Here is a 1097999-nt window from a genome sequence, read left to right as displayed (position 1 = left end):
CTGTGCTTATATCTGCCTTTTATTCACTTACACATTTACCAAAGGTACGTATCCCGTTTATTGACCGATTAGATATGACCAAATAAATAACCACCATCACACATTTCACACGATACTAAAAGCTTTCTTTTTAAAAATGCGTCCAACTAAGTTTCCCTTTTAGATTAACCTACGTTTTATTTCTAAGTAAAGTATAGTTGTACAGTTCAAATTAGCTGATAAAACCTGTTAAAAGTTTCAGAAGTAAAATGGTTTCTGTCGTACTTTGGTTTGTTTTTTTATTTCCCCAGGATTGTTTGAAAGCAGGTTCTGGGGGAATGTGAAAACTCTCAGTACTTTCCTTATTGTTTTAATCCACATGTTAGACTTGATTATCGTTTTGCATTTGGCATCGACTGGGGAGTTTTTAGCATACAAGTGCTGTTTGCCTGACTATAAATATGACATTAATATGGAAGTTATTTGAAGGTGGCAACAGAGACTGTATACATATGTTTGTTTTTCTATGTATATTTCTTAATGAATTCTTTGTTATTTTTCTCCATGATATGATTTATCTTTAAATCATAGCTATGTAAAAGTTCACCTCATTTGTAGTTTTATTTTGTATTATTTCAACAACCACATTGTTTCAGGTTTTGCAGCTGTTTTCATAGGACCTAGGTTTAATGTTTTTTCACTCAGAAAATGTTTCGTATTTATCAACCTTTTATTTTAAATGTTATTATTTCATCTGTATCTTTGAGTTTCCTAAATATTATTTTCAAATCCTGTTACCCTGTTCCATAAAACTTATTTTTCTTGCAGTGTCTCTGTGGACTGATTTAGACTTTATTTACTTTCTTAGAAATAGGTGTCTTATATATCTTAGAAAATGGGTTCAAAAACTTATTTTGTGGGGAAATTTAGTTTTCTGTTTGATCCTTTAACTTTGCTTCTCTGCCCTACTCTGCTTACCTATACTTGTTGAGTAGGATAGTGAATTGCATCCACCTGATTCCAGTTTCCCCAGTCAAGAATCAGGTCTTAATGTGAGCTTTCGGGCTCGTTCCACGAGAGAGATATTGTGAACACCTGAGGTCATTCACCAGCGAGTTAGTAACTCATCTCAGCCAAGTTACATGCTGTGTATTTATCACAAGTGTGAGGTGTACCTAGATATACTTATATGTACGCGTGTGTTGGGGTAGGGGGGTGAGCCGGGAGAGCAGTGCTTTTTGCAAGTAAAGAAACCCTAACCTGGTCCTCACTTCAACCTGTGAGTTTGGCTCTAGTGCTATCTTGTTTTGGCATATTTTTTATCCCTATAGTTAATCAAAGCTGAAAGGCAGGCTGCTTTTTAGTTTTGTAAAGTTCAGAGAACAAACTTCTGCTTTGACTCTCTCCTACTTCTGACCAAAGAACCTGTTAATCTTGTTTTTGTGTTTTATTTTTAAACAAGAGAAATTTATTTTGTCACTATTCTGAAGGCTAGAAGTTCAAGATCTAGGTATCAGCAGAGTTGGTTTCTTCTTTTATTTTTTTTATTAAAGTATAGTTGATTTACAGTGTTTCAGGTGTACAGCAAAGTGATTCAGTTACAGACAGACACTTATGCATATATATATATATGTGTGTGTGTGTATATATATTTTTTTTTCAGATTTTTTCCATTACGGGTTAGTATAAGATACTGAATATAGTTCCCTGTGCTATATACTATAGGTCCTCATCTATTTTATACATAGTAATGTGTGTCTGTTAAGCTAATCTTATTGTCTTCAAATGTGCTTTTTTTGCTTTGTTTTGCTACTGCTATGTGTTATACAGCCAGGAGTTTACTGATCTCTAAACTTATGGAACCCAACATTAGCTTTTAAATATCCTTTGATTTACGATATGCACTTGCCTATCAGTTGTCTTGTACCTTTTTGTATTTTCAGATATTTTTCTAAAAATTTTGAAAAAGTCCTGTCCATCAAATACTGACTTTTTTTTGCTTTTATTTAACCGTAGATAGTCTCAGTGAAAGAATAACTCTTAATTGTATGGATCAGGAGTTAGTCTCCACCCATTTCCAAGCTTCTCAGGTTGGCTTCTTCAGGCATTCCAGAGAGGCTCATTTAGATGTTTTGATTAAATTGTAGATAGATATGTCTATATATCTATCCATTTAATATCTTCTTATTGCCCCCAACCATATATCCATATATAATTTAATAAAAGTAACTAAGTACATGTATGATATGGTTATATATATATTATATATTATATTATATATATAAAGTTCTGTTTTCTTCATATTTTGTCCCTGTGCAAGAAGACTCTAATGACTACTAATTGTTTATCATATCAAATATCAGTTCCTCAAGGCATCCTTTTCAAAACTACTGACTTTTCCCCATATGTTGTGTTCACATAAGAAGCATTCTCTTTAATTGATATCAAAGGGAGTGATTAAATCCAGCAACTGTTTCTTCAGCTGGTTTTTCTGTGCATAATAATGTGCTGAGCCATACACAATTCGAGCCTTCAAGCATCTCTTATTTATATCAGGATGCTGAAATACGTATTTTAAGAATTAGAATACAAGAAGAGAATATCAGTTTTATGAATGTTTTGGGTAGAATTAAATAATTATTTTAAGGGTACTCTCAGAAATGAAATATAGTACCAAAAAATCTTATCTGAATTGCAATTAGGATATGAATATAAAGGACACTGTGGGAAAGAGAGCAAGCTCTGCAATTAAGTCCACCTGGTCTTAAATCCTAGCTCCGCAGTTTATTGCTAACGGTGACCACTCTGGCTGAGAGGCCCTAGTCATAGAAATGGGAATGATAAAAGTAACTACCTCGTAGAGTTGATGAAGGTATCAAGATAACAGAAGTAATGCACTTAGCAAGTGTATTGAAAAAAAAAATGTGGTCAATAAACGCTGGCTGCCCTTATTTATAACCGTCAGTATAATCCTTCATAGGGTACTCAATTCTCTCTGCATTTCTTCACATAATCCACTAAGGACCAGCCCAGAGTATCTATTTTCCACCCTAGTACTTTTCCAAGTTCAACATGACCTTCAAACCCCAGATACAAACTCCCCTCCTCTAGACACTTTTTGCTGAGTAAATCCCCATCACTGGGTTCTCCTAAAGTCCATATTCTTACATTTGCCTTTAGCTTGGCATTGTGCTTTGTTCATTTAGTTTTATAATCTGTAGTATTTTTTTAAAAAGTTAAAAGTCTTAAGAACAATGCATTTCATTAAATCAAAACTGTTTCCTTCTCAATGCCAGGGATAATTTTCTTCACACAGAATGCACTTAATAAAATTTTAGTTTAATACCTAGTAGAATCAAATCTGAAAATGGCAATTGTGGAACATATAAGCTATGCTATATATATGCTATAACCATTTATAAATAGATAATTCTCAAATTGTGCATGTTTTCATTATTGCATCTGTGCCATCATATTTCTTACTGCTGTATAGAATTTTAGTCTAGTGAAAAATAGTATTCATACTTCTTAATGAGATTTTGCTTGGCTGGAAAACTGCAGTGAAATACTGCTCTGAAAAAATAAGCATGAAGTTTCATTCAAGCTACCTGAAAATACATGATAAGCCCAATAATTTCTTAAAAGTTTAGCATGCTGTGGAGTGAGAACTAAATTAATTGTTTTTGCACCTATGTGATTTTAAAGCTATTGGGAATAAATATGGGAATGGGAAGAAAATTTATAGTAGCAAGAAACTCCCATGATTAATATGAGCCCAAGGGGTGAATGGATTTGACAAAGGAAGTTTTACTTTTTGTCCAATCTTTAGAGAAAGAAGCCTGTTTTATAGGCTGGTTCCATGGGCAGGCCAATTTTATATTGATTGAAAATCTGGTTCTTCCTTAGAAAACAGTTCGGTATGATTAATATCACTCCCTTTCCTAGGACTATTATATGTCATTCATTGCAGAGCAGTTTGGATCTAGTTAACTTGAAGAGTAGAACAAATTGAGTTGTGTTGCCTTTACCACTGGTTAGATTTCAGCTTGATGTCTGTTCAAATCATTCTTGAGCCTGAGTAAGGCTAACAGACAGTTTTAAGATAAATTGCTTGGCATTTTCCATTAAACAAAATTAGTTCAAGGATTTGGATAGGAAAGGTTGAAGGCAGTTTGACATAAAAATCAAGATACACCTTAACAAGCATCATACTACAGCCATCATCCCAAGAATGCTTGCTTATTTTTATCTGCATGCTTTTATTCATAGCTCTAAATCATAAATACACTGCCAATTTAGCTTTCCTTTTCTAGATCTTTAAAAACTGAATAATAGTATGATAGTAATTGAATGGAGACTGACTAGGCATGTTGTACCGGGAACAGTGGCTGCTTGTAGGAAACATCTTGTACTGTATGAATTTTCTCATTTGAAAGTCAGTTTTACCCATGTGAACTTTATGCATGTGAATTAATATTTCAGTTTGTCAGGCAACATTGTATGTCTGCACAGTGTATCCGTCTACAGTGTTATGGAAGTTGAATTTCTTTCTGAGGATACTTGAACTACTTCAGGCTCAAGGGTACCTTTCTGCATATCTACAGTGGCTGCTAATAGCACCTGAAGTGTCACCATTGAAGTTATTTTCTTTATTTATAGGTGAATTACCATATAATCATTCATCGATCAACCATTCATTGAGTATTTGTATAAACCAGACATAAAAGCATAAGTAAGGTACAATACTTGACACACATGCCCTCACTGCTTATTGGAAAATGGATATAAATGGTACAGTATACTAAACTGTAATAAAAGGTATACACCATTATTTAAAATAAAGCATATTGGACCTTCACATAAAATACATATTCCCTAGGGAATGATATCAGAAACTTTGGGGGGATATCAGTAATTCATGGTTAATTGAATACCATTAAATTTGTCACCATAATTTTTATAAAGCATGTTTTTCTAAGATTTTTTGAGCATCTGTATTGAGATGTAACTCACATACCATGCCATATAATTAAATGTTTTTAGTATATTCCCAGAGTTTTACAACCATCAGGACAATCTTATTTAAAATATTTTCATTATCTTGAAGGAGATCTCACATCCCTGGCACAAGATGGTGGTCCAGTTGTTTCAAAATATCACTGCTGCTGAATGTACTGATACACCATAAAAACAAATGGCCTTGCCAGTGCAGTGTATCAGTATTCAAAATGTGTGAAAGATTTGCAGATCTAAGAGCAGTAAGGTCCAGTGGCTATTGCAAAGTGCCATTTACATGTACAGAAAAATAATGAACAGCTCAGGGTAACAGGCAATTAAAATCAAGGTATGAATTCTTGGGGGGGGGGCTCTTTGGTGAGCTCTCAACACCCACTACAGGAAGATAGGAGAAGTTAAAGATCAGGCACAGGAGTCAACAGTTAGAGCGACTGAACATAAGGACAGTTAAAGGCTGAACTAAGATAGATCTGTTTTAACAAGGCCGAGGCTCTGGCTGGGAAAACCCTGACTCATATGATGAAGACGACTAAGTGAATGCCTGTGAAGGTTTTTGCTTCTCTAATTACTGTGAACCTTTTGAACCAGAGCACATGACTCACCCCTCTCTATTAAGTGGTAGCATTGTATCTCTTCCATGAAAGGAGAAAATGAAGAGGCCTCTTTTCCACAAGACAACACCTGATCGCCTTAGGACCTTGCCCACTTCCCCTCCGGTCTCACTAGGTCTATAGCTAGGGCCGAGTCACAGCGTAACCTAGCATGACATAAGCTAAACCTGATAGTGGAGGAAAAAGTCTAGGGAGCTGCAAGCCCTACCCAGCATGTATAACTTCAGATTTTCCAACGGTACCCAACCGTGTGGACTGCCTCTTGTATACAAACAAATCTACATTACGGCTGGTTCAGGATACATCATGTTGTGCTAATAACAAATTACCTTATAATCTCATAATCCAATTGATTCACTACAGTCATGCTAGTTTATTTGCTGTGCATCGACCAAGCAAGAGCTGCTGCTCAATGTCATGAATTCTTCCCTGTGGGACTCAGTCTGGATGGAGCAGCCCCAGTTTGGAACAGTGGTTCTCTTTATAGAGAACATGAAGGAAGGATACACACTAGCTCTTACATCTTCATCTTGGAAGTTACTCACATGACTTCTACTCATGTTTCACTGGTAAAATAAGATGTACAGCCAAGTCTTCCATCAGCTGGGCAGGTATTTTAAAATAGGCAGATTCTATTACAAACACTAATACATTCTGCCACGTCTGGCTGTTTATTTTTAATGGCTGAATAGTATTCCATATTATGAATATACTCTGACCATTTGCTATTGATGAATATTTTGGTTTTCTCACATGGTTCATCATCACAAACCATGCCAAACAGAACATGTATCAACACATACACACTTGTTCACGTATTATTTTTTAGATTAGGTTTAAAAAAATATAAAGACTGTAGAATTCTTTTTCAGATCTGAAGATCTTCAGATCAGCCTTTATACAACTCTGCCTTTCTCTCACTTTTTTTTTCTTATTTTTGTAAATAGCTTTATTCTTCCAAAAGTATCTGACAAAAACTCTTCTAAAAATGCATCATTACAGTGGTAAGGCTGAGTATATAACCACCCTTACCTTTGGTCATTAAAAAATGAACATTTTTGTTCCTAGCAAGGGCTGTCCTGCCATGGAGAGAGAGGGAAGGGAGTCTGCTCGGCTCTGATACTGCATTACTCACTGCTGTTCTATGTCTTGTCTCCTTGCAGACACAGGTTGCATAAGAAGTCAATTATGTATAAGCTTTGTGATGACATTGGGTCTAATACTATCTTCTGATCAACTCTGGGATAACTTCCGTTCCCCTTGTCCATCCCAGGTCATAACACAGAGCTGATGTTTCCTGCTTCAATACAATAATGCCATTCTTTTTCAAGTTTCAAACCCACATGCTTATTTGTGCTTGTAACAGTCTTTGCAACATGAATTAATCACATCTAGTATATAGGGTGAAATCAGGGTTTACATGTTCAAGATTAAATATGTTTCATATTACTACATAGAGTATAGTTTTTGACAATTTTCAAGTAGAAACATACAATTCTTCACTTGTTCCTACAGTAGTACTGAGCATGATTTTGAAAATTACTTAAGGCCTTAAAGACAATAGTTGGTTGAAGGCTCCTGATAAGGAGAATGAGATGGGCATGTGCTCTTAAGCAAAAGTGAAGGAATTAGACTTACATAAATGTTGGAAAACCTTCTCTGCTATAACAGGAGAAAGGGAAGAAAGTCTTTGTGTGGATGTTGGCAGGTTTCAAGCTTTGATATGAATCTTTATTTATTTTAAAATGGACATAATAATTTCACTTAATTTTTTGGATTGTCACAAGAATTAAAGAAATATGGCAAATAAAATGTTGTTGACATTCTATAAATGTGATTCCTTCATTACTTTATCTTAGAAATTAAACTACTTTAGGAGTTTCCTTTATTACTCAGTACTAATTTTTGTGTCCTATGAATCTTAAAAGCAATTATCAGAACTGGGAGAAGGTTGAGAATACCAATATAATATAAAATGTTGGAGGGATGACAGTGTTCCCTGTACATCTAACATTGGTGAACTGTGTAGAAATATATCCTGTGAATTTATTCTCTGGTCTTTCTTGTTAGCATATTTAGAAAGTACACTAAATCTACTTCATTGACATATTTATAGTTGATTTTTAAAATTTAACTTAGCTGGATTCTCTAAAATAGCATCTGAATATTAAACAATGAAATAATCAAATATATTGTTTATGGTTCAGTTCTCTTATCCTGATTTTATGGATTAGTTCTGAACTGAAAGTCAGCAGTTGGTGTTCACAAGACTTCCTAGTGGGTCTCCTTTGAGGTGGAAAAGAAATGGAGTTCTGTAATCACTCCAAGCTGTGGCAACTTCTTTCCTGTGGTGAAGTGTATAGACTGGTCTTTCATTCCATCAAAATCTGGTATTGAGGCACCAGGTAATAGGAGAGAGTAGTGTTTTCTGATTTGTGGGAAATAGCGCAGAGTTTCCCTGGGAAGCCTGGTTGCACAATAGAGTCCTCGGTATCTTGGTCTTTTGGCCTGTGGAATTATCTTTCCTTAAATGGATGGCAAATAACAGAAAGGTAATGATGCAGGAGAATCATGATAGGGGTGGAAAATAGGAGATGGGGCATTTCAGAAAACAGGATGAACAAGGGAAGAGACTTTGAGCCAGAAAAATGAACGGTCTGGTTCTGCTCCCCGTCCTCAGCAGGTTGGAGACAGCTGTGGACACGTTTGTGTTTGAGGTGTGCTTTTTGAATTAAGGTCACAAGGGTTTTTAGCAAATGTCTTAGAGCTTTAAGATCATAGAGTATAAATCTGTATTGTACCTGTGAGGAAACTGATCCTCCAGGAGGAATAAACACAGAGGCCCTATTCCTAGTTGTTGAGTTGATTGATAACAGCCGTGGTGATGAGCAATCCCTTCTCCTAGTGCCTCTCTCACTGTCCTTCTCTGACTGGGATCCTCTCTGCTCTCGTTTTCATCTCTTTTTATAATCTCATTTATTTCCGATGTGTGACAAAACATGAATTTTTTTGTCAGAGAGACATAGATTATATCAACAGAAAACCAAATAACAATTAAGCTAAGAAGAAAGAAAGGAGAGTTTTATTTGAGCCAAACTGAGAGCTGTAACCCTGGAAACAGCCTTTCAGAAGCTCTGAAAACTGTTCCACTGGTCAGGAGTCAGAAATGCAGTTTTATACACTCTTGAGACAAAGAATTTATGTATCATACTGACAGGTTAGCATTATATATAAAGTTCACCAGAGATGTTTTGGTCTGTTATACATGTATAGAGTAAGCCTTTGGTCAGTGCAACTCCCTGTAAGGGATGAAAAAGAAATACTAATCTTAAAAATACAATGCTGGTATCTGAAGAAAAGGACCATTTTCCTCAAAGGTTGATAATATCCTCCTGCCTTGAGGAGGTCTGGTCAATGTATAAAATGGATGCATATCGGAAAAGGCCCACCACAAAGAGGACATGTTGTGTGTGTGTGTGTGTGTGTGTGTGTGCACGTGCGCACACACGTGTGGGTGTGTTTAATTCTGACTTAGTTAGATTGTCCTGTCATAGAAAAATCTACGATTTTTTCTTGTCAATTCACTGTTTTCTTTTTCACCATTTATCCCGTATAAGACTTTGAACATTTTTCCTAAAAACCTTTTTTTTTCTTTTTTGTTAAAATGACAATGGTAATAACGGACCCATGAGTTTGAGTGAACTACAGGAGATAATGTATGTAATTCTGTCTGTCATAATTTCTGGTGCAATAGAGACACAACATTAATTTTCCCTCTCTGTCCCCCTTTTCTGCTTTTGTAGTTTGCTGCAATTTACAACAGGCGTATAGCATCAGTTAACCACTTTTACCTAATTTTTGATGATTCTTGAGAAGACGCATACTATTTTGAAATGAGCACTAGAACTAAGTGAATTATCATTATCAATATCATCAGCATCATTATTTTCTACAACCTTTATTAAACAATATGCCACATCATTTTTAGGGCATTATCTTATTTTTTCTTAATGCTGTTTATTATCAATGGATATTATCCTGAATACAGAAGATGTATGAAAATATAGAGCAATGTAATTCCAGGCATAAGACTAGTAACTGATGGGAAACAGGAGTTGAATCCAGGTTGATCTCACCCTAAACCTATGTTTTCAATCACTAAACAATAGTAATTCTCAATATTTAAAGATGTTTCTGCCATTTAATGGCCTTTCTCTTTGAGTAAGAAGTTAATTTTCTTGAGTTTTAGTTTCCCATCTATAAATTGTGGATGGTTGTGCATTCTTATAATATGTCATTGGGACCATTGTGAAGATTAAAGTTATCATATAGGTTAAAGCTCTGTGAACATTTCAGTAACTATATAAGGCAAGCTACTTTGATTCCTGATTAATGTCTCTGCATTATAACTGCGTGCGCTTAGAGGATTTCTGATTCATAATGCTGAAACACCATTCTTTTGGTAGTTGGTTATTGGAAGAGTGTTAAAAGAAAATAAAAATTCTGTTCCGCTGAGACCTTACCTCTGTTTTCATCGATGACACTGCTGACAGATCTTGAACTCTGTCTACAGGGAAGAAAATTCATCTAAAAATGCAGCACTTCCCACAAAGGTACACCAGTTGCCTTTACAGAGTAAATTAGGAGATAATTAAACTGAAATAATAGCTACCCTAAAGCCTGCATCCTGAAAACTTGGGTAGTCTGTTCACAGTGTTTTCTTTCTTATTTTTCCTATGAGCATTAAATTCATGAATAATATGTAGAGCTCAGGGACATAAAATTCATGTTTGTATCAACTGCAATCATCTCTTTGGGGATCATTTATGACACATGTGGGTTAAAGTGTCTGCTTTTTCATTGCTGATTACTATGGATTGTCATTTTTTTCATGCAAGCATATTAGTTTGATAGCAGCATAATAGAGACTTATTTTTAATTTTTTTCTGGATAATATATTGATGTTTGAGTCACACATTTTGCAAAATGTAGCTAAAAGCCCTTTTTTCAGGAAAAAGATTTTCTATGTGTATGAAAACTTAAGAGTTGATAACGCTACCATGAGGATAAAGAAAATTTCCCTACAAATTTTTTTTGTGGCATAGAACTTGATACATTTTATTTCTAACTGGTGTAATTATTTGAACATTATCTTTATATATGGAATGCTTATGATTTTTGTCTCAAGCAGTATATTCTTGGTATAACTTTTTTTCATTCTATTTGACCAATAAGATTACATAATAAAAATAATAATCTGGCTTATTATTTCCTCTGCAGTTTATAATTCACTATTATTTATCAATAATAATAATAATAATAATTGTTATTATTTATTTTACAAAAAAAGAAATTCTGAATTTGAAATACAAAGTCACCTGACCCCTGCCATCAACAGGCTTTATGTGATTATAGAAAATAAGGTAGAAACTCAGAATAAGGAGAGTTTAATGTATGCTGAGAGGGTTTTTGAAAACTTAAAAGAGAGAATGTAATAAGCTGTACCTAGAATATTAGAGAAGCAAGTAAGAATTTTTAGAGGGGAGAAAACTGTGTATGAAAGCCAGAGATAAGTTTGGTAGGTTTGGTGAGTGTACCAGTTTAACTCTAATAGAGAAGTCTTGTAAAGAATAAAGAATAAAGCCAGTAACCACTTGATTGATCCAGCCTTGAATGTGAGGATGCCAATTTTGAGCTTTAGTAATTAGAACGGTCACAAATATTTAAGGGCTAAACATGTGCCAGTCACTGCAATAGACAATTAAACATATATCACATTTAGGCTTCTCAGTAACACTAACAAGGTAGCTGATATTAGCCTGATTGATGCTGGTGTATCAATTAGTGAGACTGTTATCTGTGGTAACTTGGAAGATAAAAATGTGGCCATTGAAATTGTGGATCTGTTTAAGGAGATGTATAGGCAAATGTTAGATGTACCAGTTAGCCTCCTTTAGAGGCATAAAATAAACCGTTAAATTTGCAAGCAGAAACTAAGAAAAAAATATATATGCCAAGACAGTCTCAGAAATCCAATCAGTCAAAGAAATGCATGTAAAACAAAGGCCAAATCCAGGGTAATGACAGTAAAATATGGCCACGAGGCTGTCGACACTTGTCTGTAAATCTGAAGAATTTAAGTTATTGATTCTTAAACATTCTTATCTATGCAAAATAATTTCTTTATTCATAGTAAAGAGTAGAAATGTGAGTATCTCAAATAGACTTGTGCATGACTCGAAGGCCTTTTCCTACTCGATAAATTACAATTTGTTATGCAGGAAGCCCATGCAACTTAACTGAAAGGAGCAAATAGAGTTCAACTTTTGGGACCCCTACTCTCCATATATAAAGATACTCAACTGAAAACACAAGTTATTTCTCACTGACAAATAAAGATGACTCAGAGAACATGTCCCCAAATAAAAACGAGAGAAAAAGAACCATGGATAACACTAAATTAGGAAATAGCTCACAAATAGGCTCTAATCAGGGAACACTTCTTGCCTCAGATCAGCAGATTTGGTGATATACTCCTGGCTGAGTTGCAGGACTGCTGTAGATCTACGATTGCTGTGTGCCTTATGTTCTACCCAGGACCTTCTGAGGGGGACTGTGCAAGGTAGCTAGCTTGTTCCTGTCTCAGCATGGCGTATTGTGTTTAGTTGAGGTGAATACTTGTCATTTTAGCTCACAGATCTCCTTGTTAAGAGCAGAAACACCCTCTTTCACATTTGGAATGAAAGCAGATCACAAGATACTGGACTCTGAGCTTAATCCAGTAATGAAATAAAATTCCCAGGAAAGTGAATAAATGTGTTGGTAAGTGAGGAAACATGAATTCTTTTTGCGAGAGGGTGGACTGTAACAGATAGCTCTTTAGATATTAACAATTCTTCCTCACCCTGTATGCATATGCCTCTCTTCCCGAAATAAATTATCTCTGTCTCTATTTTTCCTCCCCTTTAATATAGACTGATTTTTTGTGACTTGCTTTGGCAAACAGAATGTGGCCAGTTGTGCTAGCTCTGTATCTAACCTTTAAAAGACCTGGAACTTTCTGCTTTAATCTCCTTAAAACTCAAAGAATACAGAAGAGAAAGAGTCACGTAGAGGAGAACTGATGTGCCCATGCCAAAAATAAGCACTTCCTGGCAGACATGTGATGAGACCTTTTCTTACCTTATAGCTTCAGCCTATCAGCTAATGCTGTCACATGATGACCACAGTCAGGATAACATGGAACAGAAGAACCACCAGCTGAACCCAGTCAACAAAGGAGACAATGTATCACTGTTGCTTTAAGCCATCATGTTTGGGTCAGTTTCTTCAGATAACTGAAATGGTTTAAAAATCTTACAAACCCACTGTTAAAATGTACTTTCTTAAACCTTTATGGCTACACACACCTCTCAGCATTCATTTTCAACCAGCTAAATCCCATTAATATTTTAAAAGCAAGATCAAGAGTACCTAATTTTTTGGATTCTCATTCTGGTTTAATTCCTGTTTTTCTGAGCACCAATAGCCCACCAAGCATACCTCTCTTAACTTCTCATATGTATTGAAATTGTTGTTGCAATTCCAGTCTCTTCTGTAAGAGTCTAACCAACATTAGCATACAGAGATTAAAACTCCACTGTTTTTTTCTTTTTTAGCACATCACTCATAGTGATGTAAGTACTCCATGGATGTTTGTTGATTGAGTAATTAAACAAATGAGATGTGTTTCCTGTCTGCTCTTATCCTCGACTACAGAATATCTGTTGCCATTTAGTCATTTATCCTCTTCCCTTTCCCCAACAGCAAGCAGCTTTCTTTTGGCCAGCCCTTTTTTACCTGCTGCTTCATCATTGTTCCCTCTTTATCTTTTGCTCCTACTCTCACCACACCACATGCAAAACACAGTATAGAGCCCCATCATGGATCCGGGTTCAAAGAAGAGACCACAGCCCTGGCTCCAGTATCATTACCTCCTCTCTCAGTTTCTCCAGTCTAGGAGTGATAGAAGCTTCCCACTGTTAATCATCCCCAAGTTTTCTTTCCATTCCTTGTTTGGCTTCTCAGCTCTTCCACAACTAATTTTCTAAATGAGATCCCCTCCCATGTGGAGATGTTTGTATTTTCCTCTTTGTAACTTGACAAATGCAGTCTCTATGAGAGTAGAATTTAGAGACATGAATAAAGGGTAGCAAAATATTCAAGGTCAGAATGTGCTTTTCCTGATGTATTTTCTAGTGCAAATTACATGTTTTCTTAAATACTGTCTAGATTTCACATAATTTATTTTAATCATATTGACAGCAGTTATTACTAGTAATTCATGTATAAATTTAAGTAATAACGAATGGACAGGGACATAATGAATGGACAGGTGGTTATAATGAGATACACATAATTACTCGATGGCTTCTTATTATGTCAGTTTGCCACTGGCTTTCAGCTACAGAGCCAGTATTATTAGCTCATAAATCTAGAAGCCTAATTTCATTGTGTTAAATGGGACTTAATGGCCATTATTTAAATGTTATTTTCCATATTTATAGATATATTGTACACACCTCACCCATGTTTAATAGATAGTTAATTCATTTTTAAAAATCCATAAATTCATTTCATTGAAAATTGAAAAAAGCCCATGCCATTAAAAGAAAAAGTTTGTTAGTAAAGAGATGTCTTACTACAAAATCTGTAACTTTGAATTACTCTCAGGTATTGAGAGCTGGATGAAATAAATAGTAGCTTTATTAGAATTTCAACTACCAATAATGCCATTAATAATTAGCCAAGAAAACATTTATTTAAGTGACATGACATCAACAATTAAATTCACTTTTCTTTCAATGTCAGCCCTGTGAAATACAGTGGATGGGAGTGTCTGAATAAAATCTATACTTTTCACTAAGCTGTAGTCTACAGTGAATATGACATGTGCAATGCTCCTAATTTCCTAGCAGTGCCTAGCAATGTGTGCTTTTGGCTCTATACAGCATTTCTAAAAGCATACACATACACACATATGCACATACATATATACATACATATTTATTTATAAGCATTTATATGTATGTTTTTGCTTTTGGCTTCTTTAAAGACATATCACCTTGTGACAACTTTTTATTGCAAAAAAAAGTTCAACAAAAATTGAAATTGACCAGTTTAAGGGAAATAATCAATTTTTCATGTCTACTCATTCATTATCAATGTAAATTGATATACATATGAATATATTCTTATACATTATTCTTTAATTAAATAATTATTTATTGAGCCACTACCATGTACCAGAAACTGAGCATGAAGGTAAGAAGAAAACAGAGACACAGCCCTTAAGAGATTTATAAATAAGAATATAGAAACTTTGTTGAACTTTATTCATTTAAGTATGTTTTATATTTGACATTGCCATATAATCTTCATAGTGAATGCTGTGAAATCTGTGTATCATCTACATTATTGTCATTTTTTAAACTAGGCTTCTATTTTGATGATTTTATAAATATTCCCATTTGTTCTATTATATTTAGATATGTAATTAAAGTATAAAATCATATTATATTTTGTGACATAATGCAAAATATGAAATTTATTGAATGTTTAAGTCCTGGCACATGCTATGTAGCATATACTATATATACATAAGGTTTTACACTTATTATTTTTTCATAAAATATTTTTGTGAACATGTTTTTTATTTAAAAAAATCCTACAAGCAGGTTAGCTGGACAAAAAGGCAATCATTTAAGAGCTCATTACATTTGATTAAGAACCTAAGGATTTGAGGGAGTGCACCATATAGGCAATGAATGAGAAACACCCCAGGCAGAGGGGATCTCAAGTGCGAAAGCCCTGAGGCAGAGCTGGGCCTAACAAGTTACAAAAATTATAGGGAAGCAATGTGGCAGGGGCAAAGCTATAAGGAGGAATAATAGAAAAATGACTGAGAGGTAACTGGGAGGCAGATCATGTAGGTAGTATTTTAAACTACCTTAAGGACTTTGTTCTTAATTCTGAGAAAGAAGAGAAGCCATTTGAGGGTTTTGAGCAGAGGAGTGACATGATCTCAATTATATTTTAACAGACCCCCTCAGGATGTTTGGTTTAGTGTATATTGAGTTAGTGGGTAGAGGTAAGAGATATGAGTTAGTCAAAATCTAGGTTAAAGGTGAATAACTTGGACATGGGCTGAAGTAGTAAAGGTGGCAAAAATGTTCAATAGTTTTGGATACTGATTATATTTATAGGGTTGACCTACAACAAATAGACTGCCAGATATTTCTCCAGCGAAGATGGGTTTATTTGAAATCAGCAGAGAATTGCATTTGGGGGTCTGCAATCATGGAGAGCCATGTGCAAGTATCCACATGGCAAGGGAAAGACAACTCTCTTACAGAGGGGAAAATGAAGTTGGAAGTAAACAAAGAGTCTGGATTTTCATTGGCTGAGTCCTTGCCAGGACAGGAGAGGTGTCTTTCTTCTTCCTGTTGGGCTCTGCCTTATTGCAGGAGGTGAGGGCTCCCCCTTCTGGTCTCCCAACTCTACTTTATGGAGGTTTCTGTTTACTAATTTTTTTACAATATGTTAGAGCCAAAATGAATGTGACAAATGGGAAGTGGGATATAAAAGAAAAAAAAGTCTCCAAGAATGACTCCAAGGTTTTTAACATGAGCAAAGAAAAAAAATTAATAGAACAGATTCACTGTAATCACAGAGAATTATTTTTCTCCAAACTTTTCCTTATTATATATATACTCTAGAGAGGTTATATCTACCTGAAATCACTAAGTCAAACCTCACTTTTAAATTAAGAAAGTAAAAAGAGAAAGTCAGCAATTATCTGAGAACTAAAAAGTGAGCATATATAATCAGTCAAAAAGTCTTATAAAAGAAGAAATATTCAGTAGATAATATTATAGTTTAAGTTTTCCCAAAGGTTTGTTCCTCAGGATGTTAATAAATACCATGCACAAAAAAAGCAGCAGCAAAAGCAGTAACAGTACAGGGATGGGACACACTAAATCACTGGTTAAACAAATGCAAACAGGACAATTTGCTTCAGGACTTCTCAGAACCTTTAATGTACACATATACCCTGCCAATCTCCAAGAGAGACTTGTAACATATAACATTTCCCAAATATGCTTAATCACAGAATACTTTATTAACAATAAAACCTCTTAGAAATGTTTTTAGAAAACAGAGATCAAGTAGACAGCTAAAAAGAAAGTTAAACGAGAAAAGTTCAGGAAATAGATCCGCACAAATGAAAAATGAAAATGTATGAACTAATATGTTAGCTTTTTCCCCTGGGAAAAAAGATACACACAAACACACACTCATATATGAGAAATCTTACAGTGTCACAGACCAGTCTTCCTTAGTTTCATATTAAATGATTCACCATCATTAAAAGGACTGAATTTATGTACTGTTGGTACTCTTCTTTGAAATAGTAAGAGATTCACAATATTTTTTTAAATGTACACTTAAATAATACATAAATAAAATCAACAAAGTAGGTCTTAATAATATTTCCAAGATATGAAAAAGGAAGAATTAACCCTGGACTGAACAGGAATGCAATTTAACCATCAGTTTTAATTGAGTGAATGAAATGGTCGTGAAGCTGTTAAGTGTATCATTGTATGAAAAATCTTGCTCACACTTTCAAACCAATGCCCTCTGCTGAAAGTTTAGCACCATAGAGCCCTGAAAAAAAAGATGATTTCCAGATACAGAATCAGCTGATGAAAGAGAAAACAATATTTAACAAGACAATATATTAATGTGCCAGGTATTACTCTAAGCAGGACCTATTTTTATCCATTCTAGGGTGAAAATCTGACTTTTATATCATTCTGAGGAATGCTTGTGATTATTGTTTTTATAGTAACTGAGTTCCTCTTTCTTTGGAGAAAGTATTTCTGGTAGTGTTGGCCCTGCTGTAAGAATAAAGGGGAAGAAAAGAGAAAATGAGGAATAGAAAAAAAAGAAAAGAAAATGGAGAGGAAAGTCCTTTTTGCCATGTTGAACTCTGGTATATGCCAATTGGGACATTCTTTTTTATACTTGTTTGTATTGTTTCTTCCTACAGTATCCATTTCTTCTTTTCTAATTGGATGAATCTTAGATTTATTTCAACAATTAATTCTCATGACATCTCTAGGAAACCTACCTTGATCTTGCCCACTTACATGAGTCTGAATTAAGTAGCCTTCTTTTGTGCTGCCCTGGGACTGGGCTGTTTGGCAGCACTGGTAGTTTTTACCAACTTGTATAATAATCACACACACACACACACACACACACACACAATCTATTTCCTCCATTAAACTGAGGGCTTCCTGACTACAAATGGTCTAATCCATTTCTTGTCACAAATATCTACCCTGGCATATCTTAGTGCTAACGTTAACTTCAAACATTAATTCAATAACAACAGTGAAATTGACCACCTATTATAGTTGACCCTTGAACAATGCATGGGTGATGGTAGTTAGGGGGCCCATCCCCTCACAGTTGCAAGTCTTCATATAAAATTACAGTGGGACGTCCATCTGGGGGGTTCTGCATCTGAGAATTCTACCAACTGCAGATTGTGAAGTACTGTAGTACTGAATGTAGTGAAAAAAAAATCTGAGTGTAAGTAAACCCGAGCAGTTCAATCTTGTGTTGTTCAAGGGTCAATAGTATGTATCAGGCACATGTCAATCAATGATGCTACAGTATTGACCCATACCAGACACATGAGTGCCTGTCCCCATGGCCTGTGCAGATTGAGGAAAAGATTCCCGAAAGCAATGGAAAACACATATATAACCTACACCAGCAACACCACCAAACACAATTATGAAAAGTCACCTTTAGTTGGCTGCTATAACCATACAGGAAGGATATCACTAATAAGCCTGATGTTCTATTATTTGGGCAGAAGTTTCCTTTCATTTTAGTAGCTCTTACTATGCCCGGTGACAGTGGCCCCATACTGGAGCATTGTAGTGAATCAACCACCCTGAACCAGAAAGCTCTTTCTCAGGGCACAAGTGAGGAGAATAAATTCACTTAGGGTAAATATTCTCCTATATGCGTGCATGCATGCTAACTTATAAAAAAGAAAAAAAAAGGCAAAATATTTACATTTCAGAGGTGGTCAATGATAAATGAAATAAATGCCAACCAAAGCTTTAAAACAATTATGACTAAATGGTACACTTTGGAGACTTCACAAAGAAGAGAGGTCTGCCTATCACTGTGAGCTCTTCTTTACCAGAATCTTCCTGGGGCATGAAAGACACATTTTCAAAGGTATTTTCTGCCTCTCATCTCCTGGATGATTTTCATGACCCAGTGCAGTCTTAGAACCACATGTTTACTCTGGGATTCATGAAATCCCTCTATGAATTATCCAGGAGGATTTTGTGAGTCTAACTTTGTCAAGCCCCTGAATTTTAGAAGCAAAGTATTTTCAAAGTTGCTCAGTCTAAGATGTCAATTCTTTTGAACTTTCTCCTTCTCTCTCTCTCCGTCTCCAGAACTCTATTTCAGACATTTCCTTCCCAGAACTCTATTTTCAATATTTGGAGATTTATTACTTCTAAAGCATTTATTGCTGTCTTTACCATTAATTTATTGAGCGCCTACTATATACCAGGCACTCTTCCAGGCACTGAGACTACACATTTGAGCAAACCAGATTATATTCCTGCTCAAATGAAACTAATATTATGTCAATGAAAAGTTTATCTAGATATCAAATGTGAATTTTTTCTAAGGAATAAATTATCACTTATTATTTATGGTAAATTTTAAAAAGTTGACTTTCACATACATAAAAGTTAAGATGGGTACAAGCAGAGAACTAAATAAAAAACAAATAATGTGCAGTGAGACAAACCTAATTTATACGTGATATTCTTATATTATTATCAAGAACTTCAAAAACCTTTCTCTTTTATAGTATCAGTGAGAAAGTGCAGAGGTAACATACTAAAAATAAAATCCTTGATGTTACCTCAAACCTTGTATTAAAATGCTGCATTAATAATTTAGATCATGTGTTTACCTTTACACCTAGATGTTATATTTATAGAATGTTTATATTAAGAAATCCTTATATTTCAGCATGAACATTGTGAAAACTATAAACTTAAAAGGTTATTTTTCTGCCCTCTCAATGTCCTTTATTCTACCTTTAGTATAAAAGGTAATTTTAGTAAATAATCCTTTGTTCATTGCTTTGTCAACTGCTCTAAGAGTATTGCTGTCAGGTACAAGGATATGACACATTATTGGGAACAATCATAACTTTTCATAATGTTATCTTATCCCTTTAAAAATAAAGAGCAGAAATCTATTTTCAACGTTAAGCTGTAGTTAGGTCCGATCTATTGTTCAGGTAGACACCAGTTAAATTTGGCAATTTTCTCATGTTTCTTTTTGCTACCCAAAATAATCCTTTTGTTTATCTTTACACACTTCTGCTTCCAGCATTCTACTAGGGAAAAATCTTGAGGGCAGAAGTGTCCATTTACCTCAGTTGTGTCTACTAGATTGTGTGTTTTATCTTGATGCTTAATCCTTGGATAATATGCTCAAATGGAAAATTAGAATGGAAACTATTTTGGGACTCAAAAAAAGCATTGTGAATGACTAAGTGCCCAGTAAACCAATGCAGTTCTAATAGGATGACAATGATTCAATGGAGAATGAAGAAAAGATCCAGAATCTAGGGAAAACATCTTAAATTTCTGAAAAGGAATAAAAGGGATCCAACATTTACCAAGTCCCTGTTCTGTATCTTTCATTGCCTTGTGCAATGAAAATATTTAATTGAATTGCACTTGTCTCCCCTAAAACAAACAAAAAACAACAACAACAACAACAAAAAACCCAAAACACAACTCTGCAGAGTTTATTTGATTTTTATTTTTTAAAGTGCAGAAACTGAGATCAAGATAAAACATAATTCATCCAATGTCACCCAGCAAGGGATTACACACTGGGCTGGAATTTGAAACAAGGTGTTTTGACTCCAAAAGGAGCTTATTTGCTTTCCTCTTCTACTTTACTGAAAGCTGAGTGGCAGTGCCTCATCTTTGAAAGTTCAAACTGAGGAAGATTCTTCTAGAAAGCTGAGTTTAGAAACGCTTGATTATACTTTGGTCATCATACATCTGAAAACATTAAGCTACAAACACAGTATTGTTTATTGAATAGTGTTATAATGGTTCCTAGAATATAACAATATAATGGTTCCTGGAATATGTAATGGTATATGTTCACTGCATTCTTATAACAGTATAACAGTATAATATTGTTCCTAGAAAAAAATTACGTATATAGGTCATTAATCCCAAAACATACCAGTACTACAAGACAGCATGTGAGGTGTTATCTCTGTTGGATCTATGAGAGACCAAAACTCAGTGAGATGAAATGTTTTACCCAAAGCCACACAGCTGATGACTGGAAAAGACAGGTTCTGGAAGCAGCTCTTGGCAGGAAGGCACTCTCTGCAGGAGGCCTCTATGGTCTTGTCACTTTGGCAGAGCTACACTGTAACTGACCTTACACCAGGCACCCCCGTGCTCTACTCACCTCTGGCCCAAGCACACCTCTCAGAGCTTTTGATCACAAAACAGCTTGCCTAACCTGTCGGTTCTTTCCATAGATCAAAGAAGTACAAAATAAAGATAAATAATTAACAGATGACCAGATCTCTTCCCCAGCCTTCCCTTCTGTAAGCTTGGGAACAAACTGTATGAACAAGAGTGTATCTAAGGAAAGACCACAAGAAGCTGATAAGCCTGCATGCAGTAGGGGATGGCAATGACTCTGACCTCCTATCTCAACAGTTAACTCAGATTACTTCCCTTTTTCCCTTTAAAAATTTTCATGGCCAACCGGAATCTTTGGAGACGGTTTTTGAGGGACACTGAATCCGTCATCTCCCCAGATTGCCAGCATTCTGATTAAAATCAACTTCCTTTCTACCAACATTTGCCTCTCTCTTGAGTATTGATTTTCAAGCAACAAGCAGCTATACCTGAGTTTGATGACATTTCTCTGCATTGTATCCTACTGACTTTTTTGAAGTGGTTTGCAAGTACAGTCAGCCCTCCGTATTAGCAGGTTCTGCATTTGCAGATTCAACCAATAGTCAAAAATATTTTAAAATATTTTGAAAATATTAGAAAAAAATCCAGGAAGTTCCCAAAAGCAAAAAATTAAATTTACTGCACACTGGCAACTACTTACATAGCATCGGCATTATATGTACAGTTATTTGTATAACCTTTACATTGTGTTAGGTATTATAAGTAATCTAGAGATGATTTTAAATATATGGGAGGATGTGCCTAAGTTATATGCAAACACTATGCCATTTTATATAAGGGTCTTGAGCATCCACAGATTTTGATATTAATTCCCCTTGGATACCAGGGGATGACTGTTCCCTTAAGGATGCAGAAGAAGTAGCCTGGGCACAGACCTACTACAGTGCACAGGCATCTGCACTCCCTCCCACTGTATGACGCTCTGTCAGGGTGTTTTCACACAAGTGTTTTAACTTTAAAAAATCAGGGCCTTGCAGTTTACACATGGAATGTGAAACATCTGAACAGCAGCTTACATTTATTAGGGAAAAAATGAATTTCAGACATAATTAAAAGACACTGAACTTTGGAATCATAAAGATCTGTGTTTAAATACCAGTTCAGCTAGCTACTCACTAGCTAAACAATCCTGAACAAGTTACTTATCCTCTCTTAACTTTAGTTTCCACATGTATAACATAAAAGAGAATATTGCTCAGCAATAAAAATAGAACAAGTCACTGATACATGAGAAAACATCGATGTGTCTCAAAAACATTATGCAGAGTGAATGATAACTTTAGAATATGCTAAATTAATCTATGATGAAAATCCTAACAGTTGTTGCATCTGGCTGACATTAGAAGAAATAGAAACTGACTTGGAAAGGACGCAAATGACTTTTTGGGGATGATGGTGATGTTCAGTATCTTGAAACTTACCAAAGTATATGTGCTTTTCAAAACTCATCAAATGGTATACTTAAGATTTGTATGTTTCACTAATTTTACTTCCACCAAAAAATGTATAAATGTATTGAACTCTGATTAATGATATTCAGGCTGAAGTGTCTGGGGGTAAAATATACTAAGTTTATAACTAGGGATCAAATAAATCCAAAATACAATGAATAAATAAAGTGCATCATCAAATAAGACAGAGAGCAGAATGGAGAGAGAAATGGTTGGAAGGATATGTATGTTAAAGCAAACATGCTTCAGTGAAAAATTAATCAATTGATCTAAGAAAGAAATTGAAAATGTTATTCAAGCCAAATTTGAGGGTTATAACCCAGGAAGAACATCTCAGGAAGCCCAGAGAACTATTCTGCCCGTTAGAATTCAAGGCACAGTTATATAAATTTTTGAGGACAGTGGACTATACATTAAATTGACAGTTCACACAATCCAGATCTAAGCATGATCGTGGCCCCTTACAAGACCAAGAAGGAACGTTGTTATCTTTAAGGAGTTGTCCTGTTCACGTTAGGAGAATGTTGCTCTTTATAGTCAAGCAGGTATTTCTGCCAATGGGGCAGTTTGGTTGATGCCTAGTGCGGATGCACAATGTGGGGAGAGAGAAAGCCAAAGGGCAGAAAAGTTTTTATGTCTAAAGTTTTCTTGTCTTCTCATAAAATGTGAATTTTATTTCACAATAGCAAAATATATATTGTAGATTATATGTGGTGTTAGTTATGTTGGTTGGAAAAAGAAAGCACAACCTAAAAGTTGAGAATTACATTTTATTTGGCAGACTTTCTGAGGACTTCAAGCCTGGAAGGCAGCTTCTAAGATAGCTCTGAGGCACTGCTCAGAAGACGTAAGGGAGGAGCCAGGATATGTAGGAATTTTTGTAACAAAGCCCAGGTAGTCGGAATGTCAAAAGATTACTGTTAATTAAAGAAAACCAAACATCTCAAGTTAATGAATGTAGCAGTTTTCTATGTATGGGAAGGTACAAGAGTCTGCACTCATTGAAATCATTCTTTTTTGATATACACCTTAGCCATGTAGGGCCAGTATGCTGTCCCTTCCCACCTTGAGTCCTCTGGGTTGCACTGTTGGGGGTGGCTGCAGTGGCTGAGGGCTTGACAGCAGGCAGCCTTTTTTTCTCCATCCTGAGTTTCTTCTGTCAGGGGCGCCTGTAGTGGCTTAAAGGCTGCGTCATTGTTTGTTTACTGATATGGCAGACAACAATTTTCATTCACAGTTCTTTCAAATTTTCCATAAGTTTGAAAGTTCTTGTAATAAATGTTGGCAGGTAAACAGAGTGGTAAAAACATTAGGATAAAATATATATTTCAGGGCATCCAGTAACCCATATATTTGGTTGACATGAAGTCCTTCCAGAAGAACTCTATTTATAATGCTGTGAATATTTTGTCCTCCAGCATTAGTTTGAATTAGAATCTCAAAGACAAGTACACTTGACCCTTGGCAACACGGGGACTGTACAGCGGAAAAATCCATGCATAGCTTAATAGTCAGCTTTCCATATCTGTAATTCTACATTCATGGATTCAACCAACTGCAGAGCATAATTGAAAAAAATACTGCACATATAAGTGGACCCTCAAAGTTCAAACCTATGCTGTTCAAGGGTCAAATGTGTAGTGTTTGTTTTCTGGGTTAATAAAGGAAACATCAGTGCCCTTTGGGTTCAAGGGTTTAAGATTGTATTGTAAAGCCTGACAGTTTTTTTTTCTTTTTTGTAATGCAAATGTTTGGCTTAAGTTTTGATTGCTAAAGCATCCATTTCAAAAAAGCATTCACTGCAAGGGGGCCATTTCCATAAACACTTTGCCAAATCACAGGACTAGCTAAACAGCCAGCTTCCTCCCCACCCTGGGGCTCCTTTGTTTTAGAGATCTTAGTTGATTTTGATAGCTGACCATTTAAGCCATTCATTTTCTTTTCTGTCACCATACTTAAAATACCCGTGCTTATGTTTTAAATTCACCAGTAAAGAGTGAGTGAGCCCAGGGAAACCATAAACACCTACCCTTGACCCCAATAAAAACAGAACTCAAGGTTCTCCTTTAATCTCTGATCTCTGTCTCTCTGCCTCTCACTTTCTATGACCTCGCTGTGCAGCCCCAAGTATGCTGTGTAATTTCTAGGTCTTATAAATAATAAACCTCTTTTCCCCCTCAAAGTTTCCTGATGGCTATCGCTAAAGGGTGCCTTGAAATCATGGTAAGAACCATAGGGCTGGTCCGACTACAACACCGGTTATTGATAGAATAAAAAGTTAATAAACGGAAACCTCAATACAGCTGGGAGACCAGAAGGGGGGGCTCTCACTTCCTGTGAAAATAGTAGAGCCCAACAGGAAGAAGGAAAACCCTTCCTGGCAAGGACCCAGCCAATGAAAAGCCATGGACTCTGTTTACTATAGCCTTCCTGTTGCCGAAGAAAGATGGGCACTGTCCCTCAGGAGCCAAATAACATAGAGGCAGGGTCTTGGAGTTTAGAAGAAAAGAGGCAGCTTTATTGCTTTGCCAGGCAAAGGGGACTGACAGCAGGCTAGGGCCTTCAACACTGTGAACCCATCTTAGGACTGGGGCTTAGAGATTATACAGTGAACAAATTGGGGCATTAAAGATGATATTAATCAACAGGAGTCTCTGGTGAAGCTTCCTTCTAAATCCCGGCATGTCTGTCCAGCATGATGGGACCATCCATGGTCTGGAGGGTCATCAGCCCACGACCTTCGTTATCTGATCGGACTCATCAGGCGCCAGGAGGGACTTCAGAGGGTCTGGTCATTCTCCTGAGAGCAATGTCCTGTGTGTGACTCCCTTCCTGGGGTAGTAACTCAGAATCCAAACGTGACTGTAAATTTCAATTGCCAGAGTAAGGTAAAACAAACGGGGAAATCAATAACTTTAACAGTGGGCCTGGGGCTGGGAGTGGCCTCTGATCAGTCAGGTTTGCTAATTGTTCTAAAAGCAAGCAGTCAGCGTAGAACCAAGAATTACTTAGCCTGAGCGTGGCCATTGTATTTTTTCTCCTTCACTCCCAACTACACATATCCCCCTATAAAAGTGTTCTCCTTCCCTTGCTGTGCAGCAACTTGCACATGGCCCCCATCGTGGGAGACCCCAAATTGCAATTCTCGGCTGATCCCAGATAAACTCATCTTTGCTGAATAAGTATCTGGCAGTCTATTTCTTTTAGGTCAACAATAGACTGAGACTGGATGAATCTGGTCTTATGAAAACAGAAACCCTTGATATACTGCACAGGAGAACAAGGCTCCTCTTTTTGCATATTTAAACAGATATGTCAAAAATATTCAAGGATACGTGGCACTTCCTATGCAGAAGAAAAGCTACACAAGGTAACACTTTAGAATATTTTAGGATTTTCTTTGCCTGGCAGGAACTCAGTTATTTAAACTAAGACTGTTATTGCTGTCTTTTAGTTTAAACATTACAGAACGTCCAGGACACAGTCTTCTCATTCAAGGGAATTTCAGTTCAGACATTTAGTCTGTGTTTCCACGGGATTATTCATTCTGACCTACAAAGAGAAGACAAAACCAGCTTCTCACTTTAGAATTACACACAATATAAGACTCAGAAAAATCTTTAGGATCATCTAGTTCATTGCTTTTCAAATTGATTTCCTTGGACCCCAAAACATGTGTTAAGGGGCTCCAAGTCTGGCCTAGGGAATTGTGGTCCCATTTCAATCAGAGGAACTTCTCTTTTATCTGTTCTCTTTGAAAAGATTCTATTTGAAACACAGGTACTGCTGCAGGAAAAATGCATGCCTGGAAAACTATTCGCATAGCAACTTCATTCAACAGATTGAGAAACTGAGGGTTATTGAAGCTAGACTAAATGGCAAGAGCAAAACAGCTAGTTAGTATCAGAACTAAAATTGGATGTCCTTCTCCTGTCCTTTAATTCAATGCTCTACCACTGATACTTCCCATTGTAGCATTGCACTTTTGTTGTTGTGTTTTTACTGGAGAACATCATATCCTCTGATTACTGAAGATAATTAAGCTTCTCCATTAAACACACACACACACACACACACACATACTAGCAAAAACATTGAAGTTAATTATTAAATAATACAGTGTCTATTTTAAGCAGTGCTGTAATTCTCCAAGTTGGCATGCATTAGAATCATCAGAAAAAACTGTATTAAAATCTGTAGTCCTGGGCTCCCATATCCTGAGGTTCTGATGGGGTAGTGTCAGGGAAGAGCTTAGGAATCTGTGTGTTGTGTATGCAATTTAGTATATGGAATCCTCAGTTATATTTTGAGGCGTTATTGATTCTTAAGAAATGTACTTTCAATGGTTTTAAAAATTACGGATTATTCAGCTAAGACCTAAATACTCAGACTCTTTAAAATGAGACCCAAGATTTGTGTTTTAAAAATTCTAAGGAAGCAAAATAGGCAAGCAAACAAACAAAACTAATCTCTGGAGTTCTGGTTTGGGAATCAATGTTAGTTGACAGCATTGTGTACCTGTTGCCGAAAAACCGGCCTCTTTACCCTGATAGCCAAATTGAGACCCAGAGGCATAGTTTGGGGGACATTAGAAAAGAACGGCTTTATTGCTTTGGGAGGTAAAGAGGAGTCACCAGCCTAATGCCTTAGAGTCCGTAAATCCATCTTGGGGTTGGTGTCCTGAGGTTTTATAGAAAAACTAGATAGAACAGAAAGATGACAGCAACCAGGGCATTTTCTAGGGTGCTTGTAGGCTGTCAGGAGAATAGGCTATTCTGGGTAAAGAATGTATAGGGAGTAGAGAGTGTAATGCAAAGGTTGGGGGCTGTTTAGCAAGAAAGCAGTTGAGCAAGTGAAGCAGAGATGGAGGTTTGTTAGAGAAAAGAGAAAAACAAGTTGCAAAAATTTTAAGTCAGAATGAATCAGCAAACAGCTCTACCATCAGGGAAACCATTTTGCTAGTTTCCTACTTTTTAGACAAAGAATAAATTTGTGAGGTATTCACAGGACAAAGAAACTTAGGCTCTGGGTGCTTAATTGGAAAGGAATTTAAGCAAAATTCGGGCTTGGATAGTAAATTAGTAAAGAAGTGACAATGTTTATATAAGGTTCTTTGCCTGAATTCCCTGTCTCTGATGATAAGAGTGTTCTACTTCTTGGTACACAGAGGGCACCTTTCACATGAGAGATTTATTTCCTACCTTCAGAGAGAGAGAGAGATGAGGATCAAAGTATGCCTCTTGCATTGGCTGTTCCTTAAGTAATTTTAATTCTATTTAATTGATATGTCATTGAGGTGTATTTTGGGGTGGCCTGCCCAGGGCCCCAACAATATTAACCCTTGATTTTAGCACATTAATTAAGCAAATGGGTATGATATTCCCCACTTGTAAAATGAGACTTTTTAGCAATACTCATGTCGTAGGAGTCTTGGGAGAATTAATTGAAATAACCTATATGAAGTGTTAGAACAGTGTCTGGCACTTGGTGAGTGTTCTGCAAATACTAGCTATTAACTGCGAGTGTCTGGCACTTAGTACCTTGAACCAAAGGCGTTGGTCTACATCTGTGTTGCTAACTGAACAGCAACTTTTTAAAGAAAGGAAGTGTGCTTGAGTGTTAAGTGGAAAGAGCACCCAGAACAGTAACTCATGTGTAGTTGTTAGTCAATGTCAACTAGATTTGATGGAAAGACAAAATTTACTTTCTACATTCGAGGGCAGTGCTTTATAGTCCAGAATTAACCAGTGATATGAGGAGTCAAGCATAAGGAGAAAGTTTTTTCTGCAGGAGTCTTTCTAGGACCTATGCCACATAGACTGCTTTTCTGTCCAAGAGTAGAAGAGTTCGCAAATCCCATATTTTGTACAGACTTTATTAATATAGTGTGTTAGTTTGCTAGGGTTGCTGTAACAATGCACCATAAACTGAGTATTTGAAACAGAAATCTCTTATCTCACAGTTCTGGAGGCTCGAGATCAAAAATCAAGCTGTCAGCAGAGCTGGTTTCTTCTGAGGCCTGTGAGGAGCCATCTGTTTCACACCTCTCCCCTAGCTCCTGATGGTTGTTGGCAATCTCTGGTACTCCTTAGCTGGTAGGGGCATTCCCTGCATCTGTCTGCATCTTCATATGGCATTCTCCCTGTAATATGTGTGTGTCTGTGTCCAAATTTCCCCATTTCATAAGGGCACCAGTCATATTGGATTAGAGCCCACTCTAATGACCTTGTTTTAACTAATCATATCTGCAACAATGCAATTTCCAAAACAAGTTACATTTTGGAGTTTAGGACTCCACATACGAATTCTGGGGGGAGGACACAACCTAGAACACAGGATGGAAATTTTAACACAGGATGTCCTCTGTAAATAATTCTCTGTGCATATAGTGTTACATTTGAAAAACACATCAAATCCCAAGGCCATTTTACCCAAGGTTCATTGAAATTTCTCAGATTTAGAACAACACACCGATTTACCTGATACATTTTCTTCTGAATCTTTCATATTTTCATAATAGCTTGAGTCTGCTCTCTGCTTTTTAGGAAGACTTAATGGACACATTTGAGTCTCCAGGAATTCTTCACAAGTATAATGAGAATACATATTAAGGTGTAGGGAGAATATTTATTTTCACAAAGTGGCACGAGTTTAATATAAATTCTGCAGAATGATGAGGCCAAGGGAATTATTAAATTGCTATCACATAACACGTGAAGATAAAAGTTGACTCACAATATTTACTCAGGCAGCAGAAACATTAAAGTTGAATTAAATAAGGGAAAGTACATTGAAAGTACGTAAACCTTGATTTTGACATCTGATGTCCCTTAGGGACACAATGCAGAACTGAAGAGCATTAGATCAAAGTACATTGCAGAACTCTAAATAATTTCCAGTGAATACATATCTCAGTAGACATATACTCTGCAGCTTTGATATGACCTATCTGTATGCAGTCTTTCTTTTTTTCTTTCTTTCTTTTTTTTTCCCTGTAAATACCAACCTTAATGAGTCTCTGAAAACAGTTCCACTGTGAAAGACAACGGTGATTTGGTTGAAGATTTGAGCAATTATATTGTATTTGTCTCCTGCCCTTTTATAATACTCACAGGGATAGTCACAAAGTGAGAATTACAGTCATTCTATAAAATCTAAGGTGAGTATTAATCATCCCCATTTTACAAATAAAGACATGGAGGCAGAAAGAAATTATGTAAGTTCCTTAAACACATGTATTTAATGAGTGATAAGGCCAAAACTTGGACTTCGGAATACATTTACATAACTACTAAACTATACTGTTTTTACTTGTACCAGGAGTTAAGTTATTTAATTCCATTTTTTAATCTTAAACTGATAATTCAACTGGTGCATAAACGCTAGCTTAAAAGGAAAAATAAAAGCTCATCCTGACATTTTAACCATGAACAATCAGGGGAGTTCAACAATAAGTCAACAAACGTTTACTGAGCATCTGCTTTGTGCCAGGCCCTCTGCTACCCCTGGAGTTACAGCTGTGAATGAGACAGACAGTAGTTGGGCTCTCAGCTGCATCTGGCCTCAAGCAGGGAGAGGAGCATTAGAAAGGAAACAAAGCAAAAATATTAAAAATTAGCTTTATTGGTAAAAAAGGAAGTAAAAGAGATATGACACAAAGTGCCTTGGCAGAAAGATTGCTCTAAATGGAGTGGTTGAAGGCTCTCCTTGAAACGGTGGTATCTGGAGTAAAACTTTAGTTATAAACCTTTGGTCATGAGAGACACCTAGGGGAAGAATGCAGTGAGGAAAACAAAGAGGTAACTTGCTTGGTGTTTGTAAATTATTAGAGAATTCTGCATTACACAGAAGTCCCAGGATCAACTGCAGGAGACTTGCTGGTTGAGGACACAGGTTATTTGTGCCTGTTCCTCTGATGCCATTACACGACTCATAACAAGCATAATGGGAGGTCACTGGCTTGTGGTTCCTTATTAATTAAGTTTGGGGCTCTTAGGGCTCTAAGATAGTAGAGGCCAAACTCTTCTTGAAAACCAACTGAATGATTTCTAAGTAATCAATAGAGGGTAACCTTCTTTATGTAAACATGTTTTGGATTTTTTTTCCCACTTATAGAGCAATATGTCATCATAGATAGCTACACAGTCTCTTTATGCATGTATGAACATATAAAATAGTTTTACATTAAGTGAATCGACATCTGTGCTCTTAATCTTCCATTTCCTGTTCTACTTATTCTTTTTCTGATAACATTTATCACTTTCTAACATACAATATAATTTGCATATTTGACCATTATTGTTTATGGATTGCCACCCTTTACAGAATATGAGCGCTACAGTGCAGGAATTATCTTGTTTTGTTCAGTAGAGTCCAGAAAAGTGCCTGATACATGACAGGTACTTTATAGATACTGAATAAGTGAACAAATTAAAGAATAAATGAATTAAAATGATGTGTAGAGACTGACTACAAATTAAAAATTTTGTACACAGTATATATATATACATATATGTGTGTGTGTGTGTGTGTGTATATTTGGCAGGACAATGGAAGGGGTGAATATTTTAAAGAGTTTCCTAAGGTTGAACCAGGTCATCTCTTAGCTCTCTTAAGCCTTAACAACCTATGATTCTATGTCACAACTGTTTAGTTTAACATCATGTGAACACACTAAGTATATACATACATACAAATATAAACATATATAATACTCCAAGTGAATATTTTGTTAAATAATTGTTTAGTTTTGCATTAAAATATTATTTTTTCTCTTCATGAATCTCTAAAATGTGTACAGGCAAAACAAATGAGCTTTACATTTTTGGTAGCAATTTCTTCTTTGAGATTTTTAAAATCCTTTGGGAGTTTAGACTCCAAAAGAAACAGTTTAATTGAGTTGAATCCATTTGACTTGTGAATGTGCAAATACATACTGAGACACCAAACACGTAATTTTATGAAAGGCAGGTCCTGTAAAGGAAGCAGTCCATAGTATGTTTAAATTTGGAAAAGTTAGTTTACAAGGTTTATGTCCAATCCATGCAACTGTCCATATAAAACAAGACAGTTCTTGCCTTCCCATAAAAAAAAAACACACACAAGATAGATTTTACTTATTTTAATATTAAAACTATCCCTACTAATATCTGAAATTCACAAACACTTTTGTTTATACTTGACAGATTTTCTAAGATGAATCCATGTGCTTAAGTATTAACTATTTAGTGCAGCATAGAAATAGGGACTGAAATCTAAACTTCAGTTTATGTCTTGGGCATGTTATTTTTCCCTTTCTTAATTTTTCTATTTACAAAGATAACAAATGTATGTTAAATAACTTTTATACCGTGCTTTACCCTCAGAATAAACTTTACCTCTAGAATCACACATTACCATATATATATATATAGATAACTTTCAATGACTCATGATATTTCAAAAGGAAAAAAATATTCATAATTGAGGACAGATTTGAGAAAACTCCTTTCTAAAATAAGATTTATTTATCATGATTATGGCCAGCCTTATTTATAGAGAAATTTTGACAAAATAAAATGTTTTTTTAAATCCTATTGATACAGCATGTGAAAGTAAAAGATACAACTGTGACAATTTATGAAAGCATATAGAGTATCATTAATAACATAAAAACATGCACGTTTATCTCAAACTGTGGTCAGATCTTAATTATCCAAAATAACATAAGGAAGGACCTAACATATATTGAAGTGTACCCTAGTTCATTCTAATGTACAGATTTTATGGCAGGTAGAAATTTTACATAGGGCATTCCATTTAATCCTCAAGATATGTAGTAAAGTTAGTACAAATACTTGAATTTCTTTAGTGACAGGATTTAGATTCAGAGAAAATGAACAAATTGCCCATAGCTACAAAGTGAGGAACGTGGGATGCAAATCATTTTTTGTTGTTTTGTTTTGGTTTTTTTCAAATCAAGTTTTGATTGACTCAAAGTGATTAATCCTACAGGCATTCCCCATTTGGTGTTGTGAGGGATGACAGACTTGCCAGGAGAGAAGGAAGAGAGTTTTTGGTTAAATAAAAATTTTGATTGAGCATCTTTGACTAAAAATGTCTTTTTTCTACAAACTTGTAAATCTTTTGAAAACATCTGTGTCCCTGTTTCTGACTCAATAGTGTTCACCAAGTAACTCAATGTGATAAAAATAATATTTATTTGATGGCTGAGGAGAGCCTGAAGTGACACTTTGAGACTATAAAATTGCATGTGTCAGCATGAGAAATGGCTATAGTATTTCTGTATAAAGGGATTTTGTTTTGTTTATATGTTTAGACTACTTAGAGACGAACAAGCAAACTTATTCTGCCAGAAATGACCATGGGCAATCTTAATCATTTTAAGGCAAAATAATTTTTATACTAGTTTCTTGGTTTCAATACCAAAAAACAAACAGGTAATGGATTTAAAAAGTGGTATTACAACATAGGGGTTAAAAGCATGGATTCTGGAGCTAAATTCTCTGAATTTTAACACTCGATAATCCACTTAGTAGCTACATAATTTTAGGCAATGTAATATTCCTCTCAATTTCCCCATCTGTAAAATGGAGTTAACAATAGTACCCACTTCCTGGTATTTTGTTGAGGATTAAATAAATGAAAGAAGGCTTGATGTAGAAACATAACCTGGATTTTTGTTACCAGTATGCAGACCCGAAGGAAGGTGGATAATGTATTTCTGTAATTCCAGACAAGCCCCTCTGTTCTCTGCTTCTGAGGTCCTTCACCTGCAAAAAAAAAAAAAAAAAAAAAAAAAAGTGGGCTGGAATCCTCTCTTGGAGACATGAGCAGGTTCTCTCTCAACCAAAGACTTTCAGGGCCCTGGTTCTTGTGCATTCAAAGAGCTCTCGGCCAATATTGGAATTGAATAAAATACACACACACACACACACACACACACATACATACATACATATATATATGTAAAATACATAGAATGTTTAATAAAAATATAGACACTACTGCGGTATTTTAGAAACTTTGGGAAAACAACACATAAGAAAATGTGTCCTGATATCAAAGACAAGTATTCATATCTGAAAAAAACCCTCTGAGGCTGTGAAAACTACCATAATTATCAAATTATCTTCTCTAATAGATAGAAAATGTGTTTTGCAGGATGTAGGGAATGGTGAGGCATGTTCTTCAAGCTATTTTATTTTATTCCAGCCAGAGTATAAAGCATACCTAGGAATGTTTTGGCCTATTCAGAAAAGTCAGTTCTCAAATAAGAATAAGTCAGCATTATTTGAGACCTTGTTTTTCCCATTCTCTATAAAACTGAATGCTTATTACTCAAAAAGGCTGGCCACAATGACCCTTTTGTGAAATGTCTTTGCCAGAACAGAAAATTCCTTTTCCTAAAGATACCAGTGGAGCTATATGCTATTAGTGATGGATGTAAGGCAGACGCTCTGCAGAAAGAAATAACATCCATGCCCAGATGATGGGGGAAGACGGCATCAGGCAAGATTAAACAGGTTTATTTACTGAAAGTTATCAGTTAAAAAAAAAAGGATACTATGAATTCATCTACAAAACAGAAAGACTCTCAGACTTAGTAAACTATCTTATGGTTATCGGGGAAAGGGGGTGGGAAGGGATAAATTTGGGAGTTTGAGATTTACAAATGCTAGCCAATATATATAAAAATAGGTGTAAAAAAAGTTTCTTCTGTATAGCACAGGGAACTATGTTCAATATCTTGTAATAACCTCTAATGGGAAAAATATGTAAATGAATATATGCATGTATATGCATAACTCGGATAATGTGCTGTACACCAGAGATTCACACATTATAACTGACTGTGCTTCAATTTAAAAAATTAAAAATAAATAAAGTTTATCAGTATCTTAGACACATGCACAACAACTATAATGTACAGTGTGTTCCGTATTTATGAGATATGTCTCATAGATGCAATTATGTTATGAAAAATGATTATAGTAAAAATCCATTTGGCTTTTCTGGAGCCTGCCCAATGTGGATTGGAGTTCTGCTTCTGTCTCTTATAACCTTGGGCAAATTACTCAACACTCTGAACCTCTATTTTCTCATCTATAAATAAGAGATGTGAATATATACCTCACAGTCCTGTGTCATCATTTTCTTTTGTGTCTCATATGCAAGTGACTCATAAAAATATCGTTAACATTCAGAACAGGCTAATAGAAGACACATTATGAACCTCACTAAATAACCACTGCTCCTGAATACATATAGTCTAAAATGAACTCTAGGTCCACTTATTATGTGGATTTTTTTCAGTAGTGGAGACTGCAAGACCTGAATCTGTAGATGCTGTATTTCAGATATGGAGGACCTGCATATACAAAGGACTGGCTATAAGTTATAAGTGGATTTTCAACTGTGTGGAAGGTTGGCACCCCTAACGCCCCACGTTGTTCAAGGGTCAACTGTACTTTAGAAATTCACTTACTTAAATGTACTGGTTTATGCACACTGAAAATTTCACTGTCACATTAGAAATAGAATGAGTTTGTCTCATTCACAATATAACATTTGTAAAATTGGATCAGCCTTGATCAAGTCAGGGATTAAGTAGTAACCTATAGATCATACTGAGTAATGAACAGAATCATCTTATCACAGTGACACACAGTGGCATTAAAATGTAAATCTACTTTCTCTGAAATAAATCACCCTCATTACTATTGGTTGAATATCAGCCATGTTCCATATCCCTGTGAACAATCAGACCTGACAAATCTGTATTGTCCCTTCCACCTTAGGTTAAAGAAGCTGAAGAACTAGTACTATAAACTAAAAAAAAAAAAAAAAAAAAAAAAAAAAAAATTCCAAGAGCCATTGAGAATTTCATAGAAAATTGCAGATTTTGAAAAGGGATACATTTGACCTTTATACACCACTTAAAACTAACTACTGGTCTACCTGCATATTTCAAGGCATCCTCTCTGATACTGTCTGATTGTGATTGCGGTGGTTTTCGTGAATAGAACCATGTTTCTGCTTTCTCTGATTAACTAGAAAGCCATTTACAGTAAAGTAGCACCCTGGATGAGACCCTATTAAATTAGAATGTACGTACCCCTGGGAGTTCTGTGATTGAGAAGTATGAGCACAATGGCTGCACTTACAGAGCATTTATTCCCTGGGGACTTCTTTTCAAATGACTAGAAGTCTGAATGTCATTAAAGGGCAACGTCAGATAGGTTATAGGTGCCTTTACAAACGGCACCTATTTGAAGGTAATAAACTCCTTAAATGGTCAGTTCAACTGATGAGGTCTTTTCACTTTGGACCCCAAAGAGGACTTTGGCTTAAATTCATCTATCTTGAGGAGCATTGCAAAGCTATTTTCTTGTCATAGACATTTCACACCTGACTTCAAAGTCAGCTTGTGACCTTGTCAATACTATAACAACTACACTAGAAAGTAGGAAAGAATTGACTATGGACAATAAAACTGAAGTTATTCTTCGGTTAAAATAAAGCAGTAAGAGAGATCTGTGCACAAAATTAGATAATTTTGTGCTAATTGTTGAGGAGATACTGATAGAGCTAATTTTATTAATACTTTTACAATTACTACTACTAGCAGTGAACCACTTATGTGTGGCTAGTACTTCACAGTGTGTTAAGCAAATTTTAATCAATCAATGAACTTAATGTTTGCAACAACCTTCTGAAAATAAACTTATTCCTATTATACATTTAAAACTTTAACTTTAATTTATGGGCTTATCAGTTTATTAATTTTATTAACTATATGCTTCAGTCTCTATAGAATACATCCAAACTGGATCATCATGAGAGTTAAATGAATTAGAACTATGGTTGCCATGAAGTAATTGCTTAGTAAATATTTGTTATCATTTAGTATTTTACTATTATTTATAAGGCTAAGAAAAAATAAAAATAACTGAAAGGCTTTTTTTTTAAGTTAAGGTGCTGAGTAGAGATATATGGATTCAAACACCATTTTAACATTTAGTTTAGAATTTAAAATTAAGACAGATATTTCTAAATCATATATATTAAGCAATAAGTACAGAAAGTGCCCATTTATTTTCCTAGAAACTTTCTCTATTTTTTTCAAAAATGGTAATTAAGAAGCTTTTAAAAATAACTAAACAACTAAAGGTTTTGGAGAAAACCCTCAGCTCATTACTAGAGAATGATTTACTTCATAGCTCTTACTTCACTTTTAAAATCAAACCTTACGTTAAGTTTGCACAGTCATGTAAAATGCTCCTTTTCTGTATGTTTTTTCAACTACTCAACTCCCAGCTGAAGATTTTATTCCATGTCATGCCCATTAATGCGAAAATCATGGTGTAACTATTTCTTAAAGGAGAGTAAATTATTTACTAACCTTGAGTTACATGGTTTTGATTGAGAATACTCTGATCAATTCGTCTTTCTACAGATTTCACAAATCTGTGAAGGAGTTTTATAGCAAAAGTATAAAACTATGTTAATTTGTCAAACATGATCTATGCTGATGACATTTATGCATTTCCATATCTTCACCATGGGGACGGTTTTCCATGTTGACATGAAGTAGGATTCCCCTTGCCATCAAACAGAGGATTAATTTGAATGATTGATGTAGCAAAACTGAAAAAGAAGAGTGCATTAATGTGCTTACTTGGAATATACAACAGGTTAGGTATTAAGACATTATTTTGGGTTGATGTTGTAAGTACTAAAAAAAAGTGATCCCAGTGATTCAGTTACTAACTTTTATCATCTGTATTGAAGGATTTTGATAATAATAGTACCTATTCATTAATTTATTATAAGGATTAAATAAGATGATACATATAAAGCAACTAAAAAAAAATTGTCACATAGTAGGTACTTGAAATTTTTGGTCGTCATTGTGGTTAAAAATGTCATCATCAAATAGAACAAATTTTTTAGCATCATTCAATGCTAAAATATCATTCAATATATATATTATATATATATAATGAATTTATTTCAGTTTACCAGAGGATGTAGAATTCTAAACATATATGTATTTCATAATATAGCCTCAAAATATAGAAAGCAAATAGGGACAGAATTAAACAAAACAATTCAAAAATCCATCACAAAAGTAATTTTAATGTTTCTGACTTACTATAAAGAACAGAAAAAATAGAGTAAGTAAGGTTATAGGATATTTGAGAAAAAACTTATTACTGAAACTAACTCAATGATATAGAGATAATAAATCCAATATAATAGATTTCATATATTAAATTGAAACATTCATGAAACAGTTCATGGAACTGTTCATGGAACAGTTATATATGAGTTGACCATCTATTAAGGTAAAGAAATTCTGCATCCATTTTGAAGAAGTATAATTATACGAAGCTCATTTTCTTAAGTCAATAAAAATACAAAGTTTTTTAAATGATAAAAAAGATAATTAGATAAACAAACACATGATTAAATTTTAAAATTGTTCTAACAACTTACGATTCAAATAAATTGCAGTGAAAATAAAATAAAAACTAGGTGAAACTGAAAATGCTAAATGCTATGTATTAGTCTATGCTAGTTTTCCTCTGAATTATAGGGAAGACTATTTCTGAATTCAGCTATTCATTTATTTCAGGAAAGTTCTCTATTTTATCTTGAAATTCTTTCATTTTATTCTTATTTGTGTTTTCTATTTCAATTATTCTGTTCTCTGTTCAGTGACTCATTTATGGTACTATAATACAGCTTTCTATCACCTATACTTCATATCTATCATTTAATAAATATTTAATTTAAACTATATTTTCATTCCATTTTGCAAGAGTATTCCCTAGGGCTCCGACTAGCTGTTCATAATGATCCGTACCCCAATTTCTTCTGCCTCCAACGTGACTTTCATGTTCATTATGCCTTTGTTGTTCTCTTCCACTTATTTTCTCATGTCTTCTACCTCATTTTTCTTCTGTCTCATGAACAAATGTACTTATTTTCCTCTATTATGACAGGCATATTTCTCCATACTCACTAAGAGCTACAAGGCCATAATTTTCAACAATTGTTGTTGCACAATTACTCTAGTGTGATTATTGTATATTCCTCATTTGCCTTTTCATTCTCTATCAGATTCTATTTCTTCCTTATTTCCTCTTTAGTGTTGGCAGGGAACACATTATTGCTCCTACCTGGTTATTACTTGTACTTAAGGAGCTTTATTTTTCTTGGTCTGTTATTTGTTAAAGGATATTTTTAATGAGTCATCAAGGAAATAACCTGTCTCATCATTAGTCCTGGATTTCCATCATTATCTCTGAACCTATTTTAAGCAGCATTTTGCTTTATGGATATATAATCATTACAGACTAGCAGAAATTTGCTCTATTCATCAAGGAAACCCTCCTGTTCACTTGGCTCTCTGCTTCTGGGCTGCTCCTCTTAACAAGGGACAGTGTTCCCACTCCTGGGGCAACTACTCTTTCCAGATTGTGGTTTTGGATAGTGCCTGCTTCCCAATTTCATCTAAAATATTGTTTCAATTTTTGTTTTCAATTGATATTATAACAAAGTTCATGGCTGACTTCACTTACACATCAACTTAATGAGGTCCCATTCTCCTGCATTTGACTCTGCAAAACAAAATGCTGGCATATTTTTCTCCATGAACTTTTCACTGTGGTTCAAAAAAAATTGCACACATTTTAAGAGACTGCTCATGTGAATGTCCTGGACTTTTCCACAACACATGGGTGTTGAAATAATACACTTTCAGCTATTAGTATTTGCTGGAAACCTGTTTAAGACACAGATATGTTACATTATAAAACTGTTTCCTAAGGTTGAGTTTTTGGCTCCATTGTACAGTAAGGAGAGCCAGTATATGACCTTAGTGACCTGGATCCAACCCTTGGGTAGAAACAGACCTTAAAAATTATAAAACCATCTCTAAAATTCATGATATCTTCTGCTTTCTGTGTTTATATTAACATAATTAATACCTGTTATTTAAAATATTGTCATTTACTTTAAGAATATGTGTCCTTCACTATAATAGTAAAAATAACATCTATGTTTGTTTCTGTCTTATATTCTGTTAACAGTATATTAAACTTTCCAAACTATTCACTTTTAAAGATAAATAAAATAGAGGAAATAAAATTATCTCCTGCAGATCATCAAATTTTTGCATTCAAAATGTTGATTTTATCAAATAATATATTATTTTTCTTAAGAATAAATGGTCCAGCAAATGGTTACTCTTTTTTTATTGAAGTATAGTTGATTTACAATATTGTATTAGTTTCAGGTGTATAGTAAAGTGATTTGGAGGTAAATATATATATATATATATGTTTTCAGATTCTTTTCCACTGTAGGTTATTGAATATAGTTCCCTGTGCTATACAGTAAATTCTTATTTATCTGTTTTATACATGGTAGTGTGTATACTCTTAATTTATTCCTCCCTTCCTTCCCCTTTGATAACCGTAGGTTTGTTTTCTGTCTGTGAGTCTGTTTCTGTTTTGTGAATAAGTTCATTTATATTATTTTTTAGATTTCACATATAAGTAATATCATATAATATCTGTCTTTTTCTATCTGACTTAATTCATTTAGTATAATAATCTTTATGTCCATCCACGTTGCTACAAATGGCAATATTACATTCTTTTTTATAGCTGAATAATATTCCAGTGTGTGTGTGTGTGTGTGTGTGTGTGTGTGTACTGCATTTTCTTTATTCATTCATCTGTTTTTTTAACATTTTTTATTGATTTATAATCATTTTACAATGTTGTGTCAAATTCCAGTGTTCACAATTTTTCAGTCATTCATGGACATATACACACTCATTGTCACATTTTTTTCTCTGTGATTTATCATAACATTTTGTGTATATTTCCCTGTGCTATACAGTGTAATCTTGTTTATCTATTCTACAATTTTGAAATCCCAGTCTATCCCTTCCCACCCTCTACCCCCCTGGTAACCACAAGTCTGTATTCTCTGTCCATGAGTCTATTTCTGTCCTGTATTTATGCTTTGTTTTTGTTTGTTTGTTTGTTTTTGTTTTTTAGATTCCACATATGAGCAATCTCATATGGTATTTTTCTTTCTCTTTCTGGCTTACTTCACTTAGAATGACATTCTCCAGGAGCATCCATGTTGCTGCAAATGGCATTATGTTTTCGGTTTTTATGGCTGAGTAGTATTCCATTGTATAAATATACCACTTCTTCTTTATCCAGTCACCTGTTGATGGACATTTAGGCTGTTTCCATGTTTTGGCTATTGTAAATAGTGCTGCTATGAACATTGGAGTGCAGGTGTCATCCTGAAGTAGATTTCCTTCTGGGTACAAGCCCAGGAGTGGGATTCCTGGGTCATATGGTAAGTCTATTCCTAGTCTTTTGAGGAATCTCCACACTGTTTTCCATAGTGGCTGCACCAAACTGCATTCCCACCAGCAGTGTAGGAGGGTTCCCCTTTCTCCACAGCCTCTCCAGCATTTGTGATTTTTGGATTTTTGAATGACGGCCATTCTGACTGGTGTGAGGTGATACCTCATTGTAGTTTTGATTTGAATTTCTCTGATAATTAGTGATAGTGAACATTTTTTCATGTGCTTTTTGATCATTTGTATGTCTTCCTTGGAGAATTGCTTGTTTAGGTTTTATTCATTCATCTGTTGATAGACACTTAGGCTGCTTCCATGTCTTGGCTATTGTAAATAGTGCTCCTATAAACATTGGGATGCATGTGTCTTTTCAATTTAAGAGTTTTTGTCTTTTCTGGATATATACTCAGGAGTGGGATTGCTGCATTGTGGCAACCAAATACTCTTAAAGAAATGAACGTTGAAGAATTACAAAAGGGCAGAGAATAAATAGCAATAAGCTCAGAACCCTAATGACACATGGCACAAGTGAGTCCAATTGTTTACTGTTCCATTCATTCCTGAGTTTTATCTTATTCTTCCTCCTTATCCAGTTGCAAAGTATTTAATTCTTATGAACTTCATTTTGCCTAATGGCAAAGTATGCGCAGTCATAGAATTGTGGTGAGGATTCAATAAGAAAATGCCTGTAAAGCATTCAGTGTAGTGGTTATTATACAGGAATGGCTCAATAGATAATAAATAAGCATAACAACAGCAAACACAGTATCAATGACAAGAAACAGAAAAGAGGAGAGCAAGCAAGAGGAGGAGGAATATGATTTTACCTACTCTGCATTGCATAGTGAACTCCTATTTTAATTTTAGTACTCTATCCTTTGTGACATACTCATCCAGTACACTGGACAGAGGCAATCTTCACTCTGAAAAAGCTGATCTCTTCTTCCTGTTTCCTACGCATTTTATTGTTTATTGATGTTTTTTAAAATTTACATTATCCCATGATTTTTTTATACATCTTTGTTTTCTCCAATAGGTTGAATTAAAGGAGGACTGAAAATCTGCATTAATGTTTGGTGTCTAATACTTAACACTTGCCTATTGCAATTTAATGCTCAGAAATTTTAGGTATGTTCCCTTCTCCTGATGAGTTTTCATTTGATTAAAAAGAAATTTGCCACTAACCCAATAATTATCAAGGAAAGTGCCATTGAATCAGACCAGTGTATAACCTTAGATCTGAAATATATTAAATATCATGTTAGAATTTCACTCAATTCTACCTACATTTTGTCAAAGACTAACAACAATTATGGAATAACTGGAAACCAAAGTAAAACAAAGACTTGACTTAAGAAATGTGAAATATTCTTCACCTTCCTGGGCCCACCTCTACATCACACCCTGCCTTTCAAGTTCAGTTATAGTTCCCTGTCTCCTTGCCTTTTACCAAGATCACATAATTTTGAAGTCAGGAGCAGCCTTCATTCTGGACACTCTCCTCACATTTCTCTCTCAACACCCTTTGTCTTTGTGAAATGTGTTCTGGCACACCGGTTAAAATCACTAATAACTCACATTTGTATAGCACTTTCCAGTTTATATATATAATGTTTATAATCTTACATATGCTACTTTATTTGATTTTTAATCAGATTGAAATATATATCATCTATTATCATCAGCCATCCATATCTAATGGAAAAAGAAAAAAAAATCTCAGAGATACACACACACAAAAAAGCCACACATCATAAAGAAGTAGATCTAGACCAAGAGCATCTGGTCTTCTAGCACCAGATTTTATTTTTGTTTATAAATACCAGTTACTCTAGCCTGTATTTCCATGGCAACTTTTATATATGGCATAGCAATTAGGTTGCTTTGTGTTGTTGTATTGTTCAGTCATTCTTATGTTAAGTGAATGTGTATATCTTTAACTTATAAACAGCATGAGGAAAAACATATGTTGTTTCTGTCACAGTTGGTTGACTTAAAACTGTTGACTTCTTTTCAACAGAGCATTTTCATGCTCAACATCAGTTAGTATGAGAGTCACACTGTAAGTCTTTTGAAATTAGAAGGTTAAATGTCATGTACAAGACACTGACTGCCCTACAATTAACTGGGAAAAAAAACTTTAAAAAAAACACTTATGTAACAACTGTGGCATTTATGGTTAACTGCATATAAATACTGGGATGGGAGTTTAGAAAAGAGAAACTACGGTGGGCTGAAATACCCGAAACTGTAGAGACTGAGCTGGATGCAAAGATGATTAGAAAAGAACGGGAAGGAAGTTTTGTTTTGATTCAGGAACGATGAAATGATTGATACATGTTTTTGGACAGAAAAGACAGTTTCCCCTGATGAGTAATATTCAAAGAAGATAATGTTAGGATTTCCGTGAAAAAAAAATTATAGGAGAACCTAATTGTGGAGATGTCTGAACACCTGTTCAGAAGTTTGAGATGTAACAGAGTTCTACTGGCACATTTTTCATTTCCACTATATCGGTGGAATTTCTTTCTGTCCATTTATTACATCTCTTCTGTTTCATAAAAAATTTTTCACCACAAAATTCATCTCCATCTGGAGTCTAAACATATTCGAGTCTTTTCTAGGTTTAAAAAACAAAGCGAAATGAATACAAATCCTTGATAGCACCACTTGGATATCATGAAGCATTTCAGATTCAGCAGACTCAACATATGAATGCACTTTTCTATCCCATCTTGTCGAACCTCTTTTCCTACAGTGTTCATTTTTTAAAGTCAGTTTTACTAAAACAAACAGTTGGTCAAACTAGAAAGTTGAGCATCATCTTTGGAAGCTTTCTCTCCCTCAACAATTTCTACTCCATTCCACACAGAACCTTCTTTCATCTACCAAACATTTATCAAATCTGTCCACTTTCCCCATGTTTGCTACTAGCACATTTGCACTAACTTCATCATTTCTAACCTGACTTCTTGGTATAATCTGTTGATACTTTGCATACATTTTTTTCTTTATCCAGTCTATTTGCCACGTTGCTAGTAGAGTGATAGTTTAAAATGCCAGCCTTATTTTGATTTCACCTTACTCTTGTGTCCATGATTTACCTATTTATTCCTCCTTTGCTAAGAACACTAACTTATACTTATTTATCCCATTTGCCAAGCAAACTCCTATTTATAACTCAAGACTAATTTTATATGTGATTTCTTCAGGTGAACGAATTCTACTCTCTTAACCCCATGACCAATACTCATCACTTGTTCAGGGCCTGTCATGTTTGGCTGTGTAATGTGACAATAATATCATCGGATCCCAGTGTCTGTACAGCTAGGGTTTATTCCTCACTTCGCACATCCATTGTGGCTTGAGGGAGTTGATAGTAAAGATCTTCTCCAGAAGACAAGTTAGAGACCCTGCGTGGTGCAGACTCTACCATCTTAAGGCTGCAAAATCGGTAACAAAAAGTCCCTTAGGTCATCTTGGCAGGAAAAATAAGAATCTGTAGAATGCTTTAAGCTTATTCTTGCCTAGCAGTACATGGTAAACACTTCTTTTTTGCTCCTATTTCCTTGGCCAGAACTAGTCAAATATTTGGCCTAACTTCAAAAATCAGCTGGGCAGTGCAGTCTTCCTGGTTGCCAGGAAGGGGAAGACCTGGGTATTGTTGCGCAATATCCAACTTTCCTTTCTTCTCTGTTAGACTGTAAGCTACACAAGAGCAGTGACCAGGCTTATTTTTCTCACTGTTCTACCTGGCACAGTGCAATGTATCATCATAGGTTAAATGGTGAACATATATTGGACAAATAAACAGTGTAATGCTTCAGTAAACAGAATTGACTCTTGGTTCCAGCCACCAAGTCTGTAAATTACCATCTGAGTGACCTTGACCAGATAGATTAAGCTCTCTATGCTTCAGCTGTTATCTGTAAAATGGAGATCATATAGTGCATACCCATCGGAGTTCTTACAGTGATACTGTGTTTAAGCATCTGGGTTATTACAGGCCTGTGTGCGTTAACATTGTCACTGTTTTTGTTTTTTTAAATTGAAACACAAATCATTAGCATACAAATAAATATGTATTCAAAATATAAAATTATCCAAGTAACCAATACGCAGATTATTATGCTATTTACTACTTTGAAATGATAATTTACATAGAGTATTAGAACTGGTACAAGCCTATTGTGTTGCATATTAGGACACTAAAAGCAAAGGAAGCGAATTGGTATTTCAGTGTTCACCCTACAAGTTAGTGGCAATGCCCAAACAAATATCTAAACCCCTTTTCTCTTATTTATCCTCAGTCTTCCTTTTTGGCAAGTCAGAAAGTCAAGGAATTCTTCATCTCTTGCTTTTTGTTCACTAGTGGCTTGAGATATTTTACCTACTTTTTGTTTGATCCACAAATCTAAGCAATTTTAATGCAAATTATTAAAATGGTGAAGAAAAGTAGTATAATTCTGAAATATGATTATAAGTACAACAGTCTAGTTATTGATAACTATGATATTGAAATTTAAGTTTATGTTCACTTTTAACTTGTGGTCATCTTCTTTGTATCTTTACTCTGAGCATTAAGGCACATGCAATCATCTTGGAAATAGATTTTGTCTACTTTTCAGAGCCTGAAAATTCCAAGGCTCTGAAAAGTAGTTTTCATTAGTTTGTTTTCTTTATGAAAGAGTTTTGTGATATTTGATTCAGCAAAATAGTAATCTAGTGTCTCATACTGAGCATGCCCTACCTCTAAACCAAACTTAAAACAAAAATGTTATCATCAAATACTGGTCTTCATTAATAGCTTTTTATATTGTACACAATAAAGTGACACTCATAACTTTCAAGTTTTAAAATAGACAAAGCATACTAATGGATAAACAGCTCAGTGAAAACTGTTTTGATTATTCTCTTGATGAGACAATTTATATTCTCCACCTTATGCACTAATCAGTGCCCTTCAAGAAACCCAGCACCCGAGCTGTTTTACTAAGGATGATTATGTGAAAAGGAAGAACAGGCAGCACTTTTAAATCATCATTTTCATTTTACTTTTATATTACACCCCATGGACAATTCAGAAACAAACCCAAGTTAGTTAATACAATTCAGAAGCTCCAATTGTGACTTTAGAAATTTTTAAAATATTAGAGTCATAAGACCATAAAACCAGCAAAAAAACAATCAGAAAAACAGAAAGAAAAACTGGCCAAACCTTCTTTTCAGATATGCCATAATATTTGCTTTGTTAATCTCTTAACCTCAGGCAGAAGTGGTGTAAGATAAGTTTTCATGGTGATATTCAAGCTGAACACAGAAAGAAAAAAAAAAGGAAAAATGTATTGAAGACAACTTCAATGTCTCTCAAAATATTTTCTTTCTTTTTTCAAAAAAAAAAAACATACAAAGGAATCAAGATTAAAAGCAGACAACACAAATGGAAATCAACAGTTCACTTTTTGTCTTTGATCATGCTTCTTGGGTACATGGTTTGATAAATTTGATCCAAAGCCACACTACCTTAATTTGTGACTATACAAAAACCTGACATAATTTTGTAGTTTTTATTAATGTGTTTGAGATATTTTTTTAAAACTGAAATAAGTGGCAAGATATGCTAATGGAACAAAATGCCTAAGGTAGTGCTTGCTTAGTGGTGCTCTACAGAAACCAGAAAAGTCCACTGAATAATCCCTGACAGATAAAAATCCATGCAAAGGTTTTGGGGAGGAGATTTGCATGGCAAGGAAGTAGTGAGCGCCAGAGCCTAAGACAGAGCTCATTTTGATATGCATTAGAAGGGAAAGAAGGCCAAGGGGGCTGAACTCAGAAGCAAGTGGAGAAGGTGTCAGGAGATGAGGGTTGGCAGATGGACAAGGGCCATATCACTGAGGATCTTGTAGGCCAAAGTAAGGAATGAAATTACATTTCAAGTGCAATTAGAAACCATTGTAAGATGTAAAAAATGCACGAACAGTTTACATCACTCAGGCTGTCATGAGGAAGAAAAGCAATTCTAAAACCTGAGTTGTGTCCTCATAAATAATACAAATAGTAAGTAAATTAAATAACTGAATTTTGCCCTCAATAAACGTAATTACACATGAGAAATGTTTAGGATAAAATGTTAAAAAGACTTCGTTCTGGTCTGCTTAAATACATTCGTTGGTTCTATTATGGGCCAAGCAGACTGCCTATTTCAGAATGATGGCAGATATTAGCTACACATCTGTATATGGGACAAAGATAGGTTTATTGTTTACAGGGAGAACACTAGCTCAGCAGGTAGTGAATTGAGGTGGAAAGGAAAGATCTGAATTTATTGAAAATTTGAAATTTGATTTAGAGCAGACCTTTCAAAATAGGGGTTTGTGGTATGATCTGGAGGGGTGAAATGTGAGGGGTTGGGGGTGGAGTAGAGCTAGATTAAGGTTGGCAGAGAATCATGATATTAAAAAAAAAAAAAGTTCCTCTAGGCAAAGAACAGTAGTAAACAAACCTGTAATTGCACCAGTTGGTTTAAATACTTGTTGCAGAGAAGCAGAACTCATGCTATGCGGAACCAGGGGGGCTCTCAGTGAAACAGGTTTAAGAATGATTTATTATATAATTTGGGTTTATGCCAGGTGATTTAGGGGTGTGTCCAAGGAAGAATGGCTTTGCACTAGATTGGATGTTTTCAGGAAGTGGACAGGGGTAATAGCATGATTGAGTATCTCAACAATCTTATCTAAGAAGAGGGAAGACTAGATTGAAGTTAAAATTGTCACTGATAAAAAAACAGCAGTTAGTCATTTTCGATGAAAAAGGGAAATATATGGTTGTTTGTTTTGTTTTGTTTTGTTTTGTTTTGTTTTTGGAAAATGTCTGTGTTTTGTCTCTTTACAGACTCATTGCAAATTGGTCCTATTGTGTCCTGACCCATCACGGTCACAGATGGCCTTGTCTAAAATAGATATTCTGTGAGGTTGCTTCTGTTCAGTAGAACAACACCAAGGTCGAGCTGGTAGAACCCTGGATCTGTCAGGGACGTCTTTTCTGTTTCTCAATAGATTAGGATTGGTGGAAACATCAAAGTGTTGGTTTTGAGGTGCTGGTTTCAGAAGAGCCTTAAGTCAAACTCTATCTTGTAAGGCTCTTTATTGAAAAGTTGATGGATCTTTTTTAGGATCCATTTTAATTTGAGGGGCATTTCTATATTGAGCAATAAAGACAGTTACCTGGGCAAAAGTGTTCTGAAATTGTAAAGTTAGGGTAAAATAAAGACAATGGAATAGTAAAATCACTCTGATTTATACACTATGCTGTATGAGGAAAGTTGGGAGGAAGAGATACCTACTTTTTATCCTTAATGTTCTGTGACCAATACATCATAAATGTGGAAACAAACATCCGTGCAACTACCTTGTAAATTCTTTTTATTATTTTACAAATGTGAAAACTAAATCTAGACTAATCAAAAGATACATGAAAAATAAATCAGGTTATGTCCATAAATTGGATGGTATTATTCTGCAATAAAATCAATGAATCTCAAAAATGCTGTGCTGATTGAATAAAGGCCAATTACAGTGGAGTACATTCATTATGAATTTATTTATATGAAAATTTAAAATAGGCAAACTTGAAAGTAGTTCACCTCTGGATGGAGGTAGGCTATGAATGGTTTGAGTTATGTGCAAGGGAATATTTTAAGGTGGTAGATATTTTATATTCACATTGTTTTAATGTTTGTTGAGTATATATATTTGATCAAATTCATCCAGCTGTAAGGTTAGCAGACATTTCATCATGTCCAAAACATCTGTAATATACTTGCTCTATAAAACATTTGGTCCATACCAAAGTATTCTTGAAATTTGGCCGTATCCAAAACATCCGGGTGCATATTTGGTCCATGTCAAATGGTTTTGGATGGCACCAAATATCAAGGACATTTTGGCATGGACCAAATGTCTTCATGGATATTTTGGTACCAAGTATAACCAAATATCAAGGACCTTTTGGTGTGGACAAACGTCTTATGGACAGAATGTGTTCTGAATGTTTCAGATAGGACCAAATATACTGCCAGGATTTAGACTACCCTGATTGCTCTATGGCAGGCCAGGTAGGCTTTTTGTACCACATGTATTTTAGAAATACATGACATAATTCCCTGTGTTTTCCCTCGACGCTGGTGCCTCTTGTTGGTTTTTAACACTTACACACCAAGTAACCTGCAAGCGCAGGTACATAAAATATCTGTAGACTTGGTCCCTGCTTTGGAAGGAATTCTATAACCGTAGCTTCTTTTGATCAGAATATGCTTTGTTTCATCAGAGAGCAACATCCTTGAAAGGGCTGTTTTAAGTTATTTTGGTCTAGAAATGTTTGGTAAAGTTGTGTTGATGATTTTCTTTCAGTTTTAACCTAATGTTGAAGTGAGAGTTCTGTTGACTGCACATGGTCTAACGCTGTTAGAAGAGAACTTGGTGAAAATTTTGCAAGTGCAAAATGAAGGTCTGTCAAGCTCATTCCATTGTAGTACGCCCATTAATGGTAAGAATTTGTTAAGAAATGAAAAAAAAAATCAGAAGAAAATGCAAAACACTGCTGTGAATTGAACAAATCCTGATAAACTAGGAAAATGGCCACTTGTAATATAAGCCTTAGATTTTGTTTCAAAGTGGATCTTTTCACATAACACCATGGTTTTTTTTTCTGAAATAGCTCACACTTTCCTTAAGCAACACTTTCAGGACAGACTCATAGTTAACCATAAAAATTGATCTCTAGATCAGAAGTTACTGTGTCAAGTTTCAGTCTCAAATTTGAAAGCATCTTGTGTGACCCACAGCCTATCATTTGTCTACTCTGAACCTCATTTCCCTCCTTTGGAAAAGAAGCATAAAGTCACCATTGCTTTTGAGAAATACGAAATTTACAAATTGTTTTGCTCTTTACATCCATTAAAAAATTGATTCACCTGTAATTTTAACATTATGAAATCTATTATCCACTTTTATTTTATTTAAAAATAGTTATTGTGGGTGGCACTCTGTTAAGGTAATTGGACATTTATAGGATACTCAAAGATACTAAAAACACCCATGCACACAGGGGATGCATAGTCCTGTAATTCAGGGTTTCTGCTTGCTGAGTTTCTCAAAATAGTTTTCAGAAATTAATTTGTGAAAAGCAATTCTACACACAGTGGGTGTTTATATTTCCAATAAAAACATTTAAGTTAGCCAGTTCATAACAAGTTTCAATCGAACGTAAGGGAGAAGTTATTTATTTGGATGCACCAGTCCCGTAGAGCATTTACATTAGGTTTCCAGTTCATCTCCCAGGAAAAATATAGTTTGTTTATCGATCTACATCTGCGTTTCTTAAATTTCACAACTGTTTTCTTAAATCAAATGAGCTCATTCAATAAAGGAGAAAGGAAAATTTGTTGTTTCTAAAATTGAGTTTTAGTGATAAGTCGTCAGATATTGATAAGAATGTCATAGGATTGTGCCATGATTCTATTTGAGAACAATTGAAAAGGTCCATGAAATATAATTATAAGGACCAAAGTGGAAGAAAACACTAGGTTTATACAAAGTAGGGCAAGATTCCCAGGTTCTAAGAGAGTGAATTAGAGCAAACTCTCAATTCCATCTTAGGAAGAGCCTTGGAGTATTGAATCAGAACCGAGGTTCATAAGGTTATAGAGAAATATGAAATTCTCAGACTCAAAATTTGCACATGAGTTTTTAGGCAACGTTTTCATATTGCACAGTTTGGTGGAGTTAATAATATAGATGAAAGCATATTATCAAAAACAAACAGTGCCTTGATTTGATTTTAATGGCGTGAAGATGAGATCCTTGCAAAATACAGAATGTGCTTAATGGAGATCTTCCACTGACCTGGGGTGTTATGGTAATGGCTTGCTACAGAGATAAAAGCATAATTTGCCGAGCTCCCAATTCAAAAAGGTGAAATAAGGAGCACAGCAAGATGGAAATAGTGGGCACTCTGAAATCATTCAAATTTCTTTGGCTTAATATCCTGACTCACAGTGAGATGTGTGCCTCCAGGGAATGTGACCTTCTCAATTCAGGTTTTTAAGATGTAAAAATGGGAAGAACGTTACCTCCTTTCAGAAATGTTTTGAAGAGTAAATGAGATAGTATACTCAAAGCACATAGGATAGCATTCATTCATTCATTCAATACATGCAAATAGTCCACTGTTTTCCAGGTGTATCTCTAGGCAGAGGTTAGACATTGGTTATTAAACAAAACACTCCAGCTTCCTTGAGTGTGTATTCTGGTAAAGAAAATGATCATGAGAGAAATATAAGTGACCATGAACCCTGCAAAGCTTACAGCTTTTACAAGTTGAAAATCCTTATATCTTTATAGTTGACCCTCAGTATCCCTGGTTCTGCATCCATGAATTCAGCCAACCGTGAATCGTGTAGTACTGTGATACGGCTTACTGAAAAACATCCACCCATAACTGGACCCGTGCAGTTCAAACCTGTGGTGTTCAAGGGTCAACTGTATAAAGTGAAACACCAGTCGTGACTAGCCCTTTAAAGAAGAACGAAACTGGATAAGCAGATAGTATATGAAAGGGAGTCAAAGGACTCTAAGGAGGCATTTTCTGAGGAGAGACTATAAGGAAGTGAAGTGCCGAGCACCTAGGGGAAGAGGCCTCCCTCCCAGCAAAGCCTATGGAAAGACAGTGTGTTGGAAACGTGTGAGGGTCAGTGGGCCTGGAATGGACTGAGCAAGGAGAAGGTCACATGCAGCCATTGTACATGAATTTTTGGGTTTTTGTACAAATTTGCTGGGAGAAGAATTAGTTTGAATTAGAGGAATGGAGTCACATAATCTGATTTCTGTATTAAATGACCGTTATGATTACCGTGTGGAAATCAGCCTTACCGCTAAGAGTAGGAGCAGGGAGACTAGGTAGCAGGTTAATGCAGGTCAGTAGTGGAGGTGAAAAATAATGGTGGGTTAGACATAATGTTAGCAACGGCTGTGAGGAGATGGATTCAGTAAGGTGGTGTATTCTGAGACTGTAGTTGATAAGATGTGCTAATGGAATCACTATAGAGTGTGAATAAAAACCAGAAAGCATCAAGAATGATTTCAGGTTTATAGCAGTTCTCATTTTGGAGTGTTTACTATATGCTAGCACAGTAATTCAGAGAGATGAATGTAATTATGATTAGCATTCCCCATTATGGAGGGAAGTTTTCAGAGCCCATGCACTTATATAGTGCACCCTCTATAATAGACTGCTTTTTAGCAAAACTAACATTACAGTTGAGTAAGCAGCACGCTTTAAAGTATGATAAAAATAGTAATAATACATTCTGATATTTGCATATGGCAGCTTTGTACAATTTAAAGTTCATGAAAAGCACTGATATTCTTAAATGTTTAATCTGTTCTCTCCTAAAATAAAAAAACATAATTTTTGCCTGGGCTAAAAGAAATTATTGAGAAAGATATTATTGATGTATATTTTTCTAATGGGCATTTTTGAGCCAGGGCTAAAATAAAGACTATTTATCAACTATTTCTCATCATTTAAAAAGTAGATGTGCCTGCAATTTATTATTAACATTTCTTCAAATGACTGATACATTTTTTTACCTATTCATTAGCATATATCTCAATAACTGATAATAGACACATCCTAGCTGTTACTTTGGTCAAAGACAAAAATGTTAAGTGCATTTACTAAAGAGTGCTCACTTGGCAGGGAGGGTATAGCTTAAGTGGTTGAGTGCATGCTTAGTATGCATGAGGTCCTAGGTTCAATCCCTAGTACCTCCTCTAAAAAAAATAAACAAACCCAGTTACCTCTCCCCTTAAGTAAATTAAAAATTAAAAAAAATACTCACTCTTCCACTGTGTATTCTTCAATTTTCCTTATATTAATTCAAATTAGTTCAAATCAGTTAATGTAATTCTATAGCTGTTTTACTTTTTCAAACATTTATGAATTTAATAAGTATACCTAAATATTTCCATTATTAGTAAAATATACTATTTACTGTGCACCCAGCATACAATGTACTAAATTAAATGATTGACGTATGTTCAATCATTTATGGCACATATTGAATCTATTTATTTTCATACCAGTGCTACAAAACAGACATTGTTTATTCCCATTACCTAGTGGAAACTGTAAAGATTAGAAGATTAGGAAATTCACCTAAGATTATAGGGCTAATAAATGTCAGTGCTGTTGAATTCTAAAACCCATGCTCTTAATCCATAAACTTTACTGATCCCCATAGAGTCCCCATAGAGTTTGCAAGAAATGTGTGAATAAATACAGAAACTATTAAGTAATTTCTAGTACTTTGTATATAACTTGAACACTGATGATATTGCTTATTAATGTACTTATAGATCTTATTTATATATGCATACATGCTAATATATATACTTATTGAATTTTAATATACTAAAAACATTTTCTGAAGCTCAGGCTGTTGATGCCTCAGACAGGATGCTCCCGCAAAGTGTCAGTGTTCTAGATAATTTTGAATTGAATTATAGTTGATTTACAATGTTGTTTTAGTTTCAGGTGTACAGCATAGTGATTCAGGGGTGTGTGTGTGTGGGTGTGGGTGTGTGTGTGTGTATATACAGGACTCTTTTTTGTTATAGATTATTACAAGATACTGAATTCAGTTTCCTGTGCTATACAATAGGTGCTTGTTGTTTGTCTATTATAAAATTATATCGGAGTGTGTATCTGTTAATCTCAGACTCCTAATTTATCCTGCCTTTCCCATTTGGTAACTGAAAGTTTGTTTTCTAAGGGTCAGTTTTCTATGTTACCTTGAGCAAGTGCTGGACCCTCGTCCTTTCTCAAAATATTTATTCAAAACTAAAATAAAGATTTCTAAGTACAAAGGTAACTTGGAATATAAAAGAATGTACGTTTTTCAGTTGTTTAATTTCTCAACAGCATGGCTAGTCCTCAACTTGGTTTCTAGTAAAGCCAAAGGCCATCGGTGTCCCATAGTGATGTTCTATACCAAGCAGCCTTACCGTTCCAAGGTCTTTTCTCTGCACTGTTGACAGTAAGAAATCAATTCTGTTTCTAATTCAAGAAATGAGCAGTTAAGTAGAACTGGTGATAGGCTAGAATGTGAGTCCCTCTGCAGAGCATTTACCTCCAAACTCTCTCCCTCCACACTATGTGGATAGAACACTGTCTCACAAGCCCGCACACTGCTCATCATCAGAATCATACATGTAGAGGCCCTTATCCTCATTTAAGAGATATGAGAAATAAGCTCACAGGCCAACGTGAGAAACAGTGTGTCTGAATAGATGAAATCTGGGTTTCTGGAACAAGGTTAAAATTGGGACTGTACCATTCCTGGGTGTGACCTAGGAAGCCCATATGCTCTCTGCCTCTCAGTTTTCCCAGTGGCAAAATGAGGATAACAGTACTACCACCCTCAAAGTTTTTCTTAATGAGGATTTCATAATATGAGATATAAAAACCCATATTATAGAATTCTGCAAATGGCGGATTCTGAATGTTAGCTTTTTTTGTTTAAGCAAGTTATCCTAAATTCAATAGGTGGTAAAACTACATCTTAAACTTAAGCCATCTTACTCTGTAAAGTTTTTATTGGCTCTGTACCACAGGTGCCACACAAATCACATATAGTGTTTGTTTTCCACCTTAATCATTACTTTGTATGAGGAAAACTTTACTGTTACAGGGATTAAGAGACATTCTACGATGCCTCTGCTTTGTAAATTGTACTGTACTGGCTGAGTGCTGGGACCTTGGCTGGAGTGAAGTTGTCAGGATTACAGTCTGGTTCTGTAATGGGCAAGTAACAACATTTTAACTTCCGTGTGCCTAGGTTTTCTCATTCAGAAAATAGGGACAAATATCTAAAATATTTCTTTTGAAAGATAAATGAATATGTGTGTAAAAAATATATATATATATATGAATTATATATGACTAGATAAATTGATATGTATATATTATGCATATGGATATATGTATATATGTCTGTGAGTATATTCACATATGGAACACTCTCATGGTATGAATTTTATATTTGTGTAACATATTCAAATATAAGATTCATACTATGATTCACACATGGAATCCAACCTCACTTCCTGAATAATATAATCTAGTCAAAATTTTCACATTTTTGATGTTCATTGTATCTGTTTAGACCTCAGGTCACTTTCTGTTTTGGAATGTGCCTACCCTGTTCTTTTGTTCTGTTTTTGAATATGTTTGGGGTAGAGTATGGATATAAGTTTCTTTCAAGATCTTATTTAAGAACTCAGCTTTTCTTGTACACCAGTGAGCTATCTAAACAGACATCTCAATGATGAATCATAAAACTTCAAGAAGAATTTTAAAATTCAAGAGCACTTATCTTTAGTATTTTCTTTTTATAAAAGTCTTGACTGTCTAGAGTAATTAACTATTTAATTACTCTAAGTGTGGCTGGGATTTCATTTTCTAATAAAATACAACTTCTGGTGATGTTTTTGAATTTTAGAATCAGAATTCACTGCTTGCCTTCCCATACATTTTCCTAAGTAATCCTGATGACAACAATGTGAAGTATTATCTCTATATTGCAGATATAGAAACTAAGGTATGTGGTAAATCATATAACTATGTCTTAAATGATTATGTGGAAAATCAATCTTACGTTTTTCTAAGTTGGTATAGCACTTTTTTTCCTAGGCTAGAATTGATTCCATATTCATATTATTGTCAATTTTGAAAACTCCTAATTCCTTTATTCTTTGCAAATCTACCATAAATTCCTCAACAATGATGTCACCTCATGTTGATTAAATCTCTTAATCAGTGTGAGACTCAAGTTTGTATTTCATAATCAGGTATTATTGCTCCTGGGTAGTGTTTTCTGATTAGATCATAAACTCTTGACAAAAGGATTGAGATTATATTAGTGTTTTTACCCTCAGCTTATAGACTGATGTTGGTGATAGAATAGTTACTGTGCAAGTCTGTCACGAGTGAATTAAAATATCTAGGATTGGAAAGGCAGAGGTTTCAGAGTCTCACTGACTTGTGTTTAGATCTGATTTTTGCCACTGCTTATCTGAGTGACTTCTCATTTTCTAGCTGTGTGACTCTGAGCAGTGTTACTGAGTCTCAATTTGTTCATCTATAAAATGTGACTAATAATCCTCTCTACCACGGTCATTACAGGAATTAAGTAAAATAACAAATTTAAGTCACCTGCCAGCAGCATTCATGACTTACGGAAGACACGCAAAAGTTGTTAGTCCTTCCAATCCCATTGTCTTTCTACCTTTTAGAAGAAATTTAACTCACTTTGCATGTTATCTCTTTCCATGGAAAAAAAATTATGTCTAAATCAATATTTCATAAATCATTAATGCTCTGGGTTTTAGAATCAGGTTATTCAATTTTTAAAAATAAATATGCCTTTCACCCTTATAAGTGAATTTTGCTCTTTTGCTCTATTTTATTTACAATCACTTTTAGAGTTTTAACTCTTCCATTCTCATTTAAATAATCTTTAAAAGATTTTGCTGTAGCATTCATCCAATTATATAAAACACATAAGAAAAATATGAGTGAGGCTGTATAAATGTTGCCATCAGTTATCATAGACCTATAGTATATAAGATGGATAGCCTCTGACAGCTTTCTAAGTGATAACATAAAACTCTTGAATCTAGGTTATTAGCAAACTGGATAGTGAATAACAGAGAGTCATGAGTTATTCAGAAACTTGGGGTGCATGATAAAAGAGAGAACTGAGGCTGTTTGGGCAGGAGATACAGTATATAGCTATTTGTTTTCTACCTATAAATTATGCCAGCAGTCTCCTTTTAAAAATCAAATGTTATCACACTAACACTATGCTTTCAAAAGATTTTAGTATTTCAGTGTTTACACATATTGCCATAGGTTATGAATATGGAAGTCAGAAATACTTGGTTTGAATAAAATCCCTGATTCTTATAGAGATGAGCATATGAAACAAGGTAGGATACCATAGCACTTTTCTCAGTTTTGTTGTTTATAAAATCAAGATAACATTAGTTTCTTATGTACCCATCACCCAGTTAAAAACAAAACAGAACAATAACAACAACAACAAAAACAACAGACCTCCACCTTTTGTACTTTATTTATAATATAACCTTTATAAGGAATCCAGTCACCTCATCCTACTTTGAAGTCTCATTTATTGACTTCCTTAGCTCATGATCCCTCATCTTCTGTCTTTTTCCTTAGCCTCTTAGACTGGATGCTTAAAAATGCTCTTGTGATACTGTTTTAGTTATTACTGGAAATAGTGATTTGAACTTATTCCACCTGATTCCTTTTGATCTGGGTAAAAAACTAGCAGACTCTTGTTAACCAGTCTTGGATTATCAGATTTCCCTAGCTCCTAAGAAATGGACAAGTTAATAAGATATTGAAGTTGAGAGGTTGAGTCATAGCTGTTTTCAAATATTTGAAATTAATAAGGTAGAAGAGGATTTACATCCTATAAAGTTTCACAGGGCTCATCTCAGACAAGAAAGATATAAATTGTAATGCGTAAGGCTGAATAGACATGAGCCATGAGCGTAACTCTATACTCCTTTGTTCTTTCCTTTCCTGCTCAGTTAATACCAACAGCATCTTTAACATATACTTTAAAACAGTGGATTGATTTCTCTTAGCACTCAGTTTTCCTTTGCCAGCTTAAAAGTTCCTTTGTAAAAATTTAGAAAATAATTTGTAGTTATTATGTTTGATTCATTGGAGTTTTATATTTTTCTTATACTGACTGTAACAAACAAACAAAAAACTATAAATCTCAAGGCAAACATATCTCTATTTTTATGAAGGGAAACCTGCAACTCACTGTGATAGAAAAGAGTCTTTTACAAAAAGCAGATTCTGCTCCTCCTCCTCTTCTTGCTCTTTGTATAAAATGGAAATGATCTGTTAAAGTAGGTTTTCTCAAGGTCTACTGCCTTCATTCAAAATCTTATCACTACTTACTCAAATTATTATTTTTATATTTCTGTTTTTACCTTAATTAATCTATTATTTAAATGTCCAGTTTCATGATATGTTTTTTGTTTTTAAGATTCAGGAATTTAAAAATATGTTTAAATGATTTAAAAGGCCCTAAAAATGGCTCATTATCCTAATTTCAGAATCAACTGTCAAACATTTTGCTGTATTTGCTTTCAACTTTGTTTATTTTTATCTTCATTTAAAAATATTATTAGAGTAATATATGAATGCAATAACTTTCTTTAAAAAAAAAAATAGATCATGACACAAAGCTGACTTTGACTTTTACTGGCCTAGTATCTTTTCTTAACTTAGGACTTCTCAGAGGCAAAGTAGGTTATCCAAAACCTTTAGCTGGAATAAAGCTCTCATCAACTTGCATCCTTTATTTCCCAGAAGATTCTCAGTTTTATGAATTGTACTATGATCACATAGGCCTAAATCCCTCTAATAGTCTAAAAACTTGCATTTCCATCACTAAACACACTTCCTTCTGGACAATTAAACTTTCTTTCTTTGTTCCCCAAATCCTGCTCAATTTACGTCCCAGATCCTCTGAGATGTCCTGTTAGATTCTTTAAGGCAGAGATGATTCTCCTTCTTTCAGGATCACTTTGTAATTCTTTCTCTGTTATAGAAATTTTCCCAGTGTTCTGAAGCTATTATTTTTTGTGTTGTTTCCTCTGCTAGAATTTGAAAACCTCAAGAGCAGAGGCTTTTTCATGTTCGTGTTTGTTGCTCCTAAATTCAATATGACATTGGACCTTAGTTGGATCTCAATACATTTAATTGTATAAGAAGTAGATAGAATGGGGGTAATGAATACCCAAAGGATAAGGGATGAGGTCAGCAAGAATTTCAACTTGATGTTTATTAACTTATGAGATATTTTTAGATAAAATTGCAGGGAGTAGAGATTAAAAAGTGACAATGTTTTTACAAGTTTCCTTCAATGTTTGTCTAATGATTTCCTGATGTAAAATATTTTTTGAAGAGACGAGATTAAGTTTTTAGCACAAGGAACATGTTCTATTAAAAAAAATTAGATTTTAGGATTTAGGAAGGTACCTGTTCAACTTTTGAAACTCAATATTTGTCCTCACAGAAACAGAAATATCACAAGTGAATTGTTTATATCTGTCAATGATTTGGCAATTGATAGCTCTAAAATAATTCCTTGAAACCCTGATAAAATTATGCAAAAAGTATTTTTGTTTTTTGTTTTATGTAGTTGCAACTGAATCTTTTAATTTTCTTAAAGTGCACATAAGTACAATGTATTGATAGGCAATCGCTGTTTAATATACACACAGAATTAATCTGGAAAACTTGCAAGAAATCATGTTTCTGGAATTATATTGATTTGGTATTGGGAAATGATTTCAGTGATTAATAATTGTACAGTAATTCAGTTATTTAAAGACGATTGATGTCAATCCAATAAAAGCAGATGGTCTTAGTTATTTTTTGTTCCTAGGTCTTTAGAATTAATTAACCTATGCTCAGAGATTAATTAGACAAAGATTAAAGGAAAGGAACTGGTTGATAAAAAAATAAACAAAGCTGAGTAACAGGAATTTGTTTTGGCATATACGTATATGGTTGTGTGGAAATACTGATTGATGACTTTTTTAATAGACAGAAACCATCTCATCAATAGCAAAGTTGCCCTATAGGACACCAGCTGACCAGCAGTCTGGGTCTTAATCTCAATCAAACCAGAAGTTTTTATTGAAGAGTTATATGGTAGTTTTACTTCTCAGAGCTTCAGCACATTAAATGACAAAAGTAATTTTATTGAACTTGTCCATTTTGATTAAAAGATCTTCAGCATTTCAATGTGTGTTACACCCTCACCAGTTACAATCTCACTGGATTTAGACTGATCTAGAAGACAAAGCACATGCCACAATGTCTAATCCAGATAAGAGAAATCTGATGAAATGAGTCCCAAAGATAGAATGGCTTGGTGTTTCTTAAATGGCAGTATTAATCAAGAAGAAAATCTATTAAATTGAATGAGATAAAGGTAACACTGTGTATCTGTCAGTTTTTCAGTGCAACAAACAAAAGCAAAGATCTCAGGACCTACATTATGCATTTATTTTCTGCTCATGAATCTCTGAGATGAAATGTGATTGAGACTGTGGGTCTGTTTCAGGCTGCAGGTTGAATTTGGGTCTTTTTTCAATATGTCTCATGCCAGGGACCTGGCCAAAAGCAACGAAGGCACCTTTTTTTTTCTCTCCTGGCAGACTAGAACACACATGCTAAGCACACTTTGGGTCCCTGTTTTTGACAGTTCCACTAACATTTCCATGCTGAAAGCAAGTCACATGACCAAGGCCAACATCAATGACCTGAGGAAGTAAATTCTGCCTGTAATGAGAGAAGAAAATGAATAAATATTTGTTGATCAATAGTGAAATTATTGCATGCATTTAGTAAACAAACACAATATGGTAAACTAGCTTTTTCAATGCCAGTTTATAAAAAACTTAAACCCAAACACTAGCTTACCTGCCTTCCCTGAGACTGTCTTCATGGGAAAAATTTTAAGAGTAGAGTTAGTAAGGCGAGAGAGATTGCTAAAGACTCACTAAAGTGAAACTTCTTCTGATGTCACAAATGCATTTGGCCACTCTGAATCGTTTGTAGTATAAATTGTTCATTATTAGTATTATTTCTATTCTATTATTATTATTATTATTATTATTATTATTATTATTATTATTACTGGTGCTTCTGTGTAGAAAACCTCTAGATGTATCCAAATATTCAATATTTACTTTCAGAATAATAGAAACTTAAATTATTTTACAGGGACACAACATATCAGAATAAAGACTGCATTTCCCAACTTCTCTTGCAGATAGGTTAAGTGCCAAGTTCTTGCCAATGAGATGTAAGCAAAAGAGATAGGTGAAAGTTCCCAGAAATTTCAAAATTCAGCAGATACGTGCAAGGCAGAACTATCACATGAAAAAGCGAGGGCCCCTGAGGACTTTGTAGAGGAAAGCCCTCAGTAACATAGCATGTGAATTTTACCTGAGAAGGAATCACACTTACCATCGCTAACCTAGTTGCCAAATGTCGGGACCAGACCTGACTCCTACGTTTTCATTCTCTCCTCTCTACTTTTCTTATCATGGACTAGGAGAAATGTGCAGTTATTCTAAAATTTGCAAAACTTTAAAAATTTTCTTGCCCACTTACTGCCTTCAGCACGTAGAGACTGTGGCTACAACCGCACTACAAATTTTAACATGTGAATATTGATGTCTGTTGCTGGCCTCCCGTTAACAGTGACTTCATTAGAATACCAATTTCAAGCTACTAACTACAAAGTAATTTATGAGCAATAAAATCAGCTAAAATTCCATGTTCAGGAAGCATTCACTTTTTTCAAAGCAGTTTATCTTTTATTAAAACAATTGTGTGATATACATATCAAAAACATGTGTAATAGGATCATGTCAGCCTTTGAATGTGTTCTATTTAAATTTTTCTTAAAAGGGAAAAAAAGGCTCTTTTTTCAATATTCTATTTTCATGGAGTAAAATCATGGGAATGCATTGGATAACATTTGTTCTGACAAATGTTTAATTGCCACACTCCTCATGGTCTATATTTAATGGAAATAAGAAAAATATTTATAAGCTGTTGCTCCATAAACTCAAATACCATAGTTTCCTACAAATATTATAACACTCTTTTCTGACTGCCTTTTTCACTTGGTTAACTCTAACTCACCTTTCAGTCTCAGTCTTATTGTCCTTTCCTCTGAATTTCCCAAATTTAGATTATATGGTTCTGCTGTTGGCTCTTGTGGCCCACTGTATGGCTCTCAGTGAGGCATGCATTTTATTCTCCTGTAATAGTCTGTTCCACCTTCTGAGTTTTGTAAGAGTAGAAACTGTTTATCTGTTTATAATGAATGACATATAATAGGTGTATAACAATATTACTTTGTAGAATAAATAAATAAATAAAACACTATACCAGAAAAAGCTAACTCTGAAAAAAAGTAAAACTTTATACATACATGATTAAAAAAAAACTATTGGGGAAGCTTTTATCTCCATTTCACACATAAGGTAGTGGAAGTTTAGAGAGATTAAGTAACCTGCCCAAGTTACTGTAATATGTAGCTGCAGACATAACCTCTATTTTATATCAATAAACATTGTTTTTCTCTGTCACCATGAATGACTCCCTCTAAATTCTATGTCTGCTTTTCTTTATCTGACATACTTTTTAGATTTTAGACCTTTGTTGATCTTTTTTCTCCTTCTGACTAATCTATGTCCCAACTTCAACCATCATGTTTCTTTCATGCCCAGTTCTGCCCATCTTTTGATTGTTAGTCTTTCCTGTTCAACTTTATGGTGGAAATTTCAATTTAGGTGTCTCACATCATCTCAGGCAGCATTTAAAATAAATAAAGTCCATAAAGTCTATTTTTATATGATGTAGAAAGATGAACATGATAAAAGGCCAGGTTCTCTTTACTCATTCAACTTGGAGACTATCAGTCAAAAGTAAAAAATTTATCTTCAAGTCATGTGGAACCTCTTCCACTGCCAATATGGTTGAGATCCTACTAGATCAACACATGATAATTATAAACTATAGAAAGAATACACAGAGCAGAGAGCAGAAAGCACTGAAGAACAATGAGAGGTAGGCAGGTTCTGGTGGTGACTACGTAACACTAAGGGGAGTTACTGGAAATAAGTTTCCATTTTTGCAGCTTATAGCATCAGGATGGGGATACTAGAGAAAAAAATAAGAATTCTTTTTGGCCAGTTAGTAGGACTCTAAGTCACAATCACAGTTGCTAGAAAGGGGAGGGGTGCAATCTCGGAAAGAGAAAATGAACTGGAGAGGGATCCATCCCTCAAATTCTGTGTGCCCATGTCTCTGACTTATGGCAGAAAAATGTGTGCATGGAGGTGATATTTGAAGAGAAAGAAATACAGTTATAGAATAAGCCATGTGATTCTCCAAAAAAACAGCATTCCACTTGAATAAAATTGACTTGAAAGAAGACTGGACTTTCCTTGAGTTTCAGAAAGAGGAAAAGGGTAGCACAGAGAAGAGGCAGTCAAGTCTTAAGTGTAAAAGGAAATCATTGGATGATTTTGAACAAGGCTAGAACATAATTTGATTTATATTTCACACATCTAGCTGAAGTTTAAAATGTTTAGCATAGAAGGTCAAACACTGAAACAGGAAGAATTTTAAGATTCTGTTCTAGTAATCCAGGCTGTAGGCTAAGAGACTCTTGAAAGCAGTGATAACTTATTGAATTCAGGATACACTCTTGAACCTCTAGAATATAAACATAATTTAAGAATGTGATGCAGTAAATAACTTCAATGGAGACATCACCTAATAGTGCTATGATAGTTCACCTATTTAAATTGCATTCAAATCTAAAATCAGCTTCCTCTCTGGCACTGATTAACTCTAAAGTGCCATCTTGGGAGGTATTCAATAAATATTAATTTCTGAATGTTGTTTTCTTTGTACAAGCAGCCACCTTGCCTGATCAGACTGACAGAAATTCAAATCCCTGCTTGTGTTGCTAGCCCTGTAATTTTGGGCAAATTAAATAACACCCCTTTCCCAATCCTCTCATGTGTAAAAATGGGAAAATATTGTATACCTTAGTCATCATCCTAAGCATTAATTGGAGCATGTATTTGAAACTCTGGACATAGTCTCTGGCACTTAGCAGAAATTCAGCAAATAGATGACTGATTATATTCAGTCATTCAATACTAACAGAATTGCTATTGAATGTTTATTACATGAAAAAAATCCAAGACTGTAATATAAAACCTTTTATGAAATAAATTGGTCTTGATGTGCTCAGTGGTCAAATTATTTTCCGAGAAATTGACAGAATGACTAGAACAAGAAAATACCATGCCATGAAGATAAAACAAAAGAAAATCTTCATTTCTTTAATTTTGCATTATTTTTCTTAAAGAGAGACTCTAAAATAAGATCTAAACTATACAAAAACTACAATTCCATAATAAACACTTTAAACAAATTCTCTCCTCTAAAAAGCGTTTATCCTTATTTTGAATCTTTCAAGAATATTATGTGAAATTTGACTCAGATGCATTTGAGGCAGTACTGAAAGAGATGTGATAAGTCTCAGGACATACTAGAGCCTCAAGCTAGAAGCTGGTGAAGTGAGGATGATTTGGTTCCAGGTGGCAAGGGAGACACTCAGAGCAGTAGCACACAGCGAGAGTTGGGAAAGCCGATGACCATACTGCATTAAGGATTAATTAATGAATTGACCTAAAATGCAGTAACAATTTCCCACATTCTTTTTATTTTATTTTACCCCCACCAGGCTGAAGGGTCAGTAAAAATTATAAGTCAGAAATTCATGAAATGTAAAAGCAGATATAGGTCATGATTATAGTTGAAAAGAAATTTGAGAGGAAAAAAGAATCTTAGTGCTTCTAGTCAACTGATTATTACTTTTTTAAACAAGTAAAAAATGTAGGGAATCTTTATATTTGGATGACTATTAAGCATAAAGAATACTATTGGAGATCAGCCAGCTGAGGATAAGTTGTCTTCAAAGAAATCCATAAATGTTCTTTTTCTTGTTGTCATGGTAGTCATCCTCAACTACAAAGTTTCATCTAATTCTTAAAGAATATAACTAAATATATAATCTCGAGGTTAACGCAGACTATAAAGCTTATGAAGCATATTTACTATAGAAAGTGTATCTTTTCATTTTCCTAAATTATGTTTGCCTCAGAAAGTTAAATTTGTTTTCTTAAGCTGAAATAATTTTTCTAGATTACCCAAACTTAATGTAAAATTTCATGTTTGAATAAGCAGCAGCAGCAGTGTAAATCATATAGAACATTATAAATCTTACAAGGCAAAACTTTAGGTGGACTAGGAGGAAGATTTTGGTGGAAACATGTAGTCTTAAGGAGAACTGGATCCTGATTTACAGTCTCCCTTGAAATTATTTGCGACATTCTAAATGCTTTTTATGAACAAAAATCCTAATGATTTTCGCCAGACCTGTAATGGTGTCTCTGTAGTTCCTCAGATCAAGAACCATGGTTATGGAGGCCATTCCACTGTCTTAGAGTGGTGGCTGTGATAGCCCTGGTAGTGGTGGTGAAGGTGCTGTAAACTAGTGATTCTCAAACTTCTCTAAAGCAGAAACATCAGAAGTACCTGCTCAGCATGTAAATTAATAACCCTGCATCAAAACTTCTGATTCACTATGTTTGAGTTGGGAACTAGTATTTCATGTGCTTTTATTTTAAGAAATTAGTGGTTTTCTAACAGCTAGTATGTAAGAACAGTAGGTACAGATAATTTTCAAGAACTCCATCTCTGAGCCTTGTTTGATGTTAAGCATGTTTTAACAGCTTTATTAGATATTCTCTTTGAACACTGTGCAATTGCTCATAAAATATTCACATGCAGTCTTCACTAGGGACCATTTTCTTGGTAGTCCTAAATTTGAAAGAGAAATAATTAAACAATGAATTCATCATTGCCATTTTTAAAAAAATATTTCCTCTTACTGTAACTTGTTTCAGTCAGTCCCTTTCAGGAGTAAATAATACAGTTGTAATATCTAAAAATTAATGTGACATAATCATGAAGAGCAAGAAAACTTTTTTTTTTTACAAATTCTGTAAGCTAAAATATTGCTAGCAAAGGAGATTTTTTTTTAATTAAAATAATATTAGAACTCCTTTGTATTGTTACTCTATGCTATAATTTGGTATGTTGCATTGATAAATCTGGTATTTTCCTAAGAGAATTAAAATAATTTTAATAGTACTTGTTTCTAAGATTTACAGTAGATAAAAATCTTAAAGACATGGAAGGAATTTAAGCAAACTAATTCTTATTCCTTATTATTTTGATTTACTATTTACAAGCTGTGCAACCATTCTAAGTTACAAATTGTTTCCAAATCTGTAAATGAATATAATAGTATCAATAACAACATCATGAAGTTGTAATGAGGATCAGATATGAAAATAACTGTGAAGCTTTCAAAACATTGCATGACACATAATATTTAATGAATGTTTTCATTACTTTATATTTGTGTGAAATGGCTTTTGGCACTGGGACAAAAAGAGACCATCAATTTTCAGTTATTTCTACAAAAGGCAGAAGGATTGAATGGAAAGAATATTGACATGATGTAAAAGTCAAAACACCAGTGAGTCTGAGAAGTAGGACTTCTTTTTACCAGCTGTGTGACGTGCTCTTCCACATCAGAAAACAAACATAATGATACCTGAACTGCTACCCTGTCTCATTAAAGTACTCTGAGGTTTGTATCAGTAAAGTACTGAGGCAAGCTTTCGTGTGTTTCCAGGGTTCCCACGTAGCTAATAGGCTTGTTAACTGGAATACGCATCTGCCAGGACTGGAAATTCACCAGTCAGGACGGGAGAATCAGGGGGAGGCTGGTGGGAAGGGACAGACTGGGAGTTCAAAATTTGTAGATACTGACAGGCATATGTAGAATAGATAAACAAGATTATACTGTATGGCATAGGGAAATATATACAAGATCTTGTGATAGCTCACAGTGAAAAAAAAGTGACAATGAATATATGTGTGTTCATGTATAACTGAAAAATTGTGCTCTACACTGGAATTTGACACAACATTGTAAAATGACTATAACTCAATAAAAAAAGTTAAAAAAAAAAAAGACAGGAGAATCAAAGTGAGATGTTAGTAGTTTTCATTGAAAAAGCACCATATGGTCAAGCTGAAGTAGAATTTGGAAGTAAGGTCGATCTAAGACAGTATGTGCAGTTTGGGTGTATTGAATTGCTAAGGGAGGATATAGTAGGAAGAGGCAAGAGGGAAATCTATGCCTGGTTTCTAGCTTCAAATTAATCCTGGAATTCATTTATAAATTTTAAAATTCCAGAACTCTAAAATGGATTTTTTAAAATTTATACTAGAAATATTATGTCCTGATTATTCATAATGAATATCATTTTTAGCAATAGTGTATAATACAAATAAGCTGCTTATAAATTGCTCATATTATGGAACTCTTACATTCTCTTGTTTTTGCAACTTCTGTTAAAATCAATTCCAGTAGATAATACAGAATAATTTATGGCAATTACTGTAAGCTAGATTCAAGAAAATGACAAATTTCTTTAGTGGCCTATCAAATTTATGTTCCTGGAAAAGGTTTCTAACATTTGTGCCCACTGTTATCTTGTGAAATTATATTTTCATGGCAAAGACTCTCTAGACCGTAAGTTCTAACAAATGATCACTTTGCACATCTCACAGCATCATAAGGCACAGGGGTGCTCAGGGCACTGGGTAGCTGGCAAGATTTGCACAGTGTCTTGTTTATAGCAAGCAATACAATGTGATTTCTCTGAGACTATTACTAAAGATCTAATTTCATACTATTTCCTTGTCATTTTATGTTTCATATTATTTTAAAACTTAGAACTCTATCAATAATGAGTACTGCCTACCTAAGTCACAGGAAATAGTATGTTTATATAAAACCAGGTACCTTGCAATTTGGAACAGATGGAGTGAGCCTAACAATCGTTGTCTTAGATAGAATGCATTGACCCCTAAGTTGGGCCCATGAAACACTGCAGGATTTTCAATTAGCTGGTTTGGCTACTATGACGATTAAATAAAACACATTCATATGCACAATATTTTATGGCTTATAAAAATATAAGCATAAGCTATCTATATTATCTTACAAATTTATTGTGGATGTATTTTCAGAGGAAAGCAGTTTATCAGATAAGTTTTACCTGTCTTCAATGTTTATCGGATAAGTTTTACCTGTCTTTAGTAAATCCTAAAAGTATAGTTGAGCCCTGGACTGAATGTCCTCCACCTGCTTCTTCATAAACCTTCTACACTTTTCTGCTCTGCTTGGTGCCTGGGGTGGACTAACATTCATCACTCCTAGGCTTCTGTTTGTCTTGAACAACAGAGAGGAACAACAGTAGATGGGACAGAGAGAAGCTAACTAGGTCAGGGGATGCATTTCCACGGTTTCCTCCCCTGTAGAATTTTCCCAGGAAGCTGCATTTCTGTGATCAAAGACCATAATCCCTGCCCACTAATATCTGAATCCCCACCACCTTAACTTTCTATAAAAATAGAGGTTGGAAAAAATTTTCCAGTTAATATTCAGAATTTATTTTAGTAATGATGTTGGTCTTTAAAGCACAGTTATCTCTTCTGTTTTCCAGAAAGCCAACTAAAAAAATCTATCTATAGACTATCTTAGACCCATCATATGCAACACATATTAAAAATTACAAAGAAATATACTTTGCTTAGGTTTATGAGAAATGCTACAGATTAAAGACTAAAACAGGAGTAGAGGATATAAACTTACCCAGTATTTATTTCTGACAAATGAAATAGTTGTGCATAATTATGGAGACTTATTCCAAAAAGATACGTGCCTGATGGTTGTCAAAGTTGGAACAATTGGCATACTGGAATTATTTTTTTCAAATTCAGCAGCCCCTTGATTTTAACATCAAGGTTACCATTTTTGCACCTATATTGGAAGGTATGTCAGATTAAATCCATAAAGGTTGTTCAGTATCACATTGTTAGGAACAAAACACCATTAGCGAATTCAAAACAGTGCTTTGTTGATGAGAATTTAACAACAGAATCAGCAATTAAATCTTTCCAGGTTTTGGCCTTCATCATCAGTGTTCACAATATCCAGAAACTCATTTGCATAATATTCCTCAGGTTGAACATATACAAAAAACGATTATATTTAAAGGTCTTTGATTTTAGGTATAAAAAATTGCAGATGGTTAAAATAGAATGCTAATACTCTCCTTTGTTTATCTGTACGTTTGGTATTATAACTTTCCATCAAGGATGGAATAGACAATATAAAAACAGTTTGGATCATGATGATGTCCTGATCATCAGCATAAAATGCACTCGTTCTCACCTCCATGCTTTTTGCCTTTGCTGAGTTTTTCCATCTGAAACATCCTTCCTACCTCATCCACCTATTCAGAACAAGTTTGTATAACATAATTTGGTACAAGATTGGTAGAGACATGTTGTTTATTGAACAACAAAAGGTTATATAACCCAATTTAGTGCTTGATTTGTCTTGTACTGATTTATCATCACTTTAGGAATCAATAGTATAATATTCAATTGAAATGTCAAACCTAAATTTATTGAGACCATCAATACTACCCATTATTTCTTTCATGCTCATTACTCTCAGTACCACTCGGGCCCATTCATTCAGTGCTATAAACAGCAACACTAATGGAAAAAAATCTGCTCTAAATCAGAAAACATGTGGAAGACACCTAGCAGGGTGACTAGTATATAGTAGCTATAGCCATTCAATGCATGCATTTATGCTAAATGCTTTGTGATGCTTCAAATTGAATTATAAATCAGGTCTCCGGAAACTTTTTATGGTGTTGGGGCCCAAAATAGGCTGCCCCAAAATGTATGTTAATGACATATTGATTTTAAATTAAAGTTACCTAAGAAATGGCTAATGCAAGAGGGAAACTCTGACCCTCCCTTCTGTCTCCCTGAAAGCAGGAAATAAATCTCTCATGTGAAGGGTGCACACTCCCTGCATGTGAGGGGTTGAAGGGCACACTTACTGCCAGGGATTGGGACTTTGGGCCAAGAAGCATATATGAACAAGTCTTGTTACTTTAATTGACTGCCTCAAGCCCAAATTCTCTTTAGATTCTTCACTAACTCAGTTACTGAAACTAAGTTTCTTTGTCCTGTCAATTCCTCACAAGTATATTGTTTCTTTTTCTGAAAAAGTATACAAACTGCCTGCTTTGGCCCCTTCTTAGGTCCCGTTTCTATGAGACCTCCATGTGCAGGGATTAATCTTTCTGCTTTAAAAAATAAATAAAATCTATTTCACTTAGCATAATATCCTCCAGATTCATCATCCATATTGTCACAGATGACAGGACCTCCTTTTTAAATGCTAAATAGTATTCCATTGTATGTATGTCTAGGCCACGTTTTCTTTAACTATTCCTAAATCAGTGGACATTTGAGTTGTTTCTGTATCTTAGCTATCATTCAGTGAACATGGGAGTACAGATATCTTTCAAGATACTGATTTCATTTTTTTTTGGATATATATCCAGAAGTGATATTGTAGAATAATACCATAGTTCTATTTTTAACTTTTTGAGGAATCTCCATACTGTTTTCCACAGTGCTGCCACCATTTTAAATTCACACTAACAGTGCAGGAGGGTTCTAATTTCTCTACATCCTCATGATTTGTTAATCATTCTGCTGGTGAAATAACCCAGACACAGAAAATCAAATTCTGCATGGTATCATTTCTATGCACAATCCAAAATAATCAAACTCATAGTCGAAGAGAGTAGAATAGTGGTTGTCAGGGTCTGAGGGCAATGGGAAATAGAAAGATGTTGGTAAAAGGGTACAAACTTTCAGTTATGCAAGATGAATAAGGCTGGAAATCAAATGTATGGTAGGGTGACTGTAATTTACAAAACTCTACTATATACTTGAAATTTGCCAAGTGGGCAGATCTTAGGTATCCTCACAATCCACACAGATTTGTTTAAAAAGATAGAAAAATATACAGTAACTATGTGAGGTGATAGATATGTTGATTAGCTTGATTGTGGTGATCATTTCACAATGTGTATGTATAACAAGACATCAACTTGTACAGTTTAAATATATACACCTTTTATTTGTCAGTTCTATAGATAATGCAGAACTACTTATAGTTTTGAGAAATGGAGGGCGATCAAAATATCTATGTTAGGAAGATTAATTTGACAGCTCTATGTAGGGATAACTTCAGTGAAGTTGAGAGTAAAGTGAGAAAGTCATTCAGGTGATTAGCTCCGTAGTTCAGGACCGTGAATTGCATGTACCATAACTTTCACAGTGAATGTGGGAGACAGTGAGGAGGGAAAAGCTATAGGAGACGCTGTGAAGAGTGAAATGACAGAACTTGTTTACCCACTGAGTGTAGCACTGTTGATTAATATTCTAGGTTTCTGGACACGGCTATAAGGTGTCTGGACTCTCTTGGCAAGAACCTTGGGGAAACACTAGAATGCCAGCCTGGCTGACTGACACTGAGTTTAGGTCCCAAATGTTAGAGGTTGACTAGATGGGCTCACTCAGAGTCCCCCTGGGTAAAGAAAGAACGAAACAAACAAAACACAAAGGTGAAAAAGACAAGGACAGGGTGAAAACCAGACAGGCCAAATCTGGCAAGAAGTCTGAAGAATAAATAAAAGTTTTTTTTAAAAGAAAAACCAAAGCAAATTGGGATCTTGGTGGAGACTGTATGATAGATGAGCAGCTAAGGCAAGTACAAGGTCCACAGGTCCCCAATTTTTCTTCCTGTAGCAATCCGGGTTATCAAACAGAAGAATTTAATCCTCCTGGTTACATGCTTTGGCTGACATGCGATAAGGACACATAGCTCAAATAGAAATGTAAGCCTTTAGATGGAGGATGTGATAACTTAGTTGGTAGATTGTAAGATACCTACTAAGTCATGTTTACCAGTGGCTTGGTTTCTATAGGTTAAAAATATCACACAGAAATAGGGACTTTCTTTAGCTTCTTCTTCCTTCCATGTATTTGGATTGATGGATAGATTGATTGACTTTCTGACACAGGCAATTCCCTCTACCTGACAAGAAGGATGGTCATCTTGTCTGGCTTTATCTTTTCTTTGCCTGACACCTTTGAAGTAGCATCAGTGAATTTGCCCTTGGAAGATTCCAGTAGGAGAGGAAATGCTGCTATTTTTCTATCTTCCTAGCATTCTTGTTCCACTGACTGTGGAATGATTGAAATGGTAAATTGACCTCAGGACTACTCTCTGAGCAGGTCAGGCTGGCTAAGGCATCTTCCCTCTCTCCTCTTATCACTGAGTTGAAAACTCTAACTTCTGAAGGCTCATAAAAAAATGTGCCAGCAAGATTTTAACGTCTGAGTTTATTTTAGAGCTGTGAACTAGGCCCATAGAACATTAGGAAACTCAAGGTTATATTACCAAAGGATTCTATATTTAGAGGTTCAGATCCTGTCTAAGTAATATTAAAATGGAACAGTCCATGCTGCTGACTGGCAACCACACTACATTTTTCCAGTCATTGACTCTTTCCTTCTTCTACCTAAGTGTTTCAGATAATCTGCTTTCTCCTGAAATCTGTTGTCAAAACCAAGTTCGTATGCCCAGGGCACAGTGAGACCAAACAAACCTAACGTTGGCATTTGAAACAGAGAAAGGTTTATCGCAGGGGTCAAGCACGGGTGTCCAATGGCTCGTGCTCAAAAGATTCAAACTCCCCGACAGGCTTCAGAGAAGAGGTTTTTATCAGCAAAATTTGAGGTCAGGGCTTCAGGGTGTGGAGCCCTCTTCTGATTGGTTGGTAGTGAAGTAACAAGGTGATGTTCTAGGAATCTCGGTCATTAGCCTTCTGGTTCCAACCGGTTTGGGGTCCAAGTGCTTGTGCTCAGCCTGAAGTTACCACCTGGGTGGGAGCCTTAGTTCCTGTAGAAGGATTCTGAGATGTGTATCACATTGTTATGCACATCGCCCCCAGCCCTAACCCCAGGAGGAACCAGGCCCAGACCCCATGCCACACTATTGCTTCTTTCTGTTTTCCCTCGCCCTCCTAATTAGTAACTGTTTGAATCTGCCCTTCAGAACTCAGGGAAGGTCAAGGAGGCTGGAAACCTTATTCCTACAACAAGATACTGGAGACGAGGAGAGGCTTTTCTGCTTGGAAGGGCCCCACAGGGTCCTACTGGGTTTCAAGACTGTCTTTTCTCTGATTCTCTTTAATCTTGAAGGGAACAGGTGTTGGACAAAAAAGGGAATAACATTTTGGATACAGAGGTCAATCATAAACTAGGCAGAGGAACTCAGTTTTAGGGGGACTCAGTTTCAAACCCACAACACACCCTTCTTCATCCTCATTCTAGATCTTTACCTTGTTTTTTCACTAATAAGAAAAAGCAATCAGGAAAGAACTCCAAGTTCTTACCACGCATTTCCCCATTGACTTGCACTAGTTCTGCCTGCTGTCCTGCTGTGACAGTGAATGATCAGCGCTGTTGGTGAGGTCAGTCCCTCCACTCATGCCCTAGACCCACTCCCTCATCCCCAGGCCCTACTAAAGGGCTTCGTTCCCCCTCTCCTCTCTCTCTCCTGCATCAAGTTTATTCTTTCTCTTTGGTCTTTCTCAATAGCATAAACAAAGCTGTTTTAACTTCCATCCAAAACAAAGCAAATTGAACCAACCGCACCCAAGTCTGACCTCACCATTCTTTCTTTCCTTTTTAATATGTCTACCCCCAAAAGTTGTCTGTATCTGTTATAGATTGATAGATAATAGATAGATAAATAGATTGATAGATCGATAGACTGATAGATAGAGATTCCAGTTTCATCCCTTCCACTGAGTTATTCCCATCTTAATCAGGCTATTATACTACTATGCTGACAGTTGTCCAGGACCCCAGTGCCCTCCCCATTGTTAATTGCAATTGTGATTTCTCAGAGTAGGCTTACTTAAACCACCACTAGAAAAACGATCTGGTTAAGCAAGCCTTCCTCCTTGAAATGTCTTTATTTGGCCCTCCCAGGTATGGCACTTTCATGCATTGTTTGGTTCTGGGTTTCTTGTTTGTTTGTTTGTTTGTTTTTTGCCTTACTCTGATGAACACTTCTCATTCTCTTTTGCTGATTTGTCTTTATATTTTGGGTTTTCACAAATTAAGTTTCCTAGGACTTTTAAGAATTCTCTTTTTAACCAGTGTGTACTATGTTAGTATATTATACAATCTCATATTTTTAAAGGCAGCTATATTTAATATCTATTGATCTAGGTATCATCTGTTGAGTAAACTCTAGACACATATATCCAGATGTTTACTCATTACCTTAATTTGCTGTCTAATAGTGCTCTCAAACTTCACATATTTGACACTGAACTCATCTTCCCTTTAAACCTGCTTCACATTCAGTCTCATCATTTCTGTAATAATCCCTTCCTTCCAGTTAATACTTGGAATTATTTTTAACTTCTCTCTTGCTCTTAATTTCCATATCCAATCCATCAAAAAATTTTGTTTTCTGTGTTATCAAAATACATCAAGAATAAGACTAGTGAGCATTTCCCTTCCCTCCACTGAACTATCCCATTCAAGGTACTTTTGTCTTTCTCTGTATTACTACAGAGTAGCCATCTAACTGTTCTCATTTCTCCTCCATTGTCCCATTTGGTTTATTCTTGACAGAGCAGCCTGTGGGTCCCTTAGATCATAGATCAGAATTATGTATTTCCATTTTATTCAAAATAAAATCCAAAATCCTAAGTACCTACAGAATCTGTCTCCAGTTGACACCCAGAAGTTCTGTTATTTTTCTTCAATGATCATGAGTGACACAGACTTCTTGCTGTTCCTCATGTCAGGTCCTTGCAGTTTTCTCCACTGAGGGCTCTCTTCCCCCCAAATAGTGACTTGCATTGCTCAAGCCTTCAGGCTTTACTCAAATGTCACCTTATTATTTAAGCCATTCCTGAGTACTCTATTTAAAATCCATCTCCTCTCTTCAAAACTTCTACAGTTTCCTGATTTATTATTATACATAACACATATCTTTATTGAACACACTGCAGTTCATATGTAATTTGTTTCTTTTTCTTTTTATTGTTTTATTTCACTTCTCTAGAATCTTGTATTGTCATTATCTGAGACTCAGTAAGTAAAACAGAGTCACAAGCCACACCCAGACCTACAGAACCAATATCCACATTTAACAAGATCCCTCGTTGATTCATGTACATGTTAAAGTTCAAAGAGTACTGCTCTAGAAACCTCATGAGATATCAGATATTGATCTATTTCTTTGAGAGCCTGGCGTATAGAAGGTGCTCAATAAATATTCACTAAGTGAAAGAGTAAATGAATTCTAGTTTTAATAGCATCTCACAATTACTGACTCTCACACTCACCTCTACCAGGAAGGATGGACAATGAGGATGGGAAATGATGAAACCGAGTGATCTAAGAGTATCAGGAGAATTAGTAGATCTTGAGTGCCATTAATTTTGATGTAGGACATGTTCTTAGGCGGTGGATTGAAAACAAAAATCCCCAGTGCAGCTTTTCAAGTCAATGTCGTACCCCTTTACATTCACTCCCATTTATTTCTCTGTGAAATATTAAAAATTGCAGAACACAGAAGCACTTGAGCTGGGAAAGTTATTAAAATAAATAAGAGAAATAAAGAGTTTCGTGTTGAAACCTCTAAACTCGAAAGCAGCTCACCTGCAGAAGGCAAATTTTGAGCTGAGCCTTGGGAGGCGTTTATTACTTTACATGCTCAGAGCTGAACCTAATTATCTCATAAATAACCAAGCATGAACACACAAGCAATGATCCTCTCAGGCCAAAACTGAAGTAGTTAAAACTGATTAAACTGAAATGAAGAAATGTACCCATGGGCTTGTTTTTCAAAGGTGCAAACTCTCCTTTTTTGTTTCAATTAGTGATATTTTTATTTTTTATAAAATGTATTATATCCATGATTCCTGCTAACTTGGGCCTGTTGATAATTTGCACACATTTTTTTTTTTCCTGAAGACTCTGTAAGGTCTAATGTGGATCAGGATAGATATTCCAATGATTATTGCCTTTTGCACTTTTAATGAATAAATAGCCCCATCTCCCAGTTTGGGTCATCATTTGTGCTGCAAAATAGATGGTCGTAATTGGCACCACTACACAGATCCACTAAATTTTTTTCAAGATTTTGTTACCACTATTAAAAAATGATATCTCTTAAGATTTTGGGCTTATTCTCATTTATAAGAATTTAAGTAATGCTGGCAGAAAATAAATGAAGTATACATTACTATGTCCAAAGATTTCAATATGTTAATTGAAACATTTGTAACTGTATTTTGGTTGGTGTTTGTGTCATCTAGAACACCAACATAGTTTGAAAAGGAATAAAACATAATAAAGAAAAAGATAACTCTTCTATATGAGCAAAGAGAAACTCAAGAAAATAAAAAAAGGATTAACAAAGACAAAGTATTAATTTTTTTTAAATAATTGACAGAGAATCACTGAGGGATAACCCAGTGTTTTGAATAGTAAACAGAATTGTTAATTAACCTGCCTGGACTAGCTAAAGATGTTATAAATTGAAAATGTAGTCTGCACTACATGTTTTGTAATTTGGAGAAATTTCTAACCAACTGGGGCCTCCTCTGTTTCCTCTTATCTAAAATAAAATATATGAAATATATAGTCTGTGCCATAAAAACATCACTCATTTGATGTTATTGAAGAGAAGAGATGAAATATATAAAACTTCTGTGCAGAACTAGATAGGCCAGATTTGTATAAGATTTCAACATAGGGCTGGGGGCAGAAGAAACATGGCAAAATAATTTTCTCGGCAATTTTTACTCATCTTCCTCAAATTACCCAAGATTACAGCTTATTGACAGCACAGAAAAATATAATTTGAAGGGAGATAGCATGATGATAATTTATTTCTTCTTTTTTATTACACAGATTAGAAATTTTAAGCACAGATATATACAGTGTTTGCTTGGAGTGGCATGGCTACAACGTACCAAAATTGTGATGTTTAGTTTTATGCATCAACTTGACTGGGCCATGAGAGACCCAAATAGTTGGTCAAACATTATTCTGGGTCTATCTGTGAGGTATTTTTTCGTGAGACTATCATTTAAATTAGTAGCTTGAGTAAAGTAGATTGTCTTTCGTACTGTGGGTGGGCCTCATCCAATCCGCTGCAGTCCTGAGTAGAACACAAAGGCTGCCTCTCCTCCTTGTAAGAGAGAATTCCTCCTGCATGATTGCCTTTAACTTGGACATCAGCTTCTTTTCCTGCCTTCTGACTCAGGCTGAAAGATTGGCTCTTCACAGATCTCAAGCCCACTGGCCCTGAGGCTAGAACTGCATCATTGGCTCTCCTGGGTGTCCGGCTTGCTGGCTCACCCTGCAGGTCTTGCGACTCATCAGCCTCCTTAATCAAATGAGACAATTCTTATGATAAACCTGATATATCCATTGCTGTTGGTTCTGTTTCTCTGGAGAATCAGAATATTATAGAAACCAAGACAGAGCCCAGGACTTTCGATTTTTAGAGTTATTTTATTTATTATCCCACCATCCCACTTCCTGCCAGCAGTTCATGCTGAGAAGCTACCAGGCAGACAGCTCACTGTTTCACCATAAGAACCATATGACAGATCGACCTTAGAAAGAACCTGATGGACCTGTTTGTTCCAGCAAATGTCCAGCTTCAGAAAACCGTGGGTCCCTAATGTTGAACAATCTTTCCTTTTTTGGAATTCTCAAACCACTCCCTTGTTTTCTTGTGGCCGACTGAGGGCTGCCTATGTTCCTGAACACAGTTGGAACATCACCCCTGCTTCAAACACAATTTAATAGAATAATTTTATGTTCAAATCTATGTTGAACCATCAATTTTCAAAATATTTTTTCTACCTTATATTGTTCCTATCTTCTGGGACTCAAATTACATATATGTTAAAAGTGACATTGGAGATCAATCTTAGATGATGCTCTTTTAACTTTTTTTGGTGCGCAAATTTTTCTTTTTGTTTTGATTTGAAATTTTTTTCTTTGAACTTTCTTCAAAGATCCTTTTCTTTGTTATCAGTGCTGAGTACATTCTCTTTTCCCCCATGCCTCGCAGAATACCAAGAGCATAAAAAGCATGAATTATGAGTGAATAGTGGGAAGGAAAAGTGAATTTAAAACAACTTGAAAGAAGACAGTAAGTTTTATTTTGTTATCATGGGAGATTTTCTGACTCCTTTACAGTTGGATCTCACAGATGATTCATGCTGATATTATATGTGTGTGTGTGTGTGTATAATTTTTACTTTTAGGTATTTCGTATCTTTCTCTGGGTTTCTCCCACTAAGTGCTGTAATCATGAACTATGGTTACACTCACCATACCTCGAGATACATTAGTCTTTCAATATAATCCAACTGAATGTAATTCAATTACATATTATACTTTTCTACCAAAGAGTGATATTTTTAAAAATCTCTATTTCATATTATTAATAATGTAAATGCAATTTAATAAAGAACACAGTAGAGAAAATTCAAAATATCATGCTTGTGAAACCAAACATCATATTTTCTAAAAATATCTATAATGGATTCAAGTTCAGTAAATCTGAAAATGTGAAATTATGGATGCACATTCCACACCTCCCCTCCCTCTCCCCTTCCCATCATGCCTTGGGCTGTCTGTGTGTGTTTTAGCTTATTAAAGGTTGTGAGAAATCTATAAGAAGCTTGTTTGATGCCATTCAAGCTACAATTTTCCAAATTTATTTAAACATTGAATGTCTTTCTGCTAGAATATCTATTATTCCCTCTTAGTAATGTATTTTTTAAAGCCACACTACTTGATGTGTGACTTGGGACCTGTAGCATAGGCATTGCCTGGAAGCTAGTTAGAAATGCACATTTCAGGTCCCACCCCAGGTCTCCTATATCAGGATGTTTATTTTTAATAAGATCTCCAGTTGAGAAGCACTGCTGATTTACTACATGGCTTCCAAAATACCAATTATTAGCAACCACTGCTTATGTTAACTTTGTGTTTTGATGCTCAGCCCGACAATTGAGCTAGATGACTTGTGAAACTTTTAATCTGTTCCCAGAGGCTGCAAGGCAGCAATTTATACTCTGACCTTAAACGGTTTTTTATTCATAGAGGAGAAAGGAAATGTAGTTTCTAAGCTTCTTATTTCCCAAAATCTATGCACATCTAAATACTTCTCTACCTTAAGGCATATTCTGAAATTCTGATTTTTGAATTGACCTTAAAATTATTTCTGCATTTCTTATTTATCTTATCTTCTTGGAAAACAATATAAATAAGCAAGAGTTTCAGTGAATCCATTTCTTTAGTAAGGACTGTAGGGAAGACATTCACCTTTGGGCATAGCATCAAAGAGATTTTCATGCCCAGTGCCCCGTGTCAGCTGCTGTACCTCCATCCTCAGTGGCTAAGGTGGGTCCTTGCTGCAACATTTCTGTGGTTCCATTTGAGAGTTTTCCATGACTGCATAACTCATAGCCCTGAACCTTGACCTCTCAGAAATACAGTAAGCTACCTGACATCTTCTAAGAAAATCTTTTAATGATTAAACTAGTTTATGTTGCACCTGTTGTTTGCAAATTGAAAATCTGACTGACTCAAAAGTCAACATCTTTCCTCACTATTTTAAAAGTCAGCTAAATTTCCTCCATAAGTGAGGTACATAATAGCTCTGTGTATTAAAAGAACAGATTAGAACAGTGCTAGGCATGCAGTAGATGATGAATAAATAAGTAGGGATTGATTGAAATTTACATTGCTAGATTACTAACTCTTTATAAAGATTGTCTTCTGAGAATAATATAAAATTTTCCTACCAAGTTATCAAGATCTATAATAGATATAAGAATGTTTGGTAAGGTGTTTTATCCTCCAGACTCTTCTTTTTTTGTTTCATCAAGTTACCTTTATATCCTCAATAGCAATAAATAGTCTAGTCTAATAAGAGACTGTGCAGAGTGCTATCTCTGATAGTTCATTTCTAATTTGCTACCTACGCAGGAGTTTATGTCACAGCCATGGCACGTCAGTGAACTGATGCAGTTTTACTATTCAACTGTCCTTTCTGTTTTTCAAGAAAGGAAAAACAAAGCATTGTCTCTTTCAAATGCCTATGAACTTTGCTTATTCTGCAAAACAGCTCATAAAAAAATGCATGTGAAATTGCAGGTCAGCTAAGCAGCATCCACGTGGAGATACCAAACTTTAAGTTTCAGAGTCTGAGAACAAATGAAGAGTAGTATGTTTGGTTCAATATATTTGAAGTTTCAGGACAAAAAATTCATAGATGTCACATTCTTTTGGTTGGTGGATAGCTATTGCCAGGTGGACAATTTGAGGCCAGCAGGGAAAGATGACAATGCACCACATACACAGTATGACATTTTAGATCCTTTCTCCATCCTTCTCTACCTTCTTCTCGTTTTCTGGAGTGTGACTTTATGAAATGTATCTCTTGGGGTTCCTTGAACTTACCTTCTGTTTAGGTTTTAGCTGGTAGGAGACAACAGCAAGGGACTAGAAGGCAGGAAAGAAGAGGGAGAGGCATTTATGTCCCTGGTTCTGTCCTCTCTGGGCCCTGGGTTTGCAGTGGTTGGCCTTTACCGAGGGCCACAGCTTCTGATGGCCATTCCTCATCTTCATTTAGATTCCTCACAAGGTTCTGCCAACGGCTCCTTCACATCCACCTTTTCCTTTTAGACCTAGTGGCGGCAGCTACCACCCATCCCTGTTAGCTCCAGAGTGCATCAGCATTGTTCTTAGATTATCTATGCCTGTTAGTAACTTTGTAAATAGTCTCTTCATTACATTCTACTCATGTTTTTTGATTGTGCATCTGTTTTTCTGCTGGGATCCTATGCATCTTATTTTCTGCTGGAAACAACATAGTAATTGGTACCAGGAATTGACCTGGGAAAACAGATCCTAAAAATTAGATTCTGGGATTGGTTTGTTCATATATTTAATGAGCTCATGTGTATCTTTTTTAATAGATTAATTAAGTTTTTGGTAATGCATGGCTTGTGGTAGCATTGTGATTACTCACATTTTCCTTGGGGATGGATGGGAAGTAAAGTGAGTAGAAAATAAGAAAAGTGAGCTGGAAATTGGAGTGTCTGTGGCACCTGGTCACTATATGACAATGGTGATAATGGAAAAATGTAGCTATAGGCAAAAATAGAAAATGCATACAAAAGAAAGGATAAAGTAAGAAGGAAATTCCTGCCCAACTTAAGGCACAAGAGGAATATCAGAAAATCTCTACAGCAGTATTTTGTTTGTTTGTTTGTATTTAATTCTTTACTTCATGAAGGTACAGAGAAGACATGACCTGTCAGTCCTAAGGCCTGAATGTAAGTGTTTTATGATTGCAGAAGCGATCAAATTCTCAGAATTGCCAGATCCCGTATTAAAAGTGCAGAGGTGGTGGGGAAGGAGCTGGATTCTGAGAAATAAAATGGAACATTTGGGCAAATACAGACCAAGCTGAACCTTCTTTGTGAAAAGAGACATATTCCTATTACCCCTAATTATCACCAAGCCCTTAATGAGAGCTGGATCTGACATAGCTCAGATCAGAAAGGGAAGGCCTTTTCTATCAGGAGCTAGGCTAATAATGAAAGAGTTACAGGACTTTGACCATTTGAATATTAAAGAGATTTGGGAACACATACAGGAATGAATTCTAAGGGTGCTGGAACAAAGAAGACAAAAAGTTTTAAAAAGCAGAAGGGAAAACAAATCAAAACAATTTGATGAGGCTGAAACTACCAGCATGACATACTTCCCTTAGATTTAGTTAGATGGTTCAGCCACTTGGAAATGCCTTCAGAGTCTTTATTTATACCTCATCACTGAGATAAAGGCGGCTTGATAGAATGGTAGAATGGCCTTCTAAAATCTCTGTTAAATACCTACTAGGAGAAAACACTATACAAGTTAGGGTCCCTGTCCAATGAAATGTGTGCTACATGCCTTAAATATGTAGGCAGTATATAGCCTAGACTTTCCTGTAGCTATTCTACACACGTCAAGAAGTTAAGAAGTGGAGAGAGTGGCCACCGTTCACCTAATAATTCACTTAAGGAATTTTGCTTCTTCTTTGAGGTTTGAGCTTGGTGAGTTTGGACAACCTAGTACTCTAAGTAGGAATACTTCCACCATAATCATGGCCGTGTGATATTTTATATACATGCTGCTAACCCAAGTTGCAGAAAAAGAGTCAATCTGCTGGTCTGAATGATTGGTCCTGACTATAAAACAAAATAGAATGTTGTGAGACTACAAAGACTGAATCTAGAAACCAGCAGATTCAGCAGGTATGTTTTTTGTGCATTTTTGCCTTGTACCTATGGCCTCCAACTTTCTATAGCTGCAGTGAATGCAATATTTCGTATATTCCTGAACGAATTTAAACAAATGAGGACTTTGATTCTTAATCTCTGCATGCTAACATATTACAATTAATTAAATATGCATGTATAAAATTATGTCAAACCTATGAACTATGTAAGATAAAATTTCTAAAATAGAACTTGTAGCTCAACCAAAAGAATAATGAAAACATTGTTCTGTATCCTGGTAATATCATTCACTGAGGTAGTCAATCTAGAAATCTTGATTTCTTTCTTTCCCTCTCTCCCCACATCCATTTCATCAGTGGTACTCGTTGCTTCTGTCTTGAAAACATATTCCAAATCCATTCACTTCTTATCACCATTAGATTCACCAGCCTTTACTATCAACTGTCACTTAAGTCTATTTGTCACACTATATAAAGAGCAATGCTTTAATTACTGAAGTCGTAGTATGCCAACCTCCTGCTCACCTCATTCAAAGTCCATGCAAGGCCAGGTGTGATCAGACTACTGCCTCTTTCTCTGACCTCACATTGTATCAATCTTTTTGCTCATTCTGGTCTGGCCACTCTGGTCTTCTTGCAACTCCTAGAACATCTCAAAATCATTTCCAACACAGAGCCTTGGCCTAAAAGACTGGCTCTAGGCTCCTGCACAACTTTGTTCCTTAACATTATTCTAATAATGTTCAAATTTCACTTATGCCCTAACTATGTAAAATATAAACACTTTCCGCATTGCACTCCAATCTGTTTTGCTACTTTATTTACTAGTATATATCACTCTCTGAAGCATAACAGGTTTTTATATATTTTCTCCTTTCTTTTTCCACCTTCCTCATCAAAATGTAAGCTTTGTGAATTCAAGAAATTTGTCTTGTCCACTTCTGTATCTCCAGCAGTTAGGACAGTGGCTGGCAATTATAGATGCTCAATGTTGCTCTCAGAGATAATTTACTTTCTTTTTGGCTTGATAGGCATTAGAAACTTTAAGGCTTTTCTTTATTCTCTGTTTCTTTGGTTAAGGGATTAAATCCTCTCTGAATCTATTTTCTCCTCTGTAAAAATGGGAATAATTAATCTTCCTTTGATATCTGTGTTGATACATGTGACAGTGAATGAATAATGAGAGTTTTACTTTGTATTTTTTAGCTTTCTCAATGTTATCTACAAATATGTTGTCCTATCATTAAACCATAACATTCATAGTCTGAGAGCTTTTATCCAATTCACTTCCCTAAGTAACCAAAGTAACTTTCACCATGGGCACCAAGTAAATTTTAGGGCAAGTATGAATGTTATTAAAATTTTAAATCACCTGTTAATATTGGAAGTATTCAGTGTTACAAATAAAGCATGCTTTCCTCCACAGTGCATCTCAGTTTGGTACTTTCATTTTTGCCTAATCTGTATTAAAGCAATTTGTTAGGAAACAAGATTATATTTCTCACAGTGAATAGTTAATATTCTATTATTATTGGACTATTTGATGATACAAAGATTACCAGTGAGTATCAAGGATAAAATAACTGGGGATTTAATCACCTGCTGAAACTAATTATAACCTTGTCTTAGGTAACTATCATTGTGATTGCATTGTGTATGCAAATAAACAAAATTGATTAAGAAATGCTATAAATTTAACCCTGTTTTATAATATATGCAATTTGTAATCAGTAAAAATTAAGTGATAATTTAGTATAGTTAAGAAAGGAGTTAGATATAATGTAAAGAACCAAGATTTTTTTTTTTGAGTTTATAACTCTGCACTCAAATCCCAGCAGCCTCACTGACCGTGATAATTGTTGGAGGGATACTGAAGAACATCTGAGATAATATTGCAAGAGAGCTTAGTACAAGTTTTGGCACAATAAATGGCAGGCACTATCTTTCATTATTGAGGCTGAATATAGTAAAGCAGATGACTTTTAAAAACTAAAAGGCCATTGCTAGATGATTTGGCATTTGCAATGATTGATTCTTCTAGAACCTGCATATAAATATGTTGTTTAAAATAACAACATTAGAAATTTCTTCTTCATTCTAGTTTTTTGCTAGAAATGCTTCTGGGGATTTTTATGATCAGGAAAATATAAACATGTGGAAAGAGAAAGATAAATATAGATAAATTCTCCTTGATGGTATAAATATTTGTCTTAAATTGTTTTAGGAAATATTTATTGTTCCTATGAATTAAAACCTAATATTTTGGATATGGTCAAAAAGAAAACCAGGGAATTTCCTGTGTTGGCTAGTTTTAGATACGGCATTCTTGCCTGGGCCATAGGTGCCCAGGTCTTCGGTCAAACATTATTCTAAGTGTTTTTGTGAAGATGTTTTTAGATGAGATTAACATTTAAATCTGTAGACTAAGTGAATGAGATTGCCCTCCCCGATGTGGGTGGACCGCATCCAGTCTCCTGAAGGCCTGAATAGAAGGTAAAGGCTGACCCGAACCACTGTAAGAGAGGAGTCTTTCTGTCTGATAGTCTTTCAAATGAGACATTGGTTTTCCTGCCTTTGGAGTCAAACTGAAACATTGGCTCTCCTGATTCTCAGGCCTTTGGACTCAGATTGGAACTAAACCACTGTTTGTCCTGGGTCATCTCCAGCTTGTGAACTCACCCGGCAGATCTTGGGGCTTTCCAGCCTCTTTAATGGTGTTAGGCACTTCCTTTAATCAATCAATCTCTGTCGGCCTCTCTTTCTCTCTCTTTCTATACACACATACATATACATCTATACATACATGCATATGTAGTGTATATTATATCCTACATGTATATCTTATTGTGTATATTGTGTCCTTCCTGCATATCCCAAAGATACACACATTCTGCCCTGCTGGTTCTGTTTCTTTGGAGAACCTTGTATGTATTTATCTACTTAGAAAATGAAATAATTGTTACTTTAGCTTTCTAAGAACTGAGGCCACCATCATCAATATGCAGGTAATAGTAACAGCTGTAATAAACTGCTTAGAACACCTGCTATTCATGTTCAATATACAACCTGACATGAATGATCTCGTTCAGTCTCCATGAGAATCAGATGAGGAGGCCATAACAGCCTGCATGATAAAGGTGAGGAGCTGTACAATGATTATTTTAGGACACTCTGTCAGTAAGAAGGTTGATCTGTGTTAACGCCGCCTTACTTCCACAGAAATGAAAACAAACTAACAAAAAAGTCCCCTACTTTTTCTAATGTGAACCTTCTCTTCAAGGCCTCTAGATTCTTAACGGTAATTTAGATGTAAATAGTACTTATTAATCCATCTGTCATTAGATTAAAGGCCTTATCAGTTCTCCCTGGTCACGTCATTCCCATGGGTTTCCAAGACCACAGGCATTTCTTTTTGACTACATGGATCTGAGTTTTGAAGAAGACGTTGGTCATCTCTGGAAATACAAGTATAATTAATCTGGACTATGCTGTCACCACTCTTTACCTGGAACTTCTGCCATATATTCCATGATACTCTTTGCTATGAAATGTCTTTCTTTGAAGCCTATATTCTATGCTATTGAGTATTTTATATCCTGTATTCTTATACTGAGTACATTGAAATTTAGTCTCAATTTATAGCATTCTTGATTTCAATAAAATAAAAGGAAAGTAAGTTATGATTTTTCCATGGCTCCTTTAGTTATTCCTTAGTAAATCAGGATCAGAAACCACTGTCAGGTCTTCCTGATGTAAAAGCTAGGAGTGTTATGCTTTTCTTTGATCATGCAGGAGTGATTTTCTTTTCATTCTGCCTTCTTAATTTATAAAATGCCACTACTTTATCACCTTTTCCAATGTGAAAACACAGTGAAGTGGACATACATCAGTGCTTTTCTTTCATTGAAACATTTTCTTTTTTTCTTTTTTTTTTCATACACACACAAAACCCTTTTCTGAGGTGTCTTGTTGCCATAGGATGCATTTATTACAGTGAAGAGGAGTAATATCTGTGATATTTACATACTGCTTACAGATTTCAAAGCAGTTTTACCAGATTATCTCATGCAATTCCTTCACATGTGATAAGTCCTGTATTCGTGTGTAGGTTCAAGAAATGTTTACTGGGGACATAATATGTCTGCCATTAAAGGTCTCAAGTTAGTAAGGAAGATAGAGGGGGAAAGTAGTTAAAGTATTGTGATGAATGCTGTTAGAACTGAGTTCCTTAGCAGCACATAGGAGTGGCTTCTTATCCAGCTGTAAGTAGGAAAAGCAAAGGATTCTTTGAAGATGTTATATATGGATTGGAACTCAAATTGTGACTAGATTTATTTAGAAGAAGTTGCAGGGAAAATATGTAAGGCATGGGCAGACCCATGGCAAAGGGTGGATGTGGGGAGGCATGCATGATAGCAGGATAGCTAGGAAAAGAGTGCAGACTCTGGGGCCAGAAACGACAGATGCACAAACACGATGGCTTCTTACTATTTGTGCAAACGTGCACCTCATCTGTAAAATGGGGACTGCAGTAGAAGGTACTTTCTAGGACTGTTACAAGTATTTAATGAGTCAATATGCGGAAAACACTTAGAAATAACCTGGCGCATAGTAAGCGTTCAGTAAAGGTCATTATCATGTCAGGAGTAAGAGCAGAAGTTTCAGTAGTGCAGAAGCATGAAACTCCCAGCAGGGCAGATTTTTTTCCCCTCCGTTTTACACATAAAGAAACTGGCAAAAAGTGACGTACAATATTTAAGCAGTCCTTTCTCTTTTTGATATATATTATTGCTTTCAGCCCTTGTTTTATTAAAACATAACACAATAAGTTTCTTTGCATCATAATTTCCTAAGAGGAAACCACGAGCTAAACAGTACTGAGTTGCAAATAGTCACTTGTAAATGCAATGCCTGTCTTCTCTCTAGAGCTGTTTGGCTGTAAGAAAAAGAGCAGTTCAGTTTTGGTTCAGATCTGCTCCAGCACTTTCAGGCTTCTTTAGACAGATTTGAGCATTATTAGAAATGCTATTAGAATTATTCTAAATTATTAGAAACACTAGTTGCACACTCCAGACATCCTACCACTTTATGGGAGGATTTCCAAATAAGGACCTTCAGAGATGGGGCTCAGCTTCATGAGTCCCACGTTCTCATTTACAAATGGGTGCTGCCTGACAGGTGGGATTTCAACATGACCTAGAAAGCTCCCCCTTTGTTGCAGTTCTGTCATTGAGAGAATATCACCTTTAAATCAAAATAGGTGCTATTTTATGCTTTACCAATTTATCTAATCCTGTTCTGTTTCCATGCATAATATAATTTAATTTTGTGGTAAGTCCCACACTCTCAGAATAATTGGAATTGGATTGGATACATTTAAATATTGAACTCTCCAGTTTATTACATCAATGTAAGTGGGTGGAAAAAGCATTGATGCTGAATTTTTGAGAATATCGCAAAATAACCAGAACCGTGCTAACCATAGTGGAGACTGTGAACTAGGTATACAATTTAGCCTTAGTTTTTTGAGTATGATTTAGGGTTTTTTTTGTTCATTTTTTCAAATGGCTCTCGCCTTTTTCCTTCCATTATTCAAAAGAGGTATGAAGAAAAATGAACGCTTAAGCTATAAATGCGTGGTAAGTTCTGTCAAGACAGTTGCACAAGAAAGATACAGAGCAACTATCCCAATTAATGTCCCCAACATCACTGTTGTGTCAGCGCCATCCACAATGACTTTGTTTCAGAGTTTATGATAGTGTGCTGGAAATGCGTTGGCCTGAATCACTCAGTTATAGTCACATTTATGTTATTATTTCTGGAATTATTCATTTAATGTCTGTGTTTTCCAACTAAACTAAATACCATGAGGTTATGAATTAAAGTAGTCGGATTTATCTACCTATCCTCAGCATTTCTTAGGTGCATGTCTCATAACTGGACAATAAGCATTTGTTGGCTGAATGAATGATTAAATAAATGAATGAATTTATTCAGACTCTCTTAAACAGCTCTCAGTCCCCCGGCTTTAGGAATGTGGGTATATAGCCATTGCTTAAGTTTGTTTCGCTCAACTTCCTTTATTTTTTTTTTCAAAGTGTCTTACAAAACCATCTACCTACGAAATCCTACCATTCACACCCACTTACCTCAATTTTCTTTTGTTGTTGTTGTTGTTTTCTATGCATTTTTTTTCTTCCTATTCTTTCTAAGTCTACTTAAATTGTGTGGAAGCAAGACAGATAAAATAATGAACACCATCTATTCTAGAATGTATTATATAAAGTACTCCAGAAGGGCTTACACAAGGGAGATACATTATTATTTAGAAATTTTCCTGTGGTAGTTGTAGTTGAGGGTTGCAGCTCAAGGGGTGAACTATGAATTGTAATAACCCTTATCCTCCTCTTAAGATGTATGCATTTAAGTACTGTTGTGAGCACAAAGCATATCCACCTCCCCATCTTTGAATTGCAAACCAAGTGAGTCACTGGGCATTGTGGTGAACCCAATTGAATTCTTCATTGTTGACTGAAAACAAAGGGCACAGATGTTTTAACTGCACAGACAGAATGAGGTTTTGGGACATAAAAGCCAAGAGGACAGAGTCATTATTCAAAAATGCAATGTGGTAGATAGTATCAAATTTTAAGAACAGTTCTGCCAAGTAAGATTTGTTGGCTGGAGTAGGTAAGGGTCACAGTTTCTTTCCCAGATTTTCTCTTTTGTGCTGGAATATGAGACATCTAGGACTGCCAAAGATATTTCCAAACCTTCTGTGAATAAATCTGCCTTCTTCAGAGGGAAAATGATGCAATTAACATTATATCTATTGAGTGCCTAACATGTATTCCACATAGACAATTTCTATACTTGAGAGTGAGAATGATATAGTTATAACTAATTCAAACACAAGGCATAAAGTTGCTATTTGTTCCCACACTAAGATTAAAATCAGGTTTAACCATCCTGTGATTTATGCTAATTGCTTATGTTAAAGTACACCTCATCTCTTATCTTTCTTTGAAAAGAAACTCGTGCTGGGTTTGCTACAATATTGATTTCATGTTATTAATTCCCAATATCCAACCTGATTTCCCTCCCACTCTGAGATATAGATGAAAGTGATCCATCTCTAACTAAATAAACAGGTGAATTAGGACTTGATAGATGTTGCTTATCCTTCTGAGAGTTTCAAATGGGCAAAATCCACCATTTTGTTATTAATGGAAACGAATTACAGAAGCATCGTTATCATCTCTACTCCTCCTTATCACCATAAATCTTTCACCGTAAATCTTCCACAAGCTTTTTCTTAGCTCATTTCTTAACATTAATTGCTTTACTATTTATGGACAAACCACTATATCATTCATTACCCAGAGTTTTTCTTTGAATTTCTACAGGAACATTACTGTTATTATTGGTATGTTCCTACTCTGGGTTTGGAGATGCAGCTGGCCTGACAGAATGATGAATCCTTCAGGCCCTGAGATGGGGCTCATGCACTTGCCTGGACAGCCTAATTTGTTTTCCTTTTATTTGCATACAAAGAGACAAAGAAAAAGGAATTTTTCTTCACATTTTTTGAATTCTCCTGAGGCTGTTTCTGATGAAATGATCAAGAGCAACTTGAAGGACCCATTATCTTTTAATATTCATTCTCTTCTTATTCCATTCTCCGTGGTTAATAGCCGTAAATCAGAGATATTGTAGTCAAATCTCCAAACCAACCCTTGGCTAATACCTGAATGTAATGGCCAAGTAAGTGTTAAGAGCAAAGACCTCAGGGAAGTGAGGGAGTTCTCTGTATGCATAGTCAAGGGAAGGCTCTACAGGCGTGGAAGCCTGGAAGGGGTTTCTGCCTCCTATGCTCAAACCTCATTGTGGAACTTTAACCCTGTGCTCTAAAATGGTCAAAGCCCTATCTTTAATGGAGGAGAAGAGAACTGAACAGATTATTAGAGATTGCTCTACTTGTGTAAGAAATCCCTGATGATAATGTTCCCCTGCAAGGTTGCTCTAAGGCATCACCTTCACGTGGATTTGAGAACTCTTCTTCTGTTTGGAAATACTGCCAGTGTTATTTCCTTCCTGTAATCATAACTACTTTCTTATCCTGATGGCATATATCCCAAATCTATACATTACATTTTCAAAATTTAGGGCAGTGTGAGATGTTACTTGTCATGATGAACCTAGTCTCCCATTTATTCCCTTATTAGCTCTGTAATTTATTGTATCTAGAAAACTCTAGCAGTTGGCCATGAGAATCTGGTGGGAATGGTTCACTGTTTGCACATGACAGCAGCTGTTAGGATGCTATACACGGGGGCACTAGGCTATGAAGGTGGAGGCAATCGATGACATAAAGATAGATGAACCAGACAAAGACCCACCTTCTTTGATTGTCAACTGATTCTCTGGAATCTTCTATACCCAGAGACTCTTTATTCCTAGTGTTGTGAATATTTGTAATAAATTGGTTTAATATGAGTCTTTTTACCATTTTTCAAAGTGGAAAGTTGGTGGGAGCTTTGAACTTAAATGAACAAATTCAGTCCTGGAAAAGCCCTTTATTTATTCAACAAGTACTTTCAGTGGTTATTATATATCAGGCTTCCTTTCAGGTACTGGGAATAAAATAGCAAACAAAGAAAATCTGTTATAAAGGCGTAAAAAGGATAGTTTCTTATATTACTTCCCTTATTTTCCCTATAACTTATTTCCTCTCCATTTTCTTTTTTACCTATCCAGATACACATGGGAATCAGAAGTTAGTGCTTGGATTAATTTCCTTAAAAAAAATCTAACTATTTTATTATTAAATTTCTGGGAGCTGTCTTTAACTTTACCTTCTAACTGCTGTTGATTTTATATTTATGTTTTCATTAATAACATCTAAATAATGCCTTACTTTGGATGTTCCTGTTAATCGTGTTGATAATTTCTCATTAATTTACACAAGTATAATTTGTTATTTCCCTTTAATGATATGAATTACAGTGCTATGTTTTGTTTTGGTAAGAGAAAATCTTGCTAAATGTTTTTTTTCTCAAGTTTTTTTTTTTTTTGCTTTATGTAGAGCGTTAGTGTTAGAAGCTGTCCTAAAATATCTCATAAGTTTTATACGTATATAAAAATTATTGAGGTTGTCAGGGAGATAGAAATTTTCTTCTGTCCTTCTAAGTTCTTCTTTTAGATAGTTAGGGAAACAACAAAGGTTCTTTCTGAGTCTTTAGAGCCTTAAAAAATAATCAGCCTCATGCCAAGGAGACAGTTTGGGGTGGCAAATTTTACTCACCTGCAAGGTAGTAACATACATAAAATAAAATACACAGATATTAAATACACTTCCCATTATATTTCATATTTGTAGACACTCATAGAACTGCCATCCACATCAATATATGTAACATCTACAGGATCCTACATGCTTCCTCTCAAATATACCCTAAAAATATAGTCACTCTACTCTTTTCTGTTTTTTAATTTCATTTAAATGAAATCAAACAGCATTTATATTTTTGTCTCTGATTTATCTTGCTTATCACTATGTGAAATTAGTCTATATTTTTAAAGAGTATTTTTGTGAATTACATGGTTGTATATGAATATATCACAACCTTCTTTTTAACTATTGTGACCAATTGGTCTGTTTGCCAGTTATTACCACACATACACATACACACATACATACACATAGATACATATGCATATATATACACACATACATATACAAACACATATATATATATGAGCTTAATCAGATACGCATTTTGGAGTGAAATTTGGGGTCTTAGTACAGACATATAACTGTATTTGCAGATAAGACCAGCAATACATGAGTTTTTTTTAACTTTAGCTGCATCAGTGGGTGAGTAGTGGTATATCTGTGTGACTTTATCTTTGTCCATTTTAGTTTTATTTGGAGGGCGAAGGTAATTAGATTTATTTATATACTTTTTTAATGGAGGTACTGGGGATTGAACCCAGGGCCTCCTATATGTGAAGCATGCCCTCTACAACTGAGCTTTACCTTCCCTACCTATCTTTGTGGTCTTAGATTGTGTATTTCTGATGATTAAATGATGATGTTATGCAGCTTTTCGTGTGCTTATTGACAATCTGGATATTCTATTTAGTGATGTTTGATGAAGATCTTTGTCTTTTATTCCATGGGATCATCTCACTCTTTCTTACTGATTTATAGCAGGTGCCCTCTAAAGACTAAAATCCTTTCCGAGATACCATGTCAGGGCCTGGCTGCTAGCTCCAGATTTATTTCTTAGTATATGATCTTGGACAAGTTATATAAAATTTCTAATTCTGTTTTCTTATGTTTAAAATGAAGTCAGAAGACCAGTGATTCCTTTTGTATAATTTTTTTGTTAGAATTAGAAGCAAATTAAGGTAATGCATATGTAAGTGTTTAGAAAGATATAAGGTACTCTAAAATTATAAGTGGTTGCTCTCAATAAAAAGTATCACAAAATATTTTATGTGAATTTTAAAGTGTGTGACATTATTTCAAGGCTTGCAACTCTCACCCTAAGAAAATAAGAAAAAAGTCAATGAAAGGTGGACTAAAGAATATACTCTGAGCTTTGTTGAAACTTCAGCATCCAGTGTTTACACACTGATGAAAGGACGTGTATTTTTTCAGATAGCTTGTTTCTTGATACAGAGAAGGGTGAAAGGCAGTCAATCTAGCTGGTAAGTCATATGAATGTGTTGGGTTTCAAAAGATGATTATGCAGGATATGCTGTGCTCCACTGCTAAAATTATGCATTAAGTGTGAAACCCAAGCCTTTGCAGTGTGGCTTCTTATGATGCTGTTTGAGCACAAACTTTTATTAAATCACTTTAAGTTGGTGGACTGTAAACCCTGGCTGTGGGTTTTTGTTTTTGTTTTTTTATTTTTTTGTAATTTAAGTGCCTGACTTAAGCTTTGATTGCAAAGGCATCCACTTCAAAGAGGCACGGACTTTACAGATGTCTTACATTTTAAATTCACTAATGAGAAGTGAGCCCACGAGTCCCTGGCCCCCACCCTTGACCCCAATAAAAGCAGGCTCCTAGGCCCACTTGAAACTCTCTCTCTGCCTATGACTTCACCGAGGCTCCTGATGTGCCATGCAATTTCCAGGGTCTGTAAGTAATGAAACTTTTTTTTTCCCCAAAGTATCCTGATGGTTATTGCTAAAGGGCATCTTGCAATCATAATAAGAACCACAAGGGCTGACCCAGCCATGACATTGGTTAATTAATAGGCTGAGATCTGCAGAAAACATTTGGGAGGTTGCATGTTCACATCCTGAATACTTCTAAAGCCTAAAAAATTAAAATATGCAGGACCACACTATTCTTGTATAAAAGTACAATAGGATTGTTGACCTAAAACAAACAGACTGACAGATAGTTTTCCATCAAAGATGGGTTTATTGGGGATCAACAAAGAATTACAAATTGGGGTCTGCAACCATGGGGAGCCACATGCAAGTTCCTGCTCAGCAAGGGAAGCAGAAAACTTTTATAGAGGGGGAAAAAGGAAGTGGGGAGGGCTATGGTAAACAAAGAGTCCCTGCCTTTTTATTGGCTGGGTCCTTGCCGGGAAAGAACAGGAGTCTTTCTTTTATGATGGGCTCTACTGTTGTTGCAGGATGTGAGGGCTCCTCCTGCTAGTCTCCCAACTCTTTTTAATTGAGGTTTCAGTTTATTAATTTTTCTAGGGTATTCAAGACCAAAAGTGTACAGTTTCTGACTACTGTGCAAGCCGTTAGCAGCCTAGTAACTAGTTGAAAGTGCTAGAAAAAAATCAGTATTTTATATTTAGCATTAAATTAAATTTAACTCTGTTAACTTACATCTAAACCTCTTTTCATTAAATCCCTAACAAAACAGAAGTTATTTATTACATCATTACATTTTACACCTAAAACTAATATAACATTGTATCTTAATTATATCTCAATTTTTTAAAAAAAAGATTGTACATTTTATTCTGAGAGTAATGGAAATCCACTGAGGGATTTAAACTAGAAACTCCGAAATATTATTTACCCTTTATAAATATTTCTGTGGCTGCTACATTTAAAATATAGTTTACTGTAAGGTAATTTGATAGTGTCTATCCTGATAATTTAACAAATTTCTATCCACAGAGATACCCATAGAGATAATTCTCCTTCCATAAATTTAACCTAAAGAAACAACAGAAATGCAATTTATTAAAGATTACTGCAGGTATCTTCCTCCAATGATTAATTATGAAATCCAGAGGAAATCAAAACATGTTTTAATAAAGGATTATTAAAGCTATAACACATTCAAAGTGCTATATTCTGTACTAATTAAAAAGGGTTTTTAAGGAACACTTAAAAAGCAGAATGGGAAATTTTTCATGAGTATTACCGAGTGGATTCAGATCATAGTACTATATATGTATGTGACAAGTTCATTTTCTGAGTACTTTTATGTGAGGGTATACACACACAAGTATATATATCCGTCTATCAGTCTCTACATATGTTTAGCCATGGTTTAACCTCCGAAAGACTATCTTATTGCTAATACTAATTTTTCCAAATTTTGTCAGTGTCATTAGCCAGCCTTCCAAATGTAGGTATACTTGGTATCGTCAAAGTCAATTAAACATATATGCAACTATCCAGAAAACACAGACAAATGGTGAGAGCAAATAAGATATCTTGGACACTGAACGTATAACTGCTAAAGTACCACCATCAAAAATAGAAGTAAATAAATAAATAAATAGATAGATAAATAGATAATAAATAGATAATAAATGAATAGAAAGTACAACATTGAAGGGCTACTTTGTGGGGCCGAGTTTCGTTTCGTTTCGTTTCGTTTCGTTTCCTTTTCTTTTCTTTTCTTTTCTTTTTTCTTTTCATCTGAGAGGACAACTGAATTCACATAATATCAGTCTCTCCATTTTACCTCAGAAATCATCACAAGCAAAAAAAAAAAAAAAATTCCAGGACAAACCCACTTACTCATATTTAGAACTTTTTTTTTTTTTCCAAACTATACAGCATTGCATTAAGGTGCTGTTTTAACAGGCCTGGTGACAGAAGGAACACCCCTCTGTTAAATGGATGGCAAAAATAGCACAGGAGGAAATGGTCCTGAAGTCACAAGTAGCATGAGTCTGCCTCAGATGCAGGGTTCAAACTTTACAGAGGGTGTTTCATCTGCCAAAATAGGAGACATGATGGTGGGGAAATTTTGCACTCCTTCAGAACCTTTCTTTAGCATTTATCCATTGCTTTCTAGTATAAGCAAGAGCAAGAGGGTGTTTAATTATGGCCAAATAAAAATTCTACTGCAGTCTATTCCTGGGAACCTCTAACTCAGGCAAGCAATTTTCCAATTCCCATACTAGTGTTAATTAGTTTAACTATCACTATCTAGAAAAACAGTTGAAAAATAAAAATGAATGCTTATAATTTCCTAAACAACTCAGGATCTCTCATCAACCTCTCATGCCATATTTCCATATTCTGTTTCTTTTTATATGTCCTACCCCTGTTTTGCTTGTTTCTTGATTTATGTTTTCCTGTAAACAGTGCAATCAACTATACTTTAAGGCCAACTTCTATGTTATTTACATTGTGTAGTTCAGAAGAATTATAGTCTGTCTTTTAAAAACATGGTTTCAAGGGGAAGGTTACCTGTTTATATCCTTGACTTTGCCTTCCAAATGCTCATTTATCATACTTTTCCCCTTTAATTCTATTTTGCCATGAGTCATTTCAAATTCAGTCGATAAGGCAGCTTTAGGCAAAGAGCATCTGGCATCTTTGAAGCTGTAAACATGATCTAAAGAGTTTTGTTCTCCAACTGTCCCAGTCATCTATCGAATATCATTCACTCTGACATATTGTGTCATTCATACTAATGGATGTAACAGCATTGCAAATGGAAATGCCAAATAAAACTTTTTTTTTCTTCTAGCATTGCAAGCAATTTGGAACTACCAAAAGATGAAAATACCTGAATGTAAACTTCCATATTTGAGAGTGTAATTTTTTTAAGTTAAATGAATACAAAGAGACAATTGATACAAAGAGGAAGGCAAGAGTAAACATACACATGGAAAAGTGTTCACCCTTGGGAAGCATAAAAGTTTATGAAAGTAACCCTGAATTACTATTTTTACACCAGCAAAGTTATTGGAAAAATCAATTAAAACACATTTCTTACAAAGTTTTAGAAAATTAAGGCTTATCGTATCATTAGTATTCAAATTGGTACTTCTTTAAAATATTGAGATAAAAAGTCACAATAATTATAAAGGCATACAGATGTAAATACCTGGTGATCTGACCCCATCAATTTATTCTGAGGTTATAGCTCAGCAAATACAATGTGCTATGCTACAAAAAGATGCTTATTAATGAAATATCTATCATTAAAGAAAAGAAGCTGGATGTAATTAAAATGCAAAATCATATTGAAATAGAATGTTAGCACCACAGATGTTCACCTGGTCATTAAATGTATATTTGTTACAAAGACTAAAGAGAACCATGAAGGGGATAGACTTTTGTAATGTTACATAAAATCATAAAATATATTTGTATGATTATCACGTGTGTGTACATACATGTTTTCCCAAAGCAAATGCATAGTGAGAACCTAAATAAAAATTAAAGAGATATTTATAAAAGATTTTGGTTTAATATAGCGATGCTATACACAATGCATGTTATGTTCTGGACTTTGGGAGGGGGTAGGAACATGACTGTCCCTCATCTATATTTTTAGCTCCAAAATAGAAGATACAGGGCCTTATTTCATAAGACCACAAACTGAGCTTGATAATGTCCCAAGTCAAAACCATTTAAGACTTCAGCAAGTGTTTTAAATGAACCATTTACATGTTTAACGCTATCCATCTTTTTCTTCTAGGATAGGGTAATCAATAATCTTGATTTGCCCGAGAGAATTTTCTTGTTTTGGCAGTGAAAGTCCGAAGTGTTAGGAAAAGCTTCAGTCCTGGGCAAACCAGGATGAGCTGGTCACCCTAAATTCTTTCCTCTTGCTGGAATTCCACTCCTGCCCTCTGTGTTGCAGATTCTCTAACCTGTCTTGAAGAGTAACCAGGTCTTAGTATCCATCTGCAAATACTTTAGCCTCCATCTTTGCCCATATGTTGCTATTAAATAGAGGTAGTGTTTGTCTCATTAGGTGTTTGGGAACCCTTGGATGGGAGTAGAATGCTAGTGGAGATGGTGGAGTTTGAGAGATAAGCGTCAAGTTGGGGGAAAAAATAGAGTCCTTCACTCTGGCTGTGTCTGTTTTTGTCTAAAACAAAGTAGCTCTTATATCTCAAGGATTTATTTCCTAAACCCCTCCCTGGTCCTACTTCAAGTATACAGGAGGAGCACATCAAGTGTATGGAAGAAAATTGTATCTTCTCATTGGAGAAAGTTGTACTCTATTCCAGTAAATTCATGTACTGACCTTATCGTTCTAAGAGAGCATCTACCCTGTAGTAGCTGATTTTTTTTCACACATTTTATCTTCACTTACAGCTAGAGACAGGCCAAACGATAGTGTAAATTCAAAGGCTAGCTGGTCACTCTTTTAAACGTTTAAATCATAGAACCATATTATTTTACCTTTGTAGATAATAATCATTACTAGTTAAATTCACTTCATATTTTAGGGCACACGAGTACATTTCAAATATCATCATTATGAATTCCTTCTTTATCATGTAAACATGTATGGCATTTTTAAACTAATTTGATGATTAATTACTTCCCCTCTCCCACCCCACCCCTGCTTTCTTTCTTCCCCAGTCACATCTGAAACTTCACCTGACATCTCATGCTACTTTTAAATCAGAGTAGGGGGCTAGGGGTAAAATATGGAGAAGACAGATCTATGGTTTTCATGAAGTCATGCCTTTCCCTCCAAAGCCAGTCTTGCAAATATCAAATACTTTCCATGCTTTTTTGAGGCTCTCAGGTTACATTTTATGAATACACTCTAGTTAATCAGGTTCCCTAATGCCCAGGAATGTAGCATGTTAAGAGAATGTGCATTCATTGTAATTCTCAGCCTGTAGACCAATTCTATCATGATACCATGTATCCATACACAATTAAATCAAATTGAATGTAGAAGTGAGAAAAAAGTAAACCAAATCCCTTTTAGAAAACAGCCTCATTTTTTTCTCTTCCTCCTTGAAGATGAACTTTAAAATTTTCTTCCCCAATAATCAATTTGTATTGGCTTTCTTAAAATGTCCATCATCATCAAACTTAAAAGCATGGATGTAAGTTTTTATGAATAAATGTTGAATCATTTCTAAGTATGTGATAAATGGATCATCTTCTAGGCAGTTCATACCTACAAACTGTATCCCTCTCTTTCTACTTCCTCTCCTCTCTTCTCCTCCTCTCTCTTTCTATTGTCTGTCTGTGTGTCTGTCTCCCTCTCAAAGAGAAAATTCAATATCCAAGTGCAGTGCTCATATTAGCTCATACTTGGGGGAAAAATGCTCTCCCTCTGCATATTCTTTATGCCTCTGTATTTTTTATAGGGGTCCTAAGGGTTTGATTTTGCTTAAAAGTTACAGCAGCTGGATTCAAATCCCAGAAATGTATCATCAGCTGAATGACTCTATAGCTTTTTTTTTCTTTTTTTTAGATTTCTAACTGGCTTAATCTGCAGGGTTGTTAACAATATTACTTAGATGAATTCACGCATACTTTAGCCATCCAGCTCAATGCTGTGGAAGGCATCCTGAGTACATCTCCAAGGATGCAACAGCATCCTTTCTCTCAGTTTTCCCCCGGTGGAAGTACACTGGCAGCCATTACTGTGTCCTCTACTTCACTGGATGGCAGTTGAACAGATGGACAAACCTTTAAGAAATTTGAATCAGAGATTCAGAAATGTCCTTGGACTAGAACTGAGAAAATGTAACCTGAGTGTTTTAAATATAGAGAAACAGAAAAAAAATCTCTCCGTCATGAAGGACTGCATAAAAGGGGTCTCTCAGTGAGAAATGCGGAGTAGGGGAAGGGGGATAGCCACGCCAGTTATCTGACTACTTTCCAATTTGAGATGTTAGTACTTGGTAAATCCAACTCTGCTAGGACTCAGAAGTACCTCAATATCCCTCTAATAGATTTCTCTTTTTATTTAAGTAGTTCATGTATTTTTCTAGAGCCTGCGATCCAAACACTATGAAACGTGACAAATACCCAGGTACAGGGAGAACACGATAAATGTCAGTAAAACTGCCATCTGGTCCCACAGATAATGAGCTGCTTTTTTTCAGAAAAATATTTTGAGAGAAAACATAAAACAGTTTTTCACTGTTATTCCAGAAGTTGAAAAGAACTACACATGGAGTGGAGAAGCTAAAACCCAATATTGGTAGCTGGAATTGTTACTGTATCTGACTGTGATGAACTTCCAGTAGTGATGATGACTGTTTCCCTTCTGCCTTCCCAACATAACATGAGCTCCTGTCTGCCAGCTGCCATGTGGAAGTGTGCATGCAAAGTGGTCCAAGAAAATGTAGTTTTCAGCATAATAGGTTGACACAAGACTACACCGCACAACAGTCATTTGTTATAAGTTAATAAAGGACAAAATCAACACTGTGAGAAGGTCAAGAAAGATCAGTCAGTTGTGATTAAAAACTTCCAGTCTGTGTTCACACAGGAATTTCTTTACTCACATATCAGTGAGAGAAACTGCAAAGGGAAACTGTTTATTGAACACAACAGTACTAGGAAATTTACACATTGTCTCCTCTAAACATTCCCAAACACATGTAATCAGTTTTCATATTCCTCTTTTTAGATATGTGGAAACTGAGGCTCGCAGCAATGTATGCATTTTATTTCATGTTCACTTGCAGAAATAGGCAATGAATGTGCCATTGCAAGGTTAGATAGTCAAGGCAAGATTTAAATATTTGAAATTCACATCATTAGCTGTCTAAAATCCCTTTGCCCCAAAAGACAATAATAGCAATAAAATTGTAAACATAGCTCACTATGTAATTCAGTGACCTAATATAGAACCAGCATATAATTAACCACCAGGGGCCTCAGGCTCTTACCTTCTGACAAAATAGTACTCAGATTATAGACTCAGACACATTTGAATTTGTAACCTGTTTCTGACATAGACAAACTGTGTGACTTTTGATAAATTACTTTAACCTCTATAAAGCTGTATTTGTTTGCCTATAAAATAGGGAAAATGAATATATATATATATATATATATATATATAAAAAACTCACAGATTTGTTGTAAGAATTAAAATGAGAGGCTAATGATCAGACTACTCACATCAAATATTAACATATAGCAACAAATAAATTCCAATTATTATTATTATAATGAGCAAGGTTGATATATATACACACATAACATATCCATGCATAACATGAAATATGAACATAAAATTATATATATGTACACATATATATCCTTTATTTAACTTAGACTTGAAAAAAGCTCAGAGGTAAGGTTAATGCTCAAATGCAGTAACCATATGAAATTACTTTTCTGAGATAACAACTCCCTGTGCATTTTGTTTATTTTCTGTTTTGTAAGTCCTACTGAATATGACTTTCTGTAAGTTTCCTCAACCCTTTTAGTGGGAAGATTCCACTCAAATTTTCAGTAGGGAAACATTGCCTATACCATTACCATTTCTTAAGTACATTGTTACTTTTAGGATGTTGGAGAAAGTATTTTGAAGTTAAAATGTTTTCTGTCTCCACAATTCTCTAAACTACATAAAATCCAATTAATTATTTTTCATAAATACAAGAACAATTTTTCACAAATTCCTCATTTAGCTGCTTTTAATATTATTTCACCTGGTTTCCTAGATGTCATGCAGGCAAACTGACCAAATCAAAATGTATTCAGGACTGCCAAGACCCTCCCTTTGAACAAGTGTAACTAAACCTGAATGATCCACAGCGATGGTGAGGATTTCTTTTCATTGAAGTTAATATCAGACAGTATCTAGCAATCTGGCTTAATTTACTATAATCCAAAGAAATTTTTGTCTGAAGTTTTCTAGTAAATTGTGCAGAGACTCTTTGTCTAAATGATGCAAGAGCATGGAAAACCTAGTCATAAAACTTCACGGCTGAAATACAAAATCATTGTGCCTAATAGAGTATTGATTGAAGTGAGTAGAAATATGGAAAAACAGTTGGAAGTATTCCTGGGACATCTGAAAATCTAAGTAACATTACATCTGAGATTTTAGCAAAGTATGCAGGCAATTCTCTTAAGAGTTGCCGTCACTTCATTTCAAGCTGTTCCTAGGGAATAGAAATGCTGCCATATGATATGCAAAAGAGAGCTCCTGGAAACAGAAGTTTGCCTCAGCTTAGCAGCACAAAGAGGGTACCAAATGGTACTTTGGGCAATGTCAGCCTTTTAGTTTTCCTTTGTTTTGTTTTGTTTATTTTTCCCTGTGATTCATGAATTCAAGCTTTTGCTTCTGCTTCCAGTCCTTTGACTACACATTAAACAGCTCTTCTCTTTGATCATAAGTTTCTACAGAGCTGTTTTTTCATATGTCAAATTTGTTAACAGAGACTCCTCTAGATATTATATTAAAGATTAATTGAGCAAGAATTTATTATGTAAGAGTCCTTAGTCGTCAATCAATACATGATCATGATCGTTATTTAATTTGTATCACTTTAAAAATGTTTTAACCCCTAATTCTAGAGTTACTGCTTTTCTACTACTGGCTCCCTAGAAATTTAGATCAGGCCTGGAAACAAATTTAGAATTCAATTAAAAAAAAAAGAAGAAGAAGAAGAAGAAGGAGAAGGAGGAGAAGAAGGAGAAGGAGAAGAAGAAGGAGAAGAAGGAGAAGAACTAATAATAATGTAGTTTTCTGGGGAGAGGGAAGCCTGGGGATCTGAGTGGTGAGAGAGGTGAGGAGGGCTGGTTTGTCTGGGATGTGGAGATGTGGGAGTCCCGGGGTAGGAAGAGGGGTTGGAGTAGGAGAATAAGCAAGGTGGAGCTCTGTGAGTTACCGATCAGTTATCGGCCCTCAGAACTGGCAGGATATACCCTCCCAGGACTCTCTACCTTCCCAGCTTCTAGTGCTCAGTGCCAAGAGGTGAAACGTGGATGCTGTGAAATATTTAGATTTCAGGAAGCAGTGAAAAATAAGTTTTTGTAAATAAAAAGTGGATCTTTCTTCCAAAAAGAATTATTTTTCTGTGCTCTCCTATACCATAGTTGGTAACAATTTTGTGGTGTCTATAATTCTTACATTTTAGAGTAGGATGGAATGTTAGACATACTTCTTTATAGGTTAAAAGATTAAATAATTTCTCTAAAGCATGTAAAAGAAAGAAATCAATAGAAACAGAGACATAATTTATGATAGAATAAATAGAAAATGATATTAAAACAGTTAATATAATTATAATCAATATGTTCAAGAAGGTAGGAGAAAGCTTGGGTATGATTAAGAAAGACAGGGAAGGTATTTTTAAAAAACTCAATCCTCATTAAATTTTTGGAGAATGTATGAGTTCTTAAAAATATACATTGAATATAATGATAATACATTAGACACTGAAGAATAAAAGATTTTTAATGCATCTGAAGAAATAGCAACAAAATACTTAAAATTTTTAAACGGGACATTAGGGCTTTTATAACCATAAACAAAACTGTCCTATGCTGTAGGATACTTTTAAGCAGCCTGGTAAACATAAAATGAGAATCTCCAAAATAGAAAAGAGAGGAAGGAGATAGAAGAAAATGTTTTAAGAAATATTGGTTGAAAAATTTTCCCAAAAAATTGATTAACACTATAAATACTCAGATCATAGTTCACAGCAATATTAATTAAAATCTCAGCAGGTTCAGATTCAGAAATTCACCAGCTGACTATAAAATACATGATGAAATGCAAAGGACCTATAACAAGACAACTTTTAAAAAATAAAATTTTAGAGGAATAGCATTACTGTTTTTAAAACTTGTGATAAAATAGTAATAGCATTTATGAAATAAGAATGTTAAGATATAAGCCAGACGGAGAAACACAAATACCTCATGGTCCCACTTAGATGGGGAAATCTAAAAACAAAAACATAAACTCCAACTAGTAGAAACAGAGCGTAGAAGAGTGAGTCCTAGGGACAGGGGGTAGGGAAATGGGGAGAGCTTGGTAAAGGGTACAAACTTTCAGTTATAAGATGACTAAGTTCTGAGGATCTACTGTATAGCATGGTGATTACAGTTCATCATACTGTGTGGTGTACTTGAAATTTGCTGTGTTCTCATCCTCCCAAAAAAAAAGAGAGAGAAAGAAAAAGGAACTATGTGAGGTGATGGAAGTGTTAATTAACTTGAAATTAACTTGATTATTGGAATCATTTAAATACATATATATTTAAAAGAGAGAGACATAAGAGAGAATTGAAATGCATATAATTGTTTTGATCATTTAACGTTTTTACTTTCATGATAAAAAAAAAATTATCCTTGCACAGGTGGTGTAGAACAAGAATTGTGAGTAGCTTAAAAAAACCTCGGCATAATCTGAAAGAAGAATCCAGCCCAGATGCAAAACAGAGGCTGTTCTCTTTATAACCTTGCTGAAAGCAGATTTGGAACCCTACTGCACAGATTTCCATATAAGATAGTTAAGTAGGAAATAGATGCCACTTAACAGTAACTTTTTGAGTCAGCTTGACTATTTCCCAGAAGGAGATCATAAATAATTCTAAATTATGATTAAATTGAAATAAACTCCTAATTATGAGGCAAATTAACTATGATATGGTCCATGTCCAAGTACTGGTTAAAACTGCCAATGAACTGGCTCTTTGTAACTGGGCTACTCCTGTGTGTTTTGGGGGAGAGAGGCATAGGTTGAACAGTATAATGTAATGCTTGGTACGTAGTAGGCATTCAAGAAATGGTATCTATGGAAACCATATTCATTGCTCATTTTAAGAAGTTGGAAATACAAGTTTTCACATCTGCATCTTATTTCCTTCTTGTCACTCGTAATTCTCCAGCTCCTAGTTTTATATTCAAAAGTGTATTCACCTATTTTACTGAATATACTTCTTTTAAACAATCTCACTTTTTTAGTATATGAAATAAAAGTATAGAAAATATATATACTAAAAAGTATTGTTAGAAGGGTGATAGCCTAAGATTAAATTATTTGAATATTTAAGAAAGGAAAACTATTTAAAAATCACATAGTACCATATAAAAGCCCAAAAGAACAGTAAGAACATGGGAAAAAAGTCTTAGTGGAAAAGGATAGGGGTAAAAAATAGATGTATATCTTCTCCAAACTTTTAGACACATTGTCTCAAACAAAGCAAGTTTTTCAGTGGTTGCATCAGTAGAGCTCACTTAAGCTCAAACAAAAATCAGAGATCTACACAGACTCAAGATAAAAATGGTCTCTGAGGCCATGCAGTCCATTTTTTATGGTTTGAACATGATGTTCTACTTGCGTCAGGATATATCTGCCCGTCTGTTTTTAAATGTCAAATGCTACAAACAGGCAACTAAAATGGTTATCATTCAACACAATCAGCAATCAAGCAGGTCTCAGTTTCACTAGGGCTTGCCCTTTGAAGAATCGATATAAATGTACTGCATAATAATGTACGTTTCTGATCTCCAAAATGAGTGAAAGATGCTGCTCATGTAAATGTCCAGGTGCCTTCATTGAAAAAAGGAAAAATTTTATCCAAGTGTTTTAGAATGTTAGAATATTTACTGAGAAAAATAAGTTTACTTTTGAAACAAGTTTAAATTAGAAAAATTGAATTTAGAGAGAAAAACTATGCACATTTCTATCATTTCTAATATGTCCTTTCAAATCTTAATAAAGATGTCTCTAAATTCTGCTGGAAGGTGAAGACTGGACCCTTAATAAATATCTTCTTATTCCAAAAACATTCTAAAAATGAACACAGTCATTCTGCTACAAGATGGTCCACACACCATATACACTCTGAGATTCCTTTCTCAATCCTCTGTACTAAACATATAATCTGTTCCTCTACTTTAGTTCAATACATATAATGAATGAGAAGGAATTTTTGAGTCACCTTGTCTCAGGTCTTTCTCTTAGGGTATCATAGCCTCAGTAAAATTACATACTACCAGTAAGATAAATTTTTGTCGGTTAGAAACCTATTTAGCTATAAGTAACAGAGTACTTAACTAACAACTATTTAAACAAATACAGGTTTATTTTTCTCACCAGGAATCTTTGCAATTGTTGATTCAGCCGCTCTGTGTTGCCAGCAGGCATACAACCTCTTTCATTGTTTCTTCTCCGTCATCTGAATTGAACTGGAGTTTGTCCTCATTTTTGTTCTTTCGTAGTCACAAGATGGCTGCTGGCAGCTACAGATTTCACATCAGTCTGCAAGACACTAGCTATAGCTCTGCCCTCTTACCAGAAACAAACAAACAAACAAAACCACAATAAACCAAACCAAACCAAACCAAAATAAAACAAAAAAACTTTTGAAGACTCCAATTGACTCCTGTTGGCAGATTTTCAGTTAGACATCATTCTCCAGACTTTAGTTATATGGCCAACCCTAACTGCAGGAGAGCATGGTTGTTGAAAGTAGCTTAGGACATTATCTTTCCATCACATAGGAAGCTGACATGTAGGGGAGGTGAACAGTGTGTAGGTTTCCAACCGGATCTCAACACAATAGTATTTTATTCTGCAGGGTTATTGTGATAATTGTATGAGAATGTATATTTTTCTGTCACAAACTGTGTTTTCAATGATTCTTAGTGCCATGATATTAGCTATGGTTGTTTACCTGCCTTAATTGATCATGTTATGTTTCACTTAGTTCATTTATGCATCTTTGGATACCTCACACTATTTGGAACAATGAAAATGAGAGTCGTATCTTGACAATCATAGCTTTTATATATAAACTTTTTTTTCTCTCTTTTTCTTTTCTGTTTTTTTAACTTGTAGTAACCATCACTTTGTATGAATCATTAACACTCGCTGTAAAATTTATAATTAGACTGTAAACTTTGTGGGACTTAGCACTGTAGGTATTCCTGTCTCAGTTAATTCTAAATTATCAGTGTTCTTTCTGTTTAAAAAAAAAAAGGCAAAAGAATTGGCCAAGTATGTCTCAAGATCTTGCAAAAATTTACACTTCACATCACATAAACAAAAGATTATTTGCTTAACTAGATTCCCCAACATTCTACCAGCTTTTTCTTTAGGAAGACAAAACCTCTAGTTTCTTCCTGGCTCATAGAAAATTCACTGATTTAGTCCCTTTTTCAAATACGTTTTTTCGATATTCTCTCTCTGATCCTTAAAGAAAAGAACATTTTTGTGATGCAGAAGGAGAGGAATTAAATACAAGTAAAAATTGAAATTTTTATTGGCTATATGCTGGATAACTAAAAGCTACAATTTTAACATTTATAACTAAGAATAAATCAAAGTAAAAGATATTTTCAAAGACATAATATTCTTGCAGTCAGATTTGGAGAGTGAAATGGACTTACAAATGAAAGAAACTGCAAAATAGGTCAGGTCATAATATAGCACACACCTAATAGTCAGATCCCTTCCAAGAATTCTGAGTGCCATAAATGTTGCACCAATGGCCATGGAGACCTCTGTTTTTCATCAGAAAATTAGTAACAATTGTTAGAAGACTTCTAAACTCCCTTTTCTTTTTAATCTGGGATATTTATGGCTATGTAAACTATAAGGATGTAGATCTTTATTTATTGCATGGCAGAACATAGGAACTCAATAAAAAAAAAACTATTGAATGTATTAATAAAGTTCAAATGTAGAAAAATCTAAAACTGAGAGGAAAAACGTCTGGAAGACTATACAACTTACTCTAGGTCTTGAATTATCTACACTCAAACAATATGCCAAAGTTCTTGGTATGCTGTTGCTTGTAAACTTGTCCATCTCTGGGAATTCTTTGAAACTTATTTAAAGATACAAATATATCAACATCCAGAGAACACAATTTCCATATTTACTCTTCTCTAAGCTTAGATAATCACCAGTAATCATGATGAATCTAGGTAAGCCTCTGGTACACACAAAAGACAATTAATAAATGCAAACTAGTGAGCTGATAGCAAACAATATAAAGATAGAAACTCAGTGCAAAGAGGCTCAAATTTCCTGTCATAAAAAAAAGTGACCTTCACGTGTATCAATTCAGAATAATTACATATTAAGAGAAGACATGAGATTTTGGATAATCACTAAGTAAGAGGCTCTCACCCTTGGTTCTGACCATTGAATTCACTTAGATTGAACCCAAACACCTGCTACTCCATGGAATGTTTAAAACTTGTGTCAAATCCCTGAAAAACAGACATCTAGCCTCTGTGCTTGAAATTTAATGATGGTCAAAACTTTTATTATTAAAAAGTCTAACTCTGTACATTTCAGGCAATACTTATTGTAGTCCAGGGCCTAAATGCCACAGAAAGCAAATCGAGTAAGTAACCCCATGACCTAATGCTCTCTGAGAATTTTACACATCTCGTTCTACCTCCCTAGATATTTCTTTCTCATTGGAGAACTGAAGAATTTAATCAACCTGCTCTTAAATTCCCTTAGTTCCATGATGTGTGATCTATGAAAAATGAAAAATGAAAACTGAGAAACAACTTTTGACTCAGGAGACTGTGAGTCGTATTGACCTATAAAGTTCACATTTTTAACAACATTTATTAGCAAAGATTTTAACACTGACATTTGTAGACCTCTTAATCTCTGGAACAAAGCTTCAGACATGACTTACATAGTTATATTTGACTCCAAAATAAGCACTCTCTGTATTTGTTCAACTTAATTTTAATTAATCATTAATTATCACCAACAACCTGGGTAAGAGCTCAGTCAGCACAGAGACAATTCATAAATACCATTTAGCAAACTGGCAATATTTATCAGAGATGTTAGGAGTTTGCTATTGAAGAGATTCCAAATTCCCCATGAACTTTAAAATCCAGGGCCACTGGATTTTACAGATTAACTGAGTTACAGAATCCTATCATTGTAAGGAACTTTAGTTACTATTCTAATCCACCACTTGCCATGACATGCCTAATACTGATTCTAATCCCTCTGAGCAAGGCTTTACTCAGCCTTTAAGTTAGCACCCAACATCTTTACTACAGTGATTAAATATTCACAAAAACACAGGTGGAAATAGGCTGTTTGGCAAAGTTCAGATAAAGGGGTAATCAAGAGTAGTGGTTCTGAGAGTGGTAGAACAAGGGAAGATTTTAATTAAATTTTCATAGAAGTACAGATTTAAACTCATACCACACACTTAGTTTATCTCTATTTGAGAGAAAAGAAAACTTACAAATTCTTCATACTGTCAAAGAATTACTTTCAATTATCAGTGTTCATTAAAATATATATATAATGCATAAAACATTTCTGATGATTCAGTGTGTGGAATGGGGTGACAAAAGATCATTTCACCTACTGACAGTAGTTTGATGACCGTAGCAAAATAAATTTTTAAATTAAAATGAATCCTCAAAAGCACTGAAAAAGATGCTGTTTAAAATTGCATTTTTATTAAGGAAATATTTTACAAATATTAAAGAAAAACCGCTTATAGATACTTCCTGAAACAGTAAGTGATCTAGTATCCCCCAAACACATTTATACAGACAGAAAGCCTTCATTATTTTGAGAATTACACAGAATCACACAGTTAAATGGGAACTTAAAATATTATATACCAAATCATCAATTAAAGCAGTTATTACAGGGACTAAAAATATTAAGTATAGTATTCATGGACTTTGTATTTAGCCTAAAATCTGAAGCAGACTTTTTCCCTACTGATTGGCTTCTGGGTCTTTATTAGAGTAATGATTAGAAAAAATTTAAAAGAGGAGATAGAGAGAGAGAAAGGGAAAGTGATCATGGGGATAAGAAATAGTGTAAGACGTATTTGCTGAAAACTGTCAGAATGGTTGATATAATGCAGGAATCCACAGGATAAAGAAACCCAATGCTAATTATGAATAAAAACAAATCCAACATACAATCCATTAGAACATGTCATTGTGATAAGTCAGTAAACACATTACAAAGAAAAAATCCTTAAAATCAGTCAGAAAATAAATACAGACTATCAAATAAGCAACAAGTAGAGTTGTGCATGACTTTGGAACATAATCAATAGAGTCCAATATATAGTCTAATTGTATTTTTACAATGCTGAAATAAAGTATCTACCAACCCAGAATTTTATACTTACAGCAAATGTCCTTCAAGAACAAAATACAGTTTTAGAAAACCAAAAAATTCAGAGCTTTGCAATCAGCAAAACTGTATCAAGGGAGATACTAAATAATATTCTTCCAGTCAGGGAATATGATTTCAGTTGCAAGTTCAGAGATATAGAACAGAAAATGACAACAGTGAGAGCATAAACTTCAGGTAGTCACTAAACAAAATAGTAAATAAGGTATATAACATCCAAACAAATACAGAGAAAATATATACTTTTTAACATAGTCAATTACAAAGAATGCAAGTAAAGGGAGAAAGATAGGAAAAATAGAAAACACATAGTAAGATGGTAGATTTAAACCCCAGTGTACCAGTGATTAAGTTTAGTTAAATCATCTAAATTCTCCAATTCTAAACAGATTAAAAAATACCATATGGATTTTAAAAAGATACAGCCAGTTAATATATAAAGAGAAAGGCTGAGAGAGAAATGATAAAAATTTGTATACCATACAAATGTTAAAAATATATATGTATATATCATATATAATATGCATGTATGTATTATTTATAACATGATATATATGATGAAGTAGATCATCATACAGAAGTCATTACTAGAGATAAAAAGAACATTTTGTAATATTTAAAATGCCAAATTCATAAGGAATATATAAAAATAAAACAATCCTAAATGAGTATCCATAAATTTGTAACTCTTTTGCCAGAGCTGCCCCAGGTCTTTGCTCAAAATCTGCCAACCCACATCTGTAGCAGGAGTTAACATAAATCTTGTAAGGTAAAATGTCCAGAGATAAAAAAGGAAGCTACAAACAAAAAAACAGATGAAACCAGCTGAGACCAAGATGGCAAGGAATCTGACCTCTTACAGACCCTGAGTTTCATTATATGTTGATTTTACTGCATTAGCATATTAAATAACACACCTACCAGTGGCCCTGACCAGACATTAAGAACCAAAATAAGATAAAAAGAAAAAGCCCCACTCCTTCCTTGGTAGACTAATGCATATACCTTCCCATCATTAACCTCACTCCTATCCTTGTCTTTCCTGAGAAGTTGATCTGTGAGCTAAGTTCTTGCTTCTCCATTCTTTAGCCACTGAATAAAGTTTGTGTGGCACCTCACTTTGGTATCATTTTTCAGCTGCTTGAACTCAAATGGAAAAAGAACCCTTCCCGGCTGAGTCAGAGAGCCTGGCCAGGTGATTTAATTTGGTAACAAATCCAAATGCAAATGTGTCAGATTCTTATATTTGAGAACAGAGAATGCTGAGTCATACCTGGCTATCATTCCCATACTTCCTGCAATTACTGTCTCCCTGACATTGATGGATCTCATTTTTGTTGGTCTGTTTCTTATCTGTGAAATGGGTCCTTATCTCATTAGAATATCATAATAATTAAATACAACATGTCAAAAATCTAATTTGTGCATTAGGAAGTAAACATTTCATAGCAGGAAACAGATTTTTAAAACTGAAAATGTAAGCAGTGTTTTCAAGGTTGATATTGGAGCTAGATCAAGACTTAGAAGACCAGGAGCTAGACTGTTGTCTTGGCTTTGCCATTGACTTGACTGGCTGGAACATAAAAATACCACACTGGGTCAGTTTATCTGCTCAAGGAGCCTCAGGGTCCTCATTGTTAATTTGATGCTTAAATGTTTGAACCATTACCTTCTACCACTGCCTCCTTGCTGCTACCTCCAACTGAAACTGCAATAAAGATAAAATGAGGTCATCCCAGTACATAAAGTTATGCTTTGCTTTTACTTGCCTTAAAAGAAGGCATCCTGTTTCCTGCTGCAGCTAGTGATTCCCCAGGAAACCTATTCAGGATACATCATGTGAGGCAAGATACACGCATATTGTGGGGGTCCCATATCAGCCCTTCAAACTCGCTGTTTCTCTAGCTAGAATAGCTTCCTGCTGATTAATTACTTTATTACTACTAGGATTGACTTTTCTGAGTTATTTTCACTTGACTCTATGACAAAGGCAGAAAATAAACACCTGCCAGGACCTCTCTCTCTAGAGACTTTTTTTTTTCCTATTTTTGGAGGTCTGGATTTTCCTCAATCAATGTCAATTATACTTGAGTCATATTTAAGTATTTTATTATGTCAGTGCTCTTGACAAGTTATCTAGAAATTCCATTCAAGCATGGCTTTCCTCATTCAAATCTCAGTGAAGCACACTTCTTTCTTATTTACAGGTTAATACTTCAGAGAAGTGAAAAAATAAAATCTGGTCAGAATAATTAGAAGATGTTTCTCCCAATCTTTAAAGCTTTGTTTGCTTCTTAATGCGTATCATCACAGTGCTGCATCACTGAAATGAATTTTGAATATGTTAACATTCTTTGCATGTTAATTAAAGCTTAATTCATGATAATAGTAACAATTATTTCCTTTAGGAAGATAGTGGACTAGACAAAGATACTTTTATCTATGTATAAATTCTAAACTATATATATACATATATACACTATTTTAAATTATTTTTAAATGAAGATTTTGAATACATTTATTTAAGTCTTAAAAGCATTAATACAAAACAATGAACGCATCTGTGTGCATGTGGTCTTTTGTTGCCATCCTGCTTCAAAGTCAGTCATAGCTGGAGCAGTCAAAGCTGATTAATTACTGAGTCCAGGAGGCCACAGAGCTTTAAGGTGACTGTCAGACCCTGGGATATTTTGAGATAGCCTCAATAATATAATGAATAAAATTTGCATATTTTTGTAGCCTGTTAATAAAATTACAAAGAAATTAGCCGCTGGTATTCTCAAACATACGAAAGCAAATTCGGTTTTAATTTGAATTTAATTTGAATTCCAGAATGCTTCACAACCACACCAAAAAAACAGAGCATTTTCTTGCTCTAATAAAAAATACTAAGTATTTCCATGGATAAAAATAATATGAGTAATATTCATGTAGTAAACATCTGTGTTAGACATTCCTGATGGAGGTTTTCTCATTTTTCATTCTTACATTTTCCTCAGCCCATGGCCATATCACCGTCAAATCTGGATTTGTATTAGTATTAGTAAGCATATTATTCATTGATTTGAACATATATAAGACAATTGTTCAACTGTTTAAATTATTTTGTTGTCAAATCTGAAGTAGTTAGATATTGAGGATCTTGAAAAAGTAACCTATGCTTTCAGTATACATGGCAGTGAGTCAAACTTCTTAGTTGCATACGGCTTTGGCAACTGGATGAAAATTATGGATCCTCTCTTGTAAATATATGTGCATTCTCTCCCTAGGGGAACAAATAGTAGCAATATACACACAAACGATCACATAAGCCTGTACATACACTATCTGCATGAAATATCTTGGTATTTCCTGATCCCCTGAGATCCAACCATGCCCCGAGTTTAACAGCTTCTCATACAGGAAGAGATTTATGTCTCTATTTCTTTTAGCAGAAGGCTAGACACCCAGTTTATTTAAAGGAAATAGCAATCTGTTGTAATTTGTGTTCGCCAGAAGCTAACAATGAGCCGATGATGGTATGCTAAGGTGCTTACTAGTTGCTTATTCCACAAGAGTGTGGAAGCAAGATCAAACAGAAGTCCAACTGTGATGCATAATCAGTCAAGTCTTGGCCATGCACAAAAGGACCTCTGCAGTGAATATTGTTTGTTAGGGTTGCCGTGAGACAGACGAAATAGCTGGGACTTTATGCCTCCGTCTCTTCCAATCACTGCGTGCAAGGTGCCCTGAGAAGTGCCTGATGTCTAGTGAAGTGCATGCTGCTGAGGAGCTGGTGTCTAGATACTGTCTGCTCACTATACTCCCCACTGTTGGACAACAGTCACTTTCTTGAAGAGGAATGTGGTCATTCTACTCCTCGTGCCATTGGGATCCATTTTCCTCTGTACATCTGACAGGTGATTTTCCAGGATTCTAGTGGACCTCTCCTCCTGAGGGAAAACAGAAAAGTTACAGAAAGTACTATTATACCTGTGACTAGAGTCATTCTCAGTGCTTTGATTGACACTTATCTTTTCCTTCCTCTCCTCTCTGCTCTAGGTCCCTCTCACAGTTACCACCTTTTCAGTTCCTTATCCTCAAGGGATCTAAATCCCTGTCCACCATCCTTCCCAGCCTACGATGGCTGCAGCTCTTTATTTACAGTCAAAATGAGACGTAGAAGGTACTAAGAGGCAGCCAAGTGAATCAGCTGGGTCCCACGTGTATTCCTGTTTCCTTCTGTTGTGAAATTACAACCCCATCCCATCCTGCTTATCAAGATCAATTACTCTTGCTAGGAAATGTTTCTTCTTCTTGCCTGCTAGTCCTTTGATACAGATGCCCAGGTGAGAGCCATAACTTATAATTTAAGATAACACATTGTAACCTCTAGAAAAAATTGTTCTCTCATTAGGAAATTGGAACTGCTTGCATTATGGGAAGCAGGGCTGCAGGGACGGGAAGCACAATGTTCCCAAAAGGTTCGTTGGGAATTATAGAGCGTAGGGCACTGCTTCCTACACCTGTTGATTTCAGGATCCATATAGTCTGTCTATTGGACTAAATGTCTTTAATGTACTGTATATATGCATCTTGTGAAATGTCAACCCATTCTTCTAAAGCACTGCCTCTGAGCTGGTGGCTTGACTATGACTTCAATAGTCTATTGCAATAGTCTGTCAGGTCAGCTGATTTGAATTTTCTCAGTCTGAAGAGAAATTTGAAGTATCTCTTACTTCACTTGTATGATCATCTCTAGGTCCATCCGTGTTGCTGCAAATGGCACTATTTTATTCTTTTTTTATGCTTGAGAAGTATTCCATTGTATATACATCCCATAGCTTCTTTATCCAGTCATCTGTCAATGGACATTTACGTAGCTTCCATGTCTTGGCTATTATAAATGTGCTATTAGGAACATTGGGGTGCATGTATCTTTTTGAACTGGAGTTTTCTCTGGGTATATGGCCAGGAGTGGGATTGCTGGATCATATGGTAGCTTTATTTTTAGTTTTTTAAAGAATATCTGTACTGATTTCCATGTTGGTTGCACCAAATTACATTCTCATTAACAGTGTAGGAGGGTTTCCTCTTCTCCACACCCTCTCCAGCATTTATCATTTGTAGACTTTTACATTTTGGCCATTCTGACCAGTGTGAGGTAATACCCCCATTGTAGTTTTGATTTGCATTTCTCTGATAATTAGCAATACTGAGCATCTTTTCACAAGCACTCTGTAAAGGAAAATGCTATTTTTCCTCAATCTGTAAATGAACAAACTGAAGTTCAGATAGGGTTAAGGGAGAGAAAATCAACTTTGCATGATACACAGAAGATCCAATTTGGATACAAGATAGCTTAGAAAAGTTTGCTTTTTTTTTTTCCTTAGCTTTATTTCCTAGATCTAGGTTCACATATGGAGACAGCAGCTATTCCCCATCCCGCCCCACCCCAGTACATGACAGGCAAAGTATCCAGAGGAAATCCCTAAATATACAGAATAAGCTAATGAACAGAAGAGCTATCAAAGCTGTTACACGCATGTCTGCAGACTCTTCCAAGGTCCATTACCCTCCAGGCAGACTTGGGCATTGCTTCTCATCACCTCCGTATCATTAATTTATAGGCCATGAGGAACAGTAAAAAGATGACATCCAGCAGAAACAAGCAGAAGAAAGAAATTGAACAGAAATTATTTATATAAGTTAGAATAATTTTAAGAAATTGTATAACTATTGACAGTGATGTTAATTAAAAAGAAACAAGGAAAAAGAGATTTCAGATTCATCTGTTAATCTGCACAATTTTGTGTCCACGAAGTTATGGAATATAAAATATCCAGCCCACTGCCTGAAAGCTGTCTTTTAAAACAAAATATTAGCTCCAGTTAGAGTTTACTGTGGGCTAGGAATTCTGTTGCTGCTTTAAATTTTCAAATGCCCTGTAAAGTAAATGTGGTTTTTCCCCAGTCTGTAAATGAACAAACTGAAGCTCAGATGGGGTTAAAGGAGAAAACAGTTATGCATTTATTCATTCAGCATATAATTTTGAGCATTTACTGAGTGCCATGCACCAGAATAAGTTCTGAGAATAAACTTGTGGACAAAACACACAAGCAAGCATGCAAAGGCATGTGTGGTGATGGTGGTGGGGCATACAATGAATGAAGTAAGTAGGCAAAATTTAGTATTTTGGTGATGTTAAGAACTATGAAAAAGAAATGTATAAGAAAATAAAGGTGGGAAGTGTGAGGGTGGTTAGGTTAGTAGGCATTATTTGAAGATGGCTTTTGAGTGAGAGAATGAAGGAAAATGTGAGAGAAAGAGTAATAGAAAAAAATTAAAAGATAATAAAGTCAGTTCATATAGTACCCTTTAGGCCATTATGCTATTATAGTGATTTTATTTCTCAGATAAAATTAGTTAGTTGATTGTTAAATGAAAATTACATATTTTTAAATAAAGCCATATTTATTCCGGCCAGAAAAAAAAAATTACATGGATGAGAGATAGATAGACAAGTAGACAGATAGATACAGAGATAGAGACAGTAGCATGAGAAAGTAAATCATATGTTAGATGTGCATGATAATAGCAGAACATTTCACCCTTTTTAAAAAGGCTTTAAATCAAAGAAATAGCAAACTTATAACTTGGAAAAATCATGTGTTAAAATTGAGATGATGTGCTCAGTCTAACGTGGTAAATTCATAGGAAAATTACTTCAAATAAGATTGCAGAAAATTGGGTGTAGCAATGCATGGTCACCCTTTTTAAGAGTTCCATGTTGGGGTCCAAAGAATTAATTTGATGATAAAAAAATGGAAGAAAATGGAGACATGCCCAGCACTGCTACAGACTCTCAGGGTAATGTAATGAGTCTATGGTTAATGTAATGTCCCCACTTTCCCAAGTAAAGGCAATATAATTTTTAGGTTGCATAAATAGAGAAAGAATGTACAGAATGTGGGACACGGCACTCTTGCTTAACTATGCATTGATCACTGGAGTACTGCAATGAAAGATCACACTTTGATTCCAGATCATCAGGATGGAGGTCAGACAGAGCATCCAACATGGCTGGGGAAATAATTATGCTGTAATGTGAGGCCTGGCTAAAGGAACTGGAGATGAGAAGAATAAGGAAATAGAATGAGTGATATGTTTAATTATGCCTTTTAGATAAGGCTGTCCTGAAAGAGGAAAAAGATCTTATCTTAACTGACCTAGAAGAATTTGGGCTAATTGAATTTAAGTAACAAAGAAGCAGATTTTTGCCTTAATATAACCAAGATCTTTATAATCACTGGAGTTACACAGTATTGAAGTAGGGTAGCAGAGGTATCGATTACCTAGTAACTGAAGATGTTAGATCTGGATAACCATTTGGAAGAAATAATGTTAAGCAGAGGTTTTCAAACCAGTATGTCCTTGCATCACCTAGGGATCTTATTTAAAAGAATATTCTGAAAATGTATGTGAGGGTAGGAGTGTGGTTTTACATTCCTAACAAGCTTCTAGGTGACACCCGTGCTTCTGGTCCATTGCTCGCACTTTGAGTAGCAAGCTTGTAGAGCAATTAAATGCACTTCTTTGAGCTTGAAACAGGCTATCTAAAATTTTTTTTAGTCCTGAAACTTTATTAGACATTGTTGTGCTGTAAACAAAGCTGCTGTTTGGTTAGGAATTACCTCCTTCATCCTGACAGAAGCAGAGAATCTTTTGAGGAGTCAGCCAGGGAGAGTGAATCACCTTGTCTAAAGAGAAGGAGATCCCCAAATGCAGTCTGTTAACACACATGCTACCTGATTTCTGCTCCTATATTGATGTTTATGACCAAAAAAGGGTTAATATAGGTCTTTTTCCTGCAGGCTTTTAGTGATACTCTTTCATTTTAGGTTAGTTCTCCACTGTCTTCTTTAATATTGTTGGAAGTAAACACTTTTACTGAGATATTTCCATTAGAGACATACTAAATGGCTATATAGATTTCAGCCAATTGCATGTGGCAGCTAAAATGCTCAAATGTTCTTAACATCCAAAGTGTTTAGTTGGTGTTTTTTTTTCCCTTTTATGGCTCAGCTATAATAAGGCTAATTAAAGCTTTGGTCACTTGGCTATGGATGGCCGATGACTTACATAAATCTTGTAAACAAGAGTGTCTAAGCATAATTCCTTCCTTTAAACATGGAAGAGTCTGAACATTACTTAGTTTGACCATAATTAGACCTTTCAGTTTCCTCAAAGAAGTGAATGAGTGTTTTCTCTCTACTTGATTGATTTTGGTTATTTATTTCAACTTCACATAAGGAACATCAAGGAATAAAGAGTAAACACTTTGAAATAGTTTTCAAAATCTGTCATAGACGAGACATAGCAACCAATTATTCTTCCTTTCTCTATTCTAAGGCTTCAAACAATAGTGAGGAAAATGCTATTATTTCTATAGTACAGTTTTCAAATGTGAGTGCTATTACCCAAGATAAGAATTCCAGTTATCTCCAAAGAAAAAAATCTGTACCATCATTTCCAGAAAACTAAAAGGAGAAACTTTTTAAAAATCTTGGAAAGGTTCTAATTCTGACAGAGGTTTCCAGAATGTCTAGTAATCAATAGCAAAAAGGTAAAGTACATTAATTGGCTTCCACTGAATTATATATGAATTATGATAAACTGGAGTCAGGAACTAAGCTTCAGGCTTTATGCTCAGGCTAGTGGAAACCATTCTACAGTTTCTGGAGTGATGAGGATATTTGACTTGGGAGAACTCTGATGACAGTTAGACTTGATTCACTTTGTTGGTGGAAAATAAAATCATATTCCCTCTGGGTTCAGATGTCAATCTAGGAAAACACAATCCTTATAAATAAATAGGGTTGCATTATCGCATCTCTTTGCTTCGGAAGGAGACTGTCATAAAACCATTGTAGAAGATCAGTTGTGGAGCAGGCTTGTGAATCAGAAGGACACAATGGTCTCTCTAAAATGGATTCTGAATCAAAAGAGATTTAAGCATTTATAGCCAGGAAAATATTTCTTACAGAAACAAATGAAAAAAAGGTATTTTGAAAAATAAATAACATTATCTTTCTACCATAAATTATAAAGAGATTTATAGGTTAAAGTATATAATGTATTTATATATTATATAATGCATGTATTTATACACATATACATATGTGTACACATGTGTATGTGTATATCTACTACGTATGTACATACACACCTACCTATAAGCACACATTTGATATGTTTATATGTATATGTATACATGTATATGTGCATATACATATGTGTTTGCATATACATATCACTGTGTTCACACATATTTATGTACATAAGTGTATATGTGTCTATATATGATGGTAGCAAAAATTTTAATTTGAAAATTTTAACTAAAAAATTCAAGAAACAGAATGTAATGATCAGGCAAATGCCATGTACCAGATGACACCAGAGTCACTTGGGGCAACACAACCCATGTTTTAAAATTATTTGTGCTGGGAGCAAAGATAACAATGACACACTGAAACATCAATTTTATTCTAAAGTCTCCACTTTAAAAGAATGTTATCTAGAAAATATTTCAGATTCAGCATTAACTTGTAAGTAATTCACTTGGCTGAAGACAGTACCCATTGTACAGTGTCTCCTTCTACTGCTTAAGACCAACTAAAGAGGAAACTATTATCAAGAGGGTGATACCCAGGAGGCAGAACTGTCCCTCGTGCTCAATGCTAATAGCAAATCCTCCTGTGATGCCACCCTTGAGAACAGCTATATATTTCTTGACTTGGCATTAGTAACAAATACAGATCTATATTGAAGATCTTCAGAAATAGGAATTTTAGAATATTCTTTATTATAAAATATAGGGTGATTCCAATTTCATGTGACTTTTTTCTGCTACTTTTTTATTCTCCTCAAAGTATACAAAATTGTCACAAATGATACTAATGAGATGAGAGTACATGGTTTGTTGACTATATAGGCTTTTGCAATTTTTATGCTATCGGATCTATTTGTCTTTTATGAGGTTTGTGTCTCTTTTCGAAATACCCTCTTTGCCTCAAGACTACACTGTTGTATCCATTATTTCATAAGAACCTTTTAATTTTAGATATTTGATTAATGCACTATGTGTTTGCATTTTTGATGTAAAAAGGTAGTTTAATTCTAAATGCATTTAATATAACTATCATTGTATTACAGTTAATTCTCACTCATTATCCTCAGGCACAGCGATTAAGCTCTTTTTCATGTTAACTCTCATTTTTAATTCTTACGGTATTTTTATGCACTTGGACTTAGTATTTAGAATATCTTCATGTTTTTAAGAAATGTATATTTTGGAAACTCTAGCTTTGGGTAGTGTTTTGTTTTGCTTGTTTTCTGTTTGTTTTTTTCTGTGCAGCATCCATTTCATCTCTCTCCAATGAGAGCATCTACAGCACATTGATTTTCTTCTAAGCATCTGCTTTCCCTGCCCTAGCCCACTGTTGTACCTGCTTGTGTTGTTTCTCTCAAAGACTCTAGCCTTCCCTTTACTTAAATATAGATATGTCATAATCCATGCAATCTTTAACCTAGGAATTTAAACTTTCAATAGTGAAATAAATTGAAGCTGAGAGATCAGATCCATTCCACCTGCCACACCCTGAAGATGTTTTCACTGGTTATGTCTTTCTAGATTTCTGAACCGGTTCTGAAATTGACTCTTTCTGATGCCAGAATCTTCAGTATTTCCTTTGATTGTTGGACTGCCCTCATCTCATTTCCTTCCAAGAAACCCCCTCTTCTCATAGGCGTGTAAGGTATGTAAGCTCTTTGTGAATTGGTGATCATGTTTTTAGTTCTGTTTTAGTCTTGATTTTTTTTCACAATAAATGTGATTGAGATGCCTATTTATCCCCTAAAAAACTTTTTATGCTTTGTCTCAATAATGGAAATCTGAATGTTTAACTAGTCATATGGCCTCACATGTATAGTCATATGACCTTAAGTTTTAGTCAGTAGAATTTAAGTATCACTAGTATGTGCTTAACAGGAAGGTATTAAAGGCTAAATTTCATTCCTCCAAAATTTATATTTTGAAGTCCTTACCCTTAGTATCTCAGAATGTAACCATATTTGAAGATAAGGTCTTTGAAGAGGTCATTAAGATAAAATTGAGGTCCTTAGAGTGGGCTGTAATTCAATATGATTAGTGCCCTTAAAAGAAGATATTAGCACACAGAAAAACTATCTGAAGACAAAGGAAACTGATGGCCATCTACAGGCGGAGAAGAGAAACCTCAGAATGAAACCAATCCTGCCAACACCTTGATCTTGGACTTCTAACCTTGCAACTGTAAGAAAATTAATTTCTATTGTTTAAGCCACTCAGTTTGTAATGCTTTGTTATGATAGCCCTAAAATGCTAATACAGAAGAAGTGTGTCCTTCTTTGTGACTTTCTTTTTTTTTTTTTTGCTGAAATGTGGGAACAGTGGCTAGAACTTGCCTGGACCTCTTGAACCAAAAGATGGTAGCTGCACATTGTTATGGGTGATTAATTCAGTTGGTCTGCTTTTCTGCTCTCCTGCACCTTCAATGCAATTCCCAAAGTTATGTCCTTGTTTTATGCATCCTTCTTTTGACACTTACTATGACATATTTTTTGAATGAAATGCTCTCTCTCTTTCTTTCTTTCTCCCTGGTGTTGCTGCTAATCCTTTAGTATTTTCATTCACTACTCTTTACTCGGTCAAAACAAAAGATGCTTGTATCAGATTAAGATGTGATAAGAAAACTAAAGAACATGATTTGCCCAATGAACAAATTGGAAAGTCACCATATTTATCTTCCGATTGTCAAAGATTTTTGTTTCAGCATAATTGGGACTCATGATCCAGCAGGGGACTTATGATCTTATCTATGCTGTGAGATTACTGGCAGCCAGTGCAAGGAATGTAAAAAAGTAGCTTTTGTTCAACTTGAGAACTTTCATCATCTCTCTACAAAATAATGATCCTGAAACACCATGTGTATACAGGTTTCACAATTCTCTCGAAATGAGGGAAATATTTTAATATTGGGGGTATAGGCTTATGTAATTGATATTAATAACATTAATGTATATCAATGTTTAACATATGCTTTATGTGTTATGTGTATTACCTCAAGTAATTATCACAACAACCTTCAGGTGGGTGTATGATCATCCTCATTTTACATATAAGAGAAATGAGGACAGAAGGTAAGTTGTCTAAGCTTTCATGGCTCATAAGAGAAGGAATCAGGATTTGGACCAAAGCCATCTAGCTCTAGAATTACGACTCACTGACAGGAAGTATTTAATCCTACTTTTCTTTGTACACTAATTGAATTTCTCACCTAACTTCATGAAGCTGTAATACACAGGCAGTCTTGGGAAGCTGGCATTGCTGGACTGTCCAGTAGAGTGGAAGCAAGATGAGAAATGACTTCCTGATTACTGTCTGTGTGATATTGTTATTTAGAGGAATTCTAATATGAGGGCCGTACTAGTCAGGACACTTTTTAATAGAAACCAGGGCAAGTTAGTTTACACATACCGGGGGAGTTCTTTGGGGGAAAAAAAAGTTTTCCATGGAAGCTATGAAAGAAATGAAGCTAGAAAGAAAGTGGAGTTAATGACTAACTATTAAATTTTAGGAATATTTCTTTTTCTCTCTTTTCCACATCTCACAGCAAATCAGATTTAGATCTATTTTGCTCACTCCAGGACTGATGGATTCATTTTGCTTATCTTGTCCACGGGGCAGACCAGGATGGCTCCCGGCTCCTGGGTTTGCAGTTCACCTTGAGAAGGACACAACTGTCTTTTGGTGCTAATTCTAGTCTCCCAGAAACTAGAGTGTGATTGGCTTTAACTAAGTGTATACACCTGATCCGATCAGCTATAGTCAGAAGAGACTTTATGAAGTAACATTATGCCTATAGGAGATGATTCTGATAAATCAGGAATTTATATAATATTTGCAGACTAGTGGGTATTACTGGATTAGCAGGCACCATTACAGCCAGACCCGTCTTCAATGCAGAGACTATTTTGTAGTAAGGATCAGACAGCTATGTCATATCGATGTTATTAAAGAAAAATCTAGACTGTCATTTTTAATATTATATACTAATTATCCCTCCGCAAATCTTGCCAACTGTGATCAATTATCATTAAAACTCTGAGACAGTTATTGTTCCAAATATCTCATTGGTAATCTAAGAAGAACATACTCACATTGGAAGTGTGCTGGATTTTACTAACATCGACTTGGTTAGGATGGAAATTCCATCTCCCAGAACGACTACCCTATATCCATGTATGTTCCCAGGTTGGAGTTGATCAAAAGAGAAGCTCTCATGAGATGCGAAGGATGTAAACAAAGCAGCAATCGTTAATCTCTGAAGTTTTCACCTTCAGATATGATGATAGGCAGTTGCAGGGAATCCAGAAGGTCTTAGTTTGTCTTTTCTTTTTTCTGCTTATGTCCTTCTCATCTTCCTGATTGTTTGCTTTGCTGATGAACAGTGGAACTCATTCTAGCACCAGACACTTTTGCAGACCCACAGAAATGATAGTTGACCAGTTAAAAGCCTCCCATAGACCAATCTAAAGGGTACTGTTCATGGTCCCATTTCAGTGTCTGAATATACTTAGTTCTTCAGATCTCCTGGCAGGCTCCAATGTGTCCATCCAAGCCACTGCTTAAGGAAGTCAGGTTAATTACCCTCTTTCTGAATCCCCGTATCCCTTTTCCAGTGCGTTAAAAAATAATTTGTAAGATCTAATTTCTGTAAGTAAATTCCTTATTACAAATTAGAGAGTCTGAGTTCAGTGCATTTGTTCAAGCATCTGGGAGTCAGCTTAGCTGGTTGCCTACAACATAGACCCAAATGTGACTTGTGGCTGATGAAATTGGGGTGCCAGAAGTTGTCTGCTATGCTATGAAGTTGTGCCTTTCAAAGTGATAGTATTAGACACATTTTGTTATTAAAATTAATATTATACCACAATATTATAAGTGATCCGTGTATTAAAATCAATATTAGAAGTGAATAAATATAAAAACTGAATAAATGATTAAATTTGGATAAATATGGTAACAATTATTGCAAAAATAAAATTAAGGCATCAAAACAAACTGCACTTAGACTAGCACTTCATACAGCTCTGTCACAAAAGGAAACTAGAGGGTTGCTTTTATTGAAAGAAACATTTAATAACGTTCTCAATATAAACATATAAATTGTATACATATAGTAGTACATTTTATTACTATCTTATTTTATATTAGGAAACAATATAATTTACTATTAATAATAAACTAAATGTTAAGAGAAAAAAACAAAAGTTAAAATGTAGGCTAATTAGAATTAAATAGAATTAAAGTTTGATTTTATGGTTGTTCTAACCATAGTATAAAAGTGCTCAATAGCCAGATGTAAGTAGCGGTCACCATATTAGCTAACACAGATGTAGACTGTCCTCATGAGTGCAGGAATTTCTGTTGGGCAGTCCTGCTGTAGACGAAAGTATTCAAAGGCACATTGGAGCTGGAATGATGGAGTGGATATATTATGTGACATCTGCTTATCCAACCCCTAACTTTGTCTCTTAGTGGAGGGAGGATAATTCCTTAAGCAAGCCTTTAAAGCACACATTGGGAAGTGGAAAACCAGCACCCTAAATGAGTTCTGCAATGGCTAGATCTACAGGCCAGGAGTGACACTGCTGACATTGACAGAATTACCAGAATTCAATGGCGATGATAAATACTGGAGTTGTAGGCAGAATGGGGCTTATACATAACTGCCAGAGACGCATTGTGTAATGGGCAACAGAAACTTTTAAAAAGATCTTTGATTCTGGCTAATTTATCATGGTGTCCTTGGAACTGAAGTAATTGGTGAGTCTATTAGATTTTTACTCAAAGTTCAAAGACTGGTGAACACAAGTCCTATTTCAAATGATCAGACTAGAGACTTTTGGCTCCCATATCATTTTACAGGCGTGAACCATTTGACATTCATAATCCTTAGAAAGAAAGGGAGGATGAGTACCCTTGAGGAAGAAATGCTGTCCAGCCAAAAATGGTATCCTATAAATCTTCTTCCCCCAGTGAATCTTCATCATCTGTCAGGGCGGCTGTGCTTTGGGAAAGAGCAAATAACCAGTTTTCACAGATTACCAGGCATTGACTTTGAACTAACACTAATTCCTGAAATCAAAAATGCCACTGTGATCCACCAGCCAGTGCAGGGTGTTACAGGAGTCACATAATTAATGGAGCTGCCTTAGGATCATTGCATAGTGGATCTAGTGGGACCTCAAACCCATGTAATAGTTTTTTTTTTCAATTCCAATGTGCATAGTTGAACAGATATACCTAGCAATTAGCAGAAACCCCACTTTGGTTACCTGACCTGTGGAATAAGGGCTACTATGGTGGAAAAGAATATATGAAAGCCCCTAGATTTGTCACTAAGTACCAAAACAGCAAACCAAAAGCAATGCTGCTAGAAAGAATGGAGTTTAATTTCACCATTAGTAACTTGAATTATGCACGATTGGTGATTCCAATCACATTCCAATTCCACTTGCTTATTTTCCCGTGCCAAAGACAAATGTATCTTGGAGAAAGACTGGATTATTATACACTTAATTGGGTGGTAACTTGAATTTCAACTGCTGCTCCAGATGTAATTTCTTTGCTGGAGCAAATCAACACTTCCGAGCACCAAGAGTCAAGTATTGATGTAGTGAATGCTTTTTTTTCCTCTGCCTGTAAGGACACCAGAGACAGTTTGCATAGAACTAGATGATCCAATAACACAGCTTCATTCTCTTACCCAGATCTATATCAATTATATCATAAACTAAGCCACATTGATCCCTTTTCTATCCCATATGTCATGTGTATTCATTATATTGATGATGTCATGCAGATTGCAATTGATGAGCCAAGAGGAATAACGAACCTAGATAACTTTATGAGGCATGTGAACTCAAGAGTAGGAAATAAATATAGAGAAGGTCAATGGCCTTTCACATCCATAAATTTTATACATATAGATATAATTGTATCATTATATGTTTGTTATATTATAGGTATATCTCTTCTAAGGTGAAGGGCAGGATAATACTTCATGAGTCTCTGTATTTTGGAGGACTGTATGCCCTTTTTTGGGCACATTATTCCAGCCCATTTACCAAGAATCCCAAAAGGTTGCCACTTCTAAGGGGGACTAAAAGCAAGAAAAGTCTTATTATTAATGAGTTTTGGCTGCTGAATAAGCTATTCTGCTACATGGGCCACATGGACTCCGGAGAGAATGATAATTTCTGAAGTCTGTAGATTGAATAGGAATGCTGTCTCGAGTCTTTGGTGGGCCCCTCTGTGGTGATCATAGCACAGGGCTCTAGGATTTTGGAGCAGTTGCATTCCATTCTCTCTATATAACTATTCTGTGGAAAAGCAGTTTCTGACTTATGTGGTCTTAGGAAAGGTGGAAAGTTTTCCACGATCTATTAAATTATCATGTGACCTGACCTCCCTACCCAGGGACGTGTGATCTCTCAAGGTGCAGTGTCCATCTGGTGGACGGGGGTGTATTTCAGGTCAGGCTCAAGCAGATTCTATGTGCATCAGCAGCTGGCTCCACTTCTGTGGTGGCCCCTCCTGCTATATTAGATCTTCTTTCATAATTGGTCCCTATAGCACCTATATTTCTTCCCCATTTTCAGTCATAGTTATTGCTAGTCTAACCTAATTATTAATCACGTATGAACGATAACTGTGAAGAGCACTTACACAAGGCTTGTGAGAGATTTCCAAAGGAAGCGAAAGGCACCCACACCCTGCATTTATAAAGAATGATATAATTTAAAAGCTAAGAATATACAAACACATACATTTCCCTTTACACAGAACGGGTGTTTCAAAATAGTCAGTGTATTTGTATTGTTCTGCTTTCAGCAAAACACTCACCCAAAGTCCTCCCTTCTTGTAGTGTCTGTCTTTCCCACCAGCTTCCAAAATTGTCTAGCCTACGTTATTCAGCAAAGACTAGTGTATTATGAATCAAGTCTTATATTGTAGAAACGAATACACACACACAAGAAACATCTGAAACGTAATAGGGCTTGAGATACAAAATATAACAGATAACACATGACATACAATCTATTTATAAAAACAAAAGCTGTTGTGCTATCCATTATGTGAAAATATGGTATCTAACATTTTTGTTCAAGATGGGAAAATCTATAAACAAAGATAAGCAGTGTGCACCATCTTGTGGATGGATTTTCCATTGACCCACTAGGTTGTACCTCCAATGCCCACATTTTGAACAAATGGTCAGGCTGTTTCTACTAAGAAGTAAACTATATCCTGGACCTTACTTGCCATCTATCTCTCACCCAAGTGTAAGCTCGCAGGCCTTGGGTTTTCAGAGTTCCCTTCTCTAGTTAGAGGTGTAGCCAATCTGACAAAGCTGTCTGGGATAGAGGATGTAGGCATTTTCTTCAGAGCAGTCGTGGCTGGGTTACTGAGATCCTGGAGTGCATTTCAAGCAACAAGAACTTCAGACCCGTGATACAAAGTGAAGGTGTAGGTTTGATTACAGTTTGGGGTGAAAGATGCTGAGATGAGAGTCTGGAGTAATGGTATGGTATCATAGAAGTATAAGGTCAAGTAAACAGGGGGCTCAGAATTTTGCAGCCACGTAAGTCTCCCAAAGTGGGTTATTGTTATTAAAGTGGGTACAAGAAGCTCAATTAAATGATTTTGCTTAAAGACTCTAATAATACAGGCCTCCCTTGGTGTAAAGAGAATGCCCAGGAGTATTACCTAACTTTCTGTATTTAATAGCTTCTCACCATAAAATTAGCCCATTTCACCCAACCTTCGGTCTTTCAATTTAGATGATAGTCTCATTATTCCCACTTGACCAGCAAGGAAGTTAAGTCACAGAGAATCCACCTAACTTGCACAGATTGCAATCTGAATAAAGCCTTGGAATGTGGATTCAAATGCAAAAAAAAAAGCCAACTCCAAAGCACGTGCACTTAACCACTCTACTAGTTCATGCTTCACTGTGTTTTTGTGATTTAAATTGTTTAAGATCAATAATACTATTTATTTTCCCATTAGATAGTACAAGGCTGACAAAGGTTCCTGGATGATGAAAAGAGTAATAAATAATGAAAAATAGAGAACTTAGAGGCCATAGAAGAGATAGATGGAATCAGATAGAGTTAAGAGTTTAAAGGGTATGTGATTGATCCTGTTTCTTAATAGAGAAATATTATGATACAATAGAGGATTATCCTCCATACAGATCTGGGTTGAAGTCATATGTATATTTAAATAGTTTGATAACTTGGACATCTAGTAATTATTTTAAAATTATATATTTTTATTGAGGTAAAATACACATAACATAAACCTAGTGACTCTTGGGAAACATTTTTCTCATTTGCAAAATGAAAACAAAACCACCTACCTTGCCTAATTAAAATCTAGATAAGATGTATGATAAATTCAATGATTGCAATAAGTGACAATTCCTTTTCAATTTTTTTCAAGAATGTGTTAGTGGAAATAACTATATAAACAGATATCACAAGCTGTCTCCACATAAGCTTGTGGTTTTTTTTTATACTCAAAGAAGATGCTAATAGAGACAAAAGAAACTATACAAAGCTGTCACATGTCTAAGTTCTACTGTTTTAAAGTACAGGGGCTGGTAGATGAGACAGTGTTGACTTGAACATCAATTTGGACTACAAAGTAACAGAGGTAATAATCACTTTAACTCAGTCAGTCATTGGAAGATCATGAACTCAAACCTTCTATTTATACAAATAAGGACACTGAAACCCAGCGAGGCTGGGGGGATTGCCTGCTGTCTCACAGCTAGTTAGCAACAGAGGCAGGATTTGAATAGCAGTATCTGGGAATGCATGAGTGTGATTTTTTTTAAACTAAATACACAAAGTATATACCAGATGATAACGTATTTGAAATAAAAACAATAGCAAAAAAAGTAAGAGGGCTAACAAACACTCTAACTGTATAAAACAGGAATAAAGCAAAAATCAAACATTTTCATGTGTGGAAATATTTTGAATGGAAAATTAGCTACATAATCTCCATAGATATTATTTGCCTCATAATTGAGGTCATTTTTATTCATAAATGTGCTCTGCCTGGCTAACACTCTTTACACAGACACATCATCATCATCATCATCATCATCATCATCATCATCATCATCATCCTCATCATAGTAATAAAGTTATTTCAACAAAATTAACCCAATACACTGATAAGCAAAGATAATCTGTGTCCATGTATTTACTCAGGGAAAAAAAAGAGAGAGAGGGATAGTTGTGAATTTTACTGAATTATTCACAACTCCAAAAATGTACCATGTGTTTCTTACCTGAGCCTTGGTACATAGTTTCCATTGCCACTTGCTCTTATTTGAATGAGTGGCTCACAACACAAGATTCCTACTTGATCTACCACAGACGCTTAAAAGTTACTCTCCCCCCATAGCTTTCCTCACTCCTAACTCACAATGAACACTGGAATTTCAGGAGCCTTATCAATTAGTCTTGTCTCCCTACAGCTACTCGCTAGCACAATGCCTAGAACTAGTAGATAAGGAAAATCTTTTCTAACTGAAAAGTGATTTTTGTATAAGCCCAGATACATATTGTCAATAAAATAATTTAGTTTGAGGGGAAAGTTGAATGTGTTAGTGTTGGTTTCATCGAAAGTCAACTTCATGATTACTAAACTTATAACAAAAGTTTCTTGTCAATCTACAAAACTAACATGAACTGTAAACTATTATGAAAGAATTAAGTCTCAGAATAGGCAAGTGATTAGGTTCAGAATAGAAGTCCCAAAAGGAACTGGTGAACAAATCTGTTTAAGTGTGCAAACTACAAACTCCTACACACACACGTATATATAATATGTATGTGTATATATTTATAATTACATAAAGTGACAAAATTATCAAATGCACATATATATTTCATTTACATTGCCTCACTTATCTAGAAAATATTTGTAGCTACATAAATTACCTGAAATAGATATCAAATCCAGAAGGAAAAAAATATCTTCAGAAGAGTTATGAGAGCTCTGCATTAAAATTCATACTTTATTTATAGAAAAATGTATTAACACTCTTCAGGCAAAAGCTGTGTAACCTGTTTTTAGAAGTAATTCTAAAACATATGGCCCAGGAAAGATTAAAGTGAAGGCAATTATACTATTAATGCCAAGAAGTGAAAACTGATTGTGGCAGATAAAACAGAACCTTAATGTGAGAGAAGTAAAGAGAAAGACAGAGACAGAGATAAAGTAATTGAAAAAAGGAAGGAAGAAAGGAAGGAAGGGTGGGATGGACGGAGCAAAGAAAAGAAGGAGAAAAGGAAGGGAAAAAGAAAAGGAATCAGCAGAATAAGACCTCAAATGAAAAGAAGTAAAGAATGTGGGCCATGTAGGGAACAGCAAATAATGCTGGTCTAGGGGAGGAAAAACTTTCCCTGGACCCTCCTAGGGTTAGTATTTGGGGGCCTGTGAATTAAACTGACAAGGGACAAATTAATAGGAGAAAAGACATGCAAATTTATTGATTTTCAATTTTACATGCACAGGGGCATCACAGAAAGAACTGAGTTCCAGAAGGAGCAGTGAGATTTGAGAGCATATGTAACATCTTGAGAAGGGAAAGAAAGAGGGAGAAAGGACACTGACAAAAGAGTAAATGGAATTTAGGGAAGATAAATGAATCCTTAGGAGAACAGGCAGGGAAGTATGATGTTTGTGTCCATGTCTGTCTGGGTGTGATGCCGCCTTCTCTCCCCTCCTGTGGGAAGAGACAGTCTTCCTTAGGGAATGAAACTTTAGGGGAGGGGGTTTAGGACAACTGACTTCTTTTGAGGAAGGATCTGTTTTTATATAGATAAGGGAACTTCTGAGAAAGCTTATTCCTGCATGTTTTGATTATCAGATGTCTCCAGGTCAAAATAAGTTTATGCCATTGTGGCAAATTCTGGACCCCTTCATTTGGCAGCTCAGTGATTCCTGTGAGCGTTATTGTTCGTTGTAGAATATATTGAAGCTCATGAAGGGCCTATGTCAAGTAATCAAGAAAGAATTTTGTTAATGTGTTTTGCTTAGAAAGATGAGGTATACAGTTTCAATTAAAGAGGAATTTTCAAAACCAAAGTGATCAAATGTTTTGGTGATTAAACATTTAAGATGAAATTACTATCTAATAATATTTGGATACTAACATAGTGGCAAGCAAAAGCACATTATGTGTTTTCACCTAATTTGTTACTTATTGCTCATTTGTCAATGAAAGTATTTAATAGAAGTATAACCCTATTTTATTTTCTGTAACACATAAAAGCCCTTAAATATTGTGTATTTAATGATACACATACTCATCTAAAATAAAAGAAAAAAGGCTGTGTGTAATTTATATGAGAATATCCATTCATGAAACCCAAATTTTTCTGGATGACAAATAAACTAAGCATGACTACTAACCTATTGAAATGTTTCCATAAGTGACGTAAATGACAAACTCAGAATCCACCAATCTTCCCAGGCAGTGAAGTGGAAGCTAAAGCCAGATGAAATAGCTCCTTTGTCTTGTTTACAAGTGTTTATGCCACACTTTGAAGCTTGTTAAAAACCAGAAACATCTTTGAGAACAAGCAGATGTTTTCACTTCTGCTAGAAGTTGCTTGTTCTGATATATTGTCATTTTCTTCAGCTGCCTTCCTTTTATCTTTGAACAAATAATTAACCTGTATATTCTAAAGCTGTGCAGAGTAGCAGGTAAGAATTCAACAATGGAGTTCTGAATTGATGACCAGTAGGACTCTGATAGGAGTATTATTTAGAATATACTCATTTTACATTACAAGTTCACCCTTATCAAAGTCTAGTGTTGGCCCTGCATCCATCTGCAATTTTGTGTTTCCTGTTTAACTCCTAAGAGAGTCATAGATCTCTGAATGTTTCATATTTCAGTCTCAGGAAAAAGAAAATACTTCACAGTTTTCATGCTCCACAAATTCCTTTACTGAATACCCAGAGGATTTGCTGCTTTATTTGAACCTGGATGTTCACCTTGTATGATCACTATATTCATTAATTCATCATGAAAGTAGAATTGTACAGTATCACTTTTTAAGTCAAAACAGTGATCAATGAGGAGAGAATGGGAGATATTTCTATCGTAAATGTCTAGAAAGATACAGTAACTATTAACTGTTCTTTCATCACCTGGAATCGAGCTGTTACATTCACTCAGTGAACCTTTTTGGGCATGTCCCTGTGTTAATTTCTGTGTCGAGCCCTGGACAGGATAATAACAGAATGGACGGGATAATGATACCCTTGCCCTCCCAGAGCTTGCAGGACAAAGGGAACTGACAAAAATTTAGATGTTATACAAGTCACCAGCCAACTCAGCAGCTATGGTGTGGTCTCTAATGAAGAAAAGAGAGTCATAAGATTATACAATAAAGTTTCCATTTTGGGACAATCTTACAGGAGAAAGTCAAATTTTAAGGTAAGACATAGGATTAATTAGTTGGGGAAAATGTTGCCAACAGAGAAAAAAGTCTAAGTCTTATGTTTAAGCTCTGGGGTGAGAAAATCTTGAAAGGATTAAGGAACAAAATTAAAATTGAATCACAGAGAGTGAAGCGAGGGAAGTCTGTAGCAGAGGAAATGGTGAAGATTTTGGCCTTTAGAAGGAAAGCACTTAGAGAGCACGGAGAGGATTTAATCTTGGTCAGAGTCTTGGTGTTAAACGTGGACAGAAGGAAGACAGCAGTGGGGACAGTGAGATAAGCTAGTGGGCTGTCCCTTCATCTATAGTGAGAAGATGATTTCTTTGCCTTTAGACCATAGCAGAGATAAATAAACACATTCAAGACATAAGTACAACTGTAACTACTAGGTTATGATCACTGACTGGATAGTGTGATGAGAACATAAGAAGTAAAAATAGTATCAAAGACGATTCCCGGGTTTCTAGCTTGAGCAAATGAGTGGAGGATGATGATGTGAAAAACACATTTTTAAACCTATGAGAGATAGTGCAAATAATTAAATTGTCAACTCAGACTCAGAAGAATTAAAGCTCTTAGAGCAATATTTATTCTAACTCAAAAGATACAACTAATTGAAGGGACAGGTGAAGCAGAGAAGGTATGGAATATTAACACTGTTTATACTTTATTTCCTGGCAATTAATACTTGTTGGCTTATTTAACAAAAGAAGGCTCTGTGTGTGTGTCTCACATAAAAAGGAAAATGTTTTGGTTATGAAATAATAAAATATGCCCATCTTACTCTGATATTTAAATAGCATGCATGGCCCCGATTCCAGGACTTTTTTTTGTTTTTATTTTTTGGTTTGTTTTTATAGCTATAAGCAATCCTAGATGAACCATATGTAGCCTGCTAAAAATATTCCATAGATGTGGAAGGACACCATTTGTGTCTTTGCCAAGAAATCTTCCATGTGCATATTTAAGAGGAATTGACCAGGTGATGTTTCCTTTCTTTATATCCCCCAAAATGAAGACAGTTAGTGGCAGGCCTGCTAATGCTTTTTCAGCTGCTGTGCATAACAACTTTCAAAAGAATCTCTGTTACTGCTTTCTTAAAGAGAATATACTGGAAAAATTAAACTTTGCCAGCATTAAAATTTTTTATAATATGCTTTCAGGCACTATCATTAATTGCTGCAATAACCCTTTGCAAAATGTAGTATCATTTTACAGAAGAGGACTCTGACACCCAGGGAGGTTAAGTAACTTATGCAAAGAGATTAAACTGTAGAGATGGTTCTTAAATCCGTTTCCCACTCCAAAGTCAGTATTCTTTTCTCCATATTATACTGCCTCCATGCTAGTTTGTAAATTGTACATTTAAACCTTAACTAAAAACATGTAAATGTAATAGTATATTTATCCAGAGATTGATTTAGAGACATTTGAAAGAAAAACATCTTAATTGCCTAGTTTTATTTTATTTTACTTGCCATTTCAAAAATTAAGAACCTGTGATTTATTTGTGCACTGAAGGGCTTATTCACAATTATTTTCAACTTGCATGAAACCAGTGATGAATTTATAACTCATTACATGAATTAGTGAAAAAGATGAGAAAATATGTAAATGGAATCTCATGTGCTAAGGACTATATTATAATGCTTTTTGTTAATTGTGTCATTGCAAATTCTCATGCAAAGTATCTCTTAATTTTTCCATACATCATCTGAAGTTCTTACAAAGAGGCTTTTGCCTATTTGTTTTTAAGAATAAATAATAAATGTATCAGGAATTAAAAATTCAAATACAAAGGATTCCACAGTAAAGTTTCCAGTCACCAAATTTCCAACCTCTGTGTGTGTGTGTGTGTGTGTGTGTGTGTGTGTCTGTGGTTGGGGGGGAATTCTCACCATCAACAAACAATTTTCTGTCACAAGCTGAGTTCCTTACAATTCAATTCAATTATGACATTATCTACACTGAGATAGAATCAGATCCTTCTATGTTAAGGACTTACCTTGCAAGACTGTCCCTCCCCACCACACACACTTCAGAATCCAGTCACAAGTCCAAGCTGTCATCTGGGCTTCTGATAACATTCTGCTTACAAGATTTACCAGTTTATTATGCAAGGATATCACTCAGGAACAACCAGATAGAAGAGATGCTTAGGGCAAGGCATGGGGTATTGGGGAGGAAAAATTTTTCCTCTGCTCTTCTAGATTTTTTGGCTGGTCTAATAATCAAATCAATATAAGACAGATTAACAGGAGAAGAATACATTTAATTATGTACAAAAGGGAACACCACTACGAGGACAATAAGACTCAAGGACAAGTCAGCCAACCGAGACTTACATCCCGTTCTGAGCTAAGGAATGAGAGAGGAGCCTAGTTTCAAAGGGAAGAGGGTAATTCACAGGATGGTAAGAACAGATGTTTGGTAATTAGATGTTTGCCCTGATGTACAGATAAGTCATTCAGGTAAAAGAAAAAATTTCTGGTAATAGCTCTCTTCCTGGTTCAAGCTCCCTATCTAAATTATTTAAGTAGTTAAGAGAGAGGTAAAAGTTTTTCTTTCATTTGCTAGGTCTTGATTGCTTTCACCTCAAAATACTTCTCATGCTAAAGGGACATTTGGGGATGGTAAATTCTGCTTTCCTTCAGGGGAAAGAGCACAGAGCTTCCTTGCCCTCTCTGTGAACACCACTCTCCCAAATCTCCATATGTCTACCAAGCTGGAAGGTCTCCAAACCCATCCTTTTGGATTTTTAAGGAAGCTTCATTACATAGGTATAACTGATTAATTTATCAGCCCTCGGCAATTGGTTCCAACCTTCTAATTATGTAATTCATTCTCCTGGCAACCAGCCCCATCCTTAACTGTGGTCCAAAAGTCATCTCCTTATTATAACCAAAAGCACCTTTAATGCTGCCAATACTTAGGAAACGCCAAGAGATTTAGGAGCTCTGTGCCTGAAACAAAGACAATGACCAAATCTATATATTCCTTATTGTAAATGGCAATATTACACACAGTTTTCTGTAATTCTTTTCTCTAAGCCAGCTTTTAGATTAATACAATCATCAGTGACTTTATGGAAGAAAGAGGAATCACTGAGGAATCAACAAGTTTTCTGAAAGAGATTTTGTGTAGTGTTTGAATTTGTACCAAGAGTCTGCGGGATTCAATGATGCTTAAATCAGTTGTCCCAGGGCCTCCCAGGAACAGTGTAACAGCTCCATTTTTCTTAGTCAAGGCCTCTCACACAGATTTCAAACTAAAGAAGTCTTTTCAGGATAGATCCCCTTCTTTATAGAAGAAAGCAAAGACTTTCTTCTACTCCCTATATGCACATACAGAATATCCCATGGCAATCCTCCCCAGAAAACACACACACACATACACACACTCCTCCCTCTCCAGCGGTGTTCGTGGGGTGAGCATGTCTACTTTCACTATATGAACAAGGATCAGTTTGCAAGATCAGTTCTCAGAGACACGTCTTTTTGTTTTGTGTTCCGTGGGCTATACTCAGTTTATGCAGCAGTTGGACATTTCCTTCAGCTTTGTCCTTGCACCTCAAACTTCTGGCATTGACAACAGGAAGATGTTAGCACTTTCCCAGTTAATTATATTTTACCTCTCAAAAATATAATTAAGATAGCAAACTAAAGTGACCGTAAGTGGCACTAGTAATTATTAAGTAAGAAGCCAACAAATCAAGGAAAGAAAAGCAAGAACAAACTAACTAAACACCACTGTAACCATAAACTACCAGTAAATGGCATGTGTACAGATTATTGTCTTATTTCCGGTTTGACAGGTGCTCCCTGTGATACTGTTCAGGACACACTACTTCAAAATATTGCTTTTTGGCATATTGAAATTTCAAGCTAAAGAAATTTGAGAAATGGTCTGTGAAGGAAGGACCTTCTGACCTTCCCAATAGGCAGGTCATAAGAGCTAGGAAGGATTGTCTGGTAGTACCCTGAAGTAGTCATAAAAGCTTCACGTGAGAGATGACCTTCCTATATTGAGGAAGGGAGTATTCCTGTCTCTGAAGATGAAGTGATACAGAGATGAGTCTGATAAATAAACCCTTCTAGGTAAGTCTGCCCCAGTTCACTGCACTTCACTCACACCCTTTGTTCTATCACATTTTTCCATGACTTTCCACTCCTCATCAAACTCTCATAAAAACATTCAGGTTTAATTGGGTCTTTGGGTCTTCATCACCTCATGAAGATTCCTGTGGCACATAAAACTTACATTAAACAAATTTGTGTGCTTTTCTCTTGTTACTCTTTCTTCTGTTCCAAGGATCCCAATAAAGAATTTAAAAGCATTGTGGGAAAAGATAGTTTTTCCTCCCTTACAGTTTCTGGTGCCCATGAAGAGATGGCCAGGACAGCCCGCCCACTCTGGACCCTGCAGACAGGGTCCTGGAGAAACCAGCAGGAGGCTGAGAAGGGTACAAATTCTTACCAAGGTCAGCTCTCTTGGCTCTCTGCCAACTCTCTTGGCGCTCTGCCTTTAGTGCTCAGAGAGGGAAAGGTAAGAATGCTGTCACTTCCTTTTAAGTTTAAATTAGAAGCAGAAAAATATTTGTAGAAGCAGAAAAACATTTGTAAAAATTAATTCTTTAGGTTGTGACTCTAGTTACGCTTTGGGGTACCCACTGGTTACTGATTTTTCTTCCCCCCTCCTAGGGACAACTATTACTTTCTTGTCTGTTTTGTATCCTGAAAGCTTGGCTTGGCTTTCTGCCTCTCAGGGCAGGCAGGTTGTCATTGTCACTTCTGTTCAGGAGGTCAGCTGTCAGGTTGGGAACCCCAAGAATACGGTGAGACAAAAATTTGGGGTGTAACCCAATAGTAGCTGGCATCCTACCAATCATTGCCAGCTCTCAAGGGAGATTTTCTAAGTCTGTCTTTCTTCACGTTACCTTTGGAAGTGGTTTTGGACCTCAGGAGGATTGCTTTCTTTTGTACCCTCTTTGGGAAAGCCTCTTGCATCAGGTGTCAAAAATAAAAGGCTTATTAGTTTTGTTTTTGAGTCACTTGATAGATATACCTCGGTTTAAAAACAAAAAAGTTCAGTGCTGCCAGGAATATTTACTGTTTTTCTTAAAACCGGATAACAAGATTTTTGAAAGAATATAGGTACGTATATTTTTAAAGAGTTCTAGGATCAGAAATTGGCCTCATTGGAAGCTGATATTTAGAGACTAACAGGAGCTATTTTTTTTTTTAAAAAAGAATCTCTGTTCTCTCTATTTAATTCTGCTCTTTCAATGGGAAATTCTCATTTGACTAAAACCTCTTTCTCAAACCCTGTTGACTACATGTTCTGAAAATTCTATCTACTTTTTGGCATGATTTCCCCGAGGGTGATTTTGAACTTCATCACCTTCTTTGGGAAACTGAAGGTTTCCCCAAACTGTCTGATCTAAGATCTCTTCCTTCTCACTGCTTCCCCTCCTTCTCTCTTTTGGCACCTTAGATCTTTTTAGTTCCCTTGACTCCTTTGATATGTCCCCCCTTGCAATTCCTCCCTCCTCCATCCCTCGGTCTATCCCTGCCAGACCTTTTCCTTCCTCCTTCAGCCCCTTGGCTCCCAGTCACTTGAACTGCAGGCCCCTTACCCTCCATCAGGGGGTTTTAAGAAACCTCCAAACAAAACTGCCTGGAACTGAAAAGGAAAAAGGCTAATTCAAAATAGGCTAGACATTTTATTTACTTAAACAGCTTTGGGAGACATCCAGACAGCCGCTAGATGTCTCTTTGATTCCTTGCCTAAAAGATAGTCTTCAGCCTCCATAGATTACATATCAAGGCAAAAGAGAATCTTAAAAGCCTCTCTGTCAATATTGGTAAAAAGCATTAGCCCTTATATTGAGGAGTTAATCTTAACTTGTCCCACTGGCCGAGAACACAATTCAGATAACAGTGTAAAGTGGTTATTAGCCAGTGAGTTCATGTTACTATGTCTTAGTGACTCAGTTTTTGTTTTTTAAATGAGAACCCTAAGATCTCTGCATCTGGCTGTATGTTTATGTGTGTGTCTCTCTATATATGTTACAGATGTGGTATTTTTCTATCTGCAGATGGTATAACCAAATTAATTTATAAAATCCATTAAAGGAGTTTTATTTAATTGGCTAAAAGATAAATAAACACTTACATAAGTTACTTCTAAAATGCTCAGATAATAGAAACTACCCCCATTTAAAAAAAAATTTCACATGATCTGGGATACTTTGTGATTAAAGCTAGTTTTAAAATTGTCAGTAAAATAGAAACAAGTATGTCTTCAAATTAAGTATAATGAAGACAGAAATTTTTTTTTATTTTTTCTACTCAGGTTTAATAATCAAGATGTTGAAGATTATCAAACTACAAATCCAATTTGAAAGCAAAGTGTACAATAAAAATAAATTGTGAAGAGCTACATGATTAATTTTTTAGGTTCTTTGCTTCTGTGATATTTTTGGATACTTGCCCAATTTGTCAACAAGAAAAGTAACTTAAGATGATGACTAGCTTTGTTTAATGTCTCATTAAATTTTCATGAGTTATTCAAGCATAATTTTAAAGAACAAGTGAATTAATAGATGTAAGTGGGATAATAGTTTATGTGAGCTTTTTGACAATAATTATGTTTTATAATATGTCTATTTAAAAGTCATATCAAAAATCTTTTTGATAACTTGAAACCTTAAAGCTATACTAAATTAATTTAAATGATGAATATTAATTGAATATCTAGATAATTTCCAAATATGATAAAATACTGAAACATTAATATTGGAATATGAATTTAAGTTTATTTTTTAGTACAGAGGAACCAAAGATATTTTGGCCTATTAATAATATGTTCTGCAGTTCAAAATTGCATGCTTCCTAGTTTTCACTGAAAATTTAGGTCACTGACGATTTAAAAAGGTAATCAACATATGTAAATGAAAACAGTAGAAGCCATAAGAATGAAGGAAAAAGCTCTGTATGTTAAGTATACAAGGAAAGTAGAATGTGTTTTTGGTAAGAAAAGGTATAAAGTATGAAAATGCATTTTTGTTAAGGGAGATGGAGAGTAATTTTGTCCTAGTTTAGAGATTATTTACAGGTTGTTTCAGGGGGAAAAGGGAGAATAAAAGAAAAAAACTAAATGGAGAGAATTTTATTTTGTTTGGTCAAGTGGCTAAGACTGAGTGGATTTATTTATAATTTTTAAAAATTATTTTCAGTATTAATAATACACTGATGCAAGACTACAATTTAGTTTTATTTCTCTGTTAAAATGACATGGTTCTCTTGGATTGATATCTTCTAAATAAGAGATAATAAAAGATTTTTCTTTACCTTTTGAGTAATCTGTCTAGAAAACAAATATTCTGCATTTTACCAAAATAATTTTCTGGGTTCCCTGTTGTCATTATCAGGTTTTTAATTACTTAAGGCCACTGGGTCCTTTCAATATTAAAAAACCTAAGGTTTATTAACTTTACAGTTCAGAACCCTAGAACCAGCACCTTAGCCAAATGATCAAAGATAACGTGATCTGTAATCAGGTATACTAACATTATGTGTTTCTTACTATGATCAACTAACAAGGCCACGTGGTATCATTCCTGTGGTATTTTTGCAAAATGTACATGAGGAAACAATATACAGACATAATTGAGGGATATTCTAAGAAATAATAAACTAGTAATTTTAAAAACGTCATAGTCATGATAAACAAAGAAGATGGAAAATCTTTACTTGATAGAAAGAGACTACAGACAGAATACTCTGTTCAAGATGTGGGACCCTGGATTGGATCCTGGACAGGAAAAATAATGTCAGGAGTCCAAAATGTGGTAAAATCTGATTCAGTCTGTAAAAGACTTAATAGTATTATATTAATGTTAATTTTCTGGTTTTGACATTTATTCCATGGTTAATTAAAATGTAATTTTAGGGAAGCTGAGTGAAGGGGAAACAAGTCTTTTGTAATATTTTTGCAACTTTTTGGTAAGCTTGAATTATTTTGAAAAGAAAAATTATTTGTCATTTTGAGGGACTTTCCAGTTTTTAGGGATTAATAATATCATACAAACAAACTTATAATATATACTATTAATTCAAGCTATGAATTCAAACATTAATAGACATGCACATGTGCCTATATTTACAGAAAGGCACAGACAAAAAGCAAAGGACTGCAAGCACTTCATTTTTGAACAAATTTTAAAAATTAACAGAAGATAATTTTTTACACAATTCAATACAGAATTTATTACACAATTCAATATTTGTCTATTTAGTTATTATTTCCGTGTGTGCCTTTCAAAAAATCATTAGCACATATGCTGCTATAGTAAAATTATCTATCTCTCCTTTTCCATCTCTTTCTAGCCAAGGTCATTTCAAAAATCTTAAGTAAGTCGTCTAACTTACATCAAGTACTTCTTCCCGATTTCAAGAGAGTTTCCAGGGATTATGTTATTTACTCTCAGGGAAGAATTAGAAGAAATCTACTGGAAATTAAGAAAGCCTAATAAACCGCCAATGTATCGCTTAAGGACTCTGACGTCTTCATTAGATAAGTATAGGTTATTTCAGATTGTATAAGGAGTCATTTCCACAAATGTTAGATAAGAAAATCATTCTGTTTTGTTCGCAGTGGCAGTACCTGTTAAATGTTACGTTTGCTAAATACAAATATTTTGTTGGTGACGTAATTATGAATGGTCTGCGGTGTGTGTAGATGACAGAGCCACTGGGCAAATCAATTCTTTGCAAGATTTTCATATTCTTTAAGAACAATTGACATAATGAAACTTATTTAAGATGAATTAGCTGGCACCCACAGTGGCCTCCTAAGGAGTAATAAAATTAAGCTTAAAAATTCTAGTTAAATCATTAAAATAGAAAATTCTTTGTGCTCCAAAGAAGGCTGGACACGATGTTTACAAGGAGAAACTGCTTGGGCTAAGTGTAAGAAGCACAGTCTTAAAATCTTTTCTAATAAACAAGAGGGCTTTTAGCCAGAGGGCAAACTACTTGCTTCCAGCAATAAATTAGGTTGTCTTAACAGTCACAGCATTCCAGGGCCGGAAGGAAATGTGTATGTCATCTCGTCCAGTTGCTTGCTTTTGTAGGTAAGAAATTACCTTAGAGAGGTTAACTAATTTGCCCAGCTAGGCATCAGAAATTTTGGACTGTCATATCACACAAAATAATAACACTTCTAGTTATAGTGATGCTTTATAATAATGCTTTTCAAACATTTTCGGTGTACCCTTATCCACACTTCCTCGGTGGGGATTTAATCTGTGCGGCTTGGGTCAGATCTCATTCTACGTGTTTTAAATAACTGGTATAAAAGTGAGGTTTGAAACTAGAGGTAGCAAATGTTAACTATTCTATTATTGATTTACGAAGATGAAAAAAGGCCCAAAGCTGAGAGAGGTAAAATCTTTTTATTCATAAAGAATAGCAGTGAGATTAACTTTCAGCATTGGCCTTCTTAATACTCTTGTATTAAAGGGTTCTGTGCTATTAGAGGAGGTGCATTTATAAAATTCCAAATGCTTCTCTCTGCCTGAACTGGTTGAAACCTTTTAATCTGCAGATTAGTATCAAAACATATTTTTAAGCATCTATTGTGCCCAGAATTGTGCTAATTGCCAAAGTTATAACAGAAAGCAATTTAAACAGGGTCACTGCTCTCTTAGAGTGTACTGCCTAGTAGATGATCATAAAATAACAGAAGGCTGCTGCCGCATAGTTTTACTTATGATCTGGTATGTAAAGTACATTGTACTGTGTAGTGTATAGGAAGGGTGCTGGATTAGTCAACTCTTGCTAAAATAATGATATATAGCAAGCCGCCATAAAACTCTGGCTTGATTTCTATTTCTATTTATGATGAAATGGCTGATTTTGGAGTAGTCCTCCCATCATAGGTACTCACAAAGCTGTATTCAGAAGATTAGGCAATGTTTTCAAGAAACTGCACAATAAAACCAAACCCTGATAAGATCCAAGGGGAAACCAAATGTGGGAGTTGAATCCTTTGAAGGTAGAGGGACTTTTGTACCATTCTGGATTTTCAGAAATGTTTCCTAATAGAATAAATCAAGAATGCACAGTTCAAGGTGATCATCCAGCAAGGAAACTGCATATTATGATAAAAAAAAATCAACCCTCTTCTGAGGAAGGAAATAGATTCCAATATCTCTACAATATAAATCAACAATGCCCAGGGGGCAATTTTGTAAAAAGCCAATTGTGAAGAAATAACAAATACAGAACATTGGCTTCCATCATAAACAATTGAAATAATTAGACAAAATATATGAAATGTCCATTTTTAGACAGGCCAATAGGCAGTATTGAACTAAAATGAGATTACCTCTATTATTGCTTGTTCTGTGTGGAGACACTTTATGGGTCAAGGGGAGGTTGATGAAAGACGAGCTGAACACATCAGTCCTGATGAAGTAAGGAGGCCAATATCAGAGTTCAAAGGAGATAGGATTTATACAGAACAATACCAGGGGGAGAAAGCTACAGGAAGAAACAGCTGCAAACTTCTTCACAGATGTGCCCTTAAGTTTAGGCTGTGAAGACGGATAGAATGTGCCACTCCCAAACATGCCACTGTGGCTTGAGGATTGTTTTTATCTAAAGGCATTTGAAAAGAATTTTTTCCCATCAAATTTGAAAAGTTTTATACCGTTATTTCTTCAAATGTTATTTCTTCCCCTTTACCACTCTCCTTTCCTTCTGGAGATGCCGTGGTATCTATTGGCACACTTGATGTTGTCCCACATGTCCTTGAGACTGTAGGTGAGGGGATGTTTTAGTAAGAGGATCTGTAGGTGTCGAGGTCCCAGGTAGAAGCAGCGTGGAGTAGTCAAGGAGCAGCCAGGAGCACAGCATATCTGGAGCCCAGTGAGTAAAGAAGGAGATGACAGGAGAGCAGGGCAAGAACCAGAGATGCGTCCTTTGCTGCCGAGGGCACTGACCTCTACTTGGTTTGATGCTTTCCTCTCACTGTCACCATCGATGATTTTTGAACAATGACTGCACATTTTCACTCTGCATTGGGTCCTCCCTGCATATTATGCAAGGAACAGGCAGGAACTGGAACTAAAAGAACCCATACACTGAATTTTATTCTAAGTGAGATGGCCAGACATTGAAGTGTATTAAGCAAGGGAGAATTGTGTTCTGCTTTGTAGAGAGGCAAAGTGGTTAAGAATATCAACTCTGAAGTCAAACTGCCTGGCTTCAAACCCAAGTAGGTATGTGATTTTGGATGATTTACTGAAATTCTCTGTGATTCAGCATCCTTAGACATAAAATGAAAAAAAAAGTAACATTTCACTGGTTGTGGTGAGATTGTGTTCAATATGCATATGATGTGGTTAGAAGAATTATGGGTTCATTCTAAGAACTGTGTATTTGCTATTATGATTAAGTGGCACTAGCAGGATTTTTGCAGTATGTGATGTAAGTGTGTTGCCAGCCGTTTTGCTGGAGAGCAATGAGAAAAGCAGTGAGTGTCGGGGGATGTGGTCGAATCTGAAATCGCCAGAGGCCGGATCTTGTAGGCTTTGTGGTTCTTGGAGAGAAGTTTGGACTTTAAGTCATGAAAAAGTTGCAGAGTGAAATGTTCTCATTTGCATTTTATTCCCTTACTTATATCTCCTTATTAAAGATTTAGACTCCTATCTTGACTCAAAGGCAACTCAAAAAAAAAAAAATTGGGATTCTTGCTGCTTCTTGAGGGAGACAAAACAGCAACTCAACTGAATTCAGGGCCAACCACATTCTCTAATCTTTTCTGAAGACATGGAAGGGCCTGAGGCCAACATTATAATATATTCGAGAAATGGTCCAAGTTCAGGTTCCTTAATGACCTACTTACCAGCAAACTTGTTGAAAATATTCACATTGTAATAAGCCCTTCTACAGTCATCAGTAATGACCAATGTATTACTTCGCTGACAATGGCGGAGGCAAACTTCTAGCTCCTAAAATCTGTTTTTCCTCTCTAACCTCGCTACAGTTTTTGCTCCTCCACCACAGGACATCGGAAGGTCCCCAAAATACCTAAAATCCATTGCCAAATACAAAAATTATTTTCCTCCCAAACAGGGACATAAAATCACGGTTAAAAAGAATTCAAAATTATGTAAAATTAGTGAAACCAGTAGCTTCCAAAAGGGGCTATGGAGGAAGATCCCATTACAGTCTTCCTACATGGCAGTCACTTAGATAATTGTGGTTAGAACAATTATTATTCTACTGGATAATAATAACAGCCATCAGTAACTGCATTCCACATTTTAATACATCCAAGCAAGAAGATCAGGCAAAGCCATTGCCCTGCCAACTTGGTGACATTGTTTGGCAGGATTATTTCTGCTTAAGAAGTAGACCAGAAATGGGGAGACAGGCAACTCTGCTTCACTACTGGCTGATAGCTGTAGTGTTTGGAAGATGGACAAATTTTCTGTCATGAAGAGCTTGTAAGTTGTACTGCAAGGAAAAACCTTAGAACTGCGAAAGTTTGTGTAACTGGGTAGACCTCATATAGCAGGAAACTGGGACAGCACTGGGGTGTAAAAAATAGTAATTATATAGGTGGCTTGTCATATATACTGCAGTGGTTTACACTTGAATTTGCATAGGTTCATCTTGAATACAAAACAATGACAAAAAACAGAGTCATCAGCTCCAGAACAAGGAAATCTGTTTCAGTGATTCTAGAGTATACCCAGGAATCTCTCGGTAATGCTGTCCTAAGGTTAGAAGTAGGAGATGTATCATGTGCTGGGTCGGCATGACAACACTGACTTCCCCTACTCTGGGATTCTGCTTCCATGTGCTCTGGGCAAGTCAACTAAAGTTTTCAGTTGATCACATGCATAATCTGAGAAGCTGGTCTACTAAGAAAATAGACTTTTTTGGATAAAAGTCACCCATCTCTGTGTCAAATTATCTCATCATCCCATTTGGGAAAAGCTATGATTATTCTTTTTAGAGTCAAACTTGTGATTTGTGTTCATTTTTCATTAAGTAACTCTATCAGGGATTTCAGGGAACTTTAGATGGGAGAGAATAGGCACCAGTGCTCTCAGCTTTGTAGAACAACAGTGCCCAAACCACCCTCTTCTTGTTCTAAGAGACTTACCCAAGGCCAACAGGCTGGTTTTCCTCCAAGAGAAAGAGTCATGATCTGGACTAAAGATTGTTTTTTTCAACTTTCAGAGTGAGTCTCATCTCACCTCAATGAGAAGGAAGCATTAAAGCCATCTGAGAAAGTGTATTTTACATTTATTTATTCGATCTGTGTCTATTGAGCACCTAATTGTGCCAGACTCGGGGGACAGGGCAGTGAAGAAAACAGACAAAGCCCCACTCTCCAGATCACGTTTTAGAAGTAGGAGACTGAGGAAGGAAATATAGATGCAGATGTAATGTATTGTCATTTAGTGATGCATTTTATGCAGAGAAGACAAACAAGGTAAGGGCATAGATGGTGACGACAGCAGTGGAAGGGATGGGGTACCAGCTTAGGTAGGAGCATCAAGGATAATCCTTCTCATATGGTGAGATTTAAATAGAGAGTGGGACTGAATGAGCTGAATAAATATTTAGAGAAAAAACATCCCAGTCAGAGGCACGTGCAGGTCCTAAGGCACTGGACAGGAGTTTCTTAGCAAGTTCAAGGCATAGCAAAGAGGCCAGTATGAACAGAGTCAGGTGAGCCATGGGGAAGTGGTGGGAAACGAGGCCAAGACAGGCCCAGCAGTTCTAGGTTCTAGTTGGGCATGATGGGGTAAGGTTTTTTTTAAATATAATACTCAGTCATCTTGGAAATGATTGGGTGGTTTTAAAGAGAGGAATGTCATGATGTAACTTTTTTTTTAAAGAACCAATATGGACACTATATCGTGAATAGATTGTAGGGGAAAGGATGACACAGGATGACAATTTAGAGAACTGTTAAATGTAAAAACTTGATATTTAATGAGTGTGTTACTTCTAAGAATTCCAAACTTTTCAAGGAGCTTTTAGGTCCACAGAGACCTTATCTCATTTACTCCCTCAAAAGAAATTTCAGGGCCCATCAGGAAGGAGTCTGTTCACATACTTTCCTTTAATAAACGGAGAATGAGGGAGAGAGAGGGAATAAAGACGTCCACTAGGCTTTGAAGCTTTGAAGTAGGGATGAGGAAAAATTGAAAAGGAAATTTGATGCTTCTGTTTCCCAGAAGAGAACAAAAATCTAATTTCAAAAAAGTAATGAATGTGTGTAAAATCATTTCTACCATAAAATCTGAAATGAGACTTGGTTTTGATAAATGTTTTATTGATATTTTAAAGGCCCCAGGAAAACTACAGCTGGGCCTATGCAAGGTGAAAACTGGGAAAGCAAAAAACAACCTGGACTGCATGTATTTTTCTTCTTTTCCTATAAAAATATCATTGACGCATGTAAACATTTTTATTCATGTACCAACTCATTTAATTTTTGAAAAGAACTGTCCAACATCCCTTTAGATTATAGCCTACGGAACATCTTACTGAAATTTATTACGGTTGCAAGTCGGGGTAAATAAACTTCTCATTTCCCCCCAGATGTTATTCTTTACCAATTAAGATAAATAATAAAAAAACAATCTGGAAAATAATGTATATAAGAAGGGTAAAGGACATAATTAGATTCTTATAAAATTCTTAGGAAACAAACAGAATCCTTTAATTAGTATTTTTGATTCTCAACAAGAGACAGAAATTAGATGTTTTTAGGAGAAAAAGTCTTTGATGATACTGTGTAAATAAATGGAAAGACATTTCATGACCCTACCCAGGGATTTTAACAGGATGGTCATATTTTGACTCATCCAATGTCTTAAGAAATACGAGTTCAACATGGCATCATCTGGACAAATCCACTCTTTTTCTTCAGATAACCAAATGAGGAGAGTTTCTTTTTAAGCAAGACAAATATTTTCTGTTAGACACACATACACACACACACACAAAGAGAAATATACTCTGCATATGTCCAATTCTAAATGCGTCACGATTTTCCTACTGGACATTTGTGAATATATTTATGTATATATGGATACCTTTGAGATAGAAGTAGTTAACTTAAATAGTCACTGTTTGTCCTATTTCTCGAACCTCATTTAGTATTTAAAGGAAGTAGCTATTATCATCATGAGGTATGCTGTCTTATTATTCCCAATTTACTGCTGAAGATACTGAAACACAGAGAGGTTAGCTAGTTGCCTAAGGTTACACAGTTAAGAAGCTGAACAAGGAATTTAATGCAGGCAGTCTGACTCCAAGTATTTACTCATACTCAAGTGTAGCACTTCCAAAGGTTTAGCTATATGCAGGCAATGAGTAAGTTTTGGGAATCTGATCTGGCAGTAGTATACTTCAAGTCACAAAATTGAGACCCAAACTCGGGAAAGCTTCTGAGGATTTCCTAAAATAATCTACCACCACCACCGTGCCTGCCCTAACCCATGGCCTAAGCAAAGCACACAGGTCCATCTTCACAGAAGAGAACGCTGAGTTTGCATTGTTTATTGATCTCTAAGAGAATAACCAGAGATATTAAAATCTATGATGTGTTAAAGGACAATAATTATCTGTCAGGTCACCTGGTGAAGCAGGAGTTTCTAGAAATTGTGCTGTATGAATCAATTAGACAAATCTACCTTCAAATTATCTGAGAAAAGAAAATTATTCAAAGTGTCCCAGATCTCGAGTAAAAGCCAGTTAACCTTGGCAGTTGTATCATGGAGTCATTAGTATTTCATTCTGCAAGTAAGAGCCATACACTTAGTTAATGTTTTACACAAATTTCAAAGTAAACACATAGAGAACAGACAAAGCACCAATGCATCACTTTAAAGAGAGAGAGAAAGGGAAAAAAAAAAGACAAACCTAAGCAAAGTATTTCCTCAATAAACAGACACTGGTTTTAAAAAGAGTAGTGATTTCAAAGCAACCCATAGCAGGAAACTTCTACACCAAATTCCTGCCATAAGAACATTTTCTCATGAAGATTTGAGATACATGAAACACCTCCCTTTCCTTGAGCCTATGATTTCATTGTTATTTCTCTAAGTGTAGTGTCTCTCTGCTCTAGTACAGTCAGAGCATGTAGTATAATTACTTACCTCACTTTCCCCAAATAAAAAACAATTTGGTTACTGTAAGGAGATTGCTAAGTTCCTCTGAGGCCCCATCATACAAAATCATGCTGAAAGAAATTCCCCTCTTTTGAACATCTGGTGAATAACTCCAAATGTAATTCCCTACACTAGGTGTAACTGTAGACAAATGAAAAGACAAACAGGTGCATGGGGCAGGCCTCTCTCGGTATTTGATGGATGGAGATTGTCCACATCAAATGCCTGATTTGAGATGCGAATTTGGTGTGTCCATTTGCACAGCCAAGATCAGCACAGTGTGTTCCCTACAACTGCACTGGACATTCACTTAACTATACATACAGTTATCTACTGTGCTTTTAGAATTCCTGTGTTAAAAAAAATGGAACATGTAAGTAAAAATAGAATCAGGATAGAAAAAAGGGTACTCAACTGATACATGCATATTTTGCTGAATTAATATCCATGAATACATGAGCCCGGCATGTACATGCACGCATACAAATGTAAACATGAGAGTATTCATATACTAAGTGTATGCACCCACAAATTAGAATGTTCACAAATGCCAGGAAGCACAGATGTAGGAGAGACACTACTACAGTGAATGCCTGCAACAAGCAGATGCAGACAGGAGCACGTACAAGTGCAGATAGTGCATGCACATGTGTATGAGGAGATGCAGGAGCAGTTATTAGGTTTCAGTTAATGATGATACATCCATGGATAACACAAATGCATCCTAGAAATATTTAAAATTGATTTGTGAACTCCAATACCAAAGAACATTAAGTGATAATACCCACAAATAAGGTGACAATGAAAGGAGAAATAGAGAGATTGACATTGCAGAGGAAAAAGATCTGCCCTAAATTTTCATTTCTTTTAACTAGTTTATGTCTCCATTATGGGATGAAAGAGGATTTTTTTCCAGGGTTTATATTTTAACCCATGTTTTAATCTCTTTAATTATGACTCAGTGGATAAAAAGTGAGAAGGTATTCAAGGATCATAGAGTTCATTTCATCAATGTGATACTATCTAATTAACTTTTTTGCACACACCTACCCAGTCTATGGTTCTGCTGATTCAGAGAAAGCTTATTCTCTATCTCACACTTTCCCAAAGTTGCAAACACTAATTGGGCTAATATGCATTCAAGTATCTACATATTCACTGTGTAACAATTCAGTCAACATTTTTCTACCTCAATTTCCTCACCTTGCAAAAAGGGTAACTGCAATGTGTATTAACTAATCCTGAGAATACTTAATAATTAAAACATTTTAAACAGTGCCGGGTACCTATTAAGTACAATATTCATGTTCATAATTACTACTACTTTTGTTTACTGTTGGATCCTCAAAAAAAAAAGTGGAATGGCAGGCACATTTGAGAATCTCAAAGAATATTTATCGAGTGACTGAATGGCTGACTGAGCAGATGGAGAGAATGGATCACTGAGATTACGTTATTCAGATACGTTATTGTCAAATCACATTAGACTCAGATTCCCTTTCTCCACCAAAAGTGTATGCAGAGTGTGTAAGCCTGACAAATAAATTAGATAAAAGAATAGATACGCTAGTAGTGAGGGTTTGTGGAGTCCAGAGCCCCATCTTCCAGATTTTAAGTTAGATACTCAGCAGCCCTTGGCTTATGTCTGCTAAGAAACGAGGGCTTAGCAGAATGGAGAGGAAAATCTTAGTCCAATTCCTTAAAATCCAAGAGGTTCGAAACTAATACTAAATCAAGTGACCTGTACAAGTTCAGGTGAATGTCCAAGCTGGGTTCCAATTACAGACACATACACGCCCTGCGGGTTATGTCTATGACATGGAGCTGCATTCCAAAATTCCTCCAGGGGTGCCCTGTCTACTCTGCTTAAAGACAAAGCCATAGGCCCATAGATAAACCTTTCAGAGAAAAAGGCCAAGGAAAAATAGCCTAAAATCAAAACAAACAAAAACCCAAACTAATATATGATATTTATTCTCTTTCCCTAAAAGACTAAGTCTTACGATTTTCCTGTTATGATACCCTATTTTCATACTAGAATATGCCACCTTGTTGCTTCCTTTACTTCTTCCTTTGCTGCTTCAGTATTTGAGCACCTTCTACGGGGCAGCTAGGTCTCAGCGCTTGAGACTCTTGTGAACAAAAAGGCAAAAATCTCTGCCAACGTGGAACACTATTTAAAAAAAAATGAAATTAAAGTAAAGGTTTTCTGGGACACTGGCAATGAGAGATTGAAGAAATTTCCAGGATGACATTTTAAATAAGTTCTTAAGTTATGAAACACAGAGGAAGCACTATTTTAAAAGTTAATACATGTTTTTCAACTGGTTTATGGAGGATCATATACATTGTAGTCTTGGTAACAAACCTTTATTGAGCAAAAATAGGCCATCTTTCAGTCTCTTTTATTCTTCACCACTTGACCATCAATATTATGTCGTGTAATTCAGATGAACAGATAGTTTGGGGACATTTAAGACTGTACACAGGACTAAGAAAATGTCCTCCAAGTAAACAGTGTATGTTTTCATTACCCTCTAGGTTTGACCAGCTCACCCTACTCTCCAGTGTCAGTAATAGTGTCCGCCTCTGCTGCAAGTAGTGCTAAGTACAGTGCCTGAGCTATAGAAAGAAAAGATTCCATTAGAGCAAAGTTCACAAATATTGTTTTAATCCAGCTATCCACACTGTCAATCTAAAACAGTAAATGTCTCCTTCACAAATGACTGTCTTAGACTTCTAATCCAGTATATTTTATGAAACAGAAATGTCTTTCAAATAGCACTTCAATGCTAAATATATGACTAAAGAATGAAAAAGAAAAAAAAATGTTAGCCATGGAGTATATTCAGTATTCAGAGATTTGAGATCACACAGAAAACCACACCCAGATGTGTCAAAACCCAGTTTTTCACTTTTCATCTGAGAATGTTGGCATGGGATAGACACAGTCAGCTTTCATTTAGTTCTTATACATTTTAGGCACTAGTTTAATTTACACAGTTAATGCATATAAAAGGAAATACAAAATCCAAAGCCAATTCTCAACTGAGAATGTGTATGTAGCATTGATTAGTATTTCAAAATAACTAGAGAGAAGTAAATTGTTAGTTCTAATAGTACCTATATTAAAATAAGGTATTCCAATGGAGAGTATGTTTGTTTCTCAGTAGTAATCAATTCACATTCTGCAAAGCATATGTAATTCTTCACTGCTTACCATTACAAGAACACGATAGAATCGTACCATTTATATTCAATATCTAGGTTAGTGTATTTTTCCACATGAGGACAGTTAGGCTATGAATGTTAACTCCTCAAAAAACAACATCTACTTATTTATATAGATGCTAATTAAAAGAAATAATGAGAAATGGCCCCTTACTCATGGACAAAAGCCACACATGTAAGTAAAGCATATAAACCTCTCTGATGCTATTTTAAAGCAATTAAAGGATTGGGAGAAATGAAAATGCATTTGTTAAAGTCAAGTCATAGTACATACTAAAATAAAATTTGTGGTGAATAGTTAAAAGGAACACCCAAAATATTTCTTAAAAATATTTGTAAAGCTTTTCTACTACAAATTCTTTTTATTTTTAAACAAATAAATGCGACAACTATCTCATAGTAAACTCTGCAGGATGCATAATGCTACTGATCATTGAAGAAAAAAATTATATATTATAGTCATTCAAAGCCCATTTGATCATGCCAACAATTAAGAGAAGCAAATTGATTACACTGTCATCTAACAGAATCGGAATTTAGAGCATAGAAGAAATAATTTACAGACGGAGCTGTTCAAATTTGATTAAGACAAATTCTCTTTTATCATGTTATACTCTAAAAAATTTGGAAAATACCATCTTCTCATTTTATTATTTCCAAAGAGTCCTCAAAACATATTTTGTAAGGTAAAATGGTGATTAACTTTCCATTGGATCCATACAATCTAGGAAGGAAGTTGGAGCCACAGGTGGAGGTTGGAAAGTAAACCTAAATTTAAATTACCTGCTTACCTTTCATAAACATTTAGGGATGCTTAGGGTTTCTGGGTTCAGTAGGGAAATAGGACTTGGGAAGCTAGCGATATTTCATCTCATAGAATTAAGTGAGTTTTAGAGCTGAGGAGGAGTCAGCAGGAACTTCAGACCTTGATCTTTTCTTCTGTCCTGGTCATTTCACCTGAAAACTCTATAAATAATCTATAAAACTGGTTCTCTTTCTTTCTCAGGTAGCCTGCAGTCTGAAGAATACTGATAAAATGACACTGAATTACTCAGCAAGTACAATCGCTATGTGACCAAATCACGATATTACTTTAACTGTTAATGATAGTTTGGCATTTCTCCAGATCACTAAATTTCTTTGTCTGTCATCGTGATCAAAGTTGAGCCATTACATCCCAGAATTTAAGTTCATCTATCGATTATAGATTTCATTTTATATAGATACATAACACAGCTTGTCAGGTAACTGTGCTTCAAATATATTGTGACTTGACAGATCCATTCCATAAAACCAGTGGTTTTATATGCTCCCTGAAAAATGGGTCTAACCAGCAGAAGTGAATATATTTGGTGTAGACAACCTAACAGGATCATTTAACTATTAATTTTAGTTTGTAAGTTTGATGCTATATCCATCCTATCAATCAGTGTCAGTTTCTCTTGCTTGTGAGCTATGTTCAGATTATTCAAGAGTGAATTTATTTGATCCTATGTAAAGTCCCAACTTCAAAGATTCTCACAGCCATTGATTTGTTTTAATAATACATTTGTTTTCAAAATATACAAATTGGGGTTCATTGATTCTACATGGCTGTTTTACTTTCATCAAGTCCTCATTTTTAAATATGTATTATCTGCTTGCATATTTGTATTTTGGAGCCCTCTTCCCATCCCCCATTCCGTTACTCAATTTCATACCAAATATCACACTGAGCATTTCAAACAACTTGATTTCTAACTTGTAGTAATTCCAGCTGATAACCACAGAGGCTGTGTCTACAGAATGCCAAAACATGTAAGCAACTGCGTCAGAAGTTTAGTCCTCCATCCTTGACGTGTTGTCTACATCATACAAAACACATTCAGTGAATCCTGTTAACTGACCAAATCCCTGACAGAATTGCCTTGACATTATTTAGATATGGGTCTAAATAATAATGAGAACAGCAATGAACACCCTCAAATAAACAATATGCTCGAGTCAGCACAGATTCCAACACTGAGGACAGTGGCTCCAGTTAATCAGCGTGGACCAACATCTTCATGATGTGGTTTTAATTTGGATACGAAGAATGCTGAGGAGCCACCATCTTTTATCATCCTCAGTTGATTTCAAAAACTAGATCACAGAAGTACTAGATACCCAAATGAACTGGAAGAATTAAATGCTATACTGCATTTGAGTTCAGAAAAGACCAATTTATACTGGGCAATTTACTGATGACAATGACTATTTATGACTGTGGATATCCACTTTAATTAGGTTATTGCTTAAGGATCATAATCAGCCTGGAATCTTTTGGAAAATTTGTAGACTACTTTAAAAAGTTACATAAAATTGTGAAAAAGTTGCATGCTTTAAAAACTTAGTATTTCCATCAAGCTTGTGGTCTAAAAAGAGTATGAAGACAATAGCAAACGGATGTTTTTAACGTAGTTTCTTGGTATTTACAGTAATTTTTTTTCTCTAGTCGCCTTCCCCTCAGTGCTGCTCCGTTGTTTTTCTGGCTTATTTCCCTCTTCACATTCAGAACAAGGAGGCACTGCCATGTCCTGTCAAACAATACAGAAAAGACAATTCAGGGAGTCAAAATTGAAATGTTTAACGTAAAAATTAGATCCTAACAGAATAATTCATATATCTCAACAAGTATCTTACAGAAAACCATGGCTAGACAAAATTAAGTATAAATATGTTAATAATACTGCTGCTTCATGAAATCACATAAAATATTCTCTACAAATGGCAAGATATTTAAAAAACTCTTTTGAGATAACTTTGGCCAAATCATTCAACTCTGATTAATCTAACCCCGAAATTGAAAAAAAAAATGTTAAGTAAAATGATTCCTGATGATTGGTACGCTGCAATCTTTTTGGTCAAATATGGAACAGACCAAATGGAAGTTCAGAATTAAGCTCCTGAGTTGTGCTTCTTTGCTGTTTGTTTTTGTGGGAGATATGTATTTCTTTCTACCTTTCCCAAGTCATCTTTTTTAAACTTTTTTTTTTGGTCCTATAAAGAATACATGCATATTTTTTTGTTCTCTGTTGAGTTTTGTTTTGTTTCTTGGTTGCCAGGGTGGGGTGGGACACCTCCCTCTCCCTTGCTCTTCCAGGACCTCAGCTAATCAAATCAAAAGCTTAGCAGCAGACACAGTGGTCATGGAAAGGTTCAGAGGAAAAAGGGGAGAGATATATCTTGTATTAGCCAATACAACATCCCTGCTTCAGCTAGAGCAAGAGAGAAACTCATGAAACTCAGTGACGTCAAAAAGTTCTTTCTGACATAATCAAAACAAGCAAACAAAATACCTGTGGGACAGGTTCTGATTCTGCAGTGTCATTGCCTGGGGGTGGGGGATTTCCTTCCAGCTTCATTGAACAGGCCGTGTTCTCCTGTAAAAGCTGCAATTGAAAATAGGTCAATGATATTAAATGAAATGAAGGGAAGGAATAGAAAATCGACCTTGAATTCTTCCCATTGATAAAGTTCCTTCATTTTGAGACAAGCTGAAAGGTCAAGCTAGGGATGAAATCATCACAACATGAGTGAGATCCGAGGGAGAGAAGAAGCGTTCACGTTCCATTTGGGGATCTCAGTGGCGCTTATGACAGTTGGCTACTACAACATGTTCAGTTCCAATGGAAAGTTCTTTCTTTGCAAAAAAAAAATTTTTTTCAAAGTAAAGCATTACAAAACTACTCTATTCTACATCCATGATGTGTCTAGACTCTCAGATTTAAACATGTTCATGGTCTGTATGCCTGCAGGAACACCAATATTGCGAGCAGTAAACAATTTAAACAACATGGATCATTGTGAACAATTACTAAACAGAACCACAAGTAAATAGAGTCAGGAGACCCAAAGGGAGAGGTCTCACACTCTGCAACAGTAGCTGAACCCAATGAGAAGAAGAAAGATTCCTCTTCTGTCCTGGCAACAGCTCAGCCCACGAAAAGCCATGGACTCTGTTTACTACAATCCTCCCAACGTCCTTTCCCCCTCTAGAAAAGAGTTCTCCCTCCTTTGTCTTGCGGGGACTTGCACCTTGCTCACCATGGTTGCAGATCCCAAATTGCAATTTTCTGCTGACCCCAAATAAACCCATCATTGCTGAAGAAATGTCCCTCAGCCTGTTTTGTTTTAGGTCAGCATCATCAATCTGTCTAGCAAAAACTCTTCCAACAACTTAAAAGATTATTTTTCTGGGAATAAGATCCTATATTTTACTAACTAGGAAATCTCATCTTACTAATTAGCCTCAATAGTCTTGAAGAAGATGAATTACTGGCAGCATATTCCAGTTGGCCTTCATTTTCATTTTAACCAAGGTTAAATACCGAATTCTCCCTCCCTCCCTTTCTTTCTTTTTCCTTTGTCTGCCTCTCTTCCCTTCTCCTTTCCTTACTGCCTCTCATTCTCCCTTCATCCCTTCCTTTTCTTCATCCTTTTTACTTTAAACACATTTTAAAGCAACTATAAAAGTTGTTTAGTGTGAGAATATGTACCTTTTGTAGTGATTTTTTCCCTAGTAATTTCCCTGAATAAAACATACACAACTGGGAGTTTAATAGTTCAAGGCCACTGTGTAACTCTAACCTTGAATAAGTCAGTTTCTTTCCTTGGGGTCAAACAAGGAGGACCTTGAAGCTGGCTTTGAACTCTAACATTCCATAAATTCTAGGAGTGGATGGTACCTCAAGAAGCTGTATAGGAGATTTAACCAACTACAACTCAGCTTTGAGAGCAAAGTTCTTTTACACGTTCCTCATTCTCACACTGTGTGGCACTTAACTGAACACTCACCATGTTACTTTGCCCTTCTGTGTCTGTGTGTGTGCTCTCCCCTACCACCTTCATAAAAGTCTCTCTTCACTGTGAGATCCTGAAAACCAGCTACGTGTTCCCTCCCTAGCATTAGATAGGCTGGTCACACTTTCCCACTCTAAAGGAACAATGCATTAAAAACATTAGCACTTAATGTTTTTAGATGTATGTGCATGTCTGGCTCCTCAATATACTGTAAGTTCCTTGAAGATAGAGGCTACATTTATCAGCCTAAGATTCCAGCTAGGTGCCTATTAGGTAGCAAGTGGTCAGTATGTAAACAGTGCATAAATAATAAATGAATAAAACCTTGGCTATGAAAATATTTCATTTTTTAGAATTTTCATAAATGCTTGCATTTTTCATATGATGACATTTAGGTATATTTGATAGAAGCTCCAAAATGGTTGCATATAGCCCCTTTTCTAAATAAGCCAACAGTATAGTGGAAAAGTAAGACTGTAACTATGATAATGGAAATCAGGAGTCAAAACCTTGACTGCCTTATCCCAGAGAATTTTAGGTAGTTACACAGAGGAATCTTCAATGGTACCTAAGAATGTTTTCCTTTTTAAGTTGTATGGGTATGAGTTAGACACAGAAAGTAAAATTTCCCTGGAATATTATAATTATTCTGTTTTTACTGTAACAATACAACAGACCTTTGTTTTTGTTATACTTGCATTCAGCCTTGGAAAAAAATAACTAAAATAATTTTATGAAGTCAAGCTCAAAATGCAGAAAGTAACCTGCAAAGTGTGAGTTTTCTGAAAGTATATTTTAGACTAATAAAGTTCATGTAAGTTTAGGGAAAACTTTTACTTGAACATTAAACAGCAGTATTTAAAGTAGTTCTCAGAGCCTTTAACACACAATTTCTTAGTTTTGCTCTTGAATGATCAGCCTACATAGGGTGATAAAAAATAATTCCCCTGGGTGATAACCCTGTCCTATGAATATAGGACTTACCTTTTTAATCAGCAATCCAGCAATTCAAGTGCACAGTGAAATTTGAAATCCAGTTTTTCATAATGCACAAATGAGTTACAAATCTCTTACGAGATATGATATAACCATTTTCCAAAATCTATTTGACCTCAAAACCTTTTTTGTATGTCAAGTATTACTTGAGATCACTGTCATGAGAAAAATACCATAAGATTTGCAGTGGACTATGATCCTTCATTAATGCAAGCACAGCCAGCTATTTGAGAGAAGTCTTTGATCATCTGAACAATGAAAACTTATTAAATTTCAACATTAAAGAAAATATTACGTGTCTGGAAGACAGCTCCAACCTTTTTTTGATACTTTGATCTCATAATGAACACTACCTTTAAATTTATTTTTCTCTGCGCCTCACAGGCATTATGGAAACCTCATGAGATGGGGCTCGTGAAATTCCTAGTGTTTCCCAGAAAGGCAACAGATACAAGGGCAGCGACTTGCCAGCATCATGCCTTAATCAACTTCATAGCCACCGATAAGCAGGCATTCGCTTGGCGAGAATATAAAGGAGAAGTTTCTTTGAGGAATTCTCTTCACTGTTGCAGACATCACCAAGATTGCCAAGAATTCCAGAGAACTGTAGTTAAGGAAGGCAAAAAGACTCTGACCCATGGAGAATGTGAGAACTATTTTTTTAAGCCATTAAGTTCATGACAATTTATAATTGAAAACTAGGACAGATACGATTACAGAAGACCTGTAGGTCTTATGTGAGCCTAACTCATCTTATTATTGTGTAGCTTTATCTTTGTTTTGATGATTTAACAACAATTAAGGTACTGGCTCCAACATTTTGAAAATAGAAAGTGAATAAGTTGTAAATAAAAATTTAAAAATAGTTGTGTGAACACAATGTATTTAGAAAGAGAGAGATTTTTTTTAATGGAATAATAACAGATAATCTCTTTTTCAATTCCTCTTTCTCCTTGACCTCTTTGTTGCTATTAGTACTGCTGGATCTTTCATTGTCCTAAAAGTCCCTCTGTATTTGATAGCTTCCTTCCCTTAATGTTTTATTACCTGATGGCTTCAGTGTTTGCTAGCTCTTCTCTCTCAATGTTTCTTTAATCTAGTGTCTTTAGTTCTCATTCATCTCAGTCCCTAAACCAGTGTACTCTGATTTGGATCCACACAACTTGTTGGGTGTATAAACAATACTATTAGAATAACAAGGGGAAAATAATAAAACTTCTGTTAATGCTCATACATTTATCTAAAGAAATAAACAGTTTAATTTGTATTTCTGGAATTAACATAAGGATCGACCCTGGTGCACTAATTCAACCAGATGGCCAAGTGTCTAGAAATGTGCTTGACAAACACAGGAGCTCACAGTCTAGAGGAATATGCAATATCTCTTGGTCACTCATTCACTATGGCATTTGAGACATTGCAATTTGCCTGTGGCCAAATTAGATTATGATTTATACAATCTCATTTTAACTAAATACATATTTTAAGAAAAAGTTTCCTGCCCAGAAACTATGAATTGAGACAATATATATAATGCAACCAAACTGTAAAACTAACATTTTTTTCGTAACTCTTTTAACAGCTATACATCATAATGAATAATATGTAAGTGATAAAATAATGACTGAATTTAGTAAGTCAACTAAATGGAATGAAACCTCCAAAATATTAAAATATAGACTTACACACCCTATCATTACCTAATTTGTTTTCTTTGCCCATTTCTTTCAAAATTTCTATTATTTTTAATTTATATGATATATTAGTTCAGGTGTGTGAACTAGGTATAATTAAGTACATTATATATTCTGGGATAATGTGTGTGGATGTTTCGGTGATAAGAATTCAACATAACAGTTTCTTCACAAGAGGTAACTTTCTGAAGCATGTACTGTGCTGCATGCTAGGCGCTGTGCTCTGTGATTTACATGGGTAATCGCATTTATTTGTCAGTATCACTCCATGAGGTAAATACTATTATTATATCCAGGTATGGCTTGTGGAATCTGAAATATGGAAAAGTGAAAACACTATTAGTTAAATAATTAAGGCACTACAATTTATGAGGTGTCTGTTATGTGACAGATGCTGAAATGGACTTGACTGTATCTTCATGTGATTCAGTCCTTATTACAATACTCAGATATTTCCATCTTTACACATGAGCACAAGGAGATCAACAATTACGTAATGTTCTCAAGGTCATCAAGTTATTGTTGCGGCAACTAAAATCCATGTCCATCTTGCTGCAAATCTGAGATCCTTCCAAGAATCCATGTTACCTTTTTCTTACCTCATTATTTAACTATTTGCTATCTTATATTTCAACTGTCATCATATTTTTGCAGTTTTAGCTAACAGCACAATTTTAATAATGACATAAAATAATGTTTTTCATACTATGCTTTTGAAATATTCTACAAAGATAACTTAGAAAGTAGTAGGTACTTATTGGGGCCTGATGAATCAGTGATATGTTATCCAAAAAAGAAGTAAATAAACAAACTCTTTGTTTATTATGGTGACAAGGGATTTTTTTTCATGAAGCAGGTGAGAAAGGGCCCGATTCTTGAATAATGGATAGCTTTCTGAAGCAGAGTGATGAGGCAGAGAAGTAAAAGTGGACATCAAAGGTAATAGTGGTGAGGTCAGCTGAGAAAAGAACCACTGAGAAGTGACCAGAGTAGGGTCAGTTTATAAAAGAACTTATAGAGCACGCAGTGATATTCATACGCAGTTTAGCAGTTACAATTATATTGTAAATATCCTGCAGTAATGTGTCTACTTTTCTAAGAAAGCTTACAAGTTAATACTTTCTCTATGCTGGAATCTAAAGACATTCATGATTCTAAAATGATCATTCCATACAACACTTGCTCAAAAACACCGTCAGTAGAACCACCTCCCTTCAGTGAAAGGTCTGGAACCCAAGCCAGCTGCACAAGCACTCCTCTCACTTGCACTTTCTGGAAATCACCAAGACTTGTCAAGGCAACTCCCTTTCCTCTCACTAGGCTTACAGAAAGTTGAACCTTTGCTAAATTTTTCAAATATTAGATTAAAGTACTCAAATATTTGGAGTTGAAATTTGAGAACTTATTTCATGAATTCATTACTAAATTATGCAACTGAAGGAACAATAACAAGTTTTTTTCAAATGATTCACCATCTCTTCATGCTTGAAACTTATATGCTACATGTCATCAAAGCATGCTTAACTTCCATCACAAGCAAGGAATGCTAAAATTTGATCACTTTAATGGTCTTATATCTCACCTCAAGCAGTAGTAAATCTTGACAATTTTTCCTTTCTGTACATTGACCAGAATCTATGAAAAACAGCAACAACTAAAACAATACCTTGAATTGCTATACATATTTTCAACCTAGGTCTTTGAGGATCATGTTGTCTTGTGAAAACCAAATATGCAGTCAGTTCTTCCATAGGTAAGACTATGAACCACTTTTCAGGAAAACAATTCAGTATGTTAAGCTTTAATCCTTTCAGAGATCATAGGGTTTATCTCTTTATTTCCTTTCTAGATTACTGAATTAAACTAACCAACTCTCTGGCCTTTCTCAATCCATCTGCAGCTCAGCCTCCAGAAACGTCTTCCTAACATATATTCCAACATGTTAACTCACTACATAACAATTAATCAAATCAAGACTCACCAGAAAACTATCGCTCCCTCACAAATCTAATATTTCTCATTGCTTATAAAGTACACACTTACTCAAATAGTACAAGAGGTCAGTCATAATACAGCTACATGTATAGTCCCTTCTCCTAATACTCCCAACCCCTTACTGAATGTAATAGCCACAGCATTTTACTTTCTTCTATTTTAGATTTTACAAGCATGTTCACATTTCCTAACTGTTGCTCAGGCTTCTTTGATGATCATTGATGCATTACTCATGTTGCAAACTTCCAGCTATCATTTAATGAGCATTTCAAATTATAAATCCATGAGAATCACACGGATCTTGTGGTATTAAAAGCTCTACGCATCCTTTCTATCCCCCCATGTTCCATGTATCTCCTTCCCACAGAGAGCATCATTAGATATTGCTAAACTAAGTCAAAATAGGTCACCTCTCCAAATAGCCTTTTCCTTATACATGACTAACAGGAATAGTAGGGAGATTTTCTAGGACTTGAAAGAAAGAAGATCCCCGAGAACCAAAATGCCACCTAAATTGAAACACATTCTAAACCTGCTTCCTTGGTAGTCCCATTTGAACAAATGTTCACTTGAAACCTGGGAGCCTTTTATGGTTAGTACAGAAATGCAGGTTCTGCCAAATTTTCCATGCTGGCCTTACCCTGTTTGTGCCAGGCATGATAAGTGAAGAGGAAGGGAAAGGAGACCGAGGAGATGTACGCGATGAGGGACTTGGAGACTCCCTCCAACACGTGAGATGTGGTATCAGAGCATGGCTATTAGATTCACCTTGATGAACTACCGCAAAGGCTCATGTGATAAACCACTGGGCATTAAAAGGATGAATCTCTGGGGTCACCTACTTAGATTCATAGAGTTTCTTTTTACTCTGACTGTTAAAGGTACACACAATAACAGAACTTTCTGTCCCACTGATATTTTCTTTGCCTTATTCTCCAACACAACTTGCAATGATTATTGACTTTTCATTCTTTTAAGTCTTCCTGGTACAACCTAGAATGGGATTATAAATCTTAAAGAAAGACAAAAAGTGCTATTTACATAAAATATATTATAACTAAGAAGAATAAGGTAGCGCTTAAACCTGTGGGCTAAGAAGTCTGTCTTGAATCAATATTCAAATTCATAAATCTACAATTAACTAACTTTGTGGTCTTGGGTATGTTACTAGCAGAGAGCACAACCTGGTCTATAAGTTATGAAATGAGAGGAGCCACAAATCTTCTTTGCAGTCTCTCACATACACACCTTCACCACCACCACCAGAATAACCAGTTTGTCTCCGGGCTTTGGGCAACAAACTGCCGTCTGACAAAATGTTATCTTATGGCCATAAAAGTAGGCAAAGTAACAACAAAGCTAGCTGAGACAAGCCCTTTTCATTATTTACTTCTGTGCATGGAAAGCAATACATAATCGCACCATGGTGGGACAGGCGTTAATACTGGGCTACCCTTAATAATTATCAGGATTCCCATCTTAGTGTGAAGGTAACACACAGAGGAGTCTTGCACAAGTGAAGCTGAGTCCCAACTCCATCTCCCACTACCTGATAATGAACACTGAGGTTCCTGGACGTGGGTATTTGCAGAAAAATAAAGGTGAACACAAATAACAAATTTTGACATTAGAACAAATAAATCAATAAACCAGACATACTGCTATATTTCAACAGTATTTCAGAAAAGAAATAACATTTTAATACTCAAAATATATAAAGGATCCAATGTCAAAAGAAATTATTCTTGAGAGGCAGAGAGAAATCGATTCATGGAAAATCCACTAATGTTTTGTTACTTGACTATTCAATGTCAATTTTCTACTGTTGAAAATTTCATGACAGGCCAGTACTCATTGATGGAATGGTGTCTGGGAAATACCGATTTGACCTCACTTTCCCCTCAGTTGTAAAATGGGGCTTTACATTAACAATTTTGACATCATGTGAAAAGAAATAATGTAGGTAACTCGGTTAGATGAATGGAGTGAAGAGCCCATCCCAGGTTAGAATTCCTTTAGTTCTTATTTGCTGTACACATTTGGGAAAGTTACTTCATCTTAATGGGGTTCTGACTCCTTATCTGTAAGGTAGGAATAATCCCTATCTGACAGGTTTTTAGAAGAGTTAGGTTAAGTAAAATATATATATAATGGAGCATTATGGAGTAAAGCACACAAAAGGAGAATTGTGTGTATATTAAATGCTCAATTAAGTTTTCTTTTTATCCTTTCTTTGTCATCCCCAGCTTTTCTTCCTCAATCAGATGTCGCCATTTTGTCAACGAATATTTGGATCAGAATAGAAACAGTGATATTCAGCTACTTTAATTTTACAACTCTGGTGTCAACATAATGACTCTGGTCATTGGAAAATTTTGACACTGCCAAGAAATGTGTTGGCTGTTGTTGCTCCTTCTTGTTTACAATTTGAAAGGGCAGGAAAAGTCTCATTAACTAACCACTCATCCTTCTTGAGTCATGTCAACCTTGGAGAACACCTTTTATCCTTTCTGGGTTTTGGTTTGTTTTTGTTTTCATTTTTCTCCTCAAGGCAGAATCATCAGATCAGTCCAGCCAATTTAACTTAAGGACTCAGATGCTGCAGAAGATTTTCATCATGATACATGTCCATCTTTGGCTTCAATGCAAATATCCCATTTAGAAATGATGGAAATAAATTTGTTTATTTAGAATCACCTTTTTAAAAGGGCATTGTTAGCAAAATTACTCCATAATATTGCTGCCTCGGCATCCATTTTATGTGGATAAGTGGCCTTCAAGGGCCTGGAATTGACACTTGCCCCTAGTCCCATCCTCCAGTGTATTCCCTAGGTGACAGCCCGCAGAGTCACAAGGAAGTGGAAGTTACTGATAAAACTTCTCCAATAGCCCTAGTGATAAAGTCTCACCTGCTTCCCAGCTCCTTCCCCTTGCAAGCCCCTCAGATAAGAACCCCCTGGAGTTTACTAAAGCTCTGTTATTGCTCTTTTTGGTTTGAACTGACCAATCCAGCTTAGCCTGGAATCCCAAGCACTCCCCAGCTGTTTGCTTTCTTCCTTGACCCCACCCCTCCACCCCTCCCAAGGTTTGCTTCATATCTCTTCTAGGACCTGTGAGTAGTAAACTTCTCTATTTCACTTTCCCTTAGCTGGTGGTTTTCTTGAAACTTGGAGCACCATTGTCAGCTAGGGCCTTACTTAATAAATGTTAATTTAATAAAAATCACAACAGGCACTATGACAGAATGAAAAATCACCGGAAAGCCTACAAAAGAATGGCCTCTTTTGCATTTTGTTTATTTTAAACTACAACTCCATTCCTTCTCTTAGAAATAAAAAATAGTAATACTTTAAGAATTAAAGCTGATGGAATGATTTATGAGAGATTCATTTAAAGTCTTCCTTGAGTTTGTATCGCTCATTCTGCTGATTACTATAACTTTGTTAATGGTATTGAACACTTGGTTCTACTTCACAAGAGAGATTAGTTTTATCTCTTACGACCTTTCTCTAAAACATTAAAAGAACTCAGAATAATTAATGCATATCCATAACTGGGCAACCTGAAATTCTACCAACAAAAAATATCTTTGATAGGTAAAAAGTACAACTCATTCTTCACATTTAATTAGTATCTGGGACAAGCTGGAGGCTAAAAACAAGCATGATCTGCAGAATGTTATAAAGGAGAAAAAAAATGGAGTTAGGTACTAAGTTATTTAGAAACATAAATGCATTTTGGCTAAATTTTTTCTGATGTCACTTTTGTGTATAAAATTTTTTTTTAATATTTATTAAAAATGGTATTTCAGTACTGTTTTAATATTAAAAAGATCAGAAATTGGAAGGGAAGAAGTTCAGCGATTGATAATGTAATGCTGAACACGGTGATCGCTCTGAATCAGTTAATGCAGGAATGGTAGGCTGGGAGGGAAGCAGGGACTAACACCAATGTTCCCTAATCAGGCTCCTCTAGATAAGTCACCTTCCCTCCTTGAAGCTTAATTCTTCATCCTTCATATGAAATAGTTAAAATTTTGAAAAATGAAGCCCTGTCAAACTTCATAATTTTAGATATTTTGGAAAAATATTTATACGGGTCTGTTGAGATGAGCATTCACTTTGTGCTGAAGGAAATACCAATATTTTTATAGTCTCTGTCTTCAAATTGCTTATTATCTAATGCAAAATGAGAACCTTATACAAATAATCAATATGCAAGATGGACGGTGATACAGGATGAAAAACATGTATAAACCAAGCACTACGGGGACCCAGAGGGGAAAGCCATTATGTCTCAGGGAAGGTAGGAGAGGTCAAAGAGTTATTAACTAGATTAGGTTTTGTATTTGCACATCACTCTTTGGCCAATTTACTTATAATAAATATTACCATGCTCACTGGGTTATCTTTATTTACCAGATAAAATAAGCTAACCATTATTCTTATGGTTTCTGTATGATTTCTGGTAAGAAATCATAATTAAGTTCACAGGTTTGCATGCTTTAAATTAAGTTGTTATAGGAGGGTAAACATGGAAATTTATATCTAACGTGAAAAGCAGAAAATTGTTCTAAAGACCATAGGAAACTATCTCCCCTTCCCACACAGTCTGGAGGCGTGCCTATTCCTGCTTAAAAAATATCACAGCAGCACCATGAAGAATGCCTTGTATGAAGTGCCAACCTCTTCAGATGGCGGGATGGACTGTAGCCCAGAGTGGCAATGGTATACGGTCTCTCAGCCCAATTACAGCAGGGCATGACTTGCCTACAAAATTTTGTTAAACAAGTGTCTGCCAGCGACTCATCAGGGCATCAAATGTTGCACAATGAATACTGGATATGATTGCAAACCAGGATTTCTAAAAGCTCTGCCAAAATTGTTTTAACATGAAAACGCTAGCATAATTTTCTATTTGCAGATCTAGGATTTATTTCCTGCATATTTTCTCCTCTCACTTTCCCTGGACAATGCTTTGCTGTTGGATAAACTCCCTTGGATCAGGGACTTGCAAGCAGGGGTAATGGCAAGAACCTGGGTGAGGAGTCCTCACAGGGCTAAACAAAAGCCTTTGCTGCCTTTCATTTTTCTCAGCACGTTAAGAAAAATTCAGTGTGTGCTACCGAGAGGAGTCAGAAAAATTGTAAAACAAACACATTTACGTTGAGTAGGAAGTCCTAATCCCTATGTGAAAATTAAAATAAGATGCTCAGTGTCTAATTCTTGATATGCTATTAAACAATATGAGGCACATTTGCAAACTGCAGGCAAATGGGATGAAGCAGCTACTTCCTTTGCCTTCTCCCTGTGATTCCAATATTATCATTTAAGCAAAGCTGCTTTCCAAGGAATTTAAACATCCCTGAAACTGATAGTCCAATATGATGTTAAGCCTTCAGTGATCCATACTAAAAAAAGGGCCAAGAAATCCAGAGACCATTTTCCTAAGTGACCCTGGCTGGCTTGCATAAGGCAGGAAGTAGAACGAATCCACAAAGATACCTAAGACTATGCATCGTCTCTAATTCCAAGTTTGGGACCTTGTCCATAGAAGATATTGAGACTTTGAATATGAAAATTGCAGAGCACCTTTTTAGACTGAACTAATAATGACACCTATGATATAACTGAACACTGTGTGTTTAGTATCTATGACATATAATCATTGTGATAAACCTGCAAGAAATCAACATTAAAGTTTCTCAAAACATTTAACAGGAAATACTGACAGAAGAAAACCTAGGTGAGTTTGTTCAAAGAGCACACATTCCTGGGCTGTGCCCCAGATCTACTTAGTAATCCGTGGGAGTGGAGCCTTACTACAAGCAGTTTTACAGGTTGATCTGATGATTCCTAGGCATGTAAAAGTTTGAAAACCATTGATCTACATTGTGTAGAAAAGAGATCTGAATAATAAAATCACTTGTCCAGGTGACCTGTAAGGAAACAGCAAAGTGGTGATTTCTAGGTTTTCTCTACTATGTTATTTAGTCTCAGGTGTGACCAACAGGAATCAAAGTGCATCACCTTGGCTATTTATTTACTAAGAGATCGCATGTGCTCCCATCAGCAGTCAGTGAGGATGCTGATGATCTTAGAACCCTGGACCAGAAAGAGATACTCTTACAGTTCTTTCCCTCTAATGCTTCATTTCCTAACTACATCCTAGAACGCATTTCAGTTTTTCCTTATTCAATCATATAATATACTATATCTTCCAGCAACTAATTCTATTTGCAGATACTTTTCATTAAGAGTTTACTTTTATATTTGACTGACACAGTCTCTCTCTAAAGCTGTTTCCACCAGTTGCTTCTGGTTCTGCCCTGGAGAGGAAGAGTGAATAAGACTACTCTCGAATTTAAATTACAGTTCTTAAGGTTGCTTTGGTCACCTTTTAAGTTTTCTCTTTTAAGAAACTAATTATCATGCTTAAAATATGTATTGAGGGTTTAAATGAGAGGCATAGTTTTTCATAAAGTGGTGGAAAGCAGTAATTATTGAGGACCTGGTATATGCCAATATTAGATTTTAGATTTTAAGCTAGGCTGTTTTATTGGATCTTTTATCAAGCCATATAAGGTAAGGGACACTTACATCCTTTTTAAGAAGCGGAAAATGGACCTCAAAGGGGTTAAATGTTCATTGTTACACATTAGGTAACTGGTTGAAACAGAAATAAAACTAATCAACATTACATTCTGACTTTCCTCCTCAGTTTTTCACCTCAAGCTTTAGTAAACACACTCCTTGCCACTGTTGAACTTAGAAGTTTCATTTCTAGAATGAAACACACTTTACTAGTCTAGACTGATAAGCAATATTATATAAAAATATCTCCCTTATTCTGCATGTAGCATCATAATAACTTGATCAACATAGCAACTTCATGGATTTGTTTTGCAGATCTCATCACAGTTTGACTCAGAGCTCACAGCTATTTAAAATTCTTTAATCTGATATAAGATAAAGATACAAAAATTAATTGAATTTCTATACACTAGCAATTAACAGCCTGGAAATAAAATTAAGAAAACAACTCCATTCACAATAACATCAAAAATAATAAAATACTTAGAGTAAAGAAATAAAAAGAAGTATAAGGCTTGTACACTGAACATCTATAAAACACTGCTTAGGGAAATTTTATAAGATGTAAGTAAGTGGAGAGAGAATCCATGTCTGTGGACTGGAAGTATCAGTATTATTAAGAGAACAATTTTCCCCAAATTAATCTGTAGATAAAGTATCTGTCAAAATCCCAACAGGCTTTTTAATTGTAATTGATAACCTAACATTAGCAAGGAAATACGAAGTATTCAGAATAGCCAAGGCAATCTTGAAAAGGAACAACAAAGTAAGAGGACTTTAACTTCCCAATTTCGAAACTTAGTATAAAGCTACATTAATGAAGATAGTGTGGCACAGTTATAAGGATAGACGCAGAGATCAGTGAAGCAACTGAAAGTTAAGAAATAAATTCATACTTGTAGTCAATTATTTTTGACAAAGGCACCAGGGGAATTCATTAGGGAAAGTACATTCTTTGCAACAGGTTGTTGTAAAAGGCTGAGACAACTGAATATCAGCATGCAGATAATGAAAATAGAGCCTTATTTCACACCATGCACAAAAATTAACTCAAAATGGGTCACAGATTTACATGTAAGAAATAAAACTATAACCATTTTGTAAGAAAATGTAGAAGTATCTTTATATTCTTGGATTGTGTGAAGATTCTTTTTTTTTTTAGATAAATCAAAAGCATGAGCAATAAAAGAAAAAAAAAAAAGTACATGCCCCAGCTCAAAGAGAGAGAATTTGTCCTTCTTCTGTCTTTTTGTTCTGTTTGGGCCTTCAAGGGACTAGATGATACCCATCACATTGCTGAGGGCAGATCTTATCTTAGTCTACTGATTCAAATGCTAATCTCTTCTGGAAACACCTTGTCAGAGATACCCAGAAATAATGTTTTACCAGCTCTCTAGGCACCCCTTAGCTCAGTCATTCTGATGCATAAAATTAATCATCACAAGTCCACCTCTTGTCAACTTGGCACATACAGGCATCTCTTTTAACCATACTCAGTCTCCAAATACGAAGGCCATACTGCTTAATGTGATGTAATTATCCTTTCTAGAAGAGAAACTGTACTAATCCCTTTTCCAGAAGAGGAGGTAAATCTGTTTTTTTCTTTATAAAATTATGTTTTGATTTTTTTTTTTAGACCTTCAGTGAAAGCCACCCAAATTGGAACTTGAGTCTCCAGCCTGTTAGAATCAAATTGAAGGTATTTCCACATTGCTGTATTGAAATGGAAGCAATGCATTTCATAATATTTAACACAAGTCAGAATATTCTGGATGAATTTAGACAAGCTGAGTAACAGTAAGTCCCATAGATCCAAAGATCCTCCCACTTTTTCCTGTAAAGTGGAAGAAGCCAGCAGAATTCATCTCCTACAAGTGCGGAATCTTGGAAAGAAACTATAGAGCTGTCCATGCTTAAGATCAATTATACTCTGGGCACTATAGCTTCGGGTGATGATGGTCCGCAGCTCTTTTATGGAAAATTTAGCAGTGGATGAAATCACACATCAGCTTCCTAGTCAGTTTCAGAGTTCTACATCAACCCTAGTCTTATATATGGCTATATAATCAACAAAGGGTTCTGGGATGGCTCCCTCCCACCTCCTACCCATTATCAAAAGTCATGTCACAGTCTTTCATTAGTATCATTATAGAGTCTTATTTAGGCACTGTCCTCTTTAAAATGCAAGTATGACAGAGTGTGAGAAGCAGAAATACTATTACTGAACAACATACTAAAGGGATTATGTCTTATCTAAATCAATGTTTTTCAAATTAAGGCTCACAGACATCTGCCTCAGAATCACTGGGGTTGGGAAGAGTGTTGTCAGGTCCACAACAAAAAAATACAGGTAACCCTTAGTCCTATTTATTTAGAATTTACTAAAGAATTTCTCAAAAATCTTAATTTTTAAAGGCCCCTCAGATGATTTTAATAATCACGTACATGTAAAATACATTGTTAGTAAAACTGGCCTGCACATTAGAATCACCTGGAGAAATTAGAAGGATAAACATAGCTAATGTCTAGCCCCCACGTACCAAGACGCTGAGCCTATTTTTCTGATCTTGGTCCTGGTCATCAGTATTTTATGAAAACTCTCCACGTGATACTATAGTGAGGATGGGGCTAAGAGCTCCTGATCTGTAACTGGAAATCTGATGTTCACACCAGCCCCACTAGTTCCCACTGCTCGCACTGGGCTTGTTTCACTCCTTTATATGACTCTCTTGGCCTTTAAACGGAACTGAGCCTGCAGCCACGAATACTGAACAGGTCCGCACTAGAACACGTATCTTCTCGGAAGCAGAGACTGCAGGCTAACGTCCACAGGACGGAGGTCAGGTCAGAGGGAGAGCATTCATGCCGGCACAAGTGGTGGCAGCTTTCTGCAGGGACCCAGACCGGGGCCTCCCCCAGGGAAGTGGCTGCTTATGGGACTTACTGGAGGGAGAGGAGCTGCTAGTGACAAGGAAGGACATCAAAGGTAGAAAGAGAATGGAACAAACAACAAAAAAACTATGGTTTTGAGCGGGCCTTGCTCTTGACAAGAAAAACAGACCAAAATGTTGCTTTGGGGAATCTTAGAAAAACACACAGAACTTTTCACGTTTGCCTTCGATGGGAACATTTGTTTGTTTGTTAAGCTTGATGAAGTCCCAGTTCTTTGTCCTTTCAGATGTCTTGGCCACCTCATACATGAATGATTTGCTCAAGGCACTGATACACCAGCACAAGGGCAGGAAAAAGACAACTGGATGAATAATCCTAATCCAAGGGCACAGAGCAGGACCTTTTAGGATCAAACCTGAGCATTACCCATAATGGTGCAGGCCAGAAGCTTCCAAGATTATTTATTTGTTATTTTTTCATTGAGAGGTAATTGACATGTAACATTGTATTAGTTTTATGTGTATAACCTAATGATTTATGTATACACTGCAAAACAATTTTTTCATAGTTTTAAGAAACTATATCAAGAAACAAGAGCACTTTTCTTAAAATTAACCCATGGTCTTATCACTTAATTGGACACAAACTTTTGAAAACCTTAAATATATCCCTAATTCACACCAAACTCCTTTGTTTGGGAATCCAGTGCCCCTCCTACTTAAATCCCAAATTATCTCCTTAGGCACGGATCCCACCACTTTCTGTACTCTATTCTCCACTCCTGTTATTCTGATGTTTTCTTGTCTCTTTAAGATTTGCTCACACTGTCAGAGACCTATCTATTCTTCAAACTATAGCAAACAATGTTCCTTCTTGCCGCAAACCTTTTTGATTTCTTCCTCCCTTGGAAATAAATTGCAGGATATTTTATTTCTACTTCTCATTACCCTTACTATATTCTAAATTGTATGGTATTGGTACATGTTTCAATATACAAAGATGTGAAGGCAAATTGTTGAAAAAGTTATATTTCTAAGTTCACTTTGGCAGCCAAAAGAGGAAAAAGAGATCAACTTGGTTAACTTATGTTTCTATTCTGCTCCGTTTCCTTTGCTATCACCCAATTTCTTTCCAATCATGAGTAGTTTCACCAGACGCTTTCCATTTTGTCAGGTAGATTAAAGCCTAACTTTGAATCGAAATGACAACCTTTGTCAATTGCTGTTTCTCAAGTCCAGACACGATGAATCTGTAATTGTGCCAAGGGAAGTTCCAGAATCAAATTTGCATTACACTTATTACAACTGAAAAAAAGCAGAGAGCACTATCATCTGAAGGGTAAAAACCTCCATTCCTCTATAATGCTGGGTTTATTTGCTTTATGGGGAGAATACTATTGAATCACACTCTTTGTTTGGGGTTCTGTTTGTGTTTGTTTTTAATATTTTATCAGCTTTCTGTTATGTGATTGTGGGAACGACCCCCTTACCTCTCTGACAACTCAAGTTCATAGTCCTCCTAATCGTCTGATTACATCTCCTAATAGAGCAATTCTACCTGCCACATCCAAAGAACATCTGCTTTTTCAAATTTAAAAGTACAATGTTTAGATAGTAGGTATTACATATAAATAGAAAGCTTCATGGTGGCATGAACTAGGGTTGTTAAAATGCTTATGTCCTTGTTTTCACGCTGAATGTTGATAAAATATTTTAAATTAATCTTACAATTTGAGAATTGCACTCAAGGATCTTCGGATTTTCCTCCTTTGTAGTCTCAACTTGAGAGCCCTCGTAACTTTCAGTAGTGATTTGTTGAGGCTTGAAAGAGAGAGAGAAAAGGGATAGAGAAATAGGTGTAACAACGAGATCCTAGGACTACCGTAAAATAAGATACAATGGCAGCATCATATTCAAAGAAAAAGAATAAACTGAAAATTTGTATATATTAGCAACGTTAAAAATTGTAACTTAAATATTTTTAACTATGAAATTAAATAAAATAATTTCTACTCAGTTTTGTGTTAGTGATGTCCAGTGGGACTATTTTCCCACTGGAAATATTTATTTCTTTTTTAAAAGTAAACAATTTTTAAATTTGCATTCTTTTTTATTGAAGTATAGTCAGTTAATGTGGAAATATGTATTTTTTGCATAATAAGCTTTTATTTTGGGGCTCTTGGTTCCTCAAAAAGCAGGAATCCTATCTTTTCTCTTTATTTTAGCCCCTCATATATATGGGAAATAATAAGTACACACCTGGTTTTGTTAATAAGAAATAAGATGTTTTCTAACATCTCACTGTAATTTACAAAGAGAGCTATATTCACTCTACTACTTCACTAAGTGGTTTTGTCTGGAAACACAAAATATTATTCTAAAATTCATCTTTTCAGGAATGCTAAATTTAAGAAAAGACACTTTTTTAGGTTCTGGCCAGGAAAGAGTATGCCATAGTAATATATCTAAGTATCCCTACAGGTTGTCTAAGATTATCCGCCCAACTGCGTGCTTCTCGGACAGAGCTGATTTGAATATGCCATTACATCAGTCTGTGGGGGCGCTACTGTAGGATGAACGAAAACTAAACTAGAGAACACTCGTGTGTTTGGATATGAAACTTGGATCTCAGTGGATCACAGGAGAGGAAGAAAAGATGATTCCAGCCAGTAGGGCCGGGGAAGCCTAGGATGTGGTCTGGTCAAAGTATTCAAACCCACTCCAGTTTTCTCTGTGCTGCTTTCTACAAAGCACTGACCTGGTTTTCTACAAGCAGTTACATTCCTTAGAAGGGGAACATTCTTCCAAAAATAATACTTTTATAAAAATAAAGCCAATGATACTTAATGAAAATAATGGAATACTAAATTTAAGAAAAATTAAGAAAGCTTATAGCATATCAGAGAAATAATAGAAAATAAAGCACCTTGGGTGACTAAAACAGCTCCTACATTGTCACCCAAATCCTGGGCTTTTGAATTATAGATGGAAAATAAACTGTGTTTCTTAAGAAAAATAAACCAAAACCAGACTGACTGCTGTATTAGGCTATATGGTGCATGATGATGGCCCCTCTCAAATATATGGAATGTCCAGCAAAAAAAAAAAAGTGAATATTATATAGTAAAATATGGATAAGATTAAAGATCTTGGGAAGACAAAATCACTTTGTGTGTTAGTCAGCTCAGGCTGCCATAACAAAATACCACGGACTGGGTGGCTTAAGCAGCAAAAAATTTATTTTTCACTAAATCCTGAGGCTAAAAATTCCTAGATTAAGGTCCAGCAGGGTTTGGTTTTTGGTGAGTGTCCTAAAAAGATAGAAGCAGAGGGAGATTTCACACAGACACACAGAAGAGAAGACAATATGAAGACAGAGACAGAGACAGAGACAGAGATGATATGGCCACAAGCCCAGGAATGTTCATGTAGACACCAGCTGCTGAAAAAGGCAAGGAACAGATTTCCCTTAAAACCCCAGAGAGAGTGTGGTCGGGCCAGGTTTCAGACATCTGAGAGACCTAAGTTTTGTTATTTTAAGTCACCATGTTTTTTGTAATTTGTTTCAATAACCACAGGACACTAAACAACTACTCCGTCTAGTAACTTAGAAATGTACTAGAGAACAATTTTCCTAACACTTGAGTATATTCAATTATTCTCTCCAAGGAAAAACAATTTAACATTTCATCAATAGAACATCCAATTCTCTCTTTTGTCTTTTCTGATGAAAAGTCCCAAAGCATAAACCTTTAGAATAGTACTGAGAATCCATCTTAAACATGAAAACCTCTATTAAAGAAACTGTTTGTAAATGAGTAAGTCTAGAATCCCAGTAGTATATTGTCAAATAAACCTTCAGAATAAATGACATCTTACCCATTTCCATGTTCTGTTGGAGAAGGTATAGGACACATACCGCATATGTGTTTTTCCTCTAATTGTGATTTTTATATTTATATGGTTTGTGGATATTTTTAAAATACAACATGAGTAAATTGGAATAGGTAGTGTAGAAAGTTCTTTCCTTAGAAGTGGAAAGATCCAGAAGAATAATCAGGGATGGTGAAGGTGGCTAACATAGAAAAATAGCTTTGATTCTGGGCTTACAACTAGTATCCTCCTGCTGAAGATAAATATAAATGAAAAAATATATATATGTATTATACACTTAATTTATATATATTATAATGCAACATATATTATATATTTAAATATAGATTTATTTATTATTTAATATACTTATTTTTATATAATAGATGTTATTATATATAAGTAAATATAATCACTTAATATATTTTAGCTGATTGGTAGGTACTGTTAAATGCAACATTTGATTTAATTATTTAAAGTAGAATGAGATGAATTTTATTTCTAACCAAGATTGAATAACAATGATCAGATTTACTCTCCCACCCAATACAATTTAAAAAATTAGAAGAAAAAAATAAACAATGGAATTAAGGAAACTGACAAAAGACAGTGAGGGACAGTGGTTTATTAGAGACAGGACACATATGAGGTGCACAAAGCCTGTACCATTGGAAACTACAGACCAGGAGAAGGGTGGTAAAGAGCCAAAACAATGGGAAATGATAAGCAGCAAAGAGCAATTTTGGGAGGGATGATTTCTGCCAAAGCCCACACACACAGTGCACTCTGTGGCGATCAAACCATGGGCCGTATCTCCCTTGCAGTAAGGACCATGGAGATAAATGAAGTGACTGAAATTGCTATCTTCTTTTGTTGACTTAATTTAATTTCCAAGAGTCTTGACCAATAAATGAGATGATGAACTTTTTAAAGACATGAACAATGACTCTTTCATCCCTTTAACTTCTCACAACCAGCTTCTAGGCTAACTAAAAGAAGATGATTGACATTATTTAAAAGAATAGAAAAAAAATTTTTTGTAACTTTCTAAAAGTAACCTTTAAAGCACGGTTACTTAAAATGATGTCCATTGATATTTAAATTAGAGTCCATTGCTTTTATAAAATTATTAAAGAGTCTGCAAAATCCCAAAAGATTAAGGACACCTGATTTAAAGCATATCCCTTCATAAAAAAGTATTTTTGCCACAATCATTGTACACACTCTCTCTCTTTTCAAGCTAGTAAAAGGTATGTCATTCATATATTCAAAAGCTACTTCTTGGGTGACCGTGATGTGGCCAGAATACGGGAGATTACTAAACAGATGTGGTTCTTTTGCTAATACTCAGTCTGGTGGAAAAACTGCATGTCAAACAGGTACTTCGTGAAACTTTAATTAAATACAATTTAGATAATGACTGGTACAGAAAAGTATTAGATTGCTTTGAGAGAACAGCACACAATAGGATGAGCTGACCCATCTGGAGGGTCAGGTCAGTTTTCCTAAAGACGTGGTTTTATAAATGAGACCTGAAGGGTGGGCGGTGTTTGCCCAGGTGAAGAGGCCTGGGAGAGCCTTCCAGATGAGGGAGCAGAATGGGTACTGGACTGGGGAGGAAGGACATTTCTAACTTTAAGGGACCAAAAGAAAGCCATATGCCTGGGGAAACATGAAAAGTAGTGAAACATCCAGTTAGAGTGTAAGGCATGGCTGTTTCAGTGTCTGTCTAAGTCTATCTCCCAACTTTGATTTTTAGCTCTACCCTCAAGTCACCCACATTACATACAGTTCCAGCTTCCCTCCCCACCTCCACCCCTCGCGGATTCCCTGTGTTCCCCTATATTGCATCCTCCAAAACGCTAGCAGAGCAGTGTAAGAAAAGACAACACCGAAACAGATCATGCTGATCTTCTGTTGGCTCCTTTCTATGTTCAGGTTAATATGGAAGTTTCTGGGTCTGGAAACAAGCTCCTTCAAAACCTGCTCTTTAACCCTTTAATTTCTTTCTATACCTGCCCAGTTTCCCCCTCCCCCTGCCCCAAGTGTGTCTCTCTCCCTCTCTTCTTTTTCTCCCTCACACGTGTATGTGCACACACCCAGACACACACACAGACAGTGCTCTCCTGTCTTCCACTATTCACAACAGTTCCTCCCAACTCTGCCCCCCGCCTTGGCTATTTCTTCTATTTTTCCCCAGATCATTTTTTTTGATAAATTTCCACTTATTTTTGAAAACATAGTTTGAATACAGCCTGCACTAAAGATTCTTTCCAAAATCTCTCATGGAAGATAAAAAATTTTCTTTACCCTCTGTCCTTCTATGAGTGTTTTTTTTTAATGGATGTATTTTAGTTTTGATTTTTGATGTGTTTAACTATCCTTCTCCTTTACTATACTGAGGACTCCGTATCAGTTAGAAATCAGTTAGTTGCAAGTTACATAATCCCCAACCAAAAATAGCTGAAACTATAAGGTTTTTTTTTTTTTAAATCTCACATAAGAAATCCCAAAGTAGAGGAGTTCTAGAGTTGGGTAATTCTATAATTTAATAACGTCACCAGGATCCAGTAGTTTTTTTGCCTTTCTGCTCTGCTGTTTTCAGAATGCCTCCATATGATTATAAGATAGAGCAGTTTTAATTTAATAACTTTCCAAGTTATTTTTTTGGCTATACACTACCCCCTACCTATTACATATTTTATCTATTGTAGACAATAGGAGTCCAATCAATAGAATAATTTTAAAAGTACTAAATTAGACCCTAAGAGAAATTATTTGTTCCTAGGGCCCTAAACATCATAGAGATACACAAGGCTTCAAAAACTCTTAAGTATTCATATTCCTAAGAGATAATGTTTGTGCTAGAATAGCAGAAAAGAAACAGTGTTTGCAGGTGATTAAATGTGGAATCGAAACTGAAGCATTCGATAATAGCTGAATCCATTCATTGATATATATATACCATGGCCAGGAAAATAACTCTACAGAGATGAGAGAAAGAAAGATGTGATTAGTGAAACATAAAAGGGTGCATAGTGCTGCAACAAGGAGTGATTCTTCTCATCAGAAAGAACGGAGTTTTGTCCTAAAACCTCATACTCAGCTTGAGAAAATGGAGTGTCTGAAAATAGGTTGAGTGTAGCTGGTTTTACTGGAGGAAAATATAGTCAATTAAAAATGGGGAGATGAATGGTCATATTTTATTAGGAAATCACAAATGGAAAAAATGTTCTTCCTTGGACCTTTCTTTTTAAAAATTCCCAGAAAATGAGTAGTCATATTAGAGTATATGGTATTAAACAAAGAAAATGTCCTCTTAATAAAGATCTTTTGTTGCTGTTGCCCTATTCTGTGCCCATCATTGCAAGGTTGCTGTTGAACGATTCCCATCTTTATACAGAAAGATGTTAGGTTTCAGAAACACACACTGGATTTTCAAAAGCGTCTGGAGCCTGGGTCGCATGCTTGCTGTAGTTCACAGATGGTTGTTAACACAGGTGGAGCCTGCAGATCCCCGCAGATATGATGAGAATTTAAATAATATTGTACAGCAGTGCATTCCAGGGTGTGAAGCTCTGAGGTCATTTTTAAGAAGGCAAAGTGTGTGACACCAAATTAAAAAAATACCATTCTGCTCACATTTCTTCTTCTGACAGTGGCCTTAAGAGACCTCAGAAATCAGGCCACCATAATGACAGCTTCAAAAGTATTCCTGATAAAACTTTAAGTTTAATAACTTATTAGATAACCAGCCATTCAGCAAACAATCATGCATCATCAACTCTATGGGTGAGGGGAAGGCGTGAATGAGGAAGGAAGCGGGACAGAGAGATAAACAAATGGTATCTCTGTCTTTACAGAATCTATCATTATGGTGGAGTATAAAACAGAGGTTTACCTAAATGTCACTTGTATGTTGATTAGAATGGAAAAAATAGGGAAAAAATCAGAAATAAGAAGAAACATGAATCACAGTGTATATCTACAAAGAAATGATATATTAAATAATTCAAATAAAATTTGCAATGGATTTTAAAGAAATGCATTATATTACTCATAAAATGTTAACCGACTGTGTAACCTGTGAACAACTTAGTATCTCTGTTCTTCAGTTTACTCATATGAAAAATGAGGCTAGATTCTATATGATGGTGGCTACATGTCACAATACTATTGTCAAGACACAGAATTTACAATTCCAAAATCAAACCCAAATGTAAACTACGGAGTTTGGGTTATTATGATGTGTCAGTGCACGTCCATCAGCTGTAGCAGATGTACCACTCTGGTGAGGGATGTTAACAGTGGAGGAGGCTACGTGTGTGGGGGGAGGGGGTGATATGTAGGAACTCTGTGTCCTTTCTACTTTTACTTTCTGGGAATCTAAAACTGCTCTGAAAAGCAAAATCTATTTAAAATTTAAGAAATAAATAAATAATGACAATATTTAATTGTAACTTTAGACCTAAAATGAATATTCATGAGTCCATGCTGGTATAAATAAATGATTGAATCAATAAATAGTTGGAGAAGAAGGTTCAAATGTTTCTTACAGAAGAATTCTCAGTAATATATTAGATATTCTCTTCTTCAGTAGGAGGACTCACTATACTAAGTGAAATGTCAGACAGAGAAAGACAAATACCGTATAATCTCTTTTATATGTGGAATCTAAAAAAAGAAACCAAACCAAATCAAAACCAAACCAAGCAAGCTTACAGATACAGAGAACAGACTAGTTGTTGCCAGTTGAAGGGGGTGGGGGGGGGGAAGAAATAGGTAAAGAGAGTTAATTGCATGGTAACTAGATTTATTGTGCTGATCATTTTGTAATCACTAGATTACTGTGGAATACACAAGTCAAATGATTATGTTGTATACCTGAAACTAATACAATGTTGCGTACCAATTTTACCTCAATTAATTAAAAATAAACCAAAAAAAACTCAGTTGCCAATGACTTCGTTTTGAGACCTAGGATGGGTTCTAGTCTCCACAAGCCTTAGTTTTCTCACTTAGAACCTCGGGATACCGTTAGTACCACCTCACAACGTTCCTCTTGATTTTAGCTGAGAACACTTGTGCAAAGCCCTTAGCAATCACAGAGCGAGTGCTTTATAACATTTTTGCTGTGATAACATAAGAAGCAGTGCATATTTAAATGTGCCATCCTTTTTGTTAGAGTACCTCTGAGGTTCTAAGCAATGTACTTTTTGAGAGGGTGGTTTGGTGCACTGGACTTGACATAAGAACCCTGGGTTCAAGTTTTAAGTTCCCTTTTGAGTAAAACGGCTACAGGTACAATCTGCTTCATTTACTGTAATGATCTAATAAAACATCTTATAGCAAGCGATGTCCATAAAGAACTACACACGTTAAATTCATCACCATCATCATTATTATTGAGCAGTTGGAACCATAAATTGTAACCCATGCAATAGCCTACAAGAGGGGAAAGTTTGCTCTTAGGGTATAATTGATGGGAACAACTTCCTAGGTTAGGTGGCTGCGGACACCCAGGAAACATTCATAAAGAGGAGATCAAAGAGGACCACGCATACCACAGGGAAGCCCAACACCAGCACTCTAGGGGGTTCAGAAACACTGTGTACGAGTCCCCCAGACCCTGAGTATCAGTGTGCTGCATACAGCGATGAAGAGCAAGGCCGCTGCCTCTCATTTTCTTTGAAACATTTAAATCTAACTCACAGGGCACTGAGGGTGGGTCAAGGTGACAAATAATTCTCTGGGTCTTTCATCAGTTCTGGCACAAAGAATACAATCACTTTCAGTAAATATAAAGCTATTTTTATAGTAACGTCCTATTGCTTTTGGAAGTTCTTTCATGGAAATACTTTTGATGAACACTCATATTATTCTCTTATTGTTAAACTCCGTGTAGAATTTTATGATGAAAACTTCCCCAGAGATGGACACAACAATATCTTAATTAGAACAAATAAGTCTGAAAATAATAATATTTAGTGTAGCCTTATAAAAACCTTTTGAAGAAAATGGTATTATTATCCATATGTTTCTGGTGAGGAGTTGGTTAAAGACGTTGCGTTTGTTATCCAGCTGATTAGTAAGTAGCAGAGGACAAATTCATCTTGAGGCAGTTCGCCTTTAGAGTCTATGCTCTTATACACTAGATATACCACGTACCGTGTATCAGGCTATATACATTTAGCATTTTAGTTTGTCAGACATGTTGTTTTATACTGTTAATCTACTTCACAAAGGAATAATCACAATCTTTGGTTCAATTTCTCAACATTTCACACGGACATTAAATAATTGGCAGAAGCCAGGATTTACGATTGGTCTGTTGAATTCCAAAATCTATACTCTCACACCTCATTCTTAGCACTGGATCTCCGACATTCAGTGGCAGATTCCAACACGGGTTTCCAGGACAGCGATGTTAAAGAGAGAAGCCAGAAAACTCCGGGGGCCCACCTACAGCAGCTTGTTAATGCCCCAAAAGGACCATGATGGAAAGAAGCATAAGCCTACGACTGAAAAGTAAGTTTTAGCTTCTCCCCACATGGGCTATGATGCTATTTAGACAGAGCAGATTAGAACCTAGTCCTGTCTTTCAGAAGTTAGTTTTGGTACAATGGAGAGTAAATCATACGTAAGTTTAATCCTGTAGTGTGTTTTTATTTACAAATTTAAATTGGCTTAAATATACTTAAATTTACTAACTTTCTTTTGAATTTATTTTTAATTTTACTCCATATATTTCCACATAAGGATTACTTTTATATCGTACACTCTGCTTGAAGCAGCATTTTATTTCACTGGTTCTCTTGTTTCCTAACTTCATCTCTCTTAACAAAGTCCTGATCCAGCCACTGAGATTGGAAAACAGAGCAGGATACTTAACAGGAGTCCTCTGGAGGGAATTTAGAAATTGGTGTTAGCGTGCATGTGGCAGAAGGCAGATAAGGTTTTGCAAGGCATTTGTCTAGAGGGACGAGGGGCTTCTCCAGAGTCAGTAAGGACTTAATGTTCACTGATAAAATACAGGTCATGTGTGTACCAGCCTTTCTGACCTCCCATCCATCTGCATCCAAATTTATCCATGCCTTCATTCACCTTTATCAACTTATCTCCCCTCTCGGAGGCTGGTATGTCCCTACTCCTCTCCACACCCAGCTCTTCACTTTGTGATCATATTCACATCCTTGGATGCTTCTCCGGAATTTTGTCTTCATTACCGTTCTGCATTGTTCCCTTTCTCCCTCTTCATCCTAAGAACTCCTTCCATGCATTTTTCCACTCTCTCCCTCCTTACAGCTAATTTCCTTAAAAGAATCCTCTAGTCTTTTCATCTTCACTTCCTCACAAATTCCTGCCAATTTTATGTCCTCTGCATTTCTCAAATCCACCCCTCCTCTCCTTTCCTACTGCCACTGTCTCATTTTCTCTTACCAAGAATATACTATTGTTCTCTTAACAATTTTGTTTGCTTCTATTATCTTGTTGTCCTAGTCTTTCTCTCTATGTCACTATTGGAATTACCTTCTTAAAACTGTAATTTCATCAGGTTTCCCTTGTTAAAAAAAAAACAATTTGGTAGATCCCAAGTCATTGCAAGATATAAACATAAATGAAAATAAATAATTTTGGAGAAGGAAAAAAAAATACTGTCAACTTAAAATATTCATAGCAAGTTGATTTAATTCTGTTTAGATATCCTTTCCTTTTGCAAGTGTTATAAGAAAATATCTCTTGCAGATGGAGTTTTTAGGATTAAGAATTTTTACTGCAGCTAAAGAGAGAAAAGAAAAGTTGAACGAGAATTTCTAGTGTCAAAGACTAAAATGTCTCTTGGATTGATAATCAACGGAGGGGTATCAGAGTGTGACTTATTTATGAATAGCAAAGTGGTAATTAGAAGCTAATCTAACACATCTTTAAAATAACTTGTTCTTTGTTACATCAGAGGGACCACGAAAGTCATTACTATTTGATAAGAGCCCAAGAAATTCTAATGAAAATATAGGAAGAGAAAATGGAAATAGTCATCCGTTTTTTTTCACTATCCTGTCCCACCTCGGATTCTAGCACCTTCGGCAGAGGGAGCAGCAAAGCAGCCAGGCAGCCCAGCTCCGTGGAGTCTCTGGGTGCACCCTGGCACTGCAGGCACCCTCAATGCACCAGTTTGCCCAAGACAAAAGTCAGCTCCTTCAAAGGGGGCGGTGACTGAGGAGTCCAAGAGGAGAGTGGCAAGCTTATCAAGTAAACCTGTCCCTGCAAAAGTGTACTAAAGAAGCCAAAAGAGGCAGCAGGAAAGGATAAATCTTCAGAGGAAAAAAAAAAAAAGAGCAAACAAAAAGGAAAAGAGACCAAAGTGGCTAACCAAGACACTGTAAGATTCACCTCGAGTAAACAGAGAAACTAAAAAAGAAGTGAGTCCAGTCCCTGAGGCAGCTGGCAAGAAAGAAGCCAAGTCTGATTAATACCATATATATCATGTCTCATCAGTGGTCCCTGTCTCCCTTCTTGTATAATCCAGAGAAATATTTTCATCAACTGTTTTGTAAATCTAAGATGTTTAATAGTTCTAGAAACATGTTTAAGAAGGAGGGACTCCCAGCTCATCTCATTTTTTAGTGTAAATGCTTTTTTTCTTAAGAGATGAAATCATTTGCTGGTTGTTCATTTTTTCAGTACAACAAGAAAACAGTGGGATATTGAATATGGAGGGTTTTGATTTTCTTGGGTGTCAGTTTAGCATTCCACAGGATGGGGAGTTCTTTTTATATCCTAGAACACCCTGAATAATCAACGGCAATTTGGAGTCATAGTTGTACATTTAGTATATCTTGAACATTTTAAATTACTTCCCTTTTCATGTTGTTTTTTTTAGTAGAACTGTTTCCTCAAGAAAACCACTCCTTGATCTTGGATCTTTCTGCCAGAATTTCATGTACTCTGTAATATCTTTGGTGACAGTAGTCCAGTTCCCTAGTAGCTTTGTCAATGTGCTGTGAAAGATTGAAAATTTGAGAATGTAGTGTATATATTAAATTGTGAGTTAGGGATACTTTATGATAATGTAACAGCTTCTCAACATTTGAAGATATTGATACATGATTTACTCTTAAGAAAAATCTGTCTCCAAATTCCAGGCTGAAAAGTCAGTGGAATAACTGTTTGAAAAAGAATCACAACTACATGCCTTCTGAAATTTCGGTGCATACGTTAGGAATTGTGTACAAACTGAAATCTCGGTGTGTTGATCCTCAGAACAACCAGTAAAATCTCAGTTGTGAAAGAAAAAAAAATGAAGATGGAAACTGGTGGTCATCTTTTACGTAAAGGGAATTCACTAGTGTTTTCTCTGAATTTCAGTATGCCTTCCTAGACTCACAGAATTAACATTTCCACCAAAAATGTTTTGTTCCTATTTCACTTTAATTTCAGGAAGATTAAATTCATTATATCCCCATTTTGCTAGCAAATGTTAAAAGAGGTTCATAAGGATATTTAATTCATTTCTATAAGTAATATTCTTATTATCCATGTATCAAAGATGAATAAATGAAAGTTTATGAGAATTTGGTTTCCAGGGTGCAAACCTGCACATCAGTCAGAAAAGGGAAATATTGAAGGGTCCTCATTGGTTCAATTTTTATATTTACCAGGTTAAATATATATCTTATAATTTGTAGTGTTAGTTTAAAATATTTATGTCCATATCTAACATGTATATTCATGAAGTAACATGTAAAATATGATATAATTTTAACTTAACGTCCCTGCCACATATATGTCATATCTGCTGGGAAGTAATTAAATATTTAAGCCATTATGACCTCCTAGGACCCAAAGTGAAACCCAAGCAAAATTCCTTAGATATAATGTTTTATTTCATAAAAATGTCTTAGACTCATGTATTCATTTTTATCCTCACAATAATCCTGGATGTACAAAGATACAGAGTATATTTTGTAGCATAGAGAGAATGCCAATAGTTGGTTGATGTTAAGGATAACTAAATGGTTAGTTAAAGACAGACAGCTGATACAACAGATCTGTCCCAAACTGGGCTAGTTGAGAAGTCTTTTCTAGAAGCAGGAAAGTTGGGAAAAGACCAGGCGTACGTCTTAGATCCCTTTCCTATTCCTAGAGTAATGGCCTTAGTAGTTCCCAGCTTTGGCTGTAAATAGGAATAATCTGGGAGCTCTGAATAATCCCAAAGCTAGCCTGAACTTCTGCTGGACTGTATGAGAATTCTAAAGTGTTGACATCAGGTGTGAGAGAAGCTCCCAATGATTAAAAATAACGCAGTTTAGTTTGACACCTTTTGGTCTATGATGATTCCAGGTGCACTGTTTTGAGAGTTCTTGAAAATTACTTTGCAATAGATTTTTTGGCAAGGAAAAAAAGAGAGAGAGAAATACAAATCCACCTTGCTTTAAACCTCAGGGCACCAAGCAAAATGCAATTTTCGCTTGGATGCCTTTCAACTCCTGAATAGGACCACTGTTGCCTGCTGCCCTAAAATGACTTTGGCATTTCTACCAAACAGGAAAAAAAAATTAACAAATCATCCTTGTCCAATTAAGTAGATACCACAGTTGTGACCTTTACCAATGTCAACTTCAGCTAAATCCAAGGCAGCAAGTTGCATGCAAAGAAAAACAAAGGCAGGCAAGATGATAACTGTCTGGGGTGGGAATGAAATAATGGGTTTTCATAACACAGTTTCTACATCTTTATCTACACTGCTCTTCTGAATTGCTTCTCGTTGCTGCTGCCGTTTGATTTCCTCCTTTCTTTATGGTGCTTACTGTTGTGATCACTGACATTAAATGTGTTGTGACAATTCATCCATACTTTAATGCTAAAAATAACTGTAGTTGTACTTATTTGAATAAATGTATTGTATTCTCACAACTGAACAACAAGATAGTTTTTGTTTTAAAGTAATATCCTACCAAAATAACCTTTAAATCTTCTCAAAGTGTTATCCTTGTTTCCAGATACTTGTAGTACTTATTTCATACATTTATTGAATGATTCTAAGTATCAGACACTACTACATATGCTAAATGCTGTATGTTGATTTTCTTATTTAATCTTCACACCAAGTCTGTGAGGTTGCCGGTGCTTACTGTCATCATTTTAAACATTAAGATTAGTCTCAAAGAAGCTGAGTAGTTGATCAAGATTTCAAAATTAGGAAGTTGTAGAAAAAATATTTTTACTTAATCTGATGAGTGAATCTTATCCCCCTCTTTAAAAAATTTTTTTTCCTTGCATTTATGTCCTTTAGACATGATTTCTTGGTTGTAAAAGAAAAACACAGCCTAATTACATATGCAGAAGTCCTCCTGGGACCTAAAGAGTCTTGGTGGGAACACTCGGGACAGACACACCAGCCTTTTCTATTTTTATAGGACTCTGATTTGATGTGGTGACTGGTGAGTCTCGGACTAGGAAAGAGACAATTGTGATGGGGAGGGGACAACAACCCAGCTGTCTCCCTGAGGCACAAAACCTTGGCTCTTATCCTGGCAGAGGGACCAAGGCTGGGAGGAGCAGAGACCCTGCCTGCTAAGCTCTGGTTCCTCTGCATCCTGTCTTGCAGAGAAATCAGTCCTGCAAGAAGAGGAGAGAGGAAGGGAGGAACCTGGGATCTGGCTTTGTCCAGCATTTTTCTCATTTATTTGAATCCTCTCAGAAATGCTAAGCACTAAGAAAAACCACACTCATGTAGAATGAATCCTAGCTCTTAAATCCCTGTCATGCAGCTGTGAGCACCAAAAGCATTACTGTATTAATCATTCATATTTTTCACCTTAAAGTGTAAACCTCTGAGTAACGTTTCCTGTTCTTCCTCCTACGTTTATATAATTTCTAAGTTATATAAAGCCACACTTAATATTTTATAATAAAATGAATATAATTAAATGAAACATTGCAATAGCTATTTACAAATTACTAGTTTTCCAGAATGTGCCATTCATTGAACAAGATTTTCTGATAATTATTTTGCCTTTTCTGGGCACTTACTATGCACCAGCTCTACCACACAAACAGTAGAAGATAGAAATAAGTTAGTATCGAGTACACATTATTTGTATATTACCTATGATGCCCAGTAGGCTTGTCTTAAAGGCTTAACAGACACGCGCGGGCACACACACGCAAACACGCCCTAATCAGGAGCATGCTATTCACTAACTCTGGGTTAAGAGGACTCCAATTTGTAGTGCTTGCCAATTTCTATGGTATAAGTACTGCCAATTTCAATCTACCAAGGTAATAGCACTGAACCTGAAGTTGGAAAGAGGCATCAGTAGCACACCATTAGATCTTATTTCCACTATAGATCCAAAAGACAGACCTTCAAGACCAGGGATAATAGCATAATATAGCAGTTTTGATTATTTACCACACTTGCTTTTAGTATGATTTACTTAATTGTAAATGTATGCAATTAACATTTAATAATGACTATGTTTAAAAGCTGACTAGTACAAATTTTATGAAAATTTAACAGTCAGCTTTTATAGGCAGGTATGAGTGGTCTCCAGCAGACCACTGGAGTATCCACCATTCTAAATATATACAATGAGACATGCATTTTTTTTTTTTTTGGTACTGGTAAAATGGGCATGGGAAAATCATGGCTCTCAGCTCAAATGTATAATGAAGAGTACCTCACAAAAGATAAGGGGAAGAGGTGCTCTTTTACCCCCTAATAAACATCCCATCTATTAGGCTATACAGAAAACTATACTCAAGTTATTTCTCTTGCCTGGTGTCCTTTGTGACCCTCGTATCATTTCATTTTACTTTGTCTCATCAGGTAATTTAATCTATTTCCAACATGTAGTTGCTCTCCACGGTGATGATGCCAAATCCTTTATCTTCACTCAGATGTCTTCCCTCAGTTTCAGATTCAAATGTATAGACACCTGTTGGATATGGACACTTGACTGTATGAAAGACATCTAACATGGAAGAGTTCTAACACTGAGCATGTTGAAAAACAAACCAATTTGGTTTCTTCCTTAAAAGCTCTTCTTGTCTTTTGTATCACAGATAGATAGTAAATGTAAGCACTGTGTGTTATTCTTGACTTTCTTTCTTCATGTAGCCCAGTTAATTGCTAGGTCTTTGCAGTTCTATGTCTCAATTATATCTGGAACCTCATTTCCATTTATCCACCATAGATCAGGTCATTATTATCTGCCTGGATCAGTGAAATAGACTGTCACTGGTTTGTTTCTACCCTTGTTGAGTCATTTTATGCAAAATGAAAATCAGATCTCCTAGCTTATATCTTTGCTGTTTACCTTCCTGTTGGAACAATATTTTCTACATAATAAAATACATAATCTTATAACAAAAACATCATCTCACGTGTATTTGGTTCCAAATATCTCCTTAGTCTTTATCTTCAAATCAAAGCTATTTGGAAAATGGAATTCTAAATACAAAAGAAAAAAAAAGTCCCTATCTACTACACACCCCTTGCATATTTTTCTTGTTTTCTCTTAATAGAAAATTAGGCTGAAATTTCTAAGAGGTCAAGGTTGTGTCAGTTCTAATTTGCATCTCTTGCTGAACATAGTCTTGACATACAGATGGAAAAAATTTAGTTAAATACTAGGCATTTAATAAGCACTCAATAATATATATTTTCTAACTTATAAGGAAAATGTCCAACAAGAAGTGAGGCACTGATATGGACTGAATGCGTGTGTCCTCCAAAATTCATATGTTGAAGTCCTAACCGCCAATGTAATGATATCAGAAGATGGGATCTTCTGGAGGCAATTAGATTTAGAAGGTTGGGACCCTCATGGTGGGATTAGTGCTTTTATAAAGAAGACAAAGAAAGACAGACACCGACCCCTTTCTCCATGAAAACACACCTAGAGAAGACCATATGAGCACACAGCTGGAAGGCAGCTATTTACAGTCCAGAAAGAGGGCCCTCAAGAACTGAAACAGGCAGCACCTTGATCTTGGGCTTCAAAGCCCCCAGAACTGTGAGAAATGAATGTCTGTGGTTTAAGTCACCTCATTCATCCACATCTGGGTAGAACAAGCCAAGCTGACTATAACAGAAATACAGCAAGTGTCATTTCAAATGCATTCTCTAGAAACATTGCTCTGGATACTTAATAATGTAGAGCAAATCAATGAGCTAAGCGTAGCCACTCCCTTAAGGAAAAAGGAGTAACGCGGTCATCACTGTACTCAGGCTAGGACCAAGAGCCACGAGGAGTAAACTCTGTGCTATCAGAACACTGAGAAGAAAAACAAGTAACTAACTGGGAGGACAGGAAAAAATTCACTCGAATCAGAGGGAAGCAGGCATGACATCTACAGAGACTGCAACGAAAGAAAGGAGGCTGAAAAACCTGACTGAGATTCCTCAGCAGAAACTTAGGCCGTAGGAGTAAAAGAATGTAGCAGGCATGCTCCAGAATTTTTTTAAAAAAGGAAGGGTTATCAGTACGTAAATTAGTTTTTAAGTTGTCGCCAGTGAATTCTTATAATATCAAATTCTCCATCTAATGAAATCTGTGATTTTTACTAACTCCACAGTGAATACATGTGTGTGCATGTTTGTATATACATATATATATGTATTCATGTATACACATATACAAAGACATGCATGATGCAATAAAAAATTATCAGTATCACCCAATCTTCTGGAAGAAAAAAATAAAAATAACATTTTGGGGGCTGTTTTGCCTTTTTCTAGATGTGGGTTGAAAAATTGCTTACTTGGAAGTATGTCACAGATTTTAGGAAAAAAACCATTCACATACCCTTCAAAGAGCTGAAGATTAAAAAAATAGGAGATAAGAATAGTCATATATCACTTATCATGGAAAATAAGAAAAATTATGGTTTGTAACACTCATGTCACGACAATGCTTTGAGATATGCACCAAGGAAACTGAGGCACAGAGAGTTAAGTGACGCGAAAGTCTCACAGCTCCCAGTCTGGCACATCATATTACAGTGGCTATAATTAGCCAACTCTGAAGACTTAGCAGTTAAATATTCTCATTTAAAAGTTACTTTATTTGTATTCAGAGAAAAATTATTCCATGACTGAACAGTTTGCCTCTCCTACACACACATACTCCGTATCACATTATATTTTTCAGGATTTTTAAAATATTATCTGTAAGGTGCCTGCATAGAGATTCAAGCCCCAAATACACACAAAATACAATTTCCACTGCTGTTGAAAAGATAAAGAATATGGGCAAAATTTAAATGCCAAACAAGCTTTTAATGCTAATCTGTAAAATAGAATGCTCTATAGTACACAGACATAGATTTACTGAACTTTATCTTAAATAATTGGATTCTTCTGCTTTGAAAAATGAGCAATCTTCAAACCATGCACATCTAAATGCTATGTTTTTCTGTGATAAATCAAGAGAGATAATAAATATTTATTATTTACTTCAATGACAGGACTTATATTTATATATTAATGGTAAATCAGTTAAAGTAACAATCAGTAAGTCCCTCTATACATTCAGGGTCATAAAGAGCCCAGTTTTAATAATGGGCTTAAATAAATGTATTCTGAGTTAGAGACAAGTGTTAACGTGCGTATAAAATTACAAACCTGCTTTGCCCAGAGTCACTGGACTTACTAACGCTGAACTTTTGTTCCTCACTTAGACTAACATGAAGTAGAGGCAGCGTGTGGCTTCCTGGTAGGTGGGAGAGACTGTGTGGGTAGCTGTGCATTTAACCAATGGCCAGGTTCAATAAATTTACCCAGGATTTTTCCTAAATATAAAAAATACGTTTTTATGCAACTTTACTCCCTGAGTCTGGTTACTTTAAAAAATATAGTAGACATAGAGTTTGCATAAGAGGGACAGAAAAATATAAAGGAGAAAAATATTAGCCTAAAATTGTTGAGATCCTTCAGTGCATAATAAGAACAAAGAGAATAATATAAAGTGGAAACACATTTTAAAATAACTTTTACGAGAAACTTGAGATTATACAGATTTATCTGCGTTGTCCAGAAATCTGTGCCTAGTTACAGATCAGATCATTAGATTTATTTTGCTTTACTCAATTTTGACTCTATTCTTAAACTAGCATTTGCCTAATCTAAAATTTGTCCACAACCTCTTTCATCCCAATATAAGGAATCCCAGAAATAAGCAGTAAGAAAGCCCCAGATATTTGTAACAGCAGTTCTCAGGGGTTTTTTGCCCACCCCACCTTTACCCTATCAAAGATTTGCTTTAGAAGTTGGACTTGTATCTATAACACTTCCTTTAACTTTTGTTGTTGTGGGAAGGTAATTAGGTTTGTTTACTTTTTTTGTTTTAATGGAGGTAGTGGGGATTGAACCCAGGACCTCATGCGTGCTAGGCACGCACCCTACCACTTGAGCTATACCCTCCCCACTGTGACACTTACCTTGAAAGCAGGTGAACCTAGGACAAGTGCTAAGAGAGCCTGTACTTTCAGACATACTGTCTCAAATTAAACTCCTTTCTTTAATAACTATTTCTGATTATTGATATTTACTTAAATGTAGAACCTGCAAATTGAAGGTTCTTTTTTTTTGGGGGGGTGGGTTGAGGGAAGGTTCTGATGACTGAAACGCCCCTTTGTCCTGTCTAGATTAGGGTGGTGGTAGGGATTTGGAGGAAGGTTTGCTTGTCAGTTGGTCTCAAAATCCCCTAGGGAGCTCTTAAAATTAATGATGACTGGAGCCCAACCAGAAAGGATTTGTTTTCACAGGTGTGAGGTGAGTCCCAAGTATCAAGATTTTTTTTTTTTTTTACAAGCATCTCAAGTGATTCCAATGTGCAGGCAGTGTCGACAATTATGGACTTAATTTCAAAAAATGTATCCATTTTTGTAAGGATTATGGTTACACCCTGGGAGAAAGTATTTTCCATATTAAACCTCTGGTGTATATACTGGAATGTAATACAAGATATTTCTTTTAACTAATTATAAAATAAAGATAACGATGATGATCCTGCCTAAGAAACAGCTGGGCCTCTACTAAAGAAAACTTGTTTTCCACCATTCTTCAAGTGACTATGGAGACTTGACAAACTGGGCTTCTCTCTCCCATTGACTTCCTGATTTTTCAGTGAATGTGATATCTTACTTGGCACTTTGATGATCTTACAAGAATGAACTACAAAGAGAGTACCTTACTTGATTTTAATTTTTCAAAGCACAAATAAAGTGTACCGTGTTTTCTGGCCTTCCATCTGCAATCCTAGTGTCAACTGGCCTGGGTGGAAGTGACGTCAGAGTTGGGTTTGGCTTGAAGAGATTCAAACGGGGAGGAGGCTGATTATGGAAAACAGCTGACAGGCAGAGCTGCACGGTCTCTTTCATTGCTTTCAGCTGTGACTCCTAAAATGAAACAGAGAGATGACAATTTCTACATCCGGTTCCCACTGTCATTTACCTGCTTAGATTCCCCCTTCCCCCTAGGCTGCACTCACTCCCCACACAGACACTTATTAGTTTCCAAATGTAATTTCCTAAGACAAATTCCATTATGACATGCCATTTAATGTACACCCAGTCTATTTTGGGGGGGAGCTAAAACAGTTCATGATGTATTTTTGAACACTGAAATTCAGAGACATGACTTACATTTTTCCCTCGACTTGACATGATTTCAATAATGATAGTTTGCTGGCAGGGAAATATACTCTAAGGTCACTGTAAAGTAGAAAATGTCCTTCTCAGAAACCTGCCATCTTTCTACTGGCATCATCTCCTTAATTAAAAATCACTCCTATTGCCATACAGGCCCCTGTGTTTCTCAGATTAGCCTGTCCCTCCACTCTGTTTCCGATAAAATTCTTATTTCCTCTGGGTCTTGTTAAGTCGTTAACACATAGAGTTAATCCGATGTGATTGTAAGTGATAATATTAACGTTCTGTTCTATTAGCATAGGATATTACAATATTCTAAGCACCTTCACGTGCAAGAAATATAACTTTATGCTTTCAAACATCTGTTCTTATTATTACTGTTTTACTATGAAGAAAAGAAAGCTTAAGGTCTTCAGACTGTCTTTTCTTTAGGTTTACATCACAAAGCAAGCTGAACTATTGTAGACAACTATCTCTAACTCCCATTTCACTCCCGGCTCCCAGTGCTAAAATATTTTTAATTGCTGATAAGGTTTAAAAAAATGATATAAAGTTGAGTACGAATGACAGAGACATCCCCAGGTGACAAAATGAAGAGAGACATACAACTTTGGGGAAATTTCATGGCAACTTGAGTAATTTGGGGTGTGGATATAGGGCCTAATAAAATAATGACACATAAATATCCACCTCAAGGTATGAAATGTGGCTTCTGGGGCGAGAGGGATGCAGAATGATTGGCTGCTGGGGCCATATCCCCGGACCAGCTGGCACATGTGGAGTTTACCCTTTCAGTGAACCCATGGGTCAATCAAGCAGCAGTCTGTTGTCTGCCTGTCAAAGTAGTACACTCCCAACGAAATTACCACCTTTTATGTACTACGTCAGGGATATACCCACATACAGCATCCTCTCCTATTTCCTGGCTCCTATAAAGCCCTTGCGATCAATTTCTTGAGGGTAATGACTATGACTTAGAGCCTTCTCAGTGCCTTCCTCTGTGTTTTCTCCTCCTATGTGGGTATAAGATTTATCTTCAAGATGACAATGTCTGCTGTTGGAATAGCAGTTTAAGAGATCTCTCTCTTCAGTCATGTCAAGAAATTTTTTAAAAATGACAGCAGTAAGAGTGGCAACTGGAAGTATATAAGAATAGGACAGACACATGTTTTCTTCTCATTAATCTTGCCCTGTCAAGTTGTCTAAGATAAAATAAAAACCTGGTAAGAACTACAATGGAGAAGCTTTGTTAAGTGGACAGGCAGGGGCTAACGGTGAATGTCGACTTGTTACTCAAAACGGTCCCTCTTGTTTCCTTGCCTGAGTCCCTAGATTCTGGCCTTTTCCCCACCTCATTACTTTCTGTGATCCTGTTTGTTTCATTCACGCAATCTATCATACACTTTAATTTATATGTATATACACGTGTATAAGTTGCCTATTTTGTTCAGAACTGTGTATCCAGCACTCAACACAAACCCTGACACAAGAATAGAGACGTGACAAAAAAGGTTTTTGAATAAATGAATTAAAAACTTAGGTGAAAATGTTGTTTCTGTTTTGTCAGGGAAGAAAACTGACAAAGTACATCAATAAAAAGAAATGGAGTTAACAGCTCAGATTTCTCTTGCTAGTGATTCTTTGTTACAATCTTGGATGCTTTCCCTTCACCCACTTTCACTCACTACAGAATAAAAGATCATGGCGTTGGGTGCTGTGTCAGACGTGAACTAGTCCATGTAACGCTGAACAATTTAAGTATGTTTAATGTTTCTCGTATTACAGTTAGATCATGGAAATAGAGCTAATGTGTCAAGGTCATGCAGGCCTTGGCCAGGACTCAAAGCTACTGTGGCTTTGAAATGTAGATTCTCAATGCTCAGATAATGCAGAAAGTAACGAAGGTTATTTTATTCACTGTACTCATATCATGGCTCCTTTTAACAGAGTTTATATCTCAAACTTGGATCTATAACAGGCATAAAGTATATCTTGTAGTAATATACAAATTCCTGAGTAATGGTTGAACTCAGATGTTAAAAATAAATAACAAACAGCATCAAGTTAATCGTTTCAAACATCAATTTTAAGTAAACACTGTTTAGGCAAGACCAGTTTTCCAATGGAACAGTCAATGGGGATATGCAGACATGCTACAGTTTCAATTATCTGAACTTGGATGCAATCATCTTATCTGCTCCCACAGGCCTCCTGACACTGCCAGGGTCACCTCGGTTAACAGAATCAATGTCTCATAGAGGTACCCACCAACTCCTCACCTTTCATAACCACTGTGGTAAGCCATCATCACTTTCATGGTTCAACCTACTCTTAATCTCTTAGTGTCTGATTTCACTTTTCTACTTTTAGATCACGAGCCTGTGCCTTCACCTCCTATACGAGATTCTGGTTCCACTCCTTCAGTATATTATAGATTTTTCCTGCCAGAGACCACAGATTTTTGTGAGCAATGCTGCCGTAATTTGGTTAGCTTTCTACTAAAAATAAAACCCTAACACCTTTCTAGTTAGTCCTAACTTAACAGAGACTGTTCCTGGTACTATTCAGGTTTGGCTTGGCCCATTCCATGAGCAGGATCCGAACTATAGTTTTATACCACAGCGTTACTACATTTTCATTTGTACTGCTAGCTGGAGTCTGTTTTGAAATTGCAGGTAAGGGCCACTGTTCACTTTGAAGTTCACTGCAACAACATGTCACCTAGTGAAATATAATGTAAGCCATATAAAGTATACTTTGCCTGAGATCTTACAACCTACTCCCTCCTAAGATCAGTCTTAATTTTTTCCTTGTTCTCCTGCCCTCATCAAAGCACCTCTCCCACCTCCTTTGCCAGGGTAGTAAAATGTAGAATATTTAAGAATATCCTGCTTGTCACAATGTCCTTTATTTATACCCCATCAAACATTCCAAGTTCATTCTTATCTTAGAGCCTTTACACTTGCTATTTGCAGAACCCTCTTTCCAAATATCTATATAGGAAACTTCCACTTAACATTTATGTTTCAGCTCACATATTGGCTTCTTGAAGCACAGTCCCTGATTGCCCTTTCAAGGAACACACTTTCCTTAAAGTCTCTGTCACATTTCTTAAATTATGTCTCATGTAGCCCTCGTCATTGATGCAAATTATCTCATTGCTTATGTGTTTGTTGTTTTATCTATTTCTATTACAATTAATTTCTTCGAGGGCTAGTATCTTTTTTGCAGCATCAACAGTTTCTAACTCAATAAATAGTTGTAAAAGGAACAAATAAAGCAAACCGTCCAGAGAATATAGACTGGTGTCATTTTACATGAGAAAATAATAAAGCATTTCTCATTTTACCTTATATACTACATAATGTGAAAAAGTACTGTTTCTGACATTTAAATAATAATGTTGTGCTATAGAGTATGTAAAGCATGTATGAAATTATTGCTTGCATATATGATATTAAGATGGTGGGAGATTCAGAAGGCAATTTTTCGTGTGGCTGTATGTGAGTACTTATCTCAGAAAAAAAATACATTTTGGGGAAGAAAAAGTAAGATATATCTTTCAAAGACAACAGTGCCCCTAATTCCTCATCTCCTTAGAAATACAAATTCACAAGGTCTTATTCATGTCTGTCTTCACTTATTTACATGAAGATGTGAAGTTTTCAGGGAGATGTGAATACAACATCGGCCGTTAGCTTTGGAAAGATCGCAAAGGGCTGGGAATCCAAGAGCTTCCCCCTTACCTTTATTTCTGCCATGAAATTGGCTCTGTGCATCCTGTAAGTTCATTCAACATTTCTGGCTCTTTCTGCTCTAGGTGATCTCTATGTCCCTTGCGTGCAGGGTGAATAGCATGTTTGTTAATTTATGGGGTTAGATCTTTGTCTGTCGATTCAATCAATAGCTGTTTATTACGCTCCTGCTATGTGCCAGACACCCTGTAGCAAAAAGAGTTCTCATTCTTTTACTACTTTGTCCTGGGAGTCTGTGTACATCACTTAACTTGTGTCATTGGTAATATGATACAATGATGCACACTTTCCTGGGCGGCGTTTTGTGAGAGTCAGAGGCAACAGAAACTTTTCTTTTCATAAGAGAATATGAGAGAGATTTGCAAACCACAAACTTGGTTTTACATTCTAGTAGCTGTGGCTAACTATAATTCATAAGATATTGCCGAATACATAATTGATGGCTTGGAAAACCAAGGTGGATTCTCAGGTCCTGAGATTATTATTATTTACATTGGGGCAGTAAACTGAGACTTTGTACATGAGAAATATGAAATGAGAACCAACTTAGAGTGTGAAGATGTTGTTTTCATAATATTTATGGAGTATTTAAAGCTATCTGAAGCCGATATATAACAGTCTTTGGACCTAGACACCTGAAGAGAATAAAAGAGTCATATAAAGATGATGCAGAGAGATGAAGAGCAATTTCATTAAACTGCAGTTTTTACCCATTTTGAAGTGAGCGAGCATTCCTAGCTGACTTTATGACTGGAATTTATGAGCCTCAAACATATCTTACATGAGATTTGTTGAAATCAACTTCCAGTAATATGCAATGCGTTTATAGTTCACTGTAACAAAAGGAGTGACAAGATCCTGAAGGTTAAGGAAGAAAATTATCACAGAGGAGAGGTCTCTCTATGATCTTATCACTAATAATAATTACTGAGTTTTTCCCATGTGCTAAGAATTCGACTCAGTACTTTACTTTTTTTGATGCATATAATTCCTCATCACCTTATAAAGTTAATTTTATTATTATCCCACTTTACAGTGAAACAGAAAGAGTTTGAGGGATTTGTACATGGTCATTCAGTGAAAGAGTTATGATTTGAACACAGACAGGCTGACTCTGGAGACCTTTTTTTTTAAAACGCTATAACATCCAGACTGGCATGGTGTGGGATAGGCACATAGGGGCGGTGGTAGAAGTGGGAAAGAGGAAGGCATAGAATGGAAAAAATGAAGGAGGGAAAACTCTCCATTATCTCCAAGTTCTGTGACTCAGGACAAATTACAACATGCCCATGAAATATTATGGGATTACACAGGTTTTTATAACCCACATGGACTTAAAATATACATATTCACTCTTTGTGCTTCTCTGAACTCATGGCTCCACATACAATTCTTTCCTAATTTTTGGTGTCCAACAAAATGGTGAGAGATTTGGAACCCGAGACTGTATCATAAGCGTTTTCTGCTTCTCTTCACACCTAGCACATCACGGTCGTACAAAAAGCGTTTCAAACCTTCACTGGCTAAACGGATTATTTGAAGTCAAATCAGGGGAAAAGACTTAATGTAAGGAAGAAAATTCCAACAGTCATAGTAGCGCAAAATTCAGAGGATCTTGGGAATTCAACAACTTGAAACATATTTCAGAGATTGTGGCAGGGATGGCAGAAAAAGGGGGGAAAAAGAAGGTGACCTAGTTGAATTTTAGGATTATATGTACTTTGGGTTTTCTGATTCTACCAAGTATATAAAAAGTCATTTCTTTTTAAAAATGTAATATTATACAGTTTGAGTTGGGTATGGTCAGAGATTAGCATAAATTGGTATAAACTTCTTTCATATATTAAAAAAGAACTCATAAAGCTGGAATCTTGATGAGATGAAGGCAGCTGCATCCACGAATTTGATATGTATCTTTCTACTTTATTTGTATAATATTATCAAAACAAAATGTCGTTTGTGTATTGGAACAATTGTGAAATACTGTACATATTTTTTCACTCAACAGTGTATGTTATAAATGCATCAATATTTATAGAGATACCTTTATATTTATTAATATTAAATTTTGATTACTATTTGAAAATATAAGTACGGAAAATATATGGATTATACATATTAATTCTAACAGTAAGCATTTAAATGATTTCCATTTATGATTAATACAAACATTGCTAGTGTTTGTCCTGATACATGTTTTCAAGTACATATGGATAAGTGAAAATTTTAAGGTACACACATTTAAAAACTGATTTTAATAATTACATTCCCATTACTAGTGTATCAGAATTTCATCTCACCAGACTTTTAAATTTTTATCAATTTGATAATGTTGAGATGATATCGCATTGTTTTTATTCACATTTCCATTTTTCTGCCAGGGCTAAGTACCTTTTATTTTAATAAGCTGTACTGAAATATAGCAGATAATGAAAAAGCACAGGAAACTTAAGTGTAGTTTTAAATATTTACATACATTTAAAATAAATATGGTATGCACATTGATTAGGATTGTGATATTTTTCTCTTTGATGATCTAGATGAGACTCTCTTCTTATCACTAAAAATTCAAGCTTACTTTTAGTGATGTTCATATTGATACACTAGCTTTCTTTACATTTCTGTGTGCACAGTTTACCTCGCTGTCCCTATTCTTTTACTTACAGATCTCCTTTTTATTTATATTTATAGGTATCTTTTGTATGAATCTTAGACATTTTGTTTAATGTGGTCTTACAATTTTAGTCTTGTACTCGGAATATTTTATCCATTTATTTATCCAAATATTTTAACCATTTAAAATTTACAATTACTGACTACTTAAGTTGATATCTACCATTTCACTATTCATGTTCTATTTTAGCTCATCTTTTTTTAAATCCACCAATTTGACTATAAAGTGGTTGTCTTTTTATTTAACCTGATTATGGATTATTTATATTTTTAAATCTGTGCTTCATATCTTTCAAAGCTTTGGAAGATTTTTAGCCATTATCTCTACAAATATTGCTTCTGCTTGTCATTTCTTCTCGAGCAAGAATTATACGTATTTTTAGAAACTTTGAAACTGTCTCATATATTTCTTATTCTCTTTCTATTTAAGTCCCACTTATTTGTACTTTCTACACACTAGTATGGGTATTTCATATCAATTTTCCTCTCATTTCACTAGTCTTCAGTTCTACTATGTCCAATCATTCAATCTGCTATTAAACACATCAGTTAAATTCTTGATTACGTGAATTATGTCAGTCTAGTTTCAGAATATCTACTTGACTTTTTTTACAGATTTCAAGTCTAATGAAAATTTTTATTCTTTAATCAGTTTTGGTTTTATTTTAATGTAATATATATGCATGCTTTTAGAAATATATAAATATGTATAATAGATGTTAAATTCTTGAGTACTGATTTTCTCACTCCAATATCTGAATCAGTTGCTCCAGGTATATTTTTCTTCTATATATATTGATCAGATTGCATTCTCTCTTCACATGTCTAGAAATATTTTTATTACACACCAAATACTGTGTATAAATTAATGAAAAATTCTCAATATGATCTCTTCCACGAGAGAGTGTCTGTTTTCCCACTGCCAGACAGAATGATGGCCAATAGCTCCAATCTAATCAATAATAGTTTTCAAGCAGAGGATGGGTCTCAGGTTTGGTAAAATGCAGGTTACTCCTGTATTGACTACATTACTTCATCATAGACTTTTCATATGTGTCTGAATGACAGCAATGTGGGTGTTTGTTTTCTAAGTCTGAAATACTGTGATTTGATTCTCTTATTGATTGTGTTAGAGAACAAGTGTGCCAGTAAGGTGAAAAATAAGGCCAGGCAATCACAGAGCCTCAACCTGGTGTCAATTTACTGTAGCAGCAAAAACAAGAAAAGAACTGGGTTCCAAAAAGAATATCAAATGCTCATGAATTCTACATAATCTTACATGCACAGCACCTGGAACTGCATCAATAAATCAAGGGAAGCAATGAGTATACCCTAGCTTCATCTGCTAAAACCAAAGTGGTGATGGCTTATAGAGGTAAACTTACCCGGTCAAGAGCTGCTTTCTCCAGCTCATTTTTGGCCACAGTTAATTTCCGTTCCAGATCAGCGAGCTGTTGGGCCTGTAAAATGAAAGAAATGTAAATCTTTTTAGTAAATTCTATAATCTTCCTCCTCCACTTTAAGTATCTGTCATTCATTGCCAAAGAATTGAAAAAAATAACTTTTTTTGAAATTCATTTAGAGTGCAGGTTAAAATACTCTATTACATGGTCATTTGGTTAAGCTGCAGAAAATGCTGTTGTGGATGACTATGCACTAAATGCTTCACTGGATCAAAACATCTAGTTGCTGAAAACATCAAGTCCCTGAAAATAACCTGTGATATAAATCCATCAGTAATGTTTCTAATTGTTATGCACTGAATTATGTCCGTCCCCTAAAATTCATATGTTGAAGCTTTAACCCACTCCTCTTCATGCTATTGTATTTGAGGATAAGGCCTTTAGGGAGGTAATTAAGGTTAAATGAGGTCATAAAGCTGAGGCCCTAATCCCACAGACCTGGTGTCCTTATATGAAGAGAAAAGATCCAGAGATCTCTCTCCACCTTCACACAGGACGAAGATACAGTGAGAAGGCACCACATGCAAGCCACAAAGATCTCTTACTAGAAACTGAGTCCTCTAGCACCTTGATCACAGACTTCCGGCCCTGAGAACTGCGAGCAAATAGATTTCTGTCTTTTAAGCCACCCATGCTGTGGTGTTTTGTTAAGGCACCCTAAGAACCTAACGTAATAGCATATTCACTGTTTTTATTTTTCAGTTTTAAACCAATACAGCTCTCTGTCCCACCGTATCTCTGTAATTTTGCAACCGTACTGTTAAAAGAAAAGAGCCTCAAATTTGAAAGACATGTTTTAAAGTCCTGCCTCCACCAATTCCAAGCTGCTGTGAAGTTATACACTGACTAGAGTTACATACTGACAAGGAGGTGCTCTGTGGGCTCACGAAGGACCTGCAGAAAGGCTGGCATCCCAGCCTCTCTATACATCTGGCTTTTGCCTGTCTCCTATATTTAGCCAGTGAAAAGAATTTAAATCTGGAGCAAAGAGGAGCTCTTTCTGATGTTTTTGTGAGGCTAGGGGATTGAGTTCGCCTGAAAGAAGTCAGCAGCAGGGAGCTCATCACTTCTTCAGTGAGCAGGACGTCCCCAGTCTGGATCTCCGAGCCCAGTGCTGTGGGCTTGTAGCAAGGCAGTAGCCAACCACCAAAGTGCCTGTTTGTCTGTTGCCCTTCCCTTCCCTTCCCTCCCTCACAGTCTGGGAAACAGCACTCCTCAGCTCTGTCCTTGATTGACCTTTTTTGCCCTATGGTGAACACCTGGGCAAGAGGAGAGGGTGAGGATACTGTCTTTGATTATGAAAACCTATATCCACCCTTTATGTCCATGTATAGCTTTTGTCTCCTAAATTGATCTATTTTCCACACTTCACTCTCATAGAAAATAATTGTCCAGTAGGCAGTTGTTGTCCTTAGACAGTTACCTAATCCATGTATATAAAAAATATACATACACTTGTAAATGTATAATAATGCTTAAAAAATCATTCTGAATAAAAGAGAGAGAGAGCTGATGAAGAGAGTGGCTTCCAACTTGAGGGCACCTACAAGTAAGTGGACACTCACAAGCTGTTGGGCCCTGGGTCCCCCTTGGTTTTGTCTGTCTCTGTCTTTCCCGCCACCTGACTTCTGGTCAGGGGGTACTTCTGGATTATAAGCCTCAGTCTGGGCTCAGAACAACCAGCTGGCCCTGCATCGTGACTGCCCTGGGTCCAGCTACCTTCCTCAACCACAGAGCACTCAACACTTCCCCTGTGACAGTCCTTGCTACCCCAGGCCCTGCCAGAGCCAGCTTTTGTCCTTGGGATTAAGCCTCAAGGGAAGTACGGAGTGACCCTTCCATCTAACCCCAGCGTCTAGGCCTAGGTCAGGAGTTAGGGAAGAGAGGGAGGGGAATGAGTGGGTCTCGGTGGAGTAGTAGCCAACCCACACTCTTGCGGGCTGTGGGCAAGCTCCCTGGCACTCAGCACCAGCCTCACTGCCAGTCAACATTCCTGGTCACCATCTGGAAGGGAGTTGGTGCTGCCCGGCAAGTCCTCATGTCTTGGACTCCTTTCCACTTTCACAAATGTTCTCATGCTATTTTCTTTCTCCAGGTCCTCTTTGGTGGGCAGCCTCTCTCCCAAAGATGCTGTTGTTAGTTGTCTGCAGTCCAGAAGGGTCTGCACAGACACAAGTCCTCCTGCCAGCACCCCTCTCCCTTCTTGTGTGGGTTTCGGCCCCGAAATCCCAACAGACAAAAATTAAATAAATAAATAAATTCCAACAGCTATGTCTTTGAAAGCGTATAGCTTTAATTCCCAGGATTTTAAGTATTAACCCCTTCTAAGAACTGACTGAACCTGGTAAAATCTAGCCAGTAGGTCTTGGGAGACAAAAGTTTACAAAGATAGTAAGGAAAAGTAATCACAGGAATTACAGATACTGACCCATATTATCACAGGTTGGTCCTAGTTTTGAAAGGATCAGCAATTGGATTAATTCATACATAGTATTTGTAAAATTATAGAAAACATTAACAGTTCTGGGGGCTTTAAATCATCAGAGGGCCTATGAAAGACAGGAGAGTTTACCACATAGTGAAACTTACCTGTTTTAAGTCATTTATTTGTTTTCTCAATTTTAACTCCCATGAAAAAAAGGGTAGGGTTACTTAAGAGGAGGTAGTCACCATTCTTGAGTAGCTTTCACCCACATTCAGTCATTGAGTAAGTATCTATGGGGGGATTCGTTTTTTTGAGACTAAGAAGGAAATATCATCAGTGGACACAGGCTGAAAATGTACACAGGGTAGAAAGCATGTAAAATGAAAAATCACAGTATGAGATCGAACTGATAAACCAGAATAGAGAAGAGAGGAGGGGTTCCTCAGAGAGGCCTGAGAAGTCAGTGTATTCTTCCTAATAAGAGTGACACCAAGAAACTGTAACATTTAATTTTTATATTTTTCCCATTTGAGCTCTATAACATAACGAGAAACTAGAGTCCATATAATAATTCTTAACTTACTTTAAAAATACGAGGCTCCACACCTCCAAATTGTTATGGACTACAAAACACCAGAGCCTGGTTTGGCTCTGCCATCCAGCCTATGACTTCTGCAGCTGTTCCCTGCTGTTTTTCTCAAGAATCCACCTTAAAATGCAAAACTTGTCTTTTTATATTTATTTTTATTTTTCTAAGAAACCTGACTGTATGGATGAATGGTGAATGGAGCAAACAGAAAGGACATTGTGTTAGGTAGTTAAATTGTGTCTGAAATTTCAATAAATCATTTTACAAAATTTTGGCAAATGGATAAATCTGCAAGGTTCCAATTCATTATTCACTTGTTAAGTTTGTAATTTAATATTTCTGGAAACTCACTGGGACAAGGATTATCTTAATCCTGCCCCACTTCTTTCCTTCTGGATAAGAATACCCAGCTATCTTCTTTTTAATTTTCCAGTGAATTTCTCTGAGGTTTATAGACTATGAACATATTTATAATTTACTGTCTTCTGAAAAGGACCCGAAACAGTTTTGACACTAAATATATTAGACTCTTAAACATAAATAAAACTTATGAGGTCAATGGAAAACATATATGTCTTGTCAATGTGGATGTGAAGGTAGATTATTGGTAGCAACAGCAGAAGAAAGCAGCACAGATAATGGGGCCATAAAGTTCCATCCATTTGCCTTGAGCGACCTGCAAATTTGTTCCTAGACTTCTGGCATCCAGGTACTACAAAAAAGTTGTTGGCTCCAAAATTATCATTATCAAAGATAGGAAACATATCAGAGACACGGATAGGGCAGGGGTTTTCCAAGCAACAAGTTCTAAGGTAAACTTACAACAAACAGATTTTATAATTCAACTCAGAAAAACATTTTTTTTCAGAAGCCAAGAAAATATAGTCCAAAATCAAGGTTCACCTTAAACCAAGTATAACAACTGGGTTGCACTGATGTGTGTATTTGTACGTGTGTTTGTCTGTGGGCATGTGTTTTCTCACCAAAACACAGAAAGCAGTAGGAGCAAATCAAAAGATTGACTTTCCTCTTAGGGCATGCACAGTCATTCTTCTCTTTCTCACACACTCTGCAAGATTGATTGAAATACAAGTGAATGATAAACAGCTTAGATGCAAAGATAGAAGAAATTAAAACATTTTTGGTCACCACTGAGTCTTAATAATTAGCAATGCCTTTCACAAAATGAGTAAACAACATTTACAAAAATTAAATCCCTGATATGAGGCTAAATGGAGACGATGGGAGGGACAGCCCAGACTTCTGAGGGCCAATTATCTCGGCTCTTTAATCTTCTGATAAAACATAGAAAAAATAAGCACCACAGGGGTATCAGCATAATGAAGTCTAACCAGACGCTTCCCTGGCATGGCCTTCTGCTTGGAAAGACTCAGCTGGACATGGTCCCGCTAGGGCCGGATCAAGAAAGTGGATATACAGACTCCGGATAGGGAATTCAGAACAGAGCCTTCTCCTGGTGTTTTGGTCACTACCAAGTTACAACAGACAATCTTACAAGACTACTGTGACTCATTTGTTGAGGACATAGGTCAGCAGAGAACTACAGTAGGGGAGTCTTTTAGGTGCCCGGCAATAACAGCCAACATTACAATAAGCTTTTAGGTGGCATCGTAAAACAAGTTCTAAAAATATGTTCGTTAATTTGTTATTCATAAGATGATACTTGCTATACATTCTGGAACCAGTGAGAACCCACATTTTGCAGAAATGTGGTTAGAGAGTACAAGAGAAGTTCCATTGGAGTGTAGGAAGAAAACATTAGAAATTTTACATTTTAATTTAGATTTTAATAATGTAAAATAGGTGCCATTATAAAGTACTCTGTATTCTATATTTTTATTCTGAAATATCCAATGGTTGTTCTAATACAAAAATATTAGAACTTATAGTCATATATTTCTTAAGTTTCACCACTGCTTTCCTTTCATTTTATGTTTATAATGTATGTAATGTGGAAATAAAATAATAAGATGATAATAAAAGATAGCAACAACAGCCTAAATTTGTGAGAGACACATGTATTCCTCACAACAACTCTGTTTGGTAAATAGTATTACTTCCATTCCCTTTTAAATGAGGAAAGTGAGACATAGATATATTAACTACCTCACTCAAGGTCACACAGCTGGGAAAGGACAGATCTGGAATTCAAACGTAGGCAGTTTGGATCCAAAACTGGTTCTCCTAACTACCAAAACCATGAGTGCATAGAACTTATAACTAATAAATACAGATATTTTGAATAACAAGTTCTCAAAATTTATTAGTATACTTTATGGTTAGAAAGGTTTGGAGGCCTCTTAGAAGACTGAACTAATTGTGTGTGTTTAAGATTATTCATCCAATGAGAATAATAAAGTCGTAAGAGAGATGTTTTCAAGTACTCAGTAGAGTGTAGTTGGTATTTGGTGAAAGGATAATAATTGGATTTTTTTTTAATGGATGATTCAAGGCATCTGTTGGTATACATGAAGCACATACCCCCTGCTCAGCTGTACTAGCCTAGAAGCTGTGGATGATACCCAAGAGATATAACACAGACCCAAACACCACCACCATCAACCTTACCTTCTACTTTATCATTTTGGTAAAAAGGCAGAAAGTCAACATCTCCTACCTGCTTCTACTCATTCTAAGAAGCGTCTAAGTTTGTAGTGCCAGGGTTATCTTTGGCCATCAGATTCTCTGATGCAATTTCTGCTCATTTCAACATTTACTTGGGAGTAATTCTGAGCGACTTGGAACTGGATGACTAATATATGTAAAAGGACCAAATTTAGATTGTAAATTGCACAGGAATAGCTTAGCATAACATCTGGTTATAAGTGCTATTAAAAGTAAATGTTAATATGTAAAAAGTAGAAAGTTCAGGAAGGCTTTCCACTGGGAAATAAGAACAGATGCATATAACTTTTCTCAAATTTAAATTTTTATGAGTGTCTTATTGCCATTATGTGTATATACATATGCATGTAGTAATTTTGGCCATTAAAGAAAACCTACCATGGGTAAGTTTTTACTTTCTTCTCCTTAATATTGATTCCCTTTCTCCCCTCAAGAACACCTAGAGTTTGGAGGAGACTTTCTCAGCCATACATTTTAGGAGACATTATCTCCACACTTGGTTCCAGAGATGAGGATGCAGTATCTTAGAGCAATTACTCTACCTCAACACTCCAGTCAAATGACTGTGACTGGGTTTAGGCATCTAATTAACGTCAGGCCAAAGGCAAGAATGTTACTGGTAGCTTCTGGGATAAAAGCTGTCTTTCTTCATCTGAATGATAAAAAGTACGTACTTTTTCTCTTGGTAGTATAGTGTGAGGATGTTTAAGTCTAAGCTCTAAAAGGCACTATTTCTAAAATAAAAGTGATCAACATGAGGTTAAAAGTGTCATACAGAAGAAAGCAAAGCATATAAAATATCAAGTATATAACAGGATCTAATGACTTAGAAGACTTGTTAATTAAACCATACCTGAAGTCAAATGAACCTTGCATTTTCAGTTATTGTGAGTAAATTAAATTCATTTTTATTAATTAAGTTGTTCTTTATATTTTTATTATTTAAAAATAAAAAAGATTCAAAACGTCCTCTAGATATGACACAGTGACAACTATGAGCTAATATGCCAGGTTGTGAACCTTGAAATATGGGAAACTCACTAGGTACAACTCATGACTACACACTGTTTTGTGCATGAGGACAGTTTCCTGAACGAGCTGCAAAGGGCTGTGGCCCAAGCATATCACTGTGACTGAACTGTGGAGGCAGAGATCAGATTTGGGGGCAGAATAAATGACTGGAGTATATGGAGTAGGGCAGCAGAGCAGGGCTTCCAAAAGTCAGGGGATGGTGGTGGTGGTGGTGGTGGTGGTGTTCCTTAAGTCCTTGGTTGAGAGTTGGGCTGCATTTACACAGAGCAGTACTTTACACTGGGCTGATCACAAAGTAACTGTTACATGGCTGACAGCAGAGCAGAAACACTGGAGGCTGAGCATTGCAGAAGGATGTTAGCATTCTAGAGACATTCATAAAGCTTATTAACACCATAGGCATCAAAGCGACAGCCTTTAGATTAATAGCCACTAAAGCTGGAATTGGCAAACTATAGCCCAAAGTCCAAATCTGGCCTACTGTCTGTTTTTGTAAATAAAATTTTACTGCAATGCAGCCACCTTTATTTATTTATGTGTTGTCTAACTTTTTGTGCTACCATAGTGGAACTGAGTAGCTGCAGTAGAGACCACATAAAATTGCAAAGACTACAATATTTACTATGTGATCATTTACAGAAAAAGTTCACCAAGTCCTACCCTAGTATAAAGTCTACTTTAGGCCTGAGGTAAGAATGTCTAAATCAAAACCTAGACAAGATTCTGGAAAGTGGGGATGGGGGAAGATTTTTGGAGCTTTAGCTCAGTCAAGTAAAGAGAGCTGAAGTGTTATCCTGGACTCTCACATATCAGCACTGACAAAATCTAAGGCCAACTCTACATCAAAGTGAATACCAGTATTTAGCTGCATTGTTGGACAAAAATTAATTATCTTCAGAAAAAGATAAAATCCAGAATCTTTGTAACATATAAATGACAATGTCCAGCACAAAATAAAATCTTACCAGATATTCAAAGAAATAAAATATATGATCCAAAGTTAAACAAAAGAGTAGGCAATGATAGCCAATATCTAGATGGCTCATATATTGAATATGATAGGAAAGTACCATAAGGCAGCTATTAAAAATACCACAAAGAAATTAAAGGTAACATGTCCTTAATTAATGAAGAGATAGGTAATCTTAGCAGGAAAACAATATTATAAGAAAGAACCAAATGTAAATTCTAGAAAGGAAAATATCACTGGGTAGACTTATCAAAAAAAATGAAGATAACAGAAGAAAGGGCTTCTAAATATGAAGTGACACCAATAGAAATCCATTCTGCAAAGCAATGAGAGAAACAAAAAGTTTAAAAAACAATGAATGGGGAGGGGGCTCAAAGATCTTTAGAACGATACTAAAAGCACCAACATGTGCATTAGAGTAACAGAAGGAGGGTGAAAAGGGGGAAAACATTAAAATTATTAGAAAAAAATAATGATATACATGAAGAACCTTTGTGTGGAAAAGTACAAAACATTATTGGGAGAAATGGCAGAAATTCTAAATTAGTGGAAAGATATACCATGTCTATGAATTGAAACACTAAATGCTGTTGAATTGAAGTATTCAATATTATGGTATCTGTTCTTCCCATATTAATCTACAGATAAAATGCAAACCAAGTTAGAATTCCCCCAAGATTATTTTTGGAAATTTGCTAATGAACTGTCTCTAAAACCTATATCTAAAATAATCTTTTAAAAAACACAAGAGTGTACGACTTAAGCTGTCTGATTTCAAGACTAATTCTAAAGCTACAATAATAAAGACACTGGTGCTGGTATAAGAATAAACATATACAAAAATAGAAGAGAATCCAGAAATTTATTCAAATATATATAGTCAATTGAAAATGTACACAGCCATTTAATTTTTGACAAAGATAAAAATGTATTTCAATGTGTGAAAAATAATAATTTCAATAAATGGTGTTAAGGAATTAGATTGTGTGTCTGTGTGTGTGTAAAATCAAGCCACATTTTCTTTACACAATTCACATAATTTGACATGAATTATTCACCTAAATGTAAAATTTAAAAATATAGAACTTCTGGAAGATAATTTTTATGATGTTGAGATAAGCAAACATTTCTTAGATAACATAAAAAAACAGAATTTTGCTCTTCAATATGGACAGACTATTAAAAGAATAAAAACTCAAAACATAACCAAGAGAAAATAAATTAATAAATTATTATTCTGTGTGTCACACATTTTTTATCTCTGTCTCAATCTCAAAACTACTGTTCTGCCTATGCCCAGCAAGTCATAAATTCCATTTGTTCCCTCTCCACTGTTTTTATTATGATGACTGGAGGTATGTCCTCATTTCTGCTCTTTACGAGATTTCTGCAACTGTTGCATTACGTCCTCTGTCTTTAGTCTCTGCTTTTCTCCGGAAAGTCATCCTACATACTCCACTGTATTTGTTTCTTATGAACCTTTCTTGTAGCCTGTTCTTCCTTGATCAAAAAAACTTTAGTTATTCTTATTGCCTTTACAATAAAATTCAAGCTTACTCATATTCAGTTTGAGCCTTTTCAGTTTGTGCCTGTACTGTCTTTAGAGGCTATTATTTTTGTTTGACTAGACAGTCCACCCCACCCAACTGAGGCCAATAATGCTACAGTTCTACACCCCTGGTCCTGGGACTAGTCTAGAATGTGTCCATCTTCTCTATTAAAATTGCCCTCAACAAACCAACAATAGGAATTCTTCAGGGAGACCTGTGTGAAGTACATCAAAAATGTATGCTAAGAATTTGGAATTTATATTAATTGCCAGATAAATTTTTTCAGGTTATAATTTATTCATTTTATTTTATTATGTATTTCAGTGTGTGTAATTTCTTTATTATATCTTTCTCATCCCCCAGTCAGTCTTTCAACAGATATTTACTGCAGGCCTAATATATCCCAGGCATTTTATAAATTTTATACCCTTCTAAATAGAGAACCTCCCACCCCTCTTCCTTTCCTCCCTGTCTTCCTTTCTTCCTTCCTTGTCTCACATTTTCATTTACCAGATATTCCTGCTAATGGCACTCTGGTATGAGATCAGTTATGAATACAACACAAGGCAACACTCTTGTTTTCATGAAGCTCACAGTGTAAAGGGCTTCTTAAGCATCTCTATGTTCACCACTGAAGCTATCAACGTGTCTTCCACATTGTGCGACAACAAAATTACATTGTTCTATTTGATGTCTCAGGAACTCCTGCTTTACTAGTAGGATTACACGGATTTTACTAGGCTGTCAGCAGAGAAGCGATATCTCTATCCAATGGGCTGTATAATGTCTCATTGGTTTTCTTTAAGTTCATTGAATGAAGTGTACTCTTACACACTTCAGTGTCTTAGCATGTACCATTCTTTTTGCCTGGAATCGTGGAAAATTCCCGCTATCTTGTTCCCCCGGGTCAATTCCTACTCATCCCTTAGATTTCAGTTGAAATGCTAATTCTCATAGAGATCCATTTCTAAACTGCAAACCTAATTTTAGTATCTTTTTTATATTCTCTTTTGAAATACTGTATTTTCCTTTCTATTACTTTCACTAGTTGTGATATTCAAAATATAAAATGACTGGTATGGTACAGACACGAACCAACAAATGTCACTCTATCCTCAGTGCTGGAGCTCGTCCTCGGAGTTTCCTGCTTGACAGGTGTCAAGCAGTCAAGCATTCCCTAAGCATCAGCATCGTGGCAGCTCTTAAGCAGCTTGCCACAGTCGCACAGACTCAGCCAGGAAAGAGACATGAGCCCAAATCAATCTGGACAGTTTATTCCTCACACTCAAAACATAAGGAAGATCAGTATGGCATTGGCAACTCACGTTTTTAGTATTAGTGAATGGTATCAAACTGGGGTTTCACATGCCAGGCAACACAAGTGGTGGTCTTTCTACCACTGGGGATTCAATTCTAAACCACAGCAAAGCAGTTTTACAGCCTACAGCTTGATGCAAAGGAGGGGGAGAGGTGTGATACGGAAAACCCCATGCCTCACTGGCACTAGGAAGGTGGATAGGAAACTGCTTCATCCCAGCCTCCTGCAAGATACAGAGGTCAATGAGAAATAGTCCTTCAACAGTTTCTAACAAGACTACCTATACTTCCATGTTCCACAGAAGATGACAGGGCATTCCACCAAGATTTGGGTTAAACTACAGGTTAGCCTCGCCTGTGTGACCTATGTGGAGATACGCGCAAGATTATCAAGATGTTACAGCAGAACCATTTTGCTATAGTGTTAGTGACTTACTGCTGAATGATAGTGAAGTGTCCCGGGCAGGTGCAGTGTTCCAGGAGAAGAAGGGCCCAGGTGAAAGAGACAATGGTTATTTTCTACTTGGTACACAGGTGGTTTAATATTTAAACAATTTGCATGACTACATTAATGTATACTAGTTAAATCAAATACCTACTTATTACAGTTGTCATTTATCTGACTATTAAATGTCTCATTCCCTCACTGGACAACAGGCTTGTTGTTCACAATACGAATTGCTTCCCATTTGGCTAACCCCTGAATAGATAATTGTTAGAGTAGTGCCCAGTACCTAGAGGATGCGTAATAAATATTGGATGAAAAAGTGAGAATGAGTAAATTTGATGCTGGTATCACATAGCATGCTAAAAAAAAGAGGTTTCTTATCTTTCTCCAAGCACTTACTATTGTTATTTTGTCCCTGATTCGTGTCTGAAGAGTCTCAAAGTTTATGAGAACTCATTAGCTAGTTGAACATTCTGAGGATTTCCAGTCCTCACTTTAACAGTCCAAAGAATGCTCCTCTAAGAGCACTTTCAGTCCATCATGTAAATCTCTCCTCTCTGGCAGTTAATTGACAGAACAGACAATGGCCGCACTTCCTTCTATCAGGCACAGGAACTGCTGGTTTATTAACATCACTGACAAGAGTCCTGAAGGGACAGTGGATAAAAGCCAGCACGAAATTTTGTTGTTGTCAGGATTAAGTCAGTGGTAAATATTTTGAATAGTTCTTTTTTTTCCTACATGAATCTGCATGAATATCATAGTCCCTTCTATTCGTGCAAGTCATCCTGCCGTTTGAAGGCTGGGTGATGCCAATTGTTTAATTTTGTCACTGCCAAAGTACAGCAGCTGCTCTGGATGTTTATTCCAAACATCCTTTCAAAATTTTTATTCCATTAAGTGAATTTTTGTTGAAAGTAGCAGGTATTGAAATGTCTAGATACCAGCTTGTCAAATTCTCTACTATTCTAAATGTGTACTTTTTTTCCCCTTTAAATTCATTTTAATGCATTTTAGTAGGGATTTTTAATATATTTCCAAGGCCAATTTCCCAACAGACTTATTTTGTTCTTTTCATTTGAATTTAAAAGTGGAAACAAAAGACACAGAATTTGGCAATTACAGGGCTAAGCTACGCTCTCAGGAATACCTGGAGCCCTAGAAATGTGTGGTATTCACCCAGAAATGGAACAGAGAGCTTTGCCAACTACGTCAACACCTCACCTCTCATGCAGTTATGTACAACATGATCCACGTTTTTAGCACGTTCTATTTTTTTTAACATTAACCAGTGTTTAGTTTATGCAAGTCACGTTCTAAATAATTTACACATATATTTAATAGTTAAAAAGCTGGACAAAGTAAGTATTTTTTTCTGTTTTTACTAGATGTGCAAACAGAAGTTCGTGGTGGTCCAGCAAATTCTATAGATAACTTGATGATTCCAAAGTTCACCCATATCTCTCTCAAATTACTCTCCTCTTTTAATTCTTGGCTCAAGTGTCATCTGCTTAAAGAGTTGATTCTAAACTCTTTACGTTGCAAACTACCTTACTTCCTACCTGGAGTTCCTCTTCCTCTATTCCTCTCTCCTTTTTCTTTTTCTTATAGCACTTAACTTTCTAATATACTATGTAAATTTTGTTTTCTGTTTATTCAGTATTGCCTATCACATCTACTTGAACGTAATTTCTACCAAGTAGGGAAATTTTGTTCACTGGTGAATCATATAAGCACCTTGAAAAACGCCAGGTAATATTAGCCTCTCAAATTTTTTGTTAAATAAATTAGCTTTACCTTATAATATGACTTAGAAGGTCTTTATAAGGTTTGTAGATACTTTTAAATGTGATCAAGGCACACAGTTGGTGTCCAACAAAAAAAAAGATAACAATAATAACAATAATAATTTATATTATGAATAAAGGGAGATACTCTCATTTTTAACCAAGCTTCTACCACATTATTTAATACTTAGTCACCTTATTAGAGATCTAAAATTCTTCCCAAGCTCAGTTGCTAATACATCTGCCAAATGGTTAGCAAAATGATGGCTTGTATTCAAATCAGTTAAATTTGATTTGACAAATACTTATCAGTTATCTACCCTGTGACAGCCAATATGCAAATTATGAGGATATAAAGATGCAGACTCTGCACTCCAAGAATGTACACTATAGAGAAGGATATTCATGCATAAACTAACAATTACTTCCCATTTTACACAGAGTATGTGCTACAATAGAGGACGGTATAAAGTTCTGGTGGGGATTTTCTATTTTGACTTTTACTACATTCCAAATGGCAAGAAAGATGTAGGTTTTCTTTCCATGTTACAAAAAACTAGCTTCCAAGTGTACTGTATGGAAAAAAAACTGGCTGAAAATTATCTGATATCTAATAACACAAGTTTTATTTTCCTCATGTTTAAATATATTTGTACTGAGCTAATTAGGATAATGACTAAAACCACCAGTAAGGATAAAGTACAGTTGGTTGCTAAGCACACATCTACATGAACGGGCACATGAACTTTGTTGACTCCTTCACCCAATCTTTATTACTAAATGTTTATAATTAGGGGTGTTGGAAAGAGTCCTGAAATATACCTTCAAGCATTTGTGTTTTGTCTTTCCGTTTTGAGTTATTAGCTTTAAGCTTATTGTCAAATACCCTTATTTTCCCAGATCTTCAGTTATTTTCAACTGTAAAATGGGCATAACAGAACCAATCAAAATTTATGGAATCTTTACCGTGTACTAAGAACTGCACTGACACGTGAATGTCATTTTATTAAATCTTGCAAAACTCTTTAGGTATTATTGTTACAACAACTCAGCAGAGGAGGCAAGAACATCTTGAAGGTGCCTTATTAGAATTTGGCAATTGGTCCTCATATGCCTGATTCCAAAACCTTAGTCTAATTGAGACTATTGATTTGAGGTTGTATAAGATAATACACAAGTTTTCTTTTCCAATTATTACTGGAAGTTGTGGTATAATTTATACAATGGACTACTACTCAGTGATTAAAAAAAAAAGAATAAAATAATGCCATTTGCAGCAACATGGATGGACCTGGCGAAATTCTAAGTGAAATAAGCCAGAAAGAGAAAGAAAAATACCGTATGATATCACTCATATGTAGAATCTAAAAAAAGGAAAAAAAAAAGAGGACACTAATGAACTCATCTACAAAACAGAAACAGACTCGAAGATACTAAATAATCTTATGGTTGCCAGGGGTAAAGGAGTGGGAAGGGAAAAATTTAGGAGTTTGAGATTTGCAAATGTTAGCACTATATATAAAAATAGATTAAAAAAAAGTTTCTTCTGTATAGCACAGGGAACTATATTCAATATCTTGTAATAACATTTAAGGAAAAAGCTTATGAAAATGAATATATGTATATATCTGAACGACTGGGACATTATGCTGAACACCAGAAACTGACTCTACTTGAATTAAAAAAAATAAAAACCACAGACACACAGAAAACAAAAAGAAAAGGAACACCTAAATAGAACCATATAAATAATAACATTAAATGTGAATGTATAAAACAATTCAATCAGAATGCAAAGACTGTCAGACTGGATAAAAAGCAAGAACCAAATCTATTTTGTCTCAGCATTTTTCATAGTATCCAAAAACTGGAAGCAACTTAATGTCTATAATTTGATGAATAGGTTTGCTCTAACATGAATGAACCTTGGAAACATTGTGTTGAGTCAAAGAAGCCTGACATAAAATGCCAAATATTATATGATTCTATTTATATGAAGAGTTCAAAATATGAAGAACTACAGAGACAAAAATTAGACTAGCAGTTGCCATGGGCTAGGGGGAGGGGAATATACAGTGACTGCTAATGGACATAAGTATCTTTTTGTAGTGTTGAAAATGTTTTAAAATTGGATTCTGGTGATAGTTGCAGAAATACTTGAATATAATAAAGCCACTGAATCTTACAATTTAAATAGATTAATTTCATGCTGTATGAAGTATATTTCAATAAAAATTTTAAAAATTGTTAAGGATTAATTAAGTGAAAAAAGGATGGAAAGACATGTAGAGCAACGAAATCAAAGGAAAGCAGAGATAAGAAATAATAGAAAACTACAAGAAATGCAAGACTTCTATGAGTCAGGGTTTGCTGCTGATGAGACTGAAGAGACAGGTAGAGATAAGCCTTGCAAGCCATTTAAGGAGGTTGAATTTAATCCTATAATGCCTAACAGGAAACAATGGATTTAGCAGTGGAATAATGGGCAAAGTTAAAGTTTAAACAGACAATCCTTCTTTTGACAGTGTGGAAGATAGCTTGGAGGAGGAAAGTGTTGAGGTCAGGGAACCCTGCCAATGACTCAGGAGAGGTGAGGAAAGCCTGAACTTCTACAAAGAATGTGAGAATGAAGAAAAGCATTTAAAAGGAAAATTTTACAATTACTTCTCTGTGTGGTTATAAATAAATTGGAAACACCTCTCTGCTTATCACTATACATTTCTGAGTTCCAGAGTTAGATAAGATCCCCTGCTTTATTCCTTTTGGGTTTTCCTTTTATGAAAACAGCAGGAAGAGTGGAGAAAGATGTGGAAAGGATGCATTTTGACACCCAATTATATTGCTAATCCCTGGAACTGGCAAATAGGAGTCTGTTCAGGGAAATGTGCTTCTTGACAGTAGCATCTGGCAATTAATGCTGAAATGTGGCTGCCGCCTGCAAAGGATTTAGGATTGCACTGCAATGTGAAGAGGACTGGTGCTCACTGCTGTCTACAGCACTGTACTCAGAATCAAAACTCTGCATATGATGTGCATTAATGGTGAATCTACCTATAATAATCATTGATTAAATTCAGCAAAACTAATAAATGGTAAAGTTCAGAGTCCTTAACCTGGAATACAGGACATTCCAGTACCTGAATTAGGCACATCTCTCAGCTCTGACTCCACATCTTGGCTCTTCCCAGATCACCACTATCTCCTTTCACTATTTGCCGATTTCAAACTCCCGTGCTCTCTCATGCTTCAGGCCATTTGACCAGGCTGCTCCATCTGCCCTCTAAGAAACTTCCCCATTTTTTGTACTTACATAACCACTTCTCTTTCCAAACTCGGTTCAAACCTCAAATTCTCAAAATGTTTCTTAAATGCTCCAACCACAACACCACACCCCCGACCAACCCCAAATTACATTTTCCAATTTTCCTACTCTCTACTCTCTATCAACTCTTGCATGCTTCCAATCTGTCTTTATATATGCACGTATACATATTTTATAAGTATATTTATGTGAATATATAATCTTACATATGCATAAATCACATGTATATATTTAGAGTTTTAAAGTTAATTGCAATTATATAATGTAATATTTGAGAACATGGGGTTCTGGAGTCAGTGTGCCTTAATCTCGGAGAGACACAATTAACTCATTTGAAAGCTGCGGTTAATAATAGCAGGACTAGCTTAAAGCAGTGGTTCCCAAACTTGTCTGCTCAATGAAGGTAAGTTGGAAGCTTCTAATCAGGGAGTTGTATATGGACTTCTTATGCAGGAGCTCATGAATTAAGTGGTATGAGTCTGTGCACGACTCCAGGTATGTTTCTTAGAACATCAGGTGGTCAGTTCTCAGCTCAATCATTACTATGTTAAAAATAAATTATGGTGAAACTGAAACAATTGAATATCAATAAAGAAAAAAAAATCCTCCCAATCTATTAATTCATACTTTATACAAAACTTAATTTGAGGTGGATCATAGACTTAATGATAAGAACCAAAAAATAGAAAACATGTAAAAGAAAACACAAAACTTCCTCAAAGAGGCAACCCTTTATGACCTTGAATTAGGCAAATATTTCTAAGATAGACACAAAAAATTCTAAAACCAAAGAAACATTTATTTGTAACTTGAATTTAATTTAAAAAAAACAAACTTTTTTCTCTCTGTGAAAGTCACAGTTAAAAAAATGCAAAGCCAAGCCACCATTTGCAAAATATGTATCTGATAAAGAACTTATACCTAGAATATATAAATAACCATTACAATTCAGTTATTAGAAAAACAATCCAATACAAAAATAAAACACTTAAAAAAGAGCTCAACATTTAAATAGACATTTCAACAAAGAAGATATATAAATGTAAAATAAGCATATGAAAAAAAATTCAACATCAGTAACCTTAGGGAAATGCAATGTAACCACATGCTCAACCACGATACATGATTAGAAAGGGTAAAATTTAAAAGACTGACCAAACCAAGTATTGGCATGAAAGTAGATTGTATTGATGTCTTACACTGTGCTGGTAAGAATACAGTTGAAAATCCAATTTAGAAACAATCTGGCAGTTTCTTATAAAATTAAACATACCATACGACCTAACTATCCTACTCCAAAATTTACCTATGAAAAATCAAAATATATGTGCACTCAAAAACTTTGTTTGAGTGTTCATAGCAGCATTGTTCACAATAGTCCCAAACTGGAAACAACCAAAGTAATAATTAGCTGGTAAATGGAGAAGAAAAATAGTGGTGGTGTATCCATCTAGGGAAATGAAATGAGGTGAAATAAAATTAAAGAGGAACAAATGATTGATAGATATATCAACACTAATAAATTCAAAAGCATTATACTATTTTTATTTCTATGACATGTTAGGAAAGAATATACTTGGAGTTGGGGAAGGAGTCTAACAGTAAAGGAGCCCAAGGTAACTTTTATTTTTGAGACTATGGCAAAGGTGTATGTCTTGATTACGTTGACAGTTACACTATATATAGTATATATGTCAAAAAGCAATGAATTGTCCAATTAAAATGATGAATTTTGTTGGATACAAATTATACTTTAATAGAACTAATTTTACATAAATAAATAAAGGAGAATTTTTCTTTTTTAGTAGGGACATAGGGCATGTGGGAGTTTAGATAACAAATCATACAGTACAAAGGATGTTCTTTGGAGTGCCAGGCATTACCTAAAGTCTCCACTTATCTGAAATAAACATAAACTCCCTGCAGAAAGTATTGCATTTGGATTGTTTCCCGCTACATAAACTGCATCTAACACAGTGTCTGACTCTTAGAATTAATTTGAGAAACTTGCATTGAATTCATTAATTTCTGCTTGGCCCTAGTGGATTAACTCTAATTTAGAGACTTTTTTCTTTGTCATATCTGTACAATTAGAGATTGAAATTAATATACTTTTCTCTCAACAGAGAGACCAAAGAGGTAAAACTTCAAAATAAGAAATATTATAATTTATTGTATAAAATTTTGAATGAAAATCTTACCAGTCTTTTGGAAAATCATCATGAGCAATAAAAAAGTAAAGCCCATGTATGATATGAGAAAATACTTGAGAAAATGCTTGGTGCAATTAGGGAATATAATGCATTGATTGCCAACACCTCGGGGTGCCACAGCATCCTCAGATATGGATGCTGGAAAAAAAACTGACTTTCCACATTTCCTTTGGTATAATGAGAGAATTCATGATGCTGGTCCCAGTATGGTACCCTGGGGATTCCATTTATGTCTCTCTCAACTAAACGTAACAGTACCTCTCAATCTTCTCTCAGGCTTGCCTATAAGCAACATGAAAGAGGGAAAAAAAAAGTTCATATTTTTGTCTGCATATAGTGGAAAAAAAAAACTAGAAGCGAAGATGAGGGCAATCTATATTGCTGATCCACATACACTATACACCCAAGATTTCTGCAATGCAGTAATGATTACCATTTTGCAGCTGGAAAAATAGCCCGAAGAAGATATGTGACTCACTTAAGAGTAGAAAGAGCCTGGATTCTAGCCAAGCTTCTGCTAGAACCCATAATACTGGGTGATCAAAAGAATGATCCCTTTTTTTGAACAATAATAGATAATTACTGTGCACTTAATATGTGCCAGACATGACTGCATGTTGATAATTTACTTATATCAATCCATTAGATTCTCAATATAAATGTAATCATATAGAAGCTATCATTAATCTCATTTTACAGGCGAGAAAAAAAAAGACACATGCTTACTTATCTTGTTCAATTTCATACTGAAATTGACAGTCAGTATTAAACACAGAGGCCTGGATCCAGAATCTCTGCTTTTAATTGTTGCACAATCCTGCCTCTTATGTGGATTGGAGATGAAGATAGTAAAACCAGTTGTGAGTAAAATACAGGCTTAGTAAATGCCTAAAATAGGTAAGACCAATCTAAGTGCTCCCATTGTTTTCCATATTACCCAGAATACTTGATTATACCTCTCTTTTCACAGCCTTGTAGATAATTTTAAATGAGAAAAATTTTATACCCCATTAAGTAGCAATACAGTTTCCATTTTCATTAAATTGCTTATTAAAAAGAAATATGAAAACATTAGATTGAAATGTGGTTTTTTTTTTTTTTTGGTCTACATTCTGAGAAGAATGCTTCTATATCATCAGCCTCATTTCATCTCTTTTTTTGTTCTATAATTCATTTTAAAGTCAAAAGACATTTAAATTAGTACCTGGTAAAAGGAAAACGAAAACAAAAACAGAACCAGAATCTGCGGGCTTGCTGATCAGTAAGACACACCTACAGGGTGTCAGGTTGTTGCTGACATATGCCTTGCTGGCAGGAAAGACAAGCCACGCCCAGGCCCCATGGGAGGAGAACCAACCAGAGAGAAAAACTGATTTCCAAATTCAAGCCAGCACTAGCGTGAACCTTCATCCCGCCAACGAACACAAGCACTATTTGTAAAATTATTGACTTTTTTCTTTAAGAACTGTTGACTTCACCATCAAGGTCCCTCATGCTTTGGCACCATCTTGTCTTCCCAATCTCCTCTTGCCTCTTTCCACATGTACCATACATTTCAGCAAGTTTTGATGACAATTTATTAAATAGTAATGTCCAAATCACCTTACCTTTGGTTAGAATGCTTTCTCAATAAAGGCAGCATTCCTCACTTACTCCTTGACTCTTTCCTTCCTTCCCTTCTTCCTTCCTTCCTTCTTTCCTTCATTTCCACAAATACTCATTGAGTACCTACCAAGCATAGGCTTTGGTGCAATGCCTTCAAGATCTAACCCAATGTCACTCTTCCATGAAGCTGGTCCCAATGTAGTAATTGGTCTATTCATCTTAGACCCTTCCTCACTGAGCCCTCTGCCAAGACTAGTAGTTAAAATACTTATATGATACTTATATATTATAATTAATTGTAAACTAGCCTGTCTCCCTTACTAAGTGCTAGGTAACTTGCCATCCAACTTTGCTTTCCCTATGCCTGCTACAAAATGTCAACTGTGATGACTGCAAGAAGGGTTGGGGGATGGGTAGACGTTAAATAACAAATGCAAATATTCTCTTTCAGAGGTCCATATACAAAAGAAACACTGGCAAGTTAAGTGAAAAGTCTGAGAGGGAACTCAGATCACCCAATTTCAAATGCCTGTTCTTTCTACAACATCAAGGTCTATAGAATTTTTAAATTAAGAAAAAGAAAAGCAAAACCCTTTCACATCAGCTTAATCAAATGCCCTAGGGCCTTGTAATTAAATGCCCTAAGGCCTTATTATTTAAAGTGTGGCTTTTAGACCATTACAGTCAGCGCTGCCTAGGGTCTTGTTCGAAATGCAGAATCTCAAGTCCTATTCCAGACCTACTGAATCAGAATATCCTTTTAACAGGATGTCCAAGTGATCCCTTTACACATTAAAATTTATGAAACACCAACAGACAATCCACATTCAGTAAAGCTAGTTATTATTATTAAAATAGCCATAACTGAATAGGCAGTCTATAAGACTGTGCTTGATGGCTACCAAACACTTACAGACTAAGATAACATTAAAAATCAAGCAGTATGCAATTAAAAGGGTTCAAATGAGTGCAGATATTATATATGGGATCACTATTACCCACCATGCATCTAAAGTAAAAACAAATTCAACACATGAAGGAAGGGGGGGATGCTGTAATACTGAGTTAACATGGTTTCCGCTTAACTTGAGAAACTAAAAGAAAATCCAGAGGGCTATTTTCAATACTATTATTTCAGAAGATTTTATAGATTTTAATGGATAAATTATTAGTATATCAGCATATCAAATTTTTCCAAGATGACACAAAGCATGGTACCAAATTATTATAGCAAAGGCTTTCTACACAACTAACTAGATTAGATTGGAGATAACTTCCATTTATTTTTCCTGCAAACAATATGTTAAAGGCAATTGGAAAAGAGAATGTACTCTTTCATGTCTGACCCCAGACAATGGTCAGCTGCAATTATGTTAAGAAATTGCATCGAGTTCTTGGTCTCCATATCCATTTCTTTAATAAAGAGACTCATGTAAAAACTTTATTTGAAAAAAAAATAGATATCCCAACAATTTCATTTCTGAGAAGCTATTATGCCTTTAGTCCTTGATTGCTATATAAATACTAAACAACATGGGCTGTTTTCTCTCTAGAATGTTCTGAAGATCATATTGCCTTTGTTTATAAATAAAAAGAATACATTTGCCTAGAATGAAGGAAATGAACTTTTCCCCTGGTTTCCAAGGCAACTCTATTTTAAAGGAGAAAAAAAGGGTCTGGAATACAGTTTTATACATCCCAGAGACTGAAAACTATGAAGGTCTGAGTTGAAAAGATGTGACACCTTTTTTGAATGAGATTAAGAAGAACAGTTGTTTAGTCTGAAAAAGTGACCTAATAATAATATCTTGAGAATACACTTCCCTCTGGAAAAACTAAAACAAAAATTCACTGATAATGGAATGTGTACAAAATATTTTGTAGAATTCATTTGAATATATAATCTCATTTGACCCTGTTAAATAACTTTGAAGTGTGTGTATTTATCTTATCCATAGTTTGCTAACTAGAAATTGATACCCAACAAAGCTAAGTGATTATTTAATCTCAGTTTCCAGGTAAGGGAAAGAGATAATTAAGAACCCAGATCCCCTGACAGCAAACACACATTCTTTTTGCCACATCAAGCTACACTTGCTAAGGAAAAAGAAGCAGACAAAACATTCAGTAGATGATGCTCAGCGTTGATACAAGTAAGACTTTTCATATACAGATCAGTGAAATTTGTAAAATAGTCTTTCTTAGAAGTGCTTTTCTCTATCTTGCAGCATGCAAAGTACCGTCAGGCCCCACAGTAAGTGCTTCTTAATTGTGCTCCATGTTCTATCTGACTTGCTCCAAGAAGTGCTGCTTAAGCAAAAAGATTTTACCCAAAGTGTGATCACAGAGTTTCTGCACATCATATAATATATTCCATACAGATTCTCTCAGAGTTGGGGAATTTTCATCCTTCTATTTTTAGAGGACAGGATGAGAGGATAGGCTAGTTGTGACTTCGACAAAAGATTACTGGTGGTTGCCAGAGACGGGGTGAAAGGTAGATGAAATAGGTAAAGGAGGACAAATGGTACAAACCCTCAATTATAAAATAAATAAGTCATGGGGATGTAATGCACAGCATGGTGATTATAGTTATACTGTATTGCATATTTGAAAGTTGTTGAGAGTAGATCTTAAAAGATCTTATACGCATACAAAATTGTAACTATGTATGGTGATGGATGTTAACTAGACTTGGTGATCATTGTTCAATATATGCAAGTACCAAATCATTATGTTGTACACCTGAAACTAATATAATGTCATTTGGCAATTATACCTCAATTAAAAAAGAGATTATGTAATTGGGAAAAACAGTGAAAAATGTGTGCTGGTGACTAAATTTTGGTTTCTGGCTCAGTAGCATGAATTCACTGAAAACCACTGAAATGATTTTCATTGCCTACTCAAATAACACACCCCACTTTGCCTTCCCAGTGTATTTCAGCATTAGCAGTAAACCGAGTTCTACCTTTGGCTAAGATACCCCAAATACTCCTGGGACTGAAAAGCAATTACATCACGTGGTTCAATTCTCCTTTTGAAGGGGTCTAAGCGTTATGTGGGCATATAGAATAGAAAAGGCAAATAGAGATGAAGAATAAAGAAGGAACCAAAAGAGCCTGTGGGGAAAAGCACATTACTTTATAGAATGAGTTTGGCATCTCTGTGGGAATCAGATAGGTGTATATAAAAATAATCAACTATAACCAAGGATCAGAAGGGGTTCTTCAACAATCAGAATTTTTTAAGAAGGGAAAAAACCTACTTTGGAATGTTATGAACCTTAATCACTGAACATTTACACTCAGAGGCAATGCTGTCAGGGAGATTAGCCAATTTTGTGCAAGACACTAGCATCGAAGGTGTTCTAGGACCCTTTTAATGTGAAGCATCTATGTTGTTGACAACTTATGTAACAAGTTGATCTGACTTGTTTCTCAAAGCGGGTTCGTTAAGTCCAAATGACAATGTTAGGCAAGAAGAAATCTTTCTGCAGAGATATATCAGGGACAATGACTGAAGTGGGAGTGTTGCCCTGGGGAAAGATTCCTGGTGAGAAGTACTTAGGGGTTCTGCTCTTGCCTTCATAAGCTGGACATTTCTTTTCATAAACTATGAAACTTGTGGAGAACTCTCCTTTTTAAAGTTCCACTGTATTGGATCTGTTGTAGCAGCTTTCCATGCAATTACCTTCGGAAATAATTGGCTTCTGTTTTATTACATGGTTAACAAACATCCTAGTTACTGAGTTAACAGCAATGAAATGAAATAAGTCAAGTAAATTCAGAAATATGCTTCTGAAATGTCTCCTGCCATGACAAAGGAGAACATCAAAATGTGTTACCAAAAGAAGCAGCACTCAAACGAGGACAGTAACTTGCTGCTGTTTTCTGAAATCACAGTTGGCATCGCCATCAAGATAAAAGATAGAGGAAACAAGGCATTTAAAAAAAATTATAATGAGTGAATTTGCTGTGTGTTTTCTCTACTGCTTTTTCTTTTATATTCAAAATAAAGAATTATGTTTAAAACAGAGATGCTAGTTTAATTATTTCATATTGTAATTAGAGATGAGAAGCTATCTGATGATGACACATGTCCCTGAGTGATAGATACTTCTGGTGCCCAAATTTGACTCTACAGAAGGCCATAATTTCTACTCTATAATTTTAGAACCTAAGACAACTTCTGATCAGAAGCATGTGTCGAACTTTCAGTGTGCTTAGAAGAAACAGATGTCTCTCACTGGAAAAAGAAAAAAAAATCCAAAAAATGACTATTTTAATGCACTAAAAAAAAAGAGTCATTTAGGATCAAAAGAAATCAGTGCATCAATCGGTGGCTGTTATGCCTAGAACAGAAATAGCAGTATTCCAGGCAAGTCCCACAAAAAGAGTGATTTTCCCCAAAGGTCTCACGATGGCCCCACTGCTCTAGATATGCTGCAAGCAAGGACCTGTGTGAAGTCAGTTGAACCTTATACTGTGGGCCCTTCTCAGAGGGAGGACAGCTTGCTAAGCCAAGACACACATGCAGTATGATGGATAGGAAAAGAAGAGGTAGGAAAGTTCGACAATCCAAGGCTCATCTCAGCCTCTCCGCCCCATGGAGAAATGTTCTAGGGCTGGTCTAAACTTAATTGGCTTCAATCTGATTTTCTGCACAAAGATTCTCACTTATGCATCCTTATTCCTTAACATTCCTTAGCCTTCAGGTCATTTCTCTACAAAATCTTTGCAAATATGTAACAGTTATCATTTGCTACAAAGGTAAAACAGTGGTGAGCAATTACTGCAGAGTAGCTCTCTGGACAGAAGACTGTTCAGGCGAAATATTTAGCACTCTTCAGGGATGGCAAATAGGTACTAACTTAGGAGCATTCAACTCTTAGAATGAGAATGACTTCAAGACTAGATTTCAAGCTCAGTGGAAAAGAGTCCCACGACCCATTAGCAAGGTATAGAATGGGCAGTCACAGGGCGTGGGATGGAACACACAAAGGTATTCACTTTTTAAAATGTCTTTACAATACCTGGCTTAAACTACTTAACATGTTTTATTTTCTTGTGTGACAGGTCACAACTTTCTTTTTTCCCCCAAATCTTGAATTAATGATAAAATTTGGTTAAGAAGATAAAATTTTTAAAAACATTATTTGAAGTTAGGAAGATTTTCTGAAAATAATTTCTAACATAATCATCAGCCTGACAGTTTTCTAATATACCTCAGTTTTCTAGTAAGTGAAAAGAGTAAGAAAGAAAAAGAGAAACTTGGAACAAGCATAGCATTCTCATAACAGCCAGAGAAAGCTCTGCTTACCACTGTCTGAAAGTACTTAGAATGATAGAAGGTGAGGGCTAATTTGTAGAGCAATGGTTCTTAAACTGTGAAAATTTTGGGTATGTACAGAACATTCGAAAATCTGATAAACTATACAAGCTCCTCTCCAAGAAAAATGCCATATGCAAACCTATAAAAATTATGGAAAAATTATGAGGCATCAACATCTTTCTGAAATTCATCCACTGACTTCAAACCCCTTGCTAAAGTACGAAGGGTCAAATGGAAGGAAAACCACTTTGCTCAGTGCCTAACAGATAATGTGTGCTCAGTCAACAATTTTGAACAAAGGAATGAACATGAGATCAGGAAGCTTAGATTGAAGTTGTGTAGTCAGCCATAGATAAGTCCCTTTAAAGCTCTGGGCTTGGTTGCTTAAAAAATCCTGTACTGTTAGTGATTTCAGTATTGGGAATACAGTTCTGGAGAAAAATTAATGTTTAATAAGTTTAAATTTGCTATGACTTATGATAAGAGATATCTGTGTCCTTTAACAACCCGCAAATATACACCAATAATAAGAAAATGGGTGAGGCGAGTTGGTTTTTGAGCTTTGAAAAATGGGAGGAGGAAGCCTGAAAAGTTGGGTTGATTTGGACAAGGTCAATTAAATTTCTCCTATTTCTTACCACAGAAGGTACTTCTATGCTGTAGTTTTAAAAACTTGTAGGGTAGATAACAAGAGACTTCTGTTCCAAACAATTGCTAATTGTAAACTGAAAATATCTTAATTTTGTATAGAAGATGCTTATGTTTTTAAGCAAATGCATTGGATACTAGCTAACAACAGACATTATTTTTTTTAAATGAAAACATGTCCATTTATTTAATTCATTCATTAATGAGGAAGCCAGTAAGATATTATAATCAGCTCAGAGGAGAATCTGATGAATAAGTACGTATGTAGGCAATCAAGAATGCTGAAATAACACCAGAAATTGACACAACATTGTAAACTGACTGTACTTCAATAAAAATACATACAAACAAAAAAAGAATGCTGAAATAAATTTTCTAATAAATACAAAATGGGTTATGTCTATAGAGCAAGAGTATACTGTTTAGACTCTTCTTTTCTACAGGGTGGGTTCAGCTGGTACCTCCACCAGGCAACATTTATTTACATTTTTATGTGACATTATTTTTTATGTCACCAAGTTTTATTTATTTCCAGCTATGCATGTTTCCTTTTTCAGTCTTTGAGTACATTAGGTAATGTTTCTGAAAAGTATAATCTATAAATTCCCCTCAGATACAAAGTAGAAATAAAACCGTGAAAAATGTGATGCAGTGGAGTCAAAAGACTTACATCAGAATAAAACTGTCACTTACTAGTTCTATGATTTCACACAAGTTTTTAACCTCTAGGACTTGTTTTTCTGATACATGATAAGGTGACAACATTACCTGCCCTGACTGACTCACAGAATTATTTTGAGGCACAAATGAATGTGTTTTGAAAATTAAACTTTGTTAAATCATGTAAGGAAATGAAATCAGTAAACCCTCTAACCTCTTCTGCAAGGTGCCTACATTTTAGGGCCAAAACTCATTTAACTGGCGATAAACTGACACATAACAAATGAGTGGCACTGAAAATGCTTTTGCCTATTAAAAATGGTTTAATATGTGGATGAGATAAATGTAAACTGATGAAAGACAGATGCACAAAAATTATGTTAAATTACACAAGGGTTTAAAAATTCAGGGGCAACTGCTTCATAGAATTCCCTTATAGAAGACTCAAATCATCAGAAAATAATCTGACACTTGTTGGTATCCATACTTGGGGGAATTCATGTGGCAATGCCCCTGTTTTCAGAAGCAGACACCAGTTGAACACATCTGGTTTCTAGAGAAAGTAGCAGTAAGAACACATGCCATTCTGATGTCTGAGTTTCAGAAGGAATGAGTGCATCTGTTCTGTCACCAAATATGCCAGAATAATTGTCAGAATCTTGATACCATGGTATATACATGTGCTATGGGAATTGTTATCAAAGGAATAACTATAAATTCCGTCAAAAATACTGAGCCAAGAAACTCTAACAAGTCACTTCAATTTAAAATAAATAAAATAGTTATGATTTCAATCTGCTAATAAATTAACTTTGAAAATAAATATTTTGGTGGCCTTGAGTAATTATCGAACTTCTCAAGGCCTCAATACCCTCATGGTAAAATGGATCCTACAACTTCTCCTTTCTGTCTCATAGAGATTGTAGTGAGGATCAAATGAAATAATGTACATCACGGCACTAGGTAAAGTATAAAATGCTAAAAATAATTAAGGCATTATTTTTATTGCTAGACTATAAACTCCATGTAGGCAGTAATTCAGTTAATCCACTATTGTATTTCAAACACTGAATGACACAGGGTTTTATTAAGTTGCTTTTATTCAATAAATAACAGAACTAGTCACAAAACCAGCATCTCTCCCTCAGTGGAGATCTAATATGTCATGGTCTTTTCATGAAACCCCTGGAATGCATCCAAAAAGAATGTCTCAGAAGATTGGAATGTGGGGAAAGAGACCGATACTAGGACCAAAAAAGTGTGACCATCTGAAGGTCAAGACATTGCCAAAGAGGTTTGTAAGAACTAGAGGACAAAGAAAGATGGAATACTCTATCTGTGCTACAACTAGTAAGCACTAGGAAGATGGTCAGGAATTTAGAGAGTGAAGAAGCAGACAAATAATGAAGAGAGAGCTGGTCACCAGGGAGACCACAGGAAGTAAGAGAAAGAAAGATAAAGACAGGGGTAAAAAAAGACAAGGAAGAAGATTAGACACTGACTGTGAGTATGAACATATATGACAGATCTAAGTCCTTTCTCAGTCATATACTACGTCTACTACATTGATGGCCTCGGACCACTAACTTTTTAGGACTCATTTTACACACACACAAACACACATGCACACATTACAGTATGTGTGTATATACTTACATATGTATACACACACACAGATCCTATACCTCAATACATCATACATACCTAAGTTGTTTTGAGGGATAAATGAGACAATGCATAATATCTTACAAGTTCATGATTAGTGCTCAATATATACCAGTTGTTAGTATTACTAGAGATTTTCTAATTCTACAGAGTCAAGAGCACACATTTAGGGGGAAGGGTATATAGCTCAGTGGTAAAGAGCATGTTTAGCATGCATGAGGTCCTGGGTTCAATCCCCAGTACCTCCATTAAAAATAAATAAATAAATAAATAAATAAATAAATCAACATTAAAAAAAAATAAGATTACACATCTCAATGGGAGCAATATAATTTTTAAGGAAACATATACTTTGAATATATTTACTATCAACATGTCATGTGTTATTTTCTATAAATGTATACATACTATAAATACTATTAAATGAAGACTGACATTATGCTTATGATTTAAAGAGGCCAAATATTAGCAATATGACATGGTGAACAGAACCTTCAGCAAAGGCATAAATACGTAAGTCTTCATATAGGGAAAGTCCGTTTAGGAAACTTGTCATGGACAAAATATACATTAAAAAGACGTCCCACCCAGACTGTATCTAATCCTTAGCCTATGGAACATAGAAGTGATTTCAGAGATAATTTCCAACTAATTACAGCAGTGTCTCCTTTTAAGAATCTGGTATCAAAACTCAAAACTGTCCCTTATTCCTACCTCAATAGGAAAGTTGATAAATTCAACTTTTGGTGACTGGAGACCATTGTAGAAATTGTTTTGAAATGACCAAGACAACAACAAAAAAAATGTTAAGTGAATGAAATTAAATGGCTGACATTGAAAAATGAATGTTCAAGCTACCCAGTAATCATTTTACGGCAAATCAAAACAGTAATTTTCATTTAATAATCTCTCGAACAACAAAGTTTGTGTGGTTTTTCTGCATGTATTATTTAGTTAATTACTGCAATGGACTGAATTGTGTCTCCCCACCAAACAAGTACACTGAAAAGCTAACCTGTATGACTATACTTGAAGATGGGGCCCACAGGAAGGTAATTAAGGTTAAATGAGGTTTTGGGGGTGGAACCCTGATATTTGTAAGACTAGGGTCTTTGGAAGACGAGACATCAGAGAGCTCGCTAGGTCTCCTCCAAGTGAGGACACAGTGGAAAGGTGATTGCTGCAAACCAAGAAGAGGGCTCTCACCAGAAATTAAATTCTGCCAGACTTGATCTCAGACCTTCCAGCCTGCAGACTGTGAGAAAATAAAGTTTTGTTGTTTAAGCCACCCAGTCCATTCATTCTATTTTGTTATGTTAGCCTGAACAGACTAATATACTTACTTACCTACTCATTTGTTCTTGCTTCTTTAATGAGAATACTCAGTACTAAAAAAGTCTTACTTAAACACAGCAATTTTTTTCTTAACTACACTGATGGGATAGTCAACTGGTATAATTTTATTAAGGGAGTTGACCTCAGCAAGATGAATGGCTAGGAGGTCCCAACATTTCTCTGCCTCCCACCAAAAAAATAAATAAATAAACTATAAACTCATGAAAATATCTCAGGAAAAGCTGTGGACTATAATGAAGAAGGAGCAAAAACATGGCAGAACTCAAAAACTGATGATGGCCATATAGAAAAGTGTAGGAAGCATTTTACCCTCCTTACTCCATCGCCCAGTCTTCAGTAGCTCCGTGTCAGGCAGAGTCCCCATAGAGGAACTTCAGCCCACAGGGAAAAGGAGAGCAGAGAATCCCTGCAAGTCTCACCACTGTGGCTTCCCATGGTCTCCACCAGTACGGGGTCCCAGCTAATGGAGCTTCCCAGAATCCCTGCTGCTGAGTCTCTCCCCCAGGGCTGGAGCTATTGTTGCAGTGGGCCATGCCCTAAAAGGCTCCAGTCGCCATTCTTTGGGATTGAGATACGTCAGTATGTTGCGATATATAAGACCAGAGCTGCCACTTCCCTGGGCTCTACCCCTCTTCCCGGTTCCCAGCTCTTACGTATCATTTCTGGGGACCACCTGGCTGATGCTCTGAGCCCCACTACTAGTCCCAGGTCATGGCTCTGATCTGTTAGTGCCAGGACTATTCTGCTGCTGGTCTGAGCCCCACCTTCTCAGTCCAACACACAGCTTTAATGGACCACCAGGGATAAGTTGCTGTTCTTCTGTGACTGCCAAAGTTGAGACTTTGTCCTGTCAACCCCAGATTGTGCTGCTACTGCACTTTGCCCCCAGGGCCCAAGCCATTGCTGCACTCTGTCACCACAGGGCCCCTGCAGTCTGTGCTAACATTGAGCTCGGCTGATGATGGAGCCACATGAGACTACATCGCTGTGCTCCCCTGGGAACATAAGACCACCTCACAGCCACATTCAGGGGGGAAGTCTTTCCCTATTGAAGCCAGGCCATTTGTGACAACATGGATGGGCTTAGAGGGCATTAGGCTAAGTGAGATAAGACACAGAAAGAAAATACTGTGTGATGATGCCACTTATACGTGGAATTAAAAAAAAAAGCTGATTTTATAGAAACAAAAAATTGAATGGTGGTTGCCAGGTGCAGAGAAGAGGGAAAAGGGGAAATGGATGTCAAAGTATGCAAATTTGCACTTATAAGAAGAAAAAGTTCTGAAGATCAAATGTATAGTATGGTGACTATAGTTATAATGGGGTATTGTATCATTCTAAGTTGCTGAGAGTAGATCTAAATCATTCTCATTACACATACACAAATAAAGAGTTAACTACGTGAGATGATGGATGTGTTAATTATTCTGATCTTGGTAATCATTCTACAATATATATGCATATCAAATTATCATATTGTATACTTTAAATATATATTATTGTATTTCTCAATTATTCATCATTTAAGTTAAAAAAATCCAAACTCCAAAACTAATGTGTATTCGATATCAATAATACTAAATTTTAAAAATAATTTTAGTGAATTACTTTATATTTAGCTACACGTTCAATAAAAACTATACCTCAATTTAAAATAAGAACATATTTTTCATCAAAGTATAAACTGAAATCATAATACACACACATATGAGGAAAAAAGTCATTTTTGGCACACAAATCATAGAAATGCATTTAAATTTTTTATGAAGAAAGGATAATTAAAGGATACTTTTATATTTTGAAATTATGTAAAAAAGCAGCATATGTATAATATATAACCTATATTAACATATATGTTAATCACAAAGCAGATAATGGCTAGTATAAAAAGAACTAAACAGAAATATGAAATATTTCAAAATATTGGGTGTGTTCCAAGTGATGAGATTTTAAGTCTTTTTTTTTTTTGGCTTTATACTTTTAGACATGACTTGAAAATTTTCTATAATGAGAAACTAATAGTTTTGAAATTAAAAACATAAGTATACATAAAAGTAAAATACAGCAGCAAAATGGAGAGTAAGTATGCTAGAGAATATCAACTCCAAACTGAATCGAGGAGGATAAAAAGTAACTCAGGTCCTGGGCAAATAACAGTCCTCAGGGCCTCACTTCTTTCTTTAGTAGAGAATGTTTACCGCTGCTGGCAGCCTTCCCCAATCAAAAGCCAGCTCTCAAATACTAATTCGAACCCTGAATTTATCAGCATGTCTTGCAACTGTCAGCACATGCCATTATTTTTCAGATACAATTCATGTGCTTCAGCAGCAGGCATTGCTCCTTCGAAGATTATCTTTACTAAAAACCATCAACCCCAAAATTGAACCAATTCTCAGGAAATTACTCTCAGGGAAATAAAATATTATATTACTTATTTTAAGATTCAGCAAGTTATTACCAAAGAGATTTCATAGACTTATTGTAATAGGTGCATCGCTAGATTCCTGTGATCACAAACCCTTTAGAGTTACAGGCATTGCTGGTTTCTACTACCTACTGCCCTAACACATCTATTTATGTATGTGTGTATGTATTTATCCATTTATTTATTTAACGTATGTTTATATAAGACCTAAAATGTGCGCTGTCGACATAAAAGTAAGCAAATAAAATGAGTTTGCTGCCATCAAGATGAGCAGATGAATATATTATAGCAGAAATTGTTGGTTGCCTCCCTACTAAAAATTAGCTTTCTTTTACTTTACTTCTAAAAGAAGCAATCTTTCATAGTAGAAGCTGAAAACACTAAAGTCTTGCTTTTGCATGGATACATGCCCAAGTTTGGGGAGATTTCTTAAAAAAATATTCTTCTATCATATCTTGGTGGAACCTCCAAAAAAAAGTTCTTCCTTTACAAAAATGATGATGCTCAAGGACAAGCATCTCTCCTTGAAACATTCTCTCTTCAACTTTATACACAGTCATATAGATCTTTAGACACTATACTGGTACAGTGAGGAATTAAAGCTTAGAACAAATCAGTAAATTGAGGGTCATGATATGAAAAAGTATAAAATACAAATAAAAAAAACTCTGGGTCCTTGTTGACATTATTTAGCTAATGAATAATTTAATTTAGCTACTAAAATTGTCATGCCTCTAGACCTCTTGTTATTTGAGTTAGTAAAAATCTAGCTGTTAAACAGTGTTTTGCAGAAAGCATATGCTTACAGCATCCTAATTTATGCAAATTCATAGTCTATTCATACACAACACACTTGATTTCATATATAAGTGCTCCTCTCAAAGTGAAATAAATAACAAGGCTTAGAAATAATGTCTCATTTTTTCAAGAAACACAGATTTTCAACAAATTATGATCTGATAATTTCCGAAAGTTGATAAATTAGTAATCTATATTTAACAACTGTCATATTACAAAGAAGTAAATCATTGAAAATTATTGGATCTCCTCATTCTTTTCTCCCAATTTTTCTTTCTATAACTCTTCAATTTGAGAGATGAAATTCAAAAAATTTAGAAAGCCTCATATGATCATGTATTTTTGCATAAGTCTCCCAGCCTAATACCTAAAACTTATCAGCTTTAGGAAGCTTGGCACTGGTTTATTATATTCCTGATCTTATTAAATTAAACTAATTCAGAGGAAGTATACGTTTCATTGCAAATGCAACCATATCACACAGAAACACTTTTTCCCCCCAATTTCAATGATTTGTTGTTGATGACTGCAAAAAGCTAAGGCTAAGTTGAATGTAAAAGTTGATAGTCCAAGCTCAAGAGTCTCAGTATGAAAGATTAAAGGTAGACAGGCAAGTGCCTGGGATTGTATACTTTTATCATATTTATTTGTCACATATGATAAGCAGAGTACTGACAGTCAGTAAGCATTAATGAGAATTAATTCACAGTGTTCTTAGTGTCCTGGGGAATATCTTGTTATAAGTGAGTTCAAAGGAATGGCAGGAAGCATATTTATGAAAAACTAAATGGCAAGATGTGCCCAGATTCACGACTTGTATGGAATGAGAATTTAATAAATACTGGTTTACATAATAGGAACAGCTTCCCACGACACTAAACCAAAAGTAAACATATCAAAGAAGAGTGAGAAGTCATTTCTCACTGTTTTCACTGGAAAAAAAAAATGAAAGGATTTTCCAACCATTAAATAAAGTGAAGGATTATCTTTAATTTAAACCTGATATCCACAGATTGGGATGATAATTGTAATAAAAACATTTAAAAAATAGATATTACACAGGAAGTAATCTGCACTTACTCATAAAACAAATTATTATTCCTACCACTAAGAGGCTAATACTCTATCACTCTGCTACTTTGGGAATGCAGATGTACCACAAGCACCATCAGAGCCACCTGCCTCTATCTCTGCCACTCAACGGAGACAACAAAGAGTATCTATTAGTTTCTTCTTGCTACTATAACAAACTACCACCTACTAAGTGGCTTAAAACAATATAATTTATTCTCTTACAGTTCTGAAAGTCAGAAGTAAGAAATAAATTTTATGGCACAAAGTCAATGTAAGAAATAAATTTTATGATACAAAATCAAAGTATTGGCAGGGCTGTGTTTTTTCTGGAGACTACAGGGGGAAAACCCTTTATGTTGTCTTTTCTCCTCTACTTCTGTGGTCACATAGTCTTCTTCTTCTTTAGGCCTTTTTGTCTCACTCTTACAAAAAAACGTGTGTAATTACACTTAGGATCCACTCAGATAACTTGGGATAATCTTTCTATCTCAGGATTCTTAACTTAATCACACCCACAAAGTCTCCTTTGCCATAAACTATAACCTTCACAGGTTCCACGGGTTAGCAAGCGTACATATTTGGGAGGCCCTTAGTCAGTCAACCACAACCATAGTTTGTGATGGGTGTCTTACCTGTATATAGGACTTGACTTGTTAGTCTCATAAAGGAAAGTTCAATAACCAAAATCAATCAACCATGATTAAATATAAAGACTATCATAAAAAGATTTATGTAAGAACATAGGTCTCCAGTGGACGTCATCCGTGGAAACTTGCTCAATATATGTTCTCCTTAATATAAATATTCTAAAAGACAGTATTTCTCAATGTTGAATTAAACTAGCTGAAGCTTACAAAGGGACTTTAAAAACTTCGGAATGATGCCTGCCTTTGATTAAGAATGTACCCAGGAAATCATATCTGTATTTATCTTCATTAATTAAGTAGGGAATAAAATGAAGGCACCTTCAATTCAGTCAAATACAACTCTAATTCCTGTGAAAATCTGGAAATTAAATGTAAGCTAAATTATATTTTAGATAATTTAGGTATTGAGCTAGCCAGTTAGAACGGGAAGGGAGAAAGATGCTCACCTTAAATAATAAATCCTTCTTCCCATAACGAAGCTCCTTCAGCTGGGCTTGGATTTTTTTTGACTGTAAGAACAAAAACATGGATTAGTGACTTAATTTCATTTATACTCTCAAACTTGAAAATTAAAATTCTTTTAAACTGCACAAGAATGAATTTTGCTGCCAAACAAAAAAGAGCTCAATTATTTGGAAGTGAAACAGAAAAGCTTAATCTCTGCTTTGGGAGTCAGACTTCCAGCTATTCTAGGCAAGAAGAGAACACCAAAACCTGTTTAAAGGAGGCATATTGTTTAAAAGGTAGTATTTGAAGCCTCCTCTCGCCTCCCTCCCAACAAACACACAAAGAATCTGAGCCACCCAGGCATATCCAACAATTCAACTTTAAATGCTAAATATGTCTATGCATATGTATATACCTCAGTTTTCACTGCTTATTTTCAATTACATAACTTTTTGAGATGAAATATACGTAAGTTTAAAATGACAACTATTTAGATTTGAGATACGTACAAAGGGAAGATAGCAAGCAAATGTGACAGAAGGTGAGGGAAGTAGCTAGAATCCTAAGATGTTGAGGTGAAGAGTGTTTGCCCTTCAAAGGAAAGCACTTTTTAAGAGGCCTATTACAAACATGCAAGTGTTCATAGCAAAGGAATCTCTCCCAGCAGACATGTTTGTCTACCATTTGGAATATGCTCTGGTGAGCCCCAGATGCTGACCAAGCATTCCCATCTTTCCAGAGCACACCCAATTTCAAACACTCTAACATAAGGACCCCAGCTATTTGTCTTTCTACATCTGAGATGATACGTTCTGATTCTTCAACAGGATAAAAAGAACACATACAAATAGATTTATAGTCACATGAAGAATGATAGTTGAAAAAATAGTTGAGTGGGAATACAAAATGGTATAGTCATTTTGGGAAACATTTGGTACTTTATTACAAAGATATATTATACATCAATTCTTTCTAGGTATTTACCTAGGAGAAATTATAACATATACATAAATGTTTATAGTATCATTATTCATAATAATCAGAAGCTGGAAATAATCCAGATGTCCATTAACTGGTGAATAGTAAGCAAATTGTGGTACATCCATGAAATGGAATACTAAAAAAACTGTTAGGCATTAAAAAAAAAAAGTAAGTCTGAAACAAAAGTATTATACTACTAATGCAAAAAAAAAGCATGCATCCCAATGTTCATACCAGCATTACTTCAATAGCAAAGATATGGAAGAAAACTAAGTGTCCATCAACAGAATTGATAAAAAAGATGTCATATATATATAGTAAAATATTACTCAGCCATAAAAAATAGTGAAATTCTACCATTTGCAAGAAGGTGGATGGACCTAGAGGGTATTATGCTTAGTGAAATAAGTCAGACAGAGAAAGACAAATACTCTGTTATTACTTATATATGGAATCTAAAAAATAAAACAAATAAATCTAAATAAAAAAACTGAAGCATAAACAAAAACTGAAACATTCAGACATAGAAAACAAACTAGTTGTTACTAACAGGGAGGGGAAAGAGGTGAGGGACAGTTAAGCGTATGGGATTAAGAGATACAAACAACTATGTGTAAAATAAATAAGCAGCAAGGACATATTGTACAACACGGGGAAATATATAGCCATTGTTTTGCAGGAACTTTAAATGGAGTATAATCTCTAAAAATATTGCATCACTATGTTGTATACCTATGAAACTAATATAATCTTGTAAATCAACTATACGTCAATAAAAAGCAAAAGAAAAGAGTAACATAAATCAAGCACAGTTTCAGTTTAAATGTGGGATTTAATAGTCTTAATTTCTTACCTATTTCTTCAATATAGCTTTAAAAATTCTATCCTGTAATGCAATGCTTGCCAAACTTTAATGTGCACAAGAATCACCTGAAGGGCTTCTTAAGCTGCAGATTAAGTCAGTGAAACTATTCTAGATGATACTGTAATGATGGATTCATGTCATATATTTGTCAAAACCCACAGCATGCACAACACCAAGAATGCACCCTAATCTAAACTAGAGACTTTGGGTGACAATGATGTGTCAATGCAGTTTCATCTATTACAACAAATTCACCACTCTAGCAGAATATGTTGATAGTAGGAGAGGCTGTATATGGCGACAGGGGCTATATGGGAACCCTCTGAACTTTCTGCTCAATTTTGCTGTGAACCTAGAATTGCTCTAAACACATAATATTTTTAAAAAATGAACACGCAAAAATAAAACAAAAGTAGCTGACCATAATACATTATAAGCTATGAGATCCTTGTGGGATGATTATATCCTAGTAAACTGTGTTGATATGAAAATCCTCTTTAACAAATAAAACCTACTCATGTTTTTCAAATATGATAATTTTCCAAGCATAAGTGAATGTCTTTGAGTCTTCCACTGAACCAACTGTAACTATGATTCAGTTTCTTATTGTGTTTCTAACCATGTAAGGTGGTAGAGTTTACAAAGTGGGGGACTATGTTACGATGGTGTTAAAATTACTAAATCATCATCTAATGCTGAAAGCATCATCAAATAGAGTAGAATCTTGAACATGTTGTAAATGATACAGCAATAAAAGTTTCAAATATTAGAAACACAGTTTTTCACAGACATCCTGGTCAGGAGCCAACTGCACTGACCTACTGAATCAAGAAGTTGAAATAAATAAATAAAGAGATAGGGCAAATGAATGAATTGTAATGAACGTATTTCAATTTATTTCAACATAATACAATACTAATATCTAAAACATTCAGGAATTCCTACACAAGAATGCAGAAATAATTTATCCTCTAAGGAATTGAGATGAAGAAAGAAATATGAATCTCTCTTGAACTTAGGGGCTAAAAAGTATAGGTAGACCCAGGTTGTTGTTTGTTTTTTCATTCTTCTGTTTGTTTCTAAACACAACAGACACCTTTTCCTTGGGGCCACCTTTCTTTCATGTACATGGGTGTTGTGGGGACTCTGGGGACATGTCAACCATCTCAAAGTATAGCTTCCAGCCAGATGGTTTTTATTCAAAACTTAGTTCCACTTGCCTACCCTCTTATGAGTAATATTCAGGACCTGTACATTACATACATGATTGTTCTAGAAACCTAGCAAATATGAACAATGTAAGAGTCCATTTATAACCAAACAGAAAGGTACAGTAAAAAAAAAAAAATAACACTACACAGGCTCATATCTATAAGCTATTCAGTTTGATGATTCACCTTTAGTTTCCATGTGTTGAAAAGTTCTATTTACTCCACATATAATATTATTGTAAGGACATTATAAGTGGATTATTATATTGCATCTTAGACTCTAACTTCAGTGTTGACTATAATGACTTTTGCATGTCTACCAAGGCATATTCTCACCTTCTTTAATAACAAACAAACAAAACAACAAGTTCTGGATGAGCACGTGACTACTAACCTAATAGCTTTTTCCAGCCTCCCTTCAACTTAGCTGGGCATGTGGCCTAGTTATGGCAAACAGGATTCAATGACACATGTGCCATTACTTCCTAGATAGACTCCCAAAGAGCAATGCTTGTGATTCACCAGGTCCTCTTCCCTGTTCCTCCTGATAGAATGTGGTAATAACAGGAAAAGGTTTTTGGAGTGAGAGGCGGCTCCATATTTAGGAGATGATAGAGGCAGTTGGCCAGCTCTGTGCCTTACTTCTAGACTACTCTGGGAAAAGGAGTAGTAATACAAGCTTTCAGTTTGTGTAAGCCACTGTTCTTTTTTTTACCTAAACCTCTTTCCTTCCCTCTTCCTCACAAGCATCAGATCTTTACTGAGGTATGAAGACTATTATCATCTTGTTCCTTATCATTCATAGGCTTTTCCATTAATTTTTTTTGTATAACTAATCCTATCTTCGTGTATGCTTTTTTGAGAATTCAGCTAACATACTGACTGTTGTCTTGTTTCCTTGAGGTACAAAGAATCACTTACTACGGCACTATTTCTACTATCTTACTGCTATCACTAAGAATTACTCACTGTGAGTTATATTTCTACAGCATTAAATAGGGGATCATAAAGTACCAGTGGATTTGGAAGATCAAGAGTACAAGAAATTGATTTTAATTAAACTTAGATTGAACAGAATGACTTTTTTCCCCCTAAGAAATGCATGAGACAATATTCTCGTTAAACCAATAAATGTATTTGTTCCTTAAGTTTTATGGTCAACCCTAGAATCCTCATTTTGACACTCAACTGCCATTGCAAAACTGTGTAGACATCACATAGGGCACCAAAAATGAAAATTTAATGGATTTTCAGGTGTTTGCTATTAAGGGCATTCTGATAATCCAGTTAAGGAAGGAATTCAGAATATTATTTAGAAAAGTAACACTTAACTGGCTAAAATTTTTTCTTTTTCCTTTTGGAGGTGAAATGTTAAAACACCCAAAAACATCCAAAAGTTCTACAATGTGTTTTTATTTTGTTATTCCAACATTTGTATTTATGTTATAGAGGGAAAAAACAGTCACCAGATGTCTGGGTTTTCAAAGAAATCTGGCCCTAATATTGTTTCTATCCAGTTAAAACTATAAGAAGGGAAAATTTACTCACCTCTTCTGCATGCATACCACATAGCTTGCTTCCTGACAACAGTTTGTTTTTCAAGCTCTTATTCTGAGGAAAGAAACACAGTTTTATTGCTGAGGAGTTATAAAATATTAACAATTTCCTTAAATACGTCTGCAGCATTTCTCTATGTTTTGTTCACAAATAAGTCGTTCGTTATATGGAATGTAATTGATTTACATAAACTGAGTAGAATTTGTAATGTAAAAGAATGTTTCTTTGATTCAGTAAAATTTTTTATGTATTAGCATTAACACATTCATTAGAAAATATGGAACTTCATTTGGTCTGACATTTAACTCTGATTCATTGTATTTACGTATGTTGTTTTATAAAACAATTTTAGTATCAAATTTGCAATTGATGCTATTTTCTGAAAACACCCTTCTCAACAGCCAGCACTTATTGCTACTATAAGCTGGATGCTGGTCATCTCGGACGCTAGTGCAATATGGTCACAGATACATCAGAGTCTGAATTTGCTTTAAACATAAATGGTTTTGGAGTCCTCTTATATTCTGACATCTGTGCATTGTCCTCAAAGGTTTCTTTCTTTTTCTTTATTAAAGAATCATCTTGATGCTCAGAGCCTAATTCTGCTTCCAGGCCTGTAAGTGTACTCGCTCTGCTGGGCTTGAGAGCAGACAGACATGTTAACCCTATGAACCCATCATAACTGCCATAGATTCATGGACAAATGTTTGTTATTTCAGAAACGGAAGGCACCTATTAGCCATGTGAATTTAAACCCTTGCAGGTATTCAGTTATATCTCTCTCATTACACTCAGGCTTTCCTGTCTTTGTCCCATTCTGAGTACTTAAGCTTCTTTTAGACAGGCAGCCTAAAGGAGAGCAGAAAACTTTGTAAAACCCACAGGATTTAGACTTTGCACCATCTCTACAGGAGCAAACAGCATAACAATGTAAAGTACATCCCATACATAATGCCTCTAAAGAGAGTCAATTTGATGAGCATCATAAGCAAATTGAACTAAATTTATGCAGCATGAATGAATAACTGAATGAATGAATATGTCAAATTTAAGACTTCTTCACTCACAATTCCCACCTGATTATGAACATCATTTCATATTTTATTTTCTTGTCATGCAGAGAAAGGGTACAGTTGCCTCAGTTTGAAAGAATTCTTTGTCTAACTTTTCCTCTTTACCTAAGCGTTGAAATTCTAAAAGACTCATTTAGAATTTCAGTACCATGAAATGTTTTACACAAATGAGAAGTTATCTGGATTCATTCAAGTAATGTATTTTAGCAAGTATTTGTACTCATCATATAACAAAACACAGATTAGGGTTTTTAAAGAGAATTTAATATATATTATTCCTGTATTTAAAAGCTCAAAAACGACAATAAAGGGATACATACTGATGTTCTAACTCTGCAGTGTTGCTCAGTTTGTAGGTTAAAAAAATACCCCAGTTTTCCTTCTGCTTATGTCTATTTATGATACCTTTGGTATGCAATCTTAAATTCTTTTTCTATGAAAATTACCTATTTTTTTTTTGATTTCTTCTGTTGTTTTTGTACATAAGAGATGTCTTTGCTATCTCTAGAGATTTGTTATTCACTTAGATTTGCCTCATTTTGATGGCTGTAGTCTTTTAGAGGAAAGACTGGTGAAATTCAAACAAGGTGTATAGTTTGTTTAGTAGCATTGTATTAATGTTAATTTTTTGGTTCCATAACTGTTTATAATGTCTTTTCGGACCTGATAGTTAAAGCACTAGCAACAAAATAAAAAATAACAAGTGAGACTGCATCAGACTAAGTAACTTCTGCACACCCAAAGAGATCATTAACAAAAAAGAGAAAACAAAAGTCCAAAAAGGTGCAAACCATGTATCTGATAAGGGGTTAATATCCAAACATACAAAGAACTCATACAACTCAATAGCAAAAAAACAAATAATCTAATTTTTAAAAAATGGACAAAAGACCTGAATAAACATTTCTCCAAAGAAGATATAGAAAAGGCCAACAGGTACATGAAAAAATCCTCAACATCACTAGCAATTAGGGAAACACAAATTAAAACCATAATGAAATATCACCTCATGCCTGTTAGAATGGCCATCATTAAAAAGATAAGCAGTAACAAATGGTGGCATTAACGTAGAGAAAAGGAAACCTTCGTGCACTTGTTCATGGGACTGTAAATCAGTGCAGTGACTATGAAAAACAGTTTGGAAGATCCTCAAAAAAATTAAAAATAGAATTACCATATGATTCAGCAATTCCACTTCTGGGAATACAACCAAAGGAAAAGAAAACAATAACTTAAAAAGATATCTGTACCCCCATGTTCATAGTAGCATTATTTATAATAGCCAAGATATGGAAACAACCTGTGTCTGCTGATGGATGAATGGATAATTACACATTAATTTAGCCATTAAAAAGAAGAAATCCTACCATTTGTGACATGGATGAAACTTGAAAGCATTATGCTAAGTGAGATAAGTCAGAAAGAGAAACTAAAAAACAAACAAAGAACCAAGCTCACACACACAAAAAAGAGATCAGATTTATGGTTACCAGAGGCAGAGTGTGGAGGGAGGAAGAACTGGAGGAAGGTGGTCAAGAGGTACAAATTTCCAGTTATAGGATAAATATGTACAGGGGTGTAATGTACAACATGATAATTATAGCTAACATTGATGTATGGCATAGAGAAAACATTATTGAGAGAAAATCCTGAGTTCTCATCACAAGGAAAACATTTTTAAAATTTCTTCTTTCTTTCCTTTTTATTCTATCTATATGAGAAGATGGCTGTTTGATGAATCTAATGTAATCTTTTCACAATATATGTAAGTCACACCATCATGAGGTACTCCTTAAACTTATACAGCAATCTATGTCAACTATTTCTCAATAAAACTGGAAACATTTAGAAATAAAAAGTTTAAATATCTAAAAAATAAAATTAAGGTAAACAAATAAATACAGTTGAGACAAGATGAGTGAAGTACATCACTGACTCCTATGCTACTTAAAATTTGCATCTTCACTTAAAGCTTTTTCTCCCCTTTTTCCTTCCTTCTGCAATTTATTTTCTTTCCTTCTTTTCCTTCTGTTCATTTTGTTCAATTCTAAAGTGAAAGATAAAGCAGTAAATACTTCTCTTGAAACGCGTAATAGACTTGGACAGCGCACCTAGCTCAGCAGAGGGAAGGCTGCCACTCCTCCACATGGATATCCTGTGGCCACCCCGAAAATGAGCAGTGATAATGGTGTGTATCCACAGTCTGCTCTGGCAGTTGGTAATTCTGGGCAACTATGTAAAACAATATGTTTCCATTAAGCCAGATGTCATTTCCAGAGCTTAAGAATTAGAATATTTCACTATTTTGAAATAAATCCAGAACTGGGGATAATTAATTATAATCACCCGCAACGGGGCCAATCATGGGATATGAGGAAAACTTGTCAAGGCCCATATTGAGATTGTTCTTAAATGGCACTTTCTTTGGAAACACAGGTGGCCCAGAGAACTGGAGAGAGAACAGTCATTCGCAGACAATTCACTGATTGAACCTTTCCACTCAGTGCTACAGATCACACTTCCCAGAAGGAACTGACTTGATATCCTTTAGGCATTAAGACCACAGTCTTTACAGTTTTGTAATCAGACTTGCGTCATTTTATCTACTCCCTAAACAAGGGATCTCATCCCTATCAAACCTAATGAGGCTTTTACAAGACTTAAAGTAACAACTTACACGTGTCATTACACCCAGAATGCTAGAATCCAATTATGATTATGCCTCACTTGAGGGTGTATAAAGAAGATTTAAAAAATCATCAAATGTTTTAATGTCTGGTTTTTTTTTTTTCTGCCTGTCATGCTCCTACTGTCTATCCCTTCTTCTAACAGCCAGATCCTGGTTTTTCTCATGAGGAATATTTTTCCATGCTAATTCCATATGGCTTGGGTGACACTAACTTTACCCACTCTATCAAGGGGAACGATAAGACTCAAGCTCAACCAAGAGTCTTGGTCCAGATTCGGTAATGTACCATAAATGTTGCTGATGAGAGTCAAATATAGATCTTTTATTTTCAAGAGTTTTTGAGGAATATGTACTGAGGGTCATCGCTCGCTCAGAACTTACCTGAGACTGGATATAATATAGAAAAAGGACACATGAGTATGGAGAGAGAAATACTGAATCCCAGTGATGATGTTTGGCCCCTCTCCCTCACTTCCTACTTGCCTGAAGCTAGTATATGACGCTTCTGGGTTTTTCAGCTACATGCTTCTAGCACTAGTCGCTCTGTTCTCTTGATACCATACTTTAATCTTTTTGTCCGGCCTACTTACCTAATCATTGTTCTGTCACTGCCTTAGAATTCAGAATAGGACAAGAAACAAACCAATCAAAAAACCCACCCAAACATCCAGGCTTATATCTAATGCTCATGCTTATCAGGATATGGGCAGAGAACATATCCATCTAATTTGGTTTCTTTAACTGAAAGGCAGACCTTGCTTACTGCCTACTAAATGAATGTCTCCCGAATGGATGCTGTGTAAATGTGGGATAGCTTAAAATAAACGTCCCTACAACCTTCTTAGGAAACTACCTTGTTGGGAATCTACCTAAAAATGTAATTCAGTATTTCCCCTTATCTATATGATAAATCTCAAACTCAAATCTGATAGTAACAAAATATTTTTAATAGTTTTGATTGTTGTCTGGGAACTTAAAATATCACATTTTTCAGTATAACTTAGATGGTAGCTCAAACCCAACATACATTCTGGGCCACAAAATAGAAAAAGATATAAATCTAGCTTGTAATCTTGCTATATGTAAATGTTAAAAATTCCAAAATTACTATGAGTCTCCATTTTACACAGTCTTTTTAAATTAGATTAGTTATTAATTAGCATTTTTGTTTGCAAATAACAGAAACCAATAATGGCTAAATCAAGCAAAGTATGAATTTATTATGAAGATATCATGTAGGATAAAGAGAAAAACCTAGGGAATAAGATTCAGAAAATAGGCAGGAACCAAGCAGGAGGAGGTACCTATAATTATAAGACAGGAATAGAGTTACTATGACAATTGAATGAGATGCTGGAAATCAGCGTACTTAATTAAAAAGTGAGTTGATGAGATCTCAATGAATTTTCATGGTGAAAGTAAAAATCTGGGAACACTTAAGATTGTCAAATATAATAAATTATGTAAATGTGTTTATCACAGTATTTTCTGGATTTAAATAAAATATACTACAGCTGCCAGGCAGCTGAAAACATGCGTTAATGTCTTCAAAGTGCAAGTAAGTGTAAACCAAAAGTAAAAACACCAGCAGTGCTATTCAAAATAAAACCAGAAATTGCTGTCTTACTGCAGAAAGCATCTCCTATTTCAGAACTTTCTAAAACTGTGCAGAAACCACTATATATGACTTCTTGAGATCCACATTTATTTCAATTGAATGTTTTTTTTTTAATCCTGAAAAATGGATATGCCCTTTCAAATGTCATTTTGCAACTGGAAACTATATCCCATATGAAGGAAAGCAATAGAGTTTTGGGGTAATATGTAATGTAAATTCTTTGCTTTTAAAATACTGGCAGATATTATATTTTACAAATTCCTTAAGAGCCTTTACTGAGGACACTTTGGGAAAGGCATAGGGTACTGGACTGAGAGCTAAACCATGAATGTGTATTTCATCAACACTTGGGACACACAGTTTTTTCTTTTTTTAATGTTTCTGAGATCAGGATGTGGTTTACAACATTACGCACTTTTCATTAAGTATTTACAATTCCTTCCACCCCAAGAAAGTTGTTAAATCAGACAATCCACTTTACATTTGATGATTCCTTAAAATTTCAGGATTGTTTTTGTTTTTAAATAAGAGGCAAAGAGCTCAATAAAGGGGAGAAATTTTTCTCACATTTAGAAAAGCTCAGCTGCACAGAAACTAGGGAAAATTGGGAATGTATATATGGTCTTTTTATTTATTCTAAGCCATGAAGAAAGACAATATCAAATTTCAAAATGGATGAAGATAAAATCGTCTATAAAATAGTTTCAAATCGATAATGGAGAAAAAGGCCTAAGGGAATCAGCTACCTATGTATTTCATAATGTAAATGCAGAACTTGAGACATCTGAAATATCTTCAGTCAATAAAAGACTTGGATATTCTCTTTAAAATATAGTAAAATAACACAGGCAGCAAGAAAGCTACTTAGTTAAAAACCAAATACTTTCTTTTCAAGTCATTCTGTTAAGTTTAATGCTATAATTTAACCTGTATGTAGACTAATTGATTTTTCAAATAAGATTTATATTTTTACAGAAAGATTTAGAATTGAGTAGACATGAGTTATAGGATCATTCGATAAACATTTAAATAAAATCACCATGCAGTCATGCTATCATCCAAGTGATTGTAGATACCTCAGATGAGTGCTGGCCTCACCAACTAGAATTCTAAATTGGTTGCAGGTGTAACAAAAGTTATACAAGTGCTCAAAGGTTTCTTCATTGAGGTTATCTCAAGAAGAGGATGGGATACAGAACTTGGCTCTAATTCATTAGAAAATTTAAGAGTGCTTCAGGAGAGCTTTATTCTTAGCTAAGAACCAAACTAGCTCTAATGTCTAGTGTAAGTCATTTAATCCTTAGATACACAGTGTCTACATATGTAAAATATCCAGGTCATCTCTCAGATTTCTTGCAGCTTCAGGACAATTGAGAGGGGATATGGGGGACATGAGATGATTTTTGCTGATTTCAGGTAAGATATAATTGTAATACATTCCAATTTACTGAGTATATTAATTATATATTCTCTGTACTGGCTAGCCTCACCCCTGACCTACAAGATAACTTTTCAAATAGTATGGATATAATACAGCACAGTGGCTGGGTTCATAGGACAGAACAACTGTGCTTGATTCCTACATTTTTATAAGCTCTGTGATTTTGAATGCATCTTATAACCTCTGGTACCTCTGTCGTTTATCCATTCATAAACTGAAGTAATTATCATGAACAATGGGATAGTTGTATTAAATGAAATGATATAAGCAAGATACTTATAACAGTGACTGTCACATAGTAAGCACTCAATGAACATTAGCTCTTATTATTTCAGTAAGATTCGATTTGTCTTGCAAAAATAAAGAAGAGTAATCTTTTCTGATGATTACAACAATACTGCAAGAAGGTTCAGGGTTTTGGCATCACAATTTATGTATATATTATTATTTTAGAAGATGACATGTAAGTCTCTACCTAATGAACCCTCTAATTTCTCTTACAAAGAAAGGTTTATTTGAAAATCATTGCACTGAATAGTATTTCTCTTTATTTCTGATTTGTTCTTCTTTTAAAACAGACAATTCTCTTGGAAACTGAATGGGCTTCTGCTGTCATTAAAACTCCCTCCCCTTATCAGAGAGCTCTCATTCTAGTGGGTTAAAAAATGTTGCTAATTATAGGAGATGTCATTCATTCCAGAAATAGCTTCATGAAAAAAGCATTAATATTCCTGTCAACATTTATAAAAACCTTTTTTGTGTACTAAGAATGGAGCTAAAACAATCCCTCTCTTCAAGGAGTTCACAGTCCATGAAGGAGTCTGACAGTAGCGTTCAAAGCCTCTGGAGAGGCACCTACTCAGGGAGTGATACTGAGCTGTCTTTAGATGTGTGAAGAAGTCAGTCAGGTAATAAGAAATGGCAAGAAAGCGAGAAGAGTGTGTGCCCTAGAACACAGGACACTCAAAAGAGTTGAGAGATTACGATGGGAGCAGGGCATTGGGGTTGGTCAAACGGGCCTGTATGCCATTGAAGCCATGACATTGAATGTTTCTCATGAAAGTCACATGATCAGATTTACTAGGAAGAATTTTGGGTTTCAAGTTCAGTAACATTTAAAGTTTGTACCCCACATAGGTTTACTTAGCAGTTAAGTTTAAGGCAATATTTGATAGGGAAAATTAAAAACTCATACAACTCAGTAACAAAAAATCTCATTAAAAATGGGTGAGGGTCCATGAATGACTGAAAAATTGTGCTGAACACTGGAATTTGACACAACATTGTAAAATGATTATAAATCAATAAAAAATGTTAAAAAAATGGGTGAGGAACTGAATAGATAATTCTCCCAAAGAAAACATATAAATGGCCAACAGGTACATGAAAAGGTGCTCAACATAACTGATTATCAGGAAAATGCAAAGCAAAACCACAATGAGATAACACTCGTATCTGTTAGAATGGCTGTTAAGAAAAAGACAAGAGATAGCAAGTGTTTTCCACGGAACACTAGTGCACCGAAGCGGGGAATGCAAATTGATGCAGCCACTATAGAAAACTGTACGGAGTTTCCTCAAGACGTTAGAGATAGAAATACCCTAGGATTCAGCAATCCCACTTGTGGTATTTATCTAAAGGAAATGAAATCAGGATTTTGAAGAGACATCTGCACTCCCAGGTTTATAACAGCATTATTTACAAAAGCCAAGATACGGAAACAACCTAAGTGTTTTGTCAGTGGATGAATGGAAAATGATGTGGTATTGATTATATATTTATACATACACCTACAGTTCAGAATATCATTCATCCATGAGAAACAAGGAAGTCCTGTCTTCTATAACAACATGGATGGACCTTGAAGGCATTATGCTAAGTGAGATAAGTCAGACAAAAATAAATATTGCATGGTATCTCATACATGGAATCTAGAAAAGCTGAACTTGTGGAAAAAGAGAGTAGAACAGTGGTTACTACGAGCTGGATAGTTGGGAAAATGAGATGTTGGTCAAAAGGTACAAACTTCCAGTTAGAAGATGAATAAGTTCTGGGTATCTAATGCACAATATTGTGATTTATAGTTAATGAGACTGTATTATATAATTGAAAGTGTCTGAGAGAGTAGATCTTAAATGTTTTCACCACAAAGAGAGAAATGGTAATTATGTGAGGTGATGGAGATGTTAGCTAATGCTCTGGTGGTGATCATATTGCAATACATAGATATATCAGGTCAGTGTGTTGCACACGTTAACCTTAGACAATGTTATATGACAAAAACAACACTAAAATTGGGGAAAAAAGCACTGAGTGCTGAACATATGTGTGTGTTTAAACTAGTATTTGTTGAATGCTTATTTTGTGCTAGGTATCAAAGTACCTTACATACATGATTTCATTGAAATTTCACAGCAGCCATACATGCAAAAAATCCTTAATTATCTGCATTTTAGAAATGACAAACCTGAGGAATAATTCTGTTACTTAACCTGCTCATGTTCAAGCAGCTACTAAGCGGTAGAGCTGGGACTGGTCCAGATCTACGCACTGCCAGAACCCATGTCCCTCTTTACCACACTGTATAGTTCTTACCAATTCTCTGCTTGTGGAAAAACAAACAAAACAAAATAAAAACAATAAAGACAAGGCCTGGGTTTCTACTGAATAATACATGGGCAATAAACAAAATGTACATAAACATGAATTTGGTTTTAATTCCAGATACATACAATTTCACTGGCCAATAAAACCCCACTAAGGCAATACAATAAATTATGATTTATAAATAACTTTGCCCTGAAAGCAGTAACTAGGCAAGGGAAATTTGTTGTGAAATCACTAGGAGAGATCGGCTAATTCACTTGTAATTACTCCTGAGGATGTTTTCTTCCTGATTTGCCCAGTTAAGACTTGAACACCTGCCACCCTCTCTTTACAATTCTGCAGGGAATTCCCAGCCCAATAAAACCAGTTCATCCTAGGAACCCAGCTGAGAGATTTACAGCAATTGATATGAGATCTCCTTCTTTCTTATTTATGTATTTATGTATTTAGTGGGAAGAGGTAATCAGGTTTTTTTTTTTTTTTAATGGAGGTACTGGGGATTGAACCCAGTACCTTGAGCATGCTAACACATACTCTACCATTGAGCTATACCCTCCTCTCTTCCTTCTTTCTTTGACTTTAGGGGAGAACTGTATTCTTTTATTGGAATTTTACTAAAATGTATTTTACCATTTCCTCAGGCCCAGGATAGAAACAGTGTTAGAACATATTTCCACATTCAAATACAAGTAGCACAACAGCATAAGACATATCAATGCTATGCCATTGAGAGCCAGTGTCATTAACTTTAAAAACTACCTTGTTCAATCTTTGCTAACAAGTCGTCATTGCACTCTTGATGACTAAAGCTCATCGATGCCTACTTATCCAAACAAATGTAGACCTAGTTTGTTATTTATGGTTTAATTGAAGCTCACTAAATATTGACCGTTGTGAACAATCCCTCTTAAGATAAGTACTAGTGAGGATCTGATGTCATAATTCAAGCTAGACAATAAAGTTAACTGTTGTAAATTTCAAAGGCAGATCATTTAATTAACACCTGAGGTTTGTATTCCTCCCAGCATCACTGGAAAATGCCCACGAGGTGTGGCAGGAAGAAGAATAGATTTACGGTTCGATTTTGTATTCTACCCTGACATGAATTAGTCCTGTTAATGGCTTTATGCATTGAAGAGATTGGGGCATGGATAGAATATTTTGTTTTAGCAGTACCATAAATGTGGTTCCAGTCATAAGAGATGTGTCTTATTAAAGTGAAAAACAGACCAAGTTTTTCTTTATGCCCCTAGCAAGAATTTGCTATACAATTCCATATGTGTATGTATCTATAAGCAGTGTTTGCACTTTAAAAAATGTTTGGTAACCTTATGTAATGATCTCACTGCTGCTAAACACAAGGCCATTCTTGGTTCTTGTCTTTGTTTCATTAGCAGGATTTGACAGAGTTGATCATTCCCTCTCCTTGTGATTTTTTTTTTTCTTCCAGCTTGAATTATGGAACACCTCACTCTTTGTTTCCCTCTTACTTTTTAATGTTCTCTGTCAGTGGCCTTTGTCAGTCTTCACTGATTCTCAAAGATCTCAACTCTGGAGTAACTCATGGCTCAGTTCTGGAATATTTTCTTACTTTATCCTCATTACCTCATTGATCTCATCCATGATCATAGTTTTAATACAATTTCTGCCAAGGATTACCAAATTTATATCTTCTGGCTGGATCTCTCTCTTCAGCTGCAACTGCTGCCTCATCCCTCATATGTAGTCATCTCAAATTTGAGGTATCCAAAATTAATGTCATCTTTTTTTCCAAACCTCTTTCACCTACAGTCTTCTCCCTCTCAGTTAAAGACAGCACCATCTTTCTGACTGTTCATGCTAAAAATCTTGGAGCATTCTTGACTCTTCCCACTGTCACTATGTACATAAGTTACTCAACACATATAACTGGCTTAATGATAAAATATGTATTCAGAATTAAACGAGGCATCTGCATCATTCTCTCCAATCTGTTTTTCAAACACTCTTGTTAAAGACGTGTTACAGACTTTCAATCTTTCATCCATGTCCCTTACCTAAACACACACACACACACACACACACATATACACGTACACACACAAATCTCTTTTTATTTGTCTGAAATTCTAAGTTAATTCCTCAAATTATGCTGGTCATCATTTCTCTTTTCAAACTTATCAAGAGTGTTTCCTTCTAAAATAGTTTCATTTTTATTTTAAATTATTCCAACGGGTATTAAGTGTGTACTTTTTCTTCCCAAGGTTAATAATTGCTTTTGTTTTATATCCACTTGATCCTTCATTTCCTCTTAACATTTTACAAAGAGTTGTTACTTTTCATATTCTTGTATTTGCCTCTCAGGGTTACCTGAAACACTTATTTTAAACATTTCTATCTATGCAGCCAATTAAACCAATTGTACACTTTTCCCCCATAAAGGCCTGGGTGTAAAGGCTACAAAGAGCAGCTTCCTCAGTAGCGTATGCAGCTTCTTGCTTATACAGCTTGGCCACCAGAAGAATGACATCACCTAGAGGCAGGGCTTTACTAAGTTTAATGTGAATGAATTTGAAGAGATGGTGGCTGAAAAGTGGCTCTTCCAAGAAGGTTCTGGGGTCACATATAAACCTAATTGTGGCCCCGTGGACAAAATGGCAAGCCCTGCACTAGTAAGGGCTTCAACACTGCCCCTTCCTTACTCACGGCCACCAATAAATCCTGCCCATTTAAATAAAATAAATTTTTTTGTCATATTCTTCTATGTAATTAGTATTATCTACACTGAATTTTATTTGTTGACCTTATTTACTGTCTTTCTTAGCACAAGACTTTTTATGTATTTTCGAATTTGGGTGTGCAGATTCATTTTGTGACGGAGGTTTTATCTTTGTATCTATCCACCTATCTATTTATTTATTTATGCTTTAAATTTCTTTATTTGCCTAGTAGTCATGGAGTTGCCTCGACCTGCTCCTTCGGCTCTCTAATATTTATAATACTTATAGAAAATATGCTTTGAACTCATGATCTTGTGGCTTAGATCAAACAGCATGTTAAGGGTATTCACAGAGGGATAGTTCTTATACAAAAGCTCCCCTACCTATGATTAGCACAGCTATTTGGAATGCATGTGAATGAGCACTTTGCTCTTGAAGGATAAGTCTGTGCTCAGAGTGCATGCTGAATGCTGTGGATGAGGCAGCTGCCAATATGATGATGCTGAAGGGTCTCATGGCAAATTTACCTCTGTCCATCTCAGTTTTGGGGTCTAAGGGTGTCAGAAATTTCACAATTAAAAGTTAGATCCCTAGTTTTGATTTTATTCATTTTACCATTCATTTATTTCTTCTTTAAATATTAAAGAAGTGATTCTGTAACCCATGTATGGTGGGTAAAAAAAGGCATTAATACAAGTATCATCCGTATCATATGTCACTAGGAAATTGCAAATTAAAACAGCAATGAGATACCATTACACATCTATTAGAATGGCAAAAATTCAAAACACTGACAACACCAAATGCTGTCAAGGATTTAGATAGAGCAGGAATTCTCATTAATTGCTGGTGAGAAAATAAAATGGTAAAACCATTTTGGAAGACAGTTTTGTGGTTTCTTACAGAAATATGTATACATATGATCCAGAAATTGTGTTCTTTGGTATTTACCCAAAGAACTTAAAAACTTATGTTCACATAAAACCTTCACAAGGATCCTTACATCAGCTTTATTCATAATTGCTAAAACGTGGAAGCAGCTAAGATATCCTTCAATAGGTGAATGAGTGAATCAACTGTGTGATACATTCAGATAATGGAATATTATTCAGCACTAAGATGAAATGGGCTATCAAGCCATGGAAAAACATGGAGTAAACTTGAGCATTACTAAGCAGAGGAAGTCAATCTAGAAAGTCTCCGTATTATCAGAGTCTAAAAGTATGACATTCTTAAAAAGGTAAAATGATGGAGACAGTGAAAGGATAATTGTTTGCTAAAGTTTGAGGGAGGGAGGGATAAACAGGCAGAACCCAGGATTTTTAGAAGAGTAAGACTATTCTCTATGAGACTATAGGGTAGATTATGTGATTATACATTTGTTAAAACCCGTGTAATATAGAGCATCATGAGTAAACCCTAATGTAAGCTTTGAACTTTGGGTGATAACGATGTATCAGTGCGAGTTCATTGACTATCACAAATGTACTGCTCTTTGTGGGATGTTGGTAGTAGAGGAGACCTTAGGTATATGGAGACATGGGGGAATATGAATATCTGTACTTTCAACTCAGTTTTGCTGTGAACCTGCAACTACTCTAAAATATAAACTCTATTAAAACAAGCAAATTTGTTCAACTTTATTAAAAACAAAATAATATCTGACCTCATAATCTACAAAGCAATAGACTGAAATAAATGGTATATTAATTTAAACCAAGTATATTGGATCTTCTATGTAAAATACATATTCCTTGAGGAATAATATTACTGTGTTTGCATAAAGAGATAACTTTACCTACAAGTCAGTGGGTCTCAAAGTGTGTTTTCTGGACTATCAGCATCAGTGTCACCTGGAGATTTACTGGACCTCAAATTGACTCAAACTTATAGAATCAGAAACTCTGAGAGTGGGGTCCGGCTATCTGCAGTTTAACAAGCCCCTCAGGTGATGCTGCTGCTCATTCAAGTTTGAGAAGCACTGCTGAAAGCAAAGGTAGTAACTTGTCCCAGATTTATACAGAATCTAGGGCTTTGCACTTCTGGTTTTGTGCTCACAGCAAAATATCTCTAGTTCATACCACGTACAAATATTTTAAGTTAACTACTCCCATTCTCTCACCTCTGTCACCCGACCTTGAATGACTTTAAAGAACACAGAATATTTGACTAACACGTGGCTACCTTCAAATGCTGTTCTAGTATCACCACCAAGCAGCCCTCTCAAATATGGTCAAAGCACACCCATAAATCTTTCTGGCTGCAGCACTGTGACAGGGCTATTTTTCATGATGATGGGAATATGATTCAAAAAGCCTTTATCATAAACCTTGCACTGTACACTCTTCACGAAAAGTAAATCAGCCATCCAAATAGCCTTTCTAATACCTGGTTTCACAAACAGTCCCTTTGCATTTTTTAAGGGCCCTGGAATCAACATTGCCCCTGCTTGACTTGCAGTTATGGTTTTCAGCAAGCTCATCAGGGTTCTGAAGCCAAACATAGACTGGGCTAGTGTTTCCCATGCCAGGTGTTCCAGACTGGACTTCACTCAAGACTCACTTAAAGCTAAAAGTTGGAGTCAGATTTTTTTCCTGTCTTAACTACTCTACTAACCATAGCAAAGGAAGTATCTTTATCATAGAGTCAATGACTTACAGTCATCAATAACGATTTGCCACTTACCAGTAATAAAAATCAATATAAGACTGTATATTTACAAACTCGCATGTTATTTTCATCATGCAATTTGCATGCACATTTCTATCTAGTGGTTCTTCTAACAACCTTATGAGGTGAGTGCTAGAATACTCATTTGGCAAGTGGGTAACTAAGGCTGTGCAATTCCCATTATAATACTGCATTGCCCTAATCCTGGGTGCTTATTTGATGCATTTATTAGTTAGAACAAACTGCGTTTAGCTCTGTGTGATGAGATCCAGAATAGCAGAATCTTAAACAAGATAGAAGTTTCTTTTTCTCTGACTTTCTGACATAGAAGTCAAAACCATGTGATTCTATTCCTTGAAGGTGTTAAGGGCCAGACTCTTCTCACTTGATGCGCTGCCACCTCTCTGATGCCGCCCTTGACTCATCCATGATGTCCTCACCTCTATTATTTACAGTTCACCATCAAGGTAGAGGGGGAGAAAGAGAAAAGGCTTTTCCTTTGTGGATACAACCTGGAAGGTACCAGTATCTCTTCCATTTTACACAACAGTGGCCAGAACATGGGGTTGGTATGTGGCCCAGCCAATTGAACAGGAGGGTGGAAAATGTTTATTCTGGATGTCAATTTGCTCAGATAAAAGTGGAGTATCTTTTCAGAACAGACAGAAGAGCTTTAGGGGAGAACTCTCAATCTCTGCCACATTTGACCACCCTTCTCTCACCTTAATTTAGAGCCTGAATCTTAACTCTTAAAATAGGAAGTGAAAACTGGTAAATAACAAATTTTAGCACTAAAGTTAATTAGCAGAATGCATGAGAAGCACCTTTTTCAGCTAAAAGTATTAGTCCACTTTGTGCCTCTTACCTCTATGAGTCTGCAAAAATCAATTAATTATGAATCTTGCTCCCAAGACACTTATTATCTATCTGGTGAAAAACATCACAGATGAAGGGTTCAGCCAATTTTTTTCTCACTTTAGGGTCCTCAAATCACCTTCAGAACTACATAGGGTATTTAATAATAAGTCAGAATCCTGGTTCCTGCCTAGACTGGATAAATCAGAATCTCTGTTACTGTGGCCCAGGGACTTAACATCTGAGCATTACTCCCAGAAGAATCTTATGTACATTTAAGCTTTAAAACCACTGCAGGGTGAAAGGAAGAAGTGGATAAATTTAATTCTTTCTGGATCCCTTTTATGTCCTCTTATTAATGTCCTTCTGCAGTATTTGCAGGTTGGTCTTTGTATGCTTATTAATTCCTGGCAGGTGTTAGAGCTCAAATGTTACAGAAGGAAATTATGTAGAATCACTAAAAACCGGCAAACTCTCACAGTCATTATCCTATACAAGCGTCTTAACAACCCTGTGAGGTAACTGGCAAAATGCAGTACTACTATTTAACAGACAAGTAAACTGAACTGACACTCGGAGAGGTCACAACACCACACAAGCCGGATGGAGAGCTTTACCTGACTGAAGATCCTGTGCTTTCTGCACCTTCTTACAATTTTCTCCCAAGTAATAAGAAGGTTGAGAGCAAGACCCCAAGGCTAACCCCCCCATTGGATTCAGCTTTGCCATTTTGGACCCATGAAGATGTTCATTTTGACACCTCCTACCTCAGTGCCTATAATTTATCCCAACCAGAAGGCCTACTTAGCAATTTTTAATGTTGAAAAAAATATTTAAGATCAAATGGTTCTCCTGGGGAAAGAAGGACGAAAGTGACACTGAATGCCTGCCCCAAGCACTAATTTAGGCTCTTCACAAAAATACAGGTGTAACAGCTCACACTGAAGACCAAAGCTTCTGTCACTCTATTATTCTGACTTACTTCATGCTGGGCTTATAGTGTATAAATAATCAATGACCCTGCATTTATCTTTATTTTTATCTAATTATGTTCAACATGGTGGAAATATTCACTATTGAAGGAAGTTATGAATAGATGTGGGATTTCAAAATCACTAAACGCCACTTCACTTTCAAAATTTGGAAAGACCTACAGCTTGTACCAATCTTGTGCCCACATTTGATTCTTCTTAGTGGCATGCCTGCTGCGAGCTGTGCTTTTAGACTAGCACTGGGGTTTTAACGCATTAGAGCCCGTGAATGAACTGTCATCACATCTGTCTTAATTGCATTTCCATCTGCTCATGTGGTGTGCACCTGTACTTGGCTGATAAGACTAGAGCAAGGGAAAAAGTCTTCTAATGTGGTTCTTTTTACAGTCAAAACCAAGATTTTTTTCACTTTTTGTTTGATAGGGAGATAGAGGGAAAAGAACATGAAATGGAATCCACAGGGTATATGTTTTAGTCCTGGGTCTCCCATTTACAAGTTATCACCATGGACATATCCGTACCGTGACATTTCTAACCCTCTGTTTCTCTGTCTATAATTATGTCTGCTTCTTCACTATGTTAGTGTGAGAATAAAAGAAAATAATAAATGTGCGAGTGCTTTGTAAACACAAAAATGCAAGTTTGCATATGCCACATATTCATATGTCACTGAGACTGAGCATAACCGATTGAGTATGGGATTTTCCTCAAACGTGGAGTTTACTGGTTAATGAAAAAAATCCGTATGTGCTTCTGCTGCTCCAGTGTGCTGAAATTACTCTCCGTTTTGGTGGGTATAAAATGGGAGATCAGAGCAGGAAGAGAGGAATATTAAAGAATTGATAGGTAATTAACATTTTAAATATGCCTTCTAATCCTCCAAAATGTTTTAATCTCCTTAAATAGGTTAGTAGATGCACTGCTGAGCTGCTGCAGCCAGGGCAGGGAACGAAGCGCTGAGATGAGGGAGCACAGCTGAGACTGAAGCAAACAGAGCAAGCAAATACAGTGTGAAATTGTTCCAGATGGATATAAGTGCCCATAATTAGTACCAAACATTGTGCAAAGCATATTAGATGGAGAAAACCTCCTTCAGAATGCTACTGAATTAGACTAGAACTGGTATAGAAGGTGAATTTTTCAGTGCTATGAAGTAAGGACTGAGAACAGTCTGCAAACAATCATGACTACTTAGATATGAGAGATCGATAGCCCAGTGCAGAGTGATGTGGGGAAAAACAGTGTCTGGACACATGAAAGGGAATCAGAACAACTTGGACATCTGTTATAACAAGGAGGAAGAAGGTGGCAAAGAGGGAAGAGGGATCTGGGTAAGAAGAGGGGGAGGAGAAGCAGGAAGAGGAGAAACATAGAAGACCAGAATTGGATTTAGCTAGCACAAGTCTAGGTTTCCATCACCTCCTTAAGAAAGTGGGATAAGGAACGAAGAGATAGTTGTATAAGGACCTCTGTATCATAGTTGGGGAAAATTATTTCCTAAAGTAACTCCATGGCACATTATACATAAAGCTCACCCAAAATGTGGGTCAGTCATTCTCAAAGAAATGTTCACATTGAATTCATAAAGTTCAGAATTAAAGAATTTTCCTAGATGCTATTAAACAATTTTTAATGTGGGTTCTAAGGAATACTGGCCCTATGGAATAGTAATTGTGATAATATCACAAACAATTCTGTGAGGAAGTAAAGTTGAGAAACATTTCTCTTTGCTGAAGGACAGCCCAGAACCTGATTTAAACAGAGTCTAGTGATGAGAGGTCACGATACTTCTAGTGGAACTCAGGCTCCCTTGGAAAGCCTTTCTGGCAAGTCAAATCAAGACTGAAGTATCCAGAGGGGATAAATTCAGGTTGACACTATAACTTACAGAAAGGGTGATCTCTGGAACCAAGTATACATGATGACTGGTTTGATGGTAGCCGACTGATGAGAGAGATGACCAAATTTCAAGAGATGAATTATAGCCAGATAAAAAAGAATATCATTTTAGTGGTTTAAGGTCATTAATTGACCATTTCCATAGAGGAAATCGTGGTGGTTGACAGTCTCACTAATAATCAACATAATTAAATTCATAAGAGACAACAGTTTTATGTAACTAAATTATTTTAAAAATATTAAAGACAATATGAAGCATTTGGTAAGAGACAGAAAGTAAAGTATCATGGAAAGGTATTTTAGAACATGACTAAAGAGATGATAAACTTGTATAACTCTTTTGGGAAATAATATTTAACTGTCTTGAGGTTCTTATTACACTGTAACTCTCTATTACTATTTTTAAAGAATGAGCCTAAAAATAGTATAGGGGAAAAAGAATCAGGAGGCAAAAAGTTGTTCATTATCCAACATGAAATATGGAAGTAACATAAATGTTTTTCAGAAGAGATCGTTAACTGAATAAACAGACATTCATCCCATGGCCAATTTATATTTTCATTGTTTCTCTACAATGATTGGATTGCAATCTTTGATGCCAGTAGAGAATTGGATTTCTTACCAAGAAGATGATCAAGATAAAGACTCCAATCACATGAATCTTTGTTTTCAATAAAATATATTATCCAAGAGCGATCTCCTTAGGACTTTTGTATAAATGATAGTCTGTGACCAAGGTTAAAATAGACTAAATGTCTTAGGTAATTTTTGGGCCATCAAAACACAGAGAATTCAGGACACTTTGGAGGAGGCTTTATCAGAAGTTTCTTCACTCAAGTCCTTAGTTAAAAACGAGGAAATTCTACCTTTAAGAGACAGGTTTCCTGCATGCAAGCAACAGAAACAGATGGTAGCTATCTTACAAGAAAAGTTTGTATGTGTATACATATATGCATATATATAGGAACTGATATACTCAAAGATTTTCATACGTATAGGGTGGATGCAGAACGAGAGTTAGAAAACCGGCAGGACCCACGGAAATTCAGGAGACAGGGCAGAGAAACAGGCAAGATTACACTACAGTTACTATTAAAGGTAGCTTAGTGCTCCAAAATATCCTGTAAGTACTCAAAATTCTGGCAGAACAGAATTCAGAGGAAAAGTGGAGGTGGGGCTCTACTTAGATCATACAACGTTAAAACAGACAGGGTGGGAATGTTTTCGTAAAAAGCAAAACAAAATAAAACAACAACAACAACAATGATGAAACGAGTTTCACATAGCAGATCAATGAAATAAATGAACATCCTTCTGTTTAAAAGACTAATTTATTTGCTTCTATTCAACATTAATACCATTTTACCCTCTGCAATCTAAGCTGCCCTTTCATTTGTTTTGCTAGTATGTGTGGGGCTGAGTGTTTTTAATTCTACATCTGCTCAAATTACTCAAACAGCTCTCAGAAGTCCCAAAGGAAGACTTAAGAAGACTCTGTCATAGGGTGGAAGATCTCCCATTTTGGGGATAGATTCCCAAAGGTGATTTGGGAGAGGTACCAAAGATGCCTGGCAAATATGCAAGAAAATCACAAGGCCAAATCAATGAGCAAATTCTTTCTCATTGAGAGCAAATTCTTAGATAGCTGGTTCTATTATTCACCCTATTTTGTTGCTCTTCCATTCTCCTGATTAGATCCAGGAGAAATCTTCAATTAGGGAGTCATGATTTTTAACACCTGCTAGACCCCTTTGACAAAGTTAGTGAGATGAGTCCACCGGAACAAGAGTTGAAGACAGAAAGGTTCAATGGAGCTAGAAATAGCTACGGGAACAAGTGGCAAGTACTAAAGCTTAAAAGCACTTTTGGGGAGGTTTTTAATTCACTGTAAAATTTTTACACTCAGGTCCAAAGCAGGTGTCACCATGGCAGAACATTTGCAGCATTCCGCCCTAGATTTTATTTGTGATGATGGTCCCAAAGGTGTCGGAGGAGTGCAAATAGAAACCCTTTGTTATTGAGATGGCTGGACAAGGTGTAATGAGAACTATGGGGATCCTGGCCATGGCATCATTAAAACAGGAAGATTTAGAGTATATGTACATATATTTCTCAAAGAGTAACATATTTGAAAAAAATTGCTTGATGTTTTCGCTTACATTGATATTAAACTCAGTTTCCACATCAGAACTGACCAAATTTACATTTTAAAAAGAACCCCCAGGTGATTCATTGTATCATAGCTTGAAAACCACTGATGCTGATAAATAGAGATAAGATGGCAGTCTTCCTCTCTTTGTGCATATGTGTGGAAGGAAATTCTGAGGTAAGAAGACAACAGATTTCCTGGAACCTTGCAGTCTTGAGAACTTCCCCCAAGTTTCTTATCAAACAAGCATCACAAAAAGCAGAACAGTGAGACTGTATCTCACAGGACACCTCCAAATAACAGGAGGATTTCAAGTCTGCATGAGAATAAAGCAGACTTGTCAAAGGAAATCCAAGGAGCTTGCAGTCCATAGCCACACCCAAAGCAAGCTTAAACTTCAGTAGAAAGGGTAGGTAGGTCAACTGTTACAGTTTTTAGTTAAGAACACCAGGGGCAGAAGAGAGAACACCAAAACTTGAACAACGGCAGGGTTGATAAGAAGAGAGAGAAAGAGAGAAAGCAGCTTCAGAGCTTCATAAATGTATATTAAACCCAGTGCTTCTTTGAAATGTTGCCAAAAGCAAAAATATAGCGAAACCAAAGAATAGCCATTAACCAAGACTACCATAATGCAAGTGAAAATTATACCTCCTACACCCCTGGGAGCCTGAAATCTCTTACTCTTCAGAGTCTTCTTTTATCATAAGATGAGAAGTGGCTTCTACTGGTTCATAAAACGAATCCTTCCTCCTTCCTTTGGTGGGAATGTATTATTTTATTAATTTATGTTTTTTTTAAAAAAAACATTATGGTCCATAATTTATGTTCTGTCACTTAATTGGGTTGCTCACTAACTCTTCAAAAGAATTTTTGAAGCCAAGATATGTTCCTCAGCTTCTGTTGCTGTCCTGTATCCTGGGAAACAGGTTTTAAGATTGGAATTGATACCACTAGCAGCAACTGTCCATCTCAGCTCTTACATATATATCTACGATCCATTTTGACAAAATGTGTGTATGTGATACTTAACCACAAGGAATGGGGTAGTTCTTTGCTGTGTAGGATGAATGCCAAATTTGAGAGTAATAAATAATGAACCATGATGAGCTACCATACTAAGTTGGAAGACGAGCTTCCCACGTGCCCAGGTTTCATTTAGATCCAGTGCAAACATGATGCACGTAACAACTGTCTTCCTGTGATGACACAGATCTTACAACATGAAAAACCACTAATACTTGTACTAAGCTTGTTTTCTTCACAATCATTTAGTTGTAGAATATAATTAATGCCTTTTAAAAATCATATTAGATTTAACCTTGAGGGACCTTCTCTCCCAATTTTTCCATCTACTTATTATTTACCTTTAAAAATGTCTTAAGCACCTAGTCTGGGCCAAGGGGTGAGAGGTAGGGTCCTGAATGGGGTAAGCTGGGGAGACAAGAGGTTCAGGAAAAGTAATAGTGCAGTTAAATGTGGCAACCTCTATAGTAAAGGTGCATACACATAGAGAGAAAGTGATTTGGGACAAAGAGTAATTCCTTCTGTACAACTCAATTTCCTTCTCCTCCAATATTAATTTAGGCCTTTATGAATTTTGTTTCATTTGAATTATAATAGCATGGATAGATATTGATCAACTTTGTACTACATACTAATGAAGATTATTAGCTGGAAATAAGGAAGCAGTGAGATAACAGTAAGAGTCAAGTAAGTGGTGGTGGATGTGGGATAAGCGGGAGCAGAAACAGGTGTCTGCATGGACCAAGACCAGGACAACTGGAGCTCACTTGTATTTTGTTCCTGGCTAATTAGTGGGTTGAGAGTAGAAATATCCCAATAGACTATAATGAACCACAGAAATATGATTGAGTTCAGCTATTATGATTGATGAGTGTTAACTGTGTTTTACCTCCCAAGAATATCGCATTTCAAAATGGAGGTGAGATAAGCCAAAGAGTGAAGCCCTGAATCTGGACATGCAAACACGGACCTGAGGCTGTCTTACATTTTCCTTCTTTTTTGTATTTCTTGTTGCCGTCATTTGCTTTTCTCCTCCCCTCAAATAATGCAGCTCGGCACCACCAAACTATACCTTACCCTGCTTTGCACAGGAACATCCCCAAGGATTCTATTACTCACAGACTTACCATTCAAAAGGAAAGGATGTAGCAATATTGTCTAACTTTATATGGACCATTAAAATTCTTTGCATTCGGCAACAGCTCTTTAGTTCTTCCAAGTGCTCCTGGCGAGATAGCCAAGACAGGCAAACATAAAGAGCAACTGTGACATTATTTTACATTCCATTTTCTCTAGGCGTGATGACAACTTCTTAGAAACTTTCTCCCCCAGTGAGAAATGAGAACAATTTTGTCCTAGTAAGTTACTTGAGTTGCCTTGGAAACCATTGTGATGCCTGAAAAGAATAATTTTATCTTTAAAGAGAGCATCTCTCAACATAGCGGATATAATTTTTCAGGAAAATACAAAGTAAGGCAGAAAAATAATTATATTTTCCATTCTGGGGAGGGAACAAAGTTTGGATGTCAAAATTCAGTTTCAGAAAGACAAGAAAAGAATGCTTCTCTAAGGATAAGCTCCTAAAAGTGTACTTAACAATTGCCGCCAAAAAGGGGGTCTTTAGAGGATTCACCGAGCCCAATTTAGATACAGGAATGTTGTGTTTCCTTCTGGGAACAATTATAGACATTCTTTGTCAGAATAAATGTAATGAAAATTATGGCTCCTCTCTCCAGAAAAAAACAAGGTTATGCATACTTATGGACAGACTACCTGAATCCCACGTGTGAATCCTGGATTCAAAATGCTTGAACTAGGATATACCCCAGTTAAAAGACATAAGATTGTTGGGTCTAAACAAAGCTATATGAAGAAGATAAAGGTATGAACAGTGTTAGCTTAAAAACACAAGATTTATAGTGAAGGAGTAAGAATGAGAGGATGGTGCTTAGGAGCATGCTAAGTGACTATAAACTATAAAAGAACTATTTCATGGAATTTACATGAGTTCACCCTCGAATGCAGGTCAAGATGGTAAAATAATCATAGTTTATCAAGTCCTTATAACTGTGCCAGACACCATCCCAGGTGCTTTGCATATATTAAATCGTCTTACATTCATAACAATCCTAACAGAAAAATAACTTTTTCAGACGTTGGCACCGATAGAGGGACAATGTCAGAATTCCAACCAAGAAAACTGGGCTTAGAAAGACCAAGATATCACCCTCTTCTGCTATACAGCCTCACTATATGGGAAATAAGATTTTAACTCAATACAGAGAAAAGTTTGATTATAATTAAGCTGTCTCGCTGTAATTTTCTTTTCAAACACTGTCATGTTTTTCATATTAATATTATGTTATAGTTGGGAAGAATTACTCATTAAGTATCTTCTGAATATTTGTAAAAGATTAAGGAAATTTGTTCTAAGTTTTGGTAACACTTACTTCTACAATCAAATGGGCCTTTTTTTCCCCTGCTTTGGGAAGAATTCTCACAACTCAGCTTTTTTAATGGTTATGTCAATTCCTTGTGTTTTTTGAGTCTGTTTTGGGACTCATATAGTCTACATATTTGTTAAAATATAGTGTCATACAGTTTTTTTCAGAGCATTCTCTGTTGTATATTTTTAACATCTTTTGGGATTTGCAGTTACATATTTCTTTTCATTTATAAGACTGTTTAGTCATCTTCTTGACCAAAGCTGCAGAATTTATTTCATTAGATTTTTGAATTTATCATTGTTTATTTTCCTTATTTTCTTTCATCAATGCCTTCTTTTTTGTCAATTATTTATTTGCATGGGATTTAATTTATTTTTTCTTTTCCAACTTTTTAAGTTGTATGCTTGGCCCATTATTATTTTAGCTAATATATTTAGTATAAAAATTTATTTTTTCTTTTTTTAACTGGAGTATAGTTGGCTTACAATAGTATATTAGTTTCAGGTGTATTGAATATACTCCATTCAAAGTTATTATAAAATATTGACTATATTCCCTGTGCTGTATATTACATCCTTATAACTTATTTATTTTATATCTAGTAGTTTGTAGCTTTTAATCTCCTTCATATGTTTTGCACCACCACCACCTGTTTTATACTTTGTATCTATGAGTCTGTTCTGATGTATTTGTTCATTTGTTTGATTTTTTTAGATTCCACTTATAAGTGAAAACATACAGTATTTGCCTTTCTGTGTTTGACTTATTTCATTTAGCATAACATCCTCTGGGTGCATCCATGTTTTTGGAAATGGCAAAAGTTTCATTCTTTTTTTTTATAACTGAGTAATATTCCATCACACACACACACATATATATACAAAACAAAACCACAGTGATATATCACCTCATACTTGTTAGATGGCTATCATCAAAAAGACAAGAAATAACATGTTGATGAGGGTGTGGAGAAAAGGGAAACCTCATGCACTGCCGGTGGGTATGTAGATTAATACAAAAATTTAAATGTAACTTCCTCTTGGACTATTATTACAGCTACATTATACCAATATTAATGTATTTTCATTATACTTCAGTTTAAATATTTTTAAACACATTATTGTTTCTTCTATGACGAATGAGTTAAAGTACTTATAAACAAAAAATATATATTTTTGTTATTAATTTATAGCATAAGGGTAGAGACTTTAGTTAGCAGGTTACCATTTTTACAGTTGAAAATAGAGTATATTCTCTAATTGTTGGGTGAAGAGGTCAACATTTGCTTATTCAATTATTAATCTTGTTAACTGTATTTTTAAAATAGTGTACATCTTTATTAACTTTTTTCTCTGATGGACCTGTCAGGTACTCAATTCATGAGTTGCATCTTAAACTTAGTTGTTCTGTTTTATAATTTATAAAGGTATTATTAGATTCATATATGTTTGGAATTATTACATCATTCTAGGCATGCATATTTTCATATTAAATAAGGATTCTCTCTATTAATGTTATCTATCTTAAATATAATTTTGTCTGATATTAATACTTCAACTTTAGTTAATGTTTTCCTGGCGTATCTTTATTTTTCCTATCTTTTTACTTTCAATGTTTTGAGTTCTTATAACATATACTTGTATTTTTAAATATAATCGATAATATTCTAGATGTTTTAAGTGGATGTTTTAGTCTGTTTACATTCATTGTGGTGATGTATTTGGGTATACGTAAACTATGTCGATATTTGCCTTAAATGCTGCAAAGTCTTAATATTATTATTACCATCATTGTCATAAGATTTTTTGTAATACAGAGACATTCTAGAGGGAGAAAGTTTTCCTTAGATGTCCCCTTTAATAACCCTCGGCCTACACTTTGACTGTGGGTCTAGCCCCTTTTGGTAGCCCAGCTTTATTTAAAGGATTACATTTGGAAGCTGGACCCAAGGTCTAGAACATCTATGTGCCAGTTAATCTTGTATGTGGCATTTGCCCATAGGGTGCTCTTGACTTCAAGTTCATTTAAAAGTTTTGTTTCAATTATTCATCTGCACTTGGGGATTGATTTTCTCTCTTGAAAGAGAGTTTGAAAAGAGAATATGTGTTATAATTTATGAAAAATTTAAATGTATTGGGCAAAAGGGTTTTACTGAATATATAGTTTGTAACATGGTCAGAAGTACAATTCCATCTGTTACTGCTTCACTTTTCTTTGAATTCTTCTTCCCCATCATATCTGCCTCATGCAAAGACCCTTCCCAACTCATTACACTACTGCATGCTGCATTGTTCTTGTAGGAATTAAGGACACACCATGGCATATTAAATCTAATGACAAATTTTGCAATGAATAACTAGTATAATTGTATTTATTATCAACCTACAGAAGTGTTAAGTCTTTTGGTTACTATTGCACTAACATTTTGGTTAGCAAACGTATGGCTCTTGGGAGATAGAATGATGCTTTTAACTCAATTTATTAAAAGGACATGGAATAAAACAACCCAAATATCAGGCCTTTAGAGATATGTTTTCTCTCTTGTCATTTACTTAATAAATTTGTAGACTTGGCAAAATTACTTAATGCTATGGTCTTAACCTTGACTGCACATATAAATCACTTGTGGATCTCTTTAAAAAGTACAATTGTTAAATCCCATCTCCAAATATTGTGAGTAAATTTTTCAGGAGTTGAGCCCAGAAACAGAACATTTAAGGGAAAAACCTAATGTAGGTAACTTTTAAAAGCTTCACAGATAATGCTATCCTTAGGCAGGACCAAAAACTATTACTACTACTATTTAAGCAACCTACCTAGGACTTTCCAGTCTGCAAGAGAGGACTGCGAATTTAGATCATTGTTCAAATCCCTTCCTATTCTTGTAATTACGATTTTTTCCCCGATTCTTACAGAGCTTTATAATTTGAACATAGATCAGAATAAGAGATAACGTAGTATCAGAGAACCTGTGGATCTCTTTTAAACTTTTCCTAGATGAGACTATGGCCCTTTCTAGTGTGCTCCTGTTACAGAGCATGCCGACATTTGTCCTGGGCTGGGATAAGACTTGTTCTGTTTTAAGCCTTTATAGACATTATAAGAAGGAAGAGTTTAGAATAAGAAGGAATTCTTCAATTCTTTGGGTATCAATGGAATTAAAAAAAAAACTATTAAAGCAACAGTGTACAGATCTGGAGCTCAGATTTTGCTTCTTAAAAAAAAACGACTGCTATTTAAATAGAAGAAGAGAAAAAAGAATCACTCCTTTTTCCTCACATATATTCAAAGTGCTGTTACATGAAATTATGAAATATTTGTCAAGTTCATCAATTTATCAGCATCACTAGAGGAGAAGCGAACCACTACTCTTCTCTATGGCAAAATATGACAGGGGCTAGTTGCCATGATCTTTCGGCCAACAATCAATACAGAGATTTATGGCAAGGATTGTGTCCAGAAACATTCTAATTATATGACTAGGCTGTGTCGTCAGTATCAAGAACAAGAATTAAGACTCATCCCTATTATTTTCTCCCTAACTCCCTATCATCTTGATTCCTTCCTCTGGATTGTGAAAGATCATACAACAAACTGAGACAGCCATTTGACTGTCATAAAAAAGTAGCCCTAGAGTGTACAATATCTTCAATTCTTTCTTAGTTTCACAGGAATTCATATTCTTTGAAGGGAATTGCGTTTTAACAGTAAGGTGCCTGTGAGAAGATAAGCCATCAGGCTGTCTTCAGAACATTTACAGTGATCATTTAGCAGTGATAAAGGATTCCATAAAGATAAAAGCCTCAGGATTTTCCTCATCAATATTGTATTGTATTATAGTACTAAATTCAGCAGCATATGCAATTTGGGATATTAATGATTCATGACTTGATTATATTTAGCACCGTTTTTCATAGTATGTCTTTGCAGCCTAGAAGGTTTAGTTTCTCTAAAAATAGATGATTTCTTAACAAAAATGATAAAAAAAGAACAAAGATATTTAATCCATGGGCCTTATTCTGGTGAATAGTACATCATCAATGAAATCAGCTTAGTGACCAAAAAACAGGTATGCAATAAAGGACATTTTTCCCCCAAAGATGTAGATGTGCACAAAATAGATTTCCTAGAGGATCATTTCTAGCAGAGTTGGAGTCAACCTTTTAATAAATTATTTGGAAGAATATATATACAAGAAATGAAAGACAATTACAGGTGGAGCTCAAAGATGATAATTTTGGAACAATAATACACATGAGAATGCAATCTACAACTTGATTTCCTCATATATAAAATTGGAATGATAATTGTGACTATAACATATGGCTGTTATTAGGATAAAATGAGATATCAAGTATAAAGCATTCGGAACAATGCCTGGAACATAAACGCTAACAGTTAGTAGCAGCCGTGGTGATAGGAATGTGAAAGGAAAGTAATTCTTAATGGCAAATCCAAGTATGGGCTTGATGGAAGCTTCAAAATTCCAAAACTCTAGTAAAACTTTCTGAATGTATACATTTTTTCAAGGAGACAATCCAAATCTTTTCTCATCCTTTAAGTGTTAGTGGTCCCAAATATTAAAACAAAACAAAGCAAAGCAAACAAATCCCAGATGCAGTGAACTTCTCATGATGCTGTAAGAGTCGATTTAAAATGAAAAATAAACACACATTTAAGCTGCCTAACTTAATAACTTGGGAAGAAAACTGATTAAAAAACAAACAAACAAACAAACAACAACTCTGTTATCAGCCACAAAAGTGAACTGAAATGCTCTTAGCTTGTTTCCTAGGGACAGTAGCCCAATGTTCTACTACTTTCACAACCTACAGTTTGGCGAAGAGCCCTACGTTCAGAGTCAGAAGACCTGAACTGTGTCTCAGCTAATCTGCAATCTTGGACCAGTGATTTAACTTATCTGAGTCTCAATTCATCTCTAAAAAACAAAAATGGGGTAAACTGAGCCACATCCCCTTTTCAAGGTTGTAAGGATACAGTAATTTTGACTATATATAAACATTTTATAAAAATATTAAACATTGCAAATTAAATATTATTTCTATGAATAGTAATGACAACACATACCCATTTTTTACAGTAAGGCAGTAGAGTATAGCAATTCCTTGAATTGTGGGTAGCAGATAGGTGTAGTTTTATCTTGTTCTACTACATATCGGTAATGTGATCTGGGGAAAAAAAATCCTTAAACTTTCTTCCAAGCCTTCGATCACATGTTAAATGATGAGAATAATAACATATAATAGATAGGGTTGTGATATATAAGGGCATTACCGCAGTGCCTGATACATACACGCTCAATATGTATCACCTGTTATTATCTTTATTGCCCTTATGCAGAATTATCATGTAACTGTATCTGCTGTCTACTTTATTCATCTGGAAGAGATGAGATTGCTCCTCACAGGCGTATTATGAAGCTCAAACTCGCACACTCTGATAACAAGAAAGCACGATACTGAGATGAGGAGCAGTGGGAGAAATTGCTACATGTTAAGCACATGTGAGTCAAAATTCCAAGCAGATCATTCCAATCTCCAATACATTCAGCTCAAAACAACCCACAAGTTGTATCCATTTTATAGATAAAGGCATTGAAATAATAACAAAAATAATCTGGCAAATCTGAAGTTTAAAATGGTTTCTGTCTGTCTTCCAGGCCTGAATGTACTCACTGTGAAGTAAACCACTTTGTGTTTCCAGGTACCTGGACTCCCCTGTTTGAGCCATTATTTTCCCACAAGTCATGTTAAAAATGTGTAACAGTTGTCATCCTGATACATTTTATCCACAGCCCTGATCATCATCTCATAACATCCTATTTTTGTTTTCCACACAAAAGACATCATTCCACATGTCTTTGGTTAGTAATAGTCATCTTTCAACAGCTTCTCAGATCTCAGGGAATTCATAAATACTAATTTAAAGTGTACGTTCTATCCCGTGTGTTTAGAAGCCTCAGCCAAGAAACACTCTATATTCATCCTGAGTAACCGCCTCTTGTCCATGTAAACCTAAAAACCTCCTATCTTGTGTATTCATACACAAATCTCTTATTTAATATAGTCTAATAAGTCAGTTAACTAGTATTTTATATACTTATGCCTATAATGAAAAGCACAAAAGTGAAAAATATGGTTCATAATTAAAAGAGATCTAACATGTCAGAAATGGCAGGGGACAGGGATAGAGGGGTAGGACACAGAGGTAGAGTAGAGAGGATGGACATAGAAGGATTTAAATTCTACCCATCATTCTTGGTCAGCTCAAAGGCTGCCAATACTTGGTGTTTTTGTTAATGTTGATGCTGTTATTATTTTTATTATTATTAATTTTATATTGTTAGAAAGTAGCAAAAATTCCAAGTAGAGTTAAAGAAAATTTGATTTCTCTTGAACCATTTAAGAGTTAGTTGTCAATGTAATGCTCACAGATATTTTAGTGTGCATTATCTACTAACCAGTATATCCTCAAGTAACCTGAATACAAGCATTAAAAAAAAAAATCCACATTGATACATTGTTACCATCTAACCTTTGACTCCATTTAATTTTTCCCATTTGTCCCAATAATATCCTTTATTATAAAAACTTTCAGTCCAGAAGTACATTTTGCATTTGGTTGTCAGGTTTCTTTAGTGTCCTTCAGTCATCCTAAGCCCTTTTTGTAGATTTCATGACCTCCACATTTTGGAAGATTGTGAATCAGTTATTTTGTAGAATACCCCTTATCTTGGTCTTGTTTGATATTTCCTCTTGATAAGATTAGAGCTCTGCAACTTTGGGAAAATATCACAGAGATAATGGTCTTTTTTTCATTTCATCCTATCAAATGGCACATACATCCAACATGCCCTTTTACTGGTGATATTAGTTTTGATTTAAGTGGTATCTGCCAGACTTCACTGCTATAAAATTATTATTTTTTCCCTTTGTAATTAATAGGCATTTTGGGGAGAAGTATTTCAGGACTATGTAAACATCCTAATTCTCAAAATTCTTTTTTTTTTCTTTTTTTCCACTTCCTTCTTTCCTTCCACACCAGTATGGTTTCATAGTTTCCTATTATTTTAATGGATTATAATCCACTACTACCATTATTTATTCTATTTCTAGATTTATCCCAATTTGGCCAGTTGACCTATTCGCACTGGCTTCCGTGTCCTCTTCTACATCCCAATCATTATTTGAGCAATTTCTTATTTTCTGGTACAGTGAGATTTTCTAGGTTCATCTTGTACTTTCTCTAACTCCAACACTGGAATTAGTTCTCCAAACTCTTAGTTCTTTATAGTAGAAAATACAATTTGGAAACTGAGATCTGGGTTCTAGTTCCGATCATCGCTATTGAGGCCCTTGTGGTGGCAGAGCTAGGGGATTTCTAGATGCATACACCTACTTATATACATTATATGTGACATCTTTGCAAACACAGATTTTATACATATGCATTTACACATGGCCATACTCCAATAATAATCTTACATCACAGGTTTTCTCCTTTTCCATCTTTCTAACCTCCTTCTCAGATAGTAAGAAACCTGCCTCCCTCTAACTTATATATGTAACTACTTGAGCAGTGTCCTGTATATAAGAACTCTCTTGTTATTGCCACTGCCTGTCTACAGGGAAACCCTCCTCACTCCATGCAAGCCCCAACTGTCTGCACTTTCTCCCCTCTTATATGGTTATCCTTTCTTGGCCCAGGCTCCAGTCCCCCATGTTCCCTACTTTGGGATAACCCACTTCAACCTCCTTGGTCTCTACCAACTTTGCTATAATTTTAATGTCAACAGTTGGGAAATCAGTGTTTTTAACTACTACATTTTCATTCTATTTAATGCTCCTTTAAATACCATTTGGTATAAAAAGCTTTAAGGTCCTGATAACTATTGATGATACTAGCAACAGTGACCACTTAATGAGTACTTACTCTCTGCTTGGCAATGGGCTAAACCCTTGGTACACATTTTCTCACCTAATCCTCATTAGTGCTCAAGTCACAAACTGTCATTTTTGTTGGCATTACCATTGTCTATATATTTCTTTAAAATTTCAAAGTGATTTTTTAAATGAAAAGTTTCTTGATAGGTCATGAAAGTGTTTGACAAACATAAGATGGTAAGATTCATAATAGGTTAACATTCACTTAGGTGATTAATAAATGTTAATAAAATACACACTGCTTTGGTAGCAAATATGCAGAAATGCATTCTATATTAAGGGATTTAGAGTACTGAGGTTGCTAATGCCAAACTTCCTAACAGTTATAACATTTCGGAGTCCTTTCTGTGGTAGGAATATGAAATGTCAGGGGGCAGCAGGGTTTAACGTGTAATGTAACATGCATCAGGAAACTTGGATCCTGATCTAGCTCTGAAAATTTCTGGTCCTGTTGCTGTGAGCAAGGCATTTTCACTCTCTAAGCCTTAAGTTTGTTATCTGCAAACTGAAAGATTTGAATTAGATTATAAATGTATACTGTAGCTTTAAAAATCCAACATTTAATAAAATGTAAAACTTTACTAAGTATAAAAGTGGTGGCACTTTCAAGAACCATAAATGCATGTTATTAATACAAATGATTTGCCTTCCTTTCTTATGGGATAGTAACCCAGACCTTTTCCCATGTGTCTCTTCAGAAGGAAAATGCTAAGGTAGACCACTATAGCTGTCTCCACACTATTAGGATTAGTAAGAGATGTTAGCAAGGTCAGTCTAAGCCTACATTTAATCTCCTCTGAATGAATTAAATGCCCATATTGGGCGGGGGGGGGGGCATTGAACTTTCAGTGGTTCTTCTAATTGCCCAATGAAATCAAGTAGGGGAAGCTTTTAAAAAAATTGGTGTCTGAGTCCCGTCACCCACAAATTCTGATTTGGTTAGTCCCGAGTAGAGCCCAGAAATAAAATTTTCATTTGTTTTTGTTTTGTTTTCTTGTTTATAAGAGTCCCAAGTGTTTCTGATTGACTGTCAAGTTTGAGAACCTCTGGGATAGAAGGAAAGGATCTCTGCTTCAGATTATCTAACTAGGAAACCAGATTATGAGTCTCAACCTTTATAGAAACCTTAAGATTAAATAACCTTAAGAGTGAAATCCAAAATATTTTTCTTAACAATCCAAATAGCACTTACTGGAAACCAATTTTGCTCAGCAAAATTAGTAACAGTGATGTTTTGATTTTAGCAATTTTCATTGGTTTGGTGAATATTATCTTTCAGAATACTCTCTTTTTCTACCATTACTGAGTTTTTCCCCAGCAAACTTTACAATGCATAATAAAATTTGCAAATTTGACACAGAAGAGAGATCAGTTTACAACAAAGTGTCCAGTTACTATCATTCAAACACACCTGTAAATCTCTTTTTCCCCTTTTCTAGATCTACCTATGCTGTTGTATTCTTTCCTTCATTGCTCCTTATGGCTGTCCCAGATCACAGAATGTTGCTAAAGGATATCACACAGGGATCCCCTAGCTCAACTGCTTCCTTTTACAGTTAAGATCACTGAAGCCCAAGGAAGTGAAGTTATTAGTCCAAAAATCACCCAAGGAGTTTGTCAGGACTAAATATTGATCTGGAATCCAGATCTCTGGCCTCCAAGTTGAGTGTTCTTTCCATTAAACCATGGTTATTACACAAGGTACTAAAGTACAATGCACTTATTCTATCTTATTTACTTATATTTAATTTAAATATATGATAATGCATATATTTCAATTAAATATTATCTTCTTTCAATTCTGACACTGTTTATGAAAATTCTTTTAGAACTTACTGTAAGGCACTTTATAAAGTACAAATATATTCTGATTTTACTACTTTCTACTTATATATAGAATTTTGTTTAAATCAAAGTATTTCTCAATCCTCAGTTGCCATGAAAACTAATGACACTGCATAATTTGCCATTTTTGCATATTTTCTAAGTTGTGTTCCTCTGTTTCTGAATGAAAAGAAAATGGATCATTTAGCAACACATTATACAAAACTAAGTTGTGGCATATCATATTCTATTTTGCCATCTGCAAAGCAACATTTTTGAAATGGAACACACACTGGGAAAAATAAGAGCTATTATATCTATTAAGGCATCAGACTTTATAATAATTAAGTCCCTGTGAGTAGCAAGGTAACATGTTATTTATTGTTCAATTTTACCTTTGGTTGAGAGTCTGGGCTATTGTAGAGGATAATATGATCATTTAATAAATCTAAACCAGTCAAATGATAACATCAGAATTTTCTAGTGTAAAATCTCCTCTCATATTTTGTTCTATTCATTTCTGAAGGTTCATTTTCTCAATAATGGTTTTCATTACTTCACAGATTTGATTTCTCTTCTTCTATTGCATGTAGCAAACACTCTAATATATTACATCTAGTTCTACTGAAGCAAGCTCTTAGGAGATGGATACATTCACATTTTACTCATACATTATTATTATTTCTAAACAATTATTTTGCATCTAATACATACCTTCTAATATTCTAGGCACTAGAGATGTATCAATATATACAGTGACATGGTCCTCATTGAAGCTACCTTCTATTGGACATTTATCTTGATCTTTTCCCCCAGAATCCTAAATGCCAGCATGCACACAGTACACACATTATTACACACTAGAGATTCATGCATTGCAAACACTTAAAAAAAAAAGAGGAAAATAAATGGCTTAATTTTGGCTTTTCCAGTATTTTTAAAGGCTTTCTCTTAGCACTACAACTGATTATTTTCTTGGTTTAAAAGATAATAGATGTAAACAGCACAAATGCATTCATATATTCATTAAATGACATGCTACAATGTTCATAGTAATCAAGTTTATACTTGACTCTTATTCCTGAACTCTTCATCATGTCTAACCTTAACAGATAGTTGATTGCTAATTTTACAACTTTTTGGAATATTTAAGATCATTCATAATATATTTCCTAAATTTTCTTTATTTTTTTTCAAGGATGTGCACTATACTGCCCATTCTTCCTTTCAAAGCTCTCTGAAAAGCATTTTGTTCTGATTTCTAAAACGAGCTTCTGACATTTTCCCAAAATTCCTTCTTCAGAGATGTTAGTCTCATTTAAGATCTTTATTATTCTCAAAAACAACTCCTACAGAAGTGAATTCATACTGATCACGTGAATTCACTGCACTTTTCTACATCAAACCTCTTCAAAGTTTACAGAATTGCTCTACCTTTTGAGTTGGAGAGTCAGACATTGTGCCACAATGGCACAAGAGACATGAAGCAGACATTGTTTTGTTCCTGATGAGTTTCTAGCACTAGAGATGATACATAAAGAAATGATGTCAACATGACCTGTTAAGTGCTAGATAGTCACCTCTTCATTTCCTCTATTTGAGAAGAAGTACAACATAATGGCTAAGAGCCTGACTCTGGTAACAGACCTCTTGAGTTTGCTTCTTACAGGACTCTGAACAAGTGATAAAATTCCAGTTTATTTATTATTAACATGGGGAGAAAGATAGTACTTAAATTTTAGAGTTGTGCACATTAAATAACGTATTTAAACCTCTTATAATATCTGACGCATAAAAAGTTCTACTAATATTAGCTATTGCCATTCATTAAGTATTTTCTGTGTCTTTTATTTGCATTCACTGTGCCAAATCCTACAGCCAGAGCAGTGAGGTAAACTTGACTTTGGCCTCCAGTCAAGTTGGTATTATAGCAAATAAATTGTCAATTACAATCCAGTGTGATAAGTTTTAAGTTAGGAGAACTATAGGGATAATGAAGGTATAAAAGATGGAGACTTTAAAATGAGGGAGGAAAGAGTATCAGGAAATTGATGAGGAAGAAGTGACACTTGAGCTAAAACCTGAAGGATAGTTAGTGTTTTAAATGAGAAATGTAACATGAAAATTTGTGTCATAGGAATAATTTTGTAATAAAAGCAAATATGTAGGATTTACTCTCTTTTTTCATTTTTTCTCACAAAATTTGTATTTCAATTATTTGAATAGTTTCAATAGTTCTTGACCAAGTCAGATGTTTTTTCTACTAGGTTTGTTAACTATTTACTGAGTCTTTAAATCTATTTCTTAGCACATCACTGCTGCTCTATCTCCATGAGACTTACTCCAAGCAGGACCTTCTGGATCACACCCCCTCAACCCCTACCTCTTGTTTACAGAAAAGCTGAAGTCTCCCAGGCCTCCCTGAGTCCTAGAAGAGCAGGATCAAGCAGTTGATTAGGACAAGCCTGCAAGCACTAGGGGGTGGCAATGACTCTGATCACCTATACCAGCGATTAACTGAGATTGTTCCCCCATTTTCCTTTAAAACTTTAACGGCTGAACAGAATATTCGGAGATTTTTTTGGAGGGGATGCTGGTTCCACCAGACTGTAGACATTCTGATTAAAAGCAACTTTCCTTTTTATTACCAAGGTTGTTGCCCCCAGGATCATACCCCTGCCCTGCCCTCAACTGATTATTCTTATCTCAGTCTCAAGAGGTAGCTGCAAAGAGAAGGAACCAGAACTGATTAGAACCAACAAAGAGCAAGATGGTGGAGGATCTGACTTCCAGTGGACCTTGAGCCTCAGTATATGCTCACTGTAGTATTTGCATGCTAAATGACACACCCACCAGTGCCATGACAGTTGACAACTGCCATGACAACAATTGGAAAAGCCTACAAAAGGACTGAAAAGCTGGTACAAGAACTGATTGGCTCCATCACACCTGGAAGGAGGACATGATGGCAGAAGCCTCTCATAAAAGTCCACGTGGCCCCACCTGGGCCAGAGCTGTCTCCACAGGCTATCTTGACTGACGGCTCCCTGTTCAAGCGCCTTTTCCTCTCCTGAGCGCCTTTCTTGCCTCTTCCTCTTCTGAGCAATAGAGCAGCCATTGATGGGAAAGCAGCCATTTACTTTGTCCCTTTGCCTCTGCTGCCAATTCTCTCACAGCAGGGGACAAGGACCCACACTTTAGTGGGCCTCCTAATTTAGGTGTCTCTCTACCTGCTAACAAGGTGACTAATTTCCCCTTCTACCAGGGCAAAGGTTACAATGCAAACCACGGTAAGATACAACATTCATCCATCCACAAATGTGTCTTACAGGAATTATGTCAGCTGTTAACCCTGGGCTGATCAAATCACACTCACTTAGAACATCAGGAAATTATCTTTTCAAAGTCAGCTGTCCAATCAAATAACATACCTACTATATAAAATGCAAGATAATCACGTTCCTCTCTGGAAACTTTAATAAGACAGTAGTGTAATAAGTTTCTTCCACTTTGTTTGTAGAATTTATCAACATTTCTCTTGATAGATGTACATTCACTGAACTGTCTACCGACCCCAGGAGTGACCTTGTCACAACAATGACCATCACCAATTAATTCTGATTCCAGCTTCACTTCCTTTTGTATAATTATCAAATTAAGTACTTTCAAAATACTGACTTTCAAATTTAAAGTCCCTTTTTTTAATAATAAGAGAGCTGTGTTTTCTCCTTCCTGCTATTTTTATAATTTCATTTTCTTTCTTTCTTTTTCTGTGTGTATCTGTGTGTGTGCGTGCGTGCGTGCGCACACTCGGGAGTTTTCCATTTATTTTATTTCCGGCTTTTGTGTCATTTCTTCATTTTGTGGTGATCCCTATCCACTCTCAAACCTCTTTATTTTTGCTAAGGCCTTGCTAAGCATTCTCCCCGCTCCCCTCCTTGATCTTTCTTATTTGAATCCCTTTTCTTCTTTGCTATTCCTTCATTTCATTTTTGTATACTCTCTGAAGCAGGTTACTCAGGCTTGTCTGCCTCCCTCTGCTTTTCTTTTCACAGGGAATAAAATAGTTGGCAGCGGAGCTTTTCTCCTTCAGCAGTCAGCGAGTTCTTCCTGAAGGAAATTAGCAGGGTTTCATCATGCCAGGGCCTCCCTTTCAAAAGATACAGGAAGATATATCAACATTCTTATTCTCTCCCTTTGATTTGAAGTTGAAAGCCAGGGCCACTCACTGTCTGTTCTACTGCCTACAGTGATCTCAGAGTTCCATCTCCTTCCTACTTGTTCCTTTTATAAATTCTAAGTAAAAACATGGTACACGGTAAACTAAAAAGATGTTAAAAGTGCACTGACTTTTCTTTATGATCCTCCTGACCTGATGCCCACCCACAATTTTTCCATCCCAGCTAGAAACCCTCTGGGCAGCTGCCTCTCCTTTACGTCTGTCTTATGGAAAATAAATGCTGGGCTGACACTGAGACTTCACAGTTTTGACTTTTGCTTTTTCATTCATCAGATTATGACACCTCATTCAGAAGCTGATAAAAATAGACCAATCCACTAAGCAAGACAAGTAATATTAGGAGATAACATTTTTCTGCCACATGGATGGTAGTTGTGAAAAGCTCCTGCAGAGCAGGAGATCAATAAGGGATATCAATAATTCTTCCCCAAATACTCATTTAGAATTGTGTATTTTTTCCATTCTAAGACTGAGTGGTGAATTTGTATATGTTCAATGGGATAGTAGACTCAGTAAATTTTTATAAAGGCAGTTAAAAAAACTTTCAGCTACCTGAAGCAGATTCCTATCTGCTAATAGCCTTGAACACTGAAAACAAATCAGTCATTCCATAATATATATGTATTTTGATCCAAATCCTTATCATTGTGAGAATCTGAAAGCAAATATGACCTGGTAGTAAAGCAGAAGTTTAAAAAAAATGTCATTTAGATTCTGGCCTTGTGATCAAGTGTCATATTTTTGCATTCTTCAAAATAGGTTATTAGGACATCACTCACTTATCTATCATCCTCTTTCTTCCTTCTTTAATTCTTTTCAGTTTTCTTTCTCTTCTTCCTCCTGTTTTTTTTCTTAATTTACCCTCCTAAAATTCATGGAACTGAGATACCAAAACCTATACATTTCAGACCTACAAAACACATTAAATGTTGTTCAATTTGGTCCAGTCTAAAGTGTGTTTCTCTATGGAAATTCTCTGTAGTCTAAGGTGCGGGCATATGTTTTGATCCTTCTCTGATTGTACCTCACATTGATGGGTTATCCACAAAGCCTGGGTGTCTAAAGACAGCTACCAAGGATTGTCCATAAGTTGGCACTTTCAAACATAAATATAGATAAGAACTACTGGACTATTTGTAATAAATGCAGTGCCCCAGATCCTTTTCTCAGAGACAGAGCTGATACCATCACAAGTCCTTGCATGGTCTGGTTCCCATCTACTGCTTTAGCCTCAACTTGCATCATGTCCCCCACTCTCTTCTTGTTCCAGCTATATTGTCCTGCTAGAATCCCTTCTGTCTGCTATGCTCCTTCCTTTCTAAAGACCTTGGAATACACTGTTCTAGAGAAGCAACATATTAAAATATTATTTAATTAAGCTCTGATCCCACTGCCAGAATGAAAGGACCTTGAAGGCAAGAATTATGCTCTTATTATTGTTGTTGATAAATAATCATTAGATAAAGTAACATTTATTAAAGTTTGCCCCATGACTTTTTAGTTTGTCTACAAATAAAATTTAAAAAAATACTCAAGTTATCTTAGACCTCATGAAAGCAGAAATCTACCTTATTCCTCTAAGTATAACCTCTGAGTTTTTACTCACTGTGCATTGAGAAGTTACTCTAGTTTTTAGCTAATTTATACTCAACTGATGTTTAAATAGGGCAAGTCTAAGGTTCTTCATTTGAATATGCTATGCCACATGGATTTATAAATTAATCATCCAATAATCTACATAATTTGTTTCAGATAACAGACAAACACATCTTACATCTTTCTTTTGCACAATTGTATTCTTATTGAAGACTTTTATCAGTCTTCTAATTCTCATTGAAAAACCAATGTCACTATGATTTTTATTAGGAGGATTCCGTATGATTTTGACAATCTCTTATATCAAGATATTTTTAATTTGCTGAGTTGTGTCTTATGGACATCTCACTTAAGCATCAGTGTCAGGGATCTGGGTGGCCCAGGTATTGGGTTATTACCATTTTCTGCAGTTCTACCTTAAGTAATATTATATTCTTTTGCCTTCAGTCTTAAATTAAACAAGGTTACCTGCTAGGGACACATACTCTTTTAATGTATTAAATACTGTTTACTATTCAATTATTTAATAATTGTATCTATTCACTGCAGAAACATCTTCGGTGAAATTCCAGACCCTTCAGTATATGGTCAGGTAATCACTTAGAATAAGATGGTGAATATTGCAGTGGAAATTGATGTGTTGTCCTACTACTGACGTTTCTGCCCAACACCAGCCATATGTTGAAGGTGATATTAACACTGTTCGGAAGAGGATTAAAAGTGGGAAAAAATAAAAATAAAGTTTAATTCTCTCCTAGGAGATGAGTTTTCTAGTGTGCTGTGAATTTACAACTGTGAAGAAGGCTCTATATATATCACAGCGTGTCTTCTGTATGACTTTTAACAGTGTAGGAATAGCATAATCTCCCAACTCACTGACAGTCAGTTTGGTTTTCCCCTTCCTTTAAGACATCCTCAAGTTGCAAAGTTACATTAATACTATAACCACATTCAATACTTACATGACTACAGCTATAGAGCACCAGTCTTAGAAGTCTAGTAACACAAGCCAAGATGAGGTAAAATGGATCAAAAATTCCTAAATTATCCCCTAATCCAATTGTTACTGTAGTTTTAAAGATTGCTTTTCAGTTAAAGTGGAGCTGCAAACTATTTTTCTAACAAATAATAAAAGTTTAATCTTCTCTGAAGTGTTTAAAAACTTCTACAACATGATCTCATTCAAAAGGGAGAGAAATTGGGTGCCAATCTGTGGAGTTACTATGGAATAAGTAGACAAAGAAACATTATTACTTTATATATTCATGATCATGGAAACAATCCTCACCCAAAATAAATATATAGTTTTTATTACATATTCTCTTAATTCTTTGAGAAAACAAAAGATTCTATTCTTTGTCTCCAGTCCTACTTATGGTCTACTGAAACCATTTTGATGTCTAGAATCTCGTTTCAAGGACAGTGTCAAGTCTAGTGTTTTTTAAAGTGCACAGAGATACAGAAGACCAGGCTGGACACAGTTCCCACAAAATGAGAAACAAGGGCAGGGAGGATACGGAGACGGAGGATGGGGAAGGGAGGAAAATGTACCACAGAGTGATTAGGCTTTCAGCTTGGGGGACTGATGTAGGTACCAGAGTGATCGTAAGGAAATTACACGGATACAAATGGCCCCACTAAATTGTTTGCCCTTGATGATGTGAGAATGCAGCAGGAATATGAACTTCTCTCATGTCTTGACTTATTTCATAGATACATTTCATAGTAACATTTCATTATGAAAATTTTAAAGTGAGAATCCACATTAGAATTAAATAAATGAAAAATTATATGATATCTTAGACTACATATTCTAGATAAAATATTGTGCCTTAAACTCTGCATGTGTGTAGCTTTACACCTGAATCCACATGTCTGTGCATGTGTCTTCCAAGCATCAAATTTAGCATTGTTTCACTAGATAAAAATAATGTGAAGTATAGAGCCTATATTTTCATTAAACAAAGGATAATATATAATAAGCAAAATTTTCATTTTGACATGAAAATACAAAACATTGTGTGATTTATTTTGTTAATATTACAATTAATTATTGAAAATGATTTATTGTTCAATATTATGGTACTTTACATGAACAGAAAATGAGATTTTCAAAAGAACATAACTCATATATTGTAATATCATAAAAAGCACCTTCTAAAGTCTCTAAGAATCAGATAATTACATAAAATAAATATATTTAGAACTTTTGAAGGGGAAAGCTGCCGGAGTTTGTAATTTATTCAGTTTCATTATGTTGTAAAATTTTAGAGTTGGAAGTAAACTTTACAACCACCTAAATGAATTCACATGATTAAACTAAGATCAGTGTGATTTTATGACTTATTTCCTAGCACACTATTTATTAAGAAAAAGAAGCAATCATAACTCAGGTCTTCTAAGCTGTTTTCTAGGACTCATTCTCAAATATTACATGTCTTTCCTAAGAAAAGTACCTCCAAGTCTTCCCTATCACAGTAAATGTTACCAGTCATTTGCTCAGTCCCCAAACTTAGGAGAAATTGTTGATTTATATCTGTATGTAAACATGTCTCTTGTGCTTTCAGTGGATACTGTAGATTCACTGTAAAGAATGTGGTCAATTGTCTTCACCTTCCCTGTTGCTAGCATAGCCTACGTTACTGTCCTCCTCACCTGGAATATTACAGAGGTCACCAAGCTGGACCTACTGCTTCTGCTACTATCCCACTGCAAACTATACTTCACAAATAGGCATCATAATTTTGTTAATGCACATCGGTTATACTAAATGACTACTTAAAATTCTCTAATATTTCATAATATACTCAATATAAGTCAAAATGTTTATTTTTCTATAGTCTAAGGTCCTGCACGATGCAAATCTTTCCCTTCTCTTTGAACTCATCTCCTTCTGATTACCTTCTTGTTAGTTAGGCTTCCATTATAAAGGTATTCCTAAAACACATTAAGACTTGGCTATCTCAGCGCCTTTGAATTTGCTTTCTGTCCTTCCTGAAACACTCATGCTCTATCCAACTTGTCATATGGCTGTCTCCTGCTCATTGTTTAGGATTCAGTGAAAATCATGTTGCATGTTAGAGAAATCTGCTATAACAAGGACTCCCACTGATTATTCTGTATCCTATAACCTGGCTGTATTAACTTCGTAACATTTATCTCTACCTGACATTCTTGTTCCAACATAAGCCCTAAGAGAACAGAAATATTATCTGACTAGTTCTTCCTTCTATTCTCAACTCCAGAAGAGTTCCTGACATGAATTGAAAATATATCAAAAATATTTGCTGACTAAAGAATGACTGTGACCACACCTGTGCAAACAATGAAGAATATTTAATTTCAAGTTTTATTCAATTAAAGGAAATAGAGGGAAATGAAAGAATTTTATAATATAAATTTTAAAAGCTAACACACAAGCAAATAATAGTGTAGGACATAGCAACAATCATTCAAACTACTGAAAACCGCATTGACCTAAATATAGAGATTTCTTTTTTCAATCATGCTTACAGAGTTGTTTCTCAAAATGGATAAGAAGCAATATGGAGAAGTACTGCCCTAGATTTAAATCAATTATTGGGTAATAATGAGCCAGGAAGGTGGACATGTTGAGATCCTTAACAAAAAACGCCATCCGTAGAATGAGTCATTAGTGAAAGAGAAGGCAACACTGTAGTATTAAGACATTTTGGGGGACTTAGGAACCTAGAGAACAATGACCAACACAAACAATAGAGAATGTATAAAACTCCGGCAATAATACTTAAAGCTAACAGTCTTGAGTAAAATGAGAACCATTAAAAAAAAATCTTTCAGTTTGATGTAGTCCTACTTGTCTGTTTCTGCTTTTGTTACTTGTGCTTTTGATGTAATTTTCAAGAAATCATTTTCAAGACCAATGTCAAGAAGCTTTTCACCTACGTATGCTAGGAATGTTATAGTTTCACGCCTTAAATCAATTTTGAGTTTGCGTATTGTGTAGGGATCCACTTTCATTCTTCTGCATGTGGTTATCTAGTTTTTCCAACATCATTTGTTATTTTTTTCCCATTGTGTATTCTTGTCTCCTTTGTCAAACATCAATTGATTGTAAGCACGTAGCCTTAATTATGGCTCTCAATTCTATTTCCTTGTTCTACATGTCTATCTTTATGGTAATGCCATAAGTTTTAATTACTGTAGCTTCTACACAGCAAAGGAAATAATCAATAGAATGAGAAAGTAATGTAAGGAACAGAAAATGCAAACCATATCTGACAAGGGGTTAATATGCAAAATATATAAAGAATTCATGCAACTCGACATCAAAAAAACAAATAATCCAATTTAAAAATTGGCAGAAAACCTTAATAGACTTTTTTTCCCCCAAATAAGACATTCAAATGGCCAATGGCTATAAGAAATCGTGCTCGGCATCACTAATCATTAGGGAAATGCAAATCAAAACCTCAATGATATATCAACTCACACCAGTAAGGAGGGCTATTATAGTCAAAAAAAAAAAAAGATAATAAATGTTGGCAAGAATGTGGAGAATTCTGACCTCTTCTACATTGTTGGTGGGGATGTAAAATAGTGTGGCTATTATGAAAAAGTTTGGATGTTCCTCCAAAAAATAGAACTACCATGTGATCCAGCAATTCCACCTCTGGATATACATCCAAAAACACAAAAAACAGAAGACAGATAACTGCATTCTCATGTACATCCCAGCGTTATTCACAATAGCCAAGATGTGGAAGCAACACAAATGTCCATGAATAGATTCATGGTCAAAGAAAAAGTGGTATATTCATGCAATGGAATATTATTCAGATTTTTTAAAAAAGAATGTAATCCTGCCATTTGCAACAACATGGATGAATACTGAAAACATATGCTAAGTGAAATAAGCCAGTCACAGAAGGAAAAAATATTGAATGATCTCACTTAAATGAGGAGTCTAAAATAGTCAAACTCATCGAAGCAGAGACAAGAAGAGTGGTTACCAGGCGCTGAGGGGAGGGAAGGAGAAATAAAAAGTTGCTGTTCAATGGGTGGGTATAAAGTGTCAGTTATGCAAGAATTGGTCCTAGGGATCTGCTATATCGTCAAAAATGTTTTATAATGTACTTAAAATTTAAGAAGGTAGATCTCATGTTAAATGTTCTTACCATAAAAAAGGGGAGGGAGACACATGGGTACTTTGGAACGTGGTGAATTTGTCTATAACTTTGATGGTGGAGATGGTTTGATGAGTGTATGTATATGCTCAAACTCATCAAAATTGTATTTATTATATATATGCAGTTCTTTGTACATCAATTATATCTGAATAGAGCTCTTTAAAAAACAGAAAAAAGAAAACCTTTTACTGAATATGCACACACTTACACACAAACACCCACACACACACCTGTGATGAGACTATGCCGTAAAAGGATACATACAAAAATATCCAAGAAGGGAAACCTAAGTAAGAATGATATACAAGTCATTAATACAAGTAGTTATTGAAAATTCACTGTGTTCCAAAGCACTTCTTAGTGTGGGAAATGTGTACATTTGTGGGTGCTGCTTTTCACAAAAATGCTAATTAATGCAACAAAACAACGGACTAACCAAACAATTGGTAAATAATCCCCTGCACCAACAAGAGAGGAAAACAATTACATAAAATAATCTACGTGCTGTGATACATTCACTCTTTTAAATTTCGCTAATTTTTAAAACAGTATCTTCCCGAAATATGAGACAGTGACTTTTACCAATCATTATTCCTACAATACTGTCTGAAAGGCATTCTAGTGTTTTCTACATTTTGATTTGTTGTTTTGCACATCCATTTATCAGCTGCAAAGTAGAATGTGACTCTGGTTGTCCATATTTTTTGCCCAAGCTCAGAACTTTCACTGAAGTTAACACTAACTGTTGAACTTCAAAAAGTCTCTCTGTCGTGGAAGAGATTATGGTATTTGAAAAGGAGGCTGGTTTAGGTGACCTCTAAGATTTTATTATCTTATGCCTTTCACAACATCAGATTCCCTTATCTTAGTATTTGTCCTCTGGTCTTGGATTTGAGGACTATTTGAGCTGTCTCTAAAAATCACTCTTGCCTCCATTTTCTGCCTATATTACCTTATCTGATCTGTCACCAAAGTTATCTTGGAAATGATTTTCAAATCTTTCAGTTTTTCACTAATCTTACTGCCAATTACCTAACTTTCATTTTTAGTTAAGTCTGACCCTAGTTTCCTTTCTGCCTAATCCACTCCTCACTGAAGTATGACATTAGCCTTCTGAGAACAACTCTAAATGGTGTACCTCCTCATGTTAAACCCTCTGGTGGCTTTATATCACTTCTAGCTCTGAAGCACCTCTTCATTCTCATCTCTTATTCTTTTTCTGGGACTCCTCAAACCTTTCCCCTTCTGCCAACACATACACACAAAGACACATTATGCTTCCCTGAAGCTAACACATAGTCCCACTTATCTGTAATGTCAGACACGCTGTTCTGTCCTTTCCTTTGCCTGATGAACTCAGGTTTCAAAGGTTTCTCCTTTGTCTCACTTGTTCAGCAGAAAGCTCTTTGAGGGCACAAACTGTCATTTCTCTTGTGCATATAAAATACTCATTAAACGTCAAATGAATGAATTTGTTCCATTCCTATCTTAGCTGCCATGACTCCTTCATGCAGCCTTCCTGTCCACTCAGTAAAATGTGTGAATAATTTCAATTTAATATTTAAATTAAGGTGGAATCATCTCTCTCATTTTCATACTTAATGTCTTTTGCTTATATTAGATTCTGTTTCAGAGGGAAAAAAGAGCCATTTTTGTGGGGAAAACTATTACTGTGGAAACGTCTAAATGTTAAGCAACTGTATTACTTAACTTTCTGATGTATACTGTCACATACTAAAAAGTAACCATTTTTTCATAAGTCATTGTGATTAAAAAAAAAAACAAACTCTCATGACTGTGTGAAGGGAAAAGCTAGCTTCCAGGCAGGTGATATGAATTTGATTAACAGAGAGAATCACACTATGTAAAATGTGAAAAGTAATTCAAAATGGTGAATTGACAAAGCACTCTAGATGAAAAACAAAAAAAATCAGAAAACTTTTAAACATCAGTCAGTATTACAAATGCATATTCCTGTAAGAGTTTCTGGGCATAGATGTCTACAGAGATATCTAAGTGAATAAACTGTCCATGTATTCTAGGCATATGATGTTTGGATATTTGAAGCTAAAAGTAGCTGTTTACACAACAATCCACTATAGCAGTGTTTTTCTTCATACAAAAATTGAATCCTATCATTCTCCCACTTACTTTCTCAAGGTCTTCCCATAAAATATATATATTCCACTTGTCTGGAATCTGAAATCATTTCCTGGCACTCTATACCTCACTCTTTCTACTCCAGTTTGTAGTTTTCCAAACATGCTGTGCTGGCAGATTTTCTTTTCTTTCACTTCCTGTTACATCTCCCCTACCTTTTCTTCCCTCAGAAACAAACAAATCTTATTTCAGCGTTCCCTCCCCCATGATTTTGACATTCCCCAACACCCAGGTTTTGCCTGTCTTGTACCCCCATTGTACTTCCTAACAAAATGGCATTAAATTTAATATTATTTCATGTTTTCATTCTTTGCTTGTATGCATTTTTAACATATTAAAAAAAAACTAAGCTCCTGCTTTAAGCACTGGAGTTAAAATAATTAACAGAACAGATATGGCTCCTGATCTCTGCAAGCTTATAGATAGCTGGGAAAGATGGACATTATGCACCAATAACAGTAAAATATATGCTTGAGTATTAGGGGCTTTACCAGGATATACTGCAATTGTCATGCGAAGTACAGGGGTCAAAGAAGGCCCTCTATGAAAGTGATGTTTAACTTGAAACAGTAAGGATAAGTAGAAGGAATGTCTGTAACACATATGCCTAACATACAGCATGATACATAGCCAGGTCAAAGTAAATATTTGTTGAATGAACAAATAAATGATAAAGTAAAATTTTTCCTAATTTTCTATATAATTTTTGCATACTTCTCAACCTTTTTAAAAAAATAAATTGAATGTTTGAAGGCTCAAGTTTTATCTAAGGATAAAATACTTTAAATACAAACAGTTAAGAGTCAAATCCTGTAACGACTGTGTCCCCTCTTGCCTTCAACCTCCCACTTCTAAGATACTGGTTATTAAAGCCAGAAGAATATCTGATACGTTGCCTTCCCAGAACTATGCTAATTTCTAAAAATGCAATTTTAAGCTATGTTATAGAAACAAAAGGTGCCGAGTATTTTTTAACTTGGCTAATAAATTTAATTAATCATGCTCATAAAGGCAAAGACAATTTTTCTATCTGAATTTTCCTAAAATGCAATCACTTTTGTTGTCTGTTTTCTTGACACAAAAAACTTGATCATCATCCACCTGCAAGACACATCATCCTTCTTGTCATGTGTCTGCAAAAATTTTTGAAAATTTTTTCCACTGACAGCTAACTCTATTTTGACAATCTATTTAAAGGAATGGAGCTAAAGTTGCATAAAGAAACTAAGTTGCTGCCACTCAAACAGCTTGGGGAGTTTTCTAACCTAGTGCCTTAATATCTTTATTTGAGTATAATGTAGCCCATGCCTGACATTTTTCTAAAGCATTAATTCAGTAAGCATTTGTAATCTGCCAGTAGGGACTGAAAAAAGACACTAATAAATCTTATTATCTAAACATTAGCAAAAATGACTTGGGAGTCCATACTAGATAAAAATATTACACAGTGTATGACAGGCCTCTACTTAGAAAAAGAAAAACAAGTAGTACAAGAAACTGTTATGCACTCGCTAATTCCATTTCCTAAACAGGAATTTTTTTTTAATGCATTGAACTCTGGAATAGGACAAAACTGTCATGTATTGTTTTTGCTGAGGACAGAGATCTGGACACTGTGCCGCAGACTTGAAAAAGTATCAGTCCCTCACTTTATGGCTTTCTTCAGCAAGATAAGCTCTGACAAAAATTCTTGATAAATTTGGAGAATTGTCTTTGCTCTTCAAAATCTTGTATTCCCTATCTTTGTAGTTTAATTGGAAAATATGGGGACTTTGAAGACAAAAAGAGCCTTTGAAATTTGGACTTCAGATTCCAACTCTGTATTTATACGCCTATAATTTATACTGCCCTATTTAACCTCTCTGTTTCTCATTTGTAAATTAGGGATATTATATGCCTTCATATCCTTTCCCTAGTTATATGGTATAAATGGCTGAGTTAGAATCTGAAATCCAATTTTTTAAGATCTTTCTGTCTTCATAGTTATTACATTTTGATGAATCTCTAAATAAAGTTTATTATTATTAATGATAACATTAATTTATTGCTTACAACAAAATATATGAAATTAAAATATAAATCAGAATATGAAAATGATCATCAGGGAACTATTATTATTTACCAGATTACCAAATGATCAAATCTGAATCCAGGGGTCTGACTTTTATAGAACATAGCCAAGGTGCTGTATTGTTCTCAAGTGACTTGTTAAGAATTTATCTTTTTAAGTGTAATCCCTTTATCTCTTAAAGTTTATGACAGGATATTCTCTTTCTTAGTTTCAGATGAAATATTAATACAATTGTTATAAAATACTAAAAACAAGTTTTAAACATACCACTCTGGAAGGAAAGCTCACTTTACTATAGAAACACTACCGTTTACGTGTCCTGTATGTTACTTATCACCTTGAAAAGTTAAAGTAATAATAGTACTTACCTCTGTGGTTGTCATGAGAATTAAGGGAGATAAAGTTTGTAAAACACTTAACACAATGCTTACCAAATTACCAAATTAAGGAGCAAACTCTGAGATGTTTGATTTCATAGCATCGTTTTTTTTTTAATCAACCTTTGATTGGGGCAAGATACTTGCTACATCATCGTATTTTGTGAGAATATGTTAACTGTGTATATGTATGTGTGTATATGTATAAATATAAACATATTAGTATCAGTAAATGAAATTAAGATATTTTTCCAGTATGAAAAAGAAAAGTACTTTAAGTGTCACTAAATTTTACAAGTTCTTTTCCTGGTTTAGCATGACTAGACTTTTTTTTTTTTTCAGATCTTCTTAATCATGCTCTAAGGAGCTTAAAAGCACTTACTTCCACTTAATCCCACAGTTCACTGCTGGAATCTAAATTTTTGCCTTACTGATGTCACTAACAGAGGGATACAGAATGTTAAAGTTGAAAAAAATGAAAGATTTTAGAGCTAACATGGTCCAATCATCATATTTATAAACAGAAGCATCGGGTTCATAACAGTCATAGTTCACTTACTAGAAAGGAAAGAGAAGAGAGATGTAACAATAGAAACCAACCTCACTCCTCAGTAGAGGCCTCAGCGTTCCCACCTGGCATCCAATCCATTACACCGCTTTTAGCTATTAAAATTTTAAATATATCTGGACTGTCTCCTGTGGCTCTAATTATAACTCAATCTGGGATGGAAACTGAGCATCACTACCATGTTTTAATAAGGACATTTTGACAAGCTATTTTAATAATACACGGCATTATGCGCTTGGAAATTCATGATGAAGAGCTACGTCAGCCCTCCGGGAAGACGGTTCGCTGAGCTAAGTGGAGGCTGAGAGGCCTGGGGGATGAAAACAAACTCTCTGTCCTTACTTTAAGAGAAATTGTGCTGTTTTAAGCTGCTACAGTCTGGTCAGAAGGAAGCAAGAATCTTCTAGATAAAAGCTACCCTCAACTCTTATTTATATGTCTTCAGTGCTTGGAGAGTTACATTATGGAATCAAATAAAACTTATTACTGATGGCCTTTTAAAACTCCTAATGAAAGGCAAGCATTAATATCTTAGGAAATTTAATTCATTATGCTTTAAAATGCCTAAAGCTGAACTCCTCATTAAGCCTTTTGGTTATCATCTGAGATAGGTTTTTGCAATTTCTTTCAGCATGCACCAAAGTCAATATAGAAAATATTTGTAGAAACAGTAAAAACAATACTGAATGTAAGATTTAAAAATAGGCGAGCAATTGATTTGCAGTTCTTTTACTTAAATTGGCAATAACTTAGCATTTTGTAAATTACAGAAATAATGTTATAGATCTATTGATATATCATTTATAGAGAAATTTGTGCAAGGGGGTCTAGTTATAGAAAACTGAATATATACCCACTTTAAATTTAAAACTGCATGTTTAAATAAAGATTTTCCTACTCTCAAGCTAAGAAATCAATATGGTTCAGGAAATGCAGCTTGAAAATAATTACTGATTTCCTTCTCATATTCATTCCTGAATAATACAGAGAAATTCCCTACGTACTAGAATCTAAATCTTTCGTCTTGAGCCTGCTAAGCTGCAACTACCACAAGCTCTGTGGGAGAGGGGCTGAACAAACCATTTTAGTTCCGTGGATTAATGAAGAAATAAACTGGAAGAAGGGGAGGAGTTCCTCCAGGAATAAACTGAAAAGAAAAGAGCTGTTCTCCATAGACAATTAAAATCAGAACACAAGAGAACATCCACATGTATCCGTGAAGCCTTTGAGACCACATACATATTCTCCAGGAATAAAGAGGAGGGCTCCTGTCTTATTACCTCTCTGGACTTCTCATTGATCTCACTTGTCATTCATCCCTTCAGTACATATTTATGAATTACCTCTTATGTGTGAGGATCTAGACCAAGAAACAAGGCCGGATAAATGTTTTCACAGTCCAATGAACTAGACAGATGCATAAATAAATCATTGCAATCACTAGTATTATATACAATGTAGATGATTATGGCAAAAAAGAGAGTGATTAATTCCTGAAGTTAAGGGAATACAGATGGTTGAAATATTTCACAGAAAAGAAAGAAATTCTGACTCACAAAGCAAATTTTGATTCGCACAGTGTATAAGTTGGAACTGGCCAAAACATAATAACGATAGTTAGCGTTACCAATTGCTTGCCAGGTGCTGAGCACTGTGTTAAGTGCTTTACAAAAATTAATTCTCTCACTTAATCCTCATGACGACCACTGAGATAGGTGCCATTATTATCTCAACTTCACAGGTAACAATCTGAGCCATAGAGAAGTTCAGAACTTTGCCGAAGGTCATGTAGTGGGAAGTTGGATTTGAACACAAGCCAAAATCTCTGTCTTTTATACTCTGCTGCCCCACGTGTAGGAAGAAGGAGAGATGTCTCAGATAATAAATATTCAAAAGCCAGACATGCAAAATGGCACTGAGTAATTCAGCACATGTGCAGCAAAGGTTCTGTTTCAGGAGTGACAGGTATAGGACTGGGATTAAGAAGACAGGGACCAGGCAAGATAAAAAAATAAGACTGTAGGCCAGGAGATCAGATGGTAGATGAACACATTAGCCAAAATGAAAGACTAGTCGGTCTGAAATAAAACAGCATTAACGTGGCAGTTGGTGATTAGCAAGAAGCCGAGGAGAAAGAGTAGGTAAGATTTGGAGAGGTACGGAATGTGGTGAATGCAGAAGGAAAGGACTAGAATGACTTGTAGGCATATTACCTGGGTAGTGTGGTATGTGTGCCACAAACCACAGCAAAAGGAAGAAAGTTGTTTCCAAAGATACAGATCCTGATATTTAGTGCAATTTAGAATTCCATGTGCATTTTTAAGATATGTATATGCCTAGTGAAAGCATCATCTATTCATTAAATACACCCCATACACCCCCTATTCCTTAATCTTTGGTTTGGGCAAAAATTTATCATTTGGTTCCCTTTTGCAGTTCAAAAAAAAATGAAAAATTACCTTCATCCCTAATCCACGCAAACCTACAGGAAGAATCTACTTTCATCTTTTCTTATGTGATATTCAAATTACTTTGCAGATGTTATCTCACCAATATTTACATTAGCTCCATGAGCTGTTCCAAGAAAAAATGTATTCCTATCTTTAAAGGGTAAAGAGAGGTTAAGTGACTCATCTGGGGAGCTGGAAATAATAGCTCACGCTCTGGAATCAGCTCATTATGTGTAAGAGCAATTGGCAGATGGTTATTGATATTTCATGTGGCTGGAGTTGTTGGGGTCTGTCTTTACCAGTAAACAATGAGCTCAGGGACAGAACTGAAGATGGCTTTTTCAAGACACACAATTTTTTTTTTCTTAATCCATTTTCTTAATCCTTTGCAAGCTTTTCCTCTGACTTGTGAACTCAGTAAATTAAGAATTTCAAGGTGATATTCAACATCAATGAAATATCCATAGAAATGTGGAAAGAAATGTTCACCACATAGCTTCTGATTTTTACATCACACATCAGATTGCAATCCAACCCAATAAAATAACATGAAAATACATTTTATAAATTTCTACCACTGAATAATCAAGCTATAAGTTTGGACCTGCCATACATTCTTTATTACACGCTGGTAAGCAACTCTAATGAAACACTGTGGCCCATTTTCCCAATGAAGTAATTCATCAGTCCTGGGGAGAAAAGGCAAATGATTCCTTTCTCTTCCTTAAATCACCTTTTTCTTTTGTGTTGGCTGGTTTCACATGGTTTTTCAGGTTTCCATACTCACATGAATTTCTCCCCCCAGTCTGGCTCTTTCTCCTGTTTCCTTGGCAGATCTCTGCATTGCCTGATGTTAAAACTTGAAGTACCCTGGGATACCTTCTCTCTTTTATCTACATTCACTTCCTATGGATGATCTTAATTAATCCAAGAAGAAGATGATGGTGGCCTGGGCCACAGTAGAGTGCCATACAAGGGAAGAACAAAAGGGTGCATACTGAATATACTTTAAAGGTAGAGCCAACAGGATTTCCAGAGTGATAGACTATGGCATACACAGAAAAGAGAAACATAAGAGATGGCTCCATGATTTTTGGTTAAACAACAGAAAGGATTAAGTTGACAATAACTGTATTGGCTAAGAATGTGAGGACAGCAAGAAGGAATCAGAAAGTGACTTGTGGATATGCTATAGTCAAGAGGGCTGTTAGATATTAAAGTTTGAATAGCCTTTTTTAAAAATTTTTTTAATTGAAATATACTCGGTTTATGATGGTGTCAATTTCTGGTGTACAGCATAACAGTTCAGTCATACGTATACATACATATATTCCTTTTCATATTCTTTTTCATTATATAGTGTCTTTATTAGATTCAATCAAAGAAGCAAAACCAGTACTAGTGATAGGGAATATGGACTTTATTTCAGGCATTAAACCTTTCCCAGTTATGGGAGCTGGTGAAGTAGTCTATGGAAGGCTATTGTTTCTGAATCTGATGGTGAGCCTACAATCCCCCTAGGACACCAGGGCTGGCAGTCAGGAAGAATACTAAAAGGAAAACAAGGTGAGCAAGGAAAAGTAGAGTCTTTGAGAACAAACCCAAAACTACAAAACCAAACTGGAACACATGTGAACAAACCGAAACTGAGTCTATTTCTGACTGTCTCTGACTTCAATGACAAGTGTGACCTTCAGAAAAAGTCGGTACTGTTCTCAATGGAGGTCCTGGTTTAGGACTCAGAGAAGTTGAAAGAGGAAACTCAGTGGGAGCTGAGGGAGCTATAGCAACAATTTGAGTGGCAAATCAGTGCCTCTGAGCATGTGCTGCAGCCTCACTTGACATCCTACACTGACCTGCAGAGCTTAAGGGCTGCTGTTTCACTACAGATATTCACATGGCATGCCCTTCACTTCCCTTAAGACTTCATTTTTTCTTGACGCCTTCCCAGGCCACCCCCTTTAACTGCAATCTCACTCTCTCACTCAGAATCCTCAGCCCAGATTTATTTTTGCCCTTAACACATTTTATTTTATTTCATATTTTTTACTTATATATCTTAAATTTTCTCTTATCTGCTAGAATGTAAAATTTATGAGAGCAAGTATGTTGGCTGTTCTGTTACATACTGTTTCCTGATTCTGGCACACGATAGGCATTAAATATTTGTTGAACTAAATGAAGAAGTACTAGTTTTATAATGAAATGAAATGGCCCCTAATTTTACAAATTATATTAATTAGATTTTATGGAGTTCTGTCCAGAAAGAATGGCTCATTGGGATTAACAGATTCACACTGCTGTATATAACACAGATAAATAAAAAGGACCTACTGTATAACACAGGGAATTATATTCAATTTCTTGTCATGAGCTGTAATGGAAAAGAATCTGAAAAAAAAAAAAGTATGTCTATGTATAACTGAATGGCTTTGCTATGCACCTGAAACTAGCACTGTAAATCAACTATACTTCAATAAAAAATAAGAATTAAAAAGAAGTAATACATCAGAAAAAAAATGGCTTATATCTTGAGGTACATCCTTAAAACAGCTGTGTCTATTTTATCTTTTTGAGTGAATCACATAAAATTTCTAATTTTTTATTACTTTTAACCTACCAAATGACAATTTTATATGGCTTAACTAATTTGTCAACTACAACTCAATAAAACTGCACAGAAATTTGGATAAATCTATAAATAAACTTGAGTTATGTGTATGTATGTGTGCTGATTATTTTCTTTGCCTTCTTGAGGTTTACAAATATACTTCCTAATTCTGAAATCTACAAACTAAATGGATACCAGTAACTTCATAAAATGGAGAAAACAAATTAACAAAAAATAGGACTGTCAACCACCCAGAACACAACTACTCGTAAACTTTCTCTGCAGTTATGTGCAGTTTAAATGCTGGGACTCAGTACTTGAGTGGGGAAAACCACTTCTGTGGACTTCACTGCACTTTCACAGCATTTAATAGCTACTTTCTCCCGTTGCAAAAATATAAAAAGAAAAATTCAATGTTTAAACCTTTGTATTTGACTATCATTACTGTGAAATTGAAAAGATAGAAAATTTGAGAGAGTTATGAAATCATAAAAAAAATTTAAAAAGTGAGTCAAGTTCTCATTTATACTCTTGTTTAAATGATTATAATTCATTTTCATATAGTGGTCGCCTGTCAAAAATCTAACTATTTCACAGTCACAAACACACACACAAACAATACACACATAAACAAAGACACACATAAGCAAAATTTAAAACTATTTTGTCCCCTTTCCCAAAGGAAAATAAAGAAAAAAATGTTATTTAAGTCCCACATTTTGAGAAAGCTTTTTCTCACATGTTTCTCCTCCATTATTCATTACCTATCTATCTTAAGAACCGACTGTGCTGTTCTTATGCAATCTATTTCTTTCAAACACTTGAGTATTCACAAGTTAAGGGAAAATGATAAAGGAAGAAAACATGTCCCTGGAATCTGAGGTGGCAGTTTCAGGTGAGATGCTGAAATGGGAACAGGAATGGGATGCTGATAGAGTGAACCAGCCAACTCATGGACCAACTGTGACGTGTCAACACAATGCTGGTTTGCTTCCTCAGTAATTCTGTAATATCCTTCTGACTACATTTGAATGACTTGATGTTTATAAAATTTTCCAAGCCAATATGCATTTTTAAATTTATTCACTTATTTGCTTGGTTTTACTTTGCATTTTGGCAAAAATTATTTTAAACAGTTTTAGAATCATACATTTAATAATAGATAGAGCTCACGTGGAAACACAGATCTCTTTGATATCAAGCTTTTGTTTTGCCAGCTAAACCATGCCATCCTTCCATATTACAAAAACTTACTAATGGCCAGGTGATATATTAAAGGTTTCTTATTTTCGCTTTCCAAAAGGAATGATTTCACTCATTTGCCAAAATAAAATGAAGTGACTGTAAATCACTAAAACAATTTCTCATCTCTAATTTAAGCCACGGTAATTCTAAATTAAATAGTATCTCTAGGAAAACTTCATAAAGAAAGTACTGCTTTAGTAAAAGGATCTTTTAGTTCTCTAGCCCCCTCGCCATTTGTTCAGTGGTCATTTCTATAAGTCAATATGTCAGAGTCTAGTTTGTGTCTTTAATTTTATTGATGGAAATTTCTACTAGGTCTGGTTCTGTCATCTCATATCTTTCAACTTATATGTATGTTTTTCAAACCTACTGGGGGGGAATTCTCATGATTTTTTATAGAAAGGAAGATCCAATATAAAAACTTTTTTTGTGTGTAGATCTTTCTCTGTATATTTTTTATATAGAAAGTTATTTGTTCAAATAGAGAGGCTCCTTACACGTAGAACATGACATCGAATGCTAACTGAACAAGCATGTGTGCTTATGTGTAGTTGGCTGTATTGCAGTTGTTGTCATTTTATATAATTGATTACTCTATACTGAAATACACACACATAGGATTTAAATTGAAAAATCTTTTTCTGGTTTTATAATTGATACCCAAGATTTGTTACAATTGACTCTCAAGTACATCACAGGTAAAGTATTGCAGATACCTAACTTCCTATTGAGTGGTGGAGGCCAACTTACAAACACAATTAAATTTTACATTAGTGCATGAATCAGACAGTTTTATTCCTTCAATGTGCACTATACAGTAATTCTATATAAGATCTTTAATTAAATCAAGGCATTAGATTTTTAGCTTTGCATCCTAAAGCTTATCTACACTGGAGAATGTGACATTGGGCTTTTGGGATCAGAAGCTGAGTTTGAAACCTGCTTCTTCCATTCTACAAATTGGCAGAAAAATAATTAAATTTTCTAAGCCTTATTTTATGAGATAATATCTACAGGAAAGGTTATGTGAGTATTGGAATTTACCAACCTTCAGAACTGAGTACACAGGAAATCTAGGCAGAAGCTTAAATAAATACAAGATACATGTTAGTGACCTTCACAGAGGCATAAGTTTAAACATTATTAGAATTTATACTGTCACAACATTGTAAATCAACTGCACTTCAATTGAAAAAAAAAAAATCCCCCCAAAATTACTTGAACTAGTTGTGCTTAAGGAAATTACAGGAATGCCTATATTATTTGTTTCCATGATTAACTTTTAAATATACAATTGGTGGTGATCATAAAAGTGAAAAGACAGTATAAATGCTAAAAGATTTCAAGATATCCACAAATGTTTTTACTTCTATTTCTAGTATCTTAAGTTCTGTTTCACAACTGATCTATCAAGTTAGCAATGCAAACTGTAAGCTTCCTAAAAAAATCACACTTCAGAATAATTAAAGAGTGAAGCAGATCCTATCTGATAACAGTGCTTTTACTTCACTTCTGACCTCAGCTCCATTTTCCAGGGATCCTGTCAGTGTCAGTAGCCTGGACATCATAATGGGATATAACCAAGGAGTGACTGGGTGTGGAGTATGTAGATCACGTCTCTCTTCATTTTGGCCTATGCCCTTTGAGGGATAGTCTGTTTACACTCCAATATGTTTAATAAAATTATTAATGAAATGCCTCTTTCTGTTTAATTTTCATTGTTTTGTTGTTAAGCCAACCTCCAGCCTTCAAGGAACTCCTACGTGTTTCAAGATTCCATAGAGGACTATATAAGGGGCTTATCTTACCAAAGAGATCCTTCTGAGGAGAGGACTAAGGCTTTTTAATAGTCTGTCTGGGGTAACTTCTATATTCCAAAATCTTGTTTCAGGAAACAAAGCTAAAGGAATAAAAGCTATTAGGTAAATTGTCCGAAAAAAAAAATGAAGACATTATTAACAGAGTTATAAATAACTGCAAACCACATAATTTGGGTCCACTTTGCTTTACCCCTTTGTACATACAATGGAAATGTTTTTAATGAATAAATTACTATCAATATGAACTTAATTCTCCTCATTTGTAAAAAGAAGCAATTGGATTTGGTCAGTGATGTCCACACAGCACCCTGATTCCATACAATGTTCCAGTAATTTAAGAGTTTGGTGGTCTAAATAGTTTGAGAAAATCTGCATGATTTTGCTGATAAACAAGCTCTGGGAGTGGCGAAGACTGATTTATGACAGCTCCCAATTTCTGTGGTGTAAATATTCCCACAGTGCCCAATTTCAAGCTACCAACAGCTTAATAACTGATTCATAAAATTTCTGAATATTTGGCAATCAACTCTCACCAACTGGTAAGAACCAGCCCCAGCCTATCATTATGTGTTTCTGTGCTGAAGCTACATAATCACAAGTGACAGAAAAAGGAAAGTCTTGGAATTTAACCTAGCTTTTTCCAAAATATTTTTGACTAGTAAATATTTTTTATAAATTAATATTTACTTAACACATGTTGACAGATTATCATGTTGGCCTATCTATATCTTCTCACCCTAGTCTTCCCATGCAAGTCACTCCAACATCTGAGTCCCATTGCCCATATTTCTTTGCTGGGGGGGGCTTTCTTCCAAGGCACACTTTTCTTGCTTATATTGCAAGATATGACTATTATTGAATGTAACTCCCTGGAATCAGCCTCAGCCAATTTCCAAGAAAAGTTTTTCAGTGTCATCTGCAAGTTTCCCTAGAAGGATTAACTCCATCACTCTTAATCGTCCACTTTCCCTTCTTTGTCTTACTTCTCCACCGCCTGTCACTGTTTATACTACTTCTCAAATAAAATGCTTATACTTAGTTTTGGATTTTTGTCTCAGGGTCTGTTTCAGGAAAGATGCAAACTAAGACACACAGTTTGGAAAATGATGGGCTAGAAAATCTCAAAGAGTCAAGGACTGATGGTAAGGGAGGAGGAGGTGCCACATATTTCCCTTACAAAAACTTCCCAATGAAGACTTGTCAAGAACCCTTCAGCAGAAGTTAAGCTTTCAGTTATATTACTTAGGGCTTCACTTGTGTGTTTGTAGAGTAAGTGAGAGGAGGGAAGTGAAATGTCCTCTCCTTCCTAACATTCATTCAACTGTGAAAAGAGAAGGTCAGGTGTGGGTGGAGAACAATGTACGGGAAGTAAGATCCACGAAGGAGTAGACTGTTGGAGTGCTACAATGGAATTAAGCATATCAAATCTGGACTCCTGTCTTGTTTTTGTTTTTTTTTTTCTTTCATTGATGTCAAGTGTTGTTCAGTTTGCTACCTAAATTGATGAAGCTCTTCTGTGAAAATTCTCATTTACTATAGCAATCAATCAGTAAGATATGCTCAATGCTTAAATTTAAGAGAACATTACATTTATTTAATTCTTTCTGATAAAAATAATAATAAACTATTATTTTGTGTCCTAATAGCGATTCCTATTGCAAAGAACAAAAATGATTTTCTCCATATTTTATTTAATATCTACAATATTCGTAGGAGATAGCTATTATTACCATCCCATTTTATGGATGAGGAAACTGAGGCTCAAGATGCTAGTGAGTTTACCATAGTCACAAAGTTGGTATTTGGCAGAGCTTATACTTGAACCCACTTCTTCCACACTCGAGACCCAAGAGCTAAATCATCTCCAGGGAAACAACGTGAAGTCACATGGCCTCGTTTGAATATAATAGCTTGTATGAGTTTCTCCCCACTATGCATCCCTCAGTTTCCTCTCTATCTGAAGGTAAAAGGAGTTTCTAATTCATAGGATTCTTGGAATATTGAAAAGATGACTTATTTTTAGAATGATAAAAACCATAAGATGATGATGACAATGATGGAGGAGGAGAAGCAGAAAGAGATGACAGTGAAACACAGCCCTTGCGATGATGAAATAGCTTTTTCGCTAGTGGGCGAAACTTCCACTGTGTAAAGAAATGTACCTTGTAAATTGTTAGCCCCTCAGAAACTCCTTTTCTCTTAGAAGCAGTGTTAAACGTACGGTGAGGAAGCTCACACAGGCAAAATAAGCCTAGTTATTCTGTGCACTTCTTACACTAGTGGAACTGCTTTGCCACTGCTACCAAACATTTACAGCAATATTTTTACAGGAAACACAACTTAGGTCCACTCCAGAAGGCAGACAGCTGACTCTCTCCCTCACATTCTCCTGGAGCTCTAGGGATTCCTTCCCCTAACCCTTCAATGAAAAGCAGCAGGGAGGGGGATGCTCCGCAGGCAGGATCAATATCCCCAGGCTCCTGCAGTTATAAACCCTGCCTGCAGAAGGAAGTCTGCACTTTCCATCTGACGTTTTCAGGCTGAGTGTCCCTTGTGCATTGTGATTTGGTGTTGCCCACAAGGCAGATGAGAACTTAAGACACTCCTCCTCTGTTGTAAAAATTGATTGCAAGTCCCTCAAATTAAAGAAACATAAAATAAAAGATGCCTGTGACTACAAAGAAAGAAGGTAATATATATTCCAATTTTCCAAATAGGAAAATAAACATACAAAATACAAAGCAACTGTATATTTCACAGAACTTCAAAGCCCAAAAAAAAAAGACTTTTTAATAACACAAAACAAAATATAATCAAAACAAAATTTCCTCCATTATTATGGGTTATCATATTTGGAAAACTGGTCCTGCTCTCAGATGTCATCTTTACTTTGTATTTTCTTCAATGTCATATCAGATATAGCCCCTCATTGCTTCCTTTCACTAATAACGAAGACTTGAAAAATGTCTTGAAAACAGTAAGTGAGGAAAAAAGTGTAATTTGGTAAATAGTACTCAACTTTTAAACATTTCGACTTTTTCATTCTCAGTGTCTTGTCAGCAGATTACTAAGCAACCTTTAATAATTTCTAATAAACAGAACTCCTAAGCTAAGTGAATTATTGTGGAGATACGTAGAGATGAATCCTAAACATCGTTATCTTAGCAATATAAAATTAAGATGCTTATCACAAAATGTTTTCCCTTAAATTATCACCTTTCAATAAATGGGGAGCCTGTTTATTATAGGCTGGCAGGTTTGCCAGTAAGAGTAAGAGATTTCAGCTTTGAATCCTGTCATTTGCTTTCTGACCCTTGATAATTCTGAAACTCCCTGAGCTTCCATTTCTTTATGTGTAAAATGGGAACAAAGAAATATTTGTAAAATTATTTTTAGCATTAAATGAGATTACTCACATCTAAGCAAAACTTTATACAGTATTTGCCAAACTTCAGGTATTCAAGAAAATATTATCATCAACATCATTTTCATTGACATTATCATCAACCGTGGTTTTCAAAATTTCTACCTTTATTGTATTAACAAATCTAATTGTAAATTATGAGTCAATCAGACTCTAATTGTGGGATGCCAATTCTTTTTAATAAAAAGCGCAATTTTAAAAATAAATATTTAAAGTAACGTGTAAAACATCTCTACCTGGAAAAGGAATTTACATTAGTTAAATCTTATCTATGTTTCAGATGCCAGTGGCAGTGCCATGATGCATTAAGGGAGTTGTCTCCCTTCAAAGTATCTCCATGTCTACAACGTCCCCTGCACAATGAATACACAATCTAAGTGTAAAACAGCATGCTTGCTTCACAAACAAGTATGTAGAAAATGCACAGTTTCATTTTCAAATTTGATGATGATCTGTAGGTCTCACATATTTAGACATTACAGTGTCACATTTACCAGGTACTAGACACTCACTCACCATATTTAGTTTAACACTCACAGCATCCCACTGAGACACTATTTTATGGAAACTAAAAAATGCTTTCAAATGACAACAAACTTGCCAAGAGCTATTAAAATACTAGTCAGAGGGACAAGAGAATGTTTATGGACAAATCCAAAGAAAAGAGATATGTATGTTATTTTATTATAAAGTTATGGACATGGTGTAGCTGCAGAGTAGTGACACTGTCTTTTGTTTGTTTTTGTTTTTTTGTTTGTTTTTCTGGCAAGTAGGAAGCATGCAAAAATGACTATTAGGATATAAGTCACAAAATTCATTTCAAACAATGACAAAAATTCAGAATCTTTCATTATTTTATATCATAATGTGCTAATGATAAGGAACTGCCAGTTATTCAATTCTTACTTCTTAAGTGCTTTATACATATGAATTTATTTAATTCTTGCAACTGCCCTATGAGTGGTACTATTGCTTTTTCCAAGTTATTCAAGAGGGATTGAGGCTAAATGTGTTTGAATTACCTGTCCAAGTTCACACAGCTAGTGAATGATAAACTGGAATTTCAATACAAATGCTCTGACTTGAAGCCCTGTCCACAACCGTCTGTTTTCTCCACAAGGATGTACAGGATAAAACATGAATATGTAGATAGTGTGCACTATACTTGAAGAAGGATTTATTTTATTTATCTATGTATCTTCATAGTCCATCCAACTAAGCTTTGCTAGATACGTACTTCAAAGCAAACAAAATCTGTGTACTATCTAAATCACGTCAAGTGTGAAGCAATACTTAAACAATTATTATAGAAATTTGCATTTTTACCGTCTAAAGAAAGTACAGTCCAATTTGGTTATAACTAAATTGAACCCAACCAGAGTTCAACAGTAGCCTGACCACAAGCCAGTCCTGTGATTTTTAGGCATTCCAATCAGGACCAATGTGTGTTGTACATATATTCTGAATCTCTTCTCTTTTACTATCACTTTTGCTCTTGATTCTCTCTCCCTTGCTCTTACACACACACACAGACACACAATGGTTATTATTTCAAAACCAAATAATAGTTGTAGTTCATGTTACCTTTTACAAACAACCTGTTTCAATTGGAGTAGTGAATTACATGTTTGTGGTTAATGGTAAAATAATGTCATACTTTTTGGCAAAAATGATATAACTGGAAGAGTGGCAGAGAACATAGAAAGGTAGAACAAGATAACCAGAGAAAATTCTAATCAAGTTACTATAAAAGATAAACTCAGGTGACTTTAGAAGAATGCGGCTTCCTTTGATGTCCCATTTGCATAAGGTCTTGAAAATACCCAAGCAATTTTTAGCTCTAAAAAATATGCTCCTTCTCGTTCAACAAGTTTTTCACCACGCTGTTGCCTCAAATGAATTCTACCTGGTCCAAAATTCAAAGCTCTGCTCAAAAGACAAAGCTTTGCCACATTTGAGAAAACTCAAGATCACTTTATGCAGTGTCTAAAGGCAAGGCTGTGGTCTATGGAGAGAAAGGAATCTGTGGAGAACTTCCTGGATAGCATAGTATGGAGTTTCGTTCATAACCATTCACAGACAACGAAACAAGGTCACAGTCACTACAGAGTTGGTTCTCTGTAGCCAACCAGGATCACGTAGGCATGTGTACAACACAGCGCGATGACGTATAACTCTGGGGTGCTTAGAGATGAGAGATTGGTCATATAATCTCAATGTGGTATTATGTCTGCAGTTTCTCATAGCTTTCTAACTAGTCTGAGGGCACTAGGTCTAAATTACATAAGAACACTGTAAAAACAGAGGAGAGGAACTCTAGAACACTGAGTGACATATCTACAGCTCAGAACCCTGTAAAAAGCTCAGGTTTCAGTCCAAAGATCTGGTTTAGTTGTCAGATTTGCAGTAATTCCTGTAAATTATTGGTGAAATGAAGTTAATACATTCACTTTCATATGGATATTAGGAAAATTATATGTAATAAAACTCACAAAATGCTCTGTAAGATATATTCTTTTCATAGTTATTGTTATCGCTCTTATCCTGTTATTCATATTTCTTATATTCTTTTAATGCTATAGATATCAAATACTGTTAGTGAATAATTGTGGACTTTCTGAACATAAAAAAAATTGTCATTGATCTTCTACCAATTATTCTTGAGAATACAGAGTAAAAAACAAACAAACAAAAAGAGAAAAAGACAGAATTTCTGAGGAACTGAAATCACATTTTTTAATATAACAAAAGTGATGACAGAGAGTACAAAACAACTTAAACTCAGGTATAATGCTATGTTTTCAAATGATCACTAGAAGTGATGATTATTTTAATGATCAAGAAACAAACAGAAATAATGAGCTGTCTCAGTAAAACAGAAACACTTTGGAGAGTGAAACAAGCTAGGAGGTTAAGAAACTAAATTTTAATCCTACTTTGTGGGTGACTTTCAAAAATATAAAAGTCCGCTCACTACATTCAACACAAATAATCAAATAAACAATCAAAGATATTATTCATGATGAAATGATCCCTAAATCCATTTAAATCCTAAAATCCTGTAATCTTAAAATTAACCTCTTGGTGTAGGTCATAAAACCCTTGTGTGAGAGATGCCCTCCTCGTACCCAGAGGAAAACAGTATCCTTACCTTCAAAGACAAAGAGAAACCAAAAAGAATCCCAACAAACGGGGCTTGGTAAGTTTTCCCATTTACTATAATTACCTCATACTCTGTATCCTATCATATTTCTGTAAGACTGTCCACTCTTCATCAAACCCAGCACATAAATGTACAGGTTATAATTGCCTCACACTCCTGTGGACAGGGAATGTTGGCTGCCATCCGGGATCGAGCCTTTAGACACTGCAACTGCCCTGAGAGGAATTCAGGATGGGGAAAAACAGGGAGCACTCTGTGCTTTGGACACTGGCCCTCGGTAGTTAAGATGTATATCTAAGGAATGCTTTCAATGAACCCAGATCCTCGTATCTTTCCATTCATAGGAAAGTGCTAGAATGGTTAACTTGCGATGTCTGTTCTTTGTGATCAGCAGTAGTCTTCTGTGTTCAGCTATATGCTTTTTTTCTGTTTGTTTGCTTTCCCTACAAAAAAACCCTCTATATATCCTGTCTTTTCCCTTTGCTCTTCGGAGCAGTTCCTCAGAGCTATCTGAGAGGCTGTCTCCTGAGTTGTAGTTCTCAGTAAGATCCCCAAATAAAACTTAACTGACAACTTGTAAGTTGTGCATTTTCCTTCAGTGGACATTCTTTAACCTGTCATATTTATATATGACTGCCACTTTTCATCAAATCTAGCATAAAAATACACAGGTCTAACTGTTTCCTTGGATTTCCATTTCCTTATAAGGCTCCCATGTCATGTAAAATTTAAATTAAATAAATTTCTATGTTTTTCTCTAATTAATCTGTCCTTGTCCATTTAACTTTCAGACAGGGACCCTAAAAGGGTTAAGGAAAGCTTTTCCCTTCCTTACGAGCCCTTAGATTTTTCTCTTCTGCTTGGTCTGAGTTTAATGGCACTTTCTTCTCAAACTCTATATAAGTCACCAAGGGCCTCTGACAAGGCTAACATGGCCATCCTCTGGTTGGATTCTTAACTTTCTACTTAGAATTAGATGGAGAATTTGGATTTGAATTTATCTTTACTTACCTACTGCTAGAAATGACAAACACAAGGTCAGATCTAGTTTTTTCTCAAACTCAGTATGAGAATGAGTACTTTTCTGACTTTTTATTAATACATGATTAATGGTAACCAAAACACAAAAGAGAAAGAAGAAATGTATATAAGTATAACCCCTTTGTGGCTAGGTTTGAAAAAGAAAAATCTCTCAGTGCAGATAGTAAAAAAGCATGTAAAGAACAGCTGCTATTGCCCAGGTGTTTACTGTGTAGGCTGAGGGTAAAATAAAAGGAAACGACTTATGATTAGAAGTAATGAGTACAGGAAATGAGATTGACCAAAACAGCTTTAACTTTTCCTTCAGCTTGACTAAATTTTATGCAGGTTTCTTCATGACTCTAATCTCTGACCTCTCTTTCCTCAGAGCCTTTGCTTTACCAAGCTTGTAGTTATGAATTCTTTCTCTGCCTTTTAGAGATATAAAATTTTGAAGAAACTGTTTTACCAGTTTTACAAACCAGGAATATCTTCCTGAAGGATGTGGAAGAAGCCATCTCTTCAGAATGCAATTCACAAAGAAGACAGCCCTATCTTCCAGTCTCTGTGGGAAGGTGGGAGCTTAACCTCTATGGGCAGGGATTAGCAAACACAGGTGGCCTAATCACAGAGAGAAACATTTGCAAACTCAGGAATAATTCCCTGTGCACTCCACAACCCATTGATCAACCTCTCCCCTAACCTCCTCCAGTACTTTTGCACTAGCTCACCCCAGAGATTAATGACCCTCCTACTATTTGTTTCAACAGAGTTGAACTCAGACCTTGTTCTGGCCTCTCTCCCCTACTGTAGTAGCCTTGAATAAAGTTTTCCACGAATGTTTTACTTTGTCTAGTGTCATTTTTCTTTGGAAAGATTTGGTCAGGATTCTCTTTATTCTTTTATAGCTGAGAATAAGCAAATTCAGCCTCACAGGACTGCCCAGAATTGGTTAGAAATAAATCAGAAAATCCTAAATCAAATAAAGGTACAACTGATGACTCATCTACAATGCTGCATGGTCCTTTATTTTAAAGCCAACTTTTGAAACTAGGAAAAGTTGAAATATCAATAATTATCAAATCAGCAATGACACAGAGAAAAAAATAAAATAATCTGATTTTGTCCAGTGTGGAACTTAGATCAACATGGGATACTTAATTCTATAGTGAGCATCAAAGTAAAGTACTATGAAGAGACTAACCCACAGTTAAGTTGCTCAGCTAAAATTCAAACTCAGAACTAATAGGAATTCAACCATCAGGACAGTATAAGAAACAGAGGTTACAAAAGCTAAAAGAACTTTTTCTATACACAGAAGAAATAATTGTATAAGTTTTAAATGAAGGATTCCATTTCAAAATCTCAAAGGTTAAAAGAAAAAGAAAAAGAATAAGAAAGAGAGAAGCTGCTTTCTATTTGGATTGAACAAAGAGAAACTCACTCAGAAAGGAACCAGAGCATTAGGAGGAAATCCTTGACATTTACCATATCAAAGATTCCGCTCACTTTAACTGTACTGCTTTCACTGCTTGAAATGTGGATCATAGAAAGGATGTTTCTGATCATTTCAATGCTCTAAACAACAGGACTAAAGTGTGGAAAGACTAAAATGTTGATTCATAAAACATCCCCCCTTTCTTACAAAAAGAAAATAACTAGTAACTTATTTACTTTAAATAAACAAGGCGCTAATATAACCCTTTCTGATGGCCAATAAAGAAGTTTGCTAGTTGTTATATTAATTCTACCACATTGTGAGAACCTGGAAGACATGGTTATTTATCAGTTTTCTTTGGTTTTCTTATAGCACAGAGCCAAAGCTCTGGACACTTAGCAAGCACATATGTATTATATGAACTATTGAGTTTACCATGACAGAGAAAATAAAAATAAAACATAAGAACTGCTTAACATGTTAGTAATTTTCAGAAAAAAAAGCTTTTAAAACTATTACATACCTTAAATAAAAGTTGTACAGATCGAAAAACAAGTAAAAAACTAATGTAAAGAATTTAAGTAGCTATTTGTACTTAGAATAATAAATACAATAAATGAGTGATCAGCAGGTAGGTTATAATAAAGATTTTGACAATGGTCTCTGAATTTTAAGTAGTTTTTCACATATCATGACACAATATTGCTAAAATATATTTACCATCTATTTCTGTAAATTTTTGTATATATCATACAGAAACTACTCTGGAGGTCCACTGAAAGCACCACTGTGTCCAATTGAAAGGTGTAACTTTGAGGCTAAATGTAAGTTTATAATGAGAAAGATTCTTGAAAATATGGCAGTCAAAAACATAGGACAGACTTATCTGACTTTGAATAAGATTTGCTTATTTAACCAACATTGGTTAATGTTGTTTAATAAACTAATATTGACAATAATGCAAAATAGTAGGTTTAGTGTAAGATCACTATGGCAGCTTGTACCTGTAAGATTCCATTATTCTTTTGAAATATTAACAAGAATTTCATATGTGAGAAAAATAGAGGCATCAAAGATGACTGTAAATTGTTTTACCTCAATAATGTCCACATTTGAGGAAGCTAGGAGGAAGCATTCTTTTTAGAACTCCTGTATTTGAAATGTGATTTAAACATACAAATACATATATTGAGTATTTGTATATACATATATGGAGTTCAAAGGAGTTAACTGAGCAGAAAATATGATGAAAAGTGTGCATTGGTTGGTCTACTCACAAACTTGAGTCTACTCACTTAGATGTGAGTGTAGATGGAAAAGAGAAAAGGTTTGAAGACTGAGGTCTGATGAACTGCAACAATGAAATAGCTGGAAACTTAACAAATAGCTGTCAAAGGAATGATCAGAGAAAAATGAAAAGATCCCAGAGACATGGAAGCATAAAAAACAAGTGAAGTGAATGTGTGAAGAATGTGAGTGAGCATTTTAAATATTTCTGATTATTTAATTAATATGAGAACTAGGAACTAACATTTGGATTTAGGAGTATGGAGTTCATTTTTGACCTTGAAAAGAAAGAACTGTCTTTATGAAGTGGGGTCAAGTGTGAATTTGGAAGACGAAAATATATGTAAGAACAAAAGTAGTTTTTCAAAGAGTTTTGCTATAAAAAGGAACAGGGTAACAAGGCAGTAATTGTAAGGCAATGTGGGGTTGAGCCATGATATTTTAAAGACGGGTGATACAACAGCATTTTACATAAAAAATGGAGAGAGCACTTGATGACACATAGGAGAGAAGAGAGAATTATTAGATATCCTTGAGTACGAGCAGACATGGATCCGATGCATAAGTGTAAGGACTGACTTCAGATAAGAGCGTGGAGAGTCCACCCAGCATAAGGAGTGAAGGTAGACTAAACAGTAACAAGGCAGACAGGTTTCTAGGTGTACTGAGAGCATGTGAAAGAATATTTCTTAATATGTATTAATAAGCGTTCCATCAGGAAACAGATGATACTATCAAAATAAGATAATTCTGAACAGGGTTAATTGAGGAGCTATTTTCTAAGATGTAGGGAGTGTGAAGGAGGTAGTGAAGTAGGTTGAAGCTGTAACCATTTCAGGCATGAAAGGACAAAAGAAGTAGTAATGAATCCAAGAAAAGAAAATTAATTACAGAGCTACACCTTGAGAGGAGCTGCAAACTTGGGTCAAAAATCTATGTATAGAGGGCCCTCAAATATCCTGACCTCACTATCCAGCTCCCTTCCATTAGCTGCCAGGGATTCACATTGGCTGAATTCAACCAGAAGCCAAAGACCAATGAATAGATTGATGTTGTCCATAGAGTACAGATTTATAGGGTACACAGCAGTGTTACAATGGGTGGAGGGTGGACTGAGAAGGGTAAATGAACAATAAATATCCAGCATGGATGGCTTCTAGATTTTTGATGAACTATGAAGCAGGGTGTGATGGTTAATTTTATATGTCAGCCTAGCTGGTTTTTGGCACCCAGATATTTGGTCTCACATTTTTACGGATATTTCTGTAAGGGTGTTTTTGGGTGAAGTTTACATTTGGTGGATTTTGAGTAAAGCAGATTGTTCTCCCTAATCTGGGACTGCCTCAACCAATCAGGTGAAGGAAGACTAGAACAAAAGATTAACCTTCCCCCAAGAAAAAGGTAATTCTACAGCAGACAGCCTTGAGACGTTAGCTATAACACTGGCTCTTCTCTGGGTCTTCAGCCTGCTAGCTTACCCTGCAGATTTCAGACTTACCAGCCTCAGTAATCAAGTGAGCCATTTTCTTAAAATAAAACTCTCTGTAGATAGATAGATAGATAGATAGATAGATAGATAGATAGATAGATAGATATAGATAGATAGATTGGTAGAATTTCATCTATAAATCACATACACACACTTCGTCTTGGTTCCATTTCTCTGGAAAACCCTAATATACCAGAATATTAACTGACAGTGGGGTTTGAAGAGGAGGCATGTGAAGTCTGAGGAGAGAGAAGGACATATAAAACAGGCATCTATCATAGGGGGAGTGAGTTAAGACTGTGAACAGTATAAGACTGCAGGCCTGCTTAACAGCAGTAAGGATACACTTAAGATTATTATTCATAAATTCAAAATAAGATCAGTTATCACCCTTACTTGATTTTCACCAGCCACAGTCTCCTGCACTGGGACAGGTGTAGGGAGACGTAACTAAATTTGGGATTTAGTCATGAGTGTACAGTAAAGGAAGGGCAGTATTAGTGAGATAAGAGTATTCAAGGAAGCAATTATTGGGATGAGTAATACAATTTAGGATGAAAGAAGGGACACATGAACACAAAGTGATTTATGGACAGTGACAAGGTTGTGACATCAATGAGTCTACGTCTGGCAATCAAGGCTAAACTACATATAAACCAAAAGCCAAATAAGTGCCATATCTTTCATTAACCAAAAAGTAAGAACACATTGCCAATCATTAAAGTAAATACTGCTTCCTGGTACTTGTTAAAAGATGTCTATTTAGTTATTTGTAGAAGGAGTTCAAATATTGAAATAGACAATATATTCTGCAAATAATTCAATAGATATGTCATGAAGAAAATATGTAAATGGTAAATCTCATTAAAACTGAAATCTTAACAATATGCAGTTTTACATTTGATAACAGAATTTTTAAAAAATATTTAGAAGAATCAAAGAGATAAAGTTTGAAGTCTTAGTTTCACACCATACATATGCATGCATGTATGGGTTTATTATATATTTATTTGGATAAATACATATATATGACACAGTATATAGGTACAGACAAATTACTGAAGATGTAGAATAGAATGGAGCTAAAAAACAGAACTGGAGATGTAGCTAGAGATATTCCATACATAAATTTAATTCCTTTTTTTTCCATCTCATTTTGTGGTGCTTTAAGTGGTTGTGAAAACACTGTCAAACTTTCAGAACTCTCCGTCCAGCCCTAATTATCCTAGCTTGTTTTTGAGATCCCTATGTAATTGGTGTAAATAGCATTTAATAAGGAGAATTAGTGAGTAAATCCAGGTCGTTCCACGCAGGTGGTGTCTCAGCGACCAGCCCTCGCAGTGACCAAGCTCTGCACACAGGCAGGACTCAGCAGTAACAGGCTTTGACAGCAATGATTACACTGATGCCACAGGCACACTGTAGTCAAGTATGTTGTACTGAGAAGCTAGTTTTATTAGCTAGAAGGACAATGATTGTGTATGAATCCGACTTTCTCATTTGTTTCTAACATACTACAAAGAAAGTAAGTGCGAGGGAAGGATCTTACAGAGAAAACAAATAGGGATGGGTGTTAGAGGAAGAATCATGAAAACTGTGACCAACTAGAAACAAATCAGACAGAGAGCTTCCCTCCACAGTCCTATCACTGCTTATGTTGACACTTTTAATAAATGCAAATGAACAGTCACTTGACAACAATATGTAATTTTGTCTATTTTAGTGTTAATTCACAATGAAAATAATTATGGTGTTTATGGCTAATTTTAATGAGATGCTAACTATAAGCTAGTGACAGTTCTCATCATTTTCCATACATTTAAGCTCACACAGTACATCTGTAAGGTGGGTATTACAATTATCTCTATTTAATAGTTGAAGGAAGTAAGAATGAACCTCCCCAAAGGATGGCCCATTACAGCTGTTGAAATAATAAGTTCTTTTTAAAATCTTCTCAGGCAATCAAGGAGCACAGGTCAGAGCTTGTACAACTTAACAGAAATATTTAATTAATTCACTCATTCCTCATTTGGGTTGGTTAACTAGGCCTGACTTGAATAAGAAAAGCTGTCAGTCCTTCTGTGTTTTAGTGGCAGTCATTATTCTCCAAGTGTACGAGTTCTACTGAAGAATCTACAAATAGCATCATTCTATTTATTTATATAGCAGTTTCTTATTGGATATTTGATTTATCACAAAAAATACCTAGAAGAAAATGTAGGTGAATAGTAAATTCATTCCAGGAAAGAGTTGGTCCTTCTAATCATTAAATCAATAATTACATAGATAGATGACAGGTAGATAGAAAGAAATCTCTTTAGACAAGTGGTAGTGTTATAAGCAAGCAGCCATTAATATGATGCTTACCTAAAAATTACCGTGAGACAATTTGTATATATGCTAATTAAAAAGTAAAACATAATATATATTCATCTACAGAGGGGTCAGGACTGTATTTGTTAGATATGCTTGTGTATTCTATTTTCCCATGGTAAGATAGTAGATCACATTTCTATTATTTTCTTTGTTCCTGTTTCTCTGTTTCTATACTCAACATGCATACATACAACTATAATTGGGAATTGAATTTACCTTTTAAGAGGTCTTATTAAATATATGCATGTATATTTTTTAATATGTATTACTTATTCATGAAATCACCAAATATAAATCATGAAAAACATAATATGCCTCTTGTATTTAGGTTTCTCCGACACACATTACAGTATCTTCACAACCTTGAGAGATTTGTGAGAGTCTCCATAAAAGAACGTAAGTAAGGTACCAAGTGACAGTGGGGGACAAATGCTCCCACCAAGCAAACATAAGTTACTACAATGGTGCGCTCAGTGCCACAGCCCTTGATTCCACCTGAAGGGCTGAAATTTAAAGCTTATAAAGTATGAACTCAAATAATTGCACTTGGAGAGTATTTGCAGGATGTTATATCTGTAGTTTCTGTGTGTTGTAACTGGTGCCAACTTGAAACAGTGCAACCACACAAAGAATGTGCTTAGATTTTTTGAGCCTCCAACTTTTCATCTGTGAGAGGAGGATGGTGGGCTAGATGCTGTCTGAAATCTCCTCTGGCTTCAATGGTGTACGTATATTACTTAGGTAGAATCCTAGGCACAGTTTTATTATCGGATATAATGATTTCTTTATCTTAAGTTTTTCATCTTCATTCTAATCATATTATAATGACATGTTAGGACTGAACTGACCACCAGGATCATCTTGTCAAGCTCATTAAACTTCCTAATGAAATGTCAGACTCTTCTGCCAATATATCATTGATACTCCCAAGAAAACAACAATGTCTCCTCAGGTCACAGGCTATTTAAGTCATTCAGTTATACATTTCCCAACAAGGTCCACACTCTAATAATTCACATATTGACACTTACAATCAAGGTTGGGACACCTTTCTAACAGGTCACCAATCATAAATCCACTAACTGCTCACTTATTCAAGCCTTGGATTGTTAATTCCCTCTTTGCTCCTTCTTCCCTTTTCCGCCCTGAGGAATTTAGAGTGCAGCAGCTCCTTAGAATGTAGCCGATACTGCTACTCAGCCATTAAAAAGAATAAAATAATGCCATTTGCAGCTTGGATGGACCTGGAGATCCTCATACTAAGTGAAGTAAGTCAGACAAAGAAAGACAAATATTCTAAGATATCACTTATAAGTGAAATCTTAAAAACAAACAGACATTATTTACAAAACAGAGACAGACTCATTTTTTAAAAAATGTCCAAATAATCTAAAATGCATACCAGCAAAGTCACTTTGAAATGAAACTTTATTCCTCCAACTTGGAAAATATTAGAATCTCATAGAATCTTATTTGGAAATAAAATGTCAATTGATAATTAAGATTTTCTTAATACTTTTTATCTTTAAAAATCAAAAAAAATGTTTTATCTAGCAACATTTGCCAGGTAACTTTGAACTGTGAGAAAAGTTATAAAAATTCTATTAGTTTTGTTTAGAAAAAAAAGGTTAAGTGGAATTTTGTTGAAGCCCAGAGTAGCAGTTTTCCATCATGTTAACAGAGGTATGATTATATCTAGAAAGAAGAAATCCAAGGAAATATGAGCAGTGTAACATCCAACGTGACAGAAACAGCTCTATGATGAGCACAGAGAGAGGTTTATTTTCTCACGGCTGTGGCAAGAATAGGGAGCCTACCTGCATGTGATACTTAGACAGATTAAAAGAGACGGTTATTTAGGTGGTTACTTTCACACTTATTTCCAAGTCAATAGTCACAGGGCTGGGAGGACAGTAGGTAGAGTGAGAAAATTACCTTAAAAGGAGAGGGGAAATTGAGTGCCTGGTTCCTTCTCCACTTTTCTAGCTCTGTGAAATTAAGCAACTTGGAAAGTTTCTAAGATGTAGTTTCCTTATCTCTTCCTTCCACTTCAGAACATGTTCTGCTTGACTGCTGGACTGTGCAAAGATTGGGCGAAATCATGCATACAAAAGGACTTGCCACCAAGAGATGTAATTACATATTTAACATGCTAGCCACAAGAGTGGCAATGACAGTGGCCGTTTTTATTCCTTCTTTGGTGAGAAATTTTTATTGTAAAAACATATAAAGCTGTCAATAAAATAGTTAATAATTAGTTTCTGAGTATCTACCACGTGATAGTCATGGGGTCCCTAAATGATAGTGAGAGTGGTGATACCAAAGGAGGAAAAGAGGAGAAGGAAGAAGAGAAGGAGAAAGAAAGAAAACAGTAAAGCCAGGCAGTTATATAGCCAGGGACTGGGAGAATGTATGCTTCAGAACAGAGATTCCCAAATCTGGATCCTGCTTCTTAAGATTTCAGATGCTTGATTTTCCTGTGACTATAAACTTATTTAAGTCCCCATTGTCATATCACTATGTCCATGATTGCTTTAACTACCTACCATTTGGTCTTAACAGCACCTCCAAATTTAGTAAGGGCCAATTATCTTTGGTCACAGTACATGCAGACCATTTAATCAGTTGTCCTTTCTCAGTCCTTCAAAGTTACCGAGTCCACACTTCTAGGAGAGAATCTGTTCCTCGTCCCGCCCAGTCACTCATGGCTGTAGGCGTTCACTGACTTGTGGCTGCCTATTTCCCATCTTCAAGACCAGCATATTCAAGGATCTCTATGCTCTGTTTTCGCATTGTCTTCTCCTCTATGTGTGTGTCAAATAATGACATGATGTCATTTAGGGTCCACCTACATAATTAGTATATTCTCACCATCTCAATGTTCTTAATCATATATGAAAAGACACTTTTTTCCTTATAAGGTAAAATATGTACAGATTCCACGAATTGTGACCTGCTACCTTTGGGCCACTTTTCATCCTACTATGTGTACTTTACATGTAACGGCTGATTTAAAAATATATCGTGAGTAGAGTAATGTTTAGTTTGTGAAAGCCAAATATTAATTGACAACATTTATTAGGAAGAACAAGGAGGGACACAATGATAGTTGTTTTCATAACTATTATCTCATTGGACTTTCATAACAACTGTGCAAGCAGATGTGAGAGTTTCTACTTAAATAGTGATAACATCTATATATCACAAATAGTGTCAGAGATACGATTTAAAGCTGGTATTTTTTTCTTTTTTTTTTTGTCTGTATGTTTTAACTCTGTTGACTATCTTACTACCATGACACTACTTTTGTCCTTCTTTGGTCTTTTCTACACCTTTGAGGGGGAAAAATAGTTTATAACTGCCTAAATAATTGTCTCAAAATATTTCCAACATTCTGTGAACTTGCACATTCACTAAAAATTAATAAAAAATAAGAATTTTCTAAACCAATTTTCTTTAAAGTTAACATTTTACTGCCATAAAAATAGGTTAAATGATGAAACTTAAAAAAAAATTCTTGATTGATGGCCAGATAGCTATGCATATTACATTTATTCATGACATGTACTAGAGATCAGCCTACTTTAATGTTCAATATTTTTAAACACTCCTAGAATAAAAAAACTCCAAATACAATTTACAGTCATTCAGGGATTTGTTTGAAATACTAATGACGGTCTTCTTGGAATTTATCCTGAGTTTAGTACTCAGATATTAACTCACAATTTACGTGTTACTGTTTCTGTAGACTAAGAATTTATAAACTTTGAATCTTGAAATCGGAATTTAAGGAATCCTGGGGATCACTTCATGCAAACCCCTTATTTTACCAATGACACTCATAAAAGTTGTGACTTCCCCGGCATGACCAAGTCACCAGATGCTAGTTAAAACTCCACTCTCTCAATCATCAGCCCAAGTCAAGTTTCTTTTCTCATGCTTCTTTCTTCTCTCCCTCACTCCCTTCCTTCTTTCCTCTTTTTTTAAGTTTTTTTTTTCTTTCATGCTTTTGTTCTTTCAATTCAGCATGTTAGTAACCGAAAATACAATACCCTGACTTCCAGCCCCATATAAAAAAGACTTAGGAGGGCAACTTTTAGCAGCTTCTAGCCAATTTGAGGTTTTCTGACTCTCTATGACGTTCAAAGTCATTTCAAGTTAATTTAAGGACTAATTCTCATAATTTGGGGGATTCTTATTACTAGTAATTACACATAGTGGTCCATCCCATTCAACTTATATAAATGTAATGTATTGAAGCAATCAGTATTTATTGTTCACTGAACAAATATTTATCAAATTATTACTATGTTCCAGAAAAGACACAGAGGCTATAATACTGAAAATATAATGTTCCTGTAATTATATCTAAAAACTAATGTGTATTTGGTTATTAATATTCTAGACACTTAAAATTTTGTTAATACGGTAGATTACATGTGTTGTGTGTGTGTGTGTTGTTTTAATAGACTTTATTTTTTAGAGCAGTTTGTCAGCAAAATTGAGAGGAAGGTACAGAGATGCCCCATATACCCCCTGCTCTAATAACTCATCATAGCTTCCCCCGCTATCTAGGTCCCCCACCAGAGTGGAACATTTGTTACAGCTGATGAACCTACATTAACACATCATTATTACCCAAACTCCATAGTTTACATTAAGGTTCTCTCTTAGTCTTGTACATTCTATGAGTTTGGACAAATGAATGAGATGACATGTATCCACAATTATAGTATCGCACAGAGTAGACTCGTTGCCTAAACTTTCTATGTTCCACCTACTCATCTCTCCTGCCCCTCTATCCTCTTACTACAACTTACTTTTTTATTGTCTCCATAGGTTTGCCTTTTCCAGAATGTCATATAGTTGGAGTCATACAGCATGTAGACTTTTCAAATTGGTTCCTTTAATCTAGTAATATGCACTTAAGGTTTCTCTATATCTTTTCATGGCTTGATAGCTCATTTCCTTTTACTGTTGAATAACATTCCATTGTCTAGATTAGCACACTTTATTTATCTAGTAACTTACTGAAGGAAGCTTGTTTCAAGGTTTTGGCAATTAATGAACAAAGCTGCTATAACATTCGAGTGCAGGTTTGTATGTGGGCATAAATTTTCAGTTTCTTTGGGTAAATAGCGGGGAACATGATTGCTGGATCAAATGGTAAGAATATGTTTAATTTTGTAAGAATCTGCCAAATTGTCTTCCAAAGTGACTACATCATTTTTCGTTCCCTTCAGACATGTTTTTTTTTTTTTTACCAATAAAGTGACAACAACAAAAACAGTGAAGTGTAAAAATGGACAATGAAATAATTATGTAATATAATTTCAAGAAATGTTATGCATAAAAAATAGCAACATGGTGTGTCAGACATGTTTCTATTACTCATGGATTTTAGAATAAGGCTATAAAATGTCTTAAGTTGCGGCTTTATATTTTTGTACATGGGTATAGTACAAGAAACGTTTGCTGTTTTGCCATTGGACCTATTTCAGGCACCGGATGACTTTCTGAAATAAAGCTAAATACAGATGAACTCAGAAAATAGTCATTTAGCATGTTAATTTTACCCAAGAAATAAACACCATAAAATTAATACTTATGTATTAAATCTATCAATGATCTCATTGTGTTAAAAAATACAAATAAACTTTTCCTGATTTTTAAAGTTTTCACAAAGAGCTACCCCACTGAGTAATTTGAAAAATGAAACAAAAAAAAATCCATAAACTTGTGTCTTATGGATTGCCTAGACTATTATGTACGTGTTTATAGTTTTACAAGTTATTAATATACAATTTGGACTTGTTTCTTCTCCTCGTCTATCATGAAAGCAGCACTTATTCCAACCTCTCATACATGCGTAAGTGGATTCCCCCATGAATTTCCTTTTCTCACACCTCTAACTAGTTGTAGCATCTTCAAAACACTCCCTGCCCTGGATCCGTATCTAGTCTATGTCTTTGAGTAAAGACTACTCGAGGGGTAAAGGCATCAGCAGAGAAAGGATGAAACCCATTTCAAGTTAAGACATTAAAGATGATTAGGCACTAGGTTCCAGTAATAATGCTGGACCCATCATGCACAAAGGAGAGAGAATGGAATGAAGGAAGACTTGAGAAGCAAATACAACAAAATGATAAATCTCTGAGGACTGAAAACAAAGCAGTTCTCCCACTGTCTTCCAGATACAGAGATGAAGAAGATCATCTACCTAATGTTATACGACTAAAGCTTCCCTAGTGCCATTTTTATTAAGAACCTGAAATGTAGCAAGTAAATATAAAATGAGAAAAGTAAAGATCTTTAATACATTTGAGGTGAATGAGTGTGAAATTATATACAAGGGAGTATTACTAACAAAAATATGGTGATGCAAATCCATCATGCACGACTTGGGACTTGAAATGATTAAAATATTACTTACATGCTCTGATCTGAGGGTGAGCTAGAAAATGAGTGAGGATAACAGGGAGCAATAGAAGTGTTGGATGGTTTCCTTTATACACTTTATTTTATCAGTCCAATATCTAGTCACTCTTTTGCAGGGCATCTTTCTTTCCTGTGGGAAATCCATCTATGTTTTGAGTAGGGCTGATTCCAACTAACAAAAGGACAGAAATGTGATTCAGACTTGGCCAAAGTGTCCCCACCCCGTCCTCCCCCCTCACCCCCACCCCTCGCCATTCCCCTGGCCGTGGTGATTGGCTCAGGCATGCAAACAATGTAGGCTCTTCACTAGAATTTTTCTGCTGGTGCAATCTGAAAAGACTGCCTCACTCGGCTAGTGTTTCTAAGCTGGTAAAATGTTAATCAAATGGGTTCTTGGACTTCTCTGCTATGTGAAGAGAGACAATATGAAAGATGGAATGAGACTGTCTGCAAGTTAGAGAGATTTTTTATTTAAATGAACTATGGAGTTTTAGTGTATTTGTTTGTTTGTTTAGAACTATTTCCTAAGCGAATATGTATTTGTACATAATATTGTTTACTTTTTAAAATATTTTACTTATTTGTTATTGTTATTACTTATTGTATTTTGGTGGTGGGGGAGGTACATAGATTTCTTTATTTTTACAGGTGGTACTGAGGATCGAACCTAGGACCTTGTGCATGTTAAGCATGTACTCTAACACTTGAGCTATATCCCCCACTACAGTATTGCTTATTGATGAACAAATTTTACCTCAGAATCCAATGACATTAATAACTATGAAGATGCTAACAGTTTCCATTTGTTACAAGCTAAATGTCTAAACACTTCAAGCATTGTTTTCTCATTTACTAAATTAACAATATTCTGAGGCACTTAAAACTTATGTTTCCTGAAGATATGAAATTAAGAAATCAAACCTTCCCCTTTGCCTGAAGCATGACAGAGAAAACTAGATTCTACCACAGAACAGAAACAGAGACCCAGATGCTGCAGGGGCACAAGATACAATTTCAACTGAGAATTATTCCTGAAATTGCATACGGTGTTGGCATCTAGCCAGCACTCTGAAGCAGGAAACTAGAATTTGGCGGAATTAATTAATTGCAACAGTAAATAAACTGACATTTTAGGTAGACTGTGATCTGCTAAAAGATAGTAGTCCTGGTTTACTTCAGAAATGTTGAATAAAAATTCTTGCAAAGTAGAAAGTTTACTGATGTAATTGTACGTGACAGTGGAACTTTCCAGATTTATTTTTCTGTTTATTGCTCTTTGGCTGTGTCCATCAGTTTGGCTGCCCCCATCCCTTTTTATAACACATACTAACAGCATTGGTTTGAGGACTAGAAACATATCTTTGCAAGTCAATTGGCCTGAAATTGTATTCACCTACAATCATCAAAATCAACTACTTTCTTCACATCAATAAACATCTAAGAATCTTCATAACTACAAGAAAACTTTTGAAGTATTAACCTTATTTATGTTTGCCCTCTTGATTATGAATAGCCATAAGTTCTAAGCCCTTAATTCTTTTCAAAACCCACCCCTTAAATGATGCATTCAGTGGCCACCACACCGGAGTAGGTTATTGCCTTCACCTGCCCCTTTGTAATATTTTATTGTAAAATGCTATTTCAATCTGGTTTTACTGTCAATATTTTGTGCAACTTGTGTAATTATGACTGTATCACAATATATGGCAAAATATGTTACTTGTTATACAATATTAAATTGTTTTTTACATTCTTCATGATCAGAGATTGTTTTGTATAGAAGGACTTCTTTAATAATGTCTATATCCTCAGGAACTAGCAAAAGATTGAGACAATGTTGGGAATCAAGTTATTTGTTTATTCCACAAATTAGTATCTAGGTAAACAAACCTTATATATGCATCTAAATAAGCAGTATGAGAGTATTTCCATAGACAGATTTACATCTAATAAAATCATTCTTCTTTCTCCATTAAAACATTGGCTAAGATTTATGCCTAATAATATGTTCCCTCCTTGCCTGTTCAAAAAAATATGCCTAAGCTGTTTACCTGGAATATACAAAATGGCACAGATGGTAGGGCTGTTTGACTAGTATCACCCCAAAATGCATGCCCACTTGGAACCCCATACTGTGCCCTTATTTAGAAAAGTTTTTTGCATGTGTAATTAAGCTAAAATCAGGTTACACTGAATTAGGCTGAGTTCTAAATCCAATAACAGATGTCAATAAAGAAGAGGAGGAACCACACAAAGAGATATATAGAAAAGGCCATAGGAAGATGGAAGCAGAGATTCTTGACAAGCCAAAGAATGCTGAGGATTGCCAGGAGGCACCAGAAACTAGGAGGAGGTAAAGCAGGATTATTCTCTAGAGCCTTTAGAGAGTCTTGATTTTAGACTCCTAGGCTTCAGAACTGTGGGAGAGTACACTATTATTGCTTTAAGCCACCAACTTTGGGTTACTTTATTACAGTAGGCCTAGGACCTAGTGCAAATGAGTTACACTAAACTTTAGACATGGGATACATAATTAACCAAAATGACCAACTGACCAGAATTGCTCAGAAATAATCACTTAAGAAAGGCAAACCAGCAGGAACAAAGTGAAAAGGTTGTAATGGAATTATCTGAAAACATCTCAGGCATGTCCTGGATTCAGCATGTGTTTGACTCAAACTCTCACAACTGTTCATCTGCAGGCAGGCATGAGAATCCATTTCAGAATGATGACCCTGAAGCACTCTGTCACATTATGAAATAGCCCATCATCTTCACCTGAATGTGTTTATTGAGGCAAGAAGATGAAATAATTTATTTTACAGAGACTTACAGCCACAAGAATTGAATCAAAATGGATTTTCTTCTTAAAATTTACTAGAGTTTTCTCTAGATCAGAGGTTGGTGACCTTTATTATTATTACTATTATTTTTGTTTTAGTCATGGACTCTCCTGCATCTGTACTTTATTTTCTGTTATCTCATAAGAATGATCAGGGAGTCCCTGATATCTTGCAGGCTCTATAATCATCCCTACTGTAGAGAATAGCAAATTAGGGAAACCAGCTCCAATCTCCAAATGAATCCAATAAATTGAGTGAACATTGGACACTCTGTCCAAATTTGGAGACAGATTCAAGTATGGTCTTTATTTATTTTTACTGTACACAGAGTCCTGGCCCTGTGTTTCTTCATATGTGAAAAAATCTGAATTATAGTATTTTAAGGAAGGTAGGATTCTAACTTTGAAAAACCAGCATCTTAGCTGAAGAAATAATTCATACTAAAGCAAAGTTAAAATCACATGGTAAGGACAGGCAAGAGGCCACATATTGCAACACGCACACATGCATAACTGAATATCCTGTCAGTGGTACTTACGATACGTTTCTCAACTATTCAAAACCCTTCAGTGATGGCTTAACATTTACTAAGGCTGGTTACCATGGACTGTAACCCATTTTTAAAGGAAAATTGTTAATACACAGGCTACCAAACTTTGGAAACTGTGGAAACACTGTTTCCACAATGCGAAAGTTTTTCATACTGTTAAACCCGTATCCCCAAGGAAAATTTAAGGCAAACTAATTGGAAATAAAACAAACAAATCTTCTCTGTTTCTAAAGTTCATTGCAGCTCCAGGGCAGACATGACTTACACTTTGCTAATCAGACACAATCCCTGCAAAATGTAGACACTACAGTCAGATACATAGGAAAGAGAGCTAGATGTTATCCGTTGTCTGATGCACAAGGGACATGCCGATGTGAAACTAGAGTCTGTAGGGATGGGAACATAAAACTGACCGGCAGCTTCCCGATCTTGGGAGAGGTAGCTCTGCCTTGCGACAGCCAGTCCTGGGGTTTGTTTGTGGAGCTGTTCTTATAGTTCGGCCCACAAACTGTATATATACCTCCCCTAACATTTTGTTGAGGTCTCTATATGGCTTAATAAAGTCATTTTCTTCTTATCAGAGTATTTTTTTTTTTTTTTTTTTTTAGTCACAACTGAGAACAGTGACTGGCACGTTGCCCCTAAAACCCCACGTTCTATTCCTCATGTACCTGGATGGGTGTCAGTGGTTACTTGGAACCTTTTGGAAATCCACAGCTTGGTCAGTGACTTCACCTGTAGCAAGATTTCCCCCACCCCCAGGCACTTATAACAACAGTGATAAAACAAAGCATTAAAAATTAAATTGGTTATTAGTAGGAAATAGAGAAGGCTAATTAGTATTTCAAAGTTGGGTTAAACTATATGAGCCATGCGAAAATTTGATGAGCAAAATGATTGAGAGACTAGGAAGAAAGGACAGCGGAGCCATGAAATTGTGAGAGGAAAAGCCTGCTAAGGAAGCAGCTTTGACTAATTTCTGATTTCTATCACTGGGTGGAGTAAGGCCCACTTTTACAGTTCTTGACTTTACTATTATCACTTTTTCAATGAGATTCCATATTTTATCTTTACCTTGAACTATCTTGAATGAGTCTCAGAAAAGTAATCAATTATAAGAATCTATACTAAAACAAACCACTGTAGAAAACAGTTGGGGTAGGGGGCTATCTCCCAACTTTCCTTTCTTTTCCTTTCCTTCCCTCCCTCCCTCCCTTCCTTCCTTCCTTCCTTCCTTCCTTCCTTCCTTCCTTCCTTCCTTCCTTCCTTCTTTCCTTCCTTCCCCCTTCTCTCTCTCCCCTTCCCTTTTCTTCCTTCCCCTTTTAACTCTATCTACTCACTAATTTAATATAGACTATGTTTTAATTTTAATCTAATTCAAGTATTTCCAACTATGTACTCCTTTAAAAAGTCCTGAACATTATCAAACCCACACATTTCATTGAGGACCTTCAAACTAATCAGAGAAGCCTGTCCCAATGCTTAATTTACCCAATATTCCAATACCTATTATCAGCATTTGAACCTTTCTAATATCTAGGGCCACTGTAGACACACTTATTTTATCCTAGGGGAAACAATGGACAAAATTAAAGAAAATTAGGAATGATAATGGAGAGAGGGTGTTTTAAAAGTGCAAAGTCAAAGAGAATTCTAAGCTTTGGAGTCCATAAGAATTTCTATATCACATGATGATGCAGTTATGGAAGTCAGAGAAGGAAAGCTAAGCTTTTTGTTTGTCTCTTTGTTTTATTTTCTAATGCAACTTTTTATAGTTGTTGTAACCATACAATATTCAAATACAAAAATGCAAAATAAGTAACCGAATGTAGAAAATGGATTCCATAAGAGACATCAGAATTAGAGACAGATTAGGAAAGTACTAGAAAAATGGTGTTAGAGCTACTGTAAATCAATTTCTGCATTGTGAGAAATCTTGTATTCTGCAAATGTGTACATTAAAATATAGAATGTATGAGAAAAATGTGATTGGGGAAGACCACTTACTGTGTAACTTAGTAATCATAGTATTAACAAACTAATGACAATAGTAATAAAAATACAACCACCATTTAATATTTTCTAGCATTTATCCCCCAAAAATTATAGTTAATCCTTTTTAGTCTTACACTTAGGATTTACTGTTTCCTCTTTTGAGATGTAAATCCTAAAGGAAACTGACTTCTAATATAGTACATTACCAGAATTAAATTCTGATGCATATTTTTCACTAATCTCTTATTTTAATACAGGGGGGAATGCCTTAGAGTCTTCTACATTCATGGTTTAGTCAGATATCTTGTTGCAATAAAAAGCATTTAAAAAAATGTTTTGAAGGCACTAAACCATCACTACATGCACTAAAGAGAGGCCCTTTTGTATATTTTCTTATGACAAAAACTTCTCTAAAATTTGACAAGGCTTTCCCCTGATTACTTCCCCTTTAATGTGTTGAGAAAAAAATACATTTAAACCAATGCAATTATTGAAAACTTACTGATATCATTCTAGTATTTATTAATTGCTAATAAGGTGATTTGATACAGAGAACTATACACTGTGGCAGAATAGATTTGACTTGAATGTTCCATGAGAGTATAAGCAGAAAGCAGTACCAAGATCTGAAACTTGGAGACCACCTACATCTCAATAAAGCTTCCGTGAGTAAAAGCAATCCAAGACACATGTTAAATGTGATGTCCATGTGTAGAGATACTTGTAAAGACAGATAAAATAAAGGAGCTGGAAATACTCTGATTAACTCATAGCTACTCTCTTTCCAGTCTCACTCTTCATTTTCTCTGTAAAATAGAGCCCCACTATTTCTTTTTCTCTCGCATTCTCACTTTGCCCTCTGTATTCTCCAAATATTATTCCCCAGTGTTTTTCCCAGTTATTAACACAGTCTTTGAAACATGGGCTGCCATGTATTCCAATTCCAGGTGTAACTGTCTGGATGGAAAAATCAAAATGGTTTCTGCCCTACACAGCATTTGCCTAAAAATAAAGTCTAAATATTTTGCCCCTCCAAGAGATGTCTTAAATCTTAAAAACTAAATCTCTTAAGTGTTAATATAAAAGTGCCTTTTAAGATACCTGCCTTCATACATGAAAAAAAATGCTGATCATTGTTTAATAACTTTTCAAAAGTCCCTTCTTCTACTGGGACTTCTCAAATATCCTCATTTGGAAGAAATCATTCAGGAGACTTCAAGCTTCTCCCAGAAATCTCTTTATTATCTGTATGGTCTCTTTCACCTCTTTGTATTTTGTTTAATCAGTTTATATATTTTTTTTTCTTACTCTTAAAACAAAAAAACCTTTCAGGAAGTGTCCATATACTTTTACTGTGCTGAGTATGGGTCAGTTACTTTGTACAGTTTCCACATAATGATCATCTGTCAAAATAATGAACCTGAAACTTCAAGGAATTAATACAAAGGAGTCAAATTAAAAATATTTACTTGATAATATACGCTCAGTATTAGGTTTTGTTAGAGAAGCCAAAAACTTCCTGGTTACCAATGGTTGTCTTGCAGATTTTCAATATGATGAAAGTGAATCGCAGCAAATTTAATTACAAAACTTACATTTGGCAGATATTACTTCTGAAGAGTTGTACTGCTTTTAAAATTATTCTAGCCTATATACTTAGAAAATTAGTATTAAACTTTAAAGGTATCCCCTGGGAGTAAATAAAACATTTTGTTAGTTCTCATATGTATCTATTATGAATAATTAATAGCTTGATTTTAAAAGGGCTTCCTTCTTAGTTGAAAACTAATTTTTTAAAAAATTATCACAGATTAAAAGTTAACTGATAATACATAAAGAGATACAGATTAGTCCATAACCTTCTCATTATTGTACAACCAGCTTTATGTTGTCGTGTGTGTGTCTGCATGCACGTGTATATGTGTTTGTGTACGGGTGTGTGTGTGCATGTCCAAATATACTGTCTTTTCTATTTTAATACTAGCTTTAACATTTTATTTATTTATTTATTTATAATTTTAATTTTTTAATTTATTGGGGGAGGTAATTAGGTTTATTCATTCATTCATTTATTTTTAGGGGAGGTACTGGGGATTGAACCCAGGACCTCATGCATGCTAAGCATGTGGTCTACCACTTAAGCTATATCCTCCCCCTTTAACATTTTCTTTAAACATTTCTTTTGTCTTAAATTGTTCATGGAAAGTTGCTGAATTGAATAATCTGGCGCTCTCACTGAGCCTCAGTAAACAAGAAATTATTTAGTAGTACATTCAGTATTTTGGTAACTCTGGTTTGCTGACATTTTCTACCATAAACAGTAAATCTAAGATTTAGGCTTCAGGGAAAACATTAAGTCCACCTCATTAGACTTTCTTAAGAAGACTTAGAACAAAAATCATTAGCTGTAAATGAAAATACAATAGAATCAAATAAAAGCCATTTAAAACTTTTCATGTTTTACTTTCTTCTATATATTTTTCGCACACCTGATAAACCATTTTAATGTCATACTCAGAGCACAAATGCTGACTCTCTATACCAAGGAATTTGCAAAGTCTAGTTTTTAATCTGGAAATCAAGGTGGAAACAATTTTGGAATAATGTAGCTCATCTGTTTCTGTAATGTCTCAAAAAATTGAAGGGAGGAAGGAAAAAAGGAAGGAAGGAAGGAAAGAAGGAAGCAGAGGAAAGAGCCAAGTAAGGCTAAAGTAACTGATTTGAGATTCAAAATCAACCTAGTGGGATTGATCAAGGAAGATGTATCATTAATAGTCCTAAGTAAGTAATTGCATTCAAGAAAAAAAAAATAAAAAGGTCAAAACAAATGTGATGGAGAAATTTTTGGAAAATAAAGTAGCTGTATAATAAGACAAAATATCAGAAAAGGAAAAAGCATAAAGCATTTTATAGGGTCCTTACATTTTAAAGGCTGTAAGGAAAGTGGTTACAGTTTATTTATTTATGTTAAATCTACATTACTCTAAGATTATTTCACATAAATTTTTCATTCTAGATTGGCATTTCCTAGCATGAAGTCCATTTCTAACTAGCTTTCTTCTTCAGTGCCTGTGATGTCATTTTGTAGACAAATGTATTCATGAAATAAAAATACAATTTTAATATTGCCCAAGCAAAATATAATTAGAAGGGAAAATTAACTGGAGATGTATGAACTAATAACATTATCAAATATATGTTAAAGTAGGGGTTATCTGTTTTGAAATTTTTAGCCCTACAGTTCCTTTCCTTTAGTACATAGCTAAAGGCCAAATGTGCATGCAATCAATACTCCAAAGATTACGGTAAATCAGTATGTGTGTTTGTGTATATTCTTTGACTTATTTAAGATTTTCCTGAAATAAGTCTTACCTCATTCTGGAGATCTCGGATCATTTTGGTCTTTCTTTCCATTTCAGTCTTTAAAAAAGCAATCTGAAAATAAAGAGAATACTATGTAGACACATTTCAAATTCATTTCTATAGGTTTTGTAAATTTATTTTCATGATTTTTGATTTTCCACAATTATGTCATTTTTCAACAAATACTAAAAACCAAAGGATTACAATTTTCACTCACCAAATTTTTATTGCTCAATTCATACATATATCCCCTAATTATATAAAAATTCCCTTTTCTCATATAATAAAAGATAATTTTTTTAAATTGAGAAATGCACATTATGACCATGATTCTCTTACCTATCTAAATCTCAATTTTAAAAAATGTAGCTCTTAAGCAAACAAACAAATAAAAACCCCTCGATTCTAGGGTTGGGCCTAGGAATCTTTTTTCTTAATACATTCTCCAGGTAATTTTGATGTACCACAGGTTTGCGAGTAATTGCAATGTGAAGCTCCTAACCTCAAAATCATGGAGCATTAAAGATACTGTACCAAAGACACCATGATGTTTCCTCCCGTATATGATATTGTTGGAATCAGTAAATTTAGGCCAGTTATTCAAACTGCATTTGTATATACATAGCATTTTTATCTGCCTGACTACATTGAAAAAAGTCAGTTACAGCATAGTAGCTAAAATTTGAGAATTTATGGTCACTGAAGGTTCACTATGATGTGAATGTATGATTGTGGCTGAAACATTTAATTTCTCCAATTTTCAATTTTCTGCTAGTCAGTTTAAAAAAATAAAAGGAACAGACAAAATTAATTTTACTAATATATTTCATTTAACTCAATATATGCAAATAATCATTTGACCTGTAATCGATTATTGATTTTATAAACAACATAACTTTAAAATGCACTGTGTGTTTTATACTTACAGCACATCTCAGTTTGGACTAGTCATTTTATAATGCTCAACAGCCTCATGTATCTAGTGTTATATATTGGACAACATAGTCTTAGAAGATTCCTGGAATGATACAAAAGGGACTGGTATTTTGGATTATCTCTAGAGATAAGAGAGTCAGTGGAAGTCAAGTTTAGGAGTAAAGTTAATTTTTACCATATATACAGATTAAAAAAAATAGTTCTGAAACTTTTCAAACATAAACAAAAGAACAAGAGTAATACTATGTAAAATGCTTCTGGGTCCATCCTATGAATAAATATATGTAAATGACTTGTCCAATTTTCTTCAGACCTTGTAAAAAAATGTTATACATTCTATTAAAGTCCCATCTAATTTTCCTTCCTTCCCTCTCCCCAGAGGAAACCACTATCTTGGATGTGATGTGTGTTTGTCTTGTGTATTTTTTGTACATTTTATTTGTTGTGCATTCTGTAGAATGTTACAACACATGTTAATACCTCATCTTTTCTGGCTTGTATTACCATTTTCTCAGATGGCAATGAAACCTAAACCAAACAATTAAGAAGATTTTTTTTTAATTTTGGGGGGAGTTTAGGTTTTATTTACTTATTTAATTTTACCTATTTATTTATTTTTTTATTGTTGAGGGGAAGTAATTATGTTTGTTTGTTTGTTTGTTTATTCATTTAATGGAGGTACTAGGGATTAAATCCAGAATCTTGTGCATGATAGGCATGCACTCCACTGCTGAGCTATACCCTTCCTGCTCCAATTTTTAATGGTCAAACTACATATAAAAAGAAGCAGAAGCCTGAGAATGGCCATGTCCATCTTTTTGGCCATAACAATTTTCAAGTTTGAACTATGAAGATACTGACAGCAACCTGAAAATGTGAGTCACCTCATTGTTCCATTAGGGAAATAGTTTGATTTGATTGATAAAACAAAGGTATCACTAGAATGGCCTGATCCCATTCAAAATTAGATATGTATGCAGAGCAGTAATATATGTCCCAAGAAATAGCCTTTACACCCATTTCTACTGTTTTGTGCTGGTGTCAGCCTACTGTCAACCAGTGTTGTGGCTGGACAAGCCTCTCTGGTTCCAAGATGCCCTCATCAATAACCATCAGGAAAGTTTGAAAAAAAAATAAAGGTTTATGACTTATAGGTCCAGGAAACTACATGGTATGCCTGGAGCCATACAGGGAGGTGGTAGGGGTTGGGAGGTAGACAGAGAGAAAGAGAATGGGCACAGCAGTGGTTCTGCTTTTACTGGGGTCGAGCCTGGGGGTCTAGGGTTTCAGGGCTCATTCTTTACTGGTGGGTTTAAAACATAAGACTGAATATTTAAAGTGAAAATGAGAGAGGAAAAAAAAAACTAAACAAAACAAAAATGGTCAGTAATCAAAATTAAATTAACCAAGACCTCTAAAACAAAAGAGACCGGGTTGGGGGCAGAGTGGGGAGGTGGCACTGGTTCCAGGCTGGGTCAGTGGTTGGCTGCGTGTTAACTGGAGATAGTCCTCTTTGAAATGGATGCCTCTTTGAAGGGGCTACCCCTGCAATCAAATCCTAAATTAGGCACTTGCATTACAAAAAGAAAAGCAAACAGTGAGGGCTTACACTATGTCTTACCCAGTACTTAATGAGCACCAGAAAATTTTAATGTTACAGCTTTGTCTTTAGTTTAGATCAGGAACTATTTGAAGCCGTTTTGGTTATATTAATAATCTGTCTTTTGCTGATACCATTATTTTCCCCTAATCCTCACCTTTTATAGTATTTATTATGTGTTCTCCATAATTAACACCTAACTCTAACAGTGCAATGAAAACATATTGCAATGTCAACAACATACTTATATAAATGTTAAACAAGGACAGAAAAAAACTTGAGAATGCAATATTCAAGTATTTAGAACCTAAAATGCATACAGAATATTCAACAGAGCATTTTGGAAACACTGGTTCTAGAAACCTAACAGATTTTAACAGCCCTGGGAAAATAAGAATTCCTAGAAGATATTTAAATAGTTCTCAGAGACAGAAAATACCGTTTATTTACTTTGAACAAAAAATGGACTAACACAATTCTTTATCTTTAATGAGAGTCAAAGCTTGAAGTTAATTCTTGCCTTCAGACTAATTATGTCTCACTTAGGGCAAGTTAAGCCATAAAAATTAACTAGTGTAGTGAAATGCATCCAAGGAGTATTAATATCTTGAGTTATTCTGGTTACACCTGAGAGCTCATTTTTCCTTGCTGTCTGTTAGATTGTTCATGAGGAACATAAGTCTGAAAGGTTTGTCACTCCATTATTTGCATAGAGATATAAACAAATGCTCACAAAAAGTATTTTCAAACAGAACTAGATCAAGACAGCTTGCCTGCTTTTTCAGTTTAATGTTCAAAAGTTAACCTTCTTTTATAGTTTTGTGCTTTAGAAGCACTATCACCTTTAAGTTTTATAGCATTTTACTATGGACTTACCAAATAATATGGGTATTTTCAACTTACTTTCATAAAATATACAATCCTTTTTATGGAAAAAGTCACAATAATTAGATACGTTATCAACACAGCACATCAGATTATCTGTTGTTAAATCTAAAAGAGCACAACAATATTTACAGAATCAAATCCAAATGTGTTGCTTCTATTTGACAGTGAGCAATTATAATGATCTTACTCTCCCCTTCTTATCCAACTTTCAACCACACCAACTATAGTCTTCCTAGCAGAAAGAATAATTACTGAATTATTTGCAACAATTAAAATATATATTAATTTAATCCTTAGAATCTTCAAATAGGGAGAAAAAGCACAAACTGAGTCTTTATTAAAGTTGGAAAGTGATGAGTTCCATAAAATGAAATCTGTCTTCTAAATTCCACCAGATGCAGATTTAAGAAAATAATATCATAGTTTTAATAAATATATATTATTTCCCTATTTGTTAACCTTTCTGTCATCTCTTTCTGGTTTGACTTAGAACATCAGTCATTCAATTCAAACCATAAAACAAATTTCCTCCAAAAGATAAGTATTATTTAATTCTGCAGATGTTTGCATTCACTGATCATGATGATATATTTTATTAACATAGTTTTGAATTTGTTTTCATAGAATTTTAACATCTATATTCATTACTAGAAAAATAGCTATTAGTTTACACATACAGTCATTAATTGACTTTGGAATAATAAGCGATGATGTTCATAAAATAAGATGAAAGTGTTCAATCTTTTTCTATTTTCCAGAAAATATTTGCCTATATTAGAAATTAATTGATCTTTGAAAATTAATAGAAATCACCATTAAAACCTTCTGGCTTTGGAATACTTGGGAAAGAAGGTCTTCTAAACATAATAAAATTCTAACAGTATTTTTTATTCAAGTACTAAGTTTCTTTTTGTAGAAATTTTGGCATTCTGTATTTATCTAGGAATTTACAGGCACATTTTCAAATATATCTGTGAATAGTTGCTCATAATACCTTATTTGTTTGAATTCCTGGTATGATTATGGTTATTTGCTCTTTTTTAATTAACATTTTAAAATTTGAATCTGTGTTTTTATTCTTAATCTTTCTCAAAGTCTATTTTCTAGCAAATTAATTAAACCCAAGGTGGGGGTCATTGGACCTCCAATCTACAGCTGGTCAGTCAGAAGCACAGGTGACAACCTGGACTTGAGACTGTTGTCTGAAGTGGGGACAGGGGTGTCTTGTAGGACTTTGATACAATTTTGTGATGGCTTAAAATTGATTACACACTCTGCTCAGTACTTTGCATGTATCAGCTCACACAGTCACCAAAATGTTAGATAAGTAGCACTGACATACTTTTTATAATAAAACATCCTCAGAAATATAAAATAACTTTCTTATCTTTCCTCAGCTAAGAAGTGAAGGAGATGAAATTAGAAAGGGAAGGGAAGTAGAATGACATTAGTTTAGTGTCTACTATCTATTGTATGCCAGATATAATTTAATGTTATTTTAACTTGAATCATACTCAAAATGTGCAGGTAAGAAAACCTGTAGAAGTTAAAGAGCTTGCTCAAATTTGCAGAGCTAGTAGGTGGCCCACTAGGAAATTAAATCCAGAATGTTCTTAACTCTGAAGCACATGTTAGGCTATGAACCCATTTAGGGAGTTTCTGGTTTAGGAGAGCATTTTGGGGTGAGAGACGAAAATCTCTCCTCAAGATTCAATGTTGAACCTTAAGAGAAGCACCGCAAGGATTCTGCAATGAGGGTAAGGCTGACTTGGTCAGTCCTGTCTCCTTCTTCCCAACTATATGTTGTCTCCACTTTTCCCATACTTGCTATTCTAACTTTTGCTGAGCTCTTTCAAATAGTCTAGCTTTCTTCTTTTGGGATGTTTGCATAACATATTGGAATAATCACAGGTTCATGCCTTGGCTCCTCCAAATATTAGATGTACCAATACAAGCAAGAGTTATTCATTTTCAGGAAAAAAAACCCCACAATACTGGATAGTTTCATTGTGAGGATCTGAGAAAATAGCACGAATGAACACTTTTGCTCTAACTGCCATCATTTGGGACTGGGCCATAAAGAAACTGAGATTAAATGTGATAGATCAAGACAGAATTGAGATTGCAATTAGGGTCACTGAGTAGGCTGAGTCAGGTTTTAAGGGGAGAAATCAACAAGTTGGTGCTAAAAAGTATGTCTATTTTTTAATGTAACATCTGATATCCAAAGAGCCAGACATTAGGACACACTGTAGGTGAGCAGTGAGAGTTGCCATGGCATGGAAGAGAAGAACAAAGATGCTCATCCTTACAGGTGGGCTGAAAAGATAACGGTGATTCATTAACAAGAAGCAATCCTGCATCCAGGAAAGTCAACAGTCATTATTACAAAGACTCTCTAGGAAGCAGGTATCCCAGATGACAGATAGGGCTAAGTTTCAGAAGCAGAACTACACCCTAGTCCAGACTGTCCAAGGAAGCCTTGCAAAAAGGAAGGCAGGCTGACAGTTTTTAAGGGGGCTGGGATCCCAAGTAATCAACCAGGGCCAGGTACCAGACAAACAGTCTCTATGTCCCAGAGCCTGCTGAAATCATTCGAACTGGCCAATCCAAGGTCCGCTTACCCTGCCTAGCCCCTTCCTTCCCCGCAGAAACCACAACAGAAGCATTTGCCGACAGCTTCCCCACCTTCTTTGACTCGTGACTGACCTGGTGCTTCCCTGGGTGGCCCCCTGTCACGTGGCAGGCCACTTCTCTTGAGGACTGTGAGAAATAAACTATCTTTCCAAAGGTGGTTGTTTCCTAATCTATTGGTCTTACTCTACCTCCACTTTTCTATTAATATACTACATTTTAAAATAGACTCAGGTCCTCCAACAAGATAAAAGGTCTAATCTCCATAAATAGTACATAAAGTGGGTCTGGGGAACCAGGCAGAAATCTAGTTTTCAGGTACTACTATCCAAAGTACCATCTCTCCTGCCGATGGTGAATATTAGTTATAAGAACTGAAATGTGAGAACCCAGAGAACATGAATTTGAGAGAGAAAATCTGCAGAGAAGTTTGATTCTTCAACTTTTGGTATCAGAATCACCTGTGGAGTTGATTAAACAGGCAGATGGTGTGGCCCCACCCTTGAGAGATTTCTATGCAGTGGATGTGAGGTGTGGTTTAGGAACCTGCAGAGCTTAACTTAGTTCAAGGTCAGCTCCACTCCAAAATTCAAGAGCCACTGATATGGGGCCTGACACCACTCTTGCCCTCAGTTTTTCAGCCATAAATAACAGTTGGGAATTAGGAGAACTTTAAGAGTCAAACGCAAAAACTGGGACACAAGGATGGTTCAACATATGCAAATCAATCAGTGTGATCCAGCACATCAACAAAAGAAAGGACAAAAATCACATGATCATCTCAGTTGGTGCAGAAAAAGCATTTTATAAAATCCAATACCCATTTATGATAAAAAAAAAAAACTCTTACCCAAGTGGTTATAGAGGGAACATATCTCAACAAAATGAAAGCTGTTTATGATGAACCCACAGCAGCACAACACTCAATGGTGAAAAACTGAAAGCCTCCCCAGCAAGATGTGGAAGAAGGCAGGGGAGCTCACTCGCACCACTTCTAGTCAACACAGTTTTAGGTTTAAAGACTTAAATGTAAGACAAGACACGATAAACCTTCTAGAAGAAAACATAAGCAAAACATTCTCTGACATAAATCTTAGCAGTGTTCTCCTAGGGCAGTCTACCCAGGCAATAGAAATAAAAGCCAAAATAAACAAATGGGACCTAATGAAACTTTTGCACAGCAAAGGAAACCATAAGTAAAATAAAATGACAACCTAGAGAATGGGAGAAAATATTTGCAAATGATGCAGCTGACAAAGGTTTAATTTCCAGAATACATAAACAACTCATACAACATAACAACCACCACAACAACAAAACAACCCAATCCACAAATGGAAAGAAGACCTAAACAAGCAATTCTCCAAGGAAGACAGACAAATGGCCAACAGGCACGTGAACAAAGTGCTCAATATTGCTAGTTATTAGAGAAATGCAAACCACAATAGGAATGAGGTATCACCTCACACCAGTCAGAATGGCCATCAATCAAAAATCCTCAAATGACAAATGCTGAAGAGGGTGTGGAGAAAAGGGAACCCTCCTACTCTGCTGGTGGGAATGTAGTTTGGTGCAGTCATTATGGAAAACAGTATGGAGATTCCTCAAAAAACTAAAAATAGACTTACCATATGACCCAGCTATCCCACTTCTGGGTATATATCCAGAGGGAACTCTAATTCAAAAAGATACATGCATCCCAATGTTCACAGCAGCACTATACACAATAGCCAAGACATGGAAGCAACCTAAATGTCCATCAACAGATGACTGGATAAAGAAGAGGTGGTATATTTATACAATGGAATACTACTCCACTATAAAAAGAAGAGTGCCATTTGCAGCAACAATAGATGAAACTGGAGATTGTCATTCTAAGTGAAGTAAGCCAGAAAGAGAAAGAAAAATACCATATGCTATCACTAATGTGGAATATAAAAATAAAGGGGGGGGATACTAATGAACTCATCTACAAAACAGAAACACACTCACAGACATAGTAAATAATCTTGTGGTTACTGAGGGAAAGGGAGTGGGAAGGGATAAATTTGGGAGTTTGAGATTGGCAAATATTAGCCATTATATATAAAAACAGATGAAAAAATGTCTTCTGTATAGCCAGGGAACTATATTCAGTATCTTGTAATAACCTTTAATCAAAAAGAATATGAAAACAAATACATGCATCTATATGCATGACTGAGACATTGGGCTATATACCAGGAATTGATACACTGTAACTGGCTATACTTCAATAATAAAAATAAAGAATCAAACACAACAAAAATATATTTTTTGAGTGAATGCTGACCAAGTATTTTTATAATCTTGGTTACTGTGTTTTATTAGTTTCATCTTTATTTGTCACAGGTGTGTTTTGTTCCATAGTGATTTTGAAGGAAAAAAGTTAACAATTCTCCTACCCCAAAGCAAAGGACACAAAAAAGAAACACACTTACAGTAGCCTGTTGTTTTTCTGCTTTCTCAGATGTCTCTTTAAGCTGATTTTCCAGGGCCTCCTGGAGAGACTTCATTTGTTCTCTTGTTTAATAGAAAATAAAGAGCAAAAGAAAGACATAATATAATTCTGTTATTTCCTATGTATACCATGAAAGGAAGTTTTGCTATTTATATACATTTAGGAAATAGATAACTAGAATGCATAGAGACACAGTTAAGCATGCAAGATGTAGCTCTCAGGATTCTGGTAATAAAAAGTTTTCTCTCCCATGCAAGCTCTAAAAGCAAGTTGTGTTTAAAGGAAATTGCCTTGCTATTGTGTCTTATAAGAATCTCACTGTGAGAATCATCTCTGAGCTGCATAATGCATTAAATCAAATCAATATAATAATTAGAGTTGGAAAGCTAATGTTAGTGACAGCATGCCAGGGTGTGAACATGCTGTTTTAAAAAGAAATTTACCATAGACTTGCTGATAGGAGAAAATTATCATTCCCTTGGATGTTCCTAATAGACTAGTTCCAAAGCATTGTGTTCTAGACATCCTGTATAAGGCTTGAGACTTTTTGTAAAAAACAAAGAGAAAAAAAGACTTATTTACTGGGGATAATAAAAGAAATCACGTCTGTGTGTATATACACATGTGTCTCAAGCTCACTGGGACATATGGGCCCTGTCTCACTTATTAAAAATATAACTCTTTTCATAAATATGCATTCCTCTGAAAGGTTTAGGATTTGCTCAACTATGGCAAATTTCATTATCTTTCTGTGCCTTCACTTTATCACCTAAGCTATCACTTCAAAAAGTTCAGACATCAGATAACAGGGTATGAGTGAGTGTGTATGTTAAGTATGACTAGAGAAATGAACTCCTTCAAAACAGCAGCAAAAATCAAACAGAAACCTTTTCTAGTTTTACCAGCACACAAACTAATTTAAAATTTCCATGTAGTGCCAAAAGACAATTTCCGGAACAAAAATATTTTCTTGGTGTGTAACCACAATAGAGAGACTAGGGGATGGGAGAGTGTACTCTTAGACTTATTTTCTTTATCTATAAAATGGGCACAATGATAGAACTTTCCTCATATGTTTGTATGAGGTTTAGAAGATACAATGTAGGCAAAATGCTCAGCAGATGCCTGGAAAATAATCATTTAATACAGATGAGACCATTATCACAACTCTTAGGCACCACTCAGGGTCCTTATGTTCATCGTTTGGCCACCACATCTTGCACAACCACAAGCTGCTCTTTCATCCAAAAGGACTTAATGATGCCCCCAGAGGTCTTACCATAGAAACCTTTAGGTCTCAGTTTCAATTTCAGGAATACCCATAAGAGTCTATATGATTCTTGGAGTCAATTTCAATTTTGTTTTCAAAGCAAAGTATATAAAAGGAACAAGTTATAAAATAATTACAGTCACTTTGCTTCTTAGATGCTTTATACTTGTTAGGGTAAAACATTAACCTGCTTTTGTTTAAAGTGAATTTTAAGTCTCAGCTTCCATTACCGCCTCAAACAGGTTTCACTTATCAGAACTGTTTGATATATGATACTTAAAATCTGGACTTCCATAATTGCTTTTGATATTTTCCACAAAGGACATTTATAGCACGATATAGTGTAATATAATATAATATAATATAAGTCTGTGTATATTGTAGACTTGCAGTTTACCAAGCACTCTATACACTTCACAATGAACTACAATGTTGATTTGCAGACAGGAAACTGATGCACAGAGAGGTGGTGGAATTGTGTTCTGGAGCCTACGTGCTCAAATTCTACAGCCATTACACTAGCTCTATTCAAAGAGAGAGACAGAAAGGAAGGATCTGCATACTATCCCTAACACTCAAATCTTCAACAAGTACTGAATAAAAATGCAGTCAGATTATTTTATTTCCCAACTAAAAAAAATTATGATAAATCTTATAACAATTAATATTTCTGGATTTAAAATTTTTTATTTTTAAAGTGATACAGATATTTTAAAATTAAATTATAAAATGTATTTTATAAACATTTAAATGAGTATGTGTGTGCATATATATATATTCAAAAAATATATATATATAAAATATATATTCAAAAATGCCCACATACTGACATCTATAGGCAATAAGGAGTAAGACAAAAAGTAAACTGCAAAGGCTGTTCAAAACTGGAGAAGGCAGAGGATTCTGCACATTTTCATGGCAGGGAAAGCTATCAGACATAATGGCGAAGTGGGCCTTTTGAAACTTCTGAATCTCTCCATCTCCTCTTCCGCCTTTCAGGCTTATTTCTGCACATGCTCACTGATCTCATGCTTTAGGTGGCCCCAGACTCCTGTAGACTTGTTAAGTTCCACTCCATTGAGAAAGGACCACTGACTTGCTCATGGACCGGCTCCCTCCACCAACTGCGATTTGCACAGACTATTGAGAGCTGCTCTAGGGCCCTATTTGGCACTGAACTGAAGCTTGAATTCTGAAGAACTCTTGGCCCCAGTGACATTGTGATAGGTTCTCAGATGCTGAGTCCATTTCAGCACAGAAGTTCACGGTTACAGGGGATTTTAAAAGGCAGCTGTTTCACACATCTTCCATCCCAAATTATATATATGAAAATACCTCACCCAAATCCCCCTACAGGGAGTTATCTTTCTGAGTGGTTACCAGCTTGTATTGTCATAACATCACAGGTAAAGAACTTGCTGTCATCCCAGGCATTCTGTTCATTTTCAGAGAACTCGATATGGTAAAATCCATTAGTGCCCGGAGCCCAAAACAGCATCTCCACCCACCAACCACTGTTGAGAATAAAATGTCTCATTCCTTTTTATTATCAACACAGCTTTTCAGAAACGTCAAGGTACTCTATCCCAAGAGTCTCCATTTGTGGTTACATACTCTCACTCTTCACATAATATGGCTTAGAGAACTCTTTTACGAATATTATCTCAGCTGTCTAAATATTTCTGAAAATTTAGCAATCAAGAATCAACACAGATTTCTCTCTCATGCAAAAGCATGTGTGCACATGCACACACACACACTCACACACACTCACGCACACTCCTTTCTCTGTATCCCTTGGTGAAACACTCTGCTCTCTCTACCTGGTTATTTATGGCCACCCCATATGTTCTGAGTTACTTATTTACAGTCTAGTTCCAGCTAGACAGAGAGATTTATTAGTTGCCTCTTGGTTACAGTTCCAAGAGGGACATTCTAATTGATTCAGTTCTATTTTGGTGGCCAACTAAAGCTAATTAACTGTGGCCAGTGATTTCAGAGTCACATAAAAGAAGCATGATTTCTAGGGACCACTTCTCCAGGTAAGTGCCAGGTGGCAAGGATCCCAGGGGACAAGGGGTTACTGAGAACTAGGTGTATAGCTAAGTGACATCTGCAATACATTATACTCTTTCAGACTCTGATAATACTTCTAAATTTGCAGTCAGTTAATAATTTTCTTTTATATTCTAATGTGATTTTTTTCTCTTTTACTGTTTATTAATCTCTCTTATTTTGGAAATGAGATACACAGCCTCCTTCACATTCAGATAACCAAGATTTTCATATATCTGTAAGTAAATGGCAAAAATTAATATATCACATGTCATATCCTTTTGAGAATTCACCTATCGTTCAGATTTATTAAATTTTCCATTCTGACTGTAGTTGTGTACATTATACAAGTCATGCATTTTAAATACATTTTATAATTTTGGATAGAATTTTGAAATCTCAATACTAAAATATCTGCTCCATCTAACTCATGCATTGAAAGACTCAGTTCATCATCTAGTCATTCGTACACCTTACCAAATGGATAGATGATGACCTGAAATTCTTAGTAACTCTAACCACATTTTTCCTGGTTTGCCTGGGTAATTCATGTGTCATGTAGAAACAGCCATAGATAATTTAAGAAAACATCAGCAAACAAAAGAATTAGGCTTTTCCTTAACCACATCGTGCCTCAGTCTGTCTCTTCATCTGGGTTTCTCCTGCAGTGAAGAAAGGCTGACTTCATTGCTCTTTCCTCATTGATGAGATCTCTCTGTCCTCTAGGTCATCTTTCCTCAATCTGGTCTATGTCTCCTTCCTACCTTGAACAATGTTGTCAGAACAACTGCTCTAAAGCACTTCTTTAAATACATGATTCCCTTATAGAGCTACCTAAAATGGGTTCTCTGATGCTTATGCTGAAGTCCACTCTGGGCCAGCCTTTAAGAGTGGTCCCAGTCTACGCACACAACTTTATTTTCTGATCTACCCTGACTCACCCTGTCTTCTTCAGTCACTGCAACCCTCTCACTGGTGTTACACATGTCATTTCCCTTTTTATGTTTTTGTTTCTACCCTTTCCCAACATGGAAGAATCAATGAAAGCAATGATTTTCGACGACTTTTGGTCTGTTTAGACTAGCTGTTTCTATTGAAAATGTCTATAATTCTCCAATACTAACTCAGTGAACCACAGATACTCGTGTGATATTGAACATAGGTATTTTTAAGAGGTGGCTTATTTCAAACCAATAAAATAATTTAAAATGATGCACTTTGGGAAACATGCTTAGACGTATATTTTATATGAGCTCCTTTGAATATCGGACTTTGGAGAGAGTTTCATGTTCTAGAAATAGTAATTTTATTTAAATAATATAAAGAGTCAATATAAGATACTTGAGTTGATATTTTTAACATGTCATTGACTCAATGACATACGATTTCTGGGTCAAGGTGCAAGGACAGTGGAGAAGATACAAGATGGTGAGAAGGGACTACATAGTGTAGCACCTGTCAACCTTTGTAACAGCTTCTTGCATGGATCGGTATACTAACTTGAAGGGGTATAGCTAAAGGTAAGACACAGCAGAGCAAATTCCAATTAACACAAATCTCAGGAATTCACGTAAGCATTTTGAGCAACAATTTCCTCTTTACTAAATGGGGATAAAAATCTCTATCAGGTAATTGTGTTGAAACAAGAAATTCATATATATATTTATGTATATATACATATATATAAATATATAGCATCTTGCAGAGCCTCTAGTAAATGTATAAAAAAATAACAAATGTTAGCTTGTTTCTACCTTAAAAATGCCTTGGCATTTTTTTTCTTTGAGAAACAATTTCAAGTCATATAGCTTTTTAATATTGCATAGAAATCAAGCCCCTAATTCAGTTCCTTCAAAAACAAGCCAACACTAATAACACTGCTCTAATTCTACCACATTGTTAATAAGATTACCCCATCCCTTGCCATCCCCACCATTATCAAACTATTTGATAACTATTAAAGTTATCAAGTTTTGATAACTATTAAAAATAGAACCCTGAGGTCAATGTTATTGGATCTCCCTATTGATGGGACAGACTTATGTTGGTCCATCTTACCAAGATAATAGAGAAAAGAACTCCAGATCCTTAACAGTTAAATTGAGATCTACAGACAAGTATCAGCATCATTCATCACCAGGAAACTTGTTAGAAATGCAGTATGTCAAGTGCTACCCTACATTTATTGTATAAGAATCTGCATTTGAACAAGATTCTCATATATTCAAGTTTAAGTAAGAATATAAATAAATAAATAAATAAATAGAGAAGAAACCTCGTCTTGTGAAGTCTCTGAATAGAGTAACTATGAGGGGAAGAAAAGAGCTGAGAAAATAAAAGGAAAACACAGTCTTACCTTTGTTTCTGACTTATTTCCAGAAGCCTCTGAACTTCAGTTTTGGCAGATTTCTCATCATTTTTCAAAGTCTGATAAGAAAAGTGGGAAAAGGAAGCCTTATTTGGGTCATAAATTGAGGTTCACTCTACTTTTGTGTCTTTGGAATAAGGTGTGGCTGCACTTAGCCCTGAAATAAGAATGTGCAAATGAGGCCAGAGTGGTCCCCATGGCTCTCAGGATGCACACAGGCTCTCAGGAGGCACAATTTATGACACTAACTAGTCCCAGTGCTGCACAGTGAGTGAAAGGGAATCAACTGAGTTTCAGCCGTTAGAGGTTTAGTGGAGGAGAAAGTATTCTCCCAATATCTAGGTCTCTATAAATGAGTATAAAATATATCTTCTGCTCTTCATCTGAAGTCCTACTGTATTTTCTGCAGGCATGTTAAACTGTTCTGGCATAGTTTCTACAGACCCAAGGGGACATAAGAGAACTCCCTAAATAAGCTAAGTCGTAATACATTCAAGATCAAGGCAGTCAAATGGCAGGCACCTGTTTAGTCTTGTCTGTTATGTATGAGCAATGCATTAGAATACATAGAAAAACTAGGGTCATTTAAAATTGTAACTGTTCTGTATAGATAGTGTATTAAGGGGGAAAAAAATCACCTAGTCATTAGTGCTTATTTACTCTGGCAAATTCAGCATTAATAGAACATGAATTGAAACAGAAAAGGCCACTGAGCTTTTCTCATTAGAGCCTATTCCATTAAGGCTTTTCTAGGAACTTTCTTGTTTATACCCAGTAAACTGTTTAATAGGGTAACCTACCCTTCTTGATATCAAAATTTGAAACAGGCAATCATATTGTTTGTAGAAGGAGCAGCTATGATGGGTAAGGGATTGACAGTAAGAAGAATGACAAACACTTAACATCATTTAACAACAAAGGCATGGTGTCTACCTTCAGCAATTTTTCAACCTAATGCTGGAAACAATATTCATACAGTAAGTTAAGTGTTCTGATATAGATGTCATAGGGTGAAATTCGTAATTGATGCCGCTTCCCTAAAATGACTAACTGATGTCATTATTAGAAAGCAGCCAATAAAAAGTGCTCTGTTTTCTTTAGGGGGGAAAAGTAACTTGACATAAAAGACAAAAATAGCAGAATTGGGGGGAAATCACCAGTCATGGACTTATAGCTCAAAGTGCATCATGGCCTTATGACTGGGGGCATAATCTCCCCTTTGACTTCCTTACCTGATAAACAGGCATGAGAATTTTGAAGAGTCCACATTAGTTGTTGACCGGAAAACTCAAAGGGGATAACAGATGTGGGAAAGCATGTGGTGAAAAGTACAATAAAAATATGCTTATTCATTGACCATCTGCTATAATCTGGACATTCAGAACGAAACCAAGATTAAAAGGGCACAGCCTGCCCTCAAGAAGTTAAAAACACACACATATATGAGATGAAGAAATGAAAAGGTGAAAAGGGTAGGTATGCAGATGGGGGTCTGCAAAGTGTATCCAATTAAAAGAGTAGGAGAGTTCTTCATTATTTTTTCCCCAGTAATGTCCAGAGAAGGGAGGTGTACATCTTGGAAAATAATTTTGATGGCTTTAAGAATTCCAAAGATTGATATATCTCCTAAATGATCATTTGTTGTTTATTGATTGAGCTATATTACCATGCCATGTGCTATGTTTACAGAGATGAACAAGACTTTCAAATCTCATGTCTTCAGGAAGCTCCACTGGAAAAAAAAATGTATCATGGGCAATACAGTTATTTACTATAAGTTTGAAACCTGGAATTACCATTTATTAGATGTACGACTTTGGGAGATTCCAGTGGCCTATCTGAGTCTTACTTCCTCATTTTACAATGAGTAAAATATTATCTTAATTTTGTGAAGAGATTGTTAAGGGGATTTAATGAGATAAAACAATTCAAAAAATCCACCTTGCACTATGGCTGGCACAAAATAAATTAAAGGTATTTTTAAAGTTGCAATTACATTTAGTGATAGTATTGTTACCCTTTCAAAAAGGTGACTCTACAAAATTTTATATTTCTTCCAAGTAATTTCCTAGAATGAAATTAGATGTCTTAACTTAGGCTACTAGTATAGAGAGACTGAGTGGCCTGGAAATACCATAAATACTGACCACTCATGAGCATTTATTTCACCATATGCTTGAAAAATTCTCAATGTGCCAGGGGTTCCATGCCTCCGAAAAGGTGCAAGTGTCTTAAATATTCTTTGCAGTCTCGTAAAACTTGTGAATTTCTACTTAATGATAAGGTGCAGTTCTAGCATCAGATTCCAATGGAAATCAAGATGTCTCCATTTTCATCCTAGTCAGTGCTTCCCTAAAGCTTTGTGCATATTTCCGTCGTAGAGCTGTTATTCCTGCACCGTTACAGCCTGTTACTTGTCACTGCATCCTACTGGAGTGTGAGTGATTTTTTTTTCCCACTATTTTTATGCTCTCAAGATGTAACACAACTTCTGGAACAAGAACTTGGGCGTTGGGCTCAAACTAACAGATCTGCCTCCTAACTATCTCTGTTCTTAGTTTCCTAACCTTTTTCTAACTCTGTTTTCTCACTTATAAAATAAGACTAATAATAATCATAGCGTAATTATAACTTGAATATTAAATAATCATTGGAGAAAGAGTACCTAACACAGGGGACCATGTTCAATAAACTGTAGTGGTTACCGACATCATCGTCTTCATCATAGGAATAAAAAGCCAAGGAAAATGGTGACTACACGTGGTTCAGAAACATGGTTCAGTGCAACAGCTATCACTCTGGAGTCAGACTGCCTGCATTTAGACTCCGGCTTCCTTTGTGACATTCAAGCGTGACTCCTCATGTGTAACAAGAAAAGTCATGTTTATAGTACCTACCCTCATTGATGTACTGTGAGAGTTAAATCCTATAATACATGCAAAGCTTTTAGTATACAGTAAGAAGTCAATAAATACAATGTTAAAGGCAAATATTAAAATATATTCTCAGATATTTCAAACACTTTTTTATCAGATATAGATCTTGTCTTTGGTTTTCGACTGAGACTTCGCTGAATGCTAATACATTTTCACAGATGACATTCTCCCTTCTAAGGCATTTACTCATTTTAGTAATGAGGTTTATTAAAGAGTTTTCAGAACTATCCTTTGTGGAAATTAAAGTTCTCTTCTAGAGATCATGTCTATATTCATTTAACTCTTGGTCATAATTACTTTTCACCATTTTGTAATATAAAAAACACTGGGGTCAAATTGACCTTAGAAGTGATGAGAAATTGATGGCTTTGCCAAGCACACAATTTTCTCATTCCTGAATTTGCGAACCACAGACTCCCAGACTGCATTTCAAATGACATTTCTCTTCAAAGCTCATATAATAATAAATAACTCCCGTGTTCAAGCACCAAAATATGTTCAAAACTGGTTAAGAAAATGCAGAAGTCTTTACATGTTAATCCGCCAAGACAAACCAGGTGACTCCTTATCCTTTGTTACTGAGAAATTTAGCATTCATCTCACCTGAAGGTTGAATTTAATTCCGTCAAGTTCTCTTGATGTCTTTGTCAGCCGACGGAGGATGGTGCTTCGCTCCTTAAAGACTTCTTTCAGTTGCTTCTCTAGCTCTTCATAGTCCTGTCTAACACAGAAAGAAAAGGCATGAGAGCCCCCCAAACGCTTCCACTTGGCTCCAGCCACTTCGGCCATAATCACAAACCCTTGCATCTTGAGCAAAATCTAGATGACTTGAGACCTTAATTACTAGGATGCTTTGTTTTTATTATTTTGTCTAAAAAAGGAACGTTGAAAAGCTAGTTTTATAAAAAAAAAGATTTCATTTTGCATTGACGACTACTCAGGCTATGGAGAGTTTCTAGAGCAGTTTATCAGACACCTCTTGGAAAATAGATATTTTCTGTGGTGTTTCACACTGTTTTCTAAGGTCCTTGAAGTTTTCCATCAAGAGATATGACTTGAACCAATGTATCTTAGAGATGTAGACAGGTTCTGACAGCAGGGGGACAAACTTGGAGGCTGAACCAAAACAGAATGGAGGGGCCTTGCTTCACCCTGGTTATAGGGAAGGAAACACATTGAAAAATCACCTCTTTCCAAATGTATCTAAGAATCTTTATTGCCATTAAAAAGTAGTGGAAGAAGCAAAATAACTCCTAAAAATCAGTCCATAAATAGAGTAATTAATGTGAAATTTGAACAAATTTGTTAACTGTTACCATGGAACTTTTATTTATCTCAGTATCATATATATATATATATATACACACACACACACACACACACATTTTTTCATTTTTCTTGTATGGTCTTTGCAAGATAATAAGGTACTGTAATTTTAATTTTTCCAACATAAAAGAATTGGGCTCAGAAAATGTAAGTCACTACCTTAAGATCCTTTTAAGGAATAAATGAACAAGTAGTCTGTGTGTATGTGTGTGCGAATATGTTTGTGTATGTTAAGGCAAATATGTATGTGCAAGGGAAGAATGTAAACATGGAATATACATTTCCAGTACAGCCTAGAACTATACCTGAATAGGGGAAGCTTAAAAATGATTAATTGGAACATACAGGCAATTAGACGTTAGAGTTGCTAATCCAGGGAAGACTTCCTGGTAAAAGTAATATAAAATATATAATATGCACTTTGAAAGATAAGTAGAAATTAGGTATATGAGAGAGGAAAGCAGGTGTAAATACTAATGAAAATAAGTCTACTGAATTTAAAAAGTGCATAAATGTCAAAAGGTTTGGAATAGTAAATGGGGGTTGAGAAATTTGCTGCTGAAATTAGGATGTGGAAAGCATGAACGAAAGTGCCAGACTCTTAAATGATAGTTAGGAATATGGGCATTGTTTTGAAAACAAGGGGAAGTAACTGAAGGGTTTTAAGCAGGGAGTGGCATGGTCAGCTTTATGTTTGGGGGGAGATTTCCCTGGCTAGGGACTGGGGAATGCATTGGAAGGCATTCCCTGGAGTAAAGGAGGCTAAGGAAGTTACCACTCCAGTATTCCAGGGAAAAGACTGTGGTGTCCTAAATTAGATTAGAAGCAGTGGAGACAGGGAAGCTTGGATTGATTTTAGCAAAACTTACAAAATCAAATCAGTAACATATAATTTTAAACAATTACTTTGTATGTGTATGTTACAGGGAAAAGAGTTAGTTATTAATGTTGCCATGTCTCTGGTTTAGAAAACAGCCCTCCTCTGAGAGACAATTCATAGTACGAACAGTTTTTTAATGAAAGCTGGTGGACAAGTTCAATTTTAAACTTGTGAGAAAATGGCTCAAACTCTCTCATCCTTAGTTTCTTTATCTGTAAGATGCAATGCTACATTCACCTCACCCAGATCATTATGTGTTACAGAGTGAGCAATCTGTGTAAATCTTTGAACCCATAGTAGGTAATTAATTTTTAAAATATATAAAAGTTTTAATGAGAAGTTTGATGAATTCACAGCCTTTCTGCGAATTATAAAGGAACTGGGTCCATCCTATTATAGATGCAGGCCATCTTTAATAGGTTTCTATTACAATTTTTTGCCTTTTCTCATTTTTTAAATGCAGGTTTCTAGTACTCTTCACATTCTTCTTGTTAGAAGGAAATTGGAATGTTCCACTTTGCAAGAACCTCAATATTTCTCTCTGGCCTTGAGATTTTCACTGATGAAGAGTAACCAGTCAGTAACCAGACATGTATTAATGCCCTAGGTTTCCTTGTAGTCTCACTAATGTCAAGTCAGTTAATGAAAAGCAAAGCACATTGTCGTTTACTTCTAATTATACAACTTTACTTCATGACCTACTTTGTTCCTCCTGAAAGTTTGACAATAAACACATCTCCAAAATTACCTTAGGTGACCATAATAAATCACAGTGTTAGATAATACACATTGACAATGTATTACATGTGTGAAAGAAAATACTGCAATGTGAGTGAAAATACTGCAAACATATCAGTAAACAAAGAATGCTGAAACCAAGTCATCAGTGGCTGCCGCCACCCCTCAGTGGGGACGGGCCTGCAGCCACTCACAATGGTGCCCTCTGAGCGGACTCAGAATCAGGACAGGATACCGGCCCTAGATGGCTAGGTGCTTGTCAAAGGAATGAATTCAGTGAGCCCAAATGTTTGCTTCCTCCCATACATAGAAAAGCACTAAATTCTTTAACTTGAGATGCCTGGTTTTCTTTAGATAACAAGTAATCTTTTATTGTTCCAACTACCTGGTCTTTGTTGTAAAGCTCCTATCTATCCTAGCTCCTTTCCTACCTCTTCGGAGCAGTCCCTCAGAGCCATGTGATGGGCTGTCATCCCGGCTCAAGTCCTCCCGCCAAATAAAACATAACTTTTAACTTTTAGGCTGCGTGTTTATTTCACTTGACACATGTAAGATGGTCATACATATATTCACTTATCTAATGTTCAGAACAACACTGAGATAAGCACTAAGATTAAACAGCACTAGTATTAAGCTCATTTTACAGTTGAAAAAATTAAGTCATAGGAATAGTAACTTCCAAGAAAATATTAAGGAAGTGGTATCTTCAGTGTCCAATGTCTTTGCCATTATACTGTAAGAACATACTGATTGGCTAGGAGTTTGTTATAGCTAAATGTTCACTGTGACAGTCACAGAACTTACTGTATGCTACTTCTTCCATCACTGCTGCATATCAAAGTTTTCAGTATTAGATTTATCTTCCATTTATTATTTGCCATTAAATAAAATTATGAATAGCATTTCCTTTATCATTATTTATAATCAAGCTTTAATTCCATTATCTTTTTTGGCCTTCAAATAACTTTGTGAGGAAAGGGGAACCAATTTAAATTCCTTTATTTCTGGCATATACGTTGAGAACCATGAGGATACAATTTTTTAGAAAAAAAATAGCACCATTATACTTTTTTTAAACACTTTTTATTGTGTTATAGTCATTTTACAATGTTGTGTCAAATTCAAGTGTAGAGCACAATTTTTCAGTTATACATGAACATATATATATATATATACATTCATTGTCACATTTTTTTTCACCGTGAGCTACCACAAGATCTTGTATATATTTCCCTGTGCTATACAGTATAATCTGTTTATCTATTCTACATTTTGAAATCCTAGTCTGTCCCTTCCCACCCCTCGCCCCGTTGGCAACCACAAGTTTGTATTCTATGTCTATGAGTCTGTTTCTGTTTTGTATTTATGGTTTTTTTTTTTTTTTTTTTAGATTCCATACATGAGCGATCTCCTATGGTATTTTTCTTTGTCTTTCTGGCTTACTTCACTTAGAATGACATTCTCCAGTAACATCCATGTTGCTGCAAATGGCATTACGTTGTCGGTTTTTATGGCTGAATAGTATTCCATTGTATAAATATACCACCTCTTCTTTACCCAGTCATCTGTTGCTGGACATTTAGGCTGTTTCCATGTCTTGGCTATTGTAAATAGTGCTGCTATGAACATTGGGGTGCAGGTGTCATCCTGATATATACCCAGGAGCGGGATTCCTGAGTCATATGGTAAATCTATTCCTAGTCTTTTGAGGAATCTCCATACTGTTTTCCACAGTGGCTGCACCAAACTGCATTCCCACCAGCAGTGTAGAAGGGTTCCCTTTCTCCACAGCCTCTCCAGCATTTGTCATTTGTGGACTTTTGAATGATGGCCATTCTGACTGGTGTGAGGTGATACCTCATTGTAGTTTTGATTTGCATTTCTCTGATAATTAGTGATACTGAGCATTTTTTCATCTATAGAACCACTCTAGATTCAATCATTCAAGGCTCGAAAGGGGAAAACAGGTTACTCTGTAGAAGTAACCTACCTTAACAGAAGCATAGGTTAGCATCTTATCAGATTTTCTTACATTTACAAATGCATGCATATTTATTTTCCAATACATGCCTTTTTTTCCTATAACATAAAACAAAAAAAAATGACTCTCATGCAGTCATGTTTTGCAACTGGCTTGTTTGCCTTGGAGTTCTATCCATATACACACATACTACAATCCATTATGCCTGTGCTGCCATATATTTTACCACTGGACATTTAAGGTGTTTTCTCATGTTGGCAGTTCTCTTCATGGCTGACTTGTTTACTCTTGTTCTTATGATTATTTCCTGGTCAACCAAACAGCTCTGCACTGTGATTGACATGATGCCAATATGCCACTGAAGGCAAGTGGCCCATATGTCTCTCTTCATCCAGAAAGCTAGCCTGGGCTTGCTCTTATTTTAACTGGTCAGGGTTCTAAGAGAATTAGCAGAGGTAAAGGAGTATTTTTTTACAGGTTTAATCACGAAATTGCAAGATATCACATCTGCCATACTGTATTGCTCACAAAGCAAGTCACAAGTCCAGTCCAGATTCAAGAGGCAAAAAAATACATTTCACTTCTTGATGGGAAAAGCTTGAAAGTCATTTTTTAAATGACATGTATGTAGGGGAGAAGAATGGTTATGATCATATTTGCAAGTGATATATTACATAACGCCAGTTGCTGGGTTAACCTCCTGCACTTCATTTCTTAGGGACTGGCTAACTTGAGCATTAGTGGTTCTCCAATGCCTTTAAAGGGATTTTTTTGGACATTTTTTTCCAGTTTTTCCATTGGCTTCAAAATTATTTAACAACAAATGTGTCCAACTTTACTAAAGATGGAAGTTTGGGGGTTATTATTTAACGAATTATTTTCTTTAGCTCTCAAAGGCAATCAGTTGCTCAACTGAATTCCAACTCTTCTCTAACTCTGAATATTTGAACACTTTCAGTTGCAACTACCCAATCCTACTGTCCTAGTTCAGGTCCTCATTATCTAAAATTTATTAGCACTATATTAATTGATTTTTTTTCTCCAACCCATTTAATGCACTGCTTTCAAATCAGACTTTGTAAACTTAAAGTTCTATTTGGATCAACTTATGGTTCAAAATACCAGAGGCCCCTCTGGCTATGTCAAGGTCAAGACCATCTGCCTTCTGTCTTGAAACTATCTTTATTTTCCTTTGGTTTCCTTTGCTCGGATTTTGTCTCTTTCATCTTTTATGTCTTGTGTTTGGTTAATGAGCAACTACGGAGAATTTCTTGAAAATACTTAACTATGTTTTTATCTATTTTCATTTGCATAAATTAAATGAAACTGAAATTAAAATAAGTCTCCCAAGTAATCATATATTCAATTCTTCCTTTTGGGAGCCAAGACTCTCAGAAACCATCATACTCTACAGAGTCTCACCATTTTTTATTTTAAAATACAAAACCTACATATCAAGCTACTTTCTTCTCTATTCTCAACCTGTCTTCAAAGTTTCAAGTTATATTAACTGTATATTATTTATGTATGTCTCACCATAAGATTGAAATCTTTGCATAAATGTTGTCTAGCACTACTACTGTAGCAGTAGTGCAGCATTTTCTACTGATAATGTTGAACTGAGCTCTGAGCGCTGTGCTTCTGAAAATTATCAATGATTAAGAAATTGCCTCCAAACACTTATGTTCTAGGAAATTCCTTACTGCCGAGAACCATCCTCCCCATATGACTAAGATAAGACTCAGAGATGACATCCTTTTTCACCTGTGACAAAGTCAAACATATATTATCAGAATTCACATTTTTTGTCTCATTAATGATTAATAAGCTGGACTGTTTGTCTCTATTGATCAATCTGGAAAAAACATGACTGCTACTTCAAATGAACACATTAACACCAGGCTTCTTTTCTGCTCCAAAGCCCCTTGAAGTTTGTCCCATCTTGGGCTTAAGTAAGCACTGGAACATGGAACACCACACCACCTCTCCCCAACTTAACAATTCCTTCTGAGAATCAGCTGATGATGAAGAAGTATCTCCTGTTCACTTGTTTGATCACATCACTTATTCACCCCACTTCCCCACACCCACTTATTACTATAAAATAAAGCCCCTTCTGCCTTCACTTTTAAGGTACTTGAAGATTTAATGGCTAAAGCATTCTTACTGCAATAGATTTTTTCCAGGTCATGATTTTTATTATAATTATTTTATATATATTTTTTCATTTTCGTATTGTTTTTCATTAAAGGTTATTACAAGATACTGAATATAGTTGAGTGTAGTTCCCTGTGCTATACAGAAGAAAATGTTTTTAAATCTATTTTTATATATAGTGGCTACTATTCACAAATCTCAAATTCATCACTTCCCACTCTCTTTCCCCCAGTAACCATAAGATTACTATGTCTGTGAGTCTGTTTCTGTTTTGTAAATGAGTTAGTGTTCCCTTTTTTCTTTTCTTTTTTTAAATTCCATGTATGAGGGATATCATGTGGTATTTTTTTTCTCTTTCTGGCTTACTTCACTTAGAATGACAATCTCCAGTTCCATCCATGTTGCTGCAAATGGCAATATTTTATTCTTTTTTAATCACTGAGTAGTATTCCATTGTATAAATATACCACCTCTTCTTTATCCAGTCATCTGTTGATGGACATTTAGGTTGCTTCCACGTCTAGTATTTAGTGCTGCTATCAATATTGGGGTGCATGTATCTTTTCAAATTAGAGTTCCCTCTGGATATGCCCAGGAGTGGGATTGCTGGATTATACAGTAAGTTAATTTTTAGTCTTTTGAGGAATCGCCATACTGTTTTCCATAACGACTGCACCAAACTGCATTCCCATCAGCAGTGTAGGAGGGTTCCCTTTTCTCCACACCCTCTCCAGCATTCATCATTTGTGGACTTTTGAATTATGGTCATTCTGACATATCTCATTGTAGTTTTGATTTGCATTTCTCTGATAATTAGCAATACTGATCACTTTTTCATTTGCCTATTGGCCAGTTGTATGTCTTCATTGTAGAATTGTTTTTTAGGTCTTTTGCCCATTTTTGGATAGAGTTGCTTTTTGTTGTTGTTGTTATTAAATTGTATGAGCTGTTTATACATTCTGGAAGTTAAACCTTTGTCAGTCGCATCATTTGCAAATATTTTCTCCCATTTCGAAGGTTGATATCGATTTCTGAATTAACAATTTTCTTAATTCCAGACTGCTTTTACATGATAGCACACTGTGAAATGCTTAATAAATGTAGGTTGGCTGAATGCATTCTCACTTCTAGCATTCTCTTGAACTCTTTCGTCGGCCTTTAAAGGAGGGCTTTTACTCTCTGTCAACCTAGACAGAAACATTACCATATCTCACTTCCTCCATTAAGTCTTCTTCTAGAGCAATATAATTCCTTCCTTTTCTGAATTTGCATGTTATGTTATCTTCCCACTCTTCATTTTACAGATTATCATTAGAGTTACTATTTTTTTAAATCAATTACTGTGCAATAGCTTTTATAGATTAATTTATACAATAAATTCAATGATGCTTATCATGGAGTTGTCTTTTAATGTTTCAATCTCATTTTAATTGTTTTTTAGTTTTTGTTTTAAATGAAAAAATGCTATGAGTGTTTTAAGTGCCTTCAGATTTAAACCTCATAAAACTCAAAAACACTAGTTATTAGATATCAAGGTTTGCTTTCCCCTCAAAAAAGAACAAAAACAATGACTGCAGAAAAAACAACCTCATTCAACCTGTTTGCAGCATTTCTGCCTGGGTATAAAGAATCATTTTTTTAATTATATTTAAAAAGTAATATCTAATATTTATTATCCACAAGTGTATGTCAGACATGTGGCAGACATTTTACACATATTAATTCTTGTGGGAGCCCATGATTGGGTTAACAAACTGTAACAATCCCAGCCACTTACCTCCTTAAAGAAGATGTGCTTAGTAACTGCCTTGAGGTTTTAGCAATGACCCAGGCTCCCGGCTATAAACGCTGGGCGTGCCTGCTGTTAGTCTTCTATCTCCAAAACAGCTTTGGGCTGGAATGGTAAAAAGCTGCAGACTCAGAGGTGAGAAGGCTGGTTAGCCAATGACGGGTAAGATCCCCTGAGGGGGCAACCTAAGACAGGCACAGCCGCCTGAGCTCAGGAAAATCTTGTCAAGCAGCTGATTCTCATTCCGCTCTGATAAGCTGAAAGGCTCAACACAATTATGATTCACCAAAAAGGGTCTTCTGACCTTGAGCCAAACACCAACAATAAACAAAGCCTTTGTACTCACTGTGATCCCACCCTGTCCTTCCCTAAATTCCTGCTTCCACTGTACTCAATAAGTATGAGAGATTTGAGAGGCTCATGGAGTTGGCTCCCGACTCCCTCTAGCTCTCTTGACTTTTCCCCAGAGTCTTCAGTAATTCATTCCGTCTCGGTGGGACTTCTGCTGGCCAGAACCCACAACTGGTGACGAACCCACAAATTCTCATAATTATCCTAAAGTGTAAATGACATTATGTCCATTTCACAAGCAAGAAAGAAGGGATTCAGATTAATTTCGCCAAGGTCACAAAGATAGAATACTATATAAGTAGTTTTCGGCCCTAGATACTGTTGATGACAAAATATTGCATTATGTGGTCTCTTTATAATAAATGAATCCAGGAAATATTTTCTTGGTTCCTTCTACATGTAGGGAACTTTGAAAAAAATTATAAACATTAGCAATATATTATCCCTAACCCAGTAGCTTGCAATATACAGGCAAAATAGAACACACATGGAAATGAGGATAACATGGCAAAATGTGATGGACTAAGTCATTAGGAGAGAGCAACTTCAGGTTATACAGTCACGGAAAATTTCATGGAAGAAGAGATATTTGTGTTGGGGCTTGAATGATGCATAAGATTATTAAATGCAATAAAGGGAAAAGATATTCTAAGCAAAGGGAACAATATAAATAATGACAATGCAAATGGGGAAGTGCTGAGTGCATATAAATTATAAATCAGTGAGTAATAAAATCTAAACTGCATATAAGGTACTTACTGGGCTATGGGGTAAGACCTGAAGAAGCTGGTAAGATTCAAATTGTCAAACTCTTGAATGCGACGCTCAGGAGTTTTGAATACTTTCTATAGGAAATTTACTGCTCTGTGAATCACCGAGAAAGATAAATTTAGGAATATACATAGTCATATTTCCAACTCAAAAATATATCAAAAATAAGAAGGATTTTTAATTATCCCCCACCCCTGTTTTCAAAGCTATTCCAAAGTGTAGATTCTTATTTATTCATAGGCAAGAATAAGACTGAATAAGATTGAAAAAGAGTGAGTGATGTGTATTTGGCTTGGCTGGGAGATTAAATTGGGGACTACAGGGAATTATATCCTGGGAATCATTTGCACTTCTTTCCCTCAGAAAATTCAAGAGAGCTATAAAATTCCTCTGAATTTTGGCTCAAAGTCCACAGAAAATTCTATGAAGAGGCATCTGTGTTATCTGAAGCTATTATTTTCGTTTTCTTTGTGTGAGACCCAACATTCAATGTGACCACCAGGATATTTACATAGTCTTTTTCTTTCAAGATCTGCCAAAGCAATCTAAGAGAATAACCCAAAGGCCAATGAGGATGTGTGACAGAATCCATTCTGTGCTCCTATGTACAGAAGTCTAGAAAAGTATCTTTTAGGAAAGGAGGGTCTCTCATACAAATAGAGTCAAAGATTGAAGTATTGTAAGTCTTTTGACACGATTAATTTAAACTAAAAATATTCAACTCTTCTACCACCAACCCTACACCTGGGAATCTATTTATCCAGCCCTGAAGAGCATAAATTTAAAGCAGCATTAATCATAGATAAATATCTGGAAATAAATTAGGAGAATGGCTAAGACTTTCTCCTTAATCAAACATTAGTCAGATTCCTCTAAGCCCATTTCGCAGCAAGGTTTCAAGGTTGACACTCATTCCTGTCAGACTTGTATCACCCACCTGTTGGAAGAATCTTGCTAAATCAGATTAGCCAGAACACCCCCCCCACCAATATCTCATTATTTTTGATATCAGATAAAGTTCCTTATCCTCTACCATTGCTCAGGCGATTGCTGACAAGTGTGGCCTGCTTTCACCACGAATCCCGTCCAGTTGAGTTAGCCAGATCCCCCCTTATCCCCAGTGTTCTCTCTCAGTACTTTCCCATCTGCTCCCGAGCTACTTGTCTAGGCTATATTCACGACGGAGCGCTGTCCTATACTGAAACCTCTTTTTCCCCCGACTGCAATAGCCCCTGAATAAAATCTGTTTTTATCTCTTTAACTACTGTCCAGCCTGGGTCTTCTCTGACAACATTATATTATTTCAGGTTTAAACTGCTATCAATTAGAGAAATGCCAGATGACTTGGAAGGACATCCATGAAATAGTTCTGAGCAATAAAAGAATGAAGAGTGGGATTTGTTTACCTAACACTAGCCATAGTGAACAGTGCCCTGTGAATATACAAATGTGTGTTTGTGTCTGTGTGTGCCTACACAGAATTATACATAGCGAGGTCAAAAATGTGAAACGGAGTGGGTTAACAGAGGCAGACGAGGGCTGTAGAGAGAGGGGATTTAGGAGATGAAAGGCGGGCAAACAGGAAAAGGAAAAAATGCCTGTGCTACCTTTGTATAAAATTTTGTGTCCATGCGTCTGTGTATAACAAACTCAAGTTAAAGACTTCAAATAAGAAATCGAAAATCACTAGATTATTTTTTTATAAATAAACACATCCAAGAAGACACATGTTGACTTAGACACCTCCATCCCCACAACTGTCCCTCACAGCTATGCAGGCACTGCATGAATCTTTTGATACCTAGTCTTACAGAATAAAATTCTTACTAGAGCAATACTTTCCAGATTAAAAAGACGGAAAGCACAAAAAAAAAGGTTTAAAAAAAAAAGTAGAAAAGTATTACTGTCAGGATGCAGGTTTTAGCATTTTCATTGATATGAAATTTGAAAATCAAAATTTGGGTTCCAGATATAGTCACTAACTAGCTAGTTAGACATCAAAAAAAAAAAAAACTGTAACTTTCTAGGCTTCAATTTTCACATCTATGACATAAATTAAATTTCATAAATTGATAAAATGAATAAAAATAGCATTAACTATGTAGTATAAGGGCAAATAGAAATTAAAAATATGGGCTTAACTTTCCTTGTTGAAAGTAAGGGAAAAGAACCTCTCCCTCTTTCTCAGAGCATTTACTTTAGAAAAGTCTTCCATTCTTTGTCTGACTTTTTGAAATATATGTAAATCTTCATAAAAGGTAAATAAGCCACTTTCCAACTTTAAGACCCAAAAATATCTTTCTCAACTGACCTGGGAAGCATTCCTTTGAAATGCAATCATCAAGAAAAACAGCACCCCTATCTCCCAGTTTCTATGAAAGGGTAGGAGCCAAACTTCAGCAAGCAACTCCCTCCAAGGTACAAAACCACATCCTGTCATAGACATATGTGAAATTTTTATTTCCTTTGGATGAAGCCAATTAGCTAATGCAGATGGATATCCCAAAAACTGAATAAATTTAGGATGAGCTATGTGTGACAAATGGTACTGCTGAGTCCTCTTACCTGAGAACTAATTATTGTTTATATTGAGAACATGTCTGTAATGGGTGGTATCAGCTTGGCTGTATAAAAGAATGAGATTTCTTTCTGCCTCTGAAACATTTTTAGCAGATTGTGTGGTGCACATCATATTCCGGTTTAATGCTTATTCAGTAATAAAATTGTTTTCTTTCTCTCCTTTTTTGGTGGAGTTGTTTTCTGAGTTGGGAGGAGATTTTAATTATATTTTCTCCAAAGTAATCACTTAACTTCTTCAAAACAGGGGAGAGAAAATAGAAGTCCTTTGTGATTAAGGAAATCTGGAAATAGGATAGCTAGGCTATTTTCAGAAAGTAGCAGAAATTTTCAGAAGGACTTTCCTTAGTATTGGGATGGAAGGTGAGACTATTAATCACAGAGAAAAATAGCCCTGCCAATACACGATCAATGTGTTAGGTTTTTATTAACTTCATGTATCTATACAGATATTTCACTAGGAGTAGAGGAATCCATGGCTCTGCCTTCTGTTTGATGCATGAAATGAATCTTCTGCTTGGTGTCTCTGACTGATAGGAGTTATATTGATTTTGTAAGCCTCATATGCTAAGTGCTTTCAGATCCTGCTATTCTGCAAGCTGTATCTAGTCAGAGACTCTAAACCAAGAGGGGAAAAAAAAGCTATAAGGCCTGCAGGATATCTCTGTGCAGAAGGCAAACTCCAAATACATCTCTAGAATAATAAAATCACTACCTTTCATTTATATTAGTTTTTTTCTTTTTCCTTTCAAGATTTCACAGTGGTTCAGAAATCCCATCCCACTGATTTTCACGTTTACTCTAGAAGACAGTGTCAGGGACCTATTAAAATGTTAAATGGGTCAAACTCAGTAAATGATAATCATAGTTAACTTGGGAGCAAAAGAAATCCCTCTCACCAGGGAAGTGAATTACTATGACTCTCCAAGTAGGAACATATAACAAGGGGACTGAAATCTGGCTCATGTTCACTTAACTTCTCATGTTCTAAGGATCTGATAAGCCAGCAGCTGAGAGAGGCAATCAGTATAGCAGGTGTTCAATCCCTGAGTTTCTCTCCATATAATCACTGCTTGTGCATGGAAAGAGCCACCCAAATAAATTTTCTCCACAATTCCTAGTTCCTCTCTTCTGACTGCTTTTGAGGACCAATGGCTACACTTGCAGAAAGAATGACTGTACAACGGAAAGCTGTGTGCATGCTTATTGATCAGGAATCAGCTGTACCAAGTATTTACTACGTAGTGAGACCCCATCATCAAAGGAGGCTCCTACCTTGAAGGAGTTTTCTTAGTGATTACCAGAAAATTTGAAATAGAATCCCTTAGTCATAACTTAAGATAAAGTCTAATTTTTCACTAAGTGTGAATAGGCACATGATAACTACAAATGTAGATACAGTCACAAAAAAAAAAAATTTATGTTTACCTCTCTCTCCAGCTTCATCTCCCTGACATTTTCCTTCCATACACTCTGTATCCCAGCCAAAATACATTCCGTTTCATTTCCTGGATACTCTGCACTCTTTTATAACAACGTGTCCCTGTATATACTATTCTCTTCTACTGGAATGATACTTAGATTCATTCTAACCAGGTAAACTCATCTTTTTATCCTTCTGGAATGAGTTAGACATAGGTAATTGCCTAGCCATTAGCCAGCTCCTTCTCCCTTCTCTTACTTGCAGAACCTGCCCACATTAGCGGTAGTGAATGCCACCTTGTAATTTCTCAGCCTTCACTGCACCAGAAATAGCCATGTCACATGACAGTCCAGACACAGAGATAGGAAGAAGTCTCCTGTGTTCAGGATTTTTTTTTTCTTTCTCTAGAGATATGCCTTGATTAACTATTTGGATGTATGAAGATGCACCCTAAAACAATGTTAAAGAAAAAAATGGCTTATTTTTATTGACAAAAAAAAAATTAGAAACAGAATCTAGAGATACCTTTGAAGGAGTTACTACAGTGGAGAGCAGAGAAGAGAAGAGGAAATGATAAGTGAGGAGATTTAAGAGAGGGAGAACTTGTTTAGCAAATGGTGGCCCAGGAACCAGAAATGGGAAATACCTAGTAGCAGGCTCCAACAGAGGTTTTCAAAAATAAGACTGGCTTATAAAGAGTTAAATGTTGCATCGGTTTCTGAGTTGTGCCTGGTGCCTCACCCTATCATTGTCCACAATTTTCTGGCTCCATCTCATGTTAGCTGTACTTCGGGAGGCATTCTGTGAAAGTGGGGCTGCCCTCTACTCTAGGGTCACTACACACGGGAGATTGGAGAACTCGGAGAAAACAACACAAGGAGAGAAGAGAGAGAAGGGCAGGGCGCAGTGTTTACGAATCTCATCAGTCCTTAGAAAAGAGGAAGACCTCAGAGAGTCCTGGTGTTACTAAAGGGAGAGACACACTGTATTTCCCTCTCCCTATGGATAGAAGGGAGACTCAAAAAGAATTTTTTAAATATACATGAAAGTGAAGATCAGAAGTCTTGGCAATCCCACATGGCTGACATTCATTACAATAAATTTAATAATATGATCCCAACAGGCAATAAATATTATATTTCAATTTTATTCCCCTCCAGCCAAAGTATTAGGAAAAGGGATAATTATCATCATTTTCATCATCACCATCATCTTTTTCATGAGAGCAGATTATAAAATAGGACACACACTTCCAGGCAATTTTCTGTGCCTTAGAATATGACTATTCCTTCCTTCATCTGGGGAAAAAGTGTCAAGTATCAATCACAGAACAGCTCATAGTGAAAAAATTTCCATTGCCCTAGGAGGCAGTCTCACGCTGGGGGTTACAAACCTTAGCTTAAGCTTTCACTCAGCACTTTCTAAAAAGGCAATCAGCAGCTTTAGGACCCTTTTCCTTTTTCAGCATTAGGAGCACATATTTCACATTTTACATTGCTGGAATCTTGAGTGGCAGTTTGTCATACTTCCACAGTTTGCATATGTCATTTTCATGTGAAATTATGGGCATAGTTCATCATGGATTAGGAATCTATGTTTACACAGATGGAATTAATAGCCAAGCTTGAAAGTGTAAAATGTCACTTTTTGACAGTCCAGCAGCTCTTGGAGATGCTTATTAATCGAGGTGAGCAGCAGTGTCGGTGGGCAACATTTCAGCTGAAGGAGGTCATCTGCAACATCATCATTGCAATTGTTCAGCTTCTTTCCCCAACTTTATGTTCTAAACACTAGGCAAGTCACATGTCATCTTGTCATCAGGTTACTGCTTCAAATAGTTTTCAACTGGAGAAGCTGTTTTTTTTTTTTTTATTATTGTCAATTTGTCTCAACAAAGATATAGAGGAAATTCCAATTTCAGTAGATATTGAAACCAAATCTTTAAATCCCCTAGTCTAAGATCTTAGAATACAATACCAGTTCTGTGATTTCATACATTTTATAACTTGTCTATTACTCTTCACATCAAGATAAGTTTTATTTTCCAACAAATGATGAACAAATGTGGAAAAAAAACTAAGGATTTTAAAAATGAAATGAGATTTTGAAATGCCCTACCACATGCCCGCTCATATTTCCTTCTCTTGTTTATGTTTACATCTCCTCCTTCATGGTTTTTTGAAAGGAAAACAACTTACTCTAAATACAAGAATCTAAAATAGAGTAAAACTGGTTGTCAAAAGGTTTTAAAATCTTCACTTTTCTTGATATTAGAAATCAGCTGAATCATTTTATTATATTTTGTATTTTTATTTTAATTTCAAGGAGGAAAAAAGAATGAAGAATATAGAAATGTCCTACATTACAGTGAGAGCTTTCAAGTTTTATAGATCAAGTAAATGTAAGTACACATGTATTTGTGTCTATGCATGTCTATGTGTAGACGGACATGACTGCCCATTCTAAAAATATGTGAGCTCAAAATTTGATAATCAAATTATGTGCACAAAAAATCTGCTTGAAGGTTTCTTTTTAGGTTAAAATATCTGTAGAGATTCTGATTACAGACAAATTACATCCATACTGTGTGTATTCCTTCATTGTCACCTTTAATAAGGATTTTTTTTTTTTCAGGAAGTTTAAAGACTGCCATAATCTTTTTCGTCCTTCATTCATTTCAATATGAAACTAAATAAACTAAAATTTTGCATAATTGTGTTCTTTAGAAATGTGATTGCTTGAAATATTAGTTCGTGTATGAATTAAAATATACTGTTGCAAAACAATAATTGTAATAATACCACAGAGCACTTACTTTAAACTCCCTCATATATACTCATTCAACTCACTGACAGATATTCCTGATTCTAACAAGGTAATATAAGTTCAAAGTACTTAACGCCATGACAAGATAAAGTTAAAACATGATATTCATTCACAATCTGGTTTTTTTTCTTTTATAGAATGTAAGAAATTTTTCAAAATACATGTGGAAATAATAATTTAGATTTTTGTAACATATGAGGAAAAAACCCTAGAATCTAGAATAGAAATATTGTTAATTTGCAAAAAAGAGAACACTGATCAAAACTGCATTGACCTTGCTCAGTTTTCATGGTAAGCAATGGATGGTAATGATACTTTGACGGACATTTGTGACAAGCTCCGAAGTGCTACAAGATGTAAGGATTTTCCCTCCATTCATGAAAAGCAAAGCACTCACAGGAGGCAGCAGAGATCTATGTTGAGTAAACCACACTGAGCAGTATCTTTAAGGATAAGAAAGAAAAGAATCTCTCTTCAACTGAAGTCACACTGAAAGCTGTTTGGTGGACTGAATTAGTAGCTAGGCTCCAGCTCTCCTCCACCTATCCCACGGAAGAGAAAGGCTGTTCCACTCTGCTTAATTTACTTCACACACAACTTAGTATGGAGCCTAAACTTTGGGACCATGGAACATGCCATGATTTGGCAGCGACCAGCACCCAGGGCAGCAATTTCGGGTTCTAAGAGGCAAACTGCCACAGGACCATTTTGATTCTGTAGAGGCAAATACTGCTTATCATCATGAGAAGATTGATTAAAAAACAAACTCCCCAAATCATTAGGTCAGCATGGATCTTATTAAGGATAATAACAACTTTAATGGAAAAATAAGTATCAATGATTATTATTATGTTTTCCTTAGCAAAGCATAAATATTAGTTCAACTCTTTGTACTTTTCCTGAAATGATCCTTTCCCTCTGAAGACTCTAAAGCATTGAGATATTCTGACAATCTAATGCCCACATGTTTCTGTACTGGAACAGGTGTGAGCATATACGCAGAAGTGTATGTGTTGCAGGTGGGTTAGAAAAATATTTATCTAAGATCAACGTTTATTTTTATTATAATTACATTTTACATTTAATATTGGTTCTAAAATGTCGATTAGCTTAGAAAATCATGTCATTCTTTTCTTTCATATAACTCAAATTATTAAAGTATACCTTACATCCAAATGACTGAGCCCAACGGAATTAGCTTTAAAGACAGAAACATCAAATATTTAGTGAATGAGTCTTTACTCAGGCATGATGAAGCCTGAAAACTCTCCTTCTGTGTTTCTTTTAGTAGCATTTTTAAAATTATTGTCCTGTATATGCCTTCTAAAATCAGGCTATTCAGACTTGAAGTCCCCCCACCCTCCAAAAAAAGTCACTTTCTTTCTTATTTCTTTATTAAACTGCTACATCTCTGAGTATAACCTTCAGGAATGAGCCTACCAGACCACCTATAACATATACATGGATTTTGATGATGCACTTAGTAGCCTTGGTGGCCTTGCCTGGGTACTCCCAGGTACATGGCGTTAACTGCAAGCCTATGAACTGATATAGAAACCAATGGGATGCAGCTTCCCAGGAATCTGATAAAGAGAATGGACAGTTAGATCAGGGCCTAAAGGATTTGTCTAAAAAAAAAAACCTCCAGCACGTTTACCAGAAAATCATGTATTCTATCACTCCCACTGCTACAATTATTTGAACTTTAGATAGTGATGTATAATTCTTGACCTTCACTACTTGTTCAGTACCTTCCAGTCTTGGGTATGGTCGATTTTAAATTAGGTGATCCTGTTTTCATTAGCTTGTCCAGCACAGATTAAATGTTTTGTCATTATAACTTATGCTATGTATTATTAATTTATAATATATGTATTATGCACTAAATATATATATATATACTTAATCCCTTTCTGTTTGTTCCAATTAATTAGCAAAACCTATCTGACTGAACACAGACGTTACCTCCTCTTTGCACCTAAGCAGAATCGATGTATTTGATGATGTTGACGTAACAGTTTGGATCTTCTCACTTGAAACTGGAAATGACAAAATGTCACAGAAAATTCACACCACTTGGCCATTCTACCACTTATTCTTATTAAATCTCATCTTCTGAAATGACCTGTACACACCATTTCTTTCTTCTCTTTCCCACAAATCTAACTCTTGCTTCACTGTCACCAGATTGAAAAGTTCACTGACAAAACTAAAGACATTGAGAAACTGCTTCATCTTCCTCAAGTCAAATCTGTATCCCAGAATTCATCTCCATGTATCTTCTTTTCTTTCACAGTGGAGATAGTTCCTTAGTCCCATTAACGCTTATCCCTCCACTGAATTTAATAGCAAAATGACCCCAAACAGCTGGTTATGAGCAGTCTCCATTTCCTCAACTCCCATTCATCCTTAAAACCATTTCAACCTTGCATCGATATCCATCAGTCCAGTAGAATTTTTTCCATTGAATTCCACAAATTATTAACCAGCTGTCATTATTATTTCTATTCAATTCTAGAGTTAATTCCATCTGATTTCTCAAATTATTCAACATCACCAACATGTCCAGCACTGTTTTAGTTCTAAAGTTATGGCAGTTTTTAAAATAAACAAAACAAAAATCTGTGTTTTTTTTTGGGTCATACATTCTAATGAGGAGAAACATTTTATAGGCAAGTGAGTAAATTACATAATATGTTAGATTATGGTAAGTGCTAGAAAGAAAATTAAAGCAGTAAAGAAAGGTATAGGAATGTCAGTATTGGGTATGGTCGATTTTAAATCAGGTGATCTGGGAAAACATCACTAAGATGGCAATTCTTGAGGAAAGACTTGAAAGAGTGAAGAAATGGTCAAACAACAACATGGAGAAGAGCTTTTAGGGAAAAGGAAGTGACAAAGTGACAAGTACACATTGGAAGTAGCATCATGCCTGATATTCCTTCTTCCCCGATTAGAGTTCCTACCATCTTTTTTGTTGTTGGTGGCTTCTACCCCAACAATACTCTATGCTGTAGTTTCTCAGTTCTCAAATTATGACTCTCTCTTCTTTTCACCTATACTCTTTCCCTTGGAACATCATCCATTCCACAATTTTATGTATCATCCCTATTCTAGAAACTCCCAAGTATAGATCTTTGGCCAAGGCCACTCTTCTAAGCACTATATTTATATATCCTTCTGCCCTCGTATTTCACCTGTATCTTTGACTTTTTATGTTCTAGATAAAACTTCTGCATTTTTCCATTTTACCCACAACAGTTAATAGTATAACAACTCTCCCAGTTCTCAATGATTACACAGCTAGTCATATTCAATATCTTCATTTTTCTACCTTTAGTATTCAATTCATCAGTAATCTCTGTAGGTTTTGATTCCAAGATGTATTTCAAATGTGCAAACATCTCTTAACTTATCTGCTCACACTCTAATTCACCCAAGATATGGCCATAACCTCTAACCTAGTTCCTCCGCATCCACAGATGGCCACTCCTTCACTCCTTGCACAAATATTTTTCACAGGATGATTTTTTTCAAAATGTAAATCTGGTAATTTGGTCCCTTGATGAATAGTCTCAATCATGTTCTTAATACATGATTGAAGAAATGAATGAATGTGTTATTATGAAGCAAAGAGACAGGTCAAAATAAAATCAGATTTGTCAAGAATGAGAGATACAGTATTTTGCAGCATCAGCGTTTGCTTACATACGTTAATTGCAGTCACCCCTAATATTACGCTTGGTAAAGTCTATTCAAAGAATAAAACATAATGTTAACATTGTGTGATAAGATATAAAGGGGGAAACACAAATGAATGAAATTAAAATCAAAGATCATATCTGTCTGTGCTGTGACTCGTCCTCAGAAGCCCTCATCCCTGTCAGGAGATCTATTAACATATTCTAACCATATCCAATTGGGAAAAGGAGAAATGAATTCCTCTTACCCCACTGTTGTGCCTAATGGGGTCAATCTAATTTTCTTTAAATACCATTTTAAACAACATACTTTCCTATTCAAATACAGCCACCACCACCTCCCCACATGCACCCATGGCTTCCCATTTACACACAGTGAAGTACCCAATCTTTAGCCTGATGTGAAGTCTTTTATAACTGAGCCTCATTCTTTCCCAGAACTGAGCAATTTGTGGTCATACAAGAAGCTTTTACTCACGTTGAATTTGTATATTTGCCAATCTATTAGTAACCTCTACCACTGAAAGTATCTGCCAATGTAAACTTCTATCTCAAAAGCCCTATTTTTCCTTTTTTTCTCCATCTCACAGACTTTGCTTTCCGAAGTGCATGCATATTTTAAGTTTCCACTCAAATGCTACTTCATCCCAAAGAGATCTGGCCTTCCTCTGAACTCATCAAATCATTCATTTTATTTTTATTTTAGCAATAAAACACACACACACACACACACACACACACACCCCACTATATTCTTGTTGAAAATAAATCAGCAATGCATAAATTCTCCTTCACATGTACTTTCATTTCCAGCCACACCTCCCTTCCCAAAGGTAATGATTGTTATCAGCTTGAAGCACAACTTTAGAAAACCTTTCTTAGGTATCACATAGACTTTAAAGGTAGATGCTTCTCTTCCACCATATAATTATGTTATGTCTTACTGACTATAAAACTGGCTTTAGTCACTTTATGCACTTTTGATATCATTCTATGTGTGAATGTATGAATTGTACATATTCATTTCAATTGTGTATAGTATTTCTTAGAATGGATATAACCATGGCTTATATTGATGGACATTTAGGGTATCTCTAGATTTTTATTATTACTAAGCAATGTTAAATGAAAAATACTTTTTGTGTATACTTTTTGCTTTTATTAAAGAGGAAAAAGTTAGGAGAGGCCATGTAGTGTTGACTGGGATAGTTAAGGTAAGCCTCTTTGAGACTGTAAAATATGAGCAAAGGCCGAAGCAGGTTAAGAAGTTAGTTGAACAGATACATGGAGGAAGAACATTCCAGGCAGAAAAGTCAGAACAAATCCTTAAGCTGGGATCATACCTAACATGTTGGAGGAACATAAAAAAGACTCAGGGGCTGGACCAGTGAGCAACAGGCAGAGAGGAGGAGAAAATGTCCCAGAGCCCAAAGAGCATAGGGCTTTTAGAACCTTATGAAGTCTTTGCCTTTAAAGTGAAAGCTGAAACTATTACAAGGTTTTGAGCCAAAACAAAAATAAGTGAGTTAAGTTTTTCATCACTGTACGTATCCACCAATAATGTATGTGAAAATGTCTCTTCTACCTCACCCTAAATATACTCTGGCTATTATAGACTCATTCATTCATTCATTCATTCATTTATTTATTTATCTAATCTGGTTGCTTTATGCTGCATTTTCCTCATAACTAGAGAGAGTAGACATGATTTCACATATTTATTAACCATTGTTATGTCTTCTGTATCTGAATCACTTATTTTGTATTGATAATATTCAGCTTTTAAAATACATTCATATATAATCCCCAAACACATTTTCAAAGGCATAAAGTACAGTGAATTTGTACTTTGTCTTTGCTTTTCTCTGATAAATTCTAGACTCTGCTCAAGTCCAACTAGCTTACACACAATACCAAAAAAAAAAGTATTTTTTCAAAGGAATAGTAAATGAGTTATGTTCTTTTTTCTGTGAAAAGCAAAGACAGCTTCCATAGAAAAAAATGCTTTTTTAAGCATAAAAATAAGATGCTCTGTCTGTTTCATTTTAATCAACATATAATTTAATTTCCTTCCATGCCCATCAATAATCATCTATTTAAGATAAAATATATGTGGAGAAGTACCTCAAGTTCATGTATTATATATATTGGTTCTCCTCAAGTTTCCATCTTTAAGACACTCTGTCTTATCAGTTTTGAAGATTTATTGCTTAGACACTCCTGGATGGTGGGGGACTGTCTTTATGATTTATTATGCTAAAATTCACAAAAAATATTGTCATTCTAGTAGTGTAATGGTGCAATAAATCACCCAGTGCTGTAGAAGACCGTGTTGCTAGAAAGAAAGAAAGAAAGAAAGAAAGAAAGAAAGAAAGAAAGAAAGAAAGAAAGAAAGAAAGAAAGAAATTGATCATGCATAAAGAGTGCAGGGATACAGAAGAATGAATGAAATTAGAGAGTAAAATAAAACTCTAAAAATCAAGCAACATACTAAATAGAAGAAAGCCAGTTATTAATCAGTTATTTCAATGGTACCCAGTATACTAAAAATAATAGATTTTTATTCACTTTTAGCAAAGAACGTACAGTTTAGCCTCTTTTTGTAAAATCCAGAAGAAACATAAAAAGGAATCGCCACTCTTAAAAGTGAGTTAATGTCAATGAGAAAAATTAAATAGCAGTTGTGAAAATCAAATAGACTCCCATATGTAGCTATTTGCAGGAGAAATGCCAAATGATTTTAACCCAAATGTATTTTTCTTGTTTTATGGATTAGAATGTAATGGATTTTAATATTCTCCTAAATGAGACATTAAGGGTAATACTTAGCATAATTTGTGTTGACTTTGTGTGTATACTTTAGTGGGGTAAGAAAAAAATTCATACAGCTTAAAAATTTTTTGGCAATATGCAGCCAAATGTCATGATGTGTACTTGGTAAAAATTGTTGATTTTTCAGCTAAGTACTTTTACAATGTTCTTGTGCTGAGTCTGAAATAATGGCATTAGCTGTGTTCCAATTTTTTGGTATACATATATATATATATATATGTATATATACATATATATATAAATATTTACAATAAAATATTTACAATAAAAATAAAATCCTATTTTGGCTATATGTTTTGCTCACTTACATAGATACTGAAAATTTGGATTTGAAAATGTTAATTCAGTGCTAGAAGGAATCTCATATTTCTGGCACGGCCTTTACTACTTTTCTTGTTTGTAGTTTTATTGTCTGCTGGCAATGTTGTTTTTTTTTTGTTTGTTTGTTTGTTTTTTTGCCAGTATTTAGTTTCTTGGTGTAGTTGGGATAGCAGAATCCTCTGGGGCCTCCTTTCAGGACTTTATGCTTCTGTTTGACCCCAAGTCACAAGAAATTTTGATTTAAAACGTTCTATTTGGCTGCTCACAGGGTGCCACTCATGCTGCTAGCACTAAGCCACATTCCAGGCCAGTCATAATACAGAGAGACAATTTTCTAAAAATGGACACATTCCCAAATAATAATTTATTAAGTTCCCTACCACCAGTTTCATCTTTTAATACAATGGTAATCTTTGCTTTTTTTCCCTTATCCTTTTCACAATATTCTTTTAATAATAAGACTTCCTGTTCTCTGTCAATCCTGAAATATCACATACTCTACATTTTATACACCAGAAGGCAAAACCTACTTTGGCTTCCTACTCACAGCTTTTAGAGACAAGTCTGTGAGTCCTGAAACATAGGGCTTCCATTAAAAAAATAGAAAGTGAGGGATAATATGGATATTTATTTGAACAAGAAAAAATCATTCATAAGCTTTAAAAATACTGATAAAAGCCACAAGCATTTCTAAATTTAGAAAAGTAGATGATATTTTATTAATAAATTACCTAATACACTTTCTTTGCAATTAGTATTGACTTATATATGAGTATATATAATGTTTTTAAGGGGATACTTGTTGTTTTAGGTCATTTCCCTCCACTGTTGCCACGTTCCCCATTATTTTGTCTAAGAGCACCAGATTTCTCCAGGATAAAATGTGCCACATGCTGTACAACATTCTCTGAAACACTGGAAACACAGAAATTCTGGTAAATTCTATTTCCTGAGAGTCCCAACCAAAAAGAAAAAAATATATATACAATAGGCTTATAATTGTGAGTGCTGTATCTGCACCTTTCTTTTTTTCAGACAGAACCAGGAGGACCTCTGTGTTGACTAGGTACCAATGAGAACTGAAACCTCTTCCTACAATTTCACTTTTAGTAAACTAAAGGAGTTTTCATAATACCAGTTTCTGGTTCTTTATACTTCGAACTTTGTTTTTCTCCCACTATTCAGATATCTCTGCTGCTGTGCCTTTAGAACATGCTCACTTCTTGACTAGACCACTGGTTTTGAACTCCTATCAAGACACCTGGGTGGCTGGGCACAGTTGGTGACAGGAGTATTATCATTCTACACCTCATGCGGTGTGGAGTAACAAAACTGCCTTCAAATCATGTGCATTTATCCCATTATACCTATGTTAAACATAACCTCAACTAAACTTCCCCTCTTAGGTGGATCACCAAAATTCTGCTACAGTAGCACTAGGGACAAGAGAAAGCAACTCTGAAGGGTATCACAGGAAAAAGAAATTGCAGCCTTAACAAAATAAAATTTTAAAACTTTACTTTTACAAACACTGCAATATCCAAGACGATGTTAACAAATAAGTGGGAATGTTCCCAGGATGTTGGAAAGAGTTTTTGCATTAGAAGAGTAGAGCATAAGCTTCATCAGGTACATGGAGAATCAGCCTCAAAGAGTCTTGTTTAAAGTGGGACTTAAACAAAATCCAAAATCTAGAAGCAAAACTTTTAAAAAAACAAATAAATATCATTATGCAAAGTCTGTTCATTCAAAGCCTTCTTATCTTGGAAGACACAGAACAAGTCTTGCAGAAATGCAGTATTTTTGATACAAAGTTGAGTTACCAGAAATTAAAATTACTATCAATTAGTAATTAATGTGGTTATTAATTTATTTCAAGGTAACAATCTTAGTACTGCAGAATTGAAATCTTAGCAAACAAACATAGCTATTATAGTGACAAAAATCCATGATGTCTTATTCTATCTTTATTTCTTAGTTCAGGCCAATGTTTTAGCATTTCTACTAAGAGTAGGGAAATATATATGTATTAAAAAATATTTACAGCTTTTCTAGACCTTCTCAGATGTTCTCTTAAGAATCCTCACTGCATTTATTTTTTACAGTTTCTATAATCTGAGAAGTAAATTATTAAAGGAGGTTGAGAAGGAAGATTTTGGCTAAATGAGGCCCAGAGGGAGAGATAGAAAGAACAAAAATCAAGTAAGAATGGAAGGCATTATGAAAGGAAATTAATACACAAGAAAGAACAATTTGGGGTCAGAAGTGAATCCCATTCTGAAGAGGTGAAGAGGAAACAATGTCTACAGATGTAACGAAAAAAAGGGAAAATATAAATAAAACACATATCTGTAGATATATCTAAATTATCTATGGATGGGGAAAAAATTATGTTAAGTGTGCTGTTGACTACAGCTAGACATGACAGGGAAGCAAGGGCTGGAATCTCTAACTAGATCTTCCAGCTGTTGTACAGAATTGGCAGAATCAATGTAAGGTCATGAATGGCCAACAAATAGAGCTTGGTACACAGGAGGTATGATGACACACGAGAAAAGAAAGCTCAGTAACACAACTGGCACTATGACTCCCTTTTGTGGCTATGGATTTCTCAATAAATAAGCATAACAGGAAACCAGATGCCACTTGTGATCTACATTGGCACTGGAGTCAAGAGTGGAAAAGACTGACATCAAGAGGTAGTCCTCAGTTGCTGAACTGGGAACAAGATTCTAAGAGATTAAGTGAAAAGTAAGTAAAGGACAAAAGAGGGCCTCAGTCATAGTCTGGAAAATGGGCAATAACTGATTATTAAGACGCATAAATGATAGGAAGCCAGTTATCAAAAGGATATATAATGTGGAGACAAAAATTTTGAATGTCCAGTTTAAGTCCAGTCCTCAGACCTGTGGAACAGGCACAGACGAACAGCTCAGTCTTGACAATCTCACAGTAGCACCCAATACTTTCAAAATAGATGTCCTGAAGCTAAATCTTGGCTATGCAACTCACTAGTAGCATGGCACTGGGCAATTGCTTAACTTCTCTAAATTTGTTTCCCTCATTAGAAAAATGACGATCATAATGGTATCTGACTTGTTGTGGGGATTACGTGGCATTATGTACACAAATCATTAGAACAGGATTTGATCCTTTGTAAACAATCAGTGTTTGCTTTTATTGTTGCCATTGTTATCATCATTATATACTTCCATTTTGGCAAAAAGGTAGGGTCTGTAACTTGTCAAGTGGATAGCCTCAGAGAAAATTAACATTGTCAAAGGGAAAAAAGATTTAGATTTCAGTGGAACCAGGCTCTAAGAGGAAACCAGTATCCAGGCAGCAAGCTAAGTGAGTGCTGCATGCAGAATGAGAGCTTATATAGGAAAGTGAACACATTCATACGAATGCCCCAAAGGACCAACTGTTGGAAAAGGAGAGCAGGAATTAGAGGGCTCATGTATGCTGGTGGGAGCATAAATGTGTTCAATCACTTGGAGTGTAGTTTATCCAAATATGTAACTGTCTAATACATCTTTAATTCTTCTCTCAAGAGAATGCCCAGAAGAAAGGACTCTATATGTCCACAAGATTACCTTAAGCAGCTTCATTTATAACAGAAAAACAAAAACACTAGAAACAACCAAAGTGTCCATCAATAAGAGAATGGATAAATAAATTGTAGCATATTCATATAGTGGAAACCTATACAGCAATAAAAATAATAAACTACTGCTACATCCAGCAACATGGAGGAATCGCACAGATACTACTGAGCTGAAAACAGATCAGATGCAAAGAGAGTCTATCCTTAATGATTCTACCTATATGAATTTCATGACTGACAAAACTAACCTCTGGTGATAAAATCAGAGTAGTGGTTATCCCTTGAAAAAGATGAATGAATGTTAACTGGGAAAGGACAATGGAGAGCTTTCTAGGGTGCTAGAAATGTTCCATATCTTGATATTGGTTGTAGTTACTTAAGTATAAAACTAATCTTTTCTCACATAGAAAAAACTTGAAAAAGTAGAGCAAACACACACACATACATACACAAAGAAATATAATTCACTAAATATATTACATACTATGACAAAGGAATGTAAAAAAGTTTAAAAGTGAGTAATGCACCTCTTGCTTATCAGGAAACTTAATAATACCAGGAAGGACAAAATGAAACCCTACATGTAAAACAAAAGAAGTGATGACTATGATAACTCTTTAAGAGAGTCACATAGGGTTTCAAAATGGTAGAAAGCATTCCCAAGCTACAGGAATCAAGGAATTCTGCGTGGAGATGACTTTTAAGAATGACTATTGGCTTTGGTTGACCCTGAAACAAGAATCTGTGTGCAAACAGTTTGAGTTATCTTACAAAGTCTGTGTTGGGAGTTGGGAAGTGAGATGGGTAGGAGAAAGGAACTAAGAGTTGCTGTAAGGAACAGACTGATACTATGAGCAACTGGAGATCAAAACAGCTGAAGATCCCAGAGACAAAGAACACACCTCATAATTGCCTTCCCATAAGGGAAGGAAACCAGTTAATTTTATGTGTCAGATTAACTGGGTCATAGAGTGTCTGGATACTTAGTTAAACACTATTCTGGAGAAGCTCCTTGACATTGGTCTTGTCAATGATTTTTTGGTTATGACATGAAAAGCACAGGAAACAAAGGCAAAAATAGACAAATGTGAGTGGTTACATAAAACTAAAATGTTTCTGTACAGCAAAAGGAACTATCAGCAAAATAAAAAGGCAGTCTAAAGAATGGGAGAAAATATTCACAAACAATATATCTGATGAGGTTTAATATTCAAAATATATAAGGAGCTCCTACAACTGAATAGCAAAACAAAACACAAATGTAATTAAAAAAAGAACAAAGTTAACTGAGCAGGACTCTATTGTCATCGTGACCATCTGATATCTGCAATGGTGTTTGTAACTGCCTAGCTGTATAATGGTTTGAAGGGTTTTTTCTCACGCACTTGTTGACCATGGTTAGGCTGGACAAGAGGGGCGTGTGGGAGGTCCTCCCAACCTCCTCGTGCTGCCTGAGGGGATCATGCTCAGTGCTCTGCTCTTGCCCCCAGTTCCCTGCTCTTTACCCTAGTGCCCTCCTCTTGACCCTGACACCTCAAAAACAGCAGTTGGGTGTTTTGTGCATCTTGTTGTTCATAACTCACCCCAAATGCACATGTCTGCAGTTGTTTTTAACCCTTTGTGGCTTCCCTGTAACATGTTGTTCCAGCTTCAGGCCTCAGCCTGCAGTAGGAGGTCCCAGGCTTCAGCCTGCTTAAGAGGTTAAAACCATTTATCAACCTGACTTTAAACTGCATACATTTTTCTCTAGAGCTCTTTTGCATGGAGCCCCTTCCTATGCATCCATTGTTCTAGGAACAGGAATACTAAGAGAGTGAAGCCAGAAGTGAGCATCATAACCAAGCAGAGGGAAGGGGACCATTGCATCTGCGAAAACAAGAACAACTTTACAACAATCTGTTACCCTGTATGTGATCTCTAAAGAAACTAGCTCCGCCCTTTGAACTCAAACTTTTACTATAAAGCCCCCAGCCTTCTCTCCCTAGCAGGCTTACCATCTTAGAAGCATTAGCTCACTGTGACCTCCTTTGCCTGGTAAAGAAATAATGCTGCCTTTTTTTCACTTCATGCAAAACTCTGTCTTTGGGTGTCAATTCAGCAGACAGGGTACAGAGGCTGTGTTTTTGGCAACAAAAGGACCTGAAAAGATATTTCTCCAAAGAAGACGTAACAAGTGGTCAATCGGTATATGAAAGGGTACTCGACGTCACTAATCATCAGGGAAATGCAGACTGAAACCACAATGAGATATCACCTCACACATGTTAAAATGGCTACCATAAAAAAACAAGAGATAACAAGCGTTAGTGAGGATTTGGAGAAAAGGGAACCTTTGAATATTGTTGGTAGGATAGTAAATTGGTTCAGCCATTATGAAAAAAGTATGGGGCTTCCTCGATAAATTAAAAATAGAATTACTATGAAGTCCAGCAATTCCACATCTGGGTATCAATTAAAAAGAAATGAAATCAATATCCTGAATAGACATCTGTGTGCTCATTGCAGCATTATTCACAGTAGCCAAGATATGGAAATAATCTAAGGACCCATCAACAGATGAATGCATAAAAAATGTTGTATAGATATACAATGGAACATTATTCGGCCATAAAAAGAAAAATCTTGCCATTTGTGACAACTTGAATCAATCTGGGAGCCATTATGCTAGGTGAAATAAAGCAGACACAGAAAAGACAAATACTGTATAATATCACTTCTTGTGGAATCTAAAAAAGCCAAACTCATAGAATGAGAGATTAGAAGGGTGGCTACCAGAAAACGGAGAGTTGTTGGTTAAAGGGTACAAACTTTCTAAGATGAGTAAGGTCGGGAGATCTAATGTACAGCATGGTGATTATAGTTAATAATTCTCTAATGTACACTTTCAGTTTACTAAGAGAGTAAATCTTCAGTGTTCTCACCATATACACACACAAAAAAATGGTAACTATGGGATATGATGTACACGTTAATTGACTTGATTTTGGCAATCATTTCACAGTGTATACATGTATTAAATTATGTTGCACAACCTAAATATATACAATTTGTATTTGTCAGTCATACTTCAATGAAAATGGAAAATACATTTTAAATAAAAAAATTAAAATAAAACAAAATATTTTCCTAGATGAGTATGTGCGGTTGGTTTTAGATGAGATTAACATTTGAGTCCTTGGACTGTATGAAAGCAAATTGCCATTCCCAGTGTGGGTGGGCTTTAACCAACACACTGAAGGCCTAAATAGAATGAAAAGGTGGCGTAAGAGAGAATTCTCTCTCTGTCTCTCTATGCCTGTCTTTGAGCTGAGACATTAGTCTTCTTTCACTTTTGAACTTGGATTCAGACTGAAATTTACAGCATCAGATATCCTAGTTCTCAGGCCTTTGGACTTGGATTGGAACTGTACCACTGGCTTTCCTGGGTCTCCATTTGTCAATTATAAATCTTGGTACTTCTCAGCCTCTATACTCATGTGAGCCAATTCATTATAATAAATCTCTTTACATATATATTATACTGTATATACATACTATTGGTTCTGCTTCTCTGGAGAACCCAGACTAATATACCAGGGTACTTTTTCTTACAGCTGCTATCGGTCATTGCCTGGGACTGCTACTCCTGTGTTTTGTGGTCTCAACTTCCTTAGGATTCAGATATGCCATCAGTGTGATTCAGAATCATAAAGTGTCCAGAGCACAGACACATCATTTACAACAACCATGAAGAATGGACTAGGCCTCAGGACAAGCTGGATGGGAAAAAAAAGGGCAGAGGGAACAGTAGATGCAAATGCACATAGATGTGAAAGTTCAGAGGAAATCAGGAACAATGTGCAAAGCAGTTCTGAAGTCTAAAGGGAGTGAGTCCTGATGAAATAGGACCAGGAAAGGATGATCTAGGTGTCTAGTTTAAGAAGTTTATTATTTTCCCCTGTAGACAATTAGGAGCAAATAACAGTGTTGAGCAGTAAGGTCACGTAAACAAAACCAACCTTCAGAAGGGTCAGGTGTGTAATCAGATGGAGAATGTAATAAAAGGGAGAAGAACGTTGACTGGGAAGCAGTAAGAAGGCTATTGAAAACATCCTGGAGAGAAGCTTTGAGGATTTCATTTGGGAAGCAAGGAGAAAAATTGAGACATGATAGAGAACGGAGAGATATTACAGAGACAGACTTTCTGAGAATCAGCTAGTGTTTTGATGCAGACAATAAGAAAAAAAAATTGCTAAGTGGGGCTTTCTCCTGAGATCAAGAACTCAGGATGGGATCTTATGTCCTGAATGAAGGTAACAATAAAGGGAGAGTGAGTCCTATCTTGGATCTTCTGTTATTATAATGATGGTTAGATGCCCAGACAGTGAAAAGACATGAACTGATGTTAATCACGTTAGACTTATTAAAGGAAGTGAGCTGAGTTAGCTTAGGGACAGTGACTGTTGGCAGGTAGGGAATGTGTGGATGCCACTGAGGAGAAATAAATAAGATGTCTATGAGGATAGATAAACCAAATGTCCCTAGTTAAAGGCAAGGGGCCACGTTAGGCAGTGCTGAGAGATGAGGCAATATTCCTTGGAAATACACTGCCCTTCTACAAGGAGATGCTACCAGGACTCTGACTCAGGCAGTTAACATTTCCATTCTTTGTATACCCTGGCACCACTGGGACTTACAAACAGCAGATGATCCATTTATACCACTTGACTGGTAGTTGGAGGGAGCAAGAAGAAAAGAAAAAAGCTAAAAGAGAGAGAGAGAAAGAAAGAAAACAAGAGAGAGAAAAGAAAAGAAATGGAGAAGAATAGTATCCACAGTAAATTCTCCCCTTGAGGCAGGCAAAATGGAAGGCATAGCTCACGCCCTTCCGGCAAAAAAGAAGGCTCATTATTTTCTCACTTTCTAAAGTTGCTCCCAGCTTCCCTGTGCTGCTTCTGTAGCTGCACTAGACTTGCTTAGATGGCAAACATGTCAGAAGGTTTTTAAATCTTTTTAAAAGATCACCCCAGGGCTGCTTCTTCACAGAGCAGGATTAACCGTGCCCTGAATGTGGTTCCTTATTGGAAATGCAGCTTTGGTCTAACCTAGACTTTTCAGCATCTAGGTTCTTCTTTAACCATTTCATTTCCTACCGGGATAAAGAAACGGTCAGTGGACTGAAATAAAATAAACGTCCCAAGGTCAGTCAAGGAGTAAGATCGTAGGGAGAAGGGTCTTACCTGTTTTCTATCTCTCACATCTCTGGACTATATTTCTTTATTGTGCCGTGAGATCATCAACTGGAAAAGTTCTGTTATGGGGCCAGTGATCATAGACCTGTCTACTCAACACAGTCAAAATGACTGGCCAGGAATTCTACACACCTGGTCTCAAACAATATTCACAAAATCCCTGTAAAAGACATGTTAATGCCTTTATTTTTCAGATAAGGGAATTCAGGCTTTAACTCTAAATGCAGTTCTTTTGCCCAAGGTCACAAGACTAATAATAGTGTAAGGTGGGTTTGGACCTAGGTTTTCTGACACCAAAGTCTACAACTCTTTTCAACAGTCAGAACTGCCTCTCAAACTTTGCACTACTGTAACACCAAATGTCATGCAAAAATAAAGGAGTTTAACTTGACTAATACTCTGTGGTTTTCTTAATTGCTCTAAAAGACTGTATTTCTTAAAATATAATCTTGGGACTCTTCTCCAACATTTCTTCATAGAGAGAGTCTAAGGCATTTTACTTTCTTAGAAAGTAACAAGACTTAGGAGGTTAATAATTATGGGAGTTAAGAACTGAGAGAAGAGGCATTTCTTATGAGTTTCTCAAATCTTAAGAGAAATCTCACTGTCTTATGCCTCTACCTTTACTGTGTCATATATAATAGGTGGTAGCAGGAATACAACAGATATTAGATTCTCAGTATATCTAGTTGATGAATTATTGAGCCTATCTTGTCTAATTATAGTCTTAAATATGTTTTGGATTCATCCGTATCTTTCCTTCATCAGATAGGGGTGAGCTACATAGATGAATTAGCTTCATTTTCAACACACTGTGAATTAACAGACTAAATATGTGCAATGTTTAAATTAATATAAAATGTTTTAATCTTCACTTTACTCACCCCAAAATTCAGTCTATTTCAATTTATTTGTACTGCACACTATTTGCATTAGCTCACCAAGTATTACAAAGCTGATTTGATGGCATTTTTCCAAGAATAAATTGCATCCTTGAAACAAGAAAACATCACTCTAAGCTAAGAGTTACTTTGAATAAAATACAAAACATCTATGCATGTAGAAACATCTGTAATTTTTATTTAGCCAGAAGGAAAAATTTCTGTCCCAAATTATTTCCATTGATTTTCCCTTATCTACATGACATTTTAAGAAATCCATCTCAGAATAAGCAGAGACAAGAGTTAATGACAATAGGACATTTTCTAAGATATTCCATATTCATCAGCTTTTACTGTGAATGTAGTGAAGACTATATGAATAATACATTATATGTTATATTTGAGCAAAAATGCAAATTCAATAAGGTTCACCATATATTTATATCTTTGTATCCACATTAAGGAAGGTACGTTATGACTTGAATAGCAGCAATTACGGGAAAGCCAAGCATATGCTCTCATTTAACATCATACCAGCTCTTAACTATTCAAGAGATAATATGTTGAAGGAGATTTACCTAAGTTTTTAGTTTTCTTCTTTCGGTTCTGGAAACAATATTCACATAATTGTTTTTATTTATTAGAAGGCAGGCCAGCAGGCTCGACAAAGAAAAGCGTTGAAACTCATGCTACTTCCTTTCCCTGCAATTTCTCCTCAGATTTCTAAACTTCTTGAGCAAAGACTCAATTAAACATGGTGAGTGCTTAAAGGATTATTTCAGAGCTGAATTCATCACTTTATCCCCGTTGCAAATCAGTAGGTAGTACCGAGGGTCAGCTTTATTGATTTAGGGGGCTTGCTTATTTGAGAATCTTGATTTTCTAAATGTTCCTTGATAATCTGACAATTTACTGAAAATGTGTTTGACTAATTGCACTTTACTTTCCAACATTTGTCACTTTTCACTTTTAGTGGAAGTAATTTTAAGATGTCATGAATGTAGACACTTGAATTTGCATAATTTCTTTTTCTTTTCTTTCTTTTACATCAGGGTTTCAAATGAGGTGATAATTTCCAGCATGTATAATCACACATACCTCATACAGCATGCATAATCATGGGAAATACTCATCTGTCCATCAGTTTATTCATTCAGTATTATCCAGTGAATGCATATTATATGTACATAATAGCAAATAAGGTAGACACAATTTCAAAAGCTAAGAGTTTATATTCTGGTAAAGAAGACAATTAAACTAGTCATTGTAATCTTAGTCACGTAATAGTAATTACAAGTTACTATGCAAACACACTGGAGAAACACCCATGTGTTATCACCATATCCCATGACTCTCTTAAAAGTCAAGGGCAAATTCCAAAAGCTGTACCACTTTCAGAAAAACAAGAATAACACAACTGGGAAAATGCAACATTAATCTCACCGAACATTTAAAAAAAATTAAATCTTTTTCTGAAGTAGCTATTAAAAAAAAAAAAACTGAAAATTGAAACCATAAAAAATAAGGTCTAACTCCATGGAAAAGATACTACTGTGGTTTTATTCAATAATTCATACCTCGCTCAGTGACTGTCACCTAGTAAGGGCTGATTAATATTTTTGAAATAAACAACAAATGGATAAAATAGCTGGTGATATATACTGAAATATCTCTATTTCCATGTCTCGGCTCTACAGTGTTTTATGAAATGCAACTTGCCTACATTATTATTATCACTTCCTCAAGTTACCATGTGTCAAATACCTAATATGTCATTAAAAATGTAGTTCCTTTATGAGGAAGTTATAACATATGAGTAAACAAGGTTAACTTCTAGAAGTTAAATAACTTGCCAAAGGTCACCTATACTATAAAGGTCGGAGCTGAGATAAAGACTCTCATCTGTCTGACCCATCTCATCTGATGTGACCCACTGTCTTTCCATGACATAAAGTTCTTTCAACCAAAGTCATAACTGGGTTCTTTCCACCCATATGTTATTTTATGACCCAGTGAAAGTAAATCTGCTTAGCAGCTGCTGTCCCCATATAAGCTTACTGAAAATGTTACTATGATCAAAAGTTAGAAATAAAAAATGCTTCTCACAACTCATTTCCTAGCTAGAGGACGTAACAGTCTAAATGCCAAAGATTGTTCTCTTGCAGAGCAGACTGGATGCCTGGATGCAGCACTGTATCTTATTTTGCAGAAAATAACCTTTCAGGGAAGAATAAATGCTTCTCAGTGATGATATGAAGTCTCTTACAAATAAATTCACCCTTCATTTGTCAAGTTTAAATTAACATTGGAAGATATACTGTGCTTTCCAGAGGGACTGAAAGTCCTGCCTTTGAGACAACCTTGATCTCTTCTGATACATTTCAAAGTTAATAAGCATATATTAAAATAAGAATCTACCTAAGAATTTGCACTTTGGATGTTTTGATACTTTGGATGATTTTTTTCTTAAAAGAAAATAACATCTAAGGACTTGGAGTTTCCGTATTGAGTAACTTAGAAGTAATTGGGGACATAAAACATAACACATAATTAGACTGTTTAATAAATATTTGATTTTAGGACAATTACAACAAACACTTTTGGAATACAATGAAAAAGAGAAACTAGGGAAAAGCTGCACATCAGGGGTGGACATTCTGCTGTGGCTTGGGATCCAGTGTTGCATAGTAGAAAAGTTTTGGACTGAAATTCCTAAGACTTGGTTAATAATCATCTAGCTGTTTGAACTTAGGTATTAATTCTTTCATTCATGGATTCAATAATCCATGAATAATTTTAAAATTTATTGAATACTTATTATGGGCCATGCATTACCCTAGGCACTGAGTGTATTTCAGTGAGTAAAATATGTGTGGTCCTGAAAGGGAGCAGGACACTTTGGGCCCCCACCCCCGACCCCTGTCTCTTATTTATGAAAAAGCTGAAGTCTCCCAGGCCTCCCTGAGTCACAGAAGAGCAGACTCAAGCAGTTGATTAGGACAAGCCTGCAGGCACTGGGAGATGACAATGACTCTGACCACCTACCTCAGCAATTAACTGAGAATGTTACTTCATTTCCCTTTAAAACTTCTATGGCTGAACAGAATCTCTGGAGATGGCTTTTTTGGAGGATGCTGTGTCCACCAGATTGCAGCCATTCTGGTTAAAAGCAACTTTCCTTCTTGTTACCAAGGCTGTTGCCCCTGGGCTCATAACCCTGCCCCTCCTTTAGCTAGAAACCAATTATTCTTAAGTCTCAAGAGGCAGCTGCAGAGAAGAAACAGGAACTGGTTAGAACCCGCTGAGTCCTATATGGTGGAGGATTTAATTTCCAGTGGACCTTGAGCCTCATTATATGCTTATTGTAATGGGTTAATAAGCATTCTAAATGACACACCCACCAGTACGATAACAGTTGACGATTGCCATGACAACAACTGGAAAAGAACCATAAAATGACTTTAAAGCTCTGACAAGGACTGACTGGCTCCATCACACCTGTAAAGAGGACATGATGGCAGAAGTTTCCCATCAAAGTTGACATGGCCTGGCCCAGGCCAGAGCTGTCTCTACCACCCATCTTGGCTGATGGTTCCTCGCTCAAGTGCCTCTTCCTTGCTTGAGAGCTTTTCTTCCCTTCTCCCTGCTTAAGCACTTTCTTTTCTTTTTCCCTTCTGAGCTGCTGTATGTGTCCCTCTGCTTCTGCTGTATGAATTCGTTCACAGCCAGCTACAAGAACCCAAACTTTGGTGGGCTTCCTAACTTAGGGGTTCCTCCATCTACTAACAGTCCTTGCCTTTATGGAGTTAGCAATGGTGAAATAAACAAGTCAAAAACAACAATCTACCTATTGACCTCACTAATCCCCTCAATCTCTTCCTCCCTCCTTCCCCTCGTCTCTAGATAGATCAACGGATAGATGCAGATACACACATATGTGTGTGAATGTGTATAAAATGTAGATGCGTAGAGGAACAAAATTTGCCACCCCAAAATATCTCTTTGGCATGCAGATTATTTCCAGCTGAAAAGAATCAAGGCCCAAAAGACTCAGGAAGACCCTTTGACCTTCCCCCTAACTGCCTGAAAATTTTAGGTAGAAGGCCTATTACAGGGATAGAGCAGCAATGAATATGTGCTAAGGGTGGTGGGGGAAACTCTTAGAGATCAGAGTCTACTCTGTGTCTTATTGTCTCTGCATGGCCCAGCAAATATTTGTTTACCAAACACTTGCTTTTTCATCTCCATGTGAACTGCCTCCCTCCTTTTTGAAGTCCCAAACCATTTATTGCCCCAACCTCCCCTTTTGTATTTAGCTGAAGATGGTATTTAAGGTGAGGGTTTCAGTTATTTTAATGAGTCACTCAGTTTCCCTGAATCTCTCCCATATACACATGTTACTAAGCTTTGATTTTCTCCTGTTAATCGGTCTCTTGTAATTCTTAGACCAGCCAGAAGAACCCAGAAGGGCAGAAGAATATTTCTTCCTTCCTAATATGTTTTATATTCATATTTATAAATTGTGATAAATAACTTACAGGAAATAGAAAAGGGACAATAAGAAAAAGAATAATAGCTATCTAGTTAGAGTGGTTAGGGAAGATGTTGCTGAAAAGTGACATGAGGAGTCTAGAAAAATGTGAGAATGTTTGCTGTGCAAAGAGCAAGGGCTTTAGAATTCCAGATAGAAGGAAGGGCAAGTCAGAAGGCTATCTTAGGACATTAAAGGGTTTACTGTGGCTGGAAAAGGGGAGACAGTAGCATAAGATGAGGTAAATGCAAGGTCAGACAAGGACAGGATCAGACATGGATTTAGAACTGGAACAGTATTGGCATATTATTCTAGGAGCAAAAATAAGTGATTCTAGAGAGTAATTTATGATTTGAAGATTTCAATGGTTTGTAAGTGGAGAATAGATTGGAGGGAGTTTACAGTGGAAGCAATAGAAAATCTCTTACTCAGTGCCGGGCAGCTAAGGATGGAGGCTTAAATTAAAATAGGGACAGTGGAAATAGATAAAAATGAATACAGTTAATACACATTGGGAGGAAGAAAAATAGAATTAGACACTTGATCAGTTTGTTGCTTATATTCTCCATTAAAAGTTTCAATTATATTATTTATAACAGTCTCTTTGAGTTATGTTTTTATGAAAGCTATGAGAGATTTGACTAAGGGATATTAGAAAATCAGATATCCCTAAGAAAGTTGTGGTGCTACTTCCACATTAAATAAAATTTGTCTAATCTTAACTAGGTCAACCAGTTTTATTCATTGTTTTTACCTGTCAACTAGAGTTAATAAGTGTCATTTTGAATTAGTTTTATTCCAATCTCTGTATTGCTATTTTAATGATACTGTAAACAGTTTTTATTTAAAGTGTTTGGGTTATGCTCTAACTAGTGCTTTGGGATTTGGGAAAAAATTATAAAATACCAAGTTAAGGAAGCCATCTTCAACAGACCATCCATAAATTATTTATGTGTTTCTTTTAGAAGCTACATCATGGAGTCATTTGAGCTTCATAGGAAAAATTTCAGCCTATAAAAACGACTTCTCTCTAAAGCTTTCTCATAATCCAATATTATTTCACTGATTTCTAATCTTCTCTCCTAATTCTGCCAGATAAGATAAAGAATAAAATTTGCCATTAGCATTTTGTTGGTTTTTGTATGTCTTCAGAAATATGAAAAATGGGAATTTTATAGAATAGAGATAGTAATAATAATAATTTTTAAATGGTCATCAAGTATCAGGTATTTCTTGAAAGTATCTTTTAAAGAATTTAAGCAGGTTTTTTTTTTCTTATTTCAGCCATTGATAGTTACCACATGTTTAAAAAATACAGTAATTTTCATTAAAAAGTTTATGTAGCAGGTGTTGGCTAAAGGAATAATATTCCATTTTCAACAGAAGGTCCTATTTTAAAAATCCTCTATGGTGAACTAATTTTCTGTTCAACAAATCATCACTTATAACACTCAATACGTAAGTTAAAATTCTATAACAAATGAGCAAAACTTTGACCTTGTGGAGATTACTGTATAATTTATAACAATATTCCAAAATCATTTACAGCCCCCAAAATTGCTATGAAAATTATCAGAAAAATTGAGGTATTTTCTATTTCTTTAGTTGAAAGCATTTTTAGAAAGCTTCACAGTACAGACTCCAGAGATGCCAAACATGTTTCTTTTCATAAGTCTGTTAGAGAAAACAGGGTCTATTTTTCACTTAAGCATTGGCCCATGGTATAAAATTATTGTTCAGATAACCCAATCTCACTTTGAAGAGTATATTGATTTACCTTGTACATGAACTTCAGCCTAATTTTCTTAAGGTGATTACAGGAGAAAAACAAACATCGAGGTCATGTCTACAGTAGAGATGGGACTGTATCATAGTTTCTACCCTTAAGGAGGCAAGTTTCAAAGGCTTGGCTCACTTCCTAAAAACTGGCTAAAAATTCAGGCGAGACCATAATGCACGTAATACATGAACAATGGTTCTAGGTAAAAAATTGAATTTACATTTTAAAGTTAAAATTGTAACACTGTACATTTCTTGCTATGTGGGGAAGTGGGAAGACTCTAGCTGAAACATCTGAAATGCCTATTAACCAGTTCCATCTGTGGGGCAAAGGCACAGGGGAAACTCCATTGGATCTTGCATATGGAAGTGTTAAATTGTACAGGGAGGACGCAGAAAGGAACAAAAAGCGAGGACGGAGAAACAGAGATGGACACAGGAAATCCAACACTGATCATTAATTTTTTTTTGTTTATTTTTAACATGTCCAAGGGCAGTAGCATTTGTTTTAGGAATACAGGGAAATAAAGTTTGCTACAGGGATTGCACATGAACATGTGAACTCATTTAAATATGTACTAAATAAAACAATAACAAATTGTAAATGTCACTGTGTGCATGTTAAATTAGAGAAAAGTCGTGGTAATTACTTCTTATTTACTTTGCATTTTATAATTGAAATGAGGAACAGAAACACAAAAATAGTGAACACTAATAGGAACATCATTTGCAAAAAAGAATGCTGTTCAGATTGTTTTCCTTGTAAAAGGGAGAGACTCAAGGAAACCAAATCTTTTGAGAAACAGTTTGTGAGACCACATGGCAGCTGCCACCTGCAATCCACAATCCACACAGCCAGAGAGAAGTAAAATAGACTTGTTTTTATTGCATTTGGGGAATTATAAATTGCAGAGCACACCCCACAATGCTTAGAACTCTCAAAGCTGAGTCCCTTCGCTACACTTTGTTTGTTTTGTCTTTGTGTTGTTGTTGTTATCCTCCTGATGATTCTTACTGAAACCGACAAAATGAAAAGGTCGAGGGCACCTGTCTGTGGGAGCATCAAAGGAGCAGGTAAAGTAAACTGTGTTTCAGCTTGCAACCAAAGCATAGGGATGGAAGTATTCAAGAAAGGAAGGAAAAGTCTGAGGCTAGCAAGAGAAAAAGGTCAACAGCTGACTCTCTGAGGCACATGGCAAAAGGAAATAAAAGAAGAATCAGAGTCTTGGTCCCAGGATACGTCGTTGGGATTGAGAGAAAACCAAGTAGGTTTCAAGAGGAACGTGCTCAACAGTACCAAATCTGCCTAATAATCCCCACTCTACAGTTAGTGCAATAATTTAAAAACATGTGGAACAAATGTCCAGCACACTGACTAATACATACTAAGTTAATAATAAATGATAACTCTGATCCCTTAACATTAGTTTTGAAATTGTGGCTGTATACAAAGCAGTTTCATTAAGTGGAAATGAACTGGCAATGTCAAATATTTCAGAATTCAAAAGAAAGACAAAATATTCAAAGGATTTAGCAACTGGAAGTTTAAAGTTCATGTAATGGTCATGTTAATGAGGAATTTCAGTACCCAGATAGTGGTAGAAACCAAACTGTGGTAGATGGCGTAAATGTACAGAAAGGAAACTAGAGCAGTAAAGGAATCCTGAAACTGTAAAACTCCTAGGAGAATACAAGAGAAAATGCATCCAGACATTGGCCTTGGCAAAAATTTTCTTGGGTATGACACCAGAAGGACAGGCAACAAAAGAAAAAGTAGATAAATGGGACTATATCAAACTAAAAAGCTTCTGCACAACATGGGAAACAATCAGCAAAGTGAAGAGGCAATGGAAGAAACTATTTTCGAATCATACATCTCATAAAAGGTTAATATCCTAATTATATAAGAAACTCCTACAACTCAATACCAAAAAAACCCCCAACAATCTCATTTAAAAATGGCTAAAAGATCTGAATAGTTCTTCAAAGAAGACATACAAATGTCCAACAGGTATATTAAAAGGTATTCAACATCATGGAAATCAACTTGAAAGCACACTGAGATATCACCTTATACCTGTTAAGATCGCTAGTATCAAAAAGATAAGAGATAACAGATGTTGGCAAAAGTGTGGAGAAAATGGAACTCTTGTACATTGTTGGTGGGAATGTAAACTGGTACAGCCATCATTAAAAGCAGTATGGAGTTTCCTCAAAAAAATTAAAAGTGGACTACTATACAATCCAGCAATTCCACTTAGACATGAAATAATCTAAATGTCCATAGATAGATAAATGGAAAAAGAAAATATGATATATGCATAAAATGGAGTATGTTTAAAAAAGGAAATCATGCCACTTACTACTACCTGGAGGAACTTGGAGGACATTATGCAAAATGAAATAAACCAGACTCAGAAGAACAAATACTAAAGGATCCCACTTACTATACAAGGAAACTAAAATCGTCTAATTCACAGAAGCAGAGAGTAGAATGATGGCTACCGAGGGGCTAGAGGAAGGGTAAACTGGGGAGATGTTGGTCAAGGGATGTAAAGTTTCAGTTATGCAAGATGAATAAGTCCTAGAGATTTACTCTCAAGCATTGTGCATATAGTTTAAATACTGTATTATATACTTCAAATTTTTTTAAGATGGTAGATCTAATGTTAAATATTCATACTCACTACACCCTCCAAAAAAAAACAAAAATAGAAAAGGGGAAACATTTACAAATGATGGCTATGTTGATGGCATTGTTTACAGTGGCAGTTTCACAGGCATTCAAGCTCAGCAAGACATATACATAAAATATGTACTTATTTTTGCATGTCAATCACATTTTAATTAAAGGAAAAAGGGAAAATGAATCCTAGAATCCCAGCACTTTTACTCTGAAAAGAAGAAACTAATGCAGTGCTGCTCAAATGGGGTTAATTCTGCCCTTCATGAGGCATTTGGCAATGTCTAGAGACATTTTAGTTGATACAACTGGAGGTGTATGTTTCACGTCTGCTAAATGCTGGACAGGAGCTCAGAACAAAGAATGATCTGGCTGCAAAGTTCAATATTGCTGAGTTTGGTAACAGGCTTGTTAATTTTAGGATGGGGAAAACAAATAAACAAAACACAAGATACTCACCTAAATGAAATAGGAGAGATAAAGAGATGAAGAAGAAACAAGATATATGAGGATGCAACATTTGTCAATCGAAATAGAAGTTGTTCCCACCCATCCCTGCCCTTACTCTCGGAAGGACACTGACGGCCGCTCTGAAAGTGGGTGGAAATACTAAAGCAAGTGCAGAGGTTGAACATGGGGTATCTTCTCAAGCCACATTGGTCTTCACAGAGAAAAAAACAGGAAATATTCCTATGGACACAGAGAACAAAGATAGTAGATTTTTAAAGTGGCAACTGGTAGGGGTTTTAACATGATCATAACGACATTTTCTTCAGGAAGAAAGGTTCAGACATGCAATCTTCAAATAAGACTGCTGCTGAAGGGACATAATGAAAGAGATATTCAATAGATTTTAAAATTGAGAGGGGTCATTTACATTGGATTTGTCATCTATAACATGGGCCTTCAGTGTATTGTTTTGAAAGGATTTTTTTCCTCCTTGTATTTCCTTATTAAATGATAACTGAGGTGGTAGATCAAGAATTTTGAAGAGAAAGAAGTCTGAAATTTAATTATAAATGCTTTAATTACTAGCTATGTAATCCTGGACAACTCATGTAATCTTAAGGGACCTTAACCCAAACAGCTCTTTTGAGCTATTGAATTAATTCAATTATATATAATAAATTAAATACAATATGATATGCTAATGTATATAGTAATTATATAACAAATATAGATTATTGCCATAAGTTAAAAAATAATGAATTCATCGTGGCTTTCCAAAAATAATAAGCAAATAAGTTGGACAAACAAAAAATATAATTCTAACTCTATTTTCACAGTACTTTACTGTGCTCAGGGAGACTAATTTCACCCTACTGGTAAACTTGCAACTACTTCTAAAGGGACTAGAAGCTCAAGCAGAATACTTGCCTTAGTTAGCAGGAAAAAGTTGGGCTCACTGCACAGTTTAAAATATACATGTAAGTGGGTTCAGTATTTGTACAGAAATAGATTGTACAACATTTAATAAATCACACTATGAGAGACAACTCTAAATTAAAAATGCAACTGTTCCAGAATTCATTTTGCAGAAATCCCCATTCCCTCACAACATTTGCTGCGAGCCTGTTAATATGCTGTAGGCATGCCAAATAGTGTGCCTTTTTATCAGCTGAGAGCTAGTGAAAAGGAAAAGAGAAACAGATAAATAAATGCCCTTTACCACTGCTTTGAGAGCTAAATTAAGATACTCCTCCCTCACTTATTTAACCTATTGATCACATCAGTTACCTTCGTGTCTTACAATCATTAGTAAGGCCTAATGTTCTGGAAGATTTAGCACACGTATTTCAGCCAGTTTAGTGTGGTATTCAGGGAATGGGTGTCCGCTTCTTAGCCATCTGTCCAGTGTGTCCATTAAAGTTACCCCACATTGAACATGACATTCAGGAAGGAATATTAGAGTCTCTGTGTAGGCAGTACTAAATGTCTTAAATTTGCTTGAAAGTTCGTGTGTGTGTGTGTGTGTGTGTGTGTGTGTGTGATGAAAGATTCCTTTGATCAAGAAAGAAAGACAAATCTATAGGACTGTTCTATCTAGTATGGTGAGGACCATAAAAATCCTCACATAAGAAAAGATAATAAAATAATGACTTTTTTTTTTAATGTACTTGAGGTTAATAGCAGTGAAGCGCTTCAGACTTCTAGGGTCACAGAGGTATTAGTACTGTGAGAGCTGTGACCTCAGTTCAGTGTTTTTGACTCTAAGCCTAGTGCTGCTTGTATGAACACTGTATTTTTAACTACAAAAATGAAAATGCAAGATTATATCAAGAAGCTTCTCTAAGGAGCATTAACTAGACACATTTTAACCTTTCAATTTAAATTTATAGCATTATTTTTAACTACAATTATACATTGGAAATAAATTGCTATAATGAAATATGTTTTTTAAAATTGTCATTATTTCAAAAGACAGTCAGATAAACATACAATTGATTGCTGTCTCTATATGCTTTGTATCTTACCATTATATATTTAAAGTAAAAAATTCATAGCCAAGGATAGTTAAAGGAGACCTGATCGGTAACTAAGGTCTTCAACTGAAATTCTTCTTCTCTCTTTTCTTTAAGACAAAGTTTTTCAAGATTCAAAACCTAAGCAAAAAAGAATCTGCCTTTTTAAAGTCTAGAAAGAGCCCAGGTACCTATTCGGTATAGCACTAGCAAAACTCAGTTCCTCAAAGACTGAACATGAACATTGTACTAATAAAACCAATGAGGTGTGGCTCTTGGCAGTTACTGCAAAATGTGCCGCCTTAAAATAAACCGAAACACCCTATCCTCCCACTCACAAACCCGAAAACATTTATATACCCAAGGATGGCCACTTCACAACACAGAACTGTGGGATGGGAAAAGGAAAATAAAAAAAGATTCATTGGCAGTTTCCTTTAATGGTTTACAGCAGTTGTAGCATTAATTGTAATATCCAAAGGTTAGCTCTATGAAAATGTGCAGGTCATTTAAAAGAAAATCATTAATACTAATCAGGAAAGCATTTAGAGAGTCTAGATAGAATTACTATTTTTTTTTCCCTAGGGATAGGACTGAAAAGTACTGGGAGATAAAGTATGCTCAAGTAAAATGGAAAACAACTTGGCACAAAAATAATAACTAAAGAGGAATAATTGATGTATGGGGGAAATAAACTATTTATTTTGCTTCAGGATTAGCCTGAGCACAAATATTGCTTGCCTTAATGCCCTCATTCAACTGATGAGAGAGCTGAAGTCAAAAAAAGAATTTTTTTTTCCCATAATCACAAGGCAGCTACTTTCAGACCCAGGTCTTGAACTCAGTTCTGATTTTCCATTCTAGTGTTGCACCTTCTGCCTGTCAGCAGCAGGTTAATGAGATTCTATTTCACTGGGTACTTAACCCAGCCTTTCTGCCCAAAGGAAAATAATTTAATGAAAAACTCAAGACTGACTACGTTCTCCGAACATCATTGAAGGAAGGATGTATTCGTCCCCTACAGTACTCAATACTGTCCTTGCTGTCCTGACACTGATATTAGTTGTCAGTTTTGCTGCTTTATAGCTCTCATTTCTGTAAAGTTTAGCTTATAAACTTTTAGAAAAAAAAATCTATCCCATGAAATCTCTTCATTCTTTGCGTTTTTGCATTGGAGAATTTACTGTCCTGAAAGAAGTCAGAAGACTTGAGTTTTAGGGTCCATGGATTGCTAAGAAGACAATTCTGTTCAGTCAATGCAAGTAAGAGCCTTCTCAAGGTCACTGTTGAATTCCAAGCGTGCATCTATCTGCTTAGATGGTAAATTTTGTATTTTTCACTAAGCCTATTTATCACCTGCTCTATTTGCTCAGGTCCTTAGGTTGCTGAGAGTTAAATATGCTTAGAAACCTGAACTGTTAGCTTGAAATCTTAGGAATGAAAACCAGCTCTCTGAATATACAAACTCTGTGTCCTCCCTACCTTGACATAGTTTTGTTTTTCAGCTGAAATAATCCTTCATCACCTATATAGCAGTCATAACACTAAAATAGTCTTGACTTCCAAACTTTTGAGGGCAAGATTTGTTTTTTAATGAGTCATTCTGTAGGTACTGTCCTTTCCACGATTCAAATCTGAATCTATCTGAGGGGAAACCTCTCTTCCCAGTCAGGGGAAAAGAAAGATTCAATTATATAATTTCCTCTTAATTTCACAGCTTTTATATATAGTGGAAGAAAATCAAGTCATCTCAGAACTGCATTTGCATTCATTTTAATTTCATGTTTGATGTTAACATAGGGACTGTTTTCAATGGAGGTCTCATCTATTGATCTTTTTCCTTCTTTTTCCAGTGCTCGAGAAAAGAATTTTTTGGGAAACTTTCATCTCTCTGAAATAAAGACTTTGATATTACATTTTTCTGCAGAATTTTCCCACATTTTCAGGTATTTTTCGTGACATTCTTCCTTGTAAAATAAGTGACAAGAAGCCCGGGGGTGGTGAAGGGGTACTTACAGGTACCTAGGCATTGCCTCTGTGTGCTACCATTACTTAGACGGATTCTCTTCCCCTGCAGTTTTCCATCTCCATCTGTAGGTCCCAGCTTTTAATCAGGCCCATTGATTTGTTCTCACCCTCTTAAATCACATTCCCCTGAATCCACTTTCAACCTCATCTTTTAAACAGATCCCTCCCTCTTCACCCCAGACCCTACCATCCCCAGATCTTCCTGTTTAGAAGACGTGGAGCGTTCACATTGCCTATGAATATAATTAGTCAAATTCTTCTAGGGAATAAGTTTTTGGGTTTCCCAAGTATTTGGTAAATGATCAGACTGACTACGTTAGGAAAAGTATACTCAGAAATCTATCTAAAAAAATAACCTGAAACATAAAAAAAAAAAAAGCAACTTAGAGCTACTCAATAAGACTCAGACATTAAAAAGATGTTTTCAAAGCACTCTTATTGTAGGAAAAATCATAATATTAAGGAAAAGATGATACTACAAATTGTCTATAAAATGTGTTCATCAATCTTCTAAACAAGTGCATAGGCAGAGAAGTATATGTAACATATCAAAAAGATTAAAAGTGATTGCCTTGGGAATGAAAGATTAATAAGTGTCTATTATTTTTGTTTATTTTAGAAGAGTTTTTAAAAATAATTTACTTTTAAAATTAATTTCTCATTTATTTAAAGTCTTAATTGTCCCTCACAAGTGTATCCTGATTTGGCTTTTTAGGATTTTAGATCAAAAGCAATTTTTGTTTCCTACTCTGAACATACTACACCATTGTCCTCTGCCAAGGTGCTGCCATTTTGATGAATGCTTTTAATCTTAATTATTTTCTCAAGACAAACTTTGTTTCTGATTTTCTTCAGAAATTTTTCAGATTTTGTATAATTTAACTTTTCTGAGCTGCTACATGTTACCTAGAAATGAGTTTATAATCTTAGCAATATATGGGTTCTTTGTTTATGAAGAATTTGGATCTTTTATCATAATTGGAAAACTTTTTAACAATATTATTTCTTTGAATATTTTATTTCCTCAAGTATCCCAGCTTTTTCTAGAAAGATTTATAGAGCTATGCTGGGATTTCATTTTTCTTTTCTGCTGACTGCTGGTAGGAATTTTTGTCTGGATATTCTATTTTACAAATCTATATTCTAGCCTAATTCCTTCTGCCATTTAGGAATTTTTAAACTGTATCTATTTATTTTAAAATCTAGACATTAAAGCATAGGCCTTTAAATTATCTCTTTTGATATTTTTTAAAAAAGAAATATATGAAAAATTTCCATGATCTACAATTGCTGATTTTTCATAGTAAACTCTTCTGTTTTATAAATGTGATGTCTTCCCATGTCTCTGAAGCTAAGAATTGTGCTTATTTTAAAATCTCATAGTTACTTTATTCTTTGTGGTTTTTGTTTTAGTGTTTTGTTTGATTTTGTTTCGATTTAAGGGCTTCTCCTATGTTGATCAATTATTTTTATTATTTTTTTTCCAGAATTTTTTGGTGATCATTGATTTGATGCTTACTGTAGTCTTTGAAATTACCTGTTTGGGTGTCTGTGGGCACTGGTTCAGTTCACTATAAACTGCACCTGCTGACTGAGAAAAGTGCCAAAATTACTGTGGAGAGTGAAAAAGGGGTATACCATGGATTGAAGTTTTCTCTTAGAAACAGGCTGTCTCCTTTTCCCTTTCTGGTCCTTGCCTGATTTAGGCATGTTTCGCTTCTCAAGCATTATTATTATTATTTTGTTTCTTAACCAACTTGAAAGAAAAATTTTTAAAAACCAATATAATGAATCAATAAATGTCATTTACTTAGTTTCACAAACTGCAAAATTTTATCATATTTGTAAAAGCATTATTTTAAAATGCAATAGCTAGATAATGAATCTTAGGGAAATGTAAACCTATGTCTCAACAGCCCAAGATATAGAGGCTAATGGATATTTGTAATAAAATGGAGTTTCAACACAAAGGAAAACTGAGCTCAGTAGTTCTAGCAACACTCAAATCCAATATACCAAAAAGTACAGCTGTGGTGACAAGGAGACAAGAGGGGAGCACATAGGTGCTTGCTGAGTCAGCAGAACCAGCTGCGCAAGGAAGGGTGACATCTGATCCAGGCATCTGTCTGCAGCCCATTGAGCAGACCCCACAGAATCTAACAAGGATGACAACTGTTTCAAAAAGGCACCAGATGTTGAGTGTGTTTCTAAGTAAGTACAATCCTCACAAAGTTTTATTTAACTTCATATGCCAACGTTGGATTTATCGTCCTATTAGCAAACACATGGCAATGAAGCAAAGGAGCTCAAGCTGCAATTTTCCTGTGAGTTAATATTTTATTATTGTCTGCAGATCAGGGAGAACACAAAAAAAGGTAAAAACATATGTTGTATTTTAGATTATGAGCACATTAAATTTCAAAAAATGTGAAAAGAATGATGTTAAATATTTCTGTATTTCTGTTTTAAAACATACCTATATGTGTAACTTGGTGGCTAAAATCAATGTTGTCTCTTAAAGCTAATTGTTTCCTCTTTTTAAAGATATGACTTCAATGTTTTTGATACAGTAAAATTACTGAGCAGTGTATGATGGTCATTCATGCAGAAAATGCACTTCTTTACTTTGGCATACAAGTAATACAGAGATTTTAAGTGTTGCAATTTTTTTCTATAAAACTATCTCTCCCATCTCCCAAACATATAAATCAATTTGCATTTCAGGTCTTTATGTAAAAGAATTATTTTATGTCTTTTATCATAAGATGCCCAAATGCTTTTGAAAGTAGTCTAATTAGAAAGTATAGAGTTTAGAAATATTACCAAACTGTTCCTCTATTTGCATCCAATAACATAATAAAACTCCTATTAACCAAAAGGATACCTTGCTTAAATGAACATTTCTGGGAAGCTGAAGATTACAGTGAATGCATTTTCTGCTTCAGTATAGATAGTTTATATAAAGCCTTTCTAAAAAGACCCAGCATACATTCTTACTGACAAAGAATCTTTATGAGCAGGGATCATCTGTATCCACACCCTCTCCCCAAGCAATCCAGACAGAATTGAGAGTATCTGTGAACTTAGTAGAGGAAAACTTACACCTTTATTTTTACCAACCTATAGCTGAAGTGTAGTATATCCTTCCATTATGAATATCAGCAACAAATCATAATGGAATTAACATTTCTTGTGACTTTGTCACAAGCAGAAAAACAGATATCTTCACATCACATTATGGTGGTGGCAGGAAAGCTATGTATGTAATTCCTGCTCATTAGAACTTTGAAATCACAGAAGTTATCAGACTATTGCTAGATCCTTTTATGTGTACTTGTTTTCTACTACAGCATACTTTAAACCACAAAGTTAGTGGTTTAAAACTACGTGGGTCAGGTATTCAGGCACAGTTTAGCTGGGTCCTATGCTCAGGTCTTATTGCAGCTCACAAGGCTGCAACCAAACTAGGTTTGTAATTTCATCTGAAGCACAGGGTCTTGTTCTAAGCATACATGGTTGTTTGCAGAATTCATTTTCTTGCAGTTGTAGAATGCACAGTGGCTTGCTTCTTCAAGGTCAGTAGGAAAGGACAAGGACATCTCTTCTGCTTTCAGCTTCTTACCTTAGAACTTCTTTCAAAGGGTTCACCTGATTTGGTCAAGCCCACCCACGTTAATCTTCCTTTTGGTTTCTCAGAATGAACAGACCGTTTACCTAATTATATCTACAAAAATCTCTTCATCTTTGGCATATAATGTAACCTAATCGTAGGAAGACCTCCATCATAAGTATGTTCTACTCATACTTAAGGAGATGGAGGTTATATATGTATCGAGGGACAGGAATCTTAGGATCATTGGAATCCTTTCTATCATATTATATAATACAGTAATAAAGAAGCATGTATATTATAATATCATAAATAAGTTAATAATATGTTGATTATTACATTTCAATAAATTGGTTCTTTTTTATCCTATGCATTTTATTTTATGTATTTTAAAACATTATTCTGAGAAAACTTCCATAGGTTTCACTGCTGTCAAAATGATTTGTGGAACAAAAAAGATTAAAAATACTTGTTCTAAAAGCACATCATTTTCAATTGCTCTGTTCAAAATTTAGAACTCATCTTGCTTCTACTTCTGCTAATACTCTAGTTTGTCCTCTCAGTTTCTCTTCAAAATATATACAGTATTTAACCACTTCAATCACTTCCATCATCCTCCCAAATTGTCTTCATTATCTCTCACTTTAACTATTCAGTAACATTCTAAATAGCTTTCTATTACTTTTAGTCTTGTTTTTTCTTTCTTTCCATATATCATGATCTTTTTCAAGAATATAAATCAAATCAGGTCTTACAACTGCATAGATGACTCCACTGGTTTACTAATATACACCAAAAAAACCCCCACAAAACAGTGTTATACATCATGTCTGTGGAGCTTTTGGCAGGATAATTCCCCACACACTGCCCCCAATTCTGGCAAAGATCCCATGCCCTAACCCTCAGAATCTGTGGTTTATTGCATGGCCATGTGGACTTTGCAACTGTAAGTAAGGTTACAGACACTGAAGATAGGGAACGTACCCTGAATTACACGGGTGGGCTCAATCTGATCAAGGAGCCCAACCAACTTCAGGTGGCTTTGAAGTGGAGGGAGGGAGCCACAAGCACAGGAATGAGGGCAGTCTCTGGAATGACAACCAGCCATCATCCAGCGAGAAAAGAGGGACCCAGTCCTACAACCGCACAAAACTCAATTACCCCAAGGACTGGAATGAGCTTGGACTCAGATCCTTCCTTGGAGCCTCCCAGGAAGGAACGGAGCCCTGCCAACACCTTGATTTTAGCCCTATGTATAACACAGTGTTAGACTTCTGACCTGCAGAACTGTCAGATAACAAATTTGTACTGTTTTACGGCACTAAATTAGTGGCAATTTTTTACAGAAGCTATAGAAAACCAATACAATGTCTCATGTAGGCCTGGGTCACCAGGCCCCTGCCTACATCTCTAACTTGATTAACGACTTGTTCATTCCTTATTTACTCTAATTAGCTGCAAGAGCTTTTTTCCTGTTTAAACCTCTACATTGTGGTAATTTATTGCAAAGCAATCAAAAATTAATACAACAGGGATATTTGCTTTGAAACTATTTAGTAGACACTCCATAGTTACCATGCATTTTTTCTAGAAAGTTAGGACACTTCTGGTCAATGTTAGGAAACTGATATCCAGAGATGTACCTTCCTCATTTTAAATTTTACCTATTTACATTTGAAAAATAATATAAGCTTTTAAACAATTACAGCAAGCCAGTTCTTAGACCTATGCCTTCATTCCCTACAGAAATAAAAAAGGACTTTGAGGCCCAGTGTAACTTTATTCAAATCTCATCAATTTTGCACAGTGGGCAAATCCTCATTTGTAAAATCTGTATAATCTTTAACTAGCTGAGAAGTTAAGGAAAAATAGAGTTAGCACACTAACTCCTTATATATCACAGTGTCCAACATCTAGGAAGCACTCAAAAACGGTTAGTTTTCTAAACGTGTCCCAGGGATTAGTAAGAAACATAGCAAAGGATTCTGAACAAGTCACAGGGGAAAATGTCACTTAGATACAGCAAACTCCAGTGGACAGATGGGCTTGTCACTACATTTCAAACACTGACACTCTCTTCTGGCATTTCAGACCACACGTTTGTTTCCTCTTGAGGTCTCCTACATAGCACAGAAACTCAGCAACGTTATCTCTATAATCTCAAAGTAAAATAGCTAACCTAATATTTTAACAAATTTTTATGCTATTACTTCTTATAATACCCTCTTATGTAGCTGCAATCTAAAGAGATTATAATCTCTAGACCCTGAATATTTAACATCACCTGGTAATCTCTCACCTGCAGTTCATTTCCCAGATTATAATTTACAATATTCCTTGAAACTCTAGCCATTCAAAACACTTTAAAACAGAAAAGCTGCAAAATTGATACCATTGTGTCAGGACATACACAGATAGCTGTTTCCCAAGTCCATTTTCAGTTTTTTGTTTTTTAAGGTGCTATAAATAATGAAATCATGCATAATTATAATTCTAAAGACATGCATATATTTAACAAAAGATTGATTTTTGTCTTAACCTCTGAGAAAAGTCCCTGCTGGCACAACTGAGCTTAGGGTCTTAATTATACCAGTATGAAATTGAAACAAAGAGGTCAAAATGAAAACATCTTTTCTTTTCCATAGTTAATTGCTACTTCATAATAAAATAACTTCATGTTCAAATGCATCATAAGCCTTTCTTTTACATTTTTTTCTGCAGCGTACTAGTTTTCTTATCTTTCAATACAGTGAAATTATATAGGAGGGTTTTTTGTTTGTTTGCTTATTGATGGCTCATGTCAATTATAGGTGACTCAGTATAAATATCTACCCAAAATGTGAAAAAAAGATTAAGCCAAAGTATACCTTTTTATTTTGCTGAGAAGAATTTTCTACATATTTCTCAATACATTCAAAAAATTAAGAAAAAGATGAATGTATCTGTACATAAAGTAAAGTCATTAGTCTTTTACTTCTAGGAAATTATTAATGATGGGGGAAAATATTTCCGCTACAAGGATGATCAACAGAGCATTTTACAGTAGTATACTATGTGAAATTAGTTAAGTAAAATATTAGGCATATATTATTGTATATTAATTAAAGGAATCACTATATGGTTTTACCAATTGGCTTCTGTTCCTATAGATCACCTTCCTTTCAGTTTCTTTCTTGGACTCACCTCTTCTTCACATTTTGCACAATGACTTAGTAGGAGAGCTAAGAGTCTATTCAGAAAATCGCTAAAATTGTTTAAATGGTTTTATTCACACTCAAGTTAAAATGAAGTCAGTAAATATGTTAGTACCTGATACTCTATCCTCCCTGTGTGGACATCACTTCAGAAAATTATCTATTTTCTCTTTTATATCATAATTTTTCTTAAGATATGAACTTACTATAAAATATATATTATTAAAAAACTATCTTAGGAAAACAAATTAACAAACAAGCAAATAAACTCTCTTAGCCTCGAAGTATCATCTGGTTATTGTCCAATATCTCTAGCTCTTTTTGCAACAAAACATCTTGAAAGATTTATTGACAACCCAGTATCTCCTTTCTTACTCACTTCCAGACTCACATCATTTATGCTTTCACCCCACGGGCTCTTTTGTAATACATGTAAAAAAATTGCTTGTGATTTCCAGATTACTGAAAGCAATGGTCAGTTCTCAATTCATATCTTACTCTGACTTATGGGCACCACACTATGTATTTTTCCCAGGTTTATTAAGGAATAATTGACAAATAGAATTATGTATATTTAAAGTGTATGACGTGATGCTTTGATACACATTTTACTGTGAAATGACATCACAATCAAAATAATTAACAAATCTATCACCTCACATAGTTAGCTCTGTGTGTGTTGAGAACGCTGAAAATTTCTAGTATATTTCTAGTATACAGTACCATATTATCTTCTTCTTGAAACTTTCTTCACTTGGCTTCCAGGACCTGATTGCTTTTATTTCTCCTCTTGCCTCAGTGTGCGTTACTATTTGCCCTCTGCTGTATTTCCTTCTCATATGTCCAAGCTCAGGGATGGAGGGCAATAGGAATGCCCCGTATCAGTTAGAAGATTCCCTCTGTTTGCTCTCACTCTTTATATAAACTCCGCTAATCTCATGGCTGTAAATGCCATAGCTATGCTAAAGGCTCTTAAGGTAATACACGTAGGGCCTCTTCCTTGAATTCACACTCATGTAGGGAAATGACCATTGACATCTTCACTTGGATGTGTAATCAGTTTGGAAAACATTACAAGTCTCAAAGTAAATGACTGAATGTCCCGCTTCCCCCAAACCTAGTGGCTTTTCTCTCAATATCCCTCTCACTTTCAGCATTTAATCAGACCAAAAATATCATGAAAGCCATTTAAAAAATATATCCAGAATCTAATAACATGCATCCACTGCTACCATCATGGTCCAAACTACTATCTTTTCTCGCCTATTCTACTGCTTTAGGCTCCTAACTGGTCTCCATGCTTCTTCTCTGCCCCACCTAGTGTCTCTTCTCAGTTAGAGTGATTTCTGAATGGATGTCACACCCCATCTCTCCTCTGATCAGAATTTCTTATTTGTCTCCAGGGCCCAAAATAATCTGCTCACTACCACCACCACTTTTATGACTTAGCTCCTTAGCTCCTTAATACCAACCTTTGATACAATTGTAAATTTTACACAATAAACATGTAAAAAATCAGCAAAAGTTACTTAATGTATTAACACTTTAGCTCTTTTACTGTCAAGTGGCTTGACATCTGGTATGTGTCTGAGATGGTAACATTTGCAGGCATACAAAGTGTCAACATTTAAACATCATAAATATTTGTTATACAGAAACAAATTTGAAGATTTTTTAATATGTGAATCATTGTCTTGAAAGATCAACTTCTTTAATTTCTCCTTATGAAATCATTACAAATCTCTAAGTTTATGCTTCAATATCCATTAACTTAGAATACTAAATATGATTCTAGCCTTACCTCCTACTAATACAAACTCTTTTCATTTATCTGTCACTTTGTCATGAGGACATATGCACAGTTTTTTAAGTATTATCTGTAGATATTTATATTTGATCTTTTCCATTTTCCTACAAACAGAATATTATTTTCCTTCCTTCTGCATGTATATAAACACTAAATATTCTTCACAGTCTACCTAAGATGATAGCTCCTCTGTTAATTTTCTCATTTTCAGTAACCTATCTTCTGAGTATCCACTTATTAACTTGTGAGTCTTTTAACATATTCCTCCTTGAATTATTCACATCTTCTTAACTTAAGGAATCTCTGTGGCAAAAGATACAATGCACTGGACTTGGACATTGGTTTCATACCAGTCAAAGGGTACAAAGCTTCAGTTACGAATAATGGGTAAGCCCTAGAGATCTACTGTTTAATATAGTGCCTAAAATTAACTGTATGGCAGACTGTATTGCAGACTTACAGATTTGCTAAGAGGGTAAAACTTACGCTAATTTTTATTATCACAATAAATAAATCAATAAATAGTCTGGGAGGAAACTTTTGGTGGTGATGGATATGTTTAGAGCATACACTGCAATGATGCTTTCACTGATGTATACTTATCTACAGACTTAACAAGGTGCATACATTAAATATATACTGCTTTTTATATGTCAATCATCGTTCAATAACATGCTTTAAAAGGTTTCAGTTAAAATTCTTCTTTGCAGATAAAATACTGTAGTAGAACCAACAAGATGTGTGTGTGTGTTAATGTGTGTGTATATATATGTATATGTATGTGTGTGTGTGAGATATATATATATATAGAAAGAGAGAGGGAAAGAGATATGAAAAAGTGGCTCAGGTTATTGCAGAGGCTTAGCAAGTCCAAAATCTACAGGGTAGACCAGCAGGCCAGTAACCTAGAGAAGCACTGTAATTCAAGTCCAAACACAGTCTGTTGGCAGAGTTTCTTCTTGCTTGGGGAAGTCTTTTCTAGTAAGGTCTTCAACTGATTGAATGAAGCCCACTCATGGTACGGAAGGTAAATCGCTTTACTCAAAACCTACTTATTTAAATATTAATCTCATTTTAAAATTACCTTCACAGAAACATCTAGAATAATGCTTTACCAAACATCTAGTTACCATGGCCTAGCCAATCTGACACATAAAATTAACCATTATAAATTCTATGTGATTTTAGGTAAATTAATTGGAAAAACTTTTAATTTAAATTCTCCATTTTTACTATGAAGACAATAAAACTTACTTTACCTGGTTATTGTTAAGACTTACATATATAGCATATGCAAATTGTCTGGACCAGTAACAAAGCAAATATTTTGCAAAAATCACCCCTCCACCTCAGCCTTTGGTAAAAGCCCATTAAACAGAATACAACTAGCAAGTGTTGTTTTGGTGTCTGTGTGTGTGTTTAGCATGTGTGTGTTTGTCTGTGTTTATGTCCACATGTTTATGTACTTGCCGGCTAATTCACCTCATCAGCCCTGATCTTGGCACCTTAGTAAGTGGAACAGAAAACATAATTCCTACTATCAATGCATTAACGAGCTCCTGCAGAGTGAACTAACATGCTGCTAACAGAAAACAGGGAAAAACAACCTATCAAAAATGCCACATCGAAAATAACTGCCTATTATTTCAGAGTATAATTCATGATCCAGTTGGTTAGTGTGAGCTGAGTAATGCTACTGAAGTATAGTTTACAAGATGAATGAAGCAAAACAGACCAGTACTCATAAACACTGAACTGCTGGAAAGCATAAAGGGACATGATGCTGTTAAGAGGAAGGAGAAAAGACAGGAACAAAAACAGAAGAAAATGGCCTTGGTGTTTGAGAACAAGAAGGGAGAAAAGGAACTAAGGGTTTTTAAGTACCCACAGAATCCGTACTGGGCATTTTGCAAGTAATTTATTCATCTATACGAAATGAGAAATCGAGACCTATAGAAGTTAAGAAATTTGCCCAAGGTAACAAAGTTAAGAAGACAGTTTATGATGCACATTAATCCAAAAGTATTCAGACTTCCAGCTTAAAAGGATACAAGCTCTCATCTTAACATTTAAACACAAATTTTGCTTGATCTAAATCCTACTTGCTTATGCAGGCATTCCAGTGCTTTGCAAAGCACCTCAAGTCTTAAGCCCCTAAAGGATAACTTGGTGAGTGCTCATTTATCACTTTGGGCTGCACTGCTGCTGGCCTCAGGTACCTGGCTTCTGCCTTTTCAATTTTATACCACAGCCTCCTGCTAACTCTATGGTGGCTCATCAGAATATTTTAAAATGTAGTGAATGAATCAGTTAGAGTTGACCTCTTTACTTTGTTCATTTGCGTGTGTGTCTGTGTGTGTGTTGGGTGGTACTCCTGCCCCCCAAATCTGAGAAACATGTTTTGATACTTGGAAAAATAACAGCAATTTTGCTAGTTTTTAGGTTTTTTTTTTTTTAATGGAAGGTACTGAATCCCTGGATGATGGATATAAGGTGATTTAAACAAAATAAAAGTATCGACATTTTAGTTCACTTGACATTTTTGACTCACACTTCTCTTTCATGAGGAGGCTGATATGACTAAGCCTCTAAGATGACTAAAATAAGTTTACAACACATATCTTCATGTGGAGGCATTGCCACATCTAGCCAATTCATTCTGAGAAAAAGGACATGACACTGATGAAAAGTTTGTTGCAGAATTGAAATCAGTACAATCTGGGATAGAACAAAGGATTATGAATGGATGGAATTTGACTTTGTTTTCCAGAAAGCCTTAATAGCCCTGAACAGATATAGGCTGGTCAGCAGAAGTAAGAAAGCAGAAAAATGCAAACTCGGAATTTGCTGCAAAGATTAATTTGTCTCTGGTCCCCAAGAAAATATAAACACAGGGAGGGCAGAGAGGTGATTTTTAAGAATCAGTTTAACTCTATAAATTCCTGAAAATTAAGTGAGCTTAATTCTAAAGAAGGAGGATACATGGTGGCCCTAGTTTCTGGCAACCTAGGAAATAATAATAATATTCTTATTCCCAGGCTGGAAATATAAACTGTGACTTGAGATTATATGTCAAAACAGACTGAGAGGAAGACTTTTTGCCTCTGATAGAAATAACCTTTTATCAGCATTGTCGCCCCACCACCCAGACCTCAGAAATGAAACTCCTGACTTAGGAGATGACACCCATGACCATTACTGATGGCTCAGTAGCAAAATAGAACAGAGATGCAAATTACCCAAAGACAAAATATGACAGTGACTCTGAACACTTGAAAAGCCCAGACTTCAAGGTCATTAACCCTTATAAATAGTGCTCAAGTGACAAGAAATTTATGAAAAAGAGGACATGCCTGAAGATTCAGATTGAGGGTCCTTCACATACGACCATTTGAAATTGGAATAAATACTCATGTAGATTCCATTAAGCCAAAATCTCCCTCACTCCCCAGCCATTTAGTAGGCTTCATCAGACCCAGGAGATGCTCCAAGTGAGGCTGGATTGAGCGAACACTTACAGAAACTATCTTGTTCAAGAGAAGGTGTCTTCTAAAGAGAATAAGTAAGACAGATGGCCAAAATCCAAACTACCCCTAATGGGCTCTTTGGGATCCCTGGGAAAATATCACCTAGTTAGCTAGACGCTTTAAAGTCTGTGGGACAGATTATACTGGGAAGACTCAGCCGGGCCACCTACCAGTCACTATTTTTTGGTGGGGAGGGGAAAGGCCAAGGAATGGAAATTAATTTTCTTTGTTATGAAAAGATTTATAAGGGAGAAGAATATGTCAAAGTACAGGTATCCCCTGCCTTTTGAAAGTTTGCTTTATGACACTTTGCTTTTACAAAAGAACTAGATTAGGACCTGTTTTCATTAACTGAAATAAATTTGAAGAGGATTTTTGCTTTTACTAGAAAAGGCAAAAAGCGAAAACAGCATTCATTGTTTGCTTTGCGGGGAGCCCTTACAGAGGCAGGGCACACCCCCAGCAGTGAGAGCGACACCGCTGAGCTCCTTCCCAGAATCCACACTCAGCTTCTCAGCATCAAGCCACAGTAGCTCTGATCTGTATCTCTGAGCCTCTGTGCTTTATCTCAGTTTATTCTGTGCATCTGTTAGCAAGATGTGTCCTAAAGAAACCACTTCTGCTCCTTAAACTATTTCAGCTTACACAGGGTTTCATAGAAATGCTCTATCTTTGGATAGTGGGGGGGGGGCAACCTGTATTAAGTTATGCATGTTCTTTCCATATTTTGCCTTTCCTCGATGTAAGTAGATGTTCAGGCTTCATGCTTGGTTATATTACGAGAGATTAGTAACAGGAAGGTAAGCACATTATCTAGAGTCCCCTTATTGGAAGAGAAAACCCAAATAATGACAATTATTCCTTACTGAAAATTAATTACTCATTGGTTTGTTGGAAAATATTTGGAGGGACCCATTAACAAATAAAAACATATTGCAAGATATTTCTTGCTCACCTGACTTTGCAGAGTAGGATAATTTAATAATAGCCATTTTAATTTGATCACAGATCACTTAGAGTTTCAATGTCTAGTATCTCCATTGTTCTCAGGATCATTACCCAGTTCTGGTTCATAGTGTGAACAGGAAAATACTGCAAACCACATCACTAAACAAAGAATGCTGAAGTCATCAAGTCATCAGCAGCTGCCGCCACCCCCAGTGAAGACAAGCCTGTAGCCCGGCCTCTGCAGACACTCACAATGGTGCACTCTGAGGGGACTTAAAATAAGACAGGACAAGATACTGGCCCCTAGGTAGCTAGGTGCTTGTCAAAGGAATGAATTCAATGAGCCCAAATGTTTGCTCCCTCTCATGCACAGAAAAGCGCTAAATTCTTTAACTTGAGATGTCTGGTCTTCAGTTAAAAAGTAATCTTTTAATGTTCCCACTACCTGGTCTTTGTTGTAAAACCCCTATATATCCTAGCTCCTCCCCTGCCTCTTCGGAGCAGTCCCTCAGAGCCATTTGAGAGGCTGTCATCCCGGGCTGAGAGCTCAAAATTGTCCACCGAATAAAACATAACTCTCAACTTTCAGGCTGTGTATTTATTTCAGTCGATAATAGCCTCCACTGGGGACTGTCCCTCTTGTATCTGACGCCTTCACTGTGGTGCATTCACTCCCAGAGGCTTGCAGTTCTGCTTGCACCTTAGCTTCTGGAAGTAACCTCCCATCTCAGGGTGACCATATATGCCCCCCCAAATTATAGTTTATGTGTAATCTAGCTCATGCATTAGTTTCACAGGGCGGTAAAGATTATTCATGTAAAGTATTGGATGGGTAGTAGGGAAGGAGACCACTGGCTACACACACCAGATCAGCTGAATTGTTGTACAACTAACCCTCTTAGTGTACAGTATATAGAAGAGAGAGAAGGAGAAGAAGAGGATGAAGAAGGGGGAGGAGAGGGAGGGTAAGGAGACAGATCAAGAGCTGGGAGGCTGAAAAATTAGATTTTTAATCTGGGGGAAAAAAATCTGTGTTTAGTAGTGCTAACTAGGTTAGCCACACATGAATGATTTTGAAAGATAATGTTAATGTTAATAAGAAACAATTTGCAAACATGGTGAATTAAAGGGATGAAGTAGTCACAACTACCAGGTTGCACATGAATAAGCACATGAATATATGTGCAGTCCACAGGAGTTTGAAAGGTGGGAAAGTGTCTAGGCTTATAAAGACAAGGTAAGGCCAACTTTGGGAATGTTGAATTGAAGATGATGCATGCAAAATTAAACAGCAAATTATTTTTGTGTCAGTGGTGGACATTAATCTGGCACTCAAATCAGAGTTAGTTTACAGAATTAAAAGCCATGCTAGAGAATATAAGTAAATCCATGGGATTTGTGCAGAGGGAGGTTGGCATAGCCAAGAATGGATTTTTGGACGTTAAAAGGGACTGGCATAGCAGGTGGAGAAAGGAAGTTTAAATGGTAAGACTTTAGTGAACAATGGTGGAAATGAAGACAGATGGTTTGGTGATATTAATAGTTTCTTCCAACCACCTTGCCTCATTAAAAAAACATAGATGGTGGGGATGGGGGTACTTTATAGCTCTTGAATACTAGGTTACTCAAGGGGGAAAACATGATATCAAAAAGATACATATATAGTCGTCTGATATTTTGGCTAAAATAAAAAGGGGAAAACAATTGAAGCAGTTAAATTACAAAAATAACAAGAGTATCTCAGAAATAATGTTATACAGTCACGTGGAGAGTTATCATCCCTGAGATAAAATAAGGTAAAAAAAGGTGATCACTAATTTAGAGAAACTTAATTGCAGAAGCCACATACTCAAAGTGGTGTTGATTTTTGTTATTCCCTGTGTGAGTGATTTCCAATTAGTAAAATGTTTATTATATAATTACATTTCACTTTATTTCATTTAGTTGGTAACAATCTACTTTTTCATCAGAGAAAATAATTCCCTGAACTTCCCTGGCATTGTCATGTATTGATTAGGCTCGTATTATTTGGGAAAACAATGCTATTAGTTTTCCATGAGTTTTTTTTCTGTAGGAATCGTATTTTCTTGTTCGTTCGTTTAACTACTGCTATACTCCAAGTCCTCATAATTTTATTTCTCTATGAATTTGATTAATTTATTTTACTAATTTAAAAAAAGACCCTCAGTGACTGAAGGCAAAAAAATGAAGCGATGTCCTTGAATTAAGTTCCAAGTGTTAAATTAATTTAATGATGTAGGAGGATGCAGGAGAACTTCTCAGACTGAAGGAACAACTGCACATGCCATTGAGCGAGGATGAGCTTAGCATATTTGCGAGATAGAGAAACCCACAGTGAGCATGGGGAAGAGTGGAGTGAAATGAGACGGGAAACAGTTCCTCAAGTGGCGTTTGGCTCTTCTACCTTTTTTTTTTTTTTTTTGAGGCAAAAGAGAAGCATACACACACACACACACACACACACACACCCCTCATAAAAATCCCAGCTGCAAGAATAAATAAACCCTTCTACTAGAATTGAATTAAAACTTCAAAGTTCCTAAGTAATAAAAAGTCAGTGGCACTTCTTCCTCACATGTAATTTAGTTTAAAACAATAAATACTAAACTATAAAGTAAGTGTGTGGAAATCTAACCAAATACTGTTGTTTTCCTGTGATGACTACAGCATCTAACAAAGCAGTTCATCTGATGATGCACATTCCTTCACTTCTTTCCTGCTAATCATCGCCGTAACAACATTGTGGGGAGCATGGTCCCCTACTAAATACTTGCTTTCCCACATACCTTGCACCTTGGAGGAATCATCAGACACAAACCCTCTCAAGAAATAACTATAACAGCATGACAAAGTGTCAAATATTAGCATCATTGACATTTGAGATACCCAAGTAAAATATATGTTTTAATTTTTGTGAAAGCTATTTTAAGGAATAAAAGTACTGACAGATTGTAATAGACCAAACTAGCAGGTATTCTGCTAATTAGATAAATTGGACACAGAATGCTTCTCTTTGCTTTGGAAACTGAAATTTGTGGAAATGTTTGAACATAAGGATGGAAAGCAGTTATTTTGCCCCTTTCCTGTTTGCTCATTTCTGTCCCCCTCTAACCTTAAAAAGAACTTAATTATAAGAATGAGATTACTAAGCAATTAAAACAAATTCCTGACTCATACCTAGAGGTGCACCATGCCTTGCCTAATCTGTTCTTTTCCTAGCTCTCTACCCCACCTGCTTTCTTAGCAGTCCTGCAAGCAGATCATGTGGGCAAGATAACACCTAAAGAGAGAGTCAGCCAGTCTACACACAATGGAGAAGGATGCAGAACCCAACATCCTGCCTCGATGATTCACTGAGACTCTTCCACTCATTTTTCCCTTTAAAAACTGTCATGGCTGAGCAGAATCTTCAGAGTTGGTCTCTGGACACAAATCTACCTTCTCCCCAGATTGCCAACTTTTCTGATTAAAGCACCTTTCCTTCCTACTGACACTTGCCTTTCAGTTATTGGCTTCTGAGCAGTGAGCAGCCAGTCCTGAGTTCATCCTGAGTAACAGGATGGCAGCTCTCAAATGCTCTTCTTGAGTTACAGGTCCCCCAATTGCTATGGTATAATTCCAGCGCCCTGTGTATCCAGCAAACCCCTAACAATCTACATTTTAAAGGAACATGAATGGCTACAGTCCTGCATGTTCAACATCTTACAATTATGCAAAGAACTAATTTGATAAGGGGACCTTTAACCAAATGTGATTACTGTACTACAATATATTCAAAAAATGTATTGTATAATTTTTTTTTCCACCAATGGAAAGGAGGGGGAGATGGCTGAATATCTGACTATACCATTGTCTATGGCCTCTCTTTGAAAGCATATTTTCTTTCTGTCTCAAATTTGCAACAAGCATAGTCTCATAGTAAGCTGAGAATGCAAATTATTATTGGCCACAATGCCAGCAGGCTGCACAGTAACTACACATAGACAGGTTTGGAATTTAGAAGAAAAAATTAAGTTAGAGTTGGACAAATACAAAGACACAAGGAAAGAACAAACAGGCATTAAAACCAGGGGTATAAAATGTGATTTCCATTAAGTAGTCACTATCTCTGAATCTTTAGCTCAATAAAAATGAATGTAATATATGCTGTATTTTTTTCAATTGTTTTTTGTCTTAAATGCTTTGCTAGCTACTAGGTATTTCACTTTTGTTATTTCACTTGTACTTGGTTCTAGAAAGATTTCACCGGTGACAGAAAAGAAATAAAAGACCCAAACCAAACTAATTAAAAAAAAATCAAGAAATTTATATACTGACACAGTCAAGAAATCTACCTGTCTTTCTGATTTCGTTTTCTATGATCTAATACTTGATTTGGCTGATTTGAACACTAGTGTCAATGTCCATGCAGGTCTATCTCTTGTTTGAGTTCTCCGTTTGATTGACCTTTCATTTGCTTTGTGATCTGCATGTAGGGTAAAAAAAATGTACATAAAACAAATTATTCACTGAAAATCAACTTGTTATCATTTTTATCCATCCATTCTAGCTGCATCCATATGGTTTGAGTAGCTGAGCAAAAACAACAACAACAACAAACTAAATTAGAAAAGGAGAGATTATGTGTAGCATTCTACTTGATGCAGCCTGAACCGGAGGATAGCAGATGAGGATTCACCCTTCACTGCACAACTGTAAACAGCATCTGAGTGGGTGGTGCTCAAGTTCCTAGTAAAAGCAGACTGTGAAGGGCTCACACTCATGCTGTTCTTACAGCACTTATCTGAGAGTTGCACTTGTTAGTGTGCAAACAGGCTCAACTGCCAGCAATTGACACTGTAGAAACACAAGAAAGAGCCCAAAATTTCTTTCATCCAAACAAGACAATGGGAGTGTAGGCTGAAAAGTACATGGTTAGGGTTTTGCGCACTTCCGACGGAAAGCAGCAGGGGGTCGGGTTATTTTGCCTGAATACTTGGGATGGGAGTTACTGAATCTGCACAAATGATTACTGATTTTGGAGGGTTTTAAAGATTTCCTATTTTTCCTTCTGTTAATTGGTCTGGTTAAATTTTTAAAACCCTGTGTTTTTTTGTTTGTTTATTTTCTTAAAATGTGTTTTTTGGGTTTTTTTTCCCCTGGGAAAATCAATTCTGCATAAAATTAAATAATTCTCTTTAACTTCTAAACATTTATTTAATTGGGTATTAGTGATTGGTCATTTTATTCCTTACTCGTGTATTGAGATTTTTTTCCTTATTAGGTTACTTAATGCTGGACCTATTAATTGAATTTTTAGAACAAATAGCTCCTATATTCTTTAATATTTCTAATTGTTTCAACTTTATAACTCATTAATTTCCATTTTTATTATCATAAATATTTTCTGTTCACTTGCATTAAGTTACTTCTCTTGTCCTAATTTCTGAACAAAATGCTCAATTTGTTTTTTTTTCTTTTTTTAATGTTTATTTTAAGACTATGAAGTATCATCTAAGCCCTGCTTTAGCCATGTATTAAGTTCTGTACATTTTAAATTTTCATTTTTATTTTTGCTAGTTTGAAATTTTAGTTTAAATTGCCTATCAAACAACTTTCTCTCTAGTGATTATTTTAGATTTTTTCTTTAAAATATCTTAAATTTGAATTTTTGTGTTTTGATTTTTAAAACTATTTTGTTATTAATTTTTAATGCCATTTTATTGTATATGATAGAGGTTTAACCTGTATAATTTATACTTTGGGGAACTGAGGTTGATTTTGTACATATTTTACTGGTGATTTTAAGGAAAGTATTTATCTGTTTTCAAGTTACATAAGTTAACAAACTACATATTAGAGCTACATTTTAAAAAATACTGTTTTCATACATACAATTTTGTTTTGTCATTGGCTAGTTAAATTGGATAGTTTCATAATACTTTCATATTGTAACACTCCATTCATTCTCTACAGCTTTTGTTTATAAATTGTTATGCTCATCAAGCCAAAATATTTTTTGAATCAATCAGACTGCTGATATATTTTTTCTAGTCATTAACTATTTTAACTTTCTACCTTGCTGATTCGAATGTTGCTAGTGTTTCTTAAAATCTTTTTCCTAGCAAAAATGGGCTTATCCTACTTTCATTTATTAAAATTAAAGGATCTGTAGTCTTAGCTTTTTCGTTTTATCCCACAAAATGTATTTTGTTTTTAAATTTGGCTTTATTTTATAACTTTTGTTATACCTCTGGTTGTGTGTGTGTGTGTCAGTGCGTGTATGAGTGTGTGTCGGTGCGTGTATGAGCTGATCTCTGAAGAATGGACATCAGTAGGACAGGAAGAATAGAGAACATTTGGATGATTTTGAAAGTAGTTCAGCAATCAATGATTGTGGGCAGGACTAGAATTTTAGTTGTGTAGATCAAGAGAAGATAACATTTTTTGTGCGTCTGAATCTACTCAGGTTTTTTGAAATATTCAGTATGTTAAGATATTATGAACACCCACAGTGATATGAGTTACTATATATGCCTCCGTTTTGTTCATAGGAGAAGGTACAGAGAAGTGACTCAGTTCATAACACATAGATCTATCATTTGAGCCCAAGCAGTGTAGGTTCAGAATACACACTCTGAACCTCTATTCTGTAAGTACATTGGGCTATCTATGCCCTGTCCATACTGGGACTCCATGTTAGTTCTTTCCAGTTATTACTATTCTTGAATAGAGGATGTTCTTACCAGCTTAGATACTTCCTGAAAAAAAATTAATAACGTAGAACTGAGGAGTAAGCTGCGACTGAAAGCATCTTCAATTTGAGATGCGGATGCTTACGCAGTACAACGTCATGTCGTCAATTAGGCAGGTGACACACAGTGTTCTCTTGCAGCCTGCAGTCCCATTAGACAAATACAAAAATCTTCCTGGTTGCCAGAGAAATCTCACTTATCCCAGGTTAGTTATTTATTTTGGGAGTGGAAATTTATAGTCAATTTACTTATCATCAGCTGACATTAATTAGAAGCTCCAGTGTAGATTGCCACCCAGTGTGTCTCCTTCATCCTGCCATACCAGCAACACGTTCTGGGTAAGGATGTCTCTGTAGTTTACTTTTTCCCAGTCCCACTTTTCTTATCATTCTGGAAATGCCACCAAGTGTTTAGAAAGGCTTGCAAAACCTGCCTGCATCCCAGGCCTCGCATTTCAAGTAGTTATCCCTGGGGGGGTCCCTCAGGGCATTGAGATTCACTTTTAGTCAATGCTGTTTTGTGTCTCAGATGTCCTCCCTAGCACCCTGTGTTGATTTGTTCCAAGTTTCAAAGCATCTGATAGCCATTCTTATCCCCTAGTTTCATTAAAGACGTTTCCTTTTCTTTAATTCTTTTTGTTTCTTTTCAATTGTATTATAGAAGACATTGAACTAGAAATGCCTGTATTCTGATATCTTTAACCAAATTGCATTAGTTTAATTTAATTTAAATTGATAAAATACGGAAAAAAGGATACTCTGTAAAAAATATATTAAATATGACATACTTGACTCTGTCTAGTTTGATGACAAAATACATTTTACTGTAGATTGAAATTTATTTATATGTTATGGCTTGTAAATAAATATACACCATTTTCTGATCTGATGTTTGACATCTTATATATTGTATATGAAATATATATGCAAAACAAGTTTTTATATCATGCTATGATGCCACAGCAAGACGAAAGCAAATGTTTGCATTTGGTTTTTCGTAGTACTTTTTAAAAAAGTATGGATAATGTTCTCCAAAAATACCAAGCAAAACAAACAAAAAACCCAAAATAACAACAACAAAAACAACAAAAGCAAAACCAAAAAGTATACAGAGTGTCATTCTCTGTACTCACAGAAATAAAAAGTCAAATTGGTAGAATTTTATTTCCCTCTCATGTTATTAATAATATTTTTTGAAGTAGCAAGGGGTAAACTTTATGTTATGTTGAAAGATACTACAGTGACTAACAGACGTCAAACAAAAGATCGATTTATTGAGAGACTGAGTTACATCTAATCTCTACCACTTATTCATCTTTGCTAAACTCAAACTAAGAAGTGCTTGGAGGTTCAACAACAAATAAAAAATAAAGCAATTTTTCCATTTGATGTTTTGTTTAAAAAAAATTAAAGAAATGGAAAAAACGGTCAACGACATCTTTAATTTTGTAAACATAGTCCCCTACTACTTCTCACTTGCAAACTCAATTGCCTACAGGGGCCAGTCAGGCAGGCAATGCAAATGAATGAACAGAATCTCTGCACCATATTTTGAAAATTATCTTGTTTTTATTACTATGTTTTATTTTATCCAATTTTTGGCTTTATTTTCTTAGGCTTTGTTATAAGCCTTATTAACTTATATAATTCATTTTGAGATAGAAAAAGTGATGATTAAGTATGTGAGATAGGTCAAATTTTACAATTTAGATGTTTCTACATAAAACTTCCAACAAAGCTAAATAAGGCTTTTAAAGTATATTTTGATCTGAATTGTATCTCTTACATAAGTATTTTGATTTATATCAAAAAAGACTTCTTTGTAATAGGATATATTAAAACAACTTAGAATGTATAAATACATAGTTTTCCCACTATTTTTCCTCTCAATTATCTTAAACTTTTTACATTTTGATTGGACATTTTTAATGGGGTGACTATGTAACTGAAACTGAAACTTGACCTTTCAGAAAATTACTTCTAGAGTTTTGAATGGAATAACTTGTGCATTCTTTGCTAAAAATAAAATGACACCTAAAGCCAACCTTAATATATTTGGCTTTGGTTTGAGGTGACCTATATAACTAATTTTATTTTTAAGTGTTTGAAAGCATTGTAGAAGCTCTATTTTATTATATTTGGATGGAATGTTTTTATGTGTCTTCTATTCCTGAATGACTTTGAATGTGAGCACAAGGTAAGTATAAATAAATTTGCAAAAATGCCACATGCACATAAGGATAACTTTACATGTGGCTAGTGCCAAGGAGACAAGATCATCAACAGAGCTGAGAAAGACAACTCATATCAAACACCACAATGCTCAGATTTCCTTTCTGGACCCTAGCACTCTTCAAGGTTCCAGCTTTTCTTTCCAAAAAAGAGCTCAGCAATCTTTTGCCCCTTTAATAGCCACTGGTTGTAGTCTACATCATTTTAAAATATACTGCTTTGATGAAGAAATTTAAAACTATTTTCTCTTAAGCCAGATTAGATGGGTCCTAATACACCCACAATGCCTGAAAAGGTAAATATATCTGAGTATTTCATCAGCTTGGTTTCTATTCTGTGTGACATTTTGCATTTCGTTATATATTGAAAAGTTTGTCTCCTTTTTTGATTAAGATTAATGCACTGTAATTGTGTACTTGCTCTACATATGTTAGGTAGGATTTGTGAGATACTGGACTATACCTTTTTTTGATGTATGGACTTGCTTGTTGGAGATGATATCTCCCTGATGAGCAGACAGAGATTTTCAAGCTTTGATTGGCAGAGAACAGGGATTCACACAAGGACAATTCCATGACTCCTACATGGGATTCCTACAGACATATATCAAAAAGGCATATTTATCCTACCTATACTGATACTAGAACACCAGCTGTAATGTTATGGGAGAGGCTAGTTGAATATTAATGTTTCTCTTATACACAAATTTCGTGACATTATTTTTTTTTCTAGAAGATACTTTGTCCAGATTTACTTTAAATCATTTGTGTAAGAAATACTTACTGGATCAGAAAATCGCAAGCTTTTTCACAACACTACCAAATATCTACTATTTCCTATGTCCATCACAAGCCTGAGTATGTGGCTAATTATTCTCTTTCAGTTTTACATGATAGCCTCCTGATACCTATATGAGATCTTCTAAATTTGTCTGACATTTCAATAGTGAAATGTCTTACAGGCTTTTAGTGAATAAGTATTGACATATCCACAAATGTCACCGATTCTGAAAACTATTATAGTATACCAGTACATATAAATGCCTCACTTCCATAACAACCAACAACCCAAAACTACCAGCAACAACCTAGCCATATCACGTTCCCATCTCACATCACTTCCAATGCCAGAAACAGGCAGCCGAAGCAGGCTCTCTGCCAGGAGGGTCAGCCTTAGAGATTGATATGTTATATTCACATGTCTTCTTTCCTATGCTAACTTGTATTCTCAGATAAGGAGATAAATTTGTCACAGAAAGCTCTGCATTCCCTACAGAATGTAACAGAATTGTTTTGTTTATATGTATTATATATTAATCAGTGTATATAATCTGTTGTGTTAACTCCTTTACTTAGCATATTGTTTTGTATGTGTATATGTGTATGTATATATAGTACACAAGTGATGTATGTACAGTCATACACATATTCCCTTGTAGTTATTTTCTATATGCAAGACCAAACCAGCATGATGTAATTACTTAATAAATGCTTTTACAATAACTACTATATAAAATTATATATTATAATTATATTAAATATAATTTATATATTTATAATTAACAAATTAATTATGACATTATAACTTTGCAACAAATATTATCATTTATGATAAATAAATCAGGATTCAATTGCATTTAATTTGAGGAAAGAAAAGAAGCACTTCAAGGGCCATGATTCTAGTCAGTCTTAAATGTGTTAATGGGTCTTCAGGAAATAAAAGGGAAGAAACCAATTCTCATTCTCATCTCCATGGAAATTCATGTACATTATTGAAAACATTCCTGCAGTACTTTGTCCAAGACAGAAAAGCATAAATGACCAAATACCATCATTTTTTTTTAAGGATAAACATAAGCTACACGGCGTGTCTCCCAGGGGTGTGTATGTGTGTGTGGTAATTTTACAAGAATCATCTTTGCTCCGAAATTTAAAAGCAGGCAAATATAAAGAGTGTGTCAACCATCCCTGCTTATTTCAGAATATAATTTACTTTATAATTTCTTCTACATGGATGAACTGTCACCATCTCAACTAGTGCCAAAGACTGAAAATCCCTCAGATGGTAAATATTTCACAGCCTAATTTGTTTTTACTAGCTTTGACTGTGATTAGTCTATTTAGAACATACAATAATAATTAATTCAATTCAGTTAAATGAATGTGTGTGTGTGCATTCAGTTAAATGCGTGCACGCGCACACACACACACACACACACACACACATTGGGGGAATGGGCTGCAGTCTTCTGCATCACCTTTAGAGAAGAACAAGCCATATAGTATGCTCCGTATATTGACAAGAAATCCCTACTGTCTGTCATCCAAGAGGCATGACATGTGGCGTTACACTGGAAGGTCTCAGCCCAGGCTCTGGTTCTCACCTCTGCAGGCTCAAACTCCTGAATCTCTAGTACTTCAAAGACATTCTGTTTTTTTTTTTTTCAGGGAAGATTCAAGTTAAGATAACTCCCAGAGGTGGGTGTCTGAACCAGAACCCTAGTCATCTCTCTACTACAAGAGATACATTTGCCACCCTGAAGAGACAGGCTAGTACCTGTCCTCCTATGAGGACAGAGAAAGAGCCCTGTCCTCCATGACACTGCCAGAATGAGTACTGTCGAATCTGGATGTCTAGAAATTTTCTTTTCAAGGCTAGAAAACCTCCTTCCTATGGTCCTGTTTTTCTGATAGTCACCTGACAATGGTCAAATCTTTCTGGGTTAGTAGCTAAGAAACATTAAACATTGATTTAAAATTTTTTCTCAGAGAATAACATCTTGTATATTTTCCTGTACAATAAGAGTATCTCTCTGTACTATGTGTGTGCTCATATCTTTATTAAAAGAGTTTTAAAAAGGCTAATTTACTTTTATCTTTCCAGTGAGCCAAAAGTGTTAATTTATTAACTTTTCCCCTTTATGTTTTAGTAAAATAACAGAAAGACCAAAACCATCTCAAGATCTACTTAATTAAGGCTTGTGTGATTCAAGTATGCTTTGGGAAATTCTTTTTCCCCGTAAGTAATTATAATGATGATAGACTGTATCTAACCTAAAAACCGTAAGTTTTGTTTTCTTACAAAGTGAAATTTTAGTGTTGAGGTAAAATAAAACTCTCACTGGTACATTTAAGATGCAGAACATAGAAAATTGTTATTCTAACATCCCTGCAATAGAGAATAATGTATCAGTTATGCGAATAAGCAACCAAATTCTTGCCTTACTAAAGTAGTAAAAATTAGGATACCATAGTAACTCTCAAAGCTTCCTTATATAGAGCAGAAATTGAAAATACTTGTCTACAAGGACCAGACAGTAAATATTTTGAGTTTTGGGAGGTCATGATCTCTCACACAACTACTCAACTCAGCACAACGTTAGCCAGAGGTAATATGAAAACATATGAATGTGGCTGTATCTCCATACAACTTTATGTCCAGAAATAAGCAGCAGGTCAGATTTGGCCTGTAGGCTGGCGTTTGAGACCCCTAATATAAATAATCCCAGAAGATGTCATTCCATACAATACATGAAAGAACATGGTACTTCCTGTGGTCTGTTGTCTAAGATATGACTATCTTAGACTTTGAATCAAAGCTTGATTTTTTTTAGCCATGATAAAGTGAAGAAGATACTCAACTTTATGATATCAATTAATTCACTTAATTTTGATCAGAATTCAGGAGCAAGATGCCATTTTCTCTCTATTGATTAACAGTCATGTTGATACTGACCAGCCTTTGTCATTATGTTAGTCTGTAGAGCTGATTCACAATAGCCTTTTCTTTAAAAACAATTGGTTAAAGTTCAGTAAAGGTTAGATAGAGATTATCAAACTGGCTGTGTCATTTACAAAATTCTTTTATTCATTGATTGTGGTCTTCCACCTCACCAGTATAAACTGGCTGAAAGGTTACTTTCTCTTGATGAAAGTCTACCGGGGAGAGAAGGCAAGAGGAACTATTGATGGAATGTCTAAAGGGAAAAAACGCAATTGTAAGTCACTCTGCAATTTCACCTGGGGATGTATTTTAAGACTTCACAGTTGAGAAGTACTTTAATTTGTTTTCTCCCACTTGCATGTCAGTGTTTTAAAGCCTTCTAATCACTGGAACATGCTGCAATAATAATTTATGAATTTCTTTGTAGATGATAGTATGGCACAATTTAGAAAGCTCTTCTCTAACACTCCTTATCTTAGCTGACACCAGATTCTCCTCTAGGACCACTCTCATGCTCAGCTTTTCTCAGTGGAGCAGGATAACAAAGATAGTTACCATTTATTGAGGAATCACCAGTAGCCACTCCTTTATTCAGCATTTCATAGACACAGCTTCATTTATAAAGACAATAACCATATGAGGGCGGCACTTTATAACAGAAGCTGACACTCTAAAGATCTTAAGTAAATTACTTACAGTTAAAAAGCTAGAACATAGCAACCTTTGAATCTCCAAGCTCTGGCTCTTAACTACCCATGTTCTGACTTCCCATATACCCTGAGGCCAGTGGATTAGAAATATTGGCGTTCTCCAAGATATTTTTGCTACTTGCTGCTCACTCACTACATTTCCACTCACATATACAAATGTATTCTTCAATTCTCATGCTACCCAGCCAGTTTCTCTTAACACCTCTTGATCAGTAGTATCATTTGTGGGTTTGGTTATTCCCCTCCTTCAACTGAGGGCTCTGGTTCTGAATTAAAAATTATATATATATATATATATATATAATATATATATTTGTGTACATAAAATATATGTATATATTTACATAAATATATAGACACACATTCTTTTCTCCAAGGACTTTCCCCTTCATTTCAGCAAACAGAGGATGAATTTGGACTTTATTATTTCTCTCAAATGTTTTACCTACGAAATCTTACTCTCCAATATCTCATGTTCATCATGAGTATTCATTGCTCCTTCTCTCTCACTCCGCACCTTCATTAATCTTACTCTTCTACTATTCCTTGATATTTTAATTTTACTCCACCCTGTTAACCTATTTACCTATTTCACTCCTTAAATACAGAATATAATAATAGTAATAAAAATAATATTTTTAAAGAAACTATGTACCATGTGCTGTATAAAGCACTTTGTATTATTATATCTGGGGCTCAGAGAAGTGATGCAAACCATTCCTGACTACACAGCTTATCATAACATAACTAGGATGGCAGAGCAGGCCTGCCTTTTTTTTTTTCAAGGTCCACATTTGTTTTTGTAACTATGCATTGTCATCTCTATGATTCTGACTCATGTGATCCATACTTTTAATAAAATAGTATCATTACCATAAGCTCTTTTCTCTCCTATCATTCAGGGAAACCATTCCTGGAAAGCTCAAGCTGTGAAATTATGACTATACACATGTTTCATTCCCTTACCTTCTAATTTAATAGAATCTTGAAAAAAAGAACATGAAAAATATCTTTAACTTCCTATCTTTGATTAGGAGTTTTACTCCAGTATATTGTCATTGCTGGTTTATTTCTCTGTCTATGCCCTAAGATATGAGTTTTTGAGGTAAGGAAAACTATTATTATTACTTTTATCCCCAGCACCAGGAACATACTAGGTACTCAGTTGAATATTACTCACTATTAGTTAATAAATAGATGAATACATCAATGAATGAACACTGACCAGACAATAAAATCTGTGATTCTGGCACTGAGGTTAGTATTGGCTTTCTACTACTTGAGCAAGACTAGGAAATTTATTTTAGCTATCTGGTTCTCAATTTTCTTCTCTTTAAAGTAGAAATAATATTCAGCCTGTCATTATTCTTAAAATTAAATATATTTGAAAGGTGTTTATAAGATTAAATCAAACTCTGAATATGAACAACACTATATAAACTATACTTACGTCAGCAGTTAGTATTAGACAAATTTGTTTCTTCCTAAGTGTTATAGACAGGCAACAACACTCAGATGAATGTAAGACAGCAAATATTTAACAGCTAGTTATTGAGTAAGCCTTGGGCAGTGTTCTGTGTGATAGAAACACAGCCATGACCAAACAGATACATTTCTAGCTCACATGAGATATAATCCCGTAAGAAGATCATAGAAAGTAAGTCCTTTGTGCTCCTTTCATTAAAGACTACTAAATTCTCCTCTGTGTTTCTATGTCAATCTCTCACAGCAAAACAAATGGCAAAAAGAAAATCCAGAAAAGAAAGAATTCGTTTTTCTGTAAGTAGTTAAAATAATGACAAGATTCTTCCTCGAGTAACCCAGATTTTACTATTTTAAGGCACTATTGCTTAGTCAGATTTTTGTAACCCTTTAAAAGTCTTTTATATATTTTTCCCTTGAGTGTTTGTGTTTATGGCCTACACTGAGAACAAGGTAGGATTCTGAAGTAAGAAAACAATAGTTTCAGTTTTGTTTTTTGATTCTGCAAACACCTGGTTGTCTCACTCAGCAAAACCAGGGTGGAGTCAGGGGACTCTTTCCTCCATGCTTTTGGAAAGAATGGAAAATGATAAATTGCTTTTTTGCATCACTGACATTCTTTGCAAAAATAGTTTTCCTTCTCATGTGCAATGCTGATTTTAGAATAATTTCACATATATAGTATAGGGAATAAAAAAACGAAGTTTACATAAGAATTCTTTAGGACAGAGATAAGCAATTCTGCAAAGTGAAAGGGGAAAGTAGAGAGGATAATAATTACTGATTTCTCACAAACTTTGTTAAGTAAATTTTATATATATTATATATAACATATATATAAACTTAGTCCTCATATCAATCCTAGGAAGTGGTTTTATAATTATTCCTAGCTTTTTATTACAAGATTAGTAAACTGAGGCTCAGCAAGATACAATAAATTTCTGAAGGTTGCCCTATAAGCAGTTTAGTCAGGATTTAAATTGAAAACTGCATGGTCCTTTAAGATAAGCTGCTGTTTACCAACCTGCAAGGCTACCTTCCTAAAGCATGGGAGGATTTTCTGCAGTGTTAACAAAGAGATCTACAAAGCATTAACAAGAGAAATAGCAAAATAAAAAAGATTACAAGATATGCCATTTGTTTTACTTTTTTCAGATTTAAGGACAATTAAGTCAAGCTAAGGAATAGAATTGTGCAGACAATGTTCTACTAATCCAAAGAGAAAGCAGACACCACGGAACTTTATTTGTAACCCTTTTGTGAGAATAATGGAAGTCATAAAATGTTTGAGACATCAAAATATTTAAGGAAAAATATGACATGGACCCAGAAAAAAGCAAAAGAGAGTGAAAATAGAATCATAAAACTTTCACTAGTAAAAATCCTGGGCTTTTAACTCATGACTTAAGAGAATTCAAAACTTCAGTAATATCTGAATTTGATTGGCGGGTCTACTATGGAACATCTATTGCTAGAATTTACATGGGATGAACTTTGGAAAAAAATCAAGTCAGAGATCAATGGTACCTTCTCAGTGAGCCATGAATCTCCAGTGCCTTTAGAGTCTTAATGGGAAAAACAGATTGACCTGTCTATGCAAATGCAATGTGATACACTATGAGGATAGGGCTTTCAAGTCAGACTCTAGTTCAACTCCAGGCAATGTTGCTATGTTACTAACCTTGAGCAGGTTAGTGTATTTCTCTGAATCTCAACTCTCTTGTCTTTCAAAAGGAGTAATTCACCAAGATAGTTTAAAAAATTCTTTTTAAATAGCCCAGCACAAGAACTGTTACAAATTAAATTTCAATACAATAAGTTTACTTATGCATTCATTCTTGACCCCAGGTAATGAACTCTTGAGAGCATAGTTCCTTCCCTACAGGAAATGAATTTAGAGGGAGAGGCAATAGTAACTCAGTCATTACATGTAGGGGGATGCATTTCTATAAAGGGATGAGTGAATAATGCTATGAGATCACACAGCAGTACCACCGAGGTCTGTCTGAGGTGACAGAGGCAGAGGCACTGTGCTTATGGATTAAAGATGAACACAAATTATTTAGTGAGAAGCCAGGAAAGTATTGCAGACCAGAGAACAGACCCTGTGTCAAGGCATACTGTGGTAGTCCAGTACAGTTGGTCTTTGGATAGAGATGCTAAAGCTGAAAAAGTGGAAGCCAGAAGTAAAACAAGTCAAATTTGGAAGTTCAGCCCATTTTTATCCCTTCCCTCAACAAGACCAAGCAAGGTGAATGCTAAACCAAAATTGAATCCAACTTCTGATCCTTTGTCTTCAGAAAAAGGTAAGAAAGAATGGGCATCAAAGTAGTTAAAGCAGAATGGGACTAAGAGTACAAACTACTATGTATAAAATAAAATAACCCACCAGGATATACTGTATAGCATAGAGAAATATAGTCATTATTTTGTAATAACTTTAAATGGACTATAATCTACAAAAATACTAAATCACATATTGTATAACTGAAACTAATAAAATATTATAAATCAACTATATTTCAATAAAATAAACCATTTAATTTATTCAACAAACATATATTGAGTGCTTATTATCTAAAATAACTTGCTAAGTATTGAGAATGTTTAAAAATAAAACAGTTAAAGTGCTGACAAACCAGATAGGCAGCTGCTCTACCACTGAAGCGGATCATGGAAACTCCTACTGATACATGTGATAACTCATGGCGAGTCCTAAGGGGAAGAGTTCCAGGTAAGAGTTCAAAGTAGACAGTGGAAGTAGACATTTAGAAAGTTATTTCCAACTGGAATGGACAGTTTTCAGTATTTAACCGCAAGCATGATCACCTTGTGTTTACTCACTGAAAATCATACATGGACTTAATTTAAATTTCTGGTAAATTATATCAAGACTTAATTGATTTTTGCCTTGATTTATTCTCTAGTTATTTAATATCCTCACTCCCGTTGTGCATTTGTGTATGTGTGATTCTGTGTCTGTGTTTTATGTGTGTTTGTGTCCCCCATAAAATTTATTTATAACTACCCACAAATGGGTCAAGTGTTCACACAATGTACATTATATGATGGAATTAACTGAACAAGAGTTTGGTAATTCTGGAACCATATTCTGGCATTATATCTGCCACCATACCTTCCACCATGTCATTAACTTAAAATGGACCACCCTTCAGAGACAATAACATACTGTTATTTTGACATTTTCTAAGTACTTTCACAATATTCAGTTCACACAGCTGTATGGAGAGGTAAGCAGTGTAGAATTCAATAATTTATAAGCGATTTTCAAGTGAGTTTCTTCAGTTGTAATATTGCCATTGTACAAAAAGGAGTAGGTATTATCATTACCTCCACTTTAAATAGGAGAAACTTGAGATCTAGGGGGATACAATATCTTGAACTCAAATGAGATTCAATACTTCTGTCCTAAAAAATGCATATCAACTTATTTGAACATAGAATTTTAAAACTGAAGATGTTTCACACATTGAATCTAAAAAGGGGTGAGAATTCTCATTTCAGTTTTTATGGTAAAGGTCTGAAAATTACTCTTTCCTTATGTTGGTAAAACACACTAGTAACAGAATCAAATTCTCTGACATAAAAGCTTTTATTTTATTCCTTAAAATAACTCACAAAATTAAAACATATATATTACTTGGCTATCTCAAATTTCAATGATGCTAATAAGCTTTTATTATTTATTTATTATCTTAAAAGCTTTTATTTCAGCTGACTATTTTCTATGGAATTGCAGATAATTAGATTTTGACTTTAGACTCTCTAAGTAAAATGTGTCTAATTAAGCCTGAAACTAGAATCTACAAAGTGCTTTTGGCATTAGAGAAAAGAAAGTCAAGCCTTTATTTAAGGATAGAAATAAAAACAATGCTCATTGTAGCAAATATAGTTCCAAAATGCTTATACAATGTGCAAGAATGTCTAATGATTTTGAGAATACCTAACCACAATTTTTAAACTGTTCTTTTTCATAAACATAATATAAAAATTCTAACATTTTACACATTCTGATGAAATATCAGTAAATACAAACAACTCATTTTTTCAGAAAAAAACATGCAAGTGCCTTTAATGTGTAAGACACTGGACCAGGTGCTCTCAGGATAAGCAAAACATGGTTTTGTTCTTCAAGGAGCTGTCAGTCTAGTACAGATGGTGCTGCACATACATAGAAAATAAACTGTATGCAAAATGCTAAGTGATGACATTTACAAAACAAAAATCCTATGAAAGACAATGACAAGAAATTTTCAAGAATGTAATGGTACCTTCTAGCTGAAGCAAGATATCAAGTTTCATGGAGAAATTTTCATTTTGTAAAATAAAATGTTTCATGAATTATCCACGGTTATTCAGTAGCCAGTAGTATACAATTACAAGTACTTCTACTTCCAAAAAGGTGGAGTAGATGTACTTTTCCCTATTTCTCCCAGTAAAGACAACTTAAAGTTTCCAGTAGTTACATTTAAAACTAACATATGAAGACTCTGAAAAAAATGGAGAGAAGAAAGTAGATAGGTTAGTGAACCTGGGACTCAAGGAAGTAAATGCTGGTGAGGTCTTTGGTTTTCTTTTTATCTCATCTATCTCAGACTTGGAACTGTAGAAGCCACAACTCAGAAACTCTGAAGGAACAAAGGAAATTAAAGTTTCAACGAAAGCTTACTGTCTCTAATCAAAGGATGTGAAAAGGGACAGCTTATCAACACACAAAAAACATAGGCTATAACTTTCCAGCTGCAGTCAAGTATAGCAGAAGAAAGAAAACTGTGTCCCACCTTAACTCATGCCAGGAAAAGTCTTATGAGTAGCTTTAACCTCCATCCTCACCAGGCTGTACTGAAATAGTCCAAACCCTGCAAAATGGTAGTGTCAGAGAAGGACTTTCATCCCAAGTGAGTCTTGGAAATCTTCCCCCAATGTGTCAGTGGAAACTTGTGGGGAGCCTGGACTTAAACTCCACTGAAGAGTAATGAACTGCTTCTCCCAGTTCCACCTGTGGAGCTGTCACATGTGGCCTTGAAGAGAGTCAAGGGTTTCACTGCTGCCCAGAGGTAAAAATGCACACATATCTCACCCTTTAAGCGATGTCAGTGAAGGCTGACTAGATAGTGAAAACTTCCACACCTGTCCAGCAGTTATGAAAAGTCCCCTCTTCCCTACGTTGTCAAAGGAGGTTTAGTGAGGAACTGGTACTTCTTCCACTACATCGCCCTCTCACATTAGCAGAGTGGTGTCAGAGGAAGCCAGCTAAAACACATGGTTTAAGTAAGACTCATGACATAATACCCCAAATGTCCAAATTTAACAAAAACAAAACAAACAAAAAAATCACTTATCATAGCAAAAATCATGAAAATCTCAACTTATTTACATAAAAAAGACAATAAAATGAAAAAAGACAGAAAAACCAGCATTGAGATAACACGGATGTTAAAATTACCTGACAATGATTTTCAAGATGCCATTATTAAAGGGCTTCAATGGGTAATTATAAACATACTTGAAGTAAATGAAAACATAGAAAGTCTCAGCAAATAAATAAAAAATAAAAAAGATGTTATACCAAAGAACCAAATAAAGTTTTGTAACTAAAAACTACAGTAACCAAAATAAAAGACACAATGGATGAGCTCAAATGCAGAATAAAAAGGACAGAGGAAACAAATCAACAAACATGAAGACAGAGTGGTAGCAATTGCCCTATCTAAATAACAGAGAGAAAATATACTGAAAAACTATCAGAGCTTCAAGAACCTTTGAAACTATGATGAAACATCTAGCATTCCTGTTTCAACAATTGGTAGAATTACTACAGAGAAAATCTGCAGGAGTATGGAACTCAGTGCCATCAATCAGTAGATCTAATCAACACTTATGCAGCACTTTACCCAACAATAGCAGAATAAACATTCTTTTCAAGTACCCACAGGACCTATACCAAGATATACCATAGTGTTTTCCATATAAACCAAATAAACCTCAACCATTTTTAAAGAACAGAATTCATACACTGTGTTCTTTTATTACAAGGTGATCAAACTAGAGATGAGCAAGAGAAAAGATAACAGGTAAATCTCTATACACTTAGAAACTAAACAACATACTTGTAAATAACAAGAGGAAAGCACAAGCAATGTTATAGAATGCACTGATTTGAATGAAAATGAAATCACTATATATTAAAATTACTATATATCACAGCTAAGGTAGTAGTAAGAGGAAACTTCATAGCAGTAAATGCTTACATGAGGAAACAGGAAAAAATATCAGATTAAATTTGATGTAAGCATCCACCAAAATAATCTAAAAAAAGGACAAAATAAACATAAATCAAGCAGAAGGAATGAAATAATAAATGTAAAAGGGGACATCAAATAAGTTAAAAACAAAAGATAATATAGATTATCAATGAAATAAAAAACTGGTTCTCTGAAATGATCTATAAAATTGACAGACTTCCAGCAAGACTGCAAAAAAGAAGAGGGCACAATTTACTGATATGAGAAATGACGTAAAAGATATCAGTACAAATCATACACAGATATCACGATAGAATATTACAAAAAACTCTACAAACATAATTTGACAACTTGGATGAACTGTACCTACTGCTTGAAAAACGCAGACTACCACAACTCATGTTGCATGAAACAAATCATTTGAAGAGATTTATAACTATTAAAGGCAACAGATATTTACAATTTGTAACTTAAAAACTCTAAAAATAAATTGCCAGTCCTAAAAAGTGTCACTGAAGAATTCTACTAAATGTTTAAAGAAGTAATTAACATCAATTCTGTACAGTATCTTATAGAAGAAAAGGAGATACTTCTCAATTTATTTTATGAAGCTAGTATTACTTTGATTATCAAAACCAGACAAATATAATAATTAAAAAACACCAAAAAACAAACAAAAATACTGCTGATCAATATCCTTCATGAATATAGTCCAAACATCTTTAATAAAATATTAATAAATAGAATTTAGCAACCTATACAAGGAATCATATACTATTATCAAACGGTGTTTAGTCCTTGAATGCAAGACTGGCTAAGTACTGAAGAATTAATCAATGCAATCTAACATATTAACAGACTAAAGAAGAAACATCACATGATCATATCAATTTATACAAAAAAAAAATTCCGTGGTAAAATTCAACCACTATTCATTTGAAAACTCTTAGAGAATTAGGAATTAGAATTTCCTCAATCTAACAACGAGTATCTGTGAAAAAAAAGTACAACTGTCTTTACAATTAATGGTAAAAGACTTTATTCTTTCCCCCTGAGACTGAAAACAGATACCTGCACTCACCACTCTTACTTAACATAGTGCTGGATGTTCTAACCAGTGCAATAAGGCAAGAAAAGAAAAAAATTTAAAACCATATAAATAAGAAAGGAAGAAATAAAATTTTCCCCATTTGTTGATAATATGATTATCTACATAGAAAATCTCAAGAAATCAAAAAAAAAGTCTTAGAATTAATACATAAACTCAAAAGGTTATAGTATACAAGATAAGAATACAAAAATTAATTTTATTTCTATGTGCTAGAAGTGAAATGATGGCACTAAAATTAAAAATACACTATCATTTACAAATGGGAAAAAAATAAATACTTAGGCACAAATCGAGCAAAGCATGTACAGGATTTTTATTATCAAAACTGTTAAATGCTTAAATGTGAAAAATAATACTATTTAAATAGGTGAAAATATCTTTTTCATGGATTGAAATATGACATAATAAAGATACCAATTAATGATATACTGGTTTAACACACTTCTTATCAAAACCCTGTTTATAAAGCCCGGCTCATCAGTTAGTTGTGACTCTTAAGAAAGCCATTCCCTCTCAATGAAGACAATATTTCCCTCTAAGAGTCAAGAGATCAAAATAATTAATATATATGAAAGTACCAAAAGAAAAAACTTATATATAAAATACATAAACAAGTTTATACTGTATAGTGCAAGGAACTATATTGGATAACTTACAGTAACCTATAATGAAAAAGAGTATGAAAATGAATATATGTATGTATATGTATGACTAAAACATTAGGCTGTACACCAGAAATTGATACAACTTTGTAAACTATGTGTCAGTTTTTCACAGATATAAATGTTCATATGGAAAGGCAAAATATGTAGAATAGACAACACACTTTTGAAAAGAATAAAGTGAGAGGAAGCAGTCTACCCAGTTTCAATGCATTAAATATCTACCGTAATCAAGAATGTGTGGTGTTGATGGAGAAGGGGTAGACACACAGATCAGTGGAACAGTACAGAGAACTCAGAAATACATCCAAACAGATATGCCCACCTGGATTTTGACAGACGTGCAAAGTGATTTCAATGGTGGAAATACAGCCTTTCCAATAAATGGTGCTGGAGCAACTGGACATCCATGGACAAAAGAAAAACAAAAATAAAACTGGAACTTAAATCTGAAACTTTATTCAAAATTTTATTCATAATGAATCATGGGCTTAAGTGTAAAATGTATCAAAATTTTGAGAAGAACAAAAAGCACAGAGGAAAAATATAGTGGAAAATCTTTTGGATCTAGGACTAGACAAAAACTTGATGCCAAAACTATGATTCATACAAGGAAAAAGTGATGTTTTATTTCATAAATATTCAAAATTTATCTTTGTGTAAGAAACTATTAAGAGAGAAAAAGACAAGCTATAGACTGGGAGAAAATATTTGAAAACCATGTGTACAACAAAGGACTAGAACATAGAATATATAAACAACTCATAACAAACTTCACCTTAAAAAAATCTATCTAGAATATTTGCAGAGGATGTAAAGAGACATTTTATCAATGAGGATATACAGATAGCAAATAAACACATGAAAAATGTTCAACATAATTAGCCATAAAGAAATGCAAATTAAAAGCATAATAAGATATAACCACACACTTATCAGACTAGCCAAAATAAAATTTTAAAAAGTTGTTACAACAAAAGGAAAGGATGTGGAGAAACTGAATCACTAATACACTATTGGTTGGAAGATAAAATGATATAGCTGCTGTATACAACTGTTTGGTGGTTCCATGGAAAATGAAACATACTATTATCATACGACCCAGCAGTTGCACTTCTGGGCGTTTATCCCAAAGAAATAAAAACTATGTTCACATAAAGGCCTGTTCACGTATGTTCACAGCATCTGTATTGGCAACAGCCTGAAAGCTGGAAAAAAACACAGATATCCTTCAATAAATGAATGGTTAAACAAACTGTGGCACATCCAAATTCCTAGCAACAAAAAGAATAAACCATGAATTCAAACAATATTTTGGATGAGTCTCCAGAGAATTATGTTGTGTGGAAAAAATAAACAAAAGCCCAGACTCAAAAGTTTATATCCTGTGTCATTTTATTTATACATCAGTGTTCAAACAGCGATTTAGAAATGGAGAAGAGATTAGAAAAAGGCTGCCAGGAACTAAGAACCTGTGTGTGGGGCAAGGTAAATGAGCGTGACTATAAAAAGGCAATTTAAGAGATTATTGTGATGTTAGAACTGCTTTGTCCTTTAATGTTCCCTATGTCAATATTCTGGTCATGGTATCAGAGAAACTGGATAAAGCTAAGTGAGATTTCTTTTTATTACTTCTGCATATAGGTATATAATTATCTCAAAGTAAAAAAAATTTTTTTAATTTTAAATAAATAAATAAATCCAGAAAATATACTTTGAAAGCAGTAACAAAATTAACTGTGATTTCAAAATTAAAATTTCATGGTATCTTAGTGACAAGTTTTAAACTTTAACTATTAAACCTGGAAGAGGACTTGAAAATACATCCATCAGTTTAGTTATACGTTCAACACGTAATCCTTGAGTGTTGTTATTTTATGCTATGTACTGTTCTGTATTCTTGCAATAGAACCAAGCGCAAGGTAGATAAAGTCTGTGGTGCAAAGAAATTACACCAGAATTGGGGATATAAATTATAAAGATGTAATCAAATCAACAAGATGGTTTTAAACGATAATGAGAGCACAAGAATAAAGAAAGGAAACTGGGATGACAGAGTGACAGTGATTGGTAGGCACAGTCCAGAAAGACTACTTTGAGGTGTCATCTGGTAACGTCTCTCTGAAACACAAAGGACTGAGTCACATGAGGTTCTGGGGGACGTTTTTCCAGGAAAGAGAAAATGCAACACAAAGACCTTAATCGGGACCAATTTTCGTGTATTTGAGGAACACGTCACTGTGGCTAGAGTAGAGTGAGTAAAGAAGCAACGAGCAGAAGATGACATCTGAGAGACTGGCCAGGGCTAACTCATGTAGGGCTCTTACTTTCCAGAAAGGAAGTAAGATCAGTTAAAATATATTATAGAAGTCCAAGAAAAAGATAATGATGGCTTGAATTATGGTGGAAGAGACAGCAGAGATGAAAAGAAGTTGATTAAAGATATGTTTTCTAGAATAGAGGGGACTTACAGAAAATTGAAGCAACTGGATGGGGTAGGAGAAAGAGGAATCAAGCATAATTTCTTAGTTTTTACTTAGAGATGTAATATAGTTATTTTTAAAGAAATTAGATTTCAAAGATATAATTGATTTATATATTTATTAAACAAACATTTATTATGATCACTACGATCTATTAGGCCCATCACATGACAAGTGCTATGTTTCTGGGCAATGAATGAGTTTAATGTAGCAAGGGAAACAGGCTGATAGCAATATGTACCATAGAGGTAAATAGAACATACACAGAGGAGACAATCATCTGTGAGATAAGCCAGACAGAGAAACAAATATTGTATATCATTTATATGTGGAATCTAAAAAAGTCAAACTCATAGAAACAGAGACCAGAACGGTAGTTACCGGAAGCCAGGGGGCAGAGAAACTGGGGAGATGTTAAAGGGTACAAGCTTGTAAGTAGTAGATGGATAAATTCTGGAAATCTAATGCATAGCATGGTGATTATGTCAACAGCACTACATTACCCTCCAAAAATTACTGAGAGACTAGATCTTATATGTACTCACCACAAAAGAGAAATGATAATTATGTGACGTGATAGAAGTTATAACTAAAACTATGGTGGTAATCGTATTGCCAAACATAAATGTATCAAATCCCAGTCACTAGCTATTTAGCAAATCTTTGCTTTTGCCTTTGTTTTCTGTTTCGAGAAAATTCCAAAAATCCCTCCTCTCTATGTGCGAAACCTCTATGCATCTTAAGCACCAAATAAAAACATTTTCTTAGTCAATTTAGAAGTCATTCCTAATCTCGCAGGCACTTAAATTGAGACCCCCAGATCAAATACTAGTTAAATAATGAAGTCTGAACCAGAGAGATGAGCCCCAAATGGAGAAGAAAACAGAGACTGAGGAAGATCAGTGTGGCTGGAAGTGAGTACAGAGAAGGTGAAAAGCTAGAGCCCAGAAGGAGTTAGTGACCAGATCAACTTTCAAGCTATTCGTTATGTAAACAATCACAACATTGGTCTTAATTCTATACATAGTAATATAGAAGCTACAGCATTTTTATGAAAGCGGGACCTTGGTACTCAGAGTAGCACTTACATCCAACAAGTTTTTTAAAGATAGGTACTGACAAAACAAGATTTTTTTTAAAAAAGAAAGCACACATGAGAATGTGTCTATATCACATGGACTTCTCCCCAATACACAATTATTTACATGCCTCTATCTGCCTTTTATCACATTTTAGTTGCTTCCTTGTTTTATAAATCATTCTAACTCTATTTATCAAAGTTCAGAATCTTCACTAGAAAGCCATATAGTCACCCCTCTAAAATGATCTAAAGTTCCTGTAAATGGATTGTTAAGCACTTCCTTAAGTTGCTACTGGTATAGCAAACTCTGGATGACCTTTCAATGGCCTTAGAGAAACAGAACAGGACAAAAAATGGACTCTGAGCTCTCCGAGCACTGGGAGCTAATCAATACCTCTAGGCAACATGTCGCTTTGTGGAGAGATGGAACATTCAATCAGCTCAAGTCACTCTGCTGTCTTGTAATGGATCAATCTAAATTTCCCATGTGTCAGCTTCCCAGGAGTGGATGGCAATGCTGCAAAGAGAGGCTTTTTTTGCACCTACTGTTGGCTCCTACCCGGTGAAAAGCCCCATCACTCATGTTGGCCAAGCTGAGTTCTCATTGCTAAGAAAGATAGTATGTCCCTCTCAAGAACGCAAAGACTCTAGGCTGGCTATGTGACAGCCAGCTGCAGCATCTTAAATAATCCCAGTGGTTCTGTCTGTCTTTAATGCAGTACGCAGAGAACTCTGTGGTTACTGTCTTCATGGAAGGGGGTAAGACGTGCACTTGATGCTTACCAGAGCTGACCATAGCACAAAACTCATCCCAGAGTGCAGAAAATGAAACGACTACCACCCCCTGTCATTTAGGGGTCTCTCCACAATCACAGCTTCCTGAATGTGTGTTTCCATCCTCATCACACTATTAAAATTTCCTCTCATTTGGATTTACAGAAAGTGATGGCTAGGGTGCTACGACACAGAATTATCTATCACATTTATGAGAACAGATTTCGCCGAGGTCCTAAAACAGTACTATGGCTGACAAGTAATAAACAAAGCTGCCTGTTTTGTGGTTGTCATGGGGTCAACTGTCTTAACTTCTTGTGTTGCTTTTACACTTGCTCTTAAATCCTGCACATTTTAAGCAACTGATGTCCTCCAACCCTTTTGCTTGATTCCTGTTTCCAGCCCTCACAGACTTCTTGATTTACGAACACTGTGTACCACTGTGTATTTAACCCCCTATGATAGGAGTTATATTTACTCTGGCTCATTTCATTCCAGACAGTCACTGTCAGACCCAGCTTGAACTTGCAGCCTGGTGCTCTCTGTTTGCATTGCTCTCTGGACATCCCTCCAAGAGTGGGTGATGAACCAGGGAAAGTGAGAGAGAAAGGGATGGTGAGTTCTGGGACATCCACTCTGCCAACCAGTGAATAACGTTAAGATAGAAGGCCAAATATTTTTACCTCAGAAAGTTGTCATATATGTGGTTCTCCAGAATCCTCCCAATAACTCCAAGATTTTTGTATAGGCTCCTTTTACAGAGGAGGAAACTACTTTTAAGGAGCTTAAATAACTGGCCATATTTTACAAAACAATAAACAATGATATTTTATTCAAACTTGGGCCTTATTTTATATGCTTATGTTAATCTGGATTACTGATGTACAATGCACCATATATTAATCTTCATCACAATAAATGTATATTTTACCAGAATTCCAAAGGACATCTCTCATAATTAAACAAACATGTTTAAATAAAATTTTATATTTTCTATTTAAGCATGTACATGTAAGTAATGTGTGTGTGTGTGTGTGTGTGTGTGTGTGTATGTGAGATTATATACTTCACTTTGTGTCAAAACTGGAGCAATTCTTGAAGATTTAGTTCAATCTCTCTTTTCATAGAAAGGAGGGAAATGAGCCTCAGAGAAGTTCTGTAATTTTCTAAGTTTGCTCAACTAATTAAGAGTCATAACCGTGACTTTAAGCCAGGAATTTGTAGCTCAATTTCTCTTTCAAATATAGCAGGAACATCATTACTTGATTTGAGTCTCAGGATAATCTTATAAATGGTTCCAGCAAGGTAACAACAACATTTTGTACACAGGAAAATAGGCCATGGATGGGAATACAGAGTCTCATCTTTGCCACTGACTATAGGATCACAAGGTTCGGCAGAGTCAAGGGTAGGACCAAAACTTGGGTCTCTTTATCCAGAATTTTTCTGCCCTGGTACATGGCAGTGTCCTTATGAGGAAAAAACATTGCTTTACATTTTTAGAACAGAAAAATAATTTTAAAAGGCAGTATGTTGCACTTTATCAAAACTAAATTCAACTCATCAGATTAAAAAACAAACAAAAGGAAAAAGAGCCCTGATATTGGGCACCCTGATTTAAAAGACAACATTAGTTACATGACTTCAATTATTTGGATTTTGCTTTCATGTTTTCTTTTCAAATCAAAGTTTCTAAAAAGTATGTAATTGAATTGCTGATTCACCACACAGTGGCCAATTTACTTAAGTAAGACAACTGTGGGTCTACACACTTCTTGATGTGTGACCTTCCAAGTGTTTTTGTCATACAATATATTTTTGTTATATGACTTACTTCCACTGATGTCATAAAGAGAGAGAGTGGGAATTATCACTAATGATTGAACTAGCAATCTCTCTAAAGCATGGTGTCTACTCCCAAGGCCCTGACACATCAGCAAAGATAACTGAGAGCCTGATCAACCTTCACTGACGTCACGGTGCAGTTACTGTGAATCTTAGCTGAAGGCATGATTCTGACCGTGTAACTGAAGAATCCAGGGAGAAGTGGGGTTTCATGAAAAGGGAAAATGTCACTTTTTAGTGCTTAATTTTAGGGCTACAGCAAAGTGTACATAAAATATGACTCCAATCAAGGTTGTCAATGGTGTGGAAAGGGAAGGTAAGTAGGTTCAATAGCACACCTACCAGATTTCATGCTTTCTGCTGGGCACCAAGTGGATTATTTTATTTAAACTCCCTATATTAGTGGGAGGAGAGTATCATTATTTACATTTTGCAGAGGCAGTGAAGAAAGATTAAGTTAATTACCCAAGCATCTATAGGCAGTTCGAATTGGAGGTGGAATTTAATTTAAATTCTACTTGACTCCAGATCCCATAAATTACATCTTCTAAAAATCAATTGTGTGGGCCCCGAATCTTCTGAAAATGTAAGCGCATGTCTAAAAATTGCTATAGTATTTTCTCTTTCATGTAATCTTCAGTATTTTCTTTCTTTTTGCTTTTTTTTCCTGAAGAATATTTCTTTCGTTTATTGAATAAAATGAAGGGATGGAAGTGTAGCTTTTTTTTCCTTTTTATGTTCTTTTCCACTATAGGTTACTACAAGATACTAAATATAGTTGCCTGTGCTCTATAGTATAAACTTGTTTATTTTTTATATAGTGGTGTGTGTCTGCAAAGACTGGATCAGAGACAGAACTTAGGAGCCTTTTGCACCGTAAGGCAAGTGACCAATACAGAACTCAGGGTATGTATAGTTATAAGGCTGGTTAGGTAAATGGAATCGCAAGAAACACCATATGGTATCACTTATATGTAGAATCTAAAAAAAAGACAAAAAAAGACAAACTTTTTAAGAAACAGGAACAGGCTTACAGACATAGAAAACAAACTTAGGGTTACCAGTGGGGAAGAGGGTGGTAAGGGATAAACTGGGAGTTCAAGATTTGCACTATTAATTCCTAAATATAAAATAAACAACAAGTTTCTACTGTATAGCACAGGGAACTATATTCAAAATCTTGTAGTAACCTATAATGAAAAAAATGTGAAAAGGAATATATATATATATATATGTATAACTGAACCATTATGCTGTACACCAGAAACTGACACAACACTGTAAACTGACTACAATTTAAAAAAAGGAGAGAGACTAGATAACTAACCCCACCTCCTAAAACCAGACAGACAGACAGACACACAGACACACACATACACAAAGGCACAAAGCAAATATCTAAAACCATGCCTGAATTTCTACCAAAACCTAGTCTTTCCAATAGATTAGGACATTTCTAGTTATTGTATATTTGCAAAAACCTCTATAAATAGATTATATGATACCTGTTCAAGCATTAGCTTTTTCACATAAATAGCTATGCATTTGCTTCCATTTTCCAAGATGATCAACATCCAGGAGACAAAAAGAACAGTTTGCCAGAAACACAGAATTGACCAAATGAATAGTTTTTTTCTAACACCTCAGCATGGTACCTATATGAATCCAGAAGAGAAGAGACAGGTTTTTAATAAAACTTCTATCACCTTGATATCTTATAAAGATTTGTACTTTGTCCATTTAGAAACCAAGATGCTAATATACCTTACCAGTGAAGAAATAAGTGACCCCATAAGATCTTAGACTTTTAACCATTTATAGACAATTTTGTTGCTGAACTCTAGCCCTTGCTTATAGTCAACTGAAGGTAAAAGGTACATTAAAAAACCAGAGGACAGATGAGAGAAATATGGATTTTAGAGTGGAAAAGAAAATGGAAAGGGGACAGCATCTTATTTCTCCTGTTTACTGAGTAAACACAGGACAGTTCATTAGGCTCTTTTGAGCCTGTTTCCTTTCCTGTAAAATCCAGCACATGGTTATCTCTTTCACTGTCTCTTTTATTGACTTCTCTGTTCAGCTGTATGCCTCAGTTGTTTTTACAACCAATTGTTAGCCTTGGTTAACTGCTAGCTGACCACTCTATTGTTTTAAATTATCCCCTCTGGCATAAATTGCTCTAATCGATTAAATGTGGGCTCCTTTGGAGGGTAATCTTTGAGTCTAATTTTTGAGATTTGTTGTGACCTCAGGAGGGTTCTTTTTAGTTTGTCTTTCTCTAGTTTGCTCCTGTGATTTAGCTGGTTGACAAATAAAGCTTGTTGCACTCATGGTGCTCCATCCTCCTATTACTACAGTCTAAATTGTTTTCCAGTGCACTCTTAGTCTTGAACTTCCCATACACATTGATTCCACAGTTCACTTGTGGAGAGCTTCAGAGTTCTCTGTTGTAATAGCTTACAAATTTGCCAAACTCTCTGCTCAACCACTGCAGAGCTAGTATTAATGGCCCACTTCTCTGAGTGATGCTTTCTTCACAAGCAGGCAAGGGGCTGGGACAATAGCCCCCCCCCCTTTTTAAGCTTGCTTATCATGGAAATTCTGCCCTATTAGGTAGGTAGGGCAACAGTGACTGGTGTCCAGTCACCGAAGCCTGCCACATCTAGAGTAAATCTTCTACCCTGCAGTTCGGGTGGAGGGAGAGAGCCCAAGGCCTCTCACATGCTGCTGCCTGGATTAGCGCCTCTGTGATGTGAAGCTAGCAGCACCCCCTCCAGGTTAGATACTGTAGCCCTTGACTGTCATCTGGGAGGAAAGTAGGTCCATGTTCTTGTCTGCACCCATCCAAAGTGGTGTTTCTACCACACTGAGCTGGGAGGGGTAAGATGAAGTACATCATAGCTCAAATACCACAGACTCTGACTATTCACAATGAGTTTTAGTAGATAACCCTAAATAAATGTTTTTTCATTTTCTGTATGCTATTATAACTATTTCCTGAAATTCACACACACACAAATTATCATTTTCACCAGTTATATTTGCTTCATTGGGGAGTGAGTCTATAGATTTCCTCACATGACCATTCAGAAGTCATCTCTGTCTTGTGTTTCTAAAATAATCTGCTCCATCCCCTAGGGAAGGCTTCCCACTATGACAGCAAACACTCTAAAAGCACGTGGTTGGAAGACTGCTGTATATATATACGTAGGGAAATATATAACTCTGAAGATTTTACCACTTTCTTAAAAAAATTTACTATTTCAAACCTAATTACTTGTAAAATAACTGTATCTTACTGAAAGGCTTCTTTGGATTGAAGTCTACAGTGTTTAATTAGTTTTATCATTGTATGATGATAATGGTTAAATTTCACTAAAGTATACAGAAAAATCCCCAACTGGTGTGTGTACGTATGTATCAGCATTCTAATTTTAGATCCTTTTCCTCTATTTAAATATTTGATCCTAACTCCCGAAACTGCTCCTTAGAAAATCTATTCATGTCATAATACATAAAATTCTTAATCACTTTTCTTACTTTTCTTATGTCTTTCTGAATGTATTCACAAAATTTCACTAAATACAATGATATTTTGTTGTCGTTTTTGTTGTTTTTTATTTTACCAGGAGAAATGATAAAGTCAACCCAAAATAGTTTGCTAAACTATTTATTTTGAGTTTTATTAAAAACTCCTCAGTTTTACACCATATAATTTTATAGTGGCTAATGATACTCTGTTTTCACATTGTGCAACTGTACTTATATTATGCTAAGTAAGTTGGCCATTAATGCTGTAAATTCAGCAGTGGGGGTTGAGGAGATAGAGGCTGTCAATCTTTTGATTTGTTATTTTGCACCCTAACAACTTAATGACTCTAGAAATTAAAAACATAAATGCAAGATGGATAGATAGATATAAATGGATAGATAGATGAATATATAGATATATCTCCAAGAATTAGACAAATATATGTTCTTTAAACCTCTATGAGAAATATTTCCAATATCCTTGTAATAGAATAATTATATCTATTTTATACTCTAATTCTTAAAATATATTTCAAAACAGAATGAGAGAGGTTATCAGTATACTATCTTCATTGTCTTAAACCAATTCAATTAAAAAAAAAAGGAAGTGAATCTTTTTTTAAAGCTCAAATTCAAGGCTTTAAATATCACCAACAATACTCCAAATAATAAATCCTCAAAAGTTCAGTCTAATAAAGTATATACTCTCAGAAATAATTACAGTTCTTTTTTAATCTAATCTCTTGAGCTAAATTAGAAATGGTATCTGTTGTAGGAAGAGATTTTCTACTATAAAGTGGTTCAGATTAATATGTACATCATAACCTGCTAACTTAGCATGGTCCCTTCACATTGATGTCACTCTATATGAGACATAATTTCAAAGTTTATTAGTCAGAACTCGGTGGAGAGCCTTTAGAAAGGAGATGCCTCATTTCTCCTTTGTACTAATGCTAGAGCTACAGGCTGGTCTTTGGGATGATAAATAATATATACCTCCAGCCCTCTTTTGGCACATCTCACTAGCTTGATTAGGATGAAATTTCAATTAACATATCCCAAAAGATAAAACCCAAAGATAATTCTGCATTAAAAAAAACTATTTAATAAAATAGCTCCCTTAAATATTAGACATATTACAATCAAGCTGAGGACTGTCTCCACCAATCACAGTGGGCATTTGGAGAAGACATATCTCAAGTTTGGAACACAGGCTTCTTAAAGAAAAAACTCAAATAAGTCAAGATTATCAAGATTGATAATCTGAGAAGTATGTAAAGTTATTGTAATTTCATTACTTTGGGAAAGCCGAAAGACTGCAAATATAATATGTGGCCAAGGTCAGCCAGTACATGGCTGAGCTAAAATCGGAACTCAGTTGGTCAGTGTCACAGACCATGTTGTTACCCTCTGCGTTGGCTCTCTGTGCCATTACTTTATTTCCATGTCTTCACTTTCTCCACAGAATATCATTTAATTGCTATTTCTATATTTTTATAGGAGACCACAAAATGCATACGAGAAGATGAGAAAGCCAAAAGGTATTTTAATGTTACTGTTAGTTCAATTTATTTTTGTTTATAGTTTGAAACTCCCCATTTAGGAATAATAGGTGCCACTTCTACATTGCTTAACATTGTATTTTTAGCACACATCACAGCCTGGATAATGTTGTATCTTCAATAATTAGCTTTTGAATGAATGAATTTATCCATCAGATAGTAAGAAAAATAGTACGTGTAAGATACATATGCAGTGGGAAATGAAGAATAAAAGATGAATAAACTAAATTATGCCTTCAAGAACCTCACACTTTAATAGAAACAGTAAGGACTAAACCATTAAGACATGGTAGAAAATGCTAAGCATCATGGGATATAGCATTTTGGTGAAGGGCGGAGAGTAGAGTGGCACTCCTGATTTAACTTAATACTGAGCTGGAAGGAACATTGAACTAACATTTTGTTTACTGCATTGTAATTTACACAGAAAAATCTCAAGTCAATTAAACATGTTGTAGATAACGTCCTTCAAATCTCACCTTACAAATGGTAAAACTCAGGCCTAGAAGGGTTATGTAGTATAGCATTATGCCTAGAATCACAAACTTAAAAGAAGTGGTAAGAATAGAATGTGAAACTAGGTCCTTTGATTAAAAACCCTGCATTCCTGTATTCTTCTCCTCTTACTGCCTCATGGAAAGGTTCTATAGAAAACATGTTAGCCGGACCTGAACGTAAGTTCATCACTTGGATAACTGAAGCAATAAATATCCTCAACTACTTGTAAAATAGTATTTTGTAAATAAGATCACATCTTCATTTATTAGGCTAACAGAGTCAGAAAAATTTCACATTTACATGCAGGGTTATATGCTTATAAATGTGTGTGTGTGTATACCCTAGATATTTAAATATTTCCATTTTCCCTTACAACACATTTTACAAAATATTTCTTTGTAAGAATAGCATGGTCATGGGAAGAACCACATCCTATATTTCCAGATACTTATAATTCCTCCTGAATTCACAATGTTTTAGTTTCTGTGACTTATTTCTGGCTCTCACTTGGAGGATATTCAAATATTCCAAAGGAACATGAACATCTGGAAGGCTCAGATAAAGATTCCTCTGACACGTAAGCTAATGAACCAAATCTTCTAGAAAATTGTCTTCCCTTCAAAAAACGAGAATCAAGCTGAGACTTTTTGGGTTACTCAGAAATAACTTTTGGAATTATGTACTGGGGGCTGGATACAAAGACTGGATGGGAAGACTGCTCCTCCTGAAATCTTGCCAGCCTTTCTCCTCTATCTTGGGATTTGAAATTAGAAAGCTCACACAAAGACCTACTATATAGCACAGGGAAATATATTTAATTTCTTGTAATAAGCTGTAATGGAAAAGAATCTGAAAAAATATATATATGTATATGTATAACTGAACTGCTTTGCTGTATATATGACACTAACATTGTAAACTGACTACACTTAAATGAAAAATTAGAAATTAAAAATATTAAAAATAATAAATCAAATTGGAAAGCTCAGACCCTGCATTTTCTTAAAAAAAAACTACTTCTCACACCATTGGAATCAAATATACAGCTTATTATTGAGTATTTGGAAGGAAATGTGCCATATCCATGTAGAAGTGGAACAAAAAAAAGTAAATTTTAGACATTTGGACATAACCATATACATAATTATTACGACACCTAGATACTTTGTCCCTGCTGTGAACTTTAACATAATTATTTTCATATTATTCTATCCTTGATAGTTGTTCTACAATAAAATTGTGATTTTTTTATTCTTTGTGAAATAATAAGAAGAAACTTCTACCTTTCCCTCCTCACTCCACTTCTCCTCCCAAGGAAAAAAGGACGACTTCTCTGAAGGGGAGTTTTCACATTGGTGGCAAGTTTGGCATTCGAGGAAATGTAAGAGAGCCTGGTTGTGGCTGTCCATCCAAGGTACATTTTCAGGTCAGCATTTTCAATAACAAAGGTAATAGTCTCATTTCCTACTAGTATTTTTAAATTGATTCTAGGTTAGGTGGAATTTAAGGGCTGTGATTATCACCCTCAAATTTCAACATGCAACATCTGAAGTGAAGTATTTGAGAGGAAAAATATCATTTTTGAACTCCAAGTATGAATTCTCTAATGGGAAAATGCCCACATAGCATTTCAATATACTCAGATTTAGGTCTACTTTTAACTTTATAAAAATAATCACATGTGTCAATAGCATCTGCATCTCTCTTTCCTGTTTATGTAGAGACACATATTTAGCTATATTTATTTGTGAGCATCTATATCTGAACAATCTTGCATTGCTCTAATGATCAAAATTGACATAACCTTGCTAAGTCAGAGGGATTTCAAGAGATTTCAAGGTGCTGTTTCTTTATTACTGGTAACTGCTAGCAATAATGGAGCTCATTTAATTCTTGCTCTCAGTATGGAGTGAAAAACAATTTATACTTTTTTATGATAACATAAAATTTATTGGGTAGAGAAATTTCAGAAGAATTTGGATAGACTACCTGATAAAATAATACATGACTTCTCGTATTCAGCCTTCTTAGAAATATGTTTGTTCAAATCAAAACAAAATAGATTTAATCTATTAAGGAAGCTGGTAAAAAGAAACCAATACAGTTGTTAAATTATTAAACAAGGAGGCTGTTAGACTGAGGTGCCTCTAATGCCCTGGTGGCCTATGGAAGCAAAATGACATCTAAGCCTGTAAATGCCTCAAAGTTATGAAATCAATGCTCTAAGGGCAAACAATCACAAACAGCCAACTAGGCGAAAATTACAAATAGCCAATCAGGTATTTTCCTTCATTTTCTTCCATACTTTTTCTATGTAAGTCTTTCTCCTTGTTCCTGTTGGTCCAGTTTTTCTAACCACTTTCGGTTTGGTACTGCCCAACTGGAATCACTTTTTGCTCAAATAAACTCTTAAAACTTTTAAGATTCCTCAGTTTATCTTTTAACACAGGGGATCGGGGTTATTATTTTCATTTTAACTTGACAGAGCTATGAATTTGTTTGCTTATTGTTGCTTAGCAAATCACAACAATTTACTGGCTCAAAACAACACCCATTTATTATCTCGTAATTTTATACATCAGAAATTCGGCACCACATAGCTGAAATTTCTGTCTAGGGTATCACATGACAAAAATAAAGGTGTTAGTAAGGTTTCTTCCCTTTCTGGAGTAGCTGAGGAAGTTATCTGTTTCCAAACTATTTCTGGTTTTCCCCAGAATTCAGTTTATAGAGTCTGTAGGATTAAGGCCTCCATTTCTTTGATGTATGTACCTCTGCATCTTCAACTTAGGAATGGCATGTTGAATTCTCCCCATATTTCAAATCTCTCTGATTTGCATTCTGCCTTCAGCAGGGGAGAATCTCTCCTTTTAAAAGCTCAGGTAAGTACACTGAGCCCAGCCTAAATAATCCAAAATAATAATCTGTATTTTCAGGTCAGTTTATTAGTAAATTTAACTGCATTTATGAAGTCCCTTTTGCCATATGAGATAATATATCCATAGGAGTAACACCAGGTATTGAAGGTCACAGGGGTGAGAATCCTGCCAACAACATTATATAACCTTAGGCAAGGTATTTCACATCTCCGGGCCTTAATTTTCTCATTGAGCCTAAAAACTCAACCATCTTTTTAAATAGGTATTGTGAATGCACAGTTGGTACATATCACCTACCCTTGGTCTTCATGCCTATTTTTACAGAATATTTCTTCAACACCAGACTTTTACACACATGGTTTAACCTAAATTAAAAAAAAAAGTATGCCATTAACTAGCCATTATCTTCATGTAACAGATTTGAGCACTGTTATTAAGAGAGGTTGATAACTTTCTGAAGAGTACACATCTTCCCAGTGAAAGAACAGTGCCTAGACTAGAGATCTCTCTGAGCCCCGAGCTTCAGGGGATTTTCTTAGCCACTGAAGTTCCAATCCCTCATATTACTTTCCTAGTGCTTTCATAACAATGTGCCACAGTTCTGGAAGCTAGAAATCAGAAATCAAGGTGTTGGCAGGGCCATGGTCTCTCTCTGTACTTCTGGTGGTTCTTAGTTTGCAGCAGAGTAACTCTAATCTCTGCTCTATTGTCATATGACTGTCTTCCCTCCATGTCTCTGTGTCTTCATGTGACATATTCCCATCTGTGTGTGTCTTTACCTGTGTCTCCTATTCTCTTTTTATATGCACACCAGTCACTGGATTAAGGGCCCACCTAACTCCAGCATGACCTCAATTTACATTAAGATGCTGTTTTCAAATGAAGTCACATTCACAAATACCAGGAGTTAGAAGTGCAATATACCTTTGGGGCGGTACCAAATACCTGGTTATCTTTATAAATTTACTTGAAAACAATGAATAGTATTGAAATTTGGATTTCTCCCCACCAACAATACAGTTCATACTTAAATGCAAAAATGAATGAAGGATATTGACTTATGGAAAATTGAAACTTCACACAATCACTACAAATCAAAAGAAGTTTTTGTTTCTTCATATGCCTCTAAAATTTAGTAATGTCACCAAAGTACTAAGAATATTATTGATAAATACCTTAGCATATCACACCTATGACGACTCTTAGATGATTCAACCTTTTAAGAGGAACACAGAAAAACTGTAGAACTTGGTAACTAAGAAGGAAGACAAGACAATAGATGGGAATGATATTGAAGGATCAGTAGTTGTTCAGCCTGTAGAGATGAAGGTCAATGGCTCATGCTCCCTATATTTGAATTTGAGTATCAGAAGAGTCTGCGGCCAAACAATCATTAGACAGCCGGTGGAAATGTGGAGGGTAGGCTCAACAGATGATAACTGCAGGCAAAGTAAGGAAAAATATAACAACAATGAAAGTGGCTCAGAGATGACAGAATTCTATACAAATAGGGGGAAGCTCTCAAGAGAGGTGAGGTGACCTCTAGGAAGTAATAGCATGGTGGGAATTCACTCCTAAACTGAGAAGTGGGGTGAGGATACACCCCATACCTGAAAATCTGTAGCATGGCAGGTCATCTTCCTGGATTTAATCTAGAAATGCAGTTTTCCTTTGGAAACTTTGTGTTAGCAAATTTTTCCTAAATTTAAATGTCTCAGGACCCAAAAGGTGACTATCTTTATGTCCTCATTGCTTTGTTGATGGAGAAAACATTTCTAGATAAAGAGGAAGCTCAGCATTTGACAACTAAGCACATAGTGGATAATGCAATTAGTATAACACCAAATTTTGCAATCATTATCTGCCTAGATTACCAATTTAGAAAAAGATTGCAAAGTGTACTGAATAGTTTGGAGAATGAAAAGCCATCATTTGGCCATTTGAACAGACTCAAAGATTACACTGTAATTACAAAACCAACCCCTCATTGGCCCTGACTTTCTGGTGTCAGCAGGCTTTCAGTGCTGGCAACAAGCCCATCTTTGGAATTACTTCTCTGGAGGCAAAGACATGCCATGGTGCTGTCAGCAGCTGCAGCCTTCCATTCACCATAAAGATATACTTTAGATAAGACACAAAACCAGACTGATTTCAGACTATTGCAAGACTCCATCTTTGAAGATGGCATGATAACCTGCCTTGGCATCATATTTCTCAATTATATTCTTTTTCTTGGGAAATGATTAACTTGTTTTCAGGGACAATATGAAAGCATAACTTTTGTCTTCTCTGAATATAGTGAGATACAGATATTTGCATGTTAGTTTCTCCCCATACTTATTTCCATCCAACCTGCCAATGTAGTTACATTTTTCATCCATCTGATGCCAAATTTTGCTTAAACATTTAAATCACACAGCCACTTCTATAAGAAGCCATTTATTATGCCTTTCCTTGTTCCAACCTAGTTTTAGGAAAGTCTATTTCAGTTTAAACAGATGAAAGTTTTAGGCAAAATTAGGCTCTTATTTTTTATTTATTTTCTTAGTGTATAAAACCTTCTTCAAAAATGTTTCTATGGCTTATGTTGTCCTATGGCACTCATTTGTTCACATGTCTCTCACAAGATGCCTTTTGGAAGGAACAAACTTGGATTTTCTTTTCTGCATTGTCAGGGCCCGGTCTAACAGTTCTCTATCTGCAAGGCACAAAGCAAGTGCTAGATAAGTGTTACATGACTAAAGAATGAATTAATATCAATTTGTTTAGTCCAAACTTATCTAGAACGTGATTGTATATAAGGCAGGCAGGGTGAAAGATGTCAGGAGTTTAAACAAAAGGACATTAAAAGAAAAACACAATTTTATTGCTTTACTTACTATTAAACTTCCAGCTACAGGGGGGAAAATAAGGGCAGTCTTAACATACTTCTAGAATCTAGTGCTTTGCTAATTTTTGTCAGAAAAGGTAATTATTTTCTTATGGAAGCTTATCATGTCCTATTTTCCCTCTTAATCTGATTACATTTGTGCTTAAATTTAACTTTCAAAGATCTTTAAAACTAATGGCACCCAACATACTATGGGAAGCACTGGTCACAGGGTCAGAAAGTCTGATACTTCTGAGTATATAAAGCTACCGGTGACCAAGAATTTGGATTAAAGAAAATTAAAGTACAATTTACCCTATATGGAGCTATTTTCAAGGAAAATGTACTGTGCAGCAAACATGTGTATCACTAGGCAAAAGATTTCCCTATGACTTGAGTAACAACTCAAGTTAAATGCATAATATGAAAGTATGTGTGGATATATAAATTAGGAAAATGCTGATAATTAAAACATCTAAAATATAGGTATTTGAATACCTATTTATACACATGCACAGATATACAGCATGCATATTTAATATTTAAGCTTTGTTTCATGTCTGCATGTATATTGTTTCTGACCTCACACATTTCCTCCTCTGCTAGCACTCCTAATGGTAATCCTTTATTGCAATTACCACTTCACCATTGAAACAGAGTAAATATATTGGTGCCATTCCCCTCTAAACACAAAATAGCATGATAACATCGACCAACTGAATATATCCTCTTCTTATTTTGACATTTTAGCTAAAAATAGAGATTAAAAATTGTTGGATTTCTATTTTTTTCTGAAAAGGGATATCTTGAAAGTTGATAGCAGATCATAACAATGTCAGATCATTCCTGATTTTATTGCTCCTGAAGTTTGAGTCCTCAGATTCTAATCTCTGGAGATCACTTGGTTCTTACTGACTTTTGAGCCAAGATTTTTTAGTTTTTTATAGAATCTCTGAGGAGAGATCATTTAATTTTTTTTCTTTTTTGATTAATACGGGCAGAATTGGAGTCTATTGCTAACTGCCACTGATTATGTATTTCTGACCAAGTTTTGTGATGTCATTTTAGGCGCTCCTTCAGCCAATACCCAACTAACTTGCTAATAAACTCCCAATAATAAATATTATATATGGCTAAATATATTTACTATATTCTGTCATCATTGATGATGGTGCTACTGCTCCCCAAGCTGGAAACACCTTCTCTAGATCCTACCACTGGTATCAACATACTAACAGTCTCTCACAGATCAGCTCAAATGCAACATGCTCCACGACTCTTATCTAGTCTCCCAGCACACTGATCTTTTCTTCTCTTAAGATACCCACATGATTTGAAATTTGACTTTGTAACTTATTCTGATTTATATATGGTTATTTATAGGAACATATGAAATAGTTACAGAATATACTGTAATATATTGTTTGATATATAGAGGAAAAGTAAAGTTCAGGCTATATGTGAGGTTACTGAATTGTTGCCTCAAGAAATATAAAGCTGGTGCTTGGATTACATTCCTGTCCGTCATGCCTTATGGAGCTGAAGTGGACAGACATGGAGATGTTTTCAGGTATCTTGTAAGGCACTATTACCGTAGCATGCAAACCCTCCAGGACACGGATAAAGCTAAACTACTTTGGTGTGTAGAATGGACAGTATGAGTAACACACGAACATGCACATGGAGTCTCCTATTGTAGGAAAATTAAGATCAAGTTTTTGCTAAAAAATATTTCTCAAAGTAGTAACAAAATAATTAAGTGTACCCCATGTCTTTGTAGCCAAAAGTATCCAAGAAGCAGGGCACTGACATGAGGCTTGTCCTATGCTGACTATAAACTCCCTGAAAACAAAGGCAATAAATATTAGCTATTTTATATTCCATTGTCAGAATAATTTGCCATCTCTTCACTAAAGTAAATAAAGTGATTGTCTGTTTTACAGCCTCACATTCTCTCTGCAGAGGTCTCTGGAATGTTTTGATGCTTCCCTCAGCTATCTAAAATGGCCACAGTCTTGCCTTCCTGTGGTTTTTGTGAAGCGTGGACTCATTTCCTAAAATGCAATATTTGAAAACAGAAGTCAAATACCTCAAAGATGATAAACCTCTAATAACAACAACATTGACAGTTGTACTTTGGTTTTGAGGAGCACACACCATCCAGCAGACACTGGAGTACATCCAGGCCTGATTTCCCATAAAGCAGTTTGTCGCTGAAGAGAATGAGTTTGAGTTACTACTGACCTGAGCCTAATGTAAATCATGTCCCAATACCAACTGGTTCTCCTCTGCCTGTGCTTCTTTGCTTCTGTTTGGAGCACCTGACATTTTGAAGCAATTAGAGGACATCTGGATCTGTAAAATGCATTTTACGCCGGTACTCATCAGAGCTGAACTTCTGTGCTTCAGCCCAACGAATAAAAGCCGTCAGAGCTGCCCACAAACTGTGACCGCCCCTTTTTTGAGAATCTAATAGAACTGACCCTATACAGTGACAAAGATTAAACTGCTTCTTTGCTAGAATTTGAGGAGCACAACATTCCCCAACCCTAGAAATATTTTTTAAAGGCTCTATAACAGTGTTCAAAACCTCTAAAAATCAGTATGCTGAACTTCTGTGCTAACTTACCAAGGCTAATGCAATAGGTGCAAATCTATTACTTAGGAGAGGTTAACACATGATATAATTGTTAATCATTGACAAGTATATAATGTTGTTTACATAATTGGGCCTGAGATTAATTTGAGAATCATAGATAGAAGACCTTGATTGCACTTATTTAGAAAGCAGATGAAAGGCAGGCACATTTTACGTAGAGTAATCTTACCGTGCTGTCTAGTATGGATGGGTTCCATAGAAGAAGCTGAGAGTCCTGCTGGGAGAGCATCACCACCGGACCCCCTGAGACTTACTGAATGTGAACTATCATTGAAAACTCTGCACAGGCCAAGCTTTCTCAGCAGGATTTCCCATTTATCCCATTACCTTTTCCATAACATTTTGAAACGAAGAAAAATAGTCTTTAAAGGCAAAGTTTCATATTCAAAATTGTTTGAATCTTATAGGAAAAAAGTAAAAGTCCATTCGAGACAGCAGGAAACTAAAGAAAAGATATTGTTTGACTTGTGTGCATTACTGATAGATGTCTGTAATGGATTCTATTCTTGAAGGTACAAAGCATTCTGTTGAAAGACTGGCCTCTTTCTGTGTAATTTTAGTCCTCTTTTCCTATCCTTATTATTATATAGCTCTGACTTTTAAAAGGAATATTTTACTACCACTTCTCATACTAGGTAAAACCTTCACTGGCAGCACATGTAGAAGGTCGTATCTTTTGTGCTCTTTGTCAAGCCAGAGATGCCACCCAGACAAGGGTTTTCTCCCAGCACACTCACAGTGCTTCGAGGGGATTACACAGTCTCTTCTGCAAATGTCTCTCCTATTAAGGTTTAGCATTCAGAAGACCATGTCGGGGCACTAAGTAAGGCTGGGGAAAGTCTTCCAGATGTATACCAGGTCACTTATTATGTTGACAGCTATGATAGTCAATGAGAACTGAGAAAAATATAAAACTAGAGAAATATCACAAAATGTACAATTTCCCTTAGTATGTCACATGCTTTTGCTTGTATCATTGTGGTTCTCTTAAATAAGAAATTGGGTTTAAAAAATACTATATTGCTGGTAGTAATCCTGCTAGAAAGTTGTTGGAAAATCAAAATCCCAAATCAAATGTGAAACGTCCCACAAATTCTAATTACCAAGATTCATGGAAAGAGTAGATCTGATTGAATAAAACACCAAGAGACTTATGACACAGCATATTAGAAACACTTGTCGTCAGGTAGAGAGAATCTAAAGATCCTGGCAGATCCCGATTAAAGGTGGTTAATTTTTGCTTAGGGTAAAACCAATGAAATCTGCAGGAAAAAGTGCTGACAGCTGATAGGTAACCAGCACAGAATGCCCTTGTGGTTTCTTCCATTGTGGTCAGTATTCTCACTTACACAGTTCATTTTCCCCAATGGTTCTCTGTTAATCTACATGATATTTAATTGGTATATTATAGAACAGCCATCATTGGCTGAAAAAGACTCTAATGAAAACTGGTAGGCATTTGTTTTTAATTAAAAAACAATGTGTTCTGGGCAATGATTGTTCAAATACTCTTAGTGAATATCCTAGAAATGAATATTTTTAAAAGTCATTGTTTTTTATTTTACTGAAAGCCACAATTGTCTTCACCAAAGTGCAGCCTGCTTTGTAAATATGACTGTACTCAGTTTCACAAAAAGGTGTTCATGGTGTTGTCTATTATCATCACAATTTTTCAGATGGCTAGAGAAAACTGCTGGGAAGTTACACGACTTGCTCAAGGTCATACAACTGATGTGAAGCTGCAACCCATGCTGTGGGTTTTAGAGATTCCATATCTTATCTGGCTTCATGAAGTCAGTTAAAAAGCAAATCAGAATTTGGACGAAATCAGCTCTGAAGTGCATTCTTACTGCAATTTCCCACTACCACATTTTATTCCTTTACCTGTTCAAAGGAACGCTGAAGAACAGCAGTTATGACTAAGATATCTGGACTCCAAAAATTGAGTTGTAGAAGGTAACTGAACCAACTAATATCCAAAATGATCACTGTATTAAAGCCAGGAGGGCAGCAGTAATGGATCCGCAAAGATTTGAGCTCTGTACTTGGAATGACCTGGGTCTAAAGCATGATTCTGCCCTTCACTTGGTGTGTGATTATGAACAAGTACTTATCTTTTCTCCGTTTTGGTTTCCCCACATGAAAATAGGTCAATGATACCTACTTTAAAGAATTAAAGATATTGTAAATCCATGTACTAGCAGGCATAAATATTCAAAAATAGTGACAAATAATATTTATTACATTTCAAATCCATACATAAGCCACAGAAGGAATGTGACTAGAAATCTCTCCATGTGTAACCTATGCTGAACACAGGGCAAGGTAATACCTAAGTCATTCATGGAGAAAAGACAAACAAAAAAAAAATCTCATATTTTGGGAATAATTTTAGAAAGCATGGATATGGTTAATGTATTTCCTATTTTGAATTCTCTACCTTTTTGAAATGCTATCCAAGTATCACCTATGTTTAGCAATAAGGTGACACACATAATTTTTAATGACACTGTGGATATTTTTTAAATGGCACTTTATAAGGAGAAAGAGGATCAATCTTTATAAATTATTAATCAGTATATTTTCTCTCCATCATAAAGTAAATGTGATGACAGAGTCATTGATATAAATTTAATTAAAATTATTGATAAAAATTAACTATGCCTTTAATAATTGATGGTATGCAATAAAACACTACCACCTGGTGAGGAAATACCTACGTTTGCATACACAGTAGCTCTATCACCATGTTAAGAATGACGAGGCACTGTTTACAAAGAGTCCCATATTCTGCTACAGTTAAACACCTTTAGTTATTTACTTTGAGAAGTGAGTAGATGATTCTACTGTAATAGTATTCTATAAAATATTCACACTTCTTGATGGAAAGTTGAGTGCCAGGTACACATACAAGAAGGTAAGTTTTAATTTTTGTGAATCAAAGAAGGAAATAGAAAATTTCTAAATGCACACAAATCAAACTAAAATATTTCAAGCATTGAAACTCTGACTAGAATATCAACGTCTAAGAGAAAGCATTCAACTTTTTTCCCCAAGTCCCAAAAACTTCAGTTGTGAAAGTAATTGCTGTCATATCATGCTTAAGATTCAGTGTTTGAATTGAGAATGTTCAGTTTGGGATCAGATGAGCTGAAAAGGCCCTTGTTCAACATTCGATTATAAGTCAAATTGAAAATAGATGAAGTAACAGATCAAGGTCAGGCTGTCATATATAATTTCAAGCAGTGGTCTCACTTTCTTAATGCTAATTGACAATTATGTATGTACTTCACATGATTTGAAGAAAATGGGAAAGCCTCTGTATAAAAGTCATAATCTGAGCACCAGTTTGAGAATAAGTTAATGTGAAGAGTCTTCTGAATTCTTTTGAGTCTTTTCAATTCTCCATTCAATTTATACAGTGCATACTAGAGCCTGCTTCAGCAATAAACTAAGATATCTGGAGTCTGATGTCAGAATACCTTGCACTTGAATAGCAAGTTAATAAATCACAGATAATGGAATCAGTGAGCCGCAGGAGCTTTAGTTCAATCCTCTTCATTTTAGTGAGGAGGAAATTAAAGGTGTTAAATTTTTTTAAAGCACTTTCACATACATTATCTCACTTATTCTTACAGTAACTTTGTGAGGTAGAGACAAGGTAACTACGGAAACAACACAGAGGGAGTATTTGGCAGGACACTGGAGGCAACACAAGACTGTAAGACACCAGGATCTTAAAGAGAGGCAGAAAAAATTAAGAGATGTCCGTGGTGACGAATTAGAGGTCTAGGAATAACTAGAGATCTACAGAACATTTGGAGAAGACAATCAGATGGCATGTCCAGTGGCTACAGCATTATAAGCTCAGGAATTTATTTATATGAACTGGAGGGAAGAATGAGGTGGGCAAATGGCCAAATTAATACCCGAAATCCGAGTTGGTCCAGGTATATAATCCATCAGCCATGAAGTAAGTGAGGATATTTACTATTTCAACTGCAGCCGAGACACAAGGTGGCTAGAAAACACAGTTGTTATTTTCAAATATAATCTTTTTTTTTTTTACAAATATGTAATTTATTTGTTGTTTGTTTTTAAGTGATCCTGAACCTGGGATCTGGAGATGGATAACAGGCTGGGCTACTTCCCTGATGACTTGAGTATCTTATCCAAGGTCGTTAGGGATAGACTAGAAAGCCAGGTTCCTTCCTCCAATGCTGTATTTTTTTTTCCTTTTGTGGATAACATTTCCTTCAACCACTCGTTTAATTAAAAAACATCCAATTCTTTTGACATCCTCAAAGGACCAGTTAAATGAAGTCACAAGTTATCACTCAGATCATGAATTACTGTCAATTTCAGTTTCAAGGAAACTGCCATTGCTCACAGTGAGATTTCTGATTCTCTGGCAAGCAGGAAGCTCCGGCACTTACTCCTTTAATGCCTTACCTTCTGGTGTCTGTAAACTGCATGATCTGTGAGTCAACAATGGCTCAGCAAATTAAGGGATAGATGCTGATTCATTTAAGAGGGGGATTGTTTTCTCTTCAGTATAAAGTAAGTATCTGATACAAAACACACACTGTAATTGAAGACAAGAAAGATCAAAGTTGTAAATAGATTTATGAAAAGCAAACAAAAAGGAAAAAAAAGGTTAAAAAATTATCCTACCATACTAAAATTTTCTGTATTTCTCTACCTGTTAGAACTTGGACTCATCTGGCTGGACATCTGTACTGGATGACCTCTCCTCCCTTCCAAAAAGGAAAATTCAAGTGAACATATAATGTCCACAATCTACAGAACCACTTGGAAATCCTTCTCTGAGACTTCTATATGATATACACTGTTAACTCTCCTCTACTCCCATAGCTTTTCTGCATCGGTCACATTTATTTCATTTACCCAAACAACAGCAACAACAACAGTAACAAAGCTGTACAGGCTGGGAATCTCCTGAAGGCAGAGACTGTGTCTTATTTATTTCTGTCTCCACCATTGTGTTCAGCATCTACTAGGTACTTGAGAAATAGTTATGTATATTTCATTATCACAAGTGCTTCTAGTTTTAAAAAAGCATTCTAAATATTTTCTTACAACCTTCATACTGTTGTATTTCACAACTGGTTACACGAAACTGAGAGAGAATCTCACTATCAGGTGCAGTAACTATAGATGGGAACACCCTAGGAATGCCAGACCACAAAGTATTTTAAGGATCAGAAGTCTATGAAGAAATCCCTCATTCAGATACCTCAGTTTCTCTCTCTCTCTTTCTCTCTCTCTTTTTCTCTTACTCTCTCCCAAGCAGGAAAGTCTGAGATGAGATATTTGGGTAAAATCATCACCTGATTCTCCCTTGAAAAACCCCAAACTACCATCCTTCCCCCACCTACATCCTGCTCCCAAGCTCTCTGGTTCTTTCTCGGGGAAAACATTTTATGTACACTATCACGGAGAGGATCATGAAGAAATACATTTGAGCGTAAGTAGAGAACATAGCTAGGCTTATATTTACACTAATTGAATCATAACATAAAAATTTTAAAGACAAGAACGTATATATCTGTGCCCATTTAATCAACCCTCTGCAAGGAAAACAGTCATAATATGAATTGCTTTGATTTATGGCACAGGGAAATTCCCCAGATTTATTTTTTAAAGGATGATTTGAGATAGTCAATAAAGCTATATGCTTATTTAAAAGCTTTGACAGCTCAAACTCAACAAATCTAATTGGGCTTTAAGTTAATACAGTGAATTAAAACTAGTTAGAAAGAATTTGCTACAGTGTTAATAACACTCCAGAAGAGAAATAAAAAAACCATAGGTCTAAAGAACACTTGTAATTTAATCCTCCTATAAAAGCAATACAGGATTGGGTTTCCTAGCGAGGATTTAATCATTCCCTATGACTTTCACACATTTGAATTTTAACACTAATGTCATCATCCTAAGTCCATTCATAGTTTTCTAATTTAAAATGGAGTACCGAGTCACAATAATCACAAACAAGGTCATCTATCTTTTATTAAGCATGAAAATAGATCAAGATTTATTTCATGAAAATTTATGACTTTTTAATGGTTATTGCCTCTTTGAAATTCAGGTCACTAAAACTAAAATAATAGGCTTATTAGGGAGGGTGTAAATCCATCTAGATTTTGTTGCTATGCCTGAGGAGAAGACATATTTTTCATCGAATTTATTTATAAAATGAAACTCCTTAGATGCCTTAGGAGTAAAGTATCTCCCTTTGTGAATTTCATAAATAAGAGCCACTCTAATAAAAAAAAATTAAAACAAAAAGAAGCAAGAGGATAATGTGATATGAAATTATTGAGTTTGAGATTCAAAAGACAAAGCTTAGATTCATTGCTTCTATAGACTATGACTGAACACATAAGCTTCTGCTGACTTACCTTTATATTTCCATAAAAACTATACAGAATCACTATTGAACACATTGCCTCCTTTCTGATAGTAATTCTGTGCTTTTTAGTCACTTCTTTGCAGCTCCACAAAAAAGGTACTTGAAAAAGCAAAAGAGGGATGACAACAGCTGATTTTATTGGACTGGTAGGCACAGTCAAAAGTTTGGAAAATAAAGTTTAGAATGAATGGTAAATGCTATAGGTCAGTGAAAAGAAAATGTATTTTGATGTTTCCTGTGATTCATTTCTCTCTCACCGAAGATGGTTAACTATACGTTGGCTAATTTTCATCTACATTTACCATCTAATATTTAATGTTAGAAATAGCATTCTGAATTCATATTCAGTTTCTTGTGAGAGTAAAACAAAACCTTGAACAAAACAGGTCTGTCTGAGAGTAGCTCTTTAAGAGAATTCCAATAAAATAAAGAGGATAGGGGAGTCAACTTTATCATTTTGTTACCCTTACCTACATGTCACTGCTATGTCCAAAAGCCTAGAAAGGATTCCCAGGGACTCACCAAAAAAAAAAAAAAAAAAAAAAAAAAAAAAAGACTTTTTGCAGCAAAAGATAAGGAACACAAAAAACAGAAGTATGTGAATATTTTCAATTTAAAAAGATGCTATGCCATTTATTTAAAAAGGCGTGTGATAAATAAAACAGCTTATGGAGTACAGAGATGAGTAAAAAAAAATGCTAAGTTGGAAAAATCTTTTCTGTTGGTTCAAGCAATGTAGTGAGACATAAAATGATGACTCAAGAAACTAACAGCAATAAAATTCAATTTGGATATCACAATAAAGATGTTAAAAAAATTCAATTTGGATCTGACACCGGCTACAGATTCACAAGCAAGCCTCAGCACTGAATCCTGGCTGACGGCGGCAGGACAAGACCAGTCGAATACAGTTTTACCAAATGTATGTATGAAGCAGAACTTTTATCTGTCGAAACAGAAATACTGAGGTTTTCTTACTGTGTTTTAAGGTTTGCAAGTCAATGAAACACCAGATACAATCTAAGAGAGTGAAAGACTATTTACATGTTTTCTCTCTTTTTCACTAAATGTACTCATGTTTATACTGTTCTTGTAATTTGTTCATGTAATTTTTTTCACACCACCCAGAGGGAGCATCTAAGTGTTCCACGTAGATGTTGACCAAAGAGGGCAGGAATCATCAACCTTCACATCCAGGCTCTGCCACTTTTTGTATATGACATTTAGAAAATAAGCCCTTATTGATAAAATAGGAATAACAGCGCCTAATTCAGAGTGGTCAGGAGAATGAAATTAGATCTTATACGTGATAGGCATGTAAGTACTTACTTAGCTCCTTTTGCCTTTAAACGATAGCTATCCTTCAGCTACAAACTCTAAATGTGGTCTTGAGGTTACTGGCCAGCTAGAAGCAGTTGTATGTCTTTTCTTTGTCTTCTCAATTGTAGTTTCAAGTCTTCTAAGCTTTATTCAGAGGTTTTATTTATTTTAAGACATCTCCACTTTTAATGTTTTCCTTCTTAGAATAAGCTATAACCATATACCATTATGAAGTTTAGAAGGAGAAAGGTCTCTTAACAGTTTAATTGGTGTCAAATACAAGAGCAAGACATAGACTTTTCAAAAGCCTAAATGCCCAGTCTAAAAAAAGTATGGCAGATAGAAATATAAAAATAAAATGTAGAATCATTTGCATTTATCAAAATGAAAACCTAACAGGGATTATATGTAACTTAAATGGGAAATTATCATTTTTTCCTGAAATATAAACAATGAAAGTTCAAGGAGCCAAAATCCTCTTGATTATTCACCACTATACTCTTAAAAAAATAATAACTAGCAAGTTAAAAAGCTGATAAAGGACATTTAGCTAAACTAACAAATTAATAACATAAATTGCCAAAACTATGCTACTATCTGTACAGATTCAGCCTAAGACAACTTAAGATAATCTTGAGAACCTGTGTTGTTCAAGCTATGAACAGAATAGAGGATACTTACATTGTCAAGTAAGTTTAAAAAATATTTGGTTAATTGAAGTTGAGTTTGATTTTGTTATTTCATACAGTATGCTCCCATTCAATCTGGTATTTCAAGATGGGAACATAAAATATAGTATTTCCAAAAGTTATTTGACCATAGAATCCCTTTTTAAAGGATGCCTAATAGAAATAGATTTTGGTTCCGAATAATATATCTTAGAAGTAAGTACAGCCTAATTTCAATAATCCTCTGTCATTTCAACTCTGCTGATGACCACAAAGGCAACAGAAATCCACTGCAGAACTCTTGAGTTCCCTTTTTTCCAAGAAGAAAGCAGCATCTTTCCAAAAGAAAATGTTTTGTTTCATTCTCATTCGGTGAAAATTTAGCTGGGAAAAATACTTTTGCTTAATAGAAAAACTCGATAATTATGGAGAGAAGTACATTTAGTAGAGCATCCATAAGAACCTGGCCTTGACTCTTAGCTAAGCATCAGAGGTTGTAAGTTACTCAGTGGAGGCGTTTTATTCATACGTTCCTTAAATAAACACCCTGCAAACTCATAGGTGGCATGCTCCACACTCGTACCATGCAGTTTTACGGCATATGGCTGTTGTGTTTGATTTCGCTGTTGGGGTGGAGTGTGTGGGTGTTGTGCATGTGTGTGTTTTCATGTCCTCTGACTATAATAAATTGTGGATTTCACAGGAGAAAAGACCACCTGTCATCACCTGTGAATTTCCAGACCTACAACTGTAGCTTTAACAAAAACAGACGCTTAAACAACTGATTACTGAATGGATTCTTCTGGCCTGTTTTCACATCAGTACCTAATTTCCACTTTTGCAGTTTGCCTATGATATACCATACAAATTGGCAAAAATATATTAAGCAGCAACATTTGCCGGCAGTAGGGTAGGTGCTACAGATATTACTGTCTCTGTCAGACTCTGTCACCAAGGAGCTCAGATACACAGACATACACACCCACACACAGGCATGCACACACACACCAGAGCACATATAACTGACTAATATAAAGATAATTTGAACTTAGTAAGATCTCTTAGGAGACCAAAATAACTGTGAAAAAGCCTTTACTGTGATAAAACAGTAAGGACAACTCTGATAGTGAGATATTATATTATTTATACTTAACGACTCAGGAAGCAATAGATCAGATGTATAATTACAGACTGGAACATGTCCAGTTCTGGTGAATAGGAATAAACAGATGTCAATTTTCAGCACAAGAGTTAGTAGTTAAATATAAAGAACAACTTTCTAATATCTCAAATACTAAAGGATTATTGGCTATCGTGACAGAATTTAGGCCTCTAAGTGACTGAAGTAGACAGGAAGTGAGCTTGAAGATAGGGATGATGAGGTTTATAGGTGGTGTGGGACATATTTTAAAAAGTTGGCAAGTTTCATTTGATCTCTTCAGAGACAAGTCCAGAGTTTGGTATACAGATGATGGATAGATTTTATTTTACTCACTGACAGTCTTTAAAGAGTCTAATTCATAGTAGTCACTCAACATATATGCATGTGTTTGAACGAATGAAAGAAGAGAATAATACAATTAGAAGTAATTTAAAAGTAGGGCAATCTTGACCTTTCCTGATCCCTTTACCTAAAATTACTACCTGCTTTATTTTCATCCTAAACAAGTCTGAACATGAGAAAAATGAAGAAAGCTTGCTTTTTCCCTATTAGGGAAATAAAAACGTAGGATTTAGAGTTTGGATGTGCTGGGCATAGGATGCCAAATAATGCCAAGTAAACTTTTCCTTTGTTATTTAGAGTATTCAAAGTCAAAATAAGATATTTCACAGCAACAAATGGTAGTTTTATATCCCCAGATAGGTTCCTCACACAACCCAGTCACAGCTCTGTTTTCCTGCTCTTAACTAATGTGCTATACTGCCTCTCTTGGAACAGACCTTCTATGTGGAGTCCAGACCTCTGTATAAAAAGAATAGGGCATGGTGGCAGAGCAGAGAATGAGAATGCGTGTATTCCAGTTCTTGGTAAATGGCTAAGAGATCATGTTATTGTAGGCTATTGTATGCATCTAGAGATTGCAGTGAGCCAAAATTTCTTCTAAAAAATGTGAAAAATATATATTCTAGATTATACATAATATATATTATCTGATTACTATATACAATATAATAATGATCATATATGTATATTCTAGAATTGTGTGTGTACATACATATTCTGGAATGATTATACATAAATGACTAGGAAGACAGGATACAAGGCCAGAGGATAACTAAGAACTGGCTGCAGAAACATCCACGAGACACCTTACTGACATTCTCCTTCATGCTTTTACTGCCCATTCTCAGCCTTAGTCAAGTCTAAGAAATGGCTTCACGTGGTCATTTTATCAGTTGTCTTCTCTTCTAGATCCTATTTCAAATGTAAATATGCTTGGAGTATTAAATATACCTGGCCTACTTTTATATATTCCTTTTTATTCTCTTACAATTGAAGAAAAAATTAGCCTCCTTTATGACTCCTCATACAATGTAAAACAAATATATGAGGAGATAAAAAAAAACACAAATCTAGACAAAAACAAACAAAAACTGCTGGAATAAAGCACACATTTTTCCAGACCTATGTGGTGAATAATATTTGCAAATTTAATAGAAAAGCACAGTACTAATTGTAGTCACTGCCACTGGACATTGTTTATGAAGTTTCAAGTGAGGATTATAAGAAACCTGTATTTATCGAGCTCCTATCATATGCAAGGACTTGAGCTCTATTCTTAAGAATTAATTAATTCATTTTTATTTTATATAAAAATCAAATTAATAAAAGTAAAAGAAGAGATTTGGATTAGTATAACTTATTTTAAAAAATACTAAATCTAAATTTTAAAGTGAAACGTGAGACACACATCTCCCTAAGTCCGGTGGTTTTAATAAATTTCTATTCCCATCCATTTGTAAAATCTGTCCTTTGGCAGAAAAACATCTAGGAATTGCAGCGAGCCAAAACAATTCTTTGAGAAATGTCGGCCTAATACACACTTGAAAAAGATTCATGAAAAAGAAAAGATTTTTATTACACACAAACACACTACAATTAGGCGATCTGCTAGATGGCCAGCATCATTCCAGTTAGGGGAAATCAGAATTTGCTTACTTCTTTTTATGAATCGTATTATGAATACTGTGTGGTACAAGAGCATAATGCTTATACTCCCCAAAATAAAGTCATTTGAAATAGAATGTGACTCAGTAGGAAGCACGTCTAGTGTGGTTTAGGGAGGGCAGTAGCGCTCAGGGGTTACTGGCCTGGGCTTTGGAGTCAGCCTGGACAGGCTCAGAACACCTGCTCTGCCAGTGACCTGCTGATTTTCAGGGAAAGTGACTCAACCGTGAGCTTTAACTCATCATAATGAAACAGAACAATAACGTCTATCTCCTAACCTTGTTTGTTTTGAGGATCACATGAGAAATGTGTGAACGTACTTTAGATAGAGCCAGGTACACAGCAAATGCTCAATACAGATTAGCAAATATTTGTAGGCTCTTGTTCTTTTTAGATTATTGGTGCATGTGCTGCATTTTAAATGCAGTATAGTTTTAAAAAGAGACAAACTAGTATCATACACAGTTTTTGTCACTTGCTGTTTTTTTTTAATGATAGCACTTTTATTCATCATTAAACTGTTACTTTGCCAGTGAAAGAGTGTACACTCAAGAATTGAGAAATGCTTTTTTTCCTTTTGAAGGAATATTATGATGCTAGGCTTTGTATATACAAGGTCCTAACTTGCTAGAACTTTGTCTGAACCATGCCACTCAAGACTGAGGTGAGCTAAAATAGCCTCAGGGCTTTGAGAAAGAATTTATAACTGAGTTCTATGTGATTGTTCAACATATGACATTATGCAAAACAAAATCATTATAAAAATGAGTAGATTTCCACTTGTATTTTGTTCATAGTATATAAGGCAGCAAAATGAATAATAGTGATAAAACTATTTTTATCAGTGGAAGGAATTCTGCTTGGAATACTATAATGAAATTTCCAGCCAAATTAAAAAAAAACATCTTTCCTTATTAACAATATGTAGTACATTGATGAATGCATTTTGCTAATGAACACTTTTCAATTCATAAACATGGAATATAATTTATAATTTGGTATGGAAGTCAAATTAGAGAGACTCATTAAGTCTGCAGAACCAACACCAAGTGTTGAATAATTCATCAGCTGTTTAACACACTTGCTAAAAATGCAAATTACTTTTCTCACTGAGCTCATTCTAATTTTTTGTTGTTTTGTGAAAGGATTATACTTTTTTAATGTGAGACTCAAAAAACGTTGTAAAAGTGATTAACAGGAGCTTCTGCTAATTAAATCAGCAAAAGAGATTAGGCTGACCCTCTGCTAGGTGTTCAAATTAAGGGACGTCCCATTGCATTAAAGAGAGTGCATTTATCACAGATAAACTCTCAGCCTCTTTATTTGATACGACAGGCAACAGAGAAAGAAAACGAAACTTCCTAGTATTGTAGGCAACAGATACACAGCTGTTTCACTCCTAATTGCCTGATCTACATCTTTTGAAACAATTAGAAAGGGTTTAAACAACGCTGTCCTTAGGTGGCATCAGAATGTAATAAAATATAAAGTTTGCTCCTTCTCAGTAAGTTAACTGGTGTCCCAGAACTAAATAAAGAAGAAGGATTTGCAGATGTGTGTATAAACACCTGTGAGTTATATTCAAACATCATTAAACATCAGGGAACTCGGGGAATCTTAACTCTTACTAAATAGAAAACAGCAGCTCAGCTATCCAGTACTTCTTTTAAGAATCACAACAACAACAACAACAACAACAACAACAACAACAACAACAACAACAACAGAACTGGGTACTTAAGTAGTCTTTAACAAATTAATTTTAATAAATCTCATTTGCTAATTTATCTATAGATACTGCATACCTATTCCGTGCTAGCTGCTAAGCTGATTCTATGAACATAAGTATAATGAACAGGAAAAGTTCCTTCCTATAAATCCCTTGCCACTCACTTGGTAGGCTATTTCTGGGATAAAGACAGTCTTTATCAGGTTAAAAGACTATTGCCTAGTGTAAAATATGTACTTAAAAGTAACTGTGATATGGATGAGTTAACAAAATACATGGCAATTTCTCATATATGATTTCTTATTGTTTATATAAATAAAGCAATTTTGGGATTTACTATATTTTCTTAATTTTTTTCTAAAGGGATAAAACTATTTATATTGATTTTTCCACACTGTAATGTTCCTGACAACTGATTTTCTTTTTCATGTAATTACCTCTGTATTTTGGGGAATTTAACTTACTTTCAAGTGACCTCTAACTGCTACTGAGTCTACTAATCATGTCATCTCAACTACGTGACTTCTAAACAAGGGCTAAGGACAAATTCCTAAGATCACACAATTATTTCATTTATATTATCATTTTGTAGTTGAGTAATTGGATTTGTAGGATATGAGTTTGGAGAGCAAAGAATTAAAAGTTAAAACACAAAGCATTTTGAGCAGTTGCAATAACTTTGCCCTGTGCAATTCTGCAGAGATAGGTTTCTATGCTCTACAAAAATAGGAGAATGGAGATTATAACCAATCAAAATTATTATGCTAGTTTTTTACATTATTCAACACCTGAAGGCAGTGTATTTCTATAGAGTGTATTTCTTCCATTTTTGAAGTTTCAAAATGGTTACTGAATATTTCAATTGTAATGTACTCAAGAGAGTTTAACCTGTCAAATTGCAAAAAAAATCTTAGAAATTCTAGTTATAAAATAATATAAAAATAACATAAAAAGTTAAAATAGTCACATACATAGTGTGTGCTAACACATTTATATAGCTTCCCAAGATCCCTCCAATTCCTATTAATTTAATGATTATGCCATACTTTTCAAGTTCACATAATGAAACTTTCAATATAGCATTAATATAACACTCCACTATCCTTTGTGTCTAAGTTTTAAAATATTGATGTACGCCAGAGAAATGAAAGAATATTCTATAAAATAAAGATTAGTAGCCTTGGGTTTGGGAATTAGACAAATCTACCTTCAAATCCTAGCTCTGCTTCTTAATAACTAGGAATGAAATTTTTGATTACTCAAAAAACATAGTCTCACTTTTTTCTTCATTATATGTATCTTGATTTGTTGATGATTAGCAAAGTATGAATACAAAAAATTATATTATGATCCATATCACATATTTCTGAACAATGAGATGTAAGTTGAAGTTACTGCTTAGCGTTTCTGAGAACAAGCGTCTTAAAATGAACAGGTAAAATAACAGCATTTATGTTTTGACTCTTTCCCTTTTTTTTCTTCCAATAAAGAAGGAACTCAATTTGATAAGAGTTCACCTGGAGGAAAAATAGCACATGCTGAGGATGGCTGCCCTACTAGAAAAAAGAAGTCCAGAATCCTGATGGCTTCACGGAGCCATCATCCAGGCCTGCAATGACTTCCTCCAGATTTTTCATGATAGGGACAAAATAAAACATCACTCTCATTAAAGCCACAATTTTATAAGTTTCATTCTTGGAACTGAATGTGATTTCTACCTTATATACTAACTGTATCATTACAGGCGCTATCATGAATCACGATCTCTCTGAATATCAAGTTTTTTTATTAATGAAGAAGGTTTCAGGACATTAATTAGTTCTTAGATTTTGAGGGGAGTAAATTAAATTAAAAATCACCTTTAAGTAGACTGCTTATTATAATGCCTGTCATGAAATTTGCATTTAAATTTACTATTTACTTTTATGTCATACTTAAAATCAAGTCTTTTTTTAACTTCTTACATTTAAATATTTTTCATTTTACAGCAGATGGATCAGTAGAGACTTTCAGATTTGACTACTTAATTATAGGACAGGATTAATCTTAATCTCTTTTTATTTTTAATTCTAACAATATATCTAATCATGAAATACAGAATGTATAAGACAAGCCTCTAGTATACTCGAAGAAATGTATAATGTATTTTCTTTAAAGAGTTGTTTTTTCCCCCCAAATTTGCTCTAATTCTACAACCTTGCACAGTCCTCTGAGTGAAAATTTCAGTTCACTTGAAAACACAGAAAATAGTATTTGTCAAAACCAAATGCGTAAAAGTTTTCATGAAGACATAACTTAAAAAATATTTAAGTTCAATATAAGAATTTATATATTGTAAATGAGTATCATAATATTTTGATTTTTAAAAGGTAATTAAAAGACAGAAGTGGTGTCATTTTTGGCAAAAGCTAATTGTTTTCAAATAAAGAATCGATTAAGATATTCACTATAGCAAAGTTGTTAATAAATTTAATTGGCAATTTTAAATAAAATGTATCAAATTGAACAAATAAATGTCAAAAGCATGAACTCCTAAGTGTTCTGTGAAGGGACACATAATTTATTATTGCTTGTATGATGTTTTTCTTTAAACAGTCATCAAGTGTCCATTGATGGATGAATGGATAAAGAACTTGTGTATATTTTCAATGGACTACTACTCCACCATAAAAAATGATGAAATCTTGCCATTTGCAACATCATGGATGGACCTTGAGGGTATTAATCTAAATGAAGTAAGTCAGATGGAGAAGACAAATACAATAAATTTCACTCATATTTGGAATGTTAAAAAATAAAAATAAACAAAAAAACCCACAAGCAATACATATTGATAAAGAGGACATAGTACTGGTTACCAAAGGCAAAAGGGGTAGGGAGAGGGCAAACTGGTTAAAGAGGATCAACAGTATGGTGATGGATGGAGTGTGTGAGAAAGGAATTTGGCACTTAGCTGGATAATCCATTTAATTCCCAAAGTTCCCAGTGAAGTGCATTCTATTATCCACTATACAGAGGAGAAAATGAGGTACTGAGAGTAAAAGATTACATAGTTTGTTAGTATAAGACCCCACAGTCACGATCAGGTTCATCTTCAGCCATGTACTAAATTTCCAGTCACCACAAAACACAGCCTCATTGCCTTCTGTCCTTTTCATCTTTCTGTATTTCTCGTAAAGGTGCCTCCCTCTTTTTATATATTCCCTTCCCTTTTCTTTCATTCTTTTCTCTCTCATCTTTCCCTCTTTCCCTATAATATGCTAGGAACAGGAGATTCAAAATTCCAGTTGGGCAGGGTCTCTACACTCAAGACATTACAATCTCCATCTTTATCACAATACCATATGTGGATTTTCATATCCATGTAATAATTCTAAATGAATCAATGAATAAAAATAAATGAAACTCTAATTAACCTAAAGAGAGTTCAAGTCCTCTATCACATTTTTCTAGATAACCATATACTAAAAATAGTGTCTAGCCAATCTCTCAAGTCAGTTTTAAATTAGGGGTATTTTTTCTGTAATCTGTTATATTTACTTTATATTACAAATGTTTTAATTATGTATTAAGGGAGATAGGGAATAAGTAATCATCAAGATTTGAGACTTCCATAAAGACTTATTAAATAGAAAACTTACATGGATAGACTATGCCTAAGTGCCAATGTCAAAAATTGCTGCTTTAAAAGTAATTGATAAAAGGAAAATCAAAAACTACCTAAACTGAAAATGAAAACCAGTCACCCAAATAAACCAAGAATACTAATTTTCTTTACCAATGAATCATAGAGAATTGACTTTGAGAGTATACCTGTAGAAAGACAGATAGATGGTGGCAACGTTGATGAAAATGAAAAGAGCACCTATGTAGAGTAGATAATAAATACATGTTTAACAAATCACTTTTTTCAGTGTCATAAAACATGTGTCCATTTTGTCCTATTCCATGACAAGAAACCCGTTCTACATTAATATGAAGTATATTTTATGAATTGTGCTTTGATATTTCTTTTGCCTTCTTCACTTGCTACTTTGACTATGCAACAATTCTCTCCAATTTCAAATAGGAAAAGGAAATTGTCAGACCCATCCTTGTTCCCAGCTTCCACATGCCTTGTCCTCTGCATGGGTGAAGATTTTTTAGCTTACATAAGTAGTTTCACCCCACTTCACTTTTCCAAAGACAAGTGTTTTATGAAAAGATGATTAATCAACTCTAATCCATGTATAGGGTTTATGTTCAAGCCATCTTGGTATTAGTCTACAAGAATGCAGTACCTTAGGTTTAATTACTTGATTCTTATATTCTTCATAAGCCCTATAATCACACCTTTGCATCATTCCTTATCTCATGACCCAGTTACCAACTGTAGACTTTCTTTATTGGTTACTGTTGATAGATACTTGCTCTGGTAGACTTACTGCTGTTTCAAAGCCCTCCAATACTTGTGTTTCTTATTACCTCTCGCCAGGATTTATTTTTGAGATCAAAGCTCTACCTTTGAAATAAAAACTAAACTGTAATGTATCCTTCTGGCCCCATGTCTTAATAGGCAGATAATACTCCTTTTAGAAACTATCACTGAGTTACAACCAGGACTTCTTACCCATCAGACAAGAGTTATAATTTCAGTTCTGAGCTCTTTCCCATCTTCCATGTTATTCTATAAAGCATGCCCTACCACAAACTTAAAGACACAACAATGCCTCTCAGTGTTTCAAGGCCTTCCTACAAAGCACTGATTTTCCATATTTTTAATTCTTTATATAACTCACTCTGTCAATCTTTGTGTTTTAAAATCTATTCTATCACATTTTCAATGCAAAGAACCTAATCTACACACTCCACATAAGGTCTTCCTTCCCTAAACTACACCCACACCTTCACTCTTTTTACTAAGCATTTTCCCTCTCATATTACTTTCCAGCCACACATAATTTTAATTGTCAGGAAAATAACAAAATGCTTCATAGGCTCTTCCTTCTTTCAGGAGTGCTCTTTCTATCTTCCTCCCTTGGCAAACTTCACACACCCTTCAACACCCATTTAAGATATCATAATGTTTTAGGATCTCATCTATGCCTAGTGGTTCACTAGGCATAATTCTTACAAACTGTCAAGAGGAGCAAGATTAGAATTCTAGTTCTTGTCCAAAGACGATGGGCCTCAATTATACTACATGTGAAATGGGATGGGGTTAAGGCATTTGTATTTTTAAAAACTACCTAGGTGATTCTTAAGTGCATCCAGAGTTGAGTCTGACTTGGTGCCCTGCCTCTGTCAATTTTGTCTCTGATTTTTCTTTACACATTCATAGTGAGGTTTCTACAGTGGAAATCTGACTTTGTCATTGTTTCTGTTCATTTCAGTCAGGTCCCTTTGCCCTCAGAATGAATCAGGATATGTAACATATTTAGTCACGTGGCCTCTGCTTAACTCTCCACATCAAGTGCATTTTAATTTGCTTCATAAAATTATTTGTATTATATCTATAAATTTATCTTTTATTATATACGTCTATATATTTATATTTAAATGGTACTGTTTTCAAAGAATGTCTGATTAGCCTAAGTTATTTTAATATAGTGTAGTTCCATACATTCTGATTTGCATTGTGGTCAATTACAGCCTGCAGGAATTTGCCTGGTAACACTGATTCTCAGCCAGTTGTTTACAATGCAATGGTAGCATTGCTTTCTCCGAAGCCTTCTATTTATTAAGCCCATGTTCCTTCAAAAAATATTATCCAGATATGTGACTGATTTTCTCATTTGTAAGACTGCCGTTTTGCTTGTGATTCAGGGTATTAATAAACATGCCTAATTTAGTACCACCTACAAATGTAATGAGCAGAACTGCTTTCACAAATGTTTAAAAACTACTTAAATATTCAATAAGAAAAATCTTAGTTAAGAACAGCATATTTATTTATAATTTAGCTTATCAATATTGGGCATCATTCATTATACAATTTGATATATATACCTTAATGAAAGAAAATAGTTACAATTTTGATTTTTTTTCATAGGCTTTTATCTTGATATTTCTTTTTTTGGTCAAGATTTGGATTTTGTATGTCTTTGATATTTAGTACAAAATAACTTTTTTTCTTTCAATTTACATTACTTAATTTTTCACACACTATGCTTTCTATTTGCTTCAATTTGACTGAAATCCAAGAGGGATTTCTGTCATTATATTCTAATGACAGTCACAAGCAAGAAAGTGTTTCAGATACACATCACTTTGCTCAGAACCATAACCATGTAGCTCTTACGGAATTAGGCTTGAACAGGATGTACTGACATTCTGCTAACTCACAATTTGGCAAGATGCTGACATCTCTACTGTATATTAATTCATCCATTTACTGATTCAATAATATTATTTATATATTACCAGCCAACCACAGGGTTGAGTTCTGGAAGCAATGACACACCTACATTATGATGGACAATAAAGATAAGTAAATGATTACAACACAGTGGGATAAATCCTCCAGTGGGGAAATTTAGAATAGTATAGGAGCACAGAGAAGGTTCACTAGATGCAACACCAGGGAAGAGTTTTGAGTGAAATGGTAGCTAAGATAAGACATGAACAGACAAGAGAAAATTAACCAAGGAAAGGCAGAGTGCAGGGGCCAGATGACAACATACATTCTAGGTAGAAACCACTAACAAATGAAAAGGTAGGAGGAGCCTGGAAGATTTGGGGGAAGATTTGGGGAAATGAAATTAGTACCAAATGGCCAGAGAGTGTATAAATGCAAGAATGGAAGGTAGTGACAAAAAATAGGGCTGGAACAAAATTCTTTAAGGTCTTGTAAATCACATGTAGGAGAGGGATGAACACGACCTAAATCAATATTGAAATATGATAACGTGATATTAAAGCATCAAGTAATCAAAAAAAATATACTGAAATATGATAATTGCCACTATGCTATTCCATTATTTTCCATGAAAATATCCTGTACTAAGGTCAAGATACTTATAAAATTTTTTTTCTTCACTTACAATTCTGAAAATATGAAAAAATATTGCTTATTTATAGCTGTGACTATATCCTCCAAAATTATGTTAAACGGTGGTTATAATTGTAGGCATATGTATTTGCTTATATAATGTTTGCTACAGTGTTTTGACAAAACTCTATCAGGTTAGAGAAGTGTTCCTTTCTTCCTAATTTGCTAAGAATTTGTATCATTAAAAGGTGTTGAAGTGTATCAGTTATTTTTCTGCATGTGAGATTCATACTTAGAAGCTGAAACAGCTTATACTTTCTGTGTTAAACACTACTTGATTATAATGCATTAATTACACATTTTTGTATAAATTTAGCTGTTTTTTTAAGATACTGCATCAACATTAGAAGAAAAATGGGCCTTCTAGTTTTCTTTCTTCAGTTCTCCTTATGTTTTATCCACCATATTAAAATAGACTCATAATGTATTCTGATTAGTTTTTATGCTTCTTCTATTTTCTGGAGGGGCTTATATAAGAATTAACTAGCCTTGGAGAATATGGTAGAATTCATGTAAGGTGTGTAAATAAAGAGTTATTTGTATGTAAAGACATCTGGGACTGTGCTATGTTTGTGTTATTGTTTGGTGCTTGTTTCTTTGTTTTTAATGGAGGTGGGAAGAATGATATATTTAATTCCCATCTTCAGTTTCTTTAGACTTACTGAGTTATTTAAAACTTTTATTTCTTCTTGAGCTAATTCTAGCGCTATATATATTTTTTCCTAAGAATTAACATTTTTAAACAATTTCGTTGTTCTCTATTTTATTTACTTCTTCCTTTACCTTTATCCTTTTTAATATTTTATGTCTTTGCTTCTATTATGGTCCTCCAAATCCAATTTCTTGAATCAAATGTTTAAATGATGAAATATATTTATAGATCTGAAACCGACAAGTTTCTGCACAGCAAAATGAACCATGAAAGTGCAAGTGAAAAGGCAATCTACAGAATGGGAAAAATATTTGCAAACCATGTATCAGATAAGGGATTAACATCCAAAACATGTAAAGAACTCACACAACTCAACAGGAATAAAACAAATAACTCAATTAAAAAAATGGATAAAGCACCTGAATAGACATTTTTCCAAAGAAGATATACAAAAGACCAAGAGGTATATGTACAGATGCTCAACATCACTAGTCATTAGGGAAGTGCAAATTAAAACCACAGTGAGATATCACTGCATACCTAGAATGGTCATCAAGAAAAAGACAAGAGATATCAGATGTTAGTGTGAATGCGGAGAATAAAGAACCCTTGTGCATTTGTGGTGGGATCTTAATCAGGTACAGCAACCACGGAAAACTTTGTGAAATGTAAACACCAAAACAAAAATAACCAAAAAATTCATCAAAAAAAAAAGAGATCAGACTTGTGGTTATGAGAGGTGGAGGGTGGGGGATGGAGGAATTGCAAGAATATGGTCAAAGGAACAAACTTACAGTTGTAGGATAAATGAATACTAGGGATGTAATGAATAGCATAATAACTAAAGCTAACACTGATGTATGATATATAGGAAAATTGTTAAGAGGGTAAATTCTAAGAGAAAATATTTTCTTTCTTTTCATTGTATCTAAGTGAGAAGCTGAACCTACTGTGGTAATAATTTCACAATGCATATAAATCAAACCATCATACTCTATGCCTTAAACTTATAGAGTGATGTATGTCAATTATTTCTCAATAAAACTGGGAAAAAAACCTAAAAACTGTGTGATAAGCTATATTGAAAATGGACTAATTCTAAAGTTATCCCTAAAGTTCTTCCTGTTCAGGGCTTACTAGATCTGAAAGTAATTAAAGCTATGTGTTTCCTATTATGTAATACTGTGACTGAATCAAATTTTGACATATAGTGTGCTTTTGTTGTTCAGGTTTTTAAAAATATATTTATTGATACATGTCACATACCATAATATTCACTGATTTAAAGGATTTTTTTACTTTTTTTTTTAGTATATAAACAGAACTATGCAACTATCACTACAGTCTAAATATAGAACATCTTCAACACCCCAAAAAGAAACATCGAACCCATTAGAAGTCTTTCTCCATTCTCCTTTTCCAACTTGAGATATAATCCCTAGAAGCCAATAATATTATTTGTATTTTCTGAACTTGGCTATTGTATACATTTTTGATAAATGGAATCATACAATAAATATATGGTCTTTTATGACTGGCTAATTTCACTTAGCACAATGTTTTCAATGTCCATCCATGTAACATGTGCCAGTACTTCATTATTTAAGTTGCCAAGTAATATTCCATACTACAGATATATCATAAGTTGTTATTTAGTTTTAAAATTGTATGTATTTATGATTTCTCTTTTAACCAAAGGATTATTTAACATTATATTTTGCAGCATCCAAATGTATGATTTAAAAATTCTATCCTCTTTTCTATAAATCTAATTATACTATTTCACTATATATATGAATATTATGAATTGTTATTATTCTCCTAAATTATGCAAATTAGGATTCTAAGACAACTTTTCTAATTCTAATAACAGCAAAACCGATTTTGAAATTCCAAATAATGTCATGAAAAATTGCAGCCAAAATCTCAAAAACAGTGATAGCCATCCTCAATGTCTTTATTGTTTCATTTAAATGCACATAAACTAATTTTATTTAGGTTTAAAGCACTAAAAATCATATTTATTTTGTGCCTCAATATAGAAGTAGATCCAATGAGGAAAGACATCTAAAGGGGGAACTTGTTTCAGTATACAAAAAGTACTCAATTTCCAACATTTAGAGATTTTTCAGTAATGGAATACATTCCTCGTTTCTATGAGTGGTCAGCCTGCATTGGTATCTGATAAGCATTGAAAGCCTCAAGTCTAGGTTGATGTCTCAAGTCTGTACTGTAAAATATCCAAATACTCTTTCAACGTTAGAATGTATTTCCAACAACCTATCAGCTAATAAAATCAGTCCCTCCCTTATACTTATTAGACAAACTTGAAATAATATGAACATTGATTTCTTCTAAATCAGGGTACAGTTTTTTTTTTGCTATTTCTAGATCTTTTTCTTTCCTTCTAGTTTTATTGAGACATAACTGACATATAGCACTGTATAAGTTTAAGGTGTACAGCATAATGATGTGACTTACATATCTCATGAAACAATTACCACAATAAATTTAGTTGGCATCCATCATTTCATATAAATACAAAAAAAAAAGAAAAAGAAAAAAAAATTTTTCCTTGTGATGAGAACGCTTAGGATTGACTCTCTTAACTGTATAATTCCTATATAATATGCAGCAGTGTTAATTATATTAATCATATTGTACATTACATTCCAGCATACATTTTAAAAAATAAGACAAAATGAAAACTCAAAATTATTTTTTAAATGGTGCTTTAGATTCATGTTTTAAATACATACATGTAGGCAGGATCTATTTTAAAATATTTCTATTACACTGTCATCTCTAGCAAGTAGTATCAGAAGAGTTAGCACATCTGAGTCATTGTAATGAGATTGACACGTCACTCTACAACAACAGGGAATTAGATTCATAAATGTTCTCAAATGGTCAGCAATTTAAAGATTTTATATAATAGTATGAATTTTTAAAAAATTATCTCACAGGATAAACTTTTAGAAGTCAGACATTTTAAGAGATGGTGGATTTTCTCCTTTCTATATTTATTCATAGTTTTTTTCTAGCTCAGAGCATGGGGACCTCTTCTTATTTCTTCATTCTAAACAGCAGTAATTTTATTCACTTGTATTATACAGAATTTCCAAATGATATACCCAAAAATACCATAAACAGAGGCATAAACATTTAAGTGTCTTTAGCTAAAATTGTGATCATTTAGAGTTACATAATTTGTCTCATTCAAAATTATCTACTTCAACAATATTTGAATTTGGCTACCCAGAAATCATGCAGTACACACTGGCTGTACCTATGCCCATGGCCATGTTCAAATGAAATGTTAAGAAGCCCTCCATTTCCTTTGGAAGCTTCCAGATAGCTCTGGGATAGTGCACAAAGCCTGAGACATATTCTCCTAGAGATAGGGTCACATAGACACAATCACGCTTATTTGAGAATAAAACAAAGGTGCATTTAGGTTTTTAAGATTTATGATCTGTAGTGGTTCTCCCATATAAACACCTGTTGGCTTGCTAAAGTAGCTAGGCTAAGTCAGTGTATCCTGTTCATAAATTCATTCCTCATATTTTAAACAAATCAAATTTCCTGATGCTTCCTAAAGTATCCATTTTCTTACATAGAAATTTAAATGATCTACATGATTGTCATTAAAAATATGTACATTCAAAAATAAATAAATAAGCCAACTCTTCCCTTAATACTTTTTGGACACAATTTTGTCAAAGTCATGACTCTCTACTTCTATAATATTTACTATAATGTCCTATCTTCCCAAAACAGGGACACTTAGGTCATAAAGATTTCACCTTTTGAGTCAAAACAAAGAAACTCCATGATATTGGGCAACCCTAACTGAGGAAACACTTCAAGTTTCACTGCTAAGTAAATACAGTCTTTTACATTGATCTTTACCACAAATCTGTGAGTGACAGCTAAATTGTTAAGTGACACAGCCATTCAAAAGAATAAGGGACTATCTATTTTTATGACAGAAAGTGGTCATCATTCAAACTAGCAAACTAGCATATTGCCAACAACTGTTTTGTATGATCATATTGTTTTGTGTGATCATAAGTAACACCTAAATAAAAGTTTTGTCCCAGTGTTTATGCATATCATTTTGTTTCATTGACTATGGATATTGAAGGAATATCCCCACACATATTCTTCATAGTTACAACTACCATTTTTTTCACACAAAGAAATATTCTCCAAACTGATATTTAACATTAGTAATAACCATGAGTTTGGTAAATATATGAAAATCAAATATTAATTCCCCCAAGCATGCTTTTCCACTTTCTTATGTCTAAAGCATTGGTGGTGGTCATCACCTCATGATTTTTAAAATACAATAGAGATTGTCTTATACGTTCTGTTCTCTCGTATATGCTGGAATCTCACGCAATTTTGACATTAACTTGCATTCACTCTCTTCTGACAAGGAGAACATAACAATGGGTATTGTGGTAAGGAAGAGTGAGGAGGTAGAAATGGTAATACTGTAGTTCTTTGGGTATATATCATCTTTAATTTTCTCTGTCATCACCCTTTTCTATCATTTTTAATTCCTGATCACATTATCTTTGGCTTCCTGGGGACCTCTCTCTCTTTTCCATATGCATCGTTAGGAAGGGCACACTGTTGACATGTTTATTTGGCACATTTTGTTATTAAACTTAATTAATCTTTGACACACCATCGATTCGCTGAAATACAGACCTACTCTATTTCTCAGGAATGTGTTTGATTAAAAATAACAGAAGCTCCTATTATGATAGGTTAAATAAGCATTTTCTTTCTATACAAATAGAAATCTAAAAGTAGTAATGCCATAGATGGTGATGCAGCTTAACGATGATTTTAGAATTTTAGGCTAAATTTATCTTTATGCTCTCCTTACTCAACATACAGGTCTTCATTTCATGCTTGTCACTTGAGAATCAGAGGTCACAGGTATGTATAAGATCATACGACGTAAGTCACATTTGTTTTGCTCTTAATCTTATGGTCTTGTAAGTGTGTTATATACATGTTCATATGTTTAATTTCAGTTTTATATCTTCTTCTATATATTGCCTATTCATGTTTTTGGGGTTTGTGTGTGTGTGTCTGTGTAGTTTCTGGATGCATGAAGGATGTACCAGTCCTTTTGCTCTTAGAGAAGTGGCTGTAAAACAAACTAATTGAGAAAAACCACCACACAAGTAGCTCAACACTATATTTCTTCGCTATAGCTAACACAGCTAGGCTTACTTAAAATTTTTAAGTTAAAGAAAAGTAGCAAATATAGCATTCATAATTAAAGGGTAGATTTTATTTGTTTAAGGGTAAAGCTCCATTTTTTGGTAGGTCTTGTCATAAGAAATATTGACTCCTTTGCATTAAACTGTCGTGATAAGTGGTATTTGCAAAAAGTGTTTGTAATCATTTCTAATAAAAGCGGGCTTTTTCCATTTTAATATGACAGAGTGAAACTAGCTTCTAGAATATATCTTGATGAAATCTAACACATTTTGCTTCAGAAGTGTTGCCAAGATATATTTTTCAATGGTCTCTTTATTAGTAGTACCCACTCTGTACTACTAAAAAAGAATCTGCAAATTGAATACATATGCATTGTATTTAAATAGAGCACATGTATTTTAATACAAAAGACTTGGGTTCAGTTCATTATACAATTTCAGGATTGTCTTAGAAACACACTTCAAGAAATAAACTTAGAATATCAGAACTAAATAACTATGATTAAAAATGTTTACATATGTAGGCAAAGTGTCTTTTAATGACCACTGACTGAATTTTAGAATGTAGACCTCTGCTTAATTACTCAACAGTATGTATTTATTTAGTACATCATTATGTCACTCAAGTGTTTGGATTCAGATTGGTAGTATTGTATAAGTCAACATATTAACTTGTTTTAAGAATCTTTGTACAAACAAATTTTAAAGAGGCTAGTTTCACCCTCATATATTTTTGTGGTGAGAAATCTCTAAAGAGGGTTTTAGAAGTTCAATTTGTAAGGCTTTCAATAATTTGCATTGCCAAGGGCCATCAGGAGAAATAACATCTTCATTGTAAATATTTTCTAGATGACACTGTCCATTGCATTGTCCAAATTATTAAAGAAGGTCTTAAAGGAGAATTTTTTTATAATTCAGTGCCATAAAAATTATCTTCTTTTTGGAAGACTGATTTGTTCCTTCTTGTGATAATTATACTGAGAGATTTATAGCTAGCTTTCCTAGACGTAGGGCGTTCAAAAACATTTAGTATCCAATTATCTTCTCTGTCAGGACTATTTATCTCTTCCTTTTTAAATCCTCATGTTCTATTGCTAGATCAACATATATGTATATGTGTATATATATATTTTAAATATATATATAATATTACTATAGTATTTATGAAACATATATATTTTAAATTTGTATTTCACCTCAAACTGTTTAAGAAAAAGGTGTCATATAAGGAAAAATACTTATTCTAAAAATCAATTGTGATGAAAACACCTTAAAAATCCAACACTAGCCTGTTTTTAAAATACTGTAAAGATTTAGAGACATATATTGAACAGACAGACAGAAAATGATAGGTGAAGCTATCTCTATTTTATTGCCACAGAGTTGATTTGGATTTAGAGAAGCTCTATTCCTTGTACTTTAACTAAATAGACGCACATTTTTTAAAACAAGCTTAAGGAGCTGTATCTGTCCTTGTGGATTTTTTTTTAATTCCTGTGTTTTAAAAATAATGTTTTAAAATATGTTTAATATTTCTTAAAATATTGTTTAAAATAATGCAGCAAAAAGATACAGAATACAAGCTGGAGAGAGAGAGAGAGAGAATGCAAATATATTGAATGCCTATGTGATACGCATTGATTATTTCATATAATTCTAATTCTTGGCAAGATGAATATTATTAGGTTAAATGTTATATATGTGCACACTAAGAATGAAACAGGTAATTTAAATAAATTGCTCCAAAGAGCTAGGAAAAGGAAGCTCCAAAACTCTTACAAAAATAAATGATTATTTTTAAAAAAATGTTAAAAGAGGTTCCTGCCAAAGGCCCTGGGAGAATAAAGGGAAGAGCTAAATAGAATATGAAACAGAAATCAGCAAGAACAAATTTTATGTTCATATTTTTTACATCAGGAGACCAAAATATTTTAAATTCTAGGCATATACTTTTGAAACTACATCAGAGAAACAGAGAAGACAGCTTGAAAGGCAAATAAAATGTTTTAGGACCTGGGAGGTTTTAAGTGAAACTAAAAATACAACAACTAAGCAAGCATCATTTTGGGAAAAAGTAAACAAATGGATATGAAAATACCAATTTCAAAGCTATATAAAGAGAATTGAATGATTAGGAGATAACTATTTCTTACAAAGATAGGAAAGATGAAACACTTTCGATGCTCAACCAATGCTGGAGAAGATAACTAAAAAATAGATGAGGTCTTCCACATGCAGAATTGAATAGAACTTCTTAGAACACAATTAGCAATCTGACAAAGACACAGAGGAAGATCCTGCTTTTAACGTGTGTGAGGAAGGGAGCAGCGAATGGAGTCCCATATGCAAGAGAAAAATCATTGAGTACATATTTTCTTTAATACACACATATAATATGAATTTGGAACTTCATATTATATGGACTTTCATATATATGGAATTTTAAACTGAAAAGCCTTACATACACACTATCTTTCCAGAATGTTATGATTTATGTTTTTCAGATAAAATATATAGAATAAATTGACTGTAGAAGAGCTTGCCCTCAGGGAATCTAATTGTATTAAACAAGTCGAATTTTAACATGACTAAGATTATCTCATTATTTATGTTTATCCAATTTTGGCTTACTGTTATTTCTAAACAGGTTTCATTATATAATTCTATTTGAGAAATTAATATAATCAGTAAAATGCAAAGGAATTGCTAGATGATCTTACATATTTATATAATTAGGACACCTTGATATTTTAATTTCAGAATAGAATCATATGTTATAGTTTTCATATCTAAACTGTAGGAAATCTGTTATTACACTTGTGCTTCTTATGCTAACATCCTCCCTCCCACCATCACCTTCCAAGCAGCTCACAGTATGTTATGGAAAAATCACCAGGTATGCAAATAAACCATATACATATAAACATAGCAAGAGGAGGATATACCAGTTATGGTGATTTTCTTTTCAGTTGTCGGAACATATAGCATACACTTGCAGAAGGGCTATGATTAGCACTCATGTATTAGTACTTATGTTTTTCCCCTTTGGAAAGCTAACACATAAAGAGTTTTTTTGCTACATGATTGAATCAGTAATTTTGTGCTCTTGAACTGAGCACATAAAGACAAAGCATGCATAATTTATACATTTATTCATTCAAATTACTGAATAGCTACAATATACCTGTTTCTAGTCTAGATCTTGTGTATAAAGACATAATGATAAAAACGGATGTAGCCTCTGTTTTAGGGAACTTACTGGACTATAGAGGGGAAAAAAAACCTCACAAAATTATATTAATAGATGATTAGAAACTGAAATGAGTTCTATGATGTGGGAAGATAGATATAGTGTGATGGAAGAAAATGATAGTTTTTACTAATTAGGACTGGAGTTGGGGGGAACATATTAAAGAAGTAAGAAGCTGTTAGACAGAAGCCAAGGTATGTACAAAATCTAAGAAGAATATTTAGAATGTTTTGAAGTTTAATTTGGATTTAACCCAGCATGCTATCAACTGATGATCTACTATGTCTAAAACACTATAATCTATTTAGGGAATACAATGTGACATCAGATAACACCTCTGTCTTTCAGGACCTTATATTGACGGCAATTAGGAATTAATAAATGTTTTTTAGCAGCCAGAGAAGTAGGGCCAGAAAACCCACGTAAGGTAATTCATTTGGTAGTATTTGGGAGTTTGAATGGGTAGGTATTGTTTTCAATACATTTTAGCTCATCTTTATAGAAGGTAGACTCTCCATTCTGTTTTGTTAAGGTCAGTACATAGAAAAGGATCAGGTAATGGGAGCAAGTGAAATGACTAGTTTCTCGAGCATTAATAAAGAACTTGACTTCAGACAGGGCACCACATCTCTCCAGGAAAAAAAAAAAAACAAAACAGAATGCTTCTTCAGGTTAGAATTATCCTTAAAAAATTATTTACACCATCAGCATTTATAACAGTATCTCCTAAAACATGTTTCAAAGAACTCTGCTTTCCTGAGATGTTCTTTGGTGGCTAAATTAATTTGGTAATTTCTGCTTATGTATCCACTCCTTAGAGGTTCATTTGCATTAGTATATCAAAGATTATAAAAACTCCTGCAATAAAGAAACTTGTTTAACTTCCCTAAACACAGCATTTTCCCCAAGAGGATTATTTTGCTCATTTAATGCCTATTAATGTCTAGTGAACTAGTGTCCCTTGAAACATGCTGAGAAAGATGATTTTGACGCTAAAGAATCACTTACTTCCTTTTGCATTTTCAATTAGCCATCAGATTTTCATGAAAGAAAACTTTTATGCTTCTTCCACCAAAGCAAAATGCCCCCACCTACTATGAATAGACGATTGACCTATATTTTCAATAACAGTCACTTTGAGAGACCTCTGCAAAGACATCTAACAAGGAACGGAAGTCCAGACCTGTGAATTTGCAATTTCCTGCTTCTTAGAATGCTGATCTCTATGGTCACAAACCCAAATCCTCCAGCACTACCAATTATAAATTGCACTCTATTCAGCTCTATTTGTATTCTGATCTTTGCGTTTGAAAGATTTTTAAGACTCTTCTCTGAGAAATTTTTAAAGCTCTAAAGAAGAGTGAAGCATTTGCAAAGAAAATGAGGCAATGACCCAGAAGCCGACTGTTGAGTGACCCAATTTGTAAGAAAAAAAGAGCATGCTCAGTGGAAAGACTGATTTTCTCAGGGCTGGATTAAGTGGGGTTTGTGTGTGTGGGTGTGTGTGTGGGTGTGTGTGTGTGAGGCAAGGGTGGGAACTAAAGAATAAAGGCACTGAAAGAACAGAAAGAAATTTCCAGAAGATGCCAACAAATTACAAACTATGTGTGTATGTGAGAGAGAGAGAGAGACATAAGACACACACATACATGCATATATATATATATATATATAGAGAGAGAGAGAGAGAGAGAGAGAGAGATTTTTATTTAATCAAAGTAAAGGGAGACTCATTCTCTAGTCAGCATTAAACTCACATAGCTCAAAATTTTCAAAACCATATCCAGATACACAGATACTTGTCAAGAGAGATAGTGTGATTCTACTTCTTTACTCTTGACATTTGGGAAAACTATAGTATTTTAACAAATAAAATGCTTTTGAACTAATAATTAATTAATTAAAATCACTTAAAAAAAACTTACATGTAGCAATCAATCATCACCATCTATATTCGGAGGGAGACATTCATAGAAGCCCTATTTATTATCCACTCTTTTCAGCAAAGTATACCAAGACATGTTTGTCTCTTTTTCCAGAAGATAAATTATACTGAAGAAGGACAAAAGTAATACCTTCAGATTATATTGCTCAGATCCTCTTTGATTAGCAATAATGCTAATTTATTGTTTTGTTTTGTTTTTTGATGTTTCCATTAAAGAAAAGAAACTTGGCTCCCAGAGTCCCATATGTGATAAAAGAGTTATGATTAGGGGTCACCACTGACTCATTGCTTTTATTCCAATAAAGATAGTAAAAAGCATCAGAATCCCATTCCCCACAGAGCTTAGCTATGGGCGAAAATCTCTGATATTACTATCCCCATGTTCAGGTGAACTAGGTCAGTCCACGTCTAAGACCATCTAGAGCAGTGTAGACTCCCACCTCCAAGACCCACAGTAGGCTCTCTTGAATCCTGTCTAGATATTGCTGCACTATAAGGCGGAGCAAAGGAACAAGTGAACACTTTGATGGACTGGTCTGTTTCCACTGAAGAACTTAAACTTCTGCCCCAGGGTGACTAAAAAGATCAAAGAAAGGCCTGGCACCAAAAGATAAGTCCTGAAATAGAAATAAAACCCTGGTTAATCACTAGCTTCTAATACATCATAGGAACTGTCAAGCACTAGCAAGTATTAAAATAATCTGGCTGAATGTTGTTTAAGCATTAGACACTAATTTAACCAAATCATGTGGAACACAGTCAAGTGAAAGAAATATATACATAGTTTTACAATCAAAGATCATGATGACCAAAATAAGCAGTGAAAGATTATAACTGATAATTTTTACATTGCCTTTTGACATTATAATTTATCAAAATCAAGGCACAGAAGATGATTAAAATTGCATCCTCAAACCAAAGTTATATCTCCTACTTTAATCGTTAACTATACCAAAACCATAGCTTTTGAGGCAATAAATCACACCCGAAGGAAACTTGAATAAATCGTTTCAATTAGAAATGCTTTGTCAGTAACAGAAGTGGTAATATACACTTGTGAGCTGTCTTTTTTTTCCAGTGTCATGAATTATATAACTGATTAATTTGGTACTAATTGATTTATTAGCTTTGGAGCCTGGAGCCCTGCAGAAAGTTGAGCACTTCATAGTAGAATGATTGCTTTAGGAAGCACAAAGAGATACAAATCAACCCATGAAGAGTGATGGATACCTCCCTTAAAACAATGTTCATTCTTTATAGAAAAAAAAAGATGTCAGAAAGAAAGGGAGGAAGAGAGGAAGGAAAAACGGGAAGGAAATATACTTTTAAGTGAAAAATATTAAACTGGACTTTGGTATTTGGAAATATATATGCTATTTTGGTTTATGGGCGTCATTAAAATGGTGGATAAAAAGAAAAAGAGTCAGACTCTGTAGATACATTATAATATAAAATCTAAAGAATATGGTCAGCATGGTTAGTTTCAAAGCATCTCCATGTACATGCCTGTCAACATAACATTGACAAAATGTTAGGAGAAAACAACACTAAAATATATTCTTCAATTAGGCTGGACTGAGAAAATCTAATGTACAACACCCATGGTGCAATGTTCTCTCACCAAAGTTTTTTTTTTTTAAACTAAGAACTGTATTCATTTATTTTTAATAGGAGGATTACTATTTATTTACACATTCATTCATTCATATTACCATAAACTAAATAAGCATTTTTAAATGAAGTTTAGTTGAGTTACAGTATACAGTATACAGCAAAGTGATTTGGTTGTATATGCATATGTATATTATTTTTCAGATTATTTTCCACTATAGGTTATTATAAGATATTGAATATAGTTCCCCATGCTATGTAGTAGGTCTTTGTTGTTTATCTATTTTATATATGGTAGTATATATCTGTTATTCCCAAATTCCTAATTTATTCCTCTCCCCTTCCCCTTTGGTAGTCACGAGTTTGTTTTTTATGTCTGTGAATCTGTTTCTGTTTTGTAAATAAGTTCATTTGTATTACTTTTTAGATTCCACATATAAATGATATAATGACATTTGTTTTTCTGTATCTGACTTATTTCACTAAGTATGATAATCTCTTAAGTCCACTCATGTTGCTGCAAATGGCAATATTTCATTCTTTTATATGGCTGAGTATTATTCCTTTATGTATACATATTTATATAGCACATCTCCTTTATCCATTCGTCTATTGATGGGCACTTGAGAAAAAATAGGTTCACAGGCAGCTTTTAGAAAAAATAGAGATCTCGTGTTCTTTTTCCCTCCTGTTTCTTCCAATGGTAATATTTTACAAAATTATAGTACAGTATTAAAATCAGAATATTGACACTGATGTATCCCAGATACAGAACATTTCCATGACCACAAAAATTCCTTGTTACTGTCAATCCACCTACCTAACCACTCCTACTACGTCATACCTGACACCCAGAAACTGTTAATCTGTTTCCCATGTCTATAATATATATATTTCCCTGTCAAAATATGTATATTTTGTCATTTCAAGAATGTTATATGAATGCTATCATATAGTATGTGAACTTTTAGAACTGACTTTTTCAATCAGTTTAATTTTCTGGAGAGTCATCCAAGTCATTATGTATGTCTATAGTTCATTCCTTTATATTCCTATATTCTATGATATGGACATACTACATTTGTTCAACTATTCACTTACTGAGATTTGTTTCAGTTTCAGATTTTTACAAATAATGCTGTTATAAACAAACATGCACAGGCAGTTGTGTGGGCAGGAGTTTTTGCTGCTCTTCAACGTGTCCAAGAGTGTGCAATTACTGGGCTACGCGATAGCAGACTGTTGCATGTTTCTGTTTGTGTGTTTGTTTGTGTTTTAAAGAATTGCCAAACTGTTTTCTAGAGTGGTTTTAGACTACATTTATACCAGCAAAGTGAAACAGTTCTCCTCAGCCTTTCCAGCATTTGATGTTGACTCTCTTTTGTTTTATTCGTAAATAAGTAGTAAGTGTACTTGATATCACATTGTGGTTTTAGCTTGCATTCACTTGATGAATAATGACATTGAACATCTTTCATGTGCTTCTTCAACTGTATATTCCCATTGGTAAACTGTCTGTTTACATCATTATATATTTTCTTATTAAATTATGTGTTTTTTTACTGTTGAGTTTTAAGAGTTATTTACGTATTCTAGATACCAGTCCTTATTGGGTATGTGATTTGCAAATATTTTCTCCCTATCCGTAGCTTGTGTTTTACTGGTTTTAACAAGGTCTTTTGCAGACCAAAAGTTTTAAACTTTGATCAAATTTATCAATTCTTCCTTTTATGGATTATCTTATTAACACCAAGTTTAAGTCGCTGCTTTTCCCTAATGTCACTGCTGAATCGTACCCCAAATTTATGCAGTTAATTTTGAGGATCATAAAAAATAGTCTTATACAACTATTTTTCTATTCATTTTTAGGATATTCAAGAAAATCCTGTTTACTCTTTTATATTCTATCTCAGGGAGTCATGAAACCAAGTTTTCTTGGTCTCAGTGACAGGCAAAATTGTGCCTTCCAAAAAATATATATACTTTAATTATGTAGTAACTGTAAATTATATAATTTCAACAATTTCTGTGTGTGTGTGTGTGTGTATTCATCCCACTTACCAAACATTTAAGCAGAAATTTTATAGCTAACTTCTGGCAAGATTTGTATTTCTTTTATATTTTTGTTATCTTTTTAGCCGTATTTTTTCTGCTGTCCTCATTAGGTAATCAATTTAATTTTTAAATTTTTAAAATTCATTTTTTTGTTGTTTGTCTTGTTAAGTTTCACTCCTACATACATATTGTTTTCTGCACACACCACACAATCTGTGTTTATATCTATTTGAGCCACCTTAAACCATAAATAAAAGTAAAGCAAAAATAGAAGAAGTTGTTAAGTTATTGAAAAGAGAGTGAGAATGTGACTGAGGACTAAAGAAGCTCATTTACCATTACAGTCTCTTCAAATTCTATATTTACATAATTCTGAAAATGAGATCACTGCCACAACATGTCAAATTGAAGGGAATTTGAATTGACAAGACTTGTGTCAATTTCTCTACAGCAGAGGTTATTATTCAGTGAAGGCGCCACACAAAAATATTGAACATTAACAGAAAGGAAGTTTAGCAAAGACAAAGAGGGAGGTCTGAAGTCTTTTCAAGGACATCTTCAGTGTAAATGTTTCATGACCCTGAGCTTATTCATAAGCCCTATAAACTGAAGACTATTCAGTCAAATGTTTATGATTCAGTGTTTTTGAGATCATGATATGAAAGCATCAGAAAAGGATGAAATATAACTTGGACTGATCCTCTAAATTGATAGAAAATTGACATGATATTGAAGGCCAGAACTTTCATATTCTCCTCTCTGACCTAGCAATACTGTCCCCATTCATTTTCATGTTTAAAACAACTGCTACACAATATTTCATAATTAAATGAATACATTTACTTTGCAGTAAATGTATTATTAGTTTCTTCCTTCACAGATGCTGTGCCAAGAAATCTGAAAGAGCTTACTGGCTAAAGTATAAAAACATTGTCCTTGCTTGGTAAAAACAGCATTCCTGTGATGTACAGTGGTTTCAGGGAAAGAATGGATTTTCATTACCTAAACTCTATCTAAAGAATCTGAATTAATTAGAAAGAAAAAAAGTAATGTTTTCAATAGATGCCTCAGAAGGCAATAGAATGGAATCTTTCTAAGGAATAACTCTTATCTACAAAGTTCTTGTTGCCAGCATGTTTCTTCAAAGCTTAAATTCTCATGCAGGTACACCATCCTTATAATCGGGACATACATTTTTAACATAAGTCATGTTATATCACCTTGGGTGACCAGCAAAAGAGATCAAGGGTTATGATTTGAATTGCAGTGCGCAAGCTATAAAACTATGTTTTAATTTTAAAATATTTAATGTATTACTTTTTGGTAATGAAATGGAGCATTTAACATCTTCATCACTTGGCAGAAGATGATGGAACTGGCCAGCTCAATTTCTGAAACCCTTCCAGTAACCAAGATAATTAATTTGAAAACTAGACTCTTATCCCAGGTCAGCATCTGCCCAACATCTTTGCTTAGGGTAAATTAAATTCTGACTCATTCATGAGACAAATGAGTGAAGATATCAGTTCAACTTTTCACTGCCCTTATGCCTCCCCGGATCTCTGTTTTTTAAGAAGGCCTGCCACAAAAAGAATACATTAAGAAATTTTTATTTTGTATTTTATAATAAATAAGAGTAACATTTTCACTTTTTTCTAATTCTTTATTCCTCATTGCCTTTAAGGCCTATGATTAAAGGTACTTCATTGGGGTCAGAGTTTGTATCTTAAAAAGTAACAATACAGGCTTCTAATAAACGCCAAGTCCACTGAATCTTTACCTACCCAGAGAGATTAGGTAGTACCTCAATTAAAGCAATATTGTTATCGCTTATGCTTCATTTGCCTGTGAATAATGATTACCAGGATCTTGATTTAGAGTTAAGCAGACAATCTAAATACTCTAACATGATAAAATGAAAACCATTATCAACATTTGCAGTGTAATAGATTCTTATTAGTGAATTAACATATTTTAAATTGTTAATTTTTTAAATAAATCAGAGCTTGGTGGTTTAAGTGAGTTACCATGTATTAATTTATTCACTAACCACCATTAAACTAATTACATATGATTCCTGGAATATGAAGAATGTATACAGAATGCTAAAGGTATTACTGAATAGAAGTTTTTTCATTTGTCCTTTTCTATATATTCTACATTGTCTAAAATGCTATAAAAATAAAATATTTTCATTTTGAATATTAAATGTTACTTTAAACAAAAAGAAGTTACTTTTTTAGACCCCAAATTCGATGAGTGTCATATTAACCATAATCTATAGGGACCTCAGTCATAGAGAACACTTAGATATCTTAAACTAAAAAGCAACTATAAGGAAAAAAAACCAAAATAAAAGTCCATGCCAGAGAGATTCTGTTTAGCCAAATGCTGATTGAAAGCAAGTCAGGGAATGTTTATTACAAGAATAACTTATAAGGACTATTTTTTAGATGCAATGAGATGAAATGATTGCTGAAACATGAAGGGGAGACTTTCAGTCTGAAATTATTATGTGGATGTGAGAAACAAGGTTGGACACAGTGGTGTGTTGTGCAGGTATATGTGTTTTTGTGTGTGTGTGGGTGTGTGTGTGTGAGAAAAGTGTCTGCGTATAGAAACTGGGAATAGAAAGATAATATATTTAAAAGTGTCTTTACTGATGCCTCCAGATCATACATATAGAATAGCTTTACTATGTAAATCTTGTTTCAAATTGTCATAGTCATTCTGAATTGCAGCAAAGCTAAAAATCCAACTAAGAAGCCCAAAGAACTTCTTGTCAAAAGGCTGATTGTGCAGCCCTATTTACTCTCACGTCTTTCCGTCCTTGATTACATAAAAGCCAACATAAAATTCTTAAGGAATGGGAAAAAATTTAAATGTCACTTCAAACACAGACAACCTGAAAATTTATCAAACTATTTATTTATTCAGCACATGGGCCAAGCTTTGGCAGTGAGTTATGCAGGACATAAAAAAGTTGAAGTCTGAGATCTCACTCTCAAAGGTCTCTCAGACTAACTGAAGAGCCTCCACCTTGCTCACACATCCAGGACTTGATTACAGATGCACTAAACTGGTTCTATGGCTATGTTCATACCTTTGTATTGTATAACTAGATGAATGAAAGACACGGCTTCTTTCAGAAGAAAAAAAGAAAACATACAGCAATGTGAGAGAAAGACTTGATAAAGAATCAATTTTTAGAATTAGGCTAATAAAAGCATGCGAATATTTATGCCAATTACTATTTACTGTCTTCTGAAACAAAGTGTTTTAAGTTCTGAATTTAAAGGCATGTTTATTAAAGGGTATGTGCTCGACTGTGAAAGTCTCATAAACAGCTGGCTCCACAGATTTCTTACACGGCTCTCTCTTTAATGTTCTCCTCATAGGTTATATACCCTCCTAATAAAGTCAGATATTTGTACTTAGTAGAAAAATTCTGGGCCAGTTATTGCCAAATATTAAACGATTCATAAAAGGTTCTGCTGCACTGTCCAATTTCTTCCATTTTTGAAAAAACTCATTTTAATATTTCATTCAGTGATGTTTACAAATCACTGGTTCAAAGGAAACACACATGCAAACTATAAGACACTGCTAACATCACTCCTCCAGGAAGTGTTTCATGATACGGACGTCTTGGAATCATAGCTTTACAGATATTCAATGGATGCATCATTTCCAAAAGGGAAATCTGAATAGAAAAAGAAAGGCACCATCTGTTTTGAATTGCAAAGCAGCTGCTCCCTCATTGTGATCTGCTTCACTGGAACTAGAGTTATTAAACTTGTAATTCCAAATACATTTCCTTTTAATTAAACTAAATGTGGAGATTTCTATGAAAGTTTTCTCATTACTTTTTGAAAATTAAGTTGGCAATGACAAATTGATTCAGAAAGCAGGTATGCTATAAGTCTACAAAGTACATTACCAAGTTTGCCTTCTTTAACCTTGAAATGCTGTGATTCCGTCCTCCCCCCCCCCAAAATATTGCCAATCAGACTGTTAGGCTAGTTTTGTTTTTTGATTCTTTTACTGTCCTCAAGTATAAGAATATTGCTGTATGACAGTCTCTTAACAAGTTACAGCAGTTTCTTAACAGTTTCTTAAAAGTTTACAGCAAATGGCAGTGCCCATTCACAGAGATATTTAAGTACAGAAACACATATCTAGGGAATTTAAAAAGCTTACCGTCTACTTCTAACACTGTCCTTCTTCATTTTAGAGCTGACCATGGTGGCTGGCTGTGGCATATACTCAGACAAAATCTCCAGCCTCTTGACTTGACTGCTATCCTGGAAAACCCTGAGTACAGTGTTTGCCATAAAGTCCAAGTCACAGATCAGTTTAAGAATCAAAAATTTCACCAGCCTTTGGGAAGAATATACTCAACAATCTAATGCAACTTTAGAAACAAAAATTTAGACGTGCAGCTCAAAAGATGATTCTTGATTAGAACTTTTTTTCATTCATCTCTTCTCCTTACCCCAACAGAACATAAGTTCTGCCTTCTTGCTGCTACTATTAACACCCTAAATGCATATTTTCATAGGTTGTCATATCTTTTACAATTTATTAGGGATCTTTACAAGAAAAAAAAATCTCCTTTGGACTGTATGTTCTTAAAATGCAGGGTATATAGCCAATTCACCTGTGAGCCTACAGTGCTGACCAGCAAATCAATTCCCTTCCCTTTAACCAAAAAATATTTTTGAGTTACTTCTGTGTGCCAAAAGGCTTTTCTAGTAGTTGAAAACTAGTGTGTCCCCTAAGTTCTCAAGAGTAAACTGGGGGTTGAAAAATGGCAACTTATAAAACGCTACTTATTAAATCACTGCTTTTGTTGTGAAGCTTTAAAATCCACAGTAGCAATAAAGAAGCTTCTTTCATATTGTTAACTCAAGGGTTTCACATTTGTGAAATACAAATTTGTTTCACAACAGATACCATTTTTTCATACTTTTTAGGCACATATGGAGTACTTCAATTTAAACTTTCTATAAATCCTTATCTTAATACGTTTCCCTTTTTCACATTTATCTCTAATACTCAAAAGATTCTTGTTGTGGTCTAAAGGAGAGACTTGTGTTTTGGAGGTGGTCTTGGTATATGTGATCTGCTACTATGTCTAAGATTTACAATAATGCCATTGTGAAAAATGTTGATCCCTTTAGAGGACTGCTACCGAAATGTAACTCTATTACTTGGTAAAGGTTAGCAAATTAATCCATTGTTCCTAATTGACGCTCAAGCAAAAATAGATGTATTGCTGACATATTAACAAGCTTTGCTTGTTGACATTGGAAAGAAGAGGTCACTATTTTGAGCTACAGCCCAAAGTATTCACAACAAGGCTTGGTAAGTTGAGGAGTATTATTTTGATGGGATTCAGGTTGACAAAATATATTCTGAGAAAGAGAGAAAAAGACAAATTTTCCATTTCTCAAAGTAGACCAGGTCAAACTCTAAGTACCACTACTTAAACATATGGAGTCTAGATTATAGCCATTTTAAACAAGACCTCCAAGGTTACCTGGGAAAATCCTTCTTATTTAAGTTCTGAGTCCAACATTGATACTATGGTTCTGATGAGGAGAGCCACCCTGAATCAACTACGAAGGAGATGACAGTGCTATGTGCTGAAGAGGTAAATAAGATTACGTCAGAGATAGCCTTGTGAAGCCCAAGTGCGACAAAATTAAGTACATATTATAGGTGATTATGGGAATGTATGGACAGGAGGGTGAGATATACAGAAGTATCCTTCAAAGTGATCTAAATATAGTCTAATGAAGGCTAGATATACCTATGACTACAAGTTTAAAAAATGGACTTGTTCAGTATCAAGGCTAGAAAAAATAACAGAAAAGGCATATTTCTCATTGGCCAAAAGGAGAAATGGAGTGTGACTAACCAGCCACTGTTTAGATAACCTTTGCATAAACGGAGGATGAGCTGTTAAGTCACAGTGTGTCTTGGATGACTCATTTCTCAGGACTGCCTATCCTCTAGTTCCAGTTAAAACTCACATGGATTGTGGTAAAAAGCCCTGTTCCCAACCTGTCTGCTGAAAGACAGGCATGTGTCTAAATCCTATCGATGGCATTGACCATCTGTGAGGTTTGTGCAAATTCTTAATTTCCCCAAGTTTTACTTTCCTCATCTGTAGAATGACAGGAATAAAAGAACCTATGCTGTGAAACTGTAAGAGAATAAAATATGTGGAGAGTTACAGCACTTTTAGCACAGGGCTAAGACTCAAGACAATTTCTAACAACAGCTGCTACTATTGTCATTATCATTATGACCTGACCATAAATTCACTACCTATGAATACTTCCCTGTAAAGGGCTGAGGCAGCAATTGGAAAACATTAGCATCTATCACCATTGCATTTTTATTTTTCCTCAGTGGTAATACTGGAACTTTGTATTTCAACTTCTTATAGGTTTAATTAATATGAGTTATCTTCTCTGTTGACTTGATTTATTTTGGGTTATGCTCACAAAAATTAAGTATCTGGTCCTTCAATTAAGTATCTGCCTAACTGAAGCATTCACATTTCCTAAATCTAGTTTGGCCCAGGTTTCACTTCTTGTATAAGTGGAATTTATGCTGGCCCATGCTTCATTGTACCCCTTCTACCCCGCAAAAAGGATAACTAAACACAGAAAAATGTGTCTGAGAAACAAGACCACATTTTCCAATTTCTTTTCCATTGGTAAAAGTTCCATTAACTATTATTCAGCAACTTACTGATTTTTAAATTTATACACAAACATTCTTCTGTGCAATCTCAATAATCTCACAAACTTTTTTAAAGTTATACATACAGTTTCTCTGGACAGGAAAATACAAAAATCATACCTGATTTCTATGGCAGTGGGTGCTTCAAAGAGATGTTCAAATGCAATCACACACACAAATATTCATTTCAATCATTTTTCGAGTCTGTCTTCCCTTCCTGTTGATAACAGTTCCATTTTCAAACATTCCCTTTGGTCATACACTAGTGAATTTTGGAAGAGATAGCAACTTTTTTGTAAAGTGTGATTCACTTAATTCTGTTGGTAGTAATTCCATGGCATCTTGACAGCTGTCCTTCCAACAGATTTTCCCTTCTGAAAATAAAACCCTCAAAACCCTACCATTCAAATTCTTCAAAATTAAAGATCTTAGATATTAGGGACTTTATGCATTGTAATGCAACTTTATAGTCACACAACTATGAAGCCTCTGAAATTAGATAATAAACTAAGAAAACTAGTGAAACTAAAGAAATCAGATACTAAAGGTAAAGCATTTATGGCTTCTTGAACACCAACAGGTGCTCTTGCTACTGTAGTTGTTGTTTTGTTGTTGTCACACTGAGTTAGCAGAGAGGGGCAAAGACGTACTCCAGGCCTGTGCTGGCAATGTCTAAAGCTCGGCTGAAATGAAAAACTCCCTGACAGTTAGGTTCATTCACAAATTGTAAAAGGACCAAAATATTTTCTTGAAAAAAATACAGCTGTTTTGTTGTTATTCTTTTTTAGAAAGCACATATTGTTCTTATAAATTAAGTATACTGAGATAGTTATATTTCACTAGAATCTGAAGTACAACTCCTCCTATAACAAAAATAAATAAATGAAATCCAAAGAAAACCAAGACATGAGAAAACAACACTTTCCGGTACATGTGCAGAACTGCCTCACTGAGACCGTATCCTCCATAGATGCAGGATCTCTTTGCCAAGACCTTTCTGCAGAGATAGTTTTCGAGGGACAAGTAATAGGTTTGTTCTTCCAGTATGTTCACAATCCAGTCATGATTCCGGAAATCTCATGCTTCCTGTCTTCAATTTTGTTCTCAATAGACTTTGTCATAAATACATAAAAATCAATAAAACCTTGAAAGAAAGAATCTTTAATTCAAACCTTCGTCTTTTTCCCTAACCCAACTTCCAATTTCCTAGATTGTCCCAGATGGTAGATTGCATTTTTCAGTGACGTGCAGGACTTTCCAAAACTCAAGAGTCATTCAGAATAAAGTGTTAAGAGTGTCTGAGCACTACGTTTAACAGTTCTTAAAAACAATTGTCTGAAGAACAATTGCAGTCAAAATACAACGCAGGATCTCAGAAAAGAAAATGATACGACTGTGAGAGCAAACTAGTTTATGAAACCATTCTCCATTTGTTGACTAGCTTTGAATTAGGAACAAATGAACAGTGGAAAAGCCAAGAAGACAACAACTCAATAGTTTGCACTGAGAACCACTATCATCTTCTGATATTTCCATCGTCAACTTAATATTCTCACAACTACATTAGGGACACTCATGTCTTGTAATAATTTTCAGCAGTTTCCCTTAGATTTATTTTAGGGAGAAGGAGGCTGCAGATGTCTCTTTCCCGAGATATGGTACTTCCTTATGCTCTCTGGTGGTGAAATATTTCTTGCTTCTAAAGTGATAATCTTCTCCCTCCAGAATACACTTTGATTTATCTCAAACACTAAATCTAAGAACCTATTTACCTACTCAAATTTTGCTCAATTAAATTAGTGGTGGTGGGGCAGCTTTTGCCAGAACTGAAAGCCAGGATAGAGATAGGGAGAGAGAAAGAAAATTGGAAAGAGACATAAAGACAGAGATAGAGAGACTTAGGCAGAGACAGGTGTTTGAAGCCAACACTAAAATTAAATGAATTCAGATTTCTCCCTGAAGATTTATAGAAAGGATAATATGCCTTCAGATAGCTATTTATTTTGTGCTAGGTCAACCTGTAAGCATAGAATGTTATAAGGAAAAAATAGCTATATCAGATTTTTCTTCAAAATATTCAAGAGACTTTAACAGTTATGGCTAAAGTGACAAAGAACCTAGGGTTTAGCTTCAGACATCCTTGGGCTCCACCTTTCTGGCTCCACTATTGACTACCTGACCAGCTGAAATGTCTCTTACCTTAGTTAAGCCGTAGGATACTCAATTATATGTTGTATATAATAAATTAATTTAATTAGGCAAAATAGATTAAATGAGGTAATATCTAACATGTAAGTAATATCTAACATGTAAGTGCTAATTACTCTCTATTATTATTTGTTTTTATTTTATTCATTAATAAAGTATAATAAATTGAAGGCCTTTTAGTCCCTTGATCTCAAAGAATCATCTCCCCTTCATCATTTCCATTTTATTTTCCAAGTCAGTAGGACACTAATGGAGAGAAAATTAAGTAGTCCACATTTCAAAAACAATTTCTGGAATATGCCATTTTAAGAACCAAATGATAAAGGAAATTGTTTTTTTATGGGAAGGAAATTACTTTCTCAAAGATAAAAAGGTAGGACTTTGACATAATTAAAAAGAGCCTCTCATACACCGTAAGTGTTACACACATAAAGGATTTTTTCTTTTTTTAGATGCAACAGGAAAATAACTTGAGCAGCAACATAAAGTCATTGTTTAATAAATTAAGATTGAATTTTCATTTAACTACTGTATACTATCTGATAAATTCAACCTTCTTATATGGATTTTTTTAAGAGAAAAATATAGAATAGGATCAAATAATTAAATTAAAGCAATGCAAGTGATGTGATTGATGCCCTCATTGAGATAGTTGATATTTCTGGAGTCAACAGATATTTGAGAAAAAATGAAAAATAGTATACATGGTAACAAAAAATTATCAAACTCTGGAAAATAGGAAGTCACAAAAAGAGCTTTGGGTACTGCATCACTGAGGTTATTCCAACTTGAGTGGTCACAGAATTTCATATTCACATAAAACCTACTGACATTTCATAAAAATAGCTTTAGGTTTTGCATTAATTCTCCTAACTGAATGGTAAAGAAAAGTAGCCTATATGAAGTATGTATAAGTGCCAGGTGTTTTAAATCTGTTATCTGTTAATCTTCACAATAGGACTTCAAGATTGGTTATTTTCTCCATTCAAAGGAAACAAATTATCATAAAGAATTTTCAATAACTCATTCAAGGTCATATACCTAGTAATGTGAGAGACTGGGATTCAAACCCAGGTGGATCAGCCTCTATCTTAGGTCAGTTTCCCCCAAAGTAAAGCCTAAGAGGGGCCTCCTTTGGAAATGAATTTATCTCAGTAAGTGAGTACTTTCAAATGAAGGTGAGAAGAAAATGTGATAGGACAAAAATGTTCAGCAAAGAAGTGAGAAGTGGTCCCAGCAGAAGACTAGCTTCGCTGGGTCCCTAGGGAAGCGCTGGAGCACGCACTGCAGCACAGAGGCAGAGCCACGTGGCTGTATGGCTATGACTGCAGAGAATGGGGAAAGGGCACCGCAGGCTAAGGGACCGTGGAGGGAGAGGGTACGTAATGCCCACAGTGGGGGAGGAAGCATAATCAGGGACTCGGGGTGGTGGTGCGGGAGATGGGGGGAGAAAATCCATAATACTCAGGAATAGAGAGAGGAACCCTCTTAGGAAAGGTTAGGGATGGGAGAAGGTGTTGCTGAAAGAGAGGATGAGCAAAACCCAGGAGTAGGCAAAAATCTCATTAAGGTTATTTTTCTGCTATTTTTTTAAGGTTATTTATTAGCTATTGGTATCACAAAAAGCAGCTGGTACCACAGAAAGCAGCTGGCAAATGGGGCACTCCTAGTAAAGAGAATCTGGACCAGGTACCAAGAAGATCCACTGCAGCCTCTAAAACCTTTTACAGTATGTTATCTTTTCATGTAAATATTCCACCTGCTGGGATGTTGGATAATGGACTAAACTGATATTCTGTCAACTCTCTGGCACATGGACTCCCTGTGTCACTTCCCTTGCTTGCTGCATTCAAATTCTCTCCTTCTCTTATGGAGGTTGAAACTTGACCGTGAACATTTCCTGGCCTGATTCCCCATCCTGATACAGGCAAGACTATACAGTTATTATAAAAATTTATACAATGCTGAAGCTGTAGCACACACACGTGTGTGTATGAGTGTGTGTCTATATGTGTGTATGTGAGTAGTGCCTGCTCAAAGACAGATCCATCTCACTAATTTGTGAACCCAAAAAAGTACCCTACTCGTATTTGAACATTATAAAAATGTATTTGTAAATAGTGATAATATATTAGTTACAATACATTAGCTATAGATGAAGTCTTAATGAATTTGCTGGAGGTCCTCAACACAAAAAATTCATTTATGTGACAATTTTCATTCAAATTTGTATAACCATAAAGGCTTTGTTGTTGCTGTATTCTTTTAGTATGGAAGACGGACAAATGGCCCACCTATTTTACACTAAATTTTCTGCTTAGGAGCTATAACTCTGAATTTTATTATTATTATTACTACTATTATTAACCTTAGTGACTTTATATAAAGCTTCTTCCTGAGATTCATTTTCCTTAACAAAAATTGTTCCTGTATACTTATAAGTGTTGAAACCCATAAAAAAGTCATTTAGTTCTGTGACACCTTCTACAACTCTCTCATCCTTATTCCCAGAGATGGGGAACTTTAATCTTCTGTTTGGATATCTGATCTTCCTCACATCCCATAAAAAGTCAATTTCTTATATCAGGTTCTTGGTTGTTAGTTGATTTAATTTGCATACTCCTAGTTTGCTACTAAACCAACCAATGGCCAAGTTATTACTCTTGCTGGTTACCAAAAATGTCATGTATAGCTCAGGGTCCTTAGCGTCAGAAGAATAAACCTCCCCTGTGGAGAGAGAGTAACACGTGGCCTTCCCAGCATAACTATTCATGCCCCACCTTTTACCTCACATGTCCTGGGCTGCTAGGTACAGTATTTGATTCCATAATCTATTCCGGGGGGGAAGAAAAAAGTTCTGGATGAATGTATAACCCCTGCAACCAAGGTTGAGTTAACGTCTAAGAATTTATGACAGGCTTCCTGGCTCCAGTCGCTACCCAAGAATCTGGGAAACAGCGAATGACTGACCGCCCAGCATCCTTCAGGTACAAGCAGTCAGAGCTCACGTCAGCAGAAGAGTCTGACAGTGATCGCTCACTACAGCTTTCAGTCTTACTGTTAATAGTTCATTCACTATCCTCTTCGGTATTCCTGACCCAAAGTCATACGAAAACTCAATGTTTATGTTCAGCCCTAAATAGCTTGAGCCTGTCCCATCCATTCCTCGGTTTCTGTGAATCTGGCTTTCCCGGAGCTGTGCAGCCCAGCTGAACTGTTCCCATCTGAGGGGCTTATTCCAGTAGTGCTCTTCCCAACACCAGTGCGGGAGAATCCTTTACAAAACGTTCTGGTAATTAGTTTCATGTAACACTGCTGTGTTATCACAACCTCATCTCCTCGTCCTTGAGACTATCTTCCCCCACACTCACTGCACCGCAAAAGGACTCCAGATCTATATCATATAACAGCATAAATTCAGCTGGTTTCACCATACCCTACCAGCCTCCGAAAAATGAAATTCATAATCATGCAGTTGAAAATAGGGCTAGAGAGAAGCAGGGACTTGATCTTAGTTTGTATTTTCTCCTAGTACCACAGCAAGCCTTCCTCATTCTACTACCCTCTTCTCAGTTCTCCTGACATGTGGAGACTCTTTGACTTGTTCAAGATCGCTCAGCTATAAAGGCCAACTCACTCATTCTGAATCCATCCTCCTGTTACTATACTCTCAGTCTCACTACGAATGAGGAGCAAAGGGACGCACCACTATCAGATATTTTATCTCCCTCTTTCTGCCAGTTTGTCTTGTATGCCCTTTTTATTGCCAGAACAAAGCAAAACAGAACACAATGGAAAACAGTCACTGCCTGAATTCAGTGGAGAATTTCTCTCCCACCAATCCAGATTCTTCTTCCACAAACTCCGCTTCAATGCCAGTGAGGCACCGTGGGCTTGTTCACGGTCACCGTGCTCACCACTCATCTTTAAAACATTCTGTTCTCCAAAGGTCTGCATTTTTGGCTTGTCTTTTGTTTGTTTTCCCCAGACGCACTTCTCATTGCAAGACGCCGCCAGGGACTCCTGACTATACATGCGGAATGGACTATACTTGCACACATCAAAACGCTAAATCAGTTCCATTCTCACTTTGTCCTCCACTTAGCATTCTGTCTGGCAACTCTTATTTTCCCAGCCTAACACCCTTTCATCACTTCTTTGGAATAAACACTTTCTACATTCAGTGCCTGAAAGGTTACGGGTAGACAAAAGCTGGTGATTTCCTGAAAGGACAATTCATGCACTTCTACCAGAATTTAGCCTTTGCTTAGGACTAATGGGATTCATCAACTGATCTTCCATGGTACAATCTAGGCTTCAGAATCAGTTGAGGGTCCAAATCTTGGCCCTGCAACTTACTGTAGCTATAAAATATGATGGATAAAGAGGAGCCACACATAAAACACCATTTGTTTTGTATTATACAGGTCCTGTGAGTATTTTTAAAAAAAACATCCTTATACTCTCAATTTTTTAAACAGTCACACAGAAACATAATTTAAATTAATAAATTTATGTTTTCCAAATATCTGAAAGTGCTTTAAAACATAGTTGTTCACCCGGGACAAATCTCATCCATTTCTTTCTCTTACTTGCTAATGTTGACTATAAAAGTAAAATAAAGCAAAACATTACCAATGATCACTACAGGATCATAACTAATCATCCTATGACTCTGTGTAGATTTTCTTTCATGTGTGGGTGTTTCCAGTGCAGACAACATCAAATCTTTTGGGAATTCAAAAACAGGCAAAAGTGATTTCATTTTTGGATAACTAACATGTCAGCAAATAAAACTTTCACTCATTTACCTCTCAGAGAAGTTTGTGATGTTTGCTGGTCTCCACCAACTGAAAGAAAAATCATGTTTATATCTCAGGTGGCAAAAAAATAATCACCATTTATTTTGTTAAAATAATGATAAGAAAAAGAAGAAAAGGCAAGGAAAAACTAAGAGCAAAACTATGCCAGATGGGAGAAAATATTAGAACCAGAAAGTAAAAGACTCATTTTGACAAGCCAAGTTATATTTATTAATATAAATCAATGTTGAACTTTGTGGTCAGTGTTAAAAACAAACCAAGTAAGAACTCAATAATTGTGCTTTCTTTAATATTCACATTTGTGTTAAAAAATAATTTAGACTTTTGTAAGTTAAAAATATGTAATTATTTGTTTAAATTTTTTGCAGAAATCTTTGTATTATATAAACTCATGACTATATCACATTCTCTCAAATTTTATGAGACTGAGGCAATAAAACATATGAGTATTTTTATTTGTTTTTTCCTCTTTGTCTTGTTTGCACTATTAAATAGTTGTATCGCTTTTGAATACTTCAGTCACTTGACATCTCAATTTATACATTAATAAAATTAAGGGCTGCAGTAGAAAGTAAAGATCCACTGAGATCTAAAATGTCATGATTCTAAGAAGGTTCCAAAGGTTTACACTACCAATATTTGCCCACCATCACTATTTGGCTTTTCGGCCTGTGCCCAGCACCACATCCTTCAGTAACCCTGTGGCAACATCTAGCCCTATGACCTCCCCCTTTGTTTCCAACACCATCTTGGCTTCACCCTTTTCCCTGGTCAGCCTAGCATCCATGTCCCATTATTTCAATCACTCTGTCTCCATAACCGTGGCATACCTCTGCTCAATTTTATGAAGAAATTTTTTCAGTCTCCTTCCTCCCCCTTTTCCCCGGCCCAAGGAAAGATTCTGTGCAAAGGGGAGACTTTGAGAAAATGGCAGCCCCTTGTAATACAAGATCCAAAATAAATAAATGTGGATGCTGGTGGACCATCACAGCACAATTTGGAGGTTAAGAGTAGGCATACTTTCCTAAAAAAAAATCATTTACTTTAAAATTCAAAAATAATTTGTATCATCTTCTCTTTCCAAGAACAGAAAAAAAGCACAAGGGAAAACAATGAGGCAAAGAGTCTGATTTTAATTATTCAGTAAGCCTTTAAGCATATACTAAAGTACTTGCTGTATGTAAATCACAGTCTGAGGTCATAAAATACATGTGAAACTTGCTTTTAAAATGGTCATCTTCAGAACTCATCAGCTAAATTCAGGGTTAGGCCATGTACTAATTTTATCATTGGTAAATATCTAGGAGTCACATAAGATAATCATTAATTATAATTTATAATTATATATAAATTATATATAATTTTCCATCCATTTATTTTTTAAGCTTAAACTATTTCCGTGTTAGGTTCCCATCCCTCGGCCCAAACACCAAAGATGTAAGCTTTCCAGTACCTATAAACCAAAACAGTTAAATTCCATCAAGAAAATTTGCCATTATTTGTTTTTCTATTTGTTTTGTTTTTGTTTTAATCCCTAGTGAGAGATAATCTGCTCCTACTTCATTGTACTGAAAAAAAAAAAGCTAAATTTATTTGGAGTAATGGGAACATTTATCTAGCAGAGAATTTGAGCAGCAGTCAGAAGGGCAAGACAAGGTAAATATGGCAGAGTTTCCAATATCTATTTTCCCTTTGTCTCTTTGTGACAAAACCATGATTTTTACCTAAATATAATGCCCAGGTAAAGGGACTGCAAGTCCCAGCCTCCCTTTTAGCTGGGCAGAGCTATTACTATGTCTAGCAAATGAGAAATATTTGTAAAAGGAAGATGGTGGGTCCCTCTTCCATGATGCTGTTCGAAATGATGACCTGAACTTCAGCAGCCCTCTTGGATCATGCAGCCCAGGGCCTAGCAAGCAGAAAGCTGGAAGAATCTTGAGTCCCTGCTGACAGGACCAACTGGTCCATTAGGCTAGGTGGAGTGAGACAGGAAGAGGGCAGGGCATAGCCATTCAAGGAACACTACAGCAATTAACATCAAAATGGTGAAAGATTCAACCTCCAGTAAGCCTTGAGGCTCAAGATAGTGGGAGATTTGACTTCTAGCAGATCTGGAGCTTCATTGTATGCTCATTGTAATATATTAACATGGTGAATAACATGCCCACAGGCACCATGACTGTCCCAAGGCTAGCCACAAAAGGTCAAAGAGTGGGAAATGGCCCACTTCCTGGGAATCCCAGCCCCTTCCCCAGACTAGTAAGACCGGTCCTTCCACTTATTACCATATGAAGCCACTGAGCCCATAAAAAATGGCAACACAGCGCCTCCTGGCCGTTGTCTTCTCTCTCTCCCTCTTCGGAGACAGCCCACACTGTGTCTATAGAGTGTGTACCTACCTTTAATCTTAGCACCCAACCCTCACACCTTTCTCTTGCCTTTCAGTGTATCTCTCTGAATAAATCTACCTTTAATCAACTGTGGCTCGCCCTTGAATTCTTTTCTGTGCGAGGCCAAGGACCCACACTTGGTGGGGCACATCCCAGGGGCTCAATGAAAGCCTGAGACATGGCCCCCCTCATGCCCACATCCGTTCTTCCTGCATCAGACACAGGGCTTTAGATCCATGGTAGTTTTAGAGATCCACACACATTTCAAAATTTCTTTTAAAATTAAAATTAGAAAGGTAAACTTCTATGTTTAAATATATACAGTATTAACACATTCATCTTTATATCAACACAGTCACAAAGCATTATATATATCCTCGATAGAGGAAGGAGCTGATGAAGGTAAAGGTCCTCAGGCCCAGGAAAGTTACAACACAGGCCTGCTTGCTGACCAGGAGCATCAATCAACCCTGCATGTCCTCCTCTACATATACTTCAGGTGAGAGAGTGTGAACTTCTATCTTGTTTAAGGCACTATTATTTGGAGTTTTCTGATACATACCAAGAAACTGAATCTTAGCTGACTCAAGAGGTAAGGGCTATAGGCAGGTACTCACATCGACTTATGGAAAGTACACAAACAAACACAGGACCCAAATCATGTAAGACCGAACATGTCAAATACCACACATGCACCACCTCCTTTAATCCTGTCAGGCTGATAGCCTTTGCTTCATTTTTCAACAAGCATGTTACGGATGAATATTCGTGTTCCCCCAAAATTCATATGTTAAAACCAATCCTCACTGGGATGGAATTAGAAGGTGGGCCCTTTGAGAGGTAATCAGGTCATGAGGGTAGTAGAGCTGTCATGATGAGATTAGTACCCTTATAAGAAGAGACAAGAGTCAGCTTCCTCTCTATCTGCTCCATCATGTAAGTATACAAGGAGAAGCCAACAGTCTGCAGACCTAATTTAAGACACTGGATCTGCCAGCACCTTTATCTGGGGCTCCCCAGCCTCCGGAACTGTGAGGAGTAAATGTCTGTGGCTTAAGTCACCCAATCTATGCTATTTTGTTACAGAAGCCAAAGCCGACTAAGAGAAAGTGACTCTGACTCCTTTATACTCCAACTTTCTAGGTCCCAAGGTAACTTTGATGTTGTGAAAGTCAAACTCAGCCTTGGCTCTGGGCCACCTACCTGTCATTACTAACAGCTTTCTCATCTATGAAAAGGAGTTATTACTAATTGCTACATAGGATAATGTGAAAAGATACGAGCATTTAAATACTATAAAATACTAACATTTAAATACTATAAAAATGTCAGATACGACTGTCTCCCTCACATATCGTCTACTTCCCTTCAAGTCTGCCCTTGAAAATTTTTTTAAGAGTACATAGGGGAAATGGGTACATTATTACAATTTCAGGTCTAATTCCACTTAGGAGGAAACTAGACCTGTAGGAATCACTGTAGTGATGAATGGGATCAAGCTAGCAGTACCTTGTTTCCAAACAAAGCTTATTGTCAAAGACTCATCCCCCCCAAACACCTGTAAAATAATTATGTGTAATATATAAATGGTTTATTAAAATTGAATATATTATAATACATAATAGGTGTATTATACAGTATATATTATAGACATGCATATACATACATATATCTATATGAAAATTGTTTTGAAGTGAAATAAAGCCAAAGCCTATAAATGGGTTAAAACTAAAACAGATATGACTATACTGTACTTCATACTTCACAGTGCCATCTTCTGACTACCAATGGAAGTGCAGTTCCAGTAAAACAGCAATTTAACTTTCTAAGGAAAATTTGGCTACCATCGTTATTTATTATTATTATGTGAGGTTTCAAGACAGTCTGAGTTCAAATGATTAGTCTGTTGCTTTTCACTCTGTTAAACAAAAGGAGGCACTATCTGTGACATGGGGGATATTATCAGGGTTTGCAGACAAACAGGGCATACAGCCACAGTGCACCAGAACCCTTGGTTCACGCATCCATGTGCGTGTAATGGCACAAGTCTAGTTTTTACACCAGTCTGCCTATGGTTCTCAGTAGCCACTTTGTTTCTGAGTTGCCTCCCAGATGCCTGACACCACAAATTTTAGTGTCAAATTTCACTGTATCAGGATCCTGACCTTGAGGCTATGTCTATTAAATTGTGGGCTCAAATGCCACCTCTAACTCTAGTAATGTAATTTTAGATATATTAACTTCTCTAATCCTCAAATGTCCTAATCTATAAAGTATCTTTATGAGGTACAGAAAAGCATTAAATAAAGTAACCGTAAAGGACTGTGCAGTACGATTCTTACACATAAAAAACAAACAGCAACCTTTAACTCCTGATATAGGTATCTGAGCAGTAAACACAGCTACCTGGGATCACACAACTTCTGAGCTGCAGTTAGAACACAGGTCAGTCTGATTCCTACCACATGTATCTAAGCCCCAGAGTGGAAACTTGGAAACCTGCTGGAGTAGGACACTGCAGGTCCCTGCTGTGACTTTGAAAAACAACATCCAGAAATGAAGATACTATTATACAAATATATCATTACTTTTCTTTCACAATAAGAACAAAATATTACTTTAGTTAAACCTTTAAAGAAAATATCTTCTGTCACATTTTGTTGTGAGCTTAGAGAAAAGTGGAGAGGAAGTTAACATTTGTCTGTCCTCACTGGGTAAGTCAGAACCTATAAATGAGGCATACTTAGGGCCATTCCAGTGTTTCCCATCACACACTAGGAGGCGCTGCAGTACAGTGATTAAGAACTCGGCTAGCTCGCTCCACTACCTACCGCTTTACAACCTCAGGGAAGTAATCTAACCCCTGTGTGCCTTAGTTTCCGCAGATTTAAAATGGAGGCAACGTTAGCAACCACCTCACAAGAAGTCTATTGTGAGGATCAACCTGGTTTAAGGTATTATACAATTGGTAGCTCTTATTTATTATCACATCATTTTTTGATTCCTTTCTTTATTGCTCCAGGAGAACTGATACTGCACAGAGGAAGAGAACTACGACAATGTGACTGGCATAGTTCTGTTTAATACAGAAAATTAATCAAACAAAATTTGTTTTTCCACATCAGTCAAAACCAACCACTATTAATAAAGAGGGGAGGAGGGGAATCAAAAATTTCGTTTTTACCAGGCTAAATATTACTCCTACTTGGCCTAAAAGCTCAGATTTCCTGCCCCAAGTAGAAAACAGCAAGCATTTGTATGGCCTCACATGCAGATCTTAGCTTTTCTTATTCTTTATCATGTAACTTGAAGTGATGAACGTGAAGGAGGAGATGGAGTTGTCATCATTCTTTTCTTGTTATCTACAAGATTTCGTTTCACGGTCAAGCACTTTCTAAACAGACTATGCCCCCTGAAAAATCCATGTCATATAGTTTTACGTCATTTAGTTTATTTGAGAATTTTCTCAGCCCTCTGCAGAAAAGCACAGGAGGCGGAGAATTATTTTCATGTAACTTGACTGAGAAATGCATCCTGGTATGCGGCAAGATACTCACTTATTAAACTTCTTTATATATGTGTGAAAAATAGGTGTGATTTTTGCCAAAATATCACTATCTTTCCATCCTCCTACCTTCAGCTCCAAGGTCCATATTAAGCTAATACCCAAGAGGTCAAAGTATTCTAGACTCTACCATTTCAGATATTGGAATGATGGTTGCCAAACTTTCACACACACACAGAAAGCATCTGAATTCCACATTAAAATGAAAGTCCCTTGGCTCTTTCCTCAGAGACTCTAATCTGATAAGTATATGATAGGGACCAGAAAGTTGCCTTTTTGACAAGCATCTCAGGAGATTCTGGTTTAGGTAGACTGAGGAATATATTTTGAGAAATATTGATCTAACGACATATGTGTTTTCTACATAGAAATATTGAGATTAGCTGGCAAATTTTGTAATTATAATAAAGGCTTCAATTTGGCTGGTCTTAAAACTAATGAATGTCTTTGGTTGCTTCATTTTAAGAATTTTTCTAATGTAGGTTGTCCCGCTTCACGCAAACATACCGTTATTTGCCAACATTGTTCAGTTTCAGGATTCTTATTTGTATTATTGTATAAGTAAATTTTTTTTCTTCAGTGTGTATTTATACAGGGTTTAAATTTTATAGGTGGTGACACAGTTTCATTCATAAAGTGACTCGCAGAAATGATGAGCTACTTTCCAGCTGATAAAATATGAGCCAATCATTTAAGGTGTCCAGAACTCCTTCTCCCCAGAGATACAACATGTATAAGTATAATGTGTTGCAAGGAAGTTGAATGACAGAGTAAGCACCTAGCTCACCACCAGGGCAACAATAAGTCTTCAACATAACTGACTGAATCTGTAATTTTCATGTCATGTAAAATACCAATTGAAATAAAGACATACATAACAACATGCAAAAGAAATTCAATATTTTTCAATATTTTTTCTAAATTGTAGTGTCAGAAAAAAAACAGTTTGCCCCCATTTTTATATGAACCTCTTTTCTGTGGAATGAGCTCACATTTCACTTTGCGGCATCTGAAGGAAAAAGCTACATTCTCAACAATAGAAAGCTTACTCAACCATATCTGCTTCTTGCCAACACGTCACTTCAATTTTTCATGCATTTTCTTGTTTCTTTTGTAATTCAAAGGGTTTCCTGCCCCCCCTTTCCTGCCCAATGCTAAGAACTTAGTTTACTGCAAAGACCAACGATAAATGTCTGCCAGCATTAGAAAAGAGAAAATTAAAAACAAAATAACAACAACAAAAAAACCCAAAAAGAGGAAGGCTAGTGACTGGGAACTTTCCTGTCTACTCCTAACACCTCTGTCCATGCACACAGCAAAGTGCCCTAGTATGCTAGGTTTCTCATTTCCCTCTGCCATCCCAGCCCCTTCTTCTTCACTATTCTATGGAGATCATGACCAAACTCACCCCCCATTGTGAGACCACTTAATTATAAAATTCAGAACCTTCAACTTGTCCAAAGGCTCGCTGATGTTTATGCTATCCTACTTTAAAATACATCTCTTTGGTCCTGCAATCTTTATGCAAACTTGAAAAATGAACCTTCTTTAACAGCATTAAAGTGATACAGTAATAGAATTTCAGTAACTATATTTAATGTTTAACCAGTTTAGCAACATAATTTGGAGCTTTCAGATTCATAAGCTAGGTCATGTCATACTGGTTTTCCATTCTATTTTCTTGAGGACGTTGCAGGTGTTTAAATCAGCATTTCTAACTGGAATTGGTTAGGATGATACAGAACTGGCTTTCACACTGGCCTCAAGTCATCCATATAAGCTTGGAGGAAAAATACACTCTCCATTCAGTCTTTTTTTTTTTTTTTTCCTCTGAAATAAGGGAGGATAAGGCTGAGCTCCAAAATCTCTTCACCAACACTTTTGTCTTGCCTAAACTGAGTAAAAGTTTTTTATTAATGACTGCTCTATCTGAAATGCAAGCACACTCTGGTAGGGTAAAAGCTCTCTAATCCTTTCAATCCAATAATGTAAGACTGGCAATATACTGAGTTGTATTTCTCTGTGCTAGACACTATTCTTTATGTATATTAGCTTATTCAATCCTCTTGACAAATTTATAGAGAGGCAATGTTACCACCTTTTCCTTGGTGAGAAAAACGTGGCTGAGAGATATTAACAGACATTTCAAAAATCACGTAGCTAGTAAGGCTCGATCCCAAATTTGTTTGAATCCATAATCTTTGGATTTAACACCTATGACAGTGCAACCTTTACCCCATTAATCTTAAGCCACTCACTGAGTAAGTGCTTCTAGATGCTCAGAGTTGTGTTTTGAACAGAGGCTAAAGGGTGGGGAATTAGAAACCTTCATAACCCTTTTCAGGATAAACAGGAAGAAGTTACACCCTCTATAGGGACATGAGATGAAGGCTAGCCCAGAATCTGCATTAGCCCTTGCCAATACCTTAGCTCAGCTGAAAGGACTACTTTGGAAGCAGCAAGTCATTGCATGGTTTTTGTTCTATTTTTCCTAAGAATCATTCACTGAGCTCAATTCCCTCCTCATATAACTCCCAGTAGAATCATATCAGAAATAAACTATGATTTTATTACTTTGGCTGTGTCAGTCAAGAACTTCAAAATTCACTTAAGTAATTCATTTACTTTGATTTTTAATAAAATAATTAAATTAAATGTTAATTGCTTGAGATATCCAATATAAAATCAACACACTAAATTGTAATTTCTCTATATAGTAATAGCTAACATGTTAGGATTTCCTTAAGGACTACAAAATACATGTGCATGCACTGAGATAGAACTTAAATATACTTTCTTCAATCTTAATGGCCCTTAATATTGGACATTATTATTTTCCATTTTATAGATGAGAAATTTAAGCCTCAGAATGCTTAAGAAACCTATGCAAAGACAGAAAGTTTATGGTATGTATTTGTAGGCTGCAATCTATGACCACCTGACCCTTAAAAATGTTACATAACTATAAATTGCCCATAGGCTATGCTGAAAGTGTAGAGACATGTAAACCAAATGAAATACAATGTCACATGCATTAAAGCTAGATATGACCACATGTAGAAATTTAATCTTGTAAGATTGTTCAGTATGCTACCCATTGAAAATACTCCACAGTTGCAATACAGATTTAATAGGTGAGGGATATGTACGCAAATGTCTCCTAGGATTGACATTTATAGGAAAGAGCTTCAATGGAAAGAACCAAAAGGCAGCAAGGACATCTCCTGACAACAGGGCTGAAATATCAACAGGAATCATTATAGGCATATCTCTTGCAAGGTAAACTGTGCAAAGGTGAAACTCATTAATGACTCTGCTTTGGGTTTTGAAAATGACCTGGAATCTTTTCTTGGGCCAACTCTCTCTTCAAAAAACAACTGAATACAGGTGAACAAATAGTGTTCAACTACTCACTACTGGAATTCCCTTTGACTACAGCCTGTTGTTCTGTCATGATTATATGTGGTCAGAGAATTTTTTTTAAGTTACTTTATACTCCACAATAACTGGAATAGTTAAGGTTGGCACCAACCATACAAATGTGGCTTGATTGTAAAAGAAATGTCATGGGGAGCAGCCACATGACAGAACAGAAGGAGCAGCGGGGAAAATTCTGGGTTCTTGTTGGTTTCCTTCCGTGGTCTTGGACTAAGTCTCAGTCACTCTGGACCTCAGTTTTCTCACCTCTAAAATGAAAGGCTTTGGACGAGAACACAACCTTGTATTCACAGCATGTTTCCCAATAACAAACTCTTTAAAGTACACTCAGAGAGATTAAAACACTCCAAAGCAGCACCAAACAAGTCAGACATAATTGCAATGCAATCACTACCTATGGTATAATGATGTCTCCTAGTGTTTATGAAAGCATTCTCAGAGCACAGTGTTTATTTCGTTGAACTTTAGCTTGTGTCTGAATGGAATGGTTTACTTTCAATATTTTTTTTCTTGCATCCTATAATCATGAAGCAACGTTTCTGAATGTCCCAGTACATGTGCCCTACCCTGATGCGGACTTAACATGTTCTGTACCTTTCATTTCCCCTTAGCAGCAAATCATACACTGTTCTATGATTCTCTCAAATGACATATATCACACTACACATGCACACACACAGTAATCTATGGGAAAAATACATACATTTTTCATTTAATGGTCAGAATTTCATGACACAGATATAAAGACTTTACAATAAAATATGTGCAAACAAGTTGGGACTATATGATCTCTAAAGCTGTTTTCAAAACTGGTTTGGTATAAAGTCCCTTTTATGTGATGATTCTTAAGACATAATGGTTGTCCTTCTTCTATATCAGCAATTCTCAAATTGTTATCAACAGGAGGAAACGAATCTCAATGTTACATTTTCTTCCCTTAATTTTTCTAAATGTTTTTACCTTTTCTAGGTTGCTAATGGATGATGAAATTGATTAACGAGTAGAAAATAAAGTTATAGAAACTTTTATATCAATTTTGCCTATATAGTTTGAAAGCATTTTTAATTCATTGATGCTTATGCTTACACTTTGATTTGATATTATAATTTATGCAGTATAAATGCAATTTAATTTAATTAACCTGTAGCTATATAAGTAGCTTATTATATACTTCTATGTGAAATCATCTTCTGTATAGTAAAATTAAATATCACAATTTTTTATGGTGTTTGCCAAAGTGCATAGCACCATCCAGGCATTTTGCCACCAAAACACTTTGGACAAAACCAGCCTAGTTACCAGGTAATCCTCATTATTTCTTCTGCTCCCCTTTTGTTTGGCAATCTTTTCTTTCTTTTGGATCATCATTTTTCTCATTGTCTTTGGAAAGAAGTTATTTTTGATAGTCCTTAATTGACATTATTCACTCTTTTCCTCTATTCACACTTCAAACTTTGTTCAAAGCCTCTGTTAATATTTATCCAACTCTATCTTATATATAATTATTTCTGAACATGACTGGGTTATAGGGACATGCATTTGTAACCAGTATATTACTTTATTGCCTTAATGCTTTATGCAACAACTGACTTACTGCAGGTACCCTTCTGATGTGTGATAATGAAAATATCAAAAACATTTCTAAGTGTTATGAAGCCAAGAAGAATGGATTTTTTTTTATTTTCCAGACAAGAAAATTTGATATTAAATATTACCCATTTAATCAGGTTACTTAAATGATTTAGTCCTATTTATTAAAAGATTTTCCTCTAGAAGTCAGCCAAAAACAGGTGCACACACACCCCCACTACACATAAGTGCTCTCATAACACACATAAGAAAATATAATTTTATTAGACCCATATTCCTGTAAGTGGTTTCAGTGATTTTTTGCTTCCTGGTGGGTAGGTCAAGTTCTCCTTTTTAACTACACAGTTTGGTCTGGGACAACTGAACAGTCAATTCATAAATGTTTGAAGTGTCTCTTCCATTAGTCATAAGGAAAATTTAATGCACATACTCCTCACAGAAGTCATTTTAAAAATTGCTACTGGAAATCAGCAGCTAAGGCCCAGAAATTGAATTTAAAAAGTCAAAATTTTTTTAGTGATATGTTCTTAGCCTAGAAGATATTTATCCAATTCTATTACACAGAATGGTACAATTCTTACAAAGAAATGTATGTAGGGTCACGTAAAGGTGTGTGAGGGTTAAGAATCCTTGTGTGCAAGGCTTGGGACAAAAAAAAAAAAATGACCTTAGATCAGTTTGGAAGAGTTAAAGCAAGACTTCTTCCAGTATCAAATTTATTTGCTGAAAAATAAATTTCTTTGGTGTTTATTGTGACTCTTGCCTTCTTTTATCCTATACATCAATTTGATTCTGAAGTTAGATTAAGGCACAGAGCTAACAGGAGCCTAGGGCATCTTTAATATATAGTACCATCTAAAAATAGGTTCCAAAGTAAACATGTGGTGTGACTGCTGCTCAGAGGGCCCAGGACAGACCTTGGAGGTGACTCCTGTTGGGAGGACTATAACTGACCATCTGCTTAAAGTTCTTGCTTGATGGAAAACCACCAGAAGTCAGAAGACCTTCACTCCTCCCCTGCCATGTTCTCTCCCCATTAAGTCATTTAAAACTCCATAAACCGAAGGTATCAAGAGCAGAATCACAGCATAAAGGAACAGAGGTTCAGCAGACTAAAGCTCAAGCCTTCTCCAGCACTCCATGGGTCCCTTTTCACCAAGAACTTCTAAAGGTTTTTCACCCTACTATTCCTTTCACTCCCTATACTACTTCTTTCTGAAGTGAATTGCTGGCTGCTTTGGAATACCAATTTAATACTTCCACAGAATGAGGCTATTTAAAAAGTATAGTCATTCTATTCTGAAGATATTAAACCAACACATGTTTGCTTTCTTTGACCACATTTGTTTGTGCACAAGTTAAGTGGGTTTCTGCATTAGCTACATTATTCATAACATTAACTCAATTTTTTGGAATTCATATGTACTTTCTAAACAGGAGAGACAATACGCCAGGAAATTAAATAGCTCTTTTGAACTGTATAGGACTTACCAGCAAAACAGAGAACAGTTCTTGGCTATCGCTGAAGGTGAAAATTTAGCTTTCTTTGAGGACAAATTAAGTAATTCTGATTGGGGGGCATAGATGTTGTTCACTATGGTGAATATTATGGAATTTTTTTCTTCAGCATCTAAAGTTGCTACAGAAAAGGTGAGGACAAGGAACAAACAAAAACAGAAAAGAACTCAGAAATTCATATTTAAAAAGCAAAATTGTTTTAGAGTTTTCATCCCTGTGGGTAGAATACTCTTCTCTTATTGCAGCATTTGTTTTAGTGACATTCCTTTACTTTAAAATAAAATTGAACTTAGACCTATTGGAAAGATAATAGCAAGGTAATAAAGAGTGATACCCATAGAAAGAGATGTTGAAGTCAATACTTTTTTTTTTTGCATCAAGATTCTCAGATCTGTATTCTTCACACTGTGAAAAGAACTTAACAGTAAAAGACAAGTGACAACACTCAAAGCCTATAGGAAATCTAGCAACTGTCACTCTCTGTTAATGCATTCAACACAATTTAAGCATGTGAACTGCCTTTTGCTTTACATACACGACCACTGACTACTGACAACTAAGAAATTAAGTTAAAAGAAGTTTAGGGTTAGAAAACGCACTGTCACAGGTGGCCATGGCTCAGCTACAGTTTTTCTCAGCAAACTCACTTCTACTACTGCAACTGTTCTTGCAAACCTGTTCAGTTTAGGCTACAACCTCCACATGAATCAAATGCCTACAAGAACTCTTAAATACTACAAAGAGAATGGCCTTCCACTAAGGTCCACTGAAACGTTAAGTTCTTCTTTGCAAAATGACACATTTGGTAGTACTAAATTCATTGTCAAGTTCTATCACTGTCATCAGGTAATCCGGGTATCCGGTAAAATAAATTGTTACTAAGTAATCACTATAGTAAGACATGCCACCGATTAGGAAAAGTTTCACTTTTTTAAGCCCAGCATGCTCTTTTTGTTGAGTTGGCAAGAGGAAAAATTGAAAGAAGACCTGTCACAGTCTTCACATGCAACCAACATTGCAGAAGTTTCATATCTAAAGTAAACTATGAATGACTAATTCAACTTTTTGTAAGTGTTTTGGATATTTAAAAAAAATTATCCTTATAAAAATTCACACTTTTCTAAAGGGGAAGATGATAGCTCTTTGCTTTTGTATTACATAACCAACACTAAAACTTTGGAAGCCAGAGACTATAGAGCATTCTGAGTCACTTAAATTACAGCATCCTTAAAAAGCAAATGGACTTTTGGAACACTAGAGATTCACTGTATTTAAAAATCATTGTAGGCAGGGCTTCCATTGTTTAAATATTTAATATTTTATGCATATGCTGACAGGCCTCTACTTAAGTGCCCCAAACTTTGAGAATTTCCTTTCTCTAGAAGAACCCACAAGTAATTATTAAACCACAACACAAGAGTTCAGAATAAATGGCAAGACACTTCAAAAAATAACTGTTATGTATGATTTGCATTGCACTGTTTATAGCTAAACACAAATATTAAAATGGGCTCTGTAATTCAAACAAGTTATAATACCAGGAAGCAAGGTGATTTGAAAACATTTTATGAACTCAAGAGACAAGCAACCCTTAAAGAAAATAAAGAATACAACTCACATTCCATTTTAGTCACCTAGGCTTTGTTTGCAAGGAAAAACTAAGTTCATCAACTACTGGGGCTAAATCAAACAGTCCTCACACTAAAAGGAAATTTTGGTTACAAGAGCCTAAAAGAGCGTGTGTCAATTAAGAGCAGAATCAAGAATTTTGATGTCCTGATTTTTCATAGATAATGAGTTTCCTTCATACTTCTCAATTTCAGAATTAGATATACTCCTATTTCCCCTCTTCATTTACCATCAGATACAAAATCAGATAATGTTTCCATTCACATAGATTCGAAAAGATCTTCATCCTGTGTGGGTCATTTTATTTTTTAGTAGCCAAGGGAAAGAGGTTGCTGCCAATATGATGTTCAGGCCATGCAGAATAAAGGCTCAGTCCTGGGCAATGAAACAGTCCACCTTTGTGCAGCTCTTGTGGAAGAAGAATTCAAGCCCATCACCAACTTTGGGACTTGATCAACAGTAGGGAGTCACAAAACTCTTTTCAATCACTGCATTTTAAACCTCCACTAAAAATAGCTCCTCTGTGCTGGAGCTTAAAGTCCCATCTATGGCTAGTGATGGAGTACAGTACTTAATTGTTTCTGACTAGGGTCCTGCATCAGCACTCTGAGAGTGTCTTCTAACTTTTAATCGCCTTGTATGTTCTTTCATTTGACCTGTTCACAAGACAGCCAAAGGAAACTGCCTACCAGTAAGCCTACTCTAGACGTTAAAACAGGCCATTTCACAAGTCCGGCAACTTTTCTGCAATGCTAACCATCTTCCTGTATTCTAAAATCAGACACACTTGGCGAAGGAGGTAGGCTCTGTGGCTGCTAAGACAGCTCCAGTGTAAAGACACTGCCTGGTGACAATACTCTCCCTGTCTGTCTAATTTCCTTTCTTTATTTTGGTCTATTACCGCATGTTATCTGTTTGCTACTTCTAGGGCTGAAGGGAAACACGTCTTTGGAAGGAAAAGCACTTGGTCCACTCACTGAAAGGAATACTTAAGGGCTAGGATAATTAGAAAAGATCTCTATTCTCCCAGAAGGATTTCAGAGCACGAATTAAAGAGAGACCCCTTAACTTAGGGGGGAGATGCAAACAGCTAAAGTGTCTGTCCTTGGCCCCCACAAGTGACCTGAGGGAGGACCAACCTACTGGCAGCGCCCCTCAGCTCAGGTCACTCACGCTCCTGGACTCACCTGGTGCTGAGGACCAGCGCCGGCAGGAGAGGCAGCAAGTAGTGCGCTGGGATGAATTTCATGCTTGTCGCCTGCCGGGGTCCTCCTTTCCCCGCTGCCTTGGCTCTCCCTCCTTCTCCGGGTCCTGTCGCTCCTCTGTGCAGGGCTCTGTCCCCGGCCGGCAATGACCCCTCTCCAGCAGTGGACGGAAGGAAACCGACAAACGGACGGACGCCTCGCGAAGGCAGGCGCTTAGAGTGGGGAGTATCTCCGGGAGTGATGTCACCGGCGAGGCGAGCCCGGCCTGGGATTGTTCGGCGCCGCCGCTCCCGAGCCTGGAGGGCGCGTTGTCACTCGCGCTGGAGGCGGCGCGGGGAGAGGGAGGGGTGCCCAGCGATGGCCCCGCGCGCTCCGGTCAACGGGCTGCGCTCACCCGGCTGCACGCCCGCCTGGGGCTGATCTTTTATTCCCACTTCTCCAGAAGATGCGGAGGGGCGGGTCGGGGGCCAGGAGAGAAATCTAATCTGCCAGTAACTGAACCGGCGTGCGCGGCAGGAGGCGAGACAGAATTCACAGGGAAAGACTTTCAGAGGCTCGAGAGTCACAGACAGGTGTCCTCACCTGATTAAACAGTGTTTGGAAAAACGCTGCTCTGGAGACAGTGTTTAAAATATTGTTCTAATTAGAAACGCATAAGGATTCCTCTGATGCGGACGGAAGGACAGCAGGAGTGAGCAGCGTCCAGAAATGCACCCCGGGCTCCTACTGCCACTGCAAGATTCCTTCTTAGTCCGCAAACGTGTACTATAAAGAGATTTCCGGACAGTTAAGTCGTCAGCTGTCTCTGTGTTTTGAAGATTTCTGATCTTCCTCTAATTTCAATTTGCTTGTAGTGGCAACTGGCCGTGGGGTTGGAGCGGGTGGCCCAGTTTCAACTCACCTAAAGGGTTGCTTTTCTTCAGGTGAGGATATGTAACTGAAAAAGTCATCAAAATGTTAACAGTAATTAGCTCGGAGTGATGGTTTTGGAAAACAGAAGATTTTATCTTTAATTTTGTTTTCTATATTTTCCAAATTTTCTATAATTAACAGCTGATATTTAGTAAGCTTTATTCTGAAAAAAAAATTAGGAAAATGAAATAGCAGAACTCTAATACAAAATAACATTTTGCAAAAGTAATTTTAGGAAATAGCCAAGTTCATCTACTGAGATACTCTGTTCTAGAATTTTCACAACATGGTATATGTAATTTTTTAAAATATTCCAGCTGTATATCCTGGATAGATAGTTTATAAAACAGTATTCTACACATTATTTCATTTGATTGTTATAAGAGTCAACCTAGAGAAATATGAATTATCTGTATTACAGAGATGAGGAAACCAAAGACCATAAAGATCTGAGCTGAATTTTTTTTTTCTTTTTCAATAAAGAACTGGGTTCTTCTAAATCTTAAGCAAATCCTACTGTTGCCTGGAACATCCAAACCTAGCATAACTAGCCCAGTGATTAACACAAAGTTGATGTTCAACAGAGGCTGACATGCACCAAAGACTCTAGATGGCAAAGGTCAGGTGGTCTCTGGGAATTCATATCCAGATGGTTCCAGTCATTCTCCAGTTTTTTCACGGGCTAGTAATTTATAATAAAATTTAGATGAAACATCCCCTTTAGTTTAGTTTTTGAAGACAGTTGTAGGAAGAACCCATGTGTTATAAAGCTTTATTTTAAAGAGGGTACAAGTTTAAAGAATTAACTGTCTAATTTACTGACCTATTTTTGTTATTGCTTCTAATGGGTTTAAAGTAAAACACTCACAGAACAGATATCACTTTAAAATCCCGGGTCAATAAAATAGATGAGTAATAACTTTGGCAAACTGGATACCATCCTCTTGGGCCGTAGTAACACACACTACAGATACAACTAGGCATATACAAATCAACTCACTTGTGAATTGCATGCCATTTTACAAAGAAAAATTGCACTAAAATTTCCCCAAAAGGAACTCTGACACCAAAGGAAAATATTTATTTCAATTTGCTTCTGCCAGAATTATCTTACAATAGATTTCCTGCTCAGTTTGGAAAGTGATCTTTTGAGTTGTATACTCAACAGAGACATATGACTACTTGGTTATAAATATATGTGTATATATATATATATATATATATATATATATATATATATATATAAATGTATGCTGAGAAATGACACTCATATTTATAGAACACATTTTTGTTTACCTAACAAGTTTGAATTATATTGTGTCTTACTCATAGGAATCAAGTATGGTAGTCATTTCTATTATTTCCTCTTTTGCAGTTGAGGTGACAGATTGAGTGGTTAAGTAATTTGCTGAAGGTCACTCAGTAACTTACACAGTGCAGATGGCATTCAAATCAGTCCACATCACTTCAAAGCATTTGTTTTCTTGAGGACAAGATTTTTTCAAATATATTTATGTGAAAGAAGATTTTTCTCAACCTAAATTATATTGCTTTAAATTAGATGTGAGATATAAAACAATCAGGCTGTAGATTGTCAACCAGGAAAGGGAAGTACCACAATGACCTGTTTAGATGGTTTATGCTGCTGTATTGGATATCAATAACAAACCACAAGGTTTGTTGACCTTTGTGCACTTTATGTAAGCAGGAAAAAAACCGTCTAACTTAGGAGGGCATAGGAGCATCAGGCAAGCACATCTTGGATGGAGAACCTAAGTGAGATTGTGGAAAGTCCTACCGATTTAGAGGACTGAAGTATTATATTCTGAATTCTAGTACAGATCCGCCTCCCAGCAGAAGACTTTTCTTCTTAATGAATGACAAGACCCTAAGTCTCCATCATCCTGTCCATACTGTCACAGGAAAACTCAAATCCAGAATTGATTTTATGGCTTCAGAGACTTGATATAGGAATGTAAAAACGTAGCAGTGCAGTCAAGAGATTCACTTAGCTGAAACCATTTTTCCTGTGCTGAGTCACAACACTGAACTCAGCAAAAGTATTTTTGCAGTAACTATACCCAAGTCTGGATAAAGGGCATCAAGAAAGCCCATGCAATTACACTGAAAGGCTAGTTTCCATAAAATCCTGGAATTGGGAGACATAAGGTTATAATTTAACAGCTTTACTGAGACATATTCAGGTACCCAAAACACCATTTTAAAGTGTATAATTCAATGTTTTTTTAACATATTCATAAAGTTTTGAAATCATCACTATTATCTAATTCCAGAACATTTTCATCACCCCCAGAATAAACCCTGCACTCACTCGCAGTCACCACCACTCCCTCCTTTCTCTCTTCTCCCCCATCCTTGGCAACCACTAATCTAATTAGTTTCTATGGATGTGCCTAATTCTTGACATTTCATATAAATTGAATTATATGTGGTCTATGTGACTGATTTCTTTAATATTGTTTCAAGGTTTATCTATGTTGTAGCATGTATCAGTATTTCATTTATTTTTATTGCTGAATACTGCTCCGTTTTAGAGGTATACTGCACTGTGTTTATCCCTTCATCAGTTGATGGACATTAGGGTTGTTTCCCACGTTTTGTCTATTATGCATGATACTGCTATGGATATTCATATAGTTTCCTTTGGGAACATCTGCTTCCAATTCTTTTGAGTATATACCTAGGAGAGGACTTCCTGGATCATATGGTAATACTATGTTTAATTTTCTTGAGAAACTGCGTAACTGCTTTCCAAAATGGCTGCTTCATTGTACATTCCTACCATTAATATGGAAAGGTGTCAATTTCTCTATGTGGAATTCCAATACTTGGAACTTTTAGTTTATTACTATTGTAGATATTCCTGTGGATATAAAGTGCTATCTAATTGTGGTTCTAATTTGCGTTTACCTGATGTTACTGAGCATCGTTTCATGTGTTTATTGGCCATTCATATACAATTTTTGGAGATATGTCTATTCAAATTCTTTGCCCATTTTAATTGTCATTTATGATTTATTTCTAAATTATAAGAGTTCTTTATACATTCTGGATACAATTTCTTTGTTAAATATATGACTTGAAAATATTTTCCCCCAACCCATGGGTTATCTTTTCATTTTGATGGTATCATTTTCGGCAAAAAAGCTTTTAATTTTCTTGAAGCCCAATTAGTGTAGTTTTTTTTTTCCTGTTACTTGTGCTCTTGGTATCTAAGAAGGTTTTGCTTCACCCAAGACCATGACTATTCATGTCTATATTTTCTCGTAAGTTTTATTGTTTTACGTTTGATGCATTTGGAGTCAGTTTTTGTACATGATGAGAGATAGGGATCCAACTTAATTCTTTGTATGTGGATATCTAGTTGTCCTAGCATCATTTGTTGAAAAGGTTATCATTTCCCTCATTCAACTGTCCTGCCATTTCTTCTCTCTCATTATTTCTGCATTTTCCTTTCTACTTTTATATTCTAAACTGCAACATCCCCTACAGTTTCATCATTCATCTTCTCCTTTTAAAATTCTGTATATTTCTTTCCATGGTGAACTTATAGTTTTTTGGGGTGTTTACTATTTCCAACATGATTAATGTTCAGCTAGATTTCTTCACTGAGCCCTTACCTAGATTTATCTTGGTACCTCAAGGTCAGACTCAATCACAATGAACTTTGTTTCTCTTCTCTCTGTCTGATCATCCTTCTGTTTATTCCCTCATATCTCCATCAATTCAGTCACTCAGGTTACAAACCTGGGAATCATCATTACTTTCAGCTCTCACTTCTCTCACATTTGGTCAATCAACAAGTCCTACAAATTTTATTTCCTAAGTATTCATTTACAGCAATCACCCACCCCTAGGTTAGACCTTTCACCAGGGCTCTATTTAGGGTTTATCATCTTTTGATTCTGAAGTATGATCCTTAGTCTCGGGTATGTTTTCCTCTAATCCATTCCCCTAGTATAACATACTTAAGCTGCAAATATTTTTATTGCCTTAAAGATTCTAGGAAATTACTCAATGTTTTCAATACATGTCTTTTCTCTCTTCTTTAACTTTCAGGTTGCACTCCAAACAGAGCAACAGAAGTTTTTCTAGACATGACTTTATACTTTTTCATGTTATTCCTTCTTCTAGAAGTATTCTCTCACTCACCTTACCTAAATGGTCAGCTCTCCGTATCTGTGGGTTCTGAATTTGAAGAGTCAACCAACCGTGGATGGAAAAGATTTGAAAAAGAAAATTCCAAAAAGTTCCAAAAAGCAAAATTTAATCTGTTGTGCACTGGCAACAATTTACATAGCATTTACATTTTACTTACAACTATTTATATATCATTTAATCTACAGATGATTTAAAGTATACTAGGAGATGTGCATAGGTTATATGCAAATACCATGTCATTTTATATAAAGGACCTGAGCATTGTAGGGTTTTGGTGTATATGGGGGTTTTGGAACCAATCCCCCCAGAGTTACTGAGGGACAACTATAACTTACTTGAATAATTTAAGGCCATCATCTCTTTCTAGAATATTTTCCTTAACTCATCTGCCACCATAAACTTAGTAAAGTCTCTCTTTTTAATGTTATGTCATGAGGTAGACTGCCTTGATATTGTACTTATAATACTATTTAGTAATTATATATTTCTGTTCCTCATTACACTATGAATCTATTGAGATTAGGAGAGGAGTATTTTTCACTTTTCTCAGTGCCAAAGAAGGTGAAAATACTGTAAAAAATTATAATTTATGTAATTTCTAAATCAATCACTAACTTTATTCAGGTATTTGTGGACCCAGGGGTTAAAGACCTTAAAAAAAAAAAAAGAGGTTTTAAATGGTCCATTGGAAATATGTTTACTGCTTTCATACTCACTGTTTTATTGTTGCTAAAGAAAACTGTCCAAAGGAAATTTACTTTACTAAGGCCAATTATCCTTTTTTTTTTAAAACCAAATACGCCATAAAGAAGAAAACAGAAATATAAGGTTAATACTAGTCTGTATTCCATACAAAAATAAAACAAAACAAAAAACAAAAGCCAACAAAGACTGAACCCTGTACCCTTTAGCTCTTTTTAGCCAAATTATCATTAAATGGCTTTGACCCACTGAATTCCCTACCTTCTTTATAAGAAGGTTCACATGAATGGTGAGATGTTTGTATAAGAGCCCTGGAAGTGGACTTCCCCAGTAAGGAAGAGGGACTTGGGGATCTTATCTACCTTATACTTGTTGCCCTGGAAACAATCCTGTGTCCTCTTCTTTGCTAATATCACCATGTATGTGAGTTACTCTGGGACTAAGTCTATTCACTTGCAGAAACAGATAACACAATAATGCAGAAAACAGTTGCTCTGCTTTCTTTTATCCAAATGTAGGAGATAAATTATAATTCTGCTTTCGGCAATTATATTGGGAATTCACCAGAGTACTGAGACCTCAATGAATCCTTTTGTAAAGAAGTCTTTTGTAATGAGCACAGCAATGCTTTAATGTATAAATTTTAAACTCTTTTTTTTAAAGTATTTTCATATTTTGCAGTATATTTACAAAAGAATCTGGTCTGCTTAACGGATCCATTCACTGGATCACTTAACTTAAAAAAAATCAATGGCATCTCTTATTCCTTTTTTTTTTTTTTTTTGCTGCCCACATTTGTCTGTCTCAATGAATTTCTTAACACAGATAAATTTAAGATCTAATTTAGTCCCTCTTCTATGACTAACTCTCATTACAGAACCACGATTAAATCAAGATTTCTAAGGCACAGTTTTTCTATGTTCACTCTATGTTACATTGAACATATGGTTTTCAAAACATCCTCACATCCAATATTATATTTAACTCAAAATGTAATTAATGATGAGAATTCAGTTTCCAGGCATGAAGGAATAATTGGTATAAGACTTGTCCTCCTACTTTAAATAAATATAAAATTTGGGGGAAAAAAAAGAAATTATTTCAAGCATTGGGATATAGGAAGAACAGGATCATGGAAAGCAAGCCCATGCTCACACCAGCTTCCTCAAGAGGACTGTTTTAACTACTATGGCACAGGAAGGTGGAGGACAAGGGAAACAATAGTCCTACTGAGATGAGGAGGCAGAATTTTGATCTGCTAAAGTGCTTAGGATTTGTGAGAAACAGTACCAGAGAAGAACCTTTGCAAAAACCTCCAGAATACTTCAGGGTGATCTACCATGGATCCTTGGCCAAGGACTTGGCTTCATAAATGCAGACCAGACTCTGTAAGGCTTATACAGACTGAAAAAATGCACAACCTAAAAGTTGACAGTTATGTTTTATTGGGTGGACATTCTGAGGACTTCAAGCTAGAGAACAGCCTCTCAGATCTTGTTAAGGGACTGCGCTGAAGAGGCAAGTGAAGAGCCAGGATATACAGGAATTTTTGCAACACAGACTAGGTAATCAGAACATCAAAAGATTACTGTTAATTAAAGAAAACTAGATACCTCAAGTCAAGGAGTTTAGCACTTTTCTATGTATGGGAAAATGCAAGAGTCAGGCTCATTGAAATCATTCCTTTGATAAGCACCTTAGCTATCTAAGGCCAGTATCCTGTGATTCCCATCCTGAGTCTCCTCAGGTGGCAATGTTGAGGGTGGCTGCTGTGGGCTGAGGGCTTGGCAGCAGGGCCCTTTGGTTCCTTCCTGAGGGCTACCATCAGGGTGGCTGCAATGTTATATCTTGAGCATTGCAGCATCCTTTGTTTACTAATATGGCAGGCGATATTTTTTACTCACACCAGGTTCTGCTATTCTGCAGCTGCAATGAGTCTGGAATAGAAATACCAGAGTTTTTGAACTACTGTGATATATTGGAATTCTCATCCAGTCAGAATGGAAAACCCTGATAGCACTTTACAAACACCTCAAGCATTTAGTTAAAACTCCATAAAATCCAGGCTTTTGGAGTAGGAGTCATACATTGGCAAAACAGATGTGTCTTAGAACTAATGACAAAACCCATAGAGATTTATCATAAGAAGAACTCTTTATAGGCAGAACACTCATGGACATAAATCACAGCAATGTATTTTTGAACCAGCTCCTGGAGTAATGGAAATAAAAGCAAAAATAAACAAATGGGATCTAATTAAACTTAAAAGCACAGCTAAGGATACCATCAACAAAATGAAAAGACAACTTACAGAATTTGCAAATGATGTGACTGATAAAGGACTAATTTCCAAAATATACAAACACCTCATACACGTCAAAATCAAGAAGACAAGCAGTCCAATCCAAAAATGGGCAGAAGACCTAAACAAGCAATTCTCCAATGAAAACATAACAATGGCCAACAAGCACACGAAAAAGTGCTCAGCATTGCTAATTGTTAGAGAAACAAACATCAAAACTACAATGAGATATCACTTCACACCAGCCAGAATGGTCATCATTGAAAAGTCTACAAATACAGATGCTGGATAGGGTGTAGAGAAAAGGGGACCCTCCTACACAGTTGGTAGGAGTATAGATTGGTGAAGCCACAATGGAGGACAGTAAGGAGGCTTCTTAAAAAGCTAAAAATAGATTTACCATATGATCAATCAATCCAATTCCTGGGCATATACCTGGAGAAAAAAAAAATTCAAAAAGACACGAGCACTATTTCAAAGAGCCAACACATGGAAAAAACTCAAATGTCCATCAACAGATGACTGGATAAAGATGTGGTACATATATACAATGGAACACTAACTACTCAGTGATAAAAAAAGGATAAAACAATGCCATTTGCAGCAACATAGATGGAGCTAAAGATCGTCATTCTAAGTGAAGTGGGTCAGAAAGAGAAAGAAAAATGCCATATGATATTACTTATTTGTGGAATCTAAAATAAAATATAATAAAATAAAGGACAAAAAAAGAACTCTTTAAAGCCTGACAGTTTTGTAAAGAATGAGCAGTAATTTAACTGTTTAAAGAGGAAAATTCAACATCCATTAAAGAAAGATCACAAAATCTAGAATCTTTACAATGTATTCAGCACATGGCAAGCATACAACTGAACTACTGGACACATGAAGAAATATGAAAATGTATTCATAATGAAAACTAAAAGCAATCAGTGGAAATAGAACCGAAAGCAACATTTCTTTTGAAATTAGTAGACAAAGACCACAGAGAAATTTAAACCATAAAGAGAATCAAAATGAAAATTCTAGAACTGAAAATACAATATATGAAATAAAAATACACAGTTTGAATAATGAAAAGTGAATGGTTAGTAAACTTGAAGACACATAAATAGAAATAATCCTATCTGAAGGAGAGAAAAAAATAATCAAATAAATGTATGAACAAAGATTTAGCGAACTATAGTATCGTATCAAATTGTCTAATAAATATATATTTGGAGTTCCAGAGGGATAAGAGAAAAAGAGTAGGACATATAAATTATTTTTAAAATGACAAAAATGTCAAATATGTTTAAAAAACATTCATTTGCATTTTCAAATTTAAGCAGAATAAATCCAAAAAGAACCACACTTAGATATATCATACTCAACTTGCTGAAAAGTAAAAGAGATAATCTTAAACAAGAGCATAACATACATAGGAGTCTCAACATTCATGAGATTCTCAACAGAAACAATAGGGTAGCGAACACAGTGGGGCAGTATTTATAAACTGCTGTAAAATTCTCAATCCAGAATTTCATACTCAGCAAAAATACCCTTTAAAAATGAAGGCAAAATAAAGATATTTTCAAATAAATAAACCTTGAAAGATCTCTTAACAGAAAATCTGCTCTATCACAGATGATAAAAGACATCATTCAGGTGGAAGAAGGATACAATATGAAAATGCAAGTATATAGGAAAGAATGAGGAGGTCTAGAAATAGTACACATTTAGATGAATACAAAAGGCTATGATTTCTCTTATTTTTTTAAAGAAGAAATAAAAACCAGTAGTATTACATTCCGTGGCTTGAATATGTAGAACTAATATATGGCAACAATAACACAAAGGATAGAGATGGTAAAGGAATTATACTAATGGAAGGATTTCTTTTTTCTGTTATAGGAAGTTGTAAACATTAACTTTAGGTAGAATATGAAAAATATGAATGCATAATATTTACTAAAGTAATTATCAAAAAGTACAAATACGTACAGCAAATATTCCAAAGTACAAAAAAAGAACAATGATAAAAAAAGAAAGATTAATCCAAACGGAGGCACAGAAGAACAACAGCTTAGATGTGAGAAATAGAAAGCAAACAGGAAAACAGTAGGCATAAACTTTATTAATAAATTGAAAATTAAATTAAAATTAAATGAAAAGAGCATCAGTTAAAAATAAGAGATTGTTAGACTGGATAAATATGCAACTAAAAATTGTCTACAAGTAACATATTTTAATTTAAAGACCAAAAATAAATTTTAAAAATCTGTATGAAAAATTCAAGTGGTTAAATTAATAATAGAAAAAATGTTTCAGGACATAGAATATTACCACAAATAAAGAGGTATATTTCATACTGATAAAAATGTTAAATCATTAGAAAGATACAGTAATTTTAACTGTGCATGTACATAAAAAGTTTTTAAATAAAATTGAAAAGGAAATGAGAAGGGACTCAAGGGAGAGAAAAGCAACCACAGTTAGATGGATACTTCAACAAACCAGTCCAATAATCTATAAACAACTATATAAAATATCAGATAGGATGTAGAAAATTTGATGAGTATTATTAACTAAACTAATTAACACTTACAGAATGCCTCACCAAAAACATAGAAAGCACAGTTTTCAGGTGTACGTGGAACATCAACCATAGCAGACAATATGCCAAGCTATAATACAATTCTCTATGCATTTCAAAAAATTGAAACCTCTAGAACATATAATTTTATCAAATAGACTTAAATTAAAAATTTAATGCCAGAATTTCCAGATATTTTAAGTAACCAACGAATGAAAGAAATCACAGAAAAATTGGAAAAAGACTGAATCAGATGAAAATGAAAATACAATCTATCAATAGCTGTGTAATACAATGAAAGCAATGTTTAAAAGGCAAATGCTTATATTACAGAGATAACATATTAAAAAATGATTCAGTTTTCACCATAAGAAGGTAGAAAAAAGAGCAAATTAAACCAAAATTAATTGCATGTGGGAAATAATAAAAATAAGCAGAAATTAATGATACAGAAAATAGTTACAATACATACTACTAACATTACAAAAAAGAGGTAATTATAAGCATTATAGATATTAAATAAACAAGATTATATTACTTGAATACATTTCAGAAATTAGACGAAATGAACAGATGTATGAAAAACTTACAAAAATGACCCAAGAACTAGAAAATGTAAGTAGCCCTACTAAATTAATTTAATTACTTTATTTAAAGTTATCCCAAAAGGGGTATTTCAGACGCTTCCAGTGATTTTTTTCCTATCAGATGTTGAAAGGTGAAGTAATACTAATGCTAAATTATTTGAGAAGTTAGAGGAGGATAGATCTGCTCTCTATATACTCCATGATAATTTTATGATTACTATCTCTCTGGTGACAAAGTCCAACGAAAGTAAAAGATGTAAATAGAATTATAGGTAATTTTTCCTATGAATATGTAAAGCAAAATCCCTTGGAAAATATTACAAAGCTTAATCCAGCAATATATAAAAAGAAAAAAACATCATCATCAAGTAGATGTTTTGTAGAAATTCAATGCTAGTTTTTCATTCAAATTAAAAATAAATGTTTTATTGCTTTAATGAAGATAGAAAAAGTATATATTATCTCAATCAATGTAGGAAATTATTAAACAATTTTTAGCACCCATTTATGAAAACAAATTTCACCAAACTGGAAATAGGTGGGAAACCACCAAACTGACAAAAAGTATTTATAAAAGACTTCATTATTTTCAGCAGTGAAAGACTGAATGTTTCCCTGTAAGAGTGAGAATAAAGCAAGGATGTACTCATACTACATTTAAACTTAAAGGAAGAAAACATAACAGAATCACTTTACAACTTAAGTTAGTCAAATATTCCCTAGATAGGGTACAAAAGTATCATAAGAGAAAATACACTGATAAATTATACTTCAAAAAATAAAATACTTTTGATTTTTGAGAAACCAGTAAGAAAATAAAAGGCAGGGCAGAGACTGGAGAAGAAAAATATGCAACATAGTTTTGACAAAGAAATTATAACAAGAGTATGTAATAACACTTAAAAATCAATAATCAAAAGACAAACAATAAAGAGCTTGGCAAAAAAAAAAAAAACCTGAATAGGTACTTTATAAAAGAAGACATTATGGTGTAAATGTAAGCATACATACACAAAAAAAGTCCTTAACATTATTAGACATCAGAGAAATAAAAAATAAATCAACAATGAGAAACTACCACTGGAAATGAGATATTCACTTCTGGAATGGCTAAAACAAAATCTAACAAAATGAAATATTGGCAAGGATATGGTACAACTTAAACTCGTATATCCTATTTAGATTATAGTGACACAATCACTTCATATTGGCCACTTCTTATAAACGTATGCCTAAAACTGAACGGAAACTCATGAGACATCATAAGCAGAACTTAGCAGAACTAGTCATCTAAGTTGCTCTTAGATTCCTTACTAACAGAAACTGAGATCATAAATGTTTTTTGTTTCATGGTGCTACACTTTATTGTAATTTCTTATGCTCCAAGAGATTATCCAATAAATAATATCAATTTATAATATGACCATATGTGTGTTTAAAACTTTTATATTGTAATTTATTTGGGGTACTTTGTAAATCCTTAATTTTTAGCACTTCAGAATACAAAACATTTTGAAGATCCATTTGTTATTTTCAGGATAAATTATATTTTAGCAGGAAGTTTAAACTTCCATATAATGTATTAATATCTACAAAATGCTTTTTAAGAATGGGAATTCATTTAATCCTCACTACAATTCTATGGAGTAGAAATTCTTATCTCCAGTGTATAAATATAAAAGCTGACTGAGGAAGTTACATATAATTTGTCCATAATCATACAGTTAACAACAATCAGGGCCTGGATTTGAATTCAATTTATCTGTTTTAGAGATAGGAAAATTGAGAACATGTAAGTAGCCCTAACTCAATATAGTTCACTAATGGCCATGGAGAATCTGATCTCAGGTTTTCTCATTTCCAATCTGGTTCTTTTCTGTTTTTACTTAAAAATGATTTTTCTCTATGTCACACTTCCTCCATAAGCTAATGAGTTTTTTTTTTTAACTTCATCTGCACAATTGATTAAAAATATAGCATTGTGTAAACCAAGTAAACATTTTGGGATCTATACTCATTTTTGATGCTTATTAATTAGATTAATGCTACTCAAACACATTAAGTGCCAAATAACAGAGCTACAGTACCTGTTATAACAACCAATATACAAGTTTTCTAACTTACTTAAGCTCTCTCATATTAAAATTTTTACAGTTAAACATGTTCATATAGTATTTCCCCCACTCTCCCTGTGGTTAAATCTCCCTACTTCTCAGTTTTATAAAAATACACCATTTTGGCTTTATTTAAATACAGCCTCTTTAGGGAAAAACAGTAATTAAAAATCTGCAACATTAGAATAGTTCTGAAGGAACTACTTATACATGTTACTTTATTTTTCCATTTCTAAAAAAGGTGTACACTTACATTAGTCATTCCTGTTTCTTTTCTATGAAACTCAAAAATTAAGCCATGCACTTTGCTAGTGATTATGGCATTTATTCCAAAGAGCCACAACAAGAAATATAATCATTCTCAGTCATATTGGCAAAGTCTTGCATTTTACGAAATCATATATCAAATGCGCCCTCTGTACATGCTACTGAAATCAACATTGAAAATCCATGTTAAAATCCAGCTGAAGGTGAACTTGTATAAAGATCTTGAACACCAGATATCTGCTGGTCCACTACTTTTTGTTTATGATGTTATACTTATACACATAGTATATAGTATACATATATACATATATATATACTGTGCATAGTATATATATGTTTATACATATATATGTAATTTATATAAAAATATAAATTTATGTGAAAAGGTTGGGATCATGTTCAGTCTTAATGGATATCTGCTATCTTCCCTGCTTGCTCTGTTGCTCATCATCCTGCTTCTGTAAGTAAACATTAATTTTCCTTTGAGAAAACACTTCTGTTTTCTCTCAGAGGTGATCTGAATGGGGCTGATACAACATCTTGGTTTAAGAAGTAGGTGTCCACCTCAAGATATTACCTAACCAGCATATTCTATACTCTGGTCACAATACTGGCTTAAGGATGGGCTATTGTCAATATAAAGCAACCATGCATATAAATCCACAACACACCAATTCACCTCAAACATCACATCAGTCTGTTAAGCCCTTCCAGACCACATTTGAACATTCACTTTACTTGACTTTTGTGGCTTCTATGATACTCAAAAGTGATATCTACTGCCAGTCCCCTTCTATTTTCCCTCCACTTTTAATACCACTTTTATGGCAGACATTGATTACATTCACTTTAAACAGCTCCCCAAATTTATTTCCCATACTATTGCTTCAAAAAACCTTAGTTGTGTTTTCTCGCTTTTTGTTTCATGGCTAGAAATATTAAGATTTCTGTTATTTTCCTGCATTGCTTCATTGGAATTATCTCAGGCACATTTTCCCTCAATGTAGTTTAGTACTTCAGCATCTGAATGTGAAAGTAGCTGTAAAACCCATGTGATATTTAAGTCTGCATTTTGTTCAGGTCTCTCTTTTTCATTTGGTAACTTGTCTTAAGTTTACATTCAGTGTACTGCATTCTCATGATGTCTATGGAAATCCAGCTGTCCACTAAACAGCTATATGAATTTATGCTGGGACCTTAGCCATTCACTGCAAAATCAATCAGATTCAAATAGAAAATGTACCTGTTTGAAAGAAACTGATTGCACAAATTTTTGGTTGCAATTGCAAATTGCAATAAAAATGTAATTGGATAATAAAAGTTGGTCTTTACAGCACTCTGAAACTCAAAGTATGTAGGAAATAAAAACAAGCAGTACTATTATAGTGGATAGAAAAATGAAGCACAAAGAGGTCACTGACATCTAAGGTCACACTGGATGCTGATAAGATATCTGGGATTTTGATACAGAAAAAATATCAATTTAATGTTCTAATTACCATTATTATTCTACTACAAGCATTTTTAATTAAGTACCAGCTATGCTAGGCATTCTGTTAGTTAATGTGAAGAATGTGGTATCTCATATCAGAGAAGGAACTTAAAACTTCCTGTTCATTTTCTTCCTTTCTTGATTTTAATGTGTACTGAGTACCATAAAAAAAACTTGAAAACAAATTTGCCTAATTCGTTTATAGGTGTCAGGTCATCTTCTATTTCTATTAAGGAAATTCTGTATTTCTTTTAGCCATGGATTTCAGAATCTTCTGATCATGACATAGAACTTTCTTTTTTCAAGGTGACAATGAAAGCTCTTGGTGCTAAAGAGTCAAGTTAAGGATCCCTGCACAGACAGACTGCAATAACCTCAGTGTTGTACTGTGTGAGGAGGGTTGTGTTGGGGAGGTGGCCTTCTGCTCTTAGATCCTCTTCAATTATTCAGGTATGAGAGGTGATCTGATAGTTTCAGGCAACAAGAATAACAAAGTTATTCATTTGGTAGAGGATAATTTTCTTTATTTAAGTTGATTTGAAGATCTTTGTTTTCTATCATTGAGAGGGGAAGTCTGTGTTATAAGTAGGATTATTAAAACCAATCTCTCTGACATAGATAAATATAAAATTGAACTACCATTTGTTGAATACATTCTATGTGCTAGACAATATGTAACATTCTCTATATTTGTTGTCTCAATTTCATTTAACCTGACCCCAAAATAATTCTGAATGGAAGATACATCTGTGAAATTTAGGAAAAATTAAGACACTTGTAAAACTTCACTCATCTTGGGAATAAGAATTTGAATATAGGTAGGCAGTACACAATGGTGGTTAAATATGAAAGGTGAACTCTTATATAATCTTGGGTAGATATTTTTAACTTTATCAACTGTAAAATGAGAGCAATGATATTAGTCACTTCAAAGTTGTAAAGACTGAATGAGATCAGGCATTTAAGATCTTAGCACAGTACCTGGCACAGGTACCGGGCATGGTACCTGCCTAGGGAATATTACTGACTGCAGTGGGCACTGTCGTGCTTTGCTCAGAACCCTTCTTTAAGGCCCACATGTCCATCCTCTATGCTAGAATACTGCAAAGGCTCACAACTGTTTCTTTCAGAGCGTACTGTTCTTTACTTCCAAGAACTGCCTTGCTCAGTTTCCCCATTCCAGAGGTTGTTTTTGGCCATTGATTGGTATCTACCCAGAGTTCAACTTGGGAAAACTCTGAAGGGCCATCTCTCAACAACAAAGCTCCTCAAGATCCACTGAATTTAGCTGTATCTCAGGTCATCTTCTTCTCTTGTCCAATCTGCCTTTTCACTCCCTTTCAGTTATACCTCCTGAGAGTTCTTTCCAGTAAATATGCATGTAACACTTTGTCTCCATCTGTTTGCAGGGAACCACATCTACAAGACACTGATAATGATGATAATAAATGAAATAGGGAAGGGTATGTGGCTGTGTGCGTGTGTAAGTGCGTGCGTGCGTGTGTGTGGTGTAGAGATGAAACCTACCTCAAATGTTAACTCTACTGTTAACTCTACTGGGACCTCAGGTCTGGGAGCATGGGAATTAAATAAAGAGCATTGGGAAATGTAGCTATCACAGCAAAATATTTAACTTACTTGAGTCACAATTTCTAGTTTCTTCACCTGTAGAATGGGTATAATTTTTTTTTCAGCTGTGACTCCAGACAGGATCCAAAGAGTTCTTCAATCTTTTCTCTGGGTTTTATGGAGACTTACTTTACCATTCTGTGCTAGTCTTTAGAATGGGTATAATTTTAGTACCTAGCATGTGAAAGGGTTTTTTTGAGTAAAAAAAGTTGTAACATATTCTGCATATAGTAAACACTCAATAAAGCTAGCAATTATTATTCTAAGTTTCAATGCTTTCACTTGAAAGGTGAGATCATTATACTTACCCAATCTACCTTCCAGGACATCTGGAAAATCAAATGATGCAGTATAAGTAACCAAACTGTTAGCAATTACCACACAAACATAAAACATTGTCCATATTATTACTGTACCAAAAAAAGAGAGATGCCAACATAAAATCTAACTTTTTATCTTAGGACCTATCAAGTAATGGCACAACTCTGCTTCAAGACTGTAACTGAGGGAAGATCCTGACTGGCATGCAGTGATGCAGCAAAGTACTGAATATAAATTAACCTACACATTTTTCTTTCATGTTAATGATGGGTTGGGTCTGCGACCTTGGTTAAGTAATACATCTGAGTTTCAATTATTTGCCACTTACTTCAGAGACAGATTGTATGATAAAGAGACGATAAGATCATTATTGAGATAACATTTGTAGAGCCCTTTGAGAGTTTTAGATGAAAGATGCCACATGAAGAAAATACACAATCTTCTGTTATTAAGTTGGGGAAAAATAATAACATAAATGGCTTTTCAGCCAAAATACTTAATGATGGCAAATAAAATCAAGGTGTGCTGATCCCCCAAACTTTTCTTTATAGCCAGAGAACATGTTCCTGAACTTTTCTAGAAGTTTCAAAAGACAATCTTGACTAAGCCCCAATGTAAGCTACAAGTATGTAAACACAAACTGTAAGGATAATAAAGAGCTTGTAGACTGTTTTATAGTTTAAACATAAAGTTGGGGTTAAAATCCCAGAATCTGATGTCAACTATGAAACCCTAGCTTTAAAATCTATTCGCTCTGTAACTTTTAATCAATTACTCACCCTCTTCTCTTTGTCTTGGTTATTTCCTATGTTAAATGGGAATAATAATAGTATATACTTTTTGGAGATTTGAGGATTAGGTAAGTGATTAAAACAGTAGCTCACATGTAAGTATCTCTCATGATAGGTTAGATTGTTATTATATGTAGTCTAATGGGATCTCTAATTCGACAAAGGCCAAGCAGCACCTTGGAATAAATAGCACAATATTTTCAAGAGAGACAAGGTGTGAACAATATTGCAACAGAGTCAAAATACAGTATTGTGAAACCCAATATTTGTTTCTCTCAGGAAAAGCCTGCCTAAGTGAGTTCTGAAAGCTGTAGTGAAAGGAGGGACCCATGATTTGAATTAAAATAATGCAATCAGGAATTTGGAGCAGGGTCATGGCTTAGAACAGGGACTGTCCTATCACCTGGAGCCGTCATTTTTCCTGACATCTGGAGCTGTATTTAATAGCCTTCCTGTATTTATAGGGATTTCTGCCTGAAGGAAACCTAAAAATACCACTTAGGCTCTTACAAAACTAGATCTTCTCATTCTAGGCAAGAACAGGGCTCTTTCTGATACATGTTAGGTATCCCTTTCTAAGGAAATACCTAAATTCCACACATGAAATTGTATTAGAAAATTGTGATGATGCCAGAAGCAAATGGGAACAATTCTCTAACTCCTTCAGCAAATTATTTCTAGAGAAAGCAATACCAATGAGCCATTACCATAAGCCTTAGTATTATCCCAATTTATCTTAAATCACTTAGTCACATATATTAAAATTATATACACTAACAAAAAGAAAGAAATTAAGAAACCAAGAGCTAAGTAAAATGACACTAAATTAATTCAATTCTCCTTAGTATAAGAGAGAACACGGGACTACAATATATAGGCATCCATTAGATGCCCTTGATGATGGAAATATTTAAGATGACAAATGGATCTTCGCTGGAGGTGGAGGGTAGGATGTTTAGATAGACTCTGATCTCATTTTAGATCCTCGGTGACAGTTTTCAATCAACTTCTTATTTCTGTCCTTCCTATAGCAGTTGCTTGAATAATAATTCATTATTTTCTGGGATTTAAATTTCTAAAGCTCAAAGACTGTTATTCATGCGAGATACATGCTCAGTTGCTATAATAAAATGACCATCAAATATAGTAGATTAATATAATAATGGTTTATTTTTCTCTCACATAACTTACAGAAGTGAGTAATCCAGGGCTGGTGGGCATCTGTTCTCAACACATGAATTTCAAGGTTGCTCCAGTCATTATGACTTCCAAAACAGCAGGGAAGAGGAAGGAAAGAATATATAAGAATGACTTTGAAATAGAAACTCATCACTTACATTAAATCCCATGGGCTGTATATAGTCACATAGTAAGGGAAGTTAGAAAATGTAGTCTCTAGCTGAGTAATCATGTAATTATTTAAAATTTGACTTTATGATCCATTTGCATCGCTACAAGGAAAAATTGCATCTAATTGTTTGTTACTTAGATACAAGGAAAGTACAAATTGTAGCTAAAGAGAAGAATAATGTGAGTAGCAAAAGGGTATTAATCCAGTGGTCAATTTTTATCCTTTCCTTACTTCCTTATGTCACATTTGACCAAAATGATCACTTTTCCTTAATATCTTGTTTGCCTTGGCTTCCATAATATCAGTGTTTCTATCAGTGTTTCTTGCTTCTCATCTGACCTCACTGGCCATCCTGTCTCAAAATTTTTGTTGGGTTCTCCTCATATTCTCAATCTGTAAATATTAACATGTCCCAACCTTACTCTCCAATCTTTTATTTTCTTTATTTGCACTTGACCCCTAGGAGATATTAACCTCATCAACTACATAATGTATCTGTATCTATCATTCAATGACTTTAAATATAAGATTCTAGCTTGGACCACGCCTCTGCACACAATGCATCCAAGGGCTTATCTGACATCTGCATTTGGATGTCCAACAGGCATAACACAACTAAACTATCTAAAACTGAATTCCTGATTTTTCCATACTCTAAAACTGCAATTCTTACTTGAATCCCCATCACAGTTCCATGGCCTCTCCATCCTTTTGGCAAGTCAAGAAAAAAAACATTGTCATCACACTTTATTTCTCTCTTCCTCTCACATATTTCCCCTACAATTCATCAGTGAACTCTGTTAACTTTTCCTTCCATTCTCTATTCAAAAACATTTTATTACCTCCACTACAACCACTTCAATCTAAGCTAATTCATTTATCACACTTGGTTATTTTATCTTCTAATTTTCTTCATGACCACCCACAGCCACTTCTCAACCTAGAAGCCAAAGTGATCCTTTTAAAGCAAATTATGATAACATCATTCTACTGATCAGAACCCTGCCCTGTGGTGGTCAGTTCTCTTCTCACTCAAAGCAAAAGTCTGTCTTGTCTACCATCTGTTTCCTTGCTGTATCGCTAAATTCACCTCCTAAGCCCTTTTGGCAATGCTGACTTCCTTTGCTCTTCATCAAACCTACCAAGTGTGATGCTGCTTCTGGTTCTTTGTGATGGTTCTTTCCTCTGCCTGAGATCTTTTTTCTCTGGTGAAATCTAGAGCTGGATTCTTTATTTCATATAGACCTTTGATGAGGTCCCATATTATCAGGGATTTGTGCTAGTTATTAATCTATTGTCTCTTAACCCCACACCCATCCATTTATGATCTACTTTTTGTTATGGGAGTTGGTTTCTAAGAACGATATTTCTCTTTTGCCGGCTGGATCTCTATCAAGTTCCGACAATAGGAGGTAATGGAATGAGAAGGCAAAAATGGAGGAGGAAAAGACTACTTTTTCTGTCTTCATGTTTTTGTTTTTCCTGCAATGGCAAGTTCAAGATGGTCTTTTTAGCATTTCCCATAGCGATGGGCTGTTCTTCCAGTGCCTGGATGACCTTCAGAAAGTTTCCTTTTTACTGTGACCACAGGCAATGTTATTTGAGCAGGAGGTAGAACATCTCTTTAATGGTCTTAATATCAATCTTGGGGGAGCTTTCCTTAAAGTTTCTGGTTTCCTCAGTCCAGGGGTAGCAGGTGCTTTTGGTAGCTACTCTTGCTACACTTTAGTTCTCTTTATCTTGTTCAGTAATTAATGATATTTACCTAATTATTAACTTTTTATATTAAATTTCCTTTTTTACATAACCAGTATGATTTGTTTCACTTGACTAGGTCTTGTCTGATACATCTGCTCTAATCTATTTTCCTTCTTTATTATTCTGTATCTGAGCTACTATGTATGTAGTTTTTGAATTTCTTGATTATACACCTAAATTCCTATATTAGCTTTTTAATAGCAGGATCTTTGTTTCTTTTTATCATGATTTTATCTCCACTATCTAGAATAATATATGGTACATCAATATTTGTTGCTTAATGAAAATTTGTTGAAATAGTAAATTTTTGGAAGAAGCAGCAAAATATCTTCTACTGTGTACAGATTGTATAGAATGGTAGAAGTTCCATGAAGACAGTTTAAATATATAGTACTTATGTTATTCAGAGGAGTGTTTGTGTTTTCCTAATATGTGAAAATTGTTTTAGTTATCAGTGTTTAGATCTCAATATCTGGAAATAAGTTCAAGAACTTGATACTTCTGTGTAACATTTACTGTAAGTGAAGTCAATTTTTCTCATTAAATGCCATCTATATTTTATGACTTTAATTAATTTCTTGTAAGTAAAATAGATTTTAATATGGTTCTAAAATAATATAAATCTCTCTCGAGGAAGACATGATTTATTCCACAAATATTTATTAACTAAAAAAACTAAAAGATATTTACCAGATACTGTGCTAATATCTGAGAAATAGGAGTAGGAAGTGGGGAGAAAAAGAGACAGAGGAGGTGAGAGAGACCATGAAACTTAAAATCTCTTAGAAAATATAATTACATAGACAATAGCAAGTTTATTATCTGGAAGATGTGATTAGATGGAGACAAGAGTGAGACTTGTTCCAGGAAGGACAACCACATGCAGAAGAACTAAGAAAAAAAACATGCTTTGTTAAAAATCAAGTAAGTTCAGCTTGGCTAAATAGCAGAGAATCAGAGAAGATAATGGAGAATGATGACATATGTGGCTTAAGAAAAATCAAAAGCCAGATTGCAGAGGACTTGACTATCTTTTTGTAATGGAAGCCACTGAAAGATGTTAAATGGAAAATATCACAAACTGAAGTTTGGAAAATTACTAGGATTGCAGTGTGGAGTACAAATTGGTGCAGAGTTAAACTTTGCAGAAGTCAAATACAGAGTCTGTCAATAAGCCAGGGAAAACATCATGGTGGTATGAAATAGGGCAGTGACAGGGAGGATTTAGAGAAGTTAAACAGGTGAAAGATCTATCTAAAATAACAAATGCATGCCCAGGAGCAGGATTCCTGGGTCATATGGTAACTCTATTCCTAGTCTTTTGAGGAATCTCCATACTGTTTTCCACAGTGGCTGCACCAAACTGCATTCCCACCAGCAGTGTAAGAGGGTTCCCTTTTCTCCACAGCCTCTCCAGTATTTATTTGTGGACTTTTGAATGATGGCCATTCTAACTGGTGTGAGGTGATACCTCATCATAGTTTTGATTTGCATTTCTCTGATAATTAGTGCTATTGAGCATTTTTTTCATGTGCCTTTTGATCATTTGTATTTCTTCCTTGGAGAATTGTTTGTTTGGGTCTTCTGCCCATTTTTGGATTGGGTTGTTTGTTGTTTTTTCTTATTAAGTCATATGAGCCGCTTATATATTCTGGAGATCAAGCCTTTGTTCGTTACATTTGCAAAAATTTTCACCCATTCCGTAGGTTGTCTTTTTGTTTTACTTATGGTTTCCTTTGCTGTGCAGAAGCTTGTAAGTTTAATTAGGTCCCATTTGTTTATTCTTGATTTTATTTCTATTTCTTGGGTAGACTGCCCTAGGAGAGCATTTTTGAGATGTATGTGAGATAATGTTTTGCCTATATTTTCCTCTAGGAGGTTTATTGTATCTTGTCTTATGTTTAAGTCTTTCATCCGTTTTGAGTTTATTTTTGAGTATGGTGTAAGGGAGTGTTCTAGCTTCACTGATTTACATGCCACTGTCCAGTTTTCCCAACACCATTTGCTGAAGAGACTGTTTTTATTCCATTGTATATTCTTGCCTCCTTTGTCGAAGATGAGTTGGCCAAAAGTTTGTGGATTCATTTCTGGGCTCTCTATTCTGTTCCACTGGTCTATATGTCTGTTTTTGTACCAATACCATGCTGTCTTGATTACTGTAGCTCTATAAGTATTGTCTGAAGTCTGGGAGAGTTATTCCTCCAGCCTCTTTCTTTTTCTTCAGTAATACTTTGGCAATTCTAGGTCTTTTGTGCTTCCATATAAATTTTATTATGATTTGTTCTGGTTCTGTGAAATATGTCCTGGGTAATTTGATAGGGATTGCATTAAATCTGTAGATTGCCTTGGGTAGTATCACCATTTTAACAATATTGATTCTTCCAGTCCAGGAGCATGGGATATCTTTCCATTATTTTAAATCTTCTTTAATTTCCTTCATCAGTGTCTTATAGTTTTCCATGTATAAGTCTTTCATCTCCTTGGTTAGATTTACTCCTAGGTATTTTATTACTTTGGGTGCTATTTTAAAGGGGGATTGTTTCTTTACTTTCTTTTTCTGCTGATTCATCATTAGTATAAAGAAATGCAACTGATTTTTGAATATTAATCTTGTAACCTGCTACCTTGCTGAATTCTTCAATTATTTCTAGTAGTTTTTGTGTGGACCTTTCAGGGTTTTCTATATATAGTATGTCATCTGCATATAGTGACACTTTTACCTCTTCTTTTCCAATTTCGATCCCTTTTATTTCTTTATCTTGCCTGATTGCTGTGGCTAGGACTTCCAAGACTATGTTGAATAGGAATGGTGATAGTGGGCAGCATTGTCTTGTCCCAGATTTCAGTGGGAAGCTTTTGAGTTTTTCACCACTGAGTACTATGCTGGCTGTAGGTTTGTCATATATAGCTTTCATTATGTTGATAAATGTTCCCTCTGTACCCACTTTGGTGAGAATTTTTCTCATAAATGAGTGTTGAATTTTTTCAAAAAGCTTTTTCTGCATCTATTGAGATGATCATGTGGTTTTTGTCCTTTCTCTTGTTGATGTGATATATTACATTGATTGATTTCTGTATGTTGAACCATCCTTGTGTCCCTGGGATGAACCCCACTTGATCATGATGTATAATCTTTTTTATAAGGATTTATAAGGTAAGGATTTTTGCATCTATGTTCATCAGTGATATTGGTCTATAATTCTCTTTTTTGGTAGTGGCTTTGCCTGGTTTTGGTATCAGGGTGATGGTGGCTTCACAGAATGAGTTTGGGAGTATTCCCTCTTTTTCAATCTTGTGGAAGAGTTTGAGAAGGACTGGTACGAGTTCTTTGTATGTTTGGTAGAATTCCCCAGTGAAGCTGTCCAGTCCTGGACTTTTATTTGTAGGGAGGTTTTTTATTACTAATTTGATTTCATTTTTAGTGATCAGTTTGTTCAAGTGGTCAGTTTCTTCTTGATTCAGTCTTGGTGGACTGTATGTTTCCAGAAACTTGTCCATCTCCTCCACATTATCCATTTTGGTTCCATACAGTTTTTCATAATATTCTCTTATGATATTTTGTATTTCTATTTTATTTGTTGTGATTTTTCCATTTTCCTTTTTTATTTTGCTTATTTGTGCTCTCTCTTTTTTCTTCTCTGTGAGTTTGGCCAGAGGTTTGTCCAGAAGATACCCTACTTCAAAATGACACCTGCACCCCAATGTTCATAGCAGCACTATTTACAATAGCCAAGACATGGAAACAGCCTAAATGTCTAATACGTGGAAACAGCCTAAATGTCCATCAACAGACAACTGGATAAAGAAGATGTGGCATATTTAGACAATGGAATACTATTCAGCCATAAAAACAGACAACATAACGCCACTGCAGTAACATGGATGTTACTGGAGAATGTCATTCTAAGTGAGGTAAGCCAGAAAGAGAAAGAAAAATACCACATGAGATCATTCATATGTGGAATCTAGAAGAAAAACAAAAACATAAATACAAAACAGAAACAGACTCATAGACATAGAATACAAACCTGCGGTTGCCAGGGGGTGGGGGGTGGGAAGGGACAGACTGGGATTTCAAAAAGTAGAATAGATAAACAAGATTGTACTGTGTAGCACAGGGAAATATATACAGGATCTTGTGGTGGCTCACAGCGAAGGAGAATGTGACAACAAATGTATGCATGTTCATGTATAACTGAAAAATTGTGCTCTACACTGGAATTTGACACAACATTGTAAAATGACTATAACTCAATAAAAAAAAGTTAAAAAAAAGAATATCTTAAACAACAAGGGCTTACTGTGTAGCACAGGGAACTATATTCAATTTCTTGTAATAACCTATAATGGAAAAGAATCTAAAAATATATGTATATATATGTATGTATGTGTATAATTGAATCACTTTGCTGTACACATGAAATTAACACTAAGTCAACAACACTTCAATTTAAAAAATTTGTAAAAGATTATCTTTTTACTAAGATAACTCAGTTGCAAGGTATCAGTGTTCTTCATCATTTGGGGTCTGTTTATCCAATGGAATATATAGACCATTTGCCAGAAAAATACACATCAATAAATATTGGGTTTGATGCTCTATAAATATATATTCTTTGTAAATATGTCCTTATTGAATTATACACTTCAAATGAGTATTTTATGGCGTACAAATTATATCTCAATAAAGCTGTTTAAAATAGTACACAAAAAATAAAATAAAATAAAATAAAATAAAATAAAATGAAATGAAATGAAATAAAATAACAAACGCAAGACATAGCAATTGAATGGAAATGTGAGATCACTCCTGGATGGGAGAAACAGAGATATCAAACAGTGTCCATTTATAGTTGAATGTTATAACTAGAAGATATGTAAACCAAAACCAAGTCCATATACTAAGTGCAGAGTCATAAAAAGAAATGGAGCCTGGAGCTATGGTAAAGAAAAATAGAATTATTTATTCATTAATTTAATCATCCATCAAATATTGATTAGGTCCTTCATTATAATACTGAGAGGTCACTGTGTTAAGGAAGTGTTAAAAAACACTAGGCAAAAACACCATCTTTTTCATAATCACTACAGATACAATTTTCCAAAAAGATCCATTACTTGTGGCAACTTTAACCTTTTTGTGACTTGTCCTTGATATTTCCTATTTTCCCCTGAAAGCCATGCTCCATCCTTTTCATCATGCTCTGTTCAACAGAAGGTTGATATTGTATCAACAGTTTCCTTGCCCCTTTGCTTCTGGTTGGATTCAACTGGAGGAATCAGTAAGATATCCCAAGTGATAAGATGAATGCCTGACATTTTTATTCCCCTGGGTTCCACCTGTGGTGTCCTCCAAGTATTGACTGTGTCCCTGTCCCTCCACCAAAGGCTATAGCTCCTGTTAGGACTCCTATCATTCATTATTCTCTCTGGATATTTGTAACTGTTTTCTAGCCTGTTCTGTCAGGCTTGAAATTTTTTAAAAAGAATGATGCTTGTGAAATTAAATATATGGGATTACCACTATTTCTATGTGGTGTAAGATGCAGCTTTTTCATTCTGTGAGCTGATTAAACAGCAATTTGACTGCAACAACATTTTAAATTTTGTTGCAAAATAATTGATATGAATATCTATTATATAGTGAATGAAGTTATAATGAGTAATAGAAATAAATACTCAGCTCTGGAAAATTGCATTTAGTGAAAGAACAAAAAAACACTTCACAAAAGATAAAAATGGAAAATAAAATTAAACATTTCTTGTTTGGAACTGGCAAGCAGACTCTGAGATGGAAGTCAGTATAGGAGACTGATTAAAGAAATGTTACATTTGTGAAAGGAAAGAGGAGTAAGCAGTGTCCAGCAGAGGGAAAATTGGAGCTGTGATGTGGGTCAGTGAGACGCTATAGGAAATTCTGAAGCTGGTGTGACCCTTCAAAGCTTTTCAGAGCTTTTTAAATATTGGGTTAAGATGATTCAACTTTTACATGATTCAACTTTTACACTTCAAATTCAATCAGTCTTTCGAAGTATAGGACCTAGGGTAGCAAGCTTGATTGGCAAGGAAACTCACTTCAAACCTAGAGGCAAACCCCAAGGAGGCTGACAACTGAGATCTATCAGCCAGAGCATTCCCACCAGCTGAGATACCACTTATTCATTCTGGAAGCTGGATCTTGGCAATGTATCCTACCCTCCGCCATGTTTCATATTCTACTTTCAAGATAGTCTTTACAATTTGTATATTTAATTCCAAATGCTATCTTGTCTGTGGTTTTAGTGTTTGAATCGTGCGTTTGTTCTTTTGGAAGTCTAGCTCAATCACACACCTTCCTTTTCTCCATTCCATCCTCCATACTGCTTCATCATATGACCACACTACCTGTCCTCAGAGCCTGAAATATAACATAAAGCTGAAATTCCACCAGACACATGAATAAAAAATATTGCTGGCCATATCAGTAAACAAAGAATGCTGTGGCCATCAAGTCATCAGCCACTATCGCCACCCCTCTGACAGTGAGCTGAGGGAACTCAGAATGCGAACAATCAGGCTACCAACCTCAGCAGCCACCCCCAATTGTGCCCCTGGAAGGAACTCAGGATGTGAAAGAACAGGATACTGGCCCTACATAGCTAGGTGTGTATCAAAGGAATGATTTCAATGAGCCCAGAACTATGTACCTTCCTATACATAGAAAAGCACTAAATTCCTTAACTTAAGGAATTCTTTAATTAATCTTTTGATGTTCTGACTACCTGGTCTTTGCTGCAAAAACTCACATATCCAAGCTTCTACTTTGCCACTTTGAAACAGCGTCTTAGAGTAACCTGAGATGCTCTGTCCCAGCTAGAGTCCTAAGAAATCTGCCAAATAAAACATAACTCTCAATTTTAGGCTGTGCATTTTTTTTCAGTCAACACACACTAGGTGCTTCAGCTATTAATCCTGTCCACTTCTCCAGCCTCATGACCTGTGACTTCTGAAAATTCCCTAGCTTTTACACACATAAAATCACTCCTGTGTTTTGGGTGACCAAACACATGCTGAGTCTCACCTTTCTGTCTTTATACATTCAAGATTTCCTGACTGACCACCCTTTGCCCCTATCTGTATCTAATTAAATCTTACATGCATTTTAAGTTTATACCCATGTATTACAAAATCCACTATGCTGTTGCTATTCACTACACTCTGTTCTCCTGCCTCTCTATCATTATGTACTTGTCATTGTTTATATTAGACTATGTAACAGTTGTTAGTTTATTTGTTTGACCCCCTTCTCCAAACTGTGAACTTTTTGTATATAGGGACCATTTGTCTTAAACCCATAGCAAGATGTCTGGCTCCAAACAGATTTATAGACACACAATAAATGAATGTTGAACGAATGGTTGAACTTATCCATAATAATAGTGCAAACTTTAACAGGACAGAAAGGAAGTGAAAGGCTTTCTCAGACTAGCTTTTTTTCACTAGATATAAGTGCTCAATCAGTATGTGAATGGTTAAGAGTATTAACAAAAACGGTAATGGCTTGAGGATTTCATAGTCCCTGCCAGCTCTAAAATTCAATAATGCTATACTTTCATATACCGGTAGGGTACAGAGAAAAAACAATGGAAAACTAGAAAACATTGCCTCTTCCTTTTTATGTAGCTCGACTCTTCTCCACATAGGAACTCTGAAACTGGACTAAAATTATGCCCGTTAGTATGAAATATGGAGAACATAAGAACTGACAGTGCCTTTTTTGCTCCTCATTATTTTTTATTTTATGTGTAAGTTGGCATAAACTCTAACTTTTTAATACTTTTTATAATAATCTTGATAATAACTGTAACCATAATACAACTGTAGGTCATCTCTTTATTTAATAAATATACATTTAAAACCTACTTTGTTATATACACTGTCACAGATGCAGGAACTATATCAATAAACAAGACACATCCGCGTTCTTGGAAACTTAGTGGAAGAAACAGACAATATGCAAGTCAATAAATATGTACTTGATACATATTTAGCTTTTTGCTTCACAGGTGATAATGATAAAAAGTGTAACATCGCAAGGGGATTGAGAATGCCGAGGGATGGGCAGCAACTTTTTATCTACTGATCACCTACAACAGACCAAGTGATCTGCTAGGTACTTACTACTTTTTTGAATATCCCAAAAAACAAAAGGGTTAGATTTAAATTTTTTCTAATAAGATCTTTGAGACTCAGAAGAGTTAAGAAATCGTCAAAGCACACAATAATCTAGTTGTGGAGGTTGCAGCAGAAAACAAATATTTTTAGCACAAAACTCAAGGACAATTCAAAAGACATTTCAATAGCTGCAATTCAACTTTCAGGTGAAATTTTAACCTACTTCAATATTCCTTAAAAGTTCAGCTCGGAACCTCCAATAGCACGAATCAACCGACACCAAGAGTATAAGTGTAAAGGGAGAAAGATGCAAACTTTTTCAGGAGCAAGAGATAAAGTCAGCCTCTGGACAGTAAAGAAGTCACCTGCAATAAAGTAAAAAAGGATGTCTTATTTCACCCCAAGACTTCAGGAAGGCAGCAGGAAAAGGAAGAGATAAAATACTAGAAATGAGTAAAAAAAAACTTAGCAGTAGGTTTTAATTTCCCTTTTTCAATCTTTTTTTCCCAGGAAAAATAAACAAATGCTCTGGACCAGTTCTAGGAAATACCATTTATAAACCAGGTTCTTTTTCATTTGTTTCTAGTATATAAATACAGAGCAAGAAATGTAACAGATGCACAAATGTTGTAGTGGCTTTATGAAAGCTAACAGCAAGATATTAAACATATCTAAACCCGCCCACAACTGCTTTGCATTTATATAGCACTCAGTATATTTGAAAAACATATTTTTACCGTCACTGAAGTAAGCCACCCCTGCAAAACTTCTCATTTTGCAAATGAGTAATAAAATGTTACACAAAGGAACCAGTATCACTTCATTTAAGATGAAGAGACTTATGGGTTTTATCCAGCTCAACATTCTTATTTTATGGATGAGTCAAGTGGGTCCCTGAGTGGCCAGTTGATTTGCTCAAGGTCACAGTGCTATTCAAAGGCAGGATTTAACCTAAAAGCAGTGCTCTTTTATTGCTATCCAGAGCTTTTGTAGCTACCACTACTCTTATAGTAGTGCTGACATTACTCATCTATTGAATTGCAGATGCTCAAAAGCCTGGTAAATAGGATGCACTTTAAAAAATTGTTGAATGAAGGAATTTCAACCTTTTCTTTCATGTCTGTAGTTATCCTTCCTATGTTTTCCTAGGGCTTCAGGAGAGGCAGGCTTATGCTCTCCGTCTTTAAATCCTTTCCTTCATAGTTGATTGCAATGGAGTGGACACCACTCAAATAGAGTCTTCATACTGATGTTCAGAGTTTTAACACATAGAGACATTTTTTGTGTTGGTTATGGCTAAGTGAGAATGAATGAAAAGTCAGGTCAGGTCAGCCCCATTTGGTCCATAGCAGGTAGAATAAAGGAGGTAACTTTAAGGAAGGTTAAAAATGAAATAGAGATAATATTCAATTAGAGGCTTCAAGCTCCGGTGAAATTATCTCATGTCACACAACAGAGAGGGAAACAGTTGATAAATCTAATAAATCATCGGGGACACAGAGGATAGTCGAGTTCTTCTGAATGGTGAGTGGAAGATGGCCAGAGACCTTAGATAAGGGAAAGGCTGGAGGACATCTTTCTTGTTATGTCTTTTTCTTTACCTATGTTGCCTAGGGAAAAAACTGTCTAAATTCTAGAAAATGGATTATAAACAAAAGCTTATGTACTATCTTTTGTTGTTGTTGGGGAGTGTGGGAGTGGTGAGGGAAAGGCAGTTGAGGCAGCAACCATGGCTTCTTCAGCTTGTGGAGCTGTATTAAGAGTAGTCACATAAACTACAGACTTACCGCACCTAACAGCATTTCTCCATAAGGGCTTTTGGAAACTTATACCAGTTTTCAGGTGATTCTTTATTTTAAATGTAATAAAATCTTTACCCTCAAAGCAAAATAAATAGATATAGTATATATAAGAAGTGATATTTGAGATAAGTTTCAAGAAATAACTCACTCATCTGTCTACCTGACACAGCAATCCTAGTCACAGAATATTATATGGAAAAAATCTGATTTACAACATTTTTGGATAAACCCAAACTTATTTTCTTTCTTCTACAAGGATAAATAGTATCTAAAAATTAAAAATTAATAAAAATGTAAAAAACCCTAAAAACAATATCCACTATAACAAAAAAAAAAAAGAACTTGTACTAGACACTATTTACAATATGTAGTTGAAAGTGCCTGAAAAAAATGAGCAGGAACAACATAAGTTATACTAACATTACGGTAAGAGAAATGACAATACCAAAAGGAAATAACTGTAGCAGCAGGTCAAATTCAACAAGATGGAAAAGTCAAGCTTTGAACATAAGAGACTGGATGGAATTTGTGTTAACTGACAATGCGAATAAGGATATATGTGTGTGTGCCTGTGTGTGTGTGTGTGTGAAATATAAAAATAGTGTAAAATGCAGAGCCTAAAAGAGAGGCTCCAAACAAAAATCCTCAAAGTAAATCTTCTAAGAGATCCCTGAAGTTTCTTACAAGTGTTCCTGTGTCTTTCTGGGTGTAGCCTCCTATGTAACTCACTGGTTGGTGATAACATTTCCAAATTTTAACATCCCCACTTCAGGCAGTCTTGACTATCTGGCTTCTATAAGAGCCCTTCGATAGGAAGAAAAAAAGAAGAAAGAAAGAAAAAGAAAAAGAAAGAAAGAAATTGCCTCTGGACTCAGAAAACTGTCCTTTTTAGCTCATCCGAGAGCATAGATGAGTCATGGTCCTGACCCCTGTCATATTATTTGTGAAGTAGAAATGTGAAAGCTTCACACAAAATACTATTTACCATTTGTAAGTAAATGTAGAGTTCTTATTAAGCATGATTTCAGAGGTGAAAGTGCAGGAAAAGCCTATGGCTAGAATGAAAGTGAGAGCAATTCTACGTCTACACGTACTGTAAGAGGCCACCTGTCCCCTTTAGGAAACAGACTATGATTACAAAGTCTCCAGGGTACTATTATCATATTTATTATAGCCTAGTTTGCAGTAATTTTATTTGGCCTGCAGAAACGGAGTTATGGGTAGTTGTGCCCCATCATCAGTAAAGACTTAAAGGGGACAAAACTGACCTCATCTATTTCCCTGTCACTACCAAGCTTAATGTAGCCCAAACATGCTCTTTATCCAACTTCCTTGTCCTAGCAGGACATGTGATTCTCTTAAATGGTAAAAAAGACAGAATTTTCTAAACAGGCTTTAAAATTACTTGTTTAGTAAATTCTCCTTTTTAAGAAAACATCTTAAATTCACCTTAATGAAGACCCTAGATCTTACCTAGGACTTTCATGAGCGTTATTGATAATCCCACCAAATCTTGTGTCAGAAGAAAAGCAATTCTCCAATTCATAAACCATCATGCTTACAGGAATAGGAACCCTTTCTTGTAACTTTTGATAAATACCTTTAACATCCCTCCTCTAAATGAAGTAAATAATGATAAACTCCAAATGTCATAAGGTCCTCAAAACATACTTGGTGCATCTATTTAAAATTATGAGTCAGGCTTCTCTATATAAATATTTCATAGCTCTAAAGTGTCTGTAATGTTACTGCACTCATAATAAGAGGGCTGTTAGATACATATTGTCAAACTAAATGGACATCAATCTTCCACTGCTTCCAAGTAATGGATGCATTTTAAAGTACTGTTATCTGCTAGTCACTACAGATTTGGACAGGATTTTATAAGTATTATGTACTTTGTGAGGGTGGAAGGTGTGGGAAAAAAGAACTGAAATATCCTCCTACCAGTCCTCTACCTGTAATGCTGCTACTCTTCTATGGTCAACATAAACTAAGAAAGAGTCAGGAAAAAAGCAAAGGAAAGGACATCAAAGTGAAACTAGAAAATACAAAATATATGTGCAGAGTTAAAAATGTACATTTACTGTGTAAATGTTATTGGATTATTATTATTTGATCACAAATAGAAGAAATCAAATGTAATTATAGTAGGGGAAAAATGAAACAAGGAACATGAAAATTGAGGTAGAAACAGTGCCTGCTGTGGGAAAGATTTGGAACAAGGATCTGAACACAACATGCAGCCTACGCCATGAGCTCTCTGTGTGTCTCTCACTCTGATTTTCCTTTGCACTGGCTTCATCTTACTTTCCAGAGACCACCCTCTTCATCCCACATGGAAGAATACAGCTACCCTCAATTCCAGAGTTCTCTTTCCATGAAGATATTGAAACAATCTCATTACCTTTCTTAAGCTTTCTATTTCAGTCTCTGCATTCATCCTCTCTCCCACATACCTCTGTCTTTTACTTAAATCTCGCAAGTACTGGACTTCAAATGGGCCAGACTGAGTCAAATGTCTACTCAGGGCCTGAAAAACAATGTCTGGTAGCAAAGACTATAGAGGACCACCTTTTTGACAGTTGCCAAGTGGCAAGGCTAGATGGTCAAACCAATAGCATCTTCATCATAACCATAAACTCAGGTGCTATGATGTAACCATGAAGCCATAAAACAATATATCAGCTCTTAAAGATCTAAGAACCACCTGGGAGGTAGAATACACACACACACACACACACACACACACAGACACACACACACACACGTGATACGATTTAAAACACCATGGGAAGACCCAGGAAAAATTGGAAAGATTTATATTTTTCTATTCCTCCCACCAAGTACAACTAAAACTCTTGGGCATTATACGTAAGAAGACTATTAAAAAGTGGAGAAGAAGACAGGCTGGGATATTGTGACTTAAGGAAAAAAAGATTAGAGAGTGTACTGAGTATTCTTTTTGTCTCAAATACCCTGCACTTGGAGCTGAAAAAGCTGGCAACCCAGAAATGCCAATAGTCACACACATACACACACAAAAAAACCAACAAAAGCATTCTGTCTCTAGCCAAGACCAAGAAAGAGTTAGCCTAGCAGGAGAGAAAATTTTTGAGACAATAACTGCTCTAATCTAGTCAAATACCACAGAAAAAATGTCTCCCCTCTACCCCTACCATCCAAGTCTGAGTGGGCAGTCTAGATTTTTGTGATTAACCAGCTTATTAGAAGGTAATTAATACACTTTCCAGTGTGGTGTCAGAGAAGATCAAATAAGGAGCTAGGACATTTATCCCCACTAGGAAGTTCAGACTATCTCCCCACTTAAAACATAAACTATAAAACTTCAGGGAAAAATAGGTTAAAATATTCAGGATGTAGGATAGGCAAACACTTTTCAGACTTAACATCAGTAATATGATATTTATAAAAAAAAGGAACACATTGATAAGTTGGACTTCACACAAATATTTAAAAACAACAATTTTTCTGTAAAATTCCCTACAAAGATGATAAAAAGACAAGCTACAGACTGCAGGAAAATATTTGTAAACCATGCATATCAGAGTGGACAAGTATCTAGAGAAGCTGAAAGAACTCCCAAAGCTCAACATTAAAAATATTCAGACAGTGGATAAAATCTAGGAAGAGACATTTCACCCACAAGGATACACAGAGAGTAAAATAAGCACATGAAAAATGCTCAACACCATTGGTCATTGGGGAAATTCAAATGAAAAACATAATGAGCTATCACTACACATCTCTCAGAATGGTTACATTTTTTTTTTTTACAATTGACAAAAATTGAATGCTAACAGGATGTGAAGAAACTGAATCACTTATACATTGCTTGTGAGAATGTAAAATTACACAGACACTTTGGGAAATAGTTTGGCAAATGTTAAAAGGAAAAAAAACTAAACATGCAACTAATATATGGCCCAGAAATTGTTCCCTTGAGATTTATCCCAGATAAATAAAATAATATCATGTTTACACAAAAATCTGTGTGCAAATGTTTAAAGAAACCTTACTCTAACAGCCCCAAACTGGCAACAGTCCAATCCAGATGTTCTTCAAAAGATGAATGGTTAATCAAACTATGACAGACCTACATCATGAAATACTAGTACCCAATAATAAAAAGAAACAAATTATCATACATGCAACAACTTGGATGAATTTCTAAAAAATTATTCTGAGCAAAAAAAGCAAATCTCTGAAGATTATATACTGTATGATTCCATTCATACAGCATGCCTGAAATGACAAAATCATAGATATGAAGAACAGATCAATGGCTCCTGTGGGTTAAGTAATGGGTGAAGGACTGAAGGAAAGTAGGCATAACTAACAAAGGGCAACATGAGGAGTTTTCATGCTGTTAATGTTCTGAGTCTTGACTGTATCAATGTTAGTATTTTGGTTTTGATATTATGCTATATTTTTTCAGGATGTAACCTTTGCGAAAAACTAGGTACATGGTCATAGGATCTCTCTGTATTATTATAGTTGCATGTGAACCTAAAATTTCTCAAAATAAAAACCTTAATTAAAAAAATCCATAAGAACTAAGAAATTTGTCAAATAAATTCAGTAGAAACGCAAAGAATGATTTTGTGACTTTTGTAGACACTCTCTGTCCTTTGGTGACCCACAGAAAGTGGAAAATATGCATAATGTCTTGAAGTATAAATCACTTTAAAAAAAAAAAAAAAGAAGCAAAGGGGGAGGGTATAGCTCAGTGGGAGAGCACATCCTTAGCATGAACGGGGTCCTTGTTTCAATCCCCAGGACCTCCATTAAAACAAATGATAGTAAATAAACAAACTTAATTGCCCTACCCCCCCAAAAAAAGAAAAAAAATTAAGTGTTAGAAAATTAATATAAAAACAGAGAGAAGCAGAGATGAAATGCATTCTAGGTCGAGTAACACAACTAACAAAACCATGGAAAGAGGGATGCACAGGGGAAGTGGGGTTTGGGTAGTAGATCAGTGAGCATGGATGACTGGCAGAATAGATCCCCAAATCAAACCACTCAGAATGCTCAGAATAAACAGCTTACTTTTCTGCCAGGATTCACCAAGTTAGGCTGTAAAATTCTAGTATCACATACGACTTTCTTTCCAAAATCTCATCACTCATCAAATGAGTCCTTCAATAGCTCATTCACCTTCCCGAAAATTCTCAAAATCCCAGATCTTCTTTGACAATCCCACTTAACAATATTTCATCATGACATATCGTCTTGATCATTTTACCTTAAGAATTTCATAGACCTTGAAAGTATTAGCTCCTCTGGGTATAATTGGAAGCTTCCTTCTGATAAAAAATTTTGCTTTCTAACCTACTCCTAGTACTGTTTGATTAATTCTAGAGACTGCATTGTGGCAGCTAGGTTCTTTTTATGCCACAAGAGATTACTTTTCAGCGTGATGAGTGAAGAATAGTTCTTCAAAGATACATATGTGAGATTTTAAAAAGAAAGATGTTAAGAATCTATCATGTAAATAGATTTTGAAGTGGATGAAGGGCTTAGCTAGATTTGAAAGCCTCCTAACATACCTCATTTTTCAAGAGATTTCCCTGAGTCCAGTAGAAGCACCATCTGTAGACTTTCTCTAATGTATACTTATTTCTAGTCACTTTTGCTTCTCACCAAATAGCTTCAATCATGAACAACCATTCACTTATGCAACATCAATAATTTATATAATAATACTGGAATCTGTTGTCTATCACAATTAGAACTACATAGTATCTATTATGTGACATTACAGTGTGTCTTTTATTGTTTCCAGTCAGTGAATTATTGTTAGTTTTTCTAAAGTGAAATGGCGAAATTTTTTTGTCCAAATATTAAACGTAACTTCTCAAAGTGTTATTATTTATACTGTTTCATTTCACCTTCAAACACTAATTTTACCTGGAAGGAATTAGCCATCAAGTTTGACAGGTGAACAATGGCTACGGATACTGAGACAGAGAGGCTTAGTGAGTTTCTGGTGAGGCCTCTCAGATAATATAAGACTTGGGATGAAAACCACAATCTGACAGGCAGAACAGAGCAGTGAACTGACATTTGTGGACAACCTACCATGAGCCAGGCACTGTGGTAGGCACTAGACCAAATTTTATCTTATTTTATCAAGGAAAAAGACGAATGAACTAGTGTGTCATCTATGCTATATTTCAAGAATGTGATGATCAGAGGAACACATCAATTTACCAGAAGTCACCTTTCTAACATGAGAACTGGGATTAAAATTGATATTTTTTGACTGCCAATTCCAAACCCATTGCTCCTACTCTTAATTGTAAACACTAATATCTAACATGTATTAAACATTTAATATGTGTAAAGCCTTGTTTTAAGTGATTTTTAATGGCTATTATTTTGTTTTCTGCAAAGAATGTTTGTCCTCCCTAAGATAACAGGAATGCACCTCCCCATCCCAATTAGAACACTTTCCCAGCATTTTTCAACAATTGGAGCTGGGAAAGAAGAAGAAAAAAACAAAACAAAACAAAAACTTCTTCCTCTCTGATCATGCAGCTCTAAGGATATGAGCCTCGGATTAGGCAGCCAACTCTCTTACATTACAGATAATTTTGTCTGATAGAACAAAGACAACATTCAGGGAAAACAGATTTAGAAGAAACCTATTTGCTTTAAAAGCCTTGTTGTTTCTAAAGATCCCTACGGTTCTCTAGCCAGACTTACTACTATCTAGGTTATAGTTTTGCTATGTTAACCAATTACAATGCTTCTCATTTTTTTTTGTTTTGTTTTGTGTTTCCAATTTGTTGTTTTGTTCTTTTACTTGAACTTTACTGATAGAAGATAACTTTACACACACTGCTTCATTCAAACCTAAAACCAAACCTAAGATAGTTCATTTATTCATTCAATGTTATTGAGGTCTTATGCATCAGACAGTGTTCTAAGTGTAGCAGTGAAAAAATTAGGCCAAGTGTCCTGCCCTTGTTATTATTATAAGGTGAAGAAATTGAGGCACAGAGAATTTATTTGTCTTACTCAAAGTTTCAGTATTAGTAAGTGGCAAAGAAATAAACTGAAACCAGGTAGATCTGAGGTTCAGAGTTCAAGTTCTCATTGTTTGAGAATGACCTTAACGAGATACTGTTTCTCCCTTCCCTTTGGTCTCTAAAGCAACCCAAAACTTTAGTGTAAGTATTATATTTGACTCATATTGCTTAAAATATGAGTATTACATGGCATTGGGAAAAATACAGAGTCATAAAACTACTTCTTATCAACTGAATGTTTTCTTTTTTGCTTAGTCAATTTAGACTTTGCTGAGTCTAAGATGGATAGAGTTAGGAGGGAAATGTATCCTCAGAGAAGTTACTCTGAGGACATTCTCCATATTCAACTTCACATCTTATAGGAATTCACTATCTCACAGAGTGATATATGTTTAAGGCATCATATTTAGACACTTTGTCATAAGTTTAGAAAACTCATGAGGCTTTTTAAGTAAGTGGTTCATAATCTTGCTGAGAGAGAGCTAGGTGTGCTCAGTTTTGCAGTCGAATTTCCAGGTTTTAAATGAATTAATTTGATAGAAAATAAAATTTCTATGAATTGAATTTCAAGAAATTCAAATAAATATTTAGCAACTGGAACTCAGGGTGATGGGAAAGAAAACAGATTTGAAGGCATTAGTTACCAGCTTTCCATTAAATTTATAGATCTTTTATAGAGTTTTTTGGGTCTCAACTTACAATTCTCTTTCTCAATATCTTTTAGTTTATATTCTCAAAAGAGAAAGTCTTTCTGACCAAGCTCAGGCTAGAGTCATTGCTTGATCTAATGAACACATGCTGGAGAAACAAGCTTACAAAACATAAACATGACTGCAATACAAACCCATAAATCATGTTTGGCTGAAGTTCCTGCAGGTGTTTACTAAAATCATCTAGATTTATGTGACTCAGTGTCAATTTTATTTGATAGAACCATTTCATCTCTGAAATATGTGGATCCAGCCTAAAATAACTTCTACAATGAGCCATGTTCTTACAAACTATCTTAAGCATGGCAGGGGTGGTAGCAACCAGAGAGACCCATGGTACCGGGAAAAAAAAAAAAAGGATTTATTTTTGAGACAAAATCAGGAGAGTTTAAGCAAACCATTCATCAAATGTTTACGTTGTAATAAGGGTTGGTTTAAAATTATGCAGTGCCAACTTTGTTCTTTCACATTATGTCGTCTTAAGATTCACAAAAGCCATATCAAGTAGGTGTAATTGCTATCTATCCCTCCTCTCTGCAGTTTTTTTTCCTTAATAACATATAAGAAAGAGGCTCAAAGAAGTTAAATATCAACACTCTGTGTACCAAAAAAGCAGTCCAGGTGTATCAACAACAACAGTCGTCAACAACAAGCCACAAAAATACATAATAGAAGGAACATTTGTTCTGAAGCAAATCTAATTGGTCAAAGTGTGACTTGAGTCTGGGAAGGGCAATCCCTAGTATGCATTAATTTAACAAAGGTCCTGAATATTTTAGCATTTTAAAACTTCACCAGGTGAATTCTGAAATCTCTTACCACCTTGTTTATATGCCATTCCCCATGGGATAAAGTGTTAAATCTACATTGCACTGTTCAAAGCCCTATAAAATCTGAACCTTCTCTAACAGTCTGTGTTGTTCCCCAGTTCCACCACTGTACACTCTACATTTCAGACATTTCAACATGTGTTGTTCCCTGAAAATTTCTTGAGCTCTCATGTCTCCATGCCCTTGCTCTTATTTATCTTCCTAAGAATCTCCCTCTCTGTCTTTCTCATTGTGTTTTCTTTGCACCACTTCTCACACTACCCTCCTCCCACCAACAGCATACAGTTTCAACTAAAGAATTTATTTTCATCATTCAAGGCCTAACTCAAAGTCTCTACAAAGCATCCTCTATTTATTCTCCCTCTCCTACTCCAACTTATATAAAAATGATCCCTCTTCTCATAATTATTCCCTAAAGCATTCAATTCATATATTTATTATAGTGCATTGTGTCACCAAAGATGTTTCCATCTTTTGTGAGTTTTAAAAATCCAGTAAAATTATTTTGCTAAAAGGTGACAAAATAGTTAATATTTTATTGCCAGAAAGATAACAACTCGAAAAACAGACTGATAGATAAAATTCATAGACTTATATAAAGATAAATATTATATTAATAGCTTTCATCAGAATTTCTCTTAGGAGGGAACAGATTTGATAAATAGGATAACTTGAAGTGTTTTGTGAATACAAAGTGGGATAACAAGGGCTTGATTCTCAGCCACCTTCAGAAAGTGTGAAACTAGCCAAAGAGTTTAGATGCATCATCAAAGTTAGAAGAATTAACAGAAGAAGAAAAAGATAATCTTGGAAAGATGGATAGATGGAATTGGTCAGTGAAAATTACTGCCAAAGGGGTAGCCAAAAGTTTATTATGCACTATAAATTTCTTTTCAGAAACTTCCATTTCTAGAAGTGAAGTAGAGAGATTATCCTGTAACATCTCTTTACAACAAAAATCTAAAACATTCAGGATAATATGTAGTAAACATATTTCTAAGCTTATGGGTCTGTTTTCAAGAAGGCAGGGGAAATCAGTGGCACGGAGTAAGAGTGAATTGGGTAGCCTAAAACCAAATAGCTTCAGTTGTAATGGCTGTGCAGAGTTAACAAGTTATTGCCTTGAACTTACATAAAGGAGACTTGAAACTAACATCTTCTCATATAGCCTTATCCTTGAAAGTCTCAATGAAAGGGTGAATTAACAAAATACAACTCTAAAAAGGGAGAAAAAGGTATACTGTCTGAGCCTTGAAGCCAAGTAGGAAAAAAATGTTTTCCCTAAGATGTATTAAACAGTACTTTCCCTAATTAGTCATCAGTGTTGAATTTACATTCCATACAAATTCTATAAAAATTGTTGTGGTGGTTTTTAAAATACATGCACAAATTATTCAATACTTCTTCCTTTAGAAGGTGGAATTAATTTCCCTCCCTTGCATGTGAGCTGGATTTTATGACTCATTTTGAGACTATGTCATGAAATGAACTGCGGCTTCCTCCTTGTTCTCTCTTTTGAGTCACTCACTCTGAGGGGATCACCTGTCATGTTGTGTGGAGACATCAGTCTTACTTAGGGGTTCATGTGGAAACAAACTAAAACATCTGTCATTATAAAGCAAGGATTTGAGGCCAATAGCCATATGAGTGAGCCTTCTTGAGAGTGGATCCCTCAGCCCCACTAAAATCTTCAGATGACTAAAATTCGACCAATGCTTTGATTGTAACCTCATGAGAGATCCTGAACCAGAACCATCTAGCTAAGCTGTTCTGAATTCCTGACCCACAACAAGACCAGGTATCTCAGAATTTATAAGTGTCATGGTAGTAAAATATAATAAGTATTTGCTGTTTAAAGCTTCTAAGATTGAAGACAATTTGTTACAGGGAAAAAGAAATGGAATTTCATGCAAAAAATTTACATGAAAATCTGAGATCAGGCTGGTGCTCTTTGGGTTCTTGCAAAAACTAATCCAAAACCTGTGTGGGGAGATTCTCAGGACAGACTTTACATTTACAAACTCCCACAGTTAAAGAACATAAACTCATAAGCCAAAATTTAAAAAGAAAATATCTGAGAGGGGAAAGTCAATCAATAGTCAGGAATAACAAACAGAAGGATATAGAAGATGTAAATAACAATTATTTGCAAAGCTGATCTGAATATATATGGAAATTTGTATTACAAATTTAAAGTATTCATTCTTTCAAGTACACACAGAATATTTTTAACAATGAACAAATATTGGATCAAAAGCCAAAATTCAAGACTTCAAGGAGTTTGTATTCTTTTTCATGTTTTTTAACCATTATTTAATTACGTTAGAATTGAATACTAATATTACATGTAAAATGCCCATTTTTTTAAATGATAGACATGCTTTGAAGTATTTCATGAGTCAAAAAGATTTATTCAAAATAGATATTAGAATATGTATTAAAAATACTTAACACTGCAGACAGTTAAAATACTCTATTTTAATACTTTGAGATGTGCCTAAAATGGTGATTATAATTCAATTTATAAGTATGAATACTTATATTTGAAACTAAGAATGACAAACTTCTGATTTAAATAAGTAAAACTAACCAGTAAATGTAGAAAAAATAAATAAATATAAATTTTAATAAAAATTAATCAAAATGGATTTATAAAGATAATAAAATATATTTTAATACTAGAAACTCTAGTTTAAGAAAGAAAAATTATATACTATTTTCAATATTTACATAATAATTTGATAAAATCCAACGTGCAATAACCCTCAAAGGTCAAAAGGAGATCAGACCAGGGGTGGAAAAAAACAACAGATAAGTCAGATAAAATACAAGACTTTTCTGTTCAAAAGCATCAGAGAGGTGCTGAAATACTAAGTGGAAATACTAAGAGCTAAGATTCTCGAAAGGAACATACAACAGAGAGGTTAGCTGGCCTTCTGCTGGCCAATTTTTCCCTGGGAGTGTTTGCTGATTCTGGACTTGGACAGGAGGCTGAAAATACAAGCTTCACCTGGCAGAGGGAAGCTGGTGAGAGACAGACTATTCAGCAGAACTTTTGGTGAAAATATTAATGAATTGATTGTCTTCTCAGGTGTCCAGTTATAACATCTGTTTAATTCTCATGCATCCTGGGCTACAAAGTTAAGCTAAAAACTCCTTAAAAGCAGAGCAGGGCGCTTGGCTATCCGTAGAAAACTTACTCAAAGTAACAAATGAATATAATCATATCACTGAATAAAAGGTCAAATAGATAAATCTGTTGTATTCCATGTATCAGCAACAAACAGAAAATAAAATTTGAAAAACAAAGATACAACATAAAATAGCATCCTAAAGAATCAAATAGACATGAATAAATCTCACAAAACTTATGTCTCTGCATTGAATAATACAAAATTTTACTGAAGGAATGTAAGGAAGATCCAAATATATAAATAAATATTACAAAGATGTCAGTTTCCTCCAAATTTAATGTAATACAAATAAAAATTCTAGAAAATTTTGGAAATTGGCAATGTCATTCTAAAATATTTCTAATCATTGAAAAAACCAAGATAAGCAAAGGCAATCTTAAGTAAAGCAATTTAGCTGCAGAACTACAGTATAACTTAGTTATTAAAAACAGAAGTAAATAGGAGGATATGATACCAAGACAAGCATAGAAAGATGGAACAGAAAAGAAGGTTAAGAGAAAGAACTAAACATCTAATTGTCCATACTGCCGTGCAGTGCATCTTTAACAAGTGATATTGCATCAGTTCAATACCAACATGGGAAAAAAACATAGAACTTAAACTCTATTTTGTACCTAGGAGATGCAGAAAATGTCCCCCTCAAAGATGTCCATGTACTGATTCCTGGAAAATGTGAACATGTTACCTTATTTAGCAAAGGGGGATTAAGGTTGTAGATGAAATAAAGTTTGCCAATCAGCTAACCTTAAAATAGAGAGATTGCCCTGATATATCTAAACGGAAATAACGCAATCATAAAGGTCTTAAAAAGTGGAGGGAGAGAAAGACGAGGTCAAAGTGTAATATGGAGAGGACTCAACTTGCTTTTGTTGACTCTGAAGACGGAAAGGGGTCATGAGCAAATAAATGAGGTTAGGCTTTAGAAGTTGGAAAAGGAAAGGAAACAGATTCTCCCCAACAGGCTCCAGAAAGGAAGGCAGCTCTGCTGGCACCTTGTTTGCAGTCCAGTAAGACCAGAATTAGACTTCTGACCTATGAAACTATAAGATAATAAGCTTGTATATTTAAGCCATTAAATTTGTGTCAATTTGTTACATCAGTCACAGAAAACTAGTATGTCATAGGTAAAAATCAATAGTAGAATAATTGTAAATCTAATCCTAAATGTCAAAGGTAGATTAATACAAAACAAAACTTTTAGAATACAAAATAGAATGTCTTCAAATCTGAATGTACAGGATATATAATGATATATATATACATAGGATGTATAATGATCTTCTACATCAATTAAAAAGTCATTATTGTTTATAATAACAATAGAAAACATAAGATCGTTGGAAATAAATCTAATATATAGATGAGATTTGGGGAGAAATACTTGAAATATCAATTAGAGACACTACAGAAGACTCAATTATTAATTTTCTGAGTTCTTGGGAAGAAAAACTTGGTGATTTAATACATCAATTTTTCTCTAATAACTGTTTAAATTCAATGAGATTTCAATTATAATCACAGGAGGTTTTTTTTTTCCTTAATTGATTTGACAAGGAGAAACTAAATATTGTATACAGGAGTAATGGTCTATTAATATTTAAAATAGTCTGAAGAAAAACAAGGAGAGTGGTTTATATTTCCATATATCAAGAATTACTCTAAAATTATATGAACTGAGAACATAAAATTGTTTCTGAGATAGAGAAATAAACACAAAGGGAGTCTAGAAAAACACCCACATATATGTGGGCATAATATATTGAATGAGGAGGTTATGTATCTTAGGGAAATACTATATATCATTGAAAAGCAAGTGTTTATTAAAACTTATTTGATAATAGTCCCGAGAAGTCAGTTATTCATATTCTAAAAATAGTTACTTTTATAGGTACCATCCACTAAAAAATATTCCAGATGCATTAACAACATACTGATACATTTAACTGTTATAAACATAATTAAACTGAGAAAATGTTTGAGAAAATAAATCAGACTGCAAAAATACATGTCATATAATACTCCGTTTATACAAATCTTGATACAGGCAAACTGATTGTATATATTCGGATGCATACATATATAACAAAAATATAAAGAGGGGGCATGGGAAAGAGAGGTTTGTGGTGTTGGGAAGAGTAGCTGAGTTAGTCCCAACTGCTTAGTCTGCTATCATCAGACATAGAAATTAAATTATTACTGGATATGAATTTGGAAAGTCTAATAAATTTAGGAAGATGAAACATTATTTACATAACTCATTCTTTATATTATCTTAATCCAATTATTTAATGGTTCTAAAACATGATTATCACAATAAAGAAATCATAGATCTTAGTAAATTTCTTTTAGTGTCTTCTCTTAACATTGCTGGTTGTTTACCTAATAATCATTTCTACATTCTTTCTTGTAAAATACAAAATTTTTTTTTTAATCCACACTTCTTCAAAGAAATCAGGACTAAATCTTGATAATGATTAACTAATCAAGAGATTATTATTCATCCTTTTAGTTTCAGATTAGGAAGGAAAATGTGATCAAATTCTAGTCAATGGGATCTAAGAAGATCTTTCCTAGAAGCTGATTAAGAGACCCTTTTTATCTTGAATGTATTATTGAAAATTTATTTCTAATTCTGTGACCATGAGAAGGACTTAGCCAGCATGGAGGTCATACCAGAATAGGATATTAGAAATAAGCAGAGCCTTTAGTGACATTGTTAAGTTGCTCTCTCAACCAATCCTGGACCCACAATACTTTGGAACTTCTGATTATGTGAAGGAATAAAATGGCTTTATTACCTAAGCCATTTTGACATGATTTTTTTTATTACTTGATCAAAAATGATTACAGTATCACAGTTAATATATTACACTTGATGGTGATAGTCTTAACTTTCTCTTCAGCTTAACTAACCTTTAAGCAGGTTTCTTTCTGACTGTAGGCCACAGACCTTCCATTTTTTAGAGCATTTACTTTAGAAAACTTGCAATTGTAAATTCTTTTTCTTCTCCTTGGCAATGTAAATCTTCTCCCAGCCTCTTTCCAGTTTTAAAACACAGGAAAGTCTTTCTCAAGGATCTAGGCACCATCCTTTGAAACATAACTATCCAAAAAAACCCAAAATATATATCTATTTCACCCCTATCTCCTAGCTTCTGTAGGAGTGTGGAAACCCAAGTTAGGTAAGAGCTACTTAGCAAATAGGAAACCTAAACACATTATCTTCACTAATATCCTACATTTCCACTAGGTCTTCCCAGAGGTTAAAAACTATCCTGCCCTTTGTTTTAAGGGAGGAATTGAGTTTAGTCTCTCTTCTCTATCTCTCTTGCAGTAGTCATGAATAAATCCTTCCTGTTTGACTTGTCAGGTAGTGTTTCCTACTATGCAGTATAGAAGTTAAAAAGCTACATTGCTTTGAGAGACAAAAATCACAGTCTTGATTTAAAATATAGCTGCATATTTCAAAAAAAAGAGATGTATTTATTTTGAGATGTTAGATATAATAGAGAACATCAAAGATAAATAAAAATTGTCTTTCGAGGAACTTAGACTAAAGAGGGTAGAAAAAAATAATTAAGGTATGTAAACAAATAACAATACTAAAAGTTAAATAACAAAGAATCATGAGGATGTAAAGTAAGGAGAAATCATATTCTAACAGAATTAGAAGGAGGATAGAAAAAAAAGTAAGCTTTTTTTAAAAGGACATTTGAACTGCCCTACATTATAAAGTGATGAGGGAAGAGGCAGGTTGGTCTCCAGGTACATGCAACTGCACAGCAGAACTATGGGGAGAACTGAAACATATATATGGTATGCAAATAGGATGTAGCAGTACATATTTAGCAGAATTGTAGGTCCCAGCTGTTTGAATTTGGGCAAGTCACTTTTTATTGCCAATCCTCAGTTTGTTTCTGTAAAGCAAAGGATTTTGGCTGAATAATTATGAAGATATCTTTCAGTTTGAAAAAAAAAAAACTCACTATTATATGATACATGTGTGGTTCACTTTGGTAAGAAATCATGCATCATTGTTAATACTTGCTTTAACTTATTTAAACTATTATGTAATTTGAAAACATTACTCATTAAATAGGAAAGAAGGACAACTTAAAAAAAAAACGAAAAAAAGGGAGAGATATTTTTGTCATCTAATAGCTAAGTGGCACTACATTTGGGTTCATGGCTCATTGGGTCTGAATAGCCTAAGATATTTTCACTTATTCTAGTCTAGCCAGTCCTTCTTTGTTAAAAGTCACTGAAGTGGTATCCCTTGGTATGAGAGCCAAGCAGTTCCTCTTTGTCATGAATTTTGCAAAAGAAAAAAAAAAATTCTGCTGCTGAAAATGAGGAAGAAGAAAAGATTAATTTCCACTTATTAAAATAGCAATAATGTCATTTCCAGTGTAGGAAGCCCTAGGAGAAAGTGATGAGGACACATTTTCAGCTTTCTTGTGTGTGTATTATAATATAATTAGATTTGCTGATTATTAATGGGTGCAATTAACCAATTTGGGCATTAAGTACTTGGTCTCTAAATGGAGACTGCAAACAGCCCTTCAAATTTGGCATCTCAAAGCAACTGTGGGCAGAAAAATGTCCCTATAAAGGCAACATTTGGTTGCCAAACCTTTTTGACATTTAGCTTTAAAAATTTAACCAAGTAAGTGGATCTGTCATTGGTGTAACACTTCTAAAAAAAAAAAAATTCTGTTCTGAAAATGCATTCATTAATGATCTCTGGCATCCTTACATAATTAACTCACTGTTTAACCACACATTAGCCCAATGAAATTCCGAAGGAAGGAGAGTGTTTGCTTTTTATATCTTACTGAATTCTCACTGTCTAGGGAAAATAATTTCAGCATCAAAAAATAAACTGTGACACGTCACATTAAATATGAATTTGTATCTATTAACTTTCCACAAATATAGTGTCATACTCTAGAATGAGACTTGAGAAGTGAAGGTATTCAAATATAGAGCTTAATCATATCTGATGTATCCTCACTATTCTTCCAGCTTCTCTTTTGTACAGAGGTAATATTTATGATGGAACTGTCAGAAAGAGGAAAAGTTTTCTCAGCTGATGTTTGATTATAAATGCAGCTAAGCACCCTGCTTTCTTACACTTGGGAAAAGCTCAATAATAACAATGCAAGTATGGTGAACTCAAAGGAATGCTCAGCTAGAGGGTCCGATAAATGCAATCTTTCACTAAATGGTACATTGGTAAAACTCTACGAGTCCCACTGCTTTATCTGTAAAAAATACAACAAAAAACCAAAATCATAATAATTTACATCATTATAACACCATACATTTCTAATGGATATCAATGTATTAAGGAAGAACAAATATGACTCCATATTAGATCTGTTCCTTTAACTCTAGCCCTGTGCTCTGTTTCCTATGATTAGTCATCCTGATTTCGCACTTTTTGTAAAAGAATGTTGCCCATAGGCTAAAATATACAGGATAGCCCATGCTCAAGTCTCTGACCTTTAAGGATATAACACTTTTCCATTCATATGGAGATAAAATGTTGCAGAGCAGAGAATAACATTTGTCTTGTTGTTGGTTTAAAGGAACATCAAGACCTGACCTAGGTGAACAGCAGCAAGAACAAAGGATTCCAACACCAAGAAGTTTGCAACAACCAACCAAATCACCTTCCCTTTTTAGTATAAAAGGAGTTTGAATTCTGATTTAACTGAGCTAGTTCTCCAGGACATTAAATTCTGACTTAGGTAAGATGGTTCTTTAGGACATTAGTCCCCCATCTTCTCTGCCTATGTCTATGAAATCATTATTCCTTGCCCCAGCACCCCATCTCCTGATTTATTGGCCTGTCATGTGGTAACCAGAGTAAGTTTGAACTCATAACATCAAGAGTACAAATGCTGGTAACGTATTATTATTTTTTAAGTTTGTCCCAGAGTCCCCTAGCAGTATTCAAACTAGCCAATCCTAAATCCATTTCTTCCTGTTGAAACCACACTAAAGGCTTTTGTCCATCTTTAACCCTCACTCGCTTAGCCTCTAGGCCACCCTGGTGCTTCTCCATGTGGCCATGTGTGGAGTGACATGGCATCCCCTCTGAGATCTGTGAGGGACAATTATCTTAATGTCAGTATTCTACTGATCTGTTGCCTCACCGTACTTGAATAATAAATAAAATCTACATTGTAAAACAACATAGGAGAGAAGGATTTTATTGTACATCTTTAATTTTTTTGTATTTTTAGTTATTTTACCATTTGTAGATATTATTTACTTAAAATACTTTATTTAAAAAGTTAAATATCATGATTTAATCTAGTAATTTTTGACATATATTAGTATTAGTCAAAATCTCAAAATAAATGTTATTGTTGCTGAAAAGTAAAAAAATATAATGTGAAAAGTGAAAAATACAATTTTTGGCAAAATCCAGAATAAAATGTTGAATTATGTGTTGCTATTTATTGTCCAAAGAAAAAAAAGTATCCTTGTCAATAAAAATTTTAAAAGGACTTTACTGGGTAGAAGTACAAAACAGGAATAAAGGACATAAAGGAAGAAATGAACAAATAGATATATAATGCCATATGTACATTGATTCAATGTGGCAAAAAACCAATTTTCCTCAAATTAATCCAGAATTCAATGCAATTCTAATTGAAATTCCTACCCAGCTGCTCATAGCATTCACAGGAGTATAGAAGCCCAAGAATAAACAAGCCAATTTTAAAGAAGATGATAACAAAAGAAGATGATAAAAAGAAGATGATAACATCTGTTGATGTTAGGGATAAAGCTGGCATAGTTAAAGTGGTATGTTTAGGCACAAGAATAGACAAACTAAATGATGAAACTGAAGAGGGAGCCCAGAAAAAAAAAGACCTATCTGTGTAAGGAAACTACATGAAAGCTGTATTACAAATAAGCAGGAAAGGATGCATTCTAGTAAAATAGTGCTAGTAAATTTACTACATGGAACAAAAAATAAAAATAGATCTCTAACTCAAATCTTTCATAGATATGTTCCAAGATTTATATGAGCCAAATATCATAAATAAAACTTTTAAACTTTTGGAAGAAATTATTGGTGAAAATTTTTATGACATTGGGATGGGACCAACCATAAACAAAAAGGAAAAAAAAATCTGGTTTACCAGGCCACTCCACCTACTCATCAGAATAACCTTCTCTAGAGCTAAAAGGGCTCAAAAGAGCACGGGACTAGAAAACCTTAATTTGACATTAGGTCAATACAAAGACTCATCTGATTTTTACAAAATTTTCATGAGGGAAACAGGTAAATATTTTCCCCATTATACAGGTAAGCTATTGAGGCAAAGAAAGAAGATTGATATTCAAGGGAAGTAATGATTCAATAATCATAAATTTTATAAGTGAACCTCATGTTAAAATGCAGAAAAAATGTCAACACTTATACATTCCAATATTGTATAGCACTACAGTTATCATCTAGTTTTTCCAGAGTTATGTGATTTCATTTTAAAATATGTACTCATTCCTCCTTGGTACCCATAAGTTTGTTCTTTATATCTGTGAGTCTCTTTCTGCTTTGTAAATAAGTCCATTTGTATCATTTTTTTAAGATTCCACATATAAGTGATATTATGTGATATTTATCTTTTTCTGTCTGACTTATTTCACTTAGTATGATAATCTCTAGGTCTATTCACCTTGCTGCAAATGGCAATATTTCATTCTTTTTATGACTAAGTAATGTTCTATTATGTATATATACCACAACTTCTGTATCCAGTCATCTGTCAATGGATATTTAGGCTGTTTCTGTCTTGGCTATTGTAAACAGTGTTGCTATGAGCACTGGGGTACATGTATCTTTCCATGTTGGGAGTTTGGGATTAGCAGATACAAACTACTACATATAGAATAGATAAGCAACAAGGTCCTATTGTATAGCACAAGGAACTATATTCAATAGCTTATAATAACCTATAATGAAAAAGAATATATATGTATAACTGAATCACTATGCTGTATACCAGAAATTAACACATTGTAAATCAACTATACTTCAATAAAAAATTGAATTGCATAGATATAAAAGTCAGTAATTCTATATTATTTAATAAAGACTGAATATGTCAAGTCATTCTGGCTGACCGACTGCAAATGACCATGATTCAATAACTTAATAACATATGAATTTCAATACTAACTCTGCTTTGTCTTTTAAATAATATGAATTAGTTTGTTGAAAGAAAAATTGCACAGTATTAGAATCAAGTATATATCTAATAGAATAAAATAGTAGAGTTGATAAACTTAAAAAATAAAATAAAATATGCACTCATTTCAAAATAATATTTGGCTTCTGAAAAACTAACTTCTTATAGGTTTGGAATAAAATAGGAACATTGCAAATTCACTGAACACCATACAACAACTTCAAATGTGGGTTCGCACCAGCATAAGATGCCTCATAACAACATCAATAAAAGCTGAATCTCCACATGAGAAATCGTCAGAGCATAATGAGCTCTAATAATTTACTGTAATATAAATGACACTTGGACGGCACCAAGATTCACCAGAGTTACAAACTGTCCTCTGTGTTTAAACATCCTTTCCCCCTCTGAATATGCAATGCTGTAAAAGATACCACAAATGACCCTCATTAAAGAATAAGATGAATAAAGCTTTTTAAACTGTTTAGAAGAACATACTGGATCTCTTAACATTGATTACGCTGTCAATAAAACAAACAGTCTTCAGTACAGAAGTGGTTCAACTGCAAATAGCTTCAAATATCTCAGATATCATCATAGGCCAAGGGGAAAAATCCCTTCCACCATTCTTTGGTTAACCAGCTCTCTAAGTGTCCCAAGAACTACCTGTTCTCATCAAGTTTATTCTTAAAGTTACTGGTAATCAGTGTTGCTGTAAAATTAAAGATAAAAATTGAATTATGATAAATTGAGTGAGCATACTTTTAATTATTCATACTTAATGTATTTGATTGTTAGTCTCTGTCTGTAAAAATCTACCTGAATAAGCAAGCTAGTAAATTGACTGTTCTGAAATATCATGATTCATATGCAGTACAACTTTATTCCTATTTTTTGAAATTAATTCTAAAAGGGAAGATGAATTAAAATGCATAATTCTTAAAAGGTAAGATAAAAGGATTATTCACTTGCTAAGGGTCTATATACGTATATGAAGATGTATACACACACATGCAGTGTATGTGGAGATAAATCTCATCCATTTTTGCTGATATGATTCATCAGTTAACGATTATTTAAACTGGTTTTAAAAAAGGCCAATTATGATAATGGTTTGCCTATTCTCTGAGATAAATTTTTCATTTTAGGAGTTGGTTTTATTGTTTTTATTTTATTTTATTGTTTTATTGTTGCTGTTTATTTTGTGTTTGTTGAATTCATAGTCATAAAATTGCTCTTTATACTCCCTTATTACCTTTTAAAATTTGTAGTATCTATAGTGATCCCCATCTTTCATTTCTTATGTAAATCATTCGTCTTCTCTTTGTTTTTATGGTCAGTTTATCTAGAGTTTTATTTATGGTGTTTATTGTTTTAAGGAATTTTTTAATTTTCCTTTTTTATTGCTTTCTGTTCTTAATATATTATTTTCATACTTTTATTGTTTTCTTTCTTCTGCTTGCTATGTGTTTCTCCTCTTTTGTGCAAGACTTAAAGTAGAACCTTATTATTGATTTGAGACTGCACTTCTTCTCTAACATGAGTGTTTGATGTCATTGATTTCTCTCTAAGCACTAGTTCAGTTGTAACCCATATATTATGATATGCTGTATTTTAATTTTTACCCACTTCAAAATGTTTTCTAAATTCCCTTGTAGCTTCCTCTTTGATCCATGAGTTACCTAGAAGTATATTATTTAATTTCCAAGTGTGTTATATTCTTGTTATTGATTTCTTGTTTAACTCTGTTATGGTTAGAGAACTGTAAGATTTCAGTTCATTTAAGTTTGATACAGTTTATTTTAGTATCCATATTCTGGTCTAATTTGTGAAATTATTCACGTGCACTTGAAAAAAATGTACGTGTACTCTGATGTTGTTAAGAGTGAAGTGTTTTCTCATTATCAATTAAGTCAGATTGATTGATTATGTTTTTCAGGTCTTCCACAGGCTTGCTTATATCTTTCTACTTTTTCTATTTACTATTGAAATATGGATGCTGAAATCTCCAAGTAAAATTGTGAATTTGTCTGTTTCTTCACTCACTCTATCCATGTCGCAGGACAATGATGAAATTAAAGGTGTAGCTATACAATAGATGTTAGATAGTCAAAGTATTCCCTAAGACAGAGAAAAGGAGAGAATTACAAAATAAAAAAGCAAAGAAATAAATTTAAAAAGAAAAGTTTTCAGTGTCAAACTGTTTCAAGTGCTGAAGAAACTATTAGGCTAAAAACTCTAGAGATTCAAGTAGACTTAACACACTCTTGAGTTGTCATTTTTTTTAAAAGCAATAAGTAGACTGAGGACATTGAACAACCTCCCAAGGAGGATATATTCCTCAGTATCTACTACAGATATGACAAGGCAGAGAAAGGAGATGGAAAAAACACTCATAGATTGTAGTCAAATGTCATGGAGGAAATGAGCAAGGGACTCATTATAAAAAACAGAATCCGAGTCTAGTAATGGACCACTTCTCACCTCCAGGATAGGAGGAATTCACATACATTTTCAAAAAATATAAATTCCAGTACGTGCTAAGGTCCAGGTATTAAATCAAGGACTTATAATTATGTGCCCTTGTTTTTAGTAGAGAGCCTTCCCATGTAAAACACAAGCAGCCTTGCTCAATTTACTGCAGTTTCAAAATTGCCTTAGAGATTACATGTAAAAATATTGGTATTTCAATTAATTTAACCACTGATTGATTTGCATTTCTGAAAGACTTGCAAAATACGTGTTTTTATAAAACCAAATATATTTAAAAATTTGAAGTTTATTAAATATGTTCAAGTCATAGCAAATCAGGATATATTTCTTTCATGGGTATGGTTAGTCTATAATAATTCATATTTGGATGGAAGGGTCATCTTAATTAAGGCAACATTCTTAATATTGTGAAAGTAGAAGTAGGAAAAATGACTGTCAAATAAAAAACTCACAGTTTCTAGCTTCCTTTTTGTTGTTCCCTTAAGACATATATTTTTATTTTATATATTCAAAACACTGTCCCCAGTTACACATTTCCTCCAAAGAGAAAGGTCAAAGATGAGGTTTCCTTGGGCTGCTTTTTCTCCATCTGGAAATCTTAAAGCTGATCTTTATGGATATTTTAAAAATACTTTCCTCCAAATGTTCTATAATGCTCAAATGGATCTTTCTTTGGAGTCTGGAACTAAATTTATCATATATTTGATGTATAAAAATCATTTTTTAAAATGTGCCCATTCACAGATCATTCTTCTCATTTAATTCAGACTTCCACAGAGACCATACCTAATATTTGCAGATGATCTCATTTTTTTAACCATAGTTTGTTGTAAAAGGTAAGAGCTGTTAATTCTATAAACACCAACAAATGACATGACTTCTTCATATTATGTCATATGTAATTCTCTCTGTAATTCAAGGGGACTTAGATATTATATTAACCATTCTACAGAGAAGAAAATTAGGCCCAGACTGAGTAAATGATTTGCCCAAGATTACATGAAAATTTTACTTCCACTGCTTAGACTCAAAATCTTTGATCTACTGCCTAGATCATGCTGCTCCCTGTAACATAAAGCTTGACACAAAGACAATTAATCCATCATATGTTTGGACTCCCAAAACTGGTTACTTTCTGTGAACTGCACCAAATATGGAGTAGTATTCCCATAATCATTGTGTATCATTGTACACAACTCTAGCACACAATTGACATGTCCACTGAATGCACTGCTACTTTCAAAATCTGCAGATATTCACAATAGCAACTTCCTTCTAGACTTTCTCAAAGCACCTTTCCTTTCCTGTATTGTCCAAAGCAACTGTGCTTTGGTCCTTTTCCAGATAATCTCTAGTGTGGTTTCCTACCAGGCTATGACAGTTTACAGGCAAAGTTTATGTTAGAGACATATTAGTTCTTTTTCTTCCTTGAAGGTCCTTTTAGGGAAAATGTGCCATATTTAAGGGAAAAAAATGAGTCATAAATAAAAACCAACAGTAGAATGTTTAATTTGGAAAAATAAAAGGCTATTTTTTCTCTGGACTAATTTATTTTAGATTGATAAAATGTGGCTTATGGAGTGAGTGAGTAAATTTCAAGTTTGCATCAGGTGGAACAGATCTATGCCTTCAGCAAAGAAACAAACAGCAATGAGTGGTGTAACACATCACAGAAGGCAACACAGTAAAGGCCACTGCTGAGCAAAGTGAAGTACAAGTATCTAACAATTGCTTAAATCGTTTGTTTATACCATTTCAAGAAGTTTTTTGGTATATACTGTGAAAATTTTTCATGCAGAGTGACATATCTTCCAACTCATTTTGTGAATGTGTGGATATTTCAAATTATCAGTATGTTTTTTTGCCTTCACTGACAGATTATAAACTCATCCTGGATTAGTGCTTTAAAAGAATGGAATATATGGGACAAATTGTGATGATGCTAAAATATTTGATCCACTCTTCAATGGCTACAACTTAGCTGTTTAAAACCATGTTGGGTTCATTTTGCCTCAAGTAAATTGACAAAACAGATTTATCAGTCACAGAAAACATTAACAAAAATGTTCTACCAAGCTGAGAACTGAAAGCATAATCTGTCTTTCAAGTAGGTAATGTTCAAGGTCTTGGTGTCAAGAAGGCAAATATCACAAGCGGTTGCCCCTTATGTAGGCTAGAATGAGTTTCTATTTCTTGCATTAGTGACTAAGCAGAGAAGTATCATTAAGTGTTTGTTTTCATAATGAGCACAATTCTGACCCAAATGAAGAATGTCCTTAAGTCTCCTATATTCATCTGGAATTACTAACCAGTGTCCTAGAGGGAAGATGGTGGTACACTATGTGTCTTAGGCCACTCAGGCTGCTATAACAACATATCACACACTGAGTAGCTTATAAACAACAGACATTTGCTTCTCACAGTTCTGGAGGCTAGAAGTCTAAGATCAGGTTGCCTGCATGGTCAAGTTGTGTGTCTGGTGAGGAAGGATTTGCTTCCTGATTCATGAACAGCTGTCTTGTTGTCCTGATTCATGTGGGTCCTCACATGGTGGAAGGGGTGAGGGAGTTATGTGGCAGCTCTTTTATAAGGGTACTGATCGCATGCATGGGGGCTCCTCCCACTCATCTGCAAGCATCCAGACATCAGAGATGATAAGGTAAATATTTCTGTTCATCACTCTATCTCTTGTTTCTCATGTAGTAGGAAGCACGTGGTAAGGGCTTATTTAAAAAAAAAAAGTAATGGTCAAATAATGATGAAAAAGTAATGACTATTTTTATAATAGAATTTTTCAATAAATGCAGTGGTATAGGTTCCATTAGGTAGGGGACTCCAATACGAGATTTGATTTGCTGAGTAGACAAGTGAGGCCAGGCAGGTATAACAGCACATAAACAAACGGAGGTCTGCAATCACAGCAAACTGCAGCTCTACCAGCAGTGTAGGACGGCTGAAGCAGGACACTGAGGTGTACAGTGCCAGGACATGATTTGAGACAGGTAATAGCAACTGGCTTTTGAGCAGCCTCCTATACCATCTATGAAGTTTCCATTTATGTCTTAGGAAGCATTGAATAATTGCTATCAGAAGAGTGACAGGATTAATTTCATGTGAGGAAAAGCAGATTCGTGGTAAGCAACTGCTAGCTAGCCTCATATCCAAACATTATCTGCCTAAATACGTGGACTCTGAAGTCAAATCAGTTATATTTCTCTGGTGAGTTATATGCACATAAACAAAACAGTATACATTGATAATATTCCTGGAGCTCAGAACTGTTTCTAGTTTCCTTAGTATTTTATCTAGAGTGCTCTCTTAATTTATAATTTTATAATATGTTACACATTGGAAATATAAATATAAGCCCATAAAATTCTTATGGTGTGACTCTACCCATTGATCTGATTCATATCACCTGCCTGGAACTAAATTTTCTCTTCACATATTTATCACAGAGATTTTTAAACAGTATCTTGTACCTGGGTGTAAGCACTTCACTTCTAAGTAAGCAACAAGGTAATGAGAAAGTTAAGATTCATCATTGTTTAAAATATTGATACTTCTGTAGTAAAACACTCCCTAAAATATAGATGTACATTTTCACCCTGGCACGCTAATAAAAAATAAGGAAAACACTCTGGGTAGAAAATTAGAGTGTGTGTTTATTCCTTTTTTATGACAGTGGCTAAATTAAAATTAATCTCACACTTGATTACCTGAAGAGAATGTCTAGTTGAAGGAATCATGGCATCCTGTTGCTAGAATCTAATTAAATGATGAGATATCTATCAGATACATGCAAGTCCTTCTTCTAAGTATTATAGCGTTAAAATGAAAAAAAAAGCACATTGTGTCATAGAAGAGGCCAAGGGAAAAGAAAATTACTACAGTAAATGTGGTCGCTTATGTAACAGACAAATACACAGACTGCCACAGAGTTATTTAGTTTAGAAAAAGTCCCATGAGAACTGGTGTCTGTGCCAGGGTGCCAGGCTAAAGGCATGAATAGAAATCCATCAGATGGAGCCCAAGTGAAAAAATATAACAGTGGAGTCACGGGGAAGGGAGAATGAATGCAAGGATAAGAGAAGCACAAACAGAGAGAGCGTGTGTGTGTGCGTGTGTGTGTGTGTGATAGAGAGAGAGAGACAGAGAGAGAGCAAGCCAGCAGAATGAAAAGTTAGGTTAGAGCCAAGCATGAAGAATCTTGGATGCCTTGCTTCAGGACATTTCTAGAAAGACTGAGCATTCAGGAGTCAGATAAAGGACAGGACTTGAAACAAATTTTTATGGTAGATTTTTTAAAATATGAAGATTATTGGAGGGGGGAGAAGTAAAAATGATGTTGTGATCAAGCCCAAATAATAAGATTGATGATGATGTTATAACTCAAGACCTCAGAAAATACACTTACAAGAGCAGATGAGATGGGATAATAAGAAGAAAGACCTCAGAGATCACCAAGGTCTACCAATTTTTATCCATATTCCTTTAGATCTGTTCTAGAAACAAAAGAACTTGCTGAAGTTATGCAAACAGTGATGACTTAAATGCATAGCCTGAGCCTAGAAAATGGGCAGTTAGATTTAAATTCTACTTTGTAAATAAATATGCAAGCAAGCAAATCAGAGTTGGAGGAATTTTGGTAAGTCTTGCACATATTGTTAAAGGACAAATGGTTGCACAAAATTTGTGTGTCAGACACAAATGATACCTTCTCTTAAGAATCACCAAAATCCTCAAAACAAGGACAACATTAACATACAGTTATCCCTCAGTATCCACAGAGGATTGGTTCCAGGCCCCCTGTGGATACCAAAATTCAAATGAAAACGACATAGCACAGTTGGCCTTCTGTATCCATGGTTGCACATGCACAGATTGAACAAACAGAATATAGAATCTGCAGATATGGAGCACTGACTGTAGACTATTTGGTGATTGTTGTATTTTCAGATTGGACATTAAATTAAATAATATTTCTTTGGACAGTTTGATTAATCTATGAATTAATGAGCATTCCCTCTGACATGTGGCATTTGCAACTGCACATTGTTCTCAGCGTTGTAAAAAGTACATCGTAGGTGCTCAATAAATATGAGAGGAATGAATGCATGACTGAATGACTTTATCTGCCCAGATGTTTTCTGCAAATTATTACAAATTCAAAACATTCAAAGTATAGAAACAGAGATTTTTTTTAATGTGACCTACACTTACCTATTTTTATAATTACTTCACCATTTCAGTTGATACTAATGGTATAATTCACTAAAGCTCCATGTTATGCTTGCCAGTATCTGAACTCATCTCCAACCCTGAGTTTTCAAGAATTACTGTGGCTGATGTGCTGATGGGAAGACTAATATACCCTCTGTGAGTCTAGCTTGGTTACAATCTAGTGGGTCTCAAGAAGGACATACATTTTCTTTCAAGAATCAAACCCACCCATACATGTGACTCTGTGATACACACAAAAGTTTGTGGCAATTCTCTCACACCTGGAGGGCTGGACTTGTTGCAACCGGACAAAACTCTTCAGTTCTTGGAGAATTTGATGTCATCATATGCATACCCTGGTAACCCTGAGCTAGAGGCTGTAAAATGTGAACTGTAGAGGAAAGAAAACATAAGCTTTGGCCACTCAAGATAATCTAAGTTTGCTTGTATCTTGGCTTTGCCACTTACTAGATTATTATTCAAGACATTGTTTTGTCCATTCATTCAACAAATATTTCCTGAGTGCCAACTATGTGCCAAGCACTACTCTTGTCTCTGCCCATGTAATAACAAATCAAACATATTCTCTGGCCTCAAGGAGATTACATTCTTGTGGAAGAAATAGATAGCAGTTTAAAATAATTTCATAAAATACCTATTGCCATGAAAAAAAAAATCATATGATAGACATTGGTGCATATGGTGGAGAAAAACAGTATACAGAAAATTAGGCACGCAGCATATGAGGCAATATATTGTGTCCGCATAAGAACGTATTTTCTTCAAGCCTAAGCAGTTACCAGTGGAAATAAAGTCAGAATAATGTGAAGAATGAAGTAAACAATTAAGAAGTAAACACATTTCTTTCCCCATAAAGTTGGGATTATAATCTACATTGTGGACTTTCTGCAGATTAGAAAAAATTAGAGTATTGCATGTGAGTCTTGTGGTTTGGCATATATTAGGACCTTAAAGAAGTAACATCATATTAAGATGACATTTGCGATAGCAGCTGATGATGGCATTACAACTAGTAGTCAGTATTTTAAAATAGTAGGTCTTAAAAGGGGGTATTATTACTTGGAGAAGTGGTTTGGAGCAGAAGCTTATTTGGAATCTGTTTCCAGAACCATGGTCTTCTTTTTCAGTTTCTCCACCTGTCTGGAATCTTACAAAACTTACTGGTCTCAGCCTGGAACCCACCCTCTTTATCATGTTTTCATAACCTGAGCTGACGTGATTGGCTGTAGATGTGATGATTTTGTCCTGTGAAACCCTGGATTGACCTGGCTCTGTTAAATGAGAGTTATGTTATAGAACTACCTTATTATTGAAGCCCAGATCCTTCGTACCTCCAACAATTTACTGGCCTTTTAGTGGCAAACTTTTAATACTGAGTGTCTCCTTTTTATCTGCAGTTCATTTATTTTGTTGTCTGGAACACATTTTTAAGTGCAAAGGGCAGCCTAGGGTGGTAGAGAGAGCACATGTTTGAGATTACTTGAATGCTCAATAAAATGGAACAAGATAAGAAAATTACATGAACTCTGGATGAAAAAGTGCAAGGTGAAGTGCAGCTGAGTGATTCAAAACTGCATATGCCTGCCCCACACAGTACACAATCTTAATGAAATTATATTTAAGCCAGACGTATAAAGAGCTTTAACAGAACTAGGAAAATCAAAGATGGGTCATCCTGATTAAGTGTAACATTTTTCTTTTTTAATAAGTTGTTGGTATTCAGTTTTGGAGTCTGAGCTGAATTATTCAAGACAAGAATGGCTAAGTTCAGCCAGAAGCAGTCTTCAGTTATAGAACATGTCCTTTTGTCCCCAACAGGGTGCACTCTTTGCTTATAAACCAGGGACATATTTTCAAGAATTTAATTTTAAGGAATGCCACATTAGTAGTTTACCTGCCACGCTGATATTCAGGGCTGAAGACCTAACTCTAGAGTATTCTCTTTTAACTTTTAGGTAAACTAAGCATAAAAATGTCAAGTCCCACTGAAACTCACATGAGGCAATATCTGCTTAGTTTTTGACAGGAGCAGTCAGTGATTCCCTCTCTCTTCTTTATTATTGCTTATTCCCTGCTCCAAGAACTGGGCCTGGCATCCAAAAGGTAATCAGAATATTTAGTGTATTCTTGCAGAGTAGTTAGAACATAAACAGGATGGAACTCAGTTAACGTGGTGTCATGCAAACAAAAAGAGAGAGGATTATAGTGACTATTAATGCACGACAGATTTTTTTCTGTTATTTTATCTATTCTTTTAGAAAAAAACTCTTTTGAATCAATTCATTTAGAAATTGTTCCCAATTATTGTCTGTCTTCTATGTATGCACAATGTGTATGTAATAAAATAAAATTATTCTAAAATTTGGAAGAAATTTTAAAACTGACCTAAATTACATTAAACTAAATATAACATTTTCAGGTTTGCATAGCATCTTTAAAATTCTCTTTCCCACAGATATTCATGCCTTTTCATTTTTAATTCAAATTCCCTAGTATTGTTATTCTTGCTGATAAATCACGATCAGAATTATTCTTCAAAATATCTGGGAAGTAAATAATGATGTTATTTTACAGCTGGGCCTGAGAAAGAAGAGATGCCATCTTTAGAATCAAAATTAACATTTACTATTGTGAATTTCATACTATAAAATTGAGTGTGAACAGAAAAAGTGGCAATAAAAAACTAAATGCTTTGATATATCTTATTTGGCTTAGGTAGAGAAATATATTTGCTCATAAATACTTTTCTCTGGCTGGCAACTGTAGTATGAGAGAGGCTATGGCCAACTTGAAGGTGCGTGTCACACAATGTACACTTGAGGAGGAATCTTACAGATTGTTGGATAATGTTGAATAAAGAAAGCAAGACGCAGATAAATATACACTCCATTTCTATGGAGATTTCAAAACATGCAAAATTCAATGATACTCTTTTAATGGACACGTGTGATAAATCTGTTTTAAACAGGCAAAGGAATAATAAAAAAATTAAAAAGCAAATTCAAGATAACGGCTGTTTCTTGATAGGGCAGACAAGAGGATGAGATCAGACTGAGGATTATACTGGAAGAGTATTACTTCTTAAAGTTAGATGAGTTCAGGTTCAAGATGGTGATGTACGAAGGTCCTAAATTTATCTCTTCCCAAGAACACTCCAAATTTACAGTTACATAGGGAACAACTTTCTCGGGGGGAAAAAAAACAAAACTAAAATCTGGCTGAGCAACACCTATGCACTGGGCAAAGGAGAGCAGGCCCACGGGGAAGCAGGTGGGAGAGGCGGGGCCACAGTCCTGCCTGAACCCCCACCCCTCGTGCAGCGACCCACCCACAGTCCCAAAGACGTGAGGAAACTCAAAACGCAGAGCTTCTCCCTGAGGCGCAAAGGGCTTAACAGGCGTCCAAAGCATTTAGCTTTGAAAAGCACCAGAACTTGTGCCCCAGAGACCCACACATCTGTGGCAACCTGAGGAGGCTCCGAGGGCTCCGGCGCAGGGACTCACCTGCGGGGCCCAGCGAGGAAGCGGCAGATCCAGGTGCGTGTGGAAGGGGCTCCTTTGCGCGTCTTGAAGTGTCAGCTGGAGGGCAGGCGTCTGATTTAACACCCACTCGGCGCCGCTGGGATGCTTTCAGAGCGCAGACACTGGCCGGCACCATTTTGCTGCGCTCCAGGGCGCCAGAATCCTCCCCGCGGAAGCTGTTACGCATGTGCGGTGCCTCGGTTTTACGTCTGGTGCCTGGATTTTACGTCGGGCCCCCGCTCTTTTGCGGCAGCCCTCAGGGGCCACCTCTCCATCGCCTGGCGCAGTGGCGGTCCTGCATGTCTGTATATATTGGGCGCCTGAGGGTCTGGTTTCCAATCTGCCTAAATCTAGATGCTGACCGAGAGCCTCCCCTTTGGGGCACTGGCAGGTCTTCGCAGGCGCTCCACTATTAGGAGCCACTAAAAATAAAACAGGTTGGGAGAGACGATCATGAGCTAAGACAAGGTTGAAGGATAGATTTATCTCCTACACGAGGCCACTCCTTCGAGACTGGGACAGATGGCTCTTTTATCGAATGCATAGAAACCAAGACAGAGAGTCAAGAAAAATGAAGAAACAAACATGTTTCACACGAAAGAACAAGGTAAAACCTGAGGGAAAAAAATTAATTAGTGCACTCACAAGCGTTTATGTTATTATTAGACTTACCAATAATGTGCAACTTTATATGTTTAAATTACTTTACATATCTAAGTGATATATATGTAATTTACTTTATGTATTTACTATGTGACTTTGTATAATTAAATTTGATAAGCCAATACATTAAATTAAAACATGATTTTAAAAGTATCAATGCATCTATGGACATTATAATAATTAGAAGATGATTTAATGATATACACATTTGCCTAAGAAGTTTCCAGTCCTGGGACTTAAAAAAAATAAATCTAATTTAACTTTTTCTCTATCAACATTACCAATATATCTGTGTCATGAGATTAAAGAGAACTTTAATTCCTAAATATGAGAGATTTTTGTATGTGTAATGACAAAAGACTATTTGGGGAAGCCCAATAATGTACCTCATTTAAGAAAACGTGTGCTTCATTTTTACACTTTTCTAACACTTTCATCTCCCCAAAACAATTATTTTCACAATTTTTCTATATGTGAATCTATGATCACAATTAAGAATTAATGGAAATAAAAGAAAGTAAGCCCCCTCTCTGATAACAATTTAACCTCGAGTTTTCTGATTTCAGTCACTACATCTCTAAAAAGAGGAACTTGGTCTGATAGATGTCATTAATCTCCAAAGTTTTGTGACCTAAACTGAGAAGCCTTGAGTTTAATATTTAGTCTTTCACCTTCTCTTCATTCTCATATGGTGTTCTAAGAAACATTTATCAAAATTTATTTTGCTTTCCAGAATGAAGCAAAAGGTGTGGAAAGCATATTTGTCACTGGATAGCTTCAGAGGACACAGTGTTCCCCAATCACATCTCACATCAACGCACATGTCTTCTTAAGTCCACTAGCTGGAGAAATGGAATAGAGAACAACAAGAACAAAGGTCAGGCTCACAATTCACGTCTGTGTTTGCTCTCTTCACCTTGTTAGTCTGGTATGTTCAACAGTTTCTAAGCCTTTTAGTTACTACTCAAGTGTACTTTGCTTTTTGGATAATGTGAGACAAGAAATCATTGAAGTGAGAGCAAGAAATCATTGTCAGCATCTCTAACAATGATAATTTCTTAATGTAGAATTGTATGTTCTATTTCTGTGTCTGTGTATCTGTGTGTATAAGCAGCAATGATGTGGGTGGGGAATAGAAACATTTTAATTTCACATCACATTAGCAATTTTATGTACCAACATAAATGCTATAAAGAATGCAAAATATAATGGGCCGTCTCATAAACTATTCTCCTGTGAGCTATTCTCCTGTGTTTTCTTGAGTTTCAAATCTAATACAAATTAGGATATAGTCCTTACTAAGAGCATTCTACTCTCAGGTGCTGCTTGGCATTTTAACACATGTGATCACATTTAATCTTTACAACAACTCTAACAAGTTGATATTATTACCAGAAAAAATAGATTAGGATTCTGCAGCTTAAATAACTTTCTCAAAGTCACAGCTGATAGTGACAAGCAGACTGTTGAATTCATGTCCAAGTCAAAAGTGTCTGCTTTCCCACTGATTCTGGGAGCAACCAATAACTTTAATCCTCTGAGCAAGGTCCCTTCAACATTTTTGTTCTGTAACCATGTGGCATTTGGATATTTAAAACTTTAATATAAATTCATAATTAGGAGAATAACTTCCATTGAAACTGTAGAATCATTACAGTTCATATTTCTTTGATCCTTAATGTGCACGCATTGCATTTCCAACAAGTTGTTTTTACTGATTTGAAAACATGTTACTATTCCTGTTTGTGCTGCGACATTATCCATGACAAGAAGACATTCTTGGAGCTATAGAGCTCACCTCCATCAACCTATCAGACAAGGGTGACTTAATCCAGCTTTAATAAATATAATAATCCTAGCCTTGACACTGAAACTAGTAGTGAAAGGAAGATCTAATTGTTTTTTAATACAGACATTCTGCTTCCCTGTTCTCCTCATCAGACTGTTAGCCTCTTGAGGAAAGAAACTGTCTTTTTTTTCTTTTTTGTCCCCAGTGCTTGCCACACTGCATGGCTTATATTAGATGTTTAATATTTAAATTACTCAATTAATACTGCTTGAGATGTTTCTGTGCATAAACTTGATTGAGGGAAAGTGATATTACTATATACAGTGATAAAGATTGGTGGTGTGAAATATTAGTAATATATTTAATTAATATATTAAGATTTAGTAGCAAAAGAAAGTATTGGGTGATCATTTAATTTGTCTCAGTTTATGTTTTCTCAATGTTCTGTGTAGCATTTTTCAACTGTTACTACTCTGATTTAAAGAGTAATTTTATATGTCAACTTGGATAGTCTATGGTACCCAGGGTAACGAATTTTTGGTGAAACACCAATCTAGGTGTTGTGGTGAAGATATCTGTTTAGATATGATTAACATTTAAATCAGCAGACTTTGAGTAAAGTAGATTGTTCTCCATAATGTGGGCCTCATCCAATCAGTTGAAAGTTTTTAGGAAAAAAAGATCAAGGTCCCTGAGGAATAAGAAACACTGCCTCCATGTTGCCTTTAGACTCAAGTTCCAACATCACCTCTTCCCTGGGACTCTAGCCTGCCACCCTGCCCTGCAGATTTCAGGTTTACCAGTCCCTACAATCCTGTGAAACAATTTCTTAAAAATATCTATATCTACATCTATATATTTAGACAAACATACACACACATCCTCTTTGTTCTGTTTTTTCTCTGGAGAATCCTGACTTGTGTACCTGCTATAGAGGTAATGTTTTGTCAGCCATATTCTTAGTCCTTTCTTCAAACTTCATTTAGGACAAAAGCAGTAACTCTGCAGCCCTCTCCCTTTCTTCTTTCTTAAGCCAGGCATCTTGAGAAGAAAACGTCTGTCTGATATTTTCCCAGAGTAAAACAGGTATTATGGGACATATTGGTTTCTCTAAAAAACAAACTATTAGAAAGAAGACAGGCCTAGGATTTGAAGACCAGCTCCATCTCTCCTTGGCTGCATAGCCCTGAGTCAAGTAAGCAGGGTTAGTTATTTTTGAGACAGAGTTTATAAAGCCATTAAAAAGATAATACATGAGAGGTAAGTGCCTTAATATGAGGTTAAAAATAAATGATCAATATTATTATTAGTTATTTCATCCAGTCAGTAAAATGAAACGTCAGTGAAAGATTTCCTCATACTTTACTACTGCTGCTACAGTTGTACTCCCTAAAATTCATTGCTCCTGACTTTGCTGGGTCATTTTACATGGATGTTTTTTAAACTCCCTTAGTAAAGGTAAAATAAGGTTGATGACTCAAGTTCAGGATTGTTTTCTGGAGCAGATAGTACACAGAAGAGTAAAAGATCACAAAGAAGATACCAGTGTGTAGGAATTGTTTTGGTCCCACCTATTCCATTAGCACGAGTAATTGATTACTAACTGTGTTACACAGCTATGGATATTGACCGAGGACTTTCTGCACTGTGTCACATTCTGTTGTAAATGTCTATTCTAAAGCCTTCTAGTTTAGCAGCTATCCCAGCAAGTCAGCAGTGGTTTCTGTGCAGTCACAATAGTTTTCAGCTGAATCCCTCTTTCTTGTTTATAGTTTTCAGCTGAATCCCTCTTTCTTGTTTAAATTTATCGCCGTGGGCCACGTCTCCAGTCTCTTCAGGGCAGAGTGGCTCTTAAAAAGCAAGGTTTACATCTGTCTCATCTGTCTCCACGTGCAGCTTTCACTCCTTCACCTGCTGTGATCCAAACTCTTGCAGAAAAATGCACTGGTATGATTCTTCTTCATGTGGATGTCTCAGCTCTACTGCTACTGCTATCATCCCTGCCTTATATCCTGCCTCAAATATGATGAAAGCAAACAGAAGCAAAGATGTTTACCACAAACAGAAAAGGTTTCCACCTTCATGACTGAATGGTATAACTTATGCATTAGCACAGTAAATATAACCTGTTTACTGAAATCTGAATTATGATCCTAAACTTCTGGCTTTAAAGCTGAGGCTCTTATGAGAAGTTGCTTCTCTAAACCTTGCTGGAAGCCATGGTATCACATCCATTGTTGGCTACGTATCCAGAAGATAATTAACACTTTGTTTCTTGCTAAATAGAACAGATTCTGTTTGGCCGCGGAAGTGTTTGTCTCAGGGCATTTTTCCATTCATTTTTACGAAGGGGATGAGCACACAGTGCGACAAAGTGGGATCTTCTTAGGATATTCTGAGAAAAATGCTCCTTCTTGGTAAAAATGGAAAGTCATACAAAAAGAAACCCACTTAATTCCTGCTCCCTTCCTTTCTATCTGGGGTGCTGCCCTGTGAGAATATAATGCCTGGAGGTATAGCTGAAATATTGGGACCATGAAGAAAGATACTAAAAATCTTCTTTCCACATTATGGAAAGATGTGATGTCTCTGAGTCATTCATCCTATTGCATCAATAGCATATTACTCAAATTTTGGGGTGGATGCATGTGATTGGAAGATCATGGATTATGCCAATTAGCCTTATTGCTGGAGAGGTCAGGAGAATAAATATCTAACTCTTTTTTTTTTAAAGAGGACTTTGTTCCTACGGAGGAGAATTCCTAAATGTAGCAAAGGAATTCAGATTCTGAGTTGCCAAAAGAATGGCAAATATCCACATAGCAGCAGCCAATTATCTTTTTCCCTTTATTACTGATTGTTTGCTTCAGTTACAATTTTCTGTCTTTTGTGAGAAAAATATCATATGAATATGATACAACTGACTCATTACAATTAAGAAATCTATTTAGAGAGTGATTAACTTGTCGATTAAGTGGTAGTCTTGATCCCAATCCATGAAAGACTCAAAACTCACGCTGTTTCCCTCATTGCCTTCTGTGGCCAAGGATACACATTTGAGATTTTTGGTTGTGATTACAAATAATGTTTATGTAGAGTATATAGCAAATGGGCAATGAAGCTATGTCCTGATGTGTTGACAAGTGGGCTGATTTGTTGACCTCAGCCCGAAGCTGGATGAGATAAGTGGGTATGATCACTATCCTCTGGGTGATTTCACAGCACCATTCCAGCAGAACTCAAGCCAGAATTTCACGTGAAACTGATAATAATGGTTCCATTCAAATGAATAGCCTATTATTTTAGGAGAACCTGTGTCTCTCCAGACCTGGGAGCAAAGCAGCAATGACTTTCATAAAGGATACCCCTGCAGTTAGATATGGAAATCTGTGAGGCTATTTAATGTCAGTAAGAGGTAGAGAAGGTTATGTGGCAGGCAGGAGGACCATATATGAGAGCCCATGTCTAACAGCATCCAAAGATTTCCTAAAGCAGATGAGTAATAAGAGAGGCTTTCTTATAAGTATTTCTGGTTACGACATAGTGCTGCTCTCTTCTGATGTAAAAGAAATACCCTCTCCTCTTCTCTTTAGATTTTATATGCTGAACATGCTTGGCTACACTAGTTGTTGAGCCCAGGGCAAAATGAAAATGTAAGGCTCCTTGTTCACAAAGCAGCAGAAATATGCTGTTGATGATACTAAAATATGATATGTTTTCCTTTCTTCAATGCATGCTTTCTTTGTCTACCTGTCATGGTGGTTTTTAATTACTATTTAATAATATTCTAAGTAAAGAAAAGCCAGAACTTTAAATTAGCATGAATTTTACCATTAACCCTTATATTGTGCAGTGTTAGTTTTAAATGCTTTATATTTGTTTAAATTTTTAAATGCTCTAGATACGATTTTAAATGTTTTCATGTTAAAAGAAATTAGGGGTTTTAAATAAGAATCCTTATTTTTTAAATGTTTTAAAATTTATTTTTAAAAGTGTTAAATAATACTTAACTCATGTGCAGAATCCCTGAAATCACACAATTCGTATTTCACAGTTCCTGCATGCATATGTGTTTTGGTCTTACCAGAGGGCAGAAATGCACAACATTTACTCAGCTCTTATTTCATCTCTTGATGCATGCATGTGCTACTGATACTCTCCACCTTCAGCTTACTGATGAGTAAAGGACTGAAGGAAAAATGAGCTATGTGTTGCCCTTAGTTTTCCCTTTTCATTCTTCCTGTGATTTCCAAATCACTGATTGGCTAGTACAGGGAAAAAACGAGTAAGAAAGATTACAACCAGGTTACTTAGTTATTCATGTCTCTTAGAACACGACTGCTCTCTTTCTGAATTTGAAGCAGGTCCCTCCAACCCTGGCTTGTGTAATAGACACAACATGCTGACCTTGTAATGACTTTGAGTATCACTAAACTCATGCATCTCCCATAATTCTGTGCTCACATAGCATCATGAATGATGTGCATAAAGGTGGCAGCAAGGAAGCAAAGCCAGGGGTCACACATACTGTGCAGATCTTCTTTGTCCTCATTCATGTCCCATTGTTCCATCAGACTTCAGGCAGAAAAGCACAAACTCAAAGATAAATGTATTAAGAATTTAAAGGTGGCTCATGAAGCTACCCTGATTTCTCAGTAGGAGACTCCCAAGGCAGCATTTTTTTATGTTATGTTCTTGCACTGAAATGTTAGTAATTTCTCTTCCTCTCCCTCTCCCCCCTTCATTCTCTCTTTTCTTCACTCTTTCTCACTGGTACATCACCGTACTGGTCTAAGTTCTTAGATGGATAAAGTGGGAGAAGTGAGAGCAGAAAGGACTAAAAGCTAATTAAAACATCACATACTCTTTGAGTACTCCGAAATCACACTCTTCCCTCACATCAACTCCTGTTTTGTCCAAAGCTTGTATGGAATATATAACTAAAATCATTTCTTACTTGTGAATATTTCTGTAGTGTTCCTTGGTAAGAACTCAACCAGCTAGAATTCTGTATATGCTCTGACATGCTGCAAATCTGTAAAAGACAAAGAATTCTATTCATTCAGTCTGCCTCCTTCATTCCCCGTCCCACACCCACAGCCACAATAACAATCCTGTGTGCCACATGTGTATAGTTTACATGGCTGAATGTTGTCTGTCTTTAAATCTTTAAGGCCAAATTTCACTCATCTCATAAATACTATAAAATTTCCATTCCTATAAATGAGAAGTTCTTTTGAAACATAGAAATATTCAGACTAGAAGGTAACTTTTAATTTACACATCTATTAAGAATATGAACTTTGGCATTTTGAGAAGACATGTAGATATACCAGTCTTCATATGATGTGTGCTCCCGCAAAATTCTACATAAATCAATGTTATAAATCAGATTTTAAGTGAATTTTAGAAATGTGATATTTTAATATATCTCCTAGTTAATTCACTTGTAAAAGGATAATTATTTTCTAATATATTTTCTTTGGGCATTTATAATTTCTATTTATGGATATTTTCCTATACATATATTTAGGTAAACAAACCATTTAATTTGTACCATGTGTATCTTTTACTCTACTTTGAGTATCTATAATGAAGCTATGAAGGTGCAATTTGTTGAGCTCTTAATAAGTGCCAAACAAAGCATTTTGCACAGATTATTTATTAAATACTCATAACAACTCATGTGGTGAATGTCGTTATCCCATTTTTAATATGAAAAAACCAAGGCCTATGGTTTAAGTGATTTGCCCAAAGTCAGGCAAATTTTAATGCCAAGCCTAGTCTCATGCTGTGATATATAGGTTTATTATTATAGTTCTGTAAATAGGCCTAATGCATTATGTATATTGAATGAGTTATCCTGATAGAGAACTGAGCACCATTCATAAGTATTTTCAACATCACACAGTGTTATTGTGATATCATTAAATGAGACAGAAATAAAAGGTACATTGTACAGGAAAATGCTTCTACGTACAAACTTTTATTTTCTCATGGTAGATATCACAGAGTTTTTATATGTGCAGATAAATTCTATTTCAGAGAATCATCGTGCATTTCTAAAACTGTGTATCCATTTGGAAGTGGATGTTTAAACCCACACAGAAGGCTTCAGTTTGACTGAAGGGCTTAGAGCTGCCTGATTATAAGCAGGTCCAGATGCCAACCTTTGCTCATGAATGACATTGTTTCTCAGACAGCATCATTCATTTTTTTGCTAACATTTCCTAGGCAAATATAAGCTTCTTTGTAACCTGTGTTTTTCTTTTTCCCTTTCCAATCCAACCAAATATACAGATTTTTTTTCATCCTCAGTCCTGCAATTAAAATTTCAAAAATCAATTTTGAAACCTCAAACATCACATTTATTTGCATCAAGGAGATATTCTTTTAAAATAGTACAGAAGCAGGTTTTGTATTTTATTGAAATGTTTTATTATTTTAGGTTGGAATTTATGGCTGTTTTGCTGAGATTTATATTACCATTTGTAAATACGTGAGGATTATTCTGTGCTAATTAATATTTCTTTGAGGTTGGTTGATTCTCAGAGATGAGAAACAGACACTTTTCATGTCAAACACTAGGATTTATAACTATGAGTCATGATGGCGATGGCGGTGGTATTAGTGCACATAGAGTGTGTGTGTGTGTGTGTGTGTGTTTACACTTCCCATTCTCAAGATTTCTATTATTCAGAATTGTCTCCCAGTAAATGTATAAAAATATCCAGCCAGACATTTACACAAGCCCTTGTATTACATTGTAGTTAGTTTCTAACTTTCCTGGTTTTGAATCTAAAATGCCACAAATTATAAATACAGCACTGATTTATTAACAGGTTCTACTTTCAGAGAAAAATGGACATTACTACATTTAGAATGTCGTCTAGATCTTAGAAATATTTAAATGTAAGAAAATTTTCTTTAGATAAAAGAAATTCAATGTGTGTTTATTTCCTCAATTATACAGTGAGCTCCTTCAGGTCAGGGACTGATCATTTTAATTTATTTTCATTATTTTCAGATAGTAAGAAAATAGGCAAATCATTTCTAATGGAAGAGATGTGCCCTAATGTTTTTTTTTTTTTTTAGAAAAAAAGCAAGTAGCTTTTTTTTTTATGGCTTTTAGTTTGGTTTTTAAAAGATGAATATTTTTAGTTTATGTGATTGTGATGCATGAAAATTATTGAGTGCATCTAAAGAGCTAACTATGATGTATAAAATGAGCTACAAGAATACACTGTAAAACACAGAGAATATAGCCAACGTTTTATAATAACTATAAATGGAGTATAACCTTTAAATTTTTTGAATCACTATATTGTACATTTGTAACCTATATAATATTGCATCAACTGTACTTCAATAAAAGAAAACAAAAGCTGTGCGCTGGAGACTCAGGCCCATCTCACTGTCGTATATCTGTGACTGAGCTCAGCACTGAGAGGAAAGTTGTTCTAATTGAGCACTTCAAATAACCACAGGAGCCTAGAGTGGATTCCTGCATTGGTGGCACTAGCAGGTCCCAGGACATGAGACTCAGTTCTAACCACATACATGAGACATGTCTGCAGCAGTAAGAGGATCCCGTGGGATGTCTGGGCATTAACTGTGTCAGTCAGCCTTTAGCTTTGACATCAGCCAGGATTTGTGTAGCACAATCACTTATTCTAACACAACAAACTTCATATGGCAAGAGAAGTTTTAGAATCCTGCAGAGACAAGGGGTATATTGGAGTTCTGAATTCACACTGGTTCTTTGGCATAAATAGCTCTTATTTCCGGGTATATCTAGGGAGAGATGCATTAGATGGAAGGCTTAACAATAGGGATGTGAGCATAAGTGGGCTCAAGTGTTGCACTTCAGGATGCTAAATAGAGGACACATTCACAACCTAAACCATAAATCAGGATGCTCCAGTCTTTCTATATTAATGCACTTAATTCTCACAATAATTTTAAGAGGTGTAAAGTGCTATCATTATGCCACTTTATAGATGAGAAATCTTTGAATTAGAAAAGTCAAGTAGTTTGCCCAGCATTATCTACTGAAGTGGTAGCTTTGAACCCAGGTTCATCTGACTCTAAATTCTGACTTTTTGAGCACTACATTTTACTGCTTACCGCAATCATTGTTATCCTCTCTGAGGGAGATGGAGGGGATTTTTTAATGTGATTGTTATTTCTGTTGCTTTCACCACTGTACTTTGGAAGCACTGTCTTCCAAACTTTTACCTTGACTTGCCACAAGGGGGCATCCTTAGAACTCTGAGGATGGATCTAATACACTTAACAATCAGTGGGAGGAAATCCTTGATTTCCCCCTAGACCCGTGGTTCTCAAAATATATCCACCAAACCAGCAGCAATAACATGGGAACTTGTCTAAAATGAAAATTACTGGATTGCTCACCAATCTACTGTATCAAATTTCCAGGGATGGAGTCCCATAATCTGTGAACATATAAATAAGCCAAGTGATTCTGATGCATGGCAAAATTTTAGAACCAGTGCACTCTTTGTTTTCTTATAGTAAGTATGTATTTTTATTCATGAATGTTAGATAACTTTTCTTTTATTTCCCAACACTATGAGAACCACTACTTCAGAATAGATTCTTATTTTCAAACTGAGGTTTATGACCTATCAGTGAATCACATAATCAATTTTGTGGACCTGTAGGGAGACTATATAAAAGATTATCAAAGTGTGTTACACTTTGTAAGAGAAAAGATCTTTTGTGAAATTCTGTTTTTGCGTGTGTCATGATGTAAAATGTATGTCTTCCTGTGGGCCATGGTCAGAAATTCACTGAATGGTTTGAAAGCGAAATGAGATATACTCTTAATCATGTATCACCATGGCATTGCTTGAGCGGAGAAGGATGGGCTGAGGTAGGAGGAGTGCTCATCTTAGAATTGTAAAGTACAGAGAAGGAACTTTGCCTTGGGATCCAGGACTGTAGTGAGGAGCACACTGCTTGACAAAACAAAGCAAAACAAATAAACGTACAAACAAACAGAAATCCCTGAGAATTCTGAAGCCTAGAGAAAAATGCACTGTGCAGTCTAGTGGGAGATCACTAATTCACTTTGAACTTAAGGGAAATATTATTCCCAAACTATTATAATCCAGGATTACTAAATGTACCCCTGATGAAAACTCTGCCTGCCTAAATATCTTCCTGCTGGAAAAATGTTTCCTGCATCAGGACTTCAGATATCCCCATCATTAAGAAGGAATAGTTTTCATTACATGTAGCAACAAGTAGAATCCTGGCTCTTTGTCTGTCTAAGCTGCGTTTAGTTTGGGGAAGTCAGCTACCAGAAGATAATTGCATCTAGAGAGTAAGAAAATTACAATCTGTGGAGAGCAGAAGCACATTCACATTTTATTTCACAGAGATCAGAAGTGATTCTGCTTTTGAAACTAGTTTTTCTTTTCCTCAGCTTTGGTCCCTGATCATTAGGCTGTAAGATCTTTGAGCTAAGTGCAACAAGACAAGCTACCGGGCACAAGTTTAGACTTGCTTTTCATGAAAAGGCTAATAGAATCAGGAGAAACATGTTTTGATACAGACATAATTTTAATAAAAAGCACAGAAAAAAGTCAAAGCCCATAAAAACATCATGGAAACCAAATTTCAGTGATCTAGTATTTAGCAACCCTCTATCAGGGTGGAAACAAAAATCGGATCCTGACGTATGTTCTGAGATCGATATGCACAGATGATGTTGTCATCCAACAAACAAACAAGGTCCACATCAAAGCCCTCCCCAGAAATGCTTTGTTTCTGGTATGAGAAGTCTGTAACAGTCAGGTAAGTATTATACTACTGAATACTGACTCCAATATTTGCTAGTGGTGTAACTTCAGGGAAAAATTAATTCCTTTGTCCTTTTGGCCCTCAATTTCTATTTCAGCAAAATACAAATGAGCAGGAGCTGAGAATGATAATTGATGAATGTAAAAACTTGTATAGAGAGTAAATGAAATGTATGGAAAGCACTTAGGACCATGTCTGAAATATAGTAAGCCCTGCATAAAAGATGCCTCGGATTATTATTTCAATCAGTAGTCATTTCAGTGAGAACTTAACCACAGCCCCAAACTCCACTGTCTCTGAGCTATTTCATTTATTTTCTTTTAATGTCTACTATGTACCAACCCTAGGTACTGGGATACTTGGATGAATGAAACATGCTTTCTAATTTTCAGAAGTCCACTTTCTACCAAAAGACAAAGACATGCAAATTAATAGCTATAAGCAATATGATGGAAACTCTCATATGCCATGTAAAAATGTTATGGAAACATAGATGGAAAGCTCAAAGTAAAGCCCCAGAAAGGAGCATCTCAATTCAGGTCCAGGTGCACACATGGGATAGAAGACACATTATTGAAGCCCTGAACAAACACCGTGGAACAACAGAACATAAGGTCCAACCCAGGGTTTCTGAGAAAGACAGAAGCGGTTTAAAGACCTCAATTCAGTGTTTACAGCAGCAGTTATAAAGACATGGGACATGGGGCCCTAGGAGTCCCTGAAAATATTTTAAGTTGTCTGTTGGTAAAAACCATTTTCTTAATAATACTAAGATATTATTTGTCTTTCTCTCTGTGCTGATATTTGCTGATGATGCAAAAGCAATAATGGATAAATGGTTTTATAGCCTTAATCAAGATAGTGGCACCAGATTCTAGTAATAGCTGTGATATTCTTCACTTACATTGCTCTGAAGAAGCAGCAGAATGATTAATTGCATTAAATCTTAGCTCCTTTTAATATTTTGGGCAATTAGACAGAAAGTAGGAATAAACACTTCTACTACAAACAAGATTATGATGGTTGTCTCTAGGGAAAAACACACTCTTGCTTGTTTGAGTTACAAGCTGAATCAACCACTTTTTTTAAAAAAATACTATTGGCATTTGGAAAGAACTAATAACAGATAATTGTGGTTATTTAGATTTTGATGTTCAGACTTTTTTTTTCAAATCAGTATGAAGTGAATCTATCACTTCTAACTTGGGTAGAGCAAATTCCTAAAGGAATATAAGCTAGTGTTGTAAAGGAAGTTTGAGGTCAAATTGCAAAAAGCCTTGCTTGCTATATTAAGGAGATTAAGAAGTATTCAGTAGGCAAATGTGAAAAAAAATACTAAAACTTTTAAGCAGGGAAGATCAAACTGACATTTTAGAATAGCAATAGTTGCTGAATGGATTGGTGTAGACATACTGGAGATTGGGTCATGAACTAGGAAGCTACTAGTGTTCCCCAGGTGCAGGAGGGTAAGGGTCTGGTGGGGACATGTGGCAAGCATACAGTCAGGCTAAGACACAATCTGACCTGACAGTACCAGTTTTGTCACTAGGGGATGTTCATAGTTTGTGTTTGACTTTAGTTTCTAAATTAAGAACTATTCTCAATTCTTATAGATTAATAGAGCAAAGATAACTGAGACTTACGTTTCACACATTATAGAACTGATTTCATCCACCATTATCTTTCATGTTCTGTTGTATTTGAACCATTTGTATTTCTTTTTTATTCTCCTTGGACCTACTAATTCTGTGATGTGTTAGAACAAGTAGGTGCACATGACATAAAGGGGCATCTATGTGCCAGATAAACAGACACAAAAGATGCTCAAAATCAGAATTAGGTCTGTAGCAGAAAACAGATAATACACTAAAATTAATATAATTCGAGACTTGTTATTTACACAAGAATTGTAACAAAAGTTTGGAGGCAGGGTAGGAAAATATACGTAATAAGTCACTGACCCTGAGGTTGTAACAGTAGACATGTTCACACATCTAACTCTAAAATGAGAGATGAAGGAGGGGTTATAAGACCCAGGAAGGAGAAAATCATATGGAGAAGATTAGTGACTTTTGGAAGAAGGGCAGTTTATTTGACAGAGAGTTAAGAGAAGAAATATATAACCTTTGTTCCTAAAACCCTCTACTTCTTCCTGTTTACATTTCCTTGATAGATCAGGCCTTCTGTGGTCAAATGATTCCTTCCCTGTCTCTGATCAGATGTGGTGCTGTTGGTTTTAACAAGGAGTGTCATATTCTCCTGGGACTGAGGTCAGGAGAGATGTCCATACTGTCTGAGAGCTGGGAGTCTGGGCTGGGAAACTGAGATGAAAGTCCTTTACGCCTGGATACCATCTCCTCCCTAGAGCTTTCTAAGACATGGTTTCAGGGATGCTGATACCCTATGCTACAGCCATCTCAAACAAGCTGCCAAGTTGTCGCTGGTGCTCAAATACAGGTGCAGTACCAGATATTTCACTTTTTTCATAATTCACTTGACAAGGTCAAAAACTTCAGTGATAGTGAAATGGAATTGATTGTTAATGGTATGAACAAATACTGCTTAATCTCTCTCCTGGCTCCCATGAGCAGCTTAGCAACTTTATATCCTCTCTGCTGAATGTGTTCTGTGGCTTCTTAGGCCATTTCCTTCAATTCCACGTCTGTGATGCCTTCCTACAAGCCCTGCTGTGGACCTGAATAATCTGTTCTTTCTGAGTTGGTGATGGCTTGGGTGCCTCTGTGTTTCTACCTGGGTAGCTCACAGAGAGGATCTAGAAGGATCTGATCTAATGTTTCCCAGATTTCAACCCTTCTATGCTGTCTTTATAGTTTTCACTTTATCAAACTGTCATCAGAATTATTATTTACTTAGTATTTGTCTTTAAATTGATGATACTGTATAGCTTAGGCCTAAGCATTTATATCCATTAAAATCATTCTTTTGATGTGTAAGCTGTTTTTTTCCTAAAAGATACTAAAAATATGTTACTATTAAAAATATCCATCTAGGTACCATTTAAAACCATCTTTTACTCCAAGTTATACTTAAATCACAACTTACGTCTTCAGTCTATGTCCTCGTGTATCAACTGTCTGCCTTGGCTAACAGCTTTAAGGTAAGCTGTTGCTACAGTAAAGGAAGGAGGACACTTCCCTGTGACACCACCTTAATGATATAAAGAGGTGGAAATTAGTTGTCAGAATCACCTGGCCTCCTTTTTTAATAAAAGATCATTATCATTTACTACTCACAAATTAGTATTTTGTACTGGCATCATGAATCAGTTTTTTGTTTGTTTGTTTTCTTTTTTTTATTTTTTCCCTGAAAGTAGTGTGAAAGTAAACTGCCTTCTTGGTTTCAATTGTGATCATTTGCTTTGGAGTTAGGGCAAACAGAACAGAAGAGAGAACTTTTCTTGTAGAAATAAACGGATATTTTAATTAATCAATTTGTAAATAGTGTGCAGTTCTACAATGTAAAAGTTATTCCATCTCTCTCAGCTCATCAGTGAAGTCTTTATTCACTTCAAGTGCTGTGTGTCTGTGCTTCTGTGTGAGAGGTGTATGTGTCAATGTGTGTCTGGATTGACATCTGCATCAGAAAGACATAAACTCTGGATTTGATACTCCTCCCCCTTCACAGCTCTCTTTTTCATCTATTACAGAGGCTGGAAAAGACTGTACTGATCCTCCAACCCCATCTAGAGATGATAATGCACTTATCTCTAAACAAGGAGATGTAATTGAAAGTTGCTGTGTGGGGCTTACAAGAATGCTGTTTTAAAAGGATTAAATGAGCTCTATTATCTTTTGCAGTCTTCTTTCTCCTGTCTGGGTAATCTGTGTCTCTGGAAGTAGAGCAGCCATTTTGTGATCATAAAGTAAAAATCTTGAGAACAAATACCTGCATGAGAAAGCAAAAGCCAGATTTACTTTCTTGGGTTTCCTGTGCTTCTTTACCAGACAGGAATCACTAACCTTGGGTTTATGAGGTGATTACATTAAACTTTTTTTTTCTTATGTTAATACATAATTTGTTAGTTTTATGTTATTTGCATGGGGACAAATTCTCAGTTGATACAGAGAATAAGACAATCTTTAATTTAATTGAAAAGCAGCTAAATGTTCAGACCAGTTGTAGATAATTCAGAAAATTTAAGCTCAGGAAAATTTACAAAAATTCTTCAGAGGTCACTGGACTTCACATGAATCAAGAAGTGGAAGATAATGTAATCATAACAATGCCTTAAGGTATAGAATAAGTCCACATCTTTTTTGGACTGGGCACATATTCTGTCTGTTCCATATTCATTGTATAAAATATATAAATATAAACATTTATGTGACTGGAATATAGTAAAGGAACAGAAAAGGAAGGAACGTAGTTAACATTTTTCTATGTGCCAGAAATTGTAAGACATTTCACAAGCACCTCATCATTTAATCTTCACAAGAACTTTATAACCTATGAGTAATTATCTCATATTTTGGAGGAGAAAACTGACATTTCTAGAGGTTAAGAAATGTTACCATGGTTTCCAAATCAGCAAGTAAAGCCATTCAAATTTCCCTAGTCAGACTTCTTCCCCTAACACTTAACTGAAAGTACAGTTGTCAAGGCCCCAAATAACCTATACATTGCTGAAATCAAGTCATTTCTCAGTCTTCCTGTTGCTTTCTCATCAACATTTGCTACATTTTCTCACTTGTCCCTAAGTTCTGTCTTCCACCAGCCTTCTCATCATATTCGCCTGTTTCATTTCTCCTACTTTTTTTGTTGCTACCTTCCTAGTCATCATAGTTTCCTATAGTATTTCTTTGTTAGTTTTACCATCTCCAGAAGTTGGAATGACCCAGAGCTCAGGTTTTAGACTTTTTTTGTATCTTTCTCACCCTATGTGATCTTCCTCCTTGGCCTGACTTTAAATTATTTTATTCACAAATATATCTCTCAAACCCAGTCTACACCCCTGAAATTAGACCGGAGTAGCCAGTGGGCTATTTGACAAACTCACTTTGGTGTCTAATAGGAACTTCTTCCTCCTACACTTCCCATATTCTCTCCATCCCAATAAATGGCAGCAACTTCCTTTGAGTATCTCATGCCAGAAGGCTGGGCTTCATTCTTGACCTCAATCTTTCTCCTGTATCTAACACTTAATCTATATTTAAATCATTACCATTCTCCTTTAAAATACTATATTTATAGTTCAATCATTTTGTACCACCTCTTCTACCTGAGTCCAAGTCGCCATGACTTCTTGAGTTAAATACCACAATGACCTCCCACATTATCTCCACACTTGTATCTTTACTCCCTATATTATTTTCCTTTGACTACTTTAACAAATCACTACACATGTGGTGTTTTAAACCAATGCAAACTTTATTATCTTATATTTTTGGAAGACATGTAGAAATGGGTCTCACTGGGCTAAAATCATGGTGTCAGCAAGGACACACAATCCCTCCTGAAACTCAGGTGCAAATCTTTTCCCTTGCTTTTTCCAACTTCTAGGAAAATGCCTTTTTTCTGCATTTTTTTGGTTGTGACTCCCTTCTCCATCTTTAAAGCCATCAGCATAGCATCTTCAGATCTCTCTCTGATTCTGATCCCCCACCTTGTTCTTTCACTTTTAAGGACATTTGTGATCACATTGGATCCACCTGGATAATCCAGGCTAATCTCCCCACCTTAAGATCCTTAATATAATCACATCTTTAAAATTCCTTTTTGCAATATGAAGTGACATGGTGGGGAGTAGGGTGTGTTTTTCTGCCTACCACAGTCCCCTGCAGTGTTTTCTTCACACAGCAGTAAGCCTGATGCTCTGTCTCTGCACTGCCTCTTTACTCTTATATTCTTTGAATGTGACAAACTTCGAACTTGGCATTAGCTGTTTCCTTTCCTTGGTACTCTTCTGTCCAAGATATTTCTGTGACTTTTTTCTCCCTCAGCTTCTTCAAAACCTTTATTGTATTGCCATCTTAGTAAGAACTTTCCCCTCAACCTTACCCCCAACTCCCTGTTGCATTTCTCTGTCTTGTTTTTCTCCAGGGTACTTATCACATTAGCATTCCATATATTTTACTTATTTATTTTTAATCTGTTTATACCAACTCACATGTAAGTACCATGAGGATACAATTTTTTTGTTCACTGTTCAATCCTCTGACACTGATGAGTGGCTGGAACATAGTAGGTACTCAATGAGCTCAAACTATTTGTGGATTTAATAAGTAAACCAGTCTTTAAATCCAAATCTGAATGACTTTTAAATTTATACTCTTTCCTTTCTACATGAATTTCTCAAAGTGAAGTTCATAATCTGCCTGCATCAGAATTGTCCGAGGCTATTTGAAATGGAGATTCTTGCGCCCTACACAATATATAATAAATTTGAAATTTCTTGGGATGGAATTTAGGAATCCACAGTCTAATAAGAATTCCAGGTGATCCCTATGCATTCAAAAGTAATACAAACCATATTATAGGAAACACATGTTTGTAGTATTTTATTGAGTATTTAGGGCCATATCAAATATGTTTTTCTTGAAGGGAGTAATATGTAAAACTATTTATTCCCTCACTAATAGTCCAATTTAAATATCATTAGGAGTTGGTGATAGAAACATTGTTCAGTTATATAGAATATATATATATATATATATATATATATATATATATATATATACACACACACATATAAACACACACACACATATATATATATATATTGCTCTTCCTCCTTATGGTAGAAGAGATTTTCATAGAGACCTGAAATCAAGAATAGGCATTGGCAAACATTTTATTATGAAGTACCAGATAGTAAATATTTTACTCTTTGAAGGCTACATGCTGTCTTGTTTCATATTTTACTTTGATTTTATTTGTTTACAATCTTTTAGAGTGTAAAAAAATTATTCTTATCACATAGGCCATTAAAAAAGCAGACCAGGCCATGGGCTGAATTTAATCCAGGGGCTATAGTTTCTGACCTCTGTCACAGAACATCAAACATCATTTTTTAGTGACCGTGGACATATGATCTATGTAGATATTTTTCTTTTATCTGTTCTTTTATACTCAGTGTCTGATTTTTCCATTGTTGCAATATGAAACAGATGTTTCATGGGACAATGCGTCAAAGGTTCTGGGGAATTATCTATATGAATTTTTCTCTTTGTTTATTTGTTGGAGATTTGACATAGAATCCTCAAGAGCTAATGAAATTTAAAGTGGTCTAATAAGATGTCTGATCCCTTGCTTTGACAGTCAGTCACACTCAGGGAAGGGTGATGTCAAATTTGTGCTTGCTCCAACTCCCCTCCTTGTGTTTGCTTTCTTCCTTTCTTCCCTTCTTCCTTTCCTTCTTCCTTTCTTCCTTTCTCTCTCCCTTTCTTTCTTTCTTTCTTTCTTTCCCACTTTGAGCACTCATCTTCCATATACTCCAAAGTTTAATATCACTAAGTTGATGTCTCAATGATTATTTGGTGTTTTACTTATTGTCCCACTTTATTTGCCAGTTTCAAGCATAACGAGTCTATATTAAAAGCAAAAAGTTAGGCTATGTGTGTTTGTATGTGTGGTATACGAACAAGATTGGGAAAGAGAGAGAAATAGAGAAAGAGATCCCAAAGGACTTTTTATTCTTGTAGGAGAAATTGTACTGCCACACCCATATACCCTGTTCTGAAATTGCTAATATATTTCTTACTGGCCAGCATACACATTCCCCAGCTGCTGGCAGCTTCTAAAAGCCTACAGTTGCTTGGATTCTCCAGAAAATTGCCCTCCACTGACTAGAGCTCTTTCTAACCTGGAAGTTACACTGACTCCCTTTCCTGGATAAGTCAGAGCCAATGATTGATGCTACAGGGGGAAATAAAGGAGAATCCCGTGTCTCTAAAGAGGGCAACACTGCTGATCATTTTGTTCCCAGATATCTCCCTCTGTATTAGGCCGAAGCCAAGCATAACCTGAGACTGTTGTTTCTAAGCTTTTTCTCCTTTTTTTGTCCTGTTTTGTTCTTTTACTTACAGGTTTTAAAAAACAATCATGGAGAGCATTCAATCAATAAATAAGTTTGAAAAGAAATCCTATTTTCACCTCTGTTTCTAGGAAGTCTAATTGAAGAGTTGCTGCCTAGCATGGTCCTAGGAAGCCAGCTCTTAAGATAGGATTCTAGAGGTGAATGCACCAACCAATGATGATAAGGACACCATCACTGGCGGCAAACCACTGGAGTTTCGAGAGTCCCTGAAAAGTAACAGCAGTGCATTTGCCAAGATATTTACTTGAGTTTGGAATAGATACAGGATGAAAGAGGTACTTAGCTGGCCAAAATCTTTGGAATTGGAGAACCACAGGAGAATGGTATTATGTAGTCTGGAATGTAATACCTGTTGCTAAGTGCCATTGATTTACTGAAGAGGAAAATAAGGATCTTAGCTCTCTTAATCCACAATTTAAAGCAAAATGTGAGAATTGGGGCACTGCTTTGGCATCATTTAAAGAAACACACATCTCTTGCAATTTCAGGACGAGTAGACACACAACCTAATTATAAGATTGACTATATGTTAAAGAAAGATGGAGTCTCAATTGAAGCAAATCCAATATGCCAAAATCAAGAAACGAATAGGGAAATTATGGGACCTTGAAACCTGACATGAGGAATGTGGGTAGATAAAGTTAAGAATCTTGAACTCTTAGATACTTCTAAACCCTTTGGGCTATATTAATATAATTAATGCAGTTTTCAGCCAGATGAGAATGGCAGTAAGTGGTCACCAGCCACAGGGCTTTTTGGAGATCATTAATAGAACACAAAGAACATGGTTGTCCTAAGGTCAAGATGGGTGGACAATCAAAAAAGACATTGCTGTTGTGCTCTGGTAAAGATGAAGTGCCTGACTTAGAATATCACGTGACTATGTAGCCTGTACAGGTCATTATGATCTAGGTTCTGTGGGCCACCAAGTCATAAAGTCTAGTGAGCCCAGCTGCAGTAGATAGTGAGATAAAAGTGACACACAGGGAACTGGGCCTGAACAGATCCAGAAGACACAGGCAGTTACATGGACACATGGCTTTGTTCCTTATGCTCTGTCACTCCTGTGTCGGTACTACTCCCTCAGCTCACACCTGTTCTCTAACAAGTTATTTCTGATAACAACCTTTTAGAAAAACTAAACCCCATGTTTGGTTCAGAGGTGGACTGTTTACCATGTGTTGGTACAAACCACAAATACACTGCTGCACCACTGAAGCCCTGTTCTGGATAGTACTGAAAAAACAATGTAAGGGAAAATTCTCCAATGACTAAATTGGTTATTGTACTTAGTTACATACTTCATGTAGGGGAAAATGTAGCCCAAGTTAATAACATATATAGGCCCATGTATGTTGAAGAATGATTTTGATGGCTGCTCATGAACCAGTGAGGAGCAAAATTAGAGGATTAGGAAAAGAGAAGTTTGAGGAAGAGTTATATGGATGGATCTTATAAGACTGGGCACAAGAAATACGTATCTTTGGGCCATAGCTATGTGCCTAACAGAAACATTTACTGTGGAATATGTGCTATAACTCAAGTGGCTATGATCACACTCACTCAGTTGACATCAGCAAACCTCTGTCTTTGGACACTATTTGTGCAATGGGCTAATGAATGAAGTAGTCATGGCAGCAAAGATGGAGGCTACATGTGGGCCCAGTAGCATGGAATCTCTCTCATTAAGACTGATCTCTGTATTGCCACTGTTGAATGTCCAGCTTGTCAGCAATAGAAGCTAACTATGGCTTCCCTAACTGTCCTTTCTCATTCCACAATGGAGCTTTTGTTCCATGGTGAACATAAAAAAAAAAAAAATCTCCTGGAAGACATTTCCAGGAAAAATGTCCTGGAACCTCGCATAATGGTTGCTTTATCCTCTCTCAGGAAGGATGCTTTCTGAGGATTATTGCCACTCTGTTTTTTGTGGGCACACAGTGGGGAAGAGAATAGCTTTAAAGAAAGTGCAAATCCTTCCTGTATCTGCTGCCTCCAAGGGTTCCACATTGATCAACCCACATCTCATCTTCCACTAATTTATTAAGCATTCTTGCTGAATTCTTCCACTGGTATCTGGATACATCTGCCCTAAGTAAACAATTGCTTACATCCTGTCTCTACTTTCATGTACTTGTCTCTTCCTTTATGTTGAGCTAGATGGTTGTCCTATGACAGACTTCAGCTCTTTAACTGACTCAAGAAAAATCATGAGCTTGCAGTTTGGCACATTTTATTGTTATAAGAATGGCTGTAATACTCTTTCCGTCTCTCTACACTCGGAGCAGAAATCAAAACTCTACATGCGTTTTATTTTAATTTGTACCTGTAATATGAAGGTGTCTCACAGTTTGAATATGCTTTTTCAACAAAAAAGCATGTTACACCATAGTTACTGTGCCTCTTCCTGTTTCAATCCTACAGTTCTCTATTTGGCTTTACCCAAAATAATCTTAGATACAGCAGATAACTCACTTATTGCCTTTATGCTCACATTTGTCTTACAATAACTGAATGTTTAATTGGTAATTGTTAATATTAATTTGTATGGGTTTATGCACTCACATTCTCCATTGTTTGTTTTTAATGAAAAGAAAGAGGAAAGATGAAAAGAGAGAGAGGTATCCAGTTTATTTTCTTGGTGATAACCAACTAACTAGCCTTGGATAAGTTAAGCAGCTGAGCCCCTACTTCCTCATCTGTGAAATAGTAAAAATAATACCTATCTGACAAGGTAGTTGGTGGAATAAGTGTGATCTTCTGTATTAAATTCAGTGTCCATAGTGAGTGCTCTTTTCCCACCTCTCTTTTGTGAGAGGGCTAAATTTAATAGAAATGGAACAGCTAGAGAACAATACTTAACAGCCTTTGATTTTAGCATCCTCATCTAAAACGGACTTCATCTAAAGGTGATCTAAACTGATCTGGGGCAAGGGGGTCTCATCTGCCATTAGAATTAAGTATAATTATGAAACTATCATTTGCTTTTATCTGTGGTCCCATTTCTTTTAAAGCCCTATAATTTTTTGGTTTGTATGACTGGTACAACATCTGAGAATACAAATTATAAAAACATGATGACTAGAGCCGTGATGTAACTGTTTTTTTCTTTTTTTATTTCTTCTTCTTCCTTTTTTTTTTTTTTTTTGGCGACTTAACAGTAGTAGGAGGAGAAAGCATTCAGTATGATGAGATATCTAGATAGGATTTTGAGATTTCACTGAGTTCTTAGGCTACTATTTCATGAGTTTGTACCAATATTTCAATATTTTGCCTTCTAGGGATGTCTTTGTTTTGTTTGTTTGTTTGTTTGTTTTCTTCTCACAAATCTTGGCTAATTTCTAAGCATCATCTTCTACTTTTGCATACCTAATTGTTGCTACAAAGTCTTTTGTAACAGGATTATTGTTAATCTCTTGTTTGGTTTGTGGAATGCTGGAACAGAATTGTATAAAATTAGTTAAACCAGTACCTTGCTCTTTATTTCTTTGGCTATATAAAATTGCATGTACTATTTTGTTTTTCTGTGAAATATATTATTCCCTGCATTTTGCTATGAGCTTCTTATAAATATTATAATTCTGATTATTTTAATTTTATTAAAAATGAATAGATTTTTGCAAAGCTGGCCTCCTACTAAATCTTTATATTGAAGAATTATTATGTAATAAACTAGTACCATAATAATAGTTATCCAATGCAGAAGCAGTCTTGTATGTGTAAGTTTATTTTATATATATATATACACATACATATATATATATGCTTTGAACTGAAGAGTTAACATTTATTATGGATTAAACAATGATTTCCTCTCATTATTGATAATACTAGAGCAAATAAAGAATATTTTAAAAAGAAGTGAAAAGCTCTTTCCTATCTAAATATAATTATTCTCATTTCATATATGACGTTTTGTCCACTACCCACATTTTGAAAGGCAGAATAATGGTTCCCTAAAAATTCACACATTCCTCATGTGTGCAGTTTTAGTGCCTTGTCTCAATGCATCTTAAATAAAAGAAATATGAAAAAAGTACTAGACTCTACATGCCCTCTATACCCTAGACTCATGCATGCATATAGAATTATCTTATATGGTGAAAGGGACTTTGCACATATAAATAAGATCACTGACTTTAAAATAGGTAGATTATTTTGGATTATGTGAGTAGATCCAGCCTAATCTCATATAAACTACTAAAAGCTTCTACTAACTTTGGGTATTGTTGATTCTTTCTCTAGTTGCTTTAGGTTAAGCTTAGGCTGATGGAGAGTTTTCTGGTTTCCTGAGGCAAGCTTGTATCACTGTGAACTTCCCTCTTAGAACTGCTTTTGCTGTGTCCCGGAGGCTTTGGATCATTGTGTTTTCATTTTCACCAGTCTCGGCATATTTTTTTATTTCCTCTTTGATTTCTTCAGTGATACATTGGTTGTTTAGTAGCATATTGTTTAGCCTCCACCTGTTTGTGGTTTTTACAGTTTTTTTCTTGTAGTTGATTTCCAGTCTCATAGCATTGTGGTCAGAAGAGATGCTTGATATGATTTCAGTTTTCTTAAATTCACTGAGGCTTGCTTTGTGGGCCAGCATGTGATTGATTCTGGAGAACGTTCCGTGTGCACTTGAGAAGAATGTGTATTCTGCTGCTTTCGGATGGAATGCTCTATAGTTACCAATTAAGTCCATCTGGTCTAATGCATCATTTAGGGCCTGTATTTCCTTACTGATTTTTTGTCTGATGATCTGTCCATTGTTGTAAGTGGGGTGTTAAGTCCCCCACTACAGTGCTATTCTCAATTTTTTTATGTCTGTTAACAGTTGCCTTACATATGGAGGTGCTCCTATGTTGGATGCTTAATATTTACAGTTGTTATATCCTTTTCTTGGATTGATCCCTTAAGCATTATGTAGTGTCCTTCTTTGTCTCTTGTAACAGTCTTTATTTAAAAATCTATTTTGTCTAAGTATTGCTATTCTAGCTTCTTTTTGGTTTCCATTTGCATGGAGTATCTTTTTCCATCCCCTCACTTTCAGCTTACATGTGGCTCTAGCTCTGAAGTGGGTCTCTTGTAGGCAGCATATATATGGGTCTTATTTTTATATCCATTCGGCCAGTCTATCTCTTTGGTTAGAGGATTTAATCCATTTACATTTAAGGTAAGTGTTGATAAGTATGTTCTTATTGTTATTTTGTTAATTGTTTTGGATTTGTTTTTGTAAGTCTTTTTTTTCCTCTTCTTTTTGTTCTCTTTTCTTGTGGTTTGATGGTTTGGTTAAATGTGGATTCTCTTTCTTTTTTGTGTGTTTATCTATTATAGATTTTGGTTTGTGGTTACCGTGAAGTTTTGATATAGAAGTCTATGTATATACATGATTGTTTTACATTGCTGATCTCTTAATTTCAAATGCATTTTAGATACCTTGCATTTGTACCCTCCTCCCCTCATGAGTTACTTTTCTTGTTTCTAGTTTCTAGTTGTGGCCTTTTTTTTTTTTTTAATCTACTACACACAAAAACTTGTTGGTTCTTTTTTATATTTTTTAGTTCCTTGTTAAAATTCTCACTGTGTTCATCTGTTTTTCCCAAAGTTCTCTTACCATTCTTAGTCTCTAATGCTTTGAACTCTTTATCTGGTAAATTATTTATTTTTGTTTCATTAGCAATAGTTTTAGGATTTTTTTCTTGCTTTTTCATTTGAAACATATTCTTCTGTCTTCTCATTTTGTTTAATTGTCTCTGTTTTTATGAAATTAGATGAAATAGTTACCTGTCCCAGTCTTGAAGGAGTGTGTTTGTGTGGGAGTGTCCCTGCCAAGTCTTCATGTGCCCAGTGGCTTTAATGGGAGAGCCAGATCTGAAGTGAGCATAGGTCACTTCTTCACCTTTGGTGTACTGGCGTCTACCACCTTGCTTTGAGTTAGGGCTGGAGATGGAGGAACTAGAGCCAGAGCCATGTGTGACCCAGGGTTTCTCCTGTGCTCCATGGCATTATCTGCCCTGTCAGGGCCAGGGCCCAAGGTGCTAGAGCAAAAGCCCTGAGGATCTGGCCCAGGCTGATTTTATTCCAAGTGTGAGCCCTCTCTTTGGCAATGCCACCTCCACCCTAGTAGAGAGAAGCTCCAGAGCAAGAGAGGCTGGAAAGGGTATCAGTTGCAGGGTCGTTCCAGTAACTGTTCAGAACCTCAGACAGTTTTTAATCTGCTGCCTCCCTTTATGCTGATAATGGCTGCCTTTGCTCTGTTCAGAGGTAGGGTTGGATCCAAGCAGGCTCTGTTCTAAACATACACACTCACCTTAGCAATGGCAGCCTCCACTTTCGTGGAGCAAGAAGGGCTGGAGTAGGCACTGAATGTGGTCTTTGATGTATGCTGAGGTGGTTGCAGAAAACTGGCTAGAGGCCCAGGCAATTTTCAGCCATCTTCCTCCTCCTTATTCTGGGTGTAAGCAAGCATGTGCCTTCTTTCTTCAAAAGCAGAGTCGCATTTCCTTACAGCCCTCTGGTAAGTTCCACTGATTTTTAAACCTGCTAAGGGAACTTGTCTTCCCAGGGTTAGACCCCAGGGCTGGTGTGCCCAATATGTGGCTTAAACCCCTCACCCCCCGGGGAGGATCCCCTAGCTGGTGATAGCTCCCTCCTCTGTGCCTGGTGTGAGGGTATGGTCCTAACCCGATCGCTTCTCCTCCCTTTCTGCCCTACTCCCTGTGGATCTTTGTTTACAGCCTTGGTTGTAGGAGAGCCTTTCTGCCAGTCTCCAGGTTGTTTTCAGCAAGAGTTACTCCACATGCTGATGTATTTTAACATGTTTGTGGGGCAAGGAAAGCAGATACATATGTGCATATGTAGTTTACATGGTTGCAATCATCATGTACATGAAATTTATGCTTTTTAAATCAATAAAATTTCCCTGTGTCAGTGGAACTTTATAAGTGACTATGCCAAGTTACTCTGTCAATATTGTACAATTCACTATGTCATTGCTTTGTATTATGTCTTTGTGTTGTTTCCTAGTTATATGGAAAATTGGGTCTGTTTATATATTCATATCTTTATTTTATTAAAGATAATTTATATTAAATTTTGAACATACAACTACAGGGACAATAATAATAATATATATTTTTATGACTTTTGTTTGATATTTTATTACCTTTTTTTTCCTTGAAGATACTGTATTGATTTAACTGTGCCTTTAAAAAACTATATAATGCTAGAAGTATCAAGAGTGTACAAAAATTGTCCTGTTTACCTTGTAATCTGAGAGTCTGGCTCACTCTCAGTATATGAGGAAGCCACAAAAGTGTTTATTTGAATTTCACTCTTAAATTCATTTCTCTTTTTTAGAATTTGCTAAATCTGATTCTACCATGGGTTCAAAGCTTTGATTTCTGTAGTTTTAAAATTATATATAAAACCTATATAATAAGAGAACCACTGAAGGAAATATTAAAATCCACAGAGTAGGACTTAATTTCAGACTCTTTTATAATACGGTAGAATGGCATTCTGCTTGCCACTATTTTGGTGTTTGAATAACATAAAAATGAAAGCAAAACAGATTGCAGCCCCTGACCCCATATATAATTTCATGAAGAGAATGATGGAGAACCTGTTTCATAACACCTGAACTCTTTCACCTATTTCCTGAAAATGAATGAATCAAGAGAGTAGAAAAGCATGCTGGTAAAGAGATTTATTTAGAGAGTTATTTCCGTGCTCTAGGTCCCTATATAGAGAGAGAAATGAGGGGACCACCTTCTGCCCCCTTGCTTAGCTTCAACGGTTCCACACGATTAAGTTTGAAATGTGTTTCCTATAGTGATAATCATAAAGAACTGATGACTGACACAAACCTAAAAAAATTTCCAATGGCCATTAACTCAGTCAGCCTCCAGTTCTGAGGAACCTAAATGGCAAGACATTGGTGATAGTTCCTACAGAGTAAGGCTGTGTTGGGATTACCTGTACTGCCAGCATTGGGGAAGATTAAATCTACCTGACTTAAGAGTTAATGCTCTGAATGCTGCCGTGCTTACTTGAAATACTTTAGTGTGAGACAATTTTGAGTCATGGAGTGATTAAAATATGAAAATAAATAAATGTAAGTTGCTATTCAAAATAACATGCTCGGTTTTTCAAACTGCAGCAGCAGATTCATAACAATTTTAGTAGCAAGAAGCAGTTGGGGGAAATCACATGTAGTTACACAGAGCTAGGTTGAACTACAAAGTTAACAGTTTGAACATCCAAGATGGGTGTTTTGCAAGCTCTTTATGATTGTGATTTTTTTTTTTTTGGCCAGTTTCCAATTTTCTTTAGAATCTTACCCACCACTCCACCAAATATCCTAATCATATGCTGACATCAAAGTTAAATCATAATCTTAACTTTTACATATTTTTAATTAGCAGACACAGCTTTCATCCCATCGTGAGATTTAATGTGAGTTAAACAAGACACAGAATCCTTTGAATGTGGCTGTTGGGCAGCTAGGTAGGCTTTCTCATGGTTGAAGACTCACTTCTCTCATCATCCTTGAAGACTGTATCATTAACTGAAGTACAAATGGCTGTATACAAAGAGGGCTGCTGGCAAGTAATCAAGTTATGTTGATAGATGTTGTTCCTTTTGTCTGGTATGACTTTTCCTCCCCTCTCAATTTTTTTCCTATATAATTGTTACTTGAGTAACGGTCTTTATACTAGGAAATGTTTCAGGACTCTCCCAAACTTTTTGAGACGGCCTTCTTTTTGTGACCTTAGGCACTCTTTTACATACATTTATTGGAAATTATTATATAGCCATTGAGTAATTTAATTGCTCCACCATTAAATGATAAACTCTGTGAAGGAAGAGTTGTTATTTTTTTTGTTTTGGATTTTTTTTGGAAATTGTGCCTTCATGCCCATTTTAATTCCTGGACCAAAGTATGTATCAATAAGTAGTTGTTGAAAAAAGTAACTAATTAGTGGGGTATTGATTACTCCAAAAAACAAACACTTCATTTGTAAAAAGAATAATTATGTTACCTACTTCATATGGTTATTATAAAGATTTAAAGCTTAATATATATAAAATGCTGAGAGCATTGCATGATATAATGCAAACATTATGCAAATTTTATTTTGGCAATTATAGTTAAAGTTAATGATATGACACATTAAAGACCTTTTAGATTCAGAAACCATGGGACTAGAGGTGAAGATGCCAGAGGATGTTAGATGATGAATTAGATATATAAGAGATATAGACAAAGCCTGTTTCCACTTAGGCAATATTTTAAACTTTTTTTTTATTCAAGTATAATTGATTTATGGTATTTTGTTATTTTCAGGTGTTCAGCATAGTGATTCAGAATTTTTCTGGATTATATTCCATTATAGGTTATTATAAGATACTAGGTATAATTCCCTGTGCTATCAGTATATCCTCATTGCTTATCTTTCTTATACATAGCAATTTATATCTGTTAATCCAACACCCCTCATTTGTTCCTCCTCCTCCCCTCTCCCCTTTGGTAACCACAAATTTGTTTTCTATATTTGTGAATCTGTTTCTGTTTTGTATATATATTCATTTGTATTTTTTTTTTAGATTCCACCTATAAGTAATATCATATAGTATTTGTCTTTCTCTGTCTAACTTCACTAAGCGTAATGTTCTCTAGGTCCATGGCAGCATTTCATTTTTTTATTTATGGCTGAGTAATATTTCATTATAAATATAGAATGAATGTAAACATCTTCTTAATCCAGTTGTCTGTTGATGGGCACTTGGGTTGCTTCTATGTCTTGATTGTTGTAAGTAATGCTGCTGTGAACATTGGGATGCATGTATCTTTTTGATTTAGTGTTTTCATTTTTTTCTGATTATGTACTCAGGAGTGGAATTGCTGTATCAAATGGTAGTTTAATTTTTGGTTTTTTAAAAAACGTCCATACTGTTTTCCATAGTGGCTGCACCAATTTACATTCCCACCAACAGTGTCCTGGGGTCTTGTTTTCTCCATGGTCCCCTTCTCTCCACATTCTCTCTAACATTTTTTATTTGTAGAGTTTTGTTATAGTCCACCTCTGCAATCTCGACATTGATATCAAAATGACCTCAGAGCAGCTGTTCATCCCCTCAGTAGGCACACTGATATGAGAACTTATGATAAAGTTGTTAACCTTATTGAACATGATTATACAAAATTCTTGAAATCGGTGGGCCAGTTCAGGGATGGACTCTAACCTATAACCTAATTTTTTTCTATGTAACACAACATTTATGATTTAATGTCCCATATTTATTTATTTATCAACAGATGATCGTTGCAAAAACATAAATTGTCAGCTTCTCAAAGGGAAGGAGTTAGGTTTTACTTACTGTTTCATCTCTAGTCTCCAGCACCATAGACCCTCATGTACAATTGCCATCCACGTAGAATCTGTACTCAGATATGTCCCAATAGAATATTTATTCTTATGTCATTTGTTGAATTTGCAAATATGTATAAGACATTAATATTCATCAATATACTATCTTCAGCATGAATTAGCCAAGGACACCTTAAATAGCCACAGCAAAGATGAAAGATTTGCAAACTCTTGAAATGTGTTGCTTTGCATATCTATTTCCTTGTTTTTCTATTTGTCTGAAATAATAGTTCTTTCAAGCATGTCTAAATTTCACTCTTATTTCATTTCCCTCTTTAAAATTAGATTTAGCAAATCTCAACATGGACTCAAAGCTTTTTTAGAAGCAAAAAACTTAAATGATTTTTGACAAAAGTGATGGAAAAAATATCATGACACTATTAACTATTCTTTCTCCCAAAGGATATATATACATAGGCCTTTTAAATCTTGCCGTCAGTGAATGTTTATACTACTGCAAAGTGTAAGATCTCACACTGAAAAAAAAAAAAAACTATTTTAACCACAGAACATAACACTTTCTAAAATGGTCCTTTGATTAGTGTTTAGTTGCATCAGTTAGAGGTTGCTGTGATGAGACTCTCAAGTTCCAGAATTCCTTGATTCAGTGTGTGTGAGGGGTGGAAGGAGGAAGTTAGTCAAACTGTTTTATCCAACAAATAGAACATTTGTTGAAATATTTCACTTTTGAAACACTTCTGGCATTGTGTAATCACAGCTTATACCACAATACAATGTAAATAAGAATGCTTCCTAAAATCTATTTTAAAGTTCTACAACCATCTGTTTTCCTAAATGTTTCATTGAATAACAATGCAGTTTTCTGGTGGACCACATGGGTGGTTCTGTTTTGTCTTTTGCCTATATTTACATGATAGACAACTGAAAAATCCGTATCATCTTCCATTTGTCTAATCATCCCGATTCTAGACACTGCGTGGGCAAGCCATGAAATGATAGCCTGGCTTTCTCCTTTTCCCTGCAGATTGTTATTGTGTAGGCAGTTTGCTGGTTATCTCCTTTTTTTTCTTCAGTGCCAAATGGCAATACATATTCATTATCTGTTACTGTTAGCATCATAGTTGTTTTGAGAGACTATCCCATAAATTAAATATGTCCTGACTCACCACGAAGGATGAGTTGTAAAGGCTGAGATTTAGGAAGACAGGTGCCTTTCCATAGTGGTGCAGTGGTCTCTACCTAGACAGTTGAACTGAATTGCATAATGGTGGCATACTAGGAAAGCAGTATTTAGTGCAAGCTGAAATCTGCAAAAGAGAGCAGTTGGGTCTCTCCTTACAGAATTGGTGATGTTTCAAAGAGAGCTAGCTAGATATGACAGGTACTTCAATTTCACCTTTATAAAATAATGATCCTCTAAGAAAAAGCTATTTAAAATAATCACACAAAAAACACTTTAAATGGAGTACAATAAAGTCTCTGAACTTTTTCTGTATTAGTTCTTTCTGTCTTCCTGAAACATGTAGAATTCACCTACTGGTTGTCTCTGTATAGTATAGCACATTGTTTATACGCATGCATGACAAAGACCTTCAGAGCTCAATTTTCAAAATGAAAATATTTTACCTTTTAATTGAAAAATAATGATTTTGGTAATTGAAAGTTCTACTTTTGGTAAGAAATTTTGACCTTTTTTGATTGTCTTTTCCTCCTCATTCTTTTTGACTAGTCGTAGTATACTTGCTTTTAATTCTTCTTATATTCGTACTAATACCAAAACTAATAAAATACTGATTTTTTTTACAGTTGTGTTTAGTTTGAAATTGCAAGCATTTTTGAAGTATAGTTGATTCACAATATTATATAAATTTCAGATGTGTGATGCCTAGTGATTTGATATTTTTATACATTATACTCCATTTAAAGCTATTACGAAATAATGGCTATATTTTCCTGTGCTGGACAATATATCCTTGGTGCTTATTTGTTTTCTACACAGCAGTTTGTACCTCTTTAACCCATGCCTCTATTTTGCCTCTTCCCTCCTAAGCATTTTTGGATCAAATAGAGCAGTTTCTTCAGTGTGAGATACTGGATGAAAAGAATAGCTAACCTGATGGAATAACGGAGAAAAAAATCTTTGGCTTCTTTTTATAAAATACAATGAGACAAAAATATATATGGACAGTATTTCAACAGCAGAAAATTTACAATCAATACTTAAAAACTTACAAAGAAACCTGAAATCAATGTGTTTCCTTACATTTGATAAAGGGTTTGAGAAAATGGTGTTAGCTGATGAAAGGATGGGAAACCTGAAGTTGATTACATTTAAGTGAATCTTTTTTTTTAGATGCACTATCAGCTAAATGATTTAAGGATTGCTTCTCTAGTCTTTATATTTTGACTTTTCATCTCCATTCTCAGTTTTGGGACTTACCAGTATATCATTAATTTATAAGAAACCTGCAAAACAAAATATTAATAAAATATAGTTGAGGGGAGAAAGGGAAGTACTTTCTTCCTTTACCATCTTAGTAATAGGGTTGTGTGCTCTGTCATTTTCATCCACACATTTTATACCAGATTTAAAGTAGAATATCATAAAGAATAGGATTTCATTTTTCTGGAAAGACCAATCTCCTATGATATAGGACAAGAGTTGAAATAAATAAAATACTTTCTTCTCTTTTACATTGACAAATATACCTTCTTAATGACCTGAATGTCCAAGTTTTGATTTAGAATCCTTGGAAAACAGGGATATCATATTACAGAAATAGTTGGCTACAAGCCCCTAGACAATGGCCCATCCATTTCTTCTTAATTTCCTACTCCATCTTGTACCAAGGATAGCCTCAGGAGTATATTGCAGACTTCTCAGCCTGCATGTCTAATCTCACTTCCAATTTCCTCAAAAGGTAACCTTGGCAATTCCTTGGGCATAAGTTTACACACAGTGGGAGTGTGGTCCACTTTAGGAGGATGGAGTTGGGGAAGAGCCTTGAGCAGACTATGGAAGCAGCCATGAATCTTGTATGCAGGGCATTGCAGCCTCAAGTACCAGTACGAGGGCTCAAAGAGAGTCAAAAAGACCTCCTAGGTTGTATATCCTCTCTACCCTATATGAGCATATTCTTACATAGCTCACATAATTGTTACAAAGATTAAAGAAGATAATGCATGCATTCCTTAGCCAAGTACTTGGCTCATAATAAGTGCACCAAATTGTGACTAATAATGTATGTAATATATAAATAAGGAAAACATTGTACCCAAAATATATATTGTAAAATTAAAAATCATAGGCTTTTTACATATTTGCTGCTGTGCAGTGTAAGTATACATTGAGTTTTCACTTTGATACCAATGGATACTGTGTTTTACCCTGGTTTTGCTTATAAATTCCAATAAATATTTCCCTTGTATTTCACTTCCATTGTTTTTTATGAACATTAACATGAGTAAATGGAAAGTCTGTTTTTCTTGTCATTGGGAACCAGCCCACTGACTTAGAGCATGAACACTTGCTATATGTCCAAATTGGTGCAAAGCTATAAGGAATGTAAGAGAGCATCTGTTCCATTTCTTTCTCTCTGAAGCAGTATTCTACTCAGAATGACAAATACTTAATGAACCAATTTTATCTTCACAAAATAGGTGTAAGTCTTGTTGAAATGGTATATTAAAGTGCATGCCCACTGTATTCTTCTGAAAGTTATTTTAGATTTGAACTTGAGAACTAATAACTTTCTTGTCTTTGATATTCATTTCTGGTATTCAAAATGAAGAGCAAAGATTTCTGATTTAAATACAACAGAAGATGGCAATTTGTCACCTTAAAGTTTCAGTATTTTCCATTTGGTTTAAATGAATGTTCATAAGATAACTTATAAAGATGCATGTAATTTTGGAAATATTATACTCATGTTTCTGAAAATCTTAAATTAAAATATCATTCATAATTCATGTGATAGAGATATTATGCCCCCATTTAAAAGTTATTCTTTAAGAAAAACATAACCATGGAAATAAATTACTCATATGTGCAGTAGTTGATGATTGTGTTTAAATGATTCAACACAGTAAATTATTAGTAAATCTGGCTTAAATTATTGGACATTTATATAGATATGAACATGCTTTTAATTTAAAATGTTTTCTAAGTAATCACAGTCTGATAGTCTTGCTGCCAACTGCTTTCTTAGGGACATTACTTCTCTGTCTCTAACTTAGAAAATGTACATAGATATCCTAGTAAATTCCAACTTCTTTGAAAGGCATTAGCCAAAGGACACATGGGCAGCACTTTTAAATGTAATAGTCTCTAAAGTGACAAAGATAAAGTGAGACAAAAGATCTATTTCTGACAACTAAGGACTAACTTGAATCTCAATCTAGTGCTTTATAAAAAGTTGTTTATTCAGAGTTTCATAAGAACATTTAAACTTTTTTTAGTTTGACTTTTTTAGCAATCTTGAGACATAAATGGCTTTGTAATTTCAGACTTCACAGAATTTCTGAATATAATTTAATTAATAAACTGTGACATCAACCTAGTAAGAAAAAATGTTAAGCATTTCTTATTCCCAAAATTTATGTACATTATTTCCATAAAAAATTGTAAGACTTAAATATAATAGCTTAAAACACCAAACCTAATATAAAGTCTGATTTTAAAAAAAGCAATTCCCCCCACTCCTTCTGTCCTGTACCCTTCTGTATCTAGGAGAGCCACCTTTTCTCAGTGTTTGGATGCTATACGCTTTTGTCTCTCTGTGTTCTTTTTACTGAAACATTTTATTAAATTGCACACACACGTATAATGTAGAAAAATGTATGTGATACAGAATGTATATAATCTACATCTCATATACATAATAGATATGATATTGAATACATATATATGTTCACACATACATAAACATGTATGTATTTATATTTATATATAAAACAGAAATATTCCTCTAAATAAAACTTTAATAAGTAATTAATTTAGACTATTGTTGCTTAAGATGTTTCTTCTTGTATTTGAGGCAAGTTACTTGCTTTGTTTTCTAATCTGAAGTAATGGTTTTGCAATAGCCAAAATATGGAAGCAACCTAAATGTCTATCAGCAGATGAATGGATAAAGAAGATGTGGTATATAAATGTTAGATAGTTAGATAAATAGGGGAACCAGGCAAATAGGTGGGGGAGAGGGAGGATGGTTCAGAAGATGGCGTTATGCCTGCCTCCAGCATAAAGGGACTTTATTTTTTCTAAAGGACTGCCAGCAAGAAACTGGTTAGAACCCTACAGCCATGACTGTGAGGTAGGGAAAAGGACCTGCCGGGACATGACCCAGTACTTACTGTAATATAATTAGCATTGTGATTTAGACCCCCCACCATAGGTTTTTCTGTATGCATCATGGATAAGGACATACACAAATGGGACAACATGACTAGGCATTCCGGGACAAGAGCTGTCAATCAAGCAAAAGACCACCTCTAAGCAAGGGTATACGAGAAAGGGGAAGCAAAGACTGCAGCTTTTCCTGCCTTGGTTCAGCCCCTTCCCATTCTTGGAGGTGAACTTTTCCTTTCCTAAATAAATCCTTTAAAATATTTTGCTGCACAACACACTGTCTCCCATCTGTATTCTTATCATTTGGGTACAATAAGACCTGGGGTCTTTCCCCTTTCCCTTTTAGGGTAACATATACACAGTAGAATATTAGACATAAAAAAGAATGAAATACTGCCGTTAATCTAGAGATTATCGTACTAAGTGAAGTCAAAGACAATTATCATCACTTAAGTGAAATCTGAAAAATGATACAAATGAACTTACTTACAAAACAGAAATAGACTCACAGACATAGAAAACAAACTTATGGTCACCAGCGGGGAAAGGAGAGGGGATAAGTTGGGAACTTGGGATTAACAGATACACATTACTATATATAAAATAGATAAACAGCAAGAACCTACTGAATAGCACAGGGAACTATATTCAATATCTTGTAATAACCTGTAATGGAAATAATTTGAAATTTTATATACATATATATATATATATAAAATTTATATATATATATACACACCTGAAACATTTTAAATTAACTATTTCAATAAAAAAGATGTAAAGTATGTATATATATGTACACAATGGAATATTTCTCAGATACAAAAAAGAATTAAATACTGCCATTTGCAGCAGAAGGTAATTGGGTTGACTATACTAAAGGCTTATGAAAACAAACTTTAAAATTTACATGCAATATGATTACAAATAAAGGGCAGAGCGATCCCACATGGTTGTGCTTCTCTCATATATTAAAGACATCTAATTCAGGTGCAAATGGGACCTGAAATCCTAACCAGTTTATGGGAGCATTGTGTTCAGGGAAACACTAAATCAGCTGGGAGGAAAGGGAGGGAGCATTTCTTCACAAAAGTTCCCCTTCTCTCCTGAACCACTGGAAGAGTAGATTTAGTGGAAACTTTTCTAACCTATCTGCTTAGAGCACGCATTACTTTCAAATTTACTAGGAGGCCCAGTTAGGCTAGTGGGGCCCTTAAGTAGGGTGGGGAAGAAAGATGAAAGAGGGGTCTATAAAGTTTCCAAGTTGGATTTCTTCTATGTTGAGTGAGTTGGACTAAAGTTTCATTTTCCTTTTTAAGCAGCTAATATTTAAACATGTTTTACTACAACTTAAGAGTTAAATATTTTCTGTTTGTTAATGGTCAAAGATAAAATATTTATTTAATTGTAGAATCTTTTCTTTTCAAACTCGAGACTTACATTTTAATATTGATGATCCAAGTCTAAGGGATATTTAATTGTTCTGACATAAAGATACATTTATCTTTTAATTTTTTGCAAGATCATAAGATGAATCTTACTTATTTTAAGATCACTTGGATCAAAAATTAATTGGAGAAGTCAAAACTTTATTTTCTCATTTGATAAATCAAAACAGTATGTTAATATATGAATTAACCCTGTTGCAACCAAGGAAATTTTTAAGTTTTGATCAAGCAACCATTGGTCAAGTCTCCTCAGACTTGTTAAAAATCTAATTATTTCTACCCCATGACTCAGGGAAGAGGAAACCAATGCTAGGATCAACGTCCCAGGATGTTCAAGAGTTGTTTTTGCAACCTTTCAAAGACTATTTAACATTGTTGTTTGTTTTACAGCAGGAAATTGTATTTAATGTCACTTTAGCTGCAGAATTATACAGATGAAACCTTGGTCCTGAAATAAAGGATAAATAATCATTTATGGTAAACTCAAGATTTAAAAACTATGTATACAAATTAAATAAATGATGCAGTATTTTACTTATGTTTTCTTTATTTTCCATTTCCCAGTAAAGTTAAAGAAAAAAAAAAGAAAAACCCACATTCAAGATAAGCACTCTTCGTAAGACTATTTTGTTTAAAAGACAAATGGTGTGAGTTCATACAACATATGCAGTATAAAAACTGAATATTAGTTATAGTTCCAAGAATAGCAGGACATACAATATGTCTTTGTAAAGTTAAAATAGTGTCTTTTCCCCCACAACTTTAGTTTAAAAGCGTATATTCTCCCGCCTCCCAAAACACAAAAATTTTAAATTTTAAAATTTAAAATTTTAAAATTTTCAGTATATCAAATTTTAAGCTAATTTCAAGGTCTCTAATTCCATTAAACTCTCTCCCAGGATAGGAATCTTGAGTTTTATGCATGTGTGTGTGCATTTATTCATTTTCTGAACTTTTGATGTAACTGCCCTGTGATGGTTAATTTTATTTGTCAGCTTGACTGGGCTAAATGATACTCAGATAGCTTATAAAACATTATTTATAGGTGTGTCTGAGAGGGTGCTTACAGAAGAGATTAGCCTTTGAATATGTAAAGTGAGTCACCCTCACCAGTGTGTGTAGGCGTCCTTCAATTCATTAATGACCCAGATAGAACAAAAAGATAGAAGAAGAGTGAATTTGTTCTTTCTGCCTTAGCTGGGATATCCATGTTCTCAGACATTCATACTCTTGATTTTATATATTATATGTAATATCTTATATAGCAATTTATATATTATATATTTACTATATATTATGCTTATAATATATTATTATCTCTCCAAAATCTTATATATTATATAATTATATATATTATATAATAGCTCCAATATTCTATTGACTCTGTTTCTCTGGAGAACCCTAACTAAGACTCACTGTTTCTGTGACTACTGAAAAAACTAAAATTGGAATATGAATGTGCCTTATATTTATTGGATAAGTATATGCATCTATATATTGTTAGGCTGTGGTTATCCCAACTGCTCATTCCTTTGACTTCAAATAAGTTAATTCTGACTTAGGAATGAACCACATCACCTTAAAATTAAAAGCCTAAAAATATTTACCAAAAGCATTTATATTTCTTATGATGGTGTTGGGGTTCAAGGTGGGCTGCTCCAGATATGTCATGATAGTATACTAATTACTTTGAATTAAAGTTACTTAAGGAATAACTAACTCAAGAGGAGTGCTGTGGCCCTCTTTTCTGTCTCCCTGAAAGCAAGAAATAAATCTCCCATGTTAAAGGTGCACACTGCATCTGTTGGGAGAAGGACATCCTTATTGACAGAGACAGGGAATTTGGGCAAGAAGCCTATATAAATATACCTTGTTACTTTAATTTACTACCCCAAGCTCAAACTCTGTTCAGATTCTTCACTAATTAGGTACCCCAAACTTAAATTTATTTGTCCTGTCCGTTCCTCTCAAATGTATTATTTATTTCTCTAAAAAGTGTAGCAGCTGCCCGCTTTGGCCACTTCTTAGGTCCCATTTCTATGAGACATCTGTGCACATGAATTAAAATTTGTTTACTTTACTCCTGTTAATTTGTCTTGTGTCAGTTTTATTAGTCTAGCCACAGGAACTCAACAGTAGCAAGGTGAATCATTAATTTCAGCCAACCATTTGTTTCCTTTTAATATATATGTTTTATATATATGTACATTTTAATTCCCACTTATTTAGCAGGTTTATGTATTGATAATTTTAAATATTTAAGTTTTTCTTTCCTGTTATTACCTTGACAGTATGTTATTTTCAGAACTTGACCACTATTGTGCCTAATGTCTTTACATTAATCTTTGATAGTGAAAGGTATTTTCTAATAAGGCATTAGAGAAAAATGTAAGCTTTAGAGTTAGACAAACATAGACTTGAATCCTGGCTCTGTAATTTTTTCTTATTAGACACTGACCCAAGTATCCAAACTCTCTAAGCCTGTTTGTCTTAATAGGAAAATGGTGATACCTCATATGCCTGTTGTGAATATTAAGTGAAATAATTAATGCGGAAAAACAAATTTTAATATCCTGTAGATGATAAACATGTAAGATACTAGCTCTCCCAATTTTCCTTCTCTTCAGTGGCAATTTACTGTATTTTGATTTAGGACCAAAATAATGACGTTATCTTTAAACTTTTCCTTTCTTTCTTCTTAAATATTCAATTACATATCAAAACTATTGATATTTTCTTAAATCTATTTTCACAACGCCCTTCTTTCTTTTTCCATTGCTTCCACTGTGATCAAAGTCTTTACATCTAGAATAGTAAATCTCCTTACCTTTATGCCTTACTCCTCTACAGCCTGCTTTCCGCCATCTTATATCTTTCCACTCAGTACCACCATAAATTAAACTTTGTTTCACATTGCTTTTTATCATTTGCTTCTTTGATCAATGACCCTCAGTGGCTCCTTGGACCTAATGCTTCAGTGCCTAATTATACTATCTGCTAATAATTCTGACTTTGTGGTTCCTGGTCAATGTTATTTCCAATTGATCCACAACATGTATTATTCTCTTGCCTTATCAAATTTTTTTTCAAGCCTCATTTAGTTCTCATACCTTTGTCTGGGTTTTGGCTTCAAACCTCTTTGCAGACTTTCCAATATCATATGAGTAACATAAGGGAATAGGAAGAAAGCTGTAAGAACAGATTCCTCTTCTGCTATGATTACTCTGTTTGCTACAAATTATCGTGTATCCTGGCTTTTGTCTTCACTCAGGCTTTTGTTCAATTCTGAAATGACCATGCTACCTTCTGTCCTTTACTTCATTCAAAAAAGACTCTAACAAAATGCTAAGCTTTTTCCGAATTCTGACAGCTTGCAGTTTACACTATTAAAATTAGCATACAACAGTGACGTATAATAATTTCAGTCAACAAAGTACTTCCAATCCTTTAATCCTTTCATTTCATCCAATAACCTATTTTGGTTGGAATTATATCCAGAATACCTAAGACCCTTTCTTAGGCCTTGACCAGTAAATAGGCTCAGAGCTGTTATAGCTATTTCTTTAGCTGAAATTAAAACCATATATATTGTGAAGCTTTCTTCATGCATAAAATTAAGATAAACATAAAATAATGTTTTGGGAAAACATTTCCATATTGAACCTTGAAGGGGAGTAGAATTTGCTACCCTAAAATATGCTGCTTTGGCAAAAGGATTATTTTCGGCTGATTACTTTTAAGAAATAACAAACATTGGAAAAGTTTTGAAAAATGAGTACAAGTTACATGAAAGGAAAATCAAAATGGAATCAGAAATGCTAAGAGAGTTCTCTGAAATAGATTGGGGAGGCCACTGAGAAAGTGTGACTTATGCACGTCTCAGCCCAGATGGAATCTGAACTTTGACCACTTGCTGTCTTAAAACAGGCACCCAGAACATCTGAACAGTGTTCCAGAAACTCAAGATACTTACCCTAAATAACTTGTAACAGGCTATCCCTTAAAGACAAATATTTCCTTTTTGCTTCAGAGCCAGTCATGATTTTTGCAAGACATCATTAACAATCTTGTGGCTTTGGCCATTATAAGCCCCTGACTATCTTTTTCCTGGACCACTTTGAAGTTTACACAAATCTGTGTCTCCTGAATTGCAATTCCTAAGACCTCAAATAAAGCTCTTTGTTCTTTCCAGCCTCTATACTGATTATTGTTCAACATCACCTGGTGTCAGAAGCTGGATCTGAAGTGACTTACCTCTACCTACAATGCAAGTAATGCACCTGCAGGAGTCCCTTGTACGCTGTTGTCTCCTCAGCAGCCTTGGATCATGAAGGTAAGTCCTCTTGGTTCAGAACCTCCCATTTTGGTTGAGGTTCTGAGCCTTTACTTGGATATCCTCTGTTGCTGGCTTTGTCTACCAAGGGAATCTTTCATCTTGGTGAGTACTCGGTTTTGTATTGTTTGGTTTTTAAAAGGCAGCTATTGTCCAGAACTCCAGCTCACTTTATGTTTACAACGTAACTGTCTACCTCTTGTAAATTTCTGTTGCACTGAATTAAAATCACTGGCGATGATTTGAAACTCTTTTGACCCATCTGGGACTCATTTGAGATTCTTAAATTCGTTTATTTGTGCACTCAATTGAAGAAATACATAGAACAGGACAACAAGAATGGAAAGCATATTTTAGTTGGTGTTTTGAGGCCTCCAAACATAATAGCGAATCCACCATTGCTTTGCTCAAAGAAATTAATTCACAATTATCTCAAAGGATTTCCAAATTGGAAAAATCCTCTGAGGCTTCTGAGAGCGCTCTCTCCTGCTCTTTCTATTCATTCCTGTTCCTCTGAGTGTCCACCATAGTGCTCTCCTCCTTGCTATCAATCTCTTTCTGAACTTTCCTTTATAACATCTAGATTGATCTCTTGCAGAAGGTTAGCTGTTCTGCCCTTTCTGTAATGACAATCCCTTTTAAAACCAGGTCCAATGAGAATGGCATCAAAAACACCACATATACCCTTTGGACTAAGGCGTAATTACATGCCATAGCTAAGGACTTTTCCAATGTTAAAGAGGATTCCACTGAGTTTGCCAGACAGTTTGATCTTCTCAATAAAATGTCTCAGCATGGCTACTTAGATTTATATCAATTAATACATCTGCTTATAGGGGAGATTAGGGCTAAAAAATGGGTGGAAACTGTTGATTGAAATGTTCCTCCTGATGATTTTTCTAGACTAGGCACAAGGGGGCAAGTAGGTGCTTAAAGTTGACTAAAGATCTCCACAAATTCCCATTCTATTTCCTAAATATATTGACTGGTGTGTTATTCAATAGTGCATTCAATGGCCTGATGAAAATGTCTGTGACTATTATGACAGTTTTGATAAAATATTAAGGACCTGACAGGTGAAGCTCTCAGTTTATTTAACTCTACTTTTATGGCAGGATTACAAGATGAATTAAGTTCCTTAGTTAAATAACATTCCTTAACATGGATTACTCTGAGACCCCATGAATTGGCTATTCTAGCTGAACAGCTTTTTTCAGACTCTTGCCCAGAAATTTACAGAGAAAACTACTAGAGCCATGGGATCTCAGATCCCAGTGGCTCAGTTTATGAATCTTCAAGTGAAACAATTGTCCAGTCTCCTCAGTTGATAGAGCCCACTAATGGAATAATTAAAATTCAGCTAGCAAAATTAGTTGAATCATTTAAGCTGCCTTGGCCAAGGTACTGTTTTTTGTTTTTCTTAGTCTAAAATCTTCTCCTTCAGGGAAAAATAGAATGTTACTATTTGAAATTGCTATTCATGTGACTAGATGAAACTATGAATCTGCTATGATTAAAGGAGCTCTCTTTACCTACTGCCAGTAATTAACTAAAATGCTTGAAATTAATACAAAGCTGGTAGAGCAATCTTTTCACAATAAATTCCTGGGAGACAAAGACCTACAACATCATGATCCCCGCCTTCAGCTATGTCTACTGGAAATGACACCTTCACAAAGATGCCCTCCAGCCGTTGGAAGGGACCTTACCAGGTATTATTAACTAACCCTCGCACCACTAAATTTGAGGGCATTGGATTCATGGATTCATATTTCTTCTTTAAAGAAGGCATCACCTCCTGCTTGGACTTCACAGCCATCTAGAGACCTGAAACTAAAGCTAATAAGACAAAGGTCAAGATAATGAAGCAGGCAACATCTGTTGTGGACAACTTTCCCAGGATTTGGTACTGGGCCTGTATAATCTTCCTTTTTATTTGCCTTTTCCACGTATCAATGCTTTTGATTCAAACATTTTTCCTCCTATGGGCACAACCATAATCTACTTTTAAAAATGAATCCAATTATTTGATTTGTGGATACCTGCCCTTGTTCAGCACTTCTGGGTTAACTTGGTGGATATCTTCACTGGAAGGATCTGACTGGTTGGCTTTAAGAAATTTCATTTTAGAAGAAGCAAATGCTAGTAGCAGTCCAGAATCCATAGATATCACTAATTGGAACCCACATGAATGACCCACCAGTTGATCCTTCAGTGACTCTGGACATCAGTATTTGTCTTCTCTTAATGCTACTAAGGCTCAATCTCAGGAAAGAATTAGACCAGAACCGAAGAATGTCACCTCTCATCTTTGGGGTTCCCCAATTGTGGGGAAGGTTTATATGGTTAATACTGGGCTTTGGGTATATAAGTACCAAAACCCCTTTTTGTTGGGAACAGCTTAACCGTGTAAAGATGAACTTGCCCAATAATACACAACATCTCAGATGGGTACCATGTGATTCTTCTACTGCAACTGTCACTTTAAAAGCTAGTGATTGGTTTGGAATTGATTAGGATACACAACCCGGTATTTACTAGGTAGCCCCAAATGGAACCCGATGGATTTGTGGCCCTAATCTCTGGCCTTGGGCTCCGTCTTGGGTGAGTGGATAGGACATTGTACCTCAGGATTTCCTTGGACTCAAGGGCATATTTGCACAACCTTCAACATGGCCTCTGAAAACTACCTCTTTTTAAAAACAAGATGAACTAGGTCAGTCTTTCACTGCTATGATAATTTGGCAGCACTTTTTGTTCCCTCACTGGGACTTGAAGGCACCACTACTGATTTATAGAAACTAAACAAATTTACCCAACAAGTACCCAGTAAGCCTTAAATAACAGCCAGCAAACTGTAAATCTTTTATATTCTGAAAGTCCTTTAATGAAAAAGCCAGTTTTACAAAACTCTATGGCTCTTGATATTATTACAACCTCTCAAGGTGGTGCCTCTGCTATAATAAAAACTGAATGTTGTGTGTTTATACCAGATGATTTATCTAATGTCACCACTTAGTAAGTCATATGAGAAAGCAAATAAATGCTATGAATGACCCTATACCCAGTTGTGGAGAAATACTGAAAGGTTAATTTGACTCAGGTGAAAGTTGGCTAAAATCTTTGCTTATGACATTACTATTGATTCTTGCGTTATTAACTACTGTCTGTGTATTCTATAAGTTGAAAATTCTGTGTATCTCTTGCTGCTGTACTACGATACTCTGCACAGGAATAATGGTACCTCAATGTATGAAGATGATTAAACCACTCCTGTAAGATTCCTCCTGATAAAGATTCATGAATTTCCTCTATGTTGAATGCCAACAGACAGTCATTTCCTAGATGGCTACTTGATGTTTAAATGTGGCTATAAAATCTCTGAACACATACTTCTTACACAACCACCTCTTTTCATCCTTTTTGGGACATGACTCCCTGGGAATGAGCTTTCTCAGAATCTAGGAAGTGGATGCCAATGCAAAATAACCAAATAGTTGATCATGGATACTTTCCAAAGAACAATCTCAGTTGAAAGGGGAAAATGTGAAAGGAAAATCAATGGAGCTGTGTACCATTGAGGAAGTGGGACTTAGGCATGTTTCATTCCAGATGCAATGTGAACTTTGACCACTTATTGACTTAACACAGACATCCAGAACATCTGCACAGTGTTCCCAATCCTCAAGATACTTATTGGACCCTTACCCTAAATAATTCATGACAGTCTATTCCTTAAGAACAAATATTTTCTTTCTGCACTTTAACCAATCATAATTCTTGCAAGACAACTTTAACAACCTTCCGGCTTTTGCTTTTACAAGCCTGACTCTTTCTCTTCTCTGAGGCACTATTGGTTTTACCCAAACTTGTCTCCTGAATTGCAATTCCTAACAACTCTCAAATATAGCTCTTTGTTATTTGCAGCCTTGATACTGATTATTGTTCAACAGTTACCTTTTGTAAAAGACGTTTACAAGAAGGAAAATCTTCGCTTTTTAAATGTGTCTTCCTTTCTGTACCAGGAAGAGGAGCATGACTAAACTACTAGGAACTCTTATGAATAAGGAAGGTATTAACTTCAGTTTGCATAACAACCATACCTTTGATTACTGTGCTTTGCCTGATAACCTCCCATGATTGACCTCCCCCTCTTCTCCCTACCCCAACATTTACTTTTGTCTTTAGCTGGAGTGGTGGTATTTGAGTTGATGACTTGGTACATTTCAGTGAGGGAATTACTCAGTTTTGTGGACTCTCATATATACAGGAGGTATAAATGTTATTAACCTTTTGTTTGATTTTGTCTTATTAATCTGTCTTTAACCCAGGGAGTATCAGCCTAAAACTAAAAGATAAAAAGAAAATTATTTTTCCTTCTCTACAATCTATAGGAATCAATGACTTTGGATATAAAAAAGGGAATCTTTTTGGTATTTGCAACATTCATTGTAAATGAAACTTTCATTCAAATTAGCCCTTGGACTTTTCTTTTAATGTCTATAACTTTAAGATAAATTGAGTTCTTAGTTGCTGCTGTTTCTTTATGTATTGCTAAATGTGAAAGCTGAAGATTTCTTTCTAACACATTCTGGTAGTCCAAACTATAAGAGATTGATGCCGAGTTCTGGAGTCAGACCTAGATGGGCTAATTTGCTTTGCTTTGTGATACCATTTCAATAACACACTTTAGGTTCAAACTTGATTATCTGGGATCAAAATCTACAATTATAATAGACTGTGTGGTGGGTATACTTTTGGAAACTTTTACACATTGTAGAAATTACTGTTGATAATTACTGATATGCATAACTATGCTTCCTCCTTCTTGAGATAAAATATTTACACTTGGTTGACAGAAAGCATAACTAAAATAGTATTATATTTTACCCAAGTGCCAGTGATAAATAAGATTGACATATTTTATAATTAAAAAAAAATTTAGAGTGGCAACAAGACCAGTGAAAAATTGATAATGTGAATTTTTATTCAGATAATTTATTATTATTGAAATTGGGCTTTTAAACTGACTGAGCTTTTTGACAGCCAGTATAAAAAAAAAACACATGAATTACAGTGTTCTCATTATTGAGAAGGCAGAAGTATGCCATTTTGTAAAGGAAGACGGAACCTATTCAACACTGAATTCTATAAGAATGCCAAATATGCATTGTGGCAGGAGGACAAATGGCTTAGTATTAAAATTCATATTTTACCCAGGCTAAAACTGAAGCCAAAGATCATCATCACAGAACAAACTTTTGGGAACAAAAAAAAATTGTTTTTGAAAATTTTCTCACCTAAAGAAAATTGATCATGGATGTTGTACATCCTTCTGGAATTTTTTCTCTTGTCATGTTTTGAAGTAGCAAAACTGATACTCTGCTTTGTTTCATGCTTACAAGAAGTGAGAAATTCATAAATAGGACTTAAAAAAGCACTCTCAGTCTAAATAAAATTAAATAACTCAAAAATTTATTACAATCTGAAAGGTTATTTCCTTTTATATTAGAAATGCAAGTACATGAGGTAAATATATGAAGGTCTGAATCATGATTTAATAAATTCTATTATTTTACCCTGTTTTATTGCTTGTATTCTAATACATTTGTTGTTAATTTTATCTTATTCACATTTATTGCAGTTATTTTACTTCATTGTTTATCTTTTGTTTTCTCCCCTTGAATCAAGTTCCAGATGAGCCAAAACTCATACTTCTCTTTTCCTTTTGTAGCCTGTCTTCCTTATACATAGTGGGACCTCACTAAACATTAGTTGAACAGGCGTAAATAGAGGATATCTTTGAACTAGTATTTCCCAAAACGTATTTCATGATTTATAGAAGTATGAATGTCTGTCAAAATGATTGAATTAATGTCAATTAAAATGGCCAAATCTCAGCTAACAGTTAAGAATATTTTATTGGTTTCATCTTTAAATGACATAATATGCTAATATGAACAGATTATTCAAGATGTGGTTTAGTATTTCCTTATTTCAAAACTTATTTGACTGAAGATGTTTTTGACTCTCTTGTTTTAATAATAGACTGTATTATGCAACCTCTTGAAAGATCTATTTTGTAAATGTTTACACGAATCTGGCTTTAACTGAAATAAAGCAATTTGAGTTTTATTTTAATTAGCCTTAGTATAAAGTAGAATAATTACAGCCAAGCTAAGTCACTAAGCCTTATCCAATGTTATTATCTATGATATCACATTTTTTGAAGTTATGTCTTCATTACTTATCTTTTATTGTTAATATCTGTCAGGTTTTCGAAGATTATCATTAACTTCAGGGCTATAAACTATTTGATACATTTACTTAAAAAGCTTTTTTTTTTTATAAAAATGTCGAAATCAGCTAGTGTTAAAATAGACTGTTTGAACCGTGAACTTATAGCTTATATATTTAAAACAGAGTGTCTTCCAAAGTCTATTTGATTTAGAGTCTTGGTTTAATTAAGCCTTTAAATTATAATTTAGATAGCACATACATGAATCAAAAAGCATATTTTTAATTTTTATTTATGATATATTTTATTGTAGTGCTCATAAAAAGAAATCAATGAATAACTTTTTTCAATTTTCATTGCTTTTTCTTAAACTAGCATCGTAGCATCTATGAGATCATGTTTTATGCTGGGTTTCTTTGGAAGTAGCATCTGAGATGGAGATTAGTGAACAGGAAATATATTAAGGAACACCCTTAGGATCAATACTGGTGTAAGAAAAGCAGGGACAGAATTGGGCAGAGAGGTTGGACCACAATGCCCTTTGATTGGAGAACTCAGTTTATTCTACAGAGAACTCTGAAGCTAGGATGACCCTTCAGAGTTATTCAGAGTGGAGACGAGAGGGCAAGAACTTTATATCCCCACTTCAAGCAGTCACTGGATGCACATTTCCCAAGAAGGTATATGTCCTTGAACAAAGCAGCTGTCTTTAGTTGAGGTAATTTTTAAAGTGGATTTGGAGCTAATGTTTATTCAGCTCCATTTGCAGTAACTGGGACTAAAGTTGTTCATTCCTGAAGAGGAATATGGGCAACATATATTAGTCTCTATCCCTGTGAACGTTTTGAACCATTAAAATCTACTTTTTTAAGTTGTGAAAACAACTCCTTCAAGATTCCAGTAGGCCTCCTTTCCTGGGAGAAACTTAGAAGATAAAGATTAGAGAGATTGCAGGCCCTCTTACCGTAGGTAGATTAGACATACAAATGATAAAGAGATCATCTCCCTCTACTGTATACTGAGCTAGTTTAGCATCTCTGGTGGTTTTGTGTCAGAGCCATCTATCAGAGACCCAAACTCATTATTACCATGGCTTTTCAAGTTGTACTTGCTTCTCTTTTTATTTACCATAAAAATTGAGCTAGGGCATACTGCATCCCAGTTGTTCAGCCTGGAGCTAATACATATTCTTTCCAGCCTATAGTGTATATCAGTGTCCCCACCTTTTTGCCAGGAGAGCTACTCCCTTTCTTGCCTGCTAGCATAAGAACCCTGAAGTGTTGAAGCCACAGCTATAGCTTATGTTTTCATGGGTCTCCTATTTATCTCCCGGTGAAAATATTTCCCTCTTGGGAAATAGGACCTTGAAACCTATAGAACCCAAAGTTGCAGGAACAGAAAGAACAAATTCCCCAAATAAGTCACTGAAATTGAAGGTGAATGGGGCCACTCCTGTACTATACTGTATATTCTATTTATTGGAGATATAGCACTACATAAATTTTGTTGATTTAAGTTGTTTACTGAATTCTGAAGGATAGCAGAACACCATAGCCAAATAAGACTCCAACCTGGTACTTTAGCTTTGCCTCCAACAGGCATTTTGATAATTTTTAACATTAGCACACTCTAGATTGTGGAATACGTGATATGAGCAATAAATCCCAGGATCAAATGCCTACTCCTATTTTTGGTATTTTTGTGGATCCTGTGATTTGATACAATGCCATATGAGATCTAATACTGATGGATCATTCTCTAAACCTTCAGATGGTGATTCTGGCTGAATCAAATTCGAACATGTACTTGGATTGTGTGTCCATCTCTGTCAAAATGAATTTTAGCCTCTTCCAGTGTAGAAGAGGTCAGCTGAAGTCATTTTACCATCACGCAGTCACTTGAATTTCTTGAGGGATCACACAATATAAGGAACTTAGCTTTGGTTCTGTCACTGGCAGTAGTAACAACAATAGCTAAGCCACCTTCCTAAGTAGGGATCCATGCAACTGGGCCTATGCATAGCCTCCATACCTGTAGCCCCATTATTCTATATATTTGCCAATTGTATCAGTTCTTGGTGATTGATGAAAGAAAGAGGTTGGTCTTCAACAGGCCAAGTGTTTTTGTCTCCCTGTTTTTTTAGTGTCCCTTCTGTAATGAATGATCTTCACTAAACATCACCCAGTGTCATAAAGATCCTCATATTTAATATTTATTACTAGGTAACCAGAAATGTATAAAAACAACAAACACACATAAATGCACACCATGTGATCTTGTCCTCTATGTTGCTGTTATTCAAGAAAAGAGTTAAAATTGTAATGAGAGTAACTTCTACTAGATGATTTTCTTCCTGTAGTCAATTTGCTAATTTCTTAATAAGCAGGTTTATTAATTTATCTTTTCACATATGTACAAGTTAAGAGCAGCAAAGATCATAAATCTGATATTGATTTGACACTTACTGTGTAGACTTTGAGGGGTTTTTTTTGTTGTTTTTTAGCAGATTTAATGAGGTTTTGTACTTTATGAACAAGATCTAAGTATGTCAGATTGGTAACTTATAGTTAATGGGATTTGACTTTATCTGTTAAAAGTTAACCTAAAATTAGAAAGGTGAAAAATAACTTTTACTGCAGAGTAAAGAAAAAATGTGTTATGAAGGTTTAAAAAAACAATAATTTAAAAAGATTTTGAAGTACACATCATTTTCACCTAAAAATCAATTGAAAATATGTGATGAACCCTTAACAGAATGTTTTATTTTTTGTAAGTGTTGTTAATATAAACTGTCTTTTTCTCAGGTAGATGTGTTTTTGGCAGTTAAATGTTGCTGTTTTTCAGCATTCAAGTAAAACCTAGAAAGCCATGTACTCTTTAAAAAATCTATACAGTGTTTGAAAGTGTTTCTTGTATTTTCTGTCTATATGGTTTTGAAATTATGAGTTGCTGTAACTCCTAATAAAATTTTAAATGAATCAAAATTTTGAATACAGCACTTTATCTTTTAAATATTGAATATTCTAATAACCTGTTTTATGGCAAATAAGGACACAAATACAAGTCATAAATATATTTGGGATTTTACTTCAGAATTTATTTAATCACTATGAAGTGCTTATAATGTGTGTTGGGGAAGGGAGGGAAGACACTGTATGGGACACAGAGTAATAAAACACGTGGTCCTTGTTCTCTAAAAGGTTATGGTAATCTAACAGAGAAAATACAATTTATTTTTTTCACTTCTTTCCTTTCTTCCTTCCCTGTCCCCCTCCATTTCTTTTTCTTTTTCTAATACTTAATGTTTAATGTTTACTGGAAGGTTAACATAAGAGTTGAGACTGAGAAATTATTTCAGATTTGGACAGAGGGCCACCATGTCTGCTCAGTGATTCAGGTCCTTCCTTAACCTGAAGACAGCTTCACTATTGTCCGCATAAGAGAAGCACGATATTCCTACAGTTCTAAAGCATGTGTGTCAGCATTTGTGCGGGGGAACAGATGCTATGGAAAAACAGATATTTAGAAAAAGTCAAAGGGTGAGACTATAGTGATGAAAAAATAAAGAAGAGTAAGTGAATGAACAGATATCCATATTCATGAATTCTGTCCAAATTAGTCTTAGATTTAACATTACTTCATTCAGAATAATCAGCAGGATTTCAATAGAAAATGGAAGACTGACTCTATAATGTATACCGAAATACAAAGCACTTCAAAGAGTGGAAACTTCTAAAAAGCAAATGTGTAAGGCTTATAGTTAATGATAACAAAATACAATGTTGATCTACAATTATTAAGATAGTGAGGAAAAGGTAGAGAAATATATAATAAAGAAATAGAATATAATTGAAAACACATATGATTCATTAATTTTCAACAAAAATGTCATTTGAACGGTCCCCAGGATTACCCTCACTATCATGGGTGCTATCTCTTGGTTCTAGTGGTTTTCCTGTCACTCTATCATTCCTGGTAGTGTAGTTGCTGAATTAGCTGTATCTCCAAGGTAGAATGAGTTAGGCAGATGACTCACTCAACTTCTAGAATCCTCATTTATACAGCAGGGACTCTGGGAACACAAAAGAATTTGAATCTTCCACCCTTATGTGAATGATGGGTTAGAATAAGTTATTTGGGGTTTCTGTGGGTTCTTCTCACTTACGTTGGAAGTTTTAAGTGTTCTAGTCCAAAAGTAGACTCCCTTGGTCCGTTTCTTCCAGGACAGTGGTAATTAAATTTGGATGGTCATTGACCCTTTGAAAATGTGATGAAAGCCACGGACCCTGACTTAGAAAAGCATATGTGTCCACCGAAAACTTTGTATGTAATTTTAAGGAGATCCTGCCCCTCTTGACATTCATTCATAGAATTTCTTATATGTCCTAGGTCTCTTTCCTTCAGCAATCATGATATGCAAATCTCCCTAATGTAGGATGATCTAAGTATGATTGGCTTTTAGTAAGTATTGATTGGTTGAATACAAATTTTCTTTGAAGAAGCAGATAGAGTCTGGCTAAATTTTTTTAAAGCATCCTGAAATTTATTTTCCTGTAAGGAACTATCTCCATTATAAATTTTACATTTATTTACATATGAATTTAATTAATCTTTGTTGTGCTTTTAGCAAACATCTTATTTATATACAATTAAAGGCAATGACTTAGTGTTTAAGAACATAGACTCTTGAGTCAGTTAGATTGGATTTGAACTGGTGAAACTCTTTGTGTTTCAGTTAAATAAAGTGCAGAATATTACAATATCTGGTTCATGTGGATGTTATGTCAATTTAAAAACTTAAAGCATATAAAACAATACAAAACATCTGACATAGTAAGTGTAACTAATATTTGGTTGTAATTTTTCTAAGAAAATGTTATATCAGAAAGAACTCTTTTCAGATATGTATCTAATAAAAAGTAACCATCAAGAAAGGTAACATTTAATATTAGGTACTGAAATTTACATTTGTGGTTGAAAAGTAAACATCTTAAATGGATTACTTTATAGAAATGTAGAGTGCTTTCTTTTCTAGTCCTCCTTTCTCTAAGACTAAGAAGTAAGTGGAAGAGAGAGATCAACTGTAGTTTGATTCACATAGATTAATATGGGCTAAGGAACAATTCCATATTTAAAAGTTTAGCCCTCAGGGAGAAGTCCAACATTGAACTCCTTAAGACCACACAGATTCTTTACCTTTGAGATAGATTTTCTACTTAAGCATTCAGAGTTAATATGAATGGGGAAGGAAAATATGACTTGCTAGTGAAGACTTGTAGATAAAGTAATAGACTCTGAGTGTAGAACAAAGATCATTTTGGCACTTACTTCACTATTTCTTGTCCAAAAAAGCTATTCTTAATATTTTTGTTTTATTTTCTAGTGGGAAATTATGTTTTGAGAGAACATATTCACTATTTATCCAAATAGCTAATTATTATTCCTATTTCAATACTATTGCACTGAATGTGCACATTTATATCATTCAGCCCACTATTTGTGAACAGCTTGCAGATGCAGATAATGGAGCTAATGCAGCTCCAGATTTTTACTTTGTAATCTAGCTACGCATCCAGGAGGCAAAACATGTTTTTTTTTCTACTTCATTATCATTGAAAGTCCCTCAAGGAATGTCCTGAGTTGTCTCTATTTTGCAGGATGTCCTAGAGGATTGAGGTTACAAATCCCATGCACTATAGAAGAGTGATAACTTTCATAGCCAACATAGTCCAGGTGGATTTATTACATGGAAGCTTGACTTTTTACTTATTTCTTCTGCTTCTATAAATTACATTGTCTGTGGAGTAGACCATCAAGGAGAGGGAATCATTCTCTTTGTATTTCTACTTGGCCTGAAGATAAAAGTTTAACAGACTCTATTTCAAGTATAACTGTAGTTTAGAAGATTATTTCCTCATAAAAACTGGGTACATTCAATAGCCAATTTTTAATGGCCTCTTGGAGTAATAGTATTTAGTACCCTAGATTCCAGCCTTTACATCTTTGCTCCCTCTTTTTTCACATTTGAAATACTTTTCCACTTTCTACATTTACATAAATTGTTTGTGATTTTAGAGATTTTTAAGGCCTCATCTCATCCATGAAGTTATCTCTGACCACCCAATATAAAATAATTTTTATCCTTCTCTGTAGCGCTTGTTCTTTGTGACATTCATTTAAAATGTATGACTTCTTGTCCCTGTAAATTTGCATTTGGCTGTTGTATGAGCAATTGAAACTGTTGGATTCTCCCAGTAAGCTTGTAAACTATTTTAACACAGAAACATATTTTATATATAAGGAGTAGTCCTCTCTTTTTTAGCTGCAAGGACTGAAGGACAACTAGAGGGCTTTTTTTTTTTTTTCAATCTTGCTGATCCCCTGCCAATTCTTCAAACTCCAGTGATAGGCTAAAGCAGAGGTTGGCAAAATATGTCCATGGGTCAAACCCATTGGCTGCCTTTTTTTTTTTTTTGTAAATGAAGTTTTATTGGAATATAGCCATATTTTCTCATTTATATATTGGCTATGGTTGCTTTCTTGCCTGCTAAGTTGAGTAGTTCCAACAAAGATAATATGGTCCACAGAGTCAAATATATTTACTGTTTAGCCCTTTACAGAAAAAAAACAAAAATTAGCCAAACTTTGTTCTAGAAACAGAACAATATCCCAGCTGGGAGTTGTTAGAGCAGGCAGATAGCTAAATATGAACAGAGAAAGAAGGGGCATAGGCCAAATGACAGGAAACGATACATCTTGTGAGCAACCGAGGACCTTAGGCAGACAGAGAAAAGCAGAAACCTCTGGATAGATAAGAAATCACACATTTTGATGTGACAGGTATCTTGGAGGCCAGCAAAGATAAGTGGGAAAAGGCAGGAATCTCTGACATCCGAATGTATGTTTTGTTCACTGTGTTCTCATTGCAATAAAATTAGCCTTGCAGATTAGAAGTACCCATCATGTATCGATGCCATGACACTTCCAATCAAAATTAAAAAAGGACAGAAACTTCTCCTCCCCTTGTGAAGACGGAGCTGGAATGAAAATCACGAACACAACTCCAGACTCCTCTGTCTCCAATGAATATTCCGTCCATTCATTTTTACACCCTATGTAACCATCTTGCCAAAAAAAAAAAAAAATCTCCAGTGTGGCTGCTTACCTGAGCCTGCCCACTCTCTCCTTGAGGGCATCCTATCTATTGCTTAATAAATCTCCTCACTTTACTTTCTTGACTTCCATGTCTCATCTCTGAATTCTTTCTATGAAGAGACAAGAACCTACTCTCTGGCAACATTGTCACCCTCTATTTCTCCATGCTGATCCTGTATCTTTGGTGAGACTATCGACTGCCAGCATTACCTCCATCATAATCCTCCTCACCCAATCTCTCCCCTTCTTAAGGAAGGACCAGCTTCATTGGATCTCATCAATTCTCTGGACCCCCTATTTGAACCCAAGAAAAAGGCTCTTCCTAGACATTGCTCTACTCCCTGTTTGGAAGCCATTAAGACCCAGGCTTTATATCCACTTTTCTACCCACCTGTTCTCCACTCCTTGCCCCTACCTTCTGATGCTCTAGAAGCTCTGGAGGGAGAAGAAAAGCAGGGAAATCCTGGCTCAGCTGAATGGCGACCACGCCAAGTGAGATGAGAATATCAGATTTTTCCATAAGGATTTTCCTTGGGCAAGAAGCATAGCCTAGTAAGGAACCACAGAGAGAGTTATAGACAGGTTCTCAATAAGGGGTTGTGAAGTTGAAATAAAATTATCTAAATTATTATAATAAAAATTGCATTTCAATTAACTGCCAGCAGGAAGGCTGAATTATCTTTCTGTTTTCTTTATAGAACATCTTATTTCAGAATTGTTGTCATGGAAGAAGTGGCCTAATAGTATACAACTAAAAATGTGAGCAAAACGGTAGCATAGTGGCAAGACCTTTAGCTAAGTAAATGCTTCAGTGCATTATTTGGGGGGATTTTATAATTATTTGATGTTTGCCAGATCTTTACACTCAATAATATACTGTTATTTCTCTTGTACTTCTTAGTAAGTATTCACTTTTATACCTAATTTTGTTATCATATTAATGCATTTTTCCCCTTTAAAAGCACTTCTTAAAGTGTGGATCTCCTTGTGTTCATTAACTCCCTAGAGACCCCATCTGTATGTTCCAGAGGCACTTACATTCAGTATGATCATAAAAGCTCTCCAGTCTCAGACCTTTTTTTTTTTTTTTTCCTCCTATGTTTGCAGTTTCTGAATGGTAAGATCATCCATCCATTGACTGCCAACACTGAAGCAGAATCCCCTTCTTAGGGAGGATTTCTCTAACCATCCTTCTCCTAGACTGAGTTACTATCTCTCTTGAGCTTTCGCAACTGCTTATGCTTTCCTTTAACAAAGAACTCGCTGCCATGTACTTTTATTTTCTGTTTATTTGTCCTCTTTCTCTTCATCTCATACTGAACTTGGTTTCTTTCTCAATAGGTCGTTTCATGCGACTGCTACCAATTATTTTACATTGGCATGTGAATTAAAGCTTATTTGCCATCAATGGGGGATTCCTATTGCAGGTGTGGAAAAATTGTCGGTGAAACAGAGAGCCTCTCTCCAATATTAACTCAGCCAGTTTCAGAATGATTTTGCTGTTTGACCCTTCTATTTTGTCTTGTTAGTTGATGAATACAATTGGAATATTGATACTGCTGCAAACCTCTCAAGGCCAGTCCTTAGTAAATAGATACTCCTTTTTGTTTTTAAATTTATTTTCATTGAGATATAATTGATAACATTGATTAGTTTCAGTGTACAACCAGGCTTCTAAGTACAGGGAAGAGATGAGTAGTTGCCAGCAGTGGGGGTGAAGGATGGGTGAATAAATGAAGGGGGTCAAAAATACACACTTCCAGTTATAGAATAAGTGTCATGGGGACATAAAGCACAGTATGGTGACTATAGGTAATAATAATGTACTGCATATTTGAAAGCTGCTAAAAGGGTAAATCTTAAAAGTTCTCATCACAAGAAAAAATTGTAACCATGTAAGGTGGCAGATGTTAACTAGATATCCTTTTTAAATGCAAATTTTATAGGAAGCAAGTTGAGGCAGAGATGGTTAAATGCAAAGTACTCACCATATTTACAGAGAGGCATCTTTTATGTTGCGTTATCCGCATCCTCAGATTTTTTTTTCCTTTTTTCTAAAAGCTGAACCAAGCTATTGGCGGTTCTCCACTCCATTTAGCATCTCTGTGTGTTTAGCATGCTTCTGATTTTTCCCCCCATAAATTTCCTTAACTGTAAGGGATGTGGAACTGATTTTCACAGATTCATTAAAGTGAAGCAGTCTCAATTCTGAATTAAGGCTGAGAGCAGCTACTGTCTTGGTGTTGTGGTCTGCTATGAAGTGATGAGTAGGTCTCAGGCCGCATGTCCTCGGAAAGACAGGGCATCTGCCTGTATGTAGGTTGTTCTTCTCCTCCCAGCGCATGTTATATCACCGAAAATAGAATAGAATTTGGGGGTTAGATAGATTATTTGAAGTAATCTACCCTTCATAGGCTTGGTGCCAAGGAAAGAAACACATATATGGAAGTCTAAGAGTGGGGACCAGAGTTTTAAAAGCGATGACTCTAGGATGTCAAGGAATTCAAGAATAATGCCTAGCCCCTAGAAGGTGCTTAATAATTTGTTTTTTACAGAGTGTAGGGATGAAAATATAAATACAAGAATGAAAATGTAGTGCTTGTTTTTTCTGAGATCTTTAATTCAAATCACTTCGCCAGCTACCAGGTCCGAATGGAGAAACAACTTTATTTGTCTTAATTTAGGATTATATAATTAAGTGATGGATACACCTCAGATACGATTCATTCTTCAGAGTTTGTTTACCTGCGTAAAGATTTTTGTTGTGTATGTGTCTTTAAAAATTAAATACTGTGGATCTCAGATATTGTTTATAGACTGGAGAGATCAGAATCACTCAGGGAGCTTATGAATACATATGCCTGGAATCTGTTCCCTACACATTAAAGTTAATTATATCTGAGTTGAGACACTGATATTTATTTTTAAATGCTCATCAGATAACTCTGATGTTCTTCCAGTATTGGTATCTTTCTCAATAACTCAAATTGCCATCCCATTCATAGCTACAGTTCCTCAGAGGGGTTATTTGCTACCATCTGCTTGAAGTCTTGTGATAGGGACTCACTATTTCTTAAACATGTATTTTTTTGTAAAAAAAAAAAACACTTTATTAGTTCTGAAGAATTGTTTTGAATGCAAACTTGCAGAGAATTAGAATATCTGTGTGTTAAGTAGTGTCTTATGTACTATAAAATTTGAAACAAGTTTTTTTTTTTTGACGAGGATCTTAAACAAGGTATTTTGGGCATGTCCTTAAACAGAAATATACATAATCATTCAGAAAAGAAGCAGATGTTTGTCAGCTAATCTGTACTTGTTCAAATATGAAAAAAATTAATTTAGGAATAGAAAATTATGACCAATTTTAAAAATTAAAATGTAAGAATTTTTTAAAACGTTAATTTAAAAAATTCAATTCACACTATTTTCTTGATCTATGTTACCATTTTGGGGGGATCAGTTCTAATTAACCTCACATCAGCCTGTCCTATTGTGGATAGACAGGTTTTCCTTTGGGAAGCTGTCAGATACATAGAGAAAAGTATCTTTTTAGCAAAATATTAAGGAGTCTTAAAAGTAAATTACCTCATTTTCTAAATTACTACCTGTTCTTAGCATGTTCACAAAAAAAACTTTATTTTTTCTTCTCCTGAGAATAGACTATGAGTTCTTCTATTTCCTTTAACAAATTTGCATTTCTCAGTATTCCCTAAATTATAATTTCCAAAAATAATTTCACTACATCTATTTCTTAGGATTATCAATATCTTTGTTCTGAGAATCAGAAACCTCAATCCTCAAGAATATGGAAAAATGAAAGGAAAAAAGAGATATTTTGGTTCAGCTCACACCTTCTTGGTGGGTTGTCATGTTAAAAATGTGATTCTGTCCTGAGTACAAATTTTTGGTTATTTTATACTGTTTATTATTTTATAAGCTCATTAGCAAAGGTATTTCAAGAAGATAACAGATGGAGTCAATGAGTAAAGTCTCAAATCAAACATATTTGCTGATTTCCTTATACCTAGAATAGTATTTTTATTTTGGGCTTGTATGACTGAATGAGCCCTAGTTGCCTACGTGCTTGAATACATAAAGAGGATTCTAAGAGACAATGTCCTTGCCCCACCCCCGTATGACCTATACTGGGAATTGAGCATTTTTTTTAAGCTTTAAGGAAATTATATTTTTTTAATTTAAAATTGCTATTTTCTAATATGAAGATAGAGTAATTTTAGATGGTCACCTCCATGACACCAATATTTCCAACTTTCCATATCCATGAAAAAATTCATTTCCCCCATCATTTCACTTGTAAATTATTTCCATCAACTGTCAGAGCTTATTTGGTTCCAGAGAATGACTTTCATCAGCTCTTTCAGTAGCAAAATGACTTATTCCTTTGAAGTATATACAAGTTGTTAGATGTCTACATTTTTTCTCTAGTTCCAGACCTGTTCCCAACCACACTCTCCCCACCAACATAGTGAGAAGAGACACAGAGCTCTATGATATTAAATCAAAATTTGAAACCTAACTTTAAAGAGAGAAAATGATGTATTAAATTATACTTTCATAAGTAAAGCATTTTATTTCATATAAGATCTTTCAAGCTTGAAAATGAGCCACAAGAGCCCCCGTTAGTAATAGATTAAGAATACCAGTCCCTCGAATTAATGATTGTAACAGTGTCTGGCAAGGAGAGAGGCTGAGACCTACCTCAGGATTCAGGAAAGGAATATTTCTCAGCTGATAATTTCCAGTGAATAAATAAACATATTGTTAGGTGTTGCTATCTCTAAGCTTAGTTTATTCCTATATATGGATGCAAAGTGATATCTAAGTGGAAACTAACCAGAAAAATCATTGCATGTGTCATTTTTCTGGTCTCCTATATCAAAGTTCAGCCAGAAAAATAGCATCTATAGAATGTCTAGGAGGTGAAAGAGCTCACACAGGAAACGAGATACTTAAAAGCAGCTAGAAGGGCTGAAGAAGTGGTCAAGGAATCTCACCACTGGCTTACAGACCTAGTGATAGAATCTGGAAGTTGTTTCTGCCATAGCTCAGGAAACTGTTCACAAGATTCACAGCTGAAACAATAAAGAGGGTGAGATTTACAAGTAAGACCCAGAAGCTCGTGTCAAATCTCATGTCTGAGAAAGCCCATGACTGCTTACCATGGCTACAGGCAAAGTAAGGCTTCTGCTTTCCAAGCTTTCTTTAAGTCTGCTTGTAATTGGTGCACTATAACTTGGACACTCCCTGAGAGAGATTCTAGAAAGTGTAGAATCTCCAAGAAGTAGAGGCTTCCAGACTCCATGATATAGGGGAGAAAACTGAAAGGAGTAGAATTGACTTGGAACACAGAATCTAACATGATTCCTTTCTCTTTCTTGGCATTAAGCACAAGAATTTCTTATGCACCTTTGTAACAAATACCTCTCCTCTAGAATTCATTTAAAAATAGGTATTTGTTGTGGGACAAACATACTGTGCAATATATGGTTGAAATAGATATGATTAATTTGTAGCCACTGTCCTCTGTTGAGTATGCAAGTTACTGGCTGTGACATGAAGAAATGTTTAATAGGGCAGTTGAATAGCAAATGGTTACAAATGATCATTTTCAACTGTGGCACAATCCCAGGGCAGGATCCTTGAACTTTAGAAGTATAAATATAAATTACAGCTCCATTACTTATTAATTTGCATAAAATACACTTAGTTTTCTCCAACATATAAAAATGCCAGTTTACCATGCACTCTAAAGATTGTAATGAATATTAAATAAAAATACAAATAATGACATATTTTCATAGCACCTGTCACTCAGTAGGGACTAACTAATTAATAATAGTTTTCCTCTTCTTTTCTTCATGGAAAGTGGTAATGCTATTGTGTAAAATAGGATAAAAAATCTAGAAGTTCAGAATTTGAACTTTAAATTTTGTGGAAAATCATAATGCTTTAATTCTGCATAATCCATACTATTTGACACATAGAATTTAAATCCATGGTCTTCTTAACTCTTAAGAATTCCACTCACCAGCAATCAACACCAAATATATAGGCATACATCAAATATATTTTGAGTTTGGTTCCAGAACACTGCAATAAACAAATATTGAAATAAAATGAGTCACACAAAGGTTTTGGTTTTCCAGTGTATATAAAAGTTATGATTATGCTAAGATCTGTAAGGTGTGAAATAACATTATGCCTAAAAATACAATGTACATAACTTAATTTAAAAATACTTCATTGTTAAAAAGTGCCAACCATCATCTGAACCTTCAGTGAATCATAATGTTTTTGCTAGCGGTGGGTCTTGCCTTGATGTTAAAGGTTGTTGACTGAGCAAGGTGGTAGTTGTTGAAGTTGAGGTGGCTCTGGCAATTTCTTAAAATAGGACAACAATGAAGTTTGCCAAAAATGAAGTGACTGAGTCTCCTTCCACAGAATATTTCTTTGCAGCATGCAATGTTGTTTGATAGCATTTTATCCACAGTAGAACTTCTTTCAAAATTGGAATCAATCCTTTCAAACTCTACTGCTGCTTTATCACCTAAGTCTATGAAATATCAAAGATCCTTTGTTGTCATTTCAACAGTCTTCACAGCATCTTCAGCATGAGTAGATTCCTTCTCAGAAAACCGCTCTCTTTGCTTATCCATAAGAATGAACTCATCCATTAAAGTTGTATCTTGAGATTGCAGCGATTCAGTCTCATATTAAGGCTCCACATCTAATTCTAGTTCTCTTGTTATTTTCATCACATCTGTAATTATTTCCTCCACTGAAGTCTGAAACCCCTCAAAGTCACCCGAAGGCTGGAGTCAACTTCTTTCAAACTCCTGCTAATGTGGACATTTTGAACTTTTCCCATAAATTATGAATGTTCTTAGTGTCATCTAGAATGATGAATCCTTTCCAGAATGTTTTCAATTAACTTTGCTCAGTGCTATCAGAAGAATCACTATCTATGGCACCAATAGCCGTATGAAATAAATTTCTTAAATTATAAGACGTGAAAGTGAAAATTACTCCTTGACTCTTGGGTTGCAGGATGGATGTATTAGCAGGCATAAAAACAACATGAGTATTGTTATAGGTCTCCATCAAACCTCTTGGCTGACCAGGTGCATTGTAAATAAATAATATTTTGAAAAAAATCTCTCTTTTTCTGAGTGGACTTAAAATATTCAGTAAATCATGTTGTAAACAGATGTTCTGTCATCAGGCTTTGTTTTTCCATTTATAAAGCATAGACAGAGTAGACTGAGCAAGATTCTTAAGGGCCCTAGGATTTTCAGAATGGTAAATGAGCAATGGTTTCAACTTCAAGTCACTAGTTGCATTAGCCCCTTATAAGAGTTAGCCTTTGAAGCTTTGAAGTCAAGCATTGACTTCTCCTCTTTAGCTATGATAGTCCTACAAGGCACCTATTTTTCCAATATAAGGATGTTTTGTCTACACTGAAAATCTGGTGTTTAGTGTAGCCATCTTCATTAATTATCTGAGCTAGATCTTCTGGATAACTTGATACAGCTTCCACAACAGCAATTAATGCTTCACCTTGCACTTTTATGTTATAGAGATGAATTCTTTCCTTCAACCTCATGAATTAACCTCTGCTGGATTCAATTTTTTTTTTTTCCCCTTCTACGGCTTCCTCACCTCTCTCAGCCTTCATAGAATTGAAGAGATTTAGGGCTTTTCTCTGGATTAGGCATTGACTTAGGGGGATGCTGTGGCTGTTTGGGTCTTCCATAGAGACCTCTCAAACTGTCTCCATATCAACAATATAGCTGTTTCATTTTCTTATTATTCAAGTGTTTACTGAAGTAGCATTTTTAATTTCCATCAGTAAGTTTTCCTTTACATTCATAATTTGGCAAACTGGCACAGGAGCTTAATCACTCCAGCTTTTGATTTAAAATGAGAGATATGCTACTCTTCCTTTCACTTGAACACTTTGAGGCCATTATATGGTTATTAGCTGGCTGACTTTCAATATTGTTATGTCTCAAAGAATAAGGAGGCCTGAGGAGAGGGAGAGAAACATAGAATGGCACAGCAGTGGAGCAGTCAGAACACACACAGTATTACCAATTAAGTTGCCATCTTACATGGGTATGGTTCATGATGCTCCCAAACAATTACAATAGTAGCATCAAAGATCACAGATCACTGTAACAAATACAATAATTTTAAAAAATGAAATATTGGGAGAATTACCAAAATGTGATACAGAGACATGAAATGAACAGATGCTGTTGGAAAAAATGGTGTCAATAGCCTTGCTCAACACAGGGTTGCTACAAATCTTCAGTTTGTAAAACAATGCAGTATCTACTAAACACAATGAAGAGAAGCAGAATAAAACAAGTATGCCTGCAGTTTAAAGATGTTTTTTTCCTGTGCTAATCTGAGCTCTTTTACTCTCTCTGACTCTCTCTCTCTGCCTCTCTCTCTCTGCATATGTTTGTGTATGTACATGTGTTCGGAAGAGAGAGAACTTTGATGTATAATTGTATCTAATATGCAATATAGTTACTGCATAATCAGATATTATTATATGTCATATACATAATTTGTTATTTTTATTACTTAATTAGAAAAATGATTCTATTTACCTGCTGTATTCTCTAGGCTAAAATGTATTAGGATTTCATGTATTATGATAATCCACTGCTAGTCACAGTGTTTCGTTAAGCAACGTGTTTTCTAGCAAATAACTAATCCATGTAACTTCTCAGAATATCAGTCTTTTCCCTGTTGTCATGATAAAGCCTATATTTTCCTCTTCATATGTGCCTTCTTTTTTGAAACATTTAATTTCTTGACTGCTATGCAAACTGTAGTCTTTTTTTAGAGTGCACGTGTGGATAATCTCTGAGTATATCTTTTTATACTGATGATCTATAGATACTGTGGTCCCTGAAGCAAATGTTTATGCAAAAACTTACATTTCCAGTGTAAAAGATCCATGTGTACCACTGCCTGCCCTTCTAAACCAATAATTACAAGTCCACAGGCATATTGTTTAATGATGAGTAGGCATTAAATCAATATTCACAGTTAAGTGTTATTTCCAGTTTAGCCCTTGGAATGAACAGGCCACATTTCTTTGGATTATTTCCTCCTCCTGATGTTTATGGCTTTTCAGAGGCATGCAATAATTGGATACCTGTTTCCAGGTGAAGAACCACAGTATGTGGTTATAAAGAGGCAATAAGCATTTGCATCATGCAGCCTGTTTTGCCCTCCTTCCCCCTCAAATGTGTGGACTTTAAGTGTTTACTTTAAAAGTGTATGATTATGTTTTCATGCAGCTCTTTGCTCCATGGATGACTTCTGGCAAATTTGTTTTCAATTCTATGTGTATAGAATTTTTCAAAATTTGTAGCCACTTTAGTTTAATGGATCACTTTTCTCTATTGTTTCCTCCCATAATACACACACACACACACACACACACACACACACACATGCACATACGCACGTACACACAAAGTGGTATTATAAATTAGGGCATTTAATCACTACTTATTATGCATACAATTTTGTCTCTGGATTTTACTTTTTATATCAGAATATTTAGAGGTTTTGAAGAGTCTGTTGTGGAACTAAGGCATTTGTGCAGAGAGACCCAGCTATTATTGGAAGACTAGTTATAACAGACTTAGGGATTAATGTAAAATCTTGCTTTGTTAATTAATTAATCCCTACTTACAGCTAAACAAATGAAGTTGTTTACTTTAAATAGCAGCATCAATGTGGGTGGACTAAAGGTTGCATTCAAAACGCTGGAATAAATAATACAAAAGCAAAATAATAAAGCAAAGAAATAATGTATGTTTACTTTTAAAATATTTTATGGTTGAGCTCTAGACACATGCACAGACTGACAGGACTTTACAACTTCGTTAGCAACTGAGCTTTCAGTCTCTACTCTTGATAATATAAAATGTAGAAGACTGTGATTACATTTAAAGAGCATATCTGAAATATCAGAAATATTGGGCTGCTTAATCACTTATGTTAAATTTTTATTGCTGTCAATGACCAACAAGGTCACATTATGTTATTTAAGAATAAAATTTCTTTTGAATTGTTATCTACCCTAGGAATACAAGTCTGATCTTTTCTGGAAAATATCTTTTCACAATATAATTTTTCAAATTATCATTTCTGATTTCAAAACTTAATTTCTTTTCTTGAAATGCTTAGACAAAAAAATTTAAAAACCCAAAAAGTTTCTTACATTAGTCATGCTAACTTAAAAAATTATTTTAAAATATTTTTGTAAAAGCCCATGCAAATATAAAATAAACCTGTGTTAAAGATTTTATTTAATTCATTAATTTGATTAGGCAAAGGGTAAAATATAAGATGATTCTAACTAAAATATAACTAACAGACATATTATAGATCAGAAATATTTAAATGAATTTGTAAATGACACAAAACTGGCTTTTCCTTGGATAAGGGATATCAATTCAACCTCCACCAGAATTTATATCTGTCCCTAGAAAACTTTGTTTGTATTACTTTTAGTTCTACAGATGTAATAATTTTTACAGAATTATAAAATAGCTTAATAAGAGATAAAGATGTATATTCATACTCCTATATGTTTAGGTACTCTCCAGAAGTTCCAGCACTCCAATAAAAGGACATTCGGTAATATCTTTTGCTAATTCCAAAGTCTTAACATTTTTTCTACCATCTTTAGAAAAGGTGAAAATTACCAAGAAAAAATTGTATATTTGAAAAATGTCATTAATTAGATCCTACTTAATCCTGTGTATAAAGGGTTTATTTGTTAATATTGATGGAATAAAAATGATGGAGTAATCAAGACTTCAAGTAGAGACAGAAAAAATTATGGGGGAAATATTTGAATCAGAAATTTAGTAAAAACAACAACAAAAATTTGTCCTTTGTGTATGTCTTACTGTTAACACAATTTGAGTTTTATTTCCTGACACTTCCAAACATCTTAATGGAGACAAAGACAATAGTTAAGCAGCTGTTAAAGATCAAAAGTTAAACTGATCTTATTATGAAAAGTCAAATAATAGATAACACATAGCATTTACATAAATGTGAGGTCTTTCTAAATGACTCACATATATTCATTTATTTATCTCAACAGTCCTGTTGGGAACTGAGATATACTAATGAGATATCTCTATTACAGTTGAGAAAACACGTGTGACGTAAAATTTGTGAAGTCTGTGATATTACGAAAGTGATTTGTTGTTTGGGCTCCTGAAATTCTGAGATAGTCAGAATTGTTTCTTTCCTTCCTCCTCTACATTGGAAAGAATCTTTGTAATTCATGTAGTGTATGTCAAAGGATACTCTTTTAAGAGTTTAATTTTCACATTGCTCTGCCTTGGAGCAATGTCTTTTCCTCGATAGTCAAGTGTACCATTTTCCTAAAAAGCTGCAGAATGATTTTCCTTTTCTGGTTCTAGACTCTTATTAGAAAAGTCTCAGTATAATAGCAATCATTATTGTTCTTGTATACCTAGGAGTCTAAAATTTGTTTCATATGCATTTTTTTGAGGACATGATATGCTAGCCACTATGATATGTGTTACAAATGCTAAGGTGCAGAAGTGCTATTTTTTAATGGAAAGCAGAAGTTATTTGCAGTGAACAACTCCTTAGACTTTCTGCTTTATGTGACCCTAAATTGGAAATACCTGTAAAATAAGAATAGTATATTATTTCTCTCCTCATTGGATTATTGTAAAAGTTTTGTATGTATTCCATTTCTCATTATATATATATATAATATCTTTATCTCTCACTATATGTATGTTATAATCTTTCTATCTCTCACTGTATAAATAGATAGATACATGGTTAGATAGATAGATAGACAGATAGATAGGCAGACAGAGACAGAGACAAAGAGAGACAGACAGGAAGGAGACAGTTAATCTTGAACAACTTGATGAGTAGAGGTGCCAACCATCTGAGCAGTGGAAAATCCATATATAACTTTTGACTCCTCTAAGACTTAACCACTAATAGACTTCTGTTGCCTGGAAGGCTTAACAATCACATAAACAGTGTGTTAAAATATATATCGTATATTATATGTATTATATAATGTATTCTTACAATAAAGTAAGCTAGATAAAAGAAAATGTTTTTAAGAAAATCATAAGGAAGAGAAAATACATTTGCATACTGTACTGTATTTATAGATACTGTAAGTTTATATCATCTCTTTACAAGATAAATTGTCCATCAGTACCTACAACAATATTGTCTTATATGATACAAAAGTTTAGATGGTATACTTATTACTAACACTATAGATAACACTAGACATCAAAAATGAAAACATAATGTGAAAAAATTTATTTGCATGTATTCATGCATTGATAAGGAAGAAAGAGCAATATGATTGCTATATGGTAGCCAAGTCTGTACACTAACAAATGAATCATTATATAATTTTTATGGCATGCAGTATTATGGTCATATCCATAACACAATATTGGAAACATCATTACATTTTGTGTAAAAACACTGACCTGTGATGATCGGCTGATGTGAAGTTTCTCTAATTATGAGACAGGCATGCTGTGTGGTAACATAATTCTTTGAAAGTTATAAAACAGTAAAAAAAATCAGCCCATTAATTTTATATTAAACATCAGTCACCTTAAGCCTATGTAAGGAGAAACTAATATCTTCACATATTTTATTCATTAATGGCATATTTAATTTTTTCTTAATTTTTTCAATATTTCTAAGCAATGCTGGTCCTCTGTGAGTTTTCCAGATTATCAAAAACTGGGAAAAAAGTAGTTTCTGCCTTGGAGGACTGTCAGTGCTGGACTCCTAATACATTATTAATAAGAGTTCTTAATGAGACAAAGCTGAGTGTATCAGTTATTCACAGCAATAACAAAGTTTTGGTGAAACTTCCCATGAAGAGAGCGGAGCAAACTCGAAGGTCAGAAGTTACTGACAATTGGAAGTTTAATTTAAAGTAACTCTTTCTATGTGAAGGCTTGATTGAGATTAAACCAGGATCATGTTACAATAGACCAGAACTGATGGAAACAAATAGGTGAGGATTTTGAAGAAAGTGAGATAATTGTAGGAACCAAACTGCCTGCTGATGCTTTCTGCTGAAGAGATGGTGGGCCTTTTGGGAAGTTTCCACAGTGAATATTGAAATTACAGCTATAGCATTGAAAGTCCAGGAAAAGTAAAGAGATACTAATGAAGACAGCAGAATAACCAAGTCGTGTTAAAGTAGACAATAAAGTGTGATTTTGATTCTCAGTGTCCAGGCAGAGTGTGGGGGTGAAAAGGTTCAGATTTCACAGTTTGAAATCATGTAGAAGAGACAGACACAGGAATAAATAATTTTGATAAATCTATGGGTATAGTGCTTTTAGTTCAGGAGGAAACGAACTAGAAGACTAAACAGGTAGAGTATAATCAGCCTGATGAATTTCTTGAAAGAATGTAATATTTTGCATCTCCAACTGTTTGCATAGTCTTCTCACTGGATTATTTTAGAATGTTTTTACAGCCAAGGGTCTGACTAGTATATCCAGTTATTAGAGTTGTCTGCTTCTTGAGCATTTTTGATGATTTATTGTACTAACTTCGTATCTAACTTTTTCAGCTTACTAATATGGGATTCTGTGAGTCATGTCACCTTTACCTATGACAGGGAAATAAAACAAATCTGTCAACAAAAAGATTCCTCAGTATCAATACAAAAAAGAAAACAGACTATTTATTAAGCATTAACTAATATATATGCATGTAATAGAGCATGAAAATGATTATAAAGTTAGAATAAAATCTCACATATTTATACAGCAAAATGAAAGAAAGCAATAACTTCTTTCCCTTCCTAATAGACAAAGAATTGCACCTTGTAACAGTTTTATGCGTATCTCCTAAGAGATCCTCGAGCTAATGCTGAAGATATGTTCTTACATATCTAGAGGTTATTTGGCTTAAACCTTGGGGGTATCCCTAAATTGCAAAAACTGGTGGTGGGCTTAATCCCTTGAGAGATTGATCTGTATTCTGAAGATTGAAGTAAGAGCTCAGATTCACTGTACCTCAGAGAAACTCTTAAGACAGGAAGAAGGGGGAAGGGTCTCCTTGCCTTCTAAAAATGGAGAATGTCATTTTTATTTATCCTTATATCTATGATTTATTTATTAGTTTCTCTGGGATGCCACCACAGACCTTTTAAACTTGTTAATAAAACATTGGGAAAATGTGACTAGACACACGGGCTTTGCATCTAAAAGGAAATGCAGAATAAACATTCAAAAGAAATTGAACTTGCTTTGTGCCCCTTCCCTGTGTCCTTACTTGCTTTGTTATGAGTTTCCCATAAATCTCTTCTAAGAAATTGGTAGGGGAGCAGAAGAAAGAACCAATGATAGAATCAAGCATGGAATTATTCAGTAAAAATCCATGCTAGAAAGAAATTCGATGACTTGATGACCTAACAATTTTAAGCAAGTCTTTGCAAGGCAAATTTAATTTTCAGTTTGTCACTAAGGTATGGCTGTAGAGTGTTTTGATTATACTGAGCTCTTTTAAGTCCCAGCTATAATTTCTCAGCAGTTAATAAATCCTTTCAGGTATTTTAAAAAAGGCTTTTGACACTTCCTACGCTTAGATGAAGCCACATATCACTGAAATAATTGATTTACATTATTTTGCTAGCCAATGACCAATAGGGTTTATTCTTCTTTTTTGCTTAATTTTAGCTCAGCACATAGGCAGAAAATTGCTAATCATTCCAGAATTGCATCTATTTATCAGCATCTGCACTGAACACCTGTGAAATCTAAAGATGTTGCTTACTGAGTGTATGATCTTCAAACCCCCCAAATAATATAAACCTTTAGTGTAGTGTCATTATAGATGATTAAAATTCAAGGCTTGTTCTCTATTAATAGTAATACTTTAATCAACTGGCTGCCGTTATATTTTAAGAAATGTAAGGTAGAAATGCAAGTTGTATATTTCAAATAACTCAAATAATAAAATTTAAAATGTCTAAAGCAAGTGGGCAACATATAAAATTTTTTCAGAATCAAATAGGTCAAATATAATCAACCCTTCAACTTCAGAACCTCGAGTGAGATATATATGACCTTCAGGCGCTGGAGACCTGAGAAAACATAAACAGCCTTTTCAATTTGTAATTACATAAAAGCATTATTTATAGAAAATGATCGCTTGAGGATTAAAATAAGTTAATATATGTAGTGAAAATAATACATGATAAACATGTAGGACTTCAGAAATGAGACTATTTTAAAGTATTTGAACCAAATACTGTCAGCTACTTACAATGAGTAATAAACCTGGATTTTAAATATTAATGCTAGCTTCTGAAAAAGATTAAAGTACTTTAATATATGCGTGTTGTTTAATCAATGAATTGGATTATACAAAGTGGCTGTAGTAAAAAGATGCTGGTGTATAAGATTTTAATCCTAATATGTATGTATTGATTGTTGAATGTGGGTTTCTTAGATATTACATATAATCCTCTATGGTTTGTGGCCAATTTTTGTCATAAGAATATGAGAAGGAGTGTTGTAGATTACCCCCAAAGACCTATTCAATCCTGCATCCTTTCCATTTTTGGTGGGAAAATTTTTACCTGGAAGTGTAAATAAATCAGTATTTCAGTTCAATATCTGAATAATAACTATATATATATCCACAAATTCATTTTAAACAAAATATAAAAACATAAATTAAATACTAAACTAGCCTTTTCTACCTCTTCACATACAAACTTCATTACCAGGCCCTGAAACCAGACATTTTAAATAATTTTTGATTTTTAATTTTCTCCTTGTGGCTAACTCTATAACTCTAATATGGTTATGCTCTCACTTTTTGATTTGTCAAAATCAATCAGTTCCCATAAATGCACTCTGATAAAAGATGAATGAGTCTGCTTATCATAGTCACAAGCTGTCCCACTCTACTGTCCATTTTTTATGACATATTTTTTAATTAGTAGTATTTATTACTTCAAGAGAAATGGTTTTTATTCAATAAAAATTAATATCTCTTCACACACACTATATATATAGACATATATGTATGTATGTATATAATACACATACATATACATCTCATTTTATATAAATTGAGGATATTAGTGTCCCTACAATTTCCTCTACCTCCTCTTCATCTTCTATTTCCTAATTGCTGTCAGTTATAACATTTCTTTCACATTCTTAAGCTTTATAGCCTACACATTGTCTTACAACCATAATTAAATCATTTCTGATTTGTCTGCAAGTTAAATCTAAAGATTAAAATAAGGCAATAATTAGCATTTATGTTATTTTAATTACATAATTCTGGTTCATTGCAGAAGTAAGTACTGCTATTGGGATCTTCTGAAAGAAATATTAATCTGCATTGCTAACCTGAACCACTTAAAGAGAAGATCTTAATTGTGAAGAATTAATCATCTTTCCTTAAACTTCATCAACTTTAAGAATCAAGGCAAATTTTAGTTTACTTAATAATTGAGTCCAGAGAGTCTTAAATAGATTGTCACTTTGAGTTTGTTTTATTTGTTGTGAGTTTCTTTTTATCTTCTCCCCTCTGTCTTAATAATAACAAGTATCTATGTCATATATCTAAGATTACCTATTCTCTTAATCATGTTATATGATATGATTCACCTACTTTCCTTTTTAAAACACTCTTCCTGGAGCACATTAACCTCCAGCTCCAATATGGCCCCTTTGATCTCAAGGCAGGTTCCACAGCTGTTGTTGTGACTTTTCTGAATACATTCTTTTGCTAAATATGTATATATAATATATACATATTATATAATATATAATATTATATATATACATATTTAATCTAACATTTTTTCATTCTTGAATTCATTTTGGTTTGATGGTATTAGTTCCTCAACTACTTCTATCTTTCCTCAAAAAAAGTACCACTTGGTGACCTTGGGAATGTTACTTACCCTTTTGTGCTTCCAAGTCCTCTTCCGAGACAGGGGATCGCTAATCTAACCCACAAAATTAAATCAGGTAATACGTGTAGAGCTCTTAGAAGAATGCCTGGCATTTTATAAGTACTAGCTGTACATATGTGTATCGAGTTCTAGGTTCTAGTTGTTATCCCTCGAAAGGTAAAAACCAGTGTTTAGTTGTGGTTGTTGTCTGTTAAGTGGTGCTGATGATAAAAAATTGGATAGATCAGTTCTTATTCTTTTAAGATAACTTTTTGTTTGTTTTTTAACCTTAAAACTTTTAGGATTTTTCTTTGTGATTGTACTTGGGTGTGAGATTTAGTCTTTAGTCATGCTCAGGCTTTGATGGATATGTGATAGAAAAATTCATGCTTCTTCTTTGGAAAATGTCCTTCCATTGGTCTGAGACTTCATTCTTAGATTTTTTTTTCTTTCCTCCCATTGTCTGTCTTTGTTTCTGTCTGTACATAGAGCAAGAAATCATCTTGATAATAAGTAAAGAGAATGAGAGGGAACTTTTGGAGGTGATGAATATATTTGTGGCATATATCGTGGTGATGGTTTCATGGATGTATACTTATCTTGAAACTCATCAAGTTGTATGTATTAAATATGCATAACTTTTTAATGCCAATCATTCCTCAGTAGAGTGCTATAAAACATATATTAACACATATATATCACTTACAGATCTGTCTAATATCTACTTAATTTCTTTTGAGACAGGTGAAATATTAACCAAAATTAAGAAATCATATATATTGATTTAAGGAATCAAAGATCTATTGAACATATACTCTATTTCAAGTACTTTCTTATGCTCTGGGGATATGACTGTGATCAAGACAGATGATGACTTGTATTCACATATCTAACATCCTGCTGAGGAAATATCAGTGATCAGTGACCAATACTGTGAAGAAAGTAAAGCCAAAATTATATGAGATTGACTGAGTATATCCTACTTTATCTGATTGGTATGTTGAATATTTCCTCATATTATTAGAAAGTTTTCCTAAGTGTTGCTGTGATGCCTTTATGATATTTCATCCTATAGACCTGTAGCTTCCCACCACAGTCTATTTTGCCCCCAGGGGCTATTTGACAATATCTAGAGACATTTAGCAATATCAAGGAGGAGATATTTTAATCTAGTGGTTGGAGGTCAGTGATGCCGCTAAACATCTTGCCACAGACAGGCCAGCCTCCAGCAAAGATGGTTATCTGGTCCAAAGTATCAGTAGTGCCAAAGGTGAGAAATCCAACTATAGACATTATTTGTGTTTTTAAAACAATTTTTAACATTTTTCTTTTATTTGAATTTACTAAGGAGGAATTTCTTCCCTATTCCCACGTTTTCTACTATGAATCTGGGCATCAATTAACAAAACACCCCTGGCTTCTCTCTTCATCTTCTTATTACTTTCCTTCTGCCAGAAGTGACTGTCTTGATTGATGACTTCGTTGGGAGAAACTAGGCATGAAGAATTCTGTCTCTACCTTTCGTCTACCTTCATTTTACAATTGAAAGGAAATTTTCATTTGTAGGGGTGAAAAATTGAGATTTTGGTGTTATAATCACAAACAACCTGACAACTTGTACATGACCAGATACCTTAAAGAAGTAAGTAAGCAGTGCAATTTTACAAAGCAAAGAGCAGATGGAAATTAAGGTTTCTGATATGAGGTAGGGTAGGTGAACTTAACTTTGCTTTACTAATCACATCAATATTTTCTTGGCAGTGTGAAGCATATATGCTCTAAGGTAGTATGTATGTATGTATATATGTATGCATTCACTTATCACAAGGATAGTTAGTTGCTTTAATTTCTGCTGCATGGATAAACAGCATTAAGTCTTAGCCCCATGATATTTTAATAATGGTTTCCTATTCTGAGGCTATTTGTATAGAGGCAGGGCAACATTGTGAAGCATCAGGAAAGACAAGGGTCCTCTCCTCCCCTCTTCTGTCTCAGAATCTCAGAAAAAGCTTGGACATCTGAGGCTTTTAGCTAGATGTTGACATTTCAGCCTGCTTTAGGAGACACCAGACATACTGTGCTCTGCAAAGGCATGTGATTTGTTCAAGGGACATTAGGGTCCATGTTGCTCAGCTTGGCCTTACTTGAAGTTCCATAAATAAGAACGGAGTGTGTCGGAGCCAGCCGACAATCGATCAGGTCCAGAAACCTGTGCTGCAGGACTGAGAAAAGGAAAGACGTAACAAAGAGACAGCAAGACAAGACAAGTTGGGGTTGAGAGGGTCTCACTCTAGCCCGCAAGACGCTAGGTCAAGAGTGGACGATGAGTTTATTTCTTGCAGTCAATTTATATGATTTTAACCCATTAGCTCATACATTCCTGCCTGTAGGCAAAGGTATTGTTTTAAGGCGTGTACTAAAACCATTAACTTGTATATTGTTACAGACATCATTATTGTTTACAGTTCTTGTAAAACTAAGATTAAGAGTTCCTGGAACCAAGATGATAAGCTAAGACATTGTTCCTCTAGGCTAACATCGTGACTCGTATATATTTAGCTCAGGTGATTGTTCTCTAAAAAGATTACTGATTTGTGTGCCGATTGTATCTCTCCCTCTGAAGGTCCTTTGTGACTTAGTAGCTCAAGGATATTTCCTCAGGCATTAGCGCACCTGGTGCATTCTTTAGTAAAAGGGGTGGCGGGACAGAGATTGTTCTGACTCAATTGACCTTTGAGCCGGGCGCCCCGCACTGTGGGAGTTTAGGCCCAACCTTTGTGCTCGGCAGCCTCAATCTCAGAGCCTGGCGCCCTGCACTTTGGGGTTTTACGCCCAAGTTTTGTGCTCGGCAGCCCTCCGTCACGAGCGGCTCCCCGCAGGAGTGAAACCATATTTAAGATAGTACCAGAAATGCGTGCCACAGTGAACAAAACTGGCACATGTTGATAATCCTTTATCTTTATATATTTGAGCCAAACTAATATTTAGTCTCAAATCCCTCACTTGCTTCTGGCTCCCAGCAAGTGGCTTAGAACATTTAAACTTTTTGCAAAGAGATCTATTTTAATAATCTCCTGGAAAATCTACACTTACATTTTTTAAGCAGACACAAAAATGTTCCAAGAATTATGTAATTTTATATATATATATTTATTTTGTATTATGTATGCACTTTTTATTATATATGTATGCCTATGTATATTTGTATATTATATATAGTGAAACAGCTGCATAGCAATGAAAAGTAAAAGAGAAAACTCATGAAAGGCATTCACCAAAATATCTGTGTCAAATATACTTCTCTTTGGCTCCTAGGATTTTAGTTGACCTTATGTTCTAGTCATTTGGTTATTTGTTCATAGATTCATTCCCCACCCTTCTAACCTAAACCTAATCTTCTGTTCATAACAGAGATCTGGACCCTGAGCTGGACCTCTCTGTGCTGTATCTCTCAGGTGCCCTTGCTGCTGGGCCTCCTGTTAGGCTGAGTCAGTTGAGAGGCCTGGGGGACGATTGGCAGGAGAGCGGAGGGAAAGGTCAAGCATTTCCTTCCTTCTCTTGTCACTACTGGTAATTGTGTTTAGTAGTGGCTGTGTCTCCTTTATGGTTTCAGTTCTTTCCGTGCAGCTTCTATTATAGCTTATGTTTGGCAGCCCATCATATTTGCAGCTCCCAAAGAGTGTTCCTAGCAACTTTCTGTCTTTCTCAAGCTCTGTTTGCCTCACATTCTCTCCCTTCAGACATTTCAAAAGCTCTTTCCACATTTCTGAACTTGTATCTTGTATTAAATCCCCTCTGGAGCAGATACTGTTCTCAGGAAAAGAGAAAATTCTTTGTAATTGTAAAAATGTAATAATTAAATATAAAATAATAAACTAAGATAAATTAGTAAACTGTAACTATAAAATTAAACCATTTTTTATTTTTTCAATAAAATTATGAAATTCAAATAAGAGCTGAAGATCAATGCATACAATTAAAAGAGGTTAAAAATAGGTGACAGTCTTACTGCCAAGACAGGAATTTTTTGGTGTGTACTGGGTTAAATTCAGACAAATGGATTAGTTAAAACTAAAGCTCAGATATGCATCTATTTTTTCTATATAAAATTTATTATAATGGAAACTGCATTATAGATTGTCCAATTAAAGGGAGGAAATCTGTATTTTCTTAATTCCAAATAATATAATAGAAAGAAGTTTAGTCTTCTTAACTCCAGAGCGAAAACTGTACATACTATCTATCCCCCATAATAAAGGGAAATATGGCAAAGAAATCCACAGTTTCCTGTGCACTAATCATAACAGTCTCCCATTAAATGTAAAAATACTTCTGCATATGCTAAGAAGTTGTCATTATATACAGAATGGCAAGGAGAGCTGAATGCAATGTCTTTACCTTTTTAAATTTTGATGACTTTAATCTGTCACTCTCATCACGAAGCAAGTAAAGTAATCTACAGTAACTCTTCCTTCTGGTAATATTTCTTCCTTGCTTTTACAGCTATGCTAAAGACTCTTCAATAATAAAATATTGACTCCCTTGCTGTATCCTACAGGCCCCACCAAAGTCCGCTGCCTGCCTGTGTCTACAACCCTCTCTTTCTTTAACTCTGTCCCTCACTCCATACTCTTTAACTACTCTCACTGTCTTTCTGTTCCTCCAACAAACCAAGCTTGCTTCCCTCTAAGGGCCTGCACATGTCGTTTCCTTTTTCTGCAGCCTTTTGCCCTGACTCTTCATATGCTGGCTCCTTCTTATTATTTAGGACTTAATTCAAATGTTACCTCCTTAAAGGTTTTTCTAGCCAACTAATAATGAAGAAGTTCTGCGCCCAGTTATCACCCATCAGATAAATCTGGCTTATTTCCTTCATGGTGCTTATTTATTCTGTTGTGAAAGTTCTTATTTATTTATAGTCTTATTTATTTCTTGCCTCATCCAATAAAACTTTTAGTTCAGAGAAGGCAGGGAGTTGGATTATAGCTTGAATTTATATCCCTACTGCTGAGAATCTTGGTGAATCTATCTATGAGTAGTGACATATTTGATGCCTTCTGGGAAACAAACTGAGAAGAAATCTTGAAGGATGCATATAGCAATGGCAAAGAACTTGTCTGCGTGGCTCTGCCATTAACTGCGTATGTGACTTTCTACAAGATTTTATATCTCATTTGTGAAATGAGGATAATAATAGTATCTGCCGCAAAAGGTTGTTACAAAGATTATATGAGTTAATATTTACAGTGTTTAGAGAGTGGACCAGACACTGCATAGAATGTGCTAAATAAGTATTTGTTAAAAAACAGGCAATTCAAATCACATTTCAAAATCTTCAAGTTCCTTCTCTCTTTTCATTTATTTCTTATTCACTGGCCATGACTTCAATCAAAAAGGACTATAACTTGGGTCAAATAATTCAATCTGTTCTTCTCTTTTGATTTTCCCTGCTTTTGATGACATATGTTGCTGCCATTATTCAGGCATGGATGGGCTGTGTGTGTGTGTGTGTGTACAGAGAATGGGAACATACTGATACATCCTGAGTTCATGTAGTAGAAATTAAACTCTAAATAATTTATATCAATTGATAGTGCTCCATTTTTTAGATGGTTTTAAAAATTATTACTTTAACTGAAAAAAACTTTTTTTACAATTCTCTTTAACTTTTTAATTCTAAGGAGGATCATTTAAATCCTTTTTCTGAGAAGGACTCTTTTCTAAAACATTGTACATTAAAATAATTTGTCTGTCATTATCAAGAACATGCTAGTTCAAAGCATTTGTCATCATATTTTAAGGCCAGGAAAATATGTGTTCAAAAACAGGTCAAACATTTGACAAGATTTGGACATCTCTGAGTGAGTCAAAATAACCTCTTAATTCACCTTTAGTCTTATTATCTGTACTGAGTTTGAAAGAGTAACCCCAAGACTGACTCTGCGCAAGAATGTCGAGTTTAGCTCCTCAGCCTGTCATTCAAAGTCCTCCACATTTTGTCCCTTCCTTTTCTTTCTAATCTTATACTTAATACACTCATTAACTGCCTCCTGTTTTGAGTCTTACTGATTTATAAGCCATTCTTCAAAACCACATTCCTCTTTTTTGACCCTGGCCCTTGGCACAAGCTGCTTGGTCTTCTCTGCTCTTGTATGAGCCTAAAGAAATATCGAAGGGGAAGGGGATGGCTCCGTGGCAGAGTGCATGCTTAGCATGCACAAGGTCCTAGGTTCAATCCTCAGTACTTCCCATTCAAAAAATAAAAAAAATAAAAAAAAAGAAAAGAAAAATCAAGATTTTCAGAGCCAGTTCAAATCCCAAGCTAAAATACAATTATTTAGGTTATATAGTCTTCCTTTTACTTCTATTATTTCCTTTTCCTTTTTTTCCCCCACATTCTATTTCCAACACTGCCACAACAGACTAGAAAAATAAATACTTGAAAAAAGAAAAATAAAACATTGATGTGAGTCACTAGAAACCCCAAAGTTAGTCACCAATAATTCTTTCCCTCCCTAGTAACAAGTAATTAGTAACCTTCTCATCAAGTGGTAGAGTCTGTGCTTCCTTTCCTTGAATCAGGACTGGTCTTGTAACATTTTCTGCCTAACAGAATTTGTAAAAGTGACCTTCCGGTCCAAGCTCAACCTTTACTAGTACTGGCAGCTTTCACTCTTTTTCTTCTGAAATCAGCTACCACATAAAAAGTTCAACTCCCCTGAGATCAGTATGCTATGAGGAAGTGGATCTCACCATGCGGAGAGGCCCACCTTCTTGCCTCTTGCAGTCTAGCGCGTGCATCAGCTGAATGCATCCAGATTAATAACCCCAACTGATGTCATGTGGAACGGAAGAACCATTCAGCTAACTACATTCATTCCACAGATTTGTGAGAAATAAATAATGCTACTTACACCATTACGTTTTTTGGTAGGTCCATTACTCAGTAATAGACAATTGAAAGTGTCTTGAATAGCTTAGAAGAAAAATAAAAAATTCAGAGAGGAGATTAGAAATAAAACTCAAACCCTGTGAAGATCCTCTTTGAATGTTTCTATGTTATTTGTTTATTTATTATTATTGATTGTTTTTGTTTCATTAAATGGAAGGTTAAACACCTTGCCTTCTTCATTTTGCGAGCTTTACGAAGTTGACCCGTTTCTTAATCTGTATGTGCCTGAATCTTCCTCATGAAAGTGGAAATAATAGACTCGTTTTGAGTTAAGATATACAAAGTGCTTAGGATGTAATGTATGTAAAATGCTTATAAAAGTATCAAGCATGTAGTAAGGCTACATAAGTGTTTGCAAGTATGATTATTCTAATTATTCCTAAGAGATATTAATTTCAAAAGAAGGATGAGAAAAATCAATTTTTTAGAAAATTATTACTTTATGCCAGATAAAAACATTCTTTTTAGATTTAAGTTCTGTGTAAGAAATTTCATGTTAGTCAGTCTGTAGAGCTAGCATGTTTTATCCCATGTTTCTCCGTTTGCTTTCTCTTAAGATACTTCAAAATTCAATTTATATTTAGCAATTGCAAATGTACAGAATATTGAAAACTGCTCATGTTTGTTCTACTTCTTCCAACTTTTGTTCAAATGTTAATTTATACTTTCAATTTTCATGATATTTTAGCTGTCATTTATAATTTTATTTTTATTTTGTGTATTTACTATATATTTTTATTTATTTATTTATTTATTAAGTGCTGTTGTAATAAATGCTTTGCATAAGGTGTTAGAGATTTAAAGAGATGACAAGAAATATAAAACTAAAAGTAAGGAAAAAAACATTGCATTCATGAATATTTTTTAACCAAGGAGGTTGACAATTACAAAAATCAGAAATTAATATAACAATAATTGCAATTAACTAATGCATTGTGCCTTGGGGCACTTCTTTGGGTAAAAAAACCTACTTAGAAAAATCAAAGGAAAGACTCCTAAAGAAGTTAAAACTAAGCTCAATTTTTAATAAGAAATGAAGAATGTGTATGTCTGTGTGTGTATCTATGAATCTGTGTGTGTGTGTGTGTGTGTGTGTGTGTGTAACTCAGGATGTGCAAGGGTGTATGGGAGGAGGTGATGCAAAGAGGTAGGTAAAGGTGGAACAGATAAGGTTCTGTGTCCTATAAAAGTTTTTTGAATCAGGGAGGCAGGTTTATATTATCAGATTAAGGTTTAAAAGACCACAGTGTGGGAAAAAAATTAGACAGAAAGTGTAGCTGCATCAATAGAAAAATAACTGAATAAGTTACCATCTATCCAACTCATTTAATATTCAGTAGCTAATTAAAATAATGAATTAAAAACTTATGGATTAATTTCTAGTAATATCTACAAGTTGTTAAGTGAAATACAAAAATTCAACAAATAATATGTAAATACATACACACACAAATTTTACTGTGTGGTCATACAAAAAATGTTTCAGTATTATATGGTTCAAATGCAGTCATTTATTTTCAGTCATTGAATGAGACACTCATAAAGCAATTGATGTCAATTTTCAATTTTCAATTTCAATAGAAAGATACATTTTGGGGACAAGTTCAAATAATTAAGGAGTTGTTTTAAAATTGATTGATTATGCCCACACACATATTGTCAATTAACTTTCAGCAAAGGTGCCAAGAATACACAATGGGAAAAGGAGAGCCTTTTCAATAAATGTTGGGAAAGCTAGATATCCACATGCAAGGAATAAAACTGGACCCTATTTTACACCAGACACAAAAGTTAACTCAAAATGGATTAAAAATTAAATGTAAGACCAGAACTCACAAAAATTCTAGAGGAAAACATAGACAGTAAGTTCCTTGACATTGATATTGACAGTGATTTTTTTTTCAATTAGATAGCAAAAGCAAAGGTAACAAAAGCAAAAATGACAAGTGGGATTATATCAAAATTAAATGTTTCAGCACAGCAAGGGAACCATCAACGAAATGAGAAGGCAACATACAAAATGGGAGAAAATATTTGCAAAATTTGTGTCTGATAAGGGGTTAAAATCCAAAATACACAAGGAGTTTATATCTTATTAGCATAGAAAACAAATAATTCAATTTAAAAAATGGGGGGTGCTCCTACTATCACAGGTAGAGAGCTCCAGTTTCTGGTCTCCTGACTCTATTTAACTGAGGTTTCTGTTATTAATTTTATACAGTGTAAACCTAAAATGCTATAAAATAAAATCTTAAAAGGGAAACATTACTATAGTATAATGCTTAAAGTGCTTCCTATCCTCTGTTCTTTATCGTAGTCTCAGTATACATGTCATAGCCTATTCTAGCCGCTCTAACAAAAAGACCATAGACTGGGTGGCTTATACACAACAGAAATGTGTTTTTCACACTTCTTGAGGTTGAGAAGTCAAAGCTCAAGGCACCAGCAGATTTAGTGAAGGTCACTTACTGATTCATTCATGGCTCTCTTCTCCCTGTAACTTGATATGGCACAAAGGTCTCTTTTCTAAGGGCACTAAGCCCATTCATGAGCGCTCCATCCTCATTATCTTATCACCTCTCAGTGGTCTCACCTCCAAATACCATCACAATGGCAATTGGCTTTCAAGTATGAATTTGGGGGGAGATGCAAACATTCAGTCTATAGCAGTACTTAAAGAAAAATGAACTTGAAATTAAATAGTAAACCTCAAGAAGCAGCCCAAAAGTTATGTAATAGTGCTTCATAGTGTCCATAACTGCCTGGTTAGAAATAATTTCCAGTTCATACCCAATTTGGTTGTCATTCCTGCTGCAAAATTTTGTCAGGTACAAACTACACCATGTTTTCTGTCCTGCACTTTCCATTTCTGCCACAGGACAGAAGAAGAGGAATGTGGATGGGAATGAGGGTACAAGACACAAAGTTATTTTCAAGAAAGGATAAAAACATATTAAGAAAAATGTAACGTCTCATCTTAACACCTCAAATAGCTGTCCCCAGGCCTTTTTCTAATAATATTGAATTCAAACAAAATCTCTTTAGAAATTGAGCTAACATACTTTCTATATTTGAAGACTGAATATAGAGCACATGCAGTATAACACATTTTTTCCAGCAATTCGTAGTAAACACCCAGATATGGAGGATTAGCAATTCACATTATTAACAGTGGAATCAGAATTGTGTTAGGTCTAAAGAAGAGAATTATCAGAAAGTGATAGGAAACGCATTCCTCTGGTGCTGTAACTAACATTTCTACCAATCCCTATAGAGAAATATCTAAAAAAAAATGACATAGTATAAGAACTATATTGTTTAACAAGGCTTAAAGAAACTATGTAAATTATGCATATATACTGCATCACACTCAGAACTAAGGTCATTAAAATTAATTTCTATAAGCAATACTCAGTTATTTTAAATTTATTTTCTGATGTTTTAGGTTTTAAAAACTTTACGGTAGAAGTTTAGTTGAATTTATTTTGTATATATCTCTCTGTATAAAGTATCATTTTTTTTTTTAATTAATGAGCTTGGACACAAACTTGGAAAAGTAAGGCCATGACGGAGAAGTTCTTTCTTTATTCACTTTGACTTTGTAAAAAAACAAAATACAGACCAATTGTGCCTACAACCATAGGAAAATTTTGTACCATTTACTATCTATACTTAGATGTTATGTTTTGCAGGATACAAGCACTCTGTTTCAAAGACACTTTTGAAATCTTACAAAAGAACTGGTGAGATTTCTTAAACTGTGTGACTAAAGGAAGAATTTTTGGTTGATGCTTCATCTTTACTTTGAATAAAATTTGTATTGCCTTATTCTTTGCTCTTTATATCCTCTTCTAGTTTTATGACCTTTATTATCAATTGTAGGATGTTCTCAGTGTTTGCTTCCTGTGAAGTCACATTTTAAGAGCTTGCTGTAGGTCTATAGGTGAGTTTCTGCCCCTGTTGTTAGTTATGCTAATTATTTACTGTCTCATTTGTTTACTTACTAAGTTCAGTGAATGCAATTGGGACATTGATCCTTTCTCCCCCATTCTAGTTTTCAGGTCAGCGATCTTATTATTCAACTTTCTATTGAACGTAGAATTTGGTTGTCCCACTGCTACAGGGAATGGACTTCATTCTTACTCTAATATTCTCTTTAATTTCAGCAATAAGTGAGATCTCATCATCTATTGAGGACTACTGAGTGTTGCCTCATAGGTCACAGGTTTTATTGATTTTCAGCTCTATTTATTTCTCATTTATGTTCAAGTTGCTAGGTCTCGTTTTTCCTGCTCCCCTCTTTTGCTGAGAAAATCATTTTGCCTATTGTCAAAGTCTTAGATATAATGTCTGATTACCCAAATTACTGTCTATAATTCTTGTTCAAGCATTGGTTTTACATTTTACATAAGAAAATATTCACGAGGAATTTGCCTGTTCCTAATGCAAGAGAATCGTTGAGTGTAAGGTTTTGTTTTGTTTTGTTTTGTTTTAATCACCTGCTCTGGATACAATACATTGGGATTTGAGTCTGCATCTTAAGTAATTTGGAGTCATTAAATAAATCCCCTTTTCCCAACTATGCTCTCACCCCATAACCTTGGTCCTGTATGCATTATTTTCAATGTATTGTTTTAATAAACAAGCTATTAACTATTAAAATATAACAAAGGAAAGTTAGGTTTTCTTAGCTGAGGTAATAAGACAAAGCAATAAAGGAGTCTCAAGGGTTTTCTCTTGTACCAGCAAAGTGCTTCTAAGCAGTTTCATATAGCAGCATTTATGCAGTTTTCTAAACTAACACTCACTGAACTATTCAGTATATTACTAAATAAAGCTCTGCAGAAACTTTTGTATCAAAAGAGTTAATTTTAGCACATATATTATCTCCTACTCTAACGTCTCCGAAGAGGAAAGTGAACCAACAAGTGCTGTTATATATAGACTAGCATTTCCCATGATGTGGTTGCTGCATCAGTAGCATATGCAACTTGTTAGAAATGTAAATTCTCAGGCCCACCCCCAAACTTACTAAATAAGAAACTCTTCAGGGTTGAGCCCAGAAATTCGTGTTTTGACAAGCTGTTTTGGCCATGAAAATGTCACACTCAGATCTCTTGCTGCAACGAACAAGATTCACTAATAGTCCCAATTGCAGCCTTTTTGGATCTGCCCTTCTGTTGCACAAAGGCTGCTCTTAGCCAGTGATGGAGTAGAGTAAGTTACTGAAGGACGTGCATCTCCTGTAGGATGCAGGACTCCTTTAACAGGCAACTTTTGTGGGTTTGTCACCAGTTGTGGGTTCTGGCCAGCAGAAGTCCCACCGGGTCGGAATGAATTACTCAAGACTCTGGGAAAAAGTCAAGAGAGCGAGAGGGAGTCAGGAGCCAACTCCATGAGCCTCTCAAATCTCTCATACTTATTCAGTACAGTCGAAGCAGGAATTTAGGGAAGGACAGGGTGGGATCACAGTGAGTACAAAGGCTTTGTTTATTGTTGGTGTTTGGCTCAAGGTCAGAAGACCCTTTTTGGTGAATCATAATCGTGTTGAGCCTTTCAGCTTATCAGGGCGGAATGTATGAGAATCAGCTGCTTGACAAGATTTTTCTTGGACTCAGGCTGCTGTGCCTGTCTTAGGTTGCCCCCTCAGGGGATCTTACCCATCATTGGCTAACCAGCCTTCTCACCTCTGAGTCTGCAGCTTTTTACCATTCCAGCCCAAGGCTGTTTTGGGGATGGAAGACTAATAGCAGGCACGCCCAGTGTTTATAGCCGGGAGCCTGGTTCATTGCTAAAACCTCAAGGCAGTTACTAAGCACAGGTTCTTTAAGGAGATAAGCAGCTGGGATTTGTTATAATTTGTTAACCCAATCATGGGCTCCCACAAACTTTGACCTATAGCATCAGTCTTGCCAAAGCATTCTTCGAACTATGCTATTGTCTGAGACTCTTTATAGCAAATATTATTTCCTTTCCCCTCTTTCTCTCTAGGTTCAAACTTATCTCTTGGTCTGGATAATTTCCCAAATTTTCTGACTTCCTCTCTTTCATCTTGACCAGGCGTCTCCTCCAATCTCTCTTGTATCTCTAATTTCATTTTAGTATTGGCTTATTAGAGGACACTCACTACTTCAAGTGGTGCCAGGAGTGATTCTAGAAACCAGGGAATACAGATGGGGTTTTGAAAAAACCTAAATTAATAATCAAGCTCTTCAGGTACTCTGATGCACTTTGAAGCTTGAGAACCAGTGCAATAGATCTTTTCCATTTTTGTTATAGTTATCAATACTAAGTGGGTCGTAGCCCTTATATTGAGGGGATCACCAAGTGTTTTGTACTTGAGGGTATTAATTCTTAGAGAATGATTGAATTCAAGTGGAAATTGACAAAGGCAATATTTAACTACATCTATTAAATTTTGAATCATACTGAAGAACAGAGAGAACTAAAACTATTATCTTGCATCCTGACACATTTTGTACAAGTTAAAGAGAATAAATCAGGATCGAAGAGAACATCTTGAGAATAAATAAGCTCTATAAAACGATGAAAACAAGTATCTTCTTGTTTCAGACTTTTAATTGGACAATATTAAACCTTCTTTCTGCACGATCCTCTGAAAGCTTATTATCCCGAATCCTGGATTGTTAGATTACTCAGGTTATTGCATTCACAATAAACAAGGTGCCAGCCATGATTCTGCGATATGCTAAGTGGGAACACATTCTTTTGAACAGGCCTAAAACACTTATTGACATCATGTGATAACTTGAATTTTACCATCTTTACCCTATAAATTTTGCAAGAAATGATATTTAGAGACTGCAGAATCTGTTCAGAGGAAAAAACATCCCTGATTTTAAGAATAAGTATTCGTAACAGGGTTAAGGAAAACTCATACAATGTTTCCCCACTTTCACAGATGCTGCCTGCTGATATTACTTCCTAAAGAAAGAGGTGTTTTTAATACAATTTTATATTGAGTTTTTTCAATTACTTAAAGTTTTGCTTTCATCTTTTGTGGTCAAGGATGGCATGATTCACTGTTGGAAATTATTTTATACTCTGTAGTCATGAGAAAGTGAAAAATGCCAGGCATTTTCTAAATTAGAATTGATTCCATCATCTTGGTAAACTCTTATTTTTTGTTTGTTTTGCAGATTTCTCTTACTTTTTTGGTTGGTTTTGCAGATTTGTGTTTACATATATTTTAGTTAAAACAGATTTTTTATGGAAAGACATTACTTGAGTAACTCATTTAACAAATAGTGCTTTTTAAAAGCTAGGTTTACCACATTAGATTTACAGTAGCCCCCACTTCCTTATCCACGGGAGACACTTTCCAAGACCTTCAATGAACACCTGAAGCCTCAGATAGTGCCAAAAGCTATGTATAGCATGCTGTATTTTTTGCTATACATAACACACCTAAGATAGTTCGTAAATTAGGCACAGTAAGAGATTAACAACAATAAAAAGAACAATTATAACAACATATTGTAATAAAAGTTATGTGAATGTGGTCTTTTTCCATATCCGTCAAAATATTTTATTGTACAAATTTAACGTGTTTTTCACCTGAGCTAAGCACTTACCACATACTGTGGCTGTAAAATTTTTGCAGTTTGAGATGCAACAGCAAAACTAGCATGAATTTCTGTTCCCTTCTTCACAATTTAATGGATAGAATACTTGTTCTTACCATAGATCTTAGCAACCTCAGCATACATCTTTTTTTTTTTTCTTTCCTTATTAAATTGAGAACTTTAACCTCTTCCTTGAAGGAAGCATGTTAGGGCTTCTCTTTGACACGTGCAAATTGTCAGCATCTCTACTCTTGTGCTTTGGGGTCATTATTAAATAAAATAAGGGTTATCTGAAAACAAGCAGTGCAGTCTTGACAGTTGATCTGATAGATCTGATGACCAGGAAGTCTCCTGAGTTACTATGGGACGGATATGAAGGACAAAGAGTTGATTTAAGTCCTGGGCAGGACGGAATGGGATGACTTGAGATTTCATCACACTACTTAGAAAAATGTGCAATTTAAAACTTATGAATTGTTCATTTCTAGAAGTCTCTATTTAATATTTTCAGACTGTGGTTGACTGCAGTAACTAAAATGATGGAAAGTGAAAGCATCGCAGATTAAGGGGTCTACAAATTTGATCCTATATATTAATCCTGATTCTCTACATCAGGCTTGAAACATCCTTTGTCTAAACTGTTTAATTAGAAGTTCATTTTCAAAAAATGATAAAACATAAAATTAACAGTTTAGGCTTTGTTGATGATGGTAAAACTACCAAGTGTTTGCATATGCCCAAACTCATCACTGTACAAGTTAAGTATGTGCAGTTCTTTACATATCAGTTATATTTCAATAATGCCATTAACACAAACAAACAGAAAAACCCAGAAAACAAAAAGGAGTTTAGGCTCTGTTGTTAGATTTACATCCTGTCATTTAGCGGTAAATGATATTAGATTTTCTTAGATTAATTTTTCTCATCCACATAATGAATGAGAAATTTGACATTAGTATGTACACTGAAAATTCTTTTGTTTTAATGCTATTACTGCAGAAAGTTTGTGGGTTTATAAAAGCTCAGATAAGTAGGGAATTTCTTCATAAAGGAGCACTATGCCTAAATTAAAATATATTAACTTAAAACATAAATGTATGTTCAAATGCCAATAAACAGTACTTGCTTTAAACTTGGCTATAATGAATCATCCTCTGATACCATTTTAAAGCATGTAAATAATATATTCTCTGAGCGAAATAAAGTCTGTGAAAAAATATGAAGAAGAAATTTCCTATTATTATGAATTTCTCTCAGGCTTTTATACTTGCATTTCCTATTCTTACATAACACATTTTTAAGCATCTCTGATTTATTGAGTCCATTTAAAGCATTCCAGAGAGTTTGTACATGGGGGAAAAAAACACTTTTTAGTACTTTATTTTTTATTTTGACCTATTTTATAATTATACATTACATAAAATGCATAAATCTTAAATGTACAACTTGATGTATTTTTACATTTATGTATGTATAACTCTGTAGCTCTTGACTAACTCAATATATAGAACAGTTCCTTCACTCCGGAACTATTTCTTAGGTCTCTCACCCTTTCCATTTAATATCTGCCCCACTTCTCATGGTATCATTATTCTGATTTCTGTAATCAAAGATAAGTATGGTTAATTGTGTATTTCATTTAAATGAAATCATACAGTAAACGCTCTTTTGTGTCTAGCTTTTTTCCCCAATGAACATATATATCACTCACCAAAAATCTATTTCCTCTTGCACTGTTTCATTAGTTTTCTTACCATTTAAATTGTATAATTACAATGACAATGATAATTAGCAATAATAAATCCCTCATGAAATTCAAATGAAATTTGATAAACATACCTGACTTAGATGATTTGGATAATGAGATTTGGAACTTTGGGGGTTGATGACATTTACATGATATTTTGGAATTAAAGTTGATGTTGATTTGAGCTAAGACTTTTGGAGGTGGTAGGATGAGGAGAATGCATTTTGCATGAGAGATGGATATGAATGTTGGTGGGGAGATGGTGGACTACAGTGGGTTGACTAGCTCCTCCCCAAATTTTTGTCCAGACAGAACCTTAGAAAATGACCCTCTTGGAAAACAGGGTCTTTGCAGATGTAATCAATTTAAGACGAAGCCATACTGGACTCAGGTGCCTGCTAATTTCCATGTAAGTAGTTCTTCATTATAAGAGGAGAAAATATACAGATATAGACACATGGGAGAAGGCTTTCTGAAAACCTAGGCAGAGATTGGAGTATTGCCAAAGAACACCAAAGATTGCTGTGTGCTAGCAGAAGTTGAAAGAAGCAGGGACAGATTCTTCCCTAGAGCCTTCAGAGGGAACACGTTCCCTATGGACACCTTGATTTCAGACATCTGATTACAACACTGTGAGAAAATAAAATTCCTTTGTTTTTGATCAGCAAGTTTGCAGTAATTTTCTATGATAGGCCTAGGAACTAAAGCACAAGTTTTTGTTTTTAATTTTTATTGGTTTTCCCACTCATAATGTCCCAGTGCAATTTAAACACGCTGAACAAGGTTAGTGCCTTTCTAAAACACCAGTTTACAGGATAACTTTTTCTACTTTCAAAATAATGCTGTTCTCATGGGTTTTAAGGCCAAGTTCATTACAGCATCCTAAACCAAGTCTTTTAAAATTAGGAATGACCATACCATGTTATCCTCATTCCCAGTGGCTTGCTTCCTTTGCTCCCCACAAAACATTTGCCTTTCTTTCCCTTTCACTTGCCTGCCTCTCTGCCTGTGAACAGGCTATTTATCTATCTGGATGTCTGCCCCGCTTTTCTATACCAAGGCCCAAACTAAACATCTATACCTTGAAAGCTTCTCTATCTCTCCCTGCTAGACCCTGATACCTGCTGAGGTTAAGGCAATGTGGCAGACTTCAGGGTATAACTCAAGACACTCTGCCTCTTTTAAAATCATATCAAGGTTTAACTTACTAGTTATGCCACTAAGAAAGAAAGTTCTGGGTGCATTTTATATAACTCCCCTTAGGCAGGCTCACTGTGAAGGCCTCCTGCACCTTCTTTTGAGCTCTGCATCTGAAAAAGTCACCCTGCCTTACTCTCTTTGTCATCTCTACCCAAAAGCAAGATATGATCGTCACTCTACCTCCCATTCACTTAGCTTTCTGTGTATGTATGATTCAGTCTCTCAAACTCCCCCTCAGCAGTGTAAGCAGAATAGAAATACATTCACAACATCAGTTATTCTACTAATCTCATTCCTATTTTGGATTCCGTGTTTCCTGGGCCTCTGTGTTTAGATTCTTTAGTGATACTCCTTCCAGGAGCTCACTAAGCGCTAGACAGTGGGCTAAGAACTTAACATTCATTTTCTCTTTTAATCCACACAATGCAATCCTATAGAATGAATCATTCTATTATCAATATTTTACAAATGAAGAAAACAAGGCTTTGAAAACCTTATGACTTTGCCCAAAGCCACAGAACTTGAAAGATTGAACTTAAACTCAGATCAATTTGAGCTCATTTTTATGTTCTTAATCAGTGTACTATTATGGTAGCAACAGCAAATGAAAATTCCTAGAAGGGGATTCTTGTTTAATTTTTTCAGGTCATAAAGTAATGGCAACTTAGTTATGTATGCTAGAAGTTACTTCAAGTACAAAGAAGCCTTGGCCTAGATTTAAATACACCAAAGAATGTAGCTCCAATTCTTCTAAAGCAGAACTATTACAAGATACCTATAAGAATATGAATAAATGAGTAGAATGTAATATTTTATAGCAGTTTTGATAGCAATAATGAATAGAAGACATTTCATAGGCTTTGCTAAAAATTCTATTCTATTATTCTATTTTCACATGAATTCTATTTTCATGTGAAAGAAACAATATTAATGTTTAAATCATTACATTGAAAGTCCTATTTCTAAAACATTAAGTTGTTTGAAAGTTTAAATAATGAGTAAAATGTATTTAAGAATGAATTCATTGTTAATGTTAAGTCTGAAACATATGCTTACATGAAATAGTGTTAAATATTTTTAAGTTGGAGAACTAAAATTCATTCACACTGAGAGGTGGATGTAAAAAATAATGCATATAAAATATATACTTTTCTAAATAACGTTATGTCTAGTATAGTAAGCCAAGTAAGTGACATATTTACTGGATAATTCAGGGAAAAGAAAATATTAACCTATATAGAATTACTGCATCCAGCAGGAACATGCTTTTTTTTATTCCTTACTTTTCCGTTCTTTTTCATGTAGAATGGGAAAACACAGAGGCCCACATGTGCTGTTATCTCAGGAATCAGAGATAGTTGTATTTCAGTCTAAGGGGCATATCTATCAGCTGAATGACCTGAGTTGTTTCAACACTCTGAGCACAGGCTTTCTCATTTGCCAATTAAGTGATGATGTAGCTACCTGTGCCAGGTAGAATTAACTTAGACTGCAAAAACAAAGAGCCAAATCAACAGGGAATAAACCATGTTGATGCAGAAATTCATCTCTTTTATATTATCTAGAGATGTAGCCTAAGGCCACATATAGGCTCTGCTCTATCAATCCTGGGGTGTGGATCCCGTTCTCATAATCCAGGATGGTGACGTCCACATTTTAGGCAGCAAAGCAGAAGGAAGATAAAATTAAGACTTCCACATACATCATATTGACTTGAACTCAGTCTTGTGGCCACAAGAAAGATATAAGGGGCAGGGGTGGGAATGTATTCCTTATTCTGAGTGACTCTGCTCAGCTAATTTTAGTAGTTATACAATGAGGTAGTATAGTATGTTGAGTCAGAGTACCACATCTGAAATTGTATTACCTGGGTTTATAACCTGAGTTTGTCACTTACTTGTTGTTTGATCTTGGGAAAAATAACAAAAATTCTGTGTCTTTGTCTCCTCATATGTAAAATTGGGAAGATATTAGCACCTACCTTATAAGTAGTTCTGAAGATTTCATGAGTTATGTAAAGCACATTCCACATTTAATAAGTGCCAGTAAGTGTTAGAACTTAAGATTATCATCTTAAGATTCCATTTTTGTATTTGTCGACTTGCAATGAGCTACTAATTAATGTAATTAGACACAGTGCATGTTTTTTTTCCTTCCAAAGAACGACCAAATGTGTACAACAATATGTCCTTATATTGTATTTTGCTAAAGATTGCTGAAATCATCTTGAATTCTTTAATAAACCATGAATTGAACATTGGGAGTCACAAAAGTAGACCAGTGGATCCCTAACAAGGTCCACAGATAAAGTTTGTTATTTTTTAATTTAACCATAAAAATGTATTTTTTAATTTTGAAATTTTATTTTTATAATAACTTGTAAAATAGTATATGGACAATCTAGATATTTTATATAGTCAATAATAGAAATGTAGACCTTATGTGCACATTTATGATCACATTCATACCAAGATATATTATAACTGGTAATGATTTTACAGCAGTTAAAATAGCCAATAGTATACACACATCTAATTTAAAAATAAGAATAAAATATCTTATTTTATAGCACTCAAATCAATTAGAAGCTTTGAGATCTTGAGCAAGTTTTATATAATTTCTATATGCTACAGTTTCCTCCAAAATGAGGATAATAATAATGCATTTGTAAAGCAAATGAAATGAGTTATGTATATAGAAAGATTCATATATTATCTTTGTATTTACCAACTTGGATCACTCCATCAGTTATAGCATTAATGATAATAATATAGATTTTTATTTTTGATCCCTAGTGGAGAGTTTCATATGTTTTAAGACAAATTTTATTGTCATAGGAAGAAAACAGCCTTAAAATGTTACCAGAATTCACCTGATTGAAACAAGCATTCAAGGACTGCTCTCTTAGAGATGTTTAAGTATTAGATATCACTTCCTAAGACATAATTAATAGAAATAGCCTTCTCTGTGTTATTACGCTGAAGTTGTAATAGGAAAATACACTATCTGTATAACAGGACCAGATTCTGTGTTTTTTATATATTAAAGGAAGGGCAGGTTATTTAATATGCTGCTATCAATATGAAGTGTATTGCCTGATAGTTTTGCTTGTATTTCTAAAAGATTAAGAAAATTATGCTGTAGTAGCTTGGATTTTTTTGTCTAATCCCAAATATATATATATATGTCCAAGTCTTAACTCTTCATATCTGTAAATGTGACCTTATTTGGAAATAGGTTCTTTGCAGATGTAATTAAATTTAAGGATCTTGAGACGAGATCATCCTAAATTTAGGGTGGGCTTTAAATCCAATGACTGAAATCCTAATAAGAGAAAGAAGAGAGAGATTTGAAGCACGCAGATGCAAAGCAAAAAGCCATGTGAAAGATAGAAGTGGAGACTGAAATGATTCACCTATAAATTAAGGAACTTCAAGGATAGCAGAAACCACCAGCAGTTAGGAGACAGGTGTTTGTGAACATTTTTTATTGTATTTTTTTTACCCCTAAATGGAGACTACCTTTTAGTTTGAGAATAACTGGTATAGGCACACATACTACTAGAGAATGCAAAATGAGCCATGCTCCATGGCTAGAAAGATGGCTAGAAAGAAATTGGAGAATATCTCTTCTAAACTTGGAATTTTATAGATCAAGTCTGCATTTGAGTTTGGGCTGTGATTGATTTTCACTTTACTTACTTCCCCTTAATCTGCTGTGTTTTCTGGTTGTTAGCTTCAATGAGAAATTCTAAAAGTTTCTCCCTAGAGGTACAAGAATCAGTTAAAACCATACCTTTGTTACCAAACTAAACTTGGAAATGCTTGCCGATGAGCAGTAAAGCTAATCTATTGATATAAGGTTGTGGTGAAGGAAAGTTCAGCATTTACTGCAGGATGCCAAGCAAGGAGTCCAGGTAGCGTCTGCTTAAAAGACCTGAACTCACTGAAGGTATATAGGGAAAGATTTTTAAAGACAGAATAAGGAAGACCTTGAGGGGATAGCAGAGCATCACCAGTAGTATCTAGTCCCTCCCAGGTATGCTAATACCATATGTTGTTTTTACCAGCTTGACTTTGTCTCAGAGGAGGCTGTTTGTCCTCATTCCTGGCTGCAAGTAAAACAGAGACAGTGTTATAGCTTCAGGTATTAAAACAAATAAAATATATTTAAGAAATTAAGACAAGGTGAGGGAGGGGTGTTGTAAATTATGTGATCAGCTCATGGACATTGTTTTGATTGACTGGTGGTGAGGTAATTGGGAGTCAACAGCATCAACCTTCTGGTTCCAGTTCATCTGGGGTATACATGCTTGTGGGCAGCATACAGTTAACGTCTTCCACTTAGTGGGTATATAAGTATCTGCAAAACAGCTCAAAGAATATGGCTCAGAATATTACCTATAACCCTTGGGGAATAACTAAATGTCCTTGACTTTGTTAAATGTCTAAACTATTACTGTTTTGTCTTGCTTGACTGTTTTCCTTTCTTTCTGCATTTTCTCACTTCTCTGATTAAATGTGCTCTTTGGAACTCAGGGAAGCCTAGAAGTCTGAGGTTTTTCTACAGACAGGAGGCAGGCAGAAGACATGGGGTGACAGGGTGGCGGAGGGTGGGAGGGCATCTGTTCCACAAAGGCCCCACAGGGGCCTGCTTGGTTACACCTTAATGATTACAGAAGTCATTCTCTCAAAGTACCTATAATAAACAAAAGCTGCATTTTGAAAGAAACAAACAGAATTTTTTGTCACTTCAGAGGTTGCCAAGATGCAGTACAAAAAGATCACAGATTCTTGCTTTTAGCCCAACAATACTTAGGAGTTTTGTCATGAAAAAGTTTTCTCTTTCAAAGTCTTTGTGCACATGTTTCTACAAGAAAAAGATTTAATAAGAGGTATTTTACAAGAGTTTTTCCTTTCAATGTCTGAACACTTTTACTCCATGGGGTACTTCTCTAATGTTTTCATTTTTCTCTTCATTTTCTGTCTTGGTAATTGATCTGCAGGCTAGTGGCTCTTGGAACTGACGCATTTAGACAGCTTCAGGTGGTGGATGGGAGTTGCTAGGCAACCTCACCTGTAACAGCAAGGTTGCTGGGCCTTTTACCTGAGGGCCTGTGTGGGGAGAATCTGAGGCAAAAACTGCTTCTAACTCTTGTTTCTTTACGCCTCTAGAAAGAGAGATTTCAAATAAGGTACTTAAAAAGAATTATGAAATAGAAAAACTCAGTGTATCAATGTTTTGTTTTCAGGCTTTAGATGACATCTTTTAAAAAAATTTTGACATATTTTAGTTATCAGATCAATGTTTTTTTAAGACCTTAAAAAAAAATGACCTGAAAGAATAACACATCTATTTGTAGGTTCTTCTGGCTGAACTTTCTATTTATTTAAACCACTACTGCATAATCATTCACATAAAGTTATTACATTTAAACATCATTGTGATTATGATCATTTTCTTTGAATCAAATCTTTCTTATAAGATGTTCAATCCTGAAGAAATAGCACAAAATAAATATTGAGAAATATTACAGGGCTGTTGCAGGTGATTCAATTTTATGGCTATGTCTATAAGTTAGGTAAGTATTGATTATGATACAGTTACAAAGAAAAGAGGAAGGCTGAAATATTGCCATTTGGTTTGGTTCTTGGAGGTTGTAAATTTCTATACCTAATTAGAAGCCAAATCTCTATTTGAAGACTTTAAAGTATGAGATAATTTCTCAGGGGAAGACAAGGGTACAATTTTCTGTCACTGTGATTTCCCTACTGCTCTGATGCTATCTCATCACGAGAGGGAAGTGTTCATTGGCTCAAAATATGAAAGTGATTTGTTAAATGTGTTATGTTCTGTTGTAGCAGTTCTGTTCATTGGTTTGTTTCTGACCTGGAACCCAAGGAGCTGATGGATGAGCATTCGTGATAGTAGTAGTAAAAGACCAGAAAGGGTATAAATATTATTCTTCCAGGGCTTTTCCCAGAATAATTTGAGTAGATGACAGACAAATGCAATTTGGTCCATTTGTGTAAGATGCACTTTTTTAAAAGTTTCCTCATATTCATTTTTATCCTTAGTTAAACATACATCTGTATCATTTTTATTGGGTAGGTATTTGCGAGTAGCCTCCAAATCTAGGCCATTTTTTTTTTATAATGGAAAGAAAATATGCTGACTTATGAGGAAAATTTTCTGTGAGGAAAGTACAAAATGACTTAGGTAATTAGGAAAAATAGTTAAATTGTCTTTTTTTAACCTAAATATGTTGGCTTTTAGTAAAAGAGATCTGGTCAGTGAATCTGTCTATATAACCAAGGCAGATAGAATGAGTGTGAAATGATCAACTTATGTGACACCAGCTTTTCTTTCCAGCCTTATTGTCCATCCTTATTGTCCTGGTTTCTAAAGTAAACCCTCTGGAAATGGTCAATGATAAATGTAGGAATCATGATTTCTTTAAGCACAATGAGTTGTACTTCATTTGATACTACTGTGGAGCATGTTTTACCACTTAGGAACTATTTTATTTTCCTTCACTGTATGTAGGCAGCTCAATTTGTTATTTCAGTGATCTCTTTCATAAAACTGACATGGATTTAAATCAGTAGAGCAGAAACTGCTGTGAAGCATACATGCAAATACATTGATATATACACAAATAAAACCACATTACTAAAAAAACACATAAATACCTGCTTAATATCAGTTTTAGACTTCATATTGTAGAGAAAAAGGCTAGGTTGTATCAAAGATTTATTTATACTTAGAGGTTTAAGACTGCTGTTGTTCACAGTGGCTGTTAGCAGGGAAGGAATTGCCCTAAAAATTAAAAGTCATTTTTCTCTTAAGCATTAAGAAAGGTGTAGAACACACAATGGGGAAAGGAGGTATTATATAACAAAGCAGTGAAGAAATTTTGTTAGAAAACTATGGTTCCACACTGTTGTTCTTACTGTTTGGTTATTTTTCTTATGTGTCTTGGTTGGAGTCCCCAGAAAAAGCCCCATTTCTGTGCACCTGAATGATCCAAATACCAACCATTGACAGGATTTTGATCACAAGATTGTGCTCCAAATTTGTTAAAGTTTCTAATTATAAGCAAAATGATGCAACATTTTATAGTTAGGTGTTCAAATTTAGTTTTATATTAAGCATCCTATAGATGTTTAGTTATATAATTTGAAAAGAATAGAGAATCATTTCTGTGTGGGAAGCTATTCCCGTAAATATCTGGTCACCATTGACAGAAGCTAGTTAGGAAGCTTATTTCAGGAGTATGAGAGATCTTGGAGCAGAGTTGTAGGGAAAGGTATGGAGAGAAAATGTGTCTGTTAAAGATTTAGATTCTTTAAATATTTAGAGCTAAATGATACATTGGATAGGGGGATGAGGAAAAGGGAGTCATTAAGGAGGTCTCTGGGTTACGTGTCTTTGACTTTTTAAACAAGGTATTTCTTGTGAACACACATATGTCTGATATTAGTCCTGTCTTCTTAATTATATTTTATCCTTATCATCTTTTCTCCCTCTTTTTGTTTTATTCTCTACCAATTTTTAGTTTAATTATAATTGTTTCTTTGTTTTCAAATTTATAATTCTATTCCCATTTTCATTTTATGGATGATTAACTTTCTTTTTTAACAAGCACATTTCCAGAAGTCTTTCTTTTATCACTTCTTTTTCTGAACAAAGACAAGTCTTTTAGCTTAATTGTACTTATCCACCTCCCTTACTAACATTCCAAATTTTGTTACAATAATCTAGAGGGGTTTACTTTTTAGATTTAAATTAGAAAATTTTCTTTTTCTTTCTTTTCAAAATATATCCTTAAAAATTTAGTGAATCTTTATAGGTTATTAAAACAGTTTACCCTAATTCTATGTTTTATCTACACTGTCCAAATTTGTAAGCATATAAAGTTGTACTTTCCTTGTTCTTTTTTAGGGGGAGTGGGGTGAGGTGGGGAGGGTTCTCTTTTTTTCTTTATTTTTGAATTAATTTTTTGTTTTTGATTTACAATGTTGTATTAGCTTCTGGTGTGTAGCAGAGTGATTTAGTTATATATATATATATTCTTTTTCATTACAGGTTAATACAAGCCATTTATTATAGTTCTCTGTGCTGTACAGTAGGGTTTGTTGTTTGTATCAGCCAATCCCAAACTTCCCTTTCCCTTGCCCCCCTGGTAACCATAGGTTTGTTTTCTATGTCTATAAGTATCTTTCTGAGGATTCTTTATTCTGATTTATTTGACTAGTTTTCTTCCTTGAGTACTGCCTCTCTCTCTCTTTTTTTTTCCCCTATAAATGGCAAGATCTTTTAAGGCAGAATGTTTGACACATTCAGGGTAGTGTTAAATGTGACAAGCCCGACAACTGGCAAATACCAAATACTCAAAACTTGGTTTAATAAAGGAATGAAATAAAGAGATGTTTTTGAGTTCTTATAAATTGAAAGATAAATGTGATGTTCACAGTATTTTTCTTTCAAATGTATCTAAATATGTTTTTTATTTTTATTTTTTATTGTTTTCATCTTACAGTAGGTAATCTGATGGGAGATGAATTAATTTATCTTTGAAAATATGTGGCTCTAAACTATTAATGCTTGCCAAGCTGTCTGTTAATCCTAGATTTTTTAATCCTAATTCTTTCAATCATAAAATACATTTCAATACATAGAAATATTTTATAAAGTGTGACTATAACTTGATAAACATTTTAATTTTAAAAATTAAGTCTTCCTTCAGGTCAGGAAAGTTATCTTTTAATTTCTCTTTGGGTAATTATTTCAGATAGATTTTGAACCTGTCTCCATAGCCATAGAATCAGAATATGTGATGTGTAGCCAAAGAATCTTTTTTTTTTCTGTTAATTAGCCACGAATTTATTTTGCTGTTCCACAAGGTTTAAGAATCACTGTTGTAGGTAATGTCAAGATAAATAAATAATAATTTCTACATTTAAAAGAGCTTGTATTATACCAGGTGGGATATAAATTATGAATATAATAACTGGGAGTGAACCAATTAGAGAAAAGATGTATCACATGCAATTTTGAGATTTTGCTGAATGTTGAACTATTTCCATTTTTGTTTCCAAATTTTTAGACTGGTATTATTTTAGTGCTTTCCACTCTGAAATTCCATTTCAGAGCCTTTCTTTGAAATCTTAGAAGGCAGACTGGACAGGGAACCTCATATACTCATATATATTTGTGTGTAAAGATTGTTACACATATAAATATCTTCTAAAATATGGATCAAATAGATAAAGATGTATATACACAAAAATAGAGGCTACTCATTTTATCTCTGTTTTTTTCCTCTCTGTCTATCTATATGTGTGATGCTTTGTGTTCACGTAAAATTTAGGCATGTTGTGTACATGAGGTTTTAACTCTTCAGCTTCATGATAAGCCTGCCATTACAGGGGCTGCCTTCTGATCTCCCTGAGACCATTCAGGATACCAAAGGGGATGGTGGTCCTTACTAGACAGTTATATACCCTGTAGCTTCTCTTAAAAAATAAATAAAAGTGAATTAATATTGAGTTGTACTTTACCCTTGAACAATGTGGACATTAGATGTGCTGGCCCTTCCTGTAGCTGAAAATCCACATGTAACTGTACATGTGGCCTTCCCATCCTTGGTTCAGCATCCTAGGCGTAAGCCAGCCTTGAGTGGATCGAGTGGTTCTGCAGTATGCATTTATTGAAAAAAAAAATCCCTGCATTTAAAATGGGCCAGCTGAAACCCATGTTGTTGAAGGGTCAACTGTTATTGTAGGTGGCATAAATGCTTTTCATAAATTTAGCTATGAAATTAACTAATTTACAGTGTTTTCTTATATTTATCTTTTAAGTCAAAAGTATACAAGTTAAATGTTTTTAAAATATTGAACCAAATTGCTTAGTTTGAAAATAGAGCCATTGATTGCATTCCCCTGGGTCTAAATTTGAAAAATTTGATGTTGGAAAGTAATTCAGTTTTTCTCAAAGAAATTTACTCAATTTTGATTAAAAAAAAAATCTGCCCAGGGAAATTGAATCAGAAATTCTTTAGGATATGATGAATTTTTAAAATAATGACATTTGAAATTTTGGGTTTTTTTGCTTTTTTGCATTTGTTGATATATCTTAAGATCCTATCATCTTTTTTGCAGGTAGCTTTGTTGTTATAATCATCTCCCCCTAATCCATACTTTTTTTGTCCCCTTCATCTGTGTTAAGTGACTAAAATATTTAATGAATCTTCGTGGATCCAGGCTTTACCTTAAGCAACCTATACTGTTATTGCAACCTGGTGTGCTTCTGGCTCTCACCTATCTGTCAGAAAAACACTAATGAAAAATATATTTGTTCTCCTTTCTCTCCTCTCAAACATATTATAGCAGGTTTCAGTTGCAGTTTTGATTCTGTGTCACAATACAGGCCATGGAGACTTTAAATAAAATGATTGATCTGAAAGTGGGGCCACATCTGTTAACTTCTCACATGGGATGTTAATCTTCAAAGATGAAAATTCATAGGGATGGATATATATATATATAGTATCCTGAGATACAATAGAGTGTTCAAAAATTGAATGCAGCAATTTATCTACAAGAAGCAGCTGGGAGTAAAGGGATATTTATGAAAGTTTGGTATGTTTGTAGTAAATGTTCAGTAACTACAGTAAAATTCTTAGAAACGTGCATCAAGTTATGTAACTTGAAAATGTATCCTGGGTAAAAATCACCTCATGTTATTCATCCTATGCTTTCAAAATGTTAATTAGGATTAATTCAAATATTATTTATATTCATAAAACCCTAGTGAAAAATGGTACTACTGATAATAGTATTTCTTTTTTAATCATAATTTTCTGAAGAAAGCTGTAAGATTCCACACTTATGTACATCCTTGTGGGACCAGGACAACTTTTAATTTTGTATTGTCTTTTTAATTTTTTAGCATTTTGTTTCTATATCAGATTGTTACCAATTTTTGTTTCCTAAAATAGAGTTTTTCCTTTAATTATATGCCAAAGTGCAGTAGGGGTCTATCAGATTTAAATATCTATCTAAACACACTTTTTTTCTAGAAATAGTAAAATCAGTAGGTTAATTGGCATGTTTAATGTGCTTAATAAATGTGAATAACTACCCAGTTATGATATTTATTACTCAGATTTGATTGTTATGGTTATAATTATAATTATTTTCAATATCCACAAAAATCTTTGCAAAAAATGTAAAGAGTTAAAACATTGATAACATGTGAATTGGGTCCTATTACTCCGTTTCTCTTGGAGATAAAGAGCTATTTTGTATTTCTTGGCTATTTGAATAGAAAGTGCTTTCAGCGTTCTCTCTTAACTCTATATTGTGTTTCAATTTCCGCATATTTGTAGAAATGAGAATTTCACTACTCAAAAATGGTAATGCATTTTGAAGAAAGAAACGTAACTACCTTTAATAGCAAAGTCTTCTAGATTTCATATCCAGCATGTAGTTTCTGAAGAGTTTCCTGAAAACGACATGTACTTGTGCTGTAAGGTAAATAGCATTGCCCTGCAAGGGAATATGATGGTCAGGTTAGGGGTTCCTTTGGCTTTGTTGGGGAGACATTAACCATTGACATGTGGCATCCACTACACAATGTTGCTAAATGAGAAGGATATTGACTTCAAAACTGATGCCTGCTGGTCTGAACACTAATCCTTCTGATAATTATATTGACATTCATATTTGGAATCACTTGTGTTTTCTATATTTATGACATATCAATACTATGCCAGGTCATCAGGGCTCTTAGACTGACAGTGGCTTTTTCTTTTGAAATGCCCCCAAGGCCCCTGCATTGCCTCACACACCCATTAGCTGGACTGCTAATCCCTCTCAAGAACTTTGGAACATTCCCTGGAGATACAAAGTGATTTTCTGGTGTTCCACCTAATCTATGTCCTAAACCAGATCACCCTAAATATGCTCAGAGTTAGTGAAAATGCACCTCATCATCTGTACCTCATCATCTTCACATAATCTCATAATGGACAAATCTAAACATTGGTCCATTATTTGATTTGATTGTATACAAAGGATTTATATCTGTAATGTGATATTTGCAGCTCAGTGTTTTCTGATTGCAGATATAAATATGTCTCCCTTCCATCATTGCAATAATACCATCATTGCACTTACTTATGCAAGTTTCCATAATATCTTATTTGCTGAAGTATTAATTTATTATTTAGGAATTTCATCTGCATATTTCTACTAAACAAATACATGTATTTCAAATACTTTTCTTCAAAAATTCTATCTAGTACCATTAACTATGCATAGGGACTAACATCTGTAAATTCACCTATATGCAATAGATGTTTCTTAAGTCTGATAATCATCTGGGTTTGCATTGTTTTTATGTCATTTGTCATGTCACCTCATAAGAATTTGTTTCAATAGTAAATGTTTTATTTCTTTGCTGAACTGGTGTGAAACATAGCATTGAAAATTGGAAGTCAGCTGGGGAGATAAGCAATTTTGAAAGTATGTGAGGCATTTTGAATTTAGCTGTTGATTGCAGTATTTTCTAAATAGCTTATTGATTGTGATCTGAAAAAGTAGTAACTGATTTCATAGAAGCATAGTGTTTCTTAATTTGTACTTACCCCCAAAAAAGCCAAAATGAGTTCAATATTTTTTTTTTTTTTTTGGTCAGGTGCTAGTGGTATGGTTAGCACTAATACATTATTTCTTAACTTTTTCAGGCACATAAAACCCTTAGGGTATGGAAGAGAAACTTACTGAGGAACTTCTATTAAATTCAAGATAATCCTCATATATAATAGCCATTATCCTGGTATACAATATAGGAAATATTTTATATTAATTTCATTTAATTCAATAACTTTTTCTTAAATACTAGAAATTTTATGCTTATGTAAAATAGAAATATTTTGAAAAAATAATTTTCTGGAGATGTAAAGGCCCCTTTTGTGAATTATTAGATTAAATTATTTGCAATTAGTATTTTTATAAATATACACTATTTGGTATTTTGGAAAACAAGTGGTAATTCATAACATATTTTCATCATGAGCAAGAATTTGATTAATTATCTACATCAAAAGCCAAAAATCAGTCATTCAGCAATACTATAACCGGTTATACACTACATGGAAACATCTAATGCCAAATACTACTATTAATACTATCACTAGAGCTATGTCACTCATATACTCTTTACAAACATACTGTGAAAAATTTAGAGTGACTTAAACACAAATAAGCACTAGATTTTTTACACATGCAAGAAAAATAAACAACTGTACTCTGCTACCTAACATATCTAAAATAACAATCATACTTTCTTGGTGTTTCAAGGAGAAAGTCAAGTTCAGGGCTGTGTGATCCCAAGAGAGAACATTCTGACTGCTGGGGCTATGTATTCAACCTTTTATGCCCAGATTAAATAAAATTATTAAATGTAGGCATTTATAGAGTGAGCCATAGAAATATTATTACAATTGTTATGAAATGTTGAGTGGTTGTTAAAATGATTTTTAATGTTTTATTACCATAAAAATTGACCAATACTAACATTTCATGGCACAGTATCCCATTTGTGACTCACCTGAAGGCCATATCATACTCAGTTTGGAAGCTTTGTATTATGTATAATTTTGCATATATAAAAATTAATTTGAAAGAAAAAAGGTGAATCTTTGCAAGTAAGCCATTTTAAATATTGTATAGGGATTTTTAAGTATAGTACACAAATATACTCAGTGGACTGTTCCCTACCGCTCTTGACTGGAGTTTAAGAAATACTTGTTTTGAATGGTTAAGTGTTTATCATATCAAACATGAAAGTAACAAAAGAATATAAAATATCTTAGAAATGTGTTAATTATAACATTACCAAAATTCTAATGGTTATCCTGTTTTTATATTGACAAGGTATTTTCATAAAAATTAACATATTTGAGCCCCAAAAAATCTTGTGAGGCAGTTATTACATGGAAGAGGAAGCTTAGCCCCAGTATAATTCAAATAATGTTGTTAAAATCACGTAGCTCTTAAGATTAGAAAATACTCAGAAATTTGCCTGAGTTACACGTAACTCAAGTTTGTTCAATGTAGCTTGACGATTGAGATAAATTCCTGATAAGTAAGCTTAAATAGCACCAACTAATAACTATAGAGTATGCTAAGTGTGGTGCTTGATAATCTTCAATACAGCAGTGACAAACAGAGGCATTTGGGTTTAGTTTGGACAATACGTTTTCTAAGAGAGAATAATAAACAATAATAAATGGATGTCACCTTCATCCCCTAGGTTTCACAATTTGGGAATGTTGCATTGGTGTATTTCCTTCTCCCCAAAATAGGTCTAGGTAATACTTAACCATTTTGTTAATACTCTAATTGACAGTACTGAAGGAATAATAAATCAGTATTATGCATGTATATGTTTGGATATGTATGTATGTGTCTAACATACTTTAAATCTGTATTTTATAAAATGATGTTAAAGTGCTAAGAAACTTCGTTCTCACTGGGTTTAGACAACCTAGAAAACACTCTCAGGCACTGTACAGCAAAAAATGTGAAGCTTAGGGTCAGTCTTCTGTTCCAATTCTTTCTGTTACCCTTGATTACATACTTCTTTTTTTTTCTTTTATATTAATTGATTAATAAACTTTGTCTTCCTCTCTAAACCAATGCATCCTCCATCAGAAAATCCATTCTGTTTCTTTCTGAGTACTACCATATTTCCTGCTTTATCGTTTCAAAACCATTTACTGACTGGCTTTCCCATATTGCCTTCTTCATCCAAGAGGGGAAAACTGTCATCCTTGCCTAACACAGTGAAATACTATTCCCCATCAGTTTACAGAATCATAACTTTCTGGTAACTTCCTGAATCACTCTTCACCAGTAGTAACAGTCACAAAACACACTCTGCTCACTCCTTCATGACTACTTGTAGGTGTGTGTCATGGACTTTGGAATTTTGGCAGTTTAAATGCGCACACAAAAAATTTAATTCACAAAAAATGATATTTAATACATGATGTTTAAATGTAAAAAACTTATGACTAGTTTTTAATAAAAACAAAGCATAATTCTAATATTAAAATATTTTGCATTCGTTTTTTATTTGAAATAATAGTTACATCCACAATTAAAACTAAAATGTAATTTTGATTATACTTTTTAACTTATTAATAGTTATATATATTGTTTATACCTCCATTTCTTTTTATATTTGTTTGTTATCCTGCTGACAGCTAACCATAATTTGAATACAGTCTCCAGGAGTAACACTAGAACAACAAGCTTTTTATAAAGATTATATTATCTTTTAAATTTGCATTCAAATGGAATAATGTTTCTGAGAATGGGCAACACTTCTTCATTTTTACTGAAGAAGCATCATTATGTGATCCTGAAGTCATTCTAACAAATAGAACTGCTGCAGCATTCCAAAAGAAATACAGAAATTAATGGAGATTTGTCTAAAAGCTTTTCAAAAGCAATTTTGAAGATGTAGGCACACGATTTTTATTGACAATTCTTTTTTCAGAAATGGTATAGCAATTATTTGTTCTGCGCACAGATGGCCAATTATTCATAGGACCTGGTAAAGCAATAGATTGTGTGATGTGAAAAATAAAGGTGAAAAGTAGGTATCTAAGTGTCCAGGTCAGTATATTCTAGATGCTACTGACAGATAGCAGGACTCAGAGGGAAACGCAGAAAAAATACAAGAAAAAGCCTCGTTCTGAATAGGATAGGCAATAAATGAAATAAAATATCATGAAGATGTTACTCAACATAAAAATCAACATGGTGAGCCTCAGGAGAGTAAGGATTTCTATCTGTTTTCTACACTGGTGTATCTCAAGTACCAACAGCATAGGCAACATTGTATTTATGGAATGAATGAGAGAATGAGTGGGTAAGAAGTAGCTGTCAGGGCCTGCTTGATGTAAGCCAGGAGCTAAAACTCAAAAGAACAATGGAAATACAAAAGCAGTAGCCAAATATCAACCCAGGTATTCAGATATTCTTAAAGAAACCTAAGTAAAACCAGCCATGAAAGAGGGCAGGCCCCACTGACTCTGAATATAATTATCATATGATTTTAGTTATTTAGCTATATACATATTTTTTCCATGCCAAAGTCACATTCAAGTTCAGTCATGCCTGCTTCAAGATCAGCTTCACTGTATCTGTAACTCCTGAATAGCTATAATAGAAGGAGGAGTAGGCATACTATGGAAGTATTTGCTTAAATAGACTAAATGTAATGACCCTGATTGGTTGTTTCCATTTAAGGACCCAGGGAAAGCAAAGCAGTTCACTGTTTTTACCTTGTTAAATATTAGGTCTGAGGCATCCTACAAGCAGTGACAAACATTGCAGGACTTGTTTAAGGGACTTAGACATTTGCTATGGCATTTCTGGAGGTGTATAGGTTAAATGAGATGGGACCAACAACTTTTCACCTCAACCTTTCTGATACAAAATCCTTTTCTGTTACAGAACGATTACAAAAGCCTGCTAGTCATAGTCCTCTTGGGTGGGCAGAAAACCTGTTGTGTAGTTACTATAGTTATTCTCAGGTCACAAAGAACATCCCCAAAGGGCAATCTTGAATCCCAGACTTCGGCCACTGTGACATCTGAGGGATGACATTTGAGATCTTTCACTAACAAGGAAGCAACTCAGTGACCTCTTCCTCCTTCCAGTCTACACCCTGCTTTTCTGTAAGTCAGTGTTACACTACTGATGTTTGGAGCTGCTGAGAAGGAAGCAGTATGCCAAGTCATGGTGCTCAGTAACAATTAGCAATTAGGAATCATCATTCCCTTCTTTTTATTTAAACTTTTCTTTCTTCCTTTCTCTTCTTTCTTTTTTGTTTTAATCTTAATTACTTTTTTTTCTTTTTAACTTTACAAGCGATACACATTCATTGCAGACAACTAGAAATACATAAAAGCATAAAGTAAAACTTAGCGATCCATAATTTCCACCCCAGAAATAACCATCATTAGCACTTTGATGCATTTCCTGGAAGTGTCTACATATTTTTTTTAATTGAAGTATAATTGATTTATGACACTATGTTATTTTCAGGGGCCGAGCATAGTGATGCAATATTTCTGACTTAACTGTTTTTCCCATGCTGAACATTATCCCCATGAGTCATTTATTTTGTAACTGGAGGTTTGTATCTCCTAAACTTCCTCACCCATTTCACTCATCCCCCATCCCCTTCCCCTCTGGTAGCCACCTGGTTGTATTCTGTAGCTATTAATCTGTTACGTTTTGTTATGCTTGTTCATTTGTTTTATTTTTAGATTCTACATATCATGTCTTTTTCTCCTGGACTTACTTTACTCAGCATACTACCCTCTAGGTACAACCATGTTGTCAAAAATGGCAAGGTTTCATTCTTCTTTTATGGTGGAGTAATACTCCATTATAGACATAAACTGCATCTTCTTTATCCATTCAACACTGTTGGTAGGAATCTAAATTGGTGCAGCCACAATGGAAAACAATATGGAGGTTCCTCAAAAAATTTATAAATAGAACTCCCATACCATCCAGTAATTCCACTTCTGGGTATTTTTTTGAAGAAAACAAAAAGACTAATACGAAAAGATAAATGTACCTCTGTGTTCATTGCAGCATTTACAATAGCCAAATATAGAAGCAACCTGTCCATCCATAAAAGAATAGATAAAGAAGACTGGTATACACCATACCCTTTTTTAGAATTTATTCTTAGTCCTCTACAGTGGGTACTGGCCAGGATCAGTGCATGGCCAGTGACACACACACAAAATAGAACATGGATGCTTATAACTTTGGCACATCTAGGAAATTTCTTCTACTATAATGCAAGCATTTTATTGTGGCATTTGTTATCTTTTTCATTTCTAGTGTTTCTCTTGTTCTTAGAACAATGACACATAATATGTGTCAAGAAGAATTTGTTTAAAAAGAGATCATAGGTAGACCCTTATGTACTTAATATGGCTTTATCACCCAGTGATAAGGCAATGACCATGTTCTTTCTTCACTCCTCTTATCCCACAGTCCCTTACTCTGTGAGCAATTTATTGATCCTAAACTCAGGAACTTACTCCATGAAAACTGGGAAGGAGCTCAGAAGTAAACTTATTCACTTGAATCTTATCTTTACGTTGCTAGTCAAGTGTTAGGCTGAAGTGAAAGCACCCCCACCATCTTTGAACACAGCCAGCCATGTCTGTCTGTTCATCCTTCCTTCTCGTCTCCTGCTTTTAGATAGGCAAAAGCATCCACAGTTCCTTTCATTAGTCATCTCCAATAATGATGTTGACCATTTACTTGCTGAGAGCAGGAACTATCATTGCATCACCAGTGCTCAAAATAGTGCCCAACACAGAGATAGTGCTCACAAATATTTGTTGAGCAAATAATCAAAGGCATATTGTGTGTACCTAAGAATTCTTACTAGTAACAACTGGCAAATATGACCGGCATTGGTTAAAAACCCACTGTTTTGTACCAGATGTGTGTACCAGATGCCAAACCTAATATATTAAAATGTAAGACATGATGGAAATCCCCTAGGATGATATGAGGGGAAACCAGATGTAGTTAAGACAATTAGGTAAGTGAAAATATAAGCCTCTCTACGTGAACACTTCAAAATGTGGGACACAGAGAAAAATTAAATTCAAGATGGACTGAGTATATTGGGCTAGATAGGACAGGGGCCCCTAATTTGGAAAGAAATAATTTGACCACTGCTTGAGAGAGTGTGAATTTACAAATTTGCACACAAGGGAAGAGGAAAAGCATTGTCTTTGCCATGCTTTCTCTAGTTCACTATGTGCCAGGCACACTTGGCTTTTTCGGGTTATTCATATGACCAGTTTTTTTTTTCCCCCTCATCTGAGGGCCTTGGCGTGCAATTTTCTTTGCTGAGTATGCAGTTTGCTCCCTCCTTTCTCCTTTGATTCACACTAGTTTCTTACCAGCTCTCAGCTGAAATTATATTTCTGTATAAAAAACTTCTCTCTCCTCTCCCACTCACCCTAGACAATCATTGCCTTCCCTCTGATTAGGCCAGCTTGTCCTACAATATAATTTCATAGCATTTCATAAATTTTTTGTGACACATTTACCACGACTGTAGTTAAATAAAACAATTAATTTTAATTTGCTGTTTATTGTCTTAATTGTTTTACCACTGGACTGTTAGCTCTATGCTTGAAGAGGTTTTATCTTCCACATCAGCATCTAACACAATCATTTTGACAGAGGACACTCATTAAATTCTTACTAAATTACTAAGGGAGCATGAGCTTTCTAAAGCGTAGATCCAAAGATGACAGGATTGGAAAAAAAACATTGATTGAGTTGAGTCCGATAACCTCTAGGATAAATTTGACAGTCCACTGTGGAAAATCTTGAGCCCCCTAGACTCATGGACAGTTACAGTTTTTAAAAGTTAAAAATTCAAGAAGCCAAAGAATTTGTCCCTCTAACAACTTGTGAAAAGGGATTGTTGCTGCTGCTGTTGTTTTAACAGATGCTCAACCAACTCAGTAACACTTCATTTTGAATGTTGAGCAAAGGTTTCTGCCTGCTGATTTCTCCGTGTTCCAACTGGGCCCCGAACATTATAATCAAGCTTTAGGAGATTCAGTCTGTCCCCACGTTCTGTCTCTTCAATCCTTGTGACTGAACAAATGCGATTTGCTCTAGCCAAAGTCATGTTTCTTTGTCTATTGTACTCTGGTTCTGTCTTTGATTGTTGAGTTCCACCTAACACCTCTCAGCTCTCCCTCTGTAGCCCTCAGCACATGTTAACATTTTCAGTAGTCCTGTCTACATTTTCTCCTCTTATCACAGTGCAATCTCTACATGCTTGCATTCATTGCAACTGCATCTTTTCAGGGACACCACTTCCCTTGTGTCCCTTTTAAATGAAAACACTTTCTTCTCTCTTATCCCGCAGGTGCAGGGATCTAGAGAAATTATTTGCAACTTTAAGGCTTTTTATCACTAATTTCAAGATACTCATTTTCCGCTTGCTTAAAACAAACAAACCATAACAAACAAACAGAACTCTTCTGAATTTCTTAAATCTCATTTTACTTCTATGGGCTTGATCCCTCTTGGTCATAGTCATCGACAAAGCTTCTGTTGCCCATTTCCACTGACTAACAGTTTTGATAATTAAGTCCTAGATGTCCTACACCCCATTGTCTGTCATCATCAGGATGATGCATTGTCCATGCAGCTGATCCGCAGAATCGTTGAGCTTCAATGGTTCGTATTGTATTCAAACCAACAAACTTGATCTAGTTCCTCTTCAACTCTTTCCACACTCCTTTCCTGTTTCTTTTTTTTTTTTCTTTTTGTCATTTCAGTATCCATTTTCCATTGCTATACACTGGAACGTTCCAACTATTATGTTGTGGCACAATATTAATATTACAACGATGATAATTTTACAAATCAAATTGAAACTGAATCTAGAATAAAAGTCTTAAATTCAACCATCTTTGCTTTGATGTTTTATTGGTAGGCATCAAAGCAGCATGGCTTTGAGGGACCAAGTTACTTTTTATACCATTGTCTTGTCTTCTTTAAGCTGAGGCCCTTAAGCATCCTCACTGTGCCCTAATTGGACAAATGCTAATTTAGACCTGATGTGTGTTTGAATAACAGAGCTGAGGAGTCTCTGAGGAAGAGAACTCCAGTGCAACAGGACAAACACATTCACTTTACCAGAAATAATACTGATTTCCCTGATTTCTTACAGAGCCATGCCTAGAAAGTTGCTTTTCATTTCCACATCGGAAATATCTAAAGGGTCCAGTCAAGAGATTACTGAAATCAAAGGAATGTGTTTCCAGGAGAAGTCTTCACATCTAGTGAGACAGAATACTGCAAGTACAAATAACAGTTTATTCTGCTTTACCCAACAAATTTTTACAAATTAAAGAAATTGAGAAAAACAAAGATGAACAGAGGAAGTGAAAGGAAAGAAAAAGCATTAGATTATCCTCAAGTTTAGGAAGCCCCTCTCCTCCCATCAACAGTTAATTAAGGCAAGTCAAATGAGGAGTAAGGGTCAGTCCAGCCTCATTCCCACATGTCCTATATTTTAGACCAGTTATAGAACAGAAATATTTGTGTTGATGGAAATGTTCTGTAATCTGTGGGGCCAATATAATAGACCCTAGCCACATGTGTTTACTAAGCACTTAAAAGTTACCTAGTGTGACTAAAGAACTGAATTTTACATTTTGCTTAAGTTTAATTTATTTGAATTTAAATTTATATAGCTGCATGTGGTAAGTGGCTACAATACTGGAAAACATCGCTGGAAACGTTATTTCAGGTTCAGTGCTTTTCTACTCCCACACTACTGACTGCTCTCCTGGAAAATCATGGACTTCTTCCTCTTATTACCTCTTCTTCACAATATGAACTTTGCACCATTTACTTTTTTATCTCCAGTGATTGACATAAAGTCTCGAATGTATTAAGTGCTTAAAAATGCTTATGAAATGAGTAACTGATGAATAGACAAACTAAAAATTACAACTATTCCAATTCTTAAAAACATTTTATTCCATTCAAAAGTGTCATTAAGAACATTGCATGATTTTAAAAAATGATTTTCTATTTTTTTATTTTTTATTGAAGTATATATAGTTGATGCATAATGTTATTTAAATGTACAATATGGTAATTCACAATTTTTGTAAGTTATATCCCATTTATATAGTTACTGTTTTTAAAAACAGAATATTGGATGATCTCGTTAAGGCTGTAAGAATCCTATTACCTGCCCACCCCCCCCCCAAACACACACACACACACACACACATAATTTTGTCATGTAGCTACTTGTTTTAAAGATTAAATTGTATTCTAAAAATTGTATTAAGATATCCTATATCTAATAAAAACAAACAGATATTGAAATAGTAGATGCAGTTTGTGGGGTAAAAAGAAATGAAAATAGATTACAAGGAATATAAAAATTCTTACTCATTTAGGTGGGGGAGTTTCACTTATTTATTCATTCTCTGAAGTAATCTTTTGTAGATCATAGATGTACAGAATTAGATAAATCATAATCTACGATTCACGGTCATCTTTGAGTTATGTAGTGATTGCACCCCTAGAAAATTATTCTAAGGAAATAATCAAAGAAAGCCAAAAATCATATCCTCAATGGTACTTATTTTAGAGCTACTTACCTAATAAATGTTTGTAAGCAACATTTAAAGAATTATAAAATAAATTATTGTATCACCATGTGAAAGTTCAGTCATTGAATTTATAAACATAATACTAACAAAATATAATATATATAAGAAAATAAAGCAAATACAAGTTGAACCATTGATAAAATTACATCTTTTAAAAGTGTATTTCTATTTCTTAATGAAAGCCTAAAAGACAATATGTTGGGGGGAAAAAACATTATTATTTTGATTATACATTTTGGAGAGTGAGTTATTTTTGTGTATTTGGTATGTTAGTAAAATATTTTATAGTATATAGTAATTTAAGGGAAGGTAACCTGTTGGTAAATAAAAAGGGATGTAAAATCAGATTTGAATCAGAAACTGATCCATGTAGATAATATGAACTTTAATACAAAAAATTAAAAGTATTAGATTACAGTCTATCAGATGATTTTTCAGTGAGGTGTTTTTCTTTCATTTATCATAGGATTCTTTACAAAATTAATTCGAATATAAGCTCTTGAGTCATTTTAAAAGATAGTGTCATTTTAAATGTGTTTCACTGAAATTTAAAATGATACAATCAGACAACAGGTATTGATGAAATAAGCCTTATACCTGTGATAGTCAATAGAAATGTTCGCCAACTATTTCCAGCGATCTCCCTTTGGAGACATGACAGCAATGTCCTTCCTCATCCCCCTTTAAAGTCAGTCATGACCACGTTACTTGCAGTGGCCGATAACATATTGATGGAATTGATATATGTCCTAGGAAGAAACTTCATGAGCCAGACTGTGATTCATTATGTTTTTCTCTTATATTGAGGTGGTTTTGGAAACACGGAAAAGGATCCTTTAAGTGTCCTTAAGTGACTATGATGAGCCTCGACATACTGCCAATGCTTGACACGCTAGTATCATGGGCATGACACAGATAGTTCCCTTGTTAAGAATCTGGTAATTCAGTTTTGTGATCAGGAATTTCCTGACAAAAACAGTAAGTTTTGCTACATTAGTGAAAATGCATTATTTATTTCATAATAAAGAAAAGAATCACCACAACTAAGAGAACATAGCAAACCATGAATCAGTATTTTCACTCGTATAAAATATTTTACAGTAATCATTGTCACCTTAGCTCACCACAGAAAAAAAATAGTGGAAGAGCACAGGACTACGTAGGATGGGAAAGAACACAAGGACTCTGTAATGTTTCCGTAGCAGTATCTGGACCATAGTGAACATCTAATAAATACTAGTTAATGGGCTCTCTTATCTACTGCTGATGGCATCTAGGAATCACTTTTGTGTTATTTGGTTTGTTTTTTAATCTGAAGTCCTAATCTGGCATACAAAACAGTTTCATAAAGCAAGTGAGATATGGAAAACCAGGAATTAAGCTTTTAAGGGCAGAATTCATTAAGAATACTTTAGCATAATAATTTAAGTTCTTATGCAAGAATAGTCAGTGAAGAGGAGAAAGGGGCAAACAAGCATAGATGAAGCCATAATAAATAGATTTCCAATTATTTTATTAGCATCATCAACTCCCTAATACAGAAAGTATGCTTCTAGGAAGTAATTCCATTTATGGGTAATATTCGTAATTTAATATAATTGATAAAAGAAATCTCAGCAATAAAAATCAGAGAGTGTAATGAAAAGCAAGCCTGTATAAAAGAACATTTATGGTCAATAGGCACAGAATTAGACATTTCATTTAAGAAATTAAGGGCAACAAATTGTGCTAAAGGGAAAAAGGTTTTCAAGTGATATAGGAAATATAAATGTACTTTTGATTCTTGAACAAAATCTTAGTGTATTGCAGTATCTCAGCACATGAGAAAATTCCAAGAGGAGATAATTTCTAGTGTGACAGAGCTGAATTTTACTTGTGAGAGGGACTCAGACTTGAATTGCTGACTTGATACAAAGGCAGATCATATAATTCCTCCCGAGTGGCATCTTCAGGGCCAACAATGAGACCAGAAAGAACAGAGTCTTTATGAAAGACTTAGCTTTGGATACTTAATCATTTAGATTATAGTTATAAATTAAAACTTATACTCTCATTACATACAAGTGTTTCAGGTAGTTAATTTATCTCCCATCTTTCTCAGGGGAAAACATAGGACAGTAGAGAAAGCATTAATCTAAGGAACTGAGAAGACCAAAATTCTATCTTGGGATCCACTGGTGTCACTGCTAAACATTGGAAAATCAATTACTTTCTACTTAAAATTTTAGAAGAAACTAAATTAAAATTGCCAAATACCCTTTAGGTGTCAGACCAGTCTCTTTCCTCCATGTATAGTTTTATTATCCATAATACAGTCACAATGTATGGTTTTTGCTATCCATCACATGCACATGGAGGGCTGACTGTACTACACCACTTTATATAGGGGTCTGGAGTATCTGTGCATTTTGATATCCCCGGTACATACTAAGTGATGACTGTTCAGTTTCTCCACTATCAAGACCAGAATAAGTATTAAAATTGTTAAAATAGAACTTCGTGTGATCTCTATCAATAAGGTAGATTTGTTACTTCAGAAAAAAATAATTTGTCATCAAACACTAGAGTATTTCCAAGATCTCTTTTAATTCTAAAATTCAGTGTTCTCTCATGTTCACAATTTTAGCTTTGAAAAAAAAATTCCTAAAACATCAATTTTCTTTATTGCCGTTATTGGACTCAACATTGAGCCTTCTGACACAAACAGATGTGACTTCATAAACTCAAATACTTCATACTTTTTAAATAGTACTTTAGGAAATTATGCTCCACAGTAATATTAATTATGTTTCCTTTCAATGGACTAATAACAAAAAGCCAAGAGCCTCTTGAAGTCCTCAATTTAAATAATATTGCTTTAATGGTAGATTTGAAGACTTACTAGATATTAATAATCTGATCAAATTCCACACAGAGGCAGAGATGATTCAGTGCTTCTATTTAGTATAAACCTTGAAGAGTTGAAACTATGTGCTTTTGTGACTGAGTTCCTCTGAGTTGAAAATAATCCGAAAAACATTAGCACATAATAATATATATTATATATAATAAAATAAAATAGCTTAATATTTCTAAATATGTGAGTACTTTCTGAGTCTCTGTTCTGTCTCTGTGGATACTATCACAGGTCTGTTCTAGGAATAACTCTAGGCAGACATGTGGTAAGAAAATGAAAAATCCAGGTGAGAGCCTTTGAAGTAAGTGTGTCCTCACACCTTTTTAAAAAGGATAAAGGTTTCATAATAATGTTAATAAAATTAGAAAAATCAAGAATAAGAATTAGGAAAAGATGCTATGATTTGGGCATCACATTTGTTTCCAAGCTTCTGTAACAAATATGAATAAAGAAAGTATAAAAACTTATCTCTCTTTGTAAAAAGAGAGGAGTTGCGCTGGGTATTTATGGCAAAGCAATAATTGACATTAGAATATTTTCAGAATGTTTGAAACCCTCTTGTACCTCCCCTCTTACACCATATTTTTACAGTTTAGTTTTAAAGAAAATGGTACTTGAGCCAATTAAATCCTAGTAAATAGAAATTAGGAAGTATTTATGAACTATTAGAAGAAACTGTATCAAAATAATTAATAATTAAGTGTGATTATTTCTCAGTAGTGATATTATGATGGTTTAATTTTATTCTATATATTACATTTAGAATCAGAAAAAGAATAATACATTTTAAATCAAATAAAAAGGTAACTTGGTTGTAATTGAAAAAATAGCACAGTAATGGGAGTAAGTGAACTTAAATTAAAATGAGTCATTGCTTTTTGAGTTTGTTATTAGAAGTATAAACTATTATGAATATTTATTTAAAGTATTTTTTGTAAAATGACTATACTCAATAAAAAAAATTAAAAAATAAAGTTTTTTTTAATTTAAATAAGTTATTCACCATTGACCTGACTCACAAGAGGAGAAAAATAAAAGTAGTACCAACAAGAAGAAAAAGGACAAATTTGTGAGTCTGGCATCCAAAGTTATTTATCTCTATTACTATGTAATCAGTTGTTAACTCAGTACATATTCATTAAACATTATTCATTGTAAGCATTGTCTTAAGTGCAAGAGTTTAAAAATCATAATCAGATTTCTTATCTTGGGATCACAATAGTTAAAGAAAACAACCAGCCTCACCAATTAACATGATTGAGTTCTATAAGAAGTGATTTTAGAGCCCAGAATGCATAAGAGATAACAAATCCTACTCACAACAAACCTTTCCACACATATCCCCCACAATTCCATTTCACACAGTTCAAATCCAATTGCTATTCATTTCTCAAAGAAGCTAATGTTTTGCTTTGACTATTTCCTTTTAATGGAATGCGCTTTCACTCTGTACCTCAAAATCCAACCCCATTCCTCTATCATAGTCTTTAAGTCTCAATTATCAATGCTACCTCTCTTATGAAATATTCAGTAGACCTCCTCTCCCTTCCAGGCCAGTGCTCCCTGGCCATCCTCTTTCCATCAAATAATCTTACTTTTCTAAACTGCCAATTTATTTTATCTGTATCTCACTTGGGGTTCTTATTGCTTTACACTGTCTATTTGCATTTTTATTTATATAAATTACTTCCTCTATGTGGACACTGTGAAAACACATCACTCTTCTCTTGTGAAGAGCATGCTTGGCTGATAGCCCCAGCTGCTGCCCTCCTAGATTTACCACCATGTTCTTGCCAAGACTACGCTTCCCACGGTCTTCTCCCAAACACTGACTGGACATGGCATGAGTAACAATGGAAGTCCATTCTTGCAAGAGAAGAACGGTTCTGAAGGGAATGTTTGGCTTGAGAACTGTACTCCTTTTTCAAAACTTCCTTAGAACTGCACTACATACTGAAATTCTTAACCAATCCTTCTTCACCTCCCCTTTTTTATCAGCTCTCAGCACAGCAGTGTGGGGTGAGAGTTTCCCTCCTTCTCATACTTGCTCCCCTTCACTCTTCACAGTCCTTTCTCTCAGTCTACTTCTTGCAAACACAGTTGTGCCATGTACTTTTCAGAGGACCCAAAGTAAAACAAGTGGAGCCAGATAGGGCACAAGAAAACACAATAAGAATGGGTTTGGAGGCTAGCTCCCTCACAGCCTCCCAGAAGGTACCATCCCAGGTGCTATCACTGCTGGTGACCTTTGAAAGCACCCCTTGTACATCTGATGATTTGAGGATTTGAAATATATGAGGAAGGATGATGCATACAAAGCCAGCAGAGTTGGCTGATTACTGCTAAGTGGTATTGCGAGGAACTGAGGTCATTAACAAGCAGTTAAGGCCTAAATGGGAGAGTAAAGAGGTTGTTTGGTAGCTTAAAGAGGTTATTCTTAACCCAAGTGGAAAAGTCAGAACAGCTGAACAGAAGCTGATACAACTGAGTCTCAGAGCTTTAGAGACATATAACTGCTCAAGCCAAAATAAATCTTTTATTATAGGTCCAGAATCCTAATTGGGAAAACTGAGACCCTGAAATATGAATAGAAATATCTGGGTGGAATCCCTGAAGATGTTAGTTCAGCAGATCTCCTACAAATCTCAGAGCTTAGAGAGGCTAGCTACCCTTCCCTAATAAAAGCTAGCACAAGTCCTCTGCTGGAAGGTGCTACAGGAGCTTCTCCACTGCAGAGTAGCAGGTGTCTCCTGAGAAGCTCCCCAAATCTCTCCTGCAACAGGGCTGATAACTTGGGTTAAAATCTCAGCATAACTTGACCAGGGAGATGCTGGCCCTAATAAGGGAAGACATTTTTATATAAAAAAAAGGAGGTGAAGGAATTAGTTTGCATGTTGGGAGAGAACCAAAAGAATATTCCAGAAAGGAATTTTGAGAAGGTCTGACTAAGTGGGTCAGAAGAAGCCAGAATCCATTGACTTTCATGCATTTCTCAAGAAGCAGGATTTAAACATCCTAGCAAAAAGACATAAAATAGAGTCATATTGCTCTTTTATTTTTTTTTAACATGGATTTTTGAGCCAGATGGGTCTGCATTTTACTACTGACTGTAAATTAACTACATTGTGTTGGGCCAGTTGCTTATCTCTTCAACCTAGGTGTCCACAATTGAAAACAGGATGTGGCTATTGCTGTTTCTAACAAGACTGTACTGAGCACTAAAGCAAAATTGCATCTTGAGTGGCTCTAAGAAGCCTGCAGAACTGAAACAGAGTGAATGAAGTAATGTCTAAATTGCCCTAGCAGACTCCCAAAGAATAAATAAAAGAGGGTGAAGTAGTCTTGTTGTAATAAGTATGTTGTATGAGAACAGGAGACCCAGCGGAGTATTATGTACAATGGAAGGGCCCAGAGAACACACCCTTCACCCAGGCTACTGGGAGAGCTCTGCTGAGAGGGGAATCAGGATCACAAAACAGCTCAGTGATGACTCTCTAGTGCAGGCAAGTGCTGACAATGAGAGACGTGGCACAGACCTGGGCTCATTAATATCTGATAAAGTTGTGGGACTTCATGTACTAGAGGTCACCTGACAGTGCTTAACAGCCAGAAGTCTGAAGACCTCAATTACCAGCACTGTTAGAGAAGAGGCTAAGGGAGATGATCTAAAGGGAATTCTGGAAATGATTAATAGAGCATGTTCTCCCTAGAAGTGAAATAGATAAGCAGCCAGCAAAGGTCCGATTTAACATCTGTGTGATTGTTTTATGTGTCAGATTGCTGGGCTAAAGGATACCCAGATAGCTGGTAAAACTGCATTTCAGTGTGTTTACAGAATAGATTAGCATTTGAACTAATGAAATGAGTAAAGCAGATGACCCTTACCAGTGTGGGTTAGCACCATCCCATTTGTTGACAGCTTAAATATAACGAAAAGTGGAGGAAGAGTAGGTTTGCTCTCTCACTGCTTGAGCTGAGACAGCCGTCTTCTGCCCTCAGTCATTAGCACATCTGGTTCTCAGGCTTGCAGACTCAGATCTGGACTTACATAATCAGTCCCCAAATTCCCAAGTCTTTGGACTTGGACTAAATTCCTTTTCTCCACCTTCCTTTTTCTTTTTTCCACCTTCCTTTTTCTTTTTTCCTTTTTCTCCAGCTGGCCGATGATAGATCATGAGACTTATCACCTCCTCAACCACATGAGTCAATTTCTATAATAAATCTCCTCTTACATATGTCTCAAATGTGTGTGTGTGTGTGTGTGTGTATCCAATTGGTCTGTTTCTCTGGAGAACTCTAGTACAATCTACAACGAGAAAAGGGAAAGAATGATAAACCAGAGGGCTTTGAATACAGTAGCCCCAGTATGAAGTTATGATCCTTTGCCAGTTTACTGATCTAGAATTCATTGACTAGAGAGGATGAGTACCAGTTAGCCCAAGACTAACTGTGGTGATGGAAACTACATTTGTCTCATTCCTCTTTGCCCTCCCTTGTCTAAGTTTTCCCCTCAGAAAAAGAGCCCAGTAGGAACTATCTGGAAGCTGCTTGCTGGACGGCATGGTGAAAATGGTCTGTGGTGCAAGTGATGACATGTGGTCATGAAAATGCACTGCTCCAGTCTACTGGAATGTGTATTGCTGGCTGATAGCTCCAGCAGCTTGGCATGAAAATTTAGGATGTCATTTGTGCCAGGAACATTCTTCCTGCAGGCTGCTCTGCAGGGACAATGTGGCGGAGATACTAATTCTAGACCATTCCTGCAAGATATGGAATTCTTCTGATGTGCAGCTCTGATGCAGACTCTATTTGCCTAAACAAACTTTCTTAGAACTATACTGAGACTTCTCCGTACTCAGTTTTCCTTTCTTCCCCTTCTTCAAAAATGTCACACTTAAAGACTAGTCTGAAGGCCCTCCCTGCCTTTTCATGCATTGTCCTCCTTATCCCTCAAAAGTACATATAATATCTTGCATGTATAATTCTGTCTTGGTTTTTCCTTATCAGAGAACCTGAAAGAACTTACATGCCATCATAGATTATAAGACCATCTTGGAGCTGAAATTATGCCTTAACTCTCTCTCAGTTGAACTCCATACCATGTACAAAATAAATGTTTAATAATTGCATGCAAATTTTTAAAGCATGAATACGTATGTCATTAAAAATCTGTAATTTTGCATAATTATTTGTTCTTTACTAATATCTGTAGTTGTGATGTAACACAGTATAGATCCCAACAAACAGAATGATACAAGATGAAGCAATGAATTAAAATCGATAATTCTGCAATTTAAACTCTTTCAAGAAGCTAAGAGAACAGTCAGAAATTATTGCTTTCAATGTGCTAAATATTTTAGAAGGTAATCAGTACTATTTAAGCAGAATATAAAAGTCAATAATTATTTTTCTTATACTGAGGAAATTTTTTTATTATTTTACATACAGACATAAGACAGTATATACACGGTCATTCAGATGGAGCCCAGTAGGATGTCAGTATCACAACTGAACAGAAGAAAAGATCTCTACCCATGGTGCTGTGAATTTATTAGTCAGTGTTTCTTGCTACTTGAAGGGTTGTGAAAATGAAGGGAAGCAAATCAATTATTAGTGAAATGACATGTTCAGCAACTCTTTAGAGCAGAGCTTTTAATGCTGCAAAAATCTTTTTGGCACAGCTACAGGTTACTGCCAGGAAGAATGTGAAAAATTGCCTCTGGCAATGAACAAGTATTTATTAACTTTGGTAACCCTAGTATGAATAATTATGGTGACATAGGTATCAATTAACAGTGCAGCAAATTTAATTGTGTTATTTGGTCCAACACTCTACATTCATATAATACTCCTTTTTTTGTTGTCAGGGTATTATTTAGGGAGGTGCTGGAGAGATTTTTGTTTTCTTTCTCTTTTTTTGTGATACGGTAAGTCATTAGACCTGGATATCACTCTTTTTACTATCAACATGAGGCTTAATTATTTTTTTAACTGTCATTCAGTGATTGATTTATTGATTGATTTTTGTAGTGAGGACATTTAACACGAGATCCTCCTTCTTTATAAAATTTTAGGAGCACAGTATAGTATTGTTTAGTATAGGCACAATGTTGTATGATAGATCTCTAAAACTTAACTCATCCTGCGTGACTGAAACTTTGTACAAGTTGAAAAAAAAACTCCCATTTCCCCCTTCCTGCGACCCTGGAAGCCATCCTTATGTTCTCTCCTTCTATGAGTCTTACAAATTTAGATAGCTCATATAAATGGATTTATACAGTATTTTTCCTTCTGTGACTGGTTTCTTTCACTTAACATAATGCCTTCCAGGTTCATCTATGTTGTCACATATGGCAGTATTTTCTTCTTTTTAAGGCTGATAATATTCCATTGTATGTATATATCACATTTTCTTTACTCATCCATCAACAGACATTTAGGTTATTTCCATATCTTAGCTGTTTTGAATAATGCTTCAGTGAACATGGGAGTGCAGCTATGTCTTGATTTCAAGTCTTTTAGACACGTGCCTAGAAGCAAGATTGGTAGAAGTTCTATTTTTTAATTGTTTTTCTGAAATTTCATATTGTTTTCCATAGTGGCTGTACCATTTTACATTTCCAGGAACAGAATACAAGAGTCTCTATTTCTTCATATCCTTGCCAACAACCCTTGCCTTGTTATTTTTATTTTTTTAATAGTAGCCATTCTAACAGGTGCAAGGTGATATTATGGTTCTGAAGCATCACACTGATTAAAAATACATTACAAATCTGTGATAATGAAAACAATATAGTACTGGCATAAAAACTGACATACAGATCAGTGGAACAGAATGGAGAGCACAGAAATAATCCACACATAATGTGGTTACGGGAGCCCATGATTGGGTTAACAAATTGTAACAGACCCCGGCCACCTGTCACCTTTAAGAACAAATGTGCTTAGTAACTGCTTAGCTAGCAGGCTCCTGTGCATCCACACTCCTGTCTCGTCTCCTTGCCATAAAAAGCAGAGACAATGCCTTGCTTGCATAGCTGAGGATTTAGATAGCACTCTGCTCTTTGCACAGCAACGACCCAGGCTCTCAGCTATAAACGCTGGGCTTGCCTGTTGTTTAGATAGTCTTGTTATCCTTAAGACAAGGAACTGGCTGGCCTGGTGGTCTGCTGTGTAATTAACATATCTAAAGAATGTATATTGTTCCCCTTTCCCCATGACTTCCCTGAAGATAAATTAAGCCTTTGTACTCCTTGTGGATTCTACAATCTCTATCCCATCCTGTCTTTTCCTAAATTCCTGCATTCCATCACACAACTGTTAGTGATTTTTTCCTTTGATTGTGCACAATAGATGTGGGAGCATTTGAGAAGCTCATGGAGTTGGTCCCCGACTCCCTCTCACTCTCTGGACTTTCGACAGAGTCTAGAGTAATTCATTCCGTCTGGGCGGGACTTCTGCTGATCAGAACCCACATGTGGTAGATTGATCTTCGACAAGGATGCCAAGAATACACAATGGGGAAAGGATAGGCTCTTCAGTGAATAATGTTGGGAAAACTTGATATCAACATGCAAAAAAAATGAAATAGAACTCTTATCTTACACTGTACACAAAACTCAACCTAAAATATTTTAAAGACTTAAACGTTAGACTTGAAACTGTAAAACTCCTAGAAGAAAACAGGGGAAGAGCTTCATGACATTGGTCTTGGCAATGATCTCTTGACTATAACCCCAAAAGCACAAGCAACAGAAGATAGACAAGTGGGATTACATCAATCTAAAAACTTCTGTACAACCAAGGAAACAATGAACAGAGTCAAAGGCAACTTATGAAATGGGAGAAAATATTTCTAAACCATATATCTGATAAGGGGCTAATATTCAAAATGTATAAAAGACTCCTACAACTCAGTAGCAGAAAAAAAAATCCAAATAACTCAGCTTAATTCTAAATAGGTTAGCCCTTGCTGATGCCAGGCAATGCCATATGTTATTTCAAAATAGGCATTCCCAAAAGACCTTTGCTATTAGAAGACTAATTTGGGTGTGTTAAAAATAAGAGTATCATTGACTGAGCCTTGAATAAGTTGTTTTAATCAACTTGATTCTGATATAAATTGTGTATAATGAACTGCATCTATTTAAAGTGCACAATATGATGAGTTTTGACGGTTGTATCTACCTGTGGACCTACAATCACAGTCAAGATACAGAACAATTACGTCACCCACAGAAGATTTCTTATTCCACTTTGCAGCACAGCTGTTCCTCCATCCTCAGCCTCAGGCAAACACTGGTCTTTATTTTGTCACCATATATTATTTTTCTTACAGTTTTTATTTATAAGTGGCTTTTTTCACACTGCATCGTAATTTTAAAGTTCATCTATGTTGTTTGTATCAGGACTTTGTTACTTTTTATTGCTGAAAAGTATTCAATTGTATACATTGTATAAATATATCAAGTTGATTTTATTTATTCACCTCTTATTAGATATTTGAGATAATTCCAGTTTGGGGCTATTGTGAGTAAAGCTGCAAAAAATAATAAAATGTATCTTTATTTATACATACATTCTCATTTCTCTTGGCAAATTTAGGATAGACATATATTAAATGTTTAAGAAACTAGTGATATCATTTTACAGTTCCACTAACTACATGGTATTTCCCATCGCCTCACATTTTGATAAAGTGTTAATATTTTCAGTCAGGAGTTTTTATTTGAATTTCCCTGATAACTATTAATTTGGTGTAACTTTTTGATTTGTTAAAAGTTGATTTACGTATCTTCAATTGAAAAGTATCATATATTTTGCACATTTTAATTTGATTGGTTTTCAATCATTGGTAAATGTTACATAGTTATAAATATTCCTATAAAAGACCCTTATCAAATAAATGTTTTGTAATTATGTTCCTAGACTCTATTGCTTTGTATCCCCACAGTATTTTTGAAAGAGTAATTTATTTTTTAAATTTAGAAACAATCCAACTGATGCATTATTTTCCTTTTAGTTCACACTTTTTGTGTTCTTGTCCCATCTAAAATATCTTTGCTTTTGCCAAGGTCACAAAGATTTTATCTTTTTTTTTTCCTTCTAGAGGTTTTACAGTTTTAGCTTTTATACTTAGGATTATGATCAATTTCAAATATATTTCTCAGATAGTGTGAGAGAAGAGTTGATGCTCTTTTTTTTTTTTCATATGAATATGTAGTTGTTTCAGCACCAATGTGAAAAAGACTCTCTTTTCTCCAGTAAGTTGCCTCGGTACCTTTGCTAGAAGTTATTTGACCATGTATATGTGGGTCTGTTTTTGGAGTCTCTATTCTTCCACAGACTTACAGGTCTATCCTTATGCCATTAGCATGCTGTCTTGATTTTTATACCTCTTTACCACGTCTTAAAAAAAGGTGCAAGTTCCAAATTTTGTCCTTCTTTTTATTGTTTTAGGTCTTCTAGAACATTTTAATCCCTATGTAAATTTTAGAATCACTTTATCAATTTCTACCTAGAAGCCTGCTGAGATTTGATTGGAATTAAGATTAATTTGTAGACTTGCCCTGTTCACAATATTACTACCTTTATCTAGAGCTTTCATTTCTCTTAACATTCTGTAGTTTTCAGTGCAGAGGTCCTGTATACCTTTAGCTAATTTTCTCTTAAGCATATTATGTTTTTCAGCACTTTAAAAATGTAATTTATTTAATTGTGTCTTGCCATTGTTTTCTGCTAGTATAAAGATACAATTACTATTTTAAAATATTAGCCATGCATTGGCAAACTTGCTAAAATTCCCTATTAGTTTTAATAATTGTTTTGTGATATATGTTTATGCTCTACATAATTATAATATCTTGAAATAAATTTAGTATACTTCATTCATTCTGATCTTTATAACATGTATTTCTTTTTCTTGCCTTTTTGCACTGACTAGAACCTCTAGAATGTGATTAAACGGAAAGTGTGATGCTGTGCATCTTGTCCTTGTTCCTAATGTGGAGAAAATTATTCAACATTTTATCATTAGGTATATTGTAAGTTGTAGAGGGAAGTGTTTTACAGATAAAAGGATCAATATGTGCAAAGGTTCACAAACTAAAGAGAAGTCAGAAGGCTGATGAATCTTCAAGCTGTTTAATGAAGTAAGAGCAGAGAGTGTAAGGCAGGAAATGGGGGGAGGTGAGGCTGGAGAAATCTACCTAGATATCAGAGAATTGCTTCAGCATCTGTTTCCTATATGTTTTCTATACCCTCTTATTTGGATTTTTTCTATTTTCAGTTCTTGTCTTAATTGCTGAATATAACTTGATTCAATTGCTGAATTAACTTTGGGTTCAGTAGATTCCACAGATTCTCTCTTTGTTTCTGTACCTTTTCTTCACCTATGATGACTATTTTTGCATTATCTTACTGCTGCAATACAAGTGTGGCTCAACCACACAACCGTTTCTAACTTCTGATCAGAATCTTTCATTTTTCTGATTGTTTCCAAAATGCAGTTGGTGCTTATGGTGAAAAAAGAAAAATAATTTTCTTTAAACAAATCCTATGCTCTGTACTTTATCTGTTGATTGGTTTTCTAGGCCCACTTTTACTGGTATCTTGTTAGGCAAATCCTGAGTTAAGGCCCACACAAAATAGAATAAGATTCCGTAATACAGATAAAGTTAAAGGAGCTAAGCAACTCAAAATAGTCTGTGATATGTCACAGAATGATAGCCATTCTCTGCCCAACTGGGTAGAATCATGACTACTGCCATATATAATAGAAGAAACTAAACTTAGATTTGGAAGTAGTTAATAATAAGGAGTTTGAAATTGCTTATAACTGAGTTTAAATCCTAACACCTTCATTTATCACTTATGTGATTCTGGGAAATTTTCCTAAGCTGTCCAAATCTTTTTTTGATAATGCATGAGACAGGTGTAAATAAGGCTGAATACCTTGTAGAGTGCTGTGAGGATGAAAGAGCTAATTCTTATAAACTTCTCACAAATGATTTTTTCAGCATCATTTTTCTGGCCTCCACTATTTCTGCTCAGGTCATCTGACCCTCCATCTGCCAGCAGTAGTGTCTCTTTGCTGGAGGTCTTTATCTGGATACCTGAACCTACTTTGCTCAGAGATGTGAAAGACTAGAAGACCTGGAGAATTACTCTTTGAGAGTTGCTGTTAACCTGTGATTGACAGAAGTAGGTGGCTAAATATTTCAGCTCTTTCTCTGCTAGCCTGGAATAACTCTAAAACATGTTCTGTGTTGGCTCCCAGAGTTTCCAGTGGGACTGAGCCCTGGTCAACTGTAGTAGTAATTTGTTTAATTATTCCCTCTAGCAGATTTTCTTTCCTTCCCTGTCTTATAAATTACAGTTTGATTAAGAAGGTAAATTCACTATGAGTGATATGAAATAAAGAAATTATTATAGTGACTAGAATTTACAACGTTGTCAGAGCTGGGAGAACAAAATATGGAAGGCAATTGCCTCTGCATTGCTTGGGGGCCTGAAACTATGCTATGTTGACACAGGAAAAATGGATGTGGGGCATGAGGAGGGCCGTGTCCCAGGCTTCCATTGAGTGCCTGGGACGTGCCCTGCCAAGTGTGGATCCTTGGCTTCTTGCAGGAAAGAATTCAAAAGCGAGCCACAATTGAGTAAAGGTAGATTTATTCAGAGAGATACATTGAAAGGCAAGAGAAAGGCCATGAGGTGTAGGGGTTGGGTGGTCAGATTAAAAGTAGGTACACACTGGATAGACACAGTGTGGGCAGTCTCTGAAGAGGGGGAGAGGGAGGGTGGTGGTGAGGTACTGCGTTGCCAGTTTTTATGGGCTCATGGCTTCATATGCTAATAAGTGGAAGGACCATTCTAACTAGTCTGGGAAAGAGGCTGGGATTCCCAGGAAGTTGGCCATTTCCCACTCTTTGACCTTTTGTGGCTAACCTTGGGACTGCCATGGCACCTGTGGGCATGTTATTCACCATGTTAATATATTACAATGAGCCTATAATGAAGCTTGAGATCTGCTAGAAGTCAAATCTCCCACCATCTTAAGCCTCAGGGCCTACTGGGGGTTGAATCTTCCACCATTTTGATGTTAATTGCTGTATTATTCCTTGAATGGCTATGCCCTTTCCCATTCCTGTCCCATTGTCAGCAGGCCTGAAAGTCAGGAAAAGAAGTTTGATGTGAAGTGAGGGAAACAGAGACAGACTGGAATCCACCAAGACGGAGAGGAACCCACAATTGTCTCACACCTTCTCTGACCTTATTGGCACTGGTAATCCACAGAAAAGGCTGGAGCTATTTGCCGCGAAATTGTATATGTGCCTGTTCCGGACTCCAAAAGGCTGGAAAGCAGTTATTGGGGGATCAGGGAGAGATGCAAACCTGGCTGCTGCCTCTCACATACAAGGCGACCTAGTACATCAGTGACATCAATTCCCGGCATTCTCCCCTGACCTCCTAAGCATGCTGCTTCTTCAATTCTGCCTTCCCAATTTTTTGCACATTTAATTTGTGGCCAGCTTTAACCTGGAACCATACAGAGAACGTAATTGTGGGAAATATAGTTGACAGCGTAAAATCACCACATTTTGTTCTCCTGGACTAGTGTTTCCTTCATTGTTAAGCTATTTGTACTCAGATTTTTTGTCTCTGGGTCTAAGGTTTTCTTCTGAGGGGAACCCAATTAAAAAAGTTACTTAACAGAGCGTATAGTAAAAAAGAAAAAAAAATCTTGTTACGGTCCTACTCAAAGCAATCATCCTTGGTGATTGTCAACATAAATACATGGTCTCGTTATCTTCCAGATCCTACTTTCTCTGAAACTAGAACGGCTGTCATATTTTAGTGTGTGTGTATGGGCATGCATGTGTGTATGTGTGTATATGTGTGTATATATCTGTATGTATTCTTTTAGGATCCCATACATTGAGAATATGATTCAGGAGATGCTTTGAGACATGAAAACTTCTATACGTTAAATAAACACCCTGCGTGGTTCTTGTAAATGTTATTCATGGACTAAATGTTGAGAACATTCGATCTAGTATATACATTGTATGTTCTACATAGGTCTTTTAACTTTTATTATACACAATGCTATGAGTGCTTTGGGGTTTCAGTTTTAGATTATGTATGATCTTATGTATTTCTACCTGATTCCAATGATGAGGAAGATAAGAGAATAAATAAAAATAGGAAATAAACTGCTCTGCATTCTTTCTGCCAGGAAACACTAGACTGAATTATCTCATAGGACAGGCAAACATCTGAACATTTATCATTTTAAGTATTTCACAGTGTTATTTAAAAACACTGACATAAAATTATGCTTAAAAGAAAACCTTTTTTAACAGAAGAATTTTTGAAACTCTTTGGCCAAATATTTCAAAATATACACAAAAACAAATTTAACTACTATATTATAACTTCCTCCCTTTGAGAATTATTTTAATTGCTTGGCATTGATGCTGCTGTTGGCCGGTTTAAAAAAGGAAACAATAGAGTGCTGTAAATTTTGGCAGGCTTTCCCTTTCTTTCCGCTCGTACTATGCAAATGACCATCACAATCTGTCTAAGACACCAGTTCCAGGAAGGAGATTACAATTAGAATGGATCATTCACCTCTTCTAGGAGACTGTCAAGGTGAAATCATCCTGCCTTATATCTGTGCTAACCTCAGTAATCACAGAATATTCAATCCTAGAATAGTCAGTGCTCATAGTTTATGCTTCATTCATCTCTGTAAACTCTTTTTCTGAATATATCTACTGATGATCCAAACTTTTTCTCTATGACCCCTGGAACACATAATATAGATTCAGCAAAGTTACCTCTATTCTAATGCCTTGTCTGAATGTTCCCTTAACTTTCTCCCTCTAACAGAAACCTAGATATTCTCTGAGGACACTGCATCATGTAACAGTACAATTTCATACCTCATTCCAAGGAATGTGTTGTCTAGATCCTTATTAACATTTGCATACCACCGCTACTCTCTCCTCCCTGTCATCTTCCTTTGAAGCTCATTACATCAGATTACATCACCTGTAGCCCACCTTGTACCTAGACATCTTTGGCATTCTCCTTCATTTCCCAATAGTTCTATCTCTCTGTCCCTCTCCAGTTCCCTGGCTTCTTATATCTTTAGGCTTTCCATCTTCTGTGATTCTCAATCTCCTCTCCCAACACTATCATGGCCTTATCTTTTTCTTTCCAGTAATTTCACAGCTTCCAAAACCTTAAAGGATCTCACTTTCCAAGGATTGCCGATTATTTTTCCATTGTACTTATTTTAATACCCTAACTCCAAATAAAACTTAAAAGTTAAAAGACCTATGCAGAACATATCATGTATATAATAGATGGAAGGTTCTCAAAATGCAGTCCATGGACCACCTTTATGAGAACCATCTAGGGTGTTTATTTAACATATAGATATTTTCATGCCTCAAAGCATGGCCTATCTATTGGTCTTTCCACTGTTTATCATCTGCCTTATATTCTTATTCCTCTCCCTGTTTTAGATTCAACAACTTACTTGTTATGGTCTTAAAGCTATTGCCTCTGTCTCTGTCTGAGAATTTATCTAACTCACTTCCAGTATGAGTTCAATACTGCTATATCTGCACTCTTTTTCCATGGGTACAGCAAAATAAACAAGTCTAATAACTGGTCCCAATTTAAATTTATGAACATTTACACCCTCAGTGGATTCCATCTATTCTACTCTATTGAAGCTGGTGAATTCACTCTCCCTCTCTCCCAGACATTTATGTCACACACCTTGCCTCCTCAAACTTCCAACACACACTCTCATTTTGCATTCTCTTAAAGAGAATAAATAAACCAGAAAAGAACTTCCACATATTTTCAGTACTACCAATCTGCCTTTATCGGTGCCCTTATATGTGATTTATTTGTGGATTTTAGTGGATACACTTTCCGTGAGTATAAGGCCATCCTTTCACTGTGTATTTGTTTCCTCTTTTCGCCTGTTCAGAGACTTTGTGCTAAGAGGCATTCTCTTTTCTTTATCATCATTTTTTCCCTCTCTACTTATTCATTACTATCACTACACACTAATAATATAAGTTTACAAAACCCTTCTCTAAATCTATATCCTGCCTGTCTACTACCTCCTGTATCTGTTTCTCTTTAGAACAAAACTTGAAGAGTTTTCCATATTCATAATCCCTCCTTCCTCTATTCCTATTCATTCTTGAATTCACTCTGCTTCATTAAAACTGGTATATCTTTATTAGGTATTCTTATCAAACAACAACAATAATAATGATAATAACAATAAAGAGATAAAGAAGGTGAAAGAAAACTTTGGGGAATGATATATGTTTATGGCATAGATTGTGGTAATGGCTTCACAGATGTATACTCTTCTCTAAACTGATCAACTTATCTGTTGTTTTTTTAAAAAATATATACTAAATATTTACAGCATTTGAATGTTAGTCATATCTCAATAAAGTGGTTAAATAAACAAACAAACAAACAAACAAACAAATAAATAAATAAATAAATAAAATCTGCTCTTAAGTCCATCAGTGTTCAGGACAAAAACACTGAAGTTGAATTTTTCTTTTTTTCCCTTCATTTTCCACAGTCTGTGCATCCACAAGTCACATTGGGAAGTCTCACTGTCTCTTCTAAACCTGCTCTAATTCAAATGACATCATCTGTTACCTGAATTATTGCTATAGCTTCCTGAGGATCTCTGTACTTCCAGTCACCCTGCCCTCCCAAGTCTATTACTCACTCAACAAAGATTGTGATATTTTTCAAATGATGTCAAATTATGTTACTCTTCCTCTCAGAACCTTCCAATAGCTTTTCATCTTACTCAGAATAAGGTATAACTTTAACATTGTTACAGCAACTTACAAATCATACTTTACTTGGTCCCTCCTGGTCCCTTGGTTTCTCACATTATTTACCCCTCCTTACTTGTTTCCTTCATTCCCATCACCCTGGCTTTCTTGCTTTTTGTCGACAATACCAAGAAAACTCTAGTTGTAAGATCTATCTATTTACCATTTACTTCACCTGGAGGGCTCTTTCCAAGGTATTAACAGGACTCTCTTAAGGTAGAAGTTTCAAAGGTAGAAACTAAACTGTTTCTGTGCTCACAAAAGTTAGTGTAGATTCACCAACAAAACAAATATTGGTAGGAGAGGACAAAGAATTGGGAGAGTTGAGGGGCAGAGGGGGAACTTTGAGAACAAAGCTAAGTAAGAAAAAGTTCATTTCTTTGAAGATGTGGTTCTTTCATCCTCTCTGAATTTAGCTTTTTCTTTAAGATTTTCTAAACACGGATCTATGGATAGGTCAAAAACGCTATAACAAGGTACCAAGCTGAAAAGTGGAAATCTGTCATAGCAAAAGTTTCGCTGACACTAAACAGATGGTGTTTTATTGAATTCAAATTTCTTCACCCAGATTCAAAGTGGTTTATTTGGGGTCATGCTAGTGGGAAAATTAAGAGATACTTAAGATGTCTGTTTAAAAATAATAAGGTTAAATGCTTCTTCATTAAAATATCCATTAGTTACTCTTTTATACTTATTTTATTCATCCCAGATCTAACCTTTAAATGTTCAAGGCCTTGAAAATCCTAGGTCTGTCTATTGCCCAATAATAAATAGATAGTTCTCTTTTGTTTCTGATAGTTGACATTCTTTGATAAGCACATTGACAAATCTATTTAGGGCATTAAATGTATACTGAATATTTCTTTGTAAGATATTGGGCAAAGGAGCATTATAAAAAATGTACAATAAAGCCAAGAAAAATTCTGCCTAAAACCCTAAAATAAGCAACAAAGAAACAAACACACAGGCAAAAAAGGCAAATAAACAACTTTCTCTAGCTAGCAGCTGCTCTGTTGTCTACCAGGGGAGACCAGACTCAAGTGGTCCTTCTGCACGTAATCTAGGCACCTCTGCATTATCATTCAACACTTTGTTAATATTCCAGTTTCAGAGTTTTATTGAATCATTTTTCTTTCTATAACTGCATTCCTGTTTTTTCATTATTAATATTTACTAACATTTTATACTTTAAGGGTATCTTAGGATAAAGAACCATGCTATTGTTTTTAATCCGTCATCTCAAATGAGAAATTTAGGTTTTATTCTGGTTAATTTATCTGTATTTTTTCATGATAGTTTAATCCTCTCTCATAGCTTCCATTGACATCTATGTGCTGATCACTCACAAATCTATTTTTTATAAATTTATTATTAACATCATCATAGAAAAATTGGAACAATTGTGGTACTTGTTTTACAGGCAGCAAATAACTATCTATCAATTTGAAGAACCAGAACACCAACAGTTAACCACATATCCCCACTTGGTTCCCCCACAAACATTTGAAACTTAACATGTACCAAAACCCAACAAGTTATCTTTTTCCACAACTAATTAATTAATGATGAATAGCTGCAATAAGACAGAAATTCTAGAAATAGAAAGGATGGGACTGATTCACAAGACACACTAAGAAGTACTGACAGAATTTTGTGATTATTAAGATATTAATGTTGATGGGAAGATCAAAGATAATCCTAAGGTTTTTATTTTTGTCTCTGTTTTCTCTTTAATTTGTGACGTAGTGGATAGTGACACCATTAACTGAGTTTGGAAATCATGAATTTGGAGATGAGAAAAATGAGGGAGTCAGTATCTGGACATGTTAATTTTTAAACACCTTTATTATGGTATGATTCCTATACAGTAAACTACACATACTTGAGATGTACAATTTGATGAAGTTTGATAGATGTATATACATCAATGAAACTACCACCACAGTCAAAATAGCTAACATTTCCATCACTGTCCAAGAGGTGCAAATCTAATTCCCAGTTTATCCCTTCCTACCTATTTTTACCCCTTGATAACCATAAGTTTGTTCTTTATGTCTGAGTCTGTTTCTGTTTTGTATAAAAGTCCATTTGTGTCCTTTTTTTTTTTAGATTCCACATGTAAGCACTATCATATGGTATTTTTTTTTTCTCTTTCTGACTTCACTTAGATTGACAATCTTCAGGTTCATCCATGTTGCTGCAAATGGCACTATTTTATACTTTTTGTGGCTGAGTAGTATTCCCTTATGTATATATACCACATCTTCTTTATCCAGTCTTCTGTCAATAGACATTTAGGTTGTTTCCATGTCTTGGCTATTGTAAACAGTGCTGCTTGAACGTTGGGATATATATGTCTTTTTGAATTATAGTTTCCTCAAGATATATACCCAGGAGTGGGATTGCGAGATCATATGGTTAAGTCTATTTTTAGTTTTTTTGAGGAGTCTCCATACTGTCCTCCATATTGGCTGCATCAATTTACATTCTCACCTACAGTGTAGGAGGTTCCCTAATCCTTGATGGTAAAACATCTTCTAATATGACATTTATAATCAAGTTGTGAAAAAATTATGGAAATTTATATTTGATAGTTGATAAATCTACAGATGAATAAATGACAATCTCTGCACTGCTAACTTGTTTGTTCTCTTCAATTCACAGCTCAAAAGTCAAAAATCAAAAATTAATGTTCTGACAACCCTGTTAAAAGAACTTCCTCCCATGACTATATATGTCTTACTTTATGCCTTCACTTATCACCATCTGTGTTTCTTTTACTGATTTAGTTTAACTTGTTTATTATAAGACTCTGTTAGCAACAAGAAGCAGGAAACTTGTCTGTCTTGTTCAATATTAAATCACCAGTGAGGGCCCCCAGTAGGTATTTCATTAATTTTTATCAGATGACTGGGTGAAAGAAAAATAAAGAATTTCTTATAAGCTCATAGTTTTGTCTCCTTCAACAAGACTGCAGACTGAAGCCCATTTAATTCAGTGAGAAAACAAGGAGAAAAACACGAAAGCACTTGTAGAATTCTTGTACCAGGGTTAACTTGTGTATTTTTTCCCCCACTTCACGTGCTTGTTGGCATGTATTAATTACACGCTAAGCAACATCAGAGGACACCAGATCATTAATTCTTGATACATAGGCTACAGTTTTTATTACTGAAAAAAAGTATTTCTTATTATCTTATTTTTGTGATAAATACATTAAAATTTTAACTTGGAAGAAGTTAAGATGATCAATGTAAATACAAGTTTCTGAGTCACAAGCTATACAGATATTTAGTAAAAATAGTGCAAGTGAAACTATAAAATGTAGCAAGCTTGAACTATTTATAAAACCTCTAGGAAGCATTCTTTATTCGTCACTCTAGAGTCATGCTCTGTTCTCTAAACTCTGGTAATCTGTCTCTTAGATCATTTTTCACAATTCAAGCTCTTCAGATTTTGCTTTTAAAAATGCATGTGATTGAGGGGAACATGCAGAATGCTGTAAACTTGAACTCTAAGCATCTTCTTGTTTGCTCTCCTATGCCCCTCCATACAGCAGATCCCAGTACACTTTGGCAAAATTTAAGTCCATATAAACTTACATAGTATTTCATATGTATGATTAGTCAGACTGCCTGGTTTTAAATTCTAGTTGTGCCATCAAGAAACAACCTAATAGTGTTTCAGTGAACACAGAGGTGTAGATACTCTTCAACATACTGATTTTGTTTCCTTTAAATATATACCTGGAAGTGGAAATGCTGGATCACATGGTAGGTCTGTACTTAATTTTTAAGAAACCTCCATATTGCTTTCCATAGTGGCTGTACCAAGTTACAATCCTATCAACAGTGAGAAAGGGTTCTCTTTTCTCCACATTCTCACCAGCTAGACTTCTTATATTTTGATGATATCCATTCTAATAGACATGATATGGTATCTCACTGTGGTTTCAATTTTCATTTTTTTAATGATTAGTGATGTTGAGCACTAATTGGATATTTTACCCACTACTCCATACCCAATGTACCTGTTGGACATTGTGTAACTTATTTGGAAAAAAATCTGTCCTATTTGTACATTTTAAAATTGGATTTATTTTTATTTTTATTGATTAGTGTGAATTATTTATGTATTTTTATATTAACCTCTGTTTTTTATATGATTTGCAAATGCTTTCTTCTATTCTGTAGGTTGCCTTTCATTTTGTTGGTCATTTCCTTTACTGTGCAGAAGGTTTTTAGTTTGATTTAGTCATACTTGTTTATTTTTTAATTTTGCTGCTTGTACTTTAGGTGTCATAGATGAAAAAGCATTACAAGACCCATGTCAAGGGGCTTTTTCCCTGTGTTTTCCTCTAGGAGTTTTATGGTTTCAGGTCTTCCATTTAAGTTTTTAATCCATTGTGAGTTAATTTTTGAGAATGATGTATGAGAGGGGTCTAGTTTCATTCTTTCACATGTGAATATCCAATTTTCTTGGCACCATTTATTGAAAAGACTGCTCTCCAATGAGTATTCTTGGCTCTCTTGTGAAATACTATTGACCATATATACCTGGGTTTATTCCTGGGCTCTTGACTCTGTTCTGTTGACTCTGAATGTGTCTGTTTTTATACTGATCTATACTGTTGATTATTATAACTTTGCAATATAGAAATCAGGAAGGGTGATGTTTCCTGCTTTGTTCTCCTTTCTCAGGATTTCTTTGGGTATTCAGGGTCTTTTGTGGTCCCATATTCATTTTAGGATTTTTTTTCTACTTCTGTAAAAAATGTCATTGGAATTTTGATAGGGATTGTGTTGCATCTATAGATAGCTTTGGGTAAAATGGACATCTTTACAATATTGATTCTTCTAATTCATGAACATGGCATACCTTTCCATTTATTTATGTGTTTTTTTATTTATTTTTATCAATGTCTTCAGTTTTCAGTGTAGAGATCTTTCTCCCCATTGGTTAAATTTATCCCTTCATATTTTATTGTTTTGATGTTATTGTAAATAGGATTGTTTTCTTTATGTCTTTTTCATATATAGTTTCATATATAATTAATTATTACTGTATAGAAATACTACTAATTTTCTATGTTAATTTAACTCTTTTTTCTGCAATCAAATTTATTGCTATCCCAAAATAACTTGCAATTCTTCTGTCAAGGCAAAATATATAGTAAATGTTGTATTTCTTTTTTTTTTCTATGTTAATTTTATATCTTGCTACTTTACCTAATTTGTTGATTAGAGCTAGCAGTTTTTGGATGGAGTCCTTAGGATATAGAATACTCAGTAGTATATTATATTATGTCATCTGCAAATAGAAACAATTTTAATTTTACTTCTTTCTTTCCAATTCTGATGGCTTTTTAAGGGGGATGGGGAGGCTGATTGCTCTGGCAAGGACTTCCATAATTGTTGAATAAGAATGGTGAGAGTCTTGGTCCTGATCTTGTCTTGTTCCTGATCTTAGAGGGAAAATTTAAATATTTCACCCGTGAGTATGATATAATCTGTGGGCTTGTCATATATGGCCTTTATTATATTAAAGTAGAGTAGATAAAATTTTGAGTGACTTGTGGTTTGGAACAATCCATTTGGTCTTTTAGGCCACCTTGTTTGGTGTATGCTTGTTAATACAAAATTCAGTACCTTATATTTTAACTTATTTTTTAAAGCTATTTCTCTTCTTGTCTATGACCTACATTTTCTCCAAATGAAACATGCTTATATATCATTAAAATCTCTATTTTAAGGGGTTTACTACTTATAGGAGAAAAATCCATATTTCCTATTGTATATTATATAAACTTTACAAACATTTGCAACTCACCTCAATATTAATTTATTAATTTATATTCTGTTTTAATTTAATCTGTCAATTTAATTTAAATTTTAATTTCCTTTATTGACTGCAATTATTAACCTATTTTCAAATATTTAGGTCCATGCTATAGTACACAATACATCTTCAAATATTCCAAGTTCATACACATTCCATAAAGAATAAAAAATGATATACAACCTGTGATTATGACTGCAAAACTGTAGATGTATATATAAAAAAACTGAAATGGAACAAAGACATAAAATGTCAATTTGTAAGGAAGTGGAGTGTTTACTGATTTTTTTTTTCCTATTGTTTTTTGGTGTTTTTACAATGACTCCAGAATATTTTTTAAATAAAGCACTATAAATGTAAATGCCCTCAATATGCTATACTGTTTTCTACTCCCTAGAGTTTGTCTACATGATAGTGTTCTAGGCCTAGAGAGAAAAGGAATCAAATCACAGATCAGCAGGGGACTCATAGGCAAGCAGCAAATGATTTTTGAAAAGCTACTTGGTGGATAGGCAGTAATAGAGACACTGTTTCTTTAACTTAACAAATTTAGCCATGTAAGAAATAACAGACTCTATTACTGTAACGCATTTTTAAAATTTCTTTGCAGATGCCTAGTCTCAATCTCCCTCCACCTCTGCTACTAAAACTTAAGGAGAAATAATTATACACAGAGCACTTTAAAGCTAGAAGATATGGCAGAAAATATTATTTTCAACTCTATCTTAGATACAGCTCCCAACCCAGAAATAATCCAACCTTCTAGTCTTAACGTTTTTGCTTCAAAACTAAGTTAATAAAAGTTTTGAAGTTTAAACATTTATAATTAACAGAATAACGATTTGTTTATTTCTGGATTTTGAACAAGATGCCTTCTATCACAGACTGCTGCTTGAGGCAAAATTTAGTTTTCTTTAATAATTTGTAGCCCTGGGATTTGGCTATTTAACACTTCCTACTCACTGTCACTCTATTTTTGCCTGGATTAATTACAGTACTTTAAAAGTCAAATAGAGCTGGGTAGCTATCCAGGGCAGCAACAGTGATAAAATTTGAATTTGTGATTTTTCAGGAAGAGTAAGTTTTATTTTATTGTTATTGTGATCTTATAAATACTACACAAAATATCCCTATAACAAAGTGTCTATAAGGAAAGAATTAATATATTGTTCATTTTAGACATCTTAGCATATGTAGTAGTTTACTACATAGCTGAAAACTACATGGCTTCACAGAGATTTTAATGAACCTTTTGTAATGAATTCATTGTATTCCAGTCCATTCATTCCATTTCTGCTGTAATTTAGTTCACTGGTTACTCCTTGATCAATGGTTAAATTGCTTCAAGCCATTTGTCATTACAAGCAATATTGCATAGCTCTTTCTATTATTATATGCTCTATTATAATTATATCTACGAAATAAATTCTTAGAGTTGAACTTACTGGGTCAAACTGGATATGCATTTTCAATCCAGAAGATACTGTCATTTGCACTCTAAAAAGTTCCAGTGTTACATAATTTTACATGTTTCACCATGGCTTTATTAACATTGGGGAATGTCAAGCTTTTTGGTTTCTGCCAATTTTATAGCTGAAAAAAGTGGTCTTGATCTCAGTATTTTATTAATTAGTTATAATCTGTATTTTTGAAAATTCTGAGATCACTGGATACAGATTTGCCTTATTGCAGTTTCTCTAGCTGAAGATTGTTAGCAGAGAATTGGTAACTTAAGGTGCAAGAGGAGGCTTTTTGGTTCTGTGGAGATCTCATGAATGCAATCCATGAATCCCTTAATAAAAACTCACACAAGAAAATAAACTGCAGTATTTGTACTTTTTAAAAATATCCAATATAAATGACAGAATAAAAGAAGGCAGCTTGTAAAAGTTAAATTGTTTTATGTAGTAGGAGAATGTAGCTTCTTGAGCATGAAGAGAAATAATGAAAGTCATGTTGGCAATTGAGGATATTTTATTTTAACGGCCGCCTAGACAAGATTTGTTTTTCTAGGAGCTAATAAAGCTTTATATCTAACCAGTCTAACTCCAACTCCCCAAAGCCTAACATATTATGGGTTCAGTAGAGGGCTTCATATATATCTAGTTATGGATAAAACAGGCCTTCTGACTGATATGAATTCAAATTTATTAGGGTCCATCTCCTCAGAAGATAGGAGAAGAGCTACACTGAGTCTGGTGGAGGTCTGCTCTGGCTAATCCCACTGAAATGTTTATAGTCTGAAGAAGCTTCTCCTTGATAGAAGAACTCTGCCCTGTTTGAAATATCAAATCTCTAAATAGTAATGTTTCACTCATGCAGTAGTTCCTTCCCTAATATTGTCTCTCTTCAAATTCAAGCTATAACAAATTCAAATCGATATATTTGGAGAAATAGTGTTATTATGTTTAATGGTTTTAAATATTATTAACATAACCAAATAGTCATAGGGGATGAAAATACCAACTGAAATGGCAAAGGAGTTGGTAAGAGTCTATGACAGCTTAAGACTTCCAAATCCCAGTGCAAGAATGGTTTTGGATTTTGTACTGCCCTCTTGATAGAAATGCTTAGTTACTATTTGTGTATATACCACTGAAAGTGGAAAACCATGGGAGACTATTAAACATCTTTAAAATCATACATGCACAAGATTGCTGTTCCTACGAAATGTTATAAACTTGTTTAAAGTGACAGAACACCCTTGCAAAGAAAACTCCTCCTCCATCATTGCACATTTAGGAAAAAATATCTATTTTGTTCACATGACTAAAGTGACTTTGCAACACCTAACAGTTAAGAATTCGCAATGCCTAGTAATGCACTCCTTCCAGAGTGCCAAAATGATAAAAAAAAAAAAATTCATGAGGTAAAAAGATAACTTCTATCATTGATCTATATAGATACAAGTGGATTGAAATTTTAAAAACTAGTAGCTTTTTAAAACTTATTGTTAGAATAATAAATGCAGAAATTAGAATTCTGTTAGATATGAATTTACACTAAAAGTTCAGATGTGGCAGGTAGGAGAGATGAGTGAATAGAACAGTATTCAACTATATGGACAAGCTCCAAAGTTTAATTGCCACAACACTATTATATTAAAAATGAGTAGAAGATTCATCCTGCAAATAAATGTCAGTACTATGAAACCACATCTGTAGCACTTCACTTGATAACCTGCCATTTTAAAATGATTTGTTCTCATGTAAGTTATTTCAGTGCACATACATTTTCTGAGAGAAGCTGATGATCCTCTTCAGCACAATTTTCACCATAAATATGAAATAAGAAGAAAGTCATTGTGCTCTTTTAAAGTATGGTAAAAATTCATAAACAGTTGTAATATGGAAATATCTTAGAGCTCCTCGCTTCCTTCCTTTTTGTAGGGGAGGAACCTCTGAGAAAAAATAGAGTTGGAAGTGACTATTGAAATAATTTTCCCTATGTACTATCCATAATAGATGAGTTTACTGAGGCTTCTATACTAGTGTGCTCAGCATGGTAGTGGCATGATAGGGATAAACTCTGTGTTCTTTTCCATTGAACATTCTGTTATGCTATGTAGCCTACTTTCTGAAAACATTTATTACATCTTGAAATACATTTAAGATCTGTGATGTTCTATTTTAATAAAAATTTTGACATCTTTTTTGAGATTTGGGGGGGTTGGTCCTAATTAGGAAAAATTCAATTAACTATAAATATAATTCATATACGGGGCAATGCCAAATATTGTCTTCATGCCATTCTTCTCTGAAACTTAAAAGCTCTAGTAAGAATTGTATCAGTAGGATAAGCAAAAATAGACATAAAATTGATCATTTTAAAGATATAATAAACTTTAATGAATGGCAAGCATTCAAAGTAGTATACTTAAAGTATCATTTTATTTACACATTTTAATTAAATAGTTATATTTTTAATATTTTTGAGTCTTCATAATCAGGACATACATATAGTGATGTCAATGGAGAAAGATAGTAAGAGAAATAGTTTAAAGATTAGTAGAGGATAGATTCTTATTCACTTGACTGTTGGTGAACAAACTACACTAGTATTTTAGGCATGTAAAGGGTAATTGGCCAGCCACAGGCATTTAGTGGGTTGTGGCCATTAATCAGTATGGGTTTCAGAGGAGACGGAGAATATTGTTTTGTTCGTAAAGTCAGTCATGAAGGATTCTATTCCGTATAATAGTAGAAGTAGTAAATTTCAATTGGATTTTCAGTTAATGAGAAACTGAATAGACTCTTGGTTTATCTGTTAATGTATCCACATAAAACCTACACTGGGTCAGATCGTGCATCTAGATTCCAGTTTTGAATAATAAATTGATTTTAAATAATGTTGGATTCAAATAACTGGGGTTTTTTATTATGATTCATCGAACTGTTTCAGCTTCTTACTGTGTCCAACTAGTATATACTCTGCTCTTATTTCATACTCAGCAAAAAGGACCTCCACACAGGAAACGCTTTAGAAATAGGTAATGCTATCTATTTCCTTAGTGTATATTTTTAAAGTATACAAAGAAATATGGCCTGGTATGGTCAAGAAATGCTTCATGGTAAAGGTAGGAAATAAGTGGATGACTGAAGGACATTCAGGCTTAAACTACAGAGCAAAGTACACTAGAGATGAAGAATGTTCTTTTCTTTCCTTCTTTCTCTATTTTAATTATGTGACTAAGGGAAAGTTATTTAGCTTATCTGTTCTTCAGATTCTTTAGTCACAAAATAGGAATAAAAATAGTATCCATTCATTATGAATGTTGAGATAATTAAATGAGATTAAACAAATTAAAGTTGTTTAAACAGGACCTAGAATTAATAACTTTCAAGAAAACTTACCTAGTAAAGTTATTTTATTATTAACAGTTATATATAACCAGTCATATATACCTGAAAGATGGTAAGTAGGTAAATCTGACTGTAGGAAGAGTTCATAGTGTTGAGAGAGTTACATGATAAAAAAAAAATGCTATTCTTTTGCTTTAAGTGAATAAATGTTTGGGAAAAGGGAGGTGTGGCATTTAAATGAAATATGTAAATTAAGTTAGATTTCCCAATACTAACAATTACACTATTAATACATTTTATGCCCCTCTCAAGATCATAAGCATCTCTTTTAATCAGTAATAAATAGTATTTAAATGAAATGAACAGTTTTAAGCACTCAAAGATTTATTTAAATACATTAAGGTAGCAGCAATCACATACAATTTTGTTTCACATAATGTAATACCATAGTATATTCTAGAATCTTTGTGTAAATGTAGTTTACTCTTATGGAAATTTATCAGAAAGTAGAAGCACTTTTAGTGGAGGCAAGAACTGATAAGTTTTTTGGCTAAATTTTGATATATTTTTAAGAGAATTTCATGAAAACATTAAATAATTTAATGATGTTTGAAAAGGAAAGATAGTGTTTGCTGCCTTTTATTCTCATTGTTAATTTTTCTGTGGTAAAAAGCTGCTGGAGATTTCTTTATTGATATTTCTGATTATGAAAGTAAAACATAAAAAAGTTAAAAGAAAATGAAATATCCTTACCACCAACAAAATTACTTATAAACTTTTTCTATTTTCCTGCTGCTTCAGCTTCATAAGAAGTATGTTTATGTGCATTTGCTTTCAAAATACTTTTAAAATAAAAAAAAACTCATTTTCACTGCATTTTCCAATCTTTTATATTCTACCCTATTATTGCTTCACAGCCTCAAAAACAAAACAAAACAAAAAAATGGAAGAAAAAAAATCAAAGGCTTTTGCTGTTGATAATGGCTAAACTCAAAGTTACAGAATATTGGCATTAATCTTGAATCCATGAGCTCTGACCACAAGTCCTACATATTGCCTTATATTACAGCAACATGCAATCATCCTATTCCTCAGAACACCACTTTTCCTTTAACGAATTAAATTACATGCAGATACGTGTTCTCAAATTCAAAAATTCCAAAAAAATGGAAGAAACAGGGCAAAGTCCTTGAGGAAGGTGATATTGCCTTGGGTGGTTATCACTCTACGATTGGGAACTGCATGATTTTGCATTGCAATAAAATTTTCTTGTATCAAGTGGGTTTTCAAGGTAGAATCAGAATGCAGAGGGGTTTGAATGTCAAGCCAAAGTGTTTATGCAGTTGCCTTCTGGTAATGGAGAGATAAGAAATATTATAATGAGAAAAACACAGAATAATAAGGAAAATATATTTCTTCAAGTGACACTTTTGAAGAACCTACTACTTTCTAGACTCTGTGCTTGGTCCTAGAAGAACAAAAGTGAGACCCAGTCTCTGTCATTTTGAGAACCTTTTCTAGGAACAAAAACATTTAAGTGGATAAATTGGGAGATGATGTGGGGTAAATGCTTTAATATAAGTATTGGTCGAGACTATTACTAAGTACAAGGCACAACTAATTAATTCTAGAGATTTGGGAAAGATATTCCTTGATTAAGATTAATTTCCAAGTGACCTAAAAGATGATTTAGAGGGAAAATAAAACCAATATTTAATCCTAATCATTACAGATGTGAGGTGATAGCAGTCTAGGGTTATGATGGTATAATTATAATTTGGTGAGAAATGTGAGATATTTTATTATGATGGTGATTCTATTTTAATTTGAAAATGAAACTCATAATTTTCACTCTTCCTTGTCCCATACCATAAGATATCTTTGGTCTAAGCTTGATTACTAATTAAAAATCAGGAGTTACCATATAGAATGTTACAACATGGCTAGGTAAACCAAGCCACTCATTTCCTGTGGTTGATTTTCTCAAGGGTGAGAGTAATGTGCCGTTGAGGTAACACTTGACTCATCTTTAAAACTCTTATCACAGAGAAGCAATGTTTCATGATTATCTTGCAGTGTTGGCCACACCTTTTCTTCTAGCAGGATAGAATGGGATAAACTCGATTGGTATGATTTATTCTGCACAACGTCCTGAGAGCTCAGTCCAATGCCTAGCCCACTGTAGGTTCCTAATTATTGTAAGTAAATTATTTTAAGATAGGGTTATGTGGAAGAAGACCATTTAATTCAGAGACAAAAACATTTAAAAATAACTTCAGAAGCATAACTCTTGAGGCATATATGGGAAATGAGCTTTATTTGTTCTAAGTGTGTGTGTGTGTGTCTGGGTGTGGGTGTGTGGAGGGGTAATGTTGCAGTGAGTAGAACAAGCAAGATGCAGAAGGATTAGAGTGCCCCCACAACTACTGATTTTCTGTCTAGTTAAGCAAATTTTATTTTGTACTAAGTTTGAGTCTTTGTTTTGGTTATAACATTCTGCATCACCATTGTCCATTCCCACTCCTAAATATGGAGTTTAAATAGGTTATCTTTAAGGGCTTCCCCACCCCAGAAGTTAGTTCTCTGTTCTTATTGTTCAGCAGTCATGGCAGGTACATAAACACGTACCTGTGAACACACCCCCCTCCCCAATGTAGTATTAAAATTATTTTTACTTCAGCAATAATACATAAGAAAAGAGACTTGAAGTCTTGGTGCTCTTTCTGTACTCAGATTTCAGTTTGTGAGCTCTTTAGAGTTCAGGAACAGTTTTGGTCCTTAAGTGACTGTACGTACATGCATTGTTGCACTTGTCTCTTCTCACATCTGAAATTCAAAGACCATACAGCTTTGCTGAGAAAGAGCACAAGGGAAAGCCTTCATCTCTGGCGTGTGACATGACAGGACAGCAGGGGCTCTTGCAACATTAGGAAGCCTTAAGAGGCCCTGAGAGGCTGTCTCATCTGTGACTTTCACTGAGTTTTGAAATGCAGGAGCAAAGGTTTCTGGCAGCGAACATTAACCTGGCTCTTTCTCCTTGGGAGTGCTATCAATTTAGTTAGTTCCTTCGGTTTGGTAACTGACTTCTACAGCCCACTTTTGAAGGTCTTTTAGAACTTGAGTTATTGTTAAGATATTTTCTGAAATGATTGGTGACATGTCAATAGCACTGTTCCAAGTGCAATGACTGCAGCAGTAGGAGTTTGAGTACCACTGTAGGGAAAGTTCACAGACTTTCTCCCTTCTTAGCTGTCTTTTATAAATTATTTGAATAAAAGCACGACTTATACATAGAGAACAGTTTTTGAACTGTATTTAAAAGGAGCTCGATGCCATGCTGAGTCACTTGTAGGCATACCATTTAATAATCGCAATTCTGAGACATTGCTGTTGTGGTCCCTCTCTCTCCTAGATGAGGGAAGTGAGGCTTAAAGAAGAGTAAATGAGTTGTTCAAGTTCACTCAGCTTAAATTTTTAAAAAAGAGAAAAAAACGTTGTTTGTCTCAGACAAATACATTTTATAGGTATTTTAAATAATATTATTTCCCAAATATTTATAGTATCATTTCATTTTCCTAATCGAGAATTGTCAATCCCATGGCCATAGCTTCAGGTAATTAATAAAATTTGGCAGAAAGAAAATATAGTCATCTTTCTTGGTTTTAAGGTCCTGCGGTCTTAAGAAACTCTAGGTAGAAGAGAGGTTTTGGAGACATATATGAAGTGAAAGTAAGTCTTCCCCCACTGCTAATGTCCCACTCCCTTAAAATGAAAAGATTCCATAGGGTTACAGAGAGAAGAGAGAGAGAGGGTGGGAGATGATGAGATAGTTATTGGTGGGGTCTAAGGAGCAAAGTCCTATCTGTTGTTTCCTAGATAGAGCTCAGGACAGAAGCAAGCCTTCTGTGACTGAATGTGACACATGCAAAAAGTGTAAGAATACTATCTTTTGGACAGTCTCACACAATTTGTATATTGGTCTTTTTTTTTTGGTAACAAATTAGACGAAGCAAACACAGTACCAAAGTCAGCCTTGGTGAGAGAAAGTCCATGTTGTTGAGACTACATTTGAATTATATTCCTGCCAACTGGCTGCTTTATTCATGAACTGCTTGAATGAGCCCTGAGCTCAGTGGAGAAGTAGACTGACAAACATCCAAAGGCTAGGTTATTCTTCTGATTAGTAAAACCACTTTTATAATAGGTGGTGAACTTGTGTGCATTTACACAATGTATAAAAAATGAAAGTCTAATTTTAAAAATTGGTAAAGAATTTGAAGACACTTTGCAAAAGAGATATCAAATTAATGATAAATGTATAAAAAGGTACTCAATCTCATGAATCACCAGAAAAACACAAATTAAAATGAAACTGGTATGCCAATACAACCACACAAGAATAGCTAAAATGAAAAGTTCTACTGTGGAACATGACAGTAGATCTTATGGAAGAGTCAGACTTTTCATGCATGGCTAATAAGAGTTTAAATTAGTTCAACCGATTTGTAAATAGTTTGGCAGAATCTAATAAAACGGAACGTATTTATGCCTTATGATCCAGCAGTTCTACTCTTAGAAATGTCATCAAAGGCAATGCACAGTCAGTTACACTGACTGTACTTCAATAAAAAAATAAAAAATAAAATTCTAAAGGAAGAAAAAAGGAAAAAAAAGCAAAGCATGAGAATGTTCATTGCAGCCCCAATCTGAAAACTACTCAATGCCCATCCACTGTAGAATGGATAAGTGAGATATTCATACAAGTGAATAAAATATTGAAATTAGAATAAATGATTTACAATACATGCAATAATTGAGATAATCCTCATAAATATAATGTTCAGCGAAAGAAAACAAACCCAAAAGAGTACATATTGCATGGTTCCACTTATAAAGAGTACAAAAGCAGGCAAAACTAGGAGTCTAATCATTCTTGAAAAACTAACCAGTTTGTTTCATTTTCTTTAATGTTTCCTGACCTCTACCTTAAGAGCTTTTTTGGTAAATCAAGCAATTTGTTTTCCCTGAATTCAACTTTTGTCATGTCTCTACTAGGAAAGGTATCATCCCAGATGTATTTGGGAATTGTGTTCTCATTTATCATTTTCTTATAATTAGAGACAGGAATAAATTTTTATTGTCTATGATCAAATTGATTAAAAGCCTATAAAAATTAAAAAAAAAATAATTTTCCACTAAATTCAAGAAGAAAAGTATGCTCACTATTTCCACTACTTATTAACAGTCTGTTAGCAAAATTCCTAAAAGCACTTAGAACACTATCAATTAAAAGTGTAATAATCTGAAAGGAAGACAAATTCTTCTAAATCTCTTTATATAGATGATATAATCAAATAGCTGGAAACTTCAAAAGAATCACTGAAAAATAAATCCTTAACAATGAGAGAATTTAGTAAAATACGAAGTAATAAAATAAGCATATAAAATCAGGAGCCACTATACACATACAAATAAAAATCAGTTAGAAGGTAGAATGATCATTTTATGATAGAAAATAAAACATGTTTTGACAAAAAGATTCAAAGCATATGTGAAAAATACATAAACCATACTTAGAGTACTCAGAAAAAGAATTCAAGTAGAAAGACATTATGTTTCTGAATAGAAAAACAAAATATTATGAAGATGCCAGCTTTCCTTAAGTTATATTACATTTTAATCAATCCCAATAAATTATCAACAGATATTTCTGTAAGCTAGTCAACATAATTGTAAATTCATTTTAAGACACAACAGGCAAGAATTACAGTGAAACTGATGGGAAAAGACAAGAAATTGAAGAGGAGCAGAAAAGTTAATATTCCTCACAATAAAACCCATGAAATATTACATGAAGAGATAAAAAATGGAACTGAACAGAAATTCCATAAATAGATCAAATTGAATATGGACAATTAGGATACAATAAATGTCACATGAAGTCAGTAGGGATAAAAAAGATGGATAAGTTAATGAACAGGTTTAGAACTAGAAAACCTTATGGGAGGCACATAAAACTGAATCTGTTCTTTAAACCATACCTGATAAGGAAAAAAATATATATCTCTTAACCATATTAATATGGTCTAGATTTCCTATTACGTGAAAATTTATGCCATTGTATCTGTATTATTTATATTTTAAAAAATATGCTTGCACTTTAGCATGTTTCAATAACATGAATGTGTTTGTCTTTTTGATTTAGTTAGGTTAGGTCTGAGGTGTAAGGTTGCCTCTTTGATGAGTACTTAAGGTGTTCTAATGGGTGCTAGAAGGTGAGAGAAATCTCAGAGTAAACATGGTGCACCTTCCTGATACTATATTTTGATCTAATGTTTTACTGGAGGGTATTAGTGGTAATATATTTATAATTAACATACTTGAAGCATTACTTTTAAACTAAAATAAACATCTGTGTTATATAACGGAATGCAAATACTCTTCCTTTTAATGATTAAACTTGAGAGTTCAAAGACAATCTGCGTTTGAGAAGGATTACTTCAGGCTGCCCCCAGACTCACAGGAGGGTACCTCTCCACTGCTCTCTCCTATTAGCAATACTTCAAGGGAAAAAAATTGGAAAGCATTGCCTTCAGTTATTTCCATTCGTTCATCTTCTCCCTTCCTCATTTCCATTTCAAAGCAGTTCTTTCCAGTTTTTCTATCCCTGGCCTGTGGGAGGAGGGGGAGTCTGTACCCTCAATGAATAAATTGCTGAATTGCCTGAGACTATTAACTGAAACGACTGTTAAGAACAGGGGTGAGCAGAATGTAAGCAATGGAGAAGATATTGCCATTGCAGACAAATGAGAAAATGAACACCCTGAAAGATTAAATCAAGTGTGATTTCTATTTACAGAGGGTTTAACTCTAGCCAGAAAGACTGCAGTCCCTTGTGGACTAACTTAGGCTTGTATATCAAGTGTGCACTTAAATTTTGCAGTAGCCCTATGTTTTCCCCTTGTCCCCTCTAAGGGCACTTCTTCAAATGCTCTGGGAGCCACAGAAGAGAGAAAGTTTAGATCCTCCCTCTTTTCTCCCTTCCCATAGTCACATCAGAACTTCAAGATGATGAGGATTTCTTCAAACCACAGGAGTAGCAGCACATCATGGGTAATTTGGTTCATGGTGATTTGGTTTAGAACGTAGCAAAGGAAATATTTCCATGAAAATAAATAAATACGTAAAAAGCTACCAAAATCAGGTGAAGTATTCTGTAAATTCATCAGAGTAAGTTTAATAGTGCATGCCTGTTGGATGGAACATGACATATGGGTAAGAGTGGGTCTCATTTGATTAAACCACTTCTGTTTCTACACATTCTTGCCAATCCCTTCTCAATCCAATTTTTCTCCTTGATTGAGAGTAGTTGGGGAACACTGGCTCTCTCATTTTGCTGATTATAGGGAGAAGGAATTAGAATACTGTAGAGCATTGAAGAATGGTCAGTACAGCTGGAGCTTGTTAAGTGAAGTGGCGAGTGAAGGGAAATGGGTTGTAGTAAGATCACAGCTAGAGAAGCAGCTGCATTGAGCAGGTGTGTGGAAAATGGAATTCACAGTATTGGTAGAAAATGAATGCTCACTAGTGCTTTTACTTGATATTTATACATGGTCTTCTGCATGGAAACATATACCAAGCTCTTTCAACTGTATTATTTTCATTCAAGTAATGTGAATACAGCTAATTCATGAGAACATGATCCTATTTAGTATACTTGACTCAGAATGAGAAAGTAATTCTCTTCCAAACATCCTACACATCTGTCCAATACAATGTTCTCAACTTCCTGGGAGATGATGTGTGTCGATTTATGCGGTACAGAGACTCAGGGGCTAAATTTCCCTTTTGACTCTAGTGAGCTGAGATGTACTCACCAGTCTTTCATTTTCTTTATGTACATTATTTAAAATGCCACTCTGAAAAGGCTGCATACTGTATGATTCCTTTATGACATCCTAGAAAAGACATGAAAAACTATGGTGCCCATGTAAACATTGATGGTTGCCAGGGATTGGAGAGGGATGGAAAGCATGAGTAGAGGATTTTTAAGGCAGTGAAAATAACCTGTCTGATATTATAATGATGGATACTTGTGATTATACATTTGTTCAAACCCATAGATGTAGAACATCAAAAGTAAACTTTAATGAAAATTATGGACTCTTGGTGATTATTATGTGTCAAGGTAGGTTCATCAATTGTAACAAAAGTACTACTCTGGTGGGGAATGTGGATAATGGGTGAGGCTATGCATATATGGGGTAAGGAGATATGGGGAATATCTATACCTCTTCCTCAATTTTACTAGGACCCTAAAACTACTCTAAAAATAGTCTTTTAAAATTTTTCTCTTATTATTTTCAAAATATGGAGGTGATCATTTTTATGTGTTATAAGTGATTAAATTTGTCATTATTAAATGATATCTAATTTAAATCTAATGGAATATCTAATTCTTAACAATGAGCCTCTATTATTGTTCTCTTTATTGCTCTTTATATATTAATTTAAAGAATGTAATTAGGTGTGTAGAATTCTATCCTGACTGTATCCACCTTCATAACAAAACACTTTCAAGTTTTGTTGTTGACTTTTGAGATATATAATTCGCTGTGCTTTGTTTCTCTTATATGACTGTGTTTCCCAGGGCTAAATATTAAGAGCTAATAATAAAAAAGCAATGTGTTTGACACCTGGCAACCATAATCTTTCCATCTTAAGGTTACATTCTCTTCCAAGGTTGAGTTATGAGATTAACCAACAAATACACTGCTTTGTTTTTATTGTCCAACAATCTGTGTGAAATCATAAATATTTTCATCTGAAATTCTTACAGCAATACCTGATATTGGAATAGATTTGTCCATTTGTCAAAAGTATTGCATTAGTACGTCCTGTATCAGCAACTGTTTAACTCTTCACTGACACATCTACTGTGTTTTAAGAGTTGGCCTTAAAAATATAAGCCTATAAAGTGGGAGTAAATGCAACAGTTTCTGTTAAGTTGTTATTTATGTTTAAACTTCTTGCTGTTTTATGGATAGATATTTTAAGTGGCAAATAAAACAGGTAAGCAGGAAGAAATATGCCAGCTGTATTTCAAAACAGTGAATACAGTCATTACTTCTATATATGAAAGGTGAAACACAACATAACTTTTACCGCAGGAAGGCAAAACAACTAGCATGGCCATTAAACTACATGTTATTTACACTTCTATTGTTCATCATGATAGCTTTCTAGCTTCTGTATATTTAATATTCCTCACGTATAAATGTCAAATAACTTTTAGAGCAAAACTAAAGGTAGATAAACTTCATATTGGTTTATGTGTAGTGTTATTAAGATGGAAAAGACTTGAAATATATATATTATATTATATTATATTGTATTATATTATATAATTTTGTATGTGTGTGTGTGTGTATATATGTAAAATTCTGCTATTAACAATGGATAAAATTTACATTTAGCGGTTTATTCTATATGTGGCAAAACACATTACTGTCTGGGACAGCAAAGGTGTGAAAGGCTTCTATGTACCAAAAGTAGCCCCTGTGCTCTATAAGAATTTGCTGATGTGCTGAAATGGCCAACTCATTAATGACTTTGGCTTTTATTCTTCTCTAATGTAGTTCATATCTAAGTGTTGAGTCTTTCAGAAACAGTTATGACACCTTAAAAAAAAATAGCATCATTTGACTGTGGTAGAGTTTCTGGATAGTTTTCTTTTCATGCTATTTTTAGCTCTTATAATGTCCACTGACTTTAGCAGATTTCAGTTAAAACTTGGGGAAAAAAGTTTTTTCATGTAGTGGAGATTATTCAGAAGAGTATGCTATGTTATTCCTAGTGTAGTTTATTTAACTGGTTCAGAAATTAATTTTTCTTGGCTTCCTTATATGTCTCGAATATCACATTATCTTAATGATGCTCAGACACAAATCAATTGTGTGTAATTACTTGTCCTCTAGAGAAAAAACATTTCAGAATATATGTCATTTAAACTCTTCCGTGGAAAATAAATTAAAATTTTATACAGATGGTTTCTGTAAAATTTTCCAGAAGAATGAATTATTATTCTTCTTGTTTCACTATGATTTACATACACAACAATAAATTTCAGTAGAATAATTTGTATTTTCTTTGATAAACAAAAACAACAAATTCTTTACTAAAATAGCAGTGTTAGAAAGTTATGAAAAGTCATTAAAATATGAATAATCTATATACCAATTGATAAATTTTATTTTCAAAGTGAGATAAAGTCTAAGCTTTTAAATCCTCGTGATGTCTCCAGTTGTTTTATTTTTCTTTCCCAGGATTGACTTTTTCAGATAACTGATTTCTTATTTGAAAGTAATTTTTATGAGATAAAGAAGTTTTGGGATATATTTGGGTTCAAATCCAAGATCACTTTCAGAGTACCTGTCTAACCTGGTCAAGTGTTTTTTCAGTTCTCTGAAACCTACATTTCCACATGCTTAAAATGAAAATTTTATTGCTTACTTCAGAGAGCTATTCCATGGATGAGATAATATTTGCAAATTAAATAGCAAGATGGTTGATACATAGTAGGTGCTTAATCACTGTTGGTTACCTTTTCCTTCTAATGTATGATAATTATAGTTTCACTTATAAATGTGAACAGCTCATGATTTCTTTTGGATGCACTTCTTTGCATTTTAATAGCTCTTTGATCCTATTATGCCACAATGATTGCATATTCAAAACCATTTATTCATTTCAAACAGTCAGTCAAATGTCTGTGTCTTTAGGATGATGGTCAAAATTGACTGAATTTGATAGCATGTTTTTGGTATCAAAAGAACCAAAGAGTTTTAAATAAGATTGAAGGTTCACAAATAACATTAAGTTTTTATCCAACCCTACTGAGAATTTAATCAATGAATAGCCTGGCTTGTAGGTGAATTTTGCATCTAGAGCTAAAATTGATACTCAAATCATTTTACTCATGGCAATTCCTCCAGTGAAGTTAGATGGAGGAATTGTGAGAAATAAGACTGGGGAGGTATGTAGGAGTCAAAGAATCTTGCAGTTATACTTGAGTGACGTTTATTAACTAGTGGTTAAATTAATTCTGTTTTTCTAAATTTATCAAGTTCTCTGAATGTTCTCTGATGTTCCAGTCAATCCCATTGTATCTTTCTGTTCTAGAGAGTAATACAGTAGACCTAGTGCAGAGCCTGGCAGAGGGAGAGGGGAAGTGAGAGTTTGTCTTGCACTCTGGGTTGTGTACGATGTGGAAATATTTTCTCCCGCTCTGTGGCTTGTCTTATTTTCTTAACAGTAACTGTCAAATAGCAGTATTTTACATTTTGATGAAGTGGGGAAGTTTATCATTTATTTTTCCTTTTGTAGATTGTATTTTTGTGTCATGCCTAAGAAATCTTTGCCTAGCGAGATCTTTGACTTTTTTTTCTACTTAATTCCGAGCATTACAGTTTTAATTCTTATATTTAGGTCTATCATCCATTTTGAGTTAACTTTCTATTTGGTGCAAGATACAGATCAAGTCTTTTTTTGGTACATTTATGTACAGTTGTCCAAGTATCATTTGTTGAAAGCATTCCCCTTCCTGTCAGCCTTGACATCCTTGTCAGACATCAATTTACTATATATGGAGGTCCAATTACTTTATTTTGTTGTATTGATTCATGTCTACAGACTTTCACCAATATTACACTCAACTACTCTTGAAATGAGGTTATGTGAGTCATCCAAAATTTTTTTTTTAATTTAGGAAACTTGAATTCTTTTATTTTCCATATAAATTTTAAATTAGCCTTTTAATTTGTATTTTTTAAAATCTACTGAAATTTCTACTGGGATTGGGCCATTTCTATAGGTAAAATTGGGGAGAATTCACATATTCATGTGACTACTTTGATTCATAAACCTGGTATATCTCTACCTTTATGTAAGTTTCATGTAGCCAGTGGTAATGTTCAGGTTACTGGCTTGGATATTGTGTTCTTTGCCTACTAATTATGCCTGTTTTCCTCCCTCTCTTACACACCTGCATTTTGCTTCAGATAGTAATGTGCCCAACTAAAGATTTGATTTCTAAGATTCCCATGTGTGCAACTGTAACGTAGGCATAATTTTTGCAAAGAAATAAATTAGTTGCTTAGGTGTGGCTTCTGGAAATCCTCTGGCTTTATTGACTTTAAAAAAAGAGGAATAAAAGTAGTCATCGGGGCTCCTCCCCTTTGCCTTGGATGCCTGCTACCCTTCCCTGGATAAGAACACTGAATGCTTGGTGATCACTAATTAGCATGTGATTTTGAAGGTTAAGTCAATATACTAAGAATGGTAAAGGGGAAAACAAAGTGAATCTAGGTTCCTAATAAAATCAGTGAGCCATTGTCTTAAAGTTGCCTGCCTTCTTCCTATTTCTTGTGTACGGCCACCTAAAAGCTCCATTTGTCTAAGCCTCTGTGGGCAGATTTTCTGTTTTGGCAGCCAGACTTCCAGACATGCATCTAGAGAAATGGCAATATTATTTGCTGATATATGAAAGAAGTAATAAGAAATAAATATCTATCATCATTTTGTTATGATTACAAGAATAACTATAAACAGCCTATTCATGAAAATGTAGTTTCGAATAAAAAAGAGGAGATAACTATTGCTTTAGTTCTGGCTTCAGAGGAATAATTGAAGTACTGTTGTACATAAAACTTCATACTTTAAATTTTCTGCTAACTATACATTTGTCAAGGATTAAAATGGTCTTTAAAAAGCTACATTATACTTGCAGATAACATTTTATTAAATATTCTCTACTCTAATTTGTCATTTTTGGATGAGCCAGTTTCATATACATGTCTTACATTTCATGGAAGAAGAAATGATATACTCAGCACACATTTGTTTTCTGCACACCATTGGGTCTTGTAACTTAGCGAGTTCATTGTGAATCATTAATGTCTGGTCCTTAAAAATCAATAATTTATTTTATTTTTTCCTAGTATATAAATTGTAGTTTCACAATTTTGGAATCTATCTTGGACTCACTAACTTGTATATTCTTCCCAGCTTCTTGCCTACAACTTTGTACTTTCAAAGTATGATTTAACTTCTCATGAAATATTGGTTCTAAGAAATATATCTGTTAAATTTTGTAATCTTTAATATGGTAATATTTCTAATAGAGAGAAGTAAGAAATAGCAATTATAGATCTAGCAATAGAGTTCTGGGAACAAAAAAATCAGATAAAGCAATGTCAAATTGTGTCCAAAATTCTTTGTGCAAAATATATTCTCCCATCTCAGGTACTGGAATTAAATATAATCACCATCTGCATATCCAATTACATGAAAGTGAAAGTAGCATAGTTTAACTGTAATTTAAGTTTTCTCAAGGTAAAGGTGATATGTTGTTCCATTATATTTAGCTTTGTAATTACTTAGTTTGGCTTAGGTTGATAGTAAAATCAATCTTCTCAGTTTAGAATGACTTCTTGGTTATTCGTGCTTTTTGAAATGCCTGTCATTCTGTAGTGCTAAGCCTCCTATGCTGTGAAAACACCTATGCTGTTCTCAAACACCAAGTGACAATCATCATTTTTGATTCAATACTTCCATAGCCTGTGTTTATATTTATTCATTCCCCTTTATTGCATTCTGTGTAGAACAATGCTTTGTGTAGAAATAAATCAGTCTTTCTCATTAAGAAGCATGTTACTTCAGCCATTTCTTCCCTTTCTATCTTTGGTTTGTCCTTCATTTCTTCCTCTTCATATTAAATATTACTGCTAAGAACACCTGAAAATTTTATTTTTTACTAAATCTACCATTATTCAAGGTGCCAATAATCATAACAACATTTGTTCAGCTGTATGAAGGATTTAATATTCTCATAAGCATAATTTTTTAAAATAATTTTCTTTATACAGCAAAATAAAACAAATAAAAATTATATTATGGTTTTCAGAATTAATTTCTATTGCCAAAGAGAATATAATTATACACAAATAAATTGAAATAAAAGCTATAGTACCCAATTTCAATTGGAAATACCAATTTGGACTCAACATATTAAGATACGCATTTCTTCAAGCTTTTTCCAGTAAAATGGCGTGGAAGCAATGCCATTCTGGCAGAAATGAGCATCTCTAACCCCACAGTTTTCTTCTCTAATGCTTTCTGCTAATAGTAACCAGAATTCCTTAGAGAAATGTCTGATTCTGGATGTGACACTTTCATCAGTTCAATTTCAAAGATGACCTCTTGGTCTAAACAGTCATCTTGGTTTTACATTGTCAAACTCTAAGTCTAAATGGCTTTTTGTTGTTACTGTTTTGTTCTGTTTTGCCTGCCAGATTTTAGTGTTTCTTCAACTCCTGAACTGACTTAGATGGTAAAGTATCTTGAGTTCTGACAAAAAAGCAACTGGTGCATGACACAGAAGTTTCTACTCTTATGACTTTTGAATGAATAATCACTTAATAATTAAATGAGCAAACCATTTTTCTTCTACTTGAGCATGGAAAGAGTTTCTGGGATTGCAGGTTTCCAGGAGAAATCACCTGTCTCTTTTCCAGTGTTAATCACTGAAGTTTGAGAGTACTTCATCACATCAGTACCATGCCACATACACCTCAGGGGGAGTATGAGGCAGAGCAATTGGACAGTTCCTCCCTGGAGGACACTTTGGGCATGGGCACACACAGAGTTTCTCAGGAGGGACTTATAGGCTGCTGTAGGCTGAGTCTTCTTTAGGAAAGCACAAAATGTTAGTTGTCACCTGAGACTGAAGGGAAAGCAACGTCCACCCACTACTGCTGGTCTGTGACTTTCTGTAAACCTGAAAAATGCAGTTTCATATTTGTTACTAGCTTGGAAACTCCACTCACCCAGGAAGAATCCTGAGCTTTTGGTGAATATTTTTGGTTTATTCCACCAGCGTGTGTATCCTCATTCTCAGTCACCGCTCTTCATGATGTTATGACAGATGTGAAACAGAATTAGACAGTCAGGAACATAAATTCAATCCAGGATTTTTCAAGAATTCTCTAGACATTTATTTAACAATGTTTAGCTTTTTTCATCATATGAAATATAGACATGTATTATACACTCATTACTGTATTTGATAGATTTAGGCTTTTGATAGATTATTGATCATTTTCCTGTAGGAATAACAGCAAAAGCACAAGTATGTTAATCCTTTCTTGAGCACCAATCACATATCAACCCAACAGAAAATAGAAGGTTACTGCCTGCAGTTTAAATTAATTCCCTTTACCTGGCTTTAGTCTAGCAGGCAACTTCCTGAAGCACTAGAGAACTGAAATGTAGATAAATCAGTCGTGACTAAAGAAATAATCTTAGTTACAGCTAATGAGGAAGCTAATTGGAGTCATTTATCTTCATGTCAGTTCATTATTATACTATTGCTCTTCTCTGTGTTTAAGTGGTCAAAGTATCCATGTGAATAAACATTTATCAGGTTCTTGCATGGTTAAAATAAGGAGATTGAAATGAAGCTTAAAGTTTGCTTAAGAACTTCTGATTTTTTTACTTTTTTAAACTGAAATATTATATTTCTACATACTCTCCATTAGGTATGTAATTACACTACTTAGGTTATGTGAGTTTATGAAGCAATTTCTGTATTTTGGGACTGTTAGCATCATTCTACCCAAAGATGGTATCTCTCTCTTATTGAAGAAGTCCTTTATTTAGTATTTGAATAGACATTATGAGATCAAATTTAAATTTAATATGTTTTGTTTCATGTTTTTTGTTATGCATCTAAATAAAATGGTTGAAACCTGTTTTTTTTTAAATGGTTTAAAATTGTCACTCTCAATTTCTTTTTTTTTTTTTTCATAAACTGAGACTAAAATTAAAAGGGAGAGATTATATCCCAGTACTTTTACAAGGGATATAAGTGAAATCTGTCCCCTTTAATTTTTGCCTCAGCCTATGGAAAAAAGGAATTGAGATGATAATACAGATCATTTAGTGCAGTGGTTCTCAGTCTGGGCTGCACATTCAAATCAGTCACTTCGAAACTTTATTTTTAGTTGGAACTCTGCTGTGCAGATGGATTAGTGATAATCCTTGGTACTCAATACATGGTGACCTTTGGCCTACGTTTATTTATTTAATGAGCATTACTAAACTCACCATTCAACCCCTTACTTACTCCTATGTATGTAGGCCTTTCTTACACTAATCCCCTCTCTCCTCAAGGATGAAATCACTGGACTTTGTATTTTTTCCACGTATTTGTACACTTAAATGCCTAAATAATGCATTTTTTGTTTGTTTTTGAACTTTATAAAAAAGGGCAGTTATATAGTTTCTCACTTATCATTAGATTAAGTCTATTCAAGTTATTGCATGCAGCAGTTTATTTTTACTGATATAAAGTCTTCCATTGCATAAATATACCACATTATTTTTCCATCTGTGAACATTTTCCCAGTCTTTTTGTTACTTTCCCTTTTTCTTTTCTCTTCTTCCTTTATTTTCAATTTTCTTTCTTCCTTTTGTGTTTTTTGCTTTTGCTATTGAGTGGTGCTACTATAAACATTCTTCAGTAAACATCCTCTTCAAAACTTTCATTTGGGAGTATACTCAGGAGTTGAAATGCTTCTCACCAGGAAAATAGCGGAAGAGGCAGGATAGAATGAATGGAATCAAGAGTAATTGGTAGAGGAGGGACATAATGACTACCAGTTGCAATTTCAGGATAAACAGGCAGGGATAGTTCATCTTGGTAAACTACCTCTGATAAATTTTCCCCCAGGAATTGTGAGTAGCCATCATCTTGAAGAAGTCCTGACAGGACCCAGTGAACTTAATGTGAGATGGAAGTAAACCAGAGAGAGGCAAAGAGTGGACTGTCACAGGCCAAGCTTGTGGCTATCCTCAAGGACAGCTGTTGTAGTCACAATTTCCTGTGCACACAGAGTTCTAGCATGCCTGAGTTTGCATTAATCTGGAGAGGCTCTTAGCCAATAAATAAATAGTGCAGAAGTGATAAAGCTTAGTCAAGAGTTCCCACTAATCTAAGGCAAAACTTACCCCTAGAGGTACTCAGTATGACAACCTGAGGCTAAGATTTTGCTTGAAATAACACCTTTGCTTAGATTCCTCTCCTCTGACTTCAAAGTCAATTCTCTGATCACCATACATAAAAGGAAAAGGCAATACAGCCTAGTGTTCAGCAAAAGAGTGGAGAATATATTGGACGAGACTGGGAAGAGACTAATTAAAACTAGTGAAGAAGCTATTTTAAATGCTGAAAGATGAAAACAACGTTAAATACATGGATATTTGTCCAGGGCGAAACTATGATAGTTTTTAAAGAGGATAGTTTGTGAATATATAATGATTATCATCACATAATAGATGTCTTAACCCAAAATATAGCTCACTTAACCTTTTTATATGTGTGCATCCCCAAAGGTAATATCTGATCTGAGTCGAATTGAATGATCCTGGCTAACCTTGACCTTGGTCTGTGTGGGTATTTGCCAATGTATCCATCTTCCAGTACACATGCCTCTCTAAATGAGAAGGCCCTTCTCCATTAACAACGAAAAATAATCTCATTACCAAGAGGTTCTTCGAGTTTCAGGTTGAGGGTTCCTCCATTGAGATGTAGTCTCAGAGTCATACTTTGAACCACATCCCTGGGTTGAATTAATGCTGCACTTGTCTAGGGGCTAAAATACCCAGCCAGGGATATTTTATATACAGTGGACTGCATGAAGTGTGTCTCTCTCCACTAGTAAAATGTAATAAACTCATTTTTATCCATATCACTTGAAAAAGAGCAACTGCTACAACTTATATACATACATTTGTACATATTGTGAAGAATATCATAAATTAGGAGTAAGCAGAATGATGATATAAAAAACAAACAGAACCAAATTAAAGATACTATTGGGTATATACTTTGATAAACCTTAGACAACAAGAAAAGAAGAAATAAGAAAAGATGGAAATAAGAAAGTAAAGAAGGAAGAAAAGAAGGGTAAAAAAGTGTAGCATAATTCTCTTTTTCTTTGTAGTAGAAATATCAATGACCTGAGAGTTATGAAGCTGAATTTCTGGTGTTAGTTAAATTTTTACTAAGCTTTTCACCTTTGTAATGCCTTCATTTTCTCTGTGATTCAGGTTTCTGTGCCCGCTTCTCCTGAGAAAATCATCTAATAATCTAGCCTGAGTAATTTATGTGATGGCCAGAAAGAAAAATAGTAAGTATTAGCAGGGTTTGAGATGGTAACAATGACATAACATATGGACTAGTAATAGCTGAGTTCAACTAAAAGAGAAAACATATTAACAAACAGGGTAAGATTCCATACAAAATTGTGTCATCGTTACAAATAGTAGATAAACTATCTCAGTTGGGAATGCTTTTAAATTCGATTTCTTTCAGTGGATGTTTTTATTTCCCTATTTTGATCTAATTTCTTTCCTTATTCCTTCCTCTCTTCTGCCTCTACATGCAGATTCATAAGGGAAGATAAATATATTTAAAGAAAACACTCCTAAATTGTGAAATACTCTTAACATCCAAAAAGCAAATAATTATCTGAACCTAGTAAATATGAGGAATAATGAATCTAAAAAATGTAATTTTAGATGAAAATCAAAGTGAAACCATAAAATAATAATACTGATTTTGTGTCCATTCAGATCAAAATCTAAACCTTCTCATTGCAACATGGAGTTACAAAGTGGTCTTGATAAAAAAACTGAAATGTATTAATTATCTAAAAATAAAATATAACAAGCATATTAATTATCGAACAATAAATATTTAGGTGCCACTATTATAAGCTAATGACTCTGTCAAAAAGAATACTTTAGAAGAATATCTTTGTCTCTTAAGTAAATCATCACTGAATACTGTATTCACCTTTTTAATCTTTTATACATACTGTTTTCTTTCTCAATTGCCTCCCTCTCAGAAGCAGTCCTTCCAAACCTTTTCTAGAAGCAGGTTCCCTGGTTAACAGTCTCCTTTGCAGACTCCTCCTCTAAAATGAATGCCCCACCCCGCCCTCATCTTTGCAGAAAACTAGTTGTTTCCCAAGGACATAACTTTTTAAAAAGTTCTCCACAGAAAGCAATGTCTGAAGGTGGAGCTCTCAGCTTCAACTTCCTAGGCAGCACTTCTATGATTTGGGGGTTAAAAATATAAAACGTAGATCTGGGATGTGAATGCAGGTCTGTCTCATTCTAGACTCTTCCTACCTAACCACTGGATTGCTGTGCCCTTTAGATGATAGTGTAAAATAGCAAGCTGGTTGTGGTATCACACCCCGTGCTATTTCTCACTTGTCCATGCTATTCTCAGTCTGGAATGCCTTTTTAAATCCTCTCTACTCCATTAGCTCCCACTTGTCCTCTGAAACTCAGTATATAAACCATCCTCTCCAGGAAGCCTTCCCAGGCCCCATTTTTTTAAAATGGAAATTTATTGAACACATTTTTATTGAGCACCTACTATTTATGCCAGACAATGTTCTAGGAACTGGTGATACAGCAGAAGACAAAACAGACAAAAAAAAAAAAAACCCTGCCCTGATGGAGTTCCTGGAGATTAAATTCTAGTGAAATCAAGGGAAGAAAACTAATTCATGGAGAAAACAACCAAGTTATAAGCCAAAGAACAGTTTCTGTGAAGAGTGACAAAAGGGATTCCCTTAGTGTTTAATTCAGAAGGAAACAGTGAAGTCCCTAAGGGGTCACCCCCAAAGACAGGGCCCTGCTGAGCTCCCTGACCCAAGCCTGAGAAAGCAAAGACTCACTGTCTCCACTTTACCATAGATTTAGGGCAGAGAGGTCAATGCACATGGCTCCTGTCGGGGGTTGAGGGGGGAGTGGAGGCATGGGGTGCACAGAACATTTGAAGTCTATCCCAAAACCAATAACATTTCCAACCAAACAGCAAAACAATGATTGTACAATTTGTTTCAAGAATCAAGGCAATATTCTCTCAGATATGAAATTCTCACCATAGGCTATCACATATCACAAAAAGTGTATCTTTGGTGTTTTTGTTACCTGTAACTGCAAAATACTCTAAGTTAGGGAATGTTTCCTGTTTATCTTTGTTCCCATAGTAAGCAGTCAATACATGCTGTTAAACTGATATGAACTATTTCTCTTCTATGGGGGAGTGTCTTGTCCCTTTCTAAGGTCTAGATAGTGTCTTGCCTTAGGGAGGTTAAAGCTTCATAAGATAATGAAAACAGGCTTGCAAAAATTGCTTTTCCATATGACTTTAAAAGTTCTAATAGGTATGTTCATATGGATTTCCATCTTTGTTATTATTTCTCCACATCAAATCATCTCTTAATGACTTAGCTGCTGTTTGCAAGTCTTCTCTAATTGTTTAAGTGAATCATTGTAGATGTGTTTATAGTTAAATGTGTTTTTTATGTAAATTTGAACAATGCTATTTTTCCACACACACAATGTTTGCTTTTCAAAAGCTCTTCTAAAAACATCTTTTAGTTCAATTGCCTATTGAACTACAAGTATGAGAATTTTTCTTTTCACCAGTTCTTTCACTCTTGAAGTATCTCCTTAGGCATATTTTTAGTAAAATGTAAACCTTTCATTTCCCCCAAACATAAAGGTAAGTACAGAATCAGATTAATCTCTTCAAATCTTAAAACCCTTTGCTTTCCTAAAATATTTAATGAACTAAGTCCAAAAGCACATGCCTGATAATCAATTCTTTTTTACCTCTCTTGACTTAATCTCCTTGTTTAGCCTTAATTTATTCCACTTGTCCAAATCTACTGCACACAAGAATCAAAATGGTTCAATTTCTAATCCTCCAATCCTCTAATCCAGTAGGATTTCCCTTATTGATGCATTTTTTTCCCTGGGTCTACTCCTGTATGGAACATCTTGTCGTTACCTCTGCTTACTGAAATTTTTTTTTTTTCATTCTTGAAGATTCAAGTCAACTTCTTCAGGTAAATTGTCTCATCACCAAAACATAGTATCAATTCTTTCTCTCCCAAACTGCTGCCATTTCTGTCTCTTTTGCTCATTATATTCTGCCTGTAGTTTTTACAGATGTTCTGTCTTTAAACACAATTCAATAAATCTTCCCCAGAAAAGCCAACTTAGTTGTATAGTAAGTTTTGTTAGAAAAAAATTAAAGCAGAGGTGCTATTTTAATGCACAGAAGGCTAGGGTTATTTGGTAAATGAAGTAAATTACCTTTAAATATTTTTTTAGATTGAAGATTATTTAAACATCAATACGTGTGTGGTATAAACAAGAAAGAAAAGATCCCACGTAGATGGAATAGGACACAGAAGCGAGAAAGTTTGGTGCTTATTTAAAGGCTATTGAGTGTTCTGGTTTTGCTGGGAGAGGCTGTGTTTGTGAGTCTACTTTGATGTTATCTGATTACTTGGCACCCTTAAACTCCATCACTCTTCCCTCAGAATGTCCTGATGGGCTCCCAAGTGCATAGAGAGAGCGTCCAGATTAGTCTTCATTGCCAAAGGGACAGACACAAGATTGCCCGACCTGCTGAGCCAAGCTCGTCTGTGGCAGATTCATTTGGAGTTTTCCCCTTTGCCTGTCAAGTGTTGTTCCTGTGGCGTCTGCATCTGCCTCTGATCCCATTTTGTTTGAGATTATTTAATTGTTCCACATGCTGGGAGAGTTTATTTATTCACCCAGCAGACACCTGCACCTCTTCGATGCTGTCTTTTTGATTCATTTATAAATAGAAAAATGAAAATCCCATTGAGGGTGAAATACATTTTATGTCCAGTGAAAATGTTTAGCAATCACAGTAAAAAGCACATTCTTTTAATTTCACAGTCCGTTGGAAACATTAGTTCATTAACAACCTAATTAAGCAAAAGGAAAGAGATGTGGTTTGGGATGGAGGAACCTGTGAGCTGTAGTCAGCACGCAGGAGCAGAACCTCTAGGTCTTCAACCATTAAGCACAAATCAGATTTCTGCTTAACCTCCTTTGACGCCCGACCCTATTAGATTTGTGCTTCTCTCTGTCCCTTCTGTGTCACAGGAAATAAAATAGTTTCCCTGATTAGAGGTGATGGGTCAGTTTTATATTTCAGGTTAGTTTTGTGTCTTGAAAATTGAAGAGAATGATAGAGAAAAATCGAGGTTATTTTTTTACCTCTCATCCTCCTTCAAACATTTCATAAGTGTTCATTGTGTGTGAGATATGAGTGTGATGTAGCATCTGACTCTCGTTTAAGCTTGGATGATGGATTGCTAAAGAAACTATTTATAGTGCAGTGTGACACTTGCCAAGGACAAAGTCACATATAACACATAGAAATGGGGAGATAAGAAGACGGTTAGGAAAGACTTCCTATAAAGGACGAATATTTAAGCTAGGTTCCCCATTTTGACCTTTATATATGCTATATCAAATTTATGAAAGAATATTTTTTTTCCTGTAACTGTATCTCCATGAAGAGGAGATTAAAGAAATAACAATAATAATAACTGACATTGTTTCCTATTTATCTGGCACTGTTCTATGGACCTTGCATGAATTAATTTATTTAATCCACACAACAATGCTTACAAGGTAAGTACTATTATGTACAATTCTCATCTCTTCCATTTTGCAGTTGAGGAATCAGAGACTTAGGGAAATAGAGTAATTTTCCTAAAATAACATCAAAAAATTAAGTAGCAGAATAATAATTCAAACTCATGCAATCTGGTTGCTATGCCTTTGATTTTTAACAAACTCTGAAATATGGAAATAAGAGCTTTTGGAAAAAAGAGGCAGAATATTGCAGGAACATGTAAATATCAGGGTCCAGTCAGGCGACAGATATCACACCCAGCATTTGAGCAGGGAGATTTTCACATAAAGAACTGTAAGGAGGGGATACATTTGTAGCTGATGTAAGGAGAACTCTAAAGAAAACACTGAAATGGCAGATGTAGGGAGAAGCTGCTACATTTACAGCTAAGTGAGAGAATCTAAGGGAAAAAAAATTAGGAAAGACACCTACCCTGTTATGCCAAGTTTAATCTGTTTACTTCATTGGAGAGATGCATCTGAGGCTCACTGGATGGTAGAGAAATTCTCTGAGATGCCATAGACTGGAGCTGGTGAACAAACTGCCTACTAGGGTGCATGTAAAACTCACTGAGAAGGTGCCTGATGTGCTGCAGGTAGAACTTTCCCGGTTGTGCACCATCAGTTTCCTCATACACCAGCAGCCAGGAGGCTGTCATGAAAGCTCCAGACCAGGTAAAGAAGTCCCTTCTACTTGCCCTTCAAGAGCCTAGTGTTATGGCAACTGATAAAGCAGAGATGTTTAAAGTCTAGCTATGGTACCGAAACCTACTATCAAAAATGGGTGGATTTAGAGCAGAGAGTCAGAAAGTTGATAACAGATATAGAACTGAAGAGATTTTTAGAAGCTCTAATCATGTAAAAATATAGTGCTCAACCATATGCTATTCAAAATAAAACAATGATATTTTCTTAAAAGAATTAATGACATATAACAAAGTTTTGAATTTCCCCTAATGCCTATATTGATATGTTCACATGCACACACTCCATATATCCTATCAGTTCAAACAAAACTTGTGCACTCATGATTTGATGGTGACAAGCATATGTTTGGTTTTTCTATTGGGAAATCTAGCAATGGAAGTATTTCTTCTCCAATTTCAGGATTTGGAATATAGGTAAAAATGAAACCCTTGTATAATATCCCTTCATTTACTTTTTATTTTTTCTTCTTTTTTTCCTTTTTCACACCTAGGAGGACTTTCTATTATCAATCTTAAGGTTTTAACTAGATTTAAATGCTGTACCTCCCATATCGCAATGCAGATGTTCTAAAATGGAATTCCAAGGCTGAAACGTTCTTTAGTATTTGTGTACATGTTGTCCTCCTCAACCGTGTTAGAAGGTGGGGCCATGGGTTGTTCGTCTTCCATCCCCCTACTGTCCAGTCACAGCCTCTTAAAGACAATCCATAGGGGCAAAACAAATTTAAAATACATTGTGGCTTGGCTTTATCTGCTTCCTAGAACCTTAATATCTCTCCAATGATAACCCCTGGGCTCTAAAGAAACAAATTAACTGGCAAAAGCAATAGAAGCACAAAAACATAGAAACACTTTGTTTCTTTCTTGTGCTAGATGACAATCTTCTATTAGGAAAAATTTAGTCTTTGCAATTAGAAAACCATTTCTCTGTCATTTTGGAGGGTATCTTTGATCTTTTCTATCTTCAAGTGAAGAGAGAAAATACCATTATAATAAATACATGGTCTGTATTTAAGACAGGAAGAATAGTAAAAGTATGAATTTCATTGCCCAAAGAATATCCATTATTTTTTTTTTAAATTTCTGCATACATGTTTACATTTTAGAAGAAGGACTGGTAGAACTTATACCTATTGAATCTATTCTACCTCAATTTATGTGATTCTATGACTGCATACTGAGATAAAGGCTGTTTTCAAATGATGTAATAATAGAACCTAAATGTTGATACTTCAGTTTTTCAACACCATACAGCAAGATTTGGAACACCAAAGAAACATATCTGTGAGATTGATTCTAATATCTTTGTGGTAAGATAGAGGGAAACAAACAAAATAGTACAAAATAGATGTTTTTAGTTTTGGAAACTGAAGAATAAGACTTAATAAGACTTTTATTTCCCAATATCAAATGTTATTTTCAGGATGAGAATTGCACTTTGATTTTCAAAAATCTCCTTCATATTTGGAAATTTAGTACATGAAGTAGATGATATACTTTAAAAAAATCCTTTTTCAACTAATGCATAAGTGCTTAACTTATACTCAGTGTGTGACTTGATAATGAAAGCTAACTTTTGGAACCAGAGAGCATGCATGAATGCGTTACATTTTACAGAGGAGGGAATTATAGTCATAGTATATAAAATATAGAGACTAAATTAATTGCTTAAGTTTGCTTAGATGGTAAATCATCGTTAATACTCAAACCTAGGATAATTGATTCCAAGTCATAAAGTCTTTCCCTCACACCAAACTAGCTCTCAAAGGCTGATTTTTAAAACATTTTTTAAACATGAAATGCACAAAGACGAAACTTTTTGGCGTTTGAGTCTCAAAATCCCTAAGAAGTAGATTATCAGCTTACCTGAGTGTTTAAAAATACTCAGGAAAAGACTGAACTGTTTTTGGACTGTAATGTCTGATATTATGCCAATAACAATTGTTGTTGCAAAGGACAGACTGTTTCTAATGAAATGTATCACCAAGAAGCAGCTTATTAGGAGATTTAATCTTCATTCGGTATCATTCCTTAGTGGATTTCAAGGACCAGATATTTATTTTACAATAAAAGTGATAATTTTTAATGTTCAGTGGTCTGGACTTGCAATTGGCTAGTTTAATTTTAGTTAATTAATAATTTGGTCTCTCTCATGAATATTTGTATGTCGTTGTCTAAACGTATCGTATAAAAGTAAGATCAGACGTATTGTATAACAAACGAGCTCTGTTTAAGAGAAATTGTATTTTTCTTTAATCAACTGTGTTATATGTAGGAAATACTGGTCTTGAAATGCATTTTTTTTTGCATTTGTTAAGAAGGACATAATTTCTGCCTTTGGTGGTCTTAGTTTGGTAAAAGTTCTGGAATCTCAGTTTAGCAGATTCTAATTCCATTATTTGTTTATTTTGGTGCACCATGACCCTTAACCTAGTCAGATCTTGCTATTCAAACTCATGTTCAGTTGATCTGATCAAAAAGGTATTGTTTTAATTAAAATTGAGAGATATTCCTAAACAGGGAGCAGGGATAGTACTGAAATAGCTATTTGGAGGAGTGACTTCTTTCAAATAATGGTTTAGGTATTGGTCTAAGGCTATTCTTGTCAACTAAAAAGAACACAATATAGAGATAATTGTTTCTAGGACACAGGAGACCGTGTGGAATTATTCCTACTTAGCAAGAGTTCACTTTCAACAGAAGGCATTCTTAGATTTTGCAGACAGAAGAAATTATACATAGAGGTATCTTTTTTCCTTGATTTAAGCTTGATGTGTACTATATAGTTTTACTCTTTTGTTCTTGGACCTCATAGAGCTTCTAACCATCACTTACTATTTGATTTAATACTCAATTATCTATAAATAATGAATACCTAGTTTTAATTCAGGACTTAGGAAATGACAATAATGATACATAGATTTTAAATAATAATACATTTTATATACCTGTTTTAGAATTCTAGGTCTAGAGCTTTGAAACATTAAAAAAATGAGAACTATTTCATTATAAATATTAAAGATATTAATGTTTACAAATAATTTCTTATTGCTTCTACTTGTAAAAGAAATGTGTCATTTTATTTCCAGATAACAGTGTACTAGTCACTTACTTATTGTGGAAGAAAATAATCTGAGAAACTCAAACTATCTAAGCAAATGATGTAGCATAGATAAATAATCTAAAATACCAAAAGAATAAAATTCGATTTCTGCATTCATTAAGATAAAATTTACTTTAATATGTATAATTCATGAAGATTTTTAAAAATAAAAAAATTTTAATTTTAATTTATTGCACAGCTTGATGAATTGTCTGACAGTGAACATACCTGTGTAACCACTGCTGAAGTAAGAAAGTAGAATTTTATTATTATCCTACAAGCCCCTTATGCCTGCTCACATCACTACCCTTCTCGTTCTCTCCAAAGGTAACAACTACTCTGAGTTATAATAGCCTAGGCCAGTTTTACTTGTTCTTAATATTTGCAATGGGATCTCACAGTGTGTATATTCTGTATTTTTTTCACTTAACATTGTATGCATTTTTCACTTACTGTTAATGAGATCCATCCATGCTACTCATTTTTGCTGCTAATTTTCATTATTGTATAATTATATCGCATTCTATGTATTATTAGTACTGTGTAAAAAAATCAGTTGCATAAATCAATATTATTATTCTCACTTACTCTCTGTGAGACAGAAATGTGGACTTGTCACTGTGAGGACAATTTATTTCTGTTCCGTGGGTGTCTGGGGTCTCAGCAGGGAATATCCAAAGGACAAGGATGAGTCAGTGGCTGGGACTGGAGCCATTTGGAGGCTTTTTTCACACATGTCTAGCATTTGATGCTGGTTCTGAGCGGGGACTCCCACCAAGAAGTTGGCTAGAACATTTCATGTCATCTCTCTATGTAGTCTGTTTGAGATTTCAGTGCAGGATGGCTCAGTTCCAAGTAGGTATTTAGATAAATCAAGGTGAAATCATGGCATCTTTATGATCTAGCCTCAGAAGTCACGTACATCACTCCCTTTATAATCTACTTCTAACGGCAGTAGCAACGACAACAGCAAAACAGGTTTAAGGGAAGTAACTACACACAACATCACTATGTGAGAGGAATTTTAAGGTCACAATTTAAGAAGGTCATATGAATGATATTTTTGCAGCTGTCTTTGGAAAATACAACCTGCCACACTGTATTCAAATATAAAGTGATACAATCAGAACAGAAGAGTATATATATCCATTCAACTGTTGATGGGCTATTGATTTATTTTCAGTTGGGAATATTATGAGCAATGCTGTTATGAACATTCCTGTACATGTTATATGCTGTAAAATGTATACATTTTTTTTGTTGTTGTTTAGAGTATTCTAGAAATGGTATTGCTTGGTCATAGACTATTTTTTCAGGTTGAATTTTCAAGAAACAGTGACTGAAACAGATACTCAGACATATTTGATTTATTGAAGGAGTGCTTTTCAGGAAAGCCGTAGGAAAGTGAGGGAAGCAGGGGCGGGGAGGGGAAAGCCCACCGAGAATATCATCTCCAATAAAGTCAGGCCTTCCTTGACCTCATCCACAGTCGGGTCTGAAGCGTAAATCACATGGCAGAGTAGTCTTCCCCTCCAGGCCAGGCAGCAAGCATTTTGTAAACTATCAGTTGATCACTGTTCGTGAGCTGTCTGCGTCATTGAGCACAGTGAGGGAGACAGGGCAGCGGCGGCAGGAGGTGCCTCTGCAGAGATCTCTACCATCAACTGAGAGCAATTCTCCAAAGTAAGGGGAGTTATGAACTGCTGGGAACTGGGACGCATGCTAACAAGGGGGCAGTCATCTAGGTGGAGATATTAACTACACTTACCATAGTGCATCCTTTGAACTTGAATCTCGCATTAAGTTCATTTCATCCATTACACTACCTGGTTTCTGATTTATCACAATTCTCTGAAAAATTTACAAGAGGGGAGGTTAGTAATACCAACTACAAGATCCTACTCTTAGTTGCTTCCATGGTTCTGACTATTGCTTATCTTCTCTTTCCTAGCTTAACTGTTCCCAACACCTCTCTGCCAGTTTCTTGGCTAGCACTTCTGGTCTAGGGAGCTTGCCTGGTAGAGTAACCCAGCCCCTCTTTTCAGAACTGTTAGAGACCTTGGTTACCATATACTTACCACATCATGTTGCTATACTTGCCATTTTACAGTTGAAATTGGACATGGGTGTAAATAGAGATGCCTTAGTAAATCATAGTGATGAATTGCTCCCTAACACCATTTTATAGCAACAGCCTTGTCTTTTCATGATTATCAATGTTAATTACCTTTGGCAGTGGCATTTTTTTTGATAATGGTAATTACTTTCTTCTTCTTACTTGCTGGCCTACTAACTCAAGGATAGTGACCAGGCAATATTCATAGTGTTAACTTTAATAAAAATCTTACTATCCTCCTGATATAGATGTCTTCTTTTACAATTTCATGTTAATTCTATTTGTAATTCATGGTAGTTATCACCTTTCCAGTTATGAGTTTCTCATTTCTGTAGCATCCTGCTTCTTTTCTATTTAGAGTAGACCTGTCAGATTTCCTTTAGCGTGGGTTTAGTTTTGCTAGACTCTTCCAGTTTTTGCTTGTCTGTGAAGTTCTTTATCTCTCCTTCTATTCTAACGGATAGCCTAGGATAGAGTATCCTAGGCTGCATCTTTTTTTCATTCAGGACTTTGAATATATCTTGCCACTCCCTTCTGGCCTGTAGTGTTTGTGTAGAGAAATCAGCTGAGAGCCTTATGGGGGTTCCCTTGTAACTCACTCTTTGTTTTTCTCTTGCTGCTTTTAGGATCATTTCTTTATCCTTGACTCTGGCCATCTTGATTATGATATGTCTTGGTGTGGGTCTGTTTGGGTTCTTCCTGTTTGGGACCCTCTGAACCTCCTGTACTTGGATATCTGATTCCTTCTTTAGGTTTGGGAAGTTTTCAGTCATGATTTCTTCAAATACCTTTCCAATCCCCTTTGTTCTTTCTTCCCCTTCTGGAACCCCTATTATATGTAGATTGGCACGCTTTATATTATCCCATAGGTCCCTTATATTGTTTTCATTGTTTTTTAGTTGTTTTCCTCTCAGCTGTTCTGATTGGGTGCTTTCTGTTGTCCTGTCTTGTAGGTCACTTATTCGTTCCTCTGCATTATCTAGCCTGCTTGTACAGCCTTTAGATCAGTTCTTTCATGAGAATCAGAACTTTCTGGCAAGTAAAAGAAGTACAAATTCCCTGAGTTACTGGAAGCGATGGTAATCCTTGCCACTACTACTTTCACTCCTTGGTCCTTTCACCTATGAATTCTACCTGTTGAGTCCAAAGTACCATCTAATGGCCATTAGTTTATAGCAAAGAAACACATCCAGGAAGGTTACTGCCTTATTCTTGATGGGTCATTGCCAAGTTGATGTTTCAGCTTCATCTTTATGAGGCTGTCTCACTACTCTAACAGATCAGCACCTACTAGTTGGTTTGGTATGTGAAAGGATGAGTGAATTCCATGCTTTGATTGGTATCTTCTCTGCAGTAAGGTGTCTTTTGTCCTGAAATGATGTTATGTGAGATTTCATGTAAGTGAACCAGTTACTATGAAAGCTCACTGATGGTGGTTTGGGTGAGACCCTGAAGACAAGAAAGGCAAACCAATTCCTGGAATACATGCCATTCTGATCAGGATTAATGAAAGACCTTTGTAGTATGGAAAGTGTGTGATGAGATCAACCTAATTGCTATCGGGTTATCTTCTAAGAAATGGTTCCCCATTGGTGTCTCAGCATTGATCTCCACTGTTGACTAGTCAGACTTTCAGCTGTGGTGGTAGCTAAACTCTCTGGTGAGAGGGATTCCATGTCGTTAGGCTCATTTGTAGCCTTCCTCTCTGATACCACGGGTACTCTACTCATCAGCTCACTGTGCCAGGCTCTAGTGTGATCAAGCAGTGGAGAGGCTAAAAGACCTGACCAACTTGCTAAGCTGTTTTCCACTTTCATACATCTCTGTACATGCTTTTCCTGAGCCACTTAACCTTATATGCCCAAACTTCTGGGCATTGGGAGAACTTCCCTGCTCCATTGGTTTGCATGGTCACCCTAAGTATGACCTTACTTGAGTAAATTAGAAATCTTCCTTTCACAATAGGATAATTTATTTGTAATAATAAATGACTTACTCATACATATAAACTTTCTTTTCATCTCACCTCACATTCTTATAATCAGGTATTACCTTTTAGTCCATAGCATCATAATCCCCTATGTGTTGAATACTTATTTTCTAAACATAGCAACAAGAACAAACAAACAAAAAAAACCCTTAATTTTTACATTTTGTAAATAAATGAGTTTTCTTGTTGGAAAATCTCCACATGTAACCAACAGTGTGTGCAATTTCTCTTTTTCAGTGCTACCTTTTTATTTATTCATTTCTTTTTAATTTTTTAATTTTTATACAATTTTTAAGTTGTATTAAAAAAACTTTCCATTTACAGTTAATACAAAATATTGGCTATACTCCCCATGTTGTACAATACATCCTTTAGCTTATCTCACACCCAGTAATTTGTACCTCCCACTCCCCCACCCCTATATTGCCGATATCTATAGCAAAACAAACTAACAAATTAACAAAAACGTATGACCCATTATTGTAAACATTTGGAATTTGGGGGATTTTTTTTTGAGAGTTTGGTTTTGGAGGTGACATTATTGCTTTTCTCAACTAAATACAGAAGTTGTATTAATAGCAAGATTATGTACTTTCTTAGTAATGGGGCTATATGCTTGTTATGATTGTTAAGATTCAGAAATAACTATTGATGATTACTGGACTTTGAGAGCTGCATGTTAGCCTGGGGTGTGTCTGTCAGAGTGGAGCTGGGACATTGTAAGAGCATCAAGGGATACAAAGCTTTTTCTAAGAAATGAATGGGTCTGGCTGCTCTAGTCTCTTATCCTTCACCTTCTCCCTTCTTCTTTATTCCTTTTGGCTTTCACCCATATAGAAGCACCCAGTCATCTCACTCCCTCAGATTTTACGTTTTCCACGGTATATCCCTTCTCTTTACTTGATAATGACCATATGCACAAATCTACTCCAATTTTGTAAACTCAGTGTTGATACACATTTTTCTAGAACTTTTTATGGCATGTCATCCCTGATTTCTGTTCTACTGTTCTTTTTCAGTGCTAGGAGAATTCTTCACCACTTCACAATTCTGATAAAATATGACAGGCTATCGGTGAGCTCTTTTGGTCTCCATGGACTAAGTGTCTATTCCACTCATATAAGCACATGAGGAGTTTATTGCTTGGTGACATTTCTTGATCTAAAGCACCTGTCACTACTTGTGACATTGCATCTCAGACTAAAGGTCAGTCTGGAGCCTTGGCTCAGAGGGCCTCAAGCCCCTGAGGGTGGCTCTGTTTCACATAACTGCACTTCAGGTTCGGCTATCCCAGGTTGGGTCTCTCCTGCCACGTACACTGCCTTGCCTGAGGCAAGGCTGTCATTACAGTTTTTCAGTTGAATGAGAGAAAGGAGGCCTCAATAGGAAGATTTTTCAAAGCATGTAATTATACCCCCACTTTGGGAGCTAATGCTACCATTGGTCCTCTGCTCTATTCATTTTTATGTTGGATTTTGAAAGCATACTTATCAAGTTTTTAAATTACAGCACTCATCTGATTCTGTATAAGACTAAAATAATTTGCTTAATGACTTTATGAAAGAAGTATTAGATAGTAGAAAGCTAAAATTATATTTAATAAAACACAGAATCCAAGTGACTAACATTTGGACAGTGGAGATCCATATGGTTAAAAAAAAAGTCAATTACAAAAACAGTTCAGCTTTTTGATGTGTTTTCCATATGTCATATGTCAGACCATACCTAGATTATTGATTTTCATCCCTGCCTGTAAATCATGTGTGAAAAGCTGCTGGTTAGGAATTTCTCTAGGAGAGAATAAAGTCCCTGGAAGCCACGATACATAAGAAACAGCCCAGAGAAGTGATGTTAATGTTAGGAATTACAATAAGTATAACTTTCAGATGACATGTTAGCTGTCCTCAAACACTTAAGGGATTTTTACATGCAATAAATAAATGTGAATCACTGAAGACACTACCAAGGACTTAGATTTCATTATAAAAACTAAACCATTCAAAAAATAAGCCAATCACACAAGGATATATACTGCATGATTCCACTTTGAGATATCTAATATAGTCAGTCTTATAGGAGCAAAGGCTATAATGGTGGTTGAGGGGCTGAGGGGCTGAGGGGAAGGGGAAATGGGGAAAGTGAAAAGTTAGTACTCAACATGCATAAAATTTCAGTTATGCAAGATGAATGCATTCTCTACATTCTGATGTAGAACATTGTGACTATAGATAAAATACTGTTTTGTATACTTAAACATCTGTTGAGAGGAGATATAGTGTGCTCTTTCCACAGTAATAAAAAAAAATATATAGACAAAGAGGTGCTTAGAAAAGTGGTTGTGAAATCATTCACTGAGTACTATTAAAAGGAAACAGATATTTGACTATAAAGCTTAACTTTTTGGTGTCTTTTGAAATCTCAGTTGGCAAGTTCTGTGTAAAGACAGTGGATTGAAACAAAATATCTACCTTTGATTCCTTCTGGATTCCTACTATATAGTAAATCAAATTATTTTTGAAGTGATTTAAGTCCACAAAGACAAAGAGAATGAAAAAAATAGACAATAGAAACAGAATATTGAAGGACAAAGAAACATAAGATTGTAGAAAATAATTAAGACAATTAGAAATCCATTTCAAGAAAACTAATATTCAAATAATAAGTGTTCTAGGAAAAAAAACATGTAGAAATCATTAGTGAAATAATTCTTTACAATAATTGCAAACTCAAGGACTTTAATTTCTAGTTTGATAGAGCCCATGTGTCTAGAAAAAATGAGTTAGTAATGAAACCAAAATAAGTATTTAAAAACAAAATCAAACCAAAAAAGACACAGCGGAATAGCTTTGTACTTTGCAACAGGAACATTACAAGCAAAAAGACACTGGAATAATACTTTCAAAATTCTGAGAGAAAACTGTTTTCAATTTAGAATTTTATATCCAGCCAAACCATCATTCAAATGTAGAATAATAGTATCTTTACATATAAGTGTTCTAAAAAATTGCCATTCGAACATTTTTCCTTAGGAAGACACTGGAGAGTATTATCTATTGAAACCATAAATAATGAAGCTCCTGGATGCAGGAAATGGTATGTAATTTAGGAAAAAATAAAAAGAAATTCCAGGATGCTGATACTAGAAATCTAAGGATATCAGCTGATAACCAAGCGATATGGCAACTAGTTTTCATTAGATTGGGTCAGAAAGCTCTAGGGGAGAACTTTCTAGAAAGGTAAAAATAATGGTGCATGTGATATGTCCTAGTATGCTAAGAGAATGTTTAGACAAATTGAGAGTTTGGAGTTTAATTAGTTACTGTTGATTTCATAGAACAAAAGGAAAAAAAGGTCTATTTTTAATTTCAGAAATAACAAAAATGTGGTGAAAAAAAGAAAAGCAAATAGTTTACTACATAACTTAGCTGTGAAGAGTCTATGTAGTAAAATATGTAAATATTAAATTTTAATTAACCAAAGTCATGGTATAACTTTAGTGGAAAAATGAGATGATGGGAATTGTATGTTTGTGTCATTTGTTTGTACTTGAGTTTTCTGTGTGTTACTGTGTATGTGTGGGTTTGCTGACCAGAGGTAGAAAGAAAGAGAAACTAATCTCCATGTTCGTCTAGTAGAAACAATAATACCTAAAATGGAAATTTTAAAAGTTGTATGTATGTGTGTGTGTATATATATATATCTATGTAACTGAGAGACATGAAGGTAAAAAACAAAGTAATAGTTTGAAAAAGGAGAGAGAATTTTCTAATATACAAAATAAAAAATGTGAAGAGGGTAACATGAATAATTGCTTTATAACCCATACTTTTTGAATACAGATGATAACAAATTTGTAGTGTGAGAGAAACATAAAGAATGATTCCAAGATTTATGGTTTGAGCAAGTAAAAGAATCTTCATAACCTAAACATTCTTGGATTTTGATAACAACTAGTAGGAAAAAGGTGTTCTTTATGTTTTTCCCATATGCTTTTATTTACAGAAGGCAACTAGACACCTAGATTTGGGTTCGTAACTAATATCATGTTTCCATTCAACTTAAATAAATCCATTAAGAGGTTGCATGCTTATTTAAAGCCACTCTGCCTTGAAGAAATCCCCAACAATAAATACAGGAGGGGAAAACAAAGGTCTGAAAGTTTTTGCTTCTTTTTTATAGCTAATGTTAGTTTAGTAAGAGATGAATATTATTAATATTTCTATAAGAATTAGTAGATTCCCATATTTTGAGACTAGAGATTGGAAAGTAGAATTACATGTCTTCTTGTCAACAGTGTGTCCAAGGGAATTTCAGGCATATAGGAGCATTAGGTTGAATTATTCTTTAATCTCTTCTGACAATAAGTTTCTATGGCTTTTAGATTCTAGTCTACATTCCAGCTTTTTGTCTTTTTTTTAGTGATTTGATATTTAGATATGTGAACATATGGCATTTTAATAATCATGATGAATCGTTTGAATGACATAACTGTGTTCAGTATACAGCAAAGTTATAAATTTTAGTAAATTAATGATTTCATTAATAACATTGTAATCTTTATACCATTAGAGAATTTGACTTTAAATAAGTTATTTAAAATCCAGTGCTTCATCTTTAACAAAAGGTGACATTGCCTGGCGGAGGTCACTTTCAAGAGGACCACTTTCAGTGTCTTAGGTCTCAAAGTGTTAAAATTTTTACAAATGCAGAATTCACTTTTTTAGCTTTGTAAATCATAACCTTTCTCCTGAGACCATGTCAGGTGGTAGTGTTTGGGTGAGACATGCACTTTTAAGAAAATAACAATACTCTCATCTCACTCGAAATACTAGTGGGACAAACTGTACATGTATTTACTCAAGAACAATAGTTTTATTAAATGATTTTCTTGGTTAAAATCCAGTTATCAGTCTGAAGGCTAAAATGTATTGAATATTTTCTATTTGCTAAACTATTTTTTTCATCATAAATCCCCTCCAAAACCCTATGTTGTAGGCAATACTATGATACCCCTTTTACAAAAGCCCCGGAAACTCATAGAGTTTAAATAGCTTTCCAAAGTTCACAGACATAACACTTACTACAGTGCAAGTTTACACTCAGTCATCTTGATGACAAAGCAGATACTTAAACTGGATGCCTTGGAGTTGACTCCATTTTAGAAAATGTGATTTTTTAAAAAATATGTAAATAATTTGCATAATCCTTTATAGAAATTTACATGCATAATCCTGAGATTATGCATAATTCATTATGCATATCAATTACACTTTACATTTTTGAACTAATATTGATTACAAAGGGAATAATTTAGATGTTTATATTTATCTGTCTTTATGTTGATAATTTTGATTTTATTCCTGTCTTCAACTTAATTTTTTTTTTTCAGAATACAGTGAGCATAGAGATTCATTCAGTGGTATTTATGTAATTCCTACTCTTGAAAGGAACTAGGGTTCAGGGTATTAATAGAAGAAAAGGACATTGGCCAGGCCCTTAGAAGCATAGAATCCCTGAGGAAGCAGGATACATACATAGAAAACTTTCTAGTGCAAGGTACAAAGTGGCATATGGCATTAAAGATATGCTGATTAAAGGCAATGAATGTAAGAGGTCATGGAAATTATTCACGCCTATGCATGATCAGGGAAACAAAGTAAAGGAGGGTTCTTTGGCTGGATCTTATCGTATAGACAGGAAAAGAATGGGCACAGGGGAGGAAAGGGTAGAACTGCTTAAGACATACTAAAAAATTCAATTTGGCTGTAACGTAGGAAGCATGAAAGCTAAAATTGTAAGATGCGACTGGAAGGTAAGTTAAATATGCATTTTAATTATTTTGTTTAGTGACAGTGCATCATGGTTCATCTTTCTCAGTCTTTAATATTTAGTGACTTATATTTGAGGAAATATCCAGGTTCCATGCCCAGAAAAGGAAAGAAAGAAAGAAGAGGAAAGGAGCACCAGTTCTCTCTCAACCTCCCTTTTTTTAAGGCATGAACATAAATACCTTTAAAAAAACTGAAAACTGAACTAAATATAACTAAGGATAATTCAAACCTTTTTGTTCCCATGTTGCACATGACATAACTATAGAAGGGACGAGAAGCTCTGCTGGGCTATAGAAAATAGCAAAAGGATCGAGCCAATAAGTTGTTTCTAAAAGGTAAATACAGTTGTCTAAGACAGTACTTGGAAATGTATCCAAATGCTAACATGTGGATAAATGGCTACTGTGTCAAGTGTTGAAACTTTAACCTTGCCTAAGCTGTCAGTTAAAAGGCGATTGTTGATATGTTATGCAGGCAATGACAAGTAAGAAAATCAATCAACCTCTCAGTGGGAATAAGATCATTTTTTGTTTGTTTCTCCTTTGACAAATAATGGAAGAAATATAATTCTTCTATTGATCATTCCAGTGTGAAACCCAGAACCTAAAATTATGTTCCAAAGAGAAATGACAGTGAGCGATTTTGGTTAAAAAAAAATACCTACTTTTGTGTTTGTTGCTGGTTTTATTCTTGGTCCAGTGTCAGAAGTTAGACACTTATTGGTAACAAGCCAATCATTATCTCACTAATACAAATATTTAGTCTGACTGGGCTCCAACAAAATTTTATTTACAAAAATGGGGGAAAGATCAGATTTGGACTGTAAGCAACTGTCTTATTTCTGTTACTTCTATATACGTAAGCTGCTTTTTAAAACATTCAGTGTTCTTGTTGATGCCTTTCACATTATATATTTATCTGTTTGTCTGTGTCTTCCAAAAGGATGCAAGCCCCAAGAGGAAGGGTCTTTGTGCTATTTATTCATGTAGTCTCAATTCTTAGAGTAGTGTCTGGTGAATATTAAGTTATTGTAGAAGACTGAATTTTTGTGTCCAATTCTTTACTACCCAATTTGTGCCCGTGTTAGGCTTCATCACATGACTTCAGATGTGGACAGAACGGCCTGGTAGACTGGTAGTTCCAAGTCTGGCCTTAAGCATCACACAGTATGTCTAGCTCCTTTTGAATTTCTGTTATCAGCAAAAGAAAATCTTCTAGTTATCCTACTAATCCAAGACAAATAGAAATGTGGAGCAGACCTGGACTCAATCTGTAGCATTATTAAAAGCTATATTTTCAGGGATTTTGAGAAAAAAATACCTTTAGTGGCACATTCCATTTATTATTGACATATTAGATACTTCAGTTATAAATATCCTGGCTCAACTACAGACTAGTAGGGTGACTTGACATTCAAAAGAACTCAAATAATTCTATCTGTCATTATAATTCTCCATCGTGTGTCCTGCATGAGTCACTTTTCGCTGTACTTAACCATCTCCTTCTTATTCGTATTTCATTGTTCTCCACAGCCACAGCTCCTACTTTTGTTTTCTGGGTTTGTGGGAAAGAAACAAATGTTTCTCTTTCTAAGCCACTTGCCAGGGAAGGCATTGAGCCTTTAATAAAGAGACTTCCCTACTATGCATACTTCTGAGCTGTGGTGAGACCAGTAGGATGCGGGAACTTGATATCCATTATTCATGAACTACTGCCGGGAAGTGGCAGCAGGCACTAACATTCTCAAGAACAGTGTTGAATTATTGATTGGTGGTTAGGAGCAGAGTAAGAAGGAACAGGTGTCAATGGACCTGGACCTTGGACCTGGGAATCTGCAAATGTTAGGTGATAGGTTTCTCTGGACGCTTATGAAAGGCGTCTTTACTTTTGCTATACGAAGTTGCTGCAAAGTTTCCAGCCCTGTGCAATGCTATAGATGTCTGTGGATGCATCTCCTTGGAGAGTGGTGCACAGGCCTTCCCTGCAAATGCAAGATCATGATCATTAGAGTTTACTTTCATTATGGAGTTGGCTTCTTGATGCTTTTCTAATCTTACCTTTTGCTTTGTCTCCATCTGCATTTCGTGTACTCTCACATGGAGGCTTCCTCAGATACATCTATTTCTGTGTTGGTAGAACCCATCTTAAGTTGAGGCTTCACTTTTCCATATAAAATATATAATCAATCAAGTCATTTTTCCCCCAAAGACTTCCTATGCAAGAAAAATTTACATACTATACTTCACTTGTCAATTTAAAAAATGAGAACTATATTAATTTTATTTGCCTGTTACTTTGTCAATTTTTCTTCAGTTTCCATTTGTCACAATATCATATTCTTCTTTTTGCTGACATCTTCTTTAAATTTCATACTTCAGTTTTCCATATAACTTACTTTCTCTATATCCTCCTTCTGATTTTTTTTTTTTTCATTTTGCCCCTATTTCACTCTCCATTTAACAAGCAAGTGCCAAATAGGAAAGGGAAGAAAAATTACCCTTCGGAGGAGCGTCTTAAGTGGCAGGGCTTTCTGTGCAGTAGACCTTATTCTGCTGCATGGCAGACTTTTCTAAATGGGGACACTGGAAGAGGTGAAGTAGCACAGCTGAATGCTAGACGATGGTGAAGGAGCATCTCTTGGATAAGGAGGTGTACAGATCTAGTGAGTGATGACAAAATCGAAGTGTACACTTAGGAGGGTATGACCCTTTTTTGATTTCAGGGTGCTTTGGGAGCTTCAAAGTGATTTCTTAAGGTAGCAGTGGGTCTATAAAGAAGCAGAGAGGTTTTCCCCTGGCAAGAGAATGTTGTGTTTAAATGGAATTTCTTACAAATTAACTGTGAGGAAGGCACCAGGTAGGCAGGAGGACACTAAGAAGAACTACACAGAGACCCCAGAGGCTTGCCACAGGAAGTCTCTCTGAGTGCTTTCTGACCACTGTGAGTGACCATCGGGTGGTTCCTGAACTCTTTATGCATATAAGCGCACCCTGTGTCACAAAATTATGTGAAAAGGCCTTCAGCTTCTTGCCGTAATTCATCCTCTATTTCATTTTGGCATCAATCCGTAATCTTTTTGGCATGTGACCTCATAGCTTCTCTTCCCATTCTTTGTCTTGTCTCATTCTTCAGATGTTATACTCATACGTACGTTTCCAACTTAGATATTTCACTTCATACCTGATGCCCGAGCACACCCTCTCTGAGTCTATATCAGCTTACCCCAGCCTGGATCTGTGAACTGGATGCTTGGTGCGAGCCCTATGAGCAGTTCTCCTCAGTGGGCTGCTCTGGGCTCAGAAGGATTAACAGGATACAGAGAGAAGTCCAGGGCATTATGGGGCTTCTGGCATCATATGCAAGCTGAGCAGCTAACAGTTGTTGCTGGCATTGCCTGTTAATGTAACCCCTTTCCGCTGTACTTCGTAAACAGTTTGCACAAAGAAGAAATGTTGAAAAATTTAGGAAGGAACATTTTCTCACTACACTGAATAGGACTGCAAAACTTAAAAAGTAACACTAACCTTTTATGTGATAGTGTACTATGAATTAAGGATTAATTCACAATTAGAAAATGGGTGAAAATGTATTTTGAGCTTTCAGTGGTAGGGCTATGTGGAAAACATTTCACTGAAAGGTCAAACCTGTAAATGTTTCGAGATCAAATATTCTGTGCCTCCCGATCTAAAACCTGTGACCTTTATACTGCGTTTTTTCAGCTCTGACAGAATAGACTCCAAAGGCTGTTGTATCACCCTGATAGTTTTCTGAGCTTGTCTGTTGGTGGTGAGTGTGTGCGTACGTATTCTGTTGAAAGATGCTAGTAAGATATTTTTCTGTAGTGTACATGTGAATATGCATAGCCATAATTCAACAAAACAGACATTTTGAAAATGAATTAAGCATACCAGCCACATTTCTGAATCTCAGGATTTCCCGTTTGCTAATTAAAATAACAATTCGTCCTTTTGAATGGGTGCAAATGCGGTTCTAGTGTACGAATATTCTTTTTGGAAATGTATTTCAGTGTTTCTTGTTTAAAACTTCTACGTCTTTTATAATGAAACATGTAAGTAGAACTCTTTTAAATGAGTAACTTTTCTCGGCCAAAATTGAGTCGTTTATAAGCAAGTGTATTTCCACTTATCAAAGGACACATCTACTGGAGCCAAAGAAATATGTACTGTGAACTAAATAGAGAAACATTTTGTTCTTCAAAAGGTCTATGAAATAATTTATAGAACTGACTATATCATAAACAAAGAAAATAGGAAAGTTTTTAGAAGCTACATATGGGGAGAAGAGTAATCACAGTTTTAGAGTAATTAATTTTAAGGAAGAAAACTCAAATAGGAGGGGTGCTACAGTAAGATACAAAGGTATATCCTTTGAATCTTATTAAATAGATAATGTATTTATATACATGTTGTACTGATATGGCAGAATTTATCTGGCAAGAGAAAATGTAATTTCCTCAATACTATTATTAAGGCAGTTAGAGAAAAAAACAAATAAAACGTGGAAGATTATGGTATATAAAGAAAAGTCCTTCTTTTGGGGGCAAACCCTAAATTTCCATGTGATCTTGGACAGTAAAGGGTACACTTGCACTTTTTATTACTACCATATTGTTTGCATACTGAGGCAATTATGTTTCTACTAGGTCAGTGACTATATTTTTCATCAATAACTTATATACACTAGGAAATATGATGACAGATATTTGGAGTGGTGATAATGCTGTATTAAAGAGAAAAAAATCGGAGATGGGCTGCACTTGAAAGATGATTTTCTTCTTTCTCTAAGGTGTAAACATCCCCTAGTGAGTTCGGTAGAGAACACTCTCAGAAATTCTATACTTGCATAGGTTTTTATAAAAAAAAAAAAATTCTTCTAAAGAAAGTGGAGCCTGAGAAAACAGTCTAGACTTGTAGAGATTTATTGAAATCTCTTATTTATCTTGGGAGGATGATACTTAAGAGAAGCCTATTGGATTCCAGGTCCTTTAGCACCTGCTATAAATTTAGTGTCTGGTAGTGAAACCCCTAGTATCCTGATGCATTCATCTCTTTGACAAAGCATCATCCTTTGTCATTCGATTGCTGAACAAATAGCTCCACTTAAAAGTGACAAAATCGTCAAGTTTTAAATTTTAAATTCTGGCAGTTGGCATAATATCAATCTGAGTATCCTTGTAAGATATATCATCAGATTTGAGTAAGAACAGAAAATTGCAGAATATAACTATCTGAAAAAGTCAAGTAAAAAAATCTTTTTAATTTCTGATATCATACTTCCTTTCTCAGGTTATGTCAATTATAGAGTAAAGGGCATTTACACATTCAGGATGTACATCTTATGTTAAGCAGGGTACCATATACATCCAAGGAAAATGATAATACTTTATTTTTTATGGTTTATTTCATTGAATCATAGAAACTCAGCATTAGAAAGAGTCTCAGAGTTTCTTCTAGTCCCTTCTTTATCTAGTGCACTGTAATGCAGTACACAGAACTCTTAATTAAGAGCCACTGGTTGTGCTGGTCAACTGTTGATTGTTTTTTCCAACCATATTTATTCTTAGCCAACTGTGTTCTGTATCATAAAGAATAAAATTCTCATCACCTAGATAGCCAATTCCCTACATTAATCTTTTCCCCCTGTGGAACCCAAGAATATTTTTCTTTCACTAACTGGAAGTTCACTCATTTAATCTCTTTGAAAAGGATTACTCGGATAGCTTTTTATTTTAATTTAGTTTTACCCTCATTTGAGGCAAATGTAGTTGATCTCTTTCCTTTACATATCAGTTAATACAGTTCATGAGAATTTTAATGAGCCAAGTAACTAGGCACTTTTTTTTGCTTTGTGTCCACATATTAGGAAAAGCTTCATAAATCTAGCTTTACCATATAGTAGCCCTGTCATATCGCACTAAATTTTTTACAAGGAGCTGCATTTGGTGCAGAAAAGCTTAGGCTAGTTGGAATTATGTATGTGAAACTGCATTCTCATTTCACTGTATTTTTAAAAACTTATATTCTAATTGTTTCAGCCCTCTGAATGAAAATCTGTATTTGTAATCTATTTGTAAATTAAGCATATTTCCTACTCCAGGATCATTTGTGTCATTGAAAACCATATATTTAATACTTAGGAATTAATAATATTGGGGTGATGACTTGTATTGTGATTTAATCACTGGATTATTTTCTTCCAATGAGAAGGAAGGTTTCAGATGATTACAGTGGAACCCTTGAGTTTCATCTCAACCTGTGGTTTAATGGTTGAACTCTTAGTACAACTGTAGTTAGGAAAATATAGTTTGATATTCAACACTGGAGATGAGGAGGTAGGGCTCTAGAGAGCAAAGTTGCATTAATCATGGTATTGCTAGCTGACATGCAAACTTTGAAATCTCAATGATACATTTGTAGATTTTCAAATATATATATATATATATAAAATAAATGAATGATCAAAAATTAGTTTACCTGAGGAATCAACACAGCTTCCTCATTTCAACTGGCCCCATGTAGTTTCTGGCCAGTCAGAGACCACAACAATTTCATATAGAGCCCACTACTCTCTTTGCAGTTGCTCCAGGTAATTTAAATTCTTGACTTCAAATAAGCAGTCTTGAGAAAAGCATCATTGTCTTTTCCAATGGTCTCCTTGCTGTTTTTGCTAATCATGCCATTTTCCCTGCTTAAATCCTCTTCCTTGACATGTTATGTGTTTTTGTTCTCATTCATTCCATTACGCTTACCTTCTGGTTCTTTTGAAATCACTGCCCCTGGCAATGCTCACCTTGGCAGTGATTTTCTCTCTCTCCTCTCTCCTCTCCTCACTCTGTTGCCAAATGGAGGCCATTTTAATACTCTTCCCAGGAGCCAGCATCCTTGTATGTTTACGATGCCAGGGTGTTCCAGGTTGTCCAAAATCATCACAGTCACCATTTCTTCTTCTTGTTCTTTGGGCACAGCAGGATGTTTCTTGGGACCTCCAAGCCACAACTATCTTTTTTCATTGCTGTTGCTGTGTGGAGGCTCCAGCATATTGATTATATAATCCTTGCAACCATTCCAGCCATAGACCTGGGAATCACAAATCTCTCCCTAAGGATTGCTTCTAATGAGACCTGGGAAAAACATGTAACCCTTACATATCCTATGTTTTGAATGAGATTGAGCTGTGTGTATATGTGGATGTGTCTGTGTATGTATGTGACCTGAAGTATTTAAATACACACTTGAGGTTATTATTCGCCAGCCTTGTTTTTCGATCAGCTCTGTGTTATCCTCCAATATACTGAATGAGAAAATGAAACCTCTTCTTATGTGTCTAGGAATAAACAAAGCAGGTGATACGAATTCATTTGCATAAAAATGAAGACCTTGTGTACAAAATGAAGTACTAATTTAGTTCATAAAAAGGAATCAGCACGAAGTGAGCTCCCAGCTCAACACTTGACCTTCTTGAGCTCTACAAGGGGCACCTAGTAGTTTTATCAACACCACCTCCTATTCTTCCCACAGGTCGTGGTTCTTCACACCCCTTGGCTGTTTGCAGTAAATAAGTCCCAATGTCAGCTGTTATGGATGCATTTCACCCTCTTAATGGTAAACAGAAGTATTCACTGAGAGAATATTCTTTGCAGAGATTTTATGCATTTGAAGGCTTAAAAGGAATAACAAAAACAGGACTTTTCTGAGATGCACTGGAATGAGCGTTAGTATACAGGCAAAAATAGTTTGAAACCATAATTTACCTGCTATGTCAGCTGTCATATGGATGGAGGGCATAAGCAAAAAAAATATATATTTTTACAATTAAGTGAGTAATTTGAAAATTCACTACTACATATATCTACTGTACATAAAATGTTACTAAGAGGATGCTTAAATTTCTTTAAACAAAAGTTACAGTTTCAAAGGAATGATATTGAATATTTGTGTTCCCCAAAACACTCTGAACTCTAAAATCAGAAAGTTTTATTTGCATACAGGCAGATCTCTTCCATCTAACAAATATGTTGAAAGTCTCAGCAGTAGTAAAAATCTTTATTTTTGAAAGTGCCTTTGAATTGTGACAGTTGTCCCCACAATTAGGTGAACTGGGAAACCCCAACCTCACCATAATAGAGGATTTCTGAAAAGCAATTTTAAGTGAATTCCACAATTTTAAGTGAATATCTCAGAATATGTGTGGGATAACAAAACTCCATAGTGCAGTATGTAAACATCCCTGTGTCATGAGCCAAAGACCTCTTCTCTTCTTAATGCTCTCATCAGAGTAACTAATAACAAGGCCGATTGGAGGAAAGTGTAATGAACCTTTGTTCTTTTAATTAGCATTCCCTGAAGATAATCTGTAATGGAAAGGGAAAGAGATGGGTAAAAAAGGAGTATTTATAAACCTAAAGTGTGCAGGCAAATATCTCCCAAGAGAAAAGACACCAGGCTTTATCTTTCTGCTTTCTCCATAGACTGAATACCAAGGTGTTTAGGAAAAATAACTTCACTATGCTTTCAATCAGAATCCAAAGGAAATTGATGCTTCAATTAAACATTATTTTTTTTAAAAACCATAGAAATTTATCATTGCAATTAAGTAAAATGACAATTTTTATATACCTTTCCAGCTACTGTCTCTGTAATTGGCCTAGGCCCTGGATAGAAGCCATGTTATTACACTTTTCAGTCTAGTGCCCATAAACAATTTGATAAACATGTCCTGAGCTGTAAAATTATGGACTTCTGGAGAGGATGAGCTTTATTCTATTTTTTATTTTCTTCAAAGGATTGAGCATAGTATTTGGCCCAGAGTAGAAGTACAACAAAAATGCATCAGGTAAATTAGCACATGTTTGCCAAAGGTAGGTACAAAAGGAGTTTTGAGACTAAAGATAGTTATCATAAAGCTTTCCCTAAGGATTGTTTCTTTCATCTCTGGACGTCTCAAGTACCTTAAGAGTTATGGCTGTAGGGGAGATGAGGAAATAGTTACTGCATTTCTCTCCTTGGCAGACATCTAAATTTTACATATTTGTCAAATAAACACACAAACAAAAATGTTTGTCTGAAGAAATTGCATCCAATCATTTTTACAAGATTTGTTTTAATTACTATTATTACATTATATTGGGAAATCTAGTTGAAAATGCTCTGCTTTAGTGATGTTTTAAAAATATTTTCTCAGAACATTTAAGGGAGAATCACATTTGGCATTATAGTTACTAAAAGGGCTTGGCGATAAAGGAACTGTATACAATGTGAAATTATTTCTTCAGTGATTTTTCCCTGATTTTTCTGTCTCTTTCTTACAAGTTTTTGAAATTTAGTAATTAATTCCTGCAAATTACTTTAGCTATTAAAATAATTTTAAAAAATACATGATTTGATTTAATTATCTGACATTAGCCTTTAACTGCTTTTTAAGAAGTATTCTATATAAATTATATCTTGCTTTTGAGAAATGATGATCAGCGGATTGCTTCTTTGAGATGTAGGTTTAAACAATTTAGCTTTTTTGTTGGAGAGCTACAAAAATATTCCATTTTCAGCTATAATTTTCCTTGTGAAATATATACATCTTTAAAATTCAGTATTTTGAGTTCATTCAGAAAATTCCTGTAGACTTTCTGTTTAATACTAAAAATGTTTTCTGTGTGGAGGTATAAAAAATGTATGTTGTATTCAGACAACAAGGATTATTAATGAGATTTAAATATAGTTTGTATTAAATCATACATTTTGACAGTAAAAAGAGGTAACATAAAACTACACCATATTGTGTTGCTGAATAAATAAAATGTCAGTGTAAATTTGTATTATTTGTACTGTGAAAACTAGTTTTATTGTGTGACTACAAAATTTTGAACATACCATCATTGGTCATAATTATCCCCCCAGAATGCCATACAAAAAATTGTTATACAATTTCTTTTTTTTTGCATAAAACAAAAGATTTGCAAAAAGAAGTTTAAATACAAGTCAAAATGGAAAAAGGTCCGCAGTTATTTTTGGCTTATATTAAAGAGGGCATTTTTTAAAATGTTAAGACACTTACTAAAAGATAAGATTTCATAAAATATAATAATGTGATGTTTATTATAAGATGACCCAAATTTTGCTGACCTTATTTGTATTGACTATTAATCTATCCAATAACTTTGAATTACTACCTGCATTTTTAGTATTACTGTTCCAACTGTGTCTACCACTGTTACTACTAATAATTGTAATCCTAAACAACATTTATTAAATGGATTTCTATGTCCCTGTTACTGTGTTAAACAATTTACATGCATCATGTCTCCCAGTAAATGTTTATTGTATGGCTTTTTGTTACGACATGCAGGATTTCAAGATAAGCAAGCATTGATGCACATCACCGTAGATTTGACACTATTATTTACTAATCTCTAAGTTCTTAGGCTGGTGTTTCCATCATTTAACACTAACCTATAGGCAGTCCTATAGTTCACTTGATCACATAGATTAGCCTTCAGAAGGACGGATCATGTTTTTCAATGAAGGATAATCTTTTATGAGTGGAAGCGGGCAGAGAAGTTTACTCCATTGCAAATCCAAACCACTTCTTTAGGAAAATGAAGGGTCCTATGTAGGGCAAAACCCAGAGTCTGGAAGGTGAAGAAAAGAGCCCTGGGAAACAACTCACAGGAAGTTGGAATGAGCTTTAAATAAGGAAATGGCAATGTATGCAGATTTGAAAAACAGGCATACCTCATTTTATTGCAGTTTTTACAAATTGAAAGTTTGTGGCAACCCTGAGTTGAGCAAGTCTGTTGGTGCCATTTTTCCAGTGCATTTGCTCACTTCATGTCTCTGTGTCATATTTTGGTAGTTCTTACAATATTTCAAACATATTATTATATTTATTTGGTGACCTATGATCAGGTGCCTTTGATGTTACTACTATGACTCACTGACGGCTCTGATGATGATAATCATTTTTAGTAGTAAAGTATTTTTTCATTAAGGTACATACAGTGTGTGTTTAGACATAATGCACACTTAATAGACTATAGGATAGTAAAAACATAACTTTATATGTGCTGGTAAATCAAACTTTTGTGTGACTTGCTTTATTGAAGTAGTCTTTACACTTGTATAGAAAAGGTATAAATCAGTTTCTGCCATGTCTCAACTGCTCCTCAACTAACCTTTGTTAAAATACCACAAAGTTACCCAAGGAGAGATCATTATGTTTTCCCTTTCTGTGTAAAGCTTCTTGGTTGACTTCAGAAAGAAAAAAGGAAAACCGTCAGGTAATATTTAAAAAATAAAATGTCACAACCCTAGTCTTCACCAGCTGAGGTTGAAATGGAACAGCACTTTATAGAGAAAGCCAAATGAGGCCTCGTACCGCCAGAATGTTCAACAAATCTCTAACCTCCACGCAAAAATAGTCATACAGCCCAGCTAAAGTCAGCTTCAAAATGCATAGAAAATTATGTCTAAGCCCCTGTATTTCTCCTAGTAATTATGCTATGCCATAGGAGCAAATTTTCTCATTAAGTTATGAATTAAAAGTAACATCTAGTAGTAAAGTCACTAAGCCATCATATTCAGCCATGTGTAGTGCTTCTTTGTTATTCCTCTGGGCCCGTATGACTTTCTGTAGACTTTAGGGAAATTTATAACTTCCCTGAGAAATAGAAATTCCCACCCCTTGGTGCTTCAAAGAACTGGCAATAGAATATGTGAGTCACGAAAATAAGATTCTATTGAGTTCCACTGAGTTCCTGTGGGCCTTTTTCTTAGTGCATTTGATTGCATTTCTGTATATTTTAGTTTGCCTGTTTATTGTTCTCCTTCCACGTCTCTATTTCTTCACCCTGATATATTTCTTGACTCTTCCTCCATTTCTTTCAGTTCCTGTGAGAACGGTCTATAACAGATTTTTAGAGAACAAATGTATCTTTCTGTTAAAACCAAGTATGTAAAAAAACTCACAAACTTTTAAATGCAACAAAGTTGGAATTTCAAACTATCTTTAATTTCATCATCATGTTCATATTATTAAAATGTCATTCGGTTATGAAATTATGCAAAACTTTCAAGAAGTACTCCTAGTATCACACCCCAGCCTATTGTTTAGAGAAAATCAGCAATGCTTAATCTTTCATTCAAGGTTTTCTATAATCCAAGCACTGTATACATTTTATTCATTGCTTCTATTATTTTTCTTTATTTCTTGAGGTTACGATCAAGCATATCTACAGCCTATTACCCAGTTATACACTTGCCTTGTTTTAAGCTACAGAATGAAATTCCAGACACTTACTGTTAGAAAACTATTAATCCAGTAACAGCTTTCCCACTGCAACTCCTAGTACTTTCCATTTTTGGAAAATTCTTTTTATTAACTTTATGTCAGTTATTATTTTTCTCTGAGTAATTTACTTCCTAATCATCTCCTTTACGTTTGAAGGCCAAACAGAAGGAGGCTAATTCATTTTCCAAAGTTTGCATTTACATATGTACATATATCCTATTTCTTACATCATGAAAAATGATTTTGAGTTCTACTTGTTGATTCCTCTTTTATGAAATCCTTGGGGTTTTTTTGTTTGTTTGTTTGTTTCTTTAAAATTTGAATTCGTAACTTGTAACACTACATTCCAGGACTGGTTTGATTACCACAGAACTGAAGCTCTTTGCAGACCAGCAATTATCAAATCAGGGAGAACAAAGTCCTTCTTCCAGCAGCGCATCAAAATGACTTTTGGTATTTTATTTTTTAAATGTGTAAAATCCATCTTAGTACCCTATCTCTGTCTTAAGACTTCTAAACAGAGTTGAAAAATCATGACATGGAATGAGTATTTTTTATTGATAGAAGAGTGTTTACACATATAGGCATATAGATCTCTTATAGATTCTTACCTTAATCACATCCACAAAAACCCTATTTCCAAATGACTTCACATTCTGAAGCTTCAGGCAGACATTATTTTTTTAGGGGTGGGCGCACTATTCAACCTACTAAAGTCCAAACAACTAAATGATATATATATATGTATAAAATAGCATGCACATATATCTAAATACAAATAGCAAAGCAAGTAGTAAGAGCCATAATATAAAATAAAGTAAAAACATCAACCAATTTGTTATGACATGAAGTAAAATGGGATAAATCTACCTTTAAGTATTAAATCAAAACTATCCATTTTCTGAGAGCCAAAAATAAAGCACTAAAATTAAAAGGTTGAGTTGTCTCTTTCAGAATAATGGAATCTTCACTCATAATATTTGAAATGACCATAAAGCTAACTACAAAGGGGAACAAATTGGTGAACATACTGAGAAGGGTTTCGGTGATTTCTGGAAGACAGAAATACTCATGGATAAATTAGGGCTGACTGATGTAGAGCTCAGGATAAGCAAAGGAGTAGAAGACGAAAGATGTAACAGCTATTTTGTCACAACCCGACACCAGTGAGATGGGATTTACAATGTATAAGACTGATAAATTGTTAAAAAATATTTTACTGAAAATGATGTTAAGGCTGGAGAGAATGTGCAAGGCAAATTTAAATTTAGACAAAAAGAAAGCAGCTATAAAAATATTAATGTCTGACAAAGTAGCTTCAAAATAAAAACAACTGAATGGAAGAATTGTGCGGGGTTATTATTAAGCAGTTTTGTCTTTAAGAGTATTAGCCCCAGATCATTAAATAACAGAGATTATCTTGTAGATGTGTATGTCAATATATATATATAAAGATAGATTTTAGATCAAAGGATAGAGAGTGAATAGATAGATGACAGAGATAATAAAAACAATTGAAAGGAAACATTAATATTGATTTTTTTCCTTTAGAAGTGTTTGCAATGTATCTAATAGATATCTATATAACCATTTATTTATCTGTTTTGATAGAGGTCCTAAAAAGTTTCCATCAGATGCTTTATTTATATGAAAAATATAGAAAGAAGCCACATTCCTCTGTACCTAGTCAGGGCATGGTGTAAATGAGGCTGAAGTTATGCACGGCAGTGAGTTCCAATGTGACTATGTCTGCTTTAAACTCAAACTTTTACTGCTTAGAAAGTGGCTCATTAATGGTAAGTGACTCATTTTAAAAACTGCCCTGAAAAAAACTATATAGAAAATTATCTTCCATTTCATTAGTGCTGCATATCTCAATTAGCCTGAATTTCCCTGAAATGACCATTGGTGTTAATCACTCTTGTCAAGTTCAGATTGTACCTGCAACACTAGATGAAAAGCCATTCACCTGTTCAACCTCCCTCATTCCACCTCACCCCCTTGACAGTCTCACTCCACTCTGGATAGTCAGTTGTGTTGAGATATGTTTCTGCTCTGAGTTTTTTTCTTCCAAAAAGGGTTAATCTGAACATGGTCTTGTTTTTCTCTTTTATGTACTAAGCCAAATCATGGAAATTGGAGCATTCTTTGTTGGTGTGTTGTAAGACTTCTAATCTTCACATCTGAAGACATTATCTAGGATTGAAAAACGCTTTTGGAAACTCTAAGACAGAATTAAATTTGTCTTTTCCCTATCTTTATGCGTATTTATATAAATTATATCTGGAAGTTAGTCTAAAAACGAGCAGATTTTTCTTTTTTTTTTTTTTCACATATACAGAGGACAAAGAAATCTTCCAAACCCCTTTACAATATGTTGCCTTCCATTTCAGCATCATATGAGGTAGTTAGGAGCATTATAATTTTTCAGATGAAAAAATAGAGGGTCTGTGGTATGTTGTTCATAGTATGTTGTTCAAGATCCTGAGGGTAATGACCAGCAGGCCCAGACTTTCTGTCTCTAAAACCTATTTTAGTTCTAATTATATGATATTATTTTTTATCTTGAATACACAGCACAAGAATAAAAACTAAAGACCAACTCTTCTTCCAAATTATGTTGTTCATGGCAGATTGTGCTAAGAAAAATTTTCATAAATGCTTATCTTGACCATCGGGAGAGGTGGATGTTGTCGACCAGGCAGAGTGTGAGTGCTCTGAGTTTTGTTTTATTTGAATTTATTATTGTGGACTGCAAAACTCTGATGTTGAAACACTTATCCCCTAACCATCATGATGCTACATGGTTGAATTTAATGACAGTCAGACTATGTGCTTCTTTCTCCACCCCTTACTTTGTCCTATGCTGGAAGCAGTGACTTCCCTGGTTGGTGGATTTTCTAGAATAAATTCTTCCTCCTTCCCTCTGCCTGACTGCAGATGACATGCATTCTGGTCATCTCTCAGCCATGTGATCAAAGAGGTATGCACCAGAGGAATTATGGACTGATTAGTGATGATTCAGCATTACAGTGAGTTATCAAGCTCGTTTTGCTATAAGGCTTACCCATTTCCACCAACTTAGATTTTAGAACAAAAGCCAACAGTTTTGCCCCCCATCTGTATGACTCCTGTGTCAACTCATTTTTTTAATTGGCTTGGGAAATTATTGTTTGAATCCTTTCATGATCTAGCTCCCTGACCTCAATTTTTACCTTTGTCTTGGTCACTGATCCAAACATAATCATTTCCTGTTCTTCCTGGAAGAACAGTATCTTCTTCAGAATTTTATACTTTATGCTCCCTCTGCCTCCTTCATTTACATGGTTATCTAACTTAATTCAGATCCCCCCTCAAATGTCACTAATACATATATTCCTATATATATCATGTCTGAATTTACATATAAAATAGAAAACTTCTAGTAATTATGACTACACTTCTGTTAACTTTCATGCTTGACACAATTGAAATTGCATTATATATTTATTTGTTTACTTGTTCATCTATCTCCCCCACTAGACTTTAAACCTAATAAGAGCAGGAACTTAAGCTTTCTTCTTCTTTGCTGGATCTTCCATAATTATTTGTTGAATGAATGAACAAATTAAAGGTATCCAAAATTTAGCACCCACCATAGGAAAGATGCTCATTAACCTGCAAATCAACCTGTTTCAAGGAAATAACAGGGGTTTTGGAGTCAGACAAACTAGGATTGTGGCATTAAAGGCAAACCTCTTTTTACTCACAGCACTCTGCAGTGTCTTTCTCTACCCTTTTTCATTGCCCCAGAATAGGTGCCAATCTCTAAGAACCTAGTAGAGTCTGACAACTTATGTTTGATTTCGGTGTGTACTTTGGACTACCTGGCTGTGAGTAAGTGATGAGTAGGGAGAAGTATGAGAATCAGATTCCACTGATGAGACCAGCCTCAGGAAGCTGGGGCATTTCATAATAAGAAGGGGTCTCATAGGTCAATAGACAAGGAGACAAATGGCTTGTGTTCTAGTCGCAATCTTCCACTAACTGTGTGATGTTGTAGTGAGTTCACATTGATGAGTTTCAGTTTTCTTACCTCCAAATGGAGGAATTTGGATGTATCCATCTTGCATACTTTCTGAGTATACAGAATTCCATAATATCTGAATCTCCAAGTATTAAATTGTATATTATTTTATAAATCATGTATGAATTATTCCACTGTATCATCCCTTTACTATAGTTTGGTATGTACTAAGGGTCAAAGTCAGACTTCATCAATCATTAGAGACTTGTCAAAGTTGTTGTAATTATTCAGAACAATGTATGTAAAAAATGACTGCTGCTAAATTTAACCTAAAGGGAATTGTATTTTTAAACAATGGAACAAAACACTAATCTTTTTTATTCACAGATGTTGTTTTTGTTTTGTTTTTCTGCACTAAACTGTAAGTCAGGCTTGTGGCTATTCCAGTCTTGATCTTCTCACCCCAGCTCTGTGACCCAGGTTTCCTTCTATCACCCTGTGCCAGGGTCACATCTTACCAAAGCTGGTATTGTACCTAGTTTTCTGAAATGAGTGGTGTTTCCCAGTCCTGCCAATACCGTGTTCCTTATACCTGCCCCTGGGATTTTACTCCTGTGCCTGTTCCTAGATCGCTGTCTTCAGTGTAGTACATGCTAACATTCGTCTGTGAGTCTACTCTTTGTGTTCCTAGTTTAGGATCTGTTTGCTGTTTAGCCCTTTCTCCGCCATACTATCAAGAGTCCCTTTCAATGATCCAGTGGGTACGTTCCATTAGGGCCTGCTCCACTCTAGAGTGGGGTCCAGTAACAAGGGTGGCCTTCATCCTGCTCAGTTCTCTGCAGCATTTCTGAGGAGTAAAAACAGCATGCTGAACCTTCCAGGGCTAAGTTAAGTATTTACCAGAGATACTCTTGTAACTCTTTTCAACCTTTGTTATATGTGTTATATTTTTAAATCATCTATTCTCTTGTTGTTGACAAATCCAGTATCATCAAAAATCATGCATTCTTTACTGATACAAAAAAATGATCAGAATTACATGGTCATTGAAATAAAATGCATACAAGCCCTGCAGAACCATCAGCCCACTAATTAATTATAATTAGATGCCCATAGAAATTAGATTGATCCAAAGTCATTTAGAATATTTTCTTTCTCCTGGATTTTGTGGTTTCTAAGCTTTTATTATAATTTCAGTAACAAGTAACTTCAAAAGTCAGACAAATTTAGCTACTGTTAATATAAGGAAAAACATGCCTGATTCAGAGGGAAATGAGTTATGTGCGTGCTTTTAAGGATCTAGATGTGATGCACTTGTCTTGTTAAAGAATAAGAGTGTCAATTAATTCTACTTGTAGCAACCTTGAAAGTTTTATGAAATTACTAAGTTAAAGAGGACTTTTGACAGCTTAATTTATTTTTATATTCTATATACATTTTTACATTTGTTTTATTGATTAGATTATTTTTAAAATGCATATAGTGAATACAGATTCCATTTCTTTCTATTTCTTAACATTTCTGCTGTCCAGAGATGACCATTAACTGTAATATGAAACTGTGGATAATTTTAAGTGGCTTATGACATTTCAGTTTGAGGACTAACATACATCAGTAACACAAGAGATGTGTTAAAATGTGTGGCAATGGAGACTGAAGAAGGGGAAAAGATGGTTAATGAGAAGGATCAGAACTCCTCCTTGTGGAACAAACTTTGAAATGATTTCTCTCTCATAAATAATGAAGCTAGGCTTCCAAATGAATTTCAAAGATAATATATATATTATAAAATACACCATGTTTAGAATTCAGAATTTTTTCAACTAAATCTACTTATTTTTAGTTTAAGGTCCTTCAAGTATCTTTTTTTCCTATCTGAGGCAAAGAAATCAAATAATCATGTTTCAGACATCCATAGACATCTCTTTAATCAAATGAATTATGTTTATTTCCATTACCCTAAAATGTAATACTTTTAGAAATTAATAATTATAAATGTTAGACATCATCTGTGAACAAAAAAGATTAGTATTTTGCTCTGTTGTTTAAAAATATAATTTTCTTTTAGGTTAAATTTAGCAGCAGTCATTTTTTCCATGAGTTGTTCTGAATAATTGCAGAGAATTATATGTGCCTCCTCTTTCACATGCAGAGAATTAGTTAATAGCATGATTATGCTGAAGGGAATTTTATAGGTTTATTTTAAGGAAAAATTAATACACATAGATTAAAAGAAGGAATAAGAAAAAAAGATTAAAATGGTGTTAACTTTATTTATAATGTCTTGTGTGACTGAAAATAGAAATGGAATTAATGTACATGATAATGGATTTGAAGGAAGCAGAATAATTTGTGTTGGACCAATTCATTCACTGATAACAATTAGCCAAGTTCGAAAAAATTAAGATAATATACATTTGAGAGCCTAGAAGAACAGCAAAGACATATTGGGTTATAATTCCCAGAGAAAAAGGAAGCTGTGCAAAATGAGTCAGACATTAGGAAGCACTTTTCCTATTGAAGTATTTTCCAACTTAAGGGAGAAAAATGGTTCCTGAGATGAGAATCTAAGCAGGACATCTGAGAGTCCAAAGTGTACTTACATCAATCATGAGACAGGTAGAATAAAAATTAAACTTGAGTTCCTGTCACGTTACAGAGCCTCAGGTAAACACCCAGGATTCTCTGCTAGAATCCAAAATATGGTGTGCAAGAAGTAATATTAACCTGGAGATAAGCCAGCTGTCACTGAAAATAAATTTGAAGCACTTAATTTCTGAGAGTATTAAAGTAATCTAATCCTCACCTAGCTGCCTGTCAGAAGAAAATCAAATCCCCTATCTAGAAAATAACTACAGAGATACCAATGAGCTATGTAATTTTTATCTACAGATCAGTCAAAAAACGCAACAGGAACATTTCCAGATAGGATACGATAGTTTGTGGCAGGATAGTGCTCCTGTTACAACAACTAGTAAAGCCAGATAAATTATAAAACCTTATTTTTAAAGGCATTAGGGGGCATTGGCAGCAATAAGGCCTAGATGAGCTACAATTCATAGGAGAGAACTGTTTTGAGGTAAGTTGAGGATGGCTAGCTGTGTTTGTTGAGACATTTGCTGGTTCTGCATGTGGGCCTAGGATGAGCTTGTTCCGAGCAGACACCTCCCTCAAGCAGAAAGATAATCCAGCAATGCACTTTGCAAAAGCTTAGGGCTAGAAGGACATGTTAATCTTTCAGTGGCCTCAAATTCAAAGCTACTTCTGAGCTCTGGGGTTGCACACATGACTGGGAAACTATGCCAAAAGTTTAAAAATAAGAAAGCTCAGTATTTTGCAGCCTCCTCATGCTTAGGGGGGAAAATAGATACGTGTGGGAAGAGGTCTTGCCTCAGTCTTAAATGCGGTCTTCCCTAGAGATACTTATAAAATTTGAAATTGCATGAGCTGGAAAGCTCAAGGTCTAACATGGGAACTCAAGAATGACTTAGACATCTTATTACAGAACTGAGAGAAAAAAAAGTCCCTAGGCCTGAAAGATCCATGCAGGGAAAATAAGGATAAACTTGATATAGACTGAATCTTCCTAAAAATTAATAGATAAAGAAAGAGAATAAAATATACCTAATAATGATAAAAATAGACAATAAAAATAGACTTACAAATGAAATTGAAATTAAAGTTCAGAAGTTAATAGTCACCCTAGAACATAACGGGAGCCCCCCTAAGCTGACTGTGGAAGTATAAATTGATAATAACCCTTTGGAAAACCATTTCCTAGTATCTACTAAAGCTGAATATATGATCCTCCTCTGGGTATATACACAAAAGATATGCCTACATATGATCATTAAAACACACACACACAAACACACACTCACACAGATGTTCTCAGAAGAATTGTTGGTAGCAGCCCAAACTGGAAATACCTCAATGCCTCTCTACAACACAATGAATGAAAAATTGTGGCATATTTATAAAATAATATACTACACATGAACAAGAATAAATAAAATTTCAACTATACCCGAACAAATGGAGGAATCCCACAAGTATAATATTGAACAAAAATAGCCTGATACAAAGAGGATATGATGCATGATTCCATTTGTATAAAATTTAAACCAAGCAAAACTAATAGTTAATAGTTAGGATAGCATTGTCCTTGGAGTCAGCTGTTGTTACGAAGAGAAGCATACTGAAAATAAATGACCTAAGAAAATATCTAAAAGGTGAGAAAAGAAACAGCAAACTAAACACGTTAAGAATGAAGGAAATAATGAAAATAAGGACAGAAAATAATAACATACACATAGACTAGAGAAAGAATATATACACGGCACTTTTTTATAATTCTGTTTTTTTCAAAAATTACATTTTAATAAAAAATAAAATAGGCTTATTTTGAAATAATTCCAAATCTTCTTTAATTAAATTAATTTGTTTGATACATAGAGAAAGATCCTCCACTTGAATTCTCTCAGTTCCACTCCAGGTAACTATTAAACACTCCTTTGTTTCCTTGTAGATAAATGTATATAGAGGTGAACTAATATAATATAATAAAGTAATTTTCAAGAATGGGATTATTTTATACTTATTCCACAACTTGTTTTTACTTATTGTAGATAACATATCACCCTTGTCAGTATAAATGATCTATTTATATGTATTTATCTCTATATAAATATACTAATATATAAAAACTATGTATCACTTTGAAAAATTCTTATTTAGTTATTCCTTAAGTACACACAAATATATGTCATGAAACTACAAATCAATAAATTGCCAGAAAGTAATTAAACCTTTCAAATTAACTTCAGTAAACCTACAACAAATGTATGAAAAGCATATGTAAGAGTTAATTACCAAATAATAGATGGAAATCAGCAAGAAGAGACTTTTTTTTAATCTTGTAAAGACAAGAAGGAGAACAGATTTTCAGGGAAAGATAATACAATTGCTCAGTCTGTTTTATATCCTCTCCCCATTAAGTTACGTTCATCCTTTTTTCAGGGATACAGTGTTGTCTTGCCTTTCTTCACAACACTAGACATTCTGGCAGAGAGAATTACAACCTAGCGTACAAATCTGAATTTTTATTGATTTTGAAAGTAACAGAATTCAAATTCCTGTGAAGTGTAAGTTTCAAATCGTGTCACCTTGGAGACTTTAATTGTCTTATACATTCAAGAGCAACTGAAAGTAGCTTGCCGCAGTTGATGAGAAGATCTTTATTTTCAGGGTATGCTTTGAATGATTAAAATGCTACTGTCTCATCTTCTGGTATGAGGGGAATCGTCTAGGAAGGAGCCACACAACCTACTCAGTCAGCACAGACTGATTCAGCTAGGGGAGAGTGTTGTACTCACCCTTTTGGTCAGAGTCAGAATAGTCCTCTGATCACAAAGAACCTTAAGTTTCGAAACTAGAAGTGGGGAAGCAGTTGGTCTTGGGGACAACATCAGTTCACCTCTGTTGGGAGATCCAGTTGTCTTGTCCCTCCAATGGAATTAATCAGTCCCTTTTAGTTTCCCTCATTTCTGTTGCCACAGTAACTAGTCAGCATCCTTACAGTTTAGTTTACCACTGAGAAGGCAGCATTTTAACATTTTCTGACACAAATTGGCAAGATATGTAGCTGCTAGATTGGTTCCAGGACCCCTGAGAATACCAAAATCTGCAGATGCTCAAGCTCCTTATATAAAATGGCATAGTATTTGCATATAAACTACACACATCCTCCTGTACACTCTAAGTCATCTCTAGATGACTTAGAATACTTAATACAATGAAAATGCTATGTAAGTAGTTGTAAATAGAATTTAAATGCTATACATAGCTGCCAGTGCACAACAAATTCAAGTTTTGCTTTTTGAAACTTTCTGGAATTATCCCGCACCCCGTATTTTCAACCTCCTTTTGGTTGAAGCCACAGATGTGGAACTGCAGATATAGGTGGCTGACTATAGTAGGAAATGTGCAGCAAAAAAAGGAAAAAGTATCTGTGGATAACTGAACATTCCGTGAGTAAGAAAATGCCTTTGGGATATTTGGTACAGTACTTGGAGTATTTGGAATACATTGTACTTTAGTAGCAATATCCAATTCAATGAACACTCTGTATGTGCATACAATCATTATACTGACTGTGCAAATTATATGTAAATGAATTGGCATGCTCTCTTACCTCCAGGGACTTGCATTCCACTGGTACAGATAAGATAATCCTGTCACAGTTCAACCAAGTCTTAGTGGGAAAGCACAAACATGGGACAATCAATTCTGATCAAACAATTCTAGGAAGGCTTCACATATGAAATAAAATTCTAGGTGGCCTCTCTTGCACATTTCTCAGTAAAGTTATGAGGAGGGCATTGAAGACAGAAAACTACAGAAGTGAAATAAAAGGGTGGACATCCTTTGGCCCACAGATCAGAGAAAGGCAGAAAGGTAGAATCCTCTGAATTCAGAGTAGGTGTAAATAGAGTGGCAAAGTATAAAACTGAAAAGGTAGATAAGCATTTATTTAAGTATATTTCATACCAGTCTTTCAAATTATCTCATAACAAAAACTATACTGAGTTTCTTTCCTAATAAATAAACATGAGACTCAAAAAAAGAAATTGACTCTCCTTCATTTAAGTTGAAATAGAAATACCAACTAGTATTAATAATGTCAGCTTGTTGTTATCATAACGTATTACATTAAATTGAACCATTTAAATTGACTAGTTTTAGTGGTATAAAAAACAATTCAGTGTCAAATCTTTACACCAATCAATTTAATGAGTAATATTGATATGACATATGCTTATACATTGCTTAATTCACTATTTTTCCCAGATTTTTTGGGGGGGGGATTAGCTTTTTATTATTATTATTATTATTTTTAATGGAGGTACTGGGGATTGAACCGAGGACCTTGTGCATGCTAATCACACACACACCCTACCACTCAGCTATGCCCTCTCTGCATAAGTTCTCAGGTATTTTCAACACTAATAGATATTTCAGAATTGCTTTTTCCTCTGAATAAGTGGGTCCTAGAATTACATGCAAACTTATAGATAAGTTTCCATATATGAGAACTGCACAAATTGTGTATAGGAAGTGGCTCTCAAATAGTATCTGGATTTTTAACGTGCATATTCCTAAATACGGAGGTCAGTTTAGGATTTGCCTTTAAAGAACAAGAACATAAATTTCGTTCTCAGCGAGGATGCGTAACACATTCAAATGACTGAATCAATTAACTAGAAGGCCTCATGACTCTGGTGGTTTCTAACTCAATAAAATGAAAAGCTCTATTATGTAAAGCGTCATCTTTCTTTGCCTAAGGGCACGTTTCTTGTCATGAAATGATCATGGCTTTGAAATAGGCTGATAGTGTTGTTGATTCTTTTTTTGTTCGATTTAGTCCTTATTTAATGAAACTGTATAACTGATTGCTTTCTACTTTGAAGTTCAAGACCCTCACATTGCTAATCACATGGCTGGGATGAAAGTAGAAAATAACATTTTCATTCATGAAAAGGTATTTCTTCTTTTGCTCTTAATGAGAAGAAACATTATTTCTCTTAGGTAAATTTTAGAAACTTTGAATTATTTAAAATACTAGAATTTTGTCATCTTTGAGGATTAAGTATTTTTTCACCCTTTGAATCACAAACTATTTTATGATAAAAATTGAATGACTTGTCACAGTTTTCAGGACCTAATCAAAGGTGTCAGAAGAACAATAGTTCATCACGATTTTCTTCTAAGTACATTTCATTATTTTGGTTCCACAATGATTTTCTTTTAACAGCTTTTTGTAATTTTATTTTTAGGTGTTCAAAAGCCAAAAAGAAGAAATATCATTACTCAAAAGGTGCACCATATCAGTAGAAATATAATATATCCCAGCTAATATACGCTGATTATTCTGAGAGAAAATATAATGAAATAATTGTCAAATCTAACGATTGGTATCTCTTTATTGCCACAAAATTGCCCTGGTAATGTCTGTCACAACATCTTAACTCTACAATTTTAATAATCCCCTGATTAGTCTTCCTTCCACTGTTCTTTTAATTTCAAATCTATTATCCATATTGATGACAAAGCCATATTTCTAAAAGGGAAATGTGACCATTTACTTAACAAAGTCTCCCTGTTCCTCAGAATAATGTCCATTGGGATATATAAAATTAATGAGCATCTGTTAGCTTACTAACTTTCAATGAGCCTTCTACTTCTACCACATGCTCTGTAGCTGAACCAGATTTGTTGCCAATCTCAAAATACATTTGAGTTCATTTACGCTGTCTATACACCAGGACTTACTCATTGTACAAATTGCAGCTTGAAAATTTCCTTCTCTGTGCAGCTTACCCTGATCACTAAACCAAGCTGGGGGCTTCCTTTCACGTGTTGCTACTGTAAATTTTTTCATCTCTTGTCAAATTGCACTTGTTCTTTATAAAGATTCTTATACAGTGCAGATGAGATTCCCAACTGGAGACCACAGATAAAGCAAAGCCTAGAAACGTGGCTCTAGAATGGGGATGACAGGTGTCATATACTACATTCCCAATAAGAGATCATTTGCAGAATGTCACCCTCAGAAGATAACCTGGAACCTTGACTACTGACATCTAGACCCTTGTGAAGCCAAGGAAAGCACCCTGACTGACTCACGAACCCCGTTTAGCAATTATTATCCGTGGTGATGATAGTTGTGTAGTAGCAATGACCCTGTATCTCTTAGGAGCTGGTAGTGTGGCTTGTTAATAAAAAACAATGGACAGTGTGATGGGAAAGATAGCATAGATCTTAGAAGGCAGAATTAGTTGGGTGATAGGCTAGGTGGAATTTGAAGACTACCCTCAATGGCCCTTGGCTTTCTGTAATCTTCTGCCTTGAGTGTGAGTAGTAACAATGAGTAAGGTGATGTATCACTCATTCAATTATGTTACTTTATATGGCAAAGGTTAAGTAATATGGCCAAGCTGAGATTTTGCTTCCTTGTCAATAATATGTAATACTTTCCTAGCAATATTTTTTAATTGTGTTACTTTTTCCCTTTTCTCATGACTTGTCTGAATCAATACAATGGTGTAAATCTGGTCTCTCTGTTACTCATGGAATCTCCCTCCATTCTTCATATAGTCACCAGGGTCATTTTAAAATTCAAAACCAATTGTGCCATTTCCTGTTTAAAATCTTTTGGTGACCTCCAATTCATATTGTAATCCTCTTTTGGCTGCAGGAAATCTTATTTAAATGAAGTTATGTATAGAGAATTGATATATAAATCAGAAAAAAAAATAGCTAACAGAGCTTCTCCACTTGAAGTGTAATTGGAGGCTCGTATCACTGAATGCCCTGCTTCTCCTTGTTCCCTGCCATGAAATTTGAGGAGCTCCTAAGTGATATCTAAGGATCTATGAAACTTATTTGACAACTCCAGGTTTATGACATAAAGACTACACCCTCTGACATCACAGAAACTCCTGAAATTACCTGGGACTACTGAGATCAATGCATTCATATTTCGAACATCACACCTTAAGATATAATCTAATTACTAGCCAAAATATGAGGACAGATTGTAACATAGTAACTTCTGTACCACCAGAGTTCTGAGTTCCCATTAAACATATCACAACAAAAAAGATCTTGCTCTTGTCTGCATGAAATTTGCTGAGATATTTGAGTTTTCAGTAGATCACAAGTGGAATTGATACATAAATCCTTAAAACTCTGGAAAATGCAGTTTTTTCGTTTTTTAACTTCTTTTAATTGAGATGTATAGTCAGTTTACAATGTTGTGTCTATTTCTGGTGTACAGCACAATTCTTCCATCATATGTGAATATACATATATTCCTTTTCATATTCTTTTTCACCCTGAGCTACTACAAGATATTGAATATATTTCCCTGTGTTATACAGTATAAACTTGTTTATCTAATTTATATATACCAGTCAGTATCTGCAAATCTTGAACTCCCTATTTGTCCCTTCGCACCCCCCTCCCCCATGGCAACCACAAGTCTGTATTCTATGACTGTGACTTTGTTTCTGTTTTATATATAAGTTCATTTGTCTTTTTTTTTTTTTTTAGATTCCACATGCAAGTGATATCATATGGTATTTTTCTTTCTCTTTCTGGCTTACTTCACTTAGAATGACATTCTCCAGGGCCATCCATGTTGCTGCAAATGGCAATATTTTATCATTTTTTATGGCTGGGTAGTATTCCATTGTATAAATATACCACAACTTCTTTATCCAGTCATCTGTCAATGGACAGATATGGCTTCCACCCACTCAGCACCATAGAGAAGTGCTGTTACCTGTTTCATACTGTCAGTTGGCTCTCATATTTATGTTTGTGTTTTGCTTTTTCTGTTTGATTTGACTTACACTATGTTCATTGGTTGCCAGTTGTAAGCTGCAGAGCTATACAGCCCAATATTAATATTGTTTTTGATTCTGGAGTGTTTATCTCCAATTACTAACTCATCATTGAGCTACAGAGATGCAATAGAACTCATTTGTATACCTTTAAAATATATTTTTTAGTATTTTTTTAAAGTAAGATGGCATGTTATTACTTTAGACTGAAGTCCTTAAATTTAAATACATTTTAATTTGTAAATAGTCTTTCTTTAGTTTTAAAAATGTCTCTCTTATCATAGCTTCCCCATCTCTTATTTATGTTACCACCAGCACCATATGTAAAGTAGGCATAACTCTAACTTTAGTAGATATTATTACTGGTTATATCAAATTAAACTCCCGTTTAGCAGTGTGAGAGTGTTTCTATTGCTGAACATTCTTACTGACACTTGTATTATCAGTTTTCTTTTTTGGTTGGTTCAATTAATTTTAGCCATTTTTCAGGAACTGCAGTGATATCTCATTTGAATTTTAAATAGTATTTCCCTGGTGACTGAGCATCTTTTCTTATCAGATGTTTTTTATATCCAGTTTTCATCCATTAGGAGAGTTTTTATGCTTTCATTTTTTTCTCAACATTTTATTGTGAAATTTTTCAAACATAGAGCAATGCTGACAGATTTTCATGGTGAAAAAAATATAGCCACTACTTAGGTTTTTATCTTTAGCATGTTTATTATCATGGATCTAAGTAGTGATTTTTTTTTTCATTTACATTTCTTGAGTTCCTTGTAGCTTTATGAATACCTAGCTTGAGGTATTTTGTATGTTTTGGAAAATTATTCTATATCTCTTCAAATATTGTTTCTACTTTATTTTTCCTTCCTCCTATGGCACCATAATTATACTTCCTCAGGTCTTTTCCCCTAAGATATAGGCCTTACATTTTTTTTCCTTTTGTTTTTTCTTTCTGTGTTTACCCTGGCTATGTTTTTCCAACCTATTTTTTAGTTCACTGTTCTCCTCTGTTGTGTCATTTACTTTTAAACTCATCTGTTTAATTTTTAATTTCAACTATTATGTTTTTTCAGCTTTGCTACTTTAGTTATTTTAAAAGATAAGTTCTCTTCTTTGGAAAGTTCATCTGTACAATGTTCTTTTTATGGAACATTTAACCATAGATATTTTAATGCTCATTTCTGAAAACTGCAAAAACTAGCTCATCTCTATTTGTATTGTCTTTTCTTTCTCTTGGTTTAATTTGTTGTTGTTGTTATGTTTGGAAACAGTCATGACTGTAAAGTAGAAATTATTTATAAAAATTGTGGATGTCTGTATAAGAATATATTTCTTACATGTGAATTTATACTGTTCTCTGGCAGGCAGCATGAGTGAGGTCAAGTCACTTTAATCCAATTTAAAAAAAAAAAAAAACAAGCTGTAGGTTAGCCACAGTTATTATAAGGTCAATGATCATCTCCTATTTGCCCTTTCCAAATGAGAACATTAATTTACTAGAGACTCTTATTCTTGGTAAGCTCTCCATCTCAGTTTTTAACTCTGCAATTTTAAAATCCACTGTTGTTTCTTAGCAGCTTTTTGCCTAATGTCTTGATCCCTTTCCTAGCACACCATGAGACTTCAGTAAATGCCTCAAATGGAAGAAAATATGATGTTTGCCTTATTTATTTGCGCTTCTCTTCTGTTGGAAATCTTGGTCCTTCACTTCCTGTGTATGTTGGTAGGTCCAAATTCTATTTTTTCCCTTCCCCAGCCCTGTGAGATAGCCGAAGCTATGCTATCTTCTGTGCTTCTTACCTGAAATCCTCCCACTGAAATAGTTTGATCATCTCTCCCTTTCCTAAGAACAGGCCAAATCCGAAGCTTTTGAAATGTCATTTTCCCTCTCTCCAGTTGCCTTTTCTCTAGGATCTTCTATCTTCAAGTTCTGATTGGCTCAAAAGCCCTCTATTGCTTTAAAGCATGATATTTTTATTTTGATTTATATTCAGTTTTTTTTTCTTCTCAGAAATGTTAATGTTCAACAAGTATATGGAAGATCCATGCATTTAATTTATAGGAAAAATATTGGTTCAGGAATGAATGGAGGTTCTGCTTTCTGTGGCTAAATTTGGACCTAGATTAGAATGAGCTGAACAACATGGTATCTGTGTTAGACAGTTCCTTTCTTTCTGACTCCAGTAACTCCTAAGTTAACCATGTACAGATAGGGATGGAAGCCAGACGTTTAATGAGATATTTTCACTCAGTTTTTGACAATTGACAATGTTCAGGAGTTAAGAAAGGGGGGCGTCATAGTATCTTAATGGAAAAATTATGTGTTCCTGGCACTGTGAGGTCTCAGGAGAAGACATCATTATGTTTGCTACTCAGTTATTTGTTTTAGCTTAGGTAGTACTGGGAACCAACATCCTCAGCAGTGGCATCAGGGTTGTCCTGCAGAATACAGGAAACAGCAGCCATGGAAACTAGATAACCTAGGATTCAAGTGGCGTTTTGGACAGAAGGCATCCAAGAGAAGTGCTGAGAACAAATGTATGATGAGAAAGTTGATGAGTCCTTGAGAGACACAGTTTGGGATGCCAGCAGGCTAGTGGGGAATGAAACGGCATGGAAAATAGCTTTAGTGAAATGTGGTGAGATGAAGACATATACTGTTAACATAATTTCAATTTTAGTTGTTTTTAATTTTGTCTTAAAATCTGTCTTATTCAAGCAACATATCACAAAAGACCTGGATGGCCTCTTGACACACTCTTTTCTTTTTTAAATGCATTAGAATTTGTTTCATACTTCACTTTTTTTGGTTGTAATTTCTACCTATGTAATTAGTTGATAGATCCTGGGGCCGGGGTAGGGGTGCAGCATGTATTTTTATCCTATTGTTTCTTTAGCAAGTTGTCACAAATTTACATCTTACAGTTTGGTAGGTGAGAAGTATCACTTGGCTAAAATGAAGGTGTGAGCGGGGCGGTGTTTCTTCCAGAAGTTCTAAATGGAAATGTGTTTTCTTTCTTTTTCTGGCTTCTGGAGTTCAACTTTACTCCTTGCCTGGCTCATGGTCCTGTGTCACTCAGACTTCTGCTTCCTTTGTTACATGTCTTTCTCTGATCCTGACCCTCCTGACTCCCTCTTTAGGGACACTTATGATTACATTGGCATCATCCAGATAACTAGAAATAATTTCTTTATCTCAAGATCCTTAATGCCATCTCCAAAGTTCCTTTTTTTTTCATTTAAAGTAACATTCATACATTTGGGGATTAGGACATGGATATACTTGGGAGGCCATTATTCTACCTACCACTTAATATACAAAGTCTTTTATATTCCTCTTAAATCAACTAATTAGCTATCTGAAAAGAATAAGGTGCTTAGAAAATATGTGTTGGTCCGCTGGAATTATCTTTAAAGACTAGTGGATACTTGAGAACTACTCAGAAAATATTCACTGAAATAGACTGATGGTTGGCAAATGTTAAGCACCAAATTTCTGATTAAAATATGAGCAGTCGCTAATGACCCATCTAATATAGGAATATTTAGACTATATTTGACATACTGAGAAAATATATCACTAAAGGGTGTGTAAAAATAAGCATATAAATTATGTTCATAGATGAAATATTTCCAATTGAGCATCATAAGATTTTACTATTTGTTCATGTAGATCTACACCCTGAAGTAAATTGGTCCTAGAGCTCTAGGCTTCAGAAACAGTCAGATCTTTATGGCTTGGCCGATCCTTATTACATTTCCTACTTGATTCCTTCTGATGAATTTTTCACTGAGAAGTAGTGTAAATCTCTTGGGACTTTGCAATTATATATATTTTGGGACCACACACATTGGACCCAATCCTATGTTTAAATACATTTTATACCTTTAAAATTCAATTAATTTTCCTATTCATAGTCTGGCTTCTGAAAAGAGGTCATGTACAGCAAAAATCTGCACTATTTTTGAAAAAGAGAACATATTTTACTCATCTAGTTACTTCATAAGACTGAGACTATTAATTTAGCACCACATTTACATGGATTGTTTTTTGTTTAATGAATTAGACTATTAACTTTGGAACTATGAACCTTGGAAACAGCAGATGGTAATATAGAAACTTCTAGTTTCCCCTAACAGTTATAGGATTTGATAGACTATGTTTCCTGGTGCCAAAAATATAATAAAGAAAAACAATAATTATGTATTTAAACATAAAATTACATATTCATTATTTTAAGTGAATATTTTAATGTGAAAATTATGTTTATAACATCAGACTTTTATAGTCATAGTCGAAACATATTTTAATGTTATTGAAGCAGGTCAAATGATTTTTGAGAACAGAATGTCAACTGTGTCAGTGGTTAACAAGCAGGAAGATAATAGCTGTGTTGCTTTAATAGCAAACAAACACCTGGTTGATTTCTCTTTTCATTTTGTTTTAAAATATCCATAGAGTCAGCATCTCAAAGTGATAGGCCTACATTGTATAAAGCAAATAAAGTTTTATCATTGAGTAAAAACAGTGACAGTAATTTTAAAAATGCAACTATTGCGTTGAATGGAAAATGATCTTCCAGGGAGTTAAATTAAATGTTTTATTTACATTATTTCATCAAAAGTGCACAATTAATACAACATACTAAAATCAGATATTAAACTCTCCTTTTCAAGATGAGAGGGTTGAGGGAAGGAGAAGTTAAGTAATTTGCCTAATATAATCCTGTTGGTTTTTTTTTGCTACTCTTTTAAATAATCAGACTTATCAAATTAAGTATTGACAAAGAAAACCTTAACATTCGCCTCAGCTTGACTAAACTTCTTCGAAAGCCTTCTTATTTGCTATAGGTCCCTTTTCTTAAAGCATTTACTTAAAAAAACTTTCATTGTAAATTCTTCCTCTGACCCTTTGATATAAGTCTTTTTAAGCCTCTTGCCATTTTACAACTCAGGGCTGTCTTTCTCAAGGATCTGGGAGCCATTCCTTTGAAGGATAACCATCAAAGAAGACAGTGCTCCTGTCTCCTAGTCTCTATAGGAGGGTAGGAGCCTAACTTTGTTGTGTGCCTTGCCCCAAGTTATAAAACTACCACCTGCCATGAACAGAAAGTTTAATTTTCCTTCAGTTAAAGCCAATTAGCAAACACAAATGACCTACAGTCCTCCCAGCCCCAACTCTTAGAAATCCTCCTGCTCTTTGTTGCATTGGAAATGAGTTCAAAGTGTGTCTGGCCTCTCTCCCCCATTGCATAAAGTCTTCCATTACCTGTCTAACTCTTGTCTAGTGCAGTTTTTGCCGTAACTTTGTTAAGACATCAGCTTCTGAATTATTAAATGTATGTGTCCTTTCCAGTATGATTATATTGTAGGAACAATTATCTTGCATCTGGAAAAAAATATATATGCTTGCTGTTTTGAAGGTAAATATCAAAACTATTTTAGACAGAGTCATGGAGTCATTTTCCCTTTTTTTCAAGCCATCTATCTGCGTACACAGTATTGTGTATGTGTGTATGTTTCCTGATTCCCAAATACACTATAAAATTCTATTAATTTGGGTGAGTACCATCTTTGCTTCCCTTCGTAACACCTTCCCAACTTAATACCTTGCTTTTAGTCTGTACCTGAAGAGATACAAATGGAATAACTACAAGGAGATAGGTTTGGCACAAATACTGAAAATAGCAGGAATTAAAAGAGAAAAAATATATTTGTATCATGTGGCAAGTAATTTTTAAGCACTTTTTGGATGGATATCATTTATTTTTTTCCAACAAACCTATTACTAACTTAAATTGTGAGCAATGACCCACATTGTGCATTGTGGATGAGAAAACTTGAGATACAGGAAAGTTTCTAATCTATTTCAAAGGTAAGAAAATCACAGCACAAAAGTTGGTAAATTCCTCAAGATCAACAATTTAATAACTGACACAGCTGGTATTTTAAATCCCAGCAATTTACCCATAGAATCTGAGCACTTAATCTCTCTGTCACTTTAGCTCTCTTTACTCCATATACACAGTACCGCCACCAAGTACCATGCACAGACCACAAAGTCTACTGAGAAGTGCATCCCTCTGATTCTGAAGTTTGTATGGAACTCTGTCCTTGATTCTCTTAAGCCCAAATAACTCAAAATAAATTGCAAACCTCTCTGAAGAAATGAACTTTAAATGGAAATTTACCTACAGAGAGAATTAAACCTCTTGTCAGAAGACAAGAACACAGTGAAGGATCTTAGGATCCGGTTAGCATTTTCATTGTGAAGCAGAGCCTGGGCACCTGGTTGCTGCTGGACTAAGCTGTTTCAGGGAGTTATTCCAAAATTGGGTATTGTAATAATCTAGCCCAGAGGTCACAAGAAAAATAAGTCAAATAGCATAAAAACACTCCTTAATTAGGATTATCTCGGTGGTTTATATTTTTATGGCTTCTTGAAACTGTAGATAATTTAACAAAACATAATTGACAATATGGGTAATTTCATTTCTCTCATCACATTATGGTTAAGCAAAGTTAATGAGGAAAAACAGGATCCCTCATTCAGTCCAAGTGCTACTTAATTATAGATGTAGGAGATAGGGCTTACATGCCTTACATTAGGACGTGACATATTTAGGGGTTTCAAGCTAGCAGTAAATGCAGTATCTGCCAATGGTGTGATGTGCCAACCTTGCTCATCCATCAGAATGACAAATGCCATCATAGGGGGTGGTAGTGTTACATAAAAATAGGTACCACCCTACTCCGTACCAGTTATCAGAGTATCCTTTGGATAACACAATCATTAGAGAGAACTTACTCTTTTTAAGATCTATATAGATAAAGTAAAATTCATTCAATGGAAAGCAGTTGGGCTAGAGATAACATCAAAACTGTTTAAGGGACAAATTGAAAAACAGGCACAATTAAGCCTGGGGAAGTACATTCTCAGAAAGAGGTCTAACATTCTGTATAACCTTGATCATGACCAGGTAACAGGTGTTGAAGGCTCTGGGAAGGCATACATTTTTACCATCAGAGCTACCTCAAAAAAGGTGACTCAGTAATTAGCTTCTCAAGGTAGTCAAGTCTCACTTTACAACTTGAAGTTATTGTATGAGAGTAAATATTCAGGTGGAAAGTTAAATTAGATAAACTGTATGGTTCCCTTTTAACTTTTGATTCTATAATTCTAATAAGTGAATTTGTTCAATGATGTGACAGTTTGTAACATGTAAGCTCTCAGCTGATGAGGGAACTGTGGGAAATCATACTATTATCACTTTGCAGAGACAGTTAATAACTGAATTTCCACTCACTTGGAATATCACTTGCATGTATTGGGTTCTAGGAGGATAAGATGCGACCAATCATGGGTAGGTAGGTAAATGGTTCCTAATTCTTGTGCCTTGAAGAAAAATAACAAAATATACAGAATATCGTCACATAAATTTTTAAGATAAACATCAAAGGAACAACTGATGTTGGGAAATCAAATAGAGCAATGGTGTGTTAGAGGGGTGATTCCTACCAAGAAAGGTCAATTCAAGGCATCCTCATAACTGGACTTTTAACCTGATGGCTTTACCAAGTCTTAGGTGACCTTTACGCTAGTTTTGGAACAAGATGGCTAGGATTCTTTTCACCCATGCTTTCAGAAACACAGACTTGCATTTTACTGAATTTCTTGGGAAGCCAAATAGAAGATGCGTTTGTGGTAAATAAAGAATTTCAGAAAATTCAGGGGTGGAGGATAAATTAAACTTAATTTTCTAAGGAGACCATGTCTCTTTCAATTTAATAATCTGGATAGTGGTTTTAGCAGATTTATCAAACTTTCTATCTCATCCCATTGTCTGCAGATTTGATTAGTTTAAATCTCAGAAATCAACTCTATTTTCTTTAACTCCAAGATCCCATGGAACATCTCACTATCCTTCACATACTGCTTACAAAGAACAAGAGAATGTATGAAGTTCAACACCAAAAACCCATTTGAGAGACCGTTGTAAGCCAAATGATTACTTCCATCACTTTGCTTTTAAAAGAAATATCTCAGTCTCTCCAGTAAACATTTATTATATCATGAATGAAGGAAATGAAACATTTCTATCACGCTCAGACCTCTAATATATTTTTAATCAAGCTACAGTAAAAATCTAAAGTGAATCCTAGACCCTCAGGAACCTCTACTAAGACAAGTTAACAGAGGTGACTAAATTGCAGTCTTGGCCTAATATTTTTAAAGAAATGAAAAATCTTTCCACTTTTGACCAAAAATTGCTTCAGTAGATAAACCCATTTCCTTATCTCCTTGCTAAGGCCCTGAATTTCTGCTTTTTGTAGGATAAGATCATTTCTTTCCCTTAGGGCTTCTTTAAGGATTTATTTTTTTCCAATTTGTTCCAAAATTCTTATTATGTTTTGTATTAGATAATTTGTTCAACTACACAAAATAATGCAGATTGAATTTATAGATCAAATTCCCTTTTAATACTCCCTTTTCCATTTAATATTAATATGCTGAACAAATAAGGTACACAGTAGAGCTCACTTCTTAACAAAGGATCATAAGTGCTTAAAAATAAGCACTTGTATGGCCATGACATTAGTATAAGATAGACACAGAGGGGAGGAAGTAACCATATCAAGATGTGCAGGAAGCATGACAAGGACGGCGTCTAGAAAAGGAGAGCATTCATTTGAGCAGAGGCTTGCACTTCAAGGAGAGAATCAGGGGAAAAGGACTCTTGGTGGTGGGACTAGAAAACGTGAAGTTTCACTGAAAGTGAATAGCATGCCTAGAAAAGAATTTGATGTGAAAACTTTCTTTAATATGACATTTTGTATTTTAAAATTAAATTTATCCAACATAGAAAACAGATTGTGGTTAACAAGGAGGAAAAAAGGTAAGGGGAGGAATAGATTAGGAGTTTGTGATTAGCATATCCACACCACTATATATAAAATAGATAAACAACAAGGACCTACTATATAGTACTGGGAGCTATATTCAATATCTTGTAATAACCTATAATGGAAAAGAATATATATATAAAATTGGATCAATTTGCTGTACACCTGACACTAACATTGTAAATCAACTACTCTTCAATTAAAAATAAGAATTAAAATCAAATCCAGCCAAATGTAATAGATTGTTCACTTAGAACAGGACAGTGTACTATACATTTCTGATCAGACAGTAAAGAATGAAGCAGAGCAAGGGAACATATGGCAGGGGAACATATGAGCTCTTAAATTGACTTTGAAATTAAGTAAACCTAGTCAATTTTTAATTCAACATCAGGAATGTTTATAAACTTGTTTGATGAACCACTCCCCTTTCCCACAATTCTTTGGCCCCTGAAAATTAAAACAATGCTCCACTATTTGGTGCCACTAGGATTTCCTTCCAAGCTTTTTACTCTCAATCTGCAGATTATGATATTGCTATTCTTTTTTTTTTTTAATGGAGGTACTGGGGGTTGAACCCAGCACCTTGTGCATGCTAAGTATGCACTCTACCACTGAGCTATACCCCCATGCCCACAATATTGCTATTCTTGATAATTGTTAATGCTTGGACATCAACCATCACATCATAGCTGGCCCCAGATCAACACTGACTGTAAAATAAACCCTGATCTTAGAGATCTTAAAATATGAAAGATATGATCCATAATATTCATGAAACGTATTGATAGTACCTATCTCCCAGTATGAATAATAATTCAGAAAACTTAATAAGCAAGAACTTTTTGAGCACTTAGCAAACTGTTTAGCACATAATAAGTACTTGATCTGTATACTGACCAGTTAGAAAGCTGGTCACCACTTGTCCTAGGAACATTTGCCTTCTTCAGAAATCAAGTAATCTCATTAACCCAAAGAATAGAGAATAACGCACCTGTTATTTCCTCATTTAATATTGAATCTAACTCAGCATATAGGCAACAGATTTGACAGCAATATTATTATTTTCAGTAATAAAAGTTAGTGTATCTAATCAAATGTAGTTTAGTGTTTCTGTATTTCCTAGCAAGATAAAAGGACTAACGTTCATAATGTTCCAGTTATGAAGCTACCTCCTCCTTTCTTTGGTCTTGCACGCATTTTATTCCTCCAGCGCGTGGCACAAATATAGTAGTGTGGAGCACATGTGGAAACTAAGGGAGAGGGGAACACTAGTTCATTTCAGACATGTCACTTTATACTAATAAAGAGAAAATATAAGCAAATGCAATTAAGCTGCTATCTCACAGCTGAGATACTCTATTATAAAACATTTACCATATATACATTTATTTCTTTGTATATACTTTTTGCAATAGTTAGAACTAGAAATCTATATAGATTGCTTTTTAAAATGACGACCTAGTTGAAGAAACACCCATAGGAAAAATACCTCTTAGTTTACAAATTTTCTAAAATCGAACAACACATATCAAAATATCTTCTAGAAATGATGGAAGGAGGAGCCTGAGAATCACCTAACATGCAAGGGATAAGACATAGATATAATTTGATGTGTGTAAAATATCTTTGGTGTTCATGTTATTTTTGTAAAGTTTTAAAAGTTTATTTTAATAACAAGTTTACTAACAATCCATAAGGGGCCTTCATAATTTTGCCAGTGAATTCAATTTACCTGCTTTAATGTCCACAGGAATTATTCTCTATTTGGGAAAGTAATAGTAGAAAGGAAATGGATATTATCAGTTCTAAAATCAAGTATCTTTCTTTTACCAAGAAAGAAAAGAAGAAAGGATCTGATCCCTTTTAAACATGCTAATGAGAGATCTCTTGTCAAATAGACTGGCTAGCAAGTTTTTATGTAACGAATGTCTTCATGAGAATGAACCTGGTCTAAGTTGCAGGAATTTATGCATTTATAAATCCTGAAAAAAGCCTGCACGAGCTAGCACGTGTCCGAAAATGTTTTGCCTGTGTTCTCTTCTGGGAATTTAATGGTGTTATGTCTTATTATGTCTTTAAACTATTTTGAGTCTATTTTTGTAATTTAAGTCTTTTTGGTATATCAAATAGTAACCAATATAAAGCTGTGATGCTTTAAGATCATTATCTTTTTATTTTAAAGATAATATTTTCATCATTATAATAAGCCTTATGATTGGAAAAGAAATTATTCAAATGGGACCTCAATATCAATTTAATTTCCACTTCTTACCAACATTCTAGTATCCAGGAAGTATTTGAGAGGCATCACATTTCCATCTTAATCTATGTTTCAGCATTTTTGCCTTTTAGGGTCTAAACTTACTTTTCTTGTGATATCTCAACAACTATGGTACTCAACCCAACATTTTAGATTTTGAGTTATTTATCCACACCCAGAATTGATAGATGATAAATACCTAGAATTAGAAAAATTTACCATGCCCTCTGAAATGGGAAATAAACGAACAAACAAAAAACATAAAGCTCCTATTTAACAAATAAAGAAATGTAACACTTTAAATTTAGAGCAGCTTTGATTCCATTCCCATACCATTCAACAGGCAGCCAATAATCTAGGAGCGTTCTCCCAGCAAAATTGTAATTGCCATCACTTAATGCTAAAACAAATACCCATTCTCCCCTATTCATACACAAACAGCAAAACAAAATAAGACAAGCAAAAACAAATCACAAAATATAAAAATGAATGACATAAGCCAAGAATCTATGAAGTCGTGGGCTAATAAATTCCATGAACAAAATTACATAATAAGTTAAAATTAAAATTATTTTACATATATTTTAATAAGTTGGTGAATGTTATTTTATAATACCTTTAATTTAAATATGAGGAATGAAATACATTTTGATTGCTTAATTCTAAGGTGAAATTCTAATTTCGATGCCATATAAATTGGAGCAAAAGTTTATCATCTGTACAGCTTGATATATAATGTTTTAGGTGTTTGCCTCTTCCTGCAGTCTGAGATTGCTTCATGTCCAAATGTCAGAATTGAAATGAATATTTGCCATGGCATGTGTAAAAGAAACAAACACATTCAGACATTTTATGTGAATCTTGCTAGCTTCACTCTGTACATTATTAAAACAGAATGAAGACCAAATTCTAACATATCAATATTTTGAGAAAAGGCCTTTAGGGGAAATCATCTTATTAAAAGCTTCCTCAGGACCCTAATTTGACTTTGCAGTGATATCACCTCCAGTTTTGAAACAGAGTGAAGTTTTGTTTATATGTGTATAAAATTGTTTGGAAGTTCAAACTATATGTGTATAAAATTTTACTAATAGAGATCTTCTATAGTATAATATTATACATATCCATTCTAATGACTTATTGGTATATTCAATAACTTATATGCAAGCACAATTTTTAATCTGCATTTTTTGAATTTATAAATATGCAATGAGGAAACAATGGAAAAATATAAGGATTTGGGGAGCAAATGTGTTGATTACTCCTCAAGAATGAAGTACTCAATAATCAGAACCATCTCTAAATCACCTCTTCTGGTTCTAAAAGATTTGAACCAAGTAATAAATAGTGTGATAAAATAAAAAAGAAATCAATTTGGAACTATAAGCATTATGGTATTACCAGTTAGTACCTAAAAGCCCTTGGATAAGTGACTGAACACTTTTAAGCTTCTTTTATTAGAGTACCAACCAGAGAGATTTCTTACAGGAACTTAAGAGATAATAAATTTATGAAAACATCCAGCTCAGTCCTTAACTCACAAGACTGTGAGCTTATTGAACTATATGAGTTGACCTTTATTCTCCTTATAAAGATGTTTTACATAATGTTTGGCATTTGAAAAATGATTTTGATAATATTCTTTTCAATACATAGCTAGAATCACCAAATGACACAGTAGACTACGATTCAGAAAATTTCTTCCATGAATTGTAAGCTAATAAATATTTTAGTCTTTGCAAGCCAGATGTATGTTGTAACTACTCAACTATGCTGCTATAGACTTACTATATGATCCAGCAATCCACTCTTGGGCATATATCCAGAGAAAATTATAATTTGAAAAGATACATGCATCCCAGTGTTCACAGCAGCACTTTTTACAATAGCCAAGACATGGAAGCAACCTAAATGTCCGTCGACAGATGATAAGCTAAAGAAAATGTAGTATATATATATATGCAATGTAATAGTACTCAGCCATAAAAAGGAATGAAATAATGCCATTTGCAGCAACATGTATGGACCTAGAGATTATCATATGAAGTGAAGTAAGTCAGACAGAGAAAGACAAATATATTATATAACTTATATGTGGAATCTTAAGAAATGATACAAATGAACTTATTTATAAAACAGAAAAATTCACAGACATAGAGAACAAACTTATGGTTATCTAGGTGGAAGGGAGGAAAGAAGTTTAAATTGGGAGTTTGGGATTGGCAGATAAAACTACTATGTACAGAATAGATAACAAAAAGGTCCTACTATATATTGAATATAGCATAGAGAACTATATTCAATGTCTTATAAATAAATTTTCTGCCATAATAAAAAACAGTGTCTTGATGAGGTCCCCGTTTTGTTCATCCTCAAATAGAATAGTGTGTGTGTGTTTGTGTGTGTGAGGTAGTAGTGTTTTCCTTTTATTTCTTATTACTAGACTTATATTAAGATATTATGTAGGATTATTATAGGATCAGTCTGAAGATGGCATACATAAAACTATGAAATAATTCAAATTTAGAACGTATTAAAAATATGTATGAGGACAAAGTAGGACATAGGGCACTAAGAATGGAAATGAGTAGGAGGAAAATTCCCTTAGCTACGTAAGGCACGAAAGTTACTGAAAAAAAAATAGTAAAACGTGGTTAAGGGGAAACTTTTAGGGATGATGAAAGAAATAGTCACCTGGAGTCAGAAAAACTACAACATAAACCTGGTTCTGGCTCAATGACCTTCGTCAACGTAGGAGAGTCATGTGGACTTTGGGGGCTTCTCATTCTCATTTTCATAAGAAAGAGTTTGAGTGGTGATCAGGGCCTACACAGGGAAGAATGTTCAGTATCTTGTAACAGACTGTAATGGAAAACAATGTGGAAAATAATATATATGTATGTATATATATATATATATATGGATCTTTTTGTTGTACACCAGAAACTAACACAACATTGTAAATTAAATATCCTTCAATCAATCAATCAATAGATCAATAAAAATAAAAGCTGAAACCACCCAGATGTTCTTCAACAAATGAATGGTTAAACATGCTTTGCCTGTTGAAATGTCCATGCCATGGAACACTGCTCAACTATTAAAAGGAGTGTAGTATTAATATATGCAGCCACATGAATGAAGCTCCAGAGGGTCAGCCTGAGTGAAAAAGGTCAATCTCCAAAGTTTAAATAATGTATGATTCCCATTTATATAACACTCTTGAAATGACAGAATTATAGAAACAGAACAGATTTGTGGTTGACAGATGTCTGGGTGGGGAGGGTGGAGTGGGGAGGAAGGAGGTGATTTGGCTGTAAGAGGGCAACAATAAGGAGCCTTGTGGTGGTAGAAATGTTGTCTCTGACTGTATATCAATGTCAAGTCCTGCAAGATGTTACCCATTGGTGAAAACTGGGTTAAAAATAAAAATAAAAAGAGTTTGAAACAGACCACTGCAAGAGTATGCCCGGCAGCAATTCTGTGCAGAGAGCACTTAACTGTAACCTCCATGCTTCTGAGGCCATAGAACAAGTGGAAATTGAAATTTTTGTCTTAAAATACATTTTACATTTTATTCTATTATGGATATATCCATTTTAACCCCAAAATAATGTCTGATTCTTTCACAAATAATGAACAAAATAGTCTAGGAAGATGCAATACACCTTTCCTGTAGATTTGCCTGTTGCTGGCACATTTCTCTGTTTTTATAGTTTGAAAAGAAAAATACTAGTTGTCATTTTGTTTCTTTTTTTCTCTCTAAAAATCTATGAGATGGCATGATCTTAATTCTAACTTCCAGTGAGTTGGGCAAAATATAAATTGATTATTTATTACAAGATCAGTGACACCATGTACCCTATTTCCTAATATCTCTAAGAATTGTGCTTAATACAAAGCAGTAAAAATAGTGATCCTTCCAGCTGCTTTCTCTTTCATACCACCTCCTCTGATTCTTCAAGGAATGATCTCTACCTCATATAACAGGAGATACCACTTTTATAAACTTTATCATGTTTAATTTGTAAAATACATATGTATATTTTGTATATAAATATGTATATATTCATGATTTATGCCTTTAGACAGAGTACTTAATCCAACTTGTAGACCTGGTAAATAATAGATGCTTAGTACAGTGCCTGGTACATAATATATGCTTAACAAAGATGTGTGATGAATGATAAAAAAAAAATTATGGTTGATTACCTGAATTGGAATTCCTTATCCAATACCTATTATTTCTCTGTGTTTTATTTTTTAAATACCTTTACCTTTAATTATAAACTTAATAAAGTGTCTTACACTTGTAAAAATTATCCAAGGTCATTTTATTCATTAGCAATGCTGATATTGCCATTCCATATACTTAAATAAAATTAAAAGTAAAAACAAATTGACCTCACATACATTTTTATTTATTTCCCTCTTTTGTTGCTGTTTTTGCTTTTATATATTCAAGTATATTGATTAGAGATACTGCTTTATTAGAGATATTGATTGATAAGGAGATGGATTTTTACATCTTTCATAATACTTCGTCAAAACAAGAAGCAGGGAAAAATCTCATGTCCAAAAATCTTGCATTTATATACTACAGAATTAATAATAAAAATGATTAGTGACCTGTCCAAATAGTGCTTTACAGTCCCTCTGGTCCTCTGCCACCATCTGCTGAATTCTCAGGATGGAACCCTGTTTAATGTTGATACCAGCTCCGATAAGCAGCTGAAGATTCTTGTGCAAAGGTTCTAGAAAGTCAATTACCGGAGATTTACAGTTTCACAATCATTTTCTTTTTCCACGATGTAAATATTTGTTGAAAAAAATAAAACAAATTTCACATGGGTGGATACAGATTTTAATTTTATGGATAATTAGTCAAACATTCAATCGTTTTAAGCATAACCATATGAGGTTCTGAGGAAAATCTGAAGTTCTAAGGAAAAATCTTAATGTTCTAATATCAATTAATGTAACTTTCCTATAACAAATATAGTTAATTATAAAAGGGGTAGATTTAATTAATGATTATTCATGAATATGTTTATTAACTCATTAAAGAACTACTCAGTGTTTCTGTGTTAAACACATTTGCTACTACGAGGTGCAGAAAAACCCAAATGGTCACAGTCCTTGCTGTCAGTATAAGAGATAAAAAGGAGAAAAATAATCACCCTCACCAAAATATAATTAGAGAAGGACAATATTCAAAACTTACTATCAACTGAGTACCTACTATGTGCGGACAAGCAATAGAGAGGAAGGAGCAAAAACGTGTCACAGATCCCCTCAGATGGAGTGAGCAATGTACATGATACATATTCTGTCTTCTCCAGTTTGTATTTTACCGAGTACTCAAGCAATATCTCAAAGAATTAGAGGGGGCCAGGGAAAGCATTAAGGAAAGATATGCTATTAATCAAGCACAGTGATTCCAGGAAAATACTTGTTATCCTTTGGCCATTGGTAATGGAACTTTTCATATCTACCAGCCATAGCCAGTGCACAGAGATCCCACTGGAACCAAAAGAAACTCGCAGTAGTGAAGGCAAGTTGCCTATCTTTTTATCCCTCATTCTTCCAAAATGATGAAAGATGAATCAAAGTTAACCAACAGTCTGCAAGTCTCCATGACTTCCCTTTGAATGTCAATTCTCTCTTTTCCTGAATTAAGAGAATCAAAGCACAGTGGAAAATTGTTATGGAAATTGGAGCACAGATGTTCACTGAAGAGCACAAATGTTTACAGAAGCAAATTCCTAGCCAGGAGTAATGTTGTAATTTAAAAAAATAGTGAAATAAACTAATAAACACTAACCTAAAAAGTAGAAGATAAGAAATTTTTAAAAATCCAAATAAATATGTAAGAAATGATATTACAATGTTAGAAGTAAAAGAATAATGAGTTAAAAATGTTTTAAGTAACAAAATATTGATTGATAAATCTAATAAATTATATATAATGGTAAATTGTATGAATAAACCTAGGAGGAAGCAGAAATAATACTAGAAATAACAAAGAAAGAAAATAATAGATGAAGAGGAAATGGATAATATGACAATAATATGTACATCTTGGTATAAGTACATATGAAAATCTTAGGAAATTGACATTTTTCTGCATAAAAGATCACTAAATAAACGTAAAATGCTTTGTAGGGAAAAAAATAGAAGATTGTTTAAAAACTTTGTTGAAGAATTGTCTCCAACAGTGAGTATCTATAAATCCTGAAGATTTTAATTCTGATTTCTGCCAAATTTTAAAGTGAGTATAATCTCTGTTATATGTAAACTGTTCAAAAGCTATTCAAAAATTACAGCAATATGCTATAGTAGAGTAGTCTTCCTAAGATACCTAATTTTACTTTTAAAATATATTCTTAAAACTACAACTCTTTCAGTAAGAAAAGAAGCAACTCTGGGCTTGAAAATTCAGATTTTTCCTAGAGGAATTTAGGTAGTAAGTTGAATTTTTGTAGTAAGTTTCTGGGCATAGCAATAAAGCATCATTCAGCAAATTTACATTTGATTTCATACCCAAGAATAAAGGACTTTCCTATCACAGCATGTATTAGCTTTGGTATAGCCCTTTTTAAATATTGTTTACCTTTTTATCAGCTTTCTACCTGTATTGCTGATTGTTGTCATCAACAAAACTTAAAGCCTATTAAACAAAGCAATAGAAATGAAATTAGTACAACATTAATTCTCTAATGGCTGCCTCCTGTTTCATCATGGTAACATATAATATTCTACCTAATGGATTAAAAAAAAGTTTTCTGAAATTCAGTTAGGTTTTAGCTTATTTAAGTTATGAAAAATGATGTTGTAAATTTATTGAGATACATGAATACTGACATAAAACTTGACAAATCACAAAATAAGAATGCTACCATTAATGAAACGAATCCAGAGTAAAATATTAACAATGCAAGCAATCCAAAATCACTTAACTGCCAAACCTTTAAAAGTACCATATTTACTGTCACCTTTTAGGTGCTTAGTAAGATAAACATGAAAATCTTACTAGTTTCTATTTATATTTTAAATAAGCTTTGGTGTGAAAATTATTTTAAAAAATCAGCAGCAGATAATTAAAGCATGTATAAATTCCACTAATACTTTAAGTGCAATGCTTATAAAGAAAACTGCAATGTGAAAAAAAAATAAAACTGTTGAATGTAAAAAAGAAAACTCTAAACTATAAATTATGTGACTGAATATTTAATAGGTAAATACTTTTTAATGTAAATGTATCTCACATACACCACAAAGGAAATATTTTGCCAAAGTAAAATTTAAAAAACTCTGCATCTCAAAAAGAAATATGGAAAGTATTTTAAGCAAAATAGTAAACATACAGGTTTATATAAAATAAATTTAGGCAAATGATTTAAAGTACAGTAAGATCAAAATACATAAATGTACACTGGGTATAACCATATACATTATAAAAATTAAAAATAATTTCAATTTCAACCTTTATGTTTAAGGATGAAATTCAAATAAAAGCATCAATGATTTTTTTTATTTTATCAAATAACCAATATTTCCTGTTAACAAACATACAATGATGTAATCCATTTTGTTTTTTGTTTTTAAAAGTACAAGTCTGGATGCTGAGAGAATGAACTTGAGGAGGCATGACGGGGATCAGAAAGACCAGTCAGTTGCAGTTGTCTTGGGTGGTGGTGAGAGCAGAGAAGAAAACGAGTTGGCAGACACCAGACATATGTTAAAGATCTATGCACTAGAACTTGTACTGGATAGTGGGGAAGAAGAAAGAAGAGGAAACAAGAATAATTTCAAGGTCTTTAGTTCCTAATTGGTGTTGCCATCTTCTGAAATAGGAAACACTGAGGAAGAACCAAATTATATCAATTGAATTTTAGTTCCCATGTTTTCTACAGGGAGCACAAATTATTTGGAATTATAAAGACAAAAAGATTTTTAAAATAATAATTATTTAAAGAGCTCGTTTGCCTACATTACTTGTTTACACTGAACGTAATATTCAGAAGTACTAGCCACTCATTTTTGTTATATATACTTCAAAAATCAGTTGTAAGTATTTTCATGTAGGGAAAAGAGCATGACCTTTGAGGTCAACTAGGTAACCTAAGTTATTAAAGTCTCAATAGCCTCACTTACAAAACAGAATAATAATAACTACCGCATAGAATTAATATGAGATTTAAATAAAATTTTGGTCATAGAGTACCTTGAAGATTGTCATTCATAGATAATGGATGCTCAAAAAAAAAAAAATCTTAGTTCATTTTCCTCTCCCAAAAACCTGGGACAGAATTGAAATTCTACCAGTACAGATTTGTTTATTTTGATTACATTGCCCTCTTTCAAATTCAAGCACACATTAAGGGTAATTCAGAAAGTTGCTAAAATTCTTTGTAAGTTAATAAAAAAATACATTTGGTTCATTGGTATAGCACATAGAATACATTTAAGGACAGTACTAGAACCTAGGGTAGCCAGGGAACTGGAAGGAATAACTGAATGAATGCTCTTTGAAAGATGAGGTAGATAGGGCATAGATATTGAAGATAAACCTCTGTAGCTTGGTGATTTAATTTATCCTCTCCCTTTTCTATTATTGTTTATATATTCATTAAAATTATGACCTTAACAGTTATTTACTTAACAAAATATTGCATGTAACTGCTTCATTTTCACAGTTTTATTTTGGTTAAATTATTGTTTTAAGATATCCATTTAGTCAGTCATTACACACTGAGCTATAACTTTCAGAATTCAATTTTTAGAGCTAATCATGAAAATTAATTGAACTGACTTTCTGAAAATGTATAACAAATAAAAGGTTTATTATAATTGATATTCTATTTCATTGATGTCACAATTTCATGAACCATATATAATCACAGGTATGATTATTAGAACTGTAAGTGATACCTTTTTAACGATATATTAATAATTCAATGAAACAAGATTATTTACAGAGAGAAGTTTTCAAATGTGAATTTACATTAATACTAATTTTTATTTGCCTTGGTTCTATATCTATTCCATGCTTTTCTGACCATCTGGTGTTGATTTTTGTTCCAGATTAACTATTCTTTTCTGAATTCATATTTTGTTTCTAAGGTGGTATAAGGTTTAAGAACCAGCGTTCTAGTCTTTTCTCTGTTACTATTACATATGAAACTTTACATTAAGTCCTTTCTTTCTGGCCCTCAGTTTCCACATTTGAACAATGAGGGTCCATCTATCTCTGCCATTCTTTGTTGGAGTGACTCTCATACAGTGTTATAAAGGGTTGTCATAGCTAAAGAAGATGCCTATTATTATTATTTTTTCTCCAACTCAGGATTAGATCTATGCAGAGATAAAGACATCTGAATGATCTTGTGATAACTGAATTTCTAGACTATCAGCACCTTTCCTTTGAACTGATAAAAACTTGAAATCCATTTTCAGAGTTATATGCCTTTACTTCAGGGTTTTAAATCTGCTTAGGTACACAAAGCTAAATTGGTAATTGAGACCTATGGGGAAAAAGAAAATTCCAGAGCAGCTTATGTTGGAGAGAGGTGATAGAAGAGGCAAGGGTCATCAATATCAGGAAAAATCATGGGACATTTGTATAAGAAAAGGACCCCTTGGTTGCTGTATGTGTGTGACTTGTATGCATTTGGGCATTATGTTAGTTCTGATATGGTAATCATATTGACTAAACCCCAAAGGGATATGAGAAATTTATGAAATGGTACTCATATAATCACAACTATGGGGAAAAAAAAACAATAGCAAACCAGCTAGCCTCCCTATTAGGCTGAACTCATGATCTCCAAAGTGAGTGTAGGATCACAATATTATGCTGTCTATTTATTCATTTTTTAATCCAAAAATATTTAATAAGGCACATTAATAATAAGGCCTTAATTTCTCCCATATGTCAGATTCCCATGAAACTTACATAATCAAGGTCTTCAAAGAAGGCTAGTCATTCCTCCTACAAATGTCAGTAAAGCTTGACTATGTTCCAGAGTAAGGATCCAGCAGCGTCTGGAACAGAGGAAGCCCTCCTCTGAGGGGGATAAAATTCCAAGTCACCTTTGCCCCTGCTAATGTTCGGACTGAAGTTAAATCTGGAAAAATACAACTCCAGAGTACAGCTCTGAGTGAAGCTTGGCCTAATGACAGCATGGGTTTCAATATCATAAAGGTGTTGTCTGGGGCAACATATTTAAGATATCTGGAATAACCACAACAGAAGCATCCCACTTTACTGTGAAGGTCATCACCATGGGATCTCATCAGTGCAACTATACACGTGTGCTGAATTGTTTCTCACGTAGCTTGCAAGTTTACAGAGCTGAGGAAGAAAGTTAATCATTATTCTAATGAGAGGAAGGAAGGAAGAAAGGAGGAAGGAAGCGAAAGAAAGAAAAAGAGAAAAAGGAAGGAAGGAAAGAGTAGAAAAAGGAAGGAAAAGAGAGAAAGAGAGAAAGAAAAGAAAAATGGCCACACATTTTTGAAATCTGGTGATGCTCCATTGTTTATATGGTCCTTATAAAGTTTATACATGGCAGTGTCGTTCATATTTTCCTTCCCTGGAAATTTTGCAGTTTGTGACGTAGAGCAGACTTTGCTGTGAGTGCCATTAAGACAGTTAACAAAAAGATTCCTGAAGCTGTCAAGGTCACAGAATGTATCCAGGAAGTTCGAAAACATTCGAAAGGTTGAATCGATAATCTGTACTATAGCTTCTTTATAACACCAGCTACTCAAGTCTCAGTCAGTGGTGGGAGAATGATTCTGGAATCAATGTCTCAGTTGGTCCACTCTAGTCTTCTTTTTGTCAGCTGTCTTGATTACATTCACAGGCGCTTTGCCCATTACACCTACCTTTTTAAAACAGTCACAGTTCTAATTTTACAATTCAAATGTGTCTATTTCTTTAAAGTTTAGCTTTCTCGTTGGATTATAAATGCCACATATAGAGGAGAATGTCTGTTTTGCTCTTTCTCCCATGCTGGATGAGTAAAATGTAGCCACCTAAATATTTGTAAAAGTACATGAATGAATCATCTAGAGAGGGAGCATAGTAGCAGATTTGACTGAGCCAGATGTAGCCAACTCATAAACTTGTGCAGGGTAATCTCTGTTTCTATTCTCAGAAAACAGCATTTATTCCATTTCTTTCATAGAGTTTTATCCCATATTGTTGTCATTGACTAGTTATATATTTTTCAATAAAAAGAAAGATAAAACTGCTTATAGTCCATCTTCAAGTTCATTATGGTCTTTTTTTCTCATAACATTTGGCTTCTATCAACCTAGAATCTATTACCCCCCAGAATTTTGCAAAATAATATTTATTAGAAGTGATCTAAACACCTGTGCAAGTCTCTAGACCCCCTAAAGACACTTTATATTTTCCTCTTATTGCAAAGCCCAGAATATGAAGAAACTAGAGCTCAAATCTACTGAGCAATAAAATTGACATGTTTTTTAAATTAGTACTTCTAAATTTTATTTTCCCAAAGGATATTCTTGCTCAAAATAAATATGCAAAAGACATGAGCAAGACCTGAACTCTGTATGACAGATAAAATAGGACCCAGGGAGTAACTGGTCTGCAGGGGAAGCAGAAACATACGGGTGATAGAAAAGTACCCTATCTACACCTCCAGACTGTGGTCAAGATTGGATCACATTAACACTTGGCGCTCACCTGCTCAGGCTGTGCCTCAGCTTTTCCACCCCACTGAAATCCTCATTCTTTGTCAGTTATGTCAGGAAGATCCAGGGAGTTAGAATCACAGAAGCCAAGAACAAGCCAGCTTACATTTCCCTTCTCTGGTGCATTCAAGAGCCATGCCAATAATTCTTGCCTTTGCTGCAAGTGTCCTGTGGAAACGTTGCTCGGCAGGGTAAAGCTAGCCTGGAATGGTAGCACGACTGGTGGTGAGTCTCAAAAAACTTTGCATTAGTTCATCTCCTTGAGCTTCAAGTCATGATTTTCCTCTTCTAATGTGTCTCCAAACCAGTCCCACAGGCTAAGTAGGGGGGAAATGTTACTTTATCATTTGCCTTTCTTATTTCTCCTTCTTGTGTTGGTGGAAAAGTTTCGAACTTCTCTCTTCATCCTCCAAATCCCGAATCTATCATAATTTCAACTTTTTCAGATAGAATTATTTGAAAAATTCTGGATACAGTTATACAACCAGAATTTGAATATTAGATCGGTATCTGTTCGGACTAGTGCAGAAAGTTAGTCAGTGGCAGAAAAATTCATGAGCTTCTGCAGAAAGAAACAGATGGGTACCACAGTCTTGGATACACCGGAAGTCTATAAATTTAGTCACTGGGTTTCAACTAATTACCCACTTGTGGCTAGGAAACACAGGGGTATGAACTTCATTAAAGGTGTGACCAATTACTGATGGAAATCTAGACAAGGAAAGTGGTAACAGGCATAGGCATCTTCAGTATTATAGTCTAATTTTCTGAGATCTGGTGCCCACACTTGCTTATTTGGGCCCTCCCATTTGTGTTTTAAAGACATTTTTAATTATCTGTCTTTTGAGACACTGGAAACCAGTAACCATGGTATATACATTTAATTCAGGCAAAATTAGTTGGATTTAATTCAGTATAAAAACAAAAGATATCATTACAGGTACTAAGCATTAGGCACATGATTGAGATACTGAAGACACAGAAATAAAAGGAAGGTTATATTTGGATTTGGACGTCTACTGCAGGTAAACTCAATAACTAGAATAGTGTATCCTATCTAGTCAATGAGTAATTAAAAATGAATACTGGAATTTGTGAATAAATATTGGTTCATTTGTTTTGCTTTGACTGATGTGCATCAAAGTTATCTTAATGTTCAGCTGTGACACTTCCATCTTCCTTTATATTACTTTTGCTCTAACACAGTCATTTACAGCTGAGTTAGAAGGGGATATAGTTCATACGTAAATTAGATATTATTTCAGCCAAGACATTAGCATTCTGTCTGTAGCATAAGTATAATATCATGCATTTGTAGGTATAAGATGTCTGTACTCACAGTTTTTCCAAGTTGTTCTGCTATATTCTGTAGCTTGAAACTAAGGAATGAGCATCCAGAGATAAAGGAGATTTTTGTGCCAAATCTTATATTTCTTATATCACTGAGATCTAATAGGCTGGTAATTATAAAGTGAAAACATCATTAGAAACCCAGTTTTAAAAATTTACTTCAATATGTTATATTAGTTGTATCACATAATTCTTAACAATATTGTTTTTTCCATGCTCCATGTGATAATGATTGAACTTAAGAATTGTTCCCGTCACTAAAAGTCTTATCTCTGAAGTCAAACAGAGCTGAACCTAGATTTTAAGCACTACAGTCCAAAAAGGCAGAGTATTTTGCGTGCGATTCTTATAACATTCCTCTCTAATACCTACAGGGCTGATCTAAATTTGGCTTACATTGAACAAGTGTACAAGTAAATCTCTATTTTTAAGTTGTCATCGTGACAGCATGTAGTATTGTTTTCTTTTAAAGCTATGTATTTACTCTAAAATGATACATTTTCCACCTTAAACAGTTGGAACAATACAAAAGTGTGCTGTTTGGATTTTGTAGCTTACTTCCTGAGGCAACCACTGTTAACATCGTAATGAATGTCCTACCAGGCATTTTTCTACACACACTCACACCGCTTACACATGCTATTAAAATAAAAAAAACTCATATTATACATATTGTTATGCAAAATACATTTTCACTTCATATGTTGGAGCCAGTTTTCCATGTCAGAACATGTGAATTCATTGCATTTATTTTCATTAGAGTTTGATGGTTTTAAAAAATCCATCTGTGTTGTTCTTTCTGTGACCTCGTGGGTAAGAAGTTAAAGGCGGGCTTCGGCATCCACTCTGCTGCTTTAAATAGGGAAGCCCTGCTTACAGCTGTTTTATATACCAGGGACTCATATAATTTTATTTAAAAAGAGTTTTATTTCGGAAAGCTGATGTCAGTATAGGATCACTAAAACAATATAACTTTTAGAACAAAGATATGTGGAGAAATAACGATTTTAGATTTTGTGGTATGTTTGTTTGAAATAATGCCTTCTCCCATGATTTTTACAGTTTTTTCCCAAGACTTGAAATTCACTTCAGAGAAAGTGAAAGAAATGTTCTCTGGAGACTCAGTTCATTTATTTCCCTTTGTGAAGAACCTGATGCTAAAATTAACTCTGCTGTAACTTTGCTCTGTCTTCTGAGAATGAAGTATGAAAATTCATACATAAATATGGAATTCTTTGATAAGATTAAGCTTTGTTCATTTTAGCTTCCTTTATACAATAATTTTAAGCCTCCATTTCTGTTTAATGTTAACTTTGATTTAATTTAATATAAAATTAATTTATGTGTTTCAGCATAATAAATCATTTTACAAGTGTAGGCTGGTTAACTGGATCCTGTGGGGATGGTTGAGAGATTTACAAATAGATAATCTTTTGAATCCTGTCATTGTTTTTCAAAGTTTGGCCTTTGAAAACTTTGCCCCCATTTCTAAAGTGACTCTTCTCTTTAGAAACTTTTTCTAACCCTTGTTCCTTAAGGTCTCATTATACCTAATAAATAATAATAAATATTGTGATTTATAAATTTGGTAATAAATCACTAGAATTTTTTCTTTAAATTCTCACTCGACATGGGTTCTGTAAAGGCCGTTCACCTTATAACATGGACAGTTATATGAACACTGTAAACAGGCTACGTGATCGTGACATTAACCTCTATCACTTACCAGCTCTAATTTCAGCTACTCAAACGCTCCTGTATCTTAGTTCTGTTATCAGTAAAATAGAAATGACAGTTGCAACTACTACAGAGGGGTTGTATCGATTAATGAAGTAGTAAACACAAAGAATAGAGAAAGATACTAGAGATCTGAAAAACATTATGTATTAGGTATAATTATTATTCTGAGATTTTATGCTTTCCCCATCTGTCATTGTTTCTAGTAATGATCATCATTAATCATCATTTTTAGCATTTATCAAATATTTGCCATGTCACAAACATTCTGCTTAAGTGCATTAAGTATAGTAACTCATTGACTCTGCACGGATATATTTGATATCTGTGTTACTATTATGACTGTTTCATAGCTTAAAAGTAAAAATTTAAAACATGAGATTTTGAGAGGTTCAGCATTGTACAGTGATCCCACAGATTATAGGTAGAAAATCAGGGATTTGAGTCCACATCATGTCCATACTTTTAACCAGGTACAGGGCTTTCTACCACCATGAAATCTTTATTTGCCCCTTGTTATGATCTATCTTTCTGTTCTTAATTTCTCTTTGCCCCGATAGTATCATCTCTTTTTGATGGTGCAGAGTATGTTCCATTTTGCTGAGCTTGTCCTGCTAATATCTCTGAATCTCCTGACAGTGCCTTTTCCCCATTTCTTCACAGACATTGTTTTCACTTCTGCCTCTGGTTTCCTGTCTTCCCACTCTCACTTTTGTTTGCTTCTATGGTCCTGTACTATTTTCAGGTCAGTTGACCACTTTGACCTGCACCATGGTAAATTTTTTCTATGATCTTGAATTTTGATTAGGCTCCTTTCCTTTGTAATCAATTCCACCAAGAAAATTTTACAAACATTCCCAGGGGCTGAAACGAGGGGGTGTATGTGCGATGAAACTCATTCACTTCTAAGAAATGCTCTTCCTAATCATGAATAAACCTGTGCTTTACACACAAAAAGAGACTTGTTTGGCTTCCTCAAAAGGCTGGATATGTTACTAGTCTTCTGTGTTGTGCTGGTTCCATCTGTGTTGGTTCCATCTCTATCCTCCAGCAGTAATCTCAGGACAGCTTTGTCTGCCAGCTTTGTTCTGTCTTTGTTTTTCCATGTGATCTCTCCAGAGCCAGACAGAATTTACATCAACTTTTATAACCTAAAATCAGAAGACATTAAATATAACATCCACCACATTCTATTCTTTTGAAGCAAGCACAAAGCTTGCTTGAGTTAAAGATGAAAAGAAATCGGAACCATCTCTTGATAAGGGATGGCAAAATTTTAGAAGAGCATAGAGGACTAGAAATATTTTTGGTCCATTTTTTTTTTAAATACAGTATGTCTTACATCCAATTTGCTCCCAAAGTCTATATTAATGTCAAGGTTTCATCAAAAGCCTTTCTTTTGGGGGCACTTACCTTCCTTCTAAAGATCACCTTTAGAAATATCTTTAGTGAATAACTGTGTGATAATGGACTGTAAGATTTTCTTTGCCTGAAAATGTTTATGTAATTCTCATACTTTAAAGAAAATATGGTAAACACAAAGTTCCAGAATCATAGTTATTTTTTTCTCAGGACTTTGAAAGTATTAGTCTGCTGTATGTTGGTATTCAGTTTTTGGCTTCTATATTGGTTTTTATTGCTGTTCTATAATTTTCTTATGAAGTGTCTAAATGTTAATATATTGTTTTAGAAAACTATTCTTGGAATTTATTAGGGCTTTCTAAATGTAAGGATTGGTAGCTTTCATAATTATAAGAAATCTTCAGCCATTATCACTTTTCACATTATCTTTCCCAAGTTGTCTCTATTTTTAATTCTCTCATTAAACTTGTGTTAAATTTTCTCACTCTATGTTCAATATTGCAACTCTTTATCTTATATGTTTTCCTTAATTTTGTGTTTGTAAAATGTATTCTAGTTCTAGTGAAATATCAGAAATTTCTTTTGATATTCCATATTTATCTCATCAGTTATGTTTAGTCAATTTATGCTGCCCATTGGATTCTAATGTTAATATACATTTTAGTGTATTTTATATATTCATGGATTTCTAATTATTAATATATTTATTATTTGATATTTAATGTGTTCTTTTTCCAATATGCCTCCTCAATTTCAATAGCCTCATATTATTTTAAATACTTTCTGTCTCCTTTTTATTTCTTAGCCATATTAAATGTATTTAATTTTCATATATGATAGGGAAGAGATCATCCATTTTGTTGGTGTGGTTCTGTAGATGTTTTTCTGATTACCTCTCATGATTTGTTCCTTTAAGAGCTTAATGATACTTCTCTATAACCTCATTTTCCTAAATTTTTTTAAACCTAGTGTCTTAAAGAGAAATATTTGTTTCTATTATGCTTCTACAACTTTAATCACTGTGAAAAATTAGCTAAATATTCTGCTTATTTTTTGGGTTTGTAGGGGGGATTATAAAAGTGTGTAAACTCTAGACCCAAGCCCACATGAGTAAAAAGCCTGAGTTTAGGAGTCTTCAAGTATCATTCTTCTTCTTTCCCTCCTCTTCTACCTCCTTTTTCTTTAACTCTTTCTTCACCATTATACCTCTTAGGGTGTCACTATACCAGTTGTCTCTGCTTTTTCACAGTTGCCCTGATCTGTCCACCAATCTGTTGGCCTCTGATTTTGTATCATGTTATCCAGTTGCACAGACTGTCCCACCTGCATCTCAAGTGTCCTGATCAGGTGTTCTCCCACCCCAACAGTAGGTGCCCCTCACTGTGTACTGAAGTGTTTTTGGTAAAAATTCAAGCTCTAGGATCAACAAAGGCCTCAAAGTTAAAAAGCTGGATGTAGTTATAACTTGAACCCCTGGATTCAAGCTGTTTTGCATGTTTGCTTTCCATGGAAGATCAGCTTAGGAATGCATTTCGAAAGGAATATTTTCTATTATATACTGCCTTTTTAAGGATGCTATATTAGAACTGATTTATCTGAATATAAAAAAATTACTACAGGATTAGAAGCACTATTTTTGATATTTGAGCCTTCTGTCTCTGGCATTCATTTCAAGTCTGAATTCAATAACTGCTCGAAAATCTTTATCCTCATCTCATTATATTAATGCATATTTGGAATAGAAAATTCTTCAAGCTCATAATTTAGCTTTGCATTAACTATATTCCTAGTCTCCAACCTACGTCTTTGTATTACTACACTGTACTATATATTATGTATTATATAACACAGGACTTCTAGCCCTATGACTATCACTCTCTTATTCTTGAAAATTTTGTGGACTACCAATCCCTGCTTGTCATCCTCATATTTGCTTTAATAAAATAATTACTGTAGTAGTTTTTTGTTTGTTTGTTTGTTTGTTTGTTTTACATTTAAGCTACATTTAGCGTTTTGAAGTCTTATGTATTCAGGGCCCCAGTAAAGACCAGTATGTTCCCCTTCAGTTGTCAACACCACCTTGAGGGCATCAAATGCACTGCGTTGTGCCTCGTATTTTCCTGTACCTGTGGCATATAGCCCTTGTTTTTCTCTCCTCTCTACCCACCCTTTCTCTTATTCAGACAGCTTTCTTTAGTTTGCAGCATTCTAGCCTGCTTTTTATGCTGTTTTGTTTTTGTTTTTGCTTTTTTTCATTTAACAGTGTAATAATTGCTGGTTGGATCAGAGCACTGTGTCTTCATTTCTTTTACATTTTGCTTGTCTGCTTCAAGGCCAAGCTGTTTGTTTTGATAATGCACTTCTTTATATTTGGATTTATGAATATGCTCCAAAGCAAGAGAAATAAAGTTAATGAGCATTCATTCATTCAAAAACTTGGGCTCCCTTCCACCTCCTAACGTGGTATAATTCCACTCAAGACATGTCTCCATTTACTCCTATTCCTCCCTGAGACTTTCTTCCATATGGCATTTCTTTTCTGATTTTCACCTCGAGATTTAAGTTAGTATATATGCTAGGGACGAACGTTATGAAATTACCTTATCTACACACCAGCAGAAATAATTATCAACTTGAATCTCATCTGATGAAACTTGATACATTTTAACTCATCTTTCCTTTCAAATTTGTCAAAGTTTTGTTTAACAATAGAATATTGCTGTTCTAGACTTTTCAATTATTCCTATTAACCCTTTAGTTACAAATTTAAGATGCAAATTCTCCATTTCCTCCTGGTTCTTAATTTTCCCCAGGGAAGAAGTACTCACTTTGAATTTTAAACCCTTAAACTGTCAAAGTCCATTTTGTCCCTAAGTAATGTTAAATTCTCCAGGTAAATCACAGCAACAAGCATCTTGATCCTTAGGTCCTTCCTCTGTTTCTTAATGTGTATGCCTCAGAATTCCCACAGAACTCTTTTAGGAGTAACAAAATCCTTTATAACATTAAATATCTGCAAAATCATCTTAAAGTCTATTATCATTATGGATTTGTATGGCAAATAAATGTAGCAAGAATTCAAGTTGCTAAAATTCTTTTAAAAAGAAAGGAACTGAGACTTAAAGAGATGAAATAACCCACCAACATTTACAGAGATGTTAAATTGCAGAGCTGAGGCAAGAACTAATGTCTGTCAATATAAAATCAGACCCCAGGAAAATTGCAAACCCTTAAAACGCATTTAGGAAATTAAGCTGAAGAGTATGGTGCATTAGACCTGGAACATTCACAATCAATTCCTCAGGTGGTAGCTGTCAAGAAGTTTGACGCTTCTGCCATTACCAAACTCTCTTGATGCTAGCAATCCCAAGGCTCTGTGTCTCCCTGTCGACTAAGGACACTCATGCAAATAGCCCACTTAATGTAAGGAAGCAAACTTTTGACCATAGTTTTAATAGGAAATGTGAAGAAATTTAAGTAGAAAAGTGTGAGCTAATAAATCACCGCTTTAGCTATGGGGAGCAGCTAAGAATCTTTCACAGTGTTAATGAGGTTTTAATACCAATCTTCGTTTGTTATCCGTCTTGCTTGTTCTACACTAGTAACTCTTTTCCACCACATTAAAGAGGCTTGGAAATTGCTTGATGAAACATCCATCCATGCTGGTAAAAGTGCTTTCATGATTAGATTTCTGGCTGTGTAGCTTTGCTTTTGTGGTGCTCCATCCAGCTCAATAATCAGAAAGGTCATGAGATAGTTCTTTTTAGACCAGCCAATGTTACAAAGCTGACAAAATGCTGGAAATGGATTTTGTCATATGTCCCTGGTACAAAAGAATCAGCAATGCCATACTCTTTAGTAAAGACAATTAGTGTTAAGTTTATTCCAAAGAAGCACGTGTGATAATTAATGGACTGGAGACGGCAAGAAGTGTACACAGAGATGAGAGCTTATTATGATCAATTAATTGACCAAAGCTTCATTTTGTCAAAAAGCTTAGCAACTTTTGTTCTTCATGACCCAGTGTTTAGAAATGTGTGGTTGTCAAAGCAGCTGTACAGAGCATCTGCTAAATAAATAGTGCAGAGCTGAATATGGGAAAGTAGATTCAAAACTCGATTCAGTTACAAGGATTGGGCCCTATGAGATCGTGGGAGCTCAGCTAAGCCACCTCAGGAGGGTTTTTCTTTTGATGCTGGCGCTTGAACTTCACAGCACAGGCAGTCAGGGAGTGATGATGGCTGTCATGTGGGGAAGATCAAGGGCAGGCTGGAATCCACAAGCATGAGCTGGAGCCCTGCAAGGACAGGCTGATTCTTATCTCCTCTCTTCTGGGTGGCAAGAGTCTCCCGCAGAAGCTGGCACCTTTTGTCACAGAGCTAAGCACGCACATCTAGCTGAGGAGTCAGAAATGCTGAAGGAGGACCCAAGGAAAAGACAGGACAGGTGCAGACCTAGCGGCTGCTTTATGCTAGTGGAGGTGAGTCAGTAGCTCAGCAGCAAAGTGTGTGAGCTACAGAAGTGGCTGTTTTCTCTTCTGCCACCAAATCTCCTTTGTGCCCTCTCTAAAAAGAAACATACAAGAAAAAGAACTCTGGGAAGTGTAGTTCAGCCTAGCCACGTTTACTTCTCCCAATAGTCTTTATAAATTGAATTGGCCGTGCCTCTTCTCTGTTAAGCTGTGAGTGTGGGACATTAAGACCATCTAGTTAGCAGTTGAGCTGGGTTTTGATTCTTGTTTTTGTAGTTACTTAATGTCCATCACAGGATTCAGATTATTCCAGAGGTGACCTGTTGTTACCTTGGGCTTAGTGTATTCCAAACTCTATTTCGTTAATTTTTTTTTTCTCTCTTGAGTTGCCTCTCCATGTTTCTCAAAATTATATGACCATTTATGTGTGGGGATCTATGTCTGGGATTTTAGAGTGAATCTGTAGATCAGCTTGAGAAGACGTAATTTCTTAATATTGATACTTGCAGTGCATAAACATTGTATCTCTCTTTTTTTTTAAGCTTTAATTCTTCTATAAGAGATTTATAACTTTTACCACAAAAATCCTATACATATCTTATTATATTTATATTCAGTGATTTGGGGATTTTGGTACTATTGTTAATGGTACTGTTTTATTATTTAAATTTCAATTGAAATAAAACTTAAATAGTAGCAGTAAGCTAGCATGTAGAAATAGAATTAATTTTAGCAAACTGATCTTTTATCTTGTGACTTTGCATAAGAGTTACTGGTTCTAAGAGTTTTCCTGAAGAGTCCTTGGAATTTACTGTGTAGACAGTCATAGCATCTTCAAAAAGAAAGGGTTATTTCTTTTCTAATAGGTATCACCCTTATTTCCTTTCTTCCCTCATTTTGCTAGCTAATCCTTCCACTACAAGGTTGAACTTGAATGGTTAGAGAAGAATGTGTTCTGGGTCATCTTTTGCTCCTTTATCAATCCCTTGGAAGAAGTGATACTTTTCCTAAGGAGAATTTAATATCATTTTCATATTACTTGTTATCAAGTCTTTCACAAATTAGTTGTCTCCATGGATTGGGAAGGTGGAGTTATGAAACTCTTAAGATGTGAAGAGCTGAGAGAACAGTGCAGAAATGATCTTCAGACATATAAAAAATCAGGGAAACTCACACAAAAATGAACTGGCCTCATCAACCTCAAACAGCATTGGACTGCTCATAGTTTCTTTATGTGCTGTACACTAAATGGTATATAAGCCTGGAAATTCTAGAAGATACTACTGTTGGCTTATTTTCTTTGAAAATAATTGATCTCTCTTAAGGGTCCAAATGCTGCTGCATGCTTTCTCCATAGGCCAAGGGTCTCTCTCTTGTCATTAGATAAGATCATATTCTTGTGGGTGGTAATGGGTTTCTCTGAAATAGTGGATATTTCTGTTGTTAATTATGTATTTGGAAGAGATCAGGGGCCAAACCACAAGAACCGAGGAAGGCAGGGAGAAAGATACTTTCTTACAAAGCATTGACACTGGCATCTACACTGGAGGTGGAAAAATGTTTGACAAAATCCATGAAGAGGCAACCCAGTTCTCAGCATGGTCACCATGGCAGTGGTGCTGGACATGTGGGCTTTAGTAGGCATATAAATGACTCCTTTTTGTATTATACTTCTTTCCATATATTTAAATCTATAATAATATCTCATCACAGTTTACCATCAGGTTTTACCTATTACTGTGAGTCATTTAAGCAAAGGTCTGTGACCATGCCTGGGACAAAGCAAAAAAGAGAAAAGTCATAGCAGCCTGAGGGAAGGCACGTATCCAGGAACTTTAGGAAACAACTCCAGTGGAAAGAGCCAAGGCCTAAGGAGAAAGCATGCAACAGGCATTTCGAGCAAAGGACCCTTTTCCCGGGACAGGTTTGTGACAGATGGAAGCATCCTCCTGTTAATCCAAGATACACCGAAAAGGTGACTATGGAAACATACACAACCAGCAAAACAGGACTCCCCACAGTAAAGCAGAAGGAAAGAATGTAGCGATAAAATTTAGTTTCTGAACAACAACAAAAAACCCTTAAACTGATAAAAGAGGTGATAGCAGATTCAGGTTATAAAAAATTGAGCCACTGAAAGTTGGGTCCATCTAGAATGATTCATTTAAAATGATAATTCACCTGCCAAAGTGAAAGTATGACAGCTAAAGCACAAACAAAAGATTTTCTAAAAAGAAAGTATGACACTAGCTTCATACTCAGTGAGAATAGGAACACATGTATTAAATCTCTTAACTGACTTTAAAGGGGAAAGCATTTTAAATTCAGAGTGGACCACATTAGACTTTGCATCTGGGTCAGTTTGTCCTCCTTGTGACACTTCTTTGGGCATATGGATCCAAAAATCTAAACAAACTGCCCAAGGAGCCCTACATTTGTTCCTGAAAACGGACAAGGCAGCCTGCTGACGGCTGGATGCTTGTGTGAAACTGCTCAGATGCACAGCTGTGATGCCTGTGGGATGCCACATCCCGAGCCTGTGTTTGCCAGCTAAACTCAGTCTGTCTGGAAGTGAGAAGATGAAAAAAGGATTCTCTTGCCTGGACTTGTCTGACGAATCACATTCTTGGTCTGATCTTCTCGTAGCAGTTGCAGTTATGTTTAGATAAAGGACTAAAATCGCCTCCCGTTTCCCACCTCCATCTTACATCCAGTAGGCTAACCTTTATGAGAATTCCTCTTTATTCATCCATTCATCAAGTATCTGTTGAGTGCCTATGATGCTGCGCTGGCCACTGGGAATACAGATGGACAGATCCTCATTTGTCAAGGAGCCCAGCCCAGTGATGAAGGAGGAAAGAGAACAGATAATTACCATAGATCCATCAGCAAAGTTGCTTGATTGCAGGCAACTGAAGGGAACTGTTTAATCGAACCAAGATGCTACTGTTATCTGTTGCTGTCACAGAAGAGGCTTTGCTGAGTCTACAATGTGGAGAATGGGGATAGAGTCTTCAGAGGGAAAAAAATCAAGATGCTGATAAGTGATTGAGATGAATTTTTACTTTTTTTATTTTTCTTTCACATTGAATGTAGTTAATACGTGGAATTGAGTTAGGAAGCTCAGTATTTTTCTGCTTGAGGGACAGCAAAGGAATTAAGCGGATTTTATAAAGCAATGATGGGAAGTAAAGGCTGACAGGCTCCACTCTCTCCCTAATACCCAAGGCAGACATTTCTAACAAAGCTCACATCTGTACTTTCCCTTCCCAATAAACTGCTCCCAAGTTGTCATCACCAGCCATCAGGCTCCCTGTGTGGAACAAGGCTTTTCTCTATTTCTTGTGGAGTAATTGTGCTTTCTAGTATGGTGTAAAGAGTCTGTCTTAGTTTGCAGTCTCTCTGAAATGTTCTGGAAGGTAGATAACAACATTATTTCAGCAAGATATTGAGCTCACTTTTGGTTGGCTTTCAAAATTTCCAGAGCCTGTATTTTGAGCTGTTACCTAGTGTCTTGTCAGTCTGCCCTAGCTGAGTGAGCTCAAGATTGAATTCGAAGTCAACCCTGTTTCTTTTAGCATTTCTCAGATAAACAATAGGGTTATGGTATTTTTGTCGATGTTGACAAGTGTTTCCAACACTCAAGGAATTTTTAATACCTCTAGTTATATTCAATAATTGATGCATATATCATTTCCTTCAAGACCTGTTCCTTGATCACCTTGTGTGGTGAAATCATATTTTCTATCCTTCATTCTGCTGTATTTTTCTGTGTAAGATATTACTTTTTATACGTTAATTTGTTTGTTTGTATGTCACTCTTTTCTACTAGAATATATGCTCATGAGGGCAGATCATTTTATCTGTCTTATTCACCATGTAACCTCAGTACCTAACAATTAAACCTGTCAAATATTTAATGCTTAATTGAAATATGAAGCAATTGTGAGAAGCAGGCATGGCACAAGCACTGTTTTGATGAGAAAGCAAAATCAGAGGGTCTCTTGTCTTGATTAAAATTCACACACAGTAACCAGCACAATTCCTATGCCTTTGTTGTTTTCTTTTTGGTGCCTCTAAAGCTTAAGCTTACATGGTATTTGTTGGTAGCCTGTTCTCCTTCAGATGAGGTTGATAACCAGAGAAAATTCAACAAAACTTAGTATTTAAGGAAAAAAACTGATACATAGAGAAATCTAAAAAGCATTTGGAGTCATTAACTTTTAAACAAGACTGGCACTTTTATGGCTAGCCATAACAGGAGTGGTGTATACAAGAGCCTACCAGATTCATTAAAGCACTCTCTAGAAAGCTCAACAGTTTGCAAAACTAATAAAAGAGAAATTTCAGAGGCTTTCTTTTATGCTTGATCACTTGTCAGTTAACTCTCCTAAGTTATTTCAGCTCATTTTTATTTGCCTGATACCTTCTCTCACAGCAGTCCATTTAATTGACGTTACCCTTAATGAGCATTCAAGAGAAGCAATTGAAAATTGATGTTATTTTCTTATTTCCTACTACTTTCTTTTGTCCTTACAAGTTTACTCCAAGTTTTCCTATTTTAAAATAATTATGATTCCCATTTAAAGAAATTCTGGATTTCAATATTAAATTTGTTGTATTCTATGATATAATAAAATGAAAAATGAAGACTTTCACATATACTTAGGATTCATTTTGAATTGCACATACCTATTTTTATAAATATGTAATAATGGTGTATGTGTTCCAGGTACCTAAATTACAGAAATGTTATTAAGTTGCTAAATTGCTTGACATGACTTTTTGGATTTCTGGCTTTGTCAGTGATTTAGTTGGTTAATAGCAGACAGCTAAATCTTTCATTGCTGCTATTTATTTGTAACCTTGAGATACTCTAAAGCAGCAAATAAAAAAAAAGTTTCACCCTCCAACAAATATCTCCTTTGACCAAACTCAGTAGCAACACAACCTCCTCTAAAGCTGTCCAAAACACAAAGCTAACACAACATGGGCTTAAGCTCATTGCAGCGACACCCAGGTGCACTGTTCACCCAGCATTCTTTCCATTTCATTTACTTTCTTCGAACTGGGAGAGGTGAGCAAATCACCAATGAGGCTAAAATTGTCTCCAATATATTCGTTTCCACCCTTGCTTTTGAACAGTCAGAAAGGCAGTAAATTGCTTGGTGGTGAATTGTTTCCCAATTCTCCCCTGTGAACCACTTTTCAGACAGTGATGCATGCTCTATTTCCAGTGTTTTCTGGCTTCCAAATTTTCAGAATAGAATATGTCTTGAGGGAACTTCAGTGTCCTTGTTCTCATACACTGATTACAACAGAGTGCCAAAACTTTTTTATTTATTTATTTATTTATTTTTAGTGGAGATTGGCCTATGTTCCTTCATGGATTGGTGGATTTAGGCCAAATCTCTACTGGGAGAAAGTTTGTGCTTTCACACACTGGGTTCAGGGCCACTACAACTACTTAATAGGCATGTGAATCTGGGCAATGTGCATAAGCTCTCTGTGCCACCATTTTCTCTTTTGTAAGACGGGAAGAATAATAATAATGTTTACCTTATAGGATGGTATGCAAATCATTTAATGAATATAAAGTGCATAGAATGGTGTGTTGCACTGTGTACTTTTAAGTAAGGATTTGCTGTTACTGTTACTCAGTACACACACACACACACACACAAATGCTCTTTCATTACTGTTGACATGAATTGTGTTTATTTTCCTCCTTTTAAATAATTTAGCATTTTATAATGAAGTTGTTGACATCATTATAGATCTATTGATGCTGTATTTTAATACGCAAATTTGTGTGATAGGGCTTAATTATGGGTAATTTTTTAAATTTTCAGTTTACATATAAACGTGTATTTTAAAATAAATATTCAGTGTCACTTTCTTAAGCTATGTGATCAATATGATTCAGACAAATTAGTAATAACCAGTTTTAATGCCAGATATTTTTGTTACCAAAAAGTGGGAGACTTCTACTATGAGCTACTCTACAGTATGCTAAGCTGTAACTACTGCAACCGTTTTGGACTTTCTACTGAACAGATCTTTGTAATTTTGCATGTCCATGAGGAAGTCAATTGCAAAAAAAAAGTCACTCTTACAAACACAAAGCCATTTCAACCATGAAGCTCTCAGAGCCCATGAATCCCGCAGGACAAGAGAGGAGAGGCATTTGTTTTAGCTCTGTAGGATATTTTATGATGAAGGCCAGTGATGCTAGTTTTCTTATTTTTTTCTTTAATACATATTTATTAAGAACCTATCATTTGCAAAATTTGGCAAATAAATAAGACCTGAATCTAATTTCAGTACATTTTCACAATCCTATGTACAGGACAGATATGTGAACAAATAATTTCAAACATGTGTTAGAATTACTATACTATGTACCTAAGATAAAGGAATAGGACACAAGAGGGAGTAAGCACTTACCTGCTGCAGGACAAGGGTGGAAACAAAGGTTTACAAAAAGGAAATAAGCAGGTTTTGACTTAAAGCTTACATAAGGCTTAGCCAAAATTTAATAGTAGTAAGTGATGCTTTGGATACATTAATATATGCTAAGTAGTTCATTTGCATAAATTATCTCATCTACTCACATCACAATCCATGGTCTAGGTATTGTTTTTATCTATTTTGATAGAGTCATTGAGGGACAGAGATATTCAGAACTTTGCCCAAAGGTATACAGTTAAATAGGAGAGGCTGGCATTTGATCCTTGCTGAATACCTATTCCAACCTCCAGACTGTACTGTTGTTTCTGTAAGGAGAGAAGGACATTTCTGGCAGAAGTCACATGTGCAAAAGCCAGAGGAATGAAAAAGAATGGTGTTTTGGAAAACTAGATAATTTGGCATGGCTGGAGCAAAGGCTGCATTTTGGGAATGGTAGGGTAAAGGATTTGATGGAAGTGCCAGAAATCAGACAAAAGGGATTACCATGTGCTGTGGATGTGAATGATGACATGGAGCAATACAAGACAATAGGTCAGGTAACCAGTGACAGACAACCGCAATAATCAAGGTTAGAGACTGCTGGTAGACTGAGAAAAGCAAAATAGTGAATATGAAGAGGCAAGTAATACTTAGCAAGAAAGTGATGATGCAACGGAGCAGGGATAGGGTTTGGAAATGAACTGGATGTGGTACATAGCAAGCGTTAGAATAAATTACATATTTATAACCTGGGCCAAATTCACAGACAGCAGTGCCACAAACCAGGAAACAAGAAGGAGAGTTGCTTTCGTTCAGTTGCTGCCTTTCAGTTTCATGTGCATCTTTTAAATATGCTTATGTCTGGTGAACCATTGTGAAAGCAATAACTATTCATCAGAAGTGTATCCAGACAGGCAAGCCTAAACCCTTGGGCAACCACAGAGTAACTGTTTTCCTTTTGTGGGCAAGAAAGAATCTCCCTTCATCCTCAATATTCAGTCACTGAAAGAATCCGGTTTCATGGGTTTCCTTTTCAGCCTCTGAGTCAGAAATTCCAGCAAACTGTTTGGGAAACATCTGACATTTTTCATGAGATATACAAATTGTTTTCATAGACATTATCTCACCAATAGTCATTTCTTCCCTGTGAGGTGGGCCAAGAAACAATTTATCTCTCTTTGAAGGATAAAAAGAGGTCAAATGACTCACCTGCAGAGCTGGAAATAGAAGCTCCGTCTCTGGAATCAGCTCTGTGTGTAAGAGCGACTGTCCGATGACTTCATAAATGAGTGTGAGTTAAAGGTTATTGATATTTCACAAGGCTTGAGCTGTTGGACTCACCATTTACTGGTAAACAAAAAGAGCTCAGAAGTAGAAGAGGAATTCAAGATTGTTGTTTTTTTTTGAAGATAGGCAGGTTTTCCTATTTCTGTGTAAGCCGTCCTCTGACCCAAAGTATTCTGTCAACAGGAATCTTCAGGTGATTTTCAGTATCAGTGGAATATCCTCAGCACAAGGACAGAAATGTCTGCTGAATTTAATGTACTTTCATATTACGTAACATCCATGCTGCTACCAGTCGTCACTGTACGGAGATGGCGCAGTACAGGTGCTACTTAATACGTGATGAATTTGTATAATCCGGATGTTTATGCCATGGGAAACATTCTGAGAACTGGTTCTGTTTCTATATCCTCTATTACACAGCGGTAAAATCGTGGATGCAACACCATAGCCCCTATTCCCAATGAAGAAATATCTACATTTCAGGAAAAGATGGTGAATGATCACTTTCTCTTCCTTGAAATAATTGTTTTTTAACCTAGTTTTCAGGATTCATCAATCACTCGGTATGGTTTTTTGGGTTTTTTCCTGTATACTTCCAGTCATCCCTTGCTAGTGTATTTTCTTATTCCTCCTCAAATTAGTAAAATCCAAGCCTTGGGTTGTGCCAAGTCTTATCCCTCCAACTCCTCCTCTCCTCTGGGTGCCCAGTGCCTAAGTGATCTCATTTCTTTTTCGTTCTCCCTCAGGCTCACTGTAGTCCATTTATACTGGCTTCCTGACCTCACCAAGGAGACCAGCTTCAGGGCCTTTGCACTTACTGTTTCTTCTATCTGTGGTGATTTTAATAATTTACAATACATGTACAATAACTATTTACACTAATAACTGTCCCCGTTCTCAGTTAAGGCCTTTCTTGTTTCTTGAGGTCAAGAACTTTACACTGCTTTTCACACTCCCACAATCCAATCCTCTTTCCTTGCTTTACTTTTTCTCCTTTGAAATTATCACTATTTAACACACTGTGCAAAAATGTATTTATTCATATTACTTATTTTCCATTTATTTACTAACATGTAAATTTTGTAAGGGTAAGAAGATTGTCTGTTCTGTACTATGTCCTATGCATAAAATACAAAGGGTCATGACTCAATGTATATTCATTAAGCGAATGGAGGAAAACTAATTTTATGGTTAATAGAATAGCATGAATTTTACGAAACATGTTGGTCATATGTGTCATCCGATCATGAAAAATGTTTGCTACCTGTCACGAACCTATCAAAAGTCTTGTGTGTATCTAATCTGTTAAGCTGAATTATATAAAATTGCCCAAAAAATGTTGAACTATGAAAACATTAGTTTCATATGGCTTAACCTAGATGTAAAATGAGATCCAGGAAAAATGCACAGCAATCTTGATAAATATTCTATGAATGAACTTTTTCTGTTTCTTCCTCAATGATAATTGTTTCTTCCTTTGACTTCTTGAGGTTTGTAGACATAGTTCTCCAATTAGAAAACCTACAAAACCTGTAATTTGCATTAAAAATAAAAAGCCTGCCAGTGACCCAGAGCACAACCACATGTAACATAGCGCTACTTCTGCTGCTGTCACATGCAGATTAAATGCTGACAGTTGCCATGCAGGGGAACATCTGTCTCTGGACTTAACCTGTATTTTATCCTCATAAAAAGATGATTAGCTTTCAGCTATTTTTTTATTAGACAAATATACACAAAAATCAATCAACTCTACAAAATATTTTGAAATATTTAGTCAAGTCAATATTTAGTCTCATTTTTTTCTATTATCTTTATATTTTTCTTTTAAGTGGTCTTCCTCTGAGCAAACTTAGGTACTTCAGATTGGGAAAAATTCTTTGAAAAAGATTTTTTAAGGATAAAAGGGATAGAGAAAGAACAGGAAAAAAAATGAAAGGAAAAATTAATGTTCACTGCTTTGCCCTTGAATGAAAATGGTTTCAGTGAATTTGTTGCACATTAAAAAATAAACCATAATAATCATACCTAAATCTCTTCCATTATTTATCCTCCACTACTTAATCAATTGCCTCTGCTAGTTTTATTCAGTCTGTCTCTTCCAAATAATAAATGCCCTCAAGTACCTTCAATCCAATGGAATATGGTATTTCTACTTACAGTAAAGTGTAGAAAAAGAAAAAAAAATGCCTTTGGAATCAGGGGAGGCAGGTTCAGATGAGATACTAATGTAGATGGGCAGTTAAAAAGGGAAACTAATTAATCACCTTGATGTGATTATCATTGTCCTGGTACTTTTCCACAACAATCTTGCATGGTAAGATTTGTTCATCTCCATTATACAACATGAATAGAAAATAAGGAAATTTAACAATTTCATCAAACTAACATTTAAAAAATATTTTTTATTGAAGTATAGTTGGTTTACAATGTTGTGTCAATTTCTGGTGCACAGCACAATACTTCAGTCATAGAGGAACATACATATATTTGTTGTCATATTCTTTTTCACCATAAGTTACTATAAGATATTGAATATAGTTCTCTTCACTATGCAATATAAACTTGTTGTTTATCTATTTTATATATATTAGTTTGTATCTGCAAATCTCGAATTCCCAATGTATCCCTTCCCACCTCCTTCAAACTAACAAATTTTTCACATATTTATATTCTACATTTTTATGTATTTTTATCAAGCTAACATTTGGTTTTTACATAGCCTAATGAAAAAAAAACTGATGAAACAGTTCAATAAAACCTGGGACAAGTATTATAACTAGTCAGTGAATGAGTTAAATTTAGGACCTAGCTCCATTTAATATCAAATTTTTAGTCTGTCAACTATGCTATAATCATTTTGGCATATGATTTGGCTTTGGTAATATTATGATCATGTAAGTAATTATTAAGGATTTATCTTTCCTTCATCCAAAAGGATTTAAAGTAAGTAGACCCTGAAAAATGTGGCCAACACTGTAAGGTTTTCATCATCTTTAATCCAGTAGGAACTGAAATGGTTATAACCCATCCAAAAGCTGTTTAGCTCTAAATTAAGCCACAGAGATTACAGGATGATATAGTCACTTAAAAAAACTTCTTAACTTTATGGAGAAAAACACCTCAACACTAGAGCCTACTGGCAGTTTCTTCAGTGGCTATCTTTGTAGCTCACAAAATTCAGGATTCTAATTTATTAATTGGAATAGTGGAAATTCCACCTGAGCTGATTTTGTAACCTCAAGAGGATGTTGTAAGAACAAATCTGAAGGTCACCTTCCCTGAGGTTGTACCTTGGGTTTAAAGTTGTCAGACATTTCAAGTACGTGTATTGTTATGTATTTCAACAGATATGATTGTTCTTCAAGCCTATTTTTAAAGGATATATTAATTTATCTTAATACAAGTAGATTCTTTATATGCCAAAGATGACAGTAAATGTTTTTTAAAAAGCATGTGTATGCTTCTGATATTAAAGGCATTTTATATATTGACTATATTATAGCTGTTACCATATAATAGTAATTTGCTGCGGAAACGTGCATGGCTAACTTCCTAAGTTAAATGTTTTCTTAAAATTGAAGTTGGCGTGGTAGGTAGAAATTTTTACATGGCCCTAGAAAGTTGTCCTATCATAAACCCTGGAATCTGGGATGATGTACCTGATATGATGACATGTTACTCCTTGACTATGTTATGTTTTATGGTGCAGTTGACCTTAAGATAGGGAGAAGATTCTGGGTCCTCTAAGTGGATGCAATGTAGTCAGTCACATATGCCCCTAAGAGCAGAGAGTCACATCTGACTGGAAAAAGGGAAAGCCAGAAAAATTTAAAATTTGAGGAGGACTCCATGCATTGTTGCAGCTTTGTGATGGAGAGGCTGCATGAGAAGGAATGAGAGAGCTAAAGGACCTTTGCTGAGCTTAAGGAGCTAAGGGATGCCCCAGCCGAAAGCCAGCAAGGAAGCAGAGACCGCAGTCTTAGATCCGCAAGGAACTAAATTTAGCCAACAAACTGAATGAGCATGGAAGACTGCATTTCCCCAGATCCTCTGAATAAGAGCCTCGTCTGGCTGATACCTTGATTTCACCCTTGTGAAACACTGAGTATAGAACTCATGGAAGCCACCCAGTTTTTGGTCCTATAAAACTGTGAGCTAAATATAAATGAATATTTTTGAAGCCTCTAGGTTTCTGGTAAAGTTTTACACAGGAAATGTAATACAATTGGCAGCTGAAATGTGTGTTCTGCAAATGACTAAGAAACACATGTTTGGGCTCAAGGATGTGGAAACAGTGATAATATGGATTTCCTCAGTTCTCATGAAGTAACTGGAATCATTTGATATTAAAGATGATCATATAGGTGAAAGTTCATGGGAAATTATAAATAGCCATAAACTATGCATTGTTTTTTTAATTTCTATTATCATCATTATCATTATCATCATAACGTATGTTTTAGTTCTCCTAAACTGATTTAATAATGCAGTACCTCAGCTTCCAATAAAATCATCCCCCTAAGTATTTCTGGAGAGATAGGGGTTCCATTTGATGAATACACTTTTATTTCACTTCTGTCCTCATTCAACATTTGGGGTAATAACTGTGACCATTGGCTCCACAGTCTCCTTCCAGTTTCCGTGCAGTAGAACGGTCTGTAAGTAGAGTTGCCCAGGTGTGAAGTGTCCAGAACATTTATTTTCCTTTTCTGCTCTTTGCTGTTTCTGATGGATCTAAATAGTGCTGTTTAAAACCTTAACATGTTTAGCATGTTTAGTTTAAATGAAGTGCTTACTTTTGTCTTTTCGCCTTTAACTGGCCATTTCTCTATCACCAAATAACTCATGCATTGTTCCATAGGGATCTGTACAAGGAGCTTTTTCAAGCAAGAAAGTGATGCCTTTAGAATGTCCCCTCTGAAAGATATACAAAGTCTGTTACATTAAAGCTTTCCTGGGCTCCGTTCTTCTCAGCGTCAGTTTCTTCCCAGGAGCCTTGGTCCACAATGCATACAGATTTGTTCGACTTTACCTATCCATTTTCTAGAGGTGGCTGATCCCCAGGACTGGAAACAACAAGGGTCGATACAAATACAATCAACAAACTCAAGAGAAATAATGTCACTGTGTGGATATACATATGTTCTACATTATCTGCCAAGTGTGCATTGGGGCCACTTTGTCTTCCATCACGGTTTCACTTCACCTTGCGGTATTTTCATAAGGTATGCCATGTAAAACTCATGCCTGAGAACCACCAGTTTGTGAAAAGTGTTTTGGAGAAAATGACTCTGCATCAGGCCTTTATAACTCTGACTAAAATATTCTAAAACATTAATTTGAGGACTTTGAGAAGGGAAGGAAATTGATGGAACCAGCACCAAGCTATACCGGGTGAGATTTTTAACCTGGTTCTGAAATTAAGTTATTTTATCACTTGTAGAAATTGCCACCATTTCTAGGCTCCTCACCTAACAAAGAAGAAAACATGCATAATCTTCTTGTAGGAGTAATAAAAAAAAAACAACAAAGAATAAGAAGCTCTTTGTTGAGGGGGGATACAATTTTCATGATAACAATGGCATAATACCAATGCACTGATATCACTATATCAATATACTAACTAATAAAATATTTTCTAATACTTAATATTTATTAGTCATAATTTATATGATGGTTATAATAAAATGTGTATTTTAGACACAGGTCACCGGGAAGTTTTGTTCTCAGAAAATAGAGAATTAAAGGCTAAGAGGAGAATAAATGAAACCAGAATGAGGGAAGAAACCGAAACTGTGTGTTTAATAGGAAATTGCTGCCACATCTGGATCCGAACTGCCTTAACTATTGGCAGATAAATGTATGTCCTCTTTCTACATTTCTGTAATTGTGTCCTTATGATTATATTACTATTTACTTAGACCTAATTTTCCTCATTTGTAATATACAGGCAATTGGATTATGTCTTAGAACCCTAAAGTATTTCTAAAAAATTCTAATCTTCTCAGTTATTTAGGAAATAAAAAGAGTCTTTGTTAAGCAATTTGGGAGACACAGTATGTGCCTATCGTGAAGCTATGATGTTCATTTACATGCACATACTGACAGAACTGAGAAGACTTGGAATAAAAAAAAATACTACTTCTGTTTGCTTAACTTAGCTTTTCTCAAAGTAAAGATTAGTCTTTAGCCCACCCCGATCCCCCTCTTCTTGCTACTTTAGTACAGTTCTGCCCAACTTCAATCTGCCAACATTTTCTTCGTTTTACCTGAAAGATTTCTGTGTCCCTCCCACCAGTGTTTTGCCTGCGCATAAGAGGACCAGAAATACTGATGAATTATCTCCTCCCCCACCCCAGTATCCCTCTGCAGGAGTTGATGTGCTGAGGTACTATGGTTTGCTCATACTCTGAGGTGCGACACTGGCTTCCAGTTTCCCCAAGGACGAAGTGTAGATCACTCTCACTGGAATCTGGCACCATAATGTACCCTTTTGGCTGACATTCCTTCCTTGTCTTTCTTTTCTGATGTTTGCTTTACCTCCCAAATAAACTGTTTCCACTCAGCATCTTCTTGGGGGAAGGGGAGAATCTAAGACATATTTGGAAATTAGTATACTACAGTATCTTAATGGCTATTCCCAGCTCCACTTTTCAACGACCTGGATATATTGAGATTATTTCTGACAGATTCAGGACACAAGCTTCCAGTACCTGGCTTCTATGAGTCACTTACTAAACGTTTCATGAATAAATTAATTTCTCCAGAGGGCAATACCATAGGTCTTTGCCAAGGAAAAAGCATGAACTCAAAGGACGTCACGTTTAACCTCCCTACCTTTTGTGAGACTTAATGGACATACAGGCTGTGTCCCAGCTGTTTTTCCACTGCCTCCCTGATCGGCCAGTATCGTCGGCCTGTCTCTCCTGTGGCTCTTATCTCTACTGATTCTGTGTCTCAGTGCCCTTTTCTTTCCTTTCACACTTGGAGTTTGTTAAATACGTAGGAAATTCTTATTCCCTTGCAATTCACCTTCAACAAATGGAGGAGAAGGAAATTATTAAATCCAATATTTAGGCCACTTATTGAGAGAGCCTACTATGTGCACGATGGGAGACTATGTACTTATGGTGATTTCATTAAATCTTGATATGTATAATTTCATTAAATCTTCAAAGAAGTCATAAATAAGTAGGGTTAGCCCATCTTGCAGATAAAGAAATGGACTCCTAAGGAGCTTAGGTAATTTTTCCCAAAGCCATACAGCTATGTAGTGGCAGAGCCAAGTTTCTAAATGAAGCATGTAGGAGGTCAAAGTTTATCTCATAATCTTAATAGTAGAACACTTCCTGTAGCATTTTTTTGACATTTTTGAATAACATTTCTTAGTGTGATTTTAATACAAAAAGAATAAAAACAAGAATGACTCAAATTTTTGATCCTCATATAACTCCAATTTCCTTTCACATTTTTTTTACAAATTCAGATTTATTAAGATACAATTGCATACAATAAAAATGTCCCTTTTTCAGTGTGCTGTTAAAAGAGCCTTGATAAGTGGTTTGGCTGCTGATTAGAAAAAGCATAAGTGGCCTCAGATATTAGGTCTGTCACTTACTAGTTTTGTGACTGTGGTAAAGTATCGAAGATACCATAAGCATGTGTGTTCATTCTTAGAATGATGGAAATAACAAACGCTATTTCATAGTTGATGCTAAGCATAGTTTCTGGCAAAGGGAATTAGGATACTAAAATAATGTTTCTGTAGACATTTTGTATGTCTGTGCCCAGAGTTTATAAAAATTTGATGTTCCCCATAGTTTTAGGCACCATCTTGATGACTGATTGATTGCTATAGTCAAGGTGACTTTTAGATGAGGTCCTTAGTTAATCTAGCGAATAAACTAAACAATGCTACATGTCATGGAAAACGAGGCAGAGCAGGCTGGAATTCCGAGTTTTCCGTACCTCTAGTACTTCCATAGCACCAGGATTTTTTTTTCCCCTTGTTTCTCACTTTACATAACTTTGTCTCCTTTTTTGTTTCCTCCTTATGGAAAGAAGGGACTTGGCCAGGGTTAAGATCTTACCCACGGCTGCGATGAAAATACTGTCTCCCCAGTCTGCGACTACCTTTCTCCCATCTCAACTCCTCTTTGCTTTTCAAACCTCCTTGATGTGTCATTGGAGACATATTTTAATCAATTCTTCCAGTTCTCAAATACTTATTAATAAAAATAGTTACCAGTTATTGCTACCCTATTTCGGGCCACCTGATGAAGGACAGGATATGTTTCTTTAGTATCACTAGGAATATGTCCTATACTTTGAGACACGCTCATATTTAAAAAATATTGTTCATCTGAAATTCAGATTTGCCTGGGTGTCTTCTATTTTTATTTGTTAAATATGGCAACTCTAGCCATATTGTGTTCCAGAAACTGTGTCAACCACTTCAAATGGGTTATTTCTTTTGATATTTACGATGACAGTAAGAGGTAAGAACGGATAGCCTCATTTTGTAAATGAGGATTAGAGATAGTAAGAAAGAAATTCAGGCCATCCAGCTATTTGGGAACAGGCTGGGCAGTGCAACACCACTTCACAAGGGGAGACTGGAAAAGTACTTCCTAGGGTGTTCATCGTAAGTGCTGACTATTGTAGGTCAGCAGATATTCCTTAACTTTACTTTTAAGGATACATGAACATATGGAATGTAATGAAAAGAGTCTGGGTTTTAGTGACATGAAGGTTAAATTTTATTTTACACAGTTGAAAAAAGATTTGTGTACCTGTCTTTCTATTTTGAAACAATTTTGACATAAAAAGTTACAAAAATCGTACAAAAAATGTTGAATACACCTCACTTAGCTTTTCTAAATGTTAATTTTTTATAATTACAGTAAAATTATGATTGATACAAATTATTCAGTTTTTGCCAATTGTCCCACCTATGTTCCTTTTTTTGTTACTAGAATTCAATACAGAATCATACTTATTTGAGTTGTCATGATTCCTTAACCCAATTTGGGACAGCTTGGTTTTCCTCTGTGTTTCATGACCATGACACATTTGTAGAACAATAATAGCTATTTCATAGACTGCCTGTAGAATGAAATAAATATTTATGACTTCATTCTGTTATAAATAAATATTGGGTAGTGCTTTGCTTAATAGAATAATTCCAAATAACAAATATAGAAAAATGGTGAACATAGAAAAATCAGTACTTGACAAAAATTATAGTAATAATAATTTCAGGTTGATAACCATCAATGCTAAAATTAGTGGAGGAAAGTATGATGAGACAGGATACTTGAATAGTTTCAAACTGTTTCTTATAGAGACTTATAAATTACAAAGGGAAAAAATCACTTTACAGTGGAGAAACCTGGCAGACTCCATTTTAACCAAGTGATCAAAGTTAATTTTAACAATAATAAGACATTGCAACACATATGCCTCCTGGTACGATGCACTGAGAACTGGCCAAGGCCATTTAAGTGCTATTTTTGTCAAAAACATGTAAGCTGAATTCAATGCTGAGGAAACATATCAGACCAACCCATAATGAGGGACATTCCGCAGAATAGCTGGTTAGTTTACTATGTAGATATAAAACATTTTAAATACACTAAAAGGTACAAAAATGATACCCAAATGCTTAGGTATACAACATTGTGATCAGGTAGATACATTTTGTTCAGTTTGCACTGACATTTTTCTAATTAAAGTAAGTGGTAAAGCCCTGTATCTCTTTTTCCCCTCCCTTCCTAGATTTTACCATCTTCCTGAAGTTGACGAGTATCAGTTCCATGCATATTTTTGTACTTCCATCACTTGCTCACACACATGTGAACTGTACACACTATGCTAGCCTGACTGATCATCCCTGAGATGTCCACAGCCTAATCTCCAGTTTGGATTGTTTGAAATTAAATGTTACCCTTTATAGCAAAAAAAAAGGGCGGAGGGGAGTTGTGCAGATGTGATTAAATTAACGATCTTGGGATAGGGAGATTACTTTAGATAGTCCTGGTGGGCTCAAAATGTTATCCCAAATGTCATTGTAAGAGAAAGGCAAAAGATTTGAATACTGTCTGTATAGGAGAACGTAAAGTGACCACAGGAGCAGAGATTTAAGTGATGTGACTGGGAGCCAAGGAATGCCAGCAGCCTCTGTTCTTTATCTGTTAAGATCTGATAAATAACAGATTCTCCTCTGGAGAGTTGAGAAGGAAGAAGTTCTGCTCACACCTTGATTGTAGCCCCATAAAATTCCTTTTGGACCCCTGACCTCCAGAACTGTAAGAGAATAAATATATGTTGTTTTAAGCTGCTAAATGTGTGTTAATTTGTTACAGCAGCAATAGGATATTAATTACATATACTATGGATTTGTGTTAAGATTTGCATAAATCAAATATGCAACTAATTTGTATAAATATTAAATTCAACTTTATATTTTTTGAGATGTACTAGCGTTTGTATTGAGTCAAAACAGTCATTGTAACTGTTGCATTATCATTCCAATGGATAAAGAATCATCATCTTTACTAATCCATTCATAGGATGACTATATGGTCCAGTTTTATGCCTGCTTTCTTGGCATATCATCACCCTTTGATCATCACCTATTTTCTCCTATTAAGTTAAGTAAGCTGTTTTTTAACCTGAAATCCACCCCCTGTGTTTTCTCTATGGAAATTACTATTATAAACTTTCTATCGCAGATGATTTACCTCTTTCAAACACTCTTGTTATTGCATTTCCTTCTGTGTTTTGCTATCACTGGCAAGGAAGTATTGAACATTTTTGCAGAGTCTTCTTGTGCACATGTGTAAAAAAATGTTTCAAGAGTAGACCCAAGGAGTAGAATTGCTGGGTAATAGAAGAATGGAAGTCACCAGCTTTACTAGATTTTGCCAGATTGCTCCCCAGAACGATTGTTCCTGCTTATACTCTTCGCCCATATTTTCATCAGCACTTCATCCCAGCAGGTGTAACTGTTTTTTCCCCAAACAACTGAGTGTGAGATGACATCTGTATTATCCAAGGAAGACCGTAAGGTTTCCTAACAGAGAGATCGATTAAAAAACGTGGAAATTTACTCATCTCGAGCGTCCAGAACAGAGCCGCCATTTAGCGTGACATTTATTTCAAACAATCCAAACCGAGGATTAGGCTGTGGACCTTTGTGGGATGATTAGTCAGACTGCCATAGCAGAAGAGGGACACAGCTAATATAATAATGCTGGAGAGCTATTTCCATTGACAGCATACCAGGGTGTAAAGTTACCAGCTCGAAGAAACTTACTCAAGCCCTGCTAATAGAGTAAAATCTCTGTTCCCCTCTGCTGCTCCTAACTGATTAATTCCTGCTTACTCGAAGCTCTTTGGTATCAAAAATTCTTTATGAGGCCTGAATCCTTTGTAAAAAGAAAGAAAGAAAAGTCCTCAACTAGACCTTGAGAGTGGCCTCTTTGACAGGGAACACAGGAAGGAAGCGTATGCCAGAAGCACTTTCCCACTCTGAGTAACAATCTTGATAATAAGCCTGGGCTTCGCTTCACTTGTTGAAAAGGGGAAAAAAAAAAATCCACCAAATATTTTTTGCTCCATAAGTTTGCCATTGACAACAGATGCTTGCACAAATAACTTCTTTTTTAAAAAAGAAAAGTATATCACTGTTTTTATGACACTTTTTATGTGTTATATAACATTACTGAAAAGGAAAAAAAACCAAGTAGCCCTGACTGCTGTCAGCCTGGGGATAATTGGGCTATAATGACTAAGCCATACAAAATGTAAACAATGTCAGGGAACACCAACGTAAGACACAGGCATTCTGAGTGTAATGGAAGGAGACAAAAACAAGACCACTCTGTAATTATGTCTGAACACAGACAGAAATGAGAACAAAATAGGTGAGGGAGATGAAGAGGTACAAATTTCTAGTTACCAAAAAAAAAAAAAAAGTCACAGGAGTGAAATGTATAGGGTGGGGAATATTGTCAATAATTATGCAATATCTTTGTATGGATGGTGACAGATGATAACTAGACATACCGTAGCAATCATTTTGAAATGTATAGAAGTATCAAATCACTATGTTGTGCAACAGGAACGGACATAATGTGTAGCTTAATTATACTTCTAAAACAAACTCCTAGAGAAAGCGATCAGACTTGTGGTGACCAGAAGCAGTAGTTGGAGGGAGGGAGAATTGGAGAAAAGTAGTCAAAAAGTACAAAACTTCCAGTTATAAGAAAAATAAGGACTAGGGATGTAACATACAACATGATAACAGGTAATGTACAACATGTTGTATATGAAATCTGTAGAGAGTAAATCCTAGGAATTCTTATCACAAGGAATTTTTTTTCTTTTTCTTTTATTTTGTGTGTACATGAGATGATTTGTGTTCACTAAATATATCATGGTAATCATTTCATGATGTATGTAAGTTAAATCATTATGCTGTACACCTTGAACCTGAACAGTGCTGTATGTCAATTACATCTCAGTAAAGCTAGAAGGAAAAAAACTATTATTTTAAGGAAACAAAAAGAAAAATACATCTTAAAAATTCTTAAGGCTACTAATAAGAGGACACTAGAATTCTATCTGCATATAGCATGGGATTGAGGGTCAAGACAGCTTTAAAAATAAATTAGAAAAAAAGAAATTTGGACTATTGGGGATACCCAAGCTAGTGATATTTCTCTTAAAGAAATCATGTATATGACAGTCACCTGGCAGTCAGTAAATATTATTTCACCTCTTTTTAGATTTCCCTCTCAATATACAAACATACGTGGTCATTTTTAAAAGGATCGCCATTATCATTTCATTATCAACATCACCATCATATCGTTTTAACACATTGAACATAACAGACACATAAGGTACAGTTTTGGGACCTCAAAATATGTCTATTTATTCACCCACGTGGAGCGGGTTTGTCAGGCACACTTCACAAGGTAACATTCTCCATTGTTCTAGGAGGTAATCTCACCCTGGGGGTTGCATGCTTGGTTCAGCTGTCACTCAGCACTTTCTAAAAAGGCAATCAGCAGCCTCGGGACAGTTTTTAGTTATATATTTATTTTAGTATGGTTAGCACATATTTCAGTTTAAAAGACTTTTGGGATATAAACTAGGAAGTGTATCACATTCCCTTGTGAATCTGTCATATTCATTTGGAATTATGCATAAATATGATGAACCACTGAATATATGTATGTGCTGATTACATTAATTGCCACACCAGAAACATAAAGGATCCTTTTATAAAGCGTCCAGGTGGCATAATAAACACCTATTAATCAAAGTGAACAGTGGTGGCAACTGGCATTATTTCAGTCAGAGGAGGCCATCTGCAACACTGTAGTTGTGATTGTTTAGTTTCAGTCCCAAACTAATTGTTTTAAAAATAAGCAATTCCCGTGTTATCTTGTTGTTACCAGGTTGCCACTTTCAAATGGTGTCCACGGTCACCACTGTTTATTACTGCTCACAATGAATACATGCTGACGGATTTACTTTCAGTCGGTATCGAAACCTAGAGCCTCAGCTGTTCAGCCTCATATCATCAGAGAACACTCCACCTAATTCTGGATGTCTTAAATTTTGTAAACTGGCCCATTAGTCTTCAAGTCCAGATTGGGTTTGTTTCCCAGAAAATAATAACATTTGGATTTGGAGAACTGTGAGGGAAAATAAAACATGACTAAAACCCCTTGTCACAAATCTTCTTATGATTTTCCCCCAGTCTTTTCTTCCAACATCTCTTCCTGTTTTATTCTATTCAATGAAAAGCATAACCTACTTTAACTACAAAACTTCAGAAAGAAGAAAATATACTTTAAAAAAAAACTTTTAAAGTAATTGTTGCCCTTGAAAATGAAAGCTTGGATAGGTGGCTTATAACTAAATTGATTTCCCTTTTTTCTTCACAGAGGGAAGAAATGAAGAATCTGAAATTTTCTGAATATACAGTGATAATTTATAAGGTTTATAGTTCAAATAAAACCTCATTGTGCTGCTATGTCAGCATAATTACCTACACATGGAATTACTGTAGTGTAGTATGCCCCTTTTAGGTTTGATATATACTGCCCAGTTACCCTCTCTAAATTTTGTATTACATTTCCAGCAAACCAGTATTGTTTGTAAGTTGTTAGTTCCCCTGGCATCTTAACCATAACTGGCCACCAATCCTCTTAAATTTGGCTAATCTCATTAGTAAAAAGCATATATAATTTATGTTTTATTTGTATAATAATAACCAGTGAGTACAATATATTTAATGCCCATTTGTGTTCATTTTTCATTTGAGTCTTTTATTTTACATTTATGTGTACCTATTTAATGTTCTTACTAGAATTTCAATTGAAAAATAAGATATCTTTGTTTTGTCACATTAAAAGTCAAAGTATCTTATAGATATGGTGCATGAAAAATGTGCATTGATAAAAGAGCAAATAAATGAAAGTTCTATTCTTAGTTTAATTCAAAATTATCTCTAACTTGCATAGTAAACACTATTTTTCAACTTCCAGTTTACAAGAAAAATGCGTATCATTTATGACTTTTATCAGTATAAATTAATTTTTTTCTAGGCAAGCAATGATCTTATTCATTTAAGATGAAACATAAAATAATGCCATAACATGAACAGTTTCCCAAGTTTCTATCCACTGTTTCCAAATCAGCTTCTTATGTAACTGAAAACTGTTCCCTTTTATCTAAGAACACTTACCTTGTTCTTCAATGTTTCTTTAATGACAAAGTACTTTCTTGCCCCTTGCTAATCCCCAGGGGGAGGAAATTATATACTTTATTGTTCCATTTTTGCTTTTAGGAATAGATGCAAGTTCTCTTTTTAAGGAATTGTGTAATGCAAAGTAAAATATAAAAATTTTAAAACATAAGAAATACCAAAGTGATCACAATATTCAGAAAAAAACACAAAATAATATTTTATTGATAAATTACCTGAGATATCTCTTACACCAGTCACATTGATTTGTTGATGGATATGCATATGAGTTTATTCCAGGACCGCTTCACTTCACTTTAGGGGATTTCACTACACCATGGTAATTTTGCCTGCCTTTTCACTAACATCACTCTGTTTCCTCAGGACATGATGTGTTGGACACTGTAAGATGTGATGTAACTTATTAGCATGGAGAAAATAGGACTTCACACACAGATGTGTATTGCAAGAAATAGAGGGATTCTGATCAATTCTGTTTCAGGATATTTCCACCAAAACAAAGATGTAGCATATTCATAATTGTACATGCTTCACTATCATCATTGGGTATATTTCTAGCAAACCTGAACTCCCATGTTGAATGAACCACTGTGTGAATTAAATCCTCTGCTTACCAAGTTCATACTCTGGATGCTTATGGAATTTTTCATGTGCCCGATTCTCTTTCTGTGTATTTTAAACATCATTTCTCTTCCACTGCCCTCATACTTCCTGTGCTCAGACCTCTGAACTTGCACCTCTGAGTCATAACATCAAGTGAGTTGAAGCCATGGGCAGTGGAGTTCTGGTTCTGTCCCTGTCTGCATTTCCCACCTAAGCCAGGCCACAGCTTCTCTGTGTCTCCACTTATGTATGTGCAAGATGAAAAGTCTAGACTAGATATTCTTTAACATCAGTTACTCTGCTTACTACTAAAGTTACTAAAATTTGGGGAAGAAAATTATTAGGGGGCCAGGACATAAATATTTGGTTAAGTTAGATATAATGGGACAGAGAATGAAAACAGGTAAGAAGGAAGAACATTACGAAAAGGAAATGCATGTATACAACTGAGCAAAATTTGAGGCAGAGGCATGAGATGATTTCTGATAACCCAAAGATAAAGGGTATCTAAAGATATAACATGAAAAAAATTAAGTTAGCAATTTTAAGGAAAAACTGATTTAATGGCAGTGGGATAAGATGTGAGAAGGCTGGGGATCTCTTAACTAGATCTCATAGTCAGAATCAAGAATGTGCCCCAGAATGAGTGGCAAGACTATGTTTCATATTAGAAAAAAAAGCCAAAGTCAACAGACAGAGCATGATACCAGGAAAGTGTGATCACAGCCAGCAGGTGGATGTCCAGGAGCATTACAGTTTTCCATTTGTGTCTACGGGTTTCTGATGAACAGTTGGAACGTGAGCACAGTAAAGCCAGGACTGAATTATTTGCAGTGATTGACACTGTTTTCAGCATTGGAAAAATCTATCGGTACACAAGCTAAGGATTGTAAACAAGATTCTAGCCCTTGGAAAAATGAATGCAAAATGCAACTGGCCCCAGTACTGTAGAGACAATTATTATCTATAAACTGAGTCTCAAGGGAACCACCTTTAAAACTACAAGGAAGTCCCAAACCAGTCAAATGGTATTCTAGGCATTCTCATACACAGTGTTTTGTGACTGACTGATTTTTAAATCCGTCCGTATTATGTAATTTGTTAGCTGGGTGACATGGGGGAGGTACTGACTCACCTGTGACTATTTTCCCCATTACTAAATTGGGGATTGTAGTTGTGAATTACACTGTGTGAAGTTTAGTTGAGATTATATGAGTATATAAGATATTTAGCAGAATATGTGATTCAAATGCTCAGTTAATAATAACCATTATGGTTAAAGTTATTGTTGTCATTGTTCCTATTATCAATCTATTTTTGGCAAAAAAATTTATGTGGGAGAGGGAACTATACTTGACATGTGGACATCTCCCGAGGGCAAAAGGCATTGATTGCTAAAGAGAAAGTACTAGAGATTGCAAAGTGGAATGGTACTCAGGCAGGAACCCATCTCTGGCAGCAGGGTAAGTTCAGCAGGGGATGTGAGGTGGAAAGATTGAAATGAGAGCTCACCTAAACCCATTTATAGAGTGAATTCATGTTTAGAAACTGCCTTAATAGCTTATAATACATTATTCTTTCATACCACCTCTGGACATTGGCATTCATATTTCTTGTTTATGTATTTCATAGGACATTGAACCTCAGAGTGGTTGCAAAGCTTGCTTATAGATGAAGAATACATGCTGGCATGTAGATCAAGAGATCCTATGATTTTAAGGAGCTGTCGTGTCATTGCAGTGAATCAAGAGAATCAGCTGCCTGGTAACCAGGAGTCAAGTAGAGTCTGTGGAAATAAAGAGTGTAGTCGTTTAGTGTAGAGCTTTAGAAGCACAGACGTGGAACAAACCATTTCAGTCTAAAGTCTGCCTCTAATGTTTATTGTCACTGTGACCTTAGGGAAGTTACAAAACTCCTCTGAGCCTGTTTCCTCATCTATAAAATAGTATCTCCAGGGGTATCGAGAAGATTAGAAGAGATAACGGATAGTTAATATTTAAAGTGCTAGAGAGAGCCTGAAACACAGTAAATGTTAGCATCCTTACCAGATTTACTGCTGCTTTTTTATATGATTGATCATCTTTTAAATTTCACAGACAAGTAAATATCTATCTCCAAGATAGTTTTCTGAGGGAAAAATAAGATTTTTATAAATTTTGATTTTTTTTCCAAGTAAGGACATTTAAAATGTATTAACTTCCATCTACTCTCATGGTTATTTCACAGGACAAAGGCTATTTTAACACACACACAAACAGGGGAAGACGCTATCTCAGGATGAAGGAATATCCATTAACTTGACCAAGTCAGCTTAATACAAAACTAGGGGGTACATCGTTTTTAGTTTTCTGTTCCTTATTTTCTCTTAGACACATTAAACCTTCACTCTAGACCAATTTATGAGGCACAGCCCAGTGGCTTCTTTGGCCAGACAAGTGATAACAAGACTTTTTTTTTTTTTTTTTTTTGCTAAGTTTCAAATTTGGATCTCCGTGTCAAGTTCCTCGGCATTTCTGGGGAGGACAGAAGGAACAAGAGCAGGGTCAGGCCGTCAGCATAAAAATATCAAGGGCTCCAGTTGTGACATAAGGAGATTGAAACCCAGTTAAAGTAGTCAGGATTAAAATGTGTCTACCTAAAGGAAGCAGAATTTGGATGTCACTGTGCTCATAAGCACTGGACCATATCCCTGCCAAAAAAACCTTAAAGCCAGCATTTGGGAAGCCAAAAGCGTAAGAAGCATTGGATGGTTTCCTACAGATATCAGTTGAGAGGCTATTTGGATGAGCCCCTAGAACAAATTCAATGGGAGGAAAATGCAAATGTATTTTGGACAGATGCACTTAGATCTCTGAGTGGAAGAATGATTTTGTAAAGCATATTTGCTGGGATGCATAACTTTACAAAGGGGAAAGGGCCTTCATAGGACGTACTAAACTGCTTTTCCAGTTCATCCTATAACTAGCTTGGGAACATTCCAAAGCTGCCTTTTAATTGTTTATGTTGAAACAAATGTCTAGGGAACAACTGTTCCAAGCACTAAATGATATCACTGTTAAGCAGAGAATATGGCTTAGTAAAGGGTAATAAAAATCTGAGACAATAAGCTGTTCAAATGACAAAGAAATCAACTTAGTGAATTGTCACTTTGCAAGCCACACTTTTTCAGATCCCAAAGTTTGCTAAAATCCTAAATTCTAACGTTTTATATAGCAATTTTTTATACTTACTTATTTCATAGTGAAAACAAAGGCATAAGGTGATGTTTGTCAACCTCAATAACTATTAATCTGATTAGTTTACCTACTATTTCAATATTATGGTGCACAATTTAAAAAAATAAGTCAGAGTGTATAGTACATATACAAGAATGTCAATCGAACAAGAGAGAGTAAGTTCTCACATCCTGTTATGAAGTAGTCTAGTATAATGCAAGCTTTAATTCTCTTTCAAAAATATTTGGGAACAGGTCATCAAAGCGCTTTAGATGGTCCCATTTACAGGCAGATCAAAAGTCTAATAACTTTTTATTTATTCAAAAACATGTATTGATTGTCTAGTCTCTGTTGGGTAGGAACTGAAGATCACATCTATTAAAAAAGATCTGGTTTCATCTCTCAGGGACAATTGCAGTCTACGTTGTTTAACAGAATATAAGAAAGAAGACATTAATTAGGATTGATGCATGACCAGGGAACTACAGGTACTGTAAGATAGAGAGTTAAGCAGAGGTAGAATGGATGGGTGATCAGGAAAGGCTCTTAGGAGATGACGTCTGAGCTGGTTACAGTATGAGAGAGGAAATGGCACATCATGTTACAGGGAGAAGGCACAGCAAGCGCAGAGGCACAGAGGAAAGAAAGCATGGCACATTCAGAAAGATGCAGCCATTAGTAGCCACTGTGGGAAGGCCATGCTAGGGGGTTGGTGAGAGAAGAAAAGAGTTGTGCCAGATAAAATTCCTTCCTCCAGGCACGCCAAAGGGAGGCGATGACTCCCTGATGCTCTAAAGCAGAAAAGGAGCAGAGCTCACTATTTCCACATTCCTAAAGCCGCTCCCAGCTTGCCTGTGCTGCCTCTATAGCCGCACTGAACTTGCTTAGAAGGCAGACATGTCAGATAGTTCTTAAATATAAAAACAAGGATCAGCCCGGGCCTCCCCTACACACAGCACGATTAACAGTGCCTTGAATGTGCGTCCTCGGGCTGGTCCTGCTCAAGCAGACGCCACGCTTCCTCACGCCCAAGCCCTCCTGGTGCCCCTTCATTTCAGACAAGAGGAGACGGATGGTCATGAAGCGAAGACAGTGTCTCGGTGCTGGACAGCGAGTGAGTCCCAGTTAGAACCGTTCTTCACAGCACCTTCTCTGCTTTCTGCCTGTAGGATTCGTGGGGTTAGAACAACTTATTGGTGCTTTGAGATCATTAACTGTAGAAGTCCTGCTGTGAGGCCAGGGATCACAAACCTCTCAGATCCAGACTATGAGAATGACTCTGGGCCATAAGAATTACATATCATGTTTACAAAGTGTATACGTAACAGATGATATTATTCTGAATTAAATTAAACTATCCTCAATTAAAAAAAAAAAGGAAATTGAAGCTTGGAGGCCAAATTCAGTTTAAAGCTGACTCTGACTTCTATACCCTTCCCACTTGCATGCACTGCTTCCCTTTCCAAGTGGTGAGGCACTTGCCCCTCAGAAGGAGGGGATTGAACGTGATGAACGCTCCATAAGTTTGTGAGTATATTAATTTTATTAAACACTGTCTGATATCTTATAAGCCTTTTCAAGCAATCAATAATATAGTAGCTTAAAGGTTTTAATTTCCTTGGAAATAAGAAAGACTTAGATGGCCACTAGATGAGAAATTTGGGAGGAGGGTGATGATTCCTCTTCTGAGTTTGCTGGAGGCTAAGGGAAGAGAATTCTCACATGTTTGTGGTGTCCGTGGCTGTTATTTGCTATGCGCTTATACCAAGTACTGACTCACATGCGTATATGGTAGTAGGGACATATTAGGGAAATATATTGATGACTTACTGTGTGAAAGTGGTGTGATAATGTCTGACAATGAGTCACTCCTTCTATCCACTCCCTTGTGTCTTCCCCAGCCAAACTAGTCCTGGGCTTGGTCATTTGATTTGCTGTAGCCAGCAGAAAAACATCTCATAGCTTCCCTGACTACACGGCATAGCACTTAGTCCAAAGACCAAGAGTAGCTCTTTTGCAGAGTGGGCGAACATGAAAGTAACACTGTATCTTACTTTGAAGAAAATAACCTTTCAAGAACAAATGTATTTTCACAAATATATTAATTCCTTCACAAGTAAACTTACCTCTTAGTTACTTTCCCTAAATTAACTATTTAAATAAGCACCATGCTTTCTAGAGGGATTGAAAGTCATGCATTTAAGCCAACTTTATTCTCTTTACATACATGTCAAAGCCAGTTTGCATATATTATAAGCAAAAAGTCAAGTCAACAAAATAAAAGTGGCATTGAGGACTCCTGAAGAACTAGAGGATGCTGGTGTTGCTGAGAGAATGAAGTTTGGCATTTCCAAATAGAGTAACAGTGTATGCTGATTTACAAGAGAAAATCCCAAAGGCTAATAGTTATTGAGAGCTTACTTATAATAGATACCGGGAGCTATTTCCCCATAGAAGCAACCATAGAAAAAGTGGCTAGTTTCCCAACCAGCCTAAAAAAGCCAATTAGTCATAACATATCAGATAAATAAACAATATTTACACATAAAAATTGACTCATATGTCCAGGCTAGAATGCTCATTACCCAAAATTTCTGAATTCTAAATGTGAAACGTTTGCACCAGTGAAACCCCCGTTGGATCTTGTATCCTTGAGCTGGTGAAGTGATAGACAAGACAGTTGAGATGAGGAAGTGGCCGAAGAGGGTAAAAGAAGGAAAAACATGGGAGAGAAAGAAGGTGCTATTTAGAGTCAAGCTATGGAAATTTATTTTTGAACTTCCCCAAGAGACAAAATTTGATGATGAAAATAATCAAAATAAAGTTTGGAAAATAAAGTTTAGACAGAGATTGTCCATGAATAATTTGAAACCAGTGTGTAGATTTTCACAGATTTGCAACCATATATACTCACATATATACTCATATATGCTTTTGTTCACTAAATTAAAAGCAGTAGAGGAATTGTAAGTTCTACTTTGCACATCCTAAATTATTAACAAGTAAACTTTCGTTTTCCACCATTGTTTCCCACTTGTCATTGGCTTGTATATTTGAATGGAGAATCAGATGGCACCAAAATTGTATGAAAGGTGAACATTACCTATAGGAAAGCAAGCTGAGTACACAATGTTGTCTGACAAAAAGGGTAACCCAGAGATAAGGTTTTTTAAAAATGTTTTAAAATAAAAATTGTATGTACTTAAGATGGAAAGTATTATGATTTTATATATATATGTGTGTATATATATATAGTAAAATGATTACTACAGTCAAGCAAATTAACACATCCATCAACTCATATAGCTATCTCTGTGTGTAATGAGAGCACCTGAAAGCTATTCTCTTAGCAAATTTCCAGTATTCAATACAATATTATTAACTGTAGTCATGATGCTATACATTAGATCTTTATACTTATTCATTTTATATAGCTGCAACTTTGTAACCTTTGACCAATATCTCCCCATTTCACCACCTGGCTTATTTCATTTAGTATAATGTCCTCTGGTTTCACCAATGCTTTTGCAAATAGCAGATCTCCTTCTTTAAGACAGAGGTGTCTAAGAAACAGTTGGCACAAACAAAAGACAGTTGCTTTCCTATAATTAACTTTTCACAGAGCAGCCAGAAAAAAAAGTAAAGTGGTTCCATGATCTGAGGAAATCACGAACTACACTATTTTAAAAACTTAGAAAATGGTGTTACCTCACCTGTTCATAATCATTGCTATTGCTGTTGCTTTTTATGTTACGCACATGGTTGTTGTCTCCTCATTACTTATAGAGAAACTGATAAAAAAAAAAAAAGGCCTGGACACTTGTCTGTGAGAACATCAAAAGGAGACAGAATTGGTCATTGCAATGTTGCAATCAGGGCACGTGGTAAGACCTATTTAAAAGGATGAAGATGTTCATGGTTAGCAAGAGGAGAATTTAAGTTAAATCAGTGGGACCAGTGGGAGTAGTAGGGATGAATAAGTCTGAACCCAACCTAGAACTCTAGGATAAAAAAAGTGATAGAAATATAATGAAAAAGTAGATTTCAAGAAGAATACATTGGTCAATGGTGCAAAAGAGGACTAATGATTTCATGCCAAGAAGATATTTTGAGGAACAAATCATCCAATGATGTGCCTAGTACATGGTCATTGTATAAGTTATTTTAATTTATAATGTGTAACTATCCATAAAGTATCTCAAAGTGGGGGTGATCCGTAGTGTCAAAGGCATAAAGTTCATGAAAAAGACAGAAGCATGCAGGGCGTTAACATTTAGAAGTTTAATGACGATACTAATAAAAGAGTTTCACAATCAAGATAGTAGTAGAGACTCAAATGGAGTGAATTGATGAGTGAATGTGCGGTTAAAAGATACATATATACAGGGAGAGAATCCAAGATTTCATGAGCTAGACTTTGAAGTGAATGAACTAGACAAAAGCATTGGTTCATGGGTGAGTTTGCTTATTTTAATCAGGAGAAAAAAATAAAACACAAATATGTACACATGCTGAGAGAAAAGAGTCAATGGAAAGGGTGACATTAAGGATAAAGAAGAGTCATCCTTCTTTAACTCCTCAGTTTAGACCATCCCTCAAGAGGGCAGCTAGAAATGGATGGAAGCTGGACCGGCATCTCCAGCTGCTTTGGGGTTTATGAAAACAAGTGAAAGAGGAAATTGCCAAGGGAACAGAAAGTAAAATATGGCCCCTTAGGCAACTCTACAGGATTTCTACATGATTAAGGTAATGATCTTCCCGGGAAGAAAGATTCAGACTACTGGTGTACAAGTAAGAGTGTGCAGATCAGGAGACAATGAAAAACAGTCTGACTCCTTTTAAAAATGAGAAAATATTTGTGATTATTATAGCTACAAGTCATTTTTACTATGTTGTTTTTTAAGCACTTTCTTCCTGCTAAGTGTACACATGAAGCTTGTAAGTTTCCATACAGATACAACCCAAAAGGGACTTCTCTAAGACACATTATAATAAAACTGTCAAAAATCAAAGATAAAGAGAGAATTTCAAAAGCAGCAAGAAAAAAAGAAATTAATCTCACACAAAGGAGCCCCCACAAGGCTATCAGTGGATTTCTCAGCAGAAAGCTTGCGGATCAGGAGAGTGGGATGATATATTTAATGTGCTGGAAGAAGAAAACCCTGCCAATGAAGATTACTTTACCTTGGAAAGCAATCTTTCATAAATGAAGGAAAGATGAAGACTTTCCCAGACAAATAGAAGCAGAGGGAGTCCATCACCACTAGACCTGCTTTACAAAATGCTAAGGGGGCTTCTTCAAGCTGGAATGAAAGGCCACTGATTAGTAGCATGAAAACATATGAAAATATAAAACTCACTGGTAAAGACATGTATTTTGTCAAATTCAGAATACTCTGATGTTATAATAGTGTGTTAAATAATTCAAGTCTAGGATACAGGGTAAAAGGCGAAGTATTAAGATAACTAGAGCTACTATAATCTATTAATACACAATATAATAAGATGTAAATTGTGGCAAAAACCATAAAATGTAAGGGTTTGAAAAGGTAAGGTTTTTGTATGTGGTCAAAGTTAAGGTGTTATCAGCTTAAAGTAGATTTTTATAATTATAAAACGTTTTATGCAGCCCTCTGGGTTACCATAAAGCAAAACCTATAGTAGACACACAAAACAGGAAGAGATAGGAGTCAAAACATACTACTAGGGAAAATCATCAAATCTCAAAGAAAGGCGAAGAGAAAAAGACAGGGAAAAAAGAAAAGACAACTAGGAAACAGAGAACAAGATGGCCATAGTAAAATTTTACCTACCAATACTTACTTTCAATGTAAATGCATTACATTCTCCAGTCAAAAGACACAGAGTGAATGAATGGATTAAATAATGCAATGATATGCTGCCTACAAGAGACTCACTTTTGCTAAGAGAACTCACATAAGCTGCTAACTATTCCTACAATAGCAATGGCAATCCTATTACAATATATAAATGTATCAAATAAGTATGTTTGACATTTTAATTTATAAAAACTGAAATAAAAAGAAAGAAGGAAGGAAGAGAAGGGATGAAAATAATATTCCATGCAAATGGAACCAAAAGAAATCTGGGGGAGCCCTGCCTATATAAGATAAAATAGACTTTAAGACAAAGACTGTTGTTAGATAAGACAGGCCCCAGTTATTATTTTTACTAGTATCCTTATTTTAAAGATTGGAAACCTAAAACCTTTGAGACTGTCAAAGGTCACACAGCTAGTGACAGATGTAGGAACTGAGCTAAGGTCCTCTGACTCCTTGGCTTTGCCGGCTGCCCTGCTGCCAGTTAAGGACAGGTTAATGAGGTCCATTTCGCCAGGTACCTAGACTCCGCTTTCTGGGAGAGAAAAGAGCAAGTTAACAAGAAAACCTAAATGAGATCAACGGCTAGAGTAACGCAAGTTACGTAACAAATCCCTGCGACGATTGTTTTGAAAATGTTTAATATTTAAAAATTTAACTGTCCTAGAAAACCTGGTTTATGCTCCATTTCACCTGTACACAAGTGCTGTTTTCGTATGTATCTTTCTTTTCCTGTCTACTTTCACCTGTATCATTTCTCAGAAGGGGAACTGAAGATTAAATTAAGCCACCTATAAAGTGTGAGAATTATAGAGCTTAAAGGGTAAACACTGTAAAAGGTATCTGTTGCCTTCTTTTTATTGCCTGCCCTACATCCATTCCTCCTTTTGGAAGAAGCACCTAATTTTTTCTAAGGAGAACTACCCCTGTCCTGCTATGGACATACGGCACAAGTCTGGCCAGAGCAGTCTATATATTGATATAGATATAGATATAGATATATTTGATTATATTGCTTCAAAATGGATATTTGAACCTCACTTAAGCTAATCAGAATAAACTCCAGAACTTATGCAGGAGATCCTGGGGAAGAGAAAGGAAATCTTATTCTTCTGAGATTGCAAAATCATGGAGAGAGCTGCCAGTGCCTGAGGCTAACACACAAGGACAAGAGATGAAGGAAAAGAGACTGAATTCTGAGGATATTCCTTGAGCCATGCCTGAAACCAGCTAATTTATGCTTTTCTGATAAGGAGAGAACTGAGAAATTCTCTCTCATATTTGGCTGTTTAGACACTGAATTCTGCTTTTTGCAAATGAAAGACCCCTGCTAAATAAGACAAATTGAATCCAGTGATTAATGGGGAAATAAAATCACTGTGTTCCATTTAATAATCCAATTATACCTGTAATCCTGGGGCCTCTATTAGAGAAAAGTTACGTACATGAGACAGGTACAGCCCATAGTTATGGTGCCTGTCTCATGCAAGTCACCCTGATCCCTTTCGATCTTCAGTTGTTCTTTAATATTTTTTCAGTTTTTCCCAGTTTGACGCTGCCTTTCTGACATTAGTTTCCCCCAGTTTGTATGGTGTGATTGGGACTGCTTTTTTTTTTTTTTTGATATTGGTGTTATTATTGTTTACTTTTTTGTTTTAGAACATTTTTCATCTTCTCTTATTACTTTCTTTTAAAATTTGTTGTTTATGCTTTGTAGATGTCCTCTGAACTCACATACATAGTTTAACCAGAGTTGTTGACTGGGAGTATTGCAGCTCGAAAATCCTGAAGAGCACCAGAAGACCTCAGTTTTAGGGCTCCTGCGTTGCTGAAAGGCCAATTCTAGTCCGCCACCTCATTTGGGAGCATTTTTAAAATCATGGTGACATGCAGGGTCACAAAATCTGGGCTTCGCATATGGTATATTTTACATTTTTGACTAAACCTACTTACCACCTACTGTGTTTGCTCACTTGGCCCCCAAGCAAGTCCTTGGATTATTGGGGTTAATTGTTCTTGGGACCTTGGGCTGCAGGGGAGGGAGCAAATCAAGAAATCTGTTGACAGCAATTTAACTCTTTCAGATATATCCTCTATCTGTCTTTGCAGCCTTCATCAATCCGCCCTCCCTGCAACAAAATGCCTAATATAATTTCTTTAATTTAGTAGGCATTCAGTAAATGCACTCGAATTTTTTTAATTGAAGCAACACATATATTTTGGGGGGTTAAAAGAGATACCTGTTTATTTTGGGGAAAAACATGAATAAATAGTAAGAAACTCCTCTTGGTCAATGTTCATAACATTTAATATACTATAGTATCTTGTAGTTTTCAAAGCAGAATCTGTAATTTGTCTCCTTTTATACCTGCAAGAACTGTGTATAAAGCCAGTTGAGGGGACTCAAAAGAGGTTAAGTGATTTTTATAAAACCTTCAAACAAGTGAACATTGGAGTAAAGGGCCTGAAATACTGTCTTAAAATATTGGCTCAAATATTTTTTCTACCGTGTTCTGCTCCTTTTCCAAATTTCTTAACAGAATCCTTTTGCCTTCTTAGTTGGTTTTTTCCATCAATTATTTAAAATTTATACCCAAATCATTTTGGATTCCAAACTTAGAGGGCAAGAGAATTTTGGAAAATGAATCCTTCCGCATTTACTGCGTCTGCTTCACTTCCCATCATTCAAATGGGAATCTGTATCTGAGGGAAAAACTCTCTTCTAGGTCGTAAGAACCGATATCAGGATAGTCACTTTCTCTTTGTTTTGTAACATTTGTATATAATGCTGGAAATTAAATCATCTCAGAAAAGTGCCAACTTCCATTTTAACCTCATGTTTGAATGTAAGCTATAGTGATAGATTTCAATGAATTTTCAACTATTCCTCTCTTTCCTTCTTGGCCTGAAGGGAAAAGGACCAACACAAAAGTGGTTTTGCATTTGGGAATTTACGTGTTTCCGAAATGAATTTGCTCTGGAATTAGTCATGCTTTTCATAAACTTTTTCAATTAAAAAAGATTGATTTGCTGCTAGATGAGTTTGGGTCCAGTAGACACTCTTGGGTGGAAGTAATGCCAATGGAGATTGTTTTGCTCCCTGCGGCTCCAGTCCCCACCTATGGATCCCTTATTTTGTTGATATCACTGATAAACTTGGAAGATATATACAATGAACTCATAAAAGCCCTTCATCTATTGTCTCAAATTGTTAACATTTTGCCTCATTTGGAAGGGTGTTGTTTTTCATGAGGTCCGCTACTGAGATATACAAGTACAGAGTTCTACATAGAGTGCAAAACAGTCTCATCAGCCCAAGAAAAGAGGCTGATGGTCTGTCTGCGTATGATGAGATTTTGACTCAAAAGAAAACTGAGCTCAGTGGAATCATCAACACTGTAACCTCAAACCCAATGTACTGAAAAGGACAGCTGTGCCAGCAAGGAGACGGGAATGGAGCAGAAGCATGCTTGTTGACTCAGCAGCCCCAGCTGTGCAAGGTGACATCTGATCCAAGCATCTGTCTATAGCTCATTAAACAGAGCCCACAGAAAACCAAGAACTGATGCAAATTATTTCAAAAAGGCAGCAGGTGTTGCTTCAAACTCGCAACAATCATCAGGAAGTTTCGTTTACATTCATATGCCAACATTGGCAAGATTTTTTTCCCCTAATTTTTGACAATGAAGCAGAGTAGCTCAAGCTGAAATTTCCCTGGGATTCAATATTCAGTATTGCCTGCAGATTGGTGAGAATTGCTGAAAGATTAAGGTGACAAAGAATATTGCATTTTAGTGGATCACAACATTAAGTTCTTTCTGGTATGTCATTCAAAAATCTAAAAGAATAAAGTCAATTTTTATGGTTTTGTTACATGTAAAAGTATGATGGTGATTAAGATCTGTGCTGTTATATAGATTCATATCCTCTCTCTTGGGGAGTTATGAATTCAATGTTTTAGTTAAAATATGTGATTGTGAACAATAAACTCTGAGACAAACAAAGCAAGTATAATCTATGAAAAAAAATGTTCAGTTGTCATAACAAAAAGTATATAGAACTTACTCCCATAACATAAAAGAGTATGGAAATTACTAGGAACATATTTAGATTTCTGATAATTTTTTAAATTCACGTTCCCCTGGTAAATTAGATTCTTAGACTCAGTTCCACTCTTCAGAGGAGTCCTTACACAAACAACAAGCAATTTTTAGGACACCAGCAGGGTTTTCAAGAATTCAACTCAGTTCTGTCAGTAGCTATGCAGAAATAGCATCAGATTCCACAGCTTAAGGGTTCAGTCCCACAAGACTGTCCCCCACCTCGCTTCACATCCTTGTCACAAGTCCAAGTTATTACCTGTGCTTCTAACCAGCAGAGTATAAATCAGAGATTCCAAAGACCTCCTCCAACTCAGAATTCCAACTGCCAAGTCCAGGTTGTTTGTTACCTGTACTTCTGACCAGCTAGCTGTAGATCACAGGTTCCCATGACTTCCTCCTTAAGTTGACTCACAGAACTCAAAGAAACAAATTACTTGTTTATTATAAAGGGATGCAGGAACAGCCAGATGGAAGACATAAATAGAACATACGTAGACATACACAGACATACACAGAACGTATGGGAAAAGGGCACAGAGCTCCTATGTTCTCTCTGAGCCTCTCTCCCCAAAACTCCTCGTGTTCACCAACCTGAAAGCTCTCTCTGTTTGAGTTTTTATTACATAAGATGATTAAATCATTTGCCATTGGTGATTGATTTAACCTCCAGCCCCTCTCTACTCCCTGGAAATCAGGTGGTGGGACTGAAATTTCTACCTTTCTATTCACAGTTAGTTTCCCTGGCAACCAGCTCCATCCTTAGATGCTCTCAAAAGTCATCTCATTAACATAAACTCAGTGGAAAGGATTTATTATGAATAGCAAAATATCCATTTCACTTTTATGGCTCTGAAGCATATTTTAGAAACTGAGAATAAGATGAAATATTACAACAAAAGATGTTCCCATTGCTTTTATCACTCAGGAAACTCTTAGGGTTTTGGGAGCTGTGAGCCAGGAACTGTGGAGGAAGAGCAAACATATATTTGTTATAAACCACAATATCACACCTGGTCATATGGATTTTCAATTCAGATCTTCATTTAAACAGTACAATTTCATGTTTCTCATCATAAGCTTAAATATCCCTAAGTCCTTTATAAAATGGTCTGAGTAAAAATAATGAAATTTGGAATCATAATGTGAATGTTCTAGTGGTGTAAAAGAACACAGTAAAACATGTACTAACTGAAATTGCTGCCTTGCTCAATTAGATTGTTTCTGGCTGACAAAGTGAAGACCATTTCAGTTACAATTTAGACAGTGTGCAGGGAATGTTCGTGAAAATTCTTATTTTAACATGACACTCAAGAACAGAGGTTCTTAACACAGATCTTGCAAAAGAATCAGGAAATCTGTGAATTTGGATAAAGGTGTTTTTTATCTTTATTTGTACTAATCTTTAATATTTAGAATTTCCTTCCATTAATACAGTGGAAACCACAATCGTGTGAGCATTATTATGATTCTGTCAGTAGAAATCAGAGAAATTTTCATATAAAATGTTTGTTGCAGCAGATACCTCAAAGTATCTTTTATACATGTCATAACTTTGAAATTACAGTATTTATTCCATTGCTAGGTTTTATAAATTAAAGTATTTGTATAACTTTTGAAAGGGTTCCGCACCCAACTCCCAACATGTAAGGAATGTTTCTCCACCAACAACAATTTTTGACACCAGCTGGGTGTCCTACATTTCAACTCAATTCTGACATTGTTTACCCAGAGGTAGCATCAGATTCCACAAGTTAAGGGTTCAATCCCACAAGACTGCCCCCTCCTTCAGATGTCAAACACCAGCTCAGGTTGTTAGCTGTACTTCCAATTGAGTGGCTATAAATCAGAGGTTCCCAAGACCTCCTCCTTGGTTTTGATTAAATTGCTAGAGCTGCTCAGAGGACTTAGAGAAACGTTTTACTTACTAGATTACCTGTTTATTTTAAAAAATATTAAAGGATTCACATCAACAGCCAAGATGAAGAGATTTATAGGAAAAAGTCCTAAGCAAAGGAGTTACTGTCCTCATGGAATTTGGGGCCCAGCACAGTGCCATGTGGCAGTGTTCTTTTTCCTCAACCTGGAAGCTCTCCAAACCCCTTCCTTTTAGGTTTTTAAGGATGTTTCATTACACAGGCTGGACTGATTAAATTACTGGCCATTGATGATTAATGCGACCTCCAGCCCCTCTCCCCTCCCAGGAAATCAAGGAATGGGACTGAAGGTTCTACCCCTCTACTCAGGGTTGGTGCCCCTGGCAACCATCCCTCATACTTAGATGCTTTCCAAAAGTCACCTCATTAACATAAACTCAGCTGTGGTGGAAAGGAGGTTGTTATGACTAGCAAGACACCCATTTCACTTCTATGGGTCTGAACCATTTTCAGGAAATGAGCACAAGAGACCAGATATTATGGCCAAAGAAGCCCCCTTTGCTCTTATTGCTCAGAAAATTCCAAGGGTTTTGTGAACTGTGAGCCAGGAACCATGGAGGAAGACCAAATATATACTAGAAATATACTTTAGTCATCAAATGACCAAATTCGTATTTCTAACATTCACAATATTGCCAGGAAATAGTGGGTAGAAGAGCATGTGTGGTGGTTGGAGAGAGGGGAATGTGTTAGCCCTAGAGACTAGAAAATATTGGTGAGATTATGGCTTGTATAAGTAAGCACTTGACACTTAGCACATATGGAACCACAGTATGAGGTAGATAGTGCCAGAAGAAAGCAAGTTAAAAGTCATGCTTGGACTTTATTTTAATGATAGTGGAAGAATTTCTTTGGGTTTATGCCATTACTCAATCAGAAATAGATATGACATGAAATTGTTCTTCAAAATAGGGCATCTCTTTAGCAATAGCATGTTTCTGGTATTAATGGGTTTATTATTCTAATTATATTTATAATTAAATCTGACTAGAAACTTCAAAAAGTTATAACAAGTTCTTGGGTATTTTACTTTATGGCTTAGCAAATGAGTGTTGGCTTTGGAATCCACCCAATCTTTTCTCAGATCTCAGCTTTTCTCCTCCTATATTGTGGATGTGAGAAAATCATTTCATCTTCAAGACTAGGGGGTGATTTCTAAGTAGGCATATAACTAAGGGTTATATCATACAAAGAACTGAACTAGAGGGTACCTAAGAACTAGAATAAATTCAAAAAATATAGATTTGGAAGTTTTTCTCTGAGACATCTAAGAAAACAAATGAAATACATTTTTAAATGTAAAAAAGCAAAAAATATATTTAGAAGAGCCAACACTAGTAGCTAATTTCCAAACACTGAATCTTTCCTTTTGACCCTGAGGACACACATTCCTCTTGGGATTTCCCACATGACATACAAACTCAGCAGGAGATCGCTCTGCTCTGCACTCATTTTCTTACAGTCCATCTTAGAAAGTTTAATATTTTTACCTTTCATTTTACCAATTTTTATGTTATTGCCTTTTATAATGCCTTCACAAGTACATCAAGTCTAAGGTGATCATGATCTGTAGGATCTGAATATTCAACACTACCTTGCACCTTGCAAGTCATCACTCTCAATTCATTTCCAGGTCATAATCCAAAATAGTCTCTGTGTTTCTAATTATTCAGAAGACTATAAAAGAAAAAAGCTATAATAGCTAATATAAATCCAGCATCCAATAAAAGGCTATGATATCCAATATAATATTGAATATTATAATATCCTAACTCACATAGACTCCATTTCCCAAGTCTCTCATTCATTGGCTCCAGGTAACTGTAACTAAGCATAATTAGAATTCTAACCATCTGCATGTATTTAACCAAATATTATTGTTTTACTTTATATTTAAGGTCCCTGATAACATAACTGAATTCAAGGGCTTAATTGTAGCAGCTTGTACATTGGAACAAAGATGACATTAAAAAATTCTTTTCATGATTTATTTCTATAGCTGCTATAATGAAGTTCAACTGAATTGCAAACTATAGTTTATTTTAATTTTGGCAGTACATTAGCTTTTAACTTTTATATACAGCTAGAGCATATAGGACTTTTAAATTTTATCATTTTATTTTAATACTGTACTCATAAAAAATAATTATATTAAAGCTGAGGTCACAGAATCTCCTGAAATTGAACAAAATTTTGGTTACATCTTTATTTTTCTTTGAAAAAAGATTTAAAATGTTCATCAAGTTCCCACTGCTCACTCCATCTGAAAATAAAATAATAATATAAAATTAGATAAAAACAAAATACAAAGTAGCTTTTTTAATTATGATGAGCATTGTGTGTAAGGATTTATGAAAAATGGAACTTTCTTACCTGGTGAATGAGAGTGAAGCTTGGTTTAATATTTCAAGGGAAACATTTGGGTGTATGTAATAAAAATATAAATGATGTAATACATTTGTACATGTAATACAAATGCATAGTTCTCCAGAAAGTTTTAATAATCCTGAAAAGATAGAAAGTTATCAGAAAGAAAAGAAACCATAAAAAGAAAGATATAAGAGGTTAAGCTTAATGATCTCTTTAATGTTCTAAATTTGTGAAGTTGAGTTACTTTATCCCCGAAAAAAGAGGCACTTACATTGGTCCGATGGCCCATCTCCCAAAACCTAGGAAATGCCACCTGAGACTTAAGAAAAAAGTTGAAAAAGGCTGTGAAAGAGGGCATTTTTTCCTCTGATGAAAGTGATCTTCTATGGAATATGCATCCAACCTGGGAGAATGTGCCCATGAACATTGGTGAAGGCCACTATCAAAACAGTGCAGAAATTTAAATTATTTATAGCCAAAATGTGCAAGTGACATTTGGAAAGCCTAGAGCATACATCCTCTTTGGTTTTTGTGCTTTTAGAAAAGAATATGCTTCAGTGACAGGGACTTTAGGGATGAAGAGATTATGACTGGAGAGTCAGACAAGGGAGCCAGCCCAGAGACCATTATAAATTGGAAATTTAATCCTCACATGGATGCCTTTAAGCCAAAATCTTCCCTGCTACTTGTCTGGTTGTGGGAGATCTACCCAGACCTATGAAATGCTGAAACTGAGCTGTGATTGAGTCAGGCTTTTTCTACTGGATAATCCTCAATTTGAAATTATGTCTCCAAGGGATTAGACAAGAAATGTTCCTGGTATAGGCACTGAGTTTTCCCAAACACAGCAAATCAGGAGGATAGAAAAAATAACACCGACTCAGTTAGATTGCTATTTCTGTGACATTGACTCTTAACAGACACTGACTCTATCCCTCAACTCATGCCTCCACACTTTTACAGGGAGAGTTAAGGCACCAGAAGGGTGGGGAAACTTCCCTGGCTACAAGCAGCAGAGATGTGATGGAAAAGGAAGCAAGAGAGATGAGGTGGAGGAGAAGATCAGAGAAATTTGTAACATAAAAGGAAATTGTCCCACATTGCCAGCTGATAATCAGCAAGGAAATGGGGACGTCAGTCCTACAACCGCAAGGAACAGGATTCATCAACAGCCTGAATGAGCTGGGAGGCAGATTCGTTTAAGGATCTCCCAGTAAGAGCCCAGCTCGCCCATACTTTGATTTTGGCATTGTACAATTTGGAGCAAACCAGTCAGGATGGAAAGATAATAAATGTGTTGTCTTAGGATACTAACCTGCAGTAATTTAATACAGTAGCAATAGAAAATTGAGGCAATGTCTAAAATCACATTGACAGAATTCATACTGACTAATATCCATGTTAATAAATATATGAACATTGCTATTAGTGGATGGGAGAGAGGGAAAGTGCTGCAAAGATTCAGATAGATTTTTAGATGTAGTACAGTCTGTAACCCCTATATCATATATTATACAGATTGGAAAAAAAGAGATGGAGACCAAGTGATTATTTCTGTCATTTCAATTTTCTAGATAAGAATTAGTGAGGATGGTCTGTTGACAGAATTAGACAGAAGAATATATGAAGTTGAAGGATAATATATACAAATAAATAATTTGGTTTTGCAGTAGATGAAAGGGGTTAAGGAGTAAAATCTACCAGGTTTCTGGCCAGAGTAAGTAGAGAATGCTAATACAATTGAAATAAATATGGAAATGAGAGTATTGTGGACTTACAAAGGCAAGTTATCTCCGTCGGCTTTTGGCATACTGAACTGGAATGACAAACGTTGTAACGGATTCTTGAGTCCTCGTGAATGTAGATTTGGAGCACAGTAAGAGTTCAGGGCTGGGACAGAGACTTAAAAGTTAGTATCTTAGAGGAGACGAGTGAACCGGAAACTATGGGGCTTACACTGAGGAAATAGCATAGTCAAGAGCAGATTCTTACAGGAGGGAAAAGGCTGACTCAAAATGTAAAAAACAGAAGATTAAAACAATAAAGACTTAATGAACGTCAAAGAAAATGAGGATATTAAGTTTATCAAGTGACCTTAAAGCAATTTGCTTTATTAAAGTGACAGATAGAAGTGAAGGGGGTTCATAGCACTTTAACCACAGGGTGCTAAGGAAGGGATAAGTGATATAAAAATAGATATAATAAGTTATCTTTGAAAATTTCACTGTGAGAAAGAGTTCAAACAGTAGCTGTAAACAGTAATGAGATTTCAATACAGCTGGTATCTCAGAAATAAAGATACAATAATGAAGGGAACCATTATCCTTGAAAGAGCAGATCACTAAGCATTCTGAAATCAGAAAGAAGATTCAAAAAGTTTAATAATAATGTAAGCCACATAGCTAAAGTGCTGCTAATTTTGTTTCTCACCCATAGATTTCTAAGTCATATTCAGTTGATAAAATGTTGACATAGAATTATGCAACAATCACATTAAATTTGAAAACAATTGAATTTCAAATAGTAGAATCATATATATTAATATTTATGATTTTATTATACTTATGTTGGATAATTTTGGATATATTACATGTATTTATAATATATCCAAAACATCTTAAATTACAACCCTGCCAGATATTAAATATATTATATTATATTATATTATATTATATTATATTATATTATATTATATAAAGTAAATCAAATGTTTTAAGTCAGTTCTGTCCAACAGTAATATAATGTGAGGAACATATATAATTTTAGATTTTCTAGTACCATCTAGTAACAGTTTAAAAAGGAAGAGGTGAAGTTAATTTTAATATGTATTGTATTTAACCCAATATATCTAAAATACTATTATTTCTAACACATAATCAAAATAAACATATTTAATGAGATGTTTCTCATTCTTTTTCATATGCCCTTAAAATCTAGTGTGTATATTACACTTAATAAGACATCTTATTTCAGACCAGCCGCAGTTCAACTGCTCAGCAGTCTTCTCGATTCTGTAGTGGACCATACAGATCTAGATAATTGTTTATTTCCAACAGGATATTTTATTTCAAGATAACAATTTAAGATTGTGAAGAACTTTAAAAGACATTACAATTAATTACGTGATTGAATATGAGAATGTTTTCGCTCTTTGCTATGAGAATTCACAGTTGATTCTCTCCCTTTCTCCCAGACTCCATTTGAGTTATTCTATTCCTCGAGACTGTCAAGATTTAGACCATTTTTATTTTCCTCTATAAACATTATTCTTCAACAATATATTTTCTTAGTTTTACATGTAAATGGGTTAAATGCTCACACTATTCTTTATAAACCAGTTTCTTAATATAAATGTATTGTTCTTTGGACTCAATCAAACCTCTCATCCTTGGTGCCCATTAAGAAGGGCTCAGAGGAGCTTCAGTCCTTGACACATCATATTCCTTCCACTTGATTGACTATGGTAGGTACAAAATTGGGGCCACACTTTTTCTCAGATACTGAGATATTGGTCTCTGGCTTCTAATGAGTATGGTTAAGCCTTTGATTGTAGCTTTTACACTGTCAGCTAGATTTTGTCACCAACTCAGTTCTGGAGATTGCTTTCAAATCTACAAATGCTTATCTATTGGCTTTATACAACAGGCATAATACAGAGATGTTATGGGTACGTACAGACGTATACAACATATATAATGCTATTAGGATGCTTTTTGTCCCTCATTCAATACTGTAGACATTTCCACTATCTGTAGACGTGTTAGAAGTGAAAGTCCAGCTATGTTTTCTTCCTCATTAAAGTTGATTAAATTGTACTTCTGTGGTTCTTTTTTCATTTGTTTGTTTTTCTTTTATGTTTGACATTCAGTAAGGTAATCAGGCATGTCTTGATTTTTCCATTCTGGATCAAAATTTTTTCTAACACATGCTCATCCTTTAAATATTCAGATCTGAATCTTATTACAGGAAACCATTTTTTATCTTTTTAATGTTAAATTTTATTAATTATATTTCTGTGGGAGTATTTGAGAACATTCATGTATCTTTCATTAATTTTTCCATTGTTTTAAGTGAATTTTTTTCTTCCTTTAATAAATTACCAATCTTTCCTTCTACAGAAGAAACTTGATTTTCAATCATAAATTATCTCATCCATTTATATTCTAATATATACTGGGTTTTGATAGATTTATTTTGTTCATCAATTTGCTTCTTTAGTTCCACAGTCTTCATTTTTATTTCTCTGTTGTTTTATCTTCATATCTTTGAGATCTTGTCATATTGAATTAATTTTCTCTACAAAATTTTTCTATAGCAATTTTTGTGTCTGTCAAGTGTTATATATACTCTTCTTAGAGGATTTAATTTTCTCTCTTGGTATTTTTCAGTGGTATTTTGCATGTAAATTCTACTCCTTTTATTTTTTCCAAATTTTCTTTACCTAGATGGTGTCTACTTTAAAAAGAGATTTAATGTAATCTATATTCTTTATTATACTATGTGGAAATCTTCCATCACTAGTTTTACCTTACCTGAAACCTGTTGATTTTCTTCACTGAACTATAATCTGAATGTTCTTTGTTTTTGTACTTGGATGTAACCAGAGAGGAAGAACTCAGTAGGAATACTGCAAATAATTTATTGAAGGGAATGGTTCTAGGTTTGGTTCTGTTTTTTTGTTTCCATGAGATTTTGGTAAATGTCTTATCAGAAGTTCTCCATCAAATAGAAGTTATATATCCCATTTCTATAGGAGAATATTGTTGGAGTTTGCACTATACTCCCAATCCAGCTTGGGGGACTAGGGCACCTGCTCACTTAAGAAGCAGTTGAAACTGGTTATTCATTTTAAAAATTTACCTTTATAGTAGTTGTAATTACAAAAGATTACAAAAAATATAAGAAAGAATCAAGAAAATTATTTTATATTTTTAGTTATCATTATAATATATTGCCCATGTCTACAAGGTGAAATTTTGCAAGTGATTTTGCAAGATAATCATATGATCCTTGCCAAATTACATTATATTGAAACAAAACATAATAAGCATAAAATAACTCTTGCTCTTTTCAGCCTAAATTCAATCACACTATGAGAATAAAAATGCAAAAAAAATTTAATCTTATAATATAAATGCACATATGTAACAGACATTCATATTCAGAAAGAAATGTTGACTAGACTATGATGATGACGCCACTTACAAGTGTTATAGACAAGGGAGTCACTTGTCTGTAGTCACAATTAGCATCATTTAAATCAAAGAAGAAATCAGAAGTATATTCATTAATTCAAAAATATATTTATTGAGCATCTATAATAAGTACAGAACTTTTCTAAATTCAAAGTATATAGCAGAAAATGAGGCACACACAGAAAGTCTTAGACATTAGAGGGTGAGATAGACAATATATAAGAAGATAAATATGCCGTGTAGCTAGAGAACTCATGAAGAATGATTATATTGATGGTGACATAGGATGATTGTATTGATGGAGTAAAAGCAATGGCAGAAAATTAAAGGAGTGCCAGTTCATATTAAATCTGCTGTTGAAATGTGTTCGGACAATTATGGGATGTTAGGTCGATAAGCGTTGGTAACTTAAGATGATGACAGTATTAAACAAAAAATCATGTCAAATAATGACATATACATGTCAATTCATTAAGTTTTCAAATTATTGACATTCCAAATTTATTTCTAATAAAACAAGGAGTGGTTTGCAGAATGTCCATTTTTATTCTGAAGTACATTGACTAACCTGAGGAAAGGTGCTGGTACAAATTTTTCTATGTGACAAGAAATCACTAGTTTTTCACCACAAAGAAAATCCCATTATTGAAATACTTCTCTAATACAATATGATTATACCAACCTGCATGCTTTGCTATTTTTAACAAGGTAAATAAACTCAATTAGATAATTCTGTGTTGCAAAGATAAAACCCTGAAATCAATTTTCATCGATTCAGAATTCAGTGAGAAAATTCAAGCTAGGTTTGGGCTCATTAAACAATTTGACTTTTACAGTTTTGAGTGAATTAATTTAAAAGATAAGCAACACTATCCCTGATATTTTTCTTTAAATTATATTCTTAGAAACCCAAAAATGTCATATGATATATTTGGAGAGATACATCAAACTCTAAAAATAAACTAAACTTGCTGATAATCTATTCATCATCCTTTAAATGAACAGTTCATTAATTCAAGAAACTACTTTATGAATTTTTTAAATAAATGGCATTTTATTTTTAAATTTCTGGCCCAAGCAAGCTAAGCATTGCAAGCTTAGAAATTGCATAAGTATTACATGGTTTATGATTAGAATACATTTCAGTATTCCATTTTACAATGAGAATATGATCCATATTTGGTAATCAAAAGTTTTCTAGATAGTATTACAACTATTGTCTGGAATAGACAGTTTTAAAACATTATTAAAATTGAAATGATTTAAAAGTAAATAAGTAACTAGTTTTATAACAAAAAATGTTAATATTTTATGATATATAAACCTTTAATTACACAGAAATATTTCATTATTTATTTAACTTTTAGTCTCACATATAACTATGTGGAGTAAATGATTCCTCAGCTAGAAAGTTTGGAAATCACTATTGTGGAAAATGTAGAACGATTGAAGAGTTTTGCCATGGGTTATATTTGAATTTAGGTAGCTCTCTAAGACTGCACAGGAAAAAGTCTAAGAAGGTGGGAACAATGGGAAGCAGGGAGGACAGTCTGAACTGTATTATAAAATTCATAATACTTCCCATTAAACCACTTTTCTGTAGGTGAAAGTCTACATTAATTTAATAGAACATGTGTTTCCCCATACATTTCTGACACAAACAATAAGCATTCAAGATAAAGTAATAAATTATCCAGTGTTTAAAGGAAATTAGGAGTTTCTATCTTGAAGAAAAGAATCACCTTCTATGATACAATGGCTTCCCGCTTCTATTTTATCTGATTGAATCCTACACAACTGTGAGGTCAATTTTACTTTTCTCTAGGTCTTTAATACCTACTCCATCTTTGGTGAGCACCAAACAACTTAGTGCTAATAGTAATTGATTTTGTTTATTTTGTTTTTTGGGTTTTTTTTTTTGAAGTATAGTCAGTTTACAATGTTGTATCAATTTCTGGTGTACAGCACAATGCTCCAGTCATATAGGAACATACATATATTCGTTTTCATAGTCATTTTTACCATAAGTTACTGCAAGATAATTGAATGTAGTTCCCTGTGCTATATACAGTATAAACTTGTTGTTTATTTATTTTCTATATATTAGTTAGTATCTGCAAATCTCGAACTCCCAATTTATCCCTTCCCACCTCCTTCCCCCTTGGTAACCATAAGTCTGTTTTCTATGTCTGTGAGTCTGTTTCTGTTTTGTAAGTAAGTTCATTAGTCTTGTTTTTTGTTGTTGTTGTTTGTTTTGTTTTGTTTTTTAGATTCCACATATAAGTGATATCAAATGTGTATTTCTCTTTCTCTTTCTGGCTTGTTTATTTAGTTTTTACTCTATGCTTTGTTTCTTTGTGAAAAGTAATAGAAATGAGGTCTTCCTTTTGAATATCTGATCAAATAGGTATTCAACAGATCTATTTACTCAAGGAAAAAATAATCCAACTTCCAGTAGGTTATCTTGTTCTTTAATGTTCATAAAAATGCATCTTGCAATATTCAAACATTTTAACATTTCTGTGATGCCTCCTAGTAGAAAGAGAAGTGGAACTGACATCAGCAGGAGCAAAGCTGAATTCTAGCTTCAACATTTTCTGGTTGTATAACCTTCACAAAATATTTAAAGATATATTTTTATTCTATCACCTACATAAAGTTGAGTTGAAGACAAATGCGATGACACATGAAAAACAACTAGTATTGTCTTTTATGTGGTTCGTTCTTGCCAGAACTAAGGAGTATGACTACCCTCCAGAATAAAAACTGCAGATGTTGTCCAACAATTCCTAACAAAAACAAAACAATTCTCAAAAAACAGACAAAATTCAGCATATATCAGTTCTTATTTGGCTGAAGAGTAAGGGGTGATGAATATTTAATAAAAGTCATTTTCATGCCCCTAATTCTAATGCTTTTTTCTATTCTTTCTCTCTTCCCTAAGTATTTTATTGGTTTAAATCTGCTTAGAAAAGTGTTTTCATATTTTATTCCTCTTTGAGCATAACACTAGCTATTCTGAAGCCTGCTGACACTGTGTACCATAGTGATTTGTGTACTCATCTCACTATTTGCCTACCTATTGCCAATTTCATAATGAAAGAAGAAAGCATGTTTTCAAAGAAGAAGAAAGTGAGAGAGGAAGGTGGGAGGGAGAATGATGAGAAGCAGACAGACAATAGCACTGTGAGATGTTCAAGCATTTCCTCTTTTCATTAAAGATGAAAAATATGAAATAGTTCTCTTGAATATATTGGGAACCATTTAAGTCATTTATATAAAGGCTTCTTATTATCAAATTGTTATTTACATAATTGTAGGGAGTGGAACTGGCAGGACTGCAGCCACTTACATTCCTTTGAAATGCAGATTGGCCTTAGATTCTATAGTTTACAAAGTCCCGAAATTACGCCACAGCTCCAGGGTGGGGAAGATGAGGGCATTGGGAGCTCTAACTCAAGAATGGTTGCTGCAAATGTTTCCAGAATATCACTTTTCAAAACAAACAGAAACACACTGTGTTCAATAAATCTAATTAGCAAAGTACTCAGTAATTGGCCTCTTAGCAACTTGTTAGTATTTTCCTTGAAGCAGTTTTCAAAAAATTTAAAACATGCATTACTTGGCCATTTTTAATTCCACTAGGGATAAATTTTGGCACTTTGGTTACAATTATCTCTCAATAGAGTATAAAGAAACTACTATGTAGAAAATTATAAAAGTATGCATAAACGATGAACCTGTATACACAATAAACACACATGTTGTCTTAGAAAGATTCTTTTCTACTTTCCCTTCTTCCATCAATCCTGAGCAAGTCAAGTCTTGCACATTAAGGTCTCTTTACATTTTGGTCTCTTTCATTTTGTATAATAAAATGAATCATTAATTCTAGGAGGCAATATTGCGTAGTGATTAAAAGTAGGAGCAAGGCATATATGGGTTCAGATCTACATTCCATACTCATTAGTGGTATAACCTTGGACTAGTTTCTTCATAATTTTGAACCTCAGATTCTATCTATAAACTGTGAAAAATTATAACACTATATTTATGAGGTTTTGGGGATAAATGAAGAACTGACTTTAAGATCTTAGACAGGCACATAGTTAACAGCTCAATGAATACAGATCCCTTCTTGTTTCTCCACCTAGCCCAGAGTAAGTAGATTGAGCACATGTTGTAAGCAAGGACACAGGGTCACCAAAGGAAAAAAGACAGAAAATGAATCTCATCCTTTATATTTGATTTTTAAATAAGTATCAGATGGTTGTGAGACAGGAGGGAAGTGGGCAGGGCAGAGCCATTCCAGGAATGACAGCCAGTTAACAACAAAATGGAGGAAGATTCAACTCCCACTAGGCCTTGAGGATTAAAATGGTGGGAGATATGACTTCTAGTAGAACTTGAGCCTCATCATATGCTCATAGTAACGTATTAGCATGATGAATAACATGCCCACAGGTGCCGTGACAGTCCCAAGGCTAACCATAGAAAGTCAAAGAGTGGGTGGTAGCCCATGTCCTGGGAATCCCAGCCCCTTCCCCTAGTAGCTGAAATAGTCCTCCCACCTGTAGGCATAGAATTACTGAGTCTATAAAAACTGGCAACACCATGCCTCGTGGCTGCCCTTTTTTGCTCCCTTCTCTTCGGAGATTGCCTTCACTCTGTATATGGAGTGTGTACCACTTTTACTTTAACCTGAGCATCCAACTCCCACACCTCTTTCCTTGCCTTTCTGTTGCCTTACACTTTATGCAGTATGTATCTCTCTAAATAAATCTACCTTTACTAAACCATGGCTCGCACTTGCATGCTTTCCTGCACCAAGCCAAGGACCCACACTTGGCGGGGCACATCCCAGGAGCTCAACCAAGACCTGGGAAACGGCCCTCCTCACGCCCCACATCCATTTTTTCCTGCATCAGTGGTAGCGATGACAAGAGTGTTTCTTGTAAGTGAATAAAGCCCAACCATAAGTGTATTTACTTATGAAGGTATCATTTCCTCAAGCAATGTGAGCTAATGAGTGTGTTACTACCAGCATCAGTGGTTCATGTTCTCAATGATACCATCAGAGACTTAAGATTTACTGTTTTAAAGTTTTAATATTTTGGGCTTTAAATATGCTCCTTTGCATTTAGTCATGGGTGTAATATGATTATTTCTACTGGAACCACCATGTCCGTGTTCAATATAGGACTAAGTAGAGTGTATGTATTATATGTGGGGACAAATAATTCTGTTCCTTTTCTTCAGAAAAGAAGATGATTTCCAACATCTCAATTAAAGACTTCTGCTGATGTCTTATTGTCCAGATCTGGCTCAAACTGTTACTTTCAGTAGCAAAGAATAGCCAGTTTTTCACTGGGAAAATTGCTTACTCCAACAAATTAAAGGTTTTTTTCATAGGAAAAATGAGAACATAGACATTGGATGAACTATTTTAGTGTCCACCATTGTAGTCAACAGTAGAAATGTCAGAATGGCATTAGACTTATGTACACTCATTTTGTGGTTTGCTAATTACTGTTTTAGTATTTAAGTACTGCTAGTGAAAACAGAGAAGTTAGAAATGCTTCTCCTCCATGGATATCAAAAAATAACTCGGGACAAATGAAAATGGAAACACATGGTCAAAATCTATGTAATTAGCAAAAGCAATTCTAAGAGGGCAGTTTATAGTGATACAAACCTCTGCCTGAAAACAAGAAACATTTCAAATAAACACTCTAACCTTACACCTAAAGGAACAAGAAAAAGAACAAACAAAACCTAAAGTTATTAGTAGGAAAAAAATAATAAGGATCAGAGTGGAAAGAAATAAAATAGAGACCAAAAGAAAACAGTAAAAAAAGATCAATGAAACTAAGAGCTGGTTCCTCGAAAAGATAAACAAATTGATAAAACTTTAGCCAGATTTATCAAGAAAAAAAGAAAGAGGGCCCAAATACATGAAATAAAAAATGAAAGAGAAGAATTTACAAACTCTGCTACAGACATACAAAGGCTCATAAGAAATTACTATAATTATACACCAATAAATGGATAAATGGATAAATTCCTAGAAATGTACAATCTCCCAAGACTGAAAATTTCTATTTCTTCTCTCAAGAATAGAAAATATGAGAAGACTGATTACCAGTAATGAAACTGAATCAGTAATACAAAAAACTCTCAACAAACAAAAGTCCAGGACCAGATGTCTTCCCAGGTCAGATTTTGTGAATTCTATGAAATATTTAAAGAAGAGTTAGTACCTGTTCTTTTCAAACTATTACAGAAAATTGAAGGGAAAGAAACACTTCTAAACTAATTTTATGAGATCAGTTTAACCCTGGTATCCAAACCAGACAGACACCACACACACACACACACACAAAATTTCAGGCCTATAGTACCAATGAACATAGATGCAAAAATCTGCAACAAAGTATGAGCAAACAAGTCAACATTACATTAAAAACAACACACACCATGATCAAGTGGGATTTATGCCAAGGATGCAGGGATGATTCAATATCTGCAAATCAATCAATGTGATAAAACACATTAATAAACTGAAGAATAGAAGTCATATGATCATCTCAATAGATGTGGGGGAAAACTTTTGACAAAATTCAACATCCATTTAAGACAAATACTCTCCACAAGGTGGGTACAGAAAGAACATACCTCAAAATAATAAAGGCCATATATGACAAACTTACAGGCAACAACATACTCAATGGTGAAAAGCTGAGAGCATTCCCTCTAAGATAAAAAACAATACAAGGATGCCTACCCTCAACACATTTATTCAACACAGCATTGTAAATTCTAGCCACAGAAATCAGACCAATACAAACCAAAAAGGGAAATAAAAAGAATCCCAATTGGAAAGAGAGAAGCAAAACTGTCACTGTCTGCAGATGACATGATACTATACATAGAAAATCCTAAAGATGCCACCAAAAAACTATTAGGACTAGTAAATAAACTCAGTAAAGTTGCAGGATACAAATTTAATTTACAGTAATCTGTCATATTTCTATACACTAACAATAGACTACCAGAAAAAGAAGCTAAGAAAACAATTCCATTTATAATTGCTTCAGAAAGAATAAAATATGTAGGAATAAATCTAACCAAAGAGGTTAAAAAAAAAAAAACTTGTACTCAGCAAACTATAAGACATTGATGAAAATAATTGAAGATGACACAAACAAATGGAAGATATACCATGCTCATGGGTTGGAAAAATTAATCCATTTTAACATGACCATACTACTCAGAGCAATTTACAGATTCAATGGAATTCTTATCAAAATACTTATGACAATTTTTATAGCACTAGAATAAATAATTCTAAAATATGTAAGAAACAGAAAAGAACTAGAATTGCCAAAATAATCTTGAAGAAGAAGAACAAAGCTGGAGGTATCAAGAATCCTGATTTCAAACTATACTACAAAGCTACAGTAACCAAAACAGTATGATATTAGCATGAAAGCAGACACAGGGGTCAATGGAACAGAATAGAGACCCCAGAAATAAACCCACACTTATATGGTCAATTAACCTATAACAGAGGAGGCAAGACTATAAATGTTGTTGGGAAAACTGGACAGCTACATTCAAAAGAATAAAACTGGGCTACTTTCTCACATTATACACAAAAATAAACTCAAAATGGATTAAGGCCTTAAATGTAAGACCTGAAATCATAAAACTCCTTGAAGAGGACATAAGCAGCATGCTCTTTGACATCAGTCTTGGCAATATTTCCTGGATACTTTTACTAAGAAACATGAAAAAAACTTGGCATTTAGCAGTAAGAATGGAAGCAGAAGGGGCTTAAGGAAGGAAACCAAAAATGACTAGCAGAAACTATGAATAATAACAACATATGGTTAGGAAATACATGTAGAGTAGAAGATGAGGGAGACTGATCCAAAAACAGAAACAGATTTAGAGTTCTCACATGTGGCAAATCCTGAACAGAAGCTCCATGTAACTTCCATTGTTGAAGTGCTTCTGGTTGCCTTAAAGCAGAAAAAATCAATAACTTCTATTTGCCTGGAATTATATATATATTTTTTTTAGTTGAGACTTCCATAAACTTAGCATGATTTGAGTTAACTTGAAAATACCTAGACAAAATAGCTCAATAATATCTGATTGTGGATAAATTCAAATGGGATTTGAATCACGCAGAACTGAAACAGTATAATGTGTGTTTCTAAAGGATTAGCCCATAAATCCATGAGGGTCACACTTAGCAGTCTCACTGCAGTGTTAGGGTTTTTTTGTTTGTTTTTTGGTTTATTTGCTTGATTTTGATTTAATCAAATCTCCGAACCCAGAGAAAAACAAACGATCATTAATTTCTTAATTAGTTACTTCCCAAAACTACCCATCTTGAAAGATTTTTTTCTTTAAACTTCACCTTACAAGTTATATTCATTCAGTCTTGTAGAGAAAAACAAATCATTATTTTTTTGTTTTTTAAATCTCATTTCATTTAAAACCATAAATATTTTTCCTGAACTTTATAATCTGCCTTATTTAGCAACTGAAGCAATTAGCTGTTTTTCAAAATTAATCATCTATCTGTGAAGAATGAAAACTTTCATTTACTGAGTTTGTTCGAAATAATTTGCTCCAGGTTCCAGAGGCATATCCTGCTGAGGAGTTCTAAAAATGTCTCATGTATCTGAAATAACTCCCCAGCTACAGAGGGTGACTAAATTGAAGAAAATCATTTGAATAATGTGAAAAAAAAAAGATATTCTGGTTGGAGCCTGTAGCTTTTATTTGATGATGTAAAAGTTTCAGAAATTTGAGTGATGATACTGTGTTTTCTCAAGATTTAAATCTATAGTATTTTTAGTGTGTCAAATTTAACTTAAACTAGTTTTGAAACTCTTCTATCATGTCAACCAATTAATTTCATTATATTGCCTAAATTTAACTGGCAGATCCCTCCAAATAGCAGTAATATTAAGATTTAAAATGTATAGGACACTCTCCTTGTCAGTTACCATTTAAGTGCTTAAATAATAAAAAAAAATCCTTACAGCATATTCAGCAAGATAACAGACACATAAAGTATTAAGTAATTTGTTCCTGATCACATACCAAGTGAAAACTGAAGCTAGGAAATTCACAGCTATAAATGCCTATATCAGAAAAGAGTAAATATCTAATAGCAATAAGTTAAGCTAACATTTCAGAAAATAATTTTTAAAAAGGCAAATAAAACCCAAAGTAAATAGAAAAATAATGAATAGCAGAGCAGAAATCAAAAAAAGGAAACAATTATATATTTATCTATTTATAGGAAAAGATAAATAATGTAGAAAATCAATGAAATTAAAAGCCAGTTCTTTGAGAAGATCAATTAAGTTAATAAATTTGGCTAGACTGATCAAGATAAAAAGAGAGAATATACAAATCACTGAAATCAACAGTGAAGAGAGGGCCTTACTAAAATCAATGCCAAAATTTAAAAGGTTATAAGAGAATATTATGAACAACTTTATTCTAACAAACGATGCTACTTATATAACGAACCAATTCCTAGAAAACATAACAGCTATCTCAGGAAGAAATAGATATTTTGAATAGATACATATCAAATGAATAAATTAAATTTGTAATTAAAAATCTTCCCACAAAGAGAAGTTCAAGTCTGCATTGTGTCGCTGGTGAATTCTAACAAATATTTTAAGATGAAATAATACAACTCCCATATAAAGTATTTCAGAAGATGCAGGAGGAACCACTTTTTAATTTTTACTAGAGAACAGGTAAAAATTCACAAAATAAGAAAAAAAAATACAGACCTGTATACTTTACGAATATAGATACCAAAATCCTTAACAAAACATAAGTAGATCAAATCTAGCAACATATAAAAAGGATTACACACAATGACCAAGTAAAGTTGATCCCAGGAATACAAGGTACATTTGACATCTGAGTATCAATTAATATAATAAATCATATTAATAGCATAAAAGATATAAACCATATGAAAATCTCAGTTGACCCAGAAAATTTGAATAATCTCAACATCCTTTTATGATAAATACTATCAACACATTAGTAATAAAAGGAAACTTTTTTCAAATTTAAAAGAAACATTTACAGAAAACCTACAGGTAACATCATTCTTAATAGTGAAAGCTTGAATGTTTTCTCTGTAATTTCAGGGACAAGGCAAGATTTTATTCTCTAATAACTTCTGTTGAACATTAATACTAAATGATCTATCCAGGGAAATAAGGCCATCAGTAGAGTTACAAGTCATACAGATTAGAAAGAAAAAGGTGACAGTCTTTATGCAAGGAAAACAGCATCTTATAAGCAAACAACCTAAGGCATCTATAAGAATACTAATACATGGGTTTAGTGGTATTGTAGCATAAGAGATATACATAAAAATCTTTATGTTGCTATGTAACTAGAGTGATGCACTCTGAAATTAAAATTAAGAAGACAGTTCCCTTTGCAATAGCATTAAAACTAATATAATGCTCAAGAACAAATTTAGCAAATAAAGTGCAAGACTCGTACACGAAAAATTACATAACATTGCTGAGAGAAATTAAACAATATCTAACTAAACAGAGATATACCATACTTACGGATTTTAAGACTCATTGGACAGAGATTCTTGCAATTTGATGTATGAACTCAGTGCAATCCCAAAAGGCTACTTGGTACAAATTGACAAACTGATGTTAAAATTAGCATATTATCACACCAAGGGGTATCAGTTATAATATTCAAATATATAATTCAGTGAGCTCAATAATCGAGTGATTTTTGTCCCCATACCTGGCAATGTCTGCAGACATTCTGGTAGTCAGAACTGGGTAGAGGCCAAGAATGGACCTAAGCATCCTATAATGCAAAGGTAGCCTTCCACAAGAAAATATTGTTCCCCAAATGCAAATAATGCTGAGTTTGAGGAAACCCTGGTTTAATTGCATCCAAAGAAGTAGATTAATATCCTCATTCTTTAAATGGGGGTATACTATCCCACCAGAGCAAAAAAGATCTAGCAATAAAGAAGAAAAAGAGCCCTTTCTCCCCTGGAGAGTGTCTAAATGGACACTGCCAACTCTGGCTACATAAAAGCTCCCTTTTGCAAAATTATATGTCTTAACATTTTTCTTCTTTTCATGGACACTTTCTTTTAATATTCAATTAACTGATCGTGGTCACATCTTGCCAGCATGATACCATTTGCCTTTGCTGATAATCTACTCTAAGGCATTAAATGTAACTTTACCAAATCATATTCTCAGAGAATAAAATTTCACAAATTTCTTGTATTTTGAAGTACTTGTTTGTAGTTTCTGTACACTAAAATTTTGTATTAGGAGTGTTTTAAAATGGTTGACTTACTTTGGCATTCTTATCTATGAAGTAGTGATTTATCATCTTCCTCCCTTTACGTTTATTAGACAACATAAGAGCCCCCAAATCTCTAATAGCTGTTTACTCAAGTATATGAGTTTCTGTGCTTCTGTACTTCTCAGAGACCAGATTGCTTTGAGAAATTTTAGTGTCAACATGTAATAGAAAATTAATCAACTGCATCTCAATAAAAAGTACAAATTTGAGTTTCTTCTAAAAAGTGATTATTTGACTCTGAGGTAAAATAAAACTCATATTTACTGGATACAGAATGTACAATGTGTCATTTTACTATTCATAGGATATAAAATTATGTATCTTAAGTTTGGATATTATAATTCTGAGTTTTTTCCCCATACCTCCAAGAAATTCTCCCATACCAGATGGGTATCCTGCTATTCCACTCAATTCTAACACTGTCTACCTAAGATTGCCTCAGATCCCAGAGGTTTAGGGCTCAATCCTGCAAGATTGTCCCTGAACCCCACTTCAGATGCCAATTACATGTCCAGGTGGTCACCTATGTTTCTGGCTATAGGTGGGAGGTTCCAATAACCCCCTTCTCGGGTTTGATTAATTTGCTTGAGTTGCTTGCAGAATTCAGGAAACCAATATACTTGCTAAATTACCGGCTTATTACAGAGGGTATGATTCAGAAATAGCCAGATGGAAGAGATTGATGCATAGGACAAGTATGTGGGAAGGAGCACAGAGCATCTGTGTTCTCTCTGGGCACACTACTCTCCCTATGTCTTTAAGTATTCACCAACCCAGAAGCTCTCTGAACCCTCTTTTTTGGATTTTTATGGAAATTTTGTTACATAGGCACAGCTGATTAAATCTTTGGCATTGTTATCTTTGACCTATTCAATCTCCAGCCCCTCTCCCCTCTTTTAAGTTTGGATCTGAGAGTTTCAACTCTAATCACAAGGTTGATTGGTTGGTTTCCATAGCAACTAGCCCCCATCCTTAAGTGCTTCCAAAAGTCACCTAATTAACATAAACTCAGGTGTGGTTCAAAGGGTTTATTAAAAATATCAAGAAGCCTCTATCGCTCTTATCACATAGGAAATTCCAAGGGTTTTAGGAGTTCTGTGCCAAGAACAAGGACAAAGAACAGATATATATATATATATATATATATATATATATATATATATATATTTATATATATGTAAACTATAATCCACAGCATTACATATATGGAAACAAATTCCTGCCTTAACAAACCAATTAAAATTAAGGTCCTGCAACAAAATTCATATAGCACATGATATAATGTGACAAGTACTTCCTATATTCTTTTGACAAAAAACAACTTGGATTTTAAATCAAGGCTTGAATTTGTGAGCCATGACAAATTGAAACACATACTCAATATCATAACAATTTTATTTCATTTAATGATTATTCAATCTAGCTAAAAATCCATCTTTCTTGCATCTCTATCATGATTTTATTGGTCACCATTATTATATTTATGACAGAGTTTTTTCACAGTAGTCTTTTCTTTCAAATAATTAGGTAAAATGCAGCAAGTTAGAAATTATGAAACTGGTCATGCCATTTACAAAAGCTGTAAGATTCATTGATTGCTGCTCCCTTGAGTCATTCTATAGCTGGCTAAAAGGTTACCTTCATTGATGAAAGTCTACCAGGAGGCATGGAATAGAAGGTATTGATGAAACGTCTACAGGGAGAAAATGCAATTATGATTACTCTGAAATTCCACTCGGGAATCTGTTTTAAGTTTCACAGTTGAGAGGTAATTTCATTTGTTTTCTCCTGCCTATAAGGTAGTGTTTTAAACCGCAGGCAATAGCTACAGGATGCTGCAATGACAGTTCCCAAATTGCTTTCCAGCAGATATGACTGGAGCAATGTAGACACTGTCCCATTACTTCTTATTTTAACTGAAACTTAACCTTTCCCCAGGACCATGTGCTTTTCCATCTTGTCCCAGGAGAGGATAATAAAGGAAAGAGCTGCCATTTGTTGAGGGATTACCAGTGTCTAGTCCTCGGCTCAGCATTTCAGAGACATTGCCATTTTAAAAATCAGAACCATAGTTCTCTAATTTTGACATTATTACCCCAATTGTATAGAACCTGAGATTCAGAAGACCTTAATAAGTTATTTGCTGCACATACATAGTGTGTAGGAGCATTTGAGTTGTAATACATGCTCTTAAACCACTAACTTTTCCATTCCCTACATACCATAACCCCATTAAGTGGGGTCAGTGTTCCTCAGGCCAGTATTACCACTTCCTATCCACTATACCTCCACCTTCATGTGTAAGAATAATTTTTTGAATGGCATGTCATCCTGCTAAGCTTCTGTCTGTCATCAGTTTATCAATATCACCTGCAAATCTTCTGGCTTATTTCACCATCTTTACTGACCCTTTGTCACTGGACTTGGATAATTTCAATATTCATGTTGACAATCTACTTTGTATCTTAATCTAACAACTCTTAATTGCTCCTCCAATGCCCTGCACACTCCAGCAGACTACACCCAGGGATGTGCCTAGACATGGTCATTAACCCAAAATGCTTCACATAGGAAGTATTAAACTCCAACATCTTACTCAAAACACAACCAATTGTTCAATCTCTACTACTTTTACTACTTTTACTACTTTTCTTCTTTCCTTCTCCATTATCTCTCATGTCTAGACTTCTTTATTTTTATCTCAATCTGTTAATTCCCTAATTTTTCAATCATTATCTCAATAAAGCAAAATGATAGCATCGAAAATAAATAATGCCATATATTATTTTTTAACAACTACGTTCTAGACACTTTATATGTTATCACAACTGAGGATTATAGATGTAAAGCAAAGCACCCTAATTTAAACAGGACAGAAGTGATTTAACTAGAATAGAGAAACACATCCACCTGTGAGATTCCGAAGTCCCGTTCTTTTCACTACACCACACTGTCACAATAACAGATACAGTCCTTTCATTGCCTCTCAACTTCTTTGGTCAGAGCTACTCTTTCCTGTCTTGCAGAGCTCAACCTGTGAATCATTATTTATTCAGATGAAAATTGGTTCAAGGCAGGGGAGAGGATAACAAATAATTAAATGTTATGATGGTTTTTGAACCTTCAAAAGGTGTGTAGTACATAATGAGTGTACCATATTCAAATTTTATCATGAGGGCAAATGGAAAAAAAAATCTAAAAAGGCTACTTCGAGGGAGAAGAGAGGTGGAGAAACACGGCCGTCAGGTCATGTTTTTAAACTACAGCTGTCTCCAATATTGTGTTTGATCTCTCTGTATTATTCTAGTCAACTTCCATTCTCACTTATTTAAACTCTCACTTCAAACTTCATTATCCCTTTGACTCTTCAGACCTCTCAGCAAACAAGTAAGTGTACGAACACACACATGGATGCATATACATTACGAATGATTTCCTATCCTTCCTCATGGAGAAATTTGAAGTTCAGGTGAGAGATTTCTCTATAGTCTGCCCCCCTTACTTGTCATCTTCTTGCATGAACTACACTTATGCTCACAGAATTCTTCCTTTCTTTCTCAGTAGAAAATGTCTCTCTCATCACTTGTATTCTGAGATGCCAGCACCTCAGTACCTTGCTCCATCAACCTATTTCTCTATTAATTATATCTTTTTTTTTCTTTTCAGTCTCCACTAACTCATTGCACATGCAGTTGGTCTGTAATTGGTCTGTATGCTTTGCCTACAGGAAACAGAAAATATAGCTATGAGTGACTTAAACAAATACAGAAAATCTGGAAGTTGGCAGTTGCTGTCCCTGGTTTAGTAGCTTAGCAATGTCAGGGCTGTATCTCCTTAATTATCTTGGCCTTTTCCGCATGGTGTAGATGCTGCAGCCTTGGGAACCACACCTTTTTAGCAGCCTCCCACAGACGTCCAATTTGGTCACGTTGAATAAAATGTATTGGCCTGATTTGTTTCATGTGGCTGCTCATGCTGCATTAGAGGCTGGAAGGCTGCATATGTAGTTTTTCAGGCCTCTGAGCAGAGGTCGAGAGGAAGAAGAAAGTTGAGGAAAATACAGTTGCCTAACCTATAGTATCTGATACAGAATTCTATTTACTCTGGTGTTTTCTGTTTTAAAAAAGAAAGGTTATGCAAAAGAAGACTGTGCCAGATACAAAATTTTGATTTTCCCTGTGTGTTTAACCTTATGTCTTTATCTTCCTTGCATGGTATTCAGTCTCTTTTAAGTCTTATCCTCTGCAGAATTTGCCTGAACAACCCACTTTTCTATTTTCAGGATCCCTCTGTGTGAGTGTTTCTAGGTCCTTCTCTATAAACACTTTCAAGGTTCTGGGGAGGAACACTTTCTGGATTACTCTACCCTGATATAGGAATAATTCATCTTCCTTTATATCTTAACAACAACAAAAAAGTATCTTGGGAGCTAAGTAATCTTTCCTTATTTTCTTTTCGGTTTTAAGAGTTTGCATATTTTTATCCCTTTAAAAATATTTTAATTTATTGTGGGTAAATAAGAAATAAAAGTGTGTTCAATACCACCATCCTTAACTGGAGGTTTTTATTAACATATATTGTTAGTATTATTTTATTTATCTGAGTCAGTCAGGAGACCATGAGTCCTTGAAGGCAGAGAACATCAATAAATGCTTTTTTTTAAGTCGTTAGAAACAAACATGATAATTAACTAGCACTTAAATACTGATGAACAAAATCAAAGATGACTAAATAAATGAAGAGTTATTTCATACTCATAATAGGGAGACTCAATATTTTCCAAATGTCACTTCTTCCCAACTTGACCTATAGATTCAACACAGCCTCTATCAAAACCAAGGACTTATTTTGTGGATATTGACAAGCTGATTCTAAAATATGTGTGGAGAGGCAAAATACCAAGAATAGTCAACACGATATTGAAGAAGAACAAAGTTGGACGGGCCGACACCATCTGACTTCAAGACTTACTATAAAGGTACAGTAATCAAGATAGTAGATTATTAGGAGAAAGAACAGACAAATAGATTAATGGAACAGAATAAAGAGCCCAGAAACAGACCCACATAAATATAGTCAACTGCTCTTTACAAAGGGGCAAATATAATGCAATGGAGAAAAGGCCCCTTTGAAGACAGTTTGATAGTTTCTTTTAAAATGAAATGTAATCTTATCACAGGATCCTCATTGAGCTCCATAGTATATACGAAAATGAATTGAAAACTCATGTCCACAAAAAACCTGCATGTGGATATTTATAGCAGTCCATTTATAAGGCCAACATTTGGAAGCAACCAAGATGTCCTGCAGTAGGTAAATGGATAAATACCCTGATAGACCTAGACAATGGAATATTACTCAGTGCTAAAAAGATATGAGTTATTACGCTATGAAAAGATATGGAGGAAATTAAATGGCAGATTACTAAGTGAAAGAAGCCAATATCAAAAGGCTGCACACTGTATAATGCAAACTACACTACATTCTGATAAAGGCAAAAACTATGGAGACAGTAAACTTACCTGTGATTTTCATAGCTAGGGGGAATGGAAGGTTAAAAAGAGCACAGAGGAGTTTTAGGACAGTGAAATCATTTTGTACAATAATATAATGTTGGATGCACATCATTATACATTTTCCAAACTAATAGCATGTACAACACCAAGAGGTAACTCTAATATGAACTATGGACTTTGGTGATTTTTACGTGTCAATGTCGATTTATCAACGTAACAAATGTACCATCTTGGTGGGGGCTGTTGCTAGTGGAGAGGCTATACATGTGTTGGGGGTGGGAGTATATGGGAAATCTCTATACTTTTCATTTAATTTTGCTGTGAAACTAAAACTTCTCTAAAAAATAGTTTATTTTATAATAACAACAGAAAACAGCATTCACCAAATATTTAGCTCTTACCTACCATGTCTCTGACACCATTCTTGGTGCTGGAGACACATCAGTGATCACACAAACCTGTTCTGGCCCAGATGGCACTGAGCTTACACTATGTTCTGCTGAAGAGATATTGATGTCTTATTTCATCGTGCTCCTTTTTATTAAAGATTAACACAATACACAGTGTTTTACGTAAGTCTGTTACATACCAAACTGGATAGGAAAAAAAAATAGAGCAAAACTCAAACATTGTAAAAACTTGTTAGCATTAGAGTGTCAAAGCCCTATTCGCCAAACCCTGGCTTTATGAAGTTTGAGTTTGATTAATCTTTTTAAACTCTTATGTGTTTTATAAATATTTTCCTTCTTGAGTTTCATATTTACATTTTAATTATTTTATTTTTATATAAAATTTGTATGTATTTTATATTTATTCCATTTCTATTTATATATTGATTATTCCTAGATTTCTTAACAATGAGGAAAATAATTTTCAACAAGATTCATAACATGCCAAAATTTCTGTGGAGAAAAGGGAACCCTCCTACACTGCTGGTGGGAATGCAGTTTGGTGCAGCCACTGTGGAAAACAGTATGGAGATTCCTCAAAGGACTAGGAGTAGACTTACCATATGACCCAGGAATCCCACTTCTGGGCATATATCCAGAAGGAACCCTACTTCAAAATGACACCTGCACCCCAACGTTCATAGCAGCACTATTTACAATAGTCAAGACATGGAAACAGCCTAAATGTCCATCAACAGATGACTGGATAAAGAAGAGGTGGTGTATTTATACAATGGAATACTATTCAGCCATAAAAATTGACAGCATGACACCATTTGCAGCAATATGGATGCTCCTGGAGAATGTCATTCTAAGTGAAGTAAGTCAGAAAGAGAAAGAAAAATGCCATATGAGATCGCTCACATGTGGAGTCTAAAAAAAAAAAAGCAAACAAAACATAAATACAAAACAGAAACAGACTCATAGACATAGAATACAAACTTGTGGTTGCCAAGGGGGTGGGGGTGGGAAGGGATAGACTGGGATTTCAAAATGTAGAATAGATAAACAATATTATACTGTGTAGCACAGGGAAATATATATAAGATCTTATGGTAGCCCACGGAGAAAAAAAATGTGACAATCAATATATATATGTTCATGTATAACTGAAAAATTGTGCTCTACACTGGAATTTGACACAACATTGTAAAACGATTATAAATCACTAAAAAATGTTTTTAAAAAACATGCTAAAATTTGACACGTAATTGCATAGCTCTTGGAATCAACTCGTTGTCCCCTAATCTGCACACCTACCTGCCTAATGTGTGTGAGGCTTTATTGTCTTCACAACATGCTTTTCCTTTATAAACAGCAAGAGAAACAACAACATAATCGATGTGATCACAAGCCACCCTATGTTGTTAACTTACTATTTTTCCCGCAGATTTCAAGTTAATAAAGACAAGCTAAGGAGACAAATTATGAAGACAATATTCTATTAAAGTGAAGAGAAAAGAGACAGCATTCACTCCACTCTATTATGTAACCCTTCTGTGTGAGCAGTAAAAATTGTAAGCTACTTTTAAAAAGCTACACCTTTAAAGACAATTGTTGCCTAGATGGAATAAAGAAGGGAGAAAAGTGAATATAGAAGCACAAAGCTTTCAGTAGTAAGAGTCTCAGAACTTTAACTATTGACAAAGAGAATTTTAACCTTTAAGCCAATTTTGATTCTGATTTTGATTGCTGAATCTATTTGTGTTCTGAGAATTCAATACAGGATAAACTACTTTAGAAATGGTTAGATAGTTTTTTTCAGATGTCAGTGGAGAAAACCAAATTGGATATTGAGTCATACACAAACGCTCAGTACCTTTAGGAGCTAAAGAGAAAAGGCTATATTTGCAAGTCACTAGAAAGGCAATGTGATATTGCTGAAAGGATAATGATACTGGAGTCAGAGAGACTTCAGTTCAAGTGTAGGCAGTGTGCACTTAAGAAGAATCAGTTCATCTCTCTGAATTTTTATTTTGTCTTCAAAAGAATGATTTTAAAAGATAAAATGTATAAAGAACCTGTCAGAGGACCTGCTATATACTTCAACTCCGAGTATTAACTATATTTACTCTTTTCTTTTAACACCGTATACGAAGCTCTGGACAAATGCCTGCCTAAGGAACATGTATCTAGAAGGGAAGATGCACACAGAATTGGGTAATTCCAGTGTAGGATGAAAGCGATATAGATGGAAAAATTACGTGGTGTTAGGAGAATACACAGGAGTATCATCCAGCTATGCCAGAGGGTCAGTAAATACTTCCAGGAGGAGGCAATGTCTAAGCTGGATGAAGGATGAGAAGAGTTAAGTGAAGGAGACAGAGACGCATTCTAAAATGAGAGGAACTGCGAGTGGCCCAAGCTGCAGTGATCTGCTGCTCCTGGTGGATAAGAGGTGCTGAGACAGGAGAGGAAAACAGAGGTCCAATTAATCAAGATTAGGACCAACCCAAATCTAATTCATTCATCATCTTTTGCTTCAAAAAGAGTTAGGAAAGAGTAGAAGTTAAAGTATCAATCAGTGAGAATAGCAGCTGCCTCAGCACTGGAACAGGGGCCAGGAAGACCCTGCTGGTCCAGGCTGAACCGTTAGGAGCCAGGTGCTGGGACATTCCAAGGAGGCAGGATCAGGCCAGCGCGGCGGGGCTCCTGAGAACTCAGCACAGTAGCTGTTTCAAATTTTGATGGAAACATTTCAACGTTTAGAACACCATCATAATCATTCTTTTCTGCACCAGCTAAATACCAGTTCTAGATTTAGGTTAAAAGACTGTTAAATTAAATCATGGCTTCAATTTATTTTTGTTTTGAACTTACGTTATTATAATTTAATATTCTGCTCTGTTCTAGGTATGTGTGTGTGATTGTTCCACAGAATATACACCCCAGCTATCAATAAATAAGCCAGGTTTCATTTAAAAATTACTGATTTATTTGAATTAAATTGTAAATTAAATTTACAGTTTTAAATTAAATTTATGATATTAAATTGGTGATTCTGGTGCCATACAGATGGTGTCATCCAGTTAAATTGACCTAGAGATCAGAGACAATCACATTTGTATAAAACCTTGCCATTTTCAAAGCACTTTCACACTATCAGATACAATCCTCACAACAATATGTGGAGGAAAAAGAAGCAGGTTTTCAATAATTTACGAACACTCACCAGGTTTACTTTCACGGCTGCAATAGCATTGGGAGCAAATAAGGGCAGGTACTATCATTATCTCTACTTTGTAAATGAGGAACTTGAGACCTGGGAGGTAAACTCTGTCTTGACAGCTAAAATGAGTTTGGTATCTCTGGACTGAAATATCTGAAGAAATATGTAAGGGAATAAAATTTTTTAATTAAAGAACTTTCACAAGTGTTCTCATTTCAGTCTTTACAATTAAGAAAAAAAAAATTACTTTCCTCCAAGGTCGCTAAAGCATGCGTATTTTGGAACCAGGTTCTCATATCAAAAGTGTCTTTTCAGTATACCATTTTTACAAGGAGTTGAAGAAATTAAAATTTGGTTTTGGAATCGGTAACTAAAATACGTCTATTTAGTGAAAGCTTGAAACTAGAATTCACAAAAATACTTTTGATGTGACAGGAGGCAACCACAAATATTACAAATGAAAGCGATTGAAGAATATGAGTAAAATAATGCTCACTTTTAGTAAAATTGTTCCAAAACATTTTTAAAGTGAAAGTTACTACTAATGTTAATTGCACTAAACAATTATTGGCTGAAGGATACAGAAGATACATTTGTACACATGATTTATCAGTTTGGTGTGGCCCATGCACATACAGAAATGTAATGGAAATTATTGTAGGTCAGATTAGAGAAAACATCTGTAAAAGTACAAAAATAAGAAAATGCAGTAAATATACCTTCCAGCTGAGTAATTTTAGCAAGTTTCTTTAGAGGAATTGATGCCTACAATACATCATATGTTAAAGAATATGATGTGTTGTGATAAAGTAGAAATAACACAACTGAGAAATAGAAGTAAAGGGAGAGAAAAAGAGAAAAGCAGAAAAGAACTCATTGATTAGTCAATAAGTAGAAGTTAAATGACTACATTAAAACTGACAAGGCAATTAATACAATAAATAAGATAGCAGAGAACAAAGGGAAATTTTTTTAATGGTGTAAATACAAAAATTAACACTAGAACAAAAACACAAAATTCCCTAAATATCCCCAAAAAATGTTTGTGAATTAAGGGGAAAAGAATATACATTTTCTAGAGAAACATACAAATATAACAATGTACAAAACTATAAAATATTATGCCTGAATTGAGATGAAACATACTAGTCATACAAATAAATGTGAAAAAGTATAATATACCCATTGAAAGACATAGTTTTCCACTGGACTTACAAAACAAGTTCCTATTATGCTCTATACACAAGAGATACATGGAAAACAAAATGATTTAGAAAGTCTAATACTAAAACTATGGACAAAGTGAATGGAAAAAATGAGAAAGCATTAGTAATGATCTCAATATCAGATAAAATAGAAAGTAGCCTAAACAATATATAAGTGGGGTAGATCTTACAGATATGTTGAATTTTATGTCCTAATAAGAGAGGACTGAACCTCTTCTTGTATCCTCATGCAACACCCACAGAAAAAGATCATATAATTGGCCACAAAGGAAATATTGATTAGTTCCTTAAAGGAGATGAATTTCAGACAAAACTTACATGCAAAAAACTTGAAAGTACTCCTGAAATAACCAAAGGTAAACTTTACCAAATAGTAAAACATCCCTTCGTCTTAAAGTGATTCATATTAAGAAGATATCATTTCTCCATAGGCTGACTTATAAATTTAGTACAATTTAAAATATATATATAAAGATGTTATGTGCAATAAAATAAGGCTCAAAAGCGTATGTAGATAAACAAACAGGCAAGACTATGCAGTAAAACACTGGAAAATAAAAACTAAGAATGAGGATCATTCTAGCATCATTCCCATGGTGATCCAGCCCAAAATGCATTATCTGAATTTAAACATGAGGCAACAACACACAAACACAAATGAGTAGACATCGCATAAAATAACTAGTCAGTATTCTTCAAAGCTATCAAGGTTATCAATGCAAAACAAAGTCTGAAAACTACCCCAGACTGGAGGAGACCAGAGAGACACGACAGCTAAATACAATCTGGGAACTTGTATTAGATCCTTTATCAGAAAAAAGAAAAAAATTCATGGGACCTCTCAAATTTAAGTAGATCTGTAGATTACTTAGTAGAATTATATCAATGTAAGTTTCCTGATTTTGATGTTTGTACTCTGGTTGTGTATGATAACATTTGAAGACTCTGGGTGGAAGGGATGTGAGACACTTTACTATATTTGCAACTTTTTTTCTTAAGTCCAAAATTGATTTTTAAGTAATAGTAATAAACAAAAACTTGGAAGGGGACTTACAGATTCACCCGTCCTTCATCCTTTTATTCATTAAAGGAAGAATTATTAAGATTATTATGTGCTAGGAATTATTCTCTGTGCTGGGAGTAGAGACATATGTATAATAAATAAAACCTCTGCTTTCTTGGAGCCTCTGTACCATTTGAGGGGAGAATGGTAAAGAAAGAAAATATACAACAACTTATATGCCAAGTACAAGTCCCCTTTAGACTTACAATGATAAAGAAAATAAAATAGACTGACAGTGTGATTGCTATTAACACAACAGGGAAAAGGAAAAGAGACACCTTTACAGTGAGCCCCTTGGTGTGACACTTCTGCAAATTAAACCAAACCAGACTACAAGAAGATCTGACAGAAAAGGAAAAATTAACCTCAATGAAGAAAATTAAAGCAACAGAACCAACGGGATGGATTGCTCATCTTAAAAGAATGTTTCATCTGTATTATTAGCTTTACATTTAAAAACAACTTTGCTGTAAGAACCATGAGATGTCTGTGATAAGCTTTTTATACCCAGGAAACTCAACACTGCAATATGTTTTTGAAGAAAAATGGATTAGTTGATGGGGGATATGCTAACCTTATTGGAATGTTTGTTCCCAACACAAAACGTGTAAGATCAATACTCACTGGCTGTAGATGTTTTACAAACCATTGATTCCCCTTAAGGAAAATAAAATCTATCCCATTCACAAAAAGGCAACGTTTCCAAGCCAAGCAGGGGACTGCATACTGAATTATTTTTCAGAATGGACAAAGTAGCACCAATAGTTATTTCAAAGTTAGGTCATATTTAATAGAAAAAAATAGCATTACAAAATGATTTCACGGTGACAAGAGTGGATTTGAAGTCATTTTCCAAATAAATGAAGCTCAGGAAATTCTATAATTTTGCTGGTGTTCCAAAATTGCAATTATTATCCTCCATTAAAACCTGTTTCTTCCCTTGCATTCCCAGTGTTTGCCACTGGCCCCTCCCTCCACAATTTGTCCAAGTCAGAAACTTTCTCCTTTTCCTTTTAGCTACTCTTCTGACACAGAAGGAAGGGGGCAGGGCACAGCTGTTCAAGGAATGACACAGCATTAGCACCAAAATGGTAGAAGATTCAACTCCCAGTAGACCTTGATGCTCAGGATGGTGGGAGATCTGACTTCTAGTGGACCTTGAGCTTTATTATACACTCGTTGTAGTATATTAACATAGTAAATGACAACTCCGACAGGCGCCATGACAGCTCCAAAGCTAACCATAAAAGGCCAAAAAGTGAGCAGAGGCCCAATTCCTGTGAATCCCAGCCACTCCCCAAAGTAGTTGAAATTATCCTCCCACTTGTTAGTATATGAAGCTACTGAGCCCATAAAAACTAACAACCCGACAGCTTGTGGCTGCTCTCTCTTCTGAATGAGACGGACCACGTTCTGTCTATGGAGTGTGTATCTACTGAGCACCCAACCCTCATACCTCATGGCCTTTCTCTTCTTCCTTCTGAAACAGCCTGCACTCTGTGTAGTATGTATCTCTCTAAATAAATCTACCTTTACTCAACCGTGGCTTACTCTTGAATTCTTCCTGCGTGAAGCCAAGGATCCATACTTGGCAGGGCACGTCCTGGGGACTCAACCGAGACCTGGGACATGGCCATCGTCTTGCCTCACATTCATTTTTCCTGTATCACTTTGACATAAAAATGATCACTACATCTGCTCTACTCTACCTTTAATTTACTAAGTCTTGAATTTCTTCTCTTCTTTTTCTTCCCATAATCTTTCCCCTTAGCTCAAACTCTCACCCTCCTGTCTTAGACTATTTTACTTTTCTCCAAGTTTGTTCCCTCTTCCTCAAATATCTTCACTACCTGAAACAACTTTCCATGGAGTGATCTTTTGGGGAAAAAAAAATATCATTTTATGTGCTCACCCATGACTTAATACTTCCACAAATCTAACTATAATTGCATCTCAAAGATTATATGATCTAAGACTTGTATATCCTTTATCTCTCATGATTATCTTAGCATTACAACCATAGTTATTTGCCACTTCCCAAATATGTTCCTCACAGGAGTCAGTATATTTAATGATTAAGAGTGTGGGCCCTCTGGGGAGAGACATCCTCATTTCAGTTCTGCTTTGCCACTTATTAGCTGTGTAACTTAGGGTCCTCTTTCTGTGTCTTTATTTCTTAATTTGTAAAATATAGATAAATGTGGTATCTACATCTTCAGCTGTTGTAAAGAATTTATGGAGGTTAACCCTCCTTAAATATTTAGCCACTGTCATGAAATACAGTGATTGCTCAATGAACGTTAGCTATGATAATGATCATGATGATTTGCACTAATGCTGACGCAGAAGCAAATCTCAACATTTTTGTAAATCTTTGTTTTCTTTTCCAGAAATATAATATTTTCACTCTAGTTCTCTGCTTGGCAAACTCTAAGTCATAATTCATGACATAGACAAAGTTTCACATAAGTAACACAAATCTTGCCTGAGCTTACAGATATCTACTACAGAGCATATCCTATTATACGGTGCATGTTTCCTTGCCTTTTAATGCACATACTATTTATATAGTATAAATCTTCATGTATCTGCAAAATGACCATAATAATATTTTCTACAACATAGGATTTTGTGAACACTTAATGAGATATCTATGTAAAATTCTTCCAAAAGTGCTTGGCACGTTATGAGCAACATTCACATGTTACTTGTTATTACTGTTGTTTTATTATTTTCTAAATTTTGAGTTCCTCGATGTGGAAGCTGTGCCTTATTTATTATCACGTCTCCACTTCCCAGCACACATGTGGCACTAAATAGGCATGATGTCATTAATATATGGAATCGAAAAAAGTCAGATTCATAGAAACAGAGAATAAAATGTGGTTAACAGGGACTGGAGGAGGACTGGGGGGAAAGTTGGTCAAAGGATACAAAATTTCATTTATAAGGTGAATGAATTCTGGAGACCTAATATGTATCATAGTTACTATAGTTAATAATAGTGTATTTTATATGTGAAATTTGCTAGAGAATAGATGTTAAATGTTCCCAAATATATGCACCCACACACATCCACACACACAAGTTAACTATGTGAGGTAATGGATGTGTTAACTTAACCTGATTGTGGTAATCATTTTACAGTGTATACATATATCAAAACATTATGTTGTACACCTTAATCATATACAATTTTTATTTGCCAATTACAACCTTGTAAGCTGGGATAAAAGAATTAAATACACACTCCAATTTAGCAAGATTTAGACAACAAAATTAAGATCTTTTATTACATTTATAGCCCCCCAAAACCAAGACTTATAGATACTAGAGACATTATAGGTCAAATAAGAAATACTATTATAAACCATAAAAAGTAAGAAAATAGTACCAAAAAAGTATTCATTTGTCCATGTCCCAGTGTCACTATCAAAAGTTAGTCTTCTGGTTTACTTCTTCAAAATACTCTAAAATTCTGAACACTCAGAATGCAAGAAGACTGGTCCAGCCCTGACCTAATGGTAACCAACTCAAAAAACATAAAAAGAACCATTGAATTCTTTTTGAATAACCTTTGAATAAAATTTATTGGCTACACTCTACAAATGTCTCCATCCAAGGCAGGATGGCTAGCCACATTCATTAAACCAATGTTTATTATGAGCCCACTCTGTGCCAAGCCTTGTTCTAGATGTTGGGACAGTGGCCCACAAAATGAACATTTTTTTTTTACAAGGACAGCTGAGTCTACAGGGAAGACAGGCCTTGACTAAGAACAGATCTTATATCTAAAGTCTTTCTCAAAGAAAGACATTAAAAATCAAGATATTTGTAGAAAGTATATGTTGCTTCCTTATTTTATATTTTATTTCAATTCTATTTATTCAATTTTAGAATCTTCACAGAAGGCTATGCAGACAGCCTTTAAAGATGTCCAGTAGTTCCTGGTAATAGACTATTAGATGACTTAGTGATGCTGTTAGTATAGCAAATTCTTGATGACCTCTACTGAACTTAGAGCAACAGGACAAATTTGAAAATGGAGTTCAAGTCTCCAAACCTAAAGGCTTTTGTAATTTGTCACAGTGTAAATATGGCATGCAGTAAACTCAAGTCCATCTCTGTAGTCACAGAATGGCTCAGGCCGAACTTCCCAGTTGTCAGTTTCCTGATAATGGATGCCACTGCTCTAGAGAGAGTTTTGCTTTATTTGTGGCCACTTGCTCAAGTTCGCCATGAGAGGTATCTCAGCGCTAAGAGAGTATGTTCTCAAGAATTCAAGTTCCCCAAACTGGATGCGTGAGAGCCAGTCACAGCATCAACACTGGAGATACTGTCTCCACAGCCAGGGGGGAAGAGTCCTCTTACACACACTTAATGCTCACTAGGGTTGAGCCCAGAGCAAACCCTAACCCTGAATTCAGAAAAGGAAGTGCCCCTACTTCCAGTGTGAATGCATTTGTCTTCTGCATCTCATCATTAAAATTTCCTCTGTTTTGAATTTATAGTAGGTCACTATTAAAATGTTAGGTTCACATTACCTACCAGATGGGGAGAAATGGTCCCTCTGGAGTTTTAAAACAACACTGTAGTGAGCAAGTGAAAAACAGACAAATGCATTTGTTCGCAGCCCTCACAGACTGCTCGACTTAACAGCAATGTTCACCACGTCTTTGCATTTCGCCCCCTAGGTACAGCTCATCTTTACTCCAGCTCAGTCCAGTCTGGGAAGTTTTAACCTGAATTTAAAGCTTGAATTCTCTAGTGCTCTGTGCTCACGCGGCCTCTCTGGGTTTCTTTCCAGGAGTTGGTGATGGGACTGGAAAAGGGAGCGAGGAAGGGATGGTGGGCTTCGGGTACCCATCCATGTCCTACACTACATAAGGTCGGCTAGCTGTTACCTTAAACAGCCAAGTGTCTTTACCTCTGAAAGTTGTCACAACTGTGACTCCCTCAACTGCTCCCTGTAACAGGTGCTCTTTGGGAGCCATATTATAGAAGAAGAAAAGCCCCCGAGAAGGTTCAGTGAATACAGACGTTGTACTTAAATTTGGGCTGTATTTCGTATTTCATGTTCTTTGCATCATATATTCCTACCAATAGTTGAAATTCTGATGGGTTTGCATTTTTTTCTAAGCAAAAGTTATTATACTGATGTTTATATATTTAAAAAGTACAATTCAAGATATATTAACCTTCATCATAAGGTGAATATATTTCATCAAAAACCCAAGTATATCTCTCAATATTAGACCTTTGAAGCATATGGAAATAAATCCTTGTGTCTTTGTGTGTATATAATTATATATTTTGTATTAGGCTTTACAATATAAGAGCATCTCAGAGATTTGATTCAACTTCTTATTTGGTAGGCGATGAGGTTTAGCTGGGTTAAGGAATTTATAGTTTATTCACCTAACAGGCATAATTGGCACCTTAAATCAGGTCTTCATAATGCTATTAGTCTTTACTATATTTGAGATTTGTTTTATACTCTCACAAAGTATTCAGGGAAGGTATTATCAACATTTCACACACAGGGGACTATACCTAGAGTGAGGGAGATGTCCATCCATCACTGCAGCTAAGTAACTTCAGTGTCATGTGGCTGGTTAGTGGCAAGGATAGGACTGGAACCTGGGTCTCCACTCTCTCAAGGGTTTTTCCGGCACACAAGGCTGATTCTTGATCTTCTCCTTTCGCAGGTTTACATATTACCTCAATTCTCTAGCATTTAGAACAATAGGAAAAATAGCTCTATTTTATAAGAACTAATGTCAACACATCAGATAAAACAAGGCCCTTCAACGCAAAAAGATTTGAGAAAAAGTATTTTTATGAGATTAAGTTTCATTTTTTGGTCTTATTTGTATAGGTATAGCTGAGTGACGAGATGTGTTTTGTTTAATTCAATTTATTTTTTGCCATGCAGTACCATTACTAAGAACATTTTAAACATCAGTTTAGCTAGTCAATTAATTGTTGTTATCTAATAAATATTTTTATCGTTATTATTTATTACATTAGACTGCAACCTAAAATTTTACTTTGAAGTTAGGAGGAAAAGTCAATAATGCATTTACCTCTTAGAGCAATTCTAAAGAGTACAGGTCTTCATTTGGCATGACAGGAGGAAGTCTGTCATTTGGCTCTGGGAAGCCAAACGGCAGCTGGAGAAAAGAGAATCAGTGAGGCAGAGTGAGCAGGAGTATTTCATAAATGAAAGGTGCAATAAAGCATGTACTTCTTGCCTCCACATTTTTATGGATTTCCAAGGGTACAGCATGGGGAGAATTTAAGGGCTGTATCTAATTATCACCCTCAATCTTTAACCACACAATCATAAATAAAGTTATTTTAAAAATATAATCACCACAATTCTGGAATGTTTAAATAAACAAAGGCCCACAGTGTCTAAATCTCTTTTTCTGCTAGGGGAGAGGCACAGGTTTCTCTGAGTTGCTTGTATGTGTCTGTATCTTATACCCTGGCATGATTGTCATGATCAATTATTTACAGGTCTAAGACACAGGGAGAACGTTTATAACCTTTCAGGTGCTGTCTTTACCTCTGAGATTTTCTAAGCATAAATACAGTTCTAGTTTAGCATTGTGCCCATATTAATATTTTTTTAAACTATTTGCATTTTTAAGAGAGTAGTACCCTAGATTTTTATTGTACAGAGATATTTTCAAATGAATCCAATAGAATATTTGGTATGATAATGTATTTGTTCTTCGATCTTATACCTTCTTTCTTAGATTCATGTTTGTTTATAATAACAGAAACAAAGGTGTAATCTGTAATAATGACTGGTATCATTGAAGGAAAGCAAAATACAACACAAGGAATTAAGGTTGTCATCCTTACTCTTATTTTAGGTAGCTATACAAACTTGGGCGAGACATTTCAGTTTTGAAGTTCTCATTGCTAGAACTCACTCTCTAGAAAAGATGCCATTTTTGTTAAATCGGGTGTGGATTAGATGTCCTCTCTGCAGCTTTGCTCACATTTACAGAGCATCTCCTAGGAATAAGGCAGGATCTAGTCTTGGTATTTTCCAAACATCATTTCACTTAACATTAACAATTTTTAGGAGGTCTTCACTTAATAGATACACACATTGAGAGTTAGAGAAGTTAATAGGTAGCTGAAGGTCACAGCTGTGATGTGATAAAACAGGGATTTACACACAGAGCTCTCTGAGGACTGAGTTTTCTGGTATATTGTGCCAACTCTCAAACATCAGGGAAACATTTCCTGACATGTGAACCTGAAAAACCTCAAGAAGAAGAAGACAAAAGTATTAACATAACACTGCATCTACAAGTGGAAGCCTATACCTGAGTGTGCAAATGACTGGGAAAAGATTTGGGTTGTTGCAGACGACAAGTGTATGAACACAATACAAGCAAAAGAAGCGTTCCTTTCTTTAGTATTTCCCCAGTTTAATAGGGTCTCTAAATACTAAGGGAAATTGACACATTCCAGAATAGTGAGAGTCTCATATGTTCACGCACTTTAAGGAAAACATAGAGGGAATGTAGCATATTCTAAATGAGGAGGTTTAGGAAAATACATGCGTGTCACATGGGAAACGTGTAAAGGGGCTGTGAGTTGTTTAACCTGGGTAGGAAAAAATTCTGAACTATGCTGTATATCAGCATTGGAAGGGCAAGCAGACAGAACGACAATTAAGCAGTGGAAAAAACATAAAAGGATAGGTTCAACAGATGATGGCAAGCAAAATATGGAAGGATTTTCCTAAGATGAAATGGGCTATCATCTAAGAGGAAACTAACCAATCACAGAGGTCAGCTGACCATCTGGCACTGAAGGTCTGGCATGGATTCACTGATCAATTCAGAGCTGGGAGATGATATTGATATCACATGTTAATTATAACATTGGCATTTCTTTCTGGTCCAAGTCTAGCACAGTCCTTTGGTGATTATGTGTGAATGCCTTTCTTTCTACCTAAGTGACTGAAAGACAAAGCCGTCACTGTCTCAATATCTTCATTGCTTTGTTGATAGTTGAAAAACATTTCTGTCTTAAATGAGTCTGCTAAGCCTTTGTTGATAACCCAAAGAGTATAAAACCAAAGAGACTTTGGCTATGAGCTATCTATCTAGATAAGCTATTTAGAAGGAAAATTCCAAAGACCACAGTCTAGCTTGGAGGAATAAAAAACAATCATTTGGCCATTTGTACAGACTCAAAAGTTTTCATTGTCATTACTATGCCAACTTTTTATTTGTTCTTGACTCTTTCATGTTGGCAATTTTCATACTGCTTTCCTGGAGGCAGATATATTCCACTGTGCTGTCAATAGATACAGCCTTCCCATGTCCCATGAAGTTTCATTTCAGATGGACACAGACCAGATTGCTTCCCTACTGATGCAAAGCTCTTTTTTCTGAAGTTGGCATAATAACTCCCCTGCCTCACTCTCTGCTGGGAGTTAATGTTTAAAAATATAACTTTGGCTTAACTAATATAGCTCATTTTCAGGGACAATGTGGCAGAATTTATTTTTCATTCTATCATTAAATGAGAGATGGGTACTTCAACTTCTAGTATCTGCCCTCGCTTCTTCACAATGGTATTCCACATTGCTCCTCTGAATTGTTCCAAAACCTGCTTACATAGGTTACTCAGGCACCACCTTCTCTAGAAGTCATTTATGCCACACTCTGCTTCTCCTTTACTTCTTGGGGCACCTTCTTTTGCTTTCTCATAAATCATTAAAAATAATGGGTCTCATTACTACCACATTAATATAATTGTCTCTTACAATACTGCTCCTGGGAGGCAAGAACTCTGGTTTTTCTCATTTCAGTCTCAGAATCTGGCCCAATATGCCCATCCCTATGAAACAAAGAGTAGGTATTTGGTGAAGGTTTCTTAGCCAGGCAAGGAATGAGTCAGTACCATTTCTTACAGTCTGAACTGTTCTCTGAAGTAAAGGCAGTAGAAAGGGCTAAACAAGAAAAATATGTTATTTTGCTTTATGTGACGTAGGGTTTCTTGTGATGAAGACTAGTCAGTGCTAGAATTCATATCGCATCTGCTGTTTGACTCGATATATGCTTTTTATCAACAGCAGAAATCACTCCCTCTAGAGGCACGTTGTATCTCATCCTCTTTTTGAGTCAGTTCATATTTACATCCTTAAGTCTGACTGTATTTAAAGATCTTCAAAGCCATACCATCCACTCTACCACAAATAGAGTCAGAATGTTTGATACCTCTGAGTATATGCTGACCCAGAATCTGATTATAGAAAAATTAGATGGTGTTATACCATATCTGGGGTATTTTGTGGCAAGCATGTGGAAAACTGTGCAAGATATTCTCTTTGTGCAGTAAACACAGCCTCAGTCTCATGCATCACAATGAAATATAGTAAAACACTTAAAGAACACGTTCATTAATTACAGTTTATAAAAAAAATAATAGCAATTATCTCCCACAGTTCACCTAATGTCTCCACATGATGCATCTTCAGTAATGGATGTGTGCCTGCTTTTGACAGCCTCTATTTCTCCTTCCTAATAGCCCACTCATTTATTTTACTGCAACATTAATAGATCCATAGGTATTAGTAAGAGACAAGACAATGATAGATCTGTTTAAATGTAACCCTGAGAGTTTTTCAGCACCATGTATACTTGGCATATACTGTTGTCAGGCAGCGTGTAATCAAAAATCCCTGCAAGACACAGACTGTAAACAGTAATTATATCTTCCCAACTATAAGCCTAGCGTGACCGCTTAGACCAGTTAGACGCCCCTTTCTCAAAATTTGACAATTTGGTAGAAAATGGTTTGGTTTCCATTTCTTTGGAGCAGCAGTATATTTACTGGATTGTTCCTGAAATGCATTTTTTTTTTCGGTCCCTATCCCCTCATACCGAGATCCCAATGATTCTGAAGCCTGCTTTTCTAAGCCTTCTGTATTTTCTCTTTTTTCCAGGCTATAAAGCAAGTTTGTCATTTTAAACAAAACTAAATGAAGAAAAATGCAAACAAAATAAAATATAAAATTGTACCAAATGAAAGAAAAGTTGATGAAGTCAGGATGAAAATATTTCCTTTTGTATTCAGTCAATGAGTTATATAGCTTTCATTAAATGTAATGTACTCATGGAGGTAGATGTACAGAGCTGGCATATCCACAAATTGAATTCAGACCTCAGGGAGTTTTTGTAGTATACAGAACAAAAAATCAGGCCTAGTAGCACAGGAAGCATCTACAGAGATGGTATAATGTACAGTAGAGGATATAATGTAATTCTGTGTGAAAGGTCAGATAGTTTCTATGAGAGTTCTGAAGAGAGTAAAATTAATGATGGCTTACGGAGCAGAAGCAATCAGAATAACAGTTAAGGGAGAAATAATACACATCGCACTTGGAAACAGAAAAGTCAAAACAAGTCAATGCCATGGGAAGTGTGAGAAAAAGGATAGACATCAAGAAGCAATTCAATTAGTAGTTCATTTAGACTTGAAAGTCAACTAAGTACAATGGAGCAGCACAAAGAGATCAGAAAATCAACTGCGGCTGAGATCATGGAAGGCTTTGAATGTATGTATTTGTAAATCAATTGGGAGTCAACATGCTTTAGGAATATTAACCTAAGTTCTGTGCAGGAGGGGTCGGAGACATGACAGAAGCCAAGCGTTCTCCTGGGAGACCAGCACCGCCGCGCCTCTGAGACTCACTGAGTGCAAGCTTGCCTTTAAAGTTCTCAACACACTCAGCCTTGTGAACAAGGAGCCCCCTTTTTATTCTCTTATCCTATTAATTTGTTTTCTTGTGCAAGAAAAATAGAGTTTTTGGTAAATCATCCTATTTCAAAGTAGCATTCAAATCTTACAGAGGAAATGTTTAAAGTCCATTGGAGTCAGCCGAAAACTGAAGAACAGGCATTGTCTGAATTTTGTGCGTCATTGACACGTATCTTCAATAGACTCTGTTCTGAAAAGGACAAACAATTCTTCTGAAAAAAAAACAGGCTTTTTTTCTCTCTCTCTAATTTTCTCTTTTCTTACTCCTATTATTATTTGATCCTGACTTTTAATAGAAATTGTTCTACTCTTTATACACTAGGTAATAACTTGACCACCGACATATTTAAAGGGTTGTTTGTATTATGCTTTCTCTTTCAAGCCAGAGAATGAAAGCCAGATCCAGTTTTTCCTCCCCCGTGCTACCGCTGAATATACAAGCTGACCTTTAAATAAGCCGCATTGAATCAATTCAGCACTCAGTGGAACACGCTCAGGCACCAAGTCTGAGTAGGAAAGAGTAAGGAGTAAGACTTGCAGATATATTTTAAGAAAACTATATGTAAAAAGCCATATCTAGAAGAGGCATTTTAAAAACTAAAGACATAGTATAAAACCCGCCAGCTTCCTTAATAAGCTCACATCATGCTTTTGCACATGTCACAGTGCTCATCTCTTAAATAAACAACTGCGTTAAAAAACATTTTAACGTTGACAGTACGTTTCCTAGAGATAAGAAATCAAAACCTCAAATTCAACATTAATAGGTCCATAGGTATTAGTAAGAGACAAGACAATGATAGATCTGTTTAAATGTAACCCTGAGAGTTTTTCAGCAGCATGTATACTTGGCATATGCTGTTGTCAGGCAGCGTGTAATCAAAAATCCCTGCAAAATCTCCCAGTTAAAATGCTCAATGTTTTCTAAGTGCCAAGTTTGTTAAAAAAAAAAAAAAAAGAAGTACTCCTGGCGGAATGGTAACTGTGCACGGAGCTGCTCTGGTGGGGTTTTCCACTTCCTGCCCGCGTGGTACAGCGCTTCTTCCCAAAGGCTTTTTGTTTATCTGCAAGGGGCTCCATAGGTGTATCGCAAGACAGTAACCATTTGCTAAAATGGACTTTAATGAAAACTGGCAGGTATTTATATTTAATTAAAGGCCAGTATGTCCCGGGCAACAGATGCCCAAATCTCTTTAGAGAGTACCTGAGAAATAAATATTTTTTTAATGTTATTCCTGTTATTTTTATTGCAAGTGGCACTTGGCTTCTCCCAGAGTACAGCCTGCTTGTGGATGTTAAGACATTCATCTTCACAGCATGGTGAGCAGGTGTGAACTAGGATTATCCTGGTTTTGCAGATGGCAAAACAGAAACTCTTGAGAAGTTACATGACTTGATCAAGGTCATAAAATGACCTGAAGCTGCAGCTGCCCTGGACTAATGAAGTTTCTTGTCCATTTAAATGAGGGGAACCAGCTAAGTAGGAGACAGCAAAGAGAAAAGAGTATTTTTTAAATGAGTTTACTACAATTCCAGCTTATATATAGTATCATTTTACCTTAATAACACTGAAGATGAGAAAATTAAGTTTTTAGAGATAGCCATTTGTAGTCCAGGATCAAGGATCAAGTTAAAAGACAGAGGCAGAATACGAACCAAGGTGATTCCTGTGACTCTTCCCACTATATTTTGAAGGTTGTTTTCGCCACTGTGGCACTTTATATGTCTTTATTAGCCAAAGTACTGTATAGAAACAGCAATTATGACTAAGTAACCTGGGCTTAAGGAGGTGACAGAAGTAGGAGGTAACCAAATCCATCAATATCCAAATCTATCAATTTATACTCCCCCAGCTCAGAAAAGCAGTGTTACAGAGTCCAAATTCATTCTGCTCGCTGCATGACAGTCTAATAAATTGGGAGATGAACTGTTGGGGCAAGGAATAACAGCTTTATTTGGAAAGCCAGCAGACCAAGAAGATGGGTGACTAATGTCCTAGAGAACCATCTTCCCCAAGTCAGAATTCAGGCTCTTTTTATACTGAAAAGGGGAAGAGATGTGATTGGTTATTGCAAACATCTTGGTGTCGGAATTCTTTGTTCTTGCAGCTGTCCAAGTAGGTCAGGTCATGGTGTTCTCTTAAACTTCCAACAAGACAAATGTTATTCTCTGTTTTGCAACTTTTTATCTCTGTATGAATGGAGAGCCTTGAGAGTGGGCTCTCCTGTATGTTTCAGGCTAGAGGCAACATTCTTTTACAAAAGGTGCAGAGCTAGCAAGACGAAGCCCAGGAAACAGCACTAGAGCTAAAGGAACAGATCTCACGTGGAGTCAGATTTGTTCTTCCTCTTGCAGCAGCTTGCCTTGATCACTCTAAATACTTTTCTGTGGCCCTCCTACTATTGTCTGTCATAGCTGGCATCTTGAATCTGACAGAGGCTCTTATCCCCTAAACTAGATTTTTACAGATGAGGAATCCATCAAAGTGTTTATCTGGGGATGTAATGCCTTGAAAGGAATTCCTCTATCCAGATTCCTTCTGCTCTTGCTGGAGGAGACTCCAGAAAGAAAAGTTTGACAAGAAGATATTGGGGACAAACTTACTACCCACTTCTTATATACACAGTTCCAGATTAGCACCACCTTTGGCTCTCTCCTCTCACATTTTGCTTTTAATTCCAAATGTTAGACTCATAAGGCAGTGTGTGTTTGAACTAGAGCAGAAATCCTAGAGTGATCCAAGATTACACATAGGGAATGATTATATAAAGCTCATAAGAATAAGCCTTTATGCATTTGCTACTCATTTAGTCCCAAACTTTTCCAAGGAAAGTATTCATAACAAGAATCTTGCATGAAATCGTAGGTTTTGTGGTGTGTGTGTGTGTGCAGGTGAAACAACAAGTAAAATCTTTTAAATTTCAGAGGTTTATTTGAGATATACAAAATAAATAGTCATTTAAGCTCCGACTGTCTGCCAAAAGGAGAAAAATAGGGAAGTTTTAATAACCCAAACCAATAAATGCTGTTTGTTTTATACTAAGACGGTGAATTAAGATGGACTCAGATCATTCTCTGATGTCAAAGAAAGCTAGAAACGAAACACAAATCATAGTTGCCCAAAACATCTTGATCATATTATATACATTGCAGGGACATTTTCTATAATAAACATTAATCGTTCCCTGGAAATTTCACTCATTTTAATCCCAACAGTAAGTGGATCACATCTAGCCAGCTTAATGTTTTTCTACCTAATTTAATATATGACTTTTGATTAATGAAAATGGGTCAACCATGAAAATTTGTAACTTTTAATGGTTATTACCCTTTTGAAATTGAAATTGCAAAAGCTAAGATGTTATATTTACTAAATTAGGAAACAGGGTAGGTCTAAATACATTAGAGAGAGAGAAACAGACAGACACAGGGACAGAAAAAGAGAGACAGTGAAAGAGACAGAAAAGGAGAGAGAAGATTCTTGCTCGAGCTAGAAGATTTTGTAAGTTTAAAAAATTTATTTATGGAAAAGAAAACTACTCAGGCAGATGCCTTAAGAGAAAGCAAATATCCTATTTAAAATTTGGAAATAAAAACATTTCTTCACAAGAATCATATCAGCTTTGGAAGCAAGTGGCAGAGTTGGGAAAAGTAGTGAAATCTTTATTTAGAGTCTAAAATATGAGAAACATATATTAAATTTAGTGCCTCTTCATAATATGGTTGACTACATCAGGGTTTAGTTACTGGTCTTCCAAGTTTTAAAGAATGAGGAGATGAATAAATTTCAAAGCAATGGCTCCCTTCTAATGTTATTTCTGGATTCATTTAAATCACTCATTTGAATCTCCATGAAAGTTATTCAGAAAGAAATGGAAGGAAAATGGCAGTTAATTTTACTGCACTGGCAGATCTGGAGGAAAAAATTCACATATTATATATTTCAATATTAGTATTCATGTTTAGTTCTTTTCTTGGAATTCTGATTTTCCTTTTGAAATAGCCTACTTTTTTTCCCCCCAAACTCTTTAAAATAGTTATAATAACTGATACAAAGGCCTTGCTGCCATTTCCAATTACTGGATGATCTGTTGGTCTGCTCCTATTATTTTCTTTTGAATAAGGTTACATTTTCCTACTTTATTCAACATCTGGTAATTTTTAATTATATTCAGAACACTGTGTATTTTAAAAGAACAGTTAGAGAAAAATGTATGGATATTTCAAAGGAGTGCAAGCCCTTTCCTTTATCTCACAGTGAAAATACAGACCACTCTTTCTAATTTCTCCAGGAGTGGAGTCAATCTGGGCTGCGTTGCAAGTCCAATTTTAACTGTGATTGGTGCTCTGACCACCAACCAGCCTAACATCCCAGGAGCTCCCTTCCTTTGTGTTTTCCTTACCCTTCCTTCCTTGTGTCCTTCCTCCTTTCCTCGTTATTTTGTGCTAATGTTTTTATTTTGATATAATATAAAACTTAGAGAAAAGTTACAAGCAAAGAAAAAGGCACTGTTGTGTACCTTTTAACTGGACTTACCAATGGTTTAAATTTTTCCATTTGTTCTTTCTCCCTATTTCTCTTCCCTTCCTCCTGGAAAATGCATTTATATTTCATATATACATTTTGTTTCCCATGAACACTTTGAGAACCTTTTTTTCCTCAACAATTTGTAAATACGTTGGAGTCGTAGTGCCCCTTTACCCTTAAAAACTCACCTGTGTCTTTCCAGAGCAAGGATATGATCACCATGACCACTCTACACTGCATGTATCATTGACTTAATATCAATGAAATACTGTTCTCTAATCCAGTCTTTTATAACTACATCTTCTCTGTCTAGGATTTAGTCTCATGCTACGCATTGTGTTAAGTCTTTGTGTCGCCATAGTTTCGTATAATTTGAAACAGTTTATCAGCCTTTCTTTGTCTTTCTTGCTATTTTTGGAGAATGCAGGGCAATAGTTTCATAGAATATTTTAAAATTTATGTTTGTCTAATTCTTATGACAAGATTTAGGTTATACATTTTTTGGTCGGTATATTTTTTGAAAGAATGACGTGTCCTTTTCAGCGAATCCTATTAGGAGGCCAGTAGTGTCAATCTGTCCCAATATTAGTGGTTAACTTTGTTAAGGTGACATAGCCCAAGTTGCTTCACTATAAAATTACCATTTTCTCTTTGTAGTCGTGTTAGTTGGAGTCTTCTGAGAAAGCAGATAGGATTAGAAGTGAAAGAGACTTTTGCGGAAACCATATTTAAGGGAAAAAAGGAAAGGAACACAGAGAAGGCAGGGAGAAGCATCAGATGGACCTAGATACAGAGGAGGCGGGAAGGAAGGAGGCTGGGGAGGAAGGCGCTCAGGTGCCGCACAGTCCAAGAAACTCTCTGCCAAGCCAGTGGGGGGCCCCGGAGCTAAAGCTAGCCTTGGAGTGGGCAAGTCTTCTAGGGTCGGATGATTCATAGTTGCAGGCAGCTGTCCTCTGCAAGGAAAAATGTTTAGCTGCATCTTTAGCCTCTACCCACTAGATGCTAGTCTCCCAGCTGCGACAACTCAAAAGCATCTCTAGACATCACCCCATCACTTATTGGGTAAAATTGCTTCTACCTGAGAACCACTCCTTTACACATGTAGATCTTCTCCTGTCTTCCGGTGAGAGTTCATCTCTCTGAAGTGCACCCCTTGCCTGCATAAGATTTCCCCTAAAGTGGTCTCTTCTTGTGTGATGGGTGTGATTTATTGCTAAAGCCTCACCTACGCAAACTGTGCCTCAAACTTCTCTACAACAAGTGAGTCCTCTGGTGTCTAATGAGGAGTGATTTCAACCTCAAGCCTTCCCCACACTTACTGCAAACATAAGGCTTCTCACCTAAATGTGTCCTCTGATATGTGCTGAGATGAGGGTGGCCTTACCGCTGAAGCTTCGCTAGCACTCCCTGCATACGTAAGGCTTCTCCCCCGAGCGTGTCCTCTGGTGACTGATGAGGTGTGACTTCTGCCGAAAGCCTTGCCCGCATTCCTTGCACAGAAAAGGCTTCTCTCCTGAGTGCGCCCTTGATGTGCAGTCAGAGTAGACTTAACGCCTAAATCCGCGCCCACGTTCTCTGCACACGTAAGGCTTCTCCCCTGAGTGTGTCCTCTGGTGTGTGATGAGAGCTGACTTAGCACTGGACCCTCTCCACCCTCGGCACACACGTGAGGGTTCTCCCTTGAATGTGTCCTCTGGTGTGGGGTGAGGTTTGACTTGTCACTAAAGCCTCACCCACATTCCTGACACACAAAAGGCTTCTCTCCCGAGGGTATCCTCCTGTGTTTAACAAGGTATGACTTCTGGCTAAAGCTCCGGCCACACTCATTGCACAAATGAGGGTTTGTCCCTGAGTGAATCCTCTGGGGTTTGCTAAGAGCTGACTTATCTCTGAAAAGCCTCCCACAATCCCTGCAGACATAAGGCTTCTCCCATAAGTGGGTCCTCTGGTGTGTGACGAGGTTCGACTTGTCCCTGAAGCCTCGCCCACATTCCTGACACACGAAGGGCTTCTCCCCAGAGTGTGCCATCTTGTGTGCGACCAGGTCTGACTTCTGGTTAAAGGCTTGTCCACACTCTGTGCACAGAAAAGGCTTCTCCCCTGTGTGTGATCTTTTGTGCGTGATGAGAGCTGACTGATAGCTAAAGCTTTGACCACACTCATGGCAAACATAAGGCTTTCCTCCCAAGTGGGCTCTCTGATGATTACAGAGGGCCGATTTCTGGTTAAAGCAGAGCCCACAATTTCCACAATTGATGTCTTCAAATCCTGAGATTTCTGCCCATATTAATACTTTGTCTGTTTCTAACGGGTTTGCCTTCCCAGATGAGCTGATCTTCATTTCCACCACTGTTTTGCCTTTCCTGGAGCTTAATGGCTGTTGTTCAGGTGGGCTGGAGAAAGCCCTTAAAGTTACCCTCTCCCTTGTCCTTCCACGTGAGGATTTGGGGTCCCCTTCTCTGTCTTCACCTTCCACTCTGTGGCTCCAGAAGCTTTCACAAGAGAGTGGTTGCTGCTGCTGCTTCTGTCCTGCTGGGCAGACATCTGCTCTTTAGAGGGTTCCTGCACACAGGCCTGGGCAGCTGAGAAGGTGACAGTCACGTAGCACATGTGGGCATAACTGCTGACTGCGCAAGTCCAGAGTGGAGGAGGAATAAGGTGGAATTTCTGCCTTTGGATCTGCTGAACAAGAGTTGGGTGGACGTCCTCTCTCCTCTCTCCAGGACTCCTCCCCCTGCTCCAGCAGAAAGACAAGGGTTGGTTTAGAAAGTGGGGTCCCCAAAGACACCAGGCTGCTGTAGTCTTGCAGCATCACATCCCTGTACAGGGTCCCCTGAGCGTGACTTAAAAGCTGCCACTCTTCCTGGGTGAAGTCCACAGCCACATCATGGAATGACACAGATATCTCTTCTCTTCTGGCTTTCAAGAGCCTCAAGGCCATTTTTCTGGTTTCTGGAAGGTTCTCCCATGAGAAAGGTGAGGCTAAAGCTGCTGGGGACACAATTGCAATGTCTGTTCCTTGGCAAGTGTGACAACAGTAAAGGATGCGAAGTTATATAATCTTAACTTTTTCATTAAGGGTATGGTCTACTCAAATTCATTTTTGTGTTTGGTTTATTATGGAGTTCAGTTCATTTTTTTTCATATGAATATCAAGTGGTTCCAACATTCCTTTCTTTTTTTTAACTTTTTTTATTGATTTATATTCATTTTACAATGTTGTTCTTTCCCTTTTGAATTGCATTGCCACATGGTTGAAACCAATGGGCTATATATGTATCCATCTACTTCTTGGCCCTATTCTGTTCTCGGCTCTGTTCTGCTCGCTTTTGATGGTTGTCTGCATTTGAGCTGGAAGGCTTGGCTGAAGTTTCAGATGGGGTTGCTTCACTACTGGTTTCAATTCCACAAAGTCCTAAAATCCAATCATTTGGAGAATGTCCTAGACTAGGTGACTTCTCTTTACTTGCCAAGCTTTTTTTTTTTTTTTAAAACAGTTTCGTAGTTCAGCTGGAGGGTGGGGAGAGTGGAGAGATACAACTGCTTAGCTGAGTTGGAGTTCTTCCAACCTATACTCCATTCCACTGGCCCTCTCTGTCCTCAGTCCTGGAATCATAGTCTGAATCCAGACCTAGCGATGACCCCCAGCTGGAAGTGACAGCTGCTCTTCTCCTCTCTGGAGGGTTGGTTTCTCTGTGGAATTCAGTTTATTTAGTTTCTTTGCTACCTTCATGGGAAAGTATGATTTTTATTTTATTTTGTCTGAATTTCTTATTACCAGTGGAAGAAAGCTATTTTTTTTTCTGTTCTGTAAATTCTAACCAGCAGCAGAAGTATTCCTGGTGGAGTGAAATAAAGGGAAAGTTTTGAATCGTTTATTTAAAAAAAAAAAACTTGCATTTTGAATCTTTTGTGCTACCAACTCCTTTTTCTTCTCCTTATCATGGCTGTCACAAATGGCTAGTTTAGGTCTTCAGCCATTAACATTTATTTACTCTTAAGTCTTTAGAACCATCTAATATTTAACTTTAGCAAGATTATTCTAGGAGAAAATGTCAAAGTTGTACCTTCTTTTTGTGAACAAGAAAAAAAAAATGGAATGAGGTTGGTCCACGTGACAGTCAAAAGAGCAGGAGTCACCTTAGCAAATTTTTCTTCCGGGTTTTTTATTTGATCTTTGAATCCATTATCTGAAGAGGCTTTCTCAGTGACCCCTGAGAATGTCCTTTTCAGCAGAGACCAAGGAACACAAAAGGCCAGAAGTTTGTTTATTTCTCAACTTGAAAGGAGCAGGAGACATACCATTTGAATAGAAAAGAGAGTGGTGAATCCAACACATTATGAACTATAGAAATAAGATGCATTTTCAAAGTAATGTGAACGAAAATACTGCAGTGTGAATGAAAATACTGCAACCATATCAGTAAACAAAGAATGCTGAAACCAAGTCATCAGCGGCTGCTGCCACCCCCCAATGAGGACAGGCCTGCAGCCCAGCCTCTGCAGCCACTCACAGTGGTGCCCTCTGAGGGGACTCAGAATAAGAAAGGACAGGATACCGGCCCTAGATAGCTGGATGCTTGTCAAAGGAATGAATTCAGTGAGCCCAAAGGTTTGCTTCCTTCCATACATAGAAAAGCACTAAATTCTTTAACTTGAGATGCCTGTTTTTCTTTAGATAACAAGCAATCTTTTATTGTTCCAACTACCTGGTCTTTGTTGTAAAGCTCCTACATATCCTAGCTCCTCCCCTACCTCTTCGGAGCAGTCCCTCAGAGCCATCTGATGGGCTGTCATCCTGGCTCAAGTCCTCCCCCCAGATAAAATGTAATTCTTAACTTTAAGGCTGCGCGTTTATTTCAGTCAACAGTAAGTTAGAGAAATTGTTTAAGTGATACAGGGAGATTTAAAACAATGACTCATGAAGCTAGAAGCAGTAACAGTGGATGTGGACCTGACACTGGCCACTGATTCACAAGTAAGCCTGAGTCTTGGATTCTAGCTGAGGGCATTCCCATTGGCCCAAACATGGTTTCACTGGGTGTACAGACTGTTTGAAACAGGTTTAAAAGGTAGCATTCACTGGGGTGCTTCTACTCTCTTTCAAGGCATAAAAGTCAAGAGAATAGGCCATCTGAAGGAAAAGAAAGTCTCTTTATGTGCTTGTCCTGTTTATCACTTACTTGCTCATTGTTACGCTCCACTTGCAGTGTTTCAGCATTCAGACCACACGGGGAGGATATTTAAGTGACAACACTCATCACACAGAGGGGCATGATTAAATAATCACAATAATAATAACAAAAGAAATTCCCTATGTTTCATGTAGGAACCAGCTACTAGGCATTCCTAGTGCTACATACAAGAGATCATTCTAGAATCTAACTGTTCACTCTAGAATCCTGTGTGGATAAAATGAAAAAGTAATACGTATCTTCTCAGCATTTACCCTTCAGAGAACTGATGTAAGTTCAGCCTAATGCAAAATGATCCTCCAAATACCAGTGGTACTCAAGCTATAAACAGGAGGAGGAGAATCAGGGGAGTTCTGTGGTCTAATAAGTTTGAGAATCATTTGGCTAATTCATCTTATACACGTTTCCTTATTAAAACTCTTCTCAGATACTTCAGTATGCCTAAATTCACTCTCAAGCTTTAAGGTAGGGGCATAGAATGGAGTGCTTCTGAAACTTATTTGATTGAGAAATGCTTTATACAAGGATATCTTTTGAGACAATTGCCTTGAAAACATGCTTCAGAAAAATCTGGCCTAATTTCAAGAAACCTTACGATTGTTGTCAAAGCCCTGTAAGATCTGGACTTCCTTTTATCCAAAAATAAAATAATTTATCCAAAAGTAAATGCTTTACTGCATTCATAGCTCCTTGAAAATTTGATGGTAATTGAAACATTTATTTGATAAGAAGTAACTAGAGGAACTCGAGATTTTTGGAGAAAAGTGTATAGTACAGAATTTATAAGAGACTGATCTTTGTCCTTGGTTAGCACTGATGGTAGGTAAATTATTAAATAGGTGCATTTTCCCCGCATGTTTCTCAAGTGCAACACAATTCATACCCTTGTCAGTATGTTTTGTGATAGTGTTGTTTTTCTGTGTTGGGAGCGAGCTGTAGTAACTTGAATGAATCTAAACAGTGAATTCCACAAAGGAAGGAAAAGCCCAGCCATTAACTCTTGTTTTCCAGACCTATAACTGTGCCTGTAACACAAAGAGAAGCTCCAGGATAAATGGTATTTCGGCTCCTTCAGTACTTCATTCTGCAGTTTTGCCAGGTCATTTACTTACGACATGTAATACAACTCAATAAATATTCATTAAGTACCGAATATGGTCAGTCAATAGGCTAAGTGCTAAGGATTCTGCTGTTACCACTGCCCATTTATCAAGGAGTTCACGATATTGGAGCACAATTCATTTCCTAATACGGAGGTAGTCTGAGTCTAGTAACTTCAATTATGAGACCTAAACAGCTGTGAAAAAGCTGTTGCTGCTGCAGTAGCGCTTAGGTGACTGCGGGCTTTCTGCTTGATCAAGAGAAATTAAGACATTTACTCACCCTTAACCACCTAGAGAGCAGTATATCGGAGGTATAATTACAGAATGAATAGAGGCTAGTGGTTTTCTTTCCAGATGAAGGATAATAAATGAATGTCAATTTTGGCACAAGGCTTAAGGATTAAATACAAAGAGCAGCCTACAGATATTTCAGGTACTGGAGGACATGTGGATGTTGCACCAGAATTTCTTCTGGGGGACCAGAGAGGTTAGTGGTGGGGCTGGAAATAGAGATAAGACCATGTGAGAGATAAGGGCATGGGTGGAGGTGGAAATAGGCTAAGGTAGGTCAAACTGCAAATGAGTAAAAATGAATGAAATTAAAAGAATGAAATTAGGGTTCACATTCTCATAACAATGCATCTACAAGGAATGGAGTTTAATGATTCTTAAGAATGAGTCATAGGGATCCTGGACAAAAATCCTTGGAACACTTATACACAGTCCCTTCCATATGAAATCTGCTGTCCTAAATTTTCTATACAAATTTTATATATATATAATATGGCAGTTAGATAGAAATGAGGATAAGAGGCTCCAAAAACTTTTGCTTTCTCTAAATGAGGGTCAATAAGGAAGCCGGCTAGGATCAAACATTGCGGCTGTGCAATAGAGAGAAGGACCAGGCTTAACTTGACTTAATGCTCATTATAATGTAATTAACATTACAGTTTGAGCCCTCTCCTGTGGGTTTCTCTGTCTGCTTCATGGGTAAGAACATGCACAAAAGGGATGGGTGTACCTGAGCACAAGGAACTGAGCCATGTATCAATCAATCACTAAGACGCCCCTTAAGCCAGGATAAAAGCCAGGAGGGAGAACGGAGAGGCACCATTTTTCCTCTCTTGGGTTGGCTGCTCCCAGTTCTCAGGAGTGTACTGTATGCTACTGTCTTTCTACTTCATTAATAAAATCTTCTATTTACATAACACTTTCTGTCTCTCATTAAAAATTCATTTTTTTGGGGTGACTAAGAACCGAGGTAACTTTTTTCCCCTCTTCCCAGTAATATATATATAAATATATATATATATATATATAGACACTATAACATAAATATAGTATATATATAAAACATATATATAGTAGATACTATTATTTTCCATCTGAAGGATGAGTATCTGAAGCATGATGAGGTTAAGTTACTTTCCAGAGTCTTAGAGTAAAAGATAGAGCTAAGGATTCAAACAAAGCAATCTGGTTCCAGTATTGTGACCTTCCTCCAATGATGTACTATCTTTATTAACACAGATTCTCTAATATGGGTCCAGACCACTGGATAAGGAAAAAATGGAGCCCATGCAGAGCACAGAATAATGGGAAAGAGCAAGCCATTGACTAACACTTAGCTAAGAAATTACAACTTGTTTGATTGAGTATGTGTTTGTTTTAATTTTGAATTGATATAGTAATAGCCTGTATCTGTAGGAATAGTCTAGACCCGTGAATGTCTCTTAAGGAAGTTTGCTTACATTTTATTCTGCCAGTTATAAAGGAAGGCCAGTAATCAAGAATGGAAGATGGCCTAGAGTTGGCCCAGAGGATTCGTGAAAGCACACTCAATACTCTTCTTCATGTCATCATTGCCCTAGGCCCCCTCGATCAAATCAGATGGCTGCGTACGGTCAACCTTCTCAAATGCCCTGAAGCCCTCCCCACGTGTAAAACTATAAATCTATGGGAAGAATCTGGGCTAACTTCAAATATTCCTTTTCCACTTCCTCATGATTGAAGAAATGGATAGTCTTTATATTACTGTCTTGTACATTGACTGATAAATAAATGATAACAACATTTAAGAAAATTTAGACTGTATACCTTGCTATAGCAGCAGTCAGAACCAAAACACTGAACCCATAGATTGTCAATCTGTTACCTGCATAAGAAAATATTTATATATATATGTGTGTATAATTGTTGAATTTAATATGAAACACAGTGCCAACCATATATACCATTTTTAGATACCATTAACAAAGTTTTAGAGGAAAGCATAAGGAAACTTTTATTAAGCTCTTATTATTTACAAGGGTATTCCACTACTTCACAGCATTGCTCCTTGTAAGAATAAAGTAAGGACATGCATATAATAAATGCTCAATAAGGGTGACTAATATTTTTATTGTTCTCAGTATTATTGGTGGATCTCCCATGACTTGTATGAAATCTGTAGCTTAAAAATTCCAAACCCAAGTCCATTTGAATTGAAAAAAAAAAATTTCTGGAGAAATTAAGCAACCTTCCCAAGGTCACGATCCAGAACCCATTGCTTAACCGTTCTCCAAAACCCCTCTCATTACTCAAAGTGAGCTAGTTTCCTAACAGGGACCCCAAACTACTGCAAGAAACTGAATTCTAAATCCAAAATAAAATAAATTAGAGTATTATAGCATTGGGCTAGTGTTAAGTACACTGGATAACCGTTCTCCAAAACCCCTCTCATTACGCAAAGTGAGCTAGTTTCCTAACAGGGACCCCAAACTACTGCAAGAAACTGAATTCTAAATCCAAAATAAAATAAATTAGAGTATTATAGCATTGGGCTAGTGTTAAGTACACTGGATTGACTTTCTTGGAAATGCTTTTGAATTTAGCAAAACTAAGTGGACAAAGTTTGGCATTCACTTATTTCCCATTTTAGACCATCTTCACCCTCCCAGATGTATCTTCTTTCTTGAAGATTTCTCTGAGTCCCTGCTCCTTGCTTTTAGTATTCGATTCCCCACAGATCCATGTTCTACACCAAGACAGACCATGACATTAACTGACTCCAGCTGACCTTTTAATAGGTGGCTTCAAAACAGCAACCAACACAGAGATATAATCAGCAGTGAGGGCTTGAGGCTAAATTATACTGGCGTCTTGTGCTCTGAAATAGTACCTTTTAGATACTCACTTCTACCTCAACCCTTTAGCTCTAGAATTTTCTGACTATGCCTTTTTGTAAGCCTATATTATTCCAAAAAAACCAAAGCATGTATATTGCAGAAAATGTAGATAAACAAAGAGAAGAAAGCAAGGAGACACTCCAAATTCTTCACACCTGGTGACTTACTAACCCCTTGGTGCACTGCTGTCCAGATTCTTTGATATGAGCGTATCTCCCTGCCCTCTGGGGTATGACATCCTCAAACACAGTAATTTTGAGGTTGCCCCTCTTTAATTTTTATCTCCAAGCAAAAACAAAACAAAAACCTTTCTTCTTGGCATTGAATGGCTAGAACCATCCAAATATATCCCAATGTCACTTTGCCAGTAAAAGGAGTAAAAGATGTTTTCTGTCCTTTTGAGACAATTTTGATGAAGCAAAATTTTATACCCAGCATTCTCTCTTACTAAGCTTTGTCTAAGCCAGGAACTCAAAAGTAATGCATACTGAAATAGCTTAGTATATTAAAAATTGGGCTCTAGATAATAGTTTGACATGTAGCTTCTGGATAAAAACACAACCAAAATGAGAAGATTTCCACTTATATTTTGCTTACCTCCTATAGGGCAGTATAATGAATTAGTTTAAAAACTCTTTATCGATAGAAGGACTTCTAGAACAAAAACTACACTAAGAATTCCTGACAAATATTTCATCTTTCCTGATTTGCAAAATATGGCAAACTGATGAAGTTTTTCCTAATGAACACTATTCAATAAAAACAACTTGAAGTAAAATAATGTAAGATGGTATGAAAGTCAAATTAGAGAAGCTCATTAAAATCTTTACATCTTCCAAGGATGTACAGTGTTGAATAATTCATCAGCTGTTTAACACACTTACACACCCTTAAAAACCAAATTGTTTTATTACTGGGCTTTTTTTCATTTTGAAAAAGATTATATATATATTTTCATCTGTGAGACTCAAACGTTTAAATGCAAAATAATTAACATTGAGCTCTTGCTAATTAAATCAGCAGAGAAGATTCAGCTGACACTATGCTAGGTACTCAAATTAAGAGACTGTCTTGTTGCATTAAACAGAGTGCATTTATCACGGGTAAGCTCTTAAGCCTATTTATTTGATATGACAGTTATGGGTAAGGAAAATGGATCTTCCCAGTATCGTAGGCAACAGGTGCATAGCTGTATTGCTTCTAATTGTCTTACCTAGAGTTTTGAAGCAAATAAGATATGAACACTTGTCCTTAAACTGAACCAGAATATAATAAAACCTAAAGTAAGTTTCATTTCAATAGTTGACTAGTCTTATTGACCTAAATAAAAAATAAAAAATAAACATTTTCAAGATATGTGCATATTCATATGTAAGCTATATTCAAACATGATTAAATATCAGGTGATATATGGCAGCTTAAACCATAAAACAGATAACATTGAAACAACGAGGCTGTCCTGTGCTTCTTCAAATATCATTTAATATATCTATTCAGACATTCTGTCACCAATTTATTTTAATATTTTTATTTATTAATTTATTTATATTTATTACATTTTATTATATGCTGGCCACTGTGCTAAGTGTTACAACCTAACTGTGAGGAATAGCACAAGTGTCTTACCCCAAACCCTTCCTTGGTATGTATTTTATAGAAAATTTCTGACCATTTAGTACATGAGTAGAGCCAATATGAACTTGTAGGTATAATTTAGGATCTTTCTCTGTTAGGATGTGAGTCTATTGACTGACAGAGAAATTGTGCTTAATCAATATCAGTGGCTTAAATGACACCACTAATAGCTTTCTAATTTTTGACATGTGCTTGACAAGTTCCTCACTTTTTTTGTTTTAGAATAAAATAAATTAGTTTTGGAACTGACCACATTCATCAAAGTATCTTCTTCACATTTTTTAAAGTAAACACTATACATTGATATTCTAAATTGCCTTATTCCTACCATACAACTGATTATCTTAAAAAATAAGTCAATTTCTTTTTAAGATATTTATCTGCAGTTAGGATATATTTAGTTAATTTAATTCCGCATGACTTTTATTTGCTACTTAGTATGCTTTATCCATATATCATGTAAGTGGCTTGATCTTCAAGCAAGGACCAAGAAAAAAACAATAGCCCCTAATGATCTTGTCATGATTTCAGTAACATCATGATTTAGGATTTGGTCAAAGTCAGGAATATGGATTTGTATGGCAAAGGTATCAAATGCTAAAACCAGAGCAATTTGAGCGTTTAAAATAAACTTGCTCCTATAACTCTGCAGAAATATGCTCCTGTGCCTGATAAAAATTGGGAATGGAAATAGTAATAAATCAACATTGCTATTGTGGCCTTAGACTTCATGCAAGGACCTAAAATAAATTGTATTTTACACCTACAAGGGCATATTTCTCTCATTCTTGACGTTTCTTCTCTGATATTTAAACTAATTCAGTCAAGTAAGGTCATCTGGACAAAGAGAAAATATTTTATAAGATTTTAATTATCAGCAGAATAACTATAAAAGAAAGAAGTTCTTCACCTGTCCTTTATGACCCACCATATTTATACAGATTTCCCCAACTGTTCCACTCCCTACTGGTGGATATACTGATGTTGTGACAGTTACTAGATTCACAAAGCAGTGAATTCTATTCTATTCTATTCTGGTTTTATCATGTATCTGAGGCCAGGGCAACTAAGGGACATTCTGTAATGCAGTGTATCTGCCCTGGGTTGGATATTAGGAAACCTAGCTTCATATCTTAGCTCTGTCCCTTCATAAATATAGATTTCTGTTTGCTACAAAATATATTCTCCCCTTTATTTTTTATTTTTTTAATAGGATCCTGATTTTTCTGTAGTAGCAAAGTGCTCAAATAAAAAGTTGTATTTCCCAGCCTCCTTTGCAATTATGTCTGACTATGTGAGACATTTCTGGCTGCTGATACTTACCTAGAAGTTTCTATATGGGGCTGGAGAAAGGATCTTAAAATGGAGACACTGACTCAGATGGCAAGAACCTGCCAATTTCTGGCCTTCCCTTTTCTACCTGAAAGGAAGATTAAATTCTAGAACTTAAGAAATACTCTTTTGACTATGAAACAATGGACACAGTAGTCATGGATGGGTTTATAGAAAAATCAAAGCCCCAAATCATGATTTCAGCATGGAGCCACCATGCTAGCCCCCAAATGCCTACTTCCAGACTTCTCTTTCAATGATAATAAATGAAATCTTTACTTTGTTTAAGCTACCGTTTAACTTCATTTATTCTTTTTAGCTGAATGCAATGGCAAATTAATACATTAGTTTTACCCTCATGAGTATGATAGTAGATCCAATCTGAATTTCCATTTGAATTAGAAAAGATTCTTTTATAAAAATGACTAAACCAATAATTATTTTAATAAGTGAGAGAATCAAGTAGGAGCAGAGAGGTAGAGGGCTTCACAACGCTTGTCACAGAATCTGCAGTCTGTGAATCACAGTAATTATTGTTACGTGCTATTGGAGAGGCAGTGATTTTTGTTTCTTTTTTTTTTTTCTTTAATTTTCCATTTGATATGTTACACCCAAAAAAACAAATCAGGCAATCAAATATTTAATGACTTGATTTTAAGAGAAGTATAATTACGTGTTGTCCCATGTCTTTTTATTCTTAAATCTAACAAATACAAATAACTATGAATTTTGTAGGAATTATAAACTGTTAGTTTGCTGGATGCATTGGCAGGCAAAGATGATTTATTGCTTTTAAGACACAGATTGTGAAGGTGAATTTTTTCATGGGTGCATGATTATCTCCAGTCTCATCAAGTCATACACAGTAACTACGCACCCCTCTGTGTGTAAATCATACCTCAGTGAAGTAGTGTAAAACTTTGTTTACAAAAACACATTGCATTTCATTCCAGTGTATGTATGCTTCTTTTGATATAAAATTATTTTATCAAAAAATTGTGAGAATTGTTAAGTCAGAATCTCAGATATGGAGCCAGGACATCTGTGTTTTAAACTCTCCATGTGATTCTAACTAACGTGCCCCTGGAGTGGATGCACATTGTGCCTGGACAGTAGTTCTGCTCCCACTTCCTGTCTCCAATCTGTTTTCCCATGAAGACAGTAACTTTCCTGTGAAGGAGGTCTGATATTGTCATCCCTTAAATTCCTTCTGTGGGGCCCTACTGCTCCCAGGACGAATCATAACATACCAACCCTTTATTATCTAACCCTTGCTTACTTCTCCAGATGTCACCACTTCATAAACTTTGCTTAAAAATAAAACTTTATGCAGCACCTGAGCCTTTCTTGTTACCCAGTGCAGTTGTCTTCTGCATAAACCGTTTCATTTATCTGGCACGCACTCATCTCCTCTCATTCTCTGACTCCCTCTTTTCCCTCAACTCTCAGTGTGGGTATTCAGACCTCTGTGACATCTTTTCTTGCATTTAGGGTTGCCATTTGAACTACAGAATGCCAAATTCAATTTGAGTTTTAGACAAACAGTGAATAATTTTTTTTAATATTCATAGTATGTCCCAAGTAATCATATATATTTATATGTTACTAAAACAACAAAAACAATATTGTCTATCAGAGACGCAAATTTAACTGGGTCCTGGCATTCTGTACTGCCACTGCCTAGGCTCCGTCATCCCCAGTCGTTATATGTGCATCGTTAGTGCCCCAGTGGGACCTTCTACATACAGGTCCACTTCCCTCTCTAGACAGCTGTCTCGAAGGCATGAATTGTGCTTGGATCTCGTCCTTTTTGTATCCCCAGCATCTGCGCAGTGACTCACATTCAGTGGAAGCTTAAGCTTAATTCCTGCCCTTAGTATGAAGGCATCCTCTTCTCACACTGAACATCAACCCATCAACTTAACTCAGATTTTTCTTTATTCTGCTTGAAGGAGAACTTTTGAACTTTCCTCATGTATTTTTCAGGAGTAGAAAAGCCCTTGGCCTATTCCATGCTTTCCCGTCCCTTATTTTATCCTGTTCCACTGATAGCAGGATTTCATCCTTCAGATCTCAGAACAGTTTGAAATCAAAAGGCTTATTAATCACTTGGTGGTAACTCAGCATGAAAGGAATGCTCTTTCACTTTAGACCTTCCTTACACCTATAGTGTCTGTCCTGAAACTTGTTCTCTTTCCTAAGTAGGCAAAGAAAAAGACAAGATTATGATCAAGTGTAGTGTCTTCAAATCCCCCGTTACTATATAAAAATTTGATGCTAGTTTCTTACTCACTTGTGGAGAGTTCCTAACTGACATCTAGTTTTACATGGAACATTTCAACTTTCTATTGTGACAATCAATTCGTACCCAGTTTTCTCTAGTCATAGCAAGCTTTCAAGATGTTAAACTCTAGCACACACAGTTTATAAATACACTTAGAACAAATAATTTTTCTGCTTCTTGTCCAGAAATGGTTTTCTCACAGAAATTATGATTATTGTGAAATGTCATAAAGCTTTACAACTTTATAGATTTTGGTTTAAATTGTGGTCAACTATAACCTTAAGACTTTTTTTGTATGTTTATTTAGCTTTTTTTTCTACTGTTTTTACTCCTAGACAGTTTTATTCCTAGGTAGTTATTTTAAATACACACACACACAAACAGACACACTTTTGCCTGTAAGCATAACATCACGACTATGTTCCCACTAAAATTCATTCTCCATGTATGGGACTAACTTTCTCATTTGTCAGTCTCGTCTTGAAATTTTTCCCATACCTTTCAGAAAAAGTAACTATGTGTAATTTAGCACTATCATAATCTTATTTGCATACTTTTAAAATCTTGTTGAAATCTTTGAAATTAAGCTTGGCTTCCCCACAGATATATCAACTGAGGGCATACTTGTATAAAATTTTATTTTAAAATGAAATAATATATTACAAGAGGAACAGAGTGCAGGTTTTTTTCTATCTGAAAGCCAAGAGGTGTCTCATGTGCCAACTCCCCAAGGGCCCCTGTGTCTCTGTCCTGTATCACCGAGATCTGTGCAAGGAATCTTGGTTTGGTGGGGGAGCTCAAGCTAAGTTTTTTGAACTAATGAGATCAACTGCAAACCATTAGTTAAAAGAAAAAAAAAATTGACCCAGAGGGTTTCCAGGGAGTTTATGATCTCTAATAGTATATCTTAATTTAACTGTCCCTATCTTAGCCCACAATCAAAACACCAGACACCCAGGAATCTCCAGAAACAAAGACAGAGCTTTTTCAGTCTAGCTATAAATCACCTATTTCCACACCTTCACATGCACATTTCTTTTTACTAATTTTTTAAAAAACATGAATATAAAATAGAAACTTGGTCTTATAGATGGAAAAAAACACATTTAACATGTTTATGTAAAGTTTCACTAATCAATTTCAGCCATTATTCATGCCACTCAATTAGACATAACAATTATTAAAAAGTATGTTCCGTTATTCATTTTTGTCTCAACTATATAACTGATATTCTCCTTTACCAATATCTTGGACTTTTAGTATACCTTTATTTGGCACAAAATATGGAAGAAATCTTTTTTTCCTTTCACTATATTGCTGTTAATCTTTTTTTCTCATGTTTTAAACTCACCACTTCCTTTCATTTGAGTAAATTCCAAAGAGATGTCTCACTGACTATTCATTAGTGTGTAATCAAGACAGTGCTTCAGCTGCCTAGTCCGCTTAGGAACTCTAGCCACGCTATCCTTATGCCACTGGCGTGGATAGTCCGTATTTATACGCTCATAACTCTCAATACATTAAGGTGCTAATTACTCCAGTACCCATTTACTCACCCAATTACTGAACCAAGAAAAACTGCTGTGCACATACACGCTCCTTGGCGACTACAGTACTAGGTAATGGAGAAACCTGAGAAAAATACGATTCCTGCTCTCGTGCATTATTTATAGGCTGATGGAGCATACAGACAGGAAAAAAGGAAATTATAGAAAAGTGTGGCAAACAGATTGAAGTACACAGGAGGTATCTAACAGGGGGGTCGGGGAAAACTTTCTGTGGGAAATGGTAGCTACGGTATACACAAAAGAGAATAAAAAGCAAAAAACTAGGGAATTACAGACTGGTGGAACAGATGGGGATGTGGAAAATTCCAGGCAGAAGGATCAGAAAGAACTTCACAGATGTGAGAAAACGAAATTAATAGTATATGTCCTGAGAGAGAGACTGAGGAAATGAGAGAATGAATAAGAGAGAGAGAGAGAGAATTGGATTCCTTATGTCTGTGTGGAGTAAGCATAGGAGGGAAGCTCTAAGAGAGGAGGCTGGGAAGTGGTTTAAAATAAAGCCCAAGATGGCCGGGTAAGTAAGACAAATGGTAGAGAGGAATGTGACTTAAATCAGGGGAGGGGTTTGGTTAAGGGCCCCTAATTTTCCAGGCTTCCAAAAGTCTTTCCAGCCACAGGAGTATGGTTTCTATAACCTAAACACAGTTCTCTGTCCATGCCTTTTTCAGACTCTTTAACTCTTCCTAGAGTGTCTTCCTTCATCTCTCTAAATTCCACACTCTCTTTTATGTGTCCATCATATGCCTCCTCCTTCATGAAGTCTCCCATTGAATTAACTGAGTAAGTGCACCTCCTCCTTTCTCTGAATCTATATAACTTTGCTTAGTTTTTCTTTTCCCCTCCCCTCTGATGTAACTGTATATATTTGTACATTTGTCTTCCCCTCTTACTAGACTAGCTTCTTGAGGGCAGGTCTTAACCATTCTAGAATCTCCTATAATTTATTAAATTAAACAACTCTGCTTAATTAGGCACAGGGGAAGATATTACAAGAAAACAGATGGTATGGTTTTTCATTAAGACTTGCATGTCACGGTGGGGAGAGTATACCTCACTGGCAGAGTGTGTGCTTAGCATGCATGAGGTCCTGGGTTCAATCCCTAGTAATTCCATTTAGAAAAATAGATTTTAAAAAATTAAATTTAAATTTAAAAAAATTTTTAAAAGACTTAACACATTGTAACAGAACATTATTTCAGCCAACTGGAAACCCTTTTCAGGATGGGGAGGTTGAAAATTCCCACAAGGTTTTATCAGGATATTATGTCACGTGTAAGGATACTATCACAATAATAATCAAGCACTAAAAGTACCAAGCCTGTTACATATGTTGCCTCATATTTTTTCATTTCTTATACTCTGGCTTTTTCAGTTTTGCAAATGAACAAAATCTGAGACTAAGACTGCTGAGATAAATTGCTCAAGGACACACAGCCAGAAGCAGGCAAAGTCAGAATGTAAATTCCTATCAGTATAACTTCAGAATCTAGGTCTTTACCAGTATTTGCCTCAACCTTAGACTGAACAACATCACATGGTGAATAGCAGTGCTACCCTAGCTAAGCCTCCAGGTCTTCCTCAGTTTTTTTTTTTTTTTCTTCACCTTTTACTGTAACAAAAAAACAGATTTTTTTTTTAATTCAAGAAATTACATTTTTAAAAATCAAGATCCAATCAGACTGACGTTCATTCTATGATTATGTCTTATTTAGTGCCTTTCTACTATTGTGTCTAATGAAAGTACAATTAAGTATAAAACCTGAAGAATCAGGGCCTGTGGCTTTGTGTAGACAGAAATTAAGCTTTTGCTTTTGCTTTTTTTTTTTTGGACGAAGAAATTTAAAGATCACGTACTCTGTGGGTTTGGAAGGAGCTCAAAGAACCTAACGCAGCTGACAATCTCTCAATTCCCCTGAACATATATCACTGACAAGAGATGACCTAATAGAAATGGGGAACTTACTACCTATCAAAGCTCACAATTTTCCTCCTGTGGTAGCACAGAAATTCTAGCTCTTATTGAGCACAAATTTGTCTACCTAAACGTCTGCCATTTGATATTGATTACACCACCGTGAAGCCAGGGAGCAGAGTTTTCAACTCTTTGCTACATGTAATTCTTCAAATATTTGAGACTAAGACAACATCATGTTCTTCCTGCCATTTACTCTTTTTCAAGATAGACATGCCCAGTTCCCTGAACTGTCTTTCAAAATGATGCTTTCAAAATGTCCTCATTCTCCTGAATGGGTCCAGCTTTGGTTTTATTCTTAAAACTCAGCAGTCAGAGCTGAATGGGCTACTAAAGATTTACCTTTGGCTGGCCAAGTCCCAGTTTCTCTTTTGAGACATTGTTTTCCTATTAATTCCAAATTGGATTATATTAATTCTGTTGGCAACTAAATTACAATGAAGTGTAACTAAATCCGCAGTTAAGGTGGCTAAGATGTTTTTAATATGTGGTATATGCAAAACCACTTCTGCCTTGCTACCACTGCTGGTTTTCTGACAAGATGCAAGACAAGGTAAATACTAGTCTATTAACATCTCTTTAGAGTCTGAATCTAGTAATCCTTGTTTGAAAGCAGTCAACAGCCAAGGCTGAGGCTTATGGATTTTGGCCTGCAACCCCAGATACCCTCCCAGACACTCATTAAATCAATACTAAATGATCAGCTAATTGATAAAGAAACAAAGTCAAGAGGTTTTTGGGGTGTTTTTTTTTTTTTTGTCTTTTAGTGAAAACAATAGGAATCAAATATTATTTTGAAAGAATTTAGAATAGGCTGAAATGAAATTGAGGAACAACCCTTAAAGAAAACTTTAAAAATAAATCCTATGAATAAAAACTAAATTGGTATTTTAAAGTTGTATGCACAATGTAGAGTATAACATTTTTTCAGAAAGCAATTTCACACTTTATTTCTTCTTAAATGTACACTGTAAAACAAGGTGTCTTTTTTTAATTATGAAACACAGTAAGACATTTCAAAATAAGAAACAAATATATGTTGTAATTCCACAAGCAAAAAAATCAGACTATTCATTTTCTTGTTTTCTCTTAGCCTGGATCCAAATACATGTCTAATATAAATGTGTATTTTAAAATATTTTCTTTAATTCTACAACTGTATTTTGTAGGGTATGTCTGACAGCATATCATGCACATAGTTTTAGAACATTTTAAAGCAGCATAGTAGAAAATAAAGCTTGGCCTACCCAAATGAATTCAGTTTTCTGAAGTTACAATTCTGAACTTAGCTTTTCACGTTCTCCCTGTTGGCACTGTAGACTGACAGAAGCCAAAGCCCAGGCATCAGGCCTCGAGCATCACATTTACAAAGAAAAGCAAACATCAAACTTCCAGTCTTCTGTGCACCACAGAGAAAATGTACCGGGAAGAAAAACATTTGCCTGTGTGGTCTGTCCCAAACCTTTCTTCTTCAGAACTGCAGAGAGAAATGCTTTCAAGGTCTTTTGAGCCCCAAGAGAGCTGGAGGATACTGGTGACTATGGCAGTTTGACCCATCATTTCTCATTCAGAGAGAAGGTGCCATTATGGGAAAGGACTTGCTTAAATAACCCAAGTTGAAAATGGATTTTTAGCATCTACAGGGTAAAGGTGAGGGATTGTACAGAAAACGGTGTGGATTTAATATAGTCCAATTCACAGCTGACTCATTTCCACTTTCTTTGGGTATCTAAAACAATGTATACTAAATGGTAAATAAACCTTAACAATAAAAAAAAAAAAAGGAGAGCGAGATGACCCTACCTTTAAACAGAGGATTTTTGAAAAATGATTACTCCTATAAAACATATCTGGACTTATAGTGAGACAGGAGGGAAGGGGACAGGGCACAACCATTGAAGGAATGACACAGCAACAGAGAATACAACGAAGTGGTTAGAATCAAGACAGCAAAGATTCGACTTCCAGTAGACCTTGAGCCTCATTATACACTCCTTGTAACACATTAGCATGCTAAGTGACACACCCTCAGGTGCCATGACAATTCCCAGGTTGACCGTAAGAGGCCAAAAAGTGGGCGGGGCCCGATTCCTAGAAATCCCTGCCCCTTCCCCAATGTAGTTGGAAAAATACTCCCCCTTCTTAGCAAATGAAATTAGGCAGCCTGTAAAAACCTAACCACCTCCACACCTCGTGGCCTCACTCCCTTCTGAGGGAAACAGATGGAATTCTGTCTATGAAATGTGTCTCTCCTAGGGCCTCTCTCGCCTTCAGAGACAGCCTGCACTCAGTCTATGGAGTATGCCTCTCCCTGAATAAACTTACTTTCATATTGCTGTGCCTCACTCTTCAGTTCTTTCCTGCGTGAGACAAGAACCTAATCTCCGGCAACAATAGGGAGTGTTCATCATATCCCAGAGCTGTAAGTGATCAAATTTGCCCAAAGGTCTCAGTCTAAACATTAGGTCCTCATTAAAGGTTTTGTGTAAGTAACTTGCTTCTTGCAAGAATTTAACAATTTAGAGGTTAACGTCGTAACATTTAGACATAAGAGAAAGAAGACAAACTTTCAGTTTTTTGATAATGATGAAATGCACATAATTTCTGGTTTGAGCTCTTCCTTAGGCAGCAGCCATGGCGGGACAAGAGGACCCACCTGGTGCAGTGGGAGATTCACCAGGGCTGGGCGAAGCGGGGGCGCATTGAGGTCATCACCAGCAGCATCAAGACAATCGCAGACTTTCTCAACTCATTCGCTATGTCTTGCCATTCAAGACGCGCGACACAAAACGAGAAACTGACAGCTCTTGAACGGAGAATAGAGTACATTGAAGCCAGGGTGACAAAAGGTGAGACCCTCACCTAGAAGTGTGCCACACTGCTGCTGGGAAGTTGCTTCTACAGAACACAGGCCCACATGGGAAAGGCCCCAGCAGCCTTCAGCTCCTTCCTCTCTCCTTACAGAACAACAGGGCTTCTTCTTGTTCTTTTTTTCAAAAATGTGGCCTTTGGGCTCTGCCATGTACACCCAGGAGTGTGGGAGGGGGCCAGGGGGACTCTCGGCAACAATGTTGGGCGTTTTTACCTTTTCGGAAACATTTTGCAGAACTACTTGTCAACGTGTTTGAGGCGCTAAGAGCCAAAAGCCTGAGACTCTGTCGCGGTCCTCCCCACCCCTCTCTCTCCCTCTCTCAGCCTCTCCTTGCAGCTCTAGTCGCCTCTGCATTGATTCTATAGTCTTTGTCTCCTCCCCACCTTTGGCCGAGGGTGGGAAGCAGTCCTGGCTGAGACCCTCACACCCTGGCAAGGTGGCTGCCAGAGAATGTTGTTGCTAACACACCAGTTTCTTGTCCTTTGGGGGAGATCAAGTCCAGGCCCCCACTTGGCTTGAAAAGGGATGTTTTCAGAGTTTTCATTCTGTCATTTGGGGTGTCTTTGCCTCTCTTATTTCCCTAATAAACTCTGCAACTTAAAAAAAAAATTTCTGTTTTGTTTTTCATGAGATTCATTCTATTAATGGAGGTAATAAGAGTTTTTATTAAATGTGTACTATGAATGAAGCATTTTCTGCATACTTTCATCATTTATTCCTAATTATAAGTATTAAATGTATAAATATTCCCATTTTAATTCAGGTTGTTTGAAATAGGTCGAATAACTTGGCAAAAATCAAATAGCTAATAAGGTTTACAGCTGAAATTTGATTTCATATACACTGATACTAACTCTCAAAACAATTTTGGCTCTGGTATGTGAAAAATAAATGCAAACGTGCAAACACATACATACATACTACTTACAACTTAAAACATGTCTGGCAAACATTTTCTATAAAATGGACATTTCTTTGTCTTAGCTACTCAGTATTGCCACTGCAAAGGTGAAAGCAGCCATGAGCAATATTTAAACAAAAGAATATGGCTATGTTCTAATAATACTTTATTTCCAAAAAGCCTGAAGGCCAGATTTGGTCTCTGAGTGGTAGTTTGTTTACCTGTGGCTTAAAATGTCATAAATAGTAATTAAAACGTTAACATAACGTAACAAGAAATAACTGTGTGATAGAATTTGAAGTTAAAAATCAAGAGAACAAAAGTGGTTTAGAAGAACAGAATTACAGACTATCTAAACTGTTTGTAATACTTTACCTATAGACTTTGCAGGTTTCAAGAGACTGGCTGTTATGGATTGAATTAAAAAGCAACAGGAACCCAACAGAGACAATATCCATAGTGAATTAAAGTCAGAAAAGGTAAGGGACATGTGACCAACATGCATAAAGGAAATCTCAAAAGTCCCTGTGGTAAAAATGTAATTATCTAGAATCTAAAGAATCAAGTAATTTCAAAAAATTACTGGTTCACATCATGGCAGGATCATAGAAGAGACTGTCAAGTCATTAACTATTAATTTTTTTTCTCTCCTGATCGAGATGAAGTAAAAGGGTCTGTATTTATACTCCAACCTGAAGCAACTGAAAACAAACAAAAATATGAAACGATGTTTTTTAGACAGTGAACATCATGTAGTGCAGAGAATAATTCCTGAGAGAGCAAAAAAACAAATGATACAGGCCATACAATTGTCCCGTTTTTTTGCCTGGAGCAACTTCCAGGCGGCAGCAGAGGTAGGAACAACCTAGGAACAACAAGCCTAGTGGTCTTGCTTAGTTGAGGAAGGAGAACCATTTTTCATGTACAAAATAAGGTGGCTGGAGTCGGCTGTGCACAATACCGTAGAAGAGAGGGCTGTATCAAGAGAGCTCTAGAGATCCACAAAAGGTCCGTAAAGTCCTTAAGTGAGAGATGATCAGCATGTAATTGTGAGGAAACCATCCCAAGGCCAGTGAAAGAACAACCTGTGAGGATTACACAACTGGCTTCTGAACACCACAGTTTGGAACCGCACAGGTCCACTTATATGTGAATTTTTTTCAGTAAATCTGTACTGTAGAACCACAGGATCTGCAGTTGGTTGAATCTGCAGGTGTGGAACCATGGATAAGGAGGGTTGCCTGTAAAGTTATATGTGGATTTTAGACTTTGCAGAAAGTTGGTGCTCCTGACCTCCACGTTGTTCAAGGATTAACTGCACTGCCATTTAATCTGGAACAAAACTAGAGTCAAAAGTACTTATTTTTGGCACAAGCCAAACTGTAAAAAACTCATGATTCGCAAGGCATTAAGTAGAGTACTCAGAAAGGTTTCAACTCAGTAGTTGGGCAAAATTCATCCTAAACTCATGGCTGCTCTAGTTTCATCTAACAGATTTTAAAAATAATCCTCCAAAGGCTCAGACTTTTTCAAAATAATTTAATTGTGCCTCAGAACAAGATTTAGAATGTTTATAGGGTTATGAAAATATTCAACAGCAAGAAAGCAAAATTCACCGTAGCTGGCATCCAATAAAAAATTATCTGTATGTAAAGAAGCAGGAAATCTATAAGGAAGTGATAATTTAATCAACAGAAACAGACCTAGAAATGGCACAGACACTAGAATTAGTAAACAAGAACATGAAAGCAGTTATTATAACTATATAACTGTAACTTGAACTATACATAGTTCAGGAAGTTAGAATAAAGATTGAACATGTTGAATAGAGAATATAAAAAATACAAAAAATGATCTAAGTCTAACTTACAGAGGTAGAAAAAGAAACACTATAATAGCAAATGCAGTGGATATTAAAAGCAGATCAGACACTATGGAAGAAAATATTAGTGAACTTGGGTAAATAGCAAAAGAAACTATTTAGAATAAAATACAGAGCAAAATAAAACTAGAAAATAAAACATAACAGAGCATCAGTAAGTCATGGGACAATTTCAAACACCTAATGCATATACATATACTTGGAGTTCCTGAGCAAAAGGGATCAGGAAAAATATTTGAAGAAATAATACAAAAACATTCCAAGTTGATAAAAACTAAAACCCACAAATCTGTGAGCTCAATAAATCCTAAGCACAAGATATATTTCAATTTTTCCTTTGAATACTTTCTTTAAAATATAGAATAAATAATTTAAAAAATCATTATTTAAAAATTTTCCATCACTATAAAAAGCTTTTATTCATTTTCAGTTTACTTTCTCACTATCCAAGTGATTTTTTCTAAGGATATACACACAAATAGGAATTTCAAGATATTTTGTATATATAAACAATATTTTGTTATTAACACATGAAAGAGAATTTGGCTGAACATAAAGCAGTAGGGACAACTAATTTTTTTCACCCACTTATGTCAACCTTTACTCCAATCTTTTTTAATTTAGTGTTTCCATAAGGTAAAATTTAATTAAAATTCAAAATCCTATAGTTTGAGGTAATGTCTATCCCCTAAAGAATAGAGCACAGTTTCCTTCTATGAAGACTTGCCCAATTTAAACAAACATTTTCTCATCCCTGCCAAGATAATATTTATTTTTTATGAGAAATTAAACATTTTGCAACCTTGATTATCCCTCCTCAATCCAAAACATGAAAAAATGTGCACAACTGCATATTTGAATCCAACAATAAATATTTTTACCCTATGATTCATATTATGGGAAAGTGATTAACTTGCCATTCAAATTGAGATGAGATGTCAAAATGTTTGTTTTTATCATTATCAACAGCTCTATTTTTTCCTTTGTAAAGCTTTAAAAATATAAAAGCTAGCTTTAGCATGAACCCCAGTCTTCTGTAAAAGAACTCTATTTACATTAGTGTAAACATAGATGCAGTTTATCTATAAAGAAAAAAACAATGTACCAGTTAAGAATGTATACTGGAAAAAGTCACATTGGAATAAAGTAGTATTTGTTCTGCTTCAGATGACAAAATTAGAAAAAATTAGTAGCTAATTAAAAACTCAACTTACCTTAAAACTCTCCAAGAGTTTCAGACAGAGGTTTGGTGGATACTTGGTTTTCATAAAGAGGGCTCCATAATGAGTAGAAAGCTGGGGGAAAATGAGTTCAAATACTGTTTTGAGTCAAATGCTTTACTTTTCGTTACTTCATTTTGTTTATTTAGTAAAATGAATTACTGATAATTATTTTAACCTAATTCTAAAATTCTAAAAATTCTAAAAAATATATGAATCATGGACTTTTTCTTACCTCAATACTGGTAAAGTGTTTTAAATACTTGTCAAAATACTTGACATAAAATGAAACCAAAAAAGTATTCTTCAATGAAACATCCTAAGGATGATTTTTGACTTATATTTTTAAAACAGAATGCATGCAGCTTCTTTATAAAATATTTCCTCCAGAATGACTTTTATAGGAATTAACAGTGGATATACTGCATATGAATCAGTGTAATGAGATTGATATAGTGCACATCAAAGCAATCAAATTGATTCACAGATATTCATAAACCCTAAATCACTGAAAATATTTCATACAACATTTTGAATTTTAACAGAATCACACAGACACAATTTTAGAAGTTCAATTATTCAGAATAGCATTCATAGGATTTTCTAAACCAGTGCTTGGATTTCTTCTCATAACCCCTCTTTTCTGAGCAGCTGCAATTTTGTTTCTTTTCATTATTCTGAATTTTGCAACTGATACACATAAAATTGTCATTAACAGCGACATAAACAGTTCTTCAAGCCAGACGTTTGAGATAAAGTCGTATAATTGATCTCATTCACAGGCATCAACTTTAATGTAAGATGAAGAGGCTCACAGAAATACTGCCATTTCTGCTGTGTCTATGCCTGTGTCTGTTTACGGCTGAAATGGTGAGCCACCTCTGCACACCTCCAGGGAGAATCAGGGTGGTCCGCACAGGCTGGGACATCTGCTACCCAAAGACATGATCAACTAGACACAGTCATTCCAATTCGAGGACAAAATATATGTTTAGTCTTTAGCAAATATTTGTATAGACTGGAGTGGCTTCTAGCAGGTTTTTAAAGCAGGGTAACCCAAAACCACCTTTTAAGAACTGTGGCATTTAAAAATAAAACTAGCCAAATGTGGTTTTTTGTCCTTCTTAATCAATTTCATTTGACAACTATTTTATATCCATGTAGTATGTCAACTCTCATAAAGGAAGATATGGGGGGAAGATTAAAAAAATCATACTGGCATATCTGTCTGACAATTAAAGTGAAATTATTACATTGCCTAAGATTTTCCCAGAGGTACCTGTCTTGATTAGGTGTGCCCAATTTTTCTATTTTCAAATTCTGAAAAAGAAATGAAAAACCAGAACTCAATTTTGGATGAAAGTCAAAAGGTCTTTTACCATTAGATATTATGGTTAATTTTAATTTTATTGTTTAAATTTTTCTGTATAATTCAAGCTTTCTAGAATGAAAGAAAATCACTTTAAATTTGTATTTCTGCATAATATAAATAGTAAAGGTAAAAAATACATTACTGAGAATTGAAATAAACAGGAATATAAACACAATTCTGGAATTCTTTTTCTGCTTATGGACATGTTTATGTTATGCATTTTTTTGTAATTTACCTCTTTTAATGCTCTTTAAATAAGTAAAATATATGTTTGTATATCCTTTTATTTAGTTTCTTCCACTGGGGAGTCTCATTTTAGAACATACCTTCATGTTTAATACTGCTTAATATTCCGTTTTGTTTAAATCATTCTGTTTCATTTAAGTTTTTACCAAGTTGGTTTACTGATTGTTATAAATATTATTGTGATGTACATACATGTGTATATATGTGGACAGATCTTTTTATACTTGCATCCTTAAATAAATTTCTAGTAGTCTGAAACCAGGTTCAAAGGTTCATATTTTACTTTACTGATTACAAGAAAAAAATCTTCCTATATTTGAAGAAAATACATACATCAGAAAAAATATGGAACAATAACAAACAATACTCTGACTATTATCAGAAATCAGCGGCAGTATTCTAAAGAGGAAATAGGATCTCAGTTAAGCTTCATGAAATTGAAATCTATTAAGCTAATAAAGGTTTTGAGGGGAATCTACTTAAGACAATACTAAAACTGCCATTTCTTAGATATTCCAAATAAAAAACACTCAAAAAAAGAAAATGACTTAATATATAGGAAAACCTTCAGATGTAAAAATGGTTCATTTGAGTCAAACACAACTTTTTAAGCATTTTGGTTAAACTGAATGAGTTGTGAGTTATAAACAATTATTTGTATAATGACAGGGTAGCAGCAGCAATAATTGTGCATCAACTTGGAATGAGACGTCGCTGCAATTGAATCCCTTTCCTCAGTAGGTGTAACAAAAAGACAGACTAAATAAAGATAAAAGATTTAAAAATTCTCAGTATTTCAGCCTCTATACTCTTAAAAATAAGAGAAAAACACTATTTGTAGCAATGAATTACACTCATGCAAAAAAAATTCAAAAATAATCCAATTTCATACATTAATGGAAAAAACTTTAAGGATTATAAATCAATGTTTAAATATTAAATCTTTGAAATATTTGTCAAAACCTGAGTAATTATAAAGAAAAATAAAAACCAAAAATCATAAGGGTGAATACACGTGAAGCAATAGGGCAAAAGACCAATGTGTATGTGAGTGTGTGTGTGTGTGTGTGTATATTTTTAAGTGGTTGCAAATCAAAAAAGGAAAAACCAAAATAAAACATGAGGTATCATTGTAATATTCATTAAACTTTCTACATTAAAATAACTCTAGATTTAAAATATAAAATCCCAGATTATATACAGCACTACATTTTAAGGAAAGCAGTTCTAAATTTTTATCAATAAAATAGTAACAACTTTAGTTGTTTGAGAGTTGGAAATACATAATTCAAAATGCTTATGTCTTTATAGGGACCTCATAATTTTTAGAGACTTATTTATGGACTATATATATCAAATTTTACCTATCTTTTTTTAACATTTTTTATTGATTTATAATAATTTTACAATGTTGTGTCAAATTCCAGTGTAGAGCCCAATTTTTCAATTGTACATGAACATATATATATTCATTGTCACATTTTTTTCTCTATGAGCTACCATAAGATCTTGTATATATTTCCCTGTGCTATACAGTATAATCTTGTTTATCTATTCTACACAAACTTTATCTATCTATCTATCTACCTATCTATCTGTCTGCCGAGGACTTTGTTCATCTATTGCAGAAGTCATCTACCATTATATTATAAAATATATACCTATGGGGACAAGGTGAAGTGCAAAGCAATAAAACCACCTGTTGAATTGCTCTCTGGACAACGAGCATTGCGTGGACAGTGAAGAATGGGAGTGGATGTCCCTGCCAGCAACTGCAGCTGTCATTAATCTCTTTGAGCTCACTAACCATGATGGTTCCTTCAAATTCTACATTAATTTAAGGTGATTCAGGAAATAACATCATCATAATTGGCTCTTTTAAATCAAAGGTGAATTTGATTTATCAATTCTTTTGGGCACATTCCCTGAAGCAGAGATTATTATTCATTGGTGGCTTCATAACAAAATCTTGAAAGTTAAGAGGTGGATTCTTCTAGTTTAGCAACGAGAAAGAGAAGATTCCGTACTCTTTTGCAAGGTCACCTTAATTGTCCTTGCTCCATGACTTATAACTTATTTCATATGCCATGTAAACTGTAATTATTTACATCCAAATGCCTAAAACTCACTGATCTTTGAGGTCATAACATTGGAACAACACAAAATGGTGAAATTCTTTCCTTACGGTCCAGCAAATTAACAAAAAATAGATTTATATTGCATGATATTTGATGCCAGGACTTCCATATTCTTGTCACAAGCGTCTTGCTGCTTTTCATCGTGATCTCAAAAATTGCTTTTGAACAGTTCACAGTTAAGATGGTGGATAAATTTAATTTGGGAAACATGGTGTCAGTTGAAAGTCTGCTTCCTCCTTTGATGCTAAACCAATGAATATGAAGCGGTTAACTGACTAAGGTACAAACTATGCTACTTCCTACTCAAAAAAACTAGCATTACTGTTGTGTATAATGGTTCCCAAGACAAGGACTGATTATCGTTTTATCTTTATTTACTTAGAGTCTATATAAAAGATTCAGCCTTTTATTTGGAATAAAAAGAAAAACCAACAGGTAAACTTGAAACTAGATGTCACAATAGTTCACAGGGTAGAATCTCTCTATAAAAGAGGTCTCCTCTGTACAGGGGAGCTCTGCTTTCAGCCTTTCAACAAAGCTTTAATTTTCAACAGGAAAAAACACTTTGATCATACCTGATTAATTTAGTTTCATTCTATTACATCGTGTGGTCCGTGTAAGAGGCCCGTGGTAGAGACTTGAATAACAATGCACAGCCTGTACAAACTGTGTTTTATTTTGAAATATTCTCTATTGTATTCTTTTTCCTAATGAAGAGTAGCAATTAAAATCTTCATCACTTGACAGAAAATGATGTAACTGGCTAGCTAAACTCCTGAAGCACTTTCCAGAATCCAAGATAATTAATTTGAGAACCAGACTCTTTTCCCATATCAGCATCTATCCAATCTCTTTGTGTAGGGTAAATTAAATTCTGACTCATTCACGTTAAAAAAAAAAAATAAAGAAGCAGCAAATCAGTTCAACCCTTCCCTCTCTTTATGCCTCACCTAACCTGGGGCATTTAGATAAGTTTTCATACAAAGAGAATAAATTTTAAAATCTTCATCTTACATTGTCTAAATAAAAAACACCTATAATCATCAGTTGCACTTTTATTTGATGTTTTCTCCTCTTATGCATCTAAAGTCCAAGATTAGAGAGAGAGGAATAAGATCAGACTTAGTATATTATAAACTTTTTATGCAGGCATACACTGATAACCCAGTCAACCAAAATTTACCCAGAGAAATTAGGTAGAATCTCATTTCAGCTATTAAAGTAGTAAGTTATCTCTTTTGGCTCATTTACTTATAAATTCTTATTGCAACTAAATGAGCAATCTAAATGTACTAATTTGATAAGTTAAACAACATTACCAAAATCTGCATTGTAATCGATTGTTACATATGCACTATTGAATTTTGAAAATATTGAAGAGTTTTTAGAGTTAATCTAAATTCAGAGCTTGATTTCTATCAAGGCATTTACAGCTTAAGTTAATCGATCAAATAAAATTCATTACTAAATATTTATTATAAATTGATCCCATTATTGTGAATGGATTCCAACAAAATGACAATACTGCTCAAGTGCTGGGATTACAAGAGGTTTTAATTTTTATCTTTGTACTTTTCCTATTTTTGAAAGAATTTGAAATGAGTGTGTATCACTTGGTATTCTAGAAATAAAGTATTTCTTTAAAAAGAAAGAATTCATTTCCTAGATTCCTATATTTGAGGAGACTAAATAATATAAGGTATAGTTCACTGGGACTTATAGTGTAGACTAGAAATATATTTCTTAAGCTGAAGAGTAAATAGAAGAATAAGTAAAAGGCCATACACATATGCAAGTGTACATCAGCTTCACTCCATAACTGACACTGACTGAAAGCTGCTCGAGGAAAGACTCCTTGGAGACAATGAGATGATCTGACTTGAAAAATGGCGTATGACGTGGGTGGAGAAGAGTAGGAAGGAAGATGTTTCAGGTTAAGATTGTTGCATGGATGAAGGATGAAAGTAACAGTCTGAACGTGAATACGGATGAGAGTGCCAGTGTGTGTGTATGACGGACAGAGAAAGATAAAAAGGTAAAAATAGAGAGAGAATGGTGGAGATAAATGAGGTGATTCCAAAATACAGTAATTATGAGTAGGCAGAGGACATTTATACAAATGTGTTTACCACTTGAAGTCAGAAATATGGTGTAGTTTTACTATAGAACTTCTTGGAAAATCACGATTTTGTGACTAGGACTAAAACTAGAAGTACAACTGAAAAGCCCAATGAGCTTCTTACAGTTTAAACTATGATCAAAGGACTCATGGAATTCTATGTATTGGACCTATCACCTTCTCCCAATGCATTATATAAACCAAAAGACACAGCATCTTAGAAGTGGGAAGTGTTTTTCCAGGCAAATTATAACCATTTTATTCAAAACTTTTTTTTAATCTATTACAAGACAAAAACAAAACACTGAATTCATTATTAGTTATTAGTTACTCAAAGCATTATTATGTGAAATCTAATTTGCTTCCATTTTTTTCTTAAAACAATACAAAACAAAACAATATTCCCAGAACTTCAGTTGACAGAGATGAGCTGTTAGTGGCAACACAAAAATATACATTACTAAGAACATTTTAAACATTCTTTTTCCATAAAAATAAAAACAGCAACAAAAACAACAAATGCTGGCATATTAATATATTCTAAGTATAGGAAAAATAAATTTCTGTTCTTTAATCTGACTCTTCAGAATGGTATCAAACTGATCACAAGTAAATGAATGTATACAGAATCATATGAAGTGGTGTGTGGCGGTCTCATTTTATGAATAGAGATAAGAAAAACTAGCTCAAACTCCCTTGAGAGAATTTCAGAGAGGTTAAATTGAAATGGATGCCAACATCACAATTTATTTGCTTGATACTAAGCTTAGGTTAAGGGACAAAGAGGAGTCTGGGGCATCACCAAAATATAACACTTCCTTAAAAGACAATATAAGTAAACATGTGGTGTCACTGATACAGACCAGAACGCCTAGGAGAGACCCCCAAAGTGACTCCTACTGGAAGGACCCGAACCATCTATTTAAGGCACTTGCTTAATTACACTCCTTCCCTGTGATGTCTCTCTCCCTACCAAGTCATTTAAAACTCAACAAACCAAAGGGAACAACTGTAAAACCACGGCGAAAAGGAACCAAAAGGTTCAGCAGAACAAAGCACAAGCCTTCTCAAGCTCCTCACCGAGGTCCTTTTTCACCAAGAACTAAAGAACACTTCACGTTACTTTTTTCTTTTATTTAATATCGAAACTCTTAGTTTCTGGAGTAAATTACTGGCTGCCTTGTAATAGCAATTTAATACTTGTATAGAATATGAAGTTATTATTTAGAAGAAACAGTCGTTCTAGGCTGCACCTATTTAAACAGACACCAGGTTTACTTTCTTTGACCTCAGCTGTTTGTGTACTTTTTAAACGAGTTTCTATATTCGTTACATTATTCATGCCATTAAATTGCATTTTACTGAGTTTACCTGCCATCTCCTGAGGGGAAGAGCCAATTGTCAAGACTAAATAGCTTGCTTTATCTCTGTGGGATTTGCCAGTTAAAAAAACAAAAGGCTTGGCTTTTGCTGAAGGCTGAATATTGAACTTCCCTGCTGGACAAAAAAAAAAAAAAAAAAAAAATCTTATCAGGATCCTAATGCTAGATCGCTATGGGAAAATTATGAACCAATAAGTACAATAGTGCTTCAGCTACTAAAGTTGCTAACAGAAAGTGAGAGTGAGCAGAACGAAAACATTATACACAATTTCATACTTAAGTTGAGAGCTTGTTCCCTGTAGTTGTATTATTCTTTAATGACAATAAAATTTCTTACTGCAGTTCAGACATTTCTCTCCTTTAAAACAATGCTGGTCTTTTGACCTACCAAATAAAAAACAGCAAATATTGAGTAATATAAAATGCTTTTGAACGAAGAACCTCAACCTCATAATCTCCAAAATTTGAAAAATAAATCAACCCTGGCTAATCACAGATACTGCTTTACATAGAACTTAGGTTAAAAGAAGTCTTGAACTAGAAAACCTCCTACTATCAGTCACCACTGATGAACCAAGTAGTTTTTCCCAGCAGAAAAGTGAACTTACCACTACTAGTTCAGCTGTGTTTGTATGCAGTTCTTATTAACTGTTATGCACATTTACACGCCTGCATTTTAGTAATCTGCGTATAAGAACTCCTGAAGGAAAAAGAAGAAGAGCAAGAGTGGGAAATAAAAGAGAAGGACAAAAAGAGGAAGAAAAAGTAAGAAAAATAGAAGGAGAAGGAGAAATAGAAGCAGAAAAGCATAGCCTTCTGTTAGAAGCATAATTAAAGCATAACTTCTTCTCACAAAATGAAACACTGATAGCACCATATTCATTTTCAAATTTGCTCACAGGGATGATGTGTCATTGGTATCCAGCAACGTAAATAATTACATATAAGTCTATTTTTAGTTTTTTAAGAAACGTTTTAAAAGAATTTCCATAGTGGCTGCACCAAATTACATTCCCATCAACAGTGTAGAAGGGTTCCCTTTTCTCCACACTCTCTCCAGGATTTATCATTTTTGTACTTTTTAATGCTGACCAGTGTGAGGTGATACTTCATTATAGTTTTGATTTGCGTTTCTCTGATAATTAGCAATACTGAACATCTTTTCATGTGCCTATTGGCCATCTGTGTGTCTTCACTGGAGAAACGTCTGTTTAGGTATTCTGCCCATTTGTTGGATTGCGCTATCTTTTTTTTTTTTTTAATTGAGTTGTATTAGCTGTTTGTATATTCTGGAAATTAAGCCCTTGTCAGCCACATCGTTTTCAGATATTTTCTCCCGTTCTGCAGGTTGTCTTTTCATTTTGTTTATGCTGCAAACGCTTGTAGGTTTAACTGGGTCCCCTTGGTTTATATTTGCTTTTATTTTTATTGCCTTGGTAGGCTGACCTAGGAGAACACTGCTAAGATTTATGTCAGAGACGTTTTGCCTGTGTTCTCTTCTAGGAGATTGATGGTGTCTTGTCTTACGTTTCTGTTTTTAAGCCATTATGAGTTTCCTTTTGTGTTTGGTGTGCGGGAATGCTCTAACTTCATTGATTTACGTGCAGCTGTCCAGCTTTCCCAGCACCATTTGCTGAAGAGACTGTCTTTTCTCCATTGCATATTCATGTCTCCTTTGTCAAAGATCAATTGACCATAGGAGTTTGGGTTTACCTCTGTGCTCTCTGTTCTATTCCATTGATCCATATGTCTGCTTTTGTGCCAGTATCACACTGTTTTGATGACTGTAGCTCTGTGGTATTTTCTGAAGTCGAGGAGGGTTATTCCTCCAGCTTCATTCCTTTTCTTCAGCATTGCTTTGGCAATTCTGGGTCTTTCTTGATTCCGTATGAATTTTAGGATTATTTGTTCTATTTCTGTGAAAAATGTCCTGGATAATTTGATAAGGATCACATTAAATCTGTAGACTGCTTTGGTTAGTATGGCCATTTTAACAATATTAATTCTTCCATTCCCAGAGCATGGGATATCTTTCCATTTCTTTAAATCATCTTTAATTTCCTTAACTGTGGGAGCCCATGATTGGGTTAACAAACTGTAACAGACCCCAGCTGCCTGTCACCTTTAAGAAGAACAAATGTGCTTAGTAACTGCTTTGCTAGCAGGCGCCTGTGCGTCCACACTCCTGTCTCCTTGCCATAAAAAGCAGAGACAATGCCTTGCTTGCATAGCTGAGGTGTTAGATAGCACTCTGCTCTGTTGCAAAGCAATGACCCAGGCCCTCAGCCATAAATGCTGGGCATGCCTGCTTTTTAGTCTGTTATCCCCAAGACAAAGAACTGGCTGGTCTGGTGGTCTGCTTTGTAATTAACATATCTAAAGAATGTATCTTGTTCCCCTCTCTCCATGACTTCCCTAAAGATAATCAAAGCATTTGTACTCATTGTGACTTCTACAATCTCGATCCCATCCTGTCTTTCCCTAAATTCCTGCATTCCATCACACAACTGTTAGTGATTTTTTCCTTTGATTACACACAATAAATGTGGGAGCATTTGAGAGGCTCATGGAGTTGGCTCCTGACTCCCTCTTGCTCTCTTGACTTTTTCCACAGAGTCTCGAGTAATTCATTTCATCTCGGTGGGTCTTCTGCTGGCCAGAACCCATGCTTAACCAGTGTTTTGTAGTTCTCCACATACAAGTCTTTCACCTTCTTGATAAGACTTATTCCTAAGTATTTATTTTTTGATAAGATTTTAAAGGGGATTTTAAAGGGTTTTTTTTTCACTTTCCTTTTCTGATATTTCATTGTTAATGTAAAGAATGACAATTTTACTTTTTCCCTTCCAATTTGGATCATTTTATTTCTTCTTGTCTGATTGCTATGGTTAGGACTTCCTATACTATGATGAATAGAAGTGGTAAGAGTGGGCATCCTTGTCTTGTTCCACATTTTAGTGGGAAGGCTTTCAGCTTTTCACCAGTGAGTATTATGTTTGCTACAGGTTTGTCACAAATAGCTTTTATTATGTTGAGATATGTTCCCTCTATACCCTCTTTGATAAGAGTTTGAATTATGAATGGATATTGATTGAGGTGATCATGTGGTTTTTGTCCTTTCCTTGTTGACATGGTGTTCTTTTTAGTATTTTTAAAAGTTACTATAAAATTTTAAATTATCTATGTGTTTACATGTATGTCCCACACTATATTTCCAGTGGACATCACTGGTCCCAGAGATGTGGAAACTGGGTCCTAGAAAGGAAATATGACCTGTCCACAGTCATAGGGAAGATGGTTCAAGGGCTCATATCAAATTCAAGTCACGTAACTCCACATTTTGATACTGTCCTTCAGTGAGAATTCCCAATTCAAAGATGCACACACACTATATACTCTAACAGACAGTTATAAAATACATGAAATAGGAGGGCCCAGATGTTCTTTTTTTGACAGAAATTGCTCTCTATGTAATAATTTTTGTATTATTTAATTTAATTTAATGTGTATCTGTTAGGATGAGATAATTACGGCCTTATTAAAAAATATTTTTCTCAAACGCATTTTAAAAATTTCATAACACAAAAAAGGCTAATTGAAGCTGTAAAACTGATGCATAAACTGTAGCAACAAAGGTTTTGGTGATAAAGCATTGTTAAGAGATTAGTGCAAATTAGTTTTAGTGAGTAAAACTAAAGTGTCTAGAGTTACATCTTTTGATTGAAATAAATTGTTCACATGAGTCATATTCTCAGATTTAAGAATGTTCTTCAAGTGTATCCTTTCCTTAGCTAGGAAGGTTAGAAGGCTTCTGGAGAAAGATCAGATCTCCTACCTAGAAAAAATGTACACATACAAAATCTTTGAAATGTGCAGACAATTTCAAAGCACTCATTTCAGCCTCTGTCTTCTGACTTTTAGATTCCTGAGTATAGGTTAAGAACCTCTTCAACCGACGTTAGTGCCCATACACACCAAGTCTAAGTGAGAAGTGTCAAGTTAAAGGTGCATTATGTGATTTTTTTTTCTGTTTAATGACTAGAGACTGAAATAAATACATACGGAAAATAACTATCCTAGCAGGAAGAATAATCTGTGTCCTAATAATATTGACAAGAGGAACTAAAAGTTTTACTGATTTAAAAAGAAAAGAAGCAAGCTGAAAAGGCCATATTAATGTCACACAAAGCAGACTTCAAAAGAAGGAGTATTATCAGCAATATGAGGGAAATTTCATAGTGATAAAGTGGTCAAGTCATCAAGAAAACAAACTTAAGAATGCCTGCCCTTCAAAAAGGTGCTTCGAAAACATGAAGAAAAAAATTGACAATACTAAGCAATCAATCCATATGTGGGGATTTTCATAAGAATATAAAAGCTTTGAATTATACTATCACAGAAATTGACTTAATTCACATTTATGGAATATTTAACAAATGCAAAACACACACACATTTTTTTCAAGTACATACACCAAAATAGATCATAATATGGAGAATAAAATATGTCCTAATCTCTTTCACATAATTAAAATAGTAGAGAATACACTCTCTAGAAAAAAATGAATTAAACTAGAAATCAATAACAAAAAGATGTCAGAAAAATTTCCAAATGATTGGAAATGAAGTAGAACAGTTCTAAATAGCCGTGGGCCAAAAGAGAAAGCACACCAATAAATAAACAATATTGTAACCTGAATTAAAACAAACAAAAATATCAAAATTCATAGAAAAAGTTGAAGCAATGTTTAGAGGAAAATTTATACTTAGATTTAATACTTAGAAAGTGAAACAATTTGAAAGTAATTTAAAAGATTCTACCTTAAGAAGCTAGAGGATGAAGAGCAAAATAAACTTAAAGTAGAAGGAAAAATAATAAAGATAAGAGTAAATAAGCTATAAACAACAAGCAAGAAGGAAATTGAACATAGACAGTAGTAGCTTTAGGGGGAAAAACAACAGGTTGAAAAATCCCCAGGAAGGTTGAAAAGAAAATAAAACTACTCAAATTATAAATGAAATAATATGGCTATATGTCTAAAAATACTACAAATTTAAAAAGAAATATCAAGAAAAACAATGCTAAAAATTTCAACAACTTGGATGTACTGGATATTCTCCTTTAATGAGCACAACTTATTAAAATGAATAAAACAAACAAATCTATATGTCTGTTGAAAAACTGAATTCTTGTCAAAGTCTTCTTTCAAAAAAATAACACTAAGCAGCAATTGATTCCCTGTCATATTCTATCAAGCATTTAAGAAAGAAATAATACCAGTCTAACAAAAATTCTTTTAGAAAATAGAAAAGAAAATGCTTCTTTCCAAATCATTTTCTGAGACCAGTACAACACTGACACCAAAATATGAAAGGAATATTAAAACCAAACAAACAAACCAAAAAACTACAAACCAATACCCCTCATTAACATAACACAAAATTTATCAACAGGACATTATGAATAAAACCTAGCAATATATAAAAATGACAAGATATTATGACCAAATTGAGTTAACCCCAGAAATGCAAAGTTGTTTCAAAACTCAAATACGAATCTATGTAATTCACCATAATAACAGTATAAATGAGAAATATATATGATTATCATAATGGATGCAATAACTAACAAAATTTAACACTCGTTTATAAAAACTCAGCAAAAATAGGAAAAAAGGGAACTTTCTCAGTCTGGTAAAGGGCCATTTACAACTAACAGCATGCTTAATAGTGAAATATTAAATGATTTCCCTCTCAGACTGAGTAAAAGCCCAGGACATCCGTATTCCTCCCTTCTATTCAGTATTGTACTAGTGACCCTGGTCAGTAAAATAAGCCAAGAAAAAAATAATAATTGAAAGGAAAAATGCAACTATATTTATTCCCAGACAAAATGATTGTGTATATAGACATTATTAAGGATTCAACAATAAATTTTGTAGAAATAATATGCAAATATAGCAAAATTAAAGGATATAAAGTAAATATTCAAATCATATTTCTAAAAGTTGGCAACCATTGGCAAATAAAATTTAAAACATGTCATTTGCAATAGCACTAAAACACATAAAATGCATTGAATTAAATTTAATCATAAATCTGTGTTAGTCTGATTCACTGAAATTTACATAACATTTCAGAGAGAAATTAAGGATGATCTAAGTAAATGGAAAGGTGAATCAGGCTCATTGCTTGGAGGATTTATAATTTTTAAAGTGTAAATTCTTAAAATTTTCTTGATGCTATCTGAATCAATGCCCAATAGACATTTTGTAGGAGCTAATAAACCAATTCTAAAATATATGTAGATATAGAAATAATTTAGAAAAAAAGATGTTTTGAAAAAGAACAAATTTTAGAACTTATGTCACCTGATTTCCACTATTTCTATAAAACTATATTAAAGGTATAATATGAAAAATTATCAAAATGATATACAAATAACAGGTCACTGAAAAAAATCATAATTCCAGACACAGACCGTCACAATTATGGTCAAATGTTTTTCAACAAAGTTCTCAATTTAATGCAATAGGAAAAGGATATTTTTTAACCAATCATGTTGAAATTACTTACTGGCTATCCATATGAAAAAACAATCCAAAAAACCTGACCCCTATTTCTTATCAAACACAAATAACTAATTTGAGTTGAATCACAGACCTAAATATAAAGGCTAAGGCAATGATGTCTCTAGAAGTGAATACACAAAGATATACTAAATAGTTTAATGACCTTATAGTATACAGAAATTTATTCAATAAGGAAGAAAAAAGCACTATTTAGAGATGATACATTAGACTTCATCATTTTTTTAAAAATCTGCTTTGCAAAGGGCACAATAAGTAGAATGAAAAGGCAAACTGCAGAGTAGAGTTGCAAGAATTAAAAAGATTGAAATACTAAGTGTTGTCAAGAATGCAGAACAGCTAGATCACTTGTACCCTGTTGACCAGAGTCAAAAGTGGTGCAGCCACTTTCAAAATCAGGTGGTCTGTGTTTTGTAATGTTAAACTATTCTTACTTTATAATCTAGCACTTACAATCATATGTATAAATATATTTACCCAAAAGAATTAAAAACAAATATCCAGAAAAAGATTTGCAAGAATGTTCTTAACAACTTTATTTTATAAAAGGCAATGGCTGGAAACAATTCAAATGCCCATGAACAAGTAAATTAATAAAACACATTGTGGTTTATTCATACAGTGTAATATCACTCAGCACTAAAAAGGAGCAACTACTGATTCAAAAACATGGATAAAGCTGGAACTTTTTACTAAGTAAAAGAAGCTGAATATAAGGAGAATATACTGTATGATTCCATTTATAAAAAGTTAAAGAATAAACTAATCTATGGTATAAGAAAAATGTTTACTTTTGAGGGGGTATTGTCTGAAAAGGGGCACTCAGGGAATTTCTGGAGTGATGTAAATATTCTGTATCTTAATTTACATATATTTGTCAAAACCAATCGAGCTGTACACTTAACATTTGCATATTTTTACATATAAATAATACTTTAAAAACTCCCATGTGGAGTCAGTGAGGGAGCATCTGACTGTTTCTAACTATAAGTGTTCTTGTTTGCTATTTAGTTCACCTCTTTTCCTTTCGCATAAGTTCAAACAGGTCATTTCAGGGATTCAGAGACTTTTTTTTCCTTTCTTTTCGTTTTTTTTTTTTTTTTTTTTTGCTGCCAAGTCTCAGGTATCCCAGAACCTATCTTCCTCTGGCTCCCTACGCCCTAATATTAGACACCCGTCTTGGGAGGGCACGGAGGGCCATTCCCGGGGGACAATTTCCTCCTTGTATCTTGACGGATTTCCACTTCTCTGGTCTCTGTCACACGGAGACCGCACGCTCACCACTGTTAGGGCTGCAGAGAAACACGTCTTTGGTAAGAAAAATCTTTTGTCCTTGCACAGGAAGCAGTCCCAAGAGACTTCCTCCAAAAGGCTTTTGCTGCCGCAGTAGATCAGCATCCTAATCATAGAAACCCCGCTAACAGAGGAAGAAGATGCATAGTTGGACTGTGTTGTGTGTCTTTGGCCCCCACAGGTGACCTGCTGTAGGACGAACCTCGCACACGCAGCGCCGCTCGGCTCAGGTTACTCGCGCTCCTGGACTCACCTGGTGCTGAGGACCAGCGCGGACGGAGAGGCGGCGAACTGTGCGCTGGGATGACCTGCACGCTGTCGCCTGTCGGGGTCCTACTTGCCCCCTGTCTTGTCTCTCCCTCCTCCTCCAACGGTCCTGTCGCTGCTCTGTGCCCCGCCCCGTGCCCGGCCAGCCAGGGATGAACCCTCTCCAGCTGAGAGGCTAGACTGAGACAGACTAGCCAACGCCTCTGGAAATCAGGAGCTGGGATCCGGGACCCGCCGCTGGGACCCGGGATCCGCCGCGGGAGTGATGTCACCGGCGGCCTAGGAGGGCACTGCCCGGGGCTGTTGGCGCCGCTGCTCCTGAGCCCGGAGGTCGCGTTGTCTCTCGAGCTGGAGTGGAGGGGGTCCCCAGCGATGGCCCCACGCGCTCAGGTCACAGGGCTGCGCTCTGTTCTCGCGACTGCACACCCTCCCGAGACTGATCATTTATTCCCTTTGGTCCCGAGAATGGAGAGGGCCAGAGTTGAGGGGAAGGGATGGGGACGAGGAGAGAGCTAATCTGCCACTAGTTGACCCTGAGTCTGAGTACTCCCCTACTCCCCGGGCCAATAGGCCGTATTCACTGCAAGACTCTCAGATGTCCAGAGTTGTAGGCAGGTGCCTCTCATCTGACTACAAAGCGTTTGGAAGAACTGTGTTCTCCAGAGAGAGTATTTAAAATACTGTTTTGATTAAAAAAGCACAGTGATTTGTCTGAGGCAGACCCGAAAGGGGGTGAGGGAATCAGGGAGCAGGAGTGAACAGCATCCAGAAATGTACACTGAGGCAAAATGCCATTTGCGGACTCCATATCTTGGTGTCCTTTCCTCAGGTGAGACTCATGACATAGAAATAACTGATCAAAAATACATTAGCAATTAACTTAGAGAGGTGGGATGGCAGATTAGGGTTATTATGTTATGCATCTTTTTTTTTTTCAAACCTGTTCCAAATTTCCTATAAGAATGTAGCGCTCAGCGACTTTTATTTTGAATAAATAAGTAAATTTGAAAAAAAAATCTCATCTCTTGTTTTCTTTCAAGTTGTTATTTGTTGGAGCAAATGTATATCTTCTCTTTTTCAAAGCTTTTCTTTTTCTTGAAGAGGAGCAGTTTAGTTAACCATTGTTTTCTATCTCTTAAGGAGATTTCAACTTAAATACAAAGCAGACATATGCCTTTAATAACCCAGACCATTAAAATCTATGAGTCATTTTGCAAGCTGGATAACTGCTTTTCGGTAACAGTCGAATCCACAAGAGATACAACTAGGCATATGCAAATGAACTCCGACGTGCACTGCACGCTATTTGGGAGGGAAGATGGTGCGGGGGGCCACTCATGACCTGAGGGCTGCCGAGCACAGAAACTGGGCCTAAACTCCCAGAGTGCGGGGCGTCAGGCTCTAAGGCTGATTGAGCTAAGACAATCTCTGTCCCGCCACCCCTTTGTTAGAAAAACAGCAGGTGCATTTGGAGTCGGAAAAACATCTTAATGCCATTGAGTTATTAAGAACTAGGGCTTCTGGAAAGAGAGATACAATCGGCCACAAGTTAGTGATCTTTGCCTGAAAGAACAATCACTTGAGCTAACGATACACGAGTCATGATGTTAGCCTAAAGGAACAATAATCTTAGTCTATGATCTTAGCTTTTGGGGATCAGTCAATCTTGGTGTATGGAACAGTAAACAATGATAATGATTTTAGTGCACACCATTAATGTACCCTGAAAAACAATACCTGTGCCTACGTGCAAGAATGCACAAGGTAGTCACTTGAATTTGTATAAATTAACTGCCTGAAATAAACTCGATGTCCACTCTTGACCTAGCGTCTTGCGGGCTAGAGTGAGACCCTCTCAACCCCACCTTTTAGTCTTGTCTTTCTTTTCTCAGTCCTGCAGCACAGGTTTCTGGACCTGATCGATTGTCGGCTGGCTCCGACAAGATGGCAGCACGCTTTGTTAATACGTCTCCAGAAGACGGAGACTTTCTTCTTTTATGTTTACATTTAAAATTACATTTAGATAGAATTTTCTCTATTCTCACTAAATATAAATACAAACCCTGCACATTATACATTAAAGAAACATAAGGCTTTTTTTCCCCATGTAATATATGATTTTATTTATTTTTAAATTGTTTTTGGGTTTTTTTGGGGGGGTAGGTAATTACATTTATTAATTAATTTTTTAATGGAGGTACTGGGGATTGAACCCAGGAACTCATGCACTCATGCATGCTAAGCATGTGTTCTACCACTGAGCTATACCCTTCCCCCTATAGTTTTCTTTTTTGTTTTTCTTTTTTTTTTAAACATTAGACTTTTAAAGGCAATAGACCAATAAAGAATTATTATGAGGGAGGTCTTTGCTATGATGAAATAGTTCTGTATCTTAATTGCAGTTGTAGTTAGACCAGTCTCACCATGTGATTAAAATGAGATGGAATGTGAATTAGTTTCCTGTGGCTGCAGAAACAAATTACTACAAACTGAGAGGCTTAAAACATACATAAATTTATTCTCACACAGTTCTGGAGGGCAGAAGTCCAAATTTGGTATTACTGGGCTGAAATCAAGGTGTTGGCAAGGCTGTACTCCCTCTACAAGGTCAAGGGGAGAATTCATTACTTGTCTCTTCCAGTTTCTGATGGCTATCAGCATTCCTCAGCTTGTGATCACATCTCTTTTGCTTCTTTTTCACCACTGCTTTCTCCCTTCTGTAGATAATCACCTGAGGCCTCTCTTCTACCCTGATGGCATTAAGGTCCCACTCATGTAACCCAGGCTAAACTCATTTCTTCAAGATCCTTAACTTAATCACATTGTTTGCCTAAGTTAATATTCAACTCTAGTTATATTAAGTAACATTTTCTGATTCTGGGAATTAGAAATTGAATATATCTTTGGGAGGTAATTTTTTTTTGACTACCACACACACAAAAGAATAAAATAATGCCATTTGCAGCAACATGGATGGACCTGGAGATCATCTTCTAAGTGAAATAAGCCAGAAAGAGAAAGAAAAATATCATATGTGGAATCTAAAAAAAGAAAAAAGAAGACACTAATGAACTCACCTACAGAACAGAAACAGACTCCCAGATGTAGTAAACAGTCTTAGGGTTACCAGGGGGAAAAAGAGTGGGAAAGGATAAAGTTGGAAGTTCGAGATTTGCAAATATTAACTGCAATATATAAAAGCAGATAAAAACCAAATTTCTTCCATATAGCACAGGGAACTATATTCAATATCTTGTAATAACCTTTAATGAAAAAGAACATATGTATATATATTCATGACTGGAACTTATTCTGTACACCAGAGACTGACACATTGTAATTTCAATCAATTAATCAATCAATCAGTAATTAAAAACCTACACTCACATTATACCATTGCATTATACCATTGTTAAATTCCTAGTTTTGATATTGTACAACTATTTTGTATTAAGAAGCCATTAAGGAAAATATGGTGATGGGTATACAGGGTTTCTGTCATATCCTTTGAGTTGATGTAAAAATATTACTTCAAAAAGAAAGCAAAACATAAAACAGAAGTATATCTCTATGAAAAAAAGGCATTTTTATGATAGCTTTTTCCAGATGATAGTTTAGAAAGTAACTATTTGATAGACTTAGTTATACAATTGCTTCAACATTTCTTGTTACGCAATCACAAAACCTAGAAATAAAATGATGTGTGTTACCGATCTTTGTGGCCTTGATTCCATGGGTCCATATCAAGATATGCAAGGGGTCTGAGTTTCTCTGTGAGAGTTATATGGCTCATGAAATCAGATCCATTTGGAAATGTGCCTCCACACATGCTATTGAATGAAAGCTGAGGTCATAAGCAAAGTTCCACCCAAAGGAGCCTTCACAAAAACATCATTATCATCAAATACCTGATGCCCAAATAGTTTTAGCTGAGTAAGAAAGCAGTGAGTTAGTGCAGTGTGTGTGTATGTGTGTGTGTGTGTGTGTGTACATGCATACATCGATGGATGTATTCATACATTTGCATTTTAAACATATGTATGTTTGTGTGTTTATATTTGCACAATATATAATACATACACTATTAAATATAAATTATATATGTAATGTTCACTTAAAATACATTTTTCTTCTTCTGCCTGTCCAGTCTGCATTATCTTACTTCTAAAATAAACACTGAATTTCATTTGAGGAAAAATAATACTCATCTTTCCTAGTCCTTTTTTTCTGTTTTTTTACTTATTTGTTCTCATGACTTTAATTGATGTATAATTGACAAATAAAAATTGCATATATTTAGGTGGTAAAATATGATTTTTTAAAGATATATGATGGGATGATTTAATATACACATACATTATGAAAGGATGGTGAAAATCAAGTTAATTAACATATCCATTACTTCATATAGTTACCATTTTTTGTGTATGTGCTGTGAGAATACTTAAGATCTACTTTTATAGCAAATTTCAAATATACGATACAGTATTATTAACTATAACTATCATGCTGTACATTAAATCCTTTTGTGTTTTAAATGGGGTTAAACACTGCCAATTTTTAGAAGTATGTATGTGTCTCAAGCCTGGCCAATTGACATCTATTCTCTCAAAACACAAAGATAGGGTCAGGTACAGATTTTATGAGGAGCTGAAGAGATAGACTATGTATAGATTTATAGAACAAAAGCTCACATAAAATATCCCATCAGCCTTTAAAGACTTTTCAGACCACATTGAAAATTCCATTTTACTCTATTCTTTCTGGCTTGTGAAATTTGAAAGTAATATCTAGTCCATTTCAGTTTTTCTCCACTCTTTATAACTAGTGATTTCACCACCATGGCAAAGCTTGTGTTCATTCAATTAGAGTCCTAAAGTTCAATTACATACCAAGTCTCACTTGCAGTTCAGTTTTTGTTTGTATGATCTTCAGTTTGAGACTATAAATATTGGGATTTCTTATGTTTCCACACATAGTCTTATTGGATTATCAAAGGCACATTTCCCTTTGTTCTATTTCAGCCTATCAAGTGGTTGTAAAATCCATGTAACATTTAAGTCTGTATTTAAATCAGGTCTTCATTTTTATTTGATCGTGTGTCTTACATTTACACCCACTGTACTTCATTTCCATGCTGTCTAAGAAAATCCATCTGACCATAAATAGCTACCTGGACTTGTTCGGAGATATCAGCCAATTCACGGAAAAATCAGACAATTCAAATAGAGAATGTATCTCTGTGAAAAGAACTGATTGAACAAGCTTTTGGTTAAAACTGGATTCAAATGAAATTGACAATAAAAACTTGGTCTTTATGACATTCAAAGTATGCAGAACATAAAAGCAAGTGGTGTTATACTTCATGGAAAATGAGCCACAGGGAATTCAAGTAATATCCCAAAGTCACCCTGAATCATGTTCAGTGAACTGGGATTGTGATCCAGAACAACGAGATCCAATTTGCTGGTCTAACTACTGTAACCCCTCTGCAAGCAGCCCTTTTTTTGAGGGTTCCCTGTGTGTTAAGCATTGTACTAGGTGTTGTGGGGCCTACAAGCATTAATAAAATGTAGAATCTCAGGACATAGTGCTACCTGGAATATTTTGCTTTCCCCCTTTTCTTTGCTTATTTGAACACGAACTAATTATTTTTTAGAAGCAAAAAGTGAATTTAAACATGTAAGCTCATTTCCTCCTAATTCTATTTCTGTTTAAGAAATGCTGTATTTTTCACAGCTGATTTCAAAACAGTATGCTAGTAATGTAGACACCTCTTTTCTAAGGGGACTACAAAAGATGTAGGGGGAGACTACAGAGTGGAGCTGGGTTCAGGGTCACAGTTGCAACAGACTCAGATGATTTAAATATCTCTGTATTATGGATGGCAGGGAATTGTCTGCTTTTTGCTCTTTAAGAATTTTTTAAAATTTTTTTTAAATTTTTTTGGGGGGGCAGATAGTTGATTAGACTTATTCAGTATTTTTTTTAATGGAGGTATCGGTGATAGAACCCAGGACCTCATGCATGCTAAGCACGTGCTATACCACTGAGCTATACCCTACCCCCTGCTTTTCACTTTTAAATTTCTTCCTGAATCCTGTCTTAGATTTTAACACAAAGTCTTGAGTAAGTTATTGCCTCAAAAAACTATATAGTATTGAGCTTAATTAATTTGATTATTTTAATTTTATATTATCCTGATAGTGTGTTTTAAGAAAGCATAAATGCTTAACATGACTGACAATATTCCATGTTAGAGGGAAAGGGCAGTGAATCAGCACAGACTGAGTTCCATCCTGTGGTCAGCAGTGTGCCACATCATCCACATTTCCTGAATATCTTAAAGATGACTTAAGGCTCGTAACATTTGTAAAATTTCAGAGAAATTACAACACTTCAAAGCTTTTCACAGCCAGTGGATCTGGAACTTGAATAGAGAAAGGGAGTAAATTAGGGTGATTAAGTGAAGGAAGTGCCAGTTACTAGCTATGTGGTGGGATTAGGTAGTTTCGTGGTTTGCAAAGTGAGGTTGACAATAGCACTTAGTGCACAGGGCTGCTGTGAGGGCTCAATGAGCCAGTGATTGCAGATCTGTAAGTACAGTGACAGGTACGTGGTCTGCATACACTTATAATCCCTACTGGAGATGAGGACGCTGGTAGCAGCAGGCGGTGAGAGTAACGGTCTTATCTACCCCCAGACTCCTTTACTGCCCACTCTTCCATAGAAGCCTGTATTGGGGTTTGGCTCCACTACTCACTAGTGAGGAGAAAAGCAGTTTCCTACAACCAGTTCTTGGTCTGGCGCACAAGCTAGACTGTGGATTGCGATTGAACCTAAACATGTCAAAGACAGCACATCAGTCAAGGCCAGTTGTGACCAGGATGAAGAAACACAAAAGCAAGACTACTCAGTAAGCATGTATGAGTGCAGACAAAGGCAGGAAAATTGTCTAAACCAAAAACAAACAAAGACGAAACCTCTGTAATTTGTTACAAATACGAGTAATTGCTATTTCTTTATAAATTCCAGCTTTAAATTTACTTTGTGCTTCTTTACTTCTGGATGAGAATTATAAAGCTATCAAATCACAGAATTATCCTTGGTTCTTGACAGCATACATCCACAGAATAGCTTAAAGTATACGTTCAAATCCAGTAATCTTTTATGATTCTAGGAAGTGTCAACTGAAAAAAAACAAAAAAGCACAACCTGAAAGTTGAGAGTTCTCTGTTATTCATCAGACATCTCTGAAGGCTTATGGTAGGGATAGAGCCTCTTGGATAGCTCTGAGAGACCACTAGCAAAGAGGCAGAGGAGGAGCCAGGATATATAGAAGTTTTTGCAACAAAGACAAGGTAATCGGAACATTAAAAGATTACTGTTAATTAAGAAAATCAGATATCTCAAGGTAAGGAATTTAGTGCCTTTCTATGTATGGGAAGGTACAAAAGTGTGATCATTGAAATCATTCCTTTGATATGCACCTAGCTCTCTAGGGCCAGTATCCTGTTCTTTCCTATCCAGAGTTCCTACAGGGGGCACCACTGAGGGTGGCTGCAGAGACTGGGCTGCCTGCTTGTCTCCATCCTGAGTTCCCTCTGGCTCACCACTGGGGGGCAGTGGTAGTGACTGATGGCTAATGTTTGCAGTGTCTTTTGTTTACTGATATGGCAGGAAATGTATTTCATTCACAGAAGACACCCCCACAATTCCTCAAGGTGTGAGTTCTCATTGAAAAGACTGATAAACTCAATTTTATTCAACTGAAGTTGTGTTTTTGGTGGTCTTTGGAAGTATAGGGGTCACAAATCCTTCTCTGCAGTTAATGTTTAAATTTAATAAGCTTAGTAAGAAGCATTTATTTCAAGACTGTCACATACACAACATCATTCTAGGTACAAACATGATTTAAGCCTGTTCCTTGACCATAGTCATCTTTGTGATTCAGTGGCAGATACAGATCTATCTATTGAACAAATCTAGATGAAATGAATACTGAAATTTAATTATTATTTAAAAATTCAACCAGCATTTTCTGAACAGCCCAGGTACTGGGCTATAGCCTCATTATTACCAACATGCTATGTGATTAAAGAGTTGGTGAGTTTTATTTGATACATTCCTTGAGGACTAGGAAGATTTTAACAGAGAGTAGGAAAACAACTATGAGGCTAGGCTTTTTGAAAAATTATGATTAAAGGCAAAAACAAAATTCAGGGGTATTTCTCAGAGACTATTAAATGTCACTGTGAATGATGCATATGAAAGTTGTGACTGGGCAAAATAGAAGCTGATGAGACTAGAGAGATGGATTTGGGGGTGATAATGCAATGTTAGATGTCATAGATGAGGAATTGTAATGGTAACAGATGAAGGTCAGGAGCATTGCTTAGAAGGCCATTACCAAAATCCACTTGAAAGATGGAAGAGAACTGAATTTAAATTGTTGCATTGAGAATGGAAATAAACATAAACAAGAAATTATGTTAGGTTCTATGCACATTGCTAAAGGAGATTCAGATATAAATAAATACATTGTCTTTGACATTCTGGTGCTTCTGGTCTAAGACAGGGAAAAGATAAGACATTAATAGTTATTAGTATAACCCAAAGTAGAGAAATTACAAGAGTTGTTCAAAACGGCAATATTGTATTTAGAATATCTCGGAGTTCTCTAAATCACAGCTTGTATGTCACTTTCTCCAGTGTTTACAAATCTTACTTTACAGGAGTTAACCATCAGAAGCTCCCAACTTGGTTGGATAGCTCTGAATAAGCAAGACTCTACAAGGCACAGTCTGACAGTCATGTGGACTTTCTCTATAGGACTCTGAGGGCAATTCTTCTGCAGACTACTTAGGAGGAAACAAGGTCATCCTGAAATAGGAAGTAATAGTGTTAAAAACATATTGGAACTAGTTTTTGCTGTTGTTATTGCTGCTCTGTTGTTGCTTATTTGTTTAATACAGGGCTCTAATTAACCAGTTGAAATGTTTTAATTAAGTCACAATCCATGTGTAAGGGGAGAGAAATAATTTTCACTGTATCCTTCCAGGTAATTGGCTGAGACACACCCTGTAATAAAAGACAGATTAACGAGAGAAAAATGAAATGTATACCTTCTGTATACATAGGAGAGACCCAGGGAAACTGAGTAACTCTCTAGCATGGCCCAAGCTGTCACCTTATACACCATCTCCAGGTAAAGGCAAAAGGAGATGCTGGGGTGGTGAGGTGAGGGCAGTTATGCGAGGTTACCAGAAAAAGCACAGTGAACAAGAATAGAGTTGCTTTGCAGATTTAAGTCATTGCCTTATTCATTTGATAAGTTTCTACAGATTCAGAGTCATCTTTCTCTTCCTGGTGGAGCTGGAGACACTTTTACAAATGGAGATTTTTCCATACAAATGTCAATGTTCCTTACAAAACAGTAACTTCTACTTTATTTTCAGAGCTTTTTCTGTGTCTGCTTTATTTAAAAAATGACCACCTCAAGGCAATCCATACGCCAAGGAGGCATACTCTGCAGTGACAAATTCTGCTTCCCTTAGTATGGCATTGACTCTGTCTCCTATGTCTTTCTTATGCCCTCATTCTATTAGTTGTCAAATCTAATTAATTCTACATGTTAAATAGTTCTTAAAATCATTCCTACTATTCCTTGGTTATTATTGCCCATTGCCTAGAGTGAATCCCACTCTATCTGAATGCTACTCTTCAGTTGAGTCTGGAAATGAAAGCAGAGATTTTAACACTAGAATTCAGTCAAGATTTTTTTTTTAACATAAAACAGTCAGGGCAAACCCGAAATGTCAGACAATGTTCATCTAAAGCTGTACGTCAGAACAAAAGACACACACACATACACATTACATATACATATAAACACCAAGTCCACAAGACAACAGTATAGTCATAAACAAGAGGTGGAGCATCAACCAAAAGATAAATGTAAGTTGAATGATTCATTGTACTCCTGGAGTTTACCAGTCCCCCTAGAATGTGCTAATTTGGCATGTGGATTGCTTTGAGCTGAGGATCATCAAGACCCAACAGAGTCAAGAAGAGCTTCTTAGCTCTCCCTTTACTGCCTAGAAGAATTTACATAGGGAGCCTGGTCCAGAAAGGGACCTATTCCCAGAGGTGACTACAAAGACTATGAGCTAGACGTGGTAAGCTGGGGGGAGCTTAGCAGGATCTGTTTGTTCTCTGCAGCCCAATGTCTCTGCATGGCATGGCAAACATTTGTTTACCAAACATTTGCTCTTCCCATGTTCCTGTGAATTGTCTTCTTCCCTTTGTAGCCCCAGACCCCTAACCCTTCTCCTTAGCTCAGAACGGCATATAAGCCTGAACTGTCTGACTGTCTGAGAGACTCATGTCTATGTGAAGCTCTCATATGTACAAAATTAAATGTTTTTCTCCTGTTAATCTGTCTTATGTCAATTTAATTATTAGAGCAGCCAAAAGAAACTAGAAGGGTAGAGTGAAAAAATTTTGTCACCAAGAATTCCATTAATCCATTCATGAAAAATTCATTGTACACTTCCGAAGTATCAGGCACATGGAATTCAGTGGTAGCCTGATTCATTGATGGCTATGATCTTTAAAATGGAATGTAATAGAAGCAATTGCTCATCTGTACACTCCTTAATTACTAGAGGGCTGTGTTCCTGATAATATCCACTTCCCATGACTATTTTATGTGATTTTTGCTGGATGTTTTTCATTTAACTCTTAATTCACTTTATCCATCCTCCTGACTTTGCTTTGTGCTACAAGAGGAACTTTAAGGACAATATGTGGCCTCCTTGTCATCTAGCTTCTGGGAAAGTTCAATCAATTAAGTAACAGCCTCGGTCAATTAGGGACAGAAGAAAGTGAGACTGGGGTATGTATCCCCCTTATCCTTTCTCTGCAAGGCCGTCTTTGGCCCATTATCCTTGGAGCTCTACCTCCGAATTCTGATGGCTGCTTTCTACCCATGTTCCCTGCCTGGGAGCAACGATTTTATTCTATGATTACTCTCATGGCCTCCCAAATCTTTGAAAATAATTGTTTTTAATTTACTAAAATAACCCAGCTTGAATTGTCATCTGTTTCTTTCTGGAACCCAGACCGCTACTGATTCAGAATTTGTGTATGCTTTTCAACTAGGTTCTAAGTTTTTATTATGCAGTTCTGAACTATTATTCTAGACTGATTTTTTTTTAACATTTTAAAAAATCAATGTCTGTTTCTTCTTACTTTTCTTTAGTTTATATGTGATGGATGAGGGTATATAGCTTAAAGGTACATAATTAGAATGATATTCATCAGCTCTTAGATAAATATTCTAATAGTCTCCCCATTAGTTGCCAGTCTTTCAACCTCTAGGTATCTAAAGTCTAACCCACCTTCAAAAATAATCCAGAGTAATAAATATATATATATATGTGTATATATATGTAATCCAGAGTAATTTTTTCAAAACATGATTAATTATAAACCATGAAAATCTAAGTTCCACTCTGTGCTTTCTTCAAGGCACAGTTTTATTTTATTCTGTGAATCTCTTTCTGTAATTTTAAACACAATAAATATGGATTCAAGAATTACAATAAATTCTAGGAATTCATATGTAATCACAACTAGAAAGGAACCAAAAATACTCAAATTACACTCTATCTCTGATAAAGATACTGTGAGGGAGACAGGTTTAATAACTTGCCTAACATTATAAAAATAATCAATAAAATATTGTGTACTCTTTACTACAGCACTGGAGATCTTTCTAATCTGAAATGCTAATGTAGCATTGACAGAAAGTATTACCCCATTAGCTCTTTTCCTTCATCCTAATAAAACGTACTTTGTAAAGGCTAATAATTCAAAGATTGTAATATAAAAGTAATTAGAAATGCACTCATAGATTAATGATTATTCCTTTGGGTTATGTAACACAAATTAAATATTGACACAGTATCTATGGGATGCAGATTATTATTTTGCATACTTTTTAAAAAGTCCGTTATTATCTTGCCAATTTATTGTTCTCTTCGACTCTTCCAGAGATATTCAATAACGTTTTCAGGAGTGATTCTTTAAAGGAGTCTGTTAGTATAATTTTATTTGGTGCCTTAGCTATTTTAATAGTTATGGATATGCTCTACTTCCATACAGGGTTTCCTTTATTAATATTTTTTATTTCAAATATAGTGTTTATGTACTAGATAGCATATGTAAAAGTTCAAGATATGACATGTTCCACTATGTGACAGTGAAATGCAGAATCACGACTTGGGAGCCGCAGCATCTACATAGAGACTAACTGTTAATATGGTTGATGCACATGATATTATTCCTATTCTCTGAGGCAGTTTTTTAGCAGTGCCATATAGCATTGACATCTATATATTTTTCCATCTGAAAATTGAATAAGGAATTATGGAAATTGAATATGTAATATGTTACAGAAATTATTGTCCCTGGAATAAAACTGAATTAATAGAAAACAAAGAAAAAGAAAAAAGGGGAGGGGAATATATTCATAATTCATTTGCCAAATGTGATCTTTAAAAACACATATCTTTCATTTCAAATGTTATTTTGTTTGTGGCTTTGTTTTTGAATCACCTGTACTTGTTTCATATTTTATGGCATCACCTTACTTCTAATTTCATGACTTGTTCCATCTTTTCCCCTCACATTGCTAAGATTTTTCTCAAATACTGACTTGATCGTGTCATAGTCTACATGTTTCCATGATTCCGTTGGCACCAAGACTGAGCAAGATATGGTCTTTTTATTTCTCCAGACTCATCATTCATCACTATCCAGAGCAGATCACTTTCCTAAAGGCCTACAAAGCTACCTGTAGTTTAACAAGCACACCGAGCTCATGCTTAACTCCCTACTTTTACACACAGTGATTCCTTTGTCTGGAATGTCCTTTCCCCACTTAGTTCCACACAGATTTGCATGCCCTTAAAGACATAGCTTAAGTATCATCTAATCTACTATGTCATTCCTGATTACCACCTCCTATCTCCTTGCCAATTTACGTCTTGGTGTGTTCTGTGATTGTTTCCATTCAATGATGGACTACTATCTGGGTTACCTGTATGATTCTTTCTTCAGACTGTGAGCTCTTTGCATAGAAATATAGTGATTCTTATCTTCACATCTCAAAAGCCCAGCAGAATGGCCCCCAAATTTGTAGGAATTCAATGAATATATACTAGATAAATGAATGACCACATAGGGGAGCAAAATTTGCCACCCCAAATGTGTCCCTTTGGCATGAGGATTAATTTAGGCTGATTATTTTATTTAAAAAAATATAAGACTTAGAAAGTTTTCTTGTTACTCCCCCTCTTAACTGACTAAAAGAATTTAGATAAAGAGAAGGGCCTATTCCTGGAACAGAGCTACAACTGAAAATACCTGCAAAGAATGTGGGCTAGGTATGGTGGGGAAACTGGATATACTGTGGAGACCAGAGTCTAGTCTGTGTCCAGTTGTCTATCTATGGCCCAGCAAACATGTATTTACCAAACATTTGCTTTTCCATCTCACATGAATTGCTCTTTTCCTCTCTGAAGTACCAAATCACTACCCCCAATATCCCTTTTTGTCTTTAGCTGAAAACTGTTTTTAAGGTAAAATTTTCAGCTATTTTGGCAAGTTACTCAGTTTTCCCTGGTCTCTTCCACTTATACATATTATTAAACATTTGTTTGATTTTCTCCTGTTAACCTGTCTCATTCAGGTTAATACTTAGATCAGCCAGAAGAACCTAGAAGGGTAGAGAAAAATTTCTTCTTCCTTGAAAATTGTATTTATCTGAGAGAGTATAAATTTTAATGGGGCAACAAAAAATCGTTTCTTTGGCTTACTTCTATCAGTATAGGGTAAGTGTTCAATAAATATGTGAATGGTTAACAGTATTGGTGTTAGAGAGAAAGCAAAAATTCATGGTCCTCCCAGGTCTAAAATTCAGTGATTTTAGAGTATTATTATGTAGGAAAAAAAAAATACAGAATAAGAACAAGTTTTAGTTTCTTTTCCATGGTTTAATTCTTCCCTGAGAACTCTGGAGCTAGCTCATAATTATAGTGCCACTGCATATGGATGCCAATAGAGTAAGACAGTATAGAGACTTTCTTCATCCTCATTATTCTTGGTTTTGTGACTATAAGTGAGCCCAAATTCTGGTCTTTTAGGTATATTGGTAACAACCAGAGATAGAACAGTCAAACTATAATCATATTATATTATTTTGTTCAAAGATATATTTTAAGAATGAAAGAATGATATTTATGTTGTTCTATTAAAAATTCTTTACTTAGAACACACAAAAAATGACACTTCATGTTACTGAGAATATAGCAAAGAACCAAAGTCCCCACAAAACAAAGTCTCTACTCTTGGAGGTTTCATGGGAGATTGAGACAATATATGAGTTTAAAAAATGTAACTAATATAATTTCAGTTACTGATAAAAGCAATGAAGAAAATAAAAAGTATATTAACATTTAAGAGATTAAAGAATGAAAATGGGTGGGAATTATTATTAATTTTTTTTTAGAATTACCAATCTTATGCAACATAAAAAGCAATCAGTTAAGATTTTCAAATTCATTTTCTAATTTAATCATCAAAGCCCCCAAATGGAAATTTTTAAAAATTCTCATATTACAAATAATAACTTTGAGATTCAGAAAAGCCAAGTGACTGGTTTACAGGCACAATAGAGGTAGAGTTTGCATTAAACTACAACTTTTCTTGAGGCTAAAATCTAGGGTCATTTCAGGAGAGCCTCCCAACTCTACATATATTTTATTACATAAATGTCCAACCCATTTTACTATCACCAGCAAGGACAACCCTGAGCTTTACACACCCAGCACTCTAGATCAGCCATAAAATCAAGCACTTATCAAATGTCACTGAGTGTGGAGCTATAAAGGGAAAAGATGGAAAGTTTTTCAAAGGCCACAGATAAAGGAATTCTCCAATCATGAAGGAAAATTACCTGAAAACAAAGAAAGATGTCTCTTGTGGCAAGTTAATGCCACAGCACTGGAATGGATTAAGGAGGGCTTGAATCAGAAGAAAAGAGTCCAAAAACCCCAAAGGGAGAGATTCAGTTTCCAGTTTTCAGACTTCATTTCAGAAAAAATATGCTAATGTTTTGACTCTGTTCTAGGAAACATATTCATAGACGAGTTATTCTCTCTTTTTTTATTGTATATAAATGTAGAGCAAGAAAAAAAAGATGGCTGGGTATCATAGTAGTTTCATGAATGTTATCAACACTGCATTAAAAATATCTGCTTTGCATTTCTATACCATTTGGCAATTTGAAAAACACATTATTAGCACATTGAAAGTACAACACCTATATTAGTTTGTGAGAGCTGCCCTAACAAAGTGCCACAGACTAGGAGGTTTAAAAACAGAAATTTATTCTCTCATAGTTCTAGAGGCTAACAGTCCAAGATCATGGTGTTGGCAGGGCTGATTTCTTCTGAGACTATCTCCTTGGCTTATAGACAGCCATCCTCTCCCTGTGCCTTCCCTTTGTATATGCCTGTGTCCAAACTTGCTCTTCTTATAAGGACACAAGTCATGTAAGATTAGGGCCCACCCTAATAACTTCATTTTCAATTAACAACCTTGTTAAAGACACTATGTCCAAAACATTCACATTCTGAGGTCCTGCGGGCATATGAACTAGGGTGACACAATGCATTCTGTAACAGCGCTCTTCCATTCACTTCCATTTTGAGAATGAAGGGTAAACACAGAGAAGTTAGATTTATGGAATTTTAGATGTTATAAATGACCTAAAGATTATTATAACTCAAGCCACAGTTTGTGGATGAAAACTGGATCTGTGAGAAGTCAAATGAGTTGTCCAAGATAAAAGAACTCCTCAGCACTGCATAAAAGGATTAGGATTAAGAAAATGTAAACTGACTATATTTCAATTTAAAAAAAAGAAAAAAAAAAGATGACATTAACAGAGAGAATGGCTAAAACTAGCCAGCAATGACAGGAGGAAAAGCAGCTACCCAAACAGGACAAAAAGTAAAAAGAGATCTTATTGTCAGACACAGATATATGATGGCTGATTAAAACGCTGAACATAATCATTTAATTTTGAATTAAATATTGAAAGAAAACACTTGATGACTGTGTGTGACATAAGCCCACGAGGACCTTGGTACACTTAACATGTTAATGTGTGTTCCAGTTGACTTGGCTCACCATCCATCCCAGCCCATCTCCAGATCTTGATGGCTCCCTAGGAAACTGCAAGATATGAGTCCTTAAGGAGCACAGGACCTAGGTAATCTTTAAGGAAGATAGCAATCAGCTCCTGAAATGATGTTAATACCTTATCTGATGTTTACAAAACTTTGTGAATTTAACTGAGCTTGTGTATTTCCACTTCACAGATAATAAACGAAAGCTCAGAAGATTAATATTTGCTCAAAGCTATGCTGTGACTGAAACTGAGGGGAGTGACTTAAAAAAATTCAACAATCGAAAATCTTGGCTCTGCATCTCATATTAAACTACAGTCCAAATTTTAATCTTGAAGTATTTTGGTATTATACAGTTCTGAAATTGTTATCTAGTCCTTTTCTACAAGTAAATTAATGTCATTCTAAAATCCCAAATTCATGATCTTTGGCTTCTGAAGAGTATAGCATGTTGATAGGTTTAGAAAAATAAAACACATTTCAGCTTCAATGTAAATCACATAACTTATTCATTCCAGTTAGCATCGAACATCAATTGCCTCATCATGTCACCCTAAGTGCTTCAACTTTAACATATAAAGTCTTCAAAGTACAATTTTTCTTAATAGTTTGTTATATTCATGAGACAGGGATTTTTGCCTGATTTCTCTGGAGCACGAATCTGTCATCTTCTCTTTAGGCTTATTTCTTTCTAGTCTTTTGAAAAGCAAATGCAGTCAAATGTAGCACACAAGACTCACTTTAAATGAGATGCATTGAAGATTTTATGGATATTTAGCAGAACACAGCAATCCTTTTATATTGATTTTTCTTTTCCCCTGTGTGTGTGTGTGTGTGTGTGTGTGTGTTTTAGTGCAGGAGCTGATCAATCACAGAAGTCTTTCAACTCACTGGCTCTGTGTTGTTAAATTAAAGTTATACAAGATCATCTTGCCAGCATTCATTTCTCCAAATACCACACCTCAATTATGGCTCTTTGTATTGAGTAATTATTGTAAAAGTCTACCTCAGGTTGTGAGTTTCTCAAGGGAATGGGCTTTCTTCTATAACTTTGCACATCTCTCATGGTCTCAACGTGACCCTCGTGATCAAAATATAGACTTGATTTTCCTGATATCAAGGAAAAGAAGCTTATGGTATAGATTATTTCCCCAAATAACTTTGTTCTATCCTACGAATTGTAAAAGGTTTAACTCTTACTTAGATTTATCTTACAAATTAAAATAATAACTGCAATTTTTTGGAGCCCCTGCTATGTACCAGGACTTGTGCTGTGGAATTTGTATACATTATGTTACTGAATACTCATGAAAACCCTATAGCGTCAATCTTACTATTTTTATTTTAGAGTTAAGGAAATCAAAGTTCAGAAAGGATAAATAAATACTCTAAATTCAGATAGCTAGTAAGAGTTAGAACTGGAATTCAGATCTATTCAGTATTCAAAGGCAGTGTGCATTTAATCAGCTTGCCTACAAAGACTGAGTCTTTGTAATGTATTTATGTTAACTGCATCTTATGAATGTCACTTTAAAAGATGTTTAATTCAGATAGAGACAAAATTACTATATGTAGCCTTTTGACATTTTTCCACTTAAATTGATACATTTGAATGTAGTATTGTTTCCTGTAATATTTAAGCTTGCTATTTTACTATACCCACAGACTTCAGGCAACTGAGGACAGAGCTGATATTCTTCACATTAATCTCAGACATCATAGGGAAAAAAAAAAAGGAAAAAAGCACCAGTCCCCTACATATCATGTAATAAAGAAGACAACTAATGTCTATAATAGTGTCTAGTCTCACTGAGTTTATTCCTAGACATTAGTCTTCAAAGCCACTGTGACACTGAATTCTGGTAGTGCAATTTGAATAACAGGTGTGCAAGCTTATATAAATTTTATGTACTATGTAGGGTATTCTCTTTTTTTCTCCAAAAAATCAATATTTTTAGATTTCTCATGGATCAAATTCAATAAATTGGTTGTTCTGGATAACTACAAATGCCTACCTAGTGAGGACAAGGAATGACTGAAGGAATCTCAAGTTATTTTTCAACAATAGCTTCAAAAACAGATGCCAAGATGCTTGTGTGTGTGTGTGTGTGTGTGTGTGTGTGTGTATGTGTCTTTGTGTGTGGTGGTGAGAGAGGGGTCTGGAAACACCTTTCTTTTAGTATTTGCTAGCAATTCACAAGCCAAACAAAGGAAATAATGAGATGTAAAAATAAAGCTGGCAGTTTCTTGTAACTTTGAGGTGACATCTATTCAGTACTATCCCAAGGTTTCAATGACGTGTGAGTATTGAAAGTGACCCTTAATGAACAGTTTGTCACCTTTAATCTTTACAACAACTCAACATTATTTGAGATGATTACAATTAAAACAAAAGATTAGGACTCATAAGTAGTTTTCTCAAGTCACAGTTTCAACGTGACAGATGCTGGAATGAGGTCTCAGTCAAAAGCACCTTCCTTTTCCCACTGCTTGTATGAATAATGAACTGATGACACTTTTTAATCCACTGAGCAAAGACTTAGCTAAACTTTTGTTCAGTGCCCATTTGTCATTTGGATATCCAATTGTTTTATGTAAAATATAATTACTAGAAGACCTCCATTAAACTGTTTAAATTATTGTGCTTGGTATTTCTTGTACTCCTAATACACAGCCTCTGCATTTCCAGTGAGATAACATTAATCATCAGAAAGCCTTTGCAAATATTACTCTTGTCAGTGAGAAATTATCTGCAAACAGCAGACAGATATTCCAACAGAAGCTGAAATGAAGTCTACGCCTCCTCTTCATCAAACCAAAGGACAATGTTGACTAAAGTCCAGTCTGATATTAAAGCTAATAGTGAAAAAGGGGCTGTAACTATCTGCATCTTCATTTCCTTGTTTACATAGACGTAACTGTTTTTCCAGTTCCACTCACTAAACTGCAGGCCACTTGAGGACAGGAATTATCTCCAAGTCTTTTTTATCTAGAGCTTAACATATGGTCTGGCATATATACTAGATGTTTAATAAATATTTAAGTAAATAAATATTTAGATACAAGTTATTTATGTGGCCATGAAATAGTTCACTTAATTTAGATCTTTTATACTAAATTATCAGCCATGAGAATACAATATTTTATCTTAGACTTATCAAATAAAATAAATGTATTCAATATAAATATAAAGTGATTATCCTTTTGCAAATGGACTCTGACAAGATGATAAGGAGTCAGTTTTCAGAGTTGCCAAACATCATCTTTTTTCCATCTGAAAATAGGATGAAGATATTGTGCTGAAATTCATAGGGGTTTTCCCTCTGCAAGATGCAAAATGAGGAAAATCTGTATAATATTTTCAGTGTGGTTACCCATCCCCCAAGCTGGACTCCTATTCTTAGCAGCTACCTCACTTATTTAAAGGCCGGACAGCTCTTTATCACCTCTCAATACCAACCTTGTTAGCTAAGGACGTTACATTTTTCCTGGTACGTGATCAGCACTGAACAAATATTTGTTGTTGTGGACTGTGAACAACAAAATGGAGTCACTTAAGTCAAAGGGATCTAAAAGGAAGCTAAGAGGCCACCAGGGAAGTGGAACACTTACACAGGGCCACACTCTGATGCAATATAAACGTTCAACCCAGCCATTCTGAGACCACCTGGCACTTGTTTTCCTTCCACCCTCTAGAGACTGCAGCTTAGCAACAAATCTGCTACCAACAAGTGACTGAATGCCTGCTGGCACCAATCATGGTTCTGTAAAAATAACCTATAATACTTCTCTGGAATGTCTTTGTTGCCTTTATAAACCCCCACGATTTTCTATTTCCCTCGGAGCACATTTGAGTTGCTACTGGAATCAGTACCTCCCAAACTGCAATTCGTGAGACCCCAAATACACACTTTTTTTTTTTTCTTATTTGCAGTCTTCTGCATTTCTTGGTCAACATTGTACACATCTATGGCTTAATGGTTTTAGGTTACTCCCAGCCAAACTATCAAACTGTTTTAGGACATTTTCACTGTATGTAACAGATGAGATCATTTCTAAACTACTTGTTCTGCATCAAGTCAAAGGATAAATTATGAACTCTTTTTCTGATCCGCTTTTTGGCCACAAGTAAGATTGGAGGTGAATCTTTCCCTCCAGGAGTGTGAAATCTCAATAAAAAGGAAAGAAAATAACCTGTGTATCATTAAGTAAGCAAATAAGGTTTATACAACAGGGCATTCTTATGAAGAGGAAAGAGAAAGGAATTTCAGATCTATGAGCAAAATCAGGGGATGTACCTGTGCAGTGATGAGAAATGAGTGAATCAGCTTGGTTAGAATAGGTTCTTCAAATGTAATTTTGTAAAATAAACTTGGAAAGTATACACGAGGGTCAGATTGAGGCTAGGTTTGTATACAAGGATAAGACGATTTGATTGCATTTCTAGGCAAATATGAATTAATAAAGGTTCTTTTAATTACTAAAATTCAGTTACAAGGGGAGAAACATAATTCCATTGATTTTAGAAGTAAATCACTTGTTTTCTGAATTCAGTAAAGTGTTGAGAACAAGTGTGGAAACTCAGAATGCCATCTCAGTTGTTTGGATATTAGGTGTTAGAGTGTAAATGACACAAACTGACATAATAGTGCAAAGTTGTCACCACAGGAAGATATTTTGGTTTCTATCATGAGGGAAAAAAATCTCAATTTTATGATAGCAGATCAAAGATGTCTAGAACTTATGTCTTTCAAAATTTATATTATTGATTTCATGTACTATTGTGTTTCTGCTCTTTGCTCTTAGAATTTTTATTGTTATTTTTTCCTCCCCAGGACTACTTTGGGATATTATACTTGAGCTACAACAGGGAAGTGGACCACGACACACACATATACACAAACACCGATTTACTCCGAGTTGTGCAGAGGTCATTTTTCCCTCTGCCTACAAAGGCTACTTCACCTCCCACCATGTGCACACCCTTTGCCTTGGAGGGGAGGAAAACTTCTTTTTTCTTCTCTTTTAGGTTATTTGGCAGGTCTAATAAATTAACATAAGACAGAAAAACAGGGGTAAAATTTAACTTTGTACATACAGGAGTCCCATAAGGATATGAGACCCAAAGAAGTGACCAGAGCAGGCAGCTTTCATACCTTTTAGACAAAGAAACAATAAACTTGTGATGAATTGACAAGACAAAGAAGTTTGGACTGGGGTAGTAAATTAGGAAAGAAGAAACAAGCTTTGTATTTTAGTCTTCTTGGCTCAAAATCCTCTATTTCTGATGATAAGGATGTCTCTACCTCCTGTACAAGAAGGGTACCTTGCACCTGGGAGATTTACTTCCTGCTTTCAGGGAAGACAAGGGAGGGTCAGAGTGTTCTTGTATCACTGTTTCTTAAGTAATTTTAATTCCAAATATAGTCACACTCATTAATGTCAAGACTTTACATATCTGTATAATATACAGATATATAGACATCAATAGGTCCAACTCAAATATCATTCTCTAACCTAGAACCAGAAATTTACCTATGAAACAGAGGCTTCATGATTTGCAATGAATTTTCTGTCCCTGTATTTCGTTTAAATAATAAAATGAGTACATTAAAATATATAAATTGTGAACTCAAAGCAAAGACTGTATCCCATTTATTGTTACATTTGGAATCCAATAGTTAAATGCACATAAGCATTGCTAGGATTTTAACATCAATATGACACTGTTTCTGAAAAGTAACTTACTATTTTGGTTCTTAGTAAACTACTTTTTCAAGCACATATGAATTTATTCTTACTTGTTTTGTTTGTCATTTAAAGGTGACACCTCCATGTGCTCAAAGATTTGTTGAAATGAGTCATTGGCAAAGAACAAGGAAATGAAAATAAGTTATGATGTCATTAACTATTCTTTCTTCCCCCTGGATCCTAGCAGATCTAAATTTGGCCATCCATGTGTATTTATGCCATGCCCAGGTGTGAAATCACACACTACAAGAAACAGCTATTTTGGTTGATGAACAACAATTTCCTCAAATATCCTTTGAGTATCATTTATCCACCAGCAGTTTAGCATTGCTGTAAATGATATTAGTTAGTTCCGAAATGGATTGATTCAGGGGAGATACAAAATTAGCCAAAATATCTAGAGTTTTTCCAGATTTTTTACTTTTCAGCTTATTAACCATAGTATGACAGAAATTAGAAGCATTCAGAGACCTGGAATTTTTTAAAGAGTGTGCCATATTTCTACTCCCATCTGTTTTCCTAAATGTTAAATGGTTAACATGTAGTTACACCACATGTGTGGTTTTCGTTTCTTTTTGGTCAATATTTTCATAATATACAACAGAAAATTGCATGCCATCTTACACTTGCCTAAACTTCCGGATTCTGATGACAATATGAGCACACATCTAAATAATGCATGCATTTCTCCCTTTCTCCTACAGATGTTTGTGCTTGACCAGACAAGTACTTGTTAATTATGTTTTTCCTCTTTTTCCTTTTTGTCTTTAGTTTTAAATATCAAGAAATATTCATGATTATTTACTGTTAAAAACAGAAAGTTGTTTAGAGAGGATGAATTATGAAATATATATATTGTTACACAATGTAAGAAGAGACATGATGTCTCCTTGTTTCACAGGCTGAGACTTAGGGAAACAAGTTATATTTCCATAGATTTTAACTTGATAGTGAAGTGGGTGGGAACTTATATTAGCAGCATGCTGGAGAGGAAACTTAAGGAAAGGAAGAGCTAAAATTTGATTAAACATTCCACTCTGACTTCCCCCTATAGAACTGAGAATAATTTGAAGAGTCCTAGATATAACCAGTATTTTTATTTTAGCTTTATAAAAGCACAGTCTTGTAATAGAAGACCTAGTGAAAATGATCAGAATGACTTTTAATGGAATATGAAAAATTTCTTAGCATTTTCTATATTGCTACATTTTTTTCTCAAAGTATATAATTTTCCTTTACGGGATTTGACAACTGGGTTTCTACTCATGTGTTACTAGGGTTTCAAAGAGCATGTTTCAAAATGGAGGTATATTAACTTTTAATGAAAATATTATTCTTTCTTGGCTGGGAGCTCTCTACTTACTAAGAAAATTTGCCCTTGCCTAGATGTCTTTTCTTTTTTATTCTCTCTGGCTGTTCTTTCTATGTTTGTTTTCAATTCTTTATAAATTCTTGCTAACCACAGAGCTAATATGATATTGATTTTCTGAAGTTGTACTTTGTTCGAAATTGGAGGCATTTTTCAGAGGAGCCATATACTAATTTTTAAACTGCAAGGCTTTGAGCAAGATGGATTTTCAATATGACAGAATAGCTAGAAAAACTTCTGATGCCTTCTATTAAAATACAGTAGCAGAAATTCACAGGCATGATTGCCAAACTCACAAATAATTCTTTGAAGATAAGTTAGTAAATGAAAATCACTGAATTTATTAATCATCAACAGATAGTGATGGTAGCAGAAAAATTAGTAGCAGAATACAGTAAATAGTTCTAGAAATATCTGAGATGGACTTCGTTTTAGGGCACCATTCTTAAAGCCATCATTGACGAGTTCAAATCATGACTCCTTCATGCTTCCTTACATGTTGTCCTTGGAACTCCATCCTCAGCCTTTACAATGTCTTTTTATTCCATCTTTCATTGTGGACACATACAACTTACAAGAGCTTGCCCAGTGGAGGATAAATAAAATGCAGTTGAAGGAGGGCATTTTTCCCTTCAATACAGGAATGCTAGATTCAATGCTTGGTTGTTTTCATCAACACATTTTTTTCCATTCTGATTTAAAGAAACAACTCAGTTTAAGGATTAGAAATGTGTGCTTTCTAGAGTTAGATAAATCCATTCCTTTCTCAAAGTAAAAATATAATTGGAGGTTTACATGCCCTAATATTTGTCACACTATTTGAAACTTATAAAACAAGTTAAAAAATTATTAAATAAAATATAGTCTATCCTCCTATTTTAGTAAGTATTGTTTCATGACATTTTTGAAGACCACATTCAAATTTAGAATTCTTGAACTTCTTAGAATTCTGCATTGAAAATGATCACAAGAGGAAATCTGGCTGCCATGCCCTGGTCTGTGGACCACTAACTTTTTTTCTCCATCATCAAAAAAGAGACCTCTTTCACACATAGATAGATAGCTTAGCTTGCACATCCAAACTCTATCTAAAGACCCCTTTATATCCGGAGTTGTACATGTTACTGTGTGTTCAGACACAGACCAGGGGAGGAAGCTTAAGTAGGTTTCATAAGCAGGAGCAAGTCCATTTGGGATGGGAGTACTGGTTATCTGATTCTATAGTGAAGATCAAAAATGGAGCACAGGATGGCACATTCCTTAATCCCTTGAATTCCTTGATCCATGGGAAGAGGCATGGCCAGAGGAGAACTAAACCCAGACCCTCTAAAGTTCAGGACCTAGGGAAGGGGTCTCTCTCTTGTTTGAGTCTAAGAATGATACTACAAAAACGCTTCGATTTAAAGACCTTTTACATCCCTCAGAGTCATACATTTACAATGGGGGGATGGGGGTGCGATATACTCCCTAAAGGAGCAAAATTGTTCCCTAGGGAAGTGAACAAAATTTTACTCTTTGACACATAAAAAATAGATTTACAGTACTTAAGAAGTGTATCTGCGGTATTTAAATTTCATGAGGAGAAGAGGGTAACCTGCTTGGAAAGCCCCTTTGCCTCTCACCATTGGGAAGGCATCCACTCACACGGAATCCTTAGTAAATGCAGAGCATGGTGTGAGGGTGCTGGCCTTTTCACTTCATAGATACTGCAAGGAGTGGTAAGATATTAACACTGAATTGAAAAAGGCCAGAATATTTTTCACCAAAGGATTCTTCTATGCAGCATAAAAAAATATCTAAGGTGCTAATTTTATCTATATAGGAAAGGAGTCAGACAGGTTAATGGTGAATTAAGCTAAAGACAATCATACGTTTTAGAAGTTGCTTAGACATGAACCTGAGAATACTTTTTGTCTCAAACATTAATTTTTCTCATAAAAAAGACAAAGAATTATATTCCACATTTTCAGAGCCAAGAAAAGACAACTGTGATTTGATTTTAAGGCATAAAAATTAAGATAAATTCCTCTGAAGTTTATAGCATTGTTCATTTCTCTAAAAAAAATGGATACATGCAATTCAAACAGTTATCCTGTTATGAAAATATTATGCTTATTGATAAGTTTAGATTAACATATCATTCATTAATTGTTAGATGGAGAGAGCAAGGTTTTCAAGCACTTAGAAGCTAATTTATTGATAAGTTTAGATTGAAATATCATTCATTAATTGTTAGATGGAGAGAGCAAGGTTTTCAAGCACTTAGAAGCTAATTTTGAAGGAAAGATGAAATGTGGAAATATATTATACATATTTCTAATGATTGCTAATGTGTTTAAATGGTTTAGCACTGAATATTAGCAGAAGCTATGTTAAATTATCCATTAAATGTTTAAACAGTTTTCAGACTAGTGTCAGTTTAACAATCTATTTGCCAACTATTTGCCTAAAATCATTGCTTCTGTGTCCCCAAATTAGAATACATCTTTAGATGTATTCTAAATTTCAACTTCTTTGAAAATTATCAAAATGCTCTTTCATAGCACTTTTAGATATAAGGTTATAATGGTGGCATAGAATCCCTGGAGACAGAAGACTTATTTCTGACAACTTAAAGTTGATTTGAAAAGCAATCAAATAACCTTCATAGAAAGTTTGAATAACAGAAACTTCAGTTTTTATCTTTGAGTCATCTAGAGACATGAAATGCCTCCTAAACTTCAGACTATGACACAGTATTTCTGAGTTAACAGAGTCAAGAAAATGTGACACCAAATCAGTGACAAAACCAGAAGGACATCCTTGTTTATAATAATAATAGGTACTTCAGAGGAGATATGGTGAGGATGAAACATAATAGTTTAAAGCATCTTAACTGAGTAGACTTGATAACAAATCCCCCATTTCTTTTGCCACACTCCTGTTATTCTACCTGAGCCATTTTTTCTTACACTTGACAGTTCATACACCCTAACCTCTGTCTGCCTTTCTCCGATCTCCTGCCCTTCCTTTCACTTTCGTTCTTTGTTTATTTGAACCAAAACATGTTAACTAAAATCCAGATAAATAAAATAACAGAAACTTTTATCCAAACAAATCTTCCATTAGATGTACGTCATTCAGTACATATTCATTTTTATGATATTTCTGCTTGTTTTCTGGCATGATTGTTTTTCTCATTTTTTTTTCATTTTATGATGATGGACATGTATGAGTTCAGCTAATGATAATTTCTGAAATAGCAATCTCAAAGCCTGTAGTAGTTCAGATATGATTAATGTTTATATCTTTAATATTTAAAACCGGTTTCCTGGACAGGCAGATAGTTCTTCCCCATTTAGAGGGTAATTGGAGCAGCTAGGATTAATGTACTCAGAGCCAATGCATGGCTCTGCTGTCTAACTGACCTCCAAATTCACAGCCCCAGTTTACATTAAGCCATGAAAGAGGAAGGAGCATGGAGATCATGCATTAAAGGTTTTCGTGGACTAGACCTGGAAAGACTTCATATTACTTTTCTCACATTTCAATTGCTAAAACTCAGTCACGCGACCACATATTTCTGCAAGGGACACTGAGCTATATAATATAGCTGTGTGCCCAGGAAGAAGAGGAAATAAACTTAATTTTAAAGACAGGATAACTGAGACTTACAGAAAACTATAGAATAATTTAAAAATTAATAGACTTTGTTAAAGAAAAATAAAATAATTTAAAAATTAATAGACTATGTTAAATTAAAAAATAATTTCCTTCCTTGATGTCTATTTTATAGTAGTCTAATATTTTTTTCAAATCATGATAGAAAACGTTGAAAAAATACTGATCATGAAAGTCATGACCACACTGTAAATCTGACGACTTGAAAATTAATTGAATTTATAATCAGAAACAGACTAGAGCACAGGTGGGGACAGAGAAACTTTCTTGATAATTATTTTTATTAGAGGGAAGCAGAAGAGTTTGTATAGCTTTTATTTTACTTTTTTAAGTATGAAAATGAGGCTCTGAAATATCAAAAGGCTAGTGTATGAAGTTTAGAGTGTAGTCAATACATGATGTGGGAATTCAGAGAAGGGTAAGAAAACTAGAGTGGTTAAAAGTATTACTAGCATTCTTTTAGGGAAATCCAGCTTTTTTAAGAAGGGCAAATGAACCAATGGGTTGATAATAGCAAACACCATTGAAAGTAAGATCAAAGAGAGGTTGTACAGCTGCTGGTAGATAATGAGAGCAGACTTGCTTTGGGCGGTTGTGTGTGTTGTACACAGCACAACAGCCCCAGGGCAACAGCAAAGTGCTGACTGAAATCCCTCCTCTACTCCACTGGCCAGTCTTGTGTCCAGCAACAGGGCTAGTTCAGCTAGTTTCTCTTTCATGCCTTGAACAACTGATGAGCTCAGCATTCACTTTCAGTTCTTTTCCTGTCACTGGACATTAGAATTTAGCCTTCTCCTTTCCCTTTTCGTCACCCTCTTGACCAGCCAAGTTTCCTCTCTTTCCGGCAGTAGTTCTCTCCAATTCCTTATTCTTCTGCTTCCTGCCAAAGAAATCAACTGGGCCTTTTATTTTTAGGTTTATATGATCATGTACAAAAAATAGCAAAAGTCATAAACCTAAGACAATCTCATAGCATAGAATTGTGATGAGGCCCCTAGTTCATTAATATGAAATGTGTTTGAAATGGTACCTAAGAGCCCACCTTGAACCTTCACTGACAATTTTATTCATCCTTCTAGAATTAATTATTGATCACTTACTATTTACCAGGCTGGGGTTTCATCAGTGAAGAAAAACAGCTCTCCACCATTATCAGGCTTACATGTTAAGTAAACAGTACAGTTGGGCTCACTAATCACATTGGAACCCTCCTTGGAAATGTCTTTGAATATTCATTTCTCCATTGTGGCGGCTCTTGCTAATCAGGGAATATTTATGTTCCTGAAGACACACAGGATGAGTGGTATCGGCCTCACTAACCTGCTGCCGTGCACAAGGGATGTTCTGTGCACAAAGCTCAAAGTTCTCAATTCTTTTCCTCTGGAGCTCTTTGCCAAACCATTCTGTTTTGAATGGCACCTCGTTGATTTACATTATTTAGACTTATCTGAACTCAATTAAGTGCAAGGATTATTTTTCATAGGCATATTCCTGAGCAAAGAGAGTACAGTAGTTGTGAAATAATACACAATTAATTATTCTTTCTCATATTTTTAAGTGACATAATGGTTTTAGGTCACAGAGAATATAGGTTGCAGTGGAAGCTTTTAAAAAATGGTTACTATGTAAAAACTATAAAAGTGAAGTGTCCAAGATACAGATATTTACATTCATTGCAGTCTGCCTTTACCTTATTAAGCACATTTGCACCCACCAACAGATGTTCAGTTATACAGAATAGCTACTTACAAGCACAGTTACCAATTCTGTAATTTTCAACGAATTCAACAACTTCAACTAGAACAAATACTGTTAAATATATTTGGTTTTGCTGCTTTTATTTTATTTTATTTTTTTGATAATGAATTGGACGTCTTGGTCTTGGTAGTATGAGCTAAGCAGGTGTGGTTGTTTCCAGTATTTACTTGTATTGCCAGTAGCTGCAGCCTATTTGGTTATACAGGCATTAGAGACTCGAGATTCTTGAAAATGTGCATGTTACATCTCAGAATTAAAAATAGTAAATATTCTCTTGTAAAATAGGAAATAATCAAGAGTGAATTGAGGAATGACTTAATCTGCATGTCTTACCTATTATACTGTTTAGCTTAGAAAACAAAAGTTACTGAAGATGTAAAAAAACAAAAAGCATTCATTTAACAATTCCTATCTTATCTGAAGTTTCCCTGGAGACAAACCACTTTGTGGTAGCCATTTCCCAGACTTTATATACAATTTAATCTTAGCAAAATCTGTAACATCTCTATTTTTAATTTTTATACAGTTGTGCATTTGAATGATTTATAAAAAATAAGTATATGAAACAATGTACAGTAGAATGCTCTAGAGAACACTTGAACCTAAAATAAACCATTATAGAAAGTAGATTCTTACGTATACCACTAGTAAATGATCAATGTCATTAGAAATTCTTTACAGTATTTTATCTAACAGTTCCTTGCTTCAGCAAAACAAATCAATCTAAGGTAGTTCCTTCCAAAAATATCATAACAGCAAAAGATTGTAAATGTGGGCAAGAGAGTAATATAAATATTTTGGATTCAGTTTTCATACTGACTTGGAATTTTTATGATTTGTTTTTAAGATTAGATGTAGTCAAAATTAGTTTGTGTGTCAGGATGTTTATAATCTTTTAGCAGGAAAAATACAGCATTCCATACATGTTCAGTCATTGAACTACTGAATTTAGCCAATAGAAATGCTTTCAAGTTCAACTGTTTTCAGCACTTAATTTTCACAGTCTTTATGCTCTCAATAAATAACAAGATATTATGAATCATATCTGGCTGTTTTTAGCTTAACAATAAATAATATCCCCCAGCTGGTGATTGAAAATTCCTTGAGCAAGCTACGTGAAATGTTCTGAATAAGAGATTGGCCTTTAGGAGCCAAGACTTCTTAATTTAGAGCCTATGGGAAAGACTTGCTTTGTTTCTCAAAAAATGCTAGTTATAAAAAAAATACAAATATGGAATCTTTGCTTCTTTCAAAAACAAAGATTAGTAAGTTTACCTTTTCTTCTTAAAATATTGAGAAATATTGAACCTACAATTAACATAATAAACAAACATTTCATATCAGTTACTTTTCTTTTAGGATGCCATATTCTTTGCAACTATAATGTGGAAAAAGTGATTCAAAGTAGAAATATCAATGTCATTATTTTTAATAGACAGCTATGTCTAAAGGTAAAAAAAATTTCAAAATTGGGTCCAGAATTAAAATTATTTTATAAGAATAAATTCTGTTCATATGTAATCCATAGATACTCATGCAAATTAATAAAAATTGAAAAAGTAGAGAAAGTGTTCAAGATGGCAGCATCGGAAAGTCTCAACTGCCTTCCATGGACACAACAAATTTACAACCACATATGGGATAATTCCCTTTGACAGTAGCCTCCAAACTGGATGAGCAGGGTCTCCACAACAGAAGGGTAAAAGGATAGCACTGAGGTGTGCAGGGGAAACAGAGATACGAACACACCAAAGAAAAAGACTGCACACCAGCCAAGTGATCACAAAGGTCTAGCTATTCTTCCTGAGGATTGAGAGATTTGAGCTCCACATAAGGCATCCCAGCCCTTAAATCTGGTGCAGGAGAGAAGAGCCTCCATAACACTTGGATTGAAAACCAGTGGGGAATATGTCCAGGGAAAGTACAGAACTACAGGAAATGGAAAATCACTCAAAGTGTGTGAGTGAACGTGTACTTCCATGACTTGAAAACCTGCACAAAAACACCAGATAGAATACACATGGGCCGTGAGTAAAGGAGACCCATTTGCTAATCTTGAAGCAACTGACAGAGAGGCAGGAACCAGTTGGGATACTCCCTGGGGACTGAGGTGGTGGCAGGAGCCATTTTTTAAATCTCAGGCTAACTTGCTATTGCCTGTGCCGGTGGGCACTATTTTGGAACTTCCCATCTAACCTGTTAGTGCCTGTGGGCACACCCCACTGGGAATCTTGCCCACCCCTACGTTTCAGCCAGGCCTCACAGCTGCCCAGGTGATAACCCTTCCCATTAGTGCCTGGCAGCCACTGCCCACAATCATTCTGTGGGCCAGCTCCACCCCACACTCCAGCACACAGCAGTGGCCCAGACACAACAGGAGAACACACACCTACATGGGGATAGTCCTTGAACTCCTGGTTGTGCTGGCCAAGGAGGTTTGTTCTTCTGAGCCCCACAGGACATCTTCTACAAAGGGCTACTGCATCCAGACTGGAAGAAGTAGCTGACTTACAAAAGAGGTAGCTTACAGAAACAAACACAGAGACCTCGGCAAAATGAGGAAACAGAGGACTATGTTTCAGCCAAAAGAATATGACAAAAACCTCAAAAAAAGAACTAAGTGAAATGGAGAAAGCAATCTATCTCCTAAAGAGTTCAAAGTCATATTCGTAAACATACTCACCAAACTCTGGAGCAGAATGGACAAACACAATGAGAGCTTCAACAAAGAGATATACCATACTTTAAAAAATACCAAACAGAAGTTATAACTGAACTGAAAAGTACACTGCAGAGGTTCAACAACAGATTGGGTGAGGTAGAAGAACCAATCAGTGAGCTGGAAGACAAAGCAATGGAATTCATCCAGATAGACCCACAAAATAAAAAAAAAAATTAAGATATCTTCATGGACCTTTGAGACAACATCAAATGGAATAACATTCACATTATAGGATTCCCAAAGAAAGGGATAAAGAGCCAGAAAATTATTTGAGAAGGTAATGGCTGAAAACTTCCCTAATTGTGGGGAAGGAAATGGATATCCAGGACCAGGAAGGCCAGAGAGTTCTGAATAAGACAAACCCAAAAGGATATACACCAAAATACATTACAACAAAAATGGTAAAGGTGAAAGATTTTAAAAAAATCTTCAATGCAGCAAGAGAAAAACAACATGTCAGATACCAGGGAAACGCTACAACGCCAACAGCAGATTCTTCAGCAGAAATCTTACAGATCAGAAGGGAGTGGAATAACGTATTCAAAATGTCAAAAGATAAAACTTCCAACCAAGAAGGTTCTACCGAACTAGGTTATCACTCAGAATTAAAAGAAATACTGAGAATTTTCCAGATTACCAAAAGATTAAAGATTTCACCAACGTTAAACTGGCTCTACAAGAATTGTTAAAGGGGCTCCCTTAAGCTGAAAAGAAATGGCACTAATTAACAGAAAGAAAACATAAGAAAATAAAAATGTCACTGGAAAAGGTAAATATATAATTGGCTTAGATTAATCACCTATAAAGCAAGCATGAAGGTTAAGAGACAAAAGTAGTAAAATAAACTAAACATTCCAACACTTATTTAAGGGATACATAACAAGATATGAAATGTGTTATCAAAATTATAAAATATAGAGGAATAAAAAGTTAAAAATCTCCACATATTTGAAAATGAGAATCCAAATCTAAAATTTGTTTTATTTACAAAATATCCAAACATCTATCAAGATTGACAAGATTGATTTTAAAAATCAATAAAGATATAAATAAATATTGTTTTTCTTTGATTGACTGTATAGTACATAGAAAAATCAAGATGCGCATTTATGTTTTGCGCCTTTTTTTGTGCACCTGCCCGTTGATCTCATTTGTACCGAGTTGGGGGTTTTCCCAGGGGCAGTTATCCCGGAATGAGTGATAAACCTACAACATAAATGCTACTGTCACTGTCATACTGGATGCAAACTCAACCTACGTTTGTCCTTTTCCTCTAAGAGGGCTCAAAGGCCAGAGATTTGGGCTCTGATATAGGAGTGGGATGATGACAGGGAGGTATGACAAGTGAGCCCAATCTTACCTAATATTATGGGTTGAAATGTTTCCCCCCAAATTCACATATTCAAGCCTTAATCTTCAGTACCTCAGAATGTGATCTTCCTTGGTCTGGGAATTCAGTGCAGAAAAATGTGCAATATTTTTTTAGGTTTTTACTCCACAAAATACCTTGAATATGTACACAACAGGGCATGGAGAACATGTTTATTAAAGCACTGCTGACAATAGAGAAAAAGCAGGAAATGCTGAGCTATTCATTTGTAAGGGAATTAATAAATATTTTCATAAAATGCATTCAAGTGAATAAATTAGATCACCATGCTAACAGGAATGCATTTTATGAGAGAGAAAATGCAAATTGAAAATCATATAACAGGATGACAAATGATATGATAAAAATATAAAATAGCATGAAAAACTTAAACACACAAACCATAACATACTCCACTCTTCATAGGTATAAGATATATTTTTCACAATGACATCTCTGAATTCTGAGACTGAATCAATTTAATTTCAGAGCGCTTTTATTTTAGGTAATACATGACATGATGGTATATCTTACATCTGATGTGTCATATTTGACAAAATATGATACTTATGCATATATACATATAGAGTAAGGGTAGAAAAACATGCATGCCTATAATAAACATGTATTTCAGGATACTAGTTCTCTCTGAGCAAGGGAGGAAGATAAATTTAGGAATATCAGTAGCAAACAGAACAAAAATTCAGTATCTCTGTCTTTGTTATATAATTTCTATATTTTTCTCTGTAATTGACAAATCTCAAAATGTTTTAAAATGAAGGACTTAGAGGTAGAAAATTAGGACTAATGAAAAATCAAGAAGGCAAATTTCTCATCATGAAAGTTTCAGTACTAAATGGTAAACTAAAGAATTTTTCTTATTGACAAGAATCTAGCACACTAGTTTGTCAGAAGAATGTACAAAACATATAGATTCAGACTAAAGCCAAATGACTGATTATTAATATTTATATTCCTCCCACACCAAACATGAAGTCATATGTTATCATTATAGAAGAAAGCTTGGTGTTAATAAGTTTGAAGTTTGTTTTGACTGAAGATAATTTATCATGGACAGTGTGTATGGTTTCCAAGGTTATGTGTGTGTATACATAAATATTATAAAATATTTCTTGATAAACTACTGACATTGTATTTTTAATTCACCTTTTCAGAATGTGGAGAATTTCCAAAAAGGACTCATTTCTTTTAAGTCTCATGGTCTTAAAGGAATCAAATAACTAAAAATAATTGAATGCTTATCTTTCATATACTTTGGCACCTCTAGTGAGGATTAGAATGTGGAGTGCTTGAACCCAGGTAAGTCTGAGCTGGTGCCAGCCTGTTGCTTCTGAAACAAAAATATCAAGTGTAGGTGGAGACTGTTTGGCTGCATTATTCTGGTGATGGAGAGGATGCAAGTTGGCGGAGTTAAGTGTAGACTGTTGATGACATGTATACACTGGTGCTTCTTGCAATCTGAATGGAAAATTAAATATGTAAATGCGGATTCTGTGGATGAATTCTTTGTCTCAAATACGTTTGCTTTCTTAGTTTTTGCCCCTGGGCATTTAGGCTGGGGATGAGGGCCTTATGTATAAATGAATGCACTAAGAGCAACACCTATCTCACAGGTGGTTGTTAAAACTAAACATAAATGCATGTGAAGTACATAGGACTGTCTGGAGTACAGTATGTACTGAATAAATGTTACAATTAGCGAAGGAATGGAAAGTCATTAAACTCTTTAAAGCACCTCTTTTCCCTAAATGTTTCCACCAAATTACATATCTTCTGAAATTTCCCTATTACTCTTTCTTCTTCCTTTATGGTAATAACATTTGAAAATTAAAATAATCTGGAAACAGAGCATTTAAAGAGGTAATGAAGTTACATTGGGTTCCTTAGGGTAGGCTGTAATCCAACAGCACTGGTGCCCTTAAAAAAGAGGAAATTAGGACACAGACAATGGGAAGATCAAATGACGACAGAGGGAGAAGACATCTATCTACAAGGCAGGAAAAGAGGCTTCAGGACAAACACCCTGTTGACAACTTGATCTCAGACTTCCATCCTCTAGAATTGTGAGAATTCCTGTTGTTTAAGCCACCCAGTCTGGGGGATTTTTTTTACGGCAGTCCTAGCAAACTAGTAACAGTAGATAACTTTGAAAACTACTACTGAATGAGACACAGTTAGAAGGCCATTGTTACATGACTAAACAAATGAGTAAAGTAAAAAGATTAACAAAGCCTGCACTGGCTCATTGTTTGACACACACACCAAGAGCGGTTTATCAGCCAAGCATCCACTTCCATTAGCGGAAGTGCTGATTGAGGGGGCACAAGGGGGCGGAGCAGGAAGACCCTGGGCTGTCTTCCTCCCACAGACACACTAAAACTAAAATTACACATAGAAGAACTATCCCTGAGAAGGACCTCAATACTAGCAGAAAAGATTTTCTACAAGTAAGGATAAAAAGAAGCCACATTGAGATGAGTAGGAGGGGCTGAGATATGGTCTGGCCACACCCCACAGCCCCAGTGTGTGACCCACAGGTGGCAGGGAGGGCTTTGTCTCAAAATACAGTCACATCTGAGATTCTGGGGGTTAGGTCTTCAACATATAAATTTTGGGGGGGAGGGGCACAATTCCTCCCATAACATCTTGCTGAGAAAAATCATACCGTTGAGATTTAAGATTTGCATGTCCTTTTAGTTTGCTGAGGCTTGTTCCCAGCTAATAAAATTAGAAACACCGAGTATCAATTGTATTTGCCTACGGTTACTTGGTTGAATTATTCCAAGATGGAATGTAAGAGCTACAGCCCTGTCAGAACTCAGCTTGTCTTTGCATTTCTTTTCCAGAAGATAATTTACTTCAACCATTTGTTTTTCTACAGGAAACAAACAAAATCAGTAGTTTCTCACAAATACACTATATAATGTGATAGGATCTATGGCAGAAGTCATGCCTTCTTTTTAATTTCTATTCCAGTTGTCCTGTCCTAGGCATTATTCATAATCCTCCTGATCAATGATCGGTCTTTTAACTCACTGCATTCAATCTGTAAAGAAGAGAAAGTATTCCTGCCTTTAACGCCTTACAGCGCAAAGATTATAAAGTCAGGGTTGTAGCAGCCGAGGATTGAAGGCATATTTAGGAGGTAAAATCAATAAGACTTCTCAATTGAATAGACGGTGTTGGGCACAGATAAGGAAAACCATCAAGGATAATTCCAGGTTTAAAAGTGAAGACATTTATTGGATCATTTTCCTTTCTCTTACTGGAAATCTTTTTCTCTCTAAATGAACTGGAAGTTACTTTTGCACAAAGACTATAGCAGAGATTTGTTTAATCTCCCAAAGCTCTCTGCTTATAATAGGCATTCAGTTAATGTTTGATTAATGAGTAATGCATGTGACTCTGTGACTGTAGTAGTTAGAATAATGAACGGTGTTCCAAAGACGTCCATGTTCTAATCCCCAGAACCCCAAGAATATTGTACCTTACATGCAGAACAGACTTTGCAGATGGCAAAGGTTTTGAGAAGGGAAAATTATTCTGAATGATACTCCTTAGAGTTCTTCAAAGTGGAGAAGGAGGCAGAAGAGATACACGGTGATTTGATTACAGAAGAGGAGGGCAGAGCGACGTAATTTGAGAATTCAACTCCATAGTTGTTAGCTTTGAAGATGGAAGAAGAGGGGCAGGGACAAGAAACGTAAGCAGCCTCTAGAACCCAAAAGGGCAGGAAACAGATTTTTCCCTAGAGCCTTCAGGAAGGAATGCTGCCCTGCCAACATCAGTGAGACACATTCCAGACTTCCGAACTACAGAATAACAAGATAATAAATTCATGGTGTTTTAAGTCATCAAGTTTGCAGTAATTTAGTCATAGAAAAATAATGCAGGGACTAATGGAGTCCTCTAGTGATCCAAGCGTTCCCTCTGCAAGTAGCCAATCATTTCAATTTCACTGACTAATACCAAGGCTTAAGTACTGAACTTTATGGCTAACAGAGCTGGTGTAATAAATCTCCAAGGAATCATACATCTTAATTTTAGTCTATTTTAATTCCCAAAGTTTTTAACAAGCAAAAATTGACTAATGTATATTTTACTTTTATTTTTATTTCTTATAATGGCACGGTGGGAAAAAAAAATCAAAGTGTGTGTAATTAATGAGAAAAACAAAAAAACTCAAGAAATCTAGTTTATGTGCTAAAAAAAGAGTTGCATTCAGAATTACCTGAGTAATACTCCATGATACATGTTGTAAATAAATAGTTTTAGTCACTGTCATAATTCTTTTATAAATAAGTACCAATATTTTATATGCATTTGTTCATATATATTTTCAAAATTATTTGGCTCCTTGGAATTTGAAGATTTGACAAGTTTTATAAAAATAAAATAAAATAACTATATTTTAATATATTGATTGTAAACATCCAATGAAACATTACTGTATGGATTACTTATTTTGGAATGCATAACAGATTATTTAGAACAATTTCATGTTGAGCAAAAGAATAAAAATAGACCATAGTTTTACTTCAGAGATTGAATGTTAGGTCGAGCTGATTCCAATGGTATTTTTACTTATCAGTTATAGACATATGCACGATCCCTTATCTGGTGAAGAAAAAGAAATCTACCACCTGGTTCCTTGCCTCCGCGATGCAGCCCTCTGTGTAGTAAAGACCAGTTATTTCAAATAATGACTAACTCAAGACCGTCACTCTGTTGTCAGCAATTATACATAGGTGAATAAAATTTGATGTCTGTTCTGTATTAACTGATTTGGCAGGTGAGTTGGATCCTCTAATCTATTAACAGGTGATTTTTATTACAGATGTTAAAATGGAATGGTGGTTAAAAAATGGGATTACGGTAGTTGTGCAAGATGTTATCGTTAGAGGAAACCACATAAAGGGTACATGGTATTTCTGACTTTTTTCTTAAACTACACGTGAATTTACAATTATATTAAAAAACTTAAACAGTTTAACAAAAAGGGACTGGAGAAGCACAGAGGCTCTATGTGATCTCAGTTAGGTATGAAATTTCAAACTAACAGAATTTGACCTTTGAACCTCCTGTTTCACAAGTTGCATGACTGTAGGAAGAAAAGCAGCTGGAATTCAGAGAAAGCCTACAGGTAAATCCCGCAAGGCTTTGTCTGCAAATTGTACATGGAGTAAAACCCTTTGTAAATGCATGTTTTGACTCAGCAAGTTGGAGCACAGATGGCTGAATGAGAAGTTACTATATTTACACAGGGGCATCTGTTATATTACATTTAATTGAATCTATAGAGTAAAATTTTTCTCCCTTCACAACCTGGACCAAATTACCACCAACGCTTTCCACTCCATTTAGCATCTCTGTATACTTGGCAGAGTTCTGAGTTTTCATCATGACGATCCTTAGTTGTAAAATATATAGAAATGATTTTCACAGATACATTAAATTGAGGTGCATTAAGTACTGAGCCAGGGTGAAAGTGTTCACTGTCCGTGAGCTGTCTACTGTGCAATAATCCAGGCAGAGACCCGGCTGCATGGCATGTTTATAGAAACGTACTCCTGCCTGTGTGTGGTGTGCCTTCCTCTCCATATTTTACAGTCATTGAAAAATAGAAATTTAAAGTCAGTGGGATTTTGAATGGCTGAATGCTTGGAGATCCGAGGCACACAGATCTGAATTTTTTGAGCGATGATTCTAGATCATCAGGGAGTTAAAGACAGTAGTGCCTGTCCTATTATAGTTTCTCACACTTTTCATTATATGCATGAAAGAAAACACAGCTGCAACTTGAACTCAAATCAAGAACTTTCTTTCTCAAAGTACTGGAATCTAAATCTCTGGCTAGCCAAGAAGGGTAAACTTGAAATGTAAAAAAACAATACTTCTGTTTTAATATTAACAATGCATGATTCCATAACCAAACGAAATCCCAGAATTTGTCTCATTTGCTGTAAATAGTTAACTAGAGTAAAGTTAATATGTTCTGGTACAGGTTTTTTTTTTTTTTTTGTATTCTTAAAATAATGAATAAAGAGCAAATTTAATTTAATGGTTTGAAGTGCTACTGAAAGATTATTTACATTAAAACTACCTCCTGGCTAGTATTTTAACAATTCATTCTTCTCAGTGGTTATCCTCTAAATGTTTGGATTTACTAGATTTGGGTTGGACCTAGTAATCTGTATTTTAAAATACTCATCAGGTAATTCTAATGTGCTGCTAGGTTCAGGACTCATTGTTTTAGTTCTATCTCCATATATTTTCATGATTTCAGTGACTTAGAATGTCATTTGCCACCATATACACGAACTGATCTTGTGACAGAGAACTCAATATTTTTCAAATCAATGAACATTGGTGTTGGTATTTTGTTTGTTTGTTAATATATTCAAAATATTTGATTGGCTCTGGATAGTTACTTTATATGCCAGCAGAGAATAAGAGTGATAGGATACTAATAATATATCAAATACATAAATTATTGAAAAACTTGTAAAGAAATTAAGCCTCTAGAGATTGATGGAAATGTGGATCAGCTTCTGAAGTGTTTTTTGGTGTCCGTTTATTGAACACATAGACATCAACTTCTGGTGTAAACCTCTAAATCCTTTATCTTATTAATTTTAACAGCTAAACTCTGAGTATGTTTTATTTTCCTCATTTTGCATGGTGAGGAAATTGAGGCAGAGAAGAGTAAATGATTTTCTCAAGATCATACATTTAAGTAAATGGAGAACTTAAGAGTTAGGATTTGCAATGCTGTCTGACCAAAGGTCCTTAGTCTTAATCACTCCATGTGTACACATGGATACACACATGTAAAAGTAAAATTACATGTTTTCATTTTAAAATAGCATTTCTTACCATTCAAGTTTATTTTCTCTAAATTATCTGAATAAATGTGCTATTTCAGGTAAAAATCAGCATTTATCTATCTAACTACTGGCAAGCCTATCAGTTAGGCAAGATGTTTCCTCTTTGGAAAGTTATCAGGTACAAGATAAACTCGTCTAGGAAGCAAAAAACCTCCCCATTTTCTATACGATTGCTTAATTGCATCAAGGGCTTCCTTAGAAAAGTTTTCATCTTTTTCTCTCTTTTGAATAGAAAATGAGCTCTATATTCTTTTAAACAAATGTAGATTTACTCACCTAATTTTATTTGTAAATCTGAAATTAATCACTATGTATACTTCATGGAAGTACGCAGACCCTTGATGTGTTTTAAAATGTCAATCCACATAGAAATGATAGCCATGCAAAAAAAAAGAAAGAAATTTTGGTTCAATTCACACATTCTTGATAAAGACGCCAATTTAAAAATGCAGGTTTAGTGTAAGTGTGCATTTTAAGGCATTTAACAAGTTTTGTTATTTTTGTTGCTGCTTTAAATGTCTATAGACAAAGAAACTGTGAACAAATAATACATTTAGTTAACAAATATATTTTAAATTAACCATATTCACTAACTTTCTTACACCTTAGGTGATTTTTTTTTAATGTTCGATTATTCAATAAATGGACTCTAGTGCCTAGGTATTTTGCTATTAAAAAGGTGATTCAATTAGATTATGTATTTATCAAATTATACATTCCTATTTTTGGAATGAAAGACATACTAAGATTCAAAGGAAAATTTTTTTTAAATTGTAATTTTTCTGCGACAATTTAAGTGATGTTCAAGGAATTTTAGACAGTCACCTCTATGACTCTAACATGTCTACCTTTCAGTGTTCACAAAACCATTCATTTTCTTCACCTGTCCACTCCTCCGCTACTGCCATCAACTATCACAAAGCTTATTTAGCTCCAGAGAAGAGCTTATCATCAGATCCACTAGTCGTAAAGTGACTTCTCCCTTTGAAATACGTAGAGCTGTTTAGTGATGTCTAGTCTTTCTAATTTTAGCCCTCCTTTTTTTTAAGAAGGTGAAGTGTGAAAAGAAAAAAAAAAAGAATCACAATATTACATCAGATTTCAGTAAGATACTTAAAAGAGAGAAAATGACATACTGAATTAGATTTTCATAAGTGAGGGAGGAAGATAGACTAAAAAAAGTTTGGGGTTTTAAATCGTGTCATGGTAATCTTTGCTAATAGTAAGTTACTTAGACCAGTCCCTTTAACAATAATGACAATTGTAGTAACAAGTATTTAAAGTTTGTGTTTATTTTTAAGATAATGCTCAAAATACGGAAATTTTCTTTTAGGACAGTAACATTTTTCACATTAAAAAAATGATACGGTTCAAAAAACTGTATAGGTCACTCCTATATAACATTATGTATAACATTAAAATTGTATAATTTTAAATATTAAACATATAAATGTATATGTTTATACATTTAACATATAAACATATAAATGTATAACATTAAAATTGACCTAATTCAATATTTGAGGAAAAAAATGATTCTCTTTGTACAAATTAGTCTTAGAATAAATAGAGGTAATTTGAAAGATAATCTGATAAAGACTTTTGTAACTGGAATTGGGAACACGTGATAGTAACTTCTTGAGGTCTTCAGTTGGCAATTTAATAAATTTTTATCTTCCCCTTTCAACATGTGTTATATCATATTAGCTGGTAAGAACAGTTTAGAGAAGATGGAATCAGAAGATGGAAAGGGAAGAATCATTGAAGCTGAGTATAGAACAGGGTTGTTTTGTAAGGTAAACTCCAGAGAGATGACCCTAGTTAAAACACACTTGGTAAAACTTAGTGGAAAAGGCTGAAGATTGTTAAAAGTTGTTGACTAAGGTCTACAAAGTACAGTTTTTGTTTCTGGTCTTATTATGGAATCCTCATGAATGGAGCATTGCTCATGTCATTCTGTTCAGTGTAGGGAGAGACGGTAATTGTCTCCAGGTACCTGAGGGGAATCTATTTCAATGCAATCGCCTACAAAGTAATAAAACATGTTGCTTTGCAATTTTTTCTAAACTCAAAAATTCTATTGTTACTGTCATAGTGGGGAAATTCTCTAAGAGGGAAGTAACAACAGCCACAAAATAAACTAAATTATTTCTCTTGTTTCTGGTATAGTCAGGGTTCTATTAGGAAAATAGAAATCACTCTAGTCTTCTCAAGAAAAAAGAGACTTAAAAAAATTAACATCTTTATTATGGTATGATTCCTTTACAGTAAACTACACATATTTCAGATGTACAATTTGATGAATTCTGGTAGATGTTTACGCCAATGAAACCACCACCACAATCAAGATAGTTAACATTTCCATCACTCCCCAAGAAGTGCAAATTCTGAATACCCAATTTTCCAAATTCTCTTTGCCTGGCTAGTTTTGTCAAAGTTGAGGGACCTAAATTTCTCAAGGGAAATATTTTGTTGTAAGAGGAGAAAATGACTATCATCCTGGTGGAATGGTATTAGGACAGTGTACATGGGGTGGGACATACACTACACTGGCTTTCTGGTGGGTTCTGTTTTCTTACTTTAAAGTACTATTTAGGAGAAGCAAGCTTTAAAATTGTTTGTTAATTAAAAATTTCAGAATTTGAGACTTTAATCTTGACTGATTATATGTTGGCTATACAGCAGTAAATAGAAGATAAACAGTAACATAACTATTTCTCAATGGAGTATATATGATAAAGATACATAGATTAGAGAGTTAAAAAAGTAATTCTCATTTCCATCCCTCTTGAATCTTTTTTCCTCTGTAAGGTTTATTGGCAACATGAACAATCTGAAGATTATTCAAAATGTATCAATGGTTTAAAAAAAGTATTGAGGGGACATGCATTTGTTTTTACTAAGGAAGAAAAAAAAGATGTGATAATGCTTTTTAAGAATGTCAAAAATAGGAACTGGAAACCATTTAGTTTTCATCTGTGGGAGTTTCTAAACATAAAAGAATGAGAAACCATCCAAGGACATCATTCTATGGAGTGGGCAGAGTTCTAAAATTACCTTCAACGAGTAGTGCTTTTGCAGAGCCCTCCTCCCTTGAATGTGGACAGGACTTTGACTTCCTTCAGTCCAACAGAACATGGCAAAGATGATGGGATAGTCATCCTGGGATCACAGGGGACTGGAAGGAGAGACCCTTCTGCTGGCTTTGCAGAAGCAAGTTAATAGTGTTCTTAGAACCATGTCAAGCGTTTAGTAAGGGCTACATGTATTTGTTAAATACAGAGTAGATTCCTCAAAATGTATTTCAAAATGTTTAGGTTTTCTTTTCCATTTTCAGTTCTTCTCTACTCATAAATTATTCTCCTCAATCACAAAGAAGTATGAACTAAGATAGAGTATTTAAGTACTTTTCCTTTCAAATTTCCTGTTTGTTTTATGTTCACAGCTGTTTTTCGTTCGGGCTATTATGGGATTTGACACATGAGAGTGGATAATGCACTGTGTCTTCATTTTAGTAGATTTTTAAGCTCTGGACTTTTCATAATGATTAGCTGCACTGCCAACATTTATTAAATAATTGGTAGTGGCAATTAATTTTGTATAGATAGATTTTTTTTTTAACCAGAGAAAGATGACTTTCAGAATTCCATTTTGCATTGCCATTCGATAAAAATTGTCTTAAATTCTTTATCTGATTATTCCACTTTTTCAAAACAAATTTCACTAGAGGAATTTAGCTTTGTCAGTATCAAGTGATATGCCTGTCAATTCCTTTGTGGTCACAGGTCAAAGCCATGGAAAGGTGTGATCTGAAACGTTAACTGTTTGACAATAGTCGGACAATCATAAAGTGGGTAGAAATATTTCCATCCTGATTCCTCCTTAGCATCTGTGTTGTCGCTACTGGGTTTTAGAAAAGCAAGCCGGGGGCTGGCTCTGGGCAAAATGTCAAGTTCAAAATCCTCAGCCTGTCATTCGAAGCCTCCACATTTTGTCCTTTCTCTCCCTTTCAATCCCGGGTCTGATTATACTCTCATGCCCCAGGTTTTTTTAGTCTCATTGTCTTTCAGGTTATCTTCTGAAACCTCGTTCCCTTTACTTGCCTCTGGCTCTTTGCTCAAGTTGTAACTTCTGTCTAGAATATTTCTTTGCCTCCATGTAAGTTAATGTAATTTTTTTCCCATGTCCTCTCGCCTTTATACTAAGATACTTTCTCAGATATACCAAGAATTTGTATATGCCACTCTTACTTCTCCATTATGTATTTTCCATTTCCATTATAACCCTTATGACGAACTTTGAATTGAACATTCACATGAAATTATTTGATTGTGAGATTCTGAGGTTCTCTATCTACCTATTACCGTTATTATTATTAACTTATTACAGTGCCATAGACAATGTTTTGGAAAGTGTATGTATTACATCATGGTTTTTTAAGTGAATCATATCAAAATAACTAAGGCATCTGGATTTCAAGGCCTAAAATCATATATTGTTTTCATCTTTATTACAAACAAGTCAAACTCTGATTGAATTTACTTCACCTGTATAAAAGCAAATAAACAAGCTACATTAAGGAAATAATGTTAAAGTAGCAACCATAAAAGCAGTGCAAACGTTAAGTTTTTGAAATTTCTTTTTTTCTCCAGTTTTAGGTGCTTTCTCTCTTTTCATCTATCCTTCTGGCCAGAATTCCACATCTCGATTTTTTTCTTACTTTTATTTACTCTACTGTTAACACTTGCCTGAGCTGTTTCTTAATATGTTAATGTAACCTTTACTTGGAAATCTATGTCTATATTTTTAATTTCAATAACTTATTTAACATTTAAGAGTCCACTGATGTTTCTACACAAACTTGCTTCTGTTAAACAAAAGGGTAACAGCACTGTAATAATCAAAATAAAAGAGTAATGTATGACGTTGGAATAGTGGAGAAGTGCTGATGGAAGCAGGTAAATTCGTGGTAATAGCTGCAGAAAAAGGTTTGTTATCAAACTATGAGATAGGCTGTGGCTTTTAAAAAGAGGTGAGGCTGAATGAAAGTCACTGAGGAATTCTTTTTTTTTTTTTTCCTTTTGATTCTCTAGCTTGTTGCTGAATTTTCCACTCCTTTTGTAATGTTTATGAGACTGTATTCCCAAGACAGTGTACAGAATTTAAGTTTTAGCATCATAACTGTGTATCCTATGTATGTATTAGCTTTGTGACCGAAACCCAAATTTTCATCACCCTGAAAGACTAATAATAATAATAATAATAATACATAAATACTTCATACTTGTTGAAAAGATCAAATAAAATGAATTGTTTAAAGTCCTTAGCACACAGAAAACACAACATATGGCTAATATTATTATAATTATTCACTTCATTATTGCATTGGACATCTTCTACATGTTCTCAAATTTTTTTCTCTATATTCATAGATTTTACAGTAAACAAAAAAATGGTCATTTGAGCAAATTATCTTTAATCATTTTAGGAAGCAAGTGAAGTATTTTATACGGTGACCCAATAATTCCCTGTACTGCACTAGCTTATTCTTGCTCTGGTCTCTCACTCCTCTATCCTAAATATAAATACAGTATTAGTGGTAGTCAGACAAATGGAAATGGTGGGAGGCAAAAATATACATGTGAAATAAATTTTCACATGGAAATTTATAGTTCCAATAGTCATGTTTTTTAAGTTCTTACATGTAGCTTTACTTGTATTCATTTATACCATTTATACTCATTCGTCAAGTATATATTGAGTGCTGCTATATACAACATTTTGTGCTAAGTGCTTGAGGTTCAATGCAATGATAAGAAAAATTACCCAAAAAGTCAGACAAAACAAAATACTTGCCCTCATAGAAATTATGGTTTCATCAAGGAGATTGACATGAATGAATAATCAGACAAATCCATGTGAAATTCCAATATTAATTATCACAGACAGATGCATAGTGCTGTAGGATTATTCAGCTGGGTAAATAACCTATTTAAGGAATCAAGAAAATGATGACTGAGCTAGAAGTCTGAAGGAAGAAAATGAGTTAACAAAGCAAACATGTACATGTATGTATGTGTATGTGAGGTAGAGAGAGAGATTAAGAGAGAGAAGCATTTATTCCAGCCATTGGGAACAGCATGTACTACTGACACCACGTGGGAGAGAGAGGTGGTACAGTTCAAGGAAGTGAAAGTACTGAGGATGGAGTCCGTCCTGTGAAATACAATGTAATTGTCAACAGGAAGGGCAAGAAGAAACAGAGACTTGTGGCCATTAAAGGGTTATGTGAGTTGTAGGTAGGGATGGGTAGACATGATCAGGTTCACATTCTGAAAGGTCACTCTGAGGGAAAACATGAAAACAAAGAGAATCCCCTTCAATGGGGGAATAACTAGAAAATGTGTGGTACACCCTGGTTGTGGAATATAATGTAGCAAATAAGAATATGAAGTAGATACCATTGACCTATAGGTATCTTCACATATAGGAATATAGGAATATTCACAAGTTATTATTTAGTGTGAATCTAAAATGCAGAAAATTATTTGATGCAATCACAATTGTATAAAACAATGGTAAAAACTTACATGTTTATACATATTGTTGCAAATGATCATATAAACTTGGAAAACAAGACGAATTAATACATGCTAGTAGGTCTACACAGGTTACCTGAGGGCGTACAGGACTGATGAGTGTTGAGAAATAAGACCGGGAAGGAGAAGACACACAAGAACTATAAAGAAAAGGACTGTGGTACAAAACTAAAACATTTATACTTCAGTTTCATCATAATTTAGCACAAATTTATAAATATGTGGGCATGCATAAAGAAACTAATAGCAAATTAAGAAAAGGAAGAGAAATAGTCTTGTAAGAATGTAGAACACATATTTGAAATGTCAGAATGATTAACAGGGAATTTATTTAAGAGGCTATTACAGTGATCCAGGCAGGAGATGATATTCACTCTAATTAGGAAGCCAGTGGTACAGTTAGAGAGAAGAGGACAAATCAGTTAAAATTTAGGAAGTAAAATCAATGAGTCAGAACTGGCTCACATAAGAAAGGCATCAAAGGATGAGTCAGATTTCTAGTTTGAGCATTTTGATTATGAAGGAGAGAATACTAGGAAAAAAAGACATAAAAGTTGGGAGTTCAGTTTAAGGTATGTTTTTTCTATAGTGCTTTTGAGACTTTCAAGTGAAGATATCAAGTAGACAACAGAATGCATCTATCTGGAGCTTAAAATTAGCTCTGGGGTGAAAATTTACATCCATGAGTGATCTGTGTATAAGTGATAACTTAAGCCATGGACAGAGGTGAGATTGCCTAGGGAGAGAGTATATAATGAGAAAAGCAGACTATTTTTGAATGAGCTTGAGTAATATTTCATAACAGGTAGACAGAGTACATGAGCAAAAGAAATAAGAAGGACTAACTAGAGAGTTTAGATAAAATAGGGAAGAGAGTCATGACCAGGTAGCTAAATAAGAAAGTATTTCAAGCAGAAGAAATATTCTATGTCAACCGCCACTACGAAGTTAATGAAAAAGACAGAAAATAATCTGTTGCATTATCAGCATGTAGGACACTGAGTCCCTTGGCAGAGCTCATTCAGTGGAACCGTAAGTGTGGAAATGGGCTCAGAGTTGGTGCTGTGCAATCCTGGGGTTAGGAAATGAAAATATAACTATACACAATTATTTTCAGTTGTATAATGGAGAAAAAAGATGCAACAGCAGCTGATGGGGCTCATGAAAGCAGAAGTGAGTTTCTTCTCTTCTAGGAAGGACTTACCACTTTCTGGAGTTTTGTTCATTTATATTTGTGCCCTCAGCTCTTTTATAAGTTAAAAATATGATGCTGTAGCTTTTGTGGCCATCCACTAAATACTGAACAGAGCACACAGATCTGAAAGAATCCCCCCAGGAGGAACACCAGGCCTTCACTGAACTTCAGTGGCCCTTCAGAGTCTGGAGAAGAGCCGCAGAGTGGAGAGACACCGCCCGAGGCACAGAACACTGAGGGTGGGATGGGAGAGCAGACAGAACACCCCAGGCATCGCCAAAACACTGACAGTCAAGCTCAAAAATCAGGAGATCTCACAGTTTGGAGAGTTGGTGGCTGAGATATAAAGCATAAAAAATGAGAAATTTATGAGCTCCTGCCAGTCCTGAGAGCATAGCAAGGGACATGTATACATTCTGCCTGGAGAGATTTACACAATGCTTAGAACACAATAAGATGTTATGCAATACACAAAGGAGCAACAATATGTGTGTGGCATCATCAAGAGAAATCAAGTCCATATAGTCAGATCCACAGGTCGTCAGATATTACAATGACCAGAAAAGAACTTTAAGATAACTATGACAGGAAATCTGTTTATGATTCAAGTATAGAAATCACAAGTGAACATTACTCCCTCCAAAACACTAGAAAAAGCTGGGTAAGCTACCAAGTCATAGTTTTTAAACACTAACCAGGGAGCTAAGGAAACAAAGAAATGTCATTTAATTAAACTTCGGAAACTAACAAGTCACACACAGGAGAGGAGAGACCGTCTTCCATGACAGAGCAATTTGAAGAAGAACGTGCCATGGACAGAGGTAAGTACTATGCAGACAAATATTTAGCCAAATGTTATGATCCCTTGGGAGCTGGCATAAAGTTTAGAATTCTGTCATAGAGTTCTGGACTCACCTACCCACTCTTCATTGGATCATTACTGAAGTTGGGGATCACACAGCAAACATGATCACAGTATAACGCTACAAGTGCTTCCTCCTCTTACAACAGGGTGACTAGGATCCCTGTGTACCCTAATAATGATAGTGAACTTGATGTGGTTACATATTAAAATTTTAAAGTTTAATATTAAACATTAAAAGACAAATAAAAGTCTAATGATGCTTCAAGGCGTCCATGACTGCCTATTTGAAGATCATTTCCAATTCATACCCAAGCTGGAAGTCCTTCTTACTCCTAAAATGAGCCAAGAATAAACTGTAGTTCCCTCTGCCCACCACAGTGCCTTCAAAGTCTGTTTTGAAAAGACACCGGGCATCTGGATAGGGACAAAGGCACAGAACAGATGGCATTTTTCAGAGAAAGATGAGCAGACATTAACAAAAGTGCAAAGTGTCACTCACAACAATTGTCAGGCTTTTTCTCTCGACATGTTGAACAAAAAATTGTCTTAAATTTGAGTTGGTGATTAGGCTGCAATTAAAGATTAAGGAAATGCTGACAAGGATGTCATTTTCAGTGTACTTATTAATAAACAACTTGATCAGAGGACTGTAATTCTATTAAAATCAGGTGTGGGAGGAGAGCAGTGGAGAGTCCAAAGAAGTGGACAATCAGACTCATGAATCCCAGGCATTCTGCTTACCATATTCATGTTCTCTGAGGGAGAAAGTGAAAAGTAACATTAGAAATTGTACAATTAGGCTTGTAGTGTCCAATTAGGTTTAAGTTAACTCTAAGTTAACTGCCTATATGTCATAAACCACACTCAAATAGGATACAACCTCATTATAATAAACATTTATAAGTAAGAGTTTTATATATTTTTTCATATTCTGTAATTTGCTGTAAGTGTTGAGTGGTGTTTATACAGTGTGGGTCTCTTTAGATGAAACCATCCACTCTATTAAAATAGCTTTTTTTTTTTTTTACAAGTTTTAGAATGAACTAGATATAACAACAGTAAAGCAATCTTTGGCAGCTTCTTTCTCTTGAAACTTTCTGACAAAGACAAAAGGATTTGCTAGGATAGCTAAGTCCTCATGTCATAATGTCCATGGCTCAGTATTTATTACATATATTTATATAAATATATCAGGGCTGGGAGCAGATCTACTATCTGTTTTGATGCTGATTTCCAACTCCAGTTCACTGGAAAACGAGTGAAATTTCTTAACCAGATAGGTTAAGGGAAGACTTTCTGGTTTATGTCTTATCTCGTCTTTGCATTTGAAGTTGTTTTTATCTTGTATTTTTCTTGCTAGGATGTTTTCTGCAGGTGTCCAACTATCTTTGTTAATTGTGGAATGTTTTGAGTCTTTGCTTAGCACTTTCATTCTGTGAAGTGTTTGACAGCCATTAGCTATGACAACCATCTGCTGGTTTATTTGCTTGTGAGATGGAAGGGGTAGGGCAGGGACTTTGGTCCCTTCTCCCTCATTCTAGTTCTCAGATCAGTTTGAAATATGATATGTAATGTTCCCATGGACCAGCTTACTTATTCTAAGGGACTTAGCATTTGTCTCCTAGTGCCAGCGATTAGATGCCCCTGGTGCTTCTGGAGTTTAGCTCCTTTCAAGTTCTCTTAGTTTTCAATGTGATGACGGACCCCAAGCCCACGCATCTTACAGTGATAAATGTTTCCCTTCAAGGAAACCCAAGATCCCATCTTGAGGGGTCCTTTCCACTTTCCCAGAAGCTTGTCATGGCCCTCAGATGCTGTAACCTGTTAGAATCCCGTTTACTCCAAGCCCCAAACCCTCCTTAGCCAGAGCCTAGCTCTCACTAACTACCAGAAGAATTGTACTGCTTAATGTTCCTATTTATATTTTCTCTTCTCAAATAACTTCCTCTCCTCTAAGGACCCAAATCTCAATCGTAAATGTCCAGGGGGATGATGCCACAATATCTTTGTCGGTTAGTTCCATGTGCTGTGGAAACAATATATTCAGGATGTGTATTTTTAGTGTATTTTTTCTGATCTATATAAATTTCCCATTTTTTGTTCCCCAACCATAATTTACCCTCCTAACCTCCATCTCTGTGTATGCTATGAATATTCAATATCATCTTTGTATACAGGCTATTAACTATTCAACTATAACAAAGCAAGGGGGCATGGCTCAGTGGTTAGAGTATGTGCTTAGCATGTACGAGGTCCTGGGTTCAATCCCCAGTACCTCTATTAAAAAATAACTAACTAAATAAACCTAATTACCTCCCCACCCCACCCCCAACCCCCCAGAAAAAAATAAAGCTACAATCTTTGCTGAGCCAATAAGACAGCACGAAAAGAGCCCCAGGGGTTTTCTTTCACGCCAACAAAATGCTGTTTAAAACACTGGCATCCGGCTCAATTTATGTATTTTTCCAAAAGAAACATTTACCGAACATCTAATAACTTACTGATTTGAGTCTCTGCAGCAGCTTTTTCTCTCTAGCCAGTTTATTTCAGCATGTATATTCCTTCCAAGATTTCAGCTAGAAGGACACGGAGCAACAAGTCCCATTCTTTCTACAGAGCTTTTCGTTTTTCCGTCAGAGCAAGCCTAACCAAGCAGATTGAAACTCCTGTATCGAGAGGTTACCAGGTGGGTTAGAATTGAGGGTACAGGTCCTTAGAGACTGACTGAATTCAAGAGGGAAATTGAGAAAAACAGGATTCCACTAAATCTATTAGCTTCTCTACCGCGGGGCAGAGCAGGAGAACTGAAGCCGTTACCTAACAGCATGCTGGTTCCAGAGGCAAGTGGCAAGAGAATGAAGCAAGGTTTAAAAGACCTCCTGCGGAATAACGACGTTTGACGAAGCAAAACAAGTGTTACTCTCCCAGACTTCTAGTCAGGGAACATTAAACTAGCCCGATCTGTGGTTCTCGGAAAGCATATTATCCTACAACCTTGTATACTATAGTAGTTACTTAGTTTTTTGGGTTTTTTTTACAATAAACAAATTGCCAGCTATGATTATGGGTTGTTTCCAGTGGGCATATTTATTTTAAAGAGCCCTTGAGTGCTCACCGATATCAGAAGATACTTCTATTTTTACGTTTTTCAACTTAGAGGTTTTGCTAGAAATGAGAGACTATGTCAGAGATCATACATAATTTAACCGGAGAGGAATTTCACTTTGATTTTTCAAATAAAAGTGTTGTGTTTGGGGAGAAAAGCTTGGAACCTGTTTTCTTATTTTGACAAATGTCATCTCATATAGAGATTAAATTAACATTCATTTTTGATCTGCCAACAAAAAGAAGGAATAAAAAAAGAATAGATGACAAAAAGAAGAAAAACATTTTCAATAACATTTCATTTTTTTTTTTAGTTTACACAAAAATTTACTACTATTTCTTATGGCAAAGATTGGGATACTAGAACATATTCTGGTAAAATATCTGCTCTAAGACACAGATATTTCCTCAAAGTTTATTTCATTGCTTTTGGCAAACTGTTAACTTCTTTGTTTCTGGATGACATTGATTCTTTGTTTTAAATGAAGGTAATTTTTATGCGAAGAAGTAAATGGTCGCATACTTTTAAAAAGTGAAAACTGTGTTTCTAAAAAGCAAAGCGTACACAAAATGACATATTTTATGACTAATAAATACATATTTTTCATTCTTTTCAATCATTCTGTGATATTTCACATGAAAATTCCTTCTTACTCTCCATCTTGTCTTTCTTGGTTCACACTCTCATCATCTTTGTCTACTATATCATTTTCAACTTATTGGCAATAAAGCACAATTGATCAGGGGTTTAGGGTCAGAAATTAAATTTTAATTCTGACTTGTTTTTACTTGAGGAGTTACTTAAAAATCTTAGGATAGTTTTCTTATAATAAAATGAGGGGAACTTTGGAAACATAGTTTTTAATTCTGAGTGGCTGTGTGGCCAGCTAAGGAGAGTGGCTATATGTACATCAACAGTCTAGACTGTGAACCTTCATGTTGGAGGGAAACTGCCTGGCTAGACCTTGGCTCTCTTACTTATGAGCTGTTTACCACTGAAGTGTTAAGATCCAAGCTCATTCTTGCTGCCTCTGGCTTTAATGGTGTAGATGTGCATCGTGGGTGTAAACACATACCTGGCCTAGTTAAGAAGCTAAAGGATGATCTAGTGAAAGATGAAGTTGTTGGCTACTTGACTGATAAGTCACCATGTGTGTAAGCTAAAAAATTGGCTACTGATTCATTCCTACCCTCTATTTTCTCACAATAATGTCTCTTGTGGCTCGCTGTAACCAGAAACATATAGGGAAGGGAATTCGTGGAAATATATAACAAGCTTAGTCAACACTACATATTACAAAGCCACAATACAAGATCCCATGAGATCTTGGTAAGTTTTTTAATCACTGTGCCTCAATTTCCTCATTTATAAAATGGAGATAGTGTAACATGCCTCAAGAACTAGAAATATCCAATAAATTGTAGTTATTATTATATGGGTACCAACTTTTACTACTCCATTTGACTAGTAGTAATAATAACACAATAAGAATTCTCTGTTTTTAATTCCCAGTGATGAGCATAATAAAGCCTCATTTTCAACTTTATCTTCAAGAAAAAAAGACAGCTTTATAATGTTAACTATATCTTACCAAAATAAGGTCTTTATACAAGAATTTTAAGTATAAGCTACAATTTTCTAAGACATTCTTATTTGAAGTGTTGCCGAAAAAATGTGTTACAGATCAGCATTATAGCTTAGCGTTACAACTAGGTGTTACAGCTCAGTTGTGACAGCAACCTGGATCCAGGCAAGAGACCAAGCTGCACTGAGAGACTAGAGAACTCAGGTTTATTATGCCAGTGGGCCCAGAGGAGGTAACAGTCCAAGCTCTGGACCCCGTCTGTAGGTTTACACAGGCTTTTATAGGCTGCTAGTTTACACTTTGCAACATCATATGCAAATAAGGTATAACAAAAGTTGACTAATTAGGAACAAGCTTTGTAGAAGTGGACCAATCAGGAGGGAGAGAAATAACCAATCAGGAGTGAGCTCCATGCAAATGAAGTACTACAAATGGATCAATAAGAAGTTAGGGAAATGGACCAATCAGGAGTGAAAGAAATAACCAATCAGAAGTGAGCTTAGGGAACCAATAGAATTTTAGGAGTAAGTAAGCCATTTCAGAGGCAAAAAGTGAGATAGAGCCTCTGGGCCAGGGGACCAGATGGTGCTGGCAGGGGAGTAGTGGCCCTGCCTGGGGGTCCTGCTGGTCTTTTTATGGGGCTTCCCACCTCAGAAACAACATTTTGTGCATTATTATTATTTGAGCAATTGGAGAAATAAAACCATTTTGAGATTCCATCAGTATTAAACCAAGGAACATCACTTATCACATTTAATTAAGTTCAATTTGGAGTTTATAAGACTTAATATTTTTTCTTGTACCATTGATCTTCATTATTCACAGATTTCATATTTGTATATTTGCCAACCCACAAAAATGTGTTTGTAACCTCGAAATCAGTGTTCTCCATGATTTCATGGAGTTTTATGGTTATGTGCAGAGACGTTAAAAAAAAATTTGCCTGATATGTGGGTTCCCAGCTGAGATTGAATGAGGAGATAATCTGCCTTCCCAATTTAGCTCTCATACTGTAAACAACTGTACTTTCTACAGTCTATTTAGTCCTCTGTGTTTCTCACTTTTCTGCTTTTCGTTGGTAATTTTACTGTTTAAAATAGCCCCAAAGTTTGTAGTGCTGAAGTGCTGTCTAGTGTTCCTAAGCTCAAGAAGGCTGTGACATACCTCAAGGAGAAGGCTTGTTTAATATTGGACAAGCTTTGGGCAGGCATGAGTTCCTAGTGTTGTCTGTTATGAGTTCAACGTTAACGAATCAACAGTACTTAGTAGGTTGTCTTTAAATAGAAACACATATGAAACAAGCTTACCTATTGATGAATTGAGAAAAATGTTGTGACCAGAGGCTCACAGAAACCTAACCCTGTATTTCCCCAATGAGCTGTGAGTGATTCAGTATTCACTAATTCAGCGTTTGTGGTGGCTTTATAGACCATAACCATTGGAAATAATGTGAATCTGCTGTATCTGACTTTTAATATGACTTCCTTATACAATTTTAGGAGCTACAACTGTAAGGAATTTATACATGTTTTAGATCTTTAGATATTTAAGAGGCATTATGAGAATAATAAATTAAATCAGCTCTGGCTATGAGATTTTATATATATATATATATATACACACACACATACATATATTTTATACATATTCATTTGTCACAACTAACCAGTTCACTTAATTTTAGTCAAATCAGATGAGTAATTTCTTTTGCCTCCCTGCACGTGTCTCATATACACATATATATAATTTAAAAAATTGAATGGGGTAAATCATGTTAGAAAAACATAGGTGTAGAGTATATGTAATATAGAAGAAAGTAAAATATAGCATCATAGTGGCTGGAAAAATGAAAGACACCTCTAGTAACCGTGGAGAGCATATGTGGTAGACAATGAATGTCGGTAACCTGGGTTCCTCTTTAAAGAAGGACGTGCTGCTCTGACTGCCAGGTAACAGCCTTAACCTCACAGCCCCACTAGATGTTGACACTTAGCCTAGATCATGCCTTTTTAGGTGTAGTGCACACCCAGCTACTCATCTCGGTAGAGGTATAAAGGCTTGGCCCAAGGCTAAAAATGTCATATAACCTGTTTCACTTTCAGAGCTCCTTATGTCACTAGCTATAACACAGCTTTTTTTAATCCTGCCTCTTTATCCTTCCTTCTACAGTGCTGATCTCAAAAGAGTTCCTTAATAAATTTTTATAGTCTATACTCAACTCTATCTGAGAGATTGCTTTTTAGAGAACCCAAATTGTGACAGCATCTATTCCGTATTTTTTTTTAAGATTTCAGGGGGGTGTAATTACATTTTTATTTATTTATTATTTTTATTTTTTAATGAAGGTACTGAGGATTGAACCCAGGACCTCATGCATGCTAAGCATGTGCTCTACTGCTGAGCTATACCTTCCCCCTAGCATCTATTATTAACTGCTCAGGATACAGGTGGCATTTGGCTCTGTCAAGGACATGGGACATAAGCTGTAATTGTTTTTTATTTCATGTACTTTTAGTTCACTCATCTGCCTCTTGGAAAGTGGCTCCACTAAGAAGCTAAAAGTCAGAATCAAAAGAAATGATTGAAAAATCAAAATGACTGAAAAATTGAACAGCTGAATAAATTCCTTTTGGAGATGTAAAAATCATTTATACCTTGCTTAAATGGGTTGAGAATTCTTTTCCTCATAGCTCTTGAAATAATGAAATGTTGCATTAAAATGTGTTCCTTTTGTCATGCCGTATGTTTCTAAAATGCTTTATAAAATGGCCAATGATTCTTGTTTAGCACAAGACTGCTTGTGAGGTAGACCAAAGATGAAGTTTTCTCTCTTAAAGCCTTTGTGAATATGAAGGTCCACAGAGATAAAATAATCATAATAACAATCTTGATAACAATAATGATGGTGATCAAAAAGAGAGAGGGAGATTTGGTAGAAAATTTGACTTTTAATTCTTGGGTAACATTTTATCCATGGGGAACCCAGTCATTGATCTATGGGTTAGTTGTTCTTGGAACTGATGAGTTGAGGCAGCTCTAGAATGGTGGATGGTGGTGGTTGCTGGGCAACATTACCCATGACTGATAATTTATAGGCCTTTTATCTTGAACACCTTGCCTGGGGAGAATGAGGAAAAACCTGCTTATAAATCATGTGGCTTTAGGGCTCAGAAGAAACACTGAAAATGTAACTTAAGGTGTTAAAGTGTTATTAAAGAGAAAAATTGGGTAGAATAAAATGTCTATGCTTTAGTCTCAGGCTCCAGTTGATTTCCTCAAAAACAGACAAATAAAATGCAAACCTATGCTATCCTTTGGTATATTTTAAATACCAGGTTTTATTAAGAGCTTAATACATAAGCTTAGATAATAGCATATTTAATTTTTTATTCCTAGGTTATTATCACTGAACTTTGCTTTTAAACCACATATATTAATTATTTAATGCAGTTCCTAAGTTATTTAAATGTAAATATTAAATTGCATTAAATAAATTAAAACTTTTCTTCTGAAAAAGAAATGACTGCAAAATGAATTTTGAGAAATATTACTGTTCTAGTTTGAATGAGTCAGTGTGATGGCTATTTTTATAGGATCTCCATTGGCCACGATCCCATGATGCTGAAAGAGATAGAGTCAGAAAATTTGGAGCTATGGAGTTAATAAATGTTGGTACCTGACTAGTAGCCAAATCTCGGATTCATGCTTTGTATATAAAAGTATTTTCTTAGAGGTGGACCTGTGAGGACATTTTCCTTGGCCACTGAAATTTCCATGTCCCTATAATGCCATCTCAAAGTATGATGCTCAGAAGTATGAAGCAGTTTGTTCAACGCGGCTTGTGCTCAAGGGCAATGAGGCTGCTGTTGGAGCGATTCTGTTTATTGGTTTGTATTTTCCCAGATACGAGTAGCTGATGAATAAGCAGACATGGCGTGACAAGTACTAGAAATGCAGCCAGCGACAGTTCCTGAGCGTTGGGCTTCAAGAGTACTCTCCAGAGCATTTATTTGTAAGCGCTATCAGGCAAATACTAGAGTTCATATTTTGTTGGGCTCTCATTTATTTTTATCTCAGATAAACTTACATGTGAATTACTTTTGCTTTTAGGTATTTATAGTCTCGTTACAAAGCCAGAGCCTTTGCTTATAATGAAGTAGCTCTATGTTGACATTAGAAGGGAAAATTGCCAGAAGAAATTAGCACATTGATTGAGGGAAAAAACACTACATTGCCATAGAATCTTCCTGAATATGTGTTTTCTTTGAGAAGAAGAGATAGAAACAGAGACTTTGTCTACATAAACAGGCAGTTTGGAAGGGTACGGCATTGGTTACTTTGACAGCATCAATCTTTATATCTGACCCTTAGTGAAAGGTCCACAAACATAGGGGGAACATGATTTTACTTTGACAGGCTGCATGGTTGTCTGTTCTACTAATGCTCCGGGAAATTAGAATTTCAAATGCTATTGGTACTCTTTTTAAATGTAATACATTGTATTGCACTCAAAACTGCTATGGATGAGGTTCAGTCTCTAAGGAAGTACCCTAGATTTGCAATGTTAAAAGTAAATTCTTTTTATTTCTAGGCGGAAAAGTAATTCTAAGTAAGTAAGCATGCAGCACCCTTGGCTTAATCTGTTATATGAAAAACATAGAAAGAATTAAGCAAAATCCGTTTGAGTATGACACTGTCATGAATTGCAGTCACATTTAGGAAGGTATAATCCTTCTATATGAAATATTGTGAACACATACAAACATATACACACATGCATATAAAAATCATACTTCAAGAAAACATCAAATAATATTTATAAAAAATATGACTGTGTCCAAATTTCTAATGTGAAGACGGACATCTTTGTTCTGGCAAATAGTTTACCACACTTTCGGACTTGGGACTGCCAGCGTTAACAATAGTTACTACCAAGGAAGGAATTGTCTAGGAAATCGTCCTTTCTAATAAAATTTGAAGAGAGGAATAGACCATTCAATGGAGAAAGCAAGGTAATGTGTAATACATATAGGCTACAGAACTTAATATAGTGGACCCTATCTTTTCACAACCTTGAGTCTATAGTTGTTCATACTTCTTACAGTAGGAGTACCTAGGAAAAATTCTTAATTTTGTAAGAACTGAGCCCTCCAAGTAAATGCCAGTGTTTCATAAAACTTTATGACTTTGATTGCCAGATAGGGCCATAAATTTATTGAAATATATGGGCCTTATTTAGTAACCAGATGATGTGCTTTATTTGTAATAGATCAACCCAAATTCAGTTTCAAATGCTATGTTTAAATTGTTGATATGTGAAGGGTTTTTAGCCATATAATTTGAAAGGTAGAGAGGGTTACTTGTACATTGGAAGCTCAACTCATAAATGTCTGGTTACTACTGACAGATGCCACACATACATACATTTTTTAAAATATGTAAGTATCACTGTAAAATATTTCATCTACAGCTCTTCCTTTCCCGTCCATAGTTGGGGACCCCATGGACTCAGAGGGTCGAATATGGGACTTGAATATCCATGAATTTTGATATCTGCATGAGTCCTGGAGCCAATCCCAACTAAGGGACAACTGTGTATATATGAAATCTATTAATAAATAGGGTCTTTTGCTTAATTTCTGAAAATTAGTAGAAACACCAAAATAAATTTTTGCCAATCTAGGAACTACAATTGGAAGGAGAGACCTAATTGAAACATGTTGAGATAAAGTAAATTGATTAAAAACATATTGCCAATTAGTGATAAGGCAAAGCTGGGGACCCAGGTCTGGCTGACAGACTGCCTGAGCTTTATTCACTCTGCAAAACGGTTGTTAAAACGTGTTGCATATGTAGACATATTTAATATTTAACAGTTAATAAGGAATATTTGCTTTGTCTATTAATTATTATTATTATTTATGTTTAGTTTGTCTTGAATTTTTTTTTCCTAATGGACTTAAAGTTTTTCTAATTTTTTTCCTCACTCTTGTTTGGGAAATATATGTATTTTATTGCTAGTCCTTCACTGATTTTGGCTACTCCTACATTTTTAACACGTATCTTAATTAATTTTTCCAAGGAATCTAAAATTATTCATCATAAGACAAGAAAACTGTCACTCTATATTTATACGCTAAACTGCTTGCCCATCTTTACCTACAACTTTATTATTTTTTTTAATTTTATTATTCTGCTTGTATAAAGTTGGTGTGTCACAGTATACTGGAGTGACATAGTATATTGGTGACAAGTCAAGGGCTAAAAGAGACGTTAACCCACTCAGATATTTTCACATGATGTAATAATGGACAAGTGGAAATATTAATTTGATTTATATAGATAAAGAGAGAAAACAATTATTTGTTTGCCTACATGCTTCTATCTACTTACATATAGATTCTCTAAATTATTAAAGTTCATTATCTGAGGAAAAATATATAAATGGATGGATGGAGATTTTTTCTCTTATTTGTTAAGTCCAAATAATGTTTCAATAGTTTAGGAAGTTAACACTTTTTCCTAAGACTGACACACTTTGCTAACATTTAATATTCACCCTGTTCACATCCATTTTGCATTACCCATCTGCTGTAGAGTAAGTAGGAGCTATATAAAAGAGAAAGGAGTCATATTCGTAATAAATATTTACAGTGAATACATTCACTGACTTCCTTTTCCAGTTGCTACTCTCTCCCTGGTATGCAACCAGTCTGCCCTTGAATGATTTACATATTTAGGATTCGGTTTGATAATAGGTGTATAAATACTGCAACATTAATTTTAAAAATTATGGGTTCTGGGAAACTAAACACAGATTTTACTTCATATCTGCTATAATTTGAAAACTGAGATTTATTTAATTCCCCATTTGAAGGGAAATTTTTGGAGGTGTAAATTTAGACCATTGGGTAGTGACTACTAGGTCAAACTATTTAACTAAAAGATTGTGTTGAAGGAAGGAAGCTTTAAATCTTTCAATGACTGGGAATTCGTGAAGCTTGAATAATATACATATGAATGCAATGCTAAGAATGTGTGATTTGTTGTAAACTTCAAAACACAAGTGACAGCAGTGGAGCTCTCTGACTTATTCGGTCTGTCGCTTCAAACTACTCTTTGTGAATCTACTCAACACACTTCTGAATAATCTGCATGCTGCATGCATGTTTTTGACTAATACGATGGAAATAATTTGACTGGAATAAATGCTGAGGTACTAGATTCAGTCCCCAAATGTTTATCACGTCACAGCATTATACTTAGCACTGAGAAAGTCATACTGGAGAGAAAGGTGTTAGTAGGGCAAATTGTAGTTTAATGATAGAACACATGGAATAGAGTTGTAAATTTCTTGTGTTTAAACCAGTTCCATCACTTACTGGCTGTGAGATTAAAGCTAGATTAATTCAAGGTCTTTGATTCTTTTTCATCACTTGTAAAATGGGTATAATGAAGAACAGATCATTTAAAATATGCACATGTTTTCAAAGTGCTTAGGTAGATGTAAGGGCAAAATCAACAAATACAGGGGATAGTATTCATCTTGAATGTTGTGTGATTAGCAGCACAATATAGTATGGATATGAAATGTTTGCAGTTTACACAGCAGACGTGGCAAACAGGAAGTAATTATGGTTGTTAGCATCACTAGGATTAAAATAAGGAAAGCAACATGTCCTGTTTTGCTCAGGACTAGGATGATTCGTGCCTATCATAGCATTGTTGCCACATGGTCACATTTCACTCTCAGAAGTGTCCCAATTTAGACATTAAAGTATACAGTCATTATATTTAAGGGAGCATATTTATATTAAACTTTTCATTGGATGAAACTTACTAGTAATTGTATTTTGAATTTTACTGAGGAGGATGTTTTTATGTCTCTCCAAATCTTAATATATGTAACATCAGACACTTTTAAATCTATGTGATCCACTCACTAGTGGAGTTTTCCACAGGCAAGGAAACCGATTTGGTTCAGAAGAAACACCAAGTGTTTATAAATTATTTGTTTTTGTTTTCCCAATTGATTTCTATTTTCATTTCATGCTAAGCTCCAGAGATATTTGGTTTCTTAACACTGTTATTGCCTGAAGTTAAGTTATTCACTTGAGTTTTTAGCTTTGCAGGATTTTGTTACCTATCAAAACCTCAGATCTGCTTCTGATTTCTAGGCAAACCAGAATGAATATATATTTCAACACTCCTCAGTGATTTATCCACCACTGTCCATAGAAAGAAGTGTATTTATTTGCAAATTTGGCTTAAAGTATAGGGGGGTTGGGATTGCCTATATGAATCCAGGTGAAATAAATTATCACACTTTCTTTAAATGATACATATAGAAGAAAAATAAAATATTTTATTGATTTCCTTTGAGAGACTTGAGTTTGCATTTGTGAAAAATATTTCTATAGCTGATTTTATGCTTAAATAGTGAGCTAAAATTTCTGATCAAGGTGATTATAAATAATAGCTTTGTATTTATTGATAGTCACCATTAAAATAAAGTTAGCACAATTATCAAGTAACAAATGACAGAAGAATATTTAACATTTTTTTTCATTGTCAGAAACTTTTTACTTGCCAATACAAAGTTTTAATTTGATTATCAAGTATGTAATTCAAGGGTGAAATTCTTTTGCAAACCAAACTTCTCTTTTTCTTTAAAGAGAAATGTTATGTTAAAATTTCTAGTGATAAAGTAAGTGGATATTCCATAAAGCATTTAAAATTGATGATGGCAAAAGAAACTATAAAGAAAACAAAAAGACAACCTATGGAATGGGAAAACAGTATCTGCCAAAGATGTGACTGACAAAGGCTTGATTTCCAGAATATACAAATAGGTCATACAACTTAATAGCAAAAAAAAACCAATCAAATCCAAAGATGGTCAGAAGACCTAAATAAGCAGTTCAATGAAGACATACAAATGGCCAATAGACACATGTAAAAATGCTCAATATAGCTAATTATCAGAGAAATGCAAATCAAAACTGTAATGAGGCACTGCCTCACACAAGTCACAATGGCCATCATTAAAAAGTCCACAAATGATAAATGCTGGAGAAGGTGCGGAGAGAAGGGAACCCTCCTACACTGTTGGTGGGAATGTAGTTTGGTGCAGTCATTATGGAGAACAGTATGGAGATTTCTTATAAAAACTAAAAATAGATTTCCCCTATGATCCAGCAATCCCAATCCTGGGCATATATCTGTAGAAAACTCTAATTTGGAAAGATCCATGCACCTCAATGTTCATAGCAGCACTATTTACAATAGCCAAGACATGGAAATAACCTAAATGTCTACTGACAGATGACTAGATAAAGAAGATTTGGTGTACACACACACACACACACACAGGAATACTACTTAGCCATAAAAAGGAATAAAAATAATGCCATTTGCTGCAATATGGATAGACCTGGATATCATCATTCTAAGTGAAGTAAGCCAGAAAGAAAAAGAAAAATACCATATGATATCACTTATATGTAGAATCTAAAAAAATGATAAAATGAACTTATTTACAAAACAGAAACAGATTCGCAGATATAGAAAACAAACATATGGTTACTGGGGGGAAGGTGATGGGAAGGAATAAATTGGGAGTTCTAGATTTGCAGATTCTAACTACTATGTATAAAATAGGTAAACACGGAGTTTCTACTATATAGCACAGGGAACTATATTCAGTATCTTGTAATGACCTTTAATGAAAAAGAATATGAAAATGAATATATGTATGTATATATATGATTGAAACATTATGCTGTACATGATAAATTCACACAACAGTGTAACTGACTATCCTTCAATTTAAAAAAATTTTAAAAATACAATTAATGATGAATCTTTCCCTCAGGTACATATAGATGCCATATTTTGTAAATTAGCCCATCATATTTTTCCAGAGTTTGATTTTTTTTAATTCTTAAACTTTGTCAGCATATATTTTCACAGTATTTGTAATTTTTGATTAATTTTATTCAGGTGCTCTAAAATGTCAGTTGAGGAAATCATCTATTTAAGGCCAGTGACTATCCATGAACAAATCTGCAAAGCAGCAATCTTATTGAATTTTTTCAATTTTATTAGCTCATGAATTCTTGACAAAGCCCTTCCTATGTACGACTGACAAACTTCAACGTGAATTAGCAGAGGGTTTATAAGATCTCATTTCTTTGCAAACTAAGAAGACAAGACTGTAGCACTTCAGTTTTACTTGATTCATCAACCGCAAACTGGGTAATATCTTCATAATAATTTTTATATATGAGATACTCTATATAAAGACACGTATGCATTATTTGAATTTCAGGGTTTTCAGAACAAACATAGAACAACATGACAACCTTCCTGTTGGTTTTCAGCAGTTTGAAAACAAATCAGGCAGATAAAATATTGTGTTTGGCACTCAAGGAGCTTGTGAATATACTGGTTAATGTCTTTGCTTATGTCATTGCCATCAGTCCTCAGGTATGTCCTTTGCCCCATCACTGTCCTCTCCTAGATCTCCAAATATGCTTACATTAGGCTCATTGATATTTCCCACACTAGTCTTGTACCTGCTGTTGTATCTTACTTAACTTTATCATTATTGTTATATCTATCATTACTGTTAATGTCTCTGGACATTTTCTGTCACCCTCTCTTCAAGTTCTGTTAGGATTTCCCTTGTTGAATCCACTCTGCTATTCATATCATGAATCCTTTATTTCTAATACTATTTTTTTTAATTTCCAAAATTTTCATTTATTTTAGTTTCTCCACGTCTCTATTGAAAATACCCATCTCTTCATGCATGTTGCCCATTTCTTCCCCTAGATACTTTAAAAGTTTTATCACAGTTATTTTAAAGGCTCTGTCTGATTATTTTAGCATCTGGGCCATTTCTGGATTTGCTTCTCTGGACTGTTTTCTTTGTTGACCCTCTGTCAAGGTTGTCTTGCATTTTTGCATGCTTACAATTTTTGAATGTGTGCCAGACATGTTATACAGTAGAGGTCCTAGTAAATGATCTTGAGTCTCATTGCACTTTGGTAAGGAAATAGGTTTTAGATTTACATTTAGATTTGATTCTGAAATTCACAGATTATTATCTGTGTGACTTTCAATAAAGAAAAAATTTTAAATCACATTTGTCACTGCAATGTCTCTGTGTTAGTAACTACTTCAAAATTATTTGTAGTGTATGTCACATAAATTACATAAAAATATACACTTATAGATCGCTGCCTGGAACATTAGTGAGTGGTTAATATACGGTAGCAATTGTGATTACTAAGTGCTGAACAGACAACTGGTCAAACGTGTTATCCTAGGTATTTCGTCTGGCAATTATGGTATTTTTACTTAACAAACATATACACAGAAAAAAGAAAGAAAGATACATCCTTCACTATTATGGAATAGTGAATGATTGCTATTTTCTTTATTTAATCTTTCCATATTTTAAAATAATTTTCACAAAATATATTCTTATAAATAAAAACATATTTAATAAGAAAATATAATGGAGGGTATAATATTCTGTGCTACAAACATTTTCTTATGGATGCAACGCTATTGAAATACTTTGCTTTTCTCTCTTTCTTCATTTGGAGCTTTATTCTAGACACCTAAGGTTGTCAAATCTATGACCCTTGGAAGAATAGGGCATTCCTTTGTATACTTTATGTAAATGTCCTAAGGAGCTATTTTTTCAGTCTCTGTTACTTATACTGTGACCTTTCTGTCTCAGTCTATTACAAACGTCAACACTTCAAAATACAATTTTTATCACAGCCCTGTCAAATGAGTATCATTCTTTTTGTTTTTTACTTAAAAAATAGCCAGTTGTTGATTTGTAGAAATGTCAAAAATGACTACATAATGATAATTAAATTTTCATTTCTCATTTGCGCCAGCAAACTTTTCATGAAAATTAAAAGCCAGCTATGTGAATTTGAATTCATTTATTAAATAGTTTCCCAATTTTTTCCAGTTTTAGAGTGCAAAAATAAAATGATTTTATTCTATTATATACTAAAGTAGTTATTGAAATATAAACATCAATTCAAATGTCATGAAATATTTCACTGAGGGAAACCAGGAATTAGAGGAGTAAGCAAAGAAGGAAGAAAGAAAGGGAATCTGTTGAGCACTGTCTGTCACGTACTCTGAAAAAGCAGATATGAAATATTTGCTACTTCATTTAACTATTTCATTGTCATTGTTAGGTTAAAAGGCATCAAAATTTAAGATTAAATAATTAAGAATCTGAGAGATTAACCAGCGTTTCACACAGAAGGAGACAATTTTAAGGGAGTTATTATTCATTACAGAGAAATCCAATATTTTATATCATGTGTTTTTCAGTCTTTAGTAATCTGTGTTTCAGGGACATTTCAGAGTGATTACGGGCTTATACAATTTCTCTGTAAATTTACAGGGCTTGGCCTATGGTTTTTGTGTGCCATGTACATTACTGACATTCAGATATGTCTTGTTAAAATGTAATCACTACTGAATATAAAATTTTAACTAACTTTTTCTTTTAGGTATGTAAAATGGTAGAGCATATTAGTAAGGGCTGAGAGGAAACAGGAGAATAAGAAAGCTGATTTGTTAAGGAGATAGAATTAAGAACTGATTTTGTCCTTCCTATTTTTGCTCTAACAGTGTTGCCTGCATAATATGTAGTTTTAATAAAAAGCTAACAATATAAACACAGGCAATATACTGTATTGTTTCTCTGCTCTCTGGACTTCAGTATGAGATTGTGGTAGGCCCTGGGGAGATGAGGAATTAAGTGACAAGATCGGTAGGAGGCATATAAGGAATCAGCAAAAGATTTTTGAATAGCTGCTCACTGAGTTAGGCACAGAGTGGTAGTAAAATTATTTCCTTCCCTCAAGACAGTTAAGTATATAAAATAACAGTCTTGATTACTTTAAAACCATTATGTAGGTCATTTGCAGATACTAATTACCAATGGATTGATGCTAGAGCATTTGATTTCCCCAAAAGCTCAGGTCATGATGCTCATGCAGAGTTCATGTTACCAAAACATGATATAATAAAAAATGTAAACATTTTCTACGCTTTAGATAAAAATCACCTGAAAATTACATTAAGAATCTAGAATTTTACTGGTCTTCCATGAAATAATACCTGGCAATAACAAAATAATAAAATATACAGAAGCCCTAGAAGAAGAGAAAAGAGAAATTGGAGCAGAAAAAAACAACTCTCCATCAGATTATCATTACAAGAAATCCTATAGGAAATTTTTCTTTCCCAGGAAATACGTTGACAGATGGAGGCTCAGGTTTATAGAATGAAGAACACTGGAAATGGATTGTACAAATGAGAAATTATATTGATGGTAATGGAAGACAGGTTTCTCATTGTTGGAGAAGAGAGTTACAAATATCCGAAGGAATATGTCTGGAATGTACTCTGTAGTGTTGATTTATAATGGAGGTGAGTATGAGCTCAGAATACTGAATATCTAGATATGTAGATGTACATATAAAATACAGATATTAGGTAAAGACATAGGTACAAAATATAGATACATATCCATTTACATATTCATGCATGAATATATATATATATAAATGCATATATGTATGCATATATATATATGCATATATATATATGCATATGGAATGAGTGTTTATGCTTCCCCCACAGCTGTCCATTGAGAAAGCCCCAAAACAATGATACCCCGGTAGCAATAAGCATAACTATTGTCCAGATCTTTGCTTCTAAGCCTATTCTTTACTAATTAGCAATCCTCTTAGTAAAGGCATATCTCAAGATTGGGATAAAAAATATATATGAGCCTGAAACATCTTCTCGTATTATAAAGTCAAGAAGTATTCAAAGAATAATAAAGATAAACCAAAATGACAAGGGAATGAGACTGACAGTGCTCACAGTGGCTAAATACAAGTCAAGTCAAGCATCCAAATCTAATTATACAGTGTCGAGAATTTACAGTGTCAAAATATTCTCACAGATTACTTTTCAATAACAAAGAGAAAAAGGTAATTTACAGGGACAAATCTGAGAAGATACCTTTATGACCAAGTGTTGAAGCACCATCAATACTGAGATAAATTTATTCCTGTGCTATTTCCTACCAAAAATACATAACTTGAATCTAATTAAGAGGAAACATGAGACAAAACTAAATTGAGGGCCATTCTACAAATAACTGGCCTGGACTTTTAAATGTATCAATGTTAAGAAAGACAGAACAAAGCTAAAGATTTTCCAGATCAAATGAGACTGAAGATATATGGCAGTTAAGTATAATGCATGAGCCTGAATGGATTCTGGTTTGAGGGGGAAAAAAACATTCATTTCTGGAATTAGTGAGGAAATCTAGACTATGGATGCTAAATGGAGATAAAAAGTATTGTATCAATGCCAAATTTTCTGATTTTGATAACTGTGCTGTGGAATGTAAGAAATATATTTTGTTCACAGGAAACATAAACTGATATATATTTAAGGCTAATGGAACCAAATCCATTAAAGTTACTTTCAAATGGGAGAGATAATAAAAGAGAGAGAGAGGTTGACAACAAATGAGGCAAATGTAAAAAGTTACGTGAATTTAATAAAATGTGTACCAGGGTTTCTTTTATTTTTCAATACTTTAATTGCATTCAAAAGAGACAAGAAAGAAAATAAAGAGAAAAGCAAGTTAATTAAAAATGCAAAAAAGGGTTTCCTTGATTAACAAATTAAAACCTTGTTCTGTGAAAACAACAAAGTGAAGCTACCAGTAGCTAACTTAATCAAGAAAATGAGAAAAAGCTAACATGTACAAAATAAGAAATTATAAGAGAAAATTACCAGTGATACAGAAGGACTTCTAAAATTTAGGAGGCTATTTTACAACTCTTTATGAAAACCTAGATGAAACAGAATCTCTTAGCAAATATCATTTTTAAATACAATATCAAATTTAAAACTTTAGAGGCAGAATACCAAAGCAAATTAGTGTCTGTAAAAGTAGACAATGTCATCAGAGAACTTCCCCGCGAATCTCCATGGCCAAAAGGTTTAAATGCAAATACCTCCAAATCTTCAAAGACCAGCTTGTCTCAAGTTTACAAGAATTATTCCAGAGCATAGAAAATGAAGTATGACTTCAATTTTTGGAAGTAAGTATGACATTTACATCTAAACCTGATAAATATACTACAAAATATTATAGACTCTGTAACTTAAAGATATCAATGAACAAAAACTAAATACAATTTTAGCCATCAAAATCCAAAACTACATCAAAAATAATAATACCAATGCTAAGTTGGATTTATTTCAGGAAAAAAAAATAATGGTTCATATTAGAAACTCATAAAATATCACTTTACTAATAGAACTAAAGATAAAAATCATATAATTATTTCCATATGTGCCATAAAAAGCCTTTGACAAAATTCAACAGCTGTCTCTGATAAAAACACCCAAGAAAGCTGAATTTGTAATAGCAAGACAGAGACACAACTTTGAATTATGTGTAGCAACTTACTCAATAGGAAACACTGCAACCATATGCAAAGCATATGACTTGTTACTGTCTCCTTTATATAATTTAACACTGTAATAGAGGAAAGAGTACATGCAATGAAACAAAGGACATCAATTACAAATACAATTAATTGAGAAAAGAAAGCAAAGCAATCGTTATTTGTAGACATTATCATAGTATATATGGAAAGCATTAAAGCATCAATGAAAAAAGGTAAATCAAACAAAACCATTTAGTAAGGTTTCAGGATATTAAATTAGCATACAAAAATCAATTGCCTTTCTAAGTTTAACAAGAACTCGTATGGTAGAGAAAATACCATGTACCATAGCCACAAAGAATTTGAAAGTTTAGGGATACACTTCAAAACTAATACACAAAACCTATTAAGAAGAAAAGTTTAAAACACTCCTGAAAGACACAAATTGGACTTGAATAAACGGAAAAATCATCTCTTGTTCTCAGGTAGATTCAACATAATAAATAAGTCATTTGCTCCCAAGTCAGGTTATAAATTTAACATGAAACTTTCCCTCTGGAAAAAAAAAGTTTTTTTAATGCTAGTAGACAGACTGATAGCAATATTGATATGAAAAGTAAATATTTAAAAATACCAACAGAAACATTGAAAATAAAAATTACAGTGAGTGAGTAATCCTTATGTGTATTAAAACATACCATGAAACCTCTATAACTACACAATGTGATAATTAAGCATGATTAGACAGAGACCTGTGCCACCAAAGAAATCAGCTATAAATGTACGGGCATCAATAAGGAACACGGTGCAGGATACTATGATATGCTAAAGTAGCCTCTGAGATCACTAGGTCCTTCGTTTCCACATCGATGAAATGGCAGACGTAGTACTTGCCCCTCCCAGCCCAGAATATTGTTGCGAGAACAGAATGACATGTTTTAGAGCAGAGTCATCTATAAATGATACATTAGCACCACGACTATTATTATGAACTGGAAAACCTCAGCAGAAAGTCGGCTTGTGTGTTCTGCCTTTCACAAACTCATTGGACACCACAACGAAATTATCTGTGCTGCAGTCTACAATGAAGCTATGGCTTTCTGCAGGGAAGATTGGCTAATAGATGATAATAAGCCAGTGCTGATGATGCTGAGCGAAGCTGACACCGCAGTGTCTTCTAGGCTACTGGAGGTGTTCCTTCTGCTCAGACAGAGGACTCCTTTAGTGAAAGTGCTTCTGTTTCACACTAAACTGAATGGGATGCGCTTTTTTCCCTCACAAATAGTCTGTTGGTCTGCTCAGGCTGCCGTAACAAAATAGCATACACTGGGCGGCTTAAACAAAGGACATTTGTTTCCTAACAGTCTGGAAGCTGAAAATTTGAGAAAGGGATGGCAGCACGATCAGGGTCTGGTGAAATCTCTCTTTCTGGGCTGCAGATCGCTGCTTTCTCTGTTTCCTCCTCACGTGACACAGAGAGGGGGCACGCTCTCTGGTGTCTTTTCTTTTAAGTGCACTAATCCCGTCATAAGGACCTATCTTCATGACTTCATTTGAACCTAATTTCTTCCCAAAGGCCCCATCTCCTAACATCATCACACTGGGCATTAGGGTTTCAACATATGAACTCGGGGGAGATACAATTCAGTCCATAGCGTAGTCTGCTGCAAATCTTCCACATACTGGCAAAACTGGTAAAAATCACTGGGACAAAAGTATGGATGTAAGTATGTCTTACCAATTTTTCATCAATCAAGATTAAATGGTATTGTTTTTCCTTTGGCAAACAGGAGAAAGTAGGTACACACAAATATTATTTTGCAAAATAATATTTGACTCATTACTTTTGATTATATTTGGTCCCCTACTACTAACCCAAAATAAATCCACCCCACGAAAAATTTCCAGTGTCTACAAAGGTGGTTTTTTTTCCCTCTTAACACCATTTGACAAATCCATTTTTTAAATCTCCAACTAAATATTCATTTTCTTATCAACAGAAATTTTCACATAATGTTCAGAAATACGCTAATCTAATTATAGAGTTCTTTGATTCATTATCTGCATATTAGAAATCTCAGATGCCTGCCTATAAATGAATTTCCTTCATTGTTTTTCACTGTATTTACTTTCCTGCTGAGGATCAGAGAGAAGAAATTAAGATTTAGTGAGTTTTAATGTCAGAAAAGGAGCATAAAAAACTCAAGCTTCACGAAAGTTCAAATCTATTCAAAGATATGCTACATTCTAAGCCTGACTCATATTTACATGGTTAAACCCATTTCGTGATTTTGATTAAATATAAAACTGGAAGATTTGGTAATATATACTAAAATATGTGCTAATTATCACATTGGGTGTACTTTTTACTTTTCTTACTGCTGGCAAAATAATTCTCATGAATCATTCCTTTTATTTCATAAAATATATCCAGTATTAACTTTGCTTAATGTTAAAGGGTTTGGTATTTTGGAAAAATAGTGTTTGCGTAAAGACAGAACAAATGAGAATTCTATTATGAACTACATAGCCCCTAATAACTGAATACAAAGATTTGTTTAGAACATACAGTTCATGTGATTTTGCAATTTAATAAGAATATTGAATATCTTATATAGCCTTTGAGTTAATGCTATTTTAAAGTGTTGTAGAAGATTATAATGTAGTTTACTTAATTCTCTTTGAAGTGTCAACTTTCTGTGTCTTGCTTAAACAGAATCAGAATGAAGAGAGGTTTTTTTTTTTTTTTTAATATCAATGCTGGCTACCATCAGATTCCTTATATTTGTTTTGAATGAATCTTCATAGGAAAGATGAGTCACATTTTAGAATGGGTTCAGAACTGGCTTAAATAAATCAAAAAATACAAAGTAAAGTATCTTAGAAAATAGGAATCTTTCACATTTACCCCATTTAAACACTTATCACATTTTATGTGTATTTATAAAGCCAGGTATCTGTATTGAGATTATATTTATGCAATATATTTGAGTATGTTTTCTGAGGGACAATAGCTCTGCAAGAGAATCAAGTACCTAATTTCCTATTTTACTCTTAATCCTCTTCCTTGAAGTCACTACTCAGATGGTGAGAACCTCTGACTATCTGCAGACAGTACCCATGTCCCAGCCCGTAACTATAACCCTCAAGCATTGATTGAGGAGCGTTCCTATGTCCTTTGTGAAATCACATACACTGATTTAATAGAGAAGGATGTTCAGAGCAGATGAAATTACTAGATTAAGTGCTCTTCTGCTGTTTTCTCCTTGACATCCCTAAGGATCTGCCTATTTGTGAAAATATTAGATAATTTTGATGTTGGCTTACTGATAACGTTATAAGTTGAGCCAAAATTGAAGATCTCAAGGATCAGGAGCATCAAAATGTTACAATACCATCTGACAATCCTTTGGGATATTTTGTCTGAAAATAGACTAGTAGGTGATGCCCAAAGACTAGTATTGGATTTCTGGCTCAAAAGCTTATTTGCTACTACCTGGAAATTATACAGCAAATTGTTACTTTGGTAAACTGATGTCTGTCTTCAGGATAGTCCCTGACTTCACCTAGCATCCTTTTTGACATAGAAATGTTCCCTCTTAGATGAAAGAAATCACTGGATAAGTTAATTCAAGAAGGATAAAAACTGAGCCTCAACTGGGAACCTAATTACTCATGGGGAATTCTGAATTGGTGTCTTCTATTCTCAAGTCTCTTCCATTTCATGCTTTATAACAGGCCAAGGATGTAGGAAGAATCTGACAAGCAGTGGGTTAGAGAATAGCTTTAGAGCTAGAGAGGGCCCCAATACTAGAGAACTTATTGCCTGATAGGACCCCGACTTGGACAGGCCCAGACCAGAGATACCTTTCATATAATGTTAGCTTTTGAGGGGACGATGTGCTATTTTAGAGAAGGAGTCTTAAGAAGGCTGTGGCTACATCCATGAACACCTTTTGGGGTTCTCGAACATTACTGTTCTCCTATATTACTAAAAATACTTGAGAAGTAAACAATACAATTAGAAAATTGGGATAATCACCTGTATCTGGTTTTGTAGGCTCTTCAGATTGGGTATGAGATCTTTTTATGTATCTTAATCTGGGTACTCCTGGCTCTTGATTGAGAAATGTATTATAACCTTCCTCATATTATCTGTCCACATTGCAATGTTCAGTTATGTTATCTCAAAAGCCTTAAATTCTGGTGTGGAACTGCTGTACCATCATTGATCTAACAAATGATCTTCAAACAAAGAGAACAAGAAAATCTAGGGTCTTACAACTAGACTTGGAAGATATACACATGTGAATATCACACAGTAAATATCTGTGAAGATCTATGAAGATCTAGATTGGTCACATTCTCAGCTGTTAATGGTCTGTTCTCTAGATCATGATGAAGAATGATCATGGGAGGAGGTAGGGGTGGAATGGATGGAAGGGGGCTGGAAGCAAAGAGACACTGAGGATGTAATCATCTATCCCTATATAGTTTACTGTGTACATTAACACATCTTAACTTCCAAAAACAACTCTTGCCCTTTTGCCTGGTAAGATCAACAATGGAAATGACTGTTCCTTCAGGAACATTAAGCAAACCTATTTAAACAAACATCAGATGACTTTACTTTTCAATAGATAACATCAAATAACGATCTCTCAGACTTGCTGGGAAATCTCACCTTGAAAGCCTCACCACACTGAGTCTACCAATTCAAAATCATATCAAGATCCTTACAAATCCTAACCAAGACCCTGCAAGAAAGATCTGCCGTAAACAAGACCCCTAACAAAAGTGTCATTAATATCCCAAACTTGATCTCACAATTCTGAGATGCTACTAAGTCAAAGAAGTGACCCCCTTTACTGATGTAAGTGATGCACTGAGCTTTACTTACCAACACGTTACTTGGGGGAAGATTTGGGAGACCTAACGTTTGACATATCCCAAGGTAGATCATGAACTGGGAAACTAAAGAACATACAATTTTAAAATTTGTTCTTTAGCAGTGAATTGATGCTTCTTCAGGAATATATAAGCAAGAAAAAGTTAAGAAATGTTGAATAAAATACCTTTTTTATTTATTGCTTTGGTAAATTTTTGAATAAAGCTTGGTCTGCCTCAGGGAAATACATTTAGTGTTTGTCTCTATGTATTTACATAATTAAAACCATTTAAGTCTATTAATAGACTTTTCAAAATCAACCCATTCTTACGCGTTTGGGTTTTATAAAGGCAAGTAAATGGTTTTGTTAAATGATGATGAAAATTAGCTCATTTCAGTGATAATAAAACAGAGAGTGTATAAAATTTTAAATGCACAAATAAAAGCAGAAAGGAATTTTTTGTGCCTACTCAAAAGCCTTATTTAATGGAAAAGAAGGAATTAAGATGTAAACGAAAGCCATTTTAAACACAAAATACTACAAATGTAACCTTCAGAAATGCAAGATAGTTATAGCTCTACCTCAAATTACAAATATCTGTTTTCAACATCACAGTAGGTCCTGATACTGTAGCAGTAGATAACGGTTTATTAAAGTGAAGGAAACGAGATGGATAGCAAAAAACATTCTCTTCTCAATAGTGAAAGGACATTGAACTTAATTTAGTCATTTGTTCTCAGCCCAGAAACGGTTAATGTGTGTACTTTTTCGTGTCTAAGGGAAAACAATATTGATGCTGCCATGATCACATTAACTCCAAATACGGACGCTAAGTCTCTTCTGGCTTACTGGGCTATTAGAACCTACTAAAGGTTCTAAGCCACTGAAGGAAAATGATTTCGAAGGTTTTTATGTTCTCAAAATATTTGTTTTAGAGTTTATACATTCTTACATTCCCCTGTGGCTGTACTTTAAATATCTTTCATTTTAAATGACATTGTGTATAATTAAAACCATACAAAAAGAGTCTTAAGTATGTTGTGAGTAAATAAAATGATTCCAGGACATTAATCCCAAGATTTTGTCAAGGAACTGAGCTCATTTTGTCATTAAAATGATTAAGCCACTGTCTACATTTTATGAAAAATGTAATGAGTTCCTAGTAAAGTATTACCTCTTGCGAATAGGTGATTTTGTTTATTTATATCACGCAGTGAATGTCACTAAAATTGAAAACTTTTGTGGCCTTTATAGAATGAAAATAATTATACAAGGCAAAAATTGCCCAAATTATGAACCAAAATTTTCCCCTAGATTTGCTGAACAAGTTTAATTCACACAAGGGAAATAACAGCATATACGAGCATTTTACATAGATTTTATTGAAATTTACTTTTGCTACTTAATTAAAGAAAAGCTGAACTATATGGAGATAAACAAATGGGCATTTTATGCCTCAGCTTGTCCTGAGGGCCCTAAATTGCTTATCTTTAGAGCAAAAATTGCAGCAGTTAGAATTCTGTTAAAAATGGGCTAATACTAACTAAAAGTTTGGCTGTGACAGATGTGAGAAATGAGTGAACTGAACAATATTTAACTGGGCCAGCACACCCCAATGCTTAATTGCTGATGCTTGTTATATTAACAAAGAGTTGAAGATTCATCGTGCAAATAAATCCCAGTAGAATGAGGCCACATCTACAAATGATGATCCGATAACCTGCCATAGTAAAGACATTTTCTCTAATTTAGAGTTACTACAGCGTGCCTAAATTTAATGGAAGGAAAAACTGATATCTCACACATGATCCTCATCTTTAAACGACTGAATGTATACACCCGAGCATTACAAAGAATTCAGTCTTAAATATGTGAAATGACAGATGAAGTAGGAAAATGGATCTCCTTCAAAGACACGGCTAAAGCTTGTAAAATTGGGGATGAAGAGTCAGCGTAGTACCCTGTTTCTCAAATCCCATGAAGGAATTTAGAGAAGGACATGTCTTTTTTGTCATCTAATGAATCCATTCACCTCCTTTTACAGGTGTTCTCACTGGGGCTCATGGAGTCCCCAAACCATAGAACCCTAGAGAATTAACGGCACTCTTGGGGTTAGTCTTCGCCCTCTGAAGCCCTTACAGATGGCTTTCCACTCACTAGGTGATGAACCTTCACAGGCTGAGAAGGATTTACATATGCTGTCGTCAGTATCTGTACTTTATTACTCATTTGAATATCGTGGTACATCATGCTCACCTTCCTTCAGATCCCCTAGGTTGGTTCTTACTGGAAATAAAAGCAATTTATGAGAACTTTATTTCCACAGAGAACAATATTGCAAGGTTTCAAGATCCCATTTTGTTACAGAAACTCTGAAGCCTCTGTGAAAATCACATAATTGAGACTAACCTTAGCAGTTTCAAAAACAGATTTCAAGAACATGTTAATCATTTTATGATTAACAAATATTCAAAAGTACTGACAACGTAAGACAAATGGTGATCATGGTAAGGTACAAAAGTATTAAATGAGGAGTGAAATGACTTCATTTCTCTGGGTCATTATATTTAAAATCATTAAGTTGTACTAAATATTCTCTAATATCCCCTTGACATATCAATTGGCTCACAACTCATCCCCTAAATGAAACATTTAATGAGAGCAGCTCTAACTTTACATGCCAGGTTGGCTGACATTGAGCAGTCCTATATTTCATGAAATCACATGTAGTTATGCTGTTTATTTCCATTTCCTTTGCCAATTCAAAGAAAAGTAAGAAAAAACGTGAAATAAAACTAGATTCAGTTTGCTGTTAAACTGGATTTCTAGGCAATGAAAGTCTATTACAAGCTTCTATTACAAGCAGCAACAAACATCCACACGTTTCTCTGGATTTAACTTTTCTGAGAGAAAATCAGGTTCTCAGAAAAGTATTGCTGCCACAGACGTAATCCTTTTCTAATTTGACTATCATGTATATATTCACGGAAGGAAAGTTTGCCCCTTGGGAAAATACAAGTTGTATTCATGTGTGTGTCACTTCATGAATAAAGTGAGAGAAATCGTTGCTTCAAAAAGCCAGGAGTTTGAAGCAAAAACCCATCTTAACAAACGTTAAATTGTTGCGTTAATATTCTGTCTTATTCATTGCTGAGCATAAATAGAAAACCAAGTGATTATTTGTGATAAAAGTAGAAATGTCATACTCAATGAAAGAACTAAGTTACTCATGAGATGACACACTTCAGATATACTTGAATGATTCTGTATTTTTAATGTGTATTTTTACATAACAGTCTCATTGTGTAATTCTTTAAATTATTTATACATATAAAATACTTTAGAACATTTTAGTGGAATAGCAAATGGTAATATCTTTGGAGGATTTATTATAATCTGCTAAAATAGTTGGTCTTCAATATTAGTATTATCAGCTTTGTTAAAATCAATCAAATTAATACTAGCATTTAATGTACTAGCACATTGGGTACTAGTTACATTATGGGTTAAGTGAGACTATCACAAAATTAATCTGTTAAAAATATACTAATATTTTCTTAGCTTCCCCAACAAATACAGCCCTTGTCCAAATCCCACATGCTGTATGGATCAAAGACTAAATCAAGGACTTGGTCTCAGGTAAGTCTACATATCTTTATTTTCTCATTTTTGATTAGACTTGTTATGCCATTTTCCCATTTTTCTATCTTTGTTGAGATATAACTGAAATATGATACTGTATAATTTTAAGGTGTATTATGTAGTGATTTGATATGTATATATATTATGAAATGACTACCACAATGAGGTTAGTTAACACATTGATCACTTCACATAATTACAATTTTTTTTGTAGTGGAAACTTTTAAGATTTATTCCCTTATGTCGTTTTCAAATGTACAATGCAGTATTGTTAACTATATTCATTTTGTTTTATATTATGCCCTAAAAATATATTCATATGACAAATTAAAGTTTGTAAAGTTGGACCACCTTCATCCATTTCCCAGAGAAATTAATCACCATCTTAAGATCAGAAAAGTGAATGAAACAAGCTTATGTAGACTAGAGATTTTCAAGAGCATCAATTTTGTATTCCTATTTTTTTCACTCATATTTTTTTTCTTTCTTTATTGGCTAATTTTGGCTAGAAAAATTCAAGTCCTTCTTACTAAGATTATGGGATTTATAGTTCATATTGTAACAAGAAAAATAAACATATTGCTAGATCTAATCAGTCTGAGGAGATAAGATTTTAAAAAAATAAATAAATAAAGTCTTATTTAGAAAAACCCTCCACCATTCCAAATTAGACGTACTATCATGATAGCCATCATTTTCAATTCACAAATAATCCTTTTATGAAGTATATTTATTCTATTCATTTTCAACTACTGTCACTTATATGCTCATTATAATTACTTTATTGGCATAGGAGTTAAACTAATTTTAGAATCTTACTATTTTAGAATTTGAAAATTTCCATTCCAATACAGTATTCCTCTAGTGCAGTGTTTCTCAAAGTGTGATCCCCAAGGTGGTAGAAACAGAGCTAGAAACTCAGATTCTTAGTCTCTTCCCAGACAAACTGAATCAGAAACTCTGGGAGAGGGAGCCAGCCATTTGTATTTGAAAAAGCTCTCCAGGTGATTATGATGCATGTTAAATTTTGGAAACCACTACAAATAACTCATCCATACACACCAAAAATACTTTGAGGAACAATATGAGAGTGCTTATGCAATTTAAACCTCTCATTTAACTTAGTGCATCCATATAAATGAGGGAAAAGGAAAACAATAAATTGTGTAGATACTTACATTGGGGAAACATAAGCTCACCCAAACTCAAGTGAACCTCAGAAAGAATTTAATGATAGTAATATCATCAGCAAATAAAATAAATTAAAAAATTCTATAGGGCCCATAGTTCATGAGGGAATGAATAAGGATGAAGCAAAGAAACGGAGAAAAAGTTAAGTTTAGTTCTACGTGAAAATACATGTGAGAGGGGAGTCAGGTTACCCTCCAATCCTGATAGAACTGGATGGCTAGATAACTCACAGGCTAGAGGAAGACATGGACTTGAAAGAGGGAGGCAATTCAAAGATCTTCATATGAAATGACTGACTTTCAATCTATTTTTCCCATTTCTTAGCCCAGAAAAACAGCTAGGCGTCTCTCACCATATGTCTCATTATTCTTTTAAATATTAAGTCAATGACTCATCCTGTAAACATTCTATGAATATTTAAACATTTTCTGAACTCATATACCATTTTATCATGCTGCTTTTATAACTTTTCCATAATCCAATAATTATTATCTTACTTGCTTATTTCCCCTAATAGTCCACAAAGTACAGAAAATGTGTTTTAAGCATCTATTTCCTCCAATCCTAGCACAGTGGTTAAGATTAAGGTGGTATTTAATAATTCTTCCTTGAAAGTAAGAAGAACAAGGTGAAGGGGGAGAGGGTGTAGAGAGAATGAGCAGGTTACTAGACCAAGGAGACAGAGCCCGTGCATTCCAGCAAGGGAGGAACGTGGGGAAGCCAAAAGGAATCAAACGACAAATAACTCAATGTTGAGAAAGTTTGCAATGTGGTTCCAGAAGAAAGATTCAAAGAAGAATTAAGGCTCTAAATTGCGAAGGGCCTAATCTACTTTGCAGGGGAGCTTGGTGATCTCCTTGGATGGTGAGGAGAAATGGGAGGACGTGGCAGAGAAATGCACTGATTAGACCTGCGTTTTGGAAAGCTCACCAGGCAGTGGAGTGGATGAAGAGCTTCAAGAGTGAATGTGGCTAGAAAGACCAACTCAGAGTAAAAGTTCAATTGGAGAGGAATAGCTGGGTAAGTCGATCCTTAGAAGATGAAATTTTTAGAACCTGTAGAGGATATAAGCTTGGAAACTTCATTCTTTGATTCTAATAGGCTCCTATAGTCTACCTACACCCAGTGGTTTCAATTGGGGATCTCTTTTTAGTAAAGCAAGGTGTATTTTATCAACTGATACAGATGTTGCCTAAATATGTATGCAGAGAATACATAATGGGATAGTTCTCCTCTGCCATATCCAGTCCTCTCCATTACCTGGGCCTTATTTCTAGGACATGAAGCAGTATTTAGTGCATTATGGGGATTCAGGAGCTAAATTAGCGTGAGTAAGTATGCTTTTAGATAAATACAGCTCACTTGTACTGTTACTTATAAAATATTTTAAAAGCTTCATTGTTTACAGATTTTACTTTAAAATGATCCTAATATGTAGTTTTATTTATGATTGTACATACCCTTAAATTTTTTTCATTAGAAAAAATATTTACTTCTTGAGGGAATGGACTAAACTTTGTCTCTTTCTTTAATGCCTGGTATATGATAGGTATTTACTAAATGCTGAATGACTGAAACACATACCAGAAGTTGAATGAAAAGTAAAGAAAGAAGGATCTGCAAATATTTTATGATTTCTAGAATAAACTGTGACTAAACACATTGGCTGGATACTCATTAAACAGATTGTTCACTAGAAAAAAAAAGTTTTGCAGTTTTGTTGTTTTCTATTTTCTTATATAGTTTGTAGGATTTTTAAAAAAATGTCTTTTAAAATAAAGGAAGCATGATCCAAAACTATAGTAATCTTCATAGTTTAATAGCTACATTATTCAAATCCCTTTCTTTTTACTATTTAGAAAAATGTGTTATCTCACATTCTAAATGTTCTTTTCTTATTATTATTTATTCAACACATACTTATTTAAGATCTCTGTCCTAGGCAAATATGAAAAATATACTTACTGCTCTGAAGTGAGGGCAAAAAGTTGCAAATAGCCATTTTCAATTCAAGGTCTTGCAGAGTCTTAGTAAGATTCATTCCATTTAATAATGACCAAGTGACAGGCTTATGAGTTAAAAGTAAGCTGGGGCAACAATGTAAGCAACAGAAGATCAGTTATTTAATGAATGTACACATGTGTCTCAAACACACATACATACACATGCACATGTATGCGCATTTCTAGTTGTGACTACTCTAACCTGTAACTGAAGTTGTAATCATTTCTGTCGCCACTAACAGTGAAAATAAATTAAAGGTCATAATCAGCAGTTGTAGGTAGGAACACAATAAATAAGAAGTTAATCATAATGCAAATATCCTTGCATAAAGCTGAGAATAATAGATAGCAGCATGATCTCTAGGACTTATTTCTACTGAAAAGCAAATCCTAACAGTGCTTCTCCTGGACACTTCCTTTTGTCATACTAAATGGGATTAAGCAAGTTTCATTAGCCAATTTGATATCAAAGTATTTAAATTAAGAAAAAAAGGAAAGGATAAGAATGTACTTTCCGTATTTTTAATGAACTGTGATTTAAATAGGCCATTCATAAAAGCAGATGCAAGCGTGCTTGTGATTTAGAACTAGTATATGTATATCTCTACTAACCTACCCTATTTTTAATCCAATTAAATTGCTTAGCCAGGATTGAAAGGATTCCAAGTTCTTTCTATTTTGGATCATTAATCACCTGTTCTATTAATAATAAGAAACTTTATAAAAATCAAAGAAAAACATTCTACCTATCCTTCTATCTTTTACAGTTAAGAAGAAAACTACTTTTAAATTTATTATAGCTCAAAACATTTCCATATTTTAAAAATCTGTTTAAAATTATACATGGATATCATAATGAAACATGTATATTTAGTTTCTCTCTGTGTGTGTGCATGTGTTTATGTATAGATGGGTAGACGATAGATGGATGGATAGAGAGATGATAGAAAAATTTCTCTCTGCCTCTATGTGTGTACACATACACATACAAAAACACAACACACAGGTGCACACACAAATACAAATGAAGAAGGAAGAAAGAAGAAAGCCTGATGGGGGAAAAAGAGAAAGAAAGGGAGAGAAAGAGGAGGTGAGAGAAAAAGAGATCTCTTTCAATACTATTGCAGAATGGGAGAATTTGATTATTGGCAGAGATCTTAAGAGTTAATCTTCTCATTGTTCAGAGAAGGAAGTTGAGATTTTGAGGCTTAAATAGTTTGTCCGAGGACATGTAGACAATTAGTGGCAGGCCAGATGCAGGAAGCTTCTTTGTTTTTAGCTTCCACTCTGCAACCACGAAGACTGAAGTTATGTCTTTGTATGTGTGCATCAGTTTGTTTTTCTGGAACACTACTATTTAATTACTGCCTACGCAGTCTGTATTTATCAATTTTTTAAGTCATTGACAGTAACACCAATTTGTCATATTCTACAAAGTCTGGCAATTGCCAGCTGTAAGAGTCACACTGTGACTTGAATTGGGAAACAATTAATTTCTGTAATTTTTAAAAGAGGCTTTATCAGTCATTTTCAAATATGATTGATCATTTTTTAAAAAAAATAAATGATCAAGTCTGTCATTTTAAATGTTTTCTATTTTAGAATCCCATTTTAGTTTTAAAATGTTTCTTTTTTCATTTATTTTTTCCCAGTGTCTTTTTTTCAGTTTCTGGTTTTATTAGGTAAACTTGATACAATTTGACTGCACATATATAATATAATACATGTAAATCCATATATATAATATAATGCACATATTTTAAAAAATTTACATATATGTACTGTTCATTCTTTCTAAGAAGAGTTTAGAGCTTTAACTTTTTAAACTTACATAGTCATCAAAGGAATAAAGCCAACCACAAAATAAGAATCAACAGAATGCAGAAATCCAATCATAAAGGACAATCAGATGTGCTTATGCCTATTCAAGAAATCAATTTTCTAAGTTATAAATAATAATGAGTTCGTGTCCCCATTTTTTTTAGATTCCACATATAAGCAATATCATACGGCATTTTTCTTTCTTAATGTTTCTTTATTTTTAAGCTCTATTTCTCTTTTTAATAATTACTCCTTTCACTTTATTTTGAAGAGATATTAGGTCTCAAGATATTGGACCATCCTCACCAGAGGACATTTTCAAGGTCTCTTGAAACTGTGTCCCCTGGACAAGGTTATTATTACTGAATATACTAGTGTGCAATAAGAGGAAACAAATGTATATAGCATCTGACATCAGTAATTCTTTGAACTCAAAACTGTATCACTTTTCAGATTTAAATTACAGAAAGGACAGCCAGCTAATAAATGGTCTGTTCTTGCCCTACAAATCACAGTGAACTCATAAATAATTTAAATTTATCATTCTTGGAGCAACAGCTACAATTAACATTGATCTGTCCATCTGTTACTATCATAGTTGTTATATGGCTACCATACAGTTCAGACAAGGACAAAAATGGTGCAGGTTCAGTACAAAAGTAACGCAGATTCAAAAGAAAATTACAGTGCTATATATCTTACATATGAAATAAAGTGATATATAAGTTGATTAAAATTTTGGGTGCCTATGACATAAAATACCTCATCCCACTTTACAGAAACATCTCTGTATATCTAAAGCATACATATTCAAAAAACATGTTAACTAGTCTCTGTTTATCTGCCCCAGAAAATTTGTCTTTTATTATTAACTGATTAAGAAGTAATATGTCTAGTACACAGTACATATAGTAAAAGAAAAAGTAAATAATTTGAGGGATACATCAACAAACTCAAACTTAAATTCTAATATCCCTTTATATCAGCCGTTTAAAATTTATTTCTTTTCTTACTCTTTCTTTGTCTTAATTTTCATGAAAATAATTTGTGCCAAATGATGGCAGTATGATAGTGGGCAGTTTCTTTATTAGAACTCTGTGGCCTCTTTAGATGAATTAAAATAATACATTCACATAGACAGCAATTCTCCCATTATTTGCATGTCCAACTGCACCAAATTCATACAGAATTACCCTTTATAAAGTCATTGTGATGTCTGATGTTGACCTGTTGGGGTTCATCTTATTTTGGACCTTTGGTGCTTCCTATACCTGGTTATCTGTTCCCTTATCTCAGAGATCTCTTAAATTCTTTTCATTTTTTAACAATTGTTTTTCTTTTTGCAGTTCTGATTGGGTGATTTCCATTATACTATCTTCGAGATCACATACATGTTCTTCTGTATCACCTTAGTCATTCATTCCTTCTAGTGTTTTTTTTTAAATTTCATTCTTGAATTCTTCATTTATTATTGAGTCTCTTTTTATATTTTCTACTTTCTTCTTAAAATTCTCACTGTGTTCATCTATTCTTTTCTCTAATCTTGTTAACATTTTTATTATCAGTGCTTTGCATTCTTTATCTGGTAAATTGTTTATTTTTGTCTGATTATTTTTTAGAGATTTTCTCTTGCTCTTTCAGTTAAGAGCAGTTCCTCTGCATTTTTATTTTGCTTAACTTTCTCTGCCTCTATGAATTTAATTGAAAATTTTACCTATTGCAGTCTTGAAAGTGTGTTTTTATGGGAAAGCATTCCTGCATGTGCCCAGTGGTTTTGGTGGGGAAGCTGGATTTGACATGTGTTCAGTCATGTCTTTCCTCAGGGCATGCTGGCAGCTATCACCTGGTAGGAGATGAGGCTGGAGATAGAGGGGCTAGAGCTGGAACTGGGTGTGATGCAGGACTTCCCCTCTCCTCAGTGGCTGTCACTGCCATATTGGATGTGGGGTCTGATCCCAAGTTGCTGTGTCAGAAGCCCTGAGGGTTGGACCTGGGCTGGCTCTGTTCCCTTCAAGTGTACATTTTCTCCTCTCCTAGCACCTGAACTCTTGCCCCAGAGGGGAGGGCGTGTGTAAGCAAGGGACCCCTGTGGGCTCATCTTGTGTTGGCCCCAGACAGAATTCTGAGCTGTCTCTGACGTGCTGCCTATTCGGGCGCCCAGTTGTTCCCCTCACTCTGCTCAGATGGAGTCTCAGGTGCAAGTCCCCTTTGTCCTTCACATCTCATCACTGCCCACAGCCTCCACCGCTCCTCTCTGCTGTGGAGTCTTACCATAGGGCAAGTGGGGCCATGTGGAATCTCAGCGTAATTCAGGGCATGAACAGTGGTGAAGCAGCCACTGCCAGAGTTTTGGGCCACTTCTGAGGTGATGCTTGAAGAAGTGCCAACCATGGCAGGCACCGCTCCACCCAGGCTCCACCTGGGGCCATGTGGCCTCTGCATCCTATGGCTGGGTTTCCTCCCCATTCATGGCAGCTAGATCCTATGTTACACTGTGACATGGAGTAACCAGGGCTGCAGCGTTTGCTCGGTCAAGGGTGGGGCTTGTGCCAAGGAGGTCATGGGAAACCTGGCAGCCACTAGAGCAGTCCTTTGACCACCCTCTCCACCCTGCCTTGAGGGCAAGCCAGTGTGCGTGTGTGTGTGTGTGTGTGTGTGTGTGTGTGTGTGTGTGTGTGTGCGTGCGCGCAAAGTCTAGGCTTCCCACAGCCCTCCTGTTAATCCCAGCAGTCCTCCAAGCAGACAACCCAGCTCGTCTCCCATGGAAGACTCCAGGATGGGTGAAGCCCACTCTGTGACTCTTGCTTTCCTGCCCCCACCCCCGGGCAGATCTCCACCCATGTATTCTCTCTTTTCCTCCGAGTTCCCTCCCAGGGCACAGGCCCTTACCCAATTCGTTTTCTCCACTTCCTACCTGATTATGTGTAGATCTTTCTCACAGCCCTGGTTGTTCAGGAGCCTTTCTGTCAGTTTCCAGTCAGTTCTCAGTGAGAACTGTTCTACATGTAGATGTATTTCTGATGTGTACATGGGGGAGGTGAGTTCCATGCCCTTCTACTCAGCCATCTTGATCCACATTCCTTAGATCTCTTCATTGCTTCCTCACTGCTATGACTAATCTTCATACTCTGCTTTTGTAAATGATTTCTCTTAAAAAAACTAGTCTTGCAGATGTTAAGAGAATTCTATGATTGAATAATTTTGTGACACAATCTGCTAAATCTTCATTCTAGGACTTAACATTGTACAACCTCACATTATGAGTGTGAGAAATCCTTTAAGAAAGATATCCATTTATCTTTAACTTAATATTTTTCAAATTATTTGACTCAACCCCTGTCTTGAAAATCTGTTAGCATTGCCTTGGATTTGAAGACATGAATACAAAAACATGATAGCTTATTTTGCATTTTATTAACTTCATTCTCTATAGGAAAAGAGAATGAATGGCATTAAAATGTTCTAAAATATTTGTGCTGTCAGAGAGGAAAGCCTTGAAAATATAAACTTACGAAGTAGAAGTAAATGCTGCAGTTGCTATTACTATTTATACAGAAACCTTACAGTGTTTTGAAGCATAAATTTTTAAGTTGCAAATAAGAGAAGTACAGAAATATGCTTTTTGGCTTCCAAAGTTATTAATAAAAAATGACTATATTTGGAAGGTTAAAGAAAATAGCAGCTGGTGACTGCATAAGGCAAATGAATCTGCAACATCATTCATCTGTATTCTACTCATGCTTTTGTTTTCTTGGTGATAATTTACTACCTTCTACATGATCGTACTCTGATTTTCAGTCAGTACAGAGAATTGAAAGAAAGACACAGCAAATGCAGGCACAATCAATTTAAGCTGTCTTGGGCATAATTTTAGAAACAACAAATAATTATGAATTCAAATTACAAAATGTAAGTACATTTTCATTTAGCTGTTCATTTTCAGTGTGAGTCAGTCTGCCTAATAAAACCACATTATTGTTTGAGGCTCCTAGTTCAGAACACAAATGTAGCATTTGTGTTCAACAAACATGTTTAAGATTTTGAGTTTTCTAACTGATGGCTTTCTGTTTGTAACAATAGCAAAAGCTTTGTCTTTCAAATGGTGATAGCTCAATTTCAGAAATGAAAATGTTGCAGAAAAGTGTGGGACAGCTCAGTGTTACAGCTCAGATGTGACAGCAACCAGGATTCAGGAGAGAGACCAAGCAGCACTAGGAGAGTTGGAGAACTCAGGTTTATTACGCCAGTGGGCCCAGAGGAGTTAACACTCCAAGCTCTGGACCCCATCTGTAAGTTTACACAGGCTTTTATAGGCTGCCAGTTTACACTTTGCAACATCATATGCAAATAAGGTATAATGTTGACTAATTAGGAACAAATTTGTAGAAATGGACCAATCAGGAGGGAGAGAAATAACCAAAATTTTCTTTACTTCCAGATAATATGAAAATAAGTTCTTCATTTTGAGAAGCTTGCAGTGGAAAGAGAAGCATCTATAGTGACTCAAATGCCTGAATTATAACTTCAATCTTGGAATAGCTGTGTGATTTCATCATTTCTTATTTTTCTATAATATCTAACTACTCATCTGTAAAATGAAGATAATAATTCTTATGTTAAAGGTCATTTATATGGAGAAGATAGGGTCCATACATAACATATCAAAGTGCCTAATACATAATGGGGTTCACTTAATGCTACTTTCCTTTCTCCTTGTAATGCACAGAATAATTTTAAAAATAAGCTGCTTATGATTTATCCTACATCCCTTCTTTGCATGTTAATTGCAGCTTTGATCTTATTACCCATTTTAGACAGTTACTGCAACTACAGAAGTGCAAACCATTTAGTCAATTCAGGTAATCATCTGGATAAGCTGTCTACAGTATGCTAAAAAAAAAAAAATCAATTGAAGTTGACTTAATTTTTTGTTAGCAAAAGGACCAAAATGGCCCAGAACTTATTTGCGATTCCAATACCACTGACGTGGCATGCTGATTAGGTGAGAATTTGGGGAAATGGTCTGACACAGAGATTTTGCATCATGAAATGAAAGCACTGTTAGAAGACTTGTGATAGAGACGCCACAAACACAGTCTGGCCAGGAATTTTAAAGTGCTTCCCACTCTTTCATTGTCAACTCAAGTCTCACAATTTTCAATTTTAGATAGCGACAAAGAGGATGTCCTGAAGGAATTTAGAGGAAGACAACTGGAAAGGGAAATGGGCAAAGATCTTTCTGAATGAGATCATCTCAGGTCTCAATTTACCCTTCCCTTCACTATAACTTCTTCCCCAAATCCTCTGATAGAGAATTGGTGAGTAGAAAAGCTGGAAGGGGAAGCAGTAGCCAGAACATAAAGGAGAAAAAAAAAAAAAGATTTTCTTTGTTATGCATGGAAAATAGCATCACCACATTGATGTTCAGGTCAAAGAGGTAAGTGGTTGTCTCTGTGGGGTTTGGAAAATCTTCAGCTTTTCAGAAAAAGAAAGACTTAAAAAACCATTGGCAAGTCTTCGTCTTTTACCTGCATTCTTTTGTGGGAGTGAAGACTTCCCTGGAAGTATAGCAATTAAGCTGAGATCATGATGATATAGCAGATACACTTAAGATGGCAGATCCCAAAGACGGGAGGAGCCTGGGTCCACAACATCAGTGTTGAGCCACTGCATCAGTGCTGGCTGCCTAATTCCTGACCTTTGGTTACGTGAGACCAACTAAACCCCCATTTGTCTAGGTCACTGTAGCCAGGCTTTTGTTCCTTACCGCTGAAATCATCTGATATAATTGTCTAGATGTCTGATAATACTACTCTTTAATATGAGGAAAACAGGAAGAGCAATGCCTAGCCTCACCCCGTGTGCAAAACCAGAATAAGTCTAAACACACTTTCTGTAGAAGGTAATTTAAAAAGAAGAGTAATGAATGGTTTTTTTCAGTGCCAAGCTGGTTCACACCAGCTCATGAATGTTTACTGTTAAATTCTGAGGAGTATTGTGAGTCGGTAGTTAAATGTGGTCATTATTAAAACTTAAATTTTATTCAATTACATTAAAAAGAAAAATAAATATTCAAAATGCATTGCCTTTAAGTTATTTTGCTCTCTTTTACTACATGGTGGACATACACTGTGGTGCGTTGCTTGTCGCCTCTTCCAAGCTCTGCTTTCAGTGACGTCACATTGCTGGCTTGAACTTGGTCAGAGAGGGAGCATTTACACTATGGAAATCAGAAGAAACTAAAAATCAGTGCTTGATTTATTGCCTTTCTGACCGTCTTAATTTAAGAAGTAAAACGTTAATAATGCAGATTAAATTTTAAAATGTATTGCCGGGGGGAGGGTATAGCTCAGTGGTGGAGCACATGCTTAGCACACATGAAGTCCTGGGTTCAATCCCCAGTACCTCTTCTAAAAATAAATAAATAAATAAACCGAATTATCTACCCTGCCAAATAAATAAATAAAAATTTAAAAGAAACTTAAAAACATATGTTGCATCTGTAACATTACATTGTGACTAACACACAAAATTGAGGAGACGTTCTTTAAGAACACTTTATCGAACTCAGCAAAGAAATCACTCCTTTCACTGACAAATGGGTGAATTTCTTACATAGGCCTTAATTGCTTGCCTTTCATCTGACTTGCTAACAAACAAAAGTAACAACCATCTTTTTATGTCAGAACTATGTACAAAGGTCTGGTTTTGTTAAACATTCACCATCGTGCTGCTGTTGCTTTTCCACCAGTAAACTTTACAGACTAAAACTTGGTAAGTGTTGCATTCCACAGATTTTACAACTTCTCTGTTTTGCTAGGCTGTGTTTCAAAGAATGAAGTGCCTTCAGGAAATTTACATTATATTCTATAAACAATAAAATGGCGTCCATTTACATTTTTCAGTGTTGGAGGGACAGGCTGACATGCAGGTTTTCTCTCCTTGGAAGTGGAGACTTATTTCTAGGATCCATTCTTTCTCTGCATTATCACGAGGCCCTGTGATTTGCAGAGACCACAGTGATAATGTATGTGCCCTGAAAAGCTGTGAAGCATCCAACTATATAAAAAGCAAGGAGAGGCAGTTTCAAGGCAGAAGGAACAGCACTGACAAAGGAGAAGGCATAGGAAAGAAATTGTCTATGCTCGAAACTAAAGGAAGAAAGATTTAGGTAGTAGGAAGTGCAGATTTTTATTATCATCTTATTATGCAGTAAAATGGACATGCACTAAACTTCACACATTCAAAAGTATACAGTTTGGTAAGTTTCAACATATGTGTAAACCTTAGAACCATATCTATCACATCCCGAGTTTTCCTCACGCCCCTCTGTAATCCTTCCCTCCCACAAATATCTATGCCCAGGCAATCATTGATATGCTTCTGTCATAAGAAATTGGTTTGCATTTTCTACAATTCTGTATAAATGCTGTCGTAGAATATGTACACTTTTTTGATCTGGCTTCTTTCATTCAATACAATTACTTTGAGGTTTATCCATGTCAGTGCACGTGTCAATAGTTCAGTCCTTTTTATTGTTGAAGAGCCTTCAGTGTATAGATAAATAATACTTTATTCATTCACCTGTTGCTGGACCAAGCTGTTTCCAGTTTGGGGCTGCTACTGATGCAGGAAAGACGGATGTGGGCATGAGGAGGGCCGTGTCCAAGGCTTTGGTTGAACCCCTGGGACGTGCCCCGCCAAGTGTGGGTCCTTGGCTTTGCACAGCAAAGAATTCAAGAGCAAGCCATAGTTGAGTAAAGGTAGATTTATTGATAGAGATACCTTGAAAGGCAAGAGAAAGGCCACGAAGTGTGGGGGTTGGGTGCTCAGATTAAAAGTAGGTACACACTCCATAGACAGAGTGTGGGCCATCTCAGAACAGAGAGAGAGAGAGGACTTGAGGGGGCAGTGTTACCCATTCTTATGGGCTCTGGTAGCTTCATATGCAAATAAGTGGAAGGACCAGTCTATCTAGTCTGGGGAAGGGGCTGGGATTCCCAGGAAGTTGGCCACTTCCCACTCTCTGACCTTTTGTGGCTAGCCTCAGGACTGCCATGGTGCCTGTGGGTGTGTTATTCATCATGCTAATATATTACCGTAAGCATATAATGAAGCTCAAGGTCTCCTAGCAGTTAAATCTCCCACCATCTTGAGCCTCAAGGCCTACTGGGGGTTGAATCTTTCACCATTTTGATGTTAATTGCTGTAGCGTTCCTTGAATGGCTGTGCCCTGCCTCCTTCTTGTCTCACTACCAGCAAAGCTGATCTGAAGAAGCCAATAGAATGGACAAAGTGCATAAAGAAATTAGGAGTTAAGTTTTTGACAGATGAGGTTTAAAATTATTATGAAATATATAAGTGGATATGTCAATCAATTCACTAGAGTTACTTGTCTAAACATAAAAGAACATAATAATATTGCAACTGCAGATTTGAGAATTATTGGCATTGTATGGTGGTTAAAGTGCTAAGAATGACGACGTCATTTAGAAAAAGAATGAAGCAAGAGTAACACAGGTCCTACAGCATATTTACAAAAAGATTAGGAATTAAATAATTAATAGAAAACTATAAAGATATAAAAAAGGAGTAACCAATGAGGTAAAAGGAAAATTAGTGTGCACTGTGTCATTAGAACCATATGAAATTTAAAATATATTTCTCTAGAAAAAACTAGGATTCTAATTTGAATACTACTAAATTCATTTCATTTTTAGAAGTATTAATATTTTTGTGCCATTAAATCTTTTTACCTAAAAGCTTTGTATTTTACCTTGTCTTCAGGTCTTGCATTAAGTTGAACTTTTTTGTACTTTTTTAGTTGATCTTGCTTTTTTTAATTTATTTTTTTTTATTCCTAGTTATTGTATGGATTTTCCCACCACAGTGTAAGACAGATTTTGTTGTTTTTCCATTACCAACTGTTTTAGAAAAAATATTTTAATGAATTCACCATGCTTCCATGTTTTTCTCTGTCTCTCCCTCTTCTCTATCCCTCTGCTTAATCTAAATCTCATCTTTCTAATAATAGAGACTGGTGGGTTTTCTAAATATTGAATAATACCATTTTCAAACCACCACCAAGGTGTGTCTTCTTTTTGACTATTTAAATTGACTAATTTTCTTCCCTTGAAATGTTAGCGACTAATAATGCTGATTGTATCTATTCTGGTTTTACTCAGGCTTTTTTAGAAAAGTAGCATTAGCATTCAAATATCAGGTATGCTGAAAAGCTTTGCATATGAAACTTACTCAGGTTTAAACTGGTCACCCACCCACTGTGACAGCATGAAGTATTGTTCCCAGTTGGTCATTTCCTTTGCCAGAGAAGGATTCTACTTCCCTGTCCATTGTAATTTGACTTGCAGTGCCTCCTTGTGGAAAGACTTATATCCCTGCTCTGTGGACTTTGGTCTTGGCTCTGTGACTTGCTCTGGTTAAGAGAGGATGAGCAGAAACTATGGTACACAGTGTCCAAATACAACCTCATATCAATGCAAGATTCTGCCAAGATTCGTTTTTCCCTCTGACATAAGGACAGTGTATTCACGATCAGGGCTGCTTCTTTGCCCAGATCGTTAAATGGAGAAGATATGTGAAGCAGAGTTGAAGAGAGAAGTTGAACAACAACCTGTCAACAGTACAATGGAATATGAGAAAGAAATTAACTTTTATTACCACGGAGAAGTCACAGTTGTTTGTTACTACAATATGTATCTTAGTAAAAGTTGACTGCTATGAATATTTTTTTCCATTTTATTTAAATTGTCATTAAGAATTACTGAAAAACTCCATTAATGTCTTTGTGTGTATGTTCATATAGTTATATATCTCTTCTTCAATTTATTGATTAAAAAAATCGTACTGATAATATGTTAAAGTAGCCACAAGGTATGAAATGTGTTGGAATGCCTCTGTACTTTCCCTTGGCCAGAATGAGTATTTCATTTTAAAAATTATTGGAAGTTCCACTCTGAATCTCTCAAAACCAGCCTCCTGAAAAGAGGCTACTAGTTTTCTGTTGCCCTCCAAATTCCTAAAAAAAGAAAAGAAAAGAAATACCTTGATAATAAGAAATAAAACATTTCAAGGACAAGTGTTTTAGTCAGCTCAGGCTGCCAAAATAGAAGGCCATGGGCTGAGTGGCTCACACCACAGAGTTCTATTTTCACACGTTCTGGAGGCTGGACATGAGAGATCTGGGTGCCAGCATGTTTGGGTTTTGCTGAGGACCCCCTGCGGCTGGAAGATGGCTGCCTTCTCACTATGTTTCATGTAACAGAGAGAAAGACCTCTCTTTCTTCCTCTGCTTGTAAGGGCACAAACACCATCACAGGAGCTCCACCCTCATGACCTCATCTAACCCTAAATACCTCCCAAAGACCCCATCTCCCAATACCTCTACATTGGGGGATTAGGGCTCCAACATATAGATTTGGGTGAAACACAACTTTAGTCCACAGCACCAAGAGCAAAAGCAGTTCCCAGAACGTACTATGCCTGTAAGAACTAGACAGAGCAAGATGAGCTAGGATGGGATTGGGCAAGGGGAAGGTGAATTCCTGGAGTTACTTTCTAAGCAGGACCATAGAGTGAGGGATCTCAGTCTAGGGAGGCAGTGCTGAGTCGTGTCAGGCAACATTCGTGAGAAACAGGAAGGAAGATTCCGCAATTTGAAGGTAGCTTGGAAGGTCAGCACTGGGGGCTGCGCATTTCCCCTTTCTTAGCTTTTCTGAAAATGAGCCAGAATTCATGACACGTGGTACGGTCCCTAAGAGCACACAACCAAAAAAATTAAAACAACTGAGGAGACTCAACACGTGAATAAGTGAAAAAAATTTTTTTCTACAACAGGTAAAACTGGTACCCAAGAACAATTTAATGGCATAAGGACACCTGGACTTTAAAATACGTATCACAACCGTGGTAACAGTGGTGGCAGGAGTCATAATAGTAGAGGTGGCCAACATTTACTGAGTCCTTCATATGTGTTCAGACCCTTTGCAGATATTTATTTTATACGTGTGTAGTTAATCATCTTAGAGAGTGAGGCATGTATCACATCCACGAAATCATCAGCAATGAGGTGAAAAATAAAAGTTCTCAAAGTAAAAATTTTAGTTTTGAAATTAAAAAAAAAATTTAAAACCACTAGGCATATATAGGCTGATTGCAACGGACCCGATGACGAATACATGAGAGATCCAGAACTTGTCAAGGATTTGGACCGGAATGTACAACAAGGGAAAGAGAAATGCAGATGTCAAAGAAAGTTTAGGGAACCTGGAAGATCACTGCTTTTCTAGTAGAGTGAACCTCATGTTTAGTATAACATTGTGGCTGGGAACAGAAATCCTGTTTACTAACTTTTACATTTAAAAATTTTTATTTTCTGGTCCCAGACGTTTTTGGTATGTGCCTGTGTGTGCTCGCTTTCGTGGCATCTCAGTGAGTTTCAGCTTCTGGTTCTCTTTGACCTCTCCCATCAGTTCTTTTAAGGAAACCACTTGGTCTGTATCAGTTTCCATCACTGGGTCTGAGTCCTCTACGTGAACTGTCTGGTGTTATTTGCTTTGGCTTTTACTTATTCCTGATTTTAAGTGACTTAGTGCTCCTTTCACCCCAGAACAAATCAGGCCATTAAGGTGTCTCGTACTGTGGCAAACGAGCAGGCAGCTGGTGACCCAGCAGTTTCTAACCCTGTGACTTGTGAATGAATGATCAGGAAAGGATGTGAGGTGTAAATCACTATCCCTCCTCTTAGGAATGGAGGAACAGAAAAGAGCATCTTTGTTCTCAGCCTTCTGGGGCTGCAAGTGACTGTTTGTTCTCAAGTGTAGGTGGGGAGCAACCTCCGGTGCCAGCCCCTTGTCCTCTCACCCAGAGAATACGGCAAAGAAACAGAATGAAGCGCAACCACCCTGGATGAACTCTGGGGTGAGCAGGCGTAACCCTGCTCTACAGGACCTCACGGGTCCTGCTTTCTGAGGCCTCCTCAGGGATTCATGAAGCTTTTTCTCTTTATTTAAGACACAAGCAAAAGGAAGACCAGCTCCCTCTGCCGCTGCCTCCTGGTTTGATGTAGACTCTCAACTCCCATCACCCAGTGAGGACCCTCAACTTCAGGAACATGATTACTTCACCAGCTTGCCTTCCTCAGGGTGGTAGCTTTCCAGAGTGGGACAGATAAGGGGGAAGAGTCAGAGATGACTCTTCAAACCAGTATCTTCCCAATCTTCCCTGACTTTTCTAGAAACTTTTTTCAACTGCGGTATGCTTTATCTCCATCATAAAAGGTTATCTTTCCCAATATTATTATTTTTACCACAATAGCTATGATGAACATATCCTTATACCCTCTCTGGAACATCTACCACAGTACAAGCTGAGAGAACATAGGAAATTGCTGACTATATTTTTAAATAAAACTTTACCTGGCTTTAGTGTCTAAAAGCAGTTGCCTAAATCTCTTGAAAAGTTAAATTGGGATAAATGAGTATTAGCTTAAAAAGTCATTTAAAACTGAGGCAGCTAACTGAAGTTATTTATCTCTCAGGTTTCTTGATATCAAGTGGCTTTTATTTGTGTTTAAGTACACAACACATTCACAGGGATGGAAAACTGACAGGTTCTTGTTTTGTGTTCATCAAAACAGTACAAGGAAATTGGATTTTGAGGAAAAGTTCCTAATAAATCAGTAAGATTAAAGTCATCCTACTCTTGAAGTTTCACTGATTTAAAGTATTTTATATTTTTCACCTACTCTCCTTTAAGTATGTACGTGAACTAGTTAGGTTATGTGATTTCATGGTACAATTTCTGTATTTCAGAGTAGATAATGTCTTTCTACTCATAAACATCACTACTCTCCTAATCAATAATTCCTTTATTCATTATTTGAGTTGGTAACATAAAATAAAGTTTTATTTTATTGTTTGAAATTATTCATTTTGTTATGTATCAAGTAGTTTAAAATAATATGAAGTTTAATTTTCTTTTCAAAAATTCATCCTTTTAAAGAACAATTCAAACTTTTATAAGTAAAGTTTTTACCCCTTCACTTTTCTGCCTGGAATTCTTTTCAAGTACATATATGTAAGTATATTAGAGATAATCTGATGCAGTACTTGTCAAAATTCACCATGTGTAAGGATCACCTAAGGATCTTGGTAAATGTAGATCCTAATTCAGTTGGTCTGAGATGGAGCTTGGGATTCAGATTTCTAACCAGATCCCAGGAGATTCTTATTCTGCTAATCGTCAGATGATGCCATAAATAGTAAAGACTGATTTAGTACAGTCATTCTCTACCTTGGCTACACACTCAAATTACCAGGGGGATTTTTTTAATTGGACCTCAGGTACCTAGTATTAAATTAAAAATAATCCTTCATTCAAGACATGATAACATCATCAATCCAATTTTGGCCCATTATTATTAATTTATTCCTGAACTTACCACTCAACCCATGAACTAGAACGATGCTTATTATTTATACTTGTATATGTAATGCCTCCCTTGTCTTGATTCCTCCAATCCTCAGAGACAATCACCACTTTGAATTTTGTGTTTAATCACTCTTTTGCTGTCTTGTTTTCTCTTACACACATACCCTATAACAATTATTTAATCTTGCCTATTTAAAACCTAAAATTATCATCATATTAAAAATAATCTCTAGGTTCTTGCATTTTTTCACTCAACATTGTGCTCTAAAGTTTTATCCCTGCTGGTTGACGTGACAGAAGCTCATTCTTTTGTATTGCTGTTTAACATTCATTGTGTGAATAGAACAGAATCTGGTCATTTCTTCTGTTGCTAACTTGTGGATTGTGCCTAGACAGTTTTTGCTATTAGTGCTACTACGAATACTCTTGAAAACATCTATGTGCATATTTCTTATGAGTTGAGCTGTTAAATTCTAGAATATATGCATGTTCAATTAAAAAAAAATGCCAAATTGTTTTCCAAAGCAGATGATGAACTTATATCGCCAGCAGAACTATAATATGCTGAGCTGAACTACAAATTACCCAACACTCATTTTTTTCCCAGAGAGTTTAATTAATCCCATTGAGCAATTTAAAAATTGCATCTCATTATGGTCTCAATTTGCCTTTCCTTAATTATTAGTGAGACTGATTATCTCATTTTGTGTTTCCCATTTTTATGAAATGTTAATGTTTATACCTGCTTTCTTTTTTTGCACTTTTCTTATAAAATTTCACATTATATACTTGTGACAGTAATCTTTTCGTGAGTGATAGATGTAGCAAGTACTTACCTCCTGTTTATAGTTTGGATTTGTAGTTACTTTAAGATTTATTTTAGGGAAATATTCTTAACTTTAACATAGTCAAATACATCAATAATTTTTTGTTAGCATTTTTCATCTTATTTAAGAAATTCTTTGCTCATCCATTTAAATTTTAAAATAAATTGGTCAAGTTTCCCCAAAGTGCTGTTGACATCTTAATTCAAATAGCATTCAGTCTATAAATCACTGTGGGGAGAACCAATCATAATGACTGTATCAGTCAAATTAAACTAGGTTTTACCCAAGAAATAAGGATACCAACGCAGCACAGTTTTATTTCTCTGCTGTAGGCTCAGATATCTCTTCATGGCTACTGACCTCTGCCAGAGATTCAGGATTTTTGGCTGCATTAATCATGTGCTACGTAGATCTCAATATGATGTTTTAAGGCTTTTCAGAGCAGGTAAACAAGTAACTAAATAAAAAGAGAATAGAAAATTGAACACTAGTGCTTAAGCATTTGGTCCCCAATGATCTATGTCACCTCTTGTTTTTCAAAGTATCTGGCCACATAGATCTATCCAACTTTAAAGGAGAAGGGGTAATAGTATTCTCTATTTGCAGTAGCTGAGGAACAAAGGAGATGTTAATGAACACCAATACTATCTAATGGTATGATATCAAGATATGCTATAAATAAGTGTGGTTTATGACAGTTAATTTTGTTTCCCTGTAAAGTCATTCTTCAAGTTAATGACAATTTCTGCAGTTTGGGTTAGGTACTGATAATTGTACATTTTTATTTCAAGTCATTGAAATGCGTAGTGAGAAATAAGAAATACTAGTAGAGGTATTTAAGCATGGAATGGCAATTTGAGGAGCTCCATGAAACTTCACCCCCCCCCCAAAAAAAACAGATGTAAATGGTGAAAAGTAATAATGGCAACAAGAAAAATGCAACATTTAAAGTTTCTGGAAATTGCCCAAAGGGCATACAGCAAATAAAAACATATTTACTCAAGAAAAATACCAAATCTAGTTAAGAACAGAATGTTAATAGTATTTGAGCCAGAGCAAGCTCCCCTTTCCCTGGCTCACTCAAGGTAAGTTCCACTCCAGGAAGGAGGTGCAAAGACGATGGAACTCCCTCTCCTCCCAGCTCGGTCAAGAGCTATGCTATCTCCTCAGGAAGGACACGTTGGCATCATTCATCCTCCTCTTCTCCTTTCCGATATTAAACTTCAGGGCAGTGGGAGTGAGAGGCGGGGGTTTCCTCCCTCCACTCTGCCCCCGCTGGTGGGGTGGAGACTCAACTCCAGCCAACTGAGAATACTGAGGCCCCAACTGCCCTTCCTCCAGCTTGCTCCTAGGGTGGAGATTTCCCAGCATGAGCAGTAAGCTAAGAAATCCAGACTACTGCTCCTGCTCAGCAACTTGTTTCATAAAGCAAGAGTGTCAACTCAAAAAAGGGAGACCACTATCTCTGCCCCAACTCCAGAGCAGGGGCGGAAATTTTGCCAAAGGAAAGAAGTTGACCTTAAGAACAGAGAGATTCAAAGCTTTCCCAAGGAAACTGACTTTATTTGCAACAGGACGTGGGAAATTGCAGCCTAAGGGCATTCTCAGAAACAATGGAGATTTTGGCAGTGAGCAATTAAAGGAGGCTTGTAGCTTCATGAGAGCAACAAGGTGAAGACAAGTAATTGACTGGAGAACTTGGGAGAGAAACAACTAAGAACTTACCTAGAGTTAGGAAAAACAAAACAAAACAGAACAAAAAACACTGGCCTCAAAACCATCCCTGCACAGCAGCCAGATTTAATGTGATCAGAATCCCTCCAGAGCACTGGAGGAAACCATCAAGCAATCAGCTGGTAATGGGTGGAGGCTAACCACTGGGTGTAATGCTAACAGAGGCAGGCGTCTCAGCAGCGGGATCACACAGCCAACAAGGGGCAGAAGATTCAAATGCATGTCTGAACTTGAATTTCACACCAATTCTTTACATTTGCAGTGACATACAACCCTAACTGCAGAGGACACCAATCCTGAATTAACACCTGCTGTCCTACTGTGATTATTAATAGTGCTAACTTGGAGGATCAAAACTGGCTTGGTTTGAAAGATAAAAATATGTGGTCGCCTGACATGTTACACTGGATATAATGGTCATTATTTATAGGGTAGAAAAAAAGTAAAGATGAACTCAGAGATATTTTAAAGAGTGATTAGTGCGAAAATAAAGAGTCTTCTATTTCATCTTTCCACTTTGTTGCACACCAGATTAACAACAACAACAAAAAAAATCAATTTGGAAAATTAAAAGAAGTTTCCTGTGCAAAAATTCATTGACAAGCAAATAATATGCACAAAGCCAAAACCTGAGCAATTTTGCTATTGAAAACACACACAAATGGAGTTAATAGTGTTAAATCATTTATGATTTCCCCATCTTGCTTATGTACTGAATTATGCAAGAGTTCCCAGATGCTGAGGTCATCTGGATATGTAGAAATATGCAGGATTTTGCCTACAAAGAGGAATATCCCTGCTAAATAAGCATAACCAGTCCCTGAACATTGCCCTCAGGGAATTTATGAGCCAACAAATGTATCAAGAATGCAGCAAAGTAGTATTTATTCTTTGAATATGGACATCACTCAGAGGGTCATTTTGTTAGATTATAGATCAATTCCACAGCACTCTGAGACTAATTAGTGTTCTATAGAAAAAGAACAAAATTTACTTAGTTGTGTTACTGAGATATTGGAATTTATTTCATTTTGAAATAAATTCAATAGTGAGTCCTTCCTCTTAGAAGATACAATTCCAGCAGAGGAAGTATCCTATTCTAGGAACCTCTGTTGTAAAGATTTTGAATCTCCTTCCTTTAAAGAATACAAAAATACAAAGCCTTATTCCAATTAATAGGATCATATCATGTTATCCCCAGACACTAATTTAATTTATGAGCTAGCATGCTAAAATCTGATGAGTTAACCTTATTACCACTTTCTACTGTTTGTAATTAGTAAAATACCTATGAAATAAAGTTAATATGAACAAAGATAGAGAAAATCTCTAAAGGTTATTTTTTTAATCTATATCTGATATTTATGCCAATTTTCTTTATACCTAGCCTAAAGATACATGTGAAGAAAATATATAACTTTCTTTTTAGAAATTATAATTGTCCTAATATAGATCACAATCTAAAAAATGCTCACAATTCTTCTAGATAAATAAATAAATGAATAAATTAACGAATGAATGTCAGAATTCTCTAGTGATAAATCATGGACAATTATAGGTTCAAATCTTTGAACTTCTCAATAGTAGCTAAGTCACCTGGGAAAATTGTTTAATATCTTAAATGTCCATTTTTCTCATTTATAAAATGGGATAATAGTTCCCTTTCAGAGCTGTTAGGAAAATGAAAGGTAATTCAAGTGAAATACTTAGTATAATCTTTGGCACATGATAAATGCTCAATAAATTTTTGTTTCATTTTTAATAATGGCATTTTTGAATAATGTCTATGTCCTAGAAATGATATCACACATTATTGGCAACCAATTAATAAGGCATGTATTTATCATTTGGTTGTCAATTTGCTGAATAGCTGATATTAATTTAATTTTAACAATTCCAAGTACTATTATTAAAGGGATTTTATAAATGCACAAATTATGTTACAAAGAAAAATTCTCTGATCGTAATTATTAAATATTGGGAGAATAATGTCAATCCAGATTGCTTGAATTAATTCTCTTTCTTTTCACTCTACCTTCTGTTTCCCATAGAGGAGGAAAAGATTTGGAAGACATTCAACGTGTCCTCAAGACACCTTCATTTTTGTTGAGATGACACACCATATACACAAACTAACATACTTACAGTAAGTATGATCTGCTTCATAAAATATGTAGATGGAAATAAAATGCCATAAGGAATCATAACACAGACATATAATGTCTGGTTGGGGGAGGGTTTTAATTCATTTAAAAACTATTTTTCTGTTGCCTCCTACATTCCAGGAAACTCTTTTAGATTTTACAAATACATCAATAAACCAAAATACTCACATAGGGCTACATTCTGTGGTATATAACCATACTAATAAAAACAGATAATTTTAAGTAACGATAATTCTTATAGAGACAAGGTGATAGGACAGAAAGTGATTATGTGAAATGGCAAACCTAATGTTTGGAAGTGACTCTGGCAACAGAACTGAGAAAACTGGAGCATCCTGGAGAAGAGACTGGTGGGAAAGATTTTAGTTAAGATGACTTAGTCAAGTGATAGATATGTTACTTGATTGTGGAGGCCATTTCACAATGTTTACATAAATCAAAACATTTCATTGTACACCTTGAATATACACAATTTTATTTGCCAATTATACCTCAATAAAGCTGTATTGAAAACATTTTTAAAAATTATGTGTATGTCTAGTAGAAAAATGTGGAGATACTTGTATCAAGAAGGGAACTAAGTTAAGGAAAACAGATAACATGCCAGAGGGCAAGATATGAGGCCTGTACACAGCAGGGCTTGAGATTTAGCACTGATTAACATACCACATAACAGGGTCAAGCAGGGCGTGACATTACACACTGATTAACATCACATAATAGAATCATGACCCAGACTGAGCTTAATTAACCTCAGAAGGTATCTATTTAATCTCTAAACTGAAATGAATGATTCTGGCTCATGCACCATTTTAACCTTTATTTTAGTCTGAGAATGTGTATGAACATACCCTCTGCCTCTGTACTTGGCTTTACAAGGAAGAATAAAACTGTCTGTTAACAATGAAAAATAAGTGCATTTCCAGGAAGTCCTTTTGTTTAACTGAATAAAACTCTGATACCTTAAGAAATCATCTGATAGTTTCATTGACCTCCTCATTATCAATACATATTTCCAGTGGGCGGAAGCATAGAAAATCCATTTTTATCTCATAGTTTTGTAACCCTTTATAAAATTGTACTCATTTCCTAGAAAGAGACATGGTTTTTCAAATAAGAGTACTACTGTGGAAAATATCCATATAAAACCAAGGCACTTTATCACAATCAATAAAAAGAGGCTCTAACAAAAGGTAACACAATTGTGTATTTAATCATTTGGATTTTTTTCAAAACTTGCTATTGGATTTTTGTATTGCTGCATCTGTAAATAAAATACAAAAGAATTAATAGCTTAAGAATGTAAATTTTGAATGTTAAAATGGTATGTTTATTCTAAGGTCTTGATGATAATTTAGGGGCTGACTCAGGGAACTCCCCTTTAGGGAGACTTTGATGGGCTTATGAAAGTGGAACATGGATACACACAAGGAAGACTGGTATGTAAGATGGTTGATTATGAGAAATCCAATCTTTTACTACTCATTTGCTGTCTTCCTAATTATATCTTGTGGCTTCAGCCTCACACATAGCTACAATGGTTTTCTCTTGCAGATTTTGCCATTTCTCATCCATTTTCTCACTCATTGTACAACTGCGACCATATGTTCAAATCCACTTTGACTACCTGAAATCACTGTTATTATTTTCATGCCTTTACATCATTTTGAACCACGTCATCCCTGATTTTGGTTTTAGCCTTCCCTCTTAGTGCTGACAGCATTCACCAATGTTATTTCACCGACTGGATAAAATGAAATGTGGCACTGTAAGGCCACTGCCCATTCTGCTCACAGACACGCATGGCAACTTTATTGTTTGGAAGCATTTTTCTAATCTGCAGTTATCTGTCACTACTTACAACATTACCCCCTAAGCTCAAAACCAGCTTGGATCTTTGTGCTTCCCAGAAGTGGCTCTGTTCTGCACAGCTGCTTCCTAGATCAATCTGCCTATGACAAGGCTGCCTTGCTCAAGGCAACGCTATCATTAGTTTTTCATCTGAAGGAAAGAACAGAGATCTTCATTGAAAGATTTTTCAAAACAGATAATTTTACACATATTTTGAGAGTCAACTATATTTTCTGGCCTTTACCCATTTTTATGAGAAATGCTGAATCTATCAATCAAATTTTTTTCCACATTAGATATACTAGGGGTCCAACAGTTACTTAATGAATAGTGACCTAAACTTTTGATAACATTTTATTGGAAAGGTGGAAAAATATAATTATTCTGTGGGTCATTTCAAAGTGAGACTAGGAAGCTAAAACAGTTCTGTTTTGTTACCCTTATATCTACATAACACTTCAAACTTGGGTTGTCAGAAGCAATGAGAAGTTTTAGTAAAATATCTGTCTGTCTTTCAGTGATAATGGTCACCACACACTCTTAGCTCTAGATGCAAATATAAGAGCCTAATTGATAACTGAGTAATTTTTCTGCACTGAGTTAAACGCAGATAGAAGTCTTCTTACTCTATCGTTACAGTTTATTTTTCCCTCATTGTACAGAGCACGTATACTCTTTCTAACTCTTTGCTCAGTCACTCCCCAACTTCACAACAACCTGCAATGGCTCCACACTGCATATTTATTTGCATATATGTACCTTAACATAATTAAGTCCATTCTCCGCTGCATTGTGGGGCACATAGACTACATCTCACACACTCCCTTTCAATTTGGTAGGGCTCTGTAACTGAATTCTAGCTGATGGAATGTGTGAGGGTGTAACAAGGCCCTGAGTTTTTGTGGAGACACAAGTCCACAAAAAACCACATGGAAGAAAATGGCTTTGTAGATCTGAACCTATTGGCTTCAAATTGAGCTTCCAGAGGGTAGAAAAAAGGAACAGCCATGAAGACTTACGGAGGAGCTCTAAATATAAGGAAGAGCTTTCTGATCATGAGGTTCATCCAAGAGTAGAAATGACTCCTGTATTGGGAAGTAAGCTTTTCATGTTGAAGAGTGTTCAAGCAAAGTGTAAGTGACCCATTTCTCAGACATATTGAAAGAGTTTCCTGCTTCCAGGGAATGATGGTAACACGTTAGCTACCAAGTACTTTTATGGTTCTACATTCTGACAGGACGCATCCCTGTTCAAGGGAATTCCGTCTCCAGCAAAGCCTAGTCCCAGTCCACTTCTCCTGCCAGAAGCCCCTGGTTCACATTCTGCCTCTGCTGGTTATGTGTGTCAGTGTTGCTTTTAATTTTCACACGACAGTGAGGTAGATTCTATAATTATACCCAGCTTGAAGATGCTGAAAATCAGATACAAATTGGTTAAGTAAAAAAATCAAGTATTAACCATAATTTTCATCCGGTTGGTCTGATTTTAGGCAATTTAACTATTCAGGAAGCTGACGTTACTAAGTGACCTGCCCAAATCCAAAAAATAACTTCAGCAACATATTGCAACCATTTGTATGCCCAAATGAACAAGGAAAATAGTATTCTGCCTTTTAAAAGAATTCAAAGAAACAAATTATTTAAAAAATGGATAACACCATGATCTCTAAATCCTGAATATCTAACTGCAGTTTGTATGCCAAGGGCTTTCCATAATCAGCATCAGAAAGTAATTCTAGGCATTTCCATTGCTGAAGGTTTATTTCATTCTAGTGTTATTAATTTAATAGAAGCACACTCTTTACTGAAGACAATCAATAGTAGGTGGTATTACCCTTTGTGAGAGCAGATGAAAAATCGTACAAAATTCAACTTAATTCACGTTAAGTTATGTCAAGAACCTTTTGCTAAATACTCATTTAAAAATAAAATATTTTATCACCTAGCATTTTTATTATTGTTTATTAAAGTATAGTTGATGTACAATATTATTAAGTTACAGGTATACAGTATAATATGCTTATTAACCATGAAAATAAATAATAAATATAAAATACAAAAATGAAATATTAAAGACAAACTTTCCCAACTTCAATGAGTTAATTTCCCTCTTACTTTTCATATAAATTTTATTCTTGTTGAAATAAAATTCTTGCCTCACAATAGTGTAGTTAGGAAATGTTCATTTATTCATGATCACAGAATTTCATTTTGAGTAAAATATTTTTAAGCTACCGATTAATGTAGCCATTATATGTGGAGCTATAACATTTTAAAATCCAATTTTCAGTTTCTAATGAAAGTTAAATTTAATCAATTCTCTAAGATGTCTAATACATAAAAGTCTATTATAATTGGTATTCTTTACAAAAGATGCCACACTTTTATGAACCACATATAATTACAGTGATGATGACGATAATAGCAACTGATACTTTCACATTAGCATATTAATAATTACAGTGAGCACAGTTATTTTTTAAATACAATTTTGAAGTATGAATTTATATTAGCACTAATTTTTTTATTTCATTTCTTTGTGTCCCTGTTTATCCAGTCAAAATCATGTTTCATTGTTCATAGATTTGTGTGTTTTCAGATTTGGCATCACAAAGTGACTATATGCAAAGAGGTTTCTAAGTGGAAAACAGTCTATCAGAATACTAGTTTCTGCTCTGTTATTAACTAGATTAACAATAACAGAGGTAATTTTGCCATTTAGGGCTTCAGTTTCCTGATGCTTTTCTAGATTATGCATCCTCAAGGGAATAATATTGCCTCCTAGGGGGTCAAAACTTGTTTCTTAAGGGCCTAAAAAAAATCTTACTCTTTTCATATATAAACACAGATGTATATATAGTGTATAAACTGATACACTGTGTGTCTGTGGAGTTAAAATTTCATTGATGGACAATGAGAAAATAATATGCCTGAAATGGCTTCCTAGGAGGGAGATAATAGTTAAAAGACTGAGAAATACTTTTTCCAGGTTACTTGTAATATCTCTTCCATCTATTTCCTGTTGTATTGGTGAGATTCTGAAAGTGTTATTAAGGATTTTCATAGCTGTATGAAAGTCTTATTTAAATATTAGTTTCCTTTTTCAGGACCAGCTTGATGTATAGGGAGAGATGAAAACCAATTTTTGTGATAACAAAAATTTTGTGTAATTTTGTATTTTCTAGGGACTCTCTTACTATGACCATCTTCTGTTTGGAGTAACACAAACTTGACAGTCCATACTCTGTTGTTTCTCTTTAGTTTAGGTTTTTTAATCTGCCTACATCTACGTCTAACCAAGAACTGTTGTTGACATTCTAAAGGAATTGAATAAAAACCTAAATCAGGCGCAGATTATTAAGGGGGATAGGAGAGAAGATGGTGAACAATAACCACCACAACAAATGAAGCAACGGTCAGAGAATTTACTCTTATAAACATGGCTCTTCTACGAAGGTTGGGGTTATTCTGCTCTATCCTGATAGAGATTTATCATTTCCTGCAAGACCTACAGGGGTTTTTGGCAGGTTTGTAAAGGAGGAGCCATTATTTGTCTTTCTAAAGTGGTTCATAAGCCGAGCCCACACCTGTAGAATAGTAGGCAGTGGCCTCAGCTAGTCTCTTTGCTAGTCTAGATCAGTGACCTTCCAAGTGGAGAGTGAGAAGAAAATTTTATACCCCTTCTGTTTATTAGCACATTTTAATTTTAAAAAGTGCCTGTTTTGGCAGGGTTCTTCAGAAAAACAGAACCAATAGGAGATATATACATATATCTATATCTTGATAGATGGATAGATAGATAGATAGATAGATAGATAGATAGATAGGTAGATAGATAGATAATCTCCAATTACTCATGCAATTGTGGAGGCTGAGAAATCCCAAGATCTACAGTCAGCAAGCTGGAGACCCAGGACAGTTGATGATGTAGCTCCAGTTCAAGTCTGAGTCTGGAGGCAAAATAAGACTGATGCCCCAGCTCAAAGATAGGCGGAGAAAGAGAATTCTCCCTTATTTATTCAGGCTTTCGTTCTTTTTAGGCCTCAACAAATTGGATGACACTCACCCACACTGGGAAAGGCAATCTGCTTTACTCCGCCTACAGAATCAAATGTTAATCTCAACCTGAAACACCCTCAAAGACACACTCAGGAACAATGTTTAACCAAGTACCTGAGCACCCCATGGTCCACTTTGACACACACACAGCGAACTATCACAGTGCCTATGGCATTATCAAAATATTATACTGCTGCAAGTCCCAGATATCAGTTCCCCTGCTTCTTCTGTTTTTTTCCCCTACTATTCTATGGTTTGACGATCTGAAATGAACAGTCTTTTTTCTATCCTTTTGCACTTCCATTCAGAGAGGAAGAAGATTCTGTGTCTGTAACTTCTGTTTCATAGAAAGCATGTAAGCTGATAGTTTTAAGGTGAAATTGTCATTGAAATCAGTTAGAAAATCTTTCTAATTACTGAATCATCCCTGTTATCCTTAATACAGGAGCTATTTTACTGGGGAACAAGGTTGTGATTAGTAACCTTATCCTACATTGGCAGAGAAGAGAACTGTTATCTGACAAATGTTGGATGGCAAATGTGATACAGATTGAAACTGTCCCTGTAATTCTTGGAGAGATGCTTCTTCCCATGAGCCATGGATTATGATTGACCTTCGGAACTACCATCTGTGCTAAAAGCCTTAACACTGAGTCTGAGTGATGGACAGTACTGTGTAGACGGGGGTATTTTGGCAGATGAAAATTGTGCCTGAGTTTTGCATAGAATTTTACCACAGTGGCACCCAACGATCCTGTTGCTTTCATTATTTAATTTGACTTAAATTGAAAAGAGGTTGCATACATATCTATTTTCAAGTTATCTATGACAATACTGAGCAGTGGTTCCTTTTTTAAAAGAATATATATTAAATAGAAAATAATACAGTCATTGTAAACAGCCAAAATGATAAAAAATATTTATGTTTGAATTCTGTAGCTCACGTCCATGAGGTAACCCTTGTTAATGGCTATTCTTCCTCATTCTTTTCTCTCTGTACATTTCCACGTAACACTCCATGCACATTTTAAAAAAAAGCATGCTATGAATTGTTCTGTACATTTTTTTTCACTTTACTATGTATTATTAAAAAGCACTTGCATATTTGCATATGTAAATCCACATTCTTTTTTTCAACTGGTGTTTAAAATTTTTGAAAAATCAACTCTGGTTTTTGCTTGACCTATGATTGTGAGGAAGGCTTCTCATCACCACTTTAATGGAGATCCCTGCTTTTAGCTGCTTTATATACTAGCGTGGCATTTGAGATTTACATGAAGAAAGAGTTCCATTGCTAAAAGCAATTGGTAAACCTAGAGTCACTAAAATAATATTACTCATCGGAACATTGATTTTTAAAAACAATATGATTGTATACATTTCATGTATCTGTGTTTAAATAAATACCTTTGCACTTATTTTTTCACAAGCCTCTAAAACTTATTTCTCGACAATAGAAGGTAAAATCATATTGAGACCTCTTTATTTTTCTTTCTACCTGGAATGCTAGTTTACTCCATTTCCTGTAAGTCTCTGTTCACCGTCATCTTTTCAGTAAAGCTTACTTTCATCATCAGACTTACTTAAAAGGTAACTCCTCCTGGTATTCTAGGCCCCCTTCCTCTTCTTCTTTGTTTCTCACTCTTTTTGTCATAGTGGTCATAACCATATAATGTACTGTCCTACACATTATATTATTGCTTGTCTATCCTTATTATAATGCAATCATAGAAGGACAAAATTGATTTGGGCATGTTTATCCTATTTACTGATATATGAACAGCACCAATGAGTGCCTGATATATAATAAGTATCCATATTGTTTATTTAACAGTACATTATTCAATACATATTTGGATAAATGAATGAATAAAAACATGAGTTTCTCCAGTTTCTCTTTTGGCCCTGGATGTAGTGTAAAGCAATATTTTAAAATATTTTAGAGGTTTGTGGGGATTAAAGATGCAACCTAACTTTGGGGTTGTTTCAATATTCTAACCAATTTCAGAATCTTTTATATGTTTACTTCTTGGGGGTTTTCAAAAATGGGCATGTACAAGCATAGCATTAGCAGACTGCTTCATGAAGTTCAGAATAGGGCTCTCTTACGACGCTGCTGGTCTGCTCCCCTGCAGGGCCAGCTAGAGCCGTGGGTAACCGTAAGCATGTGGGTCAAAACTAAAAGTATAAGAGATGATAAAATGTAAGGGATCTAGTGGGTAAAAGTCCTTCTGTCTTCCTGCATTTCTACCTTGGTTTCTAAAATAGAAATTTCTACCCTCTTGGAAACACTGGGGAGGGATCTTGAGCCTTTCTCTACCTATAAACTCTTCTCATCTGATTGGCAACACTTAGAAAAGCATCACTGCAAATGCGTGCTCTGCCCTTTCTTTGGGTCTCTCTTTGGGATCTGCCTTTCTTTAGGCGGAGCGCCTTCTCCTCTTGCCCATGACATGGGCCCACTCTAAGATGCCTTCACTACCAAGGAAGCTGCAGATTCTTCAAATGCTCTGCATGTCCCTGGGAGAATGATTCTAGTTAAGTAACAATACTGTAAAATGCACATTTGGTTATCAAGTCCAAGCTGGGTTCCTTAGCTCAATTTTAGTAACAAATAGCTTGATTCCTATCTTACCTGTCTGCGTGGTTTTAAATTGGCATCCCTCAGAAACCCAGAAGAACCCTTTTTAAGAAAAACAAAACTTTTGTATACATAATAAAACCTGCCATGTATATTTTAATGTGAAAGACAACTAAACAATTTCAAGTTCTATTTTACTGCCGGATTTCAATAACAAGCCAGTTTCAGTAGGGAGGCAAGTTGTTACTAATCCAATTTGAAGAGGAGGAAATGAGATAGAATGGAATTTTTTGATAAAATTTGCATTACTGCTGAATTGTAAAGCAGAGAACACAAGTCTTCCAGTAAAAACCTGAAATACAGGATAACTGCCAATCATTCAAATGCATTTAGTTACCTGACCTGAGGACAACGGTGACATTAGTATTGGGATGGTGAGCATCCGCTGCCATTTCCACAGACGGTGGCTGTCAACACTTTCAGCACTGTGGGCATTTCCCAGCCCTGTTGCTGCTGCAGTCTCAAGGCTACGTGTCTGTATGTGCCGAATTCATTCCTGTAAATAACCCACTTTAAAGGAAGGAAATATCTGACCATAACATTATTAAGAAATGTGAAGAAAATGAACTGGAAAATTGTGAGCCAATCACTTGTTCCACTGTCTGAGGAGTGACGTGAATTTCAGTCTTAATGATGTTTGGCTCTGTCTTTTTTCTTTTTTCTCCTTTATTTTGTCTTGCTTGTTCAACATTAGTTCTCATCTTCCACTTATTAGAAATTTGGAACTGCCTGGTGAAAGACTTATTCATTCTAGTTAAAGTGCTTCCATGATTTGTTTTCCGACTTCGCTAGCTTTTGTTTGCAGTCTACCAGATATATCAATATTCGGAAATGTCAGGTAGGCTTTTTCTAGGTCAGCCAATGCAGAAAGCTGACATAATACTGAAGATGTCGTTCATAACGTATCTCTAATATTAGAAACCTAAGCGATGCTCTTGACTTTTGTTAAGATAATTGGTACCAAATATACAAACAAACAAAGCACATGTTAAATATTGGTCTGAAAGTGGCTGAAACTGCACAGCAATATCACACTTACTGTGGTTAATTCATTGAACAGAGCAATGTTTTGAAAAGAATAGCAATCTTTCACTTTGCTTAGGAACTTCTTTCTTCATGGCTCAATGATTTTATAAAGTGTAGTTGTCAAGGCAACTGTGCAGGGCATCTGCTAAGTAAATAGTGCAGTTTCAAATGTGTGAAAGCAAAAGAAAACTCCAACTGAGGAATATCGACACCATAGATAAAAACAACCACTGATTGCAGCATTCTGGCTGTCACTGTGTAGTAATAGTTGTATGTATATGAACAGACAGTATAAATAATGCATTCTCACCTTAATACTTTTATATCTACTATGCTCTCGTCTAGAAATATCTAACTCAGTGGTACCACTTTACCTCCAATGAGCTCTTTTCTCTACCAAAATACTCTATATCCCAGAAAGTACATTTAAATAACATCTTCTCAGTGGTCCTCACGCCTTCTTGATATTTGAATAACATTTTCTAATGTTATGACATGCTATGGTATGACAATTCTTGGCACATTGTCTTATACAAAGATTAATGATATTTGTTTTCTTCTGGAGGCTAAATGTTATTTGAGATATCTTTACTTTTGATCACAGCACAATGCTGGCACAGAGCAGGTATCAAATGGCAATTTAACACAAAATAGCTGTGTTGCTCTTATGAACTCTCCAAATGTATTCAATCACATGGATATTCAAATCACCCTGACATTATTCCAAATGTAGGAAAAACTGACATAACCAATCACTGTGCTGCCTTGCCCAATGAGGTAGCCTGTAGGTGCTGATTAGGTTGTACTGAAATTTTAAAATTTCCAGGAATAGACAGCACTGAGAAAAAGACGATACTGATTGGTTAAATTGATGAGAAAGTGTTGGATTACAAGTGAGATGGCTCTTAAGAGACAGTGATTGCCAATGTGGGCCAACAAAGGACATAATGTTATTCATTTATCGAGGAAATGATTTGTTCATCTTTTGGACTGTTCTTATTTGGTGCCATTTATAATTTAGGATTGTATTATAATAACATATAAAACATTACATCAGTGAAAATATGAACACTTTTGAATCTGTGCTTTAAGAACCATAAAATCAAGTTAGCACCTGAGCACTGGTATTCAAACATTAAAGCCAATATCACTTAATACCCTTGTAATATTTGGTGCGGGTGAGATGGGTCAAACACTCAAACATGTGATTAGTCATTTGCTCTTTGTGGGGCTCGAGGACAAGTAAGAGGCCTCATTAGAGACAGTCACAGGATGCCTGTCTGCACCCTAAGTAAACAAAAAGAACATTCCTCTCCCAACAGGTAGCTGCTTTAGCCCAACTAACAATCCTGAGCTATGACCTAGCAAACCCCCTCCCAGAAAACTTCCTCAAGTGCACCAGACTGCCTACCTCCTCCTAAAGGTAGACATTTCCTTTCCTCGGGTGTAAGAAGCTTAAGCCCTTAGATAATGAATTAACTAACATCTGGAAACCGTCAACATGACCCTCTCCCTTCCCTGTTACCTCAATATCAACCAGAGAACTGTGCGTGCACTCACACTGCGACCCGCTTCGTTCGTGATGTCATGTAAGCACAAGGAGTTAAAAGACTTTGGTACCCAACGCCGGTGCACACGCAGTCACCTCTTTCGTGTGGCCTGCTGTTGTCTGTGGCAGAGTACCCCTAATAAGGTTTATCATCCACTTTGTTTTGTCTCTGGTGAATTCTTTTACTACCCATGACAAGGGCCTGCGGTGTTCCTATGACACAATTATTTTTTTTCTTTTGGATATTTATTTTAGTTAAAACCATCAAAAACTGTTTATAGATGATATTATATAAAACTATCACTCTAGGTAGTAAGGTAATAATTACTCTGAAGACAAAATATTTTTTGATTTTTTTAAGTATGAATAATTTTCTAAACCTCTCCTTAATTAAGATTTGTTTACAAATATAACAAGTATTTTTGTCTACTATAAGACGAAGTCTTAAAAGGCAGATGTATAATTACTTGGAGAATCATATTTTTCTTTCAGAGATTTAAAATTCCTAATTGTTCAACACATGATTATTTATAATGGTATTTTAAATAGAATAATTTGTTCAAATATTCACATTTTGTTTGCATTTAATTCGGCTAATATTCACACATTAAGGTATCTATAACCTTTTTAAATTATCTCAATTATTATTAAATTGATTGTTGTTCTTCTGTATGCTGTTAATCAATATATACTGCTAATTGCATTGCACCTAAATGCCAGAAATCCAGCATTCTGTTAGTGTTGAAATTGAATACTTTTTCTAATATGAATCTATCACTAGATAAAAGCTATCATTCTGGCATGACATTTTAGACTTAAATGTGCATTGCTTTCTTAAAAACTTAATTTTGCAATGACATCTTCCCTGCATTAATCATATCATTGAATGTGTCTTATTTACTATTTTTAACATGGGTATTTAAGAGGGTCACCAGCGGTAAAGTTTTCCCCATTAGAAATTAACTTGTGTCAGAAACTATTTATATTTTCAAAAATAAGAACTGTCTCTAACATATTGTGTGCAGTTCATAAAAAAGTAAAACATCAAGGGAGATGTGGTGACAAGATCTTGTTATGCCTCAGGCTATCTTCTGATGATGCGAATGTTGACCGTTTAAAGTCTATTAAAACTGAATGTTGTCCTACAAGTTAGAATGGAGGCAGTGTCTGCTTAGAACACATATATACATCAGGGCATTCACAGGTAAAATATGAAGTTCGTGATGTGTATCCATTTCTATGAAGCTGATAATGTGTTGTCTCCTGTCATCCCTTTTAAGAACTATAGAGAAAATTGTTCCATCTTTCAGCAGCAGCAGGGCATCAGAATATTTGCTCAAGTGGCATTGTTCATTTCAACAAGCGCTGGGTAGTTACCTGGTCCTTGCTCATCTCACTGTCTGTTGAATGTTACTCACTGAAATAAGTCTCTGCCACTTACTGACTGATTGTAATGGCAAATGTGAATAGGCTGAAGAAAGGCAAATTATACGCAAATTCTTGGATCACTCATAGCTATACTGAAACGTTGAAAAATTGGTCATATTAGCAATTCTATTCTAGTAAATCATGCATAGATGATACTTTTTTGAATATTTACTATGTTTACTCATTTAAACTCAGAAAAAGAGAGACATTACTCATTGTATCTTATAATTGCCTATTCACTTGAGAAGCTCCTATGACATCTTTTTGGTTGCGTATTTTTAGCTTCTATTTGGATGCCTTCAAGGACAAAGTCCCAAATTCTGAGATAGCTCCCTGTTTCTTTGAATGTTCCAATTTAAATAAAATTATGGACTGAGCTTGTGTCTTATTTTGGCCATTTCAGGCTCAGAAACATGTAATCATATATTATTTATATCCACACTGATTTATACATATACACATACATATATACATATATATGTCACAGCCATGAAGATTGTGGGCTTGGTAGCCAGAATGCTTCAGTTCTAATACTGGTCTTATCATTTGCTAGCCGTGATTATGTCAGTGGATGCAGAGAAAACATTTGACAAAACTCAACATAGATTCATGATAAAAACTATCAACATATAGGAATAGAATGGAAGTTCCTCAATTTGATAAAGGGCATCTTCAAAGAAAGAATAATGGCTAATATTATACATGATAATGAAAGGCAGCGTTTCCCTCTACATTCAGAGACAAGGCTAGGATGTCTTCTCTAACCACTTCCATTTAACATTGTTGGATTATAGATCTCCCTGTAAAATCTAAAGCTACAAAACTTCTAGGAAAAAAAAATCATTGGACAATATCTTCACAATGATAAGTAAGCAAAGATAAAGAGAAAAGAGAAAACAATAAGGTCTTTTTAAAGATAAATTATAATTTGAACTTTTGCAAAAGTAAAACATCTACTCAGGAAGAAAAACTATTAAGAAAATAAACAGCCAAGCCACAACGGGGGAAATATTTACAAGCATACAGCTAAGAAAGGACCTGTCTACTCCCCAATAATAAAAAGGCAAACCACACAATAAAAATGGTTAAAGTAGGATGAAGAATTGAATGATTGCATCTGCTATGTTAATATAAACATTACCTTATATTACAGTTATTAAAGGAATAATTTTTTTTACAATGGCTCATTTTTAAATGATTCAAGTGCAAAAAAAAAAAAAGGCTTAGCAACTGAAGCACAAAGAAGAGAGTTGAAAATATTTTTCCAAATTCATCTCCTATTTTGTGAGAAGGGATAAGGCAAAAAAAAAAATGTATGAGATACCATGAACTGAAAAATAATTTTCAATGAATAAAGGATGACATTGCACTTTGCATCAAAGCCAATTTGCTTCACCAATGGCATAGGTTTTTGGATTCAAGGATCTAAATAAAGTGCCCTGCATTTTTTCCAGGAGAGAGACAGGAAACTGCTGACCACTGGATGCTTGGCTGAAACTTCTGTGAAGCAAAGAACTGTGAAATCCGTTGGGCGGATTTTCATATAGCTGAGTATATGTCCTGAGCAGCTAAACTTGACTGGTTTCCTTGCTTAGATTTTACTGACAAGGCAAAAGCTTGGATTGGATCTTCTATCTGTAGCTGTAGTGAACTTTTTGAAAATAACCTGAAAGTACTCTCCTATATATTTAGCAGGACAACTATTACAAAGACTGGCTCATTCACCAAATTTTTATGGAGCATCGATTATGAAATATAACAGAAAAATAGTCTATGATTAAAAAAAATCTTGAGAAGCAACGTGAATATTAAGCTGATTTTATAGAACATGGATGGTGGATAAATGATTGGCAGGTTTCCACTCCTCGTATTTACACCCAGTACAGAAATCTCTAACAGAGACACACACGGTCCTCCCGTCTGATGCACCGCCCGCCACTGCTTGTCACTTTCCAGCCATCTAACCAAGTTGGCAGGAGGGAAGAAGTCACTTTCCATCCCGTGATTGTTTTTTGTGGCATAACTGGCAAGAATGTCAGTGATCCTAATTTTTTTATAGAGTCTCTGATATGTTCTGGAATCCAGAGAACAAAACTAGTCCAACAAGTCCCCTGATTTGATTTTTGGGACTACAGTTTGGGCTGTCATAGCAGGGACTGTCAGTTTATCAAAGCTGACACCTATCAGGGGTTTTTTTTTAGTGAAGAGTAGGAAAGTAGCATCTGTATGTATATGTGTATGCGTATATACATACATACATGAGTATATTGTGTATGTCTATTATATGTATGTTCAAATATATGCACATATGTGTATTTGTGTATTAGCAAGCATCAAAGCTCTTCTCTGCCTGTGTTTACACTTCATCGTCACTTCTTTGAAGATTTTATACACATGCCATTTCCTCAGAGAGGAATTACCTTTCTTGACCCTTTTATATAAGATAGCACTCTCTATCCATAGGCCCCACTCTTTTTTCTTTATAATGATTCTCCTTATTATGCATTCATTCATTTATTTTATTGCCTTTATTTTCCTCTAAAATGTGAGAGGGTGTGTTTTTCTGTATTTTTTTTCACCATTATGTCCCTAGAACTTAGAGTCATATCTGTCACACTGGTGATGTTCAGTGAATGCTGTTGTATAAAATATATTGTGGGCAGTGTGGTGCACTCCTGATTTTGTTGATGATCAAGCACATTCAAAACTTGACTTGCTTAAGGTAGACAGCAAAGAAGTAAATAACGTCTTTACCTTTGCTTCTTCTATAATGGCACCTCCAAAGCTTAAAGTTGGTTTGTACGTGTTAGTTACTTTTACTCCTGAAAATAGTGTTGGAAAGGAAACTTAGCCAGAGGAAGTTCTATAAAACTTGACACTTAGCAATACTATTAAATATACACAAAATGGAAAAAAAAAAGATTCAGTTGTGTTACTTTGAAAAGAAGGCTAATGTTTTCATGGTCAGCCATAATATGAATAATATAGATAAAAACTCTATGGGTGTGTCCTCAATCCATCTATTTCTAAAGAAAGTTCATTAACTCAAGATTGTAATAAAGCAGAAATTTTGAAGGTCTCGCTTTATGCCTCTCTGCTTAGCACTTGCTACATAATTCTTCCAAATCATTTGAGTTTATGGTTTAATTGCTAGCACCTGCCAACTCTATAATCCATTTAGTTGTCACTGTAATTAATTTGCCTTTAAGAGAGATGAATAAAACTAGATATCTGTTCTAATTTTCTACTACCTTTTTCTGTCTAAGTTTTTCACACTTTTTTTTTTTGCTCCTTTATGAAAACTACGGATCTTTTTTAAAAGAAATTTCTCAGATGTTAATATCAGGTTGGCTGCCTTCTGTGCATTCACAGATTGAGAGAAAAATACCAGGAGATATATTTAGGATCTATGTAGAAGGGCAAATATATTTATTTTTATAATTAAGTAGTGAGAATGCTATTTTTCTTTCCAATTGACCAAAATGCATTTCAGAATATGTGGACAACATCTTTGGATGAATGTAAAATTTCTGGTACCATCATAACTGTCAAGGATTCACTTAGAGGCAGGCAGCTAGTAAAAGTTTTCTTAGATGATATTTCAAAGCAGTGACCTTGAGGTAAGCTTAAGCAGCACAGAAAGATGGTTAATATAATTTGATAAAAATGAATATGGATTTGAGTTTAAAGGAGTCAACAGTCAAAGAAAGCAGAGAATGGAGTCAGGTTATTGGATCTTAAGATAGTGTCTTTATAGTGAGAAAACACTTGCTTTTGTCTTAAAAAACAAAGATTGCTAAAACTAAATTTTATCTTTTTTGGCTTTTGATGTATAAAAATATATCTCTTCTATTGACTCAAACTTTTGATATAACCTTCGTACTAGCTCACAAATTTGAAATGGAAAAGAATTCAATGTTTCAGAAGCCAAACACAAAGCAAGCATCAAGGCTATATCAGAAGTGAGAAATTAGAGGAAAATATACACACCTCCAAAATGTCCAGATGTACTAGAAACATTGTTTGGCTCCCCATTACATAAGAGAAACGCCATGAAGATAAGTGCATTAAAAAATAAAAAAGTCGTTGAGCCAAATCTTTCTGTGGTGAAGGAACTAGGGGCAGTCAGGTAAATGACTTCTGATGAACACTCAGAATAGAATCTTCTCCTTAAATTAGTTTTCTCTCTGTCCTCTCTCACTTATCCTGAATTACTGCATCTTTCACATCTGGCTTCTCTGATGAGCGGTTTGCATTTAATCTAGCAGACAACAGGGCACAAAAAAAAAAAAAACCCCAAAACAACCCTTTGAGACACAGGGATTCATATATAATAGATTCTGCATTCAGGTTGCTGGAGTTTTCAGGATAAAATAAAAAAAATTTCCTTAATATTCAGATTATATAAAAACAAGTGAATTAATAAATGAGACATTTGAGAGATTCGTTCATTTTTTTCACTTTCTAGTGATGTGAAAAAACATGTAACACTATCCTTTCCAGAAAGATAAAGACATCAGTCTCTATTGAATTGAATGGTAAGATTCTGAGAGCCCATTATCCCTTTAGTATGGAGAGTAGGTTATCCTGGACCAGAGAATTTCTGGTGAAGTTAGGGGAGCCATGAGGGGAAGCGGGCCACTTCTCCCACTAGATGGTGGGAGAGAAGGCAGCTGTTTTTCGTCTTTCTGTAGTGATACTCTATAAGAGGGGAGAAAGAAAAACGGGAGGGAGGAAAGGAGAAAAAATTTAAAAATAAACCTACTTTGAGGGAACTAATGTTGGAGGAGATTAGTGACACTTCAGAGAGAGAGAGAGAGATATTAATCCCCTTTCTCTAACACCCTATTAATATACACTGATGTAGACTTCAATGCCACTTTTCATACCTGGATTTTAAAAGATGAGAAAACGTTTCTCCTAGGACTTCAATAATTGATTCAAACACGACCTGCCATTCATTGGTCCAGCTTATAACTTCAGTTCCCCTTTCCAGGTCAGAAATTAGTGGCAAATTTCCTACAGTGAACCCAACTCACTAGTTTTTTGTTTTGTGTTATTTTTTAGCATTAATAGGGGTTAAATCACACTGGAAACCATCTCTGTTTCTTGTGTCTGGAAAACTGCTACTGTCAACTGGGGACAATTGGGTAAAGGGCTTCCGGGGAACACTCTTCCTATTATTCACCGGACGTTGCTGTCTCTGGACTGGGGTCACCTGCTCAAGCTAGAAAATGCAGCTTCCAGTCCAGTCCCACAGTTCACTTGTTTGCCATCAGTTTTATCTTCTAAGGACAATGCCAGCCTCTCTCTTTGGGGGGGTTCCAAAATTTACTCTATCCCTTTTGTACTTGATAGTGCGTATCTCCATCCCGATTTTAAATTCTTTCAAATAGCTCTTCTTAAAAAATATTTTTGCTGATAGAGATCTAAGATTTATTGTATTCATGATGAAATTTTGCCAGATCTATATTTTTATCTATATCCACAGGAAAAAAAATAAAAGTAACTGAATAGAAAATTAATAGACACATGTAATACTGCTGTTTGGGGAAAAAACTTGAATGTATAGTTCCCAGTTCCACTCACTGAACTTTCCAAAATGGTGTGTTCCACTATTTTCTAAACAACTCCCTCCAATATTTTAAGCCCTTACCCTGTAGGATTACTGGTACTACAAAAAGAATATATATCCATATGGCTTGTATTTTCAGTCACACCATCACAAACACATCCTATTTGGTTAGATATCCAGACAGCCATTTCAAGAGGAATACAGTAATACATGAGGATGGAAATAGAAATTTACTAATAGAAATTATATGAGTCCAGGGGTGATAAGAGATATTGTAACGTCTCCTGACATGTAAGAGTTTCCAGGATAGTCATAACACGCCAAGGTGACTTTATATGAAGTTGAACACCTATTGGGCTGTGCCCTGCAGTCCTGAAATCCTCCCACTTGACTGCGAGACAGAAGAAAGAGCCTGGAGTCAGTGACAGAGACGTTGATGATTTATTGGACAAAGGATCCTACAAGTCAGAGGCAAAGGCCCTGCAGCAATGCCCCCACTGTGTATGACCAGCAGTAGGCAGGACAAGGCAGCTGTCTTCACTACACAGAGGAGGAGGAGGCTTATCGGTTATAGGGAACATGGCATCAGTAGGCCTCCTTGGTTGCCAGCGAGACTGCAGTGGGGAATGCATCCTCTACAGCTCTCTGGGTTAGCAGCCCTCCCGAGGACCAGTGATTCTTGTTGATGACCAAACATACAGGAACCCTTCCAGTCTGAGGGCTATCGTTAGCTGGGGACTGGATGGATCACACGCACAGTCAGTTACTGATTAAACTTTCAGATTAGGAGGCACTCATGTGCATAAGAATGAGGCAGGGCCAGGCTGGGCAGGGGATGTACAGAGAGCAAGAAAGCAGCCATCTTATGGGGTCTGACCAGGCAACCTGATAAACCCTTCTGAAAACGAACACTATCCCCAATGCTGGAGCTTTCTTTGAGAGAAAGATTCTGAGAAACTCATATAAGTGGCAGAAATGCTGAAAACTTTTGGAATAGAAAAGGAAAAGTTAAAAATTGCTCAACTGAAACATCTAAACCTATTTCTTGGGACTCATATTTCTAAATCATTAGGTAGCAGAGCCTTTTAATAACAACAGTAGGAGTATGAACTAAGGCAGTAATTTTAACTTAAAATGCCAGCAGTATACAATGCTAATGTCAATTACTGCAGCAGTGGTCATGGAAACCTTTTGCTTCAACGTTACAGCACCACCAGCTGCAAAAGGTATGAGCACAACTTCATAACTTGCAGTTTCCACTTGCTCCCACCCCCTCACTCCTCCTTACCCCTTCCAATTCTTCCCCTCATGACAAACGGTCATCTTTTCTCTCACGTTGTTGGATGAAATATGATCTTATTATTGGTGGCTTTTATGCTTTTACGCCATCAATAATACAAACTTTTTATATTATTTATAGTAATATTAATAAATATAAACATTTCATAATTTCCTAAGCTTTACATCTTGAATTTGGTAATATCAAGTAAATGTTCAGGATTGTTTTCAAATTTAGAAAGATTTCTATCAAGTTTATTCATATATGAGCTATAGGTTTTCCACAAAGTAAGTTCTAGTTATCTGTGTTTCAAACCTTATCTCTACTGAAGAATACAGTTTTGCATATTTTGGAGTCAGTGTTAGTGTTTGGATATCTATATATGCTTAGAGATTTTAAAGAAAAATCATACACACTTATGAAAATCTTATCTACCCTTTCAGATATATCCCCAAAACTAGCTCATTCATGGAATTTCACCCAATGTTCCAGAATGAGAGGGTATAATTTAAAACTCCTCCATAATGTGTAATTGTTTATTTTACCACATTCCTCATGTTAATTTGCTGCGTATGTAAGAGTCTTATCTGTTTGCTCCACTCTAATTGCTTAAGTTGAAGAGCTGTGTTTCATTCTTCTTGGCACCACCAGGAGTTCTTAGAAAGATGAATGGCAATTGAAGAGTCACCAAACATTTGTTTTAAAAATGACATTTGAAGGCTTTTGAAGTTACGAGGATCTTATTAAGCATCCTTCTCAGAAAGGCGCTAATTAAACACATGTATCTCACTTTTCCTTTTAAGGCTGAGCTTTGCTTTAAACTGCATCTAAAACCTCTACACTTACTACTGAAAACTGTACTCCCCTAGCATCCCAGTCACTCTCATCTAGTTCTATATGTTTTCTAAAGCATCTTCTAATATAAAACAATTTACCTTTTAAGCTTTGCATTATTTTTATTGTCTATATCATCCAATTAGATTATAAAAGTTATGAAACTGGTATCTTTGTTTACTTTATTCACTGAGGTATTCCAAGAATTAGAACAGAGACTAGGACATGGTAAATGCTTAATGATATTTGTGGAATAAATTAATCAAATGGGTGTCATTTATTTACCTTAGTGAACGCCTGCAATTGCTAAGGCTCCAACCTTGTCCGAATAGTCCATCTGCAGAGCATCTCTTGGAGTCATGAAAAACCCAGCTGTCAGGGTTCTAAGCAGATGCTCTGCACGGCCACGAAACTGTAAGCTCTGTGAAAATAGGAATTTGTGCCTGTTTTGTCCTCTGCTATTTCCTCAGATCTCAGAACTACTTTGGAAGTGTAATTGACATTTGCTAAATGATTATTTAGTAATGAATGAACAACTGAGTCAAAGCTCCATTATAAAATAGCAGCAGGACACAACTTCTCTGAGGCTTAGACTTTGCAAATGGGAGACTGCCACTAGCAGAGTGAAACAGATACTGGAAAAGTCACCTTTCTTTTCTTAGTCAAATAATAATCAAGTTCATGATGAAATGAAAGTTCATGATTCAGCTGAAAGAGTGAAAACCAAGAGCATCTAGCTATAAATTTAATATTCTTTTTTAACTTATTCACTGAAAATAAACTTAATCAACTCTAGCAGGCATAGGTGAAGGAGGAGAAATAAAGGGAATATAAAATGTATAAAATGTCTATTTCTGAGCAGAGATAGGGATCGAAAATAGAGAAAGTTCATGAGAAAAAGCCACAAGAAACAGAATGAAATAGATACTCATTGTATGCTGACTCTTTGATATACTCTAGCGATTGCCAAAGAAGGTTGTGGGTAAGACTGACAGCTGCTTTGTTTTCCTCTTCCAACAGTAATGAATAAACAGACAAAAATCTTAGTTATGCCAAAGAAAAACTTTTGGAAGGGGAAAAGAATGTACTATGCAAACTATGACACAAATGCACACACACACAAACACACAGTAACAAACTATTTAAATTTAATGACTGGATTTTGAATAAGAAGGAGTCTCTCATTTTCTGTTCATGCTTATTCATGAGAAGGTTGCACATTCATGAGCAGGCTGCATTCAGTGAAGTAAAGTAACAGGGACTGCAAATTTCTGTTTCTGAAACTTAGTAACTTGCTAAGAAAGAACTGTGGCTTCCATTCTTTTAGTCTACACCACGGGGCCATGACCACTGGGCCATGGATGTTACTCCCTACCATATTCTTCCAAATACTATGTTTATTTTCAAGTTGTAAAACTGTTCACAGCCTGGACATGAGCCAGGCATCCCGGCCTCTTTTTAAGTTGTCGTTGGGTTCACAATCCTTCTATGGTAAATGGCACCCTAAATGTCAAGCATCACCCTTACAGGACAATTTCTAACACCCCTAAAATAAACAGGATGGCTTCCCCAAACGTCCATGCCCTCATCTGTGGAATCTGTGACTATGTAATATTATATTACAAAAGGACATTTGCACATATAATTAAGGCTGTGGATCTTAAAATGGAGAAAATAGCCTGGATTAGTTGGTGAAGTTAATGTAATCCCATGAACCACTGAAAGCAGAACTTTCTCCAACTAAGGCTGAAGAGGTACAGTGGAAAGCATCAATCAGAGAGATCAGAAGAGTGAGAAGCTGTTAGTGGACCTACCCTTGCTGCTTTGAACATGGAGAGGGCAACGAAGAAGGAATACAAGCAGCTTACAGAGCTGAGAGAGGCATCCTGTAGACAGCCAGCAAGAGGACAAGTCTCAGCCCTACCATTCAGGGAAATGAATGCTGGTAACAACCTGCTCCAGAAAACAGAATAGATGGGAACAATTGCTAGTTCATTTTATGAAGCTGGTATTGCTCGGAAAACAAAACCAGATGAAGACAGTACAAAGATGAAGACAGTACAAACAAATATCATTTATGAATATAGACACAAAACTACTTAACAAAATATTAACTAACAGAATTCAGTGATATATAAAGAGAATTATATGAGTCAGCCAAGTGGAGATTTATTCCGAGATTTAAGAGTGTTTTAACATTCAAAAATCAATCCACATAATCCACCATATCAATGCAGAAAAAGCATTCGATGATTCAACATCCCCTCATGAATAAAGTTCTCAGAACTATAGGAATGGAGTGGGACTTCCTCAACTTGATAAAGAATATCTATAAAAAATCTACTGCTAACATCGTACTTAATGATTAAATTGAACGCTTTCCCCCTAAGATCAGAAAGCAGGTCATGACACTGGTTTTCACACTCTTAATCAACACTGTGCTGGAAGTTCTAGTCAATATAATGAGAAAACAAACAAACAAACAAAAAATAAAAGTTCTACACATTAGATAGGTAGAAATAAAACTTCCTATTTTCAAATAACATGACAGCTTATGTAGAATATCCCAAGGAATCTAAAATAAAAGAAAATCTAAATAGTATTTTTATATACTAGCAATGGACATGTGGACATAAACAATAAAAATATAAAATTATCTGCAATCACTCAAGAAATGAAACAGGTATAAATCAAACAAAACCTCTATAAGACCTATATAGTAAAAACTACAAAACACTGATGGAAAAAAATCAAGTCATATCTAAAGAAAAAAAACCTATCATGTTCATGGATTGGAAGACTCAACATAGTAAAGATGTGAATTATCCAAAAATTGGCATACATATTTAACATATTAAATTACATTACATTACAATTCCTACCAAACTTTCAGCAAGTGTTTTGTGTACATATAGACAAGCTTATATTAAAATGTATATTTTAATATACATTTTATATTAAATAATTTTGAAAATAAAGAATAAAGTGGTAGAAATCAGCTTATTTGATTTTAAGTAGCCATCATAATCAAGACTGCATGATATTTGCAGAAGATACATAGATCGATGGAATAGAATGGAGAAAAAAACACAAGCAAATATGCCCAACTGATTTCTGACAAAGGTGTAAAAGGAATGAAATAGAACAAAGATAGATTTTTAGCAAATTTGCAATTTGCTGAAGCATATGGCCATCCATTGGCAAAAGCAAAAGGAAAAAAATTAAAACCTTAACCCAAATCTTACCACTTATTAAACAATTAACTCAAGATGGATTACTTTTAGGAAAAAAAATGAAAATTAGGGGAAAAAATCTTTAAGTTTCAGGGTTAAAAGAGTTCTTAGACTTGAGTCCTAAAGTACAATGTCTAAAAGTTGACCTTCATCAGATTTAGAAACATTTACTCTATGAAAGACCTTGTTAGGAAGATGAAAAGCTGACTAAAGACTGGAAGAAAATATCTGCAAACCATATATCTGAAAAGAATTGGAACTAGAATATGTAAAGACTCTCAAATCTCAACAGATTAAAAATAATGGAAAAGAACATTAAATTGGAAAATGGGCAAAAGTAAGGATGTGGTCTCTCACCAAAGATTGCAAATAACCACATAAAAAGGATGTTCAAGATCTTTAACAATTAGATAAATGCAAATTACAAATACAAAGTGAGGCATCTCTACAGATCGGTCAGAATGGCTAGGATAAAGAACACTGACATTACATGCTGAGATAGACGAGGAGTAACTGGTTAACTCAAACATTGCTAGTGAGAATGTAAAATTGGAGAGGTACCCTGCAAACGGCTTGACAGTTTCTTTAAAAATCCAATATGAAGCTATCATTCAATCCAACAATGACATCCCTAGGCATTTATCTTGGAAAAATAAACATTTATGTTCACACAAAAACCTTACCATGAATGTTTATAGTGGCTTTATTGGTAATGGCCCCAAACTTTAATCAACCTGAATGTCCTTTCTGTGAGTGAATGGTGAACAAAGTGTGAGACATCTAAACCACGGAATGACCCTGGAATACTATTCACTAATAAAAATGAATGAACTATTGACACATGTGGCAACATGAATGAATCTCCACTGAGTTATACTGAGTGAAAAAAAGGCCATTCCAAAAGGCTATATACTGTATGATTCCACTTATATAACATCCTTAAAGTGACAAAATTATAGAGATGAAGAATGGATTAATGGCTATAATGACTTAAGAAGGAGATGGAGGCAGGAGAGAAGTGGGCATAGATGTAAAAGCTCAACATGAGAGTTTGTATTCACGGAAATATTCTGAATCTTGAGTGTTTCAATGTCAATAACCTAGTTGTGCTATTATTGTAGTATAATTTTGCAAAATACTGCCTTTGGGTAAAACTAAGTAAAGGGTGCAAGGGATCTCTCCATAGTATTTTTACAACTGTATGTGAATCTCCAAATATCTCAAAATTAAACGTTTAATTTCAAAAATTAAACACTTTCAGGGGTATCAGGAATTTAGGGTTCTGGTGACAGATACTTTACATTAAAGAAGATACTGATATTTGTCCAGGTTACACAGTGCTGAGATGATGGTTAGTGTATAAGAAACTGGTTAGAAAAAAATGAGTGAGCAGGACAAGGAAGGGAAAGAAATCCTATTAGAGTGCAATTCAAGGCCAAGTCCATGCTTTAGCCTGATCCTGAAAGGGAGCTCAGGACTGTAAATTATGCTTCAACATTTGTCCTACTTGAGACAGAAAGCTGGGATGTTATAGTTCTGCACCAGTCATTCATTCATCAGCCAACAGCACAGTAGCCCAGGGCAGACTCAAAGACTGTCCCAGGTGCTGATGTTAAGTAAGAGAACAAGCACACAGCAGCTTGCAACGGTACACACAAAATGTTAAAAGGAATCAGTGAAGTTTTGGACAGAACGCCGGTGTCCACTACAGTGGTCATGGTAGGTTCACAGACAATGTAAAATTCAAGCAAAGAGATGGTGGAATTGAGGCGCTGTTAAGTCCTAAAAGTATTTAGTTACTCCTGGAACATGCATGCTAAACAAACAGCCGTTAATACACGTAGTAAATATCTCACCATGTGAAAATTTATGAGATACCATATGATGAATACCTAAGAATCTGTTTGTTTATTCTGTATTTTCTCAGGTTCAGATACCCAACTTCTATAATTTCTGTTGTGTGAGCCATGGCCACAGTGGCTTTCTTTGAGTTGCATTCTCCTGGCCACCTCCTCAGTTAAATAAAGTTGCAAAGTAAATTAAAAAATAAAAAAGTTAACACAAACTAATCAAGTCCCCTAAACTGAAGTAACTTCTAAATATGAGTTAATTTAGTCATAGTCTTTCTATAATATGAGTATTACCCTCAAAAAATATTATCCTCATTTTTACCAGTAAGAAAACTGAATTGTAGAGGATATAAAATTATCCTAAACCAAGATATTCAGCAGCCAGTTAACTCCAGGCTTGAACTCCCAGCAAAAACTCTGTTCTTAACCATTTCATGGGACTGTCTCCAGCTAATTCTGCAATCCCAGGGACCACACAGCTGTAGGAGTCCTGACTTCCTTCGGCGGGGGCAGTAGGATTTACTTCCTTCCTTTGGTAGCACTCCCTCCACCTCTCACCCAAGAGACATTTCCCATCACAGATGGGCTCTCACTCAGCCCTCAGACCTCTACTGAGGCCTTTTCTCTCCAATTGACTCACACATCCCTCTCCCCACGGTGGAATTTCCCACAATGCCATGGGCCCTCCACAAGTCACCTTGTTTTCACTCTCTTCTGCTCCCCAACAGGAATAGGAGTTTCTTCTCCCTTCTGGGTGTCTCCCAATTCAGCCATAAAAGTGGTACCGAAGACATTTTCGGCTCGTTTTACCAAGGTTCTTCTCCACTCCCATATGCCAACATGCCCTGAGCTTATTTGCAAAGGACAGTGCACACAAAACTAAGTTATTTCCAGCAAAGGAAACAAGGATATTAAATTTCCTTTTTTTCATATGCTGCCTCTTGAAAACATATATCATGGGTCACTTGTATCTGTTTAGTATGAGCAGACCTAAACATGAGCGATGCTGATTTTTTTTATAGAAAGAAGAATAAAGAGAATGCTGTTTGAATGCTGGTGCTTTGTATTTTGTTTGTATTGCTTTTCTCTCTTTAACCTCTAATAAATTAAATAACACTTCCGAAGGCAGAGTATCAGAAGACAGAATAAAATTGTGGTGGCATATGCTCTTTTTAATATTAGCAAAATGGGAAAACACTGGTGGACTCTAAAATTACCTACCTCTTGGGGAGCAGGTGTAGGGTTGAAGGGAGGCAGAGAAGCTTCCCTGTGAGGCAGATGAGGAGCCCAGGGCCGGTAAAAGGACTAACATGGAGAGGTGATATCAGAGACTTTCAAGGGGTCAGTTAAGGGAAAAGAGGGTAGTATTAGTTCTGCGTGGAGATATTTAATATTAGATTGTCATTTTTTATCTGAAAAACAAGTATGCTACCTGTTGTTAAAATACTACAAACTTGACACCCAGGAAACACAGAATGATAGTCATTGTTGTAATAACACAAATAGAGAATACGTAGTTCTGAGAAATTTTCATAAATGGAAAATGCAGAGTTAAAAAACCTGAAAACAGTGCCTTCAAAAATGTGCATCCTTAATTGAATAAATACCAAAATAAATCATTTGATCAAAAGTTGTCATAATTGATTAAACATGCTTGCTCTTAATTCCTTAGAATAATAGGAAAAGTTACACCGGCATCATTATAAATATCACAACATTGCACAGCAGTGACCTTGTGACAAGGATTTTCCTAAGAGAAAGGAAATGTGCGATGAAAACAACATGAGACTTCAAAATTCTTGTACACATCCAGCACAGTGAATCACTGTTGATTGCATTAACACAGTCAACTAAATGGATAAGAAAGGCAATCCTGTAATACATGCTTGAAATATGTCTTTTGGAAGAGCTTGATTTTCAACTACAGGTTACAGCTGCATATATTGAAATAAGTTCCTACAATTGTCAGCACAGTTGAATGTTCACTTCAGTTTTTTTTTAGTTTAGACCAAGAGTAAAGTACAGTATGGTATGTGCTCTGGTGTGAGATGGGCAGGACTGTAATCCTATTTCTACTAGTGGTCAACTCTGTCATCTTGTGAAGTTCCGTGAGCTTTCCCAATGTTAGTTTCCTTGTATGTACAGTAGGCAGAGTAACAGTACGTGCTTTCTAAGGTTGTTGTGAACATTAACTGAGATAATGAACTGAGATAATCCAAGCAGAATGATTAGTACAGTGCCTCAAACAGTAAAGCTCTCAAAAATGTTAACTGTTATAACTACCTGCTCTCTTTTCTCCTTTGCATACATCTTACCTCTGCCAATAAGATGATCATATTACATTTTGTATTTTGTGTCACCCTGTGTGAGCAATGTTGCTCTCTAATGAGCAACCCTGGATCAGAGACTATAGGATATAAATTACAGGTCCTCCATTTACTACTAGATGAGATTGGGGAAGTTATTTAGCCTCTTTTTAGTTTTCTCATTTATCTTAGTAAACTATTTTTAGAACAGTTTCAGTTTTACAGAACAAATTGGATAGATAAGGTGTGATTCTCTTTATTTGCCCGTCCCTTCAGTTTTAGAGGCAGCAATTTTCCCTGTGACCTCAATACTCTGATGGATCTAGATGAGTTGCTGCTTTTCAGTTAGCTGAACATTATTCTTGCTGTGAGGATGGGAGCGATGATGACCGAGTTCTTTACAGGTCACAGAGGAAACCGAAAATCTCCCATCTGTTTTAATCTCTTAGAGCTCTATGCCAATCTTTATAGACCTGGAGCCCACTCCTCAGGGATTATTCACACCACCGGACTCATGTTAGGGGCCAACCTTGATGTCTACCAGCCCGAGGGGTACTAAATATGTGTGGGCTCCACCAGATCTGATACCCAAGCCCCCACCTTTGTCAGGCTCTCCAGGAAGCCAAGAGCGTTCATCTCTGCTGCAAGTGTGTCCTAAGCACTCCATTTAGGCAACAGCAGCAGTAGACCAGCCAGGGCCAAGCTATGGACCAGAGACAGTCTGAGAAGCCTTCCTAACCCAGTACTCTGAGGAGTCACTATCAAATCATTTGCTTTAGCTCGTAAGATTGCGCTGGTTTTCCATTCCTATACAAGACAATACAAAGGAACAGAGTACATTAGTATAAGGGTTTGTCCCCCCCAATTTTGCACTGCAGGCAACAAATTGAATGCAATCAGAGCACAATATAAAGCACTTGTTTTCTTTAGGATAACACTAGATTGTGGAAGAGATGAACCTCTAAATCTTAATAGCTTAATACAATAGAACATTTTGTTCACATAAAGTTTATGTTGTGCGTTTCTAGACAGTAGAGACTCTCCACGAGGCATGTTTTAGGAATCCAGGTTTCTTTCCTCATGTGGTTCTTCTATCTTCCTAAGTTGTCATGCTCATTAACAACAAGGGAGGAGGTCGGAGGGTTTTCAAAACAAATGGATTGGACATGAAAATTAGTTCTACTCCTCATAACCTGTATGGATTTGATGAAGTGATTTAAATTTTCCGAATCTATTTTGTCTCTAAAATTCATGCAGCAATACCTAACTTAAAGCTGACAAGTGAAATTAAAGAATGTGCCTAAAGTCCCTAAGAAGGGTTTAACATTCAATAGGCGTGCAAGAAATGCTAGCATTGTTTTACTTTCATTTTTTAGTATAATTTTTTACTAGAGTGTCCAGTCTGTATATAGATGTATGTATACACAAACATACACACATAGATACATATAGGTAACTTTCTGTATGCATTATAATTTAGAGTGTTTTCTATGGTTACTTAATAGCCTTGCAAAGCCCTTTCAGATCCCTTCAATCTCAAAAAAGTAAAAAAGATATTAGGTGATCAGTTTAAAGCAAGTATACTGAAAAATGAAATTGTCATTTTTGTAAGTTAAAAAAAATGATTGTTTGCAATTTTACATAGCTCAACTGAGCATGTCACATAACAGTCTGGGAGGATTATGAGGCAGAGAAAGGACCTGTACTGGTTTCCAAAGGATGGACAAGACTGAGATACACAGCAGGTGGGGAGGAAAAGTCTTTCCAGGCACTGTGAATTTCTCTGGAGTTGCTCCTGGAGTTAATATACTTGAATACTTATTGTGGCCTGATTTACTTTATTATCACAGATAAATTATTTAATGTCTTGGGACGTTTATTTAAAATAAGAGCTTAATATATCAAATAAACTGCTTGGTCCTTTTAGTATTATGACTCTATAATATTAGTCCAAGTTAACAAAGGATGTTTGTTTGAAATCTCTTAATGCTTATTATCTAATTAGAAACACCAAGTTGAGCTTGCCAGGGTGGCGTAAGATATGGCTCAGAGTCCTGAAAAGTCATCAAACCCTCCACAAACCTCACCTGCTCATGTTTTGCATTTTTGTAAGAGAGTAAATATATGTTCCATTACTCCTGTAAACAAAGAGTTGACTGAGTTGTCAAATAGCACAACTCTCTTGAGAGAAACCTGGCAATACGTCACACTGCACTTCTAGCACAGAATTATTGTTCATTTTACATTTTTTATCATTAATATATCCTGTCCACTCATATGTGAAAAAGGAATCTCCCTGATAGTGCCTCTATACTGCTTGACTGTGGCTACTATAGATTTGAGATACAGACTAAGCCTGGCTCTGATTCTGGGACTGAGATGTGAAGAGATGCAGTCTCCTACATGGTCAGGTAGACAGCCACCCTACAAATAGGGACTTCATTCTTTTCTACAATGCCTCTGAAAAGATTAATACATTAAAATAAAAATGACAGCTTATTATTAAAAAATGTTATTTTCTTAGAGATACACTTTAAATAACAAAATCACATTCATATATAATTATAGCAATAGACATTCTCTAATTTGTTTTAAAAAGTCAAATATTGTATGTTTTGATGACAGCCAACAAACTTCCCATTAAGCTAGTGAAACAAACTGCATAGAATGTTCTGCTGATACAGAACGATAGGGAGTTAGTCGAGGAAAAGTAAATGTCACAACATGAGATAGCAAGAATTACATCTTATGATTGAAAATAATAATTTGAAGAAAAAATCTAATATTGACTTCTAATTTAATCTATACACATATATATGAAACATTATTGTCAGACTATCCAAGAGAACTCCTAAGTAAAAAATATGTACACATTATATTTTGACTACTGGTTCATCACTTTCTAGAGGGAAAGAACAAAGGGCAATTAAACAAGGCTGAAGGGAAGAGGAAAAGTTCAAGGGCCCTAGCAGTGGCTGTGAAGAGAGGAGAGACAAAGCACTCTACTTAAGGATTCACAAATGCAACATCAAAGACAACGACAGGATATATTTTACAAGGATACTGGGGAAAAATGATATTTAATGTATATTTGTTCACATACTAGGGAGAAAAAGTTTAGAATGATACAGATCTATATTTCTAAACTTCAATCTTACTATAAGGTAAAACCTGCAGTTATAAAAGAGGTTATTTTGCTACCATTTTGTTACTATCCTACAAAAATCACAAAATATAGTCTAGGGTTCAAGTTACTTAATAGAGAAATGCCATATATATTATATGTAACTATGTATAATATTTATAATATACACACGTAAATATTCTTCTTTAAAATGGAGCAAGTTTGAAATTCCCAATAAGTTATCAGATGGAGAGTGGATAAGCATGCTTAGGTCTCATTCATTCAAATATTTTAAAATTTGTATTCAAATCAAAGCAGTGATTAAACAGTGGAAGTATAAGCTACCCAGATAATGAACTGGGTGATATGGACTGAATTGTGTTCCCCCCAAATTCACAGGTTGAAGCCCTAATCCCCAACGTGACTACATTGGAGACTATATTTAAGGATGTAACAAAGGTTAAATGAGGCCATACATAGAGGGGCCTAATGATACGATGTTGTCCTTTTAAGAAAAGGAAAAGGGACCAGAACTCTCTCTGCCTATGAGGACATACCAAGAAGGCAAATTTGCATGCAAGCCAGGAATAGAGCTCTCACCAAAAACCAAACTCTGCTGGAAACTTGATCATGGACTTGCCAGTCTCCAGAAGAGCGAGAACATAAATTTCTGTGGTCTAAGCCCACTTGTCTATGGTATTTTATGATGGCAGCCTGAGAAGACTAATAGAGCAACCATCACTGAATAATTTAAAGGTGATAATAATTGTTTAAAATCATATCAAGATGATATACCCACATCTGTAAGCTGAAATAATCAAATCAACTTCTTTTTTAAAAAAATTAAAAGTCAATAAAAATTAGAAAATAGAAAATATAGTGTTGACTACAATATAACTTTAAAATGTTCTTATATTATAAATATAATATTTATGTGGAGATGTACTTATAGATAAAAACCTAAACACATCTCTGCTATTTAATAAAAGATGTAAAATACACAAAATAGAAAAGTAATATTCCATTGATTGTTTCTAAATCACACAATGTAAAAATTTAGACTATAGAGGAGGTTTGGTCTTTTATTATAGGAATTAGCATTGTATTTTAATTTCCTTAGCTTCAGCTGATTACAAAATCTTAGTAACAATATATTTCTAATTAAATTACTTCCTTATGTCGACAAATGTGCTAACACATGTAGGCAATTCCCAACTTTTACACATAATATATGACTACTAGGCAGTTTGTGCATGAAAGAGGTCTTATGAAAAAAATCCCTGTGGGTTCTAGATAAAATGTTAACTCTCTGAATACAGACTATTCCTGAAAACATGTACATCTTTCATCTGATCTTCAATTACTTACTTTCAAACAGCTTTCAAATATATATCCTTTAGGTAAGTGTGCTATTATATGCCACTAGAAAGGTTGTGAATGCAATTATTCATTCATTGCACTACAAATCATAACCTGTTCTCTTAAGCTTTCCATGTTCATAAAAATAGAATTTCATGTTTCAAATATAAAATCATTGAGGTATAAGCAGTGTGCTATATACTCTTTCCGTACCCTCTATGGGAAATTTCTTTCTGAGCACTCTCCTCTCTAAAGTGTTAATGAATGTAATTACCTGAAATTTACATTTCCCAAAGACATTTACTTTTCAAAACAGAGCAAAAGCTTTTGTCATTGATTCTTATAAAGGCAAACATATCCCTCTTAGGGATGTCTCAGCATATCTGGAGTAGGAAACAGGAAGCCTTTCTCTCTTAATAATCTGTCATTGCAACATGAAATCATCTGAGTCTATGTACATGTTTTCGATACCACTTCTATAAGCTTGCTAAGTTTACCTTCCTGACCCAAATTAAGACTGCACTTCTTTAATTCATGTGTGCATCATGCCATAAATTTGGCATCCACCTATGGACTTGTTTCTTGAAAGCCTGTTACAGTCCAATGATCTCAATCCATTTCCTTTCTTGGACTCTGATATTCTGAGATATGAAAACCCATGTTGTTGTTAACAGTTTAGGGAAACAGCTTCACCTGGCTGGCAGCACATGGTTGTTCTTTGCCTTTACCTGAGTGAGCTCTCTTTAACCTGCTTGTAAGGTTATAGTCTCAGCTACAGGAGGGAAAGAGAGAAGGAGAGGGAGAGGAACTTCCCTCTGAGGCAGCTGAGGAGCCCACCACACGGAGTGGTGACATCAGAGACTCTCAAGGGGACAGTTAAAAGAAAAGAGGGTAGTATTAGTTCTACGTGGAGATATTTAATATTAGATGATCATTTTTATCTGAGAAACAAGTATGCTACCTGTTGTTAAAATACTACAGACTTGACACCCAGGAAACACAGAATGATAGCCATTGTTCTAACAGGCCAAGAGGGGCCCAACGCTGAGAACTGGACAAAGGGTCAGCCCCACCCTTACAACATTCCCTACAAGATAGAAGAGGATGGGTAGACCATCAACTCTTCACCATATACCGTATGTACACATAGTGCCACTAAAAACATTTATTGAGAGAAATTAATTAATTAATTATAGTGAAGGCTGTTAACATAGCTGGATTTCCCTACCTTTTCCTATTTAGTGAGAGATGAGTAGACAATTACGATACTCTGTTAATACTTTTATAGCAAATGGAAACTGTATATAGATAGACACGAGATTTAGAACCAGAAAACAGGAGGCTGAGTTCCAGGGCTGACTGAGTAATTCATTTCTCAACTTCTATTTCATCCATCCTAAAATGTGAAAATCACCTTTCTGTTACAGTCACTATGAGGATTAAAGGAGATAGTAAATCCAAAGTGCTTCAGGAACTGAAAAGAACTGTTTAAAAGCACACATTTAAAAAGTACTAATACCATTTTGTAAAATCACATGAAAAATGTTGCATCTTCAGATTTGGTAAAATTAAAACACTCCTATATAAAATAATTTCCTTTTAATGCTAGATTCTAAAATACGAATACTTGAAAGCTAAAGCTATAAAATTGAGCACAAAAACAATAAAATAGAAACATAATATCTACAATTAGTTTCAAATGGAAAATTTCTTCCTCTGCACTGAGAGCATCAGAACTTCAAGAAAATATATCTTGCTGATAAGAATTGAACTTTTTTTATTTGATTAAACATAGGTAACTATAGAGAAGGAATTAAAGTCACCTAAATAGTTGCTTTAGAAGAAAATCGAGAATATCCTTTGCATATTGGTCCAACTGTTTTGGTTCCTAAATTTTTTCAAGTGTCCTATTTGCTCTCTTAGCTCTAACTGACTTTTCTTTGAGCTCTCCATTTCCAGATTCTTAAAATCAATCAATCAATCAATTAATTGAAAGAAGGAGAAAAAAGTTTCCAGAATAAAAAAGCTATCTCAGAAGGTAGGATAACCCAATCATTGTTGTAATTGACAAATTTTACTAATATTTTAAATAAATTCTTAGTTCAGAGTTTATATCAAAAGTGGGGGAGAAGGGAAGAAATTGATTTCTACACATACACTGGTCTTTTGTTAAACAATTTAAAATGCATATTTCTTTGAAGTAAATATATAATTTAATTTTGGCAAATAACTAGTTCTTTGGCCAACCCTTTTACAAATAATGTGCTCTTATTACTTGCTTAAACATTTTTGTCACTGTTATCTCATAATAACAGATCAATTTTCTTGTAACAAGGTTATACCTTGTATGGAGTAAAACACGGTTAAAGCGTGCTCATTTTCATTCTTCATAATTAGACTTCTACCTTCAGTATTACAGCAGCTTGGATTACATATGCCCTTGGGAATAAACAGTGCAAACAGGTAGTTCAGGACAGAAAGGAGATTTCAGACATTTTAGAGAATGTGGAAGAATTTTTGCCTGTTGCCTAAAATATCTCAGACTGATTGGAAGAGAATTTACTATGTCCAGAAATACCTGCAGTAAGATGGCAAATGCACTCTGACTCATAATTCGTGCCTCAATAGAATGAAAAGTGCTGTAAATTTTGTTTTGCAAGTTTAATACTTTTAAGTTACAAATTTTGAATTTTAATCTATAAATTTTCAAATAGGTAAACCAGTGACCTAAGATGCAGTAGGACAACTATATTTCATAGATTCCTTCTTTTAGACCTACTGGTTAAGCATTTAGTCCCTGAATCATAAAGAAAAGATTTGAATCTTAGCGTACTATTTCTAAATAGCTATAAGAAATTAGACAATTTACTCAGTATAACATATGAAGATACAGGATGTACTTCATAATGTTGTGATTAAGTTTGATTATAACTAGATCTAGATATAGCTCTATGCTCTGTTCCATAGTAGGATGTATCAAATACATAGTGATGGTAGTTTTACTTTATCTGATAAGCAAATAAAAATGTTAGAAAAGCCTTTCTCAAAAACTAAGAAATGAGGCAAAGTGACTTTGAAGATAATCTATATCACAGATTAACTAATTTTCCTGACACCTGAAAAATCAATTCACTTTTATATTATTAAGCTCTGATCATTCTCTGGACCTGGGTGAAGTTACACGAGATTTGAAGATTGCTAAGAAAATCCCCATTCTTTCCAGAAGTTCACACTCTGATCTGGAAGCTACACTTGCATGGAAACACTCAAATACCATCCTCTAATAGAGGCAAGAGGCTTTGGGGAAATCAATTCTGACTAAATGATTTGTTATTAATAATTTTAATGACACAAAGCCAATTAATTGATAGATTTCTGTCTCTAAACCACTTCTCCATTTAAGGGCTATGCCTTCTATTTACAGGGAAATTAATATAGGAAGGCCAGTGAGGACATTTTGACAGTTACAAAAGCTTCTGTGCATCCTATTCTTGGAGGAAGCTTATTTCTAGCATATTTTATTGCATTTGCTGTTTTAAAAGAATAAGAAAAAAAGACTGTAAACATTTTTATTTGAATTATTTTTTAATTTTTGCATATTACTACAAAATTAATTCTAAATAATTTAAGAAATAATCCACATCAAAAATGTCCAATAGATAAAAACAAATTTTAAACACATTTTTCAGAACCCACCTAAGCAAAGAACTTAAAAGCTTTTTTAAGTACAGATGATAGACCTGGGCAACAGTGTATCCAGTCTCAATCTGTCTCATGATTATTATAGTATATTATTAAAACTAAATTATGTTTTGAGGATATTCCATGTTGAAGTTGAAGCATTCAGCCCAAAAGGAATGGAAGACTGATGCTTGATGTTCTTAGAAGCTGAAACAGTTTTTCCCCTCAAGAATCTAAACAAGCTGCTTTTCAAAATCAAAAACTTAATGATTTTACATTTGTGTGTATGATATTTCTTCAAAATGTCATCAACAGAGGTACCATTTTGCAATAGAAATAGATACTCTTGCCCCTGGACAGAAGTTCTAAAAGGTCTATTTTGAAGCTTTCTAATTTTATAAGTCAGAATGTTAAGTGGCATTTATAAACCAACAACAGACAGAAAACACTTCCTCTTTTGCTCAGTTCCCTAAAGATTATCCTTTCCTGTAGGACCAGCCAAAAAAAAAAAAAGTGAGAATGCGTCAAATGTGATTTATCTTGGTGTGAACACCTATATTCATGAGACTAATTCTAGAGGATGACATTGTATTTGTAAAACTTAATAAATTAATTAATATTTAATGTAAAATGTCTTTGATTATATGCTGATGCTGATTATTTCCCCAAGAGTATGTGAATCCAGTAAGATACAAAAAGTAAACAATGCCATTCCCTTGGGATTTGAATAGACTTAACCTGTAGTTAGTGAACTAAAAACACAGTGATGTCAGAGAGCTTTAGCAAATGCCTTTCCAGTAAAAGCATATACAAAAGTAACATTAATGCCAGAGAAATGCATGTGGCTGGTCTGATTTTAAGAGCTGGGTATTGAAATATTGAGCAGCCAAATGTTGCCTTTATGGGGGTATTTATCTGCTTGAAATTGTTTTGCCACGACTAATTACAAGTACTGTTTGTAGCTTCAGTTTAAAGGACAGAAACCCAGGGGACTATATACCCAAACTGATTAATTCACCCCATCTTTAGCAAATTGCAAATAAATTGATTTGGCATACATAGCGGGAAAGTCTTAACGCAAATGTGGCCTCCTCTATTTTCCTCTGGCGTCCCTAATTAGAAATGATAGTATTATCATACTAGTAGGGACAAACTGGGCTAATCACTTTATCTTTATTCCTGCACAATGAATATTTTATTCTACAGTCTCAGCAGAGTGATGCTATGCCAACTCCAGCGTGGAGAGGTACCCCTTTAAAACAGTAAAATCCACAAGACTAGAATAACAGAGAAGTGACTGGACTACACAGATCCACCAAGCCAGGGGCCAATGGAGGCATCACTCTGCTGTTAAACGACAAAGAGTGTCTTAGGTTGTCACTGTTGTTCTTCATAACGTAAGACTCTCGCTTTCCTTCAGTTTCAGGCTCCCATCTTTACAGTCCCGCGATCAGAGAGGAAAGAAGTTTCGTGGGGTTTTGGGGGTTTTTTTGGATTTTTTTTTTCCCAGCTCAGTTAAAAATAACCCTGGTGAAAGAATCCTGAAGGGAATGGGGGAGGAGAAGTAATCAGATGGCTTTAAGTAGAGTAGAATCAACACTCAATTTAAAAGTTCTTCATACAATGCCTGCTGTTTAGTAAGTCTTTAACACATTAAGAAAACATTAACATTGGTTCTCAGGAGCAGGGGGAGTATAGCCGTGTGTGAAACTGGCAATAAGGAATTTTAGGTTTTAATCCCCGTCTGATGTTAGGAATGTAATTTGGGGAAATTGCATTGGCTGTCAGAACTTCATGTTTTCATTTGTAAAATCGCCTTGAAAGATCTCCCCTACTCGCTAGGGTTTTTTTTTTACTCTTGAGCAAGATGCATGTTGCCTTTAGTGCCCATTCTGGTCAATAGACACCAATTCAATCCCTCTTCCTCGTTTATGAGTTCTGGGAGACTAGCACAATTCCGACACAAGTCGTATAACATTGGGAATTCACCGCAACTGGGCTTCCTCACCCATCTAAGGAAATTGCTATCCCTTCCTGACGAAACTGCTTTTTAGACGAAATGAAACAGTGCATGTAATAACGCTCTGTGAAGTTAAAAGCTCTTTATAGATGCAAGGCTTATTATAGTAAGTGGAAATTGTTCTGGTTTCCCTTTATCACGAGAGACCTTTTAAAAAGCTAACAGTAACTCAGTCAGCAACTAGGAACCATAAACTAAAAAATGCATCCCATGTTCATATAACCTGGTACTATTCTGGTGCTATTTAAGATTAATAGTAGAGTTTAATGTCATTATGTAAATTATTAATACTCTCTAAGTAGATGGTTAATGTGATCGAACCTATTTGGTAAGGAATAAAATTGACTGGGACTGAGTACAAGCATAGCTAAAGCCTGCACGTGCTACTCCTGCTGGAGTCTGAGAAAGCTTCCTCCTAAAATGAGCTGTGCTGGACGACTTTCCAGTGGAGCTGACCTCCTCATGCATTTTTATACATCTATGCACATGAAAAATGATTAATATCTTTTTTTCATCATATATCTGTAAAACTAGGAAAGCCTATTCTTAACAAATAATACTAACCCCCCAAAAAAATTTTGCAAAGAGAGAGCCTACCAGCTACAACAGGCAAGATCGAAGAAATTATTTATTTAAATAGGACCACGGGGGAACATAAAATTTTCCCAGTAGCAGGATTCGATCATAATCACAAGGACTTATATTTTTAAGGCCTGTAAGGTAGATGCAAGAACGTATTTAAGGTAAAATGTTCAAGGCCACATGTCTGCTATTGATAAACTGTTACTGAGTAACTCTATTTCTCATTTGAAGATTTGTCTGCAAGGAGAAGAAAGAGTGCACTGGCTGAAAGTAGTAAATGATTTACTACGTAACAGAAGAGACTCCACAAGAAAAGCGTACTGAGCACTGAGATGTTATGGCCAGGCTTAGTGACTCATGGCAGAAAAGCAAGCTGGCTTTTCTTTTCCGGAAAGATTCGTTTCGTAGAACATTCGTTCAGGTAAGTATTTATGTCACTAACTCACTATCCGGGCCTCACATATAATAGGCTGTCCTTCTATGGATTTGCTCATTTGGTTACTTCAACTACACCATATTCCTCTACAGCTTTTTTTTTCTGAAACTGATCCATATTTAGAAATTCAAAAGGGCGTATCTCCGAGGTACACCTGTGTTTGTTTATTAGGTTGTGTGCGAAGAAGTTGTTAAACTGAACAATAAAAATCACCCAGTGGTACACTCTTTAAGAGCTATTACGGGGAAGAGTAACTGAACATTTATTGAACAGCCCCTACAGGAGCTAAGCGTGTAGTTTGGCTTGTCTGAGCCATCACTCATGCTTGAGCCAAGTGGTAACCTGGCTTCCTCACATTTCCTCGCCCTCGTTTCCTGCTTCAGTTTCCTTTTCCCTCATTTCTACTTTCTTGGAATCATACTCTCCAGCAGAGTATTAGTAGGTAACCTTTGTTCCTAGTCAGTTTTCTGAGAACATGACGTAAGTCGTGATCTCATATAATTAAGACATGTTAATGTTTTATTTGAAGTCAGTTTGCTAAATAATTTATTCTTTAAGTGCCATTGTCATAAAAAACCAACTTAAGGTTTTTTTTTAAGAAATAAAGAGGAAAGATGAGAAAAGCTGATTCTCTTACATTATTAAAGACAAATGAACTGTATCTATATCCATATCTATGTATTTGTGAGTAATTTACTGCCTGAAACTATTTTGTCTGGATTGTGAGACTGAGATAAGGAAAAAACAAAAAACAAAAAAACAGCCTCTGACTACTTTCTCTAGGAGTTGGCCTAACACTCAAAGCTAGACCATGGTGTTCTCCTATAGAACAAAATAATCTCACAGATCACCATCAGAAAATACCACTGTGATCATACTAGAAAAAGAAAATTCACTTTCTCTAGACCACACCACCTAAATGTCAGAGCATAAATTGATGCAATCTCCAGATGTGTTATTCACAAGCTTCTGTTTCTCTATGAAGAGGAAGAGCCTGGCAAAATACCACCTATGCTCCTGTCCCTTTAAAACATGAACACCACTTGCCAGGCAAGTCCAATGATCTTAGATGGGGTTCCCTGCAGAGCTGACACTGAAGTAAAGCTTTTCTTTTAGCTTCCAGCTCAATCAGTGTTTTGAGAGCCCAAAACACAGACGTGTGTGTGTGTTTGTGTGTGTGCGTGTGCACACCATTTGAAAGTGATCAAAGCTTAACTTACTTTAGGTCCCCAGGTAAAATTAAGCCCCAGGAAGCAGCATTTAACAAATGTACCCTTTCAGAAAAGAAGTTATTAGGACATTTCCAAAGAGTAAATCAAACTTCCAACTCAGAACAATTACTATAACCAGTCAAATAAATTTCCCCCAGATACAGAAAGTTCTGCAGCAGCTTGCTCTGTCCTCCCAGTCTCTGATCTTAGCCAAGTATAGGAAGAGAAAAATAAATAATCAGAGCTTTATTTCTTTATTTCCTGTGATAAAAGTATAATCCTCTTAACGCACAACTTCCCATTAGCTGTGCTAGATTAATCTGCTCTCCTAAATGGACTGGGTTGGCAGAGAAGAAAGCTGACTAACCCAGAGCCATGTAAAGTGCTGCAAAATAAAATCCACAGCTCTTCAATAGAGAAAGTGAAAAATACCACTTTGTAGTACCCTACTCCCCCGTTCCAACCAGGACCAATCATCTCTTTCTATAGATGACACGTGTGCACTATTGGTGAGTTAGATTAGCTTTTTCAAAAACAATTTAAAAAGTTACAATACATTGCAATTTCAACTTCCAGACATGATGTTAGGAGCTAAGGTGCACTCAAGGACCTCCCCTTTAGGAGAGAAAGAAAGAAAGAAATCAGCGGTGATTACACTGTGTCAAGGAGCCCGAGGAGGAACAACATAAAGAAGCGGCTGTGTTGGGCGGTGAATAGGCACTTTGAGAGGGGACAGAACCCAGTGTGGCTTGGGACACAGTGCTCGAGTCCTGATCTTGCAATTGGGGTTCCTGCTTTGCTTCCCTGGTCTCTCCCATCGCTTGCATTACCTTGGGCAAGTTATCTGCTTTCATGGACCTTATATTCTAGTAAGGAAAGAGACAAAGACAAACAGTAAAATGATAAATAAATAATAAAGATTTCTAAGTGAAGAGCAACATAAAAAGGTGAGCAGTGTCGTGTCAAGGTTGGGAGGCTGCATTGCAACAATAAAGAATGTAGCTCTTAAGCATTGAAGGGTAATCATTGAAAAGGGGACAATTAAACATTAGGATAAAACATTCCAGATAGAGTACATAGGGGGTATAAAAACAATTAAAGTGGCAGCCGTGCTAATGCAATAAAGGAACAAACCTCATGGAATTTATTATGACTAAAGTTTAGTGAGTGAAGAGGGATTGGCAGGCGGTGAAGTCAAGGAGATCATGGACAATCAAGTCTTAAATGGCTATTTCAGACATTGTAAGGACAGGGGAAGCCATGTTAGGGCTGTGACTAGGAAGACACGATGTCCTCCTTTCAGCAAAATTGGAAGGGAAATCTAACTGGGTCCTTAACTAATGGATAACTTGAACTCTGAGGATAGATCTGTATGCAATTCTTAGCATACCACTACAGAATGGCTTGAAGCATTAAGTATCTTTGCTATAAATAACTCCCTTTCATCTCCGTCTATGTAATTATATAAACAAATTTTCTTAGCATGTACGTCTATAAAAATACAAAAATCTCTAATATTTTCATTCAAAGCTATCTATAACAATAAGAAAAAGTCATTCACAGATTAATTGCAAACCTAATTAATTGCAAAAAAAAAAGAAAACAACAACTAACTAACCCCCCACCAAAAAAAAAAAAAAATCAACTTAGTAGCTGCATTCAATTCCTAGAAACTCAATATTTCTAGTCTAAACTATAGATTCAAAGAGCTGCAGCTGAATTTCAGGGCAGTACAAACTATGGGAACTAAACTTTAGGATGTATTTAAAGTGAACAAAAGTAAAGTCTGGACATGGAACAAAGTCACATCTAGTTGCTCCTAGTGAATGGAAAATAAAATGACTTGGCAGCTACCATTACTTTCAAATTCTCCAGAAGCCACCAAACTAGAGTGAAATGGAATTTCAAATATTATCTGAAAAATCTTCAAATGGCATATCTGATGAGATCTTCTCTGGTATGGATCCACATACATAATTTCTTTCAAAACTCATAATAATGTCTTTTTAGTATCCCTACCAGTCTTTTTTGTCAAGAGACAGAATCACTGCAGTACAGATCTACCCTTGAAACTTGACAGTGGGTGCTGCCCCAATTAAATCACAAGAAGTGGAAATGGGAATTTTTTTTCCGTCCACCTAAAAATCATGTTTTATTTCCAAAAGGAGGATAAACAACACTGGGCCAGCAGATGAACAACACTAAGCTAACCAGTGATCAAAAATCTAAGATTTGTGTGTGTGTGTGTGTGTGTGTGTATATATATATTTATCTATTTTGATCACATATATGTATCCTGATTATATATAATATTGATCGCATAGTATATATCTTATTTACATGTAGTAGGTACTTAGTGTTTTATATCTATTTATTAAGTTACATGTACATATACATATACAAAAGTATGTGTGTGTGGCTTTAAGTCACATTTCTTATTCACATAAAAACAGTCATTTAGCAAGTATTTGATGGCTGCATATTCGTTGTGTTTTACTTATGATTTCATCCAGGAAGTCCATAGCATGTGAGGCAAGTGTGAGTGATTCAGTGTGATGAGACATATGGCTCTGCCAATGTGATTGTGACTTCTTAGGTTTTTGGTCTGGCTCTATGGAGTAAATGTCACAATCAAAACCATATGCATGGTTTTGTTTCAGCAATTTACGGAAGAATAATTGAAAAGCCTGAGGGAAGGGTATGCATGTCTCTAGCAATGAAGACATAAAATCGCATGTATCAATATTCTCTACAGCACTAGCCCAGCACTGTAGATCTTTCCATGATAAACTACATTTAAATAAAACCAAGATAGTACATTTTTTAAAAAAGTGAAAAATAGGAAACTTAACTACCAGAAAACTGGTAAAATTTATCTTTCAGCATTTTTTTCATTACAAAACTTTAGATTGGAAAAGCTTAAATGGGTTCGAGCATGCCTTGTCTGTACAGCTTGGTTGTTCATAGCAGGTATTACAGCTCCAACACGTGGCACTTACAGTGTTTGATAAACAATCTATTTAAAAATTGTCAGAAGATTAGTTTTGATCTCCAAGTGTTTACATGGATTAGGTAATGCTGTATCTTAAATCAACTGTACGAAGTAAATGGAAGGTGAACTTTGTTGCTGGAGAAAATGTAATATTGGGGAGGAGGGAGAAGTAGAATTAGAAAGCACAGGACAAGAAATCAGAAGATTAAGTCAGATCCTCCCCAGCCACTTTTGACCTTGACTTAGTTACTGATTTGCAGTTTTCTCATCTATTTTTTTTTTTAAATGTTGATCTGATTTCAAGCTCTTTGTCTCAACTACCTTCTGGCTATGTGACCTCAGGCAATTTATAAAACATTCCGAGGCTGAGTTTTTTTATCAGTAAAATCGACACAAATATTCCTACTTTCTATGATTTTTGTGAAGACTCTATATATGAAAAGCATTATGAAACCAATAAAATGTATGGAAATCTGTTTGTCTTGCTAAAAAACATAATCAGGTGTCGCCTTTTCTGAGAAACATATTTGGATTCAAGGCTGTTTGAAGGCTCTGAGTCGTTCCATATCACCCTCTGCTTACCCCTAGTGGGAAAGGTTGAAAATACATGTTCAGAATCTGTTAGACTAGATCTTGAAGAATATTAAGATGAGATATAAACACATCTAGATGGTAAAAGCTCCATCTATCAGATAGAAGGACAGAATTAAATTAACTCCAGTCATATTTTTATTCATCTTTACAGTCACTTTGATTAGTTTTATCTAAAATATATTTTAAATGGAGGAATATGTATACGTTTGAATGCAGGACAGAAAAACAAGAGAAGAGACATGAATTGTAAAGAAAAGCAGGAGCCATTGCTAAGGTTCTTAACCCAATGAGGAGATTTGCAGTTTATGTAAACTACTCTAGGGGTATGTAATCAAAAGAAAACCCTTCTGGAGCAAGGACTTCAGTGTAGACACAAGTGGTCATGAATGCTTAAACTAGGGCTCTGGTGAGAATGAAGATGGAGGTGAGACGCTGGATTACATAAATGTATAGGAGATAAAATCTGCAGGCCTGATGAAAGGAGAGGAGAGGAAGAAGCAGGAGTAACGGGTGACTCAGATTTATAAACTGAGTGATTTAGAAGTTGAGGTATCTAGGAAATAAAGAAGGATGGGACGAAGGGAGGACAAAGCCAGTGTTACGGAATTTGCCTTTGAAGTACTTACTCAAAGGAATCCTAAGAAAGGGATACATATTTGGGAGTTAATTAATATTGGTCAGAGTCCAAAATCATCAAAATGATAATAAACACCTTGATTTAAAAAAGGAAGTATATCAAGGACTGAACCTCACGAAACAGTAAAGTTTAAAAAAAAGGAATAAAGAAAAATCAGGAAGAAAATCAAAACTGGATGGTGAGAGAGCTTCTAGTGAAATGGTTTATTCATAGCTAAGATTCCTCTTATAGATTCAGTATCTGCAACAGTATCAACAGTAACTTCTCTGTATTAAGTGAGCTTGCTTTCTGCCTGGCTACATCTTTAAAATTCATCTATCAACTCTCCGAAGCCACAAAGTCAATTTCTGGATTTGTAGTTTCCCGGTGACAAAGGGGAGAAAATGTCTTGGGCAAGGAAGACCTACGGTCCTGTAATTCTCCCTGGGAAAAAAGAATTCTAATGTGAGGCTGAACCATAACAGAATTCAAGATATAATTCTTAAACCCCGAAAGTGCTTCCAAAATCTCAAACAGGTTCATTCTCCAACATGCCATTTGCTGATACACATCTCTTCTGTCTAAAATAGGTAACTTTTTTTTTCCTACAGAAAATGAACAGCAGATCAATTAAATTTGAGATTTTTTTAGATATAAAATACAGAGACAACTCAGGATTGACTGTGTGAGAACATGTCTTTAAAAAGTTATTTTAGAGGATTACTGCTTTATGCTGATACATCAAGAAGAAAGTAATAAAATTTGAGTAAGAGGGAAAAAAATTTCCTTTTTGTGGTTTCAGAGGAATCTTTATCACAACAGGCTTTGAAGCACTGCAGACAGACTCTGAATACGATCTTCATTTATTTTTTTAAACTGAGTGGTGGTGAACAAATTATTTGACTTCTCTGTGACCATCTACTTCTCAAAAAAAAAAAGAGAGAAGAAGAATGGAAATGCTGGATGTACTTGATTTCTTCAATGAGCACAGGAGATAATAACTGTAAACTTGTCATGCAAACGTACTTACAAATGAGAATGGCAATTCTTACTAGACACGTGTTCTTAGCAGAAAGTAGTCACATGTCACTGTAGAAAATGCATCCCAGATGATTTATTTTTAAACTGAATTAAAAAGCTATTATCAGAAAACTCAAGCAAAATGATATTGCATTTTGTAACCTTAAAGTCAGAGTTCTGTTTTAACAAAATGTGTTGTGGGCACTAATCTACATCGGATGCCATTAGTTACAATTAAGTATCATAAAATATTTTTTCCAGACTGTAACAAGAATAGAGTGAGACTAAATCTGGGATTGGAAAGAAGCAGAAATCACTCGTATCAGCCAGGATAAAACTTTTGATCATTTTTTGAGTTTGGACAACATTCATGCTTTTTGTCTGCATTCAGACCTGATTACAGAGTAGTCTTGTTTATTTCTTGAGTCACCGTGATCACAGAGAGGTCCTGTTTGATGCTGATATTCTGTGAGATTACATTCAACAGGAAAGCACTGCTGACTAGCTGCAGATGTCAAACCAGATCCCACCTGTTAGAAACTCTTTTTTTGTTTGTTTTCCTCAGTTACGTAGCCCTAATATTATTTGGTCCCTAATTTTCTCTCTGATTGCTTCTCCTTATACCTTTTCTTTCACTATGCCCTGCCATACTGGCTTTTTTTTTTTTTCTGTCACTTAAATAGGCTGATTATACTTCCAATCAACACCTCTGTCCTTGATATAATTTCTACATAAAATGCACCTCTCTGAGATCATTCCATGTCCTCTTCTTATTATTTGGTTTTCAACTCAAACATTACCTCTGAGAGAGGCCCTGCCCAGTCTCCCTTTCGACATGAAGGCATTTTACCTTCTTTATACTATTTATTAGTAGTTGGGATTTTCTTAGATATTTATTTAAAATTGATCTTTCTCCAGCTTGAGGACAGGGCAATCTGTTCTCATTATCACTACATCCATAGCAGCAGTATCACTAGGCCCACAGTAAGACAATGATAAACATTTGCTGAAACATTTTTATAATTCTTTAGGGTTGATCACAAAATATTCTGTATAGAATGAATGTTTAAAAATAGACCTCAGTTATGAGTGAGACTTTAATTTTATATATAAATTATACTAAATAACTAATTTAAGTAAATTGTTATTAAACTGTAGTTCAGGTGATACTGAGGTCTGTAGGACTTTGGTTCTGGACTTTATTGACTGCTGAATGGGCCTTTTCTTGGATGCTAATCTGATTTTGAAAAACACTGTAATTATTATCTACGCTTGTGTGTGCCATTCTAAGTTTTAAAGGTTGTTAAAGTCATTTATCTTTCCTTTTTTTAATTTTGTAATTTTAGGAAGCCTTGGAGGTCATTTATACCTGGTCTGATGCACTCATTTAACTAAGCTACAAGTTTGGAACACTAAGGCCCACCGAATGAGTGGCACAATACTTTACTGGTAGATGTTAAGACTTGGATTCTTACACATGGTTTAGTGTTATTTTGATATACAATACTACCTCCATTCAGATAAATTCCCTGCATTTCAGTGAAAATAGAAACCTTTAAATAGAATGGGTTATTTACATAACACACTGATAGAAAACATATTAAAAGTAACTTAGACAAACTAGAAAAAATAGAAAATATATTCTTGAAATTAATGATGATGTTTATAAATATGTTCATATTCTTATTCAAATTCCACATTCCTTCTCCAGAACACTAATTGAGCACACAAACTTAAAAAAAAAAAAGATCACAACAGAACTTGTTGACTAAATACAGTACTCTTGAAATTACAGCATGAATATTGTACTAATGAAAAAATGTTAAGTTCAATCTTGTAGCCCTGGTTGAGATTTAAGTTTGTTAGTAGAGATCATGCAAAAAAGTTTCATTTTGCCCCTTAAAAAGGATGCTAAGGCAAACTTTATCCCCAGTGTTTCCAAAGTGTCACGTAATTTTCACACTGACAAATTCCTAAAGCATATTACAAATAAAATTGCTGCTACAGTAGATACAGCTCTATCCTGTGTAATCTAATTGAGTAGCGGGGAAGTGCTCTGCATTCAGATGACTCATTTTTATGGTTTCCAGTTGTGTAAGGCATTCAATTGGCAAAACAAATCAAGATGAACACTCACACCTATATTTGCTTCCTGAAATATAAGACTAGACATCCGGATGGTATTTTGCATCAGTCAACGACATATGAAGATCATAAAGGCTGGTGAACTGCTTCTGCTATATCGCTTGTTCTCAGAACTTTTTCAGATAATTAGAGGAGAAAGAGTCTTATGGAATAAAATGCCATATTTTATCCATAATGATACACACAGCCAAATCTTCAGTGTTTATCTGAATCATGTTGGGGCATATTATCCACGATTGATTTATTTTTCTATTAAAGGGCAATAAGAAAATCATTTTTGCATATATTAAATTCAATTTCAAAGTTAACTGATTTTAAAATGGGGCATAGGAAGACTGATTCTCCAGTGTGGCACACTGGGGTGTGTCCAAAAAAGTGACCCAGATGCTAGACAGACTTAGAACCGCCTACGAAGACCACCTAAAAGAAAAGAGACAATCGCCTTGAGCACTTATATTAACGTATTCAGCTACCTGCAAATTTCATAGCTACTCGCTGTGGGGATTTTCAATGTCTTTCCCATGAAGACCCAGACTTCCACTGAGGTCCCTGAGGGTTTCCAAGCAGGCTGAAGGGGAATTCGAGGAGTTGGGTTCTCAGCTTTTCACTCTCTCCCTCCATTGCTTATCTGCTGATTGGTAGTTAATTCATGAGGATATCATAAGTGATTTTTGTTTTATATAAAGAGTCAACTATTTTTAAAAATCAAATAATGAAATATATGGATCTAGGACTAACTTTCCCATTTACAGATATGAAAACAATGTAAGATGTTGTATCACATGCAAAGAGGAGACTCAATTGAGTGAAATGTGAAATAAATAAGGAAGGAAATCAGCTGTGTTCAAAAGCCTGGAGGGCCTATGCCTAAGGATCAGGGGTAAAAGTTCTTTTTTAAAACATCGTAATGTAAGCTGCTCCAAAGTGAAAGTGCACTGCCTTAGGAAGAAGCACCTTTCCTTAGCTGTGAAGACACTGAGGCAGAATCTGGAAATCCACTCTTCTTTAAATTGGAGTATAGTCGATTTACCAAGTTGTGTTAGTTTCTGGTGTCCAGCATAGTGATTCAGTTTTATACACATATTGTTTTTCATAGCACGACTTAACAATAGCCAAGACACAGGACATGGAAATCCACTTTCGATGATGATAGAGAGAAGACTGACACACCAGGAGTAGAGTTGGAAAAGGTGACCTTCAAGATGTTTTTACCTCTGAGAATCTTTGGTTTATCACATACAATGAAGTCAATTCTGCCGGATACCCCAAGGCTGTGGAAGACTATGATTAGTCTATTTGAGATGTCTCGTTAAGTACCACTGACTTTGTGTTCCTATCCACACAGCCAATTAGAATTCTCATCTGGCGAATTTTATGAAATCATGCATATTTCATAAAAATGTTTCCTTATGTTTCTTCCTGCCCCAATATTATGTTAATATAGTAAGTAGATGTCAGCTCAGATGCCATCTCTAAATGGTTAGTATTGCCGGCCTAGAGGGTTGTGTTCAATAAGGTGCTAAAGTCTAGTTTTAAGTCAAAATGGAAGCACTTAATCCCAGGCACATGCTACCCCTGGTATAAAATCACAAGTAAATGGGTAATTTCATATCAATGGTATAAACAAAGCAGCATGTATACTGAACAGCTTTGAAAAATTATAAAATTTCCTTCAACATATCTTTACATATTTGGCTATAGGCTCTGAAGTTTAAAAACACTCTTTCTAATTTCTTGAGAAAAAACAATTGTTCAGTCTCAGTAGGGATTCTGAAGACTATCAGTGATGCATCAACATCCCCAGGATGTTATTGCTACTACTTAATCCCAGACTTGCTTTCCAGGATGGGGTGCTTCACCTGCTTCTGCAATAGTTTTTAAGAAGCCATTTACAGGAAGACTATTTCAACTGCAGTTCTTCTACTAATAAAAAATACCATGTAATGAACAGAATTATTTAAAAATTTTTCATTATCATCATTTAAAAAGCCTTATTTTATCTTTATAAATACATTTAAAAAATTGCATTCATTATGTTTTTACTTCAAACCTTACCCTACTCTTTGCCTCATTTATTCTATTAGATACATAGTAATAGAAGTGTAAATCAGAAATAATACGAAAACAGATTAAATTTAATCCTGAAGGCTACCTGGAATTTTACTTTGCTGTTTCTAAAAAAAAAAAAAAAAGGGTGGGGGAAGGCTTCATTTCTTCTCCGGGGGCAAAGGTAGAATAATGCAATAAAATTGGGAAGGGAAACTCTAGTTCTAAATCTCTTTTAGTATGCAAACCATGGAGGGCCTATATTGTCTTCACAGTTCATCACAGAGGAAACCTTGCTCTGGGAGTAAAGATAGCGCGACAGCAAAGCAACAGGCTGAAGCATGCAGACCTGCAACTGCACAGTAGCTTGGTATCTGATCCATGCTAGGAACTTCAGAGGAGAATATATTGGGTGCCTGCTTGTTCAGATTTTAGACTCAGCAGTTCTGAGAGAGGTCTAACAGTTCAACTAAGAAATATTTCACTTTATCTCAAACAGAAAAAAAATGCTGTGATTTTCAAATACAGGAATGCTTTTCCCTTTCTTTTTTACAAAATTGAAAAGAAAATTCTACTTCTTTCTTGGTAGAAAAGTAGCATCTCAATCATACATAGACTACTGAACAGGACAAGGTTCAACCTCAGAGAGCAATCTCATTTTCCCATGCTATACTGATGAGTTTTTAGATCAGAGAGAAACACTGCTCCATTGTTTATTTAACTTGTTTTTATTTTTTAATTTTTTATTGAAGTATAGTCAGTTAGAGTATGTCAATTTCTGGTGTACAGCATAATGTCCCAGTCATGTATATATATACATACATTCATTTTCATATTCTTTTTCATTAAAGGTTATTATAATACATTGAATATAGTTCCCTGTGTTGTACAGAAGAAAAATTTTTTAATCTATCTTTATATATAGTGGTTATTATTTGGTTAACTTTTAATTAATTTGTAACCAAAAAATATTGTCTTGTGACAAAGTATAGATAAAAGTGAAATAAATAAATCTATGTAGTAAATCCACAATATTCCAAATGTATCATCTCGGAGTAAGAAAAATCTGGGAAATTAGCAAACCCACTTAAATGAATCAAAAGATTACATGAGCCTCTGTTATGTAATGGAAATGTCCATTCTTCCACAGTCTTTAATCTCTTGAGAATCTCTTATACTCTTCTGATTCTTACTGGACTGCAAATCCAGAGTCCTAACTCATGTTAAAATGCATGAATAAGAGTTCTAGAGTCCTGCCTGCCTAGGTTTGCATCCCAAGAGGGATGTAATTTACTAATGTGTGTCCTTTTGTAAAACTGTGTTACAAAACACGCAAACTGACAACAAAAACAGGAGAAACCTATGAGTTTTTCTTACAGATTAAATTTTAATGGAGTGAATTGTGATGAAATGTACTTAAAGGGCCTACTGCAAGATTTGACAAGAGTGGATGCTCAGTGAATGCCAACTATTCTTATTACTTGGAAGCTTCATTTCATCCTGCTAGGTAAGAATTGAATTTCTCCTCTATTCTTAGAACTACTGTATTTCATGTCTATTTAATGATCACACAACTAATTGATTGACACTATAAAATGCTTCCAAGCCATATCTTTCAATATTTTATTACACATGTAATAAAACTAACAAGGATTTGGGAAATCAAACAAATAACCAAGAAAAAATGTTTCCTTTTCCAATAAATCATAAAGAATTAATTTTTGTGAGTGAAACTGGAAAAAAATACATGGCATGAATGAAAGAAAAAGGGAATATGGGAAACAGAGTTAAATCAAGCGGTTAATTAAGTTATTTGCACCAGGGGATTTTTTGAAGTCTTAAATATTAGCATTGTAATGAACTCTCTATTCTGAAGTTCCATGATTCCTTAGAAATATAAATGAAAAGAATGTAATTATGCACAAGAAACTTAATTACATATTAATTCAGGAGAAATGAATTGCTCTGTTGAGGAAAAATTTCCCAAACACAATAAATAAGTAATATATCACTTTAAGGAGGATCTAAGATTTAGTGCTTTGTGTTTTTAGTTTCTCAGTTGGATGGATTTTACTTAAATAGTCTTTTCTAAATCATTAGCACATTTGCTATGGTAATTGCTTTTTAAGTCATTATTTGTTTGAAACAAGTCAGCTGTCTAAATTCATATCACTTCTGCCTTTTCAGCACGTTGTAAAAGTAAACTCACCTAACTTATTCATTTACAAGTTATGAAGTATCTGATATCTACTTTTTCACATTTCCTTTCACTAAAGCATCACTACATTCAGCTTGAAAAGATGACACACCTCTCTGCATTTTTGAGGTGAGTAGCAATGTCGCGCAGGAGACTTTTCAAGGGCATAGGTTCACAGCAACTTTGGCGAACTGCGCCTTCTAATATCTATGATTCCTGATCGGTTGTATTGTTAGAGTTACAAATACAGAAAGATATGAAGCCACATGACTATCTCTATCTTAAGATAAAGTCGAATATTAGATTGCTGATTCGTTCTCTCAAGTATGACATTAAAAATGAGCTGGGAGAAAAAAACCTTGCCTCTCAAAATAGTACATAACCTTAATAATTGCAATCTATTGAGTGCAAATATTCTGCCAAAAATTGTGTTAGTAACTTTCTATGTATATTTTTATTTAATTCTTCCAGCATACCTATTGGGACTTTACTTTTATGATTTATTACATTCATTTTATGAATGAATAGAAGGAATGTTCAGAATGGAATTAGCATCTACTAATGGGGATATAATTAGCATATTGGTTAATAATTATATTATTATATTTTAGGAAACCAGATATTCTGGTCCTCAGTTATTAAAAGACTGAGAAAAGACTTGAAGCCAAGCTTGTCCAAGTCTAAATCTTGGGCTATTGTTGCTAAATTATAGAGCATCTTTTGGGTATTCTGGGAATTAGACACATGAGAAAAAATGAATAGGCTGTAGAAGGACACAATATACAATGAATGTTCCATTATGTGAATCTTATATTAAAAAAACATGATGGGACATAATATATATACAAAGATTTTCTGTTTTTCCTTCTTATAATTGCAAACCTGTAAAATATTTGTAATTGGGCACATAAAACTCTACTAAAACACCATGTTGAAACTTTAAGGATGTGAGAAGTATGTTCTGTAGGTGTAAGAGAAAACTGCCTTTATGTGGTTGATTGAAGTTTTACCACTACAGGTATATTCATTTATTATGATCCGCAGGCTCCGAATTTTGTAGTGATACAAGCCTTTCTCTGCAGAATTGCAAGGAGTGCAATAATTGTAACTGCTTAAATTTATTCTAATTTATATTTTGTTTTCTTTAAACTATAAACTCATGTATGTGTGACTTTAATCAAACACCGAATTATGGTGGACTTGAAGTTCTAAAACATGGGACTTTATTATTTTCTTCTTAGTTGACACATTAAGGAGATCAGAAAATGTATTTGCAAAGATATAAAGTAGCAACTAGAAGTCAAGTGGGAGTCAGTATGCTCTCGATTTCACAAAATACAACAGATAACTACACTAAGAAGCTCATCACCTGTATTCTTAGGAAGTTGGCAGTTTAGAAAATCTACTGGGGCATTTTTATCTTCCAAAAGAAATAAAGGAAATATGTCGATGAATGCGACCAATTCTGAAATTTATTTAATCTCAAACATATGTGAAAAATGAATAACCCTTTCTGTTTATACCTTTATACCATAAATATTGAGAAAGTTTGTATTCTGGTCCAGGCAAGAGTATTAAATCCTTATAGACACAGACTCTGACTATAGTTAAAAGAGTTTGCCTGCTATAGTCATATATGAAATTCTGTTCTGCCTGAAAATAGGCTGCAAGTGGCATGATACAAGAGATGTCTTGTTTATCATGGTTATTTGCAGCATTAGCATAGTTTCTGGCATATAAAAGGAATTCATTATATTAATATAAAAATAAATTAACAATTTGCATTTTAAAATAAATTGGTGATTATTTACATAGCCAAATATTATAATATTTAACAGAAACAGAGGATAGCCTAGTTAATATAACATTATGTCTATTTAGTACAATTTAAGCTATCTTGAATCACCTGATGTTTAATTATGTCATTATAATCTACATATATTTATGTATTTATCTTGCTAATCCTTTTTCTTCTTCTTTTTTTTTCATTTCTAGGATACCCACTCACTCACATAGAATGACCTTACTTTAGGTTTTATTATTTTGGTTCCATTTGCAAACAACATTATTTAAATATTTTCTATTTGTTTCAAAATTTGTAGCTCAGACAACTAGAAGCAAGACAGCTATAAAACTGTGGCTTACTTGCTATACTGGAGGGATTCATTTTCTTCTCCATTGCCTGTTCTAGCAAATAAATAGATTGAGAGTTATCTATGATAAATGCCCTTCATTTAAAGTGTCACAATGTCCCTTAATTTGTGCACAGAGTATAGTGTTAGCTAAAGTTTTTTCTCACAATTTAGGTCATAAAAGCCCCATGTTAATAAAATTGCAATTACAATTCTGGAGACTCCCAGTTGAAAAAAGTGCAATCCTTTGGCAAAATTAAAAAGAAAAACAAGCCCAGTACTGGGACAAAGGTTAAATGTGATAAACAGCTGATTAATGATTCAAAACTTGGCCTTGCCGACAAATCTACAGAATTTAATGAACTTTTCTATTGACTTTCATACGAAATTGTATTATTTTATTCTACGTTTTTTATTGAAAAGTGCTTGTTGGCAAAATGCTGAGTTTTGACAAATAAATAAAACTGTATAACTACCCCCAAAATGAAGATATAGAACACTTCTAATATTTTCCTTATATCTTACGGACACATTCTCTTTGTTGGAAGGCGAGAACATCTATTACCTATTTGTGTATTTATCTTGCTAACCCTTTTTCTTCTTATTTTTATCCACTCTGCCTATCTCTGCCTTACAAATGGTCTACTTTTACCATTTATATTTAGGGCTTAAGTCTGCCAATTTGTTATTTGTTTTCTGTTTTCCCTCTGTTTCTCTTACGTTTGCTTCTTGCTTCTTGCCTTTTTGTAGGTTATTTGAACATTTCTAATAGTCTTCTTTTACTTTTGGATTTCGTGTGGATCAGTTTGTTATTTTCTCTGTTGGTTGCTCCAAACATTCCAATATGTATATTTCACTTTCCAGAGCAAATACAATCAATGTTTTAACACTTCAAGTGAAATATGGAAACCTTAATTTGATTAGGCCACCTTAACCTCTACACTTTTAAAGCATCATTGTTTTGAGTCTCAGCTGGTGTTATAATTTTAGTTTCAACAGTTGCACATTATTTAGTCCACTCAGGAGGAGAACATCCTAGGGTATTTGTCCATATTTTTGTCTTCCTATGTTCTTTTCCCCTGGCATGTCAAGATTCTTTTATTTCCTTTATATTCAAAGAAATTTCTTTACCAATTCTTTAAGTTCAGATCTGCTAACAACACGTTTAGTTTTTCTTCTTCTGAGAAAGTTTTTTTTTTCTTCTCCCCATTCTTAAAGGCTATTTCACAAGATACAGAATTCATGGTCGAGAACTCTCCTTTTTTCAGCTCTTAAATATATGTCATTTCTTTCTGTCCTCCTAGGTTTCAGATGAGAAATCCACCATCATTCACATCAGTGTTCCCATGTGAGTACTGTGTCATTTCTCTCTGGCTACTTTCAAGATTTTTTTTTTTTATCTTTGGAATTCAGAAGTTTAATTATGAACTGTCTTGGAATGAATTTCTTAGAGTTTATTTATCTTTGAGATTATCCCAGCTTCTTCAATCTGTGGATTCATGTCTCTTGCCAAATTTGAGAATTTTTCAGCTTCTTTTCTTTGGAATAACTCTAAATCCTCACCCTGGTACTCCAGTAATATGAGTGTTTGGATCTTTAATTGTCCCATAGGTTCCCAAGGGTTGTTCACTATTTCTTTCAAATCTTTTTCCTCTCTGTAGTTCAGATTGGGAGAATTCTGTAGATCTGTCCACAAGTTCACTGAATCTACCCTCTGTCATCTCCACTCTACTACTGAGCACATCCAGCAACTTATTTTTTAAAAATTCTGTTTATGGATACTTCAATTGTGTAAATTCAATTAGATTATTTTTGTACTTCATTTTATTTTCACTAAGATTTCTATTTTTTCACTTAATTCAATAGAAGTTAGAATTGCTTATTAAAGTATGTTCACGATGTTTGATTTAAAATCCTTGTCATCTAATTGGAACATACTATTCATCTTGTTTCAACAATAGTCGATTGTCTTCTCTCATATGAATTGTGATTTTCCTGGTTCTTGGTACAACGGATGATTTTTTAATGGTACTTTGGACATGCTGACTATCATGTTGGAATATGCTTTTCATGCAATTGCCCAGTTTAGGGATAGCAGCAGGTCCTGGCCTCCCATTGTGGGCTGTGGTTCAAATCACACTCTAACTTCAGAGCTGTGTGGTAGTATTTTTTTCTGCTTGGTTTGCTTCATGTTGTTGGGTCTCTCACTACTCCCTTCTGATGCTGCTTGAGAAGCCAGAGGTAGTTCTTCAAGTCAGGGCACCTGAATCCTCTAAATGTGGGAACATTCCCCAGCCATGAGGACAAATAGCCTTCTGGGACAAAGGTTTGTTGCACTGGGGCCCCCTTTGCCCACTGCCTGAGTATGGTGTTTCTGTTTGAGAAAATGTCAGGCATCTGGAGACATAGAGGCTTCTCAGACTGGTGCTTATTTCAGTGGGATCTCGTTTTTTGGAGCCCCTGGCTTTGTGATGTCTCTGAATGAGGGGCAGCAGTCTCAGACCCTGTTGGGGAAGAGAGTACATTCCCCTGTCCACTTACCTTCAGTGGGTTTTCCAATCAATCCTTCTTGCTGTTTCTGCTGGCTCACCTGGTGTTGTTGGCCAGATTCTTTTTTCTTTTTTTTTAAATCTGGGACAGCAGTAGCCCTGCCTGGGTTGCTTTCTCTTGCTAGGTCAGGGGAGGCAAACTCCAGACCTGAGTAGCCTTCTTTTGTGTGTGTGGTGGGGGAAGTGTTGTATTTCTGTATTGTTCCTTTACATCTGGACTCTCTAAATAGTTTGCCATCTTCTTATCTGATTTCAGAGTTCTTTCGTTCTCTCTTGCATTATTTACAGAGTTTATATTTGTACTACTCAAAAGGGAGAAGGGAAAAAAGATAAATTTATGCTCTCTTGTCCTGACTGGTATTCCTCAGCCTTGGCTGTGGTAATTGTAGTCTTGTTGGTGAGTGATAGAGGTGGTCTAACCTGCTCTTTTTTTCACTGAGAACAAAGAAACAAACTTCAAGCCTTTTGTATGCCTTGATGTCGGTTGAAAAGGATTTCATCACAGATCCTTGCGAGTCCTTTTAGGGTAATGCACTAGGCAGTAACAGAATAGCTACACAGAGGGGATAAATAACCAGTGATTCTTTTTTTTTTCTATTTTATTGTGTTGTTCTTAAAGAATTGTAGTCAGACAGACCTATGTTTTACTAAGTTTTATCCTGCTCATGAAGAGAAGTCAGAAGATTGTAATCTTATCCTAGAATATTTCTAAAACTAAATAATAGATGATTCTAAGGCTTAAAGAAATATTAAAAGCTGAATATAAATAAAACCATACTAAACGGGAGAGAAGTCAACAGCTCACACTGGAAATTTTTTAAATTAAAAATTCCTTTTTAACTTTGTTTTCCTGCTGGACCTATATTTTTAAGCATTTACTCTAAAATTTATTTTTAATTTTCTCACCAGGGAGACTTCCTTTGTCATTTGGGATTTAAAAAACAAGGGGAGACTTTTGCTACCATGAAGCAACACTAAAAACTAGCAAAATATAAACTTTCCTATGTGGCCAGAGAGGAGCAGTGGAAGCAAACAAGTAAGCTGACTTACAGAGAGAAACAGAGAAGTGCCTCATTTCCTCTTTGTTCCTAAAAGGGCAGCTGCCTGGTTTGGACTCTTACAGACTTGCTGAAAACTGGGAGATTTTACAAGGATGAGAGGATAATACTGAGACTTAAAGGACAGTGAGGAGTGATTGGAGGGTGGAAGAACCACAAACGCAAGGATACAACTCCGCGCTGAATAACTCTAAACATCCTCTCATCTCCTGGGAGTTTTCTGTGAAAGCAAGAAAGGCATTCTCTAGCCTTCCCTACTAGAATCGGTTTCAGGACTACAACGAATTGACTCCAAGGGTGAACCAAACGTCTGAAACTAGATAACGCTTTCCAGTTAAATCGAGAAAAAGATCAAATAGTCTGATGCACATGTGTACATAGAAGGAGACCTATATGCATAAAGAAATTGATTTTTAATAAATGAACAGAAGTCATCAATGAGGAGCCAAAAATTTTTCAGCAAATGATCCATTAAGATATTTATAAAGAAAAAATATGAACCTTGATAACTATTTAACATCTTCCAAAACCATAAATTTGAAATGCATCACACATATAACTATAAAAGCTAAAACTATAAAAATTTTAGAAGAAAATACGGAATAACAACTTTGTAACTTGGGGGAGGGTGAATTTTTCTAAGACTTTCTGTAAGCAATGCTATACCAAAAGATAAGTTAGAGTTCATCAAAATTAAGGCTTCTGCTCATCAAAGACACCATTAAGAAACAAATAAGCTAATTATTATTCTGATTACTTGAATATGTGTAAGCACATTTGACTGTCATTCATGATTGGATTACCACATTCTGTTGATACTTATTTTATAGTTGGCTGTATTCCTCTGATAACTATGTAAGTTTAAAAAGCTAAAGATGTAATCTGTTCTTAGAAACAATAATTAGTACATATATGTAAACTAAAAAAAAGTGCAGTATACTGTATATATGTATTTACATGCAATATGTGTATGTGCAAAACTAAATTTTAAAAAATGTATAGTCAAGCCACAGATTTGAAAAATATATCTTCCAAAAACTTATATATAGAATACATAAGGACCTTCCAAAGCACAATAACATAAAGACATGCAAAATAATACAAATGAACAAAAAATTCAAAGGTACTTTACCAGAAAAAGACATACAAATGGCCTATAAGCACGAAAAGAGTGCTCAGCACCGTTAGTTCTAAGAAAGTATAATGTTAAGCCACATTGAGATACCATCTCTTACCTACGAGACTTTCTAAACTCAACAATTCAAAACAAAAGACTGACAACACCAAATACTAGTGAGGATGTGGATCAAGGATAACTCATTAATGTTTTACTGATCTGAGTGTTTCTGATAAAACATGACCAGGCCTATGACCAAATACCTCCACCCTTAGATATCTATTCAACAAAGTTAAACAATGTCTAAAAAATTATGGACCTGAATGTTCAGAGAAGATTTATTTGTAATAACCAAATACTCTGAGCAAACTAAATGTCTACTGAAGGATAATGGATAAACAAATTGATCCTACTTATATAATAGGATAATACTCAGGAATAACAAGGGGAGAACTATGGATTCCTGTAGGAGCCTGAGTATTTTACAAGATATGCTGTAGGAGAAGAAAAAAACTTTTCTGTGCCCTTCCAGGTTCCTCTGGCTGGGCTAAGAATTAAATTGACATGAGACAGAGTAACAGGAGAAAATCTAATTTATTTGCATATGTATAGGGATTTCATAAGCATATGATATCCAAGGGTAAGTTAGGCAGTTGAGGTTCATGTGCTATTAGAGACAAGTAGGTGAGAGTCTGGGGCTTCAAAGGGAGAGAAGACAATTTACAGGACATGATAAAGAGCAAATGTTTGATAAAGAAATGTTTTCTGGGCCATGCAGAGATAATGATACACAAAGAGGACTCTGGTCAAACAGGCCTTAGTAAGTCCCCCGCAGTCTACCACACCTCGTTCATTATTATACTTCAGTCGTCTATGGTGCTAGTTCTCCTTCACTGAACAGAGCCTTGATCTAAATTCTTTTAGGCAGTTAAGGGGAGAAGGTAAAAGCTTTCCTCAAGCTTTTTGTTTCTTAAAAACAATCAGCCCAAAATAATGCTCAAGCCAAATAGACATACTCTGAGGTGACAAGTTTTGTTTCTCTACAATGCTAAGTGAAGGAACTTGAAACAAGTGAGTATATATTGTCTGACTCCATGTATTTCAAATTCTGAAACAGTCAAAACTAATTCATCAGAGACTTATCATGATTTTTCTGATAAAAAGAGGCTCCAGTAAGAAGAAACCACTTATGTCAAGGCCAGGAATGCCAGGACATGTGTGCTGGGAAACCAACGACATTGTGTCACTGGATAACAGAGTATTTTTCCTTTAAATATATATCTTTCAATTTCCTTTGGTTGGTAAATCTGTTTACAGAGTTGATTTTTCTTTCATGTTTTAGTAAAATGTCCTGCTGGCTTCAGGAAAAAAGAAAAAATGTCCCCTAATTGAAGACTCAGCATTTATTTCTTCAGCTAACAACCTTGGGTATACTGAGTGACTCTTCTGCATGAATGTTCACAAACCCCACAAGGCAGAGCATTGAAACAATTATAGGAGAGTATCTCATTTTAAATTGAATTAGCAGCTTTACCATAAGCAGTTGTATTTCCATGAAATTAAAAACAACATTTACGAGTGTTCAAATGGATATCTGTGGGTTAATTTAAATACAGCTTTGAGAACAACAAAGCAACTGACCTTCTTAATTTAAAAAAGGTTTATAAAGCTATAATGCTGCCACTTTATAATTTAAGTAGAGTTTATAAAGCTACAGTGTCTTATTAAAGGGAAATAAATGAGCTGCATTGGTAAGAAAAACTTTTTCCTCTACTTTTCTAGGTTCTTTTGGCTGGTTTAAGAATTAAATTGACATGAGACAGATAAACAGGAGGAAAAAGTTAATTATGTACATATGGGAACACAGTAAGACTATGACGTCTCCAGAAAGCCAGGGAATTGAGGCTTATATGCTACTGGAGCAATGGAGAAAGGGGCAGGAATCTGGTACTGCAAAGGTGAGAAGGATAATTCACAGGGAGGCAGGAAGAGCAAATGTTTGGTAAACAAATATTTGGGATGCCATGGAGGGAAATTCGTTGATGTAAAAAGATCTCTGGTAATGCTTTTAGACTCTTAAAGGGGCAGTAAAAAGAAAAACTTTCTGAGTCTTCTGCTTCTCAAAAATAACCAGCCCAAAACAATCCTCCTTCGAAAGAGACACACTATTGGGTGAATTTTGCTCCCACACACTTGGAAGGAAGGAAACTTGCTTTCAGTGTGTCTCCAATAACTTTGGATCAGACACTAAGTTCTGAGGAATCTATTTCAGCCCTTTGCTGCCCACTAACTCCATCTTAAGATGTACCTTATTATTTACAGGCCCGGCTCACTTAAAAACAAACAAACAAACAAACAAACAAAAAAACTTCCAGACAAGGGGGGTAGATTTTAAACATTAATAATAGTTCATTATTTGTTATTTTTGAGCTTTTATGTTCAAGCACTGTGCAACAAGCATTTTAACATGAATTATATCACTTAACCTTCAAACTGTCTGAAGACAGTACTTTGAGGAATCTAAGGACTAGAGAGATAAGTGACTTTTTCTAAGTCCAAAGCGAAAAGAAAGACACAGAGCCTGGTCTCACACCCAAGTTTGTCTAGCCTCCAACAATTCATAATAATTGCATTTTCAGCCTCCACGGACTTCTGTTGGAGCTACCATAACAAACAGCCCCATCATTCATCTCTTCCACTCACTGGTGAAGAATATGCTCTGTTCAGCTCCTGAATTATTGAGACTGACTTGGGCACTGATGGATGACTCGCCCATCTGCCTATCCATTTCATCCCACTCTCTTACCTTTAGCAGATAACTGACCTCTCCCGAAACCCTAGGGCTCACAGTGTCACTGCCAACAGACGTCCCAACTGAGTCTCTGTCTCTGAAATTGTCCTACAGATTTTTGGTGATTCCCAATCATCATTTATTTCCACAGATACTCCTGAACGTTCGGCACCTGCCTTCAAGGTCCCACTATGGTTAAAAGTCCCCTGGAGTCACTTGTTGACTCCAAGAAAAAAGCAGAAGACAGCCTCTGTGTGCTATTTCCTTCATTTGTAAAGCGACTGAACTACTCTCTATGCCCCTCCCAACGAAGCTGCTGTGAGGATGAGAGAGATGATGTGAGCGAAAGCTCTTTCACATGTTTAGCACCTTTAACTTCCTCCGCTCTCAACTGAAGAGGATTGGACTAGATAATCCCTAAGGCTCCCCGGCTCAGTGGTTCTATTATGTGTAATTTATGAGCTTGCTATCCACATTTCTGATCTGGACTTCAAATAGCTTAGTTTATGCTGAGGCAGATTCTAGGAAGCATTATGTAAACTGATGAGTGTTTAGAGCAAACTTATAATAATTCAGAAGCCCAATCTGTCAAGCTCTTACTTAGGTTACCTTATTTTAAAGGTATTCTGATTTTCTTTAAACTAGTCTAAGGTAATTTTAGCTCAGTTTTAAAAACATTAGGCCACTGAAAAGTATTAGATGATAGAGAATGTCTCTCTTATTTGCTTAGTCTGAGCTGTACCTATTGCCTAAAAACTTTTTCAGTTTGTCTATTAAGAATACTGTAAAAAAGCCTTTTCACAGTTCATCTGATCTTAAAGTGAACATTTTAAATTCAAACACAAATTTGGGGCATTAAATAACAGCAGTAATGTTCACAGCTGAATTATTTAGAGTTCAATAAAACCAAATGGTTTCTAACATTTTGGTATTTTGTTCATGCTTTCAATCTATAGAATATTATAGCTTGGATTATGTGCAAACAAAATTGTTCTGTTTTCTTTTTTGATTTACAGGTATAAAAACTTATCCTTTGATTCAGCATCCTTAACATTCAGGTTTCCATTATAAAATATGAAAATTTTATGGAAATTTTTTACAGCTAAAATCATCTTATGACTTTTTTCAAATAAATAGGCAAAGGTATGAAAAATCAGCAGAGTATAAGATTCTCGTAAGTCAAAGGTCTTTGTATACTCAGTCTAATCATTCTTAACTGTGACAGAAGTGATGACCTTCCTACAAATATAGATGTATATATAAAAACACATGTATGTTTCTTGACCAAGTATTGGTGTTTAACTGCTTATTTTTAACTGTGAAAGAGGCTGTTAATTTGTATTGAACTTTTTAATGGAACTTTGTTTTCTGATGGTTCTATCATCAACTTTACCTTGTGATAGATACAATTTAGTGACTACTGACTGCTTTATGTTTAGAAAGATTTTCATTGTTGTCAGTCTCATAATAAAGTACCATTTAAAAGATACTCGATGACACAATGAAATCTTACATGTATCATTTTAATTCAGAATCTATGTTTCATTAAAATTGCAAATAGAG

The 1097999-nt window shown here is 35.1% G+C and overlaps 1 protein-coding gene, 2 long non-coding RNA genes, 1 other non-coding gene and 3 pseudogenes across 10 annotated transcripts; 4 read left to right on the top strand and 3 right to left on the bottom strand.

The window, feature by feature from the left end:
- Nucleotides 1–151038: 151038 nt before the first annotated feature.
- Nucleotides 151039–574057, bottom strand: LUZP2 (leucine zipper protein 2). 6 transcript variants are annotated; one of them, XM_072969688.1, is made up of 15 exons: nucleotides 573904–574057; nucleotides 541083–541224; nucleotides 530788–530861; nucleotides 511705–512659; nucleotides 345011–345128; nucleotides 341460–341530; nucleotides 335759–335840; nucleotides 327251–327313; nucleotides 239591–239653; nucleotides 234985–235047; nucleotides 199950–200024; nucleotides 191717–191884; nucleotides 172334–172426; nucleotides 154933–155025; nucleotides 151039–154170 (listed from the first exon to the last, which is right to left on the bottom strand). In XM_072969688.1, the coding sequence occupies exons 4-15, from the start codon at nucleotides 511764–511766 to the stop codon at nucleotides 154066–154068; spliced, it is 1056 nt and encodes a 351-aa protein (XP_072825789.1). In that variant the 5' UTR covers nucleotides 511767–512659; nucleotides 530788–530861; nucleotides 541083–541224; nucleotides 573904–574057; the 3' UTR covers nucleotides 151039–154065. The 6 variants fall into 6 exon arrangements, with proteins under 6 accessions (XP_072825789.1, XP_072825790.1, XP_015107573.2 ...); XM_072969689.1 differs by lacking the exon at nucleotides 541083–541224; XM_015252087.3 differs by lacking the exons at nucleotides 530788–530861; nucleotides 541083–541224.
- On the top strand, nucleotides 251407–251534 carry LOC116282123 (small nucleolar RNA SNORA70; annotated as a pseudogene).
- LOC140698750 (uncharacterized) lies at nucleotides 451210–462503 on the top strand. Of its 2 annotated transcripts, none has more exons than XR_012076638.1 (4): nucleotides 451210–451462; nucleotides 452199–452510; nucleotides 454771–454847; nucleotides 462302–462503. It is a non-coding gene; the product is annotated as an uncharacterized lncRNA (long non-coding RNA). The 2 variants fall into 2 exon arrangements; XR_012076637.1 differs by having other exon boundaries at nucleotides 454657–454847.
- On the bottom strand, nucleotides 528548–528647 carry LOC116282132 (small nucleolar RNA SNORA26). Its single transcript, XR_004191605.1, has one exon. It is a non-coding gene; the product is annotated as a small nucleolar RNA SNORA26 (small nucleolar RNA).
- Nucleotides 574058–574215: 158 nt separating the features above from the next.
- Nucleotides 574216–874567, top strand: LOC140698746 (uncharacterized). Its single transcript, XR_012076631.1, has 5 exons — nucleotides 574216–574528; nucleotides 575318–575461; nucleotides 615627–615767; nucleotides 872270–872435; nucleotides 873820–874567. It is a non-coding gene; the product is annotated as an uncharacterized lncRNA (long non-coding RNA).
- A 19703-nt stretch (nucleotides 874568–894270) lies between these two features.
- LOC140698991 (uncharacterized) lies at nucleotides 894271–899529 on the bottom strand (annotated as a pseudogene).
- Nucleotides 899530–915095: 15566 nt separating this feature from the next.
- On the top strand, nucleotides 915096–915362 carry LOC102535869 (probable protein BRICK1 pseudogene; annotated as a pseudogene).
- The last annotated feature ends 182637 nt before the right edge of the window (nucleotides 915363–1097999 follow it).

This window comes from Vicugna pacos, chromosome 10, assembly GCF_048564905.1.
Source record: "Vicugna pacos chromosome 10, VicPac4, whole genome shotgun sequence".
Taxonomy (NCBI): Eukaryota; Metazoa; Chordata; class Mammalia; order Artiodactyla; family Camelidae; genus Vicugna; species Vicugna pacos.
Note: the sequence above shows the minus strand (reverse complement) of the source record. Positions and strands in the feature narration are given on the sequence as shown.

Excerpts from the sequence above, each read along its gene's own strand:
- LUZP2 (XM_072969690.1), bottom strand. The coding sequence starts at position 413,929 with ATGGAATTGTCCTTGTGTGAATCCCTGTTCTCTGCCAATCAAAGCTTG. Across the intron at positions 200,025-234,984 it reads AGAAGGATTTATTATTTAAG|GCCCAACAGCTCGCTGATCT; the intron begins GTGAGCATCTTT and ends TTCATTTTACAG. Across the intron at positions 172,427-191,716 it reads ATGGAAGGCCAGAAAACACG|CCTCAACAAATCACTACTGA; the intron begins GTACACTTTATT and ends CTCTCTTTCAAG.